General features: G+C 42.8%; 157 protein-coding genes, 11 long non-coding RNA genes, 17 other non-coding genes and 2 pseudogenes across 426 annotated transcripts in view, besides 14 other annotated features.

Annotated features, from left to right (window-relative positions):
* Nucleotides 1-1,904: 1,904 nt before the first annotated feature.
* On the reverse strand, nt 1,905-108,035 carry Gfrl (Glial cell line-derived neurotrophic family receptor-like). 10 transcript variants are annotated; one of them, NM_001275827.2, is made up of 21 exons: nt 107,424-108,035; nt 104,140-105,077; nt 88,454-88,557; nt 34,529-34,651; nt 26,671-26,841; nt 26,460-26,607; nt 24,626-24,753; nt 22,805-23,414; nt 21,974-22,074; nt 17,114-17,446; nt 14,205-14,260; nt 13,693-13,877; nt 13,409-13,603; nt 10,866-11,071; nt 10,506-10,729; nt 9,099-9,426; nt 7,251-7,315; nt 6,558-6,780; nt 5,615-5,742; nt 5,409-5,519; nt 2,443-5,021 (listed from the first exon to the last, which is right to left on the reverse strand). In NM_001275827.2, exons 3-21 carry the CDS (start codon nt 88,494-88,496, stop codon nt 4,746-4,748), a joined length of 3,654 nt encoding a protein of 1,217 aa, NP_001262756.1. In that variant the 5' UTR covers nt 88,497-88,557; nt 104,140-105,077; nt 107,424-108,035; the 3' UTR covers nt 2,443-4,745. The 10 variants fall into 9 exon arrangements, with proteins under 10 accessions (NP_001287424.1, NP_001262756.1, NP_001247208.1 ...); NM_001300495.1 differs by having other exon boundaries at nt 1,905-5,021; NM_001260281.2 differs by lacking the exon at nt 104,140-105,077.
* Tmlh (Trimethyllysine hydroxylase) lies at nt 30,062-31,318 on the reverse strand. The gene is made up of 2 exons (NM_142629.4): nt 31,081-31,318; nt 30,062-31,021 (listed from the first exon to the last, which is right to left on the reverse strand). The coding sequence occupies exons 1-2, from the start codon at nt 31,268-31,270 to the stop codon at nt 30,117-30,119; spliced, it is 1,095 nt and encodes a 364-aa protein (NP_650886.1). The 5' UTR covers nt 31,271-31,318; the 3' UTR covers nt 30,062-30,116.
* eIF3g2 (eukaryotic translation initiation factor 3 subunit g2) lies at nt 31,712-32,690 on the forward strand. The gene has a single exon (NM_142630.3). The coding sequence runs from the start codon at nt 31,774-31,776 to the stop codon at nt 32,593-32,595; it is 822 nt and encodes a 273-aa protein (NP_650887.1). The 5' UTR covers nt 31,712-31,773; the 3' UTR covers nt 32,596-32,690.
* Nucleotides 108,036-108,582: 547 nt separating the features above from the next.
* lncRNA:CR44400 (long non-coding RNA:CR44400) lies at nt 108,583-108,975 on the forward strand. Its single transcript, NR_125214.1, has one exon. It is a non-coding gene; the product is annotated as a long non-coding RNA:CR44400 (long non-coding RNA).
* A 249-nt stretch (nt 108,976-109,224) lies between these two features.
* Nucleotides 109,225-110,126, reverse strand: lncRNA:CR44401 (long non-coding RNA:CR44401). The gene has a single exon (NR_125215.1). It is a non-coding gene; the product is annotated as a long non-coding RNA:CR44401 (long non-coding RNA).
* Nucleotides 110,127-123,438: 13,312 nt separating this feature from the next.
* On the reverse strand, nt 123,439-124,874 carry Dic2 (Dicarboxylate carrier 2). Its single transcript, NM_169897.4, has 2 exons — nt 124,332-124,874; nt 123,439-124,014 (listed from the first exon to the last, which is right to left on the reverse strand). The coding sequence occupies exons 1-2, from the start codon at nt 124,757-124,759 to the stop codon at nt 123,528-123,530; spliced, it is 915 nt and encodes a 304-aa protein (NP_732513.1). The 5' UTR covers nt 124,760-124,874; the 3' UTR covers nt 123,439-123,527.
* CG46441 (uncharacterized protein) lies at nt 124,763-125,457 on the reverse strand. Its single transcript, NM_001382158.1, has 3 exons — nt 125,333-125,457; nt 125,086-125,279; nt 124,763-125,030 (listed from the first exon to the last, which is right to left on the reverse strand). Exons 1-3 carry the CDS (start codon nt 125,388-125,390, stop codon nt 124,992-124,994), a joined length of 291 nt encoding a protein of 96 aa, NP_001369026.1. The 5' UTR covers nt 125,391-125,457; the 3' UTR covers nt 124,763-124,991.
* Nucleotides 125,458-126,548: 1,091 nt separating this feature from the next.
* MtnB (Metallothionein B) lies at nt 126,549-127,193 on the reverse strand. Of its 3 annotated transcripts, none has more exons than NM_001300497.1 (2): nt 126,953-127,065; nt 126,549-126,891 (listed from the first exon to the last, which is right to left on the reverse strand). In NM_001300497.1, the coding sequence occupies exons 1-2, from the start codon at nt 126,975-126,977 to the stop codon at nt 126,785-126,787; spliced, it is 132 nt and encodes a 43-aa protein (NP_001287426.1). In that variant the 5' UTR covers nt 126,978-127,065; the 3' UTR covers nt 126,549-126,784. The 3 variants fall into 3 exon arrangements, with proteins under 3 accessions (NP_001287426.1, NP_001287425.1, NP_524413.1); NM_001300496.1 differs by having other exon boundaries at nt 126,685-126,891; nt 126,953-127,193; NM_079689.3 differs by having other exon boundaries at nt 126,685-126,891.
* A 1,041-nt stretch (nt 127,194-128,234) lies between these two features.
* Nucleotides 128,235-129,633, forward strand: Or92a (Odorant receptor 92a; the record flags this gene model as incomplete). Its single annotated transcript, NM_079690.2, has 3 exons — nt 128,235-129,056; nt 129,156-129,354; nt 129,421-129,633. Exons 1-3 carry the CDS (start codon nt 128,242-128,244, stop codon nt 129,631-129,633), a joined length of 1,227 nt encoding a protein of 408 aa, NP_524414.2. The 5' UTR covers nt 128,235-128,241.
* A 454-nt stretch (nt 129,634-130,087) lies between these two features.
* Nucleotides 130,088-130,833: a mobile genetic element.
* Nucleotides 130,834-130,838: 5 nt separating this feature from the next.
* On the reverse strand, nt 130,839-135,915 carry MFS9 (Major Facilitator Superfamily Transporter 9). Of its 2 annotated transcripts, NM_142632.3 has the most exons (6): nt 135,784-135,915; nt 133,459-133,540; nt 132,598-132,901; nt 131,950-132,490; nt 131,422-131,698; nt 130,839-131,348 (listed from the first exon to the last, which is right to left on the reverse strand). In NM_142632.3, exons 2-6 carry the CDS (start codon nt 133,515-133,517, stop codon nt 131,021-131,023), a joined length of 1,509 nt encoding a protein of 502 aa, NP_650889.1. In that variant the 5' UTR covers nt 133,518-133,540; nt 135,784-135,915; the 3' UTR covers nt 130,839-131,020. The 2 variants fall into 2 exon arrangements, with proteins under 2 accessions (NP_650889.1, NP_732515.1); NM_169898.2 differs by lacking the exon at nt 135,784-135,915 and having other exon boundaries at nt 133,459-133,794.
* Nucleotides 135,916-136,504: 589 nt separating this feature from the next.
* Nucleotides 136,505-139,151: a mobile genetic element.
* An 18,316-nt stretch (nt 139,152-157,467) lies between these two features.
* On the reverse strand, nt 157,468-158,151 carry MtnE (Metallothionein E). 2 transcript variants are annotated; one of them, NM_001300498.1, is made up of 2 exons: nt 158,057-158,151; nt 157,468-157,976 (listed from the first exon to the last, which is right to left on the reverse strand). In NM_001300498.1, the coding sequence occupies exons 1-2, from the start codon at nt 158,079-158,081 to the stop codon at nt 157,876-157,878; spliced, it is 126 nt and encodes a 41-aa protein (NP_001287427.1). In that variant the 5' UTR covers nt 158,082-158,151; the 3' UTR covers nt 157,468-157,875. The 2 variants fall into 2 exon arrangements, with proteins under 2 accessions (NP_001287427.1, NP_001189254.1); NM_001202325.2 differs by having other exon boundaries at nt 157,728-157,976.
* Nucleotides 158,152-158,408: 257 nt separating this feature from the next.
* MtnD (Metallothionein D) lies at nt 158,409-158,748 on the forward strand. Its single transcript, NM_176518.2, is given in 2 exon segments — nt 158,409-158,488; nt 158,555-158,748. Coding segments are annotated over 2 exon segments (135 nt in total). The 5' UTR covers nt 158,409-158,463; the 3' UTR covers nt 158,665-158,748.
* Nucleotides 158,749-158,769: 21 nt separating this feature from the next.
* Stat92E (Signal-transducer and activator of transcription protein at 92E) lies at nt 158,770-175,758 on the reverse strand. 11 transcript variants are annotated; one of them, NM_001275830.1, is made up of 10 exons: nt 175,528-175,758; nt 165,127-165,539; nt 163,970-165,000; nt 163,422-163,901; nt 163,106-163,363; nt 162,847-163,047; nt 162,668-162,782; nt 161,992-162,162; nt 160,641-160,910; nt 159,140-159,992 (listed from the first exon to the last, which is right to left on the reverse strand). In NM_001275830.1, the coding sequence occupies exons 2-9, from the start codon at nt 165,249-165,251 to the stop codon at nt 160,856-160,858; spliced, it is 2,436 nt and encodes an 811-aa protein (NP_001262759.1). In that variant the 5' UTR covers nt 165,252-165,539; nt 175,528-175,758; the 3' UTR covers nt 159,140-159,992; nt 160,641-160,855. The 11 variants fall into 11 exon arrangements, with proteins under 11 accessions (NP_001262757.1, NP_001262759.1, NP_001262760.1 ...); NM_001275831.1 differs by lacking the exon at nt 175,528-175,758 and adding an exon at nt 174,168-174,554 and having other exon boundaries at nt 162,668-162,803; NM_206520.2 differs by lacking the exon at nt 161,992-162,162.
* Nucleotides 170,959-171,020: a mobile genetic element.
* A 73-nt stretch (nt 175,759-175,831) lies between the features above and the next one.
* On the reverse strand, nt 175,832-181,114 carry DPCoAC (Dephosphocoenzyme A carrier). 6 transcript variants are annotated; one of them, NM_001300501.1, is made up of 7 exons: nt 180,854-181,101; nt 179,932-180,135; nt 178,153-178,366; nt 177,343-177,646; nt 177,017-177,282; nt 176,574-176,760; nt 175,838-176,503 (listed from the first exon to the last, which is right to left on the reverse strand). In NM_001300501.1, exons 3-7 carry the CDS (start codon nt 178,343-178,345, stop codon nt 176,356-176,358), a joined length of 1,098 nt encoding a protein of 365 aa, NP_001287430.1. In that variant the 5' UTR covers nt 178,346-178,366; nt 179,932-180,135; nt 180,854-181,101; the 3' UTR covers nt 175,838-176,355. The 6 variants fall into 6 exon arrangements, with proteins under 6 accessions (NP_001287428.1, NP_001287430.1, NP_996244.1 ...); NM_001300499.1 differs by lacking the exon at nt 179,932-180,135 and having other exon boundaries at nt 175,832-176,503; nt 176,574-176,757; nt 180,854-181,114; NM_206522.2 differs by lacking the exon at nt 179,932-180,135 and having other exon boundaries at nt 180,854-181,114.
* att-ORFB (alternative testis transcripts open reading frame B) lies at nt 176,082-177,847 on the reverse strand. The gene is made up of 5 exons (NM_206523.3): nt 177,700-177,847; nt 177,343-177,646; nt 177,017-177,282; nt 176,574-176,760; nt 176,082-176,503 (listed from the first exon to the last, which is right to left on the reverse strand). Exons 1-3 carry the CDS (start codon nt 177,735-177,737, stop codon nt 177,031-177,033), a joined length of 594 nt encoding a protein of 197 aa, NP_996245.1. The 5' UTR covers nt 177,738-177,847; the 3' UTR covers nt 176,082-176,503; nt 176,574-176,760; nt 177,017-177,030.
* Nucleotides 181,115-181,376: 262 nt separating the features above from the next.
* On the forward strand, nt 181,377-183,207 carry CG5180 (uncharacterized protein). Of its 2 annotated transcripts, NM_142635.2 has the most exons (4): nt 181,377-181,498; nt 181,691-182,038; nt 182,097-182,643; nt 182,708-183,207. In NM_142635.2, the coding sequence occupies exons 2-4, from the start codon at nt 181,845-181,847 to the stop codon at nt 183,032-183,034; spliced, it is 1,068 nt and encodes a 355-aa protein (NP_650892.2). In that variant the 5' UTR covers nt 181,377-181,498; nt 181,691-181,844; the 3' UTR covers nt 183,035-183,207. The 2 variants fall into 2 exon arrangements, with proteins under 2 accessions (NP_650892.2, NP_001138087.1); NM_001144615.3 differs by lacking the exon at nt 181,377-181,498 and having other exon boundaries at nt 181,745-182,038.
* CG15922 (uncharacterized protein) lies at nt 183,155-183,727 on the reverse strand. 2 transcript variants are annotated; one of them, NM_001275834.1, is made up of 3 exons: nt 183,609-183,727; nt 183,345-183,494; nt 183,155-183,283 (listed from the first exon to the last, which is right to left on the reverse strand). In NM_001275834.1, exons 2-3 carry the CDS (start codon nt 183,492-183,494, stop codon nt 183,230-183,232), a joined length of 204 nt encoding a protein of 67 aa, NP_001262763.1. In that variant the 5' UTR covers nt 183,609-183,727; the 3' UTR covers nt 183,155-183,229. The 2 variants fall into 2 exon arrangements, with proteins under 2 accessions (NP_001262763.1, NP_652228.1); NM_143971.2 differs by lacking the exon at nt 183,609-183,727 and having other exon boundaries at nt 183,345-183,558.
* A 584-nt stretch (nt 183,728-184,311) lies between these two features.
* On the forward strand, nt 184,312-196,447 carry CG5191 (uncharacterized protein). 6 transcript variants are annotated; one of them, NM_142636.2, is made up of 5 exons: nt 184,312-184,746; nt 184,804-184,858; nt 189,876-190,056; nt 194,049-194,096; nt 194,537-196,447. In NM_142636.2, coding segments are annotated over exons 1-5 (1,659 nt in total). In that variant the 5' UTR covers nt 184,312-184,745; the 3' UTR covers nt 195,911-196,447. The 6 variants fall into 6 exon arrangements, with proteins under 6 accessions (NP_650893.2, NP_732524.1, NP_732525.1 ...); NM_169903.2 differs by having other exon boundaries at nt 184,312-184,858; NM_169904.2 differs by lacking the exon at nt 189,876-190,056.
* On the reverse strand, nt 185,933-187,514 carry CG10877 (uncharacterized protein). Its single transcript, NM_142637.1, has one exon. The coding sequence runs from the start codon at nt 187,414-187,416 to the stop codon at nt 186,091-186,093; it is 1,326 nt and encodes a 441-aa protein (NP_650894.1). The 5' UTR covers nt 187,417-187,514; the 3' UTR covers nt 185,933-186,090.
* Nucleotides 196,448-198,352: 1,905 nt separating the features above from the next.
* On the forward strand, nt 198,353-198,490 carry snoRNA:Psi18S-301. The gene has a single exon (NR_003900.1). It is a non-coding gene; the product is annotated as a snoRNA:Psi18S-301 (small nucleolar RNA).
* Nucleotides 198,491-198,691: 201 nt separating this feature from the next.
* TFAM (mitochondrial transcription factor A) lies at nt 198,692-200,457 on the reverse strand. 2 transcript variants are annotated; one of them, NM_079691.3, is made up of 3 exons: nt 200,253-200,457; nt 199,593-200,171; nt 198,798-199,068 (listed from the first exon to the last, which is right to left on the reverse strand). In NM_079691.3, the coding sequence occupies exons 1-3, from the start codon at nt 200,318-200,320 to the stop codon at nt 198,942-198,944; spliced, it is 774 nt and encodes a 257-aa protein (NP_524415.1). In that variant the 5' UTR covers nt 200,321-200,457; the 3' UTR covers nt 198,798-198,941. The 2 variants fall into 2 exon arrangements, with proteins under 2 accessions (NP_732527.1, NP_524415.1); NM_169906.2 differs by having other exon boundaries at nt 198,692-199,068; nt 199,593-200,457.
* A 42-nt stretch (nt 200,458-200,499) lies between these two features.
* On the forward strand, nt 200,500-201,578 carry CG5412 (uncharacterized protein). Its single transcript, NM_142638.3, has 2 exons — nt 200,500-201,033; nt 201,093-201,578. The coding sequence occupies exons 1-2, from the start codon at nt 200,586-200,588 to the stop codon at nt 201,482-201,484; spliced, it is 840 nt and encodes a 279-aa protein (NP_650895.1). The 5' UTR covers nt 200,500-200,585; the 3' UTR covers nt 201,485-201,578.
* A 90-nt stretch (nt 201,579-201,668) lies between these two features.
* EloB (Elongin B) lies at nt 201,669-203,297 on the reverse strand. Its single transcript, NM_079692.4, has 4 exons — nt 202,901-203,297; nt 202,586-202,679; nt 202,361-202,505; nt 201,669-202,239 (listed from the first exon to the last, which is right to left on the reverse strand). Exons 1-4 carry the CDS (start codon nt 202,901-202,903, stop codon nt 202,125-202,127), a joined length of 357 nt encoding a protein of 118 aa, NP_524416.1. The 5' UTR covers nt 202,904-203,297; the 3' UTR covers nt 201,669-202,124.
* A 264-nt stretch (nt 203,298-203,561) lies between these two features.
* Srp14 (Signal recognition particle 14) lies at nt 203,562-204,211 on the forward strand. The gene is made up of 4 exons (NM_142639.4): nt 203,562-203,639; nt 203,696-203,768; nt 203,837-203,937; nt 204,000-204,211. The coding sequence occupies exons 1-4, from the start codon at nt 203,616-203,618 to the stop codon at nt 204,129-204,131; spliced, it is 330 nt and encodes a 109-aa protein (NP_650896.2). The 5' UTR covers nt 203,562-203,615; the 3' UTR covers nt 204,132-204,211.
* CG34008 (uncharacterized protein) lies at nt 204,130-204,969 on the reverse strand. The gene is made up of 3 exons (NM_001038973.2): nt 204,879-204,969; nt 204,560-204,821; nt 204,130-204,491 (listed from the first exon to the last, which is right to left on the reverse strand). The coding sequence occupies exons 1-3, from the start codon at nt 204,945-204,947 to the stop codon at nt 204,184-204,186; spliced, it is 639 nt and encodes a 212-aa protein (NP_001034062.1). The 5' UTR covers nt 204,948-204,969; the 3' UTR covers nt 204,130-204,183.
* A 247-nt stretch (nt 204,970-205,216) lies between these two features.
* Nucleotides 205,217-209,280, reverse strand: CG16953 (uncharacterized protein). The gene is made up of 7 exons (NM_142640.4): nt 208,850-209,280; nt 208,584-208,735; nt 206,827-207,691; nt 206,644-206,763; nt 206,418-206,582; nt 206,245-206,353; nt 205,217-206,187 (listed from the first exon to the last, which is right to left on the reverse strand). Exons 1-7 carry the CDS (start codon nt 208,917-208,919, stop codon nt 205,947-205,949), a joined length of 1,722 nt encoding a protein of 573 aa, NP_650897.3. The 5' UTR covers nt 208,920-209,280; the 3' UTR covers nt 205,217-205,946.
* Nucleotides 209,281-209,575: 295 nt separating this feature from the next.
* On the reverse strand, nt 209,576-211,803 carry Septin2 (Septin 2). Of its 2 annotated transcripts, NM_001275835.1 has the most exons (3): nt 211,571-211,803; nt 211,317-211,442; nt 209,576-210,904 (listed from the first exon to the last, which is right to left on the reverse strand). In NM_001275835.1, the coding sequence occupies exon 3, from the start codon at nt 210,873-210,875 to the stop codon at nt 209,793-209,795; it is 1,083 nt and encodes a 360-aa protein (NP_001262764.1). In that variant the 5' UTR covers nt 210,876-210,904; nt 211,317-211,442; nt 211,571-211,803; the 3' UTR covers nt 209,576-209,792. The 2 variants fall into 2 exon arrangements, with proteins under 2 accessions (NP_001262764.1, NP_524417.1); NM_079693.4 differs by lacking the exon at nt 211,317-211,442.
* asRNA:CR46044 (antisense RNA:CR46044) lies at nt 211,450-211,996 on the forward strand. The gene has a single exon (NR_133425.1).
* Nucleotides 211,997-212,157: 161 nt separating this feature from the next.
* Nucleotides 212,158-214,487, forward strand: Srp72 (Signal recognition particle 72). The gene is made up of 4 exons (NM_142641.3): nt 212,158-212,383; nt 212,445-213,472; nt 213,535-214,217; nt 214,276-214,487. The coding sequence occupies exons 1-4, from the start codon at nt 212,272-212,274 to the stop codon at nt 214,403-214,405; spliced, it is 1,953 nt and encodes a 650-aa protein (NP_650898.1). The 5' UTR covers nt 212,158-212,271; the 3' UTR covers nt 214,406-214,487.
* On the reverse strand, nt 214,471-216,118 carry Pus1 (Pseudouridine synthase 1). Of its 2 annotated transcripts, none has more exons than NM_142642.2 (4): nt 216,008-216,118; nt 215,455-215,940; nt 215,123-215,399; nt 214,471-215,058 (listed from the first exon to the last, which is right to left on the reverse strand). In NM_142642.2, the coding sequence occupies exons 2-4, from the start codon at nt 215,882-215,884 to the stop codon at nt 214,533-214,535; spliced, it is 1,233 nt and encodes a 410-aa protein (NP_650899.1). In that variant the 5' UTR covers nt 215,885-215,940; nt 216,008-216,118; the 3' UTR covers nt 214,471-214,532. The 2 variants fall into 2 exon arrangements, with proteins under 2 accessions (NP_650899.1, NP_001163664.1); NM_001170193.1 differs by having other exon boundaries at nt 216,004-216,118.
* A 467-nt stretch (nt 216,119-216,585) lies between these two features.
* bon (bonus) lies at nt 216,586-235,987 on the forward strand. 6 transcript variants are annotated; one of them, NM_079985.4, is made up of 10 exons: nt 216,586-217,491; nt 229,728-231,120; nt 231,442-231,525; nt 231,597-232,000; nt 232,079-232,208; nt 232,343-232,608; nt 232,673-232,847; nt 233,387-233,747; nt 233,834-233,957; nt 234,020-235,987. In NM_079985.4, the coding sequence occupies exons 1-10, from the start codon at nt 217,291-217,293 to the stop codon at nt 234,281-234,283; spliced, it is 3,402 nt and encodes a 1,133-aa protein (NP_524724.2). In that variant the 5' UTR covers nt 216,586-217,290; the 3' UTR covers nt 234,284-235,987. The 6 variants fall into 5 exon arrangements, with proteins under 6 accessions (NP_524724.2, NP_001262765.1, NP_001262767.1 ...); NM_001275838.1 differs by having other exon boundaries at nt 233,411-233,747; NM_001275837.1 differs by having other exon boundaries at nt 231,597-231,982; nt 233,411-233,747.
* Nucleotides 225,417-225,856: a mobile genetic element.
* On the reverse strand, nt 228,196-228,279 carry tRNA:Leu-TAA-1-1 (transfer RNA:Leucine-TAA 1-1). Its single transcript has one exon. It is a non-coding gene; the product is annotated as a tRNA-Leu (tRNA).
* CG15923 (uncharacterized protein) lies at nt 234,698-240,348 on the reverse strand. Of its 2 annotated transcripts, none has more exons than NM_001104376.3 (7): nt 240,027-240,348; nt 238,240-239,198; nt 236,994-238,171; nt 236,767-236,935; nt 236,413-236,500; nt 236,193-236,356; nt 234,698-236,136 (listed from the first exon to the last, which is right to left on the reverse strand). In NM_001104376.3, exons 1-7 carry the CDS (start codon nt 240,289-240,291, stop codon nt 236,056-236,058), a joined length of 2,904 nt encoding a protein of 967 aa, NP_001097846.1. In that variant the 5' UTR covers nt 240,292-240,348; the 3' UTR covers nt 234,698-236,055. Both variants share the same exon structure in this region, with proteins under 2 accessions (NP_001097846.1, NP_001262769.1).
* A 981-nt stretch (nt 240,349-241,329) lies between these two features.
* Nucleotides 241,330-244,716, forward strand: CG5466 (uncharacterized protein). The gene is made up of 5 exons (NM_142644.2): nt 241,330-241,549; nt 241,662-241,954; nt 242,011-243,075; nt 243,309-243,529; nt 243,609-244,716. The coding sequence occupies exons 1-5, from the start codon at nt 241,538-241,540 to the stop codon at nt 243,800-243,802; spliced, it is 1,785 nt and encodes a 594-aa protein (NP_650901.2). The 5' UTR covers nt 241,330-241,537; the 3' UTR covers nt 243,803-244,716.
* Nucleotides 244,717-245,384: 668 nt separating this feature from the next.
* H (Hairless) lies at nt 245,385-252,362 on the forward strand. 4 transcript variants are annotated; one of them, NM_169907.2, is made up of 6 exons: nt 245,385-245,945; nt 246,031-246,745; nt 246,818-246,991; nt 247,578-248,338; nt 248,489-250,040; nt 250,207-252,362. In NM_169907.2, the coding sequence occupies exons 1-6, from the start codon at nt 245,943-245,945 to the stop codon at nt 250,233-250,235; spliced, it is 3,234 nt and encodes a 1,077-aa protein (NP_732533.1). In that variant the 5' UTR covers nt 245,385-245,942; the 3' UTR covers nt 250,236-252,362. The 4 variants fall into 4 exon arrangements, with proteins under 4 accessions (NP_732533.1, NP_732534.1, NP_732535.1 ...); NM_169908.2 differs by having other exon boundaries at nt 250,207-250,698; NM_169909.2 differs by having other exon boundaries at nt 245,385-245,574; nt 250,207-250,698.
* A 56-nt stretch (nt 252,363-252,418) lies between these two features.
* Nucleotides 252,419-258,179, reverse strand: Pi3K92E (Phosphatidylinositol 3-kinase 92E). 3 transcript variants are annotated; one of them, NM_169910.2, is made up of 8 exons: nt 258,066-258,179; nt 255,225-257,160; nt 254,956-255,162; nt 254,167-254,754; nt 253,804-254,110; nt 253,574-253,744; nt 253,386-253,505; nt 252,419-253,322 (listed from the first exon to the last, which is right to left on the reverse strand). In NM_169910.2, the coding sequence occupies exons 2-8, from the start codon at nt 256,967-256,969 to the stop codon at nt 253,194-253,196; spliced, it is 3,267 nt and encodes a 1,088-aa protein (NP_732536.1). In that variant the 5' UTR covers nt 256,970-257,160; nt 258,066-258,179; the 3' UTR covers nt 252,419-253,193. The 3 variants fall into 3 exon arrangements, with proteins under 3 accessions (NP_732536.1, NP_650902.1, NP_001262770.1); NM_142645.3 differs by having other exon boundaries at nt 257,993-258,179; NM_001275841.1 differs by having other exon boundaries at nt 257,574-258,179.
* A 747-nt stretch (nt 258,180-258,926) lies between these two features.
* Nucleotides 258,927-267,726, forward strand: Lrrk (Leucine-rich repeat kinase). Of its 3 annotated transcripts, NM_001275843.1 has the most exons (12): nt 258,927-259,103; nt 259,263-259,535; nt 259,788-259,947; nt 260,010-261,269; nt 261,326-263,200; nt 263,261-263,746; nt 263,816-264,191; nt 264,248-265,324; nt 265,393-265,920; nt 265,978-266,810; nt 266,869-267,301; nt 267,360-267,726. In NM_001275843.1, exons 1-12 carry the CDS (start codon nt 259,085-259,087, stop codon nt 267,579-267,581), a joined length of 7,542 nt encoding a protein of 2,513 aa, NP_001262772.1. In that variant the 5' UTR covers nt 258,927-259,084; the 3' UTR covers nt 267,582-267,726. The 3 variants fall into 3 exon arrangements, with proteins under 3 accessions (NP_001262772.1, NP_001262771.1, NP_001097847.1); NM_001275842.1 differs by lacking the exon at nt 259,263-259,535; NM_001104377.2 differs by lacking the exons at nt 258,927-259,103; nt 259,263-259,535 and adding an exon at nt 259,546-259,722.
* Nucleotides 267,601-272,163, reverse strand: GluRIIE (Glutamate receptor IIE). The gene is made up of 13 exons (NM_001043268.2): nt 271,923-272,163; nt 271,456-271,616; nt 271,009-271,225; nt 270,558-270,947; nt 270,331-270,494; nt 270,043-270,273; nt 269,774-269,977; nt 269,637-269,721; nt 269,297-269,573; nt 269,040-269,241; nt 268,761-268,986; nt 268,442-268,704; nt 267,601-268,383 (listed from the first exon to the last, which is right to left on the reverse strand). Exons 1-13 carry the CDS (start codon nt 272,044-272,046, stop codon nt 268,234-268,236), a joined length of 2,694 nt encoding a protein of 897 aa, NP_001036733.1. The 5' UTR covers nt 272,047-272,163; the 3' UTR covers nt 267,601-268,233.
* Nucleotides 272,042-275,897, reverse strand: GluRIID (Glutamate receptor IID). Its single transcript, NM_143725.3, has 14 exons — nt 275,627-275,897; nt 275,384-275,544; nt 275,104-275,326; nt 274,653-275,045; nt 274,429-274,592; nt 274,142-274,372; nt 273,877-274,080; nt 273,737-273,821; nt 273,403-273,679; nt 273,145-273,346; nt 272,863-273,088; nt 272,695-272,807; nt 272,486-272,635; nt 272,042-272,421 (listed from the first exon to the last, which is right to left on the reverse strand). The coding sequence occupies exons 1-14, from the start codon at nt 275,733-275,735 to the stop codon at nt 272,251-272,253; spliced, it is 2,709 nt and encodes a 902-aa protein (NP_651982.1). The 5' UTR covers nt 275,736-275,897; the 3' UTR covers nt 272,042-272,250.
* A 116-nt stretch (nt 275,898-276,013) lies between these two features.
* On the reverse strand, nt 276,014-283,351 carry Nep4 (Neprilysin 4). 3 transcript variants are annotated; one of them, NM_001275844.1, is made up of 5 exons: nt 282,965-283,351; nt 278,299-279,899; nt 277,174-278,182; nt 276,598-277,011; nt 276,014-276,231 (listed from the first exon to the last, which is right to left on the reverse strand). In NM_001275844.1, coding segments are annotated over exons 1-4 (2,937 nt in total). In that variant the 5' UTR covers nt 282,966-283,351; the 3' UTR covers nt 276,014-276,231; nt 276,598-276,685. The 3 variants fall into 3 exon arrangements, with proteins under 3 accessions (NP_001262773.1, NP_732540.2, NP_650904.3); NM_169912.1 differs by having other exon boundaries at nt 282,965-283,053; NM_142647.3 differs by lacking the exon at nt 282,965-283,351 and having other exon boundaries at nt 278,299-280,289.
* Nucleotides 283,352-283,498: 147 nt separating this feature from the next.
* Nucleotides 283,499-283,570: a mobile genetic element.
* Nucleotides 283,571-293,017: 9,447 nt separating this feature from the next.
* Nucleotides 293,018-296,268, forward strand: Cpr92F (Cuticular protein 92F). Its single transcript, NM_142648.3, has 2 exons — nt 293,018-293,189; nt 294,583-296,268. The coding sequence occupies exons 1-2, from the start codon at nt 293,178-293,180 to the stop codon at nt 295,714-295,716; spliced, it is 1,146 nt and encodes a 381-aa protein (NP_650905.2). The 5' UTR covers nt 293,018-293,177; the 3' UTR covers nt 295,717-296,268.
* A 3,402-nt stretch (nt 296,269-299,670) lies between these two features.
* On the reverse strand, nt 299,671-300,798 carry CG4000 (uncharacterized protein). The gene is made up of 3 exons (NM_142649.4): nt 300,715-300,798; nt 299,889-300,652; nt 299,671-299,821 (listed from the first exon to the last, which is right to left on the reverse strand). The coding sequence occupies exons 1-3, from the start codon at nt 300,727-300,729 to the stop codon at nt 299,809-299,811; spliced, it is 792 nt and encodes a 263-aa protein (NP_650906.1). The 5' UTR covers nt 300,730-300,798; the 3' UTR covers nt 299,671-299,808.
* On the forward strand, nt 300,527-301,305 carry asRNA:CR45024 (antisense RNA:CR45024). Its single transcript, NR_125216.1, has 2 exons — nt 300,527-301,154; nt 301,218-301,305.
* A 324-nt stretch (nt 301,306-301,629) lies between these two features.
* Nucleotides 301,630-302,526, forward strand: lncRNA:CR43452 (long non-coding RNA:CR43452). The gene has a single exon (NR_048437.1). It is a non-coding gene; the product is annotated as a long non-coding RNA:CR43452 (long non-coding RNA).
* Nucleotides 302,527-312,464: 9,938 nt separating this feature from the next.
* Oamb (Octopamine receptor in mushroom bodies) lies at nt 312,465-338,024 on the reverse strand. Of its 6 annotated transcripts, none has more exons than NM_001275845.2 (7): nt 337,927-338,024; nt 336,766-337,197; nt 329,408-329,833; nt 324,041-324,332; nt 323,542-323,778; nt 321,782-322,304; nt 312,465-314,554 (listed from the first exon to the last, which is right to left on the reverse strand). In NM_001275845.2, the coding sequence occupies exons 4-7, from the start codon at nt 324,290-324,292 to the stop codon at nt 313,311-313,313; spliced, it is 2,256 nt and encodes a 751-aa protein (NP_001262774.1). In that variant the 5' UTR covers nt 324,293-324,332; nt 329,408-329,833; nt 336,766-337,197; nt 337,927-338,024; the 3' UTR covers nt 312,465-313,310. The 6 variants fall into 3 exon arrangements, with proteins under 6 accessions (NP_001262774.1, NP_732541.1, NP_001303429.1 ...); NM_079930.4 differs by lacking the exon at nt 312,465-314,554 and adding an exon at nt 315,861-317,295; NM_169914.2 differs by lacking the exon at nt 329,408-329,833.
* Nucleotides 338,025-355,077: 17,053 nt separating this feature from the next.
* On the forward strand, nt 355,078-356,154 carry CG31205 (uncharacterized protein). 2 transcript variants are annotated; one of them, NM_001300503.1, is made up of 2 exons: nt 355,078-355,162; nt 355,220-356,154. In NM_001300503.1, exons 1-2 carry the CDS (start codon nt 355,108-355,110, stop codon nt 355,987-355,989), a joined length of 825 nt encoding a protein of 274 aa, NP_001287432.1. In that variant the 5' UTR covers nt 355,078-355,107; the 3' UTR covers nt 355,990-356,154. The 2 variants fall into 2 exon arrangements, with proteins under 2 accessions (NP_001287432.1, NP_732543.2); NM_169915.2 differs by having other exon boundaries at nt 355,220-356,051.
* Nucleotides 356,155-358,194: 2,040 nt separating this feature from the next.
* Nucleotides 358,195-358,770, forward strand: CR42786 (annotated as a pseudogene).
* Nucleotides 358,771-359,069: 299 nt separating this feature from the next.
* Cdk2 (Cyclin-dependent kinase 2) lies at nt 359,070-361,861 on the forward strand. 3 transcript variants are annotated; one of them, NM_001170195.3, is made up of 7 exons: nt 359,070-359,271; nt 359,538-359,733; nt 359,788-359,898; nt 359,958-360,119; nt 360,179-360,376; nt 360,432-360,631; nt 360,707-361,861. In NM_001170195.3, exons 1-6 carry the CDS (start codon nt 359,144-359,146, stop codon nt 360,579-360,581), a joined length of 945 nt encoding a protein of 314 aa, NP_001163666.1. In that variant the 5' UTR covers nt 359,070-359,143; the 3' UTR covers nt 360,582-360,631; nt 360,707-361,861. The 3 variants fall into 3 exon arrangements, with proteins under 3 accessions (NP_001163666.1, NP_732544.1, NP_524420.1); NM_169916.3 differs by having other exon boundaries at nt 360,707-360,777; NM_079696.6 differs by having other exon boundaries at nt 360,432-360,777.
* On the forward strand, nt 359,370-359,459 carry mir-995 (mir-995 stem loop). Its single transcript, NR_048438.1, has one exon. It is a non-coding gene; the product is annotated as a mir-995 precursor RNA (primary transcript).
* Nucleotides 360,772-362,547, reverse strand: CG17267 (uncharacterized protein). Its single transcript, NM_142650.3, is given in 2 exon segments — nt 360,772-361,781; nt 362,048-362,547. Coding segments are annotated over 2 exon segments (1,091 nt in total). The 5' UTR covers nt 362,170-362,547; the 3' UTR covers nt 360,772-360,812.
* A 1,007-nt stretch (nt 362,548-363,554) lies between these two features.
* CG42322 (uncharacterized protein) lies at nt 363,555-380,086 on the forward strand. Of its 6 annotated transcripts, NM_001260282.2 has the most exons (12): nt 363,555-363,784; nt 370,222-370,750; nt 370,811-371,219; nt 371,284-371,462; nt 372,695-372,823; nt 372,916-373,105; nt 373,188-373,277; nt 373,672-373,801; nt 375,793-375,822; nt 376,956-377,206; nt 377,416-377,708; nt 378,416-379,489. In NM_001260282.2, exons 2-10 carry the CDS (start codon nt 370,268-370,270, stop codon nt 377,050-377,052), a joined length of 1,737 nt encoding a protein of 578 aa, NP_001247211.1. In that variant the 5' UTR covers nt 363,555-363,784; nt 370,222-370,267; the 3' UTR covers nt 377,053-377,206; nt 377,416-377,708; nt 378,416-379,489. The 6 variants fall into 6 exon arrangements, with proteins under 6 accessions (NP_001247211.1, NP_732549.2, NP_001138091.2 ...); NM_169920.2 differs by lacking the exons at nt 376,956-377,206; nt 377,416-377,708 and adding an exon at nt 374,135-374,204 and having other exon boundaries at nt 378,416-380,086; NM_001144619.3 differs by lacking the exon at nt 377,416-377,708 and having other exon boundaries at nt 363,555-363,812.
* Nucleotides 366,247-367,316, reverse strand: CG31199 (uncharacterized protein). The gene is made up of 2 exons (NM_169917.1): nt 367,032-367,316; nt 366,247-366,974 (listed from the first exon to the last, which is right to left on the reverse strand). Exons 1-2 carry the CDS (start codon nt 367,210-367,212, stop codon nt 366,274-366,276), a joined length of 882 nt encoding a protein of 293 aa, NP_732546.1. The 5' UTR covers nt 367,213-367,316; the 3' UTR covers nt 366,247-366,273.
* On the reverse strand, nt 367,681-368,785 carry CG31200 (uncharacterized protein). Its single transcript, NM_142652.2, has 3 exons — nt 368,719-368,785; nt 368,534-368,650; nt 367,681-368,411 (listed from the first exon to the last, which is right to left on the reverse strand). Exons 1-3 carry the CDS (start codon nt 368,768-368,770, stop codon nt 367,726-367,728), a joined length of 855 nt encoding a protein of 284 aa, NP_650909.1. The 5' UTR covers nt 368,771-368,785; the 3' UTR covers nt 367,681-367,725.
* Prosalpha4T1 (Proteasome alpha4 subunit, Testis-specific 1) lies at nt 371,631-372,521 on the reverse strand. Its single transcript, NM_142653.3, has one exon. It carries the CDS (start codon nt 372,463-372,465, stop codon nt 371,716-371,718), a length of 750 nt encoding a protein of 249 aa, NP_650910.1. The 5' UTR covers nt 372,466-372,521; the 3' UTR covers nt 371,631-371,715.
* Nucleotides 380,087-380,175: 89 nt separating the features above from the next.
* Syp (Syncrip) lies at nt 380,176-434,173 on the forward strand. 20 transcript variants are annotated; one of them, NM_001275849.1, is made up of 14 exons: nt 380,176-380,696; nt 396,243-396,329; nt 415,192-415,310; nt 415,384-415,696; nt 415,761-416,002; nt 417,163-417,298; nt 420,591-420,724; nt 420,792-420,920; nt 420,983-421,123; nt 421,194-421,300; nt 421,738-421,856; nt 423,464-423,747; nt 425,737-425,998; nt 429,394-434,173. In NM_001275849.1, the coding sequence occupies exons 1-14, from the start codon at nt 380,684-380,686 to the stop codon at nt 429,567-429,569; spliced, it is 2,262 nt and encodes a 753-aa protein (NP_001262778.1). In that variant the 5' UTR covers nt 380,176-380,683; the 3' UTR covers nt 429,570-434,173. The 20 variants fall into 20 exon arrangements, with proteins under 20 accessions (NP_001262778.1, NP_001356920.1, NP_001262779.1 ...); NM_001369986.1 differs by lacking the exon at nt 429,394-434,173 and adding an exon at nt 428,122-428,958 and having other exon boundaries at nt 421,762-421,856; NM_001275850.1 differs by lacking the exons at nt 417,163-417,298; nt 429,394-434,173 and adding exons at nt 418,586-418,721; nt 428,122-428,958 and having other exon boundaries at nt 421,762-421,856.
* CG31195 (uncharacterized protein) lies at nt 380,716-385,816 on the reverse strand. Its single transcript, NM_169923.3, has 7 exons — nt 384,681-385,816; nt 384,327-384,622; nt 384,086-384,266; nt 383,895-384,012; nt 382,822-383,351; nt 382,429-382,546; nt 380,716-382,337 (listed from the first exon to the last, which is right to left on the reverse strand). Exons 1-7 carry the CDS (start codon nt 385,592-385,594, stop codon nt 382,071-382,073), a joined length of 2,424 nt encoding a protein of 807 aa, NP_732553.2. The 5' UTR covers nt 385,595-385,816; the 3' UTR covers nt 380,716-382,070.
* Nucleotides 394,275-396,048, reverse strand: Takl1 (Tak1-like 1). The gene is made up of 4 exons (NM_169924.3): nt 395,974-396,048; nt 395,609-395,917; nt 395,234-395,555; nt 394,275-394,891 (listed from the first exon to the last, which is right to left on the reverse strand). Exons 1-4 carry the CDS (start codon nt 396,013-396,015, stop codon nt 394,383-394,385), a joined length of 1,182 nt encoding a protein of 393 aa, NP_732554.1. The 5' UTR covers nt 396,016-396,048; the 3' UTR covers nt 394,275-394,382.
* Nucleotides 434,174-434,250: 77 nt separating the features above from the next.
* On the reverse strand, nt 434,251-439,637 carry Fancd2. Its single transcript, NM_206524.2, has 14 exons — nt 439,466-439,637; nt 438,645-439,399; nt 438,398-438,539; nt 438,273-438,341; nt 438,028-438,218; nt 437,899-437,971; nt 437,668-437,837; nt 437,113-437,600; nt 436,860-437,058; nt 436,684-436,806; nt 435,596-436,623; nt 435,315-435,539; nt 435,040-435,259; nt 434,251-434,982 (listed from the first exon to the last, which is right to left on the reverse strand). The coding sequence occupies exons 1-14, from the start codon at nt 439,538-439,540 to the stop codon at nt 434,304-434,306; spliced, it is 4,437 nt and encodes a 1,478-aa protein (NP_996246.1). The 5' UTR covers nt 439,541-439,637; the 3' UTR covers nt 434,251-434,303.
* Nucleotides 439,638-439,891: 254 nt separating this feature from the next.
* On the reverse strand, nt 439,892-442,376 carry CG17270 (uncharacterized protein). Of its 2 annotated transcripts, none has more exons than NM_142658.3 (5): nt 442,156-442,376; nt 441,087-441,247; nt 440,942-441,032; nt 440,756-440,874; nt 439,892-440,661 (listed from the first exon to the last, which is right to left on the reverse strand). In NM_142658.3, coding segments are annotated over exons 1-5 (510 nt in total). In that variant the 5' UTR covers nt 442,158-442,376; the 3' UTR covers nt 439,892-440,524. The 2 variants fall into 2 exon arrangements, with proteins under 2 accessions (NP_650915.1, NP_001262785.1); NM_001275856.1 differs by having other exon boundaries at nt 440,220-440,661.
* A 199-nt stretch (nt 442,377-442,575) lies between these two features.
* Nucleotides 442,576-445,295, reverse strand: CG17271 (uncharacterized protein). Of its 2 annotated transcripts, none has more exons than NM_001043269.3 (5): nt 445,048-445,295; nt 444,875-444,988; nt 444,593-444,813; nt 444,097-444,245; nt 442,576-442,941 (listed from the first exon to the last, which is right to left on the reverse strand). In NM_001043269.3, exons 1-5 carry the CDS (start codon nt 445,156-445,158, stop codon nt 442,724-442,726), a joined length of 813 nt encoding a protein of 270 aa, NP_001036734.1. In that variant the 5' UTR covers nt 445,159-445,295; the 3' UTR covers nt 442,576-442,723. The 2 variants fall into 2 exon arrangements, with proteins under 2 accessions (NP_001036734.1, NP_650916.1); NM_142659.2 differs by lacking the exon at nt 442,576-442,941 and adding an exon at nt 443,073-443,890.
* Nucleotides 445,296-445,627: 332 nt separating this feature from the next.
* On the forward strand, nt 445,628-446,803 carry RpS20 (Ribosomal protein S20). Its single transcript, NM_079697.3, has 4 exons — nt 445,628-445,720; nt 445,865-446,020; nt 446,249-446,338; nt 446,579-446,803. Exons 1-4 carry the CDS (start codon nt 445,718-445,720, stop codon nt 446,690-446,692), a joined length of 363 nt encoding a protein of 120 aa, NP_524421.1. The 5' UTR covers nt 445,628-445,717; the 3' UTR covers nt 446,693-446,803.
* On the forward strand, nt 446,057-446,196 carry snoRNA:Psi18S-1295. The gene has a single exon (NR_003901.1). It is a non-coding gene; the product is annotated as a snoRNA:Psi18S-1295 (small nucleolar RNA).
* Nucleotides 446,373-446,507, forward strand: snoRNA:Psi28S-2562. Its single transcript, NR_003902.1, has one exon. It is a non-coding gene; the product is annotated as a snoRNA:Psi28S-2562 (small nucleolar RNA).
* On the reverse strand, nt 446,760-447,686 carry CG17272 (uncharacterized protein). Its single transcript, NM_142660.4, has 4 exons — nt 447,540-447,686; nt 447,382-447,412; nt 447,250-447,314; nt 446,760-447,186 (listed from the first exon to the last, which is right to left on the reverse strand). The coding sequence occupies exons 1-4, from the start codon at nt 447,540-447,542 to the stop codon at nt 446,836-446,838; spliced, it is 450 nt and encodes a 149-aa protein (NP_650917.1). The 5' UTR covers nt 447,543-447,686; the 3' UTR covers nt 446,760-446,835.
* A 427-nt stretch (nt 447,687-448,113) lies between these two features.
* Nucleotides 448,114-454,027, reverse strand: Adss (Adenylosuccinate synthetase). Its single transcript, NM_142661.3, has 5 exons — nt 453,723-454,027; nt 451,427-451,529; nt 449,511-449,790; nt 449,080-449,440; nt 448,114-449,015 (listed from the first exon to the last, which is right to left on the reverse strand). Exons 1-5 carry the CDS (start codon nt 453,891-453,893, stop codon nt 448,587-448,589), a joined length of 1,344 nt encoding a protein of 447 aa, NP_650918.1. The 5' UTR covers nt 453,894-454,027; the 3' UTR covers nt 448,114-448,586.
* Nucleotides 450,542-451,659, forward strand: asRNA:CR44047 (antisense RNA:CR44047). Of its 2 annotated transcripts, none has more exons than NR_074031.1 (2): nt 450,542-450,785; nt 451,373-451,659. The 2 variants fall into 2 exon arrangements; NR_074032.1 differs by lacking the exon at nt 451,373-451,659 and adding an exon at nt 450,850-451,134.
* A 546-nt stretch (nt 454,028-454,573) lies between the features above and the next one.
* Nucleotides 454,574-455,902, forward strand: CG31223 (uncharacterized protein). Its single transcript, NM_169932.2, has 2 exons — nt 454,574-454,663; nt 454,723-455,902. Exons 1-2 carry the CDS (start codon nt 454,635-454,637, stop codon nt 455,876-455,878), a joined length of 1,185 nt encoding a protein of 394 aa, NP_732563.2. The 5' UTR covers nt 454,574-454,634; the 3' UTR covers nt 455,879-455,902.
* A 343-nt stretch (nt 455,903-456,245) lies between these two features.
* Synd (Syndapin) lies at nt 456,246-463,565 on the forward strand. Of its 3 annotated transcripts, none has more exons than NM_001275858.1 (10): nt 456,246-456,320; nt 458,672-458,778; nt 459,322-459,431; nt 461,032-461,369; nt 461,482-461,708; nt 461,772-461,892; nt 461,960-462,070; nt 462,123-462,334; nt 462,505-462,662; nt 462,738-463,565. In NM_001275858.1, the coding sequence occupies exons 2-10, from the start codon at nt 458,675-458,677 to the stop codon at nt 462,842-462,844; spliced, it is 1,488 nt and encodes a 495-aa protein (NP_001262787.1). In that variant the 5' UTR covers nt 456,246-456,320; nt 458,672-458,674; the 3' UTR covers nt 462,845-463,565. The 3 variants fall into 3 exon arrangements, with proteins under 3 accessions (NP_001262787.1, NP_788697.1, NP_001262786.1); NM_176520.2 differs by having other exon boundaries at nt 462,126-462,334; nt 462,738-463,303; NM_001275857.1 differs by lacking the exon at nt 456,246-456,320 and adding an exon at nt 457,844-457,912.
* A 291-nt stretch (nt 463,566-463,856) lies between these two features.
* Nucleotides 463,857-463,969: a mobile genetic element.
* A 1,617-nt stretch (nt 463,970-465,586) lies between these two features.
* CG15695 (uncharacterized protein) lies at nt 465,587-468,428 on the forward strand. The gene is made up of 3 exons (NM_142663.4): nt 465,587-466,480; nt 466,532-466,826; nt 466,895-468,428. Exons 1-3 carry the CDS (start codon nt 465,780-465,782, stop codon nt 468,074-468,076), a joined length of 2,178 nt encoding a protein of 725 aa, NP_650920.3. The 5' UTR covers nt 465,587-465,779; the 3' UTR covers nt 468,077-468,428.
* A 309-nt stretch (nt 468,429-468,737) lies between these two features.
* Nucleotides 468,738-469,059: a mobile genetic element.
* Nucleotides 469,060-470,514: 1,455 nt separating this feature from the next.
* Nucleotides 470,515-471,195, forward strand: CG15696 (uncharacterized protein). Its single transcript, NM_142664.2, has one exon. It carries the CDS (start codon nt 470,558-470,560, stop codon nt 471,095-471,097), a length of 540 nt encoding a protein of 179 aa, NP_650921.1. The 5' UTR covers nt 470,515-470,557; the 3' UTR covers nt 471,098-471,195.
* A 2,767-nt stretch (nt 471,196-473,962) lies between these two features.
* On the forward strand, nt 473,963-474,874 carry RpS30 (Ribosomal protein S30). 3 transcript variants are annotated; one of them, NM_001300504.1, is made up of 3 exons: nt 473,963-474,074; nt 474,302-474,390; nt 474,478-474,874. In NM_001300504.1, the coding sequence occupies exons 2-3, from the start codon at nt 474,313-474,315 to the stop codon at nt 474,796-474,798; spliced, it is 399 nt and encodes a 132-aa protein (NP_001287433.1). In that variant the 5' UTR covers nt 473,963-474,074; nt 474,302-474,312; the 3' UTR covers nt 474,799-474,874. The 3 variants fall into 3 exon arrangements, with proteins under 3 accessions (NP_001287433.1, NP_650922.1, NP_732566.1); NM_142665.3 differs by having other exon boundaries at nt 474,044-474,074; NM_169933.2 differs by lacking the exon at nt 473,963-474,074 and having other exon boundaries at nt 474,281-474,390.
* A 281-nt stretch (nt 474,875-475,155) lies between these two features.
* Nucleotides 475,156-483,392, reverse strand: Ir93a (Ionotropic receptor 93a; the record flags this gene model as incomplete). The annotated part of the gene is given in 11 exon segments (NM_142667.3): nt 475,156-476,018; nt 476,143-476,518; nt 476,572-476,751; nt 476,806-476,954; nt 477,012-477,114; nt 477,321-477,868; nt 477,961-477,976; nt 482,714-482,806; nt 482,865-483,001; nt 483,060-483,212; nt 483,269-483,392. Coding segments are annotated over 11 exon segments (2,607 nt in total). The 3' UTR covers nt 475,156-475,290.
* Nucleotides 476,752-476,805, reverse strand: mir-1011 (mir-1011 stem loop). The gene has a single exon (NR_048441.1). It is a non-coding gene; the product is annotated as a mir-1011 precursor RNA (primary transcript).
* Nucleotides 477,993-482,712: a mobile genetic element.
* A 241-nt stretch (nt 483,393-483,633) lies between the features above and the next one.
* On the reverse strand, nt 483,634-489,678 carry KaiR1D (Kainate-type ionotropic glutamate receptor subunit 1D). The gene is made up of 13 exons (NM_142668.3): nt 489,363-489,678; nt 488,919-489,074; nt 487,406-487,500; nt 487,250-487,339; nt 487,025-487,182; nt 486,175-486,850; nt 485,945-486,114; nt 485,622-485,882; nt 485,435-485,566; nt 485,178-485,376; nt 485,013-485,124; nt 484,838-484,957; nt 483,634-484,755 (listed from the first exon to the last, which is right to left on the reverse strand). Exons 1-13 carry the CDS (start codon nt 489,457-489,459, stop codon nt 484,460-484,462), a joined length of 2,562 nt encoding a protein of 853 aa, NP_650925.1. The 5' UTR covers nt 489,460-489,678; the 3' UTR covers nt 483,634-484,459.
* A 4,804-nt stretch (nt 489,679-494,482) lies between these two features.
* On the forward strand, nt 494,483-495,147 carry TotA (Turandot A). Its single transcript, NM_080517.3, has 2 exons — nt 494,483-494,546; nt 494,633-495,147. The coding sequence occupies exons 1-2, from the start codon at nt 494,524-494,526 to the stop codon at nt 494,997-494,999; spliced, it is 390 nt and encodes a 129-aa protein (NP_536778.2). The 5' UTR covers nt 494,483-494,523; the 3' UTR covers nt 495,000-495,147.
* Nucleotides 495,148-495,586: 439 nt separating this feature from the next.
* Nucleotides 495,587-495,712: a mobile genetic element.
* Nucleotides 495,713-496,434: 722 nt separating this feature from the next.
* TotC (Turandot C) lies at nt 496,435-497,027 on the forward strand. Its single transcript, NM_080518.3, has 2 exons — nt 496,435-496,501; nt 496,565-497,027. Exons 1-2 carry the CDS (start codon nt 496,479-496,481, stop codon nt 496,929-496,931), a joined length of 390 nt encoding a protein of 129 aa, NP_536779.2. The 5' UTR covers nt 496,435-496,478; the 3' UTR covers nt 496,932-497,027.
* A 357-nt stretch (nt 497,028-497,384) lies between these two features.
* TotB (Turandot B) lies at nt 497,385-497,969 on the forward strand. The gene is made up of 2 exons (NM_079698.3): nt 497,385-497,447; nt 497,507-497,969. The coding sequence occupies exons 1-2, from the start codon at nt 497,425-497,427 to the stop codon at nt 497,898-497,900; spliced, it is 417 nt and encodes a 138-aa protein (NP_524422.1). The 5' UTR covers nt 497,385-497,424; the 3' UTR covers nt 497,901-497,969.
* A 3,213-nt stretch (nt 497,970-501,182) lies between these two features.
* TotZ (Turandot Z) lies at nt 501,183-501,810 on the forward strand. Its single transcript, NM_080521.3, has 2 exons — nt 501,183-501,235; nt 501,291-501,810. Exons 1-2 carry the CDS (start codon nt 501,213-501,215, stop codon nt 501,709-501,711), a joined length of 444 nt encoding a protein of 147 aa, NP_536782.2. The 5' UTR covers nt 501,183-501,212; the 3' UTR covers nt 501,712-501,810.
* Nucleotides 501,811-501,851: 41 nt separating this feature from the next.
* Nucleotides 501,852-502,831, reverse strand: lncRNA:CR44048 (long non-coding RNA:CR44048). The gene has a single exon (NR_074033.1). It is a non-coding gene; the product is annotated as a long non-coding RNA:CR44048 (long non-coding RNA).
* An 11,313-nt stretch (nt 502,832-514,144) lies between these two features.
* tRNA:Thr-CGT-1-1 (transfer RNA:Threonine-CGT 1-1) lies at nt 514,145-514,216 on the forward strand. The gene has a single exon. It is a non-coding gene; the product is annotated as a tRNA-Thr (tRNA).
* A 352-nt stretch (nt 514,217-514,568) lies between these two features.
* On the forward strand, nt 514,569-514,640 carry tRNA:Thr-CGT-1-2 (transfer RNA:Threonine-CGT 1-2). Its single transcript has one exon. It is a non-coding gene; the product is annotated as a tRNA-Thr (tRNA).
* A 464-nt stretch (nt 514,641-515,104) lies between these two features.
* tRNA:Thr-CGT-1-3 (transfer RNA:Threonine-CGT 1-3) lies at nt 515,105-515,176 on the forward strand. The gene has a single exon. It is a non-coding gene; the product is annotated as a tRNA-Thr (tRNA).
* Nucleotides 515,177-516,037: 861 nt separating this feature from the next.
* lncRNA:CR44947 (long non-coding RNA:CR44947) lies at nt 516,038-517,218 on the reverse strand. Its single transcript, NR_125217.1, has 2 exons — nt 516,522-517,218; nt 516,038-516,452 (listed from the first exon to the last, which is right to left on the reverse strand). It is a non-coding gene; the product is annotated as a long non-coding RNA:CR44947 (long non-coding RNA).
* A 680-nt stretch (nt 517,219-517,898) lies between these two features.
* Nucleotides 517,899-520,767, reverse strand: Ktl (Kctd12-like). 2 transcript variants are annotated; one of them, NM_001316538.1, is made up of 2 exons: nt 519,192-520,767; nt 517,899-519,128 (listed from the first exon to the last, which is right to left on the reverse strand). In NM_001316538.1, the coding sequence occupies exon 1, from the start codon at nt 520,581-520,583 to the stop codon at nt 519,897-519,899; it is 687 nt and encodes a 228-aa protein (NP_001303467.1). In that variant the 5' UTR covers nt 520,584-520,767; the 3' UTR covers nt 517,899-519,128; nt 519,192-519,896. The 2 variants fall into 2 exon arrangements, with proteins under 2 accessions (NP_001303467.1, NP_650926.1); NM_142669.4 differs by having other exon boundaries at nt 517,899-520,767.
* Nucleotides 520,768-525,402: 4,635 nt separating this feature from the next.
* Nucleotides 525,403-531,710, forward strand: Grik. 3 transcript variants are annotated; one of them, NM_001275859.1, is made up of 13 exons: nt 525,403-525,671; nt 525,872-526,035; nt 526,135-526,741; nt 526,924-527,081; nt 527,421-527,642; nt 527,726-527,932; nt 529,375-529,459; nt 529,602-529,878; nt 529,943-530,144; nt 530,199-530,421; nt 530,485-530,600; nt 530,659-530,808; nt 531,380-531,710. In NM_001275859.1, exons 1-13 carry the CDS (start codon nt 525,563-525,565, stop codon nt 531,581-531,583), a joined length of 2,724 nt encoding a protein of 907 aa, NP_001262788.1. In that variant the 5' UTR covers nt 525,403-525,562; the 3' UTR covers nt 531,584-531,710. The 3 variants fall into 3 exon arrangements, with proteins under 3 accessions (NP_001262788.1, NP_001036735.2, NP_650927.1); NM_001043270.2 differs by lacking the exon at nt 530,659-530,808 and adding an exon at nt 530,935-531,081; NM_142670.3 differs by having other exon boundaries at nt 530,485-531,710.
* On the reverse strand, nt 528,364-528,965 carry TotX (Turandot X). The gene has a single exon (NM_080520.3). The coding sequence runs from the start codon at nt 528,933-528,935 to the stop codon at nt 528,507-528,509; it is 429 nt and encodes a 142-aa protein (NP_536781.2). The 5' UTR covers nt 528,936-528,965; the 3' UTR covers nt 528,364-528,506.
* Nucleotides 531,657-531,766: a mobile genetic element.
* Nucleotides 531,767-532,659: 893 nt separating this feature from the next.
* Nucleotides 532,660-568,977, reverse strand: CG31191 (uncharacterized protein). Of its 2 annotated transcripts, none has more exons than NM_169935.2 (6): nt 568,611-568,977; nt 553,610-554,392; nt 535,857-536,116; nt 535,589-535,787; nt 535,418-535,524; nt 532,660-535,359 (listed from the first exon to the last, which is right to left on the reverse strand). In NM_169935.2, exons 2-6 carry the CDS (start codon nt 553,677-553,679, stop codon nt 535,228-535,230), a joined length of 768 nt encoding a protein of 255 aa, NP_732570.1. In that variant the 5' UTR covers nt 553,680-554,392; nt 568,611-568,977; the 3' UTR covers nt 532,660-535,227. Both variants share the same exon structure in this region, with proteins under 2 accessions (NP_732570.1, NP_001097850.3).
* asRNA:CR44106 (antisense RNA:CR44106) lies at nt 535,087-536,316 on the forward strand. Of its 2 annotated transcripts, NR_133426.1 has the most exons (3): nt 535,087-535,156; nt 535,218-535,792; nt 535,869-536,316. The 2 variants fall into 2 exon arrangements; NR_074034.1 differs by having other exon boundaries at nt 535,087-535,792.
* On the reverse strand, nt 536,180-536,326 carry snoRNA:CG31191-a. Its single transcript, NR_048443.1, has one exon. It is a non-coding gene; the product is annotated as a snoRNA:CG31191-a (small nucleolar RNA).
* On the forward strand, nt 537,743-552,660 carry hdly (hadley). 3 transcript variants are annotated; one of them, NM_001104381.3, is made up of 8 exons: nt 537,743-537,855; nt 549,369-549,549; nt 549,612-549,699; nt 549,792-550,137; nt 550,204-550,424; nt 550,635-550,913; nt 552,127-552,207; nt 552,285-552,660. In NM_001104381.3, exons 2-8 carry the CDS (start codon nt 549,391-549,393, stop codon nt 552,446-552,448), a joined length of 1,338 nt encoding a protein of 445 aa, NP_001097851.1. In that variant the 5' UTR covers nt 537,743-537,855; nt 549,369-549,390; the 3' UTR covers nt 552,449-552,660. The 3 variants fall into 3 exon arrangements, with proteins under 3 accessions (NP_001097851.1, NP_001262789.1, NP_650929.1); NM_001275860.1 differs by lacking the exons at nt 552,127-552,207; nt 552,285-552,660 and having other exon boundaries at nt 550,635-551,817; NM_142672.3 differs by lacking the exons at nt 552,127-552,207; nt 552,285-552,660 and having other exon boundaries at nt 550,635-551,071.
* Nucleotides 568,978-572,160: 3,183 nt separating the features above from the next.
* Nucleotides 572,161-599,686, forward strand: Atpalpha (Na pump alpha subunit). 11 transcript variants are annotated; one of them, NM_001275862.2, is made up of 11 exons: nt 572,227-572,276; nt 582,684-582,827; nt 584,173-584,272; nt 587,172-587,303; nt 587,374-587,640; nt 587,705-589,486; nt 589,845-590,060; nt 590,555-590,649; nt 596,620-596,794; nt 596,953-597,185; nt 597,258-597,784. In NM_001275862.2, exons 4-11 carry the CDS (start codon nt 587,184-587,186, stop codon nt 597,376-597,378), a joined length of 3,009 nt encoding a protein of 1,002 aa, NP_001262791.1. In that variant the 5' UTR covers nt 572,227-572,276; nt 582,684-582,827; nt 584,173-584,272; nt 587,172-587,183; the 3' UTR covers nt 597,379-597,784. The 11 variants fall into 11 exon arrangements, with proteins under 11 accessions (NP_001262790.1, NP_001262791.1, NP_001163667.1 ...); NM_206528.3 differs by lacking the exons at nt 572,227-572,276; nt 584,173-584,272 and adding exons at nt 581,181-581,614; nt 585,662-585,742 and having other exon boundaries at nt 597,258-598,731; NM_001275861.1 differs by lacking the exon at nt 582,684-582,827 and having other exon boundaries at nt 572,161-572,276; nt 597,258-599,686.
* Nucleotides 599,687-601,629: 1,943 nt separating this feature from the next.
* On the forward strand, nt 601,630-639,060 carry Calx (Na/Ca-exchange protein). Of its 9 annotated transcripts, none has more exons than NM_001260286.2 (11): nt 601,630-602,567; nt 615,688-617,870; nt 631,596-631,687; nt 632,923-632,961; nt 634,033-634,062; nt 634,714-634,862; nt 635,372-635,471; nt 635,538-635,657; nt 635,714-635,872; nt 635,941-636,112; nt 636,338-639,060. In NM_001260286.2, exons 2-11 carry the CDS (start codon nt 616,015-616,017, stop codon nt 636,540-636,542), a joined length of 2,922 nt encoding a protein of 973 aa, NP_001247215.1. In that variant the 5' UTR covers nt 601,630-602,567; nt 615,688-616,014; the 3' UTR covers nt 636,543-639,060. The 9 variants fall into 9 exon arrangements, with proteins under 9 accessions (NP_001247215.1, NP_001247214.1, NP_524423.2 ...); NM_001260283.2 differs by lacking the exons at nt 601,630-602,567; nt 632,923-632,961; nt 634,033-634,062 and adding exons at nt 613,497-613,679; nt 615,022-615,127; nt 632,169-632,183 and having other exon boundaries at nt 634,729-634,862; nt 636,338-636,807; NM_001260285.2 differs by lacking the exon at nt 632,923-632,961 and having other exon boundaries at nt 601,630-601,695; nt 636,338-637,393.
* CG43446 (uncharacterized protein) lies at nt 609,951-611,383 on the reverse strand. Of its 2 annotated transcripts, none has more exons than NM_001260287.1 (2): nt 610,779-611,383; nt 609,951-610,709 (listed from the first exon to the last, which is right to left on the reverse strand). In NM_001260287.1, exons 1-2 carry the CDS (start codon nt 611,074-611,076, stop codon nt 610,207-610,209), a joined length of 801 nt encoding a protein of 266 aa, NP_001247216.1. In that variant the 5' UTR covers nt 611,077-611,383; the 3' UTR covers nt 609,951-610,206. The 2 variants fall into 2 exon arrangements, with proteins under 2 accessions (NP_001247216.1, NP_001247217.1); NM_001260288.1 differs by having other exon boundaries at nt 609,951-610,712.
* Nucleotides 628,607-630,437, reverse strand: Alp5 (Alkaline phosphatase 5). The gene is made up of 2 exons (NM_142674.4): nt 629,192-630,437; nt 628,607-629,034 (listed from the first exon to the last, which is right to left on the reverse strand). Exons 1-2 carry the CDS (start codon nt 630,419-630,421, stop codon nt 628,696-628,698), a joined length of 1,569 nt encoding a protein of 522 aa, NP_650931.1. The 5' UTR covers nt 630,422-630,437; the 3' UTR covers nt 628,607-628,695.
* Nucleotides 639,061-639,395: 335 nt separating the features above from the next.
* CG5697 (uncharacterized protein) lies at nt 639,396-640,567 on the forward strand. Of its 4 annotated transcripts, none has more exons than NM_142675.2 (3): nt 639,396-639,554; nt 639,667-639,874; nt 639,948-640,567. In NM_142675.2, exons 2-3 carry the CDS (start codon nt 639,732-639,734, stop codon nt 640,204-640,206), a joined length of 402 nt encoding a protein of 133 aa, NP_650932.1. In that variant the 5' UTR covers nt 639,396-639,554; nt 639,667-639,731; the 3' UTR covers nt 640,207-640,567. The 4 variants fall into 4 exon arrangements, with proteins under 4 accessions (NP_650932.1, NP_001247220.1, NP_001247218.1 ...); NM_001260291.1 differs by having other exon boundaries at nt 639,715-639,874; NM_001260289.1 differs by having other exon boundaries at nt 639,396-639,488.
* Nucleotides 640,568-640,994: 427 nt separating this feature from the next.
* Nucleotides 640,995-641,044: a mobile genetic element.
* Nucleotides 641,045-641,130: 86 nt separating this feature from the next.
* Nucleotides 641,131-644,200, forward strand: Rlip (Ral interacting protein). 2 transcript variants are annotated; one of them, NM_142676.4, is made up of 4 exons: nt 641,131-641,321; nt 641,389-641,521; nt 641,577-642,461; nt 642,892-644,200. In NM_142676.4, the coding sequence occupies exons 1-4, from the start codon at nt 641,225-641,227 to the stop codon at nt 643,652-643,654; spliced, it is 1,878 nt and encodes a 625-aa protein (NP_650933.2). In that variant the 5' UTR covers nt 641,131-641,224; the 3' UTR covers nt 643,655-644,200. The 2 variants fall into 2 exon arrangements, with proteins under 2 accessions (NP_650933.2, NP_001262792.1); NM_001275863.1 differs by having other exon boundaries at nt 641,580-642,461.
* Nucleotides 644,201-644,490: 290 nt separating this feature from the next.
* On the reverse strand, nt 644,491-647,610 carry peg (pegasus). The gene is made up of 3 exons (NM_143973.3): nt 646,118-647,610; nt 644,852-645,031; nt 644,491-644,751 (listed from the first exon to the last, which is right to left on the reverse strand). The coding sequence occupies exons 1-3, from the start codon at nt 646,143-646,145 to the stop codon at nt 644,717-644,719; spliced, it is 243 nt and encodes an 80-aa protein (NP_652230.1). The 5' UTR covers nt 646,146-647,610; the 3' UTR covers nt 644,491-644,716.
* A 416-nt stretch (nt 647,611-648,026) lies between these two features.
* Nucleotides 648,027-665,946, reverse strand: Dhc93AB (Dynein heavy chain at 93AB). 2 transcript variants are annotated; one of them, NM_001275864.1, is made up of 29 exons: nt 665,143-665,946; nt 664,425-664,577; nt 664,158-664,369; nt 663,852-664,093; nt 663,505-663,787; nt 663,175-663,440; nt 662,666-663,117; nt 660,965-662,541; nt 660,464-660,736; nt 660,174-660,203; nt 659,100-660,041; nt 657,968-659,014; nt 657,144-657,856; nt 656,572-656,924; nt 655,669-656,492; nt 655,246-655,607; nt 655,029-655,185; nt 654,847-654,966; nt 653,546-654,775; nt 653,309-653,478; nt 652,746-653,243; nt 652,174-652,684; nt 651,942-652,112; nt 651,559-651,875; nt 651,082-651,496; nt 649,968-650,969; nt 649,759-649,907; nt 648,811-648,943; nt 648,027-648,630 (listed from the first exon to the last, which is right to left on the reverse strand). In NM_001275864.1, exons 1-29 carry the CDS (start codon nt 665,864-665,866, stop codon nt 648,466-648,468), a joined length of 13,491 nt encoding a protein of 4,496 aa, NP_001262793.1. In that variant the 5' UTR covers nt 665,867-665,946; the 3' UTR covers nt 648,027-648,465. The 2 variants fall into 2 exon arrangements, with proteins under 2 accessions (NP_001262793.1, NP_524424.2); NM_079700.3 differs by lacking the exon at nt 660,174-660,203.
* A 1,568-nt stretch (nt 665,947-667,514) lies between these two features.
* On the forward strand, nt 667,515-668,352 carry CG12278 (uncharacterized protein). Its single transcript, NM_142677.3, has one exon. It carries the CDS (start codon nt 667,540-667,542, stop codon nt 668,227-668,229), a length of 690 nt encoding a protein of 229 aa, NP_650934.1. The 5' UTR covers nt 667,515-667,539; the 3' UTR covers nt 668,230-668,352.
* CG31189 (uncharacterized protein) lies at nt 668,345-669,289 on the reverse strand. The gene is made up of 3 exons (NM_169942.4): nt 669,189-669,289; nt 668,648-669,131; nt 668,345-668,590 (listed from the first exon to the last, which is right to left on the reverse strand). The coding sequence occupies exons 1-3, from the start codon at nt 669,256-669,258 to the stop codon at nt 668,368-668,370; spliced, it is 777 nt and encodes a 258-aa protein (NP_732580.3). The 5' UTR covers nt 669,259-669,289; the 3' UTR covers nt 668,345-668,367.
* A 189-nt stretch (nt 669,290-669,478) lies between these two features.
* On the reverse strand, nt 669,479-670,474 carry CG31207 (uncharacterized protein). Its single transcript, NM_169943.2, has 3 exons — nt 670,364-670,474; nt 669,783-670,266; nt 669,479-669,718 (listed from the first exon to the last, which is right to left on the reverse strand). The coding sequence occupies exons 1-3, from the start codon at nt 670,428-670,430 to the stop codon at nt 669,493-669,495; spliced, it is 777 nt and encodes a 258-aa protein (NP_732581.1). The 5' UTR covers nt 670,431-670,474; the 3' UTR covers nt 669,479-669,492.
* Nucleotides 670,475-670,908: 434 nt separating this feature from the next.
* Nucleotides 670,909-672,276, reverse strand: CG7079 (uncharacterized protein). Of its 2 annotated transcripts, none has more exons than NM_001300507.1 (3): nt 672,107-672,276; nt 671,559-672,045; nt 670,909-671,488 (listed from the first exon to the last, which is right to left on the reverse strand). In NM_001300507.1, exons 1-3 carry the CDS (start codon nt 672,171-672,173, stop codon nt 671,275-671,277), a joined length of 768 nt encoding a protein of 255 aa, NP_001287436.1. In that variant the 5' UTR covers nt 672,174-672,276; the 3' UTR covers nt 670,909-671,274. The 2 variants fall into 2 exon arrangements, with proteins under 2 accessions (NP_001287436.1, NP_650936.1); NM_142679.3 differs by having other exon boundaries at nt 671,212-671,488.
* A 1,184-nt stretch (nt 672,277-673,460) lies between these two features.
* On the reverse strand, nt 673,461-674,422 carry Jhbp15 (Juvenile hormone binding protein 15). Its single transcript, NM_142680.4, has 3 exons — nt 674,338-674,422; nt 673,793-674,276; nt 673,461-673,733 (listed from the first exon to the last, which is right to left on the reverse strand). Exons 1-3 carry the CDS (start codon nt 674,393-674,395, stop codon nt 673,538-673,540), a joined length of 738 nt encoding a protein of 245 aa, NP_650937.3. The 5' UTR covers nt 674,396-674,422; the 3' UTR covers nt 673,461-673,537.
* Nucleotides 674,423-674,829: 407 nt separating this feature from the next.
* Mvl (Malvolio) lies at nt 674,830-684,247 on the reverse strand. 6 transcript variants are annotated; one of them, NM_169944.3, is made up of 12 exons: nt 684,192-684,247; nt 681,708-681,915; nt 681,463-681,647; nt 681,234-681,398; nt 681,023-681,161; nt 680,142-680,297; nt 679,915-680,073; nt 679,411-679,856; nt 679,234-679,349; nt 679,079-679,170; nt 678,792-678,862; nt 674,830-675,689 (listed from the first exon to the last, which is right to left on the reverse strand). In NM_169944.3, exons 2-12 carry the CDS (start codon nt 681,912-681,914, stop codon nt 675,635-675,637), a joined length of 1,791 nt encoding a protein of 596 aa, NP_732584.1. In that variant the 5' UTR covers nt 681,915; nt 684,192-684,247; the 3' UTR covers nt 674,830-675,634. The 6 variants fall into 5 exon arrangements, with proteins under 6 accessions (NP_732584.1, NP_001262795.1, NP_001163668.1 ...); NM_079701.5 differs by lacking the exon at nt 684,192-684,247 and adding an exon at nt 683,729-684,100 and having other exon boundaries at nt 675,009-675,689; NM_001260292.1 differs by lacking the exons at nt 674,830-675,689; nt 684,192-684,247 and adding exons at nt 676,651-677,065; nt 684,032-684,100.
* An 879-nt stretch (nt 684,248-685,126) lies between these two features.
* Cortactin lies at nt 685,127-687,918 on the reverse strand. 4 transcript variants are annotated; one of them, NM_001260295.1, is made up of 5 exons: nt 687,870-687,918; nt 687,742-687,810; nt 687,345-687,555; nt 686,873-687,276; nt 685,127-686,781 (listed from the first exon to the last, which is right to left on the reverse strand). In NM_001260295.1, the coding sequence occupies exons 3-5, from the start codon at nt 687,509-687,511 to the stop codon at nt 685,673-685,675; spliced, it is 1,680 nt and encodes a 559-aa protein (NP_001247224.1). In that variant the 5' UTR covers nt 687,512-687,555; nt 687,742-687,810; nt 687,870-687,918; the 3' UTR covers nt 685,127-685,672. The 4 variants fall into 4 exon arrangements, with proteins under 4 accessions (NP_001247224.1, NP_001247223.1, NP_524426.2 ...); NM_001260294.1 differs by having other exon boundaries at nt 687,345-687,558; NM_079702.3 differs by having other exon boundaries at nt 687,742-687,887.
* Nucleotides 687,919-688,687: 769 nt separating this feature from the next.
* On the forward strand, nt 688,688-694,364 carry AnxB9 (Annexin B9). 6 transcript variants are annotated; one of them, NM_206530.2, is made up of 5 exons: nt 688,688-688,848; nt 690,893-690,946; nt 691,516-692,224; nt 692,285-692,466; nt 694,171-694,364. In NM_206530.2, the coding sequence occupies exons 2-5, from the start codon at nt 690,917-690,919 to the stop codon at nt 694,222-694,224; spliced, it is 975 nt and encodes a 324-aa protein (NP_996252.1). In that variant the 5' UTR covers nt 688,688-688,848; nt 690,893-690,916; the 3' UTR covers nt 694,225-694,364. The 6 variants fall into 6 exon arrangements, with proteins under 6 accessions (NP_996252.1, NP_476603.1, NP_476604.1 ...); NM_057255.3 differs by having other exon boundaries at nt 688,688-688,732; NM_057256.4 differs by lacking the exon at nt 694,171-694,364 and adding an exon at nt 693,725-693,986 and having other exon boundaries at nt 688,688-688,732.
* On the reverse strand, nt 694,004-696,766 carry r-l (rudimentary-like). Its single transcript, NM_079703.3, has 3 exons — nt 696,513-696,766; nt 695,936-696,452; nt 694,004-695,271 (listed from the first exon to the last, which is right to left on the reverse strand). Exons 1-3 carry the CDS (start codon nt 696,663-696,665, stop codon nt 694,460-694,462), a joined length of 1,482 nt encoding a protein of 493 aa, NP_524427.1. The 5' UTR covers nt 696,666-696,766; the 3' UTR covers nt 694,004-694,459.
* A 687-nt stretch (nt 696,767-697,453) lies between these two features.
* Nucleotides 697,454-700,245, forward strand: dmrt93B (doublesex-Mab related 93B; the record flags this gene model as incomplete). Its single annotated transcript, NM_079704.1, has 3 exons — nt 697,454-697,708; nt 699,258-699,779; nt 700,045-700,245. 3 exons carry the CDS (start codon nt 697,454-697,456, stop codon nt 700,243-700,245), a joined length of 978 nt encoding a protein of 325 aa, NP_524428.1.
* A 63-nt stretch (nt 700,246-700,308) lies between these two features.
* On the reverse strand, nt 700,309-704,373 carry HHEX (Hematopoietically expressed homeobox). Its single transcript, NM_142681.3, has 2 exons — nt 703,641-704,373; nt 700,309-700,842 (listed from the first exon to the last, which is right to left on the reverse strand). Exons 1-2 carry the CDS (start codon nt 704,128-704,130, stop codon nt 700,361-700,363), a joined length of 972 nt encoding a protein of 323 aa, NP_650938.2. The 5' UTR covers nt 704,131-704,373; the 3' UTR covers nt 700,309-700,360.
* A 2,116-nt stretch (nt 704,374-706,489) lies between these two features.
* Nucleotides 706,490-721,274, reverse strand: RhoGAP93B (Rho GTPase activating protein at 93B). Its single transcript, NM_142682.2, has 14 exons — nt 720,698-721,274; nt 719,539-719,629; nt 711,743-712,134; nt 711,563-711,642; nt 711,323-711,494; nt 710,879-711,219; nt 709,516-710,623; nt 708,609-709,451; nt 708,407-708,550; nt 708,166-708,346; nt 707,985-708,101; nt 707,800-707,923; nt 707,582-707,736; nt 706,490-707,517 (listed from the first exon to the last, which is right to left on the reverse strand). Exons 1-14 carry the CDS (start codon nt 720,715-720,717, stop codon nt 707,293-707,295), a joined length of 3,993 nt encoding a protein of 1,330 aa, NP_650939.2. The 5' UTR covers nt 720,718-721,274; the 3' UTR covers nt 706,490-707,292.
* Nucleotides 712,239-719,191, forward strand: lncRNA:CR44178 (long non-coding RNA:CR44178). 3 transcript variants are annotated; one of them, NR_125218.1, is made up of 2 exons: nt 712,239-712,393; nt 718,396-719,191. It is a non-coding gene; the product is annotated as a long non-coding RNA:CR44178 (long non-coding RNA). The 3 variants fall into 3 exon arrangements; NR_125219.1 differs by lacking the exon at nt 712,239-712,393 and adding an exon at nt 718,209-718,335; NR_125220.1 differs by lacking the exon at nt 712,239-712,393 and adding an exon at nt 718,209-718,335 and having other exon boundaries at nt 718,401-719,191.
* A 401-nt stretch (nt 721,275-721,675) lies between the features above and the next one.
* On the reverse strand, nt 721,676-725,165 carry CG7044 (uncharacterized protein). Its single transcript, NM_142683.3, has 6 exons — nt 724,896-725,165; nt 724,642-724,825; nt 723,237-724,581; nt 722,968-723,172; nt 722,737-722,909; nt 721,676-722,669 (listed from the first exon to the last, which is right to left on the reverse strand). Exons 1-6 carry the CDS (start codon nt 725,017-725,019, stop codon nt 721,776-721,778), a joined length of 2,925 nt encoding a protein of 974 aa, NP_650940.2. The 5' UTR covers nt 725,020-725,165; the 3' UTR covers nt 721,676-721,775.
* Nucleotides 725,166-725,454: 289 nt separating this feature from the next.
* On the reverse strand, nt 725,455-726,336 carry asRNA:CR46045 (antisense RNA:CR46045). Its single transcript, NR_133427.1, has one exon.
* On the forward strand, nt 725,646-728,560 carry Tbc1d22 (TBC1 domain family member 22). The gene is made up of 6 exons (NM_142684.3): nt 725,646-726,108; nt 726,170-726,365; nt 726,869-727,037; nt 727,091-727,622; nt 728,033-728,256; nt 728,329-728,560. Exons 1-6 carry the CDS (start codon nt 725,724-725,726, stop codon nt 728,461-728,463), a joined length of 1,641 nt encoding a protein of 546 aa, NP_650941.3. The 5' UTR covers nt 725,646-725,723; the 3' UTR covers nt 728,464-728,560.
* On the reverse strand, nt 728,493-731,419 carry Sec15 (Secretory 15). Its single transcript, NM_142685.3, has 3 exons — nt 731,265-731,419; nt 730,083-731,200; nt 728,493-730,018 (listed from the first exon to the last, which is right to left on the reverse strand). Exons 1-3 carry the CDS (start codon nt 731,338-731,340, stop codon nt 728,912-728,914), a joined length of 2,301 nt encoding a protein of 766 aa, NP_650942.1. The 5' UTR covers nt 731,341-731,419; the 3' UTR covers nt 728,493-728,911.
* A 473-nt stretch (nt 731,420-731,892) lies between these two features.
* Nucleotides 731,893-734,281, forward strand: rtet (tetracycline resistance). Its single transcript, NM_079705.3, has 6 exons — nt 731,893-732,497; nt 732,694-733,035; nt 733,099-733,172; nt 733,466-733,641; nt 733,699-734,004; nt 734,063-734,281. Exons 1-6 carry the CDS (start codon nt 732,054-732,056, stop codon nt 734,152-734,154), a joined length of 1,434 nt encoding a protein of 477 aa, NP_524429.1. The 5' UTR covers nt 731,893-732,053; the 3' UTR covers nt 734,155-734,281.
* Nucleotides 734,282-734,854: 573 nt separating this feature from the next.
* On the forward strand, nt 734,855-739,593 carry Rab11. Of its 2 annotated transcripts, NM_057822.4 has the most exons (5): nt 734,855-734,913; nt 735,102-735,302; nt 737,393-737,514; nt 738,200-738,548; nt 738,698-739,593. In NM_057822.4, exons 2-5 carry the CDS (start codon nt 735,263-735,265, stop codon nt 738,829-738,831), a joined length of 645 nt encoding a protein of 214 aa, NP_477170.1. In that variant the 5' UTR covers nt 734,855-734,913; nt 735,102-735,262; the 3' UTR covers nt 738,832-739,593. The 2 variants fall into 2 exon arrangements, with proteins under 2 accessions (NP_477170.1, NP_599137.1); NM_134310.3 differs by having other exon boundaries at nt 734,855-735,302.
* Nucleotides 739,594-739,700: 107 nt separating this feature from the next.
* Nucleotides 739,701-741,346, forward strand: ppan (peter pan). Its single transcript, NM_057631.6, has 4 exons — nt 739,701-740,080; nt 740,143-740,507; nt 740,564-740,991; nt 741,043-741,346. The coding sequence occupies exons 1-4, from the start codon at nt 739,751-739,753 to the stop codon at nt 741,300-741,302; spliced, it is 1,383 nt and encodes a 460-aa protein (NP_476979.1). The 5' UTR covers nt 739,701-739,750; the 3' UTR covers nt 741,303-741,346.
* On the reverse strand, nt 741,304-742,303 carry Bdbt (Bride of doubletime). The gene has a single exon (NM_142686.3). The coding sequence runs from the start codon at nt 742,229-742,231 to the stop codon at nt 741,371-741,373; it is 861 nt and encodes a 286-aa protein (NP_650943.1). The 5' UTR covers nt 742,232-742,303; the 3' UTR covers nt 741,304-741,370.
* Nucleotides 742,304-742,698: 395 nt separating this feature from the next.
* Nucleotides 742,699-750,932, reverse strand: slmb (supernumerary limbs). Of its 3 annotated transcripts, none has more exons than NM_079706.3 (8): nt 750,385-750,932; nt 748,609-748,831; nt 745,769-746,040; nt 745,519-745,698; nt 745,000-745,454; nt 744,477-744,666; nt 744,281-744,416; nt 742,699-744,186 (listed from the first exon to the last, which is right to left on the reverse strand). In NM_079706.3, exons 1-8 carry the CDS (start codon nt 750,439-750,441, stop codon nt 744,167-744,169), a joined length of 1,533 nt encoding a protein of 510 aa, NP_524430.1. In that variant the 5' UTR covers nt 750,442-750,932; the 3' UTR covers nt 742,699-744,166. The 3 variants fall into 2 exon arrangements, with proteins under 3 accessions (NP_524430.1, NP_001262802.1, NP_001262801.1); NM_001275872.1 differs by having other exon boundaries at nt 743,642-744,186.
* Nucleotides 750,933-751,019: 87 nt separating this feature from the next.
* On the forward strand, nt 751,020-753,048 carry CG5793 (uncharacterized protein). 3 transcript variants are annotated; one of them, NM_001260296.1, is made up of 6 exons: nt 751,020-751,039; nt 751,093-751,279; nt 751,402-751,501; nt 751,568-751,664; nt 751,794-751,940; nt 751,999-753,048. In NM_001260296.1, exons 3-6 carry the CDS (start codon nt 751,425-751,427, stop codon nt 752,338-752,340), a joined length of 663 nt encoding a protein of 220 aa, NP_001247225.2. In that variant the 5' UTR covers nt 751,020-751,039; nt 751,093-751,279; nt 751,402-751,424; the 3' UTR covers nt 752,341-753,048. The 3 variants fall into 3 exon arrangements, with proteins under 3 accessions (NP_001247225.2, NP_650944.3, NP_001247226.1); NM_142687.3 differs by lacking the exon at nt 751,020-751,039 and having other exon boundaries at nt 751,191-751,279; nt 751,999-752,353; NM_001260297.2 differs by lacking the exons at nt 751,020-751,039; nt 751,093-751,279 and having other exon boundaries at nt 751,370-751,501; nt 751,999-752,353.
* Obp93a (Odorant-binding protein 93a) lies at nt 752,397-753,164 on the reverse strand (the record flags this gene model as incomplete). The annotated part of the gene is made up of 4 exons (NM_142688.1): nt 752,397-752,596; nt 752,651-752,807; nt 752,875-753,009; nt 753,066-753,164. 4 exons carry the CDS (start codon nt 753,162-753,164, stop codon nt 752,397-752,399), a joined length of 591 nt encoding a protein of 196 aa, NP_650945.1.
* Nucleotides 753,165-753,662: 498 nt separating this feature from the next.
* Nucleotides 753,663-756,167, forward strand: Ice2 (Interacts with the C terminus of ELL 2). 2 transcript variants are annotated; one of them, NM_001104382.2, is made up of 3 exons: nt 753,663-753,844; nt 753,924-754,432; nt 754,509-756,167. In NM_001104382.2, the coding sequence occupies exon 3, from the start codon at nt 754,761-754,763 to the stop codon at nt 755,943-755,945; it is 1,185 nt and encodes a 394-aa protein (NP_001097852.1). In that variant the 5' UTR covers nt 753,663-753,844; nt 753,924-754,432; nt 754,509-754,760; the 3' UTR covers nt 755,946-756,167. The 2 variants fall into 2 exon arrangements, with proteins under 2 accessions (NP_001097852.1, NP_650946.3); NM_142689.4 differs by having other exon boundaries at nt 753,663-756,167.
* Nucleotides 756,168-756,180: 13 nt separating this feature from the next.
* Nucleotides 756,181-757,328, reverse strand: Trm7-34 (tRNA methyltransferase 7-34). Its single transcript, NM_142690.2, has 3 exons — nt 757,152-757,328; nt 756,447-757,096; nt 756,181-756,391 (listed from the first exon to the last, which is right to left on the reverse strand). The coding sequence occupies exons 1-3, from the start codon at nt 757,270-757,272 to the stop codon at nt 756,200-756,202; spliced, it is 963 nt and encodes a 320-aa protein (NP_650947.1). The 5' UTR covers nt 757,273-757,328; the 3' UTR covers nt 756,181-756,199.
* A 380-nt stretch (nt 757,329-757,708) lies between these two features.
* Usp8 (Ubiquitin specific protease 8) lies at nt 757,709-761,661 on the forward strand. 2 transcript variants are annotated; one of them, NM_142691.2, is made up of 8 exons: nt 757,709-757,952; nt 758,016-758,504; nt 758,564-758,726; nt 758,782-759,264; nt 759,320-759,763; nt 760,162-760,392; nt 760,456-760,910; nt 760,967-761,661. In NM_142691.2, the coding sequence occupies exons 1-8, from the start codon at nt 757,858-757,860 to the stop codon at nt 761,295-761,297; spliced, it is 2,691 nt and encodes an 896-aa protein (NP_650948.2). In that variant the 5' UTR covers nt 757,709-757,857; the 3' UTR covers nt 761,298-761,661. The 2 variants fall into 2 exon arrangements, with proteins under 2 accessions (NP_650948.2, NP_001247227.1); NM_001260298.1 differs by lacking the exons at nt 757,709-757,952; nt 758,016-758,504; nt 758,564-758,726; nt 758,782-759,264; nt 759,320-759,763 and adding an exon at nt 759,929-760,093.
* Nucleotides 761,662-761,716: 55 nt separating this feature from the next.
* Nucleotides 761,717-763,812, forward strand: meigo (medial glomeruli). Of its 2 annotated transcripts, NM_001104383.2 has the most exons (4): nt 761,717-761,935; nt 762,002-762,512; nt 762,565-763,026; nt 763,137-763,812. In NM_001104383.2, exons 2-4 carry the CDS (start codon nt 762,308-762,310, stop codon nt 763,484-763,486), a joined length of 1,017 nt encoding a protein of 338 aa, NP_001097853.1. In that variant the 5' UTR covers nt 761,717-761,935; nt 762,002-762,307; the 3' UTR covers nt 763,487-763,812. The 2 variants fall into 2 exon arrangements, with proteins under 2 accessions (NP_001097853.1, NP_650949.1); NM_142692.3 differs by lacking the exon at nt 761,717-761,935 and having other exon boundaries at nt 762,139-762,512.
* A 373-nt stretch (nt 763,813-764,185) lies between these two features.
* SNF4Agamma (SNF4/AMP-activated protein kinase gamma subunit) lies at nt 764,186-837,716 on the forward strand. 16 transcript variants are annotated; one of them, NM_169946.2, is made up of 13 exons: nt 764,186-764,758; nt 778,337-778,518; nt 778,680-778,834; nt 801,725-801,846; nt 802,027-802,651; nt 802,715-802,837; nt 808,995-809,031; nt 825,899-826,032; nt 831,066-831,114; nt 834,236-834,526; nt 834,588-834,766; nt 834,834-835,037; nt 835,195-836,134. In NM_169946.2, the coding sequence occupies exons 2-13, from the start codon at nt 778,374-778,376 to the stop codon at nt 835,972-835,974; spliced, it is 2,844 nt and encodes a 947-aa protein (NP_732594.1). In that variant the 5' UTR covers nt 764,186-764,758; nt 778,337-778,373; the 3' UTR covers nt 835,975-836,134. The 16 variants fall into 16 exon arrangements, with proteins under 16 accessions (NP_732594.1, NP_536757.2, NP_001163671.1 ...); NM_080509.3 differs by lacking the exon at nt 764,186-764,758 and adding an exon at nt 776,743-777,144 and having other exon boundaries at nt 835,195-836,039; NM_001170200.2 differs by lacking the exons at nt 764,186-764,758; nt 778,337-778,518; nt 778,680-778,834 and adding exons at nt 779,809-779,858; nt 780,944-781,104; nt 797,286-799,080 and having other exon boundaries at nt 835,195-837,716.
* Nucleotides 765,176-773,601: a mobile genetic element.
* Nucleotides 782,685-784,539, reverse strand: cDIP (Common Dpr-interacting protein). Its single transcript, NM_142694.3, has one exon. It carries the CDS (start codon nt 784,499-784,501, stop codon nt 782,837-782,839), a length of 1,665 nt encoding a protein of 554 aa, NP_650951.1. The 5' UTR covers nt 784,502-784,539; the 3' UTR covers nt 782,685-782,836.
* CG5810 (uncharacterized protein) lies at nt 787,225-788,608 on the forward strand. Its single transcript, NM_142695.2, has one exon. The coding sequence runs from the start codon at nt 787,237-787,239 to the stop codon at nt 788,521-788,523; it is 1,287 nt and encodes a 428-aa protein (NP_650952.2). The 5' UTR covers nt 787,225-787,236; the 3' UTR covers nt 788,524-788,608.
* Nucleotides 788,614-791,652, reverse strand: Snmp1 (Sensory neuron membrane protein 1). 2 transcript variants are annotated; one of them, NM_001275874.1, is made up of 7 exons: nt 791,465-791,652; nt 791,247-791,404; nt 791,033-791,180; nt 790,333-790,587; nt 789,758-790,264; nt 789,519-789,697; nt 788,614-789,458 (listed from the first exon to the last, which is right to left on the reverse strand). In NM_001275874.1, the coding sequence occupies exons 1-7, from the start codon at nt 791,573-791,575 to the stop codon at nt 789,161-789,163; spliced, it is 1,656 nt and encodes a 551-aa protein (NP_001262803.1). In that variant the 5' UTR covers nt 791,576-791,652; the 3' UTR covers nt 788,614-789,160. The 2 variants fall into 2 exon arrangements, with proteins under 2 accessions (NP_001262803.1, NP_650953.1); NM_142696.3 differs by having other exon boundaries at nt 788,945-789,458.
* An 809-nt stretch (nt 837,717-838,525) lies between the features above and the next one.
* Nucleotides 838,526-839,673, forward strand: Ddrgk1 (DDRGK domain containing 1). Its single transcript, NM_142697.4, has 2 exons — nt 838,526-838,697; nt 838,756-839,673. The coding sequence occupies exons 1-2, from the start codon at nt 838,607-838,609 to the stop codon at nt 839,592-839,594; spliced, it is 930 nt and encodes a 309-aa protein (NP_650954.1). The 5' UTR covers nt 838,526-838,606; the 3' UTR covers nt 839,595-839,673.
* Nucleotides 839,674-840,266: 593 nt separating this feature from the next.
* On the forward strand, nt 840,267-840,689 carry CR43975 (annotated as a pseudogene).
* A 25-nt stretch (nt 840,690-840,714) lies between these two features.
* Smyd5 (SET and MYND domain containing, class 5) lies at nt 840,715-842,238 on the reverse strand. The gene is made up of 4 exons (NM_142698.2): nt 842,120-842,238; nt 841,451-842,065; nt 841,218-841,395; nt 840,715-841,158 (listed from the first exon to the last, which is right to left on the reverse strand). Exons 1-4 carry the CDS (start codon nt 842,153-842,155, stop codon nt 840,806-840,808), a joined length of 1,182 nt encoding a protein of 393 aa, NP_650955.1. The 5' UTR covers nt 842,156-842,238; the 3' UTR covers nt 840,715-840,805.
* A 285-nt stretch (nt 842,239-842,523) lies between these two features.
* Nucleotides 842,524-846,290, forward strand: Oga (O-GlcNAcase). The gene is made up of 7 exons (NM_142699.3): nt 842,524-842,903; nt 842,956-843,715; nt 843,777-844,001; nt 844,064-844,553; nt 844,620-844,714; nt 844,773-845,197; nt 845,257-846,290. Exons 1-7 carry the CDS (start codon nt 842,669-842,671, stop codon nt 846,084-846,086), a joined length of 3,060 nt encoding a protein of 1,019 aa, NP_650956.1. The 5' UTR covers nt 842,524-842,668; the 3' UTR covers nt 846,087-846,290.
* Nucleotides 844,151-847,031, reverse strand: CG3337 (uncharacterized protein). Of its 2 annotated transcripts, none has more exons than NM_001316498.1 (2): nt 846,704-847,031; nt 844,151-846,641 (listed from the first exon to the last, which is right to left on the reverse strand). In NM_001316498.1, the coding sequence occupies exons 1-2, from the start codon at nt 846,978-846,980 to the stop codon at nt 846,304-846,306; spliced, it is 615 nt and encodes a 204-aa protein (NP_001303427.1). In that variant the 5' UTR covers nt 846,981-847,031; the 3' UTR covers nt 844,151-846,303. The 2 variants fall into 2 exon arrangements, with proteins under 2 accessions (NP_001303427.1, NP_650957.1); NM_142700.2 differs by having other exon boundaries at nt 846,262-846,641.
* A 38-nt stretch (nt 847,032-847,069) lies between these two features.
* Nucleotides 847,070-848,036, reverse strand: lncRNA:CR44265 (long non-coding RNA:CR44265). Of its 2 annotated transcripts, NR_125221.1 has the most exons (2): nt 847,636-848,036; nt 847,070-847,514 (listed from the first exon to the last, which is right to left on the reverse strand). It is a non-coding gene; the product is annotated as a long non-coding RNA:CR44265 (long non-coding RNA). The 2 variants fall into 2 exon arrangements; NR_125222.1 differs by lacking the exon at nt 847,070-847,514 and having other exon boundaries at nt 847,774-848,036.
* Nelf-A (Negative elongation factor A) lies at nt 847,151-852,959 on the forward strand. Of its 3 annotated transcripts, none has more exons than NM_001275875.1 (7): nt 847,151-847,526; nt 848,223-848,477; nt 848,545-849,951; nt 850,098-851,261; nt 851,379-851,810; nt 851,874-852,029; nt 852,102-852,959. In NM_001275875.1, exons 1-7 carry the CDS (start codon nt 847,317-847,319, stop codon nt 852,270-852,272), a joined length of 3,795 nt encoding a protein of 1,264 aa, NP_001262804.1. In that variant the 5' UTR covers nt 847,151-847,316; the 3' UTR covers nt 852,273-852,959. The 3 variants fall into 2 exon arrangements, with proteins under 3 accessions (NP_001262804.1, NP_650958.2, NP_001287438.1); NM_001300509.1 differs by having other exon boundaries at nt 850,101-851,261.
* A 326-nt stretch (nt 852,960-853,285) lies between these two features.
* e (ebony) lies at nt 853,286-860,624 on the reverse strand. The gene is made up of 7 exons (NM_079707.4): nt 860,342-860,624; nt 855,357-856,480; nt 855,123-855,290; nt 854,264-855,035; nt 854,107-854,197; nt 853,870-854,045; nt 853,286-853,813 (listed from the first exon to the last, which is right to left on the reverse strand). The coding sequence occupies exons 2-7, from the start codon at nt 856,462-856,464 to the stop codon at nt 853,489-853,491; spliced, it is 2,640 nt and encodes an 879-aa protein (NP_524431.2). The 5' UTR covers nt 856,465-856,480; nt 860,342-860,624; the 3' UTR covers nt 853,286-853,488.
* Nucleotides 860,625-866,064: 5,440 nt separating this feature from the next.
* CG5892 (uncharacterized protein) lies at nt 866,065-868,865 on the forward strand. The gene is made up of 9 exons (NM_142702.2): nt 866,065-866,373; nt 866,432-866,795; nt 866,852-866,925; nt 866,981-867,180; nt 867,240-867,352; nt 867,409-867,625; nt 867,686-867,858; nt 867,926-868,409; nt 868,471-868,865. Exons 1-9 carry the CDS (start codon nt 866,088-866,090, stop codon nt 868,774-868,776), a joined length of 2,217 nt encoding a protein of 738 aa, NP_650959.2. The 5' UTR covers nt 866,065-866,087; the 3' UTR covers nt 868,777-868,865.
* Nucleotides 868,866-870,457: 1,592 nt separating this feature from the next.
* Nucleotides 870,458-888,581, forward strand: ETHR. Of its 3 annotated transcripts, none has more exons than NM_206533.2 (5): nt 870,458-870,879; nt 881,636-882,470; nt 882,918-883,080; nt 883,154-883,334; nt 887,467-888,581. In NM_206533.2, the coding sequence occupies exons 2-5, from the start codon at nt 882,381-882,383 to the stop codon at nt 888,416-888,418; spliced, it is 1,386 nt and encodes a 461-aa protein (NP_996255.1). In that variant the 5' UTR covers nt 870,458-870,879; nt 881,636-882,380; the 3' UTR covers nt 888,419-888,581. The 3 variants fall into 3 exon arrangements, with proteins under 3 accessions (NP_996255.1, NP_001287439.1, NP_650960.2); NM_001300510.1 differs by lacking the exon at nt 887,467-888,581 and adding an exon at nt 885,267-887,055 and having other exon boundaries at nt 870,458-870,886; NM_142703.3 differs by lacking the exon at nt 887,467-888,581 and adding an exon at nt 885,267-887,055.
* Nucleotides 878,617-878,680: a mobile genetic element.
* Nucleotides 888,582-889,475: 894 nt separating the features above from the next.
* Nucleotides 889,476-892,507, reverse strand: Rab1. The gene is made up of 5 exons (NM_169953.3): nt 892,218-892,507; nt 891,067-891,187; nt 890,957-891,004; nt 890,673-890,900; nt 889,476-890,592 (listed from the first exon to the last, which is right to left on the reverse strand). Exons 1-5 carry the CDS (start codon nt 892,238-892,240, stop codon nt 890,395-890,397), a joined length of 618 nt encoding a protein of 205 aa, NP_732610.1. The 5' UTR covers nt 892,241-892,507; the 3' UTR covers nt 889,476-890,394.
* Nucleotides 889,702-891,241, forward strand: asRNA:CR45798 (antisense RNA:CR45798). Its single transcript, NR_133428.2, has 2 exons — nt 889,702-889,842; nt 890,389-891,241.
* Nucleotides 892,508-892,655: 148 nt separating the features above from the next.
* AP-2sigma (Adaptor Protein complex 2, sigma subunit) lies at nt 892,656-893,522 on the reverse strand. Its single transcript, NM_142704.3, has 3 exons — nt 893,398-893,522; nt 893,192-893,341; nt 892,656-893,131 (listed from the first exon to the last, which is right to left on the reverse strand). The coding sequence occupies exons 1-3, from the start codon at nt 893,398-893,400 to the stop codon at nt 892,856-892,858; spliced, it is 429 nt and encodes a 142-aa protein (NP_650961.2). The 5' UTR covers nt 893,401-893,522; the 3' UTR covers nt 892,656-892,855.
* Nucleotides 893,523-893,572: 50 nt separating this feature from the next.
* On the forward strand, nt 893,573-894,855 carry Idi (Isopentenyl-diphosphate delta isomerase). 2 transcript variants are annotated; one of them, NM_142705.3, is made up of 2 exons: nt 893,573-893,977; nt 894,034-894,855. In NM_142705.3, the coding sequence occupies exons 1-2, from the start codon at nt 893,663-893,665 to the stop codon at nt 894,487-894,489; spliced, it is 771 nt and encodes a 256-aa protein (NP_650962.1). In that variant the 5' UTR covers nt 893,573-893,662; the 3' UTR covers nt 894,490-894,855. The 2 variants fall into 2 exon arrangements, with proteins under 2 accessions (NP_650962.1, NP_001163673.1); NM_001170202.2 differs by having other exon boundaries at nt 894,034-894,526.
* CG3308 (uncharacterized protein) lies at nt 894,525-897,264 on the reverse strand. Its single transcript, NM_142706.4, has 4 exons — nt 896,788-897,264; nt 895,934-896,282; nt 895,602-895,883; nt 894,525-895,540 (listed from the first exon to the last, which is right to left on the reverse strand). Exons 1-4 carry the CDS (start codon nt 896,975-896,977, stop codon nt 895,402-895,404), a joined length of 960 nt encoding a protein of 319 aa, NP_650963.2. The 5' UTR covers nt 896,978-897,264; the 3' UTR covers nt 894,525-895,401.
* A 425-nt stretch (nt 897,265-897,689) lies between these two features.
* Nucleotides 897,690-899,696, reverse strand: CG3301 (uncharacterized protein). Of its 3 annotated transcripts, NM_169954.2 has the most exons (4): nt 899,086-899,696; nt 898,825-899,027; nt 897,950-898,037; nt 897,690-897,888 (listed from the first exon to the last, which is right to left on the reverse strand). In NM_169954.2, the coding sequence occupies exons 1-2, from the start codon at nt 899,656-899,658 to the stop codon at nt 898,848-898,850; spliced, it is 753 nt and encodes a 250-aa protein (NP_732612.1). In that variant the 5' UTR covers nt 899,659-899,696; the 3' UTR covers nt 897,690-897,888; nt 897,950-898,037; nt 898,825-898,847. The 3 variants fall into 3 exon arrangements, with proteins under 3 accessions (NP_732612.1, NP_650964.1, NP_001287440.1); NM_142707.3 differs by lacking the exons at nt 897,690-897,888; nt 897,950-898,037 and adding an exon at nt 898,553-898,744; NM_001300511.1 differs by lacking the exons at nt 897,690-897,888; nt 897,950-898,037.
* Nucleotides 899,697-900,110: 414 nt separating this feature from the next.
* Nucleotides 900,111-917,445, reverse strand: SIFaR (SIFamide receptor). Of its 2 annotated transcripts, none has more exons than NM_001170203.1 (6): nt 917,340-917,445; nt 914,766-915,702; nt 914,619-914,685; nt 907,525-907,624; nt 903,415-904,053; nt 900,111-903,290 (listed from the first exon to the last, which is right to left on the reverse strand). In NM_001170203.1, the coding sequence occupies exons 2-6, from the start codon at nt 915,513-915,515 to the stop codon at nt 902,570-902,572; spliced, it is 2,277 nt and encodes a 758-aa protein (NP_001163674.1). In that variant the 5' UTR covers nt 915,516-915,702; nt 917,340-917,445; the 3' UTR covers nt 900,111-902,569. The 2 variants fall into 2 exon arrangements, with proteins under 2 accessions (NP_001163674.1, NP_650966.2); NM_142709.2 differs by having other exon boundaries at nt 900,282-903,290; nt 914,766-915,636.
* Nucleotides 906,644-907,497, forward strand: CG17298 (uncharacterized protein). The gene is made up of 3 exons (NM_142708.3): nt 906,644-906,733; nt 907,031-907,164; nt 907,227-907,497. Exons 1-3 carry the CDS (start codon nt 906,722-906,724, stop codon nt 907,366-907,368), a joined length of 288 nt encoding a protein of 95 aa, NP_650965.1. The 5' UTR covers nt 906,644-906,721; the 3' UTR covers nt 907,369-907,497.
* Nucleotides 917,446-919,049: 1,604 nt separating the features above from the next.
* Nucleotides 919,050-919,236: a mobile genetic element.
* A 337-nt stretch (nt 919,237-919,573) lies between these two features.
* lncRNA:Hsromega (Heat shock RNA omega) lies at nt 919,574-941,283 on the forward strand. 7 transcript variants are annotated; one of them, NR_048444.1, is made up of 2 exons: nt 919,574-920,544; nt 921,257-921,955. It is a non-coding gene; the product is annotated as a heat shock RNA omega (long non-coding RNA). The 7 variants fall into 7 exon arrangements; NR_074036.1 differs by having other exon boundaries at nt 920,068-920,544; nt 921,257-934,153; NR_002069.3 differs by having other exon boundaries at nt 920,068-920,544.
* On the forward strand, nt 940,163-940,312 carry mir-4951 (mir-4951 stem loop). The gene has a single exon (NR_048446.1). It is a non-coding gene; the product is annotated as a mir-4951 precursor RNA (primary transcript).
* A 463-nt stretch (nt 941,284-941,746) lies between the features above and the next one.
* aus (argus) lies at nt 941,747-973,048 on the reverse strand. Of its 4 annotated transcripts, none has more exons than NM_001300514.1 (15): nt 971,843-973,048; nt 965,334-966,495; nt 961,124-961,271; nt 958,151-958,215; nt 947,551-947,664; nt 947,328-947,465; nt 947,063-947,200; nt 946,886-946,974; nt 946,286-946,413; nt 946,082-946,201; nt 945,868-946,013; nt 945,620-945,794; nt 945,243-945,559; nt 944,669-944,866; nt 941,747-944,604 (listed from the first exon to the last, which is right to left on the reverse strand). In NM_001300514.1, the coding sequence occupies exons 1-15, from the start codon at nt 971,939-971,941 to the stop codon at nt 944,501-944,503; spliced, it is 3,141 nt and encodes a 1,046-aa protein (NP_001287443.1). In that variant the 5' UTR covers nt 971,942-973,048; the 3' UTR covers nt 941,747-944,500.
* Nucleotides 973,049-974,292: 1,244 nt separating this feature from the next.
* mod(mdg4) (modifier of mdg4) lies at nt 974,293-983,215 on the reverse strand (one part of a trans-spliced gene, as the record gives it). Coding sequence (NP_732623.2) covers nt 974,474-974,690; nt 974,750-974,825 — 293 coding nt within the window.
* pre-mod(mdg4)-B lies at nt 977,892-983,215 on the reverse strand (the record flags this gene model as incomplete). Of its 3 annotated transcripts, none has more annotated exon segments than NM_001316584.1 (6): nt 977,892-978,536; nt 979,205-980,151; nt 980,258-980,415; nt 980,562-981,205; nt 981,452-982,516; nt 982,810-983,215. In NM_001316584.1, a coding segment is annotated over 1 exon segment (288 nt), but the record flags the coding sequence as incomplete, so codon positions are not given.
* On the reverse strand, nt 977,892-983,215 carry pre-mod(mdg4)-G (the record flags this gene model as incomplete). 2 transcript variants are annotated; one of them, NM_001316586.1, is given in 6 exon segments in its annotated part: nt 977,892-978,141; nt 978,421-979,698; nt 979,765-980,151; nt 980,258-980,811; nt 980,923-981,205; nt 981,452-983,215. In NM_001316586.1, coding segments are annotated over 2 exon segments (285 nt in total), but the record flags the coding sequence as incomplete, so codon positions are not given.
* pre-mod(mdg4)-H lies at nt 977,892-983,215 on the reverse strand (the record flags this gene model as incomplete). 2 transcript variants are annotated; one of them, NM_001316582.1, is given in 6 exon segments in its annotated part: nt 977,892-978,141; nt 978,421-979,698; nt 979,765-980,151; nt 980,258-981,205; nt 981,452-982,043; nt 982,239-983,215. In NM_001316582.1, a coding segment is annotated over 1 exon segment (336 nt), but the record flags the coding sequence as incomplete, so codon positions are not given.
* Nucleotides 979,139-983,215, reverse strand: pre-mod(mdg4)-K (the record flags this gene model as incomplete). 2 transcript variants are annotated; one of them, NM_001316590.1, is given in 4 exon segments in its annotated part: nt 979,139-980,151; nt 980,258-980,415; nt 980,562-981,205; nt 981,452-983,215. In NM_001316590.1, a coding segment is annotated over 1 exon segment (324 nt), but the record flags the coding sequence as incomplete, so codon positions are not given.
* Nucleotides 979,139-983,215, reverse strand: pre-mod(mdg4)-P (the record flags this gene model as incomplete). Of its 2 annotated transcripts, NM_001300515.1 has the most annotated exon segments (4): nt 979,139-980,151; nt 980,258-981,205; nt 981,452-982,516; nt 982,810-983,215. In NM_001300515.1, coding segments are annotated over 2 exon segments (411 nt in total), but the record flags the coding sequence as incomplete, so codon positions are not given.
* On the reverse strand, nt 979,139-983,215 carry pre-mod(mdg4)-L (the record flags this gene model as incomplete). 2 transcript variants are annotated; one of them, NM_001300516.1, is given in 4 exon segments in its annotated part: nt 979,139-980,151; nt 980,258-981,205; nt 981,452-981,651; nt 981,808-983,215. In NM_001300516.1, a coding segment is annotated over 1 exon segment (222 nt), but the record flags the coding sequence as incomplete, so codon positions are not given.
* On the reverse strand, nt 979,139-983,215 carry pre-mod(mdg4)-J (the record flags this gene model as incomplete). 2 transcript variants are annotated; one of them, NM_001300519.1, is given in 5 exon segments in its annotated part: nt 979,139-979,698; nt 979,765-980,151; nt 980,258-981,205; nt 981,452-982,043; nt 983,032-983,215. In NM_001300519.1, a coding segment is annotated over 1 exon segment (213 nt), but the record flags the coding sequence as incomplete, so codon positions are not given.
* On the reverse strand, nt 979,139-983,215 carry pre-mod(mdg4)-I (the record flags this gene model as incomplete). Of its 2 annotated transcripts, NM_001300517.1 has the most annotated exon segments (5): nt 979,139-980,151; nt 980,258-980,811; nt 980,923-981,205; nt 981,452-982,516; nt 983,032-983,215. In NM_001300517.1, coding segments are annotated over 2 exon segments (417 nt in total), but the record flags the coding sequence as incomplete, so codon positions are not given.
* pre-mod(mdg4)-T lies at nt 983,623-985,578 on the forward strand (the record flags this gene model as incomplete). The annotated part of the gene is given in 3 exon segments (NM_001202326.2): nt 983,623-984,001; nt 984,075-985,057; nt 985,117-985,578. Coding segments are annotated over 2 exon segments (624 nt in total), but the record flags the coding sequence as incomplete, so codon positions are not given.
* pre-mod(mdg4)-Z lies at nt 983,623-985,578 on the forward strand (the record flags this gene model as incomplete). The annotated part of the gene is given in 3 exon segments (NM_001202327.2): nt 983,623-984,001; nt 984,075-985,057; nt 985,117-985,578. Coding segments are annotated over 2 exon segments (372 nt in total), but the record flags the coding sequence as incomplete, so codon positions are not given.
* mod(mdg4) (modifier of mdg4) lies at nt 983,623-985,578 on the forward strand (one part of a trans-spliced gene, as the record gives it). Coding sequence (NP_788698.1) covers nt 983,837-984,001; nt 984,075-984,535 — 626 coding nt within the window.
* mod(mdg4) (modifier of mdg4) lies at nt 985,635-988,935 on the reverse strand (one part of a trans-spliced gene, as the record gives it). Coding sequence (NP_732631.1) covers nt 986,011-986,315 — 305 coding nt within the window.
* pre-mod(mdg4)-AB lies at nt 986,415-988,737 on the reverse strand (the record flags this gene model as incomplete). Of its 2 annotated transcripts, NM_001300521.1 has the most annotated exon segments (3): nt 986,415-988,092; nt 988,161-988,439; nt 988,585-988,737. In NM_001300521.1, a coding segment is annotated over 1 exon segment (312 nt), but the record flags the coding sequence as incomplete, so codon positions are not given.
* pre-mod(mdg4)-C lies at nt 986,415-988,737 on the reverse strand (the record flags this gene model as incomplete). 2 transcript variants are annotated; one of them, NM_001300524.1, is given in 3 exon segments in its annotated part: nt 986,415-987,331; nt 987,714-988,092; nt 988,161-988,737. In NM_001300524.1, coding segments are annotated over 2 exon segments (396 nt in total), but the record flags the coding sequence as incomplete, so codon positions are not given.
* On the reverse strand, nt 986,415-988,935 carry pre-mod(mdg4)-E (the record flags this gene model as incomplete). Of its 3 annotated transcripts, none has more annotated exon segments than NM_001300523.1 (3): nt 986,415-988,092; nt 988,161-988,439; nt 988,826-988,935. In NM_001300523.1, a coding segment is annotated over 1 exon segment (603 nt), but the record flags the coding sequence as incomplete, so codon positions are not given.
* On the forward strand, nt 989,056-991,726 carry pre-mod(mdg4)-AD (the record flags this gene model as incomplete). Of its 2 annotated transcripts, NM_001202330.2 has the most annotated exon segments (4): nt 989,056-989,785; nt 989,897-990,208; nt 990,421-991,140; nt 991,357-991,726. In NM_001202330.2, a coding segment is annotated over 1 exon segment (324 nt), but the record flags the coding sequence as incomplete, so codon positions are not given.
* Nucleotides 989,056-991,726, forward strand: pre-mod(mdg4)-AE (the record flags this gene model as incomplete). 2 transcript variants are annotated; one of them, NM_001202331.2, is given in 5 exon segments in its annotated part: nt 989,056-989,127; nt 989,451-989,785; nt 989,897-990,656; nt 990,810-991,140; nt 991,357-991,726. In NM_001202331.2, a coding segment is annotated over 1 exon segment (231 nt), but the record flags the coding sequence as incomplete, so codon positions are not given.
* On the forward strand, nt 989,056-991,726 carry pre-mod(mdg4)-Y (the record flags this gene model as incomplete). Of its 2 annotated transcripts, NM_001202329.2 has the most annotated exon segments (4): nt 989,056-989,785; nt 989,897-990,208; nt 990,421-990,656; nt 990,810-991,425. In NM_001202329.2, a coding segment is annotated over 1 exon segment (294 nt), but the record flags the coding sequence as incomplete, so codon positions are not given.
* Nucleotides 989,056-992,777, forward strand: pre-mod(mdg4)-X (the record flags this gene model as incomplete). 2 transcript variants are annotated; one of them, NM_001202328.2, is given in 6 exon segments in its annotated part: nt 989,056-989,127; nt 989,451-990,208; nt 990,421-990,656; nt 990,810-991,140; nt 991,357-991,602; nt 991,827-992,777. In NM_001202328.2, a coding segment is annotated over 1 exon segment (264 nt), but the record flags the coding sequence as incomplete, so codon positions are not given.
* On the forward strand, nt 989,056-993,696 carry pre-mod(mdg4)-U (the record flags this gene model as incomplete). 3 transcript variants are annotated; one of them, NM_001202334.3, is given in 5 exon segments in its annotated part: nt 989,056-989,785; nt 989,897-990,208; nt 990,421-991,140; nt 991,357-991,602; nt 991,827-993,696. In NM_001202334.3, a coding segment is annotated over 1 exon segment (252 nt), but the record flags the coding sequence as incomplete, so codon positions are not given.
* On the forward strand, nt 989,056-993,696 carry pre-mod(mdg4)-W (the record flags this gene model as incomplete). Of its 2 annotated transcripts, none has more annotated exon segments than NM_001316598.1 (4): nt 989,056-989,785; nt 989,897-990,208; nt 990,421-990,656; nt 990,810-993,696. In NM_001316598.1, a coding segment is annotated over 1 exon segment (309 nt), but the record flags the coding sequence as incomplete, so codon positions are not given.
* pre-mod(mdg4)-V lies at nt 989,056-993,696 on the forward strand (the record flags this gene model as incomplete). 3 transcript variants are annotated; one of them, NM_001202333.2, is given in 5 exon segments in its annotated part: nt 989,056-989,127; nt 989,451-990,208; nt 990,421-990,656; nt 990,810-991,140; nt 991,357-992,777. In NM_001202333.2, a coding segment is annotated over 1 exon segment (495 nt), but the record flags the coding sequence as incomplete, so codon positions are not given.
* On the forward strand, nt 989,056-993,696 carry mod(mdg4) (modifier of mdg4; one part of a trans-spliced gene, as the record gives it). Coding sequence (NP_788700.1) covers nt 989,451-989,746 — 296 coding nt within the window.
* mod(mdg4) (modifier of mdg4) lies at nt 993,548-1,000,848 on the reverse strand (one part of a trans-spliced gene, as the record gives it). Coding sequence (NP_732623.2) covers nt 998,507-999,359; nt 1,000,049-1,000,188; nt 1,000,266-1,000,479 — 1,207 coding nt within the window.
* Nucleotides 994,365-997,022, reverse strand: pre-mod(mdg4)-N (the record flags this gene model as incomplete). 2 transcript variants are annotated; one of them, NM_001316603.1, is given in 3 exon segments in its annotated part: nt 994,365-994,674; nt 994,734-995,514; nt 995,589-997,022. In NM_001316603.1, a coding segment is annotated over 1 exon segment (534 nt), but the record flags the coding sequence as incomplete, so codon positions are not given.
* On the reverse strand, nt 994,365-997,022 carry pre-mod(mdg4)-O (the record flags this gene model as incomplete). 2 transcript variants are annotated; one of them, NM_001316605.1, is given in 3 exon segments in its annotated part: nt 994,365-994,674; nt 994,734-996,527; nt 996,778-997,022. In NM_001316605.1, a coding segment is annotated over 1 exon segment (429 nt), but the record flags the coding sequence as incomplete, so codon positions are not given.
* pre-mod(mdg4)-AA lies at nt 994,365-997,022 on the reverse strand (the record flags this gene model as incomplete). Of its 2 annotated transcripts, NM_001316607.1 has the most annotated exon segments (3): nt 994,365-995,514; nt 995,589-996,527; nt 996,745-997,022. In NM_001316607.1, a coding segment is annotated over 1 exon segment (258 nt), but the record flags the coding sequence as incomplete, so codon positions are not given.
* A 1,575-nt stretch (nt 1,000,849-1,002,423) lies between the features above and the next one.
* On the forward strand, nt 1,002,424-1,005,417 carry tin (tinman). Its single transcript, NM_079709.3, has 3 exons — nt 1,002,424-1,002,878; nt 1,003,781-1,004,391; nt 1,004,820-1,005,417. Exons 1-3 carry the CDS (start codon nt 1,002,694-1,002,696, stop codon nt 1,005,272-1,005,274), a joined length of 1,251 nt encoding a protein of 416 aa, NP_524433.1. The 5' UTR covers nt 1,002,424-1,002,693; the 3' UTR covers nt 1,005,275-1,005,417.
* A 6,909-nt stretch (nt 1,005,418-1,012,326) lies between these two features.
* On the forward strand, nt 1,012,327-1,013,896 carry bap (bagpipe). Its single transcript, NM_169958.2, has 2 exons — nt 1,012,327-1,012,906; nt 1,013,028-1,013,896. Exons 1-2 carry the CDS (start codon nt 1,012,462-1,012,464, stop codon nt 1,013,729-1,013,731), a joined length of 1,149 nt encoding a protein of 382 aa, NP_732637.1. The 5' UTR covers nt 1,012,327-1,012,461; the 3' UTR covers nt 1,013,732-1,013,896.
* Nucleotides 1,013,897-1,021,227: 7,331 nt separating this feature from the next.
* On the reverse strand, nt 1,021,228-1,023,189 carry Ugt49B2 (UDP-glycosyltransferase family 49 member B2). Its single transcript, NM_001104389.3, has 4 exons — nt 1,023,170-1,023,189; nt 1,022,824-1,023,061; nt 1,022,106-1,022,771; nt 1,021,228-1,021,986 (listed from the first exon to the last, which is right to left on the reverse strand). The coding sequence occupies exons 1-4, from the start codon at nt 1,023,170-1,023,172 to the stop codon at nt 1,021,313-1,021,315; spliced, it is 1,581 nt and encodes a 526-aa protein (NP_001097859.4). The 5' UTR covers nt 1,023,173-1,023,189; the 3' UTR covers nt 1,021,228-1,021,312.
* A 1,911-nt stretch (nt 1,023,190-1,025,100) lies between these two features.
* Nucleotides 1,025,101-1,025,736, reverse strand: lncRNA:CR46046 (long non-coding RNA:CR46046). The gene has a single exon (NR_133430.1). It is a non-coding gene; the product is annotated as a long non-coding RNA:CR46046 (long non-coding RNA).
* A 1,445-nt stretch (nt 1,025,737-1,027,181) lies between these two features.
* On the forward strand, nt 1,027,182-1,030,137 carry CG7907 (uncharacterized protein). 2 transcript variants are annotated; one of them, NM_001104390.2, is made up of 4 exons: nt 1,027,182-1,027,422; nt 1,027,488-1,028,956; nt 1,029,026-1,029,335; nt 1,029,425-1,030,137. In NM_001104390.2, exons 2-4 carry the CDS (start codon nt 1,027,545-1,027,547, stop codon nt 1,029,962-1,029,964), a joined length of 2,262 nt encoding a protein of 753 aa, NP_001097860.1. In that variant the 5' UTR covers nt 1,027,182-1,027,422; nt 1,027,488-1,027,544; the 3' UTR covers nt 1,029,965-1,030,137. The 2 variants fall into 2 exon arrangements, with proteins under 2 accessions (NP_001097860.1, NP_001097861.1); NM_001104391.3 differs by having other exon boundaries at nt 1,027,182-1,027,305.
* A 754-nt stretch (nt 1,030,138-1,030,891) lies between these two features.
* Nucleotides 1,030,892-1,031,771, forward strand: CheB93a (Chemosensory protein B 93a). The gene is made up of 3 exons (NM_142713.3): nt 1,030,892-1,031,153; nt 1,031,213-1,031,389; nt 1,031,460-1,031,771. Exons 1-3 carry the CDS (start codon nt 1,030,899-1,030,901, stop codon nt 1,031,628-1,031,630), a joined length of 603 nt encoding a protein of 200 aa, NP_650970.2. The 5' UTR covers nt 1,030,892-1,030,898; the 3' UTR covers nt 1,031,631-1,031,771.
* Nucleotides 1,031,772-1,032,569: 798 nt separating this feature from the next.
* On the forward strand, nt 1,032,570-1,033,371 carry CheB93b (Chemosensory protein B 93b). Its single transcript, NM_169959.3, has 3 exons — nt 1,032,570-1,032,837; nt 1,032,900-1,033,076; nt 1,033,137-1,033,371. Exons 1-3 carry the CDS (start codon nt 1,032,574-1,032,576, stop codon nt 1,033,305-1,033,307), a joined length of 612 nt encoding a protein of 203 aa, NP_732641.2. The 5' UTR covers nt 1,032,570-1,032,573; the 3' UTR covers nt 1,033,308-1,033,371.
* Nucleotides 1,033,372-1,033,425: 54 nt separating this feature from the next.
* On the reverse strand, nt 1,033,426-1,057,580 carry lbl (ladybird late). Of its 3 annotated transcripts, NM_001275876.2 has the most exons (4): nt 1,056,712-1,057,580; nt 1,034,521-1,034,699; nt 1,034,150-1,034,232; nt 1,033,426-1,034,097 (listed from the first exon to the last, which is right to left on the reverse strand). In NM_001275876.2, exons 1-4 carry the CDS (start codon nt 1,057,412-1,057,414, stop codon nt 1,033,830-1,033,832), a joined length of 1,233 nt encoding a protein of 410 aa, NP_001262805.1. In that variant the 5' UTR covers nt 1,057,415-1,057,580; the 3' UTR covers nt 1,033,426-1,033,829. The 3 variants fall into 3 exon arrangements, with proteins under 3 accessions (NP_001262805.1, NP_524434.2, NP_001138092.1); NM_079710.4 differs by having other exon boundaries at nt 1,033,426-1,034,232; NM_001144620.2 differs by lacking the exons at nt 1,033,426-1,034,097; nt 1,034,150-1,034,232; nt 1,034,521-1,034,699 and adding an exon at nt 1,049,662-1,050,550.
* A 2,217-nt stretch (nt 1,057,581-1,059,797) lies between these two features.
* lncRNA:CR44089 (long non-coding RNA:CR44089) lies at nt 1,059,798-1,060,148 on the reverse strand. Its single transcript, NR_074037.1, has one exon. It is a non-coding gene; the product is annotated as a long non-coding RNA:CR44089 (long non-coding RNA).
* A 4,875-nt stretch (nt 1,060,149-1,065,023) lies between these two features.
* Nucleotides 1,065,024-1,069,984, reverse strand: lbe (ladybird early). Its single transcript, NM_079711.3, has 2 exons — nt 1,068,532-1,069,984; nt 1,065,024-1,065,847 (listed from the first exon to the last, which is right to left on the reverse strand). Exons 1-2 carry the CDS (start codon nt 1,069,538-1,069,540, stop codon nt 1,065,417-1,065,419), a joined length of 1,440 nt encoding a protein of 479 aa, NP_524435.2. The 5' UTR covers nt 1,069,541-1,069,984; the 3' UTR covers nt 1,065,024-1,065,416.
* Nucleotides 1,069,985-1,089,147: 19,163 nt separating this feature from the next.
* Nucleotides 1,089,148-1,089,939, forward strand: lncRNA:CR43453 (long non-coding RNA:CR43453). Its single transcript, NR_048449.1, has one exon. It is a non-coding gene; the product is annotated as a long non-coding RNA:CR43453 (long non-coding RNA).
* A 15,832-nt stretch (nt 1,089,940-1,105,771) lies between these two features.
* Fancm (Fanconi anemia group M helicase) overlaps nt 1,105,772-1,105,815 on the forward strand; it is a 5,120-nt gene continuing 5,076 nt past the window's right edge. For both annotated transcript variants that reach the window (NM_001275877.1, NM_142714.3), the window contains exon 1: nt 1,105,772-1,105,815. This exon is cut by the window's right edge and continues 93 nt beyond it. The gene's annotated coding sequence lies outside the window, so the exon portion shown is untranslated.

Here is a 1,105,815-nt window from a genome sequence, read left to right on the forward strand (position 1 = left end):
GGCAACAAAGTCACAAACAGACAGAGGCCCACTTTTTCCACTAGAAAGAGACCGGCGAATTGGAGCGAAAGAGAGGGCGCTACTGGAGCTCCAAAGAGGCGCAACAGTTTTAGCAATAAAATGGCAACCACGTAATCATCGCCGCCTGATAAATGTGCGTGCTACAACAGCCGTGACTACTCCTACAGTACAGTGAGAAAAATAGTGTGACTTACCTACTAACTCTGCGTTTGTATACTCTAAAATGTCTTCAATAAAGCAATATTCAGGATACATTACATATAAAAACTAAATAGTTAAACAATCAGCATCTCTATTTGACCATAAAATTTAAACAGAATTTTAACATGTTGCATTTTTTATTAAACACAACATAGAGTTGCCTCTCTTGTAATATGTGCAATAATATTGTATTTAATTAATAGTAAACCTCTTTGCCACTGTTTAAATACAAAAAATTAATTTTGAATAAGTATTTTTTTACTCTATTGCCGTTTTGATAATTGCTTTTGAAACGAATTTTCTTATTGTGCTTTTTACCCAGCAATACATGGCTCACTTCATCGACCTTCAGCATTTGCACCATTTTAATGAACTGGCAAGCCCGCATCGCGTATCCGCCCCGTTCCCGCTTTCATTACGATTCATTCGCAGTTTTGCTATTCAGGGATCGTTCGTCGTCAGGATGATAAATAAAATGCGAAATAAATACATATGCTCGTGCGGGGCTTTGTATAAAAGCATTGCCACTTAACGGCAGCAGGTTATACAAATTGAATCAAAAAGAAATTGTTTACAATTTATGCCGGCTTTGAAAACGCGTTCGGCGCGGTGAGAATGAATTGCGAATCCTATTTAAATGTATGTCGCAAAACAGCATGGGTGATTGTGTGGAAATTCGCAAAATTCAACCCCTCACGTGCCATGAATGAGTTTGCAGTGAGTGTGTGTGCGCTTCAGCCAAAGGCATCCCGAATTGTCCTCACGTCTAGACATAATTTCTTCAATCATTTATTACCTAATTAAGTGGAAGTATAAATGCCAAACTCAGCATGCCAGTGTGCCAGTGGGCGTGGCGGGTCAGAGGGGGCTGGGAAGCTAGAAGGAGGTCGTGTTATTTTCGTTCTCTTCTGGGCCACCGCCTTTTGTATGCGAATTAACTGGCAAAATTCCAATGATTGACCTTACTCTTTGTTGTTCGAGTGCGCCCGCGTGTGTTTGTGTGTGCTTTGGTATATGTGTGTGTGTGTTTGTGTGTGTGTGCGTGTATATGTGGATGTACCGATGCTTGTGGGTGTGTGGAGTGTAGTCGAGTGGTTCCCAGGGAACTTGAGCTTAAGCCATGAAACGGCGTTGCCTTGAGCAAGTGTCTTTGTCTTCGGCTCATCTTTTGTTCCATGGCCCCACATTCAAAAGCATTGTGTGCGGTTGGCTTTTCTTTTCAGCCAGCTCGTTTTGCTTTCCTACTGCCGCCTTTTTGGCCTTGTTTACCCTGCTTTTTTTTACCGAGTGTTCAGGTCTTCTTCATATTGCGCTGTCTTTGTTGTTTACCGCCCCTGTTCGGTTCCTTTCAATTCCAGCACTCCCTTGCTGTCCATTGTGTGCTGGCTTTGTTCGATGGCTTCGATAGTGTCACATACTTAGTTGCCGATCGCTGGGAGCCTTTTTGGGGGTCAATAATGAAGTGCACATCGAGAGGCATGTGGCCCAGAAAGAAGAACGGAAACAAGTATCAGATACCAAATCCTTCAGTTACCTACATTTAAACCGATTTAAGGTGATTTCCTTTTATAGTAAAGTCATTGAGTACTAATTTATTATAAATATAAATATTTACAATATTTATAAATATACCTTTGCGAACCAAACTTACCAAGATAGTTATTGCAGCTGACCAAGTAAAAGTACACGCAGTATTTACTTTCTATATTTTGTGGTTTTCTTTATTTTTTCGCATTTGTTCTTCTTGTTGTTTCACTTACATTGTTTTTATTACAAATATGCTACGACTTATCGCTTGGTTTCTATTCGCTTTGCATTGTTTCATAATATATATATAAATTATCTGTATCCATTATACCTCAATTCGGTTGTATACGCTAACATAAAGCCCGCTTACTTACAAATCACGCACTCGTGTGCATTCCTAACATATCGTATATTTATTGATATATCATTTACTTTGTAGGTTTCAACTTGCAGCTTTAAACTTGAAGTGTGGCTCGAGTTTTCCCCATGCATAATTTTCAAAGTATTCGCTCTGCTTTGCGTTTCATTACGATGCCATTCAGATTCACGTACCCATGCTACAGATTGCTATTTGAGTGCTAGTTTTCCTTCTGCATTTTGCTTGCTTTTTACATTAATGCGACTATTTTGTAATTTTCATCATTGTTTCTGTTTCGGTTCTTGTTTTTTCATTTTTCCATTTTTTCACTTTTTATTTATCAGTTTACTTTAACGGTACTTTACATTGTAGCTACGCTTTGTCCGCACCCCAAAAAGTGAGGAGATGAGATGAAACAATACTGTCGACCTGCCACCGATATAATCCGAAACTATAACGACTTAGTTGCTTCATTCGTGGGCCATCAAACGATACGGATAGGATAGCAAATGAACTGAAATCCAATGCCCCAACAATTCTACTAATTTTCCCTATTCCTAGCGACCTACGAGCTGCTCCGATAAGTTAGTATTTGGATTGGATAGCCTTAAATTCGTCTAATATTTAGCTAGAAGCAGGTTTCCAATAAACTTTACACTTTTCTGCTGATGCTGCCTATATACTTTTAGGTTAAAGCGATGCTTTCTCTAGAGACTATTAAAGTAGTTTTCAATGCTCTCTAACGTTTATAACTTTACGCATATGTATAATTATTTATATGTATATATATATATATTTATTTATTTATTTAGGGGTATATTTGACTTAGATATGTTGCGGTTAGATTTAATTTTTGTTAACGGTGTTATAATTGCAAGGATATTTGATAGTGATACGGTTTAGCCCTTGGTGTCTATATTACATTATCTTTTGTCTAACTGAAGCACAGGCTAGGGGTTTGCCAGATATCGTATAGGTATTCGTTAGAATGTATATATATATATATATATTAATGTGTATAAACATAATACATATAGCCGAGTATATGCATTAAGGAAGACATTTTTTCATGATTGTGACCATTTTCAATATGCGCACATTTCACACTGCCACAAGTTTTCCTTCAAATGGTCAAGCTTAGACTCAAAGTGAGTAGTGCGTGAGTCTTTAAGTCAAACACTCGACTTTTATTCAAAGATATTCCATTCACTCAGGTGTTTATAATATTCCTATTTACAATAGCTATTTCCTTGCTCTTGCATACTTTATTTAAGGCTTAACTGAAGTTTCGTTAGATATACAGTTCATCTTTGCTGTTTTAACGCGAATCAAGTATTTATATTATATTTCATAGGGTTTGGTTTAGCCAAGTGTTTTTGTTTCTTGTATATCGTTGTAAATATTATGAATAGTATAGTGGTATAAAGAACTATGTACAAAAGATTCGAGCAATCGAGGGACATTGTAAGAATTTCGCTTTCCGTGTAAAACTCGTTTAGGTGTTCATATTGATATGTACTGTTAGTATTTAATTACGTAAATTGAGTTCAAAGTGGTAAGAGTATGTACAGCGAACTGAAACGGTAATCAGGATTCAGGATTCAGGATTCTGGATTCCGGGGTAAGCAATGAAACCTGTTGAAACGAGGCGAGGTCACGATGAAAGCCGCCCCGGTGAAATTGTGGCAACAATCGAAATGCATAACGCATAATTGATAATGAAACCGTAATTGTTTTCGCACCTCCAAACGAAACGGAAAACTATGAAATAAATTAACAATAACGTTTTGCACGCTCAGCCGCGAATGCGAATGTGAATGTGAATGCGTTAAATGAGTTCATTCGCACGCCTGACTATTATTTGTCTGCCCGGCAGATGGAAAAGCGGAAAGGCGGATGCCATGCCACATTAAATTGTAATTAAAAATCAAAAGAGAACTGGCATATCCAGAAGAGGCACTCACATCCTTTAACAAAGTAAGCACTGTTAAGGCGGTTAATAATTCTTTTTAATTGAGGCGGCTAAGAACTTCATAGAGCTCAAAGAGCAAACAATAAGAGCGATGCAAGGTGTGTGTTTGGGTGCGATAATGGCGAATGGACAGACGGACAGGAGTTCTTATTATTGTTTACCGTATAAAACTCTAGCTACGGATAGTACTTAATGAATATGCCTTCTATGTACACGTCTCATCAAATCCAACTATCGAGTGTGCCTCTGTTATCGGCTAACAATATTATTATGTAGACAGCAGTTTCCTTTCACATTAAATTATAGATTAAACTAGATGAGTTGTAGGCATATTTCCTACAAGTTTTCTTTGTATGTATATCCCGTAATGCTTCAAATATGTATGTACGTATCAAAAGAGACAGCAACATCGTTAAAGATCAACAACAAAGCTTCACGAAAATCGCAGCTAAACACAGAACTAACCACTAGATGTATACAACACATTATGAATACGCTATGCCATGTGCGGCGCCTAAGAGTATGCACCATATCTTTATAGTTTGTGGTAATCGCTATCGTTTCGTGTATCGTGTATCGCATTTTGCCTGGCGCATTTCCCACTGTTTATCCCACCCTACAAATATCTACTACGTACAGTTATGCAATTGTCCTGGCTCTAATCCTTCAGCTATGCGGCTGTCATGTCGCCACATCACTCATACGCAGCGTTGTCCAGCTGGAGAGATACGCCAGCGCGAGCATGGCCGCGTAGAGCAGCCGGTCGCATCCGGCAAACTGGCCAGGACCATGTCCACTTCTGGCCGCCGCACTTGTGCTCTCGGGCCAAACGACCTCGACTTCGGACATTTTGAAAATGCTCAGCAGTCGGTGGGATTGGAGCTCGCTGTGCTCGCTATTGATTTGATGACTGATGGTCTTCAGTATCGCGGTGCACTCGTCCTGCAAACAGCCAGATAAGCAGTAATAGTAGTCGATTGGATTAGTTCGGGAAATGGATTTGCTGACGCTGAGCACACGGATAAATATTATGGGCTTTTGCAACTTCACTCATAAGAAAAAATGTAGATGCAGTCTTCACTTCATTACTTGGACTTGTTGCCACAAAATGTACTTCACACAATTCGAAAAAAATATTTTCTGTATTTGCAGTTAATTATTAATATTCGAGTTATCGGAAATTAATTGTATTAATTTAAATTAAGCTACGATTTTTCGAATGCAATCATAAAAGTTGCATCAAATTTAAAACACTCTGCAAGTGGCTCTTCAAACCTATTAATATTTCTCTCTGTGCATCTGAGTTTTGCCTGTGGCATCTCAACGAACCTTCTCCTTACGCAGCAGCTCAATATCCTTCAGTTTGCCATCGTGTGGCAGCCGCGCAGCAATGATGATGTTCTCCTCGGTCATATTGAACAGCGTGAGGGTGCACTGCGTCTGAATTGGGAGGGGGATAAGTAAACCAACGTCGGAATGCAATTAATATATTGCTGGCCATACTTTATTATGCGATCGGCGGACCGGTGGCTTACCTGATTATCGATGTATGTGGTTACGTACTGCTGCAGGGCCCGCACGGCATCCTGCACCCCCAGGTTGGTGTGGGGCCTCAGCAGCGCCTCATCCGCGGCACTGTATCCGAGCAGCAGGAATATCCCACCTGAAAGCGAGAACAGAGGGACGAAATATGTAGCGAGTGCCGCATCAATTGCAGCAAATGTAATTTACTGCCAGGGTCCGCGCACGAAAACGCACGCAAGTGCCGTGTGGCAAGTGGACAAGGACCACGCAACCTTGCTGCCACAATGGCTCCTCTTCCCTTTTTGTGCCAAATACGCTCTAAAGTGGCTACTCGGCGAAGGAAAAGTCTCTCTGGCAAAGGCTTTAAAGTAATGTGTGCGGGCTGCTTTTTGAGAGAAATCGGCTTTAAGTTGTTCAGTGTACTGGGAACATCTGATTTATCTTCGGGAAAAATATTGCGGTTTTTAAAAATAGGACCAAACTATTTCCTTAACTTTAATAAGCAACTTTATTTTTAGTGTCATTTAATTTTTCGCTGCGTTTTTATCGTAAAAGTTATATATCTAATTTATATAGGCCTGCTACCTGCATGATGTATAAATCTAAAAATATTTTAGTACACGTTTAAAGTTGAACAGTTTAACATGAATGGTAGCTTATTTGTGTTCTGCTCACAACCAATCTAATATTTTCAAACGTTACAACAATTTCCATTTGTTTAGTGTAGGACTTTGGAAAAGTTCTCGTGCAGCCACACGCAAAAATGCTGCTGCATTCCTCCTGACAGCCGTGCCTCGTCATCGCCTGTCGCTGGCGATAATCGCTAAGTGCTTAACGCACTACGAACCCGACACGCCACCGCAGGACCTCCGCAACAAGGTAGTCAGGCAGCTAGGCAGTCAGTTCTATCCCTTCGAGGGAAGAAGTGAGGAGAAGAAGGAGTTGGCAACTCACCTGGCAGAATGTACTCCCCGAGCGGCGGTTTCATGCAGATGAAGCGGCCCGAGTAGCACAAACAGCGTCCGCGGAACGCCTGGTAGGCGGGGGAGGCGTGGCTGTAAAAGGCGAGGGCGGTGCGGCAGGGGGCGAATGGCACGCAGAGGGCGTGGCAGGTGAGGATGAGCGACTCGCCGCAGCTGCACAGCTCACTGCACTCGACGTCGTCCAAGGAGTAGATCTGAAACGAAGGAATTCCCCGCGATGAGTGAAGGAATAAAGTGGCATTGTGCGGGTGCATTACGTATACGCCCGGTGTACTCATAATTAAATGAGTGCGCAAACAAAGCGATATTTATTTCCCCCTCTACTTCGCCAGCTGAATTCCTATTTATATATAATGATTCCCTATTTTTACCTAGTACGTGCCGCCATGTGCAAGATTTAAATCCAACTTTTCGTACGAATATTTCAACTTTCGGCTGACTGACCATTTTTCTCCGGCTTAACTTTTAGTTATGTAAATGCACCAGAAAGCACTCTCCGAACAACAAAGCCGGGCATAAATATAAGTGAAATATTAATTGACACTTATTTGGCTTCAGACTTGCTATTTTCACTTAAGTGCGTTAATAAATAAAACACTTAAATGCTTGGAATATTTTTAGCATTTCATTGTAATTGTTTTTGATTTCGCAACAATTTACTTACTCGCTTGCTGCTGCCTTCCCGAATAAGTTGATCTGACTGACGTGGTCGCTGGACAACGCAGTTTCCTGCAAATAAAATCATATTTATAAATTATTTAGTGCAATATTTGATTCAATTAATAAGGAAAACTTTATGTTTGTAAACTAGTTTAACGCCTTTAGCTTAATTCTCAGTCTACTTGCACCACATTGTTGGGATTTAAGTGTGTCCGTTTGGTCTTGACTTTGCACCACCCCAAAAGGACACACATCCCTACAGCTCTTTTTTTTTTTTGTGGCAGCCAACGTACACAATGCGACCCTGCCACTCATGCCCAAATAACGGATGTCCGCCACTCATGTGGAGCATTCATCATGTCATCAACGCCATTACGAGTTTTTCCTGGCCAAAAACTTTTGTCGGGTGCCTGGTGAAGGGAATTCGTGTTTATATAGCACAAATTTGCACATGCATACACACTTGGGAGTCGGAGTGGAAGACTTTGCCACTTAATTACTATCAAAGGGCACTTTAGACTGCCAAGATGCAACTTAACTGGCACCTGGGGTTTTGACATCTAATCAAAATCTCTATTAGTCTCAACTTTGCCAATAAAGTGGCCATAACGTGCACATAAATATTTAAACGGGGGTCGCTGGTCTACAATGGTCAAATATAGTTTTAAAATCTCCGCCTCACTTCCCGAGCAAAATCAATTTTAGATGAGGCCCAAACGTGGTTCAGCTGCGGGCAGAAACATTTCATGCAAAATTCAAAGCCGAATGTCCCAAGTGTCTAAATAATTTCAATGGACGAGCTGAACACATGGATGACGGACGGACCGACTGAATAACTGACCGAATGACTGACAAACGGATGGACGGTGGGCAAACAAACAAACTCATTTACATTTTTAATGATGTTTGTAAACACGTTTCGAGCCCGGAGTCCCGGTGATAAATGAATGGACAATAAACGTTGTCCTCGGCAGGAGGTTTTAAATAACGGAAGTATTATAACAGTGCAGTCGAGTGATATGTGTGCGTTTGGCATTCAAAACCTAATCGGATTTGCCAATGTCCTAGGTCCGCAAGACTCTACGGGATTTTGGAGGTCCTTTCAGGCGATTTGCCGCACATATGCACTATGTACACTTGAATAATTGCCACATCGGCCGAAAGCAAACTCATTTCCGGTCATGGTTTTGGATGTGGGCGGGTGAGACAACCATGGCGGATACTGAATATTAAATGATTGCCGCACAAAATATTAAAATAATAATAACGCCAGCCGCTGAGTTATGCTTTCAATTAGCCAAACAACCGCAGCCACCGCATCAATTATGTTGAAAACTTCAAAACGGAAACGATACCCAAAAGAACGAAAATTGTGAGTGATGTGTGTGCACGAAAAAAAAATCTGTCTGATTTCTTTATGCTTGGATCCCTTTAAAAAAAGAGTTATTCAATATTGAGTATGGTAATTACTATCTTTAAGCATATTATATATAAAAATGCCAACCATAAGAAATAGTCCTTGTTAGCATCTTTTCTGGATATTTGATCAAGCCAAACTGCTTTAAGATATACATACAATTTTTCTTGCGGTAGCTACTTTAGTAACTGTAATCTATTCTTATTAGGAAAATTTCCTTAAATTATACCCAGATTTTTCTCTCAATATGGCTGCCACATAAATTATACAAAGCTGCTGAAAAGTTTAGATGACGCACCAGAGGCCGGGCCAATATGCGCCCTCTAATTGACGGGCAAAGAGATAACATTTTTCTGACAGATACAACCTCAATTGGATGCCAGATTCCAACTGACTGAATGCAGTCCATATTATGACCCACTTGCATTTACTTACTTGGCGGCTGTGTTGTTGTCGTGGTGGCCATTGTTGTGGTTGTTGTGGTTACCGGCTCCGTGATGCTGATGCCCACAAATTCTGTTGTTTCCCTTGGGTCGACGAAAATTACTGGATCATCGAAATCTACACTGCCGCCGCGTCCCTTTCCGCCGTTTTTACGTCTGCCGTTACCATTGCCATTTCCGTGTCCATTGCCGTTGCCGTTGTGATAATCGTCATTTCCGCCATTTCCGCCGCTCTCGACATTCACGCTGGGCAGCGGTATCGAATCGGGCGGATCGAGATAATTGTGTTCCACCGATGTTGGCTCCGATTTCTCTTTTGCCTGCCGTTTTCACCGGTTTCCCAACATTTTTTGTTGCCATTTTTTGTTCGGTTGGGTTTTGCGTTTCGCGGTTTTTCAATTTTATTTCATTTTTTGTTTGTTTCATATTTGTTGTTCCGCATTTTTATTTATTTATTTGCATTTTTCGTGGTTTTTGCGGTTCATTGTTGCAATTGTTCGGTAGGGAGAGAAGAGATGTTAAAGAGTTTGAAAACGAATCCGAATATATATGTATATATATATATATATATATATATATATATATATATTGTGGCGGTGTGTGTTGGCCAAGAGGAAGGGAATGGGGCTTAATCTTTCTGCCGCTCCAACAGCAAAGGCAGCTACATTGGCTGCAGGTCAGGAATTGATTGCTTTGTCGGTTTGCCAACCCGAGGAACTGGGCCACAAGCAGCAACTGAAACAGAGTTTCAACAGGACGCGCCATACACTCGAAAAAAATGAGAGTCGAGCTAATTAATACAGTTCTTCAGATACTCAAAGAGCGAATTTAAAAAAGAAACAACTGATTTGAATCTGTATTCAAAATCTTCTTTTAATTGCAAAGTAAATAAAGAAAATATGTATTTTAAAAATGAATAAGATTTTATAATATTTTAAAGAGGTTTTCTTGATAATTTTTCCTCCTTATCTTGGGAAATGAGAACATAACCTAAACTTTTTTCGAGTGATGGATGCAGGACAAGGCAAAATCCGTAGCAGCATTCATGGTGTGGCTGTGGACTTTGGTTTGACCCGGTATGTTGTGTGGCATATTGTCCGCTTTGGCGTTCGGCCAGCCACGCCCCCGCCGCCCCATTTGAGCCACTGATTGAGTGCTGATTGGAAAACAGAAAACGAACCGACGGCCGGACAGATGGGCGGATGGATGGGTGGACGGACAACTGGACAAGATGAACGGACTGGGGGGATGCTGCAGGGAATTTGGAACAGGTAACTGTTGTTGATGCTCGTTAAAATCGAACAGAACGAGGCGATTCGAATGGGATTAACCACCAGTTGACCGCAGCGGAGCAATTAGGTCTCAAAGGGGAGTATCCGACGCCTAAGTAGTCGCTTACCGTTATTACGTCCTTGAAGATGTGCGTCGCAGGCTTCCTTGGCGTTTGCCGCGGCTGCATGCTGGTCGTCGTAGTTGTTGTTGTGGTTGGTGGAGGCGGGGGTGGTGGTGCCCGCGTGGTCGTCGTCGTCGTTGTTGTCGTCGTCGTGGTGGTCGTTGTTGTTGTGGTGGTAAGGAAACCGAGCTCAGCCAAACGCTTCATATGGAAGTCCTTTTGAGCCTCAACTGTCAAGATTTGAAGATTGCGGTAGTTAATAAGAGACGGGTGAAACAAATTATACAAGAATACAGAAAAAATGTGACTGCTGTGTAAATATGAAAATCAAATAAAACTTATAATCACATTCGTAGGAAGACTTACCCACACAGGGGTTCATCCACAGCAGACGCCGCCATCCAACGCACTGGTACAGGTGCTGGGGATCCGTTCCTTGGCAGGCACAGGTCGTCCTCAACATGGTCCCCAGAATGCCAATCATGGCTGTTCGACACCCACTCGGTCTGCCGGCACATTTTTTGGTCACGCTATCCACCGCACAGGCCTGCTCGTAATACTCCAACTTTAATCTGATATAGGAAATACAAATAGTAGAGAACTTTATCTAAATGTGTAAAGATAGATACATTTATCATCAAGAATAATAATTATATATTTTCTCTATCAATTTTTTGTACGAATTAGTATTATTAGTATTTATTTCCGATTTCACCACGATGCGCTTAAACACAGACTTGTAAACCCCAAGTAAGCTTTCAAAAAATGTTGGGATGGCAATTTCTATCACGAAGGCAGTGCCTCTGCCGTTCCCTTCCCACCTGTCATGCGTCAGTTAGCTGCAGATGCAGTTCTCTTAGCCTGGTTCCGCCCGAGATGCCGGTGATAAGTGGTACGTTACCTGCAGTGCAGCTTCTCCTTCACCTGAGATTGATGTCGGCCAATTTGTGCCGGTTTTACTCTCTGCATTCTACGGCATATTATCGTCTTGGGTCGACCATTCCGCTGGAGCATCAGTGCAACTTAATTTATGAGGCCCCAATTTCCGGAATTCGAGTGGTGATATTTGGTCAAGAGCCATGCGACGTATGTGTAATATTTCAATTGCAGATTATTGACTCAATGCGACGACTTGAACATTCCAATCTGATAATATGCTGCCTAATTGTGGTTGCAGTTAGGACATATATATGCCAATATTGCTGTGGTACGCCTATTTTTGAGCCAATTGCATATGTGGGAAATACTGGGCGTTTTATTTAAATGCTTTCTTAAGAATATATTAAAATAAGGAGTATTTGGAATAAATACAATGAATATTCCTTACACTCAATTGACTTGTTGACCTCTTAAAAATCCAAAAAACCTTTAGTTTGCAGGTTACATGTCGGCGGCAGAAAAACGCTGTAGGATTGTCAAGCCGTTTTTCTAGGGATTCAAGTTTTAGAAACTTTTCCATTTCCCAGTTGGCAGCAGAACTTTTGCAGCACTAAAAAGTGCATATTTCTATATTTTCACCCTCTTATCTCAATCTACGACTGACGCAAGCCGAGATTTTCTTGCACTCCCTTGGTTGCGTAATGCCTGCAACGTTTTGTGCAACCAAGAGCTTCGATGGCAGCCAAACAAATGAGCGTTACCCGCCGGAAACACGTTCGCAAACGGCACGTGTTGGCGCACAACGCGTCGTATACGTAATAAGTCAACATAAGCACTCTACACGTTGCCTCTAACTTCTCGGAGAACCCAACTCTGCCTCCTTTTTCTCCCATCCCTCGGCTGAAGCATACAAAATGAGCGTCATTAGCCCAATTTAGTTGTTTACCAAAGCAAGTGCGATTCACTTAAAAGGCAATTAATTTCCAGAGCCACAGCTACGACCACGTACTTTGCGGTCGTTCAGCCGTAACATGACAACAAACAAACAAACGAGCCCCACCGACCACCCACTTCTAAACATGTGTGCATCCCCGAGATGGAAGCTGTAGGGTGCATCGGCACCAGCATCGTATTTATAACTTAACTTTGTGTTTGACACATTCACGCGGTCTGGCTGCAACTTTCAGCATCCGACGTCTAATGAAGAGCTGCTCCGCGGAGATTGAGGAGGTGCCCGCGGCAAACTGGTAATTTTATGCCCCGCTTGGCGGCAACTACGGAATTTCGGAGTTACCATGCTCCGGCAACCATCAGCCAACTAACCCGCCGTGTTCGTACGGTGTCAATTTTAACGAGTTCGGCCGAGTGCCAACAAAGTTGCGGCTTTCGCAGACTTTGCCGTGGCTAAACACCTCTAATTCGATATCAAGGCGCGCCCAAGTATAAGTCGCTCAAACTCAATTTGATTTAATTGAATTTGGGTTAAACCTAAAACATGTTTCTGGAAGTTTCTCTTTCCACAATATATAAACTGCCAGAAACATGCTTTTAGGTTGGACATTGGTAGTGACTTGTCGCAATTTAAAACAGGTGGCTGTTGTTCTTATTGCAAAAAAAAAAAGAAAATCAAATGCTTATGCTAACATTCGACTCGTACCATTATATGGGGAACATTAAGTATTTTTTGTTTTTTACTTTAATTAAAACATTAAACGACCGACGCACATCAATTTAAAACACAGTATGATTTCTCTTTTATGTTTTCGTGATGCTCATTTAAAATTGTTTTGATACATAAAAGCACTATATATAACACCCTTAATAGGCTTCGTTTTTCAATCCCAATAATGTTAATTATAGAATTTGAATTTTATATTATGGCTGTCAAGGTAATGCAATTAAAGCTTTGCGGACACCCTGAAAACGACCACCATCACGTTCGGGAAATATACATTGCAGCGCCCATATTTCCGGTTCCGCTTAACGCCCGACTTTTGAATTATGACCTCCAACCTCTACCCAATACCCACCTGCACTCGCGGTCCTCCTTGCAGCTGTCGGCGACCACGTGACAGGCGGGCGGTGGATGGTAGTAAATGCCATTGGAGCTGGCCGGATTACTGTTATCGGGCGGTCGCTGCGCGCACACTGGATGCAGTTTTTCCTGTGCAATCATGCACATGTCGTGCCGATTGCCATTGCCGTTCTGCTGGCTGCTTGTTTTTCTGAAACCAATCGAACAATGGGTTTGTTGGTTCTCCGCCATCCTGAACCATCAGCACCACCAGTACCACTCGGTGGCCCAGCCACTTACTTGCATAGACAAAAGGCGATGTCCAGATTGAGGTCCTCGTGGGGGCCCTTGTAGAAGGCCTGCAGCGAGGACATGCACGCGTTGCGATTGCACCGGTGCAGCTCACAGTGCGTCAGCATTGGCTGCAACGACGATGAGCAGGACGGATCTTCCCGGCAGGTGTCCAATGCCGTGTGACAGGTACTCTGCGGCGAGAGGAGCGAGGTGAGAAAAAACAGATCGTAGTCGCTCAACTTTAAGATTATTATTATTATGCAAGATCTTAAAAGTATAACGTTTTTATCCACCGAATAAAGCTTAAATATATGACAGCTTTGGAATTAAGTTTTGAATTCTGTTATCAGTGTCTAATAGCTAATTTTTCGTGTAAATTTTTAAAAAAATATTCGGAAAGTGTCTAGATGTCTAAATAAATAAATTTCGCCCAGTGCACCCTAATAAACGCTACAAATTGTGTGAGCTGCACTTTGCATTTTCCATGTCTCGTTTCGGGGGCTTTTCTTTGCACTCACCTGAAAGTGTTGCTTGATTATTTCCGTTGAGAGGTCAACTTCGACATCCTGACCACCTGCAACCGGCCAAACGTGCCCAAGTGTGTCAGTCGCATTTGCATTTGCATTTGCGTAGCAGTTGCAGTGCCATTTGCATGAAGTAAATGTTGCCCAAGGGAGAGGATCGAGCATTTGGGGATTTGACGATAGGCAAATGGTGACCGCAGCGGAGATGCGTAGAGAAAATGTTAGAAACAGTTCATTAGTTTTCGATTTGTGCAACCCTTTTCCAGCATATTTGACTCGCATACGGATGCGAATTTGGCGCCATCGACACGCAGTGGCACACCCAAAACTGTTCTGTGCCGCCTGTCGCCAACCAACTTGGTAATCCAATTGGGTTTGGTTTAGGCTCAATCGTCCTTGTTTATTTTATTTTTTTTTTTAAATAAATTGTAAAATCGCTGAGAGTGGATGGCATTTAGAACTAATTAAAATGCTGGACTCATTGGCAGCCTTTGTTTGTGCACATTTGCCGCTGCATGCTCTTAATTAATTTCATTTATTTATATCGCCTTTTAGCTTTTTATACGCTCATTCACTCTCAATTGGCTTATTTAGCTAATGCGATTCAGGTGTAATTCACATGTGATTCGTGAATCTGCATTCACGTAATGCTTAACTGAAGGCCAGTATAGAGGTTTGGATTATTGAAAACCCATACCCATCTGATTAGAACCCAATTACTAAGCCATTTCCATATTCGGGCTTTAATCGAAATATCAATCACTGTCGCTGATTGGCTCGGGCGGCAGCAGTTATCGATTGCATTTTAATTAACCAACTTTTTGTTCGCTCTTCAGTTTCAATTGGTAATCACAAAACGTTCAAATGCCCCCGCACCCCAGCCCCCTTGCATGGGCATAAAAAATGGGCGAAATTATTAAATCAAAATAACAGAAATGCACATAAATAACGTAAATTAAATGTAAATATTCCACAAATTTGTTTATTGCCTATTACTGGAGTCCGGGAGGAGGCAAGTAGATTGAGAGAGTGAGAGTCAATTGGGGGTTATTCGGGGGTAATACTTTCAACAGTTTGGGGGCGTGGTCGCAGGGTCTGCAGGGCTGAGCAAAACACAACTAAGTTCTATGTAACGCATATGAGAGATATAGGTTAAATATTGTATTTTTATTGGTTCGACTTTAAAAACTACCAAGCCTACTGATAAAAATATTCTGATTTAGAGGGGGGAATCGAAGGATATACTAACATTAGGCCGTACTCCTTTGTGACTGTGTATTTAAATGGGGATATGATTTATTTATCGGAATTTCTGTAGTCCCAGCTTGGTATTCATGATTCTATGCTAATGTTCTTACGACTGTGAGAATGTGTATCTTTAGCATACTTTATTGGTTTTCAGTACTCGGAATGTCTAAGAGTGTTTGTGTGTGTATGTGGTCTTTGAAAGGAAAACATAAACGATTCGCTGCAGACTCAGCGCAAATAAAATGATTTTATGCCTCAAATAAGAAAAGGTATGAATGTAAACGCAAATAATTAGATCTCAAACGGAAAATGGAATAAGCCAAACAAAAAGCCGCGCGGCAGCGGAAAAGCGAACGAAACTGTCTTAAGGAAATCAATTTGTATGTTTTCCTTTGAGGGGAGTTTCCCCACTGCTTTTAGCGAATCCAATCTCAGTTGGTTTTCATGAATTATGTGGATCAAAAGTCCTGAAGAAGGAAGTATTTGATGTTTCGGTGGCTTTGTTGTATGAAACAATGAGCTCGATGTCTTGTGAACTTGAATGTGAAATGTATGACACAAGGGTATGCACTTGAAGGGGTCTTGGATCTTAAAAAACTTGATCGAAAACTCTTTAAATGTTATGTTTGATTGTAGTAACTGTATTGGTTTGGATTCAAAAACTGGGTGCGTTGGAAAAAAATTTGAAAAAGTGTGCTGGAATTGAATGTAACAAAATTGGATTGAATTTCATTTTTGTTTTTTGGTTTTAGTTTTAATATATATTTTAGGAAGAATTAAATGAATTTTGTTTAGGTTTTGGTTTTGTTTATAGTTTTCATTTTGCTCACTTAACATACGAAAAAAATTAGTATCGAACATATTCACAACTTGTATACAATTCTCTAAATTCATTTGTTTTTCTAGAATTCTCTGTTAGATAAACAAAATGACAAACAAAATTCATAGAAACGAATTTATTTTTAACGCATCGGAAGCAATGATTTTGTTTTACTTTCGTTTTTGTTATATTTCTTGTACGAAAATTTCAAAAACTTTCAAAACAAATGGCAAGCTACGGAAAAAGAATGGAACACAAAAGCAATTGAAAGATTCGAGATATGTAATTATTTATATATGTATAGAAATCGTAAATTGTATAAATTGTTTGTAGTTGTAACTATACTTAAGGTTCTTTGGTTTTTAGTTGAGCAATTGCCAAAAATTATGCACAAAGCCGAGTGGCGTACGGATCGCGCCAAGTTGTATATATATATATATATATTGTATGTATATTCACCTTAAACACAAAAGCAAAAATTGGAGTGAACTCGATGGTTTAAATTCGATAAAATTTACCTGCAACTCGGGGGTGTTTTTGGTTACAGGGGGACGACACAGAACGGAAATCATAAATAATTTCACAGAAATCTATCTAAAATGGTGAACGAACGAACAAAATGATACAACGAACTTTTTGCCTGTTAATTAGTTCTACTAGTTTGCACACACACACACACACATATTTGTCTTTGGTCAGCTGTGTGTACGGCTGCGTATTAATATATTTGAATATATTTTTTAACTTCTAGTTTTTTGCTCGGTTGGTTTGCAGTTAGTTGGTCGTGGATTTTGTTATTTATGGATTACGTTCATGCTAATACGTGTACACATACTTTGGTAGTAAACACCGGCATTTCCGTTTCCGCCGTAGCCCAAGCCCGTATCAATGATATCGAATGGTTCATTATCAGCAGCCGCCGCTGCCATGTGCCGCTGATGGAAGCCGCTTATATTGAACGGATAGCTGGGCACGCCGTGCATGGAGCCCAGATAGTTAAAGCTGCCGGATAGACCCATGCCCATGCCCAGACCGTAACCGGAAACGGAAGTGGTGACCGTGCCGGAACCGGAGCCGGAGCCCATGGCAATAAGTGGCGTATCAATTAGGGCAAGATTATCATTGAAGATTCTCTGATGCAGTTTCTCGTCCATGCCCAATATTCTTACTGCAATTTGAGGTTAGCAAGAAGAAAGAGGGTAGAATACTTGTAGTTGTAGTTGATGTGGTTGTTGTTGTTGTTGTTATTAATCTTGTTCAGTGCCATCTATATAGTTGTTTGATCTGTTGTTGTAGTTGGAGAGTTACTGTTGTGACTGTAGTTGCAGATACGCAGCATTTGAGTTATCCAATCAGGTTCGCATAAATTTCTGTATATCTTGTAGCATTTGGCTTTCTTACAATCAATTTTATTGCTATAGGTATACTATTTTTTTTTTTTTTTGTACGTATATAAAGAAACGCTTAAAAAGAAAATGATATTGTTCGAATGCCGAAGTTACTTGGCGCAAAAGGAAAACCCTTTCCATTTGGAAAGAAAACTAATACAGATAGTGTAAACAAAACAAGAGAGAAAAACGTCAACAAACATACAGAGGGCAGTGTGCAGAATATACGGTGCAACGATTATCGTTCAAAATTAGTGCAGTTTAGGCGTGCGAAACGTTTTGCACTCTGAAAGTAAGGGACACAGAATCGCTTTCCGAATTGTTTCTAGCCCCCCAATCGATTTCCATTACAGGTTTTGCGTCTCGCCACGCTCCGATTGGCAATTGCTATCAATGGGAAGCATAAACACAAGCCAAACAGAAACGCCTGTCCCTTTGTCTGAAAGTCTGTCTGTCTATTCGTCTGTCGGTCTGTATTTCAGATGTCAAGCGCTGATAGAGCGGCTAAATGCCACACGAGTCCGCCCCAAAACGGTTTGCAACCGCAGCAGTAGCTCCGCTATCACTGCAGACACTCAGAAAAAAATGTAGCGAATTCGTTTTGATTTCATAAAAAAGAAACGAAATATCACTATTTTTGCAGCTAAAATTATAAAAGAAGCTTGTCATATTTTCTCAAACTACTTGTATTTACTTAATATACTACACCTAATATGACATCTACATTATTCGTTATTAAAATAATTTTATTTTCCCCTTACAGAAACATAATCAAGTGGTATTGGAAGGTACATTTTGTAATAAAACTCGCTGGCCTGTAATATCTATGATTGTATTAATATATGGAATATAGATTTATTATCTAAATCCAATATAAATTATATCAGATTCTATTCAAATAATATTTTGAAAATTTCCTAAAAATCTAAATAGCACCTACAACGTGCCTGTTTCTTCAGTAAACTTTTTGCGCCAGTGCCAAAATGGCTTATCTCGGCGAGAGCACGCCGAAGTGCGCTTCATTTGCGGCGTCTGGCAAAGCTCAAAAGGATGCCAGTGCCAGGACTGTTCCCGCCTCCGCGCTCAATTTTCCGAATGTCTGTTAGGGGTCCTCTGGTGGCGCTAAATGGCCAAGGATTTGCCAGGATACGTGCGACGTACTTATGTTTGTCGCTCGCAATGCCATCGCAAATATTTGCACAACAAACAGAACGGCGGAGATATGGAGGGCGCAGAAATGTCTTGGGAGGGTGGCTTGAATGGGATTAGCTCCGTTTGTTAACTGTTATCGCGCTTGTAAGCTCCTGTCGTTGAGTGGATCAGTGTCATATAATTGTTGCGTATACGCAGCGTTGACCCAATACAAAACGTTTCGGCTTCCGATGCACTCGGGTCATTGCATGCCATTTAACATTCAACCAAAGCCCAGAGTTTCAATAAAGTTGTATGTAAACACTAACTGTACAGATGCAGATACGGTGCGCGAAATTTTGTACAAACTCATAAACAAGGGAAATAAATTTTGAGAATGTGCAATAATTTGAAAATTACATTCTGGCCAAATGCGTGTGATGGCATGATGCTTGTATCGCGAATGTTCTGTGTTTGCCGACTACGTGGTTTTCATGCCCTAATTGGGAAAAGCTGTGAGCAGCTGCATCACACAGATTCCCACACGAACACACACATGCAAGCGCACACCAACACTGAGCCAAACGAAAGGGGCGGTGCTTGGAAGGGCGACGAAATGGTTTGTGGCATCCACAGAGACCTCTGCTACTTCTAAGTGGATTGTACAATATTATGAAAATATTTATTGCACGCAAACATCGTGTATCCCATATACATAGCAATGTGGGTGCGATTGTGGGCGGTGGTGCGATGGGTGGTGCTGGTTTGTTCTGGGTGGTTCTAGGTGCTTACTTCTATGTGCATGAGTGGGTGGGTGTGGTAGAGGGTGAAGGTGAGAGCGTAAGGGTGGTGCAAAAGCGTGTTTGCTTCGTTTTGTTGTTGGCGCATTGCTGACAAATCGCTTTATTTGCTTTTTAGTTGTGCTTAATTAAATTTTCAAATTGAACGCTCAGCTTAATTTTTATACACGAGATACCCATTACTTGTGGAGTGAGCGAGAACCGATCATAACAACATACTTTTTCTGCAGCCCAACTAAACGTGTTTACAACTTTTTTTGAAACTGAAGAGAAAACGCAATTTACTTCTTATTTAAGAATTTGGTGCTCTACATTTTTTATTTCAATGTCTAATTTGCCACGAAATGTGGCGATATCTAAGCCGTAAATTCCTACATTGTTTATTTATTTTCTTCTGTATTGTTGCCAGCCATTTATAAACTACACAGTGACATTGTTGAAGCCATTTTGGAAAATTTTAAGCCCTAGAGGCCATTGACAATGTTTATGTTTTGCATTTGAGAATCCAATCAGCAACAATAACAATTCAATTTAAATAACGCAGCTCACTGAAAAGAGTGGCTGAACCACTATCGCAGCTAAAGGCTCCGATATTTATGCACACACTATCGCCTGAAATCCGGGCAAAAATCTGATAACACCGCCATATTCGGGCTTATTGTTGTGACTGCTTGTGTTGTTAATTTACTGTGCGCCATAAACGTAAATAAGGCAAGTGTCGGTGAGAATGTATGCAAATCGACATGTGTGTGTGCGCCCGACGTGCATAAATAGTTTGCTAATATTTACAGCAATCCCATAGCTCGCCAGCTGCAACAATAGACAAAGCTGTATGCAGAAGTGCATAATGCACAATGCACCATGCAGGCTGGGCAATGGGAATTTACAACTTTGTTGAGCAGATTGCCGAGTGCAACGAGACGGAAACAAAACGCCATCGATGATGATGGACGGCCATCGTCAAATGGCAAGTGAAATCTGTGGCAATAAATAAAAAGAGGATGCGCAACGCACAATCAAGGGACCAAACAAGGCAGGATGCATTGATTAGGCCATTAACAATTGCAGGCAGGCAGTTATATTGTGTTGGCTGGCATGACCAATGCTGTAAATAAACAGCATCCCAAAGGGGAGAACTTAAAATAACTAGGCACGGAAAACTAATTTAAGAACCAAAATATCTTGATTCGAAACCATTATTATCCTATGATTATTATACCCATTCAAAGTAATAGAATAAGATTGACATCACATCCAAAAATAATATCAACAAGTGACGGAAAAAAATGATGAACAAGTATGCATTCACCAAAATTGTGCGTTATTCAATAGGAATAGTAAGAGAATAAAATAGTAATGTTTCGAGTCAAGATTTTTGGTTCAAATCCTGCATTTCGTTATCACGGTGCACCGTCTGTATAAATTAGAACATAATACCAATAAACCAAAAGCCACAGTGAAGTGCAAGGATCTAGGTCTTGGAATTTGCTCCTTGATGACGCGTTAAGGGGTCGAAATGCTATTTATGGCACTTGTGTGCTTTGCATCAGGATATGCGTGAGCCTGTGTGAGTGAGTGTGTGCTGTGTGAGCGTGTCTGTGAGTATCTGTGCATTCATGGAACTGCAACTGATTGCCCTGCAGATAGCTAATTCCATGGAGCGAGCTGCAAACAACAAAGGACGCCTGTTGGCCTGGTCAAAACGCTCGAGCTTTGTTTACCTAATAAGCTTTTGAACGGGTAGTGAAAGAGAGGGTTCGATGTGAGACAAAGAGGGAAAGCCATGGTCAAAATGGTGCAATTTGTGCCAGAAAGAGAAAGAGAGTGCTGTTCCAGTGGTTTATTGTGCGCTTAAATTCATCTAGCTCCTTGAGGAATACTTACTTACACGCCAATTGTCTAATTTATGACCGGACCCTCGGATTCACTTCTTATTCGCAGTAATTATATAATTTGAATTAAGTGAGGCCCAATTATGGAGGATTTTTAAAAACATTTTTTTACATTCAAATAAAATAATTAACTGAAGTATTGAAATAAGCGTTGCTCAATAATCACTTCTGAATAACTTCTAAATTACTTAATTCCTTAAAAAGATGCTTGTTTAACAAAACGGTTTAAAAATAAATATCTTGATTGATCCCCAAAAATAATATAATTTGTTAGGATTTTAGAAATCAGAAATCAGAAATTTGGTAAGTGCCTTAATCCCTACATACTAATCAGTCATATTCTTCCCATAGTCCTGACTTTAATATATGCCTATCCATATTATCCATTATTTAGCAGCAATCGTTTTCATATTTATTTCAAATTGCCGGGGGCATGCGGATTAAATTACAGGTCAGCCTGGCTAAGTGCAATTAGTGAACTCACCTCGTTCGTCCATGGAGGGTCCTGTGTAGGTGCGGTGGGTTATATCGCTGCCGGCAACTAAATCGCCGAGTGGTGCTGTTTTGTGCATTTTGGTGCCAGTGCTGAATAAATTGCAGAGTTGTAAAGATAATTAAGTGCAAATTACAAAACATAGTGCTCAGGTGTGCGGAAGGATTGGAGTTGGGGTAAACTAAACAACAAAATGCATAAGTAGATTTAGCAAATTACATAAATCTTGTTTGTTACGGAAAGAAACTGACTCAAGGTGGGCATTAATCGGCTTAGGGCATTACGAATACAATGGATTTCTAGATGTTTGGCTACTCGGATGTCTATACGCCCCCATGCCTGCCCAACTGGCAGGCATTATACATTAATTTTCTGTCTCCAGCTAAGACCGGTCAACTCACTACGATGGATATTCACGAAGATGCAATGCATTAAAATCAGATTATATAAATGCTCGACAAGTGCCCAGGGAGCCGATTAGCACGAGTGCTCGAAGTTTGCTTGTTTACTTGCTGCCGGCAGCTGGACTTATTCATTAGTTGGCTTTTTAACCGGAAATTGTGGTATACCCAAGTGAGTCAATTATTTTAAAAGCTTTTTGCATAAACTTTTCAGCTCCTCGGTGGTTAAGAGTAGAGTTAATGAAAGGCTACATATGGAGCGGTGGATTCTAGGGGTCTCTGGCAATCACACAGATGTGTGTGTATGTGTGGGCTCTAAACTTTCTGAAAAAGTTGCCAGTCGAAGATGGCAACTTAAGTCAGTACAGATGGGGGCAAGGCGGGAAAAGGAACTTTTCCAACTTGGCCACCAGCGGCATACTTAGGTGGGCTGGGAATCGTGGGTGCGGGACCCGGAAGTCCAGATCCCGTCGTCGAGCTCTGATCGCCGTGGCTGTAGAAGGTGTGCGAGTGCGGGTGCGAGTGGGAGTGCGGCCCGGCATCCACCACCACCACCACGTCGTGGTCCAGCTCGTCATTGTGGTGGTGCAGCGTGACTGGCGGCGGCTTCTTGTTGGCCACCACCTCCACCACAACGTCGTCGTCGTCGTCCAGAGTGTGCGGACTGTGCGAGGCCAGGACCAGAGGATTGTTGATGCCCCACGACGGCGGATGGAGGTAGTGCGGGTAATTCGAATAAATCTCGGCTCGTATGCGGTCGTCATAGTCGTCGTCCTCCTCGTCCTCGTCCTCATCCCCATGGCCACCGGGATCCTCGTCCACGGTCTCATTGGCCTCGTCCTCCGGATCGCTCAATCCGTTGGGCTCGTCGTGGTACTCGATATTGTTGGTCATGAGCTCTGTGCCATTCATGCCGTGGTGCCTCTGCCTGGGCTTGGGTTTGGATTTCGGTTTGGGTTTTGGCCGCGGCTTTGCTTTCGGTCTCGGCTGCTTCAATTTTGGCAGACCATTGGGGAAAAATATTAGTCTATCTGCAAGGGGTTTGGGGGAAAAAGTGGGACGTGGGTGTTGGATGGTGCGTGCGTGCGAAAGAATAGAAAAGAACATTTAGTGCTGGTGTGGTGCAAATTGTTGCTATTAAACCAAGTGTGCCACAGTGTGTGTGTGTGGGTATTTAATTAGTGCAATTAGTGTGTACTTGTATAATAAAATTTAGCGAAACGAGAGAATGGGATCATTCTGCTCTGGGGTGCTGTTAATCCATTAGTGCAGGTGGCCGAGTGAAGTGGAAAATGAAATTATGCTTTAAAGAGTTGTTTTCTTTTTTCGGTGGTCTGGCGTGGGTTTCAAATCAAAGCTTTCAACTGAGCGATGTTAATATGCTAGCCCTAGTCCTGCACATTGAATGATTGTTGTTAGTATAGCTTGATCTAGCGATAGTCTTATATCTACGGTTAGAGAGATAGTAATTTCTAGATATAGTGTTCTTGGGTGCAATCAATCTAAAGCACGGACTCAGTTCGCTGGGTGGCAGTTAACTTTAGCGAGTGACGAGTATGTTTAATGGGCTGATAGCTTACAGCTACAACAAACTTTTTTAAGTGACAGATAGAGAAAGAGAGAGGTAGAGAGAGAGAGAGAGAGAGAGAGGTAGAAAGAGATAGCACGGCAGCTTTGGTTTACATTGATATACATTCGTATACGTGATATTTAGGATTACTGATAGCATTGCTAATGTTCGTACAGTATGATATATATTGGATATAGGCATATTGATTACTGTTTACTGATCGCAGAACATGGGTTTCATTTTTGGGTTTTCTCTAGTTGGTTTTTGATGCAGAAGCGTGCGATATTTTAGTTTCTGGTATTTGTTTAGGTTACTTAAATGGTTAGGCTAGTTTCGGGTTTGAGCGTTTCACAAAATTACAATAACCAAATGAATCCAACGAACGAAAAATCAACTCAAAATTCAGTTAAGAACGAACCAAATCAGTTTCGTTATAGGCAGGTAAAGGTGATCATCGTTTTGAATACCATAGGGTTGACAGAGAAATAGAGACACATAAGAACAGAGGACAATGAAAATAAAATCTATATGGTTTATCCACGATTTTCAAAGCATTTGCTTTTTGTTTTTACTTTCAGCTGTATGTGTTGTTGCTTGTTGTAGTTGTTATTGGTTGTTATAGTTGTTTCTGAAGTCACGGTCAACAGTTCAGCATCGCCAGTCGAAACTTACCCACGCAAGGATTGTGATTAACAATATTAAAGATACGATCACAGCGCTTTTTCATATGGTTGTTCGGGCAGATGCATCCGAACATGGGCGACAGACGCAGGTTGGTCCAGGAGTCGTGGCAGGCGTCCCTGAAACGAGAACAAAAAGGTAGATAGTCCTTATTAAACACTCATTCCACCCCAATCGAGTCTAAGTCATCACGGGCTTTCGGGTCCCGACTAATTGAATTCATTTCGAGTTTCTAACCGCCGCAACCGAAGCCGCATCGCCGGCGACTTCCGTTCGGGGCATGCAAAGTTTAAAATTGCCAATTACATCAAAAATGCATGTGCACATTAAACAATTGGATTTCTATTCTTCTTTAAATGCTTAGCAATTAAAAAATACTCATAAAATGAATTTCTATCTCTTTTTTTTGATAATAATGCCAAGCTTTCGATAGAGCTTGTACTAAGCTCTATTACAAATAACAAATTTTGTTCTTCACTTTTATATTTATTATGTCATATTTTAAACATTTAAAATGTACTTTAAGACCCTATATTTTTTAGAGTGTACCCACACGGCGCTGCAATTAATATTTTATCGCATAGGTGGATCTCAGCCCGAACCAAAAACCCGCAGCCAGAATGCTTGGCATGCGTGCGGAAAGTTTTAGGCTGGGTTGGCGAGGGATGAAGGAGGCGCCAGTTGAAGTGGAAGTGGAGAACTTTAAGACCAAGTTTGAAAGTCTGTACCGAAGTCAACTCCCAACTCTCCCGCCGCCCACCTCCCCACTCCCCAGTGCCGCCGCAAAAAGTCATTTCGAGTTATTAAAACATTCAGAACGTTTGTATTCAAGTGTATCGAGGCAACGAGCCATCGAGCCATCGAGCCATCGAGGCAAGGAGCCAGCCGAGTCCTGGCAAGGAGGAAATCGCGTCAGTAAGGATATGTGATGGCTAAAGGAAGCAGCTAGATGCCGGCAAGCAGGAAGTTTCATTTCGCCTTCTGTTCGCTCAACTTGACTCCTGTTTACGCTGCTGTCTGCTTTTTGCTTTCAGTGCTGTGTGCGTTGTGTTTTTTGCCAATAAGCGCAAGTATTGAATGTTGCAAGGTGGCTGGTGGTTCTTCCACTTTTTAAGCCCGAACGGGAGAACACGTGGCTACACTCAATCTTCTCTACTTTTTGCCAACTGCCAATGCAAATTGCATTTGCCGTTAACCATTAAGCGGCACAATCACGTTGCGGCACGAGGCAAATCAATTTTCTTATTAAGTCAAACACGTTTTAATTTAATTTTCATTATCAGAATTGGCTGTTGGTAGTGGACTTCGATTTTCCATTTTCATAATGTGCCTTATATTTTAATAGTAGTGGTCTGGCTCTTGCCATAAAATAAAGCTGTCAATTTGATATGAGCGCCTTTTGGTTACATTTTTAACGATTACTTCTGAAATTGGGCCACTACCTAATTTTCCCTTGTTCGGCAAATGGCTGACCATATAGATATGAATTTTTTATCGATATTCATGTTTCAATGTGGCTGATCGATAAGGAGTTTTTCAACATTTTATTCTTCGAAACTCTACCACACACATGCCTTGCAAAAACTTGGTAAGGGCAATATAATTTAATTATAAAAACATGTTGAATTTTAAAATTCCTTTGATATAGTTTATTTAAAATATTTTTTTATTTAAGAATCACCATGGGAATTTTCATTAATGAAGATTAATCAACAGAATATATACAAATTTACCTCACTGATTCCACATATACATATATATATATTTAATAAAAATCCAATCAAGCATTCTTAAAAGCATCACAAATTTTTAAGACATGGCATACCTGTTTTCCATTTTGCATTTGTTGTCGCGCACTTTGCAATGCGTTTTGAAGTCCTCGAAGAGCTTTAGACATTTGCGTTCCTGTTGGCAGACGGAAAGTGCATGGTTGCAAGTTGGTAGGGCATCAATGGGGTACGGATCCTTTTCGGCTGCATATGAAAAGTTAAACGTTGGTTAACAAAGTTACAATACTAACTAAATTTCCTTTAGACCTTTCTTCAGCACAAATCCGCATGGATGATCGAAGAGAAAGTCCCGAAAGTGATTGCAGTCCGGATCCATTCCGGGCTCCTTGCACAGGCAGGTGGGCCGAAAGAACTGGAAGGCCTGCAGGGTGCGCAGGGCAGCCTGACACTTGGTCACCGTCACCGTGCTGCAGGACACTGCAAATGGAAGAAAGGATATTCAGTTCTACATGGTGTCGCAAGTGAGTGGCAGTTGTATCCATTTCGGGATTGGGCGGATATGCTTAATGATCTATCAATGGCAGCAGTGCTTAAACTTTGACATTAAATGTCGTGCTGGTTCATTTTTGGTTGTGCACATCGATTACCAGCAATATGAATGGGTACACTTCAGAAATACAAGTTCCCAAAATTAAATAAAAATATAATTTAATTTATTTTTATATGTTGTTTAATCGTAACGTTGTTAGGGTTCTGAGTAGCGGGTATCGGATAGATGAGGAGCTGAACTACAACGCTTTCTCTTCGAATTAAATGCTATTTTTTTCAGTGCAGGTTTGGGCCATGACAGTTGTTATAAATGGCAGCGAGACAACTACAAACCAGACACATGTCATAATAAGGGCCGAGAGAGGTTACAACAACTGCTATATGAATAATTGAGTCTCCAAACAAAACGGTCGATTTAAGCGCCCAATGAAGCGATGCGCAGGGAGCGTGAACGGGATAATATTTTATAACATAATAAATTATGTGTAACACATAGACTGTACGGTGTGTGGGTCTGTGACAGCTTATTCGAGCATATGACAACCACTACTGCTCCAACTGCTGCGTCAAACAAAAGGCAAACATCTGTTGGCCATCTATTGTCCTTTTGGCCATAAAACATAAGCCCTACTAATAAACCCGGCTACGCCAACACTTCACAAACACGGCCAGCAGAGCCGGAGACGCACACACACTCATTGGGAACTGGGAAAGGGACTCGTTTGGCCTGTCGTCATAAGCCGTAAAATCGCCAAAAAGCAAAACAAGCAAACTGCCGGACAATGGGAGTCCGTCCGGCATAATGGGAAGCGAGTAGTGGTGGTAGTGGTGGCAGTGGTGGCCACCACGCCATGTGGTTCACGTCACTCAACTGACCCGAACCGAACCAAACTGAGGCCCCCTTTCGGTGACCCCTGTGATTGCCCCACGACCTATCCAATAACGCCCTTGTCCCATGCAGACCGGACATGATTATTTGCTAGTTGAACATAAAGTTGCTCCTGCAGAGGGAAGTTCGTTGGGGCTGGATGTTGGCCAGCACATACGCACACATCGAAACACTGACATCGACTGCGCAACAAGTGACATTTTTCTCAGGCATCCATCATTTTTATGCCCCTCGCTTTCGCACCGTTTCATTTTTTTCGTGTCGATGTCCTTTCTGGTTTTCGGATTTGGGGATTTTCGGGGTCCCTTGTGGTGTCAATTAAAACTCGTTCGTTGCGTATCAAAGGGAAGCGCAGCATGTTTACGCAATGGACAAGGAAATGGAGAATGCTGCTTTGAATGTAAAAAAAAAAATGCATGCACATATTTTATACGTACAGATACAAGACGAGCATGACTGACATATTTGTCTAAATAAACAGATACAATTTTTTCTTAAATTATGTATATACTTTATATTTCCGTTCTTTCTCTCCGTGTGGTAAGTGCATTTGAAGCGTGGCCGGCTAACTAGATGCCATTCGCTTGAGCCGCAGGTCCTGGCCATCGGTTTTCCTTGGTTAGTGGTACCTGGCTTTGGTTTCGTCATTGCATGCTGGGCGGCCATAAAAAATAAAGCCAAGGCGAGTGGTTTTTATGCTTCGTCGCCATCAAGCGACGCCATTTGCTGTTGTGTTCTTTCAACTTTTTTTTTTGAACTGACGCCGCCATTGCCCTTGCCTTTTACTGTTATTGTTAAGTCCTCAATTCGTTTTTATTCGAAACGCGTTTCCGGTTGTTGAGTTGGTCGCTGAATTGGTTCAATGATTTCTTTGTTTGTTTGTTTGTTGCTGGCACCTGACTGTGTATGCTCGCCAGTTTTTCCTGCCGTATTTTATTTGATTTTAGTTTGATATTTGTTCTTGCTGCCTTGGTCTGGCCATTGTTTTTATTATATTTCGGCTTTTTATGGCGTCTGTAGGTGAAATTTATGAGTCATTTATTAAGTTTAGCAGCCATTGAAGGGCATATAAATTATGATCGAGCATATTAATTACGAGTGAGTCAAGCAGGCACTTTGTGTTTGAACTATTTCGGCCGGAATGTCCTGTTTCCTGTTCCGAGAACACATGTGTGTGTCCTTTGTGTCCATGCTCATGTCCGTGGTGCTTGTTGGTTTTATTGAACCATCGACAAGTGCCACGGTGGCTCAAAGTGAGTGCAGCGTTTTAAAACGGAAGTGGAATGCCGAAAAGTATGCCATGCAAAGGCACGACTGCTGCGCTGCAACTTCCGCCGAAGGAAAAGCGAGCAAAAATATATTTATCGCCCAGCTGGGGCATCGAAGCTGCTTTTAAAGGCTTTTCCCGGTCGTGGCCGCGCATATGAGAGCTGGGTGAAAAACGGGAAAAGCGAGCGGGAAAACCTGCATGAAATGCAATTATCATAAATATTCAGACACTGTACGTTCACCGTTTGCCGGATCTCTTTAAGGCACATCCATATTTGGAGGACATTTAAAGGACAGCAGCGCGACAGCCATTAACCTGCACGGCCAACAAAAAGTAATTTCACTTTTAAATGAAAAAGTTCAAAGTGCGTTTGTTTATGCCAAACACACACTCTCGCACACAAATACAGAAAACCCACATGAGACGCTGGCCATAAAAACAAATGCCAAATGATTTTTGTTGCTGGTTTTCTGTATGCGATCCACTCCCCTATGACAAAAATTAGACGCTGGCCAGCAATTGTAATCGTAACTTTTTATTATGATACGTTAGCATTTGCAATCGAAATTGAATTGGAGTGGGACTCGGTTCAGAAAAAAGAAAAATATGCTTGAACAATTTGCGTGTTTTTTTCTATACGCAACGATTCTTTAACAATGTATGCTATTCCTGATATATGAACCGAATTTAAAATATGTTCTTATTTGAGCAATCAAAAGCAAACTTATATATATGCAGAAAGGATGTTGATTTAAGCCAGTATCTTGCATCGAAGTGAAGGAGTCAGCTACGAACATGTAAAGTATATATATTATTGATCAATGTTAAATGTTCTTCTATCCACAAAATAATCTCTCAGTGTTAAAGTTATCCGCATGAAACTTTCCCATTGCAAAAAGTATAAAAGTCGGTACGGACCATATAATACATAAATGATTGCTGAAGGAATATGCGGAGCACTAGAAAGTATAGAAAATAAATCATAATTTCTTAGTTCATAAAAGGTTTTAATTCGGTATACATTAGGTATTTTTCAATAAGCTTTCAGTCAATAATTCCCAGCACTCGAGCCTTGCTGAGAAAATCTGTGCGCTGCACATAGGAACCGGACATGGTACGACTTCCTGTGTATGCCTCTCGACCATGGAGCACTCTCCAGTTATCGAAAAGAACAATGCTGCCGGGACATAGCTTGAGAGCCCACTGCTGTTGCTTATCCCTGACGATTAGCAAAAGCTGGCGAAGACTGTCATAGAACTCGGCCATTTCGGCTTGAGGGATGGTATTAAACACGGCGCGATCATATACATTTAGTCTGAGTTGAACAAATTCCTGAGTCAGTGGATCCACCTGTATAATGGGGGCAGTGTGGTAGTGGTGCTCCCCTTTTTCGATGTACTCTCCAGGAACTTGGACACTGCACAGTACATCATAAGCGGCGGGATACCGGCGTTTCAGTTCGTGAACCACATGCAGACCATCAACAAAGAAATTTTCGCCACCCGATCCCGAGTGCTCAATGCAATGTAGAGCCTGTAGTCCGGCTGCATCGCAGAAATAGGTATTATCCGTATGGGAACCCAGGTAAAGTTTGGTATAAGCGGTGTCCGCGTGATCGGGGTTATCGCTAAAAGTCCACATTTCGCCAAAGAACGTTTTCATAAGGGGGAAAACTCGTCGCAGAGCCAATTCTGTCATATTCGCGGTGGGAGCCACATCATCGATAAAGACAATGCCATAACGCACCAGAGATTCAACCAGGGATCTGACTTCGTTATCACTGGAAACCAGCTGGGGCAATGGGAATCGTAAGTGCCGTTCGTTTTGCAAGATAATGCTACGATTCCATGGTGTCAGATTAGTGGACTTTGATCGCCGACCTATCAACCTCTCCAGCTGTGAGTCGAAGATAAAGTCCAGGTCATAGTTCGACTTGTGAGCATCACTCCCTAAAATGGCAGGCCAATAAAATCGAAGCTAGGTGCATTTTACATCAATTTTTTCTTACACTGCACTTGTAGATTCATCCCGTCGTATTTGACATCTAGTGGCATTATATCAGCTGGTAGATCTAAGACATCGTATCGCCTCTGATTTGTTTCGAAATTTAGACACTCCACACATCGACAATGATCACGGAGCCAAAACTCATTGATTTCTATTGATTGGCTGGTTTTCGGGTGCTTCAAAAGCAACATGTTAATGCCAATAGAACAACCGACGGACTAGAGCAGTGAAAGTGAACTAACAGCTCAAAGTTTGATTAAGTTTCAGCTCGGTTTTAATTGTACTGTTATCAGTAGGAGAGCGATTACTTTCATGCTCAAGTCAGAGATAAGAACTTATTTGTTTACGGAATAACTATAAGATTAATAAATTTATTGAATTTAAAGACAATATGTAATTATTAAGAACAACTCATGAAAGTAAAAAAATTTATAATTTAATCAAGATTGATTGAATGGTATGTTTTTGTTGCAAAGTTATCTTAGTGAATTGCTACTCAAGTTGTTGTATTTTTTATTAAAAAATCATTACTTTAAAGAAAATATAAATATTAATTTCAAATATCTTTTATTGAAAGGGATTTTTTCCCATCTCAACAGGCCAAGTAAAATTCAAATGGAAAAACTCTCTCTAAAACTAGAGATCTCTAAGTTTTTAATTCATTTTGTACCGGTTGTGTGGGAAATCATAAAAAATGAAGACTTTCGTTACTTCCTGGGCCGATGAGGTGGATGCGGACTATGTGGATGGACTGCCGCCTTCTAATGAGTACATTAAGGGCGACTTCAAGTACGTGACGGAGTATAAGTTCAACGATGATGGCAAGAAGGTGAAAGTGGTGCGAACCTTCAAGATCGAGAAGCAGATTGTTCCGAAGGCTGTGGCTCGTCGTCGCAACTGGGTTAAGTTTGGGGATTCGCGATCGGACAAGCCCGGACCCAATTCCCAGACGACAATGGCCTCCGAGGAGATCTTTATGCAATTCATCGGCTCCAAAGATTTCGACCAGACCCACGAAACCCAACTTGATCCCGGCAAGAACATCGCCAAGTGCCGCATTTGCAATGGCGAACACTGGAGTGTCAATTGTCCCTACAAGGGCACCTCGATGGATAGCAAAACCGTGATGGAAACCAAGGCCAATGCCGCTGCAGCTGCCGCTATAAGTGATCCCAGCAAGACCGGAAAATATGTACCACCCTTCATGAAGGACGGCGGAGGCATATCTGGCAGCAAAAATTGGGGACGGGGTCGGGATCGGGACGATTCGTCGGCAGTTCGCATCTCAAACCTATCCGAATCCATGACCGAGACTGATCTCGAGGAGCTGGTAAAGAAAATCGGACCACACACCAAGATGTATTTGGCGCGCGAAAAAAACAGCGGCCTCTGCAAGGGATTCGCCTACGTGCACTTCAAGTTCCGCCAGGATGCAGCTGCCGCCATTGAGGTTCTTAATGGCCACGGCTACGACCACTTGATCCTCTGCGTCGAGTGGTCCAAGCCTCAGCCGTAATGGCTATAGCCTTGTGTATTCGCTTCTCTGCTTATTCGAGAACGGAAATGAGCTGCGGTGGCAGTGAAATCAAAATAAAATTCTGGTACACCCTGCAAAATATGCGACCACTTTTATTTTTAATTTGCACACATTCGATAATTACAGAGAATATATTAATAATAATATAAAATCTATTTATTAATGTTTCGTAGTAGATTTTTTCATCTTTCAGTTGAGCAAAGGATATGAATTGAGATAGATATGAAAATTGTTAAAAACAGTCTGGTTCATTTGGGACCACTCAATTTTCGAGTTGATATACCCTTGGACATCCAAGGTGGATGCTTTTTTTAAGTGCATAAAAGAGAAAGCTCGCCTTGAGCGAACTAAAGCCGATAATGCTCCGTTTTAAATGCGATTTTTTCGCCGTGCTCCGCAGCCGTACAAAGGTGAAAGCCACTTAAATGGAAGCCAACGTGGTGCCGGATGATGATGGCACGGCGTTCCCGGCAAGAGCTGAGAAATGCCACAAGACGCTGGCCGGACCGAATGAACATTAATAATTAAATATAAGAGCGGACTTATGCGCACGATACTTGGAGCGGAGCCCCTCAGAACGGGACGCCAACTACGCGACCATGACGTTGAACCGGGAATGAGTGGTCGGTGGATAGTGTTCGCGGGAAAGTCCCGGCTTAGATACACATTTTGAATGAGGGGCGGATCAAAGCCAGGCACAAAAGAAATTTATTTCCATTGTTGTTGCTGTTGCGGTGGTATGGGATGGGTAGCAGCTAAAGCAGAGTCTAAAACAAATTACTGAATAATTTATAAATTAACTTTTTCTGCGGCGCGCTCATTCGTTCGTCCCCGGCCTTTGTTTGAGCGGCAGAATGAATAGGTGGAAGGCGAATGAATGGGTGGCCAGGTGGGCGGCTTGACAGGTTAGTTAGCATTGTGGGGGGGGGGGGGGGTAGTTGGGGGTATGAGGCGCCCTGGTAAGGAGAACGCCCTCGGCCACGCATTTCTTTTTCAGTTTGCACCTTCAGGTCATGTGCGCTCACCGCACGCACACTCACTCACTCTTCCAGAGAAAAACAAACAGAAGATTAAAAGTCAAATGTTAAATAAGAAATACCCAGTAGTTGGAGTTAAAGTGGTATTTAAAGTAAGCAAACTCATTCCAATAACGGATATTTACAAACTTTTTTAAAAGAATCCATGTTCCTATTCAACTTTTTAATTTTTAAGTTTTACCTGTCGTAACTTCTAACAAAACACATTTGAATAGAGGCTAAATAATGTATAAAATTTAGCATAAATAATTTTAATTAGAATAAGAATTAAATAATCCAGAAAGCTATCCCATTAAGTATACGCACACAGCACATTATGTATTTTGAAATATTCTTCATACGCCCTGTGCACTACAGTGCAGTTCACCCCATCTCCCCCATTGTACAGGGTACCGCAGAAACAGGCCATCGACTCGACGGCGTTGAAACTCTCGGGGGCATTTGAATATTCAAATATGCCATTTGCTGGCGTTTCGTGGCCGATCTCCTTCGCGGTCTCTGTTGCGCTTTAAGTGTAGACTGTTATTTACTGTTTTATTGCACGCGCGCCTGCTCACGAAACCCTCAAAAATGGCTGAAATAATTACACAGTTGTCGAACCAGCCACAACAACAAAGCCCCCAAGCAAATAAAAACGATGAAAGAATATAATATATTCAACCGACTCGCACTGGCAGCGGAAATTAATTCTCAAATGACCAAAACTTGTGCATAATCAGCGTTGAGCGCCGCAGGTGAAAGCTCGAGAGCTCTGCAAACACTTGACACAAAAACCCATAGATTTTGTGTAAACATTTCATCAGGGCGTGGTAAAATTATCGATTTGATTTCAATATGTTTGGCTGGATGACTTTATGGCTTGTTTGTTTATTTACCTGGAATGGGTCCGCAGACGCGAGGTATTATTTCCAAAATGGCCGAACATGAGGGATCCTCGAAGCATAGCTGACGTGCTAGGATACAGTTCAGAATGGCCACGACGCCCTTAATGGTGGAACCTGAAATTCGAAAAAAGGGAGCATATTAAAAAGAGTTTCTATTAAATTTAATGTTCAGAAAAGGTAGATATTGTCCAATTTTGTCAAAAATAGTACTAAATATAGATTTTACGCATAGAAATGATATCGCATTTATATTTCTACGATAGTATGGAAATCTGCATTACATCCCCAAAGTTGGACTTAGAACTCTTTCTTAATATGGTTAGGCCCACGTATCAGCTGAGAATGACTCTTAACGATCTGATTAACAAGTAAGTTCTCCAAGCTTGTTGGCTTTATTTCTGCTCATTATTCTTCGGAGGGACATTGTGGTCACCATACTAATTGAATCCGATACATTGTTGGCGTACGAGTCCCGCAGAATGTTTAATAACCGAATTCCAACTGAAAGCCGCAGCAGCAGCAGCAAAATGCAACATGCAACACGCAACAAGGGGCAGCAAGACTCGTGCGGTGACAACATTAAGCCAAATTTAATTAAATCTCCGGACTCTGTTTTTCGCCATCTTTTTATAGGAAGGATTTCGATACGTATTTTTTTTATGTCGCACAATTGTATGCAAATGTAATGTGTAAAGTCCCTCAAATATTTTGTTTCCGTCGTATTTGTCTTTATGCGCGTAATTACGAATTGCTCATAAATATTTATTCCGAAGTTTTAATTATGTTAATTCATGGTGAACTGTTTAAAGCATTTACAATGATTTTCATTGAAAAATCCGACAAGAATGAGGTGAATAAAATGCAGGGCGGCAAAAAATCGCAATTATGTTTATATGCAGCTCTTAGTTTTTATCATAATTTTATGTTCTGCTAGAGTGAGATAGCGAGATAGAGGTAGAGTGGGAAAACAGTTCGTTTATAAAACATTCATTTCAATTTCATTTCATTACGTAAAATAAACCAAGTCATCCGGACAGCAGCGACTGGGAACACAGGCTGCTGTCTATCTAAGCAGTCGGCTTTATGGCCACTGCCTACCGGTCATGGTCCTTCCGCCAGCTGCTTCTCCTGCTCCTCGCACTGCTTCTCTAAACCCACTTCATCCGCCGGATGCCCCGTAAAAGTTGTAGTTCGCTGCTGCTTCTGAATTTTTCTTTTTCACCCCTGAACCACCAGCCCCACGCTCATTAACGAAATGACCGTTTGCATATTGTACGTCGGGTTGGGGAGGGAAGACCCGGCGGAGGAGGTAGATTCCGGAGCCGGAATAACAAAAGAAGTGCCTTCAAAAATTCACGAATTGCATGCGGACGCAGCTGAACTTACTCGGCGGAGGAGCAACTGCGACTGCAGGAAGTGGCCTACTGCCCAAAACCGAGAAGTAACCAGAACGGTGGCTACAATTGCATGGCCGCAGAAGTTTCCCGGACTGCCACTGCCAGTCGAACTGTTTGCGGAAATACAAATAAACAAAAGTCAGTGGGGAATCCAGCGGACAAAATAGCAAGTTTGGCTGGACTTTAAAGTGTTTTATGGTTATTGGGTGCCTAGAATTGCATTGAGATATGCAGCGCGCGTCTGGCTCGATGACAGCCAAGATATTACCGAGGACGACTTCGGTGGCCGGCGGATGGGCATGGTCTTATGGCCGCAAATTGCCAACAGACCCCGGGGACACCCGCTCAATCCCCGGCGACCCATTTGGAATCACTTAAAACACACAAATCAAGCAAAAGTTGAAAACACAATAACAATTGTTTTGGGACACACCATAAATTTGCATGCCAAGAAGAGTAATGCTCCCAGCCACATAGAAAAAAGCGAAATAGGCACATAAATATGCGACCGACCGGCGTTCCTGTTCCTGTTCTCCTGCCCCACCTTCAAGCCCAGTTACTGCTCCTGCTACTGCTCCTGCTCCTCCTCCACATATACATACAAAACTCCGCCGACGACAACCAGAACAATTCGTTTGTGTCACAATCAGATTCGGCACAGGCACAAAAATGTTCGCTTTTCGCGTTTCGCGCTCGCCATGTTTCATGAATTATTTCCCCGAACCCCAAAAAGTTTTCGACCAAAAACTTTGACTGCAGAAAGAGGCCAGAAAAAAAAATCTGGCAAGGCAGGCAAGACATTGACTGGGAACTGGGAATTGTCCAGTGTTGCAGGCCAACTCCCAATGCTGCTCAGCGTTGCACTGGAGAAATGGAGTTTCAAATGGGGCGAAAATTGCATCATATCCTTGTTGCTGATATCTATAAATACTATTAACACAGAAATAATTACAACCTTTTGTAATGGCTCGATTATATTGTAGTTAAACACCAATGTAAACTAAAAAGCTTGAGTGAAAGTTTTGAGGTTAAAGTAGCAAAAATGAGTTGTATCTAAAGTTGAATATGCGCGTTCGGCAACACATTTTACATATTTAAGTATTTTAATAAAGTTAATTAAAGAATAAAAAACATTATTTTGATTATAATTAACCAAATAATATATAATGTATAAGGCATTTTTTTCAGTGCGCCTTGTTTGCGTTGATTCGTGCGGCGAACATTTCGATTACCATTTCCCCTGTTGGCGCGTTGCAAGCGGAGCGATGGAAGTGGATGGAGGATTCCTCCAGTGTTTCGCATTTTCTGCTACTTCGCTGGAGAGCTGCCCTTTGCCCTCTGCCATCTTGGTCCTCTGCCCTTGCCCCCGTGCCCCGTGCCCCAGTCATGCAGCCGCTGCTGCTGCTTAAATTTCAATTGTGTGCCGGGGGCGCCGGCCCGACGCTGGAGCACTCTGGTGCAGGCTTTAATAAATTATAGCCCACGTTGGGGGTGGCGTTCGAGAGGTATTGTTGGTGTTGCCGCTGCTGCATGCTACTTGGAAAAAGTTAATACAACAAATGCGCTACTGGCCCAACAATCCAACTACCCGGTGGCAACAACAATTGCAATAACAATGACCGCATTACGAGGCCGCGAATCGTTGCTCGAAAAGCCAAGTCGGTGGCAGTGGCAACATCAACAACATGGCCGAGAAATGGCAGCTTTACAACTTCCGCCTAGCAAGGACTACGGCCAGGACGAAGGTTCCGAAGGGTCCGCCACTGTAATATGTTTCGTTCGCTGTGGCTGCCGCGTTTTTATGTTCGCGCTCTCCGCCCGGAGACCAGAAGGCCGCGAGGCCATCCTTATGTCATTCGGGATTATTTTGTGGGTTAAAAACTAATTTTCGGTCATGAAGTGGATTTCGCAGTGTGCATGTTGCCGACATTCGGCGGCCCATAAATATGCAGCACAGCCAACTACACGGAGCCCCTACAATTTGAATGGGCCGGCGTGTTAAACATTGATTTCCCATTGAGACTCCAACTGGATCAAAGTAGCGACTTCAAGCCCGCCTGGATTATCCGTAATAATACTCTTCCGGGCGGATCCGTTAGGGCAAATGTCAACAATTGAAAGTGCGTGACCGAATTATTTCATTTCATTTTATTTAATTTATGGCCCGGGCCCGAGAGCAAGTCTTTGCCGCCTCGCCCACTGGCATTTAAATTTAACTACAGTCGGACAATGCGAACAGAGCTCACTCGGTAAAAACAACATTACCAAGAGGACACTGGCAACAGCAACACCAACAGCAACATAAAATGTCGCCTGCGGCCATTTTCATGGGCAATCGTCCGAATTGGGTGTTGAAGCTGGGCTTGCCTTAACCAAAACAAGGCAAACAAGAGCCCGCAGAGAAAACACAAAGCGAGGCTCGAGGACATGGGCACGACTATGAAATACCCAGTATTTGATGCCTTTCAAAACTCTAGCAATTCAGTCAATTTTTCTTGCTCAGCCACTTTTGCGTTAGCCTGTAACTTTAGATTCGATTGACTCATTACGTGTACTAATATAAATTCAAGCAATTCATTATAAAATGTTAAATTAAACATATTTCATTAATGAATTAATCAGATAACATTTTATAGTTTGAATCTATTAGGAATTTCTTCAAAAGTAAAGCAAATAGCATTTTCCAAATATAATATACCCCGCCAACTGTTTAAAGCGGGCATAAAAATCTGTCGTTCGAGGGGACAGGGTCTGAATAACGAGAATGCTGCTGGGGATTATGGTCAATTATGTGTAAATACAATTATTGTTATTGTTGTTGCTGTATCACGCCGTTGTTATTGTTGGGGCTGGTTGGTAATGGCGTTGTAGTAGTTGTTGCCATTGCCATTGTCATTGATGTTTTTCCATAATTGTAGTTACCGCTGTGCGATACATAAAATTTGTTATTTTTCCAGCACGCCGCCTGATGATCGATTCATTAAAAAGGCGCCAGTTTAAAACACCATCTAGTGACCTCCTCTGCCTCGTAACTGTCGCCTTCTGTTGTTATTGTCCTTGTTTGGTTGCTTGGCACGTTTCCAGTGATTTAAGTACATTTCCAGAAGGAAGGAGTGAGATCAGGAAACAATAAAAGAGTGTAAGTACCAGTAAGAAAACATTGGCAAAGACGCTGCTGCAAATGCCTGGGTATCACTGGGTGGTCTTTTCCATTCTGGTTTAGTCACGTCACCAGTGCAGGTCTTGCCAAGATTGCGCTTTGAAAGGGGTTATATGGGACTTTCCGGCTCCAAGTTTTCAATTTTTATTTATTTATGTAACGTGGAATCTGCCAAGATTTATAGTACTTCTTGGGAAAGAAAATCTGACTATATCGGGTTGTAAGTGTAAAAATGTTGCGTAAAATGCGTAAAAGGCTTAGACTATATAATTGTAAGGATGTGATATATATATATTCTCAAAAAAAAAAAAAAAATATGAAAGGTTCGATTTCTTATATTCTCCGAAAAGTTTCCTAAGTCAATAAAAAGAATCCTGTTGTCTTACTAAATAAAATTATTCAAAACCATCTAATAAGACCCCGGGGAAACCTATTAGTAAACATTGTAAGCTTGTTAACTTTGACACTCAAGTGGCTCCTTTTGAAATTTATTCCACTTGTTAAACGTTATTCAGCTGCCGGCATTATCAGGAAAACCAAAACAAAATAAACACATCAATAAACAGAGTTGACAAAGATTTGATTGCATTATTATAAAACAATTTGCATTCGATAAAAGTCAAAAGCAGCGGCAGGCAAAGTCATAAAAGTCGCGCAATGAAAATTGGAGCGCCATCCCTCACAAATAAAAAAGGAAAATGGAAAAGCTGCTGAATCAGGAGCGAAGCCAAAGTCACTTTTGTTGCTTTTTGAAATGAGGAGGAAAAGAAATATGCAAAATGCGCATAAATCTAAAGGCTCGACACGGGACTGAAATCACACCGAGACGGGCTCCTCCGGATGAGTTCCCATCTGCCTCTAACATGGACTGAGAGAAAAGTCGTTGCCTTACTTTTTAATATCATTTTCCATTCTTGAATTTCAACAATCCGAGATTGTACACGAGCGCCACCTGGCGGAACTTACATTAATTGCTCTTACCTATTTCGGAATATTTTAATTTTTGACCATGTTGATGGGTTGATAAGCAAAGCCATGTCGCACTTTCTTTGATATTTGCTTTCAAATATGGATAATTTCTTTTTTCAAGTGCTCTGTGCCCTGCTCTGAGGGAAATCGAATCCGGAATGGCAGTGCGTCCTCGTTCGCGCATGCAGAATAAATGATTTTCTATTTGTTAAGTCAAAGTGAAATTGTCTAAGGGCGGAGTGCCTGTGCGTGAGCCTTGTGTGTGTTGACATTTCTTTGAGCCGCCTTCACTCACTGGCTTAGAGGGGCAAAAAAGAGGGCTCACACGCGGCAAAGACAACATTTTCAGCATTTACATTTCATTTTTTGTCGTTCGTCAAATGTTTTGGCCGCCTTGCCTTCTCATTTACAAGGAATTCCATCGGCCCGCAGCTGGGGAAAGAGGTCAAAGGGCGGCACATATGTCAAGTGTTGCGCTCAGGTCGAAAGTGGGTGGGTGGTGTTCGTTGCTTTTTACCATTTTTTACCCCGATTCTGTGCTGCAGCACTTTCTGTGGGTCCTTGGGCCAGCATCTCTGGGCCATGATAAAAAAAAAAAGAATATATATATAAAGTTTTATTTTATCTTCCTGTTCTTTTGCCCTGTTTTTTCGCTCTCACTTTTGTCCCGTTTGTGTGCTTTTTCGGAAAAAAAACCTTGTCCGTCTGCTGCATTATCCTTTTCCCTTTTTACGTGTGTTCCATTGTTTTAAATTATTTATGCCGGCGTAAAATATTCAAAGCTTTGCCAAATGCAGAAGAGAGACGGAGAAAGCGCAGGAGAGGGATGGCACGAGAGTGACGCGGAATTCGAACGCACAATAACAAAAAGAAGGCGGCTGGGCGGACAGAGTCTAAGTTATTATTCATAACACAGCAGCATCAAAGTGTAAAGGAGTCTGCGACAATTCCCACTGCCATTTCCCGACTCCCACCGCCCACCACCCGCTCCTGTTGCAAACCTTTAAGTTTACATAAATTATTTACGACCTTTGGAAATTTTATTCTGACAATAATGCCGGAGACCACCTAATTTCGAGCTTTGTTTGCCATTTCGATTTCACTTTGTCGTCCAGCAGCAAAAAAAAAAAAGGATTCTTCGAACCGGTGATTTCACTGCGTTTACTTTCCGCGACTTCCGAAATGATATTTTAATTAATTTAAGTGCTTCGCTTGGTTTATTTCTACCGGCCCAATTAGGACTTACGTCAGCGCATTTATTGAATTTGCGCTGCCCTTATCAAACTGTCAGCCAACTTGACCTTGTCGTGGCCTTAAAGCGCTCAAAGGCGCTTAAATCAGTTGCCGAGCAAGAGCGGTGTCCTAATGCCACTTAATATCAGTTCAAAAACAGGTCATTAGAGCGCGAAACTGGAGGCCGTAAATTGAAAAATCCAACACCGTCGGAAGTTCAGGAGTTGAAGTTGAAAAGTCGAGCTGGCTGCTGTATTAACTTAACAGTTTGACATTTAACACCTTGCAATTGTTGCAGCCGCAGAGAACTCAAGTGTGCACTGCACTAGGAAAAAAAAGGGACTAAGTTTGGTGAGGGAATGGTTCAAGGGAAACCCCAGATGCATAATAAATAAATGCCTTATATTAAAAAAAATAAATACAATATCGAGTTTATCTTTAAATACTTTATTTTTACAACTTTCATAGAAATGTATCAAGAAACTATTTTCTCTGTGGCCAGCCCTTTGGCTTGGTCTTAAGTGGCACTCGGTTTTGGGTTATCAACCCAGTTCATGCCGCCAGAAGAAGCCGGAAAAAGGCGAGTGTTGCTGCTGGCATTTCTCGTTTTCCCGGCTGCAGTCGAGAAGTGCGGGAAAAGTGCAGCCACTGAAAGCACACCCACTCGAAGGTAAAAAGAAAGGTGTTGAGCAACTTAAAGCGAAGATTTCCACATTGGCCGCACACAGAAATATTGTCGCGCATTTGTTCGCAGCTTACAGAAACATTTTTCTTAACACGCTCCGCAATTTTTTGCACGCTCCTTGGCCAACTTTTGTTTCGCCGTGTTTTGTTCGCGTCGCGGCTTCACTTTTTCTTGCCAACTTCAATTTGAACCGAGCGGAGTGCACAATTTAAAGCATTTACGAGCGCAATTTGTCTGCCGCCTGCTCAGACCACAGTCAACTTCCAGTTGGAATCCAAACTTTTGGGGTGTTCTTTTTTCAAATATATATATATATATTTTTTTTGGTGGGAAAACTCCAAACAGGTTGAAAGTGTGGGCCAAATGCAGGTTGGCTGCCCGCAGCTGGCGGTCTGACATTTTTCTTGGCTTAAATCTGGCAGCTGCAGCGACTTTAGATGCTTTTTGCAGCTCATTGAATTTCGCACGCTTTTGTCTGCCAATGCCAATGCCATAAAAGTGGATGCACTTTTGCACTTTTGGTTCTTTTCTACAAAATATTGTACCATTCTTAAAATGTATGTCCTCTTTTTTTTAAATAAATTAAACTTTCGTCACAAGGTTGCCAAGACACAAACGAATATGATATATATAAATATTAGGGAAGTTATTATTTCCCATAAATTGGCAATATTTTATTAGGCACATAAACAATTAACCGGTAGAGACAATAACTGAAAATCTCAAATAATATATAGAGCTTTAATATATCCCTCATAGAAGAAATTCGAAATACTTGTATATGAGTTAATAACACCTTATGATTGAAAGTTTGTAGTATAAACGGTTTCGTTTGGTGTAGTTTCCAGTTCTCGTTTTCCATTTCCTCACTGGCTTTAAACAACTTCGCAACAAACTAAACCTATTTGAGAGCATCATTGCAGCCTGCGGGTTTTATCTTCCGGAGAATGTGCAGTTGAACCATATATACTTACATACATGCACATTTATAACAGCCCCTTTGGCTATAACAAGTCTTCAGCATTTTCCATATTCGAAAGTCTTCTGTCGGCGTTTATTGTCAATACAAAAGTTTTATGCATTTGTGGAAAGTTCATTTTTTTTTTTTGTGTCGAACTTGTGCGTTAAATTGTGTAAACGGATTTTCACAACAGATCCTAGAGGCTGAGAATGCGGGATCGTCGAAAGAGTCTAAAACGACTTTACAGAGACTTTCGAGTTGTTGGCCCACACACACACCGACACTTGTGTGAACAAGTTAACAAAACGATTTCGCTGTTGGAAAACTTTTATTGTGCGAGCCACGCCCACTTCGAGCACATGTATTATTCATGAGGCAGCACACACGCAATATGCCTGTCTTTGTCCCTGTCGGAGTTTCTGTTTCCGCTGCAGCGATAATCGCAGGTCAATTTCATAAACAAATAAGGCGGAATTATCTGGATTCCATTGAGAGTGCGATTCCAGCCCATTGCCGAGTGGCCGTAATGAAGCCATTCCATGCAGACAGACAGACAGACTAAGGTACTCAGTCGGGTATCGGAGCTATCTTAATTATAGATCGATTCACTTGAAGGACACAGACGCAAGTTACAGCTTGTGTCAGAATAATATATACCTCTTGGATGGTAGATGATTCAATCCAATTCGATATAAAGAAGATGTAAAAATGTCTTCGAAGTCGTTGAATGTATTTAATTTTACTTCTGCATTGATTTATTTATTCAAATGGCAGCTAAAGATATGCAGAATTCATTCAATATGAAACACTATTACTTTAGCCCCAACTGTACGAGTTGCACATAGGTGTTGACCATTGTCTGCGTGTCGGGACTAATTTAGGCCTGGGTTGACACCATAATTTATAGCGATTTGCACGCCTGTCCAGCCCAATGACTTGGCCCATGAGCCACCTACAAAGGGAGTGAAAAATGCCACGACTATTAATTGTAATTTTCAGCGAGGACTCGGCTCTGGTTAATTGGTGCAAGTATGCCGCAGGACCAAGTGACGTGTAACTGAGTGGCAAATTAAATTTCTGCCAACGAGAAGACTGCCGTTGATATCAGCACATCGACTGCTGGGACTGCATTTATCCGTTTTATTGACGCTCTAATTAAAGTGTTGGGCTCATCAATATGCCCAAGGTGAATCTGCCATGGCATCCACGTATGTGTTCCTCTGCTAGTTGGCAAGGACACCACTGCCGGCTGGAGCTTTGGCAGCAGTTTTGTAGCCAAGTTTGCTGTTATGGCAAGTGGAGACAGACAACACGACACGGATACAAGGTGGGGCAGGATTAAGCTCCAAAGAAACACGAAACGGCTTGACACCGGGAAAAAATATAATCAAATAAAATTATTTAATAAGTAGAGATTTCTGCTATTAAAGGTATTTTCTAATAAATCAGGGTGGAATAGAAACTTAAAAGGTATCCTTCTTTTAATATATAAATAATTTGGTAATCATTGTAAAACTTTTATTTAAATTTAAATTTTGAAGATGACAATTTTCATTATAAAGTTTTCATAAGAGTTAATAAACTTTAAGTTAATGGAAAAACAAGAATTTCGAGAACAAATTTCGAGCCGTGCAGCATATCAACTTACTGAACGGCAGTAACGACATTGGTATTTTGTGGCAGTAGCTGCGAGTAGTAACAGTTTTATCGCCAGCGACAACGTGTGGCAAAGGGAACGGCATGGGAAAAGTCGCAATAACAACGGCCGGGGTAAGTGACTGAAATTGCCTAGAAACAAAGAATGCTTTAGCCACTTCCTCCCTTCGACCATGCGGCTTTTGCCTGCCAGCGCTAGCCGCAGCTACATTGTGGTGCAACGCAGAAGAACAAAAGATCGGGATTGGAAAAAAATGAAAATGGCAACGTACGACGGAAGGGGAATGCGAAATTCGCACAATGCCAGCAACAAAGTTGATGACGTGCCGTGACGAGCGCGTTACTCATACGCAGCGTGAGCCCAGATGAGTTGCTAGCCCGGTACTCTTGACATATTTCCGATGAGCTGCACCCACCTGGGGCTTATTCCCCTTTCATCTTTTTTATTCGCTGACACTCTTACTGCCTAAACGAAATTGCCGATAAATCCATATAAGGGAACGAGCAGTGAGCAATGAGCTATTTCGCACCCAATCAGAATATCATAATTCCCAAATAGCTAAGGCGAAATGTGATATCTGGCATTCAATCACCGCAATGCCACAAAAGGTCAATTGCCGCAAAGTAAACAATTAAATTGGGGACAGTAGAAAAGCGGCAGTAAAGTGGGCCTAGACCGCAGGCTAATCAATGTCGAAGCGAATGCCTTCCTTTGGAAATCCCCCACTGAGGCTGTTTACTGGCACGCGCCCTTGGGGCAGGCAATGAATTTTTTTCGTACTCTATAAAGGAGGCCGAGGAGGAGGAAAGGCGACAGAAGGGGAAAGGCGGCTAAAATGGCAATAAAAGCAGCAATTGATAAGCGAACCAGCAGCAGTCCCGCCAAATAAGCAAACAGGCAAACAAACACACCAGACATTGGCAAAATGAAGGGCGGGCCAGACAAACAATCAAACGATAAACGGATGCCAAAAATGGTTGAGAGTCAGGGGCATGCACTTAAAGAAAATTAACCTATGCCAAATAAAAATAAAGAACGAATCAATACAAAACTTTCAAATAATTGGACACCTCTTAATAAATATTTTGCTATCAATTACAATAAGTTAAGAGTGACATCAAAGAGAAGATACAACTTAACTTAACAAATCAAGTAGTACTAACTTAATTAACTTAATAACTTAATTAATGAACTAAATTAAATAAAATATTTTAGTTGGCTTAAAATATCTGCTGCAATACATATTTAAGATTTAACTGAAACTTATTTTCAAATAAAACTTTAGAGCTATTTATTGTTCTGCGTGCAAAATGGCAAACCAAGCCATTGTATTTCAACCTCAATTTGGCAAATTCTATTACGATAATAAGAGTGCGGCAAAGGGGGGTGGCCCACTGGCCCATTGGCTCGGCAGGAGGTGGTGGAAAATAGCCGGAAAATGCTTGATGTGGCTGGAAAGGCAACAACACCAGCGGCAGGCAGTTAAAAGCAAAACAAAATGCCAACGGAAAGCGGAGGCTGTGGCAAGTGTATCGACAATGAGTGAGATCCAATTTCAGTTCGATTCTTATCCAATTTCTGGGCAAATAAGTGAAAATGTTTTCATTTTCATGCCTTTGAGCAATGGATTTGGTAGGGTCCGTGTTCTTTGAGTGTGTCAATAATTTGTCCCGAGCTCTTTGTCCGCATGGCTGAAGTGTGAATAAGAGCCAAGTGGAAATGGAATTAGAAATGAGCGAGTAAGGGATTTCCCCACCCCAAAAAGGGTTCTTAGCACTTAAGAAGCTTTGCTTCGGTCTGACCACAAAGTTTTCCCATGTCACGTCAGCACTTCACGATTGATGTGACAAAAAGTTCTTTTAAATTATTTGACTTTCGGTTGCTCGTCGAACATCCTTGATTTTAAGCCCGATTAGAAGCATTAAAGCTGAGCTTATCCGACCATGAAAGAAAGCTGTGAGCGGGGGGTCGGAGGAGAAAGCATAAAATGCAAATCTCAGATTTGGTTTGTTAAACATTTGCTTAACCACGAAAACAAAAGAGAAAGCCCGAAGTGTCGCCCGCCATGTAATTTTCCCCCAAAAAGAAAATGATGAGCGGGAAGAGGGAAAACGCGACAACCAAGGCGGAAGGAAGGACTCCAAATGAAGACTACAGCACATGGCACGAGACTCAATCGCGGCTCTCAAAGCTGTCGAGCTGCCAAATATGCCACATTATGAGGCAAGGGCAACATATGCTCGACAACCGTCCGGAACATCTGCGTGGGGAAATGAGCTAGCCCACGATGGGATGGGGTGGGGATGTGGATTTCCCCCAGTATAAGACACAGCAAATAAGGGAAAATTACGTTAAATAGAAAAGAAAAAGTTTTCCACTTTTTAACTTTGCCACTGAGCAGCGCGCGCGGTTGTTGAACATTTTACAAACAATTTAAGAGCCGCATTAAATTATTGTTACGCTCGCAGCTTAAACTTTAAGACAGCCAGTCGAACTGGGCTGTTTGCCGCTTTTGGCCTTACTTTTATGGCCACCCTCGCTCTTGAGGGGCGATAAGAGTGAAAAATGGTAAATTAAGCAAAGCAAAAGCCAAGGCGGCTTGTTATTATTGTTGTTCTTGCTATTTGGCCAACGCGCGTCAGACTAAATTAGAGCAAAAACTTAATTTGCCTTCCGTTTTTTTTTTTTTGTTTTGTGTTTTTGGGTTGAGCCAGAAAGTCGGCACTGGCCGAAAGGAAAATCAAAGAGAAAAAGGCGCAAAATAACAATTATGTTTAAGGCAATTGTTTTGGTTTTTCCTTTCGGATTTCGTTTGGCCCGATTTTCTTGTTTTTCCGCTTGTTACAATTAGTGATGTTCTCCCTTTTTATACTGTTTGCTCGGGCCGTTTATAATTGCGAATGAAATAAGGTTAATTAGAGTAATGGCCACTTTGCCGCTTCGGCTCGGAATCTGGCCGAAAGGGCGAGTAAAAGATGTTTCTGTTTCAGCCAAGGCTGATTGACACCATTTGGTCAAAGGTCGCTGTAAAAGTTCACTCCAATGAAGGTTCTCTTTATTCAAGATTCTTAAATAAGTTCGTGTTCATTTGGCTGCTTTATTTAAATACGCAAACATGTTTTAGTACTTCATTTTATCAAGAACTATTTCTATTTAATAACTTCCGCTTACCCAGTGCCACAATACCCTCCATCCCGCACCGATTCCACGGCTAGCAAATTTAAGTAGTTAATTTATTTATGACCCCTACTCCTAACCAATAAAGGGCCGGGCAAAGTTTTGCGTGCCCAACTGTGATAGTAAACTTGTCGACAACTAAACCAACACGTGCTAGGAGCATCCGGCCATTTCCAATAGCTTTTCGTACCACACCATGAGGCAGGGGCAGGGGCAGGGGCATGCGGCATGGGCAGCATCTCGCACCACATCACACCACGTAGTTTGGCGAAAACACTTTTGAAATATTAAACACTTGAACCCATTTACTTTGTATGACCAGAAGCTGTCTGAGGCAGTCTTTGGTCCTTTATTGGCCCGCCTTCTATAAACCACAAGACAGCAGTGGTTAAGTTAATAGCACTGACAGCTCGCCAGATTTGCTCCCTTTTTAATGCCGTTGCATCGTATTTAACAAATAGCTATACAAAAAGAGTGCCAATGGGCCTTCTTTTAAATAGCCAAGAAGTGGTGAAATATAAAGTAAATCAAAATAAGCTCATAAATTCGTTTGTATTCAAAGGTATTTTAAGTGCTAAGGGCGCTTAATATGGGGACATAAACTTTTAGAATGGAAAATGTTCGTAGCTAATAAGAAGATTAGGTATAAACACTATTATTTCTACCACTAATATAGGCTAGAATTTCCTATATGTATGAAGGTGTATGTTAAATGACTTTTAATTGGTGTTAGTTCACGTTGTCTTCGGTATTGCCGGCTTGTTGTTGCCCAGGCTTGGCGATATTCCTTACGTAGGGGCATGAAAATGCTACCAAAACTTTGTGCCCATAAGTTTTTCCTCGTTTCGGTCTGGCTTTTTTCCTCCTTTTGGTTTTACATATGTAACTACAAGAGTGAGTGGGAAAACTAGAACTAGAACTAGACATGCTTTCGACCAGGCCGCAAAAGTTTCCATACAATAATAATCACTTTGTAAAAGTTCTGCCTTGGCCAAAACCATTGCAGTTAACGAATTTTCGGTGACGCCACTAACTGTAAGTCGCACAAACGTTCAAATCTGGTAAAAGCCAAACTGCGGGCCAAAAAACTTATTCCTTATACGTCGGTTATCTCTTCGGCCCAAGCAAAAATTCTTCTTTGTGGCGCGGCAGTGGGGTAAGTAGTGGGTAGTGGCCATGCCAATTAATATGTCGCCGTGATATTCACATAACCAAAAGAATATGCTGTCATATGATGACGTTTATTGTGTCATAGAGACGACGATATTGTGGCATCTCGTGCCACACATAAATGGCCATATGAATGATTAAATCCCGTACACTTTTTACCCAACGAACTTTCGTGGATTTTGTTTGTGTTGTGCTTAATAAATTAAATTTTTTACTCCGCCTGTTGGTGGCTTTAAAAATTTATATGCGAATTTGATGTGCAAATTCAAATTAAATTTTTGCTGGTGTTGTTGCGTGTACACACACACACACACACACACATGGGCAGGCAAATGTGTACATATGTAATTTTTACTGCATGACTTTGCGACACACACAAAAAAGAAAGCCGGCTATATATTTCATGCCAGACGGAAATTCGAAAAGCAGGCAACAAAAAGCGACTCCGAAAGGGTTGACGGTATGGAGGGGCCAGCAAAAACAACCACACTCTGATGATGATGTGTAGGCCTCTATATTCGCAACAAAAAAGGCACAAAAAACGAAATGTGCCCGTAAAAAAAGTAGCATACACGCAATTTTGTTGTTTTGTTGCTCTGTTGTTGTTCCTGACGTTTCATTTTGAGCATTCTGCGTTTTTTGACCTTTTTGGTGAGTGTGTGGCACGGGCTCATTACCCATACACCTTTGCATGCTGAACCATTCAGCTACTCGCCCCCAAAGCGCACTCAATCATAAGTGAATGCACGCACAAACACGGACGAGTCGTGTGAGTGGCATGTGACCGAACGGGTTAACATTCGTACAAAAGGAAGTTGTTACTTTGGCTTCCGGTTTAGCCAAATCGTTATTATTTATAAGCGCTCACGTACACGCCAAGAAAATGGCAATTTGTGCTCGATGTTCGCTGATGAAATTGTATCCACATAAATCTCTTACATTTGAGCAGCCATAAATTTATTTTCCAGTTTACAAAATTCTTTCATTTTTATTTAAAATAAATGTAATAGCTGTATCATTTGCATAAGGAAATAAATTGTTTAGAATATATATATTATTTTCAAATTGCATTAGATTTATAAGTTACAAATAAAATATATTTTATCTCTGTGCCTCAGTCGATTTGTACCACAATCGTTTTTACAACCCCTCTCAAAATTGGGCTCCAACATGGGTCACCAGATTAAAGGTCACCAGTTGGTTTTACTGAATGGCTGACTCATGGTCATAAGGGGGATCATTAATCAATTAGGCCAACTTCAGTCAGCTGCAAATAATCTGTGACCCTGTGTGCTGGTGTGTGTGTGTGTGTGTGTCAGCAGTTCTCTAACTTTGCTACAACTTGATCTGGCCAAAAAGCCGGCCAACAGACCATTGGATGTGCTTTGGCCGGTTGCCCAAAATGCAATTGGCTTCATGCAAAATTCAGGAGCTTAATTTGTTTGTCCTTGCCGGCCATTTGTTGGCTTTGCATTTCGGGCATCGCCGGAGTTCGAGTTTCGGTTTGCTGTTTGCAGTTTCAGTTGGCAGTTTGCAGTTTCCAGTTTGCCGTTGACATTTATTAGCTTGTAAACATAATGCGGAAGCTTTTATGAAGCTTACCGAAAGATTTTCCCGAATTTGCAGTCGCATAATTGTCGCAAAATCAACAGCAGCAGTCATGGAAAACTGCCTCAATTATTTATATATAGTTATATTTCAATTTGGCCAATTGACAGGGAGATGGACAGTTTTAATGCTTAAATTGTTTAACTTGTGCAGTGTCATTAAATTATGCATATTTATAATGTGGCCGCTTTTGATTTGGCTGCCTATTTTGCTGTGTTCTCTGTTATACGTTGCATTTTAATTAAATCATATAAATGTCAATAAATTCAGTCGGCTCTCAAAAGTATGCTTCAATTAACAGCGCGCACGAAAGTGACCGCAGGAATTATAAATTATGCATTTTATATCCACAATAGTTGTTACACATCGCTAGGGGTATGGTTGTTGTTGCCGCATCTAATTGTGTGTGTTCTTACACACGCACTAACCCATGTTTAAATGGGTCGTGTAGGTAGGTGCACACAAACGAGCAATTACAAATTAGCATATGTCACACAAACAGGGAGCAAAACAATGGGTTGAGCCGAAACAGGGAACAATTCCAGGCACTGGTTCGATTCTGTGGGGATATGAATAATTAGCCTTGAATGTATATTGATACCCTCCGTTGTATATTTAACATAAAGCCTTCAAGACGTGGTAGTTTAAGATATTCTCCACAGGTGCTTCTCTCAAGATTTTCACTCAGATAAGAATAGCACTTATTCAGGAAATCGAATATATTTATATGGTATGTGGATAATTTAGTTAAATTAATTCTGTATCACGATCATGAACTAAGGATAGGCTTGAAGAATTTGAGATTTTTTTGCTAAGTATTTTACCAACCGAAGTCCCTCTCGATTCCCCCTTAACAACCATATTAAACCAGATCTTCCAAAGCTTCTGCTTCGAGCAGTCACGTAGTCAAGCCATTTGAATGCCACCGTGAATTGAGATCCTGCATAGAATAGAAATAAATGCATGGGAGCCACCTAGATTATTTTCGGCCTGTCAACAAAATACATGCAAAATGTGAAAATGCCAAGAGAATAACAGGCAAAACTGCAGCCGGAGCAGCAGCAGTCGCAGACAACAAAAAATCACGGAAAATGTTTTTCAATCTACAGAGACACGCGACAGTCGACCAGGTCGCCCAGGGGGCGCAGGAAAAGCCATTGGAAAATGCAAAGCAGCTGCGGTGATTGTGCAGCGTTTACCAGCGACAACAGGCACAACAAATGCAGCAAACACGACGGCTAAGCTGCGCACAACGGAAGCAGGCGAACAAGATGTCGGCTAAAATCATCGACTGGCAGTCGACGGAAATGGAGCTAGAAGCCCGGCGAAATGAGAAGCAATCGCAGAGTGCGCTGGGGCCGCGGAAAAAGAAGTCTGCCATAGCTGCTACAGAGAAAATTAAAAAGAAATACAAATTTACATTAAATAAAAAAATATTCTTAAATAATTTTGTTATTACTTATATTATACCACATTAGATCTCTCTTAAACGAAAAGGAAACTAGTTATTGATAATCTGAAAATAATTTTAAGCATCCCAATCTACAGATAAAGATAATGAGCATTTAACTAACCAAATTGAGATATTTAAAATTTTTTTTTTTTAGAATTCGCAATTGGTTTATGAAGTAATATATTACCGAATTAGGTTGGACAATTTCAACTTAGCAAACTTAATTATTAAAATTCACCACATAACTTAATTTAAATATGTTATGAAATTGTACTTGGAGTCTGAACCATAATATATTTTTCAATAAATATTCTGTTTGAAAGTCTTAATGAAATCGCATAGCTTTATTATTTTTCTCTGTGTAATGGAGTGCGCATAAGAACCCCGTTCGGTGATTCCAGATTACCCGAACTGAGAGCCAAGCAGCCAGCTGCCGGGCGCCAGTGAAAGTGTTTTCGCAGCAGCGAGGTGGAAAAGGCGTGAAATCCTGGTCTGTCGTCGGTTCGTTAGAGACCCGGGTGAAAAGCCACAATAGCAATGGCAACACCAATAGGAAAAGCAGCACCACCAGCAGCACTAACACTAACACTAAGACCTTTAGAAACAACAAAGTGCTGGCTGCTTAAACGCATTGTGCTCGAATGTAGCTGGTGCTTTTGTCATTAAACTCCTTGCAATTTGCACAAACACACACATGAGGCTGCAGCCAAGAGCAACACATACAACCAGATCACACACACACCCACATACTCCTACGTATCACCATCGCTTATATAAACTTGGCGCGCACGAAACACTTCCGCAGGCGAAAAGCTTTCCGCTTCCGGCTCGCAGTTTTGCTGCGATTGCTAATGCACTGGATAAAAAATGTGTCTTAGAGCTAAAAAACATATTACGAATTATTTAAAAAAAAAAGAGGAGTATTTAATGAAGAAGATCCCAGATATCCTATTGATTAGCAATATGGATATTTCCAAAAAGGAATACTGATATGGATTGTAAGATCACTAGGCTCAATACTTCTTAAGATGTTGTAATCGACTTGAACACCGTCTTTTTTCCAGTGCTGAGCTGCTTCCTGTTGCAACTTTAAATAATAACAGTTAAGTAGCGTGTGTCGCGAGCATGTGAGTGGACTGCCTCGATTTTTCTTCCCCTTATCGCCGCTGCCATCGACTGCGTGCACCTGAGCGGCAGGCAAGAGTCACCTCCTGGCAGGCCACCGCACCCGAACTCCGTGGCAGGCCCTGCTCCTGTCAAAGTGTCATTTAGATCGTAATGCTTTGATATGGGCCGCGCTCGAACACATTACCAACTTCTAAGGTGGAGGGAGGAACAACATCGATATTTGGGCTGAGCTGCGTGGTGTAAGCGTAAGCCACTTACCGAACTGATTGCCCGCCATTTGTTGGTGGCTTGTTTCGTTCGACGCTTTTCCAATTCATTTATGAGCAGTTTTCGTAAATGCCAGCACTAGCTGGCTCCTTTGGCAATTAATTGAAATCAATAAAGTTATGGCATATTGCGTATACGGCGCGTGGCGCGTGGCGCGTAATGATTCAGCTATTATTTGGAAAACAAGCAAGCAAGCAAACTGCTGTGGTTACTTTATTAAACGGTGATTGTTGGAAAATTCGGTTGGAAAAACGTTAGATTCAGAATATTAATTAGTAATATTATGTTCCGAATAAGTAGTTCGTGAGTTTCATAACCATCTGTCAAACATTAAATTTTCGACATCAGAAACCAAAAGGAGAATATGGATACGAACAAAAATAGAAAACCCGATGTGCTTAAATAATTATACCAATTGCATTAGCTCGGAAAGTAATGTGGTTATGATTAGGCATTTTTATATTAACATTCATAAGATTCACGCGAGTAGAAATCACATTTGAGTCGGTTTTAATTTTATGCTCAACGACTTTCGACCTGTGGGAGCGTTGAAACGGCGTCTAAAGTGACTTTCTAATTAGTTTGGCTTTTCAAGCGGGACAGGATGTGTTCCGTTCCCAGGACCCAGTGCCATCTTCTACCACTCATTTTCCACATTTCGCCAACGAGGAAGACGCACTTGACTCAATTTGTTTCTCTTTTCATTTCGGTGGTGGTGACGAGGGAAAAAGGGAAATCAAAGCGAGAAGTTGGGGAGGCTGCAACCACTTCGACGGTATCAAAACTCATATCTGCTTTGGAATTTCGAGAATGTTTTGGAGAACCGCTGCTGGGGGAGCAGCAGAAGGGGAGCCGGAGAAGCCAACACGAAACTGTATGAAAACAGAAAAATGTGAGGCCATAAAAATATGTTACAATGCTTGGTTGCGTTATGAAAGAAATTATAAAGGCAACGCTTTCTCAAGAATCGCTGTGTGCTGTAGCTTTCCGTGTGTGTGAGAGAGTGTGTTTTTGTGTGTGTGTGGCAGGGCGAAGCCACAATTTCCGCAATTAAATAAAAACGCAAACTTAAGCCGCTGGCAATGGCGGCGGATGGTGGATTTGGAGTGAAGTGGAGTGATGGGAGGTCGGAACGAATGTTGAGTGTCGCTTTGGTTTGCCTGAATTATTTGCATATGCCGTTGGTCCTGCCGCGGTGATGAAGTGGCTCACCCACTCCTCCTGCCCCGTACACGAACACCACCAAACACACACACAGTCTCAGGCACGCAACGCGTTGTTAATGTATTTTGATTTCAGGCCCGGCAGTAGCTAACAATTTGGGCCTGCCTTTGTTGATTCACTGCACTGTTACAGCCTGGTCTATAGTCAATTAAATATTTATATTTGTAAAAAAAATTCCTGTGAAACGAGCTGTGCTATTTGGAGATTTAAAAAAAAAAACCTAATTAATTATAATTGTTATTATAAAGACCACATATTCTTAAAAAAAAAAAATCATCTAAGAATACAGCGTTCTTAGAACGTATAAAGTTGTATTGTAATTGGATTATAAAATATGAAATAAAGGTAATGGAGTAAACAGTAATTCTTGAATTTAATTAAGACATTTAAAGGAATTGTAAATTACTTAAAAATATATCATTCTTCCGTGTTAAGAAATCTTAATTAACTTTAAGAAATAATAAATTTCTCTGAAAAATAACAGCAGTTCGACCCAAAAATTCTGTGCAGTGCTCGTGAGTTCATTTTTAATTTCACAGACATGCGAGTGGCAAACAGACACGCGTGTTAATATTTCCACCATTTGCTCGGCAAATTTGTATGACTTTTCGTTGTGTTCTCTCATTTGAACTTAACTTTCTGCCGTTTGTTTTGGGCCAAAAAGAGAAAGCCAACAAAACACGATACGTAGGCAAACAGTTGCGATTCTGTTACTTTCCCTTTGAATCCTGTGCAAATCAAATAAAAGAAAAACTTTGCTCATTTAGAGGCCGATGAGTTTTTCGGTGTGTGCGCGTATCTGTTTCTGATTCAAAACGCTCTCCATTCGTCTGATTATCTGCGTATCTTTGAAGTTCTCGAGTTGTGCAAGAGTTACAAATTACGAGTATTTGCCGTAAAAATATCAACACTGCCGGGACAAGCGCCTAAAAATATGCTTTTAATTTTATATGCATAACAAATTTATGTAAAGTGCGCGGTTGCGTCGCCAGGTGTCCTCCGTGTCCCTGCGTTGGTGTTTTTACACTGGTGTGAGAGTGCGTGTGCCTGTGCCGACAGCCTCATGAAATTGTATAAAGATGCTTACTAGGTCGTTGATATGGCTTCAACTCGGCGACTTGTCTTCGCTCCAGCCCGCTATTATATTAAAATTGCGACTACGTGCGGGTTAAATGTGTGTCATCCAGTCAGTCAAACGGACCGACATTCAGACATATAGACCAAGCTCCCGGTGGGTAGGTTGTATATGAAAAGTGAATTTTGATAGGTGACGAGAGGGGTTGGGCGAGGCGGTGATATATGCCTGTGGCATACGCGCCCTATGGAGGCTCTATTTCAAAATATTGCTGCTAAAAATGTGATTTATTTTTCCAGCTGTGTCAGTTGATTTTGTAGCACATTAAAGTGTCATTAACGAAATGCCACACGCAAGATGAATGTGTACATATGTATGTGTACGGGAATAGCGTATCCTAATTAGATGGGTTCCAGTTTAATAATGAGAAAATCCGCCAGATACGAGGCAGTGCAACAATATAAGTTCTCTTCGTTTGCCGAGGCCCTCTTTTCGCATTTACAAACTCATACAGACAAGGAGTAAGCTCTCAAAAATTGATGTTAAGCCCAGCAGCTTAAAACATGATCCAGCCAGCACACACACAGAGGCAGAAAGTAAAGGACTCTTAATAGCTTGTGCTCAGCACAGTCGCAATCGGCTGGATAAATCCCAGCTTTAGCCCGAGCTGTAACTGTGACGGAAGCTGCTTATATGTATGTGTATTTAACCCCAAAAAAGCACTTAATTAGCAGCCTTGACTTTCAGCACAGTCACACTTGCCCGGAGCGAGTCCAGCATTTTTTTAAGGCTTACTTTTGATATGCACGTTTTTAATTTGATTCTCCATTATATTATTTACATTTTATAAAGGTCTTAAATGCGATTAATTTAAAGAATTACTTTGGGCGTTGTTATATTATATAATGTAATATTCCTCCCAAGAGCGATTGTTTTAAGGTAAAAATTCCTTAACACATTTTATATTAACATTAATAAAATTAACAAAAATGGAAATATTTATATTGGGAATTTTCATTGAAAATTTGTATCAACGTATGATGTTGGTAGTGTGTTAACCCTTTAAGAACCACGCAAATCCGACTGTGCCACACAGTTGACTTTAAAGGACTCCCGCAAGTCAGCATATTTTATTCTTTACTTTGCCAGAATTTTGTGCAAATAAACAGACAATTTTAATTTACTTTTTTCTGCTTTCAGTGCGCTACGCCCTTGGAGTCCTCCGACTGGGAGCATTTTTTCCCATTTCAAGTGAAATCGAGACAGGTCGAGACCGAGACCAGTCGACCAGCAGCCGCGAACAACCTTTGGCATCGCACTGAGGTCGTCGTCGTCTCCGCCCCCGTGTCTTCTGTCTTCTGCTGAATTTTTAATTTGCCTGGCAAACAGCGAGCAACTGAAAGCAACAGCAAAGGCTGCTACCTTTCGTTGATTTGATGAAGGTCGCACTCATGGCAGCGGGATGCCATCTCCATCGCCATCGCCATAACCATCACCACCTTCATCGCAATCGCCATCTTAAGTTGGTCTGTTTCAGGCAGAAGGTTAAGTGGCGAGAGCTTGTACCTTCCTCTCGGCTTCTGTTTTTGGTCCTGAGTGTCCTACAAATTGAAATGTATGTCGGCAGCTGCATTTCAGTTGTTCCTTCGCCTCGTGTTGCATTTTATTGTGGCACGACGGCTGTGACACGCATACATAATTTACATTACACATGTGCGGGTGTTGAATTTAATTACAATTTTAACTCTTGCAAACGGACAAAGATGCATATAGGCACTGAGAACAAAATGCGTCTTCAATACGCCGACTAACCAAATGACGATATATTCGATTTCATACTATAGGTAAACCGAATACTTTTCTTGAAACGAAGATACATTTAAGTTGTTTAAAAGATGTGAGTAAGGTCAAGCATTTATACCCCTTAAATGTCATAACAAATCTAAGGGCTGCCATAAAAAACTGATGTTATTGTCATTTTTCGCTGTGCACACACTATGCACCGACTATTGATAATGCTGGCCAACGGCACGTATACGCAATAACATTAAATTGGCATTGGCTGCGCTCTAAAAATATGGCCACACTCGAATGCAGCGGCGGCAACTCGAGGCGGAATTGCAGCGGGAAAGGAAGAACTGCCTCTGACCCACTTTGACTTTGGCTTCATAACTAATTCACGCACACTCCGCCAGTCCACACACATACACTCTCAACGAGACTTACACATGGGCAGTACATAAAACATTGTGTTACATGGACCTTCAGGCACCTGGGCGCGATGTGTGCCTCGAATTGGGTCGGAATGGGTTGCAGTGGGTCGGAATCGGTCGGTTCGGCTTGGATCGGCGGAAGATGTGGACGGGGGCCAGGGAGACGAGTCGGGGTGTTGCAATATAATTAAGGTGGAATAACTTACGAGTGTTTGTGCCCGAGCCCGTGTCCGTGTCCGTGTGTCTGTGTGCGGAGTGAAGTGTCTGTTGCGTTTAAAATTGATGCGATTTAAGGGTAAGCGTGTTAGCGAGGAAATGCGGTTGCAACAACATTTTAGCCAACACAATGCTTTGGTCCTTTAAGACTATATCTCTTTTAAGATTTAAAAATTCTACTGCAAATATGAACTTGAAATGCAGGCTTTCTTTGACTTTAAGACTTAATAATATAAGTAATATAATAATATTACTTCACATCCCATCCTGCATATAAAAGTAAATGAAAAATAAACAAAAACAAAGATTTTGTTTTCATATTCTTGCCATATTTTAGTGACTTCTTTTTTAGTATAATTTGACAGAATAAAACCTTGATAGCTTAAACTTTATACACCATTTTCAAGAGAATTTACCTACTTAATAGAAAACTGGCAACCTACCCCTTTACAGCAATAGAAAATGAATGGAAATAGGTTAAGCAGCCGGGACTTGAATAAATAAGGAAAGCAATGTTAAATATGATATTTTTCCATTTTCTATTTTTTTGCACATGTCAAAAGGGGAAAAGCAATCGAAGAAATAACGGAATATCGAAAATTTTATGCTGATTAAAATCTTATGTCATGGCTAAGCCCAACGACAAACAGAAAGACAGACAGAGAGACAAGCCGACAGACATGCAGACAGATGGACATGCAGACCGAGAGATTCGGAGGTCCACAGCTCAAGGAGGCACATCCGTCGTCCTAGTCGTCCTCGTCGGCCACTAAAAGAAATTCCCCATTCAAATGCGAATTCGAACAACTTGTGTACATTCGTGCAAACTCAATCTAAAGGCCATATACATAAACTGCAAGATGTTCTCGACGTTCCACACGTTTCACCTACATGTAGCCACCCAACCTTTGCCACCCAACATATGTCCAAGTAACATTGTTAGGAGCAGCAGGAAAAAAGGCAAGCCGCTTACATAGAACGGAAATTTTTATGTCCCTCAACGTCAAACCCATTGCAGTAAGGACTATGTCCTTTTGCCAGTTGGTTCGCCTTTCATCCTGCGAAATGCACGTCAAGAAGTTTCTTTCTATCAGAGGTTAAAGTTATTGGCTTTTGTTTCGAAATGAAATTGATTTCGCACACATCATACCTCACTAGTTTGATTGATTAATTGGCTTTGAAAAGGACGTTATGTAAGCATGGAAGCTGAAACTTGTAACTAAGAATGTATGAAGGTATCTCAATCTAGTTTAGCTCTTAAGGCCAGACACCCTTACTCTTAGTCTGACCCCAAAATCGGTATAATTTTTCCAGTGTAGCTCACCACTTTTTTAACATGCCGATTCCCCCGTTTTGGAAGTGCTCTCTTGACCTGCACTGCACTCAATGCGTCTGGCACATTGAGAGCATCGTTTAATGACTAATTTGTCCTGCCAACCTGTGTCTGTGACTGTGTGAGTTATGTCCCCGTCTGACAGTCAGTCAGTCAATCAAGTTTGCTTCATAATAAACTTTTTTAACATTTCGCATTTTGTGCTGGGCAATTGGCCCTTTTCAACCCTTTGAATTTGAGCGGCAAGCAGAAATGAACCGAATCCAATCGATATTTGTGATTATTTAATAAACTCAATTACCGGGACATGAACCCCCACTAAGTGCGTGTATTGATTTCCACTCAGCCCATTGCAATTGTTGGGTTAATGCACTTAAGTTTGTTCCTCGAACCCATCGAATGTCCGTCATAGTAAGAGTTTACTGGGAAGGAATTGGACAGGATGGGTAGTTGCAGGTCCTGCGGAGTCGAGTGGATCAAAGTGGAGCCTTCAACTTTTCCAACTGACATTTTTAATTCGTGGCTAATTTAACATTTAAGGATGCATACAAAGGTAGCGATTGTGTGGGCCAAAAAAGTTTCGTACACTCAGACTGAGAAACTTTTTTGAGGTACTCAGAGAAGTGCAATTAAATGGCAAGTAATCGTTTCCCCCCTGCAGAAAAACGATTTAATGGAATTTTGATATTCTGTACCTATTTTGATTTTGATTTGGCTTTTGCAGTTTTAGTTTTGTTCGAATTGCATCTGTGCAAGAACACTGCAGCACACCACACAGAAAATATGTTGTAACCTGGGTAAAAAGCTCTATTGAATTCTGTATTTACTTAGTATGTGACAGCCAATTGTTGTTGCTGCTGTTTGCGGCACGTAGCATCGCTCAGCAAACATTTAATACGATTCAACTTGGCAGCAAGAAACTGAGACACACACGTACCATAACCCTCTATATCCGCACTACATCCTCTCAGTCTGTCTATATATCTGGTTGTCTTGCCGCACAATAAAATGCGAAACAAAACCGCAATTCAAAGTGAATATAAATTGTTTTACGGCTGACGTTTGCTTTGAATTTCAAATTGTTCCCACACCGCAGTGGCATGGCATGGCAAAGAAAAAACCATGTTAACCCCCTGGCAGCCCCGTGGGTGCTTTGGGACCACTCAGCTGCATCGATGGCTGGCGAAAGGTCATTGTGTTAATTGGAGCGTTAGTGATGATGATGTCCTCCACTATCTCTCCATTGCCGAACCCTCTCAGGGAGTCCTGCTGCTCATTGAGCCATTAAATATCGCTTGGCAATTAGACTGGGCCATTTTTAGTGGCACTATGAATAGGCAATGGACCGCAAGCCGCCAAGCGATGCAGTCGAAGAAATGTGGCTAGGTTTCTAAAGATAAAAAGTGCTATGGGGAGTCATCAAGGAGGCTTAGGATACTAACCAATCTTGTTGCAAAATAGTGTTGATATCATAAATTAGACGTATATATCATAAATATTATGAAAATTGTAATTTAAAGTTAAATATTTGTTATCGTACCTAGTTGATTTATAAATGCTTCTTTTTAGCACTTAAATAAATTTAACTGACATAAGAAGATATAGTTTTGAAGCATGTTTTATGAAATTAGTTGTTCCAGTGCAGGCAAACTGCCACCACTTACCCGATCGTCCGATGGCCAGATCCGTCTCCAAGGCCGTTGTGGCCGAGGAGAGTGACTTGTCGGTGGGCAGCGCGGCGGGCGGCATGGGCAGCGGGCCCACCGTGGAGGTGGTGGTTAGGTCGCAGCACTCGCGCTCGGGGAACTCGCTGCCCTGCGCCAGGTGCAGGGCTCCACCGAAGAGGACCACCCACAGGCTGAGGCAGCAGGAGAGGATTTTCAGGTTTTTTATGCGAAAGCGGGTCATGTTGTGGTTATAGCCTCCTCGTCCGCCACTTCAAATGTTGGTAAATGATGTTTTTTTTTTTCTATTTGTTTTTGCACCACTGTCGCTGGTGGCTGGCTTAATTTACGTTTTGAGCACTGTGCGGCATTATTTTCAGTTTTCGTCGTTCACACATGCCTCAAGCTGGGGAATGTGTTTATTTCACTTGCAGAACTGCAATACTTTCGCTTGCCTTAAAATAATATTCAGAGACTTTAGCCAAGTGTTTTAAAACAAACTCCCTTCGCCAAATGCCAAAGTGTTGACTTTAAAACATGGGGCTGCGTTAGGAAAACTGGGAAAGCTTGGAAACTGGGCAATGGAAAACTCTCGAATTGAGTGGCACAGAAATTGCAAAAGGGAATATAAAGAGGACAGGGACATCACGTCGACAGTCAAACTATGAACAGCATTTACAATTACTTTCGACAAAAATGTATATAGACAACAATAGACATAATGCAGCAATAACGACAGCAACAACAATAGTAGAGCAAAGACAGAGCCGGCACGAGGGGGGAAGAAAGAGAGGGCTAGACGGCGGTTCCGCCCTCTGCAAACACTGAATAACATAAAAACTTTTTCATTTACAATTTGCTCAGTGGGTCTATGTCTATGGCCATGTTGCAAAACGAAGAAGACAAGCGGGTAACAAGAAAATGTTGAAAAGTTTTTGGTAAATGCGAAAAGTTGTGGCTACCACCGCTTTCCTCTTCCTGTTGTTGTTGTTGTTATTGCCATCGCTGTTATTCCTTCTGCGGTTTTTGCTTCCACCGCTCCGCTATCTAAGTCCGCCGTGTCGGTGGCGTATGCGCAATATGCAGTGTGCACATCATCACCAAGACCAAGGCAAACTGTAAATTCCCAAGCGGGAAAATTAATTCACTTTGCCACTCTAGCAGCGCCTTTATCGGGCAAATCGCGCAGCTCAAATGTTTGCCGAATCAATAAAAATATAATTTGCTGCGATTTGGCTCAAAGGAAATGCAAACACTCGAGTGCTAATGCAGCAGGCGAAGGATAAGGGAAAAGCTGTAAGCAGTCAGGGAAATGTGAAGGGCAGACACTCCTCCTGTGCGCAATCATGTAAACAAATCCCGGCGACAGACGACAAACGGCAGACAGGCAAATGCAACACGCATCTTTGGCAGCAGGAAAGGAAAATTATTACCAGATATGATAAAAAAGGCAAACAAGGAAAACTGAAAAAACATTGTATCTCACGATCTATAAATTGGTAAATAAATCGAGTCAATACAATAGTATTGTGAACTACGTCGTTTTCTTTAATTGCACACTGTTTTCTCCATCTGAATTCTTTTTCAACCCAATAGTTATATGAATTCGATTTCACATCCTAAATATATATCATTCATATTGGCAGTTACAAGTATTACAACAATAACTCAAACTTCTTTGGATTTTAAAGTAGGATTAGTGGGTATATATTTCCACCTTTTGATGTGAGATCCAAGAAGCGTTTTAAAGCGAGAATTATAGACCCCCAACCTTTTTCTCTGTGAATCAGACACGTCGCAGTGCAGTCAATCACGTCGGCTTCGTGGGTGCTTAGGTGCGAGTGTGAGGCAGGAGGTTGAAGGACGAAGGCCGAGGCGACGAAAGTTGCTAGTCAACGGAGCGAGTGCAGGCAAACAAACGGCCGTGGGGTTGGGCGGAAAATGTGACTGGAAAGGGGCCACCGTACAGAAGGAGAGGCGCGAAGGCGTTTTCCGCATTTCCCTTGTTGTTTCTGCTTGAAATGATTTTTTGCAGCCAGCCATCTAGGCAGCCCGCAGTTGCCTTCTCGGAGAAGGCAGAGGAGCAGGATCGTTCTCATGCCAATCCTACTGACTTTTTTCTCGCTGTGCAAACGCGGCCGCCGTTTGAGATGTGTTCAGGGCTGTCGTTTGCTTTTGAGCCAAAGTGTTGCCATAACGAGCGTAAAATGGCGGCAAAAAGACGACGGGCAAAGACAACATGCAACGCGCTGCTGCAATCTAAAAACAAACAGTCTCCCTTTGTCTGTGTATGTGTGGAAAAATAACGAAGCGAAAATTGAAACTAAAATAAAGCCATGTTTACCTCGCAAATTGTTACGTGTGAACAGCACAGGAGCAGGAGCAGAAGCTGGAGCAGCCTCCGCCTCAAAGTTTATTTATTTAAAGTTTCAACTTTTTGCATAAGTTATCGTTGAAGCCAAAAGGCGGCCATCTGTGCCCGGTGCCTGTGCCCTGCAATTGGTCTGGACTGGTCTGGTAATGTGTAATAAATAAAGCAAATTAGAGTGCACAGAACTCGACCGCACGGCCATGGCCAGGACTTACTGGCAGGATCTTGGAGCGGAACCGAAAGTCCGGTCTCAGCTCACCAGCTGTGCAAATATGTGTGTCAATGGCCCCTGACTTTGAGAGTCAGCTTAACATTTAAATATCTTGCCCCTTGGAACCCGCCTTCTTTATCTCTTGGCTATCTATTAGTGTGTGTGTGTGTGTGTGGGCTGACCAAACAAGCCAATAAATGTACCACAAATTTGTATGTCAAGCTCTCCGAGTCACTGCATCGACACACTTGGCAAGGCTTTGGCCTGGAAAATAGGGAGAATGCCACATGCCTTTCACATGCCATGCCGAAAATTCGATTTAAATTGGAATTCTTTAGTTCTTAAGTCCGGCAATAACAATCGTTGGCAAAGGGGGGAGGGAGGTGGAGAAGTTAGTCGAGCGGGGCGGAGTGACACAACACTTTGTTAAGAATCCCTAGAATGCTGGCCGGGAGTCGAGTGCATTAAATAGGACGATAGAATATCTAATTAGCCGCCTGCCAGTGTCAGGATCTCATAAAAGTTGCTCCTCCTTCGCCTGCTGGCTGAGTGGCACTCAACGAAATTGTCGGGAAACTTTCGCGGCTCTGATATAATTATGTGCAACATAACAACTTGATATCCCATCACCCTCGCACCCATCCCCTTTCCCACTTCCATGGAGTCTTTTGAGAGCTCCTTCTCATGCGGTTGCACCTTGACGTCACAACAAAGACGCAGTGTCGAGTGACATTTGTTGCCTTCCGGTAAGTCTTCTATGCATGACAAATGCAATTCGAGCCGCAAAGTACTCGACTGGCAATGTTAATTGTGATCCAGTGAAATTAACTTCTCTAAAGTTAAATGGCATCACTGATTAAATTAAGTTACATTTTATAAACGACGAGGCTGAGGTGTGAAATTAGTTCTTTAGAGGACTAAAATATAATTGCGGTTCAAAGTGCAATAAATTCAATATTTAACTATTAATTATGCCTCGTATCCTTGAATCTGTTATTGATGGCACACACTACTAAGCTTTAACTATACTAAATTAGGTTCATATAATGCGGATTAGTGAGCAAAGCTGCAAACTCTTTCATAGGAAAAGTTTTCTCGGGTTTTTGGTCAACTGTCTGGTTAACTCCATTCATAATTACAGGCTAGAACGAAACTCTAATGAAATTTTAATAGGGCGAAAGTTGTGGTAGTTGGCGGGCAAACAATCACATCCGTAATGAGTGCGCAAATATTTGCCCCTTCAAATGCAAAACTTGTTTTCCGCATTTCACTCCGGAGCTGGATTGTTGGCTTTTTGGGCATAAAGCCACGAATCCAAGCCCAGGGAACTTATTCTGTCTGTCTGTCTGTCTGTCTGTCACGGTGTCGTAACACGGACTCATGTATTATGTAGGGCGATTTTTATTGTTTGTGAAAGTTTAAATGGGCCTGAAGGTCGCGTCTGCGGATACTGTCATGTGCCCTGCCATCGAAAACTTATCCGACCTGTCCTGATCTAGATTTCTGATTTCCCAGCCAACTCATCTCACCTGAATTGAAAGAGAGCATCGGAGTACACATGGTAATTAGAAAGCGCACTTAGATCTCTCGTTCGATTTGGGTTTCCTACTTTGGCATTAAACTTTGTCCTTTCGGACCATATTCTTCTTGAAAGTTCAGCCATGGAATGACAGACAGTACGACACGTGAATCGATTGATTCCGACGTGCAGACTGATGGTGGCACTTGAAAATTCGTGTCTGGATTCTATTTATATTTACTGTATTACTGGTATTGGTATTGGTATGATGTTGCCATTTTATGACTTTAATTTATGAGTATTGATTTCAGGACCCCACCTGCCCACCACAATGTACGTGTAACTATCTGAGAATCGCAGCAGATGTCGTCAGAGGTACACGAGTATTTCCACCGGTTTAGTAGGATGGGTTGGAAAATGAATCAAACATTTAAATTATAGCCGGTGAATGGGGGAGGAGTGTGGCTCACCCTAATTGCCCGCAGTTGAAGTGACGCAGAAGGACTTGGATTTAGTCCTTTGCCCTTTTCGATTTTACAGTTTTGCCCACATCGATCGATTGCCTCCCTTAATGGGCCAATTAAAACGATTACGCAAATAGTTTTGGGGCTGCGCAACTGCATCCAAGTGGGCCAAAATCCAAAATACGAATTCCGGTCGCATCATTAATAAATGTCGCTGCGAAGGCCACGAAAAGTCGAGCAGTGTACGCAGGTTAAAGGCATAATCCAATCGGGCAGTGTACACACACACACACACACTTGCTGCAGACTCGGGGGACCTGGGCACATAGACATGGCATTAGGATAATGGATGATTACGGGGAAACGTGTGGCATGGTATCCACCAATGTGGCATGGGCTTGGAGTACGGCTTGGGTTAGGGATTGTGATCGGGATCGGGTCCAGGTCTGGGCTTCGGCTGACTTGGCGTACGGCATGGTGCCATTTACATGCGGCAGCAACGTTAGTCAAAGTCATGTCTCGCACTAAAGTTCCACAAAATATGCACACACTCACAAGCGGGGGGTGGACCTCTGGTGCGCGGAATACGCGTTGAGCTCGCAATTCAATCACATAATTGAAAATATCTCTTCTTCTAAAAATACAAACACGTATGCTAATCAGATTTTGCAAGATCCAAGTTTGTTAAGTTGAATTGGCCTTTCAGGTGCTTGCCAAAATCATTGAAAATTTGGATTTTTGGCAGGATTCTTAATACTGGTCCACCCTAATGCATATATATATATATTTAAATGTGTGTGAGTGTGTTTATATGGGCGCCTGCATAAAGTCAATTTCGTGTACAATTTTATTTGCATACAAGAAGGCGAGCGGAGGGCAGCTAGACAAGCCAGAGACACACATTCGGTTCGTCCTCGTCTTATTGCATGTCTTGCAATTTATTTGTCTACCCTACCAGGACCGCCCCCTTTTGCAGGGCCACCCTGGCTTAGCCACCCTACCCCTACAATGCCCCATCATGAAAGTGGAAGAAAAATAGCTGCAAAAGTCATTGAATGAATTTTATGCATTGACATTCGTCCCCATTCCGTCGGCCATGTCCCGTCCTTCTTGTCCACATGCACTGCCAAATATTGCGGACGGAGTGCGAGGGAGATGGACGCCAAAGAAAAGAAAGAGCGGCCGCTAATGGAGCGAAAGAGAGGGCGAGAGGACGTCAGGACTTGCTGCGACAACGACATGTCAAACTGACCCAGTTATGCATTGTTCCCATAGTTTGCTCTTGTGCTCGTTTTTGCGGTATGTTTGCCCGAAAATTTGGTCAATAATTTTAAACTCGCCGCCTGGGGTGTTTGGGTGAAGCCCATACCCAAAGAACTCCCACCGCAGCCACGCCCCCTGTCAAGCCGCATCACATCATTCATATTTGGAGCTATTGTTGTTTGTCATTGTCGTGTTGCCATTTAATGTTTGCACTTGCATTGATTTTGTCGTATTCATTGGTGCGTTCACTTGTGTTTGCCTTTAAATTTGTTTAGCAGCGGGAAATCGCAAAAAAAAAAACGCCACAGTTGCAGTCAAAATAATAGAATTACTTATTGTCCCCGTAAAATAACAGAGCGGGTATAATACCAGGCTAATACGCAATAAAGTGAATAACAATAATTAAACTAGATTTCTTGTTTGCAGGTCACTATCCAATTTGCAGAATTATTTACTTATAGAAAATCCTATAAATACCAGGGATATTTATTTACCATAACCGAAACAACAACAAATGGTTTGTATAGAAAATTTTGGTTTAAATTGCGAATGGTCTTAAAAGAATATTAAATAGAGTCGACAATTTTTATTTCAAAAGCCGTTCGTTCGACACCAACTGTAAAAATCGATGGGTTAGTTTTGATTTAAATTAATTCGCGTGACTTATGGATTCAAATTATATTATCAGCGACCTAGCCTAAGCAAACCTAAATCATTCGACAACTGTCATTTCCAGGATAAATGTATATATCCATTTGTACGCATATCGCTGGACTTGCGGGATCGTAAAGCAAACGTCATTTCAACACAATCACACCCCTGACGGTAAGTTAACAATGCGAACTGTGCATAGATATAGACCGTCTTGGCCCAGGTGCTTAGTGTTCGGCAGATTAATTGGGTCAACAAACTGCAGCAGCAGTTTACCTCCAAATCACTTGAGTCGACAGTCTATAATTTAAACATGAGTGCTGGCCACATGCACACACCGACAAGAACTCATTTATGGTGAACGAGAGGCAATTAGTGTTGGACGGCAGTTGGGCACACAGACCGGGCTCTTAAAAATATTAAAAACCAAAACGCCAACAAGCTACGTCTGGCCAAAGTGACCGCATCAAAGCGCACCCCGGTGCGTATGAGCAATATGTGGAGGAGCAGCAGCAACTCGAGCAGCACTTCACCAAATGCCGAATATATAGTTCCTTTTTTGTTTCTCCACTCCGACTGTTCTCCTGGCCCGCATGAATCGCATGATTCGCATGTAGCTGCTGCTTGGTTGTTAGTTTTTTGGTCCTGCTCCTGCCGATTTTGCTCCAGGATCTGCTGCATATGGCAGCAGTAGACACGTGTGTATACCGTATGAACGGGCATGCATACATACGTCTGCCATAAAGTAATTCAGTGTTGTTCCAATAAAGTGCTTCATAAATATTTATTGGATTATCGAACGTATCGGACACACACACACACACACACACACACACGTGCTCTTGTCTGGAGAAGCGAACGCACATTGCTCCATTGCCATAATGAATATGAAGCAATGAACATTGCAATAAGCGCACGTATGAATAAATGAGAGCACAGCGGAGCAGAGCAGCAAAACGAAAAGAAAGAAGCCCGGAGAAGGAGGAGAAAGGAGGAGCGAGAGAGGAGAAAGCAGGAAACAGGAAGAGGAACCCAAGGAGTTTCCCATCTGAATGCGAATGAATGAATGCTTACGGCAAATAAACTAATAGTTCAAGTGCTCTCAATTGCGGGCATTCGTAATTTAATAAACCTCTTCTCCAATCATGGCGATTGTAAGTGGAGCCCATTGATGGATATATAAATACCATAAATTTATTCATCGCCGCTTAATTAACTAACACGCCCGGTCCGCTAATTGCATAATCAATTAACACATTTGATACTTTAATTATACACAACCATCGGCAGCAGGAGCAGCAGAGCAGTAACATTGCCTGTAATTAAAAGCGGATTAAATCCATAATCTCTGAAATTAAAGCCTCGTTAAAGTCACGAAACTGCGCTGCGTTATGAAATTGAAGGCACAGCACAGTGTATATATTATTTATTCCGACATTTACATCAGCAATCGGAATTGGGCAAGCAAACACAGTTCCCAGTCGAAGGATGAAAGGATGCCAGGATGGTAGAATCGAGGGACTCACAAGGACTGAAACTGAATCAGAAACCACCTAGGGCCTTGCAGGTATTTAGGGTGCTTGCATATTTTATGGCCTGTCATTGTTTATATTGTTCAAATCTCTCGCTCCATGTGTGTCAGCCTGGGAATTTCTTACGGCGACTTCATTTGCACATTTTACAGAAACATCGAGGCGTGTAATTCAAGGAGTGAAACCGAATCCGACCTCGACTTCCACAGCTGCACTGGTGCTGGTACAAAAAGTCAACCGAGAGCTGCTGAAAGCGGGTGAAGCGGAGACAGGCTTCGGATTTTGTAATGTATTCATACGAAATGACAACTGGCAAGAGAGCCAGACAAATGGAAAATCTCACTTGCCCCATTCTGGGCTCCGACTGACAGCCGAACAGACGAAGGACGGCCAATACTAATCACACATAAATCAAAAAATGACATAAAGTGTACCAACAGCAGCTGGCTGGGTGATCTGGCTGTCAGGCAGCTGGCACATGGCAAACTGCCGACATGTAACACGGAATCAAAACGAATTGAACTCAACTGAAATCGAAGTGAAATCAAAGGGGGAACGCAGGAAAGTAGGCAACGAAATATTACAATACGTATAGATTGCATGTGGGAGCCAGAGTTAAAGCCAAAGCCGATTGCACTGGCATATGGTAAAATCTCAGGCGGCGAGCAGCAACATGCAGCTCATGTATTATTAATAACAAATTACTGGCAAAGTACATTAAACATGCATTGTCAACTCCCCCGGGCAAACACGACCCTTCGATTATACGCCCAGATCCATTGAACGCGGTGCAGGGAGCGATAAAAAGGCTGAAAAAATACCTGTACTGCCAGCATATCGAGGCCCTAACACAATGCCATTGTAATATCGATTACAAAGCCCTCGAAAAGCAACGCCCAAACCACACATTAGCCTGCTCCGGCACCACTGCGTATGCGTAATAATAAGTATTCATATGTGCGGGAGTGTGTGTTTGTGTGTGTGCGGAGGAGTGCGGTGCCGACCTCGCATAATTGCTGTCATGAAACTCGTTATAATACACCTACGGTGCATGGAGTGAGCTGGCATTTTGTCAGCTTATGAATCCACTCCACTCCACATCACTTAATTTCACTCGATTTTCGACTCCCCCACAAGCATTGATTGATTCCCTTTGGCCGGCCAGTGAGTAATTGTTGTTGATTTAATAATTTATTGCGGTGGCAATTATTTAAACTGGCCATCGACAAGCTATGACATCAGCCCTCTTCGAATAGAAACCGTAAACATTTCGATCGAGGACGAGCGGTGCAAATGGCAAATCCCCTTCTCGGCGACGCATTTGCATAAGCAAATCTGATGCTACATGCAAAGGCACCAAGGTTGGAAGGTTGGCAAATAAAAAGTAGAAAGTTGAAAGTGGAAGCCGGAACCCAGAACCATACACGGCACACACGTGTATGTCAAAGCGAATGAGTTGAAAAGCTGCATTAAACAACACTTAGATGTGGCCAAAAGGACGGCAGGAGCTGATGGGAGTTGGTGGGTGCAGCGGCAGAAATGATTCATGATTCGGGTGCGGACAGCGGGGAACTCAAAGTGAAAGGAGTCCGGAGACGAACAAAGGCCACGGATCGCTGAGCAGGGTGCGGGGGAGTGTTGCAGCAAAGCAAATAATGTTAAAGTTGTTCCACAAGCAGCTGCTGCCATCGCCACTACACACGGCGAAATAATTCACTTTGGAGTTGCGTACCTTCGCGTACTTCTTTTGTTGTTCACAAAATAAATACAATTTATGTAGCTGAAACAAAAAGTATCTAAATAATGGCATGTCCCAGATTGACCACAAAGAATGAAGTCAGAAACCGATATTCTTTGAACTTTTTTTTTTTTTTTGTAAGTTAATTTATTTAACTTAACAAATTTATTAACACTCCACTAAAGTGAAAACTGGCTAGACCTAAGTTATGAGAAAATTTATTTATACATCCAAATGTAAGTTAGGTGGTATCATAATCTCGTAATCTCTTTAAGATTATTTTTTCTGTGTACCTAGAAAAAATTGCGCGCAGGTAACAAGCAAAACAAAGGCACACAAAAGGTAGCTAGAAAAAATACATACATATAACACCGAGAAAAACTGCATAAAATGTCAAGGTAAAACTAACAAACTGGCTTAGGAGCGATTTAACGGAAACGGAAATGCCAGCGAACGTTTAAAGCGCCACCAACTTGCGACAGCTGCATTTAAAAGCCGAGAACTTCTTTTACTTGGCGCGATAAGAAACAGGAGCAGGAGCAAAAGGATATAAATACAAAATACAGAGCCCTTGAATGGGCCGCTTAATTAGAGTGTAAACGGGCGACAGGCGCAAAGTTCAAATCGCTACTCAAAAGTAATTAAAAAGTTGCAAATAAAACGCAAAGAATACGGCCAAATTACGCGATTGCAAAGAAACTTTGAGACAGTTAGGCAACGCTTTAAAAAAAATCAGAACAGAACCCCTTTGCCATTTAAATTGGGAATGGATTACGACGAATGGAGCGGTGGCACTGAACAATTGCAGCAATTTCAACTCCAACTCATTGAACAGCACTTGGGAACTACGCCAACAATTTTACGCTTGGGCCTAACCAGAAATTCCCGGCCAGGACTACCACCGCACTCCGATTCAGTTGAATGCATTGCAACTATTTTAGGGGCACTCATTTTTCAGTTGAGCTGCCATCGGAGTGAGTTCCTAGTTACCAGTTCCCAGTTAGCAGTTACCAGTTACCAGTACCAAGTTCCCAGTTGGATGTTACGTATTTATGCCCCTAGTCCTGGCAGACAAGGATAGGCAGGCGACATGGTGAGACATGAGGACATGGGGACATGGAGACATGTGCATGGATCGCCACATTGTGGGCCTGTGTGTGTGTGTGCGCCAGGTAATCACGTCATTATCACGTGAAATTTCGGCATTAACGTGAATTTACGATTTGCACATGAGCACGAGCCAAGAAACCGAAAAAAAAGAAATAACTACCAAATGGCAGAGTAGAGGAGCCGAGCCGAGCAGTCGACCCAAGGTATCGACGCACATAAACTCACATTAAATGCGATTGCCAATTTATTTACTAAGTGAGGCGCAGCAACGTCGCAGGAACAGGTTTTGCTTTGCTGAAACAGTACTAAACCAAGAGGAGCCCAGCTGGCAACGGCAAGTTGGCTCAAATTTTAGAGCGGAAATAGTGCGGCAGGCGATATGCGATGGGCCGTGGGCTGTGGGCTGTGGGCCGTGGGCCAGGGGTTTGTAATTGAACCAGCCACCCGAAAGTTGTTGTAGCGAATAAACCTGAGCCAAAAACTTCACTTCACTCACACACGGAGAGTGTGCCATAGTGTGGTGGGAGGGGATAAGGTTGGCAACTTTTTTGCATACAATTAACGAAAGTGGCGCACCTAGGTAAATAACATGAAATATTTGCTTTTTCGGAGCGATGTGAGATGGAAGAGGGGCAATGGGTGGTGGGGGGATAAGCGTGAAGGCATGCGAGTGCTCAACCGCATTAACCCATTACCAGCATAAGCAGTAAGCAGTAAGCCGTGCGGCACTGCCAGCTGCTGCTCGGAGTTTTCCTTTGCTTGCCACTTTCCCCTTCGCCGGGCCATACAATTTTCCAACACATTTGGCAAATTAAATTATATACTATGGGCTATAGTATGCAGTGGCACAAATCTCGGGCGAAGAAAGCACACTCGACTGATTTTTGTTGGTTTTTCTGACTGACACTTTATGATTTACAGCTTAGCTCCGTGTTGACTCGAAGATTGCGATCGACGTTTCTGGATATTCCATTCACTCGACTCGACGATCCTCGCTCGCGGCACGCACACATATCAGCCGTGCCATTGGCAATTCGCTGGCATTCGTATTTCCGCTTCCGCTAGAGTCGAATTCGCATCGAATTGAATCGCACTGCCCGCTTGCCATTGGCCGCGCGTCCGTTCGTCACGAGTCTCAGTCGAAAACTGTTTGGCCCGTACGAAGTCGGGTCCTTTCACCGCACGAAGCTCTAAGGACTCGGCTCCGAGTTCTCTGGGCCATCGGCAAATGTAAATTAACAGTCCAAATAACAGCTGTAAAGTCAGAGATTTCCAGCTGAGAGTAAAAGAGAGAAAGGACACTAACAATTATCCGTTTTGTTTTGGTTGCACATTCGGCGAGTAAGTTCCCTCTCCATTCTCGTTTTTTTCGTGGAATAAGCAGAGTATGACTCTCAAACTGTAGGAAACAAGGTCTTGTATCGAAAGTCACTCGCTTCGCAAGTTCTATTCCATTTTAAACATTTCCTTTAAAAAGTTTACTGTAGTTTTGCAAAATTATAAGTACTTTTGGTATTTTAATATACAAAAACGTATTGTTAGCGTTATTCAAATGTCAAGTCCATAATAGACTTCAATTATGTATGTAAGTGAGAACATTTCTAAATTTATATTATTAAAGCTTTATGTTTTGATATCAAGCTATACAAACGTCACCCTAATGGATATTAGATACAAATGACTTCTGTTTAATAACGTACGCATTTAGAGCTTACTTATCAGATTTCTTATTAAAATTCTCGTGTTGGCCTAGGACTCTGCGTACGAGCCAAAAGCTCACGACGTGACACAAAAACGAATGGATGGATGGTGGAAACGACGGCAGACGATGGATGACGACGCGTGAGAGTGTCCAATAAAAATTACGTATACGCAGCGAGTGCCCGAAGCGGCGACCATGCCTCACGAAGCGTGCGGTAATTGGCAAAAGAAACACACACAAAAAAGGATAACCCTTCGACACTTCACCCACACCCGCCAGCCCATTTTGCTGGCTAGAACTAAAAAATGAAAGGGCATCGACAAAAAATATTCGCAACAAAAATGAACCCAAAAGTTCCCGAAAATACTTTCACAGCTTATTATTTATATGTCGTGATATGCAATCGAGTTTTGTATCAAAATATATGGAAATAAGCTGGGTGGGATAATTTTAAAATATTTTATTTAAATTAAGGAATTTTGCGTACTTATGCTAAAAGTCTTGCAATATTGAATCTTTTATTTAATACAAATTTAAAATTAAAATGATCTTTTCTATAAATGTTTGTAGCTAGTCAAGATATAGATGTGAGAAATACACCTCCTTACTAACGTTTAGTTAAATAAAACCATAGTTTCCATAAATCAGAGAGTAATAAGTGTTTCCAAAAATATTAATTCCTCTTTGCAAGACCTAAAAGAATGGGTCAAAATTGGCCAGGGGTCAAGAAATTGGCTCTGGGCGTCGGCACTCCCGGCATGTCAAAATGTCGCCGGGGCTATAAATACTGGCCGTCGAAAGGACTCAAGGAAACGCTCCGATTCCACCAGAATTGGTGGGCGGACTCAGGGATTGAGGATCCCGAAGTTTGCCACCTGAATAGCTGCACGAACCCAAGTCGGAATAATTCTTCGCGGAGCACGTTGTAATTATCGCGTGAAATCAAAGCGATTCCTTGCCAAAACAATGAGTCCTGGCCGGTGTCCTGGCAACGCGGTGGCTCCTCGACGGCGAGGCTCTTTTGTGCGGCCGGACTTTTATGTTTTCCCGCAGCCGAGGTAAGCTGATTATTTCATTTCCATTGTGCTCGCCCCTCGGCATAACTTAATTTTTATGGCACTTATGATATTTTAATCTAATGAAAGTGTAATTACATTGCCATTGCTAATTTATGCTCGGTTCGGAGCAATTTGTTTTACCTGTTACACTGCCCGTTAAAAGAAAATGCTTAGTGCCTGATTCGAATACGATTTCCTACCACTTCTTGTTTTCAATTTACTTATAAAGCGCTTTAGTTCATTTGCCTAATTAATTGAAAACAAGTGTTTTTTTGGTAGTGCAGGATATATTTTACTCACTGCGAACCGTTTGGAGTATAGGACTCTTTTCGGGGCTTACCTAAAAAGAAAATAAGACGAGGAAAATGTTATTTTTTGCGGTGAGGAAGTGGGTGAGGGAAAACTGCTGCTGGCGGGATATGTAAGCGGGCCATTCCCATCCAACATCAAAGCCAGCGAAATAACTAAACGTGAATCGATTGCCAACAGAAATAAAGCAAATTTACTTTACTTTTCAAAAGCGAGGGAAACATAAACCAATGTGGCAGAGAAACAATGCGGCAGGCACAGAGACAATCGCTGGCGAGGGCTCCTGAGGTGGCACTCCTACACACACACTCGCGCACAGTTGCAAATTGACTTGCTTTTGAAGTACAAAGCATTTGGTGTTGCCACCTGCAGCCCGTTGGCTAAACAACACATGCCCGGGCTGGAATTGAATCCTCGGCGGAGGATACAACGCGGGCCAGCGGCGCAGGAGCGACACGCGAACGAGGCAGAAGGACACAGACGTGAGAATTGCTTATTTTGTGAAAATTAGAAAATATCACAAACGCACAAAAACACTCATACCACTTCTTGCATACACTGCAATAGGGATTTGGGAAACCCCATCCCTTCGAAAACATTCTTGCATCTTAAGTTAATACAATAAATTATGACTGACTTTTAGTTAAATCTTGGCACATAATGAAAAAACATAAATTAATCCATTTTTTATTTTAACTAGGCATGAAATTGTATAGCTTTTTATCTGAATTTCTGCCCAAGTCCAGATTATAAAAATCTCAAGCTTCATTTTCTTTTCTCTCAGCATGATGACACACATGACAAACACGCAGTTGCGTCTTGCAGCAGCAGCAGAAATCTCCATTCGTCCGTGTGACAGTTGCAAGCCACTTCAGCGGCTCCTTGGCAGCATCTCCCACTCGGTTTGAGTCCCCATTTCCATCTGCATCGCTGTCTCCATCTCTAGATTCAGCTTCAGACCGTAATTCAGAGCAGAACCCTTTCTGGCTGTGTGTCAACATCAGCGCGGTTTGTTGCCCTGCAGTCCATGCATAATTAGTAGCAATAGCTGTAGCGCGCTAGCCAGGCACTTAAAACCGCAACACGGAAGCAGCGCTAATAGGACTCTTGGCGCTCTCTCACTCAGTCGCATCCATGTCAGCCAGGACAATTGCCGCTGTCACTCAGCCGGAGTTGATTGAAGTGAAAGTTAAAGTTAAGCTTCTCTCAGTAATTGTCGCCTTGTTTTCATTTCTTTATCCTGCGAGCGGCGCAACCCTTTTGCGTCATAAAACTCTCATTGAGAAATTGTTAATGTTTTCGGGCCCAAAGCAGGACGAGCCTGCTGAAACGGATATACAAAGCAAATTGTGTGCATTAGCCGGGTGTGATGGGGCGGGGGTGCGAAAATCTCCTTCCAAATTGGACAATTTTCAATAAAGGCCCGCACAAGGCAGCCAGCCAGGCCGAAAGGTAACATTGCCCCAAATACACATACATATATGTATACAGTAGACAGCAATGTGTGTGTGTGTGTGTGTGCTGGTTACGGTCAAAGGACACGTATAATAGATTGCCATTTAGTTGCCTCAAAAAGGGACTCCCACACAGGCGGCCAGTAAGCCGAAAAGTTATCAGACCTTAGACACCAAAGGTGTTGCCAACAAAAAGCCATCGAAATATTCTGGCAAAATGTAAATAGCTAAGGAAAATGAAGTGTTATAGGAATCTAGTTAGCCTGACTGATTTCCCATTCTGCCGCTCTATTCAAGTGTTAACACGCGTTTTCAATTAGCCTAAGTTGCGCTTCGACTGAGCCAGATAATAGCCAGCAAAAAAAAAAAATAGAAGCGAGTCAAAGGAAGTTGTGCCCTGGAATTCGAGTTGTATTCAAGTTAGGTGAAAACGATACGCTGCTGGGTGGCCTACATAATATCCTCATGCTAACTCTTAAATTTGAGGAACACAAAAATATAGCTAATTTTAAACACTACTTCTGTGATGCAACCAGCAAACGCCAAACGCGTAGCCAGGAAGGCGTCTGTCTGGCTGTCTAGTCCCATTGTCTTGGCAAGTGTGACGAAGTGTTGTCTGCGAGTGTGTGCGTCGGTCCTGGGTGTATAGCCTGTATAGCCCGTGTGTGTGTGTGTGTGTGTGTGTGCGAGGGTGTCCTGACTTCCGCTCATAACTCGACTCGACTTTTAGCCACCTCAAGAGCTGACTTGACGGACGTGGCTTATTGTTTCATTTTGCTGCCGCGTTGGCTTATGACTGAAACAGCATACAAAAGCAATTTATCAAGTCCTAATTGTGTGTGTGTGTGTGTTAGGATGGGTGCAGATGGGTGTAGTTGGTTGTAGGCGGATACACAGACGTGTGTACTTGTCATTGGTGTGTCGGGTGAACTTAGCTTTAGTTTGTTGTACGCTCAAGTTGCCCCCTTGCCACCCTTTTCCGGCCTTTTTTCCACAGTCCCATTTACTTGCGGCTGACAATTGATGAACTTGAAAGTGGAGCACGATGCACTGCGAAGGGTGAAAGGACATGAGCCCAAAAAATATGGCAAATCCGGATTGACACTTTCCACAGCACACAATGAACTCTGCTCCGACTCTATTTTATTCCACATTTCGGCGGCATATTTCATGCAAGAGAGTAAAAAGCTATTAGGGCTAGCCCTGGTGCTGGGAAAAACGGGAAAAGACAGCAGCTCCAACGACAGCTGTCTTCAACTGCAGCCCGAGTGCATAAATCTTGCGCGGAAATGTCAGCGCAGGACGTTCGACAAAAACGCGCCCGGCACTGTGATAAAATGGCCGGAGTACAGGCTTTATATGAAACTATTGCCGAAGACACTTAACCAAATTTGTGAAACTTATTGGTGTAGAAATAAGTCTTGACTCTGTCTGCGTCTCTAAGAAGATATTGAGACAACTACTCAAAGATTAAATAAGTTTCGTAAGAATTGTATCGGTAGATGGTAGTGTATCAAAAGTATATGATTCCTATTTCATATAACAATACATAAAACTATTGTAAGCTATAATTGTTGCACAACAGAATTCAATATATGTACAATGCAATAAATATCAAAGATCAAAAATTCGTAATGAAATATATAAAATAATATAAAATATAATATTTGTATAGGAAATATTTTCTGTGCTCTATACTGTTACAGTAACTGAAAACCCCCAGTTCACTCGTTACAGTCTGGGATTTCTTAAGCTCGCAGATTAACTCATGGCAGAGGGGGCGGTGGAGCTTTGAGGGGGTGGGAGGTCCTAGCTGACGACAGGCAGCAGAATCGCGCGGTTTTGGCCTCCTTCCTTTCAGCGTCAGAGCCAAGTCAAATTGCAAATTGCATATTCAAATGCGGCGGCTTTTTTCAGTCTGCGGCTGTCGCTTGTACAAATACTAAAGATTTGCTCATGCAGCGAAAAAATAACTGCCTGACTATGGAGTATATGGTATGGTATATATAGGTCCTTCGTATTTGACTGGCAGACAGCGTGAAATGAAAGGCGCAAATGTTTTGGCCCGAAATTGAAAATTAAATTCGTCAACCCCCCATGGTCGCTCCCAAAAAAGGTTGCACAATCGGATTGCACATGCCTCATATCTGACCCGACCTGACCTGGAAAAAACGAGAACTGTCTTGTGAGATTTCGCCCCAAAGAAATGTCCCCAAAAATGGGCAGACAAGAGACATCAGACGCTAATGCTGATATGGCTTCATCCTCTCAAAAGGCAAAATGCATCCAGCGGCGCAAGTTGCCGCGGGGTTCCCGGCCAACTCAGCGATTGCGCAATATGTGAAGTGGAGGATGTGGGATGTGGATGGGGCACACTGATTCCAGGATGCTCCTCCGGCTTCCACAAACACTCTTGATTGTTATAGAAGCCACGAAAATAATATTCAAATGTCCAGCATCAACAATTACTATTTCTTTCAACATTGAAAATAAACTAAATACATTGAAATATAAATATTATAAAATACATATTATGAATACATCTTCCACTTAAAATAGTATTTATTAATACTACCTACTCTTAAAATAGTGGGTCATAGAGATATAGGTCTGCCAGCTGAACTATAACTTTGACCTCATCTGTTTATCCCCAGCGATCTCGGTTTGTATGGGTTGTGCACGCTAATGATTCAACTCATTTTGTTGGTCTTACTCAATTTGATATTCCTGCCATGCCGGCAGGGCCAACAAGGACAACCAGTGCCACGACAATGGTAAGAAATGGAGTTGGCTGGCTGGAGGCGTAGGAGGAGGACAGGAACCGCGACGACGGCAACAGGATAAGATGCCACCAAGTCGGAGCCCAGCGCTGAAGGCAGTCAGCCTGCCAAGATAGTTGGCCCAATCGCTGTCCCCGGCGACTAGACTCGCCCTGCCTTTTAGCCACCCAGCCAGGCAGCCAGCAGCCAAGCAACCAGGCAGCCAGTCAGCCACTGATGACAACTTAAGAATGTCATTAAATTCTCATACAGTACACACAAAAGCTGCATGTGCTCCATGGCGAAAGAATTGCCACGAGGATTTTAGGGACGATTTAAGTAGCACGGATTTAGTGAGCGGAACAGCAGATGCTTACTGCTCCGACTGCCCTGCTGACAACATGGAGAAACATGGAGACGGGCCCACAGCCCAACAACAAAGCATCCACCTACAACAATAATTGGAGGAACTAATGCAAAGGCAACTACAAGAATAACTAAGCACTGCACAGTGGCTACTTCATAAAATACTCCATAGAAATCATCTTATCACACAACAGCTAACAGCTAAATAGATTGGTAAATTAAACAGCAAATTGCATAATATATAAATCTCACAATTATGGCAAACAATGATTCTAAATTATGAAACCTTTTATACAGCGAATTTAATACCTTATGTAACTAATGCTTAAACTATATATTTTATATTTATAAAGCTACGGTATTGTATTTTAAAGAATAATATATCCCCACAACTAAATATGTTAGATAATCACTAATCAAATTTTACAGTAAACTTTAATTTTACAATGCTATTCAGCCAATGTGCGGGCATGGCACTCGGAATAGCAAGCAAGTTGTTGTCCTTCCTGGTAGCAAAAGAAAAAAAAAACAGGAAAAACTTACTTGCGATTGCAAAGTAAAAGAAAAGCAGGCGACGAAGAAGGAAGCCTCGAATTGCTGCGGGATTTCATCTTCTTTCTTCTCGCACTTACTTTTCTTGTTTGCCACGTTTTTCATGCTTTTTTCTAAGCGCATTCCATCTGACATGTGCAACGCATTCGCATTCAAAAAGTCTATTTCCCCTGCAATTGCAACAATGCGTGTGCTTGTGTGCGTGTGTGTGTGTGCGGTGCGGTCTATGTAATTGCATGAACATGTGGTGATGTGTGTATGTGTGTGTGGGAGGATTTTTATACTTTTTTTGGTTGCCTTTGGGCGCAAGGAAAACAAATGAGTAGAGGCTGACGACTGCAAATGTAAAATGCATGAGGCCTCTGAAGGAGAGGGGAAAATTGTGGAAAAGGGGGGAAAAAGTGGGTGGAAAAATGTGGTGGTAAATTCGGTGGAAAGAGAGGAAGTGCAGAGATGCGGATAGAGAGATAGCGGCATCGAGCGGCTTATTTAGTATGCAAGTTTGTTGGCGACATCAACTAACCAAAATTGCACACACAAGCACACTCATCAGACGACGGAAAAAAACCTAAATGTTCGTCCTTTAAAATTTAATAACCCAGCCGTTTTCATGGTCCATTCCCAAGACTATCCTGTGATCCGCTTCCGTTGTCAATTTAAAGGCTACGACATACAGAATAAACATCGAAATGATGGGATTTGGATTTGGTCAAGTCAGATGACTGCAATATCTATTTGCTTATGCGCCAGGCATTTCAAGGGAGCTAAGCGTGCACTCAACAAAAAAATAAGATCTGCCATTAAATCACAAACAATATAGGACAGTAATGGTAACAGAATGATATTTTGAAAATGTAGCAACAAATTACTTTCCTCATACACATTATTGTATATAGTCTTAACCCTTAATGTACTATCTACAAGATATGGTCAATGATTCCTATTCTTCTGTTATGGAACGGTCCAATTTCAGTGATTACATCACTGCCTCTATTTCCTCGCAGTGCAGCAAAGTACTCCGTCCTTGTTGGCTTTCAAAAGCTCCTTAGCCGGCAGGAGCAGACTGAGCCAATACATGGCAGCGGGCATTTATATTAAACATTAACATAACACACGGGAAATGCGAAATGCGGAATGGAAGACAACGAACGCACTTGGCATGCCCAGCATGTTGGCTCAGGGCTGAAGGTCCTGATGGTCCTGGCTTCGGCTGCTGTCATTGTTGATTGCTTATAAAAATATTTATAAAATGCAGATTGCATAAATACAATATGCATCTAAACCCCCAACCATATATCTCTATCTATCGGATCTATCTGTATCGGAATTCGAATCTTCTTGCTTTTTGCTTGTGGGCTGGCTAATGCGGTAATCTGTGGAAGCCTGATGAGACCGATGACAATCTACAATCTATTTGTGCATTTCTGTTTGTAAGCGTTTATTTATTCACATTGATTCCGTTTTTTCGCTGTGGGCACCGAAGGCGATGGCTGTAACCACAACAATTGCCATTGTAATTGAAAACACACACACGTATGAAGACAAATGCCTGAAGGCCATTGGGACTCAAGTTGATGTTTTCCCAGTGTTTTTCCTGTTTGGCAACGCGATTTTCATTTTATTTCGCACATTTTTTCCCATTTCACACATGATTTCTGATTGCCAAGCCTAATGCGCTTGAAAATGTTGAGGAAACCCAGATAAACGAAAGTGAAGACGGCGCAAAAAATTGCATGTAATGAATAAATTTCGAGGCAAGGACTTGGGGGTGGCATAGGTGGCAGCTGGAGGGTGTCGATGGTTGAGGGGGCGGGGGGGCAAGGGCCAAGCCCAAACGCGGTGAAAATGAGCCTGGCAAACGTAATGGAATTGCTGTTGCGTTAAATTTTTCAATTTCATTCAATTTACACGAGGCCCACCGCAGACGCACGCAGGAAATTTTTGAAAGTACTCCACCAGCGATTCGCTGAGCAGGAAAAGCGGGTGAGTGGGTGGTGGGTGCGGAAGGTCGACCAGGAGTTGGAGATGGAGGTGTAGGTCTAAAGTCCCGGGTAACGCCTTGAAGTTTGGCGGAAATGTAGCAATTTGTATGCTGCGCCTAAACGAATTTTAACGATATGTGAAATGATATTCGAGGCTGATCAAAAATGCCAAGCCATGCCACGCCCCCTCCCATCGCATTTCACCTGCCCAAGTGTGTGTGCCAGTGTTCTTCCTCACCTTTCGGCAAATTGCCGTGTTCATTAAAAAGTCAACGCCAGCGTCGTAAACCCAAATATGGTTGGGAAATAGGAGAATAGAGGTGAGAAAGGGTCGTTTAAAATATGCATATACACTTTAGTATTGAGAATAATGTATGAAATCGAACTCATGAAGCCTAAAAACAGAAGAGCTAACAATTTTATATTTATAATTTGAAATGTATTGAACGAAAATTATATTAGTCAAATCGCAGCTCACAATCACAATCACATCGTCAAAGGACGATAAAGGTGCAAAACAATTACAGATTGAAATATAAATATAATGAATTAAAGTTGGCAAAAGTTGACGACTTTTGCACCTATAATGTTATTTTGAAAACTATTTCGATATAAACGTTACCGTCCTATGAAATAGATTTCATTTGTCCACCGAGTTTTCCCAAATATATGTATATTAAAAGTAAAATATCCAGATCAAAAACTTCGTATTATTTTGGCAAGATATTAAGTACTTAATGTTTTAACACACATCAAGAATATATATTGAAATCGGCTTAAGATCCCTTTGAGCAAATCTGGCTGCACTGCAGCCTCGAGTGGCGCCCAAGTTGCCAGCTCCAGAATTGCAGCAGCGGATTGGGGACTGGGTAGTGATGTAGCGACATTTTGGCCATGGCCACAGCCATCCAGCCAGGCAGCCAACTTTGGCTCTCGCTTTGAGCCGATGTGAGCTCGCCCGAGTTGAGTTGTTGCCGCAAACTGCAAAAGTGTCAACAACTTGTAATCACCAAGGCAGCCGAGTGGGCGGCGGTGGGCGGCAGGGCGCGGAGTAGGCGTGCCAGAAACCAGCCAACACTTGGTCACATTTTAACACCTGCTCGTTATCAACTTTTGCCGGGGGCAACAACAACAACAAGAACAACAACAGCAACACGCACTGAGGGCGAAAATGGCAAAAAATGAGAGAGAATATTGCACCGACACCCGCAAAGTTTCATATTTTTTGGCCAGCCTGGCAGTCCTGCCCTGAATTATGTCAAAGTTGCGGGCGGCAGAAACAAAACCAAAACTAAACTAAAAACTGAAAAATGAAAGAAAAAAAATTATGCCAAGGGAAGGAAAGGTGAAAACTGCATAGAACAAATGCCGTAAAGTTGCGGGCGCTGTCCAGTGGGCGGGGGTCAAAGGGCACTGGGCGTGCCCCCTTACGTTGAAGGCGTGGCAAGTGCACCCATCGCTCGTTCATTAGTGTTGTCAGCTTTGGTGTCACAGCCTGAGGCAGGACCCGCCGCTTGCTGTTGACACTTTTTCATGCAAAACAAGTTGGCCAAAACACTCGGCCCGCTCGGGCCGCCCAAACATTCTCGGCTTAAATTTATGGCAAGCCAAAGTCTACAAGCCCTACAATTGTAAATTCAGGCGTGAAACAATTACGCTGTCGGAATGTTTGGAAATAAATTTAAGAATCCCCCAAAAGGAATATCCAATGGAATCCGCTTTCTATCTGTTTAACATATCCTCGGAAAGCACCCTCGCAAAAATAATTTCGATTCAGTGCAGCGATAAATGCGTGGCACGACTGATTAAATGCCGGATTCTAGGAAATAAATTCTGGAAATGTGCGAGGCCTGTGACCTTAATTTAAATACAAGCTTTCCCTCCCGCTATTCATTTATTTTCGATTCAGGAAGTGCCTCCAAATCAAATGCCAACACATTTGCCTCAAAAACTTTTGCCTTATGCCACTAATTACTCGGCAAACACGCGGGGGTGGTAACTAAAACAGAAATAAACAAAAAGTTAGCCATACGACACGGCATGTCTTCATAATAATAGAAAATGCAAACGAATAGTTCCGCAACGCAGCACGCCCATTCAAGAGCATACACATCTCCTGGACTTGATTAATGGACGCCCACTTGAGGTCCGAAGGAGCGGGACTGGTGTTATAACCCAGGCCTTTTGGCCTCTTGGCCTTTGTCTGCCATCGCCCGAAAGTGTCGAAAAGTGAGCAATCACTGCAAAATGCGACGAGCTGTGGTAACAATCACGCAATCTACTTATTACCCATTAAGGTCCTGCTCTCCATCGGCTCCGGGATGTGGATGTAATGGTAATCGATCAAGGCACCGAGGCCACAAGGTGGGTGAGACCACAAAGCCGACACGCCATGTCCAAGTGGCAAGTGGCGAGTGGCCAGTGGACTCCGGACTCCTCTGGTCACCGCCAAACCAGACACTCATCTGTCAGGCGACCGGAAGAGCTGTCCGTGTTCCCTGTCCTGCGAGGTGACAAATCATATTGCTGACAATAAAGTCAACATTGCGCGACCAAGGACTCGAATTCGGTGGCGGTGATGGCGATGGCGAACAGTTGGAGCGACGCCTACACATGTCACTTGTCACCTTCCGCCGATGATGCATCCTTGCTAATATCCTTTTAAACGGCTTTAAAGTCGGCCAGAGCCCAAGGCTTTCTCTGCAATTGGTCATGCGCACGCAAATATAATTAGGCACGCACGGAAAGCGAAAAACGAAAACTCAACACGCCAAACGCCTTTCTCCTTCAATTTTACCAGGAGGCAAGGACTTCCGGCCGCAGCGACGACAACTGGGAAAACGACCACAACAGCTCCGAATGGAGAAAAATATCACACAATCGAAAATCGAGAAGAAAGATCTTAAATTTCCCCTGACGCTTCTTGACGGTATGAACTCTTAATAATAGAATTAAAATTGAAATTTGCAAATGGTAGTCATTTCGACTCTAGTGCTCAAAATAAAATAGATATTTTAGTAATTGTGCTGCACTGAAATACTGAAATAATACAAATTAATAAAAATAAATAATTAATAACCATTTTCCAGACTATTTTTGATATCTGGATGACATTCTTAGCTATAAATATATACATTTAACTTTAAAACCAAACTTCAGTTTTTATTTTCAAGATACACTAAACTATTACCGTTTTTCCACGTGTGCATTTTTTGTAGTGGGTGCTTTAGCTTTCTACCTGACCGAAACTTAAGTGCTTTTTGAAATATTTTCCTAATGCGAATTGAGGCTCAGCTCCTGGCCAAGTAGTCCTGGTTGCGTGTCGGCTGTGGCACTGCCATCGAGTCTCAATTAAAAATTGTGTACAGCCTGCTGCACTGGAATCAAGTTATTGTATAATTCCGAGTCCACAAGCTTCAGTACTTGACAACCCCCTTGGCAATGTCCAAACAAAGCGACACTAAGCACACATATTGGAAAAACTTGGGGGCATAAGAGCTAATGCAAAGGAGAGCATTGAACTTTGGTCGCTTTGAGGTGACAGGAGCTGGAAAATCGCCGAGCCCGGAAATGTTGCTTTTCATTATATTTTATGAACCCGGCCGACACGCCAAGTGTGGCGAATGTGAAATGAAAGCCAGACCGTCAAATGATGCCGCTATTTTTCATTTAGCCCCATGAAATTATTGTGTGCTTTAAGATTCTGACTACAAAAAAAAAAAAAAACAGAGAAAAACAGTAAAAAAAAAAGAGCCACATCGACGAGCTTCCCAAAGAATTGAGGAGCATCCGCCGCGAGTTTAAGCAAATTGCCATAATGAACCCTTTTTTTTCGTGGCTGCCGCCCGTTTTGACGCCTTGCCAATTTTATGTAGTCTCGGGCCTGCCAAGCGAATAGAGCGAGTGTGGCAGGGGTTGGGGAGGGGTCTGAGGGTCTGGAACGGCATCGGTTAAGTTTCCATGCGTTGCCTTTTTCGGTGTTAAAATGAAATCTATAAAAATAAGTGTGGCATGTTCTGTGCCACTCTGGCTTTTTTCTTGCCAGCCCAAGCTGTTGTCTGAGTGTCTGAGTGTCTGTGTGCCCTTTTGGGGGGGAGTATTTGGGCCAAAGAGCCCCATCGCATCGCTCGGCATTTAACCAGCTCACTTTTGGGTTATTAAATGATATAGCAGTTTGCCGTTAATGACTGCCAAAATGGCGACGCTAGCTGGCATGGCAATCGAAGGGGTTAAAGGGGGGAAATTTGTGGGCTGAGGAAGGCATCAGGCGGAAGGATGGAAAAGGAACGAAGGACGTCGACCAGCCCTTTGAGTTTATTGAGCTCTCTAAACCGTTAGCTGGCATCGTGGCGTCCTGTGAGCCACCAATCTGGTCCTGGTTGTGATGCGGCCCTGGGCCTGGCATGTCAGCTTGTTTAATGAGGGTAAAATTAGCGCTGTCTCAAGCTTATTAGAGCCCCACTTGGGAGTTTTGGTTAATGCCAGTCACTTTGTGGACCCCGCCGCATTGCGACTCAAGTCAGTCTAAGGCGACTTAATTATTTTGATTTATAGCAGGACACTTGAACTATCGACGAGCGGTTTTAGAATGCCTTTGATTAGCATAAATGATGAGGCCCGCTGAAAGTTAAGTGCGAAATTCGTATGGCTCCTGCTGGAAACTGTGTGGGTGGCTCTCAAAAGTCGCCACAAATCAAGGTAATGACCTGCAGTTTTTGTTTTTTTGCGTGTGTCGCTGGAGTCGAGGCATTTTCTTGGCATTGCGCATACGCCGCGTGGCCCCAAAACAGCTCGCTGGCACGCAAATGAAAATGACCAATGTGCTTAATTTCTTAGCATACTTTTCTGCGCTGCAAGGCGCAAGAAATCAAGAACAGCCAGCCCCGTGCCAGTTGTTGTGGCTCCATTAGAAACGCGTTTGCCCCAGCTCTCATCGTCACACGTTTTATATGCAAATAAAGTGCTGTGTGCTCCACAAGGAGCAGGTGAACAAAGGCGCCACTCGGCAGTGACCACTTGGCTTGGCCACTTTCTGGCTTTCTGGTGATTTGCCCACCTGTGCTCTGATTGCTCACGCGACTCCAAAGGCTGTGGGTGGGCCCAGGGCCCACTTGCATGTAATAATAATTCCTTGGGGCTTTGGCCCCGCCGCCCATAAACATGGTAAATTGTTGCTGACTTTGTGACTTTGTTGCCGGTTAATAAGAAACTTGCGTCACGCAATATAATTAAGATAAACATAATTATAGTTTGCCGTTATGTGTTGGTTTTTACCACAGCCATTCAGGCATTCTAATCGCAAAAGTCTGGCGATTGAAGGGCGATTAAAGTTATGCTATAAAGGTATTTCGTTGATAAGCGTTCTAAGAATTCACGGACATTTAATAGATTGATTTCACAACATCGGCCAGAGGTCGCACTTAAATCACGATGCAGTTGTCAGCTTTTAGTAAGGAATCTTTAGTGGCGTTATAATTTCTTGGAATTTGTCTATGTCTGCTATATTTAGTATCCTAAGTCGATAATAACATTTGAAAATAACGTATCTTCGCGGCAGTCTCCGATATTTTTTCGGTATTTTCTAAGATGCCATACTGATTTCTAAGGATCGCGGGCACTGCCACCTTGGTATATAAGGATGGTCAGCGCTGCCATCCCAAATGCAAAGGATGTCCTGCGCTGCCATCATAACATACAAGGATGTCGGACGCTGCCACCCTGATTTCTAGGAATGCAAAAGGTTCATGAATCGGCTAAACATAAGCTATATTAGCTTTTAAGAATAGTCACAAACAAGCTTGAAGCTTTTTACTTTACTACTATCAAAGCTCTTTGCAATAAGCGGTTGAAAGCTCTTTAAGGGACCCTGGCGGAAGCTTTTTTACACTGCCTTGAAAAGTTCGTTTATACTAAGCAGTGCGGTGTTTAAATATCCTGTTTCAAAGCCACAAAGTTTGAATATTAGTGCCTCCCAAACTGTAACACTTTCACCACACGTACAAATACAAATAAGATGATTACTGAATAAACGACAACTGATTTTAAAATATTTTTTTCGTTAGCATAAAATACGTTGAATCCTTCAGAAATGTATTTAGCTCTCGAATCGACTTAATGAGCAAAAACTCTTTGAACACAAATCGTTTAGCGGCAAATGTGATTAATTAACTTTCGCTCGCCCGCATATTTCGCATGTCGAAATTCCATTTAACGATTGCAATTAATAATACGCGCTGAACGACCGAACGCCTGAAAGTGGAAGATAGGACTTTCGAAAGGACTCACCTAAATAAAAAATTCCGATAATCACGGCGAATGGTTTCAGCATGTTGTCATTGGTTGTAGTACAAATGGAATCCAGATATCAGCGGACGTTGTCTACTGTTCAGCTGAAATCGAGAGAGAGAAGTACAATTTGTTCAATTAATTATTGAAATTGAAGCGAACAGCTGAATAATTGCCAAAGGAAAATAAAGTAAACGGTGACACGGAAAAATATTTACAATTTCACTATTTTCAACGAGCTGAAAGCGCCGTTCGAGAGGATAATGAAATGGCAGAAAATCAAATAATAAATACGAAATGTAAACTGAACAATTATGCTGCCAGTGTCAAGCATAAAAGTGGCCGGCTGCATCTTCGCAAATGCAAATGTAAATTGCGAAATGCAAATTATGCATATTTTGATTGGGCCCAAAGTCAGCCGGAAGTGCTTAAAATTCATTTGTCAAGCTACTCTAGCATAAATAAAATTATGATGTTGCTTAAAAACAGCTTCTGTTGGTTTTTATAAGTTCAATTTGCCGAAGGTGAATGAGATAAGATTATAAATATACATGGTTAACTTTGAAGGAGAAAATTTTTAACTACTGTATTATAGTATATTTTATTGGATCTTAGTAACCAAACATGAAAATCCTTTTGCTGCATTCAACACTTCAACATAAGAGTAAGTAAGGCTAAATGTATCCAAGGACTAATTCGAATTCAATGTATTTCCTTAAATTCTTGTGACTTCCACAATTTACATAATTTCATTCAATTTTTGTATTTATAATCTGCGATTATGCAACCTTTTGGCAAAGCCTAATGCTAATGCGAGTGTGACAATCTCAACCGCCCTATGCAATTATAATATCCATTATGGTATGGGTCATTACGAATGCCATTTCGAGTTCACACATTAATTATTCCCAGATTTGTACATAACCCCAGGGATTTATTAGCGTCGCGTGATTGCATTGTCCTTGCCATTATTTTTGTTGTTGTAATAATTAATGTGGCACTTTATTGATTTTACAACTTAAATTTCTATTATCCGTGCGAATGTTAATGAGCCAAATGGGCAGCCAAGTGCCAGTGTAGAAGTTGTTCGATAAAAATGTGAAAATTATAACACGTAAAAAAGGTGAAAGCCAACAGCATAAATTATAATTGTGATTAATGGATTCACGGAATTAGCATGCCATCCATAATTAATATTCATTTGTAACGCAGCCCGCCATCAGGAGAGGTGGTTTTAATTTGGAGCCCCTCTTCATCCCGTTTTGCATCTTGAAGATGGGCCCTCATTGAGGGGCTCTTGGCCCAGTTAGCTACCCGTTTTGAGTGCATAGCAAATGAAGTTGGCAATAATAACCGGCAATACATCTTGCTCTTTAGCACATTTGCAACTTTCAGGCCCGCTTTTTCAGATGGTTTACACTCGGACAGGCACATCGCCAGGATTCTTGGGTTCCGTTCCCGGCATTAAGTGGGCATTTAATTTTATGAGCCACGAGCCTCGAAGAGATTAAAGTGACTGTTGGCGAGCAGCTGGCCTCAGAACTGGGAGCCACATGAAACCACCTAGTCAACAATTGGCCAAAGAACAGCAAGGATTCGAGTTGGATGCTCGAGACAACAATGAAATTGTTTTGCATAAATCTTGTTGCCACAACAACTCAACAGAATGGTCACTACCTTTTGCAACACACAAAAACAATTTGAAGCCGACTTGAAAATTAACAGCAAATGTTATATAAAATGCACTGCGTAAAAAATGTCTGCGTTTCAATAAACTTATTATAAAAAATAATTTTTCAGAGAAAATGAAATTAATTATTAGGTGTTATTTTACATAATTTTTATCATAGAATTTAATGGTAAATTTATTTGTTTATTATTATTTTATTTTTTTTAGGTGAATTTTTATATACCAACAATCCTTGTGAAAATAAATATATACTTTTTTACGTATTAAAGGCTTAACTTATTAAAGAGCATAGGACTGCTTTTCATTGCAAATTTCTGGGAGTGTGCGGCAACCACAATAGTCGCATGCCACAAGTAAAAGCCAAGCAAAAGTCAAGTGGCGAGGACGAAAACAAAGCAGCCGCAGGACGACAATTCCTTCTGCCAGGTGCGTTAGTGTGCGTAAGGTTGAGTAGTTTGTGTGCAGCCAGGCATTCCCGATTTGAAGGCTATTCGAATGGGGAACGTGCGACAGGTGGGGAAACTAGCCGCAGCCGCTGAGACGAGCGGATGTGGATACAAATGGAAGATGTGAACGGGCGGGCGCCTTCGCCCCACGCGAATTGGCATGCTTGGCTGGCCCGTTTCCGCCATTTAGTTTCCGCCCAAATCAAATGAGTGAGCATATGCGATGGATTCTGTGCAGTCATTCGACTGATTTGAATCGAATAGCAAGGAAATCTAATTAGTTGCCAATCAGAGTGCATTTAATTTTCGAATTTTGCTGCCCATTTAGCACGGTATTATTAGCTGAAAAGAGCTGATAGTAAGAAAAAGCACGCTTTAAAATCAAACTTTTAATTAAATTTCTTAAAACCAATATGACGTGACCTGAAAATCGATTTTATTATTTCGCTCTTGCCGTTAAATTAAAATTTAAAATTAATGCCGCTAGACCGAACAATAAATTTCGCTCAATTTTCTTTTAACTAAAAGCCGCGAAAGTTTTTCCGCCATTTAGTTGCCGGCCAAAATATAATTGATATCGGCTCGCGTGTGCGATGCATTCTGTGCACTCACTCGTTCAATCTGAATTGAATAAAAGCTAAATCTAATTACTATGGCCGGGAAATACATTAAATATGCTTTTCGGCGGACAACGAGTGGTGAATCAAGGCGATGATCGAGCAGTTCTCTAGTTGCAATTGCAAAAGGTCTCTGGTTGAAAATTGCAGTCGGCCAGCTGGCTGCCTCAGTTTCCGCTTCCGCCCAACAGGGTTGGCTCAATTTGCGGTTTCATTACCAACAGCACATTGGCACATGCTTAGCCAAATCCCCGCTCTTTTCGCTGGACTGCCACTCTGAGCCACCGACATTGGCCACGGCCAAGGACTGAACCTGGTACTCCACTTCGGTCACATCTCAGCCATCAGGCGACCAGGTTCCTCCCACTCACGTCCCGTCGACCCACGACCCGAATAGGGGCTATCTTCTGCTCTTTTCACCCACTATGGCAATTTCGGGGCCCAAGCGATAAACTCGAACATGACGCATTACGCATCCTCCCACCACTACCCAAGTACACTAAGAAAAATGTGTCTTATGTATATTTATGGTCACTGCAATGAATTTTGTATGGTATTATTATACAGTATACATAATACATTAATAGTCTTCATAGGTTAGGCGGAGACAATACTTTTGTATAAAATTTAATCTGATATTCTGGATAAAAATATGGAATATAATATCATGCAACTATATTAAAAAAAAAAAATACTTCAAGGTCCCTTTATTCATATCGTTTCACATTTTTTCAAAGGTTTCTGTATCCAACTATATTTTCGCCAGATACCTATGATAATAATTTCCAATGTAACGAAATGAGCTTTTCCTGCCATTTTCCTGCAAGTGCATAGCCTGAGTGAGAGGCTGTCTACGTGCCAAGTAGAGAGTAGAGTGCAGAGTCTGGATGCTGCCACGCCCCCTGCTCCGCCCACGCACACATGAGCTGTTGGCAAAAACTATCTACGTCGCAGAAAAAGTTACCGTTTTCCACCACGTTCCCAGGAGTAACTTGTACACGATGCGGTTGTGGCTGCAAGCTGATATGTGAATCGCCGGCTCTAAGTCCTCCGATATCCTGGACCCTTCATCCTGGCCCCTTCATCGTTGCCCCTCTATCCTGACCCCCTTAGGCCCCAAAGCCCCTTGATGGCCAATCGAGTTGGGATGAGCTGCTGCTCGGCGCCAGTTAGTGTATGCCAAATCGTCTCGAGCATTTAAATTCGACATTAATTGGATTAAGTCTATAGTTTGCTTACTCGAGCGCCGCACACGAACTCGTCGCACTCGAGTGCAATAATGCTTCCATGTCGACGGATTTCTAATTTATTTATTTTGCATAATTGCAGACAAGCTTATTAAATTACAAATTAAGTCGCCAGCCCACTTTCGCCCACATAGAAATGTACACACAATGTTTTTCGTTTGACATTGGTTTGAACGCTTCTGCGACAGACAGCAGAAATAATTGAAAAGCAAACCGTGCTAAATATGATGTCAATTTAATTTCTAGCTCGATAAACTTGATTAGTGGCCCCATCGATTGGACTATATCTTGCATTTGCATTTAACTAAAGCTGCTCTACTGGCTCTCCAAGTTTGCCTCTGTGATTTCTTGTGAAATTCAAGATGTCATTGCATCGTTTGGATCTCAACTTAATTTCTCAAGATTATTTAAAGCAAAAATACATTTAACATAACACCTAATTACTCATAATTAGGGAACTTATAGTGATGTACTATATCACAGATCTATATTATTCTATAATATTATAATTTTTTTATTATTATATTATAATTTTGGTTTTAGTACAACATATTGTTGTACGTATTAGTTGTATGGCTACTTTAAATATATTTTACGTTTCAAGTAAACAATCAAATATATGTTATATATATAAAATATATATGTATGGATTAATGACTGATAAACACATAATCTAGGCATTTATTTTACTAAACCTATTTATTGCTCAAGAGGTAAAATCTTTTTCCTATTTACTCTCGAATATTCAACCACAAGAATGGCTGAGAAAATCCAAATCAAACCCCGGGCAGTAATTTTCATTTGCTCATTGGACTTATATCACAGAAATTCGGAAATCATTTGACTTTGTACCGAATGCTAGTCAAACAGGCCGACTGCTGAAATGGGGAAAATAAGCAAGCAACTTCTACATTGTTGAGTAAATTAGCTTGCCAGATAGGAATTCTGAGATGAAACTTGTGAGCCATGTGTGCCAGCCATACATTTTTGCCCCTAATTCAAACTGAAACCACAGTGGCAGTGGCAATGGAAACGGGAACATCAACTCTCAATCCAACTGCCAACAAGTTTATAACTTTTTTTCGGCACGCTCGGCTGCCGGATTGATTCGATTAAAACGTCAACAGTGGCAGGCAGCTGAAGCCAAGGAAAAACAATTCGCAACTCCGTGTGTGTGGGAGTGCGTATGTGGGAGCCAACTTCCCCTTGTATAGATGCGTGTGTATTGGCCATGTCATATCCATCTCGATCTGGTTGCCTGCAAAGTTGTCACACCAAATTCGGCTTTATTTTTATTTTGCCATCTTTCGGCTCATGCCTGTTGTCTTTGCCATGATGTCGCACATTCTGAGCCTCATCCTTTTGGCATTTCGCCTGGGGTGTTCCGTTTGGTAAATCGGGAAATTGGTGGCTCGGTGGACGTGGGTCGGGGGTCAGGGTTCAGGGGTCAGGGACAGAGGCCTTAGCCTGTCATGTCGTTTGATCTTTTATTGTGTTTGTTTTACGAGGCGCAGTAAATCCCTTTTAAATTGCAAATTCTTTATGCTCGCATTTTCGGCTCAGCCGTAAACACCTCCCTAAAAAAAAAAAGAAAGAAAAACTCATATGCAGAAGGTCGGTTTGATTTGTATTCGTTTTCGCATTTATTTGTGAATTTTATCCGCCATTTTATGATTATTATTTTTTGCCATTTCGCTGCTCAGCTTTCTGTAAGTGAACGCGAATGTACGCTGTCGCCGGCGGCGTTGTCACTTGGATATTCGCACCTACCACGCCCAATTTGGCTGGCCATCAGCGACCCCGGTGAGTGATAAAAATTTATTGGATCGAAAACAATAAATATTTGATTTGATTCATTCGTCGGTTCCCTCGTTCCTTGGCACCCATGGGCCGTTCCATGATTCAGTTTCAATTGATTTCGTGGCGTGTCTATTCGGTTAATTGAAATACAAAATGGTTTATGTGCTCTAAACTTCGCACAGGACATTCCTAAATGACTAGGCCGTAACGAGAACGTGAAAAAATTACACTAAAATTCTAACAAACATGAATGGTTGCGTGCTGTTCTAGGGTCAGAGTGTAATTAACTTTGAAGCCCGCCCTCATTTGCAGCCCATCAAGGAGATGAAGAGCAAATTAGAGGTGCGGAATAAGAAATCCCAACGAAAGAATGGAAAAGAAACAAAGACGCGTCGGCTGAAAAGGGCAGCAATCCCCAGGATTTCAACGCCTATTACAACTGCAAATGAACCCATAAACCCATTTAAGCAATGCCCGCAACACGAAAAGTTTTGTGTTTCGAAAAAGGGGGCGTGGCTAGCAGGTCCAGCCTTTCTGATTATTGCTCAACACTTGAAAAGTTTTTGGGGAGGTGTGGGATCTGGAGGCGGCTTACTGCCAACCAAAAGTTTACTTTCACCCACTGGAAGGAAGGCCAGCTCGGCACTTTGAATAAGAGATAAAACTGTTACGTGCCTCATGTCTGTCTGAATGGCGGAATATTTCTGTTATCGCAGTGAAAAGATGTTTCGTGCCCTGCGTGCTTACCTTGGCCAATGCTTTTGTGCTGCTTTCTTTCTAATATTGGCCAGGTATGTTGTATTCCCTTGCATGCCTGTGACAGGTTGAAAGAAGCCCATACAACTTAGCCATTCTGCTTGATATCTGTATCTATTGGAACTTGGCTTTAAAGAAACAGCCGCAAATTGCGTATACGTCAGTTTTAAGCCTTGACTATTTTAGATAAATTTACCAAATGTTATTAAACTTTGACTTGTAGTTATTATCTTTTCATTCGCAAGTTCGTTGAATAGCAAGTTTGGAAAAATATAAATTTTTCTGTCATATTCAATACACGGATTGACATACTTATACTTATATCCCAAGCTCAGATGGCCATAGGCAGAACAGGGAAAACTTCTTTTGTGCGCTAAGCATATGCAATGGTTATACTGGAAAGACTGGAAAATGGGCAAGAAAGACAACGAGCTGCGATGGCCAGCAGTGTCAATCTAGTCACGGCAAAGAACCCTTTCACGAATTCCAATCGCATACCTTTTTTACCCACTCTTTGTGCCACATCATCAACAAATCGTCAATAACACTTGACACTCGTTGCTGATTCTCAACCCTTTTGGCCCCAGACATGGTAAACTTTTTTAAGAAATTACATTTTTGGACCGCCGATAAACACTGAAACCGAGGAAGGAAGAAGACGCGTTTTAGAGCCCATTCCCCCTCGTTCCGCCGAAAACCATCTGCCATCGAGTCATTGGAGCCGTTGTCAAAGGCAGTCAGGCGAAGCAGACAAGCCACAAGGCATCAAAAATAAAAAGAAAAAAAACAAAAAAAAAAAGAAAAAGTTCCGGAACCCGACCTAACCACCGAATCCATGGCGATGGAACACAAAGCAGAGGAGCAAGGAAACGGAGGCCATCAACGTTTTGACCTTGATGAATTCTTTTTGGCCCGACTGATAAGAGCTCCTGACCCAGCCGCAAATCAACGTGAAATGAATAAGAACAGGACTCAAATGCTGAACACTTTATGGCGATTCTTAAATACCCTTATATATAATCAATATATCATATATCAAACAATATAATAGTCAAATTAATTAATCAATTAATTGTGTTAACTTGCTTTTACGTTGGATTTCCTTGGAAAATGCACTCCCTAATATCTTTTTCACAAAATCCTTGTGTCCTTGTGTTTGTCTTGCTGATTCCGCTGGATGTTAAGCTTCCTGTTTCTGCTGCTGCTCCTGTCGCTCTCAGCATTTCCATTCGCTTCCGAGGAAAATACAAAATATAAAACAATCGCGTTTAGTTTCGTCTGATTGCGAGCTGACGAGGATGCAACATGCTTGAAATTCCGAGAGCGTTGCTCACGTCCCTTTTCGCTTTTATTAGTGTATATCTTCTGGTGTCCTTGTTTTGCCCGTGCGCGCGTGTGCGTGTGTGTGTGAATGTCTGGTAGCCAAATTGAATGACTTGCTTGGCTGGGCCCGAAACGGGGCTATACCGCCCATGTGAGGCCTCTACCGTATATCTTCGTACCTCCGGCGATCCTGTCACCCTGCCCCACAATGGTTCCGTTTCACTTCCAGGCTTCCAGACTTCCAGGTTGCAGGCGGCATGTTAACGTGCCGCCGCCCCTCGTTGCTGTCTCAATAGTGACACTCACATCCGTGAAATGCAAATGTATGCGTGCCTCCTGAACATTATGAATAATTCCGGTTAAGATTCCTTTTCAGCCATTTGCCATTTTTCCACCCCACACCCCTTCTGCCAACCCACGGCACATTCGCTTTTGCTCCTTTGTGGGACTCCACCTGAGCATAAGTAGTTGCTGTCGCTTGTTAAGCGACTTGTTTTGCTCCTGCTGCCGCTATAGCCACTGCTCATTCTCATTCGCATTCGCGTTCTCGTCCTTAGAGCCATTGTAGTTCATTCAGCTTGGTAGTCGTGAGCTGTGACATTTATTATTCATGCCGGAAAGCAAAGCGGCAGACAAGCAGCTTGGGCAATCGGTAATTACACTGCTCGAAATGAGTCTGTGAATGTCTTTTTCTGGTCCAAATATCATTCTACTAATTAAATCATTGAGTTCCTTACATTTAATTATGAGCAAATCAAGCGATGTTTCGACGAAGTACACTTTGAATCGCTTTCTTTCTACATTATTATAGGAGTGTATATATATGAATTTTAAGGAAACGGATATGTGGTTCCTGAGAACTCATTCAATTGTTGCCTCAATAGTATATATGCTTTCCTAAATTCCCTGAAAAAGTACATTCCTTTGAATTCCAATTTAAATAACATATACTGGAACTCCAATTTAGCCGTTATATCGTACTTAATTAAATAAATAAATTCAATGTTTAGGCACTCCTTCTTTTTAACAGTGCATCCAAGTTGGCAAGGACGCTCCAGCTTGAACTCGGCGATACTTTTGCGGTTTGACACGAAGCCGGGAGCGATGATTAGGCCAACTACCGCATAGCGGGCCCGAAAAACGAAGCAGCGGCCTGGAATGGATACAATCCGATCCAATCCGGCTCCTCAAGCGTTTCTTCCGCTACATTTGCCGGGGTTTGAATTTTGATTAACGCCAGGTGATAAAAGGGTCTTTGAAGCGGCAATTTAATTTGGGTAAATGCCTTGTCTTCGCCTCCATCCAAGTCAACCAAACACCCGTCACGTTTTCAAGTCGAAATGAAAATGCGACACGAAATGATTGTTGACTTGGCCTGTCTATACATGTCTATAAACATACGTATATATATTTACTTTTAGCGCATTCAAAGGCGTCAAATTGATGGCCTGCTATTAAATCGCGGACCGCCATACGCATGCCAGTGGGATATGGCAAACCACAGACTTGTCACCTTTCTCCGGTTGGCGTTGGGTCAGGGTCACCGGGGGTCAGGTGGTACATTATCGTGGTTGAGCCTGGCTGTCTGGACTGCTCAAAAACTATGCATCGGCATTTGCTTTCGTGATTAATCGATCAACATCAGCAAGAACATCAAAAATAATTTACTTTCTCCATTGTGGGCCAGTGGGATTGTGAATTATTTCCATCAAACGCCGCTCAATTATACTAAGTGACACCAGAGGGTCGCTGGCAAAGCGAACTCTGCCATTAATAATAATAGACCACGCCCGAACACCCACTTCCTACCCCGCTTTCGAACCCCACCATCGGCCCCACCCAATTAGCCGGATTCCAAGTTGTGTGTCCCTATGTTGGTTGTGCGGCAAATGTCACTGGGATAATTGAAAATTAATTATGTTGACATATTTGGAAAGTGATTGTTGAGATGGCGACTCGTTGATGATGCCCGAACCATATAATTTCCACACCCCCCCTCTCACGAACGCGAACAGTTGCAGACAACCAGCCCGGTGGCCATTGAATAGCCAGAGGCCTGTGGCAAATTAGCCAGCCCCACTGCCACAACGAACCCACCATCACCATCACCACCATCAGGAGCCCAGTCAGCTCCACTCCAAACCGGCTAGATGCCTGTCAGGTGGCCATTCATTTGGTGACGGCGCGCCAAGCTTTGTCCCTGAATCCGGCGGGTCCCTGAATGAGCGTTATACTATACATATTTTTCTCTTTATTTCCCCGGCGCACGGCACAAAGTATTTGGCTTTAATTGATGCCACCAGGTGAGCACTTTAAGCCTGCCCCTCGCAGTTTCATCTCTTCCCGGCTTAACCCAGGCAATGCTTTTGATTAAATAAATGAATTATTTGAAATACTAGCTATGTGGTAATAAAAGTCTTAGTTGTAAGTAAATCAAGTTTATTTGCTATGCTTTTATACAGCTAAAATTGCAAGTAAACCTGATAAAGAAAAGATGAATATACAAACAGTTTTCCCTGGCTGAATGAAAAACCCGAAGTAAATAAAAATAGCAAAACCATATTTCTTCTTAAACGGAAATAAAAATGTTGTGTGGCAAGACCCTTAAAAATATCAAACAAAGCTATGATGAATTGGCTTAGCTTCTTAATAATAATTCTACCTTTTTCTAGAATACAAGCATAATTTTTTACTCAACTCAATGTTATACATGTATCTTTTCCGTTTTAAAAAATGGGAATAAACCCATTGGAATTATGACCGTTTCTTACGATATAAATAAATGTTATTCGCATACTTTTTATTGTTTATGATTTTATTTTGCATCTTATGCTATTATAATCTAATGAAGTGCATATTTGTTATTCGCATTGCATATTGTAATATTTATCGAGGCGACAAGGGTTAAAGTCATTTCAGCAAAAGGCTGCAACATTCAGCATGCTGGGTGCGCACTTTAAATGGCATCCGAAGACGGAAGGAAGCGGGCCAAATGCTCGGGCCGCTCATTATGAGTCTCCATTTCCGTGCGTGTGCGTGTGTGTGTGTGTGTGTGTGTGCGGGTGCCACTGTGTCTGTGTGTGGGTGAGCAAACATAAAGACGGAAATGCAAACCAACTGGCAACAGCAAGAGAAACAACGGACTGGCTGCAATAAACAAAAAAGCCACAGGAGAGGAGAATGTGAAAGGAGCGAAATAATAATTTCTAAAGAGCAGAAGTTAGGTTTGCATAAATAACGACAGTTTTGTGCCCATTTTGTTTGCATACTAAATGCATTTTCTGCTTTCAGACACACTCACACACACACACACACAAACGCACACGCATACAACCGAGCTGATCCTTGGGGATTCCGAGATTAAAGTGTTGCCTTCTTTGCAGCGCCACATAGACAGCAGTCAGCTGGGTTTCAGCTTTAAGTTAACTGCAACTGAAGTACCATTTGAAAATTAAACAACATTTTTTAAATTATACAAATGTTCTAACATAGTTGTCCCTTTTTTTTTTTTATTTGTGCCAGCAGAACTATTAATAGCAGGCGAATCATAAAACTTGGCGTGCGCCTGTCCCACAGACAAACAACTAATAAAGTCCTGCGAACACAGAGTGAGGTATGCCAAAAGCGGTCTCGATGTGGCATTTCCTCGCAAAACAAACGCATTTCGCGACTAACGCGCAAATGTCACGCGAACGTTGTTCTATTCCAGTGCAGTTGTGCGGGTGGTCCTGGAATGCGAAAAGTACTGTTGGTCCTTGCGCCTTCCAGGCGCCACCCACTTCACGCGGATGCGGATACGGAGCCGGAACCATGACGCTATCAAGCGGAAGTGGCACATGCAGCCGACCGCGCATTGCTTACCCACTCAATCGCGAATGTGAAATACCAAAAATGTTCGTCGAAACTCCGCAAAAAATACGAAAATCGAATTCGAGCCCAACGATGCGAGGCTCGACAATTAAGGGGGGACCACGGTCTTTGTATGGGGAAAAGCGTGCGCAATTAGTAGTACCGATTATAAGACACCGCTGCGCAAATACTCATATTAAACAATCGCCTGGCGGGGCCCAAACGCCGTTGCAATTATCGACTCCAACTTTTCGCATTCGACCGTGGCAACCTTTCGGTACAGTAATTATTATGTGGGTTAAAAGCCAGCCCCCTCCCATCCGCCATCGTGCTGTGTGCGCTTCGAGAGGCAGACACGAACACGTACACGTCCACAAGCACAGACACTAGCCAGCACTGAGCGAAAAACTAACAGAGTTCACAAATTATATCAAAATAAGATGCCTCGTGTAAGAAATGTCAACGAAATTTTAACAACAAGAATATTACAAAAGAAGAAATGTATGTCATAGTTGCGTGATTTTGAAAAACTGTTCATTAATTTTTAACTAACTAACTAACTAATTAATTTTATATTTTAATAACTAATCAAAATACAGAATATTTAATTAAATACACTTTTTTTTTAATTAGTTAATAGTTAAATAAACTTTAATATCAAACCCAACATAGCATGGAGCAGTTAACTATATTGAGTACTGTATCCTGCTCCTATGGACATTTGAATCCTGTTTATGTAGGCTAGCTAACTCTTAGGGCGTTTTAGAATCAAATTTAATAATAAATTGAAAGCGGCACTTGACCTCGTTTTGCTAAAAGCTCCCGGTCTGTTTCGAGTAAATATTTCCCCCAGTGTAAACACGATCCCCCAACTGCCACGCTGCCTTGTTTTTAAAGTGTTATTTCAGTGGGCGAGTGCTGTCACTTGGGAGGCGCTGAACCAAGCTGTTGCCTGGAAAGTCAGTCAGTATGTCAGTCAGTCAGTCAGTCAGTCAGTCAGCCGGCCAGCCATTCAGTCAATGAGTCAGTTTGTCATTCAGTCAATCGGCGAGTCTGTCCTTTAGTCAGGCACTATCTGACGTCATCGGCAGATTGCGTGGCCGATTTAATAAAAGGGTTAAGTGTCTTTTGGTTTTTATGTTCACTTTTCATTAGTGAATGAAAATCAATATTTATGTCGGGCAGCAAGGCTTTGTCTTAATTGAGCCAAGAGCTAAGGCCGAGATCTCTTTGAGTTGAGTCTCCTTTTCATTTTCCTCACGGCCGTTCTGGCCGAATTCTCATCTCATTTCTGCTAAGGATATGGTAGCGCACACGCAAAAGTGTTTACATTGTTGCCGGGCTACCTGGCAAATCATTTTACGGCAGCCCCGGGCAAATAAACTTGACAAACATTTCAATCAAAAGTGGAAAGCCCCAATCCCCAATCCCCGGAACTCAAAAGGCAAAGGGAAAGGAAAGGAGCAAATGTCGTCTGCAGGCTGGGATTTAAGGTAAAGTCAACGCAGCGAAGCCAACATTAATATTTACCTAACCGCAGTGTCGACAGCAGCAGGTGCACAATTAAAATACATTTTCACGCACAAAACATTAATTAGTTGATATATTTTTTGTTGCCAAAGCAAAGCTGGCTTAAACAAACGGAAAACCGCAAGGCAAACACTCCCAGGAGACGGCCAGTTTATCAGTCGGCGGGAAAATGCAACTAAATAGTCCGACTGACAGCAACGCCCCCTCTCCGCCCCCCTCGCGAGAGAAAAGAAGCCCGGAAAATCCAAAAGTGAAGAGGGAGTGGGCAAGCATTTGCGCACTTCTTTCGCGGCTGCGTTTTCCCCCGACTTTCGACTTTCTTTCGGGAATGAAAGGGACTTGAGGGAATTTCAGCGCGCATAATGTGCCGCATTGCGGTTTTTCCTCAGCTCTGGCAAGAGTTGCTTGCTCAACGCCGCAGGACACACACACAAATACACACACACACACTCACACAGACAAAGGCAGCTCCTTTCGCCATTTGTATGAAGCCAAAGAGTCGCGCATGTTGAGCTGAATTTTGAGCATAAACGGCATAAAATATGTGAGCAATAAAACAGGCGATTGAAATGCTCAAGTCAAAAACTTTTGCGAAAATGCCTTTAAGCGCGCCATCGGCTGCAGCATTGGTGGGCGGAAAAGTGGGTGACCGCCCACCAGTGTACATATGTGTGTGTTTGATTTATACCCCCACACCCCCGCCACACACACACTCCGCCCACCACTTCCTGCCCACGTGTGAGTGTCTAAGCCGGTGAATGAGCGCCATTGAATCCGAGCTGGCAGCCTGGCTGACTATGAATTGCCTGTTTTAGGCCGGGCTTCATACTTTTTGTCTCTGCATGCTGGCACACAGAGTAAAAAATCAAGAATCTTCTACCCAAAAGTATCAGCTCAAAATTAATGGATGGAATTGATTCTTCTAGAAAAATTTATTTATTGAAAGTAATTTATTTCAATAAATATGTCAGATATTATCCAACAGATAAGTACTTAAATACTTTAATTGCCATATAGCCATTGTTACCACTTAGTGTTTATTCAATTCAAAAGACACACTACTTTCCTTACAGTGCAGACATCAGTGGGCTTAGCTTTCACATTCAGTTTACCCACTTTTCAATGGCTGGCAACAAACAAGCTGCGATGTTTTGGACTTGTATGCGAGTGCGGCTTAGGTAAAAGTGTTTGAATTGAGAGAATTAGATGACTTTCTGGGGCCGTGATGCCCGGATTTCGCTTTCAAGTTATGCATGTATTTGTCTGCCGAATGTCCGATTTTCGGCAAACAAAATGCCAGCTCCACTCACCGCACTCAATTCACGCAGAGGGGCTCCATGAAAGCGAAGGGGCCTTGGGGCCTTCGAAAGCATTCGCTTCGGATGCAGCCCTCAAAAATTACTCGTATTTTCGGTGCTGTATTTTTAGTACAACCAACCAACATAACAACCAACCAACTGGGCTAACAATAATAGCAACGCTATAGTAGCTGCCAAAACTCAGCCCGCTGCCGGCACGTTGCTATCTCTTTATAAATTCGTTCGTTCGTTCGCATTTTTGATGAGCGCCGAAGAGAGTATGCTGCTATTTTGGACGTTACCCACAGGCAAATGTCTGTAATCTAATTTTAAAAACGAAATTACATATATAAAGCGTGGAACATTTTCCCGAAAATTGTTTGATTACTGTTTGCAAGAGCATAAAGGATAAGAATTTATTACATATTCGGTCGGCATGCTGCTGTTTTTTTTTTTTTTGTATACGATTTTATGCAATGTTACAATGTTGTTCAGGAAAAGTAATAAAAGGTAGAGGCAAATTACAATGTGGATTTTTCGGTTGTTTAATTCAAACGTAATTACTCAGTTAGCTACAGGGATTTAGAAAGGCTATGCATTTGGTTGCTTGTCAAAATGATATTTGTATTGGCTTCTGATTCAAATTTAAATATTTAATTAATTTGTGCCTCACTTGTAAAGCCCTAAACTTCTTTGTTTAATATTTTTGTGCCACCAGGAGACCTTGAATTGGAATGAATTGGATAAGAATCTTTGAATAAATTATGTTTGTTATTGTGGTCACAGTGGTTATTTTTGGTAAACTGTATCCATTTTCAGAATGAATTTTCCTGTTCAAAAACTATCCAGTTTTCTTGCAATTAAGCAAGGAAAATTGGTCGAACTGCTTTTACCACAACTGCTTTTCCTGTACTGATATAAATTCATTTTCTCTACTTATCAAATTTTGGTCAGATTTCTGCATTGGGGACTCGACACTGTTTTTCATGTGTTTCTTTCAACCCCGTGCTCTCGTCTTAAAACCGAGATGATTACCAGAAATTAACGTGTTGTCTGGTTCTTTGGCAGACCCGTAAAGCGTCCAAGTGGGATCGTTAAGTTGAAGCTAAAGGACGAACTCATCAACTTACTTGGAATTAATCAGCGACATTGGACGCAACGCGACTGAATGCATTTTTTATTGGTTCGCTTGTGCTCGTAAAGGACTCTATCTGGCGTTCTATCGCTTTCTGGATCGGGGTGGTGCTGAAGTTCGTGGAGGTCCTGGAGGTCCTGCGTGGCGCCTTTGAGAGCGGGCACATCGTTAACGGCTTAATTGCTTGCCCATTTACACACAGTTGACGTCATGGAGGGCACCAAATCCCAGCTTCCTGCTGCTTCTTCGCGTTTTTGCCTCTATTCAGGACTTTTGTGTGTGTGTGCGTGTGTCTTAGTGTATGGCTTTATGTTGCAGCTAATCCGCTGTGCGATGGAATCCTAGGCCCCTTGAAACTTTGGCTTACGGCCGGGGCATGCGTGCTTTCATTTATGCATATAATCCGGAAATCCGGAAAGGAGCCAGCCGCTCCAGCTGCTTTTCCTTATCGCCTAAGCACTTGATCCGCTTGAGGACATAAAGACATTACATGACAAAGCGTTTTGGCGCGACACGGATGTGCGTGTTTTTGACGTTTTTTTTCAGGAAAACTCGCGTGATTCCTTATATCCATTCAATTAAATTGCATCCTTCTGCACACGCAGTCGATTTAATTAAATGTTTATTTTGCCACCGGGTCTCGTTTTCAACGCTTCACTTGTTTTCTAAGTATATCAAATCGATTTAATTGCTCTAGGCTATGCTTTAAACTTGGATATTTTTAAAGAATCTTAGCACTTTTAATATTTCGACGTGTATGTGGGTATTTAATAAGCTAATGGTATTAAAGGAAAATCAGACTAACATTGATATGTATCGTTAAAGTTATGGACTTATTTAAATTCCTTCGTTCACATTAATTGCTTTTTGGATTTATGTTCATTGGTTATTAATTGAATTTTACAACTTTAAATTGTTTGCCTCACAGTTCACCTGAAAAGAGTAGAAAAAACATAATTGAAAATCTCTTTTTAAATATAGACAATTATTTGTGGTTAACAGTGATAATGATTTCCCACAAGTGACAGCCCAATTAAACACATGTAAGGCCACTCAAACCTACAAAAGGACCTCCACTATCTGGATAGCCTCACCTGCCGCCAGATTACCTGGCGAGGACCTAAAAAAAAAAAGAGAAAGAAAAGCGAAACCAGGATTAAAGCCGCCGCTGGAGGAGGGGAAGGCAACACTCCGGCTTTTTACACGTTGGGTTGTAATTACATCACAGCAGAGATTTTTCTTTGCACCACAGGCATACAAGCACACACTCACACACTCGCACCTGCACACATAGGGGATATAATTAGAGCATAATTACAGCTACACTAATACTCGAGTATCAGGCAGAAAGCAGCAGAAAAGAAAAATTAGCAGCCAGCCAAGAAGGGGGCGCTCCAGCCGGTCATCTATTAAGTATAATCAACGCCACGGCAAGCGGAAATAGACAGATTTCCGGCTATTAAACGCCCAACAGAGCGGCAAAGACTCTCAGGTCGCCTTTCAGCTGACAACACTGGGAGAAAAACAGTGATGCCTAATATCATTTAAAGAACGAATAAAGCCCAATTCAACAAGAATTAAGCAAGACTCTGGCTATAAGCTCTACTTAAAGCTTTTATATTTGAAATTATACTTCTGTTGAAATTCTACAAGGATTCAATTCTACCCAAAAATAACATCATTTTAAGAAGATAAACAGTACAGATTTAGAGCGTCTTTATATTGCTTTTTTTTTTTTCTTAGGTGTATGCTCTTTGAGAAGCCCATCCAAATATCGTATGCACAAATTGAAAAAACAGAAAATGTTAATTAGCTGTAATTTTCTTGCAACATTACTAAGGATGATGGGCTGGAGGCGCCTCCTGACATTGACACACACACACTCCTATACACACTCAGATACAGCAGGTGTTGCTTTAATGATGTAATACCCCCCTCTGGGAGACGTGCACCCCACCCACAGCGGGATACGGCATAAACCGGTGAGCTCATTTATTAACATAAACAGTTCATTTGTATTAAACTGACAGTCACAATATGAGAGCTCGGCTGCCTGCTAGTTGATAGTGGGTCGATCGAGGGCGTGTCCTTGCCACAGCCCCCTGCTAGTAACCGAAATTTTCGTAGGTAGGAGAAGGGGGGCTTACATGAATGCAAAACATAAACTTCGATTAGCGGCAGCAAATAGCTAATGGCCGCCATCAAATGGCGAAGGCGAAGGACCGGTGCCATTCGCAACTGAAAGTGCTCTTTTGTGCGGCTCGCTATCAGGTTTCTTGTTGGCCAAAACGATTCACACACTTCTCGGGAACGGGAGTCCATTGTTCCACTCGATTCCACTCGCAACAATTTCGTATTGCTTACATTCATTTACTACAGAGAAATACGAACATATATACCATACATACATATGTATGTATATATAATTCGTTATTTTTTTCTCGCTCGAGCACTACATTTATGACAGTACAGTAAGAACTTAGCCATGAAACTATATTTATATCTTCAGTATATGGCAGTACATCTACCATTAAATGTATTTTCATAGGTGAAATCGGTAATCTCGATTTAAATGTCTGCTCTGATTGCTCGTTTTCGTTTTCATGATATTTGTTTGCGAGCAAACAGAACTTTTATTTATTATAATTTGGTTGGGATAGTTCAAGATAAGCACTGATATGTCCCAGAAGTTCAGATCTGAAATGTTTATGGAACAGTGGCTTATTTCCCTCGAATAATTGCCTCTTTTCACTGCTGAAATCTGTAATCTCTGCTGCGATTGCTTGACCCCCAGATAAAAAGTCTGTCAAAAGGATCAATAACATTATCTATATAGGTCGTACATGTGTTGGCGTGTTTAGGTATATGATGCATGACCCTTCTATAAATCATGCGGCTCTTGCAACCTCCTAATGGAGTTTGGCTTTAGTTTTTGTTGAATTTTTCCGACACAAAAACGTGTATCAGAGAAGCATCGCAAAATGGCCAGCGGCCCAAATTCGACATGGTTCCATTGTTATTGAACAGAGGACCACGAAAGGATAAAGAAAAAGACCGATGGCACTGGCGGCTGATGCTCCGGCAAAAGCTGCTAGCTGCTCCGGCCAGAGTGCCGTAAATTGTGATAAAATTCACAGAAATTTAATTACGACGGGGCCTATCCGCAGGCGGATGGGATGGCGCAACTGCATTTCGATTCGGAAACATGTCAGTTGCCAGGTAATTTATTGCGGTACACACTTTCTGTGGCAACTCAAAACCCGCACGGATATCACTTACATGGCTAGCGGTGGCGATGGCGACACGTTCCGCGGATATGGGATGCAATCTTCAGTCGAGTTCTGCTATGTTGGCATATAGATAATGGCGATGGCGCAACTAAACCGACAGTTTTGGCCTGCCAGCTCAACGAACCGCGACGCGAACACGGAACACGGAATACGGAATACGGATGCGAAACGGGTTACGGGTTACGGGTTATTTCGATGGACACGGATTTACCGGGGTACCAGCAACGGATGCGGGTACGGGATCGGGACCGAACGAGATGGAGGTGTCAGTATATTGCCCGTGGCACGCTGTGAATTCGCAACTAGCCGTTGCATTTGCGGCTTTGCCACAAGTTCAAACTGCGTGCAATGCCCATAATGCCACTCTCTTCCTTTCTCCCTCTCTCTCTATCTATCTCTCACACAAACACACACTTTTGCACTTTCTAAACACTTTGGTACGGGGTTATTTCGTGCTTTTGCCTCTGGGGCCACCTCTATATTTATATTCAACCGACCCTCGTCGAAGGATCGCACGATATTGTTATCCTGTCTGAGTTATCCTCGCGTTTTGGTTGCTGTAACCGCGCGCTGCGTGTTCATTGCTCGACTGCGGCAAACTGACAGGCGAGGAAAGCGCGCCGCTTTTCCATTTTCCGTTCGCCTAGGTCGTGTCCATAAGCCGAAGGTACAAGTCCCCGAACTCTTAGCCGGATAAAAGCGGGCCGAAAGAGAGAAGAGGACTCGAAGTGAAAGAGAGCGCCATTCTCTTCGGCTCGCAACAAACTTAAAGTCAATGTTGGCTCTGCGATTAAGGCCTTTGGGAATATGGCCCTATTTCGGCTTGGGTCTGCGCTTCAAATTCAATTTGGCCACTCTCACGTTGGCTGCTGCAATTTCGGGGCACTCGAAGGCCCAAAAACCCCATCCCGCACCCCCCCGATAATAAAGCGCCCACACCCGAAAACACCTCCGCCTCAGCTCGGCACATGCAAAGTGCGGGAAAAACGGGCAAACAATTGGGTCAATTGGTCATGGCTGTCAAGGTCTTAAACTTTCGTATTTATGGCATGCCATGCATTGTAATTTTAACTTTAATTTGTAAACTCGTATGAGGGGCGAGTGGAGGAACTACATTCCGATCCGGAACGGCTGTTGATGGCATCCCGATGAAAGGGGTGGAAAGGATACTGGGCGTCAAAGGGGTTACCAAGTGGCCGGGCTGCGTGCGTTGCATGTGCAGCAATTTCCGCCGTAGTCGCGTGCTTCCGCCATCCAGTCCGGCCGGACTGCGACGGATTGCCACGGACTGCTCCGTACTACGCCGGAATGCGACGCTCGGGGCTGCCGGACAGCACTTAAGTATCTGTTGCCGACAAAGTGACACCCTCCAGATAATATCCGCAACTTGTGGTCTCCGCGTGCGACACACTGCCGTTCATAACGCGCGCGTGTCTCCCCTGAATAGTCCTATTGATAATAACCACTTGCAGTGCTGGCTGTAATGTAGGACGCAATAAATGGCGCGGAATGGGTGACAGAAGTCCACCCATCGCAAGAGTATTGGGAAATAAATGATTATATGATTATATATAAAAGCCATATAATAGTACCTAATTATACTTAAAACAGCCCTTAAATATAAACTGCTTTGAGACTTAATTTACTTTTCAGATTTAGCTATACCAATTTAAAAAAATCACAATAGGAGCACAACTATAGGTGGCTTTTAATATTGTCTTTGGTTTTTATATCAATAAAACATATTGCGAGCTCCCACTTTAATCAGTATCAAAAAATGTTATAAGCTTCTCCTCTCTTTCCGCATTTATTGCCCTGTGATTTTCCATTTAGCCAACTTTAAGCTTAGCAGTGAGGAATCAAAATCCCGGAACATATATCAAGCTGAATCATAAATTCTGCTTACATATATCCCGCCTGTCGAATCAATAATTATGTAGGTTGTCTCGCTTTTGGGGCATGTTTTTATGACCAACTGGGTGCTAAATTTTATTTATTAGCAAACTTTTGCGGTTTGTGTAACTTTCTCCCATTTCTTTTCGACGAGTACACATTTCTGTCTGTCAATAAGGCTGGCTAACAACGCGCCTGGCTCTTCATCTTTGTGTTGGCCATGTTGACGTTGATGTTGTGGCGCCTTCATTGGCTCGCCGGCGAACATAAATGGTCGACAGTAAATTAATTTACGTACATCACAAGTGCGCTTAATGGCGTGTATGGGCGTGGCCGCTGGTCGACCCTTTCCCTTCCTTTCGGTATTCCCGAATCCAGTCCTGATCCTGGTGCTCCTACTCTACTCCAGTTCGAAAAAAACGTTGCAAGTCGAGTGTCCTGTCCAGTCCCTTTGGCATGGCAAATGCGTGTTTGGTCCGTGTCCCGCGGGCGGACGAGTATATCGCACTCCATTACGAGCCATTTTTCCTCGCATGTTAGCCAGCCATTTTTCCCGCCACCGGGCAGCCCCCTTTTCTGCATCGCTGACATTTTAATTGCATTCGGACAAGGCAGCCAGTGCAGCTGCAACTGCGACTGTGACTGTAACGTCGATGACAGGGACAGCGAACCGTTCCAGAGACCGAACCAAAAAGTGCGATATGACATACAAAAAAATGTACACAAAAATTGTAAAAATAAAAAAAAATTTCAGCTCGTTTTTCAGAGCTTTTCTTACCAACCACCTACTTATCCGAAAAAAATGTTTTACAAAGGTTTAATATAATTCTATACTCTATAAAAAATTGGCATGGGAACAAGTCGATTATTTAATGCTCACAATTAATGAAATGGTTTTAAAAAATATTTCAAAATAAATTAATTAGCACTTATAAGAAAATACTTTAAAATAGAAAGAATTTCCTTATTATTTTTGAAGTCTATAAGCTCGATACACTTAAGAAATATATTTCGTGCAGTGCACAGATGTACGGTTGTCGATGTCGGTGGTTCAAAGTGAGGCTGGGGCACTGACTTTTTGATTTGCTTAATCCCAGATCGTTCGCCGAACGGAGTAACTGGAGGGACATGGCAAAAAGAGGCAGATGGGCAGAAAAAGAAATCCTTTTAAATATTTCAATAGTCAGAAGGAGCCGGCCCGGCACCCAATGGCAGCTTCATTTAGCCGAGCAATGACCATTAGGCGCACAATTTCCTTTTTGACGTTGCGCTTTTGCCTCATATCTTTTGTCTGCAGCCGGGCTAAGCAGTTTCCCTTGGTAGCCGGCATCCCAGGCACCTTTTCGCATATCCAAGATACGCCAGACAATGTAGCTAAATGTTTAATGAGCGCAAGTGCAGCGAGCCTGGGCCAAAGATTGAGATATATGTAAGGAAATAGATGTAGGGGGCCTGGCAAACAAGGAAGCGGCTGCCGGCTAGGAAATGAAAGAAGCCGAATCGAAAGACAACATTTGGCCATATAAATAAATAAAATCCAGCTAAGACTACGAAAACGAAACGAATTGAAAAAGAATGGGGCCAAGTGTCTGGCCCATCTGCCACCTGCCACACTTTGGCGCACATACATATGTACCAGTCGAGTTTCTATGCATTTATGGTTCGATGAACTTCTCGATGTGGAATGCACTATACATAAAGTAGAAAGTAACATGGATCAAGAGATAGATTAACGTAGAGCTATTGAATAGTGGGATAATAAAATTTAAGCTTAAGGCCGTTTGAATGCAAGGCTCATTTTCATTAACCAAACTCATTGGTTTATTTCTGATGATTACAACTGATTTATCAGCACAAAACTGACTTCCTCCGGCTTCTATATGCCGATGGATATATCCATTTCTTCTGTGTCAATTTCGGAACTGGCTCAGCTCATGAAGGACTTTAAAGTTCACTGAACTCCCCAGAAGTATGGGGATTATTGGGAGCAAGGCACACCAGAAGTTACTGAAACTGTTGTTACTCCTCGAGCGCTTATTCTCATATGGAATTGTGTCACGTATTTTATTTCGTCAGATGTCAGGGGATTGGGGATTGGGGATCGGAAACGGGGAACAGGTAACTGGGAACCTGACCAAAACTGTCCGCATAACTGGCGAAGCTCTGACGTTGCCGCCGAAACTTTACGGAGCACAGTCAAAGTTTCTAATTTAATTGTAAACTCAAAATGTGCAAGGCAGAAAATATATCCCACGTATATGTAATGTGATTTCCCACCTGCCACTGCGAGGGGTATTAAGTTGGGGGTGAAGTCCCAGACTTGACCTATGACATGTTGGACCTTCCGCATTTTGTGTGACCCAAGCAAGCGGTATTTTTAGGACTTTAACGATTTGAAACGAAATTAAGCCGAGCCAGTGAACCACGAAAATGGGATGCGACTGGCTCGTTTGGCACATTAGTCACTATTTTTACCGTCGAGCGGTGTTGCACTTAAAAGCGGAATTTAATTATACCCAAAACCAAGGGCACGACATCCACATCCACATCCGCATCACGGCACGGATTTGGGCCTTCAGCGTGTTTGCCGTTTGTCAGGCCAACAATGCCATAATACCACCACACTTGGCCCCATTTCCACACACCACCTGGTGCGCCTCCTTTGGCCAGGTGCAATTCACCTGATCCCATTGTTTTGCTCCAACTTGGTGGCGCTGCCAAAAGCGAAAGTTTATAATGGACTTGGGCTTGAGCTTGTGCTGGGCTTGGCAGTGCAACTTTGATTCCGAACCGCTTCGAAATTAGTTGACAATGGAGGGCCTGAAGTTGGCAGCTAAAACAGGGACTAAAACAAGCCAGCCGGTCCCCAAAGCCAGCCGAATGAAATTGGAATGTTTGCCTTTGGCTTGAGTTTGCCTTTGCCTCGTCCAGCCCGCCAGTCTCCTCTGCTTAGTCCGCAACCGAAAACGATTCCCGGACACGGACAGGGAGCAGTCCTCCGTTTGCAATATCCGTCATTGCTTTCACAGTGGGTCCACCATATTCGACAAGCCAATTACCTATCTAAAGCAATTTTAGAATTATATGGCCTATGTGAAATCTATTTTAAAAACAGCTGTTACAAGCCTGTTATTATATTTATAGTATAAGTTCAAAGCTAATGTATTGCTAATCCATAGATGTGACATACAAAAAAAACTACATATAACTGTGTTTCTTTTTATTTGATTAAGCTATATTTATATTACTCTTGTCTGATTAAATTCCATCGAAGAACGCTTAAATATATATTGCAATTAATAAGCTCAGTCCTTGAAAATTTCATTACTAGCTTCTCCATTCTACTCACAATTGAAAGTACAAGAAAGTTGGTCCTCGATCAACTGTGCGCCAGTTATCTCCACGCCCCTTTTCGCCGTGAACCGGGGGGCGTTTCAATTGACATTTTAATTGCTACTCGCCGCCGTTGAGTTGCGTTGCGTTGCGCTGCGTTGCCATCATCGCCGAACAAGCAGTGACGCCTGCTGCTCCTTGCTGACACACTCGAAACTCCAGGACCAGGACTGCACAGTTGGGCTCCATCTGCTCCGCATCCGATGCAGAGCCACTCCAGTCCCCCGGGTCAGGAGGGTATTCCTCAGTGCATAATTTAATGTGGCTTAATGCCGGTTTATCTGCGCCAATTATTTGCCATCAACAGCCGGCTGACTGTGCGGCGAGGTCATTGACTGGTCTAATTGGAAAAGACAAAGGGGTAATTGCCGGGATGGGCGTAGTGTCCAATGGGGATAGGTTGCACAAGCGTCGGCTTGCCAATTAATAACCCTACATCGCAGATAGCAGACCCTTGATGACAAGTTCAAGTCGGCCTGCTCGGGAGACCTTGCCAGATCATTGCGCTGCATAATTGCCTCGATTATGCACAACAATGGCGCGCCAATTCTACGTCGGGTTGAGGTTGATGCATGTGCTCCATAAACTTGGGAAGCTTTAAAAGTTACGCGATAAGAGACGGCGAAGCCCCAAGTGTGCTCTTAGCCATCTTATCCCTGGCTAAATCGCGTCTAAAGCGGTCCGAGCATTCCACGCGGCGTATACGCAATGTCAGCACCACACACATCAATATCGAATTAAACACCTGCCAGTGCGAATCGCTTTTAATCAATTACCCATTGCAGCTTTCAACTTTAAGATGCGAGTGAAAAGCAGCTGGTGCCGCAGGAACTTGTTTCCTGCTACGAAGAATCAGGTAACCTGATCCTTCAAGGCGAAACTCACGCACTGAAAATGGAGAATCAACGCAAAATCAACACACTACAAGTTGTCTGCTGAAGTTTTCCAAGGAAAACAACAAATTTTGTAGAGAATATAGGTCACTTAAGAATTTGAGTTTTTCCTCATTTTACTCTTTCTCATAATGGCTAAAACTAAGTGAACTAACGAATATATATTCCATTCCCATTGATTATATAATATATTCATCAATGCATTTCCTAAATATGGCAAAAATTGAAGCTCAGTATTTTCAAGCTGACTTTTTCATAATTTAAACGTCATTAGATAACAAAATTAAACATAAATGTTAATCTTAAATGCATTCCATTAATTTTGTATTTCTCTGAGTGCACCACGGCAGTTTCCATGTTTTTCCGCTTTTCCCATTTAAATAGTCCTCTCGCTGTCCTCGTTTGTCCCTCTCCCACTCGTTACCACTCTAGCCGGAATCTGGAATCTGAAATCCGGAATCCAGGTTGCCATGGCTCTAACGGAATATGAAATTTGCCACTTTTGGTTGCCAATCGGCGGCGGATGTTTGGGCGCTGTTTGTAGCCCTGTCGTCGCAGCGATTTCGAGTAAGTGAAATGCGCGTAAAAACTTTAATTAAAATGGAAACCTTACAATTCCATTGTGGCCGCAGGGACAGCCGACGAGGAGTCGTCTACCATATACCACCTACCGTCTGCCGTTCACCGTCGACATTTTAATTAAATTAAAAAATTCCCAGTTGCCTGCCGGTGTTGGCTGTCTCAAGATTCGTCGACCGTGTGCCGGCGTTGTGGGCCAAGTTAAAGCCTGCCGAACATTTCAATTGCGACGGCGATTGTGTCGGCCGTAATTAAATCAGCGCTACATGGGCACATGGTCGGTCAAACTTGCCGGTCGAAGCCATTGAGCAGTGATTTCAAAGGAAATCAAATACACAATCCACCAGCTGAATCTGGATGGGGTTGACCGACCAACAAAGGTAAGGGAGGCTAGCAAAACAAACCGAAACTGTCGCCGTAATCGAAGACGGGCAAGACTCTAATGAAAATCAATAATTCAAGCAAACAATGGCCGATGGCGGCTTTAAAAGGCACTTTCATGCCGGTTCGGACCATAAATAAAGCAAACTATAAGGCAATGAGGCGCCTTATGTTACTTAAGCTCTGCAGCTGTCGGCCTTTATTCTTTGTTGTTGCCACAGCCGCTGCTGCTGCCGTTGTTCTTCTGCCCAGCATTTCTTTGTGGCTGCCGTGGATACACTAAACCAATAGTTTTTGAGCAGGAATTCAATTAATATATTATTAATATATATTATTATGGTATATTAATTGATTTGCAACAATAAAATCAGTATATTATGGAATTGGAAGGACTGGTTAGACCTATTTATTTTCCCATCTGAATATGAGTCTATTGAAATCAAACTTAAATTAACTCTGATATAATATCTCAAACAAAATCTATAAAAGTATGTTAATAAATAAACCGCAACAACACTCAATCGCAGTATTCCTCTTAATTGTATTAATGATAAATTTCCAAAAGTATGAGAATAATATGTTAAAGTTAGCTTTAGTCAAAAAATAAAGTAAATGTATATAAAGTAAAAGAAAATGCAATCAAAAAGTATTTAAACTCACTGCATTTTATTAGATTATATTTTGTGTACTTTTTCAATTTTAAATATTATGAGAAGATTTTGGTTAGCCTCCTTATTAGGAAAAATGTATTTTATCACACAAAATTGATGCTCTTTGCCTTGCTTTTAATGTATTGTATTTTCTAAGTGCTTGGAGGCAATAGGAGTGAAATGGGGCAGAAAGTTGGCCCGGCCAGAATGGCTGCAATCGATGGCGTGTCTATGACAGACAACGAACTGTTCAAAGGCGATACAGCCAGCATTATAATTGCTAGTACTTCACCGAGTACCAACCAACCAAACAACCCCCACCTCGTGGCTCCACATTAAAATCATTGAAGGGCAAACAATTTAACTTTGTTTCCCTCGAATAAACCAGAACAGATAAAGTTCCGAGCAGGTCCTGCAAGTGAAGCTGTTCTTCCTCGCCTGGTGTATTAAATAATTGAACGTATGAAAATGTAGCTGAGGAAATTCCTTGGTGCATTAGCTCATAACACATACGCACTCGAAAATAGTGGAGGAGCACACACTTTCGGCTGAAAACTTTTCAGCAGATGTTGTAAAGCACATTACCTTTTGGGGGCTAAGCAAAACAAATCTGCCCCAAAAAGGCAGTGGGAGTGCATTGAAATGGCTCAGCAGCAGCAAGCGTGTTTCAAGTCCTGAGAGTGCAAATAATTTTCTCCTTTTTCGCTTTTGCCCGACAGCCTGACACAATGTTTCACACCTTGGTGGCTCACAATGGGAGACAAATGGCCAAAAAGGGGGAAAAAACTGCTGCCTGGCTGGCGATGAAATGAAGTGCGGCTCGAATGACATGCAAACTTTTAGCTCTCCCTTGCCCGCAGGACATGCACATCCTTTTGTGCCGTTTGCATTTGTCGAGTTACCAATAAAGTGTCTTCGAATGGAGAAAATTGACTCTGGCATGACAAACAGTTCCCGGAATTCTGTCAGAACGCGGCTGAAAAACAACTCGGCCATGAAAGCGTTTTGGCCGCATGACTTGTACTATCCCCTCAAAGAATAAAGAACAATGCTAGTTCGCCTGTATGTTACATATATGTTTTGGATGGGCCCTATGTTTCGAGTCAGTTGCTTTATGGGCAATTTATGAGCTCACATTAAGTAGAGCTCGTGTGAAGAAAGGCATAAGGTAGTCGGTTAAGCCATGTGATTTGTGTTGTAAAACCATATGAATAAAACATTTAATAACCACAAAAAGTTAATTGGAGAAATTAAGGAACTTGTGAGTTTTTTATAAGTATTATAAAGGCATAAACAATTTTGTGGAATCTTTTGTAAGTTATATGATTTGTATTGTAATACCCTAATAAAGTATAGTATGCTTTTCTCCCATAAGTTTTATAATTTGTTTTGAACATCATAAAGCACCAAAAAAATAAATTATGAAAATTGGTTAAACTTGTGCATCACCAATTACAAGTATACGAGTACAATAGCTATAAAACATTTTCAATAATTTGTTAAATAACCGATTGATTTGTTAAATATTTATAGAGTATACAAGCTTCGGAGCTCTTTTATTTATTAGATAAGCCCATGAAAATTGCTTTTCTATTACCCCTGGTTGAGCCTGACTTTTTAATGTGCAAATAAAACGCTGCTTAGCCATTAACTCACATGAGCGGTAAACAGGAAAGCATATATTATTTATCGCTGAGCTAATGAAATTTTTGACATTCCCGCGATTCATTTGTCTGCGCAAATGAGAGTGACTTGGCAGCTCTTAAGGATGGGAAATTCCCCATGCATATAGATATAAATACATATGTATGTATAGACAGCAAATTGGTAAGTGATCTGATACAATATATGCCCCCGATATCAGCCACAAATCATAGTAGTTACACCCCACCTTACCTTGATTAAACAGCCTGGAGCCGGGCAAATATTGTTGTGTGTACCTATAATTGTTTACTCAGAGTACAACCAATAAAATACGCAGCCCTTCGGCAATTGGCCCATACTGGTGGCTCGCACTTGTGTGCCTTTTGTTTGTGGCACGCCAGGAGTTGTATCTGTGATTAATGGTAGCCCATATTTCTACACTGCCAGCAATTAGTGCAAACGAAATCAAATTTGAGCAGCGGCAGTAAAACGAAACTGGCCAGCGGGCGGTCCACGTAAAGTAGCCACCATATCTTATATATATTTGCCTAATAATAATGGTTCTTAAGTGGAAAGAAGACGGGAATGCCGACGGCGGCACATAGTTGCCATTTTATTTATGACACTCACTGGCCACGCCCACAAAAACCGACACAAAAGATAATAACACGGGCCAACATTATTCTTCTTGGCCAACTGGTCTCCAGGGCGCAACTTGCCAACAGCAGTCGAGGGGCATAAAGCGTCGAAAGCCAGGGAAAACGAGAGTGGAAATGGAATTGGAATCGGCATCGCCATAGCCATCGCCAGGATGAGCGGCAAGTGAGCAGATAATTATCTCAGTGCATAATCTGGGCCACCAGCACATCTTACTGTCTTGCCTGTGGCCAAGAATCTCAGCCCGGGCGGAGTCAAGTGCCTCTGACTTTTGCCTGTTGTTGTTTGGTATTTACACGAAAATTATGCTGATTATGAGATTGTTCATGCGCGGAGCAAAAAGGAGGTGTGACTTTCGTGGAAACGCCTCGACGTGTCGCAGCTTTAGGGCTCCCCAAAGATCGATTCAAATCCCGGTCCCAGTTCCAGCTTCTGCTCCAGTCCCATGGCAGAAACGTGTCAAGGCCTCGTTCATATCATTTCTGTTCCATTAGCAGTGGTAATTTTGCTTAATTAGTTGATGAACAGCGTGCAGCTGTGTGATTCTTTTCTGGCCAAGTACATTCATCCAAAAGTCAAGCAGCTGCACTCGAGTGAAGCGGCACTTCAGCCCGCTAAATTGGCACACGCATTAAATGCTTCTCAAGCACATTGCTCATACGCCATGTGCAGCGAGCAGGCTTTAAGAACGTTGTTCATACGCCGTGTGGAGCGTGAAACGCTTAAAACGTTAAGTCCCCTTCATATCCATATCCGTATCCGAATCCAATTCCAGCCGCACATAAATGATATACAACAGCCGAATAGTAGACGCAATAAATCCAAAACGCAAACTAAATAAATTAGGAATTTTAGTATTTATGGGAACGTTTTCTGGCTCATCAACCATGGGAGTCACGTAGCCGAGTTTACAGCCGCAACTAGGCGAAACCTTTTGCTGATTACGACGTGACCAGTCGGGAAAAGTGAGTAAGTCTATCTCTGTAAGACTGGGACTGTCTGGGTGTGTGGCTGCGGCACATAAAATTATTTTAAATTATTTTTGATAATTGAATGAAACACAGGAAAACGTAGAATGATTTAACGCCATATCTCATGGCGCCCCATCCGCCGAAATGATAACTCTTTCTGGTTTATCCGCGCATGCGCCACTTTCGAGGAGAGAATCCTGCAGGATTCGAGGGGCGAATGTTGCGGAGGAGGCGCATCGAGCACGTGCACTTTGTTTACACAAAGTAATGAAATTTCAACAAACAAGCAGCTGGGAAATTGCCATGTCTACAATTCGAGTGTGGGAGAGTGGGCCAACTGAAATTGCGCATAAATGCGACTAATTGCATTAGGAAACAATGTTGCCAATAAGCATTTGACAGACATCAAAGCACCCAACAAGTTTTCCCACTCAATTCAAATTCAATGCATATTGATGAGCTCAGCTTGGGGCAAAGAGCGATATGGGGGCTAATTCGCCGACGGAAAGCAACGAAAGTAAGGAAAGTCTATTCTCAGATCGTGATGAGTTAGATGGCTATGTCAAAAAAGTTATGGTTAAAAATCGAGTTCTCGAGGTCTTGATATCTAGTTTCTAGATTTTCGTGTTGCCTAAGCAATGCAAGTTTGTTTCGAAACGCTGCCACGCCCACTTTAACGCCCCTCACCATGCACCTCACCAAAAATAGTTTTTACATCTTTTTTCTTTTAGTGTCTCTAGAAATATATATTCCGAAAATGCATTGAAATTCAACCAATGGCCGTCCACTTCATTTTGATATCCTTGCTAGTGTCATGAAGCGCTGAATTTCACGACCTTTTATGGCCAACCAGTTGGAAATGGAATGCATGGAATGCAGTTGACCTCGGATGCCAGCAGCGGGATCTTTATGCATTGCATTTATCTAAATCCGAGCAGCCTTGGCCGTTCAACGCAACTCACCTCGACATTTTATGAGCTGGAAGTTGGATTCGCTCCGTGGCAGCATAAATTATACCGCATGCATTTGTTTGGCGAGAGTTTTTCCCAATGTTTTTATTTGCCCCGTCGGTGGCCTTGAGTGCGGCAAATGCAAACTACCATGTCGAAACAAGGAGCAGCTGCAGCAGAATCAGCCAGCGGGAAAATCGAAACAGAGAGAGGGAAAACTCAAAGATGGAGCAATGCTGTAATTCACCCAAAAATACAACAAGGTCACTGGTAAACGAAATGCCAGAGCTTTAAGAAGCTTTCGGTAATCGAAACGCATGGCTTTAGTTCTAATTAAATAGCAATTTCGGGCATTTTCCATAGCTATCGCTGAAACTTTCCACCAGGCGGCCCTACAAAGTACATACAAAATACTCGTAATCCCAATTTGCATAAATATTTATGCTGATGGCGCTTAAACTGCTAGCCCCTCACACCATTTGTGTTAATGCGTCTTAATCTTTAATGAGCCAAGTTTCGCGATTCGCGGTTCGGTTTACGCTGGATTCTGTCCGTGCCTCTGGGTTCGGGTAACGTTATGGCCTCCGGATTGGAGTACGTGTAACCAGACAGCATGACCCCGTGGCCAGGGAAATTGCCCTGGAAGTGGAATGGAGGAACTATGTACTTTCGCCCCGATAGATACGATGAGATCTAATTATAAAGATAAACTGTTATGCTTTCTGCTTCTGCGTATGTGGCGAGCATTCAAATGGCCAACAAATTCCCGCCTGACAGATGCCAAATAACTTTCAATGCGTTCGGAATCTGAAGTTGTTCGCTTAGCTCTCTTTGTAAAATCACTTGAGACACGCAAGCACTTGCCGAAATAATTCCACCACAAAATTTCAAAGCTCCAGTTGTCCAGTTCAGTCTCAAAGTATGTCAGTCCAGCTTAAAATTTTAAATTCTTATTTAATTAAAGAAATTTGCTTTAACAAAATGAATGTAAGTATTTGTATACTTATTTTAAAATGGTAACACCTTTAATAACCAGAATGCTCGTTACACGTGCCCTTCTTGTTGAATCACCTGTGAGTTCCCTTGAACACTTGGTATAAATTCGTATCCCTAAAATTAAATTAAAGCATAATTAAATGGTCCAGAATGTGCTGTTTAATCCACCGGCAGCACCGATTGCCCCACTCAATTTAACCCTCTGGCTTGCTGGGTACTCCGTATTCTGCTGACAGCCAAATCCACAGCAAAGATAACAAAGCAAACCGTAGCAAAACCAACTTCCGATGGCAGCTCACACCCTCGAGATTCACGCTACTTATTTTAATTGCTCGACATTTTTCAGAAACTTTTCGTACGCGCACATTGGCACGCATACCCCACACATATACATATACTTATGTATATATATAGTATGCTTTTAGGGGCATTTGCAGTTTCGCAGCTTAATCGACTGATTTAGAAGTTTATTGCATTCTGGCATCTCGGGGAAATGGGAATGTGGAGCCGTCCACGAAGGTATTTAAAGGCACCTCTGCGTGTTCCGTGCCGGCAACTCCACTTCATTTGTGTCTCGAACGCCGCCGGTTGGCAATATAAATGGACTTCCGTGCATTAAGCGGATAATGCCAGGACGAACGACCAGACAAAGCGCCACTTCAAATTGCGCTCAAATTTATTGGCCTGCATTTAAATGGCCGACAATTGCGAACGCCTTGCTGCCATTCAGTCATAAGTGCACTCGCAAAAATCGGAAAGTATATATGACATACTTTAAAAGGTTTAACAATAATTACCGAAAATTTTAAATAAACCAAGCAAGTAAATTGCATATAATTACATTCCCCATATTACGATTATTGATTATGATTTTTGGAACTTGATCCTAATTTTTTTGAACCCTTTATAAGAATGAAATTGGGTGTCCCTTGACTGCATTCAAGTAATTTCCACGCGAACTGTTACGCATTCAGCCGACCACAGACGTGCGGCAACTGGTAGCAGTTGTCCTTGACCATCGCATGAATAACTGCGCAGGACTCGGATTGGCTGTTGTCCTTGCGACAATGCGTACAATTAAGCAAAACCGCAAAAATCACACAATTTATGCAGCAGGCTCAGCATATTAATGGCTGCTTATTGAGACGACAACATGGAATGTAACGAAATTTGCATTAAAACTGATTTATGCATTTGTCGCTGCGGTCGTTATTGTCGCTGTTTTGCCCTGGTTGTCCTGAATGTCCTGTTGGTCCTGCCAACTGATGCTGCGCAGGCATTTGCGTACATTTTGCGCAACCCAATGACAATTTTATGATGTACTTCGGGAGGACATCAAAGCGGTGCCATAAAGTTTTAAAGTGGAATTTAGCAGGGAATGCGGCTAGGCCAACAACAGCTTGCCTAAAAACAAATTTTATAATCTAGAAAATAATTTATCAGAAGTCCCATTTAATATTTATTAACTCAGCAAATCATAAGAAAAAGTATTGTTTCTTTTACAATATTTTAGCTAATCCAAGGAAGTCTTAAACGAAAATTACAATACATTTACATTGCTTTCAAAAACGTCAATTTGGGCAATGCAAATATAATTTACAATTAAATAACCAAAAATCGCATTTAATATTTATTAGCTCAGGAAATCATAAGAAAATATATGTTTTCTTATACTACTTTGTAAAAAGTAAACAATCTTTTCTTCCATCAAATCAAGAGATGTCTTTAATAGAAATTTAATATATGTGCCTGAAAACTCTTTTACGTTGTTTTAATAATGTGAAAGTGAGCAATGGAAATATAATAATTCTCTTTCAGTTTTTATGCAAGTCATGGAACTACCATTAGTGTTGATGACAATTGATTTTTTAAGTGTTTCATGTTTCAAAGCAATTAATCCGCAACAGATACTATTTAAATGTTTATCCAGTACCAAAGAGCATGCCATAAAATCTTTTCCAAACCTCGCAATTATTTGTACAGACCAAATGACCCGCAACCCGAGAAATTCCGATTAAATTCAATTTTTCCAACAGCATTTGTGCTTTAATGTGTGCGCTCACGTATGTATTAACAGCTAATGACCGATGACATTAAATTCTTTCCGTAATTATTATTTATTTTTATTTCCGCAGCCACTCACATGTGCCACTTGTATCCGAAAAGGTTCGGAACACATTTAATTTTTAATGTTTTCAAAATGTAATTAACTTTGTAGCGACAAATGCCTGCATACCGGCATATGCCTGAAAAAGTGCTGAAAAGTTGCTCACATTTTGGCCAGAACTTAAGCGCTGTTCAGGACATTGAAAGCGCTTTAGCTGGCATCAATATTGCATGGGCGATGGCATCGATAAGAGCAGTATGGCATTCACCTTGATTCTTGTCCGGCACACGAGGCGTATGATTGTTTTCCCATGTCAACACATCGTGTCTCTAAACTGGCTTTCCTTTCGCTTTTCCCATTTACACATTTGGTGACTGGTCTAATTTCCCATTTCTCGTGTAGCCTGTTAATGGCTTTAATGCGATTACAGGACATCAGACCAGTACGCCCGCATTATGACTTTCCTGCTGAAATGGCAGTTCCACTGGCACACGGAAGCTTCATTAGCTTTAAAGGCCATTAAAGCACTCATCTGGGTAATGGAGTGCCTCACCTCATAAAACAGTTATTCAGAAGACCAGCTCCAACAAAACGGGACCAAAATAAAAAGAAGTGAGTCGTGAAAGCGAAAATACAAAGCCGTGAAAAGCCTCGGCCAAAGAAAATGCAAATTGCAAATTCGAGATTTAATTTCGTTAGCAAACAAAGAACATGCCAGCATATTTACTCACAGTACTCCTGGAGATTTTCGCCATGACAAACTGATTGGTTTTCAATAGGCGCAAATGTGAAAGGTTTCGGCAATTTGTGAGATTTAAAAATACATTTCAAGAAATCTTTCAAGTATTTTACCTTCTTTTATCACATACAAATGAACTAAAGCCGTGCTTATTATATGTGTATTTTATTTTCAGACATGCGATGTAATGAATGGTCACGTAATAGCAAAGCTAGAAATTTTGAAAATAACGCAAATCGTTTAGTCATCGACATCATCATATCGATAAAATGCACCTGTCTGTTTTGGCTCTGGTAGATATCCAAAGTGAGTCCTCAGATACTCGAGGCCCAAGAATAATAATACCGTGTGCGGCAATAATCGACTCAAAGAGGGAACGTATCCCTTGAAGAAAGCCAGAGGTCCCTCCTTCGAAGTCTTTACAAACACATCCCCCAATCCAGAATACTCGCCAGGTGCTGCATTCATGCGACGTGTCTTCACCACATCGATGGGCTGCGTCAAGGTGGTGGCCACCACGGAGGAGATCATTGATGCTAAGATGTAGGTGCCCATATAATCGGGCATTCCCAATTTTATCATTTGGGACTTGCTTTGCTCGTAGAACGCAATCTGGCCTACGGTCATAAAAGCTCCACGGAGCGCGATCATCGAGGAGCCATTGAAGAGATTTTTCCATCCCTCTTCGCGGGTGATTCGCACCAGTCCGTCTATGGCGTGCTTATAGCTGCAAAAAAAAAATTAATCGAACTCGTAAAATAACGTACATCCATTTCAATAACTTTAAAGCGCGTTTTAAGTGATTTTGAAATATGTCTTTGGGCTATAAATATATATAAAACAAGAGCGAACACTATAGTCAAGTTCCTCGATTGTTTTTTAGCACATCGATGGAAATTGGACAAAAAATAATAAAATAAAATAAGAAATTAAAAGTTTAAGTTTATACGGACAAACGGAAGGACAATCGGACAAGACTTGCTCAAGAATACTTTAAATGGTCGGAAACACTTCCATCACGATATAAATATTTTTAAATCTTACTTGCGCCTCTTCTCTGGTGGCAACTTGACATCGTTCTGCAGGCGGACGTTGATCAGATCTGCAGGAGCGCCCACAAACCCGCCAATTCCACCGGCAATCGCGGCTAGACATGTTTTGCCGGCCATGGTGCTGGTGTCCATAGCTCCAGAGCCCACCGAATAAATGCCAAAACGGGCCAATGTGTACGTGTATTGGCGCAGCATTGAGGCCGAGATGCCATTGTACATGGCCAGAGGTCCCTGTTCCTTGACAATCTTGCGGGTGGTCTGGAATACCGATAGCTTCTCCGCCTGAGTTTGGATAAGCACCTTGATCAAGTCAATCGGATGAGTCACCATGGCAGCCATGGAGCTCGCCAGACCTCCAAAGTACCAGCGGGCAATACGCCGCTGGTTGTAGGACATCAATCCACCCCTTCTGAGCGACATTTTGTGTTTTCTATTTGCTAACTTCTTACCCTTAATTTATTACTACGGATCTACTTGTGTGTTGTTTGTTAAATGTGAGTATAATGTATATGTAAATGAAAGTGCGGGGTTGATCTAACGACTGACGAGTTTAAAGGCAAGGAAAGCATGATTGGTGACTTTAAATATTAAGACACAAAAATTTAGAATTTACTTTCAAATCATAGTGCATCATGGTAACCAAATGAATTATTTAAATGTAGTAGAAATTTGGTCGTCCCTTCGATAGATCCTACATTATCATAATTAGCATCATAATTGCATTATTTACGTTTTATTTCACTCACTCCTAATCTGTACAACATCGGAATTCCTATAAGGCCTCCACCAACAATGCAATAATCCATCAAGCGTTTTTTGACCACTTCGTCTACAGAATTCAGATACAGATATAATGGAAAAGCCAGAGCAATCAAGCATGCATTTAGTAGTATCACCATAATTATTATCCAAGCAGCTCCTTTAGGCTTATCCTTATTACCTGAAATCATTATACTAAAACAAAACGTATTATTTGTGGGTCTGCCACCTCACCTGTCTCAACTAAGCTGATCGATTCGTCTTGCCCATTTTCCAAGATTCCGAGCTCCATTTTAAAACTCCTTGTCCCGTTCGTAATTGTATTTTCTATATATGAAACTTAATGAAGTTCAACTTTGACACCAAATGCAAGGGTAATAACTTGTTATTATTAATAATAATACAAACCGCTTTTCATCATAGCAGTTGTCATGGAAATCATACACAAATACTTTTTATATTCATATTCATTTATATATAAATATATTTTATTATTATTGTGAAAACTTTCATTGCTAATTTTAAAAATGGTAATTAACATACTCTTTGTTGGAATTTTTGTGTGGAGTATAGGTCCTAGGTAGTCATTACAAGAGCGTTTCCCTGTCACATTATTTACACCTGATTTGCCAAAAGACTGCTACTTTACATCCGGGCAGGGAGCAAAGCAAAATGGAAGAAAACAAAACGACCTGAGCACGCAACAAAGGTCTTTGGGAAACGCCTCAATCACGCACCTCTGATTATGCTAATGGATCTGAACCACTGTTGTTTCATAAATATTTTGACAGCTCAAGCACCGGAAACGGACGCTTGAAATTGTCCACAAGTGCCTGTATTTTAATTGGTCATTTGGTTTTGACAGTTGGAAACTCAGGCCTAGCCACTCGAATGGAAAGCTCGACCGCTCTTTAAACAAAAGTGTGTGAAATGGGTAGCAGTAGCAGGCTATTAAATAAATAAAACTTGGCCAGAAAGTTATTATTTGGCCGATACAAAACGTATCTATTCCATTGGCAGACTATTAAACCCAACATAACGCTGGAGGAATTTGCTGCTAGTAGAGCAGAATATATATGTATTTTTTGAAAATGCAATAAAATCGGCACAACATTTTTGAGAAATTGCCTCAAAAGCGAAATACATTTTATATTCAAAACAAAGTGGGTTGCAATTTCGGCCATTGGCATATGGGCAAAGTTCAGTCGCAGATAAAAGCGGCTAAATAATTTGGTTTCAGTTCGATGGCCACGAAAATTGAATGTTATTTCGATTTATGTTCCGTTTTGCGCACAATTCAATGGACTTTCGGTGAGTTTTCTACCAAAATCACGGCTGATGGATTGGATTTTAATTCCGGTGCAGCTGTCCGCGAACATACAAATATTTGCAAATCCCGCCCAAATTGTCGCATTGCGTTTGCTTATTTTTCATGTAATTCTATTTTGCGGTTTGCTTAACTGAATGCCAGCTCACGTTTATTATTTTACCATAATTGGTTTTAGCTGCCAAAAGCCGAAAATATAATTATCGCTTGGTAAGATGACCGACCGCCCAGTAACAAAAAGTTAACGGCAGAAACTTTTAAATGCTCAAAATCTTTATAAACTTTATTTATTGCGGCCAACTCGTTGGGAGTTAAGCTCCAGTTTAGAAGTTAAACAGTTAGTTATATAGTTGGCCCGCTTATTTGTTGCTGCAGCACTGGTCCTTGGGCCCATTCTTGCAAACGCACTGGCAATCCTTGTTGCAGGCGCAGTTGTCCCCGCACTTTTGGGCCGAGCACTGGCAGTCTGTCGAGGAATCGAGAACGATTGTCAATTATACAGCTTGCTGCTGCGTTGTACCACTTACTTGTTCCACAACCCTTGCAAACCATCTTGTATGTATCTATTTCTCGACTTTCACTTGGCTGAGGCGAACTGATATTCACTTGTTTGCTTGTTGCTTGGCTATTCAACTGATGACCCAGTCCGGCAACTCCCCCACTTTTATACCCACTTCGATTGCCTCGAACTCGAACGAGTGCAAAATTGCACAAATCCAAAACAAATTTGTTTGTTTGACCCAACTTATCACGTCGTGTGCAAGTCTGGGGCGAGTGGTTCGCAATTTATCAGACGATAGGCCAGGCAATTCTTTTTGCGCACGCGATTGCTCGCCAACTCGGTGCACACGAACTCCTCATCAGCTTATCAGCTGCCCACGTTGCGTATACGTTGCGTATACGCCGCGTATCGTGACTCAGCCCACAGCCCAGAAGCACACAATAAAAAGCATGAAAAGCGCAGGCAGCTACCCAGCGGGGTTTTTCACAATAAATAAAAGACTTTCCTGTAGTAAAACAAATTTAAATGCTCATATTGGCTGCAAAAACGCTTTACGACTAAACTCTTTTCAAAAAAAACCCAGCGTAAATGCCATAAAAATATCACATGTGGAAAGCTAACTAAAAATTAATAGAGGAAAAAACGCGCTGCAAATTAGGCAAAAACTATAAGCTCTGCGGGAGCTACGAAAACAGTTCGTTGCACGGAAAACCAAACACCCGGAACAACTTTATATATATTTATGACTTTTAGTAAAAAAAAAGTTTTCGAGAACAAATATAGAAATAGGCCTGACTTAGTTGTTTTTTTTTTTGCTAGGTGTACCTGCAACAAAAGAACGACTTAGATAAGTTTCCTGCAGTCTCTAACTCGGCTAGTTTTTTTACCTTTACTTTTTTACCATTTTATTTACCTTACCTTAAAAAAAAAATATCTTTAACGAGTATAATGAATATATAATTGATTCTTGTGCTTGTGTTGACCACAAGGTTTATATTTAACATCACATAAACATATATAACTTGACCAGCCAGCACCGTTCAGTTAGAGTATGACTTCAGTTCCTTACCACAAATTGCATGAATATCCTCTCGTCCCCAAAGTGTCCTTCGATTTTTCTCCGTGTAGTCCTGGGAACATTCCTGTAGAACTCAATATTTTAGAAAGTCAAGTGGCAGGTGTTCCGTTACCCCAAATTAAATTAAGTAATTATGAGGTCAGCGAAGGGTGTCTCATGCGAATTTAATGGGACACTTTTGATGGGAGCTATATAAACCTAAGACTTATTCTGTCAGCCGATCAAACAGCTGAATCATGCTGTTCCGCAAACGTAAGCCAAAAAGTGACGATGAAGTCATCACCTTCGACGAACTTACCCGGTTTCCGATGACTTTCTACAAGACCATCGGCGAGGATCTGTACTCCGATAGGGATCCGAATGTGATAAGGCGTTACCTGCTACGTTTTTATCTGGTACTCGGTTTTCTCAACTTCAATGCCTATGTGGTGGGCGAAATCGCGTACTTTATAGTCCATATAATGTCGACGACTACTCTTTTGGAGGCCACTGCAGTGGCACCGTGCATTGGCTTCAGCTTCATGGCCGACTTTAAGCAGTTCGGTCTCACAGTGAATAGAAAGCGATTGGTCAGATTGCTGGATGATCTCAAGGAGATATTTCCTTTAGATTTAGAAGCGCAGCGGAAGTATAACGTATCGTTTTACCGGAAACACATGAACAGGGTCATGACCCTATTCACCATCCTCTGCATGACCTACACCTCGTCATTTAGCTTTTATCCAGCCATCAAGTCGACCATAAAGTATTACCTTATGGGATCGGAAATCTTTGAGCGCAACTACGGATTTCACATTTTGTTTCCCTACGACGCAGAAACGGATCTGACGGTCTACTGGTTTTCCTACTGGGGATTGGCTCATTGTGCCTATGTGGCCGGAGTTTCCTACGTCTGCGTGGATCTCCTGCTGATCGCGACCATAACCCAGCTGACCATGCACTTCAACTTTATAGCGAATGATTTGGAGGCCTACGAAGGAGGTGATCATACGGATGAAGAAAATATCAAATACCTGCACAACTTGGTCGTCTATCATGCCAGGGCGCTGGAGTAAGTTTGACGGTTATATATTATATATATCTCTCAATTCATCCAAATTAAGGATAAGAACTAAACTACTACATGTTTTTCTTATAATACACTTTTCAGCCTCAGCGAGGAGGTCAACAACATATTCAGCTTCCTGATCCTGTGGAACTTTATTGCCGCATCGCTCGTGATTTGCTTCGCTGGCTTTCAGATTACAGCCTCAAATGTGGAGGACATAGTGTTGTACTTCATATTTTTTTCAGCTTCGCTGGTTCAAGTCTTTGTGGTCTGTTACTACGGCGATGAAATGATATCTTCAGTGAGTTTAATTTTTATTAATTTTTCTTGTTTTCGGTCTAGTATTAACAAGAAATGTACATTTCAGAGCTCTCGGATTGGCCATTCGGCATTTAATCAGAACTGGTTGCCATGCAGCACCAAATACAAACGCATCCTGCAATTTATTATCGCGCGCAGCCAGAAGCCCGCCTCTATAAGACCGCCTACCTTTCCACCCATATCTTTTAATACCTTTATGAAGGTAATCAGCATGTCGTATCAGTTTTTTGCACTGCTCCGCACCACATATTATGGTTAAGGGAAGATTAGATACATATATATGTATGTGCATAGGTACATCGGAATATTGATAGCAATCCATCGAATACGAAAAATACATATTTGCAAAATAAGATACTGAATTCGTTTGCAAAATACAAATACATAAGTACACATAATGTTATATAACAAGATAACAACTTGTGATCTTTAAGAAAAAACAGTATTCTATCCTAAAAAAAACCACAACAAATCAAGTTATTTAATGTGAAAAATATATAAAAATTCATAAAATTAATAAAACAAATCTTAAATTGTCATAAAAAAGATCTGTTCTGTTAACACTTTACAGATGTTATAGAGGGTAAAAGTTATTAATTAATACATGCTTTAAGGCTGTGACATAAAGTCCCCATGAAAAGAACATTAACGTTCCCGCGACAGAATACTTTGCATACTTTGCGGATCAGTCATAAAAAACGACTTGTAATACTTGTAATATATGGAATTTAAAGGTCAATCCGCAAAAGACCATCAATCCCTGCTTCACCTTGAAGACCTTAAGTCCCGTCACCGCACCCATAGAGCTGGAAGGTGTAATCCTAGATCAACCTTCACAGGCTAAGTACCTCGGGATTACCCTTGATAAACGGTTGACTTTCGGCCCGCACCTGAAAGCTACGACTCGGAGATGTTATCAAAGGATGCAACAACTTCGATGGCTGTTAAACAGAAAAAGCACCATGACACTGAGAGCCAAAAGAGCAGTCTACGTCCACTGCGTAGCCCCGATCTGGCTGTACGGAATACAGATCTGGGGTATCGCAGCAAAATCCAACTACAACCGCATTCAGGTATTGCAAAATCGTGCCATGCGTGCAATTACAGACTGCCCATACTATGTACGTGGCACTACCCTTCACCGTGATCTGAATCTTCATACAGTGGAAGAGCAGATCTCCAGGCACACCAGCAGATATAGTGATAGACTAAGACGACACCACAGTATACTTGCTAGACGCTTACTCCCTGCTAGGCCTCTAAAGAGATTAAAAAGGAAGGGTTTCGCCAAAACACTTGGACAACCCTAAAGACCCCCTCGAAATATGAGACAAAGTTGTAAGTCCTCACAAAGTGAGAGGTTTGGTTTTATCTTTTATATGTTAATTGCGCTGTTATGTTACTGTTATTGCATTGTATTGATTCATCGCTTCTAAATAAATAAATATATAAAAAAAAATACTTGTAATAAAATGCCTTGTTTATTCGCAAAAACACTCACAGTGAGTGTCGTGAAAGACTAAATGGATTAACATACATAAATATAGACACAATGGTGCGCATATCGCTAGCATCACAAAAACGTAACAACGACAAATACTAGGGCACAAAATTCATGATGTGATGAAGCCGCCAAACTAAATGGCTTAGTCCTTCAATTCGGCGCCACTGTTAACAAAACCGGCAGTTTGGGTCAACTGCAGTTGGGCCTTCTCCTCCGCCTCCTGGGCCTTCTGCTCGGGCGTCTTGGCCCATTCCTGCAAATCGCCGGAGCAGTAGAACCAGTAAATGACGCAGCCGACGAGGTAAATGCCCGCCGAAATGAAGAAGATAATGCGCCATTCGTCACTAGTCTGGTTGGTGACCACGTAGCCCGTTAGCAGCGGACTCACGATGCCCGGAATGGTGGCAAATGTGTTGCCAATGCCCATCAGAACACTGGCGTGCTGGGGCGCAATGTCGAGGTGATTAACGCTATAAATTAGGTACGGGACTGAGTACCACATCTCGAAGGGATCTCCCCCCTTTGGGGAAAATTAACACTCACGCAAATCCAGACCAGGCGAAGGCACCCAAGCCCACGGCAATGGTCAGACTCACCACCGACCACGTGGGATCCAGCAAATAGGCCGTCAGCATCATGAACACCGTCTGGGCCAGAAAGGCTCCACAGTTGAAGTTCCGCCTAACCTGGGTGGTCGTCCAAATGCCCTTCACCTGCAGCCAATCAGCCAAATAACCGGACACGGCCAGCAGGATGCCCATGGCCAGGTATGGAACCGCCGAAAGAATGCCTGTTTTGCCAAGGTCAAAGTTGAGCGTGTCTGAAATGGCAAAGAAATAGAAAATAAGTACACTTAAACGTAAAGTTTAGGTCAGCTATACCCATTAGTTTTGTACTTAAGTTCTCCTTTTAAAGCTTAAACTATTAAAATCAATAATTGGAAAATTTTAATAAACTAGCACAGGTACTAATATTATTAGTCATTAGCTCATATGAAATATTAGTAAGTATAAGTAAATGTGAAAGCAACAATCAATACTAATTTCATAAGTATTTCAACAAAACACTTACCCCTGAGGAAGCTGGGCAGCTGGGTGAGCAGGGTGTAGAAGCCCCAGTTCTCCGAGAAATGCGAGGCCATGATGGCATAAAATGGCATCGACGTGAAGATGGCCCTCCAGGGGTGCTTGACGTGCTTAGAGCCCACATACCCGATGGTCTTCTGGATGTAGTCGCATTCCTCCTTCGAACAGAAGCGATCCAGCTCGGGTCCAGCTTTGACGAAGACGAGCCAAGTGATGTACCAGATCACGCCGATGGTGCCGAATACGTAGAATACGCTCTCCCAGCCGTATTTGGTAGCCAGAAATCCGGAGCATGGCATCGCCACCACCGTTCCCGCATAGTTGCCGGCAAATGCTATCGATGCCATTCGGGATCGTTCCAAAGGCGGAGACCAGCGGGCCCAGACCGCATGAATACCGGGGAAGGTGACGCCCTCGAAGAAGCCCTCGATGATGCGGACGAACAGGAACATTTCCAAGCTGTGCGAGGCAGCCATCGGAGTGAGCAGCGTCAGAATGGCAGTGCTTCCAATTCCAGTACCAAATACCTATAGTTTAGATAGATTTTAAAAACATATAAATATATTCAACAACTTTGATTTAAATGTAAATATATCAGTAATTATTCATAATTTAAATGCTATCTTAAACTTACAATGTTGCCACCAATTTTGGTGCCGATGTAGCCACCGAGGAACTGTGTCAGGATGTAGCCGTAGAAGAAGGAGCTCAGGATCAAGCCCTTCTGCTTGGAGTCCCAGGGAAAGTCCTGCTGGTAGGACACATTTCCATCGGCATCGAAGACGGTGCGATTCTCGGTCATGGCCACAATGGCCACCGAAAGATTCACTCGCAGTGAGTAGACATTGAAGAATCCGAAGAAAGCCAGTAGCACCACAATGTAGCGCTGTTTACGCCAAAATCGCCAGGTGAGTGGTTCACTCTCCGTGATTTCATTGCTGCATAAAAGATATATAAGCAAATTAGTATGGTTACCATGGTTCTTCGATTATTAAATATAAAGTGGTGGCCAAACAAATGAGGAGCCGGCAGGTTTACTTTCCCTTTCGGTCCGCAATCACTTGCTGCAAGCGGTTTCGCTTAACTTTGTTGCTTTATGTCTAGACCCGTAAACCCGTTTTCATGTTGTGGTTATTCAACCCATATCGCTCCAGGGCCTCCCAAACTCTATTTATTTATTATACAAACAGTTGTGTTTGCAGGTTTATGCAAATAAGAAACATTATTTATGTTTAGAAATTAAGGGAAATATTATTCGTTTGTATTTATTTATTATCTGGTTGTCATATTACCCACCTTCTTCAAGTTTGAATTTTCTAAAGAAATCACGTGTATTGCCTCTATTCAAAAATTGAATATTTCATTCTTGTACATTGTATTTTAAAACTTGTTTATCGTATACTTATTTCATAGATCGTCTGGTATTTCTGCGGCTCTTAAGCTATGCGGAACCACTTAGTTTTTCCACCTACATGACCTTGCAGAAACTACTCACTTGTTTTGGTGCACCTGCTCCAGGTGCTTGCCGTTCTTCGGAGACTCCAGGTCGGTCATTGTGCCAGCCGATCAACGTGAGCCTGAAATACGTTTAATTTGTTTATACAATGCGGCAATTGTGGGGCCCGGCAACTCGTGTGCGTGCTGGCGATTCATTAAACTCGAATTGAAGCTGATTGGCCCAACACAAGTGCAGTCCAACAGATAATGAACTCCCCATCCCACACACAAAAGCGTGTTATAATTTCCCGATTTGTTAGATCTCGAATAGCACCCAACTAGACGAGTATGCGAATATCTATATATTTAGAGCCGGGCATCTGTTGCGTGCCGGTTGTCGTAATTGTCATTGACACTGAGCGAAGAGCAAACATTTTGCTAAGCAATTTGTGGGCCACTAATGCGGAAACATAATACGCCAAAGATGCCAGTTCTGAGATGAGAATAGAAATCTGAGCTGGGCATCCGCCGCGGGAACGCATCTTAACTCAATTATCCATTTAGTCGATTAAGCAAATGGTTCGCCAATTGTGGCACGCGAAAACCCGCAGAGAACCTCACTCTCACTCTGGATGCCATAATCTAATAATTGTGGCGTAAGTGAGCCACGTCTGGCCGACTTGATTCGCCTTGATTTGCAAATTGCAGGAATTTTCGGCACTATTCAACACGCGCGGCTTTTGAATGTCATTTCAAATTAAAGCAATTGCACACGCACGTGTTTAAAGCCGGCTCTCTGCGCTCAGTGAAAGTACTTGGTAATACACTGAAGAAAATTCTCTACTCTTTTTGATGTCAGATATACACTGATGAAAATTCTCTACTTTTCTGATGTAAGGTATAATGTAATAAGGTAATATGGTTTATAGTATTCAACAAAATGATGGGAACAAACAATTATAGCAAAATTTGAGTTACTGTTATCACTGTTATTTCCTTAGAAGCAGTATATAAATTATATCATTATTACTATTAAATGAAAATACATTTTTAAGTGTACAAGCTCTTGTAGATACTGAAAAATCTTCTCACAGGCAGCTTATCATTATAAGTTTATGACAACTACCGTGCAATAGTCTGCCATAAAGCAATGGAAAGTGCTTTGAAAAAGTTTTCCATGCTATCAAATATTTCCACAAGTCACATAATAAAACAGTTTGCTGGTTGGTTTTGAGAACCTAATTGATATTTAATAGGGTTATTTCTGATGGCTACACTTCAAACTTTGTTTATGCTTCTAGATTAGTGCTCATAAAATGATATATATAGCCAGGTCTTGGTCTTTTATTGCCACATGGTTATCTTAAGCGACTTTTTTTTATTTTGGACGCAGAATAACAAGAAATCCCGCTGAGATTTTGGTTTTATAGAGCGCTATTTTGGATACCATAAATTCCCGCCTCAGCTGATAGGTTTGCCTGGGACAGACCTTTTCGACAACCTCATAAGAAACCTATTGCCTCTGATAAGTAGCAGCTTGGCAAGAAAATATTTACTTTGTTTCTAAAAAAAAACAAAGTTAACTAAAAAGAATCATGGAAGAACATGGCACATTTGTGCAGTCATTAATTCTAATTTGAATAACACTATGCGAAATTTGCGAAATATTAATAAGCTGTTAAAACAAATTGCCAGTAAGTTTTATAAAATCTGGATTTAGCCGAAAAGCTGAAGCTTATATACAATTAATGTACTTAAAAATAATAATAAAAAAACTCATGTATGATCAAAAGCAACCAGGCTCAAATCCTCCCAAATACTTTACAAATATTCTGGAAATATTATGGAAACTTTATGATATTTTGAGCCAATTTATGTTGCTACCTACCATAGAAAGGAAAATTTCTGAAATGTTTTATAGTCAGCTTTAACACTAAAACACAAACTTCCGTAGAAACTGACGGACAGCAGACGAACATATCTGTGTACTTATATAAACTCGGCTGATATTACTTATGAAGAGTATATATACTTTTTAAGGTCACAAACGTCTCCTTTACTGCAAGCTTCTGTCTGAAATCAATATAACTAACTAAATCAATATAACTTGTTCTAACTAAAAAAAGGTGCTGGCCAATGTTTTATTTTATTAACTCTTACTCAAAAACACTTGTTATTTCGAAGAAACTGTTTTGCAAACAGCTGCACCGCATGCAAAAATGCGACAAAATGCCTTAAATTAAAACTTAATCGAAAGCTGTTGACCGAACAGTTGGTTCAATAAACACCAGCACAAAAACACTTGGTAAGATGTGAAGACACTGCACAAACGACTGCACAAACTTTTCGCGATTTAATAACGAAAGTTAAGCTCAAAACGCACCAATGAAAGTTAAAAATTAGAACTGGAATCCGAACTGCTTGTTCTGGTCTCGGTCGATCCGTTCGGTGGACAGCACTGCTTGCAGGTGGGCGGGCAGGTGTAAAGTCGCCGATGGCTGGCAGCGGACTGAAACATCCAGCCGTTTTCGATTTATCAGCTCAACTCGCCACCGGCAGCGGCTCGGCATCGGCAGCTCGATCCAATCAGCTGCGTTTTCGGGAGCGGGAGCTGGGATCTGGGATTTTCATACCGCTCATACCGCTCCTCATATCGTGCATCTCCCGTTGCCCAAGCCAACTTCAATTGAGGCACTGGCAGTGCCAGGTAATAAAGAGCTAAGTCCGGAGCGCTAAATCGAGAGAAAGAGGCAGGAACCTTGACGTGATTAGACCGCCAGCACGCTGATACTGATCGGCATAAAGCTTATCGTTTGATTACGCGGAATATGTGACGCTTGTAAAGATAAATTCTTTCGGCGATTTGGGCGACCAGAGGAGAGCAGCTTTCGTTTTGCTGCTTAATTGAATATGCCAGATTTGCCAAACTTACTAGATTCGGTAGCTACCACAAAGGGAATAAGTGGAAAATTAACTATATATAATAATAAACAGAAGTCTACATGGCATCTATATATTTAGATTATTATCATTTAAGTTTCAGTATCAATAGCTTACACAATAGTTATGGCATGTATGTTTATTATGTATATTTATTGATATACAAGTTAAGAACCCTCTTCTTGCGCTCTTCGTCAGGACTCACCAGCGCTCGGCTCTCGTGTTTTCGGGCCCCGTCAGCAGGCGACTCGGGGCCTGTCTAGTAACATGTTCGTGTAAGTTACGAACCCTCTTCTTGCGATCTTCGTCAGGACTCACCAGCGCTCGGCTCTCGTGTTTTCGGGCCCCGTCAGCAGGCGACTCGGGGCCTGTCTAGGAACATGTTTGAGTATGTGTGCATTCGGAACAAGTGCCGTTGGTCGCACTCAGGGTGAGGGGTCAACGGGGGAAGCGGATATAAAAGCAGCGGGGCGGGAGAAGAGGCCCCAGTCTCGAACGGACACATAACGGAACCGCTAGCAGATCGCGAACTGAATCTTAAAATAAAGCTAATCGTAAACTCGAACCCTCTTAACTATCTTGACTATTATTTGGAGAACCACAGCATGTTGGTTGTCATATCAAGGTGAGGTATGCGGCAGCGAGTGCCGAGAACCCTGATGCAAGTGGAACTTGCGTTAACTGGCGCCCGAACAGGGACCGGCAATGTCCGGCCGATAAAAGTGATACGAAAAAATTGTGGAAATTTGTGCGTAAAAATAGTGGTGGTGTGCATAAGTCAGATTAAGATCTGAAATCCATAAATGAAAAAGAAGTGCTGCGTGAGCTGTGTATAAAATGATAAAATAGCAATTACCCGCTGCCGGGGGGAACTACGCCCATCCCGGGGCGCAACAAATATTGCATAATTCAATAAAAGGTGTAAAATTTCTAAAATAAAAATGTAAACCTATGTTGCGCCAAGACCTAATTTAAATTAATAAAACAACGACCCGCTACCGGAGGACGCCACGTCGCCCATGCCGAGCGCAAAAGTTGTACGATACCTATAACATAATTAAAACACGATCAACCCACTGCGGCGGTACGGCTTGTGGGAAAATTTTTTTTTTCTCTCCTTGCCAATTCGCGAGTGCAAAAGATTGTGTATAATAAACCAATAATTAACCATTGCAGCAGTTTACCTGCGGCAGTACGAGTAATATGAGCGCCCAGAGTGATAAGGTGGTGTGTGGCAGCTTGTTGGATACGTTAAGTGGTGTGGAATGCACCCAAAAAAAACCGCCCAACAAGTTGTGTGGCGGCCGTACCTTAGTAGGCAACCAGCCAAAAGGGATACTACGGAACCACCGTGCCCAGTGCCGAAATAAATTAGAGGTCATCAATAAAAAACTGTAACAGCACGCACGCAAGGAAAAAATATTGCAAAATGGAATAGCGCACAAAAAGAAATACAAAAAAAAACTATAAAAAAAATAATATAAAAAAATACAGATTATAAGAAATAAGAAATAAGAAATATAAAAAAATAAAAATATAAGTACACAAAATGTACCGTACCCCCACACACTACGTAGTCTTAGAACAACTTAGACGACCAGATATTTACGAATTGTCTTTTTGTAAGCGCGATTTCTGCATGCGGCGCAAATCCCGCTCACTGGACTGGCTGGGGTCGGCTTGGAAATGGGTAGCTGGATCTCCAGATGCTGCTGATTGGAACGCCGTCTTGGCCGCGCAAGCGACGGCTTCGAGGAACTGCAAAAACTGGAGGAGGCTAGCTGTATCCCTCGGCTACTGAAGTAACCAACGAGTGGTTAAGCAAGTCGACGATGGAATGCTCCTCCTGACCAACTTCAACGGAACTCTAAGAACGGCTGCAGAGAACTACGACCTGATCGGCTCCTTTATCATCCAATTCGACAATGAGACGATAATGGTCAACGGTCAAAACTATTCCAGTTACTCGGTCAGTCATCTAATGGCGATGCCGGCCGTGTTGAGCCACATAACGGCCAGCAACTTTCAACTTTCTCTGGAATACGTCCACGACGTGAGCATGAAGAATTTGGAAAAGATGTCCAACATGGCGAGTGAGCTACTAGCCTCTCTTCTCACCGAGGCGGCACTCGCAATCTGCATATTCCTAGGCTTTTATTTCCTATGGAAGAAGCTGATGTCCACCAAAGGCATGCCCGATGTCCGCGAGATTGCCGCAAACTTAGAAGCATTGGGCCAAACCGAGCTGAACAAGGCTCACTAATCTGCGGGACGCAGATCTTGAGGGGGGAGGAGTTAAGAACCCTCTTCTTGCGCTCTTCGTCAGGACTCACCAGCGCTCGGCTCTCGTGTTTTCGGGCCCCGTCAGCAGGCGACTCGGGGCCTGTCTAGTAACATGTTCGTGTAAGTTACGAACCCTCTTCTTGCGATCTTCGTCAGGACTCACCAGCGCTCGGCTCTCGTGTTTTCGGGCCCCGTCAGCAGGCGACTCGGGGCCTGTCTAGGAACATGTTTGAGTATGTGTGCATTCGGAACAAGTGCCGTTGGTCGCACTCAGGGTGAGGGGTCAACGGGGGAAGCGGATATAAAAGCAGCGGGGCGGGAGAAGAGGCCCCAGTCTCGAACGGACACATAACGGAACCGCTAGCAGATCGCGAACTGAATCTTAAAATAAAGCTAATCGTAAACTCGAACCCTCTTAACTATCTTGACTATTATTTGGAGAACCACAGCATGTTGGTTGTCATATCAAGGTGAGGTATGCGGCAGCGAGTGCCGAGAACCCTGATGCAAGTGGAACTTGCGTTAACTTACATATATAAAACATATAGTATATTATTTTTATGAATAGGCGTATTTTTAACCGTTAACAAAAATGTATATAAAACATTTATGTATTAAATTTAAGTTCGGCAGAATAAAACATTTCAATAGTTTATTTGTTTTACCCCATTATATTAAATTAGTCCTACGATGTAAACGCAGTTATTCTAAAAATACTTTTTATCCTCCTAATTGGTCAATCATGTTTGAAAAGTTTATTTTTATAAAAAAAAACTATTTTCATCATTTAATTAACACATCTAATTGAACTCATTAGCTGTTTTTGTCGCCGTCAGTAAATTAGCAAACATAATGGACTTTATTGGCCTGCATTCCACAGTGTCAATTGTCAAATGTGTGAAAGGATTTAAGTGAACTTGGCCATTGTTCAAAAACTATTTATTGAGTACCATAATTGCCTAACATGTCTTGATTAATTTTAATTTACCCTTAGCTCGCAAATAACCACAATGCAGTAAATAAGTCGGTGCCAAAAACAAATTAGCAAGCAGCTCACCGCAGAAATTAACAGTTAGGGATCGCGCACGACAGTTCTGTGGTGGGGCGTATCACCTAATGTCATCTATTTCATTGGCAAGTGCGAATTGTTTTGTGGATTACCGGCAAACAAACAAGCTGCATAAATATCCAGTTCAAAGTGGTTTTTATATTAACCTAAGATATTCACTTGATGGTATTTGTATAGGTTTTTATTGGCACTTCTGGGTGCTGCGAAAAGTTAACAGCGGCAAGCAGTGCGATTAACAGCCCAAGCAGGTGGACTTTCATGGGCTCTGCTATGCTTATGAAGTATACAAAACGTATACTCCTCGTTGGCTCAAAATAATTGCCGTTATTTGTTTGCCATATTTTTGTCACAAAGCAAAATGCACAGTATGATGAAATTATATAACGCATTGGAACAAAAACATTGTACATACAGAAAATATCTTCTGTTGGATAAATATTATTTTTATGCCATACTTGAAAATTGAGACTTAAGAAATTAAAAAATAAATATTAATTTATTCAACGACCTTTGTCATTTTTGGGTTTTAGCCATTTGTAAAATTTGAATCAATTGGTCTAATAATATTAATACTTAAACGCAATCTGCAAACATTTTGTTATTTCTCTGTTTCTCAGTGCACCAATCGACGTATTGAAAAAATGTGGCGAATTGAAGTTAAGCCTTCTGCTGCGCTTCTGTTCTATTTTTTTCGAGCACGGACATATCATAAACAATTGGCGCAGTCACACGTGCTGCAGAACAAATAAACAAAGTGTGGCAGCTCAATTTACATGCATCGAGCGCCAGCAGCACGTGACAAAAACAGTGCAACATTGTGGCACCGAAAATTGGCAAAACAAAACAAAGTGGCAAACGCATCTATAACAGCAACATGTGAGCATGTTGAATTAAAAACGGAAAGAAAATAACCAGACTTGATTGCTCGAATGACAACTACTGTTGCCTGTCGGCAACGAAATGCCCCAAGCATACGCAATGTGTGTACTGCAATTAATTGATTTTTGGGGTCCCCGTTGCCAAAAATACCATATGTGGGTTAAACGAGCGCCCAGAGCGATCATTTCACACCTCAGTGCGAATTGAAGCCGTGTCGTGTGCTCACGCTTTAAATCTTGGGGGTTTGTCACCAACAACAAAAAAAAAAAGGGGGCACAACCCGGTCTCAAATCAAGGTAAGCCGAAACGGTAACAAATTGGATTTGCAGCTAAAGAATTCTCTATTAAATGCCACCATTTGCCGCGGATTTGCGCTCATTTTTCCCTGCCCTCCTCGGACCAGGTGTCGAATTTGCTGCTCGGCGAGCGCTTTGCATTCGGCGACTCCATTGTTTGCCCCTTTGTGTGCTCGCTGCTCTGCCAAATTGCATTTTAATTGTGCGCTCAAAGCAAACGCAGCTAAGTGCAAACAATTTCAGCTGAATGCGCGACAAACAAAACCAGAAAATTGCTAGCCATGCTTTAAGCGGGTTTTTCTGTACGCCATTCAACGTTCGCCATTTGCCATTCGCGTTTCCCATTGCGAATTTGCTACACCTTCAAGCAGCCGAAAAATGGATGAAAAGCGCGGCAAAAAGGTTCCGATGCAAATTTGTCTTTTGACTTTGACTACGTGAGCCTTTAATGGTTTGCTCTGCGAGTAACTTTAGTAGAAAACTCGAAACTTTTCAACTTCCTGGTCCGTCCCCTTTGATTTCGAGTTGACAAAAGTTCGCAGCGAGTTGAGCGTATATTACAAAGGTCCTGTTCTCGGACACAGAAGGCGGGTCGTGGGGGGGGGGGGGGTGCCGGCTGGCTTGTGGACGTACTGCTTTGCCCAGGACTCTCAGTATCCGGGCGTCTTGTGCCATTGCGCTTTTTACCTACTTGAAATGCAGCAGCTGCTGTAGCAGCCAGCAAACTAAAAGCACAAGTCCTAAACCTCTTCGATTCCCAGTCGCCGGCAGTTGGACATTTCGTTTTCATTCCATTTGGACACACGTAATTCCCCAAAGGTTAACGCAACTCGACTCTCTGCCCTGCCGAAGCCGTTTAAATATTTTAGCTGGCTGCATAGCCAAACTTTGCCTAATTGCCAGCCAGATAGCGCCGAGAAGTAGGCTACGTCGAATGGAGGTCACCATTCAAGGATTCCCATCGCGCATCGATTTTGAACTGGTCAAAGCTGGCTGCTTGGATAGATTGCTATTGAGGTCTAAGCATAAATTATCTTGGACTAAATCAGATTTTGAAAATCACAAGTCCAGCTTAAATACACCTGTAGTGCACACTAAATTTCAAAATACATTTTCCATTGTTTACTATTAAAATCGCATTTTAAGCTTGCTGTGATTATATACAGAAAGGCACTCACATATTATTTGAACTTTCAGTCATTTAATACAAGTTTGACTTTAATTTAGATTTTCCTCTTATTTGATTGTTATTTTAGAGGGCGTAGCAGACGCCAAAGTCCAGAGGTCATTCTCATTTAGAAGCATGAATTTGCGTCCATGTTTTAATGTCATTGGATATGTCCTCGAGCTGAAAGCTTTTTAATGACCATAATTTAGCTGCAGGAGCTACTGTCGCCGATGCTGCTGCTGCTGGTGGTGGATCCTGGGTCAAGGATGCACACATGATGGCTATGTATCCGGCGTATATAGTCGGGGCAAAGACGGGATAACCTTGCGCATAATTAAGCTGCGAGCACGCAACGACCGCAGAGACAGTCGCAGCAGCAGTAGAGACATCCGCATGGTTAATCATACGCCACGTTGGCTCGCAAGACTTTGAAAAATGTATTCAGCAGGAGGCAGAAAGCCTTTCAGCACTAACAAGCAGGCGCAACGCGAACGGCAAATATTGTGACAATAGCGAAAACAAAAAGGGGGAGGCAGCTTTTTTGGCCCACAGGTACACGGCGCCCGCTTGTGTAAATATGAAATTTTATAATAACAAAGCACGTCGCAGGTGCAATTAGTGTGCAAATAAGCGTTTATTTGCCTTGCCACACAGGCAGACAGACAGACAGACGGGAAGGACCCGACAGACAGAAGATACTTGGAAGGCTGGGGGGTATCTATTTAACTGACCCCGTTCGCACTCCCTTTTGCAAAATTAGAATTCAATTCAGTTCAAGAAGCAGCATTGTCACCGGGGAGCCATATTCAAGAAAATTGCCCAAGATTATGTCAAGCGAAATTTGCTGGCCCATAAATCAAGCAACGCTTACAACCGAACAACAAGCATGCATTCGTTGCAAGCAGCATCCTTGGCGGCAGCCACCGATGCAACTGCAGCCAAGGCAAAAACAGCAGCTCAGTTTAGTAAGAGGCGGCTAAACAACATTACTCAAGGCACCGAGGACACGAAGACATGCAACATCCAACACACACCACACGAGGCAGGACGAACAAGGAAACTGAACCCTGACCAGTTGGGGACTTGCTATTTGCTCACATGCAAAGTGCACTGGCACCCACACACCCGTACACCCCTTTCCACACACACCACACACACACACAATACACACTTATACACACACGATGCTCAGGACCAGACTCAATTGACTGCGAGATGGCAACAACGTTTTTATTCTCCATGTACCTCTTTCGCCAGCCCTCTTCTTTTACACGGTGATAATTTATTTTAATCTTATTCTCAAAAGTATTCTGAAAAATCAAGAACATGTAATTTATACATATATACTTTATATTCACTTGATATTTTAAGACAATGTTAGAAACAATCTTAGGCAAACTTGTGTAACATTTGCTTAGGAAAAACTCTTATTGAAGCATACTTAAAGACTGATTTTAATACAATTTTAGCAACAGCTTTTGGATTCTTTTCTGCCAGTGTTGTAGCCAAGACCGCCGGGGGCCACAACCTGTCCTAGCCTGATGCCCCTTTCTCTCCCCTATCTGGACAACCCCGCCCACCTGTGTGACAGCTGGCAGCTGCCTAAAAACTTGGAGAGAAATTTCCAGCGCCCTGGGATTTGATGGCAATCGCAGCAATTTGGCCAGCCTGCCATTCTGGCCAAATGGAAATTAAAATGTTTTTAACCCAGGCTGTGTGAAATTGATTGCGGAGCTGGAAGCTTGAAGCTTGGAGCTTGGCGCTCGGACTGTGAGAAGGACCAAATGCCGCGCCACAGTTTTTCCTCTTTCAGCGGTCGATCATACATATTTGCATGCTGCAGGCAGAAGTTGCCCACGGCGAGCGGCAAACTGTGCTAAAATGTTATTAGCGCTTAATTAGTGCACAACTTTTGCCATCACCCAGATACTCGACTCGACCACAAAGACAAGGTGAGCTGCTGGCTGAACTTTTGCTGCAGCTTTGTGTGGCAAAGTTTTAATAATGTTCTGCGAAAGTGAATTAATGCGTTTTACCACCAGACTAACCGAGGCCAGAGAGCTCATCCAATGAGAAGCGGATGAGTCGGGCTAAGATGCGATGATAAAGGATTATAACCGGCACTCAGATGGGTAAGAAATCAAACAAAAAAGGCAACACAGCATATATAGTGGAGGGGAAAAAATGCAAAGCTGGACACAAAAGTGGCTGGCAACAAATTCATTAAACATTCAGGACATCGCTTCTGGGACGGAACAGAGAAAACATTGGACAATTGTCGGGTACTGAAAGGGGTCAACAAACCTGACAGTTAGACAGAATGTTTCCAGCTGAATTTCATGAATATCCCATGCACACCAAATGCAGAATGTGGTATTAGTCGTTCCCAGAAAGATGCCATCAATGCATTTCGCACTCTTAGAAACCACATCAATCATACGCACTGTGGCCGCCTAAGTAGCTGTAAGACCCCGTCTGCGCGACAATAAGTGCAGTCTTAAACATGCCGCGACAGTCCTTACTCATTTAATTAAAAATAAATACGGCACACATGCTGACAGGCTAATTAAATTGGCCCCGAAAAAGATGAGGACCGCGTCAATTTATCGCGTGTGCGCATTGGGCTATCAACGAAATTTTAATGGACTGCCAGCCACAGGCTATGACATGCCTTTACGATCGCATTACGAGCCTTTATGATGCACTGCAAGCGAGCACACCAGATGGTCGGGCTTATATGTCAGGCGTAGGGGAGAACAAACAGCAAACGACTCAATTGAAGTGCAGCACTAAACGCTTAATTAAATTGCATTTGTCACTAAATCGAAATTGAATTTTCAAAGTAAATGAATCCGAATTCAATACGTACAATTTATGCACACGCTACCCAATGGCAGGCCTTATTTACAGCTGACCTCCCACCACCCACTACCCACATCCAAAACCCACCTTCAATATCTAATTTATGGACAGCCTCCCGCCGCCCGGAAAGGTAGGCTATAAATGGAAGCAGTCCAGACATCGCACAGCAGGCATCCTGTTTGCATACACACTCACCCTCGAACAGGTGCAAAAATACAAATACACCTGCGCATACTTACATGTGTATATGCACACATACGTACTTGCCAGCTTGCCAGGTGCTCGTTCGCGCTATTTAAAGCGAATATATCGCATCTGGCGTTACGCCTCAATAAGTTTTGAATGAACACTTTGAAACTATTTTTATATCCCTTAACGTTTACACCTATGCAAATCAATGTGGCTGATTTACAAGCTCGATTTTATGTGCTTGTTTATGTAAGACATGTTCTCATGATCTCCGGCACTTGGAAGCTTACTGCCTTTGAAATGTAAAGATGCTGCCTGAGCGTAGAAATTTTGATTCGAAAAATATGACATCATCGAATGGTAACAACAATAGGCATAATGTTCATTGAATTGCTTCGGCAGTAAGAAGATTTTAAGAATGGCTAAAGAGTTTAAGTTCGCAAATATTTAGCTTTGCTTTATATCGAAATTGTTCACCATCTATGAAAACAATTTCAACACAATCCACGTGCTAGAAATCTTAGTATATAAGCTGGAAACATGAAGAACTTAATAAGCATTTATAAAATATTTTAATGCCAATTTCTAGTCTTACAGCATATATGTAAACATATGTATATGTATTAAATCATGTTTTATCCCAAAATTGATATATTTTAAAATGCAAGCGATAAGCCGCTAGGACTTTTTGAAATGCATGGCTTGGTAAAGTATCTAAGGCAATTGCGTATACGCCGCAGTGTCCTTCCGCGCTCTCTTTTATCCACTTACTATCCAGGATTTCTTCGCTCTTACCAGAGTTCCGCAGTATCCGCACATGCGCTTTTCCACTGATTTCTCCACTGCGGATAATTTTGCAGCACGTGTTTTTGTTTACCTTATGCATTGTTGTGCCCAGCGCTTCCGCATGAACGTCATTGACTTGCCTTCGCCACTAGAGTTTTCCGTCTTTTTCCTCCATTTAGAGTAACCCAGTTTGGTGCGTGGAACTGGCCCGCAGAATCTGGCGCTCAAGTGGCTCATCCTGTTCCTCGTCATCCTGCTGTTATTTTGGCTGCTTGCGGTGAGCATTGAGGGTGCTCGTACCATTCCTTGAGTTCCCATCCAAGTCACCAACGTGAAGTTCGCTTTGCACATTTGTGCTGAGCACTGAGGACCCTTGAGCAGTTTTCAGCTCTTGCCCGGAAAGTCCAATCCCTCTGTCAGTGGCACATCCACAAAACCCATCTCCGTCTCCATACACCGACACCTGCACTCGGGTCCTTCAGTTTTCGGGGGGCAGCATCCAAGTGGGCGGAATTTGGGTAAATAATGCATGCGCATCGCACGACGTGGAGAAATGGATTTGCATAATTCACTTCAGATTTGTTCGCTGACCCAACTTCTGGCAACTGCTGACAAATGCAGTTTGTTTTGGATTAAGGGAGCAGATCTCCAGGATACTATATATCCCAAGGTTACACAAAGCCCAATTAAGATGCACACGTTTTACAAAGACACTCTGTGTTGTTTTTTGGGTGGGAAAATCTAGTAGTAATATTTAATTTACTCTTATATATTCAATTTACTTAAGAAAATTTTAAACTGGTATTAATGTGAATGTATTTAATGACATCTAAAACACTTTTAAAAAGTCCTATTTTTTATAATCTGATCGAAAGTCTCACTAGCACAGCATTTCAAAATAGAAATATGTGTTTCATATATACATAAGTATATATTAAAAAGGATACGCCAAAAGTTGGTTACTTCCCACACTACAAAGGACATCTTAAAAATTATCCGCCCTCTTGGGCGGACATAAATACAGCAGCTCATCCTGCGATGGGTTAGAGAAGAAAAACTCGCTGAAAACTTAATTATCTAGCAACGACCATAAATGTTTTACTGCTCCGCCCACCGATGGCAGAGGTCCTCGTGAGAGGCGCCTTTGGCGCTTGCACAGAAAGCATAAAATTTATTGGTTGTGAAATTTACAAAGAGAAAAAATAAAATGGGAACGAAAACGATTTCGGCCAGGGAAAATTATTGCAAGTTTGCATGCATTATGCCCCCCCAAAGTTGCAGTTGTTGTCTGCAGTGTGCTCTCGACTTTCGAGACTTTTTTTCGTTTTTGTTCCTTTTTTGGTCGTCCAGTTGGGTTATGTTTATGCATAATCCGCACCTGGTGCCAAGGAAATGGGATCCTTCCGAGCGGCTGTCTCATGTGGAAAATTCATTTTCATCCTATGCAATTTGGTCGTTTGTTTTTTCTGGCTTTCTGTCCTGCTGGTTGGGGAATCTTTTTTTTTTTTTTTGTATATTTTTGTTGTTTGTTAACACAATTCTATGTCAGGACTGGCAGGACTCCCTGGCCTCTGTAATTACAGGAGAGCGGTCAGTCGATTTTGCCGCAACTCTATTAATTTTGCTCCGCATAGAAAGCAGCGCATTATATATGCCAAAAAAAAATATATATATTCTAAACCAAAATTGAAAGCGAGGCGGTGGCGAGGAGGTTGATCTGCATTTAACTTTCGGCTCCGCAGATTTAATGAATGAACCTGAACCTGCTTAATTATTCCATTCCGAGGCGAGTTTATTTTCGACACGCGCGTTTTTACGCGCCAATTGAAATTTTTTAACAGGAAAATGCGTGGGCGAGTCCACAACCCGCACTCGACTGTGCGAAAAGATGAGCTCTCCTGGGGCTCGAGCCCCATCGCAGCGCTTTGTGGCGTTCCAATTACAGGTCGGGCGAGACTTAATGAAATTAAAAAGGTCCACAAATAGAAATATAATAAAATAGAGTTGCCGTTGCCGGTGAAAAGTGGAAACGCCAGAAGGCTAGAAGTCTAAACCGGTCGAGTGAGCTCAGCATGGGTCGATGTTTTCGCCTAATTAATTGCCATTTGCGGTCTCCCCTAATTGCAATTAGTTACCTTTAATTATAATTAGTTTGATTTCACTATTTAGATTATTCAGCTGCGGTTACCGCAATGGTTAACTAATTAACAATTATTTGTGTTTTAATTATGTCACGAATTCGACTGCGAGTGTATACAGCTGAGCTATATGGGTTATTTCTATATTAAGGTCTCGCAAAAGGTCATGAGTCGATTTGGAGGCATTCTGTGTGCTGTCAGAGCCAATTAATCCAACTAATCGTGTCGAAGGGCATGCACAGTTTACAGAACCAATTCCCATGCAAAACGTATTTCAACATTTTTCTAATTAAATAAAAGCCTCGCCGGACTGTCATGAAATTCGGAATGTGATCTGCAAACAAACGAAATTTAATTTCAATTTGTCAAAGCCACACAACCATCCTAATCACACACAAATCGTCCACCTAGGTCGTCCTGCCAGGACATTAGAATTTATCACATGAAATATAATTCGTTCAAGTAAAACGCTTTCACATTTCGCAGGGGAATGGGAAATGTGAAATGGGAATTGGACTGGATTGGATTGGATTGGCTTGTATGGCACAGGATTGAATTGGATAGGATTGGAAAAGGGTGGCAAAAGGGGCTATGCCCGACGACCATTTATAAAATATGCATGGCCCATAGATTTATATTGTATGCGGCGATTATAATGCAAATGCCCAAACATTTTTGACAGCTCTCAAAAATGTTTTCCCCCTAGCAAATGCAAAAGAGCGACCAGGGAATGAAATATTTATGTGTTAAATCCTTTTGCGGTGTGACGCAGAACAATAAATAATAAAATCACTAACTGGTTTCGCCATGTTCAAGTCGCCAGACCAGACCCACCATCGGGAACTACATATACAGATGCACAGCCACATTCTCGTCCTCATCGAGTTGGCTGGTGTCCTGGGAGACGCTTACCTAAATCATAGTAGAGGAAAAGCTTTTGCCCTAAACCCCGAACATATTGACAGACTCTCACTCGCTTTGATAGCTATAGCCGCTCGGCAGGGGGCATGATGAGGTGGTGGTGGTGCCACATGGCGGGAGTGGCGCCGGGTGGGCGGTGCAAGAGCGGCAGGCTGCTTGGGGAAATCAACGGCGGCGACAAAGTGAATCGGGTTCACGCAGCACACAGATATTATCATCAACATATATATATACGGTTATAATACGCTGTGAACTAGAACGTGTCGATTGGTTCCTAGGTGCTTCTTTCTTTAACGCTGCACTCAAAAAAATACCATTTTACAAAAGATAGCACACATTCTATGGAGACTATTTGGGATTCGCTTTCAAACAGCAGAACATTTAGCATATTTAACATATTTAGAAGTATCAAGAAATATTAACAACGACAATAAAACAGATATTAAATAAAATTTTGCCAAAAGTATTTTACCGGAAAAACAAAAACAAAACATCGACAGTCAAAAAATATAATTGAATGTTTTCACCAGATTCAAAAATCAGCTTGATATCAATTTATTACGCATCCGCCGCGATGGCTGGCCTTTGGAAATAAAACGACCCGCTGTTTTCTGGAATTTTGCCTGTTAATATAGAAAATATAAGGAAATCTCCTCCACACAAGAGCATAAACGTATCTTATTTGCTAATCGCTTCTAATTGCAGAACATTTAACTGCACAATTGGGGATTTTTTGCGTGGATATCGGAATTGAAAACTGGCCGATTGCAATTAAAGTCGCAATCGCGGGCATACATGTGTGTGTGTGTGTGGATTCGATCCTGGTTCTCCATTAAAGTTTTCGACGTCGCTTAGCCCTCGGTTAGCTGAGAACTCGGTGCTGGGGAAAAACTTTTGATAATAGCACAGCACAGCAGCTGAGCGGGAGTTGATTGTCTATATGTTGGCGCTGCTAAGCCATGTGGATTGGTGTGGGCGAATCAAGTCAATGAAGCCAAAACAAATATAGGAAAAAGTTTTCCAATTTTCGATTGCCAATTGTGGGGGATTTCTGTTTTCCCCGTGCAACTAGCTGGGGGGAAAAACGGGAAAGTTTCTGTGCCATTTGGATTCGTGTGTTTGTGTCCATCCATTTCGCTCTCGATTTCGCCGACTCCCTTTGATTCGCCACCCATTTATGCCCGGGGAACATGGAAAATAATTTCTTAACATTACTTTAAATTTTGTTAATTAAGACTTGCACTGGGGCTGGCAAGTGTGGTTAGGTAAATGTCTTGAATTCTTATTCAGCTGACTTCACACTCGTTTAATGCTCGGCAGCACACAACATAATTGTTTTAATTTTGTTAATTGAGACTTTCGTTTGGATTCCAGTAATGTTTGGCCAAGTAAATTCTGAAATATATTTCTTTTCGCCTTATTCAAATTATTCCGGGCTACGACTTTAACTTTCGCTTTGTCGGCAAACTTTTGCTTTTATACTACAACTAGCGTCGAAAGTTTTTCCTAACGCAATGCAGCAAAGTTTTTCCACTTCAAGTGCAAGCGACCCGTTAGACGTAAGGCCACCCAACCGCCCATTCAACCATCTGCCCATCCACCCACCACTTTTCCGGGACAATACAAAAGTTGTACAAGTTTTCACTTGCCACACGGCAAGAGAAACCCTCGGCGACACAGACAAGTTGACTAAGTTGGTGTCTTGATGTCCATTTTATTTGCAGCAACTGTGCAATTATTTATGCGGCAGTCAGTGCGCTTATGCCATATAGTTCAGTTCGGTTGGCAGGAGCATATGGCCAAAGTCGCTGCCACATTCCATACTTCTCATGCAACGAAGGCGGTGGCACTTTAAACTTGCCATAAGTGTTTGAAATGCGCTCGTTGCATTTATTATTGAGTGGCTTTGTCGCCCGGCAGACAGACAGGCGAACGATGCACTGCACCCACTGGCGGGATTATGTTTCACTGGGCTACACTGGGCTATACTCCCAGTTTCACCGCGTTACACTACCAGTTTTACTGGGTTTCGCTGGGCGGTGACTGCCCCATTTTGACACCAACTCCACATTTGAATGCAGGACGAGAGCGATTTTGGCGCAATTCCCCATCACGTTGCCCGTAGCATACTTATCCGGGCATCGCAGCAGCCACGAGAAGTTGTAAATGCATATTTTATATTTTCATTTCATTGAAACCAGCACGTTGGTCCAGCTGTCTAGAATTTCATGCATTTCAATCGAACCCGCCGGCAAATAATTGACACTTCTTTTAATTAAGTTTGCATAGAAAGACCCAAGCGCTTTGCTTAAAAATTTATTTTTGTACTTTTGTGTTGATTTGGCTGAATAAAGTACCGAACACCATCTGTTTGCTAGCCTTAAAATGCACTAATAGAAAATAATCATTTATCAAAATAGGGAATTGTTTAATCCTTAAAGTTCTGACTGCTAAATATATAAATATTACATAATTAGTCTGAGTATAACACAGTTATATCCTTGACAAACTTATTTCAGCTAAGGCTGTGTTTTTTGGTCGGTCTGCTAATGCAATATGTATTTATCAATAGAAAACTGATTTCGTCCTTCCAACTTTCAACTTTCGAAAAGCCTTTCCATGTTCACACACGAGATGGCGACATCTTCAATTGCACGCGGTGGTACATGCATTTTTCATTAGGGGGGGGCGGAACCGCAGGGGGCCTTTTTCATCGGCACTTAAAGACCAAGAAGAAAGTTTGCACTTTTTGCAGTATTTAGTGTGTCTGGCAATGAATGAACATCATTTGTGCTCGACGAGCACGCCATAAAATGCCACAGCTCAAACTGTGGCCTATCAAACAAAGTCGCTGTGCGATTTGCATTCTCCATATGGATTTTGATACACTTTGGAGCCATCCGGAAGAGTTGGCACATAAAGCCGCCGGCGCGGGTAGAGCATAAGTTTGTATTTACGCTCCGCTTGTCGCGCAGATATTGCACTTTATAAATCATCTGGGGAAAAAGCCCGACGGGCACGTGGAAGTAGACGAAAAATGTGCCCTGTGCCGAAACATATATCCCTGTAAAGGCGGGGAGCACTGGAAAGAGATTGCGGTTAGTCAGCGATGCCTGTGTTTTTGTTTGTAAAGTATATTGAAATTGTTAATGGACTCGAGTCGCTGGATTTCCTGTAGCCAAAATTAGCTGAACATCCCGAAATTGCGGAGTTAGCCACCATGCTACATACCAAATAGGTTCAGAAAGCAGCTCGTATTTGCTTCCTGCTCATTTGCCATGGACATTGTGCCTTTGTCGCTCCGTTTGGTTCGGCAACAGAAGTGCCTTTCTATTTGGTTGATCTACTTTTGGCCCGGCGGATTCGCTTTTTACTGCCGAGCACTCGATTCGGTTTGTTTTTGGGCCGCTGCCATTGTTGTCGATACGGGCCATCCAATTGCATCCTGTGGACTCCTGGCGGGTCCTGTGGAAATGACTCGAGTACGTGATGCATGCTGTTTTCCAGCCACTGATTAGGAGTGAGTAGTCAGAATCGGCGGCTCCCGGCACCGAAGAGTTCGATTCGCCATCGCCAAGGAGCTATGTATACCATGGAGTCACCCAATTGCGGCCACATCTCGGTGTATGCAAATTGACTTCGTGGCCGGGATTTGTATGCAGATTGGAGGTTGGAGGATGGCGGATTTAGATTACGAGCAGCAGCTCGACTCCCGTGTTGACTCAACGTGCCTGCTGTTTGGCTGGCAATTAAATAAATACACAGCCACATAAGCTAGCACAAAAATTAATTGCCAAGTGGCTGATTCTTTAGCCGCCATAGACTATTAGTAAAAACAAAAAGGTATAAGAGGGCATAATCAACTAAATCAAATGTAATATATGCTAATTTAGATTTAAATGTGTATGTTAATTTAGATTTTAAAAATTTTTAAATTATAAGAAACTCGAGATAATACACAACAAACTATAGTATGCTTATTAAAATTAATATTGAAACAATTTCCACTGAATGTATAATGTAGTATGTAAAATTTTAAAAGTCGGTAATTTTCAGTTTCTAAACTTCAAAAGATGCTATATTTATAAACCTAGAATAATTATTATTCCCTGTGCCTAATCTCTTTGTTTACCCATCCAATAAACAGCTTCAGCTTGCGGCTTGCGGTCCGTCCACATGGGTTGATTAATTTATGACATTATCCTCCGGGCTTTGGGCAACCAGGTCACGTGATTGTTTCCAACTACTTTAGAGTAGTTCGCACTGATTTAATTTTCCAACCGACTGTCCTCAAGAGCCACTTACAATTAAAACGAGGACTACGTGAAAACGAGCCTCTACTTGAGCTGCTCAATCGAAGGTCGTTAAATAGGCGCAGAGCAAGGGTCGGAAAATCGCTGCCGAAAAAAATCAAAAGTTTTGCTAAGCCGAAACTTCAGCAGTCCCCCCTCATCCCACTAATTGGTGTTTAATTGGGTCCAAAGTTTGCCAATGGATGATGGTGCATGCACAGCACACCCAGCTGCACCACGAATTCTGGTTAACTAAAAGCAAGCAAGCTCTAAGCCCGGCCAAGCACTTGCCACATTTGCGCTGCATTAAAAATGCATTTCTCCCCCCTCCCACCGCTCCCGCCGTGTTTAATAGCCTGTGCAACAATGTGAATATGTTTGTGCTCCATGGGCGTAATGCTGATGGCGCTCGTTCCCAGGCAGCCATATAATTTGAGCATCATGAAGTGCACTTATCAGTACGGTTGGCAAGCACTGCGATAGATAAGCATCAGCTGACTGAGTGTGTGGGCAAAAACTGCATTATACTTACCGAAACTGAAGCAATCTTGGGGTTCTTCTGGCTGACTGGCTGGCTGCTTGGCGCGCAACTGAAGCACCCAATGTGGCATCCTTCTGAATCCTCCTAAGCCATTGCTTATTAAAACATACCACGACAACCTCGTACTTTAACTGTATTTGCACTCAGAAAAACATTTCATCTTAATTCGGCTCGTAAACTCCAACTTAGGGTATACCAATTGAGACTTTTTTACGATGACAACGTGCTACGTCTCATCATGTCACAATGTGGTTCGTTTTACTCTCCCACCAAAGCTTAATTTAAATATAAATTAAAAAAGGGAATTTAACATTTTATCCCAAAGCTTTAAATATCAAAATGCTTGTTATGCTATTGTAGTTATCTTTAGTATCTATTATTCAAATAGATTATAAAAGAGAGAAATATATTTGAAAATTTCAGCTCTCACCAAGACCAAAGGAACATATGCTCCACAACGTAGTTTCCGTCCAGTGTGAGATTTCCTTCACCAGTGAAAGCAGTTGACTTTGATTGCCGTTTGGACAACGCGTCGTATGATTGTTTTTAGCCTGGCTGCAAAAGGGAGAGCTCGGCAGGGCCAAATTGATTTGTGCACGTGCACAGTTAGCTAATGAGGCACGGACCGACCGGATGGCATTCGGAACTGCTTTGAAATCGTCGCTGACACTCTGCATTTTTCTGTGACCCATGCAGTCCATGAAGCTCTGAAATCCTGGAGCCCTGCGCTCTTCTTCCTCTGAAATTCTCGGGTTGCAACTGACAGGTGGCAGGGATGGATTTTAAAGGGGGGCGGTTGCCAGAACACGATATGTACATACTGATACTGGACAGCTGCCAGGTCAGGGCGCTTGCCATGTTCACTTAATTACCAACATTACGGCATTAACACATACACTCAAACACACCCATACAACTGTATGTGCATGTGCTGCGAAAGTTGCATTAAAGTTTTATAATAAATCTAATGGTCAACAAGGACAAAACTGTAATTTTGTTTGTTGGCTCGACTGACTGACAGGCGAATGGACAGGCGGGTACTGCAGATCGGGGATTGGAGGCGTATCCTGGGCCCGCCTTTGTCTTTGCAATGGGTGACACATTGTGTAATGGTGCAGTCGTGCATATGAAATTGCTGTCAACAAAGGGCAAAGGACTTCCTGCAACCGCAGGATGTGCCGCCCTAATGGATTTGCTTGGCCTTAGTTATGGCAATCACATGAGGTGACACATTTACTTGCACCCTGACCCACGACCCATGAACCCTGAACCCGGTGTCATGGCCTTAAAGTGCTTGGGGAAATCAGTGGCAACCGAAAACTGAACACGAGTCGAGAAAAAAATGGAAAAGTGCCGCCAAAGCGATTGATAAGCGACCTGACAGACGAGCGGCCCCCAAGGCCACCCACCTGATAGGTGGTGGGTGGTCCTGTTTGATTACGCACCTGGGACTCCAACTTCCAACACGAACGTGAACAACCATATCAAATGAATGTCTATGTCGACAGTTTTTATTTTCCAACTTAAATGCTTAAGGTGATGAAAGGTTTGAGAAAAGCAATAAACGAAAATAAATAACTTTATTGAACTACAGTGAAAGTACGTCCCTTAATGCTCAATACCATTGGATACTTCTGTTTGCCTTAACAAAATAAAATCAAAAGAAGAATTTTACTTTTAAATACAAATAGAGTAATAAATTATTTATTATCTTATCTTCTTTGAGCATTACAATTGCTCTGCCACTTAAATATTCTCAGTTTGGACTGCAATCGATTTGAAATAGCTTTATTTTAAAAGTCGAAGAGTTATTCCCTTACATATACATATGTGCAGATACTTCGCTTAGGGGTCAGCAAATGTAACGAATTAAAAATGAATACTTTATGGTGAATGTGTGAAACCATGCCCCCACAGGCTCTGGACCACCATGCCACAATAGGCGGCTGGAGAGATTTGCAAATTTGCCAAGATTTATAGTGTTAGCCACAGCGGTTGGATCACAAGCGCACCTCTGTGCGCGTGCTGGTGCAAAGTTTTCCCAGCTCGTTGGGAGATGGAAATTAACGCAGGGACACCGGAACAGCTGAGCCAAAACTGAGGCCGGACCTGTCTGGGCCCAGTCTGTTTGGGTTTTCCTGGGGCTTTTGGGTCAACCGCCTCCTGGCTTAAATTTGGTTGGCGGGGGAGGGAGCATAGAGTCTGCCACTCGACGCGACGGCTGCCGACTAATCTGTTAATTTATGTTGAAAAGTTCAAGAAAGTTTCGAAGCGCTTAGCAAACAAATTGTAATAAATTATTAAGAATATTTGCACACAAAACGGGCGGGCGGGTGACACCACGATGGCTTCACAGCTTTTGTGCATTTCATTAATTTATGTTTCGTTGCCTGCCAAAAACTTCTCGCCACTTGTGTGGATAATTTGATTTCACCGTAGAGCAACTTTACACTGTCGCCAGGAGGCGAGATTCACACGCAAAGATAAACACGAGCCCGTGTCCTTTGTCCCCTGTTTCCGGAATACCGTGTACCGTAGCGTATATTCTGCATTACCCGATCCCTTATTCCTTAACCCTGATCCCGTCGAGGGTCGAAAGTGGCCAGCGAAAAGTTAAAATGTTCTTATGCATAAGTGATGCGCCGGGCGCCTCGTCCTTTTTCGCCTTTCGCCTGGCGACAAAGTCCTCACGAAGTGCCCGCATTGCAGTTGTTTCCGCTTTGCTCCGTTTCACTTCGCTGCGACATGAAAACTTAATGTCGTAATTAACTGTTTGCGTTTGCGCTTTAAGAGTGCTCATCGCGTATACGTCCCGTGTGCGTCACTGCTTTGACCGCGTATGCGCCCCCTAAGCCGAGATTTAAACGCATCGCGTGACCCACTTGCAGCCTGCAACTTTCAATGTCGACGTGTCACTTTATCAGGCAGCAGCTGGCAAATGGTGTGACACGAATTTCCGGCCAGGAAGCAAAACAAAGCAAATAGAGCAAAACAAGGGAAAATGGCTGACTGGCATTTCGAAGCGGGAAATGGCTGTAAAAACATCATAGCTCAAACTTCCACCCATACGAATTAACTTTGATGACTTGGCGGAAAAGACCGGCAAAGCAAAAATCAGTTAGCAGTGAGCAGTTACCTGGCGCGATTCCATTTCCGCCGCTTAACGATATTAAATCGCTGAAATGGGAATTTCGGCCAAGAGCCAAGCTCCTAGGATATCCAACTAGATTACCTTGGACTCCGGAACCGGCAGTTCCCCAAATTCGACTGCCTGTTAAATAAGATTGTCAACTGCAATTAGCGCGCTTAATGCATCTTTCGGATGCGAATTGACAGACAGACAGAGAGCGTGTCATTCTCGGCTTTCAATCTGCCAGATGTTTAACCACTTGCCTGCGCCATCCTGCCATTTCAACCTGTTTACAGCACGCATCCTAGAGGACTCCTCCGAGCAGTGTGGCAAGGACACGACTGTGGCACTCAGACATGCATTCGCTGCTCGCCACTGCCAGCAGAGGCCCCTCCAAGTTGCACATTTAAAGACTGCGGCGACTCGAGTCCCCTTCTCTGTCGGCTGATGGCCCTTCAACTAACGCACCTGCTCCACAGCCAACCACACTAACCACACTTGGCTAAATGGGCCATAGAAAGTGGTAGCGAGCTGTTTTGCTTCGCTGCAAATTAAATAAACCCCGTAGATTATAAACTTATGCCCAAAGTGGGGCCTGAAATGAAGACTTCCGTCACAAATGCCTGAACATTTTTTCAGTTATTTTCTACTTTTATGCATGAGTAGCTCTAAAGTCTACTTTAGAAGCAGGCACAATAAATTTATAATACGATTTATAATGTTAAGGATTCAATATTGTTGCCAAAAAATGTGAATCACTGTTAACTGCATGACGACCTGGATTAAGAAGGTAACAATTTGCAATAACGAAGCTTTTCTGTTTCAATTTTTGAAAGGATTTAAAGTGCAACATTTCGCAATAATTAATAGTAATATTAAATTAAGATAAGCACAACATTATAATGGGTTTTATTCAGCGTCAGGCAGGGGTTTGTAACAACTATTAGAGACTATTTAACCTAATCCAAATGGATCCGGCCATCACTTGGCCTGGCAGCACTTGGCTCCCGTCTTGGCGGCGCATTGGCATTGGCTGTTTCCGGCGCAGTTACCTCCGCACTTTCCGGCTGAGCACTGGCAGTCTAGTAGAGGTGGAGAGTTCATTCTATTAGTATTACTTTATAAAATATAAGTTTTCCCACTTGGGGTGACTGGTACTCACTGTTTCCACATCCCTTGCAAGGCATCTTGTTGATTTGTTTTTTGTTTATTTACTGCGGTAATTCCGAGTCTTAGAAGCTTGTTGAACTTGCTGATGCCTTCTGGTTGGGAAATCCTCCTCTTTATACCCGATCCAGTCCAATCGAAACTGTGGGCCGTTCTGCCCGATAAGATAAGAAAGCCGTGTGCAAGTCGATCGGCGTGCGCAAAAGCATTTTTCTGCCCGGCGATGATAAAGCGATTTGCACACGCCCTGATAACAGGAATTGATTTTTTTGGTGCGCAAAGCAGTGAAAGCTCTATAAGAATGCTGGACCGCCAGTCGACAGTCATCAAACAGTGCTAGCTAACGGCTAAGTGAATCAAGTTTATTTTAATATAATCAACAACAAAATATTTTAACACAAAATGGGTTGCAAGGCTTGTGGAACAAGTGAGTGTACTAGTAATCATACTAGTTAAACAAGTGCGGTTGCTAACTTCCCTACTTAATCCTCAGACTGCCAGTGCTCCGCCACCAAGTGCGGTGACAACTGCGCCTGCAGCCAGCAGTGCCAGTGCTCCTGCTAGAACGGACCCAAGGACAAGTGCTGCTCCACCAAAAACTAGATACAGGACCCATCTCGAGCTCATCTGTGTGATGAAAGACCCTTTGGCATGACAACGAAATAAAATACACAATCAATTGAAACTAATGTTTAAAATCAAATCTTTATTGGCCATTTTGACAAGAATAGTTCTTTAGTTATTTCCCACATTAGCTTTAGAAATTGCACACCCAATTAGCGTTCGAAATTACATTTAAAACACTTACACAATGTACACATTTAGTTCAAGTACACCGTGAGAACAGGACAATCAAATAATAGTATCCAAATATCAACATTGTTTTTGGCGAGCTTCTCTCGTGTGTATTTGTGTGTTTTGTGCTGTTTGTTTATAGTTTTTGGGGAATGTGTGTGTGTGCAATAGCTTTCACAATTAAACATTAAAACATTACGTACACAGTATTACATTTGATTTCGCAAATTGTGAGTACACAAAAGGAAATCCGCTCCCGTTCGCATTTAAGTGTTTCAAGTTTATTGAATTGTATATTTATTTGGGGTGTACTTAAGTCTTATAAAATTCTTAAGGTTCACGTACAAAGCTAAGTGTAGTATTGTGTTATTGTTGTTGTTTACATACATAAATGATTATGTTTACGATCTCTCAAACAAACGTAATATGGTCCTCGTGTCTCTAATAGCTGACTAAAAAGGCAATCGCATGTGGCGCATTTGAAATGCATTGCAAACTCTGCCCTGATGACTCAAACAAACAAGTTTCAAAAAAATATACATTGATTAGTTCAAATTTTTGCGCATTTTCAGCATTGGAAGCCAATAAAGGATGGGGTTACATAAAGCAATTCAATCTTACTTAGATTATAACTAAAATTAAAGCAATCAATCCCTGCGTTGCTGCTCTCGTTGATTGTTTTTCCACTTTCGTTTAACATAGGCTTAGCACGCGAATTAAATTGTATATCAAAGTTTTAAAATTAGGCCATAAAATTAAAATCAAAATCAAAAATTTAGATTCAACAAATAGTTACTCACTAACTAAACCGATTATTTTGTCAGTATCATCTAAACGTAATGCTTTGTCACAGACGAACACGTCATAGTGCACAAATTGAAATCATATGTATACATATATAAAAGATATATATAAAAATATAAAACAACGTGCGGACACATTCCAAAGGTTTATACAACACAGAAATTCTAAATTTTGCATAAGTCAGACACAATCATAATCACGATATATTATATAGACAATGTTCTGGCTGTGAGCTGAAGGTGTTTGTGTTGAGGTGCTCAATTTGCATGCATTGATCGGCTAGATCTTATTGATGTTGATGTTGTTCTTGTGTTTTGGCGTTTCACAAAAAGCTGCAAGGAAAAAGGTAAGAGTTCAATATAAAATGTATAAACGAAAACCTACGAAAATAGTTCTTAATAGTTTTTAGTCGCAAGTAGTAGGTACACGAGTAACATTTAAAATACGCAGCTAAGTTGGTTTTTAAAAATAGTTTCACCATCTGCGGCAAGAAAGCGCTTGTGTACATATATACGTATATAAATATATATAGATATTCTGCATGTAAATTCGTAATTTGTTTCGTTCCCTGTACGAAGTTTCAATTCTTCTAGCTAGTCTTAAAAGAAGTCTCAACTCTTCTAGCTAGTCTTAAAAAGCAAACGGATCCATGACCATTGAAACCAGCTAACTTCCGTGCCGGAATCCATATCCTTTCTCTAGTTTATTTGTGTATAACGTTTGTATATAGCATAAAACGACGAATAACGCTCAAAATACGATTAACAATTAACTGGACAATCGCGAACATTTAGTACGTAGCATAATAAACCTCTTCGTGACAATATATATATTTTTTTGTATCTATTCACTTGCTTATTAACATTTGAATACAACTTGTTTCGTTCTTTTTCGATCTGACCCGAAGGCCTAGCAAAATCTTAGTGCGCTTAATTGTGTTTGGTGGTGAAATAATAAATATCAAGAGATAAAATACATACCAAACAAAACCTTCCACTACGATGCATTCCCAAATCTAATAATTACATCTAGATAACATTAAATAAAACTTTCGATTAGCACAATGAGTCATGCGCCAGATCGTTGCAATCGTTGAGGTGGCGGAATCGTCATCGTCGGACTTCCAAGATAGCGACACACGTTCAGGAGTTTATCTGATTTCGTTTATACGTAGGCTTCTATAGTGGTTATAGTTTCAAAAGTTCTCAAAGTTTGTAATCGTATCGAAGTCCGCCATTCCAAAGTCACCACTAAAAGAGTTTTCGAACAAAGTTGTGTAAAATTAGAAAAGAAAACGTTAATAAATAATAATGAACCGAAAGTTTTAAAATCAAAATCATGCAGGCGGTCCAAGGAAAAGGTGGGATGGATGCATTAGATGAGGGTATAAAAGAATGAAATGACAAAAATGTTGAACTTATTACAAATTTGTACTTGGGAAATGTTGCGCAAGCTTTAATGGAAGCTAATCCCCAGCAATTGAGAGTGAAAGTTTCACTTAACATTCAATATAATAACAATAACATTAAATTGAGATTAAGTTCGTAATAAAAGTGACAACAGCAACGAACATGCAAGTAATCGAACAACAACCCTTACAAAGGGCCACACAGGAGTATTTTATATCTAGTGTAGCAATTAGCAGTTTTAAACACTTGTCAATTGTATTAGTTTATCTTTTTCAATCTGAAACTGATTGGTTAAGATCAGATTTATAGGTGCATGATGGTGCTATTCTGCAAGCTGCGTTCAAAGCGAAATAAGAAAAGGGTAAAGATAAAGGTTAGAGGGCACTTTTTTTTTAATTTTTGCAAATGTCTTACAAATTTGATCGAGTTGTGGCTGAAAAGTTTAATAAGATGGCAATACTTTGAACATAAAGTGAAAAATATAAAAGAATCACTTAACACAAAACGAAACGTAAGTAATCAAGTCTCTTAAAACTAAATTGCGAACGACTAGGCATACGAGTATAGTTAGTTATCTCATTCGAGAGAGCCCATATGAAATTCATGAATCAAGGATAAACTGACGCGATGCAATGGTATAAGAATGAAGTAGCCAATTGCAATTTGAACGAGGAACTGGGAGATGATGGTCAGGACGGATCGATCGGATGAGAGCGCTATTAGGGCGTGTGTGAATGCGGACGAAGATCGCGGGAAGTATCAACAAGTGAACGGGTTGCAATGATCGGAATTGAGTGATTTGAATGCGAAACTTAGCTAAAATGTTATACCTTTCGGTAAATGGCACAATCAACTAGCGCCCAGTACCCGGCCATCAGGTGCAGGCGGTGGCACAGCATAAGATCATTAATAGTAAACGTACTGTCTATAGTTGCTCGTCAATAAGGCATCAGTGATTTCACTTATCACAGGATCGTTGGGTTGAGCGCCTATCACAATTCTCTCTAGGGCCTCGGCCGTTTCGCTAGCATCGGAATCTGATTCCTCAAGTCGGGCTGGGCTATAGAAAGTGATGCCGCTTTGTGGCGAGATACTGAACCATCACCAAAAAATCAATAGCCGCAAAAGGTGGAAAATGAAAATAAACAAAGAGTTGGGTAGGTAAGTTTCTGTGTAAGTACAAATAAGTAGAGACGAGTGAAATGGAGAGCTTATCAAAGAGCTCAGAAAGAGTATCCAATTAGTTTTATTAGTTTGTTAGCAAAAGAGCCTCAGGTTCGGATTAGTCAGGAACAAACGCTTTCGGTTTCGACTTTTTGCCCCTTTACAACGTTTTTTTTACGAATTCAAAGTATTGCAATCTGATTAAACTTTTTGGTCAAAAACATAATCATAATCAATGTAAAGCAAACAAGCAAAAACAAAAAGGGCGGATCAGCCATGACATAGAGGCTTTAACAATAATCTCGGCCCAAAAATTATCTCTCCACTCAAGCTTTGAAGCCAAGTATAAACGCAATAGGTAATAAATGGTTTATTGTTTTTTGTTGTGGCTGTTGGCGATCGATTTGGCTGTGGCGTTGGCTTCCAAAACTTACTTTCCCAGTTGCATGCTTTCCTGAGCATGATGCGGTGTTCCACTAGTAGATCCATTCTCTCCGTTTCTACAAACGTGAACATGCAATGTGCTCTTCACATAACCGGTCACAGGATCTAGAACGAGGGGTTCGGGCTCTGATTAGGGTGTTGGACCGTGTACCTTTGATTGCATTCTTACCTTGACGCTTTGAGTAGAACTCACCGAAGGCGACGTCCCTCTTCACGGGACTCGCATTGCGGTCGCTAGGGTGCAGCCAGCAAAGCACGTCCAGATCTCGAATGCGATCGGCCAGGTTCAGCACCTGGAAATCCCGTGCAGTCCATGGCGCTAGCATGGTGACCAGTCCATTTTCGTTTACGTAGGCGATAGTGACTCCACCTGTAGTTTATAACATTTATTTTTTGTTATATCAAATAGGTAAGTTATTTTAACTGACCGAGCTCGCTGTCGGAGAAACGGAGCAGGAAAGTGCCGATACCATAGACTGAACGCAGCAGATCAGTCTGAGCCTTGGTCTTGTTGATGAAGCCCATAATGCAGCCTGCTTTCCACATGCCCAACATGTGATCTTTGGTGAGTTTCATGATGGCAAAGAACCACTCCCAGAATGTAAAGGACCGATCGGGCATGGGCTCCTTACAGAATTGGTTCCACGTAATGTACTCAGACCGCTCCTCACGCTGGAGTTTCTCGTCTGTAAAAACAACGAAATTAAAGATCGATCATCAACAAATAATGGAGATCCTACTCACATAGGAAATCAAGGTTATCAATGGTCAGAGAACGCCCTGTGCACGATCCGAATTTGATGTTCAACGCGACTGACAGCTGGGCCCAGGTAACGCGGTCGGTAATCATGAAGGGATCGCGAACAATCTCCGCAAATGCATTGTCCCAAGTAATGGTAGCCCAAGACTGGGGCTCCTGGTTGCCGTGCACAATAACCACCACCGGTAAGGACAGGGTCCACACACGGATCTGGAAATCGTTCACGGTGGTGGTGGTGTAGAAGAACAGGGCGAACTTCTCGTCCATCACGCTCTCAGTGCCCTTCTTTTCTGCCCGCTTGATCTTCTTCAGCTGCATGTTTCGGAAGCTGGCGGAGAAAACATGGTTGTTTTGCTGATACTCCATAGTGCTAGAGGCGTTTTGAATCTCGCCCGATGATTGACCGGATAGGCTACTATTATCCATCTGTGTATTGCGCGTAACGAACCGTTGCGACTGGATCTCTGTGAATAAGAATTATAAACTTTAGACATGTACACTGAGCAGCAGAGAAATCACTCATTATTCTTACCTGACATTATGATGCACTCGACTGTGGGTGGATTGTTGTGAATGCCCAGCTGAGAACCGATTAGCCAACGCACAGACGCTGCGAAGCGTGTGTTGGTCTTCATCACTTGCGGGGGCTGTTTGTCGACGATAAAGGCAGAGCATACCAGGTTCTTCTGCGCGTTCTGCACCTGTTCAAGCAGATGTGTGAGCTCCGGCTCTTCGGTGACCAGACGTACGCGCATCAGCTCCTTAACGGCAGCCAGCATGTGTGCGATAAAGCTCTCGAGCATCTCAAAGCAGCGCTGGATATCATCCAGGGAGCCCTCATTAAAGGGAGCTCCGTTTCCGGCTTGCGCTTGTTGGTGGCGCCAGTTCTTGAGCTCGTGTATGACCATCTCGTGCAGCGATTCGTAGTACATAAAGCTGCGACGCATTGTGAGTACGATGGCCGCCTTTTCATCGATAAGACTTCTGTAGGCAGCTTCTGCGTTCGGCGAGGATGTGGAGTTTAGCATGTAACTGTAGTTTTGGGCAAGCAGCTTCAAGGCATTGGCACAGTTGCCAAACTCATTGAGGGACTGCATGATCTGATGTTGCACCTCGTACAGCTCCACCTTGGGTGTGACCATACCGAGGGCTGGGGAGGCAATGCCTGTATTTTGCACATTGTGGATAGGTCCTATGCCCTGAACAACTGGAGGATTGCAGCTGTTGGACACCGCCAGAAGATCACTGGGGTCCACCATGTACCCGGTAACCATGGGCGTGTTGTTCATGTTGTAGGGATTTAGCGGCATTGATTGGCCTGCGGTTGCAGCCACGCTCTTCTCGGTGACCAACTGCAACTCTTTTTGTAGACCGCTGCGCAGATGCGTGTACAGCTCAACGGCGGAGATGCGTTGGATGAGGGCGCAAAGCTCCACCACCCGGAACTTGAGGGCCTGGTCGCTGGCGGTGCGCGTGGATAGAAGCTTTTGCTGCAGATCTTCGTTGAACTTTAGGGCCACGCGCTCTAACTGATCGGTAGTGTTGGGCGTTATTTGTTCGGACCTACAGGGGTAAAAGAGTTTCATAAGATTATGCTTTCTAAAAAGACTTAAGCGTACTTATTATTCGTTCGTAAGCTGCTGCTGTCTTTAATCGACCCCATCACCCCCAACTCCCCACTCTACTCACATTATCCTGTCTTCGATCCAGGGTGCCAAGCAGAGGCGCAGCTCGAGCATACCCTTCTCCTCGTAGTAAGCCGCCATACGCTGCTCGCAGTCGACATGGCTGGAGATGCGCTTCCACAAGCTCATGCTCTTGCTCTACCCGATGGATATGATGATGGTATAGTGATTTTGTATGCTAAGCTGTGACAGCTGAATGTGTATGGTGATCAGTGCAACGGTTGGGGTGTTTCTGATTCTGGCTCGGATTCACTTTCTGTTCTGGGACTTTATGAGCTGGCTCTTGGGCCGATCAATGTCCTGCTGGTTTCCACAGGCAAATGAGTCTGAGGCGTCCATAAAATGCACTCGCATACATGCGAACTAGATCGTGTTTTTCTGACTTGTTTTGAATTTAATATGGTTAGAAGGAGGAAACTATAAATACACAAGCATATGTACATATGAGGGTAAGTGCGATGTTTAGGCAAGATAATGTCTCCTAATATTAGATTAATATGTGATGTGATGACGGCTATGGTTTTGTGCGATTCCTAGATGCGACCCCAGTCTGACTTTTAACAATATTTGCACTGCAGCTCGCATCGAGTACGAGTATCCCATAAAGACGGCCAATTGTTGACTTATCTTTCAAGCTTTGGGTCTCCCCTCGGTCAAATATTAACAACAAGCAGAGTCATGTTTGTGTCATATCGAAAGGTAAAGTAAATGTTAATCAGTAACACATCTTTGTTACGCCTTCCATAGTGTTACACATCATAAAGAACTGATAATTGTACTTGTTTACATTCGAAACATATTTACATTGTTCAAAACTCAAATTTTAAAAGGAAAACCTCTCTTTTTACGTACGTTAATATTCACAGTTTTGTTTACGTTAGGTTTCTTAAATAATTCCACTACCGAATGAAATGTTTTCAATTTAGATAATGGAAATATAATTATCTGTATAATTTCAGAGGAGGAAGCAGATCTCCCAGCCGTGTCGTGAGCTCATAGAACATGGCTTTATGAGCGCGGTAAAGAGCCCAATGAATGCGACCATGCTGGCTTTAACCTTTTATTACCATAACAAAAAATTATTGCAAATGACAAACACACCGAGAAAAACCAGCTCACACGCAAGTGAGAAAGTAAACAAAAAAACGAACCAAACCAACGCGTGAGGTGAATTCGAGGCGAACCGAACAACAGGTGTGAAAATTAATTGCACCACCGGGCGAGTCCGAGTCCGAGTGCGATCCGTGGGGAATATGACTCTTTATGGCCATGCTAAATAGTGCTGATAAGGCAGCCTGGTGGCGGTGGCGGTGCCGACGTCGTTGGCAACCGGTCGAACCCTTCTCCTTTGTGCCGCGATGATTCTTAGCCAAGTCCGCACCACCGGCGACAATTCCTTGTCGTCGAAACGTGACCGTAAATGAGCGGTAATCCAGACGCAGGGTCCAGACTCTCAAACCCGAAAGCCAAACTGAAAGCCAAACCCGAACCGAAACGTGTTTGCTTTTGTGGTCGATACGCTAATTTCTGTAGTTACCCGGAAAAAAGGCCAGCGCGACGCTCACGTAGCAAATATGAATGGCCCAAGAAAACGAAGAAGTTGAAAGAGTGGTGTAAACAAGGCAAACCAGTCCACCAGTCCACTTCCAGGCGACTCCAGACCAGGCAACAAAATTAGATAAGGATCTAATGGCCGAAACAAGCCCGAAAATGCAGCCCAAGCGAAGGGACTTTAGGGATGGAGGAGGTGGATGATCAAAACAGGTCGCACCGATACCTGACCCCCAGGAACCGCATTCGAGTTCGGATGTGCGGCTCACTAGGTACGAGAGTCAGGGAGTCAGTCAGCTTAGGTAGACGGAACCAATGCGACTGTGCGGTGTGTGGTGGTAAAAGGTAGTTTGGATTCGCCCGCAGGCAGGTTTCTTTCTATTCATAAGTCAGTGCTGCTGGCTGCTCTTTCTTTTTGTGCCCTTCGGCATTTTTAGTCCACAGTAAAGTGGTTCAAGGTTCTGGTTTGCTTCGGATGCCTCTAATGTGCCAAGTCAGCTGGAATAAACTCAGTCAAGTTGGCAAAAATAGTTTTTTGTTTATTCTTATTAGGAGTACCGTCGAATTGCGGCCTTAGAAGTACTTTTCCATTAGTTATCAGCGTGAAAAGCTGAAAAAAATACTAGAGACACACAATTGCATCCGAGGTGAGACACCCGCAACGAGGGTTATCGATGGAAAAGCTTCGAACGAAACAAAAGTAAAGCCTCGATCTGGCTGATGTTTTGATTTCTCGTATCGATTAGCCGGTTTTATGGGGAACTGTTCCTGATCTCACTTGGGTTATCTGAGTCGAGCAGTGGCTGTCAGGTGGCTGTGAGCAGACTGTTTACAAACAATTTGCTATGCGATAGCCAATCGCCGTATTGACACAATGGGGAGAGATCGTATTTCTATCAGAGCAATAACAAATCACGACAATTAATGGTTATAAGTGAAGTTATGAATTGTCTACAGGTGTTTACCGATCGATTGAATGAGCTCAACTAAGGGTTTGGTTAATTTGACTGCCCGCTTTTATACCCGAAACTTTTCACTTGATAAGGCGCAAACGTGAATGACAAAGTAAGTATGGCCAACCATTAAGAATGATATGAAAATTTCGCTGAAGTAGTTCGAATAATCAGTGTTTGCTGGAAATTTGCCATATTCATATATTATTACCATGCTCTGATAGCGCATTGACCAAAAGGCATCGATGAATCAATTGCCATGAAAGATTGCGTATGGATTAGGTGGAAAACCTAACCAGGCACTTATCGGTCAATTTACTAACTTCAAATAGCCCTCAACGGCTTCGCGGAAAAGCGACTGGAGTTTTCGTTTATTAGGAACTGCGAAACTATTGACCGCCGTTTGCGAAAAATGCCTTTGTCCACAAAGATATCATTATGAAATTCGGTTAATGGAATTATTATGTTAATTTACGCACATCGCCTCTTCGAGGGCCACAAATGATGAAACGCCGGTGTATATTATCAAGGAAATAACCAACCACACCCCATAATTAGAGCCAAAAATGCATGGATGGATGACTGGGTGGCCACCGCCTCTCTCGGGGGGCTCTATATCGCTATAGTTTTTGGCCATGTGCTGTCTTTTGGGACCAAATCGACATGACAACCTAAAGTATATAGGCGTCCAATCTAAGCCAAACTAAGAGCATTTCAAGTCAGAAGTGCATTTTTATACAACTTAGTAACTAACAACTTATTGATATCGAGTCAAATCCTTTTTTGGTTTTGAATGTGTTTTGATTCTGTACTGATGATGCTCCCAAGAAATCCAGTTTTCTTTCCGCTAGCCGCCGCACGAGCAGCAAACGCTGAATGAAAACAAAAACAAAGGCTAAACAAACCAAGCAAAAACCCAGACGCGATAAAAAAGTTTTGCGGCATTTTTAAGTTTCGCTATTGACTGCGCTGAAAGCGAAAAATATCTCCAGCACGTGACGTCAGCGAAAAAGCACAGTACGAAAAAAAATATTTTAATTAAATAGCTCATTCAAGAATTGAACTACAAGTTGTAGAAAATTTATGAAACGCGACCTTGTGCATAATGCTAAGAAATAATATATATAATAACATTATTATATTTATCATGCCATTATTAATACTCACTACTTATGTTTGCATTATCGAACTTCCTGCGATAAGCGCCTCAAACGTTGGTTTTAAATTAAATAAGAATTATGCGCTTCTTGCACAATTTCAAGCGCATGAAAACTTTATCAAATCAAAAATGTTTATATTTTAATTGTGTGAAAGTGTGTGATGGTTTTTTTTTTCTGATTTGTATAACCCTTAGTAGCATGCTTTTGGCTACAATTCTCGGAACAACTTGGAAAGTAGATGTGCACAAAAGGAAACGTGTAATTTCGAATAGCGAAATATAATGAATTTTTAAAGAAAAATCATCGTTTATTATTATGATGCGTGTTTTTCGCCTTGCTTTGTAGCTAAAACATCGGCCGGCATTAAGTTTACCGCAAAAGCCGCGATAACCGGTAGTTACCCACTGAACCCATCTCCCCCGCACGACCCCACCAACTTTAGCGATTTATAGCGCCATATAGACCACATATAGAATGTGAGTTTGTTTAGTCGGTAGAGGGAGATGGAGGTAAAATGCGAAGTATACTTAGTTGGTTGCAGGCAAATATGTTAGTCGGCGTTATTTATACGCGGTTGTAAATGTTCACACATGTCCACAGGGGCTTCTGCGCCAAATGGAGAGGTGAATGAGAAATGACCGCGGCTGGCCGGCTTTAGGGGGTTAAAAACGTGTATACAACAGACCTCCACAGACCTCAAAAGCGCCTCAAGCGCGCAAACACGAGTATATTTCGACCACAAGCACAACAAATGTGTAACGAACGAAGCTCTTTCCATTTTTTAAATGTATGTATATAAATTCATTTCGATCTCTCGACAGCAAAAATGTTTTCAGTTGCAAAACTTGAATTTGCATTGACGTCTATCGAAGAAGAGCATTCGAAGAATCGCCGTATATCCAATGCATATATAGTATAATATATACATATCTAAACAAAAAAAAACGCTTTCTTAGCACCCGGAAGTTTGACAGTTTCTATCCATCCTAGCATGTACCAATGGGAAATTCCAAAATTCTGAGAACTAAATTAATTTTTTATAATCTACCTAGCTTCACAGTTAAGCAGTATGCGCACAGAAAAAACTAGTGCCTCCTGCGACCTTGAGCCTTGAGTTTTCAACAATGAAAAACCAGTGCATACAATGAAAGTGGTTTGCCAATTGCAGTGAAAAGCGAACTGGTTGGGCTGCTTTTTGCATCCGTTGTTTGTTGTGGGCTGTGTGCATGTAAAGCAGCGGATCTAAGAAAAATATAAGTCAGTTCAGCGTTCGCCGGGGGAAAACCCACAGTTCATAGTAATATGCATTTACAATTGAGTGCCAATTGTTATGGCATACATACATTCTTGACCAACGGATTGTGTTTGCCTATTTGTACGGACATGTGTAGATACTTTTGTATCTGTGCGCACGAGATACAGATTCTCAACAAGCTCTCGCCGGCCAGCTGCCCACTCAAAAGTTGACTTTTCGCTGCCGTCCGGGCAAACAAAAAGCGAATCACAAACAGCACAGAAATACGATGAGAAATGGCATGATAGACAGGGGAGGGGGGAGGAAGAAAGAGGAAACAGCCCAGTTGCACTTTTAGTCGTGTGATTAATATGCCGAGCTAGAAAAAATGCCGAATGGGCGCATTTTAGATAAGCATTTGGTTGGATGATGACTCATCGTCTTCGAGCACCAGGCAATCGTTACTCCACACACCGAGCCACTTTGTTTATCTTTCTATATGTGCGATGCGAAATTTTTTGGGATAAACAATCTGCAGATTCAGATGGAGAATAATCCCCGTAAGCAGTATGCACACACAATATCTGGCCTATTGCCACAGCGAAAATTCTGGAAAACGTGTTATCTGCAAAGTGGGCGTATAAATAAGATATAGCCGCAGATAGAAAAGATTCCCATTTTCATGCGAATTGAAAAGCTCCAAGGAATCCAAGTGCGGCAAGTGGAAAGTTTTATGGCAGCAGCCCGGCACTGATAAGACTGGTTGGAACTACGTATCATAAAAGGTAAGTTGGGACAGTGATACCTCGTTGCGCGGAATCAAACTTTTTGTATGGAGCATACGTTCTGCACAATAAAATAAAATGGGAATTCAAAATTCATTTGAAATATCAATAAAAATAGTTAATAATAAAATACAAAATATTGTGGGCGTAGAATTTGTATGTCCAATAGCAAAACCTTTTAGCTTTTAAAGTTCTAGCGATCTCGACGTTCATACATATGTTAGCAATAATACAATTTATTTAAATAAACCATAAAAGTGTTGGCATATAACTTTATAAAAATTCGCGTTCTTTGAGTTGGACACACCAATTTGAATATTAGTCATGCACTCTGTGGGGGGAAAATTTGTATGGGCATGACATCAAAGTTGGGATTGTTATGCCCGTAGAGCTTTGGTTGGGGTCACTACAATTTCCTCGGCCCTTAGTATGGCGTCCAAGCATTTCTGACCACTTCGAAAACCGACGATTGCAAACACCCAAGCGCGGGTGTGCTGCCTTTGTTGTTCCTGGCTGTTCTTTTCGCTTTTTGCTTTTTGCTTTCTGCTGCTTCGACATTTGTGCCAGCCAGCCGCGTTCATTTTATATTTTTCTTGTTCAATTTTTTATAAACAACGCACACACTTACGATTGCCCTGTGAGAAACGAGAGTCGTTTGTGGTATTTGTTTTTGTACTCATAAAAGTTTAATAAGCATGCCTCAGTGTTCTTTTCCTCGTGGTTGTGTGGGTGTACGCCGTACATCGACAATGGAAACCTCGCCGTTGCACCACCCCCAACCGAGCCCAAAGTGAGCCCCCCCACCACCACCACTTTGCCACACCAAGTATTATTTAAGTAATCATTTATCGTTGCTGCTCGCCTGACATTTTGCACGATGTTTGTCGGCTTTTGTTTCGTCTAACGAGAAACACCGGATCGATTGGGTTATATTGAGCTAAGTAATGTGTCGGCACACGGTTTCTTATCACCACATAATGCTCGTTCCGCGAACAGATCAATGTTTGTTGTCACACTTGCCCCGATGACCTCACTTATCTGTTCATAAATCCCACCGATCTTAAGCTCATAAAATATGTGCTCAAGTCTATTTGTCAAAAAATAAAGTAATTAAGGAATATTTGTCCAAACTGTCATCTGCAATACAAATACAATCATGGTTGGGTATCACTCAGTTATCAGTCTTGTGTTGGTGCTCAATGGTTCGAAAAGTGATTATTCGACTGAAGTCAGTCAGGTTATCAAACAATACAGCTACCAAACATTGTCTTTTATTGCTTAACTGTAAAGTCTTAGCAAAATTCCAATAAATGGGACTCCTTATCAGCGGAGTGCAACAAAAGATTCGCAGAAATGTATTAATCCTCTATTGAATCCATTTTTTACTGCTCTATATTACTTATTTGTTTTTCAAAAACTAATTAGCATTAGGGTCAATATTTCCATAACCAATGATTTGGGTTTTTCAAGTAATAAATAAATATGATCTTTAATTTTTTAATAATAAGTACAGCTTTGATTACGAGCTAGACAGATTTTCGGGTTTCAAACTTGATAATTGGGCATATTGACAAAAATATTTGTAAAATACGTTGTAGTAAGTTCCTCAAAGTAACTTCCTCAGAAACTATAGATTGAAGTTTTGATTCGCTAGTTCGGGGGCCATCTACTACCACCAGAAAAGCATTTTGCCAGCGATAAGCAGGCACAATATGTGTAAGTACAGTAGGCCCCCAATCTATTGAAGGCGCAGCAGAGTGCTCCATTTACGACAATGAAATGCAACGCAATAAACGACTTTGATAACGAGGTGTCAATGTAACAAAGTAAATAACGAGAGTCGCCGATAAGAAGCCGGCTTGATTTGCGCTTGAGGATAGTGATTCGCATAATAGCGCAATAATTAGCACTGCCTATATCGAAGATCCAGAAATAACTTTAAACACATGTGGTGGACTGGATTGGTGGCGATAAACTTTGCTGCATAAATACATATGTTCAAATCTGACGGGAGTGAGTTCCAACACGATATAGAAGAACTAATTGGGGAAACGAACTTTGAGCACCCTATAGTTTTAAGTATCGTGGCATTTAGAGTATATCTGTTCATTCGAATCTATATACAATATATTTTCAATATATAAAAGCCACATTACTACTTTATTTCAATTCAGGGTGAACTTTAAATGTAAAATATAGTTTCTCAGACCGTAAATACAATTCTGAATAAAGTACAATATTATATTGTATCTCCCTTTCATCTATAAAATTAATGATTTTAACCACTGTTAATAAATAATGGTAGTTATATAATGTATGCGTTTTATTAGTTGACATAAACGAAGAAACCCCTCTGCCAACTAACCTATGTAAGTTGACCGTCCACCTGGCCATTGATTGGAGGACCCACTATGACCAATGATAATCTACGGTGTCCACAGCAATGCGATCGGGTTTATCAAATGTGAAACGCCAAGGGGTTAGCTAACGTCGGCGTCGCTGACAATCGTAATTTGTCCGAAGTGGTAGAAGCCAGCCGGGTTATAGCCAGGCCAAGAAGTCATGGTGGAGAGAGGGGAAGCCCGCGACGGAGGAGGGGGCAGTAAGCGACCGACGACAGCGAGCAAGATAAAAGTGTTGAGCGCGCAGAAGTCGGCGACGTATGAAAGCAAGAGTAGCATGTGAATATGAGAATGATAGGGCCCCGTACGTCAGACACTTGAAAAAATAGTGCTAGAGTAACAGTTAAATATGTGTTGCCAAATGTTGTGATACCAGGTGTTGAATCGGGCCCCAACACATGGGATTAATTTACCAATGCCTTATACAAAAAATTGTATTATGTATTTATACAAAAAAGCTTAATTTTTTAAACAGAGGACATTAAATATATATAATTTTTAGTTTTATAGCCTCGCTTTCTCGCTGTGCAAGGGAGCGAGTGGGACGGTGAGATGGGGAACAGCTAATATACTCGATATCAGTGTTGTTGTTGCTGCCATTTGTGCTATTGCACTCGAAATTCTTGTTGCCTTTGTTTTTATGGGCTTTCCAGGAAACAACAATGAACGGGGAAGAAGAAGACCGGGAAACAGGAGCGTGAAGAACACATGTGCATGTGTGTGGGTATTTTGTTGATGTATAAATAAAGCGTCAAGTGGAAACACATGATGATGGTGCATCGAATTTGTGGCCAAAAGGCAGAGAACCTTCGTGAAGGCCTTGCGGAACCACCACACGCCCACCCACATTATTTGCGCAGTGCACATTTGCAGCGGAGTCCTCCCACCCACACACGCATTTATATACGTACCCCCCACCACTCGTAAATTTGTTGCTCTTTTTCTCCTATTTCTATTTACCTTTGGTACACAAACACCAACGCACAACACTGTGTAAACACACACGGCTGGCTGGTATCGGTTAGTTTGTATTGGTACGCCTGCCGCTGTTGCTCTTCGATATTTTTTATTATGTATTTGCCGTTTTATTTTTAAATCGCGCTGGCTTCACGCACACACAAACATTACACACACGACGCAGTGCGAGGGAGACGGAACGCACATGCACACCCGCACACGCACTGAGAATTTAGAAAAAAAAACTAGAGTCTCGACCAAAGGAAATCCTATCAGTTAAACGAATCCTTGAAAACAAAGTGCACTTGCAAAAGAATTCAACTGGTTGCGCATTTGAAAATTGCTCCGCATTCGAACAATTCCCTATAGTGGCTAAAAAACGACTGCCGCGTCTCTAGAGTTGGAGCGAAAGCGATCCACATGCGATACTATCGGACGATGAACACATGTGAACAATCGCTGTTAACAGTGGGTATCGATTCTGATAAATCTCTGCCAAACCGGGAAGATAGGAAATTCTAATTAGAAAATAAGTTGATTTAATTTTATAGAGCAGCGCAGTAAAATATTGTTAACAACCAGGGACCAAAGCTCGATAACTATGGTAAAACAAAATTTTTGAATTGTTATTACTTATAAATTTTTGACTTGGAATGCACATAATTAAACAAATAGCATTTAGGATTTTTCGTAAAGATGTTCTAAAAGAAACATTAAGACTAAACAAGTTACGAAATATATATCTCTATCGTGCTAATATTCCACTAAACTTTGTGAGTTAATTAAAGAAAAATAAGTTGATTGAAGTTATTATTTAGAAGTAAAATGAATTTGATGGTGGAAAACTCTGATAACCCGAAGTGCAACCCTCGCACCCCTGTTAAGTTAACAGCACTGTCGGCTGCTAAAGAATAAACAATTTGCGAAGCTAATTGCGATAAACAAACATTTATCAAAGGGGGTTTACACCCATTTTCGCATCATTGTGGCGCCGCAGATATGAGTGCGCATGTTGTCTGTACACACACGAGCTGCCACCCACACATATGCACCGCTGGCGGTGTAATTAATTGCATTTGATTGATTTGTCCACCGAAAGTCAAGGTTACCCCAGACGCAGAGAAGCACAATTAATGGTCTTTTGCCAACTCTTGTGTATTCTGCATATAAACATACGCGACTTCTGAATTTTCACCTGTTGTGCGCAGCAACAAGCGAGCATGAGAATGCCACCCCCGACCCTCTTTAAATGAAGAGGGTTGGTGCTCGGAGAGGGGTTTTTTTAAGGCTGTGCCCCGTCTAATCAATAGGCCTTAAATAATTAATCCATTCCACAATCGGCGCAGCACAGCAAATCACTCACCTTTCAGATTGCCTTTTTGGTTATGGCAGGTGTTGGGGGAAAAACGCTTTTTATCCTTAAAACAACACCGCCTGCAGCTCACGGCTGTTGGGCCACCTAATTCCAGGGCAAATAGTCTTAATTATCACTTTTAAAACGCACTAAATTTACGTTGTTTTCGTTTTGCGAGCACTCGAATTTTTGCGAACGCGACTACCAGCATATTTCGATATACAGCACCCCCGCAAAAGATGTTATCGCGTAATCGCCGGAGGTGCCACCTGTCACAACCGATGGCGCGCGTTTTAAAAACGATTGAGATAATCGATCAGTTAAACAATTTTGTAAATTTTAATAATAAAAACACACTAACATACAAGAATTACATAGTATATGCTGGTGTGAACACCCTCAAATTCATGACTATTTTAACAGTCGCAGCGCCTTGACATTGAGTTGGCAATACACAATATACAAAATGTTCGGGTAAATCGTAATCATTAATCTAGGAGTGTTATTGTCAAAGCAACACCATTGAATACGAGGTCCTGGGGAGCAGTATGTGCCAGGCGAGTCATTATTCAGACAGTTTATTGGCTGATATACTTTCGGCTTACGGCGATAATAAATCAATTACGGTTAATAACAAAGTTAAGCGCTTTCGGGTGTCTTCACTTCATCGCTTCTCTCCCTCACAACTAACAGCTAAAAAATATCTAACAATTAGAGCATGTCGGTGCTTCACTTCTATTTCCTCAGCTCATCCATCGATCGCGAGACTTAAGATCAAAGCAGTGCGTTTTTGGTGTGGTGTTTATGGGTGACGAGTGGCAGGGGCAGGGAGCTGGGCTATTTCTCAACCCGTCTCAAGTTGGCCAGCTCCGTGAGCCACGCCTTGATCAGATCGTAGGTGGAGAAGCTGATGCCCACGGCGATGGGTCCCTTGATCCAGTTCATGCTAAGTCCCTTGTAGAAACCGTTCTTGACGCCCTCCTCACTGTTTGGAAATCGTAATTAAAATCGCAATTAAAATATGAATAAAATCGTTGACAAAGATTTGCACGCACCGATAGATCTTGACGAGAGTCTCCAGGATGGTTGGGTACCGATCTCCGCCAGCCGTGTTCACCCGCATTGTCTGCATTCTTCGCCGCACAATGTCCAATGGATAGCTGGCCGTTTGCCCGGCGGCACCAGCCGCAGCACCGAAGGCCAGCGAGACTAGAGTATTGGGTTTATTGTTGCCGACCACTTCTGCAAGCAAACAAGTCATTTAGTTGGCAAATTCAGTGAGCACTTAATTAGAATATAGGTAACTTCTACTAGCATAATCAAAATAATGACAATGACCCAGAATGCCGGTTTAAATTGAAATTATCTGTATAATTCCACAATAAACTTGGGGCTTAAAACCGAATTCTATGGACATATACAATATACAAGAATTTTTAAATGAACATCTCCCCTAAGTCTATAGAATTTTATATTAGGATATAGGTAGTATTCCTACCATAGTATTCCCGCTTAAGAGTCTCGTAGGTGAAGAAGGAGGTGCCCGCATAGGGAATCACGCCGAGAACGGTCGCCCAGTAGCCGCGGAACAGCGTCCGCGGACCCTCCTCCACCCAGATCTTGGTGAAGACTTGTCGCAGCGTCCGATAGCCAGTATACCGATCCGTGACGGCCATGCGGGCGCGTGCCAGGTCCAGAGGATACGTCAGCGACTGTGAGGTGATTCCCGCCAGGGAGCCAGCCAAAAACCGACGACCTTTCGTGCTGCAAAATAGAATGATTCGCCATGAAGTTGGTGAGAATCTAGAGCATAGTACAACTCACTTGGTGCCGTCCTTGTCGACGTGCAGGATGCGACGCCACTGCTCGTGGGCCGTGAACTGTATGGCTGCGTAGGGCACGATTCTGGCCATCGTGGCCGAGTTCCCCCGCCACAGGGCCAAAACGCCCTCGTTGGCATAGGTGTTTTGCAGGTAGCGCAGCGAGGCTCGAAACGAGAAGGGCACATCGTTGCGGATCTGGAAGTTGATCTTTGTGCGGTCCAGCGGGGCGATGACCGTCTTGGCCAGCGCCCCCGCCGCTGCTCCGGATATCAGGCTGATCACCACCTGGTCGATTTTCTGGCGCACTGAAATAGTAAATGGTAGAAAATGAATAGAAAATCTCAATATGCATTCATACCCGAATGCGCGACTATGGATAAATAAACGGAGGGACATAGGAAACTTTGACACTCCACTACGCTCTATAATTTAGTTCGGTTTGAAGTCAAATACTCGACATTTTACTGTCGACAAACACAAAAATTCAAGAGTTTTCATTGTGTCGCCAATGTAATTTAGCGTTTCCCTAATTTTTGTTTGGACATGTTTGGCATTCAAGTGGAATCGAAGTGCCTACTATAAAATGAGTCCTGGATTTAAGCTCATAGTTAAATAGGTCCATTTTATAATGCTTAGTAGTTACTAGGAATTGGAAATCACATTGCGAGAAAGTTCATTGAATTTGATTTTTGTACATGTTAATTAAGATTGTAGCTTTATTTACTGCCTTCAAGTATCAAAATGTTTGAAATCCTTGGCTATGCGTCTGGAAAACAAATCTCTCGTGAATTGTCTTTTGCGCCTTACTTACTGGGTGTGACTGTAGTGGCGGGTACGAGGACTACTCCAGATGTTTCCGATGGACTCAGCTGGGTGCGGGATGTGTCCGCATCGTCCAGGTCCGAGGACAGCGTCGCCGAGGCTGTCGTCATCGTGCTCGAGAGCTGACTACCCGTGGACTTGATGGACATGGCGATGTTGGGCTTCTCCAGGAGTCGGCTCATCGCAGACTCGGACTGGGGGACCTGAAATCAATTTGCATATCAATCTGAGCCGGCTATATTGGACCACCAAAAAAGCGCAGGCTTATCGACACCACTGATAAGAGCTCAATATGGCCAAAACTAATCTAAACCAGCCGAAAATTGCTTTGCTTTCATAAGACTTCCCAGCAGAGACACATATAGCAAACTGAGTGGGCGCTGCTGTACAGCTGAGGTCAACATAATAGCACAACTAACTTATATATTAATATTTTGAGAATGAAGCTTCTAAAATCCAACTAACAGGTTAGGTTTAAACTGAAAGCATTTCTATTGTACCATGAATTATTGGTAAATGATTTTATTTTAATCTAGAATTCTTCTAAGCACAGTAGCTAATAGTTTAGGTGCAACTTTATGACAAGTGTTTGGATTTCTTATCAGCCAACGAACGACAAAAACACAGCTTTGGATTTCGCTGATAATTGATATGTGTGACCAATAATGAAAAACAATAGTACTGCTCTTATTATTGTATTGATTGTGAAGAGTAAATAAATTGGGTGCTACTCTTGCACAGACAGGTGTATTTATGGAGCCCAGGAAAATATTATGTGCGCCTGTTGATAGCGAAAACACACATTTCGCAAGTTCATGCAAATAATATTCAATTGCTCTCGCAATTGTTTCGTAATTGTTAGAAGCACGTTCCCTTGGCATAGGTTCAAAAATAGGCACTCGGATGGCTTTTAGCGTCCAACCAACCCATAATATTGACCAATATTCAGCTATCTGGCCAAGTACCATTGGCTCCCGGCAATTGAACTTTGCTTTGGGCCCCAAGTCGAGTCATTCTCGAGCCAACTACTCGGGTTCTCAGCCGGAATTGATAAGGCTTTGGCCAGCTGCTAATTGGGTCTCACATTAGATAGAAGTGGAGTGTTCCAGAAGAGATCGGAACGGATCGATGTACCCGCTCTCGCCTCTCTCGCACTCCAAAGAGCAAACAAGCCCGCAAACCGGTTGGTTTCGTTTGCTCATTATGGAAGGCAAAAGGCACCGAATTATCAGTTGATATATGTACATATGTACATAAGTAAGTGCCCAGTGTATATATATGTACATACATATATATGTACCTGTTTATGTGTGGCACACACCTCCAAAACAATTATCATGCCGAAATATTAAAATGTGAGCTCAGCTCGCCCGAATGTGCGGAATATGACAGCACGTGTGTTTTGATTACCGATTTTTTTGGGGGGTTGGGCACTTTTCCAAGTTCAACAGCTGAGCGCGGCTAAAATTAAACGCTTTTCATTGAGCAGCCGGTGCGGGAAATCTTTGGGAGCAAAAACCGAGAGCGTTCATCAATGCGATTGCAAATGAGTGGAAAAGTGCAACCTTGAACGTGAGCATCTGAGCTGTACAGTGGATACTGGTTAAGGATGGCAGTAAGCATATTTTACTATTTTTAAATTATATAGAAGTGAGTCGACTAACTACTACTAAGCAACTACTAAGATTAAGGAAATTAACTAAATTATATTGATTTTATAGGCTGATACGTTTCAAATGCAACCTTCTGGTACAAGTAATCACTGTACCTAGCGATTTCAGCTCTTCTATCTTGAAAAGTTGGGCCAAAAGTAGTTTAGCAAATATTCCGCGCCTTTGCTTGCGGCTTAAGTGTGATTTTAGCACAGCCTCTTGATATGTGCCCCCTCCATAAACAAATTTTTTGATAAGGAATTCGAGCGATGAACGACACTTTTCGACCACTGTGCACTGGGATGCTGTTGTTGCCGGCGCTTGATAAACGTAAACAAGCTCGTTAGGCGGTGTTTGTGCACTTTTTTCTCTGCTATTGCACTCAGTCAAGGTTGTGGCTTACTACGGATCCAGTTTATCCAGCAAGTGTTTTCCACTTTGCTTCTGGCTATGAAATTTGTTTGCTATAAATAGCCCGTTGGAGGGGGGGGGGGGGTCGATGCGGGATGTAGATAGTAAAGCAGCTACAACATCATTCCAACTGGACTTTGTACCCCCTTGGAGGAAAATAACAAAAACCAAATGGGGCAATGGAAATTTATGCAAATTACTCGGAAAGTGCACTTTCACATGCGCGATTTTCTAGCCAATTTATTTCCTTGAACAATAATTCGGAATACTTTTGTTTGTTGTTTACAAAACTGGATTTGATTTATAAGAATCATACGTGACTTAATTCTGATTGGACTGAGTGCGCCTAGGGGAATGAAAAACAGCTGTTGCTTGTAAGTGTTGTTGTTTGTTTCTCTTAAATTTAAGTACTTTGCGATAAAGGCCACTGTGCACCAACTGTTTGGCAATCCATTTATTCGCTCTTGTTTACACCGATTAAACGCTTGCAACATCCCAAAAAGACCACTCACACACGGACACCTTATATAATTGGGCAAAACGAGAACAACAAATTATTTTGAACACACACACGTATACATATGCGTACATATGTACGATTTCATGTGTGTTTGGCCCTACACGCACCTTTGTTTTTGTTAGCACAGATTCTTTTTTTTCGGCCTCCCTTTTCGCTCCTTCGGCCTTGGCAACAATAACAACAACACACAGCAGTGGTAGGCGTTTCGCACTGATTTTCGATTCCAAAAACACAGGTGCTGTATTCTCTTTAACCGCGAGCTAATTCTTTGTCTTTATTTCGGATTTTTCTATTTGTTAATGCACATTTTCCGCGCGATTCTCGGACTCCGCCTGCGAAGCTCCAAAGAGCAATTGACAAAAACATCGAGAACTGCGCTCGGCGTTGCCATGCTGACTGCGCTGCCAGACGGCGTGGGTGGAGTCCACGCTGGAGGTAAGCCCAGACCGCAACCCTCTAACTGTGGCACAGTGGTGCAAATTAAGAGAGGACTGCTGTCAAAAATTGTTTATAAAATTTGTTCCAGAGCCGTTATGTCATTGTTTCGTCATGTCAATTGTAAAAGAAAGCACCCTTTCAAAACGTTGTAAATAATTTCAACAAGTGCTACAGATATTTGTGTTATTCACTGGCATACAAGTTCGTTTAAACAAAATATTAAACATAAATAAACATTAAAATATATTATTAAACAAAATATATTCTTGACTTGCAATAGATATGCCGTATCACTCATAAATGCAATACAAAGGGTAAATCATTATTTCCTGGCTTAAAATTGTAATGAAACGGATAATGAATCACATAGCTATTCAGTTTTAGAGAATTTGTATGCACTTTGTCATATTTAACGTTAAAGTCGATCACTTTTTATTTAAGGGGCTAAAGTTGTTTTACTTTATTTGCCTAATTTAAATTTTTGCTCCTTATATTCAAAAATGCAGGCTCGATACCATCTCGACCGCGATGATTTGTTTGGGTTGGCAACGCCCCGACGTTTGTGGCGCAGCCAACTTCACGCGAGACGCAGCGAAAACAAAAAATACTAAGCTGAAGTTAATTGAGAAAACCCCAAATAAAACGCGAGTGAAAGGGACCATGAACTTAGACCTGCGTTCGTACTCACGCCACTGGCTCACGGAGTTTATCGAGCAGTACCAAGAGGAGGAGTGCCTCTGGCAGCCCAAGCACAACGACTACAGCAATCACACAGCCCGTAACAAGTCCTACGATCGCCTGGTGGAGAAGCTAAAAGAAGTGGAGCCCAATCCGGACAGGGCGATGGTAGTAAGGTGAGAATTTCCATGTCAAATGTGCCACAGTTCAGTAAACACAATTCACGCTTTACAGGAAAATTAACTCACTGCGGTCCGCTTTTCGGCGGGAATTCCGCAAGACGAGTACCAAAGGCGACTACGCAACGCGTTTGTGGTACTACGACAAGCTGCTTTTCATCGCTGACCACAAGCCCAAGCGCCACGAACTCGGCTCCAAGCCCAAGAGAGAACTCCATATCAGCTTCGACGACGAGGAGTCAATGGAGTTCGAGGACGACTCACATCACACGGGCACTCAGTCTCAGCACATGGAGTCCATAATACCCACGTCCCCGGACGATGTGGAAGAAGTCGCGGCGACGGCCAACAATGTGGTCGTCAGCAGTCAGGGCGCCACTCTGAGCACCATTTCGGTGACGCCCGCGGAATGTGTGACCCTTGTCAAGAGCGAGGAGCACCAGGCGGCCGAAGCAGCGGCAGCCGCAGCCCAAGCACACCAGCAAATGGTAGCCCATGCAGCAGCCCAGACCTCCATTGCGGCGGCGGCGGCTCAGGGACATGCCGTGAAGGTCTTAGAGATCACCTCCCTAGACTCCAACTCCCAGCGCGAGATACAACAAGTGAGTAGCTCCAAAGCAGTGAAGAGTTCCTTAGGGTCTTCAATCACCTCCTCTCCCCACGCAGGCGGTCAATCATCTGGAGCACCACCAGCAGCAGCTCCACCTGCAGCAGACGAATGGCCAACATCAGGGCGTTCCCACCATCCAGATAGGCCGCGATCACTATCAGCCATTGTTTGGCAATGCCGGCACCACTGCCTATACCACCACAGCGGCTACGAGCACATCGCACCGGCAAGACGACGAGTACGATGCCATTGGCGTGAATGTGGCGAGCAAACTGCGCTCCATCAACCCGACGCAGCGGATCGTGGCCGAGAAACTGATCAGCGACGTTCTATTCAACGCACAGCTGGGCAACCTCACCGTTCACTCGGCCCTCACGCAGTAATCTCTCTTGTCCCCCTAGACTAAGTATGTGTAGTCTCTGGCTTTATATCTCCATTTTGTCTGTGTCCCAACCTGCAGCCCGGCCAACATGTGTCGCCCGGGCAGCAGCCGATTGTACCATACAGTTTGCATGTAGTTTTAATTATTCTATACAATAAATAGATTGTATGTCTTAAGCTCATCACCAGAGGGTTTGTCATTCCGTCGAACTTCCTGCGCCCGTTAGCTTGTTCCACACAAACCTGGCAAACTGGACAAAAAGAGGAGCTGCTGTCTTGAGGTGATCGCCTTAAGAATTAGGACTAACATACCGTGACCGGCGGCATCTCGATCTGTTCCGCCTCCGTGACCAGTTTTCGGTTGCTCTGCATGTAGCTCCAGCCCAGATGGATCCCCACCAGACTGGGGATCATCACGACGGCCACCAGGTTGCGCGACACGAACGAGGGCTGCTTGCTCATCTTTACAAAATTCGTAAAACGGAATTATTATTATTTAACAGCTATCACAAATCAACAATGACGATGTGACCGCATTGCGATGTTTGTTTAATCTTATCAACGAAAAATACCAACCTATAACGCTGCCCCAAAACGGGCGGCTAGTTTTGAATAAAGTTTCTATCTCCCCCAACTTGGTCCAAAGTCCAACGTTTTCGGGGATAATAATGGGAAACTAAACGTCTCGCAATTCTTTGTCTGGGACTTCGATTGCTTGGGCAGATAAGCATCTGTCATTAGTTTGTTGCGGTGGCTGGTTTTAATAACAAATGCGGTGGAGGTGGTTAGAGTAGATCAATGGCATTGTAAAGGGGAACTTCACTTCTCGTAGGGTATATTAGTTGCTGCGAAATTCTTTAAAGACTTTTTGTGATTATAGAAGGCCTGAAGTAACTGGTAAGGTCCTTCGCTTTTATAACTAACATAAGATTATAATAGTTAAAAAACAAAAATGTGTAATTATACTACTTTACGTACAAGTTAAAATTGTCTAAGCTTTGAATTCAAATAACAGAAAGATGAAAAATAATTTTAGGTGCTTAAAGTTCTTAGTGGACAAACTAATTCGGAAAAATTAGAAAATATGTATGAAATAATTATAAGCTGAAATCTGAAATTTTAACTTAATCTGTTTTAAAAACCGTAAAATAAGCTATAAATTTATCGTCACAATAAAACCAATTTTATTTCAAATTATGAATTAAATTAGAAATTAAGTATGACCGTAACCTCCCGTCTCAATCCCTGTTCTGGTCACACTTTGCAGGCAAGGCGAAGAGGCAGTTAACTAACTGTTAATTGATAGCCCACTGCGTCGCCAACTAACCTTTTCCCATATTCCCAACTCAACCCATTAAGTGCGAAATCCACACCCGCGTCGCCGGAGGGGCGTGGGCGGGATCGGATGGGGCGCTGGCTTTGGGGCCAAGCTGGAGGCTAAGACGCGGATGCGGTCTATGCACTTTGCGCACACAAACAACAACGGCAGCGGCAGTAACAACAACAACGACAACAGTGGGCCAAAACAAACAAATTCTGTTATAGACGTCGACGTCGCTGCCGTTGTTGTTGCTATTCCATTTTGGACAGCACCTGCAATTTGAGTTGTAGTTTCAGTTTTAGTTTTGGGTTCCTGGCGAGCAGACGCTCCATTGGACAGTTTATACACATACACATACAGACCTACATATTTGTATTTTTGGTTGATTTGCAAGTGAGTTCTCCCACCCATAGTTGTGCCACCTGCCCCTAAATCCGACCTTTTTGCCAGTGCTGAAATCGATAGTGACCGTCATCCGTTTGCACCTGGAGGAGCTGTGGCTCAGGTAAGCGAATCGCCGGTGCGCAAGAACCCCGCCCCAATCACTCATCCTGCACGGCTACTACTCCGCCTGTCGGAACAGGCCAATCAAGCGATTACGTTCAAGGCCAGGGAATAGAAATTATTATTAGAAATAGAAATCCATAGAAGAAAACGACTATCACCTTCTTGTCACAAAGAAAAGAGGTCAATGGACAACTGCAGAATCATTGGAGAATATTGCATCAAGGACTTAAAGTGTAGAGTGCGTTAGGACTTCTTGTGTAGACAACATATAGCTCGATCGACATTAAGGTCAATATTTGATAATCAGTTAGATCTTATGATATTATGATCTACTTGATGGAAGCTGTGGAAAGAATGTTTTCACGTATTGACGCAGTCTAAATTTGCTTGGCCGGTATTTACCTATTCTATTTTTCGAAATGATATCAAAAGTCTATAATTCTGCTTAAGCAATATATTATTCATATCCATGGAGCTTGGTTTCATGTAATCTTTCTATGTATATCGCTGAAATCTGAACATTACCCTTTGAAGACCGTTTATAAGACCGTTTCATAATGGCTCATGCATTGTTTAAACTACTGCCTTAAACTAAAGGCGCGCATATTGTTCTTAAGCCCATTTTCAGTCGTAGTAGTTATACCATGTAACATTCGTTTCGGAATTTCAGCTTAGCCTAATTTCGATTTCTATAGAGATATCGCATTTTGAGTTTGTGAGATACTAATTGACGATATTTAACGAACGTGTTTTTGATTATAGCTTTAAGTGTTGACGTTTAATCCAGTATATTTCACCCCGACCAGGAAATAGCTTTCTAGCCGTATTTGTTTGGTTGCGTATACATCGTACCTTAACTAGGTAAAAATCAAAATGTTTACAGTCATTTACTTCATGATATTTACGACACATACGAGATTATACGAAAAATAATCTTTGCCCTTTTTCATGGTCTTTTGACCCCGTCGTAGAAGTTAGCAAATCGAGTTCTAATGAAATTCCGCTAACGACTTTGTATTACTTAGCTATCAGATCGTTAGTCCAGCCTCTTCATGTTATTCGTTGCATTTTTATGAGAAATTGTCATTTATTTTTTAAGGCCTTTAGTCGGTCTAATGGTAAATGCATGATTATCACTAAAATATTGGTCGCAAAAGACCATATAAAGCAGTATATATCAGAGGATTTAGGAATTCAAATCACTTTAGACTGTCCGAAATCCCAATCGGGTTACTGAATAATGTTATCCTTCTTCAGCTTGGCCAGCTCATCCGGCCCGTAACCCAGTAGTTCGCCCAGCACTTCATCCGTGTGCTGGCCAAGAATCGGAGGAGCTGTCCGGGCATCGTTTCGCGCTTCGCTGAAGGTCACAGGAGGACCAACCACCTTGACTGTTTCGTCCTTGGGATGCCGCAGGCTTTTCACCAGGCCAATGGCTTTTATATGCTCGTCCTCGAAGACCTCGGGAATGGAGTTAACAGGTCCCACGGGAAAGGAGGCGCCCTCGAAAAGTTTCATCCAGTTGCGCGAGGTGTCCTCGGATAGCATTTGCTCTAGGATTCCCAGCAGCTCCACTCGATTGGTCACACGATCCTTGTTGGTCTTGAATTTGGGATTCTGCGCCAAATGTTCCACTTTTAGGCGGCGACACAGGTCCACAAACTGAACATCACTGCCAGTGCCCAGGGTGAGATAGCCGTCCTTCGTCTTGAAGCTCTGATACGGAACGATGCTGGAGTGTGCGGTGCCCATCCTTCCTGCTTCGACCCCGGAATTCAGGTAGTTGCTACCCACGTTGAGCAGCAGGGAGCAGCAGGTGGACAACAGGTCGACTTCGATCTTCTGGCCACGTTGCGTGCGGGTCCTTTGATAGAGGGCTGCCAAAATTGCTCCATGGGCGTACAGTCCTGTGGACATATCCGTCACAGCCACGCCCACCTTGCTGGGCGGTCCATCCCGCTCGCCGGTGATGTGCATCAGTCCTCCAACCGAGGAGGCAATCACATCGTAGCCGGGTCGCTTGGCATACGGTCCCACAGAGCCATAACCCGTCATTGAGCAATAGATCAGTTTGGGATTCACCTTACGCAACTGCTCGTAGCCCAGGCCGTAACGCTCCAAGGTGCCGGGCACATAATTCTCCACCAGCACGTCGCTAATCTCGGCCAGGCGATGAAGGAGTTGCGTGCCGCGCTTGATATCGATGCAGATGCTCCGTTTATTGCGATTGGGAGCCAGGAAGTAGGCGGCATCGTTGCTGTTCTTTAGAAAGGGTGGTCCCCACTTACGCGCCTCATCGCCAAAGTGTGGACGCTCCACCTTGATAACTTCCGCGCCGAGATCCGCCAGAACCATGGTGCAATAGGGGCCGGCGATGATGCGCGATAGGTCCAAAATCCGGATACCATGCAGCGGGTGGCGTTCGTCCACATCGCTGGCATTAGCATTATCGGCTGCGTTGTTTTTATCGCCAACGGCTGCGAAGTTTCTCAAGCTCGGGCGGCAAACTCCGTAATTAAGCAATCCCCGGACGAGGCGTAAATTCTGTGACAACATGGTTCTTTTTTTGTTGCTACTTGTGGGTCAACTAATCTGTCGCCAGTACACATGTGTATGTTGTGTGTGGAAAGTTTTGCGGGCCGACTTGATCCGCGGCCACTTTTATCGTCACTGAAAGTGGCCCTCCATCCAAAAGTCGTCGGAAGCTCGTAGTCTTATCTCTTTTTAGTTGCTCTTAACATTCGCCTAAGAGTGGGAGCTTTTTGTTTACTATCTAAAGACTGCGATAAACAACACCTGGAAGCCCAAAAACAAAAAGAAAAAAAGAAAAGAGTCTCTCTCTCATTGCGCTTCACCTTGGGGAGTTTCCACCGAGAATGTCGCGCATCCTTTCGGTTTCATGGGGGGGAATCGCCTCAGCTGACCACCAGATAATGAGAGGTTAGTCATCCGCGATGGCATGTCATTAAGTGGAGATCGAATGCCTCGCTTTGCATTGTTTTCTGTTCTGTACTCCGATTATATCACCTTGCTGACATCTTGGATAGCGTGATCTTATATTAAGCGATCCGCTTGGAATCAAAACAAGCGTTTTGCCTTTCTTGAAATACTGACAGGCCACGAGCCTAATGTACGGCAATTATTCCCTAATGACCAGCACAATTAAAATGTAATTTGAATGTCGTGGCTGGATAACTTACGCCTCAATGCTCACCATAAGTGTCAGGCGGATTAGTAATCCGCAAGTACAACGTTTAGTGATCTTAATTGTTGGGCAGAACTGGTTCATCCACGCGCAGACGATTAATTAAGATTCATGCTCAGGGAAGGAATTGTACTCAAATTAATTCGTAGAACTCGATTTTCAATAATAATAAGACATTTTATTCAAATTGATATGTAATAACTAGATTAGCATACAAAGTATGAACGTGACAAACTTTTAGGGAGCAATAAACTATCTATAAGATTCGTTTGCAATTTTGATAGATACTAATGAATTCATGTTAAATATTTTTTTTGTTCTATTGGTTCTTATCTGAGTTGTGAGCAAATTAGAATAACCAGTAGTATCATCTTAAAAGTAAAAGTAAAGTATAAGCGTAGGCACATTATTATCTCGCCAAGATCACTGCCCACATCTTGGGGATTCAGTTTAAAATAGCTTGGTCTTTTCCATAATTATTGCTCCTTATCGGCAAAGTCGACGTAGCCATCAGTTCTTGAGGACCATGGCCTTGAAATAGTTTTCTCTTGTATAGAAATTCTAGCTAATTTTAGAAAATACCTGTTCCTGACCAGTTACTAACTTGTTAGCGGGGTGTAAGAGTAGGTTCAAGGTTCTAGTTCCTTGGAAATGTTTTCTCAATGCGGGCTTTTCCCCCGGAAACCTCGCCTCGTGGAATCAATATTTATTTTCAGAATGACGTTGCACTAATATGTGCGCAGTGATCTCAGTTTTAGCTGGTACTGGGGTCAGCATACATGGCCTAAACAGCTCGATACGATGCGAAAGCCATAGACATAGCCCATTTGCTCTCACCGATCTGTGTAATTACGATGGGAGTCCTCCCTTTGTTCGCAACGTTGTAAACAAGGCGATATCATTGCAAGATTCGAATATAACTTTAATCACTTGGGATCAAGAGTTCAGGCCATGTAATTGTCGATCTACGGAATGACGCACTTGCTCGCTTTATGGCCATTTCCTTTGGGCCAGCCGGGAATCACGTTCACAATCACGCCGGTCATTATGCCCAAGCGGATCTTAAGAGACAGCCTAAGAGAACCAGTTTCCGAGCAGATAGAGCTTCGCAGCGTTTGGGAGATTGGGAAATGGGAGAGTCGGACTTTAAATACTCGGTGGCAAGCTTAACCAGCGTTTATTTACTCAGCTCGTCTTGCTCGCGTCGGTTCGGCTCGTGGATCCATCAGATACACACGTACAGATATATATACATATACATATATATAGAAAGAAACCGAAAGCGATACCGATTCAGATGCAGATGCTGATGCAGATTGAGATAACCAGTGTGTTTTGAGTGAAACAAAATGAAAGCCGGCCAAAGGCTGGGCATGCGTCGGCAGCTCGGCTGTTCCCAATCGGCTTATTCGCGAGTGCATCCCGCAGATACCACTGCCAACTACGATTACTAGCGGCCAATGCAGTCCAGAAAGCCGCGACTCGACTATTAGCCAACTGACCAAGCCAAAAAGCCAAAAGCATCTCGTCGAGCTCTCAACTCTCGGTACCCAAAAAAATTGTGCAAGCCAAAAAGTCGATTGCAGTCGTCAGCTGCGGATTGCCGATTGCGGATTGCACAATCCTGGCAACCTGTTGCTGTTCGTTGGCTGCTGCTGTGTGTGTGTGTGTTTGGTGTCTGTGTTAGCCGCGTTGTAGAATCTTGTATCCAGCGTATCCAGTCGGTGATACGCAGATCACATCACATTTTCCCCCATCGAGTGGTGCGTTGAGAGAAAACCGTCAAAATTGCTGTGCTACTCTGTTCCAGGATCCTGGGGTACATCATGCGCCGCTTCCTGCGCTCGGCCATGATCGTCTTCAGCTGGTTCGTCGTCCCCTACAGCCGGTACACCAACATCAAGGTGATCCGGCGCAAATTGCCGCCCATCCGGAGCCACCTGCTCGAGATTCCCGCCGTCGACCTGGCCAAGCTGATTCGCACCAGAAAGGTGAGTACTTGCAATCCTCAACTCCCCCAAAAAATTGGGTCACTTACGCAAAGCAAAGCAGCAGCACCTGGTAAATGGGTCGGCTCAAAACTTGCCAAATCAATTGGAAAGACTGTTGCCACAGTGGCGGTTTTTGTTGCCACATTTATTGGATACTGGTGAATAATAACTATTGCTTGCAACCAACTCCCGGGGAGTTGGAGAAATAGATAGTTTCGCTTTTTTTTTTTTTGCAGAAAGTAAAAACGCAGACGAGACAATGACGCGCGTTTCTAATTTTTCACTTTATAAGACGCGGAGCACTGGCCCCTAACATTTCAATTAGACAAGTAAGCCATTAAAAAGGTCGAGGGTAGAACGAATGGACGACAAGCAAAGGGGTAAATACCCTAACCAGACTAATAAATTCAAAAAGAACTGAAGACTAAAATTCAAGTCAGGTTCAAAGTCTATGCGTACCTTAAAAAAGAAATGTAATTATAAGATGAATTTATATTTTAGTTTGCTTCATCAAAAGGTCAGCCTATTACTGTCAATAATTACTTGTTAAATTCAAATTCACAACCATTCGAGTTTACATTTTAATGATGGCGAACAGAATTTATTATTTATTATTTTGAGGTCATAATTAGGTGGCAATTGCTTCACATTAAGCCAATTATTTCTGCGTAGCCGTATAGCCAAACTTCAGGGGTCAATAAGCTCAGATCAAGTGGCTAAGGTTCATAACACATAAAAGTTACCAGCGAAAAAGAGCGAAAAAAAAACCGCGCGCAGTTTTGTTTATAAATTCAGAATAACGATGATTCTTACTTTTGGAAGATTTCGTAAAAAATTCCAATGGCGAAATTTGCCAACATTTAATAAAAAAAAAAAACGTTTTTATTCAAAATCCTGTTTTTAATACGTCTTTTCGACGCTTCGAGAAGCATAACATCGCATCGAGTGACCCTAGGCCAGAGTATTACCGCCAGATGAAATCGAAATCAATTTGGGTTTTTTTCCCTCCATTTCTACCGACGTCTCGCCATCGCAAGCACTTAAGCCAATTGGCCCAAAACCAAAACACCGAGGGACTGGGATATAGACGCGAGGCATTGAGGAAACCGGCGGCTTAGTCATCTAAAGCACTAGCCAAGCATTTTTTTATGACGCCAGCGCCAGTTTCGCAAATCATCATACATATGGGCAAGGCCTGAGGGTCTCACTCTCTGCAAGCGAAGCTGTATCTGTATCTACATCTGTATCTATATCTGTATCTTTATCCATATCATATCAAAATCAAAGTTGAAGATACGAGCTTTTCGGGCTGCCAATTACATGCCACATGCCACATGTGTCTTTGTTTTTGAGTGTACATATCCACGGGATGTGCAACATCTATGGGTCGTTCGTTGGTCCACATCGTGTGAGGTCACCACTGGCGACTGTGGGGGGGAGACCTTATCGTAACACCAAGCGGCGACCACCACCCGCCCTCCAGTTACCATATCGTGATCAGTGGGCTGCCTTTGTTTAATCGCTGTGCGCTGCTGCATGGAAAAAACTTGCACTTGAATGGATGGATAGTAGTTGGGTTTTTAGTGCACGTCCGTCTGAAGTACGAATATTGTACTTTATTTATTTTTTAGTGACGCTTTTTACGGCTTCTGTCTTCTTTCGGCAAGGCGGTCATATGGTGCGTACGAGTGCTAAATATTATTATTTTAATTATGCATCTTTATATGTTTTTTTGTTGTTGTGTTTAACCCTCTTAATTGCTCGTTGGTTTCATTGCCATAGGTTAGGCATTGCCTCACAGCGAGCCAAGCGTAATGATTTTGCAATTGGCATTATATCAGAACGCGCGCGTCTAGTTGGCCGATCAACTACTAGCGAATTAAATAATAATAATCACCGTTTCAGCGACCAGAAGTTGCATTTAAGAAAGTGATACTGCTAATTGCCCTTGTCCGCTTGTGAACTTAAGTGAATACCCTAGGTTTTAGGTTTCTGGGTAGATCTATCTGCAATCTTAAATCTGCTCATGTGGATTCGTACTTGAATCGCATAATTCGTGTTTCGTTTTTTTGTGTTTTTCTTTTTCGCTTCGCCTGTTGACTCTTTTAGCACGTACTTCATACACCATATAGTACCATCATACGTACTTATAAGCACCACTTGAATCTGTGTGTCTGTGTGTCGCGATTTCTTTATACTATATACTATATACTCTATAGTATATGATCTATACTCTATACTCTATGCCGTGCCACAAGATATTTTCTACATTGTAAACATCAGAGCGTTGGATCGTTGGTATCGGTTCGGAATCGGAGTCGAAAGCGCTTTTCGGTCGCTGATTTCGTAGCATGCCCCCCTTGGTGAAGCCCTCGCGACTTGCCATTATTGGTTGCATGCTATTGGCCGGTTGCAGCGTGTTTACCTGGTCGGAACCCCCTCTGGCCACCAGTGGCTTCTTACTACACTGGAAGTCATTGAAAAAGTCAAGTAGCCTTAATTTTAATTATACATAGGCACATATGTACATACATACGTACATACGAGTTGCTTTCATATACGCCGGTGCATCATTTGTGCGTTGCATGAGCCCGAAATTAAGGCGAAGTAAGACGGCAATTTATGTCTCAATCGTAATAAAGACGGGGCACATGGAAGGCCTTCTGCCTCCGATTACCCAGATTAACTGAAATCAAGTTCAGAGGTTACCCTCGATGGCAGAATGTGGTTTGCTATGCCAACTACGAGTATGTGGTTTCGATTGAGTGATACCCATTTGATTTGAGTGCAACGAAGCTCGGTTTGATTGATAAGTGCTTCCCCCCATCAATTACCTAATCAGATATCTGAAAAGCGGGTGAGAATGTGATTAATTACATTATCGGCTGCATCACAGTCAGTGCTTACGACTCTAAGTGTTGTTGATCATGGGTGATTATAATTGTATCGATTCTCGGTATAATTATAAGTTTATTCACTGCTAATTCCATGGCTAATATGTGAGTCATGAGAGAACATACGTGTTTTGATCTATTGATCGCTTTATTATCCTCTAATATCGAAATTCTTTGTATTCACAATCCCATTCATATACGCACGCTTATATTTTATTGTTTTGTTTGTCAGCCTATTTGGTTTTATCGCTGCAAATGGTTTCTTTGTGAATTAATTGTGACACATAAATATGGATGGCAAATAATTGATCAAGACGTGCTGAAGCCCATGGATTAGCTACTTATTGTTCGTTCCCTTTTATTTAAATAATCGATCAACGCTTTGTCAACATTTTGTTGTGATTAACACATAGAGAACTTGTTTTCTGCCTTAGAATTCTAATTTACTCAAGATATTGCACAATCTTACGACCATAATACTTCTATTATTATCTCCGTGACTTTAGTTGGCGTTGAGTGTTTTTTATTTCCTTAATCTTAATTTGATTGATACATTGTTGATCGCCTGCTCAATCCATAAAGAACTCTTCACGACAACAAATCTATTGATTACACTGAGGAATAACACGGAAATCAGTCTGAATGAATGCCTCAATCGACATATGGCACTGGATTATGTATTTTAGCATATTTCGATCTATGTATTGACAAGTGAATCAATTCCAAGAGTAGCCTCTTTGAACTGAGACCCCAAGAGTTCTATACCCCCCATGGTATTCGCACATTACTCATACGTCATGTGGCCGCTGATAATGGGCGGTCGAAAGTGCATGTATCGCACGATGAACGTCACGACTGCAAGTTGTGTTTGGGTTTGTCTTTTTATTGATTTTAATTTAACTCAAATTGCTTTTTGCTTCGCCACTGCCACTGGCCGCTTCCCAATAGACTGCTGAATTGATTGCTGGGAATTTGAATTAAAATGGGGTAGGGGTATAGGTACGGGTATGGGTATGGGAATCCGAGAGGAATGTGAGCTGTTCGGAATGCGAGGTAACCTGCGGAAATACTCAAACATTCTATGCTTTCCACTTGCAGATTAAAAGCGAAGAAGTCGTGGAAGCCTACATCGAACGATGTCGACAGGTGAGTTTATAATGGGTATCATATCATGGTATTATAGAATAAATATCCATTCTACCAGGTGAAATTCCTGTCTAGAACTATACTTATGTGAATTTTAGCGTGTTTTACTTCCCATAAAAGAGTTCAATTCCTATATCGTTAAACTTTTAATGGCTGGACATTAAGTTTTACGATTGTCATTTACAGAGTAATAACAAATAAGTGAATTAATTGTATGTGAAGTTTTGTATAATCGCCGGTAAATAAAACTAATTTTTTATTAGTTATCCTAAAATATCTATAATATTAACTTTACACTCATCCGTATATATTTTTTTTTTGTGGTCAATAATAAAGTATAGGTATGCTTTATAATTTGATTTTGTAATAAATATTAAAAAATTATTTGAAATGTTGTTTACTTTTCTGTGCTCTAAACTTTTCCGTTTGATTTCTTGCAGGTAAATCCTCTGATAAATGCCATCGTCCAGGATCGCTTCGAAGAGGCATTGGAGGAGGCTCGGGAGATAGACAACGTGATAGCGATGGGCATTAACAGCGTGGAGTCGATGGAGGAGCTGACCCCGTTGCTGGGCATTCCGGTGACCGTGAAGGAGAGCATTGCCGTCAAGGGCATGACCAACCAGGCAGGTCGCGTCTTCAAGACGCCGCAGATAGCCAAGTCGGATGCGCCGGTGGTGGAGCAGATCAAGCGCTCCGGCGGCATCATCCTTCTGGTGTCCAACACACCGGAGCTTTGCCTGCTGTGGGAGACGTACAACAACGTGACGGGTCAGACGAAGAATCCGTACGACCTGAAGCGCACTCCGGGCGGCTCATCGGGCGGCGAGGCGGCCCTCCTGGCCAGCGGTGCCTCCCTGCTGGGCCTCACCTCGGACATTGGCGGCTCTTCGCGCCTACCGGCCATGTTCAGTGGCATTTGGGGCCACAAGCCCACACCGTATGCGGTCTCCTTTAAAGGTCATCATCCGACGAGTGACTTTCCCAAGTGGGGAGATTTCTTCACCATCGCGCCGATGACCCGCTACGCCAAGGATCTGCCGCTGCTGCTCAAGTGCATGAGCGATCCCACGGGTCCCAAGCTAACGCTGGACAGGCCTATCAGTGTGAATGGTATCCGGTTCTTCTTCATGGACAACGACGGGCCATCGGGCATGATGCGGCCGCTGAGCAGGGATCTGCATGCGGCCATCAACCGCGTGGCCACCGATTTCAATGCCAAGCGGGTGAACATACGCAAGATGAAGTGGTCGCTGGACATCTCGCTGTCCGCCATGCTGACCATGAAAAACATCGAGACCATCTACCACAAGACGGAGGAGGGCGAGCAGCCCAAGACCGTGTGCAAGGAGACGGTCAAGTACTTCTTCGGATGCTCGGACAGCATCCTGCCGTCGGTGATCTTTGGCCATCTGCAGAACTTCATGAAGATCATCCCAAACTCGCGCCACAAGCACCTGGCCAGCATCATCGAGGCGCTCAAGACTGAATTCAAGGAGATGCTGGGCAACGACGGCGTCTTCCTCTATCCGACCTTTCCCAACACGGCGCACCAGCATTACCAGATCTACCACAAGCTCCTGGAGCCCATGTACATGGCCATCTTCAACACGCTTGGCCTGCCGGTTACCAACTGCATGATCGGTCTGGACCGGCGCAACCTGCCCATGGGCATCCAGGTGGTGGCCAATCCAGGCCAGGATCACCTTAGCCTGGCGGTGGCCCGCGAAATGGAGCGCCGCTACGGCGGATGGGTGCGTCCTCCGTCCGAGGACAGCCACAGCAGCGGTGGGAGCAGCAAGCAGCGTGGCTAGGGTATGGCCTGTATATATCCTGTGCGTGATTCATTTGTACTTTGTTTTGTTATTAGCTAATTGTACACTGTCGAGCAGTTAGGGAATTTCAGAGAGACTTTAAATGGATTTAGACAAATCACTGTTATCAGCCGCAGTTGGCTGAATGGTAGAAAGGAAAGGAATCCCTAGATCAGCCTCCATACTTTATCAGCATTTTATTCGACCATTACACCATCACACCACCAAATGTTCGTTCGGGACCTTCGAAATTAGTAATCCCTCAATCGCGAGTCATTACCACCCATTGTATTAAATTATTGTCAAAAAAAAAAAAAAAACTCCAATGAGCTGTACATCGTATTCGTATTCGTAATCGTATTATCTTTACCTATATGTAAATATTCGTCTAGCATCTAAGTGTTAGGTTTATGTCGCGTCCGGCAGAGATCGATAAATATAACCAGTATGTGTACGTTTTGTAGCATCTCTCGCTTAAACAACTTGAAAACTTTACAACTTTTGCAAAGAACCAAATTCGTTGAATAAATACGTAACAGAAAAAATATTAACCGAATTTTCAACTTCTGTGGCGCAATTGCCGCCGAAAAGCAGTTGGCCTCCACTTGGAAGCCATCGAGGGAGGTCCGAGTTCGAGTCCGAGTCCGACTCGGAGAATCGGAGTCCGCGCTAGTGCTTGGAAATTGGGCCCACCTGAGCGGTGGACCCGAAGACATAGTGAAACAAGTATTAGACGGCTACTAGAGACAATACACGCTCGGATACGTGTACCACTTAATAAATGGTTCCACTTCGCTGCCCGTCATGGAGAATCTTACTACAGTCGGACCTGTTTTTGCCAAATTCCGATACTAACTAACTGATTGGAATAACAGATTTAATATAGTCAGCAGAAGACTCCAGACATTTTGACGACTTCCAGTTTTACGCTGTGAACTTTGATCGTCGCTATTAGTACTTAATTAATGGTTTATTATGAAGAATATAATTTTTAACTTCTCTTGTTTCATTCCCAACAACAAATGTAATAAATTCAAATATACAAATATGTGTCTAATATTTTCAATGTTCTTCAGTTTTATAGAAAACACACCATATTGACAAAAAAACTCATTATAATATAGAGAGTCAACTTACCTCTTTATAAAATTTAAGTACAAGTTAAGTATCCATCACATGACTGTCGTTCCTATCGAGGCCCGACTGTAGTGCCTACCTACTTACCCAGAGACTGGGAAATCACTAATCTAATAGCCTTAATCGTGCGCATGCGCAGCGGTTTTCCCAGCCAGCTGGCTGCTTAGTGAAGTGTCTAATGCACTTTTGTCATTCGAGTTGCCGAATTTTGGGCACATTTTATTGGCCTGGCTGGGCGAATTTGGAGTTGGACTGGGGGTGCCCGCTAGTCGTTTGTTATTTTTCTATTGCAAAAAATGTGTTGTTGTTTTTTTAGTGCGCGTGTGTAAGTGGTTAGTTTTTGGCTTTTGGAATAGCCCAAGGTTGCGGCAATACGGCTTGCGCAACTCCGCTGCCGAACGTGGTATTTGGCCAGAAAACTCGGAGGTAACACAGATTCTTGCCCAAGAATGTGGCGGTCGTTGGCGTTTCAAAGTGTTTTCTGGCCAATGCCAGGCGGGAAGCTATTGCCTCGAAATTGGGTGAAAACATTTTCCATAGTTTGCAGCGAAAAAGTGCAAGCGGCGTGACGAAAACTGTGGAAATCTCGGCGGTGAGATTCGACTACCTGTAGCTAGCAGGGGATTACTGGAAAACAGTCTACCTGAGATACCGTTCCAGAGAGCCGAAACTGTTTCAAAATCCAGCGAAACTGGAGTGAGAGGCATTCCAAGAAATGTGCGGAGTGAGAGCTGTTTAGAAGGAACGCTTAGAAATCTAAAATGTGATTATGGCAAGTTAATAATTAAACTAATATTTGACTATATAATATACTGACTATTGCTATACTATTATTGCGTAGTTTTCTACTCAAAAATGACACATCAAAATGATGCAGAAGTGGCTGGAAATAGAGTTAGTGGACATAGAGTACGTTAACTAAGTCTAGGCTTCCCAGTTCATACCAACAGTGTTGAGCCTTTTAAGGGGGCCATTAAAAACTACATAATCCGTCCCTGATTAAACACTCGAACGGTTATCAATTTTAGTTGCCTGCCTTGTGCGCCGAATTCGCCGACCTCAGCACAAATCACAAATTCGGATCGGAGAGATATAACTACATATGTACGTTTGCAGAGAGGGAGAGCGGAAATATCATTCCAGTCGCCGGCATTCCAGTTCCATGCTGACCAGCCGCTTCGCTTCGAGTCGAAACGGTGCGTTCACTTCAAAACTGAACCGAGAAGCGAGCGGTTGTGTCTGTCCCACGGCCTAGCCCTCACAGTACTGCCAGTCCAGGCTTGACTGTACCTTTAGAACCTTTGTAATCTGCGCATTTGAGGTGACAAATCCATCGCATATTTGTTTACCGTGATCTACGCAGAGAGATTAAAACTGTGTCGATTACCGTGTTAAATCATCTAAAAACCAGTGTGATATTAACCCCGTAAGACTCAGACATGTGCTGCCAAAGACTACACTTTTTGGCCAGCTCGCTTTGAAGCCCCAAGTAGCCGATGCCACGTGTTTGCTCCACATGCAACGTGTTGGCCGAAGCGATCTTACAAGGGCTAGATCTATTCAACTTATAACTTGGCCACGATGGTTACATGCACTCGCTCTCTAGTCAGTTTAAAAATGTATTTTCATATATGTACAATATTTAGTCGGTTGCTGTATTTTTATTTCATGCTGAAACTACAGACTTAAGTTGTCCAGAAAAACTACTAGAAGTACCCTTCGTAAAACTAACAGCAGGAACACGGGGTTTAAGTTAAACTTATGCTGGCTGGCTAGCATTTAATCTTTAATGCCCTAACCTTAACAATTGGCGATCGAAAAAGAAAAACGAAAAACAGAATGATGCATGATTTGTGAATTATGTGATGGAAGAGGGCGGGCCGAGCAGCTACAACTATATATCTTTGGAGGCCAGCGTCTTGCGGGGCTTTGGCTCAGGTGGATCGATAAGATTTCCGTGACGCACCACGTCGATGTGGCCCAGGCGGATCATCTTCTCCTCCCAAACGGAAATCGCTTTCCTAAAACGCACAAAAAAGGTTGTGTTTTTTAGAAACTGTGTTCACTGGTTCAAGACATTATTTGTATTGAGTAAATAACGCGCCCACGAGAAAAAAAAGAAACGTAAAGCCACGTGGTCCTAATATTTAGCACTAAGAAACGAGTTCCATGCCAAAATATTGATTAATATAGAAGCGTTAATAATAAGCATTAACACAAGCACATAAAGATTTCTACTGTAGGCAAGTTGGACTTTAAAAAGTTTATAAAAGATCTTAGAGAAGTTAATGGTTCAAACTTGAAGTAGAGGGCGATTTATCATGAATTTGGCAGAATATAATAAATTGTATCTAAAGTTTTTACAAAAATCTGCACCTAGTTGTTGTTGCTAAATTTAAAAATTTTTAAATCAAAGTTTAAATAATAATCAATATAATTTTACTGTAACCTAGTCAGTGGAATGCAATGAAACTATGATTCAAACTAGAAAATCTGCTAACGATTAGTAAAATTCGCCAACTTGAATGCTGAGATGAACACGCACCTGTAGAGCTCCATCTCCTTGCGCGACTCCTGCATGTAGACCTCCTTCTCGGAGTCGGAAAGGCGAGTCCACTTGGCGGTGGTCTTTTGGTGCCACTCGCGGTAGGTTTGCTTGTCGCCCTGCGGAGTGTTGATACGTTCGCTGGCGATGAATCGCAGGAAGGCCGAAGCGGGCTTTTTGGGTCGCCCCAGCTCCTTGACCCGCTTGCGCAGCTGGCGGCGCTCCTTGGCGTCAACGAGGTCCTGCTTGAGCTGCTTGATCTCGGCCCGCTGCTCCTCCGTGAGTGTGGCATCGTACTTTGTTCGCTCCTCCACGTAGATTTGTTGGTCCCGCTTGAACTCGGCCTGCAGGCGCTCCTTCAGCTGCGCATCGGCATCGGACCAGTTCTTAGACAGCTGGCGCACCACCTCGACGGTGGTAATCTGGGGATTGGCAGCCTTCAGCTTGGGCCGCTGCTCCCGCATGAAGCGAAAGTAGGGAGTCAGCGGTTTCTTTGGTCGCGGCGGCAGGCCCAACTGCTCCTCCAGGGTCTTCGACGGCACCGCCGGAGTGTTGCTGATGCTGGCGGCTGCTAGGGGCCTAGGGGGTGTGAGGGGTCGGTGGTCGGTGTCATTGGCACGAGATGGATCACTGGGTGGCCAATCTTTGGCTACAACTTGCCTGACTTTGTTGATCAGCGAGCCGATGAGGCCGCCGCGCGAGGACATCAGTGTTGTGGTGTAGATCATGATCTCAATGGCGAACCTGCTTCCTTGCGTTGTAAGCTATTTAAAAATCACGGGGAACTTGTTGCATTTACGGAAAAAAGGATTTACGTAAAAAATGCGGCATTCTAGGCCGAGCGTTGCCACCTGGTGAGTTACTTCAGCCAAGTGCTGCCACCAAGTCCCAAGCTTTTGTTATCGAAAGCTGACCATCTCCATTAACCGTAGCCATAACCTTGTTTATTTTGTATTGTTTTTCTTAGTTAAAATTATAAAATCATAAAATAAGATGACCAACAACGATGCGGCCGTGGAGGCAGCCGGCTCCAGTCGGGCCAGCAGCAGCAAACAGCAGCTGAAGCTGGAAATCACCGAGAAGGTGCGAGTCCTGTGCCTGCACGGTTACCGCCAGAATGGAGAAGCCTTCAAAAACAAGCTGGGCTCCTTCCGCAAGTTCGCCAACAAGTACGCAGAGTTCGTGTTCATCACGGCGCCGCACGTGGCCAAGGCACTGGAGTCGGCGGCGGAGCCTGTGCCGGAGCAGAGGAGTTGGTGGGCCAACAAGGACGATGGCTCCTTCAAGGGAACAAACAAAGGTGGTCCCGCCTTCGGCTTTCAGGAGAGCCTGCGCTGCGTTGAGGAGGCGTGGCGGACGCAGGGCCCTTTCCAGGGACTGCTAGGCTTCTCACAGGGCGCCTGTTTCGTGGGTCTTATATGCGGCCTGGCCAAAAAGAAGTGTATGCCATGATTTTGTCTGAAAATACAGTCCTTGTTATAACTATACCATCACCCGTAGTGACCTCCATCCGTCCGGAGTTTGCTGTGCTAGCCTCGGGCTTCTTGTCTGGCAGTCTGGTGCACATGAGCGCCTACGAAGAGGCCATCAGCATACCCACGTTGCACATCTACGGACAGACGGATGAGATCATTCCCAAGGAGATGAGCGAGTCCCTGGCTGCGCGCTTCAAGAACGCCGAGGTGCTGGAGCACAGCGGCGGACACTACTTCCCGGCCACGGCGCAGCAGAAGCAGACATTCATCAACTTCTTCCAGGATCGGCTGCAGGAGTACCTGGAGCACGAGGAGTTGCAGCAGAGCGGCAATGCCTCATTCGTGGATAGCGGAGCGGAGGACGACAACGATGCCGAGGTGGCGGCCATGACGGCCGAGCTGGACGAGAGTGATTAGCCGAGGGACGGGGGTTTTTTCGTTCGTTTTTAATAATAATTAAATCTTATTATTACAAAAATAATGATTTGATTATAAATTATAATATAATTAGATCCCAATATTAGTTAAATATTCACTCTGCTCACGAAGGATCAAGCGGATCGGGTATTGAAATGTCTGCACGTTCGCTCAGTTCGCACATATTGTTTTTATGACTTTGTGTATTTTCTCAACAAATTCGTATAAATTTCATTAAAAAGAAACAATCAAGGGGTTAGGGTAAAATTAAAGCCGAATATTATCAATCCCATTCCAAAGTTCAATTTTGTGTCGGAACCATAGTAAATTAATTGTTCCTTGCTATTAACAACGAAAAATGCATATTTAGCTATTGCAGTTGAGACGGCAGCTTTTGCTTCTTCACCACGCTGGGAAGTTGAGAATCGCAGACAAATAGATCTTCCTCCTCCTTCGTCCGGTCCGACCATCAACTTCGATTTCAATTTCATACATTTCGTTTGCGTGGGACAAGCGAGCGACAGAGTTAGCGGATTTATTTTGTCTCGATTTGCTGCTGCTGTTGATTTTGATGATGTGTTTGCTGCTGTTTGTTGTTCTCGTAGGGGTGATTGACTGACTGACTGCTGTGGCTGCATCCTTATGCCACCTGCTCCTGTCCGTTCGAGGCCTCTTGGTTTTTCATGACTTCGGGTAAGTCTGGTGGTGCCGAGTAGGGTGTCATGTCCAGTGTCTCAAAGTCGCCCACCTCGTTCCTTAAAGACAGATAGCTATGTTGTACTACTACGCTGAGCTGTAAGCTTGTAAGCGGCACACGTGCCGCACGCCCGCCTTGTCCGCTAGATAACCCGCAACCGGCTTATCAGCGACTCTCACCTGAATGTCAAGCCCAGCTGTGCCGGAGCCTGCGCCTTGGCCGTGGACACCGTCACGCCGTAGTCCTGCAACGTGCTGTCGTCCTCCATGACATCGTTGTCCTGATTGTATAACCGCTGGTCCACGGGCTGCACCTTTAGTATGCCTGCGATCGATGGGGTTGTATGATCAGTCATGGAGTTACCCAATAATGGCGCTGCTCTATAAATAGAAGCCAACACTTACCCTCAATCATTCGCTTCAGCTCGGCCACCGTTGTGTTCTCCTTGGCGTCCGTGAAGATGGTGGTCTTTTGCCGCCTGATCATAAGGAACACGTCCTGCAAAAGAGAGGGTTAGCCATTAGATTTGATTCGATGCGAAGTGATTCGTTTCGGTCAAAGTTCAGTGGCGCTTTTTCAGTGTGTCATGCTTTCTGATCTTGCCATCACACAGGCGACATTTGTGCACATGCATTAAGAGCGCGACGGTGTCTATGGCAGCAGCATCTGCGATGCACTGCATCCTTGCTAGGCTGCACGACACCGGCACGAGCACTCACCATATTGAGGAGTTTGTGGCGCTGGCTGCGACTGAGGCTGCTACGCGGATGTGGGTTAACCAGGTGCGTGGGCTAGTGCGCTGTGTTCGGCAACTGACGGCGTGGGTGGCGCTTCCTTTGGCGGTCGCGGGCGGACGTTTCGATCGGCTGGAATTTTCCTACTTCGCTTGCACCACCGCTGCTGGGCGCTTCTATTTTTTGCTCTGTGCCGCTCGACCGGAGTTGGGGGCGGGCGCAGGTGGGCGTGGCGTGCGGTTCGCGGTACGATGAGCGTGCGTGAGTGTGTATGTTTGTGCAACAGCTTCCTCGGTTGCCCCCCACTTGTAGGTTTTCGTAGTTTTACGATTTTTTCTAGCCTTTTGCTGCTGCTTTCTCAACTAATTAGAGCTGTCAAACCATCGATGGTCGCATCGATAGTGAGCTATCGATAGTTCAGGGTCAGCGGCCTTCGTTGTCTAATGCCATCGCTAATCCGATATTATTGCAGGGCTTTTAGCAAGGGATTGTCTAAAGCCTTGGTGAATTCTATTAATGTGTATTAACAAATACTTCACAATTCCGTTTAATGTATATTTTCCATTAGTTTATAAATAAAATAATTCGCATAAGTAATGAGCTTTTGCAGCCCTGGTTATTGCCAAGAAAATGTACTAGAAAATACCGCCATAGCTGTCAGTGTCACTTTTCCCGTTTCTCCTGTTTTATTTGCCACGAAATGGTTTTGCTAGACAATTCGAACGTAAATAAATGAAATACCTTTAAAAGAAGCCGATAAGTAACCGTATCTCCTTACAGTTTATCCTGCGCCTGGAGAAGATCGCAAATGCGGCCAAGAAGGACTCCTCCTTCACGCTGACGTTCAAGCGATGTGAGTGTTCGACACCGAAAAACATGGTACACTAGGAACTAATTTACAATTTATTTAATGTGCCGCAGATGATGGCAACGATAAGCCCGTGCCGAGGGAAGGACGGCCACCGCTGCCCAAGCCGGAGACCTACATGTGCCTGATGCGCGCCCAGTCCAAGTCCCAAAAAGTAAGCCCGATTGAAAGCTCCACGTTTCGACTCCTTACCAAATAAACCTATTTTTCCGGCAGATTTCCACCGTTGTCCGGCAGGAGGATGTGCCCGCCATGATGAGCATGTACTCGCAGTTCATGAAGAGCAAGATGGACGGGCTAAAGCGGGTTAAGAAAGTCAAAAGCAAGGCCAAGGCGACAAAGGGTTAATCGGGGCATAGTCTTAGTTAGATTTTATTTGACTGTTTACTGGTCGTTTGTTTTAAACCTTAAATGCATCATTTTGTACGGAAAGCACGCTATACTTCTTATTTCTATCATCAATCTGACGCAGATCGAGCAGCCACTTCGGCAGTTCCCACTGCCGCAACCCGTATATGAACTTTGGTCTTATCAGGTCAACCAAACTGTAAAGATCCTCGTTTATTTGGTTCTCAGCTAATAGCTCTTCGTCCACGTACAGTACATCGATTCCCTGACAGAGGCCCGTGTGAAGGGAGCCCGAAGCCTTTGGCAGAAAGTCCAGATACCCAGATAGGCAGTCCACAATTAAATATCGTGCATGGCCGTCTGCAAAGAGATAAGTGTTCTCAGACTACCAACAGGAACCAATGGCTCAGTACTCAGGTAGTACTCACTTTCTATGTAGAATAGGTTGCACTCCAAGCCGTTTTCCTTTCTTCCTGCTGGTATCAATGTGATTGTGATCTCGTTTTCATCGTACACTAGTCGGGTGGGCTTATTCGGCAGTAGTATTTCAAAAGTGCAGCTTTCTGAAACATCTGCATGTGATTGCAGCCGTGAGATGTCCAGCTGCGAACCCACAGCTAACTGGCACCAATTTTGTGGTGCTATTAGATCTCCTAAGGCGGCTGACGTGAAGAGCAAGGGTCCACGGTGCTGGAGGGCCAAATTGTATTGGAAGTGAATTTATATAAAACTAGGTGGTGTACGCACCTCCTCGTAGGAACTGTAGACTTTTCCTTTTTCCAGTATTAAGGGCTGGCCTATATCGTTTAAAAACATTGTTAATTATGCGCCAATTCCTCAGGAAATTTGTTTTTCTATGTGTTACCAGATCGCATTGACAAGAAAATCCCAATTCTTCAAGGACTATTTTCTAAGTTCAAAACTACAGCGCGAGATTTTAAAGTAGAATTCTGGATAATTTTGGAAATATTTGCAGAAAATCCCCTCATTGAAAGAAACTTTTTAAGTATTTAAATATTACCATCTGCACTATGAAATCATCCAACCTTCCCTTTTGTAGCGCACTTCAATAAAAAACACAGATTGTAGCTTTATAAGTATACGGGTTTTCTTCAAACTTTTCGTTTTAGTAAACGTACATACTGTTTGTTCTATTTCTATCACAATGAATATTTGTGTCGCGCGTGTTAAGTGTGTGATGGGCTTGTCTTTGTCAGAGAATTCGATCACGATACAAGGGATACAATCCAATTGACTTATGCTAGCATCTATGTAACTCCTCACGACGAGCAAGTCGCCATGCATAAGTTAGGTGTACATTTTTAACCAGATTTACTTTTGCTTTTAGAACAAAGACAGTCTTTATCAATATCCAAAGGGATCTGCAGTTGCGTTCCCAAATCCTGGAACTGATTGCGGTCCAATGGATGCTTGTTACTCCACATTTTGGCCATCGATGAGCAAGTGTGTGCGTAATGTTCAAAGGAGATGATTACAATGGTAACGTAGGGGACGATAAGTATTTGGAAACGTAAAAAAGATTCTATCATCTCTATACATGTACATGTGGGGAGCAGTGCGTCCCCAATATGCTGGTGTACAACAAGAAAATGACTAAAGCACGAAGAGTGCGCATACAAATAATAACAAATAACTATCACACCTGATCCCCCCATGGATCTCAAACCGAAATTTGGGCTCAAGACTATACAATTGCATGGAAATGGGAGCAGGTCTTCAAACTTAAGCGGCGGAACTAAAATTATATGAATATTTTGCATAGGTAACCGCTTTCGAACCGAATCCCTCGAGAACCTAGTTGAAAGTGTTGTAGCGCAGGTTGCTGTCTACATCGCCCACATTGCCTGCAAAGCTCGGACTGGGCGGCTGGTCCTGGTCCGCCATGAGATCTACGCTGGACTGCGAGTGACGCCGCTGACCCGGCCACGTGCACGCATCGCGGATGCTATCGATTAGGCGCTGCGGGAATGTCTTGTACTCCATGTCCACCGATTGTGTGTCGCCGAAGTTGAAATCGGCCACTTCAACATTGAAGCTGCAAAGCGAAACAATTGGTAGAAAGCGTTTCCATTGGTAATTCGTCAGTGCTTACCGATTTCCCCGTTGAATATAGTAGGCCACGCCGAAAACAACAAGAATCACCGCCACCAAAGTGCAGCTTACGGGCACAACTACAACCGAAAGCTGAGATTGACGCTGAGCTGCATAGAAAAATTAACAATCAATTGTAAGTAGTTAATTTTAAACGAACTTCGATTTACCCACCTTCATACATGTTTATGGTGACCTGATTAAGTGTTTGGGAGACCTCGTTGCGTATGAAGAACAGAATGGTCTTGCTTTCACTGAAGTAACGCATATACTCATACGAGCACGTCTCTATCGGCTCATACTGATCGCAGGTCTCATTGCCCGTGGAGTTGTAAGGAGCTACATGGAAACATGACAGTCATTATAACACGTAGCCTTGAGCTATTGCAATGCCACTCACCAGTGAAGACTCGAGTGCAAAGCTCAAACGGCGGCGATCCTTTGCAGTTGACATTGAGTTTAAGCACCTCCCAGTGTTGCAACCAATTCTTGCCCGTGGTGCCGAAACCGGTTATAGGATCTAAAGGGTTTTCAGTTTTAAATATGAGGAGAATCGCTCATAAAAATCATTAAATAATCGTACCCTTGGATACAACGCGATGCTGGTAGTAGCCGTATATCTGCTTGGGGTCCTGGGCGACGAACTTTTTGCTCACGCAATCGAAAGGCGGCTGCAGACCGGGCACCAGTGTGAGCTTGGACACCCTTCGCACTCCCAGCGGATTGACCAAAGCCACGGACACATTCCCAGCGGATGACTTTTGCTGGTTTAGCGCACTGGTTAAGTTCAAGCCTAGAAGAGCAGCGTTGGCATGCATGGCCTGGATTAAGTCACGTTTGGATCGTGCCGGCGGCTTTGGAGTCGTTGTGGTCGTTGTACTTGTGGATGATGTTGTGGTTTTTGGAGTGGTCGTTGTGGCAGGTGTTGTTGAAGTGGTTGTTGTTGCTGGAGTTGTAGTGGTGGTGGTAGTGGTAGTTGTGGTTGTTGTGGTGGTGGTCGTCGTAGTTGAGGGCGTCGGCTCCGGCGGAAGTTCCAGTGAAGCCACCACTAACGCCTCCATGTCATAATATTGCTCAGCTTTCGGATATGTGGCCACATAGTCCAACGCACTGGACATGCCGAGATATGTGCAGTTCTGAAACCAATACGTCAGAATGCGATAACCCTTCGACTGCAGAAAAAGTAGGTCCGCATCGGAAAGTGATACGCTGTGATTCACCGCCTCCTGGGTGGACACAAACTCATGGGGTCGCATCACATTGTTCTGAATCAGCTCCAGGCTGCCGCCGAGCAAGCTGTCCAGCTTGATTCCCCTCGAGGCCTTAGCCTCCGTCACCCAAAAAAATGTGACGAACTTCTCCACTTCCACCTTGATGACATGCGTCGCCGGTTGTTCTTGCGTGAAGACCACAGACCAATTGCTGCTAACGCTGTTCGTTTCAATCACCTGTGGGCACAAAGAGAAGTGTTTAGTGTTATTTGGTATCACTTTTAAGCCACTCTGCATGCAAATTCGTTCACAATAGCAGCCACCGTTTGGCACTGATATGGCCACGTACCAGGCACAATCGGAAAAGCTGTCGCTTAATAGTAATTGTGCAAAATTACCATTCAAATGACGCCATTTCAATTGATGGCACAGGGCTGAGATTAGAACTGGTATTCGCATCTGTTTGTATATGTAAGCTCTAGCTTAGGGTGTTTAAAATGTGTTTTTAGTCATCGTAAATAATAAAATATTTATGACTTCTATGGAATAAGAATCATTAACATTGATAATTTCATTTGATAATATTTAAAGAAACAGATACGGATCAGTATAATTATGTTCAATATTACATATGCTCATGTTAGTTAGTTAATAAGCTTATATATAAAAATCTTAAGTTTGAATTTGAAATAAGGTTTCTAAAGATTTTTTCTTGAAAATGCATTTTGAATAAAAACAGTTACGTCTTTTGATCTAAAGAGTAATTCTTGTTTAGCAATTACGAGTTGTGATATCGATTTAGAACAAACTTTTGTAATGGTCTATTAGCAGGAGCTTAAAACTTTAAATTTAACCGAAATCGAGAACTTTCAAAATATTTTGTAATCAGAGATATTTGCATTAATGAAATACTGTTCTGCTGCGTTGATGGCAGGCAAACCACCTAGTACTAGTTCTCCTGACCATTTTAATGAGCCAGTTTGATGGGCGTAGATGCGAACCCTAGGCTGGTGGATTTGCTTGCACTATTGGCGTTTGCATTCGCAGGCAATTAGTCGTGTCACCGTTTTCTTTGTTTGAACACGTTCTGCAGGGGGAGCAGTTGGGGAAATGGAGGTGGAATCGTTACCTTTCGATGGCCAGCACTGTCGGACCATGTGAACCTGTAGGGCCTGCCTCCGTCAGCCGGTTTGTCGCCATCGAAGAGCTGGGCGGACACATTGATGGTGGATCCGATGAGGGCCTGTTCGGGAGCAGTGATGATGACGGTGTAGCAGGTAACTGCAATGTCGGAGGGAAATCATTAATGACCCCGTTTCTGGACTACCATATCCACACTGCACCAGCCATTAACCATTAACCACTACCCACTGCCACCATTAGCATTATCCATACCTGTCTGCAGAAGAGCGAGGAAAACCAGTGATGACGCTGCTGGCGACATGTTCGTCATGCCGATTGGCATTTCCCGTCCACTCGGCGGCGCTGGCTATGGAAAATCACTTGGGAGCACCCCTGCGGCGAGTCCCCTCCCTTACCATTAAATCGCAATCCAAACCGAGCGACAAACAAAATTATAACGAACAAAAAACAAACACAAAGGGGTATCTTGCTTTTTGCCAACGGATACACCCACTTTCATGGACTATTCTCTACGTTGAACACGGTTAATTGCTTTCGTTTGGGTTACGGAGCACTGGACTCCGTGATTGCGTCGAATTCGCTGCGGTGATTCTATTATTGCGTTTTTAATTTGTTCTATAATTTTTGCAGCCTGCAGTGAATGAGTGGGTAACAGTGTGACCAGGTGGCAAGCACAAGACAAGTAAAATAAGGCCGTACTACACTTACGTCCTACGAAAAGCCCGCCAATCTTGAAATTCAAATTACCATGTTTTTGTATTTAAAAAGCGGAGCTTAAAAGAAATTCAAGGAAAATATAAACTTAATATGTATTGATACATATCAATCAGTGACTTCTAAGGAAACCAGGATAATCTTAGATAAAATGTTATTTTGTTGTCTTTATCCAGCGGTGCCTTCAATACACACTTAAAAACACATTATATCGACAAAAGTTTACAATTTTTTGAATACAAGTTTCCGGCAAACAGCTCTTTTCTACTTTGTTAAAATACTAAGTTCGATTTATTCGTTAGTTGTAAATACATAATCATTATATGCCTGCGTACATATGCGTGTAGTTGTGTATATGTTAATATTTGAAGTAAACTTAATAGTACAAATGAAAGACAACGAGATGAGAAAGCAATAATTACTTTGGGATAAGCGAACCGCACAGAATTCTCAATACATTGTGAGGCGGCGGCGCCGGATTCTACTTCTTCTTGCTCTTGCCGAGGGTGAGCGTGTGGTGGGCGGTGGCCAACTGCTGCTTGCGCCGCTGGAAGTCAAGGTAGTCCTCCTCGAGCGCCTTGCGCGACTCTTCCAGCTTGCGCTTCTCCTCGGCGTGATCCCGCTTTAGCTTCTCGAACTTGGCGTGCAGGTCCTTCTCGCTCTCCTTCAGCTCGGCCTCCTTCTCCTTAACGCGCTGCACGAACATCTGACGAACCTCCTCCTCCTTGGACTGCAGCTCGGCCAAATGGTTGGAGCGCTTTGCCTCGAACGTCTGCTGGAACGAGATGGGCTTGTTGTCGCTGTCCACATCGCTGAAGCCCATTTGCTCCAGCCTCTTCTGGCGATACAGCTCGTAGTGGCGCGTGTGTGTCTTTTCGCGCATATCCTCCATGTTGGTGCGAATGAGCATCTCGCGCAGCTTCACAAAGTCGCAGTGCGTCTCGTTCTCCACCTGCACCGTGCCCCAGGGGTACTGGCGAGCGCGGATGAGCTTGTTGCCCACCTTAATAAACTCCGTGCTGCCCACCACGGCGAAGGGAATGTGCGAGTTCATGCTGGTGTTGGTCTCGGCCACCGTCTCATCGTCGGTGGGGAACTGGTAGATGTGCACTCCATTGGCGTTTAGCTCCTGAATGATCTTCGCCTTGAAGCGCTGTAGCTCAACCTTGGAAATGGTATCCGCCTTGGCAATCACCGGAATTATGTTCACCTTGCTGTCCAGCTTCTTCATGCACACCAGGTCCAGCGATTTGAGGCCGTGCCCAGTGGGGCAAATAAAGTAGAGGCAGATGTGGATGCGGCTGTCGTGGCATGTCACCAGCGATCGCTTGATCTTCAGCTCCTCCTGCAGATAGTTCTCGAACTGTGCGTCGATGTAGTCCACCACCGCCTTGAACGAGTCGTCCTTGTTGATCTGATCGCCGTAGCCAACCGTGTCGCAGATGGTGAGCTTGAGTCGCACATTGCTCTCCTGCAGCTCGTAGGTGTGTGCCTTCAACTTGACGCTCGGCAAAGTGTGGGGACTCGGCGTGGACTCGAAGCTGGTGTTGAACAGCGTGTCCATCAGCGTCGACTTGCCCAGTCCGGTTTCGCCTGCGGAGCGTAAAGATTTCGAAATGCGGGTCAGATTTGTGCCAGATTTGGGGAACCTTAGCCTAAGTGAGCTCAATTGGCCATAGAAGCACTGCGGCATTGGTGTCAGGGTGAAATTGTAGAAAGTGGCGGAGGCAATCGATTGCCGGCCACTTTGCATACTAATCGTATCTGGGCGTCTGGTTATTTCAATTGTTTACCCGCTTTTATGTACCTAAGTGATTCACTTTATCTGAGCAATGCACTCCAACATGAGACACTTGAGTACATAGCACAGCGGTGTTCAAAACAATAGCATCTTTATTTCAAGATGTGCTGTGCAATAGTCTTTGCTTTCAATAAATAATTGTATTTCTAATATGATTTTACTGATTTTACTCGTATTAAAGTTTAACAAATAAAAAGCACACACCTCGGTTTTTATTTCATTCTCTCTGCATCGAGCTACCACTGTATGTCCAATTTCTAATTGGTGTGCAAACAAAGCCATCTTTGAGTTAAGAAGCAACAAAAGTTTGAAACCTTCTCCAAGTGACTCCTTTATGGAATATAAAAAATCAGTGCTATTGCTTTGGTCACCACTGTTTTGTATGCAAGCAAAACTTCGGTTGATTCACTGTGCCGCATACACACGCACACACGCAAAGTTCACCCGCATATACACACCTATACACATGACGTTGAAGACGAATCCATTCTGGACACTCTTGTTGACCAGTTGGTCAGGCAAGCTGTCGAATCCCACGTGACCGGACTGCTTCAGGGTGCGGAGGTGCACCTCCTTCTTGTCGACGAAATCCACCTCAACGGACATTTTCCAATAGTCAAGTCAAATAATCCAATAATCCGGGCGCAGAGTTTGGATCAAAGGCGTCGCCAGCGAATATGCAAGTGTGGCCAGATACGCGGAGCCCAAAATACCAGCGGCTCAAAGAAGTGTGTGGATATAGATGAACAAGAAAATTATAACTTAACAAAGAATTAAAAAACAATTATTTAATGAATTACATGTGCCATAATGGCAAATAGTGAAACGAAATTGATAATCAAACAGTGAAATGCACTTCATGGATTAAGATTTTAGTACACATCATTTAGCGTTTCAGTTTTTAATAACTAATAATAAAATGTCCCATTCATAGATATTTATGCATAAGTTATTAATTAAATGTAAATAGTTTAAAAAATTAAATGTCTTAACTGTTTCCGCCATCTGGCATCTCTGGTTGCACACAGAAGCGATCTGGCAGGTCCGCATTGCTGATGTGTCTACAGCTGTAAAAACTTGCATGTTAAACGGAAAGTCGAAAGTTTAAGTCAGTGAATAAAATATATATTACCACCCACTAACGTGCTGAGCAAACAGGATGTCAAAGGACGCTAATCCCAAGGAGGCGCTCATAAAGGCGGCTTACGCTGATGTGAATAAGTTCGGCAATAACCAGGAGTTTGACAAGGCTGTCAAGGCAGTGAATCGCAGTAAGTTTTTCAGATTACCGAGGTTATAATCCAGAAGATGACTCCCTATGATCTCTCATAGTCCTAGGCGTAGCGCCCGACGATCCCACCGCCCTGCACTGCAAGGTAGTCTGCCTGGTGCAGCTTTCCAAGTTCGAGGAGGCCTACAAGTTTATTGAGAAAAATCGACTGTCCTCGCTTTTCTTTGAGAAGGCCTACTGCGAGTACCAACTTAACAAGCAGCAGCAAGCGCTTAAGACCATAGACGATGCGGGTCTGCAGCCCCTGCCTCCGAACCTTAAGGAGCTCCGAACCCAGGTCCTGTACCGCTTGGAGCGCTACGATGAGTGCCTAGACTCCTATCGCGACATCATTAAGAACACCAGTGACGAGTACGAGGAAGAGCGTCGGACCAATCTCAGCGCCGTGGCCGCCAACTTGGCTGTGGATCAGACCAAGGAGGTGCCCGAGGTGCCGGAAGACACCTACGAGCAGTACTTCAACAGCGCGTGCATCCAGGCTAATCGGCAGAAGTATGCTGAAGCCGAGCGCAAGTTGCGCACCAGCGAGAAGCTCTGTCTTGAGGATGAGTGTGCCTCCGAGGAGGAGATCATTGAAGAGGTAGACGTCATTCGCGTCCAACTGGCCTATGTCCTCCAACTGCAGGGCAAGACCAAGGAGGCGTCCAGCATCTACGCGGACTGCCTGCGTCATAAGCCAAAGGACGCAGCCCTGGTGGCCGTGGCAAGCAACAACTTGGTGGTGGTCAATAAGGACCAGAACGTCTTCGATTCCAAGAAGAAGATACGCGCTGCCCTAGCCGACGCCTGTGAGTCTAGGCTCACCTCGCGCCAGAAGCAGGTCATAGCCCTCAACAACTGTCTGCTAGCACTTTACACTAATGCCGGCGACCAAGTGCAACAGCTTAGCCAAAAGCTAGCTCAGACCTACCCGCAGGTGGAATTCGAGGCGCTGCTCATTCGCTGCACCCAGCTGGCCAAAGATCGCAAGCACAAGGAGGCCATCGAGCAGCTACAAAAGTTCGCTGCAGCCCACAAGTCGCACGAATTCGTCAGCAAATTTGCCATCATACAACTTCAGCTGCTTCAGGTAAGTTGCCATAAGTCGTAAGTCGAAAATGGAATCTTATTTTTTGTATTTCGTTGCTTTAGGGCAACCGCAAGGATGCAATTGAAACACTGCTGTCATTGGGCGAAGCCAAGTACAAGCCTGGCGTTGTCTCCGCTCTAGTATCCCTTTATCTAGGCACGGACAACAAGACAGCAGCCTCTGCGCTGCTGAAGTCCGCCGTCGACTGGTACAAGAAGAACGAGGTGAGCAGTGGTGATCTGTCGGACATGTGGCGACAGGCAGCCGAGTTCCATTTGCGTGGTGGCGCGTCCGAGACGGCCGCTAGCTCCCTGGAGGAACTACTTAAGCTGAACCCCAACGACACCAAGGTCTTGGCCCAGTTGGTCATCGCCTACGCCCAGTTTCAGCCCAAGAGGGCTCTTGAGTTAAGCAGAAAGCTGCCCAAACTGGAAACGTTGACCACTGCTTCCGAAATCGACGCCCTAGAGGCGGCCAACTGGGTGATGTCAGCTAAGGCGGCCAAGAAGACTGCCAATACCAAGGTCGAACCCTCGCCGAGCACACCGCTAGAGAAAAAGAAGAACAGGAACCGTAAACGAAAGGGCAAGCTCCCCAAGAACTACAACGCCGAAGTGGCTCCTGATCCAGAGCGCTGGCTGCCCAAGTACGAGCGCACAGGCTTCCGAAAGAAGCGAGGTGGCGCTCGCGGCAAAGATGTCATTAAGGGCTCCCAGGGCATGGCCTCAGGAGCAGCCGATCAATAGTAAGCTCGTTAGATAGTAAATTGTTAAAATGGTTCTAATTAAAATGTTTCTTTACAGCGACATGTCCAGCCGCGTGAATCTGACCAAGAACTCCCCCGCCACACCCGTTTACCAGGAAACAGCTCCAGGTCCAAGGCAGCAGCACCGCAAAGGTGGCCACAAAAAGAAGAAGGGCGGTCGCTTCTAAACTGACACAGATCACATGCCTTTATACTTTCGAACGCTGATTATAAAAACCGCTTTTGCATTTTACCTTATTGTACAAGTGTAAATTGATTGGATTTTATTTGTTAATGTTCATAAAAAAATCTATCTTATTCGTCATTGTCGTCATCACCACCTTTAACCTTCTTGTCTTCGGAGGAAGGTGGAGGCGCGTCCTCCGTCCGCGTGTCGTACGAGTGATAATGCAATGTTCCTATCCAGTCGAGCATGTTACGCTGCTCGGCTTCCGTCTTATAGATCTGGCTAAAGATCTCCCTCTCGATAAACTCCTGGACTTGCGCCTCCTGCGCCTGCCATGTCAGCGGATTGTGGATGCCGTCCTTGCCGTAGCGATCGTTGTAGCGCTCGTAGTGCACTGTGTCCAGCACGAGGCCCAGTCCAGGGGCCATCGGCAGGTCCAGACGCTCCTCCGTCAGTGCCCGCTCTAAAGTGGCCGCCGTCGTGTTCCCCCTTACAATGGCAATGGCTAGACCCACCATCTTGCGAATCTGGTGCAGCATAAAGCTCTGACCCTTAACCTTAAGTGTGACAAATTCGATGTCCTGGGGACTCCGGAATGGCTCGCTGCTCGTAAAGGACATGATGAAGCGCTTGGACGAAGGATCCAGAAAGCTTCTACAAGGGTAGTAAACAAAATATTAGTTGGAGCAGAAATGAAGTATAAACCTGGCTTATTTACTTCTTGCTGGTGAAGTTGTGGAAGTTCTTCGTGCCCTCGTAGAGCTTCAGGGTTTCTTTAACCTTCTGCAGCAGCTCTGGTGAAATCCGGAAGGTGTCGTGCACGTCGTCGACCTTTTCCTCAAACGGAGCAAAGGCCACGGTGGGCAGTGTGTAGGTGTAGGTCCGAGCATTGCATTGATCCTTGGCATTGAAGCCCTTAGTCACGCGTTCTACGCCAAACAGACGGATCTGTTGCGGCAGATCGGCATTGAAGGCCTCCAGGTCCAGCTCCTCAGCTGCAGGAAGGAATAGGTTTAGTATTGTCTTGTAAAATAGAATAAGTAAACTAACGCAGCTTGACGGAGCACACCTGGCGGGCGGCGGAGACGCCCTTGTCGGTCCTGGCCGCTCTTTGGAAACAGGAAATCTGAATCTGCTCAAAGCTGTCCTCTGTAATCCACTTGTGCTTTAGCATGGCTTTGAAGAGCTCCTCCTCGATGGTCTGCATGCCGGGATTGCGCTGCATACCATAGTAGTTCGCACCGCAGTAGCTAAGCAGGATGGCGCTCTTCTTGCGCTTGATCCGGTCGGCGGGATCGAACGGCGCTCGCTTCACGCCGTTGGCGGCATCCTTCTCGTCCTGCTCCTTCCAATCGACCCATTTCTTGCGTTTAAGTGTTCTCTTGATGCGGTTGGCGTCCTTCACGGCTTCGCCCTCCAGTTCTTTGGCCTCTTTCCTGGCTTCCTTCTCCACCTCCAGTTTATCTAGAGCCTCTGACATCGCTGCGGCGAAGGATTTGTGGCGATTCCAGGGATTGCAAAGGGTTTTCAGGCGAACTATTGTAAGAAAATTAATTATTATAAATTCTCGAATTGGAGGTGTGATCACTAATAATTAACCTGCCTTGGTGTAGTCGTTTAAAAGTCGTCTTAAAAACATTAAGTAAACAATTCTGGATTTAAAGTGGAGGAATTCACACACGTGTGGTTGTGCTTCTTCTTCTTGCTCTGTTACGGATCAGCTGTTTTATTTAACAGCTCTGTTTGGCTAATACAAATATGTTTTTTTCGAAAATCGCGTTCTTTGAATTAGCTCAATAATTAAGTTGAGTTTCCGAAATGCTACTTTTGATTTACTTAAGTTTTAAATTAGCTGTGTGGAGAAAAATGTTCAAAGCTTTACGTAACGTTATGACTTAACAGAACGAAGACGTTACAAGTTTATTTTAAAAATTATGTTATATTTTACTATAACCTTTTAATACCAGGCTAAGTTATTAGTTTTAAATTGTAAATAAATGGCATCTTGACCATGTATTACAACATTAATATGATTTTTTACGAAATGAACGGCGAATTCAATTGTGGTATTGCCAGATCGCGTGTTTAGTGTGACCTCAGCTGCTTACGTTTCCACGGCCGTGCGTAACAGCCCTCGAAATGCCGTCGTACTGGCAACGCCGACATGAATTAATTGAATCCAAAATGGCTGAACATTTTTTGTACAGAAGAAGCGTCCAACGAGAGCAAACGCCGTGAGACCGTGTGTTTTCGCAGCGAATTACGCCAATAAAACCGCACTAAGAGCGCGCTCGCAGCGCGAATAAAGAATAGCAGCCGCGTATGGACGAAATGCGGCACGAATCGCTGGAAAAATCGACGGCCAGACCGAAAAATAGCAGCGAAATTCGAGCGAACGTCGTGTATAAGTAAAACGAAAGTTGTGTCGCTCTGTGCGAAAGAGAGAGGGAGAACCCAATATTTTTGCAAGCCAGAAGTCGAAGGTGAAATTAAAATGCATTAGCCACCCAATTGAAGAGGAGTCAACTACGAACAAAACTTTAAGAATCAGCGAAAAATCGTTTGTGAACATCCATACAAGCACAAATCGTTGTTTTTGCCTGCTCTCGTGTAGTTCCTGTGTATTGGTGCGCGCGCCCTGTGTGTGTTTGTGCGTGTGCGTGCGTGTAAGCATTGGAATGGATTAACTACCCAACTAATTCCAAAACAATAATACCGCAACATAATCGCAATAGTCATGCCGTTTCAAGGCGACAGCCTTTAGGGAAACATTCGGTCGGTCGGTCAGTCAACCAAAAATCAGTTGCTATAATTAGCACGCCCACGTTTTAATTTCAACGATCGCCAGCAACCGCCTACGCGGTTAAATCGCAGGACTTCGCCAACATGGATATGGATTTGGAGCAGCTAAAGAACGACTTCCTGCCGCTTATCGCCGGGATCAAGCAGGAGCAGCTGGATGCCGTGCCCACGGATGCCCTGCCCCAGATGAGCACACCAAACACGGCCAGCGGTGCGCCCACAACCTCGTCATTGAGCTCCTCTTCGCTGAGTCTGAGCAACCCCTGCGACAGTGCCGAGAAAAGGGTATGTTGCTAGTCCGTATCACGCGTTCGTTACCTATAAGCTAACGCCAAGTTGAGGTTAGCTAAAGCCGCCTAATCACACGTGCTCTTGCGGCTGATAACAAACAGCCGGCTCAATACACATATTCCCCTGCTCTGCGCAGTCTGCTCAGTGTAAACTTTTGTTTTGGTTGGATTTTGATGCGCTCGTGCTGCGTCCTCCTTATCAAGCGTTTCGAATCGAGTCTCGTGCAAAAAGCGTTTGTTATCTTTTTCCCAGGCCAAGGCAAACAAAGCAGCGTATTCACACAACCAAACAAACAGCGCGCAATGGCAAGTGTTGTTGTGTTTCACTTTCACGGCCCAGTCCGAGATCTTACAGTGAGAAAAACGGCGTGCACTTTGCTCTATTTTACAGTATATGTGTATATATAGTTTTCTATTATTTTAAAATTAATATGACTATGCAGTTTTAATCTTGGATATACCAGTTAAGATGTAAGAAATGTGATGTTATCGAACGTTGAATCAACTTTAAAATTAGTTCTAATATACAAATTTTTAAGTTGTTATATGAAAAAATGAAAAATAATATACCAACTTAATGCAAGAATTTAATTAAATTAAAAAAGGTACAAATTAAACATTAATTATTAGCTTACTGATTGAGAATTTTTTTTTTTACTGTGTAGTGAGTTAGGGTCTCGTGCCGATGGTTCTCGATTCCCCTATGAGTGCGAGCAAAACAAGCTGTTTCTAGACAGTCGCTACCTCGCTTTCACTTACGTGGAAGGGCTAAGTCAAGATGGTCTCCCTCTCTTGCAATTGCAGATCAGCTGCAACATGCAGCTGCCACTCTCCAGATGAGCGGCAATAGAGTGTGTGTGGTTGTGTGTGTGCTCTCTACTGTGTTTTGTTTGCTCTCCGTCGTGCTTGAGCTGCTCTTTAAGCTACAGTGGAACCCAAGTAGATCATCCTAGTGGAAAGCTTGAACATAATTGTCCTGAAAAATAAAAAAATACTATAATATTTTAACTACTTCAATCTAAAGAATTATTGAATTGCTTTTACACCTTTTTGTTTATTTTCATTGTATTAGTTACTTACTGTACAGCCAGATAACTTGCCTTAACTGAACTTCCAATATAATTTTGGGACATACAGAATATAACTACCTTATTTTCAACGTAAATTGGGCAATTTGAAAGTTTCATTTAACACTAACATTATGAATTAAAATCAACGGCTTGTGATTACAATAAAACAAAATTAATGTTTTTCACAAATGATAACCGCTTTAGATGACACTAATTGGTCACGATATTTTATTATGTGTGCTAAATAAAACAAACACGTTTTCATGTATGTAATTAAAAATTCGAGCTCTAACTTTCTATGCGGCATGTGATACTTCTAGTTACGGAAGCCTGACTGTATGAAAGACTCAAACTTCTCCTGCAACCGTGCAAATAAATGTTCGCCTAGAGTGGGCCTTTTGGAGTGGCCACTCTCTCTTGAACCCCAACCAGGGATTGGGAATGACATGCACTCATTCAATCCGTCCCTCAATCATGCAAACGGTTGTGTTTGCTGTGGTCGTTGGGGGCACTTAAGACCCCCAGACTCCATGCCCAGTCCCCCCCCCCCCCCCGCCTGAATCCCCTCCAGATCACTTAATGCCCATTTCTGATGCGGGCAAACTATCAAGTGGAAAGTACTTCGCCGAGGCAAGGTGTGGAGTTCAGAATGGATGATGATGGGGATTTCAAAGGAATAGCTTTTAGATTATTAATCCTGTTAAAGATTTTCATACATGCATGTACATAACTACAAAACAATCTGACTTAAGAAACTGCCAAGCACGGAATAGTTAAATAATTAATATGAAAAGAATTATCAAAGAATTATTTATGATCCAGTAAGAATTATGCGATCCTTTAGATTTCCTTTAGATTTGAATGCTAATTCTTCTCTTGACGGCATTTTTTTCCTTTTCATCGAGTAAATTATTCTAATTTATGCATGACTTCACAAAACTAACTGTACCTACTCATGAATACATGGAATACATGATGTCGTTAAGTAACTTTTATGGGCGAAAAACATAATAAGAATTTCTCAATAAAGAGAGAAGACTTAAAATTCACGGATAATTTTTTCCTATATATAGTAAACAATGATACCTCTGCTCATATTAAACTCAAATGATTATTAATTTGTTTTTAATTAAAATTAGCTTGAAAGGTTTTATACATTCATAAACACAAGGTCTGCTTTTGTGGAGACTTTCTTTTTTACCTTTATACTTCCGATTCGGTAAAACACTCAAAATCACTGAAGCTTAACTGAAAAGAGAAACCTATTCATTTGTAGCTCCTGTCAAAATGGCGGGTTTCGGCATTAAAAGTGACAGCTGATGGGGAGGTTGCCGCTGGCGGGCATCCATATGTCATCTCAAAAACACTGCACCTAAATGCATTTTCCTACCCTCCATGAGGCCATATTTAATACTCCCATAAATACGTATGTACGAACGCTTGTCGTACATACATATTCATGAAGTCATGTCTTTGTGTGTTACCCCATGCATGCGACAGGTTGTAATTAAATTGCTTGACATCGGAATAAATGAAAACCCAAAATCGTACGACGCCATTTTGTGTTAGATACCGACGAGACCCGAAACGAATTCTTAGAATCCGCCTTTAATGATGTACAATTAACTTTAATTTGATGAGAATATGCAAGCAAAGCAAAACGAGGAGAAGGCAAAGTGCCGATGGCCAGACGCCGGTGCTAGGAAACCCCAGCCCCCAAAAATAAAAGTCGTTAAATGCACAAAAAAGTAAAGTTTCTAATTAACTTGATTACCCTGAAATAAGGGCGGGTAGATCTTGGAAAATGACTCTCTTTTCACTTTACTCGAACTACCTGGCATTAATGCAGACATCGGGATTTTAAAATGCTGGGATTTTATGGCATCTATAGTCAACCATCCCCTTTGTGATCCGATTGAACGAATTTAGGATTAGAAATAATACTCTATACTCTAAACTAGGTAATTGTGTCAAAGCCAATATGTGCATTAAAGATTTTCTGATTTAGTACGCTCAATGTCAAAATAGATATTCAACATATTTTTGAAGTGAACAAGAGAGGTCGCTCTAGTCTATTCTCGTTACTAGTGTTTTATTTTCGAGTTCGGAAAAAAAATTTTAAAAAAGATTATATGTATATTTGTTTTACTGTCTACTGTTCTTTGTACCTGTTATAAACTTTTAATCTTATATTAATAGCTTTTTGTTATTTTTAGGAGAAAAACCATCTTGGTTGATGTACATTTTATAAACTCTCTCAGTTCCGAACTTATTGTTAATAACGTTTAATTGGAACAAACCATGAAAACATGTTTTTTTCTAAAATGTTAACAGCTTTATAACTTGAAAGGTGGTTCCATTTAGGGACGTTCTCCTGTTTATCCAGGATATACACATTTTAATTGCTTTTCCGGGCAGTCGGTGGGCGTAAGGCCGCCCTAATCCATCCATCGACGTCCAGTGCGTAATTAAAGTTGACTGCGACTGCGGGATCAGTGCGGATGGATGGAATCGGATTGGAACTGAAAAAGGGAATGGGAGTGGTGTAGTTGTAGGTGTAGATGTGGAAGTGGTGCTCGTTGGCAACATGTGTACGCTGGTCGCACTCCTGTGCGGGGATTAGGTGCTACACAGGACATAATCCGATCACAAAAAGCGGATTATAACGCACAGCAACAAAAATGGTGCAGTCGGGCGGCCGTGGCAAAGGGAAACCGAACTGACGCCACTTTAAAAGTAGAGCGTTTCTGTCAGTGGAGGGGAAATGCAGAGGGCAAAGTTTTATAAGCTGCATAAGTCCTGAGAAGCGAGTCTGTCTGATTTCCTACCATCCTACGGCAACAGACAGCAGATGTAAGCAGATTTCTGAGCTGCGTCAGCTTGTTCAGCTGCCGCCTTGGCATGCCCCCAGATACGCCTACGCCCAAGTCCCGGTACCATCCATATCGGTTATAATATTGCTATTCCTGCAACTGGCGTCACGATTTTCGGGCCCCCTGCTGACTGGGAAGTCTTACCGGTTTGTGTATCTACATCAGCGGGGAGTCGCCATTTTGGAAAACACTCGTACTCTCGTAGTTCGTGCACACTCCATCCAATCCATATATATGTACATATTATGGTGTATACGTGTCTGCTGATGCCATGCCCTCCGGGAGCAGGAACAATTGCAACGGGCACAAAAAGAACCGCAAACCGCATCAGCAGCAGCAACAGAAACAGCGGCTGTGACGGCTTTGGTAAGCTCCAGAGACCGAGGGCCACCGGCTCGTCGGACCAACGTAACCACAACGCCCTGCCCAGGCCACCGCCAATGCAACCCGACGCAAACCTCGACCGTCGTCTGCAGCAGCAGCAGCATCGCTGGGGTCCAAAATCCGGGGACCAGCCGACAGCTCAGTCCGTTCATTAGTTTGCGGTTTCCTGGTTTCGTTTCGGTTGGCTCCACGTCTTTTGGTCTCTTGGTCCCCCACCAAAAGATTTTCAATACTGAATTTATGCTCGCAACATGATTGGGAGTAGTAATTATTATACCTTCCGTTCTGTAACTAGTCAAGTTTTCCCAACCCAAACATTGAGTTTGAGCACGAAATAGTAAAACTTGCCTAAGAGAATATCAAAACTGGTTTTCGTTCGGGACCAGAAAATAAAATGGCGATTTCTAAGTAGTAATACGGCGAAACTAATTAAGATAAGACTATCATAGTGGTTTGGGTTAGCCAATGCCAACCGTAGTCGGAACCAAATAGCAACTAATAATGTTATCATCCGGCTTTCTCCCGCTTCGCTCGTCTCTCCTTAAATTTTGTTTATGTTTAATCTGCTTCTTGCTTTTAAAGTAAACATTTCATTCAGCAAACAGCTGTGTAAATATGCTACAAATTGCCAATTTTCCATACAGCTCATTAGATGATAAACAGATTATGATTAACTGATAGCCTTGAATTAGTATTGTAGAGCATTGAACCGCTCCGCTATTAAGTTTCCTTTGATCAGGGAGGTTCGGTAACTATCTTCACCAAGGATCTAATCGATCAACCCATTTAACAAACGACCCTTGCCTGCCATTACAATCTCAATGAATCACTTTATTACTGCTCGTTGGATGTGTCATTCTCGGTTAGAAGTTCCACTTATCACTTATTCCATTACGAATACCCGAAGTCCCAACGAAAGGGTCTGTCAGATGATGACAGTTCGGTGAAATAGCAATTTTATTTACGTCAACCAAGTGAACTTCCTTCGGTTAGGACCTGTAGTTTGCCAGTTGCGACAGCTTTTAATGGGTTCCATCGATTTTCTCATAAAATAAACCAAAACTTTTCTGTTCGTGCCATTTACGATTTCCATACAATTAAATCTTTACGACTGAAGCGATGTGGCTTGAGACATTCGAGCAAAGAAACCAAACCGAAGGATACAGAAGTATAATATTTAATGAGTTCCGTCATAAACAGCCCCTTTTATGGGAAGACGTTAAAATACAGATAGCTTTTCAAATTTTCCAAAAAAATATTTTCGAAATATATATTCTGAAAATACTTGAGGTATTTCACTTGAAAATTTTGGATATATGGTGTATGAATATATAAGTATATAAAAGGAAATCCCGAGTGCCATCAGCCTTTTTCTCATTTGCCTTGTGTGTGGGTATGTGCGTAAATGCGTAATCATGGTTTTTATGAAACCATTTCTGTAGAAATTTATATTTATGTACAGTACACATACTTTTTTGGTGGCTTAAATTGCGTTATGAAATGTAATGTCGGGTCATTAGGGTTTGTCCATTAGGTGGGTTTCGGGTGGTTCAACACCCAGTTCGTGTTCCTCCAACTCCTGGGCGGAAATTGCAGCAACGTTGGCCGGATATGCCCGCGATTAAAGCGAATGGCCAATGGTCCAAAATGGCGAAGCTTCTCTCGCTTCCTCAGCCCTTTTCCATTGGTAGGAGATACGAATCGGATTTGAAGTGCTCCTAACGATTTGAAATTCGTATTTGGATTGGAATGCTTTTAATGCGTGTGCGACGCTTCTCGCTGCGTCTGAATACTTACAATTTTATTTATTTATTTATGTTGAACTCGCGGATTGGGTTTGTTTATATGGACATCTGGCGGTGGCCTCGCCATTAATATTTATCAGCTGCTGCACCTTTCCCGGCTTTGCAGCTCTGTTGCCTTCCTCCATGGCGTCGCATAAATCGCAGCAACTTTGGCCCGACACGCCCCTCGAACGCCCCGATTTTCTCTGAACTCGCTTGGCTCACAAGTTCCAGGTACAATCAAGTTTTTCGCTTTTATTATGGGGAGTATAATATATTTTATACGGCTCTATCTGCCGCCGTCTTCTCGCTCCCTTTCCACCTTTTCTACCAATTTATGGCGGCCATTTTGGAGAGGTGGTGTCTTTGAAATTTTAGTTTATTGCAAAGTCTCATAAATATTTCAAGAGCAAGTTTTTTCGTCTTCATCTCGTTCCCGCTCGATTTATAAACCTGGCCAATTTATATTAGTCTGCGAGGAAGCAGGGCATTTTATGAGGGGTTGAAAGAGAAATGTATCATGAGGTTCATGGACTTTGATGTGCCAGTCTGTCACCTGAGTCCCACTGCTCAGTGATGAAAAAGTTCTTTTGAGTGCTTTATGTATGTTCCATAAACACGATTGTTCATTGACTTGGCGGTGAGGCATTTATAGACCCAGTCAATTACGGCGAATTCATTTTATTCGATTACCAGTTGACCCTGGATCCATTATTATCGGTATCATATTTGGATTCCCTAGTGCATTGTTCAAGCGCTTAGGAATCTGGAATCTGGAATTTATGCACCCGCCCCTACATATCTGGGAAGCATTTCCAATTTCATTACTTTGATCAGACTTAATGAACCGGCGACCATGGAGCATATCGAATGGATCCGCCTTGCCCAAAACGAGTAACTGCGGCGAATGAACCTTGAATGGAAAGCGTAGCAAACTACAGGCAATTATTTTCCATTTGCGTAAATTATACATTTAAATTAGGTGTTGGCATATTTCCTTTAAAGGTACTTGTTGTTTTAGCACTCTTAGTCACGTATTACGGACAGTCTGAATGATGCATTGAAGATTAGCCATTGTCGAAAATGGGCGCCCAACAGAAATCCAGAACGTAATTAATTTTCTGCTTTTGTTGTATCAAAGGATTTTCCCTTCCGTCCGAGAGTTCAAAGTACACATATGCCCGTGCCATCTGATGCCTGCCGTTTTGTGTTGTAAATTTGCAAAATAAACGAAATTGACGTAGGAGCAACAATAAACAAGCGATGGCCGGCCATCATCAACCGGCATCCAGCCGTCTGAAATCCGAAGAAACTCCAAAAGGACCAGCATCATTGGGCTTCATCTCTATCTGAAATCGCCATTTAACCAGCAGGACGACAGACCTCCCATGATGCACGTCTCATATTGCACTGATTTATGGTCCGGTCAGTGGGCGGTGGGGTGCGTATGTGGCATGAGTTGGTTCCCAGTGGGTGGGAAACCACCCAAAAGTGCAACACGAACGCTGCAACTGCACGTCGAACGACATCGACCCACCCACCCACAAGTGCTCCAAAGTGACGGGGAGAATATTTTCAACTTTCCACAAATTGCATTTAAATAAAGCTTAATTAAATTTTAAGTCTACCTGAACTCTAAGTGACAAGGAATACCTTTTATGAGGCCAGAACCACAGAATGCCAACTGAGTATATAGTGGAATCCGATTGCGTGGTTTAATCACACATAGGGGTTATTACTTTAAGTGAAACTGAATAACTGAATAAATCAGCAAATTGCATTTGCTCTGTGCAGAGTTGGTTATAAGTTTACCCGCTATTTCGTCGGAAAGTATGAAACAGGTGTAAGGAAGAATTTCTGGCCCTTGGAGTATACATATACATAAATTCTTATTGTAGTCAATCAATGTGGCCACGTCCTTTTGTCCGTATGAACGTCCGTATGAGCGATAAAAGCTATTGTAGATAGCTAGATATTTAGTTTAAAAGTCAGCTATACAGATAGATAGATAGCTAGATATATAGAAAGCTAGCTAGATAGTTAGATACCTAAAATAAAAGCTGAATGAATGTCTCCGACGCCCACAAGTTACCCAAAACTGTCACGCCCACACTTTGAAAATGTTTGGAATTTTTTCATTTAATCATTTGTCTTGCCCATTTTAGTCGATATGCCAAAAACATTTTGGACACGCCTACAAACCGAAAAAACGTCACGCCCACAGTTTTTAAAATGTTAGAAACTTTCTTGGCAATTATAATCGATAACCGTGCGGCATGTGTGTTTGTGTGCTCTGAGTGGGTGTGGAATTGGCAAGAAAAATAAATTTCAATTTAAAAATCTCAATTTTTGCCCTTTCTGCGGGAGTCATGGTGGGCGTGTCAATGTTTTTTTTTTATGCGTTGCACTGGCAGCTCTACATTCACCGTGATTATTTCGAAATATTGAGCTTTAAAGTTCTTTTATTACCTTTTTAACTGGCCTATACGAAAGCATTACTGAGTTCCCATAGTTCCATCCGTTTTTGTTTTCAATTGAAATCAGTAAATCTTTTTAGTTACCAATTAACAAGCTTTGTCCGCGCTGCTTATCTCTATCTAAACAAAACGATTCTGACATTTATAAAACTGGCAATCACATTTTCCGATAGACTTTTAATCACCTGCTGCCATTTAATCACCAGCTGTTTTATTAACCCAACTATAGCGGAGAGCAAAGCGTCGTAGGATCGATTAAGTGGATCTGATTTTGAGCAGTTTCTCTAGGAAGAGGTTTTTCTTTCGGGAGTGCCTTCGACATATCTAAAGATCTCCGGCCTTTGACACTGGGTGGGAGTTCGTTCTGATGAAGAACTTAATGGAAATATGGCGGCCACAGAAAATGGATTTCGAATGTGAAATGTGTCGAAAAGTTGTCAGTTTGGACTTTTAACCGATTCTGGTCTTGTGACAGCGTGAAACCTGTGGAAAAAAAGAGAAAGGGGATTGTGTGCGAGTGAGAGGGTGAGATGTGGCGCGAACGGTGGCGAACTGCAGTTGTGGAACTTCTTTCATTTAATTTCAGCAACAAAGTTTTTGTGTGACTAACGAGACTGAAACTTTTTCGAAAATATATTTGAAATTAAATTTGGCCAAAGCCTTTTAAAACCCGTTGCCAAGCCAATCGAGCGATGGGTGGAAGTTTGCTGGGGAAAGCGGGGAAAAGTTTTCACAATTTACTTTCATCAAAATTACATCAATCATAAATGCACTCATTCAGTCGTTGTCATGTCGCCATTCCATCAATTCCCATTTCTAGAGCTTCGTGCGGATGCTTTTGTATGTTGTTGCCTCAGTCTAGTTGCCATTTTTGTTGTATTGTAGTTGCTCTTGCTGGGCCATCCTTTCAACAATTTCTAATTGAAATTGATTTAGAGTTATTTTTGCCTTCGACTTTTTTCCCTCTATTTGAGTTTAGCCTCGTGCGAGCGTGCTGTTTCTCAATGTGCGTGGCAAACTAATGGTCTACGTGATTGGCGGCTTTTTGTATAATGGAGGAAAAATGCCAAAATATAATGGGTTTAAGATGAAACTTTGTTTTCTCTTATATTCAAGGGAATTGCTTAAATTATAAAGAGCTAGGCTTTTATGAATTTATCAAATATCTTTAAAGGCCACAAACAAGGGGGTATCTATATCCTAAGTAAATTTGAATTAACAGGATGTTGAGATTAGAACCCAAACCCAAGTCGGCTACATTTTCCATTTCAGCGACTTGCATGATTGAAAAATCTATTAATTTGCATTACTTGCAGAAACAGATTCTTTAAATTCTTGCCACATGTTGCTCGCCATTTATACGGATGGGATGCTACGGACATAGACATATACACACATGTTTTAATGGCATATAAATATATGTACATATGTACATACATATATGTATGTATATGCATCGCTTTGTAGGTGCGGACCGAGAAAACAAGTTTGCTACCCGCTTCCAGTTGCGTCAAGTCATTGCGATGCGATGGAAACATGGGGGTAGCAGCTGGTTTTTCGCCACATTTATAATGACCTGCTCTCTGGGCCAGTGCCGCGGGTCTTGGGCAACTCTAAGTGGGTTGCGCGGCACCGATCCGAACCGCCGAACACTATCCGAACATAGCCGATCCACGTCCGATGCCAGACCGAACCGTGGCAAGAAGCTGGCGGGGATGGGGACAGGCCCATGATGAATGGCTTTCAAGTGGGACGCAGCCTTCTGAGCACCGAGACGCCTCCACGCCGACACGCCCTGCACACAGAGCTCCACTGGCCAGCCGCCCACTTACAATATACGCCAAAATTATAGTTGTGGGAGTACGAAAAGCAATAAAAGTATGAGTGTCAATGTATCACATATTTTACTTGTTTCATAGATTTTACGCCAGGCAACCTTGTATATTCCGAAACTCACTGTTTTGTACACATGTACACCTCCTTAAATTGTTAAGCTCGGATTATTAAGAAAGCGATCAAAAACTTTTTAGTCATCGGACAGATTGCTTTAGTTCCATAAATACGGAGCTTACTTATTTAGACGCACTAAAGACACTGTAAAAAAAACTTTTTGCCAGGTGTGGGGTTCGAACCCACGCTCTCTCACGAGAACCAGAGCTTAAATCTGGCGCCTTAGACCGCTCGGCCAACCTGGCTATGTGTTTTCCTTAATTCTAAGTACAATATACACAGAAAGGAAATAAAATTGTATATTATTCAGTGGTTTTAACCTTTTGAACCCCTGTTTTTATGTGCTCAAAAAGTGTATAATGACTGTTTCCCTTCTAGACATTCAGTTCGCGTTGTGTAAATATATGTATACTCTACAAGTTGGGTTAAACATATTACACTAACCGCAACTGTACTTTCCACAAAATGGATGTTTCTTGTATGATTTATGAGCGCCCGCCGAGTCGTTTCGAAAGTAGCGAAATGAGCTGACTCTGGAGAAAACTGAGGCAGGCGAAACTTTCTTTCGGACGGAAGATGGATCGCCGGATCGACTCTATCCCCGACTGGGATCCATGTGCTAAAATAATGTGCACTGCCCTTACACCCAGTCAGAATCCTCATCGTTCACCATCCCCCCCCCCCCCCCCTTCCATGACGGCGTTGCAATGTCCGGACTCGAGTCCGGATTTCGGTTCTCCTTCGGCATGTCGTAGCGCATTCATCAATGTCCGTGGCGCTTCCGTTGGTATATGTATTCACTGTACTTTGTACACTGTGGGGCTGCATGTAAAACACTCGCACACCAATGCAACAATCTTTATCGAGCACAAACATAATCAATCAATTGGATTTATGTGCTCCAACTGAAGATAAAACTAATCAATCTTCGCCCAGCGACATTCGGAGACAGAGTTGGGGACGCCCGACAGTGAAGGCCATGGTGAGACGGTGGTTACGCTTTGGAATCCCAGTTTACAGCTCCAGCTCCAGCATCGGGCACAATTTATTTTTCAGCCCCTCTCAAAAGTGGTTGCTATTAATTGTAAAGAAGTTTCGAGGCTGCGACGTTGAGAGTTGATCTTGGCCACTTGTGTTGAGTAAATGCAATTTCCGGTCTCAAAGTTCGAGTGCAGATAAGCCTCTCTGCCGATAAGGCGGATGGCTTACATAACTCTTTAAAACTAAATGATTAATATTTCTTTAGACGCTTAAGGTAGTTGCTAGGTAGAAAGGCTTTGCCATTTTTGGAAATCCCACTCAAAAACTATATTACCTTACCGTACAATAATAAATTTAAATAATCGTCTCATACGTCAGATGATTATATATTAGGAATTACGCTCATAAATTGTTCGTCAGCGTTATCTTGGTGGAGAAAGATAAGATAAGATAGGGTCCCAGTATTAAGCGCAGTGAAAGTACAGTCCTTCAATGACCTGGGCCTTCTTTAATAGCTTAATAGCCTGTAATAGCCTTATCAAAAAATTTACTGTCGATTGAAGGACGACTTTAAAAATATATTCATGATATGTTGCAGAAACAGGTTGTATATTTAAGATAGTGAAAATGAATCATAAAACAAAAACTAAATTACATTCACTTGAATGAAAACATATTAGTAACGAATGCTTTTTACTTATTTCTATGTCAGTCGGAGTCAAACTCTTCGGCATCAGCCAAGTTTACCCTTTTCAAGTGCGTTTACTGCGCTCAACTCCTCGGATCCAACGATCGCCCCAAGCTGTTAGAATGCCTTCACGTGGCCTGTGCCCAGTGCGTGAGCACCAAGTTCTCAGAGCTGGACCGTTCCCTGCCACCATTGATCCATTGTCCGGTATGCGACAATGCGTCGCAGCAGGAGTTCATCGTGGACAACCAGTTCCTCATTGAGCAGTGCACCGCCGGAGACAGTGGCGATGGGGTCGGACTTCTGGGTCTGACTGGCGAAGGTCAGAAGAGTTCCGCTGCGGCGAGCATCCAGTGCAGCAGCTGCTCCGATGGTGCGGTGGCCACGTCGTGGTGCGTTGACTGCTCGGAGTATATTTGCGACAGTTGTGTGCAAGCTCACCAGCGCCTGAAGATCACCAAGGATCACACGATCAAGCCCAAAGATGAGGCCAACAACGAGCAGCTGGCCGGAGCTGCCGGGGTGGACAAGTTGCACATGTGCCAGTTGCATCCGCAGGAGAAGCTTTCGCTATTTTGCGAGACCTGCGACAAGCTCACTTGTCGGGATTGCCAGTTGAGCGACCATCGGGATCACAAATACAAGTTTGCGCACGAGATTGCCACGGAATCGCGACAGGCGCTGTCCACACTCGTTTCCGAAATCAACTACAAACGCTTCCTTCTCTCCTCGGCAACCAAGGTTATTGATGACCGCCAACAGCTGATCCACGACAAGAAGAAAGACCTCATCAAGGAGATCACAGCCATGGCGGTGAAGATCACCAATACGGTCAATACCCGAGGCAAGCAGCTAATCATGAGATTGAACGAGGTGTGCGACAGTAAACTCAAGGTGCTGGTGGAAAAGAAGGAGACGCTGCAGTTGCTCTCCGACAACACGGACCACTGCATCGATTTTATGCAAAACGCTTTGGAGAAGGGCAGTGATTTCGCCATCCTCTCGAGCAAAAAGTCTCTGGTGCGTCACCTGCAGAAGCTGAAGTGCCAACGGGCGGATATTCCAAATCCGGAAATCCCAGTGCGCATTCAGGTGCAGCTTAATCAGGTTTCCGATCTGCAGAAGGTAATCTCCCAGCTGGGCATCATTATCGTCGATGGCAAACCATATCCGCCCACACCGTCGCCCAACGGAACCCCTCAGCCGCAACACCCACCGCGCCAGCCTCCTAGCCCGAACATGGCTCCACCCCTGCGTCCTGGTCTTCCACCCGGAATGCCAGCTGGCCTCTCGCCGAACGGACCGCCCGTCAACTTCGGACCGCAGAACGGACCGCCGCTCTACAGCAATGCTGCCCAGCAGCAATTCAACAATCTGTCCATGAGTCGCTCCTTTCCGGGTGACGGGTCAGGTAAGGGTATGAATGATTTTTATTTTTATATTCATTTATTAATGCAAAGCTAACTAGGGTATTTAACTTTTGTTTTAATCTTAATTTTATAATTAATGTAAAGTATTTATGGTAATTAAAATTTTGCTGTTTTTTTATAATACCAAAAATAGAGCTCTCAGGTGTTTTATGTTCCATTTACCGAAGTTTCTTGTAATTTCAATGTAGTAACATACCAACTGCACGAAGGAGCAAGCCAGCTTTCGCAGAAAGATGCTACCTCCTTCCAGACAGTGGAAGTTATAATTTGGCGAACAGCTTTGTAATGTAATTTTGTCTGTGTTGCAGTTCGGTTCGGGGGAATGCCGCCAGTGGGCATGCAGCGACACGGACAACCGCACGTGAGCTCCTCCACACATCCGCAGAATATGGGTAAGTGCCAAAGGCGGACTCTTAGGTACCAGGCTAGGTGGAAAATTAATTTTCTCTTCGCGCAATTCCAGACATCAGCCTGCGGGGCCTACTGAACAACCAGGCGGCGCAGAGCCCGAATGCCCACATGGCATTTAATGGACCGCCCAGCTATCCGGGTGGGCCGCAAGGAGCACCGGCTCCGGCCCACCAACCGATGGGCCCGCAGATGCGTCCGCATTTCATGCCCGGCCAGCAGGGTTTCTCGCAGGGCGGTGGACCAGGAGGCGGTCCGCGGGACGCCAACTTTATGAACAGCAACGCGCGCTTCCAGTCGCAGTATCAGCGTATGGCCAACCACGCTCAGCAGGCGGCGGCTGCGGCGGCCATGGCCGGTGCGGCGGGGGGCGGAGGCGGCCAAATCCCTTCGCCGGGTGCACTGCAGCGACCGCAGATGATGTCCAATCCCATGCAGAATGTGAGTGCCATGCAGAATGTAAGTCTTTAAAGTAGAACTTTCGGAATAGTTAGCTAATCTTTCACTTTTATTTTGTTTTTTTTTTTTGGTCCACAGTCGTTGGGGTTTCATGGGAGCCAGGCTGGCTTTAATACCGGCCCACCACAGACCTCCCCGCAGTTAGGCGGCGGAGGCATGCACAGCCTGGCCAAGTGGCACATCCCGCAATCCGCGCAACAGTCGAACAGTGAGTAATTGAATTAAACTTCTCACACCCAATTGATTTACTGTATTTATGTAAATTCAAATTTGGTAAAATTTTCATATGCTTTCGTCAAGGTTTTTGCATTACCTATTAATTCTTTTTGCGTTTAATTTCAGTGTGTTCGCAACAAGGCCCCCTTTTGCCTTTTGCGAATGGCCGCCAGACATCGGAAAATTTTAAAATCTCACTTAAATCTCCCAACACGCTCAAAAATAGCACCCCGCCCAGCCTGGGGGGCGGTGGTGCGGGTCACCAGGGCCACGGAAACGGCTCCTCCAGCGCCCAACTGAACGCAGCTGCTCTGGGATTGGGGCCAGCCGTTTCGATACTCTCCAATGTCACCTCGACGAATCCAAAGACGCCCAGTCCCAGCACTCATGAGGTGGGTCTATATACAATATATTGTTGTTTTGAATGCAATTCGCTAATCTCTTTCTCATTACCAGAACACCAAGGACTTCACCGAACCCATTGACAAGGTGCGAGATGACTCAATCAACGATCTAATTGCAACCATAGCCAAACTGGACTCGAATGGGGTACAGGTATTGCCGGAGGGTCGGACAAAGACCACCTCGCCGCAGGTGCACAGCTCGACGGATCTGTCCAACACACAGGAAGGTAAGTTTACTCACCGTGGTCCGCCTGCAAATGCTTCATGTGCGTGTGGCGTTGTAGTTGCCAAATCTCATGTTCGAGTCTTATCCAAACGGTGGAGGAAGTCAATTTGTTTAAGTCCTTGAGTGCTTGTTATACCAACTTATGTTCCCAACCATCAGTCCTTAATCCGCTTTAGTTTTAGATGTTTTTGGTGAAGGTTGAATATTGATTTGTGTGGAGTCTTGTTTGTGGTTGGGAACGCTGCGCTGCATCATTACCATTAGTTTTGCTTGCTGGCTTACCAAATAAAATTCTAAAATTCTCATAACTTTGCTCTCTTTATTTCTATTTTCAAAATAAACTCGATTTCCAAATAAAATCCAAACGCGCGCCATAAACGAACGACACGAATAAATTACTAACAATTGAATCAATTCCAAACCAACACTCCAACACACTCAAACCAACTCGTATTAATCAACAACAACAATGCATACACGACACACCCACATGAACACACACCCGAACCATGAATGCGAATCAAAAACTAATCATATCAGTTAATAATAAAAACGAACAAAAAGATGATCCCAACGAGGACTGGTGCGCCGTCTGTCTGGATGGAGGCGAGCTGATGTGCTGCGACAAGTGTCCCAAAGTTTTCCATCAGAACTGTCACATCCCTGCGATCAGCTCGTTGCCGGACGAGAGCGAGAGCTGGCAGTGCCTACTGTGCGTCAACATCAAGGAGCTGACAAAGACGGAGGGAAGTGAAAAGAGCTCCTCCGGCGAGCTGAGCGCCCTCGAACTCCGCATCTTGCAGCGCATCTGCCTAGAATTGTACTGCCAGTACGAGCAGAGTCTCAACTTCCGGGAGCCGGAGTCGCCAGCCAATACATCCTACTACGAGATTGTTTCCAGGTAAATTATAGAATTCTTTACATAAGTTAGATTGTATCTATTGGTATTTGAAATTATATATTTTAATATTTTAATGTATATTGCAGTCCCATGTCTCTAGATGTTATTCGCACCCGCCTGGATCCATCCAGTCCGAATCACTACAAGGACATTGCAGGCTTCGTGTCCGACGTGCGTTTAATATTCTCCAACACATACCTCTTTTACCAGGTGAGGTCAATAGTAATACATTCTGATTTGCGTTCCCTACTAATGCGCTATTTTTCGACTAGGAGGACACGAAAACTTACTCCAATGCCAAGTACTTGGAAAATTTCTTCGAGGAGCAGCTGGCCAAGTGGTTGCCGCAATTTGAGGGCACCAAGCCGCAGGGTAAGCGAAATACCTCAAACTCGCCGGCGCTGTTAGGTGTGAATGCAACTGGTTCGCCGTCGCCCATCGAGAACGGACGGAAGAGCTGCGGCTCGGCATCATTGGGTGACAGCGATGGTGCCTGCTTGCCGGCCAAGAGGGCGAGACGCTCGGCGCACGAATAGAACGAGCTAATGCCCGGCGGGAAGGGCACAGATGGGGAGCAGCAGGCGGAGACGGGACAAGAACGTCGCCAGGAGGAGCAGCAGCAACTGCCCGCTTTCCTAGAGGAGATGGACCTGGAGATGCCGCAACGGCCGCACAGCCTGGGCAGTAGTGTAATCCAAGAGAGCGCCGATTATGTTCTTCAGTTATTACACGCGTACGCTGCAGCCTTTGGTCTGTAGATGCACATTTCCCTTACTCCGCTAACATAGAGTTCGTTGTTTCAATGAGAAATCGATCCGTAGGCTTGCCCCCACAATCGTGAGACACACATACATCTAAACAACTAGACCTTAAAAAGCAGAGGTGCCCGATTAACTTTAGGGTCTGGAAATATTTAAAAACTGAGTTGTAAATAGTAAAACCAAGGCAGTCATTTGATATGATTTTATTTTTACGTACAATGGAATAAATTGAATCCCCTTGGGCGATCGAGAATTGAAATGAGATATGTTTAGCTAAATTTTAAGTGTTGAATATCCATAAACATTGATATAAATATAACTATAAATATGTATACCTTTCATTAGGGATCCACTAGAGATTAAAAATAGGTGTAAGTGTTCAAGTTCGAGTGAAATTGACATCCTTGTTTCACCGATTTGTGTTTGGGATGGAACCCGTTCTAACCAATCTTTGTTGGAATTGTATTTACTTTTGTGATAGCGAAAAACAATAAGATGAACAAATTACCGTTTATTAATATATATTATTATTACCATTAAATTAAACAATGTGGCAAAGTTCTACCATCATTTCGAATTTGACATGTACGATATTTATTGACTATTGACCGCTAACCCCATCCATCGGTAGAATCTAATTAGGACGCTCATGTGCAGCTCCCTAAGCTCCTAAGCTCACCCCAAAAAAACAGCATACATTCGTATACCACTTAAGAAGACACTTGAAATAAGTTAGCTGCTTTCTAGCCCTCTAAGTTTCGCAGATGAATCAAACCCTTAAATTACGAGTAAGCGAATTCAATGTTTGAATGTTGTACGTTTGACGTAGTACCATACAGTAGGTGTAAGGAGTGACTAGCTCTATTTATTACCAATCGATCGGCGGGACACGACTTCTGCAAGCATAAGATGTACATAAATATTTCCGACACAGAATCAGCTTTTCATATATATTTATATAAATATATATGTATGTATATCTTTAGCCGACCGTGTATGTAGTTTTTTATAATGCCGGATCGAAACTAAAATAAAACCAAATCATCTAAGGTCGATATTTTCATAAATGTTTTCAACGCAAGACACAAAGATCAGACACGAACAGAATTAAAACTGGACAACTACAAGAATATATTGCAACCAGGCGGTAAAACGTCTGCTACTCCTAATGACGCCACAATAGGGAATATATAGGGGCGCAAAAATATTAATGAAATTATATAGCCATGCATAAATGTTTGTACGACGTGCTCGATTAGCGGACGTTGATGTGTGCTAGCTATCCTATTGCAAAACACGAGAAAAGCCAAGTAGATCATGCGGGGCATCTGCTAATGTTTGTATGATAAATGTGAAACTATGGAAATTATTTTATCTGTTTTAGCCGTAAGTTTTACGATAACTAAAGATTAACCACTGTATATGAATGTACTACTTACTATCGAGTGGATTATGAAATAATAAAAAAAAACTTCCTGTAAGGGCTCGCATATCATTTATATGGCAAAGAATCCATCCTCTCGCAGATATTGCTCCTCGTTTTGAGGCTACAAGAGGAACCTCTCGTCGATGAGGGTCTTGCGGGAGATGTTCCTTCGCACCCAATGGCGGAACACTTGGCGTAGTAACTGAAATGGATTATTTTTTAATTATTTTGTTAATCAGTTTTGAATCATTATCCTACTATGTTTAGGGCACAAGCGCCAGCAGCTGCAATTAACAAATTAGAGGTCATCAAGAAGATCGACAGCACCAAGAGGAGTTCCAGGACAAAGATGTGCAAATGGTTACCCAAGAGGAGAACGCGAGAGAAGCTGAACGAGTCGTCTATGTAAAAGGTACCTCTGTCTGAAAATTTAAATGGATTTAATACATAAAAGAGAAACTTCGAATTGGGTACTCACTTTCCGTGATGTAGTTGTCTATTTCGCAGTTCAGCAATTGTTCCACAAACGACTTTTCCTTAATAATGTAATCCATGTCCTTGATAGCCTGTCACAAATATAAAAAGAGAACATTCCATCTTAGAATAAAACTGAGCTTACAAACAGCAAAAAGAGTTGAGATTTATTAGTTACTAGGTATTCTAGACTGTAGCTCTTAATAATGCTAGAATCTGTAAGCTTAGTCTTTCGATTTTTTAGATCCTCAGATCTCAGATCTTATACGGGCAAACTGACGGATTCGGCTTGATCGACTAGGCCATATTAACTGGTTACATACTTCAATGGATCAATTAAGGTAGACTTTAAGCTTACATGGTCGATAAAGGCGCAGAAGAAGCGATTGACGCTGGCGTACGCAATGGAGGTACGTTCCATCTGTCCATCGATGCTCGGAACGATGTCCTTTTGGTAGAGCATGGTCTGCGAAAGGGTGCCGGTCAGACTGCGCTGAAAGGGAAGCAGGAGTCGCTCCAGGTAGATGCTATAGTAAAAACACTATGATAATCAATATCCTCATTGGAGTAAAGTCAAAATCTTACTGAAGGTTTCTGGGAGGCAGGATGACGTACGCCTGCTTGTCCGAGTCCATTAGCAATCCTCGTCGCCCACACATGGTCTGGGTTCTCTGCAGCTGCAAAATCATCGAGGACATATCCGTATCGGCAAAGCCGTGCGGAGATCGTCCGTGGATGTAGTAACCAAATCCTGGCTCCGTCAGTGAGAACAGAGAGATGTTGGCCAGACTGCACAGGTCGATGAACTTCTGGAGGGGATTGGCTATAAACAGTTGGTGGCCTATTATCTGAAGTAGATATGTGAGCAGATAAGCTGCCGCTATAAGGCAGCAACGTAGAAAAATGTCACCCTTGGTAAACCTCTCCAGAAACTGATAGCCAGCGATGACCACAAATACCTGACCCAAGGTGGAGTACTTCTGGGTGACACTTAGGCGAATCCAGGCATTGGCCGTGAAGAGAACTCGCCAGGCGGAGACGCTGCTCTCGGCCACAAAGGTGCGCACGCTAGAGCAGAGAGATGAGCTGTCCAGATTCAGGCGTTGTCCTTCGCAGCTGCTCCGCGGTCTTTCCCAGTCGATGAGAAACAGTTCCAGCTGGCTGGAGCGCCACAGGTGGATGCCCAGAAAGAGGAACTGCAGCACAAAGGCGGTATTGAGTAGGATTTTCAGTAGGCGAGAATTGGAGGCTTGCAGCAGTAGGAGCAGCAGAGTAGTCGCCAGCAGAGCATATGCCACATTTCCGGCCAGCTGCAGGAGAAATTCCATAAGACTGCTCATCTGACAGAGGTCCGCCTTCCGCCTTCTTCTCAAATTCTGGAGACGGAAGACAGCAGCTGCAAAGGCCAGCAAAAGGAGCAGCGGCAGCGCCACCTCCAAGATCAACCAATCCCAACCACGTTTTACTTGGTCGTAGCTAATCCTCAGGGTGAATGGGTACAGTTGGGAGAGCGATATATTTCCCGATCCCATCTCTATGTGTCGGTATCGCAGGCGAATGAGCGGCAGACCCACTCTATCCGGCTGATCCTTGTCCAGCGTATAACGAATTTCGATGTCCTCCACATATCGTAAGGAGTAATATTGCTGCAGCTTGTGGGCATCCTCGTAGCGCGGCATGGTCTGGTGAAGATGACTATCCCGCGGCGAGGCGGAGATCAGCTGGAAACGTTTCACCAACTGCCACTCCTCCTGCTGGGGTCGCTGGACAGATGAAGAAATTACGGAACTGAGATTAAGTTCTATCTAATTGAGTACATCACACTCCTCACCTGGTTTTCCGGCGTCAGGGTCTCGATGAGTACAGGTAACTGGTGAAGCAAATACTGCCAGTTACTACTGAAGTTTAGAAACACGGTGAGAAACTCGGCGTTGTGCCGTTGGTTGGCCAGGTCAATGAGACGCTCTAGGGTCAGCTGACAAGATACCTCCGACTCCCTCTTGGGTAGAGCCACTCGGAGGCTAGGCGCCTTCTGTTGGCACATGTTCAGCATCTCCGGATGAAAGGCACCCCACCGTTTGAGTCCGCCATCTAGACCAAATGTGGTGCTAAAAAGGCGCAGCTCCTTGCGATCCGGCAGCTGAAGCGTCTTCGAAAGCAGCTCCTTGGTAGCCCGACCCTTCTTGTAGAACAGGAACGGCTGCAGGGATCGCACCTGTTCGCCGGAGTGGGCATACTTCATGACCACATCAGAGACCTGGGTAAGCAGGAAGGCGCTGCAGGGCGAGTGCTTTTCCAGGGAGAAATGGGAAAGCACGCACAGATTGGCCAGTTGCTGGCAGGCGGTATCGTTGCGCAGTGTCAGGCAAAAGAAGGCCACAAACTTGAGCTCACCAAAGCGGCTGGGTGCACTTGAATCCGGCGTGGTTGTCGCCTGCCAGAAGGCGTTGTAGTGCACATACGGTCGGAGCAGGGTGCTAGCCAAGCAGAAGTCCTGATACCGGAAATTGTGCGTCATATCGCAGGAATGGCAATCTCCCGCTCTGCTCATCGGATTTGTATGGGTCAGTATGATGCCGGAAATGAGTGGATGCACTGGCAACTGACTGGCGAAGGCTGCCGTGGAGTTCAGATACCGATAGCTGCACTGATTGGTAGGTCGAGGCTGGGGTAGCCACACCGAAGTGCAATTGTCGCTCCTGTCCGGAGTGCAAATCTCATCGCAGGTGGGCCACGTCTTGCCGCGCTCATAGATGGACAGATGACCAGCCGGGCACTTGCAGGTGAATTCTGGGTGGGCAATAAACAAGAAGCAGGTGAATTCTGGGTGGGCAATAAACAAGAAGCTTTTATTTCAGTAACATAGTAAAACTTTCTTCTAACCATACGAATGCATATCCTATATTCATAGATCTATCATATGATCAAGGATTGAAAATGTATATAAACTAATCTATTCATTTTGTCACAATTATCAATCATTTTAAGATATTATATATATAAAAACAGTATACAACTTTCAATTCAATTCAAAGCGAAACTAAAAAGTTTATCTTGTTTTTTTTTTGTATAAATACCCCTAAAACGAGTTTTAGTTTTCTTACACAACAATGTCCTTATTATCTGCACTATTTATACATATTTTAAATAACTGATTACAAATACTTTACTTATTAAATCAAACAACAGGAAATCGTTGAGGAAATCTATTAAGAATACCAATAGTTTAATTTATATTAGTTCGAAATATTAAAAATATATTAATATATTAATATTAAAAATTGTTTGATTATAGTATTTCCTCTTCGAGATCGTCAAAATAAAATTTGTGTGAAGTTTGCAAATTGTGCTAAGTGACAAATACTGATGTGAATAAATCTTAAGTATTCGAGGTCTGTGACCTATAAAAAATATATTAATCGCAAAAAGCCTTGTCGCTTTCAATGACAAAACCTTAAACCAATAAAATGTTTAAATAACCGAATATTAAATTTGGTATATACAATATTACAGCTCTTTTGCAGCTGAAAATGAATACTTTCTCTTGAGTAGCATGCAGGTCCTTGCCCCTTCACATGGCACCCCTTTTGGTTCTGTTTGATCAATACTACCACTCACTGTCGGGTTGCAGTTTTCCTTGAACCCCATCTCCGCCGGCGACCTCATTGCAGGGCACACAGTCGAATAGGTTGAGGTTGTAGAACTCGTTCTTGAGGCACTGCGTCGGATTCTGGAAGCGAAAAGTGTGCGGCGTTGGCAGCTGCGAGGGATTTGTGGCCGCGGTGGTCAGCGAGCAGATGGGCACTGGAATTTGTAAGGCGATCCAGAAAAGAGCACAACACCAGTTGATAGCCCGGGAGAAGCACCTCATCCTCATCCTCATCCTGTTCTGATTTTAGGAGTCGCTGCTCGCTCTTCAATATTCGAAAGGGTACTGAATTCCCTGGAGCGATTGCAGCTGCAATTTGGAAGTCGCCCAGGAAGGCAAGTAAACAAGTGGACTCGTGGAGGGAGTGGTGTTGCTATAGCTACCCAACCCCCCGATTTTCGCCGGGCACGCATGCAAAATGGCCATTATCCGGAGGGTTGGCTCAGGTGCTTACTCCCTCTCGGCCGAATGTCCTTTGACCAGGAGGCCACCTTAAGTGTAATGAGTCCTCGAGACTTTTTACCTGCTGGGTTTCCTTTCATATTCCAGCACTTGCGTGCTCAAAATTGTGATTGCCATCATTATTAGTTACTTTCTTAGGATTTTGCATACAATTTGTAGGTATGTAAATTAGCAAGGACTATTTTAGAAATTAAATCCTACGTAAAGGAATTATTTGTTGGGTTACTTAATTAATTATTCTCTCTAAAGAGACCATTTGTATAGTCAATTCTTTTGCACTTCTACGTTTTTAAATGGGTTTGAATGGTTTTTGCAAAAATTAAATTAGTAAGATAATAATAAATAAAAAATAAAAATAAATAATTCAGATTGTATAATAAGCTAAATCGCTTTTACAATTATTTTCCTATATTATTTATTTTTTCAATTCACTTCTAAAATATAACTTTTTTAATGTGGTAGCTATAGGATATAATATAATATAAGCTCATACTAATCATTATATTTGTATTTAAAAAACAAATAGATTTCAAGCACACTTTTTTATTAGCTTAAAAAAGAATATTTGGCAGTTAGATGCATTAGAATTTGAGCTCTGCGAAAGCTAAGACTATTGGCTGTACTAATCAAATCTTAAACAGTTGCAAAAAAATATCTATATGCCTTAAGTAAATTTTTAAGCGCATTAACAATGTTTATGTTTATGTTTATACGCCAACAAATGTTAAATTATTTGCTTATGTATATGAAAGTCGGGCATAAAGCTGTCTGTCGTTTTTAGAGCTTTTGGCCGCGACGTGCGACGGTCACACTGATGGCCTCCCCCACTTCTTCCTTGCAAGGACAACACAATTAGGCGGCGGACACATACAGTTTTTTTCCCCCGATCCGTGGCCGCCAGTTAGCCCAGTCTCGTCCCCCGACCGACGAGTGATTCCCGACAGCAACCGTTGGTCATTCGAATCCAGGATGCTGCACTGGCGCCGCACAGATTAGATATTCGCAGTCCCAGACGAAAATGAACAATTTGGTAAGTGGGCGGTGACGGCGGTGGCAGTGGAGGTAGCAGGGCTCGATTTCAAGCTCAGATCTTGGGTGTCTCTGTTTCCGATTGTGTGAACTAATCACTGCGATCCTTGCAGGAGCACTCCAAGCATTTCTATCCTGATAACTACAAATTGGATCTGTCTGAGACCATGAAGGCGGCTCTGTCCAAAGGACCCGGTGGTGGTGCCGGTGGCGGGGGCGTGGCAGGCGGAGATATGCTGCCGCAGCCAAATGCTGGAATGCCAGGAGTGGGCTATGTTACGGAAAAGCTGTACATGCTGCTGCAGCTGTATCTGCAGAACAAAGGCTGGAATCCCAGTGCTGAGCTGCTGCAGTGCTTCAGCGATCTCAAGGACAATGCCATGCTGCCCAGCGCCGCCTATCTGCAGTAAGTAGGGGTTGTGGGTTTTTTCAGATCCGTTCTCATAACTTCCTCGTTTGCAGAGTCCTGGCCAACCGCTTAACCCTGGACTCCCAGGGACGGCTAATACTGCGCGACAATGGAAAGATTGTCTTGCCCTTTGAGCATTTTGCCAATGCGGTCATGCTAAAGCACATGTCAGGTCCGCACGGCCTGCACCTTAGTGTCGATGCCACGGTGAGGGCAGTCATTGAGTCGTACACCATCGGTCGGGATCAGTTCGGCATGGAGAAAGAGTTCATCATCGAGGTGGTGCAGTCCTGCCCAAGTCCCGCATGTCGCTACTATAAAAACCACATGGGAATTTCGCCCATGCCGTTCATGGAGCAGCAGTATCCGGGCGTAAACACTCCCGAGTTCCTGCAGCGCTTGGCGCATCTGCCGCCTGGGGGAGCAGCCGGATCTGGGCCAGGAGGCTCCGCAGCCGGATCCACCTCCAGCGTGGCAAGCAGCTCGAGTTCGGCGAACGTGGAAATCGATCTGTCCAAGTCGACGGGCGCGAAGGTGCCCCAGGTGCCGGTGCCGCCGCAGTTGCAGCACCTGACCAAGCAGCAGCAGAGCACTCTCCAGACGCAGCTCTCCCAGATCAGTGCTGCCGCCGCTCATCATCAACAACAACAACAGCAGCAACAACAGCAACAGCAGCAGCAGCAGCAACAACAACAGCAAGCAGCAGCCAAGCACCAGCAGCAATTGACTGCTGCCCTCATCCAACAGCAAAACCGTGTCCTCGCCCAGCAAAATTTAGAGAAGCTTAGCAACCACCTCAGTCCGCTGGAAAAGCAGCGAGTTTTCGCCCAGCTGGATCCAAAGCACTTTGATCCCATGGCCGTTGCGGCTGCAGCCGCCAATCTTCAAATCCAAGGCCTGATGCAATCGCAGGCAGTGGCTGCCGCCGTCGCCGCCAATCAGCAGACTCCGGCGGCTACGACTACATCTGCTGCAGGAGGAGCTGCAGCCGGCCCGCAGGCCCATCACGGACACCATCCCTTGCCACCGCCATCGCAGTCGCCACACTCATCCTCTTCGTCTTCCTCTCATTCCTCGTTGGACCAGATTACCCACAAGAACGTCGCCGACTCCTTGCGGTGGGTGAGATTTATTAGATATTATTATTTTAAATTCTTTTTCTTGGCAAAACATGTGTACAAAGACTTATTTTTTTATTAAAACAAACAAAAAATATTGTATGTATTTGATAAGTAACGAATTAGGTTGTTTACAATATTATTTATTATTTGCTATATGTAAAGTAAATTGATCACTTTTAAATGTTTGCTTTAGGCCCTTAATTGAATTCATTTAACTTTTCCGATTTCAGTTCCAATCTGGACTCAATAGAATCGAATAAGGATCTGCTGGCGCTGCACAACGGAGCCTGGGCCACCGGCGATGCCAATCGAATGGATCACTTGGCCGTGGGTCAGGACAAGATAGTGCGCATCTTTGCGGAGCTGATGCGAAACATGTCGCGGATGAAAACCTACATACGTCCCTCGATGTGCAAGCCCTACGGCAAGCAGAGTGAGAGTCTGCAGAAAAGTGAGTACCTTGGCTGGGAACCGGTTTCGCTATCTGCGATGCTGACCGCCTCCTGCTTGCTCGTTCTCTTCCCCGACAGCCCTCATGGACACCATTCAGATCGTGCAGACGCTGCGCAACTGCCTCCCAGCTCCTCACATACCCGTGTCGTCCTGGAAAAGTGAGAGCGAGGGCAACGTGGGATCAGGAGTGAGCGCGGGAGTAGGAGTGGGTGTCCCTGCAGGACTTAACCTGGGCGCCGCCTTGGGTCTGCCATCGGGCAACATGCACTAGATGCGGGCTGGAGCTCATCGGGTAGCATGCAATAGCTCCGGATTTATCCACTCACATTCTTCCAGCAGTTAGAGAACACTTAGTACTTACACGCAGAGAAAAGCATAGATGATAGGCATAGCAATTTACCCTCGTAGGCGTGGCTCCAGTTTTCCTTTTAGCAATTACGTGCCATGTTCAACACAAGACTTGATTTCACATTTTCCACATTTGACTGACCTTTAGGCATACATATGTATCGAATCCCGCGGCTTGAATTTGATTCCCATCACTCTTTGTTTTCCAGTTTGGCATGCAAAATTATGAAGCAAATCGGCAAATTAGTTAAACAATTGGCAAAACGTCTGTGATATTTGAATTATGTTGGCAAACGGAAGACAAAACTAAATTTAATTTATTACGTTGTGTGCCCTCTGTTGTAATGTCTTACTTTTTACTTTGTGCAATATCTACTAAGCATATATTCTTAGCCGTTCTCGTGCAATCGACGACTTTTCGCCCATATCAAAAGCAACTCGAATGTAGCCTATACTTAAACTAACCTACTGATAATCGGACATGATAGACGCGTAAGACTTACATTATATTTTGCATTAGGACTTCAGAGTATCTGAATAACAATTGGCGGATGGCCGCGGTGGCGAAAGCGACATTACGAGTTGTGTTTAAATTTAAGAAGCTGAAGAAGGGTTGTACTCCGCATGCAAGGGCTATTTAAATATATATTTTAACCCGCCCGAGCTCACCATTACCAGAAATTCGATAAACGAGCAAACAGTATTATACGCAATAAAAAGACACCTGCAACCATAAGTATTTACCTAGCTGATGTGTGGGAATTTATCGTAACATACCATATTATCGCTTAATGTTTAACTTCTGGACTTAATAATAAATAAATATTTTATTCTACGACAAAGAAGAACTTTTCAATGTAACATTATTAACTGCTTTAAGTCATATCCTTAAACTTTCGCCTTGAAAATCTTTAAAACCCTACAGGTATTCCAAATTAATAATCTCAGGTGCTAGAAATTTAATTAATATATTTTGGAAACAGCATAAATTAGTGAAAATACAACATTGTTTTAATCAAACATTTTTAAAAGCATGTTTTCGGTTGCAAAGTTTTCCAATTTCAATCCTGAAATTAAAGTTGAGTTGAACAATTGCTATAAAAAGCGACCATTTATTACGTTTTATAAACTGTCCCGATTGTGATTTTAGTTGTTTATTTTATTTCATATTTAAAACCGTTACTATTTTAAAAATCGTTCGCTAAAGATTGTGCTTTTAAGCATTGATAACTATCGCTAATTGCCAGAATTCGTAATCTTATTTGACTTGAATTGTAAAAATATAGGATTTAGGATTTTTACCAAATAGATGTAGTTCAAAGAACACAATTCTTTTTATTATTAAGCATTTTATTTTGGGAGTTCCTTGCACTAGCTTTTTGCAGCGACCTGTGTGTAAGCTTACATTGAGATAACATTAATGTGAACGTGCAGCGAATGCAGCACTATAACATTGGCCAGTGGAAACATGATATTTGCTAGCATGCTGACTGGCGCCGTGGATTTTGACGTTCTTAGTTGACGGTCACACAGCGCACCGAGCTGCGTTTTTCGTTGATAATTTTTAAATTTATTTATTAGTTTATTGGTTGGAAATAGAGCTGCCCCCAACTGCCCGCTGACCACGGAATTATCGGTCCGGTCCACCGACCTCCGCTTTCACACACTATTCGGCAATCGATATATACGCTGACGGTAATTGGAGAACGTTTTTTCCATTTTATCTCCACCTTGTCCGCACTTCGTTTTGTGCTCTCTTTGTGCGCTGCCTCCGCTTAACATTTGGGCCTGTAAGAAACACATATAAGCAGAACGGCCCGCCGTGTGTGCCTGTGAAATTGGTTAAATAACGTACAGTGGAATGGGCCAATGGCCAAAATGCAATAAGAATATGTGTGTGCAATAAAAATAGGGAACGGTACCGTGCCCCAAAACATGAAAATGGTGCTAGACGCTCCTAACGCCGTGCCGAGCTGGCATATTTTGCTTAGCGACGCCGTCGGCTCCGTTTTTCCCGGCCGCGAACTTTGCGCGAGGAATTTACAACAAAAACAATGAATTAAATGGTATTTAAATTGTCCATATAATGCGGTTTGGAAATGCGAAATTGTGCCTAACTTGCCCAATGCAAACGAATGTTTCTCTTTGAAGGCCCTGCTTAATGACGTCACAAGCGTAGCAGAGTGCAACAGACAGACAACAATGACCGATGAGCATAAAAGTAACATTAACAGTAACAGCAGTCACTCCAGCAACAACAACAACAACGGCAGCAGCAGCAATAACGACAACAACAGCAACGACGACGCAGCAAGTAGCAGCAACAGCAAAAACAACAACACCAGCAACGAGAGCAGCCACAGCAACAACAATACTAGTAGCATAATTGCAGAGGCGGCCGCCAAGTTTCTACTGAAAAATGGCCTAAACGGCAGTAGCAGCACCAGCTACCCCCCTCTGCCACCGCCTCTGCCCGCCAACTTAAGCAGGACGACCACGCCCACGACAACGACAACGCCCTCATCCTCCAGCTCCACCGCCTCAAATGGCTTTTTGCCGCATGCCAAGACGCCCAAAAGTAGTAGCATTATGGCTGCGTCCGCCGCAGTGGCAGCCAGCGTCGTTGGAGCTACTGCGTCCAAGCCCACCATCGATGTCCTGGGGGGCGTCCTGGACTACAGTTCCTTGGGCGGAGCTGCAACAGGCTCACTGCCCACCACTGCAGTAGTAGCGGCGGCAGCGGGAACAGCGAAGATCGGCAAGGGAAGCAACTCCGGCGGAAGCTTTGATATGGGCAGGACACCAATATCGACGCACGGCAACAACAGCTGGGGCGGCTACGGTGGTCGTTTGCAGTTCTTTAAAGGTAAGTATCTTGGTTTATTTATACCGAATCAGAGCAGTGTAAAGAAAACCATTTTTTAACTATTCTGCGTAGATGGCAAATTCATATTGGAACTGGCGCGGTCCAAGGATGGCGATAAAAGCGGCTGGGTTTCGGTCACGCGCAAGACCTTCCGCCCTCCATCGGCGGCCACCTCCGCAACTGTGACCCCAACGTCGGCGGTGACCACAGCGTATCCAAAGAACGAGAATTCCACATCGCTGAGCTGTACGTAACACATGGCATAGTAGTTCCCAACGGATTACCCCTTCCATTTAATTACTTGACCCGATTGGAATCAGATTTGAGTAAAAGGAATTGGATTTTGAAACATGTGTAGATAGCTAGCTTAATCCGAGCGGTCAAAGCTTACAAACACTTGCAGTTATAAAAAACATGTGCCTATTTGACTTAAATTGTTCTAATGGCACGTAGAGGATAAAGTCCAATTTCGAAAACAAAAAATCTGTAAAAAACGACCGCACCTATGTTCAAATCTCTGATCTATTTTAAAACTGTATATATCGGCCATCTCTAATATTATATTTAAAATCTACGAAAATGTCAAACGTTTTAATGAAATAGTAAGAAAAAACCAAACTGTTCAGAATCGGTCATGTTCTTTGTATGACAGTTTTCCAATTCGATCCTATAAAATATAATGTCCTCCCATCCTTGTATACATTTAAATCCTATTTCATAAATTGTTAACAATCTGAATCAAACAAAAGCAAATATTTATTTATGCCAAACTATAATTAACTACTACAATTTGTCTATGTATACCTTGCGTTAATATTCCTCTTCATTGCAGTTTCGGACGACAACAGCTCGATACAATCCTCTCCTTGGCAGCGAGACCAGCCCTGGAAACAGTCCCGACCCAGGCGCGGCATATCTAAGGAGCTGTCGCTCTTCTTCCACCGCCCCAGGAACAGTACGCTTGGCCGAGCTGCTCTCCGGACAGCCGCTCGCAAACGACGGCGCCCCCACGAGCCGCTTACCACCAGCGAGGATCAGCAGCCCATTTTTGCGACGGCAATCAAGGCGGAAAATGGAGACGATACTCTTAAAGCAGAAGCTGCAGAGGCCGTTGAAATTGAAAATGTTGCTGTGGCGGACACAACCACAAATGAGATTAAAATTGAAAAACCGGACACGATCAAAGGCGAGGATGATGCTGAACGGCTCGAAAAGGAGCCGAAGAAGGCGGTTAGCGATGATAGCGAGTCAAAAGAAGCATCGCCCGGTCAGCAAGTGGAACCACAACCAAAAGATGAGACTGTTGATGTTGAGATGAAGATGAATACGAGCGAGGATGAGGAACCCATGACAGAGCTGCCCAGAATCACGAATGCCGTAAATGGTGATCTAAACGGCGATCTAAAGGCGAGCATTGGGAAACCAAAATCCAAGCCGAAGCCAAAAGCCAAGCTCAGCAGCATCATTCAGAAACTCATCGATAGCGTACCAGCACGGCTTGAGCAAATGTCGAAGACATCAGCTGTGATCGCATCGACAACGACGTCTTCAGATCGCATTGGTGGCGGTCTAAGTCACGCCTTGACGCACAAAGTAAGTTTTACTTGGCACAACCTGCATAAGCTGCGGTTTCAAATGTTAATCATGTACTGCAACATTTTTATTATGTTAAAGTTGTAAATCTAGTTAGGGACTTTCATAAAGAAAAAACTTTGAATTGACCACTTAAATATCTTCTTTTAGGTTTCTCCACCCTCTTCTGCGACAGCAGCCGGACGACTAGTCGAGTACCACACCCAGCACGTGTCGCCCAGGAAAAGAATCCTGCGCGAGTTCGAAAAGGTGTCGCTAGAGGACAACGGATGCGTAAACAACGGCAGCGGTGGAGCTAGTAGCGGTGGTGCTGGAGGAAAACGGAGTCGAGCAAAGGGAACTTCGACATCGTCTCCGGCTGGCAAGGCGTCACCAATGAACTTGGCGCCACCCCAAGGAAAGCCAAGCCCCAGTCCCGGCTCCAGCTCATCCAGCACTTCGCCAGCGACCTTGTCAACGCAGCCAACGCGGCTCAACAGCTCTTACAGTATCCACTCCCTGCTAGGTGGGAGCAGTGGCAGCGGTAGCTCATCCTTCTCCTCCTCTGGCAAGAAGTGCGGCGATCACCCGGCAGCTATTATCAGCAATGTGCACCATCCACAGCACTCAATGTACCAACCCAGTTCCTCGAGCTATCCACGCGCCCTGCTCACCTCGCCAAAGTCGCCCGATGTGAGTGGCAGCAATGGCGGGGGCGGAAAATCGCCCTCGCATACAGGAACCAAGAAGCGTTCGCCACCGTACTCGGCGGGATCACCCGTAGACTATGGCCACTCCTTCTACAGGGATCCCTATGCGGGAGCAGGTCGTCCTTCCACATCGGGCTCAGCATCGCAGGACCTGTCGCCACCGCGCTCTTCCCCAGCATCGCCAGCCACGACGCCGCGTACTGTGCCCAAAAAGACTGCATCGATCCGACGCGAGTTCGCTTCACCGTCGGCCAGCAGCAGTAGCTGTCCCTCGCCCGGCGACCGGAGTGCATCGCCCCCGGAACGGCGGCACATGCAGCAGCAGCCGCACCTACAGCGTAGCTCGCCGCTGCACTACTATATGTACCCGCCACCGCCCCAGGTGAACGGGAACGGCTCGGCCGGAAGTCCGACCTCGGCGCCGCCCACGTCGAACAGCAGTGCAGCTGCAGTAGCGGCGGCAGCAGCGGCCGCAGCCGCATACATTCCCTCGCCTTCGATATACAACCCGTACATATCCACACTGGCGGCGTTGAGGCACAATCCGCTGTGGATGCACCACTATCAGACAGGAGCGTCGCCCCTGCTGTCGCCACATCCACAACCCGGTGGCTCAGCGGCCGCCGCTGCTGCAGCTGCTGCTGCGAGATTATCGCCCCAATCGGCCTATCACGCGTTCGCGTATAACGGAGTGGGAGCGGCTGTTGCCGCTGCAGCAGCTGCGGCAGCCTTTGGACAACCGGCGCCCAGTCCCCACACGCATCCGCACTTGGCCCATCCGCACCAGCATCCGCACCCGGCTGCACTGACCACCCACCACTCTCCCGCTCACCTGGCCACGCCAAAACTGACTGATAGTAGTACCGACCAAATGTCTGCAACGTCCAGTCATCGCACAGCCTCCACTTCGCCGAGCAGCTCGAGCGCATCGGCCTCCTCCTCGGCGGCCACTTCGGGCGCCAGCTCCTCCGCAATGTTTCATACTAGTAGTCTAAGGAATGAACAAAGTTCAGGTAAGCATTCAATCAGTGCACCAATAATGGCAAGCAGTTTGATGATTCAATTTTCATTCCTCTGGGAATGTCTGAAGAAAATATATTACAGATCCATTTATTATGTTGTCAATTTAATGCACGTAAAACACAATTTAATAACGTTTCTTATTTATTTCTTCCTTAGACTTACCACTGAATCTGTCAAAGCACTGAGACATACACACGCCCCAGCTGCCCCAGTTTCTGGGCCAACCATTCGAGTTAAGAACATTTTCGCACTAGTAGCGCTTAAGACGACATTCAATACACGTAATATAATTTGATAAGTTCGCTGATAGTTTAGTTGTAACCCGATTGTTTAATCCTAAGCCTAATCCTAGGTTCTCAATTAGGGCCGAACATTTAGAAATCGCATACAAAAAGAGATGAAAAACTCAACTTTGTTTTTAAACCCGTTCCAGAACTCTTTATACAATCAGTTGAGAAATTTTATTTTCGACAAACTGAATAAAATATGCAAAGGAATTTTATTCTATGCCGACTAATGGAAAGAAATACTAATAAAAACATTTTCTATAGGATGTATAAAATGCAAGTCTTAAAGAATCTCAAAAAAGAGTTACGTTTTTTTCATCAAAACATTTCCTTGAAACAGACTGAACCTGAATTTTTTTAGAAAAAAAAAATGAAAAACTTAGTTACGAATCGCAAAATATAACATTTTAAAGTATATTTAACAAAACTACAAGAACAGATTTTTATAAAATGCTTGTGCCTTTAAAAATGGAAACAGAACTAGGGATACAAAAATTAATATTAAAAAGAAAAAGAAGTTTACTATAAAAACATTTATGTGCAAGCATGTGCAGGTATTCTATGGTGAAAACTTTAGAATTTCTTGATATCGTGGTCCAAAATGCAGTTGACAGGAATTTGCACTAAGCAGATTGTATACGACACCAACTTTTTAAGTACTTTTAAAAATGTATCTTTTAATTATTTCGGAATAATTATTCTAAAATAGTTAAAAGATAAAAGCAATCCAAAACTATACAACTCGTCTGTACTTCAAAACGAAAGAGATTACTCTTTGGTCTTACATTTTTTGGTAGACTGTAAAAACTAAAATTCGAAAAAATTGTTGAAGTTTGAATTTAAATCCTCGGCGGATCTAAATTTAACCTCCACGATTGTTGTCACCATCAAAAATATTATATAACTGTGCCTAGTGCACATTCGCTGTCAGTGGCTGTCCAATCAAAAACAAATAAAATGTACAAAAAATCCACATATACGACAAATTTACAAGAAACGGAAAGCAAAAAGATCCTAAGCAGACAATTTCAAACCGGAACTCGTACAACTGAAACTGATACAAATAAAAAACATATTCCTAACGCAAAAAGACAAAAACAAAACGCGGTTTCTCATATTTTCTAAATTATTTATATAAATCAAATGTCTATTTATATTTACTGATATGATAATGTGTAAGTAAATAGGTGTAATTGTAAATACAGTATTTTTACACAACAAAAAGTTAATCAATACGCGAGAAATAACCAATATATTTAATATAACTATTTTTATAACGGATTTTAACAAGTAACTGTATATTTTGTATCTGATTACGCAGAATAAAAAACAAAACGAATTCCATATGAGGTCAAGAACAGTTTGCACAAGGCGGCCTGAAACTTGCTTAAAACTTAATGCACTGAACAAAATCCGAACTAAACACATCTGTTCCAGGCAGATACAAAATATTTTCCAATGGAAAAATGGAGTAGATTCATTTATTTTTTACTAATCAATACATAAATCTTTCAGTTCGAAATTTTTAAGCAAGTTGCAGTCGGCTAAACTTTTTAGTAGGCTTTAATGAAAATTAAAAAGAAATATAAATACAATTTTCATACAAATTCCATATGGTTTCTACTACCTACTGATTAGTTAGTTAGATAGGCGTCTAGGGACTATTAATTTACATTTGTAACGGTACTGTGTACGACGTTTTTGTTTAACTGAACGGTAGTGTTTTTAATTTGAAATTCGATGTTTTTAGTGAGTGGCTATTGTTGAACGAACACATGTACTATGTGCATTGTCGAACAATGTGCGCAAACCCAAAAAAATAATTTTGGCAAAAAGTGAAATATATGAAGTAAGCAAATGGTTTCAAGATACTGCATCTCGTGATGTTGGAGTGTGTGTGTAAAGTAAAGGAAACAAAATTAATTTTAAAGAAATATATTTTATATAGGTATATATACTGCAACTGAATACTTGATGTCAATAAAAACTTATACTAAATGTATGAAAACGTATCTACGAAAGCTTTGCGTTGGGCATGATTAATCCGATGATCCGATTTCCCCATTAAAACGACGTTAGTTATTGAGACGAATGCGGTCTATCGTAAACGTAGAAGCACATAATATATCTATATTTTTCTGGTTTCGCTTTAATTGTATACATTCGTTCGTTTCTATATTTGATTTCTTTCGTTTTATTGTATTTATCCAGCGATTTACAAAATACGTTACAATTATTAGAGAACATTATAAAATGAAACCGGGAAACACGATAATGTTGATTGGTTGCTGGTACAAAAGCACACACAAATTATAGTACACAATTAATCGTAATGTAGGGATAGAAAATCGTTAATTTTAACTTATAGAGTTAATGTCTCTTAAATTAATATAGCATAATAGGATACAATTTTTGCACGTTCATGCGCCAATGTGCATGTGCGGGGGGGTGTTCAAACAACAAATGAATAATAGACAACAAAACAATTTTTAGGATCAAAAATCACTGTATAAGAGGGGGCGGGGCGATAAATGATTACAGTTACAAGAATGGGTGAACGTGAAATGTACAAATTAAGAGTAAGGTGTATATATTGGAGCACTTGTGGGAGCGACACTATCAGCTATGGATCGAGGGGTTGTCGATTGGGTAGTTCTCGGCCTAACATAGTGAACACATAGTTTTGAACTTTATGAATTGGATACAAAATTGTACTACGCCTGTTGCAGAGGCTCGGAAGGGCAGGCAGAAACTTAGACTTGGTGAGTGGGTTTGCTTGATTGTGAGATGTCGCTGACTTCGAAGCAATCGTGTTGTTGTTGTCAGCTTGTTGATGTAGATGTAGTTGTCTGTTGTTTACTGTTTGTTGTTTTTGGAGAAGTTGTGCGAGGCCCAGTTAAGGGAAGTCTTCCAGGAGTTGGCCAAAGCTTCGCTGAATTTCGCTCGGAAATGTTCGCGTGCTTTTTCCTCCGTGTAGTCCAGCACCTAAAAACAGAATACAACGTATAGTTACTCAGGCCTAAATCGAAAATGTACTCTTAGACTCACTAAAGTTTCCCGTAGGTAGTCCAAATCCTTTTCGGAGGACAGTTCTGGCAGTCCCGTTGAAATCATCATTGAGAACAGCGATAGAATAAGGCAGCCGTGTTTGCGTAAAACTAGAAAGGCCTGCAAATGTAAGTAATACTCATGTTACTATATATATTTATCATTTGATTATGGTTTGATAGACGTACGCGCTCGCACAATTCCTGAAAATGACAAAACTCTTTAGACTCGCGGTCATTGAAGCCCTTGTTGATTACGTAGACAAAGTCGTGGGTCAAGACAAAGGGCACTCGTTCTCGACGTACTCCAAGCTTTTCCTTGAAGTGGCCCAGGATGTGGCCAAAATCGATGTGAAAAAGCTGCAAACGAAATGACACTTTAAAATTTGTTCCATGCACATCAACATGTTGACACCAACCTGTCCATTTCGCTTGACCATTATATTGTCCGAGTGTCGATCAGCTACGCCAAGCACATAGGTGGCCACGCAGTAGCCTGCACAGCTGAGCGTGAACTCGTTGATGGCTTTGTTCAGTTTGTCGGCGGGCTTGTTGTGCTCTTTGAGCCAACTGAGAAGCGAGCCCTTCTTGAACGGCGACGTGGCGGAGAACATGCCCTTTTCCTTTTGTATGTTGGCAATGGTTTCTGCGTGGCGCACCACCTCGATCATGCCCAGGCTCTTCTCCATGCTGATGCAGTTGTAGATGTTCATGCGGAAGTCCATACTGGAATGTGCAAGGATAAATAAAATTCTATATACACTCTTTGCACTTTAGCTTACCCATCGCGTTTCCACAGCTGGTCCATCACACGCAACATCTGCAACGTGAGCATGTCCTGGCGGAGATCGTCACCGTTTTTGAAAATGATGTGCACATCGCTGGCGTTGACGTCAGCATTCTCGAATACCACCCATAGCGGTCGCATCTTGCTATCCATTACCTTGCACCTATCGGGAGTTACACCACTGCACCGGAAGCTGGGATTAAGTGGATTTTGGATGTTCTGAAAGACAGCCGAGTTGCGCTGGTCCCGCAGAAAGTCCTGCAGCATGGTCTTCACCTTTTCCTTGCTGCCCTTCTTGGCAATCAGAGATCCCTGTTTCAGCTTCTCTAGCACATGAAGCTGCTTCCGCAGCGGCGCCACGTGATGTTTGCAACCCTTGAGGTATACCTCCAGCAGTAGGCCAAAGCGTGTTTGCATAGACGGCGTCTGCATCTCAGAGCGTAGGTGCCAGAAGAAGTAGTGGCCGATGCGTTGGTTGCGCAGTGCCCGCTCCAGCAGAAACACTACCAGATCGCTTTCCAGGTACGATTCGTGCTTGATGGCCTGTACCAATTGCAGCAGATACAGGAGCAAGTCTTCGTCTCTGTCGGTAAAGAAAAATGTATTCAATAAAAATTTGCAAATAACCGATCTTGCGCACTGATTATGTTCTCTTTAAAGGATTTATAATCAATGTTATCAAACAGTCCCGATAGTCAGTTCTGATAGCCTTATCCCTATTCGAAATGGCCATTAAATAAATAACCGAAGAAATCACATTAAACTGGTAAAACGTGTATCTTACTTCAGAAAGTGTAAGCACCGGATGGCAAAGCGTCTCACTGCCGGATCTGGATAGGCGTAGTCCAGTAGCTCCAAGGAGCGTTCTATAGAAATAAGCGGCCACTGTTTGAGAAGATACCACATATCCGCTACGTCATCACGCTCCTTCCAATAGACGCAGTGAAGTAAGATGGACAGCTCTTCCGGAAGCTCACGCAAAATGTCGTTTCTGCAAGGAAAGGGGATGGTTACAGAGAACGAATATTGGATGTTTATATGTTGCATATTAACCTGCGTTCCCAAATGGCATTGCGGTCCTGGTCAACCATCTCATAGATCTTATCCAGTCCTGTATAATTGGCCATAAGCTCCTTCAGTTCTTTGATCGGCTTTTCTGGCCCTGCCAGTTGCCGTTGCAGTCGATTGACCTGCTCTCGATCCGCAGCGTACTGCAACACGACCTCCTCGCTGGGATACCGCACCGTTCCGGTTCCGCTGCTGAGGAATGTGAGGTCCACCAGCGCACATTCCTCTTTGCGCGGATTGGGTTCGATGGTGCCCAGCGGATGGAAAACCTCAACCGACTGAATGTCGTCAGCATACGTCCACGTGTACAGCGTATGGCGACCGGTGCGCAGGATGTCCTTGTGGTCGAAAATTGTTGTGTTGACCCAGGCCAGCGGGTTTTTGTTGTACGGGACGTCTTTCAGAGCGATGTCCTTATTGTTGGACGATTTCTTCGAGCGCGACATCTTGGTCACCTCGAAGATCACAATGCAGAGGCGTGTCATCCGCGGTAGGTTGCGCATCTGTATGTCAAAGTCCATCACCAGGTCATTAAACAGGAACGTGTCAAAGTTGCCGTTAGGGGAGTCCGTTGATCGCTGGGCGCATAACTTCTTGTCGCCGTGATATAGGCACACATGCACGCCCACCTTGAGGGCACGCGTCTTGTCAAAGTTCACATTGGAAATGCTGTGCAGCGTCAACTGAAAGTAGTTGCCCATGTCCCACAGCGAGGAGATCGACTTGTGGAGGTGGACTGTCCGTTTCTTCGGCAGCGGTCGTTTGGTTACCATGGCCTGCTCGTTGTGGTGGTTGATGTAGGACTCTAGGCGGTAAACTGATTGCAACACCACATTTGGAACCGCCGAGTCCGAGAGCATCTCTTGGATGTACAGGAACTGAATCAGGGGATAGTCGCCAAGCAGGTACTCGTCGCGACCGCTCACTTTGAGTATGTAGTCGGAGGTCCGGTCGTTCATTTTCATCTGCGACCGATTCATCTTCTGCAGCGTGCTTTCCGTGAGCGAGAAGGGAGTGTCCTGCTCGTTCACCGACAACGTAAACGTGCTCTGGTCGTTCTCGTTCTTTACGACGATGAGAAAGGTTCTGGTCGGATGCCGCTCCCGTATCAGCTCGGGCATTTTAGTCGAGTTCGCCAGTCGCAGAGGATGCTCGTAGAGCAGTCTCTGCTGCCAGGTGTAGGCGGAGCGCTCCAGTTCGATGTTGTCGCAAGTTTGGGTCATATACAGCCGGAAGTCGTCAATCTCGGGCGAGCCGTGCGTTCGATTATGATCGAAGGTGGTGCCGATCATTCCGTTAACCATCTTGGTCAGCTCGTAGTCGCTGCTAAAGCTCGTTGTGTCGGTGCGCTCGCCGAGGCTGAGGATGCCGAAGTACGGCTGGACCTCACTGAGTCGCTTCGTTTCGTCGGTGTAAGGTTCGATGTTGAAGGTCGAGATGCCGTACACCTGGTACTCGCAGGCCTCTTTGATCACATAGCCCAGTGGCATCTGTTTGGCCTGGTTGACCATCTCCACCTTGATTACCTGGATGGTGTTGGCCGGATTGACCCTGAGCTCCAGCAGGAATCCATTGGGCAACAGGCAGATTAGGTCCACCCAGTTCAGCATCTCGTTTTTCCACAGGTTAACCGAAAAGCGCATGCAGGGCGGCTCCGCTTCTTCCGGCGGTGTCTCATACTTGGGCTGGTGGGCCACGTAGGCCAACGCCCGGTTGTCCATCATGTTCATGACTATTTGATCTTCAAGTTCGGATTTTGGATCTGGTGCCTCGGATCTTGAGGATCACCAGCTCCTCCTAATTAGACTTTTCAATGGCCTCTTTCAGGCTACGGAGGCTAGTTGTCCCGCATTTCGCTGGTTACCTTATCAACAGATTGTTGTTTTCAAAGTTTTCCATTTAAATCAGCACGCCAATCTCTCTGCGAATAAATAAGAAGGTGGCGCCGGGTTACTTGAAAGAAAACATATGGCGATATATGTACCGATAATTGTTTTGGTGTCGAATTACGGAAATTACTAAAAATCAACCGCCCACCCGTTGATAAGAAGGCGACCCCTTCCCTTGGCTTTGCCCTCGAGATGATCAGAGATCTGGATAACATCCATTGATGCACTGTAAAACTGAGTTGGTTCTAACCGCCCTTTACCACATGGGATAAAATAGAAAAGCAGCCTCTAAAATCGTCGGTTCTTGTTAATTAAAACAAAAACGCTGACTTTTATTTAGTATGAATCACACAGTCATAAGTTGTTGGCTGGGGGTGGGAGGGGTCAACTTGAAAACAAAAACAAGAATTCAGGGTCAGCCAAGGCGACCTATGAATGCCCTTACGTGTTTTTTTTTGCAATTTTAGGCAGTTGAATGACTGAAGTAAGCAGGATTTATAACGAATTCGATATGGCCGTTGAAAGAAAAGTTTCCATAATGAAAATCTAAGCCATTAAGGCATATTTCAGAGCCAAATGTTCAAATTCCGTGACCGAACGGGTGGAGTTGATACCGCGGAAAGGGTATAAAAAAGTTACGCGGCACCGATGTCTCATCTCTAAGTCGCGATGCCACAAAAATGGAAATTGCAGACAGTCAGAAAAGTCTTGAAAAGCACACGGATTGGCAAGTTTTCATCGAAGTTTCACTTGCATTGTGGCGCAGCTCGTTTGTTTTTGTTTTTTGCTTCCATTTTGGCCAGCCCTCGCCTTTATAGCGATTTTTTTTTGGGTGTGAGCTGCGCAGTTTACGCTGCTCCTTACTTGATTCTCTGCACCGGCACCTTCAGTTGGCCTCTGTCGGCCATTCCGCGGTATTGTTATTTTTCAAACGCACCGTGCAATCGGCTCAAATTTGTGTTCGATTAAGGAATATTAAATTGTTTTTATTTGTATTGTTGAGATCGTGCTGTTAAGCGTCTGTTAACGAACACAGGGTGACTCCTGTTGAACACAGGGCGTTCTAGGCTGGCGCTGGTTAATATCGATAGTGTTTCATTCGATTGTTATATCGATATAGGTTACAGTTGGCATCAGTATTTATAAAATATACACAAATACACGGTGCTAATAAATTCTTGTTCGTAAACAGTCATAACAGGAAATTGCATGTTAAAAAAAAAATAAATAAAAATAATTAACAGTTCCTAAGAATCAAATTCTTTTAGATAAAATCATAGCATACAAAATAAAATTCAACAAAAAGTAACAGTCGATAGTGATTCACTGCTTAACTGATTTAAATAATATCGATATTACTGTTGTTGAGTTGACAAGCAGTGCAAAGTAACAGAAACGATGACCACCTTATCGCGTTTTGGTATTTATATATGTATGCTATCAGAAATGAGATATTTCAGCATCAGTTGGGATTTCAAATATTTCACTTGGGAACAAATTTTTAGATGTGTATGAATAAAAATAATAAATGCGTCTTCCAAATACTTGTTCGGCCTTGTTAAATTAATTTTAATTTATAAATTTAAGCCAATGGACATAAAAATCAATGATTTTGGGTAGATTATGATTTAGTTATTAAGCTGGCTTTAATCTTTGGAGAAAAGTACGAAGCCCCCTGCGTGCGACACTGATTAACAGCATTCACTTGCGATATTTCGGTCACACAGAGCGCTTAACAGCATATCGTGCCAAAATGAGGAGATATATTCTAAAACAGTAAGAGGTTACACTGTTTGTTGACAAAAAGGTAAACAAAGTGAAAATTTCGCAAAATGTGCAAAATAATTAAGTAAGGGTCAGTAAAAGGTGCTACTGGTTAATCGGACCATAACAACTACCCATTTAACACATACCATGCATGACTTGGATATCTCGTGAAGTACACAAACCAAAACAATGAGCGACTCCGACGAAGGTGAGATAACACAACTTTTAGTGAAATTATGCACAATATGCTAGTTTTGCGCAAATTTAGTCAGAGTGCAAATGAGCATTATACGCTTGACTATGCAAATTACCTAAGTGGTGCAATTAAAACTTCAACCAGTTGTTATTGGTTTTTCAACAACACCAGCAAGGGCACAGGGTGACATTGGTGCAATGGAAGTGGGCGCGCAAAAACTTTTTTCAAACAGCCACCCCCCACAGAAGCAACTGGTGCAACCACTGGACCATCCGACACCCACGAAGAGACAAATCAAAACAAATGCCACGCACTCACCCAATGCCACATTCTTGAACAAGTGCAACAGTTGCCGCGCTTCTTGGGCTCCGACTTGCGCAGTGCGACATAAAACGGCCTGGATCAATGACCACAAAAACGTGGCCATCGATTTTCCGCAGTTCAGTTTTTGCTAGCGGCGCGTTCGGTCATCATACCGATGCCAATTAATTTTTGGGGCTTATTCGCACCGATTTGGGTTACATAATGTCATGGAAATTCAGCATGGAACATCCCAAAACTGGAACTGAAACAGCTCTGGAAGCCTGTGACTACTTCGTGGATGAGGTCATTGAGGCATCCTCAATACGGGGTGGGAATTGGTTTATTCCAAAGGTGCTGTGTATTAGTTAACCAAGCAAAACTTATCTTTCACAGATGCCCGCGAGGAAGTGCGTCAGATCAAGCACGGGGAGCTGCGAACGGCAGTGATCTCTGGCGATGAGCGGACTGTGCGGGTGCTGCTGGCAGCTCTTGGAACTGAGCGTCAGATTATAGTCAATATGGCTCCTTCAGGAGCAAACACCCTTCTATTCCTGTGAGAAAAAGTCTTTTAGAATTAGTCCATTTTGAGCCAAACTAATATCGGTCTCGTTTTAGAGCCTGCCAGTCTGGTTACGAGAGCATTACACAGCGATTGCTGGATGCTGGAGCGGATGGTCGCTCCCATGCCGTGACCAAGTACTCACCCTTGTACGCCGCCGTCCATAGCGGTCACTTGGGCATTGCCCGACTGATGCTAGACCATTTTCCAGAACTGATCCAGCAGCCGACTGTAGAGCGCTGGCTGCCGCTGCACGCCGCCTGCATCAATGGACACATCAAGCTGCTGGAACTCCTTATCAGCTACAGTTATCCCGACTACCTCTACCAGACATATCGCGACGAGGAGGGCCAGTGGGAATGGCGGCTCCCCTTCGACGCTAACGCTCATGATGTGACGGGTCAGACGAGTCTGTATATTGCCAGCATCCTAGGAAACAAGCAGCTGGTTGGTGTGCTTCTAAAGTGGCAGCTCCATTGCCGGCGTACGTTGGGCGATTCCGCCAGCTCGGTGAGCACTCCTATTACGCCCACCAGGAAACGTATTTCATTTGGCATTCAGGCTATCATGTCCAAACTGCACATATCTGGAGAGTCAGAAGGACCCGACGACCTAGCTTCACAAGAGTCAACCGAGTGCCAACGGTGTCCCATTAACGTGAATCTGCTATGTGGAGCGGCGAGAGAAACAGCTCTGCTTGCGGCCGTTCGAGGCGGCCACCTAGACGTGGTGCAGTCTCTGCTACAGCACGGCGCAAATCCGAATATTGTAGCCAAGCCAGTTGAGGATCACAACGACCCGAAATGTTGCGAGGAAATATATGGGCTCAGTAATGTCCCCATTGCAGAGGCCTGCAAGCAAAGGTCGCTGGCTATGTTGGATCTCTTGCTTAAGCATGGAGCCCGCGACGATAATGGCACGGCCATTGGAATGGCTATTACATGCGGCGACGAGGCCATCCTGAGTCGTCTTTTGGCCCGACGAGTCCATCCGGACTCAGACTACAAGATCAACAAGAAGGGTCTTCCCACACCAGTGGAGGTGAACGTGTTTTTGCCGTCCACCAGCAACATATCTTACAGTGCTATGTTCCCCAACAATCCAACCATTATTGACTGGCACAGCATGGGCTCCAGTGTCCAGTTGTCTGTTGTAAGGGTTCCCTGGATGGTCAGCGGTGTGTTGCTGCTGAATCCTAAGCTACAGTCGCATCCGCGACTTAATGAGGTTGCTCTGACAGCTATCACGCGAATAGATTTCTCGCACAACGTTCTCACGTCAATTCCACAGGAGCTTTTCCATTTGGTTAGCCTAAGGTTAGTAAAGACAAAGTAATAAGTTTTTCAAGAATTATATTAGTCCTTCATTTAAGGTATTTAAATGTGGCGCAAAACAAGATAACCGATCTACCTGCACCAATAGGCCAGACATATGGGTGTCCGGTACTGGATGAACTCTTTCTACAAGACAACCAGTTAACTACGCTGCCAGCCGCCATCTTTCACCTGCCCGCCCTATCTATATTGGATGTTTCAAATAACAAACTGCAACAGCTTCCCTTCGACCTGTGGCGTGCACCCAAGTTGCGCGAACTTAATGTGGCCTTCAACCTATTGCGGGATCTTCCTGTGCCGCCAATGCAAACTAGCAGTTCGCTGCTGAGCCTAGACAAATTGAATCTGCAATCTTTTGAGGAGCCGCCATCAAACAAACCGCGAAATGTGACTCAGCAACGTCTCACCCATCGCAATCTATGGTCGGCTACTTTGGACATAACCGATAATGACATGAAGTGGCAGCATGAACAAGATTTAGGCGATGGAAAGACAGCTGGTGTGGGCTCCTCCCAGCTAAGTAGCTTAAATATAGCAAATAACCTCTTCACCAGTATCCCCGCTGCTTTGCCCTGTCTGGCTGTAAACCTAACACGGCTGAATATGTCATACAACAGTCTGCGTTCTATGGGACATGTAACCAGTTACCCGGCAACACTTAAGCAGTTGGATCTAAGTCACAACGAGATATCCTGCTGGCCAAGTTTACCGCGAATTACTGAATCGGATCCGCATCTACTGTGCTACAGTTGTGTCCAGCTACCAGAGGGTCGAGATGACGACTACAAGACGGCCTCCTCAAAGGGCAGTAGCTCGTCTGCCACATCGTTTCGCGCTTCGGTGTTAAAAAGTGTTTGTCGGCACAGGCGTCATCTGCGCCTGGAGGCTCTACGCACATTGATCTTGGCTGACAATCTGCTTACGCGCATCCAACTATCAACTGATGACGCCACAACCCTTTTCAATGAAAGTGAGGACGCCGATTGGAGTGTGGTAGGCGTGAACCGGTCTAAGGTGATATTTCCCAACCTGTCTATGCTGGATATGACCAACAATTGCCTGAAGGAGATTCCCGCCTCGTTGCACGAACTGAGCAGTCTGTCAGTGCTGAATATTAGTGGCAACGTCAACATCACGGAACTGCCGCCGCACTTGGGACTGCTGTCGAGACTTTGGAATCTTAATACGCGCGGTTGCCTACTGCAGGAGCCACTGCGCTCTATGATCGAGAGCAAGAAGCACAAGACGATGGACATTGTTGGATATCTTAAATCTATTTACGAAGATGCTCAGCCCTACGCACGGATGAAACTGATGGTGGTTGGTGTGGCTGGAATTGGCAAGAGCACTCTGCTGGACTTACTGCGCCAGGGGGCGGGCTCAGGGTCCAGCTCCAGCTCTCATCGATCGCGCGCCAGCGAAAATCATTGGGCCAAGCGAATGGGACACGCACGCAGCACATCTCGATCTCATCGCCATTCGTCGGCTTCTAGCGCAAACATTTCTACAGTAGGAGTGGACATTGGAACATGGATATGTGAGAAACGAAAGCGAGCACCCGGCTCCCACGGCCCAGTGGTGTTTCGTACTTGGGATTTTGGTGGTCAGAAGGAGTACTACGCCACACATCAGTACTTTTTGTCCAAACGGAGTCTGTATTTGGTGCTCTGGCGCATTAGCGACGGTCACAAGGGTCTGGCGGAGTTGCTGCAGTGGCTTGGCAACATTCAAGCGAGGGCTCCCAACTCCCCCGTAATCATTGTGGGCACACACTTTGATGCCGTTGGTGAATCCATCTCGCCCCAAAAGGCAGAGCAACTGCAGCAATTGATTCGGGAGAAGTTTATCGCCATTCCCGATGCGGAAAAAATTGGGCTGCCACGGGTGATTGATTCCATCGAAATAAGTTGCCGGTAAGTTTTTGAATTATTAATATGACTTCAAAGTCTAAAAAATACCGCTTTGAACTTTAGGACCCTACACAATATCCACTTATTGGCCAACATTATTTACGACACCGCCATGCAACTGCGATCCCCTGGTTCCAAGGAGCCCATGCTACTGCAAAAGATCCCCGCCAGCTACATTGCCTTGGAGGATATTGTGAATGTGATTGCATGCAATCTGCGCGCTGCTGGGCGAGATCCCGTCCTGGATGGTGAACAATATAAGCGCTTGGTCACCGAACAGATGAGATTGCACAACTACAAGAGCTTCCGGGATGCCGCTGAGCTGCAGCAGGCCACTACATGGTGCCACGAAAATGGAGTTTTATTGCACTATGATGATGCTACGCTAAGGGACTACTACTTTCTCGATCCACAGTGGCTTTGCGACATGCTGGCCCATGTGGTCACCGTGCGGGAGATCAACCCCTTTGCTCCTACGGGCGTGATGAAGCTGGATGATCTCCAGATGTTGTTCCGAAGTGTGCAGGTTCAAGGAAATGGAAACAGAAGGTATTTAAATGAGTGTGCATAACTATGTGGTAAAGTATTTTTGTATTAATTAAAATTTCTTTCTTTAAGCTACATTGTCAGTCTACTTAACAAGTTTGAGGTTGCTTTAACGTGGGATTCGAGAACTCTACTCATACCCTCCTTACTGCCTTCGCAGGAGGCAGCTACACCCAATTCAGGAAGCACGGTTAAGCTATCGCAACGATCTCGCGGCCGTAGTTTGGGTTGCTCTGTATCGCAAGAAGTAAATCTAAATAATTTGATATACGAACAGAGGTCAGCTCCTTCTTCATCATCTTCCTCTGCATCGGTTAGCCAAGGCTTGCGGCGCATCCTATTGATGACTTATTTCCCGTCCGGGTTTTGGTCAAGATTAATCACCCGGATTTTAGCTGATGAACAAATAATCGAAGCAATTCGTGGCGTTTATATGGCTTCACAAGATGTAAGTGGAACATCTTTTACGAAGCCTAAGTTCTAGGTACAATCTTTATTTTCTAGTACGCGGACTTTGATCTACGCACATCGTTGGAGCAGGACACCCAATGGAATCTTTGGCAGACAGGCTTAGCACTGTACTATGGACCTATCTTAATATTCAAGATCTGGGAAGTACCCTTTCAGAAGACAGAGCGAACGCAACCTTTCCGCACTGATGGCAACCGATTTAAGCTGAAACAAGATGGTATCTGGAGCGATGTAAATCTCAGCTCCTCTAGCATTTTGGAAGTTTACTTTCCACTCTATGAAGTGAACATATCGCAAGAAGTGGATGACAATGAACGTCAATTGCTGGCCGAGATTCGTCCGCACATGTCTCAGGTGGCCAAGCTTTTGGCCCTAACAGTGGATCATATTGACTTGCTTTTGGAGGATTGGTATCCTTCATTGGGAACGCGGTTTGTGCACACTTCCGAGGGTCGATTCCTAATCACTCGATTGGTGTTGTGTCCGCGATGTCTTTGGAAGTTGCAGCTGCAGCAGAACAACGAACCGTCTGATCGGGAAGTGCCTCCAGTGGGTTGCAATCGACCAAGTCGAAGTAGTAGGCGTGGAGCGGGAGCATACTTTCTCCACGGTGTAGGTGATCCCGGAGAGGATGGTGCTTTAAACGTGTTCTCGGCCTATTTAAACGCCACAGCAAGGAGAGAACGCCGATCGGAGGATTCTTTGGGTGCTGGATCCGACGCGGACTCGGGCGTGGGTCCCGACTCAGCCGGTTCTTCGCGCAACACTTCAGTTGATGGTCATCCCGGATATCACTTGCCTGATAACTCAAATGTGTGTTATGCTTGGATGATTGAGGAGTGCATTTTGTCCGTTTATAATCAAAGCAAGATTAGTTGCCCTGTTCATCTTGAACAGTCTATGGCTCAGCTTGCGCCAGACGTAATCTTTGCCGATATTCCTGATAAGCACACTATTCCAAGCGAGTGCATCATCAAGGGATCGTTGCTTGGTCGAGGTGCTTTTGGGTTCGTTTTTAAAGCAAATTGCAAGGTAAGGGGCGCCAGATCCTTTAAGCCGGTGGCAATGAAAATGCTTCAGCCAGTGCCTCCCGGAGCTCGTGCAAAAGAGGTGAGTACTATAAATTAACAAATGTACTGAAATGAATAGTAATTTGTTCTTTAATCATTCTATTTTAGAGCGCTTTGATGGCTTTCAAGGTAGCTGTAGGCAAATGGGACCGGGATCCACTGCAGCACTCTTGCAAGGCCTACTGCACTGCGCGTCAGGAATTGGCAGTACTTCTAACTCTCAAGCATCCAAACATTGTACCCTTGGTCGGGATCTGCATTAAACCATTAGCTCTGGTTCTGGAACTAGCTCCTCTAGGCGGTTTGGACGCTTTGCTCCGGCATTACCGACGCAGCGGAGCCCACATGGGACCGCATACTTTCCAGACCCTTGTCCTGCAGGCGGCTCGAGCAATCGAGTATTTGCATCGCAGAAGAATCATCTACCGCGATCTAAAGTCTGAAAATGTCTTGGTTTGGGAGCTTCCACAACCACACACGGAAGACAGTCCCCGCAACCTTGTGCACATAAAGATTGCCGACTACGGAATTAGCCGGCAAACTGCTCCAAGTGGAGCTAAAGGATTTGGTGGCACCGAGGGTTTTATGGCTCCGGAGATCATACGCTACAATGGTGAGGAGGAATATACTGAAAAGGTATGTTTATTTATTTACTTCTCATAAATCATATGGCTTATCGATTCTTCTTGTCAGGTGGACTGCTTCTCATTTGGAATGTTCATATATGAGAATATCAGTTTACGACAACCTTTCGAAGGCCACGAGTCTATTAAAGAGTGCATCTTGGAGGGTAGTCGCCCGGCTTTGACTCAAAGGGAAACCCAGTTTCCCACCTGCTGTTTGGATCTTATGGTCTTGTGTTGGCACGAACAGCCTCGTCGCAGACCGACGGCAAGTCAGATTGTTTCCATACTAAGTGCACCGGAGTGCATCCACCTCCTGGATGTCGTTGCCATGCCGCATAGCGAGAAGATTGTCTGTGGGGTTTTTCAGTCGCTTGTTGGTATGGGCGATGATGAACGATGTGGTCTTGAACTGTGGCTACCCTCCTTCGGCTCTCGCATTGACATTCTAGACTGCTCACCCTCGGGCAGCCTACTGCAGTGCAACAGCATCAGTTGTTCTCCGCAGCCACAGGTTGCTCCGCCCAAGACACCCGAAAACGGTGCAAATTCACGTGCCCGCTCTGCCCAACGTTTGCCCAAGATGAACATGTTGTGCTGCTGCCTGGTGGGTGAAGCCATCTGGATGGGCGACGTTTCCGGCAATCTGCACGCCTATAGCACATCCACCTATGCCCACCTGTTTTCCTACATGCTCGATCCCAACATTAAGTCAGCTGTGATCAGTCTAGTCTACATGGAGAAAATAGCTCGCGTGGCTGTCGGAACGCATAACGGTCGGGTGTTCCTTGTTGACGCCACGCAGATGCCCAGCAATTGCGCATTTGCCGAGGGCTCTTTTGTGCTTACAGAGATCTGTTCTGGTTTTGTGTTGCACGCCGCTTGTTCCGTTGTTGTGGATGGGTAAGCTGACAAATCTATAACCAAATATTTACTTAAATCTATATTGTGCTTTGTGTAGAATCTATGAATTGTGGTGCGGCGAAATTGCAGGAAAGATAAATGTTTTTCCGTTGAACGAGAATGGAGTTTCCGGACATCAGGCTTTATGCCACAGCGAGGAACCCAATCTCATCGAGGACGTCAAGGTGGCTCGAATGTGCAGTAATGAAAGCCATGTGTTCAGTTGTCTATATCCCGGTTGTATGGTGTACCAGTGGGATGTTATCTCCAAGCGGATAGAAAATAAGCTGGACTGCTCAAAGCTGCTGCCCTGCTCCGAGTCTCTGCAAAGTATTGCGATTGATGAGCATGTGAACCTTATAAAATGCCAGATTTCGGCACTGGCGGCTCACAATTCAGAACTGTATATTGGGACGACCTGGGGCTGCTTAATTGTGGCCGAACTGCACACCCTGCGCCCCATTAGTGTTTTCCGACCCTATGAAAATGAGGTAAGTTTGGCGAATTGTGCGTTTTATGTGCGTGGATGCTGATTCTATTCCCTTACAGATCAAATCTATAATAACCCTTTCTAAAGACAATGTTCCGCTGATCGCCACGATCGGAAGACGATATCGCTCTCTGATCTCTCGATATGTGGACTCCGCAGAGTCATCCACCAAGAGCTCTGCCGTCAGCACACCCACCCATGGTGCAGCCAAATCCGTGCCACCGGCGGATGTGGATAATCACATTCATTGCCTGCTGTGGCGCGCCAAGCACTGGACCTAAATTCGATCTCATTCAAAATATTTGTTGACGTATTTAATAATCCAAAAATCCTTACACAAACTTGTTAAGAAGGTGCTAGTTACATATGAGGTATATTCGCTGAGGAGTATTTATTTACTGTCCTATTTAATGTAAAATTTTTGCCGATCTTATACTTTACTTGACGAATTGGAGGTGCAATCTATTTTATTATTTCTATTTAGAATTTTCTCATAACTTTTTTAATATTTTTATTTATTTATTTAAAAATGTTGCGTTTCCAGTTCTATAATTGATTGTAGTATTCTTAAAGTTTATTTACTAATATTTTAAGCACGAAAATGCAAACGTTTATTGTACATTTAGAAGAACTTGTTGCCTAAATTTGACAGTTAACGCGATCATAAAAGTTGAACAAATATTTAAATTTTGTATTTCTGATTTTATTGGCTTGTAACAGAACAAAATGTTTTACATTCCGCAGATAAGCTTAAGAAATATTGAAATCTTTTAATAAAAACATGCAGCAAAAATAAGAGTTGTTTTCAATTTTTTTCAAAATGCAGGAATCTATTCAAAAACTTTTCAAATTATACAAAATAATGTTAAGAAATGACATGCACTCAAATCAAATATTTTGCAATCGGCATCCGATAAGTGAAGGGACTTCGCTCTACTGCGATTCCTGGGCCACAGAAGCTACTGACATCGAGGACTGGCGACTGCGCGAGTAGATGGAAGCGGAGTTTTTCAATACCCGTACATAGTTATTGAAATCGATAACGAACTGGAACTCCTCCTTGAGAGCGTCACGCAGCGGAACCTGGAAAATAATAGCCAATAACTAAGAGTGCCCACCCGTGCCAAAGATGTCAACCCACTCGGTAGTGATGAGCTTTCTTCATTACGAACAAAACCCAGCTGATAATCCCGTAAAGCAGGGCGCAGCAACTTCCGACAAGAAGTACGAAAAAAACTCCCTCCAGGTTATTCATGTCCAAAGGTGTCGCATCGGGAGCATCCTCTTTGGTGGCGCAAATGCCGGTACCCACCTCGTTCCACCACTTGTTCTTCATCTTCTCCAGCACTCCCTGTTCCTGCAGCTCCAGAAGTGCATTGTTAAACTTACCGCGATGCGGCCAATCTAAAATATTTGTAGGCATACAGTTAAGTGTAATATTCCGAAAATGCATTACTTACCCTTCCGCATGGCTATTCCATAGCCTTTCTCGTCTAATGCATCTCCAATCTTTTTAAGATTGCATTCACGCTTGGTATTATACTCAATGGAAGTGGATTCCATCAGAAATGCGTAGTGAGTATTGGTCTTAACTCGATTCACTCCCTCCATGTTGTCTTCGGTGAGGTATTGCGGATTTTCGGACATGAATTTATTCATCTTTTTATAGCGTTCTTCCGCAGATGTCTATAATATTTATATTTCATTGTGGGCCGTTAGGATAAAATATACATACATACCATAAAGAAGTTCCTGGTGGATCCAGTTTTCTTTGCACCGTAAACTACACCATCCTTGTTATCGGCCAGATCGTCGACGCTGTTGATTAAACTTTGCGGCTTTTCGATGGTCAAAAAGGCAGCCAAGTTGGCGGTGTAGGAAGATACCACGATCAGGGTAAAAAACCACCAGAAACTGGCTACAGTTCGAGTGGATAAAGCTCTAAAAAGGACATGATTGCATATGTAATTTTCTATGTTCTGGATAATTTTCATACTTGGGACCAATTTCGGAACCTTGCTGAAGCAGAGCACCAGTTGTAAACCAAATCGAGTTGCCTAGTGTGAACTGATTTTCCAGTTCTTCTGGCTCCTCAATACAAGGATACGGGTTATCCCATTCACTCGGCGACAGACGACCCAATATGAAGAAACTCAAGGACACGCCCAAAAAGGAAAAACCTAGGAACCACCAGACTTCTTCCGAAAAAGGATCCATGAAGGTAAAAAGCTCAGGTGTGGCTTTCTGGGGCTTCAAATAGAGTATGGCGATGCCTGAAATGTAAAATATACTATGATATATACGACTTTTTTAAGGTGAATTAATATATGTCATGCCCAGATTCATGAAGGGAATGGTAAAGTCTAAAGCCTGTTCACGCTCCGAGGTGATGGTCAAATCCGTGATGGCAAGGTCAGCTCGCTGCAAGAATATTGGTTTAATAATGGGCTAAAAGATGGATAGAATATCCCACCCCCGTCATTATCTCCCTCAACATGCCCGTGGATTCATTGGTGGATTTGTTGTACGATCCATAGTCATTGCCTCCGTTTACGAAGGTAAAATTAAATCCTAGCTTATCGGCAAGTTCCTTGATCAGATCCACGCCGTAGCCCTCATACTGGCTGTTGCCCTCCAGCTGCTTGTATGTCTCAACCAGCTGGGCATATGGTTTGTTCTGAAATGTTGGATTTTGACATGTTTTTAGATGATTAAAGTGGCTTGGAGGGTGGTGCCACCTACCGGTACCGAGAGCAAGATAATGAAAGTCTTATTGGCCAGCGAATTGTCAACGCTATCGAATTGGGCGGTGGTGGGTGCCAGTCGCTGTGGTCTGTACTGCCTATCCTCGTCCCATGTGCCCACCTTGACGATACCCGACGGCTGCAGTTCGATGACATCCAGGTGGTAGCCCTTGCGGACATTTCCTTCGAAGTAAATGGGTCCCGTAAGCAAGCGATCCGTGAGGCGCAGCTGCAACGCTCAAAAGTAAATAAGTGAGTTTTAAGACGATTTTTTCTTTCCACTTACAGTTCGCATGTAATTCTTGAAGGAGGAACCATCATCTCGGACACTTTCCGTTCTCTGGGAGCAATTCTGGGGCATCGGCTTGAAGGGAAGGTTCTTTAGGGTCTGTGCAAATAGCTGGACGGCATCGTAAGTTAGAGCCATTTCCACGGTTATGGGACAAGAACCTTACAGAAACAAACAAACTATCTATATTCCTTCAATTTTGAAGCATAACAAATATTGCATACCATTTCTGAACTCATCCTGATCGGTGGGGTAACCCAACTTCATGAGCAGTTCCTTGACGGCCATTTTTTCCGGAGAAAATAAACGAAGCCCGGTTATATTGGCCTCACTGTACTTGTACTCCTCCAAATCGAAAGAGTGAAAGTCCAGGTTGCCGATAATGTACTTGTAATCCTCGTTGATGATGCCCACTTGTTGCGCCTGGTTAAGGAACTCTGGCATCGTTTCGCTGGAGCCCACGACCACAATTCGATTATCCACGGACTTTCGAACCCGCCGGAGGACCTGTTTGTAATTGCCATTCAACTGCATGTCGTATCGCAGCACCGTTATTACAGTTCCGCTCTTTCCTAACATCGTGGTTAGCTCGTTCAAAATGTTTAGATACTCGGCTGCAATGCGATTGGGAATCATTTCGGAACCAATTATATTTCATCGACATGGACAGCTCACCTGACTCATAGAGAAAAATAAAGCGAGTCCAGTTAAACTCAGTGATTAGGCTGTATAGGGCTTTGGCCAGGTCAGCAGGATGCGGATGCAGATTGAATCCCTCCGCGTTCTCGCTCATGTACGAGTAGATGTGGGGTATATCCATGGCGTCGCATATGGACATCAGGTGGACGGCTGTATGCCGCGACGAGGGTCCAAACACTCCAGCGATGCCAGTCTGGAAAGTGATACAAGAACGTACTTTGAAAATGTTTATGAGCTAATAAAATCAAAATATATAAATAAATAAATAGCTAACTATAAAAGACTTCTCTAGACAGGTTAATACCCAGTAAAAGTCGAAATTATTTATATTTCATGGTGAAGGATACTTAATAGTCGTTCTCTATGATTGCTTATAAAATCAATAATAAATTGTGAAAATTTAAACATTTAGTTTATACTTACCTCTAGCATCCTGCACAGCTTGCCGTAGCTCTGGTAGGCATCACCGTAGTTGACCTCCTCCTTGAGCGACGTCAAGGATGTGCCCACCTCCTGGTTGGCGACATCGATGGCATGGTCGAAGACTATGTTCATCTGCTCGGTGTTCTGGTCGGTGAGCAGACCTGAAACCGAGAAAAGTCTCTCTCATCCACTTTTGGCCATTTCTCTTTTGCCGGTTTGTTTATAAACAACAACTTGACCTAATCATCCCATTCAGTCGGAAAACCCAAACAAACAAACAAATACTAAAACCGTTTTTACGAGCTTTCAGCGTTGATGGAACGAACAGCGTGTTCTCTTTATGAGAAATTAAAAATAAATCGCGCGTTGAAAACAGTTTGTTTGGAACTGCACGAAAAAAAAAGAAACTCACGCGACACACTTTTTTCAAATGAGTTATTTTGGGGCTTCTTCTCGAAATTACTTACCTATGGGGACACTTTCCAAACTTTGGTAGTTATCGTATCCGCCAAAGTTCTCATACTGAGCCCAGTTAACTGAAATGTGAATGCTAAAAAGGCTCCACAAAATTACAAAATGGTTGAAAAACATTTTATATGGCTTTTATTTAAGACATATATATTTATATATATATATATATTTGTTATTCAGTAAAATAAATTCTTGAGTTTCCCGAACAGAACACTTCGAGTGAAAATCGAAAACTGACTGTTGCTTCCAAAATGTCAATTTGGAAAACGTTTTGAGTGAAATTATGGAGAGCTTTTTCGAAACTTTGGAGAGAATATCTCATATTTAATCCTCAACCGGCATATTTTCCTCAGAATCAGTTTTCAGGGACTCTATGGACTGAGATGAATTCCGACTGCGAGAGTATATGGACTGGGCGCTCTTTAGAGGTCTTTCATTTTCCGAAAAGCGGATGACGATTCGGAATTCCTCAGCCAAGGCATCGCAAAAGGGTACCTGAATAAATCGGATAATAATAATGAATAATGAATAAATAATATTTTTTAAGCTCCTACTGCACCTCATAGTTCTTAGCTTTCTTGTAGACAAAGTAGCACCAACATAGAATGGAGATAATAATGGAAATGATGGATCCGATGACCAAGACAACGTAGATGCCACTCAGATTGTCTACGCCCAACTCAGAAGGGCCATCATCATCGCTTTTTGCCTGCAACAACAGATTTATTATGGGGCTTATCAAAAGTCCACATCCCACAAATCACATACACTGCAAACACCGGCTCCAACTTCGTTCCACCATTTGTTCTTCAACCTGGCCAGGACTCCCTGTTCCTGTAGCTCCAGCAGGGCCTTGTTAAACTTATCGCGATAGGGCCAATCTGTGGGAGGTAGTTAGTACGCCGGATCTGACGGATCATTGTTTATGTTACCCACTTTTCACCATCGCTATGCCGTAGCCCTTCTCGTCCAACGGATCCCCCACTTTGGTCAGATTGCACTCCCTAACCGTGTTAAATTCAATCGAGGTGGACTCCATGAGGAAGGCGTACTTGGTACCCGACTTCACCTTGTCTACGCCTTGCTGATTGTTTTCCATTAGCATCTCCGGATGGGCATTCAAATACTCGTTCATTTTGATGTAGATAGGTTCCTCCGACGTCTTTGTATTTAGTAAACAATGTTTAATCTCGGTCTCAACTTTTTCACCTTGCTTACCGAAAAGAAATTTCGTGTAGATCCTGTACGTTTAGCTCCATACTGAACGTCGTCCTTGTTGTCGGCCAAATCTTTAACGCTGTTGATGGGACTTGTGGGATTCTCGATGGTCAAGAAGGCAGCCAAGTTGGCGGTGTAGGAAGACACCATGATCAAAGTGAAAAACCACCAAATAGCAGATATTGTCCGCGTGCTGAGAGCTCTATAAAAATATATATTATGCTTATAAAGTTAAAGTTCAATAATAGTTTCTCGTACTTGGGTGCAATTTCAGAACCTTGCTGCAGTAACGCTCCCGTTGTGAACCAAAGGGAGTTATTGATAGTAAATTGGTTTTCCAGCTCTTCGGGCTCTTCAATACATGGATAGGGATTATCCCACTCGATCGGCGAAAGTCGACCTATAATAAAGAAGCAGAGCGATACTCCCAGATAGGCAATGCCCAAGTAGAGCCACACCTCCGAAGAAAATGGGTCCATGAAGGAGAAAAGAGCGGGTGGAGCCTTCTGTGGTTTCACATACAAAATGGCTATGCCTGGTAATCGAATCATTTAGTCAGAATCACTCTATCACTCTAATCTGAAGGCCTTACCCAAATTCATGAATGGTATGGAAAAATCGATGACTTCCTCTCGCTCCGATGTTATGGTAAGATCTGTGATGGCCAAGTCAGCTCTCTGTAATTAAATTTCATTATTAATCCATAGTTTTTTGATTCTATTTGATACTTACCCCTTCGACGATTTCCTTGAGCATTCCTGACGTCGAGTTCGTGGTCTTATTGAAGGAGCCATAGTCATTGCCACCGTCGCGGAAGGTAAAGTTAAAGCCCAGCTTGTCGGCCAACTCTTTGATTAAATCTACTCCATAACCCTGGAACTGATTGTTGCCTATTAGTGTGTCAATACTCTCCACCAGACTGGCGTACGGTTTGGTCTGTAATTTAAATTTCCCACGTTAAAGTCTTTAACAAGCTGTTCAAATAATTATAGTATACCGCCACAGATATTAGAACGATGAAGGTTTTGTTGACCAGGGAACCATCGTCAATGTCATTGAAGTTGACAGCTTGGGGAGGTCGCTGGAACTCGAAGTCCTTGCCCTCCTCCCAAGTGCCCACCTTCACCAATCCACTGGTTTGCAGTTCGATGACGTCGAAGGTGAAACCCTTGCGCACATTTCCCTCGAAGTATATGCGACCTGTGATGGTTTTCTCTTTGATCTCCAGCTGTTCGAGTTTTCTACGTTTAGTATAATTATTAATGATTGCTGAGGCTTACTAACCGATCTCATGTAGTTTCTGAAAGTGGAACCATCGGGTTGAACATTGTCGTGGCGCTCAGAACAGTTAAGCATCTGAGGTTGGTAGGGAAGATGCTTTGTTGTCTCCGCAATGACACGTACCGCATCATAGGTAAGAGCCATTTCCATGGTGATAAATGTAGAACCTCAAAGAGAATTTCACAGAAATTAACTAAAATTATTTATATAATATTGGGTTATAATACCACTATTTACGGGTTCACTCTCCCCCAGTTCTTGGTGCAGCTTTTCCATCAGATCTCGCACTTCTTCCTGATCGGGCGAGAACATTCGTATACCTGTGATGTTAGCCTCACTGTACTTGTACTCCTCCAGGTCGAAGGTATGCAGGTTAAGGTTTCCTATGATGTATGTGTAGTCCTCGTTCATGATTCCCACCTGTTGGGCTTGACGCAGTAGCTCCGCCACGCCCGTTGTTGAGCCCACGACCACGATGCGACTGTCCTCCGATTTTCTAATGCGTCTCAGCACCGATTTGTAATTGCCATTCAGGTTAAGATCGTAGCGCATCACTTTGATAACAGGTCCTTTGATGCCGTATCGGGTCATTAGGTGATCCAAAATTTTTAGGTACTCAGCTTTAGTACAGAACCGATAGTTAGTTATGAGTGAATAGGAATTCTTTGGAACACCAACCAGATTCATAGCAGAATATAAAGCGGGACCACTCGAATTGATTTACAATGTCGTAGAGCGCATTGGCTATGTCCTCCGGACTGGGATGCAGATTGAAACCATCCGGATTGGATCCCCACGAGAGATGCGGGTATATGAAGGGTATGTCCTTCGAGTCGCAGGCATTCAAAAGATGGGAGGCTGTGTGCCTGGCAGCTGGCCCAAATACGGCGCCCACTCCACTCTGGAACTCAACAAATGTTAATCATTCCTTTTGTTTCCAGCACTGCAAACACTTTACCTGCATTAGCCTACATAATTGGGCAAAGGCCTGGACGGAGTTGCCGTAGGCCACCTGCTCGGTTTCGCCGACCAAAGGAACACCCAGTTCATTGTTTACCACCGATATGGCGTGCTCGAAAGTTTGCCGGATTCTATCGGTGGCGTCGTCGGTGATGAGGCCTATATATATATGAATTTTTTTTGAGTCAAAACGAAAATCGGGAGAACAATCTGCTTAAGCTCTTTCATATGTTTCACTCACCCAGGCGAATGGATTGACCACTAGATGCTTCGTATGCATTACCCCCATAAAACTGTGCCTGCACTCTGCTCAGGCTGAGAATAATCAGAGATATCCAACAGAAATGCATCGCCTTCAATTATTGAAGTTTGGTTTGGGAGTTTTTCATTTCCGTCCTCTGGTATTCGAGTATCTAACAATGGGTATATCTAAATATATACGTATATTTTTGGATCACCCACTAGCGCGATGTCTTTGATGTTCCTTAGTCGCCGAGCGCACGTTTCCAACTGAATGGCCACTCATAATTGCTTTAAAAATTCCACTCAAAAGTTTTCCAAAATATTCTTTTTGAACTTGAAAGCTTCCAGTGTTGAACAATCACCATTAAATTAAAAGTCACCATTTGTTGATAATATAAATACATTTAATTAGAATTATCACAAACATAAATTGCATCATAAACTAAACTATTGCAAGTTACAAGTATAAATAGTTAAGGGCTAAGAAAAATATATAGATTGCAAGTTAATTTTTGGCACATAATCTTTGTTGTGATGGGGGAGCCATAAACCCAAGGCGAATCTTCGGCAATGACCAGATGGGTGTTCCGTCCGTTGTGATCCCTGTAATGGAGGGGAAAATCTTAGCGGAGCGTATTAATAGCTGTATATATAGAGTAGTGGTACTCCAACCCCATTGGCATTCCAAGTGACTTCCATCAATTGTAGTTTGATTGGAAAGACAATCGGAGAAGTTGTTCCCCGGCAAGAAACTGAGCCAACTGCTGGGCATAAATCACCATTAATTAAGTGCATGCGCCCCAATTGAAGTGTGATGCCGTTGTTGGCACAACAGTTAGGGGCAAATGGGTAACGAGCCACAAGGAAGCTGCGCCGCCAGACACTACCACTTTCTCCGTTAAGTGGCGCCCAAAGTGGAGCGCAATTAGAGCCCCGACATGGAGGTTCCACTACCACCCGGGTACTCACCAAATGACATGCCTTCGGTCTTTGGTCTAGGAATGTGTGGCATATGTCATGCTTAATACTCTTAGGCTATTGATTTGGTTCCCTCCGACTACCAAACGCTGCACTTTTTCTGAGGGTTCATCGGTGAGCCGAGGGGACAATTGAACTCCCGCGCAAAGTCAACGGAGTTCGAGAGCGTCCCAATCACCCGGAAACGACCTGGACTGTGGATGGCCGTGTTCAGCTTGTTCCGGATGGCCTCCGGTCGCATCGCTCCGCACCAAACCTGACCGAAGTTCAGGAAGAACAGCTGCGGCCCTGTCATGTTAAGTCCTGGCAGGATCTCGTCCGACACCTCGCTGGGATGCTCCTTTAGCCAGCGCTGATACGCGTGGAAGGCCTGCCGGAGGCCTCCATTGTCTGCGATATTCTCACCTGAGATAAATCGTTAGAAATTATTAATACACAATATATGATTGTGACTTGGAATGACTAAACCATTCACAATGATTGTGATTAACTCTACAATCAATCGATCATATTTTTGGACCATATTCGTTTGGTCAACAGCACCATATTTGAATCAAATCGACTTACCCTGCGTACTCTCTCCATTCAGGACGATTCCCACCTCCTCGACGGTATAGTTGCTATATTGGGCAATAATGCAGCGGGCGCGCTCGTCGAACCCGCGAATCGAGGAGTCCGTCCACCACTTATGTATATTGCCGTTGCGATCGAAGAGCCTACCCTTGTCATCGAAACCGTGGGTCAGTTCGTGGCCAATGACCACACCGATGCCGCCGAAGTTCAGCGACTTCGGAAAGTGGCGGTGGTAGAAGGGCGGCTGCAGGATGCCGGCGGGAAACATGATCTGGTTCTTGTTGCGGCTATAATAGGCATTGACGATGGCAGGAGCTGTCTGCCAGTTGGTCTTGTTGACCCTCTCGTGGAGCTTGGCCTGCTCCGTTTTGGCCGTGTGAAGCAGAACATTCAGAGTGTTCTCAAAATACTTTTCCGGATAGATTTCTATGCCCGCGTACTTGCTATTTAACTCACTGGGATTAAGGATAAAGTCTGGATAGCCGATCTTCAGGGACATGGCGTTAACCTTTTCCTCGGCCAACTGCTTTGTGGTGTCGTCCAGCCAATCAGTGGTTTTCAGGATATCCCGAAAGGCCTGCTGCAGATCGTGAGTCATCCGCAAGGTGTCCCGCTTGCTGTTGTTGTCGAAATAGCGACTCACGAACATGGAACCCACTGCCATGCCCATGTTGGTGTTCACCTGGGCGATGCATACCTTCCATCTCTGCGGACTCTCCTCGCGGCCAAAGAGGGCGTGGTAGAAACTCTGTTTGATGTCATCGAATCGATCGTCCACGTTGTTGATCCTGTGCCGCACAAAGCGCCACATCATGTAATTGGAAACCGTTCGGGGATCCGTTTCATCTAGAAGAGTCACCAGCTTGCTCATGTACTCCACCGCGTAGATGACCACTTCCTCGGTGCCCAGAACTTCGCGATCTTGCAGACTCTGCAGGTAAGCTCGCCACTTGATTTCCGGAACCACCGCCTGCAGTTGGTCCAGCGTCATGCGCTTGTAGAGCTGCGTGAAATATGAAGACGTATTAAAACGTTTTAGATATTCTATAGAAATATGTTTCGAAGCAAAATATATTAAGTACTAGTAAGAATAATTTAAAAGTCTTAGAAGCCACTCACCTTGGTGACGTTAAGTCGTTGCTCCGCTGGAGCTGTAATCCCCGCCAGCTGCGTTTCGAACGCCACCAGCTCGCTGGCCACCCGCTGGGCATCCGCCTTGGAGGCGCCCATTTTGTGCATCACCTCGGCCATGTAGCGCTGGTAGGCCTGTAGGTACTTGGCGTTGCTCGGCTGGAGGAAGTACTCCCTGGTGGGCAGGCCCAGACCCGTCTGGTCAAACTGAACAATGTTCTCCTCGGAGTTCTTGATGTCCGCCCCCACCCACTGGACGATGAGGATGTCGTTGTTGTAACGTCTAAGGGTGGCGGCTAGCACCTGCCAGTTAAAGTTGGACTCACTCCATTGGGACTCCAGGACTGGCCAGCCACCTAGTTCCCGAATGAGCGTGTGCAGCGGTTCCAATCCCCGCTTGGCCAGCACCGCGCTGTTCACGCAGGACCGGTACAGATTCTTTGCTTTTAGCTGGGCATCTTGATGGGGCTTTAGGAAATCGGTGGGCACATGTAGTTGCTCTTCGTTATCCGACTTGTCCTTGGTTTTATCCTTTGGCAGGACAACTGGTGGAGCAGCTTCCTCCTCTTTGGTTCTCTCCCGTGGGGTTTCGATGAGGCGTTTCCTTTTCGTTCCGTTGGTATACCGCTTGTAGCGCACCAGAACGCGGTTAAGCAACTGCCTCTTACTGACAATGTGCCGACGCAGGCGTTCCGCCGTAAGTTCCGCCGCCTGGTCAGCTTCGCCCTCACCCTCGCCCTGCTCATTAAGCTTAAATAGAGTATTCCGCACGGGACTTTTTCGTAGCTCCGCTGCGGAGTGCACAGGGGTATTTTTCTCCAGAAGATTTCGTAGCACCAGGTCCAGACTCTCACGCAGCATTTCGAAGGTATCGAAGCCGGCCTTATCCTTGGGTATTGGATGCAGGCGCTCCCAGTTGCCGCAGGCGTACTTGTAGAAATCCACGCAGGGATCCACTTTGTTATCCATGTAGCGCTTCATGGTTTTGGCCTGGGTCATGCGAATGCCCTCCCGAGTGCCTTCCTCGTTCCAGAAACTCTGCAGAGCGGCGGTGGCCTCGCTGATCTCGGCACTGGCCTCCTCTGCATGACGTTCGGCCTCGCGGCGCTCCCGTATTCTGATCTTCTCCAGCCAATACGGAGCTATGTCCTGGTAGCGCTTCTTCTGCCTCTGGTAGGCCTCCTCATCTATGGGTTTAATGTCCAGTTCAATGCCGCTGCCGAGGCACTCTCGCGGAATGCCCAGTGGCAGGAAGGAGGTTCGGGAGTCCTTCATCAGCGTGTTGCGCTCCTCCAACTCCATGGACTCCCCGTTCCCGTAGCGATATGGTTGGCAGCGACGCGCCCTCTCCGCGGCCAAAATCTGCAGTTGGGTCCGCTTGCTCGCCGGCAGTATGAACTCCTCGTTGATCAGGTCGTTGTAGGTACTACCCTCCGGTAAAAGGGCTTCGTAATCCTCCATATAGACAGGCACCTCGCTGTGAGAGTTCCGCAGATCCCTCATCCTCTGTTCGTTCAATTGCAGCGCCGCCAGCATCCCGTCCAGCCGCATGATCAGGATGAGCACCAGGGTCAGTGGCAGCATTACCACTGGAAGAAGTAGAAGCATTTTGCAGCAGGTCAGACCGGGACACCACTGCACACGACCTGTCCGCTGATTAACACCCAGTCCGAGCTTCACGCTCCGGGCTTTGGCGTTCATCGGCGAGCCAGGAGCGGTGGCTGGAGCTCCGTGAACCGAGGGCATCGCTAGCTTCAGTTGGCTGTGGCGACTCATCCCACGAGCAGCCGTAATTGAGGAGCTCGCTGGCCTGTATACTTTAATTAAACGCAATTTTTCGCGAAACGCAGTTTGCCGAGCCGCACTGGACGTAACCCAAGCCGAGAATGCCGAGCTGCAGATCGGATGCCGCAGGCTAGAAGCTGGAAGCTGGAGACCGAAGACTACTGCGGCCGAGTCGCGCTCGCATCGCCAACTGAAAGCGCCGCGCGGAGATGCGCAATCACGGCGCGCGACAAACAATTGAGCGGCGACAGCAGCCACCAGCAACCAGCGACATCAGCAGCAGCAGCCGTCGCAGCAGCAGCAGCAACATCAGTCGGCGCAGCAGCGACTATCAACTGGCAACATGCAATCAATGGATCTCCAGCCGGAGGAGGAGAATCGGGGGATGCTGCTGGGGGTGATCTTGATTTCAAAAACTACTTATGCCGATCTAAGGACAGGAAATATCCGGATTTCCGCAACAGATAACTGCAATGATTTGACCCCTTAACCTCAATCGCTTCATTAATTCGCCTTTATATCTCAGTTAATCAACAGGAACGACTACAAAGCAGATCGTTCAAATATTTGTGTCATTATCACTGGACTAGCAATAACAAACGCGCATCTATAGCAATTTATACACAGAAAATAAAGCAAGTTGAACTTTCATATCGATATTTGAAATCTAAGATATTTATAAAACTAAACATGTTTTCGTTGATATAAAAGATTTAAAAAAAAGTGCACAAATGATGTTAATAATATCAAATATCAAATAATATATCAAATCATTTTTATATCTCTATGTAAATATTACATATTAGCTAATAAAGTTGTCATCACTATGTGGAAGAATAGTACGAGTTTCAAAATACACCTTTAAATTTTCTAATAGTTCAACGTGAGCTAATCAACTAAAGATAGTCAACAGCTTCCATTAGTCAATTTAACAACCACCTCATATTTTCTTCGTGTGCACAGCTGCCACCCAAGCACCTCCGCATTGACCTCTGCCCGAAGAGCGTCTAAATTCAATCAATTTAATTTAATTTCACAAAATAATTGACCAGTCCGCCGACGGACAGCTGGCCACGGGTAACGTACTCAAGTGGACGCGGTGGATCGGAACTAAGCTTTCGACTGGCAAAGAACCCCAGATATTGTAGATACTACAAATGGTACGGATACAGATGCGTTTAAAGGCTGTCAACAGCGCCCATAACTCGGCACTTAAGCCTGACCATTCAAGTGTAATAGAGATGGCGTCATTGGGCGCCACTAACTACTCGAGTCACACGTGTTTTTGGGGAATGTAATCCCCATCGGGGCGTCATCTAGTGTGCCACTATTTAAAGGGAATTAAAGCTCTGCGAGGCGTAACCGTAAGCCAAATTGGCCCTTCAGAGTGCGGAGGGTTCGGCGGGTTAGTATTACAAGATTATGCGGGTAATTGGTGGCATGCGATGCCATCTAATGTGCCTAAAACAACACCCCTCCGCCCGCCGGCCACCTTACTTTGCATACGTATGTGTATGGAGTCGTATGCCCATTTTGGTCGGCGGATCGCTAGGGGTGTGGAAATCCAGAAGGTATGGCTTTTGTTCACGTCATGTATTTCAGTCTCATGAACACCAAGCACGCAGGTGTATCTATGTAAGATGAGTGCGAGTGTGTGCGGTTGCGGGTGCTGGTGTATCTGTATCTGTATCTGTATCTGTGCTTATGCTGCCGGGGGAAATGGCGATTGCTTCATATGCTAATTTTAGCCTTAAACCTTTTAATTAGCGACTATGACCGAGATTAGTCGACTCGTCGTCCATTCGTCTATCTCATATGCAGCAGAATGCCGCAGTGCAATCTGCAACATGTGTATAACAACATGTGGCCTTTCGCAAGGAAAGGGGGAGGTGGGTAAATGGAAATGGAAATGGAAATGGAAATGGCCTGCAGCCCCCACTGCAAATGTTATGCAATTTGCCAACGCTCGGATGGATTCTAATTTCAATTGGCTTTTGTGTTCACTTGATCTGCGGTTCAAGACCAACCCGTCGACGCATGACCCACTGAGCCAACATGCGACGCTGCGGCACACAAACACACATTCGATTGCGGCATCAGGTTTGCGAGAGGTAAACGAACGAGTCGTGAATCAATCAATTGATGAAAATAAATATGCCCGGGGATCGAGTGTACTACGCATATAGACTACGGATTGCATTTGGATGCGGTGGGGGATCCGAGGGGGTAATGACTATTGAACTCGGGTTATCGACACCGCCAGATTAATTAACTCAACTAACTTAATCATTTTAGACGGCAATCCAAAAGGGGAGAACGGGCTGGACGTCATTCATTTTCTGGCTTTGTTTTGAATAAATGCACTCACTGGCGTACGCATAATTTTATTCAAGTGTATTTTTTTGTAACTTTATAATTAGATATTATGCTAGAGAAGCCAACTGTTTTTTTCTCTTTAATTAGCAATGTAATTGGTAGGTGAACTAATTAAAGCAGCTATTAAGTTTTCCAATAAAGTTTTACTGCCATAGTGTAAAACATAGCCATAAAATTGTAAAACAAATTGAAATTGTAATAAATTTAAGTGTTAGACTGAGAAGAAATACAATTACATAAATTAAGAGCACTATTCTGCAATAAATATGATAAGAACTGACCAAGTCTCGGAGATCCAATCAAAATGTTGACTATGCATTAAGGAATATGAAAGCTTTATATTACTTATTCAATTATATCACTTTTCCGCCTTCACCACACTTCACAATAGGTCGAATGCAGGTGGATAAAGGTTCCACCTGGATTGCTCTTTCGTTGGATAAGGCGGTCAAAAGGACTTGACTTGGGAGTGTCATTAAACAAACAAACTCACTTTATGGTTGCACCACACTTCAATACTTCAAAAGGCCTAGATCGCTGGATTCGTTTCAGTGGAGGATTAGGGAGCACTGCCGCTGCTTGCGAAGTCGTTCTAAGACTGATTTCAATTTGAATTTAGAACGTGGAACTACGTCGCTGTTACCGGCGTGCTTGGTAGTGATCCATCTGCTCGTTATCGCCTGGGGCTTTTACCACTGAGCTGTCTGCTGTTTTCCAAAGGGTATACTTTGATATAGACTGTTGAGTTGCGATTGTAAGGGTCTAATTCGTGCTCGATCGTCATCAATGGAGGTGATTCACGGCCATTCATTCACTTGTGCACAGGAGATTGGCCGACGCTAAATTTTACAATTTCAATGACATTTTTCGCAAAACCTACTACTCATATATAATATAAAGATAATAATATATTATGATTTTGAAGATTCGTTAACATATGAACACCAATAAAGGGAAACCTTACTGTAAGATACTTGGATTTATGAAACACGATTCCTTTTCATCGTAGTCAGATAGATAAACATCAGATCCGGATCAAGAATATATATACTTCAAAAACGCTTCCTTCTACCAGTTATATACATCATAACAAGTCTAGCATACCTTATTCACCTCTTAGTCTGGCACCCCTTAAACATGCGAAACGATACTAATAGTATGCTTTAAATTTATTAAATTGATTGACTATTGCGCCACTAAAACAAATACAAAAATGTAGAACATAATAAACATTTTAATTTACACTTTGAATATTTTTTGTCTGCTAAAGTTCAAACAAAATTCTGAATATGATTGCAAGTGACATGTAGATAGTTAACACACTTCAAATCCATGTTCATACCCGTGTCATTATAAAAATGCTAATTGAATTCAGCAAACACAATATGCCATTGACAACTCCATCTGGCAGGCGAGTAGTTTTATTAATTTAAAGCCCGCTAAAAGAACATAAATCACACAATCCCACAATCATTGATTTATCCACTCACGTTGTTTGCTGTCGGCTGACAAGAATATTTCAATTACAATTTGATTGGCTAAGACCACACCTGAACATTGTCAATCATGTTTGCTTAGCGATGCCCTTTTCGTGCAATAAAAATTTGAGTTGTTATTGGAGTGCCTTTTATGCGGGTCATTTAATAATTAAGGACTTTGATTTAATTAACCAGAGTGAAGAGCTGAGGGCGTTGTTTGTGTGTGAAACATTTTATGGGCAGTTTGTGTTTGTACATTTTTGTTGACGGCCGCAGTTTAACACATCAAATATTCATGGCGACGTGGGAAAACCAATAAATTTTTTAATTACATTACCATTTGCACGGGTCAATTAATTTCGGACCATCGCATAACCATCACTCACGAATTTCCATTTCACTAATGCACATCCACCAGCACTGCGGCCTCATTTATTAGTCTAATTATTTGTGAAACACAACCGTCAGCGTCGAAGGTGGCCAACGTGTTGGCCAAAACCGAAAGCCGGCAAATAAGCCGGCATTTTATTAAACGCTAAAACAAGGAAAACCCGAAAAATTTATGGGGGAAAATGCAACTGTGGCGACTATAAATTTTGCACTATCGATCATTGTCGGACAGCCAGATAATTTACAATAAATCTGCCGCCGTTTTAGAATAGTTGGCGGATAACCGAAAACTGCATTAGAGCGACCAGCAGACAACATAAATTAGGATAATTACAATTGCACCCACAAGTGCCATTCGAGCCATTCGTGTTGCCTATTGCCGTTGTTCCCCTCTTGTGTTTTTTTCCTGATTTTTCGCCCCGGGAACTGCAAGAATTTTGATTGCATAAACACACAAAAACAAAAAGTGCAACTTTGTGTATTGCAAATTGTCAGCAGCGGGCATTCGTTCGAATGGAAATACTGAAAACCAAAATAAATACTCACACAAATATAAAATCCAATATCCAAAAATTAGCCAAAAAAGAATTACCAACCGTGCCAATTACAAAAAAAAAAAAAACAACAAAACATCAACAACAACAAAAGCGAGAGGGTGCCCACAATTAGGAGACTCTGGAAATGGACGTAAATATTTGCCAACTCCTTGCCCGCTCATGTTTGGCCAAAATTAGTTGGCCAAGCGCTGATTTTTTTGGACTTTCGGCTCGCTGGCCAGTAGTTCAGGTGGGGTGTGAAGCGGTGCGTTTTATGAGCCCAGTTCCTGCAGCAAAACAAAATCAATTAAAACGAATCGCTGGAGCAAAGTTCCAGCCAACTCCGTCTGGCTCATTCATCCGTGACTTTGCACTTTGTCGGCGTCGACTATTGCGGCGCCGCCACTGCGGTTCGCTGGTCAGTACACATTAAAAAAAAAATCTGGGTGTAATATCATCGATTGGTTGGAATATATATAATCCACGACAAGGGTTTCCAAGCTAGTAGAATAAATACCTTTTAGTGTAAACTTTATAAATCCTAACCAATGTTTTAAACTCAGATCTACTTTCAAGTTATATATATTGTATATTAATATTTACATCGTAAACTTAAGATCTACTTTCAAATTAAATGTTATAGCAAGTACATTATTTGGCCACCACTGACAAAATAAAATATATAATCTAGAAGTTTATGCTTTTCACAATAATAAATTAAATCTGATTCGGTTAAGCCAATGTGTTCCAAAATATGCTGGATAAGCACATAAAAGTGTTATAGCTACCCTATTAACAATATAACTATAGACTATTATGCAATGCTACAACACAAACTTTCTTCTGTTTGTCTGGCATTTAGTATACCCTCTCATAACGATCTTGCAAAAGAGCCATATTTTTTTTTTATGAGCAGCTAACATTTCATTTGGCCAGATTTTATTTTCGGTGCAGAGTGTATGTTTGCCATTTATTGCCCTGCCGTTGTTCCCACTGACAAGCGGACCACCCGCCAGCGTCTGAGGTTCCCAAGCGGTGCGCACTGCGCATGCGCAAAGGTGTTGCTGGGTCTTTCGGCTGCTGTTGGTGGTTTTGGTTTTCGAGCTGCCATTCAAGCATTCGATATGCTTTATATTATTTTGCATGCCGACTGCAAGTGGCTATTGCTGTCGTTGGCCAAATTGCAGCAAGCCGGGCTTAAGAAATTGATATGGAAATATATCGCTTAACTAATTCCGTGCTCGAGAGAAATGCGCTGCTAAGGACTTGCGGCCAATTAAAGTTAGTTATTGCATTGGAGCCAGATAGCTCAGATGGGGAAATCTGTGTTTGTAGTTAAGTGGGAAACCCATAAGAAACTCAATAATTGATTGCTAGTTAATATCTGGGTATACTTAGGCTTGCCTATATTTACAGACACATTTCAACGAGACTAGACATGCAAGTGGAATCTTGCGTCATGCACATGCAAACATTTCATATTTTTTGACAAAATGTTCCTATAATATAATGATATATTTTAAAAGGTTTTTATTTCTTATATTTAACTATTTTTCTTACCAGTTTCCATTGAAATTTTCCCATCGCACTCCCAATAGTCGACGAATTCAATCTTCTTTTGCATTATTTTAAATGAAAACTTAGTCAATCTCAGGAAATAACTAATTAAGAAGGATATTACACCTTGAGCCCAATATACCATACATTTCTTGCTTTTGGTCACAATTTATCAAACGGGGCTACAATTCTCCATTGACCTCAAACTCAGTTTGAAAATCATTGCATTCAAGGTTGTTTCTAACCAACACGTAATTTTCACGCAACACGACATTCGTTTGCAACATCCATGGCATTGACTTTCAACACGAATTCCCGTTTGGCGGGAAACTGCACAACTGCGACTGGTTTTATTCGGGGCTGTCCCTGAGGTTGCGTATACGCAGCGGTGTGCGAGCACGCATGCGCCACCGGGCCGAGTAATTGGTGTGGTTGGCGGCAATTTGCCACACTTGTCACTAATGTGGTTAGCATGTTGCAATGCGGGCTTCACTCCGCTCGAATCAATTTAATTCCAATTGATTTGCTTTGATTGCAGTTGCAGTACAATTTTCCTGACAGACTTTCACACTTGGTGTGCCAACTTTTATATTGCGGTTGCGATTGTGCTAATCGATTGCGGAGGATTATGCAAATGGCACCAATTAGCAAGGGGATAAAGTTTTAAATGGCACTTTCATCGGCACTTCCGAAGGATCTAAAGGAGTAGTTAGCACAATGAGCGGCAATTAGCCAGCAGACCAGTTGCAGGATGCTTGCCTTTTTTATCGCCTCCTATTTTTACTTTATAAAATCAAAAGCAGGGATAACTAACCGCCTGGCAGTCTGCGGTTTTCCTTGTTAGCTTTGTAGCTCACTTTCCACTTTGCACTCTGGCCTTTTTATTTACGCGCTCGTCTAATTAGTTTTTAATCCCTTTCGGTGTCGTGAACTTGGAGTCAAGTTGGCTGCAGTACACGGGAATGTTGGAGCAGGTAGGATATCAGTTTACCCATTGGCCCGCTGGCTAATTAGCCCTGAAACCACCAAAGCCCCGAACCACCGAACCCACGGACCACTTACCTGCAGACCCGATTCATCAATTGAAAGTCTTGCTGTGCTGACACCGAACGTGACCTTTGTTACTTTGTTTCTCAGTTGACATCTCCCCGAAAGTCGCAATCATAGCGTGGATTTGAAAGTGAGACAGCTGCTGGGCTGTCAGATAGGCGATTTGACAGATGGATAAGAGCCCCAAAAGCGAGCCGCACTTGAGTCCGATTCGCATTTTCCCAAAAATCGAATCGGACTTAATGCCAAAGGTCGACATTTGACTAGCATTTCGAGCGGATGTCGTGGGCGTGGGCGTAGCAGGCGTGACCTTCATAAGTGGGCTATGAATAATGGAGGAGCGGAGCCAGCGTACACCATGCCTACTATAACCTATCTATCTACGTGTGCCGTGTGGCACGTGGCTCAATTTGAAAAATAGGGATTTGACAGGCCCAAGAAATGCGTCGCCTTTAATCCCGGTTTGATGTAAGCATGAAATTGTTATGCCAGCAATAAATTACATCCTGTCTTATCCTCTCACCTCTGCCAATGGTATTTCTCCGAGGGCCATCTTAAGTTTTCAACGCACACTTTTTATGAGTTTGTGCATTTTGACAAAATAAAATAGACATCAGCGTGCAGCATTCTGTTACGTTTTATGGCCCCTTGTTACGCTCCATCCTGGTTGTTTACTTTGTTGGCCAACTTTATGCTCACCCCGCTGACTTTGCACGTTGCCAAAAATTTCTGGGTGGTCAGTGTGGAGTTTTAAGGTCTCGTTTTATGCATGTGGGTTGGCTATGGATTTTCATGTCTTTCTATATCTTTATGACGCACGTTGGCGGGGTGCGCTTCCAAAAATGTTAACCATTCGCTCGGCGCACTTTGTGTCATAAGATTGCGGGATGACGACGGATTTGCTTTGCTACAAAATGGAAATATCAAATTTGGCCATTCGTGATTGCGCGACGTTTTGGGCCAGGACACGAGTGTTGTCAACTGCAGGAATCCGGCGCGATGTGTGGGTGTGGTGAGAGTATCAACCTGGCGCCCAGCTGGTGAACCGACCACTCGCTGCAGGCCCAGATGTTGCAAGTGAACAGAAACCCGTTTGTGGCGTGTCAAATTGCTCATGGCTGGATGCCTGCCACGCTGTGCCTCTGACCAGTTTTGAACTGGGCCATTAGATCGCAACAGATACCGCTAAGAACTCAAGCCCATTACCGCATCTGAAGCCTCCCACGTTGGCCAAATAGGAGTGAATCTGCGCAATTGCAGCCACCTCCTCTTAGCGGCGGCATCCCAAAGCCAAACTCTGCCTTTTGCCCGTTGCCAATCAATCATTTTGGAAATTTGCAATTTAATTTTCTGCTGGCTACGCCTGCAGCTTTTGGGTTGGTTAACCCCAACGGCATTTTGCCAATTAGCTTGGGTCGCCATGTGACAAATGCCAGATACAGATTTATACACAGATACAGATACATATACTTATAGATATGGTTGCGCCCCAGTTGGACTCGGTTCATTCGTCAGCTACACCCTAATAATATGTTAGCCAAAGTCCCTGGATATAATTTTCATAATTCCACGTTAGGGTGGCCCCTGTTTGTGAATCAAAATTGAATCGAATTGAATTGAATCGCCGACCACTCAACACGATCCGAAGACTATTATGGTTTCTATCCGATTCGATTAGAGTTGTTGCAGCTTGCTTTAGGTTGTATCTGCGCCAATAATTGAAGCCAATTAAATTCATAAATTTTAATGATTTATTTTGCTCTGCACGCTTAGCACATTGAATTAATTCTTGAATGGCAGCAGACAGGGTGTTTATATACATTCTTTTACGACCACTTAAAGCTGGGAAACGGAAACTTACAGTTTGCAATGGGTACTACCAAGTGAACCTATTCCTCCACCCTGTAGCCAAGAAATGCTCAATTCTCGCACCATAAACTTATTTGTCTTATGGCCACAACTGGCGGACCACCAATTAACATTCGTAATTCACCACAAATATTCGAAGCAACAGTTTGTTTGTTTGTGTAAGAACGAAAAAGCGCAAATGTAAGCCAAAGAACGAAATCAAGCAATGCGATTGCTATTGCCGTTGCCTTCAATTAGCCATTTCCAAGAGGGCATTTACACCCCGATTGCATCCGCATGGCCTAAAGGCACTAAACGCTTCACTGCATCCACATCGCTGGGCAAACCAGGGCATAGCGTCTGGAATGGCCAAAACCAACTACCAGAAGAATTTCAATGCCAAAATGGTACGATGGGACAAATTCGCGGATTTCATGGCAGTCTTTTGTGTTTTTAACAATTACCAATTAACGCAGATTTATATGACTAATTAAAGAGACCTGCCTTCCAAATCGCTGTTTTCTTGTGAATAGATATAGAAACATTCAATCTATTTCATATATTTTTCAAGTTTTTCAAAGGTTTAGCTGTTTAGCATTTATATTTTGACGAGTTTTTAGACTGCGGAGTTACTGTCTTTTGGTTCGGTGATGCGTGACCAGGCTAGAAGGCATCGGCGCTGGTGTTGCCATGCTAATTCCGATTGCAACTGGTATTGGCCAAGCCAGTTTCCGTTGCGACACGTCATGAAGAATTTTATTGTCTTGCGGGCAGAATTTTAAATATTAATTACAACTAATTGCCGCGGCTAGAAGCAAGCCACGCTTCATTTGCCTAATGGCTTCGCCGGTCGCAAGTGGCCAGCCACTGAACAAGTAGTGATATATATAACACCACCACCCGCTATTCATCTTAATTATGTTGTTTAACAGCTAGTTCAATTAATTGGACATGATTTAGCCATGTGCATGTACGCAATCGGAATCAGAAAACAAACGATTGCAGACGCAACACCTGCCTACGCCAAGGTAATTCCATGCAGATGCAAATGTTCTTTTCCGGCCCATAACTGTAAATAACGGCAATTGAATAAAGACTGAAATCGAGCAGGCAATTTATTGAAAAACATCTATGCAGTTCGCATCCAGACCTGATTTGCATATATTCAAATGGATCAAAAGGCAACAAGTAACTGCTGCCCAACCTACGCCCACTCGAAAGTTTTTTTTTGCTATTCGCAATTGTTTGGCATTCCCTGTATCTTTAAATCCACAAAAATGACTGCAGATACAGAGAATTCTGGGGTCTCGCAAGTGGTACGAAATAGTTTTCAATATTTTTGTTTTTTCTTTTTTATTTGAAGGAAAGACAGCTTGGCATTGGAACGTGCTAAGCCAACAATGAGTAAGCCCAAAAGGGTAACACTGAAACAAATTGCTGAAACAAATTCTCAATTCTACAAACTGGAAAAACGTGTGCATAAACTATTAAAAATGATTTCTGGGATTACTTTTATTTCGTTATACTAGACTTTTCAAATACTTACTATTTCCTTTTCAATCCATTTGTACCCAAGTCAATTAAATTTTATTGTCCGATTTCCTAGCACATACATTTGATGTGATCAGTAGCATTGAAAGATATCAATTTTAAAATACATCCAAGTCTGGCTACGCTTAGATTAGGAATGCATTTAGATAAATTGATTCTGATTGCATAATACGCGTTATTACCAGGTAATTAGTTAATTTTCACCCAGATACCGATCAGAATTCATATGCCCGACACCCGGCCAGTAGCGTTCGCATTGAGAGCCAAGACCATAATTACAGACGCCGTTCGCAAATGGAGCTGGATTGGATCGGGTCGGGTTGGAGCTGAAGCTGAAGGTGGCTGAAGGTGGGCACCTCGACAAATCCACAAATGTGTGGATTGCACTTGAGCCAGTCGAGGCATTCATTCAGGCAGTCGGCCCACAGCTGTCGACAGTGGGCCGAGCTAATAAAATGAAAACAAAAGTGGCACCGGCAAAAAATATAATTTATAATGTTGCGCATACCGCAAAAATGTCAAACACGCCCCAAACCGATCGCCCGCCCGCGCATAAAAACAACAACAACAGCACATGCGGGTTCAAAAGAGCAGTTTGAAGTTGGTTTGGTTTATTCAAATTAAATTGGTGGCAGGCAAAGGCAAACAAATTAAGTTGCCGATACGAACTCAAGAATATGGAGTGTGCCATATAGACTATAAACGAGTATATAGGCGCATATAGCCAACCGCCCTCCCGATTTCGCTTATCGAATGCAAATAATCAAAGTTAGCCAGGGTGCAAGCACTCATTATATTGCAACGGACAAGAGAGGCTCACTGCTGCACTTGCAGAAAAAATGCAATCGGATTTCGGATACGGAATCGAAATTCATTACATTAAATTATATTTATTTCTTTATGTATATATATATATTTATATGTTTAACTGAGCTATAAAAAAATAATAACATTTTGGGGAAAAAAAATCATCTCTTCTCTTTAATAACTAAGATACTCAATAATTGTTAAGAAGTTGGGATATTCAACTAAGATACATACAAAAATTAGTTACAACAGCATTTCTTTCGAAATCGTTCACTCACCTAGCATTCGACGAATATCATTTTCTCTTCTTAGGGATTATTCTTAGTTAAGGATAGCTCATTCTAAGTTAAATAATTTTGATTTTCCGAGTGCATGAGTGCATTTGGGAGTGCAACATCTAGATTAGCGGACAGCAAAGAAATGCTGCAACATGTGGCAACAGCGGTGGCCAAAAGTGAATAGAAAATCCATTTTGCTGTCTTTTGTTTTCCGCTTGCTTCTTTGGGCAGTGCTCTTGTTTCTCCTTTTTTTTTAATTTGCAAAGTTTTCGTTTCGTTTTCCGATGCAGTTCAATGATTAAAGAGGCAAACGCCCAGAAATTGGCCAGCTCACATTTCGTTATGGCCACCATTGGGGCATGTTGCAAGCGGTGGGTAAGAATTTTTTAATTTGATCGAGCGTTGCGCTTGGGGCGGGGCTCTTGGGCGTTTTTTGGAAAGGCACTGATCGATAAGATCGGCCTAATCCCGTGGCCAAATAATGAGTGCTAATTGTCCGCACCGCGGAAGTCAAAGAACTAGCACCCGAAACAACACCAAATAAAATACATTAATCGCCTAATGTTGAAGCCAGGTTGAAACCAATACCGGCAATTAAATCGCGTTGAAAGCAAGGTCATGGCAGCTGTGATTTTTTCCACAGTGACAAACGCAGCGCGGAAACGCACGAGCAACATGTTGCCAGTGCAACTGCAGGCCAGCAACATGCTGCAGCGGCACTCCACTGCAAGCGATTGATACACATTCTTCGGCTGCGATATCCACTTCGGCTCTGGCCAAACCCCGCTTCGAGCCCCGATTAAAGTGGTAATTCGATTACTCTGGAACTGGTACCACACATTGTTCTGCTCTTGCTCTCGTTGGCTTTTGTTGGCTTTTGTTGAACGCCCGATATTGCTGGTGTTGCGGTGTTTTCGCTGCTGTTACCAATGTTGCGCATGCGCCGGCGTCTCAGCCGGAGTCTCGGCTGCAGTGTCTCTGCTCCCCAATCCCCAGTCTCCGGGCTCGCTGGTCTCGGGCGGTATATATTAGGGCCGCCAGCCAGCAGTCAGCACAGTTCGTTAACAGTCCTAGTCGTGGTTCTAGGAGGTTCAACCAGCGTCCAGCGACCAGTGCCTGTGCCCGTGTGTCGTGTGTAGTTAGTTTTCCGTTCATCCGCAGTGTGTCCCCGAAACTCCTTTTCGAAGCTCAATCGTGTGATCATAGCTAAAATGAAGCCATTCGTAAGTATGCGCCATGGGATCGAAAGGATAACGCCGAGCAAGAGGATTAAAGTTATAAATAATATGAGTTGGAGTGTGTAGATTACCGTGAGGAGAAAAGGATATTTGGATTCCGTGCTTGAATTACTGAGATACATTTCTAACTTTTTCTGTTCTACAAATTAGTGATTAACGTCTCTGCATGTAATTTATTTTTCTTAAAGTTACAAAATTTTACCATAAAAGTGGGCAAAAGTTCATTTAATTGATTGATTCTATCATGAAATGCTTAAGTTCATTAAAATCGTAGTTTAATGGAACTATGTAAGTCCACAGCCAGGTTTCGCTAGTTAGAACTGCTTTTTCATTTTCGATCTTTGGGATATGTTAATCGGTATCAAGAGAGAAGTGTGGCATACCAAATCTTTAAATTGGATTTTGTCAGCCGTTCGAAAAGTAAACACTAGTTTGACAGTGACTTGCCATTAAGTTTGAATGAATTCCTGGCATTCTTTTAATCTGTCATAGCGCAATTAATTTAAAATTCAACTGACATTGCTTTTGTAAACTCAATTTATTTCGCTTAAATTCCGCTCCGAACGAAATGGCACCTGTGCATCGTTCAGTTCCATCCGAGAGTCAATTACCATGGCACGTCATGCTAAACGTACCACCCAGCAAACCATCAGCTGCCATGGAACTCCGTGCGAAATCCCGTTGATAAGCCGCTGACATGTTGCATGTCGGACAGTTTATTCAACCGTTTTTCCACCACTTTCTGCCCCACTCACCTGCTGACACATAATATCGTACATAATCGCGCCGCATGCGGTAATATCTTCGAACGAATATTGGCCGACCGACCGACTACTGACTACATATCTCGGAATCAAATCTAACGGTTGCGCTTCGCGGCTCTGAAAAGCGAAACCATTGGAAAAGCGAATCCAGAGGAGAAGCGAGTCCAGGAGAAAAGCGAAAAGATGGGCGTGTGGGGCAAGAAAAGCGAGAGGAAAACGCTGGCGCAAGAGCAAGAAAAGCGAAAAGCCTGTAATTAGGTTAGCAGAGGCGGCTTATAAGCTTCCACTGAGTGACACCTGCGATTAACGATTTTGGGCGGTGGCTACCGCACGAGTAATTATTGAGCAGTCACATAATCCCACGCCTAACACCTTCTGCACTGTGAGAAACATGTAGAAGCTATATGTTAAATAATTTGAAATATTCAAAGAGATGAAGGTACAAAAGTTCTCTAATCGGAATTCAACATAGGCAAAATCAAAAAGATTTTTAATTATTATTATATATATATTTAATATATAAAAATCAGTTCTGTAAAGCTATATTGAAATTTGTTAGTTTTTTTTATCAGCTACATCAAAATTACAAAAAATAATTTCCCATTTTTATTTAGTTTATTGCCGCAGCGTTGCTGATCTCGACGGTGTCCGCCTCTTGGCACGGAGCCGTCTCCACACAGTACCAGCACCTGGACCCGCACAGCCACACCTACTCCTACGGATACGCCGATCCCAACTCACAGAAGCACGAGACGCGAAGCCATGACGGCACCACGCACGGCTCCTACTCCTACGTGGATGGTCACGGTCATGTGCAGTCGGTGTCCTACACCGCTGATCCGCACCATGGCTTCAACGCCGTGGGCACCAACCTGCCTCAGGCTCCTCAAGTTCATGCCGCTCCCGTTTACGCTGCCGCCCACGCCCATGGCGCCTATGCTCCTTACGCCCACGGACCCATCCACATCCCGGTGCTGACCCACGGAGGCGTCCCCGTCGATACTCCCGAAGTGCAGCACGCCAAGGCCGCCCATGCCGCTGCCCACGCTGCTGCCGCCCACAATGCCGGAGGACACCACCTGTACAAGCGGTCTATTTACGGCGGAGGATGGGCCTACGGACAAGCCGCCCATGTGCCGCTGACTCATGGAGGTGTGCCCGTTGATACTCCCGATGTGCAGGCCGCCAAGGCCGAGCACTATGCCGCCCACGCCAAAGCCCTTGGCCATGTAGCTCATGCCCACGGTGCTCCCGTTGAGACACCCGAGGTGCAGCACGCCAAGGCTGCGCACTTTGCCGCCCATGCTGCCGCCCGTTCTGGACATGCCGTTTCCCCCATTAACCACGGTGGCTATCACGTGCCGGTAATCCACAATGGAGTACCCGTCGATACGCCCGAGGTGCAGCATGCCAAGGCCGCCCACTACGCCGCCCTGTCCCAGGCCTCCGCCCACGGAGGAGCCTCGCATGGATCCTGGGATGATGGCAGCTACGACGGACGCTGGGAACAGAGCCACAGCAGCCACAACAGTTACGCCTCCGGCTATGCGCACAAGGGACCCATCCACATCCCGGTCATCCACAACGGAGTGCCCGTGGAGCCTGCCGAGGTGCAGCACGCCCGTGCCGCGCATCTGAATGCGTTGGCCGCCGCCGGACATGGAGCTCCCGCCAGCCATGGTAGCTACTACGGTGGCAATGGACACGAGGATGATGGCCAGTACCACGCGCACTATGACCACTATTAAGTGACGAGTGGTCGGCACTTGAGAGAAGTTTAACTTCCGATCGACGACGAGCATCTCTATACACTCTGACTAACCGACTACCGAAGCCAGCGTGGCGTATGCGTAACGTTGCATTGCGTATTCGCTCGCCAGTGCCACTTTTATACAGCATTCGCAACTCTCTGTCTTTCTATACATTTATCTGTTCTATTACTGCTTCTATTTCTTAACCTCTGTCACAAAAACACACGGAAAACTGAAAGCTACTACACACGGGAGATTGAAGTGCTTCGTTAGAAGCCTTCCTTGCCCGCTGGGTTTTGACCGATTTGGATTTTCGATCCAGTCACAGCACACACATCTCTACCTACCTACCTACATACTTCTCTCTGTACTAGGATTTTCCCTCATTTTTTATCTATATCTTTATCCTCCTGTTACTTCGATTGAGAAACGCTGTATGAGTATGTTGTAAATAACAGTTGTAATCTTTATGTATCTGACCAGATATAGATCTATATTTTATATGAACATGCAAACAGACAAATAAACTGCAAAAATGTATTTGATCACAATTTGAAGTGTTTGGAACTGGTGGTGGGATTGTGGTATTAAGAATTTAAAATCAAAGCCCCAGGATGCAATGTTAACTTACTTCTTGAGATAAGCTTTTAAATTTTGTTGGTAAAAAGCGCAGCCCTAAATAATTAGATAAATATTTCGCTTTACATTTTTCAACATATATATATAAATTAGTTACTTTTTTAATTTAATCAATGATTTCTGTTAAAATATTTCAAAATTTGCTAAGGCTCCTAGACAAAAATTAAAACACTTTTTAGGCTTATTAGATTTAAATTCAATCGAACTTATTGTATTTAAAGTTGGAATTGAAAATTCATCTTCATCCTGAAGATAAAATTCCACATTTAATGATTTTTCTGATGTTTTGTCATGTTAATTAAAAGGCCATCCAGTTTTGGGGCTTCGCATCCATTTACTTTAAACTCTGTTGCATATTTCCCAGTCTCAGGTCAAATGCCGCACCACCCAGAACAACCATCTAAACCACCACTGATACCGCACAACTAGCACCACCCAGTTTCCACCCACAGTGACTGCATTGAAAGGAACATAAATATTTGCAATGCAACGATTGAAATTTGCATAGCCCCATGCATATATGTGTTTTTGTGTGTTCCATGTGAAAGTGCCCCTGTGGGGGGCGTTGGGTGGTTTGCTATGTGGGCGTGGCCTTTGAATCCCCACCAGGGAATAGCTGCATGTGGCACGACACTGAGAGCGAACAAACAATCAATCAATGCGGTATGAGTCTTGTATTTTTTGCCCAGCCGCCTGCAAAATTGTGTGTCTTATGCGGGGAATGTGTCACTCGACTTCGGGTGACTCGAACTATTGGAGCACTGAAACAGGGCAAACAATTTGAGTAAATAGATTTCCAGGCATTTGTCAAGTTCGAATTGAATGTGCTCCAACAAATGGTCGACGGGCGGTGGTCTCTTGGTCCCACATTGGGCGCCATAAATCCAAGTGCAACCTTATGGCCCAACCGCCGACCTTGAGCCGAGGAGGAGGCTAGTTTATTTCACTGGCAGGCTGGTAGCTAATTAAAAATTAACAACCCTTGGCCGGCACGCAAAGGTCAGCCGGCAGGTGAAAGTGCGAGGAGGGATTCTCAATTTTCCATTTTCCACGCATAAACAATGGCGCCAAGCTCGAGTTATCGTAAATTTCGGGACGCCTTTGGGGATGGGTCGCTTGCCATTTAATTAAGCATGCATTGGCATTTCGATTTACGACCAATTGTCGGCTAACGGTGGCAATAAGTGAAATCGTTTTTTAAAATATTCAACCTTGTGGGGCAGGTGGGGCTCTGAGTGTTAGACTCTTTCGATCCGGTTACTGACCCAGCAGTTAATTTAATTACACGCCAAGCAGAACATAAAAGACCCAAAATTGTTTGAATTACCCGCCAAGCGATTGTTTTTATCTGTAGTTCGGAATATTTGGCACCCAGCTAAATCGGTAATGTGAACAATTGGCCAGTAGAACCCGCAACCGAAGTCGAATCTGAACATCGATGAAACAACCGCCTAGTTGGCTGCAAGTGTTGGGGCGTGGTCGCGGGTTCCAGTCAAAAGTGAATGTGCAACGGCAACATTGCTGCCAACTAATTTTGACCAAGCAATATTATTGCAAGTGTTGGTGTTGATTTGCACTCACTTCATATTCCGTGCTTTCAAAAATTTCATTCCGATTGAAGAATTGCATTTGCATTTGCCCGCCAGACAGGCAAACCAATCGATGCCCCTTGTGGTTTTTGGCCAGAATTGTTTTGGCCAGTGGTTGTGTGCGGCATTTGGCCCAGCGCTTAGGGCCCGGATTTTTGGCTTAAACTGACATAGCTGTTGGGTAAACACAAAACTGTAAGCCAACCCAATCCGAAAGCGATTTCGGGCCCTGGTATTCTGACGCTCTCTTGTCTTAAGTGCGGTGGGCGTTGCACTGACGTCGAGGGGCATTTTGCATATCTTTGGTCAAATGGGTCTTATGTTTTACATAAATTTAATTTATGGTTTAGGCGTTAATTTACGGCCTAATTGATCTGATTTGAATACATGTTGCAATGGCAGGAGTGTCGAAATATATCGGTAATTGTTGTGTAAATAAATTGCTCGGATGAGAAAGGAGCCATACATTATAAACTCTGTGATACATTGGAAGAACAAGGTACGACTTTGTCTTTTAGGTAATAAATTAAAAAATCAATTCCTTATGACTCTTATTGTTAGCAAAGCTATAATAAATCGGTAAATACAATACTTTATTAAAGTATATATTTTTCAGCTACAATTAAATACTTAATTTATCACAGGAGAAGTTTATATTTGATTAAATTGTACATATTAATATTAATCTATTTACACACTTTGTTTAGTAATTTTTTATGTGAAAAGGTTTTTAAGCAAGTCATTAGTTTGGATTTCATTTATAATAATAAAAATGTTTAAAAAACTATCCTTACGAAATGGTAACCGTGAAAGAAAAAGTGATTGGCGTCCCAGTTTTAAAAGCGTTAAGTTGGCCATCTTCCGGTGGATTTCCCATTTGTTACGCAATTCACTTTAATCCGCGAAAGTGGAATCGTGTCTAAGCACTGGCTGATACTTTGTCGCAGCTGCTGTTCCGATAAGGATTCATTCACTTTGTGAGTCTTTTCGAAGATATCAGCGCAAATAGCGCCAGCACACACGAATGAGGCAGAATCATTGTTGCAAGGCAGATAGTGCAACGCAGAAAATTCGATTTCTAGCGATTCGCGCAATTTGTGCAACAAAGTGAGCCACACGAAAGCATGAAAATCGAAGCAATAAGAAGCACTTTTGCACCGACAAAGCTGAGGCAAGTTTGCACGAAACTGACATTGAATAGAAAAACAGTGAATGCAGCTGAGCAGAAATTGTTAAAGGAGTTCGAAAGGTTAGCATAGTTTCCCTTAGGGTTTGACATTTTCCCACATGAATATTCAATTGAAAGCCGCACCGTGATACAATGTATTATATGCTCTATTTTAGTGTTGGCTGAAACATGTCTTGGAGCGCCCCTTTTGAAATTAACATCAACTGATTGGCATGCAATTAGCATTTTCCCCTGGAAAATCGGCTAGGGAAAAGCATATGTAAAGTACATTGCCTACTTTTGGGCATAATTTATGCATTACTCAACCCGACATTCAAAAGCTACTGTCAGAGCTTTTGTACACATCCGATTCTAATTGACAGATGCTGGTGTTGTTTCAGTATTAATTCAGTTCAAATATAGAACACTTCGAAAATAGAGTGACTAACCCAATTCCATTAGGTCAACTTATACATTAAAAGGTCGCCTATGTGACCGACCACCATTTGACCTTTGTTCACAATGTGTGATGGAATAAAAACCACAAAAGCAATTACTGTGTGATCGAATTTTAATATTCGCTTGCCTTAGCTTAGGGTAAATGTGAGCTCCAAAAACATTGACTAGCTTTAGGACTAACTTAAATGACCATCAAAGGGGGTTAAGGCAAATGGCACAAAGGTCACCGGGCGTTTACACAACGTGACTGCAAGTAATGTGAGAAAATGATAGTCTTGGTGATGTAATAATTTCACAGCTCCATTTTTACTTACATCGCATTTGGCTCTGGATCAGCCCAAACGGGTGCGGGAATCAGGACAGCCGCCTGAACAGGAATCGCTGCCGGCGCCGGCTGGGGAGCAGCTCCTCCAGCTCCACCACCGCCTCCGGCTCCATTGCGTGCTCCCTTTCCACCCTTGCCGCCTTTTCCACCCTTGGAGCCATCCGGACCGTCTGGCCCATCGGCTCCATCAGCGCCATCTTCGCCATCGGGCTGAGGACCCGCTGGACTCGGCGCTCCGGGCTGGCCACTGTCTCCGCTCTGGCCGGATGTGGCCGTTCCGCCACCGCCGCCGCCTCCTCCGCCGCCACCGCCTCCAGCGCTGCCTCCACCACCAGCTCCACCTGCTCCTCCCGCTCCGCCTAGAAGTGCTCCAGCCTGTCCCGCTTGTCCGGCACCTCCTGCTCCACCGGCCTCCGCCGGAGCAGGGGCATCTTGGGCGTCTACAGATTGTGAGGCAACCAAACTCAGGGCAGCAGCTCCTGCGTCACTGGCTGTAATGCTTCCACTGCCACTCTGGCTTAGTTCCGGGTCCGAGTACTCTCCCTCCAGACCAGGCTGTGGCTGCCACGAGCCATCTTCGGGGGGCGAAGGCGGCTTGTAGGAGCCATCGTCTTCCGGCGGAGGAGGAGGTGGCTGGACTAGCAAGACAACGGGTGGAGACAGCAGATAGGTTCCGACTGCAGGAAGACCCACGGGCACAACATGACCATGGGACTCCTCCCAGTAACTGATAGCCAAGAGGCCGAGAAAAAACTGGTTAGGGGAATGAAAAATTAGACGTCTTCGACATAATGTGTGCTCGTCGCTCCACTCACCACTGTGGCACGCATTTTGGAGAGCTAGTTTCCGATCCCTTCGAGTCCGTTCTCGACAGCTTCCACGGCGGGACTGACTCGGTTGGCAATGCCCTAGGCCAGCTTTTATACGGTCATACGGAGATCGCTGGTTGCGACTGCTGATTAATTGTGAGCAGGGGCACTGTCTATACTTGGAAGCTGCTGCCACTTTGCATGGCACCTGCATAAATCAAGTGCTACCAACGCTAATTGCAGCAACAACAGTTACGAGAGACAATGATCTTGTTAATGTGTGTAATGTGCACCATAAGGCTTGACCACCCGATCAAAAGACGCAGTTGCCATTACACCTGAACTTGGCCTTTTGATTGACACGAGCCAGTCTTCGGAACGTTGGCTGCCCTACATGAACCCATATATGGAGTTGGCAATACATTCTTGTCTATCAGATTTACGAGGTCAGTTGAATAATTTATAATATTAATTTTAATAAATCTCTATAATTAATTTATTATTCAAAGGCTTCCTACCCTTGGAGACTCAAATAAGTACTATTACGCCATACAATGTTGGATATATATTATGAAAATATTTAAAAATCACAGCTAAACGATTACCATAAAATTTAAATTTCATTTAAAAGAAATCATAAGCCTATTTTTTAATTGTATTGTATTGACAACATTACTCCACAAATATACATTTACAGAGGGTATTTGCAATTTTACTATAAGGTAGAAGGGATGACAGTGAAAAAGGGGTAATAAAATAACCGACTCTCCCACTGTCTCCAGCATCCAGTTAAGATTCTTGAAATTTCTTACTTGCTTAATCTGCTAATAAATAATTAAAATGGTTTTTTAAATGCAGCAACTGCCGGCGACGAGCTGCTTTGCCGCGGATAAGATAAAACGCCATTCATGGCTCTGAGGCGTCAGTTGGCAATCCGAGCTTCGCAAGGAGGTTGACTATTGTTGACCAGTGGTTGCTCTGAGTTTTTCTAAGTTGGCGTTGACTCAATAGCTTGGCTCGATTGCATGGGACGGCTGTGGTGGAATGGTGGATGCTTCCCAACCGGTTTCCACGCGCAACCTATCAACGCGTCGAAATGTGTAGCACAGTGGCGGAGAAAATTAAACGACTCGCCAAATAAAGCGAACGGAGCGAAGAGCTCCGCGTGGCTGTTGGGCGCCACATAAATGATGAGCAACTATTAAACTCTGTGCAGCTTCAACTAAATCAATTAAGCCAACAAGCTAGAAACAACAACAACAGCCACATGGCCCAGAAGGAGCTGCGCCAGCAGGCAGCTAAACAAAGTAATGGCAACGAGGCCATTATCATCATCGTCCTGTGACGCATTCCCGTTCCCCGTTCCGTGCTCCGCCAATTCCCACTCTCCGGCTCCCAACCTCATCCCCATTTCCCTGGTCTCGTCATCGTTAGCATTTAGCAGCACAAGCAACAACATAACTCACGGCAGGCAGGGGAGGACCAGCTCGGCAGGACCAGGAGGTAATGGAGTCGTCTAGGTTGGGGTCGGGGGCGCATTCTGTTTGCCCATCCGTGCGTTTCCCAGCTGAGATAGCGCTGGTGCGAAGTGCGTGTGTGGGTGTTGGCTACACTCATCGAAATGGTCGATGTGCCAATGGAAACCTATGCTTCGGCTACCACACCTATGATAAAAACGTATTTTTATTGATTTGTTTTTTGTGGCATCTTCCTGGAGGATGTGCCGCAGATAACATAACTTAAGGCAATAGTCTCAGTATAAAACAGAAGTTCAGAAGACGATACAGTAATAAATTTTAATATTTGTATTAAAACTGCAACTGACAATATTTTGTTTAATAGAAATTTAAATATTTTTATTGATATTGATAATTAGGAAAATGACAGAAAAAAATGGGTTTGTCATATATGAAATAAAATTACTGAATATAAACCTAAAAAGGGAATTATAAAAGTCAGTGAGATTAGTTATGAATTACAAATATATGTACTTCAATAATAAGAATTTACAATTCAATATGACGCAAAAAAAGCAGCAAAAAAATATGTGGAAATCTATTAATCAAATTTTAGGAAGATATATAAGCACAACCAATTAATTATATATCTAAGATAATTTAAATATAGCGATGCATTGGTTTTACACGAATCGCCTACGTTGCGGTTTATTAAATATTTTATTGGTTGTCCTTTTGCCAGATCCTCATGTCTTACGCTTATTTTCTATGTGTAATTCCCTAGCGAAAGTTTGTGCCAATTAGGCAAGAGAAACTTTGGAACGCGACAGGACAGGCACGTGGAAATATGCCAGCAGTTCAGACTGAGATTCCTTTTGCTGGCGCTGCACAAATTCAATGTCCGCAAGTCGATTAATCTAGACGAAGACGCACCGCAGCTGCAGACAATGCGCTCGAATATGCTGCCAATAAAGGCGACGGACCACCTTTAAGGATCCAACTATCCATCCATCTATTCGAACTGGTGGCACAGTCGCACTCGCGCCCATTTCTTCCGATTCCTGGGCAAGCCTGGGGCAGCATATAAATAGTTTCTCTGCGGCTTTGGGGCTCCTCCATTTGTTTTGCTGCCTGACAGACAAGCCAAGTCAAGTTGCCCAGGACAGCCATTTGTATCCCGATCCCTGGACTCAGTTTGCGCGTGTGGTTGCGGGCCACGAAAGGACGAAAAGGTTTCCCTTCCTACGTGCTCTGAATGACGGGGTGCGGGCGACCGCGGGGGGCGGGGATCGAAAACAGTTTACAGAAATGATTACCACTGGGCGAATGCGTAATGGGCAATGGGGCGTATGTGCGATGTGAGAAGTTATACGAGTGCAAGCGCTCTGAAGTGTGAAAAGCACGACCGAGAACTGAATTAAATGGCAGCAAACTTTTATATTTAATATGTGGCCTACGCGTTTACGAAGGAAATCCTTTGGAAAACCACTTTTGGCTGGCCAACAAAATAAAGCGAATTGAATTCATAAAAGCATTTTGAGGAAATATGAAATACGAAGAAAGAATATTGGATAATATTGATTAACGCCGTATTTTTGACAGCTGTTTTCCGTTGGGGTCAGCTAAAATGATTTATGATTTATAGATCGCAAGGGAAATGCACCCATTAACGTTTCGGCCATGTCTTAACACCTGTCACATCTTACTCATACTATCAAAATTATTTGGCAAAATCATCAATTATACTTTATACACCGAGGAATGCACCTGTGCAGACAGATAGCGAGACAAACCCATATTAAATTCGCGATAAATCAAAGGTTTGTTATTAACACCGCCCCCCTGCTGCGAAAAAGTGGGCGTGGCAGCTGACCATCAAACCACAAGCACATTGAACGCCACTCACTTTCCACCAAACAAAAAAAAAATCTCAAAAACGTGCCGCAATGGAAAAAATATGAAACAAACACAGAGATACGGACAAGCAAACAGACAAGTGACTAAAGAGCTTACGCAGACTGTGGCCAGAATTTTTGGCTTTAACAAAAATTGCAATATTTGTATTATTTTTATTGACCGCCACAAATTGGCCCATTGTTGGGACAGCGTGGTCCGCTTTTATGGCCATATCATAAAGGCATTTTGCTTTTGTTTTGTAGTTTTTGATTTCATTGCTATTTTCGTGAGCCTGACTTTTGGTTCATTTTCGCCATTTATATTTCTATATGCCCCGACACGTTTATTGGTTTTCACGCCATGGCTAATGACCAAAACATTTACGAGCGCAGGCGGCGCCTCGGGTGTCCAGCCAACCAACCAACCAGCCATCCAGCTTTCCAGAAGCGAAAAAAAGTCGTAACACGGCTGGAGTTGGACTGTTCTCGGTTGGATGGTTCTATTTAGAGAATAGCACACTATGAGACATTTTGGTTGAATTGATTATAATCTTGTTCGAACTAATTTCGGTTGGCAAATCTGCCTCCTATCTAGTTAAGAGTTTTGCTTAAAATGCAGATCTTTATAAATACATAGTTTAAGTACCCATTAAAATATCTTAAATCACTTAAGTTAGTGAGGAAACTTTGCTGCTTAACTGTTAGGAGCAGCGTTATTATTTAGGCCAATAGACTTTGACTTGACTTTGACTTAAATACCATGCGGGTGAACCCCACAGCCTTTCCTAATTTTTCTTGACTGAACTTTAAGATTGCGTAATATCCTAGGTCGTGCCATCCAAAAGTCTTGAAGTGCTAAGCCCGGGGATTGCGATTGAAAGCCGTCGAATATGCCATAAATACTGCAGGCCAACATTAAGCGACTTATCGGCTGCCTGCCGCCAGTTGGTCTGACATCAATTTGCCCCATTTTATTCCCCTGATCCCTTATCAGCCAAAAATTGCCTTCTTCAGCGTGCAATTTACACATAGACCATTGACGCCAAGGAGGCAAAAGTGGCGCTTACTTTTTGGGCGGGTGGATGTTTTCATAAATTGAGTCGGAAATCTTTAACAGAAGTTGTGGGGGAAACTACATGTTCCAGCTTCACCCTGTCATGTTGTGTAATTGGTGTTAACAATGAGACAAGGGCTTCGAGTACAGATGCCACAATCCCAGCAGTTGCACCAGGACCAAAGACATTTGAGTAAACCGGCGATGTCTGTGACAGCGTCAGCCAGCGGAAAAGCAAACACCAAAAATACAACGCCCTTCTTGGCGCAGTCCTTGATAATTGAATGTATTGTCCTTTGAAGATGGCTCTGTACTCGTGCTATTCATAGAGCAGAAGACGCCCATTTGCATAAATGTCTGACGCGACACCAGGCAGACGTCGAGGGAGACCAGACCGTTTTACTTATTTGCCGGATTCATGAGGATTCGCCAGTTATGAGCACTGCAGATTATTATTGGAGCCGGATACCCAGTCCCAGAAATGTGAACTGATGACGCAAGTGCCATTCCATGCCATGTTTTTGTCTTGAGTTTCGTCATCCATCTGGCAACCTGTTGATATGGCGACAATTTGAGTTATAATTCCGATGACTCATCGGAAAATATGGAGGAGCAGCCATACAAGCGAGCCCTTTTTTCTGTATTAAGAATCCAATACGCATCAGCAGTTGACCTTCTTCAGTCATGGACGACATAAAATTGAGTGCTCATAAATTGACGCGATTCCCCCCTTTAAGTTTTCAGATACTTTAAAAACATTAGGCACTCCGTTACTTTGGTAAATACACACAAAATCGAAATATTTTAAAGCCTATGCTGTATATGACACTTGATTCCCATCCACAGGGTTGTGCGAAGAATATAAGTGACAGTTAAGAGAGGAACGCGGTCGGAGCTTAAAACCCACTTACGGTTTCGGGTTATTTATGGCCTTATTTGCCCAGCTCGATCACACAAAATGGCTCAATTTCGTTCCGGCTTTATGCCAGGCCTGTCTTTCGGCAGCAGCCCAATGGAGCCCAAACACCAATCATCGAAACCACAAGCAAGCCAATTTGCATGCAGCACACTAAGCCGCCAAAAAACACGTATACGCACCGTTGGTCGGCTGTATGAGCGTGAGGGTATGCTTACACCTGGCCCAGGAAACCTGGGAAATGTGATGTTTGGCTTTTCTATAACAGTTGTTGACTTTTCACACTGCCTGGCATATTGTTGTTAACAGGGAGTCCCAAAAAACAAATCATATTTTATTGCAACGCATTAATCTTATCCCGGCCTTCGTGGTTGTTATATGGGCCACGAAAGTGCCAAGTTCGGAGACGGTAAAAGAACAACACAGGCACTTCGGCTGGAGTATTCAAACGTACACATCATTCTTCAAGTTTTCACCGCAGAACCGTGCATAATGCCGTTGTTTTCCCTTCTTTTTTTTGTCGGGCTGCTTTTAATTTTTGCGTTGCCTACCTTTCTGTGCTCGGCCATAAATTATGGCCAGGTGTGGGGTATCTAATTGCGTGATAAGTTTACCAATCCTCAGTTGGGAATGGGCCACTCATGCCGGATTTTTCCCAACCGGTCGGCCAGACATCTTTCGGTGATTTGCGTCATTGGCTGGAACAGCGTGGGCGTCTCGAAGGCGAAGATTTTTTTGAATCAGCTTGGGTTTTTCTGCAGCGCATTTGTGTATAAGAGCGAAGGATCCTTTACACTTCTCGAACTCAAGTTTGTAAGCAAATTATATTTTTATATTTCTTTCGAGTAGTGCAGACATGGCGAAAACTACTTATTGCCGTTGAAAATATATAAATTACGCAAATACGCTTCGGTTAACTTTGATAAACTGCGCATAATTGCCAACTTTTTCCGGCCTGCCAATTGATTTATGGCCAAAACTTATTAGCAGTCGTTTCACGGTGCTTTCTACGTATTTGCCTGGTTGGCAACAACTTCATTTGCGTCCAAACTTACCAACCACTTGAGCTCTGCGGACGCGAGCCCTATTTCCCTATTTCCCCTCCACATTGTGGCGCAAAAAGTGAAGCATACTTTCAGGCTTGTCATGCTTCCGCCAGCGAAACACAAACTACCAACTTTGATATTGCCGCATTTTTTGTGCCATTGGCCCAGCAACAAAGATGGCCAGAAGCCTGCCTAACTGCACATTGAACCGAAATCGCTTGGCATGGGTTAAGTGGGTGGCAGTGGGCGGTAAAACAGGGAGAGTGTGCACTGTTTCTGTGTACTTTTCGTTTCGGCAAAATTGCGACAAAAACTCGCGAAACGATACGACCACGTTGAGGGGCATGCAGCTGTTTAATGGCATCCTAGTATTCGGATGTATACCTACTAGCAGTAGGCAGTAATACTGAACCAAAATATAGTATACTATCAATTAAATATTTTGAAGTATTTGTTCCAATGTAAAATGTAGCTTAAGAATATAATTTCAAATTTAATGTTGTCGGATGTCGGATGCAAATACAAGTTATGTGTGTATGGTACAACTTTTGTGACATATAATTAATGTTTTAAAAATAAAAGTAATTTAAGTTTTAACATATTCCTCTTTATTATTAGACTTAATGCAAGAGCAAATAAAATATCTATATTAGTTAGCCTCTACAAAAAGTAATCGTAATTAGTTAGAAAGTGAATAAAATTGTGATATTTTCATAGTATTTGTTGGAATATGGAAATACATTGCTAGTCATTGATAGTGCTTAACTGTATAGTTACAAAACGGGTTACTTTCCTAGCAACTGGCATTGAATTTTCCACCGTGTAGCAGCTTAACCGAGCGGCAGGACTTCTGTTTATCTTGCGCTGTCAGTGGCAAAAACTCTTGCCGCTCAATTGTGGCTGACATTTAGGAAAGCCCGGGAGATTGTTGCTCAGTCATTTCGCATTCAAAAACCACTCGAGTGGCCACGGGTGGGCGGTATGGTGGTGGGTGGGCGGACTGGCGGCTTGGCGAGTGAGTGGGCGTGGGAAGAATAATTCCGGCACACGCCAAACGCAGGCGATTGACCGAGTTCTGGAGAGGTTTTGCTTAATCTGGAAATACAGCCCGCCACCACCCAATAAATAAATAAGATATTGGGCCACAATTTAGGCCACCTTTAATAGCATGAAACATTTCCCAAAGGCCCGCGGTAAATTAAAGTATTTAAAATCTACGCATTTATTGAATTTGATTGGATGAATGATTGAATGATGAGAATGAATGGACGTGTGGGCTCAGTTCAATGCAATATTGGAAATGATAGATGGCGAAGTGAATTGAAATAAATTAATGGCATTCCCAAAAGTGTTTCCATTGAAATGTTTTCCTGTACAGCCCACAATCTGGCACGCTCCATTGCTAGCATTAAATAAGTTCATATATAGGATTAAAGTTGTGCGCAAAAAAAAAATTACTTTCGTGAAAAGCCATTGGGCACACGCCCAAAATTTAAATCCCCATCGGAGAATACAATCATAAAAACGTGAAATCCGCGCGCAGGTGGACAAGTTCCATCTGCTTTCGACATCTCCACAGAGCCCTGTCTCTCGTCCTTCTCCATTTTCCCAGGAGCGATTTATGGGGAAGTCATAAATCTGTGCATCGCAAACAATGGCCAACAAAGGACCTGTCGAAAATTGCGTTCTTTGTGCCTTTTCTGGCAGCAAACCTCCGTATAATGCCCACCGAATGAATTTAAATGGCGGTCATGTCTTTTATTGTCCCGCGATGCAACAGATAAGTGACATTCATTTGGATCACTTTTTGTTTAAAATGTATATTAGAAATCTAGGGATTTCCGCAATTAAAGATTTCTCAATCGAGGAAATAATTTGTAATAATTCTTGAGTCTCTATCGAGTAAAGAAACAGCTTAAGATTGAACTTTAGCTCGAGTTCAACCTGAAACGAAGTGCTTGAGGTCAACTAGCTAATTGGATGAGAACAACTTTTGTATTCCGTTTTCCTGCTAATTTCGAACTTTATAAGTTTTTCCATGTACAAATGACCGCAGGCCGTATTTAATTTTTAACATTTAAGCTGAACCTACTTTGTGGGTAAATCAAACCCCCTCATATAAACATCAAAGATGTAATCTGCGAAATGAAATTACTAATGTGCGAAATCGAGTGCCAGTCAGCGTTTAGGTCGGCCGAACTCTGATGGATCATAATTGAATCGAGCCAAATAAGTTATAAAATTGAGTCGAACGTCTGGTTCCGTCAACAAATTATCAGCAACAATAACTAAACGACCTACCAAGTGACACAAATCCGAATGCAAACCGAACAGAAAATAGCTGGCGGAAATCGACTTTTACGTTTTTGGTGGGCTGAGCGGGAAAAGTCGAACAATGTTTCTCTGCTCTTTTCGTTTTGCCATAAAAGCAAATTGTTTGCCATTTTTTTTTTTTTTTTAAAGCCTGTTCGAACGCAAACTCCAGCTTGAAATACTTGGCTTTGTTTGTTTCGTTTTTTTTTTTATTGTTTTTCGCCCCGTTTTGTACCGAGTATTTTTGTGGCAATCGTTGGAAAGGAAATGGGTTATTGAACTGCAAAATGGCCGGGCAGGTGGCAGTTGGCAGGTAGCACTTGGCTGACAGCAAGGCGACCGACCGCACTATGGTCCTGCGGATGGCAGGACTCGCCGGCGTGTTCGTTAAACGCGTCAACTGCGGACTTTTCCCCCAAGGGTCCTGTGCCTGTGAATTCCCGTCTGTGGGTTGCAAAAATTGTTTTCGGCTCGTGTGCGTGCTGGATATTATATTTTGTGTTTTTCTTTTTTTCTTCTTTGGGGGTGGGTAACAAAACACTGGTCCTCCGGGCCTGTCCGTTGATTGCACTTCAGGCTGCCATAACAATTAGGCTTAAATTAATGGAATTAACGCTTTGCGCAAATTGTCACCACTCGCTTTGGCAGGCTTTGGTAGGCAGAGTTAAGTGTGTGTCCTTGTATTTTTGTACTTGGTTAAAAAGGAGCAGAGCCAATAATATGACATGGGTTTGGCTGATTGAAAGGAGCCTGAGCATCGTTTACAAAAGGACCCTATGCATTAATAATGCTGTGGGAAATTTAATGGGTGCTTGCTTTCAAAACAATTCGATTGCGTTATCCCTGTTATTCCAGCGATTTGAAACTTTTTCGAGTTATCGTAAAATGTTAACTAACAACTTGTCAAACTTTTGCACTTAACGAGGCTAGCAGCAGCAGGAGCAGCATCCTAAAGCCCAGATAACAATGTTCGATACATTTTTCTCGACTGGCCAAATGGGAAACTTTTGGCCCGTAAGAGTGTGTTAACAGTTCGCTGAGTCGGCAGCCCGCTTAGCTGTCTTCACATCTTCGATTCCCATTTCTTGTAAATTCTGTTTGTGGCTATGTCTCTTTGCAGCTTCTGCTCTGAATCTGAGAATCTGGAAATCGGTGAAACACTCGAACTTGCGTTTTTATTTCCGCTCCATTTGAAAATCCGCTTTATAGTTTTGCAAGCTGACTTATTTGTTTTGCTGCCGCTGCCTGTCCTTTCAGTTGTTGTCCACAGGGACAGAAAAGTTGGCATGTTAAAGGAAAAAACTAAATTTATATGATGCCCACATGCTGTTTAAAAACTATTGAAGGTTTTGTGAATATAGGGATCTTTGCATTTAGCATACATACATAAATACTTTTGCAATACACTACAGAATACAGAATCAATGGGTGTTTTCATTACACGCAGACAAAAAAGGATATGCTGAAAAATGGACGGTGTCAGGGATTATCATATATATGTAATAACATATAGCGCTGTCATAGAAATAATAAAAAATTACCTCCTTTCTTTTGATTACAAAGATTATAGACATATAGACTAGTTTTTTGACAATATATAATTTCTGTTTTTAAGTGTTCAATATCTGAATGACTCTATTATACATCTTAGTTAGTCATGGCTTCGTTGTTTTTCGGCCACCAAAGCTAGCTTCAAATCCCGTTTAAAATCATTTAGCGCAATTAAATCGATTAAATCTTGAAATCTCTTGACTCGTGTGCTCTGGGCATTCCCTTTAAGTGCCCCCACTTCACTTTTCAGCGCATTTCCCTGTTTTTCTGGGCTCGGATTGGAATGTTTGCTCTATCGATTGGGAAGGAGCATTGGGAATAGCCTGCCTTCAGTACCGTTAGCTTCTGTATCCGCTTGCCGTCGTGTCCTTCTATCTGCACCCAGGAGTGCAAACAAAGGGATCCAAAGCCAAAGCACTCAGACAGCTGGTCAGACGCTCAGTCGTCCGTTTGGTGCACGCTCCAATGCCACTTGGTTATATCTCTGAACTTGGTTGTTGGAGCTTAAGGCCTTGGCCTAAACAGGATTTTACAGTAGCAGCGAAGGTGAGGCTTTTAAAGGAGTCCACAATGGCTGCCTTCCTTCTATTTATGTGTGGTTTGCGTAATGAAATCAGAAACTTTTGTAATTTATGCCGTCTACCAGTTTGTTCTACCATTTGTTGGCCCAATTATCAACTACCTGCCTTTGGGGTCCTTAACTTTTTGCCATAATTATGCAAATGTGCCATATATATGTATATTTCAGTTTGGCAGAATTCCGGCGTGCTTGCCTAAATTGTTTTTGCTGCGACCCCTTGAAACCCCTTGAAATCGCAGGGAAAAATTAAATTTACTTTGATTAATTATGCCTACAAAATGAATCTCTATAGGGGCGGCACCGTTAAAGATCTTGGTTATCTTGTTAGCATTAATAGCTAAACTTTGGGTGTAACAGTCGACTTTATCTGCTCTCGACCAATTTTACGGAGGCCAAATGGTTGGGGTAGTTGGTTCTGAAACTTTAGCTGCAAGTTAATGCCTTTTATCAATTGATTTCCATCAAATAAAACACTTTCTTGCTGCGGAAAGTGAAGCAAATAAATTGGATTTCTCTGCGAGTGGTTGGGGTATTCTTCCCCAGAGTTGCTTAGTTAGTAAGAATATCCGTTCGGGGCATAAATTAGTGGGTCGACTCATTTGCCGTTGTCTGTTTTATGCGGCCGCATGAGGGAGCAATCAAATGGAATGTGTTGGAGTACATACCTGAATTTTAGCCACCCTTTTGGCCACGTTCCGCACTGTACTTTCACTCACTTTAGCCTTTAATTTAGTTAGCGGAAGTGCCTCGGGCATTCCAGCTTTTAATTTTGCCTTTGTAGCTGGCAGCTCGGCAATTTCTTTATGCTGCAACTCTTTTATCGCACTCACCTCTTGCCCTTCTGCCTTTGGGGGCGACTTTTGAGTACATCCGCTTAATTAAAAGCATAGTTGTCCGTTTTCTTTTCAAGACCCCGAGAAAGAAACTTTAAGACAATCGGACTTAAGGTTGTCGAATAAATAAAACTTCCTTTATTTGTAGCACACATAACGTTTAACTGGAGGAACGTATATTGTTATATTGTTATAGTATATATGCATACATTGGGTTGTTAGGCAAAGGGTTCGTTTATTGCATATTGCATTTAACATGTATTCAGGACACAGATATATCTCAGAATAATCTCCTCGGGCCAAGAGTACAACATTAACACTTCTTTACTAGTTTAGCACTGGGTAATGGTTTTTATTTGCGCTTAGCAACATTTGGTTTCTGCTTAGTGGTAACAACCAGATATCAATATTTATGCGGAAGTTAAAAGGTACAACTCTCAAGTGCCAGTGATATCCTAGCTAGACTATATATACACACATCGCACCGCCACTTGGCCATCCAAGGCTAGGAATATAAGTCGATGCAGACTTCACCTGCTCTCTATGTACAATATACAATGGTTGGCTTACGGAGGCTCTTGCTCAAAGCTAGGACAAATCCGCACGAGAAGCGGCTCCTTTCTATCCTTACGGCCTCCTTTCATGTCAAAGGATTGTCTCAGCTGACGTTAAGCTGCCTGAGTTCTGCACTGAGGAAAATGACGCTTTGAAAATGTAAATTAAATGCTTGCAGAGAAATCAATTCGTTAGATTTTTTTTTTTAAATTTCTTGGTCATATTTGCTTGATGTAAGTCAAATCTTTTTTAAATGAATTATATTCAATTTTTACAGTTTATATATGAATTTTTAGAGTTTATATCTAAATTATGAATTACTTTGAATACAAAACTAGTTTTGGAAAAAGCAGTCTTTACCTTCTATTGCTTCCTCAGTGTAGCTATCTCAGCTGGCAAATCCTAGACCTTTGCATCGCTATACTCGATGCGAACCACGCGCCTTGGTCGCTGCCCTGCGGGCAAGGGGATCACTCCCGTTCTCGTTCCACGCAGCGCCATTAGCTCCCGCGGCTACAATTGCGTTCGCTTTGGTACGCTACCTCCATTGCCACCGGCCACGGAGCAGGAGGCGGACCCATCGCTGGTGGCCTCCACATACGAGTAGCAGGCCGTCTCCATGACCAGAGGATGACAAATCTCATAGACGGGCACCTTGAGGCTCGTCTTGCGTAACCCGCCCAAGCTGCTTTGCGAGCTCGAGCTGGGCCCAAACGATCGTCACCTGGGGTCGTTGCTCATCTCAGAATGGTGCAGTTCACTCTCGTCTCCGAAACTGTGGGCCGCAGCACTGGGCGTTATGCTGGGCGTTCGGGCCCGAATGCGAATGGCCGACATGTCAGATCCCCGGCGGGAGCTCTTCAAGGAGACGGACTGGCGGGAGCAGAAGCACCTGCAGATAATCCGCTTGAAGGCGAAGCGAAAGTCCTTTGAGAACAGGGCGTAGATCATGGGGTTTACGGCGGAGTTGCAGTAGCCAAGCCAAAAGAGCACCGAAAAGAGCAGCGGGTCGACGCAGTCCTGGCAGAACGGCCGGATGATGTACATGGTGAAGAAGGGACACCAGCAGAAGATGAACATGCCCACGATGATGGCCAGTGTTTTGGCCGCCTTGGTCTCCATGCGGAACCGCTTCACCTGCGCCTTGATGTTGCGCCTGCCCATCTTCTTGTTGGCCGGACGCGAGTGTCCCGATCCTCCAGCCTCGCTGGTGTTGCTCTGCCGCCTGGCCAACTCCGGTAGACCCTTACCCACCTGCAGGTAGCATGAGCTGGCTACGCCGTGCTGCTGCTGCTGTCGGTAGAGCTGCGATTCCGTGGACTCCCGACCATTGGTGCCGTTGTAATGGACGGCGAACAGTGCGTTTCCCGATTGACGCCGCTCGTGACCCACATCCCCGTGTCCGGCAAGCTCGCTGATGTTTTCGCTGGAGGGGTAGGACACCGAGATCTTGATCTTGTCGTGGTGGTGCAGTCGCCTAGTGGCGTACTTCGACAACCTCTCCGGGGAGGGGGTGCCCAGGGTGGTGGTGGTGCTCTGAGTGCTCCCGTTGCTGTGCATGGAGTCCTGCTGGTTTGATCCTCGTCCTCTATGTATGCGCAATGTGAGGCGTTGCTCCTCGAAGCGAGAACCGATGCCCTTGGAACCTGGTCAAGGAGGAAGGCAAAGAACATATCAGTATAAGCAGCATTACATTTCGGTGGTGTTGTAATTGCCCCTCCCATTCCCGTCCCCTTCTCTTCCAATCCTGTTGAATATCGCTCATACGCCCTGGTGCACGCGCTCGCAGTTCGTTGCCTACTTCTCGGCTTTTGGCCCACTGGAAAAGAGCTCGCCAGCCTGCCTGCACTTTAGCAAATTAAACGCGTAATTATGCAAATGTTGCGCCATAAACGCGACAAGCACTCGACGTTGTCGTAGTCCTCGTTTCGGTGTTTCTCCACCTCCCCTCCCCACCAACAATCTGTATGTTCTTGGCATGGAGTGTAGTCGCCTTTAAGCCGCCTTCAAAGCGAACTTTATTTCATTAACACAACCATTTGCATAATCCTCGCTTTCTTGCTTTCCCGCTCGCTCATCCGGCGCATATGTTCACTGCCTCCGCCTTGCTTTGCATTTATTACTCATACGCACGTTTAACTGCTGAATACATTTTCATTACTCGGCTACACTCAACCCGCGACGAGTAATGAATAATCGGCGCAATAATGCAATATTTCAGCCGGGCCATTACTGGCACTGTTGCGTCTCCGTTTGCGGCATTAAAAGCTGGCTTATTGTCAAAGAAACACTCGAGGGCTTTAAGTCTGCTCCAAGTTTATGGACACTCGGATGGGCAGTAGACCATGCGGATTTGACGCAGCCAACTCGAGTGGGAGTGACCGGCAAAGAAAGTACCATTCAATTTGATTGCTATTAAGGGGAATTCGAAAATCCAACAATGAAGTAAACAACTTTAGTTGGGATGAGCCGGGATTCTCGGAAGTTTATGTTACTTCTACAGAATTTAAATTTTCTGGCTGATAAGAATAATTATTTGTATGCTACTTTAATATTGGCAAGAATGTTTGGGAAATTAAGGTGTCCGACAAACAAAAATTAACTTCCAACCTTGCCTAAGACTAAGACTTTCCCAAATTCTATCTTTTCTCTTTAATCACTCGGGTTCAATTTATCAATGACGTGGAAAACAGGAGTAAAATATATTAATTAGTTAGTATAGCTAGTTAATTGTGACCTGTACATATACCGAAAAAAAGTAACGAAGCAACTGAAAGGGTATAAGATTGTCGGTTTGGCTAGGCTTGTTTTGTTGTACTTGTTTCGTGCCACGGAATGTTGACCTTATGTCAACCAATACCTGTGAGTTGCCCGTTGGTATTTGCCAATTTCTGTCTTCGTGGTCGGCACTTGTTTTTATCTTTTGTGCTTACTCTGATTGGTTTTCGTTTTGTTTTGTTCGATTTTACTTTTATTGAAAACGCAGCCAACTTACCCTGCTGCGATACACACATACATATACATTCAATATATATAATATCTGGATTAACTTATGCGAATGAGTGTCCTCAGCGACTAATACATGTACATACACATCGGAACTGAAAACAATGGTCTGCTTACGTCTAATCTATGTATTATATCTCATACTGCTGTATCTGTATCTCATGTGGTAGGTATAGTACTATATAGTTAAACGTAGCCTTAGGTCTAGGTAAATACATGAAAATTATTGCCATACAGTTACAACGTCGTTCAATGCGAATACTGACAGTTTTGAGAAGTGGGATGCACTGCGTCTGCCTCTGCGTCTGGCGGAGCTTACAAAAGTATCAAAAGAGCAAAATGCATTAGAGGACGCGTCCCTTGCAGAATCCTCCCCGCCGGATTCGCCGTCCCGATCCCGACACGGATGCGGAGCATTCCGCCTCCTGCGGCAGGGAGGAGCTCCTTTGCAGCGGACTCGGCTCATAGCTGCCGATTAGTCAGCTGAAGTCCACGCCCTCGCCGTCGTCCGAGCATCCGGATATGGTCTTGTGGAATGTTGCCGGTGCCATCAGGGCACGCGCCGCTATCATCTGGAAATTCTCCGACGCCCGGAAGCCACTGCGGGTGCAGACGCATCTGCACACTATCCGCTTGAAGGCGATGCGAAACTCATTCGAGAAGAGCGCATAGATCATCGGATTAATGGCCGAGTTGCAGTAGCCCAGCCAGAAGAGCACCGAAAAGACCGTCGGCTGAATGCAGTGGTCGCAGAAGGCCCGGATCAGATACATCGTGAAGAAGGGCAGCCAGCAAACGATGAAGCCGCCCACAATGATGGCCAGCGTCTTGGCTGCCTTGGTCTCCATTCGGAACCGCTTCACCTGAAACTTGGCGCTGCGCTTGCCTGCCCGCTTCTTGGCCGACAGTGAGGTGGTCGAGAGTCCGGTCTCTAGGTCTCCGGGACCGGACGCAGCTGCGTCCAAATTAAAGGTGGTCTCGCCAATGTCGAAGAGGCTCGTCTTAAAGGAGGCACGACGTCCGTTGGCGCTACTGATTACCGCATAGTGTGGCGATGCCTGTGGCTGCTGTCCTGCGTCGAGGACATTCTCGGAGGAGGGAAAGGACACCTTGATGGCCACCTTCTCGTGTCGCTGTCGGCAGACGCGCATCGATGTGGCCCGCTTGGGGGCGCCTCCCTGAAGGTGATCCTCGGTGGAGGCACCCAGTCCCGAGGCCACGGCTCCACCCCCGCCCCCGTTGCTGTTCACGCTGAGAGTCGAGGACATTGAGTGCACCGAGAGGGGCGTGCGCTGGGGGGTGGAGCAAGGTCTTCCTCGGTGAATGCGCAATATGAGCTGGGACTCGTCCACTCGATTGTTGCCCGACTCGCGGGGACTGCCTGCAATTAGTGAGTGGTGCAATTTGGCGGAGTTTGCATCGCGGTGACCTCTCATGGATTAATTTCTGTGGGTTTGGTGGTTTCTTTGGACTGAATATGAGTGTGTGACATGGATGTTGGACATTCAGCTTGTATTGTACATGGACATGTGGTTATATGGACGATCTGTGGCTGCTGTTGGCTGTTGGTTCGAGGTGTTTGAGTTAGATACAATCGTTTAAGTAGATGCAAGATACATTTCTCCTTGAGTAAGGTAAATTAAATTTGTTGACTGGCACTTCACGAAGAGCGGTTAACTAACTACATACTGTTACATTGAGATAGGTTTAATGGTGGTAAAAACTTACGACTATTTGAGTATAATAAAATGCTTCTCTACTTTTGTAAAATACAAACACATTATTCATAGAGAGAAAAGGGACTCATTCCATTATAAAAATCTAGTTCATGAAAACGTACAAATATTGGAGTTTTTAAAATGTTTTTTGTTTTGGTTTTTTCGTTTGAATTTATCTAGGAACAGGCATCGAACAGGGGACTTGGGTTTTATGGATATTGATCACATCAGTTATAAATGCAAAATATTGTCGGTAATTAATTGTTATAAACAAGTTGTTTAATTTATTGTGGTTTATTTGTAGGGTCGGTTTTTTCTTTATCGTTTCGAGCTATTCGCCCTCTGGGAATGGCTTTATTAGCCTAATTTTATTTATTACTCTATGTGGGATTGGTCGGAAGGGGTGGTTCGTTGGTATCTAAGCACTGAAAATGGAACTGAAATGCTATACGCCATGGATATGAATGAAAAATAGGAGAGGAGGAAACAAACCAATTTCTCAATTGTCAATTTTTTCAAAAACTGTCCGACGTAATTAGGCAAAATGGCCAAGCCCATTTGTTTTGGGCTATCATTGCCAAGTTGTGAACTGAATAAATATTGGTCCAGATGCGGATACACGTGTGCCCAGAGTTATCTCAATTTAAAGCGAAGCAGCCGCATTTTTATTTGCATAAACCATATTAAACCTATTGAAAGCAAATATGGTTCGCCTATGAATAAACGAAGTGGGTGAAAGGAAAATGTGTACAAACAAGAAGCCCAACATATGCAGGATTCAGTAAATAAAAAGGGATACACTATTGATTTTGTTTTCCCCTCCACCAAAAATAAAAGTTAAACAAACAATTTGTATACAAATATACAACGAAATATCCTAATGTATGTAAATATGCCAGGATGTGCAGGCGCAATCCCGGCGAAAGCCTTTATATTTCCAAGGACCCTGTCCGAGCCTCGGGATGTTTCGCATCCTGCGGCGCAGCTGATTTAAATAAATGTATATCTTTCGCCCGCCACTAAGGATAATCCCTGCACATAAATGTACATTGAAATGCTGGGTCGCATTCGACCATTTCCATTTCACTGAGCGCTGTAGTTTTCGTGCATTAATTCAGCATTTACAATTCACTCGCAACATTTTTGCGGGTCTTTGTGTGGCCCTTAATTGAATGGCATTTAATAATAATTAAGCGTCTGAGTGCCGCGAGGTAATTGCCCAGAATTGATTTGTCCGCCGCCAGTTGTTATTATGCGCGGACTTGCATGCTACGACGAGCACTGTCGCCAGCCTTTGACCTTTTGGACGATGTCCTGGCCGGGACAGAAGACAAGTGTGGCTGCAAGTCAAGGCCCAGGACTCGGCTCAAGTTGAGCCTTTCTGCCAGTGGCAGCTCGCACGAAAGTTGCCGGATCCTTTCCGTTTTGTTCTGCTCTTGACACGGGGCCAGGGTCACACTTCTGAAATTTCTAAGGCCTAACAATAACAGTGACCTCCTCCTCGTGGTCGGGTGCCGTGAACCACGGCAAGTTTGAACTTGAAACTTGATTACCTTCAAAAGCCACGAAAAACGAGAAAGGCGCGTGGGCCGGATGGCACACCTACCTCCAAAAATAATAGAGAATAGAGGAACCAGGACAAAAAGCATCAGCACCACCCGCATTGTGTCACGGAGCGATTTCCGACGTTGTGCACGCACAGCCAAGTGGCCCATGTTCATATGTATACGACCTGGGCTCAAAATAATGGGAGTGGACGCGCTGATAGGAAGTTATTTTGAGGAATATTTTAAATTGAAATTTTCATTTGATAGAACAATGAATGAAAGGAAAAATAGAAGAAATTATATATAATTAAATAAATGCCTGACTTGTCTTGAAATCACCAAATGGCTTAAAACAATTTAAGTGTAATTAATGGATAAGGCATAAACAGTTGAACTGATTTAGTGCTAAACAAAATTATATGCCTTTCGCTAAACAAGTAAAAATGTAAAAAAGCGTTTAAGTTATATTTTCTGGCGGTGTATCCACATAAAACTATAACGAGCTGCCCCGCGTGTGGGTGTGTGGGTAAACATCTCTCTTTAGCCGCCTCCAAATGTGTGTGTGTGTGTGTTTGTTTGCGAGGAGACAAAGCATATTTCAAGGCTGCCACACGACGATTCTCGCCAGTGTTGGTGGGTGGGTGTGAGTGTCTGTGTGGGCTGCTGGCAAATCTGGGCTTTGTGCTCAAAATGGCGCCAACTAACGACACGACAGTGCCAAAACAATAACAACTGCCAAGGCAACGGGAGCAAGAATGTCGACAAGAGCATTGGTCTTAAGCTGCTGGCACCGAAATGCACTATCCGCTTCCGTTTTTTGAAAAGCAACTGAACTCCAATATGGCGGCAGTCAGCGCCCCAAAGTATGCAATCACGTTTAAAATGCAATTTCGTCGCATACTCGTACATCGCAGAGCTGCAGGATTTGTGGGGCCCATAAATTAGCGGGGAGCACTGATTTGCACTGGCACGAAGGTTGGCTATTGATTTTCCCGCTGAAGTTAGTCGGTCGGTCGGTTGACTTAGTTACGGCAGATTATCGGCGAATGCGTGCTATGGATAGAATGGAACATAATATTTCCGAGAAGTGTGCCCAATGAGCTGATCACGCGGAAGAAAGTGCGCTGTGGCCCTGGCCAAGTAATGGGCCACATATTAAAATAAACACCCAGTGCCAGTCTAATGGGGGCTCCCGACTTCAAACACAATCTGCTCCCGGGGATTATCGCCACCACAGCGTCTTTGGGGACCAGTGAGGCCTGAAACGACAAAAACCTAAGAAAATAGAAAATTGCAAACAGAACATGCTAACAGGGAAGACATATTATATTTTATTTCGTTTTAGCCGATGGCTCGCTTTCATGTCTGCCATTTTCTGGCTGGAATCCCGCTCCTATTTAATCCCAACCTCAATTTTATCTAAGCCGATTTGTTTGATGTGCTTCCTCAGCGTTTATCGATTTCTTGTTTTTGCCCAACTTGGAATATAATGCTAATTATGATGCGTGACTTCTTCTTTGAGCATGTGATTTATATTATGCTGTAATTTAAAAGGAATGAGACATGAGCAGGACGTTGATTGTGGGTATTAAGGATTGATTGAAACTCGAAAGGAGTTAGGTTAAGCCAATTGGGTATTTCATAGGTTCATAGCGGGTTATTCACAATTTAAAGTTGGAGCGCTTGTTAATCATACGCATCTATATGTTCACATAGTTGGGTACACTAAGCTAATTAAAATTTATGAGTTAGGACTTTCCGGTACTAAGTTATTATCACATTCATTTGAATAAAGTAGGGGGATTTAAATTACAAGGATTTTAATTTGCTCCGTGCTTTACAGAGTTTTTGGTTTATTTAAAATATATTTTCCTCTCTTTGCTTACATAAAAATGAGAACTCTATTTTCAATTGGTTTTAAGGGGTTGACTTTGTAATGCCTGGGCTTTCACTAAGTGTATATGCATATGTATACTTATAAATTTACTCATTTCCAGGTTATTTATCATGTTTATTTATGTGCAAAACACAAAAACAAATTGCCGACATATGTATATATAAATGTTTGGATGTGTGCGTGAAGTTATTTATGAATGTAAATTTAGTGGTACTCTTTTTAGCGCCATCGATTTATACATTTCCGCCGTGTAAGTTGTTATACACTCCCCCGACAATTTATGCTCTTCGGGTGTTGGTTATTCAGGGGGGACGAGGACAAGGTCGAGTGGGTGGTTCTGTGGGGGTGTCTGGAATGCTCAGTGTGTGAATTTGTACACTTTTCGGTAGGATAACCAAAATAAAACGGGACAAACGGGACGTCACACTATTGACTACACGTCGAGAGATTTTAAATTGTTTAGCAATCGATATTAAAGCTTGAATAAAAGGAACTAGCTACGTGATTACGTTACTTATTTGGTAAGTAAACAAATATATATATATATATATATGTATATATAGAGAGATAGTGATGAGTATCAAAACCAAACTGTTAGCTACGCACACGTTAAACCAAACTGATGGTGACAAGGTTCAAACAAATCGTGTCCAAATGAGCTGGTGGTTGTGGTTGCTGGGTCAGTTAACTACGGATATAACTTACCCTTGGTGGTCTTGAAGCCCTGGTTGATGGCTCTCGTCGTTCTCACGGCAGCCCGGTAGATGCGCCAGTAGAAGAAGAGCATCACGAACATGGGTATATAGAATGAGCCCAGGGCGGAGTACAGGACATAACCCCGATCGTTGGTCAGCTCGCACTTCCACGGACAACTGCCGGAAATTGTTTGGGGTCTGTTCTGCGGCGGTGCGTTCAGTAGATCGAGGTCCATTTCCGTTTCCGTGGTGCTCGAGCTGGACGCTGTCGTCGTGGTGGTTGCGGTTGTTGAAGTACTGGTCGAGTCAATGGCCGCAATCCGAATCTCCGCGGATCCATCGATGGGTGCGAAACCGGGATCGTAGGGATTGTAGGCGTTGCCGTTGCCGATATGGGGCGGGGATGGAGGCAAGGATGCCTCGCCCTGGTCCTTAATGCTATCTAACCCTAGTTGACCATCCTCCGAGCTTGACATCGTGGTGGTGTAGTAAAGCGTATGGTTTCCCTTTGGATAGGTCGGCTGTATAACCGCCTAGAATGAAGAGTAGAGTAGAGTAGAGTAGAGTAGAGTAGAGTAGAGGGATATGGGATCATGAGATGATACTTGATATTCGGAGGACCACATTAAAATTCCACCCTCGTCCTGGCACCCTCTTCACGGCGCCAAGAAGCCAATAAAAATGCAACTTAAAGCGGGTTATATTGCCAGAGATATTCGCCGACGTGTTGCGCATAAATATTACTCGTGGCTAAAGGTGGCGTTAACAAAAAGCCAACAGACCGGCGAAATAAATGCCGCGAGCTGTATGTGAGAACATGTTGGGCCATCAGAGAAGGAGAATCAGGGCATGTTGCCCAACCCATCGCATCCTGACTATACGCCGTAATAATAATCGATGCCAACAGCCTCGACTCGCTAACCGGGTTTCAGCCTGGCAGCGGGCTGAATGCCAGCCATTCAAACGTGGCCCATTCAACTGCACTCAGCCACTGCAGTTGTGAATCGCATCGAATTGAATTGAATTCAGTTGAGTTGAATGGTATGGAATGTCCTTCGAAAGGATACATTTTCGCATGTGCAGCTATTGGGAAGCCATCACATCATCGGCACCTTGATGCAAACTGGATTTATATGTCTGGCTGGGCAAATACAAGCAGTAGTACAACCAAAAGACTGGAGCAGGGCCAAAAGGCGAGTAGTCATGTATCCTGCCCGATCTGATTACCCAGTGACTGGGGTGCCCATAAATTGTGCGCCCCGGCATGTTGGCAATTTTGTTGCGGCATGTGTAACACATCATTATCAATGTCGTTGCGTAAGAATAATGTCAAATAATGTCCCCAGAAAAGGGGACAAAATTAGAAGCAAGTCCCTTCCTTTCAAAAGGACGAAATTCGTGTCTTGTTTTACGGTAATTTTGGCACAAATGAGCCGGATTGCAGTCTTCAGGACCAGCCAGTGTCGCTTCCATTGTCGATGTGGTTGAGAGAAACCACTGCTGCCAACCCCAAAATGGTGTCAATGACAGAATGGCCCTCAGTTTTGGGGCTATAGAAACAACTTTTGGCAGTCGGTCGCCTGACTGCCTGTCGGCCTGGCTTTTGTTCTTTATGAGGCTGACTTGAGCGTGCTAAAAACAGTTTACCGACTTTCAATTTTGCCGGCCCTTTTCGGCTTCAACGTTGGCAGAGACAAACCGCGTTTCCCATTTACCCCGTTAATTTATCGCATCGGGTCACTTGTGGGTCAGTTGCTGCCCCCAACTTACCTTTTGATCCTTCCAGCCGACTAGCGGCGGAAAGCAAATAAAAAATGAGAGTACCCAAATGCCGGCGATTAAGGACTTGGCCTTCTTCGTGGACATTATGCTTGGGTAGGTGACGGGTCGTGTGACCGCCACATAGCGGTCCAGTGATATGGCACACAGATTCAGGATCGATGCCGTGCACATCCAGACATCGACAGCCAGCCAAATGCGGCACCAGAGATCGCCGAATATCCAAACCTAAGGGTTGCAAAGTATGAAATATTTTAATAAAAAAGAATCACTAATATTGCGTAATTGTTGTAAAATAAAAAAAATGAATTTTCTATTTAGATTATGATTAGTGATCTTATTCGAATGAATTTCTGAATGTAAGTATTGTTCAAATGCTTCCATTGTAATTAAAGCATCATTTGGTTTAGCATCTCAAAACATTTCATTTCATACATTAGACATTTCTAAAACGTGGTGGCTTGATTGAAATTTAACTACTAGAACTTACCTTGAAGACTTCCCAGGTGGCTGAGAAGGGTAGGACGGCCAAACCCACCAGAAGATCGGCCACAGCTAGGTTGACAATAAAGAAGTTCGTCACACTCCTCAACTTATTCGAACAGAAGACGGCGGCAATCACGAGGCAGTTGCCACCGATGACCAGAACGTTGATGAACTCGAGTACGGCCAGGGAGATCAGATTGGCTGGTTCCGTCCATTTCACAGATTTGATGAGATCCTCGCACTCTGTTTCATTCATGGCGGTACTTTTGAGATGGGTGTGTATCTGAGTTCACCACCTGCAACAGACAGCAGCAGACAACACGGGGAAGTTTTATAAAAAAAAAACGATACACAACAAAACATTTGACTGGCCACCTAATTGCTGCCACAACCTGCCCTCGCGTGCCTAATTAATTTATAAAAAGGCTGGCCTATAAATAGTCCAAAAATGAATGGAACAGTCGTTGAACGAGGAAACCCAAATGAAATATAAATGTGCGTGGGTTAGACATGACCAGAAGGCATTACTCTATTTTGGGAACAATGTGAACTGAGCCACACTTTCAAATTGCTTGACAATAATTGGAATTTGAAAAATACAAACAATGTGCTTGGGCCTTAAACTAAAAATTGTAAAGATTTTTCTATTTGTTATACAAATTACACAAATTTTTTGTAAATTGAAGAGGTGCTTTGCTGGTTATCCCTTTAAATACACTGTGACGAAAACGTATCATTACAAGGATAAGAGAAATCGCCCCAAGCCATAAATGTAAAAATAGGGCAATTAAGGGCAGAAGTGAACAAAAAGATGGGCAGAATGAGCAGGAGGGCTGAAAAATAAAAGAGGATGTGCCGCAATGCCGGTGGCGTATTTGCTTAATTGTTTTGTAAGACAACATAAGCCCAACCTTTGGGTCTCATCCGACGCTGACCTGGGCCAATAATGTAAAATTAAATACTCGTGGATATATAATACTGAATGGTAATTATATTTATGTACACATATACATATTCTGAGTCGGCGGATGGAAGTCGTACACACATCTTGCACACTTGGTATTCAACTGCAGTTGCACATTGCAATTTAATTGCCGTAATTAATTAAGCTCGTTTGCAATACGTTCGAGTGCGTGAGTGTGTGTTGCGTGAACTTTATGAATGAATTTGCTGCCGAATTGGCACTGTCAGCACTTTTCAATTATTGTGGAGGAACTGAATGAAGAGGAGTGCACTCAAATAGCTGATAATGCCCGATAAAATATAAAATCGGCTAAACAAGCAATCAACTGCCATAAAGTGAGCTCATTGCCGCATTCCATATACGCGCATGATTCGGGTGCCAATCAATAATTGAAATTATTTTTGACTTTAATGATCCGGACGCCTGCCAGGCACGCACCCAAAAATGCGAGAAGGGATCCCTCGGTCGGTTTTTGGGCCAGCTAATTGCCGGGTATTCATGGCACGCAACAAATCGATTAAAGTACACATTTGCCTCAAGAGTAATCCACCTTTTTGGAGCTAGGCACATTGTTACCAATTGTGCGAAGTTTGGCAAGTTCCCCATGGGCCATTTGGACATGTGCTAAAGAACACCTGTTCTGGTCAGCTTAATATTTTGTAAAGTGCTTTAATAATGCATATTCAAGCCCATTTCGAACACCGCAATAGTCGAGAGCCATGGGAACGTGTTCGCCGAACAAATGTTCCAATCAAGCGATACTATATATCAAACAATATCGATTTGTAAGTAATACTCGGCGAATCATTGATTGCGGGCTAAGTTCAAGGTAGTGCCAACCTTTGTTGGCGACGAAGGGTTAATGTAAGTTGGCCCCACATTGGGCAGAAACTTGGGAATATGGGATATTCCGCAGTGTTGCCAATCCGGGGCAAGTAGTGCGTGTACGAGGCCCGCATAAATTACTCACATGACAAACAAAATGCAAAGGGCAAAGAGGAGCCTGCCCGTCGAAAATTGTTGCCAGTTGGGAAGTTTAAAAGCATTTTGGCCTGGAGACGTGGCAGGAAGCCCTTCCTCAATGAAACTCAACGGCAGTTGATGGCATTTTGTGCGCCAAGACACAAAATTTGCATGCTGAAATTCGCTTTGTGGCAGCTAATAAGGAGAAATGCCCAAATTGAGTTGCACGCCGAAATTTGCCAACATTAAATTGCCAAGCGCAATAAATAATTGGCATTTAAACCGAGTTGTAAAAGCTTTGCACCCACGCGACCCACGCGGCGTATACGCATTCCCTTTTTTTGCGAATACCCTTGAAAAGTGAGTTGCTTTGGAAATTGAATAACAAACTGGTAATTTCAACGTATCACCAGATGTCGATGTACTAAATTAAGGTGAAATACACTGCATATTAAAAGAAGTATAAAAAAGTTTTAGAAAGAGTATCAAGAGATTCAACTTGCTGATGCACTCTGCATTTTTTGTTCCATTACGCATACGCCTAGTTGACGATGACATAAAGAGAAAATTATTAATGAGTAGAAGCCCAAGGGTGGCGTTTTGAAGCAAATTAAATTTAATTACCGCAGCATTAAAAGTTAGCGGAGTTCTTTAGATGAAATTGAAATGTCAAAAGGCGTAAACAAAGTTTAAGCACATTTTCCGTGAATTATTCATATATATATAAATACTTTTTCCCATTCATTTTCTGCACACAATCTTAATTAAAGTTAAATATGTACTTTAATTTAAAGCAGCACTTCTCTCTACGGATTTTTCAGTATATTTGTTGTTCGTATATCTTAATTTGATTGGTTTCTTGTAAATTTAGTTTGGACGATAAAAGTAAAGTTATTTGCCAGCCTTCGATCTGAAGTTCTTCGTGGCGCTGGGTTTCCCATTAATATTTAAATTGTCTCATTGAAAAAATAGTTTTTCTCCTACTTTCCTTACTTTAATAATAGCTTTCCATTCCCCAGCAATCAAATGGTAATGTATATTCTCGAAAACACAATGGAGACAGTGTTTCTGACAGGTCTTATGCATGCAAATTAAGCATAAAATTCCATTATCGCAATGTAAATATTAAATTACAGTCACAATGACCCGAAAAGAGGTGAATTTGTATAAAAGTACTTTTCTTTCCCAGGACGAGGAGGGAACACCCTGAATTCAATTTGTGTGCCAAAGCTGGAGAGAAAATTAAAAGCCCGAGCAAAGAAAATAAAACCACAGGAGAAATTGCATCAAATCAGATTTGTGAAAAGTTGGCAGTGAAATAAATTGCAAGGTGCCTGGGGAATTGCAACAAGTTGATTAGGTCACAGGGCAATCACAGCACAATTTGATTCGGATTTTGTCCGTTTATATTTAAGTTAGTTTATTTGTAAACTCTAAATGATCGGTTATGAAATGGAATACAAATGAATTGAATTTCCATGCAAAATGATTTGTTATCAGCTTGACTCACTTTTCGCATTAAACTGATTATTAAGTAAGTCCATTAGCCGGATAAGCCATTTGGGCTAACAAACCGCGACATTTGTGGCGTAAAATCAAGTTGGCGCCAATTAGCTGGACGCGTAGTTTCGGCCGCGAAATGAGCTAAATTAGGATTAAAACGCGAAATTCGCAACAATTTGCAGTTGCCACACAACCGGAAACCGGATTCGAAAAACCGGAAACTGGACCATTACACACAGCCACAAAAGCAGCCACCCCCACGCAGATAAAACAATTTTGCGGCTTGCTGATTTCTGCCAAATGCAATTGCCCGCCGACAGCTCCCGCAGAAACTTTTAATTTAATTCTGATAATTGCGCGCGAATGGCTCGCTGAAATTAGGGTGTGGGGGGGGGGGATGCACCCCTAAACCCCACACCCTTTATTGGGCCAAATGAAGGCAGTCGGGCCTGAACTTTAACATTCCAAACTATCACGGGCAAGCAGCCTTTGGCTTCAGGCGCTGAAAATTCCTTGTACGAATACAATTACGTGGTTGAAAATCAAATGCAAATGACAGGCCAAAGCCTCTCGATGTGTTCGCTGGCTTTGTTCGAAGACCGAGATCTGAGCATGAGCTCAAGTGATATCTGGAGAGGTCCTGTCAGGAAGATGTCCTAGGAGCTTTAGCTGGGGTGTTTGCAAAAGCTGATTTATTGTGGGAATTACTTGAAGTAATTAAAATTTAATTAATGGCCCGCCCGGCTGATAATGTTAAGTAGTTGGGCCATTAGCAGAGCCCCCACTTTTTCACTTTGCCCACCGTTTTTGCGAGGGAATGTTCACGTAGCTTTACGAGCATCTGCCGGAGACACATAAAAGTGTCCCACCGACTTGGTGATACATCGCGGCGGATACATACATATATATTCATCGGATTTATTGCCGCTCATTTGGCCAACGGTATGTAACTGCTGCACCAGCTACACAAACAGGCAAACAAGATAATCAATGTCGGACGCACACACATCATCGTGTCAGAGTTGATTGCAACATTCATGTGGACATGGGTGTGTGGAAGGGAGGACCTAGGCGTGTGGGAGTTCCTAGGCGTGTGTATGTGGCAGGCTGGGGACAAATTCACCATTCGCCCTGCCGTCGGCGAAATGTGCAACTGACAGCTGCTGTGCAGCTGCAGCAACAACACAGCTATGGCCACACAACTAGGACGTGCCTACGACTACTGTCAACTGTTCCTTTGCAAGGGACATATGTCTACATACGTGCCGCATACTCCTACAACTGAGACTACTCCCAATTCTTGATGAGGCGCACGGGGGGTTGGCAGGACGTGCGTGCCATTTTGCCACAACGGCAAGAAGCAACGGAAATAACAACAGGAAATGTTGCCAACTAAATTTTTAACACAGCACAAGTTCTACGAGCAGCTTGACTAATTGTGCGCGACATGCATTCCATTTCTTACAAGTCCTTTGGGTAAATAGAGTCGCTGGCAAATTGTTTGATTGATTGCTGTTTGTGCAAGTTGTCAGAGAAATCAAGATACGAATAGCAAAACGAGTCCTGACCTTAAAAGCGAGTCCTTGAATTTGCATCAAAGGAAAAAGCTCCCCAAATGCTTGAAGTTTATAAAAATAAATAGAAAGGACCTCTCACTGAAATCTAAATTAAGATAAATTTAAAATATTGTAAAAAAAAATGTTTCAATTCTTTGACTGCTCCAGATATTCTAAGAAAAACTGAAGAAACTGAGCCTAATAATTTTTATTTTATTTTTATGAGATCACTTTTTTAATTTACAAAGCCTTTTTCGATTGGGAATACAAATTTCTGAGTACCTAAAAACTCACTATTTAGGTCACCTTCTTTGAATCCTAAAAGTAAACATACTGCGACTTGGCACCCCATGTAAATCGCCTCGTTCAAGGTTTATTTACTCACCAATATCAGCAGTTCGTTCGGTAGTTGTAACCATGAATTACAGAGCTGTTGCTTTATGGCCATGTTGTTGATGTGGCTGGCGATGTTGAAGCTGCGGTTGTTCCTGGCAACCGGTGGCCACTGCCGCTGATGATGGCCGTGTTTTGGACCAAAAGCGATCCCTTTGTCGATGGTGATGCGGTCGCTTTAGTGGATTCCTGTGCGTCTAGTGGGCCCCGCCACACGCAGGTTGTCTCCATGCAGACCAACTGCGTTCCGGGGTGACAGTGTCAGTGTATGTGCCCCTAATAGTCGAATCGTGGAGTGCTTTGTCGGTGCTTGTTTACACGACCCGCGGTTCACATGCCAAACAAGTGCGATAGCAACATTTTGATGGTAGTTATTTGCGAGTCCCGCAGGATATTGCACATAAGCTGCACGAAATAGCTGCAACAAAAGTACACAAAACAGTTGTTATCAGTCACACGGCGTATACGCAATGTCTCGTTCAATAAGTCAACACTTGATGCCAGTTGGCAGTGTGAGCTTAGAAAGTTATCAAGAGCAATTTCAAACTGTCAATTGCTTTATGTGCTTGGAGATTAAAATCGTCAGATGGTTGAAATCGGTAGAAGGACTTTAGATTATGATAAGTCTACATGCCACTTAGGTGGGAATCCATAAGTCCAGTGACAAAAGCCATCAGAATTTACTGATTGGCTGGCAGGAAACTTTTGTAAGCCACTGTGCAGCAGCCGTAAAACTTTACAGGCCCTGCATTCTATTGAAAAGTTATGCGGAAAATAAATAAACAAGTAAGTTGTTCAACAAAAACTGACAAGTAACTTAATTTTGATTGACTGAGCCGGTAAAACTTCTGCCTGCTGAATGCAGTTTCTCCTTTGTTAATCCTTAAAGCCTTTTCCGCTGCCTTGCCCCGTAATTAATTCCGCCAGTTCGGTGGAATTTCTTCCACTTTTGGACTTTTCACTGGAATATATTCAGTTTCTCCCATTTCACACGCTGTCAACTTGACAAGGGAATTTCCAGATGCTCTTTTCCTTGGTCCCGAAAATTAAATGTCAAACTGCGTTGCGGCAACTGTGAAAAGATGAGAAATTGCATTTTCACAGGTAATTTGCATTTGCTGCCCATCTTACGCTTTTCCATTCCGAATTTCCCCACCCACGCAGACACAAAAGACACGAGACCGGAGCGTAAAAGTAACAAAAAACAAGGACAAAATCGATAGGTAATCAATGTTTAATAACTTGAGCGTGTTCCTTGACCATGGTGACTGAACCAAACCGAACCGAACCAAACCAAACCAATGCGAACCAAACCGAATCCGAGTCGAATTGAAAGGAACGGCTGACGGCATTGTAAACATTGAATAAGTCATGGGTCGCTCCTAGTGCCTTTGCGCATATTTAATGGGCATATTTTAACGAGAACACGTTCCCGAAATACTCCCAGTCATGCCGGTCAAGCAGTTATATCTGGATATAGTGCCGAATGTGTCATTTAAATTTTCGACGCGTTTTTTGGGCCGTGAAGGTCAAATCATTGTTAGGACTAGGACATCGCGAGAAGTCCGCTAATAACCATAATTTGTTCTTAATGACATTCAGCATTCGTCGTTTTTTTGAGGCCTGGCCAATTTAAGCTGGCCACACCCAGGACATATTAATAAATATATATTCATATTGGCCTTACGGCCGACCGACACGACATCATCGATTCGTTTTAAAACCTCTCTCTTTGCCGTCACATTAAATGGCGAAAATGAATGCAAATTTAAATGTGCTGATCTCATTTATGGTCGCTTATGCTAGTGTTCGCTAAATTAAATTAACCCACCGGGCTTTGGCTGGAAATGTGCACCACACTCGCAAATGGCTATGTGCCATGTCATGTGCAGGCTCCTTTGTGTCCTTAATCGGAAAACGAGTGACTTCCAACGAAACTGTGCGTTGCATACACAATTCAGTGGCCTGGTAAACTAATTAGTCGACTGACGAAAATGTCGGAAAAAATGGCTTACCAGCAAATAGACATGAAAGGGTTAATTTAGTGCTTATAGAGCGAAATGGATTTGTGTGCGGAGCATAAATAAAGGGGATTCCCTGAAGTAAAGGTGGAAAATAAATCCCATTAGCCTGGGTAAACACCAGCCAAACCAAGCATAAATAAATCACCTAAAGACTTATTAAAGACGAATTTAATATGGCCAGACCTTAGAATTAACCAGTAATAATGGTAATGATTGTCTAGCTCGATAACGATGCCCTAGATGGTAGCCAGGAAAAGGCAAATAAAGCACAAAGCAAAGCAAAAACCACCATTTACATACGTCATCTAGTTGAGTTGACCAAGTTTGTTGTGTTGCCAAGTGCGACAAGGCGAAATCACTCGAGTGCAAAGAGATTGAGATTCAGGGCCACTTAAGTGTCATTACATTTGCCTTCGCCTCGCGTTTCCTTTTTGTCAAAAGTCATTTGTTTGTTTGTTTTCCTCACTTTGGCTATTTATTGTACTGCTGCTAAGGTGAAAGTGGAAATACAACAACCGAAACCTGGAATGGGATTTTCTTTATGCCAGCGACATGTTTACTTTATGCTAAGTTTGTTCTTGTTAAATAGGATTATTCCAAACACAGCGGGAGTATTTACTTACACATTTATTTTTGGCGGCCAAAGTCAATGAATAACATCAGCGCAGTAAAGACATTTTCAGGTGTAATAAAAAAGAATATTACTTCTTAACTTGTATTAACAAACGATTGGGTTAATTTGAAAAATATCGCTGAAGAATGCGCTATCATCCCAAATACATTTAAGAAGTATTTTCAAAGTGAACGAGAATTGAAAAATAATATAAAGCATTTACAATCCAATTTTAGTTTCTTCTGGGTTATTGTTTCGAGAAAATATTTAAAAGATTTCAGTAGCACGTTTTTGTTTGAGTAGTTAATGGCGTTCCTGCTCATTGCCGTCCTAAATGTACACAAACCCACCCACACCCATGAAAGCTCGTCTAACAAAAGGTTTTATGTGCCATGCACAACGAAATATAAAAATTTAGACTAAGCCAAACCCTGCTTTTCCCACTTTCCATGTGCAGACCCAATCCTCATCCACAAACCCATCTACATTCTACAATCCCATACCCATTCCCCAACTAGCATGTCAGCCGTTGTCTTGTCTTGCCTTTACATACAAAATTTACTGTGAAAATGCTTTGGGCACTTTGGTTCTCTGTTTGCACACACTCTCGCTGGAATCGTCCTAGTCCGCCACCAGGACCTTCCACACACATATGTACATACATGTGTGTGCATGCAACTTTCCTTTCAAGCCTGGCTGTCTATGTCGCATTATGTTCGTCGGTCGGTTCTGCACATTTGTATTTTAGTTTCGCGCAGCTTTGCGTTTTTTATGAGCGAAATAATTTGTGTTTCTGTTTTATGCTGTCATAAAAGAACGGCCCTGTTGCAGTAAAAAAGGGCTGGAAACTGTGTGCGAATGGATCTAAGGCCCGAATCTATCCACATTTCGCCACGCATGATCAATTAACTAATGAATGCCAGTGAGCTGAATGCATGAACAGCTGCAGGAATTCATTGAGTGGTGGCATGAACGCTCGACTTTTGTCAACACGCACGTAATTGCACACACAAAAGCACACAAAATGCTGCCCCAAAGGCAAGCTGCAAATTAGATTAATTACACAGCCACCACACACACCCAGGAAATCAAATCGGTTTTCAATAGCATTCAGTTCGATTCAACTTGGCGGGGTCAGAGCTCAGAGCTCAGAGCTGAGAAATCGAGCGGTGTTCAATCGGATGAGAGACTATTTCATCTGCCATTTGACATCGAACAAATATATATTGCTGTCTGCCAAACTATGAGTTGTTGCCAATTCGGACTGCCAATCAACATGACAAAACAATTGAAATCAAATCCATAAATTGCTTTGTCAGCACAGAACGCAGAATATAAAAATGAGTTTTATTTTGCATTCGATTGCATTCGATTGCGATGCAATCGCGAATGCGACTTTATCTACGATATGGTTCGAGAGTTGCTGGGCGTTGGAATCCCAAACATGGCTCGTGTCTGGCACTTTGCATGATTCTCGAATGGAATTGGGCCCATTCAGAGTCGTGGAGGTGTGCAATTAATTCAAAAGTGTCTGGCAAAGAAAGTTGCAGTCATTAATTAGCTTTTTAAAATAAACCCATAGACTCTCGCTTTTTAGTTCATTTGGCACGTTTCGGTCGAAAAGGAGAACAAAAAAGAAAATGGCAACTAGAAGAGCCCAAGGACCTGGAGTAAAGCTCATTTCCGTTTTATATTTAAACACTCGAGGGCTAAAATGTTTGCTCTACTATTTCCACGCAGTGCAAAATCAGCATAAAAGGCAGGGAATGAAAAAATAAATAGCCCTGGCCCCAGAGAGTGCCCTCTTCGGTCGATGGACCATGGAACTCGGAGGTGGGAAACGCTTAGCAAGTGGATTTTTAAATTAGTTTGTCGACTCGACGACGACGACGAGGCATCCTACTTCTGCAGATAAAAGCCAAGTCGGTGACTTCAGGCTTGCCAAGTTGGATGGAAGGTCCTTTTTTCGTAAATGGACTTGGCGCGCTTTCGGCGTCGACTCCTTCTTGCTTATTTAAATGAATTAGGTGATTTTTCAAGAGCTAAGCTCGCCACGAGCAGTGAACTCATTTCCGGCCAGTGGCTATTGGCCCTTCATGCTTCATTTGGCCCCCACTTTGTGGCTGCATTGCAATGAGTTGTTAATTTGCAGGCCACTGCGTGCCAATCAAAACTTTTACTAGATCTGACCCTGGGAATTCTTATTGCTACCCACCTAAGCAACAATAATCGTCTTAGGAAAAGCCAAAAAAACACTCTTCGAGCGCGATGCATTGAAAAAGTGCTCCCTGAGTGTTAAGTACATTAAACAGATACGTACTCTGCATGTATAAGGCTCAATTTTTGGCAGAATCAGGGTCGACATGCCGCATACGCAATATCGTGCGTTTGCCGCAGTTTTCTTGTCGCCCGTCTGTTCCTACATGTGCCCCATTACGCATACGACGCGTGAGCCAGGCGGCAGGTAGTGAGGTGAGAAATTCGCAATAAAGCTGCAAAGTGGCACGAAGAAGCACACGCTTAAATAAGTGCGAGTCGAGGATTGAAAGTGAAAGGGTACCTCCTGCACATTTCGCCTCGTTTTATTGCCGGGTTATTGTTATTTAATGCCAAGTTTAATGCCAACACACACACACACACAGAAAGTGGAAGCAAGCACCTAAAACAATCTCATGCCCGCCCCATTAATATATTTCAACTGGTTTGGTTTGTTTTATATTATTTTGTTTTGCTTTACTTCCAAGTACGTGTGGGCTTCCCCTGCATTTCGGGCCGAGTGGCAAGTCATTTGCTTCGCTGGTTGCACAATTCTATGTTGACGCTCTTTTGTGTTCGACTTGGCCAAAGAATCTCAGGTTTCGGTGGCTTATGCACGTAGCTTGCCATTGTTGTGCCCGCTGGACAAGGAAGCAATTTGAATGCCTTTACAGAGCGCTGCACAAAGCACAGAATTATGTTTACGTCCAGCTCGGCTGCCACTTGGGGCAGAGCTCTCACTTCAAATTTCCCAGTTCCCAGTTCGCACTGCTTCCTGTTTCCAGCTCCCTGTGCTTGGCCAGGCGTGAAGATTTCCATAGCTGGACACACGGGCACTGTTTTAGAAGTGCTTTCAATACCATGGTCAAAATGGGAATGTCCATAGAGTTTTTAGCGTACCATTTTTCGAAACAAATGAATAAATGATTTTTTAGTTATCAATGGAGCTTTTAATAATAATACTTTTATGAGAAATTCCATTATAAAATAATATTTTCGTTTTACTTAATTAATAATTTATTTTAGACATAAAATATACTGCTTTAATGCAACGTACTTTTCTATTTATCTGCAACATGGCCCAAGAATTTGTTTTAAGTGTACTCTGATAGTAAAATGGAACAAGATGGTGAGCTAATGCGTTTTATCTGCTCAAAAGGACGTAGCTCTATAAAGTAATGAGAGACTCACGATGAAATGCATACAACAATAAAAATGTTGTATTTTAAAGTATCTTTATTTCAAAACGCTTATACTTAGGCTTACTATCAGTTAAAGCGACGGGTTTGGGAAAGCTGGCTAATTAATGCCTCCGAGTCGTGACTTTAGCCGCATATAGGGATGTCTGAGTGGCATTAAATAAAAGTCGGGCTGACTGGAATTTCACACTTAAAGTTGAAATAAATGGGGATCCATTTGAAAACCTAATTTATTACTACATTTCCCAGCCGTTCGGCTGGCAACCCATCCTTCCGTCGGCCAGTCTGTCCGTGTTATTGGGCCGGGCTGTCCATTGTGACCCTGTCAAAACAACTTCCATTGTTTGCCCCCATTTCACCTGTCAACTGGCCTTTGTGTCTGCTAAGCTTCACACTTGGTGGGGGAAAACTCGGAAGATGGGCGAAGGAACTCTTGCCGAGTGGTAGATGGGTCGCACTTTGGTTTCCATTGTCAACAAGCCAGCCAATTTAGTTAATTAGGCTACCGAAAGTGAATAAACAAAATCTGTAACCAAAGGCGGTCAACAGCCACGTGCTAAGCCCTGTGCAAAAAAAAAAATAAAAATAAAAACAAAATAAAAAAGCGAAATAAAATAAAACCGCAAAAATGCACAAAACACTTGACGAATTTTTTCGTTTTGCTTCGTAATTTGTATGCCGCGCGCCTTTTCCCCCCAAACTAATTGCGTCGTCGCCTTCGGAGATGTTGATATGGGTTTGTAATTAACTGAGACTATGGATTTATGGCCAGTACTGTTTGGCACTAATACCCATTCTCATTGCCCAAACATTGCTTTGGGGTTTCTGCTGGTACCGATTCATTATTTGGGTGCAAATATCTCGAATACAACTTGTAGATCCCCTGATCAGCAAACAAAATGAACATATGCAAGCATAAGAAATGCATTAATATAATGAGTTGCGCTGTTATAATAAATCAATTTTAACGCCTTAAAGCTTCTAATCTATTAATAGAGTTTTTTTGTCCACTACTAAGTAAGTATTATTTTATAAAATAGGAGAAGCTACTGGTATAGTAAAAAGTCTATGACTGAATATATATTTGAACAGGTTAATGATAGTTTTATTACCAAATGGTTTTAAAATATAATTTTGTATTGCCTCAAATATTGTAGTTGAAATAAATGATTTTCAGAGATTTGAATTAAATATTCAAACTTACAATATCTACAATTAGTTGAACTTCGAAAAGTGTCATAAACTCGAGCAGACTCACCTGCATAAATCATCGCGATGTCGATGGCGGTTGTGATCTGAGTTTTCTGGGCGAGATTAGCGAGAGCCCGTCACCGAATCGCTTGGAAAATCGGTCAAGTTTTTGTTTGTTGCTGGTTTTCCGATGCACTTGCTGGCGTTAACCGGCTCACCAGATAGCTATATATTTTCAAAAGCTATTGCTATATCGACTTGTTGCCCCGGGTCTCGTGTGCTCTCGCTCTCTTTGGCCAATTAATTGGTTGTCATGCGTTGAATAATTGCACGCATTTTGCCTAAAATCTCCATACTCAGCATTTGGTTTTCGATATTCACTACTCAGTTTTGCAGTGCTTAAGTTTTAAGTGTTTAGTTTTCAGTGCTTGGTGGTTTGTTGATCTTTTCGATTGGGCGTGACTAGGCCGGGTTTTGTGAAATTAATAGTTTGTTTGCGCTAGAATTTGATTGAAATATGTTTTATTTGTTAATTGCATGGATTGGCAACGGCAACATTGCACTGGCAATTTATGGCAAACCAATTATTTGCTGTCATTACTCAAGCAGAGCAGACACAAAGGCGAAGGAAATGCAGTTCTGATCTGCTGACTGACATCATCTATAAACAGAAATATTTATTTTTGCATATATGCTAATGTCACAGCGGGACAATTATGAAAATTGCACTTTGTCAATGCTATGTTTGTTTCGGCGACAGCAAGGAAAATTGTTTGCTAATGAGCGAAATTACGAAATGGAACGAAAGCGAGCGATTTGATTAGGCGAAACTAGCACGGCGCTGAAGAAAACCCCATTAAATCACATAAGACACATTCACACTCGTCTCACACTCGCGAATTCATTATGAATGCACTCACTCGCTCGTCGCGCTTATTGCGAATTTTAATATTTCGGTTTTTTGGCCAAAAGGCACGTAGCTGCCTCGAGCTTTAGTTTTGGTTATCAATCAGCTGTAATTATAACTTCAATATATGGCTAACATCCTTTTGCTTCGATCGAGGACTCAACAGGAACTGAGTTCGCAAAATGGTGCAAAACAGCTGTTGTTCGCGATCACGAGCACTCGGACTCGCACTCGGCGCTTCGGCAACTCACACACACGCACAAGGGCACACACCCACACAGCGCACCCTTACACTAACACCCACGCAACACTGTTAGCTACCGTTATGTGCCGTCGGCAAGAACCGTTAGTTCTGGCCAGTTTTCTCCGCTCGTTCGAATTGGCACGACCGACGCGGCAGAATTTTCAACACGAACTGAATTTTCAGCGCGAACTGTGCGTTCGAAATTGTTCGTTCCGGAACGAATGGAAAGATGGAAACGTTGGAGATTGGAACATTAAAACTTGAAACAGCAGGAAGAGAAACAGCGCTCGGTAGAAAAGCAGAATTTGTTGAACAGCGCGCAACAGTCGCTTGGAAATAAAATCGCATGCGATATTTGCTGTAAGAGCCAAGACGTCTGATTAATTATAATCCCTTGATTCTCCTAATCTGCATTCGCCTGCAGCCAGTTTGAAATTCCCTTTGATTTGCGACGCTTTCTGGCTTGTTAACCTTTCGGCCAGACAAACAGCCAGTTGGCCATGGCAAATAAAAGAAGCCACGCATAATAAATTGGTAAATTCGGAGCAGTCAAAAGGATGGCTGGACTGCTAGAAAAAAAGGACACACACTTGCCCCTTTTTTGATGGGCATCCGCTCAGCCTTATTCTGATTGTACCATCCGCTGATATTTCTAGCAATTTCATTTTACGACAAAGTTGGTCGACTTCAATTTGCCCAATTTTCCATTAGAGCTGCGAGGTATTTTTTGTATTTTTTTTTTACGATTTTTCGCCAAGTATTTGGCTTACAATCCCGCCATGACCAATACTCTATTCAAAACTCATTATGAAGCTCCATTGAAATCTTGAAAGCTGAGTAAGTGGCGGGCACTTGCCATGAAAGAGCTGTTGCGGTCATTATTCACTTGATTTCTGACCGTTTAATCGACTCACATTCCAACTTTTATCTTACTGACCTTTTGGCCCCGTTTAGTCTAGCCCAGTAATAATGATAAATGAAAAGAGAACGCCTCGGGCTCATCCCCAAAACTCCTGCCAACCTCCACTGGCATGTGTGTGTTTGTATCGTCTCTAATTAGGATAAACAGATGTTGCCCAAAAATTAATTACACATCACGAGCACTGAACAGCCGCCTAGTTTCCTTTCCCAACTGCTCATTAGTCCTTGGGACTCGTGATCAATATGACCGCCATCATAGTAATTATATCCTTTCGCTGTCTTTCTGCTACAACTACTGTATCTATATCCTGCTTCCATTTCCTGGCGGTCTGCAAATCTCACTTGGCGAGAAACACAGATGCCTTGCAGCACGTTTAACTTGGATTTGCATAACTAGATGAACAGATGAATTCACAGGACCTCGTTATTTTCTGCTTTTTCTGTTCTCGCGGAGATTCCACTTTCTTACCTCCATGACTAAAATTTAAACCATGAATAGATAGAGAAAACACAATGATTTCTGCGGCAGAATCTGTTGTTATTTTTAGCCCTTCAGGATCCTGCATTTGGCTCGGGATTTTTCAGGAATTCCGGTTGGGTCTGCAACGCATTTCATTCTTCAACCAAATCGGATTTGCAAAATTTCCATCGTCTGGCCAGATAAAAGATGCGAAATCAATTTGCAGGCAGAATCGAACAAAGGAATGGGCTGACGTGGCCCTATGTGAAAGCTGGAAGCCCGGGTATCCCGCAGCTTTCAGAGTTCCTCACTGGGAAGTGCCCGAAACTAAGCTCCGGCGTCAGATTGCGCCTTCTGTCAGTCAAAGGCAAACACCTGTAATAAATATTCGTTTGTTGTCTTTCGTTCGCTTCGCTCGCTCGGTTATCCTGGATTTCTCCTGGCGCTGCGCTGTCACAGATACATTTTGTCTGCTTTTCCGTGTGAGCGCACAAGGCAACGGCGGAAAGAGCCGGAAAAGAATGCCTAGCTGGTAAGTTTTTATACATTTTCAGTTGAGTTCAGTTCAGTTCAGTTTAGCCGGCTCTGCCCAGCCGCCCCTTGAATTTTTATGCGGGCCATAAAGAAAAAGCTGTAGGAACGATGCTAACAGCCTGGCCCAAGCACTTGACGAGGATGCTGGCGTTGGCTGGTTGGTTCAGTGGCCACTTTCGGGCTCCCGCACTCCAGAAGCAATTCACTCAGCCATTTATGTCCGCACAAGTTGCCTCAATACGCAGCCATAAATGCACGGAGCGCAGCTTCTGTTGCTTCTGATGCACTTAATTTAAGCCAAGAGCACAAGGATGCACCAAGTGTTACATTTTGCGCCCAGCTGAGCGCACAGCGGGTGTTATTAATTGCGTAATTTGTTTATTAATACACAAGTGCACATGCGGCACCAGCACCTGCTGGTGTTTAAGGATTCACCCGTCCGCTGGCCAAAGTCTGGGGCTTCAACCCATTCGGAGAAAATTGCCTTTCCTCATTGCTTATTCAGGCAATCAGGAGATGTTTGCCCTTCTCTCCAGCCCATCGTGTAATCAAATTAAATCTCAACTGCATAAACTTTGCGGGGAACTGTTTGACTTACAATTAAATTGTACTCCGCCCTTAAAGGCGGCATAAATCAATTTTTATATGCCAGCTCCGCGCCCTCCGTCTTGATTTCTAGTCCTGGTTGCCTGGCTGTTAATTGCACACACAGAGAGTTCTAATGGCAAACACGAGCTAGAGTTTTTAGTCGGCAAAGGCGGAGATGTTATTAAATTATAATTACCAGCGTCTTATTAGCACAATTAGTGGCGGGGGGGGGGGGGTGGGGTTTCAAAACCACAGGACGTATTTTCCAGGACAAAGGACATATTTTCCAGCTTGTCTGGCCTGGAAGACTGCGTCGGTTAGGTTCACTGCTCGATGACAGACAGAAGACAGACTGTCACATGGAAACCAGACGAGATGTGTCAGGACATAAAACCAATCAATCAATGATCTATTTCAAGACAATATTCAACTCGTTTGCGGCGCGATGCTATTACAAATAGCCAAGCAAATGGATTTATTGCCGCCGCAACAAACGCAAATGGAGAAAGGCATTCTGCATACCGCACTACTTAATCAAAGTCAATGCATAAAATGAATGCATAAACAACTCGGGCATATCTCCAGCATCGTGGCAGTGGGAGCTGCCCATATTGCGCATACGTCACGTGCGCCCCGAGTTGCATGCGTAATATTGCCTAGCTGCTGGATCGACTCCTGCATTGCCCACGGCACATCGATGATTACCATACTAAGTTGGTCGCTGAACACACCTGCATCCTGCGTTTTCCATTCCGCATCCTGCTACCTGCAGGTGGCAGCACTCACTTAACACTCCCACACGTCTGAGCACTATCATCGCGGCACAGGATTCAATTGCAGCCGCTGCCTGATGCAAACGCAACAGCAGTCTCGAAACCAACAAGAGTTTTTAAAGAAAAATGCTCCTAGTAGCGGAGTGTTTGTCGTTTGGACTTATTCATACCCTATCTGAAAACTGATTCATAAACCAAGTTGTATGGTCACTACAAACTATTATAATGCTATATACTTGATAACATGATTTAAGAACCTTACTTAATTCTTCAAATTCCACAGAGAACGAGATAATGTACTATATAAGCAATGTATAAAATATTTCAGAATCTTAACTGAAAATACATTTTTATCATGCCTCATTCAAATATCCCTGAAAATACCCCTCAGCTGGCGTATAACTCGTTGAGTGCATTAGATGAATATTAAAAGCACTCGCCAGCAGCAGCACTTGAAACTTAAAAGTGAACGGCAAGCGGACAGGTCCTTGTCCAGGACCTGCACTCGCCAATAACATCAACGTCGAGCAGCAGCATCATGGTGCGTTGCATAATTTATTGTTATGCAATCAATCGGGGCAGCTACGTTGAGAAGGCAACAAATGGAGCCTGCTTTTCCACCACTCACTCAGCCTGGCCGAGTGACTCTGATGGACTCGCCCGAAAGGCCATAAATTAAACATATTTGTTAGCGTATAATCCATGTAATCAAATTACGTTTGCACAACCTGTTTGCACGTATTCTGTGGCTTCTGTGGCCAGGTATGTTGGATTCCGACAAGACCAACCAAACAGTTCCTGGCTAATTTGTGCTGCGTAATTTCCATTTTCATTTTCATTTCCATTTCCCCCCGCCCGAGTGTGGCTCATAATCTGCAGATGAGAATGCGAACAATGCCGCATTAAGTGGCAGTGTCAGCGAAACGGCCTGGTTAACCTGCCATCGCCAAACGGAGCCACAATGTCGGTCAACTAGAGACCACCCGAGAGAGCTGCCCAGCTCTGGTTTTGATTGCCCGTTCAAAACCTCAACGGGCATAATTTCATCGCCTGCCGCATACAGAGCTGAAATGGCGATGTTTATATTTTAAGGACATTTTCGTCCTTCTCGGCACCTGTTGCTACATCCGCCGAATTGGGGTGCCCTTTGGTAATCAAGCCCTGCGACAAACACAATTCATTTAAGCGCACAAAAGGGACCAAGGACACTGGCATAAGCATGATACGCAGACAAGGACAAGCGACGGACAACCGACCGCTTTTTGGCCAACTTCCGGTGGCTCTGAAAGGGAAGGAAGGATATAATTAATTTCGTTAAGGTCGCATTAGCAATCTCACCTTGAAGAAAAGGGTAATCAAGTAAGCCAAAAAGCGAGCCCTAACATTGCTGCCTCCGTCAAATCTCCGATTGCACTTCAGGCCAACTCGTCGACGTTCCACATCCGCCATGGTGTCCCGTTCCTCGACGGCTGGAAGTTAGCAGACATATTGCATGAATAATTGCGCACAAGCTGCTGCTGCTCGGGCTGCATTCATCCATCCCCGAGTGAAACGGAACAAGCCAAGCAAATTAAAATCTTAGCAACAAAAGCGAAAAGTCAAAATGTTTGTTAGACAAATAAATTCAACACTTCACGCATATTTTCATAAGCTGCCAGACCAGCACACATATGACTACACTGACAAAAAGTGTGAGGAAAACAAAGCCGTACTATTGTTAGATTTATTAAAATGTATTAAATATTAAATATCAATATCTCAATCAATATTTTGAAACTGTTACTTCATATTTTACTGTTGTTTTTTATAACTAATTGAGATATTTATATTTGGAATTTGTCCGAAGATTTTCTCTGTGTAGGCGGTCGCCCGGGCACTTTTGTTGAATCACAGTGTGGGGAAGTGTGTTTTAATCCAACCACAACACAAACACCAAGCGAAGTGTGGGTCGTGCCCCAGGCAGTACACGGACACTTAAAGCAAACTAACAAGGACGGAGCGGATGAGGGGCCATGGATGTCGGGGGTGGCCAGTATGTCAAGGCTCCTCAAATTCCTTAGCTTATCAACGAGACGCCGGAAGCTGTGGCACCACTCATACATATTTACATGGCTGGCTTCACATTTCCAGGACGAGGCATTGTGTGTGTTTTGTCTGCTCCTGGTCCTGGTTCTGTCTCATCACATTATGTATTCAGGAGTACGCTTGGAACAGGGCGTGCGGTTACATCGTGGGTCCTTGGGATCCTAGGCGGGATGGAATGCCAACATACTATACAGAGTTTTGGGACTCATCTCTGTGGCAAAAATATTCCATTCGACTTTCCTTACTCAATTAGGCCGGTTGCAGTGGTCCAGGGGTCGTTTTCTCCATTCGTCGCCGTTCTCCGAGTTGAAAGATATTCGATGCAAATTCAATTGCTGTGAAAAATGTCCATTAAAAATCGTAATTGAAACGTTAATAATTTAATGCTATTTCTCGAGCCGCCTTTCGTCGGCATCCTGGCGCAAAAATCGATCATAATTCGATAAACGCCAAGCCAAAGGACGCGACAAGCTCAAGCCGGAAAAGTTTGCACCTCGCCTTGTAACTGGCTTCTCAATTTTGGTATTTTGTACCGAAATACAGTAGATAGGTACAGTTCCGGGAAAATGGATCTATTTCTCAAAGCTGAAAAATGCCAACGTAATCAGTTCTCTGCGTTTGTCATCATCTGTTAGCGAAATGCCGCTCAACTCCACCAAAGAGCAGTTTTCGAAAATGAGATTCTGGGAAATCCCCGGCGTAATGGGGACATCAGTTGCCAGCTCTACGGCGGAATCACGACCGAAATTCCCGCCACAATGGCAGGCATCCATCAAGCAAATTGAACACGCCCCCGTCGCATATATTACGTACGCCCAGCTCTTTACCCTTTTTATTCACTTATTTTTGAGCAGGCCGAGGCAATTGCAAATCCCACGCATGGCGTCCATAGACTGCGCGGTGCCCCTAATATCGCTCCATAAATAAAGTCAAACAATAAGAGCGCTAACCTCCGCGTGGGTAAGCGTACGGATCAGTCATGGTGACAGCTCCGGCGGAGCTCATGGCCCCACATCCTAGAGCAGAGTGATGATGGGACACACGGCCTGTCTGTCTCAGTCGGCACGTGTTGACATGTCAGTTAGGCAAATGAGGGTAGACAGCATCCAAAAGACGGTGTTCCAAGTTTCGGCGGGTCTGGTGGAGCGACAAGTCCACCGGCTCCATGGCCACCGGCGAGTCATTAGCCGGATCTCTGGGTGGGCTGAGACGAGACAAATGGCCCACACCCGCCGTTATAAATGCCGGGCACTTACCGAACAATTGTCCCCGGCAACTGGACCACTCCAGACTGGAGCTTAAAGACTCTGATTAATCAGAATTTGTCCCGGCATCATGCCGGCGGAATAGCTGGGAATTTTGTGGTGGCCTTAACGAGCCCGATGTCAGGCGACGGTCACCTTGATTGGCCCACAATGCCAAACCCAGATTCACAAAGAGCTCGGCACAAATCCTGGCCAGCGCAGCAGCAGGGCGGCAAGAAAGGGTAAAGTAAAATATAAATGCAAAATAATAAAAATCGATTTGAAACAGGCTCCAATTGGATTTGAATAGACCCAGGCAGCTTCATCCTTCGATCCGTAGGATGTGGTGATGCCGAGCACTTTGCACGTTGTCATTTGATAACCCATTGTGGCAGACGCAAATTGAAAAAAGTGCCATCCGTTGGACAAAATGGAAACGGGACGAAGGGGCGAAAGGGCCAGGGAAACAGCGGGATTGCAAAGCTCCGACCAAGAGACCGGAGGACAGCTGGTGAATATGTGTGAAAGTGAGGTCTAACATGGATATAGTGTGCCTGCCAACCCGACTGCTTACCATTCTGATTCGAACAAAAAAAAACGAAAAGGGTTCTGGGCCATTGCTTTCATCCAGCGACGAACTTTGAACTTTTCGGGGACAAGCGTCGCCAAACCGCAACAGAAAAGCAATTAACATGGAATGACACTTTGATTGAAACGTCTAATGTGCAGGCAGTCCAACAACCCGGCGGTCAAATGATTCGATGTTTATGAGTACACGAGCACATGGCCGCTCGATTTGAACCGACGAAGGTCGGTGGAACAAAGCTATTTTTATTTTCGAACATTCGCTCGAGCATACATTCCAAATTAGTCTGCCTTGGGCACTGAAAAGGATTCCAGTCAGATTATTAAAGCAGACTTCTAATGTGCATCATCAATATTGTAAAAAAAAAACCTTAAAAAGTCTGAATATTCCGATTATTGTCTAATACGGTGTACTATAATCAGTACTTTCGAACTAGAATAAATTTTGAACCGTTTTTTATTGTGTAGTACTTGCACTCCTCCGACTTACATTCAACGGCAGTCAGGCGCAAAGATAAAATGGGATAAAATTTCTTGGTGCCGCCCACCTCGTTCTGGCCAACATCAAAAGCCAAAAATCCGACAATGCCCGCACTTTTTTGGCCTTGGCAGTAGCCGGAATTGGGAGCGCAGGAATTGCACAAGTCGAAAGCGATACGTGTCCTGGCATTTGCATTTCCCTCCGTATCGGATGCCCATAAGCAGTCGTCCTTTATCTCAACTGTCCGTGTGCATCTGCTCGTTTGGCTGGACTCCACTGCGTATGCGTGTTCTGAGAAATGCGGGAAATCGAAGGCAAACAGTGGACTCCTCTCGGTCGAAAGCTTACGGGCGCTTGTAGCCTCGAGATCTTTAAGACACTCAAAGTCAGTGGAGCGGACACGTGTTAACCATTTAATGCCAATCGTAAATAAGTAAAGTCGTTAACCAAAGCCCAGATATATACAAATTAAATTGTGCGCCTCGCGAGTTCTGCGGCCATCTAATACTCTTTTGGCGTTCGCCCAAAAGTAGACTATGGCGATTGCCACGGGGAGCTGGGATAGCTAGGAAATTGGAAACTGCCTGTTGCGATTTAAGTCCAACTGAAATTGGAGTGTAAGACACCCGCCTCCGCTTTGATACCACACAATCCACACAATGTCTAAGATTTAATTTAAATCTATACTATGTAGGCGTGAAAACTGGCATAACGGGGCAAACCTAAACACGCTCTTCGGTTCGCAAATAAACAGAGAAGCAAACCCTTGCCCAACTTTGTCCGGAGTTTGTGTTTGTGCATAAAATTAAAGGAAGTCGTCGGCAATGGGGCAACTTTTATGATTGGGTTGTTGCGGCACCGCGTCCCTAGCCGTCTGCTTCGGTTAATAAAATATGCAAAAATTCAACACGAAATTTAAGTTTCCTTTCCGCCGCAACGACCGACCCTTCGCACTCGCCACCCCCACCACTTGGCCTTTGCAATCCTAAGGAGCAACATATGCTTAACCCCGGAGCATCACACATCCGCCTCGTTGTCGCCTGTTGACTAATAATCAAATTATTTAATAAAACTTTAACTAAAACTTTTTAGAGTCTGTCACGTCTCAGCTTTTGTAATGGATAAACTGTGTTTTCAGCGCACAAATCTGATGTCGTTATAATTATCTTGTTATTGAGTTAATTACACATGCAGTGTGGTTGGTGTTTAGCTGGAAGCGATTTTAACAGCTTAAAGTCTTAGTTTCGGGTTTGACAACCAGCCGGCCCTGCGCCCCTGGTCGTTTGAAATTTGTATGCCACTCCAGATTGCCTTTACATGATTGGGTCCGGCCATAATTTGAGCCATACGTGCGCCGCTATTCAACGGGAAATTCATTTAGCGCACAAATAACGCAATTCTATTAAATAAATTGAATATGTGCAGGGGCCCAGGAAGCCTTTTAAACTAATGTGTGTTTTGGGTGGTTGGTACACCTTTCACCTCCCAGCTTCTACCTCCTGATTTCGCTTTCTGTTTGCTGAGCACACAAACGTTGGCGGGCAAAAACGCCATAAACCGAAACGAAACGAAACGAACGGAATAAGCAGCCTAACCATAAAGTCAAGGGCCTTTCATTCCAGTCGATTTTTGTCGATTGTTGTACACGCAGAAGGCATGAGAATGTGGCTCCATATATCAATACCTGATGCTCCACAGTCCCCACATACAAACAGAAACACACCGAGCCAAAACCCCAAAACCAAACCGAGCACAAAGGTATATATTATTTATATGTGTGTATTTTAACTAAACAGAAATCGAATTGTTGTTTCTGGCTGTTTGCTATTTGTGCCTGCACGTGGCTTTTTGCCGCCGACAACGTCAACAATTCCTTTTTTTTCGCATTTCCCATTTTTTGCGGTTTATTTATAAGTGAGCGAAATAAGAGTCGAACGTGTTTATGGGACAAATGAAGTACTTTAGATTCAATTATGCATTCGTCAACAGAACACATAATGGAATCCCAAATTGTGTCATCCGTGTGGGCGGCATCGCTGGCATCTTCTGTTTGTCTGCGTCGCTTAAATTTCGAGCGAATTTTGTAGCCGTGGGCGAAAGGAGTCTGTTTAAAGGTCCTGGATCTCTGTTTGGCCGCAAATCAGATTTGTGGTTTTTGCTGCTGGCCAGCAGCAGTACTGGGGCACTTCATAACGCAGTTGATGCCCGAGAACAACCACAGTCGGAGATTTCTGGCGGCCAAGGGGTTCAAAAGCTGACCTTTGTTTGGACTTGACAGACGGACGACTCCAAATCAAAGTTCTGTCTGACTGCTTGAGTGTTTATTAATGGTTGCCAACTTATTTGGCATTATTCATTGTGGGCTACTTCACCGAATATTCCTTTGGCCTGCTGAAAATCAATACCTTGGCCATTCGTTTTAGCGGCTTACAAGTGTAATCACCACCACACGAGTAGTTGGCCAACTCGGAGGGTGTCAAGAAATCCCTGCTAATAGACGGTTTCAATGCAATGACCCGACTCCCCAACTAGACAACCGTAATCGAAAGCAAATCCCAAGTCCACAACACTCCCGAACAATGGAAAACTAAGTGAAGCCGAAATCCTTTGAGAAATTAGTTGGCTCGACCAAGTGGCTTTTCACTTCTTTGGGCATTTTGCAGCTGATGGGAAGCGCTCTCGTGACTGCGGTTTTATAAGCTAACCAGGTCAGAACACAACTTAATCTTGGCAAAGCAAATCCCCAGAATTCTTATACCTAATCTTTCTATTTAAGCAATCGCACGGTTGGGTAAGGAGTTTACTTTGGATTTGGTATACTGGTATAAGCTGTGTGTGTTTTCTTGTAGTTTGGGTGGTCGGCAGATTTCACTGAAAGCTAAGCTATACAAAATCAGTAAAAAATTCCATTACTGGTACTTTTGATTGCAGCTAGTGGACAGAAAGAATCAATCGACGCCAGAGAACCGAGGACAACCGACATGAGAGGCAGTGAAACTTTGCAGTGCCTGCGGACACATGGAAGTGGATGTCCAAGCTTTTTGGCAACCTCTTGGCCAAGTAAGTTAGCCCGAGAGGGCTCTGTGGCGGGTGGCATTTAGCTGCCATTTGTTGCTGCATTTAGTCGATTCAAAGGCAGCTGGGAATCGAGTTAACAAGCAAATGCAATTACAAGCGACTAAATAAACTGAAGTTGCCCTCTAATTTCATTCCCAGCCGGTCCCAAAGACACTGTGCCTGTGGGCAGACTGACGTTGAATGCAAGAAATTAGCGAGACACTGACTCGGTTTGGGTTTGTGCCTGAGACGCAATCAGGCCAATTCCAAGCCGGCTGTCGGCTGACTCAATTAGGGAGTCGGATTTGCAAGGTCACAGTCGGAACACAAATCCCTTCGGACCAGGAGTCATTAAGTTATTAAAGACCTCAGAGCAGGAGCTTCCCAGAAATCATAGCATTCCCCCCTTTACTGCTGACTTTAATTTTCCGCCCGCCTTCGCCCAGGATTCCAGTCATCTTGCCGGCATCCCTAATTCAATTATCGGCAAGAGCAGCCAGCTCCCAGCCCACCCCCGTCGACCATCTGCCGGGTAAATATTTGCTTAAACTTTACAATAAAAATTACCGAGCGAGTCATGGCAGTGCAGGGGAATTCGCTCCTCCTGGGCTTCCATTGAGGCACTCGGAGTATAGGTACAGTAATTGAAGTGTGTTGTGGCTAACATTGGGAACTGAGTGGCAAGTGGCAGGGGTAAGCACCAGAAAATCGTTCTAATCCGTCTTACCTGAATGGAATGAGAGGATTTGTGCAGCAAGGTCCCTTATCATTCAAACGGGTCTTTCAAATTATAAATTTTCATTTAAGAAAGAATGTTCTAAGATTTAAGTGTGAAAAATAAGTTCATGATGATTTTTTGGTCTGACACTTAAATGTCTGATTTCTTATCAAATAAACTGCCAGAACTTGTTGCCCTAATAAATCTCCAGATTGCAATCACCCCAAGATGATTCACCAAGAGCAGCGGAGCACCTGTCCTTGAGGCTAATCCCGTGAAATGTGCGGGAAACTCAGTCAGTGGATTAAGGAGCACTGCAACCCCATTCGAATTTCGGTCGCGCTTAATTAAAGTATACCGCAAAAGTCCTTTCCGTCGCCGTGTCGTGGCAGTCAAGTGGTCCCTGGGCGCTTTAAAAATGTAAGAGTGCGCAGCGTCCTTAAATTTTCAATAGGTTGGCTGCTGGCAGTTGGTGCCCGCTGTGGGGCAATGAGAAATGGAGCATTGTCGTCCTTCCTCCGTGCTCGCACCGTACATAATTTAATTTGCTGACATAATACGCTGAGCATTAACAAAGTAATTACGGGCATTATGGCAACCGCATCGCCAGCGATTCCTCCGCCGCCAATCTGCAGTCCCGCTGCGATTTCCACGATTTCCACGGTTGCCATGGCAGATGAGATGAGTAACGGCCATTGTGGCTTCCACATGGCATACACTCGGCCACAAGTTTCAGTGTTTCGCAATTAAATCAGAGCTCTCGGTCCGCTGGCGAGACTAGTTTCCAGCTAATGACAATACCGAATTGTCAGCCGCTCAGGCTGCCACTGTGAAGTTGTTGGCGTTAATCCAATGGATTTAGCTAGCTTTTACCCGAATAATATTCGTAAGACTCTTTAAGTTTGAAGTACAAGTGCAGTAGCTAAATTCGAAATATTTTTTCGAAATTTTTATTTTATAAAGATTTACTTGCAGTCAGCTTGTCAGCTGAAATTGTACAGACATGTCTAAGGGGGCAAAGCTGACATGGTCTCAAGGCCAAAAAGGATCCGCTTTCAAGACACTTAAAAAAATTATTAAAAGTGCCAAATTATTGATGTAAATTAAACTTCAATGCCTTCCATTTTCAATATTCAACAGGTATTTTCACTGGAATAAAATGTAAAAAGAAAACAAATAAAACAGAACATCGATGGAGTCGACAAAATTGTTTTAATGAATTTCGGGAAATTTTTAATTTCCAGATACAATTCATTCCCAGAACGACCCCGCAGCATTCGGCATGCTCCAATCTCTAAGCCACTTTCGGTGATTTAATTAGCCCCCATCAACTTGACATTTGACGGGTTGAACTTAAAATAAATTCGGCTGAGAATTTATTCTATTCATTCGTTTATCTCCTTGTCTTCTCTCAAAAAGTAAATACAGCAACGATGTCGCCGCAATATCCTTTAATGTCGAGCAAAACCAGAGCGAATTGCCCGAGAGAATAAAGGATGGCAGAATACCAAGTATACAACTTTAAATGAAGAGTCGGCAAATTAAATTAAATTCCTTAAAATGTCATCCTGTAACGTAAGGCGAAAATGAGCGGGATCGAGCGAGTGCATAAACATGGAATAAAATGAATTAAAATGCGAATTTTAGCTGGCGAAACGAATGAACAAATTCCCTGACTGGCGGCAGATTTCCGTTGTCAGTAGCGACTTTTGATTGTTCCCATTAGCATTTTCTTATTTTGTACTTTTTCCGGCACGAGTACGAGTACTCCATCATTTCGTTGCTGTACAAACACGAATAATCAAATGCACGCACAGCTGCCGTGTTTGGGAGCAAAGTGAAAGTTAAATATTTTCCTGCCAGCCCTTAGGCAATATCCCACACACACGTCCACACAATGACGGCTACCGTGTCAAAGGAGCCAGTACCACCACCTAGTCGTATTCGCAACAATGGCAGAACGATGCGTATACGCATGGTGGGCAGCAGATTGCATTTTTGCGGAGCCCATTAAAGTGTTATTCTGTTGCAGCTCCTGTTTCAGCTGAAATTTCAAAATCACTCGCTAGCAAAGAATACATCAAATGCCAGACGAAATTCCATGCAATTATTCAGGTGTACGAGTGTATGTGGGTAGCAAAGTTCGAGCCACAAAAACACGTTAAAATGTCGCATGTGGGCAAAACGCAGCAAATCGGCGAGGAGTGAGCCTGGTTCATGCGCACTGGCTGCCATTTGGCAACTGCCAAAAGGCAAGCACGGCCGACAGTCAAGTCGGCCAAGTCTAAGGACCGATGGAACGTGGTGGCAGGGAAACGATGGGAACTGAAACCCACAGACTACGGACATCAACGGACTATGGCCTAAATGCTCCCACTTGCATAATGCGCCAAATCTCGTTGTTTATATCTCGAACTGCTCGTGAACTTTTGAAATGGAGATTAACGGCCAAAGTTGGGGAAGCCTTTGCCTCCTTCTCAGACTTTTACTCCCCCGAAGATTCCACAGACCTGGTCGACTAGAGAGCTCTAATTGGTAAACTGCCTGCCATGGGCCGCTAGTCAGCCATCGAGCGATTGACGGAAATCACCTGTTGCTTCCACCTGCCATCTGGCTGGTTCTTAATTAAAGTTCTCTAGCTGGCCCAAATGAACTAAAGCCAGGTCGGACCTGGCCAAGCCAACTTTTCTTATCTTCGTCGCAAAAGTTGTTCTCTAATAAGTGGACAGCACTGGATGGGGAATAAAACAAATTAATCCACTTTGCTGAAATTTGTCAAAGCCATGCCAGGATGGCGGGCACAAAGGTGAGGCACCTAAACTTATCGGATTCAATGTGACAGGCTTAGTAAGATGATGACGGGCAAACTTTGGCCGTGAAGGCGAAACAGTAAATAAACCATTTACCGATTTGGTTTTAGTTTAAGCACACTTATTAATATTTTCTAACATTATACCCTTGCACAGCGCCTCTTGATTTCAATCAGAAGTTAAGTATAGTAATATTTATATATTATATTTATTGATCCGTATGAACAGCAAAGTCGATATAGCTCAGTCAGTTCGGTTTTTATTCATTCCATTTAATCTGGAGGAAGCTCAAGCAGTCGTTAATGTCCATTTTAGCATTTAATAATTCAGGCCAAGAATAAAGCTGAATGGCAAACAAATCAGTGCGTGATAAACAACAGATGATAGGCGTTCAAGGTTGAGGCTAAACAATCGGACCGAGAGACTTTGGCAAATATGGCATTTTCAAATACTTGGTACATGGAAAACCTTTTACTTTTCCCATACTGTTTGTTAGTTAGCAGGGCTGTGAATTATTTACGAACGGACTGGAGAAGGGATTTGAGGGGGGCAAATCAGGTCACTGCCAATGCAAAGCGGTGCAAAAGTTGGCAACAACAAGTTGCCGGGACACGGATTATAACAAGGATTCAGCGGGACGATGAAATATCTCACACTAGTGGGGCGTTCCTTATGCTGTCGGGATTTCCATTGTTGGCGCTAATGACACTTTTATAACTTTTTATAGATTTCCCACACATAACGTGAACTCTTGGGCCATTTATCGTGCCAACGGCGACAACAATCCTTTTTGTACAACAGCATAATAATATATAAACGACGACGGCGTTTATTTCGCTTTTCTTTTCAAAACTTATTTGCGAAAATGTGCGGAAGAAGCAGCCGGATTTGCAGGGCCTGGTGTACGGGTGTATCTAGTATCTCGTATTTACTATCTTGTGCTGGCTGTGTGTGTACTGAAGTGGCGCCTTGGGCGCCCACGGTGCGTATACGCAACGCAACGCGGCGCATACGAAGCAGGAACGAAATAAACAAGCCGCAATATAATTTCGCAACAAATTTCAAATGCTAGGCATGAACAACTTTTAAACTTAACCCCCACAAACACACACATCTGGGCAGTATGTGCTTCTATAGTAACGTTGATGCGTGGCAACTTAAATTTACAGGCGAATAAATACAGCTGGGTATGGGTAAATAAGCAAAATCAAAAGTAATCACGCTGATATTTGTACAACCCACACGAATTATCCATTGCTTTTTCACAAACGAGCTTAGCTTGATTTTGATTGGCCTCAAAGCTGAAATAGATTTTCCATAATCCTTTTAAATCGATTGTAACCATTTTAAAGTCTTGTTCGAACTCAAAACTTCTGAACTCTTACAAACTCATATTGGAGTTACTTACTTTTATTTATCAATATAAAATTACACGGTAAAGATTATATTTTTATTTTGACGATTTGGAGATATAAGACTTCGAAAGTTAAAAAGCGTCGTTCTAACTGAGTCTTGGTCAGTCCTGGTAGTTTGAACCACTCATTTTCTGTCTATTTTAAGTGTGAGACATTTGTTGCTAACAATAAAAATAGTTGACATTTTTTCTCAGTGTTTACATAGGGGCTCTCGCCACAAATACACGTATGCAGAGACTAACATCTGTTGGCGGCGTTTGTAACTGATTGGCTTTTGTTCAAATTACAAGTTGCATTTTTGCCAGCCATTTGCTTCTGCTGATGACAATGCCAGGACCTTCTAGCGATGCCTTTCCCGCTGCTGTTGATGTTGCTGTGCGAATATCCTGGCATCATTGCTTTTACTGCAGACAGGACATGTGCCTGCTCGTTAGCTGGAAACTATGTAGTTTCAGCGAGCCCTGTTTCTTCGCCCGATGTCCTTGTTTTCGACAGAAACTTTGACATTTGGTCAACAACTTTGGAGGGTTGGATCGATGGTGGGATTCAGGCTAAAGCTGTCCAGCGGCAATTGGCATCGTTTGATTTTATTATGTTCGTCAGCTAAAGCAAAACGACAGTGCAAAATGTTCAAAATGTTAACAGGTTGCTTCCGCTGTTATTTCCCCTAACGATTTCCTGATAAAGGTTTCAGGAACGAAACCAACTCTTTATGGACCGCAAACAATTGTTAACGTTAAATTTGAATTGATTTAATTACATAACGCTCAATTAGGCATTCAGATTTCGCACTCGGCCGATTGTAAATAAATAAATTCATATGCACGGCCAATTAATCTTTTATTCATAAATTCGCGAGTTCAGGAGTTCTGACAAATGATTTATACTCCCGAATCCCTATTATTTATTTATTCAGAACAATCTAAATTGGTTTGCCATTATCATTCTGTAAGAGAGTGGGTTTAAACTAGGAAACCGCAGGTTTTAAGTGAATCATTAATTCAATGATTCAATTCAAAAAATCAGAGCGTATTATTTATATACAATGAATATGTAAAACCCATACAGTTTGAAATTCAAGTATTAGGCAATTAGATGTAACTAACCACACTGTCACCCCCACACATTTCGAAAAAATTTTTATTTTTTTGTTTAATTTATTATTTTTCTTGCCAATTTTTGGTCACGCAATGTTGTAGTTACTCGTAGAGCAACAAATACATACTAAACTAAATCATATAAAATCACCATAAAATTAAGAAAATAAATTTACATTTATGGTTTCCTTTTAGGAATTCTCATAAAAATAGATTTTTAAAATGCAAAGTAGTTGTTCTATATGAAATCTAAAAAATTTCTAGAATAATTTGTGTAATTCGGAAATTATGAAAGTGTAGCAATTTAATATTGTGTCTCTTACATTTCTCTTGTCGCATACATTTATGAGTATGTACTACTATAATTAACTAAATTAAATACCAGCTTTAAAACTGGATTTACTGGAAAGATCGATTGCTTATCGCCATATAAGAGAGCTCGATGAGACTGATCACGTCTCAGTGCTACTGAAATCTTTTAATCAAGACGATGTGGTCTCGTAAGCTCCTTACTTTTCTGTTGACAATAACCACTTTACATCCAAGTAAGTTTTCTTGAAACTTTTAAGCTCTCTTAAAACTTATAAATGCTTAAACTCTAGCAATCCAAGCCGCCTCCGTAGGCCAGGAATGTGGGATATTTAATGAGAAGCAGTACAATAGTGACAATATCATTGCGGAGCCTACCGAACATCCTTGGGTTGTGCGGATCGTAGGAGTGACTAAGGATGGCAGCAACACATTGCTCTGCACTGGCATTCTTATCGATTCCAGACGCGTTGTGACCGCAGCTCACTGTGTTTCAAAGGATGAATCGGAAAGCATTTATGGCGTTGTCTTCGGGGATTCCGACTCTAGCAATATCAATCTTGTCAGCGCAGTCACTGTCCATCCAGATTACTCACCTAGGAAATTCGAAAACGACTTGGCCATAATAGAGCTGACCAAGGAGGTGGTGTTTTCAGACTTGGTTCAACCAATTTGCTTGCCTTCAGTATCCGAAATGGTTCCAGGAAGTGAAACCTCCAATTCAAAGCTTATCGTTGCCGGACTGGAGGGACCGTCATTCGACCGAAGGCATTCGGCAACTCAAAGGTTAGACAAACGCATTAAAATGACATACACTAAAATTGACAGCAAGGAGTGCCATGAGAAGCAAGCCCGCTTTCCGGAGGAACTGATCTGTGGCCACACCGAGAGGAGTCCTCTTTCAGGATCAGCTTTGACCGAGGCTTCGGGTACTCCACGCCAATTTCATCTGTTGGGAATTGCGGTTGCTGGATTCTTCTCGTCTGACCTAGATCACCAAGGGTACTTAAACATTCGACCCCATCTAGATTGGATTTCGAAGAATTCCTCAAAGTTAAGATAAAATAGCATATCGTTTTACATCAAAATCCTAAAGCTTTTTAAATATATTGTACCTAAAGCTTTTACTATTTTTCTAAATATTTGAAAACTAAAAAGACAGAATAAGTTTTTTAATGTGCATCCGCTAGAGGATCTAAAATTGACTCAAGTTACAACTCAAGTTTAGATATTAATTAATTAAAAAGTCTCTAGGTAAAGAAGAGTTTCCAACTTTTCTCATTAGTAAAAAGATTTTTAATTTTTGGCAACCAAGCTGTGACTTTTGACAGGTGGGTTTATAAATAAGGAAGCAAAGTCTTTTGCCAAATTCGTGGTTATCCATTTGGCCGCGTTTAGTTGCTGTTGCTAAAAATTGAGAGCGCTTTCGGGTTATTTGCGCAAAGTTGCCGACTCCTGACCCAAACCCAAATGCATAAATCACGCGAAGCCCCAAAACACAGTGGGTAGTCCTCGCTATTGGGTTGTCCTCCGCACGGAATTCAATTCACATTGGCCCCAAACTTTTGCCATTAGGCAAGCGCGCACTCCTTCTGTTTTTTGGGGAAATGCAGTTTTTCGACACTTGGCTGGCGCCAAAAGCCTTAAGTACACATCAACTGCAAATAATTTATGTTCTCAAGCCACTTGCTTTCATCTCAACCGGTGCAGTAGAGCAACCTTATCGAGTGGCAGCCATGGAATATGGTAATTCTGGAGAAGCTGCAGTCATAAATTCATTGAAATGAAATGCGAAGTACTCGTAATCGAAGCACTCGGCTGCAAGGTTTACAGTGCCAATGAATCATGTCTAATTTTCGATATCGGAGCGACATGAGTACCGATCGAAGTGGCTGAAGGATTCGGTGAGGTCGTCATCAAGCATACGGCCCGTGGCCCGGAATGATTAATGTGCCATAAATGTGCGCGCCAAAAACATTCACAGCTAGAGCCTAAGCACGCGAAAAATAAACGCAGAGGCGAAAGCAAATTAAAATACGGATTTTTATGGCACTTTTTTTATTGCAACACGTAAAACACAAATTGAGACAAGATGGAGTGGAGTGTAAGCGAATTGCGTGCGCCTGCCACAAGCAATTACAATTACAATTTTAAATGCAACGCACATAAAATGCACGGAATGTCTTTTTAAACGATAAGGGTCCGCAATTACATGGCAAATCTCGCACTCCGGAATTAACTCAGTTGTAGCCCAACATTTTAACATACCACAATGCTAAACGGAATGCATGGCGATATGCTCTCATTCAAATTGGCTGCTATTTTGGTCACATTATCGTTAATGACTCTAGGAAGTAGGCATTGCATTTAAATCTCGCTGATCCCCGCCTTTATTCTCAAAGACCCTTCTCCTCTGGCCAGCAGTTCAAGAAAATGATCGAGTGCAAGACCAGTAAACCGAGAAGATAGTCGAGAGCAATTCAACTGGCTGGGCAGGATTAGGTACACCAGGTCAGCTGGTTGGGTGTGGTATCCCTGCTCCGGAGTGGCCGTAACCATGTCCTTGTGCCTGCTCACTGTGTTATATTCCTGGATAAGGGCGATGCCTACAGCTTTATGTTTGGAAACAGAAGTCGCCTTTTTTATTCACCCAGAGTATCGTTCCGTCTTACGATGTTGCCGTCCTTAAACTGAACTCCCAACTGAGATCCTGTTTGTCTGTATCGGAGGATACAGATTCCCATGACGTGATCGCCCGACTATTCAATGTGGTCAGTACGCTGGTGGATAAGCATCCGAAAAGCCTTCATACCCTGGCCAGAGTCACGAGTGCGTGCGTACACCAGGATAAAGATTTCCTAACTGGTGCAGCTCTATTTGGGATGAAAATTGTAGATGGATCTGAAGCTTGGCATCTTTTGTGAATATCAACGCACGGCCAGTACGAAAGAAACCACAAGATACCAATAATTGGATTGGGAACCATCTTAGTCTATAACTAAGTGTCCGGAAGAAATGTAAAAATGATTGAAAATAGTAGATAAATGGCATTTACTAATCATTAAATTCAGAACAAAGTTTCATTCAAAGTTAAAGAGTCCTCTTCACACATATTGTATGTACATACTTAACTAAATACCTGTTGGAAAAGTAGATTGCATTGCGACAATAAGAAACACCTTCACACTTTATCTGCAAGAGGTTATTGTTCTCAGTGTGCAAAATCATTGTGATTTCCTCGATCGGAAAATACTTTGTTGTGAGCGAGATGACAGTAAGCGAGGTTCTACTGGTTATACTGGTTATGCGTAAGTGATGTAACCCAATTACTTTATTATGCTTATCTACCAATTTTCTTTATTTATACTTATAAGCCACTGGTATAATCACTGAAGTTCAGCGCTGTGGAAGACCGTTGGAAAATCAGCTTTACAACGACAAAACATTCGCGGAACAGGATGAGCATCCTTGGCTGGGACGTATACTCTTCAGGGATGGAAATCAATTTACCACCTGCTATCGCTGCACCGTCGTACTGCTCAATCCGCGTCGTGGCCTAGCGCCAGCTCTCTGCGTGGATGGAAGGACCAAAGACCCTTATTCTAGTGTCTTTGGAAGGACCATCCGCGGAGCTCCTTTGCATCCAGACGCTATCCTGGCAGGAGTTCGCCTAGTAAATGGGGAACCGAGACAGTACTATATTATCCGGCAGCTCTTGGCCAAATTTGATTCGGTTTTTTCAGGAGCAGATCTTTTCATGTACATCGCACCCTACATTAATTGGATAGAGGCGAGAATCAACGTATTAAACGAACGTCACATTTCATTAAAAACATATATTTAATTAGTTAAAAGAGTAAATTTAGAAACCATTAAGAAACTGCATAAATACGATTTTTGCTTTAACTTTATTTATCAATTTTAAATGTCTTGATCCAACTGTGATAGGCATTAACGGGTCTCAACGGTTAATTTTATTTTTTATTTTAAAAGTTTTGTGCAAAGAAGAAAACAATACATTTAAAATAGGGGTAGTCAACCTTAGAGCTGTCACATCGCAGAACAATCGATTAAGGAATTCTTATCGATATGTGGCGCTGCTGTGCGACTTATCGGCGGTTGCATGAGAATGGCTAGCATCACCAAAGAAGAAGAATTTCCCTCCAAAATATTAGTTTATTTTGCCAACATCGATCTCAAGGATTGTTTACGAGGTTATGACCACCATTCTAGATAACTTTCAACGCGCCGAAAAGATTGGCGAGGGCACCTACGGTATAGTTTACAAAGCGCGTAGCAACTCCACCGGCCAGGATGTGGCCCTCAAAAAGATTCGGCTAGAAGGGTGCGTAATCCAGGTGGAGCAGGACTGTGATGCTGTTCATGGCAACCATAGGAAATATTATGTGACATATGGACATATTATCCTTGACGAATGTCATCCACCTGCACCCCGCAGCCCGAATTATGTGGGAGCTGCGCCGTTTCCGTAATCCGTAGCACCACATGATTCGGCTTCGTGGTACAGGATATCATCGGTTTTTGCTAGCAAACGGGTAATCACGATTGCCAGTATTTAGCTTTATTTAATAGCATAATTCCGATTCACAGCGAAACGGAGGGTGTTCCTTCGACGGCCATTCGAGAGATCTCCCTGCTGAAGAACCTTAAGCACCCAAATGTGGTCCAACTATTTGACGTAGTCATTTCCGGCAACAATCTGTACATGATATTCGAGTACCTGAACATGGATCTAAAGAAGCTGATGGATAAGAAAAAAGACGTGTTCACCCCTCAGTTGATAAAGGTAAGTACACTAGTTTGCAGCCCATTAAAATATTTTCACATTGCCACTTTGCAGAGCTATATGCATCAGATATTAGATGCCGTCGGCTTTTGCCACACGAATCGTATCCTGCATCGCGATCTCAAGCCCCAGAACCTTCTCGTAGACACGGCGGGCAAAATAAAGGTGAGACTAAAGGTTTTACCCGCTGTTGGTTCTGTGATAATAACGAATTCCAACTCCAGTTGGCTGACTTTGGCCTAGCAAGGGCCTTCAACGTGCCTATGCGGGCGTACACACACGAAGTCGTCACCCTCTGGTACCGAGCTCCAGAGATTCTGTTGGGCACGAAATTCTACTCCACGGGCGTGGACATCTGGAGTCTAGGCTGCATTTTCTCTGAAATGGTAGTGTTATATGGAATGTACATTCCAAGCGGATCTGATTACTAAACCTAGAATTACAGATTATGCGCCGCTCCTTGTTTCCTGGAGACAGCGAGATCGATCAACTTTATAGGATTTTCCGTACCTTAAGCACACCTGATGAAACAAATTGGCCTGGTGTGACGCAGCTGCCAGACTTTAAGACCAAGTTCCCTAGATGGGAGGGAACTAACATGCCACAACCCATAACCGAACACGAGGCGCACGAACTCATAATGGTGAGTGCAGAAAATGTACATCCCCAATGGAAATCCACTACTCTGTACCTTACAGTCAATGCTGTGCTATGATCCCAACCTGCGCATCTCAGCCAAGGACGCACTGCAGCACGCTTACTTCCGCAATGTGCAGCATGTTGACCATGTAGCCCTGCCTGTAGATCCCAATGCCGGCAGCGCTTCGCGTCTAACGCGGCTCGTCTGATCGTGTCCAATAGCCCCAGATCTAGCAAATTACTTGTGTTTTCTAGTATAGTAAGTTCGATGTCTATCTCACTATCTTTAAGGCGAAACTAGTAAAATTATTTGAATATCTAATCTATTTTACAGCTGCCACCTCATTATCATGCATTCCCCATCCTAACTCGCACGTAACATACGATAAATACACGATCATCCATAAGTAAAGAGTTTATAGTTTATAGCTTAGCATGGATTACCAGGAGCTCAGCCGGGCAAGGTGTCGTTGATGATGGCGTGGCGAAACTTTGGCGGCGGAATCGTTAGCCCCTGCTGCATCGCTAGCGAGTCTCTGGCGCTGGCGGGTGTGGCTATCGTCGCGCATATACGTGCCAAGAGTATTGCGCATGCTCTCGGAGAGCGGTGAATGGGCTTCGACATCACCATCGTCGTCATCGCTAGTCGGTGCATCGCTCGGTGCGCTGCTGTCTGTTTCCTCTGCTGCATCTTCATTCTCAATGGGATGCTCCGGTTTGCTGACTTCTAATAGCTTCGTCAATGATTGGCCCTTGGCCGACAATAGGGGCAGTGGTCGAAGTAGGGTCACCTTTCTGGTTCCGAGTCTTCTCATTACGGGCGCCTCTTCCTCATGCTCGCCTTCCACATCCTCTGCCTCCCTAGGCGGCGGAATAAAAAGCTGCCGTAAAAATTAGATTGGAAATCCTGAGGACTGAAGCGCTGTACTCCGTAGTAGCTACCGGAATTGGTGTCGTAGAAGAACATCGGCTCGGCGGACCGCGGCGGAGAAGGTGGCACAAAGTAGGGATCGTAAGGGCTGTAGGCATCATCGTTCTCCGCCGAGTCGTAGCTCGGTCGGCGCTTTTGTTGCTTGCGGCGCTTTCGCTTGCGTTTTTTGGTAGCCTGTGAGGCCACTTGAGCTGGTTCCTCAAGCTGCAGCTCCTGATCTTCATCGTAGGACTGCAGATAAACCGGCGACGTCTCGATGATGTTCGTACTGCCATCGTTAAAGAAGTTGGCCAACGGATTGGTCAGGTTACGGAAACTGAAAGCGGGCTGAACACTGCGGACGAAGCTATTCCAAACACGAACCAACGGGCGTTCAGTTGTTGTAGGAGCTGCTTTTCCCAGACTATGAATATAGCGCCTTCTGTATCCACCACGAGCACTCGGCAACAGGACATACTCGATGGGATAGTTTCTGGAGCTAGAATAAAAATTTCGTTCAAAGTTTAACTTTAAAATGTCATAGTTATACTTTTTTCAACTCAAATATAATTGTTTTATAAAAAAATGTATCCTATATAAGCATATAGTTGTTTGAATTGTTTATGTGATATCTATAATATGCAATAATAATCTACTATGAATTATTGGATTAAATAAGGTTCAGAAAATACCAAAAAGTGGTTATATAAATGTCATATCTGTCGAAAATCAAAACTTCATTGTTAGTCGTCAACGTTTGCTCACCCAATCTTTGCCTGCTTTTGCGGCAAGCGTCGCTCCATCTCGTTTGCGGATATCCTTACTCCTTGCGAAGGACAACTCCATGCTACAAAAAGCACTAGGGCAGTAAACAATTGCCACTGCATTGCTGTATACAATATGTTCGTCGGGCTTACTATATAGTATTTCGAATGCGTCCGTTACCGTTCCCGGTCGAAGGGAAACTGAAACTCATCCGAATCGCGAAATCAGTGGTCAACAGCTCGACGGTGATGCCTTTGTCTTTTTGACCAGCTCGTTGGATTAGTTTTTATTGGTTCACAGAACGGTTAGCCACAGTCTTAGCCAAATTGATTTGTAATGGCATTGTCCCGAGCCCCAGATCATTTCCAAAGCTATGGCCATGTTGGTGGCCCTAACTCATGCCGACACTAAGCCAACTAACCCAATTTGGAGACCATCTTCATATCTCCCGCGGGGCTCGTTGGCAGCTGCCAATCTCGCCCATGCATATGTAAATGGATTTTTATAGATTACACAATTAATACGCCATTCAGTTCTTGGCTGCGACTGAAAAACTCGTTTGCTGGCGGGTTCTGATTTCGAAATTTTATGCTAAGCTGTCTGGGATGAGTCGTCGGCTTGCGAAATGCTTTCTCCTGACGAATTTATGCTTATGGGGTCTTCTCCTTATCAAGATTTTACGATCTATATAAACATATGGGTGTATTAATGGATGCACCGTCTAGGCAGCTCCTATTTTTTATGGCATAACTATGCTGATTGTGGTGGCAGCCCTAAATAGACACATTAGATAGATTTGACAAATTTGTCAAATTTTATTACTGATGAAATTGGAGCATGGAGATATGATATGTTTTCGTCAAAGGGAAATCATGTGAAAGAAATATCACACTTTCTAAAGATGTTGCTTGAAATAAAAAATTGTGTTAAGCTCCTTAAAATAATAAATTAAAGTTTTACCTTTTGCACAGATTGCTCAATCAAGAGACACCAAAACAAAAAGTTTTTAGTAGTAATCCCTTAAATCAATTCTGAATTGGTTGCATAAAACAAACAACATTTACTAATACTAATTTAAATATAATAATATAATATTCTTTAGACTACGTAAATAGAACAAAATAAAATCTATGCACACAAGAAGTTGCTTAACTGGAAAAGTAATATAAAATGGCCATGATAAATTTCTCTTTGTCGTTTTTTTCTATGAAGCAAAGCGATATTATTGGCTTAATATAACTTATTTTTGCTCCGGCAATCACGAAATGTGAAAATCCTTATCAGCCCAAATCGCAAGCAATTTATTGAGTCCTTTTGAAGCCGCGAAATGCAACGACAAAAGCAAAACGAAAACAAAAAGCAAAAAGAAAAGAGCAAAGAAAATTCCTAACAAGTGTTTTTCTTTGCCAAACCGAAGAGAGCGAGGGAAAGCGTAGCTCAGAGAGAGAGGCTGGGAGAGACAGGAAAAGCTTTCGACTTGGCCACTTGCAAGGCAGCTCAGTTCAGTAATCGGTTCAGTCGACTTTGAGATTGCTGGCCAGAAACGACGGAGAACGACGCTTTCCAGGACGGCCGCGTCGTGTGCTCTAGAAAAGGAGAGTTGGAAAAACGCCAGCGGCAGCTAGCGCCAGAAACGCTGCTGTCACAGTTTCCACCTAAGTCGAAGGAAAACAAGTCAAAAGGCTCGTTCAAGTGGCAGTTGCTTTTTTTGGGCCAAGCCAGCGGTTCGTTTCGCTCGTGAGTGAGACCCAATGCCTGTGTAAATGTGAGCAAGTGTATCCCCGTGTGTGCCTGCGTGTGCGTGTGTGTATCTGTGTGTGCTTCCTTCGTTTTGTGTATCCGTACAGCGTTTCGCTGGCGAGCTGCTCCAAATTTATACCCAGCATATTTTTGCACATTTAATTGAATTAAGTAAAGGGCTGAGCTCGACCGCGGAGAACAGTGTCGCCAGTCCAGTTGTGTTCTTTTCGGCCCGCTCGCTATCTTTATATAAGAGAAAAGAGCTCGAGAAGGCCAACGAATTGCGTAAAGTTTGTGTACCATGTGGTCGTGCCGTGGGAAAATGACATTAAGTGCTTAAGTAAATTATATAAAAACATTAAACGCCTCGCTGGCCATTAAAAACTCGGAGACATTCAAAGCGACAGCTGTGCAGCATGGAAAAACACTTTTCAGGCCTTCCGCTATCTTTTGGCCAAGATAAACGGATATTCGCCAGGCAATTTCCCTTGCCCTGTTTTCGTGGCAATATGAAAAATTCAACCGTCCCAGGTTGTCACAACCGTTTCTGAGCCGTGGGCGAAGTGGGTGGTTGGGCTAGATTTTCGACTACTGTCAAGGTGTGCGCCAACCTCAAGGTCTAGTCACTAACCCAAAGCCCCAAAGACCACATTCACATACGAACATCGCAACAGATCAAGCCAGCGAAATAAAGTCATCTTGGCGGGCGATTCTTTTTCGAACATTTAGGTGCCTAAATAAATATAAATATGGGAATGCAATAAAAACATATCACTCAAATCCATGAAAGATGCCGAATATTTAAATATATTAAATTAACAAACGTGTTGCCCTTAAGTAGGCTATTAAAATTTATTAATTTACATGGTAAAAGGCGAATGAACCGCCTGAATCTACGTAGCACCCTTCGTGACCCTATAGAACTTGGGTTTAGCAATTTGTTTCCGTGTGTCCCAGGTGGCAAGTGGCAGGTGGCGGGTGGCGGGCGTTGTGGTTGCCTTTGCCGTCGAGCAGGTGTCTGTCTGACTGGCTGTGTTTTTGGCGTCACTTTCGTTTTCCTTCTCGCATTGCCCTCGCTCAAGTGCTGTGCTTGACCATAACCACTAAAAGTGTCACATTGCGTATACGCCGCGTGGTGTCCTCGACCGAGGTGTGTGTTTGTACGCTTACTGTTGGCTGTTTTTCGCCGTTTTTGTTGTAAGCTCGTTTACTTTTGGCCAGCACACCACCCACGCAAAGCTGTGGGCCCTCTCAGTGGGACAGTCTCTCTCTCTCTCGCGACTGAGCTGCTTTCTCTATTCTCCGGCGCACTTTCTCTCCCGTTCAGCTGTTTGTTTTGTTTTGAATCGCATTTCTCCTCAAACTGAGGCAGGAATGCGATGTTTATCCCCGTCTATTGTCGGTCATTTGGTCACGTTTTCTGCCCATCTTCATCTTGAGGCCCTCATGTCTGGCAATTTAAATTTTATTGTGATTTTTATTCTTGGCAAAAGTAAACAGCGAGCGCATCTTTCCCCAGCTCGTCTTTATAGAGCAATTTGGCGCCCAAAAGAATGTTCCAACACGGCGATAAAAGCGATGTGTCTGTATTAGCTGGACGACACCTCGGGGAAGAGAAGGGTGATCATAAATGACAAAACTTTCCAGCAATTTAATATTCAATCCTCCTTGTTGTTTTGTTCTCTACACTCGTTGCAAAATTTTCGATATAAACAATGTCCCTTTAGCTCATAAACAAAACTTTTACCTAAAATACGCCATTAAGTGCACAAAGAAAATCAAAATGGTAAACTATTTGCATTCCTTTACACTAAAACTACTCCCTGTCAACTAGTTTTAAAAACTGGTATTTAAACATAAAACGGTGCCAATTCAAATAACACCTAATTTTCAAAAAGCAAGAAGTCAGCCGAAGATTTAACTTCTTTTACTTAATTTCCCACAGATAAGAGAATTTAATGACTTTGCTGATATAAAGTCATGTTTTTGCGAATATTTGTTTTTTTTTAATTTATCCACTTTATCCCTCTGTAAGCGTTCCGTTGTCCTCCTAGACATATTCGAACTCTGTCAGTTAAGGCAACGTCTTGGCATTCGTCCAATAGCAAGGCAGCCCACATCCTTGCTCCCCACCACCCAGCGCCTTCGGCTATTCAGCCCCCTAGACTTCCGTTTCCGTTCTGCTGGGTATTTGCAACATTTTCGGCTGTCTCCTGTCGACTGCCAGACTTTTATACTTTTATAGGGCGGGGGGGTTCTCGGTGAAAGCGATGAAATTTCCATATTCCTCGCATTAGCCAACTAGCGGCGGCTGCGCTGCGCTGAGTGACTGCTCATTAAAATGCTATAAGTGTAGGAACAATTTGCATGTTGCACGAGCTTCGAGCTGCGAGCTGCGCGCCACGAGTCTCGGGCTTGGAGCTGAATAATTAACACCCCAGCAAGACCTGTTGGCAGCTGGCGTTTCTCTTAACTTTATTCGAGGTTCAGGAGCGTACAATCAGTGAGTTGGAGTTCTGTCGGATGAAGTCCATGTAGTTGCGTATGGCCAGAAAGCTGGACATGATGCGGTTGTTCTCCCAGCGCCAGTCGATCATGATGCCCACCAGGTAGTAGTTCTGAGTGACGTGCCCCTTCTTCTGCAACCCCACTAGAGGTGCGCCCAAGTAATAAGCTACCGGTTGCTTGTGGTAGCCACAAACCGTGTTGCTGCTGGTCACCAGCGTCTTGACCTTCGATTGACAGAAGCCGCGACTCAGCGTGTTTACCCAGGTCTTTAGTCTGAAGTCCTCAAAGACGCGAAGACCAGCTACTACAAACGTCTGAGCAACCAGGGTCTCGTTGAGCAGGCTTGGAGGTGGCATGCAAATTGGCATTACATTTGGGTAGATCTTTGCGTCTCGCTGAAGAGTCAGCACCGCCAGGGAGTTCTTTAAGGTTCGCGAGTCGTAGTCCGGATGGATGGCTATCTCGGCCAGCTTGATTTCCTGCGACGGACGCACGCAATAGCCATCCGTTTCGCAGACTCGCACTCCGACCGGAGCACTCTTGTTGTGGACACCCAGGTGGACGGAGAAGGCCTCCGCTACTCCGTTGTACTGGACAAAACAGTGGGCGGGCGCCAAGACAGTGCGCTTCGATACCAGCACGCCCAGACATCCATTGTCCCGAATCTTGCCCTCAAACCCTGAAGTATTAAACGAAGTTGTATTTCGGATTAACTGAGCAGCTCAGAGATTCTTACCCTTGCCATACACTATCCGGGCCACCCACTGGTGCTCCGTGGGAATGGCGAAGGTGCTTTGCATATTGAGCATCTGATCTTCGTCGAATGCACCGCACTGGTCATCATTCACTTTCGCCGACCGAACTTCCGGGCCAAAAAGACCGACGAGCAATAATAAAACTGCGATTCTACCAAGCATTCTGAAGCGCAGCTCAAAGTCAACTGACTGGGAGCTGGAAAAACAGACAATGCATGTTGCTCAGGGGATTTACCCAGAAGCTTATGATCGATAGAGCTTAGCAGGAACACTAGAACGAAAATACAATTGTTTTTACAATTTTTTAAAATATATATGAAATCAATAGTGAAGTGTATTTCGAAACCTTTATATAAAATATTTTAAGATTTTAAATATTACTATTAGTGTTACTAATACTATTTGATCAGCACATTTCCCTTCTCCAAGAATGAGTTGATTTCTTTCCGTGTAATGTTTGTTAAAATTTTCAACTAACTCTTCCAACTACCTGTTATTCTACGTATCTAATTAATGGTGTAAGATTACATTACGGCTACCGATCGAAAACCCGTTTCCGATGCGAATCCCTGGGCAGTTCCCGTCACGATGCATCAGTTATTTCACTGAACCCACAACATTTTACTTCCTCATGTTGAATAGTTTATTGAGTATTCACATAACAAGTTGTACTTTCTACTTCAAATTTTCCATTATCCAGGAGCGGGCGCGTCGGACATTCTGATAGACTTGAGTGGTAGCCTGTCCGGCATCTACGTTCCGGACCAGAATGCCCACCAGGTAGAAGTTGTGCGGCTTCTCATCTCGCACATCGATGTCCATCAGTGGTGCTCCCGGATAGAACTTGGTCCTCTTCACGGGATAGCCGCACAGCTGGTTCACCGGTACTAGGACGCTGGAGGATGTCAATTGTTTGCACTTTTGAGTAGATACTGTCATGGCCAACCCCTTGCCCTTCTCCGAGGCCATATGGTTGAATCCGGTGTAGTGCAGGTTGCGATTGGTCAGCGTTTCCGGTTCCGAAGTGCCCTCCAAGCAGATCGGCTGAACCCAGTTGGTCCACTCGACTGGTTTTTCCAGCCGAAGGATGGCCAAGTCGTTGTCCCCCGTGTCCTTGTCCGTTTGCGGATGGACCTTGATCTCCACCACCTTGTACAGCTCAGGCCCCGGCACACAGAAGTCCTTGTCGTTGCACGACAGCTCCTCCTCCGGGGAGTCAGTCTCGTCCCAAACGCCCAACATTGCCACGGCTTTGGTGTCTCCGGATCGTTGGCTAAAGCGCTTTACGCACGTCGCAGTACTGAGGATGTGCAGCTCGTTAATAATAACTACGGAGCACCTTGTATTCTCGTACCGATTTCCTAGAAAATCATCGAAGGTGGACACAAAGGGCATTAGCAAAAGCATAGGTCATGTTATTAATTATTAACTTGGGGCTTTAGAAGGGGGCTTTTCATAGTTAACACTTCTAAAGTTAACTGACCCTGATCCTCCAGCAGAATGCCCACCCAGGGATTCTCGGAGGGTTCCGCCTGCTCGTTGGTGGTGTACAATAGCTTTTCATCCAGACGACCGCATCGAAATTCTGCCATCGTCAATGCTGAAAACGTATATAGCGTTTTTAATAAATACTCGTAGTAAACATACAACTGTTTCAATTTTACTAACCGCCTAGCCAAGCCAGAGTCAAAAGCTGAACAAGTTTTCCGCTGTGAAGCATTTTTATGACGATGTGCTCAAGTGCTCAGAGTTAACTAATCGAACAGAATTGAATTGAATAGTATGAGATCGCGTAGAGCGCAGTTTCCTTTTGCTGTGAATAATTAATTAACAATCTCCCGCTCTCTCGTTGTTTATTATTAAGATTCTCAGTGTGACTATCAAGCATTTTTGGTAAACCTTAATCTTTTTGAATCTTCCTTAGTCTGACTACTTTCTTTGAAGTCATATTAAAGATATTAAGATATGAAGATATGCCACTTCTTAGCCAACAAAATTTGCTCACAGACCTAACTCACCTTCAACTTACAACTAGTATTGGAGTTCCCCAATCATAAATTAAATTAAAATATTTTATTAACTCAAATAGACGGCATATCGGCTGTATATAGTCCCATATTAGGCATATTAAAATAATTGTGCAAAATGCCAGAGTTGCGGATTTCAAATCATTTTGGTTTTGCTCGACTGCTTGGAAATCGATGGAATATTATTCTTAACCGCTTAAAATTACAGGCAATTATTAGGACCTTCATTATATAGCCATTAGACTCTTGGAATCTCCCCTCGCGCCCTCTTACCCTGGGAGCCTGCTAGGAGCCTCAACTAGGTTGAATAATTAATGTTTCAATTAGAATACGATTATCGAAGGCAAGCGCACAAGCTGCTCGATGGGATGCGAAGGTGAAGGACACCGAAGGACATTGTAACTCATCCGGCCTGGTGGTAGTAGTGGTGGTGGGGGGCTGGACTTAACACTCTACTAAGAACGCTTACAAATTGCCGGCGAGATCCGGTTGGCAGTTTATTGTCCACTCAACTTGACCTGCTTGAGCTGGGGCGTTCATAATTCGCATTGTTATGAGCCCGTCCCTCGCCTTTGTGGCCATCCAATCAATGTGCTCCTGGTCGGGTCTGGACTTTAATGAACGGCCGGCTGGCAGGCTGTTTGGTTGGTTGGTTGGTTGGCTGGTTGTGCGGCGGTGCTCGTAAAACTTGGCTGCCCTAGCCTTGAGTTTGGCCAACGCTATATCCTGGGATGAGGGCAGTGGTAAAAAGTGGGGCCCATGCAAATTGCTCGGACCCTGAACAAGCTGCGTGGGCTTTGGGTGCGCCTTTCACTTGTAAAGAGTCGAGAAATGGCCCCCCATTTGCGTGTTCCTCAATCTTTAATCGCTGGAAGCACGTGAACAGCCTGATTCGAGACTGCTTAGCCTTTGCAGCAGTGCTGGAACATGGCTGGTCGAATCGAACTGAATCATTTATTAGGCCGCGGGCCGAGGACTATTGCTTCCTTTAAAAAGTACATCAAGTCCAGTTTCAACCTTAAGTTTACTCTGCGTTCAAAAGTGAAGGCATACATTTAGGTATGGAAGGTGATATTAAGGCCAAAAATATACATAAAGAATAAGCTTGCTAGATTCTGGTATTTATGATTTATTGATTTTGCAGGACCGGATCACTATGAGCGACAGAGGAGCTCGGTAATGATGATAGCATGACGCGCGACGGCGAAATTCCAGCTATTTTCAATCCGAAAAGAGTGCGCACTCCTTCCGTGGTGGTCACCGGCGACTCCTCGACGAATGGACCGTACAGCAACAATAGCACCGGCGGGGCGGGAGCCAGCAGCAGCACGGCAGTGGCCCCCGGTTCGTCTGCCCAAAACGGCGGCAGTGGCAGCGGAGCAGCGGGCAGCTGCGGGTTCAGCAACGTGCTCACCTCGAGCAATCCGCAAATAACCCACCAAGACTCGATATCGTCGAGCCAACAGGACCCCAATGAGGTGGTCATCATCCCGGCGGACACACCAACGAGCGCACCGGGCAGCCACAATGCGGCGCACCACTTCGGAGGCGGCGACTCCAGCGACACCCAGACGGAGCAGCAGCAAGCCAACGGGCACGGCGAGGAGTCCGAGCTTCGCTTCCGAAAGTTGCAGGCCTGCAAGGAGTCATGCTGCTCCGAACTGGCCCGGAAGGTGGGAAAACTTATGAATCATTCACTCAATTTTAATGCTATGCGATCGATGTCTTTACAGATGTACTTCGGAGTGTGCGTGACCATCCTGATGACCGCGTCGTGGGTGGGGGCCACCCACTGCATTAAGTACATGTACAAGTACCGTGCTCCGTACGACGACTTGCTGAACGACGACCAGGACACGTCCTCGAGCCGCGCGGACCTGAGCACGGAGCTGGAGGATATACTGGCCATCAGCGACTCGTCGCTGCACCACGTCGAGGACGCCACCGAGATGTTCAACATACCACCGCGCCAGCCGGTCTACTTCAGCGCCCCCTTCTTCGCCGCCTGGTTCTTCACCAACTTCTCGCTGCTCTTCTTCCCCATCTACCTGCTGGGTCTGGTCTCCACCCGCAAGTGCGAGAAGCTGAGCGACATCCTTGGCGACGTGCTGCGAGGATTCCGGGAGCGCGGCTTCACAGTGGGTGAGTTGGATTTAGTCGTGCGACACCTATGAAAACTTTCTTTTGACTGGCTCTTGGTCCGCAGGTCGCTTCCTCAATCGCTGCCTCTGCTTCTGCATTTTGTGGCTGGTCACCACCTACCTGTACACCCTGTCCCTGCACGTCCTCTACGCCACGGATGCCCTGGCCCTGTTCGCCACCAACGTGGCATGCGTGTACCTGCTATCCTGGGTGATCCTGCACGAGCAGTTCGTGGGCGTTAGAGTGAGTGCTTTATATCTGCATATTTGAAATTTAAAAGTTATAATTTTAAAGTCGTGTAATTTTAATTAATTACTGCATTATACAAAGATAAAATCCTTCACAAACATCAAAACATGGTTAAAACTGTATATTAATTAATTTAAAAACAAAACAAAAACAACAAAATTTAAACAAAGCTCCAAAACAATATAACATGAATATCTAATAACAATTTGATGAACATAAAAAATCAACGATCTGTAGGTGTAGCAATTCATCTCTTCATTTTATGTGCCTTCGCTTGGAGCTCCTTTTCGTTCTGAACGATCTTGACTATTTCCGAAATTACTACACTGTCCAGCATTTTCATTGGCTTGCCATTCTCCAATACGGCCACCTCCAGGCGCATCTGGCTCATCTGGGTTACTTCGAGAAGGGCACGCATGGCTAGTTTGATGGCATCACATTTGGTTGTCACTTCATGATCGCTATAGGCCTTCTCAAAAAACTCCCTCACAGTATTTGCCCAACGCCCAGTGGCGGTCGCCTTGTACTCGTGGAATATCCCGGATGGTTCGGTATGAAAGAGACGTGCAGAGCCATCGGCGTCAATGCCTCCTATTAGACACGATATACCGAAAGGACGACGTCCATTGCACTGCGTGTACTTCTGCTTGAGCTGGGCAAGGTATCTGGTGATGTACTCGAGGGTCACCTGGTTTTCGAAGTTGAGTCGATGGCTCTGGCACTCGACCTGCCCTCGATTTATAAGGATCCGTGCATCGGCCGTGAGACCGGCAAATGCCAACGCCACGTGGCGATCGAGCATGCTGATCTTGCGCACCGTCCGATCCTCCTGCATCTCGGACACCGAGCTCTTCTCCACACCCAGCACCACACAATTGGCTCCACGAACGCCGACCGCTGTGGAGCCCTTTCGAACAGCTTCCTGGGCGTACTCCACCTGCAACAGGTGGCCATCCGGCGAGAATATGGTTAGAGCTCGACCGTAGCGTGAGGACATCCTTTGGGTTAGTTAGCAGGCAAAACAAAACAACAATTTGCTTGTGACAAGTTATTTACTTGAAACAATATGAATTTTTCTTACATTTGAAGTTTGAAGTCAAAATCCTTTATTTTCTACACCATAGTGTAATGATTATGATAATAATATGTTATTACAATTCTTTGTAAATCAATAATTTCTTTTGAGTTATTTACAAAACTCCCCATATCACTCCCCTATTTTGCAGATCGTGGCCATTATACTTTGCGACACAGGAATAGCGTTGCTAGCCTATATGGATGGAATTACGGAAAGCCGAACCCTGAGCGGCGTGGTCTTGGCCACATTGGCTGGAGCTGGCTATGCCGTGTTTAGGGTGAGTAATCCGCCGTTCGCCCACATGGGATGTCCTGCTTTCCCGCTTCGTGTGCGGCCATGTCGTGCTCATGTTGGCCTGTCGCTTCACAGGTTATGTTCCGCAAGGTGATGGGCGATCCGCCGGTGAGCCAAATCGCCTTCATATTCACCGCCCTCGGCTTCCTCAACGCCCTGCTGCTGTGGCCCGTAGTGCTGGGACTCTACCTGACTGGCACGGAAAGCCTCACCTCGGAGAGCATACCCTGGAACCTGCTGTTCGCGGCGAGCCTCCTGCTCCTCGGTAGGACTCCTTTTCCACCCCCCGCTTCTTCTGCATTTGTTGTGCCGTAAACTTTTATCGCCGTAATTAATTTTGATTGCAGTTTTCCACGTTCTGATGCAGTTCAGTGCCGCCGTTACGTACAACATGTTTGTGACATTGGGTCTGATTACGGCTGTGCCCGTTTCTGGCGGTATGTACACGGACGAGCTCCTCAGCATGTTTTCCAAGAGTTGGGTGGATACAGGGTGGTCGAGGTCTGGGGTTAGCCTCTATTCGCTTGAAGGATTCCGTGACTATGAGTTGTTTTAAATTGTAATATTCAAACGGGGCACTCACATGGGTCACGTAACAACATTTGATCTTTGTAGTGGGCACATTGAGACATAAACTTTTACAAAACAATGGGCGAACTTTCTTGGCCAAGTAGTTACTGGTTTAACATAAAACAAATATACCTCTTTCAATACCTCTGAGAACAAAGTTGAAATAGGACCTCAAGATTTAAATATCTGATTGAAAAACACATACATATTTGAGTATCCAATTTAATTGAGCTATTTTTCTCATTTCACTTGATCCCTTAGCCCTCGATGTCATACTATACAGTGCGAACTTTGCTGGCATGAAACTGGCCGGAGTTATCCTGATTGGCATCGGATTTTTCCTCGTCATGTTTCCCGCCAACTGGCCAGACTATATAACGCGATTGTTGCGGTAAGTGGGAATATATTTCGTATTTATTCATATTGCTAGGAATAATTGTTATGCAATTAATATGCTAATTTTCTTTGTCAGAGTGTAAAAGACTCGTGCGTGTTTGTTTTGAATACTTAACGGCTTCAGTTTATTCCGGTTCTTTATTATTTTTTATTATTGTTTTGTTGTTGCTACTCCGTGGCATTAATGACTAAAGCAAACGTTAAAATAAACCATCGAAATAATAATTTAACTTTCTACTCATGTTTGATTTCGATAAAACGCTGTTAATTTCCTGTATACTCACATAAACTAAATATATTTAATTTTATATAAACAAACATCTTGCAGAAAGAGCGTTCGTGCCATACTCCGCTACCAATGTTGTTGTGAATTAGCCGAAATTCGCTATGCTCATTCGGTAGGCCAAAAACACAAGCTAAGCCAAACACCCAAAGCCCAAAACCCAAAATCGAAATCGAAGACCAAACCAATGCCCTGATTCAATGCATTAGATATTAATTAGAATCGTAGGCAAGATTTGTGTTTACTGATATCTAACCTTCCAACTGAACTTTTTGACCTGATAATGCTAATCATAAGTAACAGAAACTTGGCAGATTTTTTACTGAATACAACAACAAAAACTTCTATGCTATCTATAGGTTTATAATACTAAACACCCATATATTCCACAAGCAAAAACTACAACACATTTGGCTTCCAACTTTGCGCTCACCCTTGTTGAAAGAAATACATATACATATATAGACATATGTATCCAACTGTAACTATATTTACTTTATGTACACCAAAATATCCTCATATATACCGATATATAACCGCTCACACATTTACGACATATATCTATCTATATATCGTTACATCGTTTAATAAAGCCTAAAGTTCTACAGACACTAACTACTTCGGCTGTTGTGCAAAATTGGTTGACAATCCCATCTCGTTGTTGTTCTTAACGTTTTTTGGCGCTGCCGTTACCATAAATGTACTTATTCTTATTGTTGTTGATCTTTTTGATGATTTCGTTTCGTTTCGGCATTTCAGCAACCCCAAGACCCCTATAATATGTATACATATGTACCACCCATGATGCCATGGCATACCCGACCGATCTCAGTGCCAATCTTTTGTTTTGCCCACTTGTGTATGATATATCCTTGTATCTGGATGTTGGTTGCTGGTGCCGAGGTTCTATTACTGTAGTAGTTCCCACACCTGAACGACACAAACCCGCCCACACATCCTGAAACTCACACACACACCTTAACGTACATTTATGTAGTTTGAGTTTCGCTGATGTTGCGAAAGTTTCCGTTTCAAGATCCACGCTGAACTCCAAGAACATGGATGCTGGTGACTATGATATTGCTGATGATGATATGTTTGGCTGTTTGTTGTGTGATCTCTACTGAATTGCAGCTTCTTGTAATTGGGTTCAATCTGTACCTGGCAATTACCCGTCTGGTGTAAATAAGTTCGATTATTGGTTCAATTTTATTTTGTTAATTAAACTGTATGCACTTAGAAAGGAGAGCGCAAGTTACAATATATGTTAAATTCCAGCATGACCGAATTTGAAATGGCTGGGTATCTGTATCTGAGCACCAAGCGCCCCAAGTAATGTCGGTTATCCATAATCATTTGCCCACCAATCTGTCAGGATGCTACCGGCCATAGAGAAACCAAATAAAAACCAAGCCCTGACCCTTAAAGCGATTAAAACCTAAATAATGATATACATTAAAATGCATTCAAGTTGTTACTGATTGGCATGTTTGAACCGAACTTCGTTTTCTCTTCGTTTTCGTTTCGAATTGACGGTTTTTCGTTTTCCTAACTGATGTGCTCTTGAGTTGCTCCTTTATTTCTGTGCGATCTGTCTGTCTTTAAACTCTTTAAATTCTTCAAGCTCTACTCTATGCTAATACTCTACCTACTTCTTATATATATAAAAAACGTGTCGACATTTCTCAATTGTCTTTTTGCAGAAGCATCATAATGCTGGGTCACAATGCGAGGTGAGTTTCGAGATTAGGCTGAGATGAGAATTGAGTATGTTATTTTAACCACCTAAGCTAAAAAACAACACGGTGCCCGAAATCTAAAAAGAAGGGTTTTTCGTTATTGTACCATATAGGAATACCTTACTCTAAATACCCAGCCCATACCGAGACAAGCAATCAACAAACTTACTAATATATTTATTCAAATCCAACTGTAAGCGAAGTATGTTTTTTGATTCGATTTCGTTATAATCCTTAGTCAACTCTTGCCTAGTCTTTTGATAATTCGGGTTTGATTTGGTTTCGTTTGGTTTGATAAGGACTGCAAGTGATTCTCCTTCCTAACCTTATGTACATCTCGCATCTAAGTTTTGATTTTAACATTCCTTTCGTAAGCTAATCTGAGTAACAGTATGATAGACTTTGGTTAATAAGTAAACTTAGACCGAGTAGTACCGGCCTGCCAGATTTCGGTTAACTATTCTTTTGGCCCAGTGCTAAGGTAAGTCGATCCGAGAGTCTGCATTGCCCATCGCCAGCCAAAGTCACCTCACATAAAGTGCATCGATGGGATGCCAAATGACAGACTCACCCAATCACCCAAGTACCACCAACCCACCCACTCACTTTTGGAGACACCGGAGTAGATGCAATGATCATGATCTTCCGTTGAGCTGTTTCTTGTATGATATTCTTTTTGAAGGCCATCTGAAATCGATTGCTGGTTGTCAACGATGCAGCAGCCAAGGATTTATGCCCCTTTCGAGAAAGTCCTTTCAGTGCTTGGCCGCTGTATCGTTTACACTCGTTGGTCAGAGAACTAGCAGCTATCTAGCAGTAGAATCTCCTGATTTGTACATAGTAACACCGCTAATCTGTACTATTGCTTCTTTTCTTCTTGTTTTTCTTCTTCACCTCTGCCACAACCTGCCTATCTCTCTTTCTCTCTCTCTCTCTCTATGTGTGTTTCTCTGGACTATCTCCTCTTCTCGAACTTCTCTCTCTCTTTCTTCACACACCTACACCAAAAAAAAACACATACACACAACTGGACTGGACCTGGCCAAATTGAATGACCTACATTGAAAAATACAACAAAATACACTGCAAAAAATTATTGTACCTGACCACACATTGAAACCATGTAGCGGTAGGCCAGCGCTTTGTAAACGAGATGCTATAGTCACGGGACCGTCCACCAGATATGCGCAGCGGCACATCACGCGCACGCACCATATAAGCTAAGAGTTTTGGACAAGTCACTGAAATGTACAGAAAACCAAAAAAAAAAAAAAAAAAAAAAAAACAGAACAAGACAAGATATATTTTGTAAAAAGATTTTCAAAAAAAAAAAAAAACAAAAACTCTTAAAATCGAATGCACCACTTGCCAGACCGGGGTAAGTACAACATCTAATTGATTTGCTAGCGATAAGTACTACTATCAAGGTACAGTTGCCACTCGTAGAAATAGCAACATAACAGGCATCTTTTTGTTACCTTTTTCTGACGTTCTTTTTTGACATCCCCGTAAGTTATGCGTTCTCTTCTTCTCTCCCATATCTTTCTACCCCTCTGTCTGTGCTCTTTTTGGATTTTCGACTTACAGATCGCAGCATATATATGCTACCCATTACAAACATAAACGAAAGTATTATGCGGTCAAAACCGACTCATTTGTTGTTTGAGCCAATCGCATGAATGATACAAATAGAAACCAAACCAGCGTGTGGCTTCCGACTGTTTTCGCTTAGGCCCCTGTGCCACTGCCACGCCCACGCAACTCCCCAGAAAACCCAAAAAGTTTTTACAACTGTTATGCGACTGTTAAGAACACTTTTGTACCAAACTACGTTAAGTAACATTCAAGTTTCCGACTGAGAAACTCAAAACGAACGAACGGTGAGAGCATCCTGCGATTATTTTTGATCAACTCCTGAATCACTAGCTGCACCCCCAATCCCTCATGTACAGCTCACTAGATCAATCACTATCCCAAAATCCGAAAACGTTGAAAAGTCTTTAAATCTTTTTTAAGTTCCGTTTGCTTTGTAACGTTACAGCTTGCCTATGTTGTTGAGAAGTATCTTTGCTATTCAAGCTACTTATGAACTTTGGAGAGCACCGCTTAATGTAACTATTTCGGCACCCGTAACTTAATCTCCCGCTTAAGCCCCAAACACCAACACCAACACACACTGCACATACACCAACAACCCCACACAACACACACAATGTATTTGTATATAAATGAAAAAAAAAAACACAAAACATCAGTAAAAAATCCGTAAAAGTCTTAGCGCTTAGGCTATTGTATCCGGGCATTGCAGACACGAGATTCTACCCGAAACCCAAATGCCGACGAGTCCGCTCGACCTGCAGTGCCCATTCAAAAAAGATATAGTCATACAAGCGCTTACTCTATGTAAATGTGAGTGTACGTAGCGCCTTAGAGCTAAACACCTAAGAAATGCCTAGAAATTAACTAAACTAATGCCAAGCAGATGAGATCCCTAATCATATAGCTAGCCCGGCCGATACTAACAGTTGACACTTTGTCTTCCACAAAAAAAAAAAAAACAACATGTCTTCCCACACACAAACTATAGATGGGGTCGCGGCCCTCGGAGCGGTACTTCAACAGGTCAGCATCCCACCATTATCGACTATCGGACGGGATACATAAGGTCCCATCTTCGTTCACCCTCTGGCCGTGTGAGATGACTGATCTGTCGCCGACCACCTCTGGGTTTCTACATGGCCATGGCGGCGCCAACGCACAGCATCACCAGCAACTTTTGCACCACCAACAGCAGCAGCATCAGCAGACCCACCAGCAGCACCTCCAGCAGCAGTACCACCACCGGCAGCACTCGCTCCACCAGCAGCACCTGCAGCGCCAGCACTCGCACACCTCGCTGACCAAGATCCACCGCCAGAGCAGCAGCCACAGCGTCCACGGTGGTGGCGGGCGGGCGGATCACCACCGAACCACTACCGGAGCCACCGGACGGCTCTTCTCCTACTTCGGAAACGAGCAGGATCACGAGCGCAAGAAGTCGGAGACTTCGTTCTTTAATCTCGGATTTCGGAGGAAGTCCACTGTGGTCTACTACGCTCCAGCGGATTGAGGGGGCAGCACTTGCTCAGGCATATCACAACCATATAAGCAAGAGGATACAATCAGATTTATTAGCGAGACAGATGGGTTATAGTTTGTTTGTCATTATATCATAATTATTGTCGTTGTTGTTGATGTAAAAGTTCAATCGGATCGCATGCAGTTACAATTTTGCTCAAATATAACACATTTAAAGGCTACAGTTACAGAAACAGAGTTACCGATACAGAAGCAGCTGCAGATGCAGATAAAGATACACACCTCAGCACGGAGTTAGTCTCCCCACCTCCAATGTACCCATGGAACCCATGACCATGCACCCTGCCTCGCCTTGAAACTCAAGATACAGAAACCCGAGAAGGAGCCCGCGAATCGAGCTCAAAAGTGCCCCGAAAGTTAACTATATACGGTTATAATTTAATACTCATAATTATTACGAAATTGTATAAGGAATCGAAGCCAATTGTTTTAGCAATTATATACATTAATTATAACGGCAATTAATAGTCAAATATTTTAAAGTGGATTCACAAAGGCACACCTTGAGAAGGGAAATTTAACGAAAAAATGAACAGAAAATCCAAGATATTAAATGCAAATAGTTGATAGACGTCACCGAGAATATTCAAAATTCACCCGGCTAAGGAACCCATTAAACTGTAAGCTCATCTAGCGACTAGATCCGAATGGTTTTTCATTTAAACATAACAATTACATATATAGGGACTAAAGTTTTTTTAAAGGCTTTTATTTGAACGCGAACTGAATGTGAACCGGAGTCAAAACGAATCGAAGTATTAGTATTTTTAAATGTTTATGTGTTGTTCGTAATTTGTAATTCAAAATGTTGTACGATTAGAGTCGAAATGAATCAACGAGGATACTGTTGTATTAACGCAACCGCCTCTTCTTTGAGCCAATCTGGGAGTACCAATTGTGGATTGTTCAGATTAGAGCCGTTGCATGTTATGTGAACTAAGTTGTGTAGCCACATCCAATAATTGATTTGTGATAGTTTTTAAAAATGTTTGATAACCAACCGCATACACCTACACATACTTTTACCTACCCGACCCAAAAAAAGAGAGGCGATGGTATAGCTGGGATGTATTTAGAACACACGAAAACCGAACACGAAATAAATAGTTAAATAAAACCCAACCAACCGACTACGGAATGTACTACATATTTCAATGGGACAAAACCAAGCATGCGATGGCTAATTTTTCATTTGTCTAGGTGAACTTTCAGGAAGGAACATTTCAGTATTACAACATCAACCATTCTGAAATTGTTAAAATTCTAAAAGGATAAAAAAAATCATAGTCCAAATTGGAAATTATTCTTGATATTTCGTGGATAGAAAGCCGATTGTGAGCCGTTGAATAGCGCGAACCTATTCAAGACGAGCCAAGCGATCGAGTTATCGCGAATATATATAAGATACTAATACTATTGGAGGAGAATTTACGCCGCTCGACGATTAGACGGGCGACGTGAATCGTTTTGGAGTTTTCAAGACCTTTTGTAATTTGTTTTGTTCTCTCTAAAGTATCACAAATTGTGATATCATTTAGCACTTTTATAATTTCTGGAAAATTCAAGCAACGGATTTTGATCTTTGACCTGTGCCCTTCGATTGTAATACATTCAAATTGTAAAGCGTGAAGAAAACCCACATATTGACAAGGATCAGTTCTTTTGGAAGCACCGAAAACTAACGTCTCAACTAACGTCAGAAACACTCGCATGCAAAATGAATAAGTTTGGTAAGTCAATGGGGTTTTTACTACAAAATCATATATTTGAACATTGTATATATGGATGGATTGCTTTAAAATTATAAGACACTTAAATTCTAGACATTAGACTACTCAAGCAGGTTGTAAAAGTTATTCGATTTTGTCTCAAGGCACTTATCACTAATTCAGATATGTAGATACATAATACAAAGTAGACTACTCATTGGACGGATGTTTTTGATATAGTCTGTTGTGTTACAAATATTCAGTTTAAGGCACAATTTACACATTCGATTTCTTCTCATTGCTTTGTACTGATCTACAAATAAATTGCGGAATGTTCAGGGGGGCAAGACTTCCAGAAACAAAACCAAAAGCGGACACGGCCAGCCACTCGAACGTGTTTTAGCAGACGCGGGCATTTTTCCAAATGGAAATGGAGGAGTTGCCCGAATGCTGAGACAGTTACTGCCCACCGCTGCTGCCCTGAAATGACTATGAAAAATGTGTGAAAAAGATTTTTTCTGCCCCTGTCCAGCTACCTATGGCTATAAAGTTTTAATGAAAAAAGCTGGAGATTTCTTTTTGCCCTGGTAGAAGACCAAGTGGCTGCTAAACTGGTTCCTGCAGCGCATAGAAAAAGTTCTCAGGGTACAGATAATAAAAATTCAAGCGCATATGATAATCAAGGCGCAAAAAACAAAAAGTGGAAAAAACGCCGCAGCGGCAGCAGCATCGACATACATATTTAATTCAGCAAAAAAAATCGCAGCCAACAGACCATCGACGATTTAATATAAGAAAAATACGACGGCAGGCGTTGGATTTTTTGTGGCATCCGTTGGTCGGAAAAAAGGTGTGTGTGCGGGCACAAACAACCCTCAGCTAGGACCTGGACGACCTCCCCGATGGGTGTAGGTACGCCTGGGCTTAACTGGGTTCCGATGTTAACAGGTTTGCGATCGCCGCACATACGCACACACAGCTGTGCGACTTCACGGACATTAGAGAGGAAGGATCTTCCGAAGAAGAAAAATACGAGCTACACGGCATTTCCGTAATCTGAGCGCAGTAGGCGCGGCTGTTTGCGCTTTTCTGACGATGCTGCTGCTTTTGCTTCGGCTGCTGCTGCTGCTGCTTGGTCTTCTGCCGCTTTTGATAGAAATGACAAATAACCAGATTCATTGTAATAGATTATGTCTACAACTTAATCGCCTTGCAGATAAATGATGACAATGTTCAAAGGGAGCAACGATGGAGAGCTGGGCTGGCTGGCAGCTCGTTTTGTTTTTGGGTGTCAATTTTGTGTCTGTGTTGCTTTGTAGTTATATCTTTTGTGGAGAGATTTGATGTGAGTTTTGTTTGGACGGAAGTTTGCGTTAGTTATTTGGCGTGCGGTGCTTAACTAAATCTATACAGCAGGGTGAGCGTGAGCCCGATCAGAGCGACCACAAGTCCCAAAGCGGATTGCAGACCCGAAGCTCCGGCCAGTCGGCACTTGAACATATCGTAGCGGGTCTCGACATCAGCCACAATATTTTGGTACTCGGCCTCGACGAGCTGTCCATCGTAGTAGGTAATCAGATCCTCGAAAGGATACTCGTATCCCTGCAGGCACTCGCACTTGTAGCCTCCGGTTTCATAGCCACGACCCATAATGGGAACGCACTAAAACAAATAAGAAGAAAGTTAGTTTTGGTCCAACAAAATGAATACCAGTTGAAAGAGATGCTTCCAAGTTTTAATGAATTTTACTTACGTAGGACGATTGCTCGTCACACTTGTGTGTGTTCTTAAAGGCGTTCGGTTCGTAGTACCAGTCCGGGCACTGGTTGATGTCCAGCTGCAGCATGTCCATGGAGACAGCTACCACACCCCTGCGCAGAGAAAACAAATTAGTGAGTTTAATTGCTTCTATTTGCATCACAATGCCAGAAGTCACAAGTCAGAAGTTAGGTCTTGTCAACACTCCAAAATTAGACAATCAAACCCAGCGCATTTGCATGTGAATGAAACTGGGATAGGAATTGAAAGTGGGACTGTTTCCGAAAAAGGGGTTTGAGCGGCCCGCGACGGCGGCACGCAACGGACCGGCCCAACAAGCCGCTCGATCTCAACCCAACCCCTATATCACATTATCCCCTCAACTTACTTGAATTCCAGCTTGACTTTCAGGCTGTCCCAGCCGAAGAAGGGCACCGCATAGGTCACCAGCCACTTCTTCACATATCCATCGCAGTCGAATTGTGGTTGAGTCCAGTAGCCGTGCTTGATGTTGGCCGCTCTGTACGAATTTGGGTAGTGCTCGTACTTCTGCTGGTATTCACCTGTTTCATTGTGGCGGATCTTGATCTTCATGTAGAAGGTCTCCAGGTCGTCGAAGTTGGTGTTCCAGCGCTGCTTCAGGAACTTGAAGTACTTCTTTTCCGTGTAGAGTTCGTGCGTCTTGTTGAGCCGCGCCAGGTCCTCCACCTTGAACTTTCTTGTGTTGAGCTCAGTTTTGTAGGCATAGGGTGCGAAATATGTGCGATTGGTAAACTTGTTGCGCTCCCAGAGCATTGTGGCCGACCAAACCTTGCTGTCGCCCAGGACAATGGCAAGGGTCTCGCCGATCATTTGATCCTCGGTCAGCGGCTTGTCGGCCACACGCTTGCCCGAGTACACTTCGTTGGGATCCGATACCTGTAAGGAGGATATTCGTGTTATAGTTTGCATACTCTGTTAGTTTGGGGAACATATTAGGTTTTGGGAAACGGAAGAGTTTCCCCCCACTCAGCTATTCAATGCTAACAACTTGTGCAAATATGGACAGAGAGAGTGAGCTGGAAGGCGACTCGCATCCCCAGGATTTCCCTATGTGTTCGTTGCTGCTGCGGCTGGCCTTTAATGAAGACGACGCCTTGTGGCGAACCCGTTTTTCGTGTCCTCGGCGCTCAAACTAATGAATTTAGCATTTGGTAATGGTTTGACACTGAATATTTAATTCACGCCGCGCGGCTGGCAACGCAGAATACCAAATAGTACGAGCAGCATCGGTAAGAACCGAGAAACTGGCAATGCAGGAAATTCGAGGAAGTTGAATTACGCGTGGAAAATTATAATTTACACTTGAGAAGTTTTCAAGAGCCGTCGTCGAAGGCTCTTAATAGGTGTCGGGTTATCAATTATTGCTCTTCATTTAGCGTGAAGGCGATGGGAATCCTTTGCTCTGAATCGTTTGCTTACCTGCAGAAAGGCGCTAATAAAGTTGGCCAGTCTCACGGCCATCTTGGCTTCGTTCTCGAACTGCTCCTTGGCGCCGAAGCTCACATCACCGCGAAGAATCAGATCCTGCGGATGGAAGCTGTCAAGGCGATAGCATAATTGATCAGTTTATTGAAGTGACCTTGGCTGGATAAGTTTTGTATGTGTCTTACTTTTTGCAAGTGCGATAGTTGACTCCATGAATATACTTCAACGCCTGATCAATATTTAAGTGCTCAGCATGAAGTGATCGCGAGCCGGTGGTGTAGTTGCGATATTCCGGATGCCGGTCCAGATACTTTTGGCGAATGTGGTAGGAGGCCTTATCCCACTGAATGGGAAGCTTTTGGATCCCTAAAAAAAAACATCAAGAGTCAAATCTCATACTTTTACATATTGCTACTTAAAACATACAGCCAATCTTAAGGCAGTCGTACTCGTTGTAGTACTGTTCTGCCGATGCGCGCTCCACAATCTCGCCCAGATAAGGTCGCCGCACTACGTTGGGCAGCCGAAAACCTGGCTTACAACGGCACTGGTAGCCACCGCGCCTAAAGCCCCAGCCTTGTAATGGTTCACACTCTGTCGTTTCTTTTTTACACCGCGCCGTATCCGCAAAGTGATTAGGTCCTTTGTTGCCTTCACCCAATGGACACTGGTTTATGTCGATACGCTCGAAGTCCATCTCAAGAACCGAAACGGCCGTGTATCTAAAAGCGATACAGTAGATAAAAGGAGGGTATTCAGGGGATATTCAAGGTATCTTACTTGGGATACTCAATGTGACGGAACTGCGTGTGTCGGGGGTAGATATCCGCAATTGGCACTACTGCGGCCACCAGCCACTTGTTGGACCTGCCACAATCGAAGTACGGCCTTGTAAATTTAATCGGACCAGGGTTTTCTTCAGAGCCAGGCGGTCCGTGGAAGGTATACGTCTCGTTTGTGTTGTTCGCATAGCGGATTTCCACCTGGTAGGTGATCTTCGTATCGTGCCGTCCCTCGACGTTGTCTGGTAGCCAGGCGCGGTACCACTCGTTTATTTTATACAGGTCGTGGGTGTAGTCCTTGGATATGGAGTCCGGGTGATGGGCGCCCAGATCCTGAACATCGAAAGTATTCCACGTCGATATCTTCTGCAGATGAATGGGATCGTTGAAGTCGTCCAGCCTGAAGGTTCTTGGCCCGAATCTGGGGAACGTCTTATTGAAGAAGCCGCGATACGACGACGAATACGAGCTGTTGGGGGAGAAGTACACGGCCGAGGCGTTGATATGTGGGTTGGCGGATACATCGGCTACGGTGGACAGAAAGTAGTACATCATGCCGGGATCGTAGGTGTCGTTGATGGCGGGTCGAATAAACCTCGACTGGAGGATGTAGCTCCAGAAGAAGCTTCTGCTAAGGGCCATATTCTGCAGATGCAGCAGGGCAGTTCGGTTGGGGAACACCGGATTCACGTTGATCTCCTTGATGTCCGGCTTGTGGGACACCGCGTCCATGGGCATGAAAAGGTCCGAATGGTGTTGGATGGGGCAGTTATCCGCGTTCACCTTGTCGAACTGCCTCTTTATCTCATCAAAGGCATCCCGGGCCTGCCACTCGTGTTGGGCGAACACGCCCACGGCGAGCACCAGCATAAAAAGCAAATAGCTGCGCCCCAAAATCGACGACGGGAACATTTTGCCCGACTCCTATCGCACACAATTGTTGCAGAAGAAACAAACAACACTATCAACTAACTAATTAACTAAACTGGCAGAAACTAAATATAAAATGAGATTCTGGGGCGCGCCAACGCAAAGCTGGGCTTAGTAATAGAAAATTGTGATGCTCAGCACTTGTTGGAACTACGCCCTCAAACAGAGATGGGCCACCTGTCCGATAGTATCGATATATTGTTTATATTGGTTGCTGGCTGATATCGAACATTAATACAAAAAATGAATGTTGCTATTTCAATGCTATTGCTTCTATATATCTGTATCCATTATTATTATTCTTATTAATATGCAATGCTATACATATATAATTTCTCCTGCAACCGTGGTTTGTTTGCTGGTTTTTTTTATGCGTAAAATTATAATCTAAGCTATGATTTGTGTGTATTACAAATCTTTTTCTTGCATTAATATTTGTTATACATCTTTTGTTAACTTCATTAAGAAATTTAAAGTTTAATACTCTATTTAGTTACCAGTGTTGCAAAACAAGCAATTTGCGTAGTTTATTTATCGATTAGTGCACTGCTTGTGTTATCGAACTGCCGCTTAAAATAGGTAGGTGCGGTTTCTGTATTTAAATGTTTAGATAATTACCCAAAATCCAAAATACAGCAGAGTGGACAGTTCCAACCGTCCAACCAAAAATGAAAATTGGCCAAAAGGGGGGCTGTAGGTGCAGAAATTAGTGTGGCGCTTAAATTGTCGTTTCGGTTAGTTTAATGACATTCTGGTGCGGTTGCAAGCCGTTGCACTTGGTTCATTAATTTAATATAACCCAAAACTGACAGGATTTTCACATATATCTGTTGATATGATCCCTATACATATAGATATTTAAGGGAGTCAGGGGTGTATACAGCCCTTTTCAAAGGGGTTTCCAAATTTTTGCTATGCTTTTAATATTTCTGCGTTTCAAAATAGTTGATTCTCTTTATATTCTATTCACTTGTTAAATTTGTTAAAAAATGTAAAATAAAAAAATTATTTAACACATTTTATATAAGTAATATTGTAATATCCAAAATTACAAAAAATATTTGAACACATTATTACACATTGAACACATTATTATTAAAAGCAAAAGAATACTTCTCATCTTCTTTAAAGACTATTGAAAACTGATGAACAGATGAAGAATTTTCTACTGAAAGCATAATACCTTCTGCAAGGCTATACAAATGGCATCATATAAAATTGGCACCCCTTTACATTCTTCCTACGTCCCTGCCCGTTGACCCTCTTAGACGACACGATGCCCTGAATTATTGAACCCTGCTGTGTGATAGGGATTGAATTAATCCAGATTCGGGTCAGCACCCAGAGTAGTAGCTATTTTGGCAACTTTGCGGCTGCGGTCACAGCTCGAAGCCTTCGTCCCTGGAGCCCGGAGCACAGGCCATTTCCTGGCGCTATCGTTCAGCGTCAATCTGTTGTGGTCGTCCTGCTATCCAGACCGCTCCTCCTCCATGCTGTTTCGTCCACTTCTCTGCTTCTCTGGCTCTTCTGTCGCCACCTGCGCTAAATGACACGAATTAGTGGACTCGTCCAGGGTGACCCCTTCCTTGACCCTCCTCTGCGCTCGCATTGCACCACTTTCATTACATTGCTGCATCCTCGTCCTCCTGGCCATTTCGCCTAGGTTATTTATTACACCTGTCGTTTGTTGTTTTGCTTGTGCTGTTCGTTTTTCCCTCGGCCAGTTGCTTTTTTGCCAGTTGGATTGCAGGGGGAGCCTCCTCCTGGCCGACAAAACTAAAATTCGGCACAAACATAATTTCCAGTTTGTCGACTGACATTTCCATGCGTGTGTGTAGGTGTATCTGTGAGCCAGTGCATCGGTATGCGAACCTGCAGGGCGCTGTGGCATAATGCAGATAAATCTACGCGCCTCCTGCACTTCTTTATTTCCCACGTGGGAATCGCAACCAATGCACAACAACAAACATGAATACTATCTGCAAGATACATTTTACATACAATATACAATTCTGTGAATAAATGTGAAAAATTAATTAATAACATTAATAAAACATTAAATTGAGTGTGTACTTTATGATTGAAACGCAAAAGAAGTAACTTGTCTTACTTTAGAATAAAAACGACCTTTGCAAATTTATTCATTTGTACCTCTGAAATAACTTTTAAAAATCAAAGTGTATATTTGGTATAATTTCTTTCAGTGTGCTGTTATTTTGTTCTGGCCTCGTTTTCGCCGGTCTTCTGTGTTTTGTTTTAGTTGGCCCATTCGCTTTTTGTTTTCGTTAGCACCGCACCGGCTACTGTAATTGATTGTTGTGTAAATTTCGTTGTTGTTGCCGCAGTTGTCCTAAATGGCAATTGCTTTGAGCCAACTGACGGGGAAGGAGTTTTCCGAGGGGCAGGGACGGGGGTGCAGCTCTATAAAATGATGTTGCATGGAGAGGAGCCAGGAGATTTGGCAACGTTGCATGGCAGATAACGTTTTAATTCGGCCATGTGCCAGGGCATTAAAAGTTTGCCAACTGGGGGATTGAACAAGTCGGGAAATTTGAAAGTTTGGCACAAACTGATGAAAACTAACGAAAGCCTTTGGTCCGTGTAATAGTAAATATATATACATATATATACAAACAAGATCGTACTCTACAAATTATAATCCTAAATTAATGTATGATAATAAAAAAAATACTTCAACTATAAATTGGTGTTAAAATAATCTGGGATAACTACATATAAAATATGTACATATTTTTTCATGTCGCGCTGCTGCCGCTCATTTTCAGCGTTTTTTGAACTCGCACATCCTAAATATAAGATTGTGTTGCAGAAGACATTTAATAATAGCCGCACTGACTAATTTGCGATAATATTTATCAGGAGCAGTGCCCAAGATGGTTTTCATTCCTCGCACAAATTGCCTTCTAAATCGAGGCGAGGGTTCAAAAAACCAGCCGAGAACAAAAAGCGCAGCGCAGCGCAGATAAACAAGATGGAAAAATAAATATAAAAACCATCTTAGAATGCCAGACAACGGACAACAATTTAAGCAAAATCAAACAGAAATTCTTTTTTTGGGGCGTAAATATAATAAAACAAAAGCGTGCATGAACAATGCCCGACAAATGGACATACATAGATTTGGATTGGGACATGGACTTGCAAATATGCAAAGCGATTTTCCAGTCCATCCCCAGTCCTCTGCCCCACTCTACTCCGATGCGATCCAATCTGATCCCCGATCCCGGTCAGCAAAATAAGCCAAATCAAGTGGAGAGTGGGGTCCAAATGTGGATGCCTGCCTGTACGTTAGCAATCAGCAGCAAAAAGCAAAAAAAAAGCAGAAAAATCAGCCAAAAAAAAACCAAACAAAAACAGCAACAAAGCAAGGCAAGCGGCAGCAACACCGCATACAAAATACAAAAGCGGCCTAACACACAGAGCAAAAATGTGTTTTTTGTCAAGGGTGAATGACCCAGAATCAAAATCCACAAAGTCGTCGACGTCGTCGTCGTCGTCGCTGCCTGGCTGGCTGCTCCTGCCCCTCGATTCCGCCTCGAATCACCACTCTCCTCTTCGCGCGCCCGCAATCCTCGCGTGAATCTGAATCCGAGTCCTCATGCAGCCAAATCGGTGGAGTCTTCGTGCGTTTGGCTCGTTTCAGTTTTCGTCATCCTCGAAACACGCCGCACCTCTCGCTTTATGCATCATTTTGTTTTGTATTCGCACTGGTCGCTGCATGGCCTCCACCCCCCCTGCATCCAACTCTACGCCCCTGGCTGTTATGATTGCCGTTGCCAGACGATAACCCAAACCAAACCAAACCGAAAATGAATAATACAAAAACAAAAAATATATAGCTAAAAGCAATGAATTTGAACATTTTTGCAGCATTGCACACGCGACTCTCGCGCGTTCCCTCAGCCAGACAGTCTGAGAGATACAAATGCGGCCCACTCGCAGATACAGATACGGATACAAATACAGATACATTTGCAGATACAAAGTGTAAAGAACTGCGCTCTCTGCATTTTCTAAGGCCCCCAAGTGTTATCGGGCACACCAAGAAGCGATAATTGCCGGCGTGTTTGCGAAGATAATCGTTAGGTACTCATGGAACCGAGTTCCCAATATTTTCGATATCCTTACCAACATGATCTCACTTTTTATGGGTCCTGGCTAAGTTTTTTGTGATAGTATCAAAATAAATGTAGAAAAGTGGCTTGCTGTATAAAAGAAATTATAAAAAGGCAAAAAAATACACCTATTATGACCTTTTTAGTTAGATACTCTTTCTTCAAGTGTACGACCCCGAACAAAGCGGCAATTAAAGTTGACCCAAGACGTTGTCGACAAGAACCAAAAGCCCGCTTGTTCGTCTCGTCCTGTCACCTAATTTCCGTTTTAGAAAACATGTCCTCAGCCCCGGCCAAGAGGCACTTGAGGGAGCTCTTTCCCTACCCCTTTCCCTATACCCTTCCTCCCGAATGCCAATCAAGTCTGGCTGTCCTGCGAGCACTACAACTAGTTCTGCCAGCCGTCCTCGTCTTTAGAGGACGACGACAGCAAAGGCAGTAACAGCGGCAGCAAATAATTTTGTAATTCAATTGTTGTCCTTCTGCGCATATGGCGTGTGTGCCGACCGAGTCCTGCGGCAGGTTCCTTCGACTAGCTGCGAGGCAAGTGGCCTAGCCAGACCAAAACCAGACCAGACCAGACCAGACGGCTGTTGGTTCTTTGACTTGTCCTGCTCCCGTTTCGAAGACCTACGACAATAGCAAAAGTTGCCAAGCACAACCGGAAAAGGAATGGCCGACAAGCAACGTCGACCTCGGTCCGTTCCTTCAGTTGCTGTTGAAGACTCAGCAAATTGCAGGTCCTGGTGTCCTGGCTCTATCCTGTTCTATCCAGTCTGCTTCCTGTGCCACAGTTGGCAAACAGTTTTCACGTTACCTGCCGCAGAGGACTAAGTGGCAACATTTTTCTAGCCTTACATGGCTACAAAAATAATACCTACTTTTATATTAGACTCTAGGACCAAATTATTAATTTAATTCTCAAAAAAAAAATTCAATCGCACAAAATCGCAAAAAAATCCGACTGATTGCATATCCTCTCAGGATTCTGTTACCTGCATGTACCGGGTATCTAATCTAATATAGTAGTTTAGTAGGTAGTATGTTCCCTGACTTTTTCCAGTGCACCTTCCATTATTTCGATCAAAACTTTTGCACAAACTTGTGTCGCTTGTGCTATTTTGAAGTGTTCGGATCTGAAAGACGAGACTTTTAATTAGGGATTCGTACAAACTACTTGAAAAGCAGCGATGATCATTATCCAACTTGGGGTGTCGGTTGCAGATGCACTGCTTGCCCAGCTGAAAGCATTTTCACATCGGCATTCGTGTCTGAGATGGCCGAAAGGAGCTTTTCCCATGGCTACTCATCGCTTATCCGCCCTGTTTAATTTATGCGTATTAATTTCATCTCCGGCCTATCCGGCTTCCTGTCCGAGCGATGGCACAATGCAAATTGCTTCGCTCCTTTCTGAGCCTTGTTATGCGTTTCGAGTCGGCCATCGTTCGATGTCCTCTGTCCGTTGTCCTGCGGACCGGTCATTGCATCCCACCAGGCATCGTATTGACCGCCACAAAAGATACGGCGTGGATACAGAAAAACAAAAAAAAAAAAAATAATAAAGGATTCCCCCCTCGCTCTCGTTCCTTCGCGAGGACAATAGGATTGCAGAATGCATCGCAGGAACCGCACAATCCCTGCGCCATTATTCGCATTATAATGCCATTCCGATATGTATGTAAATAAACAACGAAAAATATTATAAAATAAAGAAAGTGGAAGCCTCGGCCATGGCAATCGCTTGTGTTCTAATTGCCGGCAAGGACCTGCCTGCCTGGATCCGACTGCCTGGCATCCTGCTAGGCTGGACATGCAATTGCATTGCAGTCGCTGCTACTGCTTCTGCTCCTGCCTTTGCTGCTGGCATTGTTCCAGGCCCGCTTAAGGGTTGAGTTTCAAGTTCTGCACTCGTCGGGGTTATCGCACGATTACAAAAGATTTCGTTCTCTATGGTCAGCTTCAGATCCTGAATCGGATTTAGATTCAGATTGAGGCACCGATTCACGAGTACAGCAATGCGAAAAGTACAGCAAGGCGAAACTTGCAGCGGAAGTCGAGCGCTCATTTTAGCATCATCTTCCTCTTCATCAGCTGCTCCAGGATCTGGATGGCAGGGGCGGTCGGATTGAGATTTATCTAGGAGATACTTTATGCAGCAGCTGCTGCGAAGATTGGGGGACATTAATCACTGGCCTCGCTCAAAGTTTGACCTCAGCGTTCTGCGTGTGAAATAGAAGTCGTTCATCTGCCATATCCTGCCGCATTTCTCGGACCATTCCCTTTTGCCCTTTTCTGGTTGCCGTGCACAAGGAGAAAAAAATACAGTCGACTAAAGGTGTAGTTCACCAGAAGGTGGTCGGCATCCTGGTTCTTTTAGTGACATTGGACATTGGACTATACTTTGCCATCAGCTTAAAAGCGACTAGCATCCTTTCTCGGTTTTAGTAAAATATAATCTAAACACATTGGGAATGTGGCCAAACTGACTTAGTTACTGTCATTTGGTGACCCCGATTTTCGCGCTTTTACAGTAAACACAGTTATCAGTTATCCATGCTGATAATTGTTTGCTTGACACTGAGATTGAATAAATACTACTATTCATTGAACTCACATTTTTGTTTTTCTTCCGTGTGCGTGTGCTTGACCTTCTAGGCTGTCGTTGACCCCGGTGCGATGTGAGCTCAACTGCATCGCATCCTTGCGGGAAGGGATGCGGGGAGCGGAACGGGCAGCAGCGGTCTCATTATACATAATGTACAGCCAAGTCCTGCGGCACTTATCCATAGGAACAGCAGCTTGTGCCGCCAGTCGCACTTCCATCCCGCCTTTGTTTTAGCTCGCAAATTTCCACAACACGTGCACTTGAAACATAGAATGCACTCGACCCAACACACAGCACACTACACACTACACACTACATACTACACACGGCACACTCGCATGCACTCGAAAATACTCACTCGGCCGTACTGACCTATTCCTCTAAAAACGTTGGTTGGCCCGTTTGCTTCCAAATGCCTCAAGTAGAGGGGCCCAGAGCAGAACATAACATAACATAGCGATTCTCGAGACCAAGCCATGCGTAAACGTTTAAAGTTCCCATTGTTTTTGACCAGGGATTATTTGTGGGCGGGATGCAGGGGGCGGATACGGAACTTTAATGGCAAGGATAATGAATAGGTTGTCTAGGAACTCGCTCTCCGATACGCATGTGTACCTTTAGTTGGCCCTTTGAAGATGCGTTTGACTAAGTGCGGCCAAGAGATACCAAGCGGAAATGAAGGAATCTGGAATATTTTCGACATGAAATATTCGAGTTTTGTTAGGTCTAAACAATTTATACTTGGTGTAAGGCAGATATTTTTTCATTGACTAGACCATCAACAGATTTATTTGCTTGCCTTAGAGCGTTTCGTCACTACGTTTGCTGCCACATTAATATTAATATTTTCTTAGCTGTCTATCCTCATCTACTTTAGAACGTTTTTTTTTTTTTCAACGATATCAGAAAGATACAGAAATATACAAGTAGATAATTGGCCCATTAATTAATTTCTTATCTGACCTAAAAATATATCTTACTGCTCTGCAAAAGTGCAGCAACTGCAGATTGCAGCTCTGTGGAAAGTGAACCCCAGTGCAGTTTATGCAAATATGATCTCTCGATCGAGATTAGTGACACTTGATTGCATTGCGTTATGGCCACAACCTGTGCAATCTCTTACAAAATGTTTTAACACCTCGTTGAGCTTACAGGGGCTTGCGTTTGCGAATGCTTGGGGATCCTGGACCTGAAAATCGATATTTGGACAGAAGGTTAAAGATGGAGCAAAAAAAAAAAAATAATAATAAAACAAAACAAAAACTGGCTGCCAACACCTTGAAGCAGACGAACGACGTTTGTGGACGGGGTATTGAATGTAATTAAAAGGAGTTGGATTACACGCGTTGGTGGTTGAGGGCGGAGCTTAGGGGGGGCTGGAGGACTCCTTACAAACGGAGCTGCTTGCATGCATGCAGAAACCAAACGACAAACCAGGAAAAAATGGGGAATGCCAAGAGTGGAGGCTTCTCCTTTTCACTTAACACACAAGTAAAGCTCAAGCTCTGGCTCCCGCTCCGCTCCCGCTTCACTGGATCCCTTCTGACTGAGCGACTCTTCAAAATGCACTTTAAATGGCAGTTTCCGGTCACACACACACACACACACACACACACACGAAAACATGTGTGCGTGCTCCTATAGAGAGAAACAATGCAAAAACGCCAAGGAGTCGCGCTGTGCCAGGAGCAGCAATGCACCGCTTGGTACATACTGTACTCCACCCCTCGACGTCGCTGTCATGTCCGCCGTCATCGTCCTTTAGCCGTCATCCTTGCCGTTGTTGTTCACATCCCTCACATCTACCTTTGCAATCCTCTCCTCTGCATTCAGAATTCCTTATCCTTCGTGCTTAATGCAGTCTAAGCTTTTCATAGGCCTACCCCTTGCAGTTTTGCATTTGCATCGGCATCGGCATCGTCCTTTGTGAAAGGGTTGCTGCTGCTGCCGAGAGGACTCTCTGCATGCAGTCGGCTTTATTAATCATTCCTCGCACATTAGCATAACGAATTAATAATCATATTTCTGGTTAGAAGCGCAGTTTCTTTCCTATTTTCTTGACCGCCCGTACAGTTTCACGACCCACATCCTGACCCGCTCTCCGCGTTTCCCGCTCTCCATTGTGGGCAGCCCTCGAGGTTTCACGCTCCGTGTCCTTCTCAGCCCGCCGAACTTCCCGATCTCCATCCGCCGCCGCCTTGGCCATTTCTCTGACAACGGTCTTTCCCAATCTTTCGGCTTCCCGTTTCACTATCGGAAAAGTCATGCGGATCGATGGCAACTGATGTCGCCAGAAATCAACACGCATTATCCTGCTGCCGGACGAATCCACATGGTAGGTCACCACAGCCACGGTATCCTCATCCAAAGGCTTGATAAAGTCCTCGTCAGTGCCGGATTCATACTGTTCGCCAAGGAACTTTTCGATCTCCTTCATAGAGGGGCGCTTTTCGGGATTTATATCCATGCAACATTCCATTAATTGCTTGATACCCTCTGGGCAATCGGATCTTACTGCTTCCATTGGAAGTTTTTCGCCTAAAATATTCATATGTATATGTATTCATGTATATGTATATATATATATATTTAAAAGAAATTAAACAGAAATTTATTTAAATAAAATTAGTAATTTGATATTTCTATATTTGAAGAAATATCATTCCTATTCTAAAATCGAATATTTTTTGACACATTTTTATAATGAACGTCGCAAACAAACTTGCACGACATAGGAATCTGCATATCACCTTTCAGCTCTTGGGTACCGAGATCTCAAGTTCATCGGGACGGAGTATACTTACAATATAATAATTCTTTATAATAATTAACGTAAATTTAAGGAATTATGATTTAAAATAAGTATATAATAATAATTACCTGAACTGATAGCTTTCATAATGGCGTACTGGCTGTTGGGGTTTTCCAAGTGACTATATGGCAATTGACGTGTCATCAGCTCCCAGAGCATTATTCCAAAGCTGTACACATCACACTTAGCCGTATACTTTAAGTGCTTAATGGCCTCGGGAGCCATATACCTCAATGTTCCTTGCATATCGGTCTTATTATTGGACATATCCGTCGCCAGGCCAAAGTCACAAATCTTTAAGTCTTCATGCTGATTATATAAAAGCATGTTTTGCGGCTTAATATCGCGGTGAACAATCGGTCGATCCAACGAATGCAAGTATGCTAAGGCCTAAAACACCGAAAATGTATCTGATTGTGGGGAAAGGCGATCTTGCACTTTACCTTGGCGCATTGGAGTGCCCAGCGAACCGCTTGCTCCACGGTGTACTCCCACTTGTCATCGCCATAGAGGTAGTTGTGGAGGGACCCCTCCTCCAGGTACTCCATCAACAAGTAGTCCTTCTTTCCATTGCTGGCCCTCCCGATCACCCTGATAACGTTTTCGTGGTCGATCTCCGACAAATGTGTGATTTCCCTCTCTGCATTCTTTTTGATTGTTTCCTCAAGGAAATCAAATATCTTTACTGCAATCTCCTGATTTTGAAAGGTGGCTTTGCGCACCGCTCCACCAGATCCAGCTCCGAGAAATTTCTAAGCATAAAAGGGGGTCTCATTGAATCCTTAACAATATTTCAAGTAAAACCTACCTCACTGAGCTTCACCTCCGCAAAATCCACTTGCTTGACCATCTCTAGCAAAATACGTGCGATCGCTTTGAAGTGCAATTTGTGAACTGAATTGCAATGAAAGTTGTGATTAAGTGCTAGTTAAGTGAGATAAAACCACCTTATCGGTACGCGATAAGAAATAATTCCGTCATTCACCCAATTCCAACTTATCAAAAATGCTTAATATTATTCTTTGTGACTTCCCCGCAAATCAAATTAATTTTTATTTTGACTTACTTTTATTGCAGTTTCCCACAACCTTGGTCGCGATCCATATCGGACCTTCAGCCCAGAAATGTACCCGTTATCAAGCCCATTGGGACCGCATGGAACTGGTGAGTAACAGTGTTGAAGTGAAGTTTATTGTAGCTATCTATTTATGAGAGGTGTATGCGAGGTGTGATCTTTTTCTGATTTCATATTTGTACAAGTAGATGGTGCCTTCACTGATTTGAGGGACACTTTAATTTTCTTTTATGGGTGAGCTTAGAACCTTCTCATGATGCCTATATTGGCAGACCTGCCCATCTGGATCTCGCATTATACGAATGTCTACGGTTATATAAAGCCTCTGACAGCAGTTGCTCTCCATTAGTTTGTGCCCCCGGCATCCGAGTTCCTTGCACTCCTTTCGTTTTCAGCCATCCCATACCCACACATTTGTTATTGTAGGTCCAGCACCAGTGCATCGCTATAAGTCCGGGTTCCACTCCCGACTTATGTAAACCACATGCCCACTTCACTTGGCAGGCTGCCTGACTCACTGCCTGGCTGAATGGTGCACACAAAAAAAAATCTGAGCTGCAAAATATATAAAGTATTGGGATACTATTTCTGCCCAAATAGGGGTAGAGTGAGATACATACATTTTCTTCCTATACTCAAGATATTTTCCTGTGTAGCAGGTTTGGCTGAATGGTAGGATGCGTGTACATAATGCAAATGCAAGTATATAGCACTTGAACATGCTCTTCGCGCCACGTTTCGCATATTTGCCGGCTGCATGTGTCCTGGTTTGGGTTTCCCGGCTATGCCACCGTTTCTGGTTAGCCCTTTGCCATGTCAGCACCTCACAACGTCACTTTTTCGACTGCGGAATTAATGGGTTAAGTAAATAGCCATGTAATATGTTTCAGTGCCGATGTTTCCTCCATGGGGCCTTTTGGTTATGCCAGGAAGGACTTCAATGGCAGCGCTCGGATGTCGATGGTGATATCCTCCGGTTTGCTCTTTTTGTCCCATTCAAGAGGTCTTCTTTTCGTTAACGAAGGCACCGAATGGTTCGTAAATTTTAAAATAAATATTTAAAGAGCTGTGCTGTTTGAATGGAAAGGCCAGTGTCTAAACCTCGGGAATAGTCGTCCAATCAATTCCTATATAATTTATCATATAATAAGCTTTAAGAATATTTTATTTTGGTTTTTATTTTTTGTTTTCCATTTTGTTAGTGCACAAAGTTCAGTATATATATTATTTTTCTTAAATGTAGAAAGCAATGGCACACCATCTGAATCCTGATTCATGTAGGCGGTTGCATCTTGCCAAGGGAAATGTAGGTGAAACATTTCGCATTCATTTGGCGGCGACAAAAACGCGCTCTTGCACTTTAACCGCGCTCAAAATATCCGTAAACACAGGCTGGCGAACTAAAAGCGCTGTTGTCGTCGCCATGTGTGCGCAGATTGCATTTCAATGGGTCCAACCCGTCCGTCCACGTCGTCCCCTTTCCGCCAAGTGATTCCCCTCCAGAAATCCTAGCCGGCATCTCTGTCGGTTTCCCAGGCTGCGCCATGTGCAAGCTGCACGGCTGTTGCTGCTGTGCTGCATTGCATTGCATTGCTCGTTGCAAGGGTCGGCTGTTGTGGCTTTTGTTTTAGCAAAAGAGAAGTGAGAACAACTTGCCCCTTGCGATGGCAAAAGGCAAGAAAGTAGGCCAAGTTAAAATTGATTTAATGCGTTGATTGCGTGGAAGCCGAGTCTCGTTGCAATTGCAGCTGCAGTTGCAGTTGCCGAGATTTATGCCGCGACAGCTGCGTCTTGTTTTACTTTCGATGGATCTTAATCTCGCCCGCGATCCGTTGGCCTGGGAGCGTACTGACCCAGAAAGGGATCAGAACGGTAACACAGGGCGTATGAGTAATACGGTATAGCGAGCATTGACCCAGGACCTTTGACCGCCCACTTCGAGGGTTCGTTAAAAATAATTGCCAACCACCGTTGCAGTTTGCGTGTCGCAACGACCCCATCCCATCAACTTAAGCTATTTTCCGCAGTTTGTTGATTTTCTCGGCGGCAACGTCAAGGGGATTTCCTTCTGACAGCTAATTGGAAAAATGTTTGAAAATTCGGCTTCTGTTTACTCGCGAACATCAGATCGTTGCCTCGGCAATCGCCTCGGATCGAATCGAAGGGTCCTTGGCAGGATGCGGAACAAGGGCGCATTATATTTTAACACCTTCATCCAATTGCCAGCTTTTTGTTATACTTCCTCGCATCTATCCTGTCCGCTGACCGCTGTCAGATGCGTTGCCCTTCTGTCCCTGCCGCGGGCTTAATTTATGGACTTTGGCCATTTGCTGGCGCATCATTATACTATATGTTTTTTTTTTCTTCCCGTTGCTGGTCCATTCCAAAAGTGACGACAAAACATTCCACAATATGACAAAAGCGAAAGAAAGAGAAATCCCTTTTGCAAAAGAATCAAATGCAAAAAAAGAACGCCATCGACAATTTAGATAAATTTTCCCACCAGCCATGGCCATAAAAACAAAGACCACGACCCGAGAAGATCATCGAGGGGTGCTCTCGCTCTCTCTCTCTCTTTCTGTTTCTCTGCAAGATTTCGGGGTGTCCAGGCCACGGGTGCGGTCATCATACTCATCCTCGTCCTCATTCCTATACCCGTCCCCACATTACCCAGTCCATTCATCCACAATATAATCACGCTGTGCTCGATATCGAATGATAAACTCCGAGCCAAAATCGTAAGAAGATGATAGTGTGCGCTGCTGATGGTAATGGTAATGGTGATGCTGATGGTGGTGGTGCAGCTTGCCTCCTCCAGTTTGTGTGTGCTCAACGGCTCAGCGCATATCCTTCAGGTACAACTTACTCATATATCACAAAAGGATACTGCGCTCCTCCCGTTGTGTGTGCTTTTCTGCTTAGCTTTTTGTCTTGTCTGCGTGGCCAGCGCTCTGGCTATTACTTTTATCCCCTCGATCCCCGCGATCCTGCTCGTCCTGCTGGCCGCTCGAAGGTGACACCGTGGCACACACAATGGCCAAAGGAGGAGACACGATGGTCAAGCGACCGCCTCTCACAGCGCTAGGAAAAAAAGGAAGCGTCGAGCAAAAAATTAGACGAAACGAACCAGTCGCTGGTCAAATGCAAAAAATACTTATAAAAAGAAGTACGGAAATCAAAATCAACTCATAAAAAACGTAGTTTTATATGTGGGTCTGCATTAAAAATGCAAATGTCGCATTGAGTTTCCTTCGTTCATGGCTCGTTTTTTCTGCTTTTTTTTTGGGCTCATCGTCCTTCTCTTGCTATGTCCTCGCAGCGGCTGGTCATCCACTTCCTGTCCGTGTTTCTGGGTTGGCATTTAAGATTTTGGGTAAACAACGTTTCGCAACGGTGACTAGAAACTACTTTCTTGACTTGAATATCTAAGGTACTAGGAACAGAACGTGACTTATTCAAGAAAATCGATTTTAAAATATTTGTATTTGTTAAATTCAAAAACTGTTTTGCCCCTGAATATACTTTATTTTATTTAAACAAAATTTCAATGTCCCTGTTATCCAAATGTTAGTTTTGTGCCCAAAACTATTTACTCGCTAGAAAAGATTTTTTTTATATCTTTAAAATAAATAAACGTTGTTAAAATAAATTACAAATTCCTGCACCCTCGCTGCTGAATTATACCTTATTCTCAAGACTTTCGAGGGATTTCCTTAATTCAGATTGATTTTACTCCTCGAATAAGTAAAAGCCATGCTCGCCAAATCCAAGAGCTCAGAAGCAAAAACGTGAGCAACCACCGGCGATAAAAAGCCGAGCCAGAAGGAAGAGCGAATAGGAATATTAAATAAAAAACGAGGAGAAACTGAACTATCAGCGCGGCTCAATAAGTTTCGGGCCCTGGACATTGTCCATCCTTTTGCGAGAGAGGTTCAGGTACATTCGAGGACGCGTCCTTAGGCGAGTGTGAGTACCTCTACCTCTACCTATACCTCTACCTACATTCATTTGAATGCAGACAAGTCCTTGCGTCGTGATCTTCCTTTGTGCGGCGGCCAAGTGCGCTGCTGTCTGCCGCCCTCCCCCCCTAAAACCGCTCGACCCTCGGCAACCCCGGCATCTCGAAGGAAATGAAATGAAAAGCATGCAGAAAAAGTTTTATTATGCGCGAGAGGGAAAAAAATAAGATTTTTTATATGAAAAATATTTGGAACGGACTGCGGACTGCTGCGGCTGGCGTGGCAGGGGGTTGAAGAGGAAGAAGCGGTACGAGGACGACGATCTAAATGAGGATGAGGGGCTCGCTATAGGGGAACCGCCGGGGCACACATGTATGGGGGTAGGGTCTTGAGCTTTGTGCCTTCGCCTGTGTGTTTGTGCCTCTCGGATCGCAAGAAGTGTTGGATGTCATCTTATTATTTCGAGACCATCGCAGCGACGCCGGCAGAATAGCGCTCCGATCCGAGGCGATCCAAGCCTTGCCGATCCGATCCGATCCGATCGCCTTGATGATGACCATGCGTCCGTGATATTCCCCTACAGCTAACTGGCAAAGAGCCACCGCCACTACGGGGCCACTTCGTCCCCCGTCAGATGTAAGCCTCGCAAAACTGTGGGAATGAAAACAGGATCGGCACGAAAAACTGCGTTATCGCCGCAGATACGGACATTTCTTTCTTAATGTTGTTGTTCTTGATGATGCCTCCGACTTTTGATGATGCTGCTGCTGTTGCTGCCTCTTCCGCTTCTGATGGTCAGCGTGATCAATGTGAGGCATCAGCATAAGCGTTATCCTTTCAGCCTCGTTGCCCACATTCGCTCCGTTTGGCTTTCGTTTTCTGCCCTGGTTGCGAAAGAAGACGCTTTCGATTTTCACCCACCTAAAGATTTCTTCGATCCTACAGTCGAACTTCTGTAAATTGAACTGTTATCTACAGATGGTACAGTTTTCTCTTTTCAACTTATTCTTAGATGTAACGCCACAGAACCCCATTTTATTTTATATTATATGAGATTATTATATGTACTGGCGAAACAGATCAATAGAACAATTCATTTATTTAGAGGGAATAAACTCTGAAACAGTTAGCTATTTGGTCATATTATGGCCCCATGAATAATCTAAAAGATTCCCCATCTTGCAACCCATCTTATATTATTGTCTTCCCATCAGATCTCGCGTACTCCCCCAGCGCGGTCATCGCACCTGCTGGCTGGCTGGTAAATTGAGTTAGCGAGTGGCGAAAATCCATCCGAATCAGTAACTGAATCCGAGAGAGATGGGCACATAGAGCCATGACAGATCTTATCGGGGGCATCTAGATACGCTTTACTTGTCGCTCGGCCATTGTCCGTGACTTCGAGTTAATTAAACTTGGACGGGTGGCGGGCAGCGCAGTGATGTGGATGGATCATAAAAACGGATTGCCCGGCGGGCAGCGATGGGAGCTGAAGAATTGCAGTTAATTGAAATGTTCCTCAAACATTTCGAGCGAGCGCAAGCAGGACGGACGACGCGGCAAGGGAGACAGAGACATGCGATAGAGATAGGAGAGCGCCTGGCGACAAAACGCATCGCTACTTTGTTGGCATCTTTGGGCATCGGGCATCGGAATCTCGAACTGAATCTGAATCAGAATCAGAATCACTGAGGGGTCAATTCAGAGTGGCAGAAAATCCACAAAAAACCATCGAGAGAGAGAGCAGTGCTCTCCGGGCGACAAAGGTTTGACTACAAGCCGGCAAAAAGCTGGGTGGTTGCTAGCTGTGGCTGGGGCGAAAACTACAAAAAGCAGGCTACGCCAACGTGTATCTGTGTGTGTGTGTGTGCTTGTGCCGCAGAGAGAGGTTGCAATACCAATGCAGTCGCTGCGAATGCCAAAAACAAAACAAAAAGGAAGCGCAGAATGTGCCTGTGTGCGTAGCCGGCAATCGAATTTACGCTCTCTCGAGCTCTCTCTCCGTCGATGTGTTTCGACGTGTGCGTTGTATCTGTGAGCGGTTGCGACTGCGACTGCAAGCTTTTTTTTGTCGCCAACGACTGAGACTATGAAAACCGGGACTCTGAGACTGACTGACTGCCCAGCCAGCCGGGTATCTGTATCTGTATCGCATCGCCACTCCACTCGCAAGTATCGCGGACGCGCAAACGACCATGCGAAAATATTGCAACCACAAATCTGGAACTTTTTACACAAACGGTTAAGGAATCTCTAACCATAAACAACACATCTTTCGGAATTAATAATAAAATACCCAGTCAAAAACGCAACCATCGTTGGAAATCACCAATTCTTAGTCAAAATTCTATTCAGGATCGGAGTCCGCGCATACGATATCTTCAAAACACTTTGGATTATACCATATACTAAATTAAAACTGCAATAGAACCAGCCAGCAGCACATTTGGAAAATCAAACAATAGAATCGAATCACACAACACAATTGTCAGCAGAGTAAAATTTGTTAGTGTTAAAACGTTTAAGCAAAACATTTGCCAGTTTTTGTTTAAGTTTTTCTTTATTTGCTACATTTAATAACGACGGTAAATCTTTGATAATATTCTCTACTATGGTTAAGTGTTCAAGCCAATTACGCTTTTAATGTTAACCACTAATTTTAAAATATAACATCGAATCGAACGAACGCAGTCAAAACGGCATAAAACTTATACTAAATCGGGTAACAAAGTATCTATGGCCACGCGTTGCAAACTGTAAAGCGTACGCAAAATGCAGCGACATGTCTGGAAATGCATTAAAATCAAATATAAAATCTATAAATATCTAACAAGTGAAACAAACACAACCTAAAACAAAGTAAAACAAAATAAAATCAACGAAAAGAAGAAAAACACAGTTTTAGAATACATATATATTCAAGAGAGCAAACAACTAAAAGTGCAAACTACTCAGTGTTCAGTGACAAACTATGATCATCAAGTGAGGCGAACTGAAAACAATTTAAATTATATAATTAACCAGTTAGAGCAATCAACGTTTTGCCATCAGCGACTGCGTTCGCCCACATTCGCAATTTACCTTTCGAACGGTTTCGGATTGCACCCGATTGGATCGCCCCAATAAAAACCACGAAACGCAGTCGTCCGAGACTTTCCAAAAATCGTAATAGCTAAAGGAAATTTAATCAAAATTAACCCAGATACTACTACCTGATTGGCAGCCTGCCTGCAAGCTTTACGTAACCCGCAGAGCCAGGGAAAGTGCATCGGAAGCTTTTGCAGCGGCTCTGGATCGCTGATCGAGGCTTCAAAGCTCCACGCGGGGTATACGCCCCATCCGAAATAAAACAGCAAGAAAAGCCACAATAACGCAGCTGAGGAAAGAGAACTGAGAGTGCAACTGCATCGGCCGATCGACGATCGACCGACGATCGGGAAAGCCGAGCGCTCGTAACTTGTTCTCCGAGCCTTCGTGCACTTCCTGTGCCGCGCTGCTCTGATCGACGATCTGCAGCCACAGCCCCCAGCAACAGGCGATCAGTTCGCTGGCGAATGCACCGCTGATTGCAATTACTGCAGAGCTGCATTCCTGCTCAGAAAGAGAGAGCCACGATCGGATTGGATCGGACTGGATCGGTGTGATCTACTGTACTCTCCGTCGAGCATCGCACTACGCACATTGCACACTGCACATCTCGGTATCTCCATATCTCCGCCACTCTCGATTCTTCGGATCGCAACGCAACGTGTCGGAAAAGCGCGAAAGTGGCAATTAATTTGCAACAAACACCCATTGTAGTCGATAAGTGCGGTCAAGTGAATCTATGTATAACTTATCTCCAGTGAAGTTCTTGAATAGTGCAAAAACGTAACTGAAACTCAAGCTGAAAACACACATTCGCATTAATACGCATAAATATAGCTTAGCACATTTTCGGATTAAATATCTACAGCACCCATTGGATACATCATCATCGTCATCATCATCACCAGCTGCAACAGCATCCCACTCACTTGGATACACAGCGCCTGAGATACTCTCCACTCGGAAGTTGCAGCAACAATTCGCTCGAGTAAGTCGCCAACTCAGATTTAAAATCGCCAGTACAGCTGCCGGGCACACCTTTTCGCTAAATAGAACAGATATGGATCTCTGCGTTTTTATATTCCGATTTCGCAAGGTATTTCATTAGCCGCCGTTAAGATATAGCGTTTAGATTGTGACTCAAGGTTGCCAACCAATACTTTTTATTGAAGGGCTTTGTTTTCAGGTTATCTATTGCGATTTCTTTCTTTTATTTATATTATTTAATCACGATTTAATTTACCCAAGAAAAATTTCACATTTGATCCCTTACTTATCTTACTTCTTCAAAATTTTATAAATTATTATTTCTAGTAAAGTTTTCATCAGATACAAGTTAATAACACGTTTTTCATATAATTTTCTGAAAACCTTTTTTCTTTTGATACAAATTGTTTGAATTCACATTGCATTATCTATGATATCTCTGAAATTCCTTTCTTTGATTATTGGTCACAGGCATTCTCACACTCTCTTGGAATTTTTCGCCAGCACACTCGAATTGTTTCACCAGCTTCTAAAGTTACCCAGCAGTTTTACTGTTAGTCAGCGGCACCCACTTATGTTTTTTAGAGCCAACTTCCCAGGGTCTCCGTTTTCATCCCAAAGTCCAAAACCTTCGGTAACTTGAGAGACCCTCTAAAGTTGTGCCGCAACGTAAATAATTTCGGCATAATTCGATTTAAAGACGAATGCTGGTGTTTATTGCTTATTTTTTAACCGCGCGATAGAATCCTTTGCTGTAGAGTTGAAATGTTCACGTGCCGACGAGGCACTTACCTTGTTGGTGGTCCGTCGGTCGGAAAGTGGGTGGTGCATCGGGTGGTGCAGTTGTTGTTTTGGGGTGCCGGCAGACGAGCGAAACCCCAAGTTCATGACCAAAAAGCCGGAAAGCGTGGGCGTTGGGTTCCTGTTCCACCAGAAGAGAACCCCTCTGGAAAACCCTATAACCCCCCAAACACTCTACTGTCCAGTCAACTCTTAGCTGCATCTGTGTGGGTGTATTCGTATCCGTATCTGTATCTGTATCCGTATACGTGCGTGTGCATCGGCATCTATAAATCGTATCTGTGTGTTTGCAAACTGACTGGCCAGTGCAACTGTGTGCGCTTATTTTAGTTAACGATCCGATTGACGATTTGCCCTCATGCCAAAGTTGTATAAAAATTTACAGACAGCATCTACGTTTTTTCACTCAGCCCTTGGGCATTCGTTCTTTTTGTTGTTTTCGCTCATTTAACCCCTTTGAAGGAATGTTCATCAGAGTTCTTTTTTGCATAGAAGCTTCTCATGCTCGCATTTGTATTTGTGTGGCAGTGTGTGTGTGTGTGGAACGCATTGTGGAACGTCGACAGTGAATGCGAAATATACGTTGCACAGGAAAAAAAGAAGAGTTTAATGTTTGGACAGCCTATGTTGTGTTCATTATAGGTTCTGGTAAGACCAAGTTTAAATACCATCTATGTCCAACAATTTTCTTAGAGTTTGTCCATTAATTGCTTACCAAAGTTCCTATGTTTTATATTTTATATAAATTATATTTTTATTTTAATGTGTCATAAGATATTGCAAGCTTTTCTTTTGGTGTATAAGAAATTACTTCTTTAGTCCGAAGAAAACTTGCTGAAATTCTTTTAGCCTATTTATAAGGAATTTTCACTTTTGTTTGTCTGGTTTGCTTTACTGTTTATAGTCTGATGGAGTTCGATGTTGAAGAAGATGAAGACTTGGTTTCCACACGCGACAAGATTCGATTCTCGCGTTATTTTTTTCGCGATCTTTCACAGGCCCAGCAAAAGAGAACCAGAGAGAGAGAGAGAGAGAGCAATCTGTTTGTTTGTGTGTGTCATTGGGGGAGCATGTTTTTTCGCTATTCGCTTTGTTGTGCAAATTCTGCTGCTTATCAAGCTGTGGCTCTCTCCCTTCGCTCTTTCTCTCGCTTGAGTTTTTTGCGGAACTTTTTGCCTGCCCTGAGATACAAACGTATCTGTGAGAGTGACGCTCCGTGGGCTCTCCGCTCGCGGTGGTGTGCGTGCACTTTTGTCGCTGCAGCTTTTTCGTGGCTGCGACTGCGAGTGCGACTGCGACTCCCCGAGTTCTAGTTGTTTGGTTTGGTTTGTGGCTTTTGTTGTGCGACGCAAGTGACGAAGTGAAGACCAGAATTGCGAGCGGAGCGGCCACAGCCTCTGCTTCTGATTCTGCTGCTGCTGCTGCCGATTCTGAGTTCTCGATTCTCAGTTCGATTCTCAGACGTTGGCGAACCGAGAACCGGTGACGTAGACGTTGCCGTCCGCCATTATTACAACGCGGCTGCCACACGCAAAATTGGACATACCAGCTAACCAAAAATAACCAACGCCAACTGCAGCTCGGATGCGAAGTGTGCTTGCCAAAAGTCAAACGATAACGAAAATAACGCAGGACCATAAAATTCCCATAGTTATATTAACAAATAAAGCAAAATATGAAATATGCTGGCTGAGAGCGCGCGCGGCATGCGAATCGAAACGGAAACGTAACGACGGAACGGCGGGCGGCCAATTGTGATCTCATATACGCTACGATCTTAAATAAAATACAAATATTCTATTTAGAAAATGCCTGGAATCTAGCAACAAATTGTGCAACGCCGAGCAGAGTATAACAACTAAACAAAATAAATACCGATAGTTCAAATTGAACGCAACGAAGTAATATTGTGAATTTCTTAGTGCAAGCCAAATAAAACAAACCACAAAAAAGGTAATTTCAGTATCTTGGCGATACATTTGCGAACTGCAATTTGCAATTAGTGGCTACACACACACACACACCCACACATTGGCACCGTGTGCTATATGTACTAAATATAAAATGTAAAAAGTGAGCGGAGCAGCAGACAACAATATCGTATCAAGTGCCTGTGTGTGAGAGTGATTTCGAGTGCCTGTGTGTGTGTGCGTGTGTCAGTACGTTCCGATGTAGGAACAAAAAGCGACGGCATTTTATTTTATATTATTTTTTCACTTCGCCCTCGTCTCGCTCTTTTCTTGCACTGCAGCCCCAAGTGCCCAACACATACATACATACATAGGTGTGCGTGTTTGCAATAATGTGCAAAAATTAGAAACGTCTATATGTATACACTGCGTATGGGGTATAAAATTAAAACGCCAACAGCTGACGCATGGCGTGAAGTGAAACGAAATGAATTTAAATGAAATGTATGTTCGTTCAGGTGTTTTTCTCTGATATTTAATAAAAAAAAAATCTGAAACGGACGACGACAACAACAACGCCCACGTTTCTTTGCGTTTCTCAACACTGCAGCTGCACGCACACAAAGAAACGCAGAGGCCCCACAATGGAAGCGCCCCCAACACAGACACACACACACACTCTCAGCCGAGAGAGGCATGCAGCATGGTTTTTTCCTTTTCGCGACGCTTGCACACCAATGTGTGTGTGTGTGTGTGTGAGTGCATTTAACATCGTCACAATCGCATTAAAACGCCGTCGTCTACCTCTTTGGCACCCCTTCCCTCCACTCCCTTGCAGTCCCCCAATTCTTCTTTGGCAACCATTTTGATTTTTGCCTTTTGCATCGCTCGCTGTGCCTCCCTTCTTCTTCGTCTCCTTCTTCTTGTCTTCGCTCTCTCCCTTTCCCTTTTAGCCCTTCCTTCGACTCCAATATCTGGTCGTCGCCGCCGACGCCGCTTAAATCATTAATAAGTGAACTTAAAATAAAGAAAAGTCCAGCCAAAGTTGAATCGCCCCTGTGTTAGTTTTTGTATCTGTGTGTGTGTGTTGGTGGCAAACCGGTTTGTAGCGCCTCTTAAACTGAGATTTTCACTCTATTTTGTGGTACGTTTTCGAGTGTTGCCTTCCCTTGGCCACTGCATCCTGATTTGGCGCAGCATGCTCTTGCTCCTGGGCTCCAAATCTTTCGGCCACGTGTCAAGCCAATGGCGTCCACACTCACACAAACACTTGCAACCTAAACTAATTCCACACAACACACATGCAGTTTCGAAAACCGGCCGGCGTGCATAACAGGGGGGGGGAAGATGTGGGGGATGGCTGGGTGGATTGAAGAGGCCGAAAGCTCGCCTGCATTGGCCCAAAAGCTTTGAGTGCAACGAATGCACTCTCCAAAGAATGCGCGTAAGGAGAGGCAGTGAGAATCGGAGAGCGAGCAATTATTTGCAGTTTCTTCTTCTGTTTGTCTGTCGCGTCCTCAACAAACCCCCTTGCATTATCCCCATGCCCCCATGCAACGTCCTCCCCTTATACCCCACCCATGTGCGCATAATTTGGCGCTTCGCCATGTTTTCTCCTCGCTCGCCTTTGTACTTCCGCGCTGCCCCCAAAAGAGGCTCTTACTTCGTTTGGGTGTTGCATGATGCATGACTCTTGGCTCTCGGCAAGAACATGGCCGGCGGCCAGGGGCCTTCCCTTCTGGGTGGGGGCCTTGGGGGGTCTCCCCACAGGGGTTGCCGGCAAACACGTTTTGGCTTTTGCATTCAACTTGGGAGCCGCGTTAAGTAATTTTCTCTTTCATGTCCCTTTTCTTACCCCTTCGCTGGGGAATGTTGTTTTGCGAAAATACCCCCTCTCCTCGTTCTGCTCATTAATTATTCAAATTGAAAATATGTATTAATAAGCCTCTCTGCGGTGATTACAAACTGCCATCTTAACCTGAAGTGCATTTGGAGGCAGACTCAACTGAAACTAAAGACTCTTAGACAATTCGTGATCAAAACATGTACTTATAATTTGGCTTAGTGCAACGCAGTACCCATAAGAGGTACTATAAGAGCTAAAGCTTCTTTAATATTAATGCATTATGTTTTTGTATCAAATTCCGCATGTTCCCAGTTCTGTAGTTTCTTCTAAATAGTTGCCTTCCGCTGCACCCAATTTATTCAGGCCACTTTGAATGCCGATGTCTCTGTAGCCACACTGCAATCAGCGGGTGCCGTGCCATCCGGAGCTATCTGCCAGGATATGCCACCCACTCCTTGCCACCATGCCACACCACACCATGCCATACAATAGGAAGGCACCACGGCGGGCGGTACTTGGAGCAGCCTAATTTCGCAAATAATAAAATATGCTAAAATAAAAATGCAAGATACGCCGCTCCCCATTCTATCGTGGATATATATGTTCATACGTTAGCCCCACTATTCCCCCTAGAATCCAATGCAATTGAGCGGCGCCTGCAGCCGGCACTTTTCTAATTCGCCAAACTATGGGGAACCCAGTGGATCTCGTGCCCGGCTATCTCAGCTTAGCTCTTGTCCTACTCGAATTGGCCTGGGGTTTTGTGTCGGATTGCCTCGGTTGGGTGGTTTTGTCGGATCTGTTTGGGTTGGTATGGGTTGGCATGGGTTGGTATGGGGGTCGCGTAGCGCACACAAAAGCGCTTTTCGGTTTACGACTACTCCGTATGGCATTTGTTCTTGCCTCTGACTTTTTGGGCACGTTTTTGCTCGGCTGGAGGATGCTATAAATTTAGTCGAAAAACATGCAAATATATATTTTACATATTTGCTTGAAAAAGGATTGGATAGATTGCTCATAACTTTTGTCTAATTAATGAAAGTGGGAGCCACTCGACAGGCAGCGGCGAGAGTTTACAACATTTGCGAAAACTTCTAAGGGGTGGCAATTTGTATTTGTATTTGCTTTAAAATAGTGGCTTACACGTAGTTATACTTCGCAATAGGTAATCAACATCTGTAGAATGTATTGTCGACGAACTTTGTTATAAACCAGGGTATCCCGAATTTCAATCCCCAAAACTGGCTTTATTTGTGTGTGCTTTTTTTTCTGCAACTACTAAAGTTGGCTTTCCACTTTCTACAACTCTAGCTCCGACATCGACTCCTGGGGGCATCTTTGGCAGCCATAAAAAAGCATGCCATTTTCCTCTCTGGCAAACTTTTGTGTAATTTTCATTTTGTGCTTGTCGCGTGCCTCCTATTTCTCCAACTCGCCCAGTCCCAGCCCACTTCCTTCCATGAGCCGGTGGCTTTATGTACTGTTGCAGGAACGTCGTACCTTGTTTTTTTACTACATATTTTTGGCAGTTGCACAGCGCAAATACCCACGGACACGGATAGACACAATGCCTCAGTCTGAGCAACTGTTTGTACATACTGTCCGTACTGTCCGTCCGTTCGTTTGTCCGTCTGTCCGTTGTTGTCGCTGCCGCAATGCAGTGAATTCGGCAGGACCCCAAAGTTTTGGCCTGGCCAACACGTGACTGACCTCCTCGAATGGGATGACTTTCTGGGGTCACGGGATGTTGGGCGCCATTTTCATTTGTTGATGCGGCCGGGCAGCTTCCCTGCACTTTTGCGGCCACAAAATGTGAGCATCAAATATTGAAAACACTTCTCCGGCCCCGGGGCTGCACAGTTTATGACCGTGGCTGTGGGACCCCAGTGACGTGGCCAAAAAGAGCTTTTTTGGCAGATATTGCAACGACCAACCCGCCTGATTGGTTTCTTGGCAACAAAACCCCACTGAACTGCCACGAACTTGTTTCTGTTTACTGAAATAAACCCGACTTGCAACTTATTGCCATGTTATCTTTGATTTTGGCATCGGGTCCTAAAGAATATGGTGTTCGCTGCAGCCCGGCCACGTGACTATATTAAAGAGCTTGGGATGAATTTGTTTAAATGTTGATAAGATATAGAAAAACAAAAATTATCTGATGGAGGTAAATAAAAGCAGGGGAATAACCTTAAATAGAGACAACCTCCTACGTAACACACATCTTAACGTAAGGGTATGATAGGAATTTCTTTGAAGAAAATTTACGATATTCCTTTTGTATTAAATTTGAATGTTTTCGCCAATGCATTTAAATAGATATGATTGAAAATAGTTGGAAATCTGTAATTAAAAGTAGAAATCTCTTTTCCCAGCGCCTAAAAGCAGGCCGACATCCCTGTTTACACCAGTGCCGAAAAGTAGGCAGCAAATCCTTCGGATTGCACTTTAAATGAAGGTCCTTCAAATATTTCATTAAACTTCTTCTGTAACCCCCCATAAATTACAACAATTTTCATTCATTTAATATTCACCTAAGGCCGGATAGCCATCCTTTCTTCCCTGCAATCTTCACCGTTGTCTGCCGCCTGCAAGGCGCTTCCATCTAATTTGCTTGGTTCGCCTGCACTTTGCAGGGAATTTGTTCGTTGTCGCAATGCCATAAATTGTGCAACTTATGCGGCCAACTGGCCGCCTTCTCTAATACCCCATCCCATCAACCCCCTTGTGGGGCTATAAATTACAAGAAGGCATTTGCCACACTTCCGTTTGGGGGCCTTCATTCAGGTCTGCTGCACTGTCTGCACTTTTCACTTCGGCTAGTCTGGAGTTATTTTTGTGCCTTAAATCGGCTTAACTGGCCTGGCCGGCGGAGTTGTAGTTGCGGCTCAGCTGGGCCCGAAGGGTTCTGAAAATCAATAACCCCCAGCAAGGTTGTGCTATAGAGAGCCCCATTGTTGTCGCCGTTGTCCATGGCAATAACATTTAAATGGCTAGGGCTTCTTGAAATTCAAATTGCGAAAGCACAAACTTTAACACTTCCTCAATGCCACGGCGAGCAACCCCTGGACTATAGCCAGCCGCCACCATCCTAAAGATACTCATAGTTTCTGCAGTCTACAGTCAGTCTGGCTTCGGTTGACAGAAACAGGGGCGGAGTTGCCAATTTGCCATTGGGGAGATCTTGTAATTCTAGACCAGACTGCTGCCGGCGGCGACGTATTGTCTGGCAGACGGACGCGAGTGACGAACAAATGTGGCAAAACGATTTATTTGGCTTTATCAGCAATTTTTGATTCTCCTTTGTCTCCCATTGAAAAAGCGCCGCATTAAGTGCTCCGCCTGCGTTTGCGGCGATTTGTCATATCGCTGATTTACTAACCTTACACCAGGCATTATCTCTTGGCAAAGGAGGCCGAATCCGAATCCGAGTCCGGAATGGCGGGGGAGAGGTGGAATCCGGGGCGAATCACCCCTGCTAGCAGCTAGAGGGTGACTTTTTCTGTTTTTTTTTTTTTTTTTTTTATACAACCGAGGGTGTAACTAACCGACACAAGTGCAAGAAGGCAGGATATGCCAGGATATGCATGTGTGTATGTATGGCTGGCTGTGTATGTTTGCGCATATCGCCGGCATCAACATCAAATTTATTGAGGTAGTTGCCAAGCGGCTCTGGCAAACAAAACGAGCATGCAAAAAGGAATGTTCTTTAACATGCAAACGTTTCTTTGTTTTTCCCCCATTTTAGCCGTGCTTCTATTTTTTCTGTACGAGTATATGCATGGGACAGAGTTGCCACCGCTGGGGCAAACAAGCGGCGACTACCCTGTTGCCATAACAAACATGCATAAAAAATGATGACTCGGGCTGGAAAAAAAAAGCACACACACAGTCCGGCAAGTGTTGCAAATTGAAAGCGGTTTTAGGCCAGGAGCCGTCACCTGAATAGCTTTGAGTTCGGGAGACCCAAGAATAAAGACTTAAATTGGCTGTGGTATGTGGCCAGTCATCCTGTTTTTTTTTTTGTTCAGTATGCACTTCCATATGCCATAGAAGCATTAGCATGGCAACTCAGCGTATAAGGAATACCATTTTATCGATATTTCACTGCAATCCTAATGGAATTTCCTGCATTGTTGTCTACTCCTTTCGACTGGCTCAATATCCATTGCCCATGTGTTTATTATTCATTTACTCGCTGTGCGCCGATAAAGCGCTTTTCCTGATTTTCCCGCCTTTCTCGCATCGCCAGCGCAACTTCATGACGCTCCCCCGGTGTTTGCCCTTTTGTGGGCTTCCCTGCGGTTGTCGCCAACACTTTTCACTTACAGCTCGCTGCGTTTTCGCGCCCAACAATCTAGATATACATACATGCATATAAATACATAGTATTTATGTGTTGGAGGGGCCTAGATAATGGGATATGTTTTTGTTGTTACTGGTTGACTGGTTCCGCTTATTGTTATAGTTGTCATAGCGCACATGGCATTCTGATGGCCCCACTGCAGTTGTCATAAATTTGTGGTCTTAATACTTGCACCACACCATTTTCAGGATTGCCACCTCAACAAAGTGGGTTCGGTTCGGTAACCCTTTCTAAATATCGATGCGTAGTTGGCCCTGCTGGGCGATTGTCAAAAGTTATTCCGTAATGTTTTTTGTTTCTATTCAGTTGTGAAAATTTTTCTCGTCTCTCGAATCGTTTCGGAACTATTGATTTTTACTTCAAAAATAAGAAAAAGCGAAAACAAATTCATTCACATTTGCAATCGAAATTCCAAGTCGCCTAAGGAAATTGAAAATTGTTAAATTGTTGCATTACGCGATGCTTTCCCAGATGGAAGCCTCCAAAGTGCAGAAGGATGAAGGGGGCGGCGAGGCTCTGAGCCGCACGATCCTCAAAACACCGTCTTCATTCAGGACCCCCAGCCCAATTCCCAGTTGCAGCAGTGAGTATTCCACGCCGCTGCAAAACACCCAATTGCCCCCGATATCAATCGCAAAGTATTTCAATGTCAGCGAAAACGAATCGAATGCCGGAGAATTAATGCGAAATTCGCAGAATGCCAGTGGAGAGAGCAGCAACAAACAGAAAAGATTTTAGAAATGTTCGGGTTTGCCCATAATTTTTGTGGGTCGCGCTCTATCGCTGGTTTGGCTCTCCCATTCTTGAACGATAGAGCTAGCTGATATTGCTGCTGTTTTTTTTTGTTTTTGTTTTTTTTTTTTTGCACATGTTACGCAATTATCGCTCTCGGCTAGTTGGGGTCCCTCGTTTTTATTTTTGCAGCTTGCTTCGTTTTTGTTTGAACGTCAAACACACACAACTTTCTATATGTATGTATGTACATACACATCGTACATATATATAATATACATACGAATATACGTGTACACGCGAATCAAAATAGCATTTGCTGATAGTGTGGCTGCTAAGGTAGCTTTCTATGCTGCGGCCTGTATAGGTGAGCGTTTGCCACTTGACAACTGTGGAACATTTGCATTTTCATTATGAGTGTGCCATAAATATTCATTTATGATAAATGCCTGTGTGCAGCTGCGGCTGCAATTGCAACGAAAGCGAACAGCTCTTGTTTCCGCAGCTCAACTGAATTTAGCCACGGAACAGATCATAAATAAATGTATTAGGCTGATTTAACATAGCAAATCACGTATACTACTACTTTTAGTCAATAAAACTACTAATACTAATCCAAGTCTAAAGTCCAGTAGCTTCAAACACGGCAAAAAGTGAACCCACTAGATTCATCAGCTGTTACCAGGGCAACTAATACGTCACGCTCTTGTGAGCGTGGCCGAACACATCGCGTATACGCAACACGTCACGCACAATTCGCAAATCGCGCCTCTTTTCGTTTGTTTACATTTTGGCCAATACGTTTTCATGCGGCTCCCTCTTTCTCTTCTCGTTTGCCTTTCTCCTTCTCTTGCCTTTCTCACGCACTTTTCGGTGCTCGGATGCGCGCTCTTCTGGATCGCAAATTTGTGCGTTTCGCATTTGTTTGGAGTCAATGAACTTTGTTGCTCGCTTTGTTGTCTCCTCTCTCTCCCATGCTCCCTGCTTTATCGCACTCCCCGTTTATCTCATTCCGCGAGTGCGTGCGACGGTGCGTAAGTTGCCAATTTTTCGTATTTCTCGTATTTCGCACATTCTCGCGACCCATTTTTTACCAAGCGCTCGCCGTTTGTGGCTATTTTGCGTTCGTTGAACTCTACAAGGTGATTTTATAGGTCGCACAATTTGTGGGTGCTCACTTGAATGTATGTTTCAAGAATATTAATATTTATGTATAAATACTCAATATATATTTATAACATTTTATTATCGTTGCACTTGCAGAAATGGCGGAAGGTAATGGCGAACTGTTGGATGACATTAACCAGAAAGCCGATGACCGTGGCGATGGCGAGCGTACAGAGGATTATCCCAAGCTGCTGGAATACGGTCTGGACAAGAAGGTGAGTGCTTTGAGAACCCAACACCACATGCCAACTATTACCAACATTTGCCACATGCAACATATGCTCCTAGGTCGCCGGCAAACTGGATGAGATCTACAAAACCGGCAAGTTGGCTCACGCCGAGCTGGACGAGCGCGCCCTGGACGCGCTCAAGGAGTTTCCCGTCGATGGTGCCTTGAATGTGTTGGGACAGTTCCTGGAATCGAACCTGGAGCACGTGTCAAACAAGTCCGCCTACCTATGCGGCGTGATGAAGACGTACCGACAGAAGAGTCGAGCCAGCCAACAGGGCGTGGCCGCGCCCGCAACTGTCAAAGGTCCCGACGAGGACAAGATCAAGAAAATCCTCGAGCGCACCGGCTACACATTAGATGTGACGACAGGTGAGAAACATTTTCAAGTACTGGAGAAACTTTTATCTAATACTATTACTTATACCGTACTCAGGTCAGCGTAAATACGGCGGACCGCCGCCGCATTGGGAGGGAAATGTGCCAGGCAACGGTTGCGAGGTTTTCTGCGGCAAGATACCCAAGGACATGTACGAGGACGAACTGATTCCGCTATTCGAGAACTGCGGCATAATCTGGGACCTACGACTCATGATGGACCCGATGACGGGCACAAATCGTGGTTATGCATTTGTCACATTCACAAATCGCGAAGCGGCCGTCAATGCAGTGCGACAGGTATTTAAGCCAACCACAGATCATCCATACCACCAACCACCAGTCCAGCCCAGCCCAGCCCACCTGAAAACCCAGTCTCCCCAATGAAAACCCCACCCCATCCGACCCTGACCACCAAATCAGTTTGATCCCCGCTTCAATGTTTTTACGTATTGCTAACTCTTAAGACCTATACAAATATCCTATATATATACATATTTAACGTATTGTATCCACATATTTACTATCGTGTTATAACACATCGGATGAAGTAGGAACAGTTATGCGGCCAAAGCAAAATTCAAATATTTGAAATTCTCCACAGCAAGAGCGAAAAATTACCGATTTGATCACAACCGATTTGGCGCTTTTAGATCCGACCATGAGAAATTCTGCAATTCCATTTAGTTTTTAACGTATGCTTACTTTACCTCTCTGCCTTTGCTATTAAGAATTCGAACTATGGGCAACGCTATCTGTCTCACTCTCTCGCTGTCTCTCTCTACTTGATCTTTCTGTAACTTATGTAATGCATGTCCCGTCTCCTATGAGTTGTAATCTTGATTTACGCAAACGAATCTCTACAGCGCCCTAAAATCGTTCAAATTGCAAGTTTGAAAAGAGTTCTCTCCTCTTCGAATAAAAGATTTGGCCTCCTCCCTGATAAATCACACAACCCCCTACCCTCCTCTCTCTCTCTATCGTCTCTATATCTGTTCTACTTCCTTTTTAGTTGAATTTTCTCTTGTCTTAAGCTCAGCTATGTAGCTATCAACTTTTGTAGACAACTTAGCAGCGTACGTTCAAAAATCTCACTGTCTGGTTTTATTTAGACGAGCATGACCAAAAATCTAGACCATGATATTGGGAGGCAAGACACGTTGCCTCCATATATCACCTGCCCTAACCAGTTAACCACTAACAAAATGTTTTTCCTTTAACATTTCCAAAACGACACTCAACCGAAATTCAGACCACGCGGCCCGCTTCAAAATTGGTAACGAAAACGATAAGATTTACAAATCCGTATATTATTATTTAACCCATTCCCCTGTTCTTATCTACCTTATTTGCCTTAGTTCAAAATTATTTACTTGTTATGATTTTATTATTTATTTATTTATTATTAACATTGAATTGGTATTAAAACGAATCGTTTTACCTTCCCTCCCACAATTTAGCTCGATAATCACGAAATAAAACCCGGCAAGTGTCTAAAAATAAATATAAGCGTACCGAATCTGCGCCTTTTCGTAGGCAATATTCCCAAGTCAAAGGGCAAAGATGAAATTTTAGAGGAATTTGGTAAACTTACAGGTAAATTGACAAACACAAAATTAACCAAAACTGTATTTTAAATTACCAACACTGGAGCTGCTATCCGCCACTCCGCAATCGGCACTAAATTGTAAACAAAAATCCAATTGGCTATACCAACAAACAACATTGGCTAATTGCAGGGAAAAATACTACAATAGTTTGTTTACTAGGCTAGGTTAGGTAGAAAGGGTCGTAGGGTTTTCTTTTTTTTTTATATTCCGTTCCGCTTAATTTATATGTCTTTGTTTTGAACTCATTCCAACTATTCACCCCCACCTCAACCATCCAAACATCCGCCATTGCCATCTCGACACTTCAAAATGAAAAACTGAAAACCGAAAATTAAGAATTGAAAAGTGCTCTCCCCCGAATCAAAAATTGAGACACTCTTTTCAAATGCGCTACCGCCCCCATGATAGAAACCGAACCACGAACATCGTCGGATGGTTTTTCTCAGTTTAATCACACATATATGTTGCCTCATATACATACATATAAGCACCCTCACACAACGACACCGATACTATTACATGCCCACATAGATACAGCGACACGCCCATTTGACTCATTGCCATTCGTTACAAGCTTGAATTGTCGTATAAGAATATTTCTTTTTAACTTATTTACATAATATCTCCAGTCATTAATCTTGCCTACGAAAAAGAACAAACCAAAAAAAAAGATATTCAAATTTTTAAATTTTTTACCAAATTGTTATGCATTCCAAAAATTTTATTTCCATTATGTTTTGTAATAATAATCACACCGTAGGAAAGCAGGCTCTTAAAACTATAAATATTAAGTATACGCCGTGTGCCAGCTAGAAAGTCGATATTCCCATGAAATTTCTAAGGTAAGATCGAGTCGCATTTCACTTTCTAGCTGCACTGAGCCCAAAGAGTTGCCCTTTTTGTTAATTTCGAAGTAATTATTTCGCATAGTAAGTACTAGTACTGGTAGTGACAACCGATAAATCCACATCGAATCAACTGGAATTTAGCTAAAGAACAACGTTATTTTTGAGTAAATTCATTTTTATTTGGCACGCATTACAAAATATACCGAAAAATAAGTTAATAAAGTTTAGATAATAGAATTCAACACTTTATACCCCCCCACCCATGAGAATTACTATCAAACACGAACACTCATTCTTCCACCTTTGAAACCACAAGCCCGATACCAAATCAATCCAAAATCAAATCGCAGTACCAATGAATTACAAATTTTTCATAGCAAATCAAAATTTTCTTTTGTTTTGTGTGAACTTTCAAACAATTGCAGCTAAATGATTTTGAAATTCGGACAGGCAAAAAGATTGGTGTTACGATATCATTTAACAATCACCGGCTATTTGTCGGCAATATACCTAAGAATAGAGATCGCGACGAATTAATTGAGGAATTTTCAAAACATGCACGTAAGTGATCCAAAAACCAACAGCAACAGCAACCACAAACAAAGCAAAAGACCCCAAAAACAACCAGCCCAGCACCAAAAAAAAAAAAAAAAAAAAAACCAACCCCAATTGGCTCACAGAATTGGCCAACCCCAATTAATTGTACTTAATCCCATAAATGTTTTTAGGGGCGATACTTGCAGAATTGAAAAACGCATGGAAGCCTACAAAAAGAAGTATCGATTGGATTTTTGTTTTGCAATTTTCGCTTTTAAAATGCCATATCCCCCCAAATCGAAAGGAATGAAATTATCAAATACTTCCGCACAAAATTGAAACATTTTAACAAGCGACCAGATGAAAGGACATGGCTTTTTTTTCAAATTAAAGCCATGTCCTTGGGTCGATTGTATTATTCATTATTCTTTCATATTCTGTAGCGTTGAGCGCTGTTAGTAAATACAACAAAAAATTAATTGTTCTTTAGTTTTTTCGTTTAACGTTCCGATTGTTAAATGTGCCCAATTTGTTGACATTGAAAACCTGTAGCTGAACAACAACAATTCGCTAACCAAAACATTTTGAATATTTTTGAAAGAAAAAAAAACGGAAATACCAAAGGAATAAACCTAGTTTTTGTTTTAGTGCAGACCTATATCACATACACATAGCTAATAAACGGCGCACACAAACGATCCCGCCCCCAAATTCCAGAAACCAAAAAACCATAAACCAGAAACCGAAAACCAAAATGTGAAACAGTAATTCGCCTACTCAAATCGATATGTTTTGGCCCATTCATGTTGAATATATGAAATTCATTTACTTAATGACTGGAGACTACAAGCCTTAAAAATGAACTCATTTTACTCTAACTATCTCTGTATCTATCTCTCACATAAGCGCTACTTCCCCGAGCAATTGATGCAAACGAATCGACGAGAAACTAAGCCAAATTCAAAATCCGATATCCATATTTCGTTGTTACGTTATTGTTCTCTACATATATCTCTACCGATCTCTCTTTGTATCTGAGTGTACACACGTTCTCTCTATCTCTTAATCTGTCTAACTCTGGCTATGTTTGTGTATAGTTTTCCCGTTATCGTTTCCATTACTCCAAACGAAAATAAATCCAAGCTCAATGTGTGCTTCTACTTCGTGTTGTGTTTTTGGTTATATACATATATCCTTTTTACTTTCCTGTTTTGATTGCAACATGTACTATATAAAAACAAACAGCAACAATAGCAACAGAGGTTTTTAAGTGTTTTTCTAAATGTGTGTTTCATTTTGCAATACTACTCTCTATACGTACTACATATCCAACTTAATGTTATATCCTCCCCCGCTCTCTGTAATACTTTCTCTAAATCTCGAACCTCGCATACACGAAACCGAAAAATGTATTAGCTTAGCGCATTCAATTATTCAAAAATATTTCAAAAAGTTAAGCAAGCAGCAATTGTTGGCATTGGTTTTCAAAATCATCTAATTCGCTCTACATATTATATAGAGATTCAGATTACGGAAATGCACATTACTTTACAGGGCAAAATTAATAGCGAAACACCCTTCGATTGTCGTGTAAATTTTGTGCGTTTCCCCTCAAAATGTAATCCAGTTTCCAATTACTTATATATATATTTATATACTCGATCCGAGTGCGTCTCACCTGTGCTCTCAAACATTCTCGCACACAAACAAACACCTGCCAATACCGGTACAGATACAAATACTTTTTTGTTGTATTACTTTCGTTTCGATTTTTACATATGCAACCAACTAACCATATTGCATTTGAATTGATAACACGGTCTATATTTACTGTACTCAAATGAATATTTTCTTTATTTAAAAATAAACCTGATCCCGAATCTGAACCTATAGCTGGCCTATACGAGGTAATCATATACAGTTCGCCAGATGATAAGAAAAAGAATCGCGGCTTTTGCTTTCTTGAGTACGAGTCACACAAGGCGGCGTCTTTGGCCAAACGAAGACTTGGCACAGGAAGAATTAAGGTAAGACCGAATTTGCAATACATTCATTCGGATAAACTTGCTAACATGAAGAGGGATCTTTCAACAGGTTTGGGGATGTGATATAATAGTCGACTGGGCCGATCCACAGGAGGAGCCGGATGAGCAAACAATGTCCAAGGTTAAAGTTCTTTATGTGCGAAATCTTACCCAGGACGTCTCAGAGGATAAACTGAAGGTAAGGCTAATGGGGGGAAAGCTAAACCTAAACTTCAATATCTAATAACATTTAAATAACAGGAACAATTTGAGCAATACGGAAAAGTGGAACGCGTTAAGAAAATTAAAGACTATGCCTTTATACACTTTGAGGATCGTGATAGCGCCGTCGAAGCTATGCGTGGCCTTAATGGCAAGGAGATCGGCGCCTCGAATATTGAGGTGGGTTTCACATAAAAGGATATAGCTTGAAGTTCTTTATCTAACAGACTTGCTTTCAATCCTTGCGCAGGTCTCTCTAGCCAAACCCCCCTCGGACAAAAAGAAAAAGGAGGAGATTCTGCGTGCTCGTGAGCGCCGCATGATGCAAATGATGCAAGCGCGTCCCGGGATCGTGGGGTATGTATCTCCTTCAACTCTCTTCTAAACACCCCACCAGAAGCTCTGCCTCAAAACTTGTTTAGCACAGCAACACCAACATTACCACAGATTGGCGCAAAATCCAAAAATAACTAAAAATCAAATGCATTCACCTAATGCAATCCCTTGGTGGACATTCCGTTTCGGCTAAATCCAAATTGAAAATGTCTGTTTGCTTTTCAAGTCGCCACCATTTAAAGCAGTCGATTAATTATACTTATATTTTCTGTTATTGTTTTCTTTCTTTCTTTCTTTCATTCTTTGCCAATTGCCCGCCACGCGAATGAAATACTTTGTTGTACCCCGAACACGACACCAATTTAAACCAAACCGAAAACCAAAAACCATAACCAAACCGTATAAATACTCAATCCATATATTGAAATGCCATATGCGTGTGGGATTACCTTGTAAAGATTTGAAACCTTGTCTCCATACAGAAACCTGTCGCCGACACATCCTAGCATAATGTCCTTGACGCCCATGCGCCCAGGGGCGCGCATGCCGCTGCGTACGCCGATACCCCGTGAATACGGTAAGTTTGGCAAATTTGCCAAGTGAATATGGCCGCATCCGTCGGATGCGTGTTACTAGATGTCTTCTCTGTATGTATATGCATAGCCTGCCAATGGCTATGCTGTTTGATATTTATATTTGCTATTTGATGTTAATATTGATGATGAGGAGGAGGAGAGCTAAGGCCCCATGCGCCTTCCCTTTTGTGGCTCTACACAATTGAGAAAAAATAGCTTAAAAATTTTGTTAATTTGGTTTAGTTCTCGTACTCGTAGTAGTCAGTTAGCCGAGTTGTTTAGGCATACTCACATACTCACACACACACCACTAACACCACACATACACCCACACATACACATAGCGTATCGATCGAGTAATTGCTAGGTTTGTTTTTAGACTTTAGTTCGTGTTTCTAACCGAAAAGCAGCAGCAACTAACTGATCCTAACACTAATCCGGTCTGCAGCTTAAGAATTAAAGTTCAACGATATACCTATATCATGTCTGCCATCGAACGCAACATTTTGTTACCCTCTGTTTATCTTGGTTTTAATTTCTCCTCGCCTCATCGTTTAAGTTCTTTAAGATTTAGAAAGCGCGCGCTATCCACTAACATTTGTATGATCGCCCTCCCCACCCAAAAACAGAAACCACACGCACACACACACACACCAGCAAGCACACTCCCACTTTCACTTTGACTCTCACCCTCACTGAAAAGGCCCTAAGTCACGCTTAGCACTGCCCTCGAGTCCCAGTCGAGTGAGAAAACGTATCCAGCTAGATTGAGATTAACCCACTAACTAACCTTAAGATCTCCGACAACCATTGGCAATCAATTGAAGTAACCGAGTGTAACCATTTCTCACCGAATTCTATTACTTTTCCCCATCTGACTAATCGTAAATGTTGTTTCTTTCTTATTTGTATACTCTCGCATTTGCAAGTTATATGTCGATGCTATGTTTATTTAAACAATAATTACTATCCTCGGTTTATTTGCATGCCCGTATTTATTTCCTTATCGATGTTGTCCAGTTTTACTTTCCGTTGTTCTTTAATACAATCCATCTCGGACTCCAACGATCCAACGATCCTCCGATCCGAACTCTCTGTGTCGCAAGTGCAGGGCATTACGAACACACACACTCAGTCCATAACCAAAGCATATAGACATAGACATTTAACCTTAAACGTTGTCCATAGTTGTTTACGATAATTAAATGTTGCAATTGTGTTCTCTGTGTAGCGAATGTTAAGCACCCTGTATACTGTTTGATGTTATATCACCGGTAAGTAACCCTAAGTCTCATCTACTTAAGCCACATACCGTACCGATTCGATCGCGTGTGTTAGTGTGACATTTAAACCATTAAACCACCAAACCACCAAGCCACCAACCCACCAAACTGCCCACGAACTCAACAGCCACAGACAATACCACTAAACCATATATCCCCTCGACTATCTTGTTGCGTTCTCAGTACCCGCCCGATTCGATTGCAAATTGGCAAAGTGAACAATTGGCAGCATATGATAGCTAGGTATAGGGGGGGTTTATGTCTCCATTTAAAAATCCTAATCCTAATCCTAATCATCCTATCGAATCCCTACCTAAACCCCATAGACTACTTTTACGACTTTTTCGGTTTCTCGGACTATCGCCAAGGGGGGTCCTTTGGCAATAATGTGTCCTACTACGATGACATGTACCGCTGGATTGATGGGGATTACAACTACTATGATTACCCGAACGGTGGCGGCGGGGGCAGCGGGGGAGGAGGAGGTAGTGTGTCCGGCGGTACGGTGCTTCCGCTCTCGGCCGGCGGCTCCCAGAATTCACCGATGGCTAGTGGACAGCGATCGGCCAGAGGATCGGCCAGTGGTCCCAGTGCTTCCCCGAGCCTTATGGTGCGTTTTAACTAATCGAAACTTGATTATTAGCTCCCTTCGAATCGGTGTATAATTTGAAAACAGATCGAGAACACAACGCACACAGAAACACAAGATTTGTAGATTCAATTTTGATTTAGATATATTTACATACTTAAATGCCCTCAGCTGATTACCTTCCCCTTTTTGTAGTTAGTTTACTTTTTGCTTTGTATTTCGTACTTTGATTTGTTTAGCAAACGCTTCATCATTTGGCTTTAACTTTATTTCCCCCGAAATGTGTTCTCTTTGTTTCGTTTATAAAGTCAAAATTTGCACGTCTCTTGCTGCCAAATTGCACCAGAAAATGAAAACACCCCCCACTACTCACCCAAAAAACACCCAAAAGCCATGCCACGCCCACACACGACCCGCAGACACACGTGCACGCCCATTGCCGGAACAAGGATTATTTGTTGCTTGTTTCGCCTTCTTTCGCCTAACATACCCACACCCACACCCACACCCATGGAAGTACAAACAACCATCATACAATAATTTAAGGACTCGCCGTGCCACGCCGCAATTGATAAATTAACACAAACGGTGCTTTATTACGCTTAACTTACGCTTATGCTTTGCTTGTACGTATTACCTTCCTACTACCTGCCTATTTATTTATAATTTTAATTGCCAGGCCGAAGTAAACATTTTAAATAATATATTTATGAGCTGAACACGGCGTGCTGACGTTTTAATTTTAATTTTAATTAATTTCTAGCAATTAAGTGAAGCGCTTTTTATTACGATTGCGCACCTTATGTTAAGTTACTCATTTATTTATTGTATCCAACGCTTTAAAGTTTAATCCAATTAACCGCACACGCTTATTGTACTTTAGTTACATACGTTATACAAAACAAATTTACAAACATGGTAAAGTTATTTTTTGAATATTGTGTCAATCGCAAGAGGCAAAACAAACTTTTGTGCCCCAGATCCGTTGTTATAAGTATATTATAATACCCAATTGACTAGTTAAATGCTCACTCAGTCTACACAGAATACAGAGAACAGTGTCTACTATACATTTAGTAATTTCTATATAAATAATACATACTTTATATGCATACATTACATCGTGTATGTGTACAATCAAACAAACAGTTTTACACCAAGAATCTAACGCGTTTATTTCGATTTTTCTTTTCTTTTCTTTCTTTTTATGTGTTCTTGTTATATACTTATCTATATACAAACAATTTATTTGTTTTTCGGTACAATATGACAAAATACGACAAATCTTGAAAAAAAAATTATATATATGTTCGTCAAAACCAAAAAAAAAACAACCAACCCACATTAAAATTGCCAACTCTTTCTCTGCCACAAATCTAAATTCAAATCAAATCGAAAAACAACCAAACCAACCAAAATCTATCGTTAACCTTTCGATTCCAAAACCACAACGAAACCCGTTTTTCTGACCCCTTTCCGACAACGCAACCGCTCCAAATTCGAAATTCTCATCGATTCGACACTCCAAATTCAAAATCAATTCAAAAACGTTCTTTATTTTGCTTACTCTTCTGTTCGATTCGAAATTTGAAATGACCAAAATTTGACAATTATCTTGGCGATCCATATATATACAAACACATTTAATTATGTATGAAAAACATGCTAATGCTATTGGAAAATTGTAAACGCAACTATTCGAACAAAAAACAAAAAACCCTGAATTCAAAACCAAATCGAAACGCAATACAACCAAAACAACGGCCGATGGATAACCGAAAATGATGGAAAATGGATCCGAATCTGGAAATGCAAAACACATGCTCTCAAACCACCAACCACCCCACACACACACACACACTAAAAACACACACATACACCTACACATACACACATCAACCACAATCGCAACCAATGCATGCAATAATGACCATAATGATGATGATGATGATGACGACGACGACCGAAAATACTGATGACTATGATGACGACGATGCTAATGATGTGTAGGGAGTTGGTCGTGGGCATGGAATCACAGTACCGCGTGGCAGAGTCGTTGGCCAACGTGGCAGCATCAGTCGTCTGGGGGCCCAAACAGTGCCACAGGCGGCGGGAGCGGCAGCGGCGGCGGGACAGGCGGCGGCGGCGGTAGCTCAGCGGGGGGCCACCGGTCAGGGGGCGCCGGCAGCAACCGGGGGGTTCCGTGGGGTGTTGCCAACGCGTCCCAGCGCTCGTGGCACCCAGCACGTCAAGCCGCTACAAAATTTACCAGGTGAGCTCAACAAAACACAAAGAACGTTCTACTCGTATCCCAATCTCAGAAAAATACTACACCTCAACAAAAGCAAAACTAAAACCAAAATTAAGCCAAAGCAAACAACAAAAACCACCAATCAAATTCAAATTCAAGCCAAATCAAAACAAAACAAAAGCAAATCGAATCCCAACAACCTGCGCCAAATGAAATCTGCATAATCAAGCCAAACAACAACGTCAAACTTGAGAGAATATATATACATTGCAAATGTCAAATTTAATTCAATTCAATTATAAGTAAAGCCAAGTAAAATGTAAACATGCAAACGACACACGACCCACACCCCCAAACAACATACACACACACTCATCACGCGCACCACTAAAAATACGAACATAACGAGAGATTTTAAAAAAGTGTGAATCCTCTACCCGAGTTCCTACAAAAAAAAAATTTTTAATCACTTTAATGTCGTGTGTATCGCATTTGTGACTGTTTTAAATGTTGTAAAGTTTAAACCATTTGGTTAATTTCTTATACTTTCTTATCGAATAATACTTTTCAATACTTTACCTAAATGTCTCCTTGTCATCCTAACAGTTGTCCCCCTTGCTGCTTACAATTGCGTTTCACTTTGATTTTCATTACTTGTTCAGCGCTAAGATGTATGCTACGATTTTTGATGCATGCCTTGATTTTGTTTTTTTTTAACCCCCAACCAACCAACTGTAAGCAGCAATTTACAGCCATGTCCATTAGACACGCCCCACACACGCACACACGCACACAAGCACACTGACACTGAAACAAACATCGCCTATGTATGTATATGGAAGCCATTATAACAAATTGAGTAATTGTTTACATACGCATATTGTCTTGAATATGTACCTAACTATATATGAGCCATGTCTGTAAACGTTTATGAATCGATTAGTATTTATGTCCAACCACCTCCACCATCCAAGCACAGAGAATACATTGAATCTATTGTCACCTACTAATTAAGCGCCATAGAGAGTCGAAAAGGAGGAATCGAGTGGGCGAGCTGATTAATCATGATTAGCACACGTCTCCGTTGCGTTTACTTCCACTGTTTGTCCCTAACCCATCCAACCGCCTATCGAAAAACTCCATCCCGCCAAACAGATCCAAAAAACCCATTCCAAAATTTTGACGTACGTGTATATAATTTTTTGTCTTTTTTTTCGACCCGCGTCACCAGTTTACAAATAATATACTTATACAAATGAAACGCGTTTCAAGATTGACCTGATCGATTGCGATTGCACAAGTCTAAATATAAAACCTTTATTTATACATTACTTATATTCTAGCCCATTACTTTAACCATATACATATAATATTTTGTGATTCTATGTATATCGAACTGTGAGTCTTGTTTAATAATTATCCAACATGCTTTGCAAAGCCAAAATAAAAAACAATAATAAAAAAAATTAAAATAGTTTAGTAACCTACACATTTGTATACCCATATGACCTAAATATGTATGTATAATATAACCACCCTTAACCTTTCATACATATCATATTCACACACAGGGTGACACCAATCCAATGCCAACTGAGATCGTTTTTATTTACTTTACGTATGAACAAATACTAATCGATTCGTGTATTATGTTTACAACACGCACACACACTCACACCAATCAATTTTTGTTATAATTTGTTGCCTATATACATATAGCGGAGAACCCCAACCAGATCACGTTTTTGCCACACTAAAATGTGGGTTGACAAACACCGTCTGACAAAAGCGTGCTGACCTCGACCTCGAGAAGCGAACCACCCAATTCCCCCAATCCCCTCCCTTTCACCAACCAAACAACCAATCACCCACCCACCGTTCACATGCTTCCGTTTTGAACACGCTTTACATTTTTGTGGCTGTATGTAGTAGATACTTTTATCCTCAAGGAAGACACCTTTTTATTACTTTCCTTTTTAAGAATGCTTCACACACACACACTTGCTCATTGCCATATACAAACGATCGCTTTCTTCTGTATCAGCAAGGAATATATAATGAAAACCAAAAAACGAGAAACACACAAATGAATGCAAAACAAAACACTATCAAAATCAAAATCAAAAACCTAAATCTGTTTCTAGCTGGAGCTGCATTCAAAACATTCATGGAGGGTAATTAAGCGTAGCTCATCGGCCACCTCCTTGGACAGCGACAAGAGTCGCTCTCCGGGGAAGAAGCGTAAAGTCCATAGGTCACATAACAAAAACAAGTCACACAAGTCTAAGAAGCATGCCCACAAGTCCAAGTCGTCTCGGCCCGATAAAGAAAAGAAATCCAAGCGGAAGTCCGAATAAAACTTTGTAACCAGACCATATCATATCATCTTCCTTTCGAAATCAAATCCAAACGAAGAATCTCGTCATTGGCAATCGAGGCAAATTCAAGAACACTAATCAATCATCACACATCCCGCATCTTTCAAGCATCAAAATCCTTAACGCCAGATCAGATCAGTTCAGTTCAGCCTCTGAAAGTCCTTGCAAAATTCCAAATTTCAAACTAGGAGTGTACGACCACACACTTATAGATACACGAAGAAGTCCCAAGTCTTTCAAGTACAGCGCTCTGTTCTCCTCCCGTCCAGGGATCCATAGATCTGGCAGACGATCCTTTTTATTACACTGCCCCATTTATCGCCGCTACCCATCAGTGTTCCATGTTTCATGTGTCAGGCGATAATATCATGTACAATGTTTTACTTACAAAATGAACACGTTTGGTAATTGTTAACACCACACACACACACACACACACACTATATGCACTATGTGTTAACATCATAGTCACACACCCCAAACACCATATATTTGTAAATGTAACAAGTCCTAAGTCGTCCCTGGCGTTATGTCGAGTTAACACAATTTCCCGATTTGTGATGTGTATAAACAATGATGAGATAAATTAAACGAACAATGATCAAATGTGTTGTCTTTGATATTTTTTAAAAAACACTGAAACGACCATCTTCCCCCTACTTACTAGCCAAAAAAAAGACACGAAATCAACCTGGACAAAATCATCTATCAAATTGTGCTACTAAAATAACTAATACAACGTCAAGAAACCCCATTCGAACCATAGACCAGTTAAATCCAACCGAAAACAACCAAGACCAAAACAAAGCAATAATAGCAACAACTTTGAACCATTTTTGTATTAACAACATTTTTAACTCTCTTTCTCTTTTTTTTCTTTCGAAAAACTCCACCACCCAACAACACCACCCATCCCAACAAAACAAAAAAAAAAACACCAACACACAACGCACACCAAAAACCAACCGAATGCCGCCAAACACACCAATGCCAATTCCAATACCAACACCACAACCGATCGCGGTCACCCATCCGCAGTAGTCGGTAAACGTAAGTTCGATGGAGGTCACCAAAATCCGGCAGATGTTAAGCGACGTTACCCGAGCGGTTTAATAGGAAATGGCGGCAGTTGGGGCAGTTTACCGCTACCACAGCAACCTTTAGGCACCAATGGTGAACAGTGGTACATGGATACGTTTTCGGCATGGAGTTAAAACCACACAGCAACCCAATTGAATCATTAAAAGCATCATTAACGGCAACTACAACAACAACATCAACAACAACAGCAACCACACAAGGAAGTTACAGCCACAAAAAAAAAATAAATAACAATCATCTCCGAGCAACATCCTGGAGAAGAATCGAATCCTTCGCGTCATAGTAAAAAACACATAGCAACCGTTCTTAAGAGCAATAATTTTAATTTCCAAAAACAATATATATGGCATAAGAACCGCAATTAGCAACAATTGAAAAGCATTGTTAAAGAGACTCGTTTCGAACTTAGTTCTTTAGCTATGAACGCCGTAGATTTCGTCCCTCAAAGTAACCATAAATCAAGTCAAGAAATCAAGAAACAAGAAATCAGCAATAGCAGCAAACAAAAAATATGTCGAGTAGAGTATATGTATTGTATTGTATGTAATCACTAAATAGCCCTTGCAGCAGAGCATTTTAAACGAAATCCTTTGATTTAGCGAAACCACAATTTAGCAGATTCTCCCGAGACATTTTTAAAAAGCGTCAGCCTCAACACTTAGATAAACCAAAGTCAAATCGTTTTAAAAGTTCACAAATGTATAAGGAAATTTGTCTCATAGCGTTTTTAACTCGAAATTGAAACAATAATTGAGCATATAACAAAACCTATAAGAAAATTTCAAAGTATAAAATATATTTATCTATAACTATATAGAGAGAGCAGTCTAAGCCCGTACAGATTGATTTTAAATCTTAAGCAGCATGTAGCACCCTTTTATACATTGAACAAAAAAAAAAAAAGAAAAAGAATACAAAAGCAGGCAAATTCAAAATCAATTCGACTCGAAGACATTTTACTACATTTATATGCGTACTGGAAAATTGCGAGCGCTGAAGCAAGATACATATTTGAAAGCACATATAGACAGACAGACGAGATCAGGCTCAGAGGCGCGTTGAAAAGCAAAGCTTAGTGAGGAACATTGACTGACAAAGTAAAAAGTAAACAAAAACAACAAATTATTAATTAGATGGAATGAGAACGATAAGCAAATACAAAAATTAAAAACGCAGCCAGCATTGTTATACAATGCGACTGGCGACGGCAACTGGCAAGACTTTCTCTGCATAAATTTGAAAAACGACTATTTTTTAACAACGTAAGTTTTAGGCAACTTCGAAAATCAATTATCTGTCGCAAGTAAACAAAAGATACGATACGTAGAGCTAAGTATTGCACACATACAAAACTACACTTAAACTCACTGATAATACTGATAACTGATAGGGCAGATCAAAATCGCAAATCAACAAAATGTGACTAATGTCTGCGAATCGAAGAAGCAACGAATTAGGAAGACGGAGTAGACAAAACACACACACATCACGAACCAGTAATATAAAAAAACCTAACGTAAATTGATTATACATTTTAATAAAACACTAACGCATACTTAATATTAACACGTGAGAACTAAAAACCATAAAATCAATTAGCCAACGCTCAAGTGCGAATTAGCAGAAGACCTAAAACAGCTAGGAATTCAATTAAAGTCCTCTTAACTAATATCAAATTCAGATTAAACTCTTTTCCCACTTTCCTTTACTCATCTATAACTGGCTACGCACACAGAAAACACTAAGGATTAACTAAAAATATATCAAGCTGACTTGCTAACTTAAACTAGCTCCATGCCTAAAAAATTAAAGCCACACACGTGTCAAAATACGTTTATAATCGTATAGGGAAAATTATTGAAACAAACTTGCCCGTTTTCTGTTCTATTTTGCAAAATTTCGACAACAAAATTGTTTGGTTGAAGACCGAAGAACCCTGTCGTTTACGTTTCCGCTATTGCTAGATCTCAAGTAAAGCAAAAAGTTAATTAATATATATAAATGTAAAAAACAAAATATATAAATTAGTTTTAAACTAACGAATGAATACTTCCAATTTTGAACTCAAGTATAAAGCAAAATACAAACTGTTGGCAGTTAATGAAGACGCGTGTGTTTTAAAACGTATCTATGAACATTGTTCAGCATAAGCCTAAAACAATAACTTTTTTAAATTTAAATTACACAGACACAGACACACAAAAACACACACACCAAACAGTTGCCTAAAGTAAAAAACAAAAATAAAACAAAAGAAAACAAATTGAAATGAATTAAATAATGAATTAAAACTTGCGCAAAATTTGCCAACCAGCAAAGAACTTTAAATACATAATATTAGCCGCAAACAATAAGAGAATATATACAACAAATTCTAAATGACCATAGTTAAGCTTAAATTTAGTAACACTCACATACACACACACTCACACACACATATACACATAATTATTAAAGTAAAGTAAACTGTCGTTGTAGGGGATGATGAGAAGTGTGCGCCATTTTCTAACTACAATAACAAGAGACAAATTACTAAAATTAACTACTTACCCATTTTTTATGTTTGATAAGTTTCCTTATGAGTTTCCTTGAATATTTTACCATTTTTTTTTTTTTTTGAGAGAGAGCATTTCACGCAACTGCAATTGATTGTTGCCTTCGAAAAAGAAACGGAGAAGTAATTTTAAAACTTTAATCATTTTTTTCTTAAACACACACAAACACAGCAGATAAATTAATTTGATAAGAAAGTGAATTATGAAATTTCTATAACGCCGCGTCTTTTTGCATGCAAAATTTTCGACTTTTCGCCCTGAAAATTTCCACATTTGGTGACTTAAAACCTTTGAACCCAATTCAAATTGCAAATATATAAATATAATTAATTTTAACGATTTGTTTAATTCGATAACTGTACTGATTTTATATTGTTTTAAATTTGTAATTTAATTTGTAAGTTTTTATTGTTAATGTGTTTTTTCTATTGTAAACTAAAACTAAACTAAATCTGTAACCCAATTGGCAAATTGTTACACAATCCGTTCAAGTTTACCGATTTCGATTCGAAAAATTGAGTGTGAAATTTTTTACCTAAAACCATGTGCCGTTATTTAGAAAACATTTCTTTGGAAGCCCAAATTTTCCTGCAAGACCAACCGCCCCTCCCTTTCCCTTGACCCAATACCTCCCAAAACCCCTAATTGTGTTAAATATTGTAATTTGTAATTTTTGTTTTCATTTTTCGGGAAAGCAAAAACGTTTGGCAAAATTAGTTTTTAATTTGAATATTTAGTTTTGTTTGTGCGCTTAAGTTTTCAATAGTATGTTATATATATTAAACTATGAATATTAATTTTTAGCAAAATATTTGTACGACCTAACATAAATCACTAATGTTAAATACTTAAAGAACTAATTTGTTTAGCTGTTTAATTGGTTTAAAATCTTTGTGTATTGTGAAGAGGAGCGCAAGCGAAATTTTTTCTTTCATCTAACAACAATAACAATACGATACCAATAACAATAACAATAATTGTATACGTGTGTAAATTTCAACCTTTAACAAAAGCAACACAATACTGAATATACATAAATAAACAGAATTAAAATCGAGAGGAATCATGAAAGAAAGAAAAGAAAGCAAGGTGGACAAAAAATTGCAAACTGCGCATGGAAACTGAGCGAAAAAAATGAAAAACTTTACATGAATTGTGATGATGCAAAGGCAAGATTTAATCATAATTACTAAATCTATATATACAGTAAATATATATATCTTTCTCTATAAATATATATATTTGAGTATATAATGTATATGTAGGCGTAGGAGTGTATAATCTAACTTTACTTTTAAACAGACTGCGTACGTATTAAAAATTTTTAAAATTAATTTGTGTAAAATGTTTTAAGTTTTGAAAAATTGGCAAATAAAGAAAACAATAAAAATTAATAAATCAAAAACACGATTGTATTGTAAATTGAAATATACACACCACCATTTCGACCTATTCCAAATTATTCCTATTCCACACCTTTTCAGCAAACTGAATCGTTTCATGTATATTTCAAGAATCGGCTTAATCAAGCGCACCTGTTTATAAAGAAAGATGAAGGACAGTGGCAGTGGATGCAAGGATCTAATACCTTTGGAATGTTTCCAAGATTGTTTCTTCTTGATACACAAAATAGGGAAAACAAAGCACTCGATTTGATTTGCATTAAGACAATATCTGTCTGTTTCAGGCATACTTGCACACACGTTAGGATTAACTTTCGTAGACCATTTATGTTTTACTTTAAATTTATAGTTTGTGTGTGTTTTCTTGCTCTTTTAATTACATATACCTATACAATTATACTTGATTGATTTGATTTTAAACCCCCTTTTATAAACAACCAATTGATATACAACATCACAAAACATTTGCATACACATACCACACGTATGAAAGGGATTCATAAACCGTGAACGTAACGTCGCCAATTATTACGAGATAAAAACAAATGGAAATTAAATAATAAAAATAAACAATCAGAGTTCATCGTAGAGGAAGGCCGAATGTGAGAAAAATGGGAGAACAACTTTTACGTCTTAATAAACAATTATTGTTAACGAAGAAAATAAATGAAATGAAGCATATTGTACTAAAATATTTGATATACATACATTTGTTATTATTTGTAATACGAAAATTAAATAAAATTGCATCCAGATAATAAAATGAAATAAATAAAGAATGCAAACATCGTCGTCTGCTCAATTCTAGACTACTAAACAAATAAAACGCCATGACTCTGCGTCAACGTCACTGATTTATTTGAAATTCTTATTAGTCGTATTACGCTATTTAAAAGCATTTGCTGCGGGAGGAGGACTTGCTCCGACGACTCCCATCGCTGGGCCTTGTGCTCACGCTAACGGCGGTGATGCCCATGTCATCGCCCAAGACGGTTTCATCTACGCTGGTGTCGTCCGCAGGTAATTCATCGTCGCTGTTTTCCTCGCCGGCGAAGGAACTCCTGGGTGTTATGATAGAATCTCCGTGGAGATCCCTGTTGATCATATTTCCCATGTGGAAAGCAGAATGACAGTTGTTGGCAGCCAACAGGGCTTTGACTCGGAAGACCAGCGTCTCAATCGTTTCCCGCAGGCTGGGAATATAGCTGATTATAGCCGTATTCTTAATGGACTTGGAATGACAGCAGAGTTGGTGCAGAAAGCGTGTCACCTTCTGGAGCTCGTGCAAAAACCTTGTTAGCCTTTCGGGATCTTCCCGAACAATAGATTCCAGCGCAGACATTCCGTGCTGAAGCAGCAATTTAAGGAATAGCAGGGAGTGTTTTAGAAACAGCCCAAAGTTTCTGGGCTGTTCCACCTGCTGCACAATGCTGAGCAAGCCATTCAACAAATCGACTGCTGACTCCCATAACTTCAATTTATCACCACGGCTGTCGACGCTAACTTGACCACTTAGGGAGTGAATAAGCACCTCGCACAGTCCACGAAAGAGTAGTGGGAAGTTGGCCCTATGAGGGGAAAGAATTAATAAAACATACAAAATACGGATCAACTGATTTTCTTACTTTTTAAAGTTGGGGAAGGATGTCAGTGCTTTGTCCTTCGTATTCAGTATGCTGCATTGTTTAACCAGCTCAGTAAGTAGTTCGGTTTGACTCTTGGCATTCGATTTTTTCAGGAATCCCTTAACCAGCTCGTCCAAATAAATATTGCACTGACCACCTTTGTCCAAGGTGCCAGAGTAGTGGAACCATTTACGGCGCAGCAGCGTGCCACACAGTATCCCTGCATGAGTAATAAATTCTAAAATTGCACTTCATATTTCATGGTTAGTGCTTACGTAAGTCCTCGGCTTGCTGAAATCTCGGTTGGCTAGCATCGCTCTGTAAACTGCCCAGCTTTAACAAGTTACACAACAATCGATGAAGATGTACTGCAGTACTAAGATTCAGGACGGATTTCTCATACTTTAGAAAGTATTGAAAAGTTAGGTTGGCCAGCTGAGGAACACTTTGCTTCTCTAGTCTCTTCCATTGTGTTTTAGGCTGTAGCTTAAGCAAAGACTCTGCAAAAATAGTAACGTTACATTTTAAGGTTTGCGTAAAATTTAAAACACCTTACTATGGAGCAGTTGTTCCTGCGACTTATCACTCCACTCGCTCCAGGCGAAGTACAAGGCAAACAGCCGGACGCACAGCCCAAAGCACGATTTGATATAGCAAAATTGATCCTTAAACAGATCCAGATTGCTGTACACATGACTGACTTCCGTAAGCTGATTGTCAATGGCCTCGCCCAGGGTTATTAGGTGATTATTCACCTCGTGTAGGCATGGAAGTAGATCGCAAATAAAATCCTCCGGTTTGGCCAGATGCGGCCTAAAGCTGTCCGCATCATAAGAATCGTGATGTCGAAGGACTGCTGCTTCAAGTTTTTGAACCACGTCTTCCAGCAGGAATCGTAGCTCCAGAAGACCAAGAAACTCCCCCATTTGCTCCTCTTCCAGCTGGTGGTTCAGGACAAACTTCTGCTCGACCAAGAGCATGATGATTTCCACTTCCATTGGCCTGTATCTCTCCCGCGGCCCATACATCTGCTCAAAGTCAGTCTTCGTCTTAACGGTCTTGCACTGGCCAACCTTAATGGTGAAGTCAGCGATCGATGGTTGATTACCAGTTAAATCGGGTTCTGGTAGAGTTGCGTTTAGTTTGGCAGCTGGCTTAGGCCCTGGACGTTTCTGATTCTGGTTCGAGAGCTTGACGTTGGTGAGGAATTGATATGGCGGTGCCACGAAGTCGACGGGCGCTCTCGCCAGGAGGGGCTTCATTCTCTGCTCGATACGAATTAGTTCTCCAAGTCTAGATAGAACTCGACGCCGTGTGGGAGGATCACGTTGTGATGCAAACGCACTGATCGACACCCTCATCCAATTGACGGTGTGAAAGTAAATGCTCAAAATGTCTTTTTGCTGCTCCGCCTCAAAGTTTTCAAAAACGGACACATAGTTGTCATCCTCAAAGAATGAGGGCAACACAATGGCACAGCCTAGTAAAGCATTGATGCTCTCCAAGCTGTCTTGGTGGCGGTGCTTGTACAGCACTCTGACATAGTTGAACAGAGGAGCCAGCACGTATATAGAATCACAAGCTCTGTAAATGGGTACGTTAAAATACAAAAGCTTTATGAAACTCATGAGATAAGAAACTCACTTCACTTTGGGTGATAAAACTAGTTTTGAGATATTTATGCCAATATTAAGGACATCCGATTCAGTGTTTGCATCTGTATCGTCCAATTCATTGATATTTAACTGATATTCCAGTTTAATTCCCCTTAAAAGCAAATTTGATTAGCGACATACTTGTTTAAAAAAGTCAGTACATACTTTAAAGTCTCGGGCACATTCTCGGTGACAAAGCTTGCCTGGAAGCGGAATGTCACTAAGTCGCAGGCCCAAGCAATGAATTGGTTGTCCAACTCACAGCCGGAGGTTCCTTCATTGCGCTGATTGAAAACCGTGGCCAGTTCTTCAAAAAACAGGGCTAAGGACTCGGTACTATTTCCTATTGATGCCTCGGTGCGTACTGCATGGAAAAAATATTAATATACACGTTTAAGTATGTCAGGCACTTAATTACTGATTAAGTTGGCAGCCATTTTGCCTCGGCCATCGGGCAAGGAATCGACGTTTTCCACGCTGGCAATAAACTCGTCACGATCAACACCATTGTTCGCGATGCGTGCCATTGCATCGATGAGTTGCACACAGCCAATAATTCCCTGCTTTTTAATATTATCAATGGAGTTGATCAGCTGCTTTTTAACCACCATATCGACTTGCTCTTGGAGTTGCAGGCAGGGCGATAGATTTGGATCCGGAAATGCGACATGGCACAGAAGGTCCATAGCAACGCGGGTTTGTGTAAGACTTAGATCACTTATCCTATCCAGCATGGGTATAAGTAGAGTTGCACAATTCTGAACATCCTTGGCACTCTTTCGTTGCAGCTCGCGAAGCAATTCCAGTGCCATTGTTGTCAGGTGGGGCGATGATTTGTCACAGGTAAGCTCCAACAGCTTCTTTAGAATATTTTTCTGGATCGAGTTAAAAATCTTAAAAAGTATACTGCAAAAAAAAAAAACAAAGTAGAAATTAATATGATTTTTCTTTAGGGTTCTTTAGGTAACCACACCTGTACGAAGATTTGGCGAAATCGGACACGATGCGATTTTTCTCTCGCATAAAGTCGTGAAGGATGTTCATCAGTGTGGTTATGTGCTGCTCCAGGATGTGTCTATAGTGCTGTCGTATCTCTTCCAAAATGCTCACTGTAATATGCTCCAGTTTAATGCGTCGTCGAAGCTGACGAATTAGTAAAATGTAATGAATTTATTTTTTTTTTTATTTTTTAAGGAATACTTACAATATTTTCGATGTACAATGAATTATCTTCATTAACATGTATCAACAAAAGCAGAAGTATCATGTCAAAGGAGCTGCAAATATGTAATTATTTAAACTTGAATTCGTATAGGCCAGTCTATGTACTCACGTAAATTCGGCAGCTGGCACACTAGCAGATGACCTTTGGCACGCTTGATAAAACTTCTTCGATCGTATCAAGCCTAGTTCTAGGAAGCCAAAAAGTTCCAGCTGAGACTTCTTACTGTCTTCGCTTGCCGAGATTTTTTCCGTCTCATTTGTGTGACGCCAGTTGAAGATTCCACGCAGGCTGCCTATCAACTGCAAATGAACGAACTGAAACCGAATGCTTAGGGAACGGAGTAAGAACCTTACGTCGCGCACGCTGTCATCTGTATCAATTTTCAGAACGTTAAGCAGCAGCCTGATGAGATGCGGCAAGATCTAAGATAACAAAACATTTAAATAGAATTCTAGAATCGGTCTAATTTTCAAATTACCGCATCCGAACATTGACCACTTGTGGCGAAGTCCAAAATGCGCACTCGTAACTTGGCCTGCGTTCTGTCTGAAAGCGATAAGTTACCCAGAGTTTGCACTGTGGTCATGTGAAAGAGGTCTTCAGTGCTGGAATAGTTGATGCTGCCACGAAATTAAATTATACGATTAGTAAGAAAGAACGTAGATAGTCCATAGAGCGAGCGAGTACACAAATTCTTCTGCTCTGCTTTAAATAATTTTACTTACTTAAGCAGCTCGACGAACTCATCGTGCATACTGGCATCGAGTATCAACTCAGCATTGGCTATGATGTCCAATTTGGCCGATTCCGTAGCCCTGTTGAAAATGACCTCGATGCGACTGTAGATCTCTACTTTGTGCGAGGCGGTCAAGTAGCGCAGTTGCGTCAGCATCAGCGGTAGCAGTGGCAAGGGAATAGCTGCTTTGCCCATTATGACTCGATCAGATTTGGCCACCTCCTCGATCTTGTTCAGCAGCACCTCCACGCAGGCATCTCGCATAAAGTCGATCATGAGGAAGTTCATAAACATGCTGTTCTGGGACTGGTAGATCTGTTCCTCGCCAGCTGCGTCCACGGTGCAGCCGGTTAGGAGCTTCTGCACCAGCTTCGACCCAGGCGCCATTGCAGCATTCAGACCCGTCTTGAATGTCTCCATTTTGTCGGTATACGAGGAGGCACTCGTAAAGATTTCCCGCAGCTTGGAGACTATGGGGACATGATCGCAGGCCAGGATGAGGCTATCACCCTGGTCCAACTGGACCCCTGCTCGAACCAGGACCAGTTCGAAAAAGTTGTTCGGTTGTCGGGAGAGCGTTGCAATGTTCCGGCTGGAGGATTGAGTGCGACCCAGAGTGGCGGCCAGGATAACACTGTGCTGCGACAGAAATCGCTGCGTGTGCTCCTGGGAGGCGGGTATGTTCTCCTCGCTTCCGCCAGATGAGGACTCAACGGATATATTTGTGGTCGTCTCCGCCAGGCGCTGAAACACAGATTTTGGTCAAGTAAATGGAGTTCCAAATTCCGACTGGTCCGAATGTCCACTTACCGGCACTTTTATGGTCGCGTTCTCATCGATGGTGTTCAGAGGTTTCTTTGAGCGTTTTTTAAATTGTTTATACATAGTACTGGAAAGCTTTATAAGCTTCAATCTTCAATCTTAAATCACAAAATAATAAAAACAAAACAATTTAATGGCGCGTATGCAGGTGCAGTGTGACCGAGCATTGACATCAGTTTTTATCGATAGCCGCGGTGGTCGAGGTTCGTGAATTCGCTAAGCGCAATAACGAATATCGTAACAATTCTTATACAAATTTTACGATTTTCAAATGATTATAAAAATTAACTAATAATTCAACTCTTATAGAAATACTTATTTTTTTTTAACATTACTAATTAAAATCTAACAAAATAAATGAAGAAACGACCTTTAGAGCACTGTGTGTAGAAGTCTAAATAAAAATCCACTTTCGTCAATTCAAATTTTTATTGAAACATAATCTACATAATTCGTACAAAACTATTATTGTATTTTCTTTTTTTTAGGTTTACATAACATTCAATCATACGTAATGACTATAAAATGTTCCTTAATTTTATGATCGATACGGAAGCATGATCCATAAATTGATAATCGTATATGTAAATAAGATGATTATGAGCTTATTTGTTAATTTAAAGCCTTTCGATTTTAATTATTTAACTCGGGTGCTAGATGTCTCTGATAATTAGATAAATATTTCCTAGTATCGATTTTCAACTCTTAAAAGTGCAAAAACTCTATTGTGCCATACATTTTTAAATGTATATAAATACGCTTTATAAAAAGGAAGTACAACATATGTATGTCTTGAAGTGATTATGCCAGAAATTGACTTATTCCGGGGCCATTTAGACCCTTCACTACCTAGTTCATAGAAAATCACTAATTTGGCGTTGTTTTCAGTATTGCTATTGAGTATATATAATGATGAACATGATGCCGATTCTATCACACCAATGCAGTCCAAAGCGAAATTTGCGATTCTTTCACAATACTGTGCTAACGGAAACTCAACTCAGTGTCTTCCGGTTATTGCTTTTCATATTTCTAGATAGTAATAAACTATTGTTTTTTCGCTCGTCGTCTCTTGAAGCCCGTCATTTGCTTGAGCAGCTGTGAGTTTTCGTCATCCAGATCCATATTTGGCTCCCAGAGCCGCAGTCGTTTGGGTATATAGATGAGGCCCAGTAGAGTTATAGCTAAAAAGGCGAAAGATTCAATTTACTAAATGGTTCGGGGTGTTACAAAAAAGATATAATTTGTTATTACTGAATTTTAGTTGTGTTTACTTACAATTTAGCACACACGGGAAGATCACGTAGAAGTTAATGGTGCTGGAGCGAAAGTAGAGTGCCTCGGTGGCATAGAAGACCATGGTGAGGGCCAATGAGCAGCCGCCCATGCTGACCACCCTAAACGTAGGGAAATATCCCCATTAGTGACGATAATCTAACCAGAGGATATATGGGATTCACTTACGGCTTGTAGTGAATGTAGAGGGTGCAGTGGACGAGAGCGATGGCCTTCAGCAGGCAGTACATCCCGATGATCCGCGATATGGTGTAGTCCCCTGTGAAAGAACCCATCAAATGCGACTCCAGCAGCTCAATCCATCCCCACTTACCCTCTATGAACTGGGTGTCGCTGTGATCGCCCAGGAAGCTGCGTCTTTCTATGTAGCTCCTAAAGGCCGTGCCCAGGTCCATGAAGGCCACGAATGCTATCCATCCCCGGAAGGCGTACAGCAATCGCTCGCGGGGTCGTCCGCCAGACTGCATGGCAGCCCTACAAGTAAATTTTCTGTGTTATTTAATATCCATTCTCCCTTTAAAGGAAAATAATTTAATCTAAGGAATGGGTTTACCAATTGGTCTAATGTCCAACACAACTTGAAGACTTTATTACACATATCAGGGTTATATATTTAGAAAATTATTTGAAATTTTGACAAAATGGTCATTATACTGCAGAAAACTTGTAATAGAATGTACAATGTAACAATTCGTCGTAAGGTTTTTTTATGCCTACTCGTATTCGTGTAACGAATGTTTTAAGATATAAGAAAAACTCATTAAGAACCTTAGCCAGAAAATATACAAATTTAGCTCAGGTCATAGTATCATTATGCTTAAAGCAGACCGACCCAGTCTAGATTATGATGATATAATAAGAGAACCAACTATGTACATATTTCGGTATTACAAAGCCATTAGAATAAACGCGATACTATTGCGTGTGCATAATGAGGTGCTTTTGTTTAAAGGCTTTTAGCACAAGCATGAACTCCAAGCGAGCAGCCGAGTCCAATGGCATCGGTGGCAACCGGCTTATCTTCCCCTGAGAATCGCATCGCACTCGGAAGTCCCAGCACATGCCACCACCCACCCCACTCCACTTCACTCCGCAGGTCTGGGCAAAATCGATATTATGGCACACTATGCTGCTGTGCTATTTGCGCAATGCAAATATGCGGAGCGTAATTCCCGGCTGCACGCGACCACGTGGAGCGCTTATGGTGGATCCACCATTAGTCCCGGTTGTTTATTTCCAAGCAACATCGCCGACTGGGTCGTCCGAGCAACGCGATTTATGGGCCCCGGACCAACCGGCTAGCCACTATCAGGCGGTTCACAATAAATGCACCACTGGCTATGTGTGTATTTGATTTCGGGAGCACTCCTCAATTCACTCACATTTTGCAAAGATTCCCGTGTTAATCAGCAGTACCGCGATCCGTCCCACCCGGCGTATGCGTAATATTTGTTTGCAGCACTGCCACTGGCACTCTTGTGTCCCTCAAAAACCTATTTTATGCAGCAGCGATTGTTTATTTCATATATGTGTATTTTCGCCGTTCAGCTGTAAACGCGACCGATTCTCGTACCGCCGCCTGCAACGCCTTGCCAGCCACTAAAAGTCTAGAATGGGAAAGTTTCGTGCGAGGACAGGCAGCTTTTATGCTTTCGGAGCTTTGGTTCTTGTTGATTGGTTCGTATCGCACCGGGAATACCTGGAAAAAGTGGTCTAAGTCCTCAATTAATATAGTATGATTATGATTAAAAAAAATATATTCACAAGTTGGCCATTACTGACTTAAAAAAAAAGTGTGGCTTGCATTTTTAGCATCATTTTATTTAGCAAAGTACAAAAGTTGTAAACTGTGTTCAATCGGAATTGCTATATGTATAGGCAACATGTATAAAAGATCAACAATTTGTCAAGTTCTATGGCTCTCTTGGGATGAAACTGGTCTAGTCTGGTCTAGTCCTTGCCAATGTTGGCCTCAGTCTTGCGGTACTCGGCCCAGTCGACAAATCCATCGTTGTTCAGGTCCATGGACTTCAGCACATAGTCAATGGTGTCCTCCAGAGCCTTGTCCGTGTACACAGATCCGGATTTGTGATCATCGGGCTGCTGCGCTTGGCCCTCGGCGTGGCCTTCCTGGTGTGCCTCGGCTGGTTTTTCTCCACTATCCTTGACTAGAAAGGTAATGTACACTTTAAGGCTCCGCTGGGCATGGTTAACTTGTTAGCTAAGCTCACCCGAAACCGGAAAATGTGTTCTAGTGTCTACAATTCTACTTGATAGAGGGATTACATGTGGTGGTCGCGTGTGATTTGAAGTTGACTTTATTCGCTAATTCGGCTTTACTTACAGAGATTTGCATGCGTCTATATAGTAGGTTTCAGTTTAAAAAGACGGGGTTTTCTTCGCTTATTTTTTTGCATAGTTTCATTTTCTTTTTGTACAAAACAAACGTTTACACAATCAGTCTGTTTTTTTTGCTGCTCTAAAGTCGCGCTTAAAAATTAGTTCATATCGAAAAGTAACTAAAATTATGACAATCGAAAACAAAACGAAACAAGGCGGCTGGAATTGCACAACCCACTCGAGAGATTCGTGAGAAATAATATTCGAAAATGCGAATCTTTTGAAAAAAGAGTTCTCAGAAGGACGTTTAGTTACAATTTGTTCAATGAAGTTCTCCGATTGGAATGCTTGCAGCATGTTAAGTAAATTTCATTCAAATTTATCTAAGAAGTGCGCTAAAATCGTCGACGAGGTCAACGTAATTTCAGGGTGTTTTGGGCAGAAACAGGAGTATGTGTTGCACGTCACAGAGCGCGGGACGAGGACATGGTTTTATGTATGTAAACTGAACGCATCTGGGTGACTACTAATGAACCGGCTGCTGCTGCTGCTGCTGTTGCTGTTCGTGCGGCTGCTGTTGTTGCTGCTGCTGCTGCTGCTGCTTCTCGGCGGCCTTTTGCTGCGCCTTAATGAACTCCGGATAGTCGATGTAGCCGTCGCGTGAGGTGTCGTCCATCTGCAGGATGGGATCAATGAGGGCCACCAGCTCCTCGTCGGAGAAAACCTTCTCCTCCACATGCGGCTTCTCACCGTTCGGCTGCTCCTTGCTGCCTTGCTCTGCATGGCAATGATTTGTTATGGCGGATGCGAGATGGATTAGCATGAGATTCGAGCATGACCACAACCATAACCGGAAACAGCCCAGTTTTATTACGCATATGCAAAGAAGTAGAACAGAATAGTGGGTCAAACAAAACGAAATACAGAAACCACAAACGCAACTCTAACCAGCGAGCCAGATTAAAAAGCAGTAGCTATCTTACCGTGCCAATGGATCAGCGATTTGATCAGCTCGCAGCCGTCCAACTTGTTGTTGTTGTCCGAGTCGTGCATCTTGAAGTAGTGGAACTGCAGCTCAGCCTCGGACATCTTGCTCGTATCGATTGGCACTTGCATGTGCTCCTGGATGTGACTGAAATTGAAAGAGTAAGGTTTGGTATTAGATCCAACTGATCGTTGATTTGGTTGAAGAAATAGATCAGCCCAGAAATATTATGTAAGTACTATGTCTAATTTACTTTTAACATGGAACTTTTGATATATAATTTCTTTAAATGCGAATGGAAACATTTGCTGTATGAAAATGTCACTATGCTTAATTTATAGACTTTTTTCCTAATTAAGCCTTAGGTTTGCGGTACAACAAAATACCTCCCTTCACTTTTATGATTTATTTATGACATTTTTACTCGTATACCCTAAAGCTCCATTGATGGATAATGATTGCCAGTGGCAGTGATAAGATAGACGGGCACTTACGCGCGCTCCTGCTGAATGTTGCCGGTGTTTAGGACTTGCTGCGGTTGCCCATGGTGGTGGCCACCTGCCTGCTGGTGGTGCCCCTGCTGCGGCTGTTGCTGTTGCTGCATCGTCGGTTGCTGGTGGATTGGTTGATGTTGCTGCTGCTGCTGCTGCACAGGAACTTGCTGATATTGGACCGGTGCCTGCTGTTGCACGGGAACTTGAACCTGTTCGTATTGCTGGAAGTCGGAGGCCTACTGGTTAATTGCTTGCCATTCGGAAATGCGCATTTGCACTCACGTATTGCTGGGGCGGCACACCGGGTGCTGAGTGGACCTGTTGCTGGTACTGCGGCTGGTGGTGCTGCGGTGGTGGCGGTGGGTGGTGCTGCGGCACCTGCTGCGGCACTTGTTGCTGCAATATGTGTGGGTTAATTCCCTCATTGGCGAATGGGGGTGCTTCAAATCACTCACATAGTGCTGCGGATTCACTCCGGGAGCGACGCGCTGTCCGCTGGCCAATCCAATCAGGATTAGGGGCAGCAGCAGCTGAACTGCTGGCAATTCCGTGACGCGCATCTGCATGGAAGTGCTGGATTCTGGCGGGGATCGGATCGGATCGGTTTGGGATCTATATCGCTTCTGGTGGCTCTGTAATCACCACGTCGCAAAGACGAAACACACACGTACACAAATCGCTTCTTCTTCGCCGGTGGACATTCGCAGCGAGCGACAGCTGATTCTCAGGTAAGTGCGGACATTCGCCACGAAACGTGTGAGCGGCATGACAACACTGCGCGCCTGGGTTAGGGGTATGCGCGTAGATAATATTATCATGCTTCAAACCGAAAAAAAAAATCATAAAAACAAACTTGATGCTTCCATTTAACAACTCAAAATTTAATCAATCTAATATGTGTACGATTTCACCGTTAGGGGTTTAGTATTAGTACCCCGCTAATATTTAGCTCAAGGAACACCCCAAATGCAGTTGGGCATAATTAGGGTGTTTTAAAGATTGAAGCTACGGTCTACCGTGGACACCCTGTAAAACTTCTCTTCGTTTTCAACCAGCAAATTGACTGGTTCAGCGCTGCTCAAAATACAAAGATTTGAATATCTCGACCAGGGAAATTGCTAAATAATGGTAAGAATGCTGTTGCCGAACAATCCGCAACTACTGCGAGTCAATAGTAGTGCTTGCATTGCCCTTGCCAACACGAAATACCGTGCACGTGCGATGGCCGTTCAACCTAACCCCACTTAATCGATGTTTCCGCCAAATCCACAGGCTGCTGCACCCAAGGATATTGAGAAGCCCCATGTCGGCGATTCTGCCTCTGTGCACCGCATCCGCATCACCCTGACATCCAGGAACGTGCGTTCGCTGGAGAATGTGTGCCGCGACCTGATCAACGGTGCAAAGAACCAGAACTTGCGCGTCAAGGTGAGAATTTTGCGTCCAACTCAGGGATTTAGAGGTTGCATTTACCTGGAGGCTTTGCGTTCCCCCAGACGCTTAGCCTAGTCATTAATAAATGCTAGATAAAGTGCCAGAATCGGACATTATTCCCGCACTGATCGACTGCAGAGCTGGAATATCACATGGTTCAGGCTACAATACCCATTTTCATGAGGAATTCCTTTCTAATTCTTAAATATTCATTTATTTCAGGGCCCCGTGCGCATGCCGACCAAGACCCTTCGCATCACCACCCGTAAGACTCCTTGTGGTGAGGGTTCCAAGACCTGGGATCGCTTCCAGGTGGGTTATCCCCTATAATATATATAGTAACAAACGGGCGAATCTGATATCGTGGTTGGGCATTCAACCAGTCGCTCCACAGTATCAATGATTTGCCCAGATAAAACGTATTCTCATAGTACAATTTGTTGGTATTTCCTCACACTTTGCCTCTCTGAATGCGACAAAACTAATTAATAATGACTCAGCTATTAGCTTGCCAATGGAGTTGCATATTAAATCAATATTACATTATTCCAGATGAGAATCCACAAGCGCATCATCGACTTGCACTCGCCCTCTGAGATCGTCAAGAAGATTACCTCCATCAACATCGAGCCCGGCGTAGAGGTTGAGGTCACCATCGCCAACTAAGATCGGCAGATGCCACATTTTTACACCTCGAAAAGTTTGGCGTGCTAATAAAAACAAAGAACTTTTTCCATACACATTTGGCCAACTTTATTGTGCGAAAATTGGAGTACTTTACTGGAATGTTTTTTTATGGTAAAGGCAGTCTAATAGTAGTCGGGAACTGGGGCGCATGCAATCTTGACAAAGTCTGCATACCGCACAGTGCTATTGTTGTTCACATTGGCCTCCCGGAAGATGTTGTCCACTTCGCGCATGGACAGGCCCTCTCCCCAGTTTTGAAGTAGATTACGCAGCTGTCTGGCCGAGATGGTGCCCTTATTCTGCGGATCGGCCGCTTTAAAGGCGGCAATGACCTCGTCCGGCAAACTCTCCACCTTGGAGTGCTGATGCATGATGTCCAGGAAGTCGGCGAAGCTCATTTTCCCATTCTTTTGCTTCAGATAGGAAACCAGTTCTTGGATCGTCGGCGAAAGACCCAAAGAACGCATAATAACCTGATGACGTGAAGTTTACACCATTAGTATGTTTTTTTTTTCTGGGGTGGGAGCTCAACTCACGGTTAGTTCGTCCAAATTGTTGATTTGGCCCGAACGGGCGAACAGATAAAAACACTCACGGAACTCTGGGGGTTACAGATAAGAAATGTTTTCGGTATGAAATCATCAATTCACATTGATACGCATATTTACCATCAATGTCCTGTTCTTTAAAGTAACGAGCCTGAAATAAAGTTCAGAAGTAGAAAGTTGCATAAATACAAATGGTTAATGGGGGCAGTCGAGTGGAAAGTGCAGTTATGAACAGAAGAAAGCATTTTCAGTTTAAGTGAATGGCTTATGTAACTCACCATTTTAGAGTTTTTAAATACGTTCAATTAGTTGAATTAAGCTTACTAAACCATAAATAAATACCGTAAACAATAAGATAGAGTTAATAAATAAACGAAGCGTAGAACTCAAACAGGTAGCAGCCCAGTGTGACCAACAAGTTATGGGACCGTTGACGGCAAATTCAAACACCACATTTATCTGTGGTAAGACCGTATAACTGTGGGATTCCCGGTAATTCAAATTATCCAGATTTAGGGAATACTTTTTAGAAATGAATTAAAAAGTAAGAAACTTTGTCTATCAATTAAATAACACATATCATTTAACTCCGTCTGTAGGAATATTTCAATTGATGACCTACACTGATATTCATTTAGTTTGCTTTAAAAAACTGATTTGAGATAAATTTGAATTTAAATTCATATTCTTACGGAATCTTTGTTACATTTGTTACTATTAAATTAAAATACGAATGTTTGATCCCCTTTAATCTTATTATAAGCTAATTAGTTTTTACTGCAACCAGCTTCTAATAGATTTAACGCTTTTTAACTAAATGGGTTCACCCAAAATAAAAAACATTTTCTTTTTGACTTTAAAATGTATTTACCTTGCGACACAATTACACAAGTCAGAGCACACTGTTGTATTTAAATATTAAAACAACATTATTTAGTTATTGTACAATAAAAAATATCTGCTTCCCTTTGCATACAAAAAATCTGAAACTGCACCTGATGATCTTAAAAACTAAGTACGTCCTCATCAAACAAGAAGTTATAGTATATAATATATGCTTGCGAGCCCCGGACGGCACCGCTTCAAATGAATTTGTGAACATCAAAACTAGAAAGTATAGCTTAAAGAAGCAATATGCTAATAATTTGTGTCCAAATGTTGTAGATAGTCGAAATATTAGTTGTATTTGTGGGTGGTTAGGTCTGTAGTTGTGTTTGGATATTTTAAGCGCCGTTTCTGCCCAATGGGCTCTACTAAAGCGTTTCCGTCTCAGATACACGAACTGGTAGGCATAAGTACGTCGTCGGCACCCTTGCCTTTGCTGGTTAATGCACATTGATGATGGACTCACGGCCCTTTCCAACGCCCACCCAGCGCACGGGCACACTCAGCTCGCTCTCCAGAAACCGGACGTAGCTCTGGGCATTCTCCGGCAGCTCCTTGAAGTTGCGCACCTCCTCAGTGGATGTCTGCCAGCCAGGCAGCACGGCGTACTCCACCTCGATGTTTCCGAGCTCGGCAATGGTGCCGGGGAAGTGGTCAAGCTTCTCGCCATTGGGCTTCTTGTAGGCCACGGCCACCTTGATCTCCGGCAGCGTGTCGAGAATATCCAGCTTGGTCAGACAGATGCACGTGTAGCCGTTGACCAGCGAGGTGTACTTCAGCAGCGGTATGTCCAGCCAGCCGCAGCGGCGCTTCCGCTTGGTAGTGACACCGACTTCAAAGCCGCGCGTCTGCAGCAAGTCGCCAATATCCTGCATAACGAATGGGGATCATAAGCCAAACGGTTGAAAGGGTATTCACAAAGCTACTACTCACATTTAGCTGCTCGGTGGGGAATGGACCGTCGCCCACTCGCGTCGTATAGGCCTTGACCACGCCAATCACCTCGCCAATCGTCTGCGGGGGCAGACCCAGGCCCGTGAGAACACCGCCAATGCTGCAGTTGCTGCTCGTCACATACGGATACGTGCCGAAGTCGATGTCCAGCATGGCCGCGTTGGCGCCTTCGACCAAGATCGTCTTGCCGTTGCGCAGGGCAGTGTGCAGGAAGCAAATGGTGTCCTTGACATAGGGACGAACCTTATCCGCGTAGTCCTTGTAGCGGGCCAGCTCGGCCTCTACGTCGACGTTAATCGATGGGAACAGGCGCACGTGCGTGGCCACAATCGACTTGAACCTAAATGGGTGTCAAAGAGGGCGGTTAGAATCTAGGTTCCCCTAATTCCCCCAGCCAAAACTCCTCTCACTTTTCGCTGAATAGATTGAAGTCGCCGAGCAGCTCGCCCACTCGGATGCCATTGCGGGTAGCCTTGCTGGAGTAAGCCGGACCGATGCCCTTCTTGGTGGTGCCGAGCGACTTGCCGCCCTTCTCAGCCTCCTGCATGCCATCCACATGCTGATGGAAGTCGAAAACCAGGTGGGCACGATCCGAGATGATCAGCCGGTTCTCTAGGTGCTGCAGCCCCTTGGCTTCGTTCTTCAGCACCTCGTCGAATAGCGAGGGCAGGTGAATGACGACGCCATTGCCTGCAAATGTAGGGTTCATGTTCTTAGTATTCGTTCATTTTCCGGTCACTAGCCATTTGCAAAGTCCCTGCATTCAATAACTAATAAATTACGAACAAACTGCAGTTGGCAGGGGTCTCTAAATCTTAGTTTTATTGCCGTAAAACACATTTCTGTAAAAGCCAACTTAATAGGGCCTTTTCTTGTTTAAAACTAATAAACAAAGCAAAACGGTATATTGTGTGTCCCAGGAAAAGTAAAAGCAACTATCAAGTTCTTAAATTCTTCAGAAAACGAATACGTTTTAATGCTTTTATAACAGTTCTTCGCAAATCGCACAAGTTATCGTTCAATCCATGGACTTTTCTTGATGGTCCTATAAAAAATAGTCAAGATAAGACGTTCTTCGATCAACTTAAATGTCACATAAGAACTGCTTCAACAGCATAGAGATTTGGCTGCCCTCAAAGACTGATATCGATAGCGCGAAGAGACATTGTTGCATAATAAACGAAATGAGTATTCTTATTTTGCGCATCCATGGAACCAATTTAAATATCATAATGCCAAAACACGCGAGCCGGCTCAACGAACGGGGTCGTTTTGAATTGAGTTCCGAGCGGCAAGGAAATTAAAAATAATAAGTTAATTGCCTGATTAGAATAATTTTCCGCTTCACGTATGTGAGCCTCAGTTTTTTTTTGTGGTCGAGTGTCATAAACGATATCTGAATGGCAAAGCTTTTGGGGAATTGTGGTGGTTGTGGGGTTTCGCTGGCTTGGTGCGGATGGTTCTGACTATCTCGTAAATTAGTCTTGTGACAAACGATGACAGTGCGGATGGCTTGTTGCTCTGTGCAAACAAACCAACCCCAACCCCACCGCACCCACCCACGACCACTCGCCCTGCTTGCAACATCGATTAAACTTTGACAAAGTTGCGATTATTTTATTGACAAACTGGCGACCTTGGCGTTGACAGTCGGTGACGTCACTGCGGCACTGGCTGGCACCCAGGTAATATACATTTTACATATTCCACGCTGATTTAATTATCTAAATTGCTTATCTACGAAAATAGAATAGAGAAAACCTTTCGTTTTCACGGTCAAACGGCGTACCAAAGTCGAAAAACAGACCAACTGACCCGCAAGCCAATGTCAATGATGCACTAAATCTCTGCCAGAAATTCCTTGCCTACATCTGACTTTCTATATATCGGACTACATATATGCATATGTTTGTATATAGCAGCATGTATATGTATGTTCGATACGTTCAATTTCACTTCGCCGCAGAGCGAGTGAAAACTAAAAGCAAAACAAACGGACAACAGACCGTATATTTACGACCTATACTGTATGCGAAAATTCTGTAGATATGTATGTAATAGAAAAAATACAAAGGGGAATATCTTGCTCATTTTCATTGACAATTCTTCTCTATAAACTCTGCATATGCGTTCTAATATTCTAGTCAAAATATTCTTATAACTTGAAAAATAAAAAAGTTGTATGCTATATCTAGAAGATCCCCATCAAGTTATGATGGGAATCATACAAGATACTTTATACAATGAGCTAAGACTTATTTTTCTTCATTAGTCTTGCAGATCCTGGCCTACGTACAATATACACCAAATCAGCATCCCAACTTACCAATGACGGAAACGCATTTCTCGTTCACAACTCCACTGGGCAGGAGATGGAAGTCGAACTCCGTGCCATTAGCCACCACAGTGTGTCCAGCGTTGTTGCCGCCCTGTGGATTGGAAAGATTGAAAATGTAGTTTCCCAGATATACAAAGTATGCCTGTTGATATACAAAATTAGCAATATTTGTTTTGCTTTCGTTTGTGCGACGAGCGAGAAGAAAAACAAAAGCTTGTGGGAAAAATAAATAAATATTATAGGTATATCTTGCGAATTGAAACACACAGAGCCCATCGAAAGGGGTATCTACATACATATGTACATAAGTACGTATTTGTCCCACGTGCCCACAAATATCAAATGACAATAAATGGAAAACGTTTTCACACATACAGATAACTACGACCATTTCACGTAAGCACTCGAGAAATTTAATGTGTTTTTCCGTTTCATTTCATTTTGGCAACTGTACAGAAAATGCCTACATTTCGCTAATCTAACGAATTTGTTTTCTATATGAAGAGACCGACCGTCAGGAGAATACGAAATGGGTGATTAGCGGCAGCAGAAGAGTGAAAATTCTGGAACCTTCACAAATTATTGCTAAAAACCAAAAACAAGATAATCAAAATGTTTACGCGGTGCCAAGGAGAGGGCTTATACATACATACATGTGTATGTATGTATGCACATAGCTTATAGTCCGGGTCTATGATAAGATACGGTGAAATGGCGAGATCGCAATCGGCGCGCCTTCAAATGCCCTCGAAACGAGTTCCTGGCCTTTGGAGACGCAGTATGCGTAATTCAGAACAGATCATATGTATTGTACATACATAATATTAACGATCCAGTAAATCGGGAAATCACCCATCACAGGGGGCGTGTCAGTCGTGTGACTCAGTGCGATTATCAACTGAGAATGCTATTATATAAGGCACACTGATAAGACTTCGATTCTGCGGACCAACCACAATGATGGTTTTGAATCCGCTTCTGGCCGCATATCGTCCATTGAACTGCGTAGATGGTTTCGAGAAATCAACAAGTGGTCGGACATAAACAACCCGTTACTAGCACGCAATGTTCTAATCCTACGGATGTTTTTACAGCCCTCCCGAGTTCTGAAAACTATAGATAATTATGAACGATTGGATTGCATTTCCAGAGATTCTATGACCATGACTCCAAGTTTCTGCTAAATGATGTTGGGCGGTTATGTAAACCCGGCGGCCGAGCGGCCAGCACAGATGTGTGGAAGAGGGATGGGGATAGAATTTAACGTCAGCCGCGAAAGAGACGGCCGCTCGCAGAGAGAGAAGGAGACAGAGAGCACCAGTGACGAATTCTGCTGCGCCAACATTGTTGGCAGACATGCTGACGGAATACTAGTGCTGTAGGCTATTGTCTTGAAGAACATTGGTTGGTGGGACATTTATGAATAAAATAGAATTTGCTGATTTATGTTTAAATAAATAGGCAAAAAAAAATCTAAAACGTTACTACAATGCATAGGAAAGTTTTTCAAGAGTAAAAATATAATAGAAGAAAGTTTACCTAACTGTTTTTCCTTTGAAATATAATTCGGGTAATGATATAAATTATTTAAAAATATATGGAATAGAAAAAGTTTAGCCTTGAACTCAATTATGAAAAGAATACCAACGACATGCTACTTTCTTTTTTGACATCACTTACATAATATTTTTTATAACTAATCGTTTTCTTAGTAAAAACTATAAGAACAAGAAAAATTGTATCTATAAAATAGATATTTTTCTTTGGAAATACTTTTGTTCAGTGAACCTGTGTAGGCGGGAACATGCTAACTACACCTGCAGACTAAGTTAGTTCCTGACCTCTGAAACAAGCCAGATTTGGCGTGAAAACCGCTGCGACGGCAGCACTACGGCATACAGACCAACACATGGGAACGCCAATGGAAGTGGAAAATGTAGCTCAAGGGAGGGCAGGGGAGAGGAGCACACATGCGCGCTCTGCACGAACACTTGGACAAACAGGCTCACGGACGGACGCACACAGACGCAACCACATGGCGAGATGGCAGAATTGATAAATACAAATGGGAAAGCATGCGGCGGCGGCGGCCGAAAAGAGCGATAGCGAGTCTCTTTCGGGTTGGAAAAAGGTGGCTCATCTGGTGAAATACGCAGAAGCTGGGTGGCAGGCTAACTGGGCTATCGGGTGCCTAGATTTGGATGTCCTTGGGCAAGGATATCGCGCGTTATCAATGGCGATTCTTCTGATTTTTCCCTACTTTCCGGTTATGCCCTCTGCTCACCTGACACCTGCAGACGATGTCCACATCGGAGGCCAGCATGTCCACCACTTTGCCTTTGCCCTCGTCGCCCCACTGGGCTCCCAGGACGACGTCCACCTTTGACTTGTACATCTTGGTGCGGCCTTGGTGCAGCTGCTCGTAGTGCGTGCCGTTGGTGGCGCTGGCAGACATTTCCCCGTAGTGGAACGGAACAGATCGGATCGGATCGGAGCACGGACACGGATCTCGGGCACTCGGAAATCGTTCGCGAACACGTTGTGATTACTCTCTGCTGGCTGCGCTCGACCAGCATTTGGCTATAAAACAAACAGAGGGTGGCCCGGTGCGGGCGAGCGGTCCTACTGCGCGCGCCATTTGCGCCAGCGGCTCGCGATGGTAACACTGAACGCGTTGCGTGGGTGGAGGTGGTACGGTCATATTAGGTCCCTTACTGTTTATTTGCAGTTATATTTTTATTTTTAATTAATTAAGTTGTTTTTCATTTATATAAGCATTTTCAATCTCTCATAAGTCTTTTTACATTTAAAGTACTTAAATAATATATTATTATTCTCTTTTCATTGATGTTCGTAGTTGATAGGTGTATTGTTTAGTTACAACGAATTTTTGTAAAAAGACTAACTAGTTAATATTTAAATATATTTTATCTTTAAGGTTCATATTTGATATACATAGTTATTTGCTAATAAATTCCTATGTAAAAAACAAGAGAAATTGCGTAATTCAAATTAAATCCAACTCTTATAATATCTAAGTCGTATAATTTGTTTACAAACAACTTTATTTTGTTTACAACAAAATAAAAACTTATCCATTTGAAAAGCCGTTACTTAACGAATCGTGGTTACGGTCACACTACAGCGATCAGCTGTTGGCGACCGCACTATTTTGTTTATTCCATTTTGTTTGACCATGTCGGAAGCCGATGAAAAGTGTCACTTGTAAGTAGTTAACAAGTAATATTAATTATAGCGGTTCAATATATATTAATCTCCTGCAGCTGTCGCGAGGTGTCCTTCAAGTACACCTGTCCCAAGTGCAATGCTTTGTATTGCAGCGTGGGATGCTACAAGTCCAAGGAGCACCTTAAATGTTCCGAGGCTTTCTACAAGTCCTGCATTCAGGACGAGCTGACCCAAAACACGGTAACGCAGGAAAGCCAGGAGGACATGCGGAAAATATACGACATACTGAAGAGGATGAGAGAAACGGACAGTGGTTTCAATCCCCAGGAATTTGATACAGATGGCCTGGAAAATAGTTTGGACTCGGATGGAGGCGAGGAAGGAGAGTCAGAAGAAGATGAGGCGGAAGAAAACGTCACCGAGGGGGACATACTGGATGAAGACCTGGAGGAAGACATTGCAACTCGACTGAAAGGCGTTGATATCAACGATGCGGATGAAGTTTGGAGCCGGTTAACTACAGAGGAGCAAGATGAGTTCCAGAAATTGATCACCAATGGAGATATCATGAAGCTTATGCCAGACTACAAGCCCTGGTGGATCAAGCCGAAGAACTCTAAGATTGTGATTATACCTACACCCGAAGAAGCTGCCAAGAAAGAGAGCCGTGTTCCCGAAATTTTCGGGAGCATTGCCAAATTCTCCGATATATGCAAGAAAACTCCGTCTCCGTGCCTGCACTACAATTTGTGGAACATACTAAGCGCCTACGCCTGTGTGGCTCGTTTCTTTGGCGGCGAACAGAGGACCAATGCCAGCGAGGCAGTGGCCCACCTTGTCAATCTCAGCGCCACCTTAAAGTACGGCACCAACTTCGAGGATGCTGAGGACGCTATTGTCTCCGTAGAGATGGAAGCCATCACCACGGGTAATGGTCCTGCCGGCGCGGCTGCAGTTGGAAGTGCTGCAGGAGGTGCCAATTTCCTCGTCGACAACAGGGAGCAGCTGCAGCAGGATGCCCGCCAGTTGATGGCTACGAAGGAGCACAAGTTGGCCGCCCTTAGTGATGTTCTCTATCTGCTGCAGCAGACGAAGGCAATCAGTCGCCGTAAGAATACCCAGGAAGCCGAGTTCCAGAAGCTGTTCGCTTTGGCCAGCGGAAGTGTGCAATTGGATCGCACCAAACTGGCGCAACTGGTTCGCAAAATCGAGTTTATGCTGTCGTATGTGGCGCGGGAAGAAGTCCTTTAAGCAATCCTCTAAAATAAACATTTCAAAATAATTCTGTTTTTATATTGTCCACAAAATTTGGAGCGGTATTGACTATAGATTGATTGTTATTTTATTGTTTTATTTTACTTGGAATTTAAATACAACTATGTATAATTAGTGTACACATTTTGATTGGAAACTTCAGTATTTTAAGGACTTAAAGAACAAATTGGTTTAAGTAAAACTTGACTTTGTGCTAGTACTGTAACTAGTACTTAAAAATATGTACAGATGTCTTAAAAATAAATGTATATCCTAAATACATTTCGGTATTTTTGTATTCGTATGGAGCGGTATTTTCAGCTAGCCGCGAGGTGTATTTGAATGGTCGCGAAACGGTCACACCTCACATAGTTTTTTTAGTTGGCGATTCCAGACACACACTCGAGTTGTAGTGCTTTTTTACGCTATTTTGTTATTGGTAGGTTGTCGCCCTGCTTCGGTATGAACAAGTGCCAGAGACCCAAAGCCAAGGATTATTTAACAACCATTTAAATGCAGTGCAGCTGCAGCAGCAGCAACAACAAAAGCGATCGCAATTTAGAACAGAACATTTCATGTAAACGCGTTTGGGTGTAGCGGAATTTCGCTTCCCGTGTGTTTGTGTGACCTAGCCGAGCGTGTGTGCGTGTCGGTGTGCGTCTGGCAACAACAAAATCCAATCGGCCAGCAAGTGCTCTTCGTACGCTTCGCCTGCTAAAAATTAGTGCACAGCGAAAGCATTTTAATAGCAGCGCCCCAAGAAAACCTTATGTAAGGTGTGCTGGAAAACGATGCAAATATTTACAGTAGAAACGGTCGAGACAAGTTCAATCTCAAAGATAAACGAGTTTCTTGGTTGTTTGGCGGAGGGGGATTTCTTATCGCCTAAGTGTGCGACGTGTTGGTTTAGATGTGCATATACGTATGTGTGTGTGTGTGTGTGGCGCGAGTGCTTGTGAGAGCGCCGTAAAGGTGCTTATCTATCTCCACAAATATGCGAAGTATGCGTCAACCTGTTTGTAAACTTTCTGCTGGCCATTTCCACACGCAAAACACGAAAATCGCACTGAGCCGCGATCCTATATTTATATTTATAGCCGATGATGGGGAAAATCCGTAAGCGCATCGTGAGTCGATGACGCCCAAATCAAGTCAACCCAAGATACAAGATTCCACATTCAGCAGACCCAACATCACCAATCTACACATGTGTGTAGGTGATTAAACTTCAGCAGAGGTTATTATACATATATAAATAAGAAAGCATGTATATAACCGGTCAATGCTGCTGATAACATAACCGTTATTCACCATACGGGTGTGTGCGAGTGGAACTCAAACTGACTGCATTGTTTACAAACAGCTGATGCAGGGAAACTCCACTCCACTGATAAGATACCAAGATTTCCCATCGCCGAGTATGAAAAAATTTAGCTCGCTACACAGAGAGAATTGAAATGTTAAATGTTGTCACACGTAAGGGTCTCCAATACGATGTACACTGCTGCTCTTAGGTTAGACGCACAATCGTTTTTTTTTTAACAAAATCGATCATTTATTTGCATGCTTTTTTTAATTGTCCAAAATGCTTTTCTTATCAAAGTTTTCTGTTGGTCATTGAATTAGATGCAGCTTAAATTTCTTCGTATTGCGTGGACAAGTATAAACTGTTGTATTGAAAAAATATAACAAATAAACGAATAAAGTGTTTTCGAGCTACATTTGAAGAAAAAATGGGTAAAGCTGCTGCTTATTGGAACGTCAAAAAGTAGACTTCCTACACTCGCAAGGATTGCCTAATCGGAACATTGCCAAACAGATAAATCGCAGCTGCAGAACTGTTGATAGATATTTGAAGGTTCCAGAGGCATATGGGAATAACTTCAAAGGAAAGAAAAAAGCACTATCAAAGCAAGCAGAACGCCAAATTGTTAGAATTGCTTCGAATTCTAATTTTCGAATTTGTCCGGAGTAAAAACAAGCGTATCAACTGTTCAGCGTACAATCAGAAATGCAGAACACCTGAAGCGTGTATGTATATTAAATTTCAAATTCAATTTTTGGGATCTCATTTATCTGGGTTACAAAATATGGGTGCATGAGAATTCCCTTGATAAGATGAAACTATTACGGTGGAAAATGTATGCTACACAGAAAGAAAATCTGTCAACATTATCTATTTATCTCAAAAAACAGAAATAATATTTGAAAGCGATACTAAAAATAATCGAATTCAAAATAAATTACAAATATTTATTTATCTTAATATGGTTAAAAATATGTTTATTTTTTAGTTTCGAAGAAAATTTTTTCAATTAAAATAAGACATTACCTTAATATTCCAATTTGAAAATAGTAAACCCATTGGCAGAACACCATGCAAAGTTGCACAATGAGTCAGGGGTGATAAGTCCAGTCTTTATCAATGGGGACACTCGGCGAAACCGTCAAGAAATATGGTCGTTGATAAGGCTCCAGTAATTAAAGTTCTGCCTGTTGCATCAATGTGAAGGAATTTCTTAATTGAACAAATTAGGCAAACAATAAATTTACTCAGAGCCCGTCTCGTTTGGGTTTACTATAGTATGTCGTTTAACAAACGATTTGTTGGTCTTAGCCAAACACTACAAAAATACAAGTTTGCGTATAAACAAAGAGCTTTTTGTTGTTGCTGCTGTGTGGAAGTTGTTTATGTCTGCAGTGTCTATTTACGTAACAAAACTCATATTTTACGATTATTGCGCTTAAGCCCGTCGTATGTGATTGATTAATATTGATTGGAATCCACAGGAAATGTCCCACCACAGCGATGATCAGCTCCTCCAGGCTGGAAGCGATTCCTTCTGGGAGCCCGGCAACTACAAACGCACCACCAAGCGGATCGAGGATGGTTACAAGTGAGTGGATAATCCCCAGGGAGTCTTGGTGCACAGAGAGATACTTTATTTTGCCATTATGTCAGTCGAATTCCTCGACATAATACAATTGGCTTAATATTCAAAAACATATTCGTAGCTGCAACCCAATCGTTTTTCAACGTTTCTGTCATACCAATTGGTATTGGTAACTGTATCTTTTCTGTGTGTTTAGTAGGTCATGCAGTGTCATCACATTGTTTTGAATGCAAACTTACAGCAATTCGTATTTATTTAAGGGAAAAAAATAAGAAAATATAAAGACCTTGGTATAAGCATTGGTCTTAGTATTAACTCAATTTGTTCTACTTATGTGGACATTTCATAAACTTTTTTAATGAGCTTTGATTTCTAGTGATACAATCAATCTTTTTAAGCAAATAGGTAATGGGTTCTCTCTGTGTATTTGCACTGGGCGACGCTGGGTCATTGCCAGCCGAATATATCGACACCCGAAGCCCAAACCCAAGACAAAAATTCAAACCGGTTTGCATTATTATGATTCTTGTCTCATTTCGCCCGCAGACTCTGCAATGACCTACAGCAACTGATTCAGGAGCGTGCCGACATCGAGAAGGGATATGCGAAAAGCCTGCGCACCTGGTCAAAGAAATGGGGTGAACTCATTGAGAAAGGTAAGTGAGCGGCAGGTGGGGATCTGGTGAGATATGGGGATGTGGGTGGCTGTGGCCTGTGGGATGAGACATCATCAGTCGTGGAAGCCTTCTGTTGGCCAACACATTCATTCACGAGCTAAAAGCCCAGTGGAGCATCAAGTGACCCGCTCACGTTGAATTCCCACCACTTATTTGGCCCACTGGCTGTTCTTATTTTCTACATTCTGTACATCATTCTGAGCATTGTTGTTGCCGTTGTGCGATAAGTGGCTTAAGCTATTAATGGTTTTTTTTACGTTTTTCGTTACCTCGTTTTTGTCGGTTGTATTCTGCAAAAGCTGCGCACTGTGGTTCAAAATCGCCACACCAATTTATTTAAGTATGTTAATGAGCGGGGCTGGCAAAGTGTTTGGATTAACTAACATAAACATATGCATACACTCTTCACACTCTTCATTCTAAACAATTAAAATTCGGCAGCGGAAATCTTAAGTTTGTACAAGAGAAAATAATAAATAAATAAAGAATCAAATATCTGTGGGTTTCTGCTTTATAGTAATATACAATTTTTATTTTTTGATATATAAGTTATATGGGTTCTTAAGGTTTTATTACCTTGCTATTGCCTCATATATGTACTTCTATAAGTACACACTACCAAATACTATTTTCGAAAACGGCGGTAATCATCGACTCACTCATTGTTTTCGGAATTGGGTCTTTGACCATTTTTAGCGGATGTCCGGCACAGTGTGCGCGCTTCTTCGTAAAATGAAATCGAGTACAGCGCTTGCGAAGTTGGAAACCGCTTTGCCCCATTGGTACTGTTTGCTTCTATTGCTGCTATTTTCTGTGACCGCCTCTGCACGGAATTCTCAGTGTCCACTTTCACAGTAACCAGCGATGGGCAATTGCAAAAGCGACTACCATCACTTCCTCCGCCTCCGAGTGCTCTTCGAGTTTTCTTATTTGCGAGGAATTTGCCTAGCCGCGTCTAGCCAAAGATACAGATACGAATACGTGTGCAGATACAAATACAGATACAGATACGTTCACAGTTACAGATACGGAGACTGGGAGGCAGAAGCGCTGGACAGTGGCCCATAACTCGGCACCAAAGCAAACCGGCACCAGAGCGTCGCTTGAAATGGTTTCAAAAATCAATGCGACGAGAAAATAGAACGAGTTATTTGTGTGCTAAGCGTCTCAATTTCTATATATCTGTTTGTGTGCCTTTTCACAGGGGGAATTGGGAATAGTGAGTCGTTAGGCAAACGAGTTCCGTGCACTGCCAATTATAAGACGAGCATCATATCAACTTGATTGCCGTGTGTTTGGGGTCCCAATAAAAAATGCCAAAAATGTACGATGTTCCTCCATCGCAGCACCCATACAAGCGCTTATTCTTCGGGCATTTTATATTTGCTATACCTATAGATATGGCTACATATGTATGTTTGTATATATCTTGCGGCTGCGGCTGATTAGATAAACCAAGTACCCGCGGGGCTCACGATGACGTCAGCCGCAAACAGCTCGACAGGGTGACACGCTTGTAATCTGTTGTTAATTGAGAAACGCTAAAAGAGATATATAACGAATGTCTGATTTGTTTCAGGCCCGGAATACGGAACCACGGAGGCAGCCTGGAAGGGCGTTCTGACGGAATCGGAACGCATCTCCGACGTTCACATGAAGATCAAGGACAATCTCTGCAACGATGTGAACAGCCAGATAAAGACGTGGCAGAAGGAGAACTACCACCACACGCTTATGCAGATCAAGGAGCGCAAGGACCTGGAGGATCTGTTCAAGAAGGCCCAGAAACCCTGGGCCAAGCTGCTGGCAAAGGTCGAGAAGGCCAAAGCGGACTACCATTCGGCCTGCAAGACGGAGCGCAGTGCTACCAATCAGGAACGCAATGCCAATGCCGATAGCTCGTTGTCGCCGGATCAGGTAAGGATCTTTTTTGTAAAAGCAATAGTTTAGTTATACATATGTATGTATAACTATTAATTTAATTTATTTATTAATTTTATGCTCACACCACTTCTCATTTCCTAATTAGGTGAAGAAAATGCACGATCGAGTGCAAAAGACCAAAGATCAAGTGCAAAAGTGCCGGGAAAAGTACGAGCAGGCGATTGCCGAAATCACCAAATACAATTCGGTGTACATCGAGGACATGACATCCGTGTTTGAAAAGTGCCAAACCTTTGAGAAGACGCGTTTGCAGTTCTTCAAAGAAATCCTGTTCAACGTGCACTCGTGCCTGGACCTCACAAAAGTGCAAAGGTGCGAATTGAATTTGATTTGAGTTTAACTGATCCATTTAAATAACTTTTACATGACTTACAGCCTGCCCCAAATCTACGAGGAGTTCTCCCACACGATCAACAATGCAGACCAGCAGAAAGACCTAAAATGGTGGTCGAACAATCATGGCATTAACATGGCCATGAATTGGCCATCATTTGTGGTGAGTTTTCTGTTTTTACTGAAGCCCAGTGTGGCCGCTAATGGAAGAACTTCCTATTTGTTGACAGGAATATACGGAGGAGTTCCGTGACATTGCCAAGGGCAACAAATCAAAAGAGGCACTGCCGGCAGCACCCATCACGCTCATCAACCAGCGACCTGTGGCCGAGGATGTGCACGTAAGCCAGTTGACTACCCAGTAGTTAATATCAGACTAAGCCAGCTCTTTAGCAGGAATACCCCCAGACAAACAGCCTGAAGAAGAACACCAGCACCTTGAGCAGTGTCAGCAGCAGAGCGAGTGTGAAGAGCGAAATAGCGACCACGCAATCCTCAGTCACCACATCGGAAGCCAAAACATCGGCGGCGGTTGCCGGCGCTGCGACGGCAACGGCAGCAGCAACAGCGGCGTCAGCGGCATCCAATCGCAACTCGAGCGTAACGTAAGTTGAAACAGTTTGTATTGTTTTGAATTACACTTGGACTGCCTGATGGCTTGATGGCTGAATGGTTGTGTATGGCTGTATGGCTGGCTTGCTCGCCAATCCAGAGACACGTCGCGTTGAATGCGCTCATTTTCATTGAACTAATTGATTTCAATTTGTATACACAGCAACGGCAACGGCAAAGTCGATGCAAATCCATTCGACGAGGAGGAGGAGTGGGACGAGAGCGACAACGTGCTGGTGGACAACGGTGAGCCAGGCGTGCCGGTCAAAGCGCTGTATGATTACGAGGGCGCTGAAAGTGATGAGCTCACATTCAAGCAAGGTGTGTAGAAGCCCTCCATATGATAATCTCCAACGGTCACCGCTCACCGCTCGTTCGACCCTTTTACTCTTTCAGGTGATGTTTTCGAGAAGCTCGAAGATGAAGACGAACAAGGCTGGTGCAAGGGACGCATGAATGGGCGCGTCGGACTGTATCCGGCCAACTATGTGGAGACCGCGTAAGCGGGCGTAGGGGAAGAATAGGGGAAGTCGTTAAGCAGTTATATACGCGCAGATATGTATATGCAGCATAACACAGAGGTTAGAGACGCATTACGGATTGCGTATTCAGTAAAAGAGTCGTTGATGAAAAATTACCATACATATGTATTAGAAATTGTTATGAGCAATCGCTTGCACTATTCGTACTTATCCGGACGATAGTGCGGCATCTAAGGCATTGGGCATCGAGTGGATGCAGCGATCCCAACACCGATACCGATCATCCAACCAACCTACCAATCAACTCACCAACAGTAGCAATGCGGCCGTTAGCAGGCCGATACGAACATGCAGATATGTAACAGCAAACTTAGCGAATGTCGTCAACAGAACAATAAGTGTAAGCGTCAATGTACGGAATGACATTACAAATTAATTGTATTATGTAATATTTATGCTATGTATAACAAACTGAAACTGAAATTATGTACTTTTTGTCATGATGCGGCGGCAATTTTACTCCCTCTCTGTGCCGTAAACCTTTTATGTGGTCAGCCGGGAGGCGCAGCGTAGTTTTTGGCATATTTAGATACTGTACATGCATAGCATTTGTAATGCGTTTCTGGAACATTTTATATTATTTATGAAGTTTTGTGTATACATACGTGTTGGATTATGTATACTGTAAATGTACATTTTTAAATGACCTAAATTATTGAAATAAAAAAAAAACCAAAACCCGATTACGATTTCTTCAGTTTATTTGGGTCTGTTTTAGATTCGAACTTCAGAATTGATTCATATTACGCTTTTAAATTATTTAAACCGTTCAGTTAGAGTTTCAAATTCGTTGCATGCTTTTGGGGATGATCATATTAATTTCAATCACTATTAGAAAAATCAAGGGTTAGCTATTTACCGCTAATTTATTTTTTGACTGTTATATGATTAACCCTTGATTTTCATACGCGTTACTTGTAGAGTTTAACTGTTTACTCGATTAAAAAGTATGAAGTGTTTTTTTTATAGTGTTTATATATTCTTGATCAGGATCACTAGATGAGTCAATTTGGTCATGCCCGTTTATCCGTAAGATCGCTTCGATCTATAAATTATTAAAGCTAGAAATCAGCGTAGGCATACAGATTCTAGTGACGACCACAAGCCGAAAAAATCTGTGCTAAATTATCGAGTTTAAAATTTTTCCTTTTAATTATTATAGCGTTCACTTTTTTATAATAAAATTAGTTTAGAAGAAATGCGAGTATAAGGGCCAAGGTATTGTTTTGTAAATGAAGATCGAAATATGCTTCAAATTGTTTCGATACTAAGCTAAAATGAAGTCTAGACTTGTAATAAAAAAAGCCGAAAAAACTAGTTGTGTTACTTATCTTACATTTTCTGAAAATGCTTCTTTTTATCGTCTTAAAATTTGATATGCCAAATTTTTTTGGAAATGATCGTCTCATTTACCTCGCCTCCTTAACTTTTTGTTTCATTTTCATACTAACGGTCGTAATTAAGTATTAATTTAAAGCAGCGCTGCTAACAGCCATTGAAAAGATTAGCAAACTAATATGGCATAAAAAGTAAACAAAACGAAACAAAGCCATTTTAAGTGAAATTGGTTTATGGTGATAAAACAATTCGCATGATACTAATTTAATTTGCAATCTATTTATTCTACCATTTAGAATATGGAGTTACTGTTCTGGTAAATATATTTATTTCATTCAGTTCATAAATAATTAGTAACAAGTAAATAAATATCAAAAACTACTTTTCAAAATTCATTAAATAATTATCTCTGAAAACTGTTTATATGCTTTATTTATTTTTTTAAAGTGTACTTACTTTGATCGATGTTTATCCATATTCTCCATAATAGAATTATTACAATGCCGTATGCAGTGTGAATTTACCTTCATTTATTTTTTGCACCAGCTCATCAATTTACAACAACAATTTAATTACCTGCATGCCTTTTTCACTTGCCGTCTGTGACTTTTTAAGCAAATGGAAAAATGAGCACCTTATTGCATTTCAAGTTAGATAATCTTATAAACTCACTAGTTTTATTATTCAGAAAACTTTTGTTATTTCAATTCTTTAACTCGTCGTTTTGAGTTCTCAATATATGCTAAACGTACAATTTTGCGTTAGTGTTTTTGACTTAGTGTTTTGGGGGATGCCAAGTCACGATTAGTGAAGATCGTGACTAATCGTGAAAAACTCTTGCTACAATGACAGAAAAAATTTGTTTTTTTTTTATTATATTACAAAGAAGCATTTAACTTGAATGTCTGCCTTATCATTTTAATTAGCCCAGGTAATTATTTTTATATATATTACAAACTCAGTAATACAAAGCTTAAGATTTCAGTGTGTACTTAGTTTTAATAATGCCGATCGCTTAGCAGCTTCATTAGCTCAGAAGTTATAATCACTGAACATCTGGCTTTTTTGGAAGCTGTTTAGGGAAATTGCCACGTCAAGCACCCGGAGACAATGGCATTTCAAACGTGATATAATTAAATCGTACCCACAATACTTGGTTATTGTACTAGAAACAATTCAGATATATATTGGGATAACGTAATCAGCTTCAAGTGGCAACGAATCGCCTTAGAAATAATTTTGGTACGTCGATGTACTTGGAGTTATCACCATGGACCCGACAGTTCCCAGAAACTTTGGAGCACTCAGTGGTTGGTTGAGTAGTAACAGAGAACCCCAAGCATTGTGGAATTCTGAAAGCTATCGTCAGTTGAGTGTTAAGTACCGAGCGGAGCGGACATATGGGGTCCGATTTGTGATAAGTCGCGGAAATGGTATGGATAACGCCGGGTCTAGAATAAATTTACCGGATATTACTGGATAACTATAGTTTAGTGCAATAAATATAACCGATTTATGTTAATGGAGAAGTTAGTTTTCGATTAGTGTCAATTCTATAATGACGAAAATTAAATATGAACTTGTTCCAAGTGAGGAGCAAGAACCAAACGAAAGTAAAAAACCTTTAAATTGGATAGTGAAAATATTATTTGTTGTCTTGGCGCTTTTTACCCTGGTCATTTATACCTTGAGCGGCGCCAATAATCCGCTCAAGAACAATGCAGATCCATTTTCCCCTTGGAAATCCATGAGACTCCTTGCGGGATCAGGTTGGACCAATAATCCCGGAGATCTGTCGAGTCCTTTGAATGTTAAGCATACAACTCGTAGTCTGAGTACAGAGAAGCAATCTACGGAAGCAATCTATAATAAACTAGCAGATACTGAGAGCACCACCGAGGATCAAACTGAGATAACTACCGTAGACCACACGGATGAAGTCGTAGAAAGTAGCACTTCATCACCAGCTACTGGAGCATCGAAAACAGAGACTTTATATGCACTGGAAGGAAATGGAAAGAAATACTTCGTCCATAGCCCGCAGTGCCAAATGAGCCACCCAAATCCGTTTGCCAATAACATTCAGCACATCTACAAGAAACATTCCTATATAGTGTGTGATAAAAGTCGCGACATGATCACAGTCAACTACAATGTAACTGACAGCACGTACAGGCTGCACAAGAACGAGAACTCCACCTGCTGCTTCAAGCAGATCCTTCGAGCAGGAACTTCAGCCAATGCGGATCATAAGTACAAGTAAGTTTCCAAGGACATAGAGATGGACACTGAAGATTAGTATCCCGGCAGGCTGGGTCCTTGCGTAGAATTTCACCAGGACTTCTTGGTGCCAACAGAAGTGAGTGCCATGATCACCTATTGCCGTCGGCCTCCATTCGATAAGGTGTCGCAAAAGGATGCCTTCAGTTTTGTGCATCCGCGAAAGGATCAGATCGAAAATCCCACAACGCCGCATAGAAGAAGGCCCAGCGTTTTGCTGTGGGGCATTGATTCCATTTCCCGAATGAATCTTGAGCTTACGATGCCCCGTATGTACGAGTACTTGAACAATCAACATTGGTTTGAGCTTCAGGGATACAACAAGGTAAACAATAATTTAATTTTGAATGAAAACACATGGATTTATTAAAACTGCAAGCCTTTCTACATTAGATGGGCGATAATACGTTTCCGAATCTGATGGCGGTTCTCACGGGATTTAACAAGACCTACGCGAACGCACGTTGCCATCCTGAGAAGGTGCGTGGCCTGGATGCCTGTCCGTTTATTTGGAAGGACTTCAAGGACAAGGGATACACAACTGCCTTCGCCGAGGACTGGAGCAAGTTCTCCACGTTTGACTACTCTAGCAGGGGCTTTTTCAATCCTCCGACCGACGTGTACGGCAGACCACTGGTCCTGGCCGTGGAGAAGGAGCTAACGATATTACAACGGGGTCAGATGCCCTACTGCTTGGGCCGCAAGCCGGCTTCCGAATACATCTATGACATGGGCGTGCAGTTCACCATGGTCAACCGGAACAGCACCTTCTTCGGAATGTTTTGGACCAACACATTCAGCCACAACGACTTCTCTATGCCCTCCGCCATGGATGAGAGGATGGTGAAGTACATGCGGACGTTGGACAAGAACGGCATAATGGATAACACCATCATCATCTTCTTCAGCGATCATGGATCCAGGTTTGGACCATTGAGGAATTTGGACAGCGGTTTCGTGGAAGAACGCTTGCCCTTCATATATATCCGTGTGCCGCGTTGGATTCGTGAGAAGTACCCGAAGCTCCTGCGCAACCTGCAGATGAACAAGAACCGCCTGACGTCGCCATACGATATCCATGCCACCCTGAGGCACATCCTGGAGCTAGACACTCCCAAGGATAAGCTACCTCGTCCCGATGGCTGCTCCAGCTGTCACAGCGTTTTCGAGGAGGTGGACTGGTCGAGGAATTGCTCACAGGCCGGGATCGAGGATCACTGGTGCGCATGCAACAGCTTCTCCGACGTGCCCACAACGGATCCCAGCGCCAGGAGCATGTCCACCCAGCTGGTGGAGGCCATTAACGAATATGTGGCCAGCAAAAAAGGAACGAAACGGTGCAGTCGCTTGAAACTGAACCGAATATCCTCAGTCCAGAGAAGAGGAAACTCCAATCGGTATCTCATCCAGCTGATGGCCCAGCCGGGTGACGCTCTCTTCGAGGCCACCGTGGATTGGGATGCCAGTGCCCAAAGGATTCCCGCTCAGATGCCCAGCATCAGTCGGTTAGACACGTACGCCGCAAAGTCAAGATGCTCGTCGGTTAAGGAGACCAAAAAGTACTGCATCTGCTGAGTTCCAACTGCAAACTCTGGACAACCGCTAGACCGCACAAAAAAGGACTCGCTACTGCAATCTTTCGGATCTCGGAGCCTTTGTTCTCCGGAGCAATGGAATCTTATCACTGGGGTGGATCTGTGGCCGGATGGTTAGTTGCTGGCAACTACTACTTTTGGCAAACGTAATTGCAGCTCGGCAAATTGTGCGAATGGAAAATTAGTTGACAATTACATGACAATTGGCAGATACTCGGGTAATTGTCGAGTGATTAGAAAAAAATACTGGCTCTAATTAACCCAAATCTTTGTAAATATTTTTTAAGCTAGTTGTAACAGCCGCTTAGAAATATAAGTTGTATCAACAACCCAAATCAGTTCTGCACAGTTTGCTTTCTTTTATAAGGATGGAAAACGTTTAATTCATATTAAACATAAATGCACACAAAGAGCGAATCCTAGATTATCTAAATATATATACATATATATGTATCGGGTATCTGGATTCGATAAAAAACGTTAGTATTGAACGCTTTAAGAGAGGCAGATAGGATAGGATAAAGTCTAAAACTAGGGGAATATAATATATAGTTACTTGGCACAGAAAAGTATAACTGACTAACTGAAAATATACTGAAATAACTGAAAACCTATTCAATCGAGATTCCCACCAAGTAGTCAATGAATGACAGTGGCATGTGTTTTACTAATTCGGTGGTTGTCATATGCTTTTTTGAAGACCTCTATCATAAATGAAGTAAGCTTCTAAAGGTTAGTGGTTTTTGATTTATGTAAGTGTTAACACGAAACTATGACATACAATGGTGCTGTAAACGGGGAGTGATGACATTTTCAAAAAGCTTATATCTTGCATCGGTTCCATTCAATTTGTTACCCATTTGTGGATAGGAATTGCAAAGAATTCCTTCTACGCATGGGGAAACTAAGAAGTTTCTAAAGATACGTTAAATAATTTCAAAAGAGGCTTGCATATGGATTTCGAGTAGTAGTACGCATACAGGATTTAGTCGATAAAAATAAATCTTTCATAAATGTAAGGGTATAAGAGCTTCGGCTTAGCAAAACTAGATTCCCTTTTGCTTATCAATTTGTTAGATATGAAAAAAGAACACCCAGAGTTGCAAGGCCTAGATAATTACTTTGTTGTTTAACAGTAAGCACCCGTTTGATTTATCAGTTAATAATGATAGATAAGTTTTCCCTTAAATCATTGGTTGTGGGCTCAAAATTAAAAAAAAGTCCCATGAAGAATAATGAAAATGAATTAGTTTTCATACGTGTGTATGCCGAGTTGAAGTGATATTTTGAGTTTCATTATCTTCCATTCATCAGTCAAAATGTCAAATAGCATTCCCACTAAGAAGGAAAATTTGAAATAAGATAATTGGTTTAATTTAAATATGAGAAAAATGAAAGTCGTTGATAAGCTGCCATTTACGAGCTTTCCTCTCTTTTGCAAAGTAGATAGTATTCTATTGTGGTTTTTATATGCTGGCTATTCGGTGGTTATTTTCAATTAACAGTGTAATTGATACTTTAGGAACTCAGCGAGGGTTGCCTCCAAACTCGTTTCGCAAAGGCAACTGTTATGAAAACAAATTTACGAATCAATCAAAACATACGAGCATCAAAACATATCAGGCTCAACTTGTTTTCCCATCGAAAGGGATGGACTGAAGTGGAATGGGATGAAATAGGATGGGCGGGCTTGAGAAAAACATGGCAGCGGATGATTTCATATCGGGGGCAACTACCCCGAACATCGCCAACAAAGCCACAACAAATCAAAAACTATCACATTCATATTTGTATTGAGGCATATCATTATACACCGAAGATCAGATGCGCTTCGCTTAGAGCTTTAGAAAATCAGTTTAACTCATTAGCGAGGCTATAAATGCATATGACATACATATGGCATTATATGGCACTGGATTAAATTTTAGGATCGGACTTAATTAAGTTGGGAATTTCATGAGAACCTATAGCATTGTCACTTATGCATATGTATGAAATAAAGCACATATACACATACCAAACATTTAATTCAGTATATGATAAGCTCTCCCTCCTACTTTAAAGTTCCTATTACTGTAGTCAGGGTGTTCAGATACAATCATTTAACTGAATTCGAATCACGGCGAACCTTTTACAGGGCGTCAGAGACAATTGAACACGTGTACTTGTACTTCATTGCCTTCGTGGGCCTAATCTGGACCGGTGAGAGGGTAATTTGGGTGGGCCAGCGGATTTCTACCTGGACGGCGAGAAAGGGAAACGCCTATTAAGCGGCTCGTTGCTTCCGAATGAGAATGGAATTGGGCCAGGCCAATCTTTTCGTCCTGCCAGACAGGGATGGCGATACTATCTGCTGGGATGCAAATGGCGGCGATGGGAGGTCCTTGCATAAATAGCTCGTGGATGCGCAGCCAGCTCAGCAGTAGCAACTCGACCATCACAGCGAAAGGATCGCGCCACGATGAGTGACTTCAGCATCGAGTATATTTTGAACCGAGCCGGCGACAGATACGTGGGCACCAATGCCTCCTTGGGCGTCCTGCAGCGACTCCGTGCCAGCTTGCCTTTCCATCCGTACGCCCACCCAGCATCTTATGTCTCAAAGGAGTCTGGAGGATCTCCTCCAGCCTCGGCTGCGGAGGCTCAGATACCCGTCTACGATTGGCTGCAGTACACCCGGTACCATCCGCCCAAGTTGCCCAGAGCCCTCCGCCAAAATGCGCCCGCCAAAAGGACTCCTGGTCGCCTGCCCCGCATACCATTTACTCCGCAGCAGCTGCAGGCCCTGGAAAATGCCTACAAGGAGTCCAACTATCTGAGCGCCGAGGACGCCAACAAACTAGCCGACTCCTTGGAGCTGACCAATACGCGGGTGAAGATCTGGTTCCAGAATCGAAGGGCTCGCGAGCGACGGGAGAAGCGCGAAAAGGACGAGAGCTGCGACTCCACCTTCTCATCGAACGCCTCCAGTCCGGAACCGGAAATGATCGTTGTAACGTGAGCTGGAGCAGGATATCCACGAGGACTGTTTACTGTTACGAATTTAGTGGCTTTCTGTAAATACACATTATAGGACTAAGTAGACCCATAAGCATATAGAACCAATCTGACAATATTAAATCTGTTAATTTGAAATTATTGGGTGTTTATATGGGTTATCATTTAAAACGTTTCAGCAAACCAATAATATTTGAAACCACGCTTAAACTGGATATTAACTTTGGTGTTAACTTGTAAAAACAACCTTCTGAACTTATAAAGACAATTCTGCACGGCCTTGTAAAAAAAATCGGTCAGTCATGCAGAACTTGAATTTCAAAAGATTGTTAATATAATTATCATACAAATTAGTTTTATATTAGTTTACTCTTTTAACTTAGAGAGTACAGTCTAGTACACACATATTTAATGATTCTTGGGTGTAATTTATTTTATTTCGATTCAATTCAACGATTTCGAAGAAGTGCTTGTAGATATGTATTTATTTTGGTTCGACAAATACAGTTTTTTGATTTCTAGGAAATGTGAAGTACACCTAATTGATATGATGTATTGGCAGAAGTGTTCGGTTGAAATTCACTAAGGTTTGATTAACTTTTTGCTATCTGGGTACCTTACCTCATTTATATTATCTTTTCCGAGAATCGAACGATTCAAGGAATCCTAAGGAAGCCGTTTCCCTTTCAGATTACGAAATACCGTCGGCTAATTAATCGGTAATTAAATATAACTTTAAAAGTTAGAAAATTTATTGTTGCTGGATTTGTGCCATTTAGTAACCTTTTAATTAAACAAATATAATATATCATGCACAGTAACACAAACGTTCATTTTTTGAGTGCCATTTTGAAAAACAAGTTTTAATGCAAGATTGCACTTAACTTGAGAAAGTTAAAACTCTTAGACATTAAAAAGTAAGTAAAACAGTAGGTGAGATAAATTTAATCAATAAATGATTTATAATTTACCAATTTGCTTTAAAAAATAAAATAAAATAAAAAGAACTGCAGTATTACTTATTAACCGCCAGTTCACATCCATTTCACCTGAAACAAATCGAATATAGATTGAGTAATTTAATATTTCAATGCGGAAACTGATTGACTTCACTGTTTTTTTTCTCATGCCAACATCACATAATGGGATCAAAAATGCCGACCCCACATATATGATAATACATGCATATGTATGTGTTGCTTAAAATGAAACGCATATGGGAAAATACGCACGAAAAGGTGAATGAAAATGTGGAAATTCGCGTGCCGGAAAAACAGCAAATGGCGAAATAAAGACGAGGGGCAGGCTAAGCCGATTTGGCAATTGTTGCCGTTGTTTTTATGGTCAAGAGTAATTTCTTTTTCCGCTGCCTTTGTGTGCAAACATTGTAAAATATCAGTTTACAAAGCGGCAGTTCCTCCAAACAGTGATTTTGGGGGAAATGATTTCGGATGCGTTTCCCTAGTCCATTTTCAGCCACAAGGTCAGACAAATGAGTTTACGCAAATCCAGGAGCTGTCTGCCCCTAATCCCGAGTAAATCCGATCATGGGCGTAGGGGAATGCCTGGGATATCTATCCAAATCGAAGTGGACAACATAAAGAGGGAAATGCACGCGACACTTTGCTATCTTAAATGAGCATCGAAAGGTGGTCGTTGTCGAAGGGTTGAGAGTAATATTAAATTTCGTATCTGGTATCGAAGGATCATTAATACATGCAACCCTAAATTATATATATACCTTTAATAGTGTATAGCCAAGGTCTTCTTTTCAAGACTCCGGATTTCCATCCAGTGCCCATCCACATCCTCGGAGGATCGTGACCAATCTAAGCCGCACTCATTAGACGTAGATAATTCGTGCAAATTTGTCAAATCGGCTTATGATTTGCATTCTATGAGCGAATGTTTATGTTACTAATCTAGTCCTGTTTGACAAACAATGCGGCAATATTTATTCAAATGGCGTAGAATAACACACAGCCCACAGTCCTCCAGGATTCCCTCTTCCGTCCACCCTGCGGATCAAACAAAGGACAAGCGCAGGCGCATGCTTATGGCCCATTTTCCGTAAATGGTTCATTTGTACTCGTAAGACGAGGCCCACAAAAACTTGGGAAAACGCTGAAGATGGTTGCGGGCGGACTAGTTTTTGGGCTCAACGTAATACCCATTTTGCGTAGATTGCGGTAATCGGGGTGTGCTGGCTTAGCGAGGCGTCAGCCAGACTGTCCTTTTGCGATCCTTTGAGGGAAAGGAGACAATGGCATGGCCAATGACCATAGCCCAAGCTTTATTCGTGTAATATTGCAGAAATATTATAAGATTTTCGGTCTACGAGTAATGATATAATACAAATTTAATTATTTTCAGGCTTTAAAAAGTAACTCTCATAACTCTTTTAATTAGCAGGAGGATTTAAAAAGTGATTGCCTAATAATCAAATGGAAACTAACCTCTCATATATGCCAAGTTATGAAACTTATCAGTGTACAGTTTTGATTGTTTACGGGTAAAGTTAGCACTTCTTGAAATATTATTATTTTTTAAATAAGTATTTAAATTTACGAACGCAGTATATTCCCTAAACTAATTAAAGTTATTATTTGCTTTGGGTTATCTTTGAAAATCATAAATTTAAAGAAAAACATTAATAATAGTGTTATCTGTCTGAAGTAAAGTATATTAAATATTATTAATACATAAGTACATCGATTTTTAAAGCTAACAAAGCCGTTATAAAATACTAAAGTTCGAGAATATACCAAACCCTTTGAACAGAATTCTGACTGGTTACCCTTTAAGTTATCGATAGAAGCAATCGATTGACCAGCCTAGCTACCCGTCCCTCAATATTATTGCCAGACATGCAAATGCAATTCACTAACGCCTGACACGATAGTTGCACAACAAAAATCGATAGGCCCATCGATAATTCTGCGCCATCTTTCTTTTTCGGGATCCGCACACCAAGTTAAGAGGTAATCGAGTGATTTTTGTCGAAATATAATAGAAAATAGCCCAGTTAAACCCAAAATACCTGTGAAATGTGTGTGCGAGCGATTGTCAAGTGTGTTGGACGCCAAATGCCAACTGCAAAACGACCGAAAAAGGGAAAAATTGACTGAAACTCGGCACACGTGTTTCGCCCTACAAGTCAATATGAATATCTTCACTAATAAATGCATGCGGCATGGTTACTTTGCAGAGCGAATCATCATGCAGCTGTTCGTCCGTGGACTAGAGACCATCGAGGCCCTGGAGGTTTCCCAGGATGCCACCATTGCCGGAGTCAAGGTGAGTCCCCCCAATGACTGATATACAAATAACATAACCTAATTGTGTGTTCCCCATCCTCGTCCATTGTGGCCATCGCGATCGTAGAACCAACTGGCCCAGATCCATGGATTCAACGCCGAGGAATTCAGCCTCGATTGCGAGGGCATCACTCTGGCCAACGAGACTCCCGTGACCGCCCTGAGCTCCTTTGAGCTGGACCTCAACATTCCCATGCTGGGAGGTAAGGTGCACGGTTCTCTGGCCCGTGCCGGCAAGGTCAAGGGACAGACGCCCAAGGTGGAGAAGCAGGAGAAGAAGAAGAAGAAGACCGGACGCGCCAAGCGCAGGATCCAGTACAACCGCCGGTTCGTCAACTTTGTGCAGGGCTTCGGCCGTCGTCGCGGCCCCAACGCCAACTCCACATAGAAGGATTTTGGATGAACAAGTGTCTACCTTTTACTCCAGATTGATATGATTGTTCATAAAGTAATTTCAAACCTTTAAACAAACGGTGTTGCGCATTTCAAATTGTTAAATCACGGCAAGCAATTGTTGGAGGAATCTCGTACCTTGATTATTTATAATTAACTATTAGAAATTTATAGATGTGCGGTAGTGCGCGGAGTAGTAATCAAGTGTAACGTTAATTATTTAAAGTGAAGCCTTAAAATGCCACACATTACGCAGCTGGTGCAATAGTTTTGCTAAAGTTACCTGCTTAAATTCGACCACCGCATATGGCGGGAAACCAGTTTACTAGTAGGGTAAATGAAATGGAGCTCTCAATTGATATATTTATATTTGATAGCTTATTTAAATGTTTATATCTATATACGATTTTCATCAGCGTTGTACATGCCAGTTACTGCTCATTCATTACACTATTCCATGGCAAGAGCTCTTAGGATTCCCCAGTGGTCAGTTGGTGAACTGACGCCGTTTTCGACTGGCCCGAAAGCGACGATACCAGAACTCGCCGCACACTATTAAAAGAGCCAACGTGAAGCCCAAGAGCAGGACCAGAAAGCACCCTTGCATGTCGTCCATGTTCACCTTGTGGTTGGTAACCTGGCGCTGGGCGCTCTTCCCGTTGCACTTGCCCGCGCTGGGTAAGTTCATCTGGTGCCAGCGCTCGATGAAGCCCATCCGGAACATGCTCTTGATGTGGCGGTTTACCAGGTGCAGATACGCACTCTGGGCCGGCACAATCATGGCAATCTGCTCGTCCACGAAGCTCTCCCTGCCCAAAGCAAAGTGGCACTCCTTCTCCCGCTCGAAGTGCCGCTGAACAATCAACTGCAGATTGATCCGCCAATCGATGTTGATGCGCTCGCCACGCTTCACCGCCTCGATGTCCTCCTCTTGGGCGCTGCCGTAGATTTTCGCCCGTTCCAGGTAGTGTTTGAAGTCCTCCCGCGTTGTCGACTGAACGTACCGCTCGAAGAAGGTGCCGTTTCGCAATCCATACTGTACAATGTCCTTGTGGTCCTCTAGTTGATTCAAATAGTCCACGCCCGGTTGAAATTTGGGGAACGTGAGGAAGGCCACAAGGTTGCCGCAATAGGTGGTCACCAGCACGATAACCACGATCCACCAAAAGCCGACCACTAGGCGCCCACTGTCTGCTGTGGGCAAGTACATGCCTCCTGTTCACGATAAGAGAATATTAAATATTCGATTTTGCTGTTCAAAGTAATCCATCTTTCACACCATATAATGTTTCATTTTGTATAGTAGTCTTATATAGGTATGATAAACTAATGCACTCACCCTGTTGTAACAAAGCCCCGAATATATACCAAAAACAGCTCTTAACTGTGGACAGGCCCACGATTCGCATCTCCTTCAGAGGAGCTAGGCGATTAATGGCGTACAGCGTGGGAGCAGTCAGCAGAATGATGCCCATTAGGCAGAACCAAGTCTCCACGGTGAAGGGTGCCGTGAACAAGTAAATGCGGGACACCTCATCCGGCTTGCGGGTGATGAAGGAGTACTTCTGCACACTGATGGGCTGGGTATAATTGAAGGGCTTTTGGTCGGGATCCTCAACGGTGGCTGCCACGGCAGCGATGAAAAACTGATTGCCCTGCACCATCTCCACCACTCGATAGGGTATACGAAAGGTCATGGAACCAACTAGCTCGTCCTGCGAAAATTGGATTTCTCAAGGAGTTTCAAAAAATGTGAGGATATACCCACGCTTTCATTTCCGCCCGCTGATGTGCTGAGTGAATCTTCTTCCTTCCATGCGGAGGCTTCGTGAAGGTAGTAGCTGAAGTTTAGGGCGCGACTCAGCTCCTTGACGATCTCCATAACAATGCCCTTGTGCTCCACGATGACCCCATTGCTGTTCTTGGTAAGGATTTGCCAGGGTGGATTCTGCGAGCGATTTGAACCAATAATAAGAACTATATTCCTGGCTCAAAAACTCACGTGCACGGTCAGAATGTCCATGGTTATGTTGCGGAAGTGGTGCTCGATGTGCGGAAAGGCGAGCTCCTGGCAGACGAATCCCAGCACGGGTGTCCAATAGCCAATGTTGATGAACTCAAAATTTCGGTTCTTAGCGTCGCGTTGGGGAGCTGCTCTAAGATATTGATATCAAGTTATTCTAATTTCGGAATATAAATCGGACTGACTTGAGCGAAACTTGCGATTCTCCTGGCTTTTGCCCCAGGTAATGGCCGTCTCCACGCGCCATCTCGCGCAGCTGGAGCACTTGGCATTGGTCTTCAGGAATTCCTGATCCACATAAGAATAAAATAATAAGAATAAGAGCAGCATATTTGTTAACTACAATATACATTTTAAATGGAGCTACCTACTCGACTATCAGATACCCGTTTCGATTGGCAAGGAAAACAATAAAATCAAAAATAATATTCTTACATTACGGGTATCATAATTTCTTAAAACTGGTTTCATTTAAAGCAGATATGTGTACATACCTTCATGTACTCCAGAATCTCGGCCTGCTTTTCCTGCTTGGTAAAGCGGATGGCCTCCCATTCCTCATCGGAGATCTCACCATATATGGACTCCTCCTCGACGGTAATTTTGGAAATAGCGTTGACCAGAGCGAGACTAATTTCCGAGATCGTGCAGTTTAGCGAGTCCTGGCAGTTGGGATCCGTTTCGTTGAGGGCGAAGGCTATGTTGGCTCCCTCGTCCAGGTTTATGGTCACAGTGCCGGCATCGAAGTCCCGAGCCACCATGTCCAGCACGAAAATCATCCACTGATTGCCCACGTGAAACATGTTCAGGGTCTCGGCTATTTCGATGATGTCCTCGTGAAAGGCAGATATGACCAGGAACTGCTGGCGCATCTCCTCGTGCTTTTTGGGAGCGAATTGAGACAGAGCTTGGCGCAGAGCAACTCGCTTCTGTTGGCCCCTCAGGGAGTCGTTGATCTCGTAAAGGATCAGGGAGATTGGGGTGATGTGGTTGGTTATACTTTCGTGCACAATCGATTTTACCAGAAGTGCGTTCTCCTCCACTGTCGGAATTAAATATTGATAACAAATTAAAATTTAAAGAAATAATATAAAGGGTATTTGAGACGTCCAACTGATTCGAAGCTCTACCCACATATGGTTTGATCCACAAAAACAACGGCATTGATTCGGCATTCCACAGTCTTCGGGTGGAGACGTGTTTCTTTCAAGCTACGAATAGCAAGTTCTAAAAACTACAACAGTATAGTGAAAGTTAAACACAAAGTGTAAAGTGCAGTTTGCACAACTAACAATTATTGACTATAGTAATTATTTACTAAAATAAATAATTATTCCATATTGTTCTGGTAATTGTTATATGTGGACTTAGAACAATGAATCAAAACGACATACGTTCTCAGCGACAATGTGAACAAGACGAGCGCCGGCTCTCTTTACAACGCAACAATGCATACTTTTCTTTCGTCTCACCGCAAATCGGTGATCGAGCACCCTCACCTTCAACTAACTCGAAACTTTTGCCCTCAGCGAACGACAGACCGCGTTCTTGCTCTCCCTCTCTGCCTGCTTCGGCTCACAAGTCGTGGAGCGAAGAGACCGCCTCTCCTACCCCGCTCCTCTCGCAGCGCCAAACGACCGTCCCGGGTAACTGTAACACTGCAATAACGAGTGCAGTGACCTCACTGGCAACTGCCACAACATCAACTTCGTCAGCGGCCCAACTAATTATCGCTGTGCCAGCTGTAAATAATTCAGCAGCACTGACCGTTTGCAACAACAATAATGCACGTAAAGAAGAATCAAAACAAAAGCAGAAGTCGATTTCGACTGTGCAGACTGGCATGGATCGCTACATCCAAATCAAGAGAAAGCTCAGCCCTCAAAACAATAAGGCAGGTAATCAACCCAAAATCAATCGAACCAACAACGGCAATGAAAACTCTGCAGTAAATAATTCAAACCGATATGCTATCTTGGCTGATTCTGCGACCGAACAACCCAACGAAAAAACGGTAGGGGAACCAAAAAAGACCAGGCCTCCACCAATTTTCATACGAGAACAAAGTACAAATGCACTTGTAAATAAACTCGTTGCTTTGATTGGTGACAGCAAGTTCCACATTATCCCACTTAAAAAAGGAAATATTCATGAAATAAAACTACAGATCCAAACAGAAGCAGACCACCGTATAGTGACTAAATACCTAAATGATGCTGGTAAAAACTACTACACATACCAATTAAAAAGTTGCAAAGGGCTACAGGTAGTACTTAAGGGCATTGAAGCAACAGTGACACCAGCTGAGATAATTGAGGCTCTGAAGGCCAAAAACTTTTCTGCAAAGACAGCTATTAATATTTTAAACAAAGACAAAGTTCCGCAGCCACTATTCAAAATAGAACTCGAACCAGAGCTCCAGGCACTAAAGAAAAACGAAGTGCACCCAATATACAATTTACAGTACTTGCTACATCGGAGGATCACCGTGGAGGAGCCGCACAAACGTATCAATCCAGTTCAATGTACTAATTGCCAAGAATACGGCCACACCAAGGCATACTGCACCCTTAAGTCCGTATGTGTTGTCTGTAGCGAACCTCATACTACCGCAAACTGCCCCAAAAACAAGGACGATAAGTCTGTGAAGAAATGCAGTAACTGCGGGGAAAAACATACTGCAAACTACAGAGGCTGTGTGGTGTACAAAGAATTGAAGAGCCGCCTAAACAAACGTATTGCCACAGCACATACATACAACAAAGTCAATTTCTACTCTCCGCAACCGATTTTTCAACCACCCCTAACTGTCCCAAGCACTACTCCAACAATTTCTTTCGCTAGCGCCCTAAAATCCGGACTAGAAGTGCCCGCCCCACCGACAAGAACTGCTCATTCCGAACATACACCGACAAACATCCAACAAACACAACAAAGTGGCATCGAAGCTATGATGCTATCCCTACAGCAAAGCATGAAAGACTTCATGACGTTCATGCAAAATACTTTGCAAGAGCTCATGAAAAACCAAAATATCCTGATTCAACTTCTTGTATCTTCAAAATCCCCATAATGGCTTCCCTACGGATATCTCTGTGGAACGCAAATGGCGTTTCACGGCATACACAAGAGCTCACACAGTTCATTTACGAAAAAAACATCGACGTAATGCTACTATCAGAAACGCACCTCACAAATAAAAACAATTTTCATATACCAGGATACTTGTTCTATGGTACAAATCATCCAGATGGTAAAGCTCATGGAGGCACTGGAATACTCATCAGAAATCGCATAAAACACCACCACTTAAACAATTTTGACAAAAACTACTTACAATCTACGTCCATAGCCTTACAACTCAACAATGGTTCAACGACTCTAGCCGCAGTCTACTGCCCACCGCGCTTTCCAATCTCTGAGGATCAATTCATGGAATTCTTTAACACACTAGGTGACAGGTTCATCGCAGCGGGTGACTATAACGCCAAGCACACCCATTGGGGATCTCGACTTGTGTCGCCAAAGGGTAAGCAATTGTACAATGCGCTTACGAAGCCAGAAAACAAGCTAGACTATGTATCCCCGGGTAAGCCTACATACTGGCCAGCAGACCCAAGAAAAATCCCAGACCTGATCGATTTTGCAATTACTAAACATGTCCCCCGCAACATGGTCACCGCCGAAGCACTAGCAGATTTATCATCAGATCACTCACCTGTTTTTCTAAATATGCTAACTCGCCCCCACATCGTCGACCCACCGTATAGACTCACAAATTTTAGAACAAACTGGCCAAGGTATCAAAAGTATGTCTGTTCACACATAGAACTAACGACGGCATTATCTACAAAGGAGGATATAGACAAGTCAACGGAAACTCTCGAAAACATTTTAGTTTCGGCTGCAAAGGCTTCAACCCCGCCAGTGACGTATGCAAAACCAAACTACATCAAAACTAATCGCGAAATCGAGCGGCTGGTATTAGATAAACGACGCCTACGAAGGGATTGGCAGTCTAATAGATCACCAATTACTAAGCACATGCTTAAGATAGCCACACGCAGGCTTACCAATGCTCTCAAACAAGAGGAAAAAAACAGCCAACGTTCATATATCGAGCAACTCTCTCCCACCAGCACTAAGTACCCTCTTTGGAGAGCTCACAGAAACCTAAAGACTCCAATAGCGCCAATTATGCCACTCCGAAGTCCCTCTGGCACCTGGTTTCGAAGTGATGAAGAAAGAGCCAGTGCTTTCGCTGACCATTTACAAAATGTATTCCGACCAAATCCCTCTACCAACACATTTATTCTCCCTCCTTTAATAGCAGCCAATCTAGATCCTCAAGAACCCTTTGAATTCCGACCATGTGAACTAGCAAAGGTTATCAAAGAGCAACTGAACCCAAGAAAATCGCCTGGCTACGACCTAATAACTCCAAGAATGCTCATTGAACTCCCAAAGTGTGCTATTCTTCACATCTGCCTGTTGTTCAACGCAATCGCCAAGCTTGGATACTTCCCTCAAAAATGGAAAAAGTCGACCATAGTAATGATTCCAAAGCCAGGAAAAGATAAAACGCAGCCATCATCATATAGACCGATAAGCTTACTAACATGTCTTTCAAAGCTGTTTGAAAAAATGCTACTCCTTCGGATTAGCCCTCATCTTAGAATAAACAACACACTTCCAACACATCAATTTGGCTTTAGAGAAAAACATGGAACCATCGAACAGGTCAACCGAATCACGTCAGAAATTCGTACTGCTTTTGAACATCGAGAATACTGCACAGCCATTTTTCTAGACGTCGCGCAGGCATTTGACAGAGTGTGGCTCGATGGACTTTTGTTTAAAATAATCAAGCTGTTGCCCCAAAACACACATAAGCTACTGAAGTCATACCTATATAACAGAGTGTTTGCAATAAGATGCGATACAAGCACTTCACGCGATTGCGCAATCGAAGCTGGAGTGCCGCAAGGCAGTGTACTGGGTCCAATCTTATACACCCTGTATACGGCGGATTTCCCCATAGACTACAATCTAACAACCTCCACGTTCGCTGATGATACCGCGATACTCAGTCGCTCGAAATGCCCAATAAAAGCCACGGCACTCCTATCCCGACACTTAACATCTGTAGAACGATGGCTTGCCGACTGGAGAATTTCAATAAATGTTCAAAAATGCAAGCAGGTTACCTTTACCTTAAACAAACAAACATGCCCACCACTGGTCTTGAATAACATATGCATTCCACAAGCCGACGAGGTAACATATCTGGGAGTTCATCTGGACAGGCGGCTCACTTGGCGCAAACATATAGAAGCCAAATCGAAACATCTTAAACTTAAAGCAAGGAACCTCCACTGGCTCATAAATGCTCGCTCTCCACTTAGTCTGGAGTTCAAAGCTCTTCTATACAACTCCGTCTTAAAACCTATCTGGACTTATGGCTCCGAGCTGTGGGGCAACGCATCCAGAAGTAACATAGACATTATTCAGCGAGCACAGTCAAGAATTCTGAGAATTATCACTGGAGCGCCGTGGTACCTTCGAAACGAAAACATACACAGAGACCTAAAAATCAAATTAGTAATCGAAGTAATAGCTGAGAAAAAAACGAAGTATAACGAAAAGCTGACCACCCATACAAATCCCCTCGCAAGAAAACTAATCCGAGTATGCAGTCAAAGCCGGCTGCACCGCAACGACCTCCCAGCCCAGCAATAAACTTATTAGGGCATTAATGAAAAAAAAAAACTATCACTAAGTGAAAGTTAATTAAGTTAGATTAAGATTTGAACACTTATTGTTAGTCTCTTAACACAAAGGGAAGATTCAATAAATAATAAAAATTAAAAAAAAAAAAAAAAAAAACAAAAACAACGGCGGTCTTCCAATTTAGAATCTGCTGGACCTTGGCATCCAGAATAAGTTGGGGGAATTCATCGCCGTTCTCAACGATGGGTACCTACAAATCGATCTAGCTTAGGGTTTAAAGTTGCCTAGAATCAAAAGTCCTCTCATACCATTAGAGCTCTATTTAGGGGCAGCCTGGGACAGTCGGAATCCGTAATGGCGATCAGTAGAATTGAAGTTTCCTGAGTGTTCTTGTAAAAGTTCCATGTATTCTCGCAATCCGTAACAGTTATGGCAGCCAAAAAATCTATGATTTTGTTACATTTAATACAAATCCCAATCCTTACATTCGTTTCGAACCTCACCCTTCTTCAATCGCACTGCATTCCAGCTAAAATATTTTACGTTTATGCCACCGTTCCTTAGATTCTCCCGTATTACGTCGCTCAGGATTTTCTCGAAATGAGCCAATATATTCTCGCCATGAACCGTCATATACTCGTGATCCACCACAACGGCTGCACAGCCAATAAATCGTTTAATTTGATGGTTAATCCGTAAAATCCGAACTCACCCAGCGATGCATTGGCGCTCAGGAAGGACGAAAAGTCATTGGCCTCAGTGGGTACCAGGATAGAGAGCTGCAGTCCAGCCAGGAGCAGAAGGCAAGCCGAAGGCCGCATTTCGCCAGGATTCATCGAACACGACTGAGCAAGTGGAACCCCTCGAAGCTACGAGGATACCTCGCTGATAACAGCTAACCCAATTAAAACCATACCCACTACTGGATTTCCGGTGAGCGTGTGCAGGTTCCATGAAAAATTGATTGGGGAGAAAGTGGAAAAGTCTGGTGATTGACGGTTTGCGGTTAGGCGTCGATAGGATATTCACATCTAATGCCAAATCGAGTGCAGGTGTTCATCGAGGGATATCATTTTTGTTAACTTGTTTTATTTAATTGTAAGTGTTTGTAAGTATTTTATGAAAGTGTTGTTCTCAGATTGGCCTGTATGAGCGGTAATTACATTTTACAATCTTATATCTTAGGGGAACTGTCAGAAGATTGGGTAATTGGGGGGGAAACAGGAGAAAGTTGCGTTCATGGATCTAAGATAGAATTACAACTCACTTAGGTTAGATCTACTGGCTAAATGCGTTGAATATATATCGTCTTCGGTTGTGTAAATTGTGTCCGGCTTCTTAGGGTTACCAGTTCACTGATCCTGTCGTCTGGGTTATATCCATGTCTATAAATAATTTAGCTACAATTACGACTATAGGTCAATTCCCAAAAATGCTTTCAAATATAAATGCAATACGATTTCGATTTGTTGCAAGTGTTGGTTCGTGGTTCCTCCAGTGTATAGTTTATGTATATGGTTATTACGAGTAAGTTACGAAAGGGAGTATAACCTGTATAAATATATATTTATATTTATATATTCATTATATATGCCTCAGTGTACATACATATATACATATGTATATATGTATATATATGTAGCTCGAATCTATATTAATATCTGGTTCCACGCCGCCTTCAAACTGGTGCAAACTTTCATTGGTGGCTCCGGTATGCTAAACTCCACTCCACTAAACTCCACAACTTTGGGATGATTGGGATGTCGAATATTGACTATTTCGTCTATTGATCTTGATATTTGCTCCATCGAATTGCACATTCCCAGCTCTGCTCTCATTTCTGGTTGATCTCCCGAGACCAATTCGTGGCCTAGACCCATTCGTCCCGGGTTTACGACTTTTCTCATTCGTTCAGTATCGCGCTGAGGCGTTCCTCCACGGCCACCTTGCGTGACTTCCACACGAACTCGCAGACAGCGATGACGCAGGCCACCCCCATGCCGCCCATCAGGACCACGAACACGCCGCCCACATTGGCCAGTCCCAGTTCATTAGCTGCCGACGAGGATTTGGAGGTCTCCACACGACACTTGCCGCCGCCCCGCTTCTCTTTCCACCACTTGGTTTTCAGGATGTGCAGCTTGCCCTCCTCCTGCAGCTTGAGTATCACGCTGTTGATGGCAGTGCGATAGGGGGAATCTGTAGATGGAATTAAAGACCGGTTAGTAAGGGGTGCTTGATCTAAGGACTGGATAGAGCAACCCAATTAACATGAACGTACTCGGTGGAGTGGCTATGCCATAGCTCTTGGTGTCCAGCATTCCACCGACTTGCGTCAGCTCGCAATTGCGTTCGGTCACGTACTCAATGGAGGTGGACTCCATCAGAAAGGCATAGGATCCTGAAAAGCAAAATTATTGCGTATTCCTTTCTCTCAAAAATATCCTTCAACTCACCTTTTCCCTTGGCAACCCTTTCCACACCTTCGCCATTGCTGGCTGTAAAGACGGAAGGACGAGCTGATTCCATGAATGACCACATGCGCTGATATGTGGAGATCTTTGAGTCCTGTAAGTAAATTATTGTTAGCAATACTATCTCTTTAAATTTTCCGCATTTACCCTAAAGAAAGCTGCCGTGCTGCCGCCCTTCAACGCTCCGTATTTGATCCTCGTTTGCTTGGCCAGATCCTCGGCACTTTCGATGGGCGAGTCCATACGCTCCACAGTCAAAAAGGCAGCCAGATTTGCAGTGTATGAGGAGATCATGATCAGGGTGAAGAACCACCAAATGCCGGCCACCATGCGAGTGGATAGAGCCCTGTATGTTAGAACTTTAATAGGGAAAAACCAACTACAATATAAACTCAAATCTTTACTTGGGCAAAAAGTCACATCCTTGCTGCATCAGCGATCCAATGGCAAACCACATGCAATTGAGCAGAGTGAACTGACTCTCCACCTTTTCGCCATGAGCATCCGTATAAGCAGGCCATTCATAGGGTGTGAATCTGTATAATGGATATATTCAGATTAGATAATCCAAAATGAGTGGATAGAACATACTTTGCCAGGATGAAGAGCAGCACTGAGACACCCAAGTACGCAGTGGCCATGTAGATCCATACGTCCAAGGATAGCGGAGACAGGAAGGAGAACAAGTTGGGCGGCTGCTTAATTGGCTTCCGGTACAATATGGATACTCCCAGATTCATGAAGGGTGTGGTGAAGTCGACCGCCTGTTCCCGCTCAAAGGTGATGGTGAGATCCGCAATGGCCAGATCGGCACGCTGCTCCAGCAACTCCCGGATCATGCCGTTCCATTCGCTATATGGTATGAACATAAATATTTAAGAAAGACCTATTAACAATATAACCTATGTTCCTACCCCGTCAATTTATTGAGACTTCCATAGCTGCCATCGGGCACTAGTTGTATTTTGTAGTTGAAGCCGAGTGACTTAGAGATCTCATGGATCAGATCCACCGCATAGCCCTCAAACTGATCATTGCCACTTAGGGGAATAGCCGATTCCTTTCGCATGCAGTACGGATTACTCTGAAGAAATTAAAAAAAATATTAGAATGGTATATTTATTTCTTACTCAACATTCCATACCAATATGGTTGTAACCACAAGCGTCTTGTTCTTCAGATTTGCCTCGATCTCCTGCTGCTTCTGACTGAAGGTGCGCGTAAAGTTGATGCCATCGGGCAGCGTGGAGTTCCAGGTGCCGATCTTGCGAATGCCCGCCGGAGTGAGCTCGACAATGTCCAACATGAAGTCTGTGCGGAATCCCTGATGATCGAACTTAATCACATTCGTCAGGCCCTTCATCTCGACGATCTTCATGTAGTTGATCAGGCTGAAGCCGTGCTGCCAGGTGCTCTGTCCATCGCAGCTGATGGGATGAATGTCGATCTGTTGTGAAGTGTCCAGGTCATGCAGCGCCTTGGCGAACAGATGAACTGCGTCGTACATGAGAGCAGTTTCCGAACGCACGGTGGTCAGGTTGGCGGACCGCAGCAGACCCTTCTCGTCGATGCTCCACTGGCGCACCACGTCCGACACAATCTTCTCGTTGATCAGCCGGAAGCCGGTGATATTAGTGCCGCCGTAGCGAAACTCATCGAGATTCACCGTGTGCAAATCCAGCGAGGTCACCAGGTAGCTATGGTAGTCGCTCATCATGCCGATCTGCTGCGCCTGCTTCAGCACCTCGTGGATCCGCTCCGTCGAGCAGTCCAGCACGATGTGCGCCTCTGCCGAGTTCTTGATCTGCTTCAGCAGGGGTCTATAATGTTAATAAATCCATTTTATTGACTACTCAAATGGTGATATTTCCAACGTATATAAGGTAGTTATGATTAAGGGGGCACAAAAGCTGCAGGGCTAGTGGCATATGTGGGACACAGTAACGAAATACCCAATGCAGTTGGAATGGGTGGATACAATTGGCTGGGCTTACCGGTAATCCCCGCTGTCGCTTAGCTGTCGCACAGTAATGGGAAAGGGCGTCATCCCGTGCGCCTTGAGCAGCTCCTGCAGTCGCACGATGCCGTCATTGTTCTCGTAGATAATGGTGAAAGTCTTCCAGCCCCAATGCCGCACTATATCCACGTAAGCCTAAGAGCAAGCGAAAGCATTAACAATACAGTTTCGGATGTGGGACGTGTGCCTCCGCTATGTCTACCTTGGAAAGCGTATTAGGATGCGGATAAAGGTTCACCAGGCAGCTTTCGCGTCTCAGCCGGTAGTCCCAGCGATTCTCCAAGTGGGGAATCTGAAAATTTGTATTAGTAGCATGTATTTTGCAGAGGCTTCTATGGCTTCTATGGCCCAGTCTCACCTCCATGTTGTCACAAATGCTCTGCACATGGCTGGCGGTGTGGGAGGATTGTGGCCCAAAAATGGCTGCCACTCCGATGTTCAGTAAGCCACAAACTGCAAGACAAACAGTGCAATTGAGGTTTATGTTCATGCTATTCGCTGCTCTTTAACGAACTAAGTTTCAAAAACTATCTTCCTCCGATGTTCAGCAAATCAAACGCAACTGCTGTAAAATGCCCGGTGGCATTCCACAATATCAGGAGCCAACTCCTGACTTTCTTGCCCTATGGCAAATTGAGTGAAACACAAATCCCAAAGAGCTTAAAAGTCGCAAATTGATTTCCACGTAACGTGCTCGGTGCCCATTCCCATTCCCGATCCCAATCCCAATGCAATCTGCTTGTGGGGGAAATAATCTGGGGCTGCGACTTGAAAGGCTCAAAATGTAGCGCAGTAATGTGCTTGGCTTTCGGCTCGGTAATGTTCAGTTAGCCTCGTTCGCATATTTAAAATGCACTTCAGTATGACATAATTTCGTTTAGCCCGTTTGGCCTTTCCTTTTAGCCCTCTCCACCACCCTGTCATTCGGCATCCTTTTGGCTCATCAAATGCGCTAAGCACGTGTAAGTGCATGTGTACCTGCACTTCGATGTCCTGGCTCTGTGATGCGGTTAACCTGCTCTCAGGACTCTCAGTGTGCGGATGAGGGTCCTGCCTACCTTCCTGCTCGCTGCTCGTCGTTACTGTCGTGCTGAAGTGTGGTTTACTCTGGCCAAGAAATTCCAGGTATTTCTGTTTTTTTGGCCATGTACTCGGGCCAACTTCGGCGTCATTTGTGTCTCATTTATCACAGGATATTCGACAGTTGGCTCACGTTCCTTTGCCCGCTTTACGATTCATCTTCAGCTTTTAGCGATTATCAAGTGCCGGAGAGCTCACCTGCCACCCAATACCCACAATAAACTGCAAATTGAGGACTGGCCGGGCTTGCACATTACGATATGCATTTATCTGGTCGAATTTAAGGGACTTTGGTATTTAAATAAACTGTTAAGTTTTTCCAAGAATAAGTTATAGTAATTTTCAGGGAATTTGCACTATTTATTACTAAAGATATCTAAGTGGATAAATTGCCTGGGCTATTTCATTCTGAAAGTTGGGAAAAGCTGAAAACTATGATATTACAATATACGTTACAACAAAAAGTAATTAAAGATGGAAAAGCTGTTTAAGTACACTACGATTGAGGTCCCCTTGCGGCAATAAGATTACCATATATCAAAAGCAAATCAAATGTAAATCAAAACAAGAGGAGCAAATCAAGTACAATCGAAGTGAAAACAAAGCGGTATCAACTTGGGAATGGCAAGGGAACCCAGATGTGTCTAAATCAAATATGCAGTTAAAAGCATCAGGTGAAGGTGAAGTTTACGAGGGAGACTGGTGGAGAGGAGGCGGGGTATTGTGACAGGCCAGTGGGAAATCAGGACAAGTCAACACTCCGAGTACACCAAAATCACATGCAAACTCACCCCTTTTCCCGGCATGGAAGCTGTCGAAGGGCGAGATGCGCTCGATTTGGGCCACCAGCTTGGAGCGCGGCAGGATGGAGCGGTCGGCGTTGATGCGGTCCACCGCCTGGCGGAAGGCCAGCTCCTGATGGTCATCGGCGGGATGGAAGAGACCGCCTGCGGTGAGAAATTACAGGCCGTGTTTTTGGACATGTCAAATGTGTTGGCTCCACTTCCGCAGTGTTCAAATAAAAACAAACAAACAAACGCGCGCGCACACACACACCCGCTCGAATAAAATATACACACTCACACAGAGACAGGCGCTCTTGATTATGACGTGTAAAAAATCGATACAGAGCGAGGATGCGGGCTGGATTTTTTGTTTTCATCCGGATTCTGAACGAATCCACTTGAATGTTGACTCCGAGAAAATATGTGTGCGGGCTTTCATCCTCTACTCACCGATCTTGATGATATCGGGCAGTGATTGGGCTTTTCGGCAGTTTAAAATTAATTGCAGGAGCAGCAGCGGCAGGACCAAAACTCCACTCGACCGCATTTTGAATTCGTTCGCGAAGGCAGTTTCCGGTTTCAGATGATTGCCTCACGGGATGTCAATCACTTGTCACTCGGCAGCTATTTGTATCTAGCAGATACTTAACATTGTTACTTGGCGGCAATTCCGCTGTGCGTTTTCCCTATTTCTCCAAGGGTTTGTATTTTGATTTTAATAAACTTCGACTCAACCGCTTTCTGCCAGGATGTGACATCCACTGAGTTGCGGGTGTTTGATTTGCCTTCTTTTATCCTGTTGCGGACTTGGGTGACGAGGTGGGTTGTTTGTGGGGTGGCCAGCATCCAAAAGCCGGCTGACAGTTCCAACAGCTGCGCAGTGGATGCTGGGAGAGCAGATGCCCAGGGTTGTCACCCCATCCGGCAGTTGAGCTTTTCATTCTGAAGGACGATGGTGGGAAAACCAGGCGATCCGATTCGAACTGCTTTGCCGACCTACTGACTCCGAAGCTTTTGGATCACAGAACTTGAACTAAATGTAGCGCAAGTTAAATACTTACAAATATTTTGGTTGTGACAGATAAATATGTACGTTATCATTTAATAATATACTAAACATAATTATACAATATATTGCTTAGAATCAACAGACTTTAAACAAGCAATGTTGTAAAAAGTACCATACTATTTTGAGAGCATTCAACTTTAATGTTTAAAAAAAAAATTCCTTAGCAATAAACAACAATATAAAAATAGCTATTGTGTAAAATAAGAATCCAAACCCGAAACGCTTAGCCTTGTGCTTCTTACCGAACTATGGAATAATATATTAAAATATAACTCTTACCATTAATTTTAAGCTTTATCGTAAGACGCGTTTCCCATTGAGAACTGCTGGCTAAGTCGAAAAGCTAAAGCCTCACTCTTAATCAAAGAAGAGCGTTCTCCCCGAAAGGACCTTTAACATGCCAAAGAGGAAAAGGATTAAACAGCACAAAGGAAGCAGTCGGCGGAACTGCGGCGAATAAAAGGCATTAATAAAACAGAGAACTCATTATGCCGTTGACCGCGCTGAGCTTAAAGTGCAAGGATAATGCAAAACGGCAGTGATGGGGAAATGCATGCGAATGGCGGCTGGAACTGCAGGCGCGTAAATGTGAGAGTATTAACAATTTAAGAAACAAAAGCAAAGGGCCATTAATAACATGCAACAACAGCGCTGTCGCTTAATATACCCACAATCGCACACACATACATTATGCATGCGTGTGTAGCCATAAATACGGAATGTCAGAGCGGGAAAATCGTAGGGACTCGGGCAAAATATCATCAAGCTTTGTTGCCTGGCAAATTCAGTCAGCTCTATTTGCACCTAAAAAAATGGTATAACACAATTAAAATATGTGTATGGTTATTTGTAATTGTTTTTATAATTGTGAGTCTCCATAATCCTACTTAATAGCCAGAATCTAGAAAAACTGGAAAATTTAATCTGTTCAGACCTAGTGATTTCTACCTATCTCACGGAATACTTTCACTTGCTTTCCAAAGTGGTTTTCAGTCACACAGTATATAAGAAAATAGCCCCAATTTGTTCTCACTGTGTTGATGTGTGTGTGTGAAGGCTCTCTCCGTGTATCTGCATCTGTGTCCGTGTCCGCATGTCTGTGTGTGTAATCATGCATATCTTTGCCAGTGGGTTTTCGGTTAGTGCCTTATTTACGTTGGCCGGAAGCTGCTGGTTGTGCTTGTTTCCGCTTTTGTCTGAGCGACTTCATCAGCATCAATACGCCCACTCGCTCTGCCCAAGCTTCCCATCCTCTCGTTCTTTTCGTGGCAATGAAGTAGAGCAATGGTCGGGCTCATTAATTTCAACATAACGCGCACATGGCCAACAATTTTTCCCACGTACGCACACCTATAAATTGCACACGCTCATACACGTCGCGGACATAGTTGGCTCCTAGCTTTCAGCGGTAATTATTTCAAATTAAATGGCAAAGCACTTTTCGAGCAGGTGCTCCCGAAAGTATGCAGCACATTATTAGCATCAGGTGGTGCTAAAAGGCGGTGGTATAGGGAAACTTCGATAAGTAGAACGGCATGAATCTGAACAAATACTTTGCAGGTGTCTTTAAGAGCAAAAGGGGGACTTTATTTTTAAGCTTTAAAGACTTAAAACCAAACAGACTCTGAAAATGTAACTTTTATTGTATTGCAAATAACAAAATTCGAGGGAAATTGTGAAAATATATAAAGTGATTTTAAGTAGTTCTAGAACTGTTTTTGTGCTCCTTAATGCTTTCGTTTGCCTGATTTTTCGTATCAAGTGTTTTGTTTGGGATAGCACTTTGATTTCGCTTCTGCCAGACCATTTCCGAGATGGATAATATGAACTCAAAAAAAGACATCTGACTTTTGGACTTTCGCCTTACCCCGTGACTTTGTCTGCCGCTCGTCTGGCCTCCATCAATTTGGCCTTTGGGCTGGTTTTATTATCCCAATGCGTATGGAAATGCTGACAAGGCTTGCTTGTCATGGCCGGCTCTTAGGCAAAATAATTTTAATAATGCAGAGTAAGACATACACATGTGAAGGTTATGCCCGGAGCCATGGCATTTCATGGTCAAAAGGACCTCAAAAATATTTCACATTGTGCATAAATGTAAATACATTTTCGAGCAGTTAGTCATTCTCCATCCATTCAATTTTAGGAAGGGAGTCTCAGGCAACGAGCGATGAAAGCGAAATACCAAAAGCAAAATATGAGAGTGGAAAACTGTTGCCGTTGGTCAAGCATATGCCATGCATTTTCCATGTGAAACAGCTTACTTCAAAGAATGTAAATGCCTGGCTTAACTGTAGATGTGTAGTTTCATACGGCAGTGGCCATATTTTACACAAAGGAATTTGTTCGTCCACTTTTTGTTCTTCGCTATGATTTACCGCTCAGGCGAAAAGCTTTGCCAAATGACCCTTTCCAAAGTCCATTTGTTTAAATCATACAAATTTCAAAAAAAAAGGAATCCTTTTAGTGGCGCTTAATTAAACGTTATTCGCTGCGCAAAAACTTTGATGAAATGCAAATAAATTAATTTTCTCTAATCAAAGTGCAGTAAACGCGTGGAATATCAAATAATTTAAATAATTCAATGGCTGCCTTAAAACTTTAGTTATAATGCGAACTAGCTACGTATATGAAAGCTTTGATTGACAGGGGACGTGGTAAGGCTGCTTTAAGTGGACCCTTGCCAATTAAAAAGTTCACAAAAAGGCACTCGAACACAGCTTTCGGTGAGAGCTCTCCTGCACTTTGTTTTTTTTGGAGCACACCAAGGACAGTTTATTAGTTTTTTTTTTTTTGAGCATTCGGCAGGCAATGATGTCAGTTGGCTGATGATGAGGACGAGTGACGCAATTGAACAGGAGTGGCATATGCAACAAATTTGTAAGGACGCCATTTAATTCCATGTCAGCTGCTTGGATGCCTGAGCTGAATGAATGGCTGAAGCCCCGAGGACATGCTCACAAATCCTCAGTTCGAAGGCGCCTCGTTTAGGGCTTATACTTTTTCTTTGGCCCGCTTTTATAGGCGCCTCCAAATCCACTTTGTAAGCCATTCCAGCGGTAATAAAGGCGCAAGTGAGTGCCGCTAATATAAAATTGAATTTAAATAAATGGAGTTGGGGCCGTAAAAAGCCGAATTCTGATTTGATTTGTTTGGCGGCGCACGCCCAGCACTTAGGCGCCATTTGATATGCAACAATCTTTGGCGCCAAAAGAAAATCAGAAAATCGAAGGGAATAGAGGGGAGCATAATCATCATCATCAACATGGGGAGTTTTGTTCTGTAATAAATCTTGTGGAAGAAATTTAGCCCGAAATCGCTCTCATTTATTCATGCCACGCGCTATCGCTGTTTTATGTTATAGAAGGGGATTTTTTAGGGGAATTGTTTAAAAATACAAAGGACTGCACTTGATACTTAAAACATACACCTAAGTACATGCAACCTTATCATCGATTGTGACTCAAATTCCAAAGAGTGAACTCGAGCCTGCAGGTGCCGCTTTCATTAATAAGTCGACAGGCTGTTAGGCAGCTAATTAAAGAGTCGGCCTACAAATTGGCAGCTTGTGTGGGCCATGTGGGAAAGATTTAGGCAATTAGCACCAGCAGTACACCCTTCCGAGGGCAGCGGGGTTGTGGGACTTAACCCGGTCTCGACCCTTTCACCCCCCCCAAAATACCAACGATTTTGGCAGTCGGTGGAAATTGTAACACCTAGCTAAATGTAGATTGCTGTCGCATACCAGCACAAAACATCTTGCTGTGTGTCCTTGTCATCCTGCGAGCTGATTGCGTAATTCCAGCTCACAAGTGCTGACAACGGTCGGGAGTCTGTTAAAAATGTATTATCATTGCGATTGCCACCAGATCCTGCAAGAGTGTCTACTTATTCGCAGCATATATACCCCTGGTATCCACTCGCAATTGTTTGGCTTTAAATGTTTCAATTAGCCTTGGCGGTACTTAAAACAAACGGTCTAACTTCATGTGAGGGAGAAGCATTTAAATGGAAATGTAAAAGTAAGTGGATTCTTTAATCTTAGGGTTAAAATAAATTTGTAAATAAGATTAATATTTATGTTGTGGAAAAGAAACATGTTAGGCTGTTTGTGAAGTAATACATTTTACAGCTTGCACCTATCAGTTAAAAGGGTATATATTAAAAGCGAATACTAAATGACTGAGAAACAGATAATTAAGTTTAGTTACTAGCATAATTCGAAGGTAAAGTTCGAGAATAAAATTAATTAAATTTAATCAAATTGACTTTGATTTATATTTTAGCTTAGCCTTATCAGTTAACGCAGCTTAACGATGTGCTTCTGTTGTTTTGGCACAAAAAATTACTCGATTTGCTTATCACGTATAATAAGTATATGCAATTCTATGGAATTTGCTGAACGTTTTCCAATGGCTAGCATATTCAGTATTCTAGGAATATCAGAATTTATATCACCTTTCGCTGAGCTATAAATTCAGCTACCAGGCTGCTGGGAAATCATTCCGGTTTGCTTCAGCGTTCCAAAAAGTCATAACCAAAATGAATTCTTCAACTGCTCTTATGTAAGTAGTATCGAATTCGAGTGTTACTGTTGTAAATAATATTTTATTGCATTATTAAACTAACACTATTTTAAATTTTAAACTAGGTGCTTTGCACTGCTGCTGATTAGTCCTCTATGCATGGGCTATTCCGACGAAGATCGTGAGGCTGACAACCTTAGAATTGCTGAAATTATCAAAAACGCCCAGGACGATGACTCCAAAATCAATAGCACCCAGGAACTACTTGACATCTATAGGCGTTTATATCCCAGTTTGACCCCTGAGGAACGGGAGAGTATCGATAAGTTCGTCAACGAGCATACGGATGCCATTATAATCGATGGAGTTCCGATTCAGGGAGGTCGAAAGGCGAGGATCGTTGGAAAGATTGTATCTCCAGGTGTGAAGGGCCTTGCAACTGGATTCTTTGAAGAATTGGGTTCAAAGCTTGCTCAATTATTCACTGGTTAATATTGTTTTAATATTTGAGTGAAAGAAAGGAAACAACAAAGTGACATATATAAGAAAGCTAATTTAATATTGACATGTAATTATTGCCACTTAACGTTTTGTATACAACTTTTAATTAATAATTTCAAATAAAATATCAATGCACATTATTTAGTGATGTCGTATGGGTTGGATATGAGTATATTTCCGTAGAATTCGTTGAGTCGGTTACATACACCGAAGACACTGAAAATAATGTCTAATGTCTGCATACACATTGTTACCAATCAATCGCATGTTCAATCAAATAAGATCAAAAATAAAAATAAATAGTAACTACAGATTTGATTAAAACTGGATTTTTTTTAATGAAACTAAGAAAACTGAAGTTCCCCTAAATTGTAAAGCAATGTTCCGCTCTAGAGAAAGGATTCTAGAGGATATTCGTAAGTTTGTTAATATATTTTTATTGCAACGTCCACAAAATGCAACAGGGGCTAAGACTTCCTCTTGGCAGTAATTAAATATGTATATATATTTATTAAAACTCGCAATCATTTTTCTTACATTTCTTATTTCAGCCTTTGTCGCAAAATTATTACTCGTAGAGACCCTATACTGTAGATATGTATATATTAAACAGATAGCCAAATCTACATGGCCATGTCCATCCGTCTGTCTTTTCCTATGAACGCTGTGCTCTCGGGATCTTTAAAATCTCGACAATTTAGATTAGATATGCACATTCTAGTGTATACCTATGCTGTGCAATTTACCCAAAAATTCGGATTCGGATCGTAATTCGGATTGTCTTGCAAATTTCTTTTGATATACATTACATACCGCCAAAATCAGTCATAACTTCACTTTTGAAAAATGATTTCATATTTTCAATCGCTATGTCAAAGTTGAGGAATTTGTCTATTGCACTTCCTCTTGTCTTCTTTCTGATTTTATTAAAATAAATCATTTTTACTAAGAGAATTGCATTTATGTTATTGTTGTAATGTCGGTGGAAGCTTTGTGATAACATGAAATTCCGCGAAAATGTGTCAATATTTGTTTTGACTTATCAATTCTTATTTAAAGGAATATTATATAATGAGATTTAGCGTTGAATGTATGCGTATCACAAAATACAGATGATGTTCTTATCAGCATTGATAGTTGCCAATTCTGAGAAAGTTGTAAGACTAGATTTTTCATTTAACAACATTTACGTATATGCGGGATTTTGTTAAATGTTGCTGTGTAAGCCGTATTTAATTAATTTGATTTAATTTCTAATCACTGTTGATAATGAAAATTCTCGAGAAATTATGAAAAATGTAAAAGCATTGGGCTCTAATGCAGTGTGCTGGTTATTTGCTGATAAGTTAATTTTTCTAAATGCGCATTCCCTCATCAATTTTACCTTTCGCTGGCCTATATATTCCGCTCGCTGGGCTGCCAAAGTATCAGTTTGTCTTAAACCAGTGCTCTACTAGGGTTATTAACAAAATGAATGCCTCCATTTCTCTACTGTAAGTATTGATTACTTTAAAAAATACTTAAAACTTAATAACATTTCTTGGGCAACTAACTAGATGCCTTGCCCTGCTCCTGATTAGTCCTTTTTGCTTGGGCTATTCTGACGAGGAAAGGGAATCTGACAGCCTTAGGGTTGCAGAAATTATTCGAACCTCCAACGACGCCGAATCGAAGATCAATCGAACCCAAGAGCTGCTCGATATCTTTAGGCGCCTGACTCCCACGTTGTCCCCTGAACAAAGGGAAAAGATTGAAAGATCCATTCAGGAGCATACTGATGAAATTCTAATCGATGGAGTTCCGAGTCAGGGGGGGCGAAAGACCAAGTACGTCGGAAAAATCCTATCTCCAGTGGCACAAGGCCTTGCAGTTGGATTCTTTGAAGAACTCGGTGGCAGCCTTTCCAGGCTCTTTACTGGATAATCACCATTCAGGACTAAGGGATTTTGAGAAACATTAGATAAACATGTTGTAAGCTCAAGTCCAAATAAAATATTCCAGTTTGAGAAGATGATTCTTAAAATTGAGTAGTATTTTTGTTATTTTCTTTTCGCCATTTTGAATTTTACATTCAAAGTTCATAAAATATTGGTGTAAGCGGTCAAGGGATATATTTTCGATAACACATTTCAACTCAACACACAATAAAATTGTTGTTTGCAGTAGATAAACTCTTTTGTAGTATATGCATATGTACAGCTGCGTAATGGTCATGATTACAAGAATACAAGAAAATCCATATAAAACAATTTAAAACAATTTACTAAGAATAAATTTCATTGTTAAAAGTGATTGGATTGTTCAGAAGATGCTTCTATATTCGTTATCAGGGAGCCATCGGTGTCTATAAATTGTGTGTCTTGGCTTCAGGATTGTCAGTTCGGCTTGCACTTGCATTCCATTAAGTCCTTACAAAATGAATTTTAAAACGTCTTTGATGTAAGTGGCGTTTCGTATTTTATTACAATTGAACTTATTATTTCTAACTAAATTTTCAGCTGTTTCGCACTGCTACTGATTGGAACTCTATGCTCGGCCTATTCCAATCAAGAACGTCAACGTGACAGTCGTAGGGTTGCTGAAATTATGCGAACCTCCTGGGACGACAATACCAAAATCAAAAGAATCCAGGAACTACTTACCATATACAATCGCATGGCTCCTAGCTTAAGACCAGATGAAAGGGCGAGAATGGACAGATTCATAAGTGGATATACGGGAGAAATCATGGTCGATGGAGTACCCAGTCAAGGTGGTGCTAGAAGGATCTTTAAGAAGATTCTGTCTCCGGCGGCAAAGAGCGTGGCAACTGGATTCTTTACCGAACTCGGTGCAAGTCTTGCAAGCATATTAACTAGCTGGTTTCCAGCTAACACAGAACGAAACCATTGAAATCGTAGACATCTTTTTTGTAATAAAATCAATTCCCCACTGAAAGTGAAAGTGAAAGCATTGAAAGAGACTATCATAAATGCCGTATTTTATTCCCAGAAGGTGAATTAGTTAATACGCATCCATTGTAATGGAAATTGTGAACATCCACCTGTACATGATTACTTAATCAGATAGAAAATTTCCATAAATTGCATATTCATATCTTCTGCCCAGCATTTTATCCATAACCTTGTAAAAAATATGCACTCATATTAGATTGTAAGAGGTTGATTTAAAAATTCAGACAAAGTGCAGGGCGAACTTTGTTCATTCAATCTGACCAAAGTTTGTTTTGAATTCAATCAACACCCAAACAAAACTGAATTGTGGAAGCATGTTGTTCGAGAAAGCGATTGCAATTATTATTTGTGGGTAAAACACTTTTTGTGTAGAATACCACAAACTCGTTTTCGGCCGACGAAAGTTTTTGATTGTCTAGTCGAAACAGGGCATGTGGAAAGTAATTAACATGCAAGTGTCGAAAGCGTCTGACAGGGACCTTCTGCGTAGTGTGGGCGTCTCCGGCTGCCACAGGACATCCTTGTGGGTGAGGGAGGACTAGTGTGTGCCCTCTTCATCAACGCCATCAGCTGTGGCATTTGACTTCTGAATGTGTCGTAAAGTTGATCCTACCCCCATCCCCTTCCCATGGCTTCCCTGGTTTCCCATCCTGTTTACTGAACTCGTCAACGCTGCTTTGCTGCTGCTGCTGCTGGCAATTTGTTTAATTAAATGCTAGCCCGAGAGCCAACATACACAGACCAACACAAACACATTATCAGGATCCGGGGCTCGGAGCACAAAATTAAATTGAATAACAACTGCTAAACACATCAAGGCTAACACCTGCTTATCGAAGTGTCAACTGCAGTGAACACATGCTTCAATTACAGTGGGGCTGGTGGTATACAGAATCGTGTGATTTTATAGATGAAACTTTTGAAATTATAATGGTACAAAATTATATTTTAAAGATCATGTTTTTTAGTTGCGTTAAATATGTAAAATTACCAATTTACGTTGCTGAAAGCTGCAGATTTTGTGCAGTTTTTCCCTTGACCAGTTGGAATCCGGTGGAATTAACCTCACTGACGAACACTTTTTGGCCAGCTAAACAACTTGGTCACAAGGATTTCGCGACACAACATGCAAATAGAGTTCGTACAGTGAAAAATACGAAAGTATATGTTGCCCAGCAACTTTTCAGTCTTGCATCACAGTTATCCAGGAATGGATTAGAAGTCAAGACCCCAACACCAGCAGACTTTCCTAATAATGTCTTATGTGGAATTCAGCCATGGGCAACAAAAAGCCATCCTGCTGCGTAGGGTGTCCTTTTCTCTGCCTGCGCCCTTTGCTAAGACGTGCTTACAAGGGTTCACGGCTGTATCCTGTTGTCATGTGTAGGCTCTTACATTATCGCCTATATCGCCCAGATTATCATGTGACAACGTGGCACACAAAATAAAATCTGCATTTTTGCCTTGTCAAGTGTTTTTCCCCTGCAGACAGCCAGCTAAACCCGAATCGAACTGAGCCAAGCCGAGCCGAGCTGAGCTCTGCTCTTCAATATGAAATATCCTGCAGGCACTCGCACACAAGTTGCTGCGATGTCGACTGCCAAAACAGGATACGCATCCTGCTGCTGGGCGCGGCTAGGATATCCTCTCAGCAATCCCCTGCCCAATGGCATGACCCTCAACTATTTACATGGCCCAAAACATGTTACCCACTGCCAGCAAGCCAGGAACATGGGCGAAACTTTTGTCGTGGCCTTAAAGGCTTGGCTACTATGTGCTTCCAACTTTCTCGGCTTGAAAGAAATTTAAAGAAATAACGACACTTTTTCAGTTCTTGGCTAAAAGCCACTACATGGGGTTGAATGGAATGGAGGAAAATTCATTTAGCCCACTGAATGTAGGAAGGAGAAAAAAATAGTTAACCATTTTTGTAATTTCTATTCAATATGAATAGAAACGATGCTTGTTTAGAATATATGTTTTAAAACTTTTCCTTTAATAAGAGTTCGTATCTTCTTTTGGATTCCAGGAAGGACCATTCCATTAACTTAAATATGGGTACAACTAAGCAAAAGCAACAGAATCTGTTTTCCCCACCCGAACAAAACTGTTGTCGGGGCAAATTCAATTTCGTTTGTTTATGAGAGCAGCAGTCTAATTCAAATGCAAAGATAAGGCACAACGTTGGGACTACAGTGAATACGGATAGATACTTCAGCACGCTTCCTTCCCTAAATTGTCCTATCTTCGACTCCTTTCGAGAGGTTCCCTTGCCACACGCATATTGCGATAAAGTTTTAGCACCTGTGCGGATAAAAATACGGAGGCCGGAAATGCGAAAAGAAAAGTTTGCCATTTACAGCCCATCAAGTCGGCTTCAATTTCGCCTACCTTTTGTTTGGCATCTCCATCCCACTCTTCGAATGCCCCCATGATTTCAGTGTATGGTAGGTTGGCCTCTTTGTTTGTCACTTTCGGCAAAGTTTATGCGCTTTTTATAACGTGTATCCTTTTTGCATGTCGACTTACTGTTTTGGCTTTGCCCTTCACCATTTTATTACACCAACAATGGGCTCCTCCTTAAGGACATGTAAAAGGCAAAAACACACATATGCAAACTCAAGGTAGCGCAACAGTGCGGTTGCGAAACTTTGATCATCCTGGCAGGAGACTTAATTTAATGTCCTTCTCGTGGGCTGCCAACTCGGCTTGCCGCTGACTTTTTGCCTCCTGTTTTGTTTAAGTTTTGTGTCGTGACGCAAACACTGAATTTCAATTACCGGCTGCAAAGGTCCTTGGCAATGTCAGGAGTGCACAGGAAAAAGGTAAACATACTATACTTTCATATGCGATTTAGCTTAAATTAGAAGTAAGATATGTATATCATAGGATAAGCTTTAGTTAATAAATTATTGTGGATCAATGTGGACTCTGTCCGTTAAAGTAAAAGTCTTAACACAACAACAGATAAGAAAGCACTGATGTTGATTCTTCCCAGAATTAAAATAATTAAATATTATCAACGTAAATGTTATCAATTCCATGAAGTGTACTCAATTCCATGCACTTTGCATCACAAGATCAATAGCAATATGTCAGTAAAAAAAAAAAGAAGTAAAGTTATCAGTTGCCGAGAGTTCCAAGAATTCCTGCACAATAATTGCAAATAACTCCGCTTTTTATGGCTGCCTATAAAAGAAAACTTGTCCATTTATGGATTAATTAGCTCACCATATAAGCTCAAGTGAAGATGTATTTTGCCATCCGACTAAGGTAAGTCTAGCTTCATATTGAACTCACAAAAAATAATAATTGGCTTAAATTTCAGCTTTGTTCTGGCAGTGCTCATCTGTCTCACAGGAAACGGAAGTGCTAGAATGCTGGATGCAGATCGCAACCGGCTCCAGCAACTTCAGATTCGAAGTCAGCAATCTGCGGATGCCAACACCCAGGTGGATATTGCTTATGAAGTCATCGGAATTTATGATAAATACAAGGGCCAGGGGGGATCGAATGTGTTGAGAGAGGCTCAATTGAATTCACAAGTTAATGATTTTAAAAGAAAGACTATGGTCATCGATGGAGTGCCAGCCCAAGGAGGAGTTTGGGGTATTTTAGGAGCAATAAAGAAGGCCGCTGATGCCGTTCCTGACAATGTGAAGAAAGATGCTGAGAACTTGGTTAAGAGCTCTACAAAAGTCTTAGTTCGGGGCATATACGACTATCTTATGGGTAAAATGAAGCACTGAAAAGTGAAATACAAGGAAAATTAAAAAATCCAATTATCTTGAATGGAAGCACATAGTCCGAATTAATCATTTTATATTTGGACTTTTTTGTTTTTGTGTACCAGTATAATACGAAGTCTAAATTACTTAAATACTTTATTATAAATAAATCTGAAAATATATTGAGCTTCTTAGAGCTGTAAAACATTAGAGTTTCTATTCTTATTTTGCAGCTTAGTAAATCCTCTTTCAGTTTCGATATTTATCTAAATTTCGTATTTTTTTTTTAATTTACAAGGTGTTCAAAACTCATGCCGAAACACATTCGCATTACTTATATGAAGAATAATCGTTTAGCTTTGTCTTTTTCCCGTGTGTATGTCCGACTAGCCTTAACCTGTCTTTTAGTTTTTTCCATTGCACTTGCTGTCTTAAAGCTTTCCAGCAACCAGCTAGAATTTGACCCGAAATTTATGAGCTCTGTGTGGTCTAAGTGTCCTTGCGGGACTTCACACATAAAAAGGCCGACTTCTTTGCACTTTGTTTTCATTCAGAGCCTATAGGACGAGCTTATTTGATTTTGGGCTTCACCACTTTTCCCCCCTCAAAGTTTCCTTGCGTCCCACTCATAAATATTGAAAAGGCATGGGAACTGGTTTCCTCCCAAGGCCAGAACTTGAGGCTCATCTGTTCAGTGGGTTGGTTGTTGGGCCAGATATTAGTGCAATTTCCACGTTGACCCAAAGTTCAATTCATTTTGTACAGGGACGTGTCGCCGCTCCTCAACTGTTTTCATAAGAATTTATTGCTTTCTCTTGGCAACTAAGTGGATCAGATTTCTCTTGGCAGCTTTCGCCTGTGTCCCGTGTAATATGCCACAGATTTGGTGTTGGCTAAATTACTTTTGGATTGGTTCGCTTCCATTCCAGGACCCTTTAGCTCGCCTCTCCTCTTCTTTTTTTTCTTTTTTTTTACAATTTTGTCGTATTAGATTGAAAATTGAGTTGGGTATTTTGGGGGCTAAAAGTACGAATGAAGGAAGTGGCAGACTGACAGTTGGGATAGCACTCAGGTGAGATTCTCTACAGTCCAAATGATTTATTTTTTAATAGTCGAAATATAGGAGCTCTTAAGGTGAACTAACTTTTCTGGGGAATTTTGCATGTATTTGACTACATTTATAAAGCTTCCTAGGGTGATAAGCCAATCCTCTGTCGAAATCGATTAGCACTTTATTTGCAAAGTAACAAAGGAGAAAGGCATCTTTAAAGTATTTTTCCTTCGCTTCTAGTTAACTAATAAGAGCAAATCCTTTTACTGAATCCGAATAAGGTGCAGCGAAACAAGAACTGCAGGCATAGATGCCTTAAATTCCTCCAATTCTTTCGAATTTAGCAAATTATTCAAATGCCTGTGTATTATCTGCATTCAACAACCTCTGGTTGTTGCTCCATTTGGTTACCATCCGAAATGTATGGCCATTCTGGACTTATTCATTTAGAATTTGCGGCTACCGTTGTCTGTGTCCTTGTGACGCAATTAAATTTATTTCACTTGTGCACAAGTGTTTGTTTGCTGTTGAGTGGATGCAGTTCGTTGGTTATTTCGGTTTTCACAGTGCATGCGGTGCCGAATGAGAATGTATACCCAAGTTTTGTGTGTATCTGCGAGAGTGTTGTCCTAAAAGTATGTATTGATTTTCAGCCTGTCAGCACAGCGAAAATATTTATTGTCAGCTCAGGGGAGCTGAGCTGAGTCCTCGGATGCCAGCCAAGTTTCGCTCAAATTGTTCCCAGGCGGCGATTGAGGCCGTTGATGAAATGGAATGGAACGGAACGGAGACGCAGGACCTACTCTGGCATCCTCCCAAGCTCAGGCTCCTCGAGTCTGTCGGCATCGGGAAATCGAGAATTATTAACAGCCAGCAGGCAACTACTGCGTTGATGGGCTCATAATTACGGCCGCGTCCTTGTTCACTCACTCTTACACTCACACTCACACGCATCCTGGGCGCTGACATGCATTAAAATTGATTGCTGATGTCGCTGAACCGCACTAATCAGAGCCACATGTCGGTGGCCGAGTATTGTGAATTCTGTGCTCTGTACATTGACATTGACACGGGCATCCTCGTTTGTTACGGTTGGTATTTTACAATTATCCGCATCCTTGTCAGCATCACCAACAACATCACCAGCATCGTCATCATCGCCGTCACCATCCTCCATTGTCATGGTCGGCGCAATGAAATTACATGTTACATATCGCATTTACATTGCTGTCATGTAGTTCTCCTCTTGATTCAGTTGTTAAGTTTTTCATGAGCGTTCATTTCGCAACCTTGCTAAATGAGAAAAACCTCACAGCTCTTCAGCTTGTCGTCCATCATGTTTTAATTTCCATCATGTTCAGGAATCCAAAATGCAGCTGCAATGAACAGTAATTAAATGACATCTTTCTCAGTTTAAGGCAAGAAATTACGTATTTCTAAGATATTTATTTGTAGTTTAACCTTTTAACCCAAAAAACATTAATCTTTTCGACATTTTAATTAGAATCGCACGGTTTATTAAGCCTTGGCGGAACTAATTGATAACTTCTGCTCGCCAGCAAAGGACTTTGCCAGTCAATTTGTGTTGATAAGATGAGCCACTGGGAGAACTCACAGGTCCCCCTATTCAGATATGCTTTCTGTTTTGACATTCATTTGCCAAAGTCCACAGAAAGCGTTTGCAATTTGCCGAGGCATCATTGCGCAACTGGGGAGCCGGCAGTGAACTTGGCGAAGTTTTAATGAGTTGGCAAATGGAATTGGCAATCCGTAGTGGATGCTCGACACTTGAAGCATGAAATCAAACTAATTAACTCAAAATTTTACATAAACGCCGAGAAAAGTTGCGCCATTCATGTGATTTTGCGCTCTCTGCACATGATGGCATTAAAAAGAAACACAAGTTGGATTGAATTCCTGGCCATTATGAGAATAATCCGATATCAGCACCGCCAGAGCGTTGAATGATAATTCAGTTTGTCGGCATGATGAACAAATTAAAAACTTTTCTTTTTCATCCATGATCCCAGCAAGCGCTCTACAAATTATTCCCACAACGTCGAAGTTTTAAGTTCATTTTTTCCACCAGCGACTTTGTATGTTTTCCGCCAACTTTTTAGCTCCATTTTCAAAATTTAACAAAACGAAAATAGATTTCCAAGAGCTCCCAAGCCAAATGAATTGGAAGAGCTGACTCTTGACCTCTGCATGGTAGCTTATGTAAATGTATGCAGGGCTTAGAACATTAATATATACATACATATATACATACATACATATATGTCAGTCTTAAGCCGCTTTGGCTAAAACTACTCCAAAAATATTTAATCAGAGCATTGTAACTTCCATTACCAAATAATACTTATTTAAACCCACTTAGGCACGCAAGTGTTTTTGAAATACGAAATTACTCATCAACTGTTCGCCTTTGATGTTTGGAGCGAATTTAACCTGGCATGTAGTGCCTAATGTTTATTACATTATACATGGAATACCTCAGGAAGATGAGCATCCATCATGTCCTTTGGCGATGCGCCATAAAAGCAATGCATATGCTTTGAGCTCGTCAGCAAAGTTTGAAGCGTCGATTTTTATTTCACTTTACCCGCAGCGGCACTCAGATACATAAATATGTATGAGATGTGTGCGAATCTAGGTCCTTTTGTGACTATCTGGGTATCTGTGTATCTGTGTAGCTTGACAGTTCGTAAAATCAAAGTTGTGTCTCGCAAAATGTAATAGATTTTTATTGCCGGCGGCAGTGGTTTGTTTCATCTAGTCACCACTTCCATTTTGTCTGCCAACCAAATCGACTTTCTGGCTGTTTACCACACACACAGGAATAAAGCACACAAATACTCATCCATCTACAATTGTATATAGATACAGCCAGCCGGAGGAGAAAGTTTCCCATTCTGTCGGGAAATGCTTTTAATCTAACTATAAAGTTGCTGGAAAAGTTGCCCCTAAGTTTTAATGTTTCTTTTCGGCCGTCGAGTGAAATTCAACAAATTTAACTTGTCCTTGACACGTTGCCAAAATGGAAAGGATATGAACGAAATCCAATTTTACATTTCGCTGTCTTTCCAAGAAGGAAAGAGTAAGAGTAAATCTCTGGCTTTGAACAAAACTTTCAGTTCACCTCTAATAAATTTAAATTCGTAAGAGGACAGCGCGAACACTTTGAGTTGCCTGAAGAAATGGGATGAAATATTTTCTTTAAAGCCAATAAAAATTAATTAGCGCAGCGTGACGCAGATTGCGGCCTCAATTATGATGCCAGGTCCCGTTCCCACAGAGTTTGGCCAAAAAGCGAAAAATCAATATGACAGCCTGACCGCTGGGAGGGATTGGTGGCAATGGGGTGGCTGAACTCGTCCTTGGACGGCGGACGCGCTAATTTCAAGAGCCCTGGGCCATAAAACCGTGTTGAGGGAGCACAAAGCCCTAAAAACCAGCCAAAGCGAACCGAAAGACGTTCAAGCCGGGCCATAAGTAGCCGAGGATTAGGCAAGGACCTCAAGTCCGTCTCGGCCAGCTCGCTTTTCACTTTCTCCTCCTTTTTGGCCTTCGTATTGGCGACTCAGGACGGTAGTATATCTTTTAATTAGACGATTTCACTGGATATTTAGCAGCCTTGTGCTCGATTGTGAAGGTATTTGGTCCCAATGCTGGCCCGTAATGGAGTCCCAAATGGCATCACTGATTAATGTCTCGATTTTATGGCGAATAATGTTGACTGCGCAACCGAGGAGAAAGATGCAGAAACCATTTTCCGGGAAACTTTGAAGTGAATACCTTTGTGTAATGTCTTTGCATTCTTTCAATTTTTATTGATCGATAAAATCGAATAACTTCTTGGAAAGTCTGTAAAGTGAGCTTTACTATGTTGCCTTTCAGGGGATAAAAAAACAGTTTTGAGCAGTTTTAAAACTATTTGCAGAGTTTTTCGACCCCTCAATTAATGCGAATTTATTTGGCATATCTTTAATTAGTTTTTTTTTAATTGGAGTTTTTTAACATTTTATGAAAGGGTCCAGAGCATCCGAGCTTCGATTAAGGGCCTCATTTATTTTGCCATCTTGATTTTTAATATTACTTAGCAATTTTACTCAGCCTCTTTGGTTTTCTTTCGGCCCTCCTGCTTTGACCTTCCGCATGTCTCTTTTGGTTTTGCGCGGTTTCAACCGCCTGCAATAATAATAAAAATTAAAAAGTTGGCAGCGGCATTTGTGCATTAATAAATTATTTGAGCCGGGCCACTTGGAGGCGACTTAAAAGTCATGAAAATAACCAGATATGCAGATGAAGTTTATAATAAATGGAGGCGAGAGCAGGCAGGCGGAAAGTGGCCATTGACCAAGTTTTGTTTTCAGTTTTCGGTTGGGCATTTTATGGTTCCTTTGGGCCAGGATGCATTTGCATAGCTAATAATTGCGTCCTTTCCCCATTCTTCACAGTGTTTTTCCAGCTTTTACGGCCCATAATGGAGGCTTGTCTCTGAAAAGTACTCTACCCCCTTCGAAACCATTTCATTCATTTTTGATGGCACCGAAATGAATTTGGTTATCATAAAAAATTTCGCCGGAGACAATAAAGCGAAGCGAAACAATTGAAATCTGAAAGGCTTATCGATTTGAATGCTGTCATAAAAAATGCTGAAATTTGTATCAACCCGCCCAGTCCCTCGAGTAACCCCTTTTATAGATATATATGTACTTTCTGTCGTTGGCGGGAAAACCCTGAACATCGTCCAGGCGTGCGACCCATAAAGAAAACCTATTACATTTTTTATACTTAATGCGAGGCATTTAAAAAATAACACAGAGCTGTGCGCACCGCACCAGTCGAGGGAAAATGTGTGAAAGGATGTTTGAAGGTCACTCCTTGGTGACCCCGACTGCTCCGCCCCGATAAGCAGATGCTCCCACTTATTGATTGACTATGGAAATGGAAATGGAGCGTTGGCCTCGTCCGGCGACTGCTAATTGAATAATTTAGTTGGAGTGCGAATATATATTTCACTTTGATAAGCCCATAAACATCATTATCGATGCAGTACAACACCGGCAGACGGAAATTTCAGGTCTTTATTTCCCTGATATATATATGTATATATATTTTTTTTCCAACCTCCCAGGTAGCCGGAACACGTTGATGTGAACATCAGGTGGGCCCTGCGCAGTTTCAGCCTTCACCGGAATCGCCTGCCGTCCTGCGGGATCACATTAAATGATTTATTGGTCCTTGGTCTGGTCTGCGTGAGTCCCTAAAATTTCATAAATTTCAACCTCCTGGCTGCGTGCGCTTTATGACGACTACTGCAAGAAACTTTCCCGCAGGACTTTGGAGGACTGGAAAAAGTCAATAAATGGAGCTGCTGTATTATATGTATATTTATAGTGTGTACTACATATTGTGGCTGTTGTTGGTCGTCCAACGGTGTCGGTGGTGAAATGCGCCGTTTGGGTCTGTTTGACTTTGCAAATTGCTCCGAAATCAAACATCAAAGTGCTTATTGTTGCCTTTTCTCTGTTTATTTTTCGCTTCAGTCTACATTGTTGTGCTGGGCCACCGTGGCGTATACTTCATTTAACCGTTGGCCACTGTGTAAGGTCGGTCAACTGATTGAATTTTATATGTATGTATATAAATACATTTTTATTTGCCTCACCGTCGGCAGTCATTTTCCGGCGGCATTGATAACTGCGGATGGAATATTTCATTATACACTCATCCGGTGAGAAACGAATGAATTTAATTAAATATTTGCGAGAAATAATCGAATTTCAATTCAAACGTAGCTTAAATTCCATTACCGAATTCACTCGCCGATAATTGAATGTATATCACTTGTTTGCCATGGCAAATGACATTTTAATTACATTATCATCTACTGAATCCAAGTGCGACATTATTTGTAAGCGTAGGTATGAACATATACATATGTATAGATAGCACAGAGAGTGCATCGTGTGGAAAATTGCAAATGCGATTCGATTCCAAGAGCAAGAATGGAAATCGGGAAGTATGTATATACTATATTTTGCAGAGGTCAGGTATTTGATTGTCAGCAAGTGAACTTATCTGTAGTAGATGGCAGGCCCCCATTCTGTTCTGTTTTTCCCATCTTCCTTTCTATTTTTTTAGAGCAATCAGTCGACTTTTCTCCAGCGTCCTTCAGGCAGAAAGTTCGCTTCGTAAGTGACCTAAGCAGCATGGTAAATTTAACGAAATACAAAAGTTGGGCAAGAGCAATCGAAACTAGAGTACAGAAACTCGGTCGGTGGCAGGTGCTTAAGATAGTTTCTAGTTTCAGTTCTATTTCGTAGAATTTAAAACGAAATTGCAAATAAATGCAGTAAAAAAGCCATTTGATTTTATTTATAGCTGAGCTAAACAATTATTCAACGCCTAAAGCGATAAGTTCGCTTTCGTTTGAATAATTTTCAGTTTTAAACATTAGAACGTTGTTGTACTTTTGATAAGCCCGCGGATTACGATGCCTCCGTTTGCAGGCAGAGGTAAGGCTCAACATTACTCATGCGCCCCGTTGACGACCTTAATAATTCCCTTTATAACAACCTCACTCGTTCTGTGTTTTTAAGCTTGCCTTCACTTTTTTTGGCGCTGTGATTTATATTCATTTGCCTGCTGCAAAATACCGTTAAAGCGGCTAACAGAGAAACATTTCTTGTGACAAATTCCTAATTTATGTGTTTTACGTTATAAATTGTAGAGCACAAGGAGATTGCGGGGTCTTATTTTATCCCCCTGTCTTCTTTATGTGAGTGGTGTGCCTGTGTTTCTGGCTTCCTGGATTTTCATTTTGTGAAGAAGCCTTCTCATGGCTTCGTGACCTCGTTTGGATTTCTCACTTTAATTTGCTCTGATTTTCCCTGAGTTTTCATGCCAATTGGCAGTTAGGCTACCCCGCCCACAGCGGTCATGCCCCTTTTTGGGCCCTCAAAGCTAATTTGCTGGCTGCTAACACAACAGTGCCCTTTGTATACCCTTGCCGAGGGTATATTGATTTAAGTTGGCACCATCGTTGCTTTAATAACTTAGTGTTCTTTGACAACTTAAAATCTCAGTTTTAGCTTAAACAAAATTGGACATCTAGATCATAAGCTGCCAAAGGAAACTGCAAAATATGAATAGACAATATTAGAAAAGATATAAAAGGTTCATTGTTTCTTTGATCATATAGTGTTCTTATTCGATCCACAACAGCTACTTTAAATAAATATTTACTCCAAGGGCTTATGAGCTTCGGCTTGCCAATGCCAGTTTCCTTTCTGGTTTTCTCTTCTTTCCTTTTCGACAAATTTAAATGCGACTGATTTCCGCTTCCGTTTCCCCTGACAGCCATTTTATTTAGACCGGCGGTTTTTCTCCACGTTCGTTAAAGACTGCGATTTTTGTTGTTACTTACTTTTATTTGTATGGAAAAGCTGCAGCCTTTTTGAGGTTTTTTTCGCATTGTCGCTTGCCATTTATTCCAATTGAATTTCATTCTTTTGCGAACCAAGGAACAAAAACTCTGCTGTCGATGGCATTTTGCCGGGCTTAAAGTCGATTACGCTTTGGTTTTTTCATTAAAATTTCCGCCCGCGGCTCTTGTTTCAGTCGCAAAGTTTCTCCTCTTTTTAAATGCCATCGAGAAATTATTAATGAAGCTATGAGAGCCGAAGGACGAATCAATAATTCACGTCCGATAAGTGAGTGTGTGCTCGTGAACGAGAAACTAATCGAATTTATTAGAACGGCAGCAGAGACGTCTCAGGGAATCGCCAGCGGCTGTGGGTCTGCACTCTGTGTCCATGTCCTGTGTGCTCGGTTAGTTATAACAATGCCGGGCGATATGACCTGGCACGGTCCTCAGCATTATTGCCAATATTTATGTTCGGTGCCAGTATGCGGAGCAATTTTCCGACTGCTGCTGCTGTAGGATGGCAAATGTCGGCCTTAACCTCGTCATCATTATCATGGTAGATGTAGCCTTCCGGTCGGATTTCTACGCATGCAAGCACTTTCCATGAAACCCATTACAGTTTTGAAGGAAATATAGTGAAATTACGTTCTTAGCACAGAGTTAAGCGTTGGGTAGAAAGTTGATTAAGGTCATTTATTAACAAAACTTTCTTATCAACTTTTATTAAGAAACAACCTCTTACAATGCATAAAACAAGTCACATTTAGGGGCGATATAAATTTGGACTTGGTTTTTTAAAATAAGCAATATAAACATATTCATTATCAACGTAAGGGGTCCTAACTTATTTTAGTACTTTAAAATAAACACACAATCAACACGAAAAAAACGTTATTTTACAATTTTTTATAATTTGTCAATTTATATTTATATTATATGTGTCAAGTTTTCCTGATTTTTCGCAATTTTTGAACAATAAAAATGAAAGCTGTATATCAAAGGAAATTAGTTTGTAGATTGAGCTGGCGAGGAGCATAGCATCCCTTTGTTCCGTAATCCATTGAAAAACTAAAATGTTACAAGTGCCGCACATACACCTACAGCATCGCACACCAAATGACACAGGCACAAAGCCATTGCTATTCGATGGCACAAAGCAAAACCACAATGGCTGAGGGATGTGTGGTGGGTGTGGATGATAGTGTGGGTCCTGTGGCGCGTCCATAACACACCGACCATGTCCTGCCGGCCGCTTCAAGTCCTGTGTTGGTGTTTTGGTCGCTTGTTTTGCGCTTTTTGTTCTTTTTTATTCCGACACACAAAAGACAAGAACTACTGAAAGCATCGCAGGTAATTTCATTATTCAAATATGTGTGAACGTGGAGAGCGTGCTGACTGATTGACTATCTGACTGACTGAGTGGCAGGCGACTTTGTTCTGCAATTGGCACTATGGGGGAAGAACGGATCTAGAGCCAGATCCAATGCCACAACCAGAAGAGAAACCTCAGGGCCAAAAACAAAGACCATTGCCTCTCAGTTTTATTTCCGCTTCTTGTTTATTTTTACTTCAATTAATTACGCCTCCTTTGCCCCTAGTGTCTGGTCTATTAATTGCAAATTTCATGCATTCTTTATGGTAATTTGGCTCGTCCAGTTTCCGCAGCTTTTATAAAATTGTTTTTCGTGCCTCATTAAATGCGCTGGCCATCCCGCTCTGGTCCATAATGCTATCTCTTTTCGGGGACATCCTGTGGAGAGGGCGTTTAATTTGTTTCAGATGACTTTTGATTATTTTAGCAATTGGATTAACGGCCAGCCATAAATAAATATACATTACCAAATTATATTAGCTGTTGAAATGCGTTTAATTTAAATTTAACCATCTGGAAGTTAAAGCATTTAATATCGGTGTAAAAATAGTAAAAGTGGCCCCAAATTAAGCTGAAATCTTGCTTGATTCAAGGACCTTGCCTTACACCCTGCCTAACCAATCGTAACTGCTCACAAACCGCAAATATTTTAATCAGAAATGGGTATTGCCGCTTGAGGAATTTCGACAGTTTGGCCAGATCTCAAAAAATCAAACCCGAAATGAAGATGCAAACCCACAGTCATCTGAACATTTTATCCAATAGCAGTTGGGGGCGGTGGGTTATTTCTTAAAGCATATGCCAAAGGTCACATCTCGTCGGGCAGCTTGCGATAAATTAGCTTCTTGGCCCAACGATTTTGGGCGTGCTTCTCGGGCCATTTTCCTTAATTTTCGCCTCCTGTTTTTGGCTGTGAGTTTGGTAATAAATTCTGCCCGCTTCTGTTTAGCTTCATTTATCACAGATGTATACACTTAAGTCTGTTTGGACGGCCTGAAAATCAATAAACATGTGGCAGGCAGTCCACTTCCTAATTTCCGTTTTGACAGCAATTAATCAGTCTCGCACTTGCGTGCAATTAGTGTTTCTATAAAATACCATAAAGTGTTTTATGCTGCCCTCTAATGGGAAGTTGAGGAAGAATACGGGTACCCCTTTTACGAGGAACTTGCATGAAAAATTCAAATCACTTGATTGGTGGCAATTAATTTGTCCAAAGCCGTTGCGTAAATCACTTAGCCAGTGAGAATATAGCTCCATGAAAAGTTTATGCGGGTTAAAGACCATGACTTATAGCTAGTCGAAAATAAATGAAGTAAATAGTTTTTATCAACCAACGCGTAAAGGGAACTGCCCTTATCGACACTGTGATATATTGTTCCCCGGCCAAGAATTACCTGTACCATATTCCGATTTTATCATTGTATACGCCCAGGATGGTTATACACCGACATTCTGTTTCAGGACCCCTTCTTTATGGCCTCTAGTTATTCCGGGTGTTTATGGCTCGTTTGCGTGCCCCACCGCCACTTGTTTTGACCTTGCCCAAGTTCTGACTTACACCACAAAAAATACCTTCCTTATATTGTATATACATTATTTATTTGAGTCATAATATTATTAATACTCAGTAAGCAAATTAAGTGCAAGTAAAAAATATAAATTACTTTTAATTAATATACGGAATTATAATAAAAGAGTTCTTCTTAACAAGATCGTTTTCAATATTAATAATAATATAATACTTTCTTACACGAATTTTGTTCTGTCGTCTTGTTTCTGGCTGTGGCTTGGCCTGTTCAATTTGTTACTAATAGAATTGTCACTCGCATATCGCAGACATCTGTTGGATAGCGTTCCTCACTGCTATCCCATCCAATGAGGCGCCATCACTCACCGCAATTGTGTTGTGTGACAAGTGAATTTGTCATTGGCTGCTCAAGTTGAAACAAAGCCAAGGCCGGTCGACAGAAAATGGCTTGTAGTTTGTCCACTGAGGTCGGGAGAAATTTGAATTTATGTTGGGGCCCGCAAAAAGGGAAATACTTTCATTTGGAGCTGCCACAAAGCATTTCCGCTTTGTGGCACACACATAATGCAGAATGTGTGTATGTCCTTCTGACAATGAGTGATGTTTCTGTGAGCCTTGGTCAACACCAGGAGACACTGCAAACAGAAACAGTGTGTGGTGGTCGGTCAGGCATCATGATGGATGGTCACATATTAACTGTCTAATGCATATTGCAGTTAGAAAATAGGTGGCCTATTAGTTAATAGCCCTTGTCTGTGCGTTTGCTGAAAACAATAATAGTCAGCTAATTAGAGGCGTATCTTATCTTAACATACCAAGCAGATAACATCCACATATTAGGTAATTATTTGCAGAAGAAAATTCTATTATTTTGTTGAACTACATTTGTATTATTATTTATTTTTTTTTACGAATATTTGCAAATTGTTGTATAATTTAGATTCGTAGTATTTAACAATTCAGTATGTTCTCATTGCGCGTGCGCATCCTCTCTGTTCTACCGCTCCCTCTCGTTTTTTGTCAGCGTTGATTTCGAATGTACCTTTTGGCAGCCGCAAAAACGTAGCCTCTTTAGCTCAGTGGTAGAGCGTTGGTCTCGTAAACCAAAGGCCGTGAGTTCAACCCTCACAGGAGGCAATAAGAAGTATTCTTTTTTAGTAGTAAGGGCTAAATCGAAGGTTAAATATAATTATTATTTGTCCTAGTTTTAAAGTTACTTTGTTTAAGCTAGACTTATAATTGAAAAATGGTAAGAATGAGTATAGAATATTTACGGTAAATTTATATATAATTTTTACATTGTTTCATCGTTACGATCGCTTTCTGTAAAAACACTAAGCGATATATAAGCAAAATACAATTTATTATGACGATATGAAAAAAACGATCTCGATCAGCTGCTCATAATTCTAACCGCTTTTATTCTCACTCTCTTTGCAAAACTCACAGTGTTATTTCCGATAGCGTATTTGGCACCGATCACCCCATCGCCTCTTTAGCTCAGTGGTAGAGCGTTGGTCTCGTAAACCAAAGGCCGTGAGTTCAACCCTCACAGGAGGCAGGTTTCGAAATATTATTTTTGTGCTCTGTAATTCCGCTTTATGTAAAACAGTTCAAATTTTATTGAAGCTATCATGAAAAAGGACGCAGGTACTGTCCTAAACAAACATCTTGTTACTAGACTTATTAGTTTGTAAACATTGTTTGAAGACAAAGTTTCTTTATGTTTAATATACCCCACAATGCTTTATACCCAACAAAGCGGTATATTTGCAATAAAAAATTAGTGTAAAATGAAGTAAACGTGCGAAATAATTATACTAGTCTATGTTATTCAGCTTTTAAATTAATTAAAGAATAAACTCCTTTAAACCGAATAGAAAATGTGTCTCGATCTGTTTGCTAATACAATAATTCTAACAACCCTCATGCCTTCTCTTTCTCTTCTGTTGTCGTTATCAAATGTTGTACCACTCTCAGTAGGGCGTTAGCTTGTATAAGTCATTTGGCGGCGATTTCCACATGGCCTCTTTAGCTCAGTGGTAGAGCGTTGGTCTCGTAAACCAAAGGCCGTGAGTTCAACCCTCACAGGAGGCAGCCCTATAAAATTTATCTTTTAGTTTTTATTTTTTTAATGACAGATTCAGTATTATGCACTGCCTCTAATTTGTACATAAACTGGAATGTTCGTTTATGTTTACTTCATAATTGTCAGCCTTTCTCTTGGTTCATATAGAAGAAATTTGCGTCAGAGGCATAAGAGGCACGTGTTATTTTATGACTGCCGTACTAACACACATTTTGCGCTGTTCACACGCACGAGTGGGCCTTTAAAACTAACGGCAATACGAGTTGTAAATAGGGTTTCGGGGTCTGTATGGTGAATTATGCGGTCATTATGGCCATGTATATACATATGTACATATCTGCGTGGGAGGCTTTGCTGGGGAGCATATGCGGACGTGCAATGATTACATACGATTGTACAGACATATTCACCAACTATGCTTATGTACATACTGGTTTGTTTGTGTTTGAGCGATATTCGGGATATGTAAGCAACGACATTAAATGCGGAAATAAACATAAAATTCAGCAAATTGCAAGTTGGTTGCCAATACACACATCTCTGGGCCATAAGCACGCTTATCTATCATGATAAGAGTTCCAATCATAATATAGTTAATCATTACGCACTCAATCAATAAAATGATTTAATAGTCTCCACTAATTATGAGCAGCTTACTCTGAGCCTATGAAATAAGTTTATCTTTAGTCATTAATATACCAGATAATTCTCTTAATGGAATAAGCAAACAATGCTTTGCTTAATGAATTTATCTGAAGTGAGCGTGATGGATGTTATTATTATAGGAATATATTTGGCAATTTATGGGTAAAAAGCCTAAATATTGCAATTAATTCTTTCAATTTTACGTAATTTAAAAGAAAACATTTTGTAGGAATCATCTGGGTAACAAATGGATGTTGGGCCCTTTTAACCCGCTTAAAACTTTATTGAAGGGTACAAAACTCACGTTTTCACAACCTGTGCATTGGTAATTAATGTGTAAATTTGGCGCCAAGGTACGTCGCACTTTCCATTTGGATTGGCAATAATGGCAGTCACGAAGGACGATAAGCCTAAGAAGCTTCAAATTTTGGCACTCCTTGGAGGATTCTGCTTTATTGAGGACAGCTTTAAGTAATCTCGCCGCGACCTATGCTAAATTTATATTTATGAATAAATGAAGCACGCAGATGACACTTTTGTTGTAGCGCCTCCAGCTGAGAAAGGATGGACCGCTTTTCTTCTTCCTTTCGGGGGACTAATTGAAGATGACAGGGTGCCCGCCTTTGTTGCTGCCACCGGCTGAGAACAGCGAAAATGTTAATCAACGAGACAACTTGGCTACGACCAAATCAAGTCAAGGTAATTTACCGTAAGAGACAAAAAGGCATCATTTCATTTGCCAGGCCCAGAAATTGACAACACATCCGTTGGCCTCTCTGCTTTCTGTAGCAGTGCTGCCATTTTGTTCCTTTTCCGGATAGATCTGAATTTTTTTGTACGGTCATACCCGGAAAAGAATTTTATACGACCCCTATTATATTTTTAAGCCATATGATTCATATATGTACGAGTATATCGAGTGAGTAAAGGGTATACTAGATTCGACTAAAATTGTGTTCTACGTTGAATTAGGCGTTTCCGATATTTATCCATATATGTATGTGTATCTATTAGATATTTCTCGTAGTGTATTTAGGAGACCAAGTATTTGCTCTGTAATTTATATGCGCACAGCAGATACCAAAATTCAGCGTGGAGCTGCCTGATATTTTACCTCATTCTGGACCCGCAATTTGCATATTGTGTACATCTTGAGTTCGCACAGTCAATAACAGTCAACCCCACGTCCTTTCCACATTTTTCCCACCCAGACACACACACACATACACACTCTCATATAGCGGGAGCAAAAAGAAGTCCTGGGTAATGTTTAGTATGCAGGTGGCACAGCAGCTCATCTTGAATCTTCAGTTCCCATTCGAGGTCCGCTTTTAGGCAGTGCACTTCCGATTGGCACCAACTTTCGTGGTGCTTTTATTGGTATACCTTTCTGCTCCCGAAGCACACACTTCAGCACACACACACACACACAAACAGGACTAAAGAGGAAAATTGCAGAATGGAGGAAAGCATTTTCCCTTTTAATTTCACCATTTCTCAGAGGCCCCGTTTTTGGTTTTTGTTTCTTTTGCCAGGACCTTTCAGGCCAGTAAAATTACTGTTGCCTGCTTTGAATTTAAACAAATGAGGAATTGTTGCTGCCGCTTTAATGGTCGCCTTCATTCATCTCCCGACTTTCAGCTATTTATATAGACTTTTGTTTGAGCCCACTTTTTGAGGCTGATGTTTGCGCTGATGTTTTTGCCCGCAAAAGTTCTGTTTGCCATTGTTTGTCCTCCTATTTATTGTTGGCTCGACTGGGTTGTTTGTTTTGTTTTCAATGTATATTTGATTCTTTTATGATTGTGTTTTTGCTTTTTGTTTTTATTTGTTTAGCTGTCAATTTTAATGAGGTATCGCAAGTTGGAAGCTGGCAGTTCATAAATTTTATATGTCGCTATCAATGTCAGCGCATTTGGCTGCCTCGCAATTTATTCATGGAATTTAATAATGCAGCACAAATTTTGTAGGCCACCACCACCACCAATTAATTAGCTGAGAATAAGCAACAGAACAGACTTAAGCCTCGAATACACATACATATGCTTTAAAAACCACATTCAACCCAAAGAAAAGTATCCTTTTGTTTATGATTTCATTAATTTATTGTTTGCTTTTCGCTTTTCGCAAGTTATACCTCTTTACATACATATGCTTGCTTAGTCGCACATTGATTGGCTATTTTAGCAGTTTTACTTCGCGCTTCTCTAAGTACATTTTACATTTCGTTTTAGTTAATTTGAATTAGTTTCAGTTTAATTTAATTAATACAATACATATCGGTCGCCTTGCCATTGCCGCTCAATCTGGATTCAATTACATATAATACTAAACATTTATAAGATACTTTCAATATCGACAATTTTTTTTAATATATAATTAGGTATATATAGATATTTGTATATATATCGATTTATATTATCTGTGTAAGAGCCGTCAACTCACATCGAGTCAGGGTCAGTATATACTCGTAAAGGGGCCTAATAGTTTTCAATGCACACTATTGCTGATGATTACATATGTATGTATGTTTGTATGCTGCTAGCCTCTTTACACACGATTTATAGAATTTATTGTTTTTTACAATTTGTTCGTAAATTTCATGAGTGTTTTATTTCAATGTTGCGCATCGGCATTTCCATTCAGATTTCCGCCCAAGCGCTTCGATCCATAAATTTCAAGTGAAATTTCATGACGCGAATTCAACAACAAGCCTGCGGAAATGTCGAAACTGCGATGCGAGATATGTCAGCGAAAAAACATTTTCATGGATTCGCTCCCAAAACACAATGTTGATAAAATCAATAATAATAATAATAACAGAGCCTTTCTAAAGTTCAGCAAATTTAGTTTCGTATGTGTCGTATTCCCATCGTACTTCTGGAAGTCCTTGTGACCATTTGGTATTTTGTATTTGGCATTTCTCATTGCAGTTCACTAATAATTTATAATCGAATAACTCTTCTTATTTGGCTTGGAAAAATGATGGGTAATCCGGTGGATGAAAGTGCTATTGTAAGGGGCTCAGATGTTTTTTAAAAATGAACTATTAAATCGTTTCCAATTGTTGCTGCAGGACCCCAAGTTGCCGGCCAAGTGTTGCCAGGCAAATCCGGTGGCATTTCTTAGAATCGGAAACGATTTAAGAGTTATGGCAAAACGGGCGTATCTTATGACAGCCGTTGTTTGGTTTGTATATTAAATGTACTTCTAGTATCGATTCGTGTTTGAGTTTTATGGATTGCAGGCTGCTTTGGGGCTTCAATCAACGTTTTTTTTTAGGGGCCACATGTTGTTCGCCGTTGTCCTATTTTGCTATTTGTATATTCTTTAGTTCAAAGTTCGACTTTTATTAGACTAATAAAACTTTATATTTACCATTTGCTTGGGTTTGAGCTTGGTTGCTTGTGGTATCTGTTGCTACAATACTTCGTTAGTTTGTTTCAAAAAGTAACCCGTATTTCAAATTGTTCAGTATGTGATTTTAGTGTGATTGATTGATCACAATTACAACGTTATCCATGTGGTAAGTTCCATTCCGTTTCAGTTTGTTTCATTGATGCGGATCTGTTTAATGTTTTCTTCTCATCTTGTTTATACTGCACTGGATCAACAAAAGTTGGGGCTAATAAAATGTTCGCTTTGCTTTGTTATCTCCACTTGCCGAATTGTTTTCACTTGTTGTCAGCCAGTAAATTCGAATCGCTTTTCATTCATCAAAGAGTCTGGAGCAGAATTTAATGGGGCCCACCCTGATTTAAGATGAACGCGTAAGCAAAGTAGAAATAATCAAGGCAATACATGGAAACACGTCTAGCATTTAGTTATCTATGTGTGTCAATAATTTTCTAGACTTAAGTGTGGATTGTTAGTTCAATTGTACATTCGAAATGTTCCCATTTGTATATCAAGAGGTGGGTTCAAACTAAAGCCATTGAAATCTGTGCGCCCTCCTTCTGATCCTTGTTCTTATGATGGGTCTGGCTATCCGAAGGCTAATTTCAAAACAAATCACGCACAAAGAATAAATAACGTTACAGAACTGGATTGGGTGGGGTGTTCTGTAGTGGTTCCATTAGCTTCCTAGTCCCGGATGAAGACGAACTCATTGTAGTGGTTCCAGCGATTTTCCTCTGTGTCCACGCCCGGCTTGGGTTCCGCTGCCGAGCCGGCAGTTCCGGATCCGCAGCTTCCGGCCATGCGGTATCCGTGGTCGTGCAGATTGTCGAAAGCCTGCTCGATGTAGCAGTGCTTCAGGAAGAACCGCGAGGTGTACCGATCCGTGCCACCATGATCCGGATCCCGGGACTCGTTCAGCGTATCGCCGAACACCTCGCGGCACTGGGCCACTCGGCCGCAGACCAGGATGCGCGACAGCTTCCGGAACTTAACGTCGGCCAGTCCGTCTTTGCCGAACTGGAAGCTGCCACGGTAACCGATGGTGATGCATCCGGGTGGTCGAGCGTCCCGCTCGCTGCGGATGCACTCGAGCATGGCGGTCAGCTTAAAGTGCTCCGCCTCCCGCAGCAGCCGCTGTCGCTCGCGGAATCCTTCGGGAAGGTGCAGCGCCTTGTCGCGCAGGAAGTCCAGGATGTAGCGGAAGAGGACGCCGTCACGGTCCAGGAAGTAGCGACCCTTGCTGTCCTTGGCCAGCGAATCGCGACCCTCGCCAAAGAGTTCCGCCAGCAGCGTGCTCTTATCCTGCAGCAGTGTGGCCAGTGTGGTCGTGTAGCTCACGCCGCCGACGTTCAGCTCGATGATTTCGGGCATGATGTATGCCGTTTAAGGATCGAATTAGTTATATCCAACGAAACTAATCACACATATGGACACTCGCGAACGTGGGCCCCTATATGGGTTTGTTTACAGCTTGTGTGGTACTGGCTGCTGTTGCTTTCCTTTCGTTTTCTGTCCGCCAAACGCGTCCGCACTCGTTCAGGTCTCGTGTCGAACTGACGGTGCTTTTGGCCTGGCCAAAATCAGAACGCTTTTCACTCGCTCGTTGGTGTACATTTGTGTGTATGCATTGTGGAAGAGGAGAGATTTCTCTCTGGACTCCTCTGAGGAAGTGTGCCACTCTCAGTTTCATTCTCTGGCCTGCGCACTCGCTGGACGTGTTTTGATATTGGATATTATTGTTTAACAAGTGGTTAAATTTCTAAAATGTGCACGGATACTTCTGGCATATGTATATAGCCGCTCGAAGGGTTGCCCGCCGACTTTTGCCGCCCGCATGTTATTAATTTGACGAGGGTCCGCAGTGCGTATACTTAATGGCCAATATGCTGGATTACTCTGTTGTTTAATGCCAGAGATGCTGCTGCCTAAATTGTGCGTTTGAAAAGACGATTTAGCATTAGCATTCAGCTGGCGTAAGGTGGGTACCCCTATTTGGGGCAAAGTTCGCTGCCATGTCATAGCAAATTATGGCACATGGCATACTTTAAGGCGTCGCACATACTTTGTGCCTCGGCATGCCAACTATCCTGGTTGATTTTTTCGCAATGTATGTGTGTGCTGGCGGAAGGAAGGGAAGGGAGGGCTTCCCCGAGTGGCAACAGGCCGCTGACAATTTGACACCGTGACACTGACATTAACATGCCACAGCAGACCATGCAACTGGTTGGGCTGCCTTGGCCAGCCAGCCAGCCAGTTTTGGCCTCGTGCCAAATGGGCCACTCTGCCCTCGGTTTGGGCGACATCAACGCCAGACTGCTTGGTGTCCTGTTAGCAGCCTCACCTGTTTGCTGTTAACATTCCACGAAATGTCCTTTGTTTGCCAGGACATGCGTGCCACTCGCTGCAATTGAATCAACAACAGCGGGACGCAACGAATACGCAGTCTCTGGCCTACTCCCCCTACAAGAGTACATGTGCACCCCCTACTGCGTTAGCCCTTTGATTCGTCCGAGACGAGCTGGAGATACACACAGACATGGGTTATGAAAAACATTTTTTTTTTTGTTTTTAAACTATGTGCACTAATAGGATTACTTATTACACAGCTTACTTGTGTATTGATTCTTTCCATAAATATCGTAAACATTTTAGGTGCAAAATGGAAATCATTCGCTTAATTCAATTTTAATATCTCGTAAACTGAAATCCTGCGGTAAAAACATATCTGTTTGTTTATTACCATATCTAATATGCTGAAAATGATTTACTAAGTTCTTACAAATAAAAGAAAAAACAGTACAATATTAAAAAAAAAAAAAATAACAAACTTGGAGCTTAAAAAAACTTGATATTTTTCAAGAAAAGCAACTAACTTTATTAATTAAATAAAAGTTTTTCCCGGTGCTTCCGGCTAATTGCAATGAAAACACTGATGTCGGGAGTCTGGAAATGGCTTTTAGAACGTTCAACCCGCCGTCAACCCCTTCGGTTTGCCGCTGTTAGCTTGCTTACTCCGCTCATTTACGCTTCCGGTTGCGGCTGACGTTTCGCGCTCTCACTCCCTCCGCCGTCCAAATACATATTCCCCTCTCACTATCCGGCTAATGCTGCTGCTTCTTATCAGAAGTCCGCCTTTTTGCCTCCCCTTCAAAGAATCTGCGGCCATGAATTGCGGTTTTGGGCACGCATTAAGATGGCGCAACACTTTACGCGCCATTACGCGCTGCCTGCATCTGTGTGTGTGTGTGTGTGTGTGTGTTATGTGTGAGAGCTTGTGCCACTCTGAACGTGAGTGTGTGAGTGGGCGATGGCTTTACTCTCTTGAGGATTGCGCGCTTCCGTTTCGTTTCTGTCCAAGCCGTGAATGCTCCTTGTTTGTCTGCCTGACTGGCGCGATTCAAATTGATTTTGTCTGGCTGCCTTCGCTGGCTCATACTTATACATACTCACAACCGTACCGTTTGCCGTTTTATATCTGTGTGCTACTAATTGTGTCTATGTGTGTGTGCTGAAGCACTTTGTTTTGACAACGCGCCAAATTGTCGCCCCTCACTTAGCCGTAGCAGTTTGCATGCTATTTCTGGTTTGTTTGCCTGTTTACCTTTCGGGCTGTCAGTTCCGCAGGGCGACAAATTGGGTTCTAATGGGTTAGGTGTTGGGTTAGCCACCTAGGCGATAAGGCCTAAAAAAAAAAGCCCTCAGCCATTGTCCTTTTTGAGGCGCACACTCAACGACCTTGTTGCGTAACCTTGTCGTCACCATTTTTGGTTCCCAAAATAAACTGTGGCACTCCAAGGCTTTCTTGCGTCAATCAAGTTTCCAGTGCAATTGTGCATTTGATTTCCCTGGATATATTTGCCACTCTAGCATTGACAGACCAAACAAAATTGGCATGCCCCAGAATGCACAACAAATGATGTGGAATCAGCAATAAGCTCCAATCAACAGCAGTCAAAATAATTCACACCCTAGATCATTCGAAATACACGAGCTAGAGCCGATAATCGTATTGGGAAAAAGGCCATAATCTGATGTATCAAGGATATCTGAATCGATTGCTATTATCAGCCATTGTGGATTTGTTGTACATTAAGGCAAAGAAACGCATTTCGCTAATATCAATAATATAAAATAAATAATAATAATAGAAATAAATATAGAAATAAATAATACAAAATAAATATGATATTATCACCAATAACTGAAATATATGCATTTGTATGAACATATAATAATACAACGATTTAAAGGTTTGGATTCGAATACCTAAGTGACAAACACTATGAATTAAAGTAAATCATCTTAGGAACATTGACGCAGAGAAAGTTTCCATTATCGTTTAACTCTAAATATCTAACACAAAATGTTGTAACATTTAAGACGTTTTCAATTTTTTGAAATATGATCGATCCACTTTGGTTTAAAGATTGGATACATGTATGAAATGGATTTGCTGAAGACTTGCACTAATTGCCACTAGAGAACTCAACCCGGGCACTTATGCAAATGCAAGCGGTGCACGTGTGGTTTAGTAAGCCCGTGAATATGGGTCCTGGTGTTCGTGTGCATAATGCCAGCAGTTCTCCATTCCTAGCTTAAAATGCACGCCCATGCACGCGGTGAGTGCCAGAATGCGTATCCTCAAGATACATTGACACCGGCACACGGTTATGTAAATGCAAATGCACGCGCTTCGCTGCTGGGCAATTTAACACCATGCGAGTGGCAAAATACAAGTAGCAGAGAAATGTGGTCGGAAACAGTGGCCTTTAAGATACCCTCTTGTAAAAGAAAAGTAATAGTTTATCGGTAAGAAATCCTTTTATTTCCAGGACCAATAATATTTTGATTTAATTCATTGATTTTTGTTTTAGAAAATCTGAACAAATACAATAAAATAATTTTACAGTCCTCAAACACCGCCTTTGAAATTTCCTTTTTTACTATAAAAATTTTATTAAAAAAGGATAATAAGCAATAAGAATAAGTATTAAACAGTTTTTAAATTCGATAAACAACGCAAACTGCCTAACTTCAGAATATAATTTAAAGTGCTTGTTAAAGTTTATGTTGTCAAGCGATCGGGGATTTCCAGGAACTTTCAGACAGGACTAAAGGTTGTTAATTTTAAATGTGCAGCTTGGGGGATAAGTGCATCCTGGGCGGCAGTCACGACAGGTGCCTGCTGCTGACGGAGACGTTGATTTTATTCACTGCTGACAGCAACAGTTTGCTGCTGGCGAACATGCCCGACCACGTCCCTTTAACGGCGATCGTCCGGCCTTCGTCCTTTTGACGGCATTGTGTGTGTGAAGGACATGCCCGAAAGTGGGGAGCACAAAAACCTTCCGGCATGGCTGCCAGTGTATGCAAGAGCAGCTTTATGTAGTAATATTTTACATTTCAGCCCCAGCATCATTATTAAAAATAAGAGATGCTTGGGACCACGGGCCCAGTTACCCTGCTTTGCATGCTCTAAATGGATTATTCAAAGCCTGGTCCATAAATCGTGCTGGGCCTTCAAAAATCCACAAGTGGGTCGCACGTCCCTGGCCAGATGGAATGGCTTGGCACCCTCGTACCTATCACCCAGCTATCCAAGTGAAATGCAATGAATTCGTTCACAGCCATTGGGACAGACCCTTCCTATCCATTTTTATTTCTTTTCTGCACTTATCGATGCTTGTTGCACGTCCGTGGAGCCACAACAATTTCGGTGGAAAGCTGTTTTCAATCTCTTGGCCAACCCCTGCATTTGGCTATTTTCGTTTTCGCCTTGTTTATTTCTGTTTTTCTTTCCAAATTCACTTGGATATCTGGCGCATTCAGGGTCCGATTCTTCGGTTCCATTAGCCGTTGAATTGTATGCTGTGCACGTTTTGTTACTGCGGCGGATTTATTTTCAAGTTTCAGTTCAGTCCGTTTCATGGTTGAATTGGTCCCAAATAGGTGAAGTTTATCTAATTAATCCGTCACCCAGTGCTTCGCAGTGCTACGTCTCCGTTGGAGCTCAAGTGTGATTTAATTAGAGAAAGTTGGGGAAAAACATTTTCCGGCAGCTAAACACTTTCATTCATAAAAGCCCAAGAGTGGTTAAAAATACTCGAGGCGAATTTATCAGCTGCTGCAACATCAACAGCAGATTGCTGCTGTTGGCCGTATTTTTGTGCTCTTAGCCATTTATATTTGCATTCCCGGTGGCGGCGGACGGCCTGCAGAAATGTGCAAATTTAGTTCGACAAACAATCGCGCAATTAATTGGAAATAATTGCGGAATTCATTGCGCGTCAACCGCAGAAAATATTTATGCGAATTTTTGATTACGATTCGCGGTAAAAGCCCTTTGAGCGATGTGGTTCGTGAAAATGATTTCAACAGAAGCGAGTTTTCCACTTGGCTTCATCCTAACGAGCTTGCTATTGGCATTTCCCGGTTGCCGAGGAGAGAGAACGAATGTGGGTAAGTAAAGCGCATTTTTCGCTTGAGTTACATAAGCAGGAATTTGCAGCGCAGCATGCAAATGTGTCATGTATTTTTATGCTGCCAACGGTGCCGATGGCGGCGGCGAATTCACGAAATAAAAATATAAACAGAACCCGCTAAGCAAAACAAAGAGCGAAAACTAGTGTCACTCTCTCAGAAATACCTTTTGATTGCAGGTCTCGTCTATGAGAACACCGATCCGGATCTCGAGAAGATCTTCCACCTGGCCATCAGCAAGGCGAATGAGGAGAATGAGGATCTGCAACTGCACGGCGTGTCCGTCTCCATTGAGCCGGGAAACTCCTTCGAAACCTCCAAGAAGCTCTGCAAAATGCTAAGGGTATAGTCCAAAGCTCATAGTTCAAAACTAGAAACACTTGCCTATGTAGTACCTAGGGATATGCTTGTATTAAATTCATTATTTGCCACTCACGCACAGCAAAATCTGGTGGCAGTTTTCGGACCCACCTCGAATCTGGCCGCCCGTCACGCGATGAGCATCTGCGACGCCAAGGAGCTGCCATTTTTGGACACGCGCTGGGATTTTGGGGCCCAGCTGCCGACCATCAATCTGCACCCACATCCAGCCACGCTGGGCGTGGCCCTGCGGGATATGGTGGTGGCCCTGGGCTGGGAGAGCTTCACCATTATCTACGAGTCGGGCGAGTACTTGCCCACCGTGCGAGAGCTGCTGCAGATGTACGGCACCGCTGGTCCCACGGTCACGGTCCGTCGCTATGAGCTGGATCTGAACGGCAACTACCGGAATGTACTGCGGCGTATACGCAATGCGGATGATTTCTCGTTTGTGGTTGTCGGATCCATGGCCACTCTGCCAGAGTTCTTCAAGCAAGCCCAGCAGGTGGGTCTGGTGACCAGCGACTACCGCTATATTATCGGCAACCTGGACTGGCACACCATGGACCTGGAGCCGTACCAACACGCCGGAACCAACATCACGGGTCTGCGCCTCGTCTCTCCGGATAGCGAACAGGTGCAGGAGGTGGCTAAGGCACTCTACGAGAGCGAGGAACCCTTCCAAAACGGTAAATCAAAATGGAATGACAGCCCCACCTGAAAGTGTCGTGCCACTGGGATCTAGACAATTTATGCAAATCCAAAATCCATTCGCTTGGCTGAATTTAAATAATTGAATTGCACATTCATGGCCCCCCAACGCTGCTGAAAATGATAAATGACGTTAGTCCTTATGACCTCTCCTCCACAGTGTCCTGCCCCCTGACCAACAGCATGGCCCTGGTCTACGATGGCGTCCAGCTTCTGGCCGAGACCTACAAGCATGTGAACTTCCGGCCCGTGGCCCTCAGTTGTAACGATGACAGTGCCTGGGACAAGGGCTACACGCTCGTCAACTACATGAAGTCGGTGAGTTTGGGGCACGGTGGGATACTTAAAGTGGCATAACAATCCAACAGAGCTAAGCACCACGTTTGAAAAATATAAATGAACTTTTTTATTTGACTCACTTCATTCGAATAACATTTTTATGTTGGCTGTTTACATATAATACAATTTAATAGATTTTATAAATTTTTCTATTAAGTTTTATAGAGTTGAAATACCACTAGTGCCTTATACATTTCAACTTAGCTTTCATACAAATAAAATCCTTTTTCTGCTTCTACCTTTTTGAGCACATTTTTTTCCTCTGTACGAAAAACTTTCTGATTCTGAATAACTCATGCAACGAGTCTCGGTCCGCAGCTAACGCTGAATGGCCTCACGGGACCCATTCGGTTTGACTACGAGGGACTCCGCACGGATTTCAAGCTGGAAGTCATTGAGCTGGCCGTTTCGGGTATGCAGAAAATCGGGCAATGGAGCGGCGAGGATGGCTTCCAGGAGAATCGTCCTGCCCCGGCACACTCCCTGGAGCCGGATATGCGTTCGCTGGTGAACAAAAGCTTCGTCGTCATCACGGCCATTGTGAGTAGTGGGTCTGAGTAAGGGTCTAGGACCTAGCTGACCTTGACTATCCTTCTTCTTGTTTGCAAAATTCGATATTGCAGAGTGAACCCTATGGCATGCTAAAGGAGACCTCCGAGAAGCTGGAGGGCAACGATCAGTTTGAGGGCTTCGGCATCGAACTAATTGACGAGCTGTCCAAGAAGCTGGGATTCTCCTACACATGGCGCCTCCAGGAGGACAACAAGTATGGTGGAATCGATCCCAAAACAGGCGAATGGAATGGCATGTTGCGTGAGATAATTGACAGTGTGAGTTCTGGCGAAGGTCGTGGAGTTCTGGAGGCACATAAATCTAGTCCACATCCGTTGCTCTGCGGCCATTTAAATCAGTTAGCTTATCCCATGTTCGTCCTGCGTGGTTATTGATTTGCATTGAATGGCCATAAATGCTGCCATCATCGTTAACGTAAGCGTTAATGCCATCATAAATGGCAGACTATTTCAGAGTGCCTGCGGCCTCAATTGCCTCAAATTAATAGGGTTTATAGTTAAGCGATTAATTTAATATTCCCACATTGTATCCATCGCATTTGGGCAGCATGATAGGTATATTATTATTCCGCTTATTAGCAACCTTTGTGAGCCTTTATTAAATGATGAAATTATGTGTAATTTAGCAAGATGTTAAGCAACCAAATGAGCTTTCCGCAGTCTAAACGTTTAGAATGCTATAATCACATCAGTGGTATTGATTAGTTTATTTATAGATTAATTTTTATAGTTTTTCAAACAAATAACATCTGATTATTTCCATTAGTATTCCAAGCTTCAAATTGGTATAGATCCAGAATGTATGAATAGCATGAAAGTACAAAAGGCAAGTTTAGTTATAGTCCTCGATTATGTATGCATGGTTGGATTTCCTTTCCTCCCTTTTCTTATTAAACAGAGACGAAATATACCGGGTTCCGACTCTGCCTAGGAAGTGTCCAAATATGTTTCCAAATGATCCTCCTTGAGGTGGTGCACCATCAACCAAAACTGCCCGGTATTCTCTGTAATCATGAATAAACCTTTCAAATTGTTGCCTGTCTGCGTCGGATAGAGGAACATCTGTAGGATATCGTTGATAAAAAGCGATTAGCTGCGGAATATTTTTCTCCTTAATGGAGTCATTCACAAATGGATTGTGAAAGATGTTAAGCAAATAATTCCTGTGTTCCTCATAACTTGAACTGTTTGTGTTAGCAGTTGCAAAAGGAACTATGCCTAAGAACACGCATATTAGCAAGCTGCCAATAGAAAGCCCCATAGCTTGCTTGATGGGATGATGGAAACTAACAGTTGATTTCACGAGGAGTGTCATTTATATGAAATCAATTTAATCACTTCAAGAATCTAACCTATGTCTATATATACACGGCATGTAATTCCTGATAATTGAAGCTCATTTAATTACAGTTTCTTAGAACATTTATCAGCGCAATATTACTTAACTGCTAAATTAGCTAAAACTAATGAACCCTAATGCGCGTTGGCGTTCAATTATATTTAAAATGTCATCGTAATTAGACTTTTCTTCAATAATGTGCGCGCTTGGCAAATTAAAATCCATATTTTAAGCATTGTTCAATTACAATGCCCAACCGGGCGTATGCGCAATATTTACATATGCATTTACATTTCTATTAATAAATTCATGAGTTCGTTGATACAGAGAGGCCAAACAATAATCTTTCATATTTAATTAGCGCGCTGACATGGGCATTACGGATCTGACCATGACATCGGAACGAGAGAGCGGAGTCGACTTCACCATACCCTTTATGAGTCTGGGTAAGAGCACATATATTTCATTCTGCAATCAAAATGCTTAATACAATATATATTAATTAAAAAAAATATTTAAAATATTTATTTAATTGAAAGCATTATCAATTGTAATCACTATTTGATTTAAATCACGAAACAATTCTAGGAATCGGCATCCTCTTTCGCAAACCGATGAAGGAGCCACCGAAGCTGTTCTCCTTCATGTCCCCGTTTTCAGGAGAGGTTTGGCTCTGGCTGGGTCTGGCCTACATGGGCGTATCCATCAGCATGTTCGTGCTGGGAAGGCTATCTCCGGCGGAGTGGGACAATCCGTATCCCTGCATTGAGGAGCCAACGGAATTGGAGAATCAGTTTAGTTTCGCCAACTGTCTATGGTTCTCCATAGGTGCTCTACTTCAGCAAGGATCTGAACTGGCTCCCAAGTAAGAAATATTTATATATGGACTATACTATAGTTTCTACGCTAAAGATTATATTTTGTTTAAGGGCTTACTCCACTCGGGCCGTGGCCGCTTCCTGGTGGTTCTTCACATTGATTTTGGTCTCCTCTTACACTGCTAATCTGGCGGCTTTCCTCACTGTAGAGTCTTTGGTAACGCCCATCAATGATGCGGATGACCTATCGAAGAACAAGGGCGGTGTAAACTACGGGGCCAAAATTGGGGGAGCTACCTTTAACTTCTTTAAGGTGGGCCATGTTATCTATGAAAGTCTTTATCTCATATCGCAACTGTTTTTTCAGGAATCAAACTATCCCACCTACCAGCGGATGTACGAGTTCATGAGGGATAATCCCCAGTACATGACCAACACCAACCAGGAGGGAGTTGATCGCGTGGAGAACTCCAACTACGCCTTTCTCATGGAGTCCACCACCATTGAGTATATCACAGAGCGCCGATGCACGCTCACTCAGGTGGGAGCATTGCTGGACGAGAAGGGATACGGGATAGCCATGCGAAAGAGTAGATAGCTGAGAGTGTAGGTGATGTGTCGGACCACATCCTGACCAGGATCTGTCTTTCCAGACTGGCCGTACAGGGACACGTTGAGCCAGGCTGTTCTAGAGATGCAGGAGCAGGGTCTGCTGACCAAGATGAAGACCAAGTGGTGGCAGGAGAAGCGCGGCGGGGGAGCTTGTTCGGTAAGTGATCAGCCTAATCTCAATCTCTGGCAGCTCGTGCATGTGTGGGTGTGTGCAGGACGCGGACGAGGACTCTGGCGCCGTGGCCCTGGAGATTAGTAACCTGGGCGGTGTTTTCCTGGTGATGGGAGTCGGCTCCTTCTTTGGCATCTTTGTCTCCCTGCTCGAGATGGTGCTGGGCGTTAAGGAGCGCAGCGATGAGAACCAGGTATCCGCCAGGATATATTCCAGCTTCGAGAATACCCCGCCTCACGATCCGATTAGCTGGCCTGCCTTTTTTTGCACACACACTTGAAAACATTTACATCTCCGACATCCTCCGAAAAACCCACAGGAAGCCCCAGACTCGGATGCCTCCTCGCTGGGATTCGCCAATTTGGGCGGCGTCTACCTTGTCATGTTTGTGGGCAGCTGTTTTGGCAGTATTTACGGCTTGGTCAACTGCGTGGTGAGCGTCTACTTGAGAGCGCGGGAGAACAAGGTAACGCGGATGGAGACCTATAAATATATTCCAATGTTTCGTGACTAAAAGTGGCGGAGAAAAGGTCGCCCTAACGGATTCGTTTCATCAGCTTCCCAGAACGACAGCTCGGAGCCATAAATACATTCACCACCTTTTCATTTGTGTCGTCTTTAATATTTCAATTTTCCTAATCTCGTTATGTTGTCTACTACAATGCCTTGTTCATGAATGCTTTATGATAGATTTCATCCGCATGCTACTTTCGCCCTTCCATCAGTAAAGAGTTTACTTAACATCAACACTTTCATATCGGCAGGTGAGCTTCAAGACGGAACTTCTCGACGAGATCCGCTTCATTTTACAATGCTCCGGCAATACCAAAGCGGTGAAGTATCCGAAAAACTCTTCGCGATCGAATGCCAGCTCGAAATCGAAAGGCTCTTCCATGTCAGTGGATTCATTGCCCGAGGATACCTCAGAAGCTGACGCATCTGGCAAGCATAACCATGGCAAAAAGTAAATTTACCAAGCGATTATATCGCTTGTTCACACAGTGAAATCTCATGTACGGAAATTTAAAATAAAAAAACAACAGAGAATGCTATAGTCGAGTTCGCCGACTATCAGATAGTGGAAATGCAAACGCGAAATTTGATTATTTTTCTGGGATATCGTTAGATATTGAGAAATAAAATGACAAAAATGTAAAAATTGTTTAAAAGTGTGTGCAGTTTTTCAGCGTTTCGATGGTGTAAAGAAGGGAGTGGCCAAAGTGTTTTTGGTATACCAATTTTAATTGGCAAGACAAGCGAAAAAAAAAACAAAAAAAAATAAAAGCATTTTTCAAAAATGTGGACGTGGCAACTTTGTGTCCCTCCGACTTGTCCTGCCTACTATCCCGCCTAATATACCGCTATCCCGCCGAGTGTCCCGCCGACTGTCCCGTCGTGTCACTATATCATAATGACTAGAAGTAAAAAAAGCTGTACCACACAAACGATCTAATGGCATATTAAGCGGATTTCTTGGAATTGTTATCAGTTTTGAATCGATGTGAAATGAAAATCATTAATTTTAATGCTCTTCTGTATCAAGTGTACTCTACATGTATATGGTTATAAACATGTCGAAAATAGCTTTCTCCGTCCTGCGATATTGTAAAAAGCTTACAAATGATTAGTATAAAGTTCAAATGTAAGCAATGTTCAGCGCAGCTTTAAAGCTCTTACGATGATGATTTCCAACGGCTTACAACGTAAAATATGGGTTCTATAAGTCAGAAGCAGAGGTCGCTAAATAGTATGTAAAAAACGTGTAAAAAACTTAACGCTACTCAAACAGTTCTACGCGTACTAAACACTCTATTACAGATAGAGTTATTTGATCATTAGTCTCATTACTCGTTTTGAAACTAACAAACTTATATATAAGTTTGATTTGTGAGATTATTAAAATTTGTGAGTTATTTGAGATATTACCAATCTAAGTAAATATATGAAATATGCCTCTGTATATACCTATATATCTAGTTCTTGGACTGCTTATTTTTATTCGCAGACATACATTTATTCCAGAAATGAAACAACCATTTGTATCCGTTTGCATATCAATATATTTATCGATTTTCTCATATTATCGAGTGTCTTGACACACATATTTTTTTTTTACTGATACATGCAATATATTGGTAACTTCCTTGCGGAAATACATTTAATGCTTTTTGTTAGACACTGAGACGTTGAAAAGGTAAAATTGTACGAAGTTTGGGCTTGTAGGACTACCTACCGACCGGCCATGTTCCTCATGAGGGTCTGTATGTATGTATAAGTGGGGTACACGGGTATATGTTGTTTATCGTGTATAAGTTGTATAATAATACGAATACCATTGCCGTATATAACTATAGTATTTAAGTTTGCCTTCTTAGGTATGCAGCAATATTTGCCCAATTGTTTTATTCCGTATTCTCTATATTGCAATGAGTTTGTTTGTATTGGCCACATTCACGCACACACTCGCATGCACACATTTGTTAATATATTTTGATTAAACTTCATAACTTTAATACCTGATCATTACAGTTTTAGTTTTAATTAGTTTCGCTATAATTGCATACTTGTATATTATTTGTTCTCATATTATGGGTATATCGCGTGTTTTAATTTCATTTAATCCCCGCATCTTATGCAAATGGCGGCAAACATTTTTCAAATTTTCAAATTCAAATTTAATGCTCAACATTTAACTACGTAAACAACATAACTCATCGCTTAGGCTTAATCATCTAAATGAAATTTGTTAAATCACTCTATAGTATGAATTTGCATAGTTGATTCGCTATTTTTCCAACATTCAATTATCTATTTTATTTATTTATTATAAATAAATGTTTTCTGCCCATGCAGCTGTTCATTGTGGCTATGGAAAGGCTAGCGTTGTCAAATATTTTTTCATACTAAACGCTCGGAGAGGCAGAGGCAGTTAAATTATATGCATATATGTATATATATATATATATTAAAGCGATTGGATGCATTAGGGGTGATCGGGCGGTAATGGTGGGGGTAAATTAACCAGCAGTCAGATGCTGTGAAGCATATAATGGGCAGCAAACAATTGTTCGAGTAATTTATGCACTCAATTGCACTTTCATGATAGCTGCGGCTTTTCGAATCTGTTCCTGATTTGCTTATATTCAGATATGTCAGATATATTTATGGTATGTATATGCACTGTGTATCGGTGGGTGTGTCAGTGGTAAAGAGGGGATCTCACTTCTGCCAGTTTCAATCGCCGGCTATTAGTGGCGCAAATTTAAAGCACTAAATTGAGTGGGATTTCTATGCAAAAATAACAAAAAAAAAAAAAGGGAAAGGGCATTTGCGGGAGTCTAGCTCTCGTAAAAAGTTGTAAGCTCGTCTAGGTTTTACTTTGGTCTCTTGTGCTCGAGTTTTTGCAGTGTGTGTTTGGGCAGAGGGATTACAAAGCTACAAGGTATGCATGTGTATGCAAGTACATTGTACAACAACGAATCCATGGGATGCACGCATCTCAAACGAACTTTTGAAATACACACTTGCATTTCGGTTTGTCTGCGCGTTGCAGGGAACTTAAAGCTGAACGTTTCGATACACACATAAAGCATTTGTTATTCACTAATAGTTACTGGCGAAGAGAAAATCAACAATCAGTTAGTTTCTAGGATATGGGGCTTGGTGTTTCCTTAAAAGGTGTTAGGAGTATTTGCTCGCACCGGTTGGGAATATTTCCCTTATATTGTCTAACTAGGTAAGTAATAAATACATCTAGGCGTGGGGTTTATTCAATACAATTTGATACACTTTGGTAATAAGTATGATATAATCAGCTAACAGCTATCGACCATTACTTTATCTAAAACAAACTCAAAGAGGTGGCAAGGTCAAGCCAAATCAAACGGTTATCAATTTGTCATTAGTCATCTGCTTTGGAGTATCTTTGGTTACTTCACATATATATGTATGTATGTATATTTCATGTTCCTTGCTCTATATTTATGTGTATAATACTAGGCTCAGTTTGTTGTTGTAAGTGGTACATACAAATTACACAGAGTTTGGTTTGATTCTCAATTTGATTTCCGTTCATCATCTTTGAGCGCATCGTTCACTATTTTATCAGTAAATATCTTGTGTTTTGCATTTTGTATTTTTGTAGGTATAACACTGTATTCATCTCAAAAGTTCATTAAAATAAATGCCTTTTAGTTTGTTTGCTGGCACTTCAGTGCCGAAGTGTTTGTATCTGATAATGTAGTGTAAATAGTTCCTTGTTTAGTTGGTGGTGGGTGGTGGGGTCTGGGCTCAGTTAGTAGTTGGTTAGTTAGTTGATTAGTTTGTCTTGGCTTGCCTTTGAGTGTTGGCTAAAAGAAGGGCCGAAAGAGGTTTGAGGAACCCGCTCCACTGGCGGAGGAGTTTTGAAGAAGCTATTCGGAAAGCTCTAAATCATTTCGGAATCTCTTGAAAATTCGCATGCGAAAACAGCACATATGCATACACATTTCGCAGGACTCTAATCCTGGGTCCTGCGACCGTGTATGCTGCTGCTTGTATTGGTATTGCTATTAGTTTTTGGGCCCTCTCAAATGACACTCATGCGACGCCTGCCATTTCCAGTGCCCTCGGCTCAGTTGGCGTTGGCCAGTGTCTCATGGCACACCTCCATGTAGTCCGGATCGTGCATGATGCCCTTTATCATGTCCTTCAGCATTGTGTAGCGTGGAAATATCGGATACATCTTTGAGCTGCCGTACTCTTCCTGCGTGTTCAAATACGGATTAGAATAAAATGTGAACTTTCCACCGGATGCCACTCACCTTCAACACACGGATGAGGTGTCGCAGTCCCAGATACTTTTTCAGCAAGCGATACAAGTCGTTTATTAGCTGCGTATTCTCGTGTTCGATTTGCGCAGTTGTCATATCTACGAGTACATTTATCTTAAATAGTTTTCTCTTTTCATTGGACAGGAGGCTGACTTCACTTACGTTCCAATCGCTCCATCCGCTCCCGCCGCTCTGCCGCCTCCTCTGCCAGGCGGGCGGAGGTCTTGACTCCCTCGCCGGACTTCTGGGTCTTCTCCATGATCGAGCAGGCCCGCATCACGTAAGAGGGCACCGTCTCCTGCTTCTCCTGCCGCGGGATGTCCACCAGTGTCCAGTACTGGGTCTCCAGGCGGATGACTTCCTGTGGTTGGTATTATATATATAGCATTAGCTTCTTAAACGGAGGGTTAATGACACCCTTTTTACTGACCTTAATCATCAGCTTGAGCATGGGATAGCGCTGAAAGATGTTGCGCTGGCTCTTCGAGTCGCCGTACTTGTTCATGAGGTTGATCAGGGCTTTCTTGGCGGTCTCGTAGGACTCCTCCAGGCGAAGGCGCAAGGATCGCAGGCGCTCGTTCGTCTCGATCACCTCGTCCCGCGTCATTCCACTGGGCGCCCCCTCGTCCTTCACATCCTGCACGATTCGGCGCACACTCTGCGTGAACTTGCCCACGAAGTTTGTGGTTGCTGAATGGCGAAAAAAATTGTATAAATTAAGTGATAAAACAAAATACGTAAATATATAGTAGTTAATTGTACGGAAATTGCACGAAACACTGTCATTCATAATCGGAATTTCAGTAGACACGCGCATTAACCCTTAATTAATCTGCGATTCATGCGGAAATTGTTCGGCTATGGAAAAGTCAAACTATTATGCCATGATGAAATCGCATCGTACGCGCCACATTTGATTAAAAATAGATTTTTGTCACTAATTTAATTTTTTCCTTGGGCTTCTGGCTTCGGCGAGAATCGAACCCACGTCGCAAAACTTTTTGGTGGTGCATACAGCAGATCGCGCTAACCGGAGCACCACGTCCACTATCATAAGGCATCTGTTTTATGATCGATTTGTTTGCGTCGCTCTTTAGAGGCCTTGAACTCATGTAATTTTTACAATTTACATTTGGGGGATATTTGAAAATATGTTTACCAAATAGAACTGGATGTTTCGTTAGTTTCTTTCAAGGCAAGGTAAAAAATTGTATAAGGACTATTTTGGAAATCGTCTTAATTTCAATTACTTTTCTTATTATTATTATTTCAAAAATGATTTATTTACTTTAACTGCAAAATTTTGTATATAAAATTGTTTCCTTATTAAATATAATATGATTTATAAAACGTAAACGTACGTATTTGAACCAATAATTAAAATAATAATTTTTTAACGAAAGAATTTATATAAATAGTATTTTATTAAACCACGTGGAGCTTGTGTATGACAGAACTAATTCAAGTCTCGATTATTTTAAAATTAAAACTTATGATTATGTAGTAACGAAAAGTAGTAAGAATCCATAGCGTTTAATGAACATTTTCAAGTAACGACAAAATTCAAAAAATTGTTGACTTCCAATGGCGTCATAAAACCTCTTGCAAAATTTTAATTTAAAAGAAACATTAAAGTGTGTTCATTTGCATTTCGGTTTTTATTGGTCGATGGGTCTACATTTTCACGACGTCCATTATGGCAACGAATGGGAAAACTCCAGCCTCAATTGAGAGCCGTTTAATGAGCATTTCGTCGAGATGGCGAAAAGTGCAATTAGCATTCGTCATTGTCAGTCTGTTTCTGCGTCCGTAAAGTCATGCAAAACGTGACATATCTCAGTACAGAAGGGGCTCGTTGATGGCTGATTCTGGTGGTGACTTGAAACGCGGCGAATTAGTCGGCGTTACATCTATATGGATTTGGATGCACATTCTAATTGGAAACCCGGCCATCTGTGGATTCAGACAGAGGCGTGCCCTTATGCGGAAAGTGCACTGTCAGTTTCCAGCTGTGAATCATAATTCCGGCACAAGGAACCCGCATTGTGGGTGTTTGGAAAACTCTAATTGTCTCTGAAATTACTACGGTCAAGGACTTTGGCCGCTGACGCCGATCGTGACGTATCCACATGCAAAGACTTTGAGCAGTTCGGTAGTAATCACAATAACTGGTATGAGTCTGGTGCTGGCATTACAATGGATGTATTGTTGTCTTAAGAGAGTGGCAAAGAGTACACAGCTCGTTCGCTCTTATTTGCTTATTTAATTTTTGCTCGGCTCGAAGTTTATACATATAGTCGAATGCCAAGAGGAATATCATCAGTGCAAAGTCGAAAATCTGGCGGTAAACACTGCTGTATCGCGATCCGCGAGAAAAACATAAAAAACAAAAGCAAAACAAAAAACGAAAAAAGAAAAAACAAACAAAAGTGAGCACAATATATGATAAAATCAAAGAAAGGCAAAATAACAAACGAAATATATACATATAACGCATACACTGGTATATGTAGATATATAAGTACATACATCGCGCCGAAATAACTTTAGAATAAACAGAACGCCAATTGAACTGAAAATACATGTGTCAAATGATGAAATTAAGAGAAACATAGAAAGGCTCTCTAAGAACTGTTGTTCATCCAGTGCGAAGTTTTGAAGTTAAATTATTGTATCTCGAGATCGCAGCATATCTGTTTGTTCCATCTGCGCTCGATCGCAACTACATATCCATATCTGTGAGGCATGAGCTTTGCGAGCGTTTCGCCTCATGATTGGCGTATCGGTAGCGGCTTGGCAAACTCGGCCAATGTTTATCGACTCGCTCTCGACCAGTTGGCCTTTTGTGCTTTTTGCCAGTGCAGCAATTTCTGAAAAAATCGCATTTAATTCGTGTTTGTGTTATTTATCCCTCTCCCTCTCAGTACTTCGATATTGCCCTCGGTTTTTGCCGGATTGCTAAATATTCAAATTTTTATAGAATTTTTTTTTTTTCAAGATAACATTAATGGTGTTTCTTATTACCTCATATTTCGAATGCGTGCTTGCTTTAGTAAAGTAAAAATTTTTATTTCTTTATAACGCCACTTTAAAAAATAGAGATTATTTCTATTCGCCTATGGTAAAACACTCTCATGATAACATTTTTAATTCGTTGTTGAGCAATTGATGCGAAATTTATGAAAGAATGTTGCACATTCCCTCGAAAGTCATATTAATTTTTATAATAAGAATAATACTTGGTAGTTTTGTTATATTCAAAATTTTTTAATAATGAATATATACACATTTCAAATAAATTTCATTGAAGATTTTTTTATTTACGCACCTATATTTTAATGTCATTAGCAAATGGCTTATACTTGATTATATGTTAGGTAACAACAAATCAATAATCGAAGTACTGGCGCTGCGAGCTAATATGGTAATATGAAAAGCCTTTAACAATTATAGAGAAATGCCCATTGTCATTGATCAGAACAGCCGTTTAGGTGGGAAAACACATCTTTTAGCCAGTTAAACTCGTTTCTCTGACTGTGGGGATGCAAACTGGATCTGTAACAGATCTTTGCCCATATCTCGAGGCTGAGGACCCTTCACAAGTAAGCCGCTTGCTCTGTTTCACTGGCTGGTCGACTGAACTGACGACAGTTCATAGCTGATGATGTACTACATCAGTATCACTTATTCGGTAGATAAATTGGGGCGGTGGGCTGGTGGGTTGGGCGGTCGGATGGCGGCGGGACTAGAAACTCTTTCGACCTTCCCACCCAACCCACTGATATCAGCGAAAACGACAACCCACAGTTTGTTTGACTGCCGAGCGGAGGAGAGACGGCTAATGAGCAAAACGGCTTTTGTTTGTCTTTTTGGCCCCAAAGTTTCCCATCGCTGCTCTTCCTCGCGCTTCCAGCTAAGCAGAGTACCTGCGTAAACCAGTTTTTGCTAATTTGACAAAACACAAAGCAAACAAAATGAAATATATAAAAAAAGCCGACATATGTAAGCTTTTCGGTGCGGGGGTCTGGGCACAAATATGCTGTTTGTCTTTGGGCTTTTGCTGCTTTTTTGAGAACGAGTCTGAGACTAAGAGCACATAATTTCACCAACAGCAAACGAAACGTGTCGTCGTGCCGCTCATTGTCTTCATTGGAGCTGAAAGTATCTGTAAGATACATTTCGCTTCGCACATAATTAAAGCTCTGCACGTGTCTACACAAATGTGTGGGTGCCTACACTTGTGTGTGTGCCCTTTTGGTCCACAAATGATTCAAGTTCAGACGTCTTTAAGAAGGGGAACCCTGTCTTTAGTTTACGCTTCATTTTTATTTGAGCCGTATTTAATTGTTGACTTTACTCCTCTTTATTCTTTTTCTGTTGAAATATTCCCCCTTAGCAGCTTGCTGACGTCGTCTTAGCCTTATCAGTCGTAGACTTTGGGATTTCCAAAATACCTGGGCTTCCACTGATATTACTCATTGCTCAAACACGGGTCATGAATCTTGAGTCTTTAAAACTTGCCCATGGCTCATCGTGGTCACTTTCCAGAACGCAAGTGTTATTTATAAAGAAAATAATTACCCATTAAGGCATACTATGATATATATAAAAGCAGCGGCAACCGTTTAATTGCATGTTGCACGAGCTAACAAATTGCTCGGCCAGTCTAACTTGGCTTGTATTAAATTTTCTTTAAGCCCAAAGCCACAGGCACGCGTCGAGAATTGAGGTTGGGTGATCACATACTATATTTCCCACGACCCTTGTGGCTTGTCACTCCTCTTACTCACTTACAACTGCGGTGAGTGAAATCATATTTTACTGAGATACGGAAGCCGGGAAATTCCTCGTTTTATGCACTGCAAACTCGTTAGAAGTTCTATTTGCATACAGTAAATAGTAAGAACTACGGTTTATGCCATGCAGCAGTTTACTGAAACTCTGACGTAATCGAATTCAAAACCAGTCCTACTATTTGCATACTCCATTTAATAGCTGTTCTTTGTGTGTGTGTTTTTTTTTTTTTTTTTGGCACTAAACATCACTCTAGCTGTCAACGGCCTTCAGTTTTCATTCGAATACCAGGAAATTTCGAGCACCTAAGAAGTCGTCAATTAAAACTCGAGTTTCCATCGTGTCTAAGTGTAATTTGATCGAAGAAATTCAGCAAATTCGTATAATTAAAACGACAAATTAATGGTTTTAGATTGATTAGGTGTTGAGTTAAAGCTCTAGTGATGAAAATGAGTAACTTAGCTAACGAACTGCGATTTCCAAATAAGCAAACAAATCCATTTTTTTTTTTAATATTTTATGATTCCTAGTTATATTTTTTCCAACCACATACACATTTGTTGTTCAATTAAACTTTATTTTTTAAAGAAGCTGCCTTCTAATTGTATAATTATAATATCATTGTCAAGCCGTGAAACCACAAATGAGTTCATAAAAACAAGTATAATTAGACAAAATAGCGTGTGCCATTTAGATCTAAGTAGCGATTTTAATATCCGCTGACTAATGAGCAGCAATTGTTAGATACACAGCCACTGAAATTATGAATGGGTTCAAAGTTTTGGAGCTCAGGAAAAGATCACTGAGTATTTGGTCATGCTCAGTGGCTTAGATGGTTTTATGTCACGAGGATGAGATCATATGTACGTATATAAAACCCATGAACAATGGCTCTGGCTGACTCTCTCCCAATCATTCTTGCCACCCGAGCTCATCGCAATTACCATAAGCCATTGTCTGCAGCGGGAATCCTGATGGCTAATCACACTAAATTAAGTTGAAATGCGAATGATTCATTTGCGAACTCACATGTATTTACCGATTTTTGGACACGCTTCACATTTTACCTGCCGAAATTTCGCATTGTTTGTCACACTCGATTACCGCTGACCTTCCGGCGACGGACGTGAATTTGTATGCAAAGGGCGTGGCTCGACCCCGCCCATCAATAACACAAACTAAACGTCTCGACCTCGCTAATCCCGGTAGCACGTGCTGTATTACCAGCACTCCCCGAAACCCGTAACCCGAAATACGAAATGCGAAACCCAAGCCCAATCGCAATCCCCATCCCTGGAACCATCGAGTTTGCTCAGCGTGTTTTAATTAGTTCGGGATGGCAAGGACTAGCTTCGCATCGCAAAACGCTTTCGGTTTGACTAATTGACCGAATTTGGGGCGCTTGTTGGGGGCACACCCCTGCCAACTGGCCCATCAATCATCGAAAAGTCGAACATTTCGACACGCCTCTGATTTATTGAAATTGTGCAAGGTGCCCCTGCATTTCGAACGTAGTCAAATTGTAAGCTGCAAACTGCATTTCCATGAATGTGTCATATGGATGCCTAATCCTTGGGATTAGTCACCATTATTGTGGTTGACAAATGCCAACTCAAATGGAGCACAGTATCATTGTTTATTGATGGCAGAGATCTGATGAATGGGAAATTAGAAATGCTAAAGCTGTGTAAATGTTTTCCAACAAAGTAAACCGCATGAGGCAATACGAGATGAGCAATGCTCTTGCTCGGCAGGTAAATAGGTTGGCCCCACCTGTAAATAATCCACATGAAAACCTCAAGTTAAGTAGATTTTGGGCCACCATTTTTGTTTCGGCCAAGTGACCGGATTGGACCGCATCTTGGCAAAAGTTTGTGGTCATTGGACTTTCGGTTTATGGGTCTCAGACAGGAATCCACAGATACTCGCTGAGTTCTGTGGGCCACATAAATGGCTCAATCAATAAGCAGCTACAATTTTCGGTCAAGTTGGGATCTTAGATTTGACCATAAATTCCGGGGCCCAAATGACAGCTAAAGTTTCGGCTCAAAACGCCAATTTGCTCGCTGTTAAATTGAATTGAAGCGTCGAATTCAATTATTATTTGAAAATTTCCAGGTTTAATGGTGGCGGAAGCTGGTTCCTATTTTATGGATATATTTAATATGCACTACGGCGCATTGCTATAAGGCCACTTAAAATTTAATGTATGAATCTTAGGGGCCGTAATGGCTCGGAAGGGGGGAATGGGGATGTTTGCCTGAGCATGGCATTTTCATTAAAACTTTAAGTCACTTTTGGTGCCGTTATTTGATGCTACTATTTTGCATTATTCAAGAAACTGCCGCCCTCGCCGCAGTTGAGCAAACACAAGCTACTCAAAGAGACCCACACACACGCTCATGTGAGGAGGTTGCAAATCCTTCGGATTCGTCCTTGTCCTTGGCAGTATGTATAGTAGGCCCGACAGGGAACACAAATAGACGTGTGCCCAAATACACAAACAAATGCGTAGCAAACGAAGCGAAGTTCTCGCAAGGCGCACATGGGTCCCGAAAATCGGAGACAGGAAGATGAAATCAGAATGGGACGGGATGGGATCCCTTCTACTCGGGCCGTTGAGCCACCGTTTGAACTTTGGCATTCAGAGCTGCGAGGCAAAATGAGCTCGGATAACGAGGAGCGGGCTACACAAATATATTGAGGGTCATATCCATACGAGGAGTGACAAAGGACAGGCTGCCTGGCATTCCAATTGAAGCCGCAGTTTAGCAGCCGCACAAATGCGGAAGCGTGCAGCATCAGCAATAAGTGGTAACCAACAGTGAGTAACGGCTACAGCGGCCACCATAATGGCAATCTGTCAGCTCTGGCCAAACTAAACAATGGCCGCAACACAAACTCACACACAAACCCACTCATATGTATGCACGCGGAATGGACAGGATAACGCATCCAGCCAGCGAGACAAATTGACAGACAATTTAGCTGTCAATTGTGCGTTGCCCGCTCGGTCGACAGTTGAACCAACATCCTGCCATTCGACGAAGGACATTATTAGGTTAGCCTCACTGTCAGACAGACAGAGGCCAGACCCACCCGAATCACATAATATCAGCTTGAAATTCATCGACGACGAATGCATTCATTGGCCAGAAAGGTATAAATGGAAATAAGCGCATTTTCATTTGCATGAGAGTCATATAACAATTCTAAAATTTCTGTATGCATGATTTGGTATAAACACAGGCAATTAAAACAAATGCTTTCATTCTCTGAATGAAAATAATAAATAAATAAATAGCTGACCCCAAAGTTCACGTCCACAAAAAGTAGTACATAAAATTCACTGAGAGCACACGGCAATCGTGAATCTCCGTGGTGTCTTTAATCCGAGCAACAAATGCAAATCACGCAGAATAAAAACGACGATTTGCCGGATGACAGTTGAGCCGATCCGCCTGCAGGACGCGCAGAGTGCTTAGGGCGTTTGTCGGTGGGACAATGAATACGCCTTTGTAAGTAGCTGTAAGCACAGCTGCTTACTGAGGGGCATTTATCATACGCCGCGTGGGCCAGGCGTTGACATAACAATTAAGCGAATTGGCCGTGCTTCGCGGAGGATGGGGATGGCAGGGACAAAATACCTGGGCTGGTAATCGCCATCTTCTGTTATACTTCATAACGACAGGCTGCCACTGACATTTACCATTTCTTTCTCGTACACTTTGCCGCGGCAAGGATATTTATGTTCTTGCCCCTTCCTCTTGGCCAAGACATTCGGATCCCGCTGGCTGAGTGCATATAATTTCGCTGGCTTTAGCTTCGGCTTTGCCTAACTTTTGCAATTAGAACTGCAGCCAAGTAGCCAAGTAGTCAAGTGGTTGCTCACAAAGTGCCATCAACTTTGGCGGCACTTCAAGTGGTTGTGGAGCACCAGCTCTTCCAGACCATAACCACCTAGTGCTTGCAGACTGGCACTTGTTGTGCTTTTAACATGTTGATATTGTTTTCCTGGCCACCCAAGCTCCACCCATTCCCTTTGATCCCACCTCCTCCTCTTCCTCCTCCTGCTATTGCCCGTAATTTTCGCAATTTTCGTTTGCGGCTCGTGCCGCTGTCACATGGCAAATCTCGAATGTCGGGCATCTGGAATGAAGTTAAGTTACCATGAATGTGTCAGCCAGTCTGTTTTTGTTTCCCCTCGTTATTGTGCCTGTTTGTTGCCATCAGCTAGGACCAACCAGAACATACAGGACAAAGCCCAATGACAGTTGGTATACATGCTGCACTGGCCATCCTTTGTGCGCCGACTTCCCTGATGTACGTTGAAAGACCCGGCTACCTTGATAAGTAAGTTCCGAGGCGTACCAACATCAACCAGACCACTCAAATCCCTTGAATCGGGCCGAAGGTGAAGCCAATTGACATTTCTCGATGCAACTGATCACTGAAACGTGTCTATAGTATGTATCCTCCTTCAAATCGGCCAGATGTTTTATAGAAAAATATTGCAATGTACTGCCTACATTTCGACCCGGAATGAGCAACAAAAACCTGACAGAAATGGGGAAAAACATTTTCCACTTGCATTGTTTTCCACTGGTGGTTGATGATGCCCCACTTTGCTCTGTGTGTGTGTCAGTGTGTAGTGTGCGTGCCGCATAAATTTCATTTTGAACAATAATAAGAAAAGTTGGCTGTCGTTGGCCTGCAGGGCAGGCTTCCAGTCAGATCAAAATCACAAACGGCAACAATGGTGGTGTTTTTTGTGTGTGCATTAAATAACAAAAACACCGAAACAAAAGTTTGGTGAGGAAGACAAAAAAAAACAGAGAGCGAAAAAAGCGGGCGACGGCTGGCCAGGGCCATGTTACGTATACGCACCATTGAGCGGCCAAATCGCATTACGCATTCGCCATGTGGTCGGTGCAACCTTAATTACAATCCCCTTGCATTCGAACAGCAGGAGTGACCCACATTGATCTCACATCGACCGGAACATCACAATTATGCAGTATGCTTCGAATTGGATTGCTTTCATGTGGATGCCACCACCTGACGGCATTTGCATTCTGTTGGCGTTGCATCTACGTGCCTCGCCGTGATGTGTGACACTTTGACACATGAATAGTGCTAGGGATACGCCCAGGATAACTCTGTCTTCGCCTCTGTGGCGACGTCATGCTCTAAGCCAATTAGGTGGAACAAAGGCAACCACATCTAACGCCATCGCCACGTGTTGCTCTGGCATAAACAATTTATGAGCGAATTCTTTCGAAGAAAATACCATCAGGGCAAACCGCAAACACTCGGTACGCACAAAAAGTATTAAAAAACTTAATAATCATTATATTTGCAGAGGGGGATTTACTCACAATTTTTTGCTGATCATTAGCATCGGCGTCATGATGAGCGTACCAAGAAAAAAGCCAAGCCGTTTATTGCGTATTTTTAGGTCAGAGCAAACAGTGGACTCAATATGGCACGAGGCCAGTCCCGATTGAAGCATCTTCTTACCTCGCTGCATGTTTTCCCCACTGTGTTTGCCTTTAATCGCATCTGCAATGAGTTTTCCGACTTTGATGAGTTTGTGCTTGCTCGCCCAGGGCCAGCAACCGAATTTCCATATCAATTAGCAGCCCTGGCTCCGATCGAACATTTCCGGATGTTTGCGCAGCCCCACCGCTAAAGTATACCCTATCTATATCTATATTTGAGTAAATAAAAAACTAATGAAATCCGATTTTCCGTGCCACTTTATGGCTTTGCCCGCTATTCAGTTACTGGTCAGCAAAACAAAGTATCGAAAGGAGGAGGCCACGGAACATGTTGCTTCTACGACACTGGGCAGTAAAATTTTGGGCTTTTCCCTGTCCAAGGAAATTGATTTTTTTCATAGAGATTGCTTATCAATAAACTACGTTTACGAGTCCATAAAAATTCATTTTTGTGTTTAGGACCGAATATGTTTTAAACGTGAGCCTAATAAGAAGAACTCGGGAATAATGTATGGAAGCATCTAAGAATGTCTATATATCACCGTCAAGATATATATTTTTTGTAAAAATTGTCTTTTGTAGTCAATTTACTCTGTAATTACAATTTTTTAAAATATTAAGATAAGAAATATAGTTAACTTGAAATGAATGTGAAATTCTAAAACATATCTTTTGCCGCCTAAAATCTTCTAAAATATTTTCGTGGTTTTGAACTCTCTCTGTTGTTGGCCAGTGCAATCGACCTCGTTGGCAGCTTGTTGGCGACAGGAGCAGGAGGTGCGCCACACTCGGCTGCCCACATCATCTTTTCGGGGCCACAATGGGCGCACTTACGGGCAGCGGCTCCGTGTTCCGGCCCAGGTCACAGTTCGTCCGGGTTCAGCTGGGCTCCTGATACCTGGAGGTGGCAGTAGGTTAAATTGCATTCGCCCCGTTGCCGATAACTTTCTAATGAGTGGTAATCGACGTTCGGCTTTATGTGTGTCCTGGCCTGGTGGATACGGGGCGTATGTGGTATAAGGTTTGCCGCTGGTGTCAATGTGGATGGCAAAACTCGGAAAGGGTCCTTTTTGTGGCAACATACTCTTGAAATTTAATTTGCCTTTGTGAAGCGCCACAAATGGTCGCTGCAGTGCCACCGACTGTGCGCTGAGGTGAGCGCTGCAAGGACTTTGCATATAATTATGAAAATTGTCAGTGGACAGCAATCGTGCTATGAATAATGCACCATTTGGCTCTGGCTTAATTAAAAGCGTCATATTTCATATGGCTAATGGTCGAGCTGTTTTTTGGCCTGTCAGGGGATTTTCTTTACCCAAATTTTGATGGGTTATTCCACTTTTTATCACATCAACTAAATCCAATTAGGCAGGGCTGCCAGTTATTCACTTAACCATGCTAAAAATATACCTTATGCAAACTGGTAGTCAACATATGGCCCATCAAATTGGATTACTGAGGGCAAAAAAAAAAAAAAAAACTGAAAATAATACAAAAGTCGAAAAGCTGTCAGTGACCGAAAATTGCGGTCATTGGCAAAAAAAAATCATCCAAGCTGAATATAGAATATTTCACAGAAAACCAATTAAGTGCGAATTTTTGGTATTGTTCCCACTGTCAGTGATAATATTAAAATTGAATATTTAATAGAAGTTCTATGGACAGTTAAGAGGAAAGTAGCATGTGTGTTTGGTGCTTTTATTTTCCAGCTTATTCATATTTATGATGCAGCGCCAGCCGCTTGTTGATTTTCCCCTTTTTGCCAGCTTGTTTTCCATGCTCATTTATACATCGGCCACTTGTGGCACGCTCGAATTGCCGTTGTTGTAGCAACAAATGGGGTTGGCTATTCGCCAACAAACTTACAATTTCCGTTGGCTATTCACAAATTTGGGAATCGAGTTTTAGTGCTTGCTGCTTCAGGTTCTTATGTTCTTGCCGTTCGTGTTCTGACCCAATATTTTCAGCTTCAATAAACCGGTTTACTTGTGTGGCTCAGCACCCCGTTGTCCAGGATTTCAATAAAAGTGCTGCTGTGTGTGTGAGTAGAGGATATGCACAATGTGTATGGAGTTGCATCGGGGAATCCGTTAGCATACTTTTATGGGCAACAACTGCTGCCGGAAGAAGGAAATGCATTTTGCCAAATTTATTTCTTTTTTTTTCGCCCCTAGTTGTTCCCTTCTGATTCACAACAAATTAAAATTTTGCAATCACCGCAAAAATGTTGGGGCGAAATATGCAAACAGTTTGGTAATTATTACGAGCAAATTAAGTTAGTCAACTCGTCAGTGAAAGAATTTTCAATTACACACCAAAAACTTAATAATATGATTGCCATGCAGAATGTTCGGGTTCGGGTTATTTATGATCTAACATAGTATATAAATCATCCGAAGTTCCACGCCCTTTTTTTTCCTCTAACATCCACTAGATGAATTCCTACGGTTTCAGGTTTTCTCCCTAGCTGGTAAGCCAATGCTTTTTCTTCTCTAATTGGTTGTCTTGTTAGCGGAAAAGACAGTTCGAAATTTTCTACTTAATAACAAAAATGAACCCATGAGCCAACCACCAAAAGGGAAATAGGAATCAACCAAATGTGTACTATGATTAGAATGATTCATAGACCAACGATAACAAAACGAAAACATTTAATACTAACAATTAAAATGTGTACCAATGATTCAAATGCTCCTCAAAGTGTTCTGAAAATAGCAAAGCTGTCAGGGAAATTATAGTGAAATTACGTGCTTCTTCCTAAGAATTCTCAATAAATGTATTGTCATTTAATCTATGACGTAGAACCTCGGTGATATCTTGTTTGCCAAATCGAAGGTATTTTCTTATCGCGGCTGAGAAAATGAGACATCCAAATTTCAAAACATCTGTTCAGTATTTTCTCACCTATATCAAAGCACATTTAGGCATTTGCTGCAGTCTGATTCCAACATTCAAAGTGTAAGAACATATTCGATTTAGCAGTAGGTTAGTTCGAACAACAGAAATAGCACAAAAATAGTGTGCTTTGGAATATTAAAAGGCTAAAGGCGGCTAGAGTGCTTGGCCATTGTGTGCGGTGTCGAACAAGTTTTTCCGCTTGGAAACGCTCGGGGAACAGGAACTCATTGGGTTACGACTGGCAGCTTCCAAAGTGGCCGAGAAAAAATGAAATAGTTATAAAAAGAAATAAAATAAAATAAGGAATGAGGATGGTGAGTGGGGGTGGCAAGTAAAAAGCAAAACAGAAACCCAACGAAAGTAATTCAAAAGTTTGCCACAGAGCAGAACGGGCGGCAAAAGCCAAGAAAAATTGAACTCAACTTGATGTCTAATTTAAAACAAACCCCAAAACCAAGCCGGGGCAAACCGAGCCAAGCCAGATCCTGATCCCGATACCAGAAGCCAGAAGCCAGAAGCCAAAAACGAAACCGCAACAAAATTTACAACTTCAAAACTTTGCCAACGGCGGCTGTCCTGCCTGATGTGTGTTTGAGTTTTGAGTTTCGGGGGAATGTTATTTGTGTTTTTTTTTTTTTTTGTTTGGTTGAGGGGGGGGGGAAGGGTTGCAGGGTCAAGTACATAATTGAGATTGAACTGCAGGAACAAAGTTGAACTAATGCACAATCTTTGCTGGCTGCCAATTGCAGACCCGCCAGCCAACCGAAGGAGATGAATCGAACTTCGCTGTCCAGTGGCAGCACCAGCCGCAGACTTCCGGCTCTCTTGTTTGTCCTGCTGCTCTGCCTGGTGGCCAGGACCAACGGTCGTCCTTCGCAAGAGGACGAGAGCGACTTGGCCATCATTCCGCCGGATGCCGACAATGTGGAGGTTTGTGTCCGGGTCGAGCGTGAAATCCAATCCGGCGTTCATAACAATCTCCCTTTTGGCAGATCCATAAGGTTAAAATAGTGAACGGTGTCATGCAAGAAGATCATCCGGTTATCATGTACAAGGAGGACTTCGTCAGCGAGGATTATGGTGAGAACCAGAAAATACAGAACGTCATTGAAATCTGACCTTTTCCTATTTATGCTATGCATATGTTTAATATGTACTATCCTTTCGCATAGATCCAACAAAAAGCGAAACAAATCCTAGTCACCACAAGAAGCATAAGCGGACGCGGCTCCATCATGCAAAGCAAGTAACTGGAACAGAAAAGAAGGAGGACCAGATCCTTTTCGATATTCTGCCCGACAAGCCGATCGTCCTGGAAGAGGACCTCAAGGCTCTCCCACACAGCAAAGTTGGGGCTGCCCAACTGGCGGAACCCATCAAGGAAGAGTGGCTGGCTAAGCATCCCAAGAAGTACCACAGTCGCCAGCGACGACAGGCTCCTGTAAGCTTTGAGAAAGTCCTGCAATACTACTATGGCACTCCGGAAATAAAATTTGTGTCTCCCTTAACTTATACGCAGTAAGAATAATGCACATTCAGTGGAATGGATAAGCACTTACATGGTTATTTCCTCAACCATTTCAGTTTTCGCATTTCAGTGAAGGGTAAGAAACCCCATCTGGTGGGGCCTCCGAATCGTAGGAATCAGGGCCAAGAGAATATCCCAACGCCAGACTCGGTCGATTCTAGAGGAGAATTCGATTTAATACACAATTCAAATCAAGCGGATGCGGATTTCTCGATCTACAACCGTTCGTCTACGACTACTGCCAGGCCAATCTTTCAAATCAATGATAGTGACTTTGGTAAGTTGAGTAACATACCCTTAATTCCCTTAAGCTTATATCAGTTGAAAAAATGACTTTTCGGGTATGTTAAAGTTTTAAAAATGACTGAACTCGTTCAAAACGTGATTAACATAGGCCATTGGCAGCTAACCGCTTCTCAATTTGCTCTCTACGACTATCGCTTTGTCTTTCCAATCGACCTGACCTCTTACCAACTTTTCTGAATAGTGACCTCGGCACCATCGTGGCGTCCGTCGAACAGCATACGCCGGCCGCCCCCCACCCGCTCCCCCGTTGTGGGACTGCCCACCATGCGGCCCAACGCAAGGCCTGTCCCACAAACAGGGGGGGTCGATAGTGAGCCCAAGGTCAGCAGGTGTGTGTGGGCGATCGTCAACTGCTGCACGGGCGAGAGCAAGAAGGTGCGGTACAACTGCTTCGAGGAGTTCGGATGCCATGGAGCCTTCTGGGACATCAATCCGTGTGCCGATGAGGGCGTGAAGCAAGGTGCGCTCACCAAGGTCCTGGACGCCTTCCAAAACCAATGAGCATTGAATTGATCCACTGACTTGCTCAGATTGTCTCAAACGCAAGCTTAATTTATTTTAAACATAGATTAAGTTATAGCATTTGTAAATATACACCACTAGCATTTGCATAACAATATTTCGAATTTTAAAGCGTAACAGTATCACTAAAAGGCTGTCGTGAATAATTGAACTTTAATATTGAAGAGTACACCAATGCTGAATAACAATGCTAATCAAATGCGTTACTCGTTTGAATACTTTAAATGTTGATACAATGTGGAGATTTCTAAGGGTGCGTAGATATGGTAATGGGTATCTCACAGTCGGGACACTCGACTGTACCATCCTTTTATGTGTTTTTCTTCTTTTTATTCAAGCTTCCATAACCCGGTGAAGGACACAACTAACAGAGGGTTTGGTTTCCAACTGCCACACACATATATTTTTTCAGCTGTGCTGTCAATTATCGCATCCACTTCGTTACATCCAAAAACCAAATTAAAATTTATCCATTTACTCTTACGACTTGAATATGTTTGTTTAATTGGTTGCCAATCGAGTGTCCAGCCGGATTACATCGCTCTCAATTCAATTGCAATTACACAATCCCTTCAGCCATATCAATTAACCAGCTGCCAGGAGTCCACTGGCCATTGATGGCATATTTTTTAATTGGCCGTCTATATCGTGCCGCAGAACACAATTTACACCTACAAATCCAATTGCAGCTGGATTGTTTTGGAAACACACTAAAGGATATAATTATGTATCTTGTTCCTTCATAATTGGCACATGCATGCACACGTACACAGAACCAAATGATATGGTGATATACTAAGCGTAAATTAACTTTTCATAGAGATATGTATGTACTTCCCTGTACTTTGGTAACATCAAATATCTTGAATAATCAGATTAATAAAAGTAATACGCCAACGTAAGAGATCCTTACTAATTCGCAATAAAACCGCAATTGTTATAATAAATTCCCAATCATTTTTCGCGGTGTATGAGCTCCAGTTGCTGTTGCTCATTAAAGCCCAAACTCAAGAGCGTTGTTTCATTAATGGAGCTCACGAACAGAGGCTACCAATTGGCGAGAGTGCACACAAACATAGTCATACACCATCGAGCACCCACCAACTTGCACCTTAGCCCATGGTTTACATGCCGATGCCTCTTAATTGCAGCTGAACTCGTGCCTCTAGTCGGATTCTCACCGCCCGTGTTTGCCCCATCCATGCCAGGCCGTCGTCCGTCATCCAGGAAAGGTAAGGCTGGCAAAACAAACCGCAAAACCCACGTCCGCCATTCACTGACCGACATTCGAATCCCGCTTCCCTTGCAGGCGCCTTCCAGTTTCCCCAGGACATCGGCTACCAGGAAAACAGCAAGTGCCAGCGGGCCTCGAAGCTCTGCTGCTCCCAGAGAAATATTGGATCCCAGTACGAATGTTTCCATCACCACGGCTGCAGCGAGAACATCGCGACCATTATCTCAACCTGCTCCTAGGAAACGAGTATGTCAATGGTCCCCCATGTGTCCACATATACATTGCAAATTTGCCTGCTTCACGAGCCTTGCGTTTTGATAGCCCCATTTGCAACTTTTAGGATTCCCGGATTAGTCTTGGAACTTCCTTATTAAATAATAAATAACTTCTAGTCGGCTTTGCCAGTGGGGCTGGCCCAAATTATTAAAGGATATTCTGTATTGAACTAACCAAATTAGCGATTTTTTATTTATGGTTCGTCGGTATATGTGTAAAAAAAAGACATTTTCAATTAAAGCAGTTAAGGCAACCAATTAAAGTTAATTATTTCTCTTATGCCTTTTTGTCTTTTGAAAGGGGAGGGATGCCCGTTTTTTGCTTATTTGTTTTCCAATTGACTTAAATGTTTTATTACTTTACACTTCATTGAAGATGGATTGCATAAATTTAGGATTAATTGTTTACTACCTAGTAAGCAATTGCATTTCTAGAAACTAATTTCCGTGCAATTGGTGGTCGCAATCGAAGGTTTTCACCTCCCTTCCATTCATTTATTTCTTTTCTATCGCCAGCTGTAGTCCTTTTCCCCAACACCTCTCGAGAAAAGGTCCTAGATAACGGTACAAAGCAGGACAGCGACAGCTTGACAACAAATCTCCGCTGAGTTAATTTGCCAGCCTAATGTCATTTCCCGTGGTATTCAGGAACCCAATCGCAGGACGTAAGGCGATTACGCAGAGCCACGCCCAACGCCCCCTTTTCGAATTTTGTTCAGCTGAATGGATCCGTTTCTTAAGTATTTTTTGAGGGCATCCGTGATGGGCTTACGTTTGGCAGGAATTAAGTCCACGGCACTTGGTCGCTACTAGTCTTAACCTTTTTGCAGGAAAATTCGCAACTTATTTATATGATTGGGGTGAGGAAACTTAATGAAACTCAAACTTTTCGGAAGTATCTCTCTTTGTTCTTTTTAAAATATTATAGTTTGCCTTTTTACGATTCAAATTATTAAACTGCATCATTGTATTCTAGATACTTTATAAGTTAAGTAAACCATTTAAAGATCCTAAAACTCATTGAGTAGAGTTGAAAACAATTTAAACAACCATAATGATCTTAAAGTCCAAATGTAGTGAATTTCAAAGTGATTTGCGGTTTTTCTTAGTGCATGGACTACTTACCGCTTCCGCTGTCGTAGGATCTAGTGGTGGAGCCACTGGTATTAGAGCGCTTTATCTCGCGTCGCCCCATTTTGCTTGCGGTCGGCTGCAGGTACTCCGGGTTCTGAGGCTGGTGTGTCTGGTGATTGGGCGGCTGCTGATCGGTATCCCTGGACACGTGGCACGTGGCAAGGAGCGCGCAGGCCGTGGAGGCAGCCGCTCTGGCAACAGCCGAGCTGTACTGACCACTGACTGTGGTGCAGGGGGGCTGCTGCTGCTGCTGCTGCTGCTGCTGGTGCGGATGCTGGTGGTGGTGGTGCTGCTGCAAGTTCAGGGACGGCGTGGAGACTGCGGTGCGTCCGCTGTGGTGCAACGACGCCTGGACAGGAGCGGTGGGCGGGAACTCAAAGTAGTTGGCCTGCAGATGATTGGCCAGCAAATTGATGGCCGGTTTCGTGGCCAAGCCGCTTGAGTTTTCCGCGTGGCTGGTGTGACTGGAGCTGCTGCTGCGCCTGTGCTGGTGGTTCTGGTACTGCGGGTGGTGCGGCAGTGGATGGTGATGTGGATGCGGATACGGATGCTGGGAATTAGAATTGGAATGGGGCGGAGTGCTGCTGCTGCTGCTGGCGGGATTCACTTGGTGCGGCGTGGGCGGCGGTGGGGGACAGGCGTTGTTGATGCTGCTGCTGCTGGCGGAGGATGATTTGCGCAGTGATGATGGTCTCAACCCTTTGACAGGGTACAATGGGTACTATCGTCCGGCAACGCGTACCCAATCGCGGTGGTCACTGTTGTACCAAATACCTGAAAAATGTCAATATATTTGTTACAATTATTCTGTATGTTGAAATTTGGTTGCTGTAAGAAATGCACCGCATTCAGTATTTTGAATAATAATATGTATGTATAATAATCAAATCGATTAAATTTTATATAAATGTAGATTAATATTTTTTTCTTCCATAAAACTTAAGATTACTGATTTCTGGTAAGCGTAATCCCCTACAATTTCATATAGATCAATATACGACCACCCCCAAAAAGATGTGGTGAACTGTGCTACGTAATCGCTATTGTGTCCCATTGATAAGCGGACATTAACTGCATGTACACACAAAAGCACACACAAGTGTAGCGGGATTTGGGGCAAAGTGCACTTAAAGCCAATTCCAGTGTCGACGCGTGTCCTGCATGACAACGCAGATTGCGCATACGCCCCGTTAATGTCCGCCATTAGCAACGCCATTTGGGACAGCTCGGCCATCGTCGGCGTCAATTTTGCCAAATATTTGGCACATGAAATCATTTTGCGCTAATAAAATTTTACGCCCCTTGGGCGGTCAGTCCATTGATTTCCTGTAAAACGCCAGGACACAAAAACTGACCACACACTCGCCGTTGGGCGCCACATACCCAGCCACTACAAAAACAACCGCACAGTAATCGCCTCTAATGGCCGGGCATTAAGATTCACAGAGAAAGGCCATTAATATCTATGTCTGGGCGGCAAGTGTCAAGGATTAGTCGATGTTTGACAATCAAAATTGATTAAGTCGCGCCGACAATTGAAAATTTAATGAAGCGAAGTCATGAAGGAGCCCTTCTAGTTCCAAGAAAAACTAATTAGGTCCGGGAAGTATGGGGAAATACATTTGTTTACCCAGTTGGAAACTGATTTTTGCGCTCTTAAGGGCTCACTTTACTTTTCCTCGCAAGTCAAACTCGACAAATCATCGAACAGGCAATGCAATAATACCCAGACATCGGCAATAGAATCAGTGCATATTGAATTAGATGCTGCAATCGAGGGGGCCATCCACATCGTTGCCTGGCGACAGTTCAACAGGTTGCGCCAGGTTGTGCCAAGTTGCCGATGGTAAAATCAATTGATTAACTGGAAGCGCATCAAATCGAGTCAGCGACAATACATGTGGGCCAGGCAAATAGAATTGCAGCTGCATCGGTGCGATGCACTATTGAATTATGGCCGGCCAGCCAGCTACAGCTAGTTTGCCAGCCAGTCAGGCAGCCTGCAAGTCCCAGGTGGCAAATCAGCACTCGCAAATAAGGCAGATGCTCGCTCAAAGACAACTCGATCCGACCCGAGCCAAATGCAATTTAAGTTAATGGGATTCTCGGAAAGGAGTCCGCCCTCCTCCTGGTCAGCACCAGCTGGTGTTTCCAACTCTGCACTTGGCCCCGCACACACAAAGCTGATTCTTGTGCACCAATTGCTATCATTTGCCTGCATATTTTCAACATTTTTGCTTTCTTCTTGACCACGATTTTACAGCAATACCGAATTAACTTTAAATATCATAGCCTGTTAATAGATTTGGGTACCTAATGAGTGAGCACTTTTAAGGGATTATTTATTGTAAGCCCTAGGCTATAAGCTTAAATGGTTTGATTTTGCTAATGACTTCTAAATGGCTTGTGAAATCGAAAAAAAAATATTTGTCATCATAAAATCTAGTGAGCTAAAGCTTCAGTATATAATCCAATGTAAAATCAATAATTATCAATTTGAAAACACTTAAGATAATTATTTTATGATTGGGACTTCATAACTATATTTAAAGTTTATCTAAAAGTTTAGAAAATGTACAATACAAACTTTGAATAGCTTAAAATAGGGTACATAAAAGTATTGATTTTAATGTATGGAAACCTTAGTGTTGAACCTGTCACTTTGTTTGATATATGTTTTCAATGAAAATGCGGAATGGAACTGCACTAGATCGGTTTTCAGGCACAAGCTCCTTTTCGTCCTGCAGATGTTGCGTGTAATCGGCCTCCATGTGAATTACCATAACACGACACCAGAAAAGAACACAAAAAGCAGCATACACACAGATACGCCACACAGATATGCACACAGACACACACACACACACGTGCCCAGGGATATCCGTGTGCCAGTTCGAATGAATCTCAGTTCGCACTTGGCCAACTGAAGCGTAGACAAGCAGCTCTTTAAGTTTAAGCTAGACTTCTGCCCCGCCACCCGTTTGTTAAAGGAACGGATTAAGGCGTCAAAATGTTAGACAAGTTCCTGGCCCGACTCTGCTCCTGATTCGCCCGTGGATAGATCAAAGTCCCGCGCTGCATATACATATATATATCCAATAGATGAATACATACACACTGCGATGTATGGAAGGTCCTTCTGCGTACGTGTGTGTCTGTGTCTGTGTGTGTGTTGTGAACTGCGACGTGGCTTAAGCCCACAGCCCTGACAATGCCTTTTAATCAATTCCCCAAGTCGGTCCATCAATAAGCGACGGCGAAGGGCCCGGAAAATGCGAGTTTCCTTTCCGGCTGCCTGCGCGTGCTTTCCTTTTATTTCTGCCATTCGGCATTTTTCTTGTTGTTTGCCCGGCATATGTATGTCAATTTTTCTAATGAGCTAGCAAAAATAAGTAAAGTTAGGGCCTTTTCTGCATTTCGATTTAAAGCTCTTTGAAGAATTCTCATTTTATTCTCTCGATTGAAATATTATTTTCTTTTTTTCGCTGGGGACATCAAAGTATTTTAATCAAATTCAATACACAAATGGTTCAATCTGATCAAATTTATTTTAAGATATTTCTAATATAATTTAATAAATTCTTGGCAACAAGTTAGCTTATGAATGAAAGTGAAATTAATTTCACTTGCCATATGGATTTCTTTGGAGATAAACCCATGAAACAAATATATAAGATTGTGCTACATTATTTTTAACAATTTCTGCATTTAATCTTTCACTTAATAGGTGACTTAAATTAAGCTTTAAAATTGAGTCACTACAATATTCTATAAATATAAAAATATTAGTGTGGGCTATCTCTGCTATTTGAATATGTGCGTAATTAGCTAATATCCATTTCATATTAGCTTTTTATAAAATAAATACATTGTGGAATATAGTTGGCTCTCATAAATGATTATTAATTTTAATTTTCAGTATTCATTTATTTAGAAATGTATAATTAAAACAGATTATTATACAAAAAGAGCTGAATATTTATGAATGACATATTTCTTGTTTGGAAATTAATGCTGTTATCTATGCCTTATTAAATTGTTAGAAAAGAAAACTTCTACATCAACGTGTGATATAAGTTTTAAAGTGGACTATTAGTATTGCAAAGTTGGAAATGTGTAATTAACAGCATTTTCACTTAATTACTTTAAAGCAGTTTTGAAATGGCTCTTACCTACGAAGTCCTACGATTGGGTTATGCAATTTTCCTAATGAGTTGGCACAGATAAACAAACAAACTCGGACCCGTGCTTGCATTTAAGTTTAAAGTCCGTTTAATGCCGAGTGGGGGGGGGGTGTCCCAGTTATGGAGCGCACTGTACACCTGACTGACCACACACCACACCCTCACCCCTCCCTCACACTGACAACCTGAAAGCCAGGTAAACCAGGTTTGTTGCCTGTGCATTAAATTTGATGGCTGCAAGTCCTCAGCTCATAATCACAAGCAGTCTCCCACCTGCGAAAATGGAATTTAATTTGCTAATACGCTTCGTTGAGTGGCAAAGGGAGGCGTTTTAGCGGGGTTTCGGGGTTTGAATTGAAGTTAGTCAGGTGAGACAGGTTGACTATGATGGGTTTTTGGGACTGGCGCTTTTTTGTTGCGCCTGCGGGAGAAATTGTTGAAAATACTTTGCAAATCGTTGCTCCATCCCATGGCCCAGACTTTAGTAATTCTCGGCTGAAAACTTGGCTTTCGCATAGTTGAGCTGGTCTCGGCGCTCGCATAGTTAAGCCAATGTAAACTTTTTTAATTTGCAATAATAATAAAAAATTCCGTTTTCGGCTGAGGCCCAGGCAACCAAAGAATTCCGAAAGCCACGTCCAGGTGAGGGTTCAGGTCCTGCCACCGAATAATTCAACAAGTTTTTGCGCCACGCCTTCCTACATCACCATGGATGTCCTTCGTCCTTGCCACTGCGGTTGAAAAATATTTGCGGCGGCCGTTTTTGCGTTGAACGACAGCTCGCATCCCCCACCAGTCGCGTTGTTTAAAAACCCATTTTGATTTATGCGACGGGTGAGGGGTTGGGCGATATACTCAAACACCTGTACAAAATTTATTAGACTCTAAGCGAACTATCAGCCATGTTCAGCGAGCTGCGAGGCGACAACCCGTCGATGGCGATGGCGATGACGATGACGATAATGATGATGATGATGGTGATGATGACGTGTTCACTTGCCAGTTTGGCAGCGGAACTGCCAATTGGTGCCAATAGCGGAATCAAATCAATAATAACACGAACTCAATCAACTGCAAGTCGGAGCCAGCCGTCTGTGCCAATTCCAATGGAATCGCAATCGAAATGGAAATGAAAATGGCAATGGCAAAACTTAACTGCGGACTAAACAAATAGTTGCATTGCCTAATCCAGAAGCTTGACCCGGGATCGCTCAGCAATCTGACAGGCATTTTCGACTGTTCCATTAGTCGCGTCCCTTATCCGGGGGCAATTTAGAGGACTTGGTCCTGGCTTTCGCTCTAAACCTTAAACCGACAGTGCCAACACGACCGACTTCAACTTCGACATTGTCTGTGCCATGGGCGTCTGCCAAAAGGAGCTTCAATGCAGCTCAGCTCAGTACTCTCGTATTATGTTCGCATCTTGGCTGAAGTATCTACGGAATTTCTCAACCACTTAAGCTACGTCACTGCCAGGGCAAAAAGTCTTAGTTCACTGCTGGAAAAATTCTTTGAAATTATTTATCCAGAAAATATAGTTTTTAGATAAGAATTTGTTATGTATTTAGGTCAAATATTTATGAATAACTTTTTAGATAAGAATTTGTTATGTACTTAGGTCAAATGTTTATGAATAACTAAGCAAAAATTTGGCTTAAAAATAATTATATTATTAAAATTTCTTTGATTTGGGGTAACAACATTCTAACTATAGCTTTACATTTTCCGCGTACTAATTAAGTTAAATGTTTGCTGGAGTAAGCTTAATTAACTAGCCCTGAAAATCTGATGTGTAAGATGTAAGGGTATTTAAATAATTGGTGCTGATGGGTAAGCTTACTCTCTTAAAATGATATATACAACTTTTGAATGTTCAAGGTGCGATCGAAACTTTTCATTGAGTTGTTTTAAAGTTTTTGATGCAATGATTACTTCATTTACTTTAACAGAAATTATACATAAATTCTTTGTGGGAGTGCATTTGTATATATATATAGACTCAATAATTACCACTCAGATATATAATGTATTTCCTCTGATAAGCTCCCCGGAAATTATAATATTTCGCTGGTTAAAAAAAGAGCTATCGAGCTGATTCATTTAGATTGCTTATTTTATTAACTCATTTGGCCCAGTGCAGAGGATTTCGCCGTTTTCGCTGTCAGTGGTTCCCTCGTTTAGACCAAAATCGATTACGACCCGGCAAGTATAACTTTGCGTGGTGGGGAAGAGGCGCCAGCCCCGTGGAGACATTAAAGCTAGTGGGGCGGGGAGGCCAAAGAGGAGTGAAAGTGCCAACACGTGGTTAGATGCAAAAGGGGGCCAAATGGAGAGTGGGGCGAAGCATTTAGCCCGAGGCGCCGGTATTTTTTCCACCGATTGAGGGTATCATTCTGGAGCCACACAAAGGGTTGCTTGATTGAATGAGTGTCCGTGCGTGGGCACCTGGCATCCTTCTGATAAGCGCCAGTTTCGACACGCGTTTGTCGCACCTTTTTAGCCCGTTTTTAACCGGTTTTTTCCCACTCGAAAACCAGGATTTTTTGTGCAATCCGCTCCCACCGGCAACTGCATCTGTGGATCCTGACCAGGTGTGCATCCAGGTGCCAGATGACCGCTTGTGTAAGCCAAACACACAACAGAGCCCACCTTTAACCCAACGCCACTGACCTCTGCCCTTTGGCATTTTGCCATAGTATATGTGGGTTTTGTATTCTGGTGCATAAGAAGTGGCGGTGGTGGTAAAAAAAAAAAACCTTTCCAGAGGATATGGACTGGCAAATGCTGCGACTCTAATTAAAACTTAAGGCAATGAAGCGCAATACTTTTATTGGCCATTTGCGTATGAGGGCCAGTTGTGGTATGTTTTTCACACTTACTTATCCCTTTTTTATGTAGAAATTTAGCCCGGCAGAGTTGGGCAAACATGCCGAACTGGCAGCTGTACTCTGTTGGTTTAGTGTCGGGCTTAATCAAATTAAATAATGCCGCTGGCATGGTAATGCAAACAACAAGTTGGGGGCGGGAAAATGATGCGAAAGGGGCGTGGCCGTGCACCCATGGCAACACATTTAAAGATTCGAATAAACGCAGCGTTAAAATATCAGGTTTCATTTGCAGAAGTTGATTGCGCAGTAGATTAACTTTCCGCCAACTAAATAAATCACCTGTTTTGCATCCCAGCCATCTGCCCACCTGCTAGGCAAACAAGTTAATTGAATTTACAAACTGTGCTTTCGGTGCAGAATATTCGGAAGAAGTTGGAAAACTACAAATACAATCTAAAAGTTGCAACTTTTATTGTTCCCGAAATTACTTGGGCTTATCGATTTGCCTGCGGCTAAAATCTGATTGAGTTGTCACTGATTTGGAGCAAATGAAATTAACTAGATTTGCATTAAAAAAAACTGGAGTATTGACATGACTTTATTGCTTAAGATGGATTAACTTATGGCTTAATAATAAGCAAATTAAATTGTTCATTTTCCTGAATGTGTGACTACATTATAAACTAAACATTAAAATATTAATGAGGACCATTATATGTACACAATATAAATAAATCGTGTAGATTAAAAGGTGATGAAAAATAGCCTACCGAATAACAAATACTTGTTAAGACTTATAAAGCCCTTTCCCCAAGAAACTAACTTTTTATACCCGTTCATCCTGGAGTAAAAGGGTAACTACATTTGTTAAAAAGTTTCTAACAGGAGTAAGCGATTTGAACGACCTACACCTTTTAAAATTTTTTTGATTTTTCGTTTTTCTTTGTGTTTCATTGGCCTTGCCAATTTCTATTGATATTCCGAAGAATATTAAAATTTACATTACCATGTACGGGGTATCTAATAGTCTGAACAAAATTCCCTTGCTTTTTTTAAAGTAGCTATTACCTTAAGCTCACCTTTTCGTATCTTCTTCTTTTTAATTCGCATTTTATAAAAGACAAAGGTTACCTGGGAAACTTCGAAACAAAGACAGCCGCTCTTCAAGAAATGCTCAAAATGTAATGAAAAATTGTCTGCAACATTGAGATAGGAATCCACTTGTGCGAGCTGCCAAAATCACATTTCCCGGAAAATGTGTAAATGTTTAATTCTGATTTTCCGCGCTGCGTTTACGTCTTTATTTGAGCTGGAGTCAAATCAAATTTCACGCTCGATTTACGCATTCTGCAGGTGCGTGAATTATTCAAACGGATAAGGACCCAGGGACCACACACATACATATGTACATATGTATAATCATATTCTTTATCCTGCGCGTGCGGGTTAATTACTCGGTGAATCGGCGAATATACATATATGCACACATATGTATGTATGTATTTACTCGTATATGAGGACTGTAGGATTCTCGGTTTATGGTTCAGTTGGCAAGGCCGACATTTCCATTGCTATTTGCCGGCCATTGCCGTTCTCGAACCCTCCGTGCATTAACTTCATTATCACTGCACAGTAATTTTAGCATACCTGCCCCAGTTCTTTAGTCGCCCTCCTCAAACATAAAATATAATGCGTTGGCCCTCTTTTTCACCCCCAACTCGACTTCACTTGACTTGCTTCTGTACTCCACTTCCGAATTGTCCCTGGGAAAACAGCTTTGGAAAATTTGCACGTCATACGCACACAACGCTTCCGAGGGTTTATTCCGGCTTTTTCATGGGCGGAGGTGGTGTGGGCACCAACTGACAACCCTTTTTACCCGGCAGCATTTTATGTGCATTTTAAGCGAACCGAGCGGAGCAAAGTTTCTCGTTTTACGATGTGTTTTCAACAGTTGGTACGTGACTTTTCACTGAGCAGCGCAGTTGCCTCAGATTTCTCCTGCCCCATTTTGTTCCTTTTTTTTTTTGGTTTTTTTCTGTTTTTGGCAGTGATCGCAGAAAGTCAAGCGTTCAGCAGATAGGGTTAGTCAACAGTTGGCCAACACACACACTCACTCACGCACTCGCACGTACACACACGCACAGCACATTTGGCTAAAACGCACTCCTATTAATTGCATGTGTGGCCGAAGTCAGCTTTGACATGAACATGGCAGTTGGCATTGGCATTGGTTCGGTGCGCCGGTAGGGGGGTAGGGTGGGGGTGGAAGGTAGAAGGGCAGCTTTTGTGGCTGCATTCGTAATTGCTTTTGCGTTAAATGTCTAAACTGTATGCCATATACACCGCAGTTCGTAAAACCATGCCACTTGCACACTGAGAGAAAAGGATTCAATCGGTTGTAATTAAAAAAGCTGTGCTTTGTTCACATTTTCAGTGATTCCTATTTATCTATTGCAATAGATAATCTATTACCAAAATATTGGTAAGATGCCATATGAAATTGCCATCTTCGAATTGAAGATACTTATAGTAAAAAGAAATTTATATATATTTATTTAGCTTAAGTTCAAATAAATTACTGTGCTAAGTATATTTTATAAATTTTGTAAATATTTCTTATAGCAACGATCCTGATTTTTAGTGCATGCATTTTTCTTGCCGCCCCATTGCCACACACATCGCCTCGTTATCGTTCTCATTGCATTACGGTCGACAGGCAAAATTTGACCCACTTTGTGGGGAGGCTGGAGGTGGTGATTGTGGAAAGGGGGAATGGTTGGATTGCCGGAAAGGAGTTGAGTGCACCACAACGTAAATCCACTTTCGGTGGCAAAGCGTGTAATTAGCCTCCGCCCGAGTGGCAAACGAGAAGCAATTACAATTTCTATTTGCCGGTTATAAATCAGGACTGCGACCAGAACCAGAGCCACAAAAATACAAAACCCCGAACTGAAAAAGAAAAAAAGGGCCAATGAAGTGGGCAATAGAGCACTCCAAGGATAACAAAATGTCACCGAAAAATCACAGAAAAAAGGCACTGAGGCGCACAAATGGCTAGCGTTGCAAAACCGGGAATTGCCCACCAATGTATGCAATGAAAAATATTCATTTCGAAAAAGACCAGAGGAAAAACCGAAAGAACAATGAAACTGGCGGCAAAAAAGAAATTGCAATGTGCACTTTCACTGTATCTCACTGCGTCTTTGTGTGAGTGTGTGGATGTTAACCATTTCGAGTGTGGCCAGCGAATGTGCAGCAATTCGAAAGCTGAATTATTCGGAAAATTCGCCATTAAAGACAAGCCGCGGGAAATGGAAGCTCGCCTCTCAGTTGCTTTGATGCAGTGGGTAGGGTTGGCAAAATGGATAGGAAAAGTGGCAAAAAGTATCAACTGCCAGCATCCGTGTCATTTTCAGTCGCACACAACTGTGAGTGTGAGTGTGAGTGTAAGTGTGAGTGTCAGTGTGTGTGTGTGAGAACTTGAAAGGCAAGTTTCGATTGAAAATGCCGCCTTGGAGGAGATATAGAATTGATGGAAGTAAACCGCTGCGATGCAAAGAATTTTCCCATAAGCCGCCAGCTTACAGCGCTTTCAATTTGATTAGGACTGCGAATAAACAAAGGAGCACTGCGAAAGCAAGCCAAATTGGACATAAAAAAATGGGGATACAAAAATGGATATACTCTAGAAAAATATACACAGCAAAGGCTTCCAACAAAAGGGGGGGAATATTTCCCATGCAGTGCAAATAAATATTGAAATGTTGATATTTCAGTGTGCTCAGAAGTAAGTGTGGTACTTTTTTCAAACGTTGTAAATTGATAGTGTGCTCAGCTGAAAAAATACAAGTTAAATAAAACAGATATGTGGAATTTATATTGGATACTGCTTTTAAAAGCTTAGTAATTTAAATATACACTTCTCTTTTGTTAAAAAATATATCTATCACGCTATTAAATTATTTTTACAGCTTCATGCTTTTAACTTTCATTTTCTAAATTGGAGATTTAGAAAGAATAATGTTCAAAAAGGCATTTGCATCAGTTATCAGTTGCATAGTTTTTGGTTGATTCGCCACATTTTTCTCTTTCATTTGGGATCAACCTTATTCACAGATACTATCCCATGCTCTGCTATTCTCATTTCCCGCATTGTTCGGAAAAATCGAGCAGAGTGCTTCATCCGTTGAGGAACCATCTGAAAAAGGAACCTTTAGCCGCTTTTGCAGACTATTTACACATGGGCGTCTGGCCGCTTGAGTGTGTGCGTATCCTTAGGTTTTCCTCAGACTTTTCCCATTCAACCCACAACCGCCCATCGGATGTGTTTGCTTACAAAACTTCACAATTTCGATATGGTGAAGGAGGGGGGGAGGGGGGTGAATGGGCAGGGAAGCGATTTTTATTTTCAATTTTCTTTGTCGAACACATGACAAAGTGCCATCAACAAGCGAGCGATGCGATGCGACGCGTTAAGGGAGCAACAAATGGCTATGTGTGTGTGTGCGTGTGTGTGTGTGTGAGGGAGGGGAGAGGAGGGTGTGTGGCAGGCGCTTGCCACAAGGGCGTGGCATTTGCCTGTTGAAATATTGCAACCGCTGCCAATAAGCAAAGAAAGGATAACAAAAATTGAGCGATGTGTCTGCCGCATCAAACGGCTACCAGTCTAATAAGGACAAGAAGAGTGATACGAATTGTGGACACATCCACACATGCTTGTGTGTGTCCTTACAAGCTCGATACGTGTATTGATCAGATGACAAATGCGGCTGTCATCGTCTTTTACTTGTGGATTGCCAATTGCCAGCGCAGCTGGGGCTCGAAATGCGATGAGAGCCGCCGAAGGAAGTGGTTTGATTGTCATCCGTCAGATGCACCTCAACTTCCTGTTTCGCAACCTCATTTATCCTCGCATAATTTGGGTATAGCTCGTGGAAAAGAGAACCCTTTTACTTTTTTTTAGCTATTATTATTTAACTATTTATTGTATATTCGCATTAAAATAATTACTTAAAAGACCCTTTTTTTCAATCCTGAAGATATTAGATGAGTACTTATGTATATTCACATTTGCAGTGACACTACATTTCTTTGCATTTTCCCTTGATTTATACGGGTTTTTTCACATTTCACCGTTTGTTTTCGCTTTCTCTCGGCATGCTGATCAAATGAATTATGAACGAAAATGAAGGTTTAAAGTGTTAATTAAACATACAAAGCTCGTTTCCATTCTGTTGCTGCTGCATAATTTGGAAAACTCACTGCCATTTTTTGTGCTTCGCTTTCCGCTTTTCCTGTCCATTTCCACCCACACCGCCATCGTACCCACCGTCATTACAGCTTGTAAGTGCTCATTAACATAAGCCGCTGATGTCGTTGCGCACATTGTTGCCATTCCGGTGGCTCCACGGACTTTTGTCTGCCCTTTTTGGGCGCTGGGAGTCGAGTGGCCCGGAGTCCGGACTTGGGGCTCTCGACTCGCGCTGATTGTCGTATTTAAATTAATTTCAATACAACGACAAAGAGTACGAATCATGCAAATTATAGAATCAAAAGACACTGGCCCATAAAAGTAAACAGTCACCCAAAAAACAAGAATCGCTGGGGCGGGTGGATCAGCAGGAAAGCTCCGAATATAAAAGTTAAATTAAAAAATAATATCCGACGAGCAGAACGACAATGAAATTGACGGGCGGAGAAGGCGAACAAAAATGCGAATTACACATAAAAAGCCGCAATTGAGTTTTTCGACTTGTGCCCGGCCCGTCAACCCGGGCGGTGAAAGTGTGGGGAAATTTGGGGAAAATGCGGCGAAGGGACGCTGCCGAGTGGGTAACTCCATACAAATATATGCGTAAATCTCGACGATTTCAAAGGGCGTGGTGGATGCTGGGCGCCGGGTGAAACTCGATGGGTTGTCAGTGAACAACAAAAACAAGAGAAGCAACAACGAAATGCGAATCCAAATGAGCATCGCTTCGCAGCAAAATAAAGGCAGAAGTGAAGCGAAAGCAAGAGCTAAACCGACAAAGGATCTGGCGAAAAGCGGAAAGAAAAGCGCCTCTCGTAAAATTTCCACACTCACACACTCGCGAGTTTTGCTGCACACTTTAAGGTGGTAGGGGTTGATGAGCGGAGGGGGGGGGGGGGGTGCTGCTGCTGGGTTGGTTTGAAAAGGTCTTAAAGCAACCGCTGCATTGTTTCATTAACTCCGTCTGAAATTGTGTGCGCACCAGCACCCCCATTACCCCATTCCAAATTACTCTGCGCTTCCCGACGACATTTTATGGCCCCTTTTTTAAAACCGAGATCATTGAACGCTTACCTACACTGGGAAAACCACAAACCACAAAAACCAAAACTAATCATTTAAATTGATTTCTCTGAAATCAAGTCCTTAAACCATAACCACAACCACCAACCGATGCAGTTTGTTCAATACTACGCATGCCGTTGACCACAATAATTGAAAAATTACGCACTGAGGTGGGATTTGCTTAGGCCACTATATATGAGCTAAAAACAATTTAATCAACTTAATTATCTTCTTTATTATATCATGCATACGTATATTAAATGTCCATACTCCAAAACTTTCAACATATTTGAATGGATATGCAATGAATGTTAGTATACATAAATAAAGCTTGCATCGATTGGTACTTTTTTCCCAGTGCAACTTAATAACCCTTGGCATTCCATGTTGATTTACACCCAGACAAACCCTGCTAACAAATTTTTCTGAAGCAAGGGAATAATAATATAAATTGCAATCCAGATTTTCCGGGAATCCTTCGCCTCGGGCAGCAAATACTCGCATTTCTTGACAGTCTTTTCTTCGAGTGCATTGCGTACTAATCTGAGTTGATTTACTCATTATTCGCTTAGACGAAAGTCTCGTAAATCCCCGTAAAATGAGGAAATAAGTTGTAATTCTGAATCTGAAATCTTCATGGCTCCCTGAAGATTGTTTGCAAAAAGCTGCTGCTAATTAGTAAGCTGAAAAAGTGAAAACCGAGGTGTTCGCTTCGACTCATCGTAATGAAGTTTTCCAATTTACTTATCGCCTTGCTTTTGCTACGTATATTTTCGACTTCACCGGGACAAGGACGATTCCCGGACAGTTTCCCGGGCTATTTCCATCCACTCCCCCTACCCCCCTGCGCAGCCCATTTTCAAGCACAATTACCGCACGGAGGCTGCAAGTTTTCAAGGCCGCTTTTAGCACGTAAATTAATGTTGTTTCGCGATGTTTGTTGCCTCTGTTGTTTTGCTCGACTCAACTTTTGTTTAGTGTTTTTCTAGGCGGGTAGGGAAAAGTTTCCCGTTTTCCACGCTGCACCAAAGGCGTTTTCCCTTTTTTCTCGCACGAAACTGTTGAGTGGCAAGTACACAGAAGTGTTGCCGTGTGTGTGTGTTCTTTTTTTCGAGTTTGTGTGCTTTGTGCAGTCATCAACACCAGCACAAACACACACGCACACACAGCCAGTGGATAGTAAATAGAAAGGACATTAAGTGGCGTTAAACAGACACTCGTGCAACAGCCGCAACATGTGAAGTGGACCAGCGGGGAAGTGGCAAGCCAGGACATCGGGTGGTTGGGTGTGAAAAAAATGCATGAGGCTGCGCCATTGCAAAGCACATTTATTAGCCGGGCACACGATTCAAATCGGTTTGCTCTCTGTCTCTGCCTCCTTTATTTTTATTTTAAGCGGAAAGTGCAGTTGAGATAAAGTGGCATTAAAATGGCGTTTTACCTTTTCGGCATAATTATTAAGTTATTATTAAACGAAAGTGAAGCTATGCTGCTATATTTACTCTGGTTAATCTGTATATCTAGCCAAAAATGAAATAACTATTTCTAATATTGTATTAAAGCGAACATTATGTATACATTTAAATGTATTTTCTTTGCTCCCATAACTTGAATTATTTATTAAAACTTAACAATATGGTGGTACTTCTTTGTGCACTTACTTATCATTTTATGCCGCTGGGCGGTGCGCAAACCCAAATGCTTGGATTAATCCGGCTGACTGCTCTTTGATGAGGAACCCGAAGCTCCGTTTTTGACCGCTTCAGTCCGCACTCGAATCGAATCGAATATAAAACTCGCGAAATGGTCACCGGGTATTTCCGGGAAATAAGCCACGAAACTTTAAAACTCGCACTGCTCTTTTGCTTTTCAGGACGAACTGCTGATGGCTGATACAGATGCTGTTGCTGCTTTTGGTGTTGCTGTGCCTGCTGTTGCTGCTGTTGCTGCTACTCGTGCTGCGTTTTTGCGTTTTTGCCGCGCTTGCCACCCAAGGACCCAACCAGACGAGGACTGTCGATGAACTGTGCGTCCAGCAGCTGTTGCTGCCCGGTGTTATACGGGCCATAGCACAGTTGGCACAGGCGGCGCGTCCCCAGGCACAGTGGGCCATCGTGGTGCAATTCACGCACACACGGCGTATGCGCAATGTCGGAATGGCAGGAGAGCCGAGCGAGAGACCGAGAAGCCGACGGAATTTACTCACGCAACGGCGGAGCAACAATTTGTTGACGAGCCGGGACACAGCCACGAATGCCAGTCAGCCAGACGGGCGGAAGGACGGAGGACATTTTGCTATTTGTTATACGGCAGACAGGCAGCGTCGTCCTGTCCAAAGGCAAGAAATAAGACCGGAAGCAAGAAGTCAGCGCGATAAGCAAACGAGGGGAAAGCGGAGCAAAAGGGATATCCTCCTCTCTTGCAGCTGCAAATTCCTGCTGTCTTTCTTTGGTAATACGAAGGGCGAGAGCCAGGACGAAGTCACCTTTTCCTTGTTTGTCCCTTTCCTTGCCCCGTTCTGCTGCGGGAGAACACCTGAATTTTCTTTCTTTCGACATTAGCATAATCGGCTGTAGTAGTAGTTGTGCCGTGGAAATTAAGTTGGCGCTGGATCTGCCCCTGTGCTGCGCCAGAAACTTACTCCGTGGCACACGCGGCGTATGCGCAATGTGCGGCAACTGTTGCTTGGACCCAAAAAGGGTGCTCCGCTTCCGTTCCCACCGTCCCCTCCACGACTCAATAAATATGCATGAGCAGGAGGCCAAGGGGCTTCAATTAAATTTACTCAAATTGCGGTTGACGGGACAAACGGCTGCTGGTGTGCAGCTTTTTTCTGCGTGAAGGAGGTCGGAAATTTGCATGCAAATATTTTCGGCATTTCCTCTGCTGGAAATTTATTTGTTTTTTTTTTTTTTTGTTTTTTGCCCTTACTATTTTTTGCATTTATTATGAGCGTAGGCAGAAAAAGCGGCACAAATTAAGACGCCAGCTCGTTGATGCGTGTCCTGGTAGTGTTAAATTGCGAAATGAACTTAAGTGAAATGAGCAAAAGGAGCTGGAGGAGCACGAGCTTTAATGGCCAGCATTCTGGTCCTTCCGTTTGGCTCCAAATTGGCGGCCTGGATGGGGGATTCCAGGAGCCTGGCAGAGCAAACATGAACGAAAAAACATGAAACGTGCCCAGCCTGCTAAGGACATTCATTACGCAAGCTATGAAGCTGCCTTCTCCGAACTGAATCCAACCATCGCAGCCATACCCACACACCCCCCCCCCTCCACTTCCTACCCATGGGCTTAGTGGGCTGGCCACGCCTCCTATTGAATTATTCCAGTTTTATTTCTCGCCATTTGGCTTGGCACACACCGAGGCATCCGACTCGGCCGTGAAGCTGACTCCTTGCCGCCGGTGGCCCGGTTGTTGAACCACAAACACCCAGACACACAGAAACACTAAGCACCAGCACGCAGCAGAGGCAAAGACACCTGTTGATTGGGCCTTTCAGGTTATTTGAGCCAAAGCCAATGCCAAAGCAAAAGCAAAAGCGAAAGCCAAACCCGAAGACAGTGGCAGTGGCAACAAGGCGATTTCCCCTCAGCTTATGTGGGCTCAATTTTGTAGTCGAGCCGGCTTCCTTCTAATGGCCATGGGATATTGAATCGATTGACGGGGCCGCAGGATGAGAGGGCGGGCAAAAGGATGGGCAAAGTGGAAAGTGGGTTGCTCTGCAGCTGAGCGAAAAGTCGTTTCGCCTAAGCAACCGCAGCCCCTTTGGAGCTGCTTCCTTGTTTGTGCTCGTGTCGACAACAATTGATTTCAAAATATTAATTAACCGGATAAACCAATTGAAGCTTCCGGAGAAGGTAAGGGCAAATGAAACCGTGCAAACTGTGCTCTTTGTAAGAGTGTGCAAATTTGGCATTTCCTTGTAATTGGTCACCGAATTGATCAATTGAATGAATCTGTAGAAATTTAGATGCCATTTTGCTGGGAAGCTAACTTAGATAGAACATGCTAGCCTTCAAGAACAAAATGACTTGAGACATCTAATTATCCTGATTATATTTGGGGTTTAGAGTTGCGATAAATTCAGCTTCGACCAAGTGGAGGTCAGCATTTCGGATGATAAAATGAGATCTTGTGCGGACGGAGATAAGTTTTCCAAATGCCTGGTCGTTTGGAGGATTGTTATGTTTATAGCTCCATTACACTGACAAATTGGAAGATCTTCGTCTTGAGTTCCACATCGTGACTCGTACTTATCAATAGTGTTCTCAATTAAATTCATAATTTAATTATAATCAATTACGCGGTCTGTTGGTTTCGGGCGAACCTTCAGTTGGTGCTTCCAATGATAAGTTGCTGGATAATGATGACGAGGGGTATCAGGTGTATCTTGAAATTTAAGTATAATTTAATTAGTTTAAGTAAGCTGAACTTATAATCTCCAAGATGCGTTTTTCCCCACAGGATCGTCGAATTGCTGAGCCTTCGAGAATCTCTGGCCCGTTTGAAGCCATTCATCGCAACAATGATCAACGATCAATACTGAACATAGGAAATAAATTTGAGAAGATTCAAGTCCAGTTGAACATTTCTTGGAGAGTAGCTAATTTATACGTTTAACGAACGCCATCTACACTTCGTTCTATCTGCCACTTAAAATTATTTTGCTTATACAGCGCCACCTATGTTTGGAATGCAAGAAGACGCGCGTATTGTATTTGGTATTTTATTATCTCTTGAAATTGAATACACATAACTATAACGTTGGCAACTCTCCATATCTGTAAATATTCAAGATGGCAACTATCGTAGTGTGTATATTTTAATCTGGCAGCTCCAGTAATTTTCACGCTTGCAGTTGATATAAAAAGTACATAAAAGTATGTTATTTCCAAATTGAGGTGAAAAATTAAACATATTTTTAACTTGGTATTTTAAATTAGCAATTATTAATGAGAGTATTGAAATCCAAACATATCCAGATATTAATATTTGAAGGTAGCATAGTAACAACTTTCGGTAAATAAATATCCAGGTATATTTAAAATACTTAACTTTTCATTTTAAATAAACCAGACTGTTCGGACTATTGACAAATTATAATAGTAATTTTATTCATAATGCAATATTTACAATTACATTTTCTTAACCGATTGCCATCCCGATTTCTACACCGGCTTATTCGATACAATAGGCCGATAACTCTCCATTTGGTAGTCACGACTTCTAAAATATCGATACGTTGGAATTGTGTAAATTTTCCACATCCCTGGGAATAATCGAGTTAAATTAAAATAACATGGCGTTAAGGTCGGATTACGAGGTGAGCAAAAATAAAGCCTGGATTACGATGAAAACTAAGTTAGTTAAGTGAGAAAATGGTTAAGTTTAAACTGTTGTTAGACCATGACGAGGGAACCAAAAAGAACCAGGGCCAAAACAAATTGGCCAAGTGATACGCTGAGCGGGCGTTGTTTTTAGTGGGAAAAATCGAAGCCCGAGTGCGCTGTGTGGGTGTGTGCGTGTATCTGTGTTGTGTACATTGCTTTTGGTGTTGTTCTTGCTGCTGCTGCTGCTACTACTATTTGTTTTGTTGCTGGTGAAAAAGCGAGAAGCAACGACAACAACAACAAAGCCGAGGCGACGCCCAACGAAGTTTACTAATTTGTTTGCGGGCTTTCGGTAACTGCAAACGGAATCGAATGTGAAACGGGGCGCAGTTACTAATCCTATTGGATCTGGATGGGCCTATATCCGCTTACCTGCTGATCTGTAAAAATAGCCTGGGCTTAGAGCCTGGCTTTTGACTTTTTTCTCGAATTTGTATTCGCTCTCCCTTTCTCTTGCTCTCTCTCTCTCTCTCTGCCTCTCTGTCTCTCTCTCTCTCGCTTTCCAGGTGCGCTTAGCTGGCATGCGCAATTTGCATTTCCAGGCCGACCAGTTTCCCAAATTTTCCACTTTCCCGGCGCGAAAGCTTTTCGCTTTTCCGTGCTTGGAAATCTTCCAGTTTTCGGCTTACATAACCGGTACTGCTGCCGCCCCTCCCGAACCACGCCCCATTCCGCCGCATCTCGCAGATTTCATTATTGGAATCTCGAGCTCTAGAACGAAACTACCCTGCATAACACGTTTATTTTTCCATTTTCCGTGCTTTCCCTCCTTCCGGAATTGGTGTCATTGGGCCGAGTAGTGCGCTGCTAATTACACACACTGGCACATTAGCGTAAATCGACGTACTTCTTACCGTACTTTTTTCTCAGTACGTAGCCCTTACTTTCCCTTCCCTACCCCCTCACCATTCGATTAGTTACTAAATGCCCCACCGATGACGCCACTTAATTACCCCGCAGAAGGTAATGAGTTCTTCGCCAGGGTTGTTGTTTCCACCCGGGCTTTCGGTTCTGTTCCTAGGGCTAGACCACCAATTCTAAGTCCGTATTGCCAGCTCTATTGATTTTGGGGCTTGTCTAAGGGCAGGTCACACACACGCACGCACCCACACACATACTGGTTCGACGGCCCGAAAGTATGCAAAACTATAGAGCAAGCGGTCTGAATCCACTCGCAACAAACAGTGGGTCCAGATATTATTTGTAACGGGAAAACTTGAAAAGAACGCTTAAGACCTCACTTAGACTTGAAAGTGTCTTGTAGAATATATTTAGATATTATTATATAATTATTATAATATATATTATATTGTGCATATTTGTATTGTTATAAAATTAAGTATGTAATTCCAAAATTACGTCTTTATTAGTATTGTAGTGGTATGCATATTTTAAGAATCAAAATAAGTTACGCAAATTATTTTAAGTTTAAAAACATTTGTGGTTGGGTTTATTGGGTTGGGTTTCATACAATTAATTTTATAAAATATGACGCATTTCCCAACGGATTTTCAAGGGCAAATTCTGATGATAATATTGTTGGTGTAGAATACAACGTTGCATAATTATTATAATTCAATCTGCCGGACTACGACATCTTATATCTTAACCCAGTGTGCTCAGTGGAAATTCTATTATGATTTCACGCACAAATCCGCGTAAAGCTGAGTTATGTACGAGTATATCTCACATCCCCCCACCAGCGTTGTGGCTTCGTTTTGTATGCTGACTCATGCGCTTTCAATTGAAGTCAATTTAAGAAAGCACATCAAAAATCATGAAACTACAATCTGACGATGCTCTAAGAACGCGATAATGAAGTTCCCTTCCTCTCAATGTGCGTTCCATAAGTAAATGATTTGGAATTAAGGGCCAGCCAAAACGAGAACTAGTTGGTATATGTATGTATGTATGCATCTACCCGTTTATCAGTCGAAAAATGCAGATAAAGCAATTAAGAGTTTATGGAGAGGACGGCAAATAAGCTGAATAATGTGCTTCCAACGTGGTAATGGCAGGTTCTAAATGCTAACACCCAGGATTTGAATACTATCAGCAGTTATCAGCGTTGACATGTAGTACACACACCTATACTATATATTAACCAGATATTTTGTGCACCCGAATAGACGGGCCCCTTCCCTTTTTGACCAGTTTTACCCGGCTCGGAGATTTTAGGTTCGCGTTAACTACTTAACAGATTGCCGATGGCAGTAAAAGCGACAGTGATAATAATTACAACTGGAAAATACCAGAAAACCGTCCGACAGAGGTGGTGACTTGCTTTCGGCAATCAAAGCGTGGCAGCAAAACAATATTGGCCGTTTTAATTCAATTACGCGCCAATAAAAATCTAATCAACTGACAATGGCAAACCGTTTGAATAGATCTTGTTGGAAAAAGCCATCTACGCTATGTGGGCATCATCAATTGGCGGCCATAATCGCAAGATGTGGAAATTATCACCTCGCCCATTGACTGTTTGCTGTCACATCCAGCACACAGATTGCATTCGACAAGGACTTCGATTTGTTTCGCTGCGGTGTGATATTTGGCACATGCCCAGTTTGCGTCAATGGGTAGGGTCTTAATTACTAACGATTGCATAACCCGCTATTAGGGGTCTGGGCCTCCAGTTTCCCAGGTATCGGTATCTGTATCTGTGCCTTTGCGCTATATTTACCTTTCGTCTGCTTATCAGATAACACTCGCTCGACCAACACTTGTAGATTAAGTTCTAGAGCGGTACGTTGATTTATTTTCGTTTTCGTTTGTTTTCGAGTTGGTCTCCAGCTTGTAGGTCTCTCAAGGTCCATCGATCATTACCCTTCAGGGGTGGCTTAGTTCCGAAGGGGTAGTTTATTGTCCAGCTACCTGAAGTAGCTGAGCCGGAGCTCAACAATGGCTCAATTGTTCCTGTTCGCCACCGGTTCAAACGAGTTTCGGGCGGTAAGACGAGATTTGTGAATCTCCAGAACTCTGAACTCGTCTTGTGTCACGCACTTAATATTGTCTGAACGACAACAATTACCGCAATTACCGCGAACGCATTGTGGGAGGAAGTAAACGAGCTGGGTCGAGATTAAGCCGGCTCCACTGGGCAATCTGTAATGCATAGCTAAGGAAATGACATAACTTTCGAATATTACTCGGATTCAATTGGCCGGTAAAATGGGAAGGCATAACAAATGAATAAACACAAAAAACAGCGGGCGATCCAACTATTCTAGATCGAGTAAATAAATATATAACCCGCAAGAACTCGCTAAAATCGGATTTGGCTGCCACTTGTCCGTGGGATTTCTTTTGGCACTGGAGATCCATAAAAAAATAGCTACATATACCTGCCTGCCATAAATGTTAAAATCTTGGCATTTCGAAACGAAAATGGAATGGAAAATGTTTTCCAAATGATGCAAACAATTGAAAGATTGTTCGAATTCTCGCAGAAGATACATACAGTTGTATATGTAGCTCAATTGTGTGTGAATCTGTGCCTGTATCTTTTGATTCGCACTTTGCTTGTTGCCCGACGCTCCTTAAATCGTCATAATAAATTTTTATTTAATTTAATGCCTCATATGTGACGACAATATCAGCAATTGCCGCCACTTGCACACAAACTCGGCCTGTCCGTAATTTGTTTTAATTTAAATACAATTTAATACGCGCTGCTGACGTTGCCATAAAGCTACTTTTGCAGTCACGATCGCACAAAAAAAAAAAAAAAATAAAAAAAGTGCCTTTTTGGCCAAATGCAAACAAATCGAAATAAGTAGCGGACAAATGCCAATTTGGCAGTAGCCGAAAATATCCAGCTATACGAAGTCGAATCAAATTATCGCACCGCTCGATAATGAGAAATAATTGTGGTATATATGTCGGGCAAACAAATAACCGTCGACAGCTGTAATTGGTTTTGGGTTCCGCCACACTTGAGCTGAACTGGTTTGCGTCGTGAGCAGGTGAAGTGCGTCAGAGGATGGCCGATGGTACCGACAGATAGTGGATACCTGATAAGACGCCACTGATTCGCAATCGTTATATTTGGGTACGGTTACCGGGCAACCTTGGTGTGCGGATCTAGGCGGCATTACCGCCAGGAATTCGCTGTTCAGATCCCTTGTACCTATTCCAACTGTCTTCCAATTAGACGTGCCAACGTGCCACAAATCGCTGGTTTTGAATGCTGCCGCTCAAGTAGGTTAGCCAGCACACTCTCAATTGAGGCTGATTTAGTGCCAAGCGGTTCCATTGAGCGGTGACGCGTGTCATCCCGATGCACCCACCTAGCCCACTCCGAAACTCTGGATCAGAAGGGGGTTCTATTGATTTGTGGGTGTCAGCGATATAGGAAGCATATGCTTCAGCAGGCGTGTGATGAACATCCCCAAAAGGGTGTTGCAATCAATCAATATTAGATTTGTGCCGCAACAACCAGTAGTTTTTAAAGTAATGAGTAAATAATTAATGGATCATTACATAAAAGAACAGAACTGTAGAATGTCGTTCTTTTGAAAATGTGTAACTATCTTTGCACTCCCTTTCCCAGCCTCAAAGCCGACTAAAATATATCTTTCACAAGATCTCCACTATCAGCTGGCTTTTATGGAGATGAAGTGGCAACTTGTTCGCGGTTTTAGGGCCTTGAAGAGCACCCCCAAATAAAGTGGATATCTATATGTATATATCTAAACGAATGTATATGTATTCGCTAGGAGAACTGGAAAAATCACTCAGCAATCCCCGCTGCGCGTACTCATTTGGCCAACATATTGGACGGCCCCCCTAACCCACAACAGCCCCTTTTGTGTGGCTTAGTTTCCAGGCAATGACAAGTGCACACACGCGCTGAATGGGCCATAGAAAATGCTTGTGCTGTACTGATGGCCTGGCTGCTTTGCTTACTTTATTATTATGTATATTTTAATTTTGATTAGAATTTATTGCTCCATTTTCGGACGGGCAGTCTCCGGCGTTTCGCATTACCCAACTGAAACTCAAAGCCAAGCGGTGTCTCTGTATCTGCTGTAGCTGTATCTGTATCTGTATTTGTATATGTATCTATGAGATGGGATAAAATGCGATGAGATGGATTAGGATGTATCCAAGATCTGCCCGCCCACAACGATGCAGCCCAGTCAGCTGCTGTCTGTCCGTTCCCGCAAACCGTGAAATCGGATTTACAAGGTGGGCGGTAGGTGGTGGGAAGAGGCCTCCATTGCTCTACTAAATTAAACGTGGAATAACAATTGGTTTTTTCCGGGGCATTTCATTCAATGCTGACCGACGCGAGATGCCAGTGACTTTCCTTCATCGTTGTCGCCGTCTAAGGTTTTTCTCATCTTTTTAACTACTGTATGAGCTGGATGGATGGTTGGTCGCTTCTTTACAATGGGAATGGCGTAAATTAGACGAGCTATGCTCGTAAATCTATTGTCATAAACGCCTACGAGGAGCGACGAGCAAATTGCTTCGAATGGCATCATAGACTAACTAGAGCCGGACTTCGACTTGGGCTAGGATCGAGTTTATGCGCTGCTCGAACGTTACTTGATCAGAGAATTGAGTTCTGAAACTAGCGGTTTTCTCAATACTACTGCCATTTTTCAAATTTTAATTGGTAACATTTAGGATTTGAAGTTTTTCTTCTCAATTGCAAGCTTTTAAAACTTTTGTTTTTATGTAACTTTAAATAATTTTCGTAACATTTCCCCTGCCTTGGAACTCATCACGAATCCGTCACCATGCATGACCATTGTGGTCCGTCTGCCATTCATGGCGAGAAAAGACCCCCCGGCGGTCATGCGGGTGGCGGGGGGCACACATTTTAATCAGTGCTCAAGTACAACGGCTTTATGGCTCATTCGCTCTCATATCGGGGCACTCGTGATGGCAGTGATTATGCTGCACTCGGATTCGGACTTTCTGTCGCCGTCTCTGTTTTTTTTTTTTTTTTTTTTGGTTCTGCCAGGGCCCAGGTCATGAACGCCATTATGCAACCGAATCGAGAACCGACGCCCACTCCCATCGGCGGGGGGATCGCACTTGCCAATGGCAATTAGCGAGCTGGCCAAAGTTTTCGCTGCAGGCTGCCAAACCAACTTGCACGCTTTTCCCCTTTTCAAATGCAAAGTGCGAATGCAACTTCTACGAACTAAAGTGGAACTTTCCGAGCTTGAACTCGATTGAAGCACTTGGACCCCCCCAAATGTCACATAACAGATTTTATTATTATAGCTATATATAAAGCAGGAATATATGTTTTCTTTATTTTCGCTTCTTCCTTGACTACGCTGCAAGTACAAGTATTAACTAGTTCTTCATTTGGTATCAAAAGCTTATTTAGTTCCCTCGCATCATTGGCATCTTAGCAAAGTCAGTAGCTAGTTGACTTTGACACCACGCAAATTCGTAAAGTCATCAACGCTGCTCCGCCTATTGATTTTGCCTAAAAGTCATAATTGGCAGTGGAACAGACCTTTTTTGTTTAGGACACTCTCTGCAACCCCAACCGCAGTCATAATTTGTATATTGATTTTTCAGGTGGTTGGCATTGAGTTTCCCACAAAAAAAAAAATAGAAGGGGGACACGTGGCAGGTGACAGACCAAATTGACTTTTTCCGGGGAATAGAATATCGGGAATTGACTGATCGAAGTTTGGAGACGTCACACAGACCGGTTGACCATAGACTTGGCTACGCGGAACCCTTGTCAGTTGACCATTTGTCAGCTGAACGCATTGTCGTTCGATTGTGACGCCGCTGCTCTCCTTTTTACATAAGTAAATGTTCACGGACGATTCACATGGATGCATATGAATCAATTAAATGGGCCACCCCGGCCATATCTGTGCGAAAAGTTTAGGGCTTTATCTATGTATCTCAACTTTCATTCCTGTTGCCAAGTGTTTGTCGTGCCATTACATAAGTTGATATTGTAGGCCAGCGAGAATTGGAGAACTACTGGCGTACACAACTGGCCAACACGGTCATTTGTTTATTTATTTTGGACCCATCTCTGCGCCGCCCTGTAACATGAAGCCAAGCTGATGACCCACAAATTGAGTTTGAGTTCATCTGGCCGGGACACTCCTTCAGCGTATATCACACGCGATTCGATAAGTTGATAAAACGTGCACGATTCCGGCCAGAAATCTGGATGCCCCCAGTGGATCGATAGGGGAGTCATTCGGCCACCCTCCGCTCCGGAAAACCAGAGACTGAAACTTTTCCCGCTGCTTTAGCTGGCACGATGTCTTATATTGATTTTCCGTGGGATTTAGTGCACGCAAAAAAATGAGCTAGAAATTAATCGCGCACCGTACGGTGCTCAAGAGGAAATATTGCTAACAAACTGCTTCGTTTAAATTGAAAAGTTTTCATATCAGCATATGGTACACATGTTTGGGGAATACCAATTAAAATACTAACACTATTTAATGTGACGGTCATAGGTAATATTTCATCTTGTACAAATGCAACGCTTTCAAAGTCTTTTAGAACTTTTCGAATATCCGTTTGGAATTATTCTAGTGTAGTACTTGCTGGCCAAGTGCGTATCTATGTGATTTGCCTTTTGTCTCTGTGCTGGCAGCATTACGTGTAATTAAACTCGAGTTACAAGGGACTGGAAATAGACTCAAGGTCCGAAAAGGAAATTACTCGAGTCCTTAAGCTCTAAGCCAGTCGTGGTGTCATTTCACCCGCAACCCCGACACTTCGCCTATAAATGCGTTAAGTAAGAATAGCAAAAGCTTATTATTGGGGGTAGGGACATGCTAAGTGGATTCGCATATGAAACCTCGGATTCGTAGATTGAATATGGGCTCCTTAATATGGGAATATGATTTTCATAACGTGCCACATTGATTCACCGGCTTCGGGGGAGGTTTTCTAGTTGTCCCCGGGGGTTGACCATCTGACTGAATGTTAAAAACGAGTCTCGGTAATTGTCAACACTTTTGGGGGGATGGGTACAACTGGAGTGACGTCATGCAAGGGCTCGAATAGGCGGCTGTTCCGAAATGCCAAAGTTGTTGGCCTGCCCTTTTTATCAAACGCTTTGTTTTCGTTATACAATTTATGTAGATATTCGCTCTGTCTTCCTCTCCCTATGGCACTCTCTCTCTCTCTCTCTGGGGATCCCTCTTTCGCCCTTGCCACCCCTCATTTCTCTGCCCGCTGCCCCATTCTCCGCCGCCCTCGCTCTCCAACTGACACACATTCCGCTGCTCCGAGCTGCGCAGCCAACCCCTTGCCTGCCTCACTTGTCACACTGCCATAGATTTTTCGGCTGGAAAGCTCTCCACCACTGTGCACTTTTCGCACGAGAGTCTCCACTCGAAAAAAATAAGTACCACATTTTAGATTTCATTTTATTCATTAATTTCATTTTTCATTTAATAACTTATCTGAAATACTGCCGGTTGTCACTAAAATCTCAAAAATGTGAATATTGAAAACGTTTGCTTTAATATGAAGCTTTATTCGCAATTCTTTTTTTAAAGAGAAGATCTTTGGAATTGCCGTTCGAAATATGCTGATAAGAGTTCATTACCTATGAAGCACATGCAGTAAGAAGTCTTATGTTTTAAACCTATCTTTTCATATTTTTGTGACCTGATTTAATAGTAGTGACATTGAAAGGCTACACGAAATATTCTTCTTTACGATTAGCCTTAAAAGCGTTTGTAGCACATTCATGGTTTTTTTTCGCCGAGTGTATGAGAGCGTTGGGCTGCGGTGTAACATCTGCTGGCGAAAGCTCTCTGCCGACGTCGGCAGAACGGAATGTTCTATCCGAGAATCGAGAAAGCTTAACCACTCGCGGCGCGCCGAAAAGTTTCAGTCGAACGTCGAATCCGAACTGGGAAGGTCCAACTGTGACAGCAGCAGCTATCTCGTCTCTTTGTCGGGTGGTACAGTACAGCTCTGCTCCCCTGCCGCCCGCCCGCCCCCTCGGCGCTGGTGTGTGCCCGCTGCTCTGCTTACACAATAACTGTGCATCGATTGAGTCCAGCTCCAGCGAGAAGAGAAGCAGCCCAGGACTAACTCTCGTTCGACATAAGAATAAAAGGATATTACGTTAGCGTACAGCAGTCGTGTGTGATCAGTATTTGTTGTATTTGTCTCGTTCCAACGCGAATCGGTTCTAGTGCTGAAAACAAGTTCAATACTGCTAACGGGGTAGTTTTCTGCGAAAGCCCCCAAAACACAATACGCAACGCCAAGCGCAAAAATTGTGTAATAGCACCCAAACGTGTAAAAGGTAGAAAAAAATAAGAAAGAATAAAAGAAAAAAAAACGAACAAAATGAAACCAAGAACTTTCCATGTCTGCTCAACTGCAGCGCCCACCGACTGCCCCACCACCCCCCTTTGGGGCGTCGAGAAAACGACAACGTCCTTGTACGAAATCGATTTTTCCAAAACTTCATGCCTGGCGTAATGGATATATACATTTGTAACCATCTGAAGAGAGAAACGGAGATCGAAAAGAACTGTGTGCCCAGCCATTATACCTTTTTCGTTTTTCCCTTAGGGAAAAACGGGAGATGGGCATAAAGAAAATGCATTTTTCGGACGCATTTGACAGTGTTGGAGTGATCTAGAGTGTTTTAGTGTGTGTGCCATAGCGAGACGAATATGCAGAAATAATGTTTTTCCTCCTCTTTGATTTGGCATTCATTTTGGCGTTCATGGCAAGCCAAACGCATGTCCGTCCGTTTGTCCGTTTCCTCCGCATCGCTTTCGCCTGACGTACTTTTGTGGCAATGAAATCGTTTAGATTCAATTGACGCGATTTACATTTTGGAATAGCAGTAATTTCCTGGCCACCCCACACGAATGAGTGGATATAGCGAGCCAGCCACATATATAGAGCGATTTGGGTCCCCCGCCTGGCGATTTCATAATTCCGCACACAGCATAAAAAAAAGAGGGGCACAGGAAAAAGTCTTGGAAAATTTTCCTGCCGCTCTTTTCGAACTTGCGCCCCCGACAGTTTGCTCCCACTGCGCTGTTTACCGTTAAGCTCGCTCACTTTCGAAATTCTGTCTCTCGCTTTCTCTCTTGGCCTCTCCATTGCCATGTGCCGTTATTCGGCATCCTGGAAACTGCAGCTCGCCTGCATTTCCATACACACACTCGCTTCCATTGTCCACTTCCACACAATTTCCCGTGACTCCGTGGCCTTCCAGCGGTCCACTTGCTGCTCCACCGCCTCGTCCTTCCAGCGCCCGCGTATCCTGTGGATTGTTGCATAAGCTCGAGTCGTTTTAACCGTTTTCGCCTCTATTAATCTTGCCCTTTTCCAAACTTTTAATTTTTTCATTTCAGTTTTATCAAGTTTTTATTTTTTACTTTGTTAATCGTGTTTTATCTGCCCCAACCGTTGTCGTGCCTTACATTTTTGTTTGTTGATCGTTTTATCTGTCTCGCCTCTAATAAGTTTAAACAAGAATCCGCATAATGAGTGCTCAGGTGGGTAATCGAAACTGACGAGCTCAGAAACATTTTATTCATTTACGTATATTTTTCCATCAATTGTAATTTACCTTGACCGCTTCGAGCATGATAAATTTAAGTTAACTTTTACGAATCAGCGTTACATAACCTATCCTTGTCCTCTTATTAAGTAGGGATTCGTATAAGAAATTATATTGGTCTGGTAAAAAATATGTATGTCGGTTTTATAGAGAGCAAGCAAAACGTGCGAAAATTAAGCAGACAATTAGCTGGAAATTGTTAATAATATTTAAATTAAACACTCCGGCAACTGAGATCATTAGCGAGCTCAGCTCATCTGGCGTTTCAGTCTGCGGATCACAAAAATAATAATAAAAAAAAAAACAATAAACAAGTCGGGTGAAAATGCATTTCTAAGATACTAGAGATGCCAGACACGATGTGTTATCTTGCCCAGTGAAACTGGTTTTTATTTTCTTTTTCGGGGTTACTATGAAGGGGAAAAAACGAGCCTAGCAAAACAGTTTCAATTTCCCAGTCGAATGCATTGTGTTCTATCAATCCGAATCAGACACCTCAACGATTGAGCCGCCTCAATCTGGTTTGAAACCGGTTAAAACCAAACTTGCACTCACCTGCCGGCTAATGCACCTTCGAATAAAAGCGATATGTCAACAATTCGCCCGATTTCTGGCTTACACATTTCCCAGATACTTTTGTATTTGCACTTTTTTGCATTGATTGAACAATTAGCGCGTCAATTCGATGCACAGCTCTTTCCCTCCAAATAGTCGACATGTTGTAAATTGATATTCAAGTTCAAATGCCAAATGGTTTGCGGCGAAATGTGTGCATACCGTTTTGTTCTATTCGGTTTAGGGGGGGACATTTCAGCTGGAGCGCAGCAACAGATACACAGATACAATTGTATCTGTTCGTCTAATTGGTTCGCTGGCAGCTCACAGTTCGCAGTTCTCAGTTTGCTATTTTCCATTTCACTGGCTTATGTAAGTTTCTCTGCGGCTGACCGCCCATTGTCGTATTCTGATTTATACTATTTTCGCCCGATCTCCATCCTGGACCCCAATCCCAATACCAAACCCATACCCCTGTTTCCACATGCTGTGCCATTTGGCATTGTTTCGGATCAATTGAAGCATGAAAAGCGCGATTAACTTGAATTAATGTGTATAGAAAAATCGGAATTGGCGGCATTGTGGGAAAACCGGGCGCTTTCCGCCCACAAAGTCATGGCTAACAATTGTTTACTATTTCCTAGGCAAGGTAGCATGTAAGCTTAAGATAGTACTATCATTAGGATATATTCTAACGCATATCTTAACTTTAATCCTCCCATCAGATTGTTTAGCACTTGAGAGGGAATCTTAGAACGAGGGAAACCAGCGACGCGAGATAAAAGATACGAAAGCAGATCGATAGTCGTTTGAACACTTGCCACAGTGCGTAAGCCGAAAAGTAGAGAAACCCTTCAGTAGCAGGCCTCTAGGCCCGATTCTCTCGATTCTCGATTCGATTTATTTCATGCTGCCAAAGCGGCCTCAATTGAACCAGAAAACCCAAAAGGCCGAAAAACAGAAAAAACCTGAAACCAAAAGCACATACATATAATGAAATTAAATAAATCAAGACACGCCAGGCCCGAAAAAGCAAAGCCAAAAAAAGCGTAAGATTCTCGAATATGTATAGTCGAGTATACCCGCAAGTTGGATGCCATGTGAACGCGACAGGTTTGCGTTCTCGCTTTCCCCTCGCCCTCTGCATTCATTAGTGTATACATACTTTCGTCTCGAGACATACGTATTTTTAATTAATTTGATTTGATTTCCTTCGACCCCTCGGTTTTGCATGGCCAAACAAACAGTAGACTATACGAGTATGTTTATATTGCATATCTCTTGAGTTCTTTTGAGTTTCGCTGACGGCTGCGCTCTTCACTAGCCCATTTTGTTTGTTTTTTAATAATATTCATAATAATAACAGTGACTCACGACGCACTGTAGATAACGCTGCTCGATCCCGAAAAACGGGTCGAATTTTGGCTATCGCTTGCTGGAAAGCCTTTCTATTGGAAGTCTATGTATAGCACACGATTCATAGTCCTTTGGCAGCCTGGCCAAAGTTTTCCATTTCCAATTGGCGCTGAATCATCAAAACAAATCGCGTGTTGCCAGGCCAACGAAAAACCGCAATGCCCGAAACGCCTTTAGTTTTAGCTAAGAGTTAATGTATGCATCATATCCTATCATATTAATGTTTACACTAGTGTTGCATAAGTTGATTTGTAGTGTCTCTGTTCGTTCATATCATATTTATCATATATATTTGGTTATTCTTTAGTTATCTTATATGCTACTTGCTAGATCTGGTAAAGTGAAAAATGAAAATAATTCCTGAAACTCAACTATGAAATAATTTATAAATATAATCTTATTGCAAATACATATACTGATTTGTATAGTTTATTTTATTGTAAAGTAAACCAGTCTGATTTATTAATACACAATTTATCACTGTAACAGACTGAGGTTTGCATTCACGAATATCATTTATCACTTTACCAGAGGCGGAAAATAGCTCTCTTATTTATTATAATAGCCATATACTACATACATGCATAGTGTACGTCTTGCATTTGCTTATGCTCGTTTTTAGTTTTGTTCGATTTTTGATTTTTATCTCTTCCCCGTTTGAAAACGTTACTTGTTCGCCCATCATCGACATCATCAATCAAACACCACCCAACAACCGACCCACCAACAACAACACCCAAACTGAAACCGAAACCGAACCCGAATCCAAACTCGAAACCCAAACCTTCATGTGCGTAGCATGGGAGGGCGGACTCTTATCGAGTCGCCACGGTTATAGCCACCGATGACGACAATCGCACAGCCGATGGCCAGTACAAGGTAAATCGAATTTTCCTCACTCACATCACACACCGCCATATACACTCGTATCTATCATCCACTCTATTTATGTTTTTCATTTCTAATACCGACCCCTTTCGATTTTAAGCGCTTTACTAACCCACTTCTTTCCCATCGATTTCCCTTTTCCCGGTCTATAATTGCACATATTATTTATTATATTTGCTAGACTTGGGCATGCTTCCAATGACATTTTCCGAGTGCAGTTGACATTTAGAAAGCACTGGCGAAATGTTTACAGCGGCTATAAATAGCCATAATTCGCTATGTATAACGATGGCCAATAATAATGTCATAAATATGGCCATTTTTGAATATCTCGGAGTTTATTTTCGAATCTCCATTCATTAAAGAATATATTATTGTTCAAGGAAATATGGCCTTGTACTAATACCAAGCAGTTTTTTGTCTTTTGCTCGATTTTAAAAGTTTTCCAAATGAACAGGAGTTCAACTAGTTGTTGTTTTTTTCCATTTGTTTTTCCTTGATTGCATGGCAACCCCAACAATGACGTCAGAGAGCAAAAAATCACTGCCCGTGCGTCTTGAAAAAAAGAGAACACTTATAGACACTGTTAAAGATAGAATGCCAGACACTAGACAGCTGCTAAGACTATATATATAATATAACTTTTGAATCCACATATATTTTATTTAGAATTCTCTTTCTTTTCCTTCTTATTTTTTTTATTTGGCCAATTCAAAGGCTTTCGAGGTCAGCGAATGCATAGTAAATCTATATATTTTTGGTTGCACTGTAGGAAAAGTTACTTTTCATTCATTTTTTTCGTATTTAATTTTTTTTTAGTTCCTTTGTTTTGTATACGTAGCATATGTGTAGGAACAAATGTTTGTATAATTGCTTGATGTTTTGTTTTGTGCACCTCAATTCATTTACGTGCTCTTCTCATTTCGATCGGGAGCGTCATTTAGCGCGCATTTTGCATGCCTTAGATTGCGATTACTAGAGCTTTACGTATCACAGCGGTCGTTTTGAATATTCTCACGCTCGAACTCATTTCGGAATGGGTTCGCCCAAGTCTATAACCACATCCCCGTGCACAGGTTCGGAAAATCACTTGACAAGTAGTAAATTTAAGTCGGGTAAGTAGTTAACAACGGGTACCGGTACTTAACTTATCTCTAACTGACCCCTAACTCTTAATGGTAAACGGAACAGTTGTACAATTTTGAGGGTTTCTTCAGTGCAAACCTATCGTAAACTCTTCTCTATCCACTTCCTCTGTAACCAATCCCAAAACACACTGGTAATATTGAATCCTGTACGCCTTTTTTGAAAGGCCTAACCAAGGCATGAAGTAAATCGAATTTTGTGTCGGCTAATGGGTCTCGCTGCAGTGCATCATTAACTTCCGCCACTAACGATATTATCCCTCTCAACTCAACAGTCAAGACGCAAGATGCCGGCCAAAGTTAATAAAAAGGAGAATTTAGATGATCTCAAACAGGAGTTGGATATCGATTTTCATAAAATCTCTCCTGAGGAATTGTATCAGCGCTTTCAGACACATCCCGAAAATGTAAGTGCAGCATTTGAGTAAATGGTATCCCATTCGACATGTGAACTTATACGTTTTTGATCTTCCGCAGGGTCTAAGTCACGCCAAGGCCAAGGAAAACTTGGAGCGCGATGGTCCCAATGCGCTGACGCCACCCAAGCAGACGCCCGAATGGGTGAAGTTCTGTAAGAACCTGTTCGGTGGCTTCGCCATGTTGCTGTGGATCGGTGCTATTCTCTGCTTTGTGGCCTATTCTATCCAGGCCAGCACCAGCGAGGAGCCGGCCGACGATAATTTGTATCTGGGTATTGTACTTTCCGCTGTCGTCATCGTGACGGGCATTTTCTCATACTATCAGGTATGTGTCCCTCAAATCTGAGCAGCTAAAGATCGGCTTACTAACTGTGGTGTGTGTTCCGCAGGAATCGAAAAGTTCTAAGATCATGGAATCGTTCAAGAACATGGTACCCCAGTTCGCCACCGTCATCCGCGAGGGCGAGAAACTCACGCTGCGCGCTGAGGATCTCGTTCTGGGCGATGTCGTTGAGGTGAAGTTCGGCGACCGTATCCCCGCTGATATCCGCATCATCGAGGCGCGCAACTTCAAGGTGGACAACTCCTCGCTGACCGGCGAGTCGGAGCCGCAGTCCCGCGGTGCCGAGTTCACCCATGAGAATCCGCTGGAGACCAAGAATCTGGCCTTCTTCTCCACCAACGCCGTCGAGGGCACTGCCAAGGGTGTGGTCATCAGCTGTGGCGATCACACCGTCATGGGCCGCATTGCTGGCCTTGCCTCCGGTCTAGACACCGGCGAGACGCCCATTGCCAAGGAGATCCACCATTTCATCCACCTTATTACCGGCGTGGCCGTGTTCCTGGGCGTCACCTTCTTCGTGATTGCCTTCATCCTGGGCTACCACTGGCTGGACGCTGTCATCTTTTTGATCGGTATCATCGTCGCCAACGTGCCCGAGGGTCTGCTGGCCACCGTAACTGTGTGCCTGACCCTTACCGCCAAGCGTATGGCCTCAAAGAACTGTCTGGTGAAGAATCTGGAGGCCGTGGAGACCCTTGGCTCCACATCGACCATCTGCTCCGATAAGACCGGCACCCTCACCCAGAACCGAATGACGGTCGCCCACATGTGGTTCGATAATCAGATCATCGAGGCCGACACAACTGAGGATCAGTCGGGTGTTCAATACGATAGAACCAGCCCTGGATTCAAGGCGCTCTCTCGCATTGCCACTCTCTGTAACCGTGCCGAGTTCAAGGGAGGCCAAGATGGCGTCCCAATCCTCAAGAAAGAAGTCAGTGGAGATGCCTCCGAGGCTGCTCTGCTCAAGTGCATGGAACTGGCTCTGGGCGATGTGATGAACATTCGCAAGCGTAATAAGAAGATTGCCGAGGTGCCCTTCAACTCCACCAACAAATACCAAGTGTCCATCCACGAAACCGAGGATACCAACGATCCCCGCTACTTGCTCGTAATGAAGGGAGCCCCCGAACGTATCTTGGAGCGCTGCTCTACCATTTTTATCAACGGCAAGGAGAAGGTTCTGGACGAGGAGATGAAGGAGGCGTTCAACAATGCCTACATGGAACTCGGTGGACTGGGTGAGCGCGTGCTCGGTTTCTGTGACTTTATGCTGCCATCCGACAAGTATCCCAACGGCTTTAAGTTCAACACCGACGACATCAACTTCCCCATCGATAATCTGCGTTTCGTCGGCCTTATGTCCATGATTGATCCCCCACGTGCTGCCGTGCCCGATGCCGTTGCCAAGTGCCGATCGGCCGGCATCAAGGTCATCATGGTCACCGGCGATCACCCGATCACTGCCAAGGCCATCGCCAAGTCTGTCGGTATTATATCCGAGGGCAACGAGACCGTCGAGGACATTGCCCAGCGCCTCAACATACCCGTCTCTGAAGTGAATCCCCGCGAGGCCAAGGCCGCCGTCGTCCATGGCGCTGAGCTTCGTGATGTGTCCAGCGACCAGCTGGATGAAATCCTCCGCTACCACACCGAGATCGTCTTCGCCCGTACCTCGCCCCAGCAGAAATTGATCATTGTCGAGGGTTGCCAGCGCATGGGAGCTATTGTGGCCGTGACTGGTGATGGTGTCAACGATTCTCCCGCTCTGAAGAAAGCCGATATCGGTGTTGCCATGGGTATAGCCGGTTCCGATGTGTCCAAGCAGGTAAGAAATCAGATTATTATGATAAAAGTGGGACCGGACAAAAAATATCACCAAAATTGGCCTTCCATTAGGCAGTAATTATAATTTTAAAGCAGCATAAAATTAATTTGAAAATGAGTGTGATATTTTTTTCTTGTCCACGCATTAACCATTCCATATTAACATTTAAAAGGATTTTGTTGAATACGCGTTTAATGTTTTTAGTATGGGAAAATACGGTATAATTTTCCTTTCTGCATGAACTCATGTTTTCGGTTTATGACACTCCTATAGTAAGTGAGAGATGGTTCAATGTGGATTTGATGTTGTTTTTGCCTACCAAAATGCCTAAATAAATTATCTAAATGATCCTGTGTAGGCTGCTGACATGATTTTGCTGGACGACAACTTTGCCTCCATTGTGACTGGTGTGGAGGAGGGTCGCCTGATCTTCGACAACCTGAAAAAGTCCATCGCCTACACCCTGACCTCCAACATTCCCGAAATCTCGCCCTTCCTGGCCTTCATCCTCTGCGATATACCACTGCCACTGGGAACCGTGACGATTCTTTGCATCGATCTGGGCACTGACATGGTAAGTTTAGACCTCTGCCCCAAACCCAAGCTCCATCGAAGATTAAAGTTAAAGTTGCTATTAAGTCAGTATCATTCGAGCAAGTTATATAGTTATACAAGTTGTAGCCCATCCCAGTTAATAGTTAAGAACTAGCCTTTTTAACACCAACTCTGAACGTAAATTGTGCGGCTGACTGCACTGCCGATCAGATTCCTGCCATATCACTGGCCTACGAGGGACCCGAGGCTGACATCATGAAGCGCCGGCCGCGCAATCCGGAGATCGATAACCTAGTCAACGAGAGGTAAACGCGCTAGCCTCCGCTCCGATTTAGATCCAGCAGCTCCAGCTAGAAAACAACGCAGTGCTAGGCCATCGAGTAGTTTAAGTGCTCTTAATCACGTCACCCAACTCTAGCTAACCCCACAGATCTAGGCCAAAATCGAACTGAATTGAATTTATGGATTGTAAACCGTTGCTAATGTAACTACCTGCCGTAATCCAATACCTAGGTGCCAGCCATTTCATTGGCCTACGAGCATGCCGAAGCCGATATTATGAAGCGTCCACCACGTGACCCCTTCAACGATAAATTAGTGAACTCAAGGTGCCAATCAAGTCAATTTATACCCCACACTAAAACACACCCACACACACACACCACACACACCCACTCGCCAACTCACTAACCTCAACCTTTAAAAGGATAAATCCAGACTGAAGTAAAGAAAAGCGCAAATCAAGAGAAAAACCATATAACTATAGCATATGTCTTATGTGTATGTGGCTGGATTGTATTAGAATAAGTTGGCCTAAACGAAGGCAGCGTAAACATCTAACAAAGCCGTTGACTCGTTTATGGCTTACTAACTACCCAACTAACTCTTAAGAATGTTATCACTCGAACATGCCCACCACACCAGCTTTCCTCTCAGTTAACTCATCTCTGTAGCATATGTCCATTCGGTGGCAGATCCCTCGTCATGCATATACCATCTATACATTTATACATAGCATCTGTTCTGTACATTTCAAGTACAATAAGTCCATTTCCCATTTTTATTGAGTTTCCACCCAGAGAGTTTTATATAAAAATCATACATACGCTCATATAACCGCTCCCACATGTACAATTCAATCATTCCGACTTTGAATATCTTGCCCAAACGAATATCGACTTCATCTGCCATACTCTAATGCTCTAAATGTTAATATGTGTGCGTCGTATATTGTTAATCTCTCACAAATAAATAATTCAGATACATATCGCTCACGATTTTCGTTTTGTGGTGTAACTAACACTGAGTTAACCGTAAGATTCACCCCTCGACGTTATATGAATTGGACAAATTGATTGGCATTTGTAATGGATTTTAAGTTTGTACAATTTGGTAAAATTTCAATATGAAAATTAGCATTTGCACACGATTTTTTATGAACTAACCCAACCGAAAATAATGGTTTTTATTTCATAATTTGACTCGAGAACTTACATTAGCTTATGTTTAACTCTGTTTGTCACTCCACACATCAAGCATTTTGCCCAATAAGTCTCTGCAGCTTAAGTTTGATTTAAGAGGGGGGTTTAAGTTATGCAATCTAGTCTGTAAGATATTACATATATACCCTTATGAACCAGCGTCGCCCCCCCAGCTCAGCGGATTTCTCAGGGTTTTGCAGAGTTCAAGGAGAGGAGTTTATGTTTCCATAATTTATCGTATTTAATTTCATTTATTTTTTCCACTTCAACCAACTACCAACCGATAACCCACCACCACAAACGTTTGCACGTTTAGGTGCCAGCCATTTCCTTAGCTTATGAGACGGCTGAATCCGATATTATGAAACGCCAGCCGAGGAACCCCTTCCAAGATAAACTGGTCAACGAAAGGTAAAGTTTCGCTCCGTGCTGATCTCGAATCAATTACAACATTTACCAGAACAACCAACAAACAAATTTCAATCAATCAACCAACCAACCAACCAGATAACAGCAAGAACCGAATTTCTATTCTGTAACGTAAATGACACATATCCGAACTCAAGTCAAGATTTTGCATCTTCTGCTACTCTATGAACCACCAAATAATTCCTTTTTGTCACGCAATGAAAAGTAAATTGAATACCATTGAACTGAACTTGTACTTTGGCCGGCCAAAGTCCTTAAAGCAAGCTAAAATCAGAGTACGCTTTCTTTCTATCCTACAAGTCGAAGATAATGAAATCATTTTACTCTACTTTTAACCTATATTATCCGCTATATCTCTGTCTTTCTATATACTAACTAAAATATTTTTAAATAGCTTAAGTACTTCTTGGTTGAATGTTGATTATTTGGATTAATTCCACAGATGTTTTCCATGTTTTATGTTAAATGTTTCATTTGGTAGCTTTTCTTTGAATTTCTGTTCACTGCTCTCTTATTTAGTTGAATATTCTCAAGATTTTTCTAGTCTCTGATATTTAAGTTTAGATAGTATAAAGTAAATTTCAAATCGATTAGTAATTTTGATTTTACATACATAACTATAACACTGTGAGTGAATCAAGGTGTGTTCTTAGTGAATTCGTTAAGTTTTTTCTTATAAGCTATTCCTGAACACACTTTAATTCGGACTTGAAGGTCCAAAGGATACCATTTTGGATAATTTTTAGAAAGATCTTTAAAAAATACTTAAAGTATATTTTCCTTTTGTATTTCTTCATATGTACGGCATTTCGTAAGATTTTTAATTTGTTTTTGCAATAATGCAATATATCCAATTATTGTACGCTGATAAATGTAATTGTAATTATAACTACATATACATACATAGCTACTATTGATTATATAACCCAAAAGAAAATTTTCATCCTATTAAGTTTTAACTAAAGAAGACAAAAGGAAGAACGACTTTTTCGGATACCATTTTCTCAAATATTTTTGCACTTAAAATATTTAGAAACTTTATATTGGATTAGGAGTACATGTAAATCTTTTCCTTATAGCCATGAAGTCAGTTAGTTTGCCTTTCACTTTTCTGCTTAACTTTGGTAAACTTTCGCTCTCTCTCTCTCTCTCTCTATCACTTTCTCTCTATATCTACAACGATTCTTAAGGTGTTATGAAATTCAATTTTGGGGCTTAAGCATTTTTCCCAAGATACCTGAATTTATGTTTTCCAGTTTCGGAAACATTCGTACTTCTTTTGTTTGTACTCCTTAATAACTTGGTTTAATTTTTTTAGATTTATGTTCTACTGTAGAAGCTCTACAGATATTTGTTTTGGTTTTTCGTATAAAGATCCTTTTATTTGTGGTGCGAAGGTAAGTGGTGATCAACTTGATACCTGAAGACTGAGGCTCTAGCTCACTTCTGGGCTATGTTTTCGTAGAATAAACAATAATTTGTTACCATGTCAATACAGATCTTTTACTTAGTTCTTAGCCCTATGCTAGAGCAGGCCTATTGTTAATTTAGTGAGTCTGTATAATCTATGACATATGTACGTTTCTACTGATGCTACACTCATGATACGGTAGACGAATCTTTTGTCTCGACATCAATTCATTCACGAATCTCCACTTACTAAGGTCAATTCGAATCATTCAGCACATTCTATCAATCAATGCCCTGTATTTTTCTCTACCAACTCTCAGTCAGTCATTCATTGAAACGTCTCGTTTTGAGTTGTAGTTGAACGACACTCACACAAATCTCCCCCGAACTCAATCTGAAATCCAGACTGAAATTGTCCTCTAGTAATAATAATACATATATAATGATTTAGCGCAATTTAAGCTCTAATCCATTCTTGTACACCCTATATCTGTGCATTTACTATTACCTACTACTTACTATATATCGATTTTACTATTACTGGGTGCTCTATGCTCTTTTTGCCCTAGATTAGTTTTAGCTTCGTAAGTACGTGGGAGCTAACAAAAAAAAAAAAAATGAAAAACACCTTAACATGCAACAAAAAATACCCCATGATGGTACTACTTGACACAGACTCCCGGCCTCCCCTCAGATCTCTATCTATCTCTTACGATCTACTAGCGATTATTAATTAGCGTATAAAGAACAAGTATTTATTACTCGCAAGCATATTTATATAAAACTTTTAAACAAATATTTTATATATATTTGTAAACTTTAACCAGATTTTCCTTTGTATTTCCCTACATTCTTTCGACTCTTGTTATGTCTTTCTTTTGATTATCAAACAACCAACTAACAATTGCAACTTGCACAAATACCGATAACCGAACAATCAATAACCATTAATTGCCATATACCGCAAGATTCCGGCCATTTCACTCGCTTACGAGCAAGCCGAGAGCGATATTATGAAGCGTCAGCCGAGAGATCCGTATCGCGACAACTTGGTGAACCGCAGGTCAGGAAAACTAAACGCTAAGGTCTTATAAAAAAAAAAAAAACCAAAAACCAAACTCCAATATCCAAGTGTTAACCGTCTTTTAGTTGATTAGTTATGGAATAGAAAATGAACAAACATGCAACCATCATTATTTACGTTACCAACTTTGAACTTTGTTTGATGTTCTGTGGTCGCGTTTCTTGCATCATAATTTGACCGAACAAGTAGATCAACCGATCATCAATCAGACTAAAATGCAATCAATCGAATGATAAATTCCAAATTTCACCCAGAAACTTTTGCGACTGTTTGTTCGTTTGCTGATGCGTTCATGCGTTTTTCCTTGTTTCAATTTTAATTCCACACTTATGAACGTACAAAAATACATTTATTCCACAGTTTTGTGTTTTACATAGTTTTCTTTTGTTCCAATTTCTATGTAACCTACTTATAAGTTGCTTTCTGAAACTCTCAATGTGGAATGAAAATATCTTTTAAATATTCTAAAATCAAAAAATTTCTAAAATGTACCAATCTCTAAAGATTTCGTTTTGATTTTAAACCTACTTTACTTGATTTCTTATGGAATAACTCCTTTTATGTATCCCTCACTTAAATCCCTAAATCTAAGTGTTACATTTGTGGTGTGTTACTCGCACAACAAACTTCAATCCTTACACACACTTATTGTGTATGTTCAAACTATTGAGGAACAACATTCGTATTGAATCTAAAAGTGTGTTTTGCAAACTGTAGTGCCACTATGAAAAAAGCCCAACAGCTGCTTCTAAAAAATTTGGCGAAGTTAGTTCAAAGAAAAACGCTCGCTCGCTCAAACGCTCACCTGCATAAACAATAAACAAAAACAAAGTACACGACCCATACAACAAACAATCGAATATAAGGTGGATCTATTTCCACAAGCCCTTAGACAAGCAAAAGACTGAACCCAACAATCATAAAAACACAAAACCCACAAAAAACGAAGCTTCTGCCGTTACTCTTAGATCAGTTAGTACGTTACTTGTAGATGAGTTTGTTCGAGCCAACTACAAAACGAAAATCGCTTCAGTTGTGTTCTAGATACACCATATGATTGTTATATACCAAATATATACATACCTAGACTCGTTCCGAAATCTGGTTCCAAGTTTCCAAGTCGTGGTAAGTCTGAATGTGAGGGAGGGTGTCCTGATAAACATAGGTAATACTTGAGAATCTCACAACAATGGCAACGGATAATGATTTGTTATGAGTTCCTTGTGTGTAATACTTTTACGTATTTATTACTCTTAAGTTTGTGTTAACGTGTAAGTTTATGATTGAGTTATTGTTTTATGTTTTATGTGATTTCGATCGAAACTTCCTTGAACGTAAGTAAACGAAAGGATGTAGAGCTGCACTCGCCTGTCGTAGTAATAGTGGCACGCTTAAATGTCCTGCATGTTCCGATATGTATGTCCTGTATTTAGACCGCATGTTCAACTAGCACTAACAATAACTTTGCTTTTCACATCCACATCCAATGCGAAATGTATGAAAGCCAAACAATACAATGAAATTCAAACAATTCTGCGCCATCACGCTTTCTATCGAGTGTAGACTGTACGATTTGCTTTAACGCGCTCTTGAAATTAAAACGAGATTTGCCCAGACACTTTCCACGCTACATAGAGTAATGTCTTAATACCACTAAATCTAAACGATAAACATCCATTTGCTTAAACAATCCATAAAAGAGCTTCAAGGTAAAGTGGCACTAACACCAATCTAATTGACTAACCCCGAGTACGATTTGCTACTCGGATCGAGGACTGAACGGACATTTGCGGTCCTTGGGCAGGGTTTTTGTTTGATTTCCTCCTTAAGTGTTTTGTGTTTGCTTTGAGTGTTATTCTTCCGTTCTATTTTTCTGTGTGCCAACGTTTATGGCTTTATTTCAAGCATTCGTTGATCATTTCTTGAGTACCCCGAACGACCTATCTTACGATAAACAAAAATCCTAGCCAAGCCGCGCATGTTCCTGTTTTCTTCAGTCCGATGCCCGAAACTTTACCGCTAGCCAAACTGTAACGAGAAGTGTCTTGCGTCCTGAAAAACAAAACCAAAACCCACACAAAAGAAAAAGTCTTGCCTGCCTTTGAGAGTTACCTAACGAGATCTGCTTCTTTCTCCCAACTTCCGACTTGGTCCCGCCCATTTAACTAACCCAGGTTGATTTCGATGGCCTACGGACAGATCGGCATGATCCAGGCCGCCGCCGGCTTCTTTGTGTACTTCGTCATCATGGCTGAGAACGGCTTCTTGCCCAAGAAACTGTTTGGCATTCGTAAGATGTGGGACTCAAAGGCTGTTAACGATCTAACTGATTCCTACGGTCAAGAATGGGTAAGTCCAAACTCCAATTCGATCTTAAACACACTTCATATTAACTCTGAATTCGTACTTTAACGATAATGTAAACAGCCAAGGATGAGTTAGATACTAGTGACCAAAACTAACCACAATTGGAGCCATTCTAATTAATTTATCCTATACTCCCATAGACCTACCGCGACCGCAAGACCTTGGAGTATACCTGCCACACGGCCTTCTTCATCTCGATCGTGGTTGTGCAATGGGCCGATCTGATCATCTGCAAGACGCGTCGTAACTCGATCTTCCAGCAGGGCATGCGCAACTGGGCTTTGAACTTTGGCCTCGTCTTTGAAACCGTGCTGGCCGCGTTCCTCTCATACTGCCCGGGCATGGAGAAGGGTCTGCGCATGTACCCCCTGAAGTAAGTGGTCCTTTAAAATTAGAATATATCATTAATTAACCTTGTAAATAACCTTCCTTACGAATACTATAGACTCGTCTGGTGGTTCCCGGCTATTCCATTTGCGCTGGCCATCTTCATCTATGACGAGACCCGTCGTTTCTACTTGCGCCGCAACCCCGGAGGCTGGTTGGAGCAGGAGACCTACTATTAAACACCCACACTGCTACACTCCCACACACACAGCCACATGCCCACACACGAATGCACACCACAACAAGAGCAACCAGGAACACCCGCAAACAACACCTACAAACCATGGAGAGCAACAAATAGAAATGTTTATGAACCACAAAACCCACAAAAGCAACACAACCACAGTAATAGCAACAGCAGCAGCAACGGCAACAACAACAGCAACAGCTACGTCTACAACAAGCTACAGCAAGAACATATTACAATATATTTTATTTTTTTAATTTAATTATTTAAAGTAAACGAGGATAAACAAAAATGCAAGCGATAATTATTTTAAACGTTAAGTAAATTTAAATTATAAATTAAAGCTAAAAATAAGATTTAAATAAAGTATAAATGAAAATAAAACAAACAACAAAAACGAACAACAATTTCGATGAAACACCAATCACATCCAGACAAGAACAACAACAAAATCAACCAGTAACTAAGCAAAACAGTAACAAGAACATGTTTTTAGTAAAATTATTAACGTAACGAGAACTGGATGAGGCGATTTTTATCGCCACAATAACAAGATCCCAGAAAGCTAACACACACACACGCACTCACAAACACACTCACAAATACACACACACACACACCGATACACAACGCATGACGAGACAAAGTATATAAGAAGTTTAGAGAAATTATAAAACGAAGTAAATAAAAAGTAAAATGAGGAAAGAAAACAATGAAAACCCCTAGCGTAGTTACCAAGTAAGCCGTGAAAAGTAAAGCCCAATAAAAACCACAACAACAACAACCAAAACAAAAGAACAGAAATTAATTTGCAAAACTTGAAACTTGTGTGTGTAAACGCAGCTTAGCGCAGAAGAACGAAATATATATATAAACAGAAGAAAAACCACAAGAAATGTGAACACGACGAATATAATTGTTTATATATATACACACATATATTATATGGAAAAAATTTGATTATATAAATGGAGCTATACAACAATACACCAAAAACCAAAATTGAAACCATAACGAAATCGACCGATCTGCACTTGGCACTACGCCGAGTTCCGGATAAAGGTCTCCGAGCAATGTTTGGAGACCTGCCGGTCTAGAATTTGTTAAAATCTAATGAAAAAACCAACTAAATGTTTAATAATAAACCCCCTTAAACCAATTGACATGCAATATTATGCTTTGTGTGCATTTAAGCCCAAAAGAACCGATGCCGAGATTCGGTGGGATTAAGTCCCCCGATGTCGATATCGAGATTCAGATACAGATACCATTACCGATACCTAGGCCCAGAAGGAAAAGATAAAACCAAATAAAACTAAAAACCAAATTCAATACGAAACAAAAGAAAACAAAAGGAAAAAGCGCCCACAAAATAAATGTTTGTAAGTTTTACACGGCACAGCGCCCCAAAATGGGGCAAGCCCAAGGCAGTATTCTGTTTACCTTTTCTTTGATTGTTTTTTATCGCTTTCCCTGCCCACACACGCCCCAAAACAAAAACAAAAAGAAAAACAAATACAAAGAACAAACACAACATGAACGGTTGAGCGGTCAAATTGTTGGTCATTACATTGAAGTTCAACGAATTAAAAAGCTTGGCATTGTCGTTATCAAATGAGTGGGTCTGAAAAAGCGGCTCGGGCTGGCTAATTGAGAATTTCAAGTTGTGAATTGTGAAAAATGGATCAGATAGCGATTATAGGATGTTCAATAAGCTCGGCTAGACCGATAAGATCACACCCACGCAGAGAGATACGCCCAGACATTCGAGTTTAATTCGCTGCTGTTTTCTTTTAGCCAACTGTCTTGTTTTCTAACTTAGTGAAGATGATCATTAGCATTGGGGATAACGATAATTATGGCATGTTAGTTATGAAAGAAAATGAAAACTAAACAAAATTATTATTATTAGTTGTTAACAAATTATATTGAGTAATTAATAATATTGATCGATGGATGCTGATGTGAAAGAGATATGATACTAAACTAAAACGAAGCAAAGCAAAAACCAAACGAGGACAAAAACAAAATATAAATAACTCATAATATGGACTACAAATATTTATAAACAAATGCAGAATTATATAAACGTTCGATGGTCAAAGCAAGAACTTGAAACAAAACAAAAACCACAACAAATTTGTCAACAACACGCAGAAGTAAAAACTTGCATGTAACAACAAAACAATGAGTAAACATTTTTAATTTTTTGTTCTTTCGCCCTCCGCTGTAAATGTATTTGTAGATTTAAACAATGATTAAAATAAAAAACTACATAAATAAAACTTAAAAAACAAATCAAAATCTTTTATTTGCAAAAACATGTGGAAGTGGGGTTTAAAAAAAAAACGTAAAATGAGACTTAAGTTGATTGCAAATGCAAAGAAACGTAATTTGTAAAAAGTGCTTAGATTTGTGATCTGTCATTTTATTTCGTAAATGTCCTATGATTTCATGATTGCTATTATTCATTCATTGAATTGAGTTGTCGTGCCAAATAATCATACACATCCGAAATAAAAATCGCGACAGTTTTATGCCTACACACCAACTGGAAACGAGGCTATAAACATAAATATATTGCTCATACGCCCCGTGTTCACCCCTGCCGAATGAGTTGGGATCCGTAACGAAAACAAACAGAAAGCGGACGAAAAAAAATGGACGCCAAATACAAGGTAGCAAAAGGTTGTGAGCGCACACACTGGCACACATGTTCCTGTACTGTACTGTACTTACAGCAATGGCGTGCAGCGTTTGCTTCTCTTTCGCTACTTTTGCTGCTTTCGCTGCTGCTGTTTCCATTGCTGCGTTTATATGGCCATAAGGCTAACGCTATTGTCGCGGCAGGTCTCTCAGGGGCAACATGGGGAGGTCGTTGCGACAGCGGCAACATTTGGGTCTTATTAATTTCCGTTTTGCTTATTTATTTTTACGACGCCTCGCACAGCTCGCCATTCGGTTCGCAGTTCTGGGCCCGTCAGCAGCCGAACCGCCGAGCCATCCAGGTCCCCAAATTCTAACGCAGTCGCCATAGTCAAAAGAACATTCGTAAGGAATTCCACCTTTAAAGCCCCGGTGATACCCTACGATTATTTAGAGAGGCATATTACACAACCGTAGATGGGGAGTACTAAAATGTTAATTCATTGCTTAATTCGATTGCCTTAATTTGCTGCTTTAGCTTTGATTTAATACATGAATTATAATAATAGAAGAGAAGAAGATTACTTTAAATTAGGAAAACTGATTTATAATTAGAAAAAAAAAACTACAAAATATTATTATTTAACTTTTTAAGTGAAGTTTTTATGGCGCGGTATTAAAATATGTATAGGTATTAAAATAAAATGCATAAGTGACTTGAAAAAGTTCGTAGGCGTGATGCTGCATAGAGAGCCAAGTAAAAAGGCGCAATCAACTAAATCAAAATTATACAGGGGAAAGCCATTTATCCGGTAAAACACATACCAATTAAGTTATTTTTAAAAGCTGACTTCAATGCGATCAAAAGCTTTCTAGCCAATTTGAGTTGGAATTGGCGATGTACTTCTCAAATTTGGTTTTGAATATAAATAAATATATATATTTAAATAAAATGTATATGTTGAGATCAATACTGTACTTCAACGCGTGAATAATATCATATTTTAAGCTTAAGAAATTATAAAACAATACAATTTTCAGAAATAAAAGATTTGGCCACGTGAACCTTTATTGGGTGTTGAAAATTTATATTTTTTTGCACCCCGATCTGCTAGTAATCACTTTCCCTAACGGTGCTTATTGTTAATAGACTATTTTCCAAGCATAGAGTACAGCAACTTGTTTCCAACCGACTTAACAGGGGCGTCAAAAACTTATGCGCTTGCTTGTCTAAGACAGCGGGTGGTAGAGGAGGGGGTGTGGGTGTGGGCTATACTAACCAGCAATGCCTCTACACCACCCTCCCCGCCAAACCTTTACACCCCCTGCGAAATGCGCCACTGCAACGAGAGGAAGATGGGGAACATCGGAGAGCGACAGCGAGAGAGAGCGGCGCAGTTGTTATCGCCTGGCCAGTGTTCCACTGCCACTCTGTTCCTTATCCTGTGCACTTTCTTCCTTATCTGTCCCGCTTTCACCGCCCTCGCACTCGCCACTCTCACTCTTCGTGTGCATTTCGGGTGCCCTTCGTGTCGCGACAATCGGCATTTTTAAAGAGGCAGTCGGCCAATGTGGCAGTCGGTTACTGGCTCGCAGGTTAGTCTTTCATTATCCGGCGTTTGAGCGTGTAACGTTTTCTCCGTGATTTCCACACGCAGCAGCGGTAAATACAACAACAACGACAACGAAAGAAGCAACCAAAACAATAACAACAACAATAGAAGAGAACAGCGGCAAACGGTTTTTCGCTGCGCTTCTCCTATTTTAAGTGCCGAGCGTTTTACTATTTTTACTACACAGCGAAACATACACAGATACACATATATACAGAAATATATGTAGGTATTTGTTGATGTGTTTGTTGTGCTTCAGTCAACAATAAAAACAAAAACAGTGTTTAAAGCTAGTGAAATGATCTTCCATAAATAAATTTTCAAAATTAATTTGAGAGCAAAAATGAATTGAAAGAAAATGCCAAGAAAGTGCAGCAAAAAATCAACAACGATGCTGTCGGAGAGTCGAAACTAGGCTAAATATCTTTGCATACTTTTGGGAAAGTTGTGCGGTACAAACACACACACCCGTTCGTAACACACACACACAGGACCTGCGCCTGCGGTCGCCGACTTTTGAACCTGTTTTCTGACCATTGACCATTGACCACCGACCGCCGTGCCGGCCGCCTCTTTTCACTTTTGGCAACGCGGACTGCAGCAGCCGCTGCAAAAAATGCAACTGTAAAGGAAGCTGCAAGAAAAGGAAAGGATGTGCACGAAAACGGCATAAACCTACAAAACTAGCCAAAAGAGTTCAGAGCGGTGCGGTTCAACAGCCTCCGGGTGTTCGTGTCAAGCTCGAAATTCGCAAATTCGGCGTCAGCTTCGTGCATCTGTATCTGTGTATCTGTATCTATATCTGGTGCATCTGTGTGCGGCCATTCTGCAGTTGCAGCTCTGCAGCGGCGAAAATTGTGTCAGCAGCATCGGCAGCGGATCCTGCAGCTCGCCACACTGGCGCCTCCATCTCCGATTGCCGGTAATGTATTCGTTTTAGGCGCATTCTACCCAAGCACGACTTAATCATACGCCACATGTGAAGTGCCGTGCGGTATGGCTAAGGCATTACGCATACGCCCCGTGTATGTGAGTATGAATAGTGCGGGCGGTCTTACCTTGACAACGGACGGGGGCAGTCCGTGACAATTGTCAGTTTGTTTTCCCATTTTCGTTTTTCTATCGATTAAGCCCACTGGCCCCTCGTTCGCCCTTTGTCTGCGAATTAGCGACAACTTCTGGGCCAAGCAGCATATGGCTATGTCCACCGTCTTTGTCTAACGCCTAATTGAGTCTTTTGTGAGTATCAAGAGACGAGCAGCACCGCAGAAGAAAAGAAAAGCAAATGGGGAATCCAGTTGACATCGGCATAAGTTCGAGTTTTAAGTTCCCTTGTGGACAGCTGGTTTTTGGGCTTTCTCGACTATCACATACCATAACTGCAATGGACTTTTTTTGGATCATTTTTCAAATTCTGGGCGTTACATATTTTCTTGATCATGATCGACTCGGCTTGTGATCCGGAAATGTATTTACTGTAGAGGATATAACTAACTATAAATAAAGCTGTATGGCATCCTAGCTTTGATTCTTACACGCTGTAAGAAACGAATGTCAGTAAGGGATATAATGTTAACATTCCAAAAGGCACGTCTCCCATATGAACATATAAAGTATATTAAGACTCCCAAGAAAAAGTAAAGAACTTCGCCAGAAAACGTTAGGCTTATGATTTCAGATTTCAGAGCATTAAACCACAAATGATTATTTATATGAAGTATATTTTACTGTCCCGCTTAGATGAAATTTTTCGCTTATACTGTAGACAGTGCCTAAAGTATCATGCCATCTGATAGGGTATCCATAGAAAGGAACCAAAGAAAACAATCAACACGGAGACTAGTAAACAATTGAAAAGCAAAAAACCCGCGACTCCTGCCCAAGTCGGCCAGCCCCTTGAGTTCTTTTTTCATTCATAGGACGATGGGTGGTAGCATTTGCCTTTGTCAATATCATTCAAGCTTTCATTCGCTTCACTTGCCTGACATTTGCTTACCATTTCAGTTTAGAGTTCACTTTGTTTCCCTTTGTACAAATAAATAGCCATTTATTCATTCACTCGGTTAAGGGGCTCCTTTTCACTGACCAATGAATGAAGGAAGGTCGTCCCATAAGTATTTGTCAATTGGACACAAGTTACAATGGAACTCAGTTTGGGGCTTTATATCTAATCAAACTAAATGGCAGCCATTAACTAGCTAGCTTAATCAAGTACCCAACATCAGCATGACTCGAAGCACTCAAAATGCTCGATTTTCTGATTCTGATAAGAGGAATACCTCGGGTAATTTAAAATTGAGTATGCAGCATATTCAGCGAAATGCAGAAAATCCAGATGAAACAAGATTTTGGAAAATTCATTTAATTTATGGCTCCGTCAATTAAAAGCAACAGACCACACAGCCAAACCGCAGTACAGCTCTCAGATGAAAATTCAGCGCTTTAAAGGCTTAGAGAAAAGTGGCAGGCACTCAAAAGCTTAGGCCTTGCATACGTAGCAGCCGCAAACAGTGGCGAAAAATTCTACTTTTTTCCATTTTCGGTGTGTGGGGCGACCAACTTTTCTAACTAACAAAAAAATAAACCGCGCACATGTGTACACAAAAGAAACTCGACGAAGAAAACTGCAAATATGTAACAAGATTCGGTCATGTTTGATTCATGAAACCAGCAGAAAGTTCCAGCCCCTCACCCAATTGAACAACAATGGTGAAATAAAGTTACAGTTGCTGTGGCCACGGCAACTGGAAGCCAACATTTCGCACAATGGCGCAGAATCAGCAGCTTTAGCAGCTGCCGTGCTTCCGGAAAAAATAGAGCCCCAAAAAGCATACTTTCGAGTGTAGAGTTTATGCAGGATTCCGTTGCAGCAGAGTTAATCATACATACGTCCTGACAGTAACAAATCTCCAGCTACGAGGCATAAATAAAAAAAAATTCACCCAGCTTCGCTTTACATATTTTCCTGTTAGATTTACCGTGTATGTGGGCATCAAATTGCGCATACGCCCAGTAAGCCGTCCAGATGGGCAGATCTGCAGGCAATTTGATTATGGCCAGCGAGGCATAAAGAACGTAGAGAAATGCTGAAATAGGGCTTACTTCTAAGCCAGCCAAGTCGAGCATAAAATGCAAGCAGAGTTTGGTGGAAAAAAGGAAACGCAAAGGACTCGATTGCTCAGTTTCTCGGGAACGGCAATTAAATTGCGATGGCGATGATGGCGGAGCCGGAGAATATGTATAAATTAAAAGAGATAAAAATTCCATAAAGATGACAAAAATCAAAAGGAAAGAGGAAAAGGCGAGGGCCATAAATAAAGGAAAAACATCTGAAAAAGGGACGCGAAAATGGAGACAGAATCACAAAAATGGCGGACAAGGCGCTGACAGGCGAGCCTTAAGTCAGCTTTTGTGGCGAAACAAAAGACGCGCGAAAAGAACAGGATATTGGGATATCTAAATTACCGTTGTCACGCACCTAAGTTCACACACACTGAGTCAGACACACACATACAGAAGACATACAGCAAGCTAACAAACACACTCACAGCACGTACACATCGAAATGTCGGCATTGTGTCAGCACGGAAACCAAAGTGAAAACCTTTCATTTCACTTCTCTCCGCCCATTCAAATGGTCGAGTTCCATTGACTGAGCGAACAAAGGCCAAGGAAATGATAATTTTCCGCTCAACAGACACAGAAATATCTACATGTGTGTGTGTGTGTGTGGATTCGGTTGTCGAAATAAATGGCGAAGAAATGAAATTGAAACGCTTTCAATTAACTCTTCGCATTGGGTAGCACTTAATCCTTGTCACATTAACTGGAGCTCGCACTCTGGTTTCAATTAGGTCGATGTGACGCGTGTTTGAAATATTCATCGAGGGCCCAGCCAGCAAAGGGCATAATCAGGTGCGTTAAGGTAAATAATTTAAAAGTGTGGGGGGCTTCTCTCCACACTGATACATGTCGGATAACACACACGCCAGAGGAATCTTCATCTGCCCTCGTTCGAACTTAATTTCCATTTCAATTTTCTCCATTCACTGAGGACCCTATCTTGGCGTCTCACCCATTCCATCGTTGTGCCCTCTCACTTTACTAGAATTGGGCCAAAACTACACAGACACACTAGGAAAATTTATTTTGTGAATTTTTGTTTAAAGAACATAAATTTAAATTTCTTGTCTGCTTATAGATTATAAGACCTCCGGCCAAAAGTCAACGAACTAAATATTTTAAACCCATTTTAAAATGCGGTTTAAACCCGGTGTTCTTAACTATCCCGGCATTTCTGGAAGTATGAACTATTTAAGTTAAATTGAGCTTACCAAATTGATTTTGCTCAGTATGGCATGTACGTAGTTAGCTAGGGGGCGCCATTTTGGCTCTGTTTGTCGGCTCCCTAATGGATTTCCAAGGCGGAGCATAACAATTTGTTTGTGGGCCGAAACTGTTGCTCCGGCCGGAAAGCTTGCCACATGATTACTACGATGATAACGGCGTCGGTGATGATGATGATTATGGGAATGGGATAATGTGACTTTTCCCAGCGATTTGAAGGCAGCCTGCACCATCGTTGCCTTTTCCATGCCCAAGCAAGCACACAAATTAAATGACAATGGCAATGCTGTACAGTGCTTATCGGCTATGAGGATCAACGGTCCGTCCAGCAAATCAGCATTGAATCATTGGGGTAAACAAAATAAACGAAGAACTAAAATCCCTTGGCAAAATGTTTGCTTTGCTGATTGCCACGACTTAATCAAGCTATCTGCGTCAGCATTTACTAGCACTGGAAGATTGATTGATGCACCGACTGCTTGCTACTTTTTTCCCGCCCGGGGTAACATCTGGTCAACTGGTAAACCATCCATCAGGTATCATCATCATCGCGGATCTGACGAACCTGCTGCTGACACACGGCAAATTGTCGAGTCCAGTCGCAACACTTTGGCGAACACAACTGGCATTCTTGTTTCAGTTAAAGTTTTTCCGAAAGGAGGGAGATTGAGGTTGGGACAACCCCTGCGGAAGCCAATGTTGGGTAGGAAATAGTTTGAGCTAACCACCCACCCACTTGATATGGCAATGGCGAACAACTTTAACAACGCTATCTAAACCAACTTTGGCATGTCAGGGCCTCGATTCCTCCGCATTCGAGTGAAAACTGGTTTGGGGTGGAGCTAAAAAATCAATAGGAGCGCTGCGACATACACACGCATATATTTATACGGCACGCAGCTGCTTTCCCCATTTGCCACTTCCCAACTCCATCTGCTTTCGCTTCAGTCTGTAAATCATGGCCAGCAAGTGATAATATCCTGCCCGAAAACTCGACTTGACTCGATTTGACACTGCCACCGAATACCGCGATTATTCATTTAAAGCGAGCTTATCGCACGGAGAATTATTCTAATTTTGAGAAGCAGTAAAGAAAACTATAGAAGCTATGGAAAGTAGTGCAAACAGTTTACTTGTGCATCCCATATATCTTCCAACTTAATGGGGCTTGTTTTTAGAGCATTGTTAATTATAATTTATGATCGAGTTTTTGTCTGAGACTCGCTATTGTGAAATACAACTGGCATTTACTTTCAGCCAGATGACTTCATGGTTGTTCCGGACTCATGGAAGCCCTATAAGAAAATACTATTACTCAGAGCAAGACGTGACTAATGTGTGTACCAACGTCCTCGAGTTGTTTTCTCCAGTGGTAGAGAGGAGGAAATCCTCTAATGACCTTTTCTGCGTGTATTTCTAATGCACATAAACGTTGGTGGCAGTACATAGCGCAATATGAATGGCAAATGGCATCCACATCCTCTGTGGCATGCTGACATTTAAGGTTGATGTGATTTGAAATCAAATCAATGTCAATGCCAGCCCGCGATGCTGATGCTTTGATATGCGATGCTGGCCTTGATTGCGCTGCCTGATTGCCATTGACCAGTGATGTGAGTCCTTAAAGGCAGATATGGAAGTGCATAATTGACAGACCAGCAGGCATCTATCCGCCGCACACTAGTGCAGCTCCCACACACACGTAAAGTGAGCTCCGAGATTGGAATGTGTAGCCTACTTTCAGGCACGCAGCCTAAAAGCCTGTTTCCGCTGATTCGAGAATTGGCGCCTTGTTGCGTCCGTTCCGCAGTCAAGTGGCAAGCACACGCCCACTCACGCCCAAGCACTTTCGTTCAGACACTCAGGGAATGATCAAAGGATATACACTTATAAAAGTATTATTAAACGAAATCCAAAGAAGTGGAACTAGAATGCTGATTATACTACATTTTTATCAATTCTTCTGCAATATTAGTTAGCCATTAAATAAATTAGTTTAATTGTCAAGTAACCAAAAACTTTTAATGCAGACCCATTTTAAATGATAAATGATATAGTTAAATGTGCCATTAAGCGGTGCTTAAAAAGTCAAACATGATAAATTCGCTAAACGTGCGACTATTTAAATCTTAATCCGGAGATTTATTCTCGGATTTGTGAGCGTACCTTTGCAGAAGTGTGAAACACAGTTATAAATAAATAAGAATGCTCGAAACTCACACAGCCGCGCACATCCTCACAGAAAGAGATATAAAAAAAGGATATTGTTAAATAATAAACAGTTTACGCTCTGACAACAACACAACAGGCGTGAAAATGAAGGGCGGCGGGGCGTGTCCGTTGAACTGTCAACACACAATGATACACATCTGCACATCCACTCACTCACACATCTACAGCAGATAAGGACCCTCACACTCACACCCACACACACACACCACACCGCACCACACTCAACACACAAGTTCTGTGACAAGAAGGCATTTCAAATCGACGATTCGCATAACGACCGTCATCAAACTTGTTGTTATAACGTCGCAGCTACAGCAACAAGGACAATATCAAAATGTCGCCAATAACCGGGGGGTTTACGGTCTAAAATATGCTGACAACGCCAACTGTTCCCACTCGGTCCCGTATTAAACATGTCATTTTACGTCCCAGGACTCGAATATCTAACCGTGAACAGTGAGCACTGAACACCGAAACGTATCAGACGTTCTCTTGTTAGCATAACGAATCTAAATACCTTTGTCACGGAAGCCTGACAAATCTAGTCCGTGAAACAAAGCCCCCACAAAGGATATCTCACAAACTATGGCAAACCTTATCTGCCTGGCAATGAAATCACCAACACTCAGAAGGCTCTTTCTTGTGGAAAGCGATTTATGGCTTAGGTAAAGTGTGCAAAAACATTCACTCGCAGATTTCGCCTGATTTGGGATTACACCAAAAGACTTAAATTCTCGGTGAAAGAGTCAGGCGACTTGTGCGTTTTCATGTTGTAGATATTTTTGGCTTTAGCTAAATATTTAATTCGGTTACTTTCGGTTGGGCCACAGACCTTATCTAAGCCATGAGCACATTTTGTGTCTATGGCATATAGATAGATTGTATCATTAAGACAATGACGCAATAGTAGCTATCAGGCAATACTCAATATGAGCGGATCGTATAACACCGCGAAGCAGAAAGCGCGAATATCAAGATCTAGAGTAGCTATCAGGTATGGTCGCACAAACGTAATTGCCCCGACTTATCGCCAGTGGCTCGGGACCCTCCATTGTATATCTCCCTATCGAGTCTCCGTATCTGAGGCCGCTCCGTGCGTCATGTATATGCACATACATATATGTACATCTATATGTTAGCCAGGGGATAGAAACGGGGCCAGTTGATATCGGCGGCTGCCAAAGTGGCGATTTGATTAGACGACACGCGAATGCTCTGATTTATACTTCACGAAAATCAAATTCGAAACAGAGCTAACGATTTACCCAAGAGTCAAGCACCGAAAGGACCGAAATTGGATCCCCAGGTGAGTGCGTGCCACGCCCATCACTCGACGCCCAGCCACCCACGCATCCCGTTATCTCACCAGTACTGCGCACCTGGCTGAGCGGCAGTCCGGCGGCTCAGTTGCTTGCCAGGAAGCGAACCCACCCGACGGGCGGGAGAAACTATGCATTGTCACGCCTGAGACAAACGGCAGGGCGATCAAGTACAACATCCACTCTTGAGACTGCAGCGTTCAGTTTCCGGTCAAGTCCCACTTCAAGATTCCCCCATCATCCTTATCCCCGCCAGCGCAGAGTATATAGTCAATTCCATCCCGGAGTGAGTATCCCTGGCGACAAATCCCATAGCATTTTACTTTTATTATTCGAGTCGAGTATGAGATGTCTAAGACTATTCACAGTGGCGGTCGAACGACTAGCACTCCAAATATCAAACATTTCGTTTATAGCTATTTTATTGTGAAACCATAAAAGTGAAACTTCTGTGAACCGAATTCTTATACTCGAGTGATATCAAATTGTATAAGTGTTTCTGTATCTACAGAGCAATTGATACCCTAAATATTGGCAAAAAAATGAGTGATTAAATGTGATTAGAACAGTGTTATATTAATAATTACTGATAATGCTTGCACAGTTCCTATTCTAGAAATGTGTTACTTTCTTAATATTTCACTGAAATTTCATATGGAAATATTAACAATATTTTATAAATTCTACATTGGTTTGAAGAAGGCTTTTGTTGACAAACTCGTGCACAATGATATGTTTAGGCCAAAATCCAGGATTTAAAATCGTATAATATATAGGATCCGGTGCCATCACTTTAAACGATGCAATTTTTCGTCTTTGCTTATTATATATTTTTCTGACGATGATGTCATCGGGATTGGGATAAGAGAGTTTGGCCACTATGTAGTGTTTGAGGGCATCTTCAGTAGTTGAGGTTACGAGTCTGGATACGAACACAGCTTTCATTGGAGGTACAGCTTTAAGAATAACCGGATTGGTATGTAGAGGTAGTACCACGGGAGCCGCATTATGATGCCATATTTTCGCTTTTTGCATATTCGTAGAATTGTGTTGAACAATAGATGACTCTGCATCTTCAACTTCTTTGTCATCATTAGTATCTTCAAAAGTGTGTAATGGATTAGAACTTGAATCACTGTCCACAGGGTAAATCGGTTTTTGAGGATCTACTATTAAATAATAAAAAAGATAAATTAGTCGATTAAATAATCGGATAGTTAAGATCTGGATCTTACGAGACGTAATATGCGATTCTAGCTTCGCCAACTTTTCATAGACGGCTCGAACTTCCCTAAAGAGTTCAGTTATTTCCGTACGCGTTTGCTTCATAAATCTTCCCATCTGAGATTTGACAACTCTGCAGGTTTCACAGGTCCATTTGAGTCCAGTTCTTCCTTCAATCATTTCCACTACACTATCAGTTATGCCCGCGCACTTCGCGTGAGCATATTCGTCACACAACCAGCACCTAACATGCTCATCATTGGAAATCGAATTATTGAATTCGCACCCTTCCATACAGCAGATCAACATTTCCAAAATTATGTTGGCAAGTGTACAAAGCAAGCAAACAAATGAGTAATATCACCAGTCGGCGGGTTGGGTCCACAATAAGTGGAAGAGATAACTGTGCACGACACTCCAAAACTTTAATAATTTTTTTTAGTACAACAATCTTTTTATTCAAACAATAATCACACCAACATCGTATGCCTTTGTATGAAAAAAATACAACAAATAAATGCGTTCGAATATAAATTTAAAACCGATCTATTGTATAAATATAAGAAATAACGGTAACGTCTAAAAAATCTTTCCGGAGCACTGATAATTGCGTGAATATGTTTCGAGGTTCAAGTGACGAATGACGACTTATTCTTTTTTGTCAATATTGGGGAAACAGACCCCCAAACTGCCAACTTAATCGCTAAACCAAGTTCTCGTTACTTTAACAATATAAGTTGAATGACACTTTACCAGTACGAAAAAAAAAGATTTGAGAATTAAAGCTGTAACTCGTTTAAACTAGTACCGAAAGGCATATACATTGGGATTACGATAAGATTGTGTTGTGAAAATCAAACAAATGTCATATCACAAGCATAGAATACTAAATATTAATTATTTCAATTCGTACCGAAAAATATCACCTGGTGTACTAGTATTTTGGTCGTATGCGTACATTCATGACGCTTTGTGGGAAAATAAATGAAATGCCCACGAAAAGGCGCTTAGCTGGGAAACGGAAAATATGCGAATGAATTATGTGTGCCCACCTAAGCATATGGTACATATAGTATATCAACATGATTTGCTGTAATCCTCAAATATCTGCCCGGCATATTGCGTTTGGGGGTCTCTACCATCGCATCGTCTTTTGTTCGCGAGGAAAGTGTTTTTGAAATGAAGAGCCACACGGCCAACAAAATTAGCACAACATTTGCATGGCTACCAAATGATTGCCTGCATTTTGTAAAACTTAGCTGAATACCACAGACAATAACAACAAGCCAATGAACAAATAGCAATACGAAATTATAGGGCAGAGAGTGAAAGGTGGAGGGAAATCAAATGACAGAGAGCTCGAAACGCAAGCGAGTGGTTAATAATAAAAAGGGGAATCATCACACGCATAAGGTTATATCAGCATTTAAATACTAAACAGCAATTCGTTTGTTGAAGGCTGTTTAAATTTGGATTTACTATAGTCCCGCATTAAATGAGATTTATTACTAGAATTTATGTACTGCTCTATTTGGAGCATTAGATAAGATCGACTTTTTTTTTTTATCTCTGTGAGTAATTACGAAATGCGAGACTATTCCTATTATAGTTGGGGGAAATAGTACATTACGAATGGTTTGGCATTGAGCAGCAGAGCTGCGGAAATATATTTCCACAATAATTAAAAATACACTTTTATGCTCTTTGAAGAAATCGTATTTCCCCGTTAGTTAATATCAATCAGATTTCAACGCTACAGCTGGTTCGATAGCTTTTTTCGACCCAATCCGACCCGACCCCCTGTTTTTTTTTTGCCATATTTTCCGTGTCTGAGTTCGCCCGATTTCCCAACGCATGTAGGTGGGATGGGGGAAAGCGAAAAAAAGCCGAGCAGAGAACAAAAGCAAATCCGTGCCCACGAAATAATTATGAACTGGGGGACACAGAGACATCAACATGACAGAGAAATACCGACGGATGAAGGGAGAACAGAGAGGCAGACAGACAGGTGGTAATATGGGGATTCTGGCTGTGGATTTAGTTGTGCCTGGGCTGCCAAATGCGATTGCGAGTCGCGAAAAAATGGAATCCGAAATCTGTGCCAGCTGACGAGCGACTGAACTTGGCGGTCTCTACATGAAAACATCTGTACCGGGAATTACTTAACAGCCAATTAGACTTTGTGTTTGATTTACTAGACGATTTCAAGCGGGAATGTTCCTTGAACTTGGAAGCAAACCGAAAAATTGGATCGACTCGACTCGAATCCGTCGAAAACCGTATGTATGGGTGCTTGTAAATACATACATATGTATACAACGTAACAGCGCCAACGCAACGTAAACAAAATGCCCCTCCATACGGCCCGCTCATTTTGCCCATTCTCATTTCCACACTGAGAAAAAAGCCGACCAATCGTAGTGTCTAATTAGCTATCTTAAATGGAAATATACCTCCATTCCAGTTTCCAAAAATGAAAAAAAAATTCAAATTTTTGAAATTGTTAGCCTCGTTACTGCTTAGTTAAACGCGTTTCTTCTTTCAGGATCACTAGTCCGTCCTTATAAGCGTCGTGATCTCGGAAACTAGAATATTTTGAATACCTCGCAGTTCCCCTAACGAAGTAACGGGTATCTTGTAGTCGCGGCACTCGAGCACAACGATCTCTCTGTGATTTCTCTATGTGTATTTCTATTCGCATTCCCACGTTCATACTCTTTCATATTCGCTCAGTCGCATTCTCAGTCGCAGTCCTTGGCGAAACGCGGCGCGTTCGATCGCCAGACGATTATATTATTTTTTGTTTGTGCTAAATTTAAAAATCCACGTTAATTTTAGTGTTTCGGCCTTTGACGAGCATAAAGGCTGCGTGAAAAATCACGCTTCGAGATCCGTTTGATAAGCTGGGAAATGTAAGCAAGCGCCTTTGGCCCGGGAGCAAAGTTTTTTAATTAATTTGCAATCTCTTCGCCCGACGTGCAACCGTTTTCCAATAATGGCCAAATGCAATTTACCGCCGGAATAAAGTGCGATGTGGAGGGGGGAGTGAAACGCCTGCCCAGCATATGTTCCGTGCTCCCAGGGGCGTCTGTTTGTCTCATCATCATTTACTATCTCCGCTTTCTTCGCTTTCACTCACTTCTCCATTTTCCCAGCTGCTCTCTGTCTCCCTCCCGCGCCATCGTCTGTCCCGCTCTTTGTCTATCTATGTATATCGACTGCTGTCGGCTCTTGTTGTAATTGCTAAATTAATGCAAGCGCTGATGATTATCTTAGCCCCTGCGCCATAAACGGTCGGGCATATTGATTTATTGGATTTCGAAGCCAGCGACAAAGTGTTGTGCCATCCGAATGGGTGTGTGATCCAAATGTGCATATTAAATAAAGAGAAATATTCGAAACTATAAATAAACCAGAACTTTGACTGCAACTGCTAGCCAGGCGAACTTTAAACAAAAGGATTGTGGAGTGAGAAGTATTCCCTGCAAACAAAAGAGCTTCCTTTCTGAACTCTGAAGACAAGTGACATATTTTTACTGTTAACAGGCCATTAGTGTTTCAAACGAATTAAGAGTAATAAATTCTAAATAAATTTTTCCGAAAAGTAACCTTCCGCTTCTTCCAAATCATGCCGACATGCAATCTATCTCAAAACTTATAATATTGATACTTTTTTAATATTAATGAATGAACCCATTTATAAGATATAAATATATATATGCACAATATTTAAGCAACCGATGGTATTCGGATCCACAAACATGCATATGTTCAACGGCGTATTAGTTAAAATGATAAAACTTTGTTTCCCCCTTTTTCGGGAAGAACTGTTAACAGTTTTTATCTGCAAGTGTGCACACTGCATTCGTTCGTATTTTTCTTCGGTCCGTCTTGTCAGTTAGTCACTTGTTTGCTTTTTATTGCCATCCAAACGTTAATGCTCTGGGTTCTGTTTCTAGTTCCCGGTATTGACATTGGCGAAATATCTGCAAACATATGTGTATATAGAATATCGATCTTGGTCAGTCCCGTTTCTCGGCATTTTCCGCTCTCGTTCGGCTTGCAATTCAATTTGCAACAAACTTTCTGCAGCTGAAATTCATCTCGGTCTGTTTTTGATTTCCTCGGAAAATTAACTTTGTTTGCCTGTAGTCTTGCGTCTGCTCTGCCAGATTTTATAGCTGCACTTTTGTTTATGTTTTATGCTGTCTATTTACGCATTTAATTTCGTTTTCGTGTAAATACACAAAACAGCTGAATAGAGAATGTCTGGCAAGGCTCAAAGAAAAGCTGCACCCGCCTCCACGGAAAATACGGACTCTAATTAATTTTAGTTTCCAACACTATAGAAGATTGTTTCGTGAGTACGAGAATTTTGTAAATTTTGAATATTTTTACACTTTTCTGTTGATATGGTGGTATTAAAAACGTTTACAGCGCTCTAAAATTGATTTTACTTTTCTTTTAATTTATTTCCAGTACTAATAGTCATGTTGTATTTCCCTTAACTTGAAATTGTAGAAGATACATTAATTAGATTTTGTATTTATAACTACAATATTTCAAAATATTGTATTTTCTACAGTTTGTAAACTAGTAAAAGTGCGTCTTAGGGGACGACTACTCATTTGTAGAGCTTTTTTAAGGGGTAATTTATTGAGATACCAATGCACATCCAAATAGACACCAACCCGATGAGGCATCCCGCTTGGCGATCTGGGCGGGCTCTTCTGTTCTAGCGACTATTTGCGGGCTTTCGCAACCTTCGCAGTGGCATTGCGCTCCGCTCGGCGACACACTCGTGATGCAATTCACCCGAAATAAATTCCCAAGAATAGGAATAGGAACCGCACTGTTAGTGGCCGCCAGTCAACTACCAACTAACTAATAAGTCCCTTCCCTTCCGTTTCTATCCCCCAGGTGCAGCGGCCCAACTGCGTCAGAGTGTTGAACGTGCCATTGCGAGAATGCCTTCTCGCGGTCCCACGTCATAGTCACCATCATTAGCACCGGGCCATAACGACATTGGCAACTTGCAACTAGCAACACTCCCATTAGCAACACTAATTGCAACTGCAGCAGCAACAAGCGACAGCAACAGCAACAAGCAGCAGCAACTAGCAACTGCAACAGCACAAATCACAGCCAAATCGAACGCAACAAAGCTTCCAGAGACAGGCCAACGGGACAGCGAGTGCCCCAATCACTTCCAGGATAAGGAGAAGCCATCCCAGTTAGTAACCAGCCATGCAGTTGCTCCTTAAATCGATATTCACCTGCGCACTATTCGTGATCTTTGTGTATGCCACCGCCCAGTCGCTGCTCAAAGTCCAGGAGACAGAAGCGCGGCAGGCGTACCTTAATGTTACCTCCTCCAGCAGTAGTAATCTCAGCCAGGACGATGGCCACTTCCTCAGCCGGCGACTAAGGCAGGTCAGCCATGGCGAGGAGGGCGACGAGGGCGCGCCGTCCCAAATGGACGACGAGTTGGAACAGATGACCAAGGTGCATGGAGAAGCACCGGACGCGGAGGAGCTGCGCGAATGTAGCGAGGGTCTTGTCCTGCCACTCTGGATGCCGCAACGCAACATTTCGGTGGGTGACCGCCTCGTCCGCGGCTTTGTTTACTTCGTCCTACTGATCTACCTGTTTGTGGGTGTGTCCATCATTGCGGATCGCTTCATGGCCGCCATCGAGGCAATCACATCGATTGAACGGGCGGTGGTGGTCAAGGGACCCAACAACACCAAGCAGGTGATGCACGTGCGCATCTGGAACGAAACGGTGGCGAATCTAACGCTAATGGCCCTGGGATCGAGTGCCCCCGAGATCCTGCTCTCGGTTATTGAGATTTATGCGAAGGACTTCGAGAGCGGTGACTTGGGACCTGGCACAATCGTGGGATCAGCTGCCTACAACCTGTTTATGATTATCGCCGTATGCATGATCTGGATACCGGCGGGCGAGGTACGGAGGATCCGGCATCTGCGAGTCTTCTTCGTTACCGCCCTCTTCTCGGTCTTCGCCTATGTGTGGCTGTGGCTCATCCTATCCGTGTTCACGCCCGGCGTGATCCTGGTCTGGGAGGCGATCGTGACGTTGCTATTCTTCCCGCTGACCGTGCTGTGGGCCTACATCGCCGAGCGGCGTCTTCTGGTCTACAAATACATGGACAAGAACTACCGGGTCAATAAGCGCGGCACCGTGGTGGCCGGCGAGCACGACCAGGTGGAGATGGATGCGGAGAAGGGCCCCAAACAACCAATGGTCACATCCGCTCGCGGAAACGACGCCGAGGCCTTCGACGAGGCCCGTCGCGAGTACATAACTTTGCTGACGGAGCTACGCCAGAAGTACCCCGACGCCGATCTCGAACAGCTGGAGATGATGGCCCAGGAGCAGGTGCTGGCGCGGAGCAGCAAGTCGCGCGCCTTTTATCGCATCCAGGCCACCCGCAAGATGGTCGGCAGCGGCAACCTGATGCGCAAGATCCAGGAACGCGCTCACAGCGATCTCACCGAGGTTAAAGCCCAGCTGCATGCGGGCGATGACGAGGAGGCGGACGATCCCATCCGAATGTACTTCGAGCCGGGTCACTACACCGTCATGGAGAACTGCGGCGAGTTTGAGGTGCGCGTGGTGCGCCGTGGCGACATCTCCACCTACGCCAGCGTGGAGTACGAAACGCAGGACGGCACCGCCTCCGCCGGCACCGATTTCGTCGGACGGAAGGGACTGCTTAGCTTCCCGCCGGGGGTCGACGAGCAGCGCTTCCGCATCGAGGTGATCGACGATGACGTATTTGAGGAGGACGAGTGCTTCTACATTCGACTCTTCAATCCCTCCGAGGGCGTGAAGCTAGCCGTGCCAATGATCGCCACCGTCATGATCCTGGACGACGACCACGCGGGCATCTTTGCCTTCACAGACTCGGTATTCGAGATCACGGAGTCCGTCGGCCGGTTCGAGCTGAAGGTAATGCGCTACTCCGGCGCCCGCGGCACCGTCATAGTGCCCTACTGGACAGAGAACGACACGGCCACCGAATCCAAGGACTACGAGGGGGCCCGCGGCGAACTTGTCTTCGAAAACAATGAATCCGAGTGAGTTGCATTGTTTTATTAATTATTTACAAATTTGTATATTTATGCATCAACTAATTTATTTCTGAATAGGCCTTTATGGCCTAACGTAAATTGTGATACGATATTTCCTGATTCAATTTCATAGTATTGAATATTTCATATATTTATCATTTATGCTGGCTTCCGAGAAACTCACAGCATTGAACGAAAGTGAAACCGATATATCTATCTTAATATGTTGCATATTGCCACAGAACTAATCAGTTTATAAACTAATTGGTATTGGATTGCAGCTACAAAGGGAGTTTAGATATCAGTCAAAATTTGTATAAAATCAGATAAATAATTAAAGCCTGATTTAGCTGACTTAAAGCATGTTATGAGCAATTTAAAAGTCAGAACTAAACACACACAAATTATCCTGTTGGGACAAAACAGGACAAAGTTTCTCGCCCCCTTTGTTATTGTGTTTGACCCACATAAGGCTAAACCACCTAGATAACATTAGTTTTCGCTCGAAACGCCGGGTTAAGTTTTGCCTACACTTCCATGCCTTGAGTCCTGGATAGCTTCACCCGCCATTCCGGCATATCCCGACGCCCGATGTCACGCAATGCGATCTCCCGGCGGAGTTTTTCGACAAACTCGCAATTTCCGCTCTGGGAATAGACAGGCGGCTGGATGTGCGTGAGACAGTGCGCCGCGAGTCGATTAAAGTCGGTTTGATTGGGGCTTTTAATTGCCGCACCAGCTGGCGGATAATGACATTGGCATTGCCATTGGCCAGCAGCGAGTTTCAGTCGGTATCAACTTCGAAAAATGGCAAACATCGAGCGCCTGGGAACTCCCATCCCCAAACTCCTACCGCGAATCCATTATGAACCGGTGAATGTGTGTATCCTGCTGTGTGCCCCTGGCCCAATTGTCCTGGCCGCGTGCTAGATGACAACGCCAGACACCCACAACACCCTTCCCCTCCAGACATTAACACCCTGCTCGCAGCCCAAGCAAGCTGTAATTAATTTTGCAAAATTTATTCATTTCGACAAACATTTGGCAGACGACAGCCGCAGTCAGTTAACTGCGTTTGCATATGTTTTTGCGGCTTTCATGGCCATGTCCGAAATGTCGGCCGACACGCAACATGGCCACATCCACATCAAAATCCGCATGTGGGTCACCAGTTATGGTTCGAGGGTGGCTTTTTAAGATGATTTATGGCCCGAGAAATTGGGCAGCATATGCCGGGAATTAGGCTGGCCGAGAATCTGGGAACATGGCTTCAATTTGATGGGTACTAATCATGACTTACTTGCTGACTTAATTAACGCAACAACTATTCACACTGGCATATAAGATATATATCGAAAGGGTATTTCTAATTTAAAGATTTAGCTAACGCCATATTAACCAGTCTTTAATAATATTAAACAATAAATTTTGGTTATCTATGGAACAAGTTTATACTCTCAAAGATATAAGCTGTTTAGCAACTAAAATTGTACAGTAGCTATACAGCATAAACTTATTTCTAATTGTCTGCCAATTGTTTGCTATAGAATAGTATCTATGTAGATATGGATGGTAATTTTCGTTCACTGTACTTAATGTTTATTATGTGAAGCACTTACCCAGGGGCACTTGTCGTCTGTTGTTGTTCCTTAGACTCCGCTGCACAAAGCCTCATTTATGGCTGTCCCAGGCCGTCCTGGTTTTCTGCACTCCCCTGGGCGGTTTCGCGTAAAATTGTTTCAAACACGTCGCCACAGACACAACATGAATTTTTGAGGGTTTTGCATTATTAAGTGGCAACGAAAGCGGGCAGACAATTAGGGGGCGAGGCACGTTGAATGTCAGCGAGGGAAAACTTACAGGAATTAAGTGGCAACAACGATGACGTGCAACGTGCGAGGATGTACAATGATGTGCCCTGGTGTCCTGGTGCCCGTGTGAAACGCTCCCAAAGTGCTCGTTAGACTGCTCCGGAGTTGGCTAGTCAGTGCTCAAGCCGTTTTCCCATTTGCCACGCCAGTTGGAATACTTTTTAATGTTTGTGTTCCGATTGGATGGATGCAATTGCCGGGACCCCACTTTATTCGCAATTATTTGCCAACTTTTAAAGCGCTTCATTGTCGCCAGAGCCCGAATAAATTCTCTGAGCACTGAGTGCACGTCCTGGCGATCCTTGCGGCCCTTTTGCGGCATTTACAGCCACTCAAGTTGAATGCCTCGCGGTGCCGTTGGTAATAATGTTTGTTTTAATGTTGCCAGTTTCGCTGGCAACTTGCCAGCCAAGTAACCCCAACAATCCTGGCCGACTGGCAGCTCAACTTCTCCTACACATCGATGACGATCTCAGGGGCATCTTCTTCGTTCATGCCTCTCAAATGAAAAGTTGTCGTAAACTAGCTGCCACAATTAAGGCGGTTTTTATGTATTTTTAAATGACCATTAAAGAGCGGTTCGTTTAAAGTTACCCGAAATAAGTGAAAAACAAAGCGGGCAGGCAAATTACATTGCTGGAAAATCTACTTTGAAGTCGATGCGTGCGGCTCTGTGGCTGCAATAAATTTTAGTTTTTTCCCTGCTCTCTCTCTCAATTTAATGAAAATCAAATTCCCCCCTTGCGAACCTCACAGCCGCAGATGTACATATTGTATATATGTACATGTTGATATAGCCATACTATCCAGACTTTTGCCAGCTTTCAGGCAGCGGAAATGCGCAACAGCAGCAGCCACGTCGAGCCGCTCGTCATAAAAAACAGCAGCAGAAACAGCAGGAGCAGTCAGTAATGCCATAAAATTTCCCAACGAAACTGAAAAAAAAAACCGAAGAAAAAGTAAGTGGGCCGGGCTACAAAGTGCCAACACTGTTGCATAAATTTGTATAATCTCCTGGGCTACGAAGTGGGCACATTTGGATTGAGTTATAGGACCTTAAATAACCGACAATGGGCAAATGGGCGGCTTTGAGCACATAAAAGTCAAACATTAAGTATGCGAAAGGCAACGGAGCTAAGAGAAAATATTTTATTAAGCACACATAATCTAAAATTGAAATTTATGCTATTGTGGTAGCTGGAATCCAACCAACTTACAAGCTATCATCGTCCTGTGCGGCTTTTGCTCTCACTTTTCGTGTAGCATTCTCTGTGGCCGGCGGGGAATTTCCCGTAACGGGCCATCTGCCTAACAGACTGACAAGAAAGCGGAGTCTGCCTTCAAGTGGTTGTCTTCGTCCATCCACATCCACATCCTCATCCCAGCCAGCATCCACCCGTCTCCCTTTCCTTTGTGGCAAGCTGCCTAACTACCCATCCATGTGGGCACACAACCGCAGTGCCCTCGACTTAGCCCATTTGGAGGCACTCAGGCACTGAATCCCGTGTAGGTTGTCAGGAGTCTGCCAACCTGGGAGCTCGATACCTTGGGGAGCTCATACCTTGTTGGTATATCGCTAGGTAAGGTTGCCAGTTAGCAGTTGATACATATCTCTATTAAGGAATAAGCTTGGTTTTAAAAATGTTAAATTGCTTTGGAAACATATTTATTTTAAAATATTTACTGTATGGTCAGTTTAACATAACAAAAATTTAGCTCTACATTTCTAATCGGTTCAGGAAAGCGGATAAAAGTAGCTGAAAAAAGTGAAGGCAAGTTGCTTGTAACAAACAAATACAGGATGTGGTTCCCTTTAATTCCCACATAATATCCGAAAGGGTATTTACAATTCGGGTATCGGGCTGAGTGAGTGGTCCAAAGTTTCTTATTTGCCATTCAATTTGCTTTGGTTTCTGTGTTTCTATGTTACAGGCGATCCCTGCTCCTCCTGCCTGGGCATATAAATTGCCGAAGGAGGGAACAGACAGCAAGTCCTCCGTCCTGTCGTCCTGTCCAATGTCAATTGGTTGTTTGTGCTATTGCCGCTGATTCTTGGGTAGCCCGGGCATCTCATGTTTATCTGGATGTCGTTAGCATGAGCTGAGCCTTCTGGGGTCGTCGTCCCCAGATCCCCTCCTTCATTTTGGTTACTTCTGTTTTCATTTGCCTCGTTGTTGTTCTTGTTATTATTGTTATTATGACATCAATGGGAGCAACAGGGGCTGGCTAACTTAATCATCACCATGGGCAGAATGAACGTTCTCCAGGGCCATCTGTTGCTCAAAGGGGTATATAGGGTTACTCCAAAGTAGACCCTTCATCATCCCAACCACTCACCTTGGTAACGCCGATTTGAGCCCGATACAAAACTCTTTAAACCGCCAAGAGAAAGTAATAAAATTTCGCTTTGCTACGGTAATTGCAGCCCAAATTAAATAGACCCACCTCGCGCCTAGGAAAAGTTTTCTAATAAGAGAAAGTAACGCCTAAGCGACGTTAAATTTGGAAAGCAATTTCGCTGACTTAAGTGCTTTCGCCAGCGTCAATTTTAAAATGTTTATTTTTGTCAAATACCAGATGAAGGTTAAGCAAGTTTATGTTCTGAGTTGAATTGGAAGATCTTAGTACTGGAAATTCCAGGGAAAATCTGGACTATAGACTTCATCGCTTTACATTTGCAAATGTCAGCTAAACCAGGTGCTGCATGCAACTCATTGTGTTTTGTGACATCTAAATCTGCGCCTGATTTATGTTTGCCAGCAAACAACTCAATAAAGCCGAAGTCAGCTGAAAGTGACAGAGCATCTGGCACAAATGATGAAAAGCGCACAAAGCACACAGGCAATGTCAAAGGTCACACACATACTCCCAACCGGTGGAAAACCACCCACATATGTCACGACCGATTGTTGGATATGTTTACAGGCACTTTGATCTCTTACTCGTCGGTTTCTTCATTAAAACGTCACCTAAATTTGACTCATGGCGGGAAAACGAAGAAAATGTCGGGGAAATTTGGTGGGCGAAAGGCACGTTTGAAGACTCAAGGCGACCTGTCGCCCAGCTAATTATGAATTCCAAGGACTGTGGGGTCATTAAAAATTACCCATCGCGAAGAAGAGGAGTATCCTTCCTGCAAAGAACTCAATTAACGCTGCTCCTTTCTAAAGTGCAACGTGTAGCCCGTAATGGTGGGGAAATACATTTGTTTTAATTATGCTTAGTATGCCAAACAAATTCACCTGATACCTAGGTAAAAAGGTTCAGTACTCTACGGGATTAGGGAAAGGTGAAAGTTGAATTTATTAATCTGACTCGGAAACATGGAGGTAATACCATACTTTAAAGGTGAATTGAAAAATGTACTTGCACATGCTGGGATATGAGTTATTTGTGAATGTATTGAATATGAATTGTGAATGTTATTTTGTGAATGCTGCTATAAAACCCCATTGGCCTTGAGTTATTTATATTGATAGCTGTAAACGCAAATTGTTTCGATAAAAGAATGTGCTCTGTATTCACAACTTATTCAATTACAATTCAAGTGACGAATTTTCGTGCATTCATGGACTGTGGCTGCAGCTTAGGCTTTCACTCGATTTGCATTCAGCATATTTTCCGAGAGCTTTCGAACAAAAGAAGCGATTTTCCCTCGTTGCCAGGAATGTGGTAGCTCCTTTTTAATTAATTGCTCGTTGAGCGGTCGTCTTTGTTTCGCTCTCAGCCAGGCAATTGGACCAAGTTTTCACCAACTCTGGAAGCTAATGAATGCGCCTGGGACTCGTGGGAAGTGGGAACTTTTAGCTGAGGTCCGTTCAGCTTGGCAATTACTCCAACTTTTACAATTACAACTCAATAAGTAGGTGTTTTTATGACGGTCAGTGCGGCTCGGTTGGGTCTCTTTAATTTTCGACATTTCCGTCGAATGTTTTCCCCCAAAAGCCAACTATGTGTTTACGGCCTTTTAATGAATGAATTATTACTCATACGACATGGCTGCGCAGCGGAATTGTCTAAACAAAAACATGAAAAAACATAAATACGAGATGTGGTTTTTCAGTGGTTTACAGCGAAATCTGAGGAAAAACCCACACGTGCCGACCAAATAGGGGGAACAACTTGTGGGGCTGCGGCCAATTAAACGGCAATTAAAAATTCCAGAAAAACATCTCACGTTTATTTACTGTGTGCAAACTTTTGTCATGGTCAGCGGCATTTCGTTGAATCCTTGGCGAAAGGAAAAGCGGCGAAACAACAACTACGTGATTTTACTGGGCACCATATCCGAGATTGATTCACTTAACTTGGCTGGAAAGTCAATTAGGGGTAACAAATTGCTATTTTTATAGCCGTTACACATTGAGTAAAAGGGTATAATAGATTCGTTGAATGACATGTAACAAGTATAAGAAAGCCCAGCAACTGGACTTAAATGCTGAAAATGATGCGAAAATTATATTATTATTATATTATTTTTCAATGGAAAATTCACTGATCAAAAACTCAGTATTATAAAAAACATTTTCCCCTGTGGCTGAAAGTTGTGCAGCTTTACTTGAGAACAAAGAAGCGCAACATGGAATTACATAGTTATCCCACATGACACGAAACCAGGACACACGACACGTGACTGGTGTGTCTATTCCAAAGAGAAGTATCTTTTTCTGTCCCATGGACCACCCACTGTGCACCCCCCACTCCGCCCACTCCACCTGCATGTGACATGGCTCGCGTAGCCCGCATTTAGCTGGCGGGTTATTATTTACCCGATACGATTGTGGGCCCAAAGATAGTGTTGTTGTTAATTTCGCGCCTCAACAAGTGTAATTTGTTGTCTTTGCGGCGACACCCGCGCCAAAGGCAAAGGTAACTCTTTGTTCCGCACTCCGTTCACCAGTCGCCATTCACCAGTCACTAGTCACCAGTCACGCTCATTTGTCGAACATGCATTCAATTTGCCGCTATCGGAATGTTCAGATCGCCCCTTTGCCGTGCATTTCATGTGACAAGCCGGAGATAAGTAGGTCCTATGTGTTTACCAGGGTAAATATTGTTTAAAGGGCATTTGTGGTGCCAGCATGAAGGAAATAATGAATTAAACACAAAGGTCATTACTGAAAATTATTATAGAATTATTTAATGAAGAGCTGCCCATGAATGGTTTTACTATTATACCAAATTACCATCACAAGTTGGATTATATAGTACTGTAGATAAGGCTATCATAAATCGATAACATTACCAGATAGGTTCGGAATTAATCCGTGTATTTATTTGATAGTTTTTATGATTGCAATCACTGCTTATTTTGCCATTTTATTATGTCAAACATAAACTGAAGGTGAGGAGATAATCACGTATAATTTGTACTCCATTTTCACTGAAATTTAGGACCTTGTAAACTTGTGAACTTGTAAATGCGGTGAATGATAAGCAGGAACTAATGTTGGTAATAACACATAAGTATGGTATAGTTAAGGGTTTCTATTCATATATAGTTCACCCCAATGAAATGTTTGTGCACGTTAGCCGACCGAGACGTTTTTGATAGACTGTTCAAATTAGGGTCAATTTAACTGCCAGTCTAAAATCCATAGAACTCATTACGAACCCTCGCTATCCAGTCAAAAGTAAAAGCGCTCAAAATGAACGGTCAACATTTCACGGAACTCGGATATTTTCGATAAATTTTAAATGAATCTCGCGTTTACTTCGTCAATATTGGACAGCCTGATAGACCGATGTATCAACAACGGTGACTCGATGATTAACTTTCGGGGAATAAACACAATTTCGTTTTAAATTTATTAAATTACCAGCCTTGACCTTTCACCCGTCCCAGAGGTGGTCTCTCGCCCACCAATAGTCAGCACTTCATAACTTTATAGCTCACATTCAGGGATAAGCCACTCAAAATCACTCGAAAATCGAATATGCATGTTTGACATTCACAATAATTGAAATATCGAGCCAGCAGCTTGAGGAATCTTCTGGCTTTGTCATTAGCATATAAGGATATATGTATTCCCCAAATGTAGGTATACTATCTGTCTAGTCTACATTTATCGCAATATGTCGAAAGCATGGTACCTGGTAATTGAACCGACAAACTTACTTAACCTTAACCTTAACCTTAACCTTAACCTATACTGCCCATTACTGAACACTGGTTACACTTGTTGAGGAGAAAACTTCTGGGAATTGTTGACCACCAATTATTATTCAATTTAAAAAGGCAGCACGTTAATTTCTACGTGTCAAACTATTTATGGTCGTTTCATTGCCCTTTAATTCCCAACGGGCTCAACTCGAGGAAGGTCAGGTGCAGTTAATTGAATTTCCCGAAGTCGCAATCAATCTGACGCTGAAGTTCCCTCTCGAAATTCAGTCCGCACGTCCGGCAGTTTTCCTGGAAATTCCATTAAAACGCCGGCTGGCAAATACATTAATAATTATCGAGATATCATGAATAATTGACCGTCTGCCCGGGGCTGCATATTGCAATCAACACCATCGATGACCTACGCTGGCGTAGCCATCGGCTTCCAGGGATTTCTGCCAAGGATTTTTAGCACCCAGGTGATTTGCACATTTTGCCTTGAGTTGAAATTTAAAATTCAAAACCTCAAAAGCCACACTGCGTCCGCAATAATATGATATGCAGCCGCAACGTCATTTCAAAAAGAAAACTCCCAACTGGAAACGACGTTTTCCCCCCGCAAAATTGGGTGGTTCTACTGGGATTGGGGCAGATACGTGGGATACGACCAGCGAGCAAAAGGGAAAAGTTTGCCAGAGTTGGCAATTGGGGTTTAATGGTTAGTCCCAACCCGAAGGTAGGCCCCAACCTCCCCCCTTCTTGTGCACCGCTCATTGCTATGCAAATTGCTGTATTTTTCTTTAATTTTATTTTCAAGCACAAAACCCACCTCCTCATCTACCCACCCCGCATTTTCCCGTTTTCATTCCCAGTTTTCCGAGGGTGGCCTCGCCCTTGCGTTGACTAAGTAATGCTATTATGTGTGCTTGACCATACGGGCATTGCAGGGGATTTGTGGGGAGATAGGGGACAGTTTAGCCACCGAGTTTGCATGCCGGACAGGAGCTAGTCTCGAAGCTCGGTCAGGTAATTGAAGCGCTTTCCAGGAGCCGTGAAATCAGGCTCACAGGACGAGGATTGGGTGAACCGAACAGGACCTCTCGGCCGGATTATTAGCCTGAGCTCTGGCATCAATCAGTTGAGACGTTGAGTGTGTGGGATGTGCGCCAGCTGCCGGATGCTAAAACATATCCGGAATCCAGAGGTGCGGTCTGTAATCTTCAGCTTACAGGCTCATCCAACCAAATTGTCCGATTTTCGACTTGGACTTGGAGTTGGCCATGTGGGAATATGATTCACTGCTCTTTTGTTTAACTTTTACCGAGCTTTCCCCATTCCTTCCCATCTTGGCATTGTTCAGTTTAGGATCCTAATTGTTTTTTTTTTTGTCCTGATTAAAGCTAGCTTTACGGGGTTTCTGCTTAACTAAAAGGTGAGTCTGTCCCTAAACTTCTAGTTAAGTGGAAAAGTTTTACTATGCTATAAAAGCTCAGGAGATTTAACAAATTAAATAATACTTTGGGTACCGTTTCCTTGAACTTAACCAATGTGAAATGCCAAGAGAGGTAAAGAAGGTTTTTCTCTGGTTATCTGCTTTTAGAAAATGCTTCATATCTATGCTCTATACTCATAGAACCATCTTAATTCCATTGATTAGCGTCCTATTTAAACTAGTGACGAACTGAATTCCTCCAACTGTTCAACTTTGTGATATTGACCTCCTCAAACCGCACTTGTTGGCCAAGTGCAAACGGTGACCGCAAGCGAGTCCAGACCAGACCAGTCCGGAATGACATGACCGCAGACCAAGAGTCCGGCCTTCCGGTTGGGCATACGTCTAACCAGCTGTCTTCGGCCATGTCTCTTTCGCTGGCCACCATTTTCCGCCTCTGGTCAGAGAAGCCCACTTGATAGTTTTGCAAAATCAATAGACGCGTCGCATACCCCTTCGCTTGGATTAGTAATGGGTGCGGGTGGGTGAGAACGGGCGACGACGACGTGGTGGTTGCCATTGAAATCAAACGGCGGATGTGGTTCCGGGCATTGGCAATACAACAAAATTAGCATTGAATGCCAGGGCAACCGAGTGCTGGCGGCTCTGGGCTGTGGGCTTCCCATTTTCCGAGCTCGGAGCTTTGCCGTTGTTGGTTTAATAGCTGTCATATGGGGAAATGAGGTCTTCGCCAAGCACTCACACTCGTGCGGATATAATTTGGCGCGGAATGGAATCGGAAATCGAGGTGGAAACGGGCATAGAGTTATTGGAATCCCAGTTAGCTGGCAATTTGCGTGCAATTTTTCAAATTAGTCAGGCCGGTGATGACGCATGTTCTTTAATGATTTTAATTACCCTCGCCCTTTTTATGGAACCCTGAAAATTAGTATTGCAAGTATGCAATTACAAAACTCTCACTACACGGAGTCTGCCCGCTAATCTCTCTAATGGCATCGCAGCACGACCCAAAACGTGGCAATTTGCACATTTCCAAGGGCTCCAAACTATTGGCGTGCACACGCAACGGAACCCGATCCCCAATCCCGCAATCCCGGAGCCAAGAAGTTGGCCAAGAAGTCGGATGAGGAGCGCAAGCACATCAAAGTCCTGATGAGTTTCAAACTGTGAATTACGAGGGCGCTGATGGGAGAAAGGCGCCCAGCACGAAAGGCGAACACTTGGCGCCGAATAACCCAGTTAAGAATTTTCCTGGAAAGCGCTTTAATTCAATTTGCAGTTTGCGTTCGCATAATAAACTCAAGTGCAGGCAAATGCAAATGCAGCTTACTGGATTTAATGACCTTCAAACTTAATTGTTACAACCAGGCGGCATGGCAACCTTGCACCATCTGCGTTTCCATCCTACTTGCACATGGTATGACCGTCGCCCAAGCAGGATGCGTAGGCCATCATATGCGGAATGGTGCTCTGTTCGTAGACTCCGGTGAACAGGTGCGCCCAGGGACCCAACGCGTAGACGGGCACATCGTCGCCTCCGTGCGAGTCCATGTCGATGGGGACACCCGAGGGAAACTCATCGTCGTGGTCTCCCTTCACCACCGTGGTGGGATCCTTGCGCTCCATCGTCTCCGCGTCGTAGAAATTCTCGTAACTCGGTCCGTTGGCGTAGCTTAGAACCATGTATGGTTTGCCATCGTGTCCATTTACTGGGGTCTTTCCAAATACATCAGATCCACGGTACTGAAAGGAAATAATTTATTTATACCACGGCTAGACTACTGCACAACTTGTGAATTCAATTTAAATTTCTCTACTTTGTAACAAGTTTGAGGTTGCCAGTCCTTATAACAAGTTCCACCTAACCAGATAGTTCTTAACTCATGATTCCTGCACTTACCGAGTATCCTGCGTAGGTGAACACATGTGAGTGATCGGCGGTGACCACCAGCAAGGTGTCATCCTCGCTGGTCAGCTCCTGGGCAGCGGCGATGGCCTTGGAGAACTCAATAGTTTCATTCAGAGCCATACGCGCCTGGTTGATGTGGTGGGCCTGGTCGATGCGACCGCCCTCGATGAAGAGGAAGTAGCCCTGCTCGTTCTGGCTCATGTACTCGATGGCCTTGCGGGTCATCTGCTCCAAAGTGGGCTGGCTGCTCTCTGTTGTGGTCTCCATGAGGTACTGCAGATGGTCGTCGTTGAAGAGACCGAGGAGGCGATCCGTTTTGGTGACATCCACGGCGGCCAACTCTGCGGCGGTGGTCACATAGACATTATTTTCGCTTGCTGATTTAAATTCATCGATAAGGTTAAGTCCATCGGTACGCTTGCCCCAGGATTCCAGACTGGAGTCGACAAAGTGCTTGCGTCCGCCGCCCATGATCACCTTCAGCTTGCTGCCCACCTCGCCGCGGGCCAGTTGATAGGCAATGTCATTGATTCCGGAGCCTGCTCCACAGTCGGTAGCCACCTCCGCATCGTTCTCCCAGTCGCGCTCAGCTATGTGGGCGTACACTCCAGAAGGCGAGGCGTGAGTGACGCGGGTGGTGGTCACCAGACCCGCCCACTTGCCCGCCTCCATGGCCCACTTGGCAATGGAGTCGACGTGGGTGCTCTCGTCCAGCATGACCTTGCAGTCGGTGCGGGGCACCTGGCCATTCACGCCAATAGTTCCCTCCTGACCTTTCACGCCACACAAATAGGCAGTGGCCGTGCAGGCGGAGTCGGGCACAATCTTATCCACGGAATAGGTCTTCGAGAGGCCCGTGAAGGGGAAGTTTTCGAAGGACAGGGACTTCTCCTCGCCGCCCAAGAGATTGCGAGCCGCTGACGTGGTGGTCACACCCATTCCATCGCCGAGAAAGAGGATCACATTCTTGGCCTGGCGCTTATTCGGTTCAGAAGCCAACTTCTGCTGGACAAACTGCACTCCCTGTTGGCGCCAGTAGGCGTTGGTATCCTCGCCATCAACCACCCGGAATGCCTTGCCATGTCGTTCCGGTTCCGGCATATCCGGATGCATCCTGTGCTCCCTGCACTCCTCCGGAGTACGGCCGCATTCCGGAGCGGACCAAGCGGGATGGGCTACCAGCACGATGGCGATCAGTAGTGCGTTCAACAGGCGGAACATCTTGCACAAGACTGACCCTGGCTAGTGGTTACTCCGACTTTGGCCTATCGAGAGATTCGGCTCGAACCGATTGCGATAAGATTCGATAAGGCAGAGACGTGTTGCTCCCATAAACGCGAAATCGCATCAAATCTAATACGCCACCTAATTCCCTTAGTCCGAACCGTGCTTTTATTTACGACGGCCAGCTACAAATTTTATAGATTTATAGCACGTGAGTATGGGGACTTGTTGCCGACCGTGTGGATCATCAGTGGTTCCATTGAAATGTCCCGGAAAATGGCTCTCACATTGGGCCATTGGCCATCACGTAATCAGGCTGGAAAATCTCGCGGAGGCACGTGAATGAATGGCATTATAACCAGTTAACGAAGGCAATGGTATGTGGGTGGGTATGCCGCATTTCACATTTATTTGGAGCCATAAAAAGCGGGTCATAAACAGGTGACTGTTTTCGCCTGGTGGTTTTCCCTTTTAATATCAAGCTGAGAAATGCAAAGGCATTGGAATGGAAGAAAGGCAGCTGCCTGCCAACCGCCGGAAAGGTTAAAGTTGACCATGGCAAAAGAAAGTGGGGGAGTACGTTGGGGTGGCTTGACCTTGGCTTGACCTTAGTTTGCACTTGGCAGCAAGGAAATTAGCAAGCAAAAGGAAAATGAGTGGCAAGCAGCTAAGCTGCAACTGTTGAATACGCAAATCTTAAAGTTTGCCATCGTGTTTGGCCACTTGAACTTATCGCTATCGCTCGCAAAACCGCATTGAAGGTAAACAAACTCTGAACTTAATTGCTAAGCATAATAGTAATAAATTCTTTAAAGCAATTATAAATTGAATCACCTTTGAGCACATTTATAATGTAAATATTTATGTTCGTAAAATGTCTAATCGGGCGTATACGTTATGTGCTGCTTATTTACAAAATACGCTTAAAAATTGATTGGAAATGGATGGGCGGGGCAAAAATGCCGCAGCACAAAGTTGCGCATTTAATGCTGCCTAATAAATTTAGATTCCCGTTTCGAGTGTCAAGATTGTGGCCATTTTAGCCAAGTCAATGACATTAATCAATGGGGCCAAGGCTCTCGTCTTGTGTGCAGTCAATTCCCACTTCACACCACAACCCATTTTGTTGTCCTGGATTTAAGATTAATCCCTGCGCCCTAATCTCTTGCAGGAAATTCATCGATCTGTTCATCCTGGAGGAGAGCAGCTACGAGAAGGATGTCAGCTTCAAGGTGCACATCGGAGAACCTCGATTGGCGCCAGGTGAGTTTTGGCCACACGGCGGCAAAAGATACGTACCCAAAGAACCCAGAAACCCCATCCGCAATCCGAAAGTCCTCCGAATCCCACCCACCCGAAATGCTAACCAATTACGTGAAAGCAGCCCGGCATCAGTGCACCGAAGACGGCACAAGTTCTTATCTGTCCTGTTGAGAAGTTCAACCTGCGACACCCGGGACACCAACACTTCAGCACCCAAACTCTTAGCCCCATATCCCCATTTACCCCGCCCCCAACTCCAACCCCTTCTGACTCTTTCGCTTTGACCCCGAATATTAAAAACAGGTGGAAAAGCCCAGAAATGAACGAGAACAGAAAAAAGAAACGAAAACTTTATTAATTGGAAATTCCAATTTGAATTGAACCAAATTGTTACCTGGTTTCGTATGTCATTTCGCATCCTATCGCCTCATGGGTTCTTTTATACTTTTTGGTCTTTAATTTGTGTTCTTTATGCTTCTAGATTCCACTCACTACCGTAAGCCTTGAATTGTGCATTAATTAATTTTATTTGAATTGAACACGAAGCGTAAGCGTAGAGCGCTGAAATGTGGAACGAAAAAGGGGAAAAGCGAAAAATCTCTTTCGGGTTTCGGATTTTTGAGAGTAACATTTTCTTTCTGCTCCATTTGTTTCCTTCACCGAGTGCGGAAAATGCGGGCAAAAAAGTGCAAATTCATTTTATTCGTTTGGTTTTGGTTAACCCCGAAAATTCTGCCATTTCACGAGAATAAGAATTATACATATATATAATTTAATTGCGTAATTTTTAGGTGTTGTGTATGTTTCAGCCTTAGAAGATACCCCTTCCTGTTTATGTTTTCTCTTAAATATTTATTTCCCCATTCCCTTCTGTGTACAATTATTTGTTTCCTTTGGATATACCTACCACATATATTTTTTGGCAATGGGCAGAAAATATATATTTTGTGTTGTTTCTGTGATGCCTCATCGAAGTTAGAGCAATTAGAAAAACTCACTCGCATCTCCGTAGCCCCAAATCGAATGCTAGTCGTCTCAGTCCACAAAGATCAGATCCTATCCACTTAAATCCCCTACTCCGCAGCAACACCACATCCCAATAGGTCCCCCGTACTAACCATCGACATTTGCTTGTGACCATAACATGAACTAGATTAAACATTCCTCATACTTGTCTCTCTAATCCAATCAAACCACTCGCCTCCGTAAATGACACATGATCGATCCTCACGCAGATGACACTAATAAGGAATCATTTTTCAATCGATTTTTTGGTATGTAAACGTCTGTTCTTTTGCCACATATTTGCATATTGCGTGATCGATCGACCATTTCAAGTGTTCAGTTAATAGTGAATATGCCAGTAAAGGTGATCAATGGAGAGAGATGCTAGTAAGCAACTAACCACCATTAGCCCACTCGTCGTGTACATAAAATATATCGGTGTCGTATTCATAAATGTATCTGAATGTTTGGGCATTGAGTATCTGTGTTTGTTTGTGTATCTGCATCTGCATTTATCCCAAACAATTGCGCTTTTTTCGACGCAGCAGCCACGCACTTGATAAATGCGAGCTTCAAGCTTCTGTAAAGTAATACTTAAAAAATCAAAGCAAACAAAGCACCAAGCCACCAAGCAAGTAAGCCGGGTTCGTCTTCAATTGAAATAAAGTTAGACCAGGTCACAGTTTTTGGTAATGTTTTGGTTATCTCTATGCTCGGCGGACATTTGTAAACGCGCTTGTGCCCGCTCCTCCCACATTGTTGTGTGCCTGTGCCCCGACTTGCTGCTCGAATTCGATCCGATCTGATCCGATCTGATATGATATGATATGATCCGATCCCGATTTATACCGATCCATATCATCGGTACCACTCAAACATGCCTCTCTGCATCGCCAAATCGATTTGTAAGTAATACACGTAACCGCTGATGAGTAACCGATATTTGGCTTTTGTTTCCGTAATTTGTGTTCTTTCTTGATTTCCGTTTACCGTGTATTATCTGTGTGTTCTAGACCTAAGGCAATATAGTTTAAGTGTGAACGGCTTCTGAACTAAGTTAAGTCCATGTCGATGTATTCAGTTCTGTCTTGTCAAGTATCTACATATATGTATATGTATCTGTGTGCTTTGATCCTCTGGAGATTTAAAACCAAAGCTAAATGTAACAACCCGATTAAAGACCAACCACCACAGTCATCGCATATTGGTTAACTGAATATTTAGAAAGTGATTGTTGAAGCAATATCCAACATGTTCGAGACCTTTTAACAACGATTCTCTGAACTCTACCCCCAAAAACACACCATCCATTCTCGATTCGCCATTGTCGATGTCTGTAGAAAAACACGAACATTCCGGAGAACCCACTCGTGAGTCATTCAAATGGGGGGTCCTAATGTCAAGATGTGACCTTTTGCATGCCTGGTTCTGTCAATCCTTCAATCCTTAAACCTGTCAATCTGCAAATCTGTCCTTTGCTTATGTCTCTGTCTGTCTAATATGCAGTTATTAAATTTCTATTTTCCACCCAATTGCATCCTGATGGCACTAACATACACATACATTTCGCAAGCTCATTGAAGTAACTGGTCTGAAACGTTAAGTGCTTTTAAAGCGTTTTTATTTTCAAGACGATATGTTTGGTCCTTCAATGAGTTTTTGATTTTGCTATCCTCCCCTTCGGTTGACTTGACCCCTCTTCAATTAAAGCCCGCATCCCATTACCGCCATATGTTTCTAATTAGTTTCGAACTAATTGGGGCGTATGTGTGCTTTAGTTTGAAGTGCATATATTTATCTATATATTTGTAAAACCCCCGCTTTAATCTCTGTTCTTTATCTATTTCCCGTCACCACTTCGTTTGTATGCCACCACAAACTATGTCTGTCTAGTTATACCCTCTATTTTACTCCATCTAATCTTAAGATATTCCGTTGTGGGGGTGTGGCTGCATGCAATACGGTGTTTACTAATCTAAATCATAATCAGTTGATTAACTATTTGATCACCTCCCTGGCAGACGATGAATTGGCAGCCAAAATCAAGGAGGTCGAGAAAAAACCCGTTCAGGATCTGACCGAACTGGATCGCATCCTGCTGCTGAGTAAGCCGAGAAACGGAGAACTGACCACCGCATATGTGCGCATTCGAGAGAGCCAGGAATTCAAGGTGAGTGGATTACCCTTGATTAGATTGCACTTGGATTGGCCACCAAGCATACATATACAATACATATATATGTATAGCCCAATAGTTTCAAAATGCTAATGAAAGACAATCACATTCACTTGACGGCCAGTAAATCCCAGCTCACATTTACATCCGCGCGGTAAAGTGAATGCGAGACAGTCACACCCATTATGAATCCCAGGTGGAAAGCCACGTCCTTATCCGAGCGCCATATCGAGTTACCGTAAAGCGCTCAGGTGCACGGCAAATAAGCACCTAATTGTGTGCAAATCTCCAAATGACACGTTGAGTGCTCTGTTTGTTTTCGGTCTGTGTGTGCTTATTGTCTGTCGGTGGCGTATACGTAATGTGAGCTGGGTAAAAGTTTGCCATCAATCCTGTGTTTTGACTTTGCCTTGTCTAAAGGGTGTTTCATATCAGTTCTTTTTGAAGGTATATAAGGTTGTTAGCTTCAGTTTATTATCATTATTCTTTTATAAAATATTCAGGCTACAGTCGACAAGCTGGTGGCAAAAGCGAACGTTTCTGCCGTCCTTGGCACTTCATCGTGGAAGGAACAGTTCAAAGATGCCCTCACCGTTATCCCAGGTACACCAACTCGGTTTTTTCAATTTGCAATCAATCCATTTTCATGACGCAAACAAACTTTTGCAGCCGATGAAAGTGAGTTTGATAACGATGATGAGGAGGAGGAGGTGCCCAGTTGCTTCAGCTACGTGAGCCACTTCGTCTGCCTCTTTTGGAAGGTTCTCTTTGCATTTGTGCCGCCCACTGGTAAGTATCCTTTTCCTGTCCAAGGATTCACTCTATAACCATCGTCCCGATTGCAGACATTTGCGGCGGCTATGTTACCTTTGTGGTATCCATATTCGTGATTGGCGTCATCACTGCCATCATCGGAGATGCCGCCTCCTATTTCGGCTGCGCCCTCAACATCAAGGACTCGGTAACGGCCATCCTGTTTGTCGCCCTGGGCACAAGCATACCAGGTGAGTGATCCGAAACCGCCGGCTGAAATGTAACCTTCACAAACACCGGACTCCCATCTGCCCTCCAGATACATTCGCCAGCATGATTGCCGCCAAGCATGACGAGGGTGCCGATAATTGCATCGGCAATGTCACGGGCAGCAATGCGGTCAACGTGTTCCTGGGCATCGGCCTGGCCTGGACCATCGCCGCCGTCTACCACAGCTCCCATGGCATGACCTTCAACGTGGAGCCGGGAACGTGAGTAGTCCTTTAGTACATTTAATGTGCTTGCCTTAAAGTTAGTATTTAAATATCTTTAAATGAAATACTTATGTTCTTGAAACTTGGGCAAGTAGTAGACGGTTAGCAGAGTGAATTTGTTTTTTGAGTAAATTTAATTTAAGAAATAAGAAAATAATTTCAGTATTTTAACTTCAGTTTCTAAGTATAGTATCCCTTATTCTAATAAATTTATAATTCTAGCATTGGATTCGCCGTGGCGCTCTTCTGCGGCGAGGCCCTGATTGCCATAATGCTCATCATGTTCCGGCGCTGGCACAAGGGCATTGGCGCCGAGCTGGGCGGTCCGAAAGTATCGAAGTACATCAGCGCAGCGATCCTGGTATTCCTGTGGGTGTTCTACGTGGTTATATGCATACTGGAAGCCTACGACGTCATCCGGGTTTAAGGAGTTCGCAGCCGCGTTGGTTTGGCTTTGGCTTGATTATTCGCAATGGCGTTGGACTTTTCCGTCAAATTGAAGAGGATCGTTACGGCGGAAAACAGAGCTAACCGATACTTAGAAGCTATTGAAAGATGCTGTAGATGCAGTTTTTATATGTAAACTTATGAAATTGATTTATATATATATGTGCTCGGCGCGATATATAAATATTTCTTGTGTAAAATTTATGTTAATACTAAAAGTAAAATTTAAAAGTTTAACTAGGTTTAAGCCAGGCTTATATACAAACCATTTTTACGATTATTGTCTCTATTCATATATGAATTGTAAATACAGAAAGGCTGCCACGGCTCAGCAATCTTGTAACCGTAACGAGATCATTTACTGTTATGCCATATATACTTAATTTACTTTCTAAAGAATACTATTATATTTATTATATCATTCTGTGTATAACTTAAGTCATTGTTGTTGTTTGTTAAAGCTGTACTTAATCGACCCCATAAAATCAAAACGGGAAAATCGGAATCGATTTAGAGTTTAAATCGTGTTCCGTACTCCAAACTCGATATTGTCTCTCCATTTGCCGAAAACCATTGTTAATTTAATACATGTGTAAGTTTTAGGAAAGATCTAAAGGTTTTAGCCAAGAAGAAACGCAGTCCCTCTAGCCATCTACTACAAATACTACAATTATAACTACTACTACTGATTAGGGGCCTCCTTGACAACTAGTTCTAGTCACCTCACACTATCGACACAAGTCCAACTAGCAACACTTTCATTAACTCTGACCAAAGCAAAAGGCGGCACTACTTACTAGCGATTAGCTGTTAGCGATTAGCCAGAAAGACCATCAGTGTGTCCACACTGCACTATGAAGAACTACACGTACTACCAGTGAGCACTAATCAATTTACTTAAAAAAAGACTTTCTATTCGCTTACGTCGCTGGTATCGAAGTAGACAAAACTGGATATTAAGGCAAACACCAAAACAATAGCGAAATAATAAGGAGAATTACTAGAATTGATTGTAAACCAAATGTAACGAGCAGGTACATATTTTTTGTATAATGTACTATTTTTCATATAACAAAATTGTAGCAAATTAATGGTGAGAAGAGAAGCCTAATGATATTTATAGCCACATGCATAAATTTGTATTATATATTTGGGGTCACACAACTGTACGGGGAACTCGTTGAGAAAACTGCGCCAAATTTAGACGTAATTGATTATTAATTACTGCATATACGAACTATTAAACAATTTAATAAATATACAAACATGAATAAATAATAATGTACTAAGTTATACTGTCAACGTTTACTGCTAGATATTATAATTAAATTTCTTTTTAAATTTATTTCTATAATTGCCTTTTTATTTCCCTTACTAAAACGAACTTCAGACAATATCTGAATACTCCTACGTTTTTCATAGATCGCGATATATAAATGCAGTTAACAGACGGTTACAAAAAATCGACCAGGGTCAGGGTAAGAAATCCGTGGCAAGGAAATCAATATATTGCGAATAAAGCGAATAGTATATGAAATCGAGGGGCAAGTGCTGAGGAGCAGTGAATGTAACAATACGACACAGAGGATAACCAGATATATAAGCAGACATGCAAATAAATTACCCATAGACGATTATCTTTAATGGCAAAGGCAAATAAAACGATTTAAGTGCTTCCGACATAGGGTTTAGGTACTTCTAGAGAACTAGGAGTAGAAAGCGTATCTGAATGAAGAGAAAGAGCATGTTACTTTAGCAAATTATAGGTTCCACTTTACTATGATTGCGTTCTTTAACATTATGTATTGATTTAAACTATTTTAAAATCAGTTGCACAACTAAATGATAGGGTTCGAATTTACATATATGTCTAATTTTGTATGATTAACATTGCGTTGTTTATATAATTCCCTATTCATTTGACGAGTTTCAAAATCAATAACATATGTGTACCATAGTAGATACCATAGATAGTATTCGAATCTATGTATATCTATATGTTTTGAGGGCAGGCCAAGCAGTTAATATGTATGTGTATTGTACAATATTAATCATTTGCTGTTTGTTATCATGTTTTTTCGAATTCAAATTATACCTGCATTTTTAAATGTATACTTATGAATGTGATTTTACCCAAAAACAAAAGCAACTACAAAAATATACTCGTATTTACTAAACCGATAAAGTATGCAAATAGTCGAATAGATCGAATACCACATACATATGTAGTTTTATATAGCATATGCTTGGGGTGACGATCCACCGATCTCACTAACCGTATCTCTTCTCACTTTAACACGCTATAAGAAAATACCAAATCGAAAGCTACATATTTGAATATATATACTCGTACTCACTATAAGAAAATACCCGTTGTCGTAACGAAAGCTAGGATCTTCTGAGAATCGAAGGAGTATATGGCTTATCGTATTACCTTATCGAATCGAATAGAGCCTAGACCCTAGAGTTACTGGCATACGAATATATGTATTCCGTGCATGTTTACCAACCGAATCCCAATAAACTAACACATTAAACCGATCGATCTGGCTGTGAACTTTTCACTTCCCTGAAATCTTGGGCTTATCCTTATCGCTATGGGAAACTGGGGGAGGCGACTTCTCTGCTGCGGTTATGTAATGCCCCAAAAAAGCGCCAGATAAGACCAACCGCCGGTTGCGGAAGATGAGCGGATCGCCACGGCCCATGGAGATAAAGTTGTTTACAGGAATCCGGACCGAGCACAAAGACAAACAGCAATGGCAATAAAGCAATGGGACAGAGAGACAACCCAGCTGCAAGCTAATTAAAGTTGCGACAGAACGAAGCCAGTCGCCAGTAGTCCGCCAGTTGCGAATGGAGCAATTTCCAGCCGGGAGTGTTTGCAATCCTGGTACTATCCCGTGAGAAGGGCTGAAAAAGGACTGTAAAATACCCAGTTCCCATCTATAGTTATCTGTCGTGCCTGCAAGGGGCTACGGCAACTTTGGTGGTATTGACAAAAAAAAAACGAAAGATACATGTCACAGTTATCATATATAAATTATCAGTCATTTGAATAAATCATTATTCATTATTATTATTATTTTCACTTCTTGTTACAGATAAAGTTACATAAACTGCGTATACCCTCTTGTTCGGCACACATCCAGGGTACCACACGGCAAATATGTCCTGCAACGAGAAGACAGCGCTTCTGGCAACGCAACAAGGACATCAGCAGCGGCAGCAGCGGCAGCAGCAGCACATCATTGTCGTGCCCGCGACGGGGAAGGATCCAAAGGATTATGAGCCCATTTTCACAACTGCTGAGTAAACGCTTTCCGTCGTATTTCATTAAAAAATAACTTCGTTACACAGTGCCGCCTGCCCGCTTCTTTCGTAGCTATTCCTACGGACTGACGCTCGAGGAGCTCCTGCCCTTCGCTCTGGATCCCTGGTGGCAGGCCGTACGGCGCCTCAGCTGCGGGCTCCTGGGCCTGACTTTCCTGCTGACCCTGATTGCTGGACTGGTTATGGCCTATTCCGACAGTGTCTGTCTCCCAAATAGAGCAATTAGCAGAAACGCGACCACCACGACAACGATGGCCACGCCACTATCCTTGGCTCTCAACGGCTCCCAGCTGCTGATGGCCAGTTTATAGTGGCCGTAAGCTAATCTGTGTAGCATTTTGGAGATGCCGCAATCCACCCTGCGGAATTGCATCAGCCGCATCAGCTCGCACTATTAGCATTTGTTTGGCTTGCCGGTAATGGAGGCGACCTAATCCTCCTCCTCTCTACTGTTTACCCCTACTCAAGCTGAGTGATAAGCGATGCACCGCGGGATTGATTGGTCGTGAAATAATTATACTGATTAACTTATTTGCTACACAACCGCCTACTCGTAAAGTAAAAAGAATGCAAAAGGTATAAGGAAGCGTTTCCGTACCAATTAAGAACATTGTATCGCAAACTTATTAATTTTTATATATATACATATATATATATGAATATTACTTAAACTAATAAACGAATAGTTTTTTTTCATCGCTGTATTCTGGTTTCGGTTTCTGGGAGTTTAGAAGTTAACAAACCGCCTTATAGTTTTACAGCCCCACCCTGAAAAAATGGTTTGATTTAGTTTTATTTTATAAATAGTCTTGGCAATTTGTATACTTGTGAAAAAACATTTTCACCACGCCCACACTAGCGCGCACAATTAACAAAATCCTGTAGTTACAGAGGTGGTACTCTTGTCATTTTGGAAGTTTTATGTATTATGTAGTTTATGTATATATATAAAAAATATTTTCTTAGAATTTAAATTATTTAAAATATTATTATTATTATATTATATATTAACACATATTTATTTATTTATTTATTATATATATATATATATATATATATTAATATTATAAAAATTTAAGAGTTAGTAGCTGATCGCATTTCTGATAGTTGAGGAACTCGACTGTAGCGTTTTCTCTTGTTTCAATTTGCCTTTTTTTAAATATCTACACCGTTACTACATATTTTTTACATGACACAGTAGCGCCATCTGTGCACTTATCAGTGTTGGATAGCAGCGGCGACTTCGATTAAGCAATCGATTATTTGTTGCATATGTTGTTTACGGCAATTGTTTATATTTATTTACTGCTGGTGAAGTGATTATTCGTGATGGATTTTGACAGTCCCGAGGAGAAGGAGTTTCCCGGGCTGTACGCCTCCGAGGCGGCGGACGCTAAGTCGAGGAAGAGCAAGGAGGAGAGCGACTGTGAGTGGAGCGCAAAGATGTGGGCGTAAGCTGGGAAAAAATCAATGGGCTCACCTTGCCTTTACAGTTAGTGAGGATCACGACCATAGCAAGAAGGACTTGTTGATTGGCCGGCGCAAGGACAAGAAGGAAAAGGGCAAGGATCGAGGATACGCCGCTCTGGAGGGCGAGAGCTCGCCGGAGGAGGAGCTGGACACCAAGTGGGTGCAGGTCAGCTGACCCAGAGACAAGTAATATTTTTTCTTTTACTTCCAGAAGTCCATCCAAGTCGAAAAAGTCAAAGACCTTTAAGTTCACCAGCTCCAAGAGCAAGGAGAAGCGGGAAAAGTCGCGGGACAAGTCTGAAAAAGACTCGAAGCACGCAGAGGAGGAGCCTTCCGTCTCCCACAAGGTCAAGGAGAAAGAGCGGGATAAGGAGAAGGACCGTGATGAGCCCAAGAAGAAGGACAAGGAGGAGAAGCGCAAGGAAAAGGACAAGAAGGCTGACAAGAAGGACAAAAAGGATAAGAAGAGCAAGCAGCTGTCGCAGCAGCAGGACGACGTCTCCGCCGCGGAGGAAGTGCTGGCACTTGGGTATCCCGTCTTTGGGGTGTCCGTTAGCTTGGCGACCGAACGATCCCGCTGCCACGACGGCGTGGACATTCCCCTGGTTGTGCGCGACTGCATCGACTTCCTGCAGGATCACCTGAAGTGTGAGCAGATCTACAAGATTGAGCCCATCAAGACGCGTCTGATGCACTTCAAGCGGTTGTACAACAACCGGGAGCACGACTCCGCCGTTGATGAGCTCAACCTGCCTACCGCCTGCAGTCTGCTGAAGCTCTTCCTGCGCGAACTGCCGGAGCCACTGCTGACCACCGATCTGGTGGCCCGCTTTGAGGAGGTAGCCTCTCATCCGAAGGTAACCACGCAGCAGGCAGAGCTGCAGCAGCTGCTTGAACAATTGCCCAAGTGCAATCGCACCCTCTTGGCGTGGGTGCTGCTCCACTTCGACGCGGTGATCCAGCAGGAAAGACACAATAAGCTCAACGCTCAGTCGCTGGCTATGCTGCTCAGTCCGACGCTCCAGATGTCTCACCGACTAATGGTGGCCCTACTCTGCCACTGCAACAACTTGTTCGCGGACGTCCAGCTGATAAAGTGAGCAAACACCGGCTAGCCGGATAACAGTGGTGGGAAATATCCAAGTACCTTTGTGTTGGTAAAAGAGAAGTCCACATTTAACAACTATAGTTAAATCACAAGAACGAATCGAAGTCATAGCTCTGAAGTTAACTACTAAACTGTTAGTTTTAGTAAACTGTTAGTTTCCATATTTATCTAATGATATAAATTGTTTTTTTATATGTATAATAGGTACTTATAAGAACCCAGATAATTCCCACCACTGTTGGCAGTTGATAAGATTGCTGCTATAAAAATCGCCAGATTTAGTCGTTTATTTTGCAACCGACGATGAGCACATTACCCCGTAAACAGAAGCGCTTTCCACGTTTCGCCAGTTTTCTAATCAGGCAGAATGGCACACATTTAAACAAAGTTATCATAATACTAAATTGTCATCTCTTAGGTATGTGCCCCCTTTAACATCGACCAGCCCAAAGCTTCCGGATACGCCGGAGGACATCCAGACGGAGTTGCGCAAGCAGGACAGCCTCCTGTCCCAGATCCACAGCGAGATGAACGCCGGGTTCATTACCAAGAAACGCGAGGAACAGCTGTGGGAAGTGCAGCGCATCATTACCCAGCTGAAGCGGAAACTACGAACTTTTGAGAAGAAACAGGAAAAGACTGCGGAGGAAGTAGACAACAGCAGCAGTGCTCCGCCCGCTGTAGCCAGTGAAGATACCACTGACTCCAAACCAGCTGGAACTCCAGCCGTATCTACGAACAACAGTATTTCCCAGGAAGAGCCAAAAACCGATACACTAACTCCGAAAGATGCTCCTAACGATTTTACTATTGATCCCAGCACTGGCTTTATTTTGCTCCCCAAATCAAATCCGCACCGCGAAAATTTGCTGCGGCTCCAAATTGAATATGACGAGCTAATGGAATGGCAGAACGAACTAAAAGCACGTATCGTCGCCGAGCGCAACGAAGTCTATAGGCTCAAGCAGCTGTACGAGCAGCAGTCAATAAACAGTCAAATGGCCTCCTTGGCCTCGGGATCTCAGGCTCCCCCAGAATCCGACTATGAGCGGATAATCGAGCACTATACACGGGAGAATGCGCTGCTGGAGCACAAGAAGAATATGCTGGGCATGGAACTAAAGGAGGAACGACGGGCCTGTATTGCTCTACAAGTTGAGCTGCGGCTCCAGCAGTTTTAATGTATTAATTCGATTAATGTATTACTTGGATGGGTCAATTTGAGGGATATAACTAAGTTCCTATTCCGGAAACTTAATGGTCACATTTCCAAAGAAACATAAAAGGTCTACTAGGCAATCATAGGAGGTTTCTTAGATTCGTAGAAGACAATTCTATGTCACATATCTAAAATATTCAAATGAATAAACTTGTAAAGTTTTTGATAATTCATTTATCTGCAAACGTAGTCACTGTTCTAAACAGTGTCCTTTGTGAATTGCAATATATGAGAATTTTCAGTTCAGCTTTTAAGGAGATAAAATACTGCTAAAACATAAAACGGATTCCTCATGCCTAAAGTCAGTTTATTGTTTATTTGGAAATGAGCTAGTTTCAGACTTGACCCACCGAAATATATGTATGTATATAGGGTTACCAATTTTAAATCTCAATGTCTACTTGCGATCAAATGCTTTGTTCAAACTATAATTACTGTTAAACGGCGCAAAGCCCCAAAGAAATCTTGTTAGACAACTTTACTGCTTTCAACAATTAAATGAGAAAACAAACTCAAAATTCCCTTTTCTGTACTGAACTATTGCATCGAAATATGTCTCCTCGAAGAATTTTGTAAATGCCGGTAAAGTAGCTGCGTTTGTGTGTGCCGACAATCAAGATCCGATTTTCTAAATCGGTCTGATGACTTAATTCCAATCCGAGAAATACAGGGCACAGATTAGAAGATGTTTAGACGACGGATTGGCTGTTCGCTGGGGTGAAACGGAAATGACATCATCTCATATTACGTCTTGTCAACATTGTGATGGTCAAGGAACCGAGGTGGGCTTTGCGTGTTACGATTACTTTATTTAATATTTATTATTAATAATTTTAGAATACATTATCATTATGCATTACGTTCGGGGCGTGTTTTCTGTATTCCGCTGAAGTACAACTTAAAAATATCACACACAAATACCACGGGGGAAAGATGAGTCCTCCGGAATGCCAAACCGCGTCAACTCGCTCCCCTCCATGATTAAGTTATTTCCGCTGGACTACAGATCAATGGATCCATAGCTCTACGGACACTCCTTGTCGCTGATTTTTTGAAAGTCTAAGGAAGAGCACGGAAAGGGATTTTAATTAATAATCAGTTGTGGATAAAATAAAAAAAAATGTATGGTAGTAATGTGGGTTAATTCCCTTGCACTTACTTGCATTCTGGAGACAATTTTCCGTCTTCATCACGCACAGATTGCGATAGGTCTTGGTGGAGCCCTTGTCGTCCGCAGCGCAAATGGATCGGTACTCCTGCGTGTCGCACTCCATGACGCACTTGGTGCTGGGATCGGGCAGACCGAGGCACTGGACCAGCGAGAGGGCAAGCAGCGCGACTATAAATAGATGGAGGCATCAGACCCAATTAGTTAGGCAGGAGGCGTGCGAAAGAACCACTGCCCGCCAACCGGGCAACCCGCATACAAAGTGCCCTGATCAGCCCATCGCCCATGATATCACCCACAATCACATCCCCACCACATCGCCCATATCCGCCCATCGATTCTCCGCGACGCCAGAGCGTCTGGCAATGCCAACGAATCGGAGTGCCTGACTTTCCTATGGGAGGAGGGGCGATTGACGTACCCTGGAATTAGCGCTGCATACCCAATTAGCCATGCTGGCACGCAACAAAACCAAGTCCCCACTACCCAACTGCGTTGCTGGGGTGTCTAACCCAATGACTCAATCGAAGTATGAAATTTTCCATTCATAGGTTTGCGATTGCATATGAATGAAGTTCATTGGGCCTGTGCAAAATACCCTTCATTGTATTCCGAAATCATTTTCTTTATGTAAGCTATGTTAGTTTTAGTGTCCTTTCACCCGATTTAGCAGTTTAGGGTCTCCACTTTGTGGGTCATTTGCAAGACTCGGAAGCGTTATGAAGATACATTTATTTATGCTGATAAATATGAGTTAAGTTAATAAATGAAAAACTATTGAATTGTATACAATTTAATATATTTTCGGGAAAACCCCTAATATAGTACTTTGAAGAATTAATGAATGCGATTTAAATGTTTTCAAGGAGAGTCGCTCAGTTATGCAATTGAAATTGATTTATTTATTTTTTATTGATAAGAATGCTTTAAATGTTAAACCCTGTGCCAAATGAATTGTATATACACTAGTTTGACCTCGCATTTTTGGCACACATAAAAATTAAATCTAAAGCTTACCAAATTTTCTTAGAAAGGGTCGTAAATATGTTTATTTAACATAAAAATCTTTGGAATTTCTTCAAATTAAACAGAAATGAACCCCCAGGGAAAATAATTATCTTTTAATGACAGAAAATTCCACATAAATCCTGCTTTTCTTTCATCTCACGTCGCGAAATATGATTCAGTGAGCAACGTGAATTTCGGTGTTTCATGTGATCTTTCTAACCAATTAGTTTAAACTATATATGTACTTACTGGCCAACAATACTGCTGAGAGCTTCATGTTGTTACTAGTTGGTTTAGTTTTCGGATTGGCTGTAGGAGTAGTTTTCACTTTATCGATGCGATGGCCAACACTTTGCACAATCGTATTTACTTTGCAAGAACTTTGCGGGTCAGACGAATTAATTATGCCGTGCCTGCGCTTGGTTTCTAGCTGATTAAAATTGTTTTACGATTTCACGATTTATATATATTCAATGGAATATAGACGCCTGATTTGGGGCTTGTCACTGAACTTCAGACACGTGTGTGCGGCAGTGTTTTGGTTCTCGATACGTTGTAGATTAATTCGCGCACGATTCTTTTTCGTTTCTGATTCTAATTCTAATTCTGATTCAGAATGTAGAGCTCGTAACTGAGAATTGAGAATTAAGAACTGAGTACTGAGTACTGAGAACTGAGAACTGAGAACTTAACACTGAGTACTGAGAGCTGAGTACTGAGAATTCAGAATTCCGATTCCGTTCCGATCCGAATCTCTCTATCGGCGAGGCCGCACAGCACGCGTCCAAATGCGAACTGAAACTAAAGCGCCGACCGAAGATATCCTCCAGCCAGCAAAAGCAAAAGTCGAGTGGGCTGGCTAGTCGATTCGATTGACTAACTGACGCGGTGACTCGGTTGACTGATTGATGGCTTGGCGGCTGGACGATGTCCGCTGGGACTGGGATTCGTATCGGATTGGTATTGGTATGCTGGGATGCTCGGATGCTGACCGCTGTTAGATGTTGGTTGGATGCTGGGATGACTGTGCTGTTGCTGTTGCAGATACTTTGATGCAGACAGATTTTGAGTCTGGTTTGGGTTTGGTTTTGGGCTTTGATTTTGGATTTTTTGGGCAGGAGATGGGGCCGGGTTCGGCAATCAATCAATCAGGCCCTGTCCGTCCGACCGGCTATCTGTATCTCGGTATTTGGTATCTGAATCTGTATCTCGGTATCCGTATCTGTATCTGTATCTGCGGCTGTCGTCTGCCGTCGTAGCGCACGAATGATGTCCGACCACACAGTGCCTGTTAGTTTTATAGAATTTTTTCATGCTAAAAAGATTTACGCTCGTGTCGTCGTCTTTAATTTTCTTTTTGTTTCTCCGCACATTTCGCCTGTAGTTGATTTCTGATTTCAGATTGTTTTATTGTGTTTTTTCCTCTGGTATTGGGTATTGGTTATTGGGTATTTTGTATTTTGTATTTTGTATTTGGTATTGGGATGGATGGATGCGGCTGCTGTTAGTTGGGCCGGAATACACCAGATGAAGCGGGGCAGGGCTCCGAAATCGGATGGGTAGATCGGTAGAACGGTGGATCGATGGATCGGTCGGGCCGGTCGTTTGATCGATAACTCTACAGGCAGGTCACGTTGTCGTGGACCAGCTTGTTGTTGCTGCTGGGTTTTTTGAGTTTGAATTATTCATGTATTTATGCAGTCACTAAAAAGTTTGCTCCTCATCGCTGACCGCTGTCAATTGGTTCACGTACCGCTCAATACTGAGATGCTCGCGATGCTTCGAAAATCGTTCAAAATTTCGTCAGCATTTCCGAACAGACTCGGCACACGCTTATCGCAATCTGAGAGCTCTATAGAGCGGGAGAGTCAGGTTGTCGCAGTACAAATAAGACGAAATAAAAATATAAAAGAAAAAAAAAAAAGAAAGCAGGGCAAAAAATATGAAAATTATTTGTTTCAGTTTGCGATGGCCACGAGTTCACTCCACTCAGCAGTGTCTATGAATTTTCTTTGATGCTGCTTCCCCCCAGATACAGATACGTATGTATATTACGCTTGTTATTTATGGATACGCGACGCATTGGATTTAGCATTTCCATTAAGATTTTTGGAATTTTCAGACTTATCAGCTGCCGACTACGCAGGCAGCGTTAAGTCGCATTCGCCACGAAAAAACATTATCAATTGGTGGTATGGTGGTTTCCACGGGGTATTACCTACCGAATGTAAACAATTGCATGGTAAACAAATTAAGTCAAGGCAAAAACAATAAAGTTCTGTTTTACCTATCTGCATTACGAGTATCAATATACCACAATGAATCCCCATTCCAGTCAAAATAAGTTCGGTATTTCTTTTAGGTTTTATGCTAGTGCGCCTAAGGCAAGTCTACTTAGGAGGTGTTTTATTATGAAAACGGTGCACTCTAATAAATAAATCGAAAGTCAAACTTGGAGTCTACGATAAAACTTGGTACATTGGTCTAGCTTATGACTATTATTGTTCTACGTTGTGAACTAGAAAAGAACTACGAAATCGTTTGAACTAAATTAAGTTAGATAACTAAGTTAAGTTAAGCATTAAGCAGTTAGCCATTTAGGTTTGCAAGAGCAGCGCTACGCCGGCCAGGATCCATTTGCCTGGCTTGTCTTTGGTCTTCAGATTCAAGTTGGACACATAGGTGGTGGGGCCTCGGGTGCGGGTCTTGTAGACCGGGCACTCGTACATGTTCCTCAGATCTTGCTTATCTTGGGTGATTGCCTGCGGTACATAGACGAGGTTAAATTGAATCGGATTCGCATTCAGTGTAGTAGAATAATGGAGTGGAATCTAGTTTTCGAATTTATGCCAACATGCGCCAGCAATGAGACGCCACAGATCCGCCCTCGATTCGCCGATTTGCGGATTTTAGCATTTGCCCGATTTGCATTTCCAACTCACCCGAATGTTGATCACCGGCATGGATGGGTAGAGCTCCTTGAGGCGCGACTCCATGATGATACCCTGCTGTATGTCCCACCTGGCGCCCTCCATGAAGATCCCATGCACGCAGCAGCCGTCGCGCGGTGCCGTCCTGCAATTTACAAGATCATCTCAGATGCCGCGACTATAATCGTAGCTATAGATAGCCACAGGTCTAGCCCAGAGCCAACTAAAGGGGGCGGGTGTCGATGCTAATCTCCATGCAGAGATGCATATTAATTCCGACGACGGCGCGACGGATCTCCATTGTTCTCCCACCAGCGTCGCCATGTGAAACGTGGCTGGCGGGGCGCCACTTAATAAGCAATCATCTCATCAGCCGTTCAGCCCATCAGCTCATCAGCCCAATCAGTCGTTGGGTAAATAGACAATTGTAATTTGCGGTCTATTAATAAGTCTCACATATTTATATACCAGTGCTGGTTTAAAATTAGCTCTTATGAAATAGCACTGTGCCTATTTTTAGACACACTCGCTGGCCATTGGCCGCAGCTGGATTTTTTCCAGCTTGGAGGCATGATTACATGTCACAACATTACATTCATTATGCGATTGGGATTGAGCTCTGAGCAAATAAGGTCGAGCGGACCATTAGATTATGTTTGGGGAATAAAATTTTTGAGCTAATTCATAGATTTAGTGATTTCGTTTCACACTAAAATGTTTAGGGTTTAAACAAACAGAAACAACTCAAAGTTGGGTCACCTTTTAAGAAATATAAAGATTTTTTCTGGGCCCTAGAATTCCAAAGATTTATCTCTTTGATAAAATGGCAATGTTCGTGCTTTTCTTAGAATCTGCGACTATTGCGAATTTGAGATTGCTCATGATAGTGTAAACATTCCCGGGAAGGGGTCACCTCAAGAGTCAATTGAGAATTGGCGTGGCAATGGCAGCGGCACTCACGTAAATTCCTCCTTTTGTTTTTTGGTCACGTCACACTGGAGGCACATCTTGTCCAGCGGCAGGTCGTTTCTACGGGCGGTGCTCTGCATGATCGCCGTGAGCAGGGATTGGGGATTAAAGAACCCAGCCAGCCAGACGCAAGAGGGTAGCTATGGAAACGGGAATTTTAGGGCATATGTTGAGCCAAGTTTGCATTACGATTCACTCACTACAAAATCAGTGGACCATGTCTCCAGTTCGCGCAGACGCAGGCACAGATCGATGAACCAGTTGTTGAGACCCAAGAGCGAAGGATACGCACGTTGCGTCCAAATGGGCGGCACTTGATCCAAAAACAGTGAATTCTCCAGCACCTCCATGTCCGATGTAATGGTCAATTCACCCTTTAAGCCCAAGTCCAACTCCTTCAGGCTGCGCTTCATCTCGCTGGTGAGGAAGTTCATCCGCTCGCACTCCTGAAAGGCCACTATCACATACGGCGTGCGCTCCTCCACCTTGTTCATAATCTCGACCATGTTGAACTCCTCGGGCAGCTTCTCGATAATTTCATCGACGATCTGTTTGACCTTGTCCTCGCGGGTCACCGTTGCCCCTCCTCCGGCGCCAGCATCCCGTGGCTGCATCTCGAACACCGTGCGAAAGATGTTCTCCGCACGGGTGGTTAGGAACCCTATCTCCGCATTGGGATGTAGTCCGTACAAGTACGGTGACTCCGCCGGCATCATTTCGTCCACGTACGTATGGTATCCCTGGTAGTCCGTATTTGGCGGAGCTGGAAATGAGGGCGCCAGAAAGAGCTCGCCATCCACCAAATCCGGCTGCATGTACTCCTCCAAGTAGGTGATGCACAGCCTTCGGTCCCAGTCGTCCGTAATATGACCCCCGTACATAATCTCGCCGAACAGGTAGCGCAGATCCTCCCACGGTACCTTGGCATTCGCCTCCAGGTAATTATACAGCACCGACACACTGATGTTGAGATCACCCACGTTGAATGGATAGATCTTGTTCCACCCCTGGGGACCAAACTTCCGACGCTCGGCGACCACAGCATGGAAATAGCAGAGGGAGAAGAGAATGGCTTTGAACTCTGCCTCCTTGCCTGACATCTCGAGTGTTTCCTGGGTGAAGTTATCCAAAGCCTTGTGGAGATTAGCCAACATTCCGGTTGGAGGCTCGTTGGTGATCTTAATTGATGATTCCAAAATGCCCTGAAAACAATTGTAAAAAATTATAATTAGTTTAAAAGAAATAGACTGACTACCCACTAAAAAGTATGTTCAAGAATAACAATCAGTACCAACTTAGAAGAAATGGACATACCTGCGGTATGATGTGGGCAGAAGGCGTCGAGGCTGGCTCTGCACTCAGGAACATGCGATAGTCCGGATGTGAGTCCTCGGCGTAGTACTCGAGCTTCTTCTCCAGCACCGGCAGCCATTTCCTAACCAGATGGATGTTCTGCAGCACCACCCAGTGGCCATGCTTGGCCGCCGTGTCCATGGCGGCCTCCGCTATGGCTTCCTGGCCCTGTCCCAAAGACACGTTATGGAAATTACCCAGATCCATGCTGAAGCCCATTTGTTTGCCCAGCGCCTCCACGTCCTTGAGTGGATTTACACCTGGCGAGAGGATGAAGAATATGGGGGTGGAGGGACTTGCTTCCTCGTACGATTTCGCGAACTCCATGGCGCGGCTTTCTACATATTTTGATCCAAGTTTCTCCTCAATGAAGTCGCTGTTTCGAAAGTAGGTTAATCATTATATAGCCGGAATAAAGTATTACTAGAAGGTACGTACGCTAAAGCGTATGTCATGCGATCTGGCCTTAAGGCCCTGATCATGCAAAGTCTTTGTAGAGCCGTTTTGTTCTTCCACTCCTGCGGGAATTTCTCCTTTTCCGGCAGCTCCGATTCGACCAGCTTCTTCCAACGCTTCGAGGAGGTCTCGATGTCGCGGTCCAAGTTCCTGAATTCATCTTTGGACGCTAGACTGCATATTCCGCCCCACGATTGATTGGTCAGAAAGTCAACAGGACTTGTCACATGTGGCTTGATCGGGAAGCGGAGCAAGAAGTCCAGTTCCGCCGATGTAACCTCCTCGTTCATAAGAAGAATCTGATTGTAAATCGAAAGAAGTTATTAAAATAATCGCTACTGGAATGACTAAACGATTGGTCTTACCTGAAATGTCATTTGCGAGGCGAAGATGAGCTTGTCGCATTCGAAAAGACCACGCGAAGTGTACTGAAACACCGAATACGTTATACAATCAATCAGATTGGAGACACGCAAATCCAAAGTATCGCCAGGTTCAGCCTTGGCTATGGCCTTTTGGAACACTACACTAAAAGCCTGCCAATGAAGGAAGTATATCATAATAAGGCTATCTAAACTCGAAGTCCTCATAACCCACCTTCAGTGAAAACTGATATATCGGATTGATAGTGTTTAGTTCGTTTAGGATGAAGTAAAGCAAACTGGCTCTGGCCGCCGCCGGTCTGTAATATTCTCGGGCCTTGTCGATCTCCTTGGAGGTAATCTTCGCCTCGGCCACCTTCTGCTCGATCTCCGAGGCAGTGCTCTTCGTGGTCTCCAGGTTCTCCACCAGCGCCGTGTCACCTAAAATATTCTCACCCGCCGACGAAAGGCGCGACAATAGATCGTCCTCCAGTTTCTTCAGCATGATCTTAAAATCGTTTTGTTGCTTTGTGAGATCGGCTTTCAACTCCTCCAGATCGGGACGCTCTGCTTTCACCACTTCCGCCAGCAGTTGATCCTCTAGTCCATCGCGTGTTACGGTGAAGTTAATAAGTGTGGTTTGTGCTTGCATCTCTGGCTTGTAGTGCGGATTAGCTAGCTTGGTGTGCAGGATCAGGCGGAAGTTGGAGTTGTATTCGATCTCCTTGTCTCCAATTTTAATAGCCCTAAATAAGTTGAATAAGTAAGTAATTTGCAGAATAGTCTCATCCAAAACCCCGCACTTACTTTCCCTTCTTGATCAGATTTCGACCCAGCAGAGAGTCCAGCACTGGGTCCAGGTTCTCGTCGATATTCTCGATTAGCACATTGCAGCCCGCATTGATGGACTTCTCGATGATGTCCAGATAACTGCGCTGACCCAGACGAATCACCTTGAGGTCCTCGCCATACTTCTGCTTAATCCACTTTACTCCCTGCAACTGGGGATCGATCATCAGTGGCCATCGATCCGAGTTGGACAGAATGGTGGCATTCTCTATTGACATTCGATCGCTGGGTAAACCCTCATTGGTCCAAATGGCGATGGTGGTGTCGTCGGTCAGCAGCGAAAGGGGATCGAGATTTTCGGTTGTGGGTATGGGCGGATCAATGCTCTTCAAAAAGGGTGTCCACATCTTGAGTAAGAGGTCGATGCGGAATCCTTTCGTGAAACAGCCGACATAGGAAATAAAGGCGGTGATGAGTAGAATATCGCCGGGCAACGTAATGCCCTGCTTGACGAAGCTGATTTAGGATAAACATTGTCATTTAGTATGGTAGTTTTTATTGTATGTACTCCGGATACGCACTTGTTGACCGCTTCGGCCCAACGTACGTTCTCACTGGCCAGACCGCCAACCAGGCGATTGGCCAGGGCAATGGTGGCTTGGGTGGCATCCGCTTCCTGTTGGCACCGCAACTTATCTGCAGTGGCCTTCTCAAAGTCCGCGGTCAGCTTACCCAGTTGCTCCTCGAGGCTCTATGCAATGGAAATAGTTCGGTATTAAAAGAGATCACCTGAGCGTATTAGTGAGTCCTAATCCTACCATCACTTTCCGCTTGATGCCAGCCAGTTTGTCCTGGGCAGCGGCCAATTCCGCATTTGCCGCCGCCAGGGCTTTACGCTTGGGTTCCACGTCGCAGTATACCTCGTAGAACTTGATGATATTTATAACCCAGGCGCACAGACCAGCCGCTGCACCCGACTTGGAGCGCACGAACTCCGGTTCGAATTCCGGATCCTTGAGATAGGGCTGGATGGCCTTAGTGATCTCCGGGTGGATGTTCTCCTTGTCGTAGTTGATCAACGAGTCGAGGAACGTGTCCACCTTGGCCATTGCGATTTTGGCCGCTTTCCAAGAGCGATCTTTGGGCACCTTGCCACCCTGGGAGAGCAGCACCATCACTGCGGCGGTTACATTGGTGACGGCACCTGGCGGCGAGCCAAAGCTCTTGAGCTCGGTGAGATTCGCCTTATTCAGGGTGTTCAGCGCATCCTGTGCGGCCATTAGAGCTGGCTCTGCTTTGAGGAGATCCTCCTCGCAGTCCCTCTGCTTCTTGCTGACTTCGTCGGCTATCAAAGCGACCTTCATTTCCTCCTCGTCGGCCACGGCTTTCTCCGTTTGCACCTTCTCCGTCTCGATGCCCACAATCTCGATGAGGGCGTCGGCCGCCTCGTTCTTCTCCTTTAGCTCGATCTCCTGGACGGCGAGCTTCACTTTCAGATCGGCCACCTGGAGGGCAGTGGACCGCAGCTTCTCAAGTCCGTTCTCCAGACGCTCGATCTTGCTCTGCAGGTCCTCGTTCTTGTGGTTGAGTAGTTTAATGTAGAGGTTAATCTGCTCCAGATAACTCTTGGGTGTAGTATAGTTGTAGCGCCTCTCATTCTGCAGGTACACCTTGGACGTGGTGTTGACCGATGTATGGACGTAGGCCATAAACTTGGCCACGGAATCGCGGTGGTTCTCCGGCAACACCTTGTTCTGGGCGAGAAAGTTCATCGCCACCGATATAAGTGCCTCCTGAGGCCATTCGTGGAACCAATTGATGGATGTGGCATTGATGATGGCCGGGAATTTTCTCGACCGAACACGCAGTGTCGAGCCCACTGGTGAAAAGCACAAAACTATCTTAAGCTGCTTGCGCACACGATCGATGAAGAATTTCCAGCAATTTTCTCGCGTATCAACAAGTCCCGCGCCTTTAACCTCATTTCGAACCCCTGCGATAATATTCTCAATCTCGTCATCGGGAAACAAATCCGGAATCTCGCCAGTCTGTTAATGATTGTATTGATTATAAATAAATTTGGTTCCAAACATTTAAATACCCATTAGTATAAACCTACCGCTAGCATATCGTTGATCAAGACGAGGAAGTCCTCGCTGGGGATCTGCGCATCCGTCATTAGGAACATAATGCCAACGTTCTTTAGTCCGGCCTTTAAATAAAGTCCTGAAAATTCATTCTGCAATGCATAAAGTTAGTTAGGATTAGTCAGGTTAGGTTAGGACTAGTAGACTGAGAAACCTTCAAGTCATTGACTCCGTAACCCTTTTTCAGCTGTATCTGCACGACCTCCAAGCTGGATATGAATGCTGCCAAGCGCGCTAGAGATTGTTTCCCGCTGCCACCAACACCAACCAATAAGGCGCTGCCACGCGGTGATTCTAAAATGCGATTGATCCTGAAAGTAGCGTCATTATTAGTAACTGCCTCCATTGCAGTCTATATGGGTGTGTCCCACCTGCATACGTGCATCATCGCATCCTCGAATAGCACCAGGTTCATGGCAGCGACTAGATCATTATACGATGACATTGCTTCCTGAAGGAGTTTGTGAAGCTCAGGCCAACCCTTGATGGGCATGTACTTAGGATCACCAATTCCTCCAGCGAAATGACAGTAAATATTCGGCTTGTCGAATATGACGGACTCGTCAATTTCCTCGAATGACTTCTTGACAATGTCATGCTGCATCTTGGTAAAGCTATCGATGTCCTTATCGTCCGTTAGCTTATCCGAGTACACCCTCTGTGTCTCGTGCTGCCACAAGCGTATAAGATCTGTGGAGCCCGTCAAGCACTCTGTCGAACTGAACAGCAATCCCTGGAAGGGGATTAGACAATTTAAAAGCTATCAACCATCCACCACCATTGTCGAGACTCACCTGAAAGACATTGCTGATGTCGCGCAGATTGAAGATGTAGTGCGACTTGATTGCCGTGGGCAGGAAGACCTGCAAGCACTTGTTGTGCAGAGCGATCGTGGCAGCCACAATGTTGGGCGTCATCCGCGTGACGATCGGAGTGAACTTCTGTTCCGCATTGGCAAAGTGCTGTGCCAGGATGGACGAGTACATGACCGTGATGGACTCGGGACCAGGAAAACTCACAGCCAGGACGCAGAAGTGTCGCTGCAGGCGCGGATTGATCGTGAAGCTACCGGAGGTGGGGTTCATGCAAGCCACGTACTGGCAGTTGTGGATGTCCTTCAGAGTGAGCTTGTTCCGGTCGTACCAGTGGCCGTAGTCCAAGTGCTGCCGCATTAGCGTGTGCGGCTGGACCGTTCCGTAGGCATCCACCTCCGGCATATTGATGTCGTCCACGAAGTAGCAGAGCAGCTTGTTGCCGGGCGGTCCGTAGTTGCGACCCGCCTTCTTCTCTAGCGGCTTTTCGAGGATCTTTTGCAACATTTCGGACGTGGTATAGTAATTGAATGGTATTGTCGTGACAGCGTAATTCTCAGAAAGCGATTGAAGCTTCTCGTTCACCAGTACGGTTTTGCCGCAGCCGGCATTCCCCACTAGCATCACCGGGTGCTTCTTATCCATCAGGAGATCTAGGAAAAAACGCAGGCGTATCGACTCGGAGGTGTGCACGATGACAGCCTGCAGCGGCAGGTCCGAGTCCAGCTCGAATTTGGGTATCTTCTCGGTCCAGGGCAGGAAAGTCTTCGTCTCGCTGTCCAGAAAGTAATCGAAAACTGTTCCACCTTGGAGGTTACAATGAAGCAGGAGAGAATATCGTTAAAGCTCGAGGATTGAGTCAATTGCTCGGGGATCGGCACTCACCTGGCGGGAACTTAACAGTTTTGAACTCATTTACCCACCATTTGCTGAACTCCACGCGGTAGTCAATGGCTTGATCCTGGAACATGGCCGATCCGAAGGCCCAAATACAGGCAAAAACAAAATACAGTTCGTGCCATTCTTTTGGACAGTCGGCCGGCGTGTTCGCTGGTATTAAAAAACAGTTTAGGAGATGGCACAGCATTTGAATGTGTGCCATTTCGGCGACAGGCGTGATCTTCTTGAAACGCACGCGAATCGTTTCCAATGAAGGCGGTATGTACTTATCGAATAACATGACCAAATTGGACTTTTCGGCTGGAATTTTTCGCGTTTCAACCCAACTGGTTACATAGCTGGAAAGAGAGATGGGTTAGTGCAACGAACTTGTATAGTTCTTATATAAAATTATATAAAATGTTCTAGAAAAGATCGGTTCCGATTCCAGCTATTTGAGAGGAATGCAAAACGAGAACATGAGTTACAGCAATACCAATTTTGAATAATAATAAAGAAACTAATGATAGATTTGAATTTGAAAAGAAAAGTGTATCCCAGTTACTCCCCATACTCACGGATTCCAACCCAAGTCCTGCGGGTTAATGTACAGGATGCCAGCCCTGGATACGGTTGCCGGCGTTGCTGTTCTCAGGTTGGAGATCTCGAAGAGCAAACGCATCGAAGGCGTCAACGCAATGCGTTCGTTGCTGGCCAATGTGAGGACCTTGTTGTCGTCCATCACGGTATTGAGACTTTCAATCCACATCGGATCGATGTCGCCGTCGAGCACGATCCACTTTGGTTGATCGCCCGTTATGTTTGCCTGATCCCGCATCAGCACCGAGAACAGGCCGTCCTTCCACTCGCGTGTCGCCGGGTTGATAATGCCGAAAAGTTCATCATTGGTCACAGCTTTCGGATTCAAGTCATTGAAAATCGGCTTCCGCTTGATGTTCTGGTAGGTGCGCAGCAGCGTCTTCCACACCTGGGTCTTCCCAGTGCCCGCATTGCCAACGATGAACACGGAGTGACGTACCTCCAACAGCTCCTCCAGCTGCACTACCTTCAGTATGAAATTGTCTTCTGGTTGTAGTAGGAGATCGGAGGCCGCTTGTTTTACGGTGCGTTCAAAATCCTGATCACGTTTGCGGGGCACATCCAGGGCGGGAAACAGGTCGCTGATAAGCCCCATGAACACCGGCATGTCGTCCGTGATGATTTTCGGTATGTTGAAGTCTCGGAGGGCACGCATCAGAACCTCCTCCTCCGGACGACCGGGATCACCTCTCTGGAAAGCGAAACGTATAATTAAGTCAACTATTATTTATGCGATCTTTAACGAAGGGAATTGTAATTCTTAGTCACAATCAAGTCTTACCAGAAACAAAAGTAATCTCACCTTAAGGGATCCCGCCACCACAAGCACAGATTTAATAGCTCTGAGGCCCCAATCGTAGTGATCCTGCTTAGAGAGCAGTTCCTTGCAGAGCGTGTAAAGCGTGATGAACTTGCGGGCCAGGACTCGCGCGTCCTGGAATCCTTCGGCCACCAGCATAATCTCGCAGATAAGCTCGAAGTCCGGCACGACCATGGCACAAGGGCGGAAGAGGGCTTTTAGATTCTCCGGTAGCTCCGTACGGCCAGCGTAGCCCGGATTCATAGTGATGAATATGCCCACCGTGGGCACGCAACTGATCATCTCGCCCATGAAGTTGAACTTGTCCTTTTTGTCGCGAATGGCATCCTGGACGGACTTCACTTGAACGGCAACCACCGACAGGACCTCCACAGTGATGCGGTTAAATTCGTCGAAGCAGCCCCAGGCACCCGTTTGGGCCAGGCCCTTGTAAATATTGCCGCAGGATTGGTAGTCCATCTGCTCGGAGCAATTGAAGACGTAGACCGAGATGCCTATGGCCCGCCCCAAATCCTTGGTGGTCTCGGTCTTTCCGGTTCCGGCTGGACCGGCTGGAGCACCCCCCATTACCAGGTGGAGGGACTGGGTCAGTGTAATGTAACAACGATCTGTGAGCGGCGTTATGACCAGGCGTGGCGTATTGCCCAAGTATTCGTGACAATACTGGAATTCTGCGTCGCAAATATTGGCAAAACAGTCCTTCTCCACATCGTCGAAGCGATGCCTTAACTGCGATTGCCACATAAACGCGGAGCCCGAATCCAATTTGGCCTGAATCATCTTGGCGACCACATCTCTTGAGTGCACATCAATTGTGCATATCGTCATTATCTTCTGACGATCGCCTTTGCTAAGCTCACCCAGCAGAAGCGTTATGAGCAGACTGAGCTGCGATATCTGTTTCTTGTAATAGTCCTTAATAGCGTTATCATAGCCCTCCTCCAACCGGCTAAAGGCGATGTTCACCTCCGTGGACCACCAGATCTGCGATCCGCAGAGCGACACCTGGGCAGGGTAGTCGAATAACCACTAATTGAAAGAACAAATTTGTTAGTTTTATAAACACCTCAGGAAAATCCTATTACTATTGGGACGTGATAAGAATTGAACTAACCTGTTCCCGCTGCTTTTCCTCGTAGGCAATCACCGCCTCCATGACGTAGTGCCTTAGACTGGCACGCATCGCCGCCTGGATACGGTTTAGCCAGACCTCTACGGGTCCTCGGATGCTGGCCAACTCGTTGAACTCCACGTACTCACCATCTTTGGCGTACATTCCCGACGCCGTGTTAATCTCGTTGGACTCGTCGCGGTTGAACTTCAGGCGGGCGATCGAGTCGAAGAGCTTGGTCAGGTGCTTGGTGACCATTTCCGGCTGGATGCCGTTGCTCAATACGTCCAGCAGGTCCGCCGAGGACACGAAGTAGAAGCGAGGAAAAGCCAAGCGTTTCGTTTCCAAGTACTCTGCCAATGCCTTTTCGCAAAGCGTAAGCTCCTTCTGCAAATGCTCCAGGCGTTCGATTAGGCCGGAACGATTGGTGGACGCCACCACGTTCGACGACACAGACATCTCATCCATGAGGACGCGAAACTCGGCGTCAATGTTATCGAATCGATCCGAATCGACGGGAAGCTGTTTGCGTATGTCTTCCGAACTCATGAAGATACTCTCAAGATGGGTCCAAGTGCGTTGCACCTCAAACCATACGGTTATCACTTGATCGGCGATCATAAGCTTGTTTTGCCAAGTGGACACTTCTTCGAGGAAATGGGCGATGTACTTGGATGTTATTAGATTCTGTAGGCAAACCTGATTATCTTCAAGCGTCTCTATGAGTTCTTCCGAAGCCTTCAGGAGGTTACAGCCGGTACGCGGGTGCAACTCGTGGTCGAACTCCATTACCGTCCACGTTGTGTTCAGATCCCGCAGGATCTTCTCCATGGACATCTCCTTGACGGCCTTGTCGACGATGTTCTTCACCTCCTCCTCGCATTCGTGCAGATTCAGGCCCAACAATTCGGCCAGCGTCGTTTCGTGGTCCATGATGAACTTTACCTATAAGAGGTTCAAGTTTAGGCAATACTAATCGGTGCTTTTTTGGCGTGCATATATCGACTACAGTGGCTATAAGGATATAACTACGGTACTACGACTGACACATGCGCTGGACTTGGCCTAGCCACTTACGGTCACTTCCTTGGGCAGGGCGGCCAAACTCTGCAATGAAATGGTATTTACAAGAACTGTACAGTTTGGGCCGGGCACAGCATCCCGGAAATCAAGCGGAAACGAAACGAGTTTGGGAAAGAAAATGATTAAAACGTTTTGCTATACAATGGAGCTGCCAATTGGTGGAGCTCGTGTGCTGGGGGAAGTGGAAAGATTTACACGGATTATTTACATCGGGCCAAATGGCTGGGATTGGCTTAAGAGTTCAAAAACAAAGACATCATTAAAAATGGAAACACAAAATAGACCTTGGTGGAGTTCATCAGCTGGTTCCAGTGACGCTCCCGAATGGCCGGATTCTGCAGCTCCCCGACGGCTCGGAGCGAGGTCAGCATGTTCTTGACCGTCGACTCCAGGTTGATGAACGTGTCCCACGGGCGCATCTCCTTGTCCAACAGCCGTATGTCCTTGGCGAACTTCTTGCACTCAATGTCCATGTTCTCAACGTCCACCTTGCGCCACGGCGTCGTTTTCCAATCGTCGATGCTGGTGGCCACGATATTGACATAGTCCCAGAGTTGCTGGGAGAGTTTAAAGAGTTATTGGAACAATTGGGGGATTAGTACGGATTAGGGTATTCATTACGATTAGGGTTAGTTAATCACTTGCGGGGGAAAAAAGAAAAGCTCAAAGTTCCACATGTGGCATGCATAAATTTAGTATAGTAGTAGATTAAACATGCACAGATAAAGTGGTAGATATAAAGAAATAAATCCATATTTGTGAAATTCTAAAAGCAAAAGAGATACCTTCAGCATGCGCAGCTCCTTGCGACACTGTTTCAGAACTTTGAATTCCGGAATGTTGACTTCAAACAAACTTCCGGACTCCTGAATGTCCCTCATCTCACTCTCACATAGAAACATATCGTCGTTGATGCGGTCCATCAGTAGGTATGGCTTGTAGCAATCGAATCGGAAGAAGTCGTACGTCTTGAAGACTTCCCGGAAGAGCTGGATGTGACTCTCAAAAAGCGCGATCTTGTTCCTGATGCTGACCACCTCAGTGGCCTGCAGAGGCGACACCTGCTGCTTCACCGTAGAGGCGATCTTCTTAGTGTTCGCCCACTGCTCCGGCAGTTCCTGCAGTAGCACGTTAACCTCCTCGGGAATATCCATGTCATAGTACTTCAGCAGTTGAATGGTCTCCTGCATGGGCTCAAACATTTCGTCCGTCTTGGCTGCCCGTTCCTTAACCTGCATTAGATACGCCATGATGCTGACCAGACCCTCGTAGTCCTTTTCCTTCACCGTCTGCAGTAGACCCTCGTCGGCTTTACGAATAAAATGACTCAGATTCATGAGGCTTGATGTGACTGTGGTGACAAGGTGCTCCTTGAACATGTTGCCCCACTTGCACACTGTATTGAGCAGGGCCTGGCGAAATGGCCGCACATCCACCTGGAACCAGGAACTGAACACCTGGAATGGACCAATGTCCTCGATCTCGTTGAACAGGGATTCGTAGTTGTCGATCTGCTCCCTGAAAGCCTCGATCGTAGGTTGGCAGGGTTGCGGAGGCGGCTGATTGGGATCGTTGATCAGTATCAGCTCAATCTCATCGGGATCCAACATGCGTCCGTACTCCAGGAAGTACTCCATGCACTCTTCGCGATCGTCAAGCCAGAGATACGAGTACCGCTCAAACTGGCGACAAAATCGAGAGGCCTCCTCCATCACCAGATCCACACCGTTTAATATCTCGCGACGCATGTCGATGATGTCCTGGTTTTCCTTTATCATCTCAACGTAGTTCCGCTTCTCATTGGGCTTTAGACGTTTGATCAACGACCCCATCTTCATGATGTCCCGCATCAGTTCTATCAACATGTTGTTAAAGCCCATCGGATCCTCGGGATCCAGCGAGGGCACAAACACGAGATTGGGTTCAACAAGTTCTAGCCGAGACTCAAATAGTGGAGCATAGTTGTTCTCCGGATCCATATTCTCTGCTAAATAGCCAACGCTCACGCCAACTGTCTTTAGGATGTTTTCGTAAACGATGTTGTCCACAAAATCCACATAACTCAGCCACACTGCGTCGTCCTGTTTGCTTTCCATGTCAAACTGCAGCATGTTGTCCTGCAGCAGCTTATGGATCTCTATAGAAGCTGCCTGGATCTCCGCATATCGCTTGGATGTTCGATCCGGGCGTTCGTCTATGGAGAGCACTGTGTCCTTTTTGCAGTCCCGCCTCTCGAAAAGAGGCTGCTTGGCCCACACGCCCATGATCTTGCGAATCTGTCGAAGATTTCCCTGGGTGTGATCCATTCGATTCTGAAGAGCAGCCACCGGCTTGCGTAACTTATCGAGATAACTTAGAATATCTGCAAAAGCCAGAAGAAAATTAACATATTATACCTAAAATTAAATTTAAATTAAGGTTAACTTAATATGTCTCGATCTCCTATGCGAAAATGCGAAATTTTCCACTTGACTGAAAAGACGCACCTGACGAATTCCAAACTAGCTGATTCACGCCGATCTCAACCAGATCATCAATCATTTTTATCTCGGGTTCGATCAGCCTTAGTTCCACCGGTGAGCTACCTTCTTGTATGCTGTTGTACCAATCGATGGTCTTCTCCAGGTTGAGGGTATAAGATCGGAAGACGTCGCTCTTTTCGGCAAAATCGATGGCAATTTGAGGAATTCCTTCGATCTTCATTTGCTGCATATAATGCACCTCCCTCAGAATGGAAAACAAGGCGGCACTGAAGTTGAGAATCAGCGAATTGTGTCGACGATCCCGTGCAATAAGGGATTTCTTTAGATTCTCCTCGATCTGTCCGTCCAATTGGCCCGCCCAGTCATCAAAGAACTGAGTCTTGCAGGAGCCCAGTTTCACCATGAGGATCTCGTAGCGCTCTACGATTTCCTGGGACTTCTCTGTCTTGGTGATCCTGCAACGGATTTGAGATTGATAGAATCATATTCATCATATGCCTTAGTATGCTTACTCATGCTGTAATGCCTTGAAGTTCTTGACTGGAGCCGTAATCCGCGTCTCCAGCTGATGGCACCAGCGTATGAAGGCGGCTACTGGTGGACAATTGTAGTTGGGATACAGGTTGTCGCCCACCTTTTTCAGTTCCATTTGCTTGTCGTAGATGGATTCACAGATGGTCATCTCATCATCGAGCATGCGCACAATTTCGGCATAACGCTGGGTGAACTCCTCCTTGATCTTTGGTCGATCGAGCACACTACCCACAATGCTAATGAGCTAAAGGATTGACATAACAGATCTGTGATTATATAATTATGTTCTATGGAACTCCACGGGATACCTTGAAAATACTCTCCAGGTTGTGGCAATCATCAAAAGCCTGGCACAAAATGGCCGCCAGCTTCATGTCCAGCTCAAGGATGCGGGTCTGGAAGCCCTTGAAGTCCTCATCAAACTCGTGATCATCTGGATCGAGGACATCGTAGCTTTTCGAGGCGAAGGCCGTGAAGTACTGATTGAACTCCACGTAGACATCTGTGATACGAGTGCTGAGCTGTCGACCCCGCAGCCCACCGATTTCGACTTTCTCTAATTTCAGGAATTCAATCACAGTAAAGAAAAACCTTGGCAAAGCCAGAGGTAAGTAGCAGCAACTATCTTTAAAGTAAACCAACCCAACAAACTTACCATTGAATTGTTGTGAGGCGTTCGAGGAAGGCATTAAAGCGCTTGAAAACTGAATTTGGATGAAAAGTCCATAAAATCGGCGGCCGCTCCTCGGGTTCCGTGAAGAACGTGGCCAATCGTTCCTTGTAGTAGTCGAATAGCTCCCGAAAGAACTTTAGTATCTGTATGGACAGGGTGAGTCGCTGCATGGCCTCGTCGATATCGCTGTGGAATATGGACGAGGGATCCAAGTATCTCTTGGCCTGCAATCGATCAAATATATCAGATGTCGGATCCGTTTATATCCGCCCAATGATTCCCACCCACCTGGTGTATAATCAAGTTGCATATTTCCTGCAACAGCACGGTTATTTTCGCCGACTGGCAATAGTAGCGTGAGTTGCCCCACAAAATGCCCACCGTATTCATGAACGGAATGAGCAGCGGCTTGCACTCGGCGAAATCAATCTCCTCCAGGTGCTGAAGTGGGCGCTTCAGGGGGTTCAAATAGAGTGTTATGTCCTTTGCCTCCGCCAGAGCTGCGGAAATCACCGATTGGCATGCTAAACTCACGTTTCGCTCCACCACACTCACCCGTAACGACGTTCTTGAAGAGGGTCTGGAAACACGGATGGTAGGCACTCATCGAGTACTCCAGTATCAGGGCCATGGCACGAATGCGCTCGTTGCGCAACTGGTCGTAGATGAACGACAGATTCTTGAGGCGATTGTTCCAAAATGTGAACTCTGTCAGGGGGGATATACAGATGACACGATGGAGATTACGCAAATTAGTTAATCAAGCGAAATATTCCAGATATTTGGTTTTACATATTTTATAGGACCACTTTGCCAATAAGGTACTTATAAAATCTGGTAATTATTTGGTGGTGAGTTATGAAAAGTATACATTATATTCTGTTTAGAAGGTGTATGGCTATTCCTCCGCTTTTCAATTTGAAAGACATGTGAAAATCGGAGGGAATTTAGGTAATTCCTGCCCTTAGTTTCCGCCATTCTATGTAAACTCATTCTACTCAATTGTCAATGTCAAATGTGAACGCGTAATAAAGCCGGTAACCCATTTAGTCCTATGACAATAGCATCAGAAGTACATACATATTGCATGCACGCAGAATGTCATTCGTGAACAGATAATAAAGCAGGACGAAACTTTTGGATGAGTACGAACATGCAAATGTCGGGGTTGCTAGGATATGGGGAGACTTGAATTTTATCAATAAATAATAAACGGAGGAAGCCAAAAATAAAACCGCCACACGTGGTGCCACCACCGCCACCTCGTACTCACCCGTGTGTGGAGTTGGATTCTGGCCATTGGCAAAGGCGTTCGAAGGACTCTCCTTGATGACCTCGTGGATTTGGGTGGCCCATTTGATGACAACGCCCTCGATGGCGCTCTTCAGGTACAGATCGAATTGGCACTGCTCCGTTTCGACCAGCTCCTTGGCCGCCTTCACGATCTTCTCGACGCCCACGGGCATGGCCAGGATGGTCTCCCCGCTGACCTGACCCTTCACCTGGTGCACGGTGCTCTTGAGGCTGTGCACGTGCTTCTGCACGTCCTGAGCCACCATGATGGGCCAGTTGCGATAATTGTCCTCGTTGGACAGGAGGGGCACCAACACCTCCTCCACCAATGCGGACAGCTGGTCAATGGTGCGGGTGGCTAGATCGCCGTAGATGATGAAGTTGCCGCAATCCTCCCTAGGAATGGGCAATGCATAGCGCTTGATAAAGTACACTCCCTTGCTCTTCAGCTGTGACAGTGGAAAGGTGGTCGATGGCACCAGCTGGGCAGCTGGGGTGAGGATGATTATCAGGACAACCGGGGTGTTCCTGTCCAGAAACTCCTTAATGATGCCCTTGTGCTCCTCCACCGTGACGACACGCGTCCACTTCTCCGGCTTTAGCTTAAGGGACTTGATGACAAAAGAACCCATCAGCTCCAGGCGCGGATCCGGGCCACCAGCTGCCGCCGCTGCAGCGGCCTCGGCGCTGGTGGATGGCTCCATCGCGACCCACTCGCTGTGGGTTGGTTGTGGGTGGGGCGGTTGCTTTGGTGCTTCTGCTCCTGCAGTGGTTGTCTGGTTGTTGCTGTTGTCTGTTGTTTACTGTGGGGACGAGGTGCACATGCATATCTGAGTGTTTGGCTGACCTTGTTACCACTAACAACTAGTATATGAAATCGATTAAAATTGCAAATCAATAGGGATTTTTCGGTATTACGAAATATGTATTTATGTTATTCTATAAAAATAACTTGATAAAAATGAGCACTTTTAATTAGAAGAACTTTTCCGTAAGTTATGTAACAATTTACATAATTTTTACTGATTACATAAAACTCATGATGGCAAAACCTGAGCAACTTCCTTAGAAATCCAACAGAATTACTTGTAAAACGCGCCTAACACGTATTGGCTATCAAGTATTTCATTAGTCAATTAATTTGCAATTTTTTTTATATAATATATGTATTAAATTAGTTTCCCAAAGAGGGTTTCCACGGGTTTTCCTTTTCCAATTGCGACTGCTTACCTCGGCTGCTGGTAAGCGACTGAATTGATTGTTATTTCCGCTGACGACTTGACACGCACATTCAGGCGCAAAAGTGATCGTGGCAGGACTCGTTGCTAAGGATTTGTTGATTTTTCCCCTGAAATCCGTCCGTGTTCAGTGACTACTGTTTGTTATTTCCCCTGCGCCATTATGGCCGTTGTCACGTTGGTTGCTAGGTCAATGGCCATTTGTTGCGCTAATTTCCGTTTAAATGGCTGAAGGCACGCCATTTTCAAATTAAGTTCCTTGGATTTGCACACTTTGATTCGATTGATTATGTGCTAATTGATTAAGTGGATGTGTACATTAGTCAATGAATATTAATTGTGCAATTAATTAGGAAAATGTTGTGACGATTTATATAAGCGTAGCTTAATAATATGAGATTATATCGTAGATGGTGTGACTTTTGCTTTGGCAAAATGTAAAAGTTTCTTTGATATCTCGTTTAGAAATCATTAAAACCAAAATGCTCAACATTTTCTACATTTTCAACCAAAAGAGACATTATGTTGATGTACTCTTGCAATTTACTACCAATAAATGGAAAATTAGATGTCAGAATGGATGGGTAAAACATCTGAATGTGCAACATGCAACTCACTAAACACGCGAAAGACTTAAAAAGTCTATCAGACACCTGTCCGCAAATGGTTAGAATGAATGGTTTCCGAGCACGACAAGAACTGTTGCTTCAGAATCGCAACAGTTGGCCAGGGGAAATGGCCCAGGTAACACCATCCAAGTAAATCATTTGTATTTCCCATAATTTGTAACCCCTTTTTATGGAAACTACAAGCGCAGGCGCGATTAACAAGTGGTTGTAAACAAAACAGTCACCTGTTGCCACGATAGCAACAAGGTGCCTGAGTATGTATGTATGTCTGGAATGCAACAGATAATTGCATGACTTCCGGCTGTAAAAGTTTTTCCACTTTTCTATTTCCATTTGAGATTGGACAAGGCCTAGGTCGCGGAATGTGTCTCGTGCTTTGGGTGATGGTTCACTGAACTCCAGACCCCAAAAACCGCACCACATTTATGCAAGCAGTCAGCCAAGCCTGAAAATCAATATGCTTATAAACGGAAGCCAGAGCCGATGCCTCCAACCAGTTGATTGGCGACCATGTGGCAGTTGGCATTGGGACTGGGTCTAATCCAGCAGCTGAGTCTAGCCATCGTGGTGGAGCGCAACATGTTCGCCTACTACAAGGTGCCAGCCGCTCAGCTACTTTTCGCCCAAGACTCGGATGCGGACATCGACTCCCACTCCCAAGAAATCAGCACTCTGGATGGAGGCCAGCTCAGCGACTTGTACTACGTACTACAGTGTCCACCAAAGCATGATGAAGGCATTCCCAAGGCGCGGGACATGCAAACATGCAGCGTGGTAGACCAGTACAGAGGCATGTGGAAAAAACCCAAGAAGCCAAAGCCCAAGAAGCACTTTCACATGGTCCCTTTCCGGATAGTACTACGTCCATTAGGACCGCCGGCCAGGAGACGCAGTCTAAAGCGTCGTAAACGCCAGGAAAAAGTTGGCGAGACTCCGGATATTACAACTCCGATTGATGGGGCTGCTTCCCTAGCAAAGTTGGAAGTGGTGACTAGTCCCCTACAGTTCCTGGGACGCACCCATAAGCGGCAGAAGCTTCTTAAGCTGTCCGCCGACCATCGAAAGTCCAAGGTGGGCACCAGTTCCAAAGCTCTTCAGCATATGTACCATCGCGATGAGTCCTACAACGATCATATATTCTACGACGAACTTCAGGAGGACGGAGAGTTCCACAACCTCGGCAATGAAAAATTGAATTAAGTGTAGTTATTCCAGTATATTATATAGTATATATCGGAGCTGGTGGGATAAAGAATATAAAAAAAAGCACACACACAAACCTAATAATATATTATATAATATATGCATAATATATGCAATCCTAAGCAGTCGCTTTTATTAGGATCCCATCCGAATGTCTACATAAGGAAGAAACATATCATCGTAGGCTACGTTATCGAAAACTCTGTTGAGCAGGACAGTGAAGGCATTGGTGAAGGCTTTGACTAGACCGGGCTGCAAATCATTCCAGAACTCCACCCAGTTCTCGTTGAATAGCTTATTCATGAAAATTGTCACATCTGTGTTTTCCTTGTACAGTCCATCCAACCATATGATCCATCTAAAAGTTGAACCGGAAAGTAAATCAGGGAACACAGTTCATTTGCCATCCAATTACCGATCCAAGTCGAGACTGGGCACCAGATTGTAAATCTTCAGATAGCGCTTGTCATTTCTGTACTCCACCAACGCCTTGATGGTCAGGGTAATCCGGAAGTTCTGAAAGTCGGATATCAACCTCCCAGTGGTATTGAAGAAGAAGAGCAAAACCCTGCCACTCATATCATAGGTGGCCTCATGCACAAGTCGTGGCAATCGGACCTTCAGCACAATTTGCTTCTGATTGGGCTCGTACAGGAATCCCTCGACGTGGGTGATTGTGGCATTATTGAAGCCCTTGTTCACATTGTCCCGCATTCGAAAGTCCATCCAGATAGGACCGCGACTGGGTGATTCCATAATAACGGAATCGGGAAAGTTGTAGGCATCCAGCGGCGGAAGTCCTATCTCTGGAATGCCCTTGGGGTAGTGTTTAATCAATGCATTGATACTTCTGACCAGGCAGGTTGAGTCCCCGAAATGGCACTTCTCAACATCTTCGGCTAGAAATGTTCATCTCAGTTAAAATCAGATCAATCTGGCACTGAAAACCCACGCACGTAAGCTTGCTCCCGAGATCATAACTGGGATACACCAACACAGGAAAGTCAGTGAAATCAACCTGTCCATTGCAATCACGTAATTGTACTGACTACAAAACAATAAACGCCTCGGTCACGAAATAGTGAATAGTGAGTGAATAGTGAACTCGAATGCTTAGAACCTGATCTAAGGCGGAGCTTTTCAACAGTCAACAATAATGTATGTAATGCTAACGCTATTGCAACCGGTTTCGAACAATATTCATCTTTGTCCTTTCAAGTCTCTAATAAAAAAAGCAGCAAGTAATATCTTTAATCACCTTTAATCATTTACTTCGAACTCTTTGGAAATCGGTAAGAACATGTCATCGTATGGGACCTTTTTGAAAATATCCTCGAAAACGGAGCGAAACACACCGGCGAATATTTTCAGGTTTGTGGGCTCCAGCTCGTTCCAAAACTCAACCCAGTGCAGATTGAACACCTGATTAATGGCTATCGTCATATCCGTGTTGGATTCGAAAAAGTTGTCTAGCCAGAATACCCATCTGTAGAGCAATGCTTGGTCAGTTTACATTGGATTACATTGTGGTGCCCAATTGGGTAACTCACCGGTCCATGGTCACGAAGGGGGTTAGCTCGTATATCTTCAAGTAGCGCTTATTATTGCGATACTCCATTATGACCTTCAATTTGAGAACAAAGCGAAAGTTCTGAAAATCCGAAAGGGATTCCCCCGTGGAATTCATCTGTACAATCCACACCCTTCCCATACTGAAGTAATCGCCCTTATGGATTAGACTGGGTATCCGGCCGTGTATTTCAATCAAGCTGGATGTGGGATTCTCATCAAACCCACTGACCTTCGTGATCGTCGTGTTCTCGAAGCCGTAGTTCACTTGATTGAACAGATCGAAGTTCAACCAGAAGGCGCCTACCATTGCATCATTCCAGAACTTTGAGTCCCTAATGTCCACCACATCAATGGGCTTCAATCCGATCGCCGGTATGCCTTTGGGATAATTCTTTATTATAGCATTCATGGAATTAACAATGCACTTAGAATCTCCAAAGCGGCACTTCTTAATTTCCTTTGCTGCGGTACCGAGTAATAAAAAAAAGTATATTATTCCTTAAATCACCTAAAAACAACGCGATGCCCGTTTTTTTTTTTTTTTTTTTTTGTTACCTACGGAGAATTTGGCCTTGCAACGATCCGATGATCTGCAGGAGCACCAGAACGATTATTGTATCTTTCATTTTGATATATTTGTGCCACTAGTATTCCATGTTGACTTCCAGTGCCTTCACCCGACGACTTCGATTTGAAACCATAGGTGGAACAACAACTAGAACTTAGTTGTGCGCTTAAGTGCAACCGGTTTTGTTGAAAGCTCTACTTGTCATATTTGCATTTTCAACTTGAGATATTTTCAATTATTCAATGAAAAAAATATTTTTTGTATTTAATGATTTACGAGCTATTTTACAGTTTCAATCCAGTTGCAGTCTCTTGAAAATCGAAAATTTCCAAAATGTATATTACAAATCTAGCTGAAACCTTTCAATAATCTGTAAGCTTTTTATTTATTTCTTACTGGAGAAAAGGTTCATATTCAATCCAAAAACCATCGATTTCCCAAACAGAACATCCTCACTTCGAGTTTCAAAGTGAATGTAATTCAAAAAGCTTTCGAAATCCCGAAATCATGTATGAAATCTAGACAGATTGAGATTTGTTATGATTTTTATTAAATACCTTCTCATCGCTTTGCAGTTGAGAATGAAAATTAGTGGAGGAATCAGATCCAAGAACAATTGCACAATTTCTAAACTTGTATTGCCACTCATTCAATTGGCTAATAAACTAACAATTTATAACAAGTATGACTCTTATATTACAATTGCAGTTTTCAAAGGCCAACAAACCTGGCAGGAATGCGCATAAATCGAGAACCAGTTTTCATATCATATACAATACATTTGTCCCCTCAAACTGATCACATACGGAGTATAATAAGGTACTCTTAGCACAACATTTACGAATATCCTACTTTATTTTTACTAGCAAATACGTTTAAGTCATCAGTACTGAAACTTAAGATTACTTTGGGTCTTCAGCGGCTAGGAACAGATCATCATAGGGTACTTTTTCGAATAAATCCTCAAATAGACTTAAAAAGACGGTTTCGAACAAACGCAGAATACCCGGCTCCAGTTCGTTCCAGAACTCCACCCAATTCCGGTTGAACAGATTGTTAACTGCAATCGTTAGGTCTTCATTGTCGGGAAAGAAGTTGTCTAGCCACATAATCCAGCTAGAATTAGAAAGAAAATATTATAGGGTAATACAATAAGAATGAGTATATTTATATCTAGTAGGCTCACCGGTCCAGCCTTATATTAGGAACTAGCTCGTAGATCTTTAAATATCTCTTGTTGTTTCTGTACTCGACGCGCACTTTCAGCGTAAGAACGAATTGAAAATTGAGGAAATCCGACTCCGACGTTCCCTGAGAGTGGATATCGACGAACCAGAGCATCCGTCCCTTGGCCACATAGTCGCCCTTGTAAACCAGCCGGGGAATCTTGCCGTGAATTTCGATCTTGGTGGTGGTGGGATCCTTGTCGAATCCCCTGATCTCCGTGATCGTGGTGTTCTCGAAGCCATAGTTGATCTGATTGATCAGATTGAAGTAGTACCAGGCACCTCCCACCTGGGAATCGTTGACCAGCAGCCAATCCCGCACGGACAGCACATTGAAGGGTTTCAGATCGACCTCGGGAATGCCCTTTGGAAAATCTCTCAGCAGTGCATTTGCCGACTCTACCAGGCACTTTCCGTCACCGAAGTGGCATTTTTTCACCTTGGCAGCTGTGGAGAAGATGGTCTTGTTTAGCCGGTTCAATCAAGGACATTTGATTCAAAAACCCACGCAACTTCTGGCACTGCAGTCCACCGAACAGCTGAATTGTTATAATCACGTAGGCCAGGAAATGCATCTGACAGCGAAATAAACTCGAATACTCCACAAGTAACGCTTAAGCACTCAGTAGACCGATACACTAGCATAGCCGATGCCAACTACTCGGTGATTAAATCGGATTTGTTGTAGTGGCGGAATATCATAAGGAAATCTAAGCAGCGCCCATTATCATAACGTGTTCCCAAACAGCCCATATAGCTATACACTGACTGAAAAAATTAATTACTTTAAAAGTGTACAGTTTGTAATATACTAAAGTGGATGTACAAATATTCTACTCAGTGTTTAAATACATTTAATTAATTGCTCTAATTTGCACCCGTTTCGATCTCACCGCTTAGAACGAGATCTCAACTGAAAAGCTTCCGATTCCTAAGCTTTCACCACACCTGAGCAAGATTTTCAATCGATCGCATTTGCAACAGATTTCAAGAAACATTCAGTTTTACAATTACGAAATCCGGTTCGAGATGGATCCAATACTCCTCAAAATTGTTACTAATACGTTCGTTAACGATCACGGAAAGATCACTGTTCTTCATTATGCTGAATGCAACTGAAAACCAAATAAATACCTATAAAACTGTGCTGTGTAACAAGAAAAGATTACTTATATGCCGATCTATGATAATACGAGGACTAAGCATATCCTTTGTTGTCGACGTTAAGAAAAAACTTAGCAGCAAACCCAACGTTTTTTTATATCAAGCCGAAAAATTAAGATATGGATCTGGATGTGGTCATAGTGATGTTCCCAATACCATAGAACCTTTGCTCACTCACATTCTAAGGCAAGGTGACGATTCCATTGCTAAAGTGTATAGCCGTCCAGTGGTTTCCTATAGATCCCCGCTTTCCTCACCTTTCAATCCCAGTAGCTGTTGAAAATGTAAATTCGTTGGATCACGTTTACAAGTTCTGTAAAGTCTTACGTAATTCATCGGCTTAAGCTAGGAAATCCACTATTGCGAGTTATGCCAAGCTGAATTGCATTTTTTTCAATGGCAAATCTTAAAGTCAAACGATGGATTTTAAAGCTATGTTATAGCTTTAACAAGTTTTAGACCATTACATCATAAAACGTTTATATTATTATAGTTAAATGAGAGGTATTATCTGCATGATGGTATCGTTTTCTCAAGTTCCGCAAGAAAGATACATAAACAAAGATCAAAATAATTCAATGAAATGAATACATTGAATTGAATACTCTTAGTGAGGTCCAAAGAATAATATTAATAAAATATTATACTTGCATATTAAGCCGTCCTCCACAACAAATTAACTAAGCTCGACTTTACATATTTGAAGAACAGTATTAATCATATAACATTTAACCATTTCTCATAACTGTTTTTAAATCAAATATGTGTTGTACTTTCAGTCCCTATACAAATCGTCATATGGTAACTTATTAGCTACTCGCTGGAGAATCGACTCGACCAACTGATCCACCGCAGAGGTGATACCCCTGCGAAGGTTATGCCAAATTTCCAGCCACTTTGTGTTGGCCACAACGTTCATGGCATCGCTCATTTCAGGATTGTTGAAAAGATTTTCCAAGTTCAAGTGCATGCTGACAAGGAAACGTTTTGTTAGAAATCATTTGGAAATAAGTTTGAACTGCGAAATTACCCCTGCACATCCAGCAAGCACTTGACCTTGGATATTCCGGCATATAGCTTGCCATCGTCTCGGAGATCCTCCAGAACTCGCACTTTGCAACGAACGCGGCATTCTCTGATCTCCACCTTGGCTTGACCTTTGCCATGAATGGGCATAGTCAGCAAACTGCCCCTCATCTCGTAAGTTCCATTGAGTTTCAGCAATGGAATCCAGCCACTCAACTCGAGGACCCGAGGCAAATCCGCATCGAATCCCTTTGCCTCCGTCACTGTGGAGTCTGCGAATCCGATTACGGTTAGGTTAGGGAATTTCAAATCAAAAGTAGATGACCCATCTGGTTCCAACCGACTAACGACGACATCCTCGAATCCAATGGAGTCCAGAGCAACCAATCCAATGGAGGGCAGACCCTTCGGATACAAGCGCAGAATCCTGGTGACTGTTTCCGCTATGCAGATGGAATCGCCAGCCCTGCATTTCTCGATCTCAGGAGCTGCAAGTTGTACAAGTTTCAACAATCCATTTATGTATCCTAGGAATATCCTTTCTCTTACGCAACTGTCCCAAACTTGGGGCCATCCACAGGCAGCAAACGAATACGATTAGCCTCATTTCGATTTGATTTAGTGATAATTAATGAGTGGCTTGCGACTAACTATTCGCTTTTATAGGCCATTAAGCATCGTCAGACAATTGCCGGTTACATGCAAATGCAAATCAGTCAATAATCACTTCGATGAATGGGATATATTAGATACCCACGCCCACGCCCTGACACCTGACACCTAACACTTTGTAGCTTGAGCGATGCAATGATCAACTCATTAACCTTTTGGGGCAGTCATTTTCACTTTCAGTCAACTAATCGGTCATTACACTGCTTTTAATTACAACAACATAACAGCCACTTGATGCAGTCTATGACATAAGTCCCTAAAATATAATTTCAGTGTTTTCCGATTCATGTAACTTTTAACGAAAATAGATGCTCTTTACAGCTTAAATCTTTTAAACTTAAATATAAAGGCCAGTGGAACATGTGTTTCCTAATATAATAAAAATCTTTATTTATAGCGATTTTTGTAGACAACAATTTTAAAAATATTTTTTGCAACTATCTAGGAGATGATGGACTCCTCTGGACCTTTAGTTTACATTAAAAAGTGCAGATTTAAATTGGGAGTTCTTAGGTTAAACAGTACAAAATAAATACAAAGTACAAAGTATAATTTTAAAACATTTGATAAATAATTACTCACATACGTTCAATGTAGAGACATACAATTATATCATTTTACAGACAAATTGAAATACGATTAGACAATTGAAGTGGTTCGATTTACACTCAGTTAATTTCACAGCCTTATTATTAGACTTTTAAACTATTTGCTTTAATTAAAAGTGATTTCGATTAGTGATAATTTAGACGATTTCATGGATTTTCTATTTTGTCTCTTCGCGCTTCTCAGTAAGTAGAGTTTATGAACCGTTTTTGGTACGCTTTTCAATTAGAATTTAGTTATTGTGTTACACTGATCCCAGGTCCTCTCCGAGAACCTCTTATATAAGTATACCCGAAGCAACAACGGACGCCAACCCAATCCCCGCCAGCCAGGTTGAACCGAATTTTAACCTGGCCCCGGAAAACTCTGCCACATTGTGTCCGTTGTCGAGTGGTTTGTTAAGGCGGCGGCATTCACGGAACCAATTAGAACGCCAACGCTAGCTGAGGACGACGTGCTGACCCCCAGTTCCGTTCAGATTGCTGCTGGGGCAGCCGAGCTCGTTGTTGTTGCTGTTGGTGAAACAAACCTCCTCACTGCCATCAGAATCAGTGCAGCACAGTAATGGCTACGCATCCTCACCAGCCAAGCCCTCCGGTTCCTGGTCCGAACTCGTGGCAATCCTGCAAGAAAATCGCAAAAAAGTTGTTATAAACGAATGATGATTGATGGTTGATGCGGGGAGATTTAGGTGCGAATCTCTCGATAATGCAAATTTAATTATGACAAGGTTACAGAAAAAAAACATGAAAATTTGCAGATGCTCACTTCGATTAAGAGGGTGGACACAGAAAGCAATTTTAAATTCAATGAGTCAAAAAGAATTGATACTTAACAAACATTTCTATTCAATTTATTTATTTAAAGTTACACGCCGAAAATGTTTCTACGCTTTTTAAATAATGCCCTTGATATACATTTAATTATGAAGGGTTTTTATTGTGATTTTCTATTTTATTATTATTGTAACAAACTTATATGTACGTATTTAGTTATTACAGTATTATTTATTGTGTATTCTCTTACGAAAGTAAAACTGAATTTAAAAACATGTTTATCTCATGTTTGCACAGAAACATGCATGAGCACAAATAGCTATTCCTATTTACATATTTATCCTGCACAACAAATCTAAAACTTATAAAAGACAATGTATTTCGCGATTGCTATTTTAATAGATTTTTTATTTTTTCATGTAAATCCATAAAAGAATGGATTATGTTTCGAATAAACCTAATATCTTGTGCATACAAATGGATAGGATATATCAAGATGGCCTCACAGTTTTACAGTAGATATTTTTTTGATTGAAGTGAAAATTTCGAAGAAAAAGTACCTTTTTAACAACAAATTTTAAACGGAATGAAAAATCAATATATTGAAAACCTTTGTAGCCATAGGAAAGCTTAGTAAATAATAAAAAATAAAAATACATAATACATTTAAAGTAAGCTATAACCCAATTTGAGACACATACAAAGTTAAACAAAACAAACAGATATAAATCCATCATGAAGTTCAGAAACACATTTCAATTCACACGTAAACAAATATACGAAGTAAAAAGTAAAAAACCACCAGAGAACACAACATCGATATTGGTATTTTTATTGTCCGGAGAAGATACTGGAAAATTGTATAAAATTCATTTATTTCTAGAGTTAATAAATTATGTCTACTACTATACATGCGAGTTCTAAAAAGTACGCAATGGTTTATACAACGCTTCTAATGTCAACAAAATGTATACAAAAGAGTAGTACGTACAATTCGTTTAATAAATAGGCTAGACAGATCTTTTAGGGGAAAATACTTAAAGTGCACAATCTTAGATCATAAATTTTCTACAACATTTACATAAAGTGTGTAATTGGGAGTAAGTTTCAAACATTACAATCATTACACTTAAAACTATCTTAGTTGGTTTCGTTGGGTGAGATTCTGGTTTGGATTCTGAATGGAGCTTCTTGTGGCTCCACTATCGTTAAGCGTCAGCTCGCTATATACATTATAACCAGGATCCGATCCAGATTCGAAGTAGTAGTAGTAGTGGTAGTACAAGTTGATGGGTCACCAGGCAAAGAGAAAAAATCAGTTTTGACCATCACATTTTTGGGGGCGACGCATTTTGCCCATGATATTTCTAAAGTCAAGTGAGCTAAAATGGATTTTTATTTGGGTACCCTTTTAGTTATTTCAACGGTCATGGCACGCGTTCTACATTTGATCAATTTCGATTTACCCAGTTCAATTGGCTTCGATTTGGTTTTGCCTTGGCTTATGTTGCATTGAAATTTTGCATATTATGCGCAATTCTTTGGGAATTTTGAAAAATTTCAATCAAAAGTTTCAAAAAGTAATTTCAATTGGTTTGTATCAATGCCAAAAAATCCATTTCCTCACAGAAATAAAACACATTTTTGTGGTCGTTGCATGTGTGCGTGTTTAAAGTGGGTTCGTGTTTAAATTTGTTTTTGTGTTTGTCAATTGAAATAGTTGGTGGATTTTGTTGTAGTTTTTGTTTTGTACAATTGTTTGGCACATTTCAATTAACCACAAATGAATGGGAAACGGAAAACATCAATCAATCCAGTCGTGTTGTAGACACACCGAGTATAAGAGTAGGGTGTATGGTGTATAAGATAGTGAGAGGGACAGTGGTGAAACACACAGACACATACAGAGAGAGTGCAGGGTTTCCAAGTACATATAATAAAAGAAATATGTTGTGATACAAAATTATTCGAAAATTACCCACATTTATTTGGATTTCTAGTTATTTTAGTGGTATTAGGGTGATAAATGAGCCACGCCCAATGTGCTTTATGTCCATTACGAAAAATATACTTAAAATAATCTAATATATTTTAATACTTAAGCAAATATAACATTTAGTTACTAATTGTTTCCTTATTTCGTTCTAATTCCTTGTACAATCCTTGTGCAATCAAATTCCAATCGTAAAATGGCTTATATTCGCACTTATGGTCAAATACCAATTACCAATAAATTGAAAGACTTCTCGAGTAATACTTAGTGATAACTGCAACTTTATTTAACATGCTAAGCGCCAAAGCTTTATGAGTACATAATACCCATAGCTCGATAAAGCAATCATAGAAGACTTACCACAGTCAAGCTTATAATCTATAGGACCCCATCGTTGATGGGTAAATGCTTTTTATGTACAATCGTAGTTCCCCTAAAGACATGCCTTACAAATGCTAAGGGTTGCGTAGAGCCCTACTAGGTACGTGTTAGTAGTGTTAAGCGTGTGATTTAGTGTTAATATCACAAGGGTGTGTGGGGGAGTGTGGCCTGATTGAGTCACCGGGATGATTCAGTTAGGCACTTTCTCCGAGACGGTATCAAGACCTTTCACCGTGTTAGTAGCTGAATCGCCTACAACTAAGGTTACATCACTGTGAAAAATCGAAAGAAGAGAGCACAGCAAAATACGGGTTGAGGGTTTAGTTTTAGTTCAGAGATGATAACCAAATGTAGATTAGTAAATAGAAAGTAAGTACAGATGAGATAAGATTAGAATCATTAGGAAGTTAGGCCGATTTGGTTGAAAGCAGAGCGGGAAAAAACTTAATCACAAGCAATGGGTTAGCAGAGAATGCTTTTAAGGAAGAAGATGCAAATCGAGAGAGTTTGTGCATTCGAGTGTGTTCTGGATGGTTATATGGTTGAATGGTTGGAATCAAAAATCGGGAACATACCTGGCGTACGTCGAGTTGGCGTTCTTTATCGAAAAGCTGTTCTGGCTTGGCAACACAAAACGCTGCACCCACTGTAAACAGAGAATACCTTGAGTACCAGTTGATGAAGTAGGCATAAGCCCTCAAAGCCCCCAAGAACCATATGTGGTCAGTCACGTAATTTGATAAAGTCAGTCCGTTCAGTGCGGTATCTGTGATGCTTTAAAATGTGTCAAAAAGTTCGCCTAATTTGTGATTCTCTAAGCCCATTTGATAAGTGACCCAACTAGTTGCGGCCAAGTACTTACCCGGCTGTTCATCAAACGCTGATTGCCCATGCAGGCAGCCATGTGTATCACAAGGTAGAGGTTGAACAGTATATACAAAATGGCAAAAATACCTGCAATTGGCAAAAGGAAAAATACATTAGATTCGGTTTAAATTGTGGCAATTGACTACTCACAGACTAGTGCCAGCAAGCCGCCTTTAATTTCCATATTCTCTACTTGCACCACCACAAAGTACAAATTAACGCCAATCACTACAATGGTGAGCAGTATGGATACGATTTTGTTGCCCCTGTGAATACAAAAATTTAAAGAATGCACGATAATCAATTAAAAGTGTCTGTATCACTTACAGTCCATTAACAAACTCGCCCATTATGGCGGCGCACGAGGTGAAGGCGATGGTGGGTATGGCAGCGAATGGCAGCTGGAGCGACATCACCGCATTCAGGATATCGTTCATGCTAGTCAAATCTTCCATCTTGCTGAACATGGCCAGGCAGAAGGTGGGAATAATGGCAATGCAGCGCGTGACCAGCACGCGACACCAGCGCGGCCACTGCAGATTCAAGAAGCCTTCCATTGAGAACTGACCGGCATAGGTGCCCGTCATGGTGGAACTCTGGCCAGCAGCTAGAATGCCCACACCCCAAATGTACATGGCGACAGCTCCAAATGTGCAGCCAAGGAAAAGTCCGCCCTTGTATAGATCTGCATCGATGATCGCGGTTCCATTTACATTGTCCACAAAAGACATTTTGGCATCTTCGTACATCGACTTGTCTTTACACACTTCAACCTATTGGCCCACAAAGAGTTAGCAATCATTTTACACATAAATTCAAAAGTCTACTTACCACATCATTATTAGTTTTGCCATACATGCCATGGGCAAACACAGCCACCACAAACAGGTTAATGATGAAGGACACAAACAAGGCTACCGACGCCTCGATGAAGAAGTAAAAATTCGCCTCACTAACTTTCTTTGTCTGGCGACGGTCTATATCGCGGGACTGTTAACAGAAAATTGTTATGTATTGGTATCTAATTACGAAGTCACAAAAAGCTAGTTGTGCTATACCTTAACCAAGGCGGAATGCAGGTAGAGATTGTGCGGCATAATAACAGCACCCACGACACCCACGGCCTGCAGCAACACATTCGAATTGCAGTTAGAGCACCAGGGCACAAACATTCCCTCGAGAACTTCTCCTTGATTAGGGGCTGATACAATGTACTGAAAGATATGAAAAATAAATTAATTATGACTTAAAACCATTTAAAAAATGATTATGGGGAGAAAACAAATTGTTCCTAGCTTATATTGAGATTTGGTTAGAAATAACAAAATACTTGTTACTCGTAGAAAAATCCCCTCGAGGCACCCCCACTTTTTTCCATTGTAATTATCTCCAAAAACCACCATCGGTAATTGTACAATTCTGCATTGTATAATCTAATTGATAAGACTGGCATTACACATCCCATCTGGAATTGTTAGTCATGTCCGGCAGCATCATGTGCCTGGCAAACAAAAGATGAAGTATCCAGCACCCACGCTCAGAACCCCATTTAGTGTGCGAGTGAAGCTTATCTAATCATCTCCGTCTGGGGCAGAAAGCTCAAGTACAATTGTTTATAATCTGGCCCGTTAACATGATGCGGTCGTAAACTTAAGAGTAAGAATATGGGGCTAGTTAACGGGCTAACTTCATCCAGAAATCGACAAGTCAAATGTAAATTTACTACTAGCGATCATTAAAATAAACCTAAACAGGCATCTCACAAATTATTTGCCATTGCGGTCGTTGCAATTGTTTAAACAATTCGTATTTGCACTCACGTCTGGTAATTTATTCTCTTGACTACTTTATTGTCATTTGGCAAGGGGATTTTTTGCTGATTTTGGCGATTACTTTTTATAGTTAAGTTATTTTTTTCAACTTTGCATTTTAAACTTACCTCATAGCCGAATGAGACAGCCATAATGGTGATGAGGGTGCCGAATAGGAACTCCAGCTTGCGTAGACCGTACTTGTCCAGAAACAGGAACGTGAACGTGTCAACAATGGTGATCAACACTCCGCCCCACAAAGGCACTCTACAAAATGGGGAAAGCACCGCATGCATGAGTACTGGGTACTGCGATAATCCGCTCATTAGATTTGCTTACACTTTGTTGGACAGCAGGTATATGGCAATGGCCGTGCCAATGACCTCCTGCATGTCGGATCCAATAATGGCTATCTCTATCATTATCCACAGTATCCAACGTGGCAGACGCTTGTACTGTCTGTAGCACATCTCGGCCAGATGCAGGCCTGTAACCACGCCCAGTCTGCCAGGAAGATAATAAACGCTTATATCATCATCTTTTTTGCAAGGTGTGGAGACCCAATTACCTTGCAGCCAAGCGTTGCATGAGCAGACCTAGGACTGTGGCCCACAGCAAGACCCACAAGATCTTGTACTTGGCCGCCGCACCAGACTGCATATCGGATTCGATGTTGCCGGGGTCCAGATACGCAATGGACATAAGAAAACCGGGTCCCGTGAAGGCCCACAGCTTGCGAAAGCTGAAACCCACCTGCAGATCACCAGATATTAGATAAAGTTTGAGTAGCATTGCTATTCAAGCGGGTCTTACGTTTGTGCTATCATCGTCGGGTATGAGGACCTTCTCGTCGCTAAAGTAGGCCTGCTTGGCGGCGGGTTTCAGGTAGGTCGTCTCGTTGAGTATCTGCTGGTGGTGCAGCTGGTTGCTCCGCTGACTTCCTCCGCCGGATGCGCCAGACGATCCGCCCGGTCCATCTCCACCGGCACCCGGCTCGTGGTAGGCCTCATTCGAAGACATGCTGCACAGAAGAGGCGAGGTTAGACTGGACCTAATTCGAGTTTCCACATGCTGCTATATTCCCGTCCACTGCCCATTGTCGACTACTCTAATTTGTATTTTCTATTTGATTGTTTCACCTGGCATCAGCTTATGATTCCCACCATTTTCATTTAATTGAGCATCTGTGTGTGATTCTAGCTCAATTAGCATTATCATATTGCACACAACAAACAAAATAATTTTGCGCTATAATTAAGTTTTTTGCACCATATAGTTTTATTTGGGGATTTCACCATAATCAAGAGCAAAGTCACAGTAACACGTTTTATTTTTTCCGAAACGCGCGTGGCAAAATATGAAAACAATAAATAGTTCGAGAGGCATTAGCTCGGGGGTAACTGATAACGCGTCCATAATATTACTGAAATTTGCTTATATTATGCGGGTATATAAGGAAATAAAACGAGCTCAGTGATTCATGAAGTCCAGTAATTGAAATGCCTCTGCCCAATTTACCCAGAGAACTTGCAGATATTTCGCATTTGCAGTCGTATAGATATGGATGGTCGAAAACAAGACTACTTGAACATAAACACGAGTCCATTGACCCGTGTATCGATGTGAAATTTTGGACTGTTTATTTGGTAAAAGCGATTACAAGTGCATTTCGTATACAAGATGCCTGAGCAGTCTTGGCTGCTCTTCAACGCAATACATTGAATGTAGAGCCAAGTGGCTCACCTTGACAAACGCGACTGCCCCACTGATGCTACATATCTGCTATAAGGCTTTCCACATCGCTTCATTGATGATTGAATCGGAGCAAGCAAAGACAAAGAGCTCGAGAGCATCGTGCAATGTCTACTTCACATTATATGTGGCACTTGGACGGGTACATTTGGCATATACTATAAGTAACCGAGTTGGCCATATCAAGCCGCCATTAATGGAGCTTAAATCGCGCTGCAGTGGCTCGAAGGAAATGTGTAACAACGAAATGTCGGAGGAGGGTGTTTAGTTCATTGGAACACTTTTGTGTTATATTGTGTGGCGCAGACTGCTCTGTTTACCCAGTTGTATGGCAATACCCACGCCCCCAAAAGCGGAATTCTAGCCGATAAGTGTATAATCAGCCACATATTTATGTACGTGTTCCTTTGCCACTTTAGTGCCCAGTTGGACGCTGTAAATTATGACAATTGGTAATCAAAAAAAAAAAAAACGAACCATTTCCATTAAGAGTCCAAATTAAGTGGCACCAAAAAATATCATGAGTTTATTTAGAGAAAATATATATTTTAAACTGCGTACCATTTTGCGCAGTCAGCGGGCAAAAGCAATTTATATTGTATATTGAAGCAGGCGAAACAAAACACTTGACAACAAAAAATTGACAAATGCAGATAACAGTAATTTGAAAATAGAAGAGCAATACTTATCAGCCCACATTGTTAAGTCGCTTGTTAAAAAAAAAAAAACTAAAACAGTAATTATACGATTTCCGCTGCCTAAAATAGTTATTTCTATGACAGTTCTCGCTGGCAATAAAAGTAGTGAATTGTGTCTGGAAAACTATCCATTGTTAGGGGATTTTAAAGTGCGAATAGCTTGTCAACAATTGTTTTCTGTTTACGGTTATTTACGGTTAAGAATTATACATTACTCTCTTTGCCGGTTAGAGGGAGAGCGGACGGAGAGAGGGTGCACCACGTTGTTTTTGTTATTAGCGCACACCTGCGTGCGCACTCACACACACACACGAAATATTGATGGAGATGTAAATTATTGGGCAACTCAGGTTAAACAGCACTTCCTACCAGTTAATGGCTTACTTGCAACTGGGGGTTAACTAATTGGAGCCCTCGCCTTTATTATATCACAATCTCGGCACTTGTGGCAGCTTATAAATGCATTTTCCTGCTTTTCTCGCGGAGCAATTTACGAAATTTACGAATTCCGTGACGTTGTACGGCCGAAACAAGAGTGGTGATGGTCGCAGTAAACGAAGCAGAGAAATGACGAAGAAGCGGACGGTTTGGCTGCCAATTGCTGACTTAGTTAACGACAATTGACGAGCGTGCAGGCAATTTGTGCTCAGCCGTGAGCGCAGCTCTTTGTTTATTAATTTTCCTCACAATATTTGAGATTCTGCCACCAGCTGCTTTCTTTTGCACGCACACTCACTCGCCTCTCACATGCACACTGTCTTTTCGTCTGTGCCCAATGTGGCAACCTGCGGCCACTCTCTCTTCTTTGACTTGCCGAAATCTGGCAACACTCGACAAGAGTACTAACCTTATCGGCCAAACTGAAGTTTTAACTCTGAGCCCACGCGATCGAGTGACTGACTATAGCATTTTGCGGTAGCCCCTATTTATTCAAAATATCTCTCTCTCGCGTCGGCAAGTGAGAAAAAGAAAGACAGAAAGAGAGAGAGAGAGAGTGTGTGCGTGGGAGAAAGACCACTGCTTTTTTTTGAGGGGAGATTTTTTGATAAGGCCTGAGATTTGGATTTTTGAAGGCCCCAGAAATACCGCCTAAGATTTGAACATGCATTTGAAATACCGGTTTGTACATCGACCGCAGGTTACCGTTAGAAATGTTATGCGGGATACATAGTTAAGTTGCATACCCTTTGAGTTACAATCACTAGTTAATAATATCTACGTTATTACCAACACGCACACTTTATCGTAATACCTCCTTGAAGTTTAATTTATACATCAACTTTATCAGTCAAAACTTTGATTTCGTCTGACACTTTTTTCGATTACGATCCGTCGCCAATAATTGCGATAAATCTTATCAAGTCTTTTTGGGATTGGCGCTCAAATTTACAATATGGCCGTACATCCTACTTATGTATGTTTTTTAACTAATTAATCACCACAATGCAAAGTACTCTTTCTTTGTTGAGCCCATATGCACTCACATTTGCACCATGAATCATGTCAGTAGCTCGTTTCATGTAACAATTTCTACTTTGCCAGATTACGATGCGTTCGGAACAGGCAGATAAGAATTCGGCCCATCCAAGAAAGGCCTTGACAGTTCTACCCCAAAATAGAGATATCCTCGTGATATTAGAAGGAACCCAACAATATGCTCGTTCTTATCTTCTTATAGAAATTTGTGAATTCCCGTATCCAATGAAATCATTTTACTTAGTAAAATGATTTGTTAGGCCTTAAAAAAAAACAAAAACACCCGAACTATCAGTACCACAATTTAAGAGAGAACTCGTTATTATTTAACTTTATTAATTATGTATTTCTTTATCAAAAGAGCAGACTTTTTGTTTGTGACTGTCTTCAACATTAGATCCGTCTTTAACATTAGATCAGATCACCTGACACGGGAAACTCTCGTAGACTTTATACAATTCAAAAAAACCAAAATCGTTACTTGACACAAATATCATAACTAATGCATAAAATATGAAATGAGAGATATCTAAAATAGCTTGGCATATTTTCTTGGTAAAATAAATGTGTTAAATACAAAGAATGTAAAATGCAATAAATGATACATATATCAAAAATGGAATACCACGGTTACTTTAAGTGCTAGCATAACAAATTACAATAATAATTCAATATCTAGCCATTCGTTGCACATAATTTGGAGGGTTAAGAGGGTAAACAATGGATGGGAAATGGGCTGGGTTAGTTGCGAATTGGTTTATATGGTTTATAATCCAACATCAGTATTATCGTTTTCGTTAGTATGTAAATACAATTTGATTTTGTTCTATCGTGAATTTCAATTGGAAGCTTTTATGAGTTCTGTCCCACCACCTGCACGTAGTTGGCTGGAAAGAGTCCGTAGCGGTTCTTGCACAATCCCCTCCACCACCCATCGTCGATCTTCTCGATGTGGGTGATCACGTCATCTGGATCAAAGGATATCTCGTCGTCATCCGCCGCCTGGTAGTCGTACAGGGCAATGGCGTGGATTCCGGTGTCCTCCAGATAGTCGGCCAAATTGTCTGAGTTCGCGTAGATTGCCTCCTCGGGAACGGTTGCGGTGCCACTCGGAGCAACAGCCTCTGAAACGGTTCCATTCGTTGGTGGCAAGGGCGAGGCAGCCTTAATCTCGGCCTGGTTCTGGTACAGTGGCTCTTCTTCAACTACTGGCTCAGGATCGGCTTGAGGTTGCGGCTCAGGTTGGACTTGGACTTGGGCGTGGACTTCGGGTTGAGGCGTCGGCACATACACTGGTGATTGCGGCTCACTTCTGGGAGGCGTGTCCACGGTCTCAACCTCAATTTGGGGCACCACATCTGGTGGTGGAGCTGCAGCCTTGGCCACTGGAGCTGTTTCCGGCTCTCGAGCGGGGACCACTGTCGGAGTAGGAGCAACCGCAGCTGATGTTGTACTTGCCGTTGGCTCCTCCTTTGCTTCTAATTCTATTTTAACAGGCTGCGCCTTGGGAATGATAATGGGTTCCTTTCGTGCTGGAGGGGTTTCAGAAACAGGCGACTGCATCTGGTTAAATGCACTGATAGCATTGCCAATGCCACCGGTCCGACCTGTCTGGATGGCCGCCCTGCTGCCCTTTGGAGGCGGTGCTTCCGTCGAGGTACGAGGAGTGTTCTCGGCCACAGTCTTCTTGGCGGCTTCCTCCCGATCCCGCTTGTCCTTGGCCTCACGGAGACGTTTCTGTTCCTCGGCCCGCTTACGTGACTCCTCCTCGGAGTTTTTAGCCAGATTCTCGAACTTGGCACGCAAATTGGAAGGCTTGGCACCTTCGATGACTGGCTTGACCTTGTGGTCCACCTGGCTGGCGTGCTTCTGCGGAGCCTCTTTGTGGTCCCATCCCACCGCGGACTTGTCCTTTCGGTCCTCCTGAACGCCAAACTTGCCGCCAAAGCCCTTGGAGTAATCTTATGTTGGGAGAAGATATAAATAAAATAATCAGACATGAACATACTAAGAAAAAATCAATGAGAAATTCATTTCCGTTAGGTAACTTACCCTTCTGAGACTCGTGCTTCTCCACCTTCTCGATGTGATCCCAGCCCACGGCGGATTTATCCACCCGATCGGACTGCACTCCAAATTTGCCTCCGAAGCCGGTGGCGTAATCCTTCTGGGAGGCGTGCTTCTCGACCTTTTCGACGTGGTCCCAGCCCACGGCAGACTTGTCCTTGCGATCCTCTTGCACTCCGAACTTTCCCCCAAAACCATCGCTGTAGTCCTTCTGCGAGGCGTGCTTTCCCACCTTGCCCTGGTAGTCATGACCCACAGCCGACTTGTCCATGCGGTCCTTCTCAACGCCAAACTTGCCCCCGTATCCGTATCCTGCGTTCTGATCCTTCAGCAGCTGCTTCTTCTTGTCCAGATCGGCCTGCTCCGTCTCCTCGCGCAGCTTGTCCATGCTAAAAAGAATAAAGAAAGGGAACAATGAACCCGATACCCAGTGTTTCGAGAATTTCGGATGACTCACTCGATGGTGCCTGCTGTGCGACCGCTGCCGTCGATCGTCTTTGATCCCCAGCGCTGCTCCTGCTCACTGACATCGTTCACGAAGTCCGGATCCGTCTCCCAGTCGTCGTCCTCCGCGGAGGCTGCACTGGTGGCCTGAATCTGGTGACCGGCACTTGCCTTCCACATTCTTTTTACCGGTTTCTGGTCGCTGGTTACTCGCTTATCCTTATCTGCTGGGTAGATAGATAAACACCATGACGAGTGTGAGTAGTCGGGGCAGGTTTTCAGTTGCAGGGGCTCCGCTTCCGATTCGTGGCCCAGATAACAAGTCACAAAACACCGAAGAAGGGAGGGGCCGACAAAGCCGGATCGGGAACAAGATGCCACTGGCGCTCTATGTTCATATGTATACTCACATCCCGATGACTAACTCCTACTGCAAGAGGAACTTATGATCTGATGCCGCTAGGGATGTCTGCAAATTTCTGGGAGGAGAAGGGTTAAACAATTGATTCATAAAGAGACCAACAAACGGGAAACTAACTGAACTAAATTTCATTCGATACAATGGATGCATCGATATGCTACGAAAAGCCGATAAATTATTGTGATGAGCTTGACAAAAGGTAGTTGCTGCAGTTTTAGGGGCGCCCAATTTAAATGATTAAGAGATACAGTCGTGGTTCTTTTACTTTATTCGATAAGTCAATGCACCGATATATACTGCAGTACCAATATATGTGATCGTGATCAATAGAACTGAGTGCTCGGGCAAAAGGTATTTGATGTTATACCAAGTGGCGCCATAGTAATTTGTATAATTAATAAGATTCTGCCAGAACGGTAATTAACAGGTATAAGAGTTGACTTTTTTCATATAACCGCAAACATATCATCGATATATCGATAGTTTTGGATTTGAATTTGCTTCGATGTCGGCTGACAATTAACGTAATTGGTTTTTATATATAGTTATAAAAATACAAATAAAAATAGTTATAAAACGGCTTAGGAAGGAACAGGATATTTATTTAACTGTATTGCCCTAACGGCTGAATATTGAAGTCAAAGGTTACATTTTGAAATTCAATGCGTAATCAGATCTTATTTTCCCAATGTCGTCATTATCACAACGGAAATATCATGAATGTCTCAACAGCTTCCAATGCCGATGATTCATCCATCTCGGAACACTTTAGATTCTACGGTGTATACTATGACGACGCAGAAGATACCAGCTTCCAGTTAGGCGCTACCACCGAATATTTCCTAGCAACAACAACCTATCGCCGGTTGGTTCATCTCTAATCGACTTCCAGCGAGAGAGCGCGAGTATAAAAGCCAAAGACGGAGCGCAAACAGCTATGGTATTTATTCACATCGCTTGCAGTTCGCATCGTCTGACTTGTACGTTGAAAATCGAATATCATTGGTAAATCAAAAGGAATTTGTAGATAAAACTCATTGTTTACTCTCGCTGTGCCAGAAATCGCAAAAAATCAAGCGGAAAATCAGTCGGAAAAGTGAGAAAAGAAAGTGTGTGCTAAACACTCAAAGATAATTTTCATTTGTGCCATTCCAAAATGGGCATTTTGTAGAATTCTAGTTGTGGGTGCGGTATCGCGAGAATTCTCCAGAATCTTGTTTCTCTATTTACTTTATATTTCAATAATAAAAGCCTCGGGTGGGAGAAAAATTCAAAACCGAAAGATGACATCATCAAACTCAAAAGCAAAAGCCCCACTCTTTTGGCGTTTTCTCTCGCGACGCGTGTGACTTTTCTCATCTCCGACGAAATCTAAGTAAACTTTTCTGTTCCTTTCTTGCTTTCCCATTTTACGTAGGAATGAGAAGCGGAATTTTTCGAAATATCTCTATCCCCCAGTGCCCTGCTTAATTTAGTAATTCAATCAACTTCAATTGCCCGACAGGCACTTCAAACTACAGTAAGCACTGTGTATGAGCGCCTGTGCCTTGCTCAGCATTACTCACCGGAATCGGATGTGGCCACATTCCACCGTCCACAAAATATAGTAGTAGTGTACTCGAGGCCGTGCAATTATAGTAGAATAGGTGTGTCATCAAGGTTTATTACTAAGTGAATTGCTCAGTGCATTTGCAAAACATTTTTGAAACATTTCGAGGTACAGTCCATCGAGGTCTCCAAAAGAAGTTGGCAAAAGCTTTTGTTTATGGAGTTTTTCACACATGGTCACGAGCTATTCCAGTTTTTACACCTATATTATAATATCTCTTTTTTAAAGTCGTGCTCAGAGCTTAAAATTGACGTCACAAATCTGGTGAATCACTGAGTGCTGTAATTTCAATGTATCATCAGTCTATTTCAAGAACAACATTACCAGATACGCTATGCTAAAGCATATCTATCAATCTTGTTTTTTCCAGACCCCAACCACTTTTTATAATGAAACAAAAGAATTGTAATTAAGGGTGTTTTCAAACACAAATGTGTTTTCTACATTGAGGTCAAACTATTACGGAGAACTCCAATCAATATTTAGAGAGTCTAACCAATTATTATTGATTACATTATTCTCAACTTGCATTATAATTTATTTAAAAAGAAATCATATATTAACTAAAGTAGTCTATAAACACTAGAATCTTGAGTTTAATTGTACGCCATACGTAAAAGAACCGGTTTCAACGTTGGCCAAAACATTTTGTTTGTTTATAGCTCGACTGCAGAGGCGTTTGTAGTTGTATCTTTTTGTTAACTTTTTTGTTTTTTTGGATGGCGTCGCCACGTCAAGTCTTTTATAATGCTTTTTTCGGCTGCCTTTTGTTGACTTTCTACTTTGGCGGCAGCATAGAAAGGCAAACATGTATTTTCAGCACTGTCGCACTGTGATTACTAATTTGGGGAAGCTATCAAAAATCTCAATCCATTTATCATTAGGTAATTTGGCCCTATTGATTTTAGGGATTATGTGGACTAGTCCCTCGAGATAGTGTTCCACTTGACAACTGAAGTGGAGTGGTAGATCTAGAACGCAAACGGGTGACGAGTCAGACATTTCCCTGAAGCTTTCTCTTGGCCACAACCAAGCCGTGCCCGATGTTTTCCAAGCCAGAACGCAATGAGCTCATCCGTTTATGAGGCCACTTCGTGTGGGTTTGGTCTGGCCTATCACGAAACTGCCGCGCCATGCCATTTGGCTATCAGACGCACCCGGTTCCAAGGTTCGTTCCTCCGCAAACTGCGTACTGAAAAGTGGAAACTTTCACTTTTCCCCGGCAGTACGTTGAACTTCGATTTGGGCACCGGTCGGCAAGGAAAACTAAAAAAAAAAACATCTCGGTAAATAAACTAGGAAAAAAAATCAATGGGTAAAAATGCTCTCAGACCAGCGCCAGGCTGGCTACGGGGCGTATGCGTAATGTGAGGCTTTTACGAGTTGATGATGTCACCAGGCAGGAATTAACCGAAGGCCGGGCTTATTGGGTCTGGGAAACATAACGTATCCAACATTGCTGGGGGTTCAGTTTTCATCACGATTTCGGCGTAGCCATTATTCATTATGATTTCTCACTTCCTACTTACAGATTTTTCACAACAAACCAATCAAAATGAGTTCCGCTGAGTACTACCCATTCAAGGTGAGTTTACAATGGATTGTACTTTATGAGTCTGGTATAAATCAATTATTTCATGCGATTAGCGCCGTTAATGTAAAAAATCAGATCAAATTAGATTCAACAGATAGATGAGAATATCTTAATATTATTTTTTCTAAAACGTGTGTTGTTGTCAAGTAAGCAAGATTTTTCTCGATGCAATCTATAAATTATTACAACGACCAGATGCTACGAAATTATCTATAATTGGGCTATTAAATTATCATCAGAGGTGTATACTAGACAATCGTTGACAAACAAGTACCGATTGGTGGGAGAAGAGAGTGATAAGAGGGTTTCAGTTATGAGTTCCTTAGATAAGAGTCACAACGAAAAAAAAAGTCAATTTAGAAAGCTAACTTTATTGCAGAGGAATTCATGCAATACTGAGATAATACATGTAGGGAATAACCACATATGTATTTGTATTTAGAACAAGTGCCACTGAGTAGTGTTGAGTCATTTCTTTGGGATTACGTGCCCTGCATTAAAATACACCCAATTCTTCTTTGTTGTTACTCATTTGCTGATTGCCTATATTCGATTTGCAGTGCACACCCACTGTCTACCCGGCGGATCCCTTCGATCCCGTCGAGGATGCGGCTATTCTGCGCAAGGCGATGAAAGGCTTCGGCACCGACGAGAAGGCCATCATCGAGATCCTGGCCAGGCGTGGCATCGTCCAGCGTTTGGAGATCGCTGAGGCGTTCAAGACCTCGTACGGCAAGGACCTGATCTCGGACCTCAAGTCCGAACTGGGCGGCAAATTCGAGGATGTTATCCTGGCTCTGATGACGCCGCTGCCCCAGTTCTATGCCCAGGAGCTGCACGACGCCATCTCGGGACTGGGAACCGACGAGGAGGCCATCATCGAGATCCTCTGCACGCTGTCCAACTACGGCATCAAGACCATTGCCCAGTTCTACGAGCAGAGCTTCGGCAAGTCCCTAGAGTCCGACCTGAAGGGCGACACCAGTGGCCACTTCAAGCGGCTGTGTGTCTCGCTCGTCCAGGGCAACCGGGATGAGAACCAGGGCGTGGACGAGGCCGCGGCCATCGCCGATGCCCAGGCTCTGCACGACGCCGGCGAGGGACAGTGGGGCACAGATGAGTCCACCTTCAACTCGATCCTGATCACCCGCTCCTACCAGCAGCTGCGCCAGATCTTCCTCGAATACGAGAATCTGTCGGGCAACGACATCGAGAAGGCCATCAAGCGGGAGTTTAGCGGCTCCGTGGAGAAGGGTTTCCTGGCCATCGGTACGTTCTTATAGCATCCTATTCTTTAGGGTCCCTTCTAACTGATGCATTGCTCTGCAGTCAAGTGCTGCAAGTCCAAGATCGACTACTTTTCGGAGCGCCTGCACGACTCAATGGCCGGCATGGGCACCAAGGACAAGACGCTGATCCGCATCATTGTCAGCCGGTCGGAGATCGATCTGGGTGACATCAAGGAGGCATTCCAGAACAAGTACGGCAAGAGCTTGGAGTCCTGGATCAAGGTAAATACCGATTTCAATTACATTCATATCTGCGTGTGCTTGCCAGAACTTTCGATTCTGCACCCTGTTCAATGTGCCACTAACTCGCATTCGATTGCACCTGCAACAAATCCCATTAATTGTGGCTCCATCAAAGTTTAATAATCGTTCATCCAAGCTGGCTTCTCCTGTTGTTGTTACTGCTCCTTTGCCCAACACTTTCTTGCCGATTTCTGAAGCCATTATCCCTTCCCGCCCGATTGCTTCATTTGTGTGCATAAAACATTAAAACTTGGCATATTCTATATTTTTAGGGCGATACATCCGGCGATTATAAGCGTGCCCTATTGGCTATTGTTGGCTTCTAAAAAGAACCCCATCCAACAATAATTTATCTCTTTCGTCTGTTCCACGCTCTAAACTATATGCAAACAGAATGTACAAACAAAATTCCGATATCAAATAGTTGACAATGTATAGTTTTTGAATTGGAACACGTTTTAACGAAGACGCAGTGCATTTAAGTCGTAGAATCAGAACCCCAGTCTCGCATCCTGTTGATTATTATAACCATTGTGACTTTTATTATTATGACTATGCACGCCACATGCACATAATTGTATCTCTATAATTACTACACCTCAGGCTACTTGCATTGCTGTGTAGGTATACTTTCAGTTTTGTTTTGAGTCTCATTTGCAAGATATTTTAACTTTTAAAAAATACGAAAATAAAAAATACGAAAAAATGAAATACAAAATTCAAATCGAGTTTCTGTTACCTTTAGCAGAGGTCTCTGCACTGCTTGTCATGTAAATAACAGCGCTACATTGGGTCGCCTAACATCAAAACATTAAACATTAAAAAGGGCGTGGATTAAACCAACTTAAAAATCGATTTAAATGGGGCTAAATGAGTATATTAGCCCTCTTTAATTGTCTATATAAACTAGATCAGCAAGTGTATAAGGTATACAAACTGTTAAATATAGTTCAATTTAGATCTAAATATACTTGCACTGCTTGCTAAAAGTACATGTCAATTACATGTAAATATAATGTACATACAATTTCAAGATGTAAAACTTTAAATGTTATGTTAAATTTGAAAGACATTCATTTGCTGATCAGGTAGATATATAGTTGATTACCCCTTGGAGGAGTAGCTTCCGGCAATTAACCAAACCATAAGCCATGTATACAAAGTAAAAGGCGTTTAATGCTCTGACCCTCTGCTCTTTTCACGCTTTTCTCTACCCGTTTAAACGAACCAACAACAGGAGGATGCCGAGACCGATATTGGATACGTCCTGGTCACTCTTACGGCTTGGTAGACGGAAGCAGCCGGAATATCCGAATATCTATGAGCAATACCCCACTGTTCAAGTAGAAAATGCCAAAAACAAAAAAACGTTGCATTTCCCCAAAAAAAAGTATAACAAAAGCGAAGAACAAATGGAGTTGGTCTATATACAGTAGTTGTGATGTGTTCTAAAAATCCAATCTACAAAACGCTTAGTATTTTCCCTCTGTGCAATAACGTCTAACGTTCAACGATTATTTAACATTTTTACGTATTTTTATTTTGTATACATGTCTTTTTTTATTGTAAATTATGGCGCATCAAAGTCGTATGCGTAGTTTGTGCTTGTATTAACTAATAAAGTTGGCTTACACTCAACGGCAAAGCTGGGTCACATTCACCATCCACTGATCTCCTTTCCAGGACGACCTCTCCGGAGACTACAGCTACGTCTTGCAGTGCCTGGCCTCCTACTAAGGATTTCCTCGTTGGATCGATTGTTAACCATTCTATTTGTTGTAACTCTTACTTTAAGGCAAGCATCGTTTGCCAACTGTTTTGCGGAAGATTCATAGCCTATGTTCAATTCATAAATGCACTGTAAAATCGCGGTAAATAATTGGAAGATTTTTTCACTTATCTAGGGTAACCGAAACCAAGGGGGAATGGGTATTGGGGAATATTCGTTAAGGGGGAATGCTGTTTGGGTTTTCTACTTGGCAACTCGATCCTGGTAGGCTGCCCACAGGCGGTCGCGGTACGTCTGAGCCGCCTGCTTCGGGCTGCTGGCCTTCAGAATGCCCCTGCCCACCACTCCGATGTCGGCACCCCGCTCCTTGACCACATGCTCCGGACTCTGGTACTGCTGGCCCAATTGGTCCACGCCCTCGTCTATCTTCACACCGGGCGTCAGTTGCAGAAGTCCGGGGAAGGCAAAGGCATCGGAGGATTGGCATACCACACCGGCAACGAAATCTACATCGGCTCCCTCGGTTGCGATCTTGTTGCTGTTCTCCTTGTACTTGGCGTCGATCAGGTTGCCGCTGGCAGACATCTCCGCCAGCAGGAAGACGCCGCGTTCCTTGCCGGCTCCTCCTTCGCCAAGGCCCGCCTTCAGACCCTGCAGAATACTACGTCCAGGTAAGGTGTGGGCCGTGACCAGATCTGCCCAACTGGAAATCTTATAGATGCCCTTGCCGTACTGCAGGGACACCGTGTTGCCGATGTCTGCAAACTTGCGATCCTCCATCAGCAGGAAATTGTGCCGCTGGGCCAGAGCTTGCAGGTCAGCGATGAATTTATCACTGAAATCCTCCACAATGTCTACGTGCGTCTTCAGCAGGCAAATGTACGGACCGCACTTGTCGGCCACGTCCAGGATCTCATCGGCGTGTGTCAGGTCGGCGGCCAAGCAGAGGTTCGTCTGTTTGCTGGCTATCAGGTTGAAGAGGCGCTTGGCCACCGCGCTCTTAGCCAGATTGGCGCGATTCTCGTAGGTCAGTTTAGTGCGCTGCAAGTCGTTGGCTGCGGGGAAAGTGATGGTGATTAGTTAACACTTCAATTTTGAAACGTGCACGTAGACCTATCTTATCGCCTCTTCTTATCGCTATATGGTTGTTTTGTACCTATGCCAATTTTCTTCAATAGCTTCACACTTTGGCGATCCCAAAGTACATAACTCTTTTCAACTGGGAATCAATTTTGGCTATTGTTTATACAGTATCTTAAGAGTATATACAAAAGTTACTCCCCAAAGGCAAAGACGATGATTATGATGAGATTAGAATACTGTGACTTTACAGGTGGAAACAAAAAGCAAACCGGTTCCCATACATCTCATCAAAGCGCCATAAACGAAATGTGATTATTTATAGAAGATGGGCTTGATTGAAGGAGCAGGCTGGCTCTCGAGTGGGCTGATAAGCGTGGTGGCATAATTGAGTGCGGACCGGACACTGCCCTGAATCAGAATCACGTGCCGCATTCCCGGGAATGATCCGGTCCGATAGTGGAATCCAGATCGGCCTACCGCCGTTTATGGCGGTTGTATAACTTTATAGTAGCGCGACTGGAGCGCTCCCTAATTGAATTTGTTCGAGGCCATGTGCTGGCCGAGTGTCATGTACTTATTATCTATCTATGCATCTATCTATCTGGCAGATATCACGGGGATCTGGAGCATACGCACCTCTGACAACGTCGCCCTTATCGCCGCCGACGAAGGTACCATCGCTGTTGATTTGCACGGCGGCGATGTACTTGGCCACCGCCTCCACTGTGGACTTCTCGATGCGCCCGGCCTCGTGAAGTGTGTTCAGCAGAAAGGAGAGCGTGAAGAGCGAGTGCATCCGCACGCCGTGCTTGGCGATGTTGGCCACTCCGCCCTGCTCACGGTCTACGACGACCACGGCGTCGGTGACCACAATGCCCTCGCCTTGCAGATCCCGCACCGTGTCCAGGATGCTGGAGCCGGAGGTGACCACGTCCTCGACAATCAGACAGGTGTCGCCAGCATTGAAGATGCCCTCGACCAGCTTCTTGGTGCCGTACGCCTTGGCCTCCTTGCGCCGCACCAGCATGGGAGTTCCCTGCTGCACGGACACAATGGTGGCCAGCGGGAGCGCCGTGTAGGGAACACCGCACACGTGTTTGGCGCTCAGCTGCTTGTCCTTGATGTGTTCCACCAGCAGGTCGGATACGGTTTGCTGCGGGAAGACCAAGTTAGCTACTGCCATTGACATGGAGCACTAATCCCAAATACTGACCATCACATCCGGATAACTGACGATCACTCGGAGGTCGAAGTAGACCGGCGAATTTATGCCCACTTTCATCTTGAAGTCGCCGAACTTGAAGGCATTGATCTCGAAGAGCTTCAGGGCCAGGGCCCGCATTTTGTCGGAGTTCTGGGCAACCATGCTGGCAATTCTAAATCTCGATCTTAATTCTTCACACACGTGCTAGCTAGGCTCCAATAAGAACCGTCCAATTGGGAGTCTACGCTTTTTAAACATGCTGCCAGTGTGCACGTATCTGCTGTGACATTGGGGCACATTTCGAACACCCTAATTAAGGTACAAGTTCTGGTTGCGCCGCCTGGGTGGTTAACTTCGCTATGCCGCCAAACTTATCGAAGTTCAAATTATTATAAATGTCGTAGATTTTATCAACATTGGCTTCGAATTAATAAACGTTTATTATTAGTTATAGGGTAACAAAGTAGCATAAGTGTTAAGGTTTTGAAATAAACTATTTTGCATGTGAAATATTTCCCAAATTCATAAAATATATAACCTTTAGTTTCTGAGAAGTCTTAAGAAATTTCAAGGAAATGAATGGATGGATTATATACAATATTTTGTCCGCTGCATTGCTGTATTGTTCACTACTTAGCATTTGTAATCTGAAAGCTTTGGCTCCGCCCACAAACCCTTGACTGCAACTTCAAGGGGAGGAGTCTAGTCATTTTGCAACCACCAATGACAGTCCTGTAAGCTCATATTGCAAAATGAAAGCCAAAGCGCCTGCGTAAGTCAACAAAGTTTGCGCCATTCATTGAAACAATTCCAGATCCTTTGGCGCGTGTTTCCAAAATTTAGTTTCTTTTCGCTGGTCTCCAAATAAGTCGCAAATTTGTGCTCCAAAAGCGGCAACTTCTTAGTCGAAAAATCGGTTTTCTCTCAATCCATTTCTCGCCTGCGTTGCGATGGCCAGTTCAAGTGGTGAACCTGCTGATGAAGTGGCTAATAAGCGTCCTCGTCTTGTGGCTAATCCCAAGGCCACCAAAATAGTTGAACCCACACCGGCCAAGGTCACCAATCGGGTGCCCAAGTGCGCCCGCTGCCGGAACCATGGGATCATTTCAGAGCTGCGGGGTCACAAGAAGCTCTGCACCTACAAGAACTGCAAGTGCGCCAAGTGTGTCCTGATCTTTGAGAGGCAGCGGATCATGGCCGCTCAGGTAAGTTAGGATTTATATGCACGATGACAAGCAATCCTTTCTGCTTAATTGGCAATCATTGACATTACTATCCTCATTTTATGATTACTGCCCACTTGCTAACTTTAATGTCATCTATCCTGGATGGTAAAATCGCTATCCCAAAAATAGCTTTTTAAAAATTCGGTGCATTCGAATACAGAAAATTGCCTGGTTAGATCCATCCATAGACATCCAAACCATCCAGACCAGATATATTGCTCTAACATTCGGAGACTTTATTCCCAGTCCTTTAGAAAATTTCTTCTTGTAAAAACATATTCCCTTTATTAGCATTTACTTAAAATGACATATCAAATATTCTCAAAAGCCAAAAGTTTTCTAAAATAACTTCAGGATATTAATGTATAAATGTATAAGCATAAACGTAATTGTGTTTCATGTTGTATTGTTCGCAATGGATTCCGTGATCGATTTTTACTAGGTATAACTTTGAAACCCAATTTAAGCCTTTCGATTATAATTTAACTTGATTAATGTCACTGTTATATTTATAATTTACTAACCTGGGACGACAAACAAAAACACCTATTAGCAAGGGGAGCTTAAATTAACAATAGCACCGAAAACTCCGACATTTTCTTATATCGTGTTTTGTGACTTTGAATAACATTTTGGAAACATTAATTATTTTGGATTTCTGCGAAAATTGTTTTTTACAAATGATGTAAAAGAACTGTTAATAGGAAATACCTTTCCAACATATAGCACGTTTAACTTAAGTCGTTCAAAAATGGTGTGCGCGGAATATATAGCTGATCCAAACATCTTAGGAGACTTTCAATAACACGGTTTATTATAGTAGCAAATGCAATAGAATATAGATTATTATGTCCATATATTATATTGGAATGCAGATTATATTCCAGCCTGCCGTCGCTGTAATTCCAACACACAAGTTCAGAATCAACTCAATTCAAGAATAATTCAACAATTCAACATAGAAGGTGGATAGTTTTCCCAGCTATTTGTATCTGGCACATAATATGTAAGCCACCCCATCCGGATTCAATCAATCTGTGTAACTGAATTCAATTGCCAGCTTTCTTGGAAAAATAGTTAGCAATGCCATTTATATTGTGTTTAGATTAAGCGCTGGCCAAGTTCTCAATTCGAAACACAAATAGCCGATGGACACACCCCACTCCAGTGCCAAGTCAAACAGCCAATGAAACGGAATACGGGGAACAACTCCAAGCAGAACAAGGACAACCAGTCCTCCCCTTTAGACGATGACGATGATGGTGATGATGGAAAGTTGTCAAGGCGTAGGAACAAATCGACCAAAATATCCGCTTACCGAAACTGTTTGCACAAGTGTGTCTACGTCTCGCATTTCATTAGATCGCTGTGGATGAGCTAGGATGTGCTAGGATGTACTAGGATGTGCTAGGATGTGGGTGATACCCCAAGGAATTGCTGTGGCCTTTGTTTGCGGTTAAGTCAAACAGCAGCAAACGGACCAAGATGTTCACTTGTCGCATATTAATTTCCATTTGTGGGCTTTCAGGTTGCCCTGAAGCGCCAGCAGGCGGTGGAGGATGCGATTGCCATGCGGCTGGTGGCCAACAAGACGGGTCGTTCCATCGATGCACTGCCGCCAGGCAACATCTTCGGTCTGACCGTCACGCAGCCTAGTTCGCCGCGTGCCAAGCGGGAGGATGATCAGGTGGAGAAGACCATTTCGGAGGTGGAGCAGCAGCATTTGAAGCAGAGGGAGGAGGAGTACAGCGAATCGCCGGCGGTGGCGCAGGATCTCAGTGCTCCCCGAAGAGATAACGTCTCCCAAACGGCCATTGACATGCTTGCCCAGCTCTTTCCGCAGCGTAAGCGATCTGTCCTGGAGTTGGTCCTCAAGCGCTGCGATCTCGATCTGATTCGGGCCATTGAGAATGTCTCGCCCACTGGCAAGTCCTCGCCAGTGGATGTCACCAGCAACCAGTTGCCCAGCCAGGAGCCGGGCATGTTGACCACTATGCCACAGCCCGCGCCGCCCAGGAGCAGCGCCTTTAGGCCCGTGATAACAGATCAGGTAAGCGACCTAACTGCATAGTGCAAATTGTATAAAGTACCTTTTAGTTATAAGTGTACTTAAGTGAATATACCGGTTATTTCTATAGTATTATATTCTATAGTATACAGCAAATCTGTAACAGGTGTTTTGTGTTTTTACTTAAGTTCAACGGTCTGTATTTCCGCTTCCAGAATTCAATCAAGTCACGATTTGCGTGGTCCATGGAAGTAGGAAGTACCTAATGAAATATTTATTTAAGTACATACAAAATCTTACCTTTCAGTACCAGAGCAAATCGGTGGTGGAGCTAAAGCCGCCGGTCTTTGGAGGCAGTGCATCAGCGGCGGCGGCAGCGGCCATTTGTGCGTACCCCAAGTGGTTTGTGCCGCTATCCTTTCCGGTGACCATGGGTCACCTCTCCAATCTGGCGCCAAGATGCACCTTGCCCAATTGCGCCTGCTTGGACAGCTACCAGTTCCACTAGGAGACCACCCATCTAGTACTTACTAACTCGCATAACTATAGTTCTAATAAAATAAATTTATTTATCCTAACTACAAGCTAAACTAACTTATGAGTCAATGGGCCATCCTCTAGCTTCACTTGGGCGTCTCATCCGCCTCGCCTTCGTCTTCGTCGTCGTCCTCATCGTCCTCGGACAGATACATCCGATCCTCCTCGTCGCTTTGTTGGCCACACCTGCTTCCGCTGCCAAGATTCAACACGGGAACACTGCTGCTCGAGGCGCTGGAGGGTGATCCCACGGCAGCGCCTGCTATGGGTCCTTGGGCGGATGCACTGCGCTTGCTGAGATTGGCTCGTCGCCACTTGGCGCGCCGGTTCTGAAACCAGGTCTTCACCTGGCGGTCGGTCAGCTTGAGTTGGAGGGCCAGATGACGCCGTTCCTCCGGCGACAGGTACTTGGAGCTGGCGAAGCGAGCCTCGAGATTTTTGGTCTGCTGGGAGGTGAATCTGATCTGGCCGCCTTTTCGCTTCACGCCGAAGTTCGACATGTAGAAGCTGGCCGCCGGATAGGCATTGCAGTAGAGGGCGGCTGCAGCGGAGGCAGGATTGGGGAATCCTATGGATTAAAAAGGAAGACAGTTTGTTTTAGATTACAATTGCTGAAGAGGTTACAGAACTAACTTATTGTTAACACTTCACTTTGTGAACAAGGGTTTCCTATATCAGATGAGAAATATTTAAACTAAATATTTCATTGTTAATACGATCTTAATTAAAGAACTAATGACATTATAGACCCACTTCAGAGTTTATCAAAAGCTGCCATGAAAAAGTCGAGGACAATCGATTTCTTTGAATAACGATTTTGAACCATCTGCCCGATATAAAGTGGCGCAATCATTGGATTGTGATTGGTGGCTCCATTGGCCCGGTTTTCCCTATCTCCGCCCACCCGCTCTTATCAAAGTAATCGGACACAACAATTGCGAGTGGTACAAGTGTATGGGTGTTGTATCAGTATCGGAGAATATGTCAACGCCCACTTGTAACTGGATGACGACTTGCGAATGGTGGCCATTGCGAAATGGATCGACTGTACGCCGAGATTTCGTAGCAATTGGGCGAAATCAATTGGCACCCGAACGGCAATCCGATTGCGAACCTATCTGCACCTATGTACATACACCTATGTGATAAGGAAGGTGGCCTCTTTTTTTTTTTTTAGTTAAGGTAACGGAAATTCGCACTTGGCGCATATTTGGAGTGTGCTCCATCGCTGAACTAAGCTGATATTTGGGGACCCAGTTACCTCATTGGTGAGGCGATCTGGCCAAGAACCCTTGGAAATGGCCAAATGCCATTAAATAAATAACATCCGATTGCAGATGCCATAATTTAAATCGTTACAAATAGACTTATTCATGTTTATTTTTATTAAGTGGCGTATTCGGGAGTGATAAGGCCGCAGAGCACCCTTATCTTCTTCCCAGCGGCATTTAATCGCTGAAAATTGGATTTGTTATTATTTTATAATGTGCGTGTCCGATTGAAGGAATAATATCATATCAGGTACTTGTCGCCAACACCACCACACCCGCCTCCGCCCCTAACCATTTGCCCCTTGTCCAGGTGGAACGAGTGTCGGGAACGGACGGGCTTATCGTAATCAAATGGCAATCGTGGCTATAAGATGATGGACAGCGCCTATTAATCGCCTCTAATAGCATTTTTGTTTAGATAAGCCAAACAAATCGGAAATCGGGATAGCAGTACAGTTGAAGTGCCCTATACACGACGATACTCCTATCTGCATTGTGTGATCAGTATGGCATAGAGCAAGCTAATCAATACTCCTTTTTTTTTTTTGAGGCGTAGTATGATCCTAACTCAGTTGGACTCATCATAGATATATCCTCAAGACGGGCATATTGGGAACAGAAAGGTGCACTTAGATATTCCATTCCACTATAATGTTGTATTGATTCCTTCCTATTTCACTACAATTATATCGAAAGATACTGCCTGTGATAATTGTGTGTTATCCAAAGGTTTAAATGAGTATGATTTCTCACAGTCCGTCTAATTCGCAGCAGCTCGATTTTCCCAAATCAACAGCTCAATGCCTTTCAATGAAAACTAACTGTCACTTAAATATCCATAGATATAGTTTCTGCTGTCTCTCACCTGAATTTCAAATATTTGTCACTTCTGATAAGCCACCGAAATATTTTCCGATCTGAATGGGGCATTTGTACTGCGAGGGGATGGAATTCGGGACTTTGACTTTATCAGCATTGCTAGGGCTAATCTACCGTTACACCACCGCCCAGAAAACCAACCGGGAAATGCAGTTTTTGGGGCGGGGAAAATGTGATTTCGAGTGGCATTGGCGCCAACACTTGACTTTGACAAATACCCAACTGCACCACAACACACACACATTAATCATGTTTATGGCCCATTTTGTGTGGGATCCCCATTGTAATATTCGGTGGTCCGGGCACTTCGGACTTAGGCTAGCTTAGATATTTGGTATTTAAATGGGGATTTCAGGCAACACCTTTCCCATGGCGATCAATTTCCATGTGTCAACTTGATGAGCGAGATTAAGGTGTCAGCATGGGTAGGTTCAATGACTTGAACTTGGTAGTGTCGAATCAATCCTAGTCTTTGCTAAAAACTGTGAGAAAGTCTAATAGAAACTATGGTTCCAAGCTTCATGAATAAGAATTTAAGAATAGGGATTTAACATATCATACTCTGAGAATGCTTCTGCCTTTATCTGCATTTTAGTGTTTAATTGATAATTGTAGCGCTTATTCATTCATATTCAGGTGACTCATTTCCGGTCATTTGATAGTATGATGAAATATGCTAATGAGGTCAAACGACTAAATTGTTGATAGACATCATTGGGCTAATAGATTTCTCAAAACCGCATTAATTAATATATTAGTCAATTATTTTATGAGCTTGTCAATAACTTGACCTAAGGGTTTCAACTGCGTTTGCATGTATGTATACAGCTCGAATAATTGAATAATTTTGATCTTATTCTAGAATTTTTTTTAATAAAGAAATGCTGTATTGTCTTCATTCATAATGTCGAATAAATATACTATACTTCTTGGCCTTATAACTGCTTTACAATCTTTTGAATTTGCTGAGATTAGATTGCATATAATTTAATATTTCATTTCTATACCTTTTCTATAGCTCTGTGGAAATACCATAACTTTATAATAAATTTGTAATGTCTTCTCCTCATGCACCCTTATTTTAGTGAATGATTTATCATAAATTACCACAAAAATTAAGCAATTATCTTGAAAATGAATCTTTATCTTTTAGGACATTCAACACCCAACTAAAATACATGTTAACCCCACTAAGTAGGTATTCTGAAGTACTCACCTTCGCAGTCCATGGTAAATGGACTGTATTGATCACAATAGGCTGTTGGCTGAACAGCGGCTGCGGCGGCAACAGCGGCCGCCTGGAAGTGGGGCATGAAGAGCGAGGGATTCTTCTGGAGCTGCAGCACCTGCTGGTAGAAGAGCGAGGCGGGATCCGGGTAGATGGGATTGAAGCGCAGCGAAGTGGGAGCCAGGACAGCACTGGAGTCCATACTCTTCATGGCATACTGGGCGGCAGCTGCCTCGCGGGATAGATCGTAGATGTTGGTGGCGGACGATGGAGAGGGTGTAGGCGCCGCGGAGGATGATCCAGTGGCCAAGGATGCCTTGGGCATGGCCAGTGCGTGTGGAGTAGCTATGCCTGCTGTTACCGCCACGGGACTTTGAGAGGAGCCTCTGCGCGATTGAGATCGATGCGAGGAGCTCTTCTGCTCCAAGATATTCTCAATGGAGAAGGCGGCCTTGCTGGACTTGGTGGCGATATCCATATTGGTGGATTCTGAGAGCGGTAGTAACGAACTGTAGATACCGATTGATTGGGTCCGGAGCGATCGAAGCGACTGCGTCGGCCGCAGGCGATGAACTAATGGCCACCAGCTGTAGGAGCCGTCGCAGAGCCCATGGGCGCTATAAATTGTACCAAATCTGATTTCACAGAATATAATAGATTGTACCTATAATGTTGTGCTAATGGGTAGATATCAATATTAACAATAATAGAGCGGTATGTAGATATGCCGCGCATGGGAGATAGTGCCGAGCTACCGGCCATCGATTGATAAGCGAGTGGTGGTTGGTTAGGCGCTCCACTGCCTCGATGGCACTCCACTCCACTCCACTCGATTCCTATTCCCAATACCCAATACCCATATTCCAATTTCCAATTGCAGGCGGCGACAGCTCGACATCGGTACGCGGTTGGACACCCAATCGGCGATCGTTGTATAAATCACAGTCCCTGCTCGCCCGCTTATTGAGCTGCCAACCCATCGAACCCACCACCCAACCACCCAACCACCCTCCCCCAGAACGCCTCCCACTCGGCGGGTCGGTGCGTTTGATCGAGTAATTGTTAATCACCCCTTATCGGTATCGTTACCTGGTTTCAGCTCTCAGCTACTGTTTGGCTATTTTACTCTGTTGATTGTTGTTGTAAACAAATTAAAATTGCCCCAAAAGGCACCCCCCACCCTACCCCCTACCAACACCATCAGAGAGCCATCGCTTTGATTGAGTAATCGAGTTTGTGTTATGATTTCGGCCATGGTGCCGTCCCTCTCTGCTCTTTGGGAACAATATATGCGTCTGTATACCTGGGGCATGGATAGGTGTTTCGGGGTGTCTTATCAGTTGTACTCGGGCTCCTCGTAAAGCCTCTCAGATGATGGATTACTTTTGATTTCGGCTTGGGCCGGGTGATAAAATGGAAAACGCACAGCCCATAAATGCCTTTAATTGTTGTTATTGTTACTGATAGATACCCCTTTGATGTTGTTTTTCAGGTCGCCCCAGAAATTGGTACCTTCGAGATAAGTTTTGGGCCTCGACGAGTTTCGGGAACAATGAAAATCTTTAGTTTCCGCTGGTGGAAAGGATGTTATCATGTCTTCGGTTCACACGATGAGTAGAAAGTAAAGAGTTAAAAGTTCTTCAAGTTTTGTGATTTTGCTAAATGGTGACTACTTTAAATTGGCAGGAGTTCAATCGAAACTGTATGACTTCACTACATATGACAATGACTCAAATTCATGTGATATTTGGCAATAAACCTATTTCTTTTGATATGATTCGCTGAAAAGTGATTTAATGAATTGCAAATAGAATTTTCGGGGGTTCTTCGTTGAAAAGGGGCAGTAAACTACAGTCAATCGATTGGTGATTAAAATTTTATGACATCAAAATTTTAAAAATAACTCTTTGAACATCATACATATATTATATTTTATGTTTCTGTTCGCATAATAATTGATATACCTTAATGGAAAGCACCTTGACTGAAAAAGAGATTAAAACATTTAGGAAACTAATTTATGCAAAGCCTGCTTTCCAAGATATGAAGGAAAGGAAGCCCATACAACATGCTACCGAGTGCACTTGTAATCCCCGGACATATCACTTCGACGCTTCATCATGAGCAGACACTTGTTGCTCTGCTAACTGATAGTCAGTTGTGTGATCCCCGACAAAATCCCATCGATATAACGTTTTGCACCCGAAAAACCCAACTGACGGCCATTTTGTGACATATCACAAGGTGAGTATTCAAATTTATCAACATGAATGGTTCGAATAGAGTATTCGGGGGTCTGATGGTTGGTCAGAAGGAAGCTCTCAATGGTAAGTAATGACCATTCAAAAAGTATTTTGTACTTTACAGAAACAAATTATAACATAATAATGAATAGTTAATAATGAATGGTGAATGGTGATAAAAATAAAATCGTTTTTCGGTGCTATGCGATAACTAAATGCGACCAATTCGAGACATTGACGAGGCCTACTGCTCGATAAGAAGCCATGGCCTGGGGGGCTTATGGTCGTCAAGTGAGGCTAAATTATTAGCAATTATCAGGAGACAAACGGTTTGAAATGACTTCGAAATTGGGCATAAATAATTGTGGCACGCATTAATAACAGCAAAGAAAGAACCGGCTGAATTTGTAATCCCCTCCAATGGGCATGTGTTTCGATGACAAGATGTCGATATTGTTTCCAACTTCATTTTACATTTATAACTTTATTCGATCGCCTCGCAAGCTGTAGGTTTCAATACATATATATATATATATATATATATATATATACATATTTTCACTTGACTTGTTCTCCATGAAGTTGCGTTTGATTCGAACATTATCATATTTATTTATCTTCATTCTTTTATTTATGCAAATGAATAAATATTTGTATATAGCACTACGTTGGCTGCGAGTAATTAATAAGCATCATTTCATCATTGACCTCTTATTGCATTTGATTCACTTATCTCTCTCTCTATCGGCTCTCCTTTCTGATCATCCTTTGCATATAGTGTACATACATAATAATATATATAGAGTTTAATTTAAGTTATCGTTAGCTTTATTTTATAACTATTTATAGGCTTCGCAAGAAGTTATTCAAGGTCTGCTTTGCTTCGCATTGTTTGAGAGTTAAGAGTTTGAGTTTCTTTGAGTATTTGCTTGCTTGCTTGCTTTGATTTAAATTCCATTTAAAGAAAAACAACAGTTAAAATGCAAAATAAATTAATTCAACTACAATTTGAGACATAACTAGGCATGCACACATTGAGTTCTCAGTTTTGGATTCATCTTTCAGTTATTTTTGGTTTGAAAAAGCACTACGGGTTACAAGATCGTCGAGTATTTGGGGTTGTTGCCATTGTTCTGAACAAGCTTCCTAGTCATTACGAAATAAAATTAAATCCATCGACTTTTCGTCCTGATAGCAATTAGTGAGAAAGTTCGAGTAGCAAACGAGTTAAAGTTAAAGTAGGAGTTAGGATTAATCTTCATCATCATCCTTTGTATAAATACAAATTGAGTTAAAGTTAGATTTGGTAGGTAGTAAGTTAGGATAGGTTCATAACGATTTGCATATTGGTAGATTGGTAGGCAGGTCGTTTGCCCTTTTGGATGGCTAACAGACCATTAGACCAGATTGGCCACGTGCGTTGTGTCCATGTGCTGAATTAAGGTGCGCATGAAGGACATCTCTTTGCGAGCGTTCTCCAGGATCACTTTCGGATCCTCCGATGTACAGCGCAGGCAGTTGGGCGCAAACACCATGGCCAGATTTGAGGAGTCCATTTTGGTGCAACTCACCACCTCGGGTATGGCGAATTGTTGTAGGAAATGTATTAGATACGTTAGAACCTGAAAGCAGAGGTATTTCTTAATTTCACAGCTCCTTTAGTTTCGCTAAAAACTTATGACTTACCAGCTGATTTATTTCAGGCAACTTATTAACTATTTCTTTGGCTTTGTCGGGATCCTCTGTGTTTACGCAATCTTCGTAGTAGGCATCCGGTATAAGTGGATCGTACAGTTCTCGGTACCACAGCTTAAGCAGACTGGCTGGCGTGTGTGCATCAACTATGAAATGGGGTAGAATATTAACATTTCATTCAGTAGTTCTTATAAAGAAGTAGTACTTACCCAACGTGTTTTTGTAATCAGGAACATCCCACCGATCCAGGCGGTTCTTCATGCAACCTACTTCATCCACATCCGCGGAGACTCGAAAGATTCCTTCAGTCTGCTTTCCATTCAGCAGGAGTACCTTAAAGAAAGAAAAATATTTATTTAGAATGCGAATTAAAGTTCGGCAAACAATAACGTACATGCTCTGATAGTGTTGTCTGTATCCAGGGCAGCTTACGGAAAGGAAATTTCTCTTTTTGGAGATCCATGACTTCAGAAAGCGTGTTACCAAACATGCTGTTCCTTAAGATTTGTTGCTAAAATTTCAGAATCGAGCAATTATTATAATTTCTTCTTACTTTTTTATGTACGATTAGTTACCCGCGCTTGCTCCACCTCATCTACAGTTGGCTTTTTGGCCATTCGGCGTCCACTGCTACCTATGCGATCCAAGCGGCGACAGCACACAGTTGCGTAGTGCGAGATTTGCACATGGATGGGCCACTTGCTAACCTCCATGAAGCACGTGGCAAACGATGGATCGCGGTGCCGATTGACATAACTGCAATATAAAACATCAATTATAAACGAGTTACACGAATTTATATATGAAGTAACTGACTTGAGCAGCGTCGGTTGAAACGTGGGCGAAGGGGGTACGTATGACAGACAGATGGCCATCAGCTCCCAACCGCGGATGAGCGAGTCTCTCTTGGGATTCTCTGTCGTTTGCCGACACAACTGGACATATAGCTCGTCTCTTAATCTGCAAAGAACACGACTTAATTTATGAGTTTATATTTATTTCATGTTAATGAACTCACTGCTGCTGTGGTAGGGATGCACTGATAATTTCTATGGCCACTGAATTCAGAGTCATGCCTATGCGCGCCTTGCGATCCGCCATGTAGATCTGCACCAGCTTAAACAGTTCAATGGCCGTCTTCTTGTCCGCCTTGTCCCGGGACAATGCCAACATGGGTCTGCTAATCGCCTCCGCCGTCCAACTAAGCATGTCGCGAACAGATGCCTTTTTCCGGAAGATTCCCTTTGAGTGCAAATTCAGATTGTCGGCAGCGAATTTCTCTATATCACATTCTTTCATGCAGGCCAACGTAGGTCCACCCAATCCCAAGTTGCCCATTCCTGGCGCCCGTTCGCTGGGTGGAAAGATTTGCTGGATGGTGGGCTTCAACGAGGGCGGAGCCATCTTGTGACCAGGTCGGGAAAGACTGGCTGGCGTTACAGTGCCTACGGTAACCTGCTGTTGACCGGCAACGGTACTGTGGCCGGTCTCTTCTTTGGATGATGCAGCTGGTCCCGATCCCTGATGACCGGCGCCAGCTAGACGTGAAATCTGCCGATTAGGGGAGGGCAGGGTCTGCGACTGCTTCTGCTTAGTGTCGCTCGGTTCCAGGTGCAACTGCTGCTGGTGGGGCAGTGACGGCGGTGGAACGTGATGTCCATGACCGTGCCCAGAGTAGGGCGGAGTATTGGAGTAAAGCTGCTGACCGTGATAGCCGCTTCCGGCAGAGGGACTGTGCGATACGGTGTCGTAGTATGAGATCTGGTAACGAGGCTTTGGCTTGGGGGCGGTGGCGGTTGGAGCCGAAGGTTCTGTCGCATTGCCGCCAATTCCCTCCAGCACAGCCTCCACGTTTTCAGAGCTAAGGCATAGATAGAATACAAAGTTAATTAGGCTCTAAAAGAAGAAATCAAATCTATACTTACATATCTTCCCTTCCGGCGGGATCGTGCGGCGGATACATGTACGCGTAGTAGGATACGCTATCACCCATATTGGCGTAGTCGTCGATCATGCCGTAGTTGTGCTCCAGATAACCGCCATGCGTATCCGATCCGCCGTCCGAGTCCTCGTTGTCCGGTTCGTGTCCTGAGAGTGAGTGTTCCGACTGGCTATCCGAGTGGTACGAGTCCGAATCTCCGCCATCGCCACCACGGTATTCATAGCGACCGGACAACTTTGCCTGCTCGATGATGTAGTGTTTGAGAGGCAGCAGGTGGGGCATTTCCTGGTCCCAATTGGTGTACAAGGGCGAGGTGTTCCCATTGTCGTACTCCACGTCGCTGTTGTCAGCCTGCTGTTGATAATGATGCTGCTTTGAGCGCCGCTTCTCACCGCCTGTTACTCCCCTTCCATCGCCACTCCCTCCGCCCACATGGTAGCCTCGTTTGTCCAGACTAGAACTGGCGCTATGTCGCAAGGAGCTCTGTCCGGGATAATGATGCGACTGCGAACGGTTCGCCGAGGAGTTATTTGACTTCTGGCGCTGGCGGGCAGAGTCGTTGGAGCCGCGCGACGAGTGCGTCAGCAGGCCAAGATTCTCTGTCCCACCTCCCGGTGATATAGGACCCGATTTTCCCAGCGAAATCCTTTCCAAACTCAGCAAATCTAGACTGTGACTCGGCTCCTGCAGGCGCGGTGAATGCTGCAGCTGTGGCACCGTACTGGTGGCACTCGTCTTAGCCTGCCGCGAACTTTTTGTCTGTGGACTGATCGGACTCTGCGGACTAGAGTCGCTCGAGTGCTTTTTGTGGCTGCTGCTGCCGCTGCCCGCCGTACTGGTGGCCGTATTGCTGCCACTGGCTCCACCTCCGCTCTTGGTTGCATTGGTGGTGTGGCGGCGACGCGAGAGCGGTGTGTTTTCCACTGACTTGAAGTACTTTTCGTGCATTGAGTCATCGCTGGCAGCTCCTCCATTCGCTGCTTCTGCGCTGCTCTTGCGGTAGGATTTGCTGTGGTGGCCAGCGGCGGCGGGATTGATTGAAGAGGACATGAAACTGCCGGAGCGGGCCAGCGATACTTTGTATTCGCGATCTAAAAGGGTTGACAATATTTAAAATAAACATAAATCATTTTGCTTTAAACTTCGTTTGGCTGCATTTGAATTTAAGTTTACTCCTACTACATATGTTTCATAATTACTCAATTTATAGGGAAATTAATCATCTTCTTCCTCTGCCAAAGTGTTCTTATCTAGCTCATTAGCAAATTTTTCGAAATTCTTAATAGCTTATGCATGTATAATTCTAGCAACCAAACGAGTTTAACAGCATGGAAAACTTCTCGTACCGCCTCCGTAGGACTTTCCCGCTGGGGCTCCGGTGCCAGCAGCTCCTCCGCCACTACGTTGTGCGCTTCTCTGCTGATGCTGCTGTTGTGCGTAGTTGTATTGTGCAGCGGGCGCTGCATCCGGCGACATCTTCTTCTTCTGCGACTGGGGCGTGTGAATGGAGTGTGTTGGCGAGGCAATGTCCGACGACTTGGAGGAATAGCCCTGCAGGTGGTTGGGCAGCAGCTGATGATCAAAATACTTGTCCCCATAGCCACTGCCACCGGCGTAGGATGAGGATGTGGAGGTGCTGCCATGCGGTAAATTATGCGAACTGGTGCTCTCTTGCAGCATCTCGAAACTGTAAGGCAATCCGTAACCCAAGCGCAAGCAGAGATGGAGATGTGGGTATAAAAGCGATTTAAAGCCGATGAAGTGATGGATGCCAAACCTCAAGTACTTACGCTCCATTGTCCTTGCCACCGCCACGCTGCTGCTTTTGCAGCGAACCCAGACGCAGGTTATCCGGATGTCCTGACACCGGAACGCCGCTGTCATTGAAGCGCCTATAGCCATGCGCACTGGACAGACTAGAGTCGCTTGACTTGCCCGATTCCTTATACTGATTGCAGGAGTCTGTCAGGTTAGAAGGATGTTGATATGAGTGAGTCACCAGGATGTTGGGGTTGACTCAAAGCACTTACCTTGCGAACGCCTGGAGGCATAGCCCTGCGGATGCTGCTGCTGCATGTCCATCGACCGGGATGAGTCACCAGTGCTAACGCTGCAAAGTGGCCCAGAATGAAATGTAAACATATTCGAGTGTAAACAATGCGGCAGCAGACCCCAAATGGAGTTACTCAACTCAAGGCGAGCCAACTCACCGAAAGCTTTGACGACCACGTGGACTAGAGATCACTTCGCTGCTGGTTAGCTTCTCCTCCGAGCTCGCCACCGTACCGTTGCCACCGCTGATCCTCTGCTGGCCACGTCCTTTCTTGTTCGGTCCCGACATGGGCGAGGGATGTTGCTGCTGCTGGGAAGCGTGCTGCACCTGCTGCTGCTGCTGCTTTTGGGGCGTTGTCTGCTCGCGACGCTCGCTGGGATCGGTGTTCTGCTTGAGCGTCTGCAGCTTCGCCAGCGGAATGATGTCGCACTTACTCGGCCGGTGCCACACGGTCTTCTGCGTGGCCGCATTGTAGTAGTAGAACCGCTGGGTATTCGTATCAAACAGTTCCCACCACTGCGATGAGTCGGTCCGCTTAATTGGCACATCCTGTAAAGCGAGAACGGAACGGGAATAAGTTACGTACTACAAACGGGAGCGAGAACGGAACGCGGTACGCGTGGCAAAATTAGTTTGAATCGTTGTCATCTCTCATCGCAGAGAGTAGTCGTGCGTGTGGGATTGTGCAGTGCGGAATGGGATCGCTGGTCGTGGAATTTAGGATTCCTATTGCGAGGGGGAAGGCAGCACGTGGACCGTGAGATCGACGGGCGTTGATTAGATAAGCACACATAAACGTAAATATGCCGTAAGTTGAAGCTTAAACCAATCGATGCATAATTCCTGACCGAAAAATGTGCCTACTGTTTATGCAAATTATCAAGAAATATTACTATAGGTTACTCTTCTCTCATGAGTATAACTCAGAATCAGAAGTATAACTCTAGAATCTGCTTATATATTTCTATTCAGTTTCTTTGCTTTTGAAATGAAAACCATTGAGAATTATTCTAACGTCCACTTCTTATCACTAGCAATCATCGTTGAATTCGCTCATTTCTATACAAACCCAACTACTACAACCATATTGCACATATTGAAAGCATTACAATTTCTGCACGTTTCAACATCTGTCTCACAAACGTATGTAGTTTCATCAGAAGTGACACCGGACCCAATGACATTGAGCTCGAGTGGTGGCAATGATGAGTTTCAATCCGCTAAAGCTTCGGCGGCTCCATTGTTGCTGTTGCATGGCGCTGGCTTTTATCCCTCCTCTTGAATTATCCAACAATTACACAAAGGCAGATCTATTTTGGTATCTCAGCTCGAGAGCTTTTCTTCGGGCTTAATCAGCAAACTCGAGCGCACAAAGAGTGCGAGTGGGTGTGCCTCTGAGTGTGTGTGTGTGTTTATAATCTCAATCTGAAGGGTTTTATCAGCCAAGTAAATACAAATACAACAAGTGCTTGCCAAACAGGAATGCCCGATCCCCTCTGCCTTTCCGCCTGCTGTAGGCTACATGAGCCTTGTGTGACATCAGTGATGGGAAAGGTATTTACTTTGCATTAAGTTTGTGTACAAGATGTAATGTACCTAGGATTCTAAGGAAATTGCAGCCAAATCTCTTGACTACCAACGGATTACCTAAGATTGCTGCCATTTCACGGACAATCCAGCCAACAATTTAAATAGCTTGAATAGTCCTTGATAAGGACTATAAGGACTCCTTATAAAGAGGATAATTCTGATCGATTGATCATTATCATATTTAGTGATGTTTTTAAGACCCTAGATAGCTCATTTGCATCTATTATATTTCGAATTACATTTATGTACAGCTTACAGCTTTTGAACACTAAACTTTAGTTATACGTTGTAATGCACATACATCTCTGATTTTATCCTCCCTTTAATATCTGGCCTTGATGGCGAGGCGCGTGTGCTTAATCCGCTTCATCTCGCTCACTCCTTGCTACCCATCTCTGTCTTACCCAGAAGTCAGGGTTATTTCTGCAAAATGCATGCAGTAAGAGCAGCAGTAGCAGCAGCAGCAGCCATAGCAGCAGCGTTGACCTTGAACTTTTGCGCTGCAGATGCGTTCACTTCAGACTGCTGGGAGACCCAGCTCCAGCTGCACTTGCCCGGGCCAGTTGGGCGGTGGAATGTGAGCGGTGGGAGGTGGGTGGTGGTTGGTCCCTGACCCACGCCCTCTTTTAATTCAGATGCCTGCTGGCGTTCTGCTGCACTTGCTTTTGTGGTTGTAACTGGCCACAGATATATGGCAACAATAACAATGCCCAGGCCCGCCCACCGTTCAACGCCCAACGCCCATTGCCCATCGCACCCCGCTGCAAATGGAAAGCTTTCGGCTTGGCTGCTTTTCATTTCTGGTTTTCATTTCCATTTCGAAGCGGCGCCCCGATTGCGTTGCATGTTGCATAATTTGTGGGCGCGACCAGACGACGATTGGGTCTGGAGGGGAGCAAGGCCACCCAGTGGAGATGGGCCACTCAGATGCTACGTCGCCTCGTTACGCTTTTCGCATTGTTGGCTTTCCAACTGCCAGTCAGTAACTCAGTCAGTCAGTCAGTCATCCAGATAGTCCTCCCTCCATTCGCGCCACCAATGATCCGATTCCCCGCTGCCTCCAGTTAAATGCGAGATGAACTATAAAAAGAAACAAACAAGCGACTCGACCTCATTTTTCGGCCTGCTACAAAATTCTTACCTAACTTTTCATAATTGTGGAATATGAAAAACAATGCCCTACATCTTAATCACACAACGGTCAGCTGGAATTTGCCCATTGTGTTTGTTGGAAGTTGGTGTGTAACCAATTAATTAAAGCATTTAAACGGTGCCTTTCACATTTTCATTTGTTATCATTTCATTTGCAATATACAAGAACCTTATTTAATTAAGTATATCGGAAAGCATATAGGCGTTCTTTTGAATTGCTGACTAAATATTCACTTTCAACTGATTAACTTTTTTAATATTTCCTGAGATTTCTTAACTAAGATGTCCAGAGTTTCACTAAAAACAAAAGGAAATCAGACTGTCAAAACGATTTATTTTTCAAAAATATGCAAATTCCTCATGGATTAAAGTGTCGGAATGATTTGACTCTGCAGAACGTACTATACGTATGATTACTCATACGCCCTGTGTGAGCAGAGATGAAAGGCCTATATGCGCAGCAAGAGATATATACTAGTAAATAAATGTGATTCCTACTCCAACAATTGGGGAACAGACTTGGCAAATTATTAGATTGATATGATTTAATCGCGACCCGATTAATTTCCTGAATTGAGCCAAGCGTTATATATATATATATACATATATAGTAGATCCCCCGTTTAATGCATTCCGTTTCGTTATCTGCCATTCAATTTGCCAACCATTTGGAGTACAGCATGTGGCATGTGTGTCTGGCGCTTATTGAAAAACAATTACAACTCTTAATCAGCGGCAAGTGGGTCGATCAAGACGAAAAAAAAAGCGAGGCACGCACAAGATTTCTAATCGCTCGGAGTCTAGAGTTCCTCGTATACGAGAAGACTATGACCGAGGTCAGTTTCGGACCCAAACCACTCTTCCTTTCATCTGCTCATCTGTTCATCTGTGAATCATGCAGCGGGAAAACAAGCAAATGATATTAAATGAGACGCAGACACACTGGGGTAAAAACAAACGGAAAGTCAACGCGCAGCTTTCGGTTGCCCCCGCCGGAAAATTAGGTCATCATCAGAGCAAATTTTGAAGTCCAGCGTAGATCTCAAAATAGAATCCATGGAGGCGATAACATCGTCTCTTTAAATTCGAATGGAATGTGCCGCCAAAAATCGAGAGCAATGAATATAATTGAATTGAACCAAAGCAATATGCGTGTGTAGATCTGACTTCAATTTAAAGTTTGCTCACTTTTCTCGGCGCATAAAAACAATCCCCCAATAACTTCATCCAGACGAAAGCAATAACAATTAAATATCCGATTTATAGATTAAGGCTTTGCAGTTATCGCCGAGTTGGGCACATGTTTCACATTCCCGCCAGTGAATCGGAATGCAGATCGCGATACAAATACGTATTTATAGATCAGTGAGCAACAAAAGAGCCTAGTCCTACGCTTATTTACGATATGGGGCTACTAAATAGCTCCACCATAGTTCAGCAACCCGGAAAATCAATTCATTCATGGGGGATCTGCGTTCGAAATTGATCATCAATCAACTGCACGCACTGACAAATAAAAACGCGTGATTCGCTTTTATGATGGATAAAATATATATGTTATAAGTTATACAAGTTCTTAAACCTACTGCATTTTCCAACAAAATACAACTAAGCCGAAAAAAGCACAAAATCATTCGCGTTGCTTAAACTCAGACAATTTCGCCTCCGGGGGATTTGGAAATTTTTAATGTATCTACGCCTGCAAGAAGCTCCGAACGACGAAATTCATTAGCAATATTTATGCACATTTAATTGACTTCGTAATTGCTTTCAAATTGTGCCAAGCAAAGCGGAAGAAGTCTGTATTTAGCTGTGTGCCTGTGTGGATCCGAAAAGCACACTTTGGCCGCAGAGACAGGAAACCAAACTTGGCCCAAGAAGGCAATGGGCGATGGCCAAACGACGAGGAGGAAGACCGGGTGCCAAGGAATGCCTCAAACTGAAGTCTGGGATCATAGATAATGCATGACATGCATATTCAGCAAGTCGGTATATGAATATTGAATTTATTAAATCAAGTTACACAATACTAGGTATTATTCTATAGGTACCAATTTCGGTATTTCTATTTGGGAAATTCAATTCAATCTATAAATTCTGGAATATGGATACCAATACTCAAAATAGATACCACACTCTTCTGATCATAGACAATCTTACGAATCAAACCACTTCTTTAAGGTTAAGTCTTGGGTCTAATATCCCCTGAGTAGAATGGGTATACAGCGACCTCACTGACAATTGAAATATTTTGTCGATTGCGTAGCCCAAGAGCCTCCATTGAAGCGAAGAGGAAGGCCCAGATCGAGGTCTGACCGTTTTGGAGGAGGCGCCGCATTTGGTTGCACCACCTCCCTCTGAAGGGGGGACTGGGATTGCGGCTTGGGGATTGGGCGAGAGCAGTTGGAGCACATGGAGCACTTGGATGACGCCGGCGGACGCACGTGAACATCCAATGAATCTGGTGCCCACTGTCTCGGGGTCTTGAGGCGGGTTTCGTAATGTGAAACATGAAACGAGCAATGGACGTGCAACTTGTGGGCAACTTTTCTTTTCTTTACTGTTTCTCCCTGCCAACCGGAAGTTTTACAAAGCCAAATGGGCAAAAAGAGCGACAAAAAAACAGTATGAAAAAGTTGACAAAACGTCGAGAGGCAGGGAAGAAGAGGGAGGGCGGTAATTTCGAGTTATAATATAAAAAAAAGAAAGGGGAGAAAAAAGTAGACGGTGTCCCAGCGCAATTGTGAATAAATTTCAAATCACGTACAATGAACGCAGCAGCAGCGAGAGTTGTAGTAGTCTTGTTGTTGTTGCTGCTGCTGCTGCTGGTGACACCAAAGGGAGCTCGGCTAAAACAAAGCGCTGCAAGTTGGCCAACACAAGCAGCAGCGAAAAAACGAGAACAGAATGTTACTAATTTAAAGCGAGTTAGAAGTGAGCGAGGGTGGAACAATGAGTACGCAAAGGGGTGCTCGGCAAGGTGGTGCAGTCACCCCAACTTTAATAATGCCATTTTCACGCCGCCCTGCATAAATTGTGCGGATTATATGGCGCAGTGAAAAGGATTCACTTCCTCATCGTCACGAGGGGAAGCAGCAACAATTGCAGTAGATGCAATCAGATACTGAAATCGGGGGCAGGTCTTTATAGACCTTATCTAGTACTTCGGAAGGGGCAGAATGCAGTCGGAAGTGTCGACTTTGCGCTGATAAATTCACAAAAGAGACCCACGAATCGAAGGTATGGTATGTTCATATAACAGGTTGAGAAGAGTTTGTAGGTCTGCTTCTTATGCGGGAAATGCTTTATTATTTATACATTGAAATAAGTAATAATTAACATAATATAATATTATACCAGATCTAAAATTTATAGAAACTTACGCTAAACAGCTGTTTACTATTATAATGTAACTTTCTTCTGATATATTCCTACAGATTACGTTAATTTTAGTTTAAGAAAAGTTGTGAGAAACAATTCCATTGATACTTTAAGCATATTATGATTTTCTTTATCTCCTCTCACTCTCTCATTCACTCTCTTTTTGGCCGAAAGCCGTGTTTGTGAGGGCGGAGGGGGGTGTAATCAGAATGCGGATGACGTAGTCGATGAGTCAAACGGAGAGTGAGAGTGACAAAAACCGAAATGAAGTGCACATAAATAAGCATTCGAAGAGGGCAAAAGAGAGAGCGAGAGCCCGGCGACTGCAGCAATGCCTTGTTGGTAAGATAACGGGGAGGGGGAGAACGGAAGAAGAGCCGCAGGACGAGCAATAAATCATGGCTTAAAAACGGACCTATGTAACACCCACTTACAGACGAAGAAATTATTTGAAAGTTGTCAAAAAGTAAGCGTTTTGTTCTCAGCTGTTTATTTTGGGTGTGTTTTCAAAAAATTGTTGAAGAAACTATCTCAAATTACCTTTCAGTACATATATTGCATAAATATCATTTAAGCCTTGAAATTTGTAAGATGTTACAAAACATTTAAAATAATTACTGGATATGTGTATGTACTATAACTAAATATTTTCCGATTGCGTTTTCTTTGATTTAACTTCTTTTTTAGTGTAGCTCCTCACGTAAGCCTTTCCATTATGGATGCAGGACATGCACTCTACTGCACACCAATACCTTCAGAAAACTCCTGGCCAAGTGTGTGCAATCAGGAGCGAAACGAGGACATTGCAGGCCAAAAACAAAATCAATGAAATTCCCCCTACTTCCTTTGGCAGGAGGTAAAAAGAGAAAGGCCAGGGGGTAGGGTATTGAAAGAGGGGTGGCCTGGTTTGTTCGTCTGGCCGATGTTTGCCTTTCGGATTCGTCCTGCAGGCGAGACCAAAGTTATTAGTCCGCAACACCTTTTGGCGTTGCCGCATTAGCCAAACAGCATAAAAAATGCAAGAAAAAAAAACACCATGCATTTAAGCAAACAGACAGCTAATGGTTTTTCTTTCGATGGCGTCTGAAAAGGAAAAGTTTTGCGTTCACATAGGGAAAATATTTGCACTGAGGCATGAAAGACTGCAACATTTCCTCCTTTTACCCAGCTGTTATATCAGAACGGTTATGATGATGCGCTCACCATTCGACAGTTATTTTAATATAATTAACCTTGGTCACGCCACTTGGCGAAGTGGGTTACGAAAAATTTGCAAGCCAAACACAAGCAAGAAAATTGCGCAAACAAGTGACCCCGAGTAGTAATTAAACCGCCAGCCGCACAACAAGTTACTCATCTAATCAATGAATTGAGCGTGGTCACTGAACCCCATAAACATAAATAAGTGTTGCGTAAGATAAGACGTGGAAACTGTTGACTTCCTATAACTATAATTATTAACCGATGAATAATTCTCATATTCAAGTCATGATGTTCGTCTTAAATCTTCTCTGAATGCATAAAGAAATATATATAATGATGATATTACAAAGATATGGATAAAAGTAATGTAGATTTGAAAAGTTTTTGAAGCGGAAAATATATTTAAAGTGGAATATTCTTTTTAGAGCTATAATAAATGATGAAACCCAATAAAACCAATTCAAATATGTGGCAGAAGAAGTGAGACATTAAATCAACAATGTTTTCATTTGATTTTAAGATATTGTTTGAGTCACAGATGGCTTCCGTTCGGAACTTAATTTTAGAGCAGTTCTTTGCTGATACACATATGTATGTAAATATACAACTTAAGAGACTTGTACTTACTTCTGGTGGATCCCAAACACACTCGCCCGTGGTGAGATTGGCGTACATGTGCTCCTTGGTGCGAGGCTCGATGATTTCTACCCATTCTATTCTGCTTATCCGGAGCAAAGAAGGAGATGGGGATCCGGAGAAGCCGAGAAATACACATAAATAAGACATAAAATGCGATTGCTTCTATTTTCGAGCGGCCGAAAAATGTATCTCAGGAATGCCAGCCGCCAGTCAAGTTTCTCGAGATTCGAAACTTGCTGAAAAACGCCCTCAAAAGCGGCAGCAAAAATCAACAACGGGCGAATCCCCCGGCAAACCAATGTTTCATTCAACATATCATGGCATTCATTGAGGCAAATTAATAGGAGATACCAAAAAGTTTACCAAAATCGGCATTGTGCGTAGCATCTTAATGTGTGTGTGTGTGTGTGTGCCGGTTTTCCCCCATTCAATTGGTCTTTTCTCTATGCCGACAAACATATTTAGTCGAGCATTATCCGGTTTTTCCTTATTTGAAAATTGCAGTCCTGACACACTCACACACACACTGGCCAAGAATGGGAGTTGGGAGAGAGTGGGTGAGGTGAGTAAAAGAGGGTGTAAGTGCTGGTAGTACTCTCTCTGGCTCTCTCCATTTGGCACATTTGGCGGACGACGCTTGTTGCCGCGCCTTGCCAGAAAATCGATTTTGCAGGCGCCTCGGGCCACAAAAAGAGCCAAAAAGTGCATAAATCAGGAATTTAATCAAGGTAAAGGAAAATGCACGCGACAAGCGAGAGTGAGAGAGGGAGACTGGGAGAGAAACTCGCAGGGAGGTAGAGTCGCCACCCACACACGCATTCTCACGGACGCACACACATACTCCGGCAGGCAAATGCTGTTTCTTCCGCAGTCATTTTCGTCTCCCTCCCACTTCCACTTGCACGTCCACGCCCACCATCTCCTTTTTCCACCCACTCGAACTGCATGGAAATTAGCTGCACTCAAGACTGCCATTTATTTAACAAAAGCATCTGCAGCTGGTCATTGTTGTTGCTGCTCTTGCTTTCTTAATAAATTGTATACACAATTTCGACATTCGCGTTGTCTGGAGATTGCCGTATTTGTTGTTGCATTTCTTTGCTGCCGCTGATGGTGGTGTTGTAGTTTGTAGTGTAACGGCACACACCTTTCACAACTTGAACTCATTTTTTTCTCTGCTCTTTATTAGGGGGCTGCTGCTGGCGGTTTCTCTAGCTTGTTGTTGTTGCTGCCTCCTTTTGCTATTTCTTCTGCTGCCGCTGCTGCTGCTTCTTGCTCCTTTCCTACACACACACAGGCACACTCGCAAGCACGCACACACCCCGAACGCACTTTATATATATAAATATATATATTATTTTCTTTCACTTATTTTCGTTTCGGCCGCGACAGCGAATATGCAATTTTCCTCTCAATTGATTTTTTCTACACACTCGCACTCCTTTTCACATGCGTGCAGTTTATGTTGCTATTGCTGCTACTGCTGCTGTTGTTGTTATTGTTGTTCTGGCTGCCGCTGCAGTGCAACTTGTAACACTTTCACATTTATGACATAATGCACTGGCCATATTTTTGCTTGGCTCTCCGTTTGTGCAACTGCATGTTCCCAGTGCTTTTTTAATATTTATGCAGCAGTGCGTGCAAATTCGAACGCGAGACGATCCGCTTTTCGCTGCATCTATGCGCTGAAGATGTGCTGCAGTCGATGGGCTCGTCGATAGTGGGAAGGCTCGGTGCCGGCACTATCGATTCCCAACACCATACGATAATATCGGCTAAGTTATCAATATCGAAGTTTACTATATTTCGGGTTTTTGCGTTTTAAAAATTGGCAAATCTACCTTATACAACATTTTTGTAAGAAGTAAAAAGTAGTTTCTCTTATGGATGCATCGATAAAAACTCGGCTCACATCGCTCTAAAAGTGTGTCACCACCAACAGAAAACCAAAACAAACACGACGCGAACAGTGTGACCAGCACACCAAAAATTAAAAAAAGGAACAAAAACGTTTAAATATGGGTCGTCTTGATTTGAAATATGTTTAGTCATTTAAAACATTGTTTTGTTACTGTATTGTTATTTATTTTATCTGCGCCGGCGAAATAAAATCTCATTTTATGTTCAAAACGTAGTTATCAAAAATATTATCTATTTCACGGAAAAAACTTTTAGCTTACTTCACAGAGAGGTTTTTTTTGACTGGAAAACGGCTTAGCTCGGAATTAGTAACAGTCCGAAATCATGTTCTCATCGTCGCGCTTCAGCGCACCGAGGATGTCATCCAGCAGGGAGGTAAAGTTCTCCTTGCACTCGAACCACTCCTGGTGCTGCTTAACCAACTGGTCCAGGTCAATGGTCTTGAGCTCCTCAAAGAACTGCCGCAATGGCACCGCGAACTGCTTATAGTAGAACTCATCGATGTGCCGCTTCTCCGCTGTTTTCCCTTGCGCGTTTATCTGCATCTGGGTCTCAAACGCCTTCTCCAGGAGCTGTGCATCCTGCGAGTTCAATATGGACTCGATGACTTCGTCCGCCTCGGTGGGATTGACCGGTGGCTGCTGTGGAATCGGAGTTGGCTGCGGCTGGGACGGGAAGTCGAATCTTGGCCGCTCTCTGTCTGAGAGCGGCGATCTCATTTCAATCTCCTCCATTATGCCCTTGTAGCGCTCGAACTTCTCCGTCATGGTCTTGACGCCTTTAATGAGGAATTCCAAAACCTCCATTGAAGTCTCCTCGCGCAGGCACTTGAGTAGGATGCCAAAATATCCGTACTGCTGTACTTCACCAAAAACTTTGGCAATGCTGGTTTGGATCTCTTTCTCCGTCAGCGTGACAATCTTCTTCTGCTCCTTAGAGAAGGTCACTGTGGGAAAAGAGCCATCTATCATGCCCTGATTGCTAAACTGGCGGTAGAACTCGCGGCGCCAAAAATTTAAAGCATTCAGCTTCACCTCCGTGTGATGATCCCCGATTACACAATAGTTGAGGGTTGAGAAGAGGGTGTTCTTGTACTTCTCGTGGATCTTGCGGTGCTCGTAGATCTTCATCAGCGTAATCACGGCCTCGGATCTCACGATATCGTTGGTCTCCCGATACATTACAAACAAAAGATGGTCCTGTCGAGAATTCAAAGTGTTTAATTAATAATTTTTTCCGAGTATATGTGTAAATAGATTAACTCACTACAAGATCGAGCTGGCTTAGACCATTCTCCCACAAAAGGTTTATGGAGACCATTTGGGAAAGACACTGGAAGGCAGACGCTCTTACATAGACTTCCGAGTCATTCTTGGCCATTTCGTAAACTATCGGGGGTATCTTTGAGTCGATTAGAAAGCGTTGGAAGGCGGGAAACTCTGTAGAAGCAACGTATCATTAATGTTAGGCACTACGTTAAGATAATCACACGCTTACTGATGCGGGAGATACTGGCTATAGAGGTGGTAAGCTCCAGCGTTGTGTCACGCACCTCCCACATTGTGTCGTGCATTCGCTTCACAATAATGGGACCCAGACAGACCAGCGCGGAGCCCTGCAAGTTGTCCACCAAAAGAGCCATGTTCGGTGAAAGGAAATGCTCCACAGCGAGTTGGACGAGCTTCAGCGCTTGGACAGTGCACTGCAAATGAAGAATCACATTTTACTATTTTAACCCGCTAGAAATGAGAGTTTGTTTTGCTTACCCTAGCATCCATGCTTGTGTTCTCCAGGACAAATGCCAGACAATTGACCAGGCCAATGGTCTCCACCGACTCCTTCCACGTGATCTTAAAGCGTTCGATCAAGGTGCGCAAACCCACCATTACGGAATGCAAAACTTGTGGATCGTTAACGACCTGTTCGGTGCCCCGGGGGTACAATTTTAGGTAGGAGCTGCCCGCGCTGCTCACGCTGTGACAGTCATCCTCCCCATTATTTGTGATGACACTCATGGCCACTGCCTCGCGGAGCACATATAGCAAAGCTTGGCACACAGTAACCGCCTGCTCTCGATCGAGAACGTTTTCCAGGGCCAACAGGCTATGTATGCACTTGTTTGCCAGGCCGGCCGTCACCAAGCCAACAGCCATGCCGTCTGCAGAAAAGAAGTTGTCCCGCATTGTGTAGCAGAGCCGCAAGGTCTGTTCGCAGGAGATCTCCAGCAACTTGACAACATAGGCGTCGAAGAGCTCTATCTTGCTCTCCTCGTCGGCGATCTTCTGTGCGTACTTCATGGAGAAGAGCAACGGCAGCATGTGAAAGCAGATTAGCTGGTTTTCAAACGTAACGCGCTCTTGTTGGATGACAATTTCCTTGGGCGCACGAGGTCCAAGTTTTTTCCAAAGTACATGATTGAGCTCCGCCAACTTCACAAAACTCAAGCCGTCCTTGCGGGTAATAAGGAATTTCATGAGATTAAAGAATGCCAACCCGAACTCGGTGAACTCCTCCGACGGCTCGGTGGCGTTCGGATTCAGCAACTTTTCGTGCAACAGCAGGGCAAAGTTGTAGCTGCTCAGTGTGGTGAAGATCTTCTCAGTAAAGTACGGGTTGTGGGTCATATCGATCAGCTTCCAAACGGTAATCTCGAAGTCGTGATGCTCCTTGAGCAGGATGATCAGAGTGGTGCGCTCCTCGAGCACCAGCGTCTGCTGTAGTATGTAGGACAGTAGATCCAGTGTCGACGAGATCTTGTGCAACATCTCGTTGTCGTCCACCTTGACGTGGATGCGCTCCACGCCGTCGGTGTTCTTATAAAGATTGTCGTGAATCGGCTGCATAATCTCCGACAGAATCTCCAGGGTAACAGCCTTATCGTGCAGCTTGTCGCAGGACTTGTACACCATGTTGTAAAGCACTTGGCGGGCCTCCCGCACCACGTACAGCGTGTGATCGTTGTTGGAATACTGGATGAGCAGCGTCCAGATCCGGTGCATCCGCAGAAAGGCCAGCCCCATGCTATACACGGTGATGGCTTTCATCAGACGTATGCCACCTAACTTAATCGATGGGCTTAAGTTGTGTTCCCTCTGTAGTAGTTTCACTGCTCTAAAATGGTAGTCGATTATTTTAAGAGATTAGAGCCTGGTTTTCTATCCTACCATTTACCTGTTTACTATATCAAGCTCTCTTAGGCGCACGATCATCCACTCGTTGTTCGCCAGAAAACTGGTCAGATTCAGCATGAAGGATATCACCTTCGGGTGGATCTTTTTGAAGTCCTCGGTCACCGCCGTGATGCACCTGTCCACCCATTCCACCACGAATGGGGCCTGCAGCACAAAGGCATTCTCTGCGGACAGATGGGATTCATTTGAGGATTTAAGGGCAGATTGCGGGGCCACTCCGATTGGTAAACTCACCCTTGGCCTGCAAGTGCGTGAGGAGCTTCTCAAAGTAAACATTGTTCGTAGTGGAAAAGTTCTCGCGTAAAAATATGTCGAATATCGTTCGCAGGCGCGACAGCGTCTCTTCTTGCTTTTGCATCTTGCTGTTTCCACACTGACTGCTTAAATGGCGACTGCCCCTTATGGCATAGTTTTGGAGCTTGCAATTGATCCACCGAATAATGAAATCGTTGATTGCGGGTTCTGGTTCTTATCACACCGAAAGACACTTGTTTTGTATTGAGTGGCCGTGTACGTTTGCAGTCGAAATCCAAAGCGCATTCGCCAGGGTTGCCAGGTGAGCGGTCAAAGTCACGCATCGAAACATATAACGGTGCATAGTTTCCCTTTTATTCTTTGCTAATAAGTAATACCATTACTACCATTAATTAAAATTACCTAATTATACTACTTAATATTGCAGAAAGAAGAACTCTGTACAAAACATTTTCGTTATGTTTATACCTCAAAGATTACGGTCTTTATTAAATATTTTTTAATTACATACCTTTTTTCCATATTTCTAAAAGCTTTTGCATAGAAAAATGTCTTGAATTACGAGTTTTCATTTTTAATCATTTATATCTCTTGATCGACTCGTCGGAACTATACTAGGTTCACTCTTCTCCACAAGTAATGGGTATCAATATGGTTCGGTTTCGCACCAGTCACTTGATCACGATACGCTCTCATCACTACCAAGAAGTGTCGTGCGGTGAAAGCCGTAAATAGTTGCCATGGTCACACTGTTTTTGATGCAAAATAATATAATGACGCTGACATAGAATCGGCTCTAGGGAACGTATGATGGATAACAATGTAGAGCAATTAGCAGGAAAGAGCCAAACTGAAACAGCCGAGTCCACAGCAGCAGCAACAGGAACAGCAGGAGCAGGTGTAGCAGTAGTAACCGTGGCAAGTGGAGCCGGACCAACGCCCGGCGCAAACTCCTCGACCTTTTGGAAAAACAGCGGACGTCGAGTGCCCGGACGACCCAGTCCCAAGCGGGAGCTCGAGAAGGCGGCGGCAGTTGGGGTAGCGGTCGGTCGCGGCGCTGCCCCCGGATCTGGCATGGTGTCCACCTTCACCGAGTACCAGAAGTCGGTGAGCGATGCCTGGGACATGGGTGACGACGAGTTCTGCATCATCAGCAGCACGGAGGCGGCTGCCGCGGCCGTTGGAGCTGGCGGTGGGTTCCGCAACCCCGATGGTTTTCCTCAACCTCTGATCTCGTTTTGATCCCCCAACAGATGCGGCTCATTTCTCCCGGCAAGTGTCGCAGACGGTGGCTCTCAACGTGATCGAGACGCACTCTCGAAGCAACCAGAACCATAATGCATCCCGGTCAGCAAACGAAAGTGGCGCAGATTTGGTCCCAGTCAGCAGTAGCTCGACGGACGACTGCAAGGAAGACCGTAGATCTCTGCCGGACAGTAATGAAAACAGGTGAGCGGCGCCAACTCAACTGGGAAGTCAAAAAGAAAGTTGAACCCAATGCCTGCAGTTGTGCAAATAAGTCAGGGGTGTAGAGCGGATCGAACCCGCTTTCTGAATTATTTCCTAGGTGCTATTTAAAAAGCATTAACGTGTTTATTATCAAAGTAGAAACTAAAGATATGAAGAATTCCGTCATATGGGAGTTGAAATACTTACAATAGATTCAAATTTTGAAACGGTACTTTACAATATACAATATACAATATTACTATGTAATTAGGTTAAAATTACCTATATATGTTGTTAATCATTGGGGCGCTCCTAACTTATTATTGCCATTCGCCACGTTTTAACGAGTATTAACACCAACTTGGCAACCGCTCCTGAAGCATTTCACTTTCTTAACTGATAGCCACTCCCAGCTATTCCCACAGAGCAATGTCGGGAGACGCGGAACTAAGACCGAAAGTAATCAAGACTTCAACGGTTAGTAATATATATTGCCATTTCAGATCTAGATTGAGGAACTACCCGGGCAGACCGCAATTGCAGAAGATCAGCTCGAATTGCCAGGACAGCGAGTACGAGACGAAAATTGAAAAATTCCAAGTGGTGCTAGACTCGCCTCAACTGGACTTGGTGGCCCTCAAGAAGATCAGCTGGTCTGGCGTGCCTCGGAAGGTGAGAATCGAACAAATATTTCGTTGTGTAATTCTAATTAAACCGAACTCCAGATGCGCGCTGTCAGCTGGCGACTCCTTTCGAAGTATCTTCCGCCTTCAAGTGAGCGAAGGATGGCGGTGCTAGAGAGCAAGCGGCAGGGCTACCAGGACCTCAGGCACAACTACTTCCGGGTGGATAGCCAGGATGAGACGCAACAGGACACATACCGCCAGATCCACATCGATGTGCCACGAATGAACCCCCAGATTCCGCTCTTCCAGCAGCAGCTTGTCCAGGAGATGTTCGAGCGCATACTCTTTATCTGGGCCATTCGCCATCCTGCCTCCGGCTACGTGCAAGGCATCAACGACCTGGTCACGCCCTTCTTTATCGTCTTTCTACAGGAGGCCTTGACGCCGAATACGGATCTCGAAAAGTACGACATGTCCACGCTGCCCGAGGAGACTCGAAACATTATCGAGGCGGACTCGTTTTGGTGCTTATCTAAGTTTCTCGACTGCATTCAGGATAACTACATCTTTGCCCAGCTGGGCATACAGGAGAAGGTTAACCAACTCAAGGATCTGATACAGCGCATTGACGGTGAGTGGGAATGCTTTACCTTTGCCCGTAGATAGACGCCACATCAAGATTACCTTACAATAAAAGTGATCAAATATAGATAGAGATATGTTAATGCTCTTGTGATAAGATAAATTGGAAGGCAAGCACCATGCCCAATGCCTAAGCAAAGAAAAGCCTCATCAAAGTCAAGCCATTTTGATGTGCCCTGTCAAAGATACCAAGGATGCTTTAAATTTTACATATTTACACACGTTTTTCCAGAAGCCATATGGTGTAAGATAGCTCTTGGTCAATAGGCTATGACACGTATAAACATTTTTAAGATCGCAAATGTTCGGAACAAATAAAAATAATTACTAGATAAGCCAATTGGACATGCAACCTACAATTGCCGAGTGATGATAATAAATTGTAATTTGTGCTTTCAGTGAACTTACATCGTCATCTACAGGCACATGGCGTCGACTACTTGCAATTCTCATTTCGCTGGATGAACAATCTGCTGACACGCGAGCTGCCGCTGCACTGCACCATCCGATTGTGGGACACATATCTCGCAGAGTCTGACGGCTTTGCCCTGTTCCACTTGTACGTGTGCGCGGCATTCCTTCTGCACTGGAAGGAGCAGCTGATGCAACAAAACGATTTCCAGGTGAGTCTCCAGACGAAAAGATCTTCCCTTCCTGCAACGTCTACTAATCATTGCCATCTTGCTATGTGATAGGGCCTCATGTTGCTGCTACAAAATCTGCCAACACACAACTGGTCCGATCGACAAATCAACGTTCTGCTGGCCGAGGCATTCCGCCTGAAGTTCACGTATGCGGATGCGCCCAAGCATTTGGAGACGAAGAGTTGACAAAAGCAACACAAACAACGCATATACGTAACTTAGAAGTTAGTTTATTACGATTTGCGGAATATACCTACACAATACACGTACGCTACATACATCTAATAATTATATACAATTTGTTATTTAGACGTTCCTCTCCGTTTGTTTTCATTCTATGTCGTTTTCGTTTTGTATTTATCAACAATCCGTACGTAGGCAACCGCTAAAGTTCTGCGCTTTTTGTACATAAGAATCAAAAATTCAAAATACAATTTTACACGTTCAACGGGTCGAGCTGTTTCAATTGAAATTTGTCTTTTATAAAAACAAATCGAATCAAATGTAATGAGAACTAAATACTTTTTCCATGTGAAAATTCAAATTAGCCTAAACAATAAAGATGAAAAGCTATAGTTTATGATTACACGAATTCAACAAGGACTTAAAGCGACTAACTACAAGCCTGATATTTCTAATTCTGTCTATCGGCAATGTGCTTAAGCTGCTTGAGCACCGTCTCCAAAAGCTTCTTCTTGTCATTCTTTCGCACCAACGAGAAAATTGGCTTTTTGTCCGCCTCGCGGATCTTTTCCAGTATCACAATAATGGACTGCGGTTGCACCAGATGGTAGCGGTTCTCTTGCTTGCCATAGTCATGGAAATACGTGCTCCATTCCTCTAGAATGAGCAGGTCCAACAGCTGACGGTTACGTAGGAAGTACTTGCTCAGCTCTCCTTCCTTTAGACCAGGCACAGGTTCCGAGGCCGCAAAAAACTCGCACTGCATCAGATCCAAGTTGATTTGTGTGAGTGCTCCCGTGGAAATCTGCTTCACATCCTCGTCATACATGATCGAGTAAATCTTCTCTGCAATGTGCTCGAAGGTGCGTCGGCAGGCCGCCTGGGCGATGTGGGGCAGCTTGAAGGCAAAGCTGTCAAAGGTGCTCTTAAGGTAGGAAATCATGTCCGTAATGAAGGCGGAGGCTATTCCCGGCGGCTCTACTAGTAACCAGTCATAGGCGCTTAGTTCGAAGAACTCATCGATCTTCGAGCAAATACGTAGGCCCACCTGCTTCTCGGCATCTTGCCGGGCCACGTGGAACATGGCCGATGGTGTCTGAGATACGCTCCTCTCCGTGTTGGTCATGTGACACACGAACTCGTCCAGAAACGGCCCTGCCTTCTCCAAGTACTGCGTGTCGATTATGATCTGAATGAGCTGCGTCAGCGTGATGCTCGGCTGGCGGAACACCACAGATAGACAGCCACTGAAACTTCGTGTGAGCAGCAGATTGGCCGCCTTGCGCACCATGGCGGCCACCTCGTTGGGCGATAGGGTGAGCTCCTCGGCGAACTTCATGCAGGCGTACATGAATTCCTTGGCCTGGTGATAAACCTCCGGCACCATTCTCGAAAAGGGGAATTTCTTCGGAAACGGAGCATTTTCAAGCTGTTCCGAGTGGAAGGGGAATCGTTCGATGATGCATTCATACTCTTCCGTGTTTTGTACAACCATGGGCAGGAACTGTTCCTTGTCGAGAATTTCGCGGAACACATGTACCCAGCGTTGCAGTAAAACCTGGAAAGGAAAGCCAAGAGTTTTACAAACAACAGAATGGCTTATAGAATTTCTTAACGTTCACCTCATTATAATGATCCCGCATGTTGTGCAATAGTTCCCAGAGGATGTTCACGGTGTAACCGTAGCACTTAAAGGTGTTGATGGACAGCATAATGAGGTTCTTAATGCGCAGAAGGATATTAGGATCGGTGCAGGACGAAGAACTCATGCTGATTTCGTTGACAAACTTGGTTAACGAGCTGGACCACAGATCCTCCAAATAACTGCTGGTCACGACATCGCCCGCCGTGTTTTTAACGTGATCCTCAACCACGAAGAAGCCAACGATGGCACAGATGTACGTTTTGTAGGCCTCCAAATTGTCGTGCATGTTGGGCGGCGGTTGAAGCACCAGTTTGGCCTGATCCCTGCGCTGCTGACGATAGTCCTTCTCGAAGTACTCCCGCTGACCCAGCACCATGTAGATGTGTAGGCAGCGGTAGATGGGGGAGAAGTCAATGAGATCCTGGGCACTAACGTTGGCACCATCATCATCCCCGCCAGCACCTGCTCCGCCGGCTTCGCCGCCATTCATCTGCTGCATGTGCTCGGCAATGATGGCGTTGATATCACGCTTTTGGAGCTGTTTTGTGTGTGTGATGGCCAGCTCGCCGATGCGGGGTGAAAACTTCCGGATGTTCTCGAGGAACTCTCGAAAGTCCGAGGCGGAAGAGCGACGGATGTTTTCCTTGATTATGGGAATCTGTATCTGCATCTGGGTGGCGAATCGGTAGTTGTGTGTCTTCAAGCGCGTTAGGTGCTCCGTCTCCAGAGTCTCCAGAGTTCTCAGCGCCTGGTAGTACTGCTTGTTCTTTGCCTGCTGTGTGAACTTCATGTAGCACTCCAATGCGGGCAGACAGGATTTGAGTGCCTCGATGGCGCTGGCCAGATTGGATTCGATCTGACGGGCCCGCACTAGATCATTGCCCTGCTGAATCAGCGAGGCGCTGATCTGGCGAAGGGACGTGTCCAAGGAATGCACTTCGTTGTGCAGCTGTTGGGCCTGCGTGCGCACCTGGAGCAGCTCCTGAATTGAATCGATGAAGCCCTGGTAGTACAGATTGCAGATCCGCTCGATCTCTTTGTCATGGCTCCGTATCCGCTGCTCCAGTTGGTCGCCAATCTGCTTAGTGTTGTTGCCTGTCCGGGAAAAAAGGAAAATGGGCGTAAACAAAGTGTGCCAATTGCTTCTATTCGCAGTCACCTTCAAGGATCGAACGGAATGTTGGTCCCCAGTAGTCGTCCACCGCCTCAATGTCTTGCACGGTCACTTTGGACATCTTATAACGCTCTTTTTTCTCTTCTAAACAACTTTTTACCAAACTTTAATGAGCAATTATTTCGCCGACTTATCGGTATGGTATATCGAATATTTACTAAGTGTTATCGAGGTTTGACTTTCGATACTAGGCGATAACAATTTTAAGCGGTATGTTTTAAATTATAATACAAAGTTGTGTCAGAGAATATCTGACTGCATTATCTTTTAAAAAGATATTATCACTAGGATTGTAATAAAATAAATAAATCAAATAGGCGAAAACTACCGAATCATAAACTTAATTTATATATGTATATCAAAATCCGGTTCTTAACTATTTAAGCAGGAAACAATGATTTGTAAAATATTTATAAATTAATTAAATATTTACAACTTAAACCTATGCTATTAGTAATGTTCACCAACATAATATTCGTTGGTAATTTTGATAAGAAAAGTAATTAATTACAGATGTTTGAATAACTCATTTTGGCGCCCTTATTTCAAATATCCGCAGCAAGCAACAGGTTGGAATGCCGTCTGCTCGTTATAGGCCGCCTTGGAACAGCTGTTGCTGTTCAGCTTTCACTTTGGCTTCGCTTTGGCTGGCCGCTTCTCGAGAGGGCCAAGAGTTGTCGGTGGAGTTGTGGTTCCGTTGATACAGTTATGTTGCAGTAACACCCGTACACGCACGCAATCACGGCACAAGCTAAACACCCGAAATCAGCAAAGATGGCCGACCTACGGAGTCGCCACAATGGAACCGCTGCCATGGAGAAGCAAAGCCACAGCCAAACCGGAAGCCACCATCACAACAACAATAAAGCGCTGGATAAGGAAGCATCGGAGAATGGAAAGCCGGAGAAGAGTGATCCCATGATATACATAATCTTCGTATCGCTGCTCTTCGACTTACTGGCCTTCACCATCATTCTGCCGCTGCTGCCCTCGCTGTTGGAGCACTATCGCCAGAACGACAGCTCCGGCTTGTATGCCGTGCTCACGGATCGGGTGCGCTGGTTCCAGCAGCTCCTGGGCGCCCCGGATCGCTACATATCGGTGCTATTCGGAGGCTTTCTCGGCTCCATGTTCAGCTTCCTGCAGTTCGTGGCCAGTCCGATTGTCGGAGGACTCTCGGACTACTACGGACGGAAACCAGTCCTGCTGGCTTGTGCGGTAGGTAATCCCAGTGCTCAATGCTTTAATGTGCACTAAACACTAAACTAGTCTTGTTAGTTTTCTTTTTGGCTTGGTCAACATTTCATGCTATTACGAGTTCAATCCAAAAGCGTGGAATTCGTCAAATTCAAACTCCTTAGCTAAGCCACAAATAAGTAAACCTTCCTTAAGCTACGTCTTCTTTCATCTATAGAGTGGTATTGCGTTATCCTATCTGATCTGGGCCTGCTCCAGCAACTTTGCCCTGTTCGTTTTGGCCCGCTTCGTGGGCGGAATTAGCAAGGGCAACATATCCCTGTGCATGTCCGTCATTACGGATGTGTCCAGCGTTAAGACCCGTGGACGCGGTATGGCCCTTGTGGGTGTGGCCTTCTCGCTGGGCTTTATTGTGGGGCCCATGATTGGAGCCCTGTTCGCCATATTCTCCGATAAAAGTGGAAGTACTTGGTTTGTGTTGCCCTCTCTGCTGGCGTTTGGCCTGGCAGTTGGAGATCTTGTGGTCCTGGCCTGCTGTCTGCGGGAAACGTTGCCCAAGGTGCGTACGGTTGGCTAAATTAAATATATTCCCAACACCATTAATTGTTTGACCTTTTCGCAGGAGAAACGTGTTAAGGAGATATCATCTGCACTGTCTTATGGCCTGCAGTTGCTCAATTTTTCGGCCATATTTAGGTAATTCAATGTTTTAATTAGCATGTCTCGAAAACCTGTCGTGTGATCAAATCGAAATCGTCATACGGTGAGAACTGCAAGCCACCCGGACTTGCCTGACTGGTTTGATAGACACTATTATCATGCCGGGTTCTCGGACACGTTTGTTTGATTGCCTTATCAGTTAGTAAATTCTAGATTGCTTTTGATTAATTGTAGTTACAGGGAATTGAGTCCAGTTAGCTAGAAGATTATTACCAATGATTATGTCTGGATTTTACAATCATATTTCAAAAGAATTCTCCCACTGACAGATTTGCTGCCATCAAAAATGTGCCTAAGAAAGACATTGCGGCACTGCGATCCATTGGCCTGGTATACTTCTTGTATCTCTTTCTGTATTCCGGCTTGGAGTTCACCGTCACATTTCTGATGTACCACAAATTCGGTTACACTTCGATGGATCAGGCGAAGATGTTTTTGACAACGGGTATGGAGCAAGTTGATAATCTACAATATTCCCTATCAAATTTGTGTCTTTTTCTAGGTGTAATCATGACTTTGCTGCAGGGATCGGTGGTCCGACGGCTGCCCGAGGCGAAGATCAAAGGCTATGCCATCTTCAGTTTGTACCTGATTGTACCCGCCTTCGTAGTAGTCGGCCTAGCCGAGGGCAGTCGGATGCTGTACGCCGGCATGACCCTGTTCGCAATCTCCACAGCCTTCGCTGTCACCTGTCTGACCACCCTCGTATCCAAATACGGAAACGATGACCAGAAGGGTTCAGTACTGGGCATATTCCGCTCACTGGGAGCTTTGGCTCGAGCTCTGGGCCCCGTGGTGGGATGCATTGGTGAGCTCCTCAGCTGTCTTAGGATTATACCTTTTCTAAACTCTTTAATCCTTAATAGCCTTCTGGTGCGTTGGCTCCAGGATCACCTATATAGCCGGCGGACTTCTGCTCATTTATCCAGCCATGGCCTTGCAACGCGCTCGCATTTAAGTGCAATAGGAATAGAGTTTTTAAACTCACTAGAGATCAACGGAAGTATTAGCTGCACATTATACTTAATTTATCGTTTTTTACAAGTATTTTATATTAAAATAAACACATTTTTACTCTGATTTGTAAGCAGGGGGTTTTTACTTGGGATCGAAATGTTTTCTATTTAATTAATTTTTTTAATAAGATAATATTAGAAACAGTTACTGCTACTGGGAGAACGATTCTGTTTAGGTTGGAACGTTTTAAGTATTCAAGACATTTTGAGTTGGAAATAAGTTAAATGGGCTAGGGATAATCCCTAGAAAATGTGTTCAGCTTTTTTAAAATACGATAGGCTTGTCGGGATGAAACGAGAGCAGTTCATGATAATTCGTCGTACCGTCTGGTAACTCTAAAACATCCATCTCGTTAATTTAGTGATGCAAGTCGATGTGAAAACATCGATAATGATATAAGTATGTTGGTGTTTTAAAATAAAACAAATAAGTTTTTTAAATAGGAAACAAACATTAGATTTATTTTCTAGACCTAATGTGTTTTAATTATGAAAAAATTTAATTCTAATTCTAAAGCTTTTGAGTATAAAACAATGTTCATATAAACAAAAATAGAAGTGACATTGTACTATCGCCTTACATCGCCATTAAGAAAATCGATAAGTATCGCCGAAATAATGTCGATGTACCGATATTTTTCAACATCTCTAGTCTCGTTGGAAATATAACGTGACGTTATTGGGAGTGACTAAGTTTTCGTGTAAGAGAAAATTGCAAATAAATGCGCTGCAAGCAGCTGCAAATCTCCAATTAATACTGCTCCAATTGCCGGAAAAGTCCTGCCAGCATTTTCGAACGCATCCGAGCTGGAAGAGCAACCGATTTCGCCACTTAAATACTGATATATACACTTTTCTCTTTCTTTACAACTACAACTGCAAATAAAAGTGTAAAGTGTGTGAGCCGACGACAAACGCATTAAAGAAATCGGCGGCGCGCAGGGATTATTGGATTTCGTTTAGCACCCGCACACACAAAACAAAAAGGACGGAACTGGATTTCCAAAGGATATCGAACCGAGCGAGCGATAGCAAAACAAATTGAGCAAAATGGGTGCAAGAGAAGACGAGTACGATTATCTGTTCAAAGGTAATTATAAACATGATACTAGCCGCTGGTCGAAGATCGCGGAAGGTTGATCAGGAGGGGAGGAGCCGCACTTCCAGGCTCTCCTCTCCCTGCCGTGAGAGACAGTGGTTCAATAGCACTAATTGAAACTAATTGGAGAATAACAAAAAGTGCACTCGAAGAGCCCAAAGTTCATGTGATGGTATGTGGTGTGTTTGTTTGCGTGAGTGTCATTAATTCCCAAAATAAGAAGTACGCCCCCCGAGTTTGTTGTTGTTGCTACTGCTGCAGTTGGATGCCCTTTGGTGGCTCTCCCGCTCTCACTCTGCCTATCTCCATCTCTTTGGGGTACTCTTTCGGACTGGAGTACGCGTACTTTGCCGTTAACTGCTTGTTTTGTCATTACAGTGCCGTTGGTCTCGCCACGTTGCATACAAAAGCCAAGCAGATCGTATTTATAATCGCTCGCTCTGTAAAGTAGGTTTAAGGCTTGCCCACCCACTCGAAATGCTAAAGTGATTAGATATCCAGTAAATAGAGCGAGAGTGTGGGTATTATGATTTCTGTACAGCTGGCTTTTGCAATGGTTTCTTGTAACTTCGTTTAGTAGCTCTCTCTCACGCGCGCTCTCTTTTTCACCCGCTCTCGATTGAAAGTTTGAAGCACAGTAGAGCAAAATGATGTATTTGCAGGTAGAAAACAAGACTTTTATCCCGCATCTTCCCCCGTTTATGTGTAGATATGTATGAACAGAGGTCACAAATTCTCAGCTCTTCTTTGTTCCCTTCGTTTGCTACTACGCCATAAATTCCAATTGCGCTTGGAAATCTCTGCTAGCTATCACAGCTGAGCAACTGTTGAATGTCATTAAAAAAATATTTAAAACTTAATCTGCCGTATTTTTTGGGTCAAGTATACAAAAAGTTAAAAAAAAAGTCATCATAATAATGCGTCAGTGTGCGGTATGCATGATGAGGCCTCAAATTTCACACATGAAACAATATTAAACGGACATGACTCACAGCCAATAACTGCTGAAGAATTCCACTCACCGATAAGCGCATAATCACATAACTGAAAATGGGCCGTTTCGGGTTATTCGAGCCAATCCCACTACTAAGTAATGACCGTCGATTACCACTCCTCCCCTTTTAATTTCTCATCGCATCCGCTTAACTAAGTGCAATTTCTCTTTAAAGATCGTTATTAGCGCTGAGAAAGAGAGTAGAAAACAAAGTGACTCAGCTCTCTCGCTGATAACTGTAACCACGCTGCTCCCAGCTGTCCACACTGAAAGAAAACCCTATACCCTCTAATTTAGCTATCTAAATTAAGTCAAAAACTTGGACTTAGCTCAAAAGTCGTTTCAAATATTTAGTTCCTATCTTAATGGCATTGCAATCGAAACTTCGAACTCAAGAATCAGTGTTCATATGATACCATTTTACTATTTGAATTTTCTCCGTGCAGCGATGACCATAGCGATAGAGCGAAAAGGTGTTTGATGAGTTATAGTTGTTGTTTTCTGAATGGATTAGCAAACATGCTGAATCAACAATGTCCGAAAAGGGTGTCAAAAATGGAAACTAATAGACAGACAGTCAGTAAACACAGTGTCTAGATATCAGTTAATATATATTATAGCCAACAACTCTGGCCGCACATAAGAAAGTTTATCAAAAAGAAATGGAGTCGTAAAAAGGTCAGTGGATAGTTTTTATCGGGTAGCATATCAACTTGGGATGCTTGTTTGCTCCCTCAAATATCCGCCACTCAATTATCCAAGAAATGTTTGCTATCGGCAATGAAGCACAATAACACGAACTCCCTAACGTCGACTGGCCCAATCATAAAACATTTCTTTCCATGGCCTGAAATCCCCCGAGCATGGCGGTTTTATGTACTCGCTGACCTTGGTGCGCCGTGCCAGCGGCGAAAGGAGGACATGACCTAGCCGGGCCACCAGCGACCATTCTGTCCGGCCGTAAAACACAAGACAGGGGCCATGCCACGCCACGCCACACCACACACCCACATAAATTATGCAACTGGGGGTCTTCGATTATCCAATGCCAATGTCGATGTCACTAATTCCCTCTAATCCTTTGCAGTTGTCCTTATCGGTGACTCCGGTGTTGGCAAAAGTAATTTGCTCTCACGTTTCACGCGCAATGAATTCAACTTGGAGTCCAAGTCGACGATTGGCGTTGAGTTTGCAACGCGCAGCATAGAGGTGAGTACGCTGGCCAAGAATTCGAGGGTGGAGTGGCCCATGGAGCTCCACCCCCACACATCTACCGCACCGCACCCACAGTGGGGGAAGTCACGGGTGAACTTGCGTGTGCGTTTCGGTGGGAGGACACGTAGTTGAGGCGTCTATCGGAAAATTGGGGGGAAAAGTTTGTTCAATTTGAGTAAGTGTCGAGAATTTCACTAAATAATGGATTGCCAATTGGCTTTCTTGCATAATTTCAAAAGCCATCCTACGGGATTAGCCAAAATGTTGACATCATAGTTGTCACTTGTGCTGAAATAATAAATTTATGTGGTCAATAACAATTATATATTACGTATGTATAAGGATTTGTGTTAAACAATACTTTGTGCCATCTTTTCGAAGTAGCTTAGTAGGTCATCTTAATATTTAGTATATCAAATGGGTTCAATGAATATAACTTACGCTACTTGCGTTTTTTCTAACTAGTGTAAGAAATTTCAAAAATTGGGTTCTCTTACTAGAGTTAAAAGCTTATCCATAAGCTCTAATTTATGTTGGTTATGTGTGAATACTGAATGCCAGTGCTTGTATATTAATTTTCAAAGCGAATGCGCCGCAGGCATTTCGTGGCGAAATTGCCAATTACTGGCACCATTCTAATGCTGTCCTTTGTTTCATCCTTCTTGTGCATCCAACGCAGGTCGATGGCAAAACAATTAAAGCGCAAATCTGGGATACGGCCGGCCAGGAGCGTTATCGCGCCATCACCTCTGCCTACTACCGCGGTGCCGTGGGGGCCCTGCTCGTCTATGACATTGCCAAGCATCTGACCTACGAGAACGTGGAGCGGTGGCTGCGGGAATTGCGCGACCATGCCGACCAGAACATCGTCATCATGCTGGTGGGCAACAAGTCCGACTTGCGGCACTTGCGCTCCGTGCCCACGGACGAGGCGAAGCTGTTTGCCGAGCGCAACGGCTTGAGTTTCATAGAAACCTCGGCCCTCGACTCAACGAACGTTGAAACGGCATTCCAGAACATACTCACAGGTGGGTCGTTCAGGATATTTTAGCTAGTCTGCTTTCAAATTATCGATCGTTTAAGAATATTTAAATACTGTAGATTAAACGCTTCATTGAAAGTCAATAGATTAATGATAACGAAGCACGACTAATGATGTCTCGTAATCCCGTTTCAGAGATCTATCGCATTGTGTCGCAGAAACAGATCAGAGATCCGCCGGAAGGCGACGTCATCCGCCCGTCGAACGTGGAGCCCATCGACGTAAAGCCGACTGTCACCGCCGATGTGCGCAAACAGTGCTGTCAGTGACCGCCCCAAGCAATTTTCGCTATTCCCCGCAACCGCCAGAACAGCAACATAAACAGAAGCAACAGCAATTACAACTACGACTACAAGAGGAGCAGCAGCGGCCAGAACTGCAACACCAAGATCAGGAGCAGCGTACACCCGATGGACCGCACAAGATGTCTATGCGTTTGTCAGCCACAGTTTGTCATGTGCGCATAAATTGATAATTCAAATCTGAGCCGCCACTCTCCACCACCAACACCACCACCATCATCAGAAGCAGCAGCAGCAGCAAAAGAATCGAAAGCAACAACATCCGGCTGTAGTTAACTGCGGTTTAAACTGAAGTTTTATATATATACAGATCCATGAGTATCGCATAAATCGACCGCCGCGGAAAGAAAGCAAGCAAAACTAAACACTCCAAATTCAGTTTAAGCTGTAGAACTATAATTTATATAAATATACATATATGCTAATATTAAAATATTAATATTATTAATTTTTCGCAACATAAATATATAGTTGTAATTTCGCGAGCAGAACAACAACAAACAACCGGAAATTCTTCGACTTAAACGCAAATTCATTACCACAGCACTGCAGCTCGGATTTTCTTCTTCGGTTTCTCGCAACATTTTAAACGATTGGCCACTTGGTAAAACTAGCTGATAAAGAGAAATCAAACAAAAACAGTTGTAAAACTTTAAATGCATAAATGAAACGAAATAACATCATTTGTGTTTGCTATGTTAAGTGTGATTAAATAAATATAATTTAAATAAAACAGAAGTGCTTTCAATTGGGCGGAAAATCGAAATTTAAAATGGGATTAGAGTGACCAAAGGCAGACGTCGGAGTGGGTGTTTGGTATTTTCCGCGCGAGCAGCCACACTGATCCATACACGTGCGGGAGAAAAGTGAACAAAAACATTGAAACATGGGCGGTAAGAAGAAAGTGCATCCGAAGACGCGCACGGCGGCCTTCAAGGCCAGCGAGCCGAGCGAGATCGTGGAGGCGCCGCACTCCTTCGTCATCCATCGCGGCCTCGCCTGTCCGTACATCACGGACCTCACCCTGGACTTCCGCCGCATTATGGAGCCCTTTACGGCCAGCAATCTGCGCGAGAAGCGGATGAACCGCATCAAGGACTTTGTCAGCCTGAGCAGCTTCTTCCACGTCTCGCACATGGGCATCTTCAACAAGGCCTCCACGCAGCTGTCCTTCAAAGTGGTCCGCTTGCCGCGCGGTCCTTCCCTGACTTTCAAGGTTTGTTTGTTTCATCGCTTAGTTTATACTGGATATTTTACCGCGAAGTTATTCTCTGTCAGGTTCACCAGTTCACCCTGGCCAGAGATGTGATCTCGCTAAGCAAAAAGCAGATGATTGACAACGATCACTTCAAGCACGCTCCGCTCGTCATCATGAACAACTTCAGTGGCGATGGCAAGCACCTTAAGCTGATGGCCACCACGTTCCAAAACATGTTCCCCTCAATTAACTTGGCCACGGTTAATATCGGCACCATTCGTCGCTGCGTCCTGTTCTCCTACAATCCGGACACGAAGCTGGTCGAGATGCGGCACTACTCCGTGCAGGTGGTGCCGGTTGGCTTAAAGCGGGCGGTCCAGAAAATCGTCAAAGGAACGGTACCCAATCTGGGCAAGTGCAACGAAGTCGTGGACTTTGTGACCAAGTAGGAAATGACCGTTTGTTCTCATTCCATCAAATAATCATAATATTGATTTTCAGGGACGGCTATGCCTCCGAATCAGAGGCCGAAGATGATGAGCAATCACATGTGGTGCTGGCACAGACTCTTAAAAGCAAGGGCAACTTGGAGGACAAAAAGAGCTCCATAAAGCTACACGAGATCGGACCTCGACTAACCATGCAGCTCATCAAAATAGAAGAGGGCCTTCTGACGGGCGAAGTACTGTATCACGACCATGTGGTCAAGACAGAGGACGAAAAGGAAACCCTGCGCAAGCTGGTCGAAAAGAAGCGAAAGCAGAAGGAGCAGCGCAAGAAGGAGCAGGCAGAGAACCGTGCCCGCAACTTGAAGCTTAAGAAGGATGAAAAATGGGCTGCCAAGAGGGCGGCAGAGGGACGGACTGACAGCGATCCCGAGGATGATGCAGAGTACTACAAGGAGGAAGTCGGCGAGGAACCAGACGAAGGTGAGTTGTGCTACATGCTGCGTAGAATATAAACTAATGTTTCCTTTGCAGAACTGTTCAAAATGGAAGCGAAGTCCTCCCGAAAGCGGCCTAGTTTGGGCGGCGGAATGAAATACAAGAACAAGCGCGCTAAACTGGATACCAAGGACAAGAATGACAAATCTGAGCGCACGGACAAGTACGATCGTAAGGACAAGTTCGATCGCAAGGACAAGAAGGACAAATTCGACCCCAAGAACAGGAGAGCCAAGTTCGATCCCAAAAACAAGCGCGCCAAGTTTGACCACAGAAAGAGTAGAAAATCAAAGTAGTACATTTAACATAAGCTATTTTATAAAGACCATTGGTTAACACGACATCGCAATGTTATCAATGGGAACTAACTAAACATACGTTGCACCACCTCCTTGTAATGGGCCTTGCTATCCTTCCAGCTAACAGCGATGTTGTCGCGCAGCTTGCTGAACTCTCGCTTCTCCTCGTAGTTGGGCATTCGCTCGATGGTGGCTTGCGCCTTGGCGAACTCCTTCAGGTGATAGTAGGCGAGTGCACGCCGGTAGATGCTCTTCTCGCTGGGACTCTCCTCCGTCTCCACAAACTGCGTGTGGTAGATTACATGCTCATAGCGTTTCTCCTGCAGCAAACAGGCGGCCAGGTTGGTCTGTATCTGAATAAAGAGCTCCTCCACCGCCTGGCCGTTGATGCCATTGGTCTTTTTGGTCAGTTTATCGAAGGGTTTGTAGGTGATCAGCAACTTTGCGGCACGCACAAAGTAATCAAAGGCGAATTTCGGGAACGTCTTAAAGGTGGCCACGCCGCTTTCCTTGAGACGTAGTGCCACCTCATAGATCTCTGCAGCGCTTAGCTTCTCCACCTGAGTGTTCTTCACAATTTTCTCCAGCTTCAGTTCAAATTCTATTCGTTCGCCGGTTTTGGTCGTGATGCTACAGGCTGCCGTTTCACCCGGCACAAATTGCTGCAGCAGCAGCTCCAAGTAGCAGTCCACTGCGGTCAGGCTGGTGCCCATTTCCAGGCTGTGCTTTTGAGGATACGTAGCGGACTCATCGCTGACCAAATATTTGCTAGGTCGTCCTCCCAAGTTGGTGGCTTTCTTGTTGACACTGAATTCCACCGTACTGATTATCGTGGGCTTGTCCATTTCGGTGAATTGGAGGCCAATTACCTTCTTGGCCAGACCACGGTTCTTGTCCTCCCACTCTGTGCCCACGTACCAGTCCATTTTGGAATATTTGCAAATTGGGAGCTTCGAAATTTAGCAGTAAGCAAAGTTTGCGATTTGGCGATGTGACCAGAAAACCGTCAAAAATGTACCTATCGCGAATTTCACAAAAAATACTTTGTTCTCACTAGTTCATAAATGTAATGCATGGACTACGCATCTATTTGCAAAACAAGTGAGTTAGTCGACTATCAGATACCTTGTACGCAGCTGGTGGGAGTGCGAAGGAGAAATTGGGCAACAATATGAAAATTTTCAGAGCTTAGGAAATACAATAATATGCGGTTATATAATATTATAAAACCGCCCAATTCAATTCTAGTGGTTTTAATCTTTCTATTCCAAAACAAAAATGTTAGCATGCATTTATTGTAACTCATGGCTCTTTAGTAAAACTTTTTATTACCCATTTCCGCTTCACTAAATTTAATCAATTGGGTGAGTCCATTTAAGATAAACAATTTTCTAGCATTTATACACAATTTATTATTATTTCTAGTTATGTTACATATACTAAGCCCATTCGCGCACTAGCAGTTGCTCGGCCATCGTTTAACATGCTGCCCTCTTTCCACTAACAGTTTTACATAATCCGGAGTATGTGTTCATATTTTTGTTAACACTTTTGTTAAAGTAAAACGTTATGTACATACATTAGTTAACGCGGAAGCGGCGTGATCGTGATCCAGATCAAGTATAGCATTGGAACTTAACTTACAAATAGCAATACACATAGTAAAATATCCATTGATCACAATCAACGAACGGCATACATACATATAATTATATTGTTGAAATTGCCTGGGAATTTGCTATTTTCTACATACATCGGTATATCTAAAACCTATAGTTAGCATAGATCAATCAATCAAAGAATCGGTTATATATTGCAGTACAATGGATCCATTTTCAATTCATCTTCGCTCGAAAGATGTGCAACTTCCAGTTGCAGACACTGCTGCGTGTCCTTCTTTACACAATTAACTTTTCAATTAAAATATTTGTATTTCGGTTAACTTAGATTACAATTGCCAATAAGATACTAGGCTTAGATTTACTTTACAATTAACACAAACATTAGGCAAAAGGCGTGTAAAATAGGTTACAAATGTGCAAAACGGCAACGCGCTCTGCCAATTTCAATGATGCAACTCTAACTAACATTTATGCTAAAGACTGATTCTTCTGGCCGCGCTGAAGATTCCTGCTGCGATTCTTGAGGCGGCAGCTGCCTAAACGCGATACTTGTGTATTTGAGCTAAAGAAACACTTAAAATAACGCCCAATCGATCGATCCACTGATCCGAAGGGCGATTCAAAGACTGACCCTCGATTAGTATTACAGCGCCTACATAAACTTATATATAATTTTACTTTTTCTGTCCTTCCGTTTTTGCATCTTTCATTTTTGTTTCATTCGTACACGACAAACCTAACAGCCAGTTTTGCGAAATATCTGCATAAATGGTATACTCCTGCATTTATTGTTTGTTTGCTTTTATAACTTCATTTAATTCATATTATGTGGTTGTGTTTCGTGTGTGTGTGTGTGTGTGGATGTAGTGTGTAAAATAGACGCTTAGAGATCGCTGTATCTTGGGTTCAACATCGTTTTTTGTTTAAACAAGTCTGCTGTGTGTATGTATATGCTGCTGGTTAACGACCATTCACTCATTATTCATCATAATCATTAATATTCTCAACATCTATATCGAAATCCAGGTCATCCGATTCGGGATCCGAACCGGAACCGGTGACGGATCCCGAACCACCAGCATCCCGGTGCCTAACATATCCCCCCATAAACGCGCCAGCATCGTTTCTAGAATCCTCCTCCTCAAAATCATCCTCGTCGTCCTCGTCCGCATCGTCGTCCTCCTCTCCTTCGCTCGAGGATTGTAGATGTAACTCGCGCAGCTGCCGTTGCACAAAATGTTAATGTTCCATCAAGGCCGCTATAGCAACAAGCACAATGGAAATTGAGAAAACAAAACGAAATCGTTATGCATAATTCAAGAGATCAATGGGGTGAAAGTTGGCTTCTCTTACGTGACGGTGTGCGTCCGGTCTTGTTCTCATTGGGTGTGAAATTTAGAAAGTCCCAAATCAAAATTGTATCATCATGCGAGCTGCTAACAATCTGGAACTCATCGAATTGCAAACGAAATACGCGACCAGTATGTTCCTAAAAGGGTTCACCATCGAGATTAGACAAATGCTACTACGGACTGGCCGAATGACTCACCACAAGGGTATTCAGACAGAGAGTATTGGAGGCTGCTCTTGGATCCAGGGCGGCGACCAAATCCCAAACCTTGATCTTGCCATCGTAGGCACCGCTAACGATTCGTTTCGTATCGAAACGAATGCAGCGAACCAATTCCTCATGGCCCTCCAGGACACGTAAACAGGCACCGCACTCAATGTCCCACAGTCTGAAAAAAAGAAAATAAAATTCAAATTTGTTATATTAGATTGTTGTAGACAAAGTAAAAGAAAAGAAAATGATCTCTTTATGCAGTTTAAAATGATAGGAAAACTTAATATAATATTTATGATATATAAATATATACAAAAACGAACAGTTCATTAATATTCAGATACTAACAAAATGTAAGGAAATACGCGTTAATTAAAGCTACTATCTGTGATACGGCAGACGGAGTTAATTCCCACTACTAATCGCAACATTCACGCAGAAATTATCTACACCCATCATTAATCACATCAGCGCCGGAAAGTCGGTTGGTTAAGTTCACACGCCTCACCTTATGGAATTGTCTGAGCTGCCGCTGACCACCAGGCGATCTCTGTACTGTAGGCAGGCGATGCCACGCTTGTGGCCATTCAAGGTGCGCACGAATTCACAGCTAGATGTGGACCAGACCTTGATGGTGCGATCCCCGCTGGCGGACACGATGTACTTCTCATCAAAGTCCACCACATTGACGGCGGCACGGTGACCGACAAGGACGCGCCGCAGCGTAATCTCGCTGGGTGAGGTCATGTCCCAGACGGCGATGGAGCGATCCTTGGAGCAGGTAACCATCATGCCATTGTTAAAGCGCAAGTGCAGCACCGCCTCGCAGTGGTGGATAAGGGTGTTGACCATCTCGCCGGTATTGACGTCCCACACGCGGACGGTGGAGTCGCTGGAGCCACTGATGATCACCTTGTCGTCATACTGCAGGCACAGCACCGATCCAGTGTGGCCCATTAGGGTCTGCAATTCGGCGGGCAGTGTGTTAGTAATCAGAATCTTATGGATTGATTATGTCGAATGCTACCTTAACGCACTGCAAATCCGTGCGATCCCAGATCTTGATGGTGTTGTCCCTCAGTCCGGAGACAATCTTGCCGTCATCGTACTGCAGACAATAGACACCCTTCGAGTTCTCGGACCGGCAGTTGATGCGGCGCAGCATGTGGCGGCCAGTCCGCCAGTTGTTCTCTATGCTGTCAATGTCCTAAAACGCATAGAATATGTGGGTTTAATAAACCGATTGCATAATTCGGCACACTTCGAGGACAACTCACATTCATTATCTTGGGGAACAACTCGCGATGGAATGAGTGTGGCCGTTGAGTCTGGCCCGGTCTTGGCTTGAAGAGGTACTGCATCCAATTACGCCGCTCGGCCAGTCCGCGCCACAAGGAATCTGTGCGCACCTTGCGTTCGATGAGCTTCTTCCAGAGCATGCCCTCGGAAATGACGCGCAGCCATTCCTTGCAGACCAGCTCGGATGATTTGAGCGATTCGGCATCCAAGTACGACAAAATGTTTTCTGCGATGTGATCCAGACCCTTGACTGCAAATAATTAATCATAAAATGTTATAATAATGCACAAGTAATTGTAATTATCAAGCAAGGCACAGATTCCATGTAATCTAATTATCTTGGAAAAGCCCATCTCTGTGGACAAAGTTTCTGACTAAGGCAGCTATTTATATTTGGCCCCCAGCTACACATAACCGATTTTCCATCAGATATGAGGTGGAGCTTTTGTGGCTGCTACCGCTCTTGGCAGACACCCACTCAACCCAATCAAATGCAATGCAATGCAAGCACATCAGCCAGCTTTAATTGAGCGCCAAACTAGAGGCAAAATGATGCACCTAACGGCATTAAAATGCACTTAGCCCAGTAGGCGGGAGTGGGTGTGGAAGGGAGTGTGTGGGAGTGGCTGTGGAGTAGGCGCAACCTATAGACTGGCATATTTACATGTGTCACGGTTAGGAGTGGTTGAGTTTCACTCGAAGGATGAGGCGGGGGTATGGCCATAACCACATCCACATCTTCATCTTTGTATTGACAAACCGGCTGATGGGCCAACAGAGAAGTCAGAGTCTGGAGTGCATGCGAGCACACTCGCATTCAGTGCCTTCCCTGCTTGCTGTTCGCAGCATTTGCCCAACACAATTAAAAATGTGCATAACTCGGAATGGCAGGCTGTTTGGCGGGCGGCAGCGATTTGGCTCAACTTGTTTGCCGTCGCCGGCGACTAACGGTCTTAAGAGTGTCTATCCGTCTGCGAGCAAGTCCGTCCGTCCGTCCGTCCGCTCTGTCCACCCGACTGTCCCCCCCACCACCTTTTAGCTGCCTTTGAAGTGCATTACAATGTAAATGGAGGGGACAATGTTACCTACTTGCAACTCTTTTTCATTCTAGAACACTCAGTGATGCCAACTAAGCGGAAGTTATACAAACGTATGTGCTAGCATTCGATTTTCTTTTGAGTAAATATTTAAAACTATGCTCCTAAGGGATAAATTAGTCAATTAATTGGTGAATAACTAATCAGATGCTTGGTAAGCAAAGTAAATTAATAGCTCAATTTAAACTTGACAGTTTATAACATTTTAATCAGGCTCTTCATTCTAATTTCTGATAAGCATATCATAATGGCTTGCTATGTTTATAGTGACTGCATGAACTTTGTACTTTTAAAGCAATATATGAATTAGTTATATCTGGAAAAAAAAAGCCAAGTGGTCATAGTGTACTGTCATTACATAACAAGAAAGCAAGAACAAGGAGTGCATCGCCGGGGATTAAGTCAACGGAAGCATGAGACGACTTCCTCAAAAGAACTTATTCCAGACTGGTGGCTCAAGGAAGGAAAGGCTTGCAAATTAAAGAGACTTTTTTCGCTATTTCAGAACAGGTATGCATGCATGCATGCATTTCAGCGAATATCTGAGCAAACGAACCGAAAGTAAATATACGTTTTCTGTATAAATGCCCTTGCAAAGGCTAGAATTGCACGCACAGCTCTTGTTGATTGTTTGAGTCATCGATACGCTCACGTATTGATGCATTGATAAGCGAACTGATCGCTTATTCACATACTCATACTCATAGTTAACCTGTTTGCCCATACCCAACCCAATCATATCCATTGCACCCGTAGCACACTCCATAGTTTTGTTATTAGTTAACATCTGTTGGACGACAACAATCGATGCCACGAATAAATCGATTCACATTTTCTTATGAATAATATACAAGGTTCGTTCCCGCTTTCGTTCTGTTTGTGTTCCGGTAAAGCGCGTTTAATGGAAGCAACGACCTTTTAGTCAACAGCCAACAACCAGCAACCTAAAGCCCACCCACTGGCTTCACCTCCTCCTACTCCTCTGGGCTCCTCTCCACTCCAACAGTTGGAAACATGCCCGGCAACAATCCGGAGGAGCAAGGGTGTCTGTCGGGGGACGCGGAACGAATCGCACCGGGTTCAGAGCGCGGCTTGCCTTTCATGTTGTTCAACTTTGTACCTGCAGTTTGTTATTGTTTCGCCAATTGCGTGTGTCGAGGGCTTAAACTCAGCTTTGTGCTGCTAGACTCGCCTGAGATTCTAATGGTGGATGAGCCATTTCTGAGCCTTCATTTTAGGAGGAAAACGGTCAAACTCCGATGGTGGAATTCGCACCCTAACAGCTGTTATTGCCTTCTTATCGGCTGCGTGAATTGGTTTCTCTATTGGTCAACTGGGATTACTGACCTTCCCATACAAAGCATGCTGTTGATAACAACTGGGTTATAAATCACGTTCTTGGAATGACTTAGCATGACTAATTTATCCGTTCAATATTTATAATATTTAGGAATAGATCTAACAGCTTCAAAAATGCAGATTAATATATGATATACCACTTCATCATTTCCTCACTTGTAGAATAACCACTATTGAATCCACAGCTAAAACTGCATTTTTAACGTTCATATTTTCATAGTCGTTGGCTAACATGTTACAGTTTACAGTCTTGGCCTAATACTTTGTTGTGAACGTAATATATCAATCTGTATGAACGGAAGTTATTTCTCCACTTCGACTGGACTCAGGTGGCAATAGCCAGTGTATCGGCAGGCACTCACTTGGCAGCAATGTGATAAAGTCCCGCTGGAGCATCGGCTTGAGATAGGCATTGATCTGTCCGTGTTGATAGTGGCACATGCGCGACAGCAGGTGCTCCACAAAGTCCACCTGGCCCGACTCGCTCCACTGGGTGAAGTACTGAAAGCAGAGTTCCCGCTCCGTTTGGTAGGTGGGCGATGAGTCTTTCTTGCGCACCGGGTCGTACAGCATAGTGGTTGTGAACTGTATGGGTGAAAAGTGGCATAAAGAAGCAAATTAATTATGAGATTGCATTTGTTTCGTTTTTGTTGTTGTTGTTGTTGTTGTGGGGCGACGATGATGTGTTATGGGGTGCTTCGATGTCAAGGGGCGATCGTTAAAACTGGAAAAGTAGGTAGCTGCTGGTTGTGCAACTTTTCTTTAGTTTAGGCTACCGACGACCCAAACTGGGGGCTTAAAATTAGGCAATTAGCTTCGACTACGCTGAGCGTTTCTTTCTATTCGTAATTTTTCTCATTTTTTTTTTATTCGGCGGCGAAAGAGTTTGCAAAGCGGATTTCTGAAGAATGAAAAACGCGACTGGCAGCGCAGCGGTAGAAACAGATCATTCACACGGCCAGTTTATAAATAATAATTGTATCGATGTTTATTTGGTCTTCCATGCTCATTATGCGCATTCTATATATAGACATACCCATTGATGGGCCCCAATTAAATCAAACGTCATCAATTAAACGCTAAAGATCTCGGCAAACAATTTTATCGGCGTGAAGTAAACAAATTGGTCGATTCGAGTGTGAGTGATTTGAGTAATTAAGTTAACTGCAATGCCAGCAATGCGAAAACCTTGCCAGTATTTGTAGTAAATGTTGTGAATATGTATGTACAAACATACTAAGTTGTATTCGGGTCGGTTGCCTTAATTTAATTGCCGTATTATGGTTTTTGTAAGCTTTAGTTGTTTGCCTTTGCCTGGTAACTTTGAGCTGAAGGATGCTACTTAAACTATGCACTGATTATGCTATGAGAAAGGTTTGTGGCAATAAGCAATATGAATGTATATATCCTCTAATTGATAGTTAATAATATCTCGTTTGTGTTTCGCTGCTATTACCAAGAAGCCATCTGTCTCATTAACCAGATTCCACCTTGAATCCGGCGAAATTAAAGCCCAGATGACTCAAGCGAAACCGAGCGAAAAAATTGAAAATAAAAAACGATTTTTTTGGCCCATTACTCGATGGTTTTACGCGAACTGACCTTCAGTAAGCCGCCTATCGTATATAGCTCCACAATTAAATAAGTACTGATTGAAATGTACACGGCCGTACTTTGTGCACAGCGTTTGTTATTAATTGTGTACACAAACTCGAGGCCAATTAACGAAATCTTAAGACTCGAAAACCGGAGATTGGGGATATATACATATATATGCAACGATAATTGAACAAAGGGGATGATGATGATGATGCTGGCGATGAATAAGTAGGCTAATGTCTAATATCCACAAGAGTTTAAGGTTATAGCCCATGGGATGGCTATGTGCCACAGTGTCCGAATTTAATAGAGTGCACGAGTGCAAAATCTGTAGTATATACGAAAATAAAGCACTAGCACACGCACACCAGTGTGTGACAACACGCATAGGTGGCGTAGGTGTGCGTGCCCCTGTGTGTGTGTATGTGTGTGGGTCTATTGAGGCGACACCTTGGGCAATATGTACTTAAATCGGTGTGTTTAATGCATTTAGAAGGGCAGAGATCCCGCTTAAAGCAGGTAACTTAGCGAAAACTCACGGCCTGTGCATTGGAGTTGGTTTCGTCCATTATTTTGTCAGTCTCCATTTTCATCATTGTGTTGTTTGTGTGTTTGTAGAGTTTACTGGCTCGTCGTTTGCTTCTCTCTCACTCGCTCACTGCCAGAGTTTTCCGTCGCACTCGCACTCACGCACCACGTAGCGTTTTTCGCTGATTTTTCGTTAACACGTCTCGCAAATCGCTTTTCGCCAGCGATTTCATATAATTTTTAGGTCGAAGGAAAATTACAATTTGCTCGTCTCGGTTTCTGTAGGACCGCAGGCGGGATGCGCGAAAACGGCGAGGCGAACGCGATGGCAAAGGCAAACTCAACTTGCCGAGGTCCCTCACCAATTGAGCGAATGTCGTATGCAAGTCATTATTCTCACCGCTCCTGGCGGCTTGCACGTTGTTTGTTTTTGCTTATTCAGATGACGCCAACTACTGGACACTCACTTTTCACACGGAGAATTTTATTTTTTTTTACCAGATCTCGCCCAAATACGGACTGCGAAACCACAAAGCCAAAGATGAGTGTGCACTATCGTTATCGATATCTGTCACATATATGAACGGTCACACTGCCACGGGCCAGTGCTGCAAAATACGGCAAGAGCACACAATTTCGTCGTTTCTGCTCTAAATTTTCGAACAGGTTGTTGCAATTACAACTATTTATGAAATGTTTTTAAGTTATTTCCCTTTCAGAGCTATGAATTGTAAGCATTGTATGGCTACCCAACACACTTTGCCAGCTCTGACAACTCTGCACATCCATATCAGCTGATTTCTCGATCGCTCTCTCCGTTTTCTGTTGTTATTTAATTGATAAACTTGTTGCGGGGGGCCACTCTCCAGATAACCCCCCACTTTTAAATTAATAAATATTGCGCAAGTAAGTGCCGTCCAGCTCGCCGAATGCTCACTTTCATTCGACCGCAGAGCTGTTCCCATTCTAATCATTTCCTTGAGCATTCATAATCGAGCTACAATACACATTTTTTTTCAAATTCACAGTGCAACTAACTCAAATCCTCAGGATGGCGTGCCAAAACCAAAATGCCGCCAACTTCTTGAGCAATGGCAAGAAAATTGTGGGGGTGGCTCTCAATTACATGTAACTCAGTGTCATAGTAATCTTGGGTCTGCATGGGTAATCCACGAATACTTTCTTCCGTCGCAGGGACGTTGTGCTGGCCAGGAACGTTCCCGTGCCCAAGGAGCCGCTCGTCTTCCTCAAGCCCACATCTTCGTACCTCCAGGAGGGTCAGCCCATTGTGGTGAGTTCTACAGAGAATTAATTAAGATAACATTAAGATAGTAGCAAGATAGCAAAAGTCCATAAACTGGAGAGTAAACGAATGGAAATTGAAAATCCCTCTTGTGATTTAAACTTTGTATTCCCCCAGTTACCAAAAGTCTTTACCAAGGTGGCATATGAAGTGGAACTAGGCGTGGTGATTGGAAAGCCCTGCAAGAACGTATCCAAGGCAGATGCCATGAGCTATGTGGCAGGATACTGCCTGGCTTTGGATCTAACTGCCCAGTGCAATTTGGTAAGAAGATGGATGCACTCAATCAAGAGCCATTGTTGTAATCAATAATCAATTTCAGGGACCAGCTCGGGCGGCCGGTCATCCGTGGACCTTGGGCAAGGGATTTGATACTTCTACGCCCGTGTCCCAGTTTATACCCATCGAAAAAGTGACGGACCCGCACAACTTGCCGCTTTGGCTCACCGTCAATGGAGACCTTAAGCAAAACGGGTGCACTGCAGACTTAATATTCAAGGTGCCCGACATCATTTCCTACGTGTCCAAGTACATGACCCTGGAGGCCAACGATCTGATCCTTACCGGAACGCCCAATGGTGCCGATGCGTTCAAGGCAGGCGATGTAATTCAGTGTGGAATGGCCGATCTCGCTAAATTGACCTTCCAAGTGGAGGCTGAATAAAAGTGAAGAATTTAATTTTGATGCTATATTCGGATATAATTGGATATGTGCAATGGCTATTTCTTCTTATTACTGGCCACATCATCACAGGCAACCAAATATTTCCACATCGCTGTGCAATCGCTGGTGTTTTTCCATTTGCTGGTCGGGCAGTTGATGTAGACCTTTTCCATGACGCAGGCCAGCAAGGTGGCAGGATAGAAGTCGCAGTCGCCCTTCTTGGGCATCCATTGGAACTCCTGCACCCGCTTCCTAGCTATTTAGAATTAACCATTATTAAGTAGAAAAAAACTTTCGTATGCTAACTCACCGTAGTCCGTGCAACTATTGAGGCTCTTCAACATCAGTTGCGACATATTCGGATCGTTTTTGTAGCGTTGCTGATAGCTCTTCTGCAATGCCTGGGTATTAACAGTGCCATTGCTCAACAAGAATCCATTGGTCCTGAAGGAGCACTCCGCAATACACTGAGGATTACACGTTTCCCAAGAGTAAAGCCAGTTTTAAAATGATATATTTTAGAGCGATACTTACTGCATGCAAAGCCACTTTATCCGACTTAAGATTGCGCACTTCCCCATTCGAATTGGTTGAATTATTGCCCAGCAAGGACTTGCGACACGAATTGATGGCCTTGTCGTTTTTTTGAACATCACAGCATGAGCTCAACTGCCAAATATTCAGTTGTAGTAATAAAAACACGATTTTATTTGAAGTTTTCATACAAACTTTGGCTGCTTTGCGTGATCGCAGCTTGTATAATTAAAGGATTTTGCACAATAGCTAAAAACTATTACAACGAAAAGCAGATTATACACATACATGTTGTGCTTAAAATTTATAATTAAACTGGTACGATGGGCAGCTGAACTTGAGTTTTAAAGCCACATTTTAATTAACCGTAATTTAAAAGTTAATGATGCATAAATAGCTCGCCTAATGCTGTGAAAAAATAATTGAAATGAGAAGGCACAGAACTAAAGTGCTGTTGAACGCATATTTTCTTGTTTTATTACATTTTAGTTTAGTCAGCAACTTGCTTCATTTTAATCAAAGCTAAAAGTTGTAACTAATGAAAACAGCTACGAAATAAAGTAGATGGTTTTCAGCGGAAAAATTAGGTAATGAGGTATAAGAATATTCAATTATCCATCTATACCCTTGTCGCCAATAGTTTTAGTAACAGAAGTAATGTTTTTTAATAACAGGCTTTCAGAAAAATATTTTTTCACCAGGAAATCGTTTTCTTATTTAAAAAAAACGTTGTTTCGCGGGCAAAGGCTGTGTGACCAGCTATCGGTAATCTGGATGGAAGTTTTCGTGTTATTCTCAATAAAATAATATCGAAGTGCAAACGGCCCCAACAGGTTCCTAAATAAACGTTTCCTCATTTATTTTATTTACTTTTTAAAATATGCGAGCTTGAAATGGAAATATACCAAACATTATGCACTGCAGCTTATCAACCAATGAATAGACTTCGCTTTAGACACAAGTTCCTCCCGTAAATATAATAAACCAAAAACGTATTTGGAAAACTAAGTTTTCGAATGTTTTCAATGGACTCTTTTGCCATGGACAAGGATGCGAAGTTGTACGAAGGAAATGCTCTATTCCGAAACCAGCCGTCGTACAAGGTGTTCAATAAATCCTTCGAGCACGTGGACGATGCGCTGTACACATTGCTGAACGAAGTGGAGCCAGATGTACTGCGAATGGAGCTCCAGGAAACGGGCGATCTCTTTAAGTCGTTCAATCGCAACTCGGCCTTGAGGGATCCGCGCAACAACGAGGTGCCACCGAAACCGACTCGCGACCTCACCACCGCCAGTTCACTCTACAGCTTTCCCAATCCCCTGGAGCAATACTCGGAGCTGAATCTTAAGCAACAGGCCGCCTGCATGCGAGTGCTCCTCGCCTGGCAATGCAGTCAACCCGTCGATGAGCAGGACATCGTGGTGTGGCAGGCAACGGAAAAGAAGCGATACAACGAGCAGCAGCGTGTGCAGAAATACATACACGACCACGAGCAAGGACGCAAGGAAGTCATCTACGCGCCCATGAAGAGCCTGGTGGCGGTCTACAGAAAGTGGTACGAACTGGGTGTTAAGAAACTTCAACAAACCTACCCCAATGACTCATATATGACCTTCTCCGGGCTGCCACAGCTGCCCCAGTGCAGGAGTCTCAATGCTCAGACCGCCAGCATAGAGCAGGTGGAGCTGGAGCGGATTGTCGGTCGGGTAAGACTCTTGCCAGAGGTGGAAGTTCGCCATGAAGCCCTGCGGACATTACGACTGCGCTTGGATCGCTATGCGACGAGAGAAACAAGGGCTCCTGTGCAGCTATTGCGGGAGGAAGACAAGGAACTGGAACTCGAAGCTGGCAACGTCTTCGTGCTGCCCCTAGACTCGCTGTTAATGCTCCTTACCACCGGATCCTATATTGACCTGCCCACCGAAATGTTTCTCAGCCTAAGAGAATCGCCAAACAGCAAGCACAAGTGCATGGAGTTCCAGTCGCCATTCCCCCCCCGCAACTGTGGTTGGCATACGAACAGTTTGATCTTGAAACTGGCTTATGGAGCCTACATTTCACAGCCCGGACAAGCCAAGTGGCTGGATTTCAATATAAATGGAGCAGTCAAGGAGGTGCCAGATGAGCCTGCCTGTGATAAGTCATCCATCGATCTGCAGATGGTCTACAAGCCTCGCGCAATCGATCAGCAACCATCAGACATTGAAGATGGCAACTGCAATAGCGCCTTGGTTAGTTGGACCCTTAGATGTAAAGGCGAAGGCGATGATTGCAACGATTTTCAAATCTTTAGCACACTATCCATACCAGCAGTTAAGGATTCCAGCGGCAAGGAACCACTTGGATGCCACTTCATTAAGCTGGAGAACAAGCCAGACTGCGGTTGCGAAATAATGTCCAAATACGAGTTGATAAGCGCCTGGGTGCAGTTAAAGCTAATGCGGGCAGAGATGGGACACTGCACACGCATCTCGCTACGGGATTTTGAGCCAATGCTGGAGGAGAAGCTGACGTTAATTTCGCTGGAGCAGCAGCTTCATGACTATTATAACACAAGTATGCCGCAGCTACTGTCCAACTTGTGTGAGTTTTTGAAGCTGCTGGACACGGTACCCGCTGGAGATTACCTGCTGCGATACTCACCCAAGTACAAGGATAAGTTCCTGCTGTGCATTGTCACCAAGGAGGCCACGCCACAGAGTTTTCAGCTACACCAGCTCCTCACGGAATCCATCCCCAGCGACCAAGCCTTCCTTACGCAAAGCAGCTACCTTCCGATCTCGCCCACTCTTTGTGGCCGCCTGCACGAGGAGCTCCATCTACTGCCCTGTGCATTTCCAGCAAAAGCCAACGGTCGCTCTGTCCAGCGTCGAAAGGTGGTGGTGCCCATACCAGAGCCCTCCAGACAAGCTCCAGTAAGACGGCAACGTTTAAAAAAGTGGAGCGAAGCCCAAACTCGAGAATTTCGACGTCGATGTAAGGTGGATCAAAAGAAAAGAGCTCGGGCTCGCAAGACAGCAGCGGCCAACAAAGAAAAAATAGAGCTGGAGAAGATTATGACGTTGTAAAAACCGCACTCTGATTGCATAAGTTGATTACTATTAGGGATGTAGTTACTAACTGTTACAAAACCAAAAGGTGATCCCCATAGTGGAGTTAACCGCTCGGCGTAAGGATAAGAGTTAAGTTTATATTGTTATGTATCGGAATAATAAAAATTGAACGCGGTGCTTGTGGCGCGAGCAACAAAGTTTTGATACATTTTGAGATGCACCAGAATTTACACTCATATTCATAACTTTTCATTTTTTAAAGCTTTTATTTACGTTACACAGGCACCTAACTTCTCAGACTTATTCTCATCATTCTCTAGCCATTTCTTCAACATTTCCTCATCGTGAATAACGCGAATGCCTTCATATTTTATGTTCACTTGGCTCGTTTTCTGCAGAATGTCCTGATAGGCGGCCGTCAAGGGTTGCTGCACTGGCTCTTTATACACATAGTTCTCGCCCTAAAACAAAACATTTTAGTGGTTTAAACCAAACGAAGATATAGTATTAACATACCAAATCGTATGTGCGATCCGAGTCCAACTCGCCCTTGTAGGCAACAAAGGGAACTTGAACCACGGGCGGGCTCTCCTTCTTTCTGCCCACCCACGACTCGGGTTGATCGTGCCATTCGGTCGTCAGGTTGCAAGGCTTGTAGCCATCGGGCAGACAAAACTCTCGGGCCACCACGAAGGCTTCAATGCTGGAGTTGCGCGAGGCGGAGGGCTTGAACACGCATACGTTCTTAAAGAACCGCTTGAGCTGAGTGTACAACCGACTGGTCCTGTCTGCCCGGTAGATCTTGGACACGAAGGAGCCTCCCTCTTCCAGTATGAAGGTGGATATGCTGAGGGCGGAGAGAAGTAGTTCGCCCTGAACGTACGAGTCAAAGTCGTGCATTCCAGTAGAATCGGGAGCGCCATCGCTAACAACAATCTGTGCCTTCTCGCCGCCAAAGAACTCAATTATGGCCTCGGCTGTCGACTCCTTGCTGATGTCCGCCCGCAGTTGTTTGACTCCTTCGATCGGAGCCATTCCCTGCAGGTCTACGGCGATGATCTTTACCTTTTCCCGTTCCTCTGGCGGCAGAGGCTCGTACAAGCGTTTGGCCAGCACCTGTGACCAGCTGCCAGGAGCGGCGCAAAGGTCCACGGCTCGGGTGAGACCTGAAATAAGTGGACAATTAGAATCGCTCCGAAAAACACGCGGTTGGATCTGCACCTTCTAGCAACTGAAAGGTCTCATCCGCCTGGAGCAGTTTGAAAGCACTTCGTGCACGCCATCCCTGCTCCTTGGCCAGGCGGTAGAATATGTCTCGTTTATCCTTCGAAGTCCTGCCCATTTAAAAATAATAAAAACAAAAGGGTATCAGCTGTGATACGACATCTACAGTGCTGTCGTTTTAGCCGTTTTCCCTTCAACTTTGGGAGTTTATTGGTATTAAAAACATTAAAAAGTTTGCAAGTGTGAGCTCGAATTTATAGTTTTAAAATATATATCATTCATTTTGTGTTAAAATATAATTTTATATTTAAATGGTAGATTAGGAAAAAGAATCAATTTTGTTTCCAAATCCATAGAAATAGCTACAAAATGTAGTTTAGCTTTAATCTTCATAATATTGAGTTACATATTCATTATATTTGAATTTGTTTATTTGAAATAAAACACGTACAGCTAAAATACATATCTAGTTGGATTTTCAATATTAATAGCTAAATGGCTAAATTTGCACAATCTAAATTTGCACTTCTGACAGCGCCATCCTATTTCTTTGTTATCGATAAATTTCATGCAAAATAACAAATGATTGTGTTGTTGCAGCCCAGCCCGCAGATTGAGAAATTCCTGCTATGAGAACAGGAAAATCGGCGAGATCCCGATTCCCAAATTCAACGTAGCCCGCCCCGACAACAAAAAACGAATAATGGCCAAGTTGAAGAAACTGCATATGAGCTCCAACCTTGATGACCTGGAGAAGATGTCCATCATTCCGGATCTGCGCAGCAAGGGCATGAAAATGTAAGTGGACACCGCGATTTGGTGCTGATGCGGCTGTTTTGATTTACCTGGCATTCTTCGCAGCCTACTGAACACCGCCCGCAAACTGTACATGACCGCCGAGGAGTACAGACTGGATGGCGACGAGGAACTGGCCTACATCACCTACATGAAGTACTTCAATATGCTGACCGCAATTCACAAAAAATCCGATTACCCCAGCCACAAGACGACGGTGCGCCAGATGCTGGGCGACACCGAGTCGAATCGCCGCATTATGGACACGCTGGAGGAGATTATCAACTCTCTGCGGCATCGTTATGCTCAGCAGCACCAAGCGCCGGAACCAATTGCTCCCGACCTGGTTAGCAATGGGCGTGCGGGTGTGGACTCGCCGATAACACAGCCAACGCAGTACGCCCGACTTGGGCTGATAACCTGTCAGGATCTGTATCGGCGCATGCAGGAGAAATCGGTCCTAGTTATGGACTGTCGCCCAAGCGCCGACTACGAGGCCTCCCACCTCACGTACTACTGTGCATTTAATGTGCCCGAGGAGTTGATAACGCCAGGGTGAGTTGTCCATTATAATAATCTCGCTATTTGGATACTAACTTATTGGATTTACACAGAATGTCGGCTGGCAGATTGCAGGCTCGTCTTAGCAGCAGCGCCAAGGCGTCGTGGGCATCGCGTTCCGTCAAGGATTCGGTGGTTCTTATGGACTGGAACACCAAAGATGCCCAACCGGCGACCAACACAGCCATTTCAACCCTTCTGGACATCCTGAAGAACGTGAGTATGGGTGGTATTTAGCCATAGATTACATATAATCATTATTTTCTGGTAGTGGGATCCGGATGTGACGTATCGCGCACCCATTCAAATTGTCGAGGGCGGTTATGAGTACTTCATTATGATGTACCCGACCCATTGCACTAATCCCAGTGTGCAGGCGCCGCAGCAGAACAACAACGACATTGAGACCATCGATGATATCGAGTATCCCTCAATCCACGACATCACCATGAAGGAGGATATTAGTGCGAAGGACTTCAGACCGCGTCCAGACTTCAATCGGGCCAACAAGCCAGCGGCCACTCGCGTTAATGAACAGGGAATTTCCCGTCCTTCTCCGCCGGCTAAGCCCATTGCTGAGATCATGCGTGATCAGGCCGAGTTTTTGCAGCGCGCAGAGCAGAACGATGAGCAGTTGGAGAAGGCCTCAAAAATGTGGAAGCGTCAAGCAGCAGAGGGCGATGGTTTGAATGCTACCGAGGACCAGGAGTTGCACTTCAGGATCCTACAGTTGGAGAGCAAGGCCCAGGACTATGTAAGATCTATAAATTACCTTATAAGGTTCGATTAATTGTTCGTTTGTGTCGTAGATCGTGGAAAACAATCGTCTGCGAGAAGAACTAAGTCGCATACAAGAGCTACACAATGTTACGCAGCAGTTGTCGCAAAAGGAGGTCGAGGCAACGAGGAATATAGAATCCAAGATCCGCGAACGACAGCGCTTGGACGAGCAGCATGAACTTGAACGTCAAGAGCGGGAGCGCCTTTTGGCGATCGCTCGCGAGACAAAAAAGCATTACAAGTCACCAACACCTTCGGGCCCGCCTTCGCCGGGCAGGAACTTGGAGGACGTACATGTCGTGTCAGACAGCCTGGAATCCCTGCTCCAGTTGACTGGCGATCCGGATCCGACAATTGCGCCAAACAAGGCGGAAATACCAACATTCGATCGGGCGATGAAACCGCAGCCGAGGAATGTGGAGAGGACATCGCAACGCGTTCGTGATTTCTCGCCTGTCATTGGTCAGAATGTGGTAAGTATTGCTTGGGTAGTGGTGGTTGACTCACTGGCCACATAAATATAGCCGCGACACGAGTCAAATCAATAGCCAGCGGGTCACGTTTTGAAGACACCCGCCCAGACGTGCGCCGTTCTTGGTGCGCTTTCTACCCCCACTCTCAGTCGCTCGACGTCCGCACTCAAAGCATGTTCAAACCAAAGAAACGTACAATTGCCATACTGTTAAGCAGGAATAGCATTATACAGGATTCCGCGAATGATTTGTGTAGCGGGCGTGAGGCTCCAGCTGCCAACAGCTCCGCCCACCTACAGCATTTATAGCTCCATCTTTCCGCTGAGACGAGTAATAGCTATAGATTTTATTTTCCTCTATCTCCGAATAGTTAACTATATCCTTGGATAACATTTCAGGGTCGTGGACTGACTGGACTGAAGAATCTGGGCAACACCTGCTATATGAACAGCATACTGCAGTGCCTGAGCAACACGCCTCAGTTGACCGAGTACTGCATTTCGGACAAATACAAGAATTACATCAGCAGAAGCAACAAGACTAATGGCCAGGTGATCGAAGAGGTGGCTGCACTCATCAAGGAGCTCTGGAATGGACAGTACAAGTGTGTGGCCAGCCGAGATTTGAGGGTATGCAACTGAAAAAAAAAAAACACCCAAATTTCTTTCTAAACTAAACATACTTCATTGCAGTACGTTGTGGGCCAGTACCAGAAGATCTTCCGCGGCGTTGACCAGCAGGACTCACACGAATTCCTCACCATCCTGATGGACTGGCTGCACTCGGATCTCCAGACCCTACATGTGCCCCGTCAGCGGGAGATGATCAGTGCGTCGGAAAAGGCTTGGCTGGAATTTACCAAGGCGAAGGAGAGCATGATTCTGCATTTATTCTATGGCCAAATGAAGAGCACTGTGAAATGTGTGGCCTGCCACAAGGAGTCCGCCACGTACGAGAGTTTTTCTAATCTCAGCCTGGAGCTGCCGCCAAACTCGAATGTATGTCAGCTGAACCAGTGCATGGACATGTACTTCAGTGGAGAAAGGATCCATGGCTGGAATTGTCCTAGTTGTAAAACGAAAAGAGATGCCATCAAGAAGCTGGATATATCGAAGCTGCCACCTGTGCTGGTGGTGCATCTTAAGCGGTAAGTGATGCTAACACTATGCTATGCTTGTTTATAATTTCTTAAATCCCGCATAGCTTCTATGCGGATCCCAGTAACTCTGGCTCGTACATGAAGAAGCAGAACTACTTGCGCTTCCCGCTCGAGAACTTGGACATGAATCCCTACATAGCACGGGCGGAATCGCGGGCGGTAACACCTAAGACCTACCAGCTGTACGCCGTATCCAATCACTACGGCACCATGGAAGGCGGGCACTACACGGCATTTTGCAAGAGCGCCAACTACGGAAAATGGTTCAAGTTCGACGATCAGGTCGTCTCGGCGTTGGACTCCTCTAACGTGGTTTCTAGCGCTGCATACATTCTTTTCTACACCTGGCTGCCACCCATGCAGGTGCCTCTGTAGACGCTTCGCTCGGTTTCCTTTCGGTTTTTACCCCTTTCGTTTTAATTGTTTTTTGTTTTTCTCTCATATTATAGCTTTTAAGGTCTAGTCGCCACACCCTTTTATCATTTACAAATTACCGCTTAACTGTTAACTGCTATTTAAGAGGATAATCGCTTGTTTGTTGTTGTCTAGGCTCTTAGAACAGTATTACGCGTGGGCGTATTTTCAATGGGTGCAGGCTGCATTCACTAAAACCAAGAACTTCAAGTGCATTACCAGTGTAACAAAGAGAAGCCCGCATATACGCCTGTGTATGCGGGACTATAGTTTATTGTATTTTGCAAATATATTTTAAAACCAAATAAACGAAATTCAATTTCTGATACAAAGAATTTCTTTGAAAGAATCATGCGTAGGGTTTTTAGAAAACAAATTGGGGAGAGCGGGTATTTTACACTCAACAAATAATATAAAAAAGGGGGTGAAAGTTATTTTACCATTGCAAAGAAAAATTCAGCTAATTTTCGCGCCGAAAAGTTCAATTCGAGATATCCGATAAGTAAATATATTCACTTCCAACTAACGGTCACACTGTAAAACGCCCCCGCTCTTTAGCAAATGCAGTGTTGCCAACTCTTGCTTTCAATAAATAGCTAGTTAGTTGATTTATCAATTATTACATTTATAGTGTTTTATGTATGCCCTATTTTTCATTTATAAAGAGTTATGATTTAAACTTATTAAATAAGATGATGAAATTGATGATTCAAAAGAAGAACATAGCTATAACAGTGCACCTAAAAAATGGCCAAAAATACAGGTGCTTGCAATCACTTAATCTAATCTGGCTAGTAGCCAGCTAAAGCGGCAGCACCGACCACGTATTTGATTGGATTATTTGATAGTCAACGCCAAATCACGGCACTGCAGCCGCGACTCCAGAGAATGCCAACTGTTTAGGATCGTGCATTAAGTCCGACTTAACCAATTCGCAAGTCACACGCTTTAAAAACCGTCATCTGCCCGCCATGAATCTGCCGGAACGCAGCCGTTTTGTGATCTACGCCGTCGGTATCTTCGTATGCTACTTCTTGTACGGAATTGTCCAGGAGAAGTTGACGCGGGGCCGCTACGGCGAGGAGGTACAGACAGATGGATCCGTGGGAGAGCGCTTCACTTACGCCTTGGCCCTTGTTTGGGTGCAGTGCCTCTGCAACTATGTGTTTGCCAAGGGTAAGGATTACGTGGACTTGTAACGAATCAATTCTGATCTGTGGTCTTCCAGTGCTGCTGACCATTAGGCCGCAAAAGGAGGACACCACCAACGCGGGCTCCTACGTGGCCTGTTCGCTGACCTATCTTCTGGCCATGGTCTCCACCAATATGGCCATGCGCTGGGTTCCCTATCCCACTGCTGTGGTGGGTAAATCCGCCAAGCCCATCCCCGTCATGATCCTGGGCGTGCTGATTGGTCGCAAATCCTACAGCTGGACGCGCTATGCTTGCGTATTGACCATTGTCCTGGGAGTTATTCTCTTTATGTACAAGGAGGGCAAGGTGTCCAATTTGCCGGCTGAGACCACGCTTCTCGGCGAGGTGCTGCTCTTCCTCAGTTTGTCAATGGACGGATTGACTGGAGCCGTTCAGGAACGCATCCGAGCGGCCAGCGCGCCTTCCGGTCAGCAGATGATGAGGGCCATGAACTTCTGGAGCACCCTGATGCTTGGCGTTGCCATGGTATTTACAGGTGAGTGTTAAAAACACTTTATTTGAGCTAAAAATATTGGCTAAGACCTTTTTATGTAAGCCCCATACGTTTTTATAAATGTTCTGAAAAACTATAAAAAAAATCTTCAGGTGAGGCCAAGGAATTCATGTACTTCACCATCCGACATCCCGAGGCGTGGACCCATTTATCGCTGATAGCTGTGTGCGGCGTGCTCGGTCAGTTCTTCATCTTTCTGATGGTGGCCAGCTTTGGACCTCTGGCCTGCTCCGTGGTTACGACGACGCGAAAGTTCTTTACCGTCCTGTGCTCCGTTCTGCTGTTCGGAAACGTCCTGATTGCCCGCCAGTGGCTTGGAGCTGTCCTGGTGTTCGCCGCACTCTTTGTGGACATGCTGTACGGCAAGAAGGCGCCACTGGCTACGGCCAAAAAGCCGCCAGTCGAGGGAAAGCTATCCGAGGAAAAGAAACTGAATTCGTAGAATTTGATAGATGATTGCATAGCCCTATGTACTGTACATACACAAATTAAGAAGACAATGCTTCCGGCTCGAGCGGCTGCAGCGCCAAAGTTTCCCCATTTCCTAGAACTGCTTATCGTACAAAGGATTCTAGCTATAGCGAACACAGCATTCGATACTTGATCTGCAACCCATAGACCGTCGTTTAAGTTAATTAAATTATTGATATCTATTAGAAAAGGAACAAATATTGTGCAAAAGTTTACACCAGACCTGCGGGTCTCTAACATACAGGATCATTCAATCATTTAATGCTACAATTTATAATTAAAACGTGCTCTTTTATTAATGGTTGTATTATTTATATGGAACGTTACTAAGAAGGCCTAACAAAGGCAACTTATTTTCTGGCTCAGTTTAATAAATATTTTCCCATTTTTTTTTGTATTTTCTTTAACTTGAATTTAAAGCGCTTAAATCAGAGCTGCCACCTTACACGAAATGTGAACTACGTTCATAGGCAAAAGTAAGATGCTATGAAACTCGAGTTCCAAGATAAAATATCAATTTCGTGTTATACTGAAATAAGATTTAATATTGTGTTAGCTACTATATAAACCGTAATAATATGAAAAAAAGACTACACAAATTAGTTGTATCGATACCGCGACGAATCAATTGGCAACAATCGATAGGATCACTTTGCCGACCCTGGCAACTCTAGTTTATTGCCGTAGCCGTTGCAGATACGGTCGAAATTTTCAGAATGTTTTTAAAATGTATAAATCCAGTGTGCGCAATGCTAATTATACAATAAACTAATCGGGACGAAAATTTCCGAAAAATAAAAGAACGCATGTTTCGAGTTTCGGAACGGAACGGAAGGAAACACAAACGCGAAATTAAGCGAAAGTTGGAAAAAGGATATGCCCAGTATTAGCGGGAAAATGCAATAAAAATTGCAAAGAAAAGCAATCGAAATGCAAAAATTGTGATTATTTTTAACAGCAACGAATGCAGTGTGACGTGTGATTAAAAAGAATAATAAAATTGGCTCGTTTGCATAAATCAAATAAAATATTTTCTTATTGGATGAGTCGCACTCTAGTTGTTGTTGTTGCTGCTACCGCTGCCAGCTGTTTGACTGTGTATTTGTTTTTGCCCTGGTGACGTCCGTGCGCGTGTGTATGCGAGTGTCTTTTAGTGCTTTGGCTTAATTTTAGCAACTAAATTCGATCGAAAGTGAGTGTGGGTCGCAGCGACGCGAATAAAAGCAAAGACAAAGGCGGCAAAGTAAGTGAATTGTGTGTACATAAGCGGGATATGTAAGATGTAATTTCAAAATTTTACTCTGTAAATGTGCTCACATGTTGAAGTGGGAGTGAAAGCACGATAAACAACCCCAAATCACGCTGTCGCCCTGTCTCTTTTCATCTTTCTTTTTGTGGGGGTGGCTGGTCATATGTACCGTTAGCCGGCTGTTGTGTTCTCTTCCTCTCTCTCTCCCTCTCTCGGAATAACGGTTAAACGGAAGCCGGCTAAATGCATTATGTAAAGTTTTAACTTGTGCCCCAATTTAATGTCACACTCCCACTTATCAGCGTGTCGTCAGACGGAATAATTGTGGAAAAGTGATTTATGCTTGCCACTCTCTGTCCCGCTCTTTGGCAGATAGCGAAATTAAGCGCCTCCAGCCCCTCTTATCGCCCGAGTTAAGTCCGTGATCGAGGGTGGAGCCTTTTGTGAAGATATGATGTGTAAATGTATGAAGGTTTTTAAGTTTCAGCAGATAGTTGTAGTGTGAAGATTTCCAATAAAGAATACGACTGACTTTCTTGAAGTTCAAAATCAGTATCAAGTTTATTGTCAGAGAGTGGCTACTCGAGTCCTCCGTTTTCGTCTTATACATAAGTACATAGGTTCTTAATTGTAAGCATAATGAACATGCCGACTCGGCATGTGGCTGGCTAGCTGGGGACAATGTTGCAGTGCGACTTTTGTGTAATGTCAGCATTCGGCCGGAATGTCAGCATTCGGCCGGATGCGGTGTTCCAGTTGCCGTCTTCCCGGTTGAGTGTCCGATGATTTGTTTAGAGGCGTGGGGGTTTAGGGGGTGGGGTGGTAACTCCTCCCCCCCCAGTTCGAAGTGACGGCCATAGCGAAGGTATGGATGACGCGTAGATTGGTACGTGATGATCCTCGTGGATGTGGACGATGTGTTTCGTTCGTCGGTGCAGCCATAAGATGACTGCTAGGAACGTTACCAATCCGAGCAGAGTGTAGAGTGTCCAGGTGTGCTGTATAGTATTGTGATGGACGGCCAGGATTTTATCCATTGTTTGGGTGGCTTCGAGGTGCAGTTTTTCTAGGCTTAGTACCGTAATAGTGGTATTCCTAGTTACTTTTCGCATGGGGGGAAGATCAAAATCCGTCTGTTCAGGGAACGTGTCAACCGTGCCGTCGTAATCGATACCGTTAATCTGTATTGTTTCGTTAATGTATCTGATGATGGCTGACCCCATTATTGAGAGCTCGGAGCCGTTTGTTAGGGATACCTTCAGTTTGTTCACGTTGAATGCGAAGATGTAACCTCTCTCTGCCTCGAACACGTCGGTGATGGGGCCGGTTTCCCGTACATCGCAGGAACTGTTTTCTCCGTTCAAAAGGTGTTCCAGGCATGTGTTGTTCTGTGGTGTATCAACGTAGAAGTTCTCGTCGCACAAGAATGTATTATCCAGTTTGGGGCATTTACGGGTCATATGAAATTTCTTATTATTAATATTATAAGCTAGGTAATTTGGGGTTATTACAAAATATGTGTTATTTATTGGTAATGGAACTAGTCTGGCGAGGGTATGAAAAGGTTGTTTAAAAATTGGGACTTTGATATTAAAAATAATCTTTTGTTCGTAATTTAGTGTATTCATTTGTAGGAAATTGTATATACTTTGTTCATTTTTGACTGTGATATTTTGTTTTTCCAGTATTGTTTTTATTTTATCCATTTCTTGTTCATTTAGGATGAACTTGGGAATTATATTTATTTTCGCCAATAGCATACTTTCTGTTATGTCGTTTAGGTGGTTAATGAATAATTCTATGTTATAATTAATCCTATTTAAATATTGTATTTCTTCCAGAAGGGTATCTTGTAAGTTTAAGTGTTTGTATATTTTGTTTTGTGAGGTATCAAAGAATTTACTTATCAAAATTTGTTCATTATTTATATGGTCCGTGATATTTTCGAACCGGATAAGTATTTCGTTGTTAAACATTACTTGTTTTTGGAGATTGTCGTTACTGACTTCGGAATTTTTCTTTATATTGTCAAGTTCTTCATGTATTTCTTTATTGTCGTTGGCATCCATGTTGCCGGTAACCACCTTTACTAGACTCCCCAATCCGTTAATCAAACCCCGTTTGTTTCTATATGAAGGTGTAAGGGCTTTGAGCTTTACTTGGGCTTGGGTTAATTTGGTTTTTAAAATTGTGACGGAGTCCGTCAACGTGGAATCGGGGTTAAATTTATTAATGGTCAGATGGAATTGTTCCATACATCTGCTGTAGTCTTGTAGGTTGATTACATGACTAATTATTTTGTACCTCTCAATTAGTAAGGCTTTCCCTAGTTCTATCTTGGCTATAGGGGCGTTATCATTTAAATAATGGACATGGATAGCCTGAGTTGGCACAAGGGTGAACCTGAAATGGTAAGTTAAGAGGTAGTGGGGTCAGTTATTATCAGTGTTGGGTACGTTGTTGCTTTTGTCTTTTTTCAAAACTGTTTTTCGAATTTTTGATTTGTGTAGTTTTTGATTCCTAGCAGTTATCAATGTATGACCTTTGTCGTGTTTGACTTTGTGAATCGAAAACCTGGGTGTAATCTTATTACGTCTGTTTTCCTTCCTAAGGACTAAAGTGTCTGGTTGTAGGTCTACGGGGTCTGTTCGGGTTTCATTTAATTTTAGGGTTCTCCTAACTACGTCATTTGAAAGTTTGTCCGTGATGAGGGGGTACAACTTCTCGCGAAATTCATTTAATTTCGTTAAGTAGTCGTGTTCGTTATTGAACTGGATTGTTTGGTTGAATATATGAGTACGTCCGTTAAATAGTTCAAAGGGGGTATGTTTAGTTGCAGAATGAATAGCGTTATTATATGTGATTAGGGTTTCGGACATTATCTCGTCATGCTCGCTACTGAGTTTCTGTTGTTTCCTGACGTCAAGTATTATTCTGTAAATCTCAGTTAGTGTCGAGTGAAGCCGTTCAACGGGAGAGTTACTAGAGGATTGTTGAAAGGACGTAACGTGTAGGTCAATGTTAAATTGAGTGCAGAACTTATTGAACATATCGCTAGCGAATTCTGCTCCCTGATCATAGATCAGCTTTTTGGGAATACCAAATTGGGAAATGAAATGTTTTAAGGCTTTAACTACGTTAATGCAATTCCTATTAGTTATAGGGTAGGCAGCCGCAAATTTAGAAAATTTATCGATAATAGTAAGGTTATAATTTTTGTTAATAGTATAAATGTCTATATGTAAGATGTCCAACGGTTTTGAAGGTAGTTCGGATATTTGGTAAGTGATCTTTTGAGGTTGTCTGTCGTATTTTAATTTTAAACATGTTTCACATTTTCGAATTAACTGAGTTATTCTCTCCTTCATATGTGGGAAGAACTGTTGTCGTTTTATGTGTAAATATGTTTCATCGATCCCTCGATGGTTACTATTATAGTGATAGTCGGTTATAATTTTTTCGATCTCCGTACTATCAGTAATTTCGGGGAGGAAGATCAAACATCTAATGAGTTTAAATTGACTGTGGGCTGAGAAGTAGGTTTGGTAGGCTTGTTCCACCATTTGAAAAATGTGGTCGGGGGCAAATACCGCGCATGTCTTGTTTGGTTTTAACGACTGCCTAAGAATGCAAACTACGTCGTCATACTGAAAATTGGGTTTACAGAATTCCCTCCTAAGTTTGTGTTTAAACGGGGTCAGTGTGGCGTTATTTGTATCTGGGGTTATTTTGAACAGGAGCTGAATATTAAAATCATTAAGGGGTTTCTCTGAGATGGGGCAAACATTTTGAGGAATTGATAGGGCTTCGTTATGGTTGACAGAGGCCTCTGGTCTACTGAGAGCATCAGCAATTACATTTTGAGAGCCTTTCTTGTAGACGACTTCGAAATCGTACTCCTGAAGCTGGAGTCTCCACCTAACTATTTTAGAATTTGGTTGTTTGAAATTCATTAACCAAGTTAGTGGTTTGTGATCGGTGATTATAGTGAATCTCCTGCCAAAGAGGTAGGGTCTGAAGTATTGGACCGCCCATATAATGGCCAGCATTTCCTTCTCAATTGTGGAATAATTTGTTTCCGCAGCCGACAAGGTTCTACTAGCAAAACATACGGGCCTATCACTATGCACCGGACCTTGGGATAGGACAGCTCCTATTGCGAAATTACTTGCGTCCGTGGTTAGTGTGAAAGGTTTTGTAAAGTCCGGGTATTGGAGGATTGGGTCGTTAGACAGTAAGGTTTTGCAATATTCAAAGGCCTTTTTGAATTCATCATCTATTATGATCGATTTATTGTTTCCCCTTAATTTTTGTGTCATGGGTTGGGTAAGTCTCGCAAAATCTCTGATAAATTTTCTGTAATATCCCAACAAGCCTAGGAAAGACTTAATTGACTTTTTACTGTGGGGACATGGAAAGTTTTTTATAGCTTCGATCTTATTGGGATTTGGCCTAACACCTTCTTGTGAAACGATGTGGCCAAGGAATTCTGTCTCCCGCCTGAGGAAGTAGGATTTTGTGAGTTGGACTTTAAAGTTGGCAGATCTGAGTCTTCCAAAAATAGTTTTCAAGTGTATGAAGTGTTCTTGTAAGGAGGTTGAGAAAATTATTATATCATCTAGGTAAACTAGGCAGATAGTTCCGATAAGGTCTCCAAAAATATTGTCCATCACCCTTTGGAATGTGGCTGGGGCATTTTTGAGGCCAAACGGCATTCTAATGAACTCGTAGTGGCCCCCCTCTACTGTAAATGCAGTTTTGGGTGTGTCGTCGGGATTCATTTCTATCTGATGGAATCCACTTGCCAGATCAAGTGTGGAGAAATATTTGGCTTTGCCCAATCTGTCTAAGATATCCGCGATGTTAGGTATTGGATATCTATCGGATATAGTCTTCTCGTTGAGTTTTCTATAATCGATAACTAGACGCCATTTTTGCTCTCCCGTAGGAGTGATTTTCTTTGGGACGACCCAGACGGGGGCGCTCCACGGGGAATAACTGGATTTGATAATGTCCTGATTTAACATTGCCTCTATTTGTTTTTTGACCTCCTCTTTATGAATGTAAGGATATCTATAAGATTTTGTATGAATGGGGGTGTCGTCCGTGGTTTTAATCGTGTGTGTAATCTTGTTGGTGAAGGTCAATGATTTGTCTTCATTGTAGAAGATATCTAGATAACTTTTGCAAAGTGAAAGTAGGCTTTGTTTCTCTTCAGAGGAGAGGTGATCGACGCCAAGGGCTTGTAACGACGCTGCGGAGTTTTGGGGCTGTGGGGTGTCTGAAGTGATACTGAAAAGTTCAACATTGTTGGCCGTGGAGTATGGCATGCCTTTTATCGGGCTCTCGAGGTACAATAACTGATCCCTCTCGCTATAGTTTGTGATAACGAAATTAGCAATATTGTTTTGGGCATTATAAATCCCGTCTGATATTATTAAGTCATCATTGATTGTAATTGAATCGATGTAGAAGTCGCCCTGTTTGGTTTCCACTGGTAGTGGCAAAATAGTTTTCGTATGTCCAGAGATATTAAATACGTTTGAAGTTGAGTTACTGTGGGTCCATAAGGGTATAATGGTACTTGGGGTTTTTAGATTTAGGTTAAGTAAATCTATTTCTGTTTTTAGGTAAGATAATAAGTCCATTCCTATCAATCCGTCAAAATAAGAGTGGAACTTGAAAGGTAGAAGGGTCATTTTGCCCGTGATTTGGAATTCCGGTGGAAATGGTATAGAGACGTTTTGATATATTTTAAAACTGTTCAGGGCTGTTTTGAGTGTTATGGGCGTATCTAAGGTCACACAGTTCCTAGGGTCGACATATTTTGGGTCGATGAAGGAGTGTGTAGAGCCTGTGTCAATTAAAAACTTCAGGGGGTTTGTCTGGGATAGTTTGATTTTTATAAAAGGAAGCGAGGGGTTGTGCGTGGCTGGGCTTATGTACCCTGTTGGTTTCCCGAGGCCGTTTGCTGAAAATTCGAATCAGGTTGAGGGTTCTCCTCTATATTATTCAAACTATGTGAAGGTGCTCGAAAGGGGTTTGATGTATTGGCCCGGTTGTCCTTGGTGCCGGATTGGGGTGTGCGATTGTGTGAATTAAATGGTCTATTTTGGCCAGAGTTAGAGTTAGAGTTAGAGTTAGAGTAGGGTCCCCTACGGTCATTTCGGTCGTTACGTCCGCTGCGGTAATTGCTGTCGTAGCTATTTCGGTAGGTTTTATTGTCTGATCCATTGGGTCCCTGCTCTGGTCTGTTGGTTCGCTTGTTTTGTGCCCTATATAAGGTCTGCTCTATTTGGCATTGCTCGTACGCCTGTTCAAGTGTAGAAGGGGACTTTATCCTGACGAAAGTCTTGAGAGGTTCCTTCAAACCAGTCATAAAAGCATTGAGACAAACCTCGTTGTAGACAACCTTTTTTGCATCTACAACAGTGTTGTTGTGTTCGCTGTTTTTGAGTATGGAGAAGAGTTGGCTTCTCACCTTTGATATACCAAAGAACAGTTGGCCCAAGGTCAGGTTGTCCGAAAATGTGTTAAGCTCGCTTAACAAGTTGGCCTCGCTTTTCTTGCTCGAGTAGAGGCGGATGAGATTGCTTTTAATCTCATCCCAAACCAAGGGGGTATTTGCCAGTTCCAAGGCTTCGTCGGCCCTATCAATGATTTTGTTCCTGATGGTCCTCAGAGTAAGCAGGCCATACGGTGTTTGGTCAGCTCCCCTGATGAGCATCAGGATTTCTTCTACGCTAGTGATAAACCTGTCCAATAGACGAGGTGTACCATCAAAGGTTGGCAAATGCTCAACAAATGCCATGATATCTTTAGGCTTGAACGTAGTTGAAATTAAGGAGCTAATACCACTGACAGTGGGCGCCAGAGGGGATGGAGTGGGGCGGGCAGAATCGTTTCCCGAGTCCATATTGGGGGTTTGGGAAGATATTGATTTGGGTTCTTCCGAAATCGGGAGAAGGGAGTCAGGACGTCTAACGGGATGTGGGGGCCTATTAGTGTTTGGTGGAACTCCAACAACTGAACGTGTAGTTTTCCTAAGGTTGTAAACGAACTTTTTTGACATTAAATTTGAGGTTACTTAGTATATTATGTATGATTGAAAAATAATGAACAAATTTCTTGTTTACTAGAGTGTATGGGTGTCTGTCTTTGGCTTTATATTTTCCCTTTTATATTCTGCAATGTGATTGGTATTAGTATTTGTTTGATATACAAAATTACACAATGAAAGGAAACAAAATATATCTGTATATGTCGACTTCTTTAGTACATTTGTTTTGGTTATTTTGAATGTGCAATACATGAGCGTAGCAACCCATTGTAGAAGAGTGAAAGGCAAGAACACTTGACGATACTCAAGCGTTTTCCCCTTACCTCGGCTACCCAGACATGGGTGCGCCACTACACATGCAGTGTCGTTGTCGTTGTGGTACGCAGAATGAGCCTCGCTTGGTTTGAAATGATTTTTGCTTATGTTTTGATTTTTCGCCGACGTATGGCAGTGTGCGTTTTGAGTGTACAATGTATTAGAGAGGCTTTGGTGCTTTGTTTGTTTACCACGGTGGCATGGTGATCAGCGTTTGATTCCATGCCAACGAGGCGGTACAGTACGTGGATGTATTGGATTGTAGTTGATATTGTATGCTCACATATATAAGTGTATATAGAGGCTTTGGCGATGCGTTGGCCAGCGTATGTAAGTGCCGATGACGTGATGATCAGCGATAGATTCCACGTCAGCGCGGCAGTACGGTACACTTGCACTCTTTTTTTTTTATAAAAACTTATGACGTTTGGCAGAGTATGGACATACCGATGGCGTGGTGATCAGCGATAGATTCCACGTCAGCGCAGCAGTACGGTACACTTGCACTTTTTTTATAAAAATTATGACGTTTGGCAGAGTATGGACATACCGATGGCGTGATGATCAGCGATAGATTCCACGTCAGCGCGGCAGTACGGTACACTTGCACTTTTTTATAAAAATTATGACGTTTGGCAGAGTATGGACATACCGATGGCGTGATGATCAGCGATAGATTCCACGTCAGTGCGGCAGTACGGTACACTTGCACTTTTTAAAAAAAATTATGACGTTCGGCAGAGTATGGACATACCGATGGCGTGATGATCAGCGATAGATTCCACGTCAGCGCGGCAGTACGGTACACTTGCACTTTTTTTTTGTATATTTATTTATTTTACATTTTTCCTCTCTCTTTTTTTTTCCTGTGTTTGAATATATGTTTGAGTTTCATTTGGTACTTCACAACTTCAATTTTGTTTTATAAAAATTTGTTCCTAGTCACTTTCAGTCGACATCTTGCATATAGTTTGTTTCGTTTCTTACATGTTTACTTACAGGTAGGTAATTATTAATAGGTAGGACATCCTACCGGCTGCGCCAGTTAAGTCCGTGATCGAGGGTGGAGCCTTTTGTGAAGATATGATGTGTAAATGTATGAAGGTTTTTAAGTTTCAGCAGATAGTTGTAGTGTGAAGATTTCCAATAAAGAATACGACTGACTTTCTTGAAGTTCAAAATCAGTATCAAGTTTATTGTCAGAGAGTGGCTACTCGAGTCCTCCGTTTTCGTCTTATACATAAGTACATAGGTTCTTAATTGTAAGCATAATGAACATGCCGACTCGGCATGTGGCTGGCTAGCTGGGGACAATGTTGCAGTGCGACTTTTGTGTAATGTCAGCATTCGGCCGGAATGTCAGCATTCGGCCGGATGCGGTGTTCCAGTTGCCGTCTTCCCGGTTGAGTGTCCGATGATTTGTTTAGAGGCGTGGGGGTTTAGGGGGTGGGGTGGTAACTCCCGCACAAGTACAACAATAAAATAATGACTGTCGTTCGGTCGGGCAAAACAAAGGCACATGCATAAATAATACAGGCGGGCGGCCCACTGGGCGTAAATAATCACACACACACATACTGCAATTCAGATGCGACTTTCACACTGATAACGTGATGGTTACGGTGTATGAGTGCAAGGAGTGCGGGGAGAAGGGACAATCGCAAATCATTTCATGCCATGATATCTGCAAATTATGGTTTGACATGGTGATAACAAGCACTTCGAACATCACGTGTGATCACCATTGTGATGATTCTAGTATTGATGTTTAAAAATGTTTCTTTTGTAGAGCTGTTGTCATTGATTAGTTGCTCGTATGCAACATATGACATATGTTTTTCGCACATAAGTGGGACACCTTATCATCTATGCTAATATACATATGTATGTATGTAGCTTATATGACACAATTCATATACGCACAGTTTATCACTACAATTAACTACATTTGCACTACGTGATCTTGCATAGGTAATTTAAATTATTGCTGATTTAATATCACAATGATATTTAATTTACTATTTGATTTTGGTCCTTCATCTTACAGACGTAACAGTCTATAGACTCATCTTTACTTATTATCTAAAATGATCTACATAATTTATTTTTATTGACATTCTATAGTACATTTGTAGATCAATTGTACTGAGGAGCGATAACTTAATAACTAACTATTTAGATTTATATGGAGCTTAATAAATAAGCTAAATTGAATGTGTACTAGTTTTTGAGTCGCCCTTTTTTGATGTTCCTTAGTTATATAAGGAAAACCTTGAGAATCCAATGCCCTTTGGTATTCATTTGCCCCATTTTCCCTCTTGACCCCTACAGACCCCAAAACACTCTTACTTTTCTGGCTTTTCAATCGTCGCGGCTCACCTGAGGCCAATAAACGCTTCTGACATTTTCGAGAATAAAAGCAAAAGCGTATTTAGCGGGCAATAAAAAGAGAATCAAGCTTTTGGTCGGTATTTATAAATACCCTTTCCGTTCCGTTCTGCATTTCATAATTCATTTGTCAAGTTCGTGTGTGCCCAAATGTCTGCCCGAAGAACATCACTCACAAAGCCACCCACCAACCACCCACCATCAATGATGTCATTCACTGCGAGCCATCGAGTCACATGTTTCGATTTGGATGTGCGCCCGAAAGAAAAGCGGAATAGCAAAATAGCGAAAATTAAGAAAATTTCCTTTGTAGTGAGAAAAAGCTTGGCTATTTTCTTTCTCTAGACGCAAATCGCGTAAAATTCTTCGCCAAGCGAAACGTGAAAATTGTTAGGATATGTGCTGTTGAAAATAATGATGGACGGCCGGAATCAGTATATGTCAGTGTTTATGCACAGAGAAAAACATGTCTTTCAATATTTTCACCACAATTAAGTCAAGTTTAACTAATTGGTGAACAAGAAGATATATGACCAATATTATTAATACCATTTGATACATAAGTACATAAGTTTAAAACTCAATATGATATAGTTTTCTCAGTGTATATTTTATAGAGGCACTACAAAACATTGCAGTAAGTCTGCTCTTCGGTAATAATGTTTATAATTTCATTGACAACGCAATAACGTTTTGTTTACTGTTTACCTTTCATTTTCACGCTTGTTGAGTTATAAATCAACTTTAATTGGCATCGATTTGTGATTAGCGTTTGGCCTAATCAGAGAACAAAGAAGCTCTCTATAGTCTTACAACACAAGATGATAATTTTTAACACATTTAGCTGAATTTAATTTCTTGATAATTCCAAACTATTTTGAACTCCATTTCTTTCGTATAGCATCCGAATGATTGACTATAATAATACTTGTAAAATGAAACAATTTATCATCATTAGATTTACTATCGTGTTTTTCAGGCATTCAAGAAAAAGCGATTGAGATAAGAAGATACATATGTACGTATATGAAGTAATGTATAGGAAATAAATTCTTTTTATGGCTCGGGGGCTTTTGATTATCACTTTATTGATTGTGAACTCTTGATTACCATTCATTGGGTCGTCTATTTCCATATCTGCCTTGTTTCTATCAATTCATCACATTCTTGTGCAATTCCACGACAGACGAGCTCACTTTGAGTGCCATTTCATCACTTTGACACAGAGTGTGCAGATGAGTCACCCGGTGATCCCATTGCACTTTTGTTTGTTTCATCCTTTCAATTGTCTAAATCCTCCGCCCACAATTTTCCATCTGTTTTTAATTAGCAGACAAGCTCGCCCTCCCCCTTGTCGAGGGGCCGAGGCGCTCACGTGTTGCCAACAGCTGATTGCGGAGCTTCTCTGGTGGCGTATACGCAATTTCTGGCACTTTCTAGGAGCTCCCTTTCTCTCTTATATGCAGGCTTCTCTCTCTCTCTCACTTATTCGGTACTTTTAGGGAGTTCATGCATTTTGTTCGTGTTTAATGCAGAATCAGAGATTCCTTTTCGAACATAGACTTAAAGAGTTTGAGAAGAATCTCTTTCTTTTCAACCTACTCTTTTATGGTGCAGTTTACTTTATTTACTAATTCAGTAAGTCTAGCAGACTATCGAAGAGATGATGTCTATATAAAAGTCTAAACTTGCAATAATGTATGTAATAAATTTGGTAATTAGTCTTCCTTTTTTACAAACAGATAAATCTAATTTAAAATCATATTAAATGCTTTTTAAAATCTTTAGTAAATTCTTTGTCGGCGATGCCCAAAGAGGAAAAACAATGGCCGCGACTACGATTGTATCTCAATTTTTATGAATTAAATATACCGAAGAGCTCTCTCGCTCCTCTTCTCTTCGATGCAACTCTCTCTCAAACCTCTCACTACATTTGCTTTCAGTTGTGGCCACTCTTTTCGGTTTCTTCATCTCGCTTTGACTTCGGGTTCGGTTTATTTTGGTGCTGCATTCATTTTGTTTCGTTTTCGCTTTCGGGTCGTCTTTGTTGTTGTTTTGCCAATTTCGCTTTTGGCAGTTGCATAAAATGAAACAAATGCGAAATAAATTCCGCAGCAGTTCGTTCTCTCTCTCTGTGATTCTCTTAGATGGCCGCTCTCTTTGTGCCTCTTTGTTTTTATTATTTTGTTGCAAGTGCTCAGTCGAAAAGTGTTTGCAGCGCGTTCTAAATGCTATTTTTTATTGGTGCTGTTTTAGTGTTGCGGTGTTAATTTGTCGGGCGCAAAAAGAGCTGCAAAAAATCAATAAAATATTATAAAACATTTCGAAACACGCAAAGTCACAAGTTTGTCAATTCCGACCGACCATCTGTACAAATGGCGTATGAGCGATATATATAGTATTCGCATGTTTGGTTGTGCGTGTTATGCAAACGTTTTTAATACGTTTAAAATAATGCAACCAAACGATAATACTACAATAATACGATAATAATTCAAAAATGCAAAGTAAAGTTAATAACTACTTACTTAAAGTGAAAGTTTTCATAACTAACTATTTCTAACCAATAACAATTCAACTTTTCAATTGCTGAGGCAAAGATATAAAGATTTATTAGGTAAATAACGCTGAAATCGTATATGGTGAAATCCTTGCCTTTCTCTTTGCTAACGCCAATAAGATGAAAATAGGATTAAATAAATGAATTGAAAAACGTGATTGTTCTCAAAGAATTTAAATAAAAGGAATAGGACTTTTCTTAAATTACTTAAATATCGTATATATGTATTTATAAATTAAGGTCGCTGACTTTAGTCGCAATTCAATAAATTGTATATGCAATTTACTTATAAAGATGCCAAGCTTTTTATTGTCATGCCTAGCATTGGCGGTAATCAAAAATTCCTCTTGATGCTCGGAAATTAGTCACATAAATGGTGTCTCATGCGAGTAAACAATTTCGTTTCTAGCGAAATTTATTACAGATTCAATTGAGAAAATAAAAACAAACGATAAAAGATATGTGAAATGCTTGGCTGGCGTTTTTATTTCTGCGCAGCCAGGCAATCAACCAAAAATATCACACATACGCCGCGTTGTCGCGTGGCGCTCAGTCAGCTGTTCAGCCCACACCGCTTTTCCTATATATATTAATATTTCTGCAGTTGAATGACTTGTGTGGCACACTTTTAAGGAATTCGTTCATGCACTTTTCGAGACTTTCAATTATGATTTCCACAAAGAGAGAGTGAGAAAGAGCGTGGCCAATGTGTACATTATGTAGTCTGCTTAGAGGCGTCAAGAAAGCCAAACTAAACTAGCGTGCAATGAGCCCGTAAAGTCAACTTTCCGACTGCCTCTGACCACTGCACAGTGGGGCGAAACTCGGATTACCAAGCCAAAAAAACCAACAGCGTTGAACTAAAGTCATTCCATAGAGCCAACGTGGCGTATTAGTAATGTTAGGAAATGTTAGCTGTAGTTGAGTTGAAACTATTAGTTAAAATTCGTTCAAGTAAAGTCTATATAAAATTAGGTATGTATAATGCAAGATATATAAATCAATGACCATTTGTTTTAATTGTTTTGATTGGTTAATTTTAGTGTTCATAAAAGCGTCTTTATATCTAAGTTTTGCTAAGTTTTTTATATTAGAGAATTTACGGAAAATGTTTTATATAGTTCCATCAAAGATCAATATACTCTAATGCCATTGGCTTAATTGAGTTTCAGTTGTTTTAGTCAAAGGAAACAAGAACTTTGCCACCTGTGCGCAATATTGATTTGATTTTTCTCACACTCCATTGCAGTTTTCGGCGAGGCCGACAAGGAAGCATCAGCCACAGGATGCAGAGCAGTGCCGGCGGAGCGTCGGGGGGCAGCAACTACGAGGACGTGGCCGCCGCCCGCCGAGGACGCTTCCGTGTCACCTCCTCCACGCCACAGGGCCCGCCCGAAACGACGCTCGGCCGCTTTCGTCTCATGCCCACGTGTAAGTTGATTTGGTACTTTTTCGCCTTTACAATTTGAGTTTATATAAAGTATACGACATTAATCATTACAGTTATGCTAATAGTAATTGATATCTTTTGGTCAAATTCTCGATAATAAATGCATGGTGCTGAATACTGACCCCTTCTTTCGCCTTTGCAGCTAATTATGGCGCCATTTCGCCAATCCTCCAGCGGGGTCGCTTCGCCGTGATTCCCGAAGAGCCCCAAGCCGGTTCCCCCGCATTGGGAACGCCTCCGCCGGGCGGCCGAACAGCGCGTTCTCCATCGCCCGAATGGGACTTCGACATCGAGCAGGTGAGTGTTCCCAGTTCCTCGGCTGGGATTGATTGATCGAGCTAGCAAAAAACCCTGAGCATCGAGGAAACTTATTTTCGAGAGTACTTCAAATGTATTTATTGCGTCCTTGGACCTATTTGGAATGGTCTAAATGAAGTTCGTGAATGGTGGCAAATTCATCGACTCCGATTTCAAGTATTTTGCTGTTTCTGGTGGCGTCATTGTGTGCTCCTCGGTGGCCTCTGTGCAATGCGCCATTTTTATTGATTTTTGTTGGCTTAGCTGAAGTTTCAAAGAGTTTGGGTGGGCTCCGAAAGTGTGAAAGGCATGCCAAGGCAACTGGTTATGATTATTTATGGGGCATAAAATCTAATTTCCAGCACTATGATGGAAATAGGAATATGCTTATGTACATAAGTTTAATTTTTTTTAGCTAAAGCTAGCTAAAGTTTTTTTTATAGCTTTTATAGCTTTTTTTATAAAAGCTAAAGTTTTTTTTATAGCTAAAATGTTTTCTATTTTGTATGTTCGGCGTGATTTACAGAGCGGAGCAATTTTTGCAATTCAAACTTATATCATTTTGGCGCCTAAAGCGGCGGTGCATGACAAAAACTGATTGCTATTGCGAACACGGTCCGATCTGGCAACGCGTTGTTTTTTAAGTGTGACCGCCGCCGGAAAGTAGCAAAGCGCATTTTATTTAAAATAACTTCTACGCAACTAAAGAATTCTCAATGATTCTTGTTTATTGAATAAATAAGTAGATATATGTGCGTATTTACTTACGCGAGTGGGCACTTAAGAATTTACTATTTAAATGCACATATTTCAGTAAAATTGCAAACAACGAGTTATAGAAAAATACTAAAACAACGTTACAGTTGTGGTCACGCTAATTCCAACTGGATTGTAAAAAGATCTCTAGCGATAACGATAGGCGAAGAGTAAGACCTTTTCTGCTGGATTTCGCAAACGATAACGATGACCACAATCGTGAGTTAGGTTGCGAACTTTGCTTGGTGAAAACGCAGCGGATTACGAGGTTGGGAAAAACTTTTAATTCGCGTTAAAAAACGGGAGTGCAGTGAAAAACAAAGCAAATTAAATGTTCTTAAATTCTTACTAATTTATAATAAATAATTTAATTGAGAGAAAATTCCGGCATGGTGTCAGGATAGCATGTCCGCGCCAGTGGGTGGCTTAGCCATAAAATTCTTCTGTGATAAGCTGCGTGAACAGCTTTTAATTGTGCGCGAATGGATTGCAGAAATTGCAGTGACAACAACGGCAACAACGGACAATCGATCTTTGTTCTTTTGAGTGCGCAAGTGAATTGTGAAACTTCTTTCTTGTTACACAAAACAATAGCCTCTAATCACTTTTCCTGCCCATGCATACACACACATGTGTGCATATGTACATCCCTATAAAAAATCAATAATCGGCGATCAGCTGTTACGCATACAAACAAACACATGGCGTCGCTGGAAAGAGCGACAGAAACGTTTTGGAAATTTTCCACGGACAAATACTTTTATTTGCCCAGATTTGCTATTCTTCTGTTTTTGTTCCTTGTGTCAGTTTCTAGCTGTGTTTCGCGCAGTAATGGTTTAGATTCTTAATAAAAAGTGGCAAACACAACAACGTCCTGCTGCTCCTCTTCTTCTTCTCACCCCTTCCATTGTCCGATCACTGCGTGTTCCAATTGGAAAGTCGAGTCCAAAGTGGAAGCGCGCGCCCGAATAAATTTTCATTTTGATTCTTGATTTTTATGGCTCGCATTCTTTGCTTTTATTAAGATCGATTCGGTTGTTGTTGCTGGTGTTTTCGTGTTTTGTGATTTATTTGGTGTTGAACCAAATGGCTGATAATTAGCCGAGTGAAATGAGTGCTGTAATCTAATCTGAAAAGTCAACACCTCGAAAGTGTTTGGACATCCAGCGAAAAGTCGTCATTATAATTTCGCTCTAATCTCTGAATATACACTCATAACATATATATAACATATAATGCGCCAACACAACCAGCTAATTCGTTACGTCTCTTCTTATTTACAATAATTTCTTAGCGCAGCTAAATGCCTAATCGCGAAATTGTTTACAAAAGTTTTGTTTTCCACCCGTTCAGGTGAACGTGAATGTGTGTTAGTGTGTACGTGAATGTGCGGATGTGTGTATGCGTTCCTGTGTCCGTGAAATTAATTTTTTAACCGAAATTCGACAATTGTGATTCTGCAATCTGCCAGCGCGAATCAGAAACATCCAATTACTGATAAAAACACACAAAAGGTGGGTGACAATTTATTTTCTTTTTATAATTATCGAAAACCTGATTTACTTCACTGCCTTTATTTTCTTTTTGTGTTGATATGAGCGCTTGACGTTTGATTTTCCCCGAAACTTTTCATCTGCCTTTTGTGTCGGTGACTAAGTTGAGTGGGTGGGAAATTCCCCCAGTTCGCGGCGACGCTGGGAAAATACCCAAAATCGCCCAAAATTTTTTCATAATTAGATTTTCAGAATGTGTAAACAATTTTATTAAATTTTTTTATATTTAGAAAACATTTAATAAAAGCGATCAATTATGTAATAGATAGTGTATAACAGTATCAATAACAGGAATAACAGTATTAAATCAGGCAATGTAAAATATAATAACATAAAACAATTCAAAGGGTCTTACCTGAATTCTTCATACGACTTTTTTTTGTCGAAACTCATTTGAAGTTATGGTTATAAAATCGTGAGTGGATTTCTTTAAATGTAAAAGTACCCTATCACGATGCCTACTACATTTTAGACATTGACTAATTAAGTAAGCACACTTCAAGCGAATGCCCAGAAATTAAAAAAAGATAGCTACTGAAGTTGGCAATCAGGAAATGTCGAACTTTGATCTGCGGATACAACTACTAGAAGTCGCAGATAGTCAGTCGCACTATATGGTAAAATTGAATGTTCGCACTTACAGCTGCCACGATTTGTGTGCCGCCAATTACCTTAAAACAAAAATTGCACTGCCAATGTAAACAAAACGTATTTGAAACTCGTGTTCGAATGGATATACATATGTATGTATGGATTTATTCCTAATCACATGCACACGATACTCCGGATCAGCAGATCGACCAGTGATCGTCGAGATCCGTGAAATTGGATTTGTTTCTACTTTCCGTCCTTACGAAGTGGCTGCACTGAAATCGAAACTGTTTGTTTATCTTAGCAATTAGTTAGCCATAAATGTGCGAGTAAGCGAATAGAAGGGATAAAGCATAAATAATTAAAACTGTTCGCATTAGCAGATGGCAATAAAATAACTCGGTTTCTGGTCCATTCGATCGAATTCAATATTGTTGTTTAGTTTCCGAAAATATTGGTTTTGTAATTGACTTGACTTTGTTCAATTCAACTCAAGTTCCCCGAGCCCCACCATCTTGTCTTCGCCCTCCAGTTTTCTTCTCGTTTTTCCATTTTGGTTCGCCAGCCCGAGTTGAACGAACCTCTTTCAATATCTTTCAGAAAAAGAACCCAACTTTGCTTTGCTCGAAAATCAATATTATTGTTTAAATATTATTCTACGTATACGACACAGCGAGCAATAAATATTTACTAGATGTGCTCATGTTGCAAATTGTATTGGTTTTTTGGGGTTGAGTATGCAAAATCAGCAGGGAAATGGAGCAGAAATTGTTTTCGAGATTAGGAATTGAATAGGCGTAGAAAAAAATGATATTCTAGGAAACTAAATCTTAAACAAAGACGAAAAGCCTTCCTGTTTTGTTAGATTATGGTTCCAACTTTGTATATTATCAAGAACTGGTAAAAAAAACATACACGCGAATTCTTTAGTGGAATTCTTCCAACAATTTAAAAAATGATTTATTTATTGGATCGAAAGATTTTATGTTTAAAATTAAGAAGCTTTAGGAAATACTTCAAATATTAATTATAATGTATACATATAATTGTAAAGCTTTGAAAATGTAGTGATCACATAAAAAATGGGCCATATTTAACAACTTCAAACGGACAAGGTCACTTGACTCCAAACAGTTTTGTTGAGCACTTCAAAGGCCTGAATTTGTTCATTCAATTGGGCCAGTTTACTGAATATCAAATCGAACTTGGAATCAAAGTGCTGCACCACTGCTTTCAGTTCATCGCGCAGTTTGTCCACCTCGCTGGGATCAGAACTACTTGTTATGGGCGAGGACTCTACGCTGGCGGAGATTTCCGAAGAGGAGGAGGAGTCCACACCCTCTTTTTCGGGCAAGCGATACATGCAGGCTATTCCGTGAAAGTATTCCCCCGGAAAATCGGGATCGTAGTTATCCACGGTATAGGCAATGCCATTGGCACGAATGAGCACATCCATTATGTTTCTCAGGCTGAAGCAGTTCCAGTTATTTCCATGAATATAGAAGTGCGTTAGTTGCGTGAGCGTGGGGAACGCGGATGGATCGATTTCCGTCAAATTATTGCCGGATATGTCAAGTTTCTGCAAATTTTGCATACCCTGCAACGCCTCCAGCGGCAGTTCCATCTGGCCCGTATTCCGCAGCACCAGCATCTCCAGATGTGGCGTCCGCCAACCGTCGGGCAACTGACCCAGGTTCGGATTGTCCGCCACATCCAGGTGCCGGAGTCTGGGCACGCGGCTCAACGACGCCAGCTGAACCAGCGAGTTGTTGCGCAGCACCAAATGCTCCAGTGCCTCGGAGGCGGGAAAGTACAGCTCGCGCACGCGATTGTCGCTCAGATCGACATTCGTCACCGATCCGTACAAATTGACACGGTCCAGCGAGCAATTGCGAGCGGTCAAATTGGTGGCGTTAATGTTCAGCAGTAGAACGACCAGCTCGGGGTTATTCGATAGATCCACATACTGCATCTGATGGTGTCGTCCGCGGGATCGAAAGGCATACTCGCCCACCTCTCGCAGTCGATTGTTCTGCATTGCGACCGACAAAAGGTCCGGATTGTGGGCAAATAAATCGCTCTCAATGGTGGTCAGTTGATTACCGGCCAGTCCCACGTGCCGCAGACTCTTCAGTCCGGCAAATACGTCCGCGGCTAAAGCCTCCAGGCGATTCTCTGTGAGATCCAGGTACTGTAATTTCAGGAGATTATCAAACGCACCCGCCTGCAGTTTGCCTAGTTTGTTGCGATTCAGGAAGATAAACTCCAAGTTTCCTGCTCCCCTGAAGGTTTTCGTGGGCAGCACTTCGATGTGATTATCGCTGAGCAGAAGAATCACCAGCTTATCCGCACCAATGGAGAAGTTCTCCCAGTAAATGAAGCGGATGCCACAGCCGCGCATGTCCAGCTCACTGACCTCTAGTGTGTAAAATAAGCGCAGGGGAAAATTGGTGAAGGTGCAGTTCTCGAAGATCAGGGTTCGCGAGTGCTCCTCATCGCCCACTTCGTAGGTGGTGCCATCCTCGGCAATCCGCACCTCCGTTGGCAGATCAAAGGTGGCCTTCTCGTCCTCTCCCGCAAACTCAAAGCCCCTGCAGCTGGTCACCTTGCCCTCCGTCTGGCAATGACCTTCCAAGCTGGAGACCAGCACTATTCGGGATGAGCCACTATCCACATCAGCATCCGCGTCCTCATCCGTAGTAGCTGTGGCCGCCAATGAGATCAGCAAATAGCTGCAGAGGAACGGCAGACAATTCCGGACGTACATTTGGCGTGCTCCACGATTCACGTTCGACCTGAAACTGATTCCAAACGTTGACCGCCAAACGCCTGGCCAGATAAGCTCCTCTATAATGCTCAAATAACGATCATCAGTTCTATATAATTGCCATCCCATTCTATTCATGGTGTTCTGATTTTGCGAAAATAAATATGGTTCATCTGTGGCGGGTACAGCGCATTTCGAAAATGTAAGGCAGGGTTTTTTTCTTTTTTTTGAAATCGGATTGAAATACTATTTCTATTTCGAAGAATTGAGATGCTTTGGAAATCACTGCTGACTAATTAATAGATTTAATTACAATTATTTGTCTGGGAACTCCTTTTAAAAGAAATTAACATCTTTTGCTGTACGAGAGAGATGAAAATCGGTTTGTTTTTTTTTGTACCTATCATTATTTTGACACTTGTCTGTGCTGCTTTTCCGTTTATTATTCATGATTTTTTGCTGCTCTATGGAAGTTCTCGCTCTGTTGGCTCCATTCAAAACTCACAGACTTTGAAAAAAAAAACAAAACTTTGTACAATATCTGTGGAGCAATTCCCACTCATTTCCAGTGTGTTCTCTTATCATGAAGTGTTTACTTAGCGATTTGCTGAACAAAAGGTGGAAATCTCTTTTGGCTGCTGATAGTGGACATGAGGCCAGACATTCGCCCATTTTTATGTAAGAGTATTTTCATTGGGGCCCATCCATCTTTGGCTTTTACCATCGAAAATATAGGCGCGTGGAAACGTTGCTTAAAATACCTTCTATATAATTTACACAACAGCCATTTAGCATTTTGTTGGCACTGCCTTGCGTTGTGTAGTTTTGCTGATGATTGCCCGAATGACTCATTATTTATCAGGCGAACAATTCAGTGGAGGGCATTTGAGTTTCGGTTTGATAAGAGCAAACGAACTTCCGTTAACTACTTTGTCGTCTGCATTTATTCCTAGTCTTATTTTTAAAGCAATCAGGCAAGAATGTAGGCACCTTTACACGAAAAACATTCGTAAATATAGCGAAACCAGAACTTTCGCCTGCGAAGCGGTGACATGTCCAGTGGAAAAATGTGTAAAATATTTAGCCAATTATTTAGCCAACATGCCAGCGGTTTTGAGAACACGTTCAACCTGCTTTCTCAGTCGTTCAATTTGCCAGTTGCAGCTTAGCGGGCGAAAACAAAAAGATTATGACAGGTAGAGCCTTATTAATTTGTATGCAAACAAATTTATACGCTTGTTGAAATGTTAAAAATTAATTTTCCATTCGTTTGCGTTGGGATTTTCTCGGCTTTGGCCGCCTGGGCAAACAAACAATTTGAATATCGATGGCTAATTTTTTTCACTTTATGTATTCACAATTGATCTGCCTGTTTGCATTGGGCTTATTATGAGCCAATGGCTTTTAAATTACTCGACTCAAGACGACTTTTGTTCTTTGCATGGCATTTGCCATAGCTGTATCTGTATCTATTGTAGCTGTGTATTGTATCTCAATTGAAACGGCATGACTTCGTTTAGCGTCTTTTTTTCACTTTTTCGCCTGTGCCCCCTTTGTTGAATTCAATTTGCCGCAATTACTTTGCATACAAGTTTCGAGAAATAAAAAAAAAAAAACAAAGAGTGAAAATTACCAGGCTTTTATTCTGTCGAGACTTTGTCCCCGCCGTCTGTACTTTATTCAAATCAAATTCGCCCAATAGTTTAGCAGTGTAAACAAATGCGATATAGAAATATATTAAATCAGAACATATAGCGCACCATTTTACGCCTCTATTGTGGGTGCTTTTATATGGCGCCGTCGGTTTATGGCACTTGATTTATTTCATTGGGTTTATTGGTCATTCGAACGCTAAATGCTCAGGATATCCAAAGGTTGTTCCACCCATCTGACTGCAATGATGACGCAACTAGATGGTGATATAACTGGAAAATGAGCTAATTGCCATTCAAATTGGCAAGTTTATGTCCAAGTGCTTTTGTAAATTTGTTCTAAGGCGGAAATGCTTTCAATAACTATGGCTTTATAAATAATATCCAATTTTTTGCTACGAAACAAGTTAGTTTATATCAGTGTAGACTGATTTTATGAACATATTTATAGCTTAATTAGATGCAGCAAATGCGGGGAAATACATTATTCGCTTTAAAGATAAGAAATCAAGCTAAGAAAGTGAAGATAGTTAAGATAGTTAAAGTTTCAATCGAAACCATATGCAGTCCTTAGTCCATCAAAAGATATTAATCTCAATTAACTGCTGTAAACAATTCCCATGATTATCAGAGCGACAGGCCAGACGTAATGTAGCCATACATTGGCTTACTTTTGCAATGGCAATACATCGTCCACAAAACAGCAGCCATTCCATATCAGTTGGCACAACTGGGCCATAAACTATAAACCATAACTACGAGTATGTGTTATGAAGTGGAGGATCGCGAGATCGTGCTTATCGGCCGGGTATTATGACAAAAGCCTGATAATATTTCCCAGCGAATCGTAGAAGCAAAAACAAAGCAAATATATTCATTGAGAGGAACAATAAAATTTTATTGACAAAAAATCGAACCAGATTGTGGAGGGGGTCGACAGAAAAACAAACAAACAAACTAGCGCCTAAAGACCTGTTTTCGCTTTTTTTTGTTTTTTTTTTTGGCTGGTTTCTGAAGGTTGTGTTCTGGTTTTGTATTAAAATGCCCCCCAAGCCAAAAATTGCTCAGTCTTTTAAAGCCAAGATGCGGATGCTAAACTATCTGAACTATATTTTAATCGCTGTGATTGCTTTTGCGACTTGTGAGTCACAAAAACTCGAGGAAATTGCAATTGATAGTTTGGATTGCCGCGAAAATACGTGCACGAATTTGAAATACCCTTCTGCTTCAGCAGTTGCCTACTTCTCAGAAAATGTGACTAAACATTTGAGAAAGTACGAAACTCTCGTTCTTCACAGCTCCGATTTGGCCAATTTGCCGAGAAAAATCTTTTTGAACCTTCCTCAACTTGTGGAATTCCATGTATTGGAGTGTGAGCTTCAGCAAATTGAAAGTGTATGTTTTGATGGTGCCAAGAACTTGAAAAGATTGAATTTTGGAGGTAATGCCCTGCGAGTTTTGGATAGCAACACTTTTGAATTGGCCACTCAACTGGAGGAACTCAACTTATCGGACAATCAATTGGAGGATCTGCCCACCACCATATTTCGACCCCTGAAGAACCTTCAGAAGATCAACTTATCCAACAATCGGTTAATCACTTTATCCCAGCACATCTTCTCACAACTGGGATCGCTTAAATCCATCAATGTGGACAGTAATCAGCTAGTGGAACTGCCTGGTGAACTTTTCCGGGATCAGCGGAAACATTTGTCAGAATTCTCAGCCCAAAGTAATCAACTAGTGCGGATTCCTTTCAATATATTTCGTGAAATAGATCATCTCTCGCTCTCGTTTAATCCTCAACTCAGAAGACTCCATCTATCAGCTAAAATCAATGAGCTGGAGGCCACCAATTGTGATCTCGAGTCAGTGGAGTTGGATGGTCGAGTGATTGGTGTCCAATTGGAGGCAAACCCAAAGCTGCATGAGTTGAAGATTTCGCAGCCCCAGGATCTGGAGCATCTTTACTTGGCCAATACCAATCTGTATAGACTTGACTTTCTGTCCAAGGCCAGTAAGCTCGTTGACTTGGATGTAACGGACATTGTAAATCTCGCGGATTTACCCAAAATTACCTCAGCCAAGGGATTGGAAAGATTGAGTTTTACCTACGACAACTTGACTTCGAATCACATGGACATGTTGCCCCATCTGAAGGATCTCAACTACTTGGAGATAAGTCACGAGAAGGGAAAGGAGATCTTTATCAAGGATCTGGATGAGGATTTCTTTGTCGAGGAAGCGGAACTCAATTGCGGCCAGTTGGCGGATCTGTTGGAGTTCGTCGAACTGCCTAAGGACACAACCATTTTGGAAGATAGATTAGTTGGAGATCCTCGAGGGCCAATGAGATGTGGAATGGCATAGAAAAATAATCTATTAAATGGGAAATAGTATTAAAATTCCTACTTATTTATACTAATGAGAAAATATTATATAAATGAAACTGCATAAATTAAGCCAAATAAATACCATTTATTTGCCCCCTCTTTGTTTGATTTTACATTTACAACTACAAACACTTCACTTTAAGGGGCCAACAGAACAAGTACTTATAATTCGTCTTCATTAAAATTAATTAAAAAAGTGTAATTTTTGCATACTGTTTACAAATCATTAATCAACGCTATACAAGTTGAGATATTTTCACTTCAACTTTTCCGCCTGTCTCCGCAATTGTTTTCGGTTTGCAAACATTGCAGCCATTGTTTAAAAACGATTTGTCAATTCACCGACTCTTGTGATCGCTGAACTCGAACTTCTGAACTTCTGCGTTTTTTTATTTTTTATTACTGAATCCACGATGATCGGTGTCAGTGGAGCGCACAGATCTTGTCATCTGCGATCAGTGGTCATCGATTAGCGATCACTCCATTGGCCAGCGACCAGTTTCCCAGACGAATGTGCTTAGATCTGTCTCAGTTGATTAGCTCATATTGGACTACACAGGTGCAGTGGACTACGACTATGGTGCAGAGATCGCTGGAGAATGCCATTTGGGGTATTAGTAGCGCTCCCGATGCTCCATTTTGTGATGGGTAGCTGGATTGGTAGCGGGATTCGTGCCGGGAATCAGAGTATTGGGCAACTGAACAGGGTGCACAGTAGAAGATTGCTTTGGATTTGCTGAAGGCAAGGGCTCCTTTGTGCTGGCCACGTCGTCTACCTTGTTGTTATCCTTGAGGATGCTGTTTATGTCCAAACTGTCGGATTTGTGGTAGAAAAGATAGGCGGAAAACATCAGGCCCACCAGGGAGAAAGTAATGAGGGACCAGCGCAGGACTGAGTTGATTTTTAGGCCCCTAAAAAGATAATTAAAATATGTTATATAATTTCTCTTAACAATGTAGATTCCAACTTACAGAAATAGTGTGTATTTCACTAAGTTCGTGTAGGTCTTGTTCAACTGCACGCCCTCCTCCACCCAAAACATGGGCAATATCAGCTTGGGTAGATTCTTCATGGGTTCAATGCCCTCCACTGGCTCCATGTCCAGATTAAACTGCAAACGCTTGGCAGCCTGAAAAGGTGTTCCAGACATCTGAAGGGAGTAGAAATAGATAATATGCATGTATATTCATTACTCAAATTGCTTGCTTACAAGTTCAAAGTCTATGTAGACCGCATGATCCTTTTCATTCGGATTGAGACCATCAACGTCGGCAACCAGCTTTGGATCGCCCAGATAGAAATGAGGCATTGATGCCATCAATGGACCACCAACACAGGCCGCCAGATTCATAGTGCCCTTGGGCGGACACGTGTCCAGATCTTCGGGATCTTCGCAGAAACAATGAAGCTTCTCATCGGCACGTATATCCCCCAAATCCAGGGTGTATCTCATCGATGGCATGCCATGGTAGGATGACTTGTGCTGATAATAAGCGCCCAGGGATCTACACAAATCCGGCGTGAATGCCCACAGGCCATCCTCCTTTTTCAAGCCCGGTGCAAAGACCGTAGAATCAGTGCCCACAAAGGTGTTGCACTCGCCATCTGGCCAAATGTCTTGCTCCGGTTCGTCGGCGAATTTCACTACCTTTCCAAGCTTTTTGTTATTTTTCACTCCGCGACAGACAGTGAATCTGCCAGAATCCGAGTGATTGGCCTGTTTTTCGATGTTAATTGAAATTTCAGTCACTTAAGTAGTATTAATTGGCAGTATTAAGAACTCACCTGACCCATAAACGAGAACAAAAAGTGAGTTTGATTGACTTGTTTGGCCTGCTTAATTTCTCCCGTGTAAAACACGGTGCAGAGCGCCTTTGCGGAGAATTCTTCCGAGGAGCAATCTACGTTGATGCCGCGGAAAAATAAATCCATAAATTTAGCTTTCAAAAAGGCTTTGGCATCCGGAAAGACAATGCTTAATCCTTTGGAAACCAGCTCCATCATGGCAGCCTTTTCCCTTTGAACCGAAATGCCGCCAGGCTGTAAAAATTGGAAAGGGAAAAACATATAATCGCCGCCAATAAATCGCAGACTAAATTCAGCTTAGAATTACAGAACACAAAAGACGCCATTCTGAAATCCATTTCTATCACTCTTAATGGGTTAATTTTGTGGCTGCTATTTTGGGGCTGGGAATGCGATTTGCATAATTCACATGGCTAACAATGGGCCACGTGGTCATTAGCTGGCGCCTTAAGTGCAGTTTTCCATAGCTCTGACTAGAATCTCTAATTCCCAACGTTTGCCATAAAGTCGCTGATGCAGTGAGTGTTGATTTTAAATTTACTAACCATTTTTAGTAAGGTATAGCAGGGTATGGGATTGAATTTTATATGAAGAAATGGAAGAATATGATTGATTTAACGAAAATGTTTGGAAACTTGTATAGTTTCAAAAAATATGAACTAAACCATTTAATAATTACCAGCATTATGGGATGCGGCAAAATAATCTCCTCCTCGCCCGTAAGTGGCAGCGACTCCTTCGGGTTGAAAATGAACGTGTTCCTCATGGTGAAGCTGACCGTGTCCTCTACGACATCATCCTCCAAATCATACTTGTCCTTCCACTCACTCAAAGCAGGGAGAAACAGTGTTAGTTACTTGCTATCCTACACAATCCAATATATAGAAACCCACTCGAAAACGAAGGGACCCACTTCCTGTAGCCGTGGCTTAGCTCCTTCGGATACCTCATCCGGATTGGTTACGTTGAAAACGTAGATATAGAAATGCAGTGGGAATGGAGTATTGGACCAGAGTTCCCGAACATCCGATCCGGGCTTTAAAGTTACTTGCTATTGGGTGGGAAGCTATTATAAGATTTAAGCCGGGTATAACTCCCTCATCGATCCCACCTTCGATATCATAAACTTGAGAATTTTGGGAAAGATAACCCAGCCATAGATGATGGCAAACACGAACATGGCTCCCGACCCCATGAGCAGCTTAACCCGAGGTACTTGCATCTCTGGGCAATGTTTCGATCTCTACTCGATTCGTGCACGGAAATCCTTTCAATCCGATTGCCTCCTTCGAGCTGAAGACCAGAGGCTTTCACAGTCGCGACGCAACTGAATCGTCTCCACACTGAAGTCCGGAATCCCCTCCTCAAATCGGACGGAACGTGCGAATATTTTTCACTCAGCCATAGCAGCAGCATTTGCGGTTGAGGAGGCGGCAGGCCGGATGGCAAAACAATCAGATAACACGGCATTACTTATAAAATCAATAATTGCATGTATTTGAGTATTATAAATTGTTTCCACTTTACGCTCTACACTCCACGCAGTTTCGGCCATAGTCGGACGCACGAATGCGGTATAACTGGCTTTTGTTCATCTGGACCCTCGTCATCAAGTCGTTTTGATCGTACACCTATATTTCAATCAGACTTAATTGTTCGCATAGCCCAAATGGGCCAAAATGCATTGAAATGCATTTGATGTACCAACAAGTTTGGACTAGGAATATAAACAAGATCGTTTAATTGCCTTTCTTTAGGGGGAAGTAAAGGAATATCCTCAGTTTTTCTATAATTTGCAACCACTTCTATAAAAGTGTAACCCATTTTGGTTTTGAAATTGATATTAGCAAACACCATACATAACCCATAGATACGCATTAGCTACCCAAAGAACCTACTATCACCTACCTAAACGTTATGCACTTGGACTTGTAGAACTTATTTCTATACTTCTGTAATTGAATTTCGAAATGACTTATGCGACACCTGGCCTATATTCCACTATTAGCACTTGTTACCTTTCCTTGGAAACTTTTCTTCCCTAATTGCGGCAATTACGTTTTCCAATTTCAAGGAGAACCAATGCAAGTGTTGATGGCTAATTAGGGAAAGAGTAAGCCAGACTCGCGAGGTTTGATATTAGCTTGAGTGAGAAGAGCAAATATTTCTATTATATTTTGGAAAATTGTATTTTCTGGATTTATTTTATTTTAAATTTTCAAAGTAATTTATAACTTATTTGCTATAAGGTTATCCTATTCTAAAATTAGAAGCAGTTGAGTTTTGTAAAGACATAAGGCGTTAAATAATGCTAGTATCCATTTTTATTATGGCTTCACTGTCAAAACCTTAAAAGATACATTTTAGGCGTAAGCATCGAGTAAAATACTTCTTCATAAGTAAATCTAGTAAATACTCTTTTTTAATGATGTTCATGCAACTTAAACCTTGTTTTTACAGTGAATGATTGTATACACAGTTTCCAGACTCTGGTCTCAATATCTATGAAGTATCTAAGTATCCATCAAATCTGAAATATTTTCGTTGCCTTGTAATCTGAATATTTGTAGTGCGTAAAGCATTCTTCAATTAGCCAATAAATCCATTTAAGTTAGATGCTCTGCCACCTTGACCGGCTAACTGGGCTCGGCAACGCCCCTTTCAGTTGGTCGTTTGTTGACACAAACAGAAATCGAAACTGAAACCGAGTGCAAAACATAATGCATAACAATGGCACAAAACAAAAAAAAAATGAAAAAAACAAACAAGAAAACTACAGACAGAGAAACAACTTAAACAATGCCAAAACCCAAAACACGTGACTGCGCCATCGACTCGAGTTGCGTTGAGTTGACTTGAGTCGAGAAACATACATACATATATGTAAGACAGACAGACAGACAGACAGACAGAACCTCTCCAGCTCGCCAGTGGAAAATGACACAGAAAAGCGAGTTGCGGCGAGACGCGAGTGGAAATTGAAGCGCGCTTGACAACGGCAGCCGATCGTTTAGATACAGATACTTTGCCATAAGTTTCAGTATGTTCGACCAGGTTTCTTCGATTTTCTGCTGAGCGAATGTAAATTAAAATTGAAAATGAAGTGCCAGCGTAGCCAACAATTTGATTATGTTCGAACTGGAGGCGAAAGAGGAAATTCTCAATTTCGTTTGCTACCAATTATTGCTGGCCCAAATAGTTTTGAAAATGCCTAAGTGCTCAAGGGGCTTAAGATTGAGGTAATCCTGGTCTGGGTACATACTTCTTGGACTTGAAGACGACAAATGAGTGTCCAAAGTACGCTTTTCAAAGCCAATATATAGTCCTATATATATTGATCGATTTGGTTCCATGTTCATAGCATATACTATTTAAATAAATTATCCTGTCTAAACATTTTCATTTATGGGCTATCTTGATGAAGTCTTCAAATATTTTGACAAGCGTGATGCTTTTATCTTTATAGTTACAGTTCATTTTACAGCAATGCAATTTGTCTTAAGTACGTAACCTTAAATTGTTTTCTGAAAATACGTTGTCATAACCGATGTCGTTGGTTGATTAATAATCATATTAAACTGCCAAGCGTTGCAAACATGTTGTTCTCATGGAAAACTGCCTTAATCGTTCAACAACAACTTTAATGGGCAGTAATATAGAATAATTTGATTATGATAATCATTTTTTGTGACAACTCTATGACAATATCAATGTTTTGGGTTGGGTATAAATGGTATTCTTGGGATTTACATTTTTTGAAGTACGCATTAAATAGACATTCTTAATTAAATAAATTAACTTCTTTATTAAAAACTATCTTATTCATTGAAAACAACTTTGATTTGCGATAAAAAAGAGCGATTTTAGTGCGGTAATTTGCTAAGTCTTCTGTGTTTATTATTCATTTTTAAAACTATTTAAAGTAGAAACTTAGCATATTATCTTAATCAAATTAATTTCTTTAAGCATTCCAAAGTGCCAAAGTGCTCCAATTTAGAGTCCCCTTCTACACACATGGCAAAATCCATAAGTTTATAGCTCCGCAAATGAGTTGTAATTGGCGGCAACTTGAAAGTGCAAAAGTTTGCAATTAGCAGGAAGCTGCGAAATCCCACGATACTCCCACCCACTTGATTCCACAACTGGCATTGTGCAGTGCTAATTTTCCAACGCATTTGCCATGGAGTTGGAGCTCTTGTCTTGGGGCGGAAATGTCTTTAACCTTGTGGGATTTGCTTTCTAAATGTCCAGCCAGCCCACTTACTTGGTTCTCACTCCCTACGACGATTGAATGGAATATCAATTATGTTCCGCCTGACAGCGTTTAATGAATCGCTCGTAGTCGATGGAAAGCAAGTGACATTTGCACTATCAGCCGATTGATGTGAATCATCTACTGGGGGACAGGGATCACGTGAGAGTGTCAACGGATTGATTGCATAAGCCTCCAAAGAACCGAATGACGATCATGCAATCACTTGTGGAATCGAAGGTGCCATAAGCAGCTGGCATCCATCCTACATTATTTTACAGCAATTACAATTGCCCACTCATTGTGCATATATGTACATTCAATGTATATGTATATTCATTTATTTGCTTGTGCACCAACCTAATATCAAGTGCCAAAGTGAGCGCAGCAAATGCATTTAGCATATTATTTAAATGCATTTATTCAGTGGTACTGTGCATTTCAGAAGCCTGTTATGGTATACACAACGACTAAGTTTAGGAAGCAATTAACTTAATAGGTTATAAATGTAAAATGTAAAGCCAAATATTCTTTAAAAATGATATGCTTTAAATATTATACGGAATTGTTTTTGTATTCTAGGTTACCTTTGAAATTACTTCCATAATTTATTAACTAATTTAGGAACGGGAAAGAATTTTTTTGAGGTTAGCAGACTTGGCAAGAATTATTAAATTGAAACTTTAAATGCTTTTCTCTCTTATAAAAAATTCGTCTAAGTAATAATAGGGTATTATTCCACTGTATTTAGTATTTTCATAATATTTTATTGTACCGCCCCTTGGAGCTTTTGATAATTAAATTCGCAGAACTGGGTGACCCCCCCACCAAATGCATTTATATTTTATTTGCTGCTCGGGGGATATTTAAGATGCCCAAATGAAACAGAAAATTGTTTGAATGCCAATTTAGCGTTTGCTTTTCGATTAATTATTGTCGTCGTCGTTTTGTTTTTTTTTTTTTTGTTTTTCTTTGTTGCTAAAAATTAGCTTGTGATATTTTTGCGGTTGCCTTTCAACTGCTGTGTTGTATCGCAAAATCAAGCAGCTGGTTTGTCAGTGCGGTTTCGTCCATTAAACAATAATATCGATTACGTGACGAGAGTTCAATGCTTGTGTGCGATATGCATTCGCTGTTGGCAAACAAACAAAGTGCAAACAATGCGTTAGAAATTCGAAATGGAAGTGAGCGAAAAATGCGAAGGAGTGTCACGTATATTCGCTTTTCAAAAGCTTTACGACTAGAAGAAAATATTGTTTAGTTCCACTGCACGACTAAATAATATTAAACACTAAAAGTCACAAGGCATTTGTGACGCCAGTTTGTCTGGCACAGTCGGTCGCAGATGCAAAGATACTCGCATACAGCGGATAGAGAGATACATAGATACAAGATACAGACCGGCGGGTCAATCTGTCTGTGCTATGGCTATGGCTAATAATTAATAGATACATATGCCGAGCGATCAGCTGACTACAATTGAATCAGTTATGCAATTAAGTGCAGGGCGGAGCTTTGGGGGTCGTACAATTGCATGCTAGTATCCATTGGATACAGATACATTGCAATCGGTCGTGTTTCTGGATTGAGTCAGAGGAAATAACGTGCCCGGTAATTAATGCGAATTTTCTAGCCAAGCGAAATTCCAGCGAAACGAGCGTGAAAAGTATCGTTGTATCTTCGGCTCCGCGCTAAAAAAAATCAAGGGTTCAACCTTTTAGGTTGTGAATCACTAGCAAAAGTGCGTCACCATCTTCGTCAGCCGAGGACTGCAAAACAGGCGGTGGAATTAGCATATGCACGGATACCCGATACATTTGTATCTAATTACCATTAATTGCGGTTGGTATCTATTAGATGCGTACGCGCCATATGCTCGATTATACAACTCGCGGTTTGTCTTTGCTGGGTGTTTTTGGTCGTAGGGCATAGAGGGGTTTTGGTTTTGGGTTGGGCTCACTCGCTATTAGCCACGATTCTGCCACTTGTTGCTTCGGAAACGATTTACTTAATGTGGCTCACTCATTTGCCATGATTCATGGCTTATGCTTGACAGATGTTTTTTAAATGTTTTCCGTGCACTTGTAACTATTTATTTTTAGTGCAAAACTGGAGTGGTATTCAGAAATCATCGCTGTTTCAGCGGTATTCAAGGAATATGTGAAAATAGTTTACGGCTTTAGCTTAATACATTTAACAAATGTCATCCAATGATTTAATAGTATTTAACTTTGTGCCAATATTTCCATTTCACCATTCAACTTTGCAATTCTACTGTGCGTTTTGTATTTATATACATATATGTTTGGTTGATTTCTGCTGCCGTATGTTTTTCATTTATTTTTCCATTAGATGAATTTCGCATTCGACTTTTGTTTTTTTTTGTTTTTTTACAAGCAAAACCACGCCGATGACGAAGCGTAAATAATGAAATTAGCTTTTGTTTTGCTCGATTTGTTGTTTGTGAAAGAAGTGAAAAGGAAGGGGGAAAATCGTACGACCTTCACCTACCCAAGAATGTTTGCCGACTTTTGTTCAGTGAACTGATTGAAATGGTTAATTTTTTTTTTTTTGTAAAAAAAAGGTGTCAAACAGCTCATATCCACACAAAGGAACAATGAATGGCTCAAGCGCTGAGTTGTTCTGGTCAGTCGATTGATGTTCAATAATCTATTTACAGATTCCCAAAGAAGACGGCATATCAATGTCGTACAAAAGAAAATATTTTTCATAGCGCAGTGTGAGATACCCCATCGATAGACAGAGCAGCAGGAGATCGATAGCAGTAGTCCAAAGATAAAACGCAAATCAACCAAATGGCCACGAACTGCGACTTCATCGAGCAGCCAGTGAAACAGCAGCCGTTGGCCAATGCACCAGTCATGGGCGTCCAGGAGGATAAGGCACAGGAGCCCAAGGAGTTGCCGGATGAGCCGGCGAAGCAGCCAGACGGCCAACCATACCAGCATTTCGCTGGCGAGGATAGCTTCGAATGCGCCTTCGAGTCGACCATGGACGACCTGGAGCAGGGTGTCCTGGATGGTTACGAGTCGGACTCGGAGGCGAGTGCCAACGACCAGATCACTGATTCCGCCTCCTCTGGCAGCCTGGGCCAATTGGCCCAGCAGCAGCAGCGCGAGGAGCGATTGAGGGGCTTGCCGGGTCCACTTCATGGCCAGCATATCGATTCCGAGATGCTCAAGTGCATGCCGCGATCGAACTCCTTCGACTTTCACAGCAGCAGTGGCAGCAGCTCGGATGACGAGGATGATCCGGATGATGACGACGACGATCAAGTTCACCACAGCCTGGGGCTCAGCCTCAGCGGGAAGTTTGTCAAGGTTGATCTCTATTCGGGTCACCAGAGACCCGGCTATCTGTTACCTCCCTACATCGAACGACGCCGCTTGTCGCAGTGCAAGGAGGAGGATGACGAGGATGAGGGCGACAGGACGCAGCTGGGCGGCGGCTCATCATCCACGGGAGAGTCAACCAAATCCGAAAAAGCTTCGAAGGCGCCACCAAGGCCACCCACGCCACAGGATGAGGCCTCCAAGGAGAAGTTTAAGGATCTGGAGCGTCTGCGGCAGCAGTTTATGCACAAGATCGATAGGATCAATACGCGAAATATCGAGGAGAGTGAGGCACCGCCGCCACCACCTCCTCCGCCGCCTCCCATACCAGCCACGATTCTACCAAAGGCGCTAAAGGCGCTACTGCACACCCAGGAACCAGTGGCGCCTCCTTCCCGTCCATCTCCAGTTGGCCCACCAAGTCCTGCACCCACGTCCAGCGTTATTGTGGCAAAGGAAACACCGGTTCCTGTAACACCGGAGCCCGTTTCCCCGCTGCCGCTGCCCACGGAGCCGCCGCTGATTATCAAGGGCAAATTTAAGGTGACACTCGCCCAGGAGACACCCGAACTGCGAGTCGAGGCCCAGAAGCTGAGCAAACTGAATGCCAGCTCGAATGCCCACACCATCAGCTTTCCCTCCAGCTTCGGAGGCTACTCCTCGGTGCAGGGACTGTTCTCCCAGCGATATGGCTCAAATCGGTTTCCCACCGCCGCTCCCCACATGTCCAAGCAGTTCTTCGAGCCATCGCTGGTGGAGATTCGCACGCCGGCCCAGAGCAACGTGGCGCTGAATACAACTGGGCTGGCCAATAGCAATCACCAAAGCCTCACTTGTGATACAAATAGTTTAGCCAACAAGCCGCGCACGCCCAGCGAACGGGAGCTGGACGAGATCTGGATACGGCGGCAGGACGGTGGATTGAGTGGCACTGCTGCACCAGGCGCACCGGGTGCTCCACTTCCTCTGCTCCAGCAGCAGCAGCAGCAGCAGAGACCCGTCTCCCTGGGTGGGGCGTCTACCATGCCCCGTTTGCTGAGGAGCGAGAGCAGTGCCTCCACCACAAGTCCATCCCGCCAGCTCACCAACTCGGGATCCGTCTCCGTTTCCGTGTCCGATGATGTAAGTGAAGGGTTCAAAAACAAAGTCTATATGGGAGATATAATATATTTATTAAAGTTATTATATATTTTTAAAGGATGAAACTAGTACATATATCTATGGTACTTAGCTACTTTTGGTGGATGATAACTATTGTGCTAGGAAAATGTAGTATATATCTCAAATTAGTATTATTATGAATGAAATTATTCTTACTTTAAGTCTTCTATCTATGGCAGATGCATAAAAGCTCAAAAGAAACTAAAAAAAACCCATAAACCTAATGCCCGCAGCTAATTGAGGCTAAATGGGGGTATGTGTAATCTTTATATTCACAGATCCGACTGACGTCATTTGAGATATGTGCCTTTATCATTTTCAAATAATTTATCATGTACAAATTGGGCAGTGAAAGGTCTGGTGAGCGAAAACTGGGATGGGCAACTCAAGGGAAGTCAATGATGTCATGAGAGCAGTTCCAATACATCATTTCTTAATTTTTAGTTCTTTAAATTTAGGGGTTTGTGTGTTTAGGGATATTTCTTAATACACTCCATTTGATTGCAATATCTAGTAATATTTTTTTTATTACTTCTTGAGAGGATTACTGCCCTTTGCGATGCTGAAAAGCCGCCACTTGACCTGCACTTTTGGTCGAATCTGCGGTCTTGAGTCTTACACTTTGTTTACTCAATATTAATAATTATTCGCTTGCCCCGTTGTTTCTACGATATCCATAAAGTTGTCTATTTATATCTCGAAAAAAGAGAAAGAGGTATACGTATTATTTCAATTCAGTCTTCGCTTCCTCTTCAACTTTTCGAGTTTATTTGTCCGACCGAAAGGTAAACACGGCGAAAAATCAGCTTTTTGGGGCTTGTTTTTATCGTGCCACACATGTTGTGCCTATATATAGTATAGTATAGTATACTATAGCATAGTATAGTCGGGTATTTCTCTATATCTGTTGGCGGCTCTCCGCTTATCATGACACAATTTGTCAACATTTCCCGCTGGAATCCATCGCCACTTCTTATTTGTTTTGACGGAACGCGGACATATCGCGTATATATATATATATATATACGTATAGGTATACGTATGAAAGGCAGTATAAAATTTCCATATATATATATCTCCCTATATAGGCAGATACAAGGTATTTACCTTGTCTTGGCAAACAATGACGTCAGTTTTCTCCATTTCCGCCACTCCCTGAAAAACTTAGAAGTGGGGGTCTTCCCTTTGCAGCCGTCTAGCGTGTTTTTTTTATAACTGCTTAAATATTGAATTAGACCGTGTCAAACGCTTCAGACCGAACACCAGCTACCCTATATTGCTACATATATTGTTTTAAACTTTGGATTTTCGTCTCGTTTCTCTGAGTGTTAACCCAATTAAGCCCGCCGTGCCAATTTGACACCGCCTTTGTCGTTAACTCATCGCAGTCGTCTGCGACCCTCGGGGCACGTGACTCGGCTTTTTTTTTTTAGACATGAAACCCATTTGCCGTGAAGAAAGCCGCTCGAACTCTTTGTAGTTTTCGCTATAAATAATCGAAACACAGGTGTTTGCGGTTTTCGATCAAGTTTTTTGGTCAATGTTGCGTGAAAAAGGTCCAAGTGAAAACTGGTATATGTGATTGTAAAAGTTGTTAACACCTCTGGGAATCCAAACTAAACATTCGAAGTTCAGTTTTAAAAACTAAAGTTTTGTTATAAAACTAAACAGGAAAACATAAAAACATTTTTGCCTAATTAGCTTTAATATTTATACATTACTTTCAACTAATATTACAGAAAGGTAGATCGCTAGACTTATTAAAACGATATTGACAGTCTGTTAGACTTGCGTAAGTAAGCTTACATATTTATTTCCAGTAAAAAAAATCAAATATGAGAAACAAACAACGATGAAGTGAATAATTAGTTCATTCTTTTCTTTACTGCAGAACCGATAGATCATTTGTCATAATAAGCTGCTTATTAGCATAATTGTTTATAAACGATTTTAAAGGGGATGCCCCTTGTAGTGAAATAATTTCGGATTTCTCAAGTCTGTTTTTTTTTTTTTGAGTTCCTGGAGTTCCCTGAATTTTGGTTAGAATTCTCCGAACCGTTGAGCTATTGCTTCCTTGACAACGGTCGTCCTGGCCCACATTCGGTTTGCAATTTCGCGTAATCATAAATTAATTGACTTCGTTCGATTGGCGAGCAACAGGCGGGATAGGTCTTCCCATTGCCTTCGTCATGGTCCAATTAAAGGAACGCATCGGGTGTCGCCTGCTCCTCCAATTGCCGTCACCCCGGGTTACGCCACTGAATCCATTGTGTATTGTGGCGAATAAATTGTATTTGTAGACAATTCGGCAATAATTGCAGCCGCTGAAAAGAGACGGACAGCACTGGGAATAGTACAAAATAGGGGTCAGAGGTGAAAGAATATGGGGTATAATTGATAATGCCATTCGGCTGGGTCCTTCCAATCGGTCGGCCCTTGGTTTTAGTTTGTCTTGGCCAGCGGCGCCAGAAACATGCAAAGTACTCTCGAAATCGAAGTCGAAAGCCCACTGGATGCCAATTCGAATCCCCATAGTCACATCACCATCCCAAAACAGCCAAGTCAGCCACAAACTAATTCGCAAAAACGACATGTTCGCTTCCAGGAGCAGGATGGCAGCCTCGGAGGAGCCGGCCGGATGCCAGGATCACGACCCTCCAGCGCTCCCGCAGAGCCAAATGCCAAGGCGGCCAAGAAGGCCTACAAAAAGATGGAAAAGGAGCAGCGGTAAGTTCAAAAACGAAATTTCAACTAGGCCTAGGGATTATTAAATGGCTAGAAGGTGTAGTATATAATAATATAGAGCTGGAAGTAGGAAAAATATTTGTTCCAGAGCTATAGCAGCAACATGGCTCGTGCCCAATTAAATGTCATTTGTAGTAACAAAATTATTTTCTCACGCCACAGTCGCCAGGAGAAGGAGCAGTCGCGACGGGAAAAGGAGGCCCGCAAGCTGGAGCGCGAGACGGCGAGAAGGAACGAACGCGAGGCGGCCAAGCTGGAGAAGATCAACAGGCACAGCGAGAAGATCTCACGCAGCACGGAGCGAATGGCCATGGCCGGTGTGGGATCGCGGTCCGGTTCGCTGGAGCGGAGGCGAAGCGGCGAGGACTCGCCCGTGCTCAATCAGTCGACGGTGCACGGTATAGCGTCACCCAACCGAAGGCCAACGATATTCGACGTTTTCCGACCGCGTGCGAAATCCGATGCGAAGCGGCAGAAGGAGAAGCATCTGCTGGATCCCTCGTCCGCCGACAGCAGCGCCACCAGCAGCACCTACTCCGTTTCCGGCGGCACAGGCCCGGCCACGAGCTCGGCAGCAGGTGGAGCAGGAGGAGCGGCGGCAGCAGCAGGACAGGGCGCAGCGGGAGGAGCCGGTGGCCTTATGAACTCCATGAAGGTGGCCATGCAGAACTTTAGCCATCGCCAGCATCCCGCCGTGACGATAACGAGCGCCGACGGCACGCAATCAACGGCAAAGAGCAAGTACAAAGACGGCAGTGCCCATCCGCATCAAGGCAGCGACGCGCAGGTGAGTCCTGGCATCCCGCATTATTCGTTTATTTTCCATGCTAATTGATATCTCCTTGGACAGTATTACCACACGGTGACGGCGGTGCGTCCAAACTCTTCCCAACGGTCGCCGATGACCAAGGTCATGGATCTGTTCCGGCATCGATCCAGCTCGGTTGTCAGCGAAGCCGACAAACGCAAAGCGGTAAGTGGACTCTTTTACATTTTAAAGATTTCAGTTTGACGTAATTTGTAAGGAAGGAAGTTTAGTTGCTGTATTAATACATATTTGTATGGTTTTTAAGTATTACTTTATTTATAAGCAATTTATAAGTCATGTATCATAAATTAACTAAATGAATGAATATTCCCTCAATTCCCTCAAATGGAATTTTAATTTAATATACAAAAGCAAAATGTTTAACTTTGTAATTTTTCCTATTTAAAACGACGTCCAATTTACGCTGCTCATATTTTTAAGTTTTCGGTACAAATGATTACCCGCCAAAAATTGAATTGAAATGATTACTTTCAAGATTGATCGATAACTTTGCTGAAATACCTGTATTATTGTCGGTTGAAATCCGCGAATGTTCTACAGCGCCACCTGTCGAACTGCAGCTAAAACTGCTTCATCGGTTTGAGTCTCCACTCACATTTTCCCGCTGAGTAAAGTGACTCCGCTATTAACATTTTAAATCATCGTTTTTGTATTTTTATAAAATATTCATAAACAAATACATAGTTTATTGTCCTATTTCTTAAGCATTGCAAGATGACACAAGGCATTAGATTAACATTTTATCTTAAAGAAGTAAGCACTTTGTTTATCTAGAATAAATATAAAAAAATCTCAACCTTTAATTAATAGAAAACACGTTGATTAGGGGTTATTCAGTTCATAAATATCGCTTATCACGTCCCATTAGATTCATAGCTGCGTTATTAAGTGATTACCAGCATTTCACTCCCAAATGCCATGTTGTCTCGAAATGTCCACTTGAGGCTTATCGGCGGCAAGAACTCGTCATTAATAATCATCCAGTCTATAAATAATTATGCGCCATTATTGATTTCGACTCGATAGGCCTCAATCGATTTGATTGATAAGCTTCGTTTTTTGATTGTCGTTTATAGTAGGAGAGGCAAAAGAACTGAATGAGTTAAGGAAATGTATGAAACTTTTTAGACACAGTGAGGTATCTTACAATTATTAAAAACACAAACTTATTATGAGGCAAATTAAATGATTTTTTTTTTTTTCTTGCATAAAATAATATGTAAAATGTGTTAAGAACTTGTTTATTGCACTCACTACTTCAGAGACATTAGTCACATAATTAAAAACTAAATGTGCAAAGACAATTTAATTATTTTTAACAGTGTATAGAAATGGCAAAATCCTTTAGAGCGAAAGCTTCAACAACAGGTGATCGGCACAGCTGCTTTCCCTCTCCCACTGCTGCCCGCCTTTCTTCGATTCTCTCTCTCGCTCTCTCTCGTTTCTCTGGCACTTTTTGGACTTTTGCACACTCGTACGTATATTACGTATACGCCAGCGTCGCCGCCGTTGTCACTTGAGCATTTTTTGTTTGGCCGCCGATCGAGCGGATGTGTTGTTATTTTCACTTGCATTTCCAATTGAACTAGCCAGGCGGTCATTGTGCGCGTAATTCTCGCTCCTGATCCTTTGGATTCTGGACCCAATTTCGAATTGGAATCGGAATACTATTCATTCCAACTGTGCGTTGCCCAAATTATAAATAAGACCATCGCGTGTGTCCGTGTGTTGACATCGAACATTTTCGTTTATTTATTGTTTTTCTTGGCAAGAAAACGATTTCAACGTTCTGGAAAAAACTAAAATCTGTGTCTGGAGTGCTACTTTAAATAATTTATTAGAAAACCGATTGCCGAATGCCTATAAATAAATAATAATTTAAAATTTTCAACGGAAATTTATAAAGAAATAATTACATTTTTCGGATAACTGCGAGTTAGTTAAACTATATTGTTTTGAATTCTGCTGATTGCCGATTGCTTAACAACAAAATAGCGACTCAAAAATGCTGGCACAACCACTGAATAAATAAAGAAATTTTTATATTTATATTCCGTGGCGTGAAAACAAACCATTCAACATTTGCCCAAAACAATTATTTTTAAATCAAACAAATCTATGCCGTTTTATTTTATGCTGCCATTTAAGTTCTAATGTGCCGCGACAATTAATTTAATTTAAAACACACCGCGAATTTCCTCCTTTTTGGCGGACAATTTGTGTTCTTAATTTTCAAGTTCACTGGCGAAAAACGCGCGCACGTTCATAATTTGTATAATATTTGTTCTATTATTATTTATTTAAATAAAAACGATTTCTAAGGCATGGAAATAGACATTTAGAAGGTGTGTGGCCGAAAACGAGAAAGCCGACATAATAAATGGCCAACATGTGATCGGTGCTTTGGCGCTTTTGCTGGTTATTGTTCATAAAATACGCTAAATAATAGCTGATGGTTGTGCTGTTTTTTTTTTTTTCAAAGCCTTTAAGCCAATTTCTTGGTCGCTCATTTGTTAGGTGTCCAACTTTTGTGGCAAGGAAAGTGCTGAAGAGTGTTAGCAATTGTTCTTAACTTTGTACTTGAAATGCCATTTGCCAAACCGTTAAAGTAAATTATCGAGCTTTGCTAAATCAATCATCTAACTTAATTATTCCATTAGAGATTATGAAATCTGTCGCAATAGTTTGACGTTTTCCCTGAGGACACGCAGCTGTTGTTTATAATAGGGGATTTTCCACGCCTCAACATTGTTTTTGGCTGATTTGTTGGTCATTATCACTGACTGACGGTTGACTATTTTATGGCATCTCAATGGATGATATCACTGTTTTCTCTGGCCCTTTTCACGCGATTGCTTAACTGGGCGATAAGCTGCCCAGTGTGTTATTTGCAAAATGAAAACCAGGAAAGAAACAGAAACTTATCAGTTCTGGCCACAAAATCAACAAGAAGGAAGATTCAGTTAGGGAAGCGAAAGCGTCTGGAAATTAATTTAGAATATATGTATGTATGTAGAACGGAAGACGGCCGAGCAGAGATAAGATAAATGCAAGCTAGGGCGGCTAAATTAAGTGAGCAAATTTAGCAGATAACCAAATATATAATTGCAGCTGATAACTCCCTAGATCGAAGCTAGAAATCAGGAAAAGAAGTTGATTCCTAATCGGAATGCCCACCATATTAGTCCCATCGAAATCAGCTTTCCCTATATGGCACATGCCCACTTGGGATTTCGTTCGCTATTTATTTTCCACAAGGAAGTGAGAAGAAAGTGAATTGTGCTTCAAACAGACATTTCTCATTTCTCTGGTTCTATGCCCCCACTTATTTCATTATTTCTATTTATGCATTTCGCGTGTGTTCTCTGCTTTGCCCTTTTTTTTTTTGGTCTCTGCTCGTTAGTCAATCATTTGTCAAAATGGGAACTTTTCTCTGTTCCCACTACTTGTTTAATATTTCAAGAATACCGCCTATATTTATTTTGATTTTTATCTCACTCGCCCAGAGGTCAACCACAGACAGGCGACGAAGCTTATTTGTTGATGTGGAAGTATGTTTATGGTGCGAGAAGCCTAATTAGGAATGTGTAAAAATACATATTAATTTGGTTATATATATAGAGTTCACAAAGGTATTTGAATGCATTTCGAATTTCGAGCCAATTCTCTATTCATTATTATTATTGATATCCAGAAAAAGTATATCCTTACACAATGCATATTTATTTAATTTCCTTATTTATAATTTATGGAAATATGAAAATTCCTTGCTTAATAAGGTATGCTTGCACATTTATTAAAACAACTTAATATGCAAGTTAAAATATCTTAAATAGTTTCTTAAAAAGTTAATTGGCTAAATGTTAGAATTCAAAATATTTCAACATATAAATTCTGTAGCATTCAAAACATATATTATTTTAACAGATTTTTACAATTGCTTAATATGCCTTAGGACGTTGATGATTTCACTTAAATGTTTAGTAAATTTAGGTCAAAACGGCTAGTAAATAAATATATTGTTTCACGGAAGGCAACTTTTTTTTTTTTTTTTGTTTGGTTGAAATCTTTTACGCGCTTGGTCACATGCCAATTGGAAATTAACATGCCGCTGTTAACGCAATGTTAATTAAATTCTTCTAGACTCGAGATTGTTTTTGAATCGATCGCACAACTGGCAGAATTCCAATCAGGCGCGGAATAATGCTAAATGGAACTAAGTCGAATTGATTTGTGGCCAAAAATGTAAGATTTGGCCACAGTTGCCTGGCCAAAACCCTTACCCTTTCGAGCAATATTGCTTCCTTTTTGTGTTTCGTTGTGGTTTATTTGCCTTCCGGCGAGCAGCTAATTAACGTTAATGACTTTTACATTCTGTTTGCGTTTTGTTGTCTGGTCGCGGAGTCTGTTTTGCTAGAATTTTATTTACTTACTATTAGTTTTGCGCGCATTTCTCTAACAAATATTGGCGCTAACGGCGAAGAAAGAAATATTAGAAATGAAAGCGAAATACATACGTTTCTGTGAATTTGCGAATTTTCAATGGTCGTATAAAGGCTAATTATACTTGTATTATTTACGTCTATAATATTTGCTGCTTGTTTGTCGTGCTAAAAACAAGTTACACCGTCGCGGGTAAACAAAACAATCAAAATACGATAAGAACGCAAAAGCGCAAGCTGACAATATTAAGTATACGCCCCGAGGTGTGTGGAAATCAGAAGTTTGTTAAAAAATTATCAATTCCTTGAGACTCGGTCAGGTGTTAAGTCTGAAAGTATGAGAATTAAATAAGATTGGGTAATATTTTGACGGGCTTTATAAATTTGCATCAGTCGACGGCAGCACATTTAGTCGATTGTTTACTTGCTGTAGGAAATTAATATAGATATCTATATCTGTGAACCCTTCATATCTATGTCAATATGCGGTTTTGGCCATCGGCAATTATTAGTGCGGAAATTTTGGTATGTCGAGCTGAGTTTTATATTTGCTATAGCTAGGATATTTCCTCGCTGGAAAACCTCTTTTTCCAGTTTTAATCAGTTTTCATTGTATAGAATCGCTGGTCTTCTGGTCTCGTGTCTGTTGCTTTTTAATTGGGTGCACCTTTCAATCAAAGTTTTTGTCAATTTCAATTGAACGGACACAAGACAGCAGGCAATCAACTAGCAAGAGAAACACGCCTCCTCTTAAATCCACTGAACTTTATGGCTGCGTTCGTTCAATCAACTTAATGCGTCACCAGTTTGTTCTTTCGAATGATCATGCTTTGTGCTTATTTGTTAATTAAAAGAGTTCGGGGTCAAGGATTAATTTGTGGGGTGATGGGGAAAGGTGATAAGACGCGGACCGCTGGAAATAATTATAGCTGCTCCAATGAGATTCTGCGACATTGTCGTTATTTCACTTATTTTCCCATTTCCTTAAACACGAAAACTCGGCGAAAATTCTTGCCGGGTAATTAAAAAATATACATAAATTGGCATTACCGCGCTGGGAAAGGCAGGGAAATTTACATAGTTTATGGGTGGCAATGGCAAATCCCCTATATGCACTTATCAAATTTTATTTTATTTATTACGAGTAAATAAAAAAGCAGAAAACAAAATGATATAAATGTTTAAAACGGCACAGTAAAGCGCCCCTGGCGTTGAGTAGCGAAATCAAATGTTGCAAGCAGTTGACCGGCAAGCAGTGATCGCGGGTAAACAAGCAGTTGACGGCTGAATTTAAATTTGAATTTGAATTGGTTTTCTTGTGTAGATAAACATTTTATCAATTTATTAACAAAAATATATAACCAAAAGTGAACTTTGGTAATTATGAATCACACCAGCTGATAACAGAACAAAAATTTCCAAAACAACAATACATAAAACTGCGGCAAAATGTCGGCGGTGAAGCGTTGGATATATCGGCACACTCACTCGAGCAGCTCTGCCACGCCCACCTCGCCCGGCCCCCCGCCCGTCTCGCCCACCAATAAAACGCGTCGCGGACGCAGCCACTCCCTTGATGTGCAATCCTTACCAGGAATTCGCGCCATGATGGTCAACAGTGTAAGAATAGCAACCGATTGAATAACATAAACTAGTTAATCTTAATCTTAATTACTTTAGTAATAATATGATAATATTTTTAAAATATTATATTAAAATAAACACCTAAATTATGACTAGCAATAAATAAGACCCGTATATTAATATAACATTATAAAGCACTTTCACAGCTACGTATTTATATTTAAGGGGAATTTAAGCTATAGTATTTTTAACTTATTCATTTATTTCCTTTACAGCGCGCGGCGGCGCATCAGCAACAGTTGGCTGTGCAAAGTAAGTACGAAATAGAGTTTGCAATTTATTCCAGAATACTTTTAGAACAGCAAGTACCAGGTAGAAAACATAGAAAATAACCATTTACAGAACCCATAAACCGAACCGACTTAATTTAAGCGTTCACAACAACACGGCTACAAATTTAAATTAACCTTGACTTTGAAAACTGCGCAAAGCCGAAAAGAAACCGAAAACACACCGCGAAAGCAAAAAACAAAACAAACAAACAAACGAATACGCGAATAAAATTCAGCACCGAAACCAAGTTGGAGTTATTGCGCATAGACAGCGAAGTGTTTTACATATGTATGTAAATGCCAAATACTAGAATTACTTAACACTTTTATCCAATTCGCTAGGATCGGCAACAGCGAGATGGAACGCAGAAGTTCGTCCAAAGCAAATAAACAAATAGCAAAGACGCTGGAAAACGTTTAATTCGATTGCGTGGGTGTGGGAACGAACATCTGTCGCTGTGGAATATTTTTGACTTTCATTGACAACCCGCGAATCGAGTCGTTTCAAAACCACTAATCGGATGGTTAATTCAATCAATTTGTTAAAAGTGATTTATAGTTCTCGATGAACAATATATGTATATGTATCTTAATATCTTAACTTCAAGATAACTGAATGCATATCGGAGTATATTTAAATCCAAACCATACTTCCAGGTTATCTAAATACTTTTAATTTAAATTATTGTCTTGAATCTTTTTTTTTATTTTTGAATTCACATAGCTTAAATGGCAAGAAAAATTAAAGTGTTTCCATAAATTCCATTTAAGCTTTAGTTAAGCGATATTGACTTCTCGCTAAACTAGGATGTATTTTAAAGATATCTTTCTCATCTAACTAGTAAACTTTTTCCCACTGTTCATACAAATATGAATGTATGTACATATGTATGTTACATACTTAGATATCGTATGGTTCATAAAAGTGGAAAATTGTGTCGTTTGTAATTGTTACATCTGCGTTACGAAATAGCGGGAACAACAACTGAACAAATAGAACCGAAGAATGCGCAGCCAAAGCAATTTTCCTATTTCGCGCAACAAAAACCAGGCGAAAACAAAATGTGTGAATGCGGTCACCGTTATAGAGCCCCAAAAATAGTGTTTACAATTTCTAGACCAGAATTAAATACCGACAAAAGGGAATCGTGGTGACTGAGAGAGCGGGATAGAGAGACCCAGACCTAGACCTATGCTCCAGTGCAGTGTGCGAGCGAGAGGGCTGGACTAACTGTTGCTGGGATGTGTTTACCCTTCGGCTGACCTTGAAAGTTTTCGTGTACAGGCTGCACTTTTTGTTGTTGCTGTTGTGTTCCTTATGCTAAGCTGCAGTTTCAATGTCAGGCAAAAAGCAAAAGTAAGAACCAACAAGCAAACAGGCTCTTTAATGATGCGACTTTGGCTATTTTGTAGCAGATGCGCTGATCCCTCTTATCGAATATTTGGCTAGAGGCAGTTTTTTTTTTCAGAAATTGCCACCAATTTCAGACATTTTTCACTTGAAACTGTAGATTCAAGTTAATAACAAATATTGTGCATATTCGACGGGACTGTAAGCTGTCTATAGTTCTATAATTTCACTGTATCTACTCAAAGAAAGCAGTCCGGATTCACATACCACTAGTCCCCAAATTAATGTTATTTTACATATTATTCAACCCCAAATGATTTGTTTTTTTTTTTTAATTTTACTAAATTCAGAGTACTTACTTTACTTTTACGGCATTTTCGAAAGATCGAATTTAGAGATATTTTGGAAGCGCCAGTTGACATCACTGCCTCTCTCCCTCTTCGATGCAGTTGTGTGTTGCCGTATCAAGTGTCTCGGGCCATGACGTAATACAAAAGCGTGCGAGAGCGAGAAGGAATCGAAGAGAGAGAAGCTTAGAAAGCATACAACTCGGAGATTTCGTTCAGCCCACAAACGAATCTCAAGCGGCATTGATGTTGAAGGCAGGCGAGACAGTGACAAAATGTGTGGGCTTGCTTTATATCATTTTATTTCTTTTTTATTAGGTTTTTTTTCATCGCGGCAATAGCATAAAAACATACATAGACTGCGCAGCAAGAAAACTAGAACAGACTCGGTGTCTGCAGAGAGAGAGCAGGATGGAGATAGAATGAGTGTTAGCGGGGGTTGGGCGAAGGGGGGCAGCACCGCCCATGCTAAGGGCGAAATAGGCGAAATATTTGGACTGTTGTTTATTTGGCCTACGTGCGTTAGGGCACGCACACCAAGAATCCACGAAAAGAGCATTAGAATCGATGAACGAAGAACCGAGTGGAAAAAACAACAAAATAATAACAATAACAGCAATGTAGATGTTAAAGCCATGTAAGGCAGCTAAAAGACAACAGCAGTACAGTGGAACCCACCTATGTACCAACGATACGAATAAATATATTCACATTTAATGTTATGATATTAGTCTTCGGATTTCAAAGGTTACGGCGCCATAGAGAGTACCTTTAACTCGCTTAAAGGAGATTAAAAACTTAACTGAAGCCTACGGCGTTTTACTCTGAAATAGCCACTATTTTTTAGTGTTGCCCAGAAATATGAAATATAAAATATGTGGATCTTAGGGGCTGTTCGATTTCACATTTTCAAAATCGATTATAAATTATCTTCAAACGTCTATTAAAGCGAAACCCCATTATTAAAAAGCCTCAAAATCAGATTCATTGAAGTAGTTCTATGCATAAAAAAAAGGTATTTAATTACCAATTATATTGGCTCCCAAAATGCATTCTTGAAAGTATAAGATCTTTCGCATGGTTTGAGTTATAGAAGTTTGTCTGTTTTAATTAATATCCCATATTAACGAGAGAGGCGGAGAGAGTTCCAGAAATGGATCGGAAAACAGAAAGTGGTTTTTTGTTGCCCAAATCGGTCAGCTGACTGCGTGCCACGCCTCAAAACGCCCTAGGCAGGGCCCTAACCAACTCAAAGTTGCTTATCTATTCAAGTTTTCAGGTATTATTATGTTTTTTTCTTTGCCGATTAGACCACCTCTGCGCCGTTTTGCTTTGCTCGCTTGATTTTCTGTTGTGCTCACCTTTTTCTCGCGCCGCTGTGTACCGTGTAACGAGTATATAAAACAGAGAGGCCCGCACTCACGCACACACCCTCGTACCGCCTTGCCGGTTTACACACAGATATGGAAGTATATATACACATATACAGCTGCAGATGCAGATACAGCTACAGTTATACACCGAAGTGCGGAGCACATGGGCGGACCGACCAACCGACCGCTTTTAGTTCGATTCCAACTGCCGGCAGAGTCGGATGCTCAGCCACGTGACTTTTGAATTTCGATCAGTTAATTTCTTCAGTGAATTGGGAATTGTGTCTTGTGTATGGTGTGCATTCACTAATTAAAACCTTTAGTCGAAAAAGCAAATAACTCGAGAAGTGGCCCGTCGATCAGAGTGAAATATTATTTAAACGGTTGGCAGCCACGGGGGAATTATTAGTAATTTTTAAGACGCGAAAACATAATTAGTTTCAAACAAAAGACAAAGAAAACTGGATTTTCGGACAGCACACGAAAATATTTCCGAGCTATCCGGCTATAAATATGCATGAGCGGGCAATTTATGGTCAAAACCAAACAATAAAATTACCGCAAAGTCAGCTGAATGTGCGTGGAAAATCTTTTCGATTCTTATAATTTAACATTTAAAAATGGTAGACAAATTCGAAGGGAATTGAACAAATAAAATATTTACGGCGACCGTAAATGCAAGTGACTTGTATATTTAGGATGCAGTAAGCAATCCAGATTAACTTAATGCCAAAAAAAAAAAACAAGTTGAAAAACCGTCTCGCTAATTAACGAGATACTTTAACGAATTACAAAAAAAAATACGAGCGCCCAGCAAAATGCGAAGAGATCGGAGAAACATTTGCATAAGTTAAAGTTTAATTTGTGCGAGCAACCAAGGACGTGTAATTGCCATAAAAATTAAACAGATAAATAATTTCAGCCGCCTAAAGCAACGGGGAAAAATAGACCATGTGACTGAGTTTTATAAATAAAATACATTTAAATACACAGAAACAGTGAGTGAGAAAAGTGTGACGACATTTCCGAAGAAGAAATACATTTAATTTTGCAGTTAGAGTGCTGATATCGAAAGAGATTCTCATCTGTAGAAGTCTCTTCCGACACTAAATTATACTTTTTTAGGGAAAATGGATTCAAACCCGAATTCTTTCAAAATCTACTAGGAAACTGTTCGCTAACCGGCGAAATATTTGCGAACTAGCGCGGCGATTGATTTGATTTAAGTTTTTGTTTTCTTGTCCCACGACATTTCGGTTCTTTGCTCCTCGCCAAAGTTTATTTAAATAACTAAAAAGGGGGAATGATGGGATTTGATTTATGGCCAAGAGGCGCCAATCGGCTGCTGTTTCGCCGTTAGCTGAGTTTTTGACGTAAGCGGAGGATGATATTTTAATGAGCCGGAAAGAATATACATACGGTTTTTGTGACTGTTTCTGTGCGGCATTTTGTGATTTTGTGGGTTTTGTTTTGCATAATAAACCATGATTAAAATTGAATAAAACCAAATGATCTGGAAACGGGCTCTGCAGGTGTTATTTTGGCCTGATGTGATCTTTGCTCCCTTCCTTTGAATTTCTTTTGTGCCTGGTTTCTCGTTACTGGCGTTTATAAATAGCCCACAGTTCTCTCAATTAACCAGCAATCGAAATCGAATGCAAGGCTAATCAATAAATAATTTCATAAAAATAACAAACGTTTATTTCTGTCACGATTCGAATGCGATCGCAGATGGGTAGCCGCATTTGCCGCGATTTATCAATATATATTTACATATTATACTATTATAGTTGGCACTGATAACCTCGTAGAGAATCAGAGCTTTCCACAACCACCACCACCACCATAATCGGCAATTGAAATCCGCTTGGAATAGGTCAGTTTCGGATTCGGTTTCCCTCGGCAAGCCATTTATGAGGCACAAACAATCTGCTCCGCCGAGATACTTTATAGTTGTTATTGCGTGGGTTAAACAAATAGAATACGAAAGCTTAAATTTAAATATGTTTTGCAGCCAATTCAATTGAATTTATGCGCTTTTGTTTACGTGTAGTTTCCATAAATGAAATTAAATTTCGGAGCAGCCGGCTCAAAACACGATAAACAACAACAAAACAGCATGTGGGAAGCTACTCTTTTCACTCGGATTTCTGTAAAAAAAAAAAAAAAAAAAAAAACAGGAGAAGATGGAGAAGGAGGGGAGAATTTCAAGAGCGTCGAATAGCGAAGAAATGAAAACACGGCAAAGAAGAAATTGCGCAGCAAAAATATTCTGCTGCGCTTTATTTTCGCTTTTTTTCCCCTTGGTATTTTGTTTTTGGACAACCACCACTTGAAAAAAAGAGAGAGCACCTCGCACTCTCAGAGAAAAAAGAGCAGAAGAGAACTTTTACCGATTTTGCGTGCAGCGCAAAAGGCTCCGGAATCAAGACAAGCCCTCGGCAAACTTCGAGATACATTTGGTTCCACACTCGCCTCCCATATTTATTCCCCAATGTCTTTGCATCAAGGTAGTTGAGGTGCTAAGAGCCTCGCCAATGTTTGGCAATCCGAAAAGGGCACTCAAACATCCAAGCAAACACACTCAGTGAGTTGTAAACGTTTTACGATCGTGTAATCCTATGGTTAGAACTGCCTATAAACTCACATTTAGAAGGGGTTTGCTTATAAGCGTGTTCATACATATATGTATATTCAGAAGTTTTTGATTTCGATTTGCGAGCAACGCAACGCATTTCATTATCTCTGTATAAGAACTTTAAATTCTTGGTACTATAACTCAATTTAACAATCTTGAATCTTGCCTATATATACCGAAGACATTAATAAATTTAAGGTATTATTAAGTCAACCAATTCTGCTAATAAGTAAATATGCTACTTTCTAAAGTACTTGAACAATGCCCAAGTTGGTTTTCATTCATAATCAAAAGTGCACATTTGCAAGTATGCACATATGCATATGCAAATAGGAAGAAGTAAAAATTTCCGAAATCTATATTTCCAAACGCAAACAAGATATGAATATTTTTTCACTGCGTAGAATGCAACAAAAACTGTAATTAGCGCCATGAATAAACTCAATATCTTTTCAAAACCTGTTTCAAAAACAAACTAAACTATTACGGAATTATTAGTGTTGACTGTTTATTTTGCGTTGACTAGTTCACTGAACTGCTGGAAAGTTCCAAGCACTCTTGTTTATCTAAATGTATTTCAGATGCAACTTTCGGATATTTTCAATGGCATGTTTTTAGTTCATCAATCAATCACATTTTCATTTCGTAACAGCATCCTAAATACGTTTTTGTTATTTTTTTTTTTTACCGATTTCTGTAGATTAGAGCTCAACTTAAAAGCTTGTTTCGGATGTTTGTTGTTTGATTTTTTTTTTAACGTACTAAGTGGAGGGGTCGCCTGAGAATTAGGTCAAGACGAGGAACTTACTTTAAACGGCAATTAAATTTCTGTTTACTTCGATTTGCTGTTGTTTCTCCCAAGCTGTTTAATTATAATCTCGGCCCGCAACAACATAAATATTTCATATCACCCGCCTCCCCGTCTGATGATCGCCTTTTGTCTTATTGTTGTTCATGCTGTGTTGCCTTAATTACAACACGTTGCGATTGCAGTTGTCTGCTCTTGTTGTTGCCGCATAAATTTTATAGTGCACTTAGCATACAGGGTGCTCCAGAATTCCAGATGATGCCTGATAACGAACATGTAGTAGAAACGATTACTTATACTTTACAGCTTGATATTGAAAACATTCTGGAAACTTCCTCAAGAAAGTTGTGCCATTTTAGTTTAGTTTTTGTCACCACTAAGAAGGCGCAGATTTTGCGCAATTAACTTTCATTTTCCTCCTAATTGTTTAAAGCCGCTCCTATTTCACCATTGCACCATTATGGCGACTTAATATTCTCGGTAATTCGAGGACATTTCTCTCCGTTAATTGAGTTCACGCCAGCGAACTTAATGAGATCCCCAGGCGGTCTCCTCTTGGCCATCGTCTTGGCTGGGACTCGTTGCCGTTTCCCTGGCCAGCTTGTTAAGTCCCGCGGAACGACCTCTGCCAGTCGGTTGGATGTGGATGTGGATGTTGACGTCGCACGTCAGCTCCAGACCACGCCCATGAGCAAACATTATACGGACATACATACAAACATATATATTCTCGAGTACATATATTTCAACTCGCACACTCTGCAGCGATTGTCCTTGAACTGGTTTCTGTCACTTAATCCTGTATCATATGGACAATAAAGGCATCTGCGGCGCTTTGGACCAAGGAATCGCCCCATTATCAAGTGAACGAGCTAAATGTGTGTAGCTAGTGAGGCGTACAGTGGAAACTGGCCAAGAAGGTCTGCTTACATTTGTATATTACCTTAACCTTTTACTCAAAACTATAAAAGTTAAAAAAAAATTTTTTTTCTTTGAAAATACGTTGTTAGAAACATGCGCCCTCGAAAACCCAAAGGTTCTGATAAGCCAAATTGTACCATAAATACTTTATTAAAATTATTTACACAAAATACTATAGAATCATATAAGCTAAAGTGCACAAACAACTAAACAGCGATTGACAATAAGTCTCCCATACTTAAATCCAATATATGGCCCTAAAACGTGACTTATTCTTACTTTTTGCTCCTTTTCTTCGTTTGCCGTTTGCGAGCTGCTAATTTAAAATACAAATTTTCACTGCAATTTACGGTTTTTAGCACGCAGCTCTTTATGGTGATTTATATGAGGGGTTTATATATATAGATTCGAATACAGATACATGTGGATAAATACATATATAAATCAAATATGAGTGTGGCTAAAAGTCAAACACACCCACTTTAAAAGCCGATAATTAGCATGCACGATTGACTGACCGTTTCGCTCGCCCACAATATCCCGCGACACAAGATCAGATCTGGATAGGGATTGACCTTGGCCGACCCTCCAGGGGGAGGTGACTAATCGAACAGCTTTCGATTGGCATCGGGACAGGAACATCGGTTGGTCAACAGCAAATGCTCAAAATTCGCGTCGCCTTGAGTGGGTAAACAACTGGCAGGTCTCCACCCCCCCAAAATGTATCTATACATGCACGCGGCGAATGTATCTGCAGTTGCAATATAGTTTATATTTACCGAGTGCACACAGTGGGTTTTTGTACTCAAATCTACGTACGTCCGATGTGCAGCCAAGACTTTGCTGCGCCCGTTGATAACAAAACAAGAATAACAATTCACTTGTTTGTTCATCGTTTGCACCGCTAGATATGCACACACTCGATATGATATATAAACACACTCATTTGGATATACATATACACACAGTCGATTGCAAATATATGGACGGCAATAGTGTACACACGTACTATGTAAATCCAAGTGTACTTTCCTACAGTCAACAAATTAATTCGCTGTAAGATCTGTTGAGAACCTGTGAGCAATTAATAATGTTTTGCTGAGGAGGCTTTGCGGGCCGAGAGGATGATAATTGTTAATTTTGCTAATTGAGATTTTTATGTTTTCACATGCGGAAGTAGTAAACTTTTTTATTTGCCAAATCGAGGTTCAACGAGTTGACAGGAGTGCTAAAAAAAACAGTAGGACTATTAAATAATACTAAACTACTTGGGAATGCTAAACGCTGTGAGTGTGGACTATTATGCACACAGGATACACAGGATACACAATCGTGCCTATTAATTTATGCTTTTCATTTGAGTTGCGTGCGCGCTTGGCATTTTCCTGCCAGCCAGGCTGGATTTTTCATTTAGCCTGACATTTCCATTTTCCATTCACTGTCCTCCCGACAGTCTGTCTGTTTGCCGTATTCCACCCATTATTATTCTTGCCATTGTCCTTGACTGCAAAGAGAAAAAAAAAGCAGAATGTGCTGTAATCTTCGTTGTTTTCCCGGCCTCTGCAATCTTTGTGCCGCATCTTGGCCAGATGCCAAATGCTAAGTTCAATAGCCACAACACAGGCTCATAAAAGCCAATTAGCACCGCCGCACAACCTGCCAAATTTCGATACCGCGACTTGTGCCTGCTCGCTTGTATGATTTTCCGAGCCTTCATTCCATTTCCATTGACGTCAGCAAGTGAGTGGGAGCTAATAAAAAAAAAACCATCGCACTGGAGGCCGGCAAAGTGCGGAAGCGGGAATGGTCTGAAAGTCTTAGAAGATAACAACAATCTTACAACTTGACATTTCCATCAGTTGGCCAAGCAATAATTAGAAACAATAATTGCCTAGCGATACGCAAACTTGTATATTTTAAGCAAATGGTTTAGAAATAGCCCATAACCATTAATCTACATTAATTTTAAGCATATAATCAGAAGTATTCACCTAAAGGAAATGAAAAATTACAATTTGTTCAAATTGTTTTGTTTGTTGGCCGTATAGGCTCTTCCCCCAATTTATTCTTTGCTTCTTTAAGTTCTGTTTTCTTTCCACTTCTCTTTGCCACCAGTTTCGTGGCCTATTTGATAAATCGCCTTCTGGTGACGCAAGCCCAAAGAAGTCAACTTCGCGGCGCGTGAATCTCATTTGTTATGATCCTTGAAAGCCCAAAATGACGCAAAAGAAAGTACAGCAGAAGATAGCAAAGTAATAAGTATATATGTATATAAATTGGTCTGATAGAGCTCCACACACATATGCACATATTCGCATTCGATGGGCAACAGTCAATGCCAGCGCTGGGGTTAAAGATCACCAGATAGTACGGATTCAATTGCGCGGAAAACCCAAGCCCAAGTCGAGCCCCTGCCGTTGGCCCCCACTTCCACTTGCCACTTTCCGCCTGCTGAGGGGGCCACTTCACCGGTTGGTTATGCAAAGAGCTGAAATGTGAATCAGATGTCCGACTCCATTAGAACGGCAAACAGAAAGTCAGCTAGCTGAAATAAAACAACAACTAACGGCGGTGCACTCATTAATTGAATTCAAGTCGTACAGAGGGTACACTGCTAAAAAAAAAATGAACTTTTCAAGTGCTGAAACTAAACACTCATTTATAAGATTGGGTATATTTCACTTTTATATATTTATTTCACTTTTTCTACTTCATGAATTGGGCAACACAGGTTGTTTTGCTTTCTTCTCGTTTTCAGTCTGAGATATCATTTATATTCTAATTTACTGTAGTTTTTCTCAGTGTAGTAGTGAGTAGGCGTGTGTGCCCTTGCAAGTGAACTGCACTTGTTGCTGCCAGGAAATCTTGACTCGGCTGCCGGCTCATTTCATTTGCAAATTTCTCCGGCTGCGACCGATTGCACTCGGCAAACAAACACTGGCCACCAGGGTAGCTCCGTGTGCACAGCTATCCGTATGGCCACGTCCACATCCACATCCATTCAGTGTGTGTATGTCCAGGTGTTATATAAGCCAAACGCGTGAGTCGAGTTTACGATGAGTCGCCACTGAAAGCCGAGTCATCAACAGAGGGCGTTAGAGGTCTTCTTTGCTCGGTAATGTTTGTTCTATGCCCTCTCCGTAACATAAACTATATAACTTATTTTAACTATATACATTATATATACTATATAAACTATATAGTCGGATATGTAGAACTTCTTACGGTAGAGTCAGTGGAATGATGACTCACGAAATTTGGATCAGAATGTAAGCTGTTTGCCATTAATTTATACACTTTTTCGTCTTCTTTTCACTAAATGCGGATTGGCAGACAATAAATTCAATGGCATACGAGTCACCGATTTTAATGAGATGTATAAAAATTCTTATAAACTATTCACAAGAATGTTTGTTTCATCGAATTTTTTGAATAGTAAACAGCTCATTTTAAATGTCATGAATTTTAGCCAAGATTTGATTTAACTTTTCTTGTTGATGGCGTATTAATTATGCGTGTATTTCTTTCTTCATATTTTTGTAGTTACTTGTTTAAACGAAATAAACTTTGTTTAATAGCCATAAAACTTTGAAGTGTGCAATATAGACTTTCCTTATTTATTGTGCTGGTAAGACTTAGTAATCTTCTGATTTTGACCCTTCTGTCAGCGAAATGTAAATTGACTAGGACACTCAGGCTACATAAGTGCGATGCCAAATTGGCATTAGCCAAGATAGAAATGCATGTAATTGGAGGACGCCTATCTATTCTAATCGACGGGATGCGTCGGAAAATTTGCCTTCCCCAAGGTTCTTTTCCGATCTGCGGTTCAGTTCCGTTCCGTTTCTTTTCTATTCTATGATTTTCTTTTATTTTTCGAACCACAACACGAAAACCGAAACCAGAAAATAATTAGCGGACGGCGTGCAGTGCAGTGTTTTGTTAAACGTGCGGTTGCCAATGACTGCACTTCCGCTTGTAGTAGCAAACTGCATACATACTTACACTGCATTTGTTTAATTGCACGGCTCTAATGATGCGGAAACAGCATCAAAAAAAAATGGCGGGGAAGGGGGGTAAGGAGAGCACATTTCCCGCCCACTAAAACTTGGACGTACGCAATGCATCCCAAAGTGCGCACAAGTAATTCGCAAGTGAAAATTAGTGACAGTTTTATGGGTTTGTTCTTGGAAATAAGTGGGCTGTCTGAAATTGCAAGGACATTTCGATTGTAAGAGCTTATAGCTTACATGTCAAATGTTGTCCCCGGCACACAAAGTTCAAAGTTTTCAGCGAAGGTCGCGACCTCTGTGCATTCCAACAAGGTTTCTATTTGTGTTGATAGAAATACTGACCAAGTCAGTGGGTTCAGCGACTCCTTAGAAGGTCGCTGCGTGTTACGGCTCTATTAATATTGGGGTGACAACTGCCCAATATAAAAGCGAAAAAAAAAAACAATCGATTAGGTTGCCAATTGTCAGTTAGTTAAGTGGCATTTCACTTGTAGATAGTACGAAGATCGAGAACGTTGCCCTTTAAAATAGTTATATCATCCAACAGCGCGTATTTGGAATGCCGTGCCCCAAACCAACCCCTTTTCCCCCTTTTAATCCGTGGGCCAGTTCAAATATTTGCCCCGAGATATTCGCCCCGCCCGATCCTCCTGCTTTTGGAGCTGAATCATCGGGTTATCTGCTTTCAGCGCAAAGAGGCAAACAAAAGTCAGCACAAAACAAGCCGTAGTTGAAGCCAAATGCGAAATTGGAGGAGGCTAAAAACAAAATAAGAACCAAAGAAGAAGAAGCTACTTAAATTCGCACACCTTAGCACATCCGTCAGAATGCTCCCCACATGACCAGTGCATGGCGATATGGGAATGGAGGGGGGAATCGGGCGGAAAGTGCTCCGTACTTATTTACACATATCCAATATCCAATCACGTTCAAGGTAAATGCTGGCCGAATTTCGCGCAAACTTAACTGCGATGCGCAGAGCCCAGAAATAACTACAACCTCAACTTGTTTACAGTTACTCGGGCTACTGGGCTACTAAAGATAAATTAAGCATACGCCCCATGGTCGGTTAAACATATTGTTTGCACCTCTGTGGCTTTTATTTATGGCTCCCTTTCAATCACATCTAATTTGCGATAGGCCCAAAGCAAACAAACACGGCGCTTATCAGCCTAAAACGTTAGCGTAGCATAGTATTTTCTTATCGCCGGGGCTTGTCTAGTGGGGGTCTGCCTGATAATTTAGCAATTTAAAAATTTTGCACTCCCTAATCAAAGTTCTCTTGCGTAAACACTTGACCTAAATGCGCAATTCTTGGGACCTATAGAATTTTGGAGCCAACTGTGTTGTACATAACCGAAAACAGACCTGTGTGGTAAATTAGATTTCTTTAAGAGGGTACAATATGTAAAGGGATTTTTCTTAAAAAGAAATAGTTAATCACGCTTTTGATTGAACGAAAAGGAATAAATTGAGAGAGTTTCTCGAAAGGGGGTTCAATCACCTAACCTCTAAAATACTCCAGTGACGTATACGCATATATAGTATAGTATTATATACCATCTATATACTTTCACTTTCTTCACACGCATGCGTCATAAATGGGGGCACAAAGTGGAAAGTCGGAAAGGAAGTTGACCTCCGACAATCGTGTTTCTCTTTTATATTTTTGGCGTGTCACGTTTCAAAATATTGCATACTTAGATGGGCGTTCTTGTCCTTATGCCAAAAATGCGCTGTTCATTTGTTTTTTGCGCACTTAAAAAACCAAGACGATGTTTCCTATACTCGCCCAGAAAATTCTTTCAGTTTAGTGATTTATGGACGAGTTATGTGGATGCCCTTCAGATGCCCCTCAACTAATTCGAATGGTAATCCGCCGCAGTTGCTAATGGATTACACATGCTCGAGTGTTGGTTGCACTGAATGGGAGGAAATGGTTCAATTCATGCTTTTACTCTCGCTTTCTGCACTCACATGCATACATACATACATATGTACTTAGATTTCAAGGACGCCCAACAGCCCCACTGTTAGCGCTAACAGCGCTGTTAGCTTGCCCTCTCATGCTCTCTCTCTCTCTTTGGCACTTGTTCGACAGCACGTGCACCGTTTGTTCTTTTCATTCTCATTCTTCTTTGGGATTTTGAGCCAAGCGGTTGTGTGCGTATCAGTGTTCGTGTGTGTGCGCGCGTAGGCGGCCGGCCGTATTTTTATATGTATGTGTGTTTATATATAGAATTTCGCATTATTAAACAAATTTGATTATAAAAAAGGTTGGCGACTTAACCTCAATTGAACCGGCTGCTCTCTTCGCGCACTTTGTTCTACGAATCGCCATGTAAATTTCATTAAATTTGATCAAAGTTGTGAAATATCCCCCTGAAAGCCTCTTGAGAAAGCTAATCAATATTCCCCAGTGTTCTGCCTCTTTACGTACATATTTTCAATCTTTCCCATTGTTTTTATCAGTGCGCCTTCGGCTCTTTCTTCATTTGAAATCGCTTGCCGTGTTGTTATTGTTGCATTGATAATAAAAATAGAACTTAACTTTATTTTCTGTGCTTTGCTTTGGCTCGCTTCTCGAATGCCCGGCCCCCGCCCGAATCTCTCTCCCACTCCTCCTGCTGCGTTTGTTGTTTGTTTTACACACAGCGATAAAGATAAAGGCCGTTTATTTAAATCAAGCATGCGATTTGAGTTCTCATGTGAGTTGATCCCGAAGAGTGAACAATTCTGATACATACATATATGTAGCTTTTCTCGAACAGATGCAACTGGTATTTATTGCATTATAAAATAATTTAATTACCCAAGAGGCTGGGACAACAGACAGCCAGGCAACAACCGCAAGTGCGGCAGGCCTAGAAAGCTGGCCAGGCGACAAATGTGACGATTGCACTCTTGCAAAATTGTAAAATAAATCCAATATAGTCTTGAATTAGAAATTATTTTCTTATAGCTACTGCAGTGCAGTGTTCGAAATCTCAGTCCAATATATAAGGGTTTAACATATATAGTAGAGTTTGAGTTTGTGCAAATATAAAATATTCGAGTTCATTTATTTTTATTGCGCTCTCATGGCATTGAACTTTGTAAATTTTGTCGCCTGGGTCGCTGAACCCGCCTAGAAAAGTGACCCTGAGCGCATGTTGCATGAGCGCAGGCGACGCGTGCGTCGCAAACGATCTCTGTGGAAATCGTTCCGATCGATTAGGCCTTTATTTATTTACCCGCTACATTTTGCAACGGCTTCGCAACGACAACAAGGCAGGGAATTAAATGAATTGAAATAAATGAGAATAAAGCTATGCGCGCATTGACTCTGCCTTGTTGTTTTTCAATTGTGGGTGGTAGTGGTGAACTTGCTCAAGTGCATTCATCATTTGATATATGTATGTATGTTGTTGGCGGCGGCTGACGCTATTTTTCAAACTGTCGATTACGGCCAATATAACTTTTACAAAAAGTGTCTAACAATATTGAAAATAAACAATCGCGTCGTGGAAAGCAAAAAACAACAGAAAGAACAAATAAAACGCGGCGATGTGTGCAGCTTTGACTTAATTTCAGTGCGTTCAACCTATGAGCAAACGAGACGGATAGCGATAGAGAGGGATGCAGAGCAAAAGCTTTCGAGCTAGTGCATCGATAGTGGGCGAGAAGGAGAGCGAGAGAGTGATGTGTTGTGTTTTTATTTACAGTTGAAGGATTATTATGTGACTTTTACAAGGCGAGACAGAGACAGCGACAACCGATCGCAGTGCTTACTTTAACCAAATTGACAAGTGCAACAATAACAACTGTTTTACACTGCGTTACAAAAGTGTAACATCAAGAACTACACAATAACAAAAACAAAACCAAAAGCAACAACAATTGACAACACAACGGGATAAGGAGAACGGCCCAGCAATGCATGGAATAACACACCTGTACCGCCAGCATGCCGTGGAAAAACAGCTGAGCGGTGGCGAGAGCTGGTCCCGCCAAATTTACCCGAGCTACGGCAGCAGTGCCGATGCCTCCTCGCAGGGCAGTCGCCTCTACAGCGTGGACTCCTCCAGCAGCTCCAGCTCCAATTCCAATAATTCCGGAGGTGGAGGCAGTGGAACTGCAGGGGTTGAGAATTTGGGAGGAGTCACCGGCAGCGCCTACGCCCAGTGGCAGAGCGACCGACACTCTCTGCCACAGGCTGTGCCCGATGCCCCTCGGTCGCTGGCTAACCACCACTACCGCAACTCGCCCACCCACCAAGCCCACTACCAGCAGCCCACTAGCGGCAGTCTCAAGCGGACACCCTCCTCGAAGCGCAGCTTCCTGGAACGATCTCACAGTCCGGCTATATATGGTGTGAGTAGAATGGTCAAGCCAAGGATGCAAACCGATCAGGAAAGCGAAGAGAGTGCTTGCTAGAATCAGGAACTCTCTAAATGAAACAGCTACCAATAAAAAAAAAACAAAAGTAAATGTCGTAATTAATGAAGAACGGTTTTATATATACTGAAAATACGAAAAAGTTTATTAAACTTTTTGAATTCAGCATGTTTCTAGCTTATAATCGGTTTGCACCTCTTAATCGGATATCTTTAAGACATGTAGTTAATCCTATCCAAACAAAACTTTTAGAGCATGCGTCGCAGTGCAGGTCCGGACTTCGGCTCTCCCCCGCCCACCGCACCCGTCGGTGGAGGCGGCTACTTCCCACACGATCTCGACGACATCTACGAGAGCCAGACGGACCATCAGTATTTCACCCACACGGGTGCTAGCGGACCACAGCAGCAGCGACCCACGGCTATCTCGATCTTTCATCGAGTGAGTGCTGCCCACACCTCGCTGGACGACTATACCTTGCCCGGGGATGCATCGCGCCAGTCCATGAATAGTACAGACAGCGGGGTGAGCAGCGGTCCCTTCAATCGCCAGCGTTTCGACAACTCGTCATTCGCCAAGAGTCTCAGCATCGACGAACAGGACCCACAGCACTCGCCCCATAAGGAAGGTCACAGCAAGCACGGAAAGCACCATCACCATCATAGCCATCACCACCATTCGATCCACGAGCTAGTGAAGCATTTTGGCAAAAAGATGCACCTGTGGCCGAGGAAGCACCACGACGCCCAGAGCGTTTGCACCTCGCCACAGAACGATCCGCAGGAGAACTTCCGCACCAGATCCAAGAGCTTGGATGTGAACACGCTCAGTCGCCCCAACCGCATTCTCGATGACTGCGGGGCCACCTACAAGATATACGATCGCATAGTCAAAGAAGGTAAAGGGTTTCGGGCGGGTTGCTTTCCATTTGGTACTTGCTGTTCGATTAGGTCTAGTCTTGCTCCTTTAATTCTGTATTCAAGCACCTGTACTTATGGCAATTTGTTGTATTCTTTTAGGTGCTCACATGCGTCGTGCCTCCGCGGATTTGGAGAAACGTCGTGCATCAGTTGGTGCCGCAGGTCGAGGACTGCGAGGGGATGGTACTTTGGATCCACACCATGCAGCCATCCTCTTCAGAGACTCACGAGGGGTAAGTTTAAAACTTGCAGCTAGCGTATAAATTAGCAGAGGAAGTATCTCATAAATTGTCTCTTTGTAGTTTAATTAGCTTAAAAAAAATTAAGAAAGAAAGAAATAAAGAAATTCAGTTGAAAAATTCAGTACTAAGCTTAATGAAATTAAGAAAAAAGAAAGAAAAGAAAGAAATAAAAAAATTCAGTTGAAAAGTTGAATTTCTTTATCTTGTTTAGTTTGATAAATATTTTGAAAATTTAATTAGGGCTGTGACATACTTATCGTCCTCGTTATGCATAACAAACGACAAACTGCGTAGATAATACCCCATAACTTTTTATACAATTATCTTTTCAACTAGATGTAATAATTTATGATCTTGCATATACCATCTCGCCAGTATTTTCCCTTCCACTTTCTGTTTTGCCTTTTCTTATCGCCTTAAAAAGCAATCTGCTCGCTTCTCTGATTCAGAGCTATTAATAGCTTAAAAATACACTTCTATGTATCCCCTTTTCTCAGAGGCTTACACTGTTTGACTCCTCCCCCTTCTTGTTTACTTCGTTCGGTTCGCTTCACCTTGACATTTCTGATATACTCTGTTACCCGTTGAGAAATGCGTTTTTCCAGTTGCTTGCATAATACCTTCAAGGCCGTGTTCTGTCTACGTAATTCTCCCTCTTCTTCTATTTGCACCTGTTGAATGTTGAGAGTATCAAGCAATTTGTCAGTTTTCAAGAACTCCATAATAACCCTTAGCCTATTTTGTTTTATATTGCATACTTAGAGGTTTTCGCACTTTACACTCAATGTAGACTACATGTAGAGTACCACGCGGCTTATTAAAAGTACTTATTACGTATACGACGTGAGCAACTAGGGATAGTCACTTACATATGAAATTTTAGCGAGATTGGTGAAACTATTTCAAATAGGTGAGTCACTTTATATTAAAATCAAGAAGTCATGCTGATAGCTAGTTGACTTCTCTGATGGTTTTGTCATCAACTTTGAATTAGTCGGAGAATTACCTTTCTCTGGGGTTTCGCTCACACCTACATATGTATATGTAAAACCCAAGGCCTCATAATGGGCCTAATGACCATTATAAACAGTTATTATATTGTTACCGTCTGTTATTGTTTACTTCGCCGTCCACAACGTGGTCACCCATGAAAACTGGTTTATATCGATAGATTTGAATCATGTGTCAAGTGTTTGTTGTTATACTATGCACATTCATGGGAATTCTTTGCGAACTTTTCTGTATTCTGACGTCAGCGGATTGGGCTTTCACCATTAAATTCTTTTTGGTATTTGTTTGTTGTTGGTATGTGCCCGCTAATGATGATGATTAATTAGCCAACTACTCTTCACATGTCAGGCTTTTCTCACTGTTCTTCGCTTCCTCTCTGTCTCTCTCTATTTCTAATTTCTCTTTAGCAAGGCCACAATCTTGCATTACCGTTTGCCTAACTTATCGCTCAAAGAAAACAACAAATGTACACAGAAGCTCTTTACTTTGTCGATGCGTATTTAAACTGTGTCTCTTCACTCTTGAATTGAGTGGATTCGCCTTTGAGTCGAGTACCCTTGCCGCTTCTTCTTCTTCTTCCGCCTGCAGTGGCCTTCTTGGTCATTTCGATTGTGGGTGCAAGTGGGTCTCTCTCGTTGTCTTCTCTCTTGTTTACTCAAGCGATATAACGATTAAGTCGAAAAAGAAATAAACGAGACCCATTCTTCTGATACCCTTTCTGCATACGGGATTCATAATTTCCACTCGGTTGCGATCTCTCTCTTTGTCTCTCTCTTGGGTAAGAAGAAAACAGCCTACAGCAGGGAGACAGCTGAAAGATAAGCAAAGCAAATGAGGTGAACCGTTGGACAAACCAAAAGTTTATTTTCGATGCAGTCAACCCAGATTTTTACTGCACTCGAAATAATTATTGAATCGTACTTCTCAGATTTTTGCAATATAAGCTAAAACATTTTTATAAGACCAGCAACACTCAGGATGACGACATCTAATCAATCAATTGTGGCAACAATTGAATACAGAAAGTATTATTTGTTTTATTCACTGTTGTTAAACGTGTAATATCATCAGAATGTGTGATTTATTGCGATTATTTTGTGAAGTGTAAGTGCATTCTAGGGTCTTGTAGCTTCGTTACAAGTATATTTACATTGTGTGGCGTGTGTGTTCTTGTATTTGCCTATACTCTAGCACTCTCGCGCACTTTTGGCGCTCTCCTAGGCCAATCCGCTCGCTCTTTTTCTCCTCTGCTCTTTGTCGTGGTGCGATCATGTGTGGGGTCCGGCTGGCGCTCGCTAAACTCTTAACCAGTGGCTTTTTAACCAGTTTAAGTTTACATTTGCGTGAGCGCAGACGTGTCCGGAAAGCGAACGGAAGACAAGTGGAACGGAACACGGCCGTATAATCAGAAATCAAACAGAGTAGTGGTGTCGTCACTTTTGCGACTCTCCATAAAAATCCGTCTGCCAGTGCTTGTTGCTTCTTCTTGAGTGCGCGGTTTTCATGTATCGCCGCCGGTATTCCGCCTTCGAGCCCAGCACACCCCGCGTGGGAGTGCTACCCTCTCCACCGCCTCAATATGCCAACCCTCCCGCCGACACTGCCGCCCCGAAAACGCCACCCAAGCTGAGCGTACACTTTGACCCCAATTTGCCGAAAGACAACGATAGCAACAACAACCTCACCGGCAGCGAAAATGCAAATGCTAAAGGCGGCGGTCGCAAGGCGCGTTCACTAAGCAATTCGCCACTGTATCACCGAAAAAAGCGGTACGGCCATCTGCCGGCGCTGATGTCGAATAACGGGCCGACGGCCAGCAGCAACTACCAGCTGCTGAACAGTGCGAATCTGCGAGATCTCATCGACGGCCAACGCCACTCGCATCACGTAAGCAGGCGCGATGACAGCCAAAGCCACAGTCATAGCGAAAGCCCAAGTCACATTGGCCACATTAGCCAAAGCAACCAAAGCATACCAAGCCTCCCAAGCCTGCCAAGCGGCAAAAACAAGACGAAAGATGGCAAAAAGCTGAAGGCAACTTTAACGGCGGCCATGTCATCGTCGCTGCTGCGACGCAAGGCGCACAGCAATCACAGTCAACAGCAGAAACTGCAACTGCAACAGCAACAGCAAGAGCAACATCAGCAACAGCTGCAGCAGCAACAATTGAGAAGCAACAACAGCAAGGCAATTGCAAATGCTGCCCGCCATTCGCTGGGTCATTCACCCTCCGCTGCCGCCGCCGCTGCTGCAGTGCAGCAGACGCTTGTCTACGAGCGGCGACGCGTCAGCAGCGCCCACTCCTCCCCCTCGCCCACCTCCAGGCACCACTCCCCAGTGCACCAGTGCATGCTGATGCGGCGGCGCAGCGACTACAGCGTCGAGCAGATCGAGCAGTGGAAACGCCAGCAGCAATTGTTGCCGCGATCCGGACGCAAGATTAGCGTAAGTGCACCGGGAGAAACAGGCTGGAGTTGTATAATATATGTCAAATTCTTACATCTTTTTAAACAGTTATCTTCGCTTGACAAAGTGTTTTTAATATAATATAACAATATTGAAGACCAATGGTTTTTGTATCGGTGCTCTTACGGACAGATATTTAGCTGTTGAAGCCGTAGTACGTACGTGTATCGAAATACTTCAATCGATACGCTTTTCTTTTTGTGTGAAAATGCATTGAGATGAAAACAAAGGAAAAGCCACCGAGTGTGTGCCAGTTGCAAAGCTTTAAGGCGAAGCTTTTTCGTCAATTGAATTCGGCTGCATTGAGTGCAATATATATTTAGACAAAATGAGGGTCAGCCATACAATGCACATAGAAAAAACAAATAGTCAATACACAATTTGCATAAATTGAAATAAGATTGAACTGTATGTTTTGCTCATTGACATAAATGAATTTGGTTCTTGAACTCTTCTCTTTTAAGTTAATTAAAAATCTGGAGAAACTTTTAAACTGAATTATAAATAGAAATTTGTTGAATATTCTTTTACCTCGAAAGATAACAAGGTACATATGTATTTCTCAGTGCACACTTTTCTTGACCCCATTTCTACATGCTAAGAGCACTGCGAGAGAGGAAGAGAATGTGAGTTGCGGGCAAAGCGTTTAGGCTAAACCAAAATTGGCCCGCAACTGTGTGCGAGTGTAATTGTTCAATTGCCGTATCTGATATGGGGTACTTGTCCCATTGCCTCGTTTCCACGACCGCCCTCTCTCCCCTCGCTAATGTGTCATAATTCCACAATTGCACATTTCAATGTTAATTCAAAGCTACTCAACCGAGTGAGCATACAGCTCCTCATCCCCCCCTTCTTCAACCACTCGGCTCACAAATATTTCATTGGGGCTGAAATTATTGTTCCTCTGGGTTTTATCTGCGATTTCGCGTTCTGATTGCCAGATAACGTGTAAGAGAACTATATCAGCGCAGTTTATATTTCTATTTACGTTTGTGTTTCCTTATTGTTTACTTATGGTATTGTGTTGTCGACACTTCTATCCCTGAAATGTGCCAATCATTGTGACCCACATGTAATATCGGAATGGTGAATAAAATAGGGCTAATATTCCAAACTATATCAGAGTGTAAAGAAAGAGGAAGTGCTAAGACATCGTAACTTAAGGTGTAAGTTATACTACGCCACAAATAACTTGCATAACGATTAACGAACGTATAAGTATATGTTTGTACATATGTACATTTTACGACTTTTCGAGTTAGCTCGTTTATTTCTTTAATGATAGTTTACATTTCATCATGTAGTTAACAGTTATAAATTAAGTTTTAGCATTTCGAAAGTAGATAAACGAGGTAAATAAATTTAGAAAACTTGATTTTAGAGATTAACATGTTTCCGTTGGACTTTCAAAACAAAAGATTTATATGTAATACGAGGAAACTAATACTTTCCTTGGTGATATTTAAAAATCTTTGAGAAGAATTTTATTTTCCTTTTTTATGCATGTTACTTTACTAAATTCTAACCAATCCTTTTTTATATTACAGTTGCCTGTCGCTGATCCGTTCCTAGAGAAAGTAAATCTATCAGATCTGGGTAAGTTTTGAAACCACCCTCTTAATCCAGTCCAGTGTCCCCTTTTCCGCAACGGCCGTCCCGAGAGACAAACAACAATGTCTAGTTTAAATGAATTAGCAAACATACTTGGCTGGCGTTCGGTCAAAAGTCGGCCTCTGAGGATTTTCGTTGGGCACACGACGCCATCGCCAGAATATGATAGAACCTGATATACCAATATATCTATGTACATACATAAATAGGCCAAAGAAGAAGATAACTTGTGGAATCAGTCATAATTCACGGGGATTATGGTAGCAAGTGATTTGAATGTTAGCGTGGGCTGTCTAAAATTTACATATAGTTCTTTATTCCCGACAAAACAAGTGGATAGACTTCTGTTCTTAAAGTTCCTAAAGAGAAACGAACACACCCCCAAAAGTTCATATTTGCTTTTCTTTTTTACCAAAGCTAATTATAAGTTCCAAGTACGCCGGAGACCAAATACGCAAATGAAGTGAGGGTACTACAATGAGAGCCGAAAGGAGGGAAAACGAAAAAACAGTGCATGTAATTTGTTGGCAATTTCAGACATTTCATGATCCTCATTAAACGTCAATTCCCAGCCGATCCGATTCAACCGATCTCTCAGCAAAGATTATATTCAATTTATTAAACGCTCTGAGAACTCTTCGATTTAGTGGCGAGGCTTTCTGCTCAGAGCGTTTCCACTATTATTTCAGTCTATCATTTGTTTGTTTTTCTGCGCTTTTCCCCTGACGAAAAACTTTTCCGCCACAGAGAGCCACAGCGAGCGGAGGAGGAGATGGAAAACACAGAGTGTAGATCAGTTTATGATAAAATTTCGAATCGTTTAGAACGTCGCCAACGAAAGACGGGCAGACGACACAAAATCGGCGGTTTTCCGTTCCGTGTGCTTTCCGTGTGGAATTATTGGCAGCAGGAACCATTCGAGATCTATACGTGTCTATACATATGTGCCAAGTGTGTGTCTATGGACACTGCCCAGAGCCGTAATTACTTGCTTACCAACTCAGCAATCGAATCCAACCGACCAACTGCAAGCAAATCAAAGTCGACCCATCGAAGGTCTTCGCTGTTCTCTTAGTCATTCGCTAAGAATTTTCGAATAGCGCCGCGACGCCAAAAGCAACTGAACCATCACCACCACCCTCGCCGACTGGCCACTTTTCCCCCACAATCGCCGCCCATTGCGAAAATGGGTTTTCATTTGTTTAGATGCCACACGGCAAAAAAAAAAGAAATAGCAGAGTAATCAACAAAGCCAACAACGCCAAGGAGCATTTCAATTAACTCTTGTGGCCCGTGGCCCCTGTCAAAAGAAACACAAAACGCAGAAGCGAACAGAATCGAAAACGATAAACCATATTTACCTTTGCTTTGGCAATTGGATGCATATGCATATGCATTGAAAATCAATCATTGAACAGCAACAGAGTACAAAAAAGATTAAAGAGACCTTCACCGATCTCAACAAGCGTTATTGCCTTCATTTCCTTCGACTTTCTTTATCTGTGCGAACGGTTCGCCGCCCGGCAACCGCAGTAAATTCCATTTATTAAACAACATTTAAATGTTTACAAAGCTTAGTCGGGAATATCTTTTTGCCGCTTGCATGCATATAGCTCCAAATATTTTACAATTTATTTCGATGTGTATATTTTCTGGCCGCGGTATCTGGCCTTCGTGTTTTTTCTATATATTATATTTGGTCGTTTTTAAACTTTCTGTTTGTCTGTTGTTTGCTTATATTGTGGTGGATATCATCCGGATAATTTGTTGGAAATACTTTTACCAGTGGTTTTAAAAATTTCCACTAATCTCATACTGGGAGGCGGCAGGTTTTCCTTAAATTATTTCCGCTCATTAATGCATTCCATTTCTATGTCGATGAATCATAAATTTACTTTGATCTGACTTCGTGCCAAATAAAACATCAGATTGTCTGATCAAAAAATAACCTGCCAATTAGTAAATTGAACGAAAATAATTTTTTGCACTTTAAATAAAGTTATTTATTATTTCTGAAATAGATTTCCCTATGGTTTTCGCAAAAGAGGCGCACTAATCCCTACAGACATTCGAAATTTCAGTGTTGAGTCCTATGCTGCGGTTAATTAATTTCTTGGCACAACTGCCTGTCCCAATATCTGTTATGTGTCGCTATAATGGCTGAATTGGTTTGGGTGTATGTTTGGCTTGCATTTATCAGGCCCCTGACAAGACCGATCTGCAGCCCCTGTGATTTTATATAGTTTTTGATTAACACCTTTTGGCCCCGCCTCAATATTTATTTGTTTACATTGTGCCACAGCACAGTAGGCAGTCTACATTATGCCCCTCTCACTTGGTGGTTTCTCTTTCTCTAAATGGGAATTGAAATAATAATATTTATTGTTGAACAATTTGGCGAATCTATTCTATTTCGATGTGTTTTCCTAAGCTGTGGCTGCTTCGGTTGCTTTTGTCGTACGCTAAATTTATTTTAATTAAAAATGTCTTAATTTAATTCAACGAAACGCGTGCGCCCTCAAATTTATGGGCACCGGTTGTTCTATTTTTGGGTTCGAATACGCTGAGCGCGAATAAATATCGCCTAACATCCGTAGCTCACTACAGTGAGAAGCGCGTAGAGCGGCGCAGCTCTGTTAGCGGGCTGTTAGCTAGTTGGACAATCAATAAGGCAAATCAATTAGCGAAGCAAATCGAGTCGCGCAGTTAATTGCTAGCGCCCACAGTTCACAGGCAGAAGACCAGATCAAATTGGATCGCATCAATCTAGCGTAATGCGACACTGAAAATCGCTAAAAACAAAAACCCAAAAATAAAAGAGCGAAGCGTCAAAGTGAAGCACAGTGGAAACCCAGAACGCATGTTACAGTTGCACTTCTACTCGAATCATGCGGGTCGTTTGGTACTCGGAGGTGGCAACCGTCGCCCGACCGACGTCCTTTGCTATCCGTTGGAGAGCATCAAAGAGTTCGAGCAGATCTCTGAGGCCTGGAAACGCCTGCTAGCCGAGTTGCTCAAGAAAGGTGGACATCCCAGATCCCTAAACCTTCAGCCCATATCGTAAATAAATCCATTATTTAACCGACTTCTCTTCTTATTTCTGCAGAAGAGGACGACTCACAGATCTTCGTGAAGTTCTTTCGTTTTCACAAGTGCTATGATCTGATACCCACCTCCGCCAAGTTGGTTGTCTTCGACACCCAGCTTCTTGTAAAGAAGGCCTTCTACGCCCTCGTCTACAACGGTGTGCGAGCGGCACCGCTCTGGGATTCGGAGAAGCAACAGTTCGTGGGCATGCTAACCATCACGGACTTTATCAAGATCCTGCAAATGTATTACAAATCGCCAAATGCGTCCATGGAGCAGCTGGAAGAGCACAAACTGGACACGTGGCGGAGTAAGTGAAAACCCACATTTGCATTGAATGATGATACTAACTAAATGGTATCCTCTGCTAGGCGTGCTGCACAACCAGGTGATGCCGTTGGTCAGCATCGGACCGGATGCGTCCCTCTACGATGCCATCAAAATTCTCATCCACAGCCGCATACATCGCCTGCCCGTCATCGATCCGGCGACCGGCAATGTCCTCTACATCCTGACACATAAACGCATACTTAGGTTCCTTTTCCTATACGTGAGTTTCTGGAATATTAACTACTTACCTAAAAGCAAAATATTTATGTGATACTTCCTATGCGCAGATTAATGAATTACCAAAGCCCGCGTACATGCAAAAAAGTTTGCGCGAACTGAAGATTGGCACCTATAACAACATCGAGACCGCCGACGAGACGACGAGCATCATCACGGCGCTCAAGAAATTTGTGGAGCGACGAGTCTCAGCCCTGCCACTAGTGGATTCCGATGGTCGCCTCGTTGACATTTACGCAAAGTTTGATGTGATTGTAAGTATACCTCTTAGTGATCACAGATAGATAGATAGATAGATGTGAAGTATAAATCTTTCCAACAAATGTTGTATTGTTAAAAGAAATATGATTTAGATTATACGTATATAAGTTAGAAAGATCTTAAAGTAATGTAAATATTCTTTTCGTTCAGAATCTCGCCGCCGAGAAAACCTACAACGATCTCGATGTTTCGCTGCGCAAAGCCAACGAGCACCGGAACGAGTGGTTCGAGGGCGTGCAGAAGTGCAATCTGGACGAATCGCTCTACACGATCATGGAACGAATCGTCCGCGCCGAAGTACATCGACTGGTGGTGGTCGACGAGAATCGCAAAGTGATCGGCATTATCTCGCTGTCCGATATACTGCTCTACCTCGTCCTGCGACCAAGCGGTGAAGGCGTCGGTGGCTCGGAGAGCTCATTGCGTGCGTCCGATCCCGTTCTGCTGCGCAAAGTGGCTGAGGTTGAAATACCAGCGACAGCCGCAGCGGCGACGACAACAACCCCGCCTCGCAGTCCATCGGCCGGATCCGGCAATCGCAGCCTGATCGAGGACATACCCGAAGAGGAGACGGCGCCGGCGAGGAGCGACGATGCCGACAGTGATAACAATAAGTCCGCCAGTGAGGATAAAGCCAACAATAACCAGCACGACCAGACGACGACGGCTGCGACAGCTAATGGTGATAGCAACAACAGCCCCGTAGAAGTGTCCTTTGCCGATGAGGCGCAGGAAGAAGAAGCTGCCGACCAGGTCGAGCGCAGCAATTGTGATGATGATGACCAGCCAGCGTTAGCGGAGATTGAGCGCAAGAATGCATCGATGGACGACGACGAGGACGATGGGATGAGCAGCGCCGTGTCCGCTGCCTCCGCTTTGGGCCAGTCACTGACGCCCGCGGCGCAAGAAATGGCGTTGGTTAGTGAATAAACCTAAACCTACACCTTAACACTTAATTTAAACTTATGCTAAAGAGATACAGCTGTTACAGATACAAAAGAAACAAAAAAAAAAACAATTGCTAAACAATAACTAAGAACCCCAAAACACAACATTAATGATAAAGCAGAGAACATTATATTTGAATATGAATATTTGTTAAGGATATTAATGGGTAAATGGAGGTTATATGAATAGTAATGAGAAGCTTAATATCGCATATTAATATCCGCGGACATTGCAACTTTGATTGGAGTAAAAATCTTTTTGGATTGAGACGTCAACGGTGTGTCACTCTTCTCCAGCAGACTATTCACATAGCTCTGGGCTCGACCCTGTTCCATCTTGAGGATGTTTATGGATTAAAGCCATCATGGCTGCTAATATTAAAGGAATTTTCGGTTGTGTGGATAAATTCTGAGCAACGCAAAATAAGCCCTGTATTTCTTCTGGTTGCAAACTTGTTAAAATCGTTATTACCGTACAACCGGACTAGATAGGTACAATGAAGGGATAATTTCTACTATAATTTAAGTCCGAGATCTCTCAAGGATGGAGCTGAACTTGATAATCGGAATGATTAACTTTTTATTGATAGGTTTCTTTCCAAAACAAATTGCACCTTCCAATTTTTCTTAGTGATATATCGATGAATTCTGTGGCAAACATTGTATAGGAATGTATCAATATTCCAACTCAGGGTGAAGGGGCAAATTCAACCTCGGATTTGAAACTGATAACCAGGGAGACAGGTCCTGTCGAACAGTGCATGGGATCTCGTATGAGTAATCAGTATGCGTCATAATGCAACATTGTACACAGATACCAACTTTACAATCAAGGTAATTTTCACATGTTCGAAAGCCTGGGTTGAGTTAAAGAATGCCTATAGAAATGAAATTCATTCCTTGGATATCTTTCACTGGTCATCGGGAGGACCATGGTAAAAAGAGCTGAAGATATCCATATGTGTTAGGAGTTTGACATGGGTGCTGTCTATTGCATGTGAGTATGTATGGGCTGCCAGGAGCTGCGGATTGACCAACGATTTATTTGCCTTGCATAACACTACATGTCTTGTTAAGTTTAAGCCTTCTGGATATAATAGATATTCTTAAATATTCAGGACAATCAAGGGAATGGAAGCTGTACAATAAGACCTTAAGAATTGGATTTGAGACCACTTCGCGATACTCCCGATGTTTTAACATCAATTATCCACAAAACTGAACATTTTTCCAATATTAGCACCATGGCCATATTTGGTAATTCCACAGACATGAAAATCTTCAAGAGGAAACTGGGTCGAGCCCGGTGTGATTTTAAAGTTTTTGAGTACACTTGGTAATGAAATGATAAAAGATGGAAAGTGAAAGATATGTCAAGAGTTGTTACCTGTCTAATGAAATGATTACTAGATTAAACAATGAGAAATTTGGATATTGAATTAATAATGGTAAAAGGCTTAACATAATGATAGGATATATAAATTTATAATGTATAAAAAATCATAAACTTAGAAAATATAAGAGTTACACCAAAGTAATGAATGTATAGAATACCTAATGCAAAGAAAGTAAGCATGATGGCACAAAGCGGAAATGAAGATGTAAAATAGGCGTTTCTTGAAACAGAGAATCTAAATTTTATTGAAATTTTTTGTTTGCTTATTCTAATATATATTTATATATTAATACAATTATGATATTTTATGTATTTTATAACAAGCAACTAAAAGCAAAGAAAAAAAACAAAAGCTGTTAAGATGTTGATATATACACAAGAAACGAAAACAAAACAACAAATTACATTAGAATGTCTTTTAATTTTAAACGATGTAATTGATTATTAAATAATAGTACAGTACAAGTCATTGATGGCCTTGTGGTGGCGTTTTTATCTTTAATGGGGGATTACTGAAGTTGAAATTGAAATTGCTCTTAAACTCTTAAAATGAGTTTAAAAAAATCATTTAAAAAAATATGTTTGATTGGTTTTAAGTTTTGTTTCTGCAATTTTCTGATATCTACCTCTGTGACGAAGTACATTTGGCTTAATTTAATATTTAATATTTTCTCATTCGGCACGCATCAATAAAAAATGTCTTCAAGAGTAAATAACAATTCAACATATGTATACATATAGCGGGATATACAATATAAGCGGAAGAAATTTAGCTATTTAAAGCGGCTTTCCCGCTAAACAAGCTTAACGACAAAATTGTCGCAAAATTTTGTATTGGCAAAGTATTACAATGGATGAAATACCAATAAATGCGCACTTCAACGCATTAAAGAAGACACCATATGCTTTTTATGTTTATAAGCTTTATTTTTTTTTAGTTTTTGTGTTTTTTGTATTCTTATTCTGTCGTATATCAAAAGGATTTTTCTTCAAACAGACACTTTCGTGGTGCGATTCGTAACTACGTGGTTTGTCGCTAGCACTGATACCAACAATTACTGGACATCTAATTAGGCTACGAAATAGCTAGATTGCCAGCACTGCTGCCAACTCATAGTCGCTATCTTGACCCACAGTCATATGTTTATTTTGTTGACGTTTACCTTTTGGCAAAAAGCATTGCGTGCACCAGGCTAGGAAGCCTCCCAACGTATTCGCAATGGATCTGATCATTCTCGTGGGGATTGCCGTAGCTCTTTTAGTTGTGATCGTCACACTGTACCTGCTGCAAAAGAAAAACGCCGCCCCAGGTGAGTCGGATGCAGATAGCTCGTCCAACTGGCGACTAAAACATTGACCCCAAAACAGAAACCAAGGTAGCTGCAGCTCCTCAACGTGGCGTTCCACAGCGCGCCCAGGAGGGTGTTCCGCGTCGGGCTCAAATAGCTCGAAATCAGCGCAATCGACTGCGCCAGAATGTTCCAGCGGCTCCAGTCGCCGCGGCAGCTGGTGCTCTTCCGGCTGCCGGCGACTCTGACCACGAGGACGAGGGTCAGGTCGATGGTGATGAGGCACGTGTGCCCCAGGGAGCGGTGCTGGATGAGAAAATGGGTGCTAAGAAGCGTGCCAAGATGGAGGCCAAGGAGCAGAAGCGGCTTCAGCGGGAGCAGGAACTGCACGATCGCGAACAGCGCAAGGTGAAGGAGGCGAAGGAGGAGGCGGAGCGCAAGCAGCAAGAAGACCTTGAGGCAGAGGCCGAGCGCAAGCGGGTGGATGCCGAGCGCCTGGCCAAAGAGGAACGGGAGCGCAAGGAGCACGAGGAGTACCTGAAGATGAAGGCTGCCTTCAGTGTGGAGGAAGAGGGCTTCGAAGAGGGCGACGCCGACGACCAGGACAACCTCCTGGCCGACTTCATTCAGTACATTAGGGACAACAAGGTGGTGGTCCTAGAGGATCTGGCCGTGGCCTTCAAATTAAAGACGCAGCAGGTCATTGATCGCATCCAGAACCTGCAGGCCGATGGCACCCTCACCGGCGTCATAGACGACCGCGGCAAGTTCATCTATGTTTCCGAGAAGGAGCTATTGGCCGTGGCCAAGTTCATAAAACAACGCGGACGCGTCTCCATCGCCGAGCTGGCCGAGAGCAGCAACAACCTGATTAACCTGACGCCCATTTCTGCCGGCGGCGGCGAAGCCAGCTCCTGATGAGATTTGTTAGCCATTTGTATATTAAATTTATATTTAGATGCGATGTGTTGGTAGAGTAACAAGAACAAAACAATTCAAGATTGCGTATCAACTGTGTTCGATTCCGTCTTGCAATCCTCACATTCGCAGATCACCAGGAAGCTATCGTCCCTCAAGTGGACACTACGATTCCGTCGTGCTCTGGATAGAAGCTTTGTCAATTGGAGATTGGAGGCATAGAAGCTGTCCTTAACATTTTCAGGACTCTGCATGGCTGGCTTGGTAAGGAACTTTCCAACAACTGTGTGGGTAGGATGTGTGTGTTTTGTTATCGACTGACTTTCAAGCAGCCCATCCACTTACATTCTTCCACGTTGGCTTTGACCTTATCGTTTACAAGCTGCTGAAGCTGCTCCTCCGTTGTTTCCGCATCTTTAAACTGGTTGATCCCTTGCTATGGGTGGTTAGACCTTGTCCGTTGGCTTCCACGACGGTGATGAGTGTCCTAAACGCCTCTGGTGTCGTGAACTAATTGGTTGGGAAAGCTTGTAATTCGATTTGATAGTTGGGAGCAATTGACTGCGTATTTACCCTGGACAGCCCGCTTCCAGGTGTGAGGAATTTGGTCCAGTGTGTTTTTTGTGTTTAGTTTACTTTGTATATTGCGTCAGAATTCTTTTTGCTTTGTACTATATAAAGTATAGTTTTCTGATTGGTCTGTATTGTTATTTTCGAAATTGACTTTCAAACGGGAAACCAAATAAGTATAGCTTCAGTGAAAATGGTACTTTCTGCAAGAACGATAATAGCGTTTCAGTTCGGCGATATAAAAAAAATGATAATAGTAGGGGAGCCGGGTGAACCTCGCCCCCTTACTATAAACGACATAAAGAACGTGGTTCGCGCCAAATTTGGGATAGTGAACTTCGTTTTGCTTAATAAAGAACTGGATTATGTCATACCGGACGAAGATCTGCTCCAGTACCTTGGCCTGATGACACGTTTCTGCAATTTTGTCATAGAGGTGAGGGAAGTCCCCCTGGATAACGGTGTGCATGAGCTTTTAGCGCCTAATGTACCTTCCCCGGCAGCAACAAATTGAAAAAAGACGGCCACACGTACATTAACAAGCACACTTGTACACTTCTTCAAAATCTTTAACATAAATATATTTTACAATATGTACGTACATAAGAGCTTTTTAATGAAATAAAAAATTAATTCTTAGTTTAGTTCATGTCGTCATCATCGTCGTAGTCGTCCATTTCGTCGTCGTCATCGTCATCTTCGCTGGTCTCGTCGGGATCGGACGCCTGGGCGCGGCACTTGGGGCACTGGCAGATGAACACGTAGTTCTCGCGCAAGACCTTGTGCCTCGAGTGGCGACTACGCTCCAGCATGCATTCGTCCAGGTAGGAGATGCAGATCTCTTCGCCCTGTTGAATGGGAGCCAAGGCCTTGAGCACGACAATGTCGTTGGAATAGGGAAATGTGGAGCAGGCATTCGGCACGCAACTGTGGTTGATTTTGCTCTGCAGCAGGTATAGTCCAGAGCCCTCGTTATTCAAGAATTCGCCAGCAACTGTCGGGGCGATGTTGATATGGATAATTGGCTAACAAGGTGATCTGAGAAATAATTACATTCTCCGACTTTGGCGTACAGTCCGTCGATGACCGTGTCGAGCTGTTCCTTTTCCGAATCCGTTAGTGGTAGATCGGACACCTTGGCAACCCACTGGGAAAGCACGCTTGTTGCAATTCCCTGGCTGTTAGTTCCCAGAATGGCCATCAATGTCTTGAAAGCATCCGGTGTTTTGAACTGGAAAACAAAAGATGTATTCGCGTTTTAACGCACTCTGTAAGGATATGCATACTATGGAGAACTCCTCGCCCGTGAAAGCATTGCAGAACGCAAGATACAACTGCTCCATCTGCTGCTCAAAGTTCTCGCCCAGCATTTTGTGATAGATCTTCTGCTCGCGATTCACAATCAGCGACTGGAAGGACTGCAATTGCTCGAGGAACTCCTCCTTCTTGGTGCTCTGCTGGTAAAGAGCCATCAGGCGGACAATCAGCATTATGCTACCCGTCTCGGGCGGATAGTGCATCTTTTTCCAAGTCTCATTCAGTACATTGATGGGATGTGTGTCGTCGGAGTGGAAGGCGCCCATGCAAGCCACGCGGTGGTAGCGCTTCTGCGCCTCCATTAGGCAGTCCTCGGAGCAGTAGCGCACCTTGCACCGTGGGCACTGGGTGAACTGGGCCACCCACTGGGCGGTGGGATCGTGTTGAAGCAGCGGCACCTCCACTTTGGGATCACTGGCCAGGCGGCGCACATTCTCTAACACCGTCTCCAGTGGCCGCATGCAGTGGTCACACGCCGCATAGCCGTAGGCCACGTTCCACGAGAACTGCCGGGACACGAACGGTTCCTCCTCGAAGATCACCTCGTCCTTCGCGAAATTTTTGGTCGCGATCATCGCACGTCCCTGATGAATTTTTTAATGTATTCAGGGATAGTATGGTGACGGGACTTGACCTACCTTGCCGGGCAACTCCCGAATTTCAAAATTATTCATTGTTTACTCGGCTTTTTGGCTTTGTTTTTGCCAATCCAATTGCACGTGTAGTGCAGTGTGGCCGCACCCTCGAGCACGAATATAAAATACTATGGTATTTAAGCCGTTAAGGTTTCCTATAAAATATTTAAAGTTTAATTTCATAAACTTTTCCTTCCGGGCTAAAATCAAGTAATGGGTCATGAAGATGCAACTTATTCAATTAGTTTCTTCATAGATCTAAAAAAACTATAGTCAGTGCCTGATTAGTTGGGTTGATATTTTTTAGATGCAATTCAAAGATTCGTGTAGCTCAAACAACAGGGTGCACCTTGTGTATTTATAAAACCAATTCTAACCGAAATTGACTGAACATGGTTATTGCGATGTCAGTATATCGATGTCTTGAGCTATCGATAGCACAAGGTGCAATTGTCCGAACCAAACGATATACAAATCCTGAGAAGAGAGGAGAAAAGAAAGACTTATTTGGTCCTCGCAAATTGCCACATCCGATTCCCCGGCCTACTAGAAATGGCAGACGAAGCGGGCAGCCAAGCCGATGGCAAGCGGCAGTTTATCTGCGGCGTGATCGAGGGATTCTACGGCCGGCCGTGGACCACGGAGCAGCGCAAGGACCTGTTCCGCAAGCTGAAATCCATGGGCATGGGGTCCAGTCCTTCGTACATGTACGCACCAAAGGACGACTACAAGCACCGCGCCTACTGGCGAGAGCTATACACCGTTGAGGAGGCGGATCACCTTTCCAGTAAATAACCTTTGAACTCAGCTAGTCCTTTTGTTAAGTGCCTTCCATGCAGGTCTCATTGCAGCGGCCAAGGAGGCGGGCATCACCTTTTACTACGCGTTATCGCCCGGACTGGACATGACCTACAGCAGCCCCAAGGAGATCGCAACGTTGAAGCGCAAGCTGGACCAGGTTGCGCAGTTTGGGTGTGAGGCCTACGCCCTGCTCTTTGACGACATCGAGTCGGAGCTCTCAAAGGCGGACAAGGAGGTCTTTCAGACGTTTGCTAACGCGCACGTGTCGGTGACCAACGAGATATACACGCATCTGGGCAGCCCCAGGTTTCTCTTCTGCCCCACCCAGTACTGTGCCTCGCGAGCGGTGCCAACGGTCCAGGAATCGGAGTACCTCAATACCCTGGGCTCCAAGCTGAACAACGAGATCGATATTTTGTGGACGGGGGATAAGGTTATCTCCAAGAACATATCCCTTGAGTCGATTCAAGAGATTACCGAGGTGCTGCGCCGTCCGCCGTGCATCTGGGACAATCTTCATGCCAACGACTACGACCAGAAGCGAATCTTCATGGGACCGTACAGCGGTCGATCGCCGGAGCTTATTCCCCACCTGCGTGGTGTTATGACCAATCCCAACTGCGAATTCTATGGCAATTTTGTTGCCATCCATTCGCTGGCCTTCTGGTCGCGCTGCAGCCTGGACTCGAAAGTGAACAGCTCGCTAAGTGCAGACATAAAACTGGAGACTGAAAACGATGATGACCTACCGGCGGAGTTTCTCTCTAAGAACGTTTACCACCCACGCTTGGCTCTCAAGTGAGTAAAACTAGGTAAATAACGCAAGAAAAGCTAACGAATCATTTAAATCATCTTTAAGAAACGCTATAACGGAGTGGCTACCGGAGTTCTTCATGAAAAAGGAGGCCTGGGGACCGATCACCAAGCCCCAGCCTCAAGTCCAAATGGTGATGCCCATTATTCCCATCATACCCTCCATAAATACCTGCATGAGTCTCACCACCACCACAACCACATCGACGAGCTCCAGGACGGTTCCACCCACGGTCAACACCACTCAACTTCAAGCTCTGGCTGACGTTTGGTAACAAGAGTTTAATTTTATATATAAACAGCTGTATATCAATATTTATATTTTCATTACAGCGTTGTTACCTCTTCCCTGACTCCTATCTCAAATCCAGTAATGAACTCCCTGGTCTCACCCACAAAAGTGATCACGAACGATGACATCATCAATCCCATTCCGACCACAGCGGCCAGCAACATTGAACTACCCAAGAAAATACCGATCTCCGTTGTCCCAGTGCCCATTATGGAGACAAAGAGTGTGGAGGCTTCCGTGGAACTGGCTTTGGACAATGCGGTTTTCGATGACAATGAAATTGAGCCCAATAGTGATTCCGTGAAGGAGCGGCTAGAGCTGGAGGTGAACCTAGAGGGGAAGCAGGAACCGGTGGCCAATCTTAGTGTGGACACAATGCTGGACGATGACAGTCTTAGTCCCCTAAGTGGCGTAGTCAATGAGCCAATGGAGTGCAGCAGCAGTATCACATCACAGGTCTCTCCAAGGGAGGAGGAGGCCATTAAAGTGGTGGCCGACGATGTTCTCATGGAGTCCGTTAACGATGTGCATGTAAGTATGCATCTGTATGTATCCGGCATCTCATTACCTCTTCGTTTCTTGCTTTTCCTCTTTTAGAGTATGCATGTGGAGAGTGGGACTTCGTCGCCGATCTCAAATGCGGAAATGCGCGAGGAAACTGAAGCTCAGTCTGATAGGACTAACGATAATAAGTATGTCTTTTGAATTCTCCATTTTGGAGTGAGAGTTTGTAAAGATTTCCCATCTCAGTACCATCGAAGGCGAAGGAATAACCGTTGACGATTTGGTTCTTCTCTGCGACCTGTTCTATCTGCCCTTCGAACATGGCAGTCGCGGCCACAAGCTGCTCGTGGAATTCAACTGGCTGAAGGGCAACGCTAATGTGATACTGCAGGACCGGTCTGCCGGCGGCGGAGGCGATGCAATTAAATCAGACAAGCCGGAGGTTAGCGAGTGGCACCAGCGTCGCGAGCAGTTCGACCAACTCTGCAGTGCTGTAGTAGAGCTCCTAATTAAGATCGCCAATTGCCCGAACAAGGAGATTTGCCACGAGCTGTACTCGTATATGTGGGACATCTCCGGCGCCCTATCTCTGCTCAATTGCTATGTTAAGTGGCTGGCTCTCGGCCATTTCCCGCAAAATACGTCTTCCTACACAGAGGGCAGCTACACATGTAAGTGAACCAACCGATCGATATTTTAGCGTTGCCCTAATATACTTAAAACGTGTCAGGGTTTAGCAAGGGCTGGAAGGAGGCGTTCATGTCTGGTGATCAGGAGCCGTGGGTCTTTAGAGGCGGCCTCATTGCCGACCTGCAACGCCTGATGCCTGTGGACTCGGGCAACGACCTGTTCGTGTACAAGCTTCCGGAACAGCCCACGGCCAACTACTATCTCTTGAGACCTTACTGCAATTCGGACGAACAGCAAGTCAACGATTTGTGCACTCGCCTGTATTTGCAGTGGCGGGGAGAGCTGGACGGAGGCAGGCACATTCCGTTCCCGCTGCCGGCGAATGTGCCAAACATTGTGGCGGATGGGCTGATCGGTGGATATCTCACCCTCAGTCCGCAACTGTGCATTGTGGCCTACGACGAGAGTAACCGTATCATTGGATATTCATGCGCCGCCCTGGATGTCAACATATTTCGACGCAACCTGGAGCTGTGCTGGTACACGGAACTGCGTGAGAAGTACTCTAGAGATATTTGTCCACTGGAGGGTGGCGAGGAGGTTGTACAGCTCGTCACCTCCCTTGTGGAGAGTTATCATGACAGCAGCGGTAACGGGGCTCTGGACCAGTGTCCCGTAGAGGTGAGCGGCTCCTTCCCTGCCGTGTTGATCTCCGGAACTTTGCGCGAAGCGGAGGAGCGCGACTCGGGAATAACCAAGCGGATGCTCACCGTACTTCTGGCCGCCCTGCGTGCGAACGGCTGCTTTGGTGCTCACGTTCGCGTTCCGCAACAAGATGTCGCCCAGGTGAACTTTTATTCCAGAATCGGTTTCGTGGATGTCTATCGCGAGGAGGCCACCAAGTGTATTTACATGGGTCGCCGTTTCTAGCGTAGCTGGTTGCCACCTTCACTGCCTCCACTTTTAATGTTCCTTCATCTTTGGTATTCCGGCTAGCGGTGCTAGCTACTCACGTCATGTCCTCGTCCTTTTTGTATTCCCTTGAGGTATAAAGTTTGTATAACTGACCAACCCTTCCAGCATTTATCGTAAGCATTGTTTTCTTACTGAGAAAAACAATAAAAATACCAATTTAATAAAACTTTTGCTAGCTTTTGTTCAGGTCGTAGAACCAGACGGTGTTTACTCCGTCCTCTATAATCTTCACGTGCTCTAGGCTGGGTAGTGGAAAGCGGCAGGCGATAATCTTGGTGTTGTGCGGACACTCAGCAATGAGTTTGTGTTCTAGATCTTGCATCATCTGCTCAACCCCAAAAATGACCACGAAGTTGTAGTCCTTTATATCGAACTTCCAGAGATCTCGCCGAAAAAATCTCGTCCGTTTGGAAACGCTGTGACGCAGCGCGGCCAGGCGCGAGTAGTAGACCAGCCATGGGTTTAGCTCCACGCCATCTGCTTTTAGAGCACCACAATGCTGTGCCGCAGCTGGAAAGAATTACATAAGTTATCTGCAATGTTTTTAAATGGACTAGGTGAAGCGTACTTACCCACTACAATCCGTCCGTCGCCGGATCCAATGTCCAGCAGTTTTCCGGCCGAATTCTTGGGCAGGAAGCTGAGAACGTTCTGTATTTGCTCGGTCGTCGCTGGCACATAAGGCAAGCAAATCCTCCGGAATGCAGGCGCCACAAAGGAGGCGCACACAATCGACAGACCGATACCTACTCCGCCCGTTGCTGCTATCAGGATCTTGCCGCCCGTGGACATGCCACTTTTCGGCGTCTTGGCAAGCGGATTCGGAGCAGATTCGTTGAGGAGTTCCATTTCTATTATCAGAAATTCATGTTTACCTCAATTGCTTAGTATTCAGCGATTATTTATCGATAGCTGGTAGCCCTGCAGGGGGCGCTGTTACAACGGCGTTTTGCACCACTGGACCGTGCACACTGTTTGACATGTGGCAACACTTTTTTCGTGCGTTTGATGTGTGCGTGCGCTTCCTATTACAATTTTTTCGAAGGATTTTTCGTGTGTCTTGTTGACGTGCAGCGCGGCAGAAAGTGAAAAACGCCATCAAATAGTGCCGTGCAACAGGGCGGGTCAACGTTTGGCATAAATTGCAGTGTGTGCCCCGCGTGCGGACAGGCGTAATTCGAAAAAATGGCGAACGTAAGGGACAGCGACACATCACTGTGGCTGCATAATAAACTGGGCACCTCGAACGACTCGTGGATAAACGGCTCCATCTGCTCGCAGCTGAACAAGGAGGTGCTGCGCAACATCAAGGAATGCTTCCCCGATCTGCAAACGCAGGTCAAACTGAAGCTCCTACTCAGCTTCCTTCACATCCCGCGCCGTCTGGTGGAGGAGGTAAATGAAATCCAATGAATTGAAATGGCGTTGGTGTATGGAAAAAGTACACCAGTGCATACGCACGCATACTGCGGCCCGCGCGCACACGTACACGGAGTACACTTACCGTTGTTGAAACAAAAAGTGCGGACAATTTTTAAATACTCGGAAAATCTCTTAGATCCCATCACCTGGCGGACCCCAAAGCACATTTCTTCGCCTTTTAACATTTCCCCCCCGGGCGATTTCGCGGGTTGGTGAAAATAAATATTAGCAACGTTTCCCGCCACTTCTGCTTTTGTGTACACATTTCTCTCTCTCCGACACTTGTGCGTGGATTTCTCTCCCGTGTGCCTCGGTGTGTTCATGTGTGAGTGGGCTGTTGTGGGTGGCCGCGGATTCATTTGTTTGTTGTGCCCTTCCCACAGAGCAATTCGAATTTTATCAGACGTTTGACATCGCAGTTAAAAGATACATTTGTATCTCCAGGCTGCTGAGCTGGTAGACCAAGTATAAATACAAATAACTATTGATTTTTTATTTGATTTGCAACGTGCCGTTATAGTGTAATTAAAATCTGTATTTAATCGATCATACCAGGACTACCAGATCGTAAATATTCATTGTATCTATTACCTGAAAGTGTATTTGAGCATCGAGTTGTCAATTTATTTATGCAACCCAACCCATTGTTGATTTGATTGCAATTTGCAGTGGAAGGCGGAACTTGAGGAGGTGATCGAGGTAGCCGGCCTGGATTCAGAGCTATGGGTTTCCATGCTGGCGGAGACGATGAAGACCTTTCCGGCGACCAGTTCGCTCAACACCGAGATCTCCGATTACGAGGACACGCGTCCCATCTTCATAGACATGGTCAACGACCTGCGCAAGCTGGTCACAAAGCATTCGGACCTCGGCATGCTGCCTCTGGAGTGCCAGTACCTAAATAAAAACGCACTGATCTCAGTGGTGGGTATAGACAAACTTACTAAATCTTACCTGTTTTGAACTAATAATTTTTTCTTGTTTAATTCAGGTGGGCCAGCAACCCGCTCCCGTCAAGCATTTTACGCTGAAGCGCAAGCCGAAGAGCGCCCAGTTGCGCACCGAATTGTTACACAAGTCAGCCGATGCGCAGTCCTCGCTGAAGAAGGCCTCGGCCCCCACAATACCGCTGCGATCGCGTGGCATGCCACGTAAGATGACAGACACTACCCCGCTGAAGGGAATCCCATCTCGCATGCCCACCACTGGGTTCCGTTCGGCCACCGTGCCGGGAAATGCCGCCCAGCGCCCCAATCTCAGTCGAACGCCTGCTGGACGCAAAGACGGTGGCATTAAACTGATCGAATTCACCGAACAGCCCTTGGGTTATGCGGCGGCTAAGAAGCGAAAGCGCGAGCAGCAACTGGAAGAGCAGCAAAAGAAGCAGGAGCAGAAACAGCAACAGGCAGCTGCAGCGGCAGCTGCGGCCGCCACAGCAGCGGCAAGCAATGCTGGTGACAGCTCACCAACGGACGCGGCGACTGCCAGTGGAGGCGAAACACCCGTCACGCCCACGTCAGCTAACAACAGCTTCGAAATCAAAATGGAACCGCAGCAACTCAACCAGAGCGCTGGAAGCCTGGAAGAGCCGCAAGACGATGAGATGTCTGGCAAAGCGAATATGGAATGCGATATCGAGACGCCGGAGTACGCTACAGCCACGCTGGACTTTGCCCAGGCCACTTCGACGTCCGTGGCGGATGGTCAACCGGGAAAACCAGCAGTAGAAACGAAGCTGAAGACGCCGCGAACTCCGAAATCCGCAGCAAAACTGAACAACAACAACAACAACAACAACAACAACAGCTTCAATCACACCCCAAAACGAATCAAGCAGGAAATAGAGATCAAGAGCGAGGAGATCATAGTACCCGCCAGCATCAAACTCGAAAAGATCGAAACTTCACCGTCGACCCAACGCGTCAGTATCCAGCAACAGCCGCCTAGTTTGGTGCAGCGCACCCCGCACCTGCTTATCCGCAGTTCGCCGCAGAAGCGGCAGAACAACGGGGCAACCACGAGTGCAGGCACAACCACAACCACTGTGGGCAATACCACCATCAAGATGGAGAAGCTGGACATCAAGCCAATGATACGCGCCACCGGTGTCTCGCCTTCGACGAGTGCGGGCACTACGACTACACTTCTTACCCCGCAGCAACTGCGTCAGGCGGCCAATCCGTTGGCCAATCTGCCCAACAATATCTCCGTGAAGATAACCTCTGCCAAGGCGAAAGCGGCAGCTGCAGCAGCGGCAACATCCAGTGGCAGCCAGACTCAGTCGCAGCAGCCGCAAACGTTGCAGGTTCAGCAGGCGCCTCAGCAGTCGCATCCCCCGCTTTTGATTAACAGCTCCACACCCGTGATCTTGGCGTCCTCGCCCAGCGCTCAGAGAGCGGTAAGTATAAAATTATGCGTAGCTCTATTGGAGAACTTTTAGTTAGGAATTTCTTTAATTTTCCTGGACAAATATTTGAAATTCTATCACCTGCCATAATGAAACTTAGTCCCTCTTTGCTAATTAACTTAATTCTTCGGTTGCAGAAGGCTTTGGCTTTGCCTAGTAGCAGTACCTCCGCCACAACTACCACGACGATACCGTCGCAAGCCATAAAGACGATGCCACTGAGCCAGCTGAAGACGGCTACCAACAGCGGACCAGTGATCATATCGCAGACTATTATCCAGCCGGCAAAGCGAGCCCAACAACAGGCTGGAACCTCCAGTGCAGCGGCCGCTTCGCAACAGCAGCAGCAACAACAGTCGCAGCAGCAATTGTTACACCAGCAAATCCAGCAGCAGACCCAACAGCAGGCGCAGTTACCACAGCAGCCTCAGCAGCAACAGACGCAGTATATTCTAGCCACACCCCAGCAGCAACCGCAACAAATTCAACAGCAGCAACAACAGCAACAGCCCATTTTGCCAACGCTTACCTCGTTCTCACACAGTCGGCCTATGCCGCAGACTACGACGCTTTACCAAGCCACTACTCCTAGCGGAAGCGGTCAGACGCCGACCAAGATTTTGCTAAAGACATCGGGCTCTTCAAGCGTGGTGATGACGCCTCTGCGCCAAGCGCAGCCGCAACAGGCCACCGCTGTGGTGTCGTCGAATCCTCCGCCATTGGTGGCCACTTCGGCGGCAGTAGTTTCCCCGGGTCAGACAACCCTGAACATTCAGAATGTGCAGCTACCCAATCGACCAGTGACCATCCAACCAGCCTCCCAAGCCGCCCAGCAGCAGCATATGCAGGCCCAGTTGCAGCAGCAGCAACCGCATCCACAGCACACGATCGTTGCCAATACGACGGCCACGCAGCAGCCCAAGTTGTCTCAGGTTCTAATGCAGCCAACTGCAGCAGTTGGCACCAGTGGTGTATCCGCTCTGAACGTATCCCCTACGTCCGGAAAGAACAAGACCATCATACTCACCCAGAAGGGCGTTATACTGCGCAACATTGGCGGCGATATGTACCAGCAAATACCAATCAGCAATGTGGGCAACATGCAGGGACTCGGAGGCACCACGCTGATGACAACCACAGCTGGGCCGCCGAGTCTGGTGAAGACAACACCCTCGAGCGGTGTACAGTTGCAGCAGCAACAGTCTGGAAAGCAGATCCTGCCCACTCTCATACCAACCAGCTCGCTTGGAGGACAGCACGTTATTGTGCAGCAGCAGCAACCCACCAATGTCATCGGGAATGTAAGTGTATAAATTATGTTTTGCCAAACATTATTGGCAATAGAAATCGTAAATCTCTTTTCCCCACGTCCACTATGTTGCTATATGTAAAAATCTAACCACATTTGTATCTATCAGTCCCAACAGCAGACCATCATTCGGCCCGTTATGACCAACGTGGGCGGAGGCTTGACCACGCTGCCGCAGGGCCTGACGCTAATTCAACGGCCGGGCCAGCAGCCGCAGCTGGTGCAGGTGCAGGCGGCGCCGGGCAGCACGCAGCGCACGATTATTACCCAATCGAACACGGCGGCGGCGGCGTCGCAACAGCAGCCGCGCCAGCAGCAGCAACAAATCCTGGTCCAACACAAGCCGGCTCCGACCCTGCAGCAGCGTTTGGTCACCTCCACCACCAGCGGTGGACAGGGACAGCAGGGAAATCCGAATGCGGGGCTCCCGCGTACCGTGCAGGTGCAGGTGCAAGCTCAGCAGCAGCAGCAACCACAGCAGCAGCAAGCTACGCAACAGCAATCGCAGCAGGCACCCCAGCGACGTGGACTCTCTCTATCGGTAACAACATTGCACATATTTCTTTAAAATTAGATTTCAATCCTGTCCTGTGGTTTCTTCTAGAACGAACACGTGCACAAGGCGCACGAAATGTTCCGCAAGGCAAATCGCGTCTCGCGACCTGACAAAGCCCTTATCCTTGGATTTATGGCGGGTCTGCGGGAAAACCCGCGCCCAAATAACGAAAACGTGCTGGTCATCAAGTTGGGCGAAACAGAGGTAAGGCTATTTGCGATTTATTTCAAGCTTCTGCCTTGGTTAATTCTCAATGCTTTATGTCAATTGTTACAGGAAAAAGTACAACAGGACAACGGCCACACGGCACTGTGCCTGGTTGAGTCACACATCCGGCTGGACTACAACACCGGTGAGTGGAAGACATTCCAAAACTACAGGCTGCAGGACCAGAGTGCCGCCTCATAGTCCACAAGGGTCATACGCATAGTTCGCAGCAACAAGTGAGCAGGGACAGCCAGGCTGCAACTGGTTTGTGCGTATATGGATTGTTGAATATGTATTTTAATTTGTCATCCGTTCTGCATGGGCTGCTTCGCTGCCGCCCCTAATTAGGCTATTATAAACCCCCTCTCTCCTAAAAACCCTCACCACAACCTCCCGCAGTCAGCAAGACGCCCTAAGAAATGCTGGATATAATGAAACTATTTTATAATTAAGATAATTTAGCTGTACAGTTGTTTAGAATGTAGTAAAGGCTAGCGCTTAAACATTTAGTAAACAGGCCCGTTCGTACATCCATAAAAACACCCATTCATCCAAGCACACTGGCATAATCACCTCTGGCTGAACGCTTCACTGGAGAGCAGTTGGCAAGGCGGATGGGCCAGAAGTGAGCGTTTGGACGGATCACATAGGCACACACACATGCCTCACACATGCATTTTAAAACTGCATATATATACCTAGCTTATGTAATTGCTGTCGAGTAAAAAGTGTGTAATTATCTTACCAAGCAGCATAAAATTTAGAGACGCTGATCGGCGCTCGTATTCATTAGAAATCTAATGAAAATATATTTAGTTTTAGATATATATGTATGAGTCGCAGCCACCACAGCAAAATTAACTTAAATCTTGAAATGTGTAATAGACAAACAATAAAACTAGCATATGTATTTATGGCTTAAATGTTAAAACATCTGCTCTTGTGCTTGATTATGGAAAATGTAGGTCATGCAAACGTCAACTCACTCGGATATTCAAACACTCGATCAATTGATCAATTTGGTTATCAAGTGGTCTGCGCCCAAGTGGAATTCTAAAGACCTATTGGCGTGGTATGTGATTGAATTTTGAAATTGGCTGTAAGAGCAGTTGTAATACCAATAATCATTGGGAAAATAATTCCTCTTATACAATGTATAAGATTGTACATTGAAATTCCGCTGGGTTGGAATTTTGGAAAGTGCCTTGCCCACGGCCAAGAGAGCGTCAGTGCAATCAAACCACTTTGTGGTTAATTATTGATTGTTGTGTATTTAATTGTCTGGAAATCAAAGGCTTACAACTAGTCAACACAAACTTACGAAACTTCTCGCTAAGTTACACTATGCCTAGGGCTAATACTAGGTGGTAGGTTATGCTAGTTAACTATATAATACGTGGTGCGGGATAAATTCGCTGCAGATCTGGTTTGGGGACACGTCCACCGGGTGGTCGTCCTATTTGCCCACCTCCTTCCAATGGACAATAGCGCGCTGCTCGTCCGGTGCATCGCCGAATGGACGGCTGCCGTCGGAGTGCACGTACTCGTTCACCTGGAAGTTGAGAAGCGTCTTATAGTGGTAGACATCCGCCAGCTGCTGCGTCAGCGGACTGGTGTTGGTGGTGAAGATGCCGGCGAACTGCTTCTCGCGGGCCACCCGCAGAACCTCGTGCTCCATAAAGTGCATGCAGGCGATGTTCTCGCGGGGATTCAACTTCTCGGCGGTGCCCATCATGAACGAGTGCAGGATTTGGTTGAGACCCTTGGGCAGGTAGTTATCCCTGTTGAAGGCTCCAAGTGAGCACTCGGCGCATGGCGTGAAGGATTTATAACTTACCTGATGGGACCCTCGCAAAACTCCAGAAACTCGAAGACAATGAGTAGCTTGGACTTGATGTCCACCTCGGGCTCGTTGCGCGCATCAAAGTTCAACGCTGTGCCAATAATGCGATCCGTGTTGGTATCGTAGACCACGAAACTTAGGTCCCGCTCCACCAGCACATTCCAGATATCCTATCCGGCGTTACAATGAAGGAAATGTATCCAGTTGAAGTAGTAAGATTTAGTTACTCACGTTCAGTATATCGCTGTAGTCGGTTCTCAAAACTCCGGGCTTGAGCCACTGCTCCAGGTCGGCCTTGTTATAGAAGCTAGCCACAATAATGCTAAAACGGGTGTCACACCGATTAGTAATTCCACTTCCGGTCGAGCTTTGGCTAGTAAGTACTCACTCGATGACTTCCTGGCGGTGCTCCAGGCGTAGCGGCACCGCCTCCATCTTCAGATGCGGACAAGCATTCAAGGATTCCTCCTCTAGCTGCACTGCATCATGGTTGGCCGCCATCTTCTCGATGATCTCGCCCAGATTCTTGGCCGCAATGAATTCGGAAATGCCGATGTTGTAGCCCTTCTCGCGCAGCAGCGTCACCGTGAAAATGGAATTCAACGAGTTGCCGCCCAGCTCATAGAAGTTACTGTGCGGAGCGAGGGTTGCTCTGGTGGAGCGTCCAATCACGCCGCCCACTGTCTCGAAGAGATCCCGTGCCGTTAGCTTTAGATCCTCAGGAACCTGCGAGTAGTCAAAGTCCAGAACGATACTGGAGTCACCTTCGTTGTTATTGGCCGTCTCATAGGTTTTGAGCAGCGCCTGGCGATCCACCTTGCCGTTGACCAGCAATGGAACGTGCTCCAGGATGACCACCTGCGGCGTCATGTAATCGGCTAGCTTGTCCTTGAGACGAGCCTCCATCTGCATCTCGGTGACCATGGGGGCATCATCGCGCAGCTTGACGAAGGCCAGAATAGCCTGATCCACCTGACCAGCATGGTAGCACAGAACAATGGCCTTATCCACCAGCGGCAGCTCGGCCACGTTCTTCTCCACTTCGGACAGGTCGACGCGATGTCCACGGATCTTCACCTGAGAGTCGGTGCGTCCCTCGTACATGATGCTGCCGTTCTTCAGGGATCCATAGTCTCCAGTGCGATACAAACGGGCGTATTCTGGAGAGGTAAAGTCGGATTAAGTAATAATAACTAACTTGAATGCATTTTGAAATGTATTCAGAAGATATCAGATGGACAACTTACTCTTCTCCACAGCTAAAGGATTCTCCAAGAACCTCTCCGGATCGCGTCCGTTAACATAACCAGCGGCCAAGTTGAGACCCGAAGCAAAGATCTCCCCAATCTCGCCGTTCTTCACCGGACGATAGTCGGCATCCAACAAATAGACCACGGTATTCGACAGTGGAATGCCTTCAGGATAAGAGATCATGGGTTATACACGACATGGAAATTTTAGAACCCGAGTTTAAGGCTCACCTATGGGCACATTATCGTACAAACTCAGTTGCTTCTTGCTCTCGCACGCAAAGTAGGTGACATCGCCCAATACCTCCGTGGATCCGTAAAAGTTGTACAGCCGGTGCACGCCCTCATCGAAATAGTCGAAGAAGCTGCTGGCCAGGGAAACGGATAGGGGTTCTCCGGAGCAGACCCAAATCTGGAGATTGTACAGCAGTTTCTGAGCAGCTCCGCCTCCCTCCATCTTCAGATACATGAGCAACGAGCGCAGAAGGGTGGGCACCAGTACGAGACGCCTGATCTTATAACGCTCCAACAGGGCCACCAATCGCTGGGGATCCTTGGTCACTGCCTTGGGCACCACCAGAATGGCCAGGCCACACATTAACGGGCCCCATAGCTCCGCAATCGAGTCCACGAAGGTTAGGGCCGTCTTGAAAACGCTCACCGCCTCGTTGGCGGTGTACGGAAAGGTCGCCCACTGCCACTGGAGCCGATTGAGGATGCTCTCGTGCGGCAGACGCACTCCCTTGGGCACACCCGTACTGCCCGAGGTGTAGAGCACGATGGCGATGTGGTCGTTGCCACCGCGCAGCATCTCCTCTGAGAGCAGATTGGAGCCGGCCAGCTGGAGGGATTTGGCATACAGTTCGGTGGTGGATAACGTGGGAGTTCCCTGGAAACGGCCGGCGTCGATGTCATCGTCGCGAATCACCAAGGTGGGCTTCGCCTCCAGCAGTATGTGGTGAATGCGGTTCGCCGGGAAGCTGGGATCGATGGGCAAATACGCGCCGCCAGCCTTCCAGATGGCCAGCAGTGTGGTGACCAATCCCTCCGACGGCTGCATGCACACAGCCACGATGAAGTCACCATCGCTGTTTGGCTGCAGGAACCGGCCGTGGGTCTCGGCCACCAGGAGGCGGGCTGCCCGGTTCGCACGCTCGTTCATCTGGCGGTAGCTGCTCTGACTGGGCGCCATTCCCTGGCCCGTAGTGCTGGGCTGATAGATCAGAGCCACCTTGTCGGCATGCCGCAGCTGCTGCTCCTCGAAGATGCGGTGCAGAGCTCTAGGCACGAAGTCTTGCTGCAGACCCTTGACGATCGACAATTGTGGCAGCGAACCCATCTTGAAGATATATTAACTGTGGGGAATACTTTGTTAGTTTTGGGCTTAGAATCTCAGTCGGAGAATCCCTAGGTTACATCATCATTCCCAGCTCGTATTATGCAATGCAGGCTAATGCCTTGCTGCCTTGCGGTAGCAATTAAATTCATTCATACATGCATATTTATAACACTTCGTGTTAATGGAGCGCTCGCACAATAAACTATTATAATGAATGAGTATGAATATGGGAGCTGGCTTAAACGGATGGCTTCTGTTGAGCTATATTTATTCAATTAAATTGCTGTCTCTTAAGCTGCAGAGATTGCAAGTTCAAGTAAACTGGAATTCGATATTCCATGTTAATGACTTGATAATTAAGGGTTTCAGGGTAATACGATTTTATTAATGTTTTATTATTTATATCAGTACTTAAGAATAGCCTTATGGAAATAGTTGGAATTCTTATTTCTCGCTAAATGGCGTGGAGTATAAAGACTCATTCATTTTATTTTCAGTAATAGTTAAGTTAGTTTTTCTTCTTTGCGACTAAACGCTTAGCAACAGGCACATGTTATTTTAAATTATGGCGACATTTTTATCTATTCGCTTAGCACCATATTTTTCCCTAACCTATCAGTCATACTTTCATTACAGGTTTGTCTAATAGGAGACTAGAGAGCTCCTTAACTTTAGTAAATATTACTTAATGCATTAGCATAGCCACCTGCTTGTCGTTACTAATTACGGTCAGTTTAATCTATGTGGGCTTACACTATGAATTGAGATGTGTTCCGGCTTTGAAAATCCACGTTTACATTGCCAGGTATTTATTCCTAAAAAAATGTGCCTTAAAAATAAAAATAATAATTTTCGAGTTTTGAATAACCTAGCTCCATAAAATGCCTCATCTTGAAGGAGTTACGCTGGCTCAACTGTTGTATCTCGGACATTGGACTTGGCCAAAAGCCTAAACAAGCGCTCGGAATGCGGCATGCTAACTCGTTAATTGCATGGAGCTAGCCAATTGCCAGAGGCACCAGTCGCTGTCCCATTTTACGTGACGCCATAAAACGCTGGCGAAGATTGGTGGAGGTCTTTGTGCTGCTCATGCTCGTTAAGTTCCATTGGCGTGTTATAAAACTCAGCAAAAATGTCATTGCGCCGACCACTTCTGGTCTACTACCTGTATCTGATTCTGCCCGGCTCCAATGTCAAGCGCTCTAATCCAAAACATGAAGACAAGCTGCCGTCTGGAGGCCCAAGAACGACAATTACCCGTGCCATACCCCTGGCCTTAGCAAATGTTAATCTCTGATTTGGTTTGAAAATTTGATTTCATTAGATTTGAGGCCTCGTTGAATGACTTCGATCGGGGAAGTGGAGCAGTTGAGCGGGCGTTGGCGCTGGGAAAGGCAAGGTAGTCAGGAAGCTTCTTTGGGGCAGTGCGCTATGAATTATTTATTTGCTTCCGCTTCTTCTCCAGCCGAGGAGGAAATGTTGTGGAAGTTTAAGTGAAGGGTGGATGTCGAGGTGGAGATGGTTGTGGTAGCTTGTTGTAACCATCGCGGCTGGGGAGCTCGAAACAAGTTATACTTCAATTGCGCAACTTTAGAGCTGAAAATGCGCCGCCTGGCTTCTGGGTCTGGTTTTCGGACTTGCTTGGTTCTGATTCTCGACTGGCATACATTTTTTTGGCAGCCAAGCAATTTACAACGGTTTACGGGGCGTATACGTAACGAATTCAAGGCTAGTCTTAAATCATTTCCCAAGCGCCCATTACGTATGCGCCGTGTGAGTCCAATTAGTTTGTTCACTTGCATAGACAACCTGCACTATGTTTGCCCACTATATATGTATAGTACTACATGTGTATTTATTTGAGCATATATAGTATGCAAGCTAGTACTATACTATCTGCATACAATGCTGACGCAGTCCATTGTTTTGGTCCCGCCACTCGAGTGCATTCTTGAGCCCCTTTGGTTCTTGGCATTTCACATCATCGATTAAATGCATCCAGCGACTTCTGTTCTGTTCACCTTCGCTGCTTCTGTTGATGAGGTGAAATCCATGCGGCTGCTTTAGTGTTATTACTTTTGCCCCTATTGCCATTAAATCAACGAAAACAAACCAAATAGCCAGCATTAAAACCTAGTAGCAGCGCAATCGAAAAGCATTTAAGACCGCCGCAGTACGACGAGTGCTGCTAATAATTTTCCGACCAAGGTTGCATTTGCGTTAGATCGTTTTCAGTTGGGCTTGGAGGTTCTGGCGCTTTTGGAAAATCGTTCCATAATTATCAGCCTGCCATGTAATCTGTAATTTACATAATTATTGGCCGGGTTGAAAGACCGTTTGCCAGTGGCTGTGTTGGCTGTTGCACTTGGCGGATCAACAACATTGCCTAAGGTCGCGTGGTTTATCTAGTATCGCAAATGTTTCCGCTGGTAGTAATTCCGAAGAGTGTGGCTAATTAATTTGTCGAACCGCAGTGGGAGGCGGTCGTTGGAATCAAAACACAACAGGGCTCTATGCTGAAGTCCACTACTGTTCATTGATTGAATGTATTATTATGTCTTTTTTCTGCCGGCACTGATTTGCCTAATTGAGTAAAAAGCGTCTAATTTAAGCGGTGCTGCGGTGCCCCACCATTGCATCTGCACGGCTTTGTTGGGGGTCGTCCCGGTGAGTGTGATCTGTTTTTTTGTCTGTGCTGGGTTTTTTTCTCTGTTTTCCCCACCGCCGCTGCCGTTTTCCGCAGTATTTCCGATTGTGAGTCAATTGGATGACAAGCTCGTATTGTACGAGTATTTGGAAAAGAACAAAACCGCACTCAAGACCAGCAAACGGTCAAAACTAACGATCTCGGCCAAGTGCCTTACGTCAATGGGGGAATCAGTTGGCGAGCTCATTAACGAGCCAAGTTCAAGTCGGCGAATGCAAATTGTGCACCATAAAAAGCACTTGTAAACGATATGCGACACTCGTTTAGCACATACTTAACATAATTAATAGCCGATCGCTTTGGCCAATGACTCAATTGCAATTATAAATCCATCACTGCTGGCTACCGTCAATAAGTATACGCCGCGTTGGCCGCTCTTAATAACAAGCGTTTTACTAAGCGCTCCAAGACAAATTAAATGTCATTTGCTGGTTACTTATGCCAGCCTTTAGTATGTCGATGGTGGTTTGTAGTCAGGCGCTAAACGCTGAGAAAACAATTTGGTATTCTGAGAAAAGAAGGTCTTAAGTCCGAGTTTAAGAGCTTCGTTAATCACTGAACTAATGCAATGCCTCTTCTGACCTCGCCGCGCCTCGAATTCTGGTTGCCTTTTGCATTTGGAGTGCATTCCCAAGGAACGAGCCGTTAGGCGAATCCAGTTTCCTTCTTGAGTTTAGAACTCGTTTACTTCCTCAAAACGATTTCGTTAGAAAAACTGGTCTTCTAATCGCGCCTTTCAAATCGAAGTATTAGAAATCCTGCTACTTAAAAAACTTTAGTTTGGAACTAACAACGATTTGAGGACTTCCTTAAAGTCATAATTGTTTGGCCATTGTGACAACGAAAACCTTAGCCCACAAAAATGTCGACGTCGAGTGAAGCGAGGTGAAAACAATTTGTTGAATCCATTAATTTATGCTTGAAACTAATTACATTTTTCGTCGTTCTGCTTTTTTGTAATATTCTCAGCTTAATGAATTTTATGTAATTTCTGTCGGATGTGAAGTAAGTTTCGTTATATACGAAGGAACTTAATTCGGCCATTAAATAACGCGAGAAATATTTTGTTAACTGCTCCTCAGCATGCATGTCAAGTCAATTTGCACATTAATTTCGGGAAAGCGAGTTTGCCGAATCTAAATAAATACTTGATAATCACGTAATACGTACCGTGGGTAATAACAAATTCTGACACTGGATTTTTTGAACAGGTTCTTGATTTCCTTTTTCAAATGTTTATCTGTGGCCGTTTCACACTAAGCACGTTTTTCTTGAATTTGATTTTCCTTCTATATTTTCAACTATGAGAGAGTGAGTCTACCAGCTTTAAACTTCTTTTTCTGGTCACTTCACTTAGCGTTTCACTTTGATTTTGGGGGGCACCCAAAAAACTTGCAACGCACTCGGGAAACTCAACGTGCTATGTACTTGTAAACGGCGCTCGCAGACTAATCAGAATCCCAGCCCCCGACTATCTTATATATCCGACCGATCCGCCGCTGCCGCAGTCGCCGCCGGCAGCGCAGTCGCATTCGGCTGGCGAAGAATGACTGAAAAAAAAAAACCAGTTCCTGCTCTTACAGCCCCTGCAATTACCGCTCGCAGCATACCACACATACCCATATGCGGGCGCTCAGTGTGTGGACGCCGGATTAGCATTGGTACCGCTTTACTTGGCTCGCCATTTTTTAGCGGACCGCCGAGCGGTGACGTAGGAAATGAAATGGAATGAAATGAAATTCCCCGCCGTCCCCTCACTCACTAATTGGCAGGCGAATTGTACACTTTGATTACTACTTTTCTGCCAACCAGACCATTTGGAAATCCCTCGAGTGACACACACAGCTCACAGCGGATTGGGGAAGGTGAGATGGCCACTGCTTACGCGTAGGTGGAAAGATGATTTAAATTAGTCCTCCTTTTAAGCAGGAGCTAACAAACAATACTAGTAATTAAGTGATATGGTAGTACTTTTAGGGAAATCTAGGAAAAAGTGCGTCCCTCTTAGCTATACAATGAAACTGAAACTGAGAATTATTATGTATTAGTATTGATAAAGTTTATTAAGGTATGTAAATATTTAAAATTCTGAAGCAAATGTTGGATTTAAGTGCACAGCCTATATTATTTCCGCACTATTCGGATTTTACTATTCCACATGAACTGGTATTAGAATTTAATAGCTAGCAAAGCTTCTAAAAATGGTCGAGTTTATGGCCAAGAGTAGTGGCTATTGTAGCATTAACTTCGCAATTGTTAGTAGTAGGTTGTTAGTACTCGTGCGAAAGTAAAATCGCATTAAAATTGGAATTTCAAATCGATCGAGGATCGCAGTCGCTGCAATTTGTAGTTGTCAGTTGGGCAGATCGGTGTTCATACATATCAGTGGATTTGTGAGAGGGATTGCATTTGCTAACATATGCCAGCCGTCATGTTGTGCTTCCCATTACGAAGTCAGTGTGAAAATTTGCAGTTAAGGCGCTTGTCCCCTGACTTTTAGTGCAATCATTACTCAATAACTATGTATCTACTGCCTTCGAATGCAGTCGAACTTGATGCACAGTCGGAATCAATTGGACTTCATAACTACTTTGTAGGAAAGTCTGAAGTTGATCATTGTTTGCAGTGCCAAGGTTAATCAGTTGATTGATTTAATACTTAAAGAAAGCCCTGGCACAATCAAACACTAATGTTCGATCCAATTAATCGATTTTTAATTAGCGAATCATGAGTGTTTCGTACAAGAATCAACGCCAGTAAATCCAAATTGCGATGCGGGCTAACACTTTGGAGCTGTCGATTGCCATCATTACCATTTGCATTTTTATCAATTTGATTTTAATAGCAGAAATATGACAGACTGACCAATTCAGCAATTACTTTGTGAGTTCAAGAATTAAGAACTGATTTTTCATTGTAAATGGAAATAATTATTAATAGTAATAACAATCTGTGTAATAGTCAGGAGATTTGTAATCAATTAAATTTTATTTTTATTTGAACAAGTAAATCATTAAAAGCGCTAATAAAATAAGTTGCTTTCATAAAAATAATTGTCGGCAATTGAACAACTTCAACGCTTGTTGCATTCACTGTTGATTGACCATAAAAATTGCGGATTTTCCTATTCTAAGCGTTCAATAAAAAGTAGTAACTTCCTTCGTTCAATTGCTGTGCTAATTTGGAATTCTGCATTTTAAGCGACTGAAAGGCGTGCTGAGCATAATTAATGAGTTTGGGGGACTTTTGCTGGATGGAAATAAAAAGGATTCACACGAGAATTGGGCCACAACCATAAGCTGGTTTAATATCAGTTTTTAAGTACGTGAATCACTGACAAAATGTTATCTCACCAGTCTGCTGCTGATAAAGTGATCTACCATAACTCGTAATCAACTGATCAACCGAAAGCTAATTGATTTGCATGAAAGTGAGCCAAAAGAAAAAAGAAGGTGTGTCCCAGGTCATTTAAATGAACTCGCTGCTCCCCCACTTATATACATCTGCGACCGTTTGTATCTGTTAGATTCACATTCACAAAGATTCACATCTCAGCGGTACTCACTTCGCACCCGAGTCACGTTTTCAGACCGAAACGTCAGCGACCATGAGGAGGCATCTTTGAAACCGGCTAGTAGTCGGCTGACCTGATTCGTCCGATCTCCCGCATCCGGACTTCCCCAAAAAGAAAGTGTGACGCATCCGCGATATCGGTTGCGCGATTCTACGAATCGCATTGCATGTCGGTAACAATGTTCTCATTTGTTTTTGTTGATTCGCGAGTTGTTTGCTTTTTAAGGCACACTTGTGTGACGCTGTTTTGCACGGCAAAAAATCCCAGAAACCCCAGAAATCTGAATCGACATATTATGAAAGGCGAACCGTTTAATTAGTAGCATTGATAAAGGCTCCCCCATAAAGGCTCAAATGTCCTTAAAAGGTACAAAACTACTTACAATACTAAATATCTTTCTTAAGCTTTTATACTCCATCAAACTGCGGTTGCATTATTCCTGAGTTTCTGGAGGTTAGTGACAACTAGTCACTAGAATCTGCACACAGCATCTTAACATTCTAGCTTTTAAATGAGATAGACGAATGAATGAAGGTGTGCAGATCAACTTTAAATGCCTTACTTTTTTACTTACTGCTTTTACTTTGAGTGTATCGGCTATGAAATTATATGTTAAATTTGATATTTGATTTTTTTTCTGTGTACGTTTACAGGGAGGGGGCAGTCGAACTTGTTTCGCCACGACAAGTATTTCCCTAAACAACTCGACGAGTCGAGACAATTTACTGTTAAGAACAGCTGGCGGCTATCAAATCGAACAATTCGACGACGGCTTTCGCATTTGGTTGATCGATTCTTTTGATGTTGTTGTGATCAGCGACTGTGATTTGGCCTTTTCAGATTGGGTCCGCCATATTACGCATACGTCGTGTTGGACATGACAATGACAGCGACGCTTTTTGTCAACAGGCGTATCAAATGGGAAACCATAACCATCTTAATCGCAAACGTGTGAAGTACCATGCGATTATTTGCAAAGAATCTGGAAGTGTGGAGCACCTCCATCAGCTGGACAGCTGGGCCAATTCTAATTGAATTATGCGGCCAATTAAACTATCATTAGAGCTGCAGGCCGAAACCACTTGAATCGGCCATATATATATTAGTATCCACCACCGGATAGTGATGTTAATGGATAGGCGTGGTGGCGGAGACGGGCCACTGGTCATGTTAAATGCTAATTTGCAAATGTCGCAAAATGTAAATAAGGCGATTGTAAAAATAATCAAGTTTCTTTATGAGCTAGAAAACACCTGAAAACTTTAAAGCCCAGCAATATTTTCAAGATTATTACTCGTGCCTTACTTAATCTGAATTGGTATTTGTTAAGCACTTCAATTGATCGGGGCCAAACAAGGCGTCTTTTCTGAATTATCCTTTTAGGTATTCAGTTTTTTTTAGAGGATTCGATTGTAGCCCAGAATACTTCCTTGTATATTGATAGTACTTTCTCAAAATCAAATCACAGGGACTTTTGGGAAATTTTATGTTTAGATTGAATGGGGAATAAGATTAGTATCCGTTAGAAACATAGAAACATAGAACTTGCAAAGCTTAGTACAATGACTTTTACAGCCTCTACCCTTATGAATTGATTTTGGAATATGTATGCCGTTTAAAAATAAAAAAAAAAATTGGTAAGTCGTAAAAATAATTAAATTCCTATAAGGAAAAGGCAGCTACGATATTAATTTCGTATTTTGTATTTATAAATGTAAGCTCTTCTTAATCAACATCTCTAGCCGACTTGTTTACTGATGGATTGACAAAACTTGGGATAATAATAAAATGAATGAATGATAATAAATTATAAAATGAAAAGAAAATGGAACATTTTTTAAAAAGTGTGGACGTTGTTTGAAACAATCCATATTTCTGATATATGGATGCTCATACGGACAAACAAGACCAAGATTACTTATACTTTATAGGAACTGAAATCCTCTATCCTATCTGTTACATAATTTTTAATCTACGACTTACGAGAATAAAAATGTGTTAAATTGAAATTATGCGATTAATTACACTACCATTAAAGATGCATTCATGATTTACCACACCATATATTAATGGTGACAAGTTGCAGCCACACCAGCTGATCACTATTCAAGTCTATCAAGTTTCACTCAAAACCAGACTTATGTTAATTTACTAATTGAAAAGATCGGATTATTAAGATATACTCGCTATCAACTTTCCGCACTGATTGCATCTACTTAATCAAAAAGTAATAAAAAGCACCTGAGAACCGATTCGAACGGGCACAGGCGTTTTTGAATTACCAGACTTTGATAGATAAGAAAGTGATTTACAATACTTCCATAGCCGTTACTTGAGGGGTAAAAGTATGCACATATATTAGACTCGTTGAAAAGTATGCAGCAGGTAATAGGATGCGTTTCCGGCCCAATAAAATAATAATGAACGTTATCAAAATATTAACCCTTCCGTGGTCCATGGTCAAAGTCGGTAGTTATGTATACTTTGCCTTGAACCAAACCCAATACGTCGAACTATTTCCAAACATGAGAGCTCAGAAAGATCAAATGCACCCGTGACTTTGAAGAAAGAAATAGTTTGGGGCACCTGATAAAGCTACAACTAATGTAACAGACATGCTTATCAGGTTTATAAGGCCACCAACCTCCGTGAATTTGGCTTGGTGAAAGCAGGACTGTATATGCACGAATTTGATTGGTTATGATCGATTATGTTTCCAAAGTTGAGCGTCTTTACAAAAATTTAACTTAGAATATGTTCCAGCTGATCTAGTTTATCGAATTTCATGAATGATGTATATGGATCGGATACTTAACCTACATATAATCGCAATCAACTTTACGATCTGATCTTACATACTTAATCAAAAAGTAATAAATGTCACCAAAAAATCTAGCGATCAGGCACACGCGTGTTTAAATTACCGGCAATGTTTGATAAGAAAGTAATTTGCAGAAACCGATTGGGCAAGGACAAGGACAAGGCCGTTAAACCCCTTAGCACCTCATATCCCAATATGTATGTACTGTTATTGTTTACTTCAGATGAATACTTCCATTTGTCGGCCGAATTGTTAGCCATCGATAAGATAATCGCACTTCGACCCCCATAATATGCAAAAACAAAACATTCTTGAATGATGTTAATCAAAATTATAAAATACGTGATTATATTTGAAGCCATTTCCGATGTTGCACAGTCACGTTAACGTACAAAAAACCGGGCTAATCAAAAGTGCCCATATATTACTAATCCTTATCGCAGACCAGCACCAGACATCGCTTATAAAAAGGGTTGCTCTAGTCCAGATGCCAATTATTCGGTAGTTGAATGTCCACAGAGATGGCCAAAGTCTCAGTAGTAGTACTTATTCTTGGCCTGGCCGTAACCAGTGCCCTCGATTTTGGTCCGGAAATAAATGAAGGCAACGAACTAGATGCACAGGACTACCAGCGTCTGAACAAAGTTCGTCATTTGTCGGAGCAGTTTTTTAGTTATTACAAAAATGTTACCTTGGATGACTTGGTGCCCGAAGGTCGACTTCCCACAGTCTCAGATCTTCAGTGCTATGCGGACTTTGCTCAGCTAACCGCCGGATTGGCCAGTGGCAGCCTTTGGGCCTACAGAAGTAAGTGGGAGTCAGTGGGAGAGTGAGTGAACAGAGATATTTAAGACTTTCTGCACAGTGATTGACTCCTGGGGATCCATACCCTCGGGCATCCTTAAGGGTCATCTCAAGGACCTGGGTCACTACGACGAGTGCATTGCCATCGAACAGTCCGCGGCGTCGGGCTCGACTCTGCTGGGAAAGTACTGCCTGGCCAGTCTGCCGCTGCAGCAACTGTTGGGAAACGTTGGCCGGATGATGAATGTCCAGACGGCGGTTTGTTTTCCCGCTTCCTGCTCGGCCACCAATATGGACACACTTCTGCGACGAGTCTTGAAGCAATTGGTTGGCTTGGAACTAAACTCAAACCAGAATCTGGTCAGTGAAAACTCCTGCAAGACTTCCGAGCGTGATGCCTACGATGGAGGTGCCATTGCCGCAATGTAAGATTCCTTTTTACATTGCTTTTGCTGACTTAAATTACAATCCTAATTTACAGCGTTATTTTATCCGTGTTCGGGGGCGCAGTGATTATTTCTACATTTTACGACTACTTCCTGTGTGCGGATCAAAGTAAATAGACTGCATTTTTTTTTTGCAGTATAAGTGTTAATACATATATTTGTAGATAAACTGCCTGCTATTCTGAAGGTTTTCTCTGCACGTGCTAACTCACGATCACTTTTCCGCATCACCACCAAACCCAATCCCAATGTGATTGAGTGCCTCCATGGATTGCGAGGAATGTCCTTGATCTGGGTGTGCTTCGGTCATGACTTTATCATATCCATGACATCTCCGAACATCAACCTTTATGACGTGTATACTGTGCGTAGCGAGAAATCCTTTTAATCGCGATTAGATTGCTAATATTAGTTCTTTCTCAGTGGGCCAAGACACCGTTTAAAGATATAATTCAGGAGGGTGTTTTTGCAGTGGACTCATTTTTCTTCATTAGCGGACTGCTGGTTGCGATGGTGGCCTTGCGTTCGATGGAAAAGTAAGTCGCCTATCCAATTTATACCCGTTCCGTTCCACAGTCTAGCATAATTATAGGGCCAAGGGAAAGCTGAATATTCCACTGATGTACCTCCATCGCTATCTTCGCCTAACGCCCATCGTGGCAGTATCAATATTGCTCTACTGGAAGTTGCTGCCCCATTTGGGCGACGGTCCGCTGTATGGCAACTGGAATTTTGATAGCTACGATAGGTGCGAAGGTAACTGGTATTGGACCCTGCTCTACGTTCAGAACTACGCCACCGATTCCGAGGTAAGTCCGCATTCGCTGTATGGTCGCTATTGGTGATAACTATTCCTTCTATTCTAACAGTGTCTGGCTCACACATGGTACCTAGCCATCGATACGCAACTGTATATCATTGCACCCATCCTCTTGATTATTGTGTACAAGTGGGGCAAGAAAGGTGCAGCAGTCGTTCTGCTGCTTTTGTTGGGTCTCACTGCCTATCTTTTCAGCATTATAGTGATTAATAATTACTCTTTGTAAGTATTAACTTTAGCATTGGAGCAGAATTTAGTATAACTTTTAACCCTGACTACAAACATTTAGGATCAGCGGCGGAGGTGGTGGGGGACCAGATGATTACTCTGAAGACCTCGATCACTATACCCACAACCGGGCTTCCGGCTGGCTAGTTGGTTTCCTGTTCGGTTACTTCCTGCATACGATCCGTGGAAAAGCGATCAAGCTGAGCCGACCTGCTGTCTGGATTGGCTGGATCACCTGTTTGGCCTTTCTATTTACCTGCATTTTTGCGATGTATCCTTATGGAACGGGCAAGAGCAAAACCCTTCCCACCCTTAATGAAGCCTTCTACGTATCGCTCTCCCGGATCGCCTGGCCGTTGGGTCTGAGTTGGGTGGTCTTTGCGTGCATGCAAGGATATGGTGGACTGGCCAACTCGTTCCTTACATCACCATTGTGGCAGCCCCTGTCCAAGCTCTCTTTCTGCGCCTACATGGGCCATCTGTTTATTCAGAACCTTAATGCTGGGCGCACGAGGGTGAACACCTACTTCTCAAACTACGACATTGTAAGTTTTATCAGTTTTTCCTTTAAAGTTATCAACTGCAGTGTTTTATGTTCCTTAACAGATGTTGCGTTTTTGGCAAGACTTCGGGTTCACGGTCCTACTCGCTTATGTCATGTACATTTTGATCGAAGCTCCTTGCGGTGGACTGGAGAGTCTGATCCTGCCGAACCGGAGACCAGCTCCCCAGCCAAAGGTGCAGGCTGCTGAACCATCTAAAGAGGAAATCCCATCACCTGTTGACCTCGAAAAGCAAACTCCAGAATCGAGTGCTGCCATCGATCTTGCAAATGACAGCACATTGGCAACAGCTCCTCCATTAGAAGGCAAAACTCAACTGCAGGCTAGCGAAGGAAACGAAACTTCTTAGGCAAATCGAACGGACAAAAATTAATATAGAATATTATTTATACTTACATGTAGTATTAAAATAAAATAATGAAAAATAAGTTTTTAATTAAAATGCTTGTTTAGATTATCTGCTTGCCAATACCAAACGAAATATAACAAATTAATAAGAGAAATTAACTAAGCTGCAGAGTTATAATAATATTTTATGTTACTATGCTCATATAAGTAAAGTCCAGGGATCGATGAGGATTGATCTACCCTATACAGACTGCTTATTATCGAATATAATTTACATAAATCCATTCCCCACAGATCCTAATCGATCCTCACAGATATCCTAACTTGAGCATAGTTTTCTTAACCCAATCCAATCCCAAATGGAACCAAGGAATCCATCAATCAATCTTGCTAAAACACGCATTATGAGCATGAAGGCTTGCGTGTTTAGTGAAATAAAATTAAATACATAATGAATATGCGGTTTATGCTTAAGTGATGCTATAAAATTAAAACACTGAAAAATTATGCCCAATTTTGTAAAAGATCTAAGAAAAACACAATGAGTCCAAATTCTTATATTAATAACTTAAAGAACTAAATTTATTTACCAATTGGTTTATTGACTCCTTTTTTAGTTCGAAGAAATAAAACATAAGTGCATAGCGTTAAAATGATAAGAATAAGTGATTTATTGTTGGTAAATAGCTGCGATTAGTTATGGTACTCAAAGCCACTTGCTATTAACAAAGTTGTTCTGAATTATGGTAGCCCCTTAATTGAGAGCTTCGTAAGACCTTTTAACGTTAAATTAGCGATTGTGTTGAAATGGTATTGGTAAAGTAGAGGGTAAAGTCTCTGCATGACAAGGATGTTTTACAAAAATATAGGACCTTAACATATTTTTAAACATCCATAACTCCAACTCTCATTTCTCTTACTTTTTGAAGTAAATCATTTATGCATTTTTTTGGTTTTTGTCCCGTTAGCTTATGATCATCGAACTAGTATCCTGATTGTCAATACATCGCTACTCGCTCGTTTCTTCTCCTCTCGCTGGATTTATAGTGCTGACCGTATCGATAATTAACAAATAATATTGTGTTATTGATAAGTAATATTTACGGTTTATTAATGGCTTTAAGCTTAACGGTTCGCTTTTGGTAGAGCTTGTCTTTTTATTTCTTACGGTAAGTGGTGGAGCTGGATTGAAAAACCACATTATTTACATATATTTCAATAATTTTTAAACAGATTAAATGTATAGGTTAGTTCTCTTTGTTGAAATTATCCAAGAAAGGCACATTTGTTATTATGCTATTAAATGTTAGGCATATAAATAGTCTAAACAGAAGCACCCTGTGTTGCTTGTGCTTACGCAAGTGCCAGCACTTACGGGCACTTCATTCAGGTTGCGTCATAGACCTCGGTAGTGATTACCCCGTGATTCTACGCACTCCCCCGATCCGGACAATGTCCAATTGCCAGGGCGCTTTGGTGCTCCATTCACTAAAGCCCCGTCGAGTGCTTTTCGCGCCAAATTGACAAATTGGCGAAGGGAAAGCCGGGCGGGAAAGCTCTCGGCTAGCTTGAAATGGGAGCTTTTCCGATTCCAGCCAAAAGCTTTTGACAGTTGTTTTGGCCATGCCGGCAAACACGGCGTATGAAAATTGTTTGCTAGAAAACCGCGTTGTTAGTCTTTTGGAAAACCTGACGTCGAGCGGTTGGCCGGATCATTTGCCCCTTTGCGCGTCGAAAGAAAGTTTCGGATTCGAAATTTTTGGAAAAATAGAACTCACGCGTCTGGTGTGACAGGTGCATCTTGGCATATATACGATATATTATCGTCTTTGTGGGTGATGTCTCTGGTTCTCCAAGCGAACGGACTGCACTTCTCCGCTGCCATTAGTGTCAACGCCGATGTCAGCTGGCTGCGGTTGTCGGCGGCGTCGTGTTAATGCTTTTAATTACATGCAAAACATAAAAAAGTATTTCGTTAAGTGTTGCCGTGAAGTTTGACATCGGAAATTAATGCACTTGCCACCGCAGGCATTTCGCGGGGGCCAACGCACCAGTTCCACATTCCCGATCTATATTCCCCGCCGATCTTGAGTTTCCGCCACTGGTAAGTGGTAAGTTTTCCCACCTGTGGTGTGTCAACAAAGTGTTGGTTTAATGGTGTTTATGGTGATGATAATGATATTGAATGAAAGTCATATGCTCTTCATAAAATGAAAAGTAAATTGGGCATATATGCAAGCTGATAACCGGTTATTTGCCTCGAATATCTGTTGTGTAGGCCTTGCCCTTAAATAAGAGTTATTCTTGATACATCATACATTTAAAATATTTGAAAAGAAAGCATAAGATAGTTAGGTAACTTTCGAGTACTTTATAATCCCATCTCTGTGTTAATATAGACTGCCACATTAACTTTTTGATCGAATAAATGGAAACAAACGACTTGCCGTCATTTGCATACGCGTTTCCATGGTTCTCTATGTTTTTCCCAATAGCCCCGACTATTCACTGAACTCAAGCATCGTTATTAATAATGTTTATTTTGCTGATAATATTGATTTCAAAACATAAACATTGACAAATTAACGCCACTATTGAGCGTACGCAACCGCCAAGTCATGATCGTCCTCATCTTGCTCATCGCTATGGCTTCGATGATCAAGATCGTGATAATTTCGAGTGGGAACTTGAAACCGCACTCGAAATGTGTGGCGAACTGAGCTTCTTGAATTTCTCGCCCCGAACTCCCTCTCCCTTCGCAGTGACCTTGAGCCCCACTCGAAGCCCCCAGGCGATGTCGCAGAATTTTTGAACTCATTTTGGAGGCTCACGTTCCCAACCGCCAGTGCTGCTAGTCCAGAAATAGGCGAATAAGTTGTATAAATATGGTTTTTTATTTGCTTAAGAACACATTTCCAACAGCCCATTGATACTACCACCCGTCTAGCGCGCGCCCATCGTCGGCTCATTAAATAAATGCAACATCTGTTGGCGCTCTTTTTGGCCTTTTGTTTACCGTTCGTATTGCCGCGCAAACCTAATGCCAAACATATTTAATACGCACCCGGGTCGAATTAGCCGGGCTCAGTGGAGCTTGTTTATAAATTTCGACGCATTGAGAAGTCACGCGTGGGCGTGGCCCAGCCCCCCAGAAGTAGCGGCCAAATCCAGAGCCATTATATCGCTCACAGCCCAACGAGCTTGGGGGGCCAAATCGGATAAGAGAGCGAGAGCGGCATAAGAAATATGAAAATTTATTGCGTATACGCCAGCGTGGCCGGCATATCGTTTTAAGAATTTTCCGCCTGCATCACAAGTTGATTGGGCTTTGCTATTTTGGTCAACAGACAAACGGACAGACGGGCGGACCCATCATCTCGAGGCCCAGTTCCAAATCAAATGTCTTTATTTATGCGAGAGTATGAATTGTGATTTATGCGCTCGTCTTTCGTGTTGCGATTTTCTATCTGGCCGTCTCGTTTTTTTGCCTAATTACGACGCACTGCTGGAAATGCGAAATGCCAACGAAATCAGAGTAGGAAAACAGGCGAAAACAGGAAAAGTATGCGGTCAAACACGTCGGAGCTGTCCACTAAAAAAGCCAGAAGATGAGGGGAAAATTAAGTCAGTGGCTTGTCCATTTGATTTGCCAGACGCGTGTGTGGCGCCTTTCGATTTCTTGACATCAGTTTGAATTTCTGTTTTCTTTTTGTTTCTTCATTTTGTTTTGTATATTTCTTTTTTTTCTGTGGAGCAATCGCGATCGCCTTTGCAATCGCAGGGACGCCGCGTGAATAAGAAATGCCCGCCGTTTTGGCCGCTCACCGACTTTGACTCACTGACGCACTCACCACAATAAACAGCAGCCACGCCATTCTCGGCGTGAATTTCTTTTCAAAATTTAACTCAACTGTCACCCGCAATGCAAATAAAAGGTGGGTCTTTCACCACCCAAAAGGGGGTGGTATTTCGATGGGTTGGGCGGCATTTGCAGTGCAGCGTTTGCTTAACCCAAATCGACACTACTGATGATTTATCTATCTATCGGGCGATATAGTTTTAGTGCCCGCCTCGTATTTATTTGGTTTAAATTTTTTACTTTTACTTTCGGTGTGCGCTAATTCTATTTTATGGCCAAATTGTCGATTGAACTTTGGCGAGTGGGTTTCTTTATGTCTGGAAAAACAAACAACGCGCACTGCCAAAATGAGCTCAGCGATTAAGTTTAACGATTATGAATTGTTGAAAGGGCACGTGCAGGGTTATGGATCTGTAGCGGGGATTTCAGTAATGCGTGTTTAATTTACTGTCAACGCAGTCACTATTAGTGCACGGAAAAAAATTAGAGACCCTAAAAGGGGTAACAAAAGGGAAACAACAAACGTTGAAAGCATAATGTAATTTTGTAACATTCAGAGATTTATTAATTAAAAACTGAAGTAAGCTAATTGCTTGAAAATCTATCAAGATTTCAGTGCAATTAAAGAGCTGCCCATTTTCAGAGAAACTGCTTATTGATTGATAAAAGAATTCCTTCCTCCCAGTCATTATAAGCGTATCCTGCACGTGGCGTTGAGGAATCGACGGCTGTTAATTATCCTGCTTGTTGTCGCAGATTTTGTCCTAATTCGATAAGTCCGTAACACTTCCCCTGCGACTCGCAAAGTCAAGTGTAATTACCAACGCCCGGGAAACAAAGCCATTGCCACAATAACAAATTATTGTATAATCATTATCGAAGAGAAAAAATTAACTCCGCCAGGAGGAGGGGAATATCTTTCACACACTTTCCACATTTCACCATTCCAGCACAACAGGCTGTTTACTTTTCAGCCTCTACAGTGCTGACTAAGAACCATGGCTATCACTTTTGGCCTTTGGCAGGGAAGTCTGAGTAATTCATTAGACGTACATTGTGCCGGGGCATTTGCATAATTATGCAATCACTTTTGGCACACTTACACATTAGGCGCAGACTACTGATAAACAAGCCACTCCTGCGCCCGAAAGATACACTTCGCAGACGGGGACTAGACCCAATTTGATTATACGTGGAAGGGCGAAGGCCACCACCTCCTCCTCAGTAGTTCCCCGTAGTGTTACGTACGTGGCCTCTTAATCATTGCCTTGTGGGAACCTTTGTTTTCCTGCCCTCGGAGCTTCGCGGCTTAATTAGAAGCCAAATGTTTGCCACTCGGCAAGGTCGTTACCCAGCTTTTTGCATTCTGTTTTTTTTACCGCACGGCGGCATATGTCTCGCCTTTTGGACTGGTGTGTATGATAGGTCTTATTGGCCATTTGTATGCCTGCGGGGTCATGACTCCGAGATCAGCCAACAAATGGGTTATTAAGTCTGTGCGCCCTCCAGATAAATGATACCGGGAAAAGCTGAATGAAGCTGAATGGGAAAAGTTTGTATGGTATGGTATGGTATGGAGTGAATTGATGGAGCGAAGTTGACATCCGACCAGCTTTTCCGGCACCCTTGTCAACCCGTTCCACGACCTTTGGCCCCCGCCTGAGAAACGTCGGCATTCGGGAAGCGAGGGGCACTCGATGAGAACGCCTCATTTGTCATGCAAAGTGCGGCCATATGGCCACTTGGAAATATGCTCCCTCATTAAGTTCTATTTATATTCAGCCACGCTTAACTAAACAATTAGCACCGCCTTACTCGGGAAGTCACTCCTTTATTTTTGTCTAATGGCACATGTTGCCAGTCAATTGGCCAATTAAACGCAATTGTTTTGGCTGTTCTGTGATCCCCACCCGATTTCCACATACACCTGCAACCGAATAACCGCGCATATTTATAGCCTTTTTGTTCGTGTCTATTGATTTGGATTTGGGCACTTAAAGCGACGAGGCATCTGCGTTTGCGTCTATCAAAAATCAATCGATGCCTCCTACTATAAGCTAAAAAACACAAAAAAAAAGCGAGGAAAAAACAGGAGCTGGTGAAAACTTGTAGGCAAGCCTCTTTAAATAAACTGTCAGACCATTTTTCACGCCATTCCTTCACATATAAATTTATGCATGCCTATTTTCCACGAACCGTTTAGATTATAACCCGCTCCGTCTGGGCGCTCCAGGAAGTCCCAGTTCGTCCAAATCCCAATCCCTGACAAATGAGCCACACGCCGAGTAACAACTTTCTTCGTCATTACTCTCGAATTGTTTCTGGGCGCATCAAAATTGAAAAACTGTGAGCACCCACGCAATCCTGGCGAGCAGAGGGTTGGGATTGAATGGGATGGGAATCCATTCCTCCACAACCTCCTCCAGCAACGCCGTCCACTTGTTCCGCAGTTTGGTGCCATTTCCGGATTCATCCTCGTTTGGATCGGCTCCCCTTCACATTTATTTTTGAGCAGCTCAGATGCTCAGTACTCGGATGCTCAGCTGCTGCGCTGGTTGTTCTGGATTATATTTTTGGCTCTTCTCGGGCAGTTTCATTTGCAATTCTAATTGCCTGCAGAGGCTCCTTAATTGAAAGCCAAATAAAAACCGGTTGAAAAGATTCGGGAGTCTCTCGTATCTCACTTTTTTTTATGGGGAAATGAGGTAGTAAGCTGCACTTTACGAGATTATAGCAATGTCCCATCCATAAATGAACAATATAGTATCCTAGTCCCTCATTACTTTTATTATTTATTATTATTACTTTATTTTTGGATTACTGCTCCTCGATCAGCTGGTCATGTTAAGTATATTTTGAATTAAATGTATCGCCTCGATCGCATTAACATGTTATTCCAGTTTGCTCATTGATAAATAAAAGCGGAAGTGAATAACCCCATATGGTTATTTGTTTGTCCGCTCACTGGGAGTCGATTGTTTTGATGCACTCGTTCCTGGATAACCGCCGATTTATTTGGCCCGAACTGGGCTCCCAACCCATTAAGGATCGGCATATTTCATCAGCCATAATCGTTAGGTTTAGGCTGTAAAGACGCGGGAACGGAGTCATTCCCGCTGAGAGCTGGAATTTATTGTCCGCACACTTTTTTTTTCGATGGCTCGCGAATTCTAAATTTAGTGGGCTGACCAGCTGGCATCGGGCTTCTTGGGTGATTGCGACCGCCCCGGAATTTCATCATGCAATTTGCAGTGAATACGACACTGCGGATAGATCCAGACGACTGACAGGGCTTTTAATTTACTGATAAATATTTTTATTTCACAATAAATACATTTTTCATTACGCACTTGGCGAACTCGTGGCCGTGGTGGGCAAAGTCGTAAAAAAACATAGCGAAAACCAGCAGCCGTACACGCGTCCATTTCCATTTGTGTCCTGCGGTCATTATAATGTTGTGTTTGCATATTAAGCCACCGGATGGCGTGTTGGTGTTGGCGGCCAAGGGTCGCTGAACTCGTAAAACATTTGGCAGGGCCAAAAGTGAAAGTCAGCGAGCGTTTAACTATGCAGGCAGCTCATAAAAATTTCAGCCAATAAAAGGCGACACTTGGCACTTGTCTACGGAATTATCAGCGGACTTATCGGTGGCTCAGCTTAATGCAGTTTTAAGTTTCACTCATTAGACGCTGACAGGTCGTAGCTTGGCTCCCCCCATTCGTCACTCTTCGAGGACTCCGGGTGAATTACCCTTCGCTCCTTCGGCTGACGTCAGCAGCTGGGCCACGCCCCCCAACCAGCGGTGGGCGTCAGTGTCACGATGACAAATTAAGTGAAACACCAAAAGGAGAGTGCAGCCAAAGGCATGCGAATGTCAAAGGCGGACTGGGGAACGCCCAAGTTTGCTTAACAGCCACTTCAGTTGGCGGCAGGATGCGAGTTAGGGCCAAGTTAACGATGCGGTGCCACGCACCGCTCAATAATTCTGCGGCGGAAGTGCGGCAAGAGCCATTTTTCAATATGCGCATCGGAAATGACGGGGACGAAGTCGACCGCAGAAAGAAGGACACAGAGTGCAGGCCATTCCTGCGAAAGGACTCAAAATACCACACATGCACAGCTTATTGCATTCTCGAACTAAACGTATGGGTATCGAACTGGGAGCAATTCCCAGTTGGCTCTGCAAAATGCGATAACTTTCAAGGTTGGCCAAATGTTAAATACGCATTAGTGGTCCATATTCAAATGCCACATGATACGCTAAGCACACAAAGATACAAACACACAGGGAGCATTTCGCGAATCGAAGCAATTAAAGTGTCTTTAGCTCGGGGCATGTTGGAGTTTCCCCAGAGTATGTTAGGGAATATCAGATCAGCTATGGATTTAATGGGGAAATATAGTAATAACTATAATCAAATGGCTGTGTTCATATTAACTACTATTAACCAACTTACATGACTACTTACTTTAGTAACATTAGTAACATTAAAATATTTATTATGCAGTACAACATTTGGCAGTATTTCAAAAATTCATCGTGAGATATTATTCAAAAACTCGCGAGGTATTTTCTAGTTGAGCCAGTGTCCCCTCCATTACTCAGCTCTATTTACAATATACACAAGATCGTAAAACAATAGCTAGTGCTATCAGCGCTATATGACCCACCGACTGTCTGTCCGCCCATCGGTCTGTGCAGAATGTGTGCTGTATGAATTCCCATAGCGGGCAAATAGACAAACAAGCCCCAGAAGGTATGGCCAATACGGGGAGCGTTGCGAGACCAGCTGCAGAGTTTCCCGGCCCGCGGCGATGGCGATGGCAATGGTGATGGCGTTGGCCATGGCGGTGCCAAAGTCCGTGGGCAGTCGCATCTTTGGCCACTCTGTGCGGGGTCCGTCGATAAAACGCCTTCCCGGGCCAATGGCTTATCAATGCCGGGGTCTTGGTTAAATTCTTGCAGCAACAAGCTCCGCTATAAAATTACATTCGTCAGGCGAGGAGGAGCAGGGGGCAAGGGGCTGGGCTGACAGGGCGAATGAGCAACTTGAACGACTTGAAAACAGCAGGCACATTCCCCCGCCAGATAAAGAATTCCAGCTTTAGAAAAACATTAGTTGAACGACCGACCCATACGCAACTGTGTACATTGATACAAACATGAACTTACAGTTTAGTCTAACAATCTAAGTTTCTTCGGCTTTATACAGGAAATGGTTTTGATTATACAGAAAATGTATCTAAAAGATTTGACCGCTTAAATATTTATTATTATTTGTTGTTTTACAAATCATACATTAAATTGCATTTATTCCTTCAAGCTTCATTAAGACCCCCACTATTTTCTGTCCCTTTGCTGTAAGCCCAGTTCTCTGGCCATTGTTTGAACGTTTAGCTTACTTATTGCGGACAAACAAACAAACAAACAAAGACATACTAACAGAAAAGACAGACAAACGGTGGCAGTTACAGTAAGGAGTAGCCAGTATCCAGTTGGGGGCAAACAGTTGAGGAGGGGGGAAATGGGAGGGATGTCCCGTCGCAGTCGCATAAATAAGTGAAATCGTACAGGACGGACAAAGGAGTTAAAGCTGGATGGCAGAACCAACATCCTTGACTCCTTGCAGCTAAGTTCACAGAGAGCAATCAGATCCAAAAGTCGCATAGGAAATGGCCGACTTTGGAATCCACGCCATGAAAATGTAATTCCAAATAGCGTGCCGAATCAGTCAGCCCTTTCAATTTAAATTCCTGGCTGCCCAAGCTGACTCTGCAACTATTCACTGGGTGAAAAATAATGTAAAAAACTGGCTGAAATGTACTATAGCCACATGTTTTGTTTAAATTAAAAATCTAACATGTTTTGTATTGCACTCGAAAAATTTCTTAGCATGGGAAGGTTTCACTTGTCCGTATGCACGTCCCTTTAGTTCTTCTATTTTTCGTTCTACTACGTTCTAAAAACTGCTTAAATATCTCCTAGCTGATTAATGGGTATCTGATAGTCGAGGAAACTGACTATAGCGCTCTCTTTTGTTTAAATATGTATTTTTACTGCCCAATTTGGCGCTGTGTAGAAAGTTTTGTACTTTTTCCAACTCAGCAGTAGCCTCAAAACATATTTAAGAAGCTTTAGTCCGTACTAATGTGGCTAATTCGGTGGGGAAGAAAAGAAGGCGACGCTAATGCAGCACTAACGCTGACCCAAAAATAGCCACTGGCTTAATTGCCATTCAATGGTCAATTAAAGGGACATGACTGTGGGACATGACCATCGACATGTCAATTTCGAATTCGAGGGGCTTTCACACAAAGGCAGTTGGCCACTCCACTGGACGCAGTGGCCAAAACATCCACGTTGGCCACTTTGGGTGGGTTCAATTGAAAAACAAGCTTTTGGTTTTACGGCGCTTTGTTCGCCTTTCGCCATTTCGGCGGTGGGCGACAAGGTCCTTGTTTCAGGCATTCAGAAATTGGTTCCACACGAGCGATGATCCGGCATGCGAACTAGTTAGATTAATTTAGCCAGAGTCACAAATACAATTACGAAGTCATTTCAATTTATTTAGCGTGCGACACCCTCGGCGAGAAAATACAAAGAGCCATAGGAGCTGATAGGATGCGGTTGCTTTGGGGGAAATAAATGGGCTCCAGACCGCCTTCCCGCAGGATATTTCAGGGACTCAAGGAGCTGACTGCCTGTTAGAAAGTTCGAAATCACTTTGACGGCCGGGCTTTAATTTTTTCGCCACTTTTTCCACGCCAAGCGATTTGTCAAAGTGGCTGCTAGGGCACATCCGCCCATAACCATCGCATGTATCCACTGGCTTGACTATTATTGAACGATAAATTGATTAGATATGCGTGTGTGCTGGTGTGCGTGGGTGTGTGACAACTTTCTCAGACTTTCCATACGTCGATTCAGATACTGATACTTCGGCTGCTGATTCTTATTGCCGCCTCAAATTGCCATTTCAATGTTAATTTTATTAGGGTGTCAGCAATAAATTCCGTTCAATCTTAAATACCATAAAAAGCGCCACACCGCCACAGCACCACACGACCACACTGACACATGCGCATACACACACTCGCATTTGGGAGTCCTTGTACAAGGAAATCCACTCGGCCCCCCGCACATACACTCGCACACTCACACACCCAGCGGAATGCAGGCCAATACGCGCGATTGCCATTATCGCCAGCCGTCTCAAACCCTATTTAAATCACAGCCAAAAATTATGCCAAGATGGTGTACACACAAAGAAATGTCATTATATCAACTGTGTGTGTCCACTTGTGCAAAAATTGTTCTAAAAACACATAGTCCTGCAAATCCTGTGGGACTACTATTCATTCAAAGGACTTTCAGGCGTGATGGATAGTTCACAGTTCAAAAACCACATATAAAATTGCTAAAAATAGTTACCTTTCAAATTGAATATTCCAAATGAAATATTTTATTGCATACTTATAGGCACCTCTTCTAGTGCCATACTCAAATATTCAAATTTTTCTATTGTGCGGATTTTCTTTTTGCTCACTCCCACCGAAAGACCGCAAGTTGTCCATCAAATGGACGCTCAACACTCGAGAACTTGGGATTTGGGCCGAAACCATAAACCGTTTTCAGATTTACATGCAGCTCTCGCATGTTTGTGGCGGCAGTTGTTAGCTTCCTAAGCGCATATATATATATATATATATATAAGCCTACATTTTGTTGGTTTTTGGTGATGTCCGTTTACCCAGCCATGTGGGCCATATTGATATTGATGGGCCTGGCCACAGCACTCGGGCAAAAGTTTGAAGCGATTCATTTGTCTTTCTACATGACCAACTCGAAACTTTCGAAACAATTACGCCCAGCACAAAATGGCCAATGGAATCAGAGCCCAGTCAGGGATAATCCAACGCTCAGCATCGTTAAAGTCGCATTTTCAAGCCAAATGTGACACAAAGTGCCTTGTTATGTCATTCGGGGGACATTGAACCCACCAACCCAAACCCAAATTCCAGGCCACAGCAAACAGTGTGCACAGCTTGGCTCAGTGCGAAAAAGGACGAGATGCAGACCCCTAGTCAAGAGCATCCGGATGGGAACCGTCGCCGGGAACTGGCCAATATGGTGTGCGCATAATGAATTTATCAAATTAATCAAAATGGCGCTACTCAGGGTGATCCTACACCCCCATCCCACCCACTAAGCCGCAAACAAACACCGGAAGCCTGTGTTTATGCGTCCCGGTGTCCATGGCCACTCCTGTCCACATCCTCGAACGTCCGTTCAAGGCCCTGTATGAGCATAATATAATTAAGCGGGTTGCGCGCCGCAAAGATGGGGATTTAATAAAGCCATTTGGTTGACAACAGCCATCCTCGTTCGCCTGATGAGGATGGAGATGGCCAGCAGACGCCATCGGCGATAATCGCCGTCTGCCGGGCGACTCTGTCACCCGAGATTGAAAGCAAACATCTGCGCCAGGAGCGGCGTTTGGGGTTTAGCAAGGAATATAGTTAGCATTCAACAATTATATATTGTGGTGTTTGATGATCAAATTGATGTTCATGATAGAAGTGGTATACTTCAAGATAAATCGAAATATTTAGAACCTCTTAATTATGTCCAGGATATGGGATCGTAAAACTGAGTGAAGAATACTTAAAAGCGATGATGAAAAATTAATACAAGTAATACAAAGTACAGTTTCAGAATCACCCTGTTGGCTATAAAACCCGTGCCTCTGTCCTCTTGGCTTTGGTTTCGGTCCGGTGCCGCTTGGTCAAGAGTGCCTTCCCAAAGGCGGACGATGAGCTCTTGTTCATGGCGGAGCGGAGATGATTCTCTGCTGGGGGCCGGATGCTCTAATGTTATGTAAATGACTGCGGCTAATGAACTTTTCATTCATTATCGTTATTTAGCCGGCCTGGTCAATGGCTGGTTATTTCCTGATCCTGGCCAGGACACTTAAATACTAATCCCCCATTGCCGTTTCAGCCACTTGAGAGCGCGGACGACAACCGCAAAGCTCCACTGATTGATTTGTTTAATGCGCCCGGATCCGGCGATAGCGGAGTATCCGTGAATCCCTTGGACAACTTAATTTCATTAGCGCGTATTTAAGTGTGAGCATAAACTTGCCGGGCGGGCAATTACATCGGATTTGGCCAGGACACCCTCTCGTAACTCACTTAATTGAACAGCGGGCGGTGGCGGCAACAGCCAGCCCATCCCAAAATCCGTTCCCCGAGCCCCGAGGATGTTGTCCCTGTGATTTCCATTGCGAGACTTACGCTCCCAGTGCCGCAGGACGAGGACGACGAGGACACAGAGGACATTGCTGAGGGGCAGCCACGGCGTCGCTGTGGCCAGGACTGGGCAGCTTCCAAGGCTGACCAGCATTTGCGTAGGCCCGAGGATCTGCCTGTGGCTCCTGCTCCTGGCTCTGCTTCTGCTCCAGACCCAAGATGCACTACCCGCAGCAGCAGCAGCAGCAGCAACATCTAGCGCAACAGCAGCCACGTCGCCGCAGCAGGCTGGGGTATCCCGTGGCTCTCCTAGTGGCGGCCATGGCCCACACCACACACCTCATCGTTTTCCAGCCGCAGGACTTGACCACCAGGACAACTCCACCGCAGCAGCCGCAACAGCAGCAACAACATCTGATGCTGAAGCCACAGAACCAACAGCAGCCGCAGCCACTTCAACATCAAGCTCCAAGGACGATGGCGATGCTGAGCAGATGCTGCCACAGATTCCATCGTATATCCGCACAACCGCCATGTTCTTCTGCATAGTCATCATGCTGCTGGGTGTGGTGGGCAATGTGATGGTGAGTCCTGCCTCCTTTTACAGAGAAATGTGCCAAAGCATTTATAATTGAAATTAATTCATTTGGAAAAATGCCTCAAGGGCGCACGGGGTGATTCACAAAAATCATTACTATGGATTTTTATTTTTGTAATTCACTTGGTAATTGTAAATTAAATATACAAATAATGTGTGCAAATATGTTTCATATATGTTTCCAAGAGCACTGAAGATAATTTTTATACCCATTACGTATAACAGGGGGATGGAATCCTCCGTTCGTCCGTCTTTCTGTCCGTCTATTTGTCCGTCTATCCGTCCGTATGAACGTTGAGATATAGGGAACTGTACGAGGAAAATGTGTTTATATGTTGCAACTTGATGCGAATAAAGAAATCTGCAAGCACCAGGTGGTTGGTCGTGGCGAGCTCGTTAAGATTGCCAAATCCCAAATCAAACTCCGTTACAGGTGCCCATCGTGATTGTGAAGACGAAGGATATGCGCAACTCGACAAACATCTTCCTAACCAACCTGAGCATTGCGGACCTGCTGGTGCTGCTCGTCTGCACGCCCACCGTCCTCGTGGAGGTCAACACTCGCCCGGAGACCTGGGTACTTGGCCACGAGATGTGTGAGTGGCTTCAGCTCCAGTGCTCCTGGTCTATTTGTTCTCCCCAACCTAATTAACTGCTGTTCTATCCCAGGCAAGGCTGTGCCGTTCGTGGAGCTCACGGTGGCCCACGCCAGTGTGCTGACCATCTTGGCCATCTCGTTCGAGCGCTATTACGCAATCTGCGAGCCATTAAAGGCCGGCTACGTCTGCACCAAGGGGCGGGCCATCCTCATCTGCGTCCTGGCCTGGGGCATTGCTGCGCTCTTTACGAGGTAAGCGATTAGGCTCGTACTTGATTTTCTTAAATTTATTTGTAAACTAGCATTATACTTTAAATATCTTAATTAGTTTGGTCGCTTTTCATCGCATGCTTTTTGGTGTTTGTAGTCCTACATTTCGTATGTACATATGGTATTATCCTGTTTAGATCTACTTCGTTTGTGGCCTATATCCGTTTATTCATTTCGCCCAGTCAAGCATTAAGTTCCTCGCTCATTAATTATAAGTGTCAATCGCCGTCATTTTAATGATTTGTGTTTTGTTATTGGGTTTTGCACATTTTTCCCCGTTTTGTTTATTTTCCATTATGACGTGGAATTTCTGGTCTTGGTGTTTGGCCTTTTGTGCGCCATCTACGCTGGCGGCGTGTCCATTTGTCCATTTACATGCTAAACTGCGACTGTCGCCTATCTATTCCATTTCCACTCCTGTCCTACCACTTCTCCTGCTTCACTCGCTTCATCGTTGCCATTGCCATTTCCATTCCCAATCCCATTCCCATTGACATCCGTCGCCTCAAGTTGCGGACGGCTTTTGTCCAAGTTCCGGAAGCTTGCCGTTATCAGCGCCCTGTCATCTTTAATAAGCACCGATGTCCGCTATCATGGATTTCATTTCATTGACACTTTATTATGGTGCGCTCCGTCCAAGGACGAGCGGCGACCCTTTTTAATTTTGCAAATCTTGCCGCGTCCATAACAATGAAATAAACAGCACATTGTCGAGCTGGCCACCGACCCCTCAGCACTCCGGGAGTCATGGGGTCATCTATGGTTGGCAGCTGGGTCCGCAGGACACCCGCCTACGGGCCGAGACCCATTAATTACGCCACACAAGAAGCCCGAGGCCAAAAAAAAAAAAAAAAAAACGGGCAAACATTTTTAAACACATTCAAACAGACGCGCCACACGACGCCCATGGGCGCAAAAGGAGGCGTGTCAAATAGCTGACGCACGTACCAAAACGCCCGGATCATCTTTAGTGGGAAAAAAAACACGGCCATCGCCTGTTGACTGTCATGGCATTTCGTTTTCGAGGTCTAGCCAGGGAGGATTTGGGCTGGGGCTGTGTTTAATCAGCGGCTCGGATAACTCAAAATAATCAAATATTTAAACTTGTCTGTTTGCTGGATATATTTACAAAGTCAACAGAGTATATCCCACCATAAGTTCGCCATCTACTCACTTATCCCCTTGTAAGTGAAATGTAATCACATCAATGAAATTTGGAATATTTTGAGCTTTAGTTAAATGTATTTTAAGATGTATCGATATAACTCATACAGATACTTTTTTAAAATGAGTGGTTTCATTTTTATTAAATTTCTGTTATTATAATAATTTTAAATGCAATGTTGATATTATATTTCAAATTGGCTTAACGCCTACAGATTAGAATACACTAAAGATACACGGTATACATTTTTTTTCTAGACAGAAATATACTTTAATTCAACTAAATTAATATATATATGTACCTCTCCCATCTTTTAGCTATTAAATAGTCGAGGAACTCGACTATAGTATTATATCCGGTTTTGGTTTAAAAACCAATCATTGTTTTTTTTTAACGACACAGTACTATTTAATATGGGCTTCAACATATATTTTAAATGATGAACCCAAGAAATGAAAAAACCATAAAAACAAGCGGTCATGAAAATCGCGTCCTGGCCAGACTGGTACATTGGAAACTTGAACTTCATCCCAGACTGGGTTAACCTTTTGCCCATCGCCATTCTCTCATCATCACAAACAGCTTCTCTTCCTGCCTGCTGAAACCTCTTCTTTTTCCCGCCACTCTTGGCCTTTTCCTCCAAAATCCAACCGTATCCATTATCCATTATCCACGCCCCCGGTAACCCCGCCACCTGATTACGTTTCTTGTTTGCTTTCTCTCCCCAATCTGCAATATCCCCCGAGCAGCCCCATTCTGTGGGTGGCCGAGTACAAGCTGGCCGAGTACATTGATGGATCGTCGGTGGCCGTGTGCCTGACCCAGGCCATCAGCGACTGGACGCTGGCCTTCTTCCTGATGACCATCTCGGTGTTCTTCGTGGTGCCGTTCGTGACCCTGGTGGTGCTGTACGGCATCATCGCCCGGAATCTGGTCTCCAACAGGGCGGCCATGCTGCGCGCCCGTCCCACGAAGCCGGAGCTTAGTCTGAAGGCCCGCAAGCAGGTGGTCCTAATGCTCGGCGCCGTTGTGCTGTCCTTCTTCGTCTGCCTGCTGCCCTTCCGCGTCCTCACCCTGTGGATCATCCTCAGCACGGACCAAACACTGCACGATCTGGGATTGGTGCGCTACTACAGCTTGCTGTACTTCTGTAGGATCATGTTGTACCTCAACTCGGCCATGAATCCGATTCTTTACAACCTGATGTCGACCAAGTTTCGAAGGGGTTTCAAGCGGCTTTGTCAGGACGCAGGGCGATTACTGCTGGAATTGGTGACATTGGGAAGAAGGAAGGAAGACTCTTCTCGCGGGCGCAGAGGTACCTTGTCACTGGGCATGGGCACCAATACGAACACGAATACCAACTCCTCAAATGCCACAGGAGCCACGAGCTCCAGCATTCTCTCGAGAAGCTCCAATCGCAGGTGCAGCGAGGATATCAGTCGCACCCGCCTTAAGATCGAGATGCAGATGCCATGTGGCAGCGACCTGGAGGCCATGGCCATGCTGCAGCATTCCACCTTGGGCAAGGGAATTGCCAGGCGAGTGAGTGATAGCCGTCTCATGCCTCTGAGAAATCATCAACCACGACGCCACAAGCCGCAAATAAGTTTCGACGAGGAGTCACTGGAGGAGAATAAGCGTAGTGAAGCGAAAATCCCAACAAAATGTCGAGAAAAGCTTCCTGGAATAGCAAGAGAAATAGTAAATCTGACCGAAAATACCCTCTAAGCGAGATGGGCGTGAAAAATCGCCTTTAACCCGTTTACACACTCGCTTCACTTGGCTGGAATGTGCCGATGACGCTGATCCCGATCCCGATTCCTATTCCCGCTCCTGGTAAACACAAATCGCTTCCTGAACGCTTTTGGCAGCCATAATCGATTTCAGTCACCCGCTGACAGCTGCCGAGAATCCCGAATCGTAGTTGGGCTGCCGCCTTGGACATTTCCGTACCAAAAACAATCAATTTTTCGGGCTATTAAACTCGAATGAATGTGCCAAAGATAAATAACAGCAACGACAGCCGAACAGCACTAAAACTACCACTACTGGTCAGGGTTAGGAGTCCAGATATCGACTGGCAGTAAGGGGTAAGCCATTAGGTGGCCTTCGAGGAGCGGAGCTGGCAAATGGAAATGGCTTAATATGCGTTTGGGCGAACCATCAGGTCGGCGGATAAACATGATTTAGGTGTATTGAAATAGTTTCCGTACGCCGGACCGTACAAAATGGCCGCCATTACACGGGCGGCCATCACCGGAAGTCGAAAAAACTGTTGCCTACTTGCCGGCAGCTCAAATAAAAAGCTTAGCTCAATATGCACACAATGTCCACATGTAAACACAGCTGTACATACACATACATACCCCCACACGCACACATAGCCAAATATTAATATTTATATTTGTACGAACATATTTATATACACATATTTACATATATATAGTCTGCTTATAAATATGTACAAGGAACCACACGCACACACTCACACACACACGAGAGTTTGTAAGTAAATAAATTTTTTATGACAACTCATGGCGGGACTTTTCCACATTACCCCATCCAATCGGAATCTGTAATTTATATAATTCTAAGGAAATCGGACAAATGTTCGTCCTCTGTAAATATACGTATTCGTACCATGCGCGTAGCTTTTTAATTTGTTTTCGTAGCCCTATGACGTAGACTCCCACTTTTGTAGAGTAAAAAGTAATAAGTAGCTTGAACCCACACCATCCTGCGAGTATGATGAGTATGAGCAGACGCTGCCGTTTCCGTTTCCGCTGTGTGATTAAGTTGAGTGCTTCGCCCCCGAAACTTTTCCAGTAGTTAGCCGTTGAGTAGCTTTTAAATATTTGTTTGTTTCCTGCCCGCAGCGCGATAAAACTTTGCAGACAGCGCTAGTCACTCTAGTCCCCGCTAAAACTGATAATATGATTCTTGCAGTCCCATCATCGCCATATCCACCTACAGCGTGGAACCCTACGGGGACGGAACCGATGCTCCCGTTTGCACCACCGCCGCCGATGGTTTCTGGTCGATCTTCTACTTCGTGGGCTGCATCACGGTGTTTTTCTTCCTGCCCTTCGGCATCCTGGTTCTTCTATACGCGGCCATCGCTTACAAGCTGCTCCGTCCCAACAACGCCTTCCACCGACCAACCTCCCCGCAGCCACAGCAGCCGTCCGGCGGAGCCACCAGTGGCTCCTCACAGGTGCCCAGCACCAAGGGTAACAGCCATCAACAAAGCAACGGGATGAGGAAGCATCGCAAGCAGGTAATCTTCATGCTGGTGGCCGTGGTGTCTAGCTTTTTTGTTTGCCTTCTACCCTTCCGGGCCTTCACCCTCTGGGTGATCCTGGCCAGCGCCGAGGATGTCGAGGGTCTGGGCATTGCCGGCTACTACAACCTGCTGTACTTCTCGCGCTTCATGCTCTACCTAAACTCAGCCATGAACCCGATCCTCTACAACCTGATGTCCTCCAAATTTCGCAGCGGCTTCTGGCGGCTGCTGCTCACTTGTCTGGGCCAACGGCCACATCACCACCATCGCCACCACTACCATCAGAGGCAGCATCCAACGGCAGGCGGAAGTGGGCGCAATGCGTCCACGCGACAGGAACAGGATGCCGAGGAAGGAGCTGCGCTGGCGGGAACGACCAGCGCCCGACATCCACGTCGCACACTCCGCCGCGAGGCCACCTTCTTGATCAACTCCATATCCACCTCCTCGGGTACGGATCGCACCACATCATCATCGGCGTGGCGCAGCAACAGTCTGTCCATTTCCGGTCTGAGCGAACGGGAGCGCGGCATACTGGGAGCCGCTATCATCGGCACAACGGCTGCCACCGTTACAACCGCCTGTCTGCAGGAGCGACGCGCCAGCAAGATCTGAATCCCATCCTAAATATGCATCCTTCGAGTCCCTGTCCACTGCCAGCAACCGTTAAAGTATTTAGTTGAATTCCAACAGCAAATAGTCATAGTTTTAGAAAAATTTTGTTGTAAAGACTGAAGTACCTCAGAAGAAGTCAATAAACGCAAGAGAAGATGTTTTTGAAAATCGAAACTAATTTTCTTCGGGCTTCGAAAAATTGAAGTTTGCAAGATTCGAAATAGCTTTAACTTGATTTTTAGAACAGAAACGAGTATGAACTTTTCATACGATCATTTTTATCGCACCTATTGTGATTTAATGGGAGATAGGAGGAGACCAATTGGGATATGCAAAAATAACGCAACTATTATTATCTTTGTATGTACGATTAATTTTAATCTCTAAAGAGTCAAAGTACTTCAATAATTTTACAAATCTGTCGGAGGGAATGTAAGCTTGCCCAAATCAAATGGAAGCTACAATCGTTGTCAGATGGAGATATTTTATGTTAGAAGGAATATCTCGGATACGAAATATTTAATTTAAAATTCCTTTTCATATTATTCTTTTTAAAAAATAATAAGTCCTGTATGTATACAATGCAATACATAAAGGTAGAGTATGTCCTAAAAAGAAAAATATCTTTCCGAATATATGTATATAATTTATAAAATAAGTGGATACATACATTTTTCGTAAGTATCCTAGAAGATTTGCCAACGTATCAGGTTTACAAAAATTGATTACCTATGTGCAGTTAACTTAACGGCAGTGCACTAACTAATCTGATTTGTGAAATAATGCAGATATAAAACATTTTTAAATAGAAATATATTTATACATCTGATTCTTCAACATCTAAGCACTCGTATAGAGTGCTTTGAATATATTCTAAATACATTGGCATGATCCAAGTTTTAAATCAGCCAAAAACTTGCTCCAAAAACAGGAAGATTCTACACAAATCGCCTCGCCCTTAAAGTTTCTGCCAAGTATTTGGGTGCGTGCGGATCAGTTCCGGCCTTCACTTAAGTTTTGCAATCTTTCCAAAGTCAAGAAATAAAACAAGTCGTTTGTAGGCATCGGTACAGATCGATTTTATTAGACTCAGGTCAAATTAAGATTCAAATTCGGGCGACAGTAAAAACCGAAACTAAAGTGTGTCCTTGATCCCAAACCTTGCAATTTAAATACGCACACGCAATAATTTTTATTAAACTTCATCGCTATGTCGTCATTATTACACTAATTATGTGCCTAAACAAATCCCTTGTGTCACACGATAATTCAAACACACAATCGCTCGACGTTAAATCTAAAAATGTTCGTTCGGTTTTGGGTTCGATTTACATAAAATTTCAAGTGACGATCACGTTCGCTAGAGATAATATGTTTAGAAAATTGTATTTGTAATTTAAACACATACATATGTATACATAGTGGTAAGTAGTAGCTGACACAGGACAAGTACAATTGCTCCTGCCGTCGCCTGCGCTCAATTAATGTGTAGTTAATAGTACATATTAGTTTCGGTATGGTTTCGCGCTGCTGTGATAGGTAACTTCTTATTGTAGGTTAAAGTAATATTAGGTTAATTGCTACACCGAATTTGCTTGCTTTGCACTACTTATGAACAGAACTGCGGAAATCAGAGTGACGGTTAGTATTAGGATCGATGTCCTTGTTGCTCGAGTTTAGTTGGGGATGTCTGAAGTCTGGATCGGGATCTGGATCTGGAGCTGGTTGGCTACGTACCTAATACATATTTGCTTAAATTGTTTATCGAATTGGATCACGGTTAGGATCATACAAACGCACTACTCGTCATTCCTCACCATTATTGTTATTACAGAATTAGTTATTATAATTACGATTTCGTGGATCCGCCATCGGTTTCGCTTGTTTTATTATTATTGTGTGGTTTCCGTTTTAATTTATTATATTTAAATTTTGTTTAATTGTATAATAAAATAATGATTCACAATCAGAGTTATTCAGCAGCAACCGGATTTGGTGTTTTCCACTGGACGTCCTTGATCGATTTTCACTTTGCTAGCGTTGTCAGTGGCGCTGGACGGCGGCCCGACGCGATTCTTGATCTCCGCCGCCATCGTCATGAAGGCCTGCTCAACGTTGGTGGCGCTCTTGGCCGAAGTTTCAAGGAATGGAATGCCTAACTGGGCGGCGTACTCCTGGAATTTTGGAAACAAAGACCCAGATTAGTATATACGTGCATCTATGATTCCCAGGACTAAACCAGCAATATACGCACCGCAGCTGTGGTGTGGTCGACTACTTTCTTGGTGGTCAAGTCGCTCTTGTTGCCAACCAGCAACTTGTTGACATTCTCACAGGCATACCGCTCGATCTCCTCCAGCCACTGCTTCACATTGTTGAAAGACTCCTGGTCCGTGCAATCGTATACGACAATGATGCCATGGGCGCCCCTATAATATGAAGACGTGATGGTGCGGAAGCGCTCCTGGCCAGCAGTATCCCACTGTAAACAGACTAATTAGCTCTGGACTAGATTGCCTCTGGCGTTTTTATGCTTACGATTTGCAGTTTAATGGTCTTTCCGTCGAGTTCTATAGTCCTGATTTTCTGCAAGATAAAGGTTTATGAGTCAGACATAAAGAATTTTCACAAATTTCCGGTTGGCTTACGAAATCCACTCCGATTGTGCTGATATAACTTTCTGTATATGTGTCATCGGCAAATCGCAACAGAAGACAGGACTTTCCAACGCCCGAGTCTCCAATAAGCAGCAACTTAAAGAGATAATCGCTGTGGATTTGGAGATAGTTAATATAGTTAATGTTATAAAATAGTTATATAGTTAATAAATTATAGTTAATTTAATAGTTAATGATATAAATTTGTGCTGCGATGTGGGAATAGTTCAGACCCTATGCTGAAACATATAAAACTTCAGAGAAATCTAAATAAAACTGATGATGCATATTTGCGATAGTGATATTACAAGACGAAATGTTTAAAATCAGAGTGTAAAAGGTTTAGTATACATTTAAAGGGAAATAAGTTGGATGACAATCAGTTAGAAATCATTGATTCAAGCAAAACATTTAGAGAGGTGTTTTGCGGGCATAGTTTAGTCGGGCAGATACTAATATATACATAAAACCGGTTTGGTTTAGGCTTTATCTTATCATGCTATGTCCAACATCAACCCCCAATTGCTGAATGATATGCGATAGTGTTCCAATCCTCTGCACACATGTATGCTGGCTATTGAAGGAGGCTTTCTGGAGAGTGCGAACCAAGATCGGTTCAGATTTAATTGCCTTGAGTGAGAGCGGCAATTAAGTAGCACTGGAATGGCCTTTGATTACGTAGCACTGCGCTGGGGGTGGGAAAGGCTCTCCACGCAGGTGACTCATCCGCCCGACTAGCGATTTGGCCCGTCAACTGGGATCTCGCTGTATATATGTGTGGACTTTATACATATGCAGATTCCGATGAGAGTTTCGAACGCGCTTTTCATCGCCTCGCCCGTGGGCACTACATTGAAATCCAGCTGAAACACACAGTTTTGGTTATGGTTTCTCGATTGGGTCGGTTGTTAGGTCCGAGTGTGTATTTTGTTTTTAGCAAATGGTCTGTTTTTTTGGAGTTGCCAACGAGGGCAAAAGGGAGTGGAGTGGGGCTGCTCGATAATGAATGGGAATGAAACGTAGCAGAAATGACGTCGCAGAAAAAATAAAAGAAACTATTTTCGAAGGCCAGAAAAGGAAGTGGAAGCCCAGTCACTGTTTTAACTCCAGATAACTGCGCATAATTACGTGTGACGACTTACTATTCCGGATTCACAGATGACATTTTCTGGCTTTTTCACAAGATTATATATTTGCCACGAACAAATATTCGATTTCTGGCCCTGGACTGGCTGCTGTTCAGAGTGTTTTTATTTGATTTGCGCGTTCCGAAATACTGGAAATCGACACGCACTCGGCTTGTGTTGTGTTTTGCAGTTCGCTATTGTAATTATTGCAGCGAATTTAAATGGGAAATACGTTTATTTCCACAAATTCGACGGCCGAGAACGAGAACAATGGCGACTGAAAAAATGACGAAGTGGCATTAGCGGCAGTGTTGGAAAATGCGCGGGGCCCTCTTCCAACCAGGGCTACACATTATCTTGTCTACGGAGGTGAGTGGGCGGAACCAGAGAAGAAAATATATGGATTATCGCCAAATGACCCCTAACACACCCCATATAAAAACAAAAATACTTAACTTTTGCATACAATCTCTTATGGTACATCATTTGTTTCTAAACACGGCCTTTAACATTTGAGTGTTTGCATAGAGAACACATTAAAGATAATAATAATAATACGCGTAATAGTATATGAAAGAAGATTCGATAGGCGGGTGTAGCGCCTGGGGGAATGCATCTGGCAGATCCGATATACATATGTATGAATTGGGCCGCTACTCCAGCGAATTTAGCGTGAGCAGCTGCTTGAGCACCTTCGTCTGCGAGGTCTCCCGGATCTCGCCCGCCAGGAACATCTCGTCCACCACACTGTACACCTTGTAGAAGTTGAAGACCAGATCCAGCTCGCACACATTATGGAAGTATTCGTTGAGCACCTCCACGAAGTTGTGAATGGCCTCCAGATAGCACAGGTTGTTGTCGTTTACGTCCACGCAGATGCAGAAGTACAGACCCGCATAGCGTCGGTAGACGATCTTGAAGTTGCGGAACTACAAAGGCAAAAGTGTGATAAAAGGGTGATTCAAAAGAACATATGGACTCGATCCCACCTCCACAAAGTTGGTGTGCTTGGCATCGCGCACTGTGACCACGGCATGCACCTCCTCAATCAGTTTCTGCTTCTCGTCGTCATCGAAGTTCATATACCACTTGGCCAGGCGAGTTTTTCCAGCTCGGTTTTGTATAAGTATGAATCGTATCTGGGCGAATGGAAGGTCAAATAGGGGTCTAAGCTTATAGCTGGCTAGTTGCTTACCATTTTTCGGGAAATTGGTTAAACCGTTTCCTGCTTATTTACAACTTTTTTTGTTTCGAGAATGGGGGCGAAAAACTGATTATGAGCAAATTGTGTATCACTGGGACCAGGGCTACCACTACTGTTCCGGAACAGCTGTTACCTCGTCAGTGTTGCAAACAGTTCGCGCAGAAAGCAAACGAGTTGGCAGACCCGCGCGCTGTATTACGAAGTTTCACTTTCATATTTGTTTTGGCCACCACTCCAAACTAGTCATTTACCAAAAATGTTGGCCTCTCGCTTGAATCTCCTGTTGCCCCGCGTATCCTGGCTGCGCGGTTGCTCAACGACAGCGGTGGGCCAGAAACATCAGCGCCAGGTGCCCACGGAGTTCGCCGTACACGATCCTCTGCAGGCTCACGCTCTAAAGGAACAGTGCATCCTGGTTGACGCCAACGACCAAGCCATTGGGGCCGCCTCTAAGGCAGACTGCCACCGTGTGCATCCAGAGACGAATGATGTTAAGCTCCATCGCGCCTTCAGTGTTTTTCTCTTCAATTCTCAGGGAGAGATGCTAGTGCAGAAGCGATCGTCTCACAAGGTGAAATTAAAGGGTAATCCCCTTATTACAAGGTCCATAATCCTCTGTATCCTTAGATAACCTTCCCAAACACCTACACCAACGCGTGCTGCAGCCATCCGCTTTACGAAATCGAACAGGAACGTCAGGAGCGCAACGCACAGGGCATCCGTGTGGCCGCTCAACGACGTCTCAACTACGAACTGGGCATTCCCACAGAGGAACTGCAGCCACAGGACTTTCGCTACCTGACCCGCATCCACTACGCAGACACGGGCGACGGCGTGTGGGGCGAGCACGAGATAGACTACATCCTGTTCCTGCAAAAAGACGTGACGCTGCGTCCAAATAGCAACGAGGTCAGTGAGGTGCGCTACTTGCGCCGCGATAAGATCGACGAGGCGGTGGCGAAGTTTAGTGCCCCGCTGACACCCTGGTTCTCTCTGATTCTGCAGCATCGATTGAAACTCTGGTGGGACAATTTGCACCAGCTGGAGCAATTTGAGGACTTGAGTAATATTCAGCGCTTTTAAGTGTGCTAACCAACCAAAAATACACGTAATGACGTCTAAAAGGGGCTTTTGTTCGTTTGGGTTTCAAATTCGCTTTATTCAAATGGAAAATAGTGTGTGTCTGTGTGCGGACAATGGGCACAAAGCGGATTTTATGCAACCTCCGCGGGTCGATCAGTTCAGTACAACGCTTTTGTATATGTAAATATAACAATACATATATAGTTTGTATAGGCGCACGATATTCAATATGTTTCATAGCCTAACTAATGTGTTTGTATGTTGAATATCAAATAACTAATTAGCTTTTAAAATGATCACATTACGTTTCCCATAATCATCATCATCATCGTCATCGTCGCAACAAGAATAAATATGTACAAAAGTACGACTACAGGCTAACAGAGACACAAACTAAAAGTATTGATTCTAGCCTAAATACAGAAGAAACAAACAAAAGACAAGCTGCAGCACTTAACATTAACATATATCGCTTCGGGAGCGAGTTCGAAGCGCGCGCTTCGAGGCGTGAAGTGCAGACCCCGGGCGAATCCGGAGTCGACGTTCACGAGGCACCACCTTGGCACCGTTTCTCTGGGTACTCGAGTAAATAAAGCAATTGCTCGGAAATTCCAACAACTTAAAGCTAGACCCTGCAAACTTCGATCGATGGTTTGCACCTTTACGGCAGGGGGTGAATATATAGTTATATACGTATACGTACTTTTCGCATGCAATGGGGGTCGTATTTGTGGATGTGTGTATGTGTGGGGATCAGGATAAGCGCTTCATCCTGAATTCGATTAGTGGTTAAGGCACATAGGTATGAGTCTATCGTGAATCTCAGGCTCGTTGAATCTATAGAGTTACGGGTTTAAAGCTGCTGGGTGGCACACTTTGTCGTTCAGTTCCATGTGGCTCCTTTACCATTTTCTAGGACAAGCCAAACAGTTTCAGGGCATTAAAGGCAGTGGCCAAAGCCACCTCGTCCGGGCTTTTCTTCATGAAGGCGGCTATCATCTCTACAATGGCGGGCAAACTGCACGGCTCGTTGCGTTGGAAGGTACAATATCTGGAAGGTATTTTGAACTAATAGAAGAGTGACCTATTTTGGTACTTTTTACTTCGCCCACCTGTGTAAGTACAACAATGAGCGTTCGGTGATACCAGTCTTCACGTGTTGCGGTAGCTTGGAAGCCCTTGTGTTTGGGTACATGAAAGGAGCATCCGTCTCCACCAGTAGTCTGTCTAGCGGCAATGTGCCGTCCTCCAGCAGGCGGCGAACGCCAGTATCCGATTTGTCCTTGCACAGGTAGCCCGTCAGGCTGATGTAGAACCTCCGGTCTAGGTACTTAAGCGCCTCCTCGGCGGTGCCCATAAAACCTCTGATGATCACAGGCGGAAGATTCTCGAATCTGCGCGGGGAACAATTTAAAGTTTTGTAAACCAAATCTACGGCTCTTACTTGTCTAGTATTTCGAGTAAATCGAGCTGAGCCGACCGCTCGTGGATCAGCAGAGGTTTATTTAGCCGGATGGCCAGATGCAGCTGCTTGGCGAAGATCTGCTTCTGGGCGTCCGGTTCGGAGAAGTCCCGCTGGTAGTCCAAGCCGCAGGGGCCAATCGCCACACACTCCTGCGCCTGGGCGATGTGCTCCAGATCGAACCACGTGGCCGGCTCTTCCACGATGGACTTGGAGTCGTGCGGGTGAATGCCAGCAGTTGAGTAGATTATGTCGGGATAGATGCGCGAAAGGCGCAGCGCTTCCTTGCTCGATTTGACCGAAGTGCCGTGAACCATTAGTTTCTGGACACCTGCAACAAGAAAGGCGGGAGAAAGTTAGTGCAACGTTCACTGGGCTACAGACTTGTGTACAAAAGAGAAAATATGTGACTTCTGTTTGCTTTCGATCAGATACTCTTATCAGCATTGTAATGTATCCCTTTAAGTAAATGTATTTAAAAAACAAATTTTTTGTTGAATATCAAATCAAATATGTAAAGAGAATTTATCTCTTACATATATTTAAATGTTTATAGTTTCCTTTAAAAATTTATCCTATGCAAATATTGTTGTGTTGACATCTTGGTTATTTGGTTTTTAATCTCCAGCTACGTTCCCATTGAATTTGTAATGCCATCTCCCAGGGCACATATGTACATGCATACATATATCAAAACACAGGCACACTTGTTGCTCGCCAATAGCCCGACCTTCTGGCTGTCTGGGTGTTTTCGCAGCCTCGCCCCAGAACGAAGACACTGCCCGGGTCTTATTAATTATGCCTGCACATGTAGTATCTGATGCTGGCATACAAACCTGCGTCTCTGGCTCTCTGCACCACGGAATCCAGATCACGGCTATACTTCTTGTTGGTCAGATTCGCACCCACGTCGATGACGATCAGGTTCTCAAAGCAGTGCTTCATGTCCAATTCCAGCTGATCCTCCAGCAGCGGGGCCACGGGGGCCACCACCGTCTCCTGGGGCGTCTGTTGACTGGGGTCCATGTTCTGGATCGGAATCTTGGATCTATTATCGACGAAAATAGCTTATGACGCAGGCGATGGATTGCTGGGCTGCGACTGTGTGCGTGGGTAATTCAATTAGCTTGTTTTTGAGGGCGCAAGGAAACGCGACGGCGGTGAAAGCCGTGAAATGTGGATCTACTGAATTTGTTGGAATTTGGAAGAGTTGACCAATTCGGCAATCAATGGTCTAAAAGTTGAGAAATATTAATCTAAAAAACAATCCCGACACGAACTACAACTGCTGGCTAGAGTTGAACAACGTCTGCAGAACGGGTCAGTGCAGGTACTACACTCTGCATGCAATCGATAGTCGGAATCGATACGTAGCACCAAATTATATCGTGTTTGAATTTAAATTGTTATCAAAATAAATATTATGTAATAAAATTCAGTCCAATTATTTGATATAAATATATTTGTTTCATGTATATAGTAGAATTCCGATCATCAATAGTAACATCTTAAGACAAATAATTAAATATTTCACAATACCATACCAGAAGTCGCAACTAAATATAACTGAGTCGAATTTTTTGTTTCGGCAACAGTCATTGTTTTTGGGGATTTAAAACCCAAGCCCACACACTTGCACCGACCCCACCTTCAGTTTTGGTTAAACAAACGAACAAATGAGAATAATGTTTTCATTATATTCTTTCCAAACACCTGCAAGATTATTTAACTAAAACGATTCATTGTATTCAAGTGCGATTGTTTATTTATTTGAGTTGGCCCACACAAAGCTTGTTCATTTTTTTTTATCAAGAAACAAAGGTTTAAACAAGTTCGCCCACGGCTTGATAGTGAGTGTAATATGATATTGCACCGGCTCAATCCTCTATTCTCAGCTTGTGTATGCCGGTGTTCCATGCCACTGATTATTTACGTATCTACAATGGTTAGCAGATGCTCTAAGGGGGAAACTCATTATAATAAACACATCCAACCTACTACTTCCAACAGGCATATTATATTGAGTTCCCCTGTTGATAAACTCTTGTCGGAAGACTTCTGCAATGTACTCCTGGTGCAATGGTATCTAGAACGGTATTGTTATCAGATCATCCGAGTTTCCCTCTATCATAATGTTTTTACTTAACATCAGCACCACCCAAACTCTTATCGATTCAAGAAAATGTACCAAAAAGGGTCACCATTGGTGACATCGCAGGGGGAAAATGGAAGCCAGCTTGCTGATGGCAGTGGAGGAGTTCATCTTCTGGAGACAGTTCACCCTTTTGGCTGGAACTATCAACCACACTCCCTTGGCCATCAGCTGCAGACAGCACTCATCTGCATATGTCTTTCGGCAGTGCGACTTGTTTTCGAATTAACTCTTATCTTTTGGGTACATTTTTAAAATTATAAGCATAATCGTCTGGGGTGGATTGACTACTTAATAGATAATTCCCAATGTCGCAGTATCATTGGAATTAATTGGATTTTTTTTGGATCTGAAGAGACCATTAACAATTCCTGAATAATAAATTCCTATCTACATATATTTCGGAGTCACCCTAATCGATAAATAATAGCGAGGGTGTTTGTCTAGGTAAATTTTGATATCAAATATTCTTATTAAAAATGGGTAGATAAAGATTTATACCGGATTATTCATCATTAAAAATGTTCCCGACGAACAAACGGGTTTAATAGAAAGGCGTCTTGAACGTTGGGGTAAGCAAAAACCAGTTGAGCCCGGTTTCCATGTTGAGATAAAAGAGCGACCTTGGGTGTATTTTTTCTCTATTAATTAAACATGTACATTTTTTATTTGTTTACACTGCTATTGAAAAGATATTTGTGTATTTGTTCAAATAACTTACTTGGTCACTTGGAAGTGGTCACTTCAAAAGCCCTCACCAACCGGCTTGATTATGAGCTCCTTTATCTGGACAGTTGGGGGCGTCTGGATGCAGTAGGTCACCGCATCGGCTATATCCTCCGATCGCAGCATGGGCATGCCTGTGGGTTGCTCCCAGGATCCGGCTTCGAAAATTTCAGTGGCCACTACACCAGGACTGATGCTCTAAAATACGTACATCATTAGAAGTTCTCATGCGAACTGGATGAGCAAGGTCACTTACCGTGATCTTTGTTTGAGTGCCCTTCTTGATGAACTCCTGACGCAGGATTTCGGTCAAGGCGGTGATCGCGTGTTTGGAGGGCGCGTACATGTTCAGGCTGAAGCCCTCCACGGCCGGAACGGAGTGGCCTACCACACTATTGATGACTACCACATGACCGTCGTTTACCTTGCGGCGCTGCAGCGATAGGAACCACTGGCGGGTGCACCAGGTCACTCCCAACACATTCACGTCCAGAATGGCACGCACATCAGCGGAATTTTCCGGGTCCGTGATGTTCATTTGACGTATGATCCCGGCGTTATTGACAAGCACGTCGGCACCACCCAGGGTGCGATCGATCCAGGCGAAGGTATCGATGACCTGCTGTTCATTGCTGACATCACAGGGGCGGGTGTGGAAGCGAGCAGCCTGATCGGCGGGCAGGGAGGATTTGATGTCCTGGAGGACCTTCTCTCTCCTGGCCAGGCCCACCACTACCATTCCCTTGGCCACCAGATCGCGGCAGCAGGCTGCTCCGATTCCGGCGCTGGCACCAGTGACTACGGCAACGCGATTCAACCAGCGGTTCATGGCAAGTCTGTTTGATGTGGTTTCCCAACGGAGACTAGGTTCAATGTCTATTACTTTATACCCTACATCGATGTTAATCGGTTATCAATAGGCGGAGCTTTTTGGTGAAAAGTTTACACACAGATAGCTTCAATAAATCCAGTTGAATGGGGTTCTCGAGAGCCGAGTGACCAGACAAATTCTTAAGTGGAATTCATTTTATTTTCAAGAGAGCGGCACCATTACCAATTATGATCGCTATCTATGGATGACTTCATATTTATACCCATCAAGAACATTCTCCATCGTTATTTCGATTTGCTATTAAATCAAGTTTGCCTAAAAGTATTCTTCGTTTCGGGCAAACTTCTAGAATATTTAAAATCGATTGTAGTCCATTTGCAAAACGTAAATGATGCCCAAATTAAGATATTAAAACTTTAGTTTAGTTTGAATTTTTATTTATTATTTCTGCTAACATGCATGTATCTTTGGTGTTAGTTCTATGCGATAAATATACATATATATGTCTGCATAACACATATATTTACATATATAATATTGTGTTGCCATTAATGCCATGCTTTCGGTTTAACTGGTTAACGCGCGATCTCTGTTAAATATTTTGTTTTTTTTTTTTTTGTATTCCGCATCGGTAAATAACGAACATAATGCACATGCATGTGAGTATGGGTATGCTCTACGTTTTAAAACTTTAAAACCTAAAGTTCAAATTGGGGTATTCGATAAATATTACTTTGCTTAAATCAGCCTGCTCGCAACTTTCGGGTTCTTCTTTAAGTGGAATCGAAAGCGGGAAAGGACATTCTATTGCGCGCCCTTCGTACTTGCAGCATATAATATGTATGTATTTGTATAAATGTAATCTCTTGTTTACTAGACGTTGTTGTTCGCTTCTGTGGCTGCTTGCCACATATTGCCAGCTTGTGAGTCGCTAGGCCTATATAAATATATATTTGTATATTTGAAATATATTATTGATATTCCTCATTGTAGATGCTTGCCTTACACTAAGCGCTGGAGTTTTGAACGGGCTGTGCATGTCTTCTACTTTTCGATTTCGGATCGGGTTTACACATATGTAGCTCCCCCCCAAGTGCCTGAACAGAGAGCAATGAGTACGACTAGACTAAATCTCTGATCAGATCGTTCTCGGTTACACAAAAGCCAATTAAAACTCTACCGATCAGCGCCTAATGCAATCGAAGTATATAAAGATATATAACGTATGCTTTATACTTGATATATTCTGTATACATATAAATATTTACTTGTTCGTTACTTGACAGTTATAAAATTTTGGCTAACAATAAAATTGCATAGTTAATCGTTACGTTTAGTTTCATAGTTTTACCATTGATTCTGCCTCCTTGCGCTATCCGTTAAAATTTTATTTCGTATAGTTTAAAGTTTATTGGTGTTTAGTGTTTAACGAATTTGAGTTCGATTATTGTTTGCTTCTTTGTTAGTTTGTAGTGATACGTTTAGTGCGAAATCTTTGACTGCTTTGTGCTCACTTAGCGGACAACCTACTCCTTCGTCCTGTTCTAATCCTAATCTAGCCCTAATCCCTAGACTATTCCATTCCCCCCTAATCTACTCTGTCCCAGCATGGTCAAGTGTTACTTTGTGCGCGTTCGATGCCCTCACTATCTCTGCTGTCTCTGGTGCCTCTGCCCACCTATATCGAAGTATCGAAGTATCGAAATAGTCGGCGATTGAGCGATAACAAAGCTTGGATGGTGTGTCAATTGTTTTCGCTTTCACTCGCCTTCCGGTGCATTGCGTTTTCTAACCCATTTCCGCTGCCGCGACTCAGTTGTGTAAAATTCTAATAAAATTGATTATTGTTGTTTGATAGATACACGGCGTACGCGCAGACATACGCTTGTATTGCATATTGCTTATTCCAAAATCAATATAAATATATATGTATAAATTGTAAGAATTTCCATACAAAAATTTAGTAGGTACGTTACTTTAGACCTCGGTGTTATCTCATTTTGTTTTGTTTTCGTTTCTCAACTATGATACTGGACTTGCCCGTTTCACTCACGTTCGCCGTCGTACAAAAAGTTTAGCTAAGCTATTATAACCCCTTCGATTCCCACGTTGTTCCGCCCACTCTTAACCAAACTTTTCGATATAGCAAATTGCGAGTACAAACAATCTTAAAACTGCGTAACGGTACATATAGGTATTATATAGCCATAGCCAAGGAGTAGTTCATATTTTGTGTAGTACCTCTGAAACACGTATAAAACATCTATTACCTATTAGGTCTGTGGGGAGTGTCTTCTGTGTACTCTGTCTTCTGTTTTCTGTGGTGTGTGTGTGTGCGGGGAAGTCCTGTTTCCCGTGCCCCGTGTGGCGTGTCTGTTCCTAGCTAAGCGATCTTTGATTAGATATACCCACCCACAATTGGTCCATCCCGATATCCGTCCCCACTGGCACTCCATCCCGTCCACTACACTATCCCAACGACGATGACGGATGTGTGCGGCACAGCCTAGTGACTGATTCTTAACCCACCAGAACTGCCGACTTGTATCACAATCGTAGGCCTATCACTCGACTTCAATCGATCCATGTCTAACTATCTGCTATAGGAATCTTCTAAGACTTCCTTTGTGGTTCGGTAAGTTTTTGGTATCGTTGCTTTACTTTGTATTTTAGGATGGGTCGATTTGTTGAGCAATACATCGTAAGGGTTTATGTGATTCAAGAACGTATTAGAGCGAAGGTAAATAATCCACCTTCGAAGGTAAACCATCTTAATTATGCTTTAAAATTGCTGGATTATATAAACCCCTAAGGTAGTTCATCCCACTTGTTCAACTGAAATCGACCCACACAAATGGTGGTTGGTATCTATCTACCAGAGTTAGGAGCTCGTTTAACCCAATATTGCCTATTCGTAGAGATCCGCATTCCTGCGAGGAGAAGTCGAACTGCCGTAGCTGAGCTGCGAGTCGGTCTTCTTCAGAATGGAAACGTGGTGGGTGGGTGCATCACCCGTCCGGTTGGCCATCAGCGAGTCCTGTTTGTGGAGCAGGCCGCGTCGCTGGTCGGCGAAGGAGATGACCGAGTCCTGCTTCACCAGTTGATGGCGCCTTTGCTCTGGTCGCTGGTCCACAAACGAGATCACCGAGTCCTGCTTTACGAACTTCTGCCGCTTATCGAGCAGAGAGCTCGGTGTGGCGCCCTGTCGCCGGCCCACATCCATGGAAACGCTATCCCTGTCCACCAGTGTGTCGTTGAGACCGTGTCCTGCCGACCTGCGTGCCTCCATGTAGGACACAATTGAGTCCTGCTTGGACAGGGAGACCTTGGAGCCATTGCTGTCCTGCTGGCAGAGGGGTCGCCGGATCCCAGAAGCATCACTGCAGGAGCTCTCCTGCTTGATGAGGAACTGACGCGATCCGTGAGAGTCCTGCTTAAGCAGCATCTGCTGCGACAGGTTGCTGTCCTGCTTGAGCATCATGTTGTGGCGCCGCAGCGAGTTGTGCTCGTAGATGTAGGACACCGCGTTGCCCTTGCTGCTCGGACTCTTCCTCGAGCTGTTCTGGTGGTAGTGCGATGACTTCCGGGTGCTGGTGGTGCTGGAGGCGATGGCCACGTTGTCGTAGTACCTAGGTGGTTAAGGTGGAAAAAGGGTTTTTATCGAAGGGAACACGATTTCTTACAAATCTTCATATCAATTTTGAAGGCCTTCACATATTTTATCAATATATTTGAGGTTAGAAATTAACTAACCTGAGGCGTCCGCAGCAGCTGCGCGACTTGATGATGGCCGCGAATCCGCGTCGGTACTTCTTGTTCACTGAGTAGAGTATGGGGTTGATGCAGCTGTTCGAGGAGCCCAGCCACTGGGCCACCGGCATCACCTTCTTGAGGATCTCGAACTCCTCCTGCGAGATGTCCGAGCCGAATTTGATCCGCGCAAAGATGACATAGAGCGGCAGCCAGGACAAAACAAACAGGATGACCACGGCCACCAACATCTTGATGACCTTCACCTTGCTCTTCTGCTGCATGCGGTCCATTTGCGCGTCCTTGGACTCGCCGGGGATGGACCTCGTGGAGACCTTGATCCAGATGAGCACGTAGCAGAGCGTGATCAGGGACATGGGCAGCAGGTAGCAGGCCACCAGGTTGGCTAGCAGGAAGTAGAGGTTCCCATCCGTGCCCGGGGGCCACACCTCCTGGCAGAGGAACTGCGGCTGCGAGTAGGCCGAGACCAGGGCGTCGGAGAAGACCTCCTCGGCGGGCACCAGGTCGAAGAAGAGCAGCCAAGGAATGGTGGTCACCAGCGCGATTACCCATATGCCGATTATCATGATGCGGGCACGTCGCTTTGTCATCTGCTTCAGGGGCCACCAGATGGCAATGAACCTGCAAGAGGGGAGTCCCAACAAAGGGGATTTTTACCAAGTAGTCAAAGAAGGAGTCTTCGTAGGAGCAGCAGCAGCAGCAGGAGCTCCGGCTTCAGATGCCACTGACGGCTTTGAGCCGTCAAGGATAATGGCAATCATCAAGCTGTCGAGTCGAGTCGAGGCGACGATGACGATGACGACACCGTTTCAACTAGGAGGAGCAGCTCGGCATGCAAATATCTCCGCTGATTAATTCGCACACGCAGGATGCCGATGCCAGCAGCCATCCTTAAGCCTTTTTCTGCTGAGTGTTCGCTTTCCAATCTCGACTATTGAACCCGCCTGCTACTCCTGCTCCTGCTCCTCCGCCCCAAAAAAGCGGCGCTGCGGATCCTGTCATTTTTTATTCTGCTTGCCATAATGAATTGTAATTTGAATAAGAGCTGCGAGGTAGTGAGACGAGTCGGTATGGGGCCAACAACGAGTTCAGCATTTTTCATTTAGCTTAGTGCAGCCGGCTCATTGTGGCGCCCGCTCAGTGGTCATAGACAAGACTTGTCCCGGACGAACGAAACTGGTTGTCTGCTCCTGGCCCGAAACCATGTAATTACGTGCATTGTGTTCGTATTTTCGACTTGGACCTTGGGTTGTCGCCTGCGTCTGTCCGCCAAAACATTTGGCAGATAACACAGCGGTAATTCCATTAGAGGGCGGCCATGCCAGGCCACTACCCCAGAATCCTATTCCTCACCGACTAAAAATAGCCAGCTTAACAATGTGGCCGAGACCCTCATCTCTGCGAAAAAAAAAAGGTGGGCCGCCTGGGCGACCAAACAAAGCTGTCCGCAAAGCCAATAATCAAATTGTCATAACGTTTATTTATAGGAGCAAACCAATTGCATTTGCATAATTTGCCCATGCGACTTCTATGGTCATAAATCAGGCGAGAGCTTAATTGAGTTCTTTTTGGGTAAAAACAGCGGAGTCGGAAAAAGTAATCAGCAGTTTTCGCTGGTGCAGACTAATTCAAACTAAACCTCTAATTTGATGTTGAAATTTTGTTAAATCGTATTAACTACACTTTTGATGATGTAAACCATTTTATGAGCTTTAAAAACTAAAATTTCTCTTATGAGTTCTCTTATACGATTTATGTATGATTTGTTTCACAAATAAACTCTCCTTATAGATTCAATTGCTGTCGGAAAATTAAATTATTAATATTATTTTGGTAATCACGGGTAATTGTTGCCCATCAATTCCGTTGAGTACCATATGCGTAAATCTCTAAGGACGTCAGTTCAGTATTGTTAGCATATTTATTAAGAAAAATCTTGCCACAATCAACTTAAACAAAGTAGTTAATACTCGCGCTTTTAAAGCATTTAATAAGCCGCAAGTGTATTAATTTAATATTTGCCACACAATCCTGTGTTTCTGTCTAGATCCACGTGGTTTTATGGCTCCTATTTCGCTTCCTACTGCGGTTACCCATACGCACTGTTGACATTTGCGACGCAAAGAAGACACAAAAGCCGCAATGCCAGCACCGTAAAGACACAACTATGTCTATAAGCGAGTGTGCTTTCTTATAGACTTTATGATTATAAGCAATCTAGTTATATACATATACGTATTCAGACAAGAAAAGACCCTAATTAAATGACAGTGGCATAAGTATAAATATAAGTAGAAGTAGAAGTATAAGCAAGTGATAAGCTAAGTCGAAGGGGCATTACGGGCTCTAAGACCGTGGAGAGATTTAAGTTTCATGTTACAGATAATAAATCTTAAATTTCGATTCAGTTTACGATGGCTCGTAAAAGGAGAGAATAACAGCAAAACAACTGGATAAACGGACATCAATGACGCTGGACTCGGACTTCGACTGGGACTTGGAAGTGGAAGTGGAATTGGAAGTGGATGAGGATGTGGATGTGGATTTGGACTCGGTTGGGTTGGCGTTAAGCGTGGGCGGAGGCTGACATGCGGGCCTGTGGGTGACCAAACGATCAAGTGAGGCGCTATGCCTTTGTCCCGCTGGCTGAAAAATGACAGTGGCAAAAACAGAAGCTTCTGGCCAAAACTCCTCCTCTGATTGTGGCCAGAAATTGATATAAATGAAAGTGCACATAAAGCGACGGGCGTCTTATTGTCCTTGCGGCTATGGCTAGCACAATTTGAGGGACTTCAGCATCACTTGATAAATCTGTTGACCGCGACATTTGCCGAATTTATTGCTTTTTTATACTTTATGGGCCAGGAAACGCAGGGCTGACACATCGATTCCTGGCGGCCAATCATCAATGGTATCAATATTCGCGGTATCGCGGCCAACAACATTCTAAGGCAATTGAAATGCACATAAAATGAGAAACATGAAATTGATTGTAAGCAGCGCCTAATACGGACAAGGTGAGCCATAGAAGCATATGATGATCTTGATCTTGAGACGACTGCTCCACTGACTCTCCTACATAACTGCCTAACTGGCTAACTGCCTTACTGACCAGTTTTCCCCGCAGCTGATTGCATTGAGTGGCGCTCACTTTCGGTTCGGTCGCCTGGTGCAAATCCACTATAAAAGCCGCACTCGGAGCTCAAGTTGTCACCAGTTGACAATTTGAAATCATTAGCCTAGCTACCTTTCCTACTTCAGTTATCCCGCCAAAATCCAACGCCTCAAAATGTTCAAAGTAGTGAGTATCATTGTGCAGAAGAAGTTGTAACCAGTTTGAATCCAAGCATCGTATCATTATGATATTATATCAGTTTGCTCTATAGCATTTAAAAATAAATGCAATAAATTAAGTTTATATTACAACTCATATGAGTCACCTAGTTTGTTGTTAGGATTGGTCTTATCTTACTCAGAATGAGTAATATATGCTTTAAAGTCTGCGACAACTAACCAAATTCACTGTGGAGTGGCAGCCACCTGCTGCTCCGTCTAATGCCACTAATCAGGCTAATTCGTGAACTCTGATCCGCCGCAGCTGTTCGTGCTCGCCGCCTTCGTCGCCTCTCAGGCTATCGCCCATCCCGGCGTGGTGGCCGTGGCACCCGTGGTGGCGCACCCGGCGGTGGTCCACACGCCCATCATCCATCATGGAGCCCACTCGGTGCACTCGTAAGGCCATTCATGTCCAATCTGCTTATCACCACCGAACAACTCACCCCTTTCATTTTCAGCCATGTTGTTCATCATCCGGCAGCCGTCAAGGTCATCACACCCGTCGTCCACAAGCCCGTGGTGGCGGTGCATGCTGTCAGGCCGGTGGTTCCATTGGTTCCAGTGCATCATGCCGCCCCCGCCGTCGTCGTGCATCATTAAGTGCAGCGAATACGGTTCACTTTCAATACCTTTCCCGCTCCCGATCCCGTTCCCGATCCCCACCAGACCCAGACCAATCCCTTCCTGAGCACCATAACCACGATCCCACAATAAAAGTTCATAGCCACGTAATTGGAGCGAGTGTTTTCAACTTACCTGTCCAGGGAAACGGCAATCAGGCTGTAGACCGAGGCTGCCACGGAGACACCTTGTATGTAGGGCACAAACTTGCACATCAGCCATCCGAGCATCCAGGCTGCGAGTTCCAGCAGTTCGCGAAACATGAAAGGGGGAAAAGTGCGGGAGGTGAGTAAATATTGGTCATAAACAACGCACAAATTATGCTGAGTAACTTTCGGTCACATTGTCCTTGCTGGTGTCCTAGCCATACACTGAAGGAAATGTGAGGGCCTATGGCAACAAAAAAAGAAGAAGATGCAGATTTTTCTAAAATACCCCAAGGACACTTTGCTCGAAAACTTTATAAATATCCTAACCACGAAAATCAAAGCAAATTAATGTGGTTAACCGACCGAAGGATGCTTATTGTTCTCATGGGAAATATTCGAAATAGTAGATGGTGTATCACTTTAAATACAAACCGTAAGTCATCTTGACTGCTTAGCTAAGAAAAGAGTGAAAATATTATAAAACTAATAATTCTCCGCTAAGTATTATAATATATTTCATATCTTACTTTTATTCTTGAATAAGTACAGTTTTACAGCTGGGGATCATTGAGTTCTTTATAGCTTTACTGCTTTTCCCCGAGTGCACTGGTAGTGGTTATGCTCATGGTTGTGGTGATGGTGGTGGTGGTGATAGTGGTAGTCATGGACAGTTGGGTTCGAGATCTGGTTAGCGTTCAATGCTTCTTGTCATTGCCGCCGCCCACGTTCCCGTCGTTGTTTGCTGACTGAGATTTATGTGCTGCATATCATTCATAATTTGGTGACAAGTCTCAGATTGCGCCCAGCCATCGTAGTGGGTGGGGCAGAATGTGGAGTCCTGGGGGGCAGAGCATTGTTTGCCCAGACCCAGACTCAAAGCCGCGGTGGACCGCAGGACTGCCTAACTTAATTTGTATTCCTTTTACTCCATTTTGTGGCTGGATGATGATGGTAAATGGAATACACGGGCCCTACTTGCGCATAGTTGAGCGTTATGAATTTTATGCTAAGAGGCATAACTCACCCAGACACAAAAGGTTATAAAGCATACATACATGGGCGTGCAATGGGAGGGGCAACTTCCCAGGGTTGATGACAGTCGGGCGGAGAAAGGCGCCCGGTTCATGACATATCGAATGGCAATTAAACAAGTGCAAGTGCGGCCCACACATCATTAGCAGTTAGCTGTTTGGCAGTTTGGCAATTTGCAGAAGGAGTTTACCGAGTTCAATGCTCGACCAGGAGACGCCTCCTGCGTCATGGGGCTCCTAATTTCCTGTCTCGTTCGCCTGTCTTATCTCTATTTGTTGTCGCTTTTTATTATGCAGACGCACCGTAAGCCGCCAAGGCAGCCCAATAAAAGCTAACTTTAATATGATTTGGCACATAAAAATATAAATATTATTGGCGCTGTGGCGCTTCGTGCAAGTGAACTCTGTGGCTGTGGACAGGTTTTGGTTCTGGACAGGATCATGTGTGTCTGCTGGGAGGACATACACATCCTCCCGCCTGGCAAACAATCAACAGTGTGTACACAGGACAGCAGACCGAATTGGTTTTTCGGTTTTATTCCTCCGATTTGAAATGGCTTTCGGGCAGACCTGCAAGTGCAACAGACTGGATCCGAGGCTATTAATGCGAGTGTATTTGGCCACTCACTTGATATTATGCTGATAAGGGTGAACTTTGATATATAGCTGTCTGCGGGAGCTCTTGACTCGGCAAACTTTATGCTTTCAAGTTGTTTGAAAACAATTTAAATTCAAATTCGGTTCCGAAATGCTTCATCACTTGCGGGACACCGGATTAGCAGTGCCACTGGGTGAACTTTTTTTTTTTTTTAAATACATGTTCTTCCAACTTCCCTTCGGCAAATAAACTATCTAATTGTGTATGCAATTCTATTAGGACAGGCAAACGTGACTCGGTTGGTTTGTCTGGGATTAAAGTTTGCATCAGTGCACTTTGGCAGTCAAGTGTCTTAACCAAGTTTACATTGTGGTTAGCTTAGCGCAGTCAAGTGACCACTTGATAATCCCGAACAAACAATGGTTTTCAGTTCATATGGAAAGTATTTTGACAGGCTGAGGCATTCAGCACGGTTCAACTTATTAAATTGTCCAACTCGCTGATTTGGATATTTAATATAAAAATGGAAAAACCACATTTTACAGAACCAACGAGAAAAGCTGACATTTAAAATTGGTTTTTGTTAACATAAAACGATTGAGAAGGAATAATACATAATTAATGAACCGCAAAAACCGCATTATATATAAAAAAAATCAAATAGGTCAAGGGTTATGCCAGTAGTTATTTATAGATACCACAAGCTTAGGTAAGACATGATTATTTCAAGGAACACCGAGTCATTCGAAACCAATCTTTAATTAACCCCAACCTTAAGGCCACATTAATGTGTTGTACAAACATAATTGTAGCTACCGAAATAACCTAATTGCCTTGCGTGACGGGGCTAACCCGAACCTCCTTGTGGCATTACCCATTTGAGGACTCAAGTGAAACCAAACACTCCACAGTTTGCTCGGCCAACATCCAGCCTCCCCGTCAAGGTGAGAATGGGATGGGTGTTTGATCCGACTTGGAGTGCGTTTGACATGGCAACATATGGCAAACAGACGCCTCCATTTATACGCGAAAGCTGGTGCTCAATATTGATCAACTAGAGGAGATAATACCAATCGATACTCAGGCTTATCGCCAGCCTTCGATTGTGGGTGGTGGGTGGTGGGCTTGTGCGCCCCATCAGCCCTTAAGAAAATGTCAAGTGCGCCCTAAGCCTTTTATTTTTTAGCCTCTTACCCTCCTTACAACGAGAGCCTTTGTTTTTCGGTTTCGGTATATATGACTTTTAGAAATGTGATTCAACTGAAAATATTTACCTTATTTGATAATTTGCCTGCAGAATTAAATTTAACGCGGTTATTTATGAATAATGTCCCCTTATTTGGAAACAAATTTTTCTCAAGGACAACTTTAAAACGCGTTATCTTTTACAGCAACAATAAACATTTTCTCTACTGTGCTTTATGAGGCTTTAATAGCGCCAACAAAGTTTTGTTACATTTTTATCCCCAATACCGTGGGTGATTGTTCCTATGTAGGCAAAGTGGATTGGATTATTCCGGGCATTGCGGATTCGTTTCGGTGGCGGCATTGTCATGCACGGAGTTTGATCGTAAAGTTAATGAAATAATCAGGCGTGACAAATCCGCAGGTTTGGACTTGGGAGTGGGAACGGGCGTGGATTGCAGTGGAGTGGAGTGGAGTGGAGTGGCCATGGAAAAGGCATAACATAACACTTCTGGCAAATGCGTTATTGTTATGATTATCGCCGCGGCGTCACGTCCTGCGGCGACTTCTGTGGCAGCTCTTCGGGAAAATTGAATACCACAGCTAGTTCGCAGAGAAATGCGCCTGGGACGCGGAGTGGGAATAGGAATTGGAATCTGGGAATCGGTGGTCCTCGATGTGAGATACGGGATTGCGGGAGTAAAGAAGCTGCAGATCTTAGGTGGAGGGCTCAGAGGTTGGATGCCATTTGCCGACGGCACGTAGAGACTAAATTAAAATACAATTGGCGAGCTGAAAAATGACTTCATCAGGGATAGGGAAACAGAAATGCGGGAGAGTCTGCCTCCAAGTTACGCATACGCCGCGTTCGCCCGGCACAAATCACGTGGCCCCCTAATGAACAAACTGGCAACGTGACTGAAAGATTTAGCCAACGGGAGATGCTGATCTAAAAAGGGCCGTAATGATAACGATTCCCCATTGATAAAATAGCACAACAATGGCCATAAAGCGCCATCTGAGACAATTGCCGTTGCTGTTGCAAGGATATCCTTCGTCTCAAGGCGGCATCGTTGCTGGGAAATCAATTCATTTCGCATTTTATTGGATTTCAAAGCACACACATAAATAAGGGCCAGCGCCACATTCCGACCAACAACCACCACCCACCACCCACCACCCACAGGCCACCAGCCAGGAACCACCCACAAAGAGTACACGGCCCAACCCAATACAGGTGCTCCCACACCCCACGCATACACACACACACACACCCTCAACCACACACACTGGCACACTCGCAAGTGTGTGTGTGCATAACCCTGACTATTAGGTTTGCCAAGCGAAATATTTAGGTCAATTCATCCAGCCGCAAAGAGCCTTGAATGCAAACAACCTTCCATTGCAATTCTGAGGCTTGAAGGTGTGCTTAGATAATGGCGCTGCCAGCGGCGATGGCCGTGGGCGTCGCTGCCAGCTGCGACTGCGGCGGCGACGTCGTCTTTGACGGCTGGAATTTGATTTCATATAATTCATTTTGGTGGCAAAACAACCCGCCCACTTTGCCACTCGCTGGGGGCGAGTAGTGGGAACTATCAGACAGCGATGTGAAATGCTCGATGTACAAATATGCTAAACTTCCGAACTCCCACGCACTGTGCTACACAGGGAGAAAAGGTTTTGTTAGAGGAGAGCAAAGGATTAAGTGGTATGACTTTACACTGCTAATTTGATTATGAAGAATATTCGTAAGAGTTATAGCATTTCATCACCTGACGAAGTTCAAAAACATTTAAGTTTAAAGCCAAAAAGTGTATATTTCTGAAAACGTGTGGATTGTTTAATGAAAATGACGTGTTAAACTTTTGTTTGTAAATAATACGCTACACATGTGTTTAGTTGGCAACACATGTTTTTTCCCCTGCATTAGTGCTATTTCACCGTTGCCGCTGTGAAACCGTTGCCTTCGTTTTAACTTCAGCAGGTTGTCGAAAGTGAATAGGAATGTAAGTGGGGTTGAGAGTTGTGGGGATGAAGAGGTGAAGCTGAAATGAGCCACCCCAAAAGCCCCAATGCCAGCGGGAGGGCTGCAATTTGTTGTGACTGGCGTTTTTGCTAGGCATCGGCGGCTCAGCTGAAGCTAAGACATGCCAAGCGAAAATTGCGGAGTGGGCGGCCAAAAGGGTGCCCCATCCAAACAACCATACAACCATCTAGCCCACCCAATCTACCATCCACCGCCAGCCACCCACCACCCCCAGTGACCCAGTAAGAGCTGTCGGCCCTGCGCCCAGCTTGAATTTGTGAAATTAGGTCAGTTTTGTGTCGATGATCCTTTGGGCCACCCCGAAAAGCAGCCACCAATGCACCTACACATGCACAGTAGCGAGCAAACACATGGGCGTGAGAGCGGGCGAGAGAGAGAGAGCGGAGAGAGTGCGCAGTGACACGGACACAAAAACGGAGACACGGACACCGATACAGATACACAATGCAGGCGGAGGTAAACTCATTCACTTTTCGCCACTCGCTTCATTCGTTTCCAGCGATTCGCACTCGGCAGCCTTCGTTTACTACATTTCCCCCACAGTGGGCTTCTCTGGGGGAGTGTATTGGTATGGGGTGGGATCGAGTGCAGTGCCGAGTCTAAGAGTAGAGCTGCATTGGAAAATAAATCTGATAAGTCAACTGCATCTGCATATTTGTTACCAGTTTGTAATATTAATATTCAGGTTAATAAATAATCTGAGGGGAAGAGGAACTAAAACTATTTTTATTATTATTATTATTAATTTAATTTAATTTAATATTATTATTATTAATTATTTTAAATAATTTTAATTATTTTCATATACTTGTGGCAAAGAAATGTAGTAACACAATTTGTTAAACTATTTCCTATTAATCGAACATATTGTTTTACGAGTATGTTGACAACTCTTATTTTGCCAGCGTACTCGCTGTATAGCAACAAGAAAAGGAGAGTTCTCACAGGGCTGAGCCACTTAATTGGCAACACTTGGCACAACCTGCGAGCCTACGACCTGGCATTGGGATTTGGGACTAGGGACCTGGCACTGGGATTGGGGTAGCCATCGAAGGCAAATTGCAGTGAAGGATGGAGCTTGCATGGCGTGCTCCACAATCGGAATTTGATTTACCAAGGATTTCGATCATTTTTCCATGTCAGCGGCGATTTGCATAGACATTTGCCAACCTGCTCACCTTGTCGTCCAGGTCTGCGACTATCAATTTGGATGTCAGTCCACAAAGTTCGTTTCGAATGCAAGCGGGGAAGTTGCGGAGGGGAAACCAACCAATTGGGGGTGTAAGACGGCAGACAGGGACAGATAGATAGATAGATAGATGGACGGATGGATAGGCATGTCAGGGAAATTTATTTAAATTAAAGCATACAATTATGCGTAGCCTCGTTTATCGGGTCGTTTGTGGGTCGTCTCTGGGATTTGGTGGAATTGGCCTCTAATTAAATGGACACTTGTTCTTTGGTCCATGCGGATTGTCGTTTCCAAGAAGGTAAGGGCTCCCATGGAGAGAGCACAAATTAATTTAATTGAGTGCGAACATCCGTTGCTACGGAAATCTGACACATTTCTGGTAAAGTACGCTGAATGAATTCTTCTTTTTTTCTTTGCTGCGTACTGTGTGAGATGTAGTTCCTTGATTTAATGAATAACTGGCTTTTGTCTTGGCAGTCTATTTTAAAAGTTATCTTGACCATTGCAGAAAGCTATTAAATTTTGATACTAAAGCTTGGCATTTTCCAGAACAACTTTAATGATGCTGCATCGTTATGTTCTTCTTGTGTATGTAGTAAAAATTCGGAAGAAGCCAGGGAGTCTGGTATATAAAATGCAGCTTACAAATAAACGGAAACACAGTATGTCTGTCAAAAGTAAATATAACCGAGTATGAATAAAATCCCATAATTTATTATTTTCCACCAGAAATATGAGCACTTTCGTTTGGACATTTATGCCGACATTATGTCTAATGAGGGTCAATTACACTTGCCCAAACATATCGGGCACATTACGCATACGCAGCGTAAGCACGCAGGAGCAACAACTTTCGTCAGTGCCATTTGGCAGGGCTTTATCTAAAGCGGCGATTAATTGCAGTACATAAATCGGGCTAATATGCAGAACAAACAAAAAAAAACTTCGGCTTCCCCCTAGCAGCTAACGTGGCCCCCAGTGGCGAATAAATCTCGTCGGCATCTTGCGGAATTAAAGAGATACTTACGCACAAAGATGTTGCCAATCAGTGTGGCTGGCAGGCAGAAGACAATGACCAGGATGTCCGCAATGGCCTTTTCGTTGGAGAGGGGGGAATGTAAATTTTATTTCAAATTAATGGGGTTCATCCACGAGATTTACGGGGTCCACCCACCAGATTCACAATGAAGTAGTTCGTCACCGTCCGCATGCGAGGAGCCCGCAGGACGACGGCGATCACGAAGCTATTCCCGATGAGTCCCACCAGGAAGACGACGATGTAGGCCACGCAGTAGACCATGGACATGGCCAGCGAGTGACGGTAGAGTGGGTCGAATCCGAAGTCCACGCTCCCGTCCAGCTGCTCCCACCGGAGGGCACTGTCGTTGTACGACTTGGTGGCCGCAGCCGCCGAGATCAAGCTGGTGGTCGCCGGCGATAGGTTCAGCAAGTTGGAATAGTAGGTGGATGAAGTGGCGTCTGCGATGGCCAGCGACTTGCCCGCCAGGGATCCTCTCGCAGATGCTGTTGTGGTGGCCGCCAAGGTGGCTAGCAGCGAACTGGCCGCCGGAGCCACCGTGGCCGTGGCCGTAGTGAGAACCGTGCCCAGCAGAGTGTCCGTAATGGCGCTGTTATTCAGTTTAATGGCACTCGATGAGCCCAAGGAGCTGACAGCAGTCCCACCGCTACCACTAGTGCCATTCAATTCGTTGAAACTCAAGAGGTTCTGCAAATCGACGAAATTATGCGTGAAATTATTGTAATCCCCGGCGAGGGCGGCGGCTTCCTCCATTGTCTCCGCGACCATTTTCCCCGGCGCCATGGTCGGAATGGGCATGGGTACACTAGTCGTCGTACTGGGAACGTCGCCACTTGTATGGCTTTTATGCTTTCGCTTGCGAATCCGCCCGCTGGCTGCCATCATCAAATCATCCGGCGTCTTGATTGGGCGGATGGCACTTTCACTGGCGCCTCGCTTTCGCTATCACTATCTGTAGACGTATCTCGAATCTTGAATCTGGTATCTCGCTTGTTTTAGAAAAGGTCTATAAAAATGGCATCGTCACTTGGCATTTCGTTGGCTTGTGTAGGATATGCAGGAAGTTTCGTGGCTTTGGGTTAGAGAACAGTTTTTAATTAACACCCATGTCCATACAATATCTCGTTTATCCGGGGATTGTTTTGCGTTTGCCCCGAAGTTGCACAATAAATGCAGTTTTCTAGAAACTCGCTTCTAGCGCCCAAGGACCCTTCCGTTTTCGTTTTTTTTTTTTTTGATTGAAATCACCTACAAAAGTTTGTTGCCGTTTCGGCTGCGAATCCGAGTGCGGAATGCAATGCATTGCCTGGGTCGTTCGTCAGCTGGTTGACGTTGCCTTGGCTGGCATTACGAAAAAGTCGGCGGCCCAAGGCCTCGTGTGCATATTTCAGATAAGGCCAGATGCTGGGTGCCTGGATAAATGCAGCTAGAGGGGATTGGGGATCGGGCATTGGGCATTGGGCATTGGGCATTGGGCATCGGACATCGGGCAAAGGAGCCGAGAGCATCGGCTCAGGGACATGGTCACCGCCACAGTTGCAACACATGCGCGTCGCTAATTAATTTTAATGCCCGTTCTGCCATTGTTTGGCTGTTGTTTTTGGCACAATTGAAAAGCCAGCGAGCGTGCACTTTGACCTCAAAAAATCGACACCAAACATCGAACAAACGAGCAATTGAGCAACTCAATAGCAGCGCATAAAAATTCCATTAAGCACAACTGCCAAGCGCACGCAGCACTCTTCGATTGAGTGCCAAAAAATTGCCAGTAAGCATTGAAACAATTGGTAACAAACGAAGCCAGTGCGACATTCTTTTGTGCGGTTCCATGGGAGTGTCCACATCAGACAAACTGGCGACTAAGGGCCCCTCGGCACACAATTCAAACTGACCACGCACAGCAAAAAAAAGAAAAAAAACCAAATAAAGAAAGACTTCCAAAAATTCAACATTAATAATTAAGTATCATCAATGATTTAATTGGGCCTAAAAGGCATTTATCTGAAGAGTTTTTAATATGATCCTAAATGTGTATCAAATGGTTGAATAGATTGTTTGCCTATTTCAAGTTCAGTTCACACAAAAATTTTAATATTTTAAAAAATATTTATGCATGTCATAACGGATTTGATTGATGAGATTTTTAACCGAACAACAGAAGGAATACATCATTTTCCATAGTATATCCTCAAAGTTAAAAGAGAAATGAAAATTGCTGAAAAAGCTGAATTTACATTTGCCAAAGCTGTGCAATCAGTTGCGAAGTTTTAACTGTTGATACCAAGTTGAAAGTCAACTTTTTCCGTGTAGCTCCTCAGCTGGCGTTCCTTTCGGAATTGGATTGGGACCTTTTTCGAGCGTGAAAGTGCTCGGGACCTAATTGAGCTTACATGCCTGCTGGCCAACTTGGAGGCGATGCCAATGCCGATATAGTCCTTAACGTGGCCCCACGGCGCAATGGGGCGTAAGACAAAGTGTCAACACTGGGACAAATCGGGCAAACTAATTAAACTGTCGGAGGGCTAACTCAACGCGAAGCTGCAAGATACTACCAGAGCAGATGCAATTCCTAAGGGACGATGCGCGAAAAAATGGGGGAAACTCCCACAACTGCAGGTGCAGATGGAGACAGAGCAAGCACAAACAAACACTCCCACGGATAAATCAGATTCAGGACATGGACATGGATGCTCGAAAGGTTAACACTACGCGTGGTCGTTTCCGTGGTGCGATATCGTGGGTCGTGGGACGTGGATATAGTCATCCGCCCCTGGGGCGACCGCGTTGTCAACGGATTCGCGTCTGAATGAGGACTGCTGGCACTGCGGCCGCGGCAGCTCGTTTTTCAGGCCAAATCGGGCCGATAAGAGCCGAAGGACAGGAACCGACTAAATGTAGGTCCTTGTTGCCAAACCGCGCCCGCCTTTGGCAGCCACTGCCTTTCGCTTCGGCTCTTCGACTCTGCGACTCGGACCTAAGGAAGGAGTGGGCCTGTGCCTGTTCCAGTGCCACCCACTCGGGCGTTCGTTCGCTCGGTCGGGCGGTCGGTCGTCCTTGTCGCCTATGTACTCCACTCGGTGAGCGCTGAACCAACGGCCCTCAAATGCAATGACAGAGCTCTCCTATATGTTTATGCCCGTAGTTTTCTACCGTTCCCGTTCCGTACTTTTCGCAGGCTTAGCGCACAACTTTGTAGGCTTAAAACTGAAGGACCACATTTGGCAATATCCAAGGTTGGATCGTTGAAATGTCAGGGCGACCGAGTGGGAGGCTGTGTTTCCTCGAACCATCTCATGCCATCTCAAACACACACCTCCAGTTGGGTGTGGGATTCGTAATCATCATATGCTCATTTTGGGTCCTCCATCATAAATATGTTTATTGTGCCATTTGACTTCTGGCTATTGTTTGTTGCGTGTGTCAGCCTGCGGCAGGAAACAAAACAAACCGAAACGAAACGAACCGAACCAAAGCAAACCATACAGAGAGCAACAAGAGGGGCACACGGCGTATACGCAATTTCCGAGCTGCCTCCATTATGCTGCCGCTTTTGTTGCTCGTGTCAATTGCTTTTGTCCGTCCGTTTGTTTATGATTATGTGCCTTTTCCTTGCAATTGTTGCCTGTGCAACTTGGCTTAATGGCGGGTCAGGAAGATGCTTCCGCCTCGTTATGGACATTGCTTAAGCTGGGTCGGCAATTAAATCTCTGTCCACCGATACAAAATAATCCAAACTTTGCATACTTTTTGTTTGAAGTTTAATGACAGTTTTCAAGTTTCGCCGCTCAGCTCGTTAGAGTTTAGTTGGCGCTCAAAACTGAGCACTCTGTTGCTCAAGGATGTGCTGAAATCACTCACAGTGCCACTCACTCATTCACCCACCCACGTCAGTCTTTCGGAGGGAGTAGGTATCTACCCATCCCGAGGTCGATTGAGCGCAGGATGCGCGTGCGTTTGCAACAGCTGGCTTTCCTGCTCAGCCAGCGGCCAAAGGTTCAAAAACCTTGTGTTTGGTTCAGCACTCGCAAACATTTGGACACTCGCCAGGCTACACTGAACGCATTCGGGGGTGGTTTTTGCCCAACCGTACCATTCTCTCCGAACAATAGAACATTGTGAGGGTTTCAATGCTCGAGTAGGTAGATGTTTGCCTACCCGGATTAGGATAGGTATAAAAATAAACTCTCAATATATTCCGAAAAGTACTTTGAAGAGCTATTTATATACCTAATTAAGTAACTAATAATTAGATTGAAGAAACCTAATGGAAGGTTTTTTGTAAACTTTATTTGAAAACAACCATCTGACTAGGAAAAGAGACGGACAATGTTATATCGATTTCGTCCATTATTTCCATTAATATTTTTTCATATTTTTATTATTCCGTTTTTTATATCGTTTTGACAAGAAAAAATGTTGCCAACACCTACAAGCCAGCCAAAACTGTCACGGCCACACTTTTGAACAATTTTTAATTTCTTATCATTTTATTAATTTTGTTCGCCAGTTTCTACCGATATTACTAAAAAAATTGAATTTACTTGCTGAGTAACGGGTATCTCATAGTTGGAAAACTCGATTATAGAACTCTCTCTTGTTTTTAAATGTCTGTCATTATCGATAAGCGTGGGTATTTTATTTTACAATACGGCGCCATAATTGACATCTACAACTGTGTTCTTTATTGGTACTACTGGGTTGACATCGGGTTTTTACATGTATCTTACATTGGAAAACTACGTACGCATTAGATAAATGTTTGCCTTGTTTTAACTAAACTTATATGCATTTTAATGAAAACGATATTTCTATAAAATGTAACCAAATTTGTGTGTTTTAATTTTTATTTATTTCTTCACGACGAAATTAATCGATATTCTTTCGTTAAATTCGGCATGGAAAAAGCAACCCTGTGAATCAATAAAAAAAAGCATGCGGTCCCTCTCTCGAAAACTGAACATTATTTGTCTCCTTCTGGATATTTCCATTCTACACTAATCAACAAGAATTGCTTTATTTTTTTCGAAAGCGATGTACATTTGTACATAATATATATATTTTTTCCGCATTTGTTTATTGTAACCACATAGCTTTAGAGCAGTAATTAAAGCATAAGAAAGAATATCGCTGAAGCACGAAATTCTTAGACATTATATGTGTGCATATTCAGATTTGGTTAGTATGTGCAGTAGTTTCCAGAACACAAGAGAAAAATCCATATGTATGTGCTTAACCGGCTTACCCACCTTTCTCACGAAATGAGGGTAGTTTTTGTAGCACAGTGATGTAGACACTCGTGAGAAACCGTAGGAGCACGTATACGATGTATGTATATAGTGTACTCGCTCCAACCCCAATGCCGCAGACCCGAGAGACAGGCAGATTTTTCCCGAACCCAGCGGTTGGGTATAAATAGAGCCGCCTCAGTCCGGTCACGTCACTCTCAAATGAAAAGTGTTCAAGTGCATTCAAAGTGAAGCTGAAAAAATAACCAGTTAAAAATAGTACAAAGAAATTTTCTTTCTTGCAATTTGCAAGCAGTAGCTACAACCAAAAATGGAAAAGTGTAAAAATCGTGTCCCAGCAGACGAGCAGCAGCAGTACGAGTATTGCAAAATGCAGGGGCAAGGGCCCACGTAGTATTTTTCCACGTCGGGCATTTAATGCTCTCGAGTTGGAAACAATGAAACCATACGCAAACCCCCTGGAAAAGATGTGATTAGTCATCGATTTTGCTGGTCAGCGTCGGGGAATTTCGCAATGCAGCAGGCAGTTTTCTCAAATTTGGCTAGAAAGTGACCCACTAGGCAGTCTGAGGCAGTTATCCAGGATGTAAGGATGTGTGCAGTACTCTCTGTGTCGAATGGCGATGGCCCTGACCTGCGGATTTTGAAAGATTGAAATAGGAAGCCAGGTATACATACACAGCAACGAATGCAGCGTGTTCTATATTCTTAATTCGTAAGCCAAACCTATGTTTAAGACGTAGTTTATATAACCGTACATATGTATGTAGCGAAACACGTTTTCAAACGTCGCATCGAAGCCATTTCTTCTGCAGCCATTGCAATTTCATCGTGTTGCGTAATCGCAAATTGTAAATGTGTCCCTACTACTTCACATTTGTGTGTATCCAAGTCGAAAGTTCTCGAACTATTCTCGTGAGCAACCCCCGGATCGAAAGGCCACCAACTGGCTCGTTCTCTCTCTCCAGAAACAGCTTACTCTTACGTTTACAATTGACTCTCTACCTATCGGGTATACACATTTTTATATATGTATACACTCAGAGACACCCCAATCCCCCACCATACATATGGCGAGATGTGTGAATGTATCGCAGTTGGACGAAAACGGCAGCTGCGCAGAAAACGCTGCGGCGTACATACAAACGAGCTCTTTGTTTGCCTTTCCCCAGTTTTGCTTCCCCATACGTATAACTGGTGTTTATCAGCGGTAATCTCGCCAGCCTGACTTTGTCCCTGTCGCTTCTATTGACATTCTAAACTAGATTGTAGACGTTTTAACATTTACCTAGCTGTTAATCTTATTTGTAAACATCTCTATATGCAACCTGCCATACCACTTAACCAAGCAATATGTATTTCTTTCTCTAAACTTTATAGTTGGGCGTTGAAAGTTGATATCGATATCGATCCGTGAAAAGTCGATACCCTGCGCAAGCATGGGGCGGCATATGGGTGCTGAAAACGCACTCGGCCCGATCCCGATTGCAGCGTTATTCGAAAGCTGTGTCTGCGACCGTGACTGAGATCATATGCGTACATATATCTAATGTCCGGGGTCGTAGGCCAGCCAGGGTGCTCGATTCTGTCAGATTGATTGTGCGGATTGTGTTATAGGAACACTGGTGTATCGACTTCTCTGCTCCACTATGGGTGAAGGATACCCTACCGAAAAGGCCTTCTGTCGCTTACTATCATCGAACAAGTTCCGTAAAGGGCAGACATACGTACACGTGGCAGCATATTACGTTCAATGACACATCGTCTCTGGATTAGTAGTTGAACCAACGAGCTCGAATATACCCTGCCAGTTGGTTGTAAATATTAATTTTGTTCTTATATTCAGTTGTAAAGTCAATACGGAAGACATTTCCACACCAACCATGTGTCACTTATGTTCTTAAATACCAGAAACTGTTTAAATTTTTGTTCTTATACACTTCACCAATTAAGAATTACCTGTACTGATGTAAGTGTACCTGTTGAATCACAACAAAAATAGAAAAAATGAATAACAAAAGAGCTCTATAACAGAAAAGCCACAGAAAAAGTGAATAAAAATTCAAAAATTCAAAAAATAAATTTCGAAACATTTGCTCGTGATATTTTTATTTCAAGAAAAGATCCGATTTCAGTTATACCATCTAGCTTAAATTTAGCGTTACGAGAATAGTCCCTCGGAGGAAAGGCCCTTTATCAAGATGCCAATATCGTTCGTCCTATACACAAATTACTCACGTTATGAAACCAAGTCGAAAAATCGGACAAAGTGTCTACAATTGAGGAAAGGTCTATTGATCTCCTGTGAGCGCAAAAAGTTTGTATTCGAACGAGAATTTTAAGGTTTAAAATCAGCTGAAAAGTACGTATATTCCGCATTTATTTTTCTCCACATTTTTAGGATCAGAACATCAGAACTATATTTTTTTGGAAAAATCAACGGATATTATTTTGTTTGGAGGTCCCAAATTCTATACACCTTCACACATATTTTTGCATACAAAAAAACCTAAAAATAATATTATTGAATGGCAAAAAAAACCATTTATAACATGAAAATTACTCGAAGTACTTCAATTTAATTACCGAACCAAAATATATACACGTACGACTCGTGTTGGACGAGATTACATTAAGAGAACTTTGAAAAATAATAAAAAAAGGTTTGAAATTGAAAACTGTAAAGTATAATATTCGTAATAAGGAATTTATAAAGATAAATAACCACAACAAAATGAACCACAATAATATGAAACCATGAACAATAGGTATGATTTATGTCGATTAGCCTCTTGGTAAAATAAACTTAAAATCCATATAGGTGTGTGTTATAAAACTGCCCCAATTCAAAATTGCGTCTCGTAATAAACCAAAAGTACATCGTACAACTGCAACATGACCCGCAATTATTTGAACTCTTTAACAATAGGTTTCATTTACTCCGATTACCCCAATCACAATCTTTCGAAAAGGCTTAGCCTCTTGGTAAAATACCCTTAAAATCCATATAAGTAGGGTGTGATATAAAACTATCCCAATTCAAAATCGCGTCACATAATAAACAACAAATTAAAGCATCTTAAAGGGTCTAATTTTTAGGACATATTAATTTACTTAATAGGTAGGAATTGAACATACGGTATTTTTATATGGTATATCTTAACAACTGCAACATGACCCACACTTTTATGAACTCTTTAATAATGGTTATTATAAAACCCGATTACCTTAATCATTATCCTTCGAAAAGGACATGCAACATGACCCACACTTTTATGAACTCTTTAATAATGGTTTTGATAAAACCCGATTACCTTAATCATCATCCTTCGAAACGGCTTATCCTCTTGGTAAAATACACTTAAAATCCATATAGGTAGGGTGTGATATAAAACGTTCCCAATTCAAAATCGCGTCACATAATAAACAAAAAGTTAAAGCATCTTAAAAGGACTGATATATAGGACATATTAATTTACTTAATAGGTAGGAATTGAACATACGGTATTTTTATATGGTATATCTTAACAACTGCAACATGACCCACACTTTTATGAACTCTTTAATAATGGTTATTATAAAACCCGATTACCTTAATCATTATCCTTCGAAAAGGCTTATCCTCTTGGTAAAATACACTTAAAATCCATATAGGTAGGGTGTGATATAAAACGTTCCCAATTCAAAATCGCGTCACATAATAAACAAAGAGTTAAAGCATCTTAAAAGGACTGATATATAGGACATATTAATTTACTTAATAGGTAGGAATTGAACATACGGTATTTTTATATGGTATATCTTAACAACTGCAACATGACCCACACTTTTATGAACTCTTTAATAATGGTTTTGATAAAACCCGATTACCTTAATCATCATCCTTCGAAAACTCTTATCCTCTTGGTAAAATACACTTAAAATCTATATAGGTAGGGTGTGATATAAAACGTTCCCAATTTAAAATCGCGTCACATAATAAACAAGAAATTAAAGCATCTTAAAGGGTCTAATTTTTAGGACATATTAATTTACTTAATAGGTAGGAATTGAACATACGGTATTTTTATATGGTATATCTTAACAACTGCAACATGACCCACACTTTTATGAACTCTTTAATAATGGTTTTGATAAAACCCGATTACCTTAATCATTATCCTTCGAAAAGGCTTATCCTCTTGGTAAAATACACTTAAAATCCATATAGGTAGGGTGTGATATAAAACGTTCCCAATTCAAAATCGCGTCACATAATAAACAAAGAGTTAAAGCATCTTAAAAGGACTGATATATAGGACATATTAATTTACTTAATAGGTAGGAATTGAACACACGCTATTTTTATATGGTATATCTTAACAACAGCAACATGACCCACACTTTTATGAACTCTTTAATAATGGTTTTGATAAAACCCGATTACCTTAATCATTATCCTTCGAAAAGGCTTATCCTCTTGGTAAAATACACTTAAAATCCATATAGGTAGGGTGTGATATAAAACGTTCCCAATTCAAAATCGCGTCACATAATAAACAAAGAGTTAAAGCATCTTAAAAGGACTGATATATAGGACATATTAATTTACTTAATAGGTAGGAATTGAACATACGGTATTTTTATATGGTATATCTTAACAACTGCAACATGACCCACACTTATGAACTCTTTAATAATGGTTATTATAAAACCCGATTACCTTAATCATTATCCTTCGAAAAGGCTTATCCTCTTGGTAAAATACACTTAAAATCTATATAGGTAGGGTGTGATATAAAACGTTCCCAATTCAAAATCGCGTCACATAATAAACAAAGAGTTAAAGCATCTTAAAAGGACTGATATATAGGACATATTAATTTACTTAATAGGTAGGAATTGAACATACGGTATTTTTATATGGTATATCTTAACAACTGCAACATGACCCACACTTTTATGAACTCTTTAATAATGGTTTTGATAAAACCCGATTACCTTAATCATTATCCTTCGAAAAGGCTTATCCTCTTGGTAAAATACACTTAAAATCCATATAGGTAGGGTGTGATATAAAACGTTCCCAATTCAAAATCGCGTCACATAATAAACAAAGAGTTAAAGCATCTTAAAAGGACTGATATATAGGACATATTAATTTACTTAATAGGTAGGAATTGAACACACGCTATTTTTATATGGTATATCTTAACAACTGCAACATGACCCACACTTTTATGAACTCTTTAATAATGGTTATGATAAAACCCGATTACCTTAATCATTATCCTTCGAAAAGGCTTATCCTCTTGGTAAAATACACTTAAAATCCATATAGGTAGGGTGTGATATAAAACGTTCCCAATTCAAAATCGCGTCGCATAATAAACAAAAAGTTAAAGCATCTTAAAAGGACTGATATATAGGACATATGAATTTACTTAATAGGTAGGAATTGAACATACGGTATTTTTATATGGTATATCTTAACAACTGCAACATGACCCACACTTTTATGAACTCTTTAATAATGGTTATGATAAAACCCGATTACCTTAATCATTATCCTTCGAAAAGGCTTATCCTCTTGGTAAAATACACTTAAAATCCATATAGGTAGGGTGTGATATAAAACGTTCCCAATTCAAAATCGCGTCACATAATAAACAAAGAGTTAAAGCATCTTAAAAGGACTGATATATAGGACATATTAATTTACTTAATAGGTAGGAATTGAACACACGGTATTTTTATATGGTATATCTTAACAACTGCGACATGACCCACAATTTTATGAACTTAACAATAGGTTTTATTTATCCCGATTACCCCAATCACTATCCTTCGAAAAGGCTTATCCTCTTGGTAAAATACACTTAAAATCCATATAGGTAGGGTGTGATATAAAACGTTCCCAATTCAAAATCGCGTCACATAATAAACAAGAAATTAAAGCATCTTAAAGGGTCTAATTTTTAGGACATATTAATTTACTTAATAGGTAGGCATTGAACATACGGTATTTTTATATGGTATATCTTAACAACTGCAACATGACCCACACTTTTATGAACTCTTTAATAATGGTTATTATAAAACCCGATTACCTTAATCATTATCCTTCGAAAAGGACATGCAACATGACCCACACTTTTATGAACTCTTTAATAATGGTTTTGATAAAACCCGATTACCTTAATCATTATCCTTCGAAAAGGCTTATCCTCTTGGTAAAATACACTTAAAATCCATATAGGTAGGGTGTGATATAAAACGTTCCCAATTCAAAACCGCGTCACATAATAAACAAAAAGTTAAAGCATCTTAAAAGGACTGATTTATAGGACATATTAATTTACTTAATAGGTAGGAATTGAACATACGGTATTTTTATATGGTATATCTTAACAACTGCGACATGACCCACAATTTTATGAACTTAACAATAGGTTTTATTTATCCCGATTACCCCAATCATTATCCTTCGAAAAGGCTTATCCTCTTGGTAAAATACACTTAAAATCCATATAGGTAGGGTGTGATATAAAACATTCCCAATTCAAAATCGCGTCTCGTAATAAACAAGAAATTAAAGCATCTTAAAGGGTCTAATTTTTAGGACATACTAATTTACTTAATAGGTAGGCATTTAACATACGGTATTTTTATATGGTTTATCTTAACAACTGCAACATGACCCACAATTTTATGAACTCTTTACCAATAGGTTTTATTTATCCCGATTACCCCAATCACTATCCTTCGAAAAGGCTTATCCTCTTGGTAAAATACCCTTAAAATCCATATAAGTAGGGTGTGATATAAAACTATCCCAATTCAAAATCGCGTCACATAATAAACAAGAAATTAAAGCATCTTAAAGGGTCTAATTTTTAGGACATATTAATTTACTTAATAGGTAGGCATTGAACATACGGTATTTTTATATGGTATATCTTAACAACTGCAACATGACCCACAACTTTATGAACTCTTTACCAATAGGTTTTATTTATCCCGATTACCCCAATCACTATCCTTCGAAAAGGCTTATCCTCTTGGTAAAATACACTTAAAATCCATATAGGTAGGGTGTGATATAAAACTATCCCAAATCAAAATCGCGTCACATAATAAACAAGAAATTAAAGCATCTTAAAGGGTCTAATTTTTAGGACATAAATTTACGTAATAGGTAGGAATTGAACACACGGTATTTTTATATGGTATATCTTAACAACTGCAACATGACCCACAACTTTATGAACTCTTTACCAATAGGTTTTATTTATCCCGATTACCCCAATCACTATCCTTCGAAAAGGCTTATCCTCTTGGTAAAATACCCTTAAAATCCATATAGGTAGGGTGTGATATATAACTATCCCAAATCAAAATCGCGTCACATAATAAACAAGAAATTAAAGCATCTTAAAGGGTCTAATTTTTAGGACATATTAATTTACTTAATAGGTAGGAATTGAACACACGGTATTTTTATATGGCATATCTTAACAACTGCAACATGACCCACACTTTTATGAACTCTTTAATAATGGTTATGATAAAACCCGATTACCTTAATCATTATCCTTCGAAAAGGCTTATCCTCTTGGTAAAATACACTTAAAATCCATATAGGTAAGGTGTGATATAAATCGTTCCCAATTCAAAATCGCGTCACATAATAAACAAAAAGTTAAAGCATCTTAAAAGGACTGATTTTTAGGACATATTAATTTACTTAATAGGTAGGCATTGAACATACGGTATTTTTATATGGTATATCTTAACAACTGCAACATGACCCACACTTTTATGAACTCTTTAATAATGGTTATTATAAAACCCGATTACCTTAATCATTATCCTTCGAAAAGGACATGCAACATGACCCACACTTTTATGAACTCTTTAATAATGGTTTTGATAAAACCCGATTACCTTAATCATTATCCTTCGAAAAGGCTTATCCTCTTGGTAAAATACACTTAAAATCCATATAGGTAGGGTGTGATATAAAACATTCCCAATTCAAAATCGCGTCTCGTAATAAACAAGAAATTAAAGCATCTTAAAGGGTCTAATTTTTAGGACATACTAATTTACTTAATAGGTAGGCATTTAACATACGGTATTTTTATATGGTTTATCTTAACAACTGCAACATGACCCACAATTTTATGAACTATTTACCAATAGGTTTTATTTATCCCGATTACCCCAATCACTATCCTTCGAAAAGGCTTATCCTCTTGGTAAAATACCCTTAAAATCCATATAAGTAGGGTGTGATATAAAACTATCCCAATTCAAAATCGCGTCACATAATAAACAAGAAATTAAAGCATCTTAAAGGGTCTAATTTTTAGGACATATTAATTTACTTAATAGGTAGGCATTGAACATACGGTATTTTTATATGGTATATCTTAACAACTGCAACATGACCCACAACTTTATGAACTCTTTACCAATAGGTTTTATTTATCCCGATTACCCCAATCACTATCCTTCGAAAAGGCTTATCCTCTTGGTAAAATACCCTTAAAATCCATATAAGTAGGGTGTGATATAAAACTATCCCAATTCAAAATCGCGTCACATAATAAACAAGAAATTAAAGCATCTTAAAGGGTCTAATTTTTAGGACATATTAATTTACTTAATAGGTAGGCATTGAACATACGGTATTTTTATATGGTATATCTTAACAACTGCAACATGACCCACAACTTTATGAACTCTTTACCAATAGGTTTTATTTATCCCGATTACCCCAATCACTATCCTTCGAAAAGGCTTATCCTCTTGGTAAAATACACTTAAAATCCATATAGGTAGGGTGTGATATAAAACTATCCCAAATCAAAATCGCGTCACATAATAAACAAGAAATTAAAGCATCTTAAAGGGTCTAATTTTTAGGACATAAATTTACGTAATAGGTAGGAATTGAACACACGGTATTTTTATATGGTATATCTTAACAACTGCAACATGACCCACAACTTTATGAACTCTTTACCAATAGGTTTTATTTATCCCGATTACCCCAATCACTATCCTTCGAAAAGGCTTATCCTCTTGGTAAAATACCCTTAAAATCCATATAGGTAGGGTGTGATATATAACTATCCCAAATCAAAATCGCGTCACATAATAAACAAGAAATTAAAGCATCTTAAAGGGTCTAATTTTTAGGACATATTAATTTACTTAATAGGTAGGAATTGAACACACGGTATTTTTATATGGCATATCTTAACAACTGCAACATGACCCACACTTTTATGAACTCTTTAATAATGGTTATGATAAAACCCGATTACCTTAATCATTATCCTTCGAAAAGGCTTATCCTCTTGGTAAAATACACTTAAAATCCATATAGGTAGGGTGTGATATAAATCGTTCCCAATTCAAAATCGCGTCACATAATAAACAAAAAGTTAAAGCATCTTAAAAGGACTGATTTTTAGGACATATTAATTTACTTAATAGGTAGGAATTGAACACACGGTATTTTTATATGGCATATCTTAACAACTGCAACATGACCCACAATTTTATGAACTCTTTAATAATGGTTATGATAAAACCCGATTACCTTAATCATTATCCTTCGAAAAGGCTTATCCTCTTGGTAAAATACACTTAAAATCCATATAGGTAGGGTGTGATATAAATCGTTCCCAATTCAAAATCGCGTCACATAATAAACAAAAAGTTAAAGCATCTTAAAAGGACTGATTTTTAGGACATATTAATTTACTTAATAGGTAGGAATTGAACACACGGTATTTTTATATGGCATATCTTAACAACTGCAACATGACCCACAATTTTATGAACTCTTTAATAATGGTTATGATAAAACCCGATTACCTTAATCATTATCCTTCGAAAAGGCTTATCCTCTTGGTAAAATACACTTAAAATCCATATAGGAAGGGGGTGATATAAAACTATCCCAATTCAAAATCGCGTCACATAATAAACAAAAAGTTAAAGCATCTTAAAAGGACTGATTTTTAGGACATATTAATTTACTTAATAGGTAGGAATTGAACACACGGTATTTTTATATGGCATATCTTAACAACTGCAACATGACCCACAATTTTATGAACTCTTTAATAATGGTTATGATAAAACCCAATTACCTTAATCATTATCCTTCGAAAACTCTTATCCTCTTGGTAAAATACACTTAAAATCTATATAGGTAGGGTGTGATATAAAACGTTCCCAATTTAAAATCGCGTCACATAATAAACAAAAAGTTAAAGCATCTTAAAAGGACTGATTTTTAGGACATATTAATTTACTTAATAGGTAGGAATTGAACACACGGTATTTTTATATGGCATATCTTAACAACTGCAACATGACCCACACTTTTATGAACTCTTTAATAATGGTTATGATAAAACCCGATTACCTTAATCATTATCATTCGAAAAGGCTTATCCTCTTGGTAAAATACACTTAAAATCCATATAGGTAGGGTGTGATATAAAACGTTCCCAATTCAAAATCGCGTCACATAATAAACAAAGAGTTAAAGTATCTTAAAAGGACTGATTTATAGGACATATTAATTTACTTAATAGGTAGGAATTGAACACACGGTATTTTTATATGGCATATCTTAACAACTGCAACATGACCCACACTTTTATGAACTCTTTAATAATGGTTATGATAAAACCCGATTACCTTAATCATTATCCTTCGAAAAGGCTTATCCTCTTGGTAAAATACACTTAAAATCCATATAGGTAGGGTGTGATATAAAACTATCCCAATTCAAAATCGCGTCACATAATTAACAAAAAGTTAAAGCATCTTAAAAGGACTGATTTTTAGGACATATTAATTTACTTAATAGGTAGGAATTGAACACACGGTATTTTTATATGGCATATCTTAACAACTGCAACATGACCCACAACTTTATGAACTCTTTACCAATAGGTTTTATTTATCCCGATTACCCCAATCACTATCCTTCGAAAAGGCTTATCCTCTTGGTAAAATACCCTTAAAATCCATATAGGTAGGGTGTGATATATAACTATCCCAAATCAAAATCGCGTCACATAATAAACAAGAAATTAAAGCATCTTAAAGGGTCTAATTTTTAGGACATATTAATTTACTTAATAGGTAGGAATTGAACACACGGTATTTTTATATGGCATATCTTAACAACTGCAACATTACCCACAATTTTATGAACTCTTTAATAATGGTTATGATAAAACCCGATTACCTTAATCATTATCCTTCGAAAAGGCTTATCCTCTTGGTAAAATACACTTAAAATCCATATAGGTAGGGTGTGATATAAATCGTTCCCAATTCAAAATCGCGTCACATTATAAACAAAAAGTTAAAGCATCTTAAAAGGACTGATTTTTAGGACATATTAATTTACTTAATAGGTAGGAATTGAACACACGGTATTTTTATATGGCATATCTTAACAACTGCAACATGACCCACAATTTTATGAACTCTTTAATAATGGTTATGATAAAACCCGATTACCTTAATCATTATCCTTCGAAAAGGCTTATCCTCTTGGTAAAATACACTTAAAATCCATATAGGTAGGGTGTGATATAAATCGTTCCCAATTCAAAATCGCGTCACATTATAAACAAAAAGTTAAAGCATCTTAAAAGGACTGATTTTTAGGACATATTAATTTACTTAATAGGTAGGAATTGAACACACGGTATTTTTATATGGCATATCTTAACAACTGCAACATGACCCACAATTTTATGAACTCTTTAATAATGGTTATGATAAAACCCGATTACCTTAATCATTATCCTTCGAAAAGGCTTATCCTCTTGGTAAAATACACTTAAAATCCATATAGGTAGGGTGTGATATAAAACGTTCCCAATTCAAAATCGCGTCACATAATAAACAAAGAGTTAAAGTATCTTAAAAGGACTGATTTATAGGACATATTAATTTACTTAATAGGTAGGAATTGAACACACGTTATTTTTATATGGTATATCTTAACAACTGCAAACATGCCCCACAATTTTATGAACTCTTTAATAATGGTTATGATAAAACCCGATTACCTTAATCATTATCCTTCGAAAAGGCTTATCCTCTTGGTAAAATACACTTAAAATCTATATAGGTAGGGTGTGATATAAAACGTTCCCAATTTAAAATCGCGTCACATAATAAACAAGAAATTAAAGCATCTTAAAGGGTCTAATTTTTAGGATATATTAATTTACTTAATAGGTAGGAATTGAACACACGGTATTTTTATATGGCATATCTTAACAACTGCAACATGACCCACACTTTTATGAACTCTTTAATAATGGTTATGATAAAACCCGATTACCTTAATCATTATCCTTCGAAAAGGCTTATCCTCTTGGTAAAATACACTTAAAATCCATATAGGTAGGGTGTGATATAAAACTATCCCAATTCAAAATCGCGTCACATAATAAACAAAAAGTTAAAGCATCTTAAAAGGACTGATTTTTAGGACATATTAATTTACTTAATAGGTAGGAATTGAACACACGGTATTTTTATATGGCATATCTTAACAACTGCAACATGACCCACACTTTTATGAACTCTTTAATAATGGTTATGATAAAACCCGATTACCTTAATCATTATCCTTCGAAAAGGCTTATCCTCTTGGTAAAATACACTTAAAATCCATATAGGTAGGGTGTGATATAAAACTATCCCAATTCAAAATCGCGTCACATAATTAACAAAAAGTTAAAGCATCTTAAAAGGACTGATTTTTAGGACATATTAATTTACTTAATAGGTAGGAATTGAACACACGGTATTTTTATATGGCATATCTTAACAACTGCAACATGACCCACAATTATATGAACTCTTTAATAATGGTTATGATAAAACCCAATTACCTTAATCATTATCCTTCGAAAACTCTTATCCTCTTGGTAAAATACACTTAAAATCTATATAGGTAGGGTGTGATATAAAACGTTCCCAATTTAAAATCGCGTCACATAATAAACAAGAAATTAAAGCATCTTAAAGGGTCTAATTTTTAGGATATATTAATTTACTTAATAGGTAGGAATTGAACATACGGTATTTTTATATGGTATATCTAAACAACTGCAACATGACCCACAATTTTATGAACTCTTGAATAATGGTTATGATAAAACCCGATTACCTTAATCATTATCCTTCGAAAAGGCTTATCCTCTTGGTAAAATACACTTAAAATCCATATAGGTAGGGTGTGATATAAAAATATCCCAATTCAAAATCGCGTCACATAATAAACAAGAAATCAAATCATCTAAAAGGTCTAATTTTTAGGATATATTAATTTACTTAATAGGTAGGCATTAAACATACGGTATTTTTATATGGTATATCTTAACAACTGCAACATGACCCACAATTTTATGAACTCTATAACAATAGGTTTTATTTATCCCGATTACCCCAATCACTATCCTTCGAAAATAAATTTTAAAATAAATAAAAATAAACTTTAAATCCATATAGGTTGGGTGTATTACACAAGGGTCTCAATTTAAAATCGCGTCTCATAATAAACAAAACATAAAGCAACTTAAAAGGTGTGATTTTTGAGACATGCTAATTTAATATCCGTCGAAAAGGAATATGCTCTTGGTCAAATAAACTTTCCAATTCAAATGTCCGTAACCTATGATTTAAGATAATATCCTACTTACATCCTACACTTACATTATTTTTTTTTTTTTGTGTTATTTTATATCAACCACAATAATACAAGCCCCTCAATTATATGTATGATATATTTCGATTACCCCAAACCAAAAAGTAAAACTAGATTTGGATTAGGATTTTAAAAGAATGACAACATATAATGTAGGACTCTGAGATTAACAGCATATCTTTGTGCATTTTATGTTGTAATTTGAAATTGTTTTTGTTTTACTTCTTATTTGTATAATTTATTCATTTATGCGACCTCAATTTTGAGTTCTAGTATTTTTGTGTTTATAATGTGTTTGTGTGGATTGAGTCAAAAATGATTAATGTCGCATTCATTTGTAAAGGAATAGTTGCTTGGAAATAAAAAAAACACGAAAACTAATAACGTAATATACCCTATTACCCTGGTAATTATTTTGAAAATTCAATAGAAAATTTGAAAAGAAAATTACCGAAATGAACAAGGGAAAACAGTTTAAAATTAACAATTTACTGAACAAGTTTAAACTAAAGAAATCCGCCCGCATTCAAGCTTGGATACGTAATTATTACAAAAATAAGCTGAACGAAAATAACAAAAGGATTCACTTAAAACTATTGAACCAAAAATGGCTTTAACAATTAAAGTTAGACGCAACAAGTTATAAAACAGGAATTGTATGAAATCACGAAACTTAAAAAAATTAATATTAATTGATGATCCACAATAATTATCCACAATAACCATCATTTTTGAAAAGGCAGGGTGCCCGGGTCTTTTACGGTCGTTTTATAAAAACCAAGGGAATTATTCATTGCATTCCTTAAGCATGATATTGAAGTTATAGCTACTACTGTCATATTACACTTAAAAACCAAAAAAGCTTAAACTTGGTAATGTGTACTCCAATTCCATTTAAATCAACACGATTCTTAAAACTCCTCAACATTATACGGGTTTTTCCCATTTAACCGAAATCTTGACTGGCGAAACGTATATGTATATCCTTACAAATTATGAATGAAATTATCAGGAAATATTCATGGCACCTTACGAATTGCATGTGCCAATAATCTTGACAGAGAAAATTACAAACATAAGATCATTTACATTTTTATGAATGCACTGGAAGTATGTAACCTGAAGAGGACCCCAACCGTATTAACCCTCAAAATGGATAAACTACCAATTTTTGAATAAATTCAATACAAGGTAGAAAAAAATCTAAGGAAAACCACAAATTTGTAAACGATCTAACAAATGTTTTTAAAAGAAAATAACGAAGTTCCTGAAATATCTTCGATCATAAAGCATAACAGCAGCTGAAAATAGCGTGCTTAGCTTATTTACAATGTTGGATTAAATTCTTCTCACAAAGTATTCTGCAATAATCACACGAATTATAAACCAATTAAAAACTCAGCAATTAAAACACTCTTATCTAACTCGCCTAAACCCACTCTCTCTGAAAACTAAATATATTCGAACTTAGACGACAATTTTTTCTTCATAAAAAACACTTAAAATGAGTTTCACATTGGGACATGAGTCTTCAGACAAATTATTGATGAATTACCGATGGCAATATATTCAACATAATTATACCACACTTATTTTTCGTAATTTTGTGCATACTACCTCAATTTCGTTGATGTACAATACAATGATTGACGGTCTTGGTATGATTTGGAATGCTTAAAAAGCTTATGAAGTCACTATGAAAACTATTAACATTTTTCAGTTGTGCAAGATATTTTTAGTTCTATTTAAAATGCAAATGGGAAACTTGCTTTTTAAAAAACGGTTGAAGAATTAATTTTCAATGCAATGGAATCTTATCATCAAAACTGCACTTTGAATGTTACAAGAAAAGTAAAACAGTATGAATAGTAATGTTAATGTTCTGTTTTCACTCACAATAACCGTAAATGTGGTATATCTAACTTAATGGACATTTTATGGTAGTTCGTTTCTGCTCAAATACTTTTCTCTTTGCACGGCATTTCTATCCTATAACTTCAAACAAATGACTGCGCAGTATTAACCATATAAAGCCTTAATAGCAATATTTCTGATTTTTATATTGTTCCAAAACCTTAAAAATTGTAATAGCATCTTATGTGTTACTTCACACACACACACCATAATTCCTCTCCACTTGATAACAATGTCCCATCCCATCGATACATTAAATAGACTTTGGTTCTTCGCTGAATTTTATGCATACAAAAAGTACATGAAATAACGCATTTGTTAAAATAATATAATATATTATTATTCTAAAGATTCCCAACAAAAACATAAGGAAATTTAAAAAAATCCTTAAATGCACCACTATATTGGCCAAGACAAATCAACACTACGGACATAACCAATTTTCTGGCAAACTGCAAGTGCCCTATATAATAATATAAAGTATATAATATGCTATACTCAATAAAGCACACTTATCTTTGCAAATTTGAGTACTTTACTACACTGCAAACATTTGCTCTCATCGTAAATGATCTTCCCAACATAAACATTATTAATAACTCGTCGGGGAATGGGAGGAGTTGATATACATTTCTGGCATTACAACCATTGATCTAAATTGAAACATATGTCTTAAACGTATGTATTAAGTGCACTGATCCAAAACTATTGGATTATTATTAGATATTGGCTTCTAAAAATTTGACAATGAAAAGACTTGGTAAACTTCAATTTCTATAATCCAAATACATGGATTAGATGTGATAATGATTTGTACCCATTAAAAGGCTTGTTATTATGAAACACTAGAAGACCAATTTCCGAATCATACAAACAAACTAAATACGTACGCATTAATATTATGGTATTCTTTATTTGATAACTCTTCACAATTACAACATGAACAGCGCCCCTCAATATTAGGTACGATATATATTGAAATATATTGCCTAACTTACGATATTTTCTGGAACTTTTAATACGAGTTATTTAAAAAACGACAACATAAATTAACAATAATATGAGTTTTTTACAAATAGGTACTATACATCTTGATCCATATGGGTAAGGTGTGATATTAAACTGTCCAAATCAAGATCTCTCCCATTATAAACTAAAATATAAACCCACATGAAAGGCAGAATTTAAAAGGCATAGGCATCGAACTAAACGTTAAACTTACGTTATTTTTTATAAATATAAAAATAATAAGTATATCAATAATATTTATTACTTATCTCGATTATTACAATAATATATTACAATAATATTATTATCTTCAATAATATCTACGATTCATCAAAATTTAAAGTAACTTGAAAGGTCGGATTTTTAAGACATACTAATTTAATTAACAGATAGGCGATGAACATACGGTTTTTTATATTGGCAGATGCAACATGACCCACAATTATATGAACTCTTCAACAATATGTACATACATATGTTTAATCTCGATTGCACCAATCATCATCCGTCGAAAAGGGTTAGCCTCTTGGTAAAATAAACTTTCCAATTTTAATTTCCCTAACCTATGATTCAAGATAATATGTAGGATATAAACTTACATTATTCTTTTTTTGGTATATTATATCAACCACAATAATACAGGCCCATCAATAATATGTATGATATATTTCGATTATCCCAAACCTAAAAGATAACTAGATTTTATGCATTGTGCATTTTATGTTGTAATTAAAAATTTCGTTTTTTACTTCTAACTTATATAATTTATTCATTTATGCGACCTCAATTTTGAGTTCTAGTATTTTTGTGATTTTATTGTGTTCGTGTCGATTGAGTCAAAAATGCTTAATGTCGCATTCATTTGAAAAGGAATAGTTGCTTGGAAATAAAAAAACACGAAAACTAATAAAGTAATATACCCTATTACTCTGGTAATTATTTTAAAAATATAACAGAAAATTTGAAAAGAAAATTACCAAAATGAACAAGGGAAAACAGTTTAAAATACACAACTTACTGAACAAGTAAAGAAATCCGCCGCGCATTCAAGCTTGGATCCGTAATTATTACAAAAATAAGCTGAACGAAAATAACAAAAGGATTCACTTAAAACTAAACTAAAGCCAAAAATGGCTTTAACAATTAAAGTTAGACGCAACAAGTTATAAAACAGGAATTGTATGAAATCACGAAACTTAAAAAAAATTAATATTAATTGATGATCCACAATAATTATCCACAATAACCATCATTTTTGAAAAGGCAGGGTGCACGGGTCTTTTACGTTCGTTTTATAAAAACCAAGGGAATTATTCACTGGATTCCTTAAACATGATATTGAAGTAATACCCACTACTGTTATATTACACATAAAATACAAAAAAGCTGAAACTTGGTAATCTGCACGTCAATTACATTTTAATCACCAAGATCCTTAAAACTCCTCAACAATATACGTTGGGGTTTTCCCACTTAGCCGAAATATTGACTGGCGAAATTATGAATACAAATTTTGAATGAAATTATCAAAATTGCTCGTGCCAATAATCTTGACAGAGAAAGATACAATCATAAGATCATTTAAATTTTTAAGAAATCGGAAGTATGTAGCATGAAGGGGACCCCAACCGTATTAACATTCAACTACAAAATTTAAAACAAATTCAATATAAAGTACTGAAAATTTGTAAACGATCTTACAAATGTTTTTAAATGAAAATAACGAAGGTCCTGAAATATCTTCGACTACTTATCATAAAGCATAACAGCAGCTGAAAATAGCGTGCTTAGCTTATTTACAAAGTTGGATTAAATTCTTCTCATTCGCTGGATTAAATTCAGCTTCTGCAATAATCACACCACCTGCGAAATGTAAACCAGTTATAAACTCAGCAATTAAAACACTCTGATCTAACTCGCGTAAGGCTTTTCTCTTTAAAAACTAATGCTATTCAAAATTGGACAACGATTTGTTTCTTCATAAATAACATTTAAAATGAGTTTCGCATTGGGACATGAGTCTTCAGATAAATTATTGATGAATTACCGATGGCAATATATTCAACATAATTATACCACACTTATTTTTCGTAATTTGGTGCATACTACCTCAATTTCGTTGATGTATGTACAAATACAATGATTGAAAAATTTGGAATGCTTAAAAAGCTAGCTTATGAAGTTATTATGCTATTTTGTAGTTTTACTAAAAATGCAAATGGGAAACTTGCTTCTTAAAATATCGGTTGAAGAATAAAAATGCCCCATTGAATGTTGCTAGAAATATAAAACAATTATGAGTGTTAATTTACATGTTCTGTTTTCACTCACATAAACCGTATATCTACCGTCTATATCTAACTTAATGGACATATGGTAGTTTGTTTCTGCTCAAATACTTTCCTCTTTGCACGGCATTTTTAAAGTTAGAGTTCCAACAAATGACTACGCTGTATTAACAATAATAGCAATAATAGCAATATTGCTGATTTTCATATTATCCCAAAACCTTAAAAATGGTAATATCATCTTATATTTTACTTCACACGCACAGACACACCATAATTCCTCTCCACTTGATAACAATGTCCCATACCATTCTACTGGTTTTTGTCACTATGATTTGTATTAAATAGTCCTCCTTTGATACATTAAATAGACTTTGGTTCTTCGCTGGATTTTATGCATACGAAAGGAACATGAAATAACAAAAACGCATTTGTTAAAATAATATATTATATTATTATTCAAAAGATTCCCAACAAATACATAAGGAAATGTAAGAAAATCCTTAAATGCACCACTATATTGGCCAAGACAAATCAACACTACGGACATAACCAATTTTCTGGCGAACTGCAAGTGCCCTCTGCACACTATTTCACCTAATATATAATATGCTCTACTCAATCAAGCTTTTACTCATCTTTGCAAATTTGTGTACTTCACTACTACAAACATTTGCATTCGACCAAAATGATCGCAACTTAAAGATTTTTCATAACTCGTCCATGAATGAGATGAGTTGAAATGCATATTACGGAAATACAACCACGGATGAATATGTACAAACATAATTATGTAGTTATGTTGTCCTAACTAAAAATAATTAAGTTATTGTTTTCTAAAACATACATACCAAAATTGGTAAAAGAGATTTGTTCATACTGCGTCGAATCCCTAACTATCATGAAATAAATGGCTTTCAAAAATCTGTCTTGCACTGAAATGAAGGAAACAACTAATACATTAAAGCTTCACTAGTATATTTAAAATTACCAGATTGGAAGACTTTCAAAATTTTGTTTATTAATTCCATCGCTATCCTTGATTTTTGTGTTTTTGCCCTTTCATTATTGTTGCTTATCCTTGTACTTGTAATTTCTGATTTTATTGTTGTTCTGGTATTGTATGGATGTGGGTTTCGGTCGTATTATATGGATATTTAATAGCACGAGTCTATTCCAAATATTGAATCTTACTTATATCTTGTTTGATCTTCACTTTTTACTTAACATATTTGGCCTAAAACCAACTTTATTGGTATTTCTGCGGAATTTATAATTCATGATTTGGATTTAAGGGAACCGCATCCCCCAAATACTTTGAAAATCCCTTCCTTTTCGTACGTACAAAAAAGCATCAGGTTTTCGGGTGAGGTTTCTGATGCTTTGTCTCTTAAGTTTTTCCTAACAATTAAACCCTATGTCGGTATTACGAATACCATCAAAAAACCTCACCCACCAAATGTATGACCAGAGAGATAAAAATTTCAATAAACAACGTGGCAGTCTTGACCAATTCAATGACTTCTACGATGATTACGCAACCTACCGAAGAAAGGATGTGACCAGTGCTTCTACAAGGATGTCGATGAGAAGGATGCTTTAACTACGCCCTAAAATATTGAAGTTGGCTCCTTCAAACCATGGGACTGCGAACTCGACTGAAATAAAAATATGTTAACAACAAAACTTGAATGTGTTTTTTTTACTATAATTTTACTATATTATTTCACTTAATATTTGCAGTTACTTGTAAGGCATTACAGATACGGCGGTGTACATTTCCACGCATGTGCATATATTTTTGTGATGCCATAGTTTCCAATCCTTCATTGGCTTTCAATCAAATCAACAGCCATCTGCAAAACTTTAGATGCCTAGCGATCTTTTAATCCGATCCAGCCAATCCAAAAGAGGCAACTCCGAAAATAAATAGAACACAAATGTAATTCAGATACGTAGAGACTCCCCAGACTCCAACAACCATCCACCAAAGAAAGTTTCCACCCACAGAACTTATCGAATATCGTCGTTGTGGCCACGAAATCCATAAGATTTGGAAGTTCCACCGTTTTCTGAAGCTAAGCTCTACGAACGCCAAAACTATAGGCCTATGATCATTCCGACTGTCTAATGGAGTCTGTGGCACTTGATTCTCCACATGGCGTTGATTGTTTGGACGGTTCGATAAGTCGTGGAGATCTTTAGCGATGTATTACAAAGTGCATAGCGGCCCGCAGCAACTTGAACCGCATACCGTCGTTTCGAAGTAATATGCTTCGCAGGATTTCGATGGCAGAACGATGTGTCAGCAACAAGGATATAGCCAGGAACCTGTCATTAAACCTACAGTACAACGCTGTCATTTTAACCTAACGTCCTGGCTGAACGGAGACAAATTCATCCTGCGCAAGCTGGAAATTTTAGGTTCTGCAGTCTACATTAATTGCATTATGAAAACGTGTTCATCCTTTTTAATAACTGTATTTGAAATTTAGTATCTTTGTATTAAAAATTGCTATTTAATAACAGTAAAAAAAAAATCTGAAAATGTTGTTATTATTGGTCCATGGTTTCTCCTCACTCTAAGTGACGGGTCGGATGTTCCCAGGCTCATGGCATTGATTTAACTGCTCCTCTGCTGCGGGCTTATATGTCCGGAAAGCCTTTTTGAAAAAAGTCATAGCTCAAGTATTATGACGATTATCGACTATCGAAGTCAGAGGATTGCGCGCGCGAAGGCCTATTGTTATATTGGATAAAGTTTGTGTAATTATACTTATTGGTTTTATATTTTGAGTATTTGGCATACAAATGAAGTCTCTGTTCAAACGCCAAATGCCCTTGACTTACCAAGTTTGCTCGCCTCAAATAAAAATACATTAGATATATATTTTTAATTAGTTTGTATTTGTATTTATATTAGCTTAAAAAACAAATCCAAACAAGGTAAGAACACAGTATTCAAAACATTCAATTATTGACGAAAATTGCATACATATTTCTTCACACACATGAACTAAACCAACGGCATAATTACATTCATTTCCTTTCTGCTTACTGCACCCGTTAAAATAGACAATTAAAATGATTTATAAAATCGCATTGAATATAAAAATCACTTATCTCTAATGCTTAGCGTTCACACTCAAATGGAGCAGCCACGCCCACAAGCTGAAGCGGCCGCCCATCACACATAAGTCGACTGCAGTTGGCCATACACAAAAACTGGATAAAAATTCAAGCGTTGCATTATCTATTTACAAAAATATGTTTGCACGTTTTTGCTTGGTTTGGATTTATGTATGTTTGGTTTTTCGTTTAATTAGATAGCAGTTTTTAGAAACGTTCGAATACATTTGTGGAGACCGTTTGGAACATCAATAACACGCTAAGTAGACAACTTAGGCTGGATCCTGAAGCCGATTCAGAATTTGAAGAGGGGAATGGATGGAGGAGGGGACAGTAAAGTGTCTCAGTTTAACAATTGCAAAATAAACCAGAAAAGCGGCTACCAAATTCAATTTGAGTCCAGGCTGATGGAGGATGGGCTTTAAAACTGTCCCATGACTTGAAGTATTATTCGATATTTCGTTTGACTCATGTGTCTGCGGTTTTCTTCTTTAAAATGCTTTTATTATTATTTAATATGCTCGTATTTACGTTTTAAAAGCTGACAACAAATGGAAATGCCTATTTAAAGAGAGGTACACTCAAAAAAATGTTCAAGCACAGCGTCTGCCACTTCGTTCGATCATCATTGTACATCATTTGTACATCTCATCTCGACTACTGATTTGTCTGGCCACAACGATATGGTGTGCTGCTGCTTCTGCCTTCCTGTTTCCGGTTCCGCTTCGGTATTTCCGTTTCACTATTAGGTGTCGGCCTGATGTTCGATTTTATGATTCATTATCTTCGTATTTCTATATAAGTGTTGCTGAATGTATACATAGTATTTAGAAAGTAACCCATATCCTACTCATCCGTACGCCACTGCGCGTATCGGTGTCCTGCCCGTCAAGTCGTCGGTTCCCTAGCCACAATCCTTTCGTCGTTTAGCTAACTAGGAATTAGTTACATATGTATACACACACCGTACCGAGTACCGGGGTCAATTCGCATTACATTCGCTATTTACATGGAACTCAAAGTTACGCTTCATAAATTTTGACTAGTTGCCTTGAAGGGGTCTCTTCTCTCTGCTTAAGTCCTGGCTACTCCTTAATTGGTTACTCGTTATTAGTTCGCTTAGGTTTTCGTTTTGGAATTTGCGCAAAATGATTGCTTACTACATCGAGAGAAAAATGCTAGTTTTTGAAATCCTTTGGATACACTTGATCATCATTAATTCCTCGTTCAAACCCTAGCAGATGTTGTCTGTTTGTTCTGTTTCTGAACTGCGAGCGCAGTCCGTTGTTGTGCTTCTATCAGAGATTTACACAGTTCTTTATTCTAGACCTATATCACCGCTTAATTGTCTTAAACACTCTAATTATTTTAGCATCCTTCGCTACCGATCTGACACCATCTGTCCTCCATTCGTTTGGTTGAGTGGTGAGTTCATCTTTGTTCTGTTGTGTTGTTTTGTTTGTGTCTTACAAAGTTAGTTGATTGATTATGAAAGTGGTGTGCCTCTACTTATTAAAGTTGCTCGAATCTCTCACTTTCTCTTACATGCCTACGTATGTATGCTTGCCAGTATATATAACTATTACAATGAATCATACAATATATGCGTACTTTGCAAGGTATTAATTATGTATTATGAAACCAATGCGATCCTATGCAAAACGTTATCCATTATATATACTCGTATGTATGTATGTATGCACGATTTTGCGTTTTTGTACATAAAAATATATTGTTTATTTATGCCATATTTATTTATGCTGAGCTGCACGCAGCGTAATAATCATGGAGTGGCCAACCATCGGCCATTTGCTTGTTTGTACATTTTGAAAGCATCGCGAAATCGGACTTTCTCCGAATACATGTCACATTTATATTGTATAGTTTAAAATGTTCTGGCTTCGTCCTGCATCATCTCATATGTACTTTGTTGTAGGAAACATTTTGGAAATTATATATAAAAAATACATGTCGTACAACACACTACAAGATGATTTAAAAAAAAAACATAACGAATAAGCTTTTAGCTTGTGTTCGTATAGTTCTGATGTCTTTTCTCTGGTTGGTTTTATGTTCTAAATGCTTAACGGGTAAGCGTACTATAAATTAATAGCATTTGCAGCATACTTGCGTTAATAGTTGCGCTACTTTTAGTAATAGACGCGTTTTACTAGGCCTAATACAAATAGCGCTGACCTAAGGCTGTATTGCAAACCATTTTCCATATTGTGTGCTCCTGTGTGTCTTAATTATCAAAATCTCGTTTATTTTAAGCACTTAGAACTAAACAAAAGTGTGTATCATTACTAAAGAAAAAAACAATACATTATATACAGCCAAACCAGCGCGAAGTGGTTCGATTTCGCCTTACACATACTACACGAAATATACAATAAGTCTTAGATGTGTCTTGTATACATGTCGATGATCATAATGGGATTTGGTTTCGGGGAATTAGTGATGTATACGTAGCGCTTTGGCTTGTCACGCGTAGGTGGTGCCCACATGTGTCTACTTGTAGTTCCTGCCACTTGTTGTCCCTCAGCTGTGCAGCTGAAGCCATGACGCCATCGCCATCGCCACCAGGAGCAGCCAGTTGACCAGGTGAACTTGTGCGGCACTGGCGCCAGTTTCGCCACATTTACCTGCGTTTTTGGATATTCAGAGAGTTATGTTTCTGCATTTCAGTTAGTTCGCGCAATTACTCACCCAAAACTGATAGGTTGGCCTCCAAATGGTGATCGGGCGGCTTCTGAGTGCCGCGATAGCAGGCATCGCCCACTACCAACTTGGCAGCCGTGCCCTCCGTGGGTCGATATGTCAGACACACTCCGTGCTTGCTGCCCTTGTGGCGCGCTATGATGTAGAAGGTGCTGTTCTCGCTCCAAGATCCGTGGCAGGAGTACTCTGGACATAGGCAAGGGAAGAATGTCATAAATTTCCCTTCATCATTCATATTAAAGCATTACAAAGGTGTAAAATCAATTTTATCTGTAGTAAAAGAACTTCTAAGATAAATTATTACTAATTTCTAAGTGCTCTCAGATCAATGAGTAAAATTGCGAGCTACTCAAACAAAAACTATACAAATGAATCTAATGATTCTTGAGAACACACCGTGAACACAGCATGACCAAAATCGTTTAAAGTTATTCAGAACTAATTGAAAATTGAATATATGTACTAGACTTCAACTGAATCGTAACGATAAGGAATCTATCAAATGCTACATGTCCAAAGTGTCAACATAGATTACTCCCGCAGTAAGGTGACATTCACTCACCCTCTTCACCATCCACGCTGCACAGCGGACTAACGTCTATCAAGTTCTCCGCCGTACAGCCCACCCAGAGCTGCCGCTGGGCATTGTAGTTGGGCACACAGCCGGGAACATCACGTCTATTCCGCGTGGCCACGAAACCCACGCTTGTATCGCTACTGTTGACCTTTTCCAGGACCAACGCCTCCTGCTGCTGCTGCTGATGCTCCTGCGGATCCTTCGGTGCGTTGCGGCGACTGCGAACGGGCAGGCCTCGGGTATTGGCATGCCAGGAGCCGCGCTCCATGCGCTCCGCGTTTCGGAAGCTCAACGAACTGTGTCTGTAACCATGGAAATAGATTGAGAAAAGTCAGAGGTGGCGCCACACACAAAGCACATACCCTTTATGTCCGAAATTTCCCGAGTCAGTGCCCTCGTGGTGGTGATGTCCATGGCCCAGATGCGATTTTCCGTTGTGATTGCGCTTGTGGCGCGTGGCCAGGTATGGCGGTCCGATGGCGCCACGTAGCGAGTATATGCCCTCCATGGGACAAATGGCCAGGTCCGGATTGCTTGCTAAAGAGCGACATAAACAAGCGTTTGAGAGAGGAGACCCAATGGAGGTGGCAGGCGATTCAGTGCAGCTTACCCAGCAAGGTAATGTAGGCCATCTTATTGATGTCAAAGTGATCCGGTGCACAGGCGTCCTCCAGGCGAATGGCAGGCTTACCGGTCTGTATCTCGATGACGAACGTGTCCCGGCGGTAGAACATCATGCACATGAATCCCGATTGGCTGCCGGCGGACAAGGGGAGCGGTTATTGAATTCTCTGGCTGGGTATTTTCAATTTGGGGCCACTTACCACCCGGTGGTGTAGTGCACCACGGCCATCATTTCTGTCGGCGTCTGTTTATTTATTTGCTCGCACAGCGCACGTGTCTCCATATAGCCGTTGGGCTTAATAATGTGCACGGACCCGTCACTGCAAAGTGGAAGTTCGGGTTCGGGTTCAGTTTCGGTTTCGATTTTGGATGACAACTTGGCCGCAGGCCTGATTGCTACTCACTTGGAATGATAATTGTAGACGGCATTGCCCATGAGGGCATGCCAGTGGCGGGGTCCCTTGAACCACGCCGGGAAATCGCAGCGCTCGGCGATGGGCGGTTTTCGCAGCGACATGATACGTGAGCCGACCTGTGGGCGGCAGTTAGTTGGATTAGGAACTGGGCGTGGTCGTTGAACACTCGGAATACGAGTGCCGCTTATGAAGATTTCATTTCAATATTCAAAATTAAGTATCTAGTTCTCAAACTGGCCGTAAGCGAATTAAAAAAAATATATATATTGAACGGCGTTGCTTAATAAACAATCGCTTAAAAGAAAATTAAATTAAAGAACAAAATCTATTTATAAGTTTTGTTAAAAGCCGTTCTGCTTTTTTCACAATACATACAATAGGTTGTGAAGAGTCTACAAAAGTTTCTAACTTTGCAAAATATTATTCATTCCATTAGAATTTCAAAATGTATAGATGCTTTTGAAAGACGAAACTATGCGAACATCTAACTTATTTCTTCGAGTGCAGTTAAGTGAAATGGCAGAGGAACAGGGTGAGGCACTTTCGCAGTGGGAGTGGGGGATCTGGATGGGTGTGGAAAATGCTTACCTCGGCACTGTCTAAGCCATTGCAAGTGGCGTCGCCGGATTGGGCCAGCTTATATTCGGCATCCTTGGAGCTGAGCATACTGGGTCCGCCTGCAAAGGGAACGAGTTGGGTACGGGTATTAGGGCCCGAACAAAAGTTCATCCTGTTTGCCCGGGGGCTGGCTGGGATGCTTCTTACCCATCAGCGAGGAGATTTTCTCGTAGACAAAGCAGCGATAGCGCTCCTCGTTCGAAATGGCATGATGGTGCGAGACGAGACCGACCAAGTAGCGTGAGTTGCCGTCCTTCCAGGTTGCCAGGCAAGTCAGCTCCTCGACTGCAGGAGCACCAGCACCGAAAAGAAAGGAAGCAAGAAGGAAGGAAGGAAGGATGTTCGTCTTGAGCTCAGGCCGCGTACAGAAAGGCGATGAGTCATTGGCGCCTGCGGAGGAGGCAGTACTTACCCGTACTCTCGGTGCCCTGGACATCGGGACAGGCCTGGAAGCTCAACAGGAGGCGGCTCTCCTCCGTGCAGCTCTCAATGTTGGACACCGGCGACTTGCACTCCCCATGCCCGCGATTGTACGTGAAGATGAAGGGTCCTGCAAAAGATATGGATGTAGATCCCCCTTGGCAAAGTCCCTGAAGTGCCCCAAGTTCCTGTCGGGGCTTGGGCAGCCTACTCACCCTTGAGCGGACACTTGACCGGCTCGGCGCTCTCCCGGAAAAGCGAGTAGAGCAGGGCATCGCCCGGAATCTGGTCGCAGAGATTCTGTAAAGTCTCACGGCCCTTGCAAAAGTCTGGGGGACATGATTATTTTAAAAGCACAAATAAAAATTCAATTAATGCAAATCGCAAATTAGATGGTCGTTGAACACAGAACACATAGAAGTAGGAAAAATAGTAGTAGTAGTAGTAGTTATAGAAGTGGTGGTGGTAGTAGTAGCAGTATTAGTAGTAGAAAGCAGTAAGGTTTTTAGTGGGAGCAGAGTAGGTAAGTAGTAAATTGTACTAAGTAATAGCAAAACATTAAAGTAAGGGCATGGTTGAAAGGAAATCAAGTCTACAAAGGGCTAGGAATGTGGCAATTATGTTTTATATATATTTTTATTTTTTGGTTTTGCTTTTTTTTTTCAACTTTTCGTTGAGTGCCGCACTGGAAGCTGCCCTGCTGCTGGGCTATTGGAATGTTGGACTGTTGGGCTGTTGGGATGTTGGGATTTCTCATGCGGGGCCATCGCCAAGCATGCCATTTAAATTGCACAGAAATTTGTTTAATTAAGTGGCCGCTGATGCTGATGGTCCGGGAGAAAATTGCGCAAATAAATGACGAAATGGAGCTTTAAATCAGCAAAAATGTCGCAAGTCGAGCGTTGCTGTGTTGCCTTTGCTGTGCGGAATGGCGAAGGCAAAGGCAACTTGCCACCGCGGTCATGCCCCCAGCGTGGAGCTTCCAGTGCGGCACCGAGTGGAGAAACAACAACAATTTCTGTGGAAATGTGTAAAAAGCAGCGGTAAGTACAATACATAAGTAAGATAAGTATGTAAGTTCCAGAAAAATACAACAAAAATGTATAGGAGACAACAAAGAAAGAAAGAGGCAAACAAACCAAAGGCAGTATAAGGAACAACAAACCAAAGACTTATGACGTTCACAGAAATAACTTAAAGACAAGAGTTTTTCATTTTCAGCGGCGCTTCCTTGGGCTGTGGAACTGCACTGCCCAACTTCTGTATTGTAAACTCAACTGAAAGGCACGACACGTTCATAAAAAATAACCGAAAAGCAAAAACACACACTTGGTTCATCTTGTTCTTCCGGCTCTGAAACCAGAAGCACGGGATCTGGATGGGTTTTGGATTGAGATTGAGATTGGGATTGGAATGGGGTTGGGTTGGGTTGGTTATTGTGGTGGGGGCAGGTGGAACAGAGGCAATTCGGGTCGTAAAATAATGTTAGTGCCTGGTAGGGCCGTATATAAGGTAGTTGTTGCTAGAGCAAGCATAACATTTGAATCAACTAAATAATAATAATATTAACAAACATTTACTCATGATGAATAAATTGGGTAATCGGTGGTTTATGGTTTCTTTATGGCAAACGCGAGAGATATATGTGGCATATATATGTATATGGCATATACATGTTCTTTTGGTAAAGGGTCCTCTCTTTTTCGTTTTCTTTTTACTGGTAAGAGTTGTAGAGTTGTGGGTGTAAAGTTAATTGTAACTAAAATCCGTTTCGTATAAGTATACACCAACAGATACTGATACAGATACAGATACAGATATGGGCATAATATATACATAAACACATTCAGGCATTGTTCTCAACAGTACAAAATGTTTACAGCTATTTGGTTTTTATTCAACTTTTCTTTCAGCAAATTGAATTGTTTCAGTTGGTTTCTTTAGCATTACAACACAGGCTACGGCAAGGAACTCAAAAACAGGCACACGCAGAGTCGCAAAAAGAGTAAAATAATTATGGAAAAAGTACCAATTACTTATGTAATATGTGTGGTGTAAAAAGCCAGGATATGCAGGATACACTCGGGTGTAATCGACTGTATTGGGTAGATGGTTGGACGGGATTTCAGGTTTCCAGGTTTTCAGCTTTTCAGGACCGGCCTTGTGGCGTTTTTGAGTAATGATTGTAATTAAGTAGCAACTACACTTTATGAGTTATACAAGGCACAAAAGAAAGGTGTAGAGTGGGCGTGGCAGTGTGTGAGTGTCGTGTGTCATGTGTGTTTGTGGGTGTGGGTGTGGGTGTCGGATGTTTTTCATATTCACTTTTGAGTGGGAGTACATGTATGTGTGTGTGTGCGTGTAATGGTCAAATACTACGGAGAAGCGTTTGTAGCATATATATGGGAGTATATCATGACAAGGCAAAAAACAACATCACAGACATGGAAAAACGTAAGAAAAAAATATGAAATAAATTATAATACTTTTGCAGTTGGTTTTCGGTATTCTCTTTACGATTTTTTTGTTTTTTGGTAGTTTTTTTTGTTTGTTTTTTTTTTTTTTTGTTTTTGTATTGCGGTCAGACGGACCGTTAAGCGCAGAGTTATATTAGATAGCCGGGCTAAATTGCAGTATACAGCAGAGTATGGTGGCCCAAAAAACAATCTAACGCACACGCACAACACGAACAACAATGATAAACGAGAGACACACACAGCTAGGAGTAGGAACAACAAAGGATTGAACCAACCAACGAACTAACGAACGAACGAACGAACGAACAAACGACACAATTGTAACTTATGAGTAACCGAGAGCAGAAATTGTTGAGTTTCATGTTAAAATTACATTAATTAAATTACACACATGTATGTACAGAGTACAGAGTAGGGGAGTACCGACTGCACTGAACTCAACCGAACAGAACAGAACATAACAGAACGAAGCTGAATGGAAACTAATTAAACAGCAACAAAGCAACTGAGGAAACCAAAAAATCGAAACAACCAAAGCTGGGGAACCGAACTGAAAAGGACACAAACACGGACACACAGAAAGGAAAGAACAACACAGAATGGTGAACCCATAGAGCAAATAGTAGTACGAATAGTAGTAGTAGGGTAAGTAGTAAGGTAAAGTAGTAGTAGGTTGTTAGGTTAGGTAGAATGTAGTAAGAAGAAAGTACAATAAGTAATTGATAAATGAGACAATTATACTAGCGGTCACCGGGCAGCCCATCCCAACATTTCATCATCATATCATCATACAAAGATGTAATCGATATTGTATAATCGTGGCTAGATATGTACATATCATATCATCACTTTGCCGTGCTTCGTTATCTTTCTTCTTCTCAATTTTTCTTTCTCACAGGCATGTGCAAAGGAGCACAAAATTTAGCTGAAATCCTTTCTTGTTGACATCCACGAAATTGAATTAGAAAACAAAGTATGACAGAGAGTAGGTAAAGTAATGAGCGCATGGCTTTCTATACAGATGTGTCTCGAATTCGCTTTCGTAGGCTCTATGGAAACCAGTGAATTTTCCTGTTTTAATCCTTTTTTTTTTTTTTTTTTTTTAAAGCGAAAACAGAACTCAAAAGCGGGAGTTGTGATTGGGGATTGTGGTGGGTAATTCGGGTGCGGTTGGGTGCATTTTGGGGATCGGACAACTGAAGGAAACTTAACAAACCGGTAAATGAAATTTAAAAGGCATTCTTTTCGAAATGGAATGGGCATTTGGGTATTTGGGTTGTACGATTTCCAAGAGCTTGGCAGACTCGATCTGATTAGGTAAAAAAAAAACAAGGCAAGAATTATATCCAAAAAACATTATTAGCCATAATAAGGAGATTTACAAACCGTTCGCTCGGATCACAATCAAATTTGAAGCTTAAGAGAGATAACATTGGTGAACTTAGAGGTATGGAGTTGTATATTACAAGTGTGTTTATGTACATCTCTTCATGCACCGCTACCAATCTTGGAAATCCTACTTTCAACTTCGTCACAAGCCGAAGCTTTAGATTTGGGTTAATCTTCATTTGGTTTACTTTAAAACTCGCTCATGGTTTTACTGTACAAAGTTGATGATGATTTTTGTTAGCAGTGGATTAATATAAACATTAATAATCATAATCATGTACAAATACAAAGAGTTATATATAATATTCAAAAAACAAAATCAAAGCGTCTCAATTGGTGACAACGAACAGTATCTCAAAAGTAACTCAAAATCAAATCAATCAGTAGTAAATATGTATGTAAGTATGTATGTACCAACAAACAAACACAATTAAATATCTGTACAAGAGAATATATGGAATTTGGACCTTTATTTACAGCGTTGTGTGTAATTGTAATTGTTATTGTCATTTGTTCATATTCACATTTCTACAACTGTCGTTTACGTTGAGGCCATCGCCTCTGATTCGGATTCAGATTCTGCTTCTAAATCAGATTATCATTCCAAATCAAATTCCGCCTCTGCTGATGATGATTGTTTTATGTGTGGCTATGCGAATTTATTGCTTGCAGTTCTGTCGAATTTGGCTTTAATGCACGAGGCTAGTTTATGGTATGCAGCCCTCCTCTACACTCCCCAATTTCCCAAAAATATCCGTTTGGCAAGGGGCCACGGAGGCAAGACACGCAAAGATAAGTGAGCCGGGCATAAAAATAATAAATAAGTATCAACAAAATACAGAACACAAAACACAGAGCCTAACCGTAACCGTAACAAAACAGTCATACAAATTAAGACGAATGGGGTTTATGGCACGAATTTTATGCGCATACAATACTAGGTACAAATAGACGTGTATCCAACAAATTGACAATGGAACCGAACCGAGGCGGATGGCAAATAACCGGGCCAAAACGCCACCGACCAGGATGGCTTGGATGGACTGGATGGGCTGGATGGTACGGAGACCACGAGGAGCCCGAACGAGGAGCGACAACAAATTAATAGAACAATCGGGCACACCGACGACAACGGAACGGGCAAAAAATGAATGAGCACATAAAATATTGCATAAATAAATGAAATGAATTGAAATGAAAATGGCAATGTGAGAATATACGTTGTATGTGTGGGTCATGGTGGCGGCGGTGTGTGTGTGTGTGCGTGTGTGTCCATGCCGGAAACACACAACAACAACAATTGGCAACACGGTGTGTGTGTTTGGCCAGAAGCGTTGAGAGATTTTCTTTTTACCCCACACTTCACCACGCCCCTCCCTCCGCGTTTTTGTTGCGGGCCAGGACCCGGGGAAAACACTCGAAATTGGTTGACACCCCGGGCGCCTGACGCCACTGAATCGCCCCGGAATCGGAATCCGGAATCCTGCTCCGTTCCCGGGTGTCCCTAGGTAAATAAGTTTTTATGCTCGGTATTCGGTATTCGCGCTCTATATGTACATATGTACGTATATATATATATATGTATATGCATGTATGTGTGTACACGCGGCGAAAACTGTACCAACTCACGCAGGCCCCGGAAAAAAAGGCGGAACACGAAGGAAAAGTGGGCACATGAAAATGCCAAAAACTATATAAAATAAAATAAAATAAAACTCGGTGTCAGACTAGGATCGGGGTTGAGTTGGGTTTCCTGCGCCTCCCGGCCCCACTAACAAATTACCCAGTCAACGTCCAGGTGAAAACTCCCACCCACACACACCCACACGCACACCCACTTGCACCCACTTCCACCCCCAAATGGAATGGCAATGCCCTGTTACGTGTGCGTGTTGTTATTGTTGATGGTTTTCCCTCCCAAACATTCTTTTTTTTTGCTTTTCCGAAGCGGGCACAAAAGGCATGGTGAACATTTTTACCGACATTTGATTAAATTTAAATATTCTTGCACCGAAATTGGCGAAAGCATGTCCTGTTATGTTGTAACACCAAATAACATAATACAAATTATGAGAGCCCGAGGAATGCGAGCGGGGCGGCGCTGAACGCACAAAAAGATAAACTCATAATAAAATGGCCAAAAGAAACTGGCGGAAACTGCGGCGAAAGGAGATGATTGTTGAATATTTTGGCGGAAAAATGTGAAAAACGAGAACTCAAGTAGAGGGCGTCCGCCTCCTCCACCTCCTCCACCTCTTCCTCCTACTCCTGAAAGCGCCGAGTGCTTGGATGCCGTAGTTTTGCTTAATTATTTTAATTATTTTCATATACCGCCTACGCTTCTGCGCTGCAATTAAAACGCTGCGGCCTGGCCTTCATTGAGTGCCCATCACCCCGGCCAAGGCTTCATTTTTTATGTCCGGGCTTTTTCCGCTTTTTGCTTGCTGGCGGAGTGCAGGTGGAATCGCAAAAGGAGGCATTCAGGTGGGTGGGGCTGGTGGGGAAATTGGTATGCAAATGCTGCCTGGCAGCCCGTCACCGGCTACACAAAATGTCTGACTAAAAGCGCTCGCAAAAAAGCGGTAAACATAATTAAGGGGGGCAGTGAAGATTGGGAAAGATTGGGGCGGCGGCTGATGGCTAAGAGTTTCACCCGGAGCCGGGGGTCGAGTGGGCTAGTGATACTCGTACTATCGTGTGTAGTTTGTACTCGAAAATGCAATTTAAATGGCAGTTAGCAAACGCCCCGAAGTATGCAATTGCTTTTGATGGCTCGCATTGGATTATCATTGATGCCAATGAATCGAAGGATTCAGGAGTCGGGCAACAGACTCGTTCATTTGATTGGCAGCTCGCTTACACGCACTTTGCCCGCTTGGGCACACCCATGGTCGAAATAATAGGACTTGACACGAAGTTGTTTTTATTTATCTACGATTATTCTTTCATTAAGTTATGAGTGCATTGATATTGCAATTGATATTCAAATAAATGAATTTGATCCTTATAGCTTTAGATTCAACTTGACTTGAGTGAACCTATTATTTCGACCGAGAGTGTAGATTGCCAGTTTGTGAATGTGTGGAAAACCTTCCATATCCTTTGATGCCCGACACGAGTGAAAACGACACTACATTAGCCTTATAGCAATTAACAAGGCTTTCCCTGCTAATCCCGTATGTACAAGTTTTCAGTAATTGAAACTGTCGACTGTCTAAGCCCAATTACAGTCTGCCAAGCCAGATGCAGATACATTGTTTCCCTGTGTGTTTTTGCTGTGGGCCATAAAAATGACTGAAACTGTCGTAATTGAAAGCAACTTTATTAAGCCGTTGCTGGAAATCTCAATTTAAAGGCCTTAATATGGGCGAAATGCATAGGAATGGGTCCTTGCAGCGTTTTCAGCTTTCAGTTTTCAGTTTGCCGAAGGGCTTGCTCTTTTATCCAAAGCTGAAATTTAATCTCGTGTTTGTGTGCGCGCTTGTGTGACAATCTAAACAAATAATGATTTAATAAAGAACAGCACACATGCACACGCAATTCCATTGTACTATTGATACCATTGTTTTACGGTCTGCTAATCAAAACCAACTTGACCCCGCCCCCTCAATCGGAATCAAAATCGTGGCGTATGGGTGGTGGAGGGGCGTTCGGTCGGACAGGGGGGATCCCCTGAATTATAAATGAGACCTAAAACTCTCGTTTAATATTTAAACAAAATCAAATCAAGGAAAAAAGGAAGGCAGGCAGCCAAGACTGCCAGTCAGGCAGTCAAACAGTCAAACAGCCAGACAGTCGGACTACTGGAGTTCCAGCTCAGAAATATCAAGTGGAAAATATCAAAATAGAGGAGGGCGGAGGGTTTGATGAGCGGCTGGGTGGCGATGGGCGTGGCGCGTAGGTGGGCGTTTTTCAAATGCGAAGCCAACTGTCTGACTGTGCTCTGCTCTGGGCCAAGAGCTCGCCACTTAAACTAATTTGATTTCTATTGAGGCAAACAAATAATAAATAATGAATTTACATTTCTATGCGTGTCCGGGTGGATTGCGGCGTTGCCATGACGGATCTGGATCTGGATCTGAATCTCGTTTTCAGTTTGAATCTGTATCTGTATCTGAATCCGGCTAAGGGAGAGGTTAAGTGAGCATGTAAGAAGGTCGAGCGCCGGCGGTGGCGGTGCAAACTGCATTATGTGCCAATGAGATACTTTTATGCCGACTCTATTTTCTATTTTCCCCGGTAATTAGGTGCACTAGCAGCTCGCTATCTGATTAAGAACTAAGGGGATTACAGCAATTAACAGCGAGTTATGGATGCGAACAAAATGTTTGCAACTAGTATGAATGGATGGATGGGCACTTTCGCCAGGGATAATTGCTGCGAGTACTCCGAGTCCCGTCGGAATGAAGTGAAAACACTTTGACACTCGGTGTCAAGTTTCCAATTTCCATTTTCGACCTATAAATAAATCATGGGCGGGCGGCGGGTAAAGTTAAGTAAGTGGGTTGTGAATGTGATGCCAGATAAAGCGAAAAAATAGGATGAACAAACTTAAGCAATAATTCTTCGACAGCTCGCCAAAGTACTGGAACCTATTGGAAATTCAATACGCTCAACCGTCCGACATTTGAATGGGTTCGTTTTTGGAAAAACTGGTCCAAGACTTCAATACTCCGTATTGGTTCTGTTGGATCGTAGTGTTCGGGTCCGGTGTGCTTGGTCTTTGGTCTTTGGTCTTTGTCATGATTGGAGGTGAGATTTATTTACAGATGAGGTAGATGAGTCGCATCTCTGGGTCGCAACTAAATACAAGTTTGTTTTGTAAATACAGATGTGTGGGTGCTCATTTGGGGTTCGGATTGCTTTGTTTTGCTATACAGAACTATACAGATGGGAACAAACGCGAAACGAACTGTACAAAAACTTAGCTGCGGCTGGTAAAAATGTACAAAACTTCAAATATGCAAATTTCAAAACCAAAATCCAATCAAATTTCTCGTGTGTGTGCGTGTGTGTGTGCACACCTCAGTTTGTTATTATTCATCTCTCGATATTTGAATCAAATACACACTGGCACACACTCTCGCACACGTGTTTTAACTTTGAATTGCTCCAAATTGATTTGCAGTTTTAGTTTTGGCTTGGGTTTTAGTTTTGGTTTTGGTTTTAGTTTTAGTTTTAGTTTTAGGTTTTCGAGATATCTGTTGTTGGAGTGGTTGGAAATGTTGAAGTAAGGAAAATATACATATCATATAAATATTGAATAGAGTTTGCAAATATATATGGATATATATTTAGATATATGTAAATGTTTGGTAATAAAAAATGGTTGTGGAACAAACAATTTCATTTTTCAGTCTCATGTTTCTTTTTTTTTTTTTTGTTATTAATTTTTATATATTTACAATATTTTTTTCGCTTGTATTTGGGAATTATTTACAGTAAGTTGGAACTGAAAGAGCACAAACCGAAAAAGAAACTGAACGGAAATAGAGAAAAACAAAGGTTCTTAACTAAAACTGGTTATAGTTTCCTGTTTTGCTTTTTCCCTGCTTTTGATTCGCATGGGGTTCCGCCTTTTGGTTCCGATTAAATTGGATTTGGAATTAGAATTAAATACGGTCGCGCTGCTTTATTTTGTCTAAATGGTTTTCGTATTCAGAATCTACTGAGTGGAGTAGAGTAAGCCTAGCTGTTTTGTTTTGGCCCTCGGCTTTGGGTTCTGTTTTTGGTTCTGATTCTGGATCGGATTCAGTTTCAGTTTGGCTTTAATTGGTGGCTCTGTTGGGAGGGGTTAATCTGCTAATCCGCTAATACGCTTGCAAATCGCAACTAAGTAGCTTAATTGGATTGACACTAACATTGGGTATTGGTTAATATTTATAGTGGTAGCTTTCGGGATAAATTGCAACGTGTGTATGCTGAGGGAAATATACAATTCATTTTGGTTTTGTTATCGGTTTTCTAGGTGGTTATATATATATTTTTGTGGTTAGATATGTACTTCTTGTTGATTGATACATTGAGTGGTTATTCGTTGTTGATTGATTGCTTGATTGCTTGATTAAAGTGAGGTGAGTTCGAGATTTACAGAGAGAGAGAGGTAGAGAGAGGACCCTTGCCATGACAAAAGTAAACAAAGTTATTTTTATTCATTTGGTATGCAGAGTAATTGTTGTTTGAGACTATTTACAAGTTTGGTTTGGTTTGGTTTCATGTTTTTTTTTTTTTTTTTTTTTTGGTTTTGTTTTGTATAAGTAACAAAAAGTTGCATCAAAACTCATACGAGAACTGAAACCAAAACTAAAGTTACTTCGAACGAAAGAAAAAGAAGAACAACCGAATAGAACTAATCGGAAATACCGAAATAATTATTAAAAATCCTGCATTTGTTTCGTGTGTGTGTTTTCAAAAAGAGTTATAAAAATTGAGAACGTATTTTCATCTTTTTTCTTTCAATTTTTTTTCGTGTTTTTGATACTTGTTGCTTTTCAGTTGGTCATTGGAGAGAACGAAAAACTTTTGTATTCTCGTTTTGAGTGAAATGAAAATAGCGCTTAAATTATAAGGTTAGGTTAGTCATGTTGGTTAACTAAGGGAGCATTTTGAAATATGTAATAATAGGTTAAAATGATAACAGATAACTGGTATTTTGAGATAGCGAGTTAGGAGATAGAGTCTTGTATTTTCATTTAGTTTGCTTGCTTTTGCTTATAACTTATTTTAGAGAGAGAGATAGAGATATATAGAAAAATATAAAGTTAATGCTTACAATCATTCATATCGTCATTGGATCTCATTATGTACTGATCCGATGAAGATAGTCTTGAATGCCCGTTCGTATTGGGATGAGCTCCCCCCCTATGATCACTTTGTTTATTAGAGCTACGCATCGCCAGTGCAGATGGGTTCGACTGATGCATATACATACTATCACCTTCGCACTCACTTTCTTTATATTGGAGCACATTTTTATGCTTCTCATAGATAACCAGGCAACGATGACATCCTTTCCTAAAAGAGTTTTTGGTTGCAACGAAAAGTTTTGTATTCGGTATCGGTAGTTGGTATATATGATTCATTGTTTAACGTATATTCTATATGGTATATTGTATAAGGTATATGGTATATGGTTGTGTATATGCTATTATGGTTCTGTGGTTCAAAATACTCGAGTTTATTACTTCTTGTTGGATATTAGTATCAGTATTAGTATTGGTATTTCTTGGTTCGGTACTCGGTGGTGCGGGATGTGTTGGCTTGTTTTCGGGTTCTTGGCGCAAACGACAAATAAAGTGGTTGGTAACTAGGTCTAAGACTTTGACCGGGCATTCTGCAAGTCCCTCCGTGAGTTTGTCTGAATGGATGGATTCGGATATGGAGGTTCTTATATTTTGGGCGTAAACTGGGTGTTATAGCGAAACCCATTTGCCTAGTTTCGCATGTCGTTTTATTTACTGTTGCCGATTATGTTATAATCCCGAAAGTGTGTCCCAAAGTCGAAACAAGAACCTCCCTTTTAAGGATCATAAAGGAGTTACTTGTAACTTAATGTGTTTCGACTTTGCTTACGCTTTTGTTGGTCACTAGATTAAATGGCGATTACTAAGTTGATGTTATATTTCGAGTAGAAGTAATTAAATGATCATCGAAAGGAACTCAAAGGACGTACACTGAATAACGCAAGAAACTCACAAAATATATGTTGTTGAAAAGTGATGTAAAAATATTCTGAATACATATTTATTCGTACTGATAAGCAGATAACGTATCAAAATAAACAGTTTCATCTTGGGTTTGTTTGATATTTGATTGTGGTTGGGCTGAATGTGGGGGTTCTGTTGGATTCCTAGTTCGTAAGATACAATAGATGGGGCTCGGTTTTGGTTTCGATACATATGTATGTTAACGATATTTATTGGTATACGACAAAAACTTGTACAGAGCAAAATGAATGGAAGCCGGAGGAGAGGGCGTGGCAAAAAACGGATTAAATATGTATACAATACCCGCCCTCGCCTCCAGCAGCACAGCAAAAAGGCCAATACTATTTAAAGAGTAAATGTAAGGCAGCGGAAAAATCAAAAAACATTTTCACATTTCAGCTACAACGGAAAAACTTAGCTTAAAGGTAGGATTATTCATATGTTTATTAAGTATTCATAAGCATAAACATGGCAAAACAGAAAATTTTAAAATAAACTCCACTTGGGAAACTTAATGTTTTGCATTTTCTTTGTTTTTACTTTTTGGTACTGCTGATTCTTTCTCCCCCATTAAGGAAGCAGCTTAAAAGGGTTTTAATTGTCTTTCGCATTGCTCTTTACGGCTAAAAAACATTCGTACGAAAGAAAACAAAAGAGGAATTCCAGACCAAAGCGAAAGGAATGGCATGGAAATTCGCAGGACAAAAAGCAATTTTCCTTAAATGTCTTTGGTTTTCGTTTCGCATCGCATCGTATCGTATCATTTAAATGAAAAGCCATCGGAAAACGGGCAGCTACAAACAGAGCTGCTAAGTAGGAGAAATGCTTGAGTAACACAGATACAGAGTAGTCAAAAAGGCAGTTCTCTAAATTAAAAACACAATAAGGGGGCACGTAAAAAGTTTGATTTAGTTTTTAGCTTGTGCTACTGAGCATTTACAACACGATTGTGGGGAGGGGGGGTTAACAAACACAGGCACGGATCGGTTCTCTAAATCGATATATGCACGTACATACATATGTACATTTGTAGGTATATGGGAACTCTGAGATAGATGGGCTCTGGGTGGTTTTTGTCTTGGTACATGACTGCCTCTTGTCAAACATCCGAATTACGAGCAGCGCGTTGCCTCCAAGAAAGTGCCCGGCAACCGGAGCAGATGGAGTGCGGATGGATTGCGGAGGACATGGTGCGGCAAACAAAACTCGGCTCGACTCAAACCCGTTTCAAAGGCAAAAGTTAAGAGCAGCAGCTGGCAGGCGGCGGCAGTGGCAGCGGCAACATCAACAACAGCGGCAACGACAACGTTAGCGATAATGTTGACGACAGGTTTCCCTGCGACAGTGTGAGTGTGGAGTTACACTGGGGAAAAATCCCGCGACTTCAACTTCTTTTGAATCATTTGAGCTATATGCTGTATTTAGTTTTTCTTTGAACACAATAATATCAAGTATGAGTATGCAATGAGGAAAAGCATTAAAGTTTATCATATACATATATCGTTGAAAAATATTCTCACACAATCAAAATTCAAAGCAATTAAGCCAGAGAATGTCTGATGTGTGTACATATATAAGTATTTTATTAGTTAAAAAGAGTTTAAACTGGCTTTCAAATGACTATAGCTTCATAAGGTGATGAAAATACTACACACACTCTAGACCTAATCTATTTCCAATTGAGAAGAGTAGATGCCACTGATATTTTCTTCCGGTGTACCTCAGTTTAAGACGCCTCCTTGCCGCTGTCGATGCCGATGTCGCTCACCCCGTGCTGTTGTCTTTGGCCGGCACTCCACTCGGTCCGATGTGCTGCTGACTGGCTTCTTTTTAATGAGGTTAGTTTGGCGTTTTCCCGCCCGCGCGGAACGTCCACAGCCTTACCTTAACACATTTTACCGAGCACACACACCTTCTCCGTCAGAAATGAGAACTTATTCAATTATAGGCACTCCTCGACAAAGGGACCAACACAAAAAAACAAAAAAAACGTATGGACGGGTAAAGTAAACCAGAACATCTCATTTTCCTCTCGGCCTGTGCCAAAAACGTACGAAATGGTAGGTACAATGTTCGTTATATTTCGCCAGTCAATGGACCGAGTATCGGGTTGAGATGTTAGCATATTGTTAGCGGGGCGAAGCGGGACGCCAAAGGCCCCAACGTGGGCGGTGGGGGGCATTTTGGATTATCCCGGACGGAGAGTTGGTACTTACTCGTCGACAATCAGATATTTGTTACCATCGGAGGCCGCACACCTGCCGCGATAGCTGAACTGGGAGCCCTTGATGTGTATGGATTGCTGATAGCCGGACAGGAACCAGGAGCCCTCCCATCTCGCCGGAAATGTGCAATTTGTGGGCGCTGCAAGCCAAAAAACAGTAATAATTTATTAATAAACGACTTAACCATTAATGCATTAAGATATTATATTCCAATTGCCTCCCCGTGGACAGCAGCTATACATTCATGTACATATGTATTTGGTCGTATGGTTGATGTGGCCTCAATTGCGTTCATTGTTCATTTAAGAGCCGTATAAAAGAGCAACCGCAAACTTTCCCACTAAAGTGCGTTTCCAGGCATATTTATTTACGAGAGCCAGCGCACATAAAAGGCACTTGCTTATTGATAAATTTAGATTTCGGTTGGCCACTTTCTTCGACTGCCACTGCTAGTCTTCTAATTGTATTGTCAAGTTTCGGTGCCAAGATTTGTGGCTTTTTAATTTGTAAATTGTTTCAATTATTATTATGATTGTATTTAAGTGCGTGCGCATAAGGGCCGCAAATTTACGACCCGCTGTCAGGAGTGCGATATTCGGATACTTGGAAATTCGGTAGGGTATTCGGTCGTTTTAGGGGTGGGCAGGCGCATAAATAAGTTGAACAAGCCAGGCAACCAAAAACTGCTCGTAATAATAATAATGTCGCACACAGATACGCACACACACACACTCTCACAATCGCACAGTGGCAGCACAACTAGCGAAATGGCAATTGTGAATATTAAAAAAAAAAAAAAGAAACTAAACTGAACTGAACTGAAGGGCAAAGAGAAATGGGAAAGGCGAAGCCAAAGTATAGAGAAAGAAACGTAAACGGAAAGTTAGCTAACGGCATGCCACACTCGCACACACAGGCAATAAGTACTATATCCCATACAATGGGTATAGACCCGCACACGGATACATATAGAAAATGGTAAAACCACCCTCTGAGCCACACATATAGCTTAATGTTTGGGCACGATTGGCAGTGGAAGCGGCGGCAGTGGCAGCGGCAGCAGGGAGCTGCAAGTTGGGATAAGGGTGGTGGCCAGAACCGGGAAAAGGAAAGGGAACGGGAACGGGAACGGGAACAGGAGCAGGGACGGTGGCAGTAGCGGAGATGGAGATGCCAGTCCTGATGCCGATGGGCGGTGGGTGAGGCCAACTCGGAACTGGCAAGTCGCAGATGGAGATGGAGATGGTGCTGGAGGACGGTCCGAGTTCGGGCTACGCATTCAAATACAGAAAACTCGCAAGGAGAGACGAATGTGCGCACTCGAGCCAGAAACAGAAACACAACCCAAGGCACAGAGTCGATGTGCAGGCAAAAAAAAACACTAAGGAAGCAAATATAGCTAGATATTTTAATAAAAAATAACCTTCTGGATGTGGATGTTCCAACTCTACCTAACTGTTTGCATATTATCTTATAATTTCAATTAAAGTAAGCTTATGTTACTGCTGTTAAATTATTCTAACTATGTTCAAAAATCTTTATAAGCTTAAATCTATTAAAAATGGCCAATATATTAATCTTGGACCATTTAATTCTACTTTTGTTTTTTTTCAAATATTTTTCTACATTCTTTTCACGACATTTATTGTTAGCTGTTACCCATTTTTTTAAGTGCTGTAACTGCAAGAACTACAACGGCAGGGCAACACGGTGCCACACTCACACTCGCAGGCCGTACTTACAGCGATACACATTTTATTTTATTATTCCTTTCCTTTCTTTTATTCTACTTGTTCCTTGTTGATTCCACTTTTTCAGCTTTTTCTGCTTTTTGTTTTTACATTTGCGGCAAACAAAAGGTACTCATGCGCAGGATCAGCGCAGCGCTCTGAACTCTGAGCCCCAACTGAGCCGCTGCTCAGACCTCCGACTAAAGTCGAACATATATATCTGGCTATAGCCAGTCATACACTTACACAATATATGAGCGCTCGTGTATGTGTGTGTGTGTGTGTGTGCCGTCCAATGACTTGTGCTTTTTACGGGCCGCACTCGCATTCGCCTGGCTGTCATAATGCGGCCCATACGCACAGCGGGCTGCCTGTTGTGCGAAAAGTGTAGCATACTTTGCCGGGCAGCCACCGCCCCGAACGAAAGTCCGGAGCCACGGGGCTCCGGAACCGGGAGCGAACCCGGAACGTGGTCCCGAAAACGCAAAAAGCCGAAACTCGAAACTCGAAGCCCGAAAACCACCCCCCGCCGACGAATAATTGTTTCGCCAATTTCAAGTACCGTGAATAATATTCCAACATGATTCAATACTTTTGCCTGAGTGCCGCAGCGAGCTGGGCCATTGTTGCTGCCGCAGCAACGAGGCGTCGTTGCCCTCCGCCCTTAATTCGCTACCCCTGAAAAATATGCTGCAGGACAAGCTTAAGTAAATACAAGCTGAAAGCAAATATACGACATAGACCACGACCGACTGACTGACAAGCGTACAAATGCGTATAGACAGTTGAAATGACGGACGCGAAAAGCGGGCACGGGGCTTTTCAGATATATTTTCGGTGTGTTTTTCGTTTGGATTAGAGTGGCTCAGCAAGAAGCGCACGGAGTGGGGGGTTGGGGGTGGGGAATGAGGAAGCTTAGGCAACAACAAAGGGAAATGGGGAAATGGCAAAAGCACAAAATAAAATACATATGCTCAAAGAGTTGCTCCTCACAATGGATCCCCATAAAGCGACAGTAATCAGGTGCATTAATCAAAATAAATCTCGGGGATCTGTGACATCTGCAGAAGGTATCTGAGGCGACTTTTCCGACACATACACGTGCTAAACACGATGCAGGAGCTGGGAAAAGCGCCAAGGCAACAAAATCTCTCATTGGAAGTGCCTAGCTCTAAAATGTAATTTGATTTGCGTGAGATAAAAGGGTGTATGATGTAGATTTGTACAATATTCATTCTATTACAGCTGTCTTTATGGTATCGTTTTTTTTAAGGGATCTAAAGTCTTAAACTTCTGTAATGAAAGTAATAATTTCGAATCAGGATCGAAATTATCGGCCATTGCTTTTCCCACAGTATTCAATTAAGATTGACAGCGGGAATATTTAACACGATATTAATTATGCACCACTCCGTCATTTGTGGTTCCTGTTATGACAAGCAATTTCCTATCGCAGCAACGTGCACTTATCTTATCCATCCACGATGATCTATAATGACGACTTCAACGCGCTAACAACTCCTTAACCCAATTATGTTGCCCACACTTATGGGTGTGCGCAACTTGAAGAGCTCGTTCGTTGGGCGCTTGGGAAGAAGTGGTCGATGGGCTTAGGGATAGACCTACGGCTAGGGCAGGGGTACATTTAGGGGAGCCCAGGCACATTACTGGACCACCCCTATTGACTGGCAATACGCACCCCTAGCGAACAGACAAACACTTATTCCTGCTATCCGGCTATGTCGAGCTCAAAGAGCATGACGCTTCTGCCTGCGAGACTCATTTGCGTTTTTGGGCCTCGGTCTGGATGTAGAATATTGGACTTTCGCTTCGCAGAGGGACAGGGACAGCTGTGATGGCGTAGTCCGTGAGGGTGGCGGGGGTGATGGAGAATTAGGGGCGGGGCAACCAAAATGCTTTTGTCTAACTTGAGTGAATTATGGTCAGCGGTCGGTCGGTGGTCGGTGGTCGGCGGTTGCTGGCTGTTTGTTTCGGGCAATTTCCGTACAATTTGCCATTGCATGTTGCTGTTGCCGGAGCGGCTGTTGCTTGTTGTTTTCATTGTTTTTCTGCTCTGCTCTGTTATGTGCTATTTTTTTTTTTTTCGTTGTTTTTGTTTTTTTCTGGGTGAATTCGTTCACGGAGAAACAGTTGAAACGCATTATACCAACGCAGATCTGCGGTCACAAACTACTTATGGATTCAATTGAGCATGACCAAAAGAGGGGGTGGCCCTGGGTGTGGATGGGGCGACTCGAATGGGATGCGGGAGGAGGGAGAGGGATGAGCCGCCAGCTGTCGCTCTGTTGCGAGTACAAATTATGCCACAAAAATTAAATGAAATTGGGGTTTGGGGTAAGGATACTGGGGTCCTGGGGCCAAAGTTGCTGCGGCACTTTCTTGGCGCGCCAAGTGAAATTATAAATTCTTATCATAGCGCTACTTATCGACGGGGGCTCGCCGCTACTCACCATCTTGTCGACCGCCCCAGCCGCTGACGGACGTGGCCAAGAGCAGCATTAGCAGCGGTCGCAGCCAACTTTTTGTCGACGTCATGGCGCAGCTCCTGCTCCTTGCTGTTTTCGTTGTCGTCCCCGCTGGGAAGCTGGATTCGTGGGTGTGGGTGTGGGTGCGGATGAGTGTGGGGGTGTTGTTTCCGTTGCCCGGCAGCAGATGCTGCCACAAGAACATCAGCCACGTAATGCCGGAAAGTTCCGCGGCCTCGCCCCGCCGATCCAGACTAATATCACCGTTATAGTTAAAGCACCTACATTCATCATTCTCATTCTCTTCATCATGCGGCAATGCAGCACCAGTTGTGCCCCTTGCCGTTGTTTTTGTCGTTGTTTGCGAATTGTGAGCGGTTGTCGTAACCACTGCTCCTGCTCCCGATGCTCCATCTATTGTTGCTGGGCTAGTGCTGATGCTGGTGCTTTTGCTTGTGCTGATTGGATTTACCTGGGCCAGCGACGCCGCAGACGCATGACTTGGTCCTTCGCGCCGGATTCGCTCACGTCGCCAGCATCGCTTGCCGCATTCCAAGACGCCGCCTTCTGCGTCCACTGCCGCCACCACATCCCCGCTAGCAACAGTGGGCATAACTAATTGCGACGTCTGCCGGAGATCGGTGCAGCTATGCCCCGCTGCGGCCACGGGTAACTGAATACCCGGCAGCAGGAATTCACCAGACCACGAGGAGGACATTGTTGCCGCTGCGGGTCCTGTTGTGGTGATGATGCTTGCCGTTGCAGTTGTTGTTCCTCCTGCTCCTGCTGCTCCTACTGCCGCCGTTGCTGGTGTCAACGTCGCCGCTGAAGCATGTTTATCATAATTTTTATGTTCCCAGCCGGGCGGACAACAGCAGCTGCTGTCCCGGCAACTCCCGCTGCCAGGGCTCAAAGTCTGACTTCGACTCCGAGTCGTGGTGCCGGCCGCAGGCACATGCTTACATGGATAGCAGAAAGGCGGTAAATAGATTAACGACGTTATTCCTGCTCTCGTCTTGGATGTGGACGTGGAGCTGCTGGCGTTGGAGCTGGAGCTGGAGCTAAAGCTCGCCGTCCTCAGTGCCGCCTGCATTGGTTGCTGATGTGGCTGCTGATGCTGCTGCTGATGCTGCTGCTGCTGCGTGTCCTGTGGGGACGGAGACAAGAGTGGAATATTTTATTATTATAAAGCACAAACAAGCTGGCTGAGCCAAGTAAATATGATATAAGGTGGTGGCGAATTTGAATTTAAAATAAAGCTTCACCCCAGCACTGGCGTACACAAATAATCCCACAAGATTCATTGTTCGGCCTTCCAACACGCACCAAAACAGTTGCTCGTATACATATAAATAAAACTTCCTCGGCGGCGCATTAAAAAGCAATAAAAATAAATATGGGCGCTGGGAAACCGACACTGCAATCGAAATAAAACTTCCAACGATTCGTAAATCAAAAATCACGCGCTATAAAAAAATTAGGCCCCAATTTATACGCATCGATTTATGTGTGTTCCCAAGAATGTCTGCATCGCCCCCATTGCCAGCATTTCCTCCGTTATAATCTTTTCCTGCATTTAGCGCCTCCAGCATGGGGAAACTCTACTAGAGAAAAACCACTTGAGGAGGTTTCGGATTTTCGGATTCTTGGCATGTGCGTGGAGACCTTCAGTTCGGTACTGTAATCCCCATATCGCATGCATGCTTTGCTAGAAAGATGATTATTTTTCCATTGATGGAAACTTAATTGGTTCGGAATGATGGTCAGAGCAAAACTCTTTTGACAAATTTCAATTCATCAATTTGATTGGCACTGCAGAAGTCTATTCGGGTTATTTTTTAGTTAATTTAGTTTCGTTTGTTTTCAAAGAATGGGAATGCGAGTAATTTGTTCAAGATAACTTAAATAGCTTTATTGTTTTTACTGAACCTTTCTACAAGATGTTATAGACTGCATTAAACAACCTTTGTATTTTCTTGAATATAATCATGTATATTTCTTCCTTACGTGTGTGATTTTACCTACTTCCGTACCTTACAAAATCGATTATAAGAGAGTACACCTAGGTTCCTCACTTCATGAAAGCTACATTCACATAACTTGAGTAGGCTGGAGGAATGAAAAGCTTTTCCCAGCTACCGCTACTACCAAGTCGCCAGGCTATGTGTCATTTATTATGTCATAAAGGTTTTTAGAAATTCAGCATGCTCGAAAGAATCTAAATCAAAATGGGGGGATTCCCCGGAACGAACACCAAGCCGGCGGACCAGCTTGTGAGGCATAATGCAATTTTGATGTTGTGTAAGCGCTGCTCTTAGCCCATCATCTATGCTAATTAAGTTAATTAAAAAGTACCAGCAAAGTATTTGCACTTGGCCAACTTCACGTCATAATCAAAGTGAAGGCGGCGGCGCATCGAATGGAAAATGAAGCCCAAGTCATGTCAAATGCTCTTAAAAAGCCAGAGCATCCCCTTCCTCCAGAGATGCTGGATATGAAGATGACGATGACGAGGGAAACGGAGGTGGAGATGGAGATGGAGGTGAAGCTGTTGCCAGAGATGACTATGTTGCCATCCACAGATTGGAGTGTCTTTATTTAAAAATGAAGAGACCTGAGACCAAAAAAACGGGGCCAATTATAAGCTTCGTCATTAATTTGAATAAAATTAATTCTCCCAAACACACACACATAAAGCGAATGAAAATGCCACAAAAGAAATGTGCCACAAGAAGACAAATATGTCCAAAACGGAAAATAACGTTGGGTGGGAGGGGGTGTTTGGTGGCAGAATGACAGCAGACGGTGGCAAATAAAACATTTAGGCGGAATTATAATTTTACTTTGCTTATTTATAATTTACGTTTAAAATGTGAAACACCTGACAGCTAAAGAGAATTTATGTTTGCATGTTTTCCATTAATTTATTTTTCCGAGGCGCACCCCTCCCAAGGAAACTGCCAAGACCCACAGCTCCAGCCTCGAAGTGCACGAAAATGCACAGCAGGAGGGTGCTCCAGCGGGCAGGAGGCATCGAGAGGAGCCAGAAGACGGGCACATTTCGCTATCACGTTTGGACTATAAAACAGGCCACACAGCCAAGCCCCAGTCCCCAAAACACACTGATGATGTTGTTGATGACGTGGAGCGCCGTTGCATAGCTCCGCCGAAAATGGCAAACGGGCAACCCAAGACACTGGTCCCGACCAGAAAGCAGGAGCTCCACACTCGAAAAAACAAGACACTCGAAATAGGTGCTATTGCGAACACTTTATCTATTCACTAGATAGAAATGAGTTTACCATATGTGGCGCCCGCGTACAGGGAACAAAACGCGGTATCGAAGTTTTGCAGCGAGTGTGACTAAATTCTGGCACTTGCAGATTACTTGCACTTGAAATCAAATATTTTGCAAATTCAATATGTTCAAATAAGGAAATTTACTATTTTCTCGAGTGTATCCCTGGCACAGACACAAAGACAGAAGAAGACGGAGACGTCCCGACGCAGTGCAAAAACTTGTCAAGTAAATATAAACGAAATGTGTGGCACGGCACCCGGCCGGGTCCGTTTCGTTCCGTTCCGCCTCTACTTGCTTTATTTTATTCCCATTTTATTATTATTTTCACCAGGCCAAAAGACGCAGACGCTATAGCAGCAGAAGCAGAAGCAGAAGCAGCAGCAGCACACATAAAAAATATTTTTATGCAACATTTTTATGATTTCCGTCTGGTTGCGACAGCGGCATGGGCACAAAGAGAGACTGGCGAGGCACACAGGCCGCCCCGATTCCGATTCCGATTGCGATTGCCATGGTCCAAGCCATCTCCTTCACCTGGTTTCAATTAAAAGACACTTTTCTTTTATGTGACGGCTTATTTCTCATTACGTTTGCCATGCTCTTTGTTTTCTTGTTGTTCTCATTGGGAACTGGTTCTAGGATGCCGGGCGATGTCGAACCCGAATCCGAATCCGAATCGGAATTGAAATTGGAAAACTGCGTCTGGGGTTGCCTGCTGGTGTTGACGGTCGTTCAAAGTTTTCCAGAGGGGCGAGTGCGAATGTGAATGGAATGGAATGGATGCGTTCGCTCCCTTGTCTCACTTCATCAATCATTAATTTCGTTTATTTTTAGTGAAAATAATCACTTTGGGCAACATATGTGACCGAGCAGCGATTCGCATGTGTTTGCCGGGTGCGAATGGGCTGGGATGAGGTGGATTTTGGCCGGGAGTTGATTGTGGAGCTTGACAAAGAGTTTGAAAGATGCGCATGGTCCAAAAACCAGATACACCTCCTTGCAATTATCAAATGGACTCTGTACCCTTAGCGGTTGCGTGATGCCCTCTCCTTTTCGGTTAGGTTAATGTGTATGAAATGACTTTATTGGTTTTTCAGGTGGCCTGGTCGTCTGGCCCTGGGTAAATGATGGCCTTGGCTCATGCCACGGTCTATTATGGACACATGTGTCCTGGACTTCTAAGGGTCCTAAGGGTGGGCGTTGGGAGTTAAGTGCGACTTAGATGGGATAATAACACAGGCATATTCTTAACCCCACGTGGGCTTCTATAAGGGGAGCTAAACAATTAAGCAGAACACACTTTGCACTAATTGATCGATAATGCCAGAATTCTTATTTAACTACTCGTTAGGGAAATAATCCAGTCTCCAGTAGTCTATTAGTTTGTTCCAATGCCGCCATTAATTATCAAAAATAACCAAATGTTAAACATATAAATCAGTCAAGTCCCCTATTTTTGACATAAGAAGGCTTTTACAGTAAGACCTTTTTATTCGAGTTAATCGTCAGTCAGGACGGGAAACAGACTCTATTTAAAAGGTAAATACTTTATTGTGTAATTCCAACTCGATCTACACAGCTTATAATATATGCACTTTTGAGTTATCTGGATGCATACAACCCGAATAAAATAATGTTCCGATTCAATGCAGTTATCTTATTTAGATATAATATACCTGAAAATGAGATTAGAAAAGACGCTCTGTTTGCTCGCCGCATTTTATCTCGATGATCAATGTTCAAATGTGCCCAGTTCCTACCCAAGATAATTGGAGCAGATGTTAGTAGTAGGTGTGAGTACATATTTATGACACTTTTATCGTTGCTTTACCCCTGTTTAGGTGACACATCTGCTTTGTCGCAAACCCCAACAGCTACATACCTTTCACAACTTATCGTCCGTTTGTCAACTTTCGCACAAAGCTTCCTGCGAAATACGTAAATCCTTATTCAACCGAATGACTCAGAGGCATTTCTTATCTCGCCCCAGAGCAACGAACTGAGCAATAAATATAAATAGAGAATTTTCACATCGGGCAAACAACTACCCAGCTACCCAACTACCCATTCCAAACCCACACGCACCTCGAGCTGAATTAATCAACAACTCCGGAGTTGCGTCCCGTTCCGTCCCGGAGTAATTCCCCTAATGCAATACATTTCCGCCGTGCTGCGGGCTGCTCAATCGGCATTCTGGTATCTGATATCTGGAAAAGCCATGCATGTAATGTACATCGGCACCAACATGATTTTTATCTAAATGTCGATAGCATAAATATGACGGCTGGTCAGGGAAAAAGGTGCACGGGTGTGGGGCTAGTGCAATTGCAGTGCGCACCTCATTGAACTTTTCAGACAAACACAATTTGTCCGATAAGGAAAAAAAGCGTCTACACGACACCCGCAAAGGGGCGGCCAGCCAAAGGGGGCGGGGCGGTCGAACGGCGCGCGCACTAATGGCCACCATTAATAATTGAAAAACTGAAACAGTCGAGCATGTGAGCAACTGAAGGATGATGGCGCTACGTGGGGGGTGTGCCGAGGGGACGAGCGGAGGGGGACATCGGATGAGGTTGGGTCGCCAGTTTTAGGGGTTGGGGTGACAAAAATCTATAACCAAAAAAGTTATGAATAAGCGAGCGAGTGGAGAGCAACGACGGCGAGTCGGTGCACTGAGAAAAACCCAATCTTAAAGGTCCATACAGAATATTCGCAGATAAGATCTTAAGCACAATAAAATCCAAAGTGAAGTTGTAAAATAATAAATATGACAAGTTATTTTCAGTAAAGTTGTAATAGTGCATAGTATGAAATGCAGTCGCATAAAATATTTAAAAACCAGTAGCCAGAAAGGGGAGATATGAAACGTTGTAAAAATCAAGGAGCTAGCATTTCATGTTGCCTCTTAGAGGAAATTGTAAAGGTCATTAGTAATACTCAAATTAAGTAAATTTCAACGATAAATTTTCACACAAAAAACCTCTTTGGTTTTGAAAAAACTGATACTGAATAAGAAACCATTGAATTGATACAACTGACATAAGGTTAATATTAAAAGATGCAGTTTTCAGGCATCTTATAGATACATTTCAAAAAGAACCGTTAGACACCGCTTGGAGCTTAGGTCCAATTGGAAAAGCCGAATAACCAATGGGGCATATTAGAAATAACCAAATTTTTTGTGTGTACAAACCTGTTCTCTGCTTTTGTTGTTTCTGCTTCTGTTGTTATTGGGGCTGGTGGTGCTGCAGATGTAGTTGTAGTTGTAGCTGTTGTTGTAGTTGTAGTTCATGGCTAGCTGATGAAGCTGCGGTGCTGCAGCGACGCTGACGTCGCGGCGACAATGTTGGAGCTGGCTCTTCTTCTTCACCTTGTGCTGGGGCTCTTCTTCTTGCCGTTCTCCTGGTTTTACCCGTTCTTCTTGTTGTCGTTGTCTTGGGATTAAATTTGGATGAAAATGCAGCAACAGAGGAAATCGCGTGCGGAACGCAGCCAACCAGCATTGGTAAGTGCAAGAATCGCAACCCGTTTTCGGTTTTCCTTTTCGCTGCTCCTCCGTTTCCTTTTTTTTGGGAGTTTCTGCAAGCTGCCCAGTGAATTTTCGTTGAATTTTCCGCTGCAGGGCAGCAGAAAGCGCACGAAGCGAACCGAAACTGAGACTGAAACAGCGATGGTCGTGCAAAATCGGATATTTCCGACGATGGTGCGGCGGGCGGGGGGTGTTAAAATATTGGAGCAAGGTGTTTCCAAACACACAGCTGCGGCGAATTCGCAGCAATTCGCCGAGGTTCTCTGCGCAAAAGCAAAGCGGCGAAGAGATCTGAGCGGCGGCGCTACATTTGTTGTTGTCGCTGCTGCTCACAGCTCCACCACCATTTGCACAGTTATATTACCTCGCTCAAGTCGCCCCTCTCCCTCTCGCCCACTCGCTGTGTCAATCGAATTAAAACGAATGCTCTTCGGCGAATAATTGGGTTTAGATACTTTTCCAGCAGACAAAGTTGTATTTTTTGCACTTCTTATTGATATTAGGCAAAACGCATCGGCCGAATCACACGCACACAAAGCACACACGCGCGCAGCGGTTTTTCAATCTGCAGTACACCAAACAACACACACTATTTCCTAATGCCTGTTCTTATCCCTCTGATTTTCCCAATGAATCGCTGGGCAATTGGCGATTCGAACCGATTTTCACTTGGCTCTTTGTTTTATTTAATTTTCACCGAAACGCTCTCACACGCAGAGACGCTTTTGCTCGTTCGCTGATGCTTCTGCTGCAATACACACCACCTACGAAACGAGCCAAGGGAAATTGTATCTATGGGCTGTGTATCTGTTTCTACGCGGCACGCGCTGCACGTCCGCTCGCTTCGGGTTTTCGAGAGAGAATATAACTTTTTCGATACGGTACGGTAAACGAATTCGCCTCCGAGGGATTGTATCTCACCGCTGCAGTATGACCGCAGCGCAGCACTGCTGCAATCTCACAGATATTTGGCGCGGACTCGAACCATTCATCTTATCTCAGCAAAACGACTGCGATTGGCGCATTCATTTGAAACATTATTCTGCAATTTAAGCATTCATTTTTAATTATTTTTTCTACTTTTGGATATACTACAAGAGCTAAGTAATATATTCGATGCTCAAGCTTCCCGAGGTAGCTGAATACAACTTTTCAAACACAATAGATTTTCAAAATATTGCATTTCAACAATGTAAACATATGTTTTTACTATTAAAAACGCACTAGATACACATTGCAAGGTAAAAATATGGCACCGTAAAAGTTGAACGTCGTTTTATTTATTTTTCTGAAGTAAGAGGCAACTTTTTGTAGCCACTGTCTGAATGCAAACGAATGCGTTCAATAGCAGATTAATATGCCTCACTTAGGGACACATTTCAAGTGGCCCGAAAGCTGAATCAGCTTTCTTGTCATTCCACACTTCGCACTCTTTGCTTGAAACTCGATTTGTATAAACAAGACCCACAAAGTTTACTTAAGAAATTAGCAGGCCCGTCATTGTGTGCGGTATCAATTTGAGAGCTGGCCATGCAACAAAGGGTCGTTGAACCAATAAAGAATGTATCTGTTTATAAAACAGTTTTTCGTGGCCTTGTAAAGCTCCAATTCCCATACTCAATCACTTCATACGGTTTTTATAAAGAATGAAATCCAGTCGAACAAGGAATTTTAAATTCTTTTTACGTAGTATTGACTTGCACGGAATAGGGGATTTTTGAAAAGTAGCATAGATGATAGGTAATGGATCAAAAAAGTTGATTCATTATTGTTATTTAATACCTAAAAGAGAATTTTTGATAGAGTCCCACAAAATACACCTTAGAATTCTAATTTAAAAAAAATACCTGGGAGTATTAAACTAGAAAGTTGCAACTCTGAGACATTAATTCTTATACGCTAAATAAATAATAAACTGTAAAAAAGCTAAAGAAAAATTAGCTTGGGGTGCCTATTGGATACATGGGTATACACCCAAGGACATAACACTAGATGCGCATTTACATACATAGGTATCGCGCTTATTTGCATATAATAAATTGGTTCCTAAAAATGCAAATCCTATTTTATTATTTTAACATACCGTTATCCTTTTAAAACTAAAATAAAAGTTTAAGGCATGCACTTGATAACTTTGTAGCAAGGTCTTAACTAATACACGCGATACCTAAACACATACATGTCATTAGTCTAAACGAACTAAAATAAATTGCTTTACCCTTATATGTAGATAGAGTATAAATAAGATGGGTACATCGAGTTGACTTTGAAGCAGAATGGAGCGGGGTGCATTGGCTAATGCTCGGGATCTTTAGACTTAAGGCTAGAGGACAGTGGTTTCTCCTTTATTTCAGTTTTGGGCTGGTTGAGTGTGTCGTGGTTGTGTTGCTGGTTCTTGATAATCAGCTCCCCAGTCACCGAGCACGTGATAATTCGAGCAGCGCAGCGCATGTATCGATTCCGAGCACAAAGCCAATACGTTTTGGAGCCCCGCGAATTGTTGCGATAATACCTGGAATGGTAAAATTTTATATTATATTATTTATAATATTAATAATACGACAGACTCACTCGTAGCCGCCCATCAGCAGTTTGGGCTTTCCTTTGGTGCCCTTGACAATCATTATACCTCGCTTGCGTATTATATCTATAAGTAAAAGATCAAATGAATGTTAGGTAAAGATTTACAACTTTAGGGGTATTTAATAGTCTACATATCTTACACGCACTTTTATTTCTATTTGGTTTTTGCAACTTTACTATGATATTAAAAATCCAATTAATGGAATACATTCACAGCCCTAAAATACCACTAAAGTTAAGCTCCATTGAAATTTTGTTCAGCACCTGCTAAGCTTTAACTTGATTAATAATGATTTATTGTATAAAAATGCTTTAAGATTTATTCAACAGGTATTTGTATGTTTTCTTAGGTCACAGGTGCGAGTGCTTCGCATATTTCAGTCGGTACACCTCCAGTCCATTCTTCTGCACGTGGGTGGTGGCCCTGACCTTGCAGTTCGAACTTCGATACCTGGCACACCGCCAGTTGATGCTGCTCTTCAGCTTCCGATCCATGACAAACTCATGTCTGTCGATTACCAGCTTACGCTTTTTCTTCCGGGTGCAACTAAAAGTGGCCAAATGTGAGGTACCTGCAAAGGAAAGCATAAGTGTTAATGATATATACACACAAAGTTAAGTGAGTATTAAAAATATAGGATTAGGCTTGAATGGATTATGTTTTACATAAGTTTATAATTACATGATAAAAGTTACAATACAATTATTACGCACACTTTCAGGTTGTTTTTTAGGGTTTTAATTGAGAAAATCAAACGTACTAAAAACTTTCGTTCAACGTTACAGCAACTCAGTTTTAAATTATTTTCGTAGTTGTATGCTTATAATAACTAAGTCTATGAAAATGAATAAATATGTCCATTTATCCATTTTCTTATGTACATAAACGAGTTGATCAAAATTAATTAATAAATGTTTTCCTTTCACTTAACTACAATTATGGAAAGCAGAGCACTAGCACAGCTCTAAGGTATAGGTTTTATTTAGGGTTTATCAAAACTATAAGATATCTCCCTTCAGCATTACAAAATCAAAACTGTTTGGAATTCATAACCATAGCCAAAAGATGGTTCACACATTATTCAATTGCAGCTTCATGTACTGCTTTCGCTCCTGGTCGAGTGGTGAATGATTGTGCGTTTTGATGTGCACTATTTTTCCGTTTAGCACATGGAGCCGACCATGGCACTTGGTCTTTGTGGTGTACTGTGTGCAGCGCCAGTAGGTTTTTCCATTTATGCACTTCTCTCGGATGAAGGGGAACTTCTTGTGCAACAGCAGCACGTGGCCCTTCTGGCTGACAACGTACTCGAATTGTTTTTCTAAAAAGAGTGGAAATGTAAAAGGTTAGTATGGGTTACCTAATGTAGACACAAGCAATGGCAAATGGCAAATGGCAAATGGCAAAGAAGCTAATAAAAAAGTTTTGCCAATCAATGTATTTTCTTTTTATTTATAATGATTGAATGCTCCACTGTCGCTCGTCTCTAAAGTACACCTTATTCCAACTACAGTATCCCTAAACGTCGTGAGTAAGTTCATTGAGCTCCTCCTCGTGCAGATCGAAGCTGACGCCGCCAGCTCCCTCCATCTCGCAGTCCAATTTGGTGGCCATTTGGTGCGGATCCCTTAGCGTTTGCGCCTTGCTGGAGCTGTACTTGTTCCGCTTGAGCTCGGCGTGCAGGTGTTCCGCCTTGTTGATGATGAACTTGGGCGGCGTCTCCTTTAACATGGTGATGCGTGCAGGACACTTGAGCTTCTTGGTGGCCATCGAGCTGCATCGCCACAGGATCTTCTTTTTGTTCTCGCTCATGATCAGAAAGCGAATGCCATTGGCCATGATGGCGGGGCGACCGCGCAGCGATTGCGTAAAAAAAACCAGCACATCTTCCGGATTGGGCACCTCGTCGTTGGCCAGAACAACTGCAATAAAGAAAGATGGTATTAGATGTGGTCGAAAGTGTTGGGTAATACAAGTATACATTCAATAAATTGGACAATTATTTAGGTGTCTCATATTTTTCTTTTTGTTTTATTAACATGTTTCTGCGAAAGACTCTTAAATTACATATCGAACATGTGCGCCATGCTCTGAGGAAGACTCCTCACGTTGGACACCACAGGAGTCCTTATTTTGGGACCGTCTCCCGTGCCAGAGTTTTCTTTGCGCTTCGGTCGAATGTGGCAGTGATCGTGGATCTGCCGGAAGTCGTTGCTATTTGTCTTGCTCATGCAAATTAGCACTGGGCACTTGGTATGCCGATAATACCAATGGCAGCGCCAGTACAAATTCGTGCGGTTTATGTTGTTGCGGAAGAACTTCATCCCATCGAGCCACAGGAGCTGCCCGCCACGTTTGGACACGGAGAACTGAATCTGCGGATTGTTACCGCGATACTGTCCATGTCCGTAATCGAATTCTGAAAGAAACCCGAATACAGAAGAATGAATTTAGTAACTTGTTCTAATTTCTTAAGCTAAGGCAATTGAATTGGTTGAGATAGATACTTAAAGGTATTAAAAAACATTTGACATTGCTTCGCTTTAATACAAATATTCTACATGCTTATGGACTAGGTGCTTAGCAGTATCTTATTGCAGCTAGAAGTCCTGGTTTCTAAGTTTCGATTTTATTTCAAGGAGTGGCGGCGGCTCCATTATGAGAGGAGGTACACGGGCAGGCTCATGATTCGTATCCGGATCGGTTTCATTATCCAACTCAGCCTCGGGTTCCGCTTGTGCCTCATCCTCTGCGGATTCCGCTAACTTTGTTTCTGAGCCGGGCAGAGGCTTGATCTCAATGTCGTTGCTTTCCGTGTGCTGGTGCTGGTGACAAAGTCGCAGGATGAGAGTGGACTCGTCGTGGATGGCGATGGCAGGGCAACGCTCCTTGTAATAATTTCGGCATTTCCAGTACTGCAGATGACCGCGCTTCTTGTTTCGGAAGAAGCGGAAGCCATTGATCACCAGCAACTTGCCGCCGTTCTTCTTGGAGTCCGCGAAGTCAATGTGAAATGCTGTGAATGAAATAGAAAGTCTGGATTAGTTTGGGAATTCGTGAACAAGTGCTACGTCAAAAGCGTAGGTCTATTCTTATGGAAACAGATGTAGTTCGTCGTAAATTTCGTTTAAAATTAAAAGCAGTCATTTATTTAAAAGTGGATTGTTAGATGTCTTATGGTTTTGACAATGTGCACTTAAATGTAAGCCTATGACGCATCCAGAGATAGGGCCTTCTCCCTTTTTATGAGCACAGGCAGGTTTACGTTATTGCTAGGGAATTTCCGGCTGTGATCATGCTCGTAGGTGCATTTGATGATTCGCTCCTGTGAGTTTTTGTCCACCGCGGTCACGACACGAGCCCTGCAGACCGTCACATCCTGTTGGTGGGACAAAGGAATACGTCGTTACTTTAGTTTATAACAAGGAGTCTCTGTGCTTCTTGAAATTCTCTTTTTTAGAAATCTATTAATTATAAACTCTTGTTTCTTTAACTATGCATATTAAACGTATACATATATTTAATTAAAAAATCAAGGAATATACTATAATATTCTTAGCACAACACGAAAAATGATGAGCAGACTTTATCTTAATGATTTCTCTTATACAAAACCTGAATTCTATGATTTTCAGCAAAATCTTGTAGTTTAACTTACCTTTTTCGAGCATATCCAATAAGTACGAGAGGCGGAACATCGGTTCTTAACGAACTTCTCGTTTTGGAAGAGCAGCACGGTTCTTCCCCGCTGTCCAGTGCCGAAGACAGCCAGTTCTAAAAGGATTAAGCAGATAATTAGAATAACCATAAACTTGGGAGTGTCTTATCACTTGTGTATAACTACTAAACTAGGTTTTAAACGAAGAATTGTAAGTTTATTGGTAATACAGCAATGTATACACGTCTACAAATGGTTGTGCACGCCTGAAATGGCTACATATGTGGGTTTGTTTTTGTGGGTAATCATGTAGACGTTGCAGCTTAGTCGCTTTTTGGCACACCCCCAATATATGATATCGTTGTAGTTGGCTCGTCGATCATAACGATATCCGTCGTAGACCAGAACATCGCCGCTCCTGGTCCGATCATACCGGATGCGATCCCAGTCGTCCAGGGTGCGGACGCACTTCTGATCGGGCGCCAGTCCACAGCGAACATTCTGTGGCCGTTTACCCTTGGTTTTGGGCAAGAAGCTCTCGTTACCAAAGTCAGCCAGGTTGCTAGGATTGAGTTCACCTAAATCTGAAAAATAAAACAAATTAGTGTGAATGCAAAATGTTATACATATTTAAAAAAATTAAAAGAAAAACAACACCGCATTGCGGAATAAAGATTTATAAAAAAAATATATATTTAGGTACAGTAAAATAAAACAAGAGGTTGGTCTATTCATAAACATAAGTAAAGTTTTAAACAAGTCAATTGCAACACACTCACCTTACCTTAATAAATACTATCTTCTGCAAAATAATCCTAAGCCTGTTTATATATCAAGCTTAAGATCTGACAAATTAAAAGGTGTTATTGCGCAAAACTAGAAATGGATTTCGGTTCAATTTCGTTTACTACATCATTCTGTACAAAAAGCTGCCTAATCTATACAGCTATGTATGTGTCCCGATTCAGACTTCTGAATGCTCTTTGATCTATGGATGATTATGCACGCCACTGACTGCGTAGCGGGATTGGCCATTCGGCAAGATGTGAGTGATGACGCGGGAGCGGCATTGCTTGCGCCACTTGCTGCACTTCCAGTAGACCTTGTCCTTATAGGCGGCATTCCGCAGGTAACGATGCTCCCCACAGTGCAGAACGACATTCCCGGCCGGAGTGCGAACGTAGTGCACGCCCTCCATGGATTTGGACAAACGAACGCGCTTCATCAGCTGGTGTTGATCGGGTTTTACGATGGGATCCGTTAACACATCAAATGTCACTAAAACATAGAAAAACAGGCAGAATTAGTTAAAGGCAACGCAATCATTCACACACATGCACATACAGTTAGTTTCTTTAAATCATATAGGACATTTCTGCTTAAATAAACAAGACAAAGAGTTTATTTTAGATTCACATATAAATAGTCTACTTCTAGTTCGCAAGCTATGGCTAGATTTTGAGTCTCGATTCATTGCAGGTTGTTAAGGTCCTCGATGCTTAAGTTGAGCGTCCTTAGCTCCAGTGTTAAATCCTCGTCACCCTCCTCCTTTATGAAGCCCGTGGATACAGACTTTTCCGACTTGCTTCGCGCTTTCCCCACAACGTTTGTTACTGAAAGCCGCTTTTTTCGCTCCGTGTTCAGGCAGGTGTGATGGCACGATTCCAGTACTATTTTGTGCACACCTTCAACTACATTGGTGACCACCCGAGCATTGCATTTCGTGCTTCCCTGGAAGAAAGATAGGAACTAGCTAATTTCTGTCTGAAACTGTCACAAGAGTCATAATTTCATAGGTCGCTTAGTTTTCTTTGGGGTTAATTAAATTTTATCTCACCTTTTTGGAGCATATCCAGTAGGTCTTCAGGTTACTGCGACGGTTTCGCACGTAGTTGTGGCCATTAAAGGCCAGCAGTTTGCAGCCGCGCTGTCCCCGAATAAAAGTGAGTAGGCTGTGCTTGATGGCGCCCTTCATGTCATCCAGATCATCGCATACTGTAAGAAACAAATTAGCTTTGAGTTAGCTTAAGTGTAAAGTCTACTACTGCAAAAACTGTTAAAGTGTAAATTTTACAAAATACGGTTTTTCGATTTTCAAGATTTGTATTCTACAATAAATAAGCTATAAATTGATTCTATACAATGATCCAAAGTCGGCCGGTTTTAATATGATTCTTTAGTAGGGCGGATGGTTATGTTGTCCGCATTTGATAGTCACATCGTGGTCTTGCGCGGTGACTACACGGGCCTTGCATTTGTGAACACCCGCTCGAGCGCAAGACCAATAAGTTTTCAATCCCGAGGTCTTGTTTCGAGTGAAGGAGAACTCTCCGATCTTAAGTTTTCGGCTCCCTCGAAAACCGGTGATGTACGAGTAGTACGCAACAGAACCTGTGAATAGAAAATATACACACTTGGTTAGTACAAACTGGTGGAGGAGTGCGACGCAGATCTAAAGCTAGAGGTCAAAGAGACGCATGAAGAGCGAGAAACTTAGCTAACTTGATTTTTATTAAGTCAGACGAGTGTTGAGGTGATGCAATATTTTACACTTGGACTTAAGACTAGTGCGCTATGTCGTTGTTGCCGGCGCTGAAGTGGCGGCCGTTTCCAATGGGTCCTGACGACGCTCCGCCCGGGCTGCCGCCTCGGCTTCCGCCCGCTGTCGCTTCAGGGAGCCGTACTTTCGCGCCTTAGTGATAACTTCATGGTTGTGCTCGCTGTTCAGGATGGTGAGTGTATCCAATTTGGTCTTGAGCCGCGCACGACATCGCAACACTGCGAACTAAAAGTAGAACCACAATAAATACATTTTTGGTGTAGATTTGGCTTAAACTGTGAAAGGAATGCAATTAACTTTACGAAATAACTAACAATTAATTACAGCTGTCTTCAACTCAGAAAAGTAGGCTCTACTTATCTTGCTCTCGACTAAGATTAAGTAGTAACTAGATTAGTTATATTTTCTCAATATTTTAAGGAGAATTTAAAACAAAAACGTTTTTTCGAATGTATAGTTTTATCCAATTACCTGGCTGCAGCGCCAATAGGTGACGTCGTCCCGGCAGATGTGACGATTGAAGGTGTGTTGCTTGAGCATGATCTGCTTGGTGCCGTACTTGCTGACGATGAAGAAGGGAGAGTTGCTGTTGACCACTCCGGCGGACGAGGCGTTGGCCAGCTGCATAGTGGCCTCGCCCACATCCACGCTGATCTGGTAGTCGAATTTGGCTACAATAAGAAGAGTTTTCCTCGTTAGTTGTGCGTGATGATTGGATTAGGGGGAATTATTAGTTCAGAAAAGGAAATAAAACACTTGGGATTGCTTTAATGGTAAAATGGTATTCGGTATATTGTACATTGCGGATTCGGCCTATGACTACATACACATCCTACATCCTAATAGCACTGCAGACAGTGCTGGGCGTGCTCATGATGCCTGGTGAGTCGAGGTCGTCGGCTCAGCTCCACGAGGACGTAGTAGGTCGGGCAGTTCCTGGTCAAGCAATGGAAGTAGGTGCGGTACTGCATGGCGCGGGTTTTTTTGTAAGACTTCCCGTTGACCACCAGGAACTCGCCCTGAGCGGTGCGCTTCAAGAGGACGCCCTTGTTCTGGTCTTTTGCTGAAGAGGATGAAGACGAAGATGAAGATGGTATGATGATGAAATGACTGCTGCCACATGAGTTTAATGAGCTTATGGTAGGTAATGCATGCAACTGGGTATAATCTTTTGGACAAATGACATTCTTTCGGGTTTATGTAATCTCATTTAATATTGCGGATAAAAAGCATCCTTGGGCATTAGTTTAGCGGGCACCTTGCCACCCAAAAAGCGCGGCGGATGATTGTGGGCATTCTTCCCCAGCTTGATCCCTCCGTCGAACTTGGTGATGGCCCTCGCGGAGCACTTGTTCTCGTTCAAACGCTTGCCATTTCCGTCGGAACAGATCCAATTGACCGTGGCCCGGAAACTGGCCTCCTTCTTGTACATGTATCCATTGAATACCAGGTTAAAACCCTGCTTCTGGTTTTTCAGGAAGAAGTACTCATGCTTATCAATCCACTGGCCACGCGGAATATCCCCGATGAACTGACCTGTAATGGAGGATCCAAGGAAACTGACTTTATTACCCGGGTGGTTTGAAAATAAAAAGGTATAGCCCAGAGAAAAACACATGGAAGTTTGAGGTGCTGAGTAAACTATTTATTGCAGGCAATTCCCGATACACTCTTACTATTTATAGCCGCTTATTTTTATCATTTGTAGAAGGCTGTAGCTAGTTTGCCTTTAACTGGCTACAAGTCGATTGATAGTCTAATATTCTAGTGTTTGGCTAGACATCCCTTTTGTGGTCAAGAAGGGTTGATTGGTAGCAAGGTGGACTCACCTGGGGCATAAAGCACTTTCCACATTAATTCAACAACTACCAGAGCAGAAAAATCACTAAATATCACTAAAAACACTAGTTCACATTAAATTCAAATAGAACATCATCCTTTTTGGTACTTTTTTGGAGGGATTCCTTTTTGAGACACCAACAACAACAAAGATGACAATCGGTGCACACACACAGACGCACATACATACGCGCAGGGCCACACGCACTTACTCGCTGCATTTTCGCAGGATAATTCACATATTGTAAACTTCGGACATTAATATGCATGCTGCAGTTAGCCACATTTAAGCCACAACACCTTTTGTTAACTATAGACTTGCAATTTGTTTGACAAAAAACAAAAACTCAGCGAACACAACACGGCGAAAAAATAACAACTACAACAAAAATGGCGTGCCAACAGCAGCACAAGCAGTGCTGTTAGCGAAGCTATCGGTTATCGGCTGTTAACTGTGTTTGAATCGTAACGTATTTTATTTTTACATATCTATATTTTACTGATATTCTTGCTATATTTTTTTTATTTTCAGAATTCGCATTGTCTTATATCTGAAAAATTCCATAAATGTAAGCTCATAGCTCAACAATCGATGGTGTATCAAGGCAAGAAGAAGCACTATTACTATGAGAACATGTATTCTAATATTACAGAAGCGATCCCTTACACATTTTTTCCTGCTAATCCCTTCGACTGATAAATAAATATAAATGATTTTGCAAAATAACATATTTAGCCAAATAGAAAAGCACTAATCGATAATGTTAGGTGCCAAACATCGATAACATAGTGAGTGCCAGCTCTAAAGTACAGTGCTCTTCTTCTTTAAACCGTGTTTTTCGTGCATTAAATATTTTATTTTATATATTTGTACATTACTCCCTGCTTGTAAACCAATAAAATACACAAGAACCAGCAAAAGACCTTCCACAGTTGTTTTATTTTAATTTTTTCGCCCGAAAGGCCCAATCTTACCCAGATGTTCTAACCTGTTGCGTTTGATTCTCCAATTGACAGCCGCCACATCCGCATCTGCAACTAAGATTCCACCACGTAAACGCGGCAGACCGAAAACAAAGGTTGAGGATCAGACGCCCAAGCCGAAGCTCCTGGAAAAACTACAGGCGGCTACCCTGAACGAGGAGGCCAGCGAGCCTGCGGTGTACGCCTCCACCACGAAGGGTGAGTCCGAATCCTGGCTAGAAGCCAAAATCCTGATCCATGATAACCAAGCTAATTCACGCTCCATTCGCAGGCGGTGTCAAGCTAATCTTCAATGGTCACCTGTTCAAGTTCTCGTTCCGCAAGGCGGACTATTCCGTGTTTCAGTGCTGCTACCGTGAGCACGGCGAGGAGTGCAAGGTGCGGGTGGTATGCGACCAGAAAAGAGTCTTTCCTTACGAGGGCGAGCACGTGCACTTCATGCAGGCCAGCGACAAAAGCTGCCTACCCTCTCAATTCATGCCTGGCGAATCGGGAGTCATATCCTCGCTGTCGCCCAGCAAGGAGCTGCTGATGAAGAATACCACCAAGCTCGAGGAAGCCGACGACAAGGAGGATGAAGATTTCGAGGAGTTTGAGATTCAGGAGATCGACGAGATTGAATTGGACGAACCGGAGAAGACGCCCGCCAAGGAGGAAGAAGTGGACCCCAATGATTTCCGTGAAAAAATCAAGCGACGACTGCAAAAAGCACTGCAGAACAAGAAGAAGTGACACGGAATATGCCTTAGATCTTCAAACTACACCTTTTACTATATAAACTTAACTAAGATCGAGAAGGCTCAAGAAGGCCCAACAGTACAAGATCTGAGCTGCCTAAGGGCTTCACATTATACTTTCTATATCCATTTGGGTCTTAAATAGCCCTAATAATTCTAAATAATTAAGTTTTTCGTAATAAAACGATGTCAATAAATCGGACCTTAAACCATTTCACTAGCTAGTAAGATCTAACTTAATACGTAGCTGTACTCAAAACCCCATTTAAATGATAAATAACATAAGCCCTTTCATGTCTTTCAGTGACCCAACACGTCCGCAACTGTGGTCCTCAGATGTTCCTGATCAGCCGCAAGGGCGGCACTCTGTTGACCATCAACAACTTTGTGTACCGCTCCAATCTTAAGTTCTTCGGCAAGAGCAATAATATCCTGTACTGGGAGTGCGTCCAAAACCGATCGGTTAAGTGCCGCAGTCGCTTAAAGACCATCGGCGATGATCTCTATGTAACCAATGGTTCGTAAAGCGAAGTAAGCAAATGCAAAGGCCATTTAATGGCTTCTTTCCATCTTCAGATGTGCACAATCACATGGGCGACAACAAGCGTATTGAGGCGGCCAAGGCGGCTGGGATGCTGATCCACAAGAAGTTGAGTTCCCTCACAGCCGCCGACAAAATCCAGGGTTCCTGGAAAATGGACACCGAGGGCAACCCAGACCATCTGCCCAAGATGTAGCCGCTTCCTATACATTCCCAACCCAAACGTTCGTGTTCTGTTAGGGCTAAGCTAATGTATTCTACTATTGTTCTTGAGCGTATATCATTGATTTAGACTGAGTGTCCCGAGCCTAGTTAGGATGGGTAAGTAGCCTGTTCATCTGGGATCTCAAAGTACCATTTTTGTAATTCTTAAAGTCCCGGGTCATATTATTTATTCTGTTCTCATTGCTTAGACGCTTTTGGCCACGGCACTGACTTAAACAATGGCTTGTGTTACGTACAAAATATGAACTCTTAATAAAATCAGATGAACATCTAAACGAATTGGAATTATATGTATGATCTCATCATAATATAGAAGAGATTCTTTCATGCGTTCTAAATAGTGTTTATTTTGTGCACTAAACGTATTTGCGTTAAGAGATCTTATCCCGTTTTTTGAAAGTTTTATGAATTAATCAATTCTCGTGGGTCCATATAAATTTAAGTTTAGAGTTTAGCTATGCATGAGTATTTTGATATTTCACGTTGCGTTATTATGTTTCAGAAACTATCTGACTTTTTCAAGATATCCATATAAACTATATGCTAATTTTGGTGTACTTCTAAATAATCAATAATATTCTTGTTCTCTATATATCTCGTTCGCTGGTAAATATCTACGAACAATTAGAAGAAGCTGTGTCTATTACCTATGCAGTGCAGGGGTTGGAATGTACTTGACGATGAGAACAGGACCCTTTTTGGCCCTAGTCGGTAAAGACCCAAGGCATCTTTAGGCTTTGTTGCTGACTCCTGACATTTTTGTGGTTGTGCGATGAGCACGTGCTGCGGTATTTCACCTCGGAGTCCACCATGAACGTAGTGGCTCGGGCCTTGCAGCCCTTGTGATGATACATGCAACGCCAGGATCCGATAAGGTTGTCCTTGCCCAAAATACGGTGGACGATAAAGTGCTTGTTGGCAATGATTAGCCTCGGACGTCTATGAGCAGCAAGACTGAACTCCGCAGGCCCGTCGAAGTTCAGAAACTTTTTTGAGTAGCGTTTGCGATCTGAAAGAAACAAAAAGCATCAAGTCAGTAAATTGTCTTGGTAATGTCCACAAAACTATTGTGTAACTAGCGTATTTGACTTAAACAGGATGGCAGAGTAGATGTTTCCATTATCTTTATTTCGGTTTGTAAATTGCTTAAGCTAATCAGGACCTATACAATTTTGCACTTAGCTTAGGTTTAGGTGGCTCGATTTGCAGCATGCAATCTTTGGAATATTTCAAGTACTTTGCAGTAGCTTCCAATTCCACCGTGATGTTATTTATACAAACATGATATATGCCTGTCCTTAAAATTCTGCAAAGACTCCGCTGCCCGCTAAAAATCGCTCACCTTAGGTACACTCTACATCGACATTAGTTCAACAGATAATAAAAACCACAGATTTTGGTGAGCCCACAACCGACGGGGCTAGTAATCTTTGCTAATGAAGACGGCACCGTGCGCCTGGTGCTGCTGCATCAGCGCCATCATTTGCGGTGTTTGAACGTGTGGCAGGGAGATGGGCATCGCCAAAGACATGGAGACGGGCACAGGTACCGTCACCGGCATGCCGAGGTGGGTGGGCCCTGTGGCGTACGCCGCGGTCGGAGGCATCTGCGCAACTTGGGTCATCATTTCCATCGCAGGAGTGGGAGTCGCCGAGGTGAGCACATGGTTCGGGTTGGGTGGTGAACTTTTAACCGCTGGCACAGTGCCGTTGGCCTTGGCCTGGCAGTAAAGTTGACACAGGGGCAGCAGCTCCTTGTGCCGCCTCTTGATATGGCTGAGAAAGTTCCCCGTGGACTTGGTGGTGCCGGAGATCAGTCCGTGGCATGTTGTGCAGGTGGCCTGGATAGCACCTGGCGTCTTCTGGTTCGGCTGGATGTTCTTGTAGAACTTACCGTCCAGTAGCTTGGGCAGGGTAAAGGGTTTCCGGAACGATTCCTCGTCGCTTAAGTAGGTGACGGCAAGGGCGGCCACAGCAGCATCCGATGAGTGCCCAGGCGTCGGCGAAGGCTCCATTTTGATCTTGACTGCAAAATGAAAAGATTAACAGATTAGTTGGGATTTAAGAATGCTTAACAACTATATAGTAGGTACAGAACGAGAACACTGATTACGTATTATGTGCACATTTAATTTAATTTATTTATGTTAAGGTAGAGCTGAAATCGATGAGTATATTATATTAACTGCTGGTCCTCCGGAGCTTACTGCAGCTCCGGAAATTCGTCCAGCAGGTCAGTCGTGAGATCCATCGAGCTGACCTCCGGAGCGTGGGTGTGCGGAGTGCCAGCGATGCGCAGGGTGACCTCCTGCACTTTGGAGGTCACCAAAGTGGCCCGGCAGCTGTGTTTCACGTAGCGTGAGCACCGCCAGAAGACGTTCTTCAGGCTCTGACGATTCACGACATACCGATAACCCTCGTAGACCAGCATCACCCTGCCTCGTTGCGTCGTGGTGTACTGGATACTGGCACCGGTGGTTTTGCCCTCGAAGAGCGCCTTCAGCGACTGGATGACACCTGGAAAGGGAGGTAGATGTGTTTTGACAGACATTAGTTGAGGTTATTTTGGGAGATCCAGGTGAGACCACTAACTAGTGCACAATAGGTTTAAAGGGAAGTTCTAGTACAGGCATTTATTTCGGTTTACGAATGCAACAATCAATTTAAACTATTTCCCCTCCTTTATAGGCATAAGTTTAAGAGTAGACAGCTTGTGGTCAATGAACTCCTGTACTGCGGACGGGGTCAGCTGGTTGCCGCGCAGGGCAAACACTTTACACACATGGGCTGAAAAGATGGAAGACACACAGGTTAGAACGACTAATCGTGCAACGGGCGCAGCCTCCCTTATGTACTTATGATGTCCTGGATCAGGTCCTTGTCCGTGGTCTCCTCGTGCTGGGCGATGCGCACCAGCTTGTCTTTACCAATCACCAGATCCATCACACGGCACGTATATATCATCGGCATGGGGATATACGCCTTGGCCAGAGCCACCTTGGACACAAAGACCCGGCTGCCATCGAACAAGGGGATAGCGTCAGCATCTCTAGGGGACTTCTGCACGCTATCAGTTACTGGTTTCCTTGGATGCTCCGCGGGCTTCGGGATGGCAGTGTCCTTGCTTGGGCCATCTGGAACGGCACACGATGGCAAAAACGATTAAAACACTTTAGCTTAGGAGGTCAACGGAAAACATAAACAAAATAAAACACGGTTATTGCGGTTTTCTTTTTTACAAAGTCTTTATTTCATTTCGATTAGGAAGCTTTCGCCTACACTTTTAGCGCAATTCTGGCGTCAAAACAGTTTTCCCATTATTTTTCACACTCGTTGCCCAATTTGACATATTAGAACACAAATTATTTATTGAAGTAAGTCCACGCGAGTCACAGTAGACAAGGAAATGGCAGCAACAATGCCAGGGCTGCACTCGATGCACAGCGAGTCCTCGGTAAAAGGGCGAGCAAAATGCTACGTTGTTTGATCTAAAGTTTTTTTAATTATGAAAATGACATACCTTCTTTAATATTACTATACTCAAGTAAACATATTACTAAATTATAGCAAAATATGCATATTGGTATTGGTACTAATAAATACGTCATGCAAACAGCTCGTTCCGTGTTAGAAAACGATTTACCGGTTTTAAGATGGTCTATAATTTTTCAGTAGTTTTGCGCATACCTATAGCTACTGTACTCCCGAACATTGCAGCCCTGGGTGCAAGCGCTTGATCTGGCAACTCTGTTAAAATGTCGCCCACAGTTGTGAAAAAATGAAGTGATTTCCGAAAATTGTTGCTAAATTACTAAACAAAAGGTGAAATTAAGATTTGTAATGGCCCCGAAAAGTGAATAGTGTTGGTGGAGTCCTAGTTGTGCATGAAAGAACCGCCTTCCAAAGAAGGGAGCCCAATGGCGAGTAATGAAGATGAATAAATGCCAACGACGCCTGGAATTTCAATCAAATGTGTACAAATGTTAAAACGAAATTGCAAAGCGACGCCATGCGCGCAATGTTAATAAAGTACAGAAACTAGAGTGAAGCAGGGATATATTACTTGGCGGATCCTCTTGGGCAATCAATCAGTCAGAGCGTTCTAATCAATACCCCTTCCTCCCACTTCAATTTGTGTCTTGCAGAACAGGAGGATGACTTCAAGTTGCACCTGCCTCTCCTCGTGACAAGAAGAAAGAAGACGCCCGGTGGCTCCCGCAAGCAGAGTTTTGACCACCTGGAGGTGAGCTTCACCAGAAGCAATAGGGGTAACAACTTGCTGACCATCGATGGGAAGCCCTTCACCCTCAATCGTCGGATCAAGGATGTGTGCTACTGGGAGTGCGTCAAGCTGCGCTGCAAGTACATCAAGTGCTCCGCCCGTGTGGTGACCAAATCCAATCGGATCTCGGCACTGAGCGGGCTCCACAACCATCCCTAAGTTACGAACTACCTGTGCCATCTCATTAGTCTAATAAAGGTGTTTACGTTGAATCAGTTTATATCTTCCGCCTCTCCTATCGTTGTTGATTCTATAGTGTCCTTGCGCAACTCAGGACGCCCTCTGACTAATCTCTTTCAATTCTTGCAGCATGCTACCAACTGGTGCCCAATCGCCGCGGTGGGAAGAACCTCATCTTCCAGGGGCACATGTACTCCGTGGAGCGCAAGTACCGAAACAGCATCAACTGGGTATGTTCCAAGAACAGCAACAGCGTGCTTCGCTGCCCGGCGAGGTGCGTCACAAATCCGGAGAGTGGCAATGGCATCAAGCTGAGCCACCGACGCCACAATCATCCGGCGGATGCCTTTAAGCCCCACAAGCGCTGTCGAAAGCGTCCCGGCGATCGAAAGTAACAAGTAACCATGTTTCAGGATGCAAAGCATGCAGGCTTCGGCAATTGTTAGTCACACTAAATATAAATGTTTCTCATCGTTGTCGAATTGTAACATTTTGGTGTAATGGAATCACTGTTCATTTGGTTTTGGGCTTTCACATATCCGAATTACTTTACTAATACTCACTCATCAGCACGTTTCCCATAAACTAATTATAGTTTTAAGCTGTAGTTAATTCCAAACGACTTATGACTTACTATGAAAATCTCCTAACAGATTTTCGCCACAGTTGTGTTTGCCGACGGAACGGAGTTACGATAATCGATGGCTACCGCTTCGTGATCGGTACTACAAATCTGCGTCGCACCTATCTGAAGTGCGCCAACTTTCGCAGCAACTGCCGGGCCCGGGCCATTCTTAATACGGATACGAACAAAGTGCGGATGAGGCACGACCGCCATAATCACTCCCGTACGGATGCTGTGAGCGGACGTATCTCTAAGAAGTAGCAGGTACCGAGCTGTCTAGAGGAATAAACATGCTGTTTCCGTTTAAAAATGTTTAACTGCTTTTCACTACCAACGAAAAACCATAATAACCTTACATCCTCACCCATAATTTGAAAGACCTGTCCTAATCTAACTAAATTCGCCAATCTCTTGCAGATAACTCGAAAATAGCGCAGTATGTGCGCTCCAACCGAGGAACCGATCTCGTTTACCACGAGGGAAACACCTACACACCCAATGAAAAGCTGAGGGAGGGACAAAAGAGTCGAGACTGGAAGTGCTCAATGTACCATAAGGCCAAGTGCCGGGCCCGCCTGGTTACTCGCATTACCGGTGGAGGGGATATTATACACGTGACCAGCAACCTGCACACACATCCCACAATGTACACCACGCAGAAAACGGACATTAGCGTGGTTGACCAGAAACTGTGCCTCGAAAGGAATCCACTCTGCGTTAACACTCGATCGATTAAAATGTAGATCAAGTAAAGACCACCGACTGATTACTCGTTACGATTAGCATGATCTTCAGTATAAATAACGTTTTAGATTTAAAAAGTATTAAAAAATGCTCATATACATTCAATAATTTTTAAGTAATTTCATTTATTTATAATAAGCATATTTTCTTAAGTTCTTTCACATTTGATTTGTTTACTACGACGAATTCCATTTTTAATTCAAAACCGTTTTATTTACAGGACATCTTTCGACATTGCGCCATCTCCCAGTTGAGGCCATATTTGATGCGGACGGCAAACAGATGGACTTCATACCCAACATTCGCGTCATCCGAAGTCAGCGGAAGACCATAAAGCTGATGTTTAAAAAATATGCCTACTCGAAGACCAACGAGCACGATACCACAACCTACTGGCACTGCCGAAGTCGTCGCAATGGAAGGCCTGCGTGCAAGGCCCGGTTTTCCACCAAGAAGCTCAAGAACGGTAGCTACAAAGTATATCTGACCCAGCCGGAGCACAATCATCCCCCAAAGAAGCGTCGCCTATAATCAGAATAACTATATTTTAAGAAGAATGATATATTAAAGAGCCATGTCTTGGCAAAATGACTTGCACCGACTCTGAATCTCTACTCTACTACTCTACTCTCAAATAGCCCAGCAAATGACCATTTACTAATTACAATGTGTTCCTTTCTCCTTCCACAGAAAGCAGCGTGGCGATCTACTCGGCAACCTCCCGGGGACGAATGCAACTGATTTACGGCGGACAGCCATTCATCTTCGAGAAGACGCTGAAACTGTCTTCGGGAGAGGAGAAGCGCTTCTGGCGCTGCAACCAATGGTGGAACCAAAAGTGTCGCTCGCGCGTCTTCACCATCAACGACGTTGTCTGTCCGCTTAACCGATTCCACACGCACGAGGAGATCGTGCGGCGAAAGAAGCGAGTGCGCCGCGTGCCGCCGGTGGAGACGATTGCCAAGGTGGTTGCCACAACACCCAGGCATCCGCAGCATCAACAGACAACCCAGCAGCAACAAGAGATTCAGCTGACCAGCGATGCAATTGCTGGAGCAATACTGGATGATGAATCCCCAGCTACAATCGATGTCAGCGAGCTGGGGATGCACCTGAAATACGAAGAAATCGTAGCGGATGTCACGGGCATTGTGGGCGGCACGCGAGTGGTCAGTCGCCGAAAGTGAAGATTGCTTTTTATTTTCTGACGTAAGATCGCAGATTCAGATTCCTTCTTTGTAAAAACTCATGCTTTGAGTTTTCATTTTTGAACTTGCCACGTCGAAAACCAAGAGCCGAACAGTTTTGATGAATTTAAAAAGGCTAAGCACAACCACTAGCCAATAAATACAATTTTTATTATTATTTTAAGGACATATTTTTAAAACTCTTTTTATTAAGCGTAATATTCCAAGGTTTCCTCCCCCATTTGTAAAATTTGATAAATACCCCATGATTTCCTTTGACATTTTGGAGTTGTTTAGAATAAAATCTGTTCCTTCTGTTATGCCTTTGTTCAAACAAAATTGACCTAGCCTACTCCCATAATTATTAATACAAAACTGCGTTTAAGAAGGCGGACAAGCTAGCTATTATGATACAGCTTATAAACAATTTATTATGTGTACATTTAATAAACGTAAGACCCAAACAGTGCAATTGAATCGTTGTAGAACCTCCGAACTTTCTCCACAACCCACTTGAGATCCTTCCTTCAAGCGAATATCACCGACTTACTAACGCACCGGGTCACATATCTATTCTCTTTTAAGGTGACGCCACCCAGTTCTTCTTCACCAAGGGTCAGCGCGAATCGGTCAAACTCAACTACTGCGGTCATAGCTACGTCAAGTTCATGGAGAATGGACGCGGCACCAAGTGGATTTGTGCCACGCGCTCCACCACCAAGTGCCGTGCTCGCATCCGTACCACCAAAAACAACTACCTGGAGGTACTGTATGCGTCCCACAATCACGGTTTTCCGCCGCAGAAGAAGGATCGGGGTCGAGCCAGCCAAAGGATGTGATCCAAAATGTAACTGAGAGTGTGACTGTGACTAAAGCCAACTTCCCCTACAATACAATTTCAATAGTTTACAAAACACTTGAAGCCTCCTCTAAAACAGCTTGACTTTGAAACTATATATTGAAAAAAAGGCTGAGACAGCGCCAATCAATTTCCCAGCCAACCCAATCCTAGTGGTCAATCTGTCTAATGGATGTAGCCATATTTCCTTCCATTAACCAAGCTCAAAGTTTGCCAGATGCTTAGATTGGCTAACACTATTTTCGTTTTCAATACAAAAGAACGCCTATATGATCTTCCTAACTCGAAATCTGCGAGCGAGAAATATACTTACATGAACAGACTTTAAAAAAAAACGAGTTCACCATAATGAGGGCCCAAAAAGTGTGCTAAAGAAACATTTTATTCTTCATGGTTAAATTCTCTTACATACTTAAAGTGAATATTGTTAAATAGGAAATGAAATTAAATTTTTCGAGAGGTTACGACACACCACGAAGTGCAGAAATCAAAATAATATAGATCTTTTCTAACTTGTGTCTTTGAATTTGAACTTATACCTTGATTAAGTCGACCACTTTTTTTTTGGGTAATATCATCCTTTCCTCATCCACTCAAGAGTGGAGTTCCTCGAAGCAGGGCTCGCACATCCAGTTGCTTCCAGGACATGTGTTGCACAGCGTATTGATCCTCCTCAGGCCCGTCCTGTTCTTTTTTAGGCAGTTCACGCACTTTCCCTTCATGCGAGGCAATCCCACATACACAAAGTTGTGCTCGTTGGATGAGGTGCGGATGATGTTGTCCGGGTTCTTTAGGTTCAGCCTTCCAGCGGGCTCCAGTTTTATGATTGTGGCTAAAAATTTGTCATCCCGCACCTGCCGCACTTTTTGAATCGGTGCTATATGTCGTGCAGCCTTAAAAATCAAACCTGTAAGTTTAAGAGGAGGAAAGATATATTATATGGTAATGATTTTCTTATGAATTTAAAGGGTATTAGAATAAAAATATACCATTAAATAGTTTAACTAAACTATCGTTTGCTTGTTTCATTTAATAAATTATTACTCTTCGCTTATTTGTACACTGTTTTGTTCATTAATGCATTAAACTTTAATATTCAAGCCGTATGTTTTCCCAATTGAGCGTCAGTCTTGCAAACGGTGTACAAATGTCACATTTAAATTTAAATATAAAAGATTTAGATTAGAGGAAAGTATCAAACTAATTTTATAGATTATAATGGTTCTTAAAATTTAATAATCCTCTTTATGAGGACGAGGTGGGCAATCGAGCACTCTGGGAACAAATGTCTTTAGTCGTTCCGGCGGCTTGTGATTGTGAAATCCTCGGATTGATTTTATTGACTTTATGTGAGTGGTCAGCGCCGAAGTGCAGTGCATCTTTTTGTACATGGAGCAGCGCCAGAAGGCCAGACATTTCCCGGGATTCCTGGAGTAACAGCTAAACGTGAATCCCTCGTGGACTAATTTTCCTCTATCGTCGTAGGTGAGAACTGAAAGAGAAGTATTCAATTAGTCAATGGAGACAGGAACTAGGCCTACTCTTCGATACCTCGCCTCCTAATTGATCAGAACGAAGCTCGGTTACTTTCATGAGTTCAGATCTTTATTTCACATGATCACATAGCCGTCAAGGGAATGGAACAATTGGATTTGCAAAGCATATGCGAACTTAAAAAAACCTTCATTGGTTAATCGAACTCAGGGGTCTTACAGCTATATTCACAATCTTATTCATTAAACTTCAAATTAAACTCGATTCGACACTTCAAAATGCATATTCGGGTAACTAGGATGAAAATATCGAAAATAAGTGTACATAGTCCATTTCCTAGATATGTACTTTTAATAGCTGTTACTTAGTAACTACATTGCACTGCCAAGACCAGTTGGATAGCCAATCTATTCGTGCATGAGCATCATGGAGGCGTGCATCAGTTCTTGATCTGTCAACTGCAATGTGGCCGCATCGCTAGTCAACTGGTGTTCATCGATGAACTCTTGCTTCTGCTCCTGAAGCTGCAGCTGTGTGAAGCTGTGCGTCCTGGAGAGCTTTCTTCCTGTGCCGATCGCTGCCATTTTGTTACGCTGAATGATCTTGTCTATCTTCTCCGTGTGCGGCTGGTGGTTATGTAGTCCGCCTGTCACACTCTTAAGGCGTCCGTTCTCCAGGACGCAGCGAGATCGACAGCGCATTTCATGCGCCTTTTTGGAGTAGTTGTGGCAGCGCCAATACTGTTTATTGCTCTTGCGACTGTGGCAGTTGTACATGTAGCCATTTAACACTAGGCACGGCGTCGACCAGGGGCTCTCTATAAAAACCAGCTCGTCCTCTGAAAAGAAGAAGTTTTTATCGTTAGTTCAGTTGTCTACACTTAAGATATTTGGTTAATAACAATTGGGTTACCCAGTCCACAATGAGCTCCATCTTTTGTTTTGGTCTTAATTTATTAGGAGCTAAGTATGAAATACGTTTACAGAACTCAGACAAGTCGCTTAAAATCTACTTTCGAGTGGTCGGGTCGATTTCTTTGGGCAAAATGGTCTTGAGCCTTGTGGAATTGTGAATTTTTGCATGACTTACTAACATATAAAGATGTATTACTATTAAAATAAATATGTATTAATTATTACAGAGCTGGAAAGTTTTAGGTTTTAAAAATAAGCCAAAATAATACCAGCTATGGCTTTCTTATCTTTATAAAGACTTTCCAACTGATTGACTGTAGATTGGTTAAAAACTCCCAAGTGAAATCGACTCCTTCCGTGGTTCGAGATAAATAATTAGCTTAGGTGTTAGCTGATAACTCCTAGGGGTGCTCGCTCTTCAGCAGGGATCGATGCTTGGCCTCTTCTGTCCGCCACCTGCCCACCCGTTGCCGATCCCGGATCCGCTCCTCTGCATGCCGCTCCTCCTCATCTAACTCCTCCTCAGCGGCGTCCACAAGGGCCTGCATCTCGATCTCGGTAGCCTCGGCAGCGGGCAGGAACAACTTGCAGTCCTTGCCGTCCTTGGCAGTCACAATGATGTTGCTACTGCCCAGATACTGTGATATCTTTGGGTTCGACGTGCAGATCTCGATGTACTCCTCCAGTTCCTGCTCCACCTTATACAGTTGTCGCTGGCCAATCCTCGAGGCGTGGGACTCGTGATTGTGCTGACGTCGTGCGTCGATGAAGTGTCCGTCGCGGGTGATGACCACCGCCTTGCAGCGCAGCTTGAGCACATCCGCACAGCGCCAGGTCGTCTGTCCATTGGCCTGGGTGAGCTTCTTGTTGTAGATGTAGTTGCGGAACACCAGCTGGGCGTTCTTCTTCTGGCTGCGAATGAAACTGATCTCCGTATCTGCGAGAGTCGAGGAAAACCGAAAGCATGGGGTTTAGTGGGCATAATATAATTGACAGATGATCTAGTTGCTATTCTAGTGAATGTACATATATGGCTTAAGCGTTAAGTTAGGATCGGCGAAATAAAACAACGTTTAGTTTAGACTTTGGCTTTAAGCAGTTTATTCGCAATCAGTGAACCGGAGGACCCTTGGGTTTGGTGGTAGAAAACTTACCAAAATGCGGCGGGATGGCATTTTACAACTTACGGTAGCATTTGCATCGCTTGGTTTTCAAATAAGCACTATCACAGATTATCAAAAGGGTGGAAATAGGGAGGCGTTGCCCCCCTTACCAGCCCCATCACTTTAAATATTAAATAAACACCACACCAAACACACCGTCACAAGCTGGAAATAATTAATTGTGAACAAATAGGCCGTGTAATTCGGATGCAATAAAATAACAAAACAAATTGGCTTGCATTTTTTTAATGAATTTGCACGGCGTTGCCACACAGCCGAAGCACCAGGGCTGCACATTCAATTAGGGTTTCCGGAAGTGGCAACACCGTCCTCAATTTCCACAAAATGGCAACTCCGCATTAATTCAAATTTTAATTCTTTATTTTTTCATACTACAAATATATATATAATATATTCTGTGGATACTTTCTAAATATCCGGACCAGGCGCGCAAAATATAAATTACACGATTCAAACGTTAATATAAATTTTCTCAAATACGCTTAACAATAAAAAAACGAAAATTACTACTACAAATAAAGGAAATATAAGTCGGAAATGCTTCAAGGCGGTCCAACCTTTTGTTCCAAGGTATATAAACTATCGCCTATATGAATTAAAACGGTTTATGATTATCTCTTACCAATTAGGTAAGAGGTCTAGTATATTCTGTTTTTTTTGTTTAAGGTTACCGCGACATCCGTAAATATCGTGAAATTCTTCAGACACCCTTTAATTCGGAACCATATAAAAAAAACACGCAAAATGTTCCATACAAAAAATTTGGAATGAAAAAACAAAATCAGCACGCAAAAAGTAAAACAGAATCGACGCTGCATGAAGAAATAAATTTCCTCTCCACTGATAACGTTAAAAGAGTCTCCCTATACGTATTATTAAAATCTTTCCTTTTTTTTTTACGTGACCACTAAAACGATTAGAAATGAACCTTTACTATAACACAGCGTTATAAATACAATTTTTTTTTTAAGACTCGGCAATCAATGCCGTTGCTGGATTTGCATCAGCAAGCTTTTACGTTGCTTAAACAAATCCAGACAACATCTTTAAGTACGAGTTTGAAAACATAAATAACAACAAACCTCAGTAGCCTTAGCATCACCAGAGGATCATTATTAAACAGAAATGCGCATGCCCAAATAATAACCCCCTGATCATGTAAGATTGAAAACTCCAATTACTCGCTTTGCTCAGTCAAATAAACAATTACAAATGCCTGCAAATTTTGGAAAAATATATGGATAGGTGTGGTTTTAAGAGTGCCGGTATTACCTTGAGTAGTTGCAGCTCTTCACGGGTTCGGCTTCACGTTGACATCAGATATCCATCGTAGCAGCTTCTTAAAATTTCATCACTCTACTTACCTTTTAACTGAATAAGTGTAAAACCGCGCGATCTCCGTCCAGCATTTAACAAATATGCATCGGACAGCAGATCTGCCTAGTGCTCTTTGTCGATTCGAAATAGAACACAGGCCCGTAAACTACTTATTAACTAATGGCCAGCGAAGTATAGCTTAAGTTTGTTCAAAACAAAATTAAACGCACTTTGCCGAACTCTAAAAGGACATGATCCGCTTGCGACGCTAATAGATTTGGAAAGTGTTCAAGTTTGGAATACATATGTGATCTTTTTTTTAACGTGTTTGCATTTCGCAAGCGGACTTAATGTCCTTTAAATATTGCTTATATCTATTGGCCTCTGGCCATGTATGCTTTGCAATTCAACCAACCTTGAGCCTCTGTGTTGCCCTGATCCCCGCTGGTGTCGACAAACGATGATTCACTGTAGTTCTGGGACTGTTGCTTGACCACAGCCTTGGAAGTGGTCGCCGTCACTCCGCCACCGCTCGTATTTGCCGCAGTCTGGTTGCCAGCATCCTCGTTTTCAGTGAAGTAGCTGTCGTCGTAGCGCATGTCTCCGTAAGTATCGTCCTCCACATAGGTGCCCTCGGCATCGCCGGCGGCGTCGCCATGGTCCTCAGAGTAGTCAGGTTCAGATTTCGTGGGCAATTCCATGGGGAGATCAATGTACTCGGCTTCCTCCTGTCGAACCTGCTGCGGCGATTGCTGGTGGAGCTTTGCTTCTGCCGCAGAGACCACAGAGGTTTGCACGGTGATCTGTTGCGGCACAAGTTGGGCGGTTGTCGTGGCTCCAGTTTCAGTGGTCGAGTCGAGAGGGTCCATAACATTTGCGGAGGTGCTTGTCTTGGAGCGCTTTACGCCGGCGCTCGAGGAGGCGGGGGTCAGGGAGGAGCGCTGGGCAGAGCGTTTGTTTGTCGACACCAGCGTCGCCGTCGTCGTGGTTCCCGTCTGCAGCTGCTGCGATTGGATCTGCTGCGCCGCCTGCTGCGGTTGCTGCTGTTGTACAATGGTGGCTTGGGGTGCGGCCGTGGTCTGGATGACGATCTGGGTGGTGCTCTGTTTCTCGTCGCCCAGGCCGTCGTCCACGGTCTCGATCTTGTAGCGGGCGGAGGCGCGAGGCTGCTGGCGCTGCACCCGCTGAGCCGGTATTTGCTGTTGTTGTACATGAGGTGCTGCTGGCGGCGGGCTGGATTCCTGCGGCGGCTGAGGCGCAGGATCGTTCTGAAAAAAAAATATTGGTTTTTTAATTATTAACATATATTTTAGGAATAAGTGAAAAGATATTTTGTATGTTCTAGCACCTCTTTAAAAATGAACCACGATCAAAACTTAATAAACTTTAAAAGTATCTGCATTTAATAAAATGGACGATTTCAAAACTATATGTTGAAAAGAATTATTCCGTTAGAATGGAATTTGCAAAGAAATAAGAAATCTGGCCATTAATTAGTAAAGTACGCCTTCCTTGAATTGGGAAACAATAATACATTTTCTAGTTCCGATGCCTGTTTCTTTAGGTACAGCTGCACTAAATTTAATTTTGCAAATACGTTAATTTTAGTCGAAAACATTAAGAGATATTTCCCAATTTAAACATTAGTTTAAAAGCAAAAAATGTTTATGCTTTGGCATCGAATTCGCTGCGAGACAAAAACAACCACTCCAATTTGCCGCTGCCGTGCGAGCCAGAGCGAGACAAACGCTTCGCGTATAGCCCCTGCAGTTGTCTCTCTCTGGCACGCGTGCCTTTTGGCATTTGGTTTGCGAGAAATTTCTCGGTACAGTCAAACCATGCTCTTATACAGACGCCAGCCATCGCGTCTGTATGTATTGGGCGCGAAAGGTTGCGTTGTAGTTGCTCGATTCGATATACCAGTATATCACGCACACAAATGTATACATATACTCACATCCGTTAGCCCCTTGATTTGCAGCGATTCCGCGGTGCTAATAAACGCGGGCAGGGCGTCCTGCTTCACGTTGACCTCGCCGCAGTACATGAATTGGATGAGGTCCTTCAGCGCCGAGTGGCTGACGTTGTTCAGGAATACTGCAAGATAGGCGAAGAGAGTATAAGGTAAAAAATCACGTAGAGCTACAGATCTGAGCTGAGGGGCACAAACTCACCGATAGCGTGGGTGTTCGACGGCATCTGAGTGAACATCTTGCGGAAGAAGGGCGAGCAGACGGATAACACCAATCGGTGGGCCTTCACTATTTGGCCCTCGGCGGCCAGCGAGACGTCCACCAGGTCGCCGCGGCATAGCGACTCGTGGAAGCCGGCCGACAAATTCGTGTTGAAGTTGTTCCAGCACAAGCTGAATTGCTCGTCGTCCGCCATCTTGGACGAAAATCAATACTTTTCTGTATCTATGCGTTTGTTGGCTGCAGGCGAAAAAGTGCAATGCGCGTTTAAAACTCAATGCAGCGAGTGCTGAAAAATGGCAAAGGCACACACAAAATAGAATGCACTGCAGCCAAAAAAAACTGGGAAATTTTCACGCGTCTGTCTGTGTGTGCGTGTGTGTAAATTACATTTATCTCGCTTAATGACCGCAACCTACTGTGTATATTCACTTGGGGCGCCATTACTCACCTCTTGACTAAATATTTTTCCAATAAAATAACTAACTAAAGCCAGAGTTTTTTGCTAGCGCGGCCGACACGCAGAACGCGTCCGAGTTCTTTGACGTGAAAATTAGAAGTGTTACCAGGCGACGAGATTGCTGGCGATGGCAAAACAAAAAGTGACAATATATCGATAGCTTAAAATATTTATATCGAAATACTTTTATGAATATTGATAGTTGATGTGCTTTGATATTTTTTTTTTAAATGTTAGTACGAAAATCACATAATTAAGTTCATAACTTTTTGAAAACTTTTACATACTTTAGTTTACATATGCTGTAGGATTTTAGTTTGCGGGTGTGTTAAAAAAGGTTGTAGGACTAAGAAAATATCGGCCTAAGTATACGATGTATTTATGTTATGACGAAATTTCTTATTTCACAACAGTTTTGTTGTCTAGCTTAATGTTTAATTTATTTTAAATGAAATAAAACAAAATACAAATTAACGAGTTTAAAGACTAGCAGTCAAACTAGCACAACTAGAATAAAATTCATAAGATAAACAGAAAAATTTTAACTTTTTTAAATTCTCCTATTTTTTAAACTGGGCCTTCGATTTTTTACGAATGGAGGATTATTTTCTAGCGGAATTCATTATAACTCTGACAAACTCTTATGGAGCGCATCGTCACTACGTAAACCCTACACTCTGAATGCACAAGGGCACTATATTTTTAAAAAAAAAGTGACTTAATAGGATTATAAGAAAGGCAAATATTCGCTAAAAGTTCTTAAACATACCAAACAAAATATGTATGTACATAATATGTATATCTGTGTACTGTATGTACATATGCACTACATATGCAATTATATACATATGTGAACACGTTTTTGGTGCAATGCCAAGATTCGAAATGAAGGTATTCATCCCATAAAGGCGAAATATTATTAAAAATGTTGCTCTATTTAGACAACTTCACATATCCATGTTATTCATCTCTATTAAATCATAACAGTTTCAAGTGAAATAAACAATAATATATGAGAGCGTAACGTTTAAACCAAACATATTCCCCACGATTTATTTATTTGTTAGCTTAGTACACTCTTAAAATCAAGTGTGCGAAAATCTGCACTTGAGCGCCACTTGACAACCGTTTAATACACAAGACGCGCGGACAAACGTAAATACATGGGGACTATAAAACTTAAGGACTTTACGATAATAAATACGGATACTTAAGCTCAAGTAGCGAAACAAAATCAGCATAAAGTGGCTGCGAACAAACAACTAATAACAACGGGGAGCAGCTGGAGGAGTCGGTTATTGAATCTGATAGTCAGGTACAATGTGTGCGATTGTGCAAAGATACTTTCATACATGCATACAAGCATACATGTTTGGAATTAGTGATGGACAGAACTTAAAATATATTGTCAATACCATATATATTCTTAAGCTATTAGATTAAATTTACAAATGTAATACATAAATTAGTTTTTTATATTTGGATACATATTTTATAAATCTCCTAAGCATATGACAGCCTCGCACATCTCTAGCGCAGAAGAGCGAGATGCCGCACTCGCATTCCGATGCTGTGCTGTGATTGGCTCCGGGGCGGCCATTTTGCCCGTATGCTCAGTTCGCTCACACACATCCAAAAACACAGTGGCATGAGGCGGTCTGGGGTGAAAGGAGTACGCGTTCAGTACCAAAATCGAGCTGACAAATTGCAGACACGGTCGAGTGCGCATCGGAACGGCGCTTTACGGCTTACGGGTTACGGACTACTGATTGCCGATTACGGGCTACGACTCACTTACGGTTGCGCTAACGGTTGCGTGGAGTGTTTGCTCGATTACTGGACTACCGAGATTCCAATTCAAGTGTCGCAAGTTCAAGTGCGATTTGGCAAATTGTTGGACTTATTTAAATCGAAGTGCTTCTCAAGTGGCCAAGTGATCGCACAGCGAGGATGTTGCAGCACCATCAGCAGCAGGCTCAATCGGGTGGCTACTACGATCACTACACTCAGTCCCCCAGTCCGGGCAGCCTGACGAACGCGGATGCCCTGAACACCACTCCATTTTCGGTCAAGGATATCCTGAACATGGTCAACCAAACGGAGGCCTACGAAGGTTCCTACGGGCATATCGATGGGTAAGCTTGGAAGTTTTGAATCAATTATACATTAAGGGTCAAAAGCAACTAAAAATTGGGGTACACCAATAGACTAGTTCCAAGGTACTGTGTTCTACATGTTACCAAAATCTACTAAATCGAATCAGTGTACATATATGATATAAAACTAATTATTATACCGGTTAACTATCTAAATTGCAATGATTTAAGAAGGTATCTGTGCAGTTCAGAGAGAGACCAACTGTTAGTTGAGCCATTTTTAGCTATCAACTGGCATACATGGACATTTCCACCACTTCTACCTGTCAGTGACTTCTTCTCGAAGACAGCGCCCTTCCCCGTCCCGATCGCTTTTATTTATTTTTATTTAATAGGGCTCCATAGGAAAATTAATTTCTACCAATTTTCCAAAGAAAGATAATATTTTGATAACCTTCCGCCGAGACGTAGCAGAAGAAATCCTATGAAAACACATAGAAAGCATGAATTGCAAATAGGATCTGGGATCGGAGAGCGTCAAGCGTTGAGCGTTGAGCTCGAGGCTTTGACAAATCATCGTTATTTGTACAAGAGGCCGAAGACAAAGACGAGGAGAGACAGTGTTAACAATAAGAACAACAATGTCCGAGGCAGGCAGTCGGGAGTCACGGCGATCGCTGGTCCGCCCGATCCCTTCTGGGCTGGTCAACATGTGTGATTCGCATGTGTGGACCGCCGCACAGGGGCGTCCTTAATTGCCTGATGAGCCATGAAATGATGTCACCATGGATCCTGTCGCGCCAGCAGGAAGTGGGCAAAAAGTCCTCGTCCCAGCTCCCCGGGCTGTGTCCTCCGTGATGCAACATATGGCGGCCATATACGAGACTTTGTATTGCCTTGTTTCTAACCTTGCGCTTTTCCATTTTCCTGCTTTCCCGCAGCGCGGCGACTGCCTCGGCGCTCTTCGCCGCCGGTGAGTACCAGAATCCCCACCAGTACCTCAACCACCAGCAGCATCAGCAATCCGAGCTGCCGATTCCGCAGCAGCAACTGCATCACCAACACTTGGACGATGGCGCCACCACATCGTCGTCCCTATCGCCACTCTTGCCACCCCCGCCGCACCAGCTGTACGGCGGATACCAGGACTACGGTATGCCCGCCCACATGTTCCAGCACCATCACGGACATCCCCACCAGAGTTTCCAGCACTCCGCCTCGGCCTACAACATGTCCGCCTCGCAGTTCTACGCCGGCGCCTCGGCCACGGCCTACCAGACCCCCGCCACCTACAACTACAACTACGCCGGATCTGGTGAGGTGTACGGTGGAGCCACGCCCTCGGCGGTGGGCATCAAGAGCGAGTACATACCCACGCCATACGTCACGCCCTCGCCCACCCTGGACCTCAACAGCTCCGCTGAGGTGGACAGCCTGCAAGCTCCGACGCAGAAGCTGTGCGTCAATCCCCTGTCGCAGCGCCTCATGGAGACCGCTAGCAACTCGTCCTCCCTAAGGAGCATCTACGGTTCAGATGAGGGCGCCAAAAAAAGTGAGTATCTTGTTTAATTGTTTAATGGAGAAGTGGATCTATGAAATGTATGGATGTTAATTATTAAGCAATTAGAACGATTTGGGGAATACATATGTACATACATACATAGGAAGTGTGCCTTCGAATATAAAAAATGAGGATAATGGGCTAATAAATCAAATTCGTTGTTCATCTGTTTTAAAACATAAAAACATAAAATTTCTTAAGGTTCAAAGATAGATTCATTCCAAATAACGTCAAGTTAAAAATTCAATATATAATTAAATTAAACAACAAAGTGTTTAAGGATTGAAAGATGATTTATGGATGAAATTGTAATGGCAAAGTAAAACATTGTTTGAATATGATCCTAAACTAGTGCCTAGTCCCTTAACTAGTTATAACTATTATATTCTACTATATTCTCGATATTGGCTATCTTTCAGAGGATAACAGCCAGGTGACCTCCTCGCGTTCCGAGCTGCGAAAAAACAGCATCAGTGGGAACAGCAATCCGGGGAGCAACAGTGGTTCCACCAAGCCCCGGATGAAGCGAAAGCCTCGCGTGCTCTTTTCCCAGGCACAGGTCCTGGAGCTGGAGTGTCGCTTTCGACTCAAAAAGTATCTGACGGGTGCGGAGCGCGAGATAATCGCGCAAAAGCTTAACCTGTCGGCCACCCAAGTGAAGATTTGGTTCCAGAATCGGCGCTACAAATCGAAACGTGGCGACATCGACTGCGAGGGCATCGCCAAGCATCTGAAGTTGAAGTCCGAGCCCCTGGACTCGCCCACTTCTCTGCCCCCGCCGATTCCCAACCACGTGATGTGGCCCCCAACCATGCAGCAATCGCAGCAGCAGCAGCAGCATCATGCACAGCAGCAACAGATGCAGCACATGTAGTGGACATCTCGCAGGACGAAGGATTCGAGTCTCTAATTTATTGCAGTTTCAAGAAGAATACATGTTGTAGTCTAAGGAAAACGCCTCATAGTTCTAGTTCTTTGTTTTATGTATATATTGGACAATAAATAAAGCTTAAGACCAATCAGTTCAGACTATATATTTCATTTTCAACGATTTCTGTATGCATTTGACATTGGTTTGACTTTCGGAGCTAACTTGTTTTTTTTTAACAATTATTTCATATATCAGAAAAATGGATCATTCTTGGCTTTAGAAAAGTTAAAAGTTATGTTCCGTTTTTTAAAATGGTAGAGGTATATTATTATCAGGGAATAAGTTCACCCATTAGAATAGGATTTTTAAAAGATTTTCTTTCCGCATCCTTTTGTATCTTGCAGACTCAATACAACCAATTTCAGCTAAAGATCAATCAGAATTTCAGCTTGGCCTGTCGTGTGAACTTACACCACTGAATCCCATGACTCCTTGCTCTGGCGCACTCGCATTTATATCTTCATGAACAGCTTTCGATCGGCCACCGATCCATTAGGCACCGCATCTGCGTATAATTGCCGCCGATCGCCGCATAAATCAATTTTATCGGAGAGAGCGATCAGTTTTATGAAAAACGAATTCGAAGGCGAATGAAAACACCACAATTTCCGCTTTAGTGGAAATTGAAATGTTTTCCCTTTTCTGCTTTTCGCAGGGATTCCTGGGGAGGGGGAAAGGGGAAGTGCGTTGGCGGCAGACATTACAAAGGTTGCATTTATGAAACGTTTAAGTGGCATCAATGCAACTGTAAAATGTTTCCCTGCCTCCACAGATACAGATACTCTCGTTCAGATACGAAGTGCAGGGCACAGAAAACCGCTCCTCCTCGGCATTTTATGACAGCCATCGGGCAAAGGCTAATATTTCATTGGGGGCTCGAGTCTGGTGGTGGATCAGTGGTGTCGGTGGTGTTGTGGCAGTGGCATATATCAATTACTCCACAAACACATGCCAGGGGTCATCGGGTAAACGGGGGGTTGCAGCCACAGACCAACAAGTGCAGCTGATCACACTTTCGGTTTGAGTTTCCTTATTTCTGACAGCCGGAGCTTCTCGGGTCATCCGTCTGGTGGATCATCCGACTCCGATTCTGTTTCCTTGCGTTAAGTGTCAATCACGGATATCACGGATTAGCTCAACTGCACGCACTGAATATAATTAATTTAAGTAGGCCTAAATGGCTTCCGGGGTGAGACATCAAATAGTTACTGGAAGGAACTTTGTAAATTATATTAAAAATGATTTAAAACTATAACGATGCTAATCAACCATTAAACATTTACATTGCATAATTGTTACAACATCTCGAAAACTTTAGAATGCATTGAAAATATATCATTTAATCCTTTTACTCGGAAAATTAACTGGCGAATTCCAACCAACCATTATATGTGTTTTATTTCATAATTACTTGGCGAGTCGATTTGACATTACTCCGTCTGCCTGTCCGTATGAACTTAGGAGATACAAATTTCAGATTTTAAGCTTTAAGATGAACAACAAATGTTACCGTCTCTTTCACAGTAACTTTCTTACCTTACCTTTATTGGCCTGCTAAAATAGTTTTACTTTTTTTTAGAAAGGTTTTTCCTTTAGCCAAGACATTTTTTATTATATTTGCAAGGAAATTACTTCAGATAGTGATAAGCCTCCTCCTCAATCCTCAAGATCGCCATTCCAAAGGAGGAGTCCGTGGAGTTGCCAACAAAACGCCCTCGCAGGCGGAGGATAATGCATGTCAAGTGGCACTAAACATGACCTAATGGACCACACTGACCAGCCACGCCCCGTCGCGAAGGCGGAATATGAATATGCGACCCATAAACAATTACTGTCTCGTCTTTCAATGTCGGCGGCAATGTTGCGGCGACGTTTGCCCCTCCGTCGAGGATCCGGGACCCCGGTCTGGAGTCTAGACCGGCGCAGCTCTCAAGTGGAGAATTTGTCATTCCCATATATCACACGAAGGATCGGGGAGTTGGCGATAAGCCAGGATAGAGTTCGCCCTGGAGCGCCGTTTAATTCATATACCGTTACAGGATCAAAGGTTCAAGAGCCGCTGTCGCAGCTGCGAGCCTCCCACCCCCTTCACCATACAGCCCCATTACGCACTTTCCCCTTTCCCCTGATTGCTTTCACTACTCTCGTTTGCATTTCCTCAATGTCAGGCCGCCAAAGCAGTCGTAAGGTAAGCAAATTAAGATTTATTAACAACAATAAATAAACAGTATGAAAACGCTACAATTGCAGCAGCTCTATCGGTGGTTTTGGGTCCAATACAGTTTACCATTTTCCGCTGTCTTTGAATAATGCCGGCAGATCAATTACGTAATTATATCCTGAGCTCATACTAAATATTTATGCAATCCCGGAAGCTGTGAATTATAAGGCGATAGTGTTACTTCTTTATTATTCTTACTCTTTTGAATGTGTAATTCCTTAATACAAAGTTAAATTTTAAATATCTTCATTCTTTAAATTTAAATTAATATTATATATTATGGTTTATAAGTTATATTATTATTTTATATTTTTTAATAACATTAAAGAAGAAAAAGGTATAAAAACTAGAAGATACAATATAGTTAAATGTTTTTCTCGATTATTCCTATTGCAGCTATATGATATAGTCTGCATCTGTTCCGACTGAGATAGAAATTGGACCTTTGGAAAAGTATCATGCAGATAGCTTTAAAACTCGAAGTCTTTACTGCGTTTCAAGCTTCTGACTAAATACACTTTAAAGTGTATTAATATAATAGAACAAAATTCAGAATATAATGGTTTCATTCTTTTTTCAGAACACATATTTTTGTAAATCAATATCCATTGAATAATTGTAACAAGTTCATTCAGGGGTATCTTTAAGGCCGACCCTTCACGTTTTGCTTTTTTTTACTTAGCCTTTTCGCCTTTCACTCTTGCTGTCACTGCCACAGATCCAGATCCAAATCCACGCTGTCAAGTGGATGGCGGAGTGACTCCGGCACAGTCGCTTCATAAAAGCCTTTGACATTTTATCGGAAAATCCATCGAGTCGCTGTGTACATTTTTATTTGATGTGCGCATAAAATTGCGATCTCGTTTTACATTTTCCCCGCCGCGGCGCCCAGTTTCTGGGTGTCTCTGCTTTATATCAATCGGTTTATGGCTTTGTGTGGTTTCAAGTGGAAAATTGTGACAATTATATTCAAATTAATTGAGTAATTGCATTCGGAATCCGAGCGGCGGCAGTTTGGAGCGCTTGATTTATGGCGTGTGGAAACTGGCACTCAAAAAATTAAATCCAAATAAGCCAATAATCCAATGGCGTTGATGTCGCGTTCAATTCGTTCAATTCGCTCCACTGAAAGATGCCTCTTGGCAATGAAAATCGAGGGTCTTCCGCCGGTAATGTCAGCATCCTATTCTACTTTCGATTTTTGTAAACAATCTAAGGCACCGATGCAAACAGTTGAACATAATACAATCCCAATCAATATCAATAGAGAAATTTCAACAGATATATTCGCGTTTGACTTTTTATAGAATAGAGTAAGAGCGTATACTATATCCGATGAAAAGCAAGGAAAAGAAAGCGTTTCTTTTCCTATAAAGTATATATATATTTTAATGTATAAAGAATCCTTATCAAATCTTTTATTTTAACGGAAAATACTTCTTTTCCGGATATTATTTGTTATTAATACAACTAAAGTTCGAGAAATGGTTGGGCAATCGGATGTACAGATGGATATCGCCACATTGTATCGGCTAGCGATCCTTATCAATTTTTGATATGAAGCCATAACGTTATTAACCGAAAGTTGTTGTTATTAACAAAGCAGACAAATCCAAAGCATTGAAAAAAGCCTCAGAATCTCAATGCGTATTGGACGCTTTGTACTTTGTCTTCGCTTTGTACTTAACCATATCAATGTTGGCCAAGTTATTTGAGTAAAGCATCGACCCCACCCCTTGGTGCTATCACCAAACTATATTTCACTGATGACCGACACTAAATCCTCTAGTCGGAGTCCTGGCGTCACGAAGTTGTCGGTGTCCAATGGCGGTGATGAAGTGGTTTTGGGGTGTGAGCTTCTGGCGGCCTCGGATGGTGGCTTTTTGAACGAATGCCGCCAGCGCTAACTAATTACTTTATCGATGTTTTACGGTTAAATTTATCTTTCCGCGTTCTATTTTTGTTCTCCTGCTAGATAAGAATAACTAGCACATCCTATTCCCAATTCTAAGTTAACCTCAAACTTTGGAAAATATGTCCCCTTTTCGGCATCTGCATTAATCTATGAGTCAAATGATATATTCAAAAATAATGAACCTTTGTAGAATTTTGAAATTCTCCCTAAATAGTCTCCATATAAAGTCTCCGACTTAAGCAAAGACTAAAACCGCTGAAAGTGTAGACGTGTACAAGGCTCTGTTGAACAGATGTAGAGAATTTTGTTGTGTCAAATACTTATGTTTTTTATCTCATCTGGTCACACTGAGCTGCCGTTTTAAAAGCGATAAAAATTAACATAATTTCTTTAAGTGAAATTAAGCAATAAGACATTTAATTGTGTGTCTGGATAAGCAGAACTAGTATTTAGTGTTCCATATTACTACTGTAGCGTATTTATATTTTGAGCATTATAGTTGACGACAGTATCGATATTATCAAGATCGTAATAATAAAAAAGTAGGTCCTGTTTTAAGCCAACTGACTTATTAAATTAATTCATTGTTTACCAATTTTTCTGGCATACTTATTTTTAACTGCTGCTTATGTATGGTTTATGCTGATTATGTAAGGAATCATGAAATGCATGGCTCACAACCCAGTTTACAACACAGATAGTAACCAATTAACTTTAATCACGTATTTTATTTTAACACATAAATATAAAAGAAAATACATTTTATATTATAAAAATACATGAATACTAATATTGATATTATTTTCAAGAACGGAATAAGCAGCCGTACTTATGAATTTAAATATTTTCTATTTTGTGAGAGACAAAATCAATGCAAACTTAACGTAGAAAAGCACTTGTCCCCATTCAACATTAAAGTGGCACAAGGAGATCAGGTTTCCCAGCCAGATCCATGAATGGTAATGAAAAGCAGGGAAAGGCAAACATTTGAAGTGGCTTTTGATAAACCATTAAATAAAACTCAATACCACAAGGACAACAAGTCTGCAAGAATTCTGGGCGATGGGCATTCGGAAATCAAACAAGAAACTGTCGAATTTAATTGAAAATGCCAATTCATCATAGGGGTGGGATGGATTTACTCGGCCCCCTCCACTTTTATGTAATTGAATACCTGCTCCATTCGAGGGTAATCGCATCAGCAAAAGAAGCTAACAAAATTAGCGACAACACAAGCGGAGAGTCGCGTCTCTTGGGCGCGTGCGTCTGCCACAAGCATCATTATATACTAATTACTCGAGTATTATCGAAACCCATTCAGGCGAAATGGTATAACGAGTAGCAGTTCCTGCCCCGATCCATTCCAATTGCACACCGCACTTGGTCCTGAATTGGTTACTCAAATCTGACCGCAAAACACGGAACCCTCACCCACTCACCCCGCTCACTTCCATCACTTTCGCGCTGGTCTTCCATTGTTGGCTTGACTTTGCGGCGCCCGCGGCTTTAAGAGCCACTGAATTGGCAATAAAAAGATTATAGCCCGAAGGTGTGAAGTGCAGTGGAGAGCAGAAATCGCACCGAGATCCGGAATCAAAAGGCACAAAAGCCACCCCAGGCGGCGAGGCGATGAGAACGCGTGCTCGTTTCGCTCGGATTTGTTCCCAGCATCCGAACATCCCAGCATCCCACATGCCACTCGATTCGAGTGAATCAGTTGAGTGCCTTTCGGACTGAGTGGGCAGCCATGTTGCCACAGCCTCCGGGCATCCAATCAGCGCTCTTTGGGCTCCATGCCAACCAATGAGAAGAACTTACCTTGAGTACTCTTTGAGTGATCTCTGGAATATTTGCCCAGGTTAACTACTTAACCAGTTGCTTATAATGTGAACTATAGTTTCTGAAATCTCAGTCTTAGCCATTTTCGCTGGTTTGATTTAGTTATGTTCATGTTAAAAGCACTATTATTTTAGTTTCATTTGCTTAGTTAATACACATTACGGCCTGTATAAAAAATTATGAAACACTTTGCAAATAAGTGCCTAAATTTTTATCTATTTTAAAACTATAAAACCATCTGTTTTAGATTTTATTTATTAATTTAAAAGCTATGTAAGGTAAATACTTCATATGGCTTTCTTACTTTTCCACCAGCTGGCTGGATTTATTAAAATAATATTTGGTTCAGTAAAATAATTTATAGAATTTTAAGATATTAGCTGCCTAATAATTTGTCATAATGTAAGCAAGTGGCATACGTGATTATATTATGTATTGTAGTTCGAATGCTCGACTTGAAGTAGGCAGCTACGAAGAAATATTTTTGGTTAGACCCATTAAAGTATTGTTTAGTTTTTGGCTAACGATTCCAAACAATCCCATGACCCAACTAACCTACTTACACTAAAAAGTTGGAGTTTACGGTTGATTGTTTCCGAATGATTTAAATTCTAAACAAATCGTTCGTTTAAACAATGAGTTGAGATGGGAATGGGTTTAGTATGTAAACCCATTCGGAGGACTGTACCCAAAATGTGGAAGACAAAACACCGAGGAGCAGTTAGCGGGCTATAAACAATAAACAGGATGCATGCACTCCCCGCGTGTTAAGGCGCACCATACAAGTACGTGGCAGCAACCGTAGCCATTTACGACCGACTTTGTTTACGCACTTGAGAGGAAACTCAAAGGCTCTCCAGCTAGGTTTCGGATCCACCAATGGCAGGAGTCGAATGCCAGTTTCCACCCCCACGGATGCCGGCGAGCCACTTGAGTACGGCGCACATTTCCACTCCGTGAGACCGAGTGAATCTCGCCGGGGATCTCGGCTACTATTTAAAGACAGCCCGGAGCGCCCAGTTGAAGCACATTCGCTGCGCAGCCCTCGAGTCGTGAAGATCGGAAAATCAATAGAAATCCGTAGTGAACAAGTGTCGGAAAGGCCAAAGACAATACCTATATATATATATCCGAAATATTCAGAAAATTCGAAAAATGCTGAATATGGAAAGCGCGGGTGTCAGTGCTGCGATGGCGGGTCTGAGCAAATCGCTCACCACGCCCTTCTCCATCAACGATATCCTAACGCGCAGCAATCCGGAAACACGTCGCATGTCCAGCGTGGACTCCGAACCGGAACCGGAAAAGCTGAAACCCTCCTCCGATCGCGAGCGATCGATCTCCAAGTCGCCGCCACTCTGCTGCCGAGATCTCGGCCTCTACAAGCTGACCCAACCCAAGGAGATCCAACCAAGTGCCAGGCAACCCAGCAACTATCTGCAGTATTATGCGGCGGCGATGGACAACAATAACCACCATCACCAGGCAACGGGCACATCGAACTCCAGTGCCGCCGACTACATGCAGCGCAAATTGGCCTATTTTGGATCCACCCTCGCTGCTCCTTTGGACATGAGACGCTGCACCAGCAACGATTCCGGTAAGTAACCTGCACGAAATTAACGCCATTCAGGCTCTAATGGACTCTGAAAAGAACGCTACTTATTCATTGGCCTTTTGTATAGGATGTATGCTAACTTTTGGTAATTTTCCCTTTACAGACTGCGACTCACCACCGCCATTGAGCAGTTCCCCCTCGGAGTCGCCGCTATCCCACGACGGCAGTGGATTGAGCCGCAAGAAGCGGTCGCGTGCCGCCTTCAGCCACGCCCAGGTCTTCGAGTTGGAGCGCCGCTTTGCCCAACAGCGCTACTTGTCCGGTCCGGAACGCAGCGAGATGGCCAAGAGCCTGCGCCTGACGGAGACCCAGGTGAAGATCTGGTTCCAAAACCGCCGCTACAAGACCAAGCGCAAGCAGATCCAGCAGCACGAGGCCGCCCTTTTGGGTGCCAGCAAGAGGGTTCCCGTCCAAGTCTTGGTGCGAGAGGATGGCAGCACCACCTACGCTCACATGGCTGCTCCCGGTGCTGGACACGGCCTCGATCCCGCCCTGATCAACATCTACCGCCATCAGCTGCAGCTGGCCTACGGCGGACTTCCGCTGCCACAGATGCAGATGCCATTCCCGTACTTCTACCCGCAACACAAGGTGCCGCAACCCATACCGCCACCAACCCAGAGTTCCAGCTTTGTGACTGCATCCTCGGCGTCCTCATCGCCAGTTCCCATCCCCATCCCGGGTGCAGTGCGTCCCCAGCGAACGCCGTGTCCCAGTCCCAATGGCCAGATGATGAGCGTCGAGAGCGGAGCGGAGAGCGTTCACTCGGCGGCGGAGGATGTTGACGAGAATGTGGAGATCGACTAGGTTGGGAGTGACCATGTCTCGGAGGAGAACCGGGGCTACGTTTTTGTGATAGCCGTAGAAATTGTGTTTTAGCCTCTATGTGTAACCAATAGATGTCCCATAGCTTTAGTAGCATTAAGTTGTAGTCGTATCTACCCGAGAGCTAAATAAAATTATGAATTAAATAAAACTTGGTTTTTGTTTTGAGTTTTCTGCTTCACTTGAATTTCTTCACTTCATGCAGTTAAAACAATGCAGTTCGAAAAACGATAATCAACTTATCCTGGAAGAAGTACAAAGGTTTATAGTGATTTATTGTGTGTTTTATAACAATACATGTTCATATATTTCAACGAGATATATTAACTGATTCTTCTTTGAAGTCGCCTTATTATATAGTTAGCAATTGATTGGGTTTGTTTTTCCTTTTTCACAAAGGAATTTACAATTATTTACGTTAAACTATTCACGTTAAGGTTCATTTTTAATTTTAATATGTTGGCAAAGGAAACAAACCACGAAGTATCAATCTACAATAAATAGAGGTGGGATCTCATTGCTAGATTTTAAAATGTATTTAGTATTTTAAAAGAGATCTGCTTTCTGAAAAGAATACATCAAAAGGCGCTTAGCCACTAAACGATTGTTACATAAATTAATACCACATGACCTCAATTCGCATCAGCGGGCGGGAAGGCGAGAGGCTTCTCAGACCCTTCAGAATGACAGCGATCTGGCGGATGAGGGCCTCGAGATGAGATCCGCTGAAGTGGAATGCGTGTGGCCGGAGCCTTGCGAAAGCCGAAAGCCGCTGATGATGACCGACTATGACGAGCCCACTCAATGACGACATAGAAGTGCTTCAATGTGTCAGAAAGGTCGGGCCGGACGTCTGCGACCCACAAACCACTGACTTACATACGATGTTTCCCGGGCGCTTTTGCACAATATCGTCCCGGGTGGGATGGAGGAGGAGGAGGAGGAGGAGTGGGAACGGGATTGGGATCGGAATTAGGATCGGAATTGGGAACATAGACATGTCCTTAGCGGCACAGTTGGTGGCTGACGACACAAGGACCTGCCTCAAGTGCCCGGCGGCGACAATTCTAACGGCCGGCCGACCTGTTGATGTTTATAAACAAACAAACAAATAGAATCACCAACTGACGCCCAGGATCGGAAAAGGACATGTGCCCAGTGGAAATTGTCGACTGATCGACTGATCATTGCTAAACATTCACTTCAAAAGGAAACAATGTCGTTAGAAACAATGTTGCTCGTATTTCCAGAGAAACATTTTTAAATATCCCCTAAAAATGTTCACCCCTTTCACAAATAAAAATATTTAAAAAAATATGTTATATAAATAATACAATATCTGAGATTTAAGGATAGAAGGATAAATGAAACCTTTTAATTATTTTTTCAATCGGCGCCTAGCGTATGAAGCCTCGGAGTTTTTCCACATATTTTCTAAAGTGCTGAAAATTTTCGAAAGTGGGGCATTGAACGTGCTGGTCTGGTGACTGCCAACTGAAAAAACATTGGTATGAGGAGATCTCTAAGTACGTATATTGCTCTTGGACGCATTCTTAGACTAAAAGCACGCAGGCATTTGACAAATTTGGGACACTAAAATCGATTGACAGCTGTAATTACTTGGGTAAATAACAGATACAGCGGCTTGAGGATGTATCTTTTTGCCACTGTGCTCCCAAATTCTTGTCATATTTTATATTTCTGTTATAGATTTGTGTATTTATTTAAATTATTTAAATTTTCTGTTTTAAAATAAACACGAGTTACTGGTCCAAACTATATGATTTCCCTTCTACGTTCAGACACGGACTGTACCTTTAGAAAACGTAGGTGCTTCAACTTTCTATGTGGATTCTTGGGATGAAATAGTTTTAAAATGTGTTTTTAAATTCCGTTTTTGACTCATAAAGACCTAAATAAATTGAATAAATCTAAATTGCTAAAAATTTGATGTCGTGCTTTTGATTTCCATAGAAAATCGTACATTTTACTGATTATATTATTCTTTAAATTATCCACAGGCAATTAGGAAAGTGCAACGAGTGGGAAACAAGACTGAGTGTTTTCTGAATTTTGAGTGAGTTTTTCGAGGCCCGCCCCATTCCGCACACTCGGCAACCAATAACACGCATAATTCACGGACTCTTTGACTTGGAGTTTCGGTTTTACAGCACGCTTCGGATTTCGAAGGGTTGAAGACGCACGCTGCATGTGGTCTTGGAGTGAATGCAAATCGTCCTGCTCGTCCGGCGGCTCGGCTACTAATTTGTTTATATTGCGCCGCCTCCGGATTTGTTTATGCAACCTTTTTTATGACACACATGCCGGGGTGCTACGAGATGTCAGCTACTTGACGGCAATCCTTTTAAACCCGGCCGCCTGATATTTGGCTTGTAATTAATATGGAAATTAGTCATGGGTCGCTTTCGGGGTCGGGGCCCAAGTGGCGTATGCGCAATCTTTGAACTGCAATTAGTCGTCGCCTGTCACCGGGAATGTCGAGGACGTCGGGTAAACAATATTGGCAATATTTGCTATTTGTTTAAACATATTGGGCGGAGGCCTGCATTCTTAAGCAGAGAGTGCATTTAATGGCGGAACGCGAAATTCAAAAGAAAACGCCAAAAACACGCTGGCCGGACAGCTTAAAGTGTAAACAAAATGCCCGATCCGTTCACTTATTATAAAATGCACTGCATTCTTGTTTTGGCCCATCTCGATGCACTTTGCATCAGCGCTTCGGCGTTCGCTTTCCATGCTCCTGTTCACCATGCCCCTCCATAACGTGTCCCAATCCCAATCGCAATACCAATACCAATCCCAATCCGAATACGACCCCCATCCACAGACGTGTCCCTCGATCTCCATCTCTGGCCGGTCGATCGTCTGCTGCACACATGTGTGCCATAAAAGGAGGAGGCTGAGGAGATGGGATTTTCGACTGCGACTGCGACTGCCACTGCGACTGACACTTCGATTTGCCACTGCTATTGTTGTTGTTGTTGCACGTGTTGCTCTGCCGATGCGTTTGTTTATGCCACATCCCTGCTACTAACAGTTCTTGGTAGGAATAACTTCACAACAAATTCATCAACTAAACTCTAAACTCCACAGCGCGATACTCTACGCGCTGGCTAAGTCCATGGAAATTCTGTGATTTTCTGTTCTGAGCTATGAATATAGATGTATGTGGTGTAAGATACTTAGCTTCAATAATATTTGAAAGTCAGAAAGCAGGCAGATTAAACAATCAATTACAAAACTGTATGTAGATTATAATCCTTCTGATTAAATATATGTATGTATATGGTTCATTTGCAGAGCATTTCGATGCCGCATATTTGAGCACGTCCAGACTGATTTTGTTATTGGCATAGTGCTCTTTGTTTTATGGGAGGATGGTCCTGGTCCTAAGAGGGGGATGGGGATACCAGTTCCCAAAATGGGTTTGGAGCCGGAGCCAGCGACATCGCCTAATTGCTTTGCTGCCGGGTGGGCGATGGGGTTTGCCACTGATATGGATTCGGCGGAGCTAGGTAAATGAATCGTTGTCTTCCCGAGCGATTAACCCACTCACACCCACGGAAGACGATTGCTGAGTAAACAATGCTCGGAAGCAGCGTACAAATGATGCCCCGGACTATTTGTGTTTATTTTGTTTTGAAAATTGTGCGTTTAATTTATAGTTAATTGTTTTTCAGCCTTTCATTAGCCAACCAAACCGAGCGGTGACTGTGTGCGGTCCCGAGAAATTCCCAGTAATTCCAGCCCACAGGCCCGAGCATTCGGATGATATTATACTCGCACACCAATTGTTGATGATGGTGCTATTTGCGCAAGTTGTTGGGCAGCCCGCCCGTCCGTCCGACAAAATGGCCACCCACCTCAATTTCAATTTGAAATTCAATTTCCAACTCAATCTTCCGTCCGGCAGCTGTTGAAGCAATCTTTGCGCAATGCCAAATCCAAATCTAAATCTAAATCCACATCCCAATCCAAATCCAAATCGGATTCGATCCAACCACCCCGCTTTCGGTGGCCACTCCTTTGCTTATTTGGCTTCAAATAAAAAATCATTTAAATGATTTCGAGAACGGCTGCCTTAGCCTAGAGAAGAGCATGGTGGCATGAAATTGAATGATAAATGTTTTGGCTTTTGTGATTTTGTTTATTGTTCAATTTCGGCTAAAAAATTCAAATTTTCACCGCATGCATAAAACGGTTTTGGTGCTCGGTCGCCTTTTTTTTTGTTGTCTTGCCTTTTTAACTTATCGCGTTTTATAGACAGCCATTCAAATCGGCAAATATTGAGTTGAGTCCAACTAGCACTAGTTGAATGGCTTGTTGTTTCGCGAGCTGTTTAGATGAAAATGTTGTGGTATTGCGGACTGCAAAAGAGATACGAGATGGGCACACACATGTGTCCAAGTTCCATTCGGGCAACTTCATTAGCGTTTTTAATGGACCTGCCGACTCGTAATATCCGACAATTAAAGTCGCAATAGACATTTGGTTGGGCCGCCGCCAGTCGATTCACGTGTGTTAGATGGGCCCCGGGGCCAAAAACTGAGTGGGTGAGATGTGATCGATCTTCCATGTGTACAGTAGATGGATAACATGGTAGTATTGCCCAATGGACCTTATCAGCTGGCTGAGCGCTACTAATAGGCTACCAGGCGGAAAACACTTGAAGATCTATTGATAAACAGTCACTTGGTATGTGAACTGGTGGGATCTGTTTTTCTCCACGGAGCATTTGGCATCGAAAAGTGTTTAGATGGATCGAGATGGGAAAACAAGCTGAATGGTGTCGTCCATAGGGTAAACACTTCAATGAATCGAATCAGTTTCCTGGGTGGAAAACTTTTCGGGTCGGAATCTTTTCGCTGAGCACCTGCAACTTACTGGGTCGTTAATCTTTGTTTTCCTTTATTTATTTCGAACAACATAAAAGCGCTTAAAGTCTGTTTAAGTGCCCATTGCTTAGTGTAAACAGTATTTCTATCGGCTGAGTCACAAAAGATGTAGGTGCTTCTGGAATTTAGCAATGGCCAATGCGTTCTTTGAAATATTTAAATGAAGTCTCAGAACAAAAAACATACGAGTTCCGGTAAAAAAAAAGGGTGGAATACAAGGTAAATTTTGCATAATCTCTCTACAATAGAATAACATTATTATCTATCTAGGTCAAAAATATTCTTATTTGAATCCGTTTTATTAGTAGCAAAATACATAAGTGAAATTACGCCGAGCATCAACTAATTGGGATTGAGTTCTCTGCAATGCATAAATCAACATTAAATTGTCGAAGAAGAGCAGTTTAACGCCTCGTTAGCTTTCGTCACTAAGCTGAGCAATTTCGGCAATTTTAAATGAATTCCACCTCCTTTTTCCTAGTGCCATCTCTTTATTCTCTTTCCTCTTTTTGGGATCTTTTATTTTTTCATAATCACTATACGGTGAAATTCCTTCGTCCTGCCACCCAAACGCCTATCGGCCACACCCACTCCAATGTCGCCAGCTATTAGCAGCAATTTTCAATTTCCTTTCTGATGAAGCACATGGCAAGAGAGCAAATTACATGGCGCACAACTTGAGACATTCGCTTTTCTTTTGCCTTTCTTCTCTCGCTCGCTCGCTACTCATTTTCCTCTTTTTTAGGTGGATTTTCCCCCCTTTTGAACTCCGACGTCCTGGGCGCACACGTACGCAATTGTCCTGAGCGCTCGTCTTCGATTCGAAAGGAAAATTTTCTTGCAATTTCAGCTGGGTGGCTGTGCTGAGTGGGTCGAGAGTAGAGCCCAGACGGGCGCAAATGAACGGCCATTATGTTTATCCGAAGTGAAAGCGAGGGCTGAAGTGAATTTTTAACGAGCTGGGGCAAAGACGAAGACAAGCCAGAGAAGCTTCCAGTGCGCTGCAGTGAGTTAGTGAGCTATCCTGCCGGCAAAGGACATGCTTCAATAGAATAAGAAGAAAATTACACTTAAACGCTGCGGCGTGTCGAAAAGCTTCAGCTTCCCTGGGAGGTCAGCCTTTTGTGACCTTACTAAAGGTAGTTTAGTGTAGATGCGAGGTTCGTAACGCTATAAAAAATGTGAAAATATATATAGTAGTAAGGTAAGCTGAATTAGATTCCTAAACCAAAGATATGTTAGGTCACTTAGATGAGTCATAGCTAGACCAACATAATGTTATTTTTGGTTACTTATTTGTAATTTGTATTATTTTATTTTCCAAGTGAAGTGTATAATGACTTCAGTTTCGACCAAACTCAGCCAGCTATTGGCCAACTTTGATTGGGCTCCATTCAAAAGGTGGCCATCCAAATTGCCGGTCAATTAAGCATTGCTTCTGGGGTCTTTCCTCGTTAACCTGTCCTCATCACTCGCAAAGCCATAGTAGGCATAAGCACATTCCAGTGCCGAAGGATGATTTTAAGTTTATTTGCCCAAGCCGTTGACAGACAAACAGCTTCGGTTCACCCCTTTCCGCTGCCCATACTCAAAAGCAGCACTCATACGCCCTGTGCGCCATCTGCATTAACATATCATTAGTGCGTGCGTGTGTTTGGCTGTTTATCGACGCTTTTGTTTACAGCAAAGCGTAATCATGTGTTACAAATACCAATAATACAGCCTATGGGCCCTGGGCCTTGGTAACCCTATAGCCATAGAAGCATCCAGCATGGGCGTCGCACCCACTTCAATGTCAGTTCATGAATGCATAATGAGCCCTAGAGCTCCACAAATCGTGTCTCCGCACTCCGTCCTCAAGTGCACTTTGCCGGAGATCCAGTCTCCCGGTCTGGAGTCGTGTAAACATCCCATTTTTGTGTCCAAATGGCGCTCCAGTTGGCGCTGCCATTGCAGGAAGCCAATGTCTTTGGGGTCAACTTGTTTGTGCGAAATTTAAAATTGGAACGAAAATAAATGAATACAGCCGGGATCATCATGTGCATACTTTGGTGTTCAAATCTGTTGATATAGATAGATCAGAATTGATTTGAAATCACAAAAATTGACCTGACATTCAAATTTTATTGGTTCTTGATGATTTGGTAAGATCATACTCTAGCAGAGTATGATACAATTGGGCTTTCTAAAGCCCTGGAAACATTATGATGATGTTGAAATGCCATTAAATCTACGGTGAGTGGACTTTATCGTTTTTTTTCCGTTGGCTTTTGCATTTTTGCTTAATTCGTGAAGAACACTTGGCTCGGCACTCAGGCGCCTTAAGTAGAACCAACCAATTTGGATTCATTAAATACTTAAGTAGAAGCTCAAGTGCCACGTCTTAAGTGTTGGGCTATAATTGCAAAAATATGTAAAAAGAACAAAGTGCAGATCAAGTATTTATAAAGAACTTTATAGAAATCTCCATATGGTGTTGATTTTTGTTTAAAATTTTCAATATACAGAATTTTTTGGGCTTTATTCTTTATCAATTATTTTTACCTTTCATGCTAACTATTTGGTCTTCTCCATCGTTAATCCACGCATCACATAAGTTTCTAAGATAATATTGGGTTATATATAGCACTCAACCCATTTGTAGTTTTCATTCAGTTTTCGCCTCTTTCTTCTGTGCTCGAATTCCTCTAAAAGATTTATAATTTCGACTTACAGCATACAAGGTCAAAAGTGGTAATAGAGTAATAGCCAGAATAATTGCTGATACATCCAGAAGATAGAACTGGTACCAGGGCAGATGCACTCCTGCTGCCACCAAATGTGGCGCTCCCCGATGTTCTACGACATAATTAATCCAATACATCGCGGTGTCCATTGCGCCGAGTGGACGATCCCGGAAAATTCGCGATGCTTTCATCATATTGGCTTGATATTTGGGATCTTTCAAGAGCGCATGAAGCGCAGACTTAAGTTGATCTTTCGAAATGGTGCGATAGTCCAAGCCAATGGCATATCCCGCTGCTTGGCCCGCCTTAATGTTTATATCCTGATCGAAATAGAATGGCATTCCAAGCACCGGGACCGCATGGTAAACTGCCTCCTGCATTCCAAACAGTCCTCCATGGGCGATGAAAACCTTCACATTCGGATGTGCCAATATGTCAGCCTGGGGTAACCACTTTTCGACCTTTACGTTGTCCGGAAGATTGGGCAGCTGATCATCCTCGAATTTCCAAAGGACCCTTTGCTTCAAGCTGGCGAAGACGTCAAGGAAAATTTGAAGCTTTTCCGCTGGCATGTCAGCACTGCGCACTTGAGATCCTGAATTTGACAGAGATTTCTTTTACTTCGATTTAATTCAATAATACATATTCTAAATCAGTTAAAATCCCTGAATTTTTTTAGATAAGCTTATTTTACAACACTCTATGTAAACTCACCCAAACTAAAGTAGATCGCACCGTGCTCAGCGTTATCCAGATAGTTTTTAATATGTTCTGGTAGGGGTTTGGGTGGCAGGATGTGCAGTCCACCCACCGAAATCATATTCTGGGACATGGGTCTTGGCGAAGTCAGCGGCATGTAGCTATTTAAAAGAATAACCGAGATGTTCTGTTCCAATTGCTTGACCGTTGGCACCCGAGGCAGTAAGCTACTAAAATGCTTCCTGATGACGGCATCCTGTTGCGGATAGTAGGATACTTCCCGGACAACATCCTCAGCCGTGCTAATCACTACATTTTCCAATCGCTCCCACAAGGACATTCTATCCGTACAGGACAAAAAAACATTGGGAACGTAGGACAATGGATTCACAAAACCGAAGACTTGACTAAAATAGTTTGCGTATGCAAAAGTAGCTATGGTAATTGCAGGTATTTCGTAAATGTAACCCAACATTAGAGCTCCCTCATTGTGGAACTGTTCCACAAGGAGCAGATCGAATTTCCCCTTCTTATCCTTGGCATAGATCAACTCCTGAACTTCGGGATGGGCCAGAGCAAAGTCCGTTGACTTGATGCCAATGTGTTGGGCCAGTCGCATGTGTGTTAGCTTTGACATGTCAATCATATCCAGTGCCGATTTTGTTTTCATCATCGCAGATACTGTGGAATTAGGCCATCAAATTTGAACTCAAGAAATAATAAACTCACTTACTGTCCGCCCAGGTATCGTACTTGGGCAAAAGTATTTCCCTGTAGTTCGGCCCCAAGTTTTCCTTGGCCAATGATAGCGGTGTGATGAAGGTGACCTCATGTCCACGTTTCACTAATTCCCTTATAATGGCATCCGTCATCATAAAGTGGCTCTTTACAGGCAGGAAGAATGGTGCCAAAATTCGTGCTCCATCTCCAGTGCCCAAAAGGCATACGAAGAGCAACTTCATAAAGAGTATCTGCGGTTTAAAAATATATATGTCATGTTATTAATTAATCCGATGCTCCAGTGCTTGATTATTTAATAGAGTTCAGGTCGACTCTTTATCTTTGAACGCGAAACACACCATTGTATTAAGATTTAAAAGATGTCTCTTAAGTTCTCGGGAGTCACAGGTACACTGAACTGAAAGCAATCTTACCAGTGGTTTTATTATATATGTTCTGTTATCTGTCATCCAGTTATCCAGTTGCAGACCATAGTAACTATAGCAATAAATGATCGCATATCAGTAGACGCCATTCTGTCTAGTGACGAAGAGCACTGAGCGTGTAAGGAAGATAATATTCATCTAATCCATCTAAATGAGGTACAACCACAAGGGGCACTACAGTTTAACATTCCGCTTATAGAGAATATTTGGAATACCATTTTTGCTTAAAAAAAAAAATGAAACGGATTTCGTCACAAAATAAAATAAGTAAAGGCGCGATCATCACCCCCTTTCTGAGAGGCGTTTTGGTTTAGCCTATTTTAGGAAATTTCTTTATGTAGGTAGATGTCATCTACTGTGATAAGAGTTCATTTAAGTTACCTATCAGTTGGTGAATGCTGTGGTTGAAGATAAGCAGCAGACGAATGAACTTGATAAAATCAATGTTTGTTTACACATCTTAATCATAATCTATGGTCTTTGACGATAAACATTTGTTTAAATGAATGCACATGTTGAAGATATTAAATTATTTGTTTTCCGCAAAAAAAGTATGTATATAAATTTTTAATATGATCAAAAGTATCTCATAGTGTGCTGATTTCAAAACTTTCCTCCACGATTTTATGTTGTACTTCCCAAAGTGATCAAGTTGAACGATGGGAAATAGCGCATAAATCAGAGGCATTAGGATAAATTAAATATTTGCCTCCCGGTTGCCAGCCAGCCGAATGTGTGGTAAATTATGGCGCTAAACTGAAAGATTGCAGCATCCCTTGTAAACTTTCCGAATCGACAGCATATGCAAATTTAAATGGTTAAGTTGCCATAAGACTCAACGCGCCAATTTGTAGGCAATCAAATGATGTGTTTGAACTGGAATTTTGGAGAATGGTATGACGTTCGGTGTGGACTTCTGTGCGGATATATTGATTCCGATTCCCATCGGATTGGGGATTCAGATCAGCAGCGAATCGATCATTCAATTTGGCAGCCATTCGCGGCGGACTTATATTATTGTTTACTTTGTCATATTTTGCCAATGTGTTTTTATTGTTCTGCGGGCCGCATTCGCATTCTACTCGTATTTAGATTGCCTCTATTTGTTGCTGCATGCCAGGCAGTGATACTTTGTTTATTGTCTCGGCCAGTCCAAATAAATGCAACGACTATTTTGCGGTAAATTTGGCGTTGGCGGGTGCTTGCTGCGATTGCGACCTGGCCATAAACCTTGGTCGGTCATGTGTGTTCGCGGGTGGGGCTCAAGTGGATGAAGTTATTGCAAATTCTCTAATCTTGGGATAATGCCCCATCGCTGGCAATCACTGCAATGATCTCAACGGCCAAATGCGGCCATAAATTCCGCGTCGGATGGCCAAGTGTTCCGTCAGAATCAAAGCTTTTAAGCCGCTGCCTGAAGTGTTTCGCTTGTGTTCTAATTTGCCTTTTGCAGCGAATGCGCAATTAGCCGCTATTACATTAATAATACGCGTACTTGTCCTCGGCCGACCGAGCCATTGGTAATTGAAAAATCGGCTATTTCCAATGTGGCAATCGAAAACAGAAATGGAATTGAAAAGCGCACATTTGGCCAAAGTGAATCGTCCGTACTTAAGAGCTTAAAAGTGCGCATCTTGCCTCACTGCATCTGAGTACCGAATTTGAATATGTGTGCCATTCTGGTTGTATCTGTGGATCTGTGTATCTTTGTATGTGCACAAGAAAAAACTAGTTATTGGCGGTCTAGTTAATGAAATGGTAATTACTTACCGATTAATGTATGGGCTAACTAAAAGATTCTTATGCAAAAATAATATTAGTTTATAGTTTTAATAATAATTTTTCAGTATAGCACAACTACTACGTTTCCCTCAGTGTGGAGTCGGCCATCCGCTTTGCGGCGACGCTAATATGCAATTGGAAACCATCGGGGCCGCCAGTCAGTTTACGTAGCATAGCTTCCCCCGCCCACATGATGGTGATGGTGATGCAGTGGCTCCATGATCATGTAATCATGCGTGTGGCATTGTTTACAAATCACGCCTTGTCGCCCGTCGCTCCCGACCAGACAGGACACTCTTGAGGATGTCGGCAGGAGGATGAAATATGTGTGAACGCCGAGAGCGGAACCGTCGTGGTCCGCATCCTCCGTCCACTCAAGTGGCTAGTTCGGCTGGGATGGCTCGGTCAAGGTGCCTAATTGGGATTTGCACTCGACATCCGTCTAGACAGCTGTGCTGCGGAGGTCCTGCGACAAGTGGCTTGTTTTGGTTGTCGCCCCGGGACATTTGGGACACATTAGTTGACCACTGTTTGGAAACAAATGGATGGAAGGGATGGGTAGCGCCAAGTCGGAAAACAGGAGGGTCGGACCACACAACAGACGCAAATAACCCAAAACCGTACTCCAAATAAGCAAAGAACGATGCAACAACAAACATTTTTACACGCGAAGGAGATCTCGATGAAAATTAACAAATGTGTGCTGTTCCTATTGAAATGTGAATTTTTTTTTAGAAATTATTGATGACGCATTTCTCACAGGAACCGGATTTAATAAAATTTAAATAAATTTTTTGTATATTTTCTTTTCGTAGGGATAGTGTTAAAATATAGTGGCCAAGACAATTCATTTTATTACTTCCCTATATCCAAATAGTAGCTATTGTGGCATATGTGTATATTTTCCATATGTTAAAGTACATTATTTTACGCATTTACTGAAGAAACTTCGTCTAAGTTAATATATTTTCAGACAGTTCTTATGGAAATTATAAATATCATTAATGCCTCGATCTCTATTTGTTGTTTACAGTACAGAAACGATTTTTGGCCGTGTATCCCACCACTCGACTAGTGCATTTAGTGCTGGGGGAAATGCAGTTAATGAACTAGTGCAACTCCTTAGCTCAGCTCGACTCGGCGGGACTTGTCCATACCTATTCCTCCCCATCCATCCAGCCATCCAGTCCACCATATGAGCCAACGATCCATCCAACCATCCATCCATCTATCAGGGCCATCAGGTGTGTGGTGGCGTTGGCTTTATGGATGTGGATGTTCCACGGCCTCCGCCGTTAGAAGCGCAATTTGTTTATGCTACTTTGTGAGCAATAAAAGCACAGACGGCTATGTGGGTGGTCCCACCTTGGGGTTTGGGCCTTTGGATTTTGTGCAGTCGCTGGATATGATGTGTGGCACTGGTACTGGAACTGGTGCAGGGATGGCTGGGCATGGGAAGCATGGTATTGCGGATGGGGGTGCTGTGCTAATCATCGGCAGCTCTTCGGAGTTGTTCGAGTGGAAATAACCCGAGCATTGTGTGCTCCGGATGCAGCAGGATGTGGTTGGTGACTCTAGTCCCTGTGGGAATAAATTGAGTCATAATTGAATTGATTGCCAGCGGGGGCGGCCACTTGCAAGTGTCGGAATGGAGGGCCTTGGAACGGCTGTGATGCCAGTGAAGTGGCCGCCAAATTATTTGACATAATTGCGCCTTGATGAAGCGCTATCTGCTGGGAAAGAGTGGAAAGGGTGAAGCCACTCCAATCGGGTGCTCAAGTACTCATTGAACTCCATTGGAGCTGTGATCGCTGCTTTTCGGTAGTTTGTTGACCTCGGAGTTGTGGTTAAAAACTTGGCACTTCTCGACATTGTAATCTTTAGCAGCGATCCAATTTGTGTTGTTTTTTTGATAAAATTATCAAGAAATGTTAAAAATGGGTGGCAAGTGGTAAGTCCATTAAGTATCATTATGTCAAAATTGTGTCTATTTGTTGTCGTAATAATTTGTTTAAATGAAATTATTTGAAATATATTAGTTTAAAAAAATCGAAATCTAAGTATAAGCAGGCGTCGAAAAATGTCATTGCTGAAATGTCACTTGCACAGGACTAAATTTGCCATTAACTCGATTATTCTCAAGCTGAGTGGTTCGAATATTTCGTATTAACGAAAAATAATTTTTTCGGAAAAGTTCGGTCAAACACATTTAAGGCAGCAGTGAAATAGCAGTGCTACAATTTGGTTAAAAACGGTCAAATATCAAGGTGAATATCTGCCTCCGTTTTCTTTATACCTTTTATGCAATGCGGTAAAGGAGACATATTTATTCTTCATCGTTATCAGTATCTGACTTACATTTACTTTCATGAAGAACTTCTGAAGTAATTATGTGATTATGTGACTAATTCCATTTTTTTGCGTATTCGAAATAATTTTCCTTCCGCAGCCACTCTCAATCTTGGTTAGCTCCTTGGTCCTTTTACTCAAAACGAAGAACAAGACGATGGGCCGTCGTAAGCGTGAAGACTCCTCTGACGAGGAGGGAGACGACTGTCGCCAGAAGAGGACTGCCGAGACGACGGTGAAGACCGTGGAGCAGCTGATGAGAGAGCTTAGTTTCCCGGGGCACACTCCGCTCGAATTGAAGCTGGGGAACCTGGGTTACCTGCTAGGCAAAGGGATGAGTGTTGACCTGAAGGAGAACCTCATAAATGAGCTAGTAATATGTCTGGGCTATTATCCCGGACAGGCCAGTGCCTATGCCACACTTGTGGGCCTAATTAATGTCGCAGACTTTGAATTCGGCTCCGAGTGCCTGTTGTTCATGGCGCACAAGGTGGGAGAGTCCGTGCACATTCGCGATTGGAACAGGTGCCGTGGAGTGGTTCACTGCATGGTGGATCTGTATCACTGCCAGGTGCTCCCGTCGTCCTATATTCTAAAATTGCTCGCAGCCTTCTTGAAGGACTGCGAGGCTCTGAAGGATCCGGACGATCTGGTGGGCGTCACACCGCAGATACGACGCGATTTTCTTGCCTACTGTGTACTATCCGCCATGCCCCTTATTGGGCGCGATTTGGAGGGGGAGACGGCGTTTGATAAGCTGATAGTCTCACTCCAGATTTACATTAAGAAGCGGTCCGCTCTGCACACCAACATGTTGAGTGTGTGGCCGGATTTCAATCAGAGGGACTACCTGGAGCTGTTGTGGCAGCAGGTGGACGGTATGAGGCAGAACCATTGGGCCGAACCGGAGCATCAGTTGATCCCCCGACCTTACAAGTCCTTCTCTGAGACCTTGAGCCACGGCCGAATCCACCAGCTAAGGGATTATGATTTGGCCGCCCATGAGGAGCGATGTCGGTATCCGCTGCCGCGTGTATGTTTTCGCATCTTCTCCTGCGACTCTGTCGGCGAGATCCCTAATATGCCCCCGCCGGTGAGCATCGAAAGGCATCTGCTGGAGGCCCATATTCTGGACATACTGATCTCTTTTCATAAGGAGAGAAAAATCTGTGCCGATAGCCTCTTGATGTACGCCGCCTCCAAGCCCCAGTTGCCGGTCTATTACTGCATTGTGGAGGTGATCTTGGGCGAGATGCTGCGGCTGCCCACCGCCAATTGGAGCACCATTGCCTACGGATCCATTCTGGTGGAGCTGTGCAAGCGCCAACCGGACAAGATACCCCAGGTGGTGGCCCAGGCCTTGGATATAATCTATAATCGACTGAACTCCATGAGCGTAGCTTGCTTCGACCGCCTGGTCAACTGGGTGTCGCATCACATCAGCAACTTCGGGTTTAACTGCCAGTGGAGCAAGTGGGCTCAGGGTCTTCCATCGCCAATCGATCCGAGTGCCACCAATCTGCAGCCAAAGGTGGTTTTCCTGAGGGAATTGCTCAAGAAGTGCTTCAGGTGCGTAACATTTCTGTTTTCAGTTGCCAATAATATGAAATACATACTACTTTATCTTCCAATAATTAGACTTTCGTACCACCAAAGAATTAAAGATGTAGTGCCGGATATACTGGCCGATTTTCTTCCGCCGCCGGTACTGCCGCACTTCAAGTTTGTCGACGAAACCCTTCCTGGTGCCATTTTGTCCAAGGATCTGCTGGAGGCGATGCGCAGCCCGCAAGCAAGCCCCGAAATGATCTCTGAAATTATTAAATCCAGCACGGGAATCGGTCCGCTGCTCAAGATCAACGTGTTCACCCAGAACTGTCTTCATCTGGGATCCAAATCATTTAGCCACACTTTCGGGATACTTCGAAAATATCACTCTGTCTTCAAGGTGAGTTTGTTGATTCGTATTAAGTTATATTTACTATACCCTCTTCTTCATCAATTTCTATATCATTTACGTTTCCATTTTGTTTTTAGGATTTGGTTGCAGGAGATCCAGAGAGGCAGGCCGCGGTCTTGAACGGAATCTTCGATGTGTGGGTCGCCAGCGATCAGTACAAATTTGTGGTGACCGAAAAGCTGGTCACGGGGTTGATAATTGAGCCCATTAGCGTTGTGCGTTGGATCTTCGGCCCATCGATGCGCAAGGAGCTCACCAAGATATACATTTGGGAGCTGCTCCACTCCGCTCTCCGCCACCTGAAGCGTGTCCAACAAAAGATCGAAGTCGTGGATGTCGATGATCCAAGTGCATGCGATCCTGTAGTCAAAGGCATTCTGTTCACCATTGTGCAGCGTTTTGTGAAGACTCTTTGCGGTGCTCCGTTTGCAGACGAGGGAACAGAGGAGCATTACTGGTTCCAGTGGGTTCTGGGCAGACTGGAGGAGACGCTCTTTATCTATGCGGATGACTTTAGGGTGATCAATAACAAGTTGATTAAAATGTCCGAGGATGCATCAGATCTCAGGCCTGAAATCTCAAAAACCATTGCGGCTTTTGTGGCTTGCGTCATGTAACTTCTGTTGAAGATTTCATTCCCGACTCTCGATTTACGAATTTGACAACCAACTGGTGATTTACTTATTCAACGGACAAACTCAATATACACTCCCAAAAAAAAAATGTGTACAAAAAACACTATACAATTTTAATAATTTTTTATTACTTTGGGAGAAATAATACTGCTATCAAAGAAACTTCAGTGGTGCTTTTTATTTATATACTTTTAGTGGTTAGGTCTTTAGCTTTTATTAATTTTCAGAGGAAACGCTTTTTTTTTATTGGTGCTAGTATTTTTCGCCACAGTGTATGACTGCAATTTTTAATTTAATACATCGCAATTTGAAAAAGAATTGCGCGCTAATCTCTGCTATGTTTTTAGTATTTTCGCAGCCTATTTTGAAGGGATGTGTATCGATAATATCACAGAATACTTTATTATCGACTACAATCGAATATGTCGGTGTAGAAATAGCTTAAGATATTGACAGTAAAAAAAATGTAAAATATGAAAAACTTTCTTTGTATGGCATACTGGTATACTGTACGAAACGGCGCGCCTTTCAAATGAAATGACCAGTGACATGTGAAGGTATTGCCATGGATAAATACATTTGATGTTTATCTAACCCCACTGTTGAAAATATGTTATTACTAGTCAGAATCGTTCGTTTCACTAGCGGCTTACATGTACATAGATGAAATGAATGGAAAGTACAATTATAATTATATATCATTAATTAGGAACGTGCAAACATTATGATGGCTAATATAGTGTGACTATACATTTAAAGATCAGATTAATGAAAAAAACCCATATCTTCCTTGTAGATTCATATCATACGCGTGTCAAATAATAATTATTGGCATTTTTATATATTTCACGTGTGTCGCTTGAGTGCTATTTAAGGTTAAGCGAGACGCAAAATCAAATTACTAAAAAAGTGAAATATGGGGTGCGAAACTTCAGTATTATGCACGTTGCTGATTTTCTTCCAAATTATTGGTCGGTCATTTGAAATGAGCCACGATTTTGTGCCCATTAAAGATGATTTACTAAGTAAGTGCGAGGATAAGCCAGAAATGGGCTATTTGGATGCATTCGTGGATTTATCCAACTTCAGTCGCAAACGAGGTCCTGGTGGAGTTAATATATCAGGAAACATAACAACAATATGGGATGTGGATCCATCGGATGTCGTCGAGGTGAGAGGCTTTAATGCATTTAAATAAATAAACTTCCTCCCCAACTAACTGATTTTCAGATTGATGTTAGCATACTGAAGTTTGAAGGAGATAAGTGGATACCAACAATAATTAAAGGGAATGTTAAGGACTTTTGCAAGTCCTTTTACGACAAGAACACTCTTTATTACTCCTATTCGACAAAACACGTGGTTAACAAGAAGGAAGCGAAGGAAAAATGCATTACCACTCCAGGAGTAAAGATATACACCACTTAATCCACTATAACTCAATCCATTTACATACATTTAAATTCCTTTTTTCTAGGCAATTTTGCTGTGGGAGCCCTATCTCCTGAAAATATCATTCAGCTATGCAGTTCCCCTGAATGTGGGGCGGCACAAGGCCGTTCTTATATTTACTGCCATTGACAAAGCCGGAGTTAAGCGTGATAGGGACATTTGCATGGAAATCGTCGGTGACATTGTAAATGCCTAATCGTCATGGACCTATTTCTCTGAATTCGTTTAAACCTAATAATGATTATGATTTTATTGTTTCTCAACAAAGGTTTTGGTGGAGGGTTAATTTTTCTGCAACAACAAATTACTTTTGTTAATTTATTAATAAACAAAAAATTAAAGAAATGCTTAATTCCTTTGTTCTTGTGATGTGATTAGACAAATGTTCTAATTACGGAAAAGGTACATTTTAAAAATGCTCTGATCTTTCTGAAGATGAAAACTTTTCGTCAAGAATAGGTTGTATTATTAATATTATCCTACATATACCTTATTGAAATTAAAAGAAATCGGTAAATAATAGCCTCACCACTAGGTGGAGCTCGAGTGCTATCTCTAAAGCAGTTCTCTTGCTGCTTGCCGAAGCAGTTGATGCGCTGCTTGTCGAAGCAGTTGATGCACTGCTTGCACATTGCGCTCGCACAGTCATCAACTGACTACCGGGTATATCCTCTTGTATTGTCCACCTCCATATTCCTCTTGCTAGTAGTAGAATAGGGTATATTACATTCGTTGTAAAAGGTAAAGGGAGCGTTTCCAACACATTGAACTTGTTCTTGGTCGTAATTACTCCCCGAATCAATCTGGCCATGACCATCTGGCCGTATTATGAATCCGTCAATATTGTACTGATATAACTACACATATAGCTACGATACCGTTTTACGTAATACATCTAATCTGAATCAGAATTTAGATAGATTACTTAATGATAAACTTACATTTTTAAAAACACGCGAGATTGCTGATAGACTAGATCGCAATCTCAAACAACTTTAAACTGAAATCGATCTTATAAAGATTCATATCATTAGCGTGAGATAGCCCAACTTCGATATATCGGATTATATAATTGCCACAGCTTGTCTATTAAAGCGGTAGAGTCTCAATTGCAACGAGCATTTCAAAAATAGCGAAACATGGACCGGCAACAAGTTACACTGCTGAATATCCTTATATCCCTAACATTGCAAATAATAAGCCCTTCATTTGCATTAAATCACTTTTTTATTCCTGAAAGGGAAGAGCTGTTTAGTGAGTGCCTCGACAAGCCAGGATTTTCTTACGTGAATGAGTTGGCTGATCTTTCCCGATTTAACCGTAAAAAAGATGCAGATGGGGCCATGAATATATCTGGAAACATAACCATGTTATGGGACGTCGAACCTTCAAATCGCGTCGCGGTGAGCATCATATATCCTTATAATATCCTTATTGGCTGTGGTTGATGGAAACCACATTTCAGGTTGAAGTAAACATAGAAAAATTTGAAGGAGGTACTTGGAATCCAACATTATTCAAAGGAGGTGATAAGGATTTCTGCAAGAACTTCTATGATAAGAACACCATTTATTATCCTTTCTCGACAAAACACGTAATCAACAAGCAGCAAGTTAAGGACAAATGCATTACAACTCCGGGAGTAGGGATACTCTAAAAACAAAAAATTCGAGATTTTAATTGTTTTCTTTCGGTTATTTAGACAGTTTTAGTCCTGGAACCATTTATCCTGAAGATATTAATCAATTTCGCAGTGCCTCTAAGCCCAGGAATTCACAAGGCTGTCATTATATTTTCTGCATTCGACAAATCTGGTGTTAAGCGTCCACGGGACACTTGCATTGAAATTGTTGGCGAAATAGTGAATATCTGATTATTAATTATTTGTTTTACTATTATTACAACGAGATATATTAAAACATTTTATTCAGCATAATAAAGCTAAAATTGTTTAGTTGTTACATGTACTTATTATGGAACTCATGATGATTCGTTTTAAGAATATTTATTAGGTTCGATTATTAACTCTCTTAGTTACAGTGAACCAGATATTACATTAAAAATTAGAAACGGAATAATTTAATTTTATTGATTTCTAGAAAGGGCAAATGGAATAAACTCGTAATTGAAATCAACTTATCCGTAAAAACTTCACATTGAAAAAATATACCGGTAAATATGTTAAAATTAAGATTAGCACATGAATTATTATTTATTATGCACATCTTTAAAAATTGTATTTTCTAGGCAGAATTTCATACATAGGAGTTGAAGTGTAATACTTGAATCAATTTAACCAAAAGAGCTTCGCCATTTTTTCTCAAACTAAGCGGGTTTATTTTTTGGCAAAATATATGCATTTAAAAGCGTTATTTTCAATAGTTTACAAATTAGGCTAATCAGCGTTTTGCCTGTGGGGAATGGGCAAATACGATGCCGGTGGCTGCTGATATAGCAACTTGCCATCGGAATAGCGCATCAGGGTCATGAGCTTTAGCATGCGCAGCTCCTCTTTGTCCTTATCCTTCTCCTTCTCCCGACACCTATCCTTATCCATATCCCTATCCGATCCTATGCTCTGCATGTGTGCGTAGTGCTGGTGTTGCTGGTGGTAATGTGGGTGGTTGTGGTGCGAGCGATTGGGATCTGCTGACTGGTCGGGTCTTTAAAATAGTCAAGTCATTAACGTTCTTTAAAAAGCTTTGGTTCGCTGACATTTTCTCGCACTGCACGTCCTTCTTCAGCTCCTCCATGTCACGCTTAAGTTTGGCCCTTCGGTTTTGGAACCAAGTGATGACCTGTTATAAGGAAAAATTATTAGTTGTTCTTTACTGGTTCACAAAGGGGAGAATACGTTTTAAAATCTAGAATATATAATTTACGTTTATACATTTAATAAGTATAGGCAATCGATAAACAATTTTAATAATAAATTAATTAATATTTTAAAAAGGAACACTTCTATCCACTGTACGCCATTTGAAATATTTTATTGAAATTCACCCCTAAAAGATGAGAGTCCACCCCTCGGATTTTGAATCGTATTTTCTCCCTTGACCAGCACCTACAGACATTCCCATACTCACCTGTGCGTTGGAGAGGCCCAAGCCGCCGGCGATTTCGTCGCGATCCGCTGGCGATAGGTATTTTTGGTAGAGGAAGCGCTTCTCCAGCTCGAAGATCTGCTGGTTGGTGAATGCGGTGCGGGACTTGCGTTTCTTCTTGGGATTGGAACGCGTGGCAAATATGTTCAACGTGGCGGGATCTGCAATGCAAAAGATCAACTTTAAAATCAACTATATCGGCAGCGGAAAGGTGTGATTGCATCGTAAATTATTCAGATATCGGTCACTTTTATATGCTTCACACGGATGATCGTAAAACGGTGAGGGTTTATGGGACTTTTGGCTTTAGGCTTTTGCAGCCAGGTCAGATCTTTGTCCGGAGATCATTGTGAGGATGCTTTAATGGTCGTATTTACGGCCGATCTTTACGCACTCACCGGCACTTTCAATTCAATCACTGAAATGCTTGTGTGGTTAAAGCAATTCCAAACACACAATTCGATGGAATTCATAATAGACAATCCGACATCCACAAATCGGTGGTCATAAAGACAGCTCTAGCTTCTTCTATATACATATGTATGTACACCCATACCATCGCATTTTATTGGCCACGCCGCGTTGAATGATTTCCCCTGTGTTGTTTTCTTAAGCGATTCGATGGGGATTTGATTTGATTTGGATTTTGATTGCCGGTATTTGTTTTTGGCATGTTTAAAGGTAATACGGCGGCTGATTGATGTTTTTACCGTCCGTTTTGTTTTTTTCGAAAGTATTTCTCGGCGGAAACGGCTTTCAACCCAGTTGAACCCAATGGATGCCAGCCAGCCAGCCCAACCCCATTAGGAATTGTTTATTTATCGCGAGCAATTCAATTTCTGCGCCTTTCGGTCGAGTGTTTATTAATGCCCGATATTTATATCGCCGCGGAATGATCGCCGCGAATGAGTGTGAGTGCTCAGCCAAAGTATCAACGGAAATGGCTGTTGCCTTGTTCGTTTATGGGGTTGAATTTGGGGGATCTACAAGGACCCAGGAAGTTCGAAGATGGGCGAAGATGGCAGCTGCGCAGTGGAAACCCTGTCGGGCAATACTGTTGTTGCTAAACATGTCCGACAAATAACAATTAAGACACCCGAATGTGGTCCTTGAAATGTGCAAGAATGTCGGGGTTGATTTATTCCCTATTCCCTTTTTCCCCGGTGTCCTTGCGGTTTAAGTCGAAATTCGGGTCCAAAGCCATTTTGACACTATCCTGATGTGTTTATTGTGAGGTTAGATAATCTACTGTTTGGGGAACGCCCTGTGCCACCACCAGTAATCGAGGGTTGAAAGGATCCTTGGCGGTAGGAAGCACACATAAACGTGTTTTCCATTAACATGAGCAGGAACATGAAGAGTTAATTAAAGGTAAATGGTAGGAATGCCCTCAGGACACTTAAAATGTGCGTGAGTAAAAATGCCCTTCGTTGGGTTTTTGCTAATGCGTTAAATAACTTTGTAAAATGTAAGCTAAACGAGTAGGTTCTTGTACTTTGTAACTAATTAAATGCTTTACTTGGAAAGCATCTTTCCTACGAATTAATTTGTGAGGGCAAACACATTTGTTTGTTAACAAAATCGTTGCCGGTAAGGCAAGTACTAACTAAACACTTGTTTGCTAAAAACAAGATAAGCGAGATAAGTTTGCTTAAAATTGGATGTATAAAAAATACTTTATTAAAGATGGGAGGCGGATAGTCTGGACACCGTTTGGCATTTTCTTAAACCTGACCGTTAGAGGCATAAACCGAATTCCATTCATTAGCCAGCTCAATTTTGTTCATTAGCCAGTTTAATGTTGCCCACTTGCCATAAATACCACGTCCTAGCCACGCCTCTAATTAAAGGCCGTGGCTAGCTTGCTGTTGGCCAAAAACTGGTCGGGGATCGCGATGGTGGGTGTGTTTTCGGCCATTTGCTGAACTTTATTAATTAAGAAACTGCACTTCGGGGGGCTGGACCAAAGCGGAGCCTGGTTAATGGCTTAACCCACATGGAGAGCGTGTGTCAGTTGCTGCACTTACAGCCACAATGACGGAGCTAAAGTGCACAGGTATTTGCCGAAAGAATTACGACCTGGTCGGTCACCTGGTCAACACCTACACCTCGGAGTCGTGGCCAACAAACAATGTCATCAGCATAACTAATCATTGTGGCAGGCGGCGGAGAGTCACCGGTGACACCTAACCACCGGGCGACATCCAGCACAATGGGTACAAGGAGCTGCTCCTGTTGTCTGGAAAGTACGCATAACTTATGCCTTCTGGCAGCGTTGCTAATTGAGACACAAACAAAACGACGCATTGTCCTTGTGCCAGTGGTGGGTTGGGTCTGCTTCTAATGCGGGAAAGTGTACACTACGCAAAAGTCAAGTTGGGTTGCAAATCTCTAAAGATTAACGCGTTCATAAACCGGAAGCATATGCCTGTTAAACATTTTACAACAAATCTGAATTTCCTATTTGGAAAGAATTATAATTTTTATAACTTTACAAAAGGCGAAAGTATTTCTAAAGGACACATTCTCTATGGTATTTTGAACGATTTAATTTAATACGGGCAATTATATAGAAATGGTACAAAAATATACATAACTATTTTAGGTCTAGGCAATTAATAGTATTAAAAAAACGAATGCTCAAACTAGTATGATTATTATTGTATTTATATAAGAAACTACACTGGAACGCAAATAAGTATAACTCGATGGGAGAACCTACTGTTTATTTGGATATAAGAGCCACTAGAGTGCCTTTAGGAGGCCACTTTTAGTGTAGATAGTAATGTAAACTTGCTAGTGCGACGATTTTTCGCCGAGTGCACGGCCACAACGCGATTTGAGATGGCGTGCCTTATCAACGGCCAATCTGGAATCCATTCCTGGTGCGCATGGCTAATGGTGTGACTGGTAATTAGGCAAATTAGCTGGACTCTGCTACTGGGAGGCACATAAATTAACAGCAATTAATTAAACGCTCGCTGGTTAATGCCGGATCACGACCAGCTCTTCCGCTCCTTCGCATCGATCGAGATTGTTTTGGAAAATGAGCTGCGGCTGTAACCAGAGTGCGGCCCAAAGTGCCGGAGCAATTATGTTGATTAAGTCCGAACGATTCAATTAAAGCCAGCTCCAAATCAATCAGTCGAGATCAGCCAGCGGCCGAAAATGTGGCAGTGGTAATGGTAATCTCCGGGGATACACGCATAAAGCGAACATCTTAATAAAAGGCAGTGGAGATCACAGCGTCGAGATACTCTGGTGCTACCAAGATGCGTATCGCATCGCTCGGATAAGGCTAATGCTAATGCTAATGCCCAGGGAACGGGAACACTCGAATTGTTTGCCACAAGGTGCCTGCTGTTCACACGCTCTTCAAATGTTTCGGATCGCAGCGGACCCTTTGAAAGGCGAGTAGGTAGGTAGGCAGGCAGGCAAGAAGGCTGGTTTGGTAGCTGGATTTGGCCGGAGGAAAGCAGGCCAAAAGCATGACATGTGGAATGTGAAATCGGGCTGCCAGCGGAAGACTCAATTAGGAGCTTGGGCTTTTCGGGTTTTCGGATTTATGACCGCAAGGAATTTCACATTCCCAGGGCTCTGGGATGCCTAAATACCTGCCAATAGCTTTATAAGATCGCCGCCACCACAGCGTTATGACAAACTCCAAACTCCAAGCCGGCAAAGGACAAAGGCGACCTTCGGATGCAAAAGAGTTTGGCTAAAAGCGCTAATTATGGCCAGAAGAGAAGGAGAAGCAGCAGCAGCAGCAGCGGCAGACCACAAATTGCGTTGTCCAGAAGCTCGAAAGCGTAATCAAAAACTAATTTTAATCCTGTTTGGGGCTTGGGTCTTGGGGTTTGGGGCTCTGAGGAGCACAATATGAAAACGAAGTTGCGGAGAGCCGCTTTGTGATCCGATCGGATCAGAGATCTTTTTATCGGTAGGTCCCGGTTAATTTATTCTAAATGGCTTTTTGAAATCTCCGAAACAACACAAGAAGTTTACTTATGACGTTGCCGGCGTCTCTCCCTCTCCCCGAATATGAAAATAAGAGTAACCCACTTTGGGTTCTGGAATCTCGGGATCTGGTATATGGTATATGGTATCTGGAATCCGAGATCCCAGCGATGATTCAGATCGGATCAAAGTCGATGGCGGGCCCTGCATATTTTTCTCACTTTGGCGTGTCTGCGTGTTGTTAGCAATGAAATTGATGAGTTCGAGCAGGTTATAAAACCCGATACCTTTTGGCTACCTTTGTTGCTGGCTCTTTTATTATTGTTATTTCTGTTTCTGTTGTTTTTGTTGCTGTTGCTGGACCTACGAAAGGCCGAAACACAATAACACAAATTAATATAAGAAGATGAGACAAATTTAGCCGCCGACAAAGTGAGCTGGCCACGGAGATTCCCATTCCCATTATCATTACGAATCGAAGTGAAGCGCGGGGTGCGTCTCCATAACGAGAAAGTTATAAATTTTGGTATTTTCTTCTCCACATTTTCGAGCTGGCGACTTTTCGACTGGTGGGGTCTTCCTTCCAACTGGAACACTGTCATCGTTGGTCCCTTGTTTACACGCTCGTAATGCGCCCATAACTTTTTGTATTTTGTTGTCATTTGTACCGCCCCGGAGATCTGGCAACAGGCTCGAGTTTATAACCAAGTGCTCTTTTCAACCCAAAATGGACGTTGTTAAGGAGGAGCTGATGTATAATAGATACATATCTTATATTCTAATATCTCACAATGGTACTAACAAGCAAAATCCTTTTTAAGACTGCATTAAATAATTATAGTTTGCGGTGTAGAAAACTAAAAATTGATTCTTTAAAACATTATTGTAATAATCAAATGGAAGGTTGGCTATTAAAACGGACATAAACCCAAGATCACTTAGTATATATATATCAGGATAGAACAATTTTATGTTAATGGGTCTCTGCGTGACGCCTTTAGGCTATTGAAATTACTGATTAGCTGTTGGCATAAAGGACTTTCTCTGGTTCTTTTTTTGCCCCTTCTCTTTAATTGAAATTTTCTTACGTTGCGGCAGAGCGTAAAGTATTCATGTTCATGTTGGCCCGCAGCTATTTTGATTGCGATATTACATCTTGTAAACATTAATATGGCCAATAATTTCTGAGTGCCCCGGCAATTTGGCGATTGGAAGAACATGTCAACGGTACCTGGGGGCAGCAATCGGATGTTTTCGATGGCTAATTTCTTCATACACATGTTCATGCACCGAACGATCGGATAGTGGGGCACTTTCTTTTCGACGTCCCGCGGCTCGTTCTCCAATATATGTAAACATATAAGGGTAAACCCACAAATCGTTTGCAGGCGATGTTCACTCACTCTACACTGCCGCAAAATTGAGCTGGTGCCGAAACATATGATCAAAATCGATCGAGCTTATGGATACGGAGAATTTTATTGAGGACTCTTAGCATGAAGCAGAAGATGTATATATAAGTGGATATGTCCAAGTTTTTAATTACTAAAGATCACTTGAAGCTGTAACCTTTCATTGACTTGCGACTTTCACTTGTAAATGCCAGTGAACTCGTTGGACCACCCCCGGCATTACATTTGATTGATTTTAATGGCTGGCAAATCAATTGCGTTTCCGACGCAGCGAAACAAAGCGCCGAAAACGTGGTCATCCTTAATTCAATAATGTATATGTAGGGCCAGACGAGAAGAGTCCCGGCCACACACCGATACTCCTCCGCGGGACACCCGTCCATCCATCCATCCAATCATCCATCCGACCACCCGACCATACCAATCCCAATTCCGATCCCGAACCCCATCCTTGGCATCCGCCACATGATTCACGATCGGACCGTTGCGCATGCGCTACGCAAAGCTTCGGATGGACAACGGGAGGGAGGGGACAACGCGTCGGCTCCGAGACAAAGTGTCGGCTCCCTTTGATCAACACGTATAAAATACTATGGCCCCGCCCTCTAAAAGGCAGATTAAACGAGATGGCGCTCGGGCAGTGGGCAAACGTATACTTAAACTTAACGTAACGTAAAGAGCAATGAAGTCAGTCAGTGTAAGACTCGGCCGAACACGAAGCTGCAGACTGGGAGCTCGGATCGGTGGGACGGGACGGGGCGGAGGAGCAGATGGAGGGGCTTGGAGCCAGTCTCTGGATCCCAGGCGATGTCTGCAAGAACCATGTTTCGACGCCTCCCGAGGCGCAGTGGTAGTGGAAGTTGCAGCGACAGTGGGTCAAAATCATAAAGACGTCGATAAAAACCAGTACCTGCAGTAGACGGCGTTAAAAGGTATATTCTATTTATAATTTAAGAGCATGGTGAATAGTAGAGATTTAGGAGTTAATTAAGAACACATTGGCAAGCACTTTTAAAAATTCTTAATGCTGTATTTATTATATTTAAATGCCATGAATGTAAATCTTAATGAACATAAAGACAATAAATATATGCATAATATTTTTGAAAGTAACTTTTAGTACGCCCCAGAAAATGTTACGAATTCACGTATCCCCAAATTCGTAGATAATTTTTCCTATGACGACTGTTAGTTCGCCAGAGAAGAATTGAAAATAGAAACACACGAATATTGGTATATTGGCTCGTCATTCCATTCAAGATGTAACGATGTTTAAAATGTGAAAAAATTCGTTGCAGTCACATAATTTTTAAAGCCCAAATAAAGTTTGTTCGCCTACTTTGTTCAACTATAAAACTTTTGTTTAAGGTAGTAAAAATCACCATTTGTTGTAAGAGCTATTGGAAATACACACTTTGCAACTGTTAATAGTCCGCCGATATAGTAATGAGTCGAGTTCCCATGATGGCAGCTTTATGGCCAACCATAGCGCAATTTATACCACTGTGTGAGCATCGCTTGTTCGTTGCGAGACAATAAAACTTACGTAGCATTGCAATTTGGGCGCTGAGCGGGTTCATGCTTGTATTTTCCCCCTTCTGGCCCAGATTCACTACCCCTTTCGGTGGTGGAAGGGTCCATCCACTGCATCATTTTTATGTTTGCATGCTCTTTAAGCCCTCCCGATCTGGGGCGGCGGTATTTGGCGGCTGATGTTAAGTGAAAATCTGGGCTTGCAATCGCTAACATCAGCTAACAATGGTCATCATCATTAAAAGGCGATCAAAGGGCAGACAGCGGCTCTCGGAATGGATAGGCTGGGATGGGATGGGATCCTGTGCCCTGATTGAGTGACCTTCCCCAGCTCCGACTCCTGGACCAGCCTCCTCGCACACACGACTCCAATGTGGGCCAGCCCATCGCGCGGAATGGACTTGCTGGCTTAATGTCTTTATAAGTAGCATGTCTATGGAGACGATGGACAAGAGGGGCGAGAAGGGTGAGAAATATGCGCTGTAATCAAAACCGTTTAAAAAACTACACACTAATTGAGTTAGAAGTTCGTTGGGGGCTTTGAACTGGCCGCCGGATCAAAGGCGCCGCCGCTCTATTGGTGGCACAACAAAGAGCGTTGACAACGGCATGTAAAGCCAACAATGCCCCAAGCAGCCACTAGATGAATGGATCCCTGCTGATGATGATCACCATGGCCATAACCATCGCGATCGCCGAGCCGCTAAACTTGCCCCACAGACATTGTACGATAGTTTTGACAACTCAGCGAAACCAAAGCGGCGACGAACAAGAGGAAAACACATCGAGTGCTTATTAATGAGCGCTCGCCAACAAAAACCACAGGTTGGGAATCAATTTTAAATTTGATTAAATGCGAATGCCTTACGGCGGGGATTTAGCTGCACTCAGAGAAATGAGCTAACGAACTTAGTTCTCGGAAATCAGAAATAAATGAAGTCATTTATGGGACAAATAGAAGAAACCTTAATTTTAAATCAATTTCAAAAAATATGTAATTTAATTAAATATTAATAATTAAATAAATTAACAGTATTGTCAAAATTTTAAAGTATATTTGGAAAATGTATACGCTCTTAACAAAATATAATTACAAAATGTAACTTACATAAAATGTGCGAATTAGTTATAATATATATGATTTATTTACTCGTTACCTAATTTACTCGACTATCACCTTGTATAATGGTACCTAAATTACTGAGGATTACCAGCGCAGTTTCGTTGATATTATGACAAGCTGTCATAAATTACAAATTAATGTACTGATGCGCAGCCAGTGAAAAAGAGATAGACAGAGAGAGTTAGGAGTCGGAACCAGAATCTCCGAATGACTTCCTCAACTTGGAATCAACTTCGCAGCGACCAGGACCAGGGGCAATCTAACTCTCTGCAGGTAGCTGGGGTTTCTGTGGTCAGGGTCGTGCGATCCATCGGATGCGATGCGATCGAATCCGATCGAATCTGATCGGATCTGATCGGATAGGATGGTGTGGATCTCGATCGCAATGCGCATCGATTGTTCGTGGTTCAGGGTTCTGGGTTCTGGGCGGGGGTTTGGGATTCTTCAGGTGCCGGCATTGCCACCGCCATTGACTGGCCTACCTTACACCTCGCAGAAGCGAAGATCAAAGGCTGCCGTGCCGACTTAATAACATAAATTAATCTTCTCATTGTTGGGCCCAGAGAGAGAAAGAGAGGTAGAGAGATAGAGAGAGATAGCAAGTCCAGTTAGAGCAGGACGGAAACGGAGAGCCTGTGCACATGCGTGCCAAAAATGATACAGTAACAACACGCTATGCTAATCCGTCGTTGTTGGTTGCCTAACCAGCCTCTGTTAACGCACAAAGCCAAAACGGCATTTAATTTGGTTTTAGCCCGGTATTTGGCTCCGATTCGATTTCATTCATTATTTCGTGGCGAGCAATGAATTTGTAGCTCCTAAGCGGAGATCAAAGCGAACGGGCCGACGGCAAACAGGAGATGGACTGGTTGTGCACTTGGGAAAAAAGTTATTATTTTTAACTTTAATACTTTGGGACCTTGTCATCATGGGTTAGTGCTATATGATTGGGCTCCTTCCAAAAATAAATTGAGAATTATAAGCAGTTTGGTGAATAAAAAAATAAATAAAATATATATATTCGAGAATATTACTACCCGATTTATTACTATGACTTCTCTCAGACTTTACGATTAAATTGATTATTTGCTGTTCAAGATCGAAGTTTAGATTTTTCTCAGTGCAGAGCTGGCAAATGTGCTGGCGAGGGTTTTGATCGAACGGCTATGACGACGAAAAGCAACCAACGAGTCAGTATTAGGTATTTGAAATGACTTGCCAGGCATGAGTGGAAATTGAAACGAGCGCGGCATATTAGCTAATCAACGCCCATTAGTCGTAAGGTATTGGAATTTATGATAAATTTCCGTTAGTACCCATGCGACTGGAGCCCAGATTGCGGCACGAGTGGCAGAACTCGCAACTCAGGAACAAGTTAATTTGCCGCGGTCTAGGAGTCTTTACCTATCTAAAACACGGTACCTGATTTGCTTGATCTTCGATCCCGCCGATCCCGAAAGCCGTGTGATAAAGCAGGCATCTTTATAACACTGCGATCGCCCAGCAGGACGACTAGCAAGTGCATCCTCTCATCGCAGTGCATGTGCGCCTGCGCGCTAATAACACATAATTTTGCTGTAAAACAACAAACCGCTGCGCATCGTTATCATTATCGTTATCATTATGGTGAGTTTTTATGTGCGCCTGCATGTTGACTGCCCGTTTTCGAAAAGGCGTTGGCCCGCTTGCCGTTTTCAGTCCGCAGTCCGCAGTTGGCAGTTGGCACTTGGCAGTTGGCAGTTTTCAGCTTGTAGTCGCCGGTTTGGGGCGACAACGACAATATCGCATAATTTATGTTTATCGATATAGCCGGCCAGATAAGCGGCTTTAAGCAAGAGCAGTGGGCCGCGCTCGTAGGTTTTGTTTTTAGTGAGTGCCATAAAATGAAAGTTCACTGCCGATGGCCGTTCGTTGCGAGAAGTTGGAAAAATGCCACTTGGCTACCAGCTGAGAGGCAGAAAAAGACATTTGACTCAAATAGAGTTGGCATAAAAAGATAATCTTATTTAAATTTATTAAATTCAATAGGTATCGCAACACAAAACTCTCAGATAATACTTGACGTTTCCTTCAATTTTACTTATGATTGTTGCAACATAAGCATGTATTAAATTGTAAAGTTTTAAGTTTCAAATCAACAAAAAGTACACCGATAACTTACATTGGTCTCTATTCATAAATCTAATTAGCACCATATTTTTTTTATAATAACCTCTAAATGAAGTCGTCAAGATAAAGACATATTACCAGGCTCCATATCTATTTGATTCGAAATAGCCAAGTCTTGCGGACCGATAACCGTTTCTGCGTTCTCTATTGACTGGTCTTCAGAACGGGTTACGTTTACGGCCGATCCGATGCGATCCGAGCTATTAGCCATAACAAGCGACCATTTGCATGGCGCTTTTGATGTGCGTTCGTGTTGCGAGGGCCGTAAAAAGTGTTTTGCATGTTGCACCGAAAACACAAAAAACTAGTTACGGTTATGTGTATAATTACGGCGACAGCATGTTGGCATGACAAATAAACTGCGAGCGAGACCATAAATTAAAGTATCAGAATGCGTGAGGGGAGGGCGGGGCAGTGGGCGGATGGGCGGTTGGTCGGGCAGCGGGTGTGGCAGGGGGAGTGGCACACGCAAGGCGTCAAGAACGGGATTGGAAGTGGAAATGTGCAGGACGACGAGGTCGGCGGTGGAAAAGCGGAGGCTTAACGGCAATGGCCACCTGACGACAAGTCTGAGCCAATTGTTAAGCCGTTGATATATGCCTGGTTTAGATATAAGCATAAGTATGTATGTAAGTATGTAGGCCTGATTCTGCGAGTGCGTGTTTTTTTGTAGTAGACTCGGCACTCCGGCTGCGGTGGGCGTGGCACACACTTAGCCTTCGTAATTGCAAGGCTCGCCGGATGACAAGCCAAATAAATTAACATTAAATATTGTGCAAATCCACTTTTTGTACACATCATTGTGTGCACTGAAAGAAAATGATGTTTTTATAGAAAATCGAAAGTGTACTCATTCAATTTTAAAGTACAAGATTCATATTTAGCTTGTAATTTCGTTACTACGGACAAGTTCTTTTGTGATTACTTGAAAGTAAGATACAATATGCAAGATATGGTTACGATGTAAAATCATATACCCAGCATTTTCTTTAATACAATTGCGTGTGCATATAATCACTTAGAATGTTATTTATCTTATGCATAGGATATCTGGGAAAACTATTGCACATTAAAAGCATTATAAAATCCCCCAGGGGATAGGGTAACTCCCGCTGTTGCGTATACTACTGTCCCATTTATGGTTGCCGCTTTAACGGCACTGCAAACAATGCGCAGATTTATTTAATTGCAGGTGACGCACATGCACGCACACATCAGCACTCTTATAATACAAATTTACGCACAAAAATGCAAAAAAAGCCACGTCGCTCTTGGAATTTATTTAATTAAATCTACGCCCCGTTGGCAGCCACTTGGCTCTCAGCCCCTCCGATCGCCCAAATGCACATAAATTCAGCACTTTATGCATTTGCTCAGCGGCTGCCGCAGGCGAAGTTGCAGTTGCAGTCGCCCAGGCTGCCATTACGTATACGCAGCGTATTGCTGGAAACATGCCCCATGACAATTTCGTTGGCGTTTACAAATGTGCGTGATGCCCAAGGCGAAACACAGCGGTCAGCGTTAGTTGAACTGTCATAAAAAGGCAGATCATTTGGTAACTGAGTATAGAATGTGAATACTCGTGGCTATAGTTTCAGCCCAAATTCAAATGCAAGGGATAGGAAAAAGTTATAAAGGTACTTCAAAAATTACTTATAAAACTCTTCTTAATTTATAAGGATATATTAAGCTATAATCTGAAACAATAGTAGTTAATTTTAATCACTTAAATAGTTTTAAATTTTGGTTTTAACTAACTTGGTACTACAAAGAGATCAATTGTAGTGGAAATCGTATATATTCATAGAAATAAGTACTTACAAATGAGTCAATTGAAATTCTTAAAGAAATTCTTAAAGAAAGATTCTGTCAATTGATTGAAATATGGACTTCGACTTGTTTATCCACACAGAACTTTACCTTCTGTGTATCATCCTAAGATATTATAGGGTATTCCAGAAATGTTTACTGCATTCTCGTGTTCAAAAGTCCCACGCTCTCTTGAAAAAGGAGAATTTATGAAAAATTCGTGTTATTTCCTACGTATTTCACATCTGAGCTCGCACAAGCCGATTCGATACACTGGAACATATGTCTGGTGCTTTTGTGTCTGCCAAAAGCGTTACGTGGGCCGTCTATTTTTGGCCAAACTTAACGAGAGCAATTGATATCTGGCTGCTGATATTGGTAGCGAAATCGATAATAAGAGTGGGTCTTTTAGGAAGATCTTTCTAAGACTATGCTTTTTCATGTTTTTGTCGTGGTAGGTGGAAGTTCTGAAGATGAGTCGGCCGAACTGCTAGCTCCTTTGTTGGCCAGCAGCTGCTCTTAGCCTTGTGCCTCCGCAGTCTTAAGTGGCAGCAACAACAGCCACATCCACAACCACTGAGTGGCCAAACAAAGGCACATAGTTAAGCATAATTTAATAGATACGCCGCTCGGGCTCTGCAATCTCTTTATGGTTGACACTATTGTCTAGGCCAAGTTTGTATGTGGGGCCGTCATAAAGTGATGAATGCATTATTATTATTGTTATTGTGGCTGCCGTCGTATGGCACAGTGTATAGTATAGTATAGTGTATAGTGTACATTGTGTATTGCTGGCTGGGCCTTTGTTGAAAAGCGTTAATTGAGTGTTGCGAATGTGCAACGGCAATTGAAATTGTTTATGACTTGCAGTTGCTGCCAGCCTTAGCTCATGCTCAATGATGTGTAATGCAACTGTGCCTGCTAATGGACCCGCCTGTCCTACACTATCCACTTGGCCAATCGGCTAATCGGCTAATCAGCGGCTGTATCTGAGCAATATCCTGCGCACCAAAGGATACCGCCGACGGCAGCTCTCTCCTACTTGACAAAACACTCGGGCCTTCCATTTGGGGAGCGGTGATTATGCTTTATTAAGATGCAATTTTCATTACCGCAATCGGGACCTGGGAATCCGTAATCGGGAATCCGAGCCACTACCCACTTGAACTCAACTGGCTGGCTGCCGGAGGGAACACTTGACGGCGACGACGAAGATCGGCTATAGAAAATTTCGTTTCTTTCTTACATTTAGTGGTTTTTAATTGCCATAATTAGCGAGAACTGGGAGCTGCAAGGAGATTCAAGTGCATTCTGAAGTGACGTCTGCCGGGTGGATGGTTGCCCATGATGGCCGACGTAGACGACACAAGACGGAAGCAATTGATTCCGAGTCTGGGCCATAAAGATACGCCATAAATTAACACCAAAGCGATTAATGAAAAGTGGCGATCCGCATCGGGAGCACATGTTTTGTGTCCGACGTCGACCCAGTCAGGATATTGGCACATTAAAATCAATTAACTGGCCCGACACTCTGATGGACGCAGTTCTCGGTTTCTGGTCACCCAACTCGAAAAGTGGAACTGTAACTGGTACAGATCTTCGGTTGGCATCTTAATGAGTCCGATTTGTTCGATCGCCAGTTGATTATTTCGTGGATGCCGTGTCATAAACTTAACGGCCATTTAAATGCTGACTTGTAATTTGTAAAGGTGTTGGCCTGGCGCGATCTGTCGGCCAAGCATTTAGCATTAAGATTTGCATTGTAAATGTTTTTACACTGATAGAATAATTCATTGTGGGACTATAATTAAAGGCGATTACAAGGTATTGGTAAATATATATAATATGTGTTAACCACATACTTTAGATGCTTATTTGTAGTGAATTATTAAGAATTAGTTTAACAGTGTGATTGAAAATTACACCAATGTGTAAGTTGAAGGATATATTTGTACGTAAGTTCTTGCTTTATTGTATAATTAAACCAATCAAAAACATGTTATATTCGCTTTGTATTTATTGTATGTATTTATTTTCTAAGGCCGCAAAGTGAGTTTAGCCAAAAAAAGTTAATTACAAAATACATTTTAATCACTCTCAATAGCAGTTCACTTAGTGACGAAGTGGAAAATCATTTCTCGCCATATAAGTGGTTTATTATAACTCTGATCTTCATGTTGATGTTCATCACGTACATTTATTTTAATGAATTTACAGTGTTTTTTTTCTGTGTAATAATCCCCACGACTCGAGAGCTTTGACGTGGAAATCAGCACCATTTTAGGTTAACACTGCTTATGTTTTTAGAAAACAGAAAACAGCCCCATTTGATTAGTTCTGCTCGCTCGTTCCGCTGTTATGACAAACGAAACTTAGCATTTAAATGCATTCGAACTTGACTGGCTGGCTGGTGGCAGGCAGTCAATTAATTAATCGAAAAACTGCCGAAATTCCAAAGCTGTCAGCCCGTAGACATGTCCCTGAAATGATAAACTCCAAGCCCAGAAATCCGTCGCGTCGGCCGATCCCCAGTCATTTTGCCACTTGAGCAATAAGCCAGTGAGCAACCCTTGTGCGCCTCCTTGCCTTTATTTTATGTTTTTTTTTTTGTCCGTCGACTGTCTCTTTTACATTCGTTAGTTGCCCATTGGCCCCTGGCATTTATGTTTAACACTTTAATTGTGATTACAAGCTGCAATCAAACGGCTACGAAAATAAACTAAAGGTCGGTTTGGCTTGGTTCGGCTCTTCGACTGAGTGACTAACTGACTTGCACTCGAGCCACCGGCGGTGGTTGCCCCTTTCCCAGCTCCCCGCTCTCTTAACGTGGCTTATGCATGTTTAAGCAGCAACTGCAACACCTTTTGGCAACAACAGCGCGTCATGTCGCTGGCTTTATTAAATTACTTGTCAAAAGTGCACACACGAGCCTGAGTTAAGTTAAAGCCCGAACGGGGAATGGATAGAGGGGAGGTGGAAGGGGGCGTTGCAATGTCGGCAGACATGAAACAGCCCCAAACAACCAGGCGAGTATTTACACGCAGAAAAACCAGATCAGTACGCATGGAATTTAAAATATTTAACAGGGCTAATGCTAATATTCATACTAATTTTAATAAAATATATATGCATATTATATGCATGTGTATGTGTTTTTATTTTATTTATGAACTTATGTATTGAATATCTGGTTACAAAGTAATTTTAAATTCCATTAACTGGAATTAGTGGCTGCAATACAAATGTATATACATTTTGCACTTAATAGATACTAGAGTTTACACACTATTTTTCCTCTGCACTTAACTCTTCTGCATATGGCCAAAACATGAAACACAACGCCTTTCGTTGGCATAACGAGACGTGTCATAATATTCCGCACTGCAAAACGAAATACAAGCGAAATCGAAAAGAAAAGCCATGGATAAGAAAATCAATTAAGGCAAACATTTTGTTTTCATTTCGATTTCCCCGCAGCTGTGCAAGGGGATTAATTAATCTTGTCAGCGATTGCAAGTCATTTGCCATGGAAACAGCGGCAAACATCTCGCATAGTCAAATTAATTTACTTCACACTTTAATAAACGATTACACAAATACCCACCAGCACATGGGGCTGCTGTTGTGCCGATGAAGGTGTTAAATGCTTTGTTGACATTGCCCACAGTAGCAGCCCATATAGATATAGAACTATATATATACCGATCTGAGGAAGCAATTCGGGGGAAGAAAACATTTTCCACAGCTTCCTTCGATTTTACCGTGAAGTTTGTCGTTCTCGGCCTGTTTTATTGCGGTGATTGTTGGTGGTTGTTGTTTGGTTCTCAGTCGTGTTGCGTGTAAATAGCAACATCCACATCCACAATAACACCAACTTGTGCTTGTTTTTCCAAATCACTGAGTTTTCCATTCATTCCCGCATTCGTTATGCCCTTCGTCCCTTTGGATTTGGGCGAAGTCTCGAATATGTTCCAGCGAAGGGCTGAATGCCTCTTTGATGTACTGACTGTGCGGGGGAAGGCGTGAAAATGACTTAATGTACTGATTAGGGAAAGTCAATCGTCGGGAAGGAAATGATTTCGTGCATCCGACTGTAGTGGGAGGTTGAGAAATTGAAGAAATCACAGGTGATGATTAACAGATTGAATGGGACTAATACATGCTCAGCGGAACTAATGGGAGACGTAACAATAAATGTGAATAAAAATGTGACACTTTAAACTTCTTGCCATGTGTTTTGACCACTTCCCTCTGATATCATAATATATTTTAAATCCATTTAACCACCTTATCAAGATCAGCTAGATCTCCTGCACTTCATGTTATTATCGAAATACATTAAGAATCCGCCACGCTGCAGAATTTAAGCGTTCTTTGAAGATCCTATGACGGAGCGGTCTGATTATGATGAACCCTAACGAATCCTGTTGTTTTACAATGTATCAAACGATAGTCGGGGCTCGTCAAAAGTGAAGTAGATGACTGCACCTGTCGGCGCAGCGAATGGTCGAAGCCCGAAGGAGGGCAACACCTTGCTGGCTGGAAAACTGGAAGCCTGGAGTTCCTGGGGAGGAAGTGGAGGTCCACCCCGAGCATCTGCAACTATGTTTCTTCGCATTAATGTCGCCTGATCCGTAGCCGTGAATAATTTCCCCATCCGCTCGGTTGATTCCTCCCCTCTGACCAACCAACGATCATCGCTCGTTTGTTCGGCATCGCTGCTAATGATTTGAATGCTTTAATTTATGCTGGCTTTTCCACATTTATCATCAAAGGCCTGGGTATATAAATATGATTTGTATCCATGCATTTTCACGATTATTACAGAAACTCCCGCGTTCCTACTGTTGGCTTGGAAAATGCTCCTAATCTGATTAAAACCCATATCATAGGAGAGAAAGTATTCATTTCATTTACCTAGTTTGGTTTAAGCATCTAATTTATTATTTGTCCAATTATATAAAATATTTTCCATAGTTTGAATAACTTTTTTTTTTGCAGTGAACTCAGAGATCCGCATAATGGCCAGCGCTAGGATGGAAAACTGGTTTTGCCCGACCAGGCGCCAATTGACCCACATAATGTGCAGCTGGAAAAGCCGCGAGGAAATGCGTTTTCCCCTCCGAGCCTTTTAGCCACCTCGCCATCCGGCTGCAGTAGTTCGCTGGGCTGTCCGTGAACGCATCAATCTCGCGCTCCGCGTTTCCTGGCCAAGACCCTGTTGGCCAAGACTGCTGGCCAAATGCAGAGTGCGCTATACTCCGTGGGGCCGCGGGGTCAGCGAGGAGTGTTGCTCCGGGGCACGGGGCCAGGCAGAAAATGCGTTTTTAAATGGTTTTTATGCGTGGCGCGGGCTTTTGATGTTCGACACATGCCGAAAATTCACAGCTCGGGCGGTCCCAGCTCTTCACTGCGGCCAGTGATTAATGTTTAGCAAAAACGCGAATGCGAATGCGAATCGCAGTGGGAACGAGAATGCGAATGCGTTTTTAAGAACTTTGACAAGGTCCTGACTTGAATGCCGCATTCCAGCCCCTTTTCTGGGTTCATTTGGTACACCGAAAAAGAAAGCTACTAAAATTGAATGAATGTTGTGAATATTTTTGGTAGATATAAACTTATTACGAAGCGAATTGTTTCAGTTGTTTCCATTGTTATGTTTGAACATAAGTTTCTTAAGAGATGTACAAATACATTGATTGTTAACAGCGAACCGTGTTTAAATCTGAACCATCCTGATTTCTCTTCGTGTAGCCAACCCTCTTAGCATTTGGCAACAGTTGGCCTCGGCCTCCCATATGGCCCTGCTCTGATAGAGTTATTACCAAATGTACTGCTCCTTGGCCAACTCTCGTTCGCACCTCTATCGCTCGGCTGCCACTGCCTTTGCCACTTCCTCATCCACTTCCACTCCAATTCAGTTTCATTCTCAGTCAGAGTTCGAGGACTGATCTCCCGGCTGGCTAATTCTCTCATTTGCTGTCTCTTGTGCAACTGTCGATGCTTGATTTTCGCTTGTCTTTATGATCGGCCTGCCGTCTTTGATCTTGACGCCGATGGACAGTGGAGGATGAAATGAACTGGACGGGACTGAACTGAGCTGAACTGGACCCCTTTCCGCCCGATCGGATCGCGGGTAATGGGCAGAGAAGAAAAATGCAACTTGAGCTCAATTAGTGCTCATCAAAAGCGTGCAGGCAACACCTTCAGTGCGTCGCTTTCGCACACCTCTGCAGCCGTCGTGTATCTGTGTACCTGGGTATCTGGGCATCTGGGTATCTGGGTATCTAAGTATCTGAGCGTCTCAGATACTGATGCGAGTATATGCTGGCCAGGCGTCACTTGCTCTGACTTTGGCTCTAACCGAACCGAGCGAGTCATGCAATTTGCTCGAGGGGTGCCCCATGATGACGGACCACCCGAGTGGTACCGCTTGAAATGGTATAGCCCTATATGGGTAGAGGTGTCCATCCCGGAGGGTCGAGGGCCAGTGAAAGCAAATCAGGCAGTTAACCAATTTTGAGGGGCCACCACGTAAGTTCGGCTAGTTTTCTGTAGTTTTCGCTGGCTCATATTAATGCAAATGCTTTATGGTTAGCCGGCACGCAAACTCATATTTCTCTGCCACTTTTACAACTGGCGAATTATAATTTTTAATAAAATATTTGAAGCGCAACCGTTAATTAGAGAATTTATGCCGAACGCCGGCTTGTCAACTTGTTTCGGCTGCTCGGAGGCTTTTTGCAATATCTCATGCATATTTTATGCGACGTTAGAACAGTTTGCGCCCGCAGTCATTTTTCTCGATTTTATTGAGGCAAACGAGTCTCGCCTTCTAGCATTCAATAAGCACATATGCGAATCACATTTTTTTTTATAGTATTAGTATTTGCCGCGCTCGGTGTTTTAATGTCATTAACGAATTTTGTTGAAACGCTGTGCAGCTATTAATCATTTGAAATGAATTTTATTTTTACACTTTAGCGGAATTTCTTTTTGTCTGCTTGATTTATGTGTAGTCTGAACTGGGAGCTTGTTGACTTTTGCCAAAGGTTTTCGCCTATTGAATGGGATTCTTGGGAAACATTTAAATTGAATGAAATTGCAAGTGCAATTGATCAATTTGCGCATTGATCGTCGGAATGTGCAGTAGATTTGTGCCTAGCTGGCAAGGAACTCAAATGAAACCTTGGTATTTTAAACAATTTGTGCTCTCCAGCACAATAAACTAACAGAGAGATTGTTGTTATCCAAATATCTGTGTGCTAAATTGTTTTTGGATTTTGATGCACGCAGCACTAATATTTTTTTATCAGCAACTAGATTTTTAATACCCGGCGATCTGGAGGCAAATATATTTGAACAGCAATTACGGGGCAAGTGGCCACTAATGCGAAAGATGGAAATCTATCTGGCACAGCAGATATACATATACGTATTATCATTGTAGGGGGCGTTTTAAGCCAAGGCATGCCATTCTGAATGTCACGTTGTTCGGAAAGTAGAATCTCGAAAAGCCATTACCCCACCTATTAGTTGCGATGGCATATGGGACATGGGAGCACCATTTGTGGATGTGGACCGGTTATGGATCGTTTGATTTGACGTGACTGAAAATTGCCCTCTAACAGCTCTGACTGGGATCCATTTGCATGGTAGTTAGCACACAGGCCGGCCCACTCTCCGTGCGAATTTCCAATTATAACTATAATTTATGCTCAATCCGCCACTTATTTACATTTTCGACTTTGCTCCCATTCGAAATTAAGTATACGTCTAGTTGAACTAATTAGCTCCGACTCTTTGGGCAGCCTAACAACTAACACCCGGCCAGCGTTTTACTATTGTTATTTGGATCCGCCCCGCCCCGCGACCTCAGCCCGCATTTTGTAAAATGTTTACACTGCTATCTGTCAAATCAACTGTCAACCCGAAGAGCCATCATCATTGTGGCCGAAGTGTGTGTGTGTGTGTCTAGGGCCTGTCAATGTATCTGGTTGCGGTGCGTTTGTGGTTCATGCTCGGCTGCGTCGCAGTCTTTGGGTCTTCTGGTGTTCTGGTCCTCAACTGCCATGGCCGCCGCCTTTTTGTCAAGTGGGAAAAGTTTTAGTAATTAAATTGTAATTAGGGATGCATCCGCCGCTCTGTGCCGTTTGTGCGTTCAATAACGCGGCTGTCTGTGCCAATTGTCTTGGCGTTTCATCAAGCCCACATTTCAGCGGCAGCCACCGACCGTGCTGATCGCCCCACGACCGGGCTTTCTTTGTGCCCAAGTCGCCATCCGTTTGCCGGTATACCCTGTAAGAGGGTAGTTCCCCCAGTAATTATCCACTTTCCATTTTCAATTGGCGGAACCATAGAAATTCTACATACTAACTGAGAAAATGTAAGGAAACCGTTCTACGATCTAAAAGAAAGAAACCCTTCTGGCAACATTCGACTCTGCTGAAACGTGTTAAAGGGTACCCATTCTTCGGTGACGTAATGTGGCAGGTATCTACGCGTAATTGACAAGACCTAACGACAGGTCCATTGTTCAAATAGCTGCAACTTTTCAGCCATTTTCATTGTAATTATTTTGTATGTGCTGCCTGGGCCTCTTTATGGCTTATCTGCCGGCAATCGTCATGAGCGGTGAGCAGGCCCAAGCCCCAAGTGGGGCTACGATGGCGTTGCAATGGGAGTTGTCGCTGCTCCTAATTACCAGGCGGAAGTGTCTCAGATCTTTCCCTCAACTGGCCGGTTACGGCTTTTGATCAGCCGGGCAAATTGCAGGAGGCAGCCGTAGAAAGGGTTCAGTCCATGGCCAACCTCGCGTCTTCTCTTCCACTTCCACACCGGATGCTGTCTTGGGAAAAAGCAATACAATTTTCGCAAACTGCGGCGCTTAAGTGCAGCTCGGCGATAATCATAATCATCCCGGGCGGCACTCAATGCCAGTAGCAGTTGATCAACCGATCAAATCAGCTGGTGCTGATTAGATGGCTCTGTGGCAACCGAACAACCCAACAGCTCAGCAATCCGGCAATGCGGCAATCTAGAGTGGAGCACGAACCAATTGGCTGATGTACGTGCGGCGCGTAAATTCAATTTCAGTAGCTGATGAACAAAAGCGCAGACCATGGGTTCGCTGATGGATTGCTGGTCAGTGCACTCGGAAAAAATATGACAGCCGCTGTGGGAAGATATTTTAATAGACATTCATGGCCAATATTGTTTTACACCGAAAAATGATGGAAATTGATTTGCAGATATAATAAATAAAGAAATGTTCCGTTCAGGATATTTTTAAATACTCTTAGTTAGTTGTTTGTACAATAATTTGTATCAAGGTGATGTGTTTTCCAAACGAAGATATTATGAGGAATAGTTTTCCCAGTGACTCCCGGCAGTTTCTGTTTTTATTCCGAGTGTGGGATAAATCGGTTTGCGTCTGCGACTTAACGAGAAATCAACGCCGCTAAGCAAATTATGCCGAACGATACGCATGCGCCAAAGCCATCAGACATCAGCCATCAGCTGGAGTCTGAGTTCGAGTTGGAGCAGCAGCTCGCCGCAGCTAGAGCATCATCATATGACCGGGCTGGGGCCTTCGAGTGGATCTGGGTATGGGTATGGGACTGGGACTGGGTCTGGGTCTGGGAAAGGCAATTGCCATCAAAGGCGATGCCGAGCGAGCTGCCAGCCGGCTGGCCTGAAATTGATTTAGCCACCTCGGACGAGCAGGCTGACCTCACTACTGTTTTTACGCCTTAAGCAGAATCTCATCAAGACGTAATGACAACAATTGATCAATCGCTGGCCAGGCTAATGGTTATGATGGGTCTCGTTGGGAAATCAGTTTATATTAAAATGTAATTTGATTGCGGTTGTGCACACAGAGGTGAACGCGGAGTAAGTAATTCTACAGTTTGTGGATATTTTTATGTTGAAGATATTCCAATCATATATAACAAAAAGCTCATATACTCAGGGGTGTTGATAAAACTTGAGAAAAAGCTGATGAAATATCTATTATCTCTGCACTATAATTTTGTTTGTACTTTTTTACATATAGTAAATATGAAGAATATGATTTTTGGTTGTCCACTGGGTTCCGCAGTTTAAAAGCAAAGTCTTCTTCTGTTTGGATTTAGAGGAATATATTTTCTCTTGAAAACTACTCACCCTGCTCTTCGTCAAAGTTTTTGGTGGACAGCTGGAAGAGGGCATCCAAGGGAGTGTCTCCACTTGATTTGCTGGCCCCCTTTGGTTGTTCCTCGGGCGACTTCTTAGGAACCTCCATTCTGTCCTCTTGGGAACGTTTTTCCACTTTTTCCGCCTGGGTGGGACTGCAGCATTCGGTGCTGCCATTGCTGCTGCTTGATCGCTGGGAACGCTCTGAACTGCCGTCCTCGGAGGCAATGATCGCGGGATTCAGGGTCATCTGCCGGAGGAGTTGCGCCTGTGCCTGGAAGTGCTCCTGGAGCTGGCGCTGGTAGTCCCAGGCCAGTCGCTGCTCATAGCTGTGGAGCAAAGCGGGCGATAAAAATGTATGTAGTGCAGCCGGCGGAGGGCAATTCGGCACCAAGGGTATTTGCAATCTTTCGTTGATCAGAGCCAATGGAGCAGGTACTCCTGGTAAAGCATTGGGAATGGCAATTCTCTCCGGCTTCTTCTCCACACGATCCTCTTCATGCCCTCGCCCCAGGATATCGGCAATGGAAAAGCTCTTGACCCTGACGGGTGATGACTTTTGGCGGTCATGTTCCAGGCTAATAGGACTCCTCAAAAGCCGCAATCGTTTCATATTCAACGATCTCAGAGGCGGTGGACTGGGCGAACCCACCGAAACATCAGAGTTAGCGGGACTGGGAGTTCTTTGCGGCATCTCTAGGTGTATTTTCCTTTGGCCACTCAGCACATCCTGGCTGTATCCTTACGGCTTAGCTCCAAACTCTTTTCTACGGGCGATTAAAAACGCGTCGGCAAAACGCGCGGCTGTCACACGAAAAACGTCGGCACAACGTGCAACACAAACACCAACAACGAAAATGGCTCGTGGCCAGAATGCGATGCTAATGCTGCTCGGCTCTCTGTCTCTCTTTCTTGGCCAAGCTCTCTCAACTGCTTTTTGGGGCCTCCAAACTGGTTGGCACCCATGACGTCACGGACTCGCGCAGCTGCGCAGCTTGTCTAATTGGAAACGCCGCCTCGCTCTCGCCAAGGGGGCGTGCCAGCAGAAAAGAGAGAGATGGAGAGAGGGAGAGCTAACCAGAGGACCAATAGCAGTTGGTCGAGGGCCATACAGACCCCCTCACCCGACCAAAAGTCGCTGTCAACGTGCGAACGTCATTAATTTGTACAATTTGACATGCGCTCTCTTTCCTCCCTCTCTCTCTCTCTCTCATTCTCGCTCTCTCTCTGGGGCGGCACTATTTCCCTCTCTTTCCCGTCGCTTTCCAGGCGACTGACTGCGTTAATTATCGTAATTGTTGGCTCACCCGCTTTTTCGCAGCTCTCTTTTGGCCCACTCAATTGTCATCAATAATGATGTCTCGTTGTACCGTTGGCTTCGACTCCTCATCTATTTTCCACTGGAAAAACAAGCCTCTTCGAATCCGTGTTTCGAGACCTCTGATGCACTGGGAAAAACAGTTCCCCGAACTGACAATCCTTCGTTCAAGAACGTCTTTTTGAAAGAGGTTTATTTGTCATAAATAGATGTGCCTATGAAAAATATTATAGTAATGTAAAAATGTCTTTCTCCCTCAAACTTCCTCAACATAAATTAAAAAGCGAACGAATTCTGCACCTCAAAAGTAATAACCTATAAATGGCACAACATGACAGTTACTTTGCTCTTCACATTTATTACTTGTTAACTTGAGATCGTTGTTAGATCTAATAACTAGCTGCATCTTGTTAGTTAGTTAGTTTCTCTACACACAATTTATGATTATATTATTTTATATTTTCCCATTTATATTTCCATTTGTTTAAGTGCATTTTGCTGGCACACATTCGTTTGTCTTGCCACTTCCCTCGCTTCCCACTCCACAGCTCAACTCAATGCATTTCCAAATTGATTGCAACTTTGGTCCGCTCGTTGTATCACGTATGCGCCCTGTATGCGCCTCGCTTCGTTTGTTTGTCAGTGTCAGTTTTTTATTCAATTTCGCTCCGCTGTTTGTCCTGGTTTTCTTTTTTATTTCTCGCTTTTCCTTGAATTTTGCATGCAAATGTCTATTTAACTGCATTGCGCCCTTTGCCGGTGGGAATGTGACTGAAGAGTCGGCTAAGTGAAATGATGTAACTGGCGAGCCGTAATCGATAATGGGTTCTACACTGCCCTTTGAAAACGAGTATAATTGATTATTTCGAGATGGGAAAAGAAATCAGGGGAAGTGGCAATTTCAACAAATTTGTGTTTGTATCTGTTTATTAAAGCGCGGAGCATCAATTACCAATGATTATTGGGCTCATCAAGGGCTTACAACAAATTGGACTTTTACACTACATAGTATGGGCAAATTAGCTTTTAATGTTTAACGTATAAAATTACAAAATAATAACTTGATCCAGCAAAAGTACACAGGTACCCAGCTGACAAAATGAGTAGCACAGTATGTTAATATAAAATCCAGTTTATTCAGTCTCTTGAAAGGGTGTTGTTTAGATGTATTTTACCCGAACCCTACATCGCAATTTATGACGCTGAATTTGCATAAGGGCCCTTCTCCAATCCCTTCGACTGCCCCCTATTTTGGTGGCAAGATGGCCGCGATGTTTGATTAATGCCTACACTTGACTGACTAAAGTTGACGAGCCAGGGCATTCTCTCCTTTCGCTTGCCTTGGAAGTGAGAAATTGACGGGGCTTGGGAACATTCGCTATCGCTATTGCCTTCATATTCAAAATCAATTATAAAACGACTCTTAATTGGGCGCCTCAATAGACGAGACACGCCCTGTCAATCATAATTAGCCATCGCCCCTAGGAAGCGAACCACTCGAGCCGGCACTCAAATCCATTCCCATTCAACCGATCCGACACGCCTCTAATTCTGCAAATTCATAAGCCAAATGTATCGGCTCTATATCCTTTCATTAGGCGACCCAAGATGGCGGACCCGTGTTCATTTAAACCTCATAAATAGCAAAAGTGTTTATTGTCGCATCTGGCAAGCCCAAATCCCCGGAGAGCTCTCTTCACCACGGTCCTCGTGTATTTGTGTACATTGTCATATTGTCATATTGCCCGGGGCGGGGATGGACGGGGGTTTGAGCCGTGGCTTCTGCCAGGGTGATCGGGGATGTCGGAGCAGGAGTCAGTTGTTAATAAAGTCATTGCCGTTGTGTCAAATTCGTCACGCCCCTTCGGCGACTTCGAGAGTGCTGCTGGCAGTGCATTAATGTCGCCCTTTGTTTTGCCGAGTCGCTCCGATCCGATCCTCACCAGAGCTCGAGATCGAGTTCGCTTCCCGTGGCTGACGATGATGAAGTTGTGCCAGCCAGTTGTCAACAATCAGCGCTCAGCGCTCCCAAAACTGCATGCCAATTATAGCCAGTTCGCAGCTATCCTCAAGCCAACCTCAACCTTTCAGCTGCGCCCGAAAGAAGAAGGAGAATCTGTGACGAATGCGCTTATGGCCAAAGCGATCCTCGCCTTATCATCGAGTAATCTTCGACACTTGGGACAGCTGTCAGCGTTTTGCCAACTCATTATGCAGATTTCGACCACAAATGCGACACGAAAATGTCGAAAACAATTTACTGAACGCGACGAACAACATTTGTCAATGCGGATCGGATCCGTCTGTCTATTAAGACCAGCACCGGAGATCCCTCAACTTAAGTAGTTTGGCGAAGCCGCAAGACCACACAGAGAGAAAATATTACAAGCCGATTTTGTTAAATGAATCTAAATCCTTATCGATCAGGTTGGATATCTAAAATAATTCTACAACAGTTATATGTATCTGTTAAACGAAGCATATCTGTAATTACAATTTCATCTTCGATGTATAAAAGAAAGAGATATAAATCACACAATTTCTCTCTGTGCAGATACGATGAAACTTAGCACGAAGTGACACCAACAACCGACTTTCGAGCTACCGCATAAAAATTATGGCCTGGAATGAAATGCCCCAGCGTTTATCCACAAGATACACACAAAAGTGCCGCGCCCTGCGGCACGGTTGAGAATGGACCTCAACCGAAGTTTGGGGCAGTGGCAATTTGTATATCTTTGTGATAAATCAAAACATTATCAATAATAAAATCGGTAGCCGTTTGCCACTTGGAAGAGTTTGGGGCGAAATTTGTCGGCTTTTTGTTGTGGTCAGAAAACCGAAAATTCGAAAATCCCAAACTTCAAGCATTTTTGAGTGCTAGTGCTCGTGTGTAATTTGTATGCTAATTCAGCATCGGGTTGAATGTCTGATGAAGCTTAATGTCATCCAGAGGTGGATCAAGCCAAAAAGTGTGGAGGGGGGGTCCGACTAAAGTGACATCCATTAACACTTCCCTCTGTTTGTAGGAGCTGTGAATCTTTTGATTTTCCAAATAGCCGTCCGCCGCCTTATCGGTGATGTAGCGGTACAACTGTGGCGGCTGGCGTCAACTTATTGCCATCAAACGTATTAAGTGGGCCCCATAGCATCGAGCTTTGTCCGCGAACGTGTCCGGCGAATTCCGAGCTCCGTTGACGGACACTGAAGAACCTGCTGCTGGAGGCGCCTACGTGTGTGTTCCCTGCGAGATGGGCTAAGTGGCTGATTTTGATGGGTTTTCGGGTGGGAGGGGGATCGAGGGTTCGATCAAGATGGGAATGTGATTGGCTTTGGCGGCTTCAAGCGTGTGATCTTATCGTGATATAAATTAGTCGCTACCAGAGTGGGGAACCACCAAGACTGGAAGATATTCAGCTTGGGTGATTAATAGCGGGTTGAATCAAATCAAATGAAGTGGATTGAGTGTTTATGAAACATATAAAAACTTACTCTTATTATCATAAAATGCTACCCCAATTACGCAATCCTTCTATAAGGAACATATTTCCGAATCTTACTTTTATAAGAATATTTTGTGTTGGTGCCTACAATTTATTGATGTGGAACATTGACTTCTTTAAAAAAAAAAGCCAATGTAATTTCAACCCTTTAAGCCACATTGTTTGGGGCAAATGTTAATGTTGCCTTCCATAATTTACAACTTCATTAGTGCTTAGTAAGATCGCAACGAATCATAAAATTTCATTCATGAATCGAGATATATTGTTGTTATATTGTTGGTTCCCCTATGTTTTTTTTTATTCTTGAATCGAAACATGCCGCATCATGATCAAGATACCGGCGTATGAATGAATCAGTAACTGAAACAGAAATCAGAAACGCAGAAAGCAGAAACAAATTGCCATCAGTCGGTACTCAGTCTCCCCTTTTGTGCTGCATCATTTCCATGCCCCATGCGGCATTATCCTGTGGCCCAAAACGTGGCCAAGTCGCCGGCCCGAGGTGTCGGCTGTAAGCTAATTGGAAGCGTGTTCAAAGGTGCCGCCAACAAATTAAGTATGAGTTACCAATTTAGCTTTTATATCTCTATCGCACACGCACACAGGCCCAACGAGCGGCACATAGATACTCGCACACTCGGCAGGAAGAGAGATGCGGATGTTGGCCACGACGAAGTTGCACTTGGTGTTTTGGATTCTTGGCCTCTTGGGGGTTCCTCGGCTCCATTGCTCGATCGGCTGTTGTTGGGCTTCTCCAAACTGGTTCTGGGCCCGCTCTCTCACAACTTAGTTGTAATTGCAGTCCTTTGATTGCATTTGTGTGCCAAGCTGAATTGTTTACATTTATCATAATCAGCACTCGAGTCGTTTGTAACCGCCGCGAGGGTACTTTTTCATCTTTTGGCAACGCGGCGCCAGTTAAACTGGAAGTCCGACTTCGAGATGCAGATGCATCTGCATCCCAGACTGGCACTTGATGTAGGTCGCTCGTCGGCCTGGTTGGTCAGTGTCTGTGTGCCGGCACTTGATCACCTGACAGGGGAAACGTTGAGTAATTGCTGACAATATGGCTGAGCAGGGAAGACAACGCGATAAGTCAAGGATCGGACGGGCACAGCGAGGACGGGATCCCTAAAAAGTACCAAAGTTTAAATGGTCTGGGTACCGGCTTTGACGTTATTATTAGTTTCGTTTTCGGAGATTTGAAATACATAACGATTTTGTTTGTGTACTGCAGAATATTCGTAAGAACGATTGTTATAAATGCTTTATTGTGGGGAGAATATTGGGAATCAAGCGAAATTACCAAGAATAAATTACATGAAAGAAATCCCATACACTTTACTTTGAGTATGAACATGTAGATAGGACAACGCAGCAGATTTCATTTCTTCATGCGTATATAATATTAAACAATTTAGTATTATTTTAATGTGTATTACATTTTGACGGTTTACGGTGATTTTCATTAACTATAAAAAAATTTTCAAGGAGGGCTCCCAAAATTTAGCTTAGTTAGGGGCATGTTTTTTCCCAGCCGAGCGGACCATTTCCCATTGATATTGTGAGAATAACCGTGTTTGTCTATTATTTCTATTAACAGGGTAATGATTTCCCAACCTACTCAGTACCGCAATCAAGGCAACTGCGATTTTCTCGCATCTGGGCCCATTAAACCGAGCTAAAAGGCTCATTGGGCACTTCCACTTACTGTGCGGTGGGTTCATTAGGCATTTTTAGTTGATTCGATTAATGGGTTTCCACGTTTACGCATTTCTGTTTGTTTTAACGGAAGTGCTCGGAGAGATTTTCCCATAATTAGAGCCCGGCTACGTTTACCTCGAATTGCGGGGCAAATTTTCTCAGCCAATAAAAAAAATGCCACCGGTAATGGCAGCTGTAATTTGTAGTACAACTCTATTTCAATTAAATGCTCTCCAGAGATACTTTCGCCGGTCACTTTCCAAGCCTATTAATAACGCTGAAGACCGAGTAATCAGAAGCTTTTAGGGCCCACTAAAAGTTTTTATCGCGGCGCATGCGTTGCATTGTCACACATTTGGAAATGAAAATAAATTGCTTTCGACCAAGTTTCGAGATAGTCGATCTGCATCTCATCCATATGCACGAGGCTTTTCCCGTCTAGTTTACGAACTGTGAGACACTGGGAGTGGGTTTCGAATGGACCAGTTGGTCGTATGCGATCCAAACGAATCGGATTGGTATCGGGCATCATTAGCAGCGGAATTGATAGCTTGATTATTCAAATGATTAACAAACGATCGGCTGCTGACCAAGTTCGCTGGGTTCGCTTGAGTGGGACCAAATCGAGTCCGAGATTGATGGCGCACTTCAGTCGCGGAGAGATCGCAGGTCATCTTGTCGGCCTCTCAGCTCCTCAGCTTCTCAGTTAGTTCGTCATGTTGGGATTGAAAAATGTGTCCGCCGCTGGCGATGATGGGCCACCTTTGAACTTAGCCGCAAACGGTAGCCAGAGAGCAGCCGACTTTGGCTTGGAAATTTATGAAAATGATCGCATCGAAAATTAATAAATATCGAAATAATTTCGAGTAAATTTCGTATGCAAATTGGCGACGTGCACAAATCGGCAAAAAGCCAGTCACATCATCGCCCGGCTTTGCACACTTAAAAGTGTTGAGTTTCGACTCGCAGTTTTTGCCTAACTCGTTTTCGATCGTGCCAAGTGATTAAATAAATAATTAATTAGTTTGAATTTATGAATAACGGTTGTAAATAATCATTAATAAAAATTAAAAAAGATTTCTTTTACTTTAAGACTGCGCCACTCAGCACAGCCCCAAAATCCGTAGCAACATCATTAGCATCGATCGCGCCGAAGCATCAGCAGAATATTCAAATTAGAACTGCTGGGCTGGCTTCCAGATACAGATGCAGATACAGATACACAAATTCGAATTGAACTCACCGAAACAGGCCGAATGGAAGCGCTCGCTGTGACTTGGGCATTGTTTGCTTAAATATGCTTAAATTTATTGACAACAATTTGCGGTCTTTTATATCTGCCTTTGTTCGCATCAAATTATTAATTGGAGTGAAACATATTTCGCTTTTTAGAGCTAATTGGCTGGGGAAATACATACTGTGTTTTTTAAGTTGCTTAAAACTGTATTAAATATTTATAAGATTAGATTTCTGTAAATTATAAGAAAACTTATTAATTATATTAATCAGGGAAAGGAGAAGAACCATCGATTGCTAAGAAGGGAGCTTAAAAGTTGAACTCATAAAATTTTAAAAATTAATTGTTTACATGCTTAGTTGCTCCTAAAATGTTAGAAAAAATAATCTGTAGTTTTGTAGTGTTGGAATATTGATATTATACGAAACACCTTCATTTGAATAACTGCTTAGCACACCATTTGAATGTACTATATCAAAATCTCTTTAAACTTTCGATGAAAAATTTAAACGCCTCTTTGTACATCAGTTTGGTGGCTCTTAAAAGAGCCGATTATAATCGATGTGATCCTGGCTGTAGAGCCGAATCCAAGTTCTGGCTGGTTCCATATCCACTTCCGTTTCCGGCTATGATTGTTCTGGCTTGATTACACGGCCCACAAAGGGGCCTTGGTCCTGGCTGGTTAGTCTCCATCGGGGCTTGGCATTGAATGTTGCCCTTGCCCTCTGCGTCGTGGCCATGGAAGATGTTAAGGATGTCCTGGATCTTCCTTTGGCCGTCGAATGCCTGGTGAAAATGAATTGGGCGAAAAGATGCGTCCCAACTTTCCCGGCACTCAGCTCAAAATTAAACAAAATACTCGACTCCTCGTTGCTCACTTTCTGTACCAATCATCAGGTTGCCTTGGCGGTTCGGTGCGCACCTGGCCACGCCCTCATTTGGGCGGAGCGCCTCCCATTGGCACGGATCCAGGCACGGGAACCACCATTCCGGCAGCGGCTGCCGCAGCCGCCAGGCCCACCATATCTGACTCATGCATGGGCTTCTTCTTGAGGATGCTTAGGTCGTTCACGTTCTCCAGGAAGGACTTGTGGGCGGAGAAGACCTTGACGCTATCGAAGTCCTTCTTCAGCTCCTCGATGTCCCGCTTCTGCTTGGCTCGCCGGTTCTGGAACCAGGTGATCACCTGGGCGTTCGACAGTCCCAGTGAGGCGGCGATCTCATCGCGGTCCGCTGGCGACAGGTACTTCTGGTAGAGAAATCGCTTCTCCAGCTCGAAGATCTGGTGGTTGGTGAAGGCGGTGCGCGACTTGCGCTTCTTCTTCGGCTGCGGCCTGTTCGAGAAGATGTCCAAGTGGGATTTATCTAAAATGAGAGTGAAGATAATGATGGGTTAGTTAATACATTTAATTATGTGTAGCTTATTGAACAATCATATCATTATTTGAATTTAATGCCTTCACAGGTACTTGATCGCATGCTAAGCCCGCTGCCGCCCGACATAATATATGTTGTTATAGTAATAAGAAGATAATTTTTCCGAATAGCTCATATTAATTGGAGTCAGTTACTCCAAGTGTGGCCAGTGAATTCTACGATGCACGGCATTTGGCGAACCGGTTACTAACGAGCGACTTTGGCTTGGTTTTTAATTGCCTCTCCGAACAGAGCGCGTGTTGATGGAAATGCGGTGATTGATACATTTTATGAATGCAACTGCGATTGCAGTTGGAGTTCTCAGATCTGAAATCTCGAATTCGCGACCTCAGTTCGCAGCTTGAAGTGTATAATTTCAAGTTGATTGATTGCGCGAGTGGTGGGCGTTCATTGGCTTTGTTGGTCTAATGACGATCGCAGCTTTCCCAGTGCCGCGACTTATGCAAGACAGCGGCTCATTTGTCTCGTTTGTAGTGTGATTTATAATAATTATTGACACCTACAAATCAGTTTTAAGTGGTACACGTAGCCACGGCTTGATTAATGAGCCACTGACCCGTACTTAAAGCGCTGATTGAGCTTGCATAACGTTTCCTGGTGCAAATTATTAACCAAATTCCGGGGCGCGGTGCCAGTCAAAGCGATTGGAGCAGATCGCCGATCATCAGCATAAATATTTATCTATTGAATATTGGCTAACCGGTTTGATGGCTTGGGACGATGGCTTCACACCCATTTCGATTGCTTGTCAAACAAACTAGATCGACATTAAAAACTAATTAAATGCCCTCCAACCGAATGCAAACGAAGTCTCCGGAGCTTGGCTATGGGTATACCCGTTTTACATACACATACTCGTACATTTGGAATGCATAATTTGGTCATTTGTTATCTCGAGCACGTTTTGTAACCCAAAACCCATTAGGCACTTGACTGCACGCCTCCCTTTCCTTTCTCCGAGCCTTTCCCCGAGCCTTTCTCCCCCACCTCCGCAGCTATTGTATTTGTTTTTATCGGGCCTCATTAAGTAATTTCCATGACTTATCTCTGGAGAAAGGGAGTCGAGCGGGCCACTTGGGTATCCTTTTACCCACTCAGGTGTCCACTTACAGGCATAAATATGGCTCTTACTTGGGGGAGTTTTGTTTTGGTCGCATTTGTCAGGGCTTCATGTCGAATGCGTTTGGGAACGCAGGAGGAAACCCGATCGATTTTCGAGGAACCTGCCGAGCAACAGTTGGCCACAGGGAGTTTATGTTTTAATTTGGCGCGAGTACCGAGAATCGCAATTAAGATTTGGCCAGCAGGGGCGACACCACGTCTGGCATTCCTTCCACTAGCTGGAGCGTTTATACCACGGCAAAAGAGCTGAAACATCACTTTCCATATGTGAAAATATCTTCGACTAGTGCTAGTGATATTAATGGGACCTAGTCATAAATTAGGAGAATCCAATGGCCCCACAGCTGCCTATCTGCCTATCGCCCTGCGCAGACTTCCTCCTCCGCACTGATGATGATAGACAAACGACGCATCCAAGGCGCAAAACCAAAGAAATCCGTCGTAAATATTTCGAGCGCAGCTTATACAACGCATGATAAACAGTAATATGTGTATTTTGTCAACTTAATACTCGGAGATACGGCATTATACAACGCGGAGCAGCGAGTGTCGTCGCTAATCGCTAGTTGGGGGTATTTTAAAACATGTTTACGACTGGAGCTGTGGCCACTATATTTACTGTACAGACGGGCTAGAGTTTGTCAGCTATTATTTTTGAGTAGCAACAAATGGAAACGGCATGTTAATTGTTCGCCACAACAAAACTCGATTAGGTAATGCACCAGCCAGCTAATTGTTGCTAATCGCTGCAGAATCGACACGACTAACACCAATATACTAATGCGGATAGTGCGGACTATTAACCATTAATTGCCATGAAATCACTTTGGGGTCGGGGGTGGAGTGCAGGGAGTACTTGAACGCCCACTAAATGCCCTCGGTCGAGTTTATGCCAAAATAAACCTAAGTTGCAGAATAAAAATGCCGCAGAATGAATTATACTTTATCATCAAATTGGTTCGTTTGTTTCTGTCGACCGCTGGCGCATGCTGCCAATTAATTAAAAGCCCGAAATCGAATCGGTTAAGGAATTTACATAACAAAAGATTTCAAATGGCGGGTCGCGGGCGAGTGCTACCATTTGTTTCAATTAAACGAATTTCGAATTTGCTGATTGATAAATGGAAAACGTCATAATAAGCTTAATATTCAGCTTCTGCGTTTGCGATTCCCCAATTTCAGAACGATAACAAATTAGAAGCTTTTATTCTAATTAAGAAATCGCGCAAATTTATTTCGAAAATTGAGACGTTTTTCAACCGAGACACACTGATGAAATCAATTGGGCTACTAAGGATTCCATAATTTAGATATTGATTAAGGAAATTTCATTTAGCTTAAATAAGACTCGTAGTTAGAATCATATTCATATTCATATCATCATCATCAATCACTTCAAGCCACTCAACTATTTTCCAATAAGAAGAAAGAACCTTTACGAACTATAACTATGTATGCAATGTATATTTAATCTCCTGGATGATGCTTACCTTGCGACTCGTCAAAGTCCTTTGTGGTCATCTGGAAGAGAGCATCCAGAGGAGTGTCTCCGTTTGACTTTCCTGAACCCGTTGGCTGCTCCTCTGATTTCTTCTTCTGAGCTTCCTCACTTCCCTCTTGGGTGGTTAGTTTTTCAAGTTTTTCCGCCTGCCGTGGGCTGCAGCATTCGGTGCTGCCATTGCTGCTGCTCGATCGCTGGGAACGCTCCGAGCTGCCGTCCTCGGAAGCGATGATCGCGGGATTCATGCCCATGTGGCGAAGGAGCTGGGCCTGGGCGTTAAAGTGTTCCTGCAACTGGCGATGGTAGTCCAGAGCCAGGCGCTGCTCGTAGTGCAGCAGGGCGGAGGGGATGAAGGGGCGGACGGGCATGGTCGGCCCCAGGAGGTGATCCCACGGCCGAACAATCTGTCCGCTTGGCAGGAGCATGGCAGCAGCAGCGGCCGGGTGGACATCCAACGGTTCCGTGCGTGGTTGCAGTAATCCGCCCGAGGGGGCAATGGGCCGGGAGGCAGGTGGAGCCAGGAGGTTTGCATTTGGGGGCGGGGAAACGGACTCCTCGCGCTGCTTCTCCGAGTGACCCAGTATGTCCGCGATGGAGAAGCTCTTGACCCCCTCGATGGCCGACTTGGTAGTCTGGTTGGTCTGGGGCTCCGGAACTGCTGACGGTGGACTGGGCGTGTGGTCTCGTGGCTCCGAGGAGGACGAGGACATGCGCAGGCGCTTCAGCGGATGGAAGTAGTCCTCCGGCAAATTGCCGACGGCACTCCGGGTGAGTCCGGAGGCGGCTGCAGCTGCTGCGGCGGCTGCTGCGGCATGGTGCTGCATCAGCAGCTGCTGCTGCTGCAGCAGATCAATGGTGCTGGCCCGTGGATGCTGCAGCGGATGAGGATGCGAGTGCGGATGCGTATGATGCTGCGTGGGCAGCGGGCTGGGGGCTCCGCCCACGGAGATTTCGGATTCGGCGGGACTGGCCGGACGCATGGTTGGAGGGCAGAGCATTTAGGTTCGCTTCAGCACTTGGTTTCTTTTCCGAGAGTTTCGTTTCAATTCGTTTGGTTTAGCACTTAACTGTTTTTCAAGACGGCTTTGTCACTACACTGCAAGTCGGTACTGACGATACTGACAAGCCTTGTACACTCAAATCTTGCTATAATTCCTCTGATTTGTTTGATTAGTTTACACTGATGCTTCGACACGACGACGCTGATCCAATGGCGTAGGACCTCTCAACTCGACGCTTCGCAGTCAACTGTTCGAAACTAGATTGAAGATTGGTTTGCTAACTAGACACGTCGATATTTCTTCAGTTCTTTTGCTGCCGCTGCTCTCTGCCGCAGCTCTCGTTCGCTCGCTCACTCTCTGTCTCTCTCTCTTTCTCTGTCTCGCTCGCGAGAGAGCAAAACCCGTTCTGCGAAAGAGCGAGATACCCTTATGGTAGTGTCATCTCGCTCTGCTCGGCTCTCAGCACCAATCGGCTACAGCAACAAAAAATAGCAATGGTGGCGTATACGTAACGGTAATTATGGCGTTCATCATGAGACTGCTGTGCAAAAGGGATGGCAGACGGCGAGTGCGAGCGAGACGGGCGCTTCTCAGATTGTAACGAGACTGTATTTAGTATTTTAGTCGCTGCAAAGTTTTCACAACTCCAAATGCGTCGACTGCGGCGCAGGCAGTGACAGAGGGGGCTAGGAGCCCCCTCCCCACTTTATGTACAGCTCGTAACCCCCTCACAGTTAGCATTAATGACGATGACCCCCGAAGGCAGCCTGCGTTTAATTGTCAAGCGTTTGCAATTAATTTGCCTTAAGAAAAACGAACAATTAATTTGGAGGAAAACAAAAAATAGAAAACAGTGGGGATATAAAAATGCGCATAAATTTGAAGACATTTGGAAATTAATTGGAGTCTGAGAATGGAAATGAGGCCAGTTTCGTCTGAATGAAAACGAATATTCTCTATTTTCAGCCAAATTTGGTGGGAAGCCAGTTTATATAATTGACTCTAGTTGCTTAGATTACTTATTTCGGTGTGTTTTCATTCCCGACGGCTTTTTTTATTGCTTGATTTCAGTATTGTATTCGTATATTTGAATTTTTATTTTATTTATATAATAAATTGTGATGCTAGTAATATTATTATTAATCGAAATATTTTGTTGTTGTAAAACATCTTTATGTAATATTTAGTTGTACAAGTTAAATTACGTATTAAAATAACTTTACATTATTTTCGAAAAAGGTAAAAATTAAATCCCAATAAAAACATTTCTATGTCACACATAAAAAATTTATTTTTTCCATTTTTAATCGGAATACTGTTAATTGTGAAATAAGTAAGGTTAAATGATACATATATGAGTGTTTGTTTTTTTTGGTTTTAGTACTGAACATGTTCCCCTTTAGGATTTCTATGATACTACACATCGACATTAAAAGGAGGAGCTATTTCATTTTCCCTGTAATCCCTGCCGTCCAAATTCGAGCTGCACTATTTAAGTGGCTGCCAATTTGCAATTGTCCACACGTCTTAGTGAACTTGAAGGCAATTGCTGACACCTTCGAGGCAACAAACAACGCCAAATCCCTTTAATTGAAACAAATGCGAGTTGCAGCAACAAACAGTGGAGAACAAAGGAGGAAATAGTAGCAGCAGCAGCAGCAGCGGCAGCACAAAGGCGTCAGGGCGTCTGAAAACAAAGGGCCAGAGGTCTATTAACGAAAAGTCGAAAATCCAAAATCGAAACCAATTGCTGCCGCAGCAGGATGCTAAACGAAAGGAATTGCCGGCGACCACCGCAGGCTCAGCGCCCGACTTTAGCCGCAGTCGGTCTGTCTTTTGGCCCTGACCTGATCCGGGACCCTTTCTGAGGCCATGGTGTACTACTACCTGGTGCTCCCGGTGAGCGACTGTTGATAAGGACTAATCACACAAATATTTGAGCATTCCGCTTGTGATTGAGGCTCGCCGCGAGCGGCGCGTTTGATTTCCCGCGTTTAGCGCTTCTGTATTTTTTATAATTCTAATTTTGGTTGCCCATTTCACCTTTGTTCTCGGCGGCTATTAGTGTATCTATTAGATACTTACGTACACACACGAACGGGGCCTGCGTGGGAAAAGCCGCCGTGTTAATTATGCCAGGTCCTTGAGTCGATGAATCCTTCGCGGGGAAGGTCAATTTACACCTGTGCTCCCTCTCTAAATTTCCCACTGTGTGTGGCTCCATTCACACGATGATAAACTCCTGCAGTGAAAGTGCGGGGAAAGGGTTCATTAATATTCAAATTTAAAAGCAGGGCGACGATTTCTTTGATTTATCGGCTCAACTTCAGCTGCCGCATAATGGTGGAGCCAGCAGCCGGAGCAGCTGAATCAGTTCATTCCGCCGGAAACGATAGATTTTCTATAATTTAGATTGTCGCTCCTATCGTCAGATATCTAAATGCCTCATAAGTACTAGGTGGCCAACTACGTAAGCTTGGTATAAACTAGCATTGCCATTATGTCATAATACATTGCCTGACTTTGAATAATACTAGACTAAATTCATGAGTTAGTTGATGCTAAAAAAATATTTATGAAAGGTTTACAACTTAAATTTAACGTAATTCTTGTATGGCCGCAGCTAAGCTTCTTTTAAAGGCCAATACTATCTTCCAAATAGCAAATCAAATCAGAACATCCCGCCTTATGAAGTCCTTTCACTTTGCTGAAGTTGACTATATTTTACCATCACAGCAAGTGTATATCCGTCGTCATAATGCCCCAACTACCAAAACAACGACTTGTCTGTAATTGTCAATTAGCAAGCTTTCAACGGCAGCAACAGCCTGAAGTCACAGCTTCCATAAACAAATTTATATTCGTCGTTTTTGCCATTTAGTTGCCCTGAGCGATTTGCATATGCCATGGAGTCACTTTCGGTTCAAGACTTGCAGCTCCACAGCGACCCACGCAGCATTGACACATGCCCGTCACTGCCACTTGATCTCGCGGCTGTGCGGCAGATAAAAATCCAAGAGATTGGAATCGAGTTTGGTAGCATGTCGAAAATTGTAATACTACCGATGGCTAGACGATAATTATGCATTTAAGCCGCCTTTACTTGCTCCGCTCCAATTGGGTGTGTTCGATTGACCCAAAATGATTCAAAAAGCTTGGGAGTCAGCTATAGTGGATAATCTGATGTCTTGCCTTATTTTCAATTACTTGAACTCAAATTAAATTGTATCGAAATTGTACTGTACACAAAATTAGTAGCTAATTTTTTCCATATTCCCATGACTGGCAAGCGCTTGCGACAAATTGAGCAATCATTTGGCCATATTTCTGGCTTAAATCTTGATTAGCCAAGTTGAAGTCATTAATTTATTGTTTGGTTTGGGGACGTACGCCTTTGAGTTGAGAATCAAAGAGAAAGTCCTCCAGCTCAAGCGTTTTGTGCCGAAATAAGAAAAAACTGCTGAAAAGAAAACTCATCAAAGAGAAAAGTAGTTAGACACAAAAGACACTTGAGCTGGAGCGGCCATTACACATTGCCAATTTCACAGTAATCATCGGCATGGCCAAGAAAGCCCTGGCCGAACAAAATGTGGCCCAGAGGAAAGAGTAGCAGAGCGAAGTAAGCCGTTTAGGGGCCACCCACAAAGTGAGTTTTAGACTCGAAGTCAAAGACCAGGCAAAGAGACCTCGCTTTCGGGCCAAGTTGGGCTGCCTCCGTTGGGCACGCTAATCAAGGCTGGATGGCTAAAAGCTAAAAGCCAAATACCGAACACCAGAAAGCAAATGCGAGTCACAAATCAAACGCTCGATGGAAAGCACAAAAACGGAAAACAATGAACAAGCGCATGCTAATTAAAGCGATGCTCAAATTGAAATGTTTAACTTTTTCATCTCGGTTTCTATTTTCGGGGCCTGTGCTTTCGTCTCAATCTGTTGCTTCTTTTTTCCCGTCTACGTGAGAGGGCCAAGCGATCCGCAGCAGAGCAGTTCGATCCGGGCCAGCAGCTCTACACTGCACAGAATAGATTTGTAAATTTAAAGGTATGTAACTGAAACATATGCTTGTCAGAAGCATGTAGCTGCTAAGAAACTGCTAAGTGAACTGATTTACATCGGAATCTTCATGCTGTATCTGCTTCGGTAGCCCAAGATATCTAGGTAGATATTATACATATTATACATACAGATTGCACACAGATATTTAGTCTTTACTAATTTACTATTTACTAATATTTAACATATTTTTTAGTATTTACGAGTTCTGAATAGAAACTTTATTTCTGTGCTGCATTCCCTTTTCGGTTCTTACTTGAAATACGTGCCACACGGCGTATACGTATCGAGTGATGCTGCGTCAATACTCGACACACTCGACCCCCACACATGTGTATTCTGGGGTCCCAGGGAACTCTTGTATTTGCATGCAACAGAGAACACTGTTTGGATACTTTTTCGACTGAATGCGGCACGCAAATATTTGTCCGTTGGCCCCTTAATTGAGTTAATAGACTTGGCCGAGAGTGCGCGTGGCCGGCGTTGATTTTGACCGACGTGTGATAATTACAGCGCTGCCCCAGCTGCGGCGGCTTTGATGAGGCTGTCGAAGTGGATGCTACCGACTGGTCCACAAAGGCGAGGGAAAACAACAACAAAAAGTGGCATCAGCGGTGGCGGCGCCTTTGTCTTTGACTTTGCGTTGGCCGTGCTCAAACAAACGGTTCAGTGGTTCATTTGGACTGCACTTTTTTTCGGGGGGTCGCTTGTTTAAATATTGAGACTTGTGTTTAACATAATTAATGCGAGTGGAAATTACAGTGGCCCCAGATCGACTTCCACATCGAGGGACTGACTGACTCACCGGCTTACAAGAGGAAACAATGTTTTATTTTTGCGCCGCTTGTCGGTCTTCTCTCCTTTTGGGGGCAAGTGCAATTAACATTTGCATACAAAAAAGAAGTAATTACATGGCTGCGACTGACCATTGCTATACTTTCACGCAGGGTATTTCAAGTTTGCAAGCGGATAGAAGTACAGCATATACTTATCAATTTCCACGCTCCTAAGCGACTCACAGGCTAAGCAAGCATTCCTGAAGTATAGTATACCAAAAAAAAAAAAAAAAAACAAATAGTTAGTGCTTACTTTATAACCACTTCAAGATATTTCTGCGCATCCTGAAGTTATTGATTGCTACAATACAAATATCCTTGTAATGATATACCTCTCAGTTGTGCTATATATGGCAAATATCATTAGTTATGTCATTAGCTCATAATGATGCGGGTAACTAAAAGGGTATTCCGTCGACTTCCTACCTAATTGCCCAGCTTTTGTTGCTAAAAAGGCCGACAGAGCGGCACAATTACTTGGAAAGCTGAGACGCGGAAAGGGCCGGCGCACGTATGAATATCAAATCAACTACATTGCAGTTAAAAAGCGCATTTCAAACACCTCTGAGCTGCACTCGCTCGTTTGGTGGTCCAGAATGCCCCAAGAGCATTAAGACCTGGCCAAGACGATGGGGTAAGTGGGGCGGGGGCTTTAGGGGGCTCAGGGGGCCCAGGGGGCTTAGAGGGCTGCGGGGTCAGACCACATTGCTTGATTGCCGTGCGCCTCTCGAGATGATGTTGCATTTGCGACGCTGCCCCGAGATCGGCTTCGAGCCACTAACTCATTCGGGGAAGCCGTGGCAGGAAGCGAGGAAGGGTTTTTCTTTATTTGGCTCCCCTCTATATCTCTCAGTTTCTTCTCTTTTTGCGAGCCCATATGTGGAAAAAGCGATTCCGATTCCAGTTCCCTTCGCCGATCCAAAGTCGCTTCAGGTTTTGGCCTCATCACGATGAGTTGGTTCTGGTTCTGGAAGTTGTACTGGCAACAAAGAACCTGGATGCGGGAATCTATTGCCCCACTCTGTGCAGCTTCTTCTGCCTCTGTATTGGTGCATCAGCACACGAGTGTGTGTGTGTGTGGAGCAGAGCGCCATCTCGTTTAATGCCTTTAAGGCGTGACCATAGTATTTTATAATATAAACTGATCAAAGGATGCCGACGCGTTTCAAGTCAGCCGCTAAAGCTGTGGCGACTCCAGATTTGCGCGCTTCGTTCTTGGTTGCAAAAAGGTTGCGGCAACATACACCGAAAGCAAAGAAAGGCAATGTAACGCGTATGACTTAACTGAATGTTATCTAAATATTCTCTTTTATGTGAAATTAAGTGTGCTCTTATTTCTAGAGAAGATCGTAATAAGAAAAATTTTAATTTATACTTAGCAGAATTTTTTTCAGTGCCGCTTTAAGAAGAGTGCAAGGCAACCAGCAGAAGGCGAGTGCAACAATAACAAATTGACCAAATCGATTTCTTGGCCGCTTCGTCGCTGTCGCTGCCTTTTCTTGTTCGCTTTTCCTCTTGTAGCATTTTCATTTAATTCTATTGCTCATTAGCTGCATGAGTGTGAAAATGGCGAGTGCCATTGCCAAACGGGCTGCTGACTAACGAATCTAGAATGAACAATCCACACCGGAAAAGGGTTCTTTTTGAGGCTGCCACTTGGCGCATGCGAAATGAGTGGGCAATATTTGGGGCTGTGCTGGGATTTATGGCATTTTAATGCAAACAAATTAAGTCCCTGCACTCGAGTGGAAAGGCCAAAAAAAGGGTCTGCAAACACTGCGGCGTGACGAATGCGGCGTATACGTGATGTTCAGACTTGGGGTGGATTCATCTCATCCCCATCCTGATGCATCCTCGGCACTGACAATGCCCGTGTCACACTTAATTGAAAACTCATTAGAGCCTCGAGGGCTCTGCGGGCAGGATACAATAATATGAAGGAGACAATGTGCCAGGAAATCAAAAGGCAAACTGATTGCCAGCGTGAAATCGCTAGCAAATGTGCATTGCAGCTGGGCGATGGAAATTTGCAGTTCATATTTATGACTCTATTAAATTCATGAGTACTTCACAGAGGGTAGGAACACTCCTATGCCAATTGCCAATTTAAGGACTTTTCATTAATTGATTGGCACCGTGTCCAAAAAACAGAATAAGGATGGAGAATTCTAATGAATTAACAAATAACACATTGCACTAAAACTGCAGTTACACATCTCCGTTCGAAAAATACACTTTAAAGTATTTATCGGTTAATTGAAAGAATTAGTAAGAAAATTGTATGCGAAATAGCCCTTAGGTAAGAAGTAATAATAAGTAATTAATAATAAGTAATTAGAAGAGCTCGAATTCAATTGTTTAATAGTAACTCTCCATTACATTTCATCTTGTTATGATCTGTAAAATGTGTATCACAGTTCACAAGACATTTTACTTTGCTGCTTTTTTGTTCCAATTAGACCAGATTTATATTTTCAGTTTTCTCAGCTTATAACGTTCGCTGATTTCCCCAGAGCAAACACGCAAAATCGGAGTCCCCCATCCATAAAAAATATCTACTGAATAAATTTTCGCCTAGTCTGATGCAGTTTCCATGCTCTTTGCATTTATTAATTGCCTGACATTTCCATTAATTTAAATCAATGATATTTTCGCGCCCAAGTGCATGAAAAACCTAAAGTGCCATCGCTGTAGTTGAACCACCAACATGCACCACTACACCACCGAAGCATCGCCCAATTCATCCACCGTGCTGCAATTAACATAATTTTGCGCAAATTGCTGCATAAATCTCATCTTCGTTTTTATTTGGTGCCATGCGTTTAATTCAGGCAATTAAATATGAGTGAAATTGCAGCTTGGGCATTCGGTTAGCGTGTAGGCTTCGAAGAAGGAATATTACATTTAAAGGAAAAGTTACAACAACTATTTGTTAATGTTAAGGAAAGAATGTACATATTTAAGCTTTGCAATTTTAACAAAACCTTGGACTAAATATTTTCACTTTAATGCCTTTAATACTTTTTTTTTACGCAAAACAATTGATTACTTATTTCAAAATATCGTTAGCTTAAATACCTCTTGGCATACACAAAAAAAACATTCAGTCCTCACTGTATTCAAACGAAATGACATATTCGTTTTCGCAATCAACATATTAATTATTACATATTTGTGTTGTTTTATTGCAAATTTATTTGTTGTCAGCGCAGAAAGTCATGCAAATTTGTAGTCCATTTGGCCGAGCTAATAAACTATGATTAGTTCCATATGGCCAGCCATTGGTTTGATGCCACTGATTTCTATCGCTGTTTTGAATTTATTATGGCCGCGTTTCGGTGTGTTTCAAAGGTAAATAATTAATTAATTTGATTAGTGAGAGGCAAGATGCCTTAATTTATTTTTATTTAATTTAAAATGCTGCTGCCGTCCGCGTCATGAATATTCATTGCCATCAACGCAATAACTTATCCGCGTAAACATTTTAATTTACAGCCAACTTTTGCCTTTTGCGATTAATTTTTGGTGATTAGCCCGTAATTTATTTGCCGGACTCACATCCGACTCGATCGTGATGTGTGGCACAGTTTCTTTTCGAGCAGCTGCGCCGCAGAGGGCCATCAATCAAGGGGCCAGTACTTATCGATTATCTGGGCAATGGTTCCGATGGGCAATCGGTGATCGTGATGTGGCAGCTTTTCGCCCGTGTGTGGCATGGCGATTGATTCCCATCAACGCCTGCCCCGGAACAAATTCGGAAATTAACATTTTCGTGTGCTTTAATTAGCAGAGGCCTTGGAAGTTGGAACTCCATTCCAGAACCAGGTCTCATTCGCCGGGTGTGCTACCAATCCGCATTCTGGGAAGGGCCAATACCAGGTCAAAATGAGCTTCAAAAGTGCCGTCCTTCGCGTTTCCACGAAAACCCGGGTTTGTTAATGAAAATGTGGCACATAAAACGCACAGAGTCAGTCGATGCCGCCGATGCCGAAATCAATGCAAACAATACCATTCGGATCCAAGAATGCCTCCTAACTAGCTACCGTTTAATTTTTATTACGCTCCACAGAGGTGAGTGTGAAATCGTCGGCGTTTTTACGATTCCCAATCCGATGGAGAATCCCTTTGATTCTGTGAGCTCTCCTATCCCATCTCAACATCTCCTAGTTCTGTTTGACGATTCTATTCACACGGCTTTGACAAGTGCCCAGTCCCGAATACGATGCCTTGGACCTGGCCAAGGAGCTCCTCCACGGCGGTGGGAAGTATTCGTTTTTGTGGCCATAAAATATCTCAAGGGATCTTGACTTTTGCCTATTTTGACGTTTATAAATATCCCACAATTTGTTGTTCGCTTGCGTCCCTCTGACGTAATGCTGATGGAGAAAGGTTTCCGCTGTGGGAACGAACATGTGTCCGTTCGCTGGATCGCCTTTGATTGCTTTATTTGTTGTTTTAGGCCTCTCGAGGGCGTTGCAAGTGTGTTTTGATTGTGCAACATGGTGTTTCTTTAATTGCCGTCGAATTTTCCACGCTTCCTTGGTGGCACTAGCTTGTCCGGCAGCCGCCAGGATGTTCTTCATTTTTGCCACTCGGCGGCGGCGTTTAAAGCCAGGAAGTGCAACATGGGAAATGGGACTCCGGTTTCCCCATCATTCTTTGATACTTAGTATCACTTAAAAGTGTACATCAATTTAAAGATTTCCTTTTGGAGGAAGTATGGGGTAGTATCCCATACTTTGAAAGTATTTTCAAACTGTCATACTTGATACCTTAATGGGAAAACGATCGTTTATGATAAGAATTACTCTATCTTATACATTCAATAATAAATACTACTGTTGAAGTGATGTTCCTTAAAGAAATATAAACATACAAGCAAGATGACTACTTCCTAACAACAGTGCTTTGCATTTTAGTGTATGGGAAAAAAGTAATATGCATTCTTTTGAGATCTGAAAAAGTTTATAGCCTTTCTTGACAAAAACCTATTAATCCCCAGTTTCATGGGAATAATAAATCTGGAGCTTCGTGGTTGGGAAACAAAGGATCTGTTCCAATATTCCCCCAATTTTTCAGATAGTCTCCCCACCAAAGAGACGACCGATCGCCGCTCGTTTCACTGCTTACCGCGAATTTATTTAGCTGATATTTGTCTGCTTGGCAGCGATGCGTGTCCGGGCAACAGAGGCCTTTGATGTGGCCCCTCTGGTGGGGAATTTTGACAGTTATGCTAATGACACCCGGGGGTCTCCGGATTCGGAGCCAATGCCCCGAATGACTGACTTTAATTTGACAGAGTTTTGCATGTCACTTTTGTCGCATTTCGCATTTGGCATTTAGCATTTCGCATTTCGCCAGCGAAATATAACCGATCCACCCAAATCGTGGCGGCGTCTTGAAACGCCACTCATATTGCCACTTCCGCTGGCGTTTTGCTGAGCTGAGCGATCTTGCAGAATGTCATGGGAATGTGAAAATATCACATTCGGTGGCATGGTGTTTGTGCCTCCGCCGCAGGAAGAGTGCTTTTTGTTGGTTTTTATTTGTTTGTTGGTGGCATTGGCATTGGCATTGGCATGTCATTTGGTCGGATGCCGCCGCACGGCTACCTGCCAATTATTCTAGGCGAGGAGGACTGGATGGCTGGAGGACTGGAGGACTGGGGAACTGGGGGGCAGCAAAGCCCAGAGCGACCACCAAGCTAGCCGCTTCTAACAGGCAATGCCGGCTTTGATCTTTGATCTTCTGCCGCCGACTGGCCAATGGCCAGGCAATGTGATTAAGCCACAGATACACAGATATCTACGAGATACAAGACACACACTCGTTCGAATACATGTTCATACACAACACACATACACACAGGGACACTGCGAAGCTCGTTACCTTGCGTCTCGGCCTGTTTTCGCTCGTTATTCTCCACTTTGTACGCCTGTCTGGCCATTTATCAAAGCTGGCCAAGAGCTCTCGCTCGCACGGTATCCATTGGATGCGTTAAGCGGCTCATATCTTCCGTCTGGCTTTGAAGTTCGGCGCGGCTGCGTGATTGGCTAAAGTCGTTTAGGTTCCAGCATCCAGTATCCAACGTGCAGCATACAACGTTCTCCTCTGCTGCTTGCTGGTTCATTAGAAAAATGACGGCTTTGTCTTTTTTATGGCTTACTTTAACGCATCGCTCTGGGGCCCCAGTGGTTGTTCTTGTTGGCTTAACTCATTTGGCCGGCGGGCCTTTTGCCCATTAGCCATAATGGCCACATTGCCACCTGTGTTGTGGTCACCCGAACTCTGGGGTTGAGTGGCCCCTCAATTGCTGCATACCTTCGGGCGTTCCACGCCGTTGTGCCCCATCACTTTGTCACCTCGAAGTTGGCTAATATAACCGATGCTCCCGCTCTGTCTCTTGACTTCTTTCAATTTCGGCCTGGGAAAATCATTTGGCAAATCTTGGGAAAGTTTAGCTTCATTTTATCCATCCAGTGCTGTGCTGTGGGAACCCGCTGTTTCCGCATTTGGGCCAAATTCAGACTAATCATGCCAATAATTTATTGTCACTCCCCCGGCAAAGCCAGAAAGCTGCGAAACGAATCCAGCGAACCCCCAAAGTTGGCCGAGCCACCCCAAAGTAACCCCGCGTGTAAACAAAAGTCCAGAGTCAACAGATCGAAGTCGATGATACATGTGAGTGGGCAAAATCTAATGGATTGATTTATGTGTTATCACCTGGAGTGAAGAAATTTATTACGACCCGGGCAATAAATCACGGCGACACTTCTCTGTGGACGCAACAGACTGATATACGGGGAAAAGTTGGCTGAAATTGAAAAGGGATAGCGATTTGCCACACTCCATTCGGGGATTTCGGTAATTAATAGCACCCAGCGGCATTTTTGCGAGGCGGCAATAAAAATATGTATTCCGATTTGTTTGTTGTTTGTCTTTGACCAAAGCAAGTCCCCAATTGCGTGGGTGTTGGAAAATTAATTGCTATCATTAAGATTTAACATTTTCGGGCTGGGAACAGCGAGATGGAGTGAGAAAATCCCGCACAGGATGTAAACGAAATGTAATTTGAGATTTTATTGCTTCCGCGTCGAAAGCAGTTGAATGATTTTGTTCTTTCGGGATCAGGACTCTTTGGCACTTCTTTGGGGCTCATCGGCTAATGGAGATTAATTTTTGGGGCGTGATTTCGGGAGGCAGATGCAGATAGATCTGGGTGCAATGACTGGGCAGGGGCAGCAATTAACACAGTGACGCCACATTTTACGCTCCGCTCCGCGATTGTTGTTGGGAAATGTGTAAATTAGCCTAAAATTTTAACAGCAAATACAGCAACGCCCTCGAATGGAAATGGAAATGGGAACGGGAATGGTAAGAGGCTTGGGAGTCGATCGATATCGATCCCGTTCTCATGAAATTCGAGTGCGGGATTTTAACACAATTATAAATCTCTCTCCGGCGTATTAATGCCTAATTGTGGCCGGGCTCTGAGCGGGCCAAGCGGCACCTGTGTGAGTCGGCACTGATCAAAGATAAAGGATCGAAAGGACGAATCTCTCCCTGCCTGTCGCTCCGTCGTTTGCGATTATCCACGCTCGGCGGAACGTAGGTGTGAAAGGCATTGACCAAAACTAAAGTGCTTGGTGCGGCAGTCCATTAGCCACCAACGCCGAGGACGAAGAAGGACTCCTCGAGTCCTTGCGCTAACTATGTGTACCTAATGCGAGTCCTTTGTGCCCGGCTGTGGATTATCACACGCTCCGTAATGAGTTTCCCTGCACCGAAGTCCGAAAACCCAGACCTGCTGGCAAACCTGTGCCAATTTCGATTCCTTTGTCCAGGACATTGGCTACGCACCTCCAGACAAAGTAGCCTTACACCTAAAATCCCCATGCCAGGATTATTCCATTTGTAACATCAACACATCGATGAAATAACAAAAAGAACACTGGCTGAGAAGAAAAAGTAAATTAAACTAAATCGAATTAAGTGGACTCGCATTCAGCTTGTGCATCGGAGTTTGATGTTTTGAAAAATTGAATTTTAATTTGCCACCCAAGAAGACGCGGTGGCAAGTGGAAAAACCCGCCTAAAAGGTTTCCACTCTCGGCCATTTTCGATAAGCGTGATGGGCGACCAATCCGAAAATTAATTTGGTCGATGCTTCCCTAAAATGCGTGTGGCGATCCCCTCCATGCATTCGAATCGGATCGGATTGAATCGGATCGGGGGCATTCAAGTGGGCGCTACATCGGCCAGCTACTATTTCAGATAACTAAATGACTGCGGGCTTTTCTTCCAATTAGGCCATTGTCCAAATAGATTTGGACTTGGCCCTTGGGAAACGGTGAGAGACTTTGATCAAATAGTTCAAGCTACTTGGAAAAAATAGTTCGAGTCCTAATTTAGCCATTTAAGTTATGGAAATAACGTCTAGAATTTTATTGACTTAAAAGGCATTAGGTAACTTTATGATCTATAATATTAATTTAATAATTATAATGTTGTTTTTTAGTTCTAAGCAACTTTCAACTTGATTATTTTATGCGCGTATTATTTATATTTTTTTTATATTTTGAAACGCAGTTAGCGAGTCATTTGCTACCATATAAAGTATATAATTATGTCTTTCAGTTTTCAAATTATATTTTACAATATATTTATGTATTTTATATTTATTTTATTACTTCTATCATGAGATCAAATAACAATGAAACTTCAAACAGTTAATATTTATATTTAACATTTATTTATTTAATTTAAATATATGTTTATACAAGGGTACATAATAAGTTTGGCTCACAAATACTTTAAAATAATCTAAATTTTACTGCTTTTAAGTATAAGTAGGAAATTAAAATTTAAAGAACTAGAAATTTATATTATATATTCGGAATTTATAATATAAATTTTATACATGTATGTTTTCTTATTCGAAAAAATAATACTTAAATCGGAGAGCTTCCACTTCATTCAATCATTTAACAATTACTTCGTACGATGAAATGCAGAGTACGTAATAAATATATACAAAATCAGGTAGAGTTAGTCCTGCCCATCAAAAAACACCCACAACCTTCGAGCATCGAACGTGTTGCAAGTGAGCGGCAACTCTCTCTCTCTCTCTTGCTGGTATCCTCTCCGTCTCTCGCTTTGCACCCAAGCGTTGCAGGCGTGTCTTACATGCCACTTGCAACGGTGACGTCATGGAGGCACACAGCCAATCAGAGCCGGCGAAACGGAGTCGGCGCACACGAAGCAGTGGATACACAGAGCGGCAGCGAACATTTAGCCAAATTAATTGCAGGATAATAACTTACGTCCTGACACGACCACCGTCCCCCATCCAGCACTTCGCATCCCGGTAATTGGATTTCTTTCGCTCCTCGCTCCTTTTTTTTTTTTGTTTTGTACCCACTACCGCCTCCACATCGTCTTGCAGTTCCATTCCAATCCCAATCCCGAAGCCAGAAACCCAATGCCAAAATTCTGACGGCCATTACGCCGAATGAGAAGGCTATCTCGATGCCATCTGCATTTCATTTCGCTCGTAATTGGACGCAATTCAATTTTAAAATAATTGTGACTATAATTTCGGTGCAATTTTCTGTTGTTTGCCATGTGCCAGTCGACTCATAAATAAATTAATGAAGTGAGTTCACATGGGAGACGAATAACATTGTGACATTTCGTCGCCGTTTCCTCATTTCAATATCAATACCACTGAGTGGAGTCTAAAGCAAACGTATAATTTGGCAGGGTAAAATTACCTGTAGCCCAGACATAAATTCACCCAGCTTATAATGTCATATTATTAACGATAATGGCGCATTTGGCTTTCAGCTTTTAGCTGATCGAGCAAATCCATCATGCGCTGTGTGGAGAGGCCCCATTCGAGGCCCATTGTCTAATTAATTAGCCCGACTCTCGGCCAGTCGCAAATTAATTAACACCGACAGGGAACGAGTACATTACCATTGTAATCCACAAGTTTTATGGCAGGCCTCTCGGCTTTTCGGCCTGCAGTGACAAAATTTTGTTGGTTTTTTTCTTTCATTATAATATTTAGTTGAATAATAATAAAATAATAATATATATGATATTCGATTTTACCAGTGATTCATAATCCGTTTAAGGTTAAAATAAAGCAGAGCTTAAAGAGAGGAGATACAAGATGGAATTAAATTAATTCGGAAATTTGGCGGTGAGAATCTTTATTGAATTTCTACCAGCCTTGGTTAACTCTCAGTGCAGCCGCACATTCGTCACTTGGCCCCGCGCAAACAATCATTCTCAGTTTGTAATTGAAAAAGTAACGTTCCACTACCGTTTGACAGAGTCGGGTCCATAGACGAGATACCCATTCGGTCACTAATTGCCGCCAGTTAATGGCGCAATTTGATTTTTAAATAGCAGCTGGGCTGCGGCCAACATCATCAATGACAGCTTTTGTCAGCAGCTTTTCAATGGAGCGTGTAGTAGTCGCTCCTCCGGCTTTCGGATTGGGGTTTTCTTCCACTTGGGCCTTATGTTCTGGTTTCGGTTTTGGGTGAAATCCGTCTGCCGCAGAGAAAGAGATGCGGTCAAAGAGTTTAACACGAATGAAATTCCTCAATTAAGGCTAATTGTAGAGCGACCACAAGCTCCGCTCCCGACCCCATTAACATCTCATACCTTCGCCTTCGATCTGCCGGAGAGTACGTGTCGATAATAATATTTCAAACTAATTGCGCCTACAATTTCAAAGTGCTGCCGAGCTGCCGATCGGACATCGATCGGTAGCCGCAGAAGTGACATGCAGCTGACAGCTGAGTTATGATCACGGGCCCTTCTTTTTCACTCCACTCCAGTCCAGTTCAGTTCAGTTCAGTTTAGCCCGGTATCGGGCTACTTAAAGCCAAATTTGGGGTTTGGCGACGAGTCTGCAGCCGGCGGCCATGTTTACCAGGGAAGTGCGTATAAGTTCGCTGCGAAGCTTTCACCGGCACAACGAGATCCCCAACAAGGCCAGTTTCTTTATCAACGAGAGGGCCCAAAGAAGAACTCGCAACTCGTACCCCATCCACCGCCAAAGCTCTGTTCTGAACGCATCTCGGATCGCATCGCATCGTATCGCATCGCATCGAGGCGACCATATACATCCGAAGTGAGGCATAATTACCACCTTTACGAAGATGATGGTGGTTTTTCGCGGGCTTTGATCTTCCGCCGCGGCCAAGGCAAGTCCAAGTCCACCAGCCGATCTCCAGGGAAGTCGCCGAGACCACAGTGACGACGATGATCGGTAGTGCTGGAGCCCAATCCATCTATCGATTTTTAACGCGAGGCTGACGTTAATAGGGTCCCGGATTGGAACAGAGATGAGAGCTCAAGCTTACTGGAAAGAGGTAGGTATGGAAATCCGACTTCTTACTAAATATTTTACCAAAATATTTAGATTTCCTGTCTCAGTTTTCACATGTCAAATGCATTATTTGTGAAATTAACTGAGCAAAAAATACAAAAGTTGTAATTATACCCAAGTATGTAATTATGTAGTTTAGGAGAAAATGCAATCAACAACTAAAGCAGACAACTTTTAACGTATATGGAAAACAAATCACACTACTATTGCCATACATTTTGTGTTATTCTCAAAACTTCTAATATGTAATATGTAATGTAAGTTGAAAATAATAATTTTCTATAATGGGAAGACGATTGCCTTTTCCCGGCCACAGTGCTGGGCATGCGAATAGGACCACGGAGGGGCCCAGCGTTCCAGCTCTTGCATTTTGCAATTTTCATGTGCAGAGCAATTACGCGCATGCGTCATGCACTCCGCGCTCTTTCGTCCCCCCAAAAGCATTTTCCCTTTTCCTTGGCCCATAATTATGGAGTACTATTACTCTTATTTTCCAAGCCAAAGACCGGCAATTAAATTTTCTCGCTATTTTGTCTGCTGATTGCTTTGCCATATTATGCGTCGTTGGCTCTAATTAATTGGTGGTAAATATGGGAATTAAAAATATCTACAGGAGAACAAGAAGAGAATAGAAAATACTATCATTATGAAAATTAAGTTGATATATTCTTAAAAAAACTGCAAACTCTGTTTTTAATAAACGGAATATACTTACTTAAAACAATCCATACATTTATATTTAATATTACAAAACTTTCTTAGCCATGATATCCATTGTTGCATTGCTTGATCCACTCCAAATCGCTGGCTTACGAACTTGATTTTCAGTCGAGGCACGTTCATAAATCACTTGACTTTCTAATTTTCCCGAATCAGAGTAAGAAAAATGTACGTACATCGTAATAAATGTTGAAAATTTCAGGTTCATTAAGTTGTGCTAATAAAAATAAAGTCACTTGACTGCATTAAATCGCATTGGCCACGCGCACTTGTACGCTGAATCCAGATTCCGGATTCCGGACTCCAGCCCTCGTAACATTCGATGTGGCAGGCAATCCTCCCCTCCGGAGGACCTAAAAACTTACGACTGCTAAAGTTTAGATACGCATGCCCACCACCGCAGGATAATGAATGCAGGTGCAAATGGGAAGCGGAAGTTCGTCACGCTTTTTATGCCAGCTAGCAGGGGAAGCGGGGAGCGCATTAACTTGCCCCACGATGTCACATCGTCATGGCTTTGATGACAACGAGGAATTTTCAATTTCAAGAGGATGGTTCTGGGGTTGGGACTGGTCTGGAAGTGGGCTGCGCCTGGGTTGGCCGGCCAGCGGATGAGTTTCTCGTCAAGTGCGCCAGTTGCCAGTTAGGCAATCATGTGCCTGTCATTTGAGGTGAGGCGTCATAATGTGGCTCCTGCGTCCTGTGTCCTACTACCTTTTTATGAGGCCGCCTACCGGCTCCAGAAGCGAAGTGTCGCTTAATGAACATTTCCAAGTGAATGGACACATTCATTTCAATTTGTCAATCTCGCTCTGGGCCTCCTCGCCCATCGCTCCGAGGGCCTTGTGGGTGTGGCCCAGCTTTTAATTCCACTAAATGGCCGGCATTGTCGTGTATACACATGAAATATGCATGACGGACTTTCTCAGTTTCATTACGAGCGAAAAAGCAACAGTAATGGGAAGTATTACCTCTGACTCACTCTCTTTCATTCAATCGCTGATTGATGCTGGCATCGATACGAGTATCGTTTCGGATCGGTTCAATCGCTGCTGTAGGTCGCTCTGGGGCATTGATTCGATGTCGATCCCCCTGCGCCATAATTTAAGCGATTTATCTGTGAAAGAAAATCACCGTTCTGCGGCTTTCTCGTTCCTACACTTGAAAGAATGTAAAAATAGATGTAAAGAATAAATCTCAAATGTTAAACATGAAATGAAATATCTTAAAAAGGTTTCCAAAATATTAGAATACATTTATGCATTTTATAAAAAACTTAAAAATTACGTTTCGTTTTTAAACAGGTTTTAAAGTACTAAACCAAAGAAAATAATAAAGCTCAACTAACTTCTTAGTTAAAAAATAATTTTCTAAGAAAATATATAAAGCCACATATGTGCATTGTATTTAATTTTTTTCAGTGTATTCAGTGATTTGTGTTTTCTATGCCAAAGAGCTATGTTGGTGTAGCGATGAGACAACAAACTCTGTTTTCAGCTCCAGTTGCACTTAGAAACAGAGACAAGATTTGTCGGTAATTGCTGCCCCACCTCCCACCGCCCACCGCCCATCCCCCCTCCCCGCACAATTCCCTCTTTTTGGCATAATGTCTCAATATTTCTCAATTATGCGCAACGCATATAATTTGTTGTTATTCGCGCCACACAGTCAACGTGCGCATCGATCGCGGCCAACAAAGCAGCAGATAGCGGCGAGCAGATGGCCCAGAGTCCAGGGAGCGGGTCCAAAGATCTCGGATCGGGTTGGGGGATCCGGGGACTCGGGCATCCGAGGCCATGGCAATCGTACAAATAACTCCATCGTTGACTCCAATCAACTTTCGGGCTGCACACGGCGTTGCTGGCACCGGGATCCGCCAGACTGGGAGGTCTCTTCTCTGCCCCGGAGCCACTCCGTTTTCATCCTGGTGGAGATCGTGCGCCGAATGCAGCGCTTCACATTATTAGATGCGGATTACCACTTTGGTGCAAAGATCAAATCACTTTGTGGCCACACAGCTTGGTAGGCCGGCGGTGGACGTCAGTGCTGTGGCTTTGGCTTTTTTCTGGCCTCTTTTAGTACTTTGTATTAAAAATGATACTAGGTAATATATATATTTTTTGTTGATCAAGAAAATATAAAATATTATATGTTAATTAAATTTGTATTATTAATTGGAGAGCAGGGTATATACCACGCTCTCCAATTTTCTTTTTATATTTTAAAGAGCTTTTGAATAAGAATATTTGGTTTTCAATAAGAATTTATTAGACTGATCGGAATGTAAAAATATCTATATATATATATATTTTAATATTATTTATAAATTTTCATTATAGAGGATTATTACATGTGAAAAGCGACCACAACTAGTGAACAGAGAGACCACAAGGTGGCTGTGGATTTTAGGCTCCAGCGGGGATGGGGACGGGAATCGGAAGGGGAGAGTGCCGACCTGCTGGCGTCAGCTTGAGGTGGCTCCAATCACGATTTGGTGCTGCTTTTTCGCGCACTGCTTGCCTTTTACGATTTGTTTGATTTGGCCAAATGAATTGCACCGTTTCAATTTCTGAACTACGATACGATGGCCACATGCTGGGCAGTCAACTGCGATTGAAATGTCATTTGTCAAAATAAATTTAACGGCCTTTCAAGCCGCCGCCGAAACGCCCCCGAGGGCCAACTAAAACCGCACCCAGATCGGATCGGGTCGGGTCGGGTCGGAGCGGATATATCCGAATTCGAATGCGATCTGCTGGTTGGACAATGTGCCACAATGGCGTGCGTGTTCAACACGTGTGCTAATCTCATCAAAACAACCGACCAGGTACCACCACCGGCCCAGCAGCCCAGCTCCAGTCCGAGCCACTAAATGCAACAAATCAACCTTCAATCAAGACAACCGCACCCCGCAACACACCGCAACACACCATTCCATTCGGACACCAGAGCGATCCAAAGTCGGGGCGTTGTTCGCCGATCCTTGTGCGGCATCATCAAACTGGCATAAATCTTTAATGGAATTCATTCATTATGGGGCCACAAAGAGGCACTTTGGCCATACCAACAATGGCCCTGGAGGCCCTCGTTCTTGCCGTTTTGTATCCTTGCGGGCATTGTAAATTCGCCTTTGTATTTGCGGGACCCGGGTCGCAATTATCTGTGTGTTTTCCGCACAGGGAAGAGGCAGGCGATCCTGGGTCTTTGTGGCCTTTGTCAGTGATAAAGCGAAGGCGCTAAAGGATAACACCTTCTTAACACCTACCAGGTATATTGATTGTCTTGTGCTGCGGCGAATTGAAAGGCGACTGTGTCAAAAAAGCATTCCGCCAATGCCATTGATGGAAAGTATTGGGCCGAATAAATTTTGCGGTAAACGGATCGAAGGGAATTAGGGTCTCTTTCTATTTCTCTATGGCTTAATCAAATTGATGTCTGTTCATAGATGAATGAATCAATTGGATCAATTAAAGAAGCCTTAATACATTCGTGTTTGCCAAACGTAATTCATTTGCACAGATGAAATGAATCCATTTTGCTCTCAGCAAACATTAGGTTGGCCATCTTAATACCGAATCTTGAAAACTCCAGTAGAAGTAAACTCGGTCCAATCCTTTCCCATGTGCATCACTCATTGCCCTCATCGAGTTCCTACCGATCCCAAAGCCTGCCACACAGTACGTAGGTAACTCCCACAATCGTAATTAAGCCGTTGCCTTCAATCGCCAATCCGCTGTACAATCCAATCCAATCCTGTCCCAGCCCTTTGTCCCCCGCCCCGATCCTTGTGATGGTTGTTGTGATTTCGAGGCGTGAAATAAATTGATAATTTCGGCTTTATTGGATTCTCCAGTCTCCAGGCGCGCATACCTCGGCATGCCTCACATGCTGCATGCTTCGATGCGCTGCTGTAGGTCTCCATTTCTCATCCATCCCGGTTCTTAGCTCCCTGCCCAACCACATTCCCGTACTCATACCCATACCTGGGTGCTTCCCTATAGCCATACCCAGCGATCCCATCCCATACCATCCTTCATCTGCTTGTGGGCAATTAATCTGGGTGAGCGTGCGCGGATGGCTGGCTGGCAAGGATTAAATCGATTTTATGTAGCCGCAACTCGATCATGATTCTTCGTTTGTTCCCCAATCATGGATTCGTGGCTCAGAATCGATGGTTCGTCTCCAGATTATGAAAATTACGAGTACTGGTAGCATAGAGCCCACCAAACGGTAGCCGGCGGCCACCGAGGAGCCCAAAAGCCGAAAAGCCAATCGAAACCCACGGCAGCCGCAACAGTTTAGCGCTTTTTGTTTTCCGCTCCGCGTTTATGGCCCAAAAATGCCGTTTATTGATGGGCACAACGCCTAAGCGGATCTGCATGCGCATAAATTGCCCAAACTCTGTCAGAGACTCTTAAAAGCCAATAAATTTACAGACAATTTTTTTCGGAGAGTGCGTTCCCCAAACTCACGTTAAAATGTCGTAAACAACTTAGTCATAATTTTGGTAATTAAACTTGGCCGCCCGCGAGCTCTGACCGAACTGGGTATACATATGTATATACATACATAGAAGTTAGATATGCCAGCGTGATTCACTAAACATTTTTAAGTATTTGAAAAATCCGCACATTACAAAATCAATATATTGATCCAATTGCATCAGGTACATATAATTTACATTATGTGTTTTAAACTCTATTTTCCAATAGATTTTGAGTGCTGAAGTCGGAAACACCAAATGTTTCTATCTCGTTGGAATGGAACACATCTTAAGTAAGAATTATCACGGACACATCTCTATTCGAACCAGTGGAATTGCTCCGCCGACTTATCTCACCGCCTTGAGGTGTGACTGTAACTTTGTTGTGCGGTTTTTATGGGGTATCCAAAGGGCTACTTATAGTGGGTAAAGATGCTGGTGATTCGGGGGCACTTTGGGCCCTAATGACGGCTTTTTCGGTTAATTGAATTACTTTTGAAAAGTCTGTGTTTATGGCGGATTGATGAGTAAGAAACGCTGCTCAGGGCCTCAGCTTTCGATTTACCATATTTCACAAATATTTATGGCCAGCAGGCAGATATTTCAACGGAATATAAGCAGAATTTGATTAGCACCTGTGACGAACGCTGTGGACTTGCTCTCGGCTAAGTTGGCCCGCTTCGCTTCGGATTAGCACATCCTTCAACTGGTACCAGTCGATCTAAACATGGGTAATTGCCGGACTTGAGGCCCTCTTAATTGACGCCAATCAAAGACGCCACGACATCCGATCCATAAGATCCATCCGACAGTTGTTGGATCGACTGGCACTGGCCCAAAATTTGTCGGGGTTGGAACCACAACTCGGAGATTAACTCATTCCGAGCGGTTAGCAGACAACAGTTGGCCAAATAGAAAGCGGCTGCATTAGGAGCATAAACAATTTAAAAACCATTTGGCAAAACAATTTTCTAATGACGCTCATATGCCGACCGTGCATTTTGGTTGCGGTTTTAAGGGGCAATTTACCCGACAACGGCCACGGGCAATTAGACCAATGAAATCCTTTATCAAAACAATGGATAGGCAACAAAGCAAGCAACAAAGGGTTTCCTTGCTGCCCCAAAACCAAAAAATAGATAGAAAGAAAGGAGGATGGAAAGGGCGCACTAATAGGTACAATGCCTAATAGATACATTTTACAATGCCAGCGGAGCGTGCTCTATGGCTATCAGACACTGGCACTCAAACAAACAATAAAAAATTTATTAAAGAAAGGCAGGGAAAATTACGAAACGCACAAATTAAAAACACTGCCGCACAATGAAGCGAAGAAAGTGGCATGTCATATGGCGATGGAACACCCAGAAGTAAGTTCCATCCCAGGGAATGAGAACCAAAAGCCGACCAACTCGGGATGTAGAAAACCCAAGCCAACCCAGCCCCAGAAATTGAAATATGGACTCGCGCGGGGAAATGTATCAATTTGGTTTCGGGCTTGATTGGTGTGCTTAGGGCTCGCAACGGAATCATTTAGGAAATTGATATGGCTTTGGTTAAATATAGCCGTTTTTGGTTTTCGGCCCGGGCCCTACCACACGCCAAGAACGATTATAAACAAATTTCCGCTTTTGACGCGCGCGCTCTCCCCGACAAAAAAAAAAAAACCAACAAATTGGTGGGCTGATGACCTGAGAAAGTCCACCAATGGACTGCTCAAAAACGAATTTGTGCAATTAACGCCAGCACCCGAAAGAAATGAAATATGGACTAATAGAGAAAAGCATTTGCTCGCAGCGCGTGTACAATTTATTAATTATACGCCATGTTGTGCCGAACTTACAGCAACGCCCTACAAACAAAAGGCGACCACACAGAACGCGTTCAGGTCTCATTTGGCTTCCATTTTGTTTCAGTTAGTTGCTCACTTGCTCTTTTCCATGCTTTCCATGCCACCTACCTTCAGGGTACTCAAGTGGGTCGATTGGGCAATTCATGTTTGGGCACAAAAAATAGCTTACCATAAATATTCACCTAGACTGGAGACTAAACTTGAATATAACCTTCTTAAATTAGAACTTTACTTTGTTTCTGAACTTAAGATAAGTGAAATGAAGTGTTTTAGATACTACTTCGTCACTGTTGACAACATTTAGCTTTAAAATCATCATTATTTCGTTCCACTTCCATAGCAGTCAGAGATCTCATTTCATATATCACAATATTGCCGATTATGGTATTACATTTCCGTGTAACCCAATTTCAATAATACAGAAAAGCGGCATGCAACCCCCGGACTGCCCCATTTGTACCCCAAGACCCTTCATTAAAACCATTATTTGCTATTTTATCGAAGGCTTACAGCAAACCTATGTGTTGGGCCTAGACAAACGAAAGCGATTTGCGTTTAATTGGATTTTAATATGGCCAAGGCACAGCTGAATGATCTTTACATAATGAGTTGCCTATGCGATTACATCATCATTAGAGGCTAAGGAAACTAACTTTGCATGCCAGCAATTACGCGGGGCAATCGTTTAGGAATATGTAGCTCCCCACGTGAGTGTGTGTGTGTGTGTAATGTGAGTCAGCCCCCTTCCACCGGATCGAAAACAAAGCCGCGTGCCGCTCCCAACGGAAATTCGAAACTCCGCATGTGGCAGCCCGCAAATTGCAAATTAAAACAAATAAGTTGGCTGCGAAAAAATGAACCAATTTAATGATTCGATTGGGTTGTATTCGATTCGATCAATTCGGCGCAAGTAGGGTATTTCGGGGCATATGTGACGCTCGCTTTAAGCCGCTTTAAGCCATTTTTCCAGCCGACTGTTAAATCATCCACCAGCCGTAAAACGGGGGTGGCTCGCCGGATTTTCCATTAGTGACCAGCGAGGCGATTGATGGGATGATGGGTCCGGAAATCGCTCCTGACGCCATTACATTCGACCAGGTCCTGACTTGCATATAAATAACCAGCGAAAGCAAACCAACATATTTTCGGATCCCGCATCTGGTGGTGAACAACCACAAAGACAGATAAAGTTAAACTCATTTTACGGCGTGCGAAATTGTAAATATTTACGTTCACGCTGCTAACGTGTCCACTGGTTGGGCTGCCATCAAGGGATGCTACCCGTAGCCGAAATCAGCACAGTGGTCGCTAGGGGTGTTTTAAAGTAAAAAACAATTAAGCTTAGCTTCTCCACTGTAAAATGCAATAATTTCAGTTCAGTTATTGAGCATTTGAAAATAAGCAACGTTGTTAAATAAATTATAATTTTCCAGTAAAACTATGTTTTATGCCATTGATACAATGCAAAACATTGCGGCTATCTTGGTAAGCATATCAATCTTCATAAATTCAATCTTTATTAGCCTAAGCTTAAGGTTTTTGGCCTACAGTTTTTTGCTGTGTCTTTTATAATCCGAGCTACTTATTGTTATTAACAATACAATCTTAAAAAAATGGCATGTCGCAAGCTACCAGATTAGCGAGCCATCATTATTTTTGTTCACAATTCTGGCCCAGTTGGCCCACTGTCACCGTTGCGGCGCCATGTTGGCTTTGTTGTTGCCCCTTATTATTGCCACAGTCATTGTTGGTGTGGCCGTTGGGCGCTGTTGTTATCCTTACGCATCAAAGCACTTAATGCGGATAAATGGTCTGACAATTACGTTTATGTCAACAATAAAAATTAAATTAAATCGCTTTTCCGAAGGCCCTGCCCTGCCTCCCCCCGGCTGCCCCTCCGTACCACCCTGGCAGATGTTGGAAATAGATTGAGGTGACGCTGCCAACGAAATACAAACCAATCAGAACGAACGGGGGCGGGCGGTAGGGGGAGGTGTTTTGGGTGCGTCGGAATATTGTGAAACGCAGGGAACGTGTGAAGAGTGTCATGCCGCCATGCAAACTGTCAACCGGCATGTCAAGCAAGTGTCACTTCAAAGTGCCACCGCCCCGGCCACGCCCCCTCTGCCAGCCGCCCTTGGTCGGAAAGGAATCCCCTTGCGGCGGGATGAGCGCAGAACATGCGTGACAATTTAATGAGCACTCTCTTGCAGCCCGGCAGGCAGGGCAATGTTTTAATCAAAATTACGCATAATGGATTTTGATTTTATTAAATGCGACTCAAATGAGTTGTGGACCCCAGGGCGCAGGGGAGGGGGCGAGCTTTGGGGTCTATTTCTTGGGGCTGCAGACTAATTAAGCAGACGGCACTCGGAGAACGGCGGCCATGCCACATCAGCAGCAGCGCCGCCCGTGTTTTCGGGGGTGTGCGAGCATCGCAAAAGTATCTGTATCTGCCAGATACATGAGCACATGCGCTTGGTATCTCTGGCGATTTGCTTGAGATGCATTCGGCGCTAATTGCGTTTATATCCTTCAGTTAATGGCACTTAATTAACAACTGTGCCGCGGCACTGAGGCGTGTGGCTTAACTTTTTTTTCGGATCTAAGCGCTTCACTCAAGGAAACTTTTTTTCGGATCTATATGCTTCACTCAAGGAAACTAGAAAATCACCACGGAGTAATGCTGTAAAGATCAAACGAAACGATTGCTGTGCATATACAAATTATCTGAATTTAGATAATATAAATACATAATTGACTATCGACTAAAGAAAAGATCTGTACTAAATGAAATTTAACATTATTTGATTGTATTTTATTGAACATTCTCTTAATATTGTATGATATAGTCCGAATTATTGCCCTGTAACTTGACTAATTAGCATAACTTATGATTAAATCAAACAACTCTCCATAAAGTCTACCGGCCTTGGGCCTCGTTCTTGGGACTTCCAAGCACTTCCGAAGTTAACTGGAATCTTCTAGTTGATTCCCAGTTTCTGGCAGTGTAATTCGGTAGCACTTCGTACCGTTCACGAGCTCTCAATCGGCTTTTTCTCGTATTTGGGAAACGCTAACCAAAGTGAAATTTATGCCAGCTAAATGCGGCAAACAAAAGCAGCTCCAAACTGACAGTCCAATTAGCAGAGTCTCATATTTGGGGCCGCATTGCCCATATGGATCCATATATCCATTTCCATATCTGGGCCGGATGTCACAAATTGTAGCCCACAGTAGCGGAGGAGCGGACACTTATTCATGAGTTTTAAGTGCCGGCCAGATCGGATCACAGATCGCAGATGGGTGCACATCCAGGGCGATTCCGATTCCGAGTCCAAATCCGAATACGAATACTTGTATGCGATTCCCAGGCCCCCAGCCAAGCAGAAAGCCTGTGGAAGTCACGCCCACGTCTGCGGAAAAAGGCTGCTCATTGCACGCACCAGTGCCGAATTCTTGGGAATTATACGAGACGTTGGGTTTTATTAAGCAGTCATCAATTATTTGAATAAAACTCGAATAAATAACCAGCGATAAAACTGGGTACAGTTGGCGCCGACATCAAGTCGCCAGTCAGTGGGTTATGATTTCTAGTTACCTCAAATATTGTTTGACGAATATTAACGCTAATTGGCAGACGTTGACAGACTGTTTCCCTGGCTTTTTCATTCTGTTGCCATGGCTCAAGTATGACTATTGTCTCGGCTTAATTGTTTAGCTTGATTATGGCCGGGTCGCTAATGAAACTCATATGAGAGCATAAAACCAAGTGATTCGGACTTTTTGGGGGGCCCCTCTAACTGAATGTCCAAGGAATGCTGTCACAGGCCCCGGTCTGCTATATTGCTATATCAGCCAAGATTCGAGACTGGGCCTGATTGGGGCGTGATTTGCGCAACGCTAAAATGGGTTCAAGTGGGTTTTAACTAATTTTTATTAGCGGCTTTTTGTGGCCACGGCGACGGGATATTTTTGAGATGTGCCAATTGAAGTCATATACGGTGATTGTGCTTTTCGGCTCGTCGATGCCGTTGGTCGACTATTAATACCAATGCAAATACGATATAGCGGCGGCGATAACGAAATTACCATAAACAAAATGTGCTAATTGGTGAAACTTTAAACAAATTAATTTACGCAGTCGCCACAAAAATAGTCGGCGACTAATTAGCCAGACAGCCATTAGGCTAACACCCAAAGCTGGTTCACGAAATAGCCACGTCCAAACAAAGTCGATCTAATTGATTTATTTCAGTATTTGTCTTTTCCAACAAAATGGTCGTTTCACCGACCATCGGGAAGCTGACTCAACTTTCAGTTCCCCTTTGAACACGATCACGAGCATTACCGGCAATCTCTAGGATCGGGAACTTGGGAGCTGAAAGCCGGCACATGACAAACCCACTTGATAAATGTGACTTGGCCAGGCCCATTTACGTAGCCATACGCACATGATCAAATTAGCACTTTGATTTAGTTTCGCTTTACGTTAACATGGCTGCAGAACGGAGCGAATGCAATTAAGACAATCAAGTCGGAGAATCGAGAACGGAGACTCAGGAATTTGTTGTTAGCCTAATGGTACACTTTGAGAAAGTGTGCGTGGAGCAAGGCCATTCCGGTGATGGAGGAAGTCAGGACTCTGGCCAAGACAGGACTCTGCCCAAGTAACACCCTTGATATATGCTAATTAAAGCTTAAATTTAGCAACTTGTTCCGTGTTTGATTAAAACTAGGAGATGGTGTTTACTTAAACTTGTTTTATAGTTTAATACACTAATACCAAATGGCAGTAATGGACTGTATTTTGTAAATATGTAAAACTAAAAAATCAATCTGCAAATAATTTCAAGTAAATTACATGTGTTTTTAAAAGTGTAATTCAACTACAATCTCCACTTTACTACATTTTCCAGCACATTTTTCTGTCCAGATTTTATCACAGTGGCCTTCCAACAACATGGCGTCCAGTGCAAGGGGCAATAAACAAATTTCCAGCTAAGCCTTGCGAGCCGCGCTTTTAAGCCAAGTCAATGGCAATGGCCGCCTGCCCAGCTGGCCGGCCAATCAAAGCGGCCAGTTTCCAGTTTACCTCTTGCACTTGGCCAACTGGCTGGATATCTGCAGTGCAGTTCCGCTGCAGTGGGAGATTGCAAACTGAAACTTAAGTCCCAGAACTGCAGCCTGGCCAGGATTTCTGAGTGATGTTTGTGTTCGTGCTGGCCTGGTCTTTCTGCCATTTCTGCCGTTTCTGGGGAGCCATTTGCATACGAACACAGCCGTCGACTCTTGGGGCCTGGCACATTATGTCATTATTATATCGTTGTAACGTGTAATTGGAGGAAAACTTTTGCCGCCAAATGACAAATGCATGCGCCAAAACGGACGAAACATCAAAAAGCCGCCGTCGAGCTTATGAATTACAAATAACCAGGCGACCAGGCAGCGAAATGGCCCCAGGTGGGCGTGGCAACCACATCTGCATGCCCATGCCCACAGTTCCAGTTCGGGCCAAGAGTACCTGCAGTGGGAGACCAATGCACTGGGGAAAATACACAACTTTACAACACAAATAGGAAACTGAAATACTTAATATAATACTTTGTTACTTAAATAATCAAAACCAATGTCTGATAGAGCAAGCTTACATGTTGCATTACTAAAATAGCCGTACGTAACGTACATGCTTGTGTTAAAATATATTAAATACTTATTGAGGAAATACACAGATTATAATATGAAATTTATTATTTCTAAGTTTTATTAAAATTAGCAATACTGCGCTCTAATGACAAAAAATCACAGATAAGCAACTCGAAAAGGGGAAAGTGATCTTATAAATATTTATTCAGTTCATTATACCTGATCTGGATAAAGTGGCCAAATCATGATAAGTCTGGATTAGCCAATGAAACCTGTTTAAGCCTAGTGACTCTCCAAATCTATAGATATAGATATACATAGATATTACGTGACTTTTCTCGCAGTGACTGCCATCCGTCATGGTGGTTCGTCTCGTTCGAGTTGCAAGCCAAAGCCAAGAAATACATTTAGCCAACTAATGCGCCAATTTAAATGCAGCAAGCAGACAAAATATTTAACTTAAATGGCAGTTGGGGCTGAATTGGAAATGAAAATGGAATCGAAATGGTTTGGAATGGAAACCGGGGGGATGGAAATGGCACTGGCACTGGCAACGGGAATGGGAATGGAGCTGGTTTTTTGTTTAGCGTGTGTAATTTGGAAAATGAGATACTTTTGTGACTTGCCGAGTCTATAATTAATGCGAATACAACTGCAACATCGAGATACACCACCACCACCGTCACATTTGCTGGCACAGTTTCAAATATGGCGGCGGCAACGTCAACGCCGTCATTATATTTATCTTTTATTGTTGTTACCACTTTGTTGCCCCGCCATTGTGGTTGTGGGTGTTGGCCCGGCCTTTGTGGCTTTGGCGCTCTTGAATTAATTGCATTTCACATGGCTCTGCATTCGGCACTCTGGTATTTTGCATGAAAATTAATTGCGGTTATTATTTATGTGATTTTCAAAGTGCCATTGGGCAACAGTCTCGCGATTTGCCATGCAATGCTCAGCACCAAACCACCGAAATTATCAGAACATCGTTGGGCAAATGATGGCAATCGTTTGAAATGGGTAGGTGAATCCTCGGGCCAGTAAATAGATCCCATTATTTTCTGGTTCTAATGACTAAATTATGGGAATGGCAATTATTTGCTTGGATGCACATATGTGATTGTGCGATCTTGTAACCAACTTCAATTATAAATATTTTAGAACGGGTTTGCAAGCTTTTAAAGGAAATACTAAAAAGTTTTGAAACTACTTCTAACTAAGTTAAAGGTTTTTAATAAAATAAATGGTTTTACGGTCTTAAACTTTAACAAAATATCTATTTTGGCTGTATCAGTCACCACATATTATGGGTAATAAATTTCAAAAGACAGTAAAAAAGTCTTTAAAAACGAAGATGTACTGTAAAACAAGGTTCAATCCTGTACTGGTTGGTGTTAGTTTCCGTTTTGCGTGTTCGACTAATGTTTTGAAAATGAATATCTTAGATTAAAATGTTGGAAAGGAAAGAAAATGACGTTTACCTTCACCACAATGCCGTAGAGCAGCTCAAAGCTGTTGCTACTTTGCGGTAAGTACATGTCACACAACCAGGCCCTAACGGCGATGACTTTGATGGCCAAAGCAGACTTATCGACCTGCTTGTTTGCGCTGAATGCACTCAAAATTTGAGGCTACTTAGGACCGGGTTAAGAGCAACCCGCAATTACGGGTGCCTGCACCTCGTGGACAAACCGGAGCATTGGAGTGTCACGCAAGTGGCTTTACGAGCTGCTTAGAGCCGCGGCATTAATAAGCGGCTATACGAAAAGTCAGCAAAAAGAGCCAAGTCACAATTACGTGCCTGACTGCCGGCGATTCGAGGGGCTGCAGTTTAATGGCCAACGAACGCCTTCTCATTAAACGCTAAATTGCACGGGCGCATGACACGAATTTGGGAGACAGCCTGACAAAGCAGAAAAACGCCTAAATTTACTAAATATTGTAACTACGACAACATTGTAAGCGCGTTGCATGCACCTCCCCACTGTGACATTTAAGCCAGAATGTTAACGAACAAACAAAGTCGATGCTGGAACCTCGAGAAGGGGTGGTGGCTGCCGATCGGGTTTTCGTTAGCCGATTCGAAAAAGGCTCCTAACATGCAAGGGAAGTGCACTGCAAAAAAACTGGAAAAAAAGTGAGTGGGTACCTAAATGATCAATCTATAGTCACCAAACAAACACCTTTACTAATCAAATGGCAACAAAGTAGATAGATTTGATTAACTTGCCTTGACCTAAATGAATATTACTTGATTATTATTTGCTCAAAGTATAATTTATGAGCAAACCCTTGTTTTATGTACCTTTTAGTGCACTGCACTATTTACATACGAGTCTAGGATTATAAAACGGTAAGGCCCGCAGCCAATTTTCTTGACTAAAGGGCCAAAAGAGCGAGATAGGGCGAGAGGGTGAGGGGGACGGAGACGGGAGCTCCGACGCATGCAAAAATCAGGCTAATAGACGATTGACGTTTTGACGTCTACTGCACCGCCCGTCAGCCCTATCATTAGGCGGGGGGCGGTCGGGGAAGGGAGGTGGGTCTTCGGGGGAGTATGACAACATGCAATATGGTGATTTCTGATTTGCATGTCGGCCCCAACTGAACTGACTTGGCGCTGCTGCAACAAACGAAGCCGTCAGCTGCGGAGCAACGATGTTGCGAGCTAGGTAATTGCCACACGGCAAATTGTAACTCATAGTTAGCCGTAGTAATATGCTAAATTAATTGGACGATATGAAGTGCGTGATATTGACTGCTAATTAAGCAAGTTATTGCCAAGTTAGTGGCGCTTAGGCACGAGCTTAATTTAAGAAGCGCTGCATTCACATGCACATGTTTTTTTATGGTGCTCATATGAATGACGTTGTATTAACTATATATATGTAATTATTTCTGCTATTTTATGACTTCGTTCTTATAACATCTTTCGGAATGTGAATTTCGAAAGTATATGACCTTCTACCACGTGCATCGTGGCCAGTTTCTAAGTTTCTTGGACAGCTGCCAGCTCAGGCACACCCACGGACATTAGGTGAGCAAATAGTCGGCTTCCATTCATTGATCACTCCAGGCGAGAGGGAGAGCGAAGCCCAGCAGGTAACTCAGTAGCCCGGCCTTCTGGGAAGGCCTCGAAGGACCCCTTGTCGGTACAAATTGCATATAATTATGCAACGCCACAGTTTCGGGTGTTCACACCTACCAGCCATCGATCCGGATCGAGGATGCGTGCTCTCCCCGCATAAGCATATCCGTTTGGCCGTATCCAATTCCAGGGCTAGTGCCGGAGGACTTTCCTTTCTGGGCCCATTAAAGCTGTCGACCGATTTAATGCCCTGGACGCCATTAGAGTAGATAGCCATCAAGCGATGGCGATCCCAACCCCATCCCCATGCCCAACCACAAACCCATCCACATAACCATCCATGTACCCTTTCCCCACCCGATCTGATCCGATCCGATCGCATGGCAGTCAGCACTTAGAAGAGCTGCCCGATTAACCCATGACAACAGGTGCGGCACGTATGTATGCAAAAGGATTGGCCGCGCTGGGGTTAATCGATTCGAGCATCGACTGGGCAGCGGCGCCTGCAGCTGCGCCTTAATCTGATGAAGGGTTGATGGGTTCCTGGCTATTGCTTTTATAATGAAATTGTGTTGACCAATTTGTTACTTCATTCCGTTGGCTCACAGCAGCGCATCTTTCAGATCCGTCCTGTGAAAGTGTGAAGTGTTCGTGGCTCGGCATGGGCGTGTCCCGATGATTCCGAACTGCGGTGTATCTCATCCTGCAGGTGCTGTTCTCATAAGCTCGACTTACTGCCCGCAGACACGAGCTAACCAAAAGTTTGCCTGCAATTTTTGGCAATTTCAGCTAATGGAACTCCCAATCTTTGCACAGCGAAAATTATTACTTGCAACCTATATATTCGAATTGCCAACATACATATGTAGTTAACCAATAATGGCAGCCGTTTCAGAATAAAGTATATCTAAAAATAATATTGACTTGAGTCACTGCAAAAAGTATTCTCAACATCATTTCCCATACATACAATAAAAATTGATCCGTCGAATGTAATATTTATCAATCGTTGCAATGATCAAAATAAGAACTCTTTACTCATAACACTAAAATCATCTTAGGTCTTCGAATGATAATAATTTTAAAACATCCATCAAAAGGATTTAGCATGACAAGAATTGAAGTTATTAATGCATATTAAAATATGCAGATAATATGTAGATAATAGAATTAAGAATGGAAATACAAACTTTTATTTTTGATTTTTTAATGGAAATGTGATCTCTTTTTCAATAATACTTTCAAGCTTAACTAGGCATTAGTTTCACATATTTATACCCGTTGATCGTAGGTTTAATGGGAATATTGGGAATACAATGGGAATATATTCGTTGAAAAGTATTTAAAGAAATATATATATATGTGCAAGTGATAATTAGCTGAGCTTACAAAAAATTATTTAATTCGGACTATAGAAATCTATTAAAAGTATTCCATGTAAGCTTGCTCCGTTTTTATATCAACGGGTATCCAATAGTCGTGGCACTCGACAAGAGCGTTCTTACATATGTATCTTTGCTGCTTTTATTTCTTACTTTTACAAGATATATTTTTTCAGTGTTGCCTAGGTTGAAATCGAATTACTTCTGGTGGTGGCTAATAAACGAAATGTTTTATTGCCCGGCAACAACCGGGGAAACAAATATGACAGCCCAGATAATTGGCAGCCATTTTGAGCTGCATTGGGCTTAGTTTGTCTTTCCATTTGTTTGTTTGTCCGTCTGGTAGCGACACGCGCCGCTGAATTCTGAGTTCTGGGAATGCCACTGCAGCCCCATAATCGACGCAACTGCAACTTCGAATGCACAGCAACTGCGGTAGACAATCGCTGAAACGTTGATTACCCACCGGAGCAGCTGTCGCCAGCCCATTGTAACTGGCACCGCAAATCCAGGCCCATTTCCGCCCGAGGTCCCAGCACTTAGTTTTAATAAGTGCTAATGAGTTGCCCAAGCCACAGAGGTACTGTGCTTTTGCGAGCAAGAGATGGATCCTTCAAGACCCCAGAATGAATTGAGCCCCAGCACTGTAGAAGGTAATTATATTATTATATATGAAATAAACTTGCACATATGTAAAATCCAACTGATAACATTCTTGCAACATGTTCTTGTTAGGCCATGTGATAGTCGTCATCTCAATGGATATTTAAAAAAGGCCTTCTTAACATTTTTTTTGAGTGACTGTTTCAGCCGTAGTGAATACCCTTTGGATCACCCCAACCCCGACTAAAAGCACTTTGCATAAAAGGGTCTGGGCCCTTTCTAGCCTGGTTTCCCGTGGTGGCTGATTCCGCTTGGGCAACTTTGTATGGAGAGTGCTCGTTATGATGTAAACCGCAAATACTCGTAACTTGGCGACTTGGCGTCGTCGGAGATAAGTCGATGAGTCGAGAAGGGTATGGCAACCGCATCGCAACGCAGCACTCGCAGCACAGCGCATAAGTCATGACATTTATGTTGGCCATGTCGGGCAGGGCATCGCAATAACCTGTGACTCATCACATGTGCCCATAGGACACTCGAATCTACGCTCAGATATCTGGTCATTAGGCTCATTAAAGCGGCAGCCAATTAATAAACAAAAATAAATAATTGCACAATTCATTTGGTAATTAGACATGGCTCATAAAGCCGAATTAGGCAAAAGGCGTAGTGCCCATGGCCCACAGATACATACAGATATCCCACAGATAGCACGCACACCGAGATATGTACATTCATATATTCATGTATATTGTCTATATGAGGAGGGAGCCCCGAAGAGAGGGAGAACTTCATGCAAATGAAATGAAATTGACTAGAGAGCCAGCAAATTGAGTGTGTCCCGTGTACCCGTGTGCCCGGGTATTTCTGTCCCAGCTCACGGTGGCTGCCGAATGGGGTGCCCCTCCCCCAGCCCCAGCCCCCCACTACGAGCAAACACACGAACTTACATACATAAGTGAACAATTCATTTGTCACACTAAATTTGTTTCAATTCATTTGCTCGGAATGACAAATAATGCGATATAATTACATTTTGTGAGCGTTCTCCGGTGCCCGTGCTTTTCCGCGGGAGTGGGCCATGACATCCAGCTCTCGGACTCAGATTCCCCCACACACGGTCAATGCTCATTAGGTGAAGATTTTGAAATGAGATTGTGACTATTTACGTATGTTTTTCCGTCAAACTTGGCCAAGTGTATGTATGTGCTTGCTAATTATCATTTTCCCTCATCAGCAGCAGGGGCAAGGATTTGTGGAATAACTTCAGAAATTAAGGTTGAGTTTAGTCAGCATGGGAAGTATATTATTTCAATTATATTATTCGGCTTATACATTAAAAATTAAAAATTCAGTTCCATTCCATTAATTAATCAATTCATTAAAAGGTATTTGTTAAATATCCTAATGCTGCTACCAGTTTAATTGTATCTACCCGTACTGCTTTTCTTTTGATACCAAGCCTTTTCGTTGGGGAAATAAAAGCAAATAAGAACGTTCGTTGGAAGCGCCTAATTTAAGACAATCAGAACATCTACGACAGAAATATCGCGAAAAGTACTCGGGCAATCTGTAAGTACGCAGTGTGTATTCGCCCAATTACGAACTGGCGACATTAAATGGGGCTTGACATTTCCGGGCAGATTGTGGGGTCTGCGTTTTCGTAAGGATTTCGGCATTTTAGCAATACTTTTCACCGATATGATACTGATTAAGGGAAATCATACAAGAGCTCTTTTAATTAATGTAAACTATTGCCATTTGATCACTCATTTATCTTTATTCTCTAAAATCAACTTAGTCACTGTTTAAAATTGGCGCGCTTTTATTTGAATTTAAGTGTTTGGCAAACATATACACAGTGGCGCCATCTGGAGCAGTGCTGCCACTCTCGTATTTGGCACCATTTTAGAGCACTGTTTAATGGCTTAGCAAATCCGCGCTATAAGAAGCCGCTTCAAGCTTGCTTAGACAGTTAACAATTTTTGAGAATTGTATTTATTTTTACTTATTACCCTATATTTAGAGGGTTTTACAGACTAAAATTAGTTTTCATGTCACGATTTGTGTGATCGATATACTCCAACAGCGCCACCTAAAATGATTAGCTCATCCCTAACGGAATGTTATGTTATAAACACAATGTAAAGCAATGTAAACACTTTCAAAACAAAATGTAGATCGTCGTGCAGTAGTTGTTAT

Source organism: Drosophila melanogaster, chromosome 3R (genome assembly GCF_000001215.4).
Source record: "Drosophila melanogaster chromosome 3R".
NCBI lineage: Eukaryota > Metazoa > Arthropoda > Insecta > Diptera > Drosophilidae > Drosophila > Drosophila melanogaster.

Coding starts and splice junctions, on each gene's coding strand:
- MtnE (NM_001300498.1), bottom strand. CDS start 158,081: ATGCCTTGCAAGGGATGTGGAAACA. Junction 157,977..158,056: donor TTGCAAGGGATGTGGAAACA/GTGAGTACCAGT, acceptor CACCTCTACTAG/ACTGCCAGTGCTCAGCCGGA.
- Trm7-34 (NM_142690.2), bottom strand. CDS start 757,272: ATGGGCAGGACTTCGAAGGATAAACGAGACATATTCTACCGCCTGGCC. Junction 757,097..757,151: donor GACCTTTCAGTTGCTAGAAG/GTGCAGATCCAA, acceptor CACTTATTTCAG/GTCTCACCCGAGCCGTGGAC. Junction 756,392..756,446: donor CGGATCGCACATACGATTTG/GTATGTTAATAC, acceptor GTTTTGTTTTAG/GGCGAGAACTATGTGTATAA.
- Gfrl (NM_001260277.2), bottom strand. CDS start 61,371: ATGACCCGCTTTCGCATAAAAAACCTGAAAATCCTCTCCTGCTGCCTC. Junction 11,072..13,408: donor AAGGAGGACCGCGAGTGCAG/GTGGGTATTGGG, acceptor TTCCTATATCAG/ATTAAAGTTGGAGTATTACG. Junction 9,427..10,505: donor TCTTCAAGGACGTAATAACG/GTAAGCGACTAC, acceptor TGAAAACGGCAG/GCAAAAGAGAAATCGGAGCC.
- eIF3g2 (NM_142630.3), top strand. CDS start 31,774: ATGAAGACTTTCGTTACTTCCTGGGCCGATGAGGTGGATGCGGACTAT.
- EloB (NM_079692.4), bottom strand. Junction 202,506..202,585: donor GCTGAAGCGAATGATTGAGG/GTAAGTGTTGGC, acceptor CATCGATCGCAG/GCATACTAAAGGTGCAGCCC. Junction 202,240..202,360: donor CAGCTGGGCTTGACATTCAG/GTGAGAGTCGCT, acceptor TCTGTCTTTAAG/GAACGAGGTGGGCGACTTTG.
- CG3337 (NM_001316498.1), bottom strand. CDS start 846,980: ATGGAACTCCTCAACGAATCTGCTCCGAATCCGCTTGCCAAGACGCCG. Junction 846,642..846,703: donor CGACGGACGGATTGTAGTGG/GTAAGTACGCTT, acceptor AATTCTTTCCAG/CTGCGGCACAGCATTGTGGT.
- CG17298 (NM_142708.3), top strand. Junction 907,165..907,226: donor GGAGCCCACTCGGTGCACTC/GTAAGGCCATTC, acceptor TTTCATTTTCAG/CCATGTTGTTCATCATCCGG.
- Synd (NM_001275858.1), top strand. CDS start 458,675: ATGTCCCACCACAGCGATGATCAGCTCCTCCAGGCTGGAAGCGATTCC. Junction 459,432..461,031: donor GGGTGAACTCATTGAGAAAG/GTAAGTGAGCGG, acceptor GATTTGTTTCAG/GCCCGGAATACGGAACCACG. Junction 462,071..462,122: donor CTGTGGCCGAGGATGTGCAC/GTAAGCCAGTTG, acceptor CCAGCTCTTTAG/CAGGAATACCCCCAGACAAA.
- CG7044 (NM_142683.3), bottom strand. CDS start 725,019: ATGCAAAAGCAAGAAGAGACGCTGTCGCGCCTGCGAACGATATTCGAC. Junction 724,582..724,641: donor GAGCTTGATATAGTAAACAG/GTAAATGGTAGG, acceptor CTACCATTTTAG/AGCAGTGAAACTACTACAGA. Junction 722,670..722,736: donor TAAGCCAGCTCGATCTTGTA/GTGAGTTAATCT, acceptor AATTCTCGACAG/GACCATCTTTTGTTTGTAAT.
- hdly (NM_001104381.3), top strand. CDS start 549,391: ATGAATCGAACTTCGCTGTCCAGTGGCAGCACCAGCCGCAGACTTCCG. Junction 549,550..549,611: donor CGGATGCCGACAATGTGGAG/GTTTGTGTCCGG, acceptor CCCTTTTGGCAG/ATCCATAAGGTTAAAATAGT. Junction 549,700..549,791: donor CTTCGTCAGCGAGGATTATG/GTGAGAACCAGA, acceptor CCTTTCGCATAG/ATCCAACAAAAAGCGAAACA.
- Calx (NM_001260286.2), top strand. CDS start 616,015: ATGCAGTTGCTCCTTAAATCGATATTCACCTGCGCACTATTCGTGATC. Junction 631,688..632,922: donor AGAACCTCGATTGGCGCCAG/GTGAGTTTTGGC, acceptor ATCCTCACGCAG/ATGACACTAATAAGGAATCA. Junction 634,063..634,713: donor ACATTCCGGAGAACCCACTC/GTGAGTCATTCA, acceptor CCTCCCTGGCAG/ACGATGAATTGGCAGCCAAA.
- CG5892 (NM_142702.2), top strand. CDS start 866,088: ATGGCCAAAGTCTCAGTAGTAGTACTTATTCTTGGCCTGGCCGTAACC. Junction 867,626..867,685: donor ACTACGCCACCGATTCCGAG/GTAAGTCCGCAT, acceptor CTATTCTAACAG/TGTCTGGCTCACACATGGTA. Junction 868,410..868,470: donor ACTTCTCAAACTACGACATT/GTAAGTTTTATC, acceptor GTTCCTTAACAG/ATGTTGCGTTTTTGGCAAGA.
- Takl1 (NM_169924.3), bottom strand. CDS start 396,015: ATGGTCAAGCAAGTGGATTTTGCGGAGGTGAAGCTCAGTGAG. Junction 395,556..395,608: donor GGGCACTCCAATGCGCCAAG/GTAAAGTGCAAG, acceptor TCGGTGTTTTAG/GCCTTAGCATACTTGCATTC. Junction 394,892..395,233: donor TATGAAAGCTATCAGTTCAG/GTAATTATTATT, acceptor TGAATATTTTAG/GCGAAAAACTTCCAATGGAA.
- TotA (NM_080517.3), top strand. CDS start 494,524: ATGAATTCTTCAACTGCTCTTAT. Junction 494,547..494,632: donor AATTCTTCAACTGCTCTTAT/GTAAGTAGTATC, acceptor ATTTTAAACTAG/GTGCTTTGCACTGCTGCTGA.
- CG17270 (NM_142658.3), bottom strand. Junction 441,033..441,086: donor CGACACCCAGTTCATAGAGG/GTAAGTGGGGAT, acceptor GTTCTTTCACAG/GGGACTACACCATATCGCGG. Junction 440,875..440,941: donor CTCTACATTCACTACAAGCC/GTAAGTGAATCC, acceptor CCCTACGTTTAG/GGTGGTCAGCATGGGCGGCT.
- CG17272 (NM_142660.4), bottom strand. Junction 447,315..447,381: donor TAAAGAACAGGACATTGATG/GTAAATATGCGT, acceptor TGTAACCCCCAG/AGTTCCGTGAGTGTTTTTAT. Junction 447,187..447,249: donor ACAATTTGGACGAACTAACC/GTGAGTTGAGCT, acceptor TCACGTCATCAG/GTTATTATGCGTTCTTTGGG.
- rtet (NM_079705.3), top strand. CDS start 732,054: ATGGCCGACCTACGGAGTCGCCACAATGGAACCGCTGCCATGGAGAAG. Junction 733,173..733,465: donor AATTTTTCGGCCATATTTAG/GTAATTCAATGT, acceptor TCCCACTGACAG/ATTTGCTGCCATCAAAAATG. Junction 734,005..734,062: donor CCCCGTGGTGGGATGCATTG/GTGAGCTCCTCA, acceptor AATCCTTAATAG/CCTTCTGGTGCGTTGGCTCC.
- aus (NM_001300513.1), bottom strand. CDS start 971,941: ATGAACTACAACTACAACAACAGCTACAACTACAACTACATCTGCAGC. Junction 961,272..965,333: donor CTGGGGCGGTCGACAAGATG/GTGAGTAGCGGC, acceptor TTTGGCTTGCAG/CGCCCACAAATTGCACATTT. Junction 958,216..961,123: donor AAATATCTGATTGTCGACGA/GTAAGTACCAAC, acceptor AAACTCTTTTAG/GAAAGGATGTCATCGTTGCC.
- CG31189 (NM_169942.4), bottom strand. CDS start 669,258: ATGGACAGGTTGATTTCACTGACTTTCCTGTGTTGGTGTATCCCAGTT. Junction 669,132..669,188: donor GATCTCGGGAGCAAGCTTAC/GTGCGTGGGTTT, acceptor GAACATTTCTAG/CCGAAGATGTTGAGAAGTGC. Junction 668,591..668,647: donor CCCAGTCTCGACTTGGATCG/GTAATTGGATGG, acceptor TTCAACTTTTAG/ATGGATCATATGGTTGGATG.
- GluRIID (NM_143725.3), bottom strand. CDS start 275,735: ATGCATTTCTGTTGGATATCTCTGATTATTCTCAGCCTGAGCAGAGTG. Junction 274,081..274,141: donor TCGTTCTAATATCTGTGGCG/GTATACTATAAT, acceptor TTTAAATTACAG/ACCAAACCGTACGCCAGTCT. Junction 272,422..272,485: donor AGAAAGCTAAGAACTATGAG/GTGCAGTAGGAG, acceptor CGATTTATTCAG/GTACCCTTTTGCGATGCCTT.
- CG42322 (NM_169920.2), top strand. CDS start 370,268: ATGACGCGCGACGGCGAAATTCCAGCTATTTTCAATCCGAAAAGAGTG. Junction 373,106..373,187: donor GGCGAGCCTCCTGCTCCTCG/GTAGGACTCCTT, acceptor TTTTGATTGCAG/TTTTCCACGTTCTGATGCAG. Junction 374,205..375,792: donor AAATTCGCTATGCTCATTCG/GTAGGCCAAAAA, acceptor GTCTTTTTGCAG/AAGCATCATAATGCTGGGTC.
- Srp14 (NM_142639.4), top strand. CDS start 203,616: ATGGTTTTGCTAGACAATTCGAAC. Junction 203,640..203,695: donor TTTTGCTAGACAATTCGAAC/GTAAATAAATGA, acceptor ATCTCCTTACAG/TTTATCCTGCGCCTGGAGAA. Junction 203,938..203,999: donor CCCAGTCCAAGTCCCAAAAA/GTAAGCCCGATT, acceptor TTTTTCCGGCAG/ATTTCCACCGTTGTCCGGCA.
- SNF4Agamma (NM_001170200.2), top strand. CDS start 797,422: ATGGCCACGAACTGCGACTTCATCGAGCAGCCAGTGAAACAGCAGCCG. Junction 809,032..825,898: donor GCAACAGTTGGCTGTGCAAA/GTAAGTACGAAA, acceptor GTATTCTTTTAG/GTGCTCACATGCGTCGTGCC. Junction 835,038..835,194: donor ACGCAAAGTTTGATGTGATT/GTAAGTATACCT, acceptor CTTTTCGTTCAG/AATCTCGCCGCCGAGAAAAC.
- cDIP (NM_142694.3), bottom strand. CDS start 784,501: ATGTACGTCCGGAATTGTCTGCCGTTCCTCTGCAGCTATTTGCTGATC.
- TotX (NM_080520.3), bottom strand. CDS start 528,935: ATGGGGCTTTCTATTGGCAGCTTGCTAATATGCGTGTTCTTAGGCATA.
- MtnB (NM_001300497.1), bottom strand. CDS start 126,977: ATGGTTTGCAAGGGTTGTGGAACAA. Junction 126,892..126,952: donor TTGCAAGGGTTGTGGAACAA/GTAAGTGGTACA, acceptor ATTCCTCGACAG/ACTGCCAGTGCTCGGCCCAA.
- CG5697 (NM_142675.2), top strand. CDS start 639,732: ATGTCCTGCAACGAGAAGACAGCGCTTCTGGCAACGCAACAAGGACAT. Junction 639,875..639,947: donor CCCATTTTCACAACTGCTGA/GTAAACGCTTTC, acceptor CTTCTTTCGTAG/CTATTCCTACGGACTGACGC.
- CG15922 (NM_001275834.1), bottom strand. CDS start 183,494: ATGAGCAAGCAGCCCTCGTTCGTGTCGCGCAACCTGGTGGCCGTCGTG. Junction 183,284..183,344: donor TCGAGATGCCGCCGGTCACG/GTATGTTAGTCC, acceptor CTTTTTGTCCAG/TTTGCCAGGTTTGTGTGGAA.
- Idi (NM_142705.3), top strand. CDS start 893,663: ATGTTGGCCTCTCGCTTGAATCTCCTGTTGCCCCGCGTATCCTGGCTG. Junction 893,978..894,033: donor AGAAGCGATCGTCTCACAAG/GTGAAATTAAAG, acceptor CTGTATCCTTAG/ATAACCTTCCCAAACACCTA.
- Ugt49B2 (NM_001104389.3), bottom strand. Junction 1,022,772..1,022,823: donor GTACGATACCTGGGCGGACA/GTAAGTGAGTTT, acceptor CTAATTCCACAG/TATCTGCGATGATGAAAACA. Junction 1,021,987..1,022,105: donor TGCGATCTACTTTAGTTTGG/GTGAGTTTACAT, acceptor TGTCAAATTCAG/GATCTCAAGTGCGCAGTGCT.
- SIFaR (NM_001170203.1), bottom strand. CDS start 915,515: ATGATGGCAGCCAGCGGGCGGATTCGCAAGCGAAAGCATAAAAGCCAT. Junction 907,625..914,618: donor GATTGGCAACATCTTTGTGC/GTAAGTATCTCT, acceptor TGGAACTCGCAG/CCTGGATGCTCGGATGGCTG. Junction 904,054..907,524: donor ATTGCCGTTTCCCTGGACAG/GTAAGTTGAAAA, acceptor CCCCTCTTGCAG/GTTCATTGCCATCTGGTGGC.
- CG15696 (NM_142664.2), top strand. CDS start 470,558: ATGAGTGACTTCAGCATCGAGTATATTTTGAACCGAGCCGGCGACAGA.
- peg (NM_143973.3), bottom strand. CDS start 646,145: ATGAAGCTCTCAGCAGTATTGTTGGCCA. Junction 645,032..646,117: donor CTCAGCAGTATTGTTGGCCA/GTAAGTACATAT, acceptor ATCTATTTATAG/TCGCGCTGCTTGCCCTCTCG. Junction 644,752..644,851: donor AAATTGTCTCCAGAATGCAA/GTAAGTGCAAGG, acceptor GCTCTTCCTTAG/ACTTTCAAAAAATCAGCGAC.
- slmb (NM_079706.3), bottom strand. CDS start 750,441: ATGATGAAAATGGAGACTGACAAAATAATGGACGAAACCAACTCCAAT. Junction 745,699..745,768: donor TGTTCCCCAAGATAATGAAT/GTGAGTTGTCCT, acceptor TATGCGTTTTAG/GACATTGACAGCATAGAGAA. Junction 745,455..745,518: donor CGGATTTGCAGTGCGTTAAG/GTAGCATTCGAC, acceptor GCCGAATTGCAG/ACCCTAATGGGCCACACTGG.
- CG31199 (NM_169917.1), bottom strand. CDS start 367,212: ATGCTTGGTAGAATCGCAGTTTTATTATTGCTCGTCGGTCTTTTTGGC. Junction 366,975..367,031: donor CCGGATAGTGTATGGCAAGG/GTAAGAATCTCT, acceptor TTAATACTTCAG/GGTTTGAGGGCAAGATTCGG.
- Tbc1d22 (NM_142684.3), top strand. CDS start 725,724: ATGATGGATAACAATGTAGAGCAATTAGCAGGAAAGAGCCAAACTGAA. Junction 726,109..726,169: donor CGCGGCCGTTGGAGCTGGCG/GTGGGTTCCGCA, acceptor ATCCCCCAACAG/ATGCGGCTCATTTCTCCCGG. Junction 727,623..728,032: donor TCTGATACAGCGCATTGACG/GTGAGTGGGAAT, acceptor TTGTGCTTTCAG/TGAACTTACATCGTCATCTA.
- CG7907 (NM_001104390.2), top strand. CDS start 1,027,545: ATGGGCCGTCGTAAGCGTGAAGACTCCTCTGACGAGGAGGGAGACGAC. Junction 1,028,957..1,029,025: donor TTGCTCAAGAAGTGCTTCAG/GTGCGTAACATT, acceptor TCCAATAATTAG/ACTTTCGTACCACCAAAGAA. Junction 1,029,336..1,029,424: donor AATATCACTCTGTCTTCAAG/GTGAGTTTGTTG, acceptor TTTTGTTTTTAG/GATTTGGTTGCAGGAGATCC.
- Dic2 (NM_169897.4), bottom strand. CDS start 124,759: ATGTCGCTCAGAAGGGGTGGATTGATGTCCTACAACCAGCGGCGTATT. Junction 124,015..124,331: donor CCACCAGAGAAGAGGCGCAA/GTAAGATTTAAA, acceptor TTTTTTTTGCAG/CTATAAGCACGCCATAGACG.
- CG31191 (NM_169935.2), bottom strand. CDS start 553,679: ATGGGGCGACGCGAGATAAAGCGCTCTAATACCAGTGGCTCCACCACT. Junction 536,117..553,609: donor ATCCTACGACAGCGGAAGCG/GTAAGTAGTCCA, acceptor TTCGCCATTCAG/CAACCACAAACTTCGTGGGC. Junction 535,788..535,856: donor TGCTCAAGCTGATGATTAAG/GTCAGTAAAAAG, acceptor TACCAACCACAG/GAAGTCATCCGCCTGGAGAC.
- r-l (NM_079703.3), bottom strand. CDS start 696,665: ATGGTTGCCCAGAACTCCGACAAAATGCGGGCCCTGGCCCTGAAGCTC. Junction 696,453..696,512: donor TCAGTTATCCGGATGTGATG/GTCAGTATTTGG, acceptor GTCTTCCCGCAG/CAAACCGTATCCGACCTGCT. Junction 695,272..695,935: donor TAAGGGCGACGTTGTCAGAG/GTGCGTATGCTC, acceptor CTTTCCCCGCAG/CCAACGACTTGCAGCGCACT.
- CG15695 (NM_142663.4), top strand. CDS start 465,780: ATGACGAAAATTAAATATGAACTTGTTCCAAGTGAGGAGCAAGAACCA. Junction 466,481..466,531: donor AATGCGGATCATAAGTACAA/GTAAGTTTCCAA, acceptor GTATCCCGGCAG/GCTGGGTCCTTGCGTAGAAT. Junction 466,827..466,894: donor AGCTTCAGGGATACAACAAG/GTAAACAATAAT, acceptor TTTCTACATTAG/ATGGGCGATAATACGTTTCC.
- Adss (NM_142661.3), bottom strand. CDS start 453,893: ATGTCTGCCAGCGCCACCAACGGCACGCACTACGAGCAGCTGCACCAA. Junction 449,441..449,510: donor TTCAATCTATTCAGCGAAAA/GTGAGAGGAGTT, acceptor ACACCCATTTAG/GTTCAAGTCGATTGTGGCCA. Junction 449,016..449,079: donor TCCCCACCGAGCAGCTAAAT/GTGAGTAGTAGC, acceptor TTCGTTATGCAG/GATATTGGCGACTTGCTGCA.
- Nelf-A (NM_142701.2), top strand. CDS start 847,317: ATGGCGAACGTAAGGGACAGCGACACATCACTGTGGCTGCATAATAAA. Junction 847,527..848,222: donor CGCGCCGTCTGGTGGAGGAG/GTAAATGAAATC, acceptor TGCAATTTGCAG/TGGAAGGCGGAACTTGAGGA. Junction 848,478..848,544: donor AAAACGCACTGATCTCAGTG/GTGGGTATAGAC, acceptor TGTTTAATTCAG/GTGGGCCAGCAACCCGCTCC.
- H (NM_169907.2), top strand. Junction 248,339..248,488: donor GTCACGCCTTGACGCACAAA/GTAAGTTTTACT, acceptor ATCTTCTTTTAG/GTTTCTCCACCCTCTTCTGC. Junction 250,041..250,206: donor AAGGAATGAACAAAGTTCAG/GTAAGCATTCAA, acceptor TTTCTTCCTTAG/ACTTACCACTGAATCTGTCA.
- Atpalpha (NM_169936.3), top strand. CDS start 572,253: ATGGCGTTAAGGTCGGATTACGAG. Junction 572,277..585,661: donor CGTTAAGGTCGGATTACGAG/GTGAGCAAAAAT, acceptor TCATGTGCGTAG/CATGGGAGGGCGGACTCTTA. Junction 590,650..596,619: donor GATAAATTAGTGAACTCAAG/GTGCCAATCAAG, acceptor TAACTAACCCAG/GTTGATTTCGATGGCCTACG.
- Sec15 (NM_142685.3), bottom strand. CDS start 731,340: ATGTCCAAAGTGACCGTGCAAGACATTGAGGCGGTGGACGACTACTGG. Junction 731,201..731,264: donor ATTCCGTTCGATCCTTGAAG/GTGACTGCGAAT, acceptor TTTCCCGGACAG/GCAACAACACTAAGCAGATT. Junction 730,019..730,082: donor TGCGGGATCATTATAATGAG/GTGAACGTTAAG, acceptor TTTCCTTTCCAG/GTTTTACTGCAACGCTGGGT.
- CG5810 (NM_142695.2), top strand. CDS start 787,237: ATGCGGATGCTAAACTATCTGAACTATATTTTAATCGCTGTGATTGCT.
- RhoGAP93B (NM_142682.2), bottom strand. CDS start 720,717: ATGAGTTCAAGTTGTGAAAG. Junction 708,551..708,608: donor GCATCCCTACCACAGCAGCA/GTGAGTTCATTA, acceptor TGTTCTTTGCAG/ATTAAGAGACGAGCTATATG. Junction 707,737..707,799: donor TGATTACAAAAACACGTTGG/GTAAGTACTACT, acceptor CCCATTTCATAG/TTGATGCACACACGCCAGCC.
- CG31200 (NM_142652.2), bottom strand. CDS start 368,770: ATGCTTCACAGCGGAAAACTTGTTCAGCTTTTGACTCTGGCTTGGCTA. Junction 368,651..368,718: donor GACTCTGGCTTGGCTAGGCG/GTTAGTAAAATT, acceptor ATACGTTTTCAG/CATTGACGATGGCAGAATTT. Junction 368,412..368,533: donor CATTCTGCTGGAGGATCAGG/GTCAGTTAACTT, acceptor ATGATTTTCTAG/GAAATCGGTACGAGAATACA.
- e (NM_079707.4), bottom strand. CDS start 856,464: ATGGGTTCGCTGCCACAATTGTCGATCGTCAAGGGTCTGCAGCAAGAC. Junction 854,198..854,263: donor CACCGCCAGGAAGTCATCGA/GTGAGTACTTAC, acceptor CACCCGTTTTAG/CATTATTGTGGCTAGCTTCT. Junction 853,814..853,869: donor TTTTGCGAGGGTCCCATCAG/GTAAGTTATAAA, acceptor AGCCTTCAACAG/GGATAACTACCTGCCCAAGG.
- AnxB9 (NM_206530.2), top strand. CDS start 690,917: ATGAGTTCCGCTGAGTACTACCCATTCAAG. Junction 690,947..691,515: donor CTGAGTACTACCCATTCAAG/GTGAGTTTACAA, acceptor TTCGATTTGCAG/TGCACACCCACTGTCTACCC. Junction 692,225..692,284: donor GAAGGGTTTCCTGGCCATCG/GTACGTTCTTAT, acceptor ATTGCTCTGCAG/TCAAGTGCTGCAAGTCCAAG.
- CG43446 (NM_001260288.1), bottom strand. CDS start 611,076: ATGTTGATCTGCTGTATGGAAGGGTGCGAATTCAATAATTCGATTTCC. Junction 610,713..610,778: donor AGAATCGCATATTACGTCTC/GTAAGATCCAGA, acceptor ATTATTTAATAG/TAGATCCTCAAAAACCGATT.
- Pus1 (NM_001170193.1), bottom strand. CDS start 216,043: ATGTTTTTAAGACGACTTTTAAACGACTACACCAAGGCAG. Junction 215,941..216,003: donor AAACGACTACACCAAGGCAG/GTTAATTATTAG, acceptor TTCTTACAATAG/TTCGCCTGAAAACCCTTTGC. Junction 215,400..215,454: donor GGTGTGCTCCGTCAAGCTGC/GTTAGTTTACTT, acceptor TCCTTCCTGCAG/CTGAGGAGCTGGACCTGGAG.
- Mvl (NM_001260292.1), bottom strand. CDS start 681,914: ATGTCTTCGAATGAGGCCTACCACGAGCCGGGTGCCGGTGGAGATGGA. Junction 679,171..679,233: donor CGGCTTGCTGGCACTAGTCT/GTGAGTAGTCAA, acceptor TGCCAATTGCAG/GTATTTTTGCCATTTTGTAT. Junction 678,863..679,078: donor AGCGTTTGATGAACAGCCGG/GTAAGTACTTGG, acceptor CTCTGTTTACAG/TGGGTGCAGCGTTTTGTGTT.
- Srp72 (NM_142641.3), top strand. CDS start 212,272: ATGTCAAAGGACGCTAATCCCAAGGAGGCGCTCATAAAGGCGGCTTAC. Junction 212,384..212,444: donor TGTCAAGGCAGTGAATCGCA/GTAAGTTTTTCA, acceptor GATCTCTCATAG/TCCTAGGCGTAGCGCCCGAC. Junction 214,218..214,275: donor TCAGGAGCAGCCGATCAATA/GTAAGCTCGTTA, acceptor GTTTCTTTACAG/CGACATGTCCAGCCGCGTGA.
- Jhbp15 (NM_142680.4), bottom strand. CDS start 674,395: ATGAGGCTAATCGTATTCGTTTGCTGCCTGTGGATGGCCCCAAGTTTG. Junction 674,277..674,337: donor CCCAAGTTTGGGACAGTTGC/GTAAGAGAAAGG, acceptor TACAACTTGCAG/CTCCTGAGATCGAGAAATGC. Junction 673,734..673,792: donor TGCTTGCTGGATGTGCAGGG/GTAATTTCGCAG, acceptor TTTCCTTGTCAG/CATGCACTTGAACTTGGAAA.
- lbl (NM_001275876.2), bottom strand. CDS start 1,057,414: ATGCCGCAAAGAACTCCCAGTCCCGCTAACTCTGATGTTTCGGTGGGT. Junction 1,034,700..1,056,711: donor AAACTTTGACGAAGAGCAGG/GTGAGTAGTTTT, acceptor TTTGCATTGCAG/ATCCCGCCACGTTGAACATA. Junction 1,034,233..1,034,520: donor TGGGCCTCTCCAACGCACAG/GTGAGTATGGGA, acceptor TCCTTATAACAG/GTCATCACTTGGTTCCAAAA.
- KaiR1D (NM_142668.3), bottom strand. CDS start 489,459: ATGCGGTCGAGTGGAGTTTTGGTCCTGCCGCTGCTGCTCCTGCAATTA. Junction 487,501..488,918: donor CTTCCATGCCGGGAAAAGGG/GTGAGTTTGCAT, acceptor TTTGTCTTGCAG/TTTGTGGCTTACTGAACATC. Junction 484,958..485,012: donor AAGGGTTGCCAAGGGAAAAG/GTGAGTTGAAGG, acceptor TTTGCTTTTCAG/GATCCTATGCCTTTCTGATG.
- Cdk2 (NM_001170195.3), top strand. CDS start 359,144: ATGACCACCATTCTAGATAACTTTCAACGCGCCGAAAAGATTGGCGAG. Junction 359,734..359,787: donor TCACCCCTCAGTTGATAAAG/GTAAGTACACTA, acceptor GCCACTTTGCAG/AGCTATATGCATCAGATATT. Junction 359,899..359,957: donor ACACGGCGGGCAAAATAAAG/GTGAGACTAAAG, acceptor TTCCAACTCCAG/TTGGCTGACTTTGGCCTAGC.
- HHEX (NM_142681.3), bottom strand. CDS start 704,130: ATGGATATCGCCACCAAGTCCAGCAAGGCCGCCTTCTCCATTGAGAAT. Junction 700,843..703,640: donor ATTTACCATGGACTGCGAAG/GTGAGTACTTCA, acceptor TTTAATCCATAG/GATTCCCCAATCCTGCCTCC.
- ppan (NM_057631.6), top strand. CDS start 739,751: ATGGGCGGTAAGAAGAAAGTGCATCCGAAGACGCGCACGGCGGCCTTC. Junction 740,081..740,142: donor GTCCTTCCCTGACTTTCAAG/GTTTGTTTGTTT, acceptor ATTCTCTGTCAG/GTTCACCAGTTCACCCTGGC. Junction 740,992..741,042: donor CGGCGAGGAACCAGACGAAG/GTGAGTTGTGCT, acceptor TTTCCTTTGCAG/AACTGTTCAAAATGGAAGCG.
- CG31195 (NM_169923.3), bottom strand. CDS start 385,594: ATGTTCCCGTCGTCGATTTTGGGGCGCAGCTATTTGCTTTTTATGCTG. Junction 384,267..384,326: donor CGACTGCCTTAAGATTGGCT/GTATGTTTTAAG, acceptor GTTTTTTTTTAG/GGATCCAAAAGCTTCCCATT. Junction 383,352..383,894: donor TTATTAGCGCCTTTCTGCAG/GTAAGCAAACGA, acceptor TCCTCCTTACAG/GTATCGGATCCCAACGAAGT.
- Lrrk (NM_001275843.1), top strand. Junction 264,192..264,247: donor TTTATATGGCTTCACAAGAT/GTAAGTGGAACA, acceptor TTTATTTTCTAG/TACGCGGACTTTGATCTACG. Junction 265,921..265,977: donor AGGAGGAATATACTGAAAAG/GTATGTTTATTT, acceptor TCTTCTTGTCAG/GTGGACTGCTTCTCATTTGG.
- TFAM (NM_169906.2), bottom strand. CDS start 200,320: ATGATCTACACCACAACACTGATGTCCTCGCGCGGCGGCCTCATCGGC. Junction 199,069..199,592: donor AAGGAGATGGAGCTCTACAG/GTGCGTGTTCAT, acceptor TGTGCGTTTTAG/GAAAGCGATTTCCGTTTGGG.
- CG3301 (NM_169954.2), bottom strand. CDS start 899,658: ATGAACCGCTGGTTGAATCGCGTTGCCGTAGTCACTGGTGCCAGCGCC. Junction 899,028..899,085: donor GCACTCAAACAAAGATCACG/GTAAGTGACCTT, acceptor TACGTATTTTAG/AGCATCAGTCCTGGTGTAGT.
- Rab1 (NM_169953.3), bottom strand. CDS start 892,240: ATGTCATCTGTGAATCCGGAATA. Junction 891,005..891,066: donor GCACAATCGGAGTGGATTTC/GTAAGCCAACCG, acceptor TTTATCTTGCAG/AAAATCAGGACTATAGAACT. Junction 890,901..890,956: donor AGACCATTAAACTGCAAATC/GTAAGCATAAAA, acceptor GTCTGTTTACAG/TGGGATACTGCTGGCCAGGA.
- CG5793 (NM_001260296.1), top strand. CDS start 751,425: ATGGCGTGCCAAAACCAAAATGCCGCCAACTTCTTGAGCAATGGCAAG. Junction 751,665..751,793: donor AGGAGGGTCAGCCCATTGTG/GTGAGTTCTACA, acceptor GTATTCCCCCAG/TTACCAAAAGTCTTTACCAA. Junction 751,941..751,998: donor TAACTGCCCAGTGCAATTTG/GTAAGAAGATGG, acceptor AATCAATTTCAG/GGACCAGCTCGGGCGGCCGG.
- GluRIIE (NM_001043268.2), bottom strand. CDS start 272,046: ATGTTTTTCAACCATTTTGTAATTTTGTGGAGCCTTTTTAGCATTCAC. Junction 268,987..269,039: donor CCACCAGGAACTTCTTTATG/GTATGTATGTAT, acceptor TAAATATTATAG/ACATCTGCGGAAGAACGCTA. Junction 268,705..268,760: donor TGGAATAGCCATGCGGAAGG/GTAAGTAATGCA, acceptor CAAATATTTTAG/ATTGGCCGCATCGCGGTAAG.
- Oamb (NM_169914.2), bottom strand. CDS start 324,292: ATGAATGAAACAGAGTGCGAGGATCTCATCAAATCTGTGAAATGGACG. Junction 323,779..324,040: donor CCACCTGGGAAGTCTTCAAG/GTAAGTTCTAGT, acceptor TGCAACCCTTAG/GTTTGGATATTCGGCGATCT. Junction 322,305..323,541: donor TCGGCTGGAAGGATCAAAAG/GTAAGTTGGGGG, acceptor TCTTCATTCTAG/GCGGTTATACAGCCGACCTA.
- CG15923 (NM_001104376.3), bottom strand. CDS start 240,291: ATGAGGATGAGGATGAGGTGCTTCTCCCGGGCTATCAACTGGTGTTGT. Junction 236,357..236,412: donor AGACAACTACATCACGGAAA/GTGAGTACCCAA, acceptor TTAAATTTTCAG/ACAGAGGTACCTTTTACATA. Junction 236,137..236,192: donor GCGCTTGTGCCCTAAACATA/GTAGGATAATGA, acceptor AATCCATTTCAG/TTACTACGCCAAGTGTTCCG.
- meigo (NM_001104383.2), top strand. CDS start 762,308: ATGAATCTGCCGGAACGCAGCCGTTTTGTGATCTACGCCGTCGGTATC. Junction 762,513..762,564: donor CAACTATGTGTTTGCCAAGG/GTAAGGATTACG, acceptor GTGGTCTTCCAG/TGCTGCTGACCATTAGGCCG. Junction 763,027..763,136: donor CGTTGCCATGGTATTTACAG/GTGAGTGTTAAA, acceptor AAAAATCTTCAG/GTGAGGCCAAGGAATTCATG.
- bap (NM_169958.2), top strand. CDS start 1,012,462: ATGCTGAATATGGAAAGCGCGGGTGTCAGTGCTGCGATGGCGGGTCTG. Junction 1,012,907..1,013,027: donor CTGCACCAGCAACGATTCCG/GTAAGTAACCTG, acceptor TTCCCTTTACAG/ACTGCGACTCACCACCGCCA.
- Ddrgk1 (NM_142697.4), top strand. CDS start 838,607: ATGGATCTGATCATTCTCGTGGGGATTGCCGTAGCTCTTTTAGTTGTG. Junction 838,698..838,755: donor AAAGAAAAACGCCGCCCCAG/GTGAGTCGGATG, acceptor ACCCCAAAACAG/AAACCAAGGTAGCTGCAGCT.
- ETHR (NM_001300510.1), top strand. CDS start 882,381: ATGCTGCCACAGATTCCATCGTATATCCGCACAACCGCCATGTTCTTC. Junction 882,471..882,917: donor GTGTGGTGGGCAATGTGATG/GTGAGTCCTGCC, acceptor ACTCCGTTACAG/GTGCCCATCGTGATTGTGAA. Junction 883,335..885,266: donor ATTGCTGCGCTCTTTACGAG/GTAAGCGATTAG, acceptor TCCCCCGAGCAG/CCCCATTCTGTGGGTGGCCG.
- CG17271 (NM_142659.2), bottom strand. CDS start 445,158: ATGCAGATGCGCGTCACGGAATTGCCAGCAGTTCAGCTGCTGCTGCCC. Junction 444,246..444,592: donor AACATTCAGCAGGAGCGCGC/GTAAGTGCCCGT, acceptor TTTCAATTTCAG/TCACATCCAGGAGCACATGC. Junction 443,891..444,096: donor ATCGCTGATCCATTGGCACG/GTAAGATAGCTA, acceptor ATTGCCATGCAG/AGCAAGGCAGCAAGGAGCAG.
- MFS9 (NM_142632.3), bottom strand. CDS start 133,517: ATGACCGACCTGGAGTCTCCGAAGAACGGCAAGCACCTGGAGCAGGTG. Junction 132,491..132,597: donor CCAAAATTGGTGGCAACATT/GTAAGTTTAAGA, acceptor TCTAAACTATAG/GTATTTGGTACTGGAATTGG. Junction 131,699..131,949: donor GCTGCCCAGCTTCCTCAGGG/GTAAGTGTTTTG, acceptor TTGCCATTTCAG/ACACGCTCAACTTTGACCTT.
- CG7079 (NM_001300507.1), bottom strand. CDS start 672,173: ATGCATTTCCTGGCCTACGTGATTATAACAATTCAGCTGTTCGGTGGA. Junction 672,046..672,106: donor ACTGCAGTGCCAGAAGTTGC/GTGGGTTTTTGA, acceptor TCTTCTCCACAG/CTGCCAAGGTGAAAAAATGC. Junction 671,489..671,558: donor CCTAATATAAGGCTGGACCG/GTGAGCCTACTA, acceptor TTCTAATTCTAG/CTGGATTATGTGGCTAGACA.
- Pi3K92E (NM_169910.2), bottom strand. CDS start 256,969: ATGAACATGATGGACAACCGGGCGTTGGCCTACGTGGCCCACCAGCCC. Junction 255,163..255,224: donor AATGCCATTTGGGAACGCAG/GTTAATATGCAA, acceptor CTTTCCTTGCAG/AAACGACATTTTGCGTGAGC. Junction 254,111..254,166: donor CAGCTGTGGAAACGCGATGG/GTAAGCTAAAGT, acceptor TGCACATTCCAG/TATGGACTTCCGCATGAACA.
- RpS20 (NM_079697.3), top strand. Junction 446,021..446,248: donor ACCAGAACTTGCGCGTCAAG/GTGAGAATTTTG, acceptor CATTTATTTCAG/GGCCCCGTGCGCATGCCGAC. Junction 446,339..446,578: donor AGACCTGGGATCGCTTCCAG/GTGGGTTATCCC, acceptor ACATTATTCCAG/ATGAGAATCCACAAGCGCAT.
- CG5180 (NM_142635.2), top strand. CDS start 181,845: ATGAACTTAGACCTGCGTTCGTACTCACGCCACTGGCTCACGGAGTTT. Junction 182,039..182,096: donor GACAGGGCGATGGTAGTAAG/GTGAGAATTTCC, acceptor CACGCTTTACAG/GAAAATTAACTCACTGCGGT. Junction 182,644..182,707: donor CCCAGCGCGAGATACAACAA/GTGAGTAGCTCC, acceptor CTCCCCACGCAG/GCGGTCAATCATCTGGAGCA.
- Fancd2 (NM_206524.2), bottom strand. CDS start 439,540: ATGTATAAACAATTTAAAAAACGCTCAAAGAAACCTCTGAACACCATC. Junction 438,540..438,644: donor GAGTTCGTCGAGCTGCTTAA/GTAAGTAAAATT, acceptor ATTTCGTGGCAG/CATCAACTATTCCAGCACTG. Junction 435,260..435,314: donor TCAGCAAGCCGAGGACTTAC/GTAAGCACTAAC, acceptor TTACTCATGCAG/GGATACTGTGTGGCACGCTG.
- CheB93b (NM_169959.3), top strand. CDS start 1,032,574: ATGGACCGGCAACAAGTTACACTGCTGAATATCCTTATATCCCTAACA. Junction 1,032,838..1,032,899: donor AACCTTCAAATCGCGTCGCG/GTGAGCATCATA, acceptor ACCACATTTCAG/GTTGAAGTAAACATAGAAAA. Junction 1,033,077..1,033,136: donor AATGCATTACAACTCCGGGA/GTAGGGATACTC, acceptor TCGGTTATTTAG/ACAGTTTTAGTCCTGGAACC.
- tin (NM_079709.3), top strand. CDS start 1,002,694: ATGTTGCAGCACCATCAGCAGCAGGCTCAATCGGGTGGCTACTACGAT. Junction 1,002,879..1,003,780: donor TCCTACGGGCATATCGATGG/GTAAGCTTGGAA, acceptor GCTTTCCCGCAG/CGCGGCGACTGCCTCGGCGC. Junction 1,004,392..1,004,819: donor AGATGAGGGCGCCAAAAAAA/GTGAGTATCTTG, acceptor GCTATCTTTCAG/AGGATAACAGCCAGGTGACC.
- CG46441 (NM_001382158.1), bottom strand. CDS start 125,390: ATGGAGCTCGGAATCTTGGAAAATGGGCAAGACGAATCGATCAGCTTA. Junction 125,280..125,332: donor GATCAGCTTAGTTGAGACAG/GTGAGGTGGCAG, acceptor TAATGATTTCAG/GTAATAAGGATAAGCCTAAA. Junction 125,031..125,085: donor CGATGTTGTACAGATTAGGA/GTGAGTGAAATA, acceptor ATGATAATGTAG/GATCTATCGAAGGGACGACC.
- bon (NM_079985.4), top strand. CDS start 217,291: ATGGATATGGATTTGGAGCAGCTAAAGAACGACTTCCTGCCGCTTATC. Junction 232,609..232,672: donor CCAGTCCCAGCACTCATGAG/GTGGGTCTATAT, acceptor TCTCATTACCAG/AACACCAAGGACTTCACCGA. Junction 232,848..233,386: donor TCTGTCCAACACACAGGAAG/GTAAGTTTACTC, acceptor TAATCATATCAG/TTAATAATAAAAACGAACAA.
- Rlip (NM_142676.4), top strand. CDS start 641,225: ATGGATTTTGACAGTCCCGAGGAGAAGGAGTTTCCCGGGCTGTACGCC. Junction 641,322..641,388: donor GAGCAAGGAGGAGAGCGACT/GTGAGTGGAGCG, acceptor TTGCCTTTACAG/TTAGTGAGGATCACGACCAT. Junction 642,462..642,891: donor GCGGACGTCCAGCTGATAAA/GTGAGCAAACAC, acceptor GTCATCTCTTAG/GTATGTGCCCCCTTTAACAT.
- Smyd5 (NM_142698.2), bottom strand. CDS start 842,155: ATGAATAATTTTGAAATTCGGGAGTTGCCCGGCAAG. Junction 842,066..842,119: donor TTCGGGAGTTGCCCGGCAAG/GTAGGTCAAGTC, acceptor AAAATTCATCAG/GGACGTGCGATGATCGCGAC. Junction 841,396..841,450: donor CGGGCGAGGAGTTCTCCATA/GTATGCATATCC, acceptor TTTGTTTTCCAG/TTCAAAACACCGGATGCTTT.
- Usp8 (NM_142691.2), top strand. CDS start 757,858: ATGGCCAAGTTGAAGAAACTGCATATGAGCTCCAACCTTGATGACCTG. Junction 757,953..758,015: donor CGCAGCAAGGGCATGAAAAT/GTAAGTGGACAC, acceptor CATTCTTCGCAG/CCTACTGAACACCGCCCGCA. Junction 759,764..760,161: donor CTGTCATTGGTCAGAATGTG/GTAAGTATTGCT, acceptor ATAACATTTCAG/GGTCGTGGACTGACTGGACT.
- CG16953 (NM_142640.4), bottom strand. CDS start 208,919: ATGCCAATCGGCATGACGAACATGTCGCCAGCAGCGTCATCACTGGTT. Junction 207,692..208,583: donor ACAGTGCTGGCCATCGAAAG/GTAACGATTCCA, acceptor TTGTGCCCACAG/GTGATTGAAACGAACAGCGT. Junction 206,583..206,643: donor TTGCACTCGAGTCTTCACTG/GTGAGTGGCATT, acceptor GTTTCCATGTAG/CTCCTTACAACTCCACGGGC.
- Bdbt (NM_142686.3), bottom strand. CDS start 742,231: ATGGACTGGTACGTGGGCACAGAGTGGGAGGACAAGAACCGTGGTCTG.
- Dhc93AB (NM_001275864.1), bottom strand. CDS start 665,866: ATGGAGCCATCCACCAGCGCCGAGGCCGCTGCAGCGGCGGCAGCTGGT. Junction 662,542..662,665: donor GCTAGTTTGGAATTCGTCAG/GTGCGTCTTTTC, acceptor TGGCTTTTGCAG/ATATTCTAAGTTATCTCGAT. Junction 654,967..655,028: donor ACGGAGTCAATGACTTGAAG/GTTTCTCAGTCT, acceptor TATGCATTGCAG/AATGAATTTTCAGGACTTTA.
- CG5191 (NM_142636.2), top strand. Junction 184,859..189,875: donor CTGGAGGAGCTGTGGCTCAG/GTAAGCGAATCG, acceptor ACTCTGTTCCAG/GATCCTGGGGTACATCATGC. Junction 194,097..194,536: donor ACATCGAACGATGTCGACAG/GTGAGTTTATAA, acceptor GATTTCTTGCAG/GTAAATCCTCTGATAAATGC.
- Rab11 (NM_134310.3), top strand. CDS start 735,263: ATGGGTGCAAGAGAAGACGAGTACGATTATCTGTTCAAAG. Junction 735,303..737,392: donor GTACGATTATCTGTTCAAAG/GTAATTATAAAC, acceptor AATCCTTTGCAG/TTGTCCTTATCGGTGACTCC. Junction 737,515..738,199: donor TTGCAACGCGCAGCATAGAG/GTGAGTACGCTG, acceptor CATCCAACGCAG/GTCGATGGCAAAACAATTAA.
- Cortactin (NM_001260295.1), bottom strand. CDS start 687,511: ATGTGGAAGGCAAGTGCCGGTCACCAGATTCAGGCCACCAGTGCAGCC. Junction 687,277..687,344: donor CGCACAGCAGGCACCATCGA/GTGAGTCATCCG, acceptor TATTCTTTTTAG/CATGGACAAGCTGCGCGAGG. Junction 686,782..686,872: donor GAAGCACGAGTCTCAGAAGG/GTAAGTTACCTA, acceptor TCCCAACATAAG/ATTACTCCAAGGGCTTTGGC.
- Septin2 (NM_079693.4), bottom strand. CDS start 211,718: ATGTCCGTTGAGGTGGATTTCGTCGACAAGAAGGAGGTGCACCTCCGC. Junction 210,905..211,570: donor CTTCAACGTCATGTGTATAG/GTGTGTATATGC, acceptor TACGCTCCGCAG/GCGAAACCGGACTGGGCAAG.
- CG3308 (NM_142706.4), bottom strand. CDS start 896,977: ATGGACCCCAGTCAACAGACGCCCCAGGAGACGGTGGTGGCCCCCGTG. Junction 896,283..896,787: donor GCAGAGAGCCAGAGACGCAG/GTTTGTATGCCA, acceptor TTCTTGTTGCAG/GTGTCCAGAAACTAATGGTT. Junction 895,884..895,933: donor TTACTCGAAATACTAGACAA/GTAAGAGCCGTA, acceptor TTCCCCGCGCAG/ATTCGAGAATCTTCCGCCTG.
- CG34008 (NM_001038973.2), bottom strand. CDS start 204,947: ATGTTTTTAAACGATATAGGCCAGCCCTTAATACTGGAAAAAGGAAAA. Junction 204,822..204,878: donor TCTACAGTTCCTACGAGGAG/GTGCGTACACCA, acceptor TTGGCCCTCCAG/CACCGTGGACCCTTGCTCTT. Junction 204,492..204,559: donor CAACCTATTCTACATAGAAA/GTGAGTACTACC, acceptor ATCTCTTTGCAG/ACGGCCATGCACGATATTTA.
- Ice2 (NM_142689.4), top strand. CDS start 753,891: ATGTTTTCAATGGACTCTTTTGCCATGGACAAGGATGCGAAGTTGTAC.
- TotZ (NM_080521.3), top strand. CDS start 501,213: ATGTATTTTGCCATCCGACTAAG. Junction 501,236..501,290: donor TATTTTGCCATCCGACTAAG/GTAAGTCTAGCT, acceptor CTTAAATTTCAG/CTTTGTTCTGGCAGTGCTCA.
- CheB93a (NM_142713.3), top strand. CDS start 1,030,899: ATGGGGTGCGAAACTTCAGTATTATGCACGTTGCTGATTTTCTTCCAA. Junction 1,031,154..1,031,212: donor ATCCATCGGATGTCGTCGAG/GTGAGAGGCTTT, acceptor ACTGATTTTCAG/ATTGATGTTAGCATACTGAA. Junction 1,031,390..1,031,459: donor AATGCATTACCACTCCAGGA/GTAAAGATATAC, acceptor CCTTTTTTCTAG/GCAATTTTGCTGTGGGAGCC.
- Alp5 (NM_142674.4), bottom strand. CDS start 630,421: ATGTTCCGCCTGTTGAACGCACTACTGATCGCCATCGTGCTGGTAGCC. Junction 629,035..629,191: donor TCACCTACGCAGGATACTCG/GTAAGTGCAGGA, acceptor ATTTCCTTTCAG/TACCGTGGATCTGATGTATT.
- Nep4 (NM_142647.3), bottom strand. CDS start 280,086: ATGAGTCGCCACAGCCAACTGAAGCTAGCGATGCCCTCGGTTCACGGA. Junction 278,183..278,298: donor AACGACTTAACGTCACCAAG/GTGAGTGGCTTC, acceptor TATTTCACGCAG/CTCTACAAGCGCATGACGCT. Junction 277,012..277,173: donor GAATGGAGAGAGTACGCAGG/GTAAGTCGATTT, acceptor GATTTATCTCAG/GTGAGAATATCGCAGACAAT.
- TotB (NM_079698.3), top strand. CDS start 497,425: ATGAATTTTAAAACGTCTTTGAT. Junction 497,448..497,506: donor AATTTTAAAACGTCTTTGAT/GTAAGTGGCGTT, acceptor CTAAATTTTCAG/CTGTTTCGCACTGCTACTGA.
- CG31223 (NM_169932.2), top strand. CDS start 454,635: ATGTCGGAAGCCGATGAAAAGTGTCACTT. Junction 454,664..454,722: donor GCCGATGAAAAGTGTCACTT/GTAAGTAGTTAA, acceptor AATCTCCTGCAG/CTGTCGCGAGGTGTCCTTCA.
- CG10877 (NM_142637.1), bottom strand. CDS start 187,416: ATGTTGTCACAGAATTTACGCCTCGTCCGGGGATTGCTTAATTACGGA.
- CG31205 (NM_001300503.1), top strand. CDS start 355,108: ATGTGGTCTCGTAAGCTCCTTACTTTTCTGTTGACAATAACCACTTTA. Junction 355,163..355,219: donor AATAACCACTTTACATCCAA/GTAAGTTTTCTT, acceptor CTTAAACTCTAG/CAATCCAAGCCGCCTCCGTA.
- TotC (NM_080518.3), top strand. CDS start 496,479: ATGAATGCCTCCATTTCTCTACT. Junction 496,502..496,564: donor AATGCCTCCATTTCTCTACT/GTAAGTATTGAT, acceptor GCAACTAACTAG/ATGCCTTGCCCTGCTCCTGA.
- Prosalpha4T1 (NM_142653.3), bottom strand. CDS start 372,465: ATGTCCTCACGCTACGGTCGAGCTCTAACCATATTCTCGCCGGATGGC.
- Stat92E (NM_001275831.1), bottom strand. CDS start 165,251: ATGAGCTTGTGGAAGCGCATCTCCAGCCATGTCGACTGCGAGCAGCGT. Junction 162,804..162,846: donor GTTCTACTCAAAGCGTCAAG/GTAAGAATGCAA, acceptor CACCCTAATCAG/AGCCCGAACCCCTCGTTCTA. Junction 160,911..161,991: donor TTGACGAGCAACTATAGACA/GTACGTTTACTA, acceptor AAACTCTTTTAG/TGGTGACTTTGGAATGGCGG.
- Tmlh (NM_142629.4), bottom strand. CDS start 31,270: ATGTTGCTTTTGAAGCACCCGAAAACCAGCCAATCAATAGAAATCAAT. Junction 31,022..31,080: donor GATGAATCTACAAGTGCAGT/GTAAGAAAAAAT, acceptor CTGCCATTTTAG/GGAGTGATGCTCACAAGTCG.
- RpS30 (NM_001300504.1), top strand. CDS start 474,313: ATGCAGCTGTTCGTCCGTGGACTAGAGACCATCGAGGCCCTGGAGGTT. Junction 474,391..474,477: donor CCACCATTGCCGGAGTCAAG/GTGAGTCCCCCC, acceptor TCGCGATCGTAG/AACCAACTGGCCCAGATCCA.
- CG12278 (NM_142677.3), top strand. CDS start 667,540: ATGTGGCAGTTGGCATTGGGACTGGGTCTAATCCAGCAGCTGAGTCTA.
- CG5466 (NM_142644.2), top strand. Junction 241,955..242,010: donor CCCAGCGCCGCCTATCTGCA/GTAAGTAGGGGT, acceptor CCTCGTTTGCAG/AGTCCTGGCCAACCGCTTAA. Junction 243,076..243,308: donor AACGTCGCCGACTCCTTGCG/GTGGGTGAGATT, acceptor TTCCGATTTCAG/TTCCAATCTGGACTCAATAG.
- Grik (NM_001275859.1), top strand. CDS start 525,563: ATGTGGTTCGTGAAAATGATTTCAACAGAAGCGAGTTTTCCACTTGGC. Junction 525,672..525,871: donor AGGAGAGAGAACGAATGTGG/GTAAGTAAAGCG, acceptor TTTTGATTGCAG/GTCTCGTCTATGAGAACACC. Junction 527,933..529,374: donor TGCGTGAGATAATTGACAGT/GTGAGTTCTGGC, acceptor ATATTTAATTAG/CGCGCTGACATGGGCATTAC.
- Oga (NM_142699.3), top strand. CDS start 842,669: ATGGCAGACGAAGCGGGCAGCCAAGCCGATGGCAAGCGGCAGTTTATC. Junction 843,716..843,776: donor CACCCACGCTTGGCTCTCAA/GTGAGTAAAACT, acceptor ATCATCTTTAAG/AAACGCTATAACGGAGTGGC. Junction 844,715..844,772: donor GATAGGACTAACGATAATAA/GTATGTCTTTTG, acceptor TTCCCATCTCAG/TACCATCGAAGGCGAAGGAA.
- AP-2sigma (NM_142704.3), bottom strand. Junction 893,132..893,191: donor AGCACACCAACTTTGTGGAG/GTGGGATCGAGT, acceptor TTGCCTTTGTAG/TTCCGCAACTTCAAGATCGT.
- CG31207 (NM_169943.2), bottom strand. CDS start 670,430: ATGAAAGATACAATAATCGTTCTGGTGCTCCTGCAGATCATCGGATCG. Junction 670,267..670,363: donor GTTGCAAGGCCAAATTCTCC/GTAGGTAACAAA, acceptor TCGGTACCGCAG/CAAAGGAAATTAAGAAGTGC. Junction 669,719..669,782: donor CCCTTCGTGACCATGGACCG/GTGAGTTACCCA, acceptor ATTGCTCTACAG/ATGGGTATTCTGGCTAGACA.
- Syp (NM_001275854.1), top strand. CDS start 413,656: ATGCTTTCCCAGATGGAAGCCTCCAAAGTGCAGAAGGATGAAGGGGGC. Junction 415,697..415,760: donor CACATTAGATGTGACGACAG/GTGAGAAACATT, acceptor TACCGTACTCAG/GTCAGCGTAAATACGGCGGA. Junction 420,725..420,791: donor TTGGCACAGGAAGAATTAAG/GTAAGACCGAAT, acceptor ATCTTTCAACAG/GTTTGGGGATGTGATATAAT.
- Ktl (NM_001316538.1), bottom strand. CDS start 520,583: ATGCCCGAAATCATCGAGCTGAACGTCGGCGGCGTGAGCTACACGACC.
- lbe (NM_079711.3), bottom strand. CDS start 1,069,540: ATGCTCTGCCCTCCAACCATGCGTCCGGCCAGTCCCGCCGAATCCGAA. Junction 1,065,848..1,068,531: donor GGACTTTGACGAGTCGCAAG/GTAAGCATCATC, acceptor CTCTCATTTTAG/ATAAATCCCACTTGGACATC.
- Snmp1 (NM_001275874.1), bottom strand. CDS start 791,575: ATGCAAGTACCTCGGGTTAAGCTGCTCATGGGGTCGGGAGCCATGTTC. Junction 791,181..791,246: donor GTGGGTCCCTTCGTTTTCGA/GTGGGTTTCTAT, acceptor CCCTGCTTTGAG/TGAGTGGAAGGACAAGTATG. Junction 789,698..789,757: donor TCTACATAGACTTTGAACTT/GTAAGCAAGCAA, acceptor TACTCCCTTCAG/ATGTCTGGAACACCTTTTCA.
- CG5412 (NM_142638.3), top strand. CDS start 200,586: ATGACCAACAACGATGCGGCCGTGGAGGCAGCCGGCTCCAGTCGGGCC. Junction 201,034..201,092: donor CGGCCTGGCCAAAAAGAAGT/GTATGCCATGAT, acceptor CATCACCCGTAG/TGACCTCCATCCGTCCGGAG.